The 1,153,433-nt window shown below is 40.5% G+C and overlaps 38 protein-coding genes and 1 long non-coding RNA gene across 65 annotated transcripts; 22 read left to right on the forward strand and 17 right to left on the reverse strand.

Annotated features, from left to right (window-relative positions):
- The first annotated feature begins 3,829 nt into the window (after window positions 1-3,829).
- On the forward strand, window positions 3,830-10,874 carry pmch (pro-melanin-concentrating hormone). Its single transcript, XM_084909312.1, has 3 exons — window positions 3,830-4,102; window positions 10,478-10,619; window positions 10,724-10,874. Exons 1-3 carry the CDS (start codon window positions 3,872-3,874, stop codon window positions 10,771-10,773), a joined length of 423 nt encoding a protein of 140 aa, XP_084765438.1. The 5' UTR covers window positions 3,830-3,871; the 3' UTR covers window positions 10,774-10,874.
- Window positions 10,849-30,149, reverse strand: parpbp (PARP1 binding protein). Of its 2 annotated transcripts, none has more exons than XM_084909306.1 (11): window positions 30,036-30,149; window positions 28,435-28,590; window positions 25,511-25,747; window positions 25,284-25,382; window positions 23,024-23,194; window positions 22,766-22,920; window positions 20,058-20,241; window positions 19,727-19,908; window positions 18,506-18,587; window positions 12,277-12,463; window positions 10,849-11,713 (listed from the first exon to the last, which is right to left on the reverse strand). In XM_084909306.1, exons 2-11 carry the CDS (start codon window positions 28,582-28,584, stop codon window positions 11,394-11,396), a joined length of 1,767 nt encoding a protein of 588 aa, XP_084765432.1. In that variant the 5' UTR covers window positions 28,585-28,590; window positions 30,036-30,149; the 3' UTR covers window positions 10,849-11,393. The 2 variants fall into 2 exon arrangements, with proteins under 2 accessions (XP_084765432.1, XP_084765431.1); XM_084909305.1 differs by having other exon boundaries at window positions 25,284-25,388.
- A 183-nt stretch (window positions 30,150-30,332) lies between these two features.
- Window positions 30,333-52,596, forward strand: nup37 (nucleoporin 37). 2 transcript variants are annotated; one of them, XM_084909311.1, is made up of 10 exons: window positions 30,333-30,442; window positions 31,891-32,062; window positions 32,143-32,264; window positions 39,842-39,914; window positions 40,112-40,206; window positions 50,134-50,224; window positions 51,639-51,814; window positions 51,894-51,944; window positions 52,229-52,322; window positions 52,420-52,596. In XM_084909311.1, the coding sequence occupies exons 2-10, from the start codon at window positions 31,907-31,909 to the stop codon at window positions 52,531-52,533; spliced, it is 972 nt and encodes a 323-aa protein (XP_084765437.1). In that variant the 5' UTR covers window positions 30,333-30,442; window positions 31,891-31,906; the 3' UTR covers window positions 52,534-52,596. The 2 variants fall into 2 exon arrangements, with proteins under 2 accessions (XP_084765437.1, XP_084765436.1); XM_084909310.1 differs by lacking the exon at window positions 30,333-30,442 and adding an exon at window positions 30,456-30,591.
- A 6,528-nt stretch (window positions 52,597-59,124) lies between these two features.
- Window positions 59,125-64,311, reverse strand: th2 (tyrosine hydroxylase 2). Its single transcript, XM_084909309.1, has 12 exons — window positions 63,982-64,311; window positions 62,878-63,052; window positions 62,656-62,744; window positions 62,504-62,571; window positions 61,967-62,017; window positions 61,727-61,872; window positions 61,140-61,275; window positions 60,986-61,055; window positions 60,850-60,906; window positions 60,597-60,692; window positions 60,379-60,512; window positions 59,125-59,394 (listed from the first exon to the last, which is right to left on the reverse strand). The coding sequence occupies exons 1-12, from the start codon at window positions 64,216-64,218 to the stop codon at window positions 59,229-59,231; spliced, it is 1,425 nt and encodes a 474-aa protein (XP_084765435.1). The 5' UTR covers window positions 64,219-64,311; the 3' UTR covers window positions 59,125-59,228.
- A 950-nt stretch (window positions 64,312-65,261) lies between these two features.
- On the reverse strand, window positions 65,262-81,035 carry pah (phenylalanine hydroxylase). Of its 2 annotated transcripts, none has more exons than XM_084909308.1 (13): window positions 80,888-81,035; window positions 79,747-79,866; window positions 73,795-73,978; window positions 71,524-71,612; window positions 71,052-71,119; window positions 69,520-69,716; window positions 68,999-69,134; window positions 68,800-68,869; window positions 68,545-68,601; window positions 67,991-68,086; window positions 67,491-67,624; window positions 67,294-67,409; window positions 65,262-65,712 (listed from the first exon to the last, which is right to left on the reverse strand). In XM_084909308.1, exons 1-13 carry the CDS (start codon window positions 80,957-80,959, stop codon window positions 65,669-65,671), a joined length of 1,383 nt encoding a protein of 460 aa, XP_084765434.1. In that variant the 5' UTR covers window positions 80,960-81,035; the 3' UTR covers window positions 65,262-65,668. The 2 variants fall into 2 exon arrangements, with proteins under 2 accessions (XP_084765434.1, XP_084765433.1); XM_084909307.1 differs by having other exon boundaries at window positions 79,747-79,869.
- Window positions 81,036-102,096: 21,061 nt separating this feature from the next.
- Window positions 102,097-166,080, forward strand: LOC146369432 (uncharacterized). Its single transcript, XM_084910752.1, has 15 exons — window positions 102,097-102,246; window positions 108,238-108,303; window positions 114,313-114,499; window positions 118,193-118,627; window positions 119,499-120,005; window positions 125,497-125,643; window positions 131,700-131,882; window positions 135,049-135,125; window positions 136,975-137,080; window positions 143,537-143,761; window positions 158,106-158,176; window positions 159,385-159,495; window positions 159,598-159,695; window positions 164,791-164,860; window positions 165,731-166,080. Exons 1-15 carry the CDS (start codon window positions 102,097-102,099, stop codon window positions 165,980-165,982), a joined length of 2,685 nt encoding a protein of 894 aa, XP_084766878.1. The 3' UTR covers window positions 165,983-166,080.
- Window positions 166,081-169,797: 3,717 nt separating this feature from the next.
- Window positions 169,798-171,746, reverse strand: ascl1a (achaete-scute family bHLH transcription factor 1a). The gene is made up of 2 exons (XM_084909906.1): window positions 170,711-171,746; window positions 169,798-170,620 (listed from the first exon to the last, which is right to left on the reverse strand). Exon 1 carries the CDS (start codon window positions 171,291-171,293, stop codon window positions 170,727-170,729), a length of 567 nt encoding a protein of 188 aa, XP_084766032.1. The 5' UTR covers window positions 171,294-171,746; the 3' UTR covers window positions 169,798-170,620; window positions 170,711-170,726.
- A 37-nt stretch (window positions 171,747-171,783) lies between these two features.
- On the forward strand, window positions 171,784-184,292 carry itfg2 (integrin alpha FG-GAP repeat containing 2). 2 transcript variants are annotated; one of them, XM_084909904.1, is made up of 12 exons: window positions 171,784-174,015; window positions 174,732-174,827; window positions 174,902-174,943; window positions 175,037-175,214; window positions 175,291-175,430; window positions 176,687-176,835; window positions 176,921-177,015; window positions 177,428-177,481; window positions 177,714-177,805; window positions 178,686-178,803; window positions 180,360-180,533; window positions 184,142-184,292. In XM_084909904.1, the coding sequence occupies exons 1-12, from the start codon at window positions 173,920-173,922 to the stop codon at window positions 184,207-184,209; spliced, it is 1,302 nt and encodes a 433-aa protein (XP_084766030.1). In that variant the 5' UTR covers window positions 171,784-173,919; the 3' UTR covers window positions 184,210-184,292. The 2 variants fall into 2 exon arrangements, with proteins under 2 accessions (XP_084766030.1, XP_084766031.1); XM_084909905.1 differs by lacking the exon at window positions 177,428-177,481.
- Window positions 184,293-209,790: 25,498 nt separating this feature from the next.
- On the reverse strand, window positions 209,791-254,542 carry nrip2 (nuclear receptor interacting protein 2). The gene is made up of 6 exons (XM_084909560.1): window positions 253,653-254,542; window positions 228,066-228,380; window positions 221,130-221,212; window positions 219,081-219,187; window positions 215,449-215,501; window positions 209,791-213,320 (listed from the first exon to the last, which is right to left on the reverse strand). The coding sequence occupies exons 1-6, from the start codon at window positions 253,806-253,808 to the stop codon at window positions 213,204-213,206; spliced, it is 831 nt and encodes a 276-aa protein (XP_084765686.1). The 5' UTR covers window positions 253,809-254,542; the 3' UTR covers window positions 209,791-213,203.
- A 1,976-nt stretch (window positions 254,543-256,518) lies between these two features.
- On the reverse strand, window positions 256,519-262,574 carry klhl42 (kelch-like family, member 42). Its single transcript, XM_084910780.1, has 3 exons — window positions 261,407-262,574; window positions 261,140-261,333; window positions 256,519-258,917 (listed from the first exon to the last, which is right to left on the reverse strand). Exons 1-3 carry the CDS (start codon window positions 262,168-262,170, stop codon window positions 258,463-258,465), a joined length of 1,413 nt encoding a protein of 470 aa, XP_084766906.1. The 5' UTR covers window positions 262,171-262,574; the 3' UTR covers window positions 256,519-258,462.
- A 2,018-nt stretch (window positions 262,575-264,592) lies between these two features.
- LOC146369437 (endosome/lysosome-associated apoptosis and autophagy regulator family member 2-like) lies at window positions 264,593-280,739 on the forward strand. Of its 2 annotated transcripts, none has more exons than XM_084909590.1 (22): window positions 264,593-264,872; window positions 269,529-269,649; window positions 269,724-269,913; window positions 270,018-270,165; window positions 270,944-271,033; window positions 271,118-271,223; window positions 271,305-271,454; window positions 271,720-271,808; window positions 273,329-273,509; window positions 274,164-274,292; window positions 274,760-274,850; window positions 274,957-275,059; window positions 275,238-275,375; window positions 275,516-275,788; window positions 275,885-276,058; window positions 276,805-276,994; window positions 277,395-277,491; window positions 277,576-277,677; window positions 277,820-277,946; window positions 278,295-278,473; window positions 279,909-280,071; window positions 280,297-280,739. In XM_084909590.1, exons 1-22 carry the CDS (start codon window positions 264,735-264,737, stop codon window positions 280,366-280,368), a joined length of 3,051 nt encoding a protein of 1,016 aa, XP_084765716.1. In that variant the 5' UTR covers window positions 264,593-264,734; the 3' UTR covers window positions 280,369-280,739. The 2 variants fall into 2 exon arrangements, with proteins under 2 accessions (XP_084765716.1, XP_084765717.1); XM_084909591.1 differs by having other exon boundaries at window positions 280,300-280,739.
- A 1,042-nt stretch (window positions 280,740-281,781) lies between these two features.
- LOC146369438 (tetraspanin-9) lies at window positions 281,782-290,253 on the forward strand. The gene is made up of 9 exons (XM_084909594.1): window positions 281,782-282,132; window positions 286,681-286,722; window positions 287,173-287,252; window positions 287,350-287,541; window positions 287,616-287,690; window positions 287,789-287,890; window positions 287,983-288,114; window positions 289,093-289,176; window positions 289,804-290,253. Exons 3-9 carry the CDS (start codon window positions 287,190-287,192, stop codon window positions 289,873-289,875), a joined length of 720 nt encoding a protein of 239 aa, XP_084765720.1. The 5' UTR covers window positions 281,782-282,132; window positions 286,681-286,722; window positions 287,173-287,189; the 3' UTR covers window positions 289,876-290,253.
- On the reverse strand, window positions 290,140-295,664 carry amdhd1 (amidohydrolase domain containing 1). Its single transcript, XM_084909592.1, has 9 exons — window positions 295,409-295,664; window positions 294,003-294,109; window positions 293,584-293,648; window positions 293,227-293,504; window positions 292,934-293,159; window positions 292,142-292,266; window positions 291,929-292,022; window positions 291,453-291,613; window positions 290,140-291,028 (listed from the first exon to the last, which is right to left on the reverse strand). Exons 1-9 carry the CDS (start codon window positions 295,543-295,545, stop codon window positions 290,923-290,925), a joined length of 1,299 nt encoding a protein of 432 aa, XP_084765718.1. The 5' UTR covers window positions 295,546-295,664; the 3' UTR covers window positions 290,140-290,922.
- Window positions 295,665-295,736: 72 nt separating this feature from the next.
- On the reverse strand, window positions 295,737-298,691 carry snrpf (small nuclear ribonucleoprotein polypeptide F). Its single transcript, XM_084909595.1, has 4 exons — window positions 298,554-298,691; window positions 297,810-297,935; window positions 296,102-296,166; window positions 295,737-295,955 (listed from the first exon to the last, which is right to left on the reverse strand). The coding sequence occupies exons 1-4, from the start codon at window positions 298,554-298,556 to the stop codon at window positions 295,889-295,891; spliced, it is 261 nt and encodes an 86-aa protein (XP_084765721.1). The 5' UTR covers window positions 298,557-298,691; the 3' UTR covers window positions 295,737-295,888.
- Window positions 298,692-304,321: 5,630 nt separating this feature from the next.
- Window positions 304,322-336,290, forward strand: ntn4 (netrin 4). Its single transcript, XM_084910268.1, has 10 exons — window positions 304,322-304,760; window positions 306,405-306,958; window positions 313,421-313,699; window positions 321,586-321,712; window positions 322,507-322,692; window positions 331,539-331,752; window positions 332,108-332,199; window positions 332,787-332,855; window positions 334,385-334,558; window positions 334,634-336,290. Exons 1-10 carry the CDS (start codon window positions 304,715-304,717, stop codon window positions 334,771-334,773), a joined length of 1,881 nt encoding a protein of 626 aa, XP_084766394.1. The 5' UTR covers window positions 304,322-304,714; the 3' UTR covers window positions 334,774-336,290.
- Window positions 336,291-346,816: 10,526 nt separating this feature from the next.
- On the forward strand, window positions 346,817-358,153 carry usp44 (ubiquitin specific peptidase 44). 2 transcript variants are annotated; one of them, XM_084909650.1, is made up of 6 exons: window positions 346,817-346,927; window positions 351,847-353,559; window positions 354,648-354,846; window positions 356,097-356,205; window positions 356,399-356,649; window positions 357,511-358,153. In XM_084909650.1, the coding sequence occupies exons 2-6, from the start codon at window positions 352,000-352,002 to the stop codon at window positions 357,633-357,635; spliced, it is 2,244 nt and encodes a 747-aa protein (XP_084765776.1). In that variant the 5' UTR covers window positions 346,817-346,927; window positions 351,847-351,999; the 3' UTR covers window positions 357,636-358,153. The 2 variants fall into 2 exon arrangements, with proteins under 2 accessions (XP_084765776.1, XP_084765777.1); XM_084909651.1 differs by lacking the exon at window positions 346,817-346,927 and adding an exon at window positions 346,936-347,021.
- Window positions 358,154-366,126: 7,973 nt separating this feature from the next.
- On the reverse strand, window positions 366,127-372,677 carry LOC146369443 (methionine aminopeptidase 2-like). 2 transcript variants are annotated; one of them, XM_084909652.1, is made up of 11 exons: window positions 372,485-372,677; window positions 370,060-370,161; window positions 369,886-369,963; window positions 369,677-369,779; window positions 368,724-368,885; window positions 368,441-368,622; window positions 368,241-368,335; window positions 368,061-368,157; window positions 367,393-367,496; window positions 367,086-367,201; window positions 366,127-367,003 (listed from the first exon to the last, which is right to left on the reverse strand). In XM_084909652.1, the coding sequence occupies exons 1-11, from the start codon at window positions 372,639-372,641 to the stop codon at window positions 366,751-366,753; spliced, it is 1,449 nt and encodes a 482-aa protein (XP_084765778.1). In that variant the 5' UTR covers window positions 372,642-372,677; the 3' UTR covers window positions 366,127-366,750. The 2 variants fall into 2 exon arrangements, with proteins under 2 accessions (XP_084765778.1, XP_084765779.1); XM_084909653.1 differs by having other exon boundaries at window positions 369,886-369,948; window positions 372,485-372,676.
- A 4,680-nt stretch (window positions 372,678-377,357) lies between these two features.
- Window positions 377,358-391,810, reverse strand: vezt (vezatin, adherens junctions transmembrane protein). 3 transcript variants are annotated; one of them, XM_084910246.1, is made up of 12 exons: window positions 391,568-391,810; window positions 390,440-390,577; window positions 385,479-385,562; window positions 385,167-385,351; window positions 384,070-384,354; window positions 382,651-382,803; window positions 382,115-382,262; window positions 381,253-381,617; window positions 380,921-381,114; window positions 380,546-380,652; window positions 380,175-380,382; window positions 377,358-379,928 (listed from the first exon to the last, which is right to left on the reverse strand). In XM_084910246.1, exons 1-12 carry the CDS (start codon window positions 391,601-391,603, stop codon window positions 379,369-379,371), a joined length of 2,463 nt encoding a protein of 820 aa, XP_084766372.1. In that variant the 5' UTR covers window positions 391,604-391,810; the 3' UTR covers window positions 377,358-379,368. The 3 variants fall into 3 exon arrangements, with proteins under 3 accessions (XP_084766372.1, XP_084766371.1, XP_084766373.1); XM_084910245.1 differs by having other exon boundaries at window positions 382,651-382,815; XM_084910247.1 differs by lacking the exon at window positions 391,568-391,810 and adding an exon at window positions 391,171-391,529 and having other exon boundaries at window positions 382,651-382,815.
- Window positions 391,811-392,118: 308 nt separating this feature from the next.
- fgd6 (FYVE, RhoGEF and PH domain containing 6) lies at window positions 392,119-423,928 on the forward strand. Its single transcript, XM_084910027.1, has 21 exons — window positions 392,119-392,370; window positions 394,055-396,104; window positions 405,024-405,135; window positions 408,386-408,453; window positions 408,532-408,562; window positions 413,298-413,449; window positions 415,822-415,978; window positions 416,204-416,291; window positions 416,769-416,819; window positions 416,910-416,968; window positions 417,054-417,125; window positions 418,961-419,029; window positions 419,115-419,198; window positions 420,549-420,628; window positions 420,711-420,813; window positions 420,901-421,044; window positions 421,131-421,233; window positions 421,484-421,578; window positions 421,664-421,792; window positions 421,873-422,021; window positions 422,540-423,928. The coding sequence occupies exons 1-21, from the start codon at window positions 392,361-392,363 to the stop codon at window positions 422,580-422,582; spliced, it is 3,849 nt and encodes a 1,282-aa protein (XP_084766153.1). The 5' UTR covers window positions 392,119-392,360; the 3' UTR covers window positions 422,583-423,928.
- Window positions 423,929-427,042: 3,114 nt separating this feature from the next.
- Window positions 427,043-430,061, forward strand: ndufa12 (NADH:ubiquinone oxidoreductase subunit A12). The gene is made up of 4 exons (XM_084911134.1): window positions 427,043-427,169; window positions 427,492-427,577; window positions 429,419-429,506; window positions 429,806-430,061. Exons 1-4 carry the CDS (start codon window positions 427,081-427,083, stop codon window positions 429,984-429,986), a joined length of 444 nt encoding a protein of 147 aa, XP_084767260.1. The 5' UTR covers window positions 427,043-427,080; the 3' UTR covers window positions 429,987-430,061.
- A 112-nt stretch (window positions 430,062-430,173) lies between these two features.
- Window positions 430,174-551,164, forward strand: tmcc3 (transmembrane and coiled-coil domain family 3). 2 transcript variants are annotated; one of them, XM_084911129.1, is made up of 6 exons: window positions 430,174-431,004; window positions 432,135-437,067; window positions 543,452-543,616; window positions 544,661-545,442; window positions 547,073-547,208; window positions 547,926-551,164. In XM_084911129.1, exons 2-6 carry the CDS (start codon window positions 437,023-437,025, stop codon window positions 548,229-548,231), a joined length of 1,434 nt encoding a protein of 477 aa, XP_084767255.1. In that variant the 5' UTR covers window positions 430,174-431,004; window positions 432,135-437,022; the 3' UTR covers window positions 548,232-551,164. The 2 variants fall into 2 exon arrangements, with proteins under 2 accessions (XP_084767255.1, XP_084767256.1); XM_084911130.1 differs by lacking the exons at window positions 430,174-431,004; window positions 432,135-437,067 and adding an exon at window positions 514,649-514,938.
- A 1,629-nt stretch (window positions 551,165-552,793) lies between these two features.
- On the forward strand, window positions 552,794-556,440 carry eri1 (exoribonuclease 1). 2 transcript variants are annotated; one of them, XM_084911132.1, is made up of 8 exons: window positions 552,794-553,165; window positions 554,092-554,273; window positions 554,364-554,580; window positions 554,675-554,758; window positions 554,832-554,941; window positions 555,029-555,143; window positions 555,629-555,886; window positions 556,189-556,440. In XM_084911132.1, exons 1-7 carry the CDS (start codon window positions 553,091-553,093, stop codon window positions 555,869-555,871), a joined length of 1,026 nt encoding a protein of 341 aa, XP_084767258.1. In that variant the 5' UTR covers window positions 552,794-553,090; the 3' UTR covers window positions 555,872-555,886; window positions 556,189-556,440. The 2 variants fall into 2 exon arrangements, with proteins under 2 accessions (XP_084767258.1, XP_084767257.1); XM_084911131.1 differs by having other exon boundaries at window positions 552,795-553,165; window positions 555,629-556,440.
- Window positions 556,441-557,277: 837 nt separating this feature from the next.
- On the reverse strand, window positions 557,278-587,763 carry lamb1b (laminin, beta 1b). Its single transcript, XM_084911128.1, has 33 exons — window positions 587,634-587,763; window positions 587,107-587,282; window positions 582,551-582,683; window positions 580,655-580,728; window positions 579,570-579,758; window positions 579,417-579,480; window positions 576,947-577,149; window positions 576,306-576,426; window positions 575,577-575,765; window positions 574,959-575,135; window positions 574,241-574,353; window positions 574,076-574,155; window positions 573,496-573,631; window positions 573,265-573,423; window positions 572,216-572,349; window positions 572,022-572,142; window positions 571,600-571,786; window positions 571,347-571,490; window positions 571,032-571,263; window positions 569,588-569,751; window positions 569,130-569,354; window positions 567,876-568,093; window positions 566,902-566,998; window positions 561,853-562,222; window positions 561,591-561,775; window positions 561,201-561,442; window positions 560,925-561,128; window positions 560,689-560,833; window positions 560,379-560,586; window positions 559,857-559,998; window positions 558,393-558,569; window positions 558,147-558,306; window positions 557,278-557,809 (listed from the first exon to the last, which is right to left on the reverse strand). Exons 1-33 carry the CDS (start codon window positions 587,665-587,667, stop codon window positions 557,673-557,675), a joined length of 5,340 nt encoding a protein of 1,779 aa, XP_084767254.1. The 5' UTR covers window positions 587,668-587,763; the 3' UTR covers window positions 557,278-557,672.
- A 2,259-nt stretch (window positions 587,764-590,022) lies between these two features.
- Window positions 590,023-597,190, forward strand: ssbp1 (single-stranded DNA binding protein 1). Its single transcript, XM_084910702.1, has 7 exons — window positions 590,023-590,131; window positions 591,970-592,045; window positions 592,242-592,299; window positions 592,520-592,660; window positions 594,360-594,447; window positions 595,225-595,313; window positions 595,635-597,190. Exons 2-7 carry the CDS (start codon window positions 592,022-592,024, stop codon window positions 595,676-595,678), a joined length of 444 nt encoding a protein of 147 aa, XP_084766828.1. The 5' UTR covers window positions 590,023-590,131; window positions 591,970-592,021; the 3' UTR covers window positions 595,679-597,190.
- Window positions 597,191-598,856: 1,666 nt separating this feature from the next.
- Window positions 598,857-644,642, forward strand: creb3l2 (cAMP responsive element binding protein 3-like 2). Its single transcript, XM_084909841.1, has 12 exons — window positions 598,857-599,505; window positions 633,411-633,654; window positions 634,260-634,462; window positions 634,567-634,645; window positions 634,857-635,062; window positions 635,383-635,529; window positions 635,731-635,789; window positions 636,099-636,167; window positions 638,739-638,838; window positions 639,059-639,188; window positions 640,233-640,467; window positions 641,740-644,642. The coding sequence occupies exons 1-12, from the start codon at window positions 599,407-599,409 to the stop codon at window positions 641,813-641,815; spliced, it is 1,647 nt and encodes a 548-aa protein (XP_084765967.1). The 5' UTR covers window positions 598,857-599,406; the 3' UTR covers window positions 641,816-644,642.
- Window positions 644,643-651,569: 6,927 nt separating this feature from the next.
- On the forward strand, window positions 651,570-745,154 carry dgki (diacylglycerol kinase, iota). Of its 4 annotated transcripts, none has more exons than XM_084909838.1 (34): window positions 651,570-652,014; window positions 696,633-696,741; window positions 701,821-701,916; window positions 708,982-709,053; window positions 709,283-709,339; window positions 709,432-709,497; window positions 709,578-709,646; window positions 711,047-711,163; window positions 711,540-711,614; window positions 712,416-712,511; window positions 713,123-713,205; window positions 713,497-713,557; window positions 713,638-713,751; window positions 719,534-719,659; window positions 719,950-720,028; window positions 720,357-720,412; window positions 721,307-721,369; window positions 724,025-724,098; window positions 725,368-725,479; window positions 725,552-725,638; window positions 727,356-727,468; window positions 728,279-728,341; window positions 730,185-730,285; window positions 732,536-732,615; window positions 732,916-732,960; window positions 733,390-733,459; window positions 734,630-734,670; window positions 734,788-734,912; window positions 736,172-736,197; window positions 737,605-737,642; window positions 738,880-739,000; window positions 739,703-739,739; window positions 739,980-740,079; window positions 740,938-745,154. In XM_084909838.1, exons 1-34 carry the CDS (start codon window positions 651,791-651,793, stop codon window positions 741,034-741,036), a joined length of 2,895 nt encoding a protein of 964 aa, XP_084765964.1. In that variant the 5' UTR covers window positions 651,570-651,790; the 3' UTR covers window positions 741,037-745,154. The 4 variants fall into 4 exon arrangements, with proteins under 4 accessions (XP_084765964.1, XP_084765965.1, XP_084765966.1 ...); XM_084909837.1 differs by having other exon boundaries at window positions 651,571-652,014; window positions 708,979-709,053; XM_084909839.1 differs by lacking the exon at window positions 732,916-732,960 and having other exon boundaries at window positions 708,979-709,053.
- Window positions 745,155-749,088: 3,934 nt separating this feature from the next.
- Window positions 749,089-757,914, forward strand: LOC146369453 (uncharacterized). Its single transcript, XM_084909843.1, has 7 exons — window positions 749,089-750,139; window positions 752,121-752,553; window positions 753,927-754,046; window positions 755,053-755,114; window positions 755,430-755,591; window positions 756,343-756,456; window positions 756,546-757,914. The coding sequence occupies exons 2-7, from the start codon at window positions 752,130-752,132 to the stop codon at window positions 756,579-756,581; spliced, it is 918 nt and encodes a 305-aa protein (XP_084765969.1). The 5' UTR covers window positions 749,089-750,139; window positions 752,121-752,129; the 3' UTR covers window positions 756,582-757,914.
- Window positions 757,915-757,991: 77 nt separating this feature from the next.
- Window positions 757,992-832,015, forward strand: rassf3 (Ras association domain family member 3). Its single transcript, XM_084909842.1, has 7 exons — window positions 757,992-758,963; window positions 770,537-770,649; window positions 822,604-822,711; window positions 824,342-824,500; window positions 824,748-824,835; window positions 826,517-826,632; window positions 827,337-832,015. The coding sequence occupies exons 1-7, from the start codon at window positions 758,462-758,464 to the stop codon at window positions 827,484-827,486; spliced, it is 1,236 nt and encodes a 411-aa protein (XP_084765968.1). The 5' UTR covers window positions 757,992-758,461; the 3' UTR covers window positions 827,487-832,015.
- A 4,266-nt stretch (window positions 832,016-836,281) lies between these two features.
- Window positions 836,282-848,927, forward strand: LOC146369455 (adipocyte plasma membrane-associated protein). Of its 2 annotated transcripts, XR_014797388.1 has the most exons (10): window positions 836,282-836,411; window positions 839,562-839,651; window positions 840,068-840,189; window positions 840,278-840,379; window positions 840,982-841,134; window positions 841,213-841,328; window positions 842,745-842,905; window positions 843,046-843,241; window positions 845,502-846,472; window positions 846,597-848,927. XR_014797388.1 is itself a non-coding variant. In XM_084910498.1 (9 exons), the coding sequence occupies exons 2-9, from the start codon at window positions 839,563-839,565 to the stop codon at window positions 845,709-845,711; spliced, it is 1,149 nt and encodes a 382-aa protein (XP_084766624.1). In that variant the 5' UTR covers window positions 836,282-836,411; window position 839,562; the 3' UTR covers window positions 845,712-848,927. The 2 variants fall into 2 exon arrangements, 1 of the variants encoding a protein (XP_084766624.1); XM_084910498.1 differs by having other exon boundaries at window positions 845,502-848,927.
- A 522-nt stretch (window positions 848,928-849,449) lies between these two features.
- Window positions 849,450-865,991, reverse strand: gnsa (glucosamine (N-acetyl)-6-sulfatase a). Its single transcript, XM_084910248.1, has 14 exons — window positions 865,667-865,991; window positions 862,909-862,968; window positions 861,995-862,201; window positions 860,386-860,451; window positions 857,260-857,358; window positions 856,667-856,834; window positions 856,436-856,518; window positions 855,276-855,394; window positions 854,852-854,955; window positions 853,903-854,004; window positions 853,478-853,588; window positions 853,254-853,364; window positions 852,601-852,761; window positions 849,450-852,214 (listed from the first exon to the last, which is right to left on the reverse strand). Exons 1-14 carry the CDS (start codon window positions 865,835-865,837, stop codon window positions 852,139-852,141), a joined length of 1,638 nt encoding a protein of 545 aa, XP_084766374.1. The 5' UTR covers window positions 865,838-865,991; the 3' UTR covers window positions 849,450-852,138.
- Window positions 865,992-867,317: 1,326 nt separating this feature from the next.
- On the forward strand, window positions 867,318-894,404 carry tbc1d30 (TBC1 domain family, member 30). Of its 5 annotated transcripts, XM_084910177.1 has the most exons (15): window positions 867,318-867,831; window positions 872,642-872,806; window positions 879,321-879,382; window positions 879,922-879,987; window positions 880,557-880,682; window positions 881,932-882,117; window positions 882,305-882,374; window positions 883,183-883,281; window positions 883,402-883,570; window positions 884,976-885,081; window positions 885,170-885,276; window positions 885,749-885,888; window positions 886,967-887,206; window positions 888,239-888,328; window positions 890,100-894,404. In XM_084910177.1, exons 1-15 carry the CDS (start codon window positions 867,318-867,320, stop codon window positions 891,371-891,373), a joined length of 3,414 nt encoding a protein of 1,137 aa, XP_084766303.1. In that variant the 3' UTR covers window positions 891,374-894,404. The 5 variants fall into 5 exon arrangements, with proteins under 5 accessions (XP_084766303.1, XP_084766304.1, XP_084766305.1 ...); XM_084910178.1 differs by lacking the exon at window positions 888,239-888,328; XM_084910179.1 differs by lacking the exons at window positions 867,318-867,831; window positions 872,642-872,806 and adding an exon at window positions 876,516-877,035.
- LOC146369458 (uncharacterized) lies at window positions 867,681-876,502 on the reverse strand. The gene is made up of 3 exons (XR_014797351.1): window positions 876,432-876,502; window positions 876,207-876,296; window positions 867,681-867,770 (listed from the first exon to the last, which is right to left on the reverse strand). It is a non-coding gene; the product is annotated as an uncharacterized LOC146369458 (long non-coding RNA).
- Window positions 894,405-901,131: 6,727 nt separating the features above from the next.
- prkcq (protein kinase C, theta) lies at window positions 901,132-936,572 on the reverse strand. Of its 2 annotated transcripts, none has more exons than XM_084910160.1 (18): window positions 936,489-936,572; window positions 927,483-927,860; window positions 919,783-919,982; window positions 917,158-917,218; window positions 912,189-912,369; window positions 912,056-912,087; window positions 911,890-911,975; window positions 911,426-911,555; window positions 909,565-909,674; window positions 908,807-908,936; window positions 908,546-908,712; window positions 907,451-907,624; window positions 907,252-907,343; window positions 906,060-906,122; window positions 905,831-905,969; window positions 904,589-904,777; window positions 904,285-904,413; window positions 901,132-903,923 (listed from the first exon to the last, which is right to left on the reverse strand). In XM_084910160.1, exons 2-18 carry the CDS (start codon window positions 927,598-927,600, stop codon window positions 903,765-903,767), a joined length of 2,160 nt encoding a protein of 719 aa, XP_084766286.1. In that variant the 5' UTR covers window positions 927,601-927,860; window positions 936,489-936,572; the 3' UTR covers window positions 901,132-903,764. The 2 variants fall into 2 exon arrangements, with proteins under 2 accessions (XP_084766286.1, XP_084766285.1); XM_084910159.1 differs by having other exon boundaries at window positions 908,546-908,715.
- A 32,389-nt stretch (window positions 936,573-968,961) lies between these two features.
- sfmbt2 (Scm like with four mbt domains 2) lies at window positions 968,962-1,025,380 on the reverse strand. Of its 4 annotated transcripts, none has more exons than XM_084909452.1 (21): window positions 1,025,241-1,025,380; window positions 1,018,238-1,018,419; window positions 1,016,139-1,016,233; window positions 1,010,020-1,010,260; window positions 1,006,332-1,006,352; window positions 992,406-992,494; window positions 990,829-991,078; window positions 990,219-990,316; window positions 988,816-988,917; window positions 987,914-988,144; window positions 986,923-987,049; window positions 986,645-986,758; window positions 986,518-986,560; window positions 985,154-985,221; window positions 979,802-979,941; window positions 979,236-979,345; window positions 976,927-977,102; window positions 976,600-976,769; window positions 971,106-971,402; window positions 970,682-970,804; window positions 968,962-969,865 (listed from the first exon to the last, which is right to left on the reverse strand). In XM_084909452.1, the coding sequence occupies exons 2-21, from the start codon at window positions 1,018,326-1,018,328 to the stop codon at window positions 969,725-969,727; spliced, it is 2,727 nt and encodes a 908-aa protein (XP_084765578.1). In that variant the 5' UTR covers window positions 1,018,329-1,018,419; window positions 1,025,241-1,025,380; the 3' UTR covers window positions 968,962-969,724. The 4 variants fall into 4 exon arrangements, with proteins under 4 accessions (XP_084765578.1, XP_084765579.1, XP_084765580.1 ...); XM_084909453.1 differs by lacking the exon at window positions 1,025,241-1,025,380 and adding an exon at window positions 1,024,949-1,025,123; XM_084909454.1 differs by lacking the exon at window positions 1,025,241-1,025,380 and adding an exon at window positions 1,020,473-1,021,120.
- An 8,096-nt stretch (window positions 1,025,381-1,033,476) lies between these two features.
- On the forward strand, window positions 1,033,477-1,107,583 carry tmem110l (transmembrane protein 110, like). 3 transcript variants are annotated; one of them, XM_084909782.1, is made up of 9 exons: window positions 1,033,477-1,033,958; window positions 1,039,467-1,039,515; window positions 1,039,719-1,039,814; window positions 1,039,902-1,040,023; window positions 1,040,880-1,040,992; window positions 1,085,720-1,085,803; window positions 1,085,902-1,086,033; window positions 1,090,896-1,091,030; window positions 1,107,494-1,107,583. In XM_084909782.1, exons 1-8 carry the CDS (start codon window positions 1,033,769-1,033,771, stop codon window positions 1,091,022-1,091,024), a joined length of 915 nt encoding a protein of 304 aa, XP_084765908.1. In that variant the 5' UTR covers window positions 1,033,477-1,033,768; the 3' UTR covers window positions 1,091,025-1,091,030; window positions 1,107,494-1,107,583. The 3 variants fall into 3 exon arrangements, with proteins under 3 accessions (XP_084765908.1, XP_084765907.1, XP_084765906.1); XM_084909781.1 differs by lacking the exon at window positions 1,107,494-1,107,583 and adding an exon at window positions 1,093,703-1,093,829; XM_084909780.1 differs by lacking the exon at window positions 1,107,494-1,107,583 and having other exon boundaries at window positions 1,090,896-1,093,829.
- On the reverse strand, window positions 1,093,858-1,111,783 carry itih5 (inter-alpha-trypsin inhibitor heavy chain 5). Its single transcript, XM_084909777.1, has 14 exons — window positions 1,111,670-1,111,783; window positions 1,111,549-1,111,593; window positions 1,110,789-1,110,952; window positions 1,109,673-1,109,774; window positions 1,107,473-1,107,753; window positions 1,107,039-1,107,208; window positions 1,106,650-1,106,766; window positions 1,102,765-1,102,936; window positions 1,102,242-1,102,551; window positions 1,099,878-1,100,560; window positions 1,099,267-1,099,320; window positions 1,097,690-1,097,806; window positions 1,095,668-1,096,045; window positions 1,093,858-1,094,620 (listed from the first exon to the last, which is right to left on the reverse strand). The coding sequence occupies exons 1-14, from the start codon at window positions 1,111,781-1,111,783 to the stop codon at window positions 1,094,361-1,094,363; spliced, it is 2,967 nt and encodes a 988-aa protein (XP_084765903.1). The 3' UTR covers window positions 1,093,858-1,094,360.
- Window positions 1,111,784-1,113,582: 1,799 nt separating this feature from the next.
- On the forward strand, window positions 1,113,583-1,122,977 carry itih2 (inter-alpha-trypsin inhibitor heavy chain 2). Its single transcript, XM_084909778.1, has 21 exons — window positions 1,113,583-1,113,820; window positions 1,114,308-1,114,340; window positions 1,114,626-1,114,664; window positions 1,115,703-1,115,875; window positions 1,115,950-1,116,054; window positions 1,116,138-1,116,300; window positions 1,116,371-1,116,478; window positions 1,116,958-1,117,086; window positions 1,117,177-1,117,293; window positions 1,117,441-1,117,609; window positions 1,117,697-1,117,822; window positions 1,118,468-1,118,649; window positions 1,118,928-1,119,113; window positions 1,119,234-1,119,373; window positions 1,119,623-1,119,795; window positions 1,119,986-1,120,132; window positions 1,120,242-1,120,355; window positions 1,120,975-1,121,164; window positions 1,121,244-1,121,416; window positions 1,122,387-1,122,498; window positions 1,122,590-1,122,977. The coding sequence occupies exons 1-21, from the start codon at window positions 1,113,695-1,113,697 to the stop codon at window positions 1,122,735-1,122,737; spliced, it is 2,853 nt and encodes a 950-aa protein (XP_084765904.1). The 5' UTR covers window positions 1,113,583-1,113,694; the 3' UTR covers window positions 1,122,738-1,122,977.
- On the reverse strand, window positions 1,121,466-1,127,904 carry kin (Kin17 DNA and RNA binding protein). The gene is made up of 12 exons (XM_084909779.1): window positions 1,127,650-1,127,904; window positions 1,127,464-1,127,558; window positions 1,127,333-1,127,376; window positions 1,127,115-1,127,237; window positions 1,125,706-1,125,890; window positions 1,125,574-1,125,622; window positions 1,125,440-1,125,491; window positions 1,125,231-1,125,363; window positions 1,125,018-1,125,146; window positions 1,124,825-1,124,924; window positions 1,124,635-1,124,735; window positions 1,121,466-1,123,174 (listed from the first exon to the last, which is right to left on the reverse strand). Exons 1-12 carry the CDS (start codon window positions 1,127,761-1,127,763, stop codon window positions 1,123,115-1,123,117), a joined length of 1,185 nt encoding a protein of 394 aa, XP_084765905.1. The 5' UTR covers window positions 1,127,764-1,127,904; the 3' UTR covers window positions 1,121,466-1,123,114.
- A 679-nt stretch (window positions 1,127,905-1,128,583) lies between these two features.
- On the forward strand, window positions 1,128,584-1,133,526 carry atp5f1c (ATP synthase F1 subunit gamma). 2 transcript variants are annotated; one of them, XM_084910668.1, is made up of 9 exons: window positions 1,128,584-1,128,704; window positions 1,129,230-1,129,264; window positions 1,129,917-1,130,048; window positions 1,130,135-1,130,342; window positions 1,130,988-1,131,131; window positions 1,131,215-1,131,279; window positions 1,131,358-1,131,513; window positions 1,132,721-1,132,817; window positions 1,133,333-1,133,526. In XM_084910668.1, exons 1-9 carry the CDS (start codon window positions 1,128,664-1,128,666, stop codon window positions 1,133,334-1,133,336), a joined length of 882 nt encoding a protein of 293 aa, XP_084766794.1. In that variant the 5' UTR covers window positions 1,128,584-1,128,663; the 3' UTR covers window positions 1,133,337-1,133,526. The 2 variants fall into 2 exon arrangements, with proteins under 2 accessions (XP_084766794.1, XP_084766795.1); XM_084910669.1 differs by lacking the exon at window positions 1,133,333-1,133,526 and having other exon boundaries at window positions 1,132,721-1,132,821.
- Window positions 1,133,527-1,153,433: the final 19,907 nt, after the last annotated feature.

Consider the following 1,153,433-nt stretch of genomic DNA (forward strand, 5'->3'; position numbering starts at 1 on the left):
GTGAGAGCTTGTGATCAAACGGCCTGGAGGCTTGATCACAGGGCTATTGCAGATCAAATTCTCCTTTAAACAAAAAGTTTGACAGGTCGCTTATTTGCGTTCTTGATGAGAGTTAGATGAGAAGACCCCACTAACACCTGACACCACTCTGATTAGTATGGTAAATACAAAGCTACCGCCAGCAGCTGGTTAGCTTAGCTTAGCATAAAGAGTGAAAACAGCTAACCCAGCTGTTTTCACTCCTCCTACCAGCATCTCACAAATGACCTTTTTACACCTTAAAGTATGACATCAGCGTTTTGTCAATTTGGCCACTTGCCTTCTATCTGGTCGTTAAGTGATGACGTGACGAATCCTACTTCCGGGCCTAAAGTAGTCTGCGTTTAATATGGCTTTTGTGTTGTTAACATGTTTAATGTTTTGTATTTTCTTCTATTTAATCTCAAAAAGCTCCTAAAACAGTCAGTGATCACTGTTGACCTCCCTCGGCTTTTAATACCGCTAATCATTTATTTAAGCTCAGTTTTTAAAACCTTAGGATGTAACTACAGCCCAGCCCTTGCAGCAGTATATGAATGACTAACCTCGTCTTGTGGATGGATTATCTCAGTTGTTCTCCTGGCTGAAGTTTGGTCCTTTTACAGCATCCTGCCATGCGATTACATTTGTTCCTGACCACCGAGAACACTCACGTTAACTTTTATCGAGTGGAAAAAAAGTTAGCTTGTTTATATTATGCTAACATAGCTGTGTCGCTAGCGGTCACATAGCACATCATTATATACCAGCTAGTCAAACTTCAGTAACCCTACAAACGTCACTGCTGTTTAGTTTTCTGTCTTCATTTATGTTGGAAGTGATAAGAGAGCTGTACGTTTTAATTTGTTTCCAAAACCCCGCAGTCAGGACATGCTATATTGTATTTAGATAGAAGCTAGCGAGCTAACTTCCTGCTAACTTCTAACTCCGTTAAATGTCATAAACTCTGTTTTCATGGATGCCTGGATGTTAAACTCAATTGTTACACCTGGTAGAGCAGAACGCTAATCATTTTATTAAAGATGAAAGACTTTAGACAGTTTTTCAACTCTCAGTAATGCCATAGTGATTGTTTGATATATGGACCTGCAGCGGAGTTTAGGCCCAGACACGGCTAGTGACGTCAGACTTAACGACCGGATTGGCGTTTGGATGAACGGCAACAAGTGAAGCAAAGGATTCCTTTTCTTGGCCTTTTGTATAGCACTGTTCTTTCTTTATCATTCGACTTACTTTTTATCATATTGTAGGAATGTATTTTAATACCTTGGCTCCTTTTTTACCCTGGAGAAAACCTAGCATTAATTAAAATAGTTAAAATTGAGTTGTTTCACCCACATAGGGGGACATCCAGGGCAGACACAGAACTCCATGGAGTTATATATCTTTAAAAAGTCTGTGATTTCCTTTGGGAACTACCAGAAGACTGGAAAATGTTGTTTGTCAAAAGGACACTACTTAGCCAGCTGTCACTACAGTACAGATAAGGTAAAGAAAATGGATGGATGGATGGACCATTTACATGTACCATGATCTTTATAGGCAACAGTAGCTGGCGGATTATAAAGCATGACCCAAAACACAACAGTTAATGATTTTTATGACTTTGGAATGTCAAGATAAACTTCCTACAAAGGAGTCTTAGGCCTGGCTGCAATAGGAGTGAAGAGAACAAAATTAGTCCAGGCACTGTTTTGAGCTTGTAACTGACTATTTGGACTAGAGTGAGTTTTTACTTAAAGAGTCCAAAGTGAGAGCAACAGGGTGGAACGACTGGAGGATGGACGGGCAGGTGGGTTTGAGAGGTGAGTACTTAACTAAGACTTTCCAAATGAGCCAGATCAGCATGATAGAAAGAGGTAAGTGATACAGGCAGAAAGTGAACTCTTCAGCTTTTCAGGGGCAACTACGGAACAAGAAATCAAAGACGTTAACACAGGGGGGAACTTTGGAAATTACAGGAGCCATAGAGAAGCCTGAATGCTGCTCTACTATTGAAAAAAATATGTCAGAGATCGGATGTTTTAGTTGGTCTTTAAGTTCAGATAGGAGATGAGGAACAGGTCAAGGAATGGGCACGAACAGGAGACCCCATCTACAGGTCAAACCCATCCTTTACCTAAAGAGCTATGTCAGTAAAAAGCATGGGGAAAATCCCCTGAACAGTACAGGACCATGACAACATTTTCAAACCACAGGCTACTTTAACTATTTTAACTTTCTCTGATTTGTGTGAACATCAAAACCTTCTGAACACCATATTTCATACCACAACCACCATTTTTTGTTGGACCAAGGTTAATGTCTTTGTTCGCAGGGGTGCTTCACATCTGTAATTTTGGTTTGCATCAACTGGAAACCTTGAAGGCAACAAGTAAACAATAAGGTGTGAAAGGACCCCATTAGTGACTTCTACGGAGAGCTGTTTGCATGCTTGCTCTGTCAAATGTCACCAAAATCAGAAGAATCAGTTTTCCAGAAGCCAAATGCCTGCACAAGATTACATGGAAACCCAGCAAATAGTTCTTGAGGCACTTGCAATCTTGATTTAAGAGGTGTACTCCCGATTCCCAGAACTACTGGAAAAGCATTGATTAAAAAACCTGTCTTCAAGCAAAACAATCAGATTGGGGTGGGTTTTTTTTTTTTTTTTTTTTTTTTTTTTAATATAGCTTCAAAACAACCAATATAAACATTCTTCAAACAACAAAGAGAATTGCTTTCACTTGGCTGGTGATATAGAGGCAACAGAAGAAGAATGCTAACCCTAACCCAGGTTAACTAGGAGGCTTGAGCTCAACCTCTTTTAAGATAAACTTTCACTTGCCATTTAATTGGACTTTTTTGGTTAGATTAAGGAACATAAACTATGTGGGTTGCCTAAAAATGTTCTCCTTTTAAATTGTAAGATAAAAACCAACCTGGCTCAAAACCATGTAAAAGTGACCACATCAGAACACACTGTACTCGCACCAGCTAACGAGGCCACAAGAACATAACTTTAAATAAAACTTGTAATAAGAGCTTGCACAAGCAACCTGTGGGTTTAGTCTCCTTATAAATAAGATGAACCCCTCCTCCAGAATTTACAAAAGAGATATATTGTTAAATTTGTGACTTTTAGATAAGCTGACATGACTTTTGTTTTCATCAAACAGAATATGCTAGCCATTTCAGCCTATATTCCGTCTTTGAGCCAAGTTCAACTAACAGACTTCTTCTATTCAAAGTCTTGGCAAGAAGGTATAATAGTGATTGGTGATACCAGACAAATAATCTAAGTAGGTGCCTTTTTACCTGAGTCTGGAGGCGACAGCACCTTGTTGATGGGGATCTTGTTAAGTCACTGATACCTCTGAAAGATTCCCTGTGTGAGTTGTCTTTCTTACTGCAGCAAGTCTCCATCTTATCACCTGCTGGGTTAATTTCAACATGCGGATTTTGAAGGGACAGATTTGAATCAGTTCCTGCCCTTTGACCCTCTATGAGCCTTCTTTCCCCGAGTTCTTTAATGTGGTTAAAATGATAGCACACCATGTTTCCCCATCTTTAATAACCTTAATTCATCAAATCTTTAAATGTACTAAATGAAGTTTGGCACCTTTTGCTTCCCTATTAATGGACTTATACCACATCTCCTGTGACCTTTGATCTTATACGTTGATGTGTCCCTGTGGGAGACATGATGATGATTTTGTACATTAAACAATTGTGAGCTGGCAGCAAAATGCTCTCTCCCTCAATATATAAAGCAGCTTAAAGTCCAATCATACCAGTTGTTAAGGCAAGGCTCAACTGGCGAAAGTCTTAAGAAATAAACATTGTAGATACCATGATCTCTGTCTACTCTGTCTTCTTAACTCTGCTGCTTTTCACTGAGCTGAGCAGCCACTCAGTCACCGTAGCCATGCCTGCAATTAATGCAGAGGATGGCACAACAGAAGACGACGGCCTGGGTTTGATACTGGGTGACGAGTCGATCTCTGAGCCCGCTGTGATCCCACCGGTGTTCAGGCAGCGCCGAATCAGGGATGAAGATGGGAACCCAACAATCATCATCTCGGTAAGTGTTGCAACTTTCATCATGCATTAACGTTATTCCTTTTTGTTGCGACTTTTTAGCCTTTATTGTTATCGCACAGTGGAGACAAGATCTCCCATTTCTTTTCCTTTTCCCCTGAACCCCAAATGGTGTGGGCAGATGGCTGCCCCTCCCAGAACCTGGTTCTGCTGGAGGCTTCTTCCTGTATGAAAAGAGTGTTTTTCCTCCTCACTGTTGTCAACTGCTTGGCTTCAAAGGGGTTCGTTTGATTGTATTATTGTAGGGGTCTATGCCTTTCAATATAAAGTATATAATGCCTTGAAGGGATTTTGCACTATATAAACAAAATTGATTTAAACTGAAGAAAGAACATTTTTCTTACAGTAATATATTTGAATTGTACTCAATATACAATATATACAATAATTTTTACTACGCTGATCCTGATAATAATCAGGTGTCAATCATTATGGTTATGTTATAAAGGATTCTGAATTGGTTGAACGTCCAGTAACTCTTATTAAGAAGTATTAAAGTAGTTCTTCGTAGTACAAGTGTTGCTGGAACTTAAACCTGATCAGATGTCCATGCGCCTTTGAAGTAGGTGAAGTTATCCCAGAAACCTCTGTGTCAAACTAATTTTACAGCGTGGGCCAAATACAGTCAAGTTTGATCTGAAGTGGGGGAGACCAGTGAAATTTCATATAGTTTTAACTACATGTTTTATGCCCGAGATACCTTAATGTAAGGAAAATAAGTGCAATTTCAACTACACGTCTTAGTTTTTCCATCCATCCATCCATCCATTTTCTTCCGCTTATCCGGGGCCGGGTCGCGGGGGCAGCAGCCTAAGCAAAGAGGCCCAGACCTCCCTCTCCCCAGCCACCTCCTCCAGCTTATCCGGGGGAACACCAAGGCGTTCCCAGGCCAGCCGAGAGATATAATCTCTCCAGCGTGTCCTGGGTCTGCCCCGGGGCCTCCTCCCGGTGGGACATGCCTGGAACACCTCACCCAGGAGGCCCCCAGGGGGCATCCTTGTCAGATGCCCGAACCACCTCAGCTGGCTCCTTTCGATGTGGAGCAGCAGCGGCTCTACTCTGAGCCCCTCCCGGATGGCCGAACTTCTCACCCTATCTCTAAGGGAGAGGCCAGCCACCCTTCGGAGGAAGCTCATTTCTGCCACTTGTATCCGCGATCTCGTTCTTTCGGTCACTACCCACAGCTCGTGGCCATAGGTGAGGGTAGGGACGTAGATCGACCGGTAAATTGAGAGCTTCGCTTTTACACTCAGCTCGCTCTTCACCACGACGGACCGGTGCAGCGTCTGCATTACTGCAGCTGCAGCCCCAATCCGTCTGTCGATCTCCGGCTCCCTTCTCCCATCACTCACGAACAAGACCCCGAGATACTTGAACTCCTCCACTTGGGGCAGGAACTCATCCCCGACCCGGAGTGGGCACTCCGGCTGAGAACCATGGCCTCAGATTTGGAGGTGCTGATCCTCATTCCCGCTGCTTCACACTCGGCTGCGAACCGTTCCAGTGCGAGCTGGAGGCCCCCACCCGATGAAGCCAACAGAACCACATCATCCGCAAAAATCAGAGATGAGATTCTGAGGCCACCAAAGCAAAAGCCCTCCGCCACTTGGCTGCGCCTAGAAATCCTGTCCATAAAAATTATGAACAGAACCGGAGACAAAGGGCAGCCCTGGCGGAGCCCATCACCCACCGGGAACGAGTCCGACTTATTGCCGGCAATGCGAACCAAGCTCTTGCAACGGTTGTATAGGGATCGAATGGCCCGTAGCAATGGGCCAGACACCCCATACTCCCGCAACACCTCCCACAGGACACCCCGAGGGACACGGTCGAATGCCTTCTCCAAGTCCACAAAACACATGTAGACTGGTTGGGCAAACTCCCATGCACCCTCAAGTATCCTCGAGAGGATAAAGAGCTGGTCCAGTGTTCCGCGACCAGGACGAAAACCGCATTGTTCCTCCTGTATCCGAGGTTCGACTAGCGGACGAACTCTCCTTTCCAGCACCCTGGCATAGACTTTCCCAGGGAGGCTGAGGAGTGTGATCCCCCTGTAGTTGGAACACACCCTCCGGTCCCCCTTCTTAAAGATGGGGACCACCACCCCGGTCTGCCAGTCCACGGGTACTGCCCCTGATCTCCACGCAACATTGCAGAGGCGTGTCAACCAGGACAGCCCTACAATGACCAGAGCCTTCAGGAACTCGGGGTGGACCTCATCAACACCAGGGGCTCTGCCACCAAGGAGTTGTTTAACTGCCTCAGTGACCTCGACCCCGGAAATTGGCGGGTCATTCCCCTCATCCCCAGACTCTGCTTCCTCCTCGGAAGACGTGTCAGTGGGATTAAGGAGGTCCTCGAAGTATTCCTTCCACCGCCTGACAATTTTCTCAGTCGACGTCAGCAGCGCTCCGCCAGCACTATACACAGTGCAGGTAGAGCACCGCTTTCCCCTCCTGAGACGCCTGACGGTTTGCCAGAATCTCTTCGAGGCAGTCCGAAAGTCTTTTTCCATGGCCTCTCCGAACTCCTCCCACACCCGAGTTTTTGCTTCAGCCACTGCCCGAGCCGCATTCCGCTTGGCCTGTCGATACCTGTCGGCTGCCTCCGGAGTCCCACAGGCTAACCAAGCCCGATAGGACTCTTTCTTCAGCCTGGTGGCTCCCTTCACCTCTGGTGTCCACCATTTGGTTCGGGGATTACCACCACGGCAGGCACCAACCACCTTGTGGCTGCAGCTCAATGCAGCAGCTTCGGCAATGGAGACGCTGAACATGGTCCATTCAGACTCAATGTCCCCAGTCTCCCTCGGAATGCTGTTGAAGCTCTGCCGGAGGTGTGCGTTGAAGATCTCGCGGACTGGGGCCTCTGCTAGACATTCCCAGCACACCCTCACTACGCGTTTAGGTGCACCAGGTCTGTCCAGCGTCCTCCCCCGCCACCTGATCCAACTCACCACCAGGTGGTGATCAGTTGACAGCTCAGCCCCTCTCTTTGCCCGAGTGTCCAGAACATATGGTCGCAGGTCTGGTGATACGATTACAAAATCGATCATCGACCTACGGCCTAGAGCGTCCTGGTGCCACGTGCACTTATGGACACTCTTATGTTCGAACAAGGTGTTCGTTATGGCCAAACTGTGATTAGCACAGAAGTCCAATAACAAAACACAGCTCGGGTTCAGATCAGGGAGGCCGTTCCTCCCAATCACGCCCCTCCAGGTCTCGCTGTCGTTACCCACGTGAGCATTGAAGTCTCCCAGCAGGACAACAGAGTCTCCAGGTGGAGCACCTTCCAGCACCCCCCCCCCCCCCCCAGGGACTCTAAGAAGGCTGGGTACTCCGAACTGCCACTCGGCGCATACGCGCAGATGACAGTCAGGACCCGTTCCCCGACCCTAAGGCGCAGGGAACAAACCCTCTCATCCACCGGGAAAAACCCCAACGTACCGGCAGAAAGCCGAGGGGATATTAAAATACCCACCTCAGCCCGCCGCCTCTCACCAGGGGCAACTCCAGACTGAGACAGAGTCCAGCCCCTCTCCAGGAGACTGGTTCCAGAGCCCAAGCCATGCGTAGAGGTGAGCCCGACTATATCTAGCCGGTACCTCTCAACCTCACGCACTAACTCAGGTTCCTTCCCCACCAGAGAGGTGACATTCCATGTCCCTATTGCCAGTCTTGGCAGCCGGGGGTCAGTCCGCCAGGACCTCCGCTCCTGGCCGCCACCCGGCACACAATGCACCCGACCCCTATGGCGCCTCCTGCGGGTGGTGGGCCTGCGGGAGGATGGGCCCATGTCTCCTCTTCGGGCTGTGCCCGGCCGGGCCCTATGGACTAAGGCCCGGCCACCAGACGCTCGCCCTCGGGCACCCTCCCTGGGCCTGGCTCCAGGGCGGGGCCCCGGTAACCCTATCCCGGGCAGGGTAAACTGTTCCCTCGATGTTCTTTTCATAAGGGTCTTCTGAATCGCTCTTTGTCTGTTGTCTTAGTTTTTCTACATGGAAAATAAAAGCTGTTGTGGCAGCCTGACTCTTTGTGCTTGTATTGTAAGAAATAAATGTGTAAAATTACAGCAAAAGTTCTGGTAGCTAAAATTACCAGACTGTTCTGTAATTATAAAAGAGAAAGCATTCATTAATTCTTGTAAAAAATATCCAGAAATTTCTATATTGGATTATGAAAAAACTTAAACTTTTATCTCATATAACTGTGTAGGTAATTGTCAAGTACTTTGATGTAGAATAAATGCCTGTACAGGTGGCCCTGTTGAATAAGAAATGCTTTAAAACTTAAAATTTTATATCTCTCTCTCTCACTATATATATATATATGTATATATATATATATATATATATATATATATATATACATACACACACAATTAATAGTCTTCCTATGCCCTCATTCACTTTTTCCAAAGTTGTCCAGTGTGCCGGATTAGAGTTGCCAGGCCACTTCTTATGTTTGTCACCCCTGCTTCTATACTGTTCCCATAAAGGATTCTAATTTTCCCAAAAGTCCCCACAAAACAAAGGAGCTTGTAACAAAAACACACTCTTCCTGGAATGTAATTACTAATATTGCAAAATCAGTGTTGTTCTATGTTCATCTGAGACAGTATTTCTGAGTGAATCTATGGACAATAGACTGATATATGCTGATTTTTGGTTTGGAAATAATGAATTGATATTTTCTTCTCTTTGTAAGGTGACCTTGGGTATTAGAAAGGCGCCCTTAAATATAATGTATTATTATTATTATTAGGTATAGTTCATTTTTATTCTTGAACTTGACTAGAGTTGCTCACAGTTCAAAATACTGCTTAAAAGGCCGTGCACGTGAGGCTATATCCACACAAGGGAATATCTCCTTTGAAATGAAAATGAAAAGTATTACCTCAAGGTCTGTCAAGAATATGGCAAAGCAAGAGGTAGGCATATAACCCTAACCGAGAAGAAAAGTTGGCCAGTCAAAAGTCAACAAATAACAATGCACTGCACTGTCTGACATTAGAAAAGGAGGTAAAGTTCTACACCGTTGATGTTGCAAGAAAAAAAATCTAAATTTTCCTTGTTGACAAAAGGCCAAAATACCCATGTACATACTCTGAAATAGTCAATTGCAGCCCTTTTCCCCAACTGTTTAAACCAGCTTTCTTTTGATTGGCTGCCCCTCATTTTTATTTTATTTTTTTTACAAACACCCACAGAAAATATGGAAAAAACAATTAAAGGTCCACTTTTCACAATACTTAAAGGCTATTTAACCAAAGACCAACCCTGCTCCGAATCCCCACGTAAACATAGTCTTACGCTCTCCTGAACAGGGATGTCGAGCTCACTTGACATTGTGGGCCACATGCCGAGCCCACTTTGATATAAAGTAGAGCGGACCTGTGAAACTATGTGCTTAATGTGTAAAATGACAAAAAAAAAGTTATGGAAGTTCATTGCACAGACTGTCCTGTAATTAGAAAATATAACGTTTTCATTCATAAACAGTGGGCTGGATATATTCTGGCGCCCAGGCCTCATGTTTGACACCCCTAGGGTAAGCACTATAATTAGTGCTTAAAGAAAACTATAACCAGCAATTTTGATTCTTTTTTGGATCAAATTAACTTAACAGCAAACTATCCACTGTCATTCAGCCTAACACTGTTCTGCCAGTGACGGTCATGCCTCATAAATCTTCATTGTATGAGATTTCTTTTCATAAACAACCTCAGCTAACCATAGTTCAACAACAAAGAGCACATTATCTCCATCCTGTGACTGAATACTTGACCCCTTTCAATTGGCCACCGTCCTCGCTTCTACTGTTAAGTCAATACTTCACATACATCTATAAAAATATTTTACGGCAACGCTGGAAAACTGGGAAATACTATTAAGCGAAAAGGTCAAATGATCACAAGCCTATAAAGATTTATTGGACTCTCAGTGGGAAGAATGACGATATATCAGTGTTTCCCCCAAATGTTTAGCTGCGATGTGTAAAAGGTTTATCTGCAGACTGCGTCTTGTGTGTAATGAACAGGGTGGTTATCTCTGTGGTAATGGGAAACAGGCAGCCATGATGGAGACAAAGACATCTGGGCGAACTGGAGCTGTGGAAGAAAACGGGCCACTGTGATATAGTAAAAAATGAGGGAACACATTTCTTCCATTTGGGGTTCTTGTGGCTTGGATCAGCTGGTAAAAGCAGATCCAACACCTGTACTACAAGTAAAAAGGATAATCTTTAAAAGCTGTTCCTGCAACCTGACCATCCAGAGTTCACATCCTACAGTACGGGAATGTGTGTGTGGGCTCCGGGTGTCACATGTAATCACTGATCAATATGATGTTTTTCAGGATGCAAGGCTGAAAGGGCACAGTGTTCGAGGGCTGAACCCGGCCTTCACTCGGAGCCTTCCTCTACTTGCAGATCGAAGCCTGAGCCACACTCCTGCCGAGTACAGCATGAAGATAGATCGCAGAGATACCGACCTTGACAGTAAGCATATGGAAAACCAGCATTTCTTGGAAAATAAACTTTCTTTTTTTGAAAAAATGCCATATAAACTCAACTGTTCTATGTGGTTTCCTTTCCTAACTTAGTGCTGCGATGTATGATTGGAAGAGTGTACCGGCCCTGCTGGGAAGCATGAGCGACGTCAATGAATGTTTCCTCCTGTATGGTATAAGAAGATTAATTTACTTGTAGGAAATAAAGCAGACAAACATGGAAAACAAAATAAAAGTTTATTAACAATTGCAACCTGTGTGTTTAAAGAGTGGATGTAGATGGTAGAATCTTGAAAATAATTGAAAGGTAAAATTTACATACTAGCAGTGATGATATACATTTTATTTCCAAGAAGGCGTTATTAGACTCATTTTAAAATTGATTAGTGATAAAGTGCAATGACCAGCTTGCTTTTCGCCTAACAATGTTGGACATTTTAGTGGCTAAGTAATATTATTTATACTTTTGACATTTTCAGAAAGAGTTAAATAACACTGTTGCGCACATTTCATACGAAGCCTCAGTGTAGCTTAGCATAAAAATATTTAACTCTTGACAGCAATCACTAAGTCACTAAAGATCACGTGATATTTTACCGTGTGCGTGTGTAAATATATAACATACTCGAGGTTAAACAAGATGACAAATGATTCTAAATGGCAGCCCAAGCTGGAGTATACTCGTAGTACACAAGCTTCAGCTGCTTCATATAAATATCTGATAGAAAAGTCCTTATTGTGTCATCGTTAGTGCAAACACTGGTTAGACTCTGAAGAAACTGGTCAGCTTCCCTTGTCCAGCTATGAGCTTCTTCTTACTCAAGGCCTTGCTGCCATTTTTGCCAGGCATTTTGACTGATGTGCGAGTTGGCTGTTTCTTCTCCGGAGGCTCATTTTCAGATCCACCGTGTTGGTCAATATCCAGCTGCTTTCTCTTGTTACCCCTGCTTTGCATCTGAAAGCCAGTTCCCTTTCCATTAACCAGGCTTGCACCTTGTTTTGGGGCATTTCCACTTCTTTGCTTGAGAGCAGCCCCCCGCTGTATCTCACCCCCTGCCTTATTTGTACATTCAGAGGACTTGGCTGCAAATGTAAAAGAAAAACAAAAATGAAATAAATAATTAAAAAGCAAAAGTAAGTGTGACAAGTTGGTAGGGGGGAAAGGGAAAAATGTTGTGACGAAATTGCTTACGTTAGCTGCTAGTTGAAGCAGGCTGTGTGTTTATTCTCTGAACCTGAATTTCAACATTTGTCATGTTAACCTGATGGAGCAGAGCCTGAATTCCCACGGAACAAAAAGCAGAAGGGGGAAATGGGCAAAAAGTCTGTACAAGAGTGTGTGTGTTTTGGTTTTTTACGACAGATGTGGGGGTGAGGAGGTTTTATAGAATGGGAATTAATTTAACAGCAAGTTGTAAGTACCAGTCCCACAACTGGGACTGGGAAGGGTCCAAGGCCGGAGCTGAGAAGGTGAGCCTGGGCCTCGGTCCAGCTGTGTGCCGTCAGAGGAAACAGAAGTCTGTTCCAGCAGATAAAATGCAGCACGTCTTGTTCTGACATTTGACATGTTGCTGAGTACAAAAAAATAAAAGATGGTGGTGGGGTAGGGGGTGTAGCTTGTAAAGAAAAATAATATAATCTTTTACCTTTTGTTGAGTCTTCCACATCAGAGCTGCACCCATCATCCACAGATGTGGTGGTTTTAGCTTTGGGTGCTGGGTGCACGCAAGTGGGAACCTGGCTAGTGCTCGGGAAGTCCAGCACACGGTTGAGAGGGAGCTCTTCGTCATTGTAAGTGCAGGCGAACTGGGATCGGATGACTCTCTCTCGGACCTGGAATAAATGCAAAACAACTTAAATCCAGCTGATATGGTGACTGGTGATCAGTATCAGCAACTCAGGGCAGGTGGCCGAGATTTTTCTGGCCCTTTCTTTTGGCGTTTTGAAACAAAGACCCCTTTAAGTACTTTTCCACTCTTGCTCAGCGAGTTTCAGCAGCTGGATCTGCTAATTAGCACTGAAGTACACAAACTACTTCTTTCTTTCCTTGCTCTGATATTGTAATCAAATGTATTATAGGCCAAACCTAAAAGGGAACATGCATATCTGCACTAAAATTCGTGGAAATCCAACCAACGGCAGTCAAGACATTTCACAGAAAGCACAACTTCTGTGGTGTTAAATCAGAAGAATTTTTGGCACATCTCAAAGAGGTTTTCTCTGGAGCTAAAGGAAAATTACCAGCGCTGCAATAAAGTTTTATTTTTTTAAACCACTTTTGTTGAGTGGGGTTTCATGTATTCAAGTGTAATATTCTTTTCTTTTTATCATCAAGAAAATGCGTCAATTTCTGTCAAATAAGGTACCACAAAACAGTCATGCTTACGTCTGAAGTAGCCCCCAAAAACGTGACTCAGAGCCAGAAAAAACACAATGTGTGAAAAGTATGGGGATCACTAAAGTCATTAGCATCAATTACCATTATTAGGTCATTGTAATCCATCCAATAGTTGCTCAGATCTTTCAATAACAAAAACAATAAAAGGGTATGGTTTTTAATTAGGGGATAAGATTCCTGGCTTTTAAAGCATGTTTTATGTTGGGGTTTTTTTTTTTTTTGAACAACTAAAAGTTTAATATGTTGCTGAAATCCCAGAAATGAGAAAGATGAGATTTTCTTTTCTAGCCAACTGATATACTGTGCATTGCTCCTATCAATTACCACATCCTTTAAAAAAAGAAAAAAGAAAGAAAGAAAAACCTAACAGCCAAGTTTCTATAACAAAGTGAATGATATTGAAGCCTACAATCCCAGCCCAGGGGCACACACAGATCCACAGCTTTTCATCCACTGTTTGATGTACGCCTGCTTGGGATTATCACAATCCAGGGATTTCACCCTTCAGGCCAATGGGCCACAGTAAGGAGAAGAAATGTGAGAGAGCAAAGCTTGGTGGGTCCGCGGAGCACAAAGGGGATCAAAGCCTTTGTGCTTCTCAAAAGAACTTCTTTAAAGAGGACCTAAAACAACAGAAAGCCCAGCACCGAGGCACACTTCAGTAACGGAGCTACCGGTTGCATGCTAATAAAACCTAAAGAAGATGGAAGGGGATGGAAGAGCTGCACGGCCAAACTATGACCCACAGAGAACATCTAATCCAATTACAACAGGTGGGAGCCTGACATGGCACCTTGTGGTCACATAGCCCTCATTCTTCCGAACACAAATGTCCTGAAATAACCTACGCGCACTGTTTGACCCAACACCTGACCGAGACATTCCTGATAGCATTTTCAAAAGCAGGTGCAAGCCATTTCTGCAGCTTTGTGTTCTGACATCTGCTTTTGTAGAAGTGAGAACAAAGCAGTAGCAGGTGCAGCGGCACCAGAGCTATATATAAAATAAAATGAATATATAGCTAAAGGTGAATGCACCTCATTTGAACATTGTTACTTGTGTCACAGAGGAGCAGGAGTTTTTCTCGTGTTTTTCAATGTTTTGATCATCTGTGGCAATAGTAGAAGGAAGAAAGAGGAGGAAAAGAAAAGAAAAAGACCTGGAAACAACCCAAAAGAAGAAACTAAATCTGTCCATCTCTGTGTGTGCCGGTTGACGTCAGTGCATGATGAAACCGCTGGAGAAGTCTAGGATAAAGTCATTTAGCAGACAACAGGAAACAATAACCTTTCAAGTTTCCCTTGCTAGTCGAGTTACGCGACTGATATGGCATCTTCAAAGTGAAATTGATGCAGAAAGCTTCCGCTCACCGAGTTCAGGAAGCGGTGAGCTGCCCAGGGACCATTACAGCGCACTCAAACAGGAAGGCAGCCAGATTGTGGGGAGCTAAAATGACATCTGGTAGCACAATCAAATAAAGGAGCTATTTCACAAAATGTGTCTAGCATACATCTTCTAATAAGTGCTTCACACTTCATGTTTGCTTAAAGGATAATAGCTTGCAATCTAGAGCTGGGTGATGCAGAAGCACTACCCTAAAAATACCTTCTTACCACCACAAGAATAATAAAATGGCATTATATTCTGAGAAATAAGTTTTGTGTCTTTTTTTTTTGTTGCTACAATCAATTTTCAGTTTCAGAAAATAGCATATTTTAGCAATTTGATCTAAGTATTACATTTCACTCAGTGTTACTCATAACAACAGTCACACTCTTTACCCTTAAAATATAAAGCAATATTTTAAGGTAAAGACAATAATACAAATAAAACAGAAAACCACCAACAGTCTTGATTCCCTATGAGCAAGCACTTTGGCCACAGTGGGAAGGAAAAACTCCCTTTTGACAGGAAGAAACCTCAGGCAGAATCAGGTTCATGGAGGTGCAGCCCTAATTGAGACCAGAAAGAAGGACAAACAACACACTAGGATTTAAGATGTAAAGTATCTGAAATCCCCCCCCAAAAAACTGATACTAGACTGAATCTCCAAAACTACAGATCTTGTAGGATGTTCTTTGTCTGTAGTGGTCAGTATCTATGAAAACCAGCCCAAGGAAAGAACCAGGTGGAATAGGGCAGCCAAGGCTCAATGATGTACTTGAGGAGTGAAGGTTGGCTTGTGTGGTCCGACCCTCACAAGCTCTGGGCAATGTTGTAGTAGGAAACCTTGGGACTTGCCATCCATGTGGATGTTACTTTGATACGTACCACCTATCTAAGTATTGTTGCAGACCATGGGCACCCTTTCATGGAAACAGTATTCCCCGATGGCTGTGGCCTCTTTCAGCAGGATGATATGCCCTGCCACAAAGCAGAAATGGTTCATGAATGGTTTTGAGGAGCACAACGAAGAGTTTGAGGTGTTAACTTGATCTCCAAAGATCTCAATCCAGTCAAGCATGTGTGGGATGTGCTGGTCCAGCTGTCAATCCAACAAATCCAAACTTCCATCCATCCATCTTCTTCCGCTTTATCCGGGGCCAGGTCGCGGGGGCAGCAGCCTAAGCAGAGAAGCCCAGACCTCCCTCTCCCCAGCCACCTCCTCTAGCTTATCTGGGGGAACACCAAGGCGTTCCCAGACCAGCCGAGAGATATAATCTCTCCAGCGTGTCCTGGGTCTGCCCCGGGGCCTCCTCCCGGTGGGACATGCCCGGAATACCTCATCCAGGAGGCGCCCAGGAGGCATCCTTGTCAGATGCTTGAACCACCTCAGCTGGCTCCTTTTGATGTGGAGGAGCAGCGGCTCTATTCTGAGCCCCTCCTAGATGGCTGAACTTCTTACCCTATCTCTAAGGGAGAGACCAGCTCATTTCCGCCGCTTGTATCCGCCATCTCGTTCTTTCGGTCACTACCCACAGCTCATGGCCATAGGTGAGGGTAGGGACGTTGCTTTTACACTCAGCTCTCTCTTCACCACGACAGACTGGTGCAGCGTCCGCATCACTGCGGCCGCAGCACCAATCCATCTGTCGATCTCCGGCTCCCTTCTCCCATCACTGGCGAACAAGACCTCGAGATACTTGAACTCCTCCACTTGGGGCAGGAACTCATCCCTGACCCGGAGTGTTGAGAACCATGGCCTCAGATTTGGAGGTGCTGATCCTCATTCTCGCTGCTTCACACTCGGCTGCGAACCGTTCCAGTGCGAGCTGGAGGCCATCACCCGATGAAGCCAACAGAACCACATCATCCATGAAAAGCAGAGATGAGATTCTGAGGCCACTGAAGTGAAAGCCCTCCGCCACTTGGCTGCACCTAGAAATCCTGTCCATAAAAATTACAAACAGAATCTGTGACAAAGGGCAGCCCTGGCGGAGCCCATCACCCACCGGGAACGAGTCCGACTTATTGCCGGCAATGCGAACCAAGCTCTTGCAACAGTTGTATAGTGATCGAATGGCCCGTAGCAATGGGCCAGACACCCCATACTCCCGCAACACCTCCCACAGGACACCCCGAGGGACACGGTCGAATGCCTTCTCCGGGTCCACAAAACACATTTAGACTGGTTGGGCAAACTCCCATGCACCCTCAAGTATCCTTAAGAGGATAAAGAGCTGGTCCAGTGTTCCGCAAATCAGGACGAAAACCGCATTGTTCCTCCTGTATCTGAGGTTTGACTAGCGGGCAAACTCTCCTTTCCAGCACCCTGGCATAGACTTTCCCAGGGAGGCTGAGGAGTGTGATCCCCCTGTAGTTGGAACACACCCTCCGGTCTCCCTTCTTAAAGATGGGGACCACCACCCCGGTCTGCCAGTCCAGGGGTACTGCCTCTGATCTCCACGCAACATTGTAGAGGCGTGTCAACCAGGACAGCCCTACAACCTCCAGAGCCTTCAGGAACTCGGGGCGGACCTCATCCACACCAGGGGCTCTGCCACCAAGGAGTTGTTTAACTGCCTCAGTGACCTCGCCCCCGGAAATTGGTGGGTCATCCCCCTCATCCCCAGACTCTGCTTCCTCCTCGGAAGACGTGTCAGTGGGATTAAGGAGGTACTTGAAGTATTCCTTCCACCGCCCGACAATTTTCTCAGCACTATACACAGTGCAGGTAGAGCACCGCTTTCCCCTCCTGAGACATCTGACGGTTTGCCAGAATCTCTTCGAGGCAGTCCAAAAGTCTTTTCCATGGCCTCTCCGAACTCCTCCCACACCCGAGTTTTTGCTTCAGCCACTGCCCGAGCCGCATTCCACTTGGCCTGTCGGTACCTGTCAGCTGCCTCCAAAGTCCCACAGGCTAACCAAGCCCGATAGGACTCCTTCTTGAGCCTGGTGGCTCCCTTCACCTCAGGTGTCCACCATTTGGTTCGGGGGTTACCACCATGACAGACACCAACCACCTTGCGGCCGCAGCTCAATGCAGCAGCTTCGGCAATGGAGATGCTGAACATGGTCCATTCGGACTCAATGTCCCCAGTCTCCCTCGGAATGCAATGAAGCTCTGCCGGAGGTGTACGTTGAAGATCTCATGGACTGGGGCCTCTGCTAGACGTTCCCAGCATACCCTCACTACGCGTTTAGGTGCACTGGGTCTGTCCAGCGTCCTCCCCCACCACCTGATCCAACTTACAGGACTTAAAGGATCTGTAGTTAACAGCTAACGTACAACATCTTGCCATCCATGCTAGATACCAGAGCACACCTTCAGGAGTCTAGTGGAGTCCATACCTCGACAGTTCAGGGCTGTTTTGGCAGCAAAAAGGGGCCAACACAATATTAGGCAGGTGGTCATAATGTGATGCTTGTGTGACTGAAGCGAGTGATAAACCAGCTAAACGTTTAACGTAAACACTCAACATGTTGTATCCCGACCAATATGAGGGACATCTATTGATCACCATGTACAATGATATCACATGATATCTACATAAAAGGTGGACTTCCAGGTCCGAAAAGTGAAGCCAACATGCAAGGGGCTCAAACCTGCATTCTTTTTGAAAGCCACCAGGGGGCGACTCTTATTGCCATAAAAGACTTCAGATGGGACATTCTGTGGGACAACTGCCCTTTGCCAAAGTCTCTGTAAACACTTTCCTTGTGAATTTATGGTCTCACTGACCTGTTTCAGTTTATACGGGATAAAAATTTTTGTAAATTTTAGTGATGCTAGGTAGGTGCCAGAAAAGACGATTTTCCAAGAAAACAGGCACTGTTAACAGGTTACTGGTTTGAATGCCCCATACATAACTTTTTCAGCACGCTCGAACCAACACTAAGAGCTAAAACCCAGCTGTGCAAACGGGAAGAGTGGAAGTCAGTTAAGATGTGAACTTCAGCTAAGCAAATAAATAATATAAAACCAGGAAGAAATTACAGGATATAAAGACATTATTTTCAATGTTTGGACATCTGATTCAGTTTGGAGAGGTTCATATTTAGGATTTGGGGCTCTTGGACAAAGGGGCCCACGTTACCTTGGGTTTGAGCAGGTCTAGTCGGCTCTGGACTCTGTTCTTTAGGGGTTCTGGAGAACATCCAGTAGACACTTCAGGGGATCTGAGGAGAGAGAGCCGCAGCGAGAAGCAAAGAAAAGTTTTCAATAAATTAGAAAAGCTACAAGCTTACATGGCCACAGTAACCGAGAAATCTGCCTGCTATTTCTTCAAACACCGTTCTCCCTTTAAAACTCTCACCATGTAAAGATGTTTTCACTAGCATTAGCCGTACAGTGTCACCCGCCCCTGTAGCCACAAACACAACCAGTGGCTGTATTATTTTTATTTCAGAGCAGATAAATTGTTCCACTGTGATGTGGGAGGATTTTCCTCCATACGGTTTCAGAGGAAAGTTGCACAGATCCATGTTGGCCTATTTTATATTTCAGGGGGATTCCCACTCTCACTGAACCCTGTGGTAGTGAAAAAAGTCTTTACTGGATTCAGACTCAGATTCAGAGTTTACTACAACAAACTATTCACAAATGTAATTATTCTCTCCTTTGGCATTATTGTGTCACTGACAAAGAACTGAGGAAAAAGAACTCAAGTGATGGTATTGCTTTGGAAAGAAACTCACATATTTGGACTCTTGGGATCAATAACCCATACAAAATATTATAAGAAGACCAGCAACATCTTTCAAGAACTTGCCCATCATATTAAGGCAGACAGTAAACTACAAGCTCATTTAACTCGAATGGATCCGACGAGGCTGTGAACACGATGAAGTTACAGTTTAACATAGAAAAATTAAGAAATACAGATTAAGTAGTGATTTTGCTCTATTACAGAGTTATATAATGTAAGCACTCTTTACTGTGTTTGCACATGGCACTGAAGGAAATGGTAACAGTCACTTCATGAAATGTGGGTACTGCGCCACTAGAAATCTAATATTTGGATAAGACGATCAAATATTATTAAAAATTAAAACTAGATAAATTGATATTGTATTTTTGTTTCACTTCTTTAAAAGCAATTTTTTGGTTGACCTTAAAACCTACTATTAGTCAAACTCCCCTAAATTTACTTTTATTTTACTATTATAACCTTTCTTCTAGAGGTCATCACGTAATGCAGTAAGTCAGGCCTGCTTTAATTCTTAATTTTGCCAAATGTAGCCTTAATATTTATTTTAACCAACTAAAAATGCAGATATCAGATTTTGAGTGACCTGCAGAATTAACAGGAACCAACCTGAACAGTGTGAGGACGCAGGTCCCCTCTGCTCCACCGAGGACGGGCTGATCCTCAGACAGCAGGTCGGCCTTGTTTCGACACGGAGGAGTCAGGGCTTCTTCATCCAGCAGCGCCATCAGCACCTTCACAGTGTCACGACCTCCGTATGCTGTAGCGTGATTGACTGCATACGCTTTTGGCTGGGGGTGAAGACCAACATAACTACAGTCACAGCTCTGCCAGATGGTGAACAGAATGAAACATGAAGTGGGTTCAATGTATGGACTTGTGGCGAGAAGGAAAAGCCCAGAGTGGAGCCAGCTGGCTGAAAGCAGAGGTTATACATTACCCTTGCAGGACTTATCCCTGTCCCGCTTCCATTAGCAGACTGCTTCTGGATCTGGTGTAGCTGGCAGATCCTCTCCTTTAGCTCCTGTGCAGTCTCCTCAGCAGCAGCATACACGGCATCTCCGCTGCTGCGACCCTTCACCAACACCGCCCTGATGGCGGTCACCAGCCTGGTTCCACATACACTGGGAAGTCAACAAAGTGACAAGTGAACAAGAAATGAGCTACAGGAAGAGAAGAAACGCTGAATAACTTTGGAAAGGAGTAGATTCTTTCTTATGCGGGACACACAGTGGTTTTCATCTGGATGGAGTAAACAGTCTTCAAGAGTTCAGCCAACATTTGCCAGCATGAATAACGCTCTCGCAGAAAAGCCGGGGCTTTAGTCTGAATGTCTTTAAAAGATATACTGCTTCTTCACTTTCAATTAATTGGACACTGAATTTCAGGGCTCAGAGTAATTGTTTCAGCATTAACATCCAGTAGAGCTTTATTTCACTATAGCAGAGTTTTGCCAATGTTAACAGTTATAACAGTTACATGGTCACTGCACTCCGCGGTCTGATTTTCCTCTTTATGTCGCAGTTGGGGGGGGGGGGGGGGGGGGGGGGGGGGGGGGGGTTGATCCGTGTTTGTCTCCACAGTATGTCCAAAAATCATAGCAACATATCACTTATGTAAGTTTCAAACAGTCAAGTGCACCAAAATGTTTTGGTGGCGAGGCGGTGGTCCAAACCTGACCCGGCTCTGATGCGAGGGAGCGAGCGCGCCTCAGTAACAGAATCATTTGGGAAAACAGATGTTCGCTGAACAAGGGGCCCTGAACTCGCCACAGAAGGTGTTTGTATGAGGAAATACGGTACTCCACTGAGAGCGTAAAGGCACTGCCTGTTGAAAGACACACGTTGGCCGTGCTCATCAGTATCTCATCAGACGGGAGTTCTCAACGGCCCGCGTGAACTGAGAACCCTCAGAAGAGCAGCGAGAGTTGAACACGGCGCTGCACAAACATCGTGTGTTGTTATGGCTCGAGCGAATCCGCTGTTGCTACTGGGACTACTTACAAAAGGCTCCTTCTGCAGCTTCAGCTCAAAGCTCACATGATTGAACTGCTAAATTATTTGTGATAGCCACTTCTGTTGTGGTGCCAGATGCTTTGACATCTAAAATAATCTGTAACAGTATGGAGAGTGATCTGTGGAGCTCCAGGTTTGATGATAGTTCATCAAAGTGAGCGAAGCAAACACACCAGGAACAAGTTATTTAACAAAGATGGACTTTGATGTAGCAAAGATGAACATGCTTTAGCAATCCAAATGTTATCATCCTTAGATGGGAGTCATTACAGGGATTTGGGGAGGAAATAATAAGAAGCAGTGGGGGGACAGGTGGATTTTATGATCACAGGTGTGATTTCAGCACACAGTCTGATCCACCCTGCTACAAATATTCCCACCAGTCGTAGCAGCGCACTGCCAAATCCTTGAATTCACAAGAACTGAGTCAGCTCCTCCAGAAAGGAAGCGGGATTTAACCTGAACTGAAGTGGAGAAATTCAAAGAAAAATCCAATCCAATTATAAATCACAAGTTTCACTGTGCTTGACTTCAGCTGCCGCCAGGTGCTCAGCTTTTCTTGGAATCTCTGCATTCTCCTCATCAGCTTAGGATGACTCTGGATATGAAATACATGTGTGTGTACTATAAAAGCACAAGCTATTAAATACTGTAGAACAATTTGAAATTATTAGGTATTTATTTGAAACTGAAAACTTTTTCGGGGTTCCCTCAGGTCAATAAAAGTAAAGAAATCTGTTACTTATATTGCATGATTCAAATATTTTTAGTCATGCTTAAACATTAACACAGTAACACACAACAGTATGTGTGTTACAGTAAACTAGGAAAAAAAAATGACAGATTCTTTTACATGATTTTTAAGGTGTTCTAGGAATGATTACCTGAAAGAAATAATTAAAGACACAGCTTTTTGACAAAAAACCAACAACAACAAAAAAAACATTTACTTCAATGCCCACTTTGTACAAAAGATTCAGATTTCAAAAACATTTGTTGTTAATATGTTGTTTAAGAAGACTATTAATTAACTGCTACTTATATAAAAATATACTATATATGTGTGAATGACATGAAGTGATAAAGCTAGCCTCACAATGTAATTAACATTAAACTAAGCAGATGCTTATGCTAAGCTTACAAGCTGTAAACATAAAGTAGGAAACATAATTCATCTTGTGTCAGATGATAACCTATAAATTATCACACATTGGCTAAGAGGCACTAAAAACTATGTTATTACTACAGCGTTTTGATAAAGCTAGAGTAGCATGTTCTGTTGGTATTTAGATATTATGTGAAACTTAGCGAAGCTGCTAGCTATAAGTTAAAAAAAAAATTGAAAAAAAAAGTTCAATGTTAAAAAAAAAAATTATATGGTTAAAAAAAAAAAGTATGAACAATTTAGTTTTTTCTGTTGCTGAAAATCTAAGTGATGCCTGATGTATTTATAACTTCTATTGCAATTTGACTTCAATTCTTTAGAAAACAAAGAATTTCCAGTTCAGGTGATAGAGTGCATCTCAACTTCCCGACATTTACATTTAGCTCTGTCTCAACGGTGGACGCGTATGTCAAACTAAGCAGCAAGACAGGGAGCAAGTGGAAGCCTGGATCAAACAGTTCTGTGTACCTTGGGTCGGGGATCTCCCCCAGTATTTCTTCCAGGTTGTCTACAAACTGGACAAAGTCAGACAGGCCTTTGACATGTTTTCTCAGTGGGTCAGATTCAGCTGGAGCATAGCCCTTCCCTCCAAGCTGGAGAGCCCTAACGAAAGACGTCACGGCCTGCAAAAAAAAAAAAAAAAAAAGCATGAGAACGACCCAGATGTTGCACCAGAGAGGATTACTCTCATTTACTTGAGCACATAATGACTGGGGGTGTTCTTACCAAGAACAGAGAAGTGTTGCTGTTGTGTGCAGCATGCTTGATGTCAGTAAACGCCTGTCGTCCAAGAGTGCGACTGGGAACATCGAGGATTAGCGCCAAGGCGATGTCGTTCTTGGTGTTTACCAGCAAATTCAGATAGGAGCAGAAAACGCGTCTCACAGCCATTTTCACCTACAGACAAATAGAAAACACACAAGACCCAAGATTTTTACATTTTAATAAATGCCGTCAACGGTTCCCCAAGATTATAAGGGAAGCTAACAGAAAGTCTATTAAATCTTAAACTGGGTAATGTGTTTGAGGTGCATTTTTGGCTGCATCCTCTCATTGGTATTATGACATTCAAAGGCTAATGAACAGTTAACGTCATGGCATTATTGCAAGTGCTTAACCAGCACTTTGGAAAATTTGGGTTTTGTTTACTTACATGTCACTAAACAAGAAAGAAGCGTAGAAATCAAAAACAACTTCATTTTTCAGAATTTGAGAAAAGAAGGTAAAAATGAGCAATGATCCTTACCCCCAACCCGATTGCAGAAACTGCTGTAAACTTGCACTGCAATCTGACTCATGATGTAACTACACATTGTGTCAACCCTCCTCAAACAACTGTGATTAGCCAACTCAGTACCATCGTTTCCTCAAGTACATTTCCTGCAACTTCTACTTCAAATAGATTGGAAGGGTATGGGTCAATTTGAAGAGAGAAAAATCAGCGCATTCTAGTGATTTGGTAGCAGAATTGAAAAGCAACAGAGGTACAGTAGGAACAAATATGAATACCGTTTCATATTATATTCATACTTTTCTCAATTGGTCAGAAGGGAGGTGTCCTTCTTGGCCACTGTATTTAAATATGGTGGTGGAAGACAGTGGCTGCACACCCGCTCCTATGCATTTATAATAGATTATAAGTGTAGTTTGTTGGAAGACATAACTACACAATGTATATTTATCCTTTCCTTTGAATTAAATACCCTCAAAGGTTACTGACTGCTGGTGCCAAGGAGACTGGAAACAGGCCCGATCAATAAGCCAGGCACCTAATAGATACAGTTAAACCTTCAGCTCCCTTGTTTCCCCAGTTAGTGACCATACCAGATAGAGCCACATAGAGTTGTGTCTCCTCATTGTTTCAAACTGGGGATGTTCTAGGTGTAAGGTGACTGTGTTAACCACTGCATCATAGATGGCAGCTAGGTATCATGTTTACAAATCTCTCCCCTGCCTTGACATTACAATAGTATAAGAAAAAAGGCTACAATTAACATTAAAAACTAAAGCTGAAAAAACAAAAAAAAAACCACTACCTGGAGGCAATATTTTAAATTCAAAATGAAATAAAACAAAAACTTATATTAGTACCGCTGTTTTTTTTTTTATTGTTTTAAGACCAAACAAACCATCCATCAGTTATATTGTCAGGTGATAGACAGAAAATCCCAACAACCAGATGGTCTCCTATGAACATGATTTTGGCAACAACGAGGAGAAAGAACTCCCTTTCAACAGGAATAGACCACCTCCCATGACTAGTTTAGGGGTAAGGGGCTAGAGATATCACTGAAACAAAAATGTACGGATTTGTTGGAGAGTTATCTGCTGTATTCGTTTGCTATTCTGCAGCCAAACAAAGCAGAGACTCCAGGAAGTTACTGGAACCAGACAAGAAAGCGGCAAATTATTTTTATTTCACTATTTATATTAAAACAGCAGATAATCTCTCCGTGTCTGTTCTTACTTCTGCTAAGCAAACCAGCAACAACATTTACTTTAGTAAAAACCTTCGGTCTGAAATGTCCAAACTGGAAAGTAGCTTTAGTTCCCGAGTAAAATGGCTAAAAACAGCAGCTGGCATCGCTCCAGTAAAAAAATTACATCAGCACAGCAAGCCTCCTCTCTAAAACCCCATAAATTTGCAAGGGGCAGAAGAGACCAGCAAAGAGACTGTGTTACAGAAGCTCCTGTGTCGTGTTTTAAACATCTGCCTGGTAATTGAATTCACATTGCACCCTTAAATCTGAGTGATGTGATATAGAGCTCCTGTCAATAAGAGCAGGATGGATTCCAGACAGAAATTACACTGAAGGCTGGGAAAGTAAAAGCATGGATTACTGCCTGCAGGAGAGAAGCATTTCATATTACTAAAACAGCAATATTCAAAGGCAGAAGGCAAAGTGGAAATAAAGGATTTCTTGTGGGAGTTTATGAAACAAGTTGCACCTTTCACTGAAGCAGAAAAAAACACAGTTGGGCCTACCTGTGAGCTGCAGGACCTGCCTTTACCAGATGGGGTTGACGGGACTGAGGAGACTGGCAACTCTGGGACTTCCACGTTGCCCGATAGGAACTCAAACAGCTGGATCTTGGCAAAAGAATTGACAAAAGCAGAGAGAGAGGGGATAAACCGATTGGCCTTATCTCTAACTGTGTAGCCAGTGTGATCATCCACAATCAACATCATCAGCCTGATTTCAACCAGCTCACCGGGCTCACAGGCTCCTCTGGATCAGAGTCCACCAGCCTCAGCTGTTTGTACATGAAGAGGAGATCAACCAGGTCGATGGTGTTGGAGCGTTTCAGGAACGACTCGTATGCCTCCACAATGAGATCATAGTTCTCCAGGCGTGCAGAGCTGGGGGGCAGCAGGTGAAGTTTGTCTAACAATAAGTGTTTCCAGGCCATCAGGACATCACTCAGAGCCACTTTGAACTCTCCGCCATGCTGTCACAGGAAGAGAGAAAGCAGCATGCGCAATTACAAACAGCCTGGAAACAATCAGTTCAAAAGCAGAGACCTTCTGCAGCCATCCAAAAATAAGCCATGAGTGGTCTCACCCAGAAACCTGCAGTAATGTCATCAGTTATAGACGTGATGACAGTCGGCCTGATGGTTCAATTGAACTATGCCGTGATGATGATGTGAAATGGGCTCACACAGCCTTGCTTTTACGACACCGGATAACAGACACACTGTATATTTTTCCTCCTTAATTCCATTTATTTTCCATTTTGCGAAAGAGGAAATTCATCAGTTGCTCGAAACTGCCGTTAGCCTCACCTTCAAAATTCAACTTTATCCTAAATGAGTCCAAAAACATTAACATTAAAAAAATCAGTATCCTCAGAGCAACTGAGAGTGAAGGGTGAAAGGCTGGGTTTACAACATGGTTGCTGTCACAGAATAGTACGTTTCAATTCAGTTTTAATTTTCCAGCACCAACTCACAATAAATCAACTCAAAGCTCTTTATATTGGCAAGTGTCAGAAACGTCCAACAAGACGAGATTGCCCGTAAGCAAGCATTTGTGACAGTGGGAAGGAAGAACTCCCTTTTAACAGGAAGAAAACTCCAGCTGAGCCAGGCTAACACAGGGGCAGCCATCTGCCATGAATTGGGGAGGCAGAAAAAAACTTAAGAAAAAGAGAAGACAAAAATTAATGCCATGCAGCAGAGTGCATCATGGGAAGTCCCCCACCAGCCTGAGCCTACACCAGCTCAACTAACAACTGATTCAGGTTCACCTGATGCAGCCATAACCATGCTTTACCAAATCATTATCAAAAGTAAGAGTTTGAAGCCTATTCTTAAAACAGAGCCCATCTCCTGAACCCAAACTGGGAACTGGTTCCATAGTGGAGGAGCCTGAAAGCTGAAGGCTCTGCGTGAGATTGAAGGAATACAACACTCCAGTCTGGAAGTACTAAATAAATGAACTAGTTTTTCAGCGTCACTCTGAGACAGGATGTTTCTATTTTAACAAATATTGTGCAGATTAAAGAAAACAGTCCTACATATTTGTTTAATATGTGCAGCGAAGGATATATTCTGTTATAAAATGGCTCCAAGATTTCTCAGAGTGTTACTGGATAGCCTGACCCTTTTGTTAAATAAAGGGCCTAAAATGCAAATTATTGGTTAACCATTAGACAAAGTTTGATAACTTCAGACAACCTTGGGCTATCAGAATTACTGCATTTCAGCTACTTTAACTTTACTTTTAGATGGATTTTTTTTAATCTGTATATAAAGGCATTTTTAAGCATAAAGGGACCAAACTACAGAGGAACAAAGCTGATCAGCCACAGCATGAAATTATGGGAAAGTGTAGTGGAAGCTCGATTAAGAATGGAGGTGATGATTTGCGAGTGGCAGTAGGGTCTCGTGCCAGGAAAGAGCACTTTGAAAGTCAGACGTAGACACATTGAGACTTTGTGGATTTAGTCAAAGCATGTGGTGAGGGAGGAGGCGAGTTACTGCATGAGGAACTAAGAAGTAGCAAATGGCACACATGAGGGCAATGAGGTGGGATAGGTGGTTTCAAGGTAGAGGTGAGACTGTATCAAGGGTCATCTGTGTGACCTGTCCTTTATAGATATGAATCAGATCAGTAAAAGTATTTTAAAGTGGATGAATAAATGAATCAAGTCCAGAACCGTTGCAACATTTTAATAAACCTATTTTAAACTGCATTTTACATCCAATCTTTTTTGTAGTTTCTGTGTATTCCTTGTGGTCTAACAACAACAAAGCTGTGGAAGAAATCAAGATACACGTCGTGTATCATTTGTGCAAAAATGATGCAATCATGAAAAAAGCCCATCAGCTACGCAGTCTGAAAACCTTTCGACTGGTACTTTGGGTCAAAGCGTGACTTTTGTGGCTTGTGAAAATAAGGAGCAGGCTGATGGGAGATCTCATCTAGAGAAGAGGCATTCAAATCAGTAAGACTGAGAGTAAGTGCATGCAGGTGAAAGAAAAAGGAGCACAGCAGAGAACGAGTTGGTGAAGATGAATTTGAATATTTGTGGTCAACTGTTCAAAGCAGCAGCAGGGTGGAGGAGATGGATGAGAATATAAGGAGAAGGGTTAGAAGATGTCATGTGGCTTAGAGACAGTCACTCAGCTGGATGCAGCTGAGTTAAAGATGCTACGATTGTGATTGAGTGGGACTGTTAGGGAAGAGTGCAGAAAGGTGGGTTATTTAAGATCTCCATGTTTTCAATCATTATCCAACACCAGCCTCTTATATTGCTCACAAAAATACACAAATTAATAAATAATAAGCACATAAAAATAAAGCTACTATTTGTGGTAGAGTGTAGAGGATGAATTCAGAAATATGACAGCCTGAGGAGATAAACTGCTCTGACACCTGGAAGTTCGGCAGCTGATACTTCTGTATCACTCGCCAGATGGCAGCCTGGCTTACAGGCTGTGCCTGGTGTTGTCTTTTCATATCCTTTGAGCTCTGCGCAAATTAGAGGAGGATGCTAAAGATGGAGCTGGCAGGCAGGGGGGGAAACTGGAAGGCCACAGATGAGGTTGATGGAGGTGGTGAGAGAAGACAAAAATAGATAAATACAAATAGAAATCCATAATCTGTGGTATTTTCAGGGTGTTAGGGTTACCTTTTTATTCACTTCTGCCATAGCCACCTGCAGCACCATAAGCATGCCATCCGCTCCATGAATGGTGGTCCTCTCAGACTGTAAGACCCGGTGACACTCCCTCCTGAAGGTTTTCACCATCAGCTTGAGTCGGTCTCCTACACCCTCCATTATTCCCTTAAACAAAAGCAACAAAAAATTATCAATATCTATTTTAATTCTATCGCACATTTAAATGCAACAAAGTTGACCAATGCGCTTCACAATTAAATAAGAACAAGAGAAAACATTAATATATATATATAGAGAGAGAGATAAATAAGATGAGGCAATGACAATGTATTAACATAAAAACAAAACAACATAAAACAAGCCTGATGTTAAACTGAACTTGATTTAAAAGCCAAAGTAAAAGAAAAAGTGTGTTTTAAGATGTGATTTGAAAGACTGTGTAGATTCTGAAGTATGAATATCATATGGCAAGTGATGTGAAGTGATGTGTACCTACATTCTAACACCTGTTAAAAGACATGCAGCAGCATTTTGGACTAACTGCAAGCGATGGAGAGATGAGTGTTGACGACCCAAATAGAGAAAACTGCGGTAGTCCAGTTTAGAGGTGATGAAGGCATGAATAAGTTTTTCTAGGTCTTTGGGAGGAAGATGATGCTTCGCAATTTCACGTAACTGATTAAAAACCAATTTCACAACTGTGGACGCTTGCTTCTCTAATTTAAAAGAGCCATCTAAAAACATGCCGACATTTCTTACAGTGTGGGAATGATGACAAGCAAGAGGACCAAGGGTATCGGTTATCCAAAAGGGGCATGACTTCCAAAAACAATAACTTCAGCCCTATTTTCGTTTAGGGCGAGAAAATTGTGTGTTAACCACTCTTTACCATCATGTAGGCAGTTAAGCAGAGGGTGAAGGGGGACAGAGACATACAGTTTCAAGGGGAAGTCAATTTCCATATAACAGTGAAAGGGAATGTGTATTTCCTGAAAATGGATCCCAAAGGTATCATGTATAAAAAAAGCAGAGAGTTGGAGCCAAAACAGACTCCAGTGGCACACCACAACAAATAGGGGGAGTATTTCCCAATAGCAACAGAAAAAGACCTCTCTGATAGGTATGATTTAAACCATGATAAAACTGTGCCTTTAAGACCAACGACATGGTCAAGTCTGATAAAAAATAATGTTATGAATAACTGTGTCAAAGGCGGCAGTCAAATCTAAAAGAACTAAAGCAACAGAATAACCTTAGTCGACAGAGCTTCCTTGAAAAGGCGAGAAGGAAGAATATCCTGAGAGGAATTCGAAGGTCTTAAGTTATTGATTGCTTCCTTTAAGACAGGAAAAAGTCACTGGCAAAAAAAAAAAACCCCTCCTCAAAACCAATTTATACATATAGGTCTTTAAATACAGAAAGACATACCTGGAATTAATTTAAAGACTTAATTTTCATACAGGGACTCAGTGGCATGTAACACCTTCGATAACTTGTAAGTATTTCACAGCAAAAATGTGTCCACATTTTACATCTACAACTATATACATACATATAACACAGCGTTTATTCACTTTATATTAAAAAAAGACTGATTAAACAACGCAAACCTCTTAAATTGCTGCAGTCCTCCAAGAGCACGCAGCCACGACACAAAGCAGCTGTTTTGAAATTTTAAATTGTCGATGACGTTGTTGCTTTTTGTCCAATCACCTCTCAGCAAATAGCGGGGGTGAGATTTTTCTTTTCGTAGAGATATTAAATTCTAAAACTCGACAGCTAGCTATAAGTTCGTGTCATTGGACGTGTTTCAAATAAAAATTTCAGTAACGCTTATGGATTTTCTAAAGTGGTTTAGACTCCCCCCCCCCAAAAAAAAAAATCTGTCGCCATAACTAATACCCAACCACCCTCTGACATTTCTACTCGATGGTACGTTCCGTGTCGTAATCGGAAGAAGATTGAAAACATCTCAAACGCGGGCAGCGTTTCGTTCAAGGGATTCATTGAAAATAAGGTAGTAAAGTCTATCAGTTACTGCTGTATTCTGAGTTTAGACAGACCCTCACCAGTAAGGGTTAGTTACGACTGGCTGCGGTTTGACTGGTAAAAACGTCAAGCAGTGCTCCCGCATTTAAACCAGCAGCACGTTTTGCTTCTAGACAGGTGACATGCTACCATTATTATTATTCTTCCACAAAAGCCACACTAGTTTAGCTGAGATATCATATTCACCTAGTTTTCCTTTACATAAATAACATGAAAAGAAACCACCTTGTTGTAACTCAGCGAGAAAAAACTTAACTCATAAGCAGTAACACAATTTTAAGCACTGTCTGCATTTGTACTAAGTTTAAAAAAAAAAAAGGGGGGGGGGGCACTCAGTGTGTATATTGACTGCGCCGAATCTAATGTTGATCAATGTAGTTTGGTAAAACATAGCCCAGCTGTGTCCTACTTGCTGTGCATGAGTCTGTAACTACTGGGATATGAAAAACAAGAAAGTTTTTGATTGACGTTTGGTTTTTAAGATCCTTAGCAACTGTAACCCTGCAGACTTTTTTTCTTTTTTTATTGAACATAAGCAAAAATACTGATTTAGTTTAGTTAAGTTTAACTTTATTTTTTATCTGCAAGATACAAAAGAGGGTTTATAAATCCCCAACTAGTGTAGTTAACAAAAACTAAGATAAAAGTAGGCCTGAAAACAATTTTAGTTGACTGAAATAAAATCCAGTCTAGACTTTTTAAAAATATACATTCAATAAGGTCCTGGAAATGTTCTTGATATAATGGCATCAATTGCAGCAGATTTGTGTGTTGTACCTCCATGATGTGCAGCTACAACAAGTGATTGTAGCTCAGGTGGTAGAGTATGTAGGTATGATGTATGAATGTGTGTGAATGTTAGATAGAAAGATAGATGTAGAAACAAACGCTTGTTTGAATGGGTGAATGATGCATGTTGTATAAAGTGCTTTGACTGCTCTAGTAGAGTAGAAAAACGCTATATAATAACAACTCCATTTACCTCATCTAAGGTGCTCAAAATAGAAAAACAGTGGGTCTGTTTTGCATTACTTAACAGAACTGACTTATTTTAAGACATTGTAATTAACACAACATTTATTTTGTGCCTGAGTATTTTGTGCCTTTTCATTAGAAGCCCATTGATTTACCTTTAAGCGTTAAGACAAACCTAATGTTATTTATCCTAAAAGTTGGGAACTTGTTTAGTTAATCAGTTAAAAATCAAGTTAAACACAACCTTTAACAAAATAGCTTAATATCATCATATATGTAGTGTTGAGACTTTTAATTATCACAGTTATCATGACTACTGGTACATTTACCGATAATAATCTGATCAATGAAGTGATGTTCTTGTTTAAAAGTGGTTTTAAACAACAGGTATTGATGATCATCCTAATCATTTCCTATCGGTTATCCTTCTGATTCTTTCAGTGGAAGTACGCGCGACATGCAGGAGGACTCAAGCCACAGTCCCAGCTACACCGTGCCATGTGACGACTTTGTTCATGTGGTGGAGTTCAGTCCCTTCAGCTCCGGTACCCCGGCATCTCTCCTGGCCTATGGTGGAAACCAGTACGTGGTGGTGGGCACCTGCCTCTTCCAGGTTAGAGATACAGTCTCACGTGTTTTGGTTCACTGAGTGCACATCTGTTTCCTTCTCTGAATGCAACTTTGCTCCTACAGGAGGAGGATGTGGAGGTCGAGGGAGTTGAATTCAATGTTCTTCGAGCTTTTCACCATGAACTGCGTGTCGACGCTCTAGCCTGGAGCCCTGAGTCTCGGCTGGACAGGATACCCACTATCAGGTACTAGGCCACTTGCATTCCACGTGCTTTGGCCTTCTTCTGTTTTTTGTTTTTTTTGATATCCAAATCAAGTCTTTTTATTAACATCGTTCACTTTGTAGCTTGGTGGCTTGTTTAAAACTCTTCATGTAAGCGCTTTCTGAAACATGAATGAAGACACCCATGTTCAGCTTCGGGAGCTGAAGACATTCAAAACATGGGTGTTCACTTTTGAGCTTGATTGAAGTTTCTCATCTGATGTTTCTGGTTTTCGCTGGGTTAAATCAATTGCCCCCAGCTAGGGCTGGGCGATATGGCCTAAAATTCATATCGCGATATAATTTGAAGCATGTGCGGTAACGATATATATCACGATATATTCTTTTCTTTTGTATAACATGTTTTACACACTATAAGGCACACTTAAAATCCTTTAATTTTCTCAAAAATCGAGAGTGTGCCTTATGTATGAATTCTGGTTGTGCTTACTGACCTCGAACCGATTTCTGTGTGCAGAAATCTGTTAAAAAATGTTTTAGTACAACTTTGGTAAGCCGCACTGCTTTATGGATTGTCAGAGCATTACGGCTGCCGTAGTAAGGAGCTTCGCGGAGTAATCTGGGTCCAAAACTCCGTCCGCTTCAGGTCCCAAAGTCAAATGAACACTGAGAGTTAAAAACGGTCTAAATTCTTTCATCTTTAATAAAATCATCAGCGTTGCTGCTTTAGCAGGTGTAACAATTAAGTTTAACATCCATGCATCCATGAAAACAGAATTTATTAAATTTAACGGAGTTAGAAGTTAACAGGAAGTTAGCTCGCTAGTTTACACCTAAACATTTCATACCATGTTCTGACTGAGAGACTTTTGAAACTAATTGACTATGTGCGCGTTAGCATATGCTACTTCCGGTGCGGAAACTCCTGTGGGGAGCTTTGTTTCCGGTGTCCTATTCACGCCCTGTTTACGTTCCAAAACAAGTTAAGCAAATGAATGAATCAAGCGGCGATTTACATTTCTATAGATGTCTTGGGCATTTACCCAATATATCTGTAAATGATGTTCATCGACTTGTCGATATTTTTTCCCGTGCCTCAGAGCAAAAGAGAAAAGGGATTCAAATGTTATATTTCTCAGCTGTCCCTCGTTTATCGCGGGTGTTATGTTCTAAAAATAACCAGCGATAGGTGAAATCAAGTAGCCAATTTTTTTTTTTGACGGTGCAAAACGTTTGGTGGACATACAGTACTGCACTTCAGAGTCACACTGCTAGCGATCGATGCAGCGATTCTGTACTGTACAGGAGAGACGTCACGGAGGAGATCGTCTGCAGCGATCAGGACGCAGGACACAATGTGACGTAAAAAAAAACGTGCAAACTTGCACTAAAGCGAGGTGAAAGGTGAACCGCGTTATTAGCGAGGGACCACTGTAATTTTGAAGGTAAGTCACGACATACCCTTCGTAAATACTAATGTATAGAAACCCTTACCAGCAATCATTCATTTTTTGTGTGGCTTTTTTCACGGTTTGTTAACATGCTGTGTAGGTGTGTACTTGACTAGCTGATATCGACATAACGGGGAAACATCTGGTTTGACTATTCTTCACCTGTAGTTTGAATGCTGAACATTTGCCTGTTTAAATCATAAGACCAGTCACTATACAGAGATGTGCTTCTGAATGTGGATGATGTGTCTTCTGCTGCAGTAATGCAGTTCTGCTTGTGTTGAGTGATGTAAACAACTGATCGATCTAAACTCTTTAAACGTCAAAATTGATCATTAGATTTTTTATGACATAACAGTGGTGAGTGTTCCCACCTTCTCCTCTTTGTAACTTAACGCGATCTTTCCGTTTTCGAGTTTTGGACATGATTTTGGAGTATATCTTCGCAGTAGCGATTGACCGCAAAGTAAAGCTACCGGAAATGTACAACCCCACATCCGGTCTCAAACCAGGAAGTTAGCATTTTCTCGTGCACAGGGTCAATTAAAACGTACAGCTCTGCTACCACTTCCAACATAAATGAAGACAGAAAACTAAACAGCAGTGGCGTTTGCAGGGTTACTGAAGTTGGACTACCTGGTATATAATGTTGTGCTACGTGATTGATAGCGACACAGCTATGTTAGCATAACATTAGCACAGTGAAGCTGGAGGATGAACACCAACTTTTTTTCCACTCGATAAAAGTTAACGTGAGGGATTCTGGTGGTTACGGACAAATGCAATCGCACAGCAGGATGCTATACACGGGCCAAACTTCAGTCAGGAGAACAACTGAGATTTTTCATCCACAATACGAGGTTAGTTGTTAATATACTGCAACAACATGGGAATAGAACAGCTGCGAGAGAATTCAACATTAATGAATCAATGTTACGGAAGTGGAGGAAGGGCAGTTTTTGGCTTTCCCCATATTTCAAAAGTGCTTCATCTCTTTGCTATGACTTTCGCCCGCCATAATCTGCAGATGATAATGGTTGTAGCCGCTGCGATCAGTGTTGCCAACTCCTCAGTAAGGAAAATCGCTATTGGTTGTCCTAAAAGTCGCTACATGACGTCATCACCTAATTTGCATAATTGGTCATGCTAATCTAATTGTAACCTATGTTGTTGGAGAGAGAAATAACATCGTGGAAGAGACATAAAGTGAGTAAAAAACGTCCTAAATGTATTTAGAGTTTATTTAGAACTACAAATTAAATTTCTTTTAGCAATTATTGTTTTTTTTAATGTCACAATTCCAACCCTGCTCCTCCTTTTTAGCGACTTTTTTTTTTTAGAAAATAAGTCGCTAAGGGGTCTGAAAACTCGCTAAATATAGCGACAAAGTCGCTAAGTTGGCAACACTGGCTGCGATGCTTTCGACCAAAACAGGCGCAGCTTGATGACATCATCAACATGCGCTATCGCGATAGAGCGATATAGTCAAAATCTCTATCGTTAGCCAAATTTATATCGTTTCTATCATATATCGTTTATATCACCCGCATAACCTTTTTGTGTATGCTGTGTATGCTAGCAGATTCCTGCAGTTGCCTGTAGGTTTTCATGTGATATGACCACCAGCTCCAGTGGTTCCTTAGGTTGTTTAGGTTGCAACAGTTGCCTGTAGTTTTCCATATAGGTCTGCAAATGCTTGCCAACTACTAGGTGAGTGACTGTAAAATTAAACAAAATGTAATGCAAACTGGAAATGGAAAAAGTTCAGCAATGTTATTTATTAACCGGTTGGAATATATACACATTCTTACCCAAGCAACAGGTGGTTGACAGTGTCTAAGCCAATGCAACTGATGCCTTATTAGCAAAAGGCATTTGGTTGGACATTTGTAGCTCATCTGTAGGTCATGGGCCTCTTGTTACGTGAGAGGTCATGATGAGGCAGGATTAGAAGGTCTCCAGCCAACTTTCACTTCCACATTAGACATTTACGTCTTTTAACATAACAGGGTCACTGCTGTAAACACAGATTTTGGGACCAGAGAAGAGACATTTGCAGAGAAAGCACACCAGCCAGTGAAAGTAGTCATCACTGCCTCTTGCTGTCACACTGCAGCTGCCAGGATGTGAGCAAAGTTGTTTCAGGTGGCTTTGGACAGGAGGGAAGTAGCCCAAGCAAAGATTGTTAGAAAGCAAGAGTTTCCGCCTAACTGAGGCGGTGGATGGGAAGGTTTCGTGGTCCCCCTGGAGGTGTTTAGCCTTTCTGTAATTGAAAAGGAAAGGCAGCTGGCCTTCTGTGGTTTACTCCACAGGACCCTTGAGCCAGCCCTGTGACGTGCGCACTTGTTATTGCGCTGATGACTACCCACTCAGGTTCCATCCCTCCCATCAGGCTGCACGTAGCTGTGCCTTCCAGGAAAAGTACAACGTTCTCACGGGTTTGCCTCAAGTGGGGGCCCAGAGAGAGTAACAGAGAGGGGAGAAGAGGGGCCTCAAGCTGCCACCACAGCAGCTTATAATGAGAACAAGCCTGGAGACTATTAAAACCACAGACTTCAACTGAACACACACATTTTTCAGCCTTGCCTGTCATTTACTATATACAGTGGACAACATGCTGGCCTTTATCAGAGAGTTAAAGGCACAAAGAGAAGATGGGCAGAGGGACATGAGAATGACATGGCAACAAAGACCCCCAACCAGGCTCAAACCAGAGAAGCTAAAGTTCATGTTGGTGGCATTTTACCCTCAGATGCCCTCAGGGATGATTGCAGCTTGGATTACTAGGCAACCAGAAACAGACATGCATCAGTAAATTACATGCTAATATATTCTGTAGTTTGCACAGAACATATTTTAAAACTTCAGCTTGGCATCCTAGTTTGCTGCATGCATGGGTATATTTGCAAGGATGTATTCTTTTTATTAAATGTATTTTCTAAATTTATTTTCAGCAAATAATAGAAGTACTTTGACAAATAAATAACTGATGGATATTGTATTATCCTATAATTCCAACTAGGGCTGGGCTATATCATACCGTTCACGGTAATACCGGTGTAATGTTGGACAATGATAAGAAAATGAAATATCGCGATAGAATATGGGGGAAACGCGCATGCGCAGTGCCTTTGTTTACATACGCACATGGCTGCGACGCAGAATGAGAAGAGCGAAAGTGGATCGTTAAATGAAACGGATGAACCAGAATTGGTTTGTAAAAATGCTGCAACTTCAGTGGTGTGGAACTGGTTTGGCTTTCGTCCGTCAGATATACAACAAAGCACTACTTTTGGTAGCGCATGCTAGTGGGCCGTCGTTATTACCGTGTTTTTTGGGAGATACGGCACACTTAAAATCAATCCTTTGATTTTTCTGAAAGTCGACAGTGCCCCTTATAATCCCGTGTGCCTTATGTATGAATTCTGGTTGTGTTTACTGACCTCGAAACGATTTTATGTCGTACACGGCGCTTGAAAATCTGTCAAATGTTTCAGTACGACTTTGCTAAGCTACGAAGCCGCACCGCTTGATGGATTGTCGGAGCATTACGGCTATCGTAGGCAGGCGCCTCGCGGAGTGATACGTACTGTGCTTCAACATAATATTACCGTATTGTGTGTGTATGACCTCTTTTTAAGTTCTGTGGATATTATACATGGTTATGCTGAGGATATGTCGGCCAATTTCCACTGGAAATGCCTTTTGGTTAAACTGTCAGCAAGGATTTGCATTTGCACTGTAAAATTTTTATATAGCCTTAATGCATTTAAAAAGCTGCTTGTGTAAGTGCAAAATACATTGATGTTTTTTTTTGTTTGTTTTTTTGCACTAATAAAGTTATGGAGTTGTACAGTATTTTGTCTAGTGTCAATTATATCGTCAGTTATATGTTATCGCAAATTTTCAAATGTATATTGTGATAAATATTTTTGGTCATATTGCCCTGCTCTAATTCCAACTCTACTCTCTTGGGGTCCATCTGGTAATCTTCTACTCAGGAGCTTTCATTGTTTCACAAAGAGTTATTATAGTTTTGTATTTTGTGATTGGTTTTTATTAGTATTTTATCCTAACATTTTATTTACATTTGGTTTAATTCAGCCTCGCTTTGTCAGATAAAAAAACTAAACCACAGTTCTTACTCCTCCACATCAAAAGTAGGCAGCTGAGGTGGTTCAAACATATCTTACCAGAAGGAGGTCAGGGGGCAGACACATGACACGCTGGAGAGATTTTATCTCTGATCTTGGAATGGCTCGGTGTTCCCATGGAAACGTTGGAGGAGGTGGTTGGGAAGAGTGAGGTTTGGACATCGCTGCTGCCCAAACGACCTGAACCAGGTTAGGCAGGATAAGTTGCAGTGTTGGTAATGTAAGAAGAGACTCAATAGCATTAAAATGGGGGGAGTCTAAGAAGAGGCATGGTCTGATATCCCGCGTTGGTTTTGTTCCTTGAACACCAAGGTTAACATTGTGATATGATGTTATCACTTTGCGATGTATTGTTTTGGTGTTATTGACACACCATCATACCGCACACCAAACCCTAACCATGTCCCTAACAGCCATGTTTTTGTTTTTTGTTTTTATATTTTCTTTTTCCAGAGTTTTAACTTTTTTTCCATGTCACAGAACTAATAACATTGTGATTGACCAAGATTAATTGTGATGATTCAGGAAGAACGGCAACATGGGGGATATCAAATACACCCAAGGCAGAGAAGCCCAGACCTCCCTGACCACGTCTTTCAGCTCTTCTGGGGGAACACCAAGGTGTTATCAAGCCAGCCGGGAGATGCGACCTCTCCAATGCGTCCTTTTAAAAATGAAGTTCAAGTTTTATTCAGCTCTATCTGAAAGTCTTAGTGTTTGACGACATAGCTCCTGGAATCACTAGGACGCTGGGGACAGACCACTGGGCTTGCACCCATAACTACTGTCTGACGTACTGGACCCATGTGGTGCTTCTTGCGCGTTGCGGACCCACAGAAGGCCAGGTCCATATTTTGTCTTTGGGCTGCGTCCAACTGGCCCTCATAGGCTAAGGCCCGGCTACCAGGCGCTCTTTCTTGGACCCCTCTCCCCGGGCTTGGTTCCAGGGGGCCCTGGTAACCCTATCCTGAGCAAAGCAAACTGGCTCCTTGTTCTCTTGTTCATAAGGGTCGTCTGAATCACTCTTTGTCTGGTCTCTTGCCCAGGACCAATTTGCCTTGCAAAACCCAACTAGGAGCAAATGCCCCCTCAACATAGCTCCTGGGATCAGTGGGGCACAGACCTCCCCACCACAATAAAGCAGGGATTCATAAATGCCATTACAAGATGAAAGGGGAAAACATTCACATATGCATACAGTATATAGACTCTAAATGTTGCTTCTTTTTTTAATGTAAAACATCAAGCCAAGATTCTGCTAATTTTGGTCAAGCAGACCTTTCAAAGATGTTCTCACTTTCAAAAACCTGTCCTGTTTCAGCCTCTGTGGGGTTAAAATGATGGCACGAGGTAGAGTGAGTTTATGTCAACAAAACAAAAATTCACTGGAATTTCCCCTTTTTATTCAATGGGAATGGCTTTGACATTTAATTTCAAAAAAAGGCAAAACGCCAGCATGTGTTCCATGTTTTACAACAAACACTAATACGCAGGTTGAGAGGGCCTGTCCTAATATAATCTAATCTACTGTAGCAGTAAAACCCTGGAGCACGTTAAGGCTGTTTGTAGTGACATCATGCCAAATCCATCTGTGCCTGTGCTCGAAAATGTGTGAACTGCTGTCTGTTTATTCTGGTGATATGTGTGTGTTTTTCTTGTCATAAGTGAGTTAGTGTAATTGTGTGAATAATTGCAGGCGCTGGTATATACGAGGACTGATTAGAGGGGAAAGTCCTCTGCCTGGCTCTGCACAGGTTTTTTTGAACAGAAGCGTGCGCAAATGGCGTGAGGATTCTTATTTTTCTACGTGTTTATCTTAGCTTGCAATCAGAATCTCCCTGGCAGTGTTTCTACTGATCGGCGTCCAAGTTTTTACCACACACACACACACAGTCTCATCCAGAGGTGTCAGTGTAGGCGGTTGCATGATGTCGTTTGTCATCGGTCTGACTGTTTTGATGCTCACTCTGTGTTTTTATGTCCTCTCTTTGCAGGTTGTGCACGGCTGCAGCTGACAGAAAGCTACGCCTGCTGACTTCTGATCTTCAGGATAGGCATGAACTTAAGGTAATGCAACATCTGGAGCACATTGGCCACAACTGCGCTTGTCATTAGGCATCAAACTTGCGCTGCTTAGTGCTGACGTTCAGTGCTTAGCGATAGAGGAAGTAGTTAAACTGCTAGAAAACATTCATTTAACAACTTATTGATTGGTATATTTTCTGTTTTAGTTCACACGTTTGTTTTTCCCATGCTGTCACTAGGTAATGGAGGGTCACACCAGCTACATTAACCATTTGGTGTTCGAGCCCATGGAGGGGAAACAAATTGCTTCCGTCAGTGATGACCACACTTGCAGGTCGAACCCGTTTTATTTCCATGTGTGTGTGCGTGCGTGTGTGTGTTCCCAGCTTCTGATTTTCAGTTCTGTTCTCTGTTAATGGTGCAGAAAGTTCTGACAGTGTTTCCACAGTGAAACACGATGCTAAGCACAACATGCTCCAGTGTGACTGTGCGTAAGCACAGAGCTGCTTTGTAGCTTTTCTAGCTAATTGGTTAAATATGGAAATCCAATTAGCTGCAGAAAGATTTTCCTCTCTCTAAAGGGGGGTGGGTGCCCGTAACAGGGTCCCCAAAATTTCCTTTTCAATTAAGGCGAGAGGAGGGGAAAAAGTGTATCAGTAGCTGGGGTCACCACAGGGACAACCCCTGTAACATTGTGCAGCTGGTTCTGCTGCAACATATAAGCACGTCATTTAGCTTTTACTTCTAGATGCCCACTTCAGCCACATAGCCGTTAGTATTAGCTGTCCTGGAGGTAGTTAAGTCATATGCTTTTAGCTAGTTATTTCAGCTAGTGTTGCTTTTTGTTTCAAATGGCAGCAGCAGTGTAGAAACTCTAATATTTTTAGATTCAAACAAAAAAATGCAGGTAGGTGGAGATAACGGACTGGATATAAAGATGAACATAGCTACTCTTACACCACCTGTCATGGAATAAGGGGTGACTAAGTAAATCAAGACTGTGGACACATAGTAACGACTTCATGCACCAAATCATACTCTTCTTTATGTCAACCGGTTGGGGAATATCTTGAATAATATGCGCACAACATCACATGAGAAACGTCAATCAAGTCATAAATTGAGTTAGGAGTAGGCTTGTTTTCACATAGTCTTTTTATACAGTTGGACCTGATTGAGTCGACACCTTCTGGCTAATAGAAAGAAGAAAAAGTTTTGTTTTTCGGACCTGACTGTAGACTGCATATGTAGCTATGTTTCTCTGTGAAGACCTCCGCGAGGCCTTGTAGATCTCAGAAGGGAGTCTGGTGTGGGAATGGAGAGTAGACCTTTAACTGAGGAATCCAGTGTCCGGGATGGGGTGTAGGGGAGGAGAAGGTTCTGATAATTACTGGATTTGTAGCTGAGAAGAAGGATTTTACAGGAGACTTACCTTGACTGGGAGCTGGTGGGGCTGATGGGTTAGCAGGACTTGGTGCAAAGAACTTTCTAGAGCAATGGCTTGGAAGCCACAACCAAGAGTTCAGCCTTATTGTTGTTCAGTTAGAGAAAGTTGGTTGACATCCAGATTTTGATATCTTCCAGGCAGTGAATCCAAAGCAGAAATACCTTCAACATGCATTTTTTTTACTGTCTAGTCTGGTTGCTGAAAGACTTCAAGTGTTATAGAAGTCTATTTGAAACTCATTTCCCTTGCTCTGTGACCTCAGTAAACACTTTCCACATGGCTTTATGATCTCAGTTGCTAGTTTCAGGCCTTATCAAATAAAAAGTGAAGATTATCATAATTTTAAGAGTTACAAACGAGCACTATCTAAGTCCTTCCTGTCTTGTTCTTATTTACACAGGTAGAGCCATGCCTTGCTTTTCGTGTCTGGTTTCAAAACACCAGGATATGAAAGCCCAGGCATGCAGCTAACCACTACCAATACCTTGTTGGCATTTACTGCCACATCGCAGACAGTCCTTTATCATGCTGCCATTAAGAGAGAGTTTAATCTCATATTCTGAAGTATAAAAAAATGCTATTAATACCTGTACCTGTTGATGTGGATTCTGAGGTGGAGGATATTTTTCCAATAATTTATTGTGAAACTATGTGCGTTTGCGTTAGTATTGTATGATTTTATTTGTCTTGAGAGTCACACTGCATTATAACCCAGCATTTTTTTTTAAATATACAGTGCTTTGAAAAAGTATTTATATATTTTTTTTATATAATTATGGCATAATTTCTTAGATTTTCTCCGTATTTGTCACACTTACTTCTTACACATCATCAAACAAATACTAATATTAGATCTCCAAACCTACCTCCCTATGTGGAAAAAGTAATTGCCCCTTAAACTTAATAACTGGTTGTTCCACTCTTGGCAGCAAGAACTGCAATTAAGCATTAATTATCAAACATCAGTTATCATAGAGTCTTTCAGATCATCGTGGAGGAATTTTAGCTGATTTTTCTTTACAGAAGTTTACAACAGAAGTTGTTTTTTTTTTTCAACTGCATTGAATGGTTTTCCAGATGCTTCGGCCTGTTTAAGGTCATGCCAAAGCATCTCAATCAGATCTAAGTCTGGACTTTGACTTGGCTCGTGTGTTTCAGATCATTGTCCTTCTGTGTAACTTGAGGGCTCTTGAGCTTCAGGTCATAAACTGATGGTCAGAAATGTTCTGGAAGAGAGCAGAATTCATGTTTTCATCAACTACAGCAAGTTAACCTGAAGCAGCAAAGCAGCCCTACACCATCACACTCACAGCAACATGTTTGACTGTTGCTGTGATGTTCTTTTTATGAACTGCTGTGTTAGTTTTATGTCAGATGTAACGGGACTCAAACCTTCCACAAAGTTCAGCTTTTGTGTCGTCAGTCCACAGAACATTTTCTTAGAAGTCTCGGAGATCATCAACATGTTTTTTGGCAAATTTGAGATGAGCCTTTGTGTTCTTATTGGTCAGCAGTGCTTTTCTTCTTGAACTCTCCCATGGATGCCATTTTTGCCCAGTCTCTTTCTTATTGTTGAATTATGAACTCTGACCTTAACTGAGACAAGTGAGGCCTGCAGTTCTTTAGCTGTTGTTCTGGGTTCTTTTGTGACCTCCTAGATGACTCATCGATGCACTCTTGGGGTAATTTTTGTCGGCTGGCCGCTCCTGGGAAGGTTCACCGCTGTTTCGAGTTTTCTCAATTTGTGCATAATGGCTCTTACTATGGTTCGCTGGAGTCTCAAAGCTTTAGAAATGGGTTTGTAACCATGACTTTGTTTCTCAGCTGTTTCTTTAGATTGTGTATGATGTGTTACTTTTTGAGTGATTCTTTTGCAACCTGCTTCTCTGTAAGAAACGATAAAGGGGCAAATAATTTTTCACAGCCCTTTAGCCGGTCAGTTTTTGACTGTCAGCAGCGTAGTGATCCCCCTGTCCATTCACATCTGAACAAGTCTCCTCAACTCTATTCCTCTGCTCCCTCTGCCAAGTGTCCAGAGAAAACAGGAGTGCGCCCTCTCTGCTGAAAGATTTAAATTCTGTCATGTTGAGAAAATATGGGACGCAGGAGGAAGACAGAGGAGGAACAAGGGATAGATCAAGTTAACAGGAGACGACCTTCCAGTCAGCCCACACAAACTGAGCCTCGATATGAGAACAGGAAAGAAAGGGAGGGAGGGCTCTATCTGCATGTATAGACTCATGACCTCTCCATCAGTCTGTTAGCTTTGGCTGGAGTGCCTCTACTATAAGTTTGTTTAGTGTTGTCATCACTGTCCCCTGCAGCTGTGGGACCTCTGCTGTTTCCAGTATGCAACCTGACGCTGGAGCAGCAAGGTGGGGAACCAGACTGCACTTCCTCAGAGATGGAGTCTTGCTTCATGTAGTCTAAACAACTCATGGTGTCAGTGTAGGTGGAAAGGGTGTGGGTTATGCCACCTAGAGATCACGAGGGCACACTGCAGGGTTCTGAGAGGATTTGGGGCTGACTGAGTTCACCGCTGAACTCAGGAAAACGCCCACCTGCTGCTGCTGCATTATGTGTATGGTTTAAAGCAGTATATCCTGTTCTCACTGATAATCCGTTTGTTTTTTCCTCAATCCCTCATCTTGTGTAAGGGGAGAAAAAATTACAGTACTGTGATAGCCTGTCCTCGATTACTGGTTCCCAACCTTATTGGGTCCCTATAAGATTAGTTCAAATAACCCTCTGTAACCCCACCCACTCAACATGTTCTGAATTTGTTGTCATGGATTACAAACCTGACCTTATTCAACACTTTTAGTTACATAAAGGTGGATATTCTGTTAATGTGGGCAGCTTCCATTACTACTGCCTTTTTTAAAAAATAAGTAATCTTGGAAGTTGGGAAAATTGTGTGAATCCTGTGTGATCATGTGTTTTAAAGTCAGTAGAGCGTAAGAAATGCTATTTTTATAAAACATTTAATCCATTTTTTTTGTTTCTCGCTCTGTCAACAACTAAATAAGTCGTTAACCAACATTTTCCACCTTTCTCAGTTGTTTCTGGGTCTTAAGAGAGCATTCCTGCCACCTTTTCACAATCTGGACCACATTTTTTTTAGATCAGTCTTAGCTTATAAAGAAGAAGCTAGATGTTTCTAGATTATCAAGATTCAGTGTTGCTCCCTGCTAACAGATTTGTCAAATTACAGATGTTGTGCCTGACTGATATTTTCTCATAGATTTATATAGGAACTGAAATATTTTTGCAATTATAGCTATCGCCACCTGGGGGCTTTATGGGAAAAAAAAAAAACAAAACACACAAAAAACAGCCATGTCCATCTTTTATATACAGTATATGGTTCCAGCTGTCCTTTTAGCCTCATCAGAAATGGTGTTACTGGAAGGATGAATGTCAAGAAGCCATTCTAAAGGAAGGAAAACCGGGAGAAAGGCTGAGGTATGCCAAATTATTCAAGAACTGCACTGAAAATCACTGCACTGATGAAGTGATGGATCCAAACTTGAAATATGTACGGCTTTAGGAGAGAGGTACAACAGTGAGTATCTGGAGCCATTGTAGAACACGGTGAAAGCCCTTTCATGGTTTTGGGGCTTGAGTTCAGCCAGTGATGGTGGGGATCTTGTCAGATTTTTAACCACCGTACAAAACCACCTGGAAAGCATCTGGTTATCAACAGCTTGAATGATTTCAAACACTCTGCCAATGCAGTAAAAACATACCTGAATAGAAAAACACACAAGGGAACACCATCAGTCATGGATCGGCCTCCCCAGAGCCTGAACCTCAACATTATCTTAACAGACAACTGAAGAAAAGGCAGAAACATCCAAAGAAGAGCTCTGAATGTCCTTCAAGAAGCCTGGAGAACTATTCCTGGAGACTACTTAGTAACTGAGTTCAGGTTGTGTGGAAGAACAAGGGAAGTCACACCAAATATTGACTTTTCAGTTTGTTAGCCGTATATATTTGTGTTCCCTGTTCATGTAGTGACCCTTCAAGGTACCAGAGATATGATTCTTATTTCTCACCTTTGATTATTTATTCTATTCTCTAAAACAAATCGGGTCACACAGTGCTAACGGCATTTCCCGTTTCCTTCATTTATCCGAAACCCCAAAAAACCACAACGCTCCAACCTTACTGTTTGCTCACTCAGATCACTTCCAAGTTCCTTTTCATCTCTGTTGTTGTACATGGAAGCAGAGAGTTATTGCTTGATGTAGTGTGATGCAATAACAGTGCTTTATCAGAAGAGGTGATGCGTGTTTTCGTGTCTCATGTCTTTCACCTCATTCGGCAGAGGTTATGTTTTTTTGGGGAGCTGGCGTTCTCCATTTGAAGGGGAGAGCGGTTGACCGCAGTTTGGCCGTTGGTGGTGTAGCGTGCAATTGAGCTCTGCTTGGCTAGTGGTCTAAAAGAATAGGGTTTAGTCGTTGTTTTCCTCATGTGGTCTGGGGGTTTTTCCTCTCTCTTTTCTTTTTTCCCCCCTCCTTCATTCTCCACAATGGAGGCCCAGGCTGCACATGGGCAGAGGAGAGAAGCTTAGAGTTTTGACAGCACCCTATCCTACTGCCTGCACGGGAGACGAGGCAGGAAAAGTTGAGTGTTTACTGTGGTCTTCATCTGAGACGGGGCATATCCTCCCCTACACCGCACCGCTGAGGACATCAATCTCTCCAACAACACACTTGACATTTAGATAGTCTTTGGAGGTACTTTATTACATGATGTCTTTTGCATGACCTCATCAGTCAGCGCCTTCCCATGCTTCACAAGCATTTGTTTTATATTCCCAGAAACACTTGCAGCCTTCCCTGTGCCCCCATCTCCACCTTTTCTTCTAGTTCAGATGTGGTTAACCGTAGATCCAGGTCTCAGGAACCGCAGCTCTCTCGGTCCAAGTGATTCATTACATCCGTGGTGTTGCTGAGCTGCTTTTGCGATCATACATCTTATTTAGCTGCTGGAGCCATACTCTAATTAAGATTGGTCCTAATCCTCCAGAGCTCTCTGTTTCATTTGCATAAAGTAGGATGCTGTTCAACTTTTCTCCGCCACGCTTCCCCAGCTGACGTGCGTTTTGCCGCCCTACACTGTATACCACAGAAAATGAATGGCAGCGGGCCGCCCACAGCGAAACATTTGCTGTAATGCAAGTGGAGCATAACACCAACTCAGGCGAGGGTGCTTAGCCCCCTACCTCCATTCCACTCCAACCCACCTTCCTCTGCCCCTGCTGTCATAGCTCAATGTAATATGAGGCTGGCGTTTTTTCTGTAAGAGTCCAGTATAAGTCTGTCTGTCTTCAAAGCTTCAAGGCCCAAATCTGAGAAAAGAGCCCATTTTCCCTGGAAAAGGATGAAGACAGCTGTACCCTGCTGCAGATTAGAGGAAACCATGAACTTCAGTGAAAAGACGCCACCCATTATTTACTCACCAGCCTTTTACTGTGAAAGCCAGGCATGTTTCCACAAAGCTGCAGATTTATTGAAAAATCAAAATCTTTTTTAAAGATGATTTTGGTGTGTGGGAACTAGAGATCCCAGGTTTTCCAGTTTGGATTTGTTGGCTTAGTCTATCTGCTGATATCAGTATCAATCCAGTGTTAAAGTAACAATGCTATATTCCTAACTCCAACACGATTCACCAGTCTGGCATTAGTGGGTATCTTTGCTGCTGTGATCTTTATAGCAACAACAACCAGCAACTCACAAATACAGGTAACCAAATTTCGTGCTGAAGACCAGAGATGGGCAGTAACGCGTTACTGTGATCCGATTACTTTTTTCAAGTAACGAGTAAAGTAAGGGATTACTATTGCAAAAAAGGTAATTAGATTACTGTTACTTTCCCGTAAGCATGCTGCGTTACTGTGTTACTAAAACCGTGATTTTTTTTTTGCGAGGGTGTCTCATGACAATGACAATAAGCGAGTGTGACGTTCGTGGCAACAGCTGTGTGCAGATCAACAATGGATAATATGTCGAGTGCGGGAGAGAGTATGAGCGTGCAGCGTTTAAAGCGTGGAAGTACTGACCTTACTTGGAGTTTGATTCCGTAAAAAGTGACAAAAACATTAGCGTCCGCTGTTCATTGCGTGGGAAGAAAACTTCTTTTTACAGCGAAAAAAACCCTAAACTTCCGAGCAAGCACGGACAGTACGCTGCCACGGGAATGTGAAACTCCCAGATCCTTCCACTGACCGCTACGACACACCTGCACCAGGGCAAACCTCCGCCTACCCCACTCCTGCTATACAGGTGAAAATAGAGCAACAGGACTGCTGAGTCCTTGATTTTATTTATTTTACGTGCATTTATTTGAAAGACTGAGTGTAAACACAAAAAAATATTTTATTTTATGTGCTGGAATGTGCAGAAAATAGGTTTAAATGTTAAACAAATTTCTTCCAGTCAGAGAATGTTGCATATAATTTAATGTTTGCTTCATGCGTAAAGTTAAAAGATTAAAACTAATAAAACAAGTTTTAAAAAGAGACTTTTTCATTTGATTACATTTTATATGATGGATTATGCAGAAAAAAATAGAATTGGACTGAAAGATCTATCGCTTTATCACCTATTCAGGTTGTAAATCATTTTTTTAAAAAGTAACTAAGTAACTAATTACTTTTGAAATAAGTAATCAGTAAAGTAACGGGATTACTTTTGCGGGGAAGTAATCAGTAATTAGTTACTGATTACTTTTTTCAAGTAACTTGACCAACACTGCAGAAGACAAGAGTCAGATCAACAGGAACAATATCCATCCATCCATTTCCTTTCACACTTCCAAAGAGGTTATAGTAGCGGCAGGCAGACCGAGGTATTCTGAACGTCCTTCTGCCCAGATGTTTTTTCCCTGTGTCTTCTGAGAGATTCTGAGACACCATCAGCCCAGATGAGATTTATGGTCATCAGCCACTTTATTGGTTAAATCTGTTCCACTGCTTATTAACACGAATATCTAATCAACCAATCACATGGAGGCAACTCAGTGCATTTAGTTAGTTAGATATGGTCAGACCAAGCATTAGGATGGTGAAGAAGGTGATTTTGAACGTGTCATGGTTGTTGGTCTGAGTATTTAAGAAACTGCTGATCTGCGATCTCTAGGGTTTACAGAGAATGGGTCTGAAAAAGAGAAAATATATGAGTAAGTAGCAGGTCTTTGTGCAAAATGGCCTTGCTGATGTCAGAGGACAATGGCCAGACTGCTGCGAGCTGATAGGACAAAAAAACAAAACAAAAAATCGACAGTAACTCAAATAACTACTCACTACAACCATGGAATGCAGAAAAGTATCTCTGAACGAACCGCACGCGCATCAGATGGCCTGCAGCAGAAGACCACACTGGGTACCCCTCCTCTGAGCGAAAAACAGGAAACTGAGGCTGCAACCCACATAGGCTCACCAACATTAGACGATAGATTAGAAAAATGTTGGTCTGATGAGTCCCAGATTCTGCTCTGACATTCAGATGGAAGGGTTAGAATTTGGTAAAACCAACATGACAACTTGGATTTTATCCTGTCTGATATTGACTTATCAGGCCAGTGGTGATGGTGTAATGGTGTGGGGGTATATCTTCTTGGCACACTCGTGGTTCTTTACTACCAATTGAGCATTGTTTAAACACCATAGTGTGCCTTTCTTCCGATGGCTACTTCCAGCGGGATAATGCACCATGTCCATGACAGTGAGTTCACTGTGCTCTAATAGCCTCCACAGTCACCAGATTTCCATCCAAAAGAGCTTCTTTGGGATGCTTTGGAATGAGAGAATGACATCATGGATGTACAGCCGACAAATCTGTAGCAACTGTGTGATGAATCTATGCCATGAAGAATTAAGGCAGTTCTTAAGGTAAAAGGGAGTCCAACCCATTGCTAGCAAGGTTTATCTAATAGTCTCTCCAGTGAATTCTGGGACTACCAGGGGCATGTCTAGAGAACTTTACATGGGAGGCATTCTGATCAGTCCAGACAGCTTGCAGCCAGCAGTAACCCATTTCGACCTTGTTTACTTGGTCATTTATCCAGACTCCTGAACACAAGTGGAGGCTGGAACGTAGACAACTGATAAATCAAGAGCTTCACCTTTAGGCTCTCTTTAACACAACATCTGCATGCAGTTTCATGGTCCACCCTCCCTTCACTCAAGACAAGATGATGGTGCAAGTTGAGGGAGTTTGATAACTACTGCAAACATACACAGCTGCCGCAAACACAGAACCATATCAGCCATATCTCATCCAAATATTGGATCATTGCATGCCTTAATAGGAATAAGAAAACTCAGGGCATTATATTTGCAAAGGTCAAGGCTGTGTGTGCCATTATGCTTTTGCATTTAGCACTACTGAGAAAGAAACCTTTGGAAGGTCAATTCGTTCTAATGTTATGTAAGGGCTAAGGGTGGCTCAAAATCCGATGCTATTTTTAGGCGCCTGCTCTAAAGCCCCATCTTTGCTGTTAATTAAGAGGTAGTGGATTTTTGTTTTTGGATTTTAGGCCAAGAACAGTTCACGTGTCAAACTGAATCAATCCGTAGCACAACTAATTAGAAATGATTAGAGCCCTGTGTTTTTTTTACCTCCTACACAATAATGAGACAGTTATACAGGTTTTGGCAATTAATTCTCACAGCACTTGCAAACACAGTGTCAGTTCCAATACTCTGGAAACAAAGTGGGTCAAACAAGGTGCCTCACTCTGAGATCGCTCTGCATTTTGTTGGTGTCCATTTTAATCTTTGTTGTCCACGTGAATTCATGTCTGCAGGGTGTGGGACCTGGATGGGAATGAAAGCGCTACTTTCCGGCTTCAGTCTCCTGGCATCAGTGTGTGCTGGCACCCAAAGGAAGTCTTTAAGGTAGGAGTTGCCTACTCTAAATCTGAGGTAAAACCCCTGAGTAGTATAGATGGTTTACAGTTGGAGGGTCAGGTGTGAGGTCAACTTTATGGATGCCCTCACTCCTCCGAGACATCCTCATTGTTATCAGAAACACTTGAAGTTCATGTGGGTGGTCAGATAAGCCAAATAAAAGATTCTGCCCAGCATTCAAATATAGATTTTGTTGTGAAATATCTTGATGTGGTGCCCAAAGCACACATGTGGGTAAAAGTGCTTCAACAAGCCACAACAAAAAGCCTGCTGAAGTGTACAGAGGAGGGTGAGGAACAAAAAAATATAGTTTTTAAATCCTTTCATAATGTTGCAGAGTCCAACAGAGTTCATTCTGCTTAATTTCTACTTTCTATACTGTTGCATGCTGGGACATGCTCTAATCTGTAGTTTAAGTGATATATTGCACATCATATACATAAATCAGTATATATTTCACTGAAGCTCCACATCTCTAAACCACTGTCTCTGTAAATATGGTTTCTACTGCATAAAAAGCAAGTGAGATTAAATGACTGAATGATTGGGCAGCTCTTATGTGAAAAAATATGTTGTTCCACAGATTAGGAGCCACCACCGAAAAGGTCCTATCGCCTCTGCCTTTGAGCCTGGAAGTAGTAACATCCAAGAACAATTGGTTCCTAGACCTCAGTGCGTTGGTAGACGTGTAGAGCTTCTACGCCAAAACACTAAGGCTCTTAAAAACAAGTAATAAAATTTTAAACTGGATCCCGAGATGGACTGGAAACCAGTATAGGGAGGCCAATACAGGTGTGATGTGGTCATGCCATTTCTTTACTGTCAGAAGGCGAGTTGCTCCATTTTGTAGAGCCTGGAGGCTACGAAGTAACGACTTAACAAAGCCAACGTACAAAGAATTAAAACACTCTAATCAAGAGGTATGAAAGGTGAGAATTGCTCTCTCAAAGTCATGTTGAAGGAGATTGGCCTTCACCTCACTGAAGAGATGTAATTGAAAAAAAGCTCATCTTAATTGTTTCCCTGATAAAGACGTTTCACGACCTTCACGGTACCCTTAATGATGAGTTTTGATGCCTCAGTGTTTTATGCCCATACTGTAAAATATGTCCAGTAGCGAGTGTATCACTGGCATTTATGTGACCATGAAAAAAACAAGTACCATAATTTTTAGGAAATCTCTATGAACTGACAGGATATTTGGTACCAGTTGTTTTCTGTTCATATAACCTTGGTACAGAGGTTTAGTTGTGCTCCAGGACCCACCATGCATCCGTGTCATCTTTGCTACCTTTGTTGCAACCAAAACGAGCACCACTTTCAGAATAAAGCATGAATTTGGTGCAGAAGTACAAAGTGTTGTGAAATCCATGATACATTCATTACGTCCTGTGCTCTCTAGTTAATGGTGGCAGAGAAGAAGGGGACGATTCGCTTTTATGACATGGTCACCCAGCAGGCCATCCTGTCACTGGAGAGCGAACCGCTCATGTCGGCAGACTGGTGCCTCACCAACACGATCAAAGTAGGCGGGGTGTCGGGCAGCGACTGGCTGATCTGGGATATAACTCGATCCAGGTGAGAGGATGTGTGGTGCTGATGTTGCTCGAGGTATTGATTTGGGATGTGTCTAAGTCACGTTTTTTGTTGTTTGCAGTTACCCACAAGAAAAAAGACCAGCTCACATCGATAAAGCACGGCTGTTTAGGTGAGGAAAGTTCTGCCATAAGCCTTATTGCTTCGGTTCATACCTGCTCAGGTTTCTCCTTTAAATCTGGTCAGTCTGTGATTGGCTAAAAAATATTTTAATTTTATTGAAATTGAAAGATTTGGAGTTTTCTTTTTGGTCTTTTACAAAGACCTGAATTGGTTGGCATCACGGAAGAAACTTTCATGATTTAACACAAGTCAGTTTCAGGAGGATGATTTTATATTTCAGACAGTAATTCTCCAATTGTGTGAAGGCTTTCAGGACATTGTTCTTCTCTCCAGGTGGTCTCGAGCCAATGAAAACCTCTTTGCCACAACGGGATGTCCAGGAAAGATCAACACTCAGCTGATCATCCACCATCTCGGCCACCCGCAGGTCTGTGTGTGCTGATCTTGTTATGGGTTTTGTTTCTAATTAAATTTAATTTGCTTTCCAACCATCAGCTCACGTCACACACCTCATGTCGTTACAGCCGGTGGCGATCGGGTCGGTGACTGTCGGATCAGGCCTCAGTTGGCACCGGACGCTGCCGCTCTGTGTGGTCGGCGGCGACAGGAAGCTTTGCTTTTGGATGACTGAGATGTAGACATCTGTTGTGGAAACCTGCGTCCTGTTTCTGTTTGTGCTCAATAAAATATTTTTCCAAGTATTCGTGCAGTTTGTGTGGAATTTGATGGGAATTGGCTGTATGCTCGAGCTTTGTTCTTCTCATTTCTGACCACCCGTTCAGGTCAGCTACAGATAAACGGCAGGATTGTCTGGTTTATGCCGAGAACTTGTTTTTCATTTCTCAGAGGAATGACTTACATCAGTTGTCTGTTATGTCCTGCCAAGAGAGCCGTAGTTCAAAGGAACGTGTCCGAGTGCCAGCTCTACACTTCACCAGTCAACGTTGTCCTCGTACAGGTGTTTTCTCTCCCTCTTGGCTTCTGAATTTTCTTACTATCCACGGCGGACCTTGAATCATATCACGAAAAGTGTAAGCACGGGAAAAGCTCAGGGAGGCTCTCAAGTCTGAGGTCATTTCAGGTTATCTTCAGCTTCAAACTGAGCAGTTACGTGAGGATTTAGGAAGAGGAGCAGATGTGCCTCACCTGACCTTAATGAAGACTCGGGATGACTTGGCAGCTGCTCGCAGTAGAACAAAGACTCATTGTACCATCACAGGAATGCCTGCGAGTTTTCAAAGCGGTTGTACAGCCGCTCAACTGCAGCGGGTGCTGGTGTAATTAAACTGATCATGAATCATTCGAGGTGGCAGGTGATCACTTCAGCTTCCACCTCAATGCACGAGCTTTATTTCAACGTGAACGTCAGCTCAAACACTGGGTTATATTGGACGCCGACGTCGGTGTGACAGACCAGGAGCGAGCACCACTCTTTCAAACCAGTCCATCAGCCTCCTATATTTCTTGGACAGGAGGCGCTGACCACCATCCACAAAGCATAACATGCTACTGCTCTCCCGGTCCACTTTTTTTGTTTGAACAAGTCCAATGTGGTCGCAGCTCTCTGGGTTTTGCCGTGCTTTAGGTGCGAGCGGTGTTGGAGCAGCTGCGTATACAAGACCGATTCCAAAAAAAAGTGGAGCGGCTGTGTGAAATGCAAATAAAAACAAAATGATTTGAAAATCATTTAAAGCCTGCGTTAAGCTGAATATTCTGCTAAGCCGACGTATAAAAAGATCGAAGCCGAATAGTGTCACCTTCCCACTGTGTTGCATCACGTCTTACTTTAACAAATTCAGCTGCTTAGCAGTTCGGGCCTCCTTTTGTTATATGTTTGTATCATAACGTGCCAAATATCTTTAATGAAGGACAAGTTTGGACTGGAGACAGGCCAATTTGGCACCCGGACTCTCTCAGTGCAGAGCCGTGCTGTCAGAGTACGTGCACAAAGCGGTTTGGCATCATCTCACAAAGTAAGAAAGCCCTGTGATACTCGCACATATCCTTCATTATCTATATCCTGTTCACTAACGGCCTCTGAAACAGTCTGGGCAGTAGCGTTTCTGGATTTTATTCGTGTTTATATTTGCTGGGTTTGCAGAGTTTGTGGATGCAGGGGAGAACTGTGTGCACCAATGATGGTTGTCAGGGGTGTTTCTGAAACCGCTGCAAACTTATCAGGTCACATTATTTTGAACTCCAACCCACAAATCAGCTTCTCTGAGACGTTCACTTTTAATACACGATCATGTTTACCTCATTATTAATAAGATGGATTTTTTTTCAGATCTTTGAAAAATGTATTTGTTCTTAAATTTTTTATTCATTTAACTGTTGTTATTCAGGAAAACGTGACTCTTTTGATGTCATGGCCAATATGACCCAGTAATACACACAAATACTGCAAAATATGAAGTAAATAAAGAGACTTCTGCTTCTTTCTTCAGCTTCTCCCTTTTGTGGTCATGGCAGCAACAGATCATCTTCTTCCATCTCACTCTATCCCCAGGATCTTCTGTCACACCAACCCTCTGCGTGTCCTCCTTCACTAAATCTTCTCTGTTGCCTTCCTCCTTTCCTCCTCCCTTGCACCTCCATCTTCAGCATCCTTTGTCCAGCATATCCACCATCCCTCCTATGCACATGTCAGCCTTGCCCCTCTTACTTTGCAAACGGTTCCTTCTGATCTACTAACTCTGTCCATTCTGATCACTCCCAATGAAGATCTTAACATCTAAAGCTTGGCCTCTTGTCTTTTTATCAGTGCCACCGTCTCCAAAAGGCACATCATAGCAGGTGTCACTCAAATCACTCAACCCTGCCTGGACTCTTCCCCTCCCCACTCGTACGCTTTCACTTCCATCTTCATCGTCACAAATGCCTCCCTCTCATTTCAGGCACCCAGAGCATGAGAAAAAGTTGTCACAGTCGTCTTGGACCAAACGGGGGGTAGCAATGCTCAGGCGTCTACATTTACAGCCTAAAATAAGGGTCCCAGATGTTTTAAAATTACTTCAAGGCCATTTAGTGAGACAGTGCATACGATTTAGTGGATTTTTTCAAATTAAGTTTGAAGCCTCTTTCCAATTCAGTGCTGGCTTCTTTTTGAAAGGAACTGACTTCCTTTACTCATGTCACATATGTAAGTCAGTAACAGACCGAGAGTAGTCCTGTAAAGAAGGATAAACTAGTGGTTTAAGACGCCCTTTCATGTGTGCACATTCCGCCTGCTGCAATCACAAACACGAGTCATAATCCTGAGCGGGTTTACAAATCCTGTGACTCAAGGTCGCCATCTGATGGCTGCCTGACAGAACAGCAGGGAGGCTTAATCTTGTTCATGAGCTGTGTGGACTTCTCTTTGCTGAAAGCAGTCCTCAGATGTCACTCAGATGACCCAGGCGTTACCTTTTGATGTAACCTGAATGAAGCTTGATCTCTTGCGGTGGCAGTGCTGTGTGGACTAATAACAAACTGTGAAACGGATGAAAGCGAGATCAGGCCGTCTTCAAATCTTCACAAACTTCTTTCTAATCTCCCGCCCTCAGATAATTCTTCTGCGGCCCTGCCAACTTTAAGCCGGGGGCTCAACACAAAGAGAGCAAAATAAAAGTAATGAGGAGCATGATAGGGCAGGAAACAAAGAGAGAGATTAGAGCTCTTTGAGGCTGGTGTTTGATTTAATCTTGTGGTTGGCCTGGTTTGTTTGCGATGCTTTCCCAGAATGAAGCGATTATGCTGATCTTGATGGAGTAAGGAGAAAGAGTCAGTGAAAAAGGGTCCCATCACTGCTTTAGGGTGGTGTTGGCTCATCATCTGAAGTGTTGATGCAGCCAGTATGCACTTTATGGAAGCTGTGTGTCAACGGTTTAGCCTTTTATAAGGTCTATATTGTACCTGCACCCGATTTAAAGTTTTATGAGCACGTTTGAACGAAAGAGCAAACTCAGCTGGGTGCTTTTGCACTTCTGAGTTTACTCACTGAACCTTGACATCTCATCATCTGAAATCAAACAAAAAAAAAAACTGTTGATGAAACATTTCTGTCCTGATGGGAGTGGTCTCTTCAAAGCCTGAATAAAGGACAACGGAAACAGAAATGGCACTGAGAGGTTAGATGGTTGACTGTCACAGGCCCAGGAATACTTAAAACCACCTACCCATCCACTGGCATCAGCTGGACCCTTAGCTTGGTAGCATCATTTGCTGGGAGGAGTTAACTATGTGGGTATGAATGGTTGTCATCTGTCTGTGTTAGCCCTGTTTCACATTGGTGACCTGTCCAGGGTGAACCCTGCCTCTCGCTCTATGGCAGCTGGGGTAGCCCACCCATGACCCTAATAAGGATAAGTGGAAGAGAAAGGAAGGATGGATGGATAAACCAAACAGAAAAACTGGGACGCCTCTGGCTGTTCATCATCTAATAATGAGTAAGTAATTTATTACATCTGATCTTAGTCATTAATTTAATTGTTCTGAAAATCCATATATTTGGATCCAACTGGGCTGTATTTGAAATAATATGACTTTGGCTTTGAGAATCGGTGCCAGCAGCCTCTGGAGCTGCTGTGCCAGGTTGTAAATGTGCTTTTTAATTCTGCTTAGTTAGATATTTTAACACAGGACAAAAAGTTAATACCATGCAGTAGTTGCGTATTGCTGCTCTGGAGCTGGAAAGACAAATTCAACTGACTGCCTGAGATCACACTGAACTTTCCTTCTCCATCATAAATTTACCATAAGCTGGAGTCCTGGTCTTCCAGGTAAGTCCAGCCAATCACTCTTGTTCTCTCTGTTTAACTTCAGCGTCAGTGAAGCTGCTGTAAAAACCACACTTCTCTAAAGTTGACTTTGTTTGAATTCCAGATGTTGCAGATGCTTCCAGGGCTTCACCTAATGATGGCTGGCAGATGTTTGTCTGTGTTTGACATATTAACTAACTGAAGTGAACAAAAAAGGAACCGCTAATCAGCTTCAGAGGTGTGTTGTTTTGCTTTGCCTTCCCTCACCTGACTTCAGCTCTTCACGCACAGGTATAGTAGTGTGACTCACATAAAATGTCTCTTAAAATGTTTAACTATTCCTTTTAACTATCTATTTATCTATAAGGCTTTCCCAAGTGATTCTTAAGAGTATTTAATTCATGAAATACTCTTACAACACCTTGTGGCTGGGGCAGTGCTGGGGGCACGTCCAGACACATAGATTATAACTGATCAGTGAATGTCATTTTACTACTTGAGTACACATCATAGACCATGACTAATAGTGATGAGAAAATGTGAAATGGGGGGACAGTCTTCCGTGTAGACGACGTACCACTCGAAGATACCTGCTACAACCTAGAGGACCCTCATCATCAGGTTACCCTTTTAGTTACTGTGCCCCAAAGTTTGTACCTTATGTAATGTGACTGGTCTTGAACCTCTGGTGACAAGTTTGTATAGATATGTATTTTAGAATCATTCCTTCATACTCTTAACCGGGTCTACTAATACTGTCCACTGAGCTCCTAGATCCATGTTTAGAATCACCAGTTAACCTATCCATGTCTGTATAGAAGAAGAAGAAGAAGAAGATCTGAAAGGTATATCCTCAAGAAAAAGGAAAAAAGATCGGAGAGATGTGGGATTTTGTGAGACATATACATCTCTCCGATGTCAGAAAACTATGGTTTTTTTTTTATTTTTAAATCCAACATGCAATACCATCTGGAAAGTTTCTGATTGACAGCAATGATCCCAAACACTGCCAATGCAGTAAAAGCATCCCTGGATAGAAAACCACACATCCTCAACATTACTGAAGCAGTGTGGGATCATCTAAAGGCATATAGCATCCAAAGAAGAGCTTTAAATGTCCTTCAAGACACTGGATAACTATTCCTGAAGACTACTTAAAGAAATTCAAAGAAGGCTGCCTTCAGTTCAGGCTGTGTTGAAGAATAAAGGTGGTCATGTGATTGTAAAAAACAAAAAAAACAAAAACAAAACAAAAGACTATTTTGTGCCTTGTATACTGTACTACTTGTATGTTAGCACAGATTTCAATAAATCCCTGCAGCTATTTCCCAATTTTCCTGGCAAAATAAAGGGTGGTTCATGACCTGTGTACCTTTTTAGGGAGAAAAAAGGTGCACATATTTACCTTGAGGTCCAGTGAGGTGCATTAGTGCAAAACGGACCCATGAGGACTGGGATGGACTTTTAATGTGCCTCACAGACTATCTTACTGAGGACGCAGTGAACCTCCTGACCCTGATTTCAGAAGCAACCGAGCCAGCATCGGGATGAGATGGCCCTGACATCAATAAAGGAAACACTCATGGTTAGATGATACAGGGATGACACAGCATTTGGGATTTGTGGCGAGTAAGCAAAGCGCAAGAATCTCATTGGATCCCTTCTGTTGGTCGCCGGGTTACAAGAAATTATAAAGTGTGAAACATTTGGTTGGAGAGTGCTAGTGTGTGCGTTGCTGCACACTTTCAAAAGCAGCAGATTACTCTTCCCCCCCTCCCTAGCCCTCTCTTTTTGCACACAATTTTTTCTCCTCTGCACACACAAGCTTTTCCCAGGGAGGCTTGATTTACTGCACAGTGGAATTATGGGAAGGGAAAGCTTCCCAACACAAGGTGGCCGGCGCGAGGCTTTTGCCAGCCACCGTCTTGATGCTGGTGATGCTTTATGAATCCTGCAGATGGAGATGATTTGTCTTCTCAAGGGGAAGCTTTGACGTGCACGGCTTTGATATGCATTGTCGCCGGTGTGGAGATCAAAACGCTGGACGTCTATCAAAAACCCCGAAGGCCAAATTCTCCAAAGAGAAATAAAGAGAGAAGAGCGTCTGTCAGCAGCGCAGCCCTGCGGACCGTGTTGTGGTCGGCTGTGAGGTCCCGGCGACCTGGCCCTGCTGACGTGTTGGGCCTCAGTGCTGGCTCTGGCCTTGACCAGAAGAGGGAACACGATACTTAAATCATTCATAATTAGCTCCTTCCCTTTGCTTAATAACACGTGAAGATAAATGACTTCCAAGAATTTTCCAAATGGAAATAGTCGGTTTGGAATTAAAAGGTAGAAAATGGTCTAGGAGCCCTGTATTGTAGTGGTTCAACCTTTGCCTTCGATTAGTCCTGCTGACAAACATTGAACCACCTCTGCGGTGCATTTTTTTTCAGATTTAAATGTAAAACAACAAAGAGTTTTTCATGAAAATAAACATTTAGTATCTTTTTACATGGTCTGCTTTATACACACAGTTAAATGGCCCAGTGGAGCCTTACAAACCTCACTACATAAGGAGGAGAAATCTTATAAAAATGTCTCCCCCGGTCTTAAGACGAGCTGAGCTTCTCCAGGGCGCTGTGCAGGGTCTTGAGGTCCTCCCTCATCTGGCTCAGGGCGTTTTGGATTTTACTGGGTTGATCCAGGACCTCCACACTGCAGGTGAAGGGGTCATAGCAGACTGTGAAGGGGCGCTTGATGTTTGCAGAGTATTTCCTGTGCACATAAAACAAATTGAAGACAAATATTAGAAAGAGAACAACGTTTAACTGACCAGACATGTCTGGAAATCACTTTGGAGATTTTCTACTGGGTATAATAAACAGCGATTCTACTGAGATCAACTGTAGTACTGAAGACTGTCTGATTGGTTTTTCACCCAATGTCATGCCCACTGGTAGAATTGTCTACCATACTAGATGTGATACAACCACAGGTTGCTATGGAAACGTATACTGTAGTGTTGTTAGCAGTGGTAATGGCTGGCACTCACTGGATGAAATTGGTTGCAAAGATGGTGCTGCACCAAAAACCTCCTAGTAATTGCTTTGATTGCTAGCAGGTTGCCATGGTTGCCTGTAGTTTTTCATCTTTATCTATTTGCATTTCCTGCATATTTACATAACCAATAAAACTGCTTGTGCTCTGCATTTTTGACTGATGGTTTTTTTAGAGCCAGAAGGGAGCATATTTGGACAAGAGTGAGCTAAACTGTACAGGTGCCACTCACAGGCACAAATATCTGCTAATCAGTGCAAGTGACAGACAAATTAAATACTGGAATTTCACTCAAACTGAAGCACAAACATATGGATGGTCTACACCTCACAGCAGGACATATTATTAGTCAGATAATTCCCCTAAAGACGCTCCCTAGAGAAGCAGAGACACAGTAGAGAGGTCCACCTTGTGAGTTCAACTAGTGGAGGCAGATAGTCGGCAGCTCTAACTCCAACTTCTCATTCAAATGTTGTTACTTCTAGTTCAGAAACACCAGAGGTGAGACTTTATAACCTGCATTAATGAAGGGTGATGTCACTGTAGCTATGTCCATCTTTTCTATGTCCATCACAAGTGCCAAAAAGAAGACAACAATATATAATATATATATACAGGATATATAATACACTATTAAAAAGTGGGGACCTCCATGAACATTTGATGAGGGTTTCTATGTGCTTATATATATTTTGCTTATACCTCAGCTTCATCTTTGCATCCTCGAAGCTCTCAGACACAAAGTAAACTGGCTGGTAGGTTTGGTCCTGGTACGGCTGGACCGCAGTCTCCTCCGGGGCAAACGGCTTGTACTCGGGCTCGTTGGACAGGGCGTACTGGAGACACAGGTCACCAGCAGTGTCAGACAGCACAGCAGGTAAATGCAGAAACAGAGGACATCTGTGTGTGAGGAAACTCACAACAAGCTCTCCGTAGGAGGACAGAAGTCCAGCGCCGTAAGCCTTTACTGCCCCGTTCTGCTTGCAGAGGCCAAACTCCACAGTGAACCAGTATAACTGCAGAGTGCAAAAAAAGGGGTTGATTAAAGGTGTTTACCACTAGATGGCACTGAAGGCCATTAAACTGCAAAGAGTGAAGCTGTAGGTCTGCATGAATGTGTTAAAAATCACTCATTGCATTTACATGTTCTATTTTTGAGGCTGAGAATCGTACCGTTGACAGTTTCTCAATGTCCTCATCAGAAACCCCGAGTGAGGCAAGTCCAATCTCCTGAAAACATCCAAGTTTATTAATTCATACTTCATTTAAGGTCACACAAAGAATAAAAACAAGCTCACAGTTCAGTCACCTGTGAAAACTGGGCAAATTCCTTATCTGCCAGCATGGGGATATGGCCGAGCAGCTCGTGGCAGCAGTCTCTGTGGGAGCGGTGTGATCTTTATTATCAAAGTAAAATCAGCCAAGAGCATAAAGAAACAGTTCAGGTCTTACTAAAAACTCACGGCTCAGGGGAGTGCATGGGCGCAGAGGAGTGTCTGATGTACTGCGTGCACTGAAACACCCTGAAGGCCAAACTGGCGAGGAAGTCTCGGGCTGACAGCAGGCCGGCCACTGGGCGCAGCTGGAAACCAGTTCTCTCTGAAATTAACCAGAAAAAAAGAGAAGAAAATAAACTGTCCGTTTTGGTATCTTCTCTTTCTGTGTCTTTACTTCATTTCAGTCCTTGTTGTCACAACAAGGAGCTTTAATTAACTCAAAAACAGCATTAAGACACAGCACTGTCGTCCCAGACTCCCCACTTGTAATGCATCAAAAGATGCATCAGTACCTGTGACACAAAAAAACATGCAAAGGATCACATTTCATCTGCTTATGTGTCTAAATGAAACCTAACTAATGAGAGAAAATAGCCAAGAAAATAAAAAGCTGTTTGAAGAAGTGAAGAACTTTTTTAATGCATTTTAAAAGAGTGATATCTTAAACACGACTTCTCTTCTTTATACGTGTAATTTCGTCTTTTAGAGACTTTTAAAACTTAAATTAAAACTTAGTTAAAATCTGTTCAGATTCCAATTTTTAAGTGTGTCACCTTTCAAGAAGGCCGACACCTCTTGTAGCTGAGGGATACGGTCCTCTCCGTAGCCGCACTCTTTCTCCAGCTGCTGCAGGCCGTCTAGGAACTGTTTGCAGGCCAAACTCGGGTAAATGCTCCTCAGCTGCTGGTAGACCTGCCTCCTTTAAACACAACCATACCAGAGCATCACTGTGATGTAATCGCCCCCTCCATAGTGCATCTACAGCCATGACTGTGCAGGCTGGGCTGCCTCACCATGTAGATATCTCCTCTGCTGTGTACTCCACCACAGGTAGCGGGTCCCCCCTGCAGGATATTCATAAACATCAGTCCCCACGTGTTCAATAATATGTTCAATAAACTATTTTTAAACTGGATCTGACTGCATTCACGTCACCAGTTAACCCAGAAAGATATAAAGGTAATATATATATATAAAAATAAGGAAACTATGGCATTAAAATTTCAAATGAAATATCCTGAAGTCAAAGCAATAATCTGCACAGTATAGATAAGACATTACTAGAGGAGACAGTCCAGGTGTTCAGTAGGGGGAGGCATAGAGTTAAAAACATCCAGCTTTTATTCACAGCTTCACCTGCGGGTTGCAGCATCTGATGTGGTGTTTTTCTGATCACTTCTTTCTTTGTGCTGCAACAGCTAACAATTCCACCAGCCTATGAATCATTTCAGCTGCACATTTCAAACTTTTCACCTCTTTTAGACTAAAGTTTTTAACCCGGTAATGCCAAACGTGACTTTTTCAGACGTCATCAGCGTAGAGGGACTCACTGTTTGTATCTGAAGGCCAGCTCAGAGATGACAGCCCGTCTCTTTCTGTATTCAGGGTCATTGTATCCCTGCAATAAATGAATAATGATCATTACACTCTATTTTGAAATTATTTTTGTCTTTCATTTAGGAGCAGATGCGTAATCACTCACTGGATGGTCGTGGTCCATGTCAGGATCAAATTTGGTGATCAACATGTTGCATCTGTCGAGGTCTTTTATCTGTCGGGGAAACCAGGGCACTGTGGTCGAGCGCAAACAAACTAATTAGTGCTCCTGCCATCCGTCTGATTGGCTGATATCGCATGCAGTGGTTAATGGGTCCTGTGCTAACATGATAAAAGCATTGGGGTGAATCAATGATCAGACACTTGCCCTTTTCTTCTGGCATGCAGCGAACGTCGTCAGCCACTCTCTTCAGTGAGTTGACGAACACGTCCAGGTCTGAGCTGTGAACTTCACACTTCATGAAGAACTCCAGGTCCGTCGTGCTGTTCTTACACTTCCTCCCCATTCGGCTCTCGATGTGGAGGAGCTTGGCTTCAAATGTCTGCAAGAGATTTAAAAAAGTACAAAGATGTAATTTTCCTGCTTTTCCTTCAGGTTTTTCTTTCAGTTCTGCTGGTCTTTAGCTTTACCCCATAAACATAACAAAATCTTTTTATTTGTCACTCATTCCATGAGCTTCACAGGCTGCTCAAGACAAATCACCCACACCAAATAAATCTTCACTTACCAAACACAAATTCGTTGTTTTGTTTGTTTGTTTGTTTTCCATTACCCAGGAGAAAAAACAAGATTCTTGACATTAAAAATATAATTTAAGAGTGTCTTGGTTAAAAAAGATAGCAGTACAATTTAACTGCATAAATGAAATTAATTAGTAATTAATTTTGGTGATATCTCTAATAAAAATCTGACTTTTTCCTACAGCAGCAATAATGCCTGATAACTGACATCCTTTTATCCAGAAGTCCCCTCTTCAGTAACACCAGCTTTAAACTTTGCAGTAATTCTGGATTTTCTGAAAGTTTTATTATAAGGGATTCTGCACACCATGAAATGTGGAAAAATGTGCTTTGCTTCTGGCTCTCTGTAGTTTTTTTTTCTTCTAATTTATAAGGTTATCAAAGTACAAGTGTCAACAAAGCAAAAAAAAAAAAAAAGCAAGACATTTGAACCTGGCTTTAATCAAATTTCAGATTTCTGTTCTGTAAATGTGCGAATTAATGCATATTTATAAATTTATTGCATTATTACACGTCACAAAATTATCAGTCCTTAAAAGAACTGAGGAAATTTAATGGTGATATCTGGCTTCATTTACTGAAAAATGCCTCTGTCGCATGATTCAAGAGTGTTTAATACATGCTTGACATTGAAATTTATACTTTTTTAAAATTTACATTTAATTTATAAAATCGTCACACGAGTCTATGCATTTAATTAAGTGCTTTCACACCTCAGTCTCAGGCTCACCTCAAATATTTTCCCTGTTTTGAAGAAGCCCGCGTTTTTCTCGCTGCTGAGGGCGAACAGGACGTTCAGGGTCACCCTGCCGTCCTTCTCCTCAAACACGAAGCCGTCTCCGTACCTGGAGGGCCCCGGGGAGCCCGCCGGGCCGCCGCCGCCGGCACTTCCGCGCTCCCGGCGCGCGTCCTCGATCAGGCTCTGCTTCCTCCCGCTGAAGGTCTGCACCACACCGTCCGTCTTCATCTCTGTTGGAGCTGAGAGCTCGGACAGGTTTAAATAGCCTCCTCTCCTCTAGAGGCTGTATGGAGATGAGCTGCTTGGAGGCCTGCTTTGCGTCACGGCGTTTTTTCTATTTATGGGGCACAAATATCAGGAGGAGACGCTTCAGGTGCACTCAGACAAAACCATTAAAGGTTACGTAAACGTTACACAGTCTTGGATATAAATAGAAAATTATACTATGAAGATTATTATGTTCGCTTCTTATTCACCCTGTGTTTTGGGGCAGCTACAGGAACAGATTCAAGATTACATCTAGACTGCAGGTAAAGAAGACATCAGTGAGGTGAACATAACCTCACCTCATGGAGTACTCCATGAGGAAAAGAGCACACTAATCAGCCTTAATAATGCTCCAGCTGACCTAAAAGGTGGATTTATAAGTAAATTACCCTTTTTTATTCACTGAACTGGTGGTGTGCAACAGAGGGGGATGTTTGTGTTGGTACCAGCTGTTCCCCTCCAAAAAAGAATATCCTACAGCACCCAGAATGCTTTGCAGTCTGTTAATATGGATAGACCAAAGACTGTATATAAAAGATGGAGAAGTGATAGCCAGAAGCGACCATATTTGGAAGAAAGGTGAAGCGCTAAGAGCTAAACCGATGAACTGTACAGATGCGACTCACGGGCACAGATAGCTGCTAATTAGTGTTAAACAGAATTTTTTAAATGGTGCTGGGGAGCACAGCACATCTCAACATTTAAGGCCCCCATTATACTTTGAGCCTGCTCTGGTACTAAGTGACAATATTAGCAAAACTGGAGCATGAAGACTTAATTTTTAGAATGATGATACCATTAATAACACTTTAAAAGGCACAATGAGTGACCCCAGCTAGAAATGAATGAGTAATAAAAAATGCACCCCATCAAGACTTATGAATACAGAAAGTAAAACTATCCAAAGAGGACAAAATTATTCTTTGCTGGAGCTGGAGTCTATGAAGCCAACCCCAAGTGGGCATTCGTTTTTTCCCCTCACTAGAGGAATATTAGCTGACAGTAGACACAGGAAGTACAGTCAGACTGAAGAGATATTTATTAAAAACTGTCATGCATATACAAAACATTTAATTAATCCAGATTAAATGAAATATAATAACAGAAAGCCTCCTGTCATTTTGAAAAGCATAACAACCTGATTAATGCAGTTAGCTAACAAAGAAATGTTTATTATACAATGCTCTTATTTTGAAAAGCTATTCCTCACGTAACATTAATGAGGTTATAAACTTACTATTCTCCATAAGTAACGGGCCCATGTTTCCTATTACCTGAATTCTAAGAATATGGTCACTATCTGACTTGCGTATGTGTTTTAATACAAAGAAGTTGAATCTCTAAGCATGATGTTTAAAGAAGCCAAGAAGAAATTGTCAGGAGGGTTCTCCAAGTCTGATCTCCTGTCCTGTTACTCCAGCTTCCGCAGGGCTTCGCACAATTTCCCCATCTCACCTGAAACAGAAGAAAATAGAAGAGTCAGGGGAACAACTACTGCTGTATGTTAATGCTCATCGCATGCTTTCATATTTATGGCTTTTATTTATTTATGGCTTTTAATAACATTCACAATATGGTGGAGTATTGTTTTAATTGCACACATGAGCTGTTTAAAGAGTCATCCCACCATACTGTGTGCCACGTTGCCTACTTTTACACACTGAAGCTATAACACTAACTTAGTGTGTAAAAACACCACAGAGCTGGTGATTTTACTTCCTGAGGACCCTCAAGAAGAACATCTCTCAAAGACCATTAGTGTCCTTCTACCACAGCTCCACAGAGGTCATATTAACATATTGTTTCTATGTTTCTGCTGCAACATCCACACAGTCCTATAATTCACTGGATGCCCCCTCCTATGTCTGAAAGATCAGGCAGTTCCTGCTGCCTCAAAGAGGTTAATAATATCACAATGGATCGATCACCATGGTCAGCTAGTATTTGGCTGTTACCGTCAGGCTGACAGTACAGAACAAATAAAATGAAGACAAACTGACTGAAAAACAGTTTCTATCCCAGAGCTGTACAAGCAATAAATGCTGTAATATCGGAGAAAGATTACTTTTTATCTTTTACTTATTGTTATGTCTAATATATTTTCATATACTTTATTGTTTTTATATAGTGTTTTTATATAGTGTTCAAATTGCACCTAATTACCGCTGTACACGTGAAAATAAAAACATCTTTATATAAACATCTAACTATAAACATTCTATTTTATTCTATTCTAGGACGGAGGAGACGAGGTGGTAAAAACTGGAGGTGAGAAAAGCCTGTGTCATTTGGGTTGTTTCTCTTGTATTTTGACGGTTTACTCCCAGGCCTTGTTTTGGTTCCACTTCCTGTCCATTTCATTGTCTTGATTATTTTCACCTGTGTCTCACGCTGCATGCATTTCCCTGATTAGTCCTTTGAGTGTATATATCCAGGTCTGTGGGCCTTTGGCTGATTGTATGGTTGTGTTCAGGTCTAGCCAAAGCTCCATATCATCACAACAACCCAGGAACATCATTTATTTCCATCTAACAAGAGGAAAGTGTCAATAGAATTTCATAAGCAGGCGATTAGACAAAAATAGCCCTGTTACATCCAACACAGATGGCTCGCTAATGTCCTGCTGTGCCGACTATAGAGTGATGAACCCTTACACCCCTCTACACTTGAACTGACCACCTTACAATGCAAGAGTCCGTGGGTGGTACCTCGGCTTCGCTGTTCTAAATGTCCACAGCAGCTCTCACGGCTGCTTATTCTTTTCACTTTTGACTTTGTCTCTTTAAACTCGGTCTCAGCTTTATGTTGCAGCTGGGTGTCATAACCCTACAGTGGCCCCTAGAGACAAAACACATACAAACTTTTCGAGTTTGTACATCCTTTTTGGAGTTTGGGGCCACTGTACATAACAAACCCACACTGTGCTTGGTGTTTAAATTTAAGGCACTCAAAGTCAAACATTCATTCAAGTTCAGACATCTATTATTTGATATTTCCAGACGACTAGTCATAAGTAATTTGACCAAAGCTGCTTACTGTTGATGCTGTCTGCCAGGTTCCTGAGCTGCTGGGTGTTGTCCAGCACTTCGATGCTCTGGGTGTAGGGGTTGTAGCGCACTGAGAAAGGCTTGGGGATCGTGCCTGCAAATTTCCTGCAGAGAGAGATATGAATGATTAAAGACTCGCATGCATTGTAAATTTTAGAACAACTAAAAAACTAAAAATTGTCCTACCTGACTTTCTCTTTGGCATCTTCAAAGCTCTCTGCCACAAAGTAAACCGGCTGGTACTCTGTGATAGGGTACTTCTGGACACTCGTCTTCTCGGGGTCGAAAGGCAGAAGTTTGGGCTTTTCTGTTAGAGAGTACTGAAAGAAAAAATGTTTTTCTTTTCACTGCTTTATTTTCTCAATGAGCATCTCTATTCCTGTCTGTAAACAGGAAGTGCGGCACGATTTAAGACTCTGCTGACTTGAGTGGACATCCTCTGCTGACAGCAGCTGATGTAACTCATGACCTCGAAGTCTTTGCCCCCACCTGAGTGCTTACCCACTGAACCACTTTACCACCGCCCTGCTGAGCAACTCCCCCAGTGACACATTAAACCTGAACCCGAGTGGACCACTAACCCACTGCCTGCTGTTGTGCAATAAGGCAAATGTGTTATAAAAATAATGTACAGAAAGCAAAATGTTTGTGCAGGTGCTTCATCGCTGTACTCGGCTTCCTCTTACCCCCAGCTCTCCAAATGAAGACAGCAAGCCGGCTCCGTAAGCTTTGATCTCAGAGCCCTGCTTACAGAGGCCAAACTCCACGGTGAACCAGTACACCTGAGGGACACACACCTGGGTCATGAAATGTGACTTACGCACCACAAGCAGTAAAAAAAAAAAGGAAGCTTTGGGTTTCAGAGGATGTCTGAGGAAAAAATATCTTATTTTAAACAAGATGATGACATAAAAATGAAGTAAGTAAAAGTAAGTTTTTATTTAATTTTTATTACCAATTTCTGCATTAAGATACAATAACTGTTTTTTCCATGTCATAACAAGGTAAACACGTGTCATGGACAAAATGCACTTCTTATATTTACAATCCAAAGGCTCTATAAAGCAAAGAGGACTGTAATTAATGTTATTAATTAAACCTGTGTTTATGCTGCAGCGACATGTCAGAATAGCCTGTTAGATTAAGAAACAGGTTATTTAATGTGGTCTAGATTGATCCAATCTTTCATAATTAGAGGCTCATATCTATTACCGCTGTTTGCCTTGTACACAGTACTCACGGTAGCAAGTTTCTCAATGTACTCATCCGGCGCTCCGAGAGATGCAAGGCCAATTTCCTGTGTGGGATCAAAGCACATGGGTTAAGAGGAGCTGCTCACGCTGTCAGACAAGGCCAGGATAAACTGGTGAAACTGAGATTTGTCATCTTTTGTGCTATCTCTTTGCCTCAGCACAGGAATTCATATCACTCTTGGTCTAATCTGAATAATAGAAAAGGGAAAAAGTAAAGTGTTAATTCTCCTCTTTAATATTACCTGTGAGAACTGCGCAAAGCTTGGATCAGCAAACAGAGGAACGTGTCCCAGGAGCTCGTGGCAGATATCCCTGGATTAGAAACACAATTTGCTCTTTAATTCAGAAATGTTTACTTCCTTGTAATACGGAAGATTTTACTTCACCTGTAATTTTTTATTAGCTTTATGTTAAATGTTTAGCTTTATGCTAAACACTCACGGCTCAGGTGTGTACGTGGGCTTGGAGCCGTGGCGAATGTACTGCGTGGAATGGAAGACGCGGAACGCGAGTCCAGCCAGGAAGTCACGGGACGAGAGCAGGCCGGCTACGGGGCGAAGCCGGAAACCTGTGCATGCTGCAGGAGAGCGGTGGGGAGATGAAAGAGATGAGACAGTGAGCGTTTTGTTGCTTGAGTTGAATGAGAGCATGCATGGATGGGAGGGAGGAAGAGGAAGTGGGGGTCTGTACAGCCAAATGAACTGAATGATGACTCATGCATTGGGTTTCATGGACTGTGTGATGTTGCGTGACTCATAACAGAAAGAGATTGTCTATTTCTATCAATCATTAGAAGAGAATTTACATATTATAGCAGCTTTGTTGCCATCTATAGGCAGTAATTAGGCAGCTTTTTAATAGTGTGCATTTATAAATTATATTATTAAACATAGTTTTTCAAATGTCTGCATTTTAACCTCGGAGTGATAAAAAACAAGTGCTTTTTTTAGGTGTGGAGTTACACTGCAGGAAGCGGGAGACGTCCTCGAGCTGTGGGATGTTGTCTGGCCTGTAGCCGCAGTATTTCTCCAGCAGGGGGAAGACGCGGTTGTGTTCACGGCAGGCGTGAGTCGGGTACAGAGTCTTCAGCTCCTTAAACACCGTGCCCCAGGTGGCCTTCTCCTCCTCTGTGTACTCCACCGTGGGAATGGACTGGCCACTGGAACAGAGGTCACAACAGAAGTTATGTTTTCCCTGATAAACACTAACACCACCACACTGTGTTTACCTTAAATTTTTCTAGATTTAAATTGAATCAGTTTTTCTGTGGATGTTTCCCCAAGTCTCCCTGAACCCAACAAACCTTTGAGCCACAGCTCATTATTCCTGTTTTCTAACCTGAAAAATATCAGTTTTATTTTACTCGCTGCTCCTGTAAGTCTCATTCAGCAACTAAAGATCCAGCTAAAACCAAATTTTTGACATTTTATCGGTTATATGTAAACATACCTAAAAAATAAATTGATGGCTTTTGAGCATCTACATCAACGGCAATAAAAACTTCACCATGGCTGTAGTTCTATATGTAGAGTTTTTCTAATGTCTGACGTGGAGGATTTTTAGTGGTAGCATCAAAAAATAAATGTGGTAATTTTTTCTACATAAAAAATAATTTAAAATATGATATAGTGGTAATATATCATATATAAATATCATATATTATATATTATATAAATAATTATATAGTATTTTTTAATGAAATAAATAAATATAGAATCTTTTATGTAATTGCTGTGTCACGGCAGAAAAGACAATAAAAACAGCCCATAGAAAGGCTTGAATTAAGTAGTAGAACCCGTACAAAAATAAAAATTAGAATTAAATAAAAATAATAAACAATGATATAATATAATCAACATTTAGAAACTTTGAAAAAATATAATATGATACTATTAATAATCTAATATATAACAAAAAATGTGAAATATTGCAATTCCTTTAGGAAATATTGCAATAATTTAATTTGTAACAGCTTTCTTATAGATAATTTATCACTGGATAAATATATCAATGTCAGTTTAACTTACATAGCACATTTCAGTACATGTAGACTCAATGTCCTTTACCACAAAAGTGGAAAACATAAATATACTCTGCAGGTCTACAACATATTAAGTCAATAAAATCAACAAAACAAAACTTTACAAAGAAAGACTAAATGTGAAGAAAAGGACAAAAAAAATATTTTTTTTTGTTGTTTTTTTTCCCTTTTACTTCACCTGTGTTTTTGTTTTGGACTTCGATACTCTCTCTATACCCTAAAACTACAGTATAACTTAATTTTTGTTATTATTATTATTATCTACACCTTAAACTCTTTTTTAAAAACATATTGGTTTATTCCAATGAGAAAGTTCACTTCATCATTTGTCCGCTGCATTTGACCAACATGTGAATAAGACTTCCTGAGTAGGTGATCCTATAAACCGACTACTACTCAAACTCATTCCATAACATCTCTATGAGCATAAATATATTAAGTAGGAGTAGTTACTGTCTGTAGTTGTAGGCGATGTCTGCAAACTCCTTCCTGCGAGCTCGGTATACTGGATCTGTGAAGCCCTGACAACATACACACACACATAAATAAAAGCCATGTTAGATCTCATGATTGCAGCCGAGCCACTCAGAGCTAAATCAAAGGTGGAACTCCTTTGGGAAGGCCAAACGCACATACATATTCAAATGAAGCCTTTGTAGAGTGTTTTTCAGCTTATGATGAATGCATTCTGCTTTAATGTCAGTGGCAAAAGGGAGCAATTATCTATAATTACAGGGGCTCAATTAAAGCACTGACATCAATTTGTGTGTGTAGATAGTTTCCATTAGAATGGATGGCGGAGTGCGGCCTTGTCATCTCCGCTGCTTTTCATAAGCAAGCGCGTGGGCGTGAGTGGACGTGAGTGGACGTGCATTCACGTGCGCACGCAGAGGCAGGATGTGGCGGTGGATGAGTCGGTCCTTACCGGGTGATCAGCGTCCAGCTCGGAACCATAACTCAGGATCTGGTTGGCAAAACGGTCCAAGTCCTGGATGTCATTGGGGAACCATGGCACTAGAGGATAACAACAGTCATTAAGTACTTATAATTTATGTTTTAAGTCAACATCGGATCAAACAGATCAGTCGTGCAGTGTCTGAAGGGGAAAATATTTTAAAAACATAAGAAATATTCAGTGTTAGGTAAAGGGTTAAAGGCTATCTGTGTGCCCTTTTATTGTCATATTATGCAGAGATAAATCTAGTGGCCAAGCTATTTCAGCAACTACAATAACCAAGCGGGGTCATATTAATACAGGAATACTTTTTTAATGACTGTATTTGTGTTTATTATACCCACTACGCTCAAACGAGTCAACCAACATATCTGCGCCACACTTTGTGCGTTAAGTGTCTGCTTCAGAGATTCTGCAGAAAATCTGCGTAGTATATGGCTATATATGGCTCAAAAATGACCCTAAGATTATTTATTTATTTTAAAACAACCTGTTTATTTTATTGTTTCTTATTGTATCTTTCTTCATTGACTATTATGGCACTTAATGCTCATATTTATTTTACTTTTTGTGTACAGCGCTTTGTGGCTGTCTGTAAAAAGTGCTTAATAAAAAAACTTTCATTTAAGGAAATGATCATCAGTTGAAGCCTGAATATTTTTTTATTCCTGACTTATATAAATGGCTGCAGTTCACATTAATATTGATGATTGTTACACAGTCTTGTGTGCGTTTTGCCTGCAAGATTTTTTTCAGTGCTGTGGCATTTTGACACTCAACAGAGCTGTACACGAGGGGGGCATCTGCTTTTTCATATGGATTTATGACACTCAAACAACAGTGAGGCCCAATCATTAATCTGCATTTGGGCAGTGTGGTCCAGCCTGAGGCCCCTGCAGAGACAATAAAGCTGTTTAGGCTGTCTCCAAAACTGGCCATAAATATCCTTCTTGTCCACTTGACCCTGACCAGTACACCACAGAGTCTATGCCGAGGTCAGAGGGGATCCATGGTGGCCCTGTCTGTCTCAGCCTGCCGTAACCTTGGCATGTTCTCTGTCCTTGGGTTAGTCTGGGGCGGAGACACTAAACTCTTCTGTTCCTGCCGGGCCTGTTGGTCCTCAGTAGCTAAACTAATGTCGTTCTGGAAACAACTAATAAAAGGGGCAGTGGGCCATCATTCTCATGGGCGACACTGGCTGTCCATTACAAGTCTGGCGTAGCTCAACACCCAGCATCAGGCCCGGTTGACAAATGGATCATTTCAGCTGTAGTGGTGTCAGCTTTTTAGATTTATTTATTTTTTTAACCACAGCTGTTTCTGGTTCTCAGAGAATATACCCTAAATTTCCCTCTATTACCAAAATCCTTAATTTACATAGCACAATATTACCACTACTACTTCTATTATTACTGGGTAGGTTGTTGTTGCTGTCTTTTCATTTTCATTTATGTGTTGAATTCAAATATACTGCTATGAAAGTTGGTACAGATATCAGGGGTCCCCAGAGGATACGCCCATATTTTCCTTTGGTATCAGAATCAGCTCAAAGGTATATATATGTAGTGAAACGTATTTACATCTCTTGGGTGTCTTAACATGAAGCACGGTAATGACATTTCCCCAGAGGATGATCACTGGTGTCTATCACAATGAAATTTGGTACAGACATCAAGGTTCCCCAGAGGCTCGACAAAGCATCTACATCGAGGTTTACTGTGTTTTGTACTAAAATATCAGCTATTTAATGTCAACTCGATGGTCTGCTACATAATCTAGTACATCTGGTACCAATGTTGATCATTTCCAGAGTATACCCTGACCAGAATGAACTTAAAAATTACATAGATGAAGAAAAAGGCTCTTTGACAAAAAGCATTTATGATCCCCAGAAGATAATCCCTATTGTGCTACATTTTTTTGTTATTTTGCAATGAATGACCTTGTTTATTATCAAATTGCTTGTAATTAATTATTTGCAGGTATTCACGTGCCTCTTGTAATCATTTTGGAGACCTAGTGCCATCCTTTGGCTAAAAATGAAAGCGACTCAGATTTTGATTTATGAGTCTAAAACTTCATTGCATTGCTTGTTTAGCACTTAAAGGCTGAAATGACTGGCATATTAAACACGAGAATATATCTGTAAGTTGACATTCACATGCGACATATATTCACATTTAATAATTTCATCATGTTGCTGATTGACGGTGCTCTTGTTCAGTGGACATCCTCACTAACCTGTGTCCTTCTCTTTGCTGCGTGTTAGCTCGTGCACATGGCCGCTGATTTGTGTGCGCAGGCAGTCAATGACATCATCCAGGGCCTGAGAGCAGGTGGAGTCTACGCTGATGAAGAACTCATACTGCTCATTGTTCATGCGCGATGGACGGGACTCGATGTGTGTCAGGTTAATGCCTTTCTCCTGCAAAAAGAAAGATGTTGGCATGCGGGTGTCAGCTGTTTATGTCTTTATGTTTACGCTCATCCACGCATGTATTTTGTATACGGAAGTGTTAAATTTGTTTGAGAGGGATTTCTGTTTAAAAACAAGGTGGAAAATTGTCCCGCAGCACTGCCTTTGTGCTATCACTAGAGGGTGGTGTGCTGTTAGTAAACTACTAGAGTGCACTCTATCAGACTTTGTGAAGACCACAGGTCAGCTGCCTGGAACTCGCTGAGCCAGACACTGGATGCATTCTCTTAGTAAAGACGTGTGGGACATATTGTAATAGTTAGTCCACAACTGTGGAACCCTTGGGAAGCTTCCATGTTTTATGGTTGAAATTCAAGAACTGTACTTGATCTTAACATGCAAAATAGTTCTGGCTTGTATGTGAATGAATTTTATATGGTAATTTTTCACCTAAATGTGCTTTTGTTTTTGTGCACGTTAATGTAACTTTTTGGAGGGAGTGTGTTATTTGTTTGGTCTGCTATAGGCTGCAGAGGAGGGCGTAAGCAACCCAACATCACGTTTTCTCCCATCTGGATCCTATTCGGCTTTTTTTTAGGGGTCATGTGGTTCTGCATCCCCCCAAAGAGTCACTACAGACACGACCAAAGATGAGACCACGATGGCATTTTTTGAATTTCATTTGTTTGAAGTGATTTAAAACTGTGTTTTTCAATTAAAAACCCAATATTACTGTATATTATTACTTAAATTTTTGTTAATAAATTAAAAAAATGTGATACATCAAATCATTCGTGAGGCCACCACAGAAAATATGATATGTATATGTAGATGACAGATTTAGTTTCTGATTTTTAATTAGTTTGGGATTGAGAACTGTGTCCCTGTCATCATAATTAATCTGTCCATGACTACAAAGAGAAATAATTCAATGTGCGTGCCACTGGCAGCCTGGTCCAGCTTAACATAACCATTCCAAGTCCTGAAGCGAATATGGTGCAGCGGCAAATCTGCCACATTTCTGTACCCCTCCGAGCCGTCCCTTCACCGTGATGCCGGTGACAATAACCCCAGCTGAGGTCAAGGTCAGTCGGTAGCATGACTCGTCACAAGAAAGCCATGCCGCTGTGTCACATGTGCACTGAAACCCGAGTGGATAAGCAGTCCGGCAGTTTTTATGAGCGGCTCTCTGAATGAACACGTGATGGTTGTCCAAGCTGTGTGGCTAAACGTTAGCACATGGCTCAGTCGTTTTCAATATATAAGTAAAAAACAAACACACACACACACACAACAGGAGAGAAAAATGAAGTCCTGGAGCACAAACTCTTGAAGCTTTGTTTTTTACAGCATCATTTACTTTAAAGCATGTGTGCGGACTCAGCATGTGTTACATCACAGCTGGGCAAGAATGGGGTCTGTTGATAGTTTGGGGGTCGTTTGGCGTGTTTTATTGAAACGTTAAGGGGAGTGGGAGGATGAGGGGTGGAGCAGGGGGAGGATCGGCAGAGTGGGAGTTCATAGGCTCAAAGGGGATCCTGATGTTTACAGCTGCATTTGAGACAAGCATTTGGCACATACTTGGTATTGATCAGAATCAACACAGCCACATCTCCACCCACAAAAATGTGGAAAATTAAATTAAACGAAGAAAACATTTTCTTCACAAAAATGCTTTTCATGAACTGAAAACATAATTTTCATGGCTGGTTTTATATGTTATGATAGTGTTTTAATACAAAATGTATTTAAAAAAAAATTAAAACTTGATACTTGAAAGAAGGTCAGATTTAAAGATTAAACAATGAAGGTGCTGCCAGTCGCTATTTACCACGAGCACGTAGTCACCTACGCAGAGGCAATTTAGATCGATATGAGAAGAAAAAACAACACGATGACCCAATGATGTTGTTGGGATTTGAAGGATTAAGCAATAACATGTTGTGTAATAACACATCAAACTGATTTTCTTTGGTAAATGTGCAAAAGTACGACAAACCATTAAGTACCATTGTATGCACAGATTCCACACCATAGACTGTTTATCAAATTAATGTGTTAAAACAAATCTACAACAGGACAGTATCTGAAACGGATGTCCTGTATACAGGACCTGAGAGATCCACCTGGTCTTTCATTTGATCATTTAATGTTCACTGAAGCCTCATCAGAAATGGTCACAGTGGAAGGGTGACCGTCAAGAAGACCTTCTTAAGGAAGAGAAACTGGGAAAAAAGGGTGAGGTATTCAATATTAAACAAAACCTGGTCTAAAAATCACTGGCAACAGGTCTGATGGAGAGATGAAATTTAAAATTTTGGGTTCAAATTGTGTCAAAATGCAAACTGTAACTATTATGAAAGAGAACACCAGGAGAGAGGTCCAACAATGAGTGTCTACAGCCATCTGTAAAACACGGTGGAGGCTCAGTCATGGTTTGGGGCTAGATTTCAAGCTTTGGTGGTGGAGATCCTGTAAAAACTGTAAATGTGATTATGAACCTAGAAATATACAATCAGACTTTGATCTCTCATCCATTCACGATCCATTCATTTTTCAGCGTGACAATGATCCCAAAAATGTCAATGCTGTAAAACCAAACCTGGACAGAAAAACACAATGGAGCACTATCAGTGATTGTTAAAGCAGTGTGAGCTCATCTAAAGGCAACCAACATCCAAATAAGAGCTTTGAATGTCCTTCAAGAAGCCTGGAGAACTATCCCTGAAGACTACATAAAGACTTTACCTAAGAGATTTCAGGTAGTTTGAAGAATAAAGATCGTCATAGAAAATTTAAGCTCATTATATTTTCATACATGTTTCAAGAAACTGCTCTACTGTTTTCCCATTTTCCTAACAAAACATAAAGAAGAATTTATAGATAAAAATAGCTGTTAGTCCTCAACATAGTATGTTATAAACTACTTTACTTTCACATAGGTACAGCACAGCAATCAGTTCACAGCATGTAAGAATGGAGAATTTTCTAGCAGCATTTGCCTGGTTCTTTATCACTACCCCCAGCTGAGGTCAATGATGCACCTGCCATGTTTGCAAACCACTGATATACAAACATGTGAGATAAGCTCTGTTTGTTTAGTTTCCTCCTTTAAAGAGTCAGAAAAAGCCAGGAGCATGAAAACTACACCGCAAAGCGCTTAGCCTATTTGTACATTTCTTTCCCCTCGCCAAAAGCCATTGTATTTAAATGACATGACTAGTTTAAATTATGTACTAAAGTGGAACATTCCCAGGATTTATTTTTTAGTGTCTCCTCATGTGGCTTGTTTTGTTTAATGTTAATCAGTAACTTATGGTAACATAACTGCTTTGTCATGAACCCTTTTTTTAAAGGAGCAGGTTGACAAATTTTTCCCCCCCCCCTCCCCCTCCCCCCAGAGTCAGTGTTGCCAACTTAGCGACTTTGTCGCTATATTTAGCGAGTTTTCAGACCCCCTTAGCGACTTTTTTTTTAAAAAGCGACTAGCGACAAATCTGGCAACTTTTTCTGGTGTTATTGGAGACTTATTTATGACAACTTTTTGACGTGAAAGCGCGTATCGCTTTTACTCTCAACATGCAGCGGGTGCTGCCGTGGGCACCTCGCCCGTCCCAAAGTGCTCACGGGCGGAGAATAGTCCTCCCCCAGCTGCTATCAGGGTAGAACAGGGGTGTCAAACTCAAATACACAGTGGGCCAAAATTCAAAACTGGAACAATGTCGTGGGCTAACATTAATATTTATTGAAAAAAAAAATCTTCCTCCAGCTTTAAGAATGAATCTCTTCTTATGGACTCAAACAAGTTTTGCTGAAAAACTGAATATGGAACAAGCAAAGCTTAATACTAAACAATATATATATTAGCTGTATAATACCAGTAGGCCAGCTCTAATAATAATTTGGTATGGCTTCGCGGGCCAAATGTAATTAGGCTGTGGGCCAAATCTCACTGAAGTCAGCTGTTTCTTATTTGTTTTATCTGCACAGGCCAAAGTATAAAAAGAAAAGGATCCTTGCCAGAAACATTTTAATTTGTCTGTCTGTAGTTCTCAACCACAAAACTGCCTTCTATATAAAGTACAAGAGTATAATATTTTTACATTTGATCAATAACCTTTTCATATATATCATTTGTAACAGTCAGTAGTAATTAGTATTAAGCAAAATCAGCCTTCCAAAACTATGCCAGATTAGCTTCTCACACAGAGTGCAGTCAGGGGATATACATTAACCAAATGGGATTTCAAATGTTATTTAGAGAGATTAGTGGTCATTAGGCAAGTCATTACTGTTTCTTATAATGCTAACATAAGTTAACGAACTGTTGGTTGTAACTTAGCATGAGCTAAGCTCTGCCATAGCTTAGCATCTTACAAGGTAGCTTAGTACAGGATTAGTTTACCTGTCACTTAGCTTACATTCTTACAAAGACTAGAAATTGAATCATATAGATTAAATATATCAGACATAGAATTTTAATGTGGTGAGATTGTAGGTATTACTAGCATGACTTTGTTCGATTAAGCTAAACTGATTACTCTAATGCTAAAATAAGCTAACTAAATGTAGTTTAGCTAAGCATTAGCTTAGCTGTTGCATGAGTTAGCATTTTACAAGATAGCTTAGCTCTCCCCACTTTGCATTGTACTTTCCTATATAATAAATCTTAGCTTAAAAATAAAACTTAAAAATTTAACAAATATAATATAGAAATGTGAATTTATTTAAATCAGTGTCATTATTAGTATTACTTTGTTTCAGTTAGACCAGCCAAATTGTTTCTACCTAACACAAACTAGCTACTGGATGTACCTTAGCTTACCATATGTTTAGCTGTTTACAAAAACTTGAATCAGGAGACACACATTTGATGGTAAAATGTTACTTAGAGAGACTGGGGGTGTTCCTGTGTGGGCTGCATTCAGGGTGTGTTCCTGTTAGTCTAACAAGGTAAGTAGCTTATGGTTATAGCTTAGCTTAGACTTAGCTTAGCCAGCTCACAGCCACAAAGAGTGGCATCAAGTAATATAGATTAAACAAATAGTATAAATTCTTAGTGAGATCAGAACTGTTGTATTATATTATATATTATTATATTATCTTAGCTTCTCACAAAAACTTTGAATTAAGGTGCTATAGAAAATACAAATGAAATATAAAATGCTAATTAGTAAGATTAAAGCACACACTGTAGCTTAGCTTCTTAGAAACACTGGAATTAAGGTGACACAGATGAAACAAATGAGATATAAATGTGAGCTATAAAAACCAGAAATGAGGAATATGGATATATGGATGGATGAAATGTTATTTAGTAAGATTATAGCTACTGCTTGAAGCATTTTATTTATATCTAGTCCAGTCAGAACCGCTCTTCGGAACCTAACCAGCAACCAGTGCCTGGCTATAGCTCTACATTTAATGGTCCCCTATGAATCTAATTTTCTGCAAGAAAGCCAAGAGGCACAATGTTCAAAGTACTGACAATGCTAAACACATTTTAATATTTTTTTTAATAAATTATTCTTCTTGAATGCATTTCACAAAAGTCAGACACTGTCATAAATAAAGATTAATATACCGAACCATTCACACATTAATTTAACAACCTATGGTTTATTACTGGAAGAGCTGCTTGGCATTTTGCTTTCCATGACTAAATGAACAAGTTAGAAATCCTAATGATATTGAAAGGTACATGAATATAATTAGCATTCAGTTTGTCTCTGAACCCCATTAGGACCCAGGGCTGTCCACTGATATAAAAAGTTTACCTCAAAGAGCCTCAGGGCTTTGGCTAAAGCTCCGACCTCTTCTTTTAAGGAGAAGATGCAGGAGATCACCTCTGACTTATTGTTGGTCTCCTCCTCCAGGTACATGGAGCCCCTTCTCTTCTGCTGAGAGATGTATTTAAGATAAATATACAGATTTTATATAAAAATACAACATGGATGAGGTCGTGCATACAGTGTTGTTAATGCAAAGCTATTACAAAAATGCAACAGATTCACTTTTAGTGCGGGGATGTGAATCATGAATTTAAAAATTGTTAGAATAGTGTTTGGCTCTCCTTTTGTCTGCCTGCCATATACAGTTAGAGAGCATGTTATGTAGTTTAAAGCCATCCAGGGCAGCACGTAAAGTTCAAAGTCTTCACACTCAGCCATATTCAAAGAGGGTTTCAGATAAACACACACAAAAACCCAACACATCCCCTCATTTCTTCTACAGATGTTTTACAGATGAGTAAATACAGATGAAGAAATAACAACCCAGTTAATTATTTATTAAACTGAACATGTCCCATGCTTTTTTAAAAGGAACCCACATAAAATTAAGTTTTTAAAGGACAGTTTTGACTGCAAGAGTTCAACAAATGACTGAATTTCTACATCTTTTGTATGGCTTTTATTCAGGCTCCAGTTAAAGATTTCTAATATGTTGCTTATGAAATCTGATGTAAGTTAAATAAATGGATACACAGAGCTCAAACTGATATTAAAGATATCAACTTCGTGGTCCATCTGGCAAAAAGTTACCTGTAGCTTTAATTATTTGATTATAAAAAAGTACTTAAAGGGTGGTTTTGTCATTCACAAACAAAAACAGAAGCCTGCAGAGTAGGGACATTTCTTGCATCTGTTTAGCACTCTGACTTTTTCCATTATTGTCAGCTGTTTTTCACCTCTATTCACTGTAATTCTCTGCTTTGTTTGCTCTTGTACCCCGAATTTTCTAGCTCTGCCCAGCTATACTGTTGTTTTAATAAAAACACACTGGTTTGAATCGCTATTTAAGGCTGTTTGCTTTGCATAACCTCCACAAAAAGAACACAAATAAACAGACGAAATTGAATGTAGTGCTAAAAGAAAGAAAACACAAATGGCTTTTAAGTCAGCTATAAGTCAGATTTACCCTTGGGACTTGGTCCCCTGTTTCTGCCTCTGGGCTGTAGTTTCCATTAACCCTCTTGTATGCAGCGTCCATCCTCTCTGTCCTCCAGGTAGGAAGTGTGTAGTTGTGTGTATGCTGATGCTGGGCTGAGATCTCGGGAAACCTCCTCTGTGAGCTCTCCTTTAAAAACCACTCCTGGTTAACACCGGTCCACGTGACACCACACCCCCTCTGCATCGATATGTCATGGGATGGTTGTTGTGAAACAGAACTAAAGTGGCACATCTGGTTCTTGTTGTGTGCCTGTGGGCAGAGTTTGCTGGTTTTTGTGCAGCAACTTTGTCAGTTTCTGCGCAGCCTGGTCGTTTTGAGAACAGGTAGAAATAACCAGTGAAAAACTTGCTTTTATCCATTTAGACACATTGTGTAATCGTAGTTATGTTAAAGGGAAAAATGGTGCTGATATATTTTTCAAGGCATGGTGTGAATGTCTTAATGGGGCCGTTCCCAAACCTCCACACTTAAGATATAATTCTGAATATAATCTTTTAGAAGAAATATCTGTACAAACACGACTGTGTAAGGTGTAATTTGTGTAACTGCACAGTGCAAACACTGAGGATGTGACCTGCAGTGGAAACTAACCTCACGACTGATAAGGGATTAGTGCTCCTGCCATATGGCACTGTGTGAACTAATAACTAGGATAAAAACTGGTTGTCCCACCCTTGGCAACTTGAATTGCAATCAATCGTTTATGATAACTGGCTATAAATCTTTCATATTGTTGTGGAGGAATTTTGATCCACTCTTCTTTTCAGAATTGTGGTAACTCAGCCACACTGGATGGTTTTCAAGCATGAATGGCCTGTTTAAGATCCCAATTTTCATTCCAATGTGATAGAAACTCAGACTTTGACTAGGCCACTCCAAAACCTTAATTTTGTTTTTGTTTTACGCATTCAGAGGTGGACTTGCTGGTGTCTTTTGGATCACCCCCTAGATAACTGAAATTGAGTTTCAGGGCATGAACTGATGGGTGGACATCGTCCTTTACGATTTATCGACAGAAATCAGAATTCTTGTTTCCATCAATTATGGCAGATAATCCAGTTCCAGGTCCAACAAAGCAGCCCCAGATCATAACACTACCACCACCATGGTTGGCTGTTGGTGTGATATTCGTTTATGAAATGCTGTGTTAGATATATACCAGATCTAACAGGACTCAAACTTTCCAAAAAGTTCAGCTTTAGTGTATTCTTTGTTTCTGTGTCCTCCTGGATGACTTTTTCATGAGCTCTTGGAGTATTTTGACGGGCCTCTTAAAATAGTAGGATAATTGTGATTCATTGTGGAAGTATTGGTCTGTACAAAACAAGCTGGACTAATAACTTCGGGTATAATTGGTTTTATATCAAATGTTGTGCTACCTTTGTAGTCTATGGTGACAATAGAAAGTTTCATCCACATGCTCTCTTGACGGCCTGCACCTGGGGTCTGACTGCTGTTAGTTAGGTTAGTTAACTTAGCACATTTAGCAACATCTTCCTCCAACATCCTTCTTTTGAACATAGCCTTTTTGGCTCTCTCTGGCTTTTTATTGGGACGATTGGGGCTCAAGAGTTGGGCGTTCGCCTTGTAATTGGAAGGTTGCCGGTTCGAGCCCCGGCTTGGACAGTCTCGGTCGTTGTGTCCTTGGGCGAGACACTTCACCTGTTACCTACTGGTGGTGATCAGAGGGCCCGGTGGCGCCAGTGTCCGGCAGCCTCGCCTCTGTCAGTGCACCCCAGGGTGGCTGTGGCTACAATGTAGCTTGCCATATTCCTCTTTGTGGCCAAACAACTCAAACATTTGCAAGGGGAGAACTCCCTCATATGGTCTGATCTACTGCCATGCAGGGGCTGCGCTTTTAGATTAATGGACATTGTGAAGAAATTAAGGTAATTGTTAAAATGATTTATCCAGGAACTCTCTGGATTAGTCATACAGTCTCTGTGTCTGGCAGTAATCAGACCTGGTTGTGGCTAGTGTAAAAACAATGTGGTTAATCACAGTTAATTCTTGACTCAACAAGGAAGGAAATTGTTTTTTTCACACAGGACCAGGTAGGTTTGAATAACAAATATGAAAAACTAATACATCAGGAAAGGGGTAAATTCTTTTTCACAAAACTGCAAATGCTTATACATTCTAAGTATTCCAAAGATGGAGATCTCTCAATTGATGCTTAAAAATATGGAACAAGCAAAGTATCAGTTATAAAGTGATCCTTTATAACTGATACTTTTGCATTTTATAATGTTAAATTGTAAACATTTGCACTATTTTACAGTAATTAGTTTAAGTTAGATCTGAATTAAAAGTAAGCCTCTTTTACTTCTGTTCCGTCATGAGGAGAACACTCAGGAGAAGACAGCTGGCTGCTGTTGGTAGCTTGAAGAACAACATCATCGGATCTTAAGAAGCTTTGTCTACAGTAATGACTTCAGCTAGGTCTTACAGGGAAGGATGCTCTTTCAGGTTAAAGAACAGAGGTAAATATCATGATTCACTTTTTTAAGACTAGATTAATCAATGCCTTAAGATAAAATAATTTTATACGTATTATTTTTTATAAATGAAGCTATTCAAAACATGCAGGCCCGTGTTTCCAATGCCCTGGTGCAGATAGCCTTTCAATTGTACATATTAGTACTGAGATACTACATGTAATCCACTATAGATTACACGCTCTAATCTACAAACTGTAATGAATAACTGGTCACACCATCACACCTGATGCTGAGGTGATCCACAGGTACCACATGAGGGCAGTATAGGTTTGGTAATGTGTGCAGGACACCAGTAACACAAGGAGTAATAGTTTTTATGTGTAATATTTCAAACTGAAGCTCTTAAATGTTGTCATTTAAGTTCAGTCTCTAAGCTACACAATCTTCATCTAAAGTGCCTTGTGTTTGTTTTAGTACTAATTCCATGTAATTTCAAAATGGAATTTCTGATCTATCCGAAAACTGTGACAGTAGACCTTTAAAGACTGAGTCTTTAAAGGTTTTGGGACAACACTGTAATCTGTGACTGTTTCAGTGCTTTACATACAAAGTTTTAGAACATGAACCAAGTAAAAGGAGGTGTGAAAGGGGTGCTAATTAACTACCCTCTGATATTTAAATTAAATGTTTCTTGAGCAAAATATATTTTAGTCAAATAATGTTTACGTTCTCAGTTACCTTCAAATAATATTGGCAAAACAACTTTTACAAAGCTAGGTCTCTTCATTCTGTAGGCTATAATAGATCAGCTGACTGAGCCTGATTGGCAGAGGGTAAAGTCATAATTTGACCCATTCCCATGAGCCAGAAGTGTCAACCTAGGTTGGTGCAGTCTTAAACTTTGTTTTACCTCCAAACCATACGGCCAGTATGGGTATCTCAAAAATTAAAGCACTTTTGTGGATCTTCCCTCTACTGTAGATAGAAATTGACAGACTAACTTTCCATATGTTAGCTCGTATTCTGCATATTACAGTTGTTTAAGTTATAATTTAAAAAGCTGCTCTCTCATGTTTTGCAGCCAGCCTATTGGCATGTATTGTGTTTTACTGTCATTTTATTGTCACTTATTGCAAATTTCAGGAGATTTTATGGCTTAAATTGCGTCTTTGGAGGGAAACTATGGGCATAGTTGGTCCGTGCAGAGTAAAGGCAATGAATCTGTGACACCTTATTTCACATAAATCTATTAATTCGATCATCTGATGGCACTGAAAAGTTTCTCAGTGCAGAAAAATACCCTGATTTTCTATATCTCATGTACATTGTCATTGTGTGTATTTCTGCAGCGTTTTTGGAGTCATGTGACTGACTGTTAATTTTTACTTGCCTGTTAGTCCTATTCAGTACTTTCTCCATTTGTTATGTAAAATATTCCTTATCCATCAGAGGCCCAAACTGCAGCAGAAGAGCTTTGAACTAAATGCTAACATCAGTTCACATAAAATCAAACTGAAATTTTCTTTTTTTTTGACACATAAAAGCAAAAAGAGACGTGAGCAACACTTAAATTCAAGGACAAAAGAGATTGTCAGTTCCATGTGCTATATAAAGTGCCCAGTATTATATCTTAATCATATTGCAGTCTTGAGGTAAAGGTCAGATTCTCCATTGAGTTTATTTAATTGACCTTTACAATCTAGTCGACCTTTGTTGGAGGGTTAGCTGCAGCTTTTTCCACTCAATGGCTGTCTTACCTCACAGCCAAAAGTAGTTTAAACTGATAAATATTCATCCTGAGCCATTAGCTGGCCTGAGATTTCACCACAATTTCAGTATAATGTAACAAAAGAGCAATCAACCTCCACCGATATGGAAAACTCAAAGGTCAGATAATTTTTTTTCCATTCTGTTTTCAGCATTGATGTTGCCTCTGAAAGCCTCTTTGAATAAATTTCAATTTGGAGTTAAAAAAAATATTGAATCATTATGGTATTCAAATTGATCCTCCTCAACTTGGATTTGGTGTTGTAAGTGTGACCCCTCCCCCAAAAAACATTGCAGTCATCTTCCACATCTGCAGACCTGATTTTTTCTGTTGTATAATAGTTATATTCTCTTTTTTTGATGCGGTAACTCCCTACAGAGAAAGCGAGCAGGAAACCAGCCTGATCCAACCAATATGGTTTATATGTAGGGACTAAAAAGGTATTCCCAGTCCAAGCCATTTTTTCCCTTGGAAGGGTCCTTGGATGAGGGTTTTTCCCAAGTCTGTCAGATCTTAGCCTTTGAGTGATTTCTCCTCAACAGTAGATTCAAATAGACCTGGATGTTCTTTACAAGGTCCGGTGGGTCATTGCTGGTGCTCTGAACGTTGTATGATATTCCCTAAACCTAACCCTTTCTTCTGAAGTTCTGCTGTGACATCTAAGAAAAGTAAATAGTAGAGCAGGGCGATATGACCAAAAATATTTATCACGATATACATTTAAAAATTTGCGATAACAATATAACTGACGATATAATTGACACTAGACAAAATACTTTACAACTCCATAACTTTATTAGTGCAAAAAACCCCCATCAATGTATTTTCACTTGAACAAGCAGCTGTTTTTTATGTGCATTAAGGCTATATAAAAATTTTAAAGTGCAAATGCAAATCCTTGCTTACAGTTTAACCAAAAGGCATTTCCAGTGGAAATTGGCCGACATATCCTCAGCATAACCATGTATAATATCCACAAAACTTAAAAGAGGTTATAAACACACACAATAGATAATATTATGTTGAAGCACAGTACGTATCACTCTGCGAGGCTCCTGCCTGCGATAGCCGTAATGCTCCGACAATCCATCAAGCGGTGCGGGTTCATAGCTTAGCAAAGTCGTACTAAAACATTTGACAGATTTTCGAGCGGCATGTACCACATAAAATCGTTTTGAGGTCAGTAAACACAACCAGAATTCATATATAAGGCACACGGGATTATAAGGGGCACTGTCAACTTTCAGAAAAATCAAAGGATTGATTTTAAGTGTGCCGTATTTAACAAAAAACACGGTAATAACGACTGCCCGCCAGCATGCTCTACCAAAAATAGTGCTTTGTTGTGTATCTGACGGACGAAAGCTAAACCAGTTCCACACCACTGAAGTTGCAGCATTTTTACAAACCAATTCTGGTTCATCCGTTTCATCTAACAGTCCGCTTTCGCCCTCCTCATTCTCCGTCGCCGCCATGCTTTTTCCGCCATGTGCGTATGAAAACAAAGGCACTGCGCATGCGCGTTTTACCCATATTCTATTACCGTGAACGGTATGATATGGCTCAGCCCTAGTAAATAGTACATTTCCAGAAGACGCTAAAACCACTAGAGAATGTTTAAGAGAAGCTAATGTTGTAAATGTATTATTGTAGAGTCTTTACCTTACAATATAAAGAGCCTTGAGGCAACTGTTCTTGTGATTTGGCGCTATATATATAAAATTGAATTGAACTAAATATGAACTTTCAGCAGACATTTAAACTTCATGTACCAAGCAATTTTAGCAGTTAAGGCCAAACAAGACTTTGAATATGCTTTTTTTTTGCACACCCTACTAGCCTCATTTAAATGCGCATCAACATACAGTTTCTCTGCCAATTAGGACCCACAATGGACCTCTGTATGTGCTTGTCTCCTCTGGTTAGCAATTTGCAGATGAACCCATCTGGGACGTGATGTCACATAAAATCCAAAAGGTTTCTCAGTGTTGTCCTCACACTGTACAGTAGATGGAGAGCTCCCTACTGCGTCATTTACTGTCATTAATGGTGATGGACACAATTGCTCATTTATCACAAGAAGTGGTCCAGTGTGTGTCTACAATGGCCTTCTCCATAGGGCCTCAGCCTTATTCACACACTGAAGATCCATTCTCACACTGATGATTAGACAGATGCAAGTCAGAGTTAATGTCTGATAGGTTTAACATGTTAGGAATGAGCTTCTGAACATGCAGCAGCTGTCTACACTCTAAAAAAATAATAATTTGAGTTTGAGTTTTTCTCCTGATTATACAACTCCAGGTTTTTTCATAAGTGTTGCAGTGGAAAAGTGCAGTTAAACAAGGAAGGCCGACTTCAGCACAGAGCATTGCTGAGCAGGAGGAGTAGCAGGGGTGCTTAGAGATGATAATCGGTTATAGAGTTGTGAGGCTCCTAATTGTGCTTTCATAAGACGTTGCTGATTAATGGACTAGTTGACAGACATCCTGTGAATGTTGTCCACATGTGCACAGTCCACAGGGGTGCTGAAGAATCCACTTCAGCCTTCCAGCAGCATTGTGGAGACTCTTTTCTGAGAGGAGGAGAGCTAGAGAGGGAGGGGAGGCGAAAAAAGGAGTGGGAGCAGGGAAAAGAGAATGAAACTTGGAGGCTTTCGGCAGCGCTGTTGTAAAGGAGCGTGAATGAGAGCAGGGGCCGTGCAGCCAGCCACATGGGCAGTTCTCACTCGGAATAATGGGAGCCTTTCTGTGGCTCTTAACCCCCTTGTCGCACGCTGGGAACGGGCAGCCGTCCGCCCGCCGCTCACAACAGACACGCTCAGCCACGCTCACCCGCTGGATAATTGAATTTTACACCCAAGAAAGTCATCCCTTTCCCTGGTCATGTCCCCTGTTACACGTGGCCCTGACAGGAACTCTCCCAGGATCAACTTTTTATCCAATGAGAAAGTCTGATGAATATACTGAGAGGCAAGTTAGCAGTGTGATTCAGTGGACAGCTGAAAAATCCCAAATACTATTAGCTGGATTGCCATGAAATTTGGTAGTTTTAAGTGAAACAAATGGTCAATTGAGTGGTGGTACTTTTAGCTTATTTCTAACAGCTCCTTAACTATAAGTGGTTATAACAGTTAATAGTGTATGTTTCAGACCCTTGGTGCCAGTGTGAACAAGTTCCAGGAGCTGGCGTTCCCTTTAGATGAGGCAGAACTGAAAACTTTGAAACTGAGCTTTCTAATGTGTTTAATGTTGGAAAAGACTCTAAGACAAACTATCTATAAACAAGTGGGCGTGGTACCTAAAATGAACTAAATTTAAAAATAGACTCAGGTGAGACTCAGTCTTTGTATTCCCTCCAACCCAGCTTAGTTCCTAATGCAGATTTTGTCACCTTTGGAAGGGGACTTGTGTGTTACAGTCGGTAGAAACAAATGGCTGATATCACTGTGTATTTGGGACACTTCTTGCATGGTTGACAGACTGACTTGTAAGTTTGGTGACCATTTAAAACTGGGGTAGGCAACCTGTTTCTCGCCATCTTGGGCAAACAAATCCATTGTAACTCTTCAGCATATTATACTTGAAGAGGCCTCACTCCAGTACCGCCTCACAGTGTTTTAGAAAGTCTAGACCATGATGGGGCCAATCTCAGGTCTGTTTAAGTCATGAGGTGAGCAGGAGAAGTAGTACAAAGAGCAAAAAAGACCATGTAGTAAGTAAGCAGTGGTGACACAATAGGTTAAGTGGAGGACTTTGACCTGCGAGAAAGGAGATGTCAGAGACGGCATATTTTTGGTGTGTATAATGCACATGCACATGTGTGGGAGCTAACTGATCAAGACACTGGGCTAACCACACTACAGGGTTGTAATGCATCAAAGGTCATGCTGGTCCAGAGAAGAAAGTTCACAGTGCAACAAAAAGAATTATGCAAAATTTGCACAAGAAGAAATCTAAGTGACAGAAACGTGATTTTATATAAAAAAAAAACTAAACTATTATATTTAAAAAAGAAGAAAAAATAGGCTCAGAATTACTTGTGTGGCCTGTTCCTATGTGGGTGTCTGATCACCATTTAGTGACCAGATTATTTGAACAAGAAAACAAAACATAAAATAACAAAGACATTTTCAATTACTTTCTTTATTGCAATAAAGTGATTAATATTTCTTCTTCTTTCTTTAAGAAACAACATTAACATCTGTCAGTCTACAGCATCCAGTTTCATTGGCGTACCTTGGCTTCACACTGCTGCCTTCTGTAACATAACCCTAACATTATTCCTAAGGCCAAACCAGTGTTAGGGGTTTAGTAAGGTAATTTTAAGGTTTATCTCTAGGAAGTCATTATTATCAAGTTCTTGGGTCAATCTCCATATTAACTTATACTGGAAAACCTAACCCATTTTGCAGCAGGTTATGTTTCAGATATAAAAGATAAACACATACTGACCAATCAGTTCTCTGAAAACTCATGGGAAAAGCCTGTTGACCTTAGTGCATAGGAGTGTGTATAGGTTTGTCTTTCCCTGATGAACATCAGTCGAGAACTAAGCAACCAAGTTTAGAACAACCATGAAAATATAATCCAGAGCACGTGTTTGTACTGCCTGACTTTACAGGCGATTAAAGCAAAATTCCATTGAGCATACACATTTTTGTGCGGTCGATGCACAATGAACATGACACGTGAAACAAACGCAAACAATGAATACAACATTACATTTGCTGGGGGATGATGAAATGAATGTAGTGGATATGAAACTCAAAAGAATTTTATCTTCTTAAAAACCTATAGAGGCTGATACTTGCTGTATGTGTGATGATCTTCACCAATTACACTCTGCTGCTTTTAGCCAGTGTTGTATGTATTTTTATATTACAGTTTGGCCGTCTGACCAATCAGAAACATCAACAGTCACCACTGTTTCTTTCACGTTAATGCTCATTTGTGACTGCTTAGCCTGATTGCTGATGTTGGGGTAAGTCAAAGTAGATCTCGGTTTGTTAAAACAGGCCCTTGCTTGGCATTAGCATTGCAGCATTTTCAGGTTGAGTGTGCTGTCTTCTCATGACCAAAAAATAGGAACATCTTTTTGATATTGACTAGAAAGTATTGTTGCATAATTTATGTATGCGTGTTAGCTGCAAAATGCCAACCTGACTCATCTGCTTCTCTTTAGTGACATCTTCTGCTTTGCAATTCATCTGTGTATACCAAGAGAAATTGAGGCTAAAAGATATATTGAAAACCTTATCACTATATTCTTGAGTCTACCAATATCGGTGCTGACAAAGCTTATAATGGGCTTGACAACTGTTTTGTCACCTCTGCAGAACATGCAGCAGAAAACAGAGAGGGATAATATTACCTACAGGTGGCTGCTGTGTTGTAATGGCTTTTTGAGCCATCTTGTTTAACAAATATAGTAAAGATTGAGATTAGATTAAGTTTGTTTTAAGGAGCAGACCTGAGGTGCCTAACAGAGGAGATATGGCTTCGACGTATTGATGTTGTGAAGAGTGATCCATCCAGACCCTTCCTCCTTAGCCTTAGGCTGATAAGCAAGTTGGGAGGGGGACCCGGGTCACCGCCTTCCCCTGGCTCTGTGACCAAACACAAAAGGTGGTTTCCTTCTGTCAGTTGTGGTCACTTTCACCTGTCACTCAGACTCTCTCTGAGTGAACCAGCGTCCAGGGAGGGCGGCTCCAGGTGAGCATTCAAGCGTGGATAATAGCTCCTGTCCTCTCCTCACGTCACCTGGGAGTCCCAGGCACAAACCCAGGTTTATCAACTTAAAACTGATTCTTAGTGGTTTATTGTTATACATTTGTGCCACGATAGCAGTTGGAATGATGTTGGATGTTGGAAGGATGTAGTTAGGTTATTAAGAGAGTTGGTTGCACAAAGAGTCCTGATGTTATCCTAAGTGGATCAAAACATGATCAGTTGGAGCTAAATTCTGGATTTCAGACTTTAGCTTCTCTGTGCATCAATCCACACAGGTATGAAGAGCCTCGAAGTTTTCTTAGCACATCATAAGGCAGTTTTTATTCTTCAAGCTCTTTAATTTATGATTAGCACGCAGCAAAACTAATGAAGGTTTTTTCTCCATACATGAATTTCTGCTGTCTTCCAAAGAGGATTCAGCCAAAGCCAAAGGAAAATCCTTAGCATTGCAAACAATCACAAGATTGAGAAAAAACATCAAAAACATCTGCGTGCCTTGTCATTCCAAGTACATGGTCTGTAAATAGTTGCCTCTGGACCAAATTAAAACTTGTCTAAACTGTCAAAGTGTCATGGTGGGACAAATACCAGTGTATTTATGAAATGGACCCAAGTGCGGACACGGGAGAGATGAACTGAGGTTTAAACAAAAGGTGATCCTTTATCCTGATTGCATGAATGCAAAAACAAAGAAACATGAACAGTGGCAAAAACGAAACTAAAAACAAAACTGGAAAAACTAGGACTGATTTTGAGCAGGAGCATGAGAGCAACTATGAGACAGAGAAACATAAACTAGAAACATGAACATGCCCAAAATCATGAAAACTTGGAAACTTGACGAGGTAGAAAAGAACACAGACAACCTGACAAAGACTGAATGAAAACACACAGACTAAGTACACACAGGAGGTGATCAGGGGAAGTGGAAGCACTTGGGGAAACAGCTGGCTCAAATAATCATGACACCACAGGGAAAAGTAGAACCAAGCACAATGAACTTAGAAACATATAAACAAGACTTTCAAAATAAAACAGGAAGCATGGAGAGGCATGAAGTGGGACAAGCTTGACACAAGAGACAGCGGGAGCGAGAGAAGGAGAGGGACACAGAGGACAGAGATACAAGGGCAACCTACATAGACAAGGAAGCATAGAAAAACATAAACCAGACTAAAACTAAACCAAGACTAATAATAATACTAGAACTTAACATTATCTCATAAGTAATACAAAATAATTCAACTCTACCCTTAACTTAAGGACTAATATTAACGTAAGAAATCAACAATACAAAATAACACAAAACACTGGGTCACTGACCCAAACAATAAAACCACTCAAATGTGGACCTCTGTACTCCTCTTTTTATTGGTTCTCAGTTTGTTAAGCCAAAGAAGATACCACCAGAAGCCATAGGTCAACATGCAGATCATAACCTATACGAGGGGGGAAGACGAATAACAGCTCTCAATCTCATCACAGCACTTACAGCGCTTTCTGCTTAGTTTGCATCAAAACGTTTAATGTGACCATCACAAATCAACAAAGCAAACACAAGCTTTATGATGACTTTTAGTAAAAATATGATAATATTATGTCATCCACCTGTGCAAAGGCAGGCTGAACAATATAGCTGAGAAGTAAATAAGAGGTTTTTCACAATTCTTTTAAATTCTTGAAAATGACAAACTACAGAGACTTTAAGTAAGGTTCATCAGACTCACAGACCAATCACACTTACATACATAGTCCCTCTTTATAGCCATTAAAAATCCTGATTAATGATGTAAGTCTAAATGATGCTAGGTACTCAGACATAACCTCAAATTTAAGTTAGAAAAGGAGTAATATTTAAATAGACTGCTAGACAGTTAAATGAAACAGTGAGGAGCTACAGTAAGAGTGGATTTTTTCATGTTCAAACAGGTCTGTACATATGTTCTCTCAGTCTCAACAGGCATGTTTTCATAATGTAATTTAATCCCCTGGAGTAATCAGATGTCCCTAAATCCATAGTGTTTAAATGAATCCTGAACAATGGAGTGAGTAAATAGATATCTGTCAGGGGATTTTAGATTTCCTTGGCGTAGGTTTCCTGTAATAAAAACACTCTAAAGTGCTTAACTATCTGACCTAAGGTTCATATTACAGTCCCAAATGTGACGTCCCAAACGTTTCCAAGTACTGCTGGCTGACGTGTTCATCAGCCAGGCATCAGCTCTTACGTGTTTGCCTTTTGAGGTGCCCTCAGGTCTGTGTTTACCCAGCCGTCACAGGCAGAGCCAGCAGCGTGCTGTACTTGGCGGGTGACAGTGGTTTAAATGAGAAACCTGTGATTGATCTGCATTCATGCAGCCTGTCATAATACCTGCATCAACACACACAAAGGGAAAGTCACTCTGCAGCTGCTAATCAGGCTCACGTATGACAAGTAATTTCCTCACTCTGTATGATGTATGGTATGATTTTTTTTAAAGAGATGGAAGTGAAAAGATGTTGTTTACATTACACATATTAAATAAAGTATAAGTGTCCACACTTAATCGAGCAACAAATGTAGGTATCAGAGCGCCTTCTTTCAGAGACATCACAACATAAACACTTGTTGATTATAAGCAAAAATGTCTAATATTTGCCACATTATTCAGAAATTATTTATTTTCGCCAATAATAGTAATACTTATACAGTAACCTTTGCGATTATTTGGGACCTGGTGTCACTTGATATTAATAGATCATTGTGATGATAATGATTGTGTAACCTTAATGGAAAAGAGGCTGCTGTTCAGACTCCAAAATATTCTTTATCAAGACTCTAAATCCATACTGCCTAGTGCACCTTTAACCATCAGTTAAATGGAACATTTCCTGTGGATTGATACTGGGATTTTTATGAACAGAAAGTGGGATGTGAATCGTGCAAGATGTAGGATACTTTAATTTGACAATTTGCTATTCATATTAAGAAAATATATGTAAACTTATGAAATAAAAGGAAATGTTTTTCTGTTAACCAAATCAGTACTTTTTAAAGTTATGCTTCCCCCCCCCCAACAATCAACACGTCGGTCCTCTAAATAAACCAAAACATGACAGCCCACCAACTTTACATGTGCCCCAAGAAAGAATAAAAATGATAAGCACTTGCAAACCCAAATATTATTTACTGTCTCTGAATATCACAGTCAACGTTACAATGAAGAGCTCAGCTATTCGAGTTACAGTTTCACCTTGAAACATCATAAAATGAACTTTTTAATTAACAAAAATTATTAATAACTTTTAATAACTATTATCTGCTGCAGAAATTAATGCATTATATAGCCCATGTATGACTTTTAGAGATAACTTCACTTTATGGGACTTGAGGAGCTCTGAAGACAAACATACTGACCTAAATCTCACTAACTTCTCTCTAAATTTATTCAGTTTTCAAAGAAAAAATAAGTGATGTAGCGTAATGTACGATAAAAGTAAGAATTAAATGGTATCTACTTAGCTTTTCCATAATTCCCATCATATATTTATATTGTTGCACTGGTAGAACAGGTACTCGGATTAACTGAGTTTCAAATAATGACATCAGAATATGTACAAGTAATCCCTGTGAACCAAATGCTCAGACTTCATCTAGATCTAAATGCTCGGTTTCAGTCTTTTTAACCCTTTTCAGTCTGTGCGTTCACATCAAACACGTGAATGCAGTCTTTTTGGAAATATATGAATACTTGGCAGTAACAGCCAATGGCACGAGGAGGGGAAGTACCGAGAGCTTGAGTCAAGTTACTGTAACATGTTTTCAGAACTTGCACTGCATCCTCAGTGGAAGCGACGTGTCAACCAGAGAGCAGATGAAATTGTCTTACGTTCCAGGATTGCAACTAAAGTGACTGCCAGTGAGAGTGCAGGAAACCGTTTATTGGCAAAGCTAGTGTTGCAGAGCATTCTCATTCCTGACGCGTAACATACCGACGATTTGTCACATCCTGAGGCATCCCATGGGAATGCAAAAGATAACTGTGATACGTGTGGGATTGTGGATGGAATCCAATAGAATGACGCTCCCAGCGGCAACACACGTTCTAGCCATGTATTCGAGCCCTAACCTTAACTTTAACCCTAACCATAACATTAATCGTGTTAGATAGTATTTTTCAAAGCTCGTGATGAGAAAGTAAAATAAATGTACATGTGTAGATTCAGTCCAAATGGTTCTCCTGTTTCCGAACGCGTAACATAGGAATGTGTTGGGTGGCCGAAAGCGTAACATAATGACGATTCGTCACATAGTGTAATATGTTACCCTTTGGAAGTGAGAACGTGACGTGTTGAGTGAATATATTAGTTGGTTACCTAGGTAACTTGATGTTGGAATGCCTACAAGCAACCAGCCATAAGCTTCAAAGCGATGAGTGATATCGATAGTATTGATACCGATGCGGTTATCGATACACATTGATACTAGTATCAGTATTGTATTGGTGTCTGCAATACTGGCCCTGTATTTAACTATCAGATCAATACTAAAATTTGCACATTATTTTAGAGAACCGAAGTCCTACATTTACAATTACATCTCCTTATCTTTATATATAAGAGAAGTTGAACCCTACAGCCCCAGCTGCTCTCACACTTAGCTTGTTTTTCATTTTCAGACGAATCCTGACGATATGTGTATAAAAACTTTTTCCCAAATTCGATACATTTAACTTGCATAAATACAGATTCGCCTCTGTTGCACAAATTCATGTCAGTTTGTCTGAGGTTACACAGCTATAACTATAATGACAGAAGCCCCACCCACCTGCTCTTCAAACCTTCTGTTTGTGATGGGAAGCCAATGAGAAGAAAGTTGACATAAAAAGAAAGGAACTAAAAGAGGTCAGAGAGGGTGCGCTAAGAGGGCTGTAGCACAGCTCAGCATAAGATAAACTGATAAATAAGGATTATTTTGAGCTGTAAAAAAGCATGCAGAGCTGCTCTGAGCAAAAGCCTGCAAACTGAGAAACATAAACTTGCTTTTTTTCCTCATTTTAATGGACCTGAGCTTTTCTGTCGGCTTCTCAAATGCTCCAGGACTTTTTTTGCCTTTTAAATAATACGTTCAACAAGTGTTTCAGCTCGTGGTTTGTCTCTGCAGTCCATGTGCAGTACTGTAAACCCCCTGCTCTAACACTCACCTCCAGCAGAGGACGACATTCGCCGAGTTACCTCTTTCCAATCGGCCCCCACCTCACCAGTGACCTCCTCCTCCTCTTCCCCATCGACGGCCCCTCCTATCAAAGCCATAACCTCTCCTAATCCCCCCCCCCCCACCCCTCGTTGCCCTGGAGACGGCTCAGACGAGCAGGTGATGCATTGACAGGGAGCAGATGGTTCCCTGCGGAGGTAAGCATGGCTGAACAATGCTTCCATATTCATCATAAAGTCCTGCTAACTCTCGGCGTCTCCCTCCTTCGAGTACATGCGTACACATAACTTCAAAGTTGGGTGACACACATATTCGCCGGCGTTTGCGGAGACCGAGCAAGGTGAAAATGTTGTGACAGGGCTCAATAAATGAAAGCTCCTCCATTCAGAGGGGGCTGGTTTACAGTATCTCAGAGAGGAGGCAAGAAGGCAAACATTTTTTCTTGCCTCGACCTTCCTGTGCTTGTCTCCTGCAGGTGTTTTTGGGCTTTTTGCCGCAGTAACTCACTCCTCTAAAGAAGCTCCTTCTTTAGCCCCTGTCTCCCCTGGAGATAAAGTACAAACACCCCACTCTTGCTGCCTCTTTCTTTCAGCTAACTCCTCAATAATCCAGCAACAATACAGGGCTCTGAGGCGGTGTGCAGCGATTCGCCAGAGGCCTGACTTGTTTTGGGGTGCAGCGGTAGGAGGGGAGGGGCCGGCGGTGGAATGGCATTATGGAGATCAGCTAATACATGTAAAACATTGCATCCATTTTTTCCTCTCTCTTTTTTATTGGAGCAAGTGGTAAAGAAAAAACGTCTGCAGCACAATACGCTTAACCACCACACCTGGAGCTCACAACAGGGGCGAGAATGGCTGCCTCACCCATCATCACCAGCACGGCAGCGCCTATCAATACAGGCTGTAAGGAGCTTGGTTGGGCCGCAGGAGGAGGGGGCCAGCTGTATTCACAGCCTGACTATGATAAAGACGCACAGTGAGGAGCCATTCAAGAGCCCTGTGCTCATAATGGAGTCACTAATAGGTGCCTATTCAGCAGGGAAAGTGTTTTCTGAAGGGGCGAAAAAAAAGTTTCAGGGAAGCAACAATCACTTTGTCTGCTGCCTTGTGTATGTAAAATGTATGCAGCGCTCCACCCCTCCACCCTTTTCCAACTCTTTCTGCTGTCTTTTTTTTTCTTTTTCCTTTAAAAAGCATCACCGGTGAATAGGCGGCATGCATAGTTTGGAGTCGTCCTTTCATCCTTACTTGAAAATAAACTGAATGGTCTGTTCTCGAGTGAGTATAGTCCAGCAGGCGCGATCTCAAAACTGGGCTCTCTTATTTCATAAAACTGTTAGCCACATGCACAGGTGACCAATAAGTCTTCCACTGTATATTTTCCTCGTCAGATTCATGCTTTAGACTTTTAGAAATAAAGTTTGTAGAAAGCAAAGATCAGGGAAGTTTGTTTGAGCTTCCCCTGATCAAGAAGTTTTAAATGTAAATGTGAAACCTCTCTTCACTGAATGTATTTTAGGCTTTCAAAATCCACTGGAGCTCCCTGGAACTGGAGCCCATTACTTACCATATTTTTCATTTGGTAAATTAACTGATTCTTGTATACTTCAATGCTTTTAAGTGCTTACTAACTAGCATTCACACACATTCATACCCTGATGGATGCATCAGAGGCTACCTCCTGAGCAAACTAATGTTTAGTTTTATTCTTTTTGATTGTTTTGGCTTATTGATTTGAAGATAAAGTTAGAAAAGGAAAGATGAGATGGTTTGGATGTGTGCAGAGCAGGGATGGTGGATGAAAATCGAGCTGCCAGGCAGGAGGAAAAGCGGAAGACCACAGGGGAGGTTAATGGATGTAGTGATGAAGGAGATACAGAGGGTTGGTGTGACAGAGGATGATGCCAGGAATAGAGTGAGATGGAAGAAGATGATTTGCTGTGGCGACCCCTAAAGGGAGTAGCCAGAAAAGAAGTCTCGCTTATTACTTCTTAGTCTTATCTACTTAACTGTCTCTTAATGTAATTTACTTTGTCTTGTCTCTTGTCTTTTTCTTATTTTTTTTTTCATAATTTTCAAATATAATTTGTTGTGCTGTACTTTTGTTGTAGTTATAAGCTCTGATTGTTATGAGTTGAGCCTGGGGACCCAAATCTAGGATGCAAAGGCAGGTAGAGGTAATGGAAAACAGGCTGTTTATTTGGCTGAAGGCAGATATCCCAAAAGCAAAAACACAAAGTCAGAAAAGGGAGCTTAAAACTAGAATCTTACTGAAATCTGGGGAAACATACTCGAGCTGGAAATGCTGGTGCTATGAGAGGGAACATTTAACTGCTGTTGTACATTAATAAAATATTAATAATTTGTTTAACTAATTAGCATTTCTGGGACCAACTCAGTTGAACTTTCAGTCAGCAGTCAAATCCCTAAACCCACCCATACGATGAATGTTTAAAACTTAAGCTGTTGTTTAAGTTTTTTAAGAAAGTGCAACTAAAATGTTTTACATGCAAAAAATGTGAACCTTTTTTCTGTGGTTCTGTGCTTCTTCCTGTCTGTCGTCTCCCCCGTCCTGATTTCTGGTTACTCTTATTACTGTTTTTGGTTTAACCTCGCCTGGTTGAGGCAGATGCCCACCCTCCCTGGTGCTGCTGGAGGTTTCTTCCTCCCCACTGTTGCCAGCTGCTTGATCACTACATGTCTCGTTATGTTTTAGTTTATCTTTCTGCAATTGCAGTTTTTCTTATGTGAATCGAATTATATTTGCATAAATCAGTTTGCAGGGGTGCCATATCTGCACAAAGCCTCAAACACACCAGTGTTCAGAACGCAAACATGAGCCAGCTTAAACAAGGCTATAAAATGTATGCATTCCATGTTAGGACAGAGCCCATCATCTGTTTGGAACTTGCAAATGTGTTGGTTTTGCAGGAAAAATTGGAAAATTCAAACTGCTTTTCAGGCCATCATGCCGACTCACCCTGGATCCCAAGGCACTGGGGAGCAGACCTCGTGGGTGAGCTGACTAATCTTGAAATACTGGGACCATATTGAAAGAGAGGGCACACACTAAAAAATACTGGGACCATATTGTTTTGTGGTGTCAAAGGGCTTAGCTGACAGATTGATGAGATGAGGAAATAACGGAGCCAACCAGGGGGGAGGGAGGGAGAGGAGAGGAGGATCTCAGCATGGTGTGGCAACCAGGGTTTGGAGTCAGTGCAGGACTCCCTGCAGGCCTGCCTGTGCAGGTCACCGCTCTTTGATTCTGGGTCCCACAGCCCACAAAGGGCAGCACGCAGTGGGCAGGGCTGCTTTCCTTAGAACAGCATGAAAGCCCCTTGTAATGGTATTTTTATGTGTTTTGTGAGAGTCTTTGTCAGCCTTTGTGTGCTGATGTATGTGTTTATTTGTGTGAGTGTGTGTATGCCTTTGCAGTCCTGCAAAATCCAAGTTAAGTCAAGTGTGTACTTCTAAAAGCCTAAGAGTCCCACGTTTCTTTTAAGTTTTATTTAGTATACTAGAAAGAAAAATTACTTTTATGTTATTAGTGGAAAACATGACTATTCTTTTCAGCTTAGTGTTTTGCTTCATTGTCAGAGCATATATTTTGGACCGGGACCAGCTGGTTTCAGCAAATCAAAAGCTCTAAAATCCTACAGTATGATATACTTAACAAACACCACATGGCAGGCATTTAAAATTAGCTACAGTAGCTCCATGTAGTAGAGTAGTATTTGGATAAAATGTGAGATATTTCACCTAATTGTCAGATACCAGAAAACTAATACATTTTGGGCAGTCAGATGCTTTATTTATTAAGTCAGTAGGCTTCCTTCTACTGTATGGTTGCCACCAGAGAGACAAACCACTTACTGAATCCTGAAAATCATTGGCAGATCAAGCAAAAGCTGGAAAACAAAGTCATTGACATCTATCAGTCTTGAAAGGCTTACAAAGACATTTCTAAGGCTTTGGGCCTCCAGTGAACCACGCTGAGAGCCTTTATCCACAAATGGAGAAAAATTGGAACAGTGGCGAACTTTCGTAGGAGTGCCTACCAAAATTACTCCAAGAGCTCATCAACAACTCATCTAGGAGGTCACAAAAGAACCCAGAACAACATCTAAAGAACTTCAGGACTCACTTGCCTCAGCTAAGGTCAGAGTTCATGATTCAACAATAAGAAAGACACTCTGCAAAATGCGATCCATGACGAAAACCACTGCTAAGCAAAAGGAACATAAAGGTTTGTCCCAGTTTTGCCAAAAACATAGTCTATGGACTGATGAGACAAAAGCTGAACTTTTTGCTCTGCTGCTTTAGGACGACTTGCTGTAATTGATGAAACCATGAATTCTGCTCTCAACAAGAAAATTCTTAAGGTGAACATCCGACCATGAGTTCATGCCATGAAGCTTTGGTTATCTACCAGAACAACGATCTGAAAAACACCAGCAAGTCCACTGGTGAATGTCTCAAAAAACCCAAAGGTTTTGGAGTGGCCTAGTCAAGGTATGGACTTAAGTCAGATCAAGATCTTTTGGCATGACCTCAAACAGGCCGTTCATGTTTGAAAACCCTCTAATGTGGCTGAATTCAAACAATTCTGCAAAGAATTTTCAAGTGGGCCAAAATGATGAATGGAAGAATATTTACATTTTCAGTAGCGGTCAAGTAGTTTTACATAACTGATTATCATATTCACCATTGAATTATACATAAAAACATCTTGTATAAAGTCTGTAGGAGAGAAAAGAGATGAAACAGCAGATCAGTTTTATGTGCAGTTTCTTTTAGTAGAAAAGCCACACATTCCACAAAAATACTTACAGCTTCCTCTGACACGAGTAATTTTATTACAGTGTCTTAGCAGCTGGTATTGTGGGATGTGGATTACCCAAAGTGCACTGCAGGTTCCCCACAGGGCTGAATAGAGAGGGATCTCAGGGAGGCGCTGCTTTATGAAGGGAAATGTAAAGGAGAGGTCTTGATCTCAGATGGTCTCAAGAAGCTTTAGCTCATGTTACAAGTTGTGCTCAGACTATGTTACAGCAAAATCCTTATTCTGAAAGCATTTAAATAAAGCACTCATTTTACTCCCTGAATGAAAGAACAAATGTCACAAAATGAGGAACTAAAACAGGTGTAAAAGCTGTTCTTTTTACGTACTTATTTATTTTATTTCAGCAGAAACTGGTTGTGCAGAGGTGGCTGATGGTGTCACTATTGTAAATGTTTGGTCCGGTCACCATGGAAAACACTCACTACTTCTCCCTTGGCCACATCCCCTTGTTAATATTACACCAAGAAATTGTTTACTAGGATTTTCCTGCACAACAAACCTGAAGATGAAAAGCCCGAAGTACAAGACGCACTCTACATAATGAGCTTTGATTGCAAATACAGATAGAAGGCTGTTCCGGACTTACAAACACACACACACACACACACACACACACACACACTGGTGAACTCTTATTTGTGGAATTGATAGGGTCCATTGTTTCCACAGTGCTTTCCACTATATGCCCTGTAATGCAATTAAGGCCAGGAGATTTATGCTGCTTTGTAGCAGCCCAGAACCTGATCCGTGTTGTGTCTGGAGTCGGACTGAAAAGCTGCCTCTCTGTCCAGCTGGTCCTGGTCTCTGCTCTGGCCTCTGTCAGTGTGTGCAGCTACAGTGCTGTTCACTTCCTAATTGAAAGCTTTGGTTTATTGTAGGCCTGTTTTTGTGTCACATTATTTGCCTGAAAATTTGTAGTGAGCTGAGAAGGGAGATAGCCTCTTTGTGCCCAGTGTCTCTGTTATTGTGTTCACCAAGGAAGCATGTCTGAGAGAGCTGCACTAGTTTAGCTGGATGGTAATTATTAACAGCCATAAGCTATTTGAATAGGCTGCATTTTTTTCAGCCTCCCACAGAGAGAGGCTCTGACTGCAAAGTGTAAACGCATAAAACACCTTCTGGGCGAGTGGAGACGTTTTCAGGCTCCTTTTAAAGAGAAAATGAGTAAACTGAAAGCCTAGAGTTCCCTGGACATGTCTGCTGTGGAGAGAAGAGACGTTTCGGAGGCTCGCTGGGAAATTAGACCTTCCAGAAATCGGGATTTCAAGCGTCCACTGAGGCCACTGGTTCTGCCCAGGCATCCTGTCTGCGCGAGCACCTGGCCGCCTGATGGCTCCAATGGGGTGAGTCCATGCATGCCCACCCAGCAGTAGTGGCCTACTGCCGCCACCACCCACAACACAAATCCCAAATGAAAGACACGTCAAATGCTGCTGAATGAGCCCCATGGCGAGAACATGAGAGGGAAGATCCGTAACACCCGGCACATCTGTCCACCTCTCTGACACTAATGAATGTTAAGTAGGTTAGCTGCTGGTGTGCCAGTGTCCCACCGGTCATTGTGGCCAGTGGTGGCAGCGAGCTGTGCTTTTGTCATGGTGCGCCAACCCCCCGTGATACGTCTAAAATGGCTCGACCACTTACTCCTGCACACAATCCTGACACCAATAGTCACCATATTGATCCCTCGTGCTGGCAGATTAAAGTATAAAAGGAGGTCTGTCCTATCAGCAGGGGGCTCCGCTGACTTCGAGAGCTCATTTCAGGGTCACAGAGTCCTCTCAGCCTCCTGACCCAGACCCTAAGTGAACACACGAAAACACCGGTGCAGGGCAGGACAGAAACCTTTCCAGGGATGAAGTCCATTAAACAGGATTGGTCAGATGCTCACATTCACAGCTCATTATAGCTGACCCCGGGCTCTTTCTCTTTCAGTGTGCTGCTCGTCTTTTCTATTTCTGACTCTAACCTGGCCAAAGCCATGCTGAGGTGGTCACTCTCGCCTTTTGTTTGCATTGATAGCTCAGCCGTTAACTTGATTGTCTTCTAGACTGGATCGCCTCATCCGTTGTGTTGCTTTGTCAAGTTCCTCGAGTGTGCTTTTTAAGTTTAGGGACTGTGCAGCTCTTTTGTCTCAGTGTTTCTTGGTTTATAGACAAATCCATCTCACCATTCCTGTGATGGAGCATATACACTGAAAGGAGAGAGGGTCATATGACTGGGCTGCTCTTATGGTCATCGGCAGATGTCTCTGACAGATAAGAGTAGTATGTGTAATTGTTTACATCACCAAGTCTTAAAATGTTCTGGCTTTAAGAAAAAAAAATGTTTCTGTAGCCAGGATTAGGACGGACAGCAAGAAAATACTTGTCATGTTACTACTGAACTGGTCAAACAGCATTATTTATGAAGAGTGAGAACAGGAAAAGCATTGTGACTAACAAGAGGAATATGATTCAAACATGAAAACAGTGCAGTAATATGAAACAAATTGCTTGTAATGCTCATAATGCTACAAACAGCAGTAGTGTTTAAGTTAAAATACAATACAGTAAGATTGTCTGGGTTTGCAGTTTATGCAAAGACAGGTCGAATGAACCGAGACTGCCCAATATTACTGTTTTTACAACTTTATTTCAGTTCATTGAGGTTTGAGGGCATTTGTTTATACAGAGCTCTATCAGGGTCCCGCTAAAGCAGTTTTAATCAGGTTTAGATCTGGACTTGGACTGGGCCATTGCAACACCTTTATTCTGTTGTAGATTTGCTGCAGTGCTTCGGATCACAAACTTGTTACATGACCCTGTTTTACAAACATATTTTCCTCTGAGTTTAATAAAGTGTTCTGATTCTGATTTTAACCAAACTTTAGCTGCTGAGGGACGGACTCACATCTGACTACAGAAGAGTTCATGGTGACTCACTGACTGCAAGGTGCCCAGGTTCTGTTTTTGCAAAACAAGCCCAAACCATTATACCTCCACCACCATGCTGACGGCTGGTATGAGGTGTTTGGCTTCTTAATTCCCATGGAAACAGTTAGGGTATACTTAGTTGTGTGTTGATATGGAGCTGTGCAGTATGTCTTGTGTTGTTGCTGAAAGCTGAAGATTTGCAAACCTGCGTCATGTTGCCGTGTTCTTTTTCGAGAGAAGACCCTATCTCCTGGAGACCAAACAAACCATATTTGTCCAGTCTTTTTCTAATTGTGCTGTCATAAACTTTAACCTTTAACATGTTAACTGAGGCTTGTGTAGTCTGAGTTGTAGCTCTTGGGCTTTTTGCAGTTTCTATGAGCGTTACTCAGGCTCTAAGCCTGGGGTGAATTTCCTGGAAAGATTGGAAACTGTCATGTTTTCCACTTGTGAATAATCTTTTTAATTGAAGAATGATGGACTTCAGATTGTTTTTAAATGACTTTATAACCTTTCCCAATTATTCATAATGGGCAGCAACAGTTCCCTAAGAGCATTGCTGATGTCTCCTTGATATTGTGTTAACGCACACCGGAAAACTGCCAAAATGTGAGGTGCTCACACTTGCTGATGATCAGTTATTCAGATCAGATTATTCCAGTGGAAGCAGTTAGGGTATACTTAGATTTATACTCATTTGAGGGTGTATTTAATTAATTATAAGGCCTGCTGAGGACCAGATTATTTTTTATCATGCCCTGATCCCTAAAGCCTACTTTCCCTTTCCTATTACTCAATATGAATATACAGAATCTGTATATGACAAGACTTTTTGTACTGGAAGCTTTCTGCCAAAAGGTCGATTCTGTTCATCTGGACATCCACTTGTAGCCTTCAAGTTATTGACCAGTCATGCTTTAGCAATCTGTGTGAAAAGGAAAAGACTGATACCAAACTGAAAGCTTGACACCATAAAGTATTTCTGCATTTGTAAAAAAAAAACGATTGTCATGAAAAATACCCTTCAACACTTCCAATATATTACTAGAATTTGTGCCAGAAACCTTTAGTCTGATTTTTATTCTAAGGTTTGCGCATGTACCACCACCCTAATGGCAGCTTGTTTACCTCCGTAAGCTACCTGGATTGTTCTGGGTAATTTGTGTCCTTGGTGCTGACCTCACGAGCGCCCAGCTCACTGTTCGATTCCTGCTCCCTTAATTAAACGCTGATTAAATGCCTATTAATGCACACTGACTCGCAGACGGGGTGTAATCAGGTAAAACAGAGTTAATAAAACATCCAGTGTGGTGCTGGGGAGAAAAGGAAGAGCTCCCCTGAGAAAGACAGACAGATGGCGACAGGAACCACCAGAGAGAGGACAAAGCAGAGTGGGAGAGGGGATAAAGCAAATACCAGCCACCACTTTGGTGATTAGTTCTAAATTGGTAATTTGATCTAACCGCTTCCACCTACTCATTATTGATAAGACAGACCATATTTGACCATATTTCCCCCTGCTGGCTCAGACCGACAGCACAACACTTCCTGTCCACTTGCCAGCCCACGCCACCCTACGCTCAGCAGTTCTGACAGGAAGTGCCGTGAGGTGGAGCGTCGACACACGCACAGCGGAAATCCCATCTGCCAGGAATCTCCCTAATCTCATCATCTGAACTGAACAAGGAAAAGAGGAGCAGCAATCACTTTAGACAAACCCTCTGTTGGGATTATGTGATGATGGGTCAAACGGTGACATCAAAGGCAGAGCGAGGACCCCGAGTAATGAAATTCTGTTTGAGCTAATAGAGCACTGGCTTTCTTTTTTTTCTTTTGTCACGAGTTTGCTTCTTTGTTTGGAATGAATAACATGAAGACTAAACGTTTTCATCGATGAGTTTGGGAAGTGATTTCCAGAAATTTTTTAACCTTTCAGGAAAACACACGTCAGAGATGTTAAAAAAAAGTGATTTACGGGCAAATGGAGCTATACAATAAAATGCTGAGTAAATATAAATCCATAACTTTTATCTGTAAATTTGAAAAGTAGTCTTTGCCTCAGACTTGCAACAGTAATCTGATGACATTTGCCTGTCTTGGCCAGGCTTGATTTTTTTACCTGGCAACAGAAAACATTAATTATGATATCAGAGTGAGGGGTTATCCTTAAATGAGATATCCATATTTTTATTGTTGGCTAGAGCAGCTTTACATGACTCACAGTTAAAAAAAGAAGCTTCTTTATCTTGCTGAGGGTTTGGTGCAGCGCCTCCGCTCCTCTCTTGCTAGGATTGGTTTTCCAATATTTGGACTGAACACTGAAACAGTATATGATCATGAGGAAAAGCCTAATAGTCAACTTTAGTATGATCATTATTTTGACATTTATAATTTACATTAAGTTTTCTTTATGTGACAAATGCACATTTAACTAACAGCTCATTTATATACCAGGATAGCAGCATTTAATTAGCCTTTCAAGGGACATGGGCTTCAGAGAAGAATCACCTTTCATTTTGTGTTCTCTGTTAGTTCATTGTTTCCTTTTGGATTTTGAGAAGTGCTGAAGTTCATGTTCTCTATCATTTCATAGTTTCTGTTATAGGGTTATTTTGCATTTCCTTGTGCTCGCGAGTTTTGTTATTTTCTGGTGCTTGGTAATGTTTCCTTATTTTCTCTAGATCTTAGTTTAGTTAAAGGTGACTCTAGGTTTATTGGTTCCCTTTAGCGTTCCCATTCTGTTCCTTCAGCCTCGTCTTTGTGCAGGTCTTTTTTGTCTTTCTTGTTCCTGTTCAGTTGTGTCTCTCTTCCTGTTTAGTTTTGGTGAGTGTTACTCTCTGTGTCAAGTTTTACTTCCGTATAATCATTTGTGTCTGCAAATTATTCCTCCTCTCACATACCCTTTAAATGACACTCTCAGGCTGAGCTTAGGATCAGCACTTTTTCACAGTGGTTAATCCAAACCACACAGCAACATATTAATGACTAACCCCATGTTGTGGATGGCTTCATCTCAGAGGTGTCATCTGATAGCATTTGTCTCTTCCTGCTGGGGACTCTCAACAAATTAACCCTCTTACTGCATTTTCCCTATTCTCATGTGTTCATTAGTCTAACCACAGCTTTGTATTTAGGCTTATTTCACAAACCCTCCAAGCACTGTTCATATCCAGAGTTAGCGTTGCCAAAAAATGTTAAATCCATAATGAGACGCATATTTTTTATAAAAACTAACAATTCCGAGATTAAAATCTTTTTCTAATTTCATTTATTGAATAATAAAAACTGAACACGGTGTTTTTTTCTGCTATGTGACTGCAGCCTCTTTTTTTGTTTTGCCCAGTTTTCTATTTCGGCTCATTTGATTTCTCTACATTTTAATCACAGGCCACCCCAGCCCCCAGCCACTCCATCCTCTGCTGTCTGAAAATGATGTACTTGATTTCACATTCAACGTAATTGGCGACAATGAGGTCACTGGGCCACAAGTGCCGTGTTTTACTGAAAAAAACGGTTGTTTTTCCCCGTCCGTTCATTATTTGGCAGCAATTAAGGCGTCTATTAAGGACGAAGAGCTCGTGAGGTATTTCTGGCATAATGTGTGTAATCATACATAATGTGCTTTGTTGCATACAACAGGTAGGTAGACAAAGGAGGTAAAATGGGCCAGACCTGACGCTGCCCTCTAGCCTCTCATGGTGGCACTGAAGCTGTTTGAGAGCTCCACAGCAGAGGAAATGGAAGCACGCATCAACCTCCATTGTCTTCCTGCTCTGTGTGCCACTCTTGCCCCATGTCACCTACTCTGGTCTGGGGTTACAGCCCATGAATGAAGGGTGAATCCTGGGAGGGTCTGCTCTCCTGCTCCCTGCAGTGGATCAACTCTGGAGCTGACTCAGTGCTTCTGGGAGCTGCCAGGAGCTGCAAAGAGAGATGGATGAGCTGCTGGGAATTGGCTGGTGTTGTGTCTCTGGGTGATTGATGAGTTAACACAGTGCCTCTTGCTCCATGGGTCAAACCGACACATCGGGACCACAGGACCACCGTACTGTCCCAAGGAAGCTTTATGTTCGAAGAAATGAGGAGCAGACGTTCTGTACACTGAGCAGATGTTGGAAAGCTGGTTGTGTGGGAGAGAAGACTTCATCACAGAGTCCTCAGCTTCTCCTGGAGGTGTTTCACAGCAGCTCAATAATCAAGACAGAGGGGGTTTAAATATCTCCAGAGAGCCCACTCCCCGTGTGGCATTATGTGTGTTTTCAAATGCTTCAGTCATTGTTCTCAGTCCCAAGGCCTGTGGAGTTAAAAGCATTTCAACTCTTTCAACTGATCAATCTCAATCTGATAGATCTGTACTTAAATAAGCCATCTTTCTGCAATCAATACTGTTAAATGTGACTTATTTTCTTTTTCTTGCAGAGACCCATATATGTCTCTTTTGTCAGCAAGGCTATCCTGTGGGACAGAGGAGTCTGCCACTACACTGTGAGTGCCCAATTTTACACTTCGTAGCCACAAAGAACCTGAACAGCAGGCTTTGCCATGAAGATTTTGGTATTCTTACAGCCTGTTGTTTTTGTGAGATTGTACAAGTGATCCTTCTAGCTTTCCAAACTTGCCATAAAATCATGAATACCTCCTGTTTATAAGTGCGCTCTTGTGAGACTAGATTGAGGGTGTTTCAACCCCTGAATTGTTTAATCCATTTAAATCAAACTTCATTTCCCCTCCTTGGAGCAGTTCGTTTATGCAGATGTGAACACAGTAATCGCACTTGTTTTCAACATGATCTGACCTTGATATGATCATAGTACCAGGTGTACATTACAAGTTTGAGCTAAGAAACTTCCTGTATGCTTTGTATGGAACAATGGATGCACAAAAGTCTGTACAGGCTAGCAACTAGCCATGAAACGAACATAAAGTCTCCATTCTCCAACAGTTCAGAAGACAGCATCTTCTTTCTGTTTTTACTTTTGTTGTTACATATCTGAGCGGACTAAACATTGTGACGTGGTTTGTACTGATACATTTTGGTTCACTTGGATTTTTCTCTGTGTGAAAAGAATCCAAATCATGGTGAAAAGCTGCAAGTTTACAAACTCATCAACTGATTTGGACCAGAACAAATTAACTACAGGTGCCCTAAAAGATATCAGATAAGTCGTTGGAGTCGTAGAAAATGTTAAAAAGTTAGGTTTTGCCATGGCTCACAGCAGAATCTAATGTGTCATAGCATAACAGGAAGTATATTTCATGTCTGCAGCACGTATTTTGCTCAGGCAAAGCAGGGATGCACCACCGTGATGCACCATGGTTTTTCTCTGCCTAATGGGGCGTCCAGATGGTGGTGAGGTGGCAGCCAGAGTCCTCAGAAAATCAGTGACATTCAGGAACTTCCAGTGAAATAGATGCTAGGACTCACAAGGGTCCCGAGTTAAAGATTTCTTAACTTCAAAGCAAAGGTAGTGAATAGATTTAGAAGGATTCTTGGCAACCAGAGTCAGCAATGTCTGCTTGCAACCAACTGTCAGCACCAAAGTGATGGCTCACTCAAACCAAGTCATGGTACAGTATTCAATGTTTGTACAAAGACACGAATCGTGACATCTGAGACAGATCAGATGAAAAGTGTTTCTCTGGGACAAAAAAATATTGCAAGTTAATGTACAGGATCCAGAATCTATACTTTGGTACAGATACCAAAGGCCATTAATGAGTATGCCTCTGACATAAGGGGTATTCGACATGGAGCATGGAGGATCATCCATTTAAGGATGAAATCAGCAAATAAATGTTAAAGTTTTAGCTCTGTTTTCACTCAGAGAACAGGGCGATTTTAATTTTTCAAATTCCTGAAAGCTTTTCATAATTTGAACCCTTGCTTTTCCTCTAACAAGCAACATAAAAGACACACACACACACACACACACATATTCTTCTTCTTCTTCATCTTCTTTCTCTTCAACACTCACGATTCCCCACCTCTCCCCTCTGCTGAAAAGCGTCCGGGAGTGGATGTGCCGCAATTAACAGTGGAGTTGCCATGGGGACAGCACAGTTGTGTGGGCTGGCTTCCTGTCTCGGCCTCTGGTTAAACAAACAAGTAAAGTCGTCGGACAAAGGGGCCCGCTGGTCCTTACAGCCTCATTTACATCCTGAACTGCTTTCACCGCTTCTGCATTCACAGAGTTCATCAGGCCTGGCATCACCCACTGCCATTCTCCAATCTCCTGCGCCCGCTCTGGTTATATCTAATAAATCACGAGGGCATTGTGATGGTAACAACTGCCCGCTGTCATACAGGGACACAACTTTTACAACAAGGGTAGCTAAGCAGAGAGACAGAGAGGCTGTTGACCCAGGCATTGATGCTCCTCTACTCTCACCCAGGATACGAGATGCAGGTCGGGCTGCACAGGTGCCCAAACATGGAGGCAGAGCACTCATATATAACAGGGTTTTTACATAAAAATGTGGTATGTTTGTTTGTTTTTTAGTTTAGGAGCAATATTGTTAGAAAGAATTTACCATATTTAGTTCATCTGAAACTTTATTAGTTCAACAACACCTGCTTCCAAACAATTTCACCAAAATGTCGGAGTTGTGTCAGCACATGGCCATAAAGGAAGTATTAATGGAGTCACTTACTAAACTTTGAGGCACATGCTGTTAATTAATTTTTCCCCAAACTCTGTAAAGTCCATTATTGTAATATTAAAGGTTGTAAAAATAGACAGATAAAAGAAGGTAATGAGGAAATACTACTACTACTACTATTAATGTTCATATCACCGTTCATCATTAATTACTCTGTGTTAAGTCATTTTGGTGACTGTACATCAGAGGAAGGAAAAACTAATTAATAAATCCCTGATGTAAAAAATGGTTCCAAAACTTTTGTTCACTCATACCTGACCTTCAAGGGCCTTAGAGGACTCTGAGCACAAACTGCGGCAGTATCGTCACATCCTTGCTGTGCTGAGTTGTTTTGGGATCTGTGCGTTTTCGGGGTAAAAGCTGCCGGACCCTCTGGGGCTGCGTGGGCCCGTAAATCGGGGTCATTGTCTCACCATCGAAAGTAGAAAGTTGCTCTGAATGCTAAGCTGCATCTGAGTCTGGCTTCTGACACGAGCTGATAATCAGATTTACTCCCCAGAATCCGCCGGACTCCACAATGTGCCCCACTGTCGTCGTCCCTCACTTTGCCTCTCGCCGGCCCCCTTGCCAGAGTCCCGACCCTCTCCCCTCCTCTCCCACAGCAAAGCTAATTACACCCCGCAGAAACACAAATCTCCATGATTTAAAAAGTCACTCTTTTTCAGGGGTTTAACCTTGTTAGGGCCTAAGCCTGGCTTTCTTGTGCTTCAGCTCTGTGAAGAATTCTCTGTTCCTGCAGACGCTGGGACATAGACACACTTCTGTCTTTGCTCGTAGTCGTCCGCCTGTCAGAGGGTTCACTCAGAGGCAGCATAATTAAGTGTGTGCGTGGATGTGTGTCTGCACAACTGCTTATGTATGCTTGTATGCTGTGTACATATGTGTGTCTGCGTGTGTGTGTTTAGAGGTGGGGGGGGGTGAAGGAGCACACGCAAGGCTGTCCTCTGCAGGCCATCTGGGACTCTGACTAACTAATAGACTTCCTACATTCATCTAGAAGCGCTACTTGTACATCTCAATCATGTAGCTGTTGACCGCAAACAGGCCCGTAATGACATTAGCCAGCTCTGGCTGTGTGAGGACAGCGTGTGGGTTGCCTGACGCCAGGAGGTTAGCCTGTTTCCTGGGGGCCTGTAGGGCCCCTGATGGAGCCCACACAAGTGTTATGGGCATCTGCAAAAACTACAGTCCTACCTACTGTCACTGCTGGAAATGCCTTCCTCTGTGACATGGGACAGGGAACCTATAAACCAAATATTAAATGCCATAAATCATATAATGCTGTCCACAAGTCTTGAGTCATTATTCATTTCGGAAAATGGGAAACAGGTGCAGAGTTGAACTATTCTAACAAGCTTAAAAGTCAATATTTGGTATGACCACCTTTATTTTTCAACACAGCCTGAACTATCTTAGGCAGTTTTCTTGGAATTTCTTTAGGTAGTCCTCGGGAATAGTTCTCAAGCTTCTTGAAGGACACTCAGAGCTCTTTAGATGATCTCACACTGCTTCAATAACATTGAGGTTGAGGCTCTGGGGAGGCCAATCCATGCCTGCTCCAATTCTTCTATCCGGGTATGCCTTTACTGCATACCGTGTGTTTTGGCTCACTGTCATGCTGAATAATGAAGCTTTTGCCATTAGGATGTTTTTTTCCAGATCGTTTTGTGCGTTGGATGGATCCTTGATGTGATTCTGGATTAATGCTGCCCCAAACCATGACTGAGACTCCACCATGTTTTACAGATGCTCATCCCATCATTCAAGTTCATTCAGCTGACCCACAGTGAAACCTACCCGCTGTGTGACTAACCAGTAATGATAGTTAGCATTATCACATAACTTAGCACTCCATTAACACATTTACCTTGGTGAAAATGTCAACAAACAGTGGGTGTCATTATAAGGATATCAGGAAGTTGTAGAAAGACCTTAGTCCATCATATAAATCCAGTCCATAGATAACTAAAGAAGTAGAGGAGGACTGAGTATTTAGACTTCCTGCATTGGTGTGATGAGGTAGGATTTAAATAGAAGTGTTTTTGAATATTTGGCTGCATTAATATAATTTTTGAGTGGACTGCGGTGGTGTAGACTTACATTGATATTCATGCCCCGACCTGTCCCGCAGAAGGTCACAAGCCTGATGACACCAGCCCTACAAAGAAAGCCCTCCGCAGCCTTTTGAGGGCCTGAGTTTCAGGTATTAAGGAGGCCAAAAGGGTGGAAAAGCAGTGTGGAGGAGAGCAGCCCCCATCGCCACCTCTTGTCCTGCCATTTCTACCTCACTTCGCCTTCTTTACATCACAAGAATGTAAATCTTTAAAGCCTGTGCATCTGAGAGAAAGGGATTTAAAAAGCTGATCCTCCCTGTGTGAGTCACAGACAGTGCCCCCACCTTTCACCCTCTTTCTCTTTCTGTGTGAGCTATTGTTTTCAGACAGATGTTGGATCTGTACATTTACTATTTTTATTCTATAATAAAAGAGTAAGGAGCTGCACTTTGTTGCAGAAGGAGCTGAAATCCAAGTCAAATAAAAGCCCTGCGTCCACGGGCCATTTATTACGACTGTTTGCTCTCTGAGGGCCGGAGAGCGACTGAATGACTCACTGGCACCAAGGCTGTATGCTGGGCTTGGATTTCTGTGGTTGGCGTGCCGTCCCTCCTTCAATATTGACCGGCTTTTATCTCCCGTGTCTCCCTAACAGTTTACTCTAGAGTTTTATCACCCTCGCCATAATTTTCTGCCTCCTCTCTGTCATGAAGGAGCCGGGTAAAGAGGAGGAAGCAGGAGTTGCTTTGTGTGCTGATCTGTTTTGTCAACACAAGGGGGCAGTGGTGGTACCGTGCATCATTTGAATCTCCCCATCTCCATATACAGCACACCCTACAACAGGTTTTCTCTTTCAGGCTTTTATTTTGTAACAGCTTAAAGTTTGTATACTGATACATTTGCTGCTAGTTTAGTGACAAATAACAGTTGTTGTACCAAATAAAGTTGAAGGAAAATATTATTTTATTTATTAAATCAGAATTTTTGTGCATATGTTTTTTAACCTTTTTATAAATTGGTACCTTATTAGATTATTAATATACAAATATATGTTTTTAATAAATATAATAATTTATGTTTTTCAATGAGGTTATATATTTAAATATGATGGGTATTTTCTTTTAAAGTTATGTTTAATATTTTTGAATTATTTTATTGTCTTTTTTAATCTTTTAATTTTATTTATTATTTCCTCAAAATTATTTTTTAATCATGTTATTTATGCTTTTACACAATGTTTAGATATTAGTTCATTTTATTTGAATTAGTATATTTTTTATTTTCCAACTTTTTAAGTAGTTTTTAAATTTGTTATGTAGTTACTATGTGCTTTTAAATATCCGCCTTTATTTAGTTAATTTGATTTGATTTTAATTTGATCAAATAATATAACATTTTTTGTTTTAGTCATTTTTTTAATGATCTGTAATGTGCTTTTTATTGTGTTGAGTGCTTAATGTTTTAAGCATTTTCCCCTCTTTTTTATTATTTATGTTACATATGTTATTTTTTAGTTTATTTTTATTTTTTATTATATTTTATTACTTTTATTATTTTTATTCAATAGGATGTATTTACATCATTCAATATACTTTAAAAAATTACAGTTATTTTACATTGTTGTTGTATCTTTTTGCTTTATTTTTTATTTGTTGGTTCTCCATTTACCTCATCTTCAAAATTCACTTACATTCACTTTATTTATTCAGTTTTTACATTTATTTTAAGAATAAGAGCATTTCAAATGTTTTTTGTTTGTTTGTTTTGTTTCCTCCTGCAGGCCCACGGTCGTCCAGCTTTCTGCACCTCTCTGTGTCCACGCTTCCTGTCTCACATGAAGGCTCGTCCTAAAGACTTCCGCCCTCCCTATTACCGGAGCTCCAAGTTCACACAGCAGCGTCCTCCTTCTCACGGAAAGGTCCAGAACACACACACTTCCACTGCCCCAAAGAGCCAAATGCTTCAGGGTGAGGGGTTATTAATGAAACATCTGGACCTTTCACTGCTGACTCCTTTATCTCCACAGGCCTGCTCAGTAGCAAAAGCTAGTAGCCATCAAGCTTGTCGTTAGCTGTGTGTGTAGTTGTGTTTGCTTAACTACAAATCTATCCTCTCTAGCGAGGACGTGCCCACAGCGCCGCCCTTCTGGTGGTCTCCTGGAGTGAAAAGCCTGGTGCTGGGAGACCTACCGCTCCTTTCAGAGCCCAGCCTCTGATGTGAAGGCATTTCTCCCACCACACACCTCAGCAGGGCACCGCTCCCAGAATGCTCAGCTGAATGTGTGTGTACAGCAGAGGAGGGGGGCATTTCTTAGGATCGGGGTCTAATACTAATTATTCTGCCATATGGTGGTCGGCTCCCTCACAATCGTCCTTAACCCTCCTCTCTGAAGAAACGTGCTGCGCCCAATGCCATGGCTTTGCACTCTGACACATGTCATTCATATGCACGTCAACACACGCACGTACACACCAGTTCATGTGCACGTGTGTGTGTGTGTGTAACAGATGGGAATGGCAGGGCATTGTAAGAGGAGGCAGTGCAGAAATGTGCTTTCCAGCGCGTTCTCTTTATCCCCCTGTGCTGACTCCTCTTGGCGACAGACCCCCAGGAAACAAGAGCAGATTGTCTGACACCTTCCACCCCTGCAGCGCCACCACCACCACTACTACTACTACTACACACACACCCTCACAGCAGTCAACAAAAAAATAGGAGGAGTGAGAGGAAATGGGCGGTGTTGTATGGATTTGAAGTTTGTGGAAGAGAATCTTGGAGCTATGAAAGGAAATGTGGAAAGAAGAGCCGGAGAGAGGGGATAATAGCTGTGGCAGGAAAAGAAAGGCAGTGGGTTCAGGTTTGGACTGAATGTGGGCATTAAAACACATTTTGTGGATATTAAGTGTCACAGTGAAACATAGTAATTTATCCGATGCCACAAAGTTCACAAAACCGCCTCATTTAGTTTATTTTGTATATCGAATGTCTTTAAATGATCTTGTTTGTTGGTTAAAACAAGTGAATCTTGTTTTTTGTGTTTTCTGTGATTTACTGTGTTCGTTTTCATCCTCAGGTTGACTCCCCATTAACAGTTTTACTTACACAAGTTCATTTTACTTCTTTAGCCCTTATGACAAGAGAGAATTTATGTTTACTTCCAGTCTTGTGTATTCACTATGTCTCTGTACTTAAAAATGAAGATTTCAAACATAACATCCATATTCGGTGCTTAAGGGCTTAGCGGGAGATCGGGGATCAAACCTCTACGCCGCTCACATCAGAGATCAAAGTTCGGCTCATATGTGTCACAGATTTTCACACATCATTTGCATTTTAATGGACTGGGTGACATTTTGTGATATTAGTGTTACTCTGTTCAGAGCTGCTGTTCAGCTAAGATAGTAACACTGAAATTTACTGACTGTCTAGAGCTTTATTTTTTTTTATTATGATATTAATTAAAGAAAGGTTTGGTTTAGTTAAAGGTCAACTGTTAAGACTTCTTTTTAATCCTTTTTTTTTGTTGGGCGATGTAGACCAGATTAATTATTAAGCTAAATGAAAAGGCAGACACATTTATTGTTTCTTTATGGAGTTTAGATGACAGATTATGGAAGATGAAGGATTAAAGATGGACCTACCTCTGTTCGAAAGAATCAGAACTTTTCAAAACTTATAACTATTTGTCTTGTAAATTCTGTCTGAATTTAGGTTCTCACCTTTTCTTTGCTGTTAGCAGCTGCTTGAGAGCTGACAGGTTAGTGGAGTTTAGTCAAGGTATTTCTATTATATGCTTATTTGTATATGTGTAAATATATGTTTGATTGTATTGTATGATTATTGAAGATATGTAGAAAATGAAGCCATTTGTTTTTTAGAGGGGTTTGTGTATGATAGATAAGATAAGATAAGTCAAGTCAAGTCAAGTCAACTTTATTTGTCAGATAAGATAAGATAAGATAAGATAAGATAAGATAAGATAAGATAAGATAAGATAAGAGGGAAATTTGGTTGGTCATAGCAGAAAGTGGACAGTACAAAGTTGAAAGCAGCAAAAATTAAGAAATACAATAGAATAAAACAAAATAGAATGAAATAAAATAGTATGTCAAAATTGCACATGTTGCATCAGAAAAACAAAAAAAATCCAATATATTGGCCCTCCGGATCAGCCCCAGCAGAGATGCTGCTGCCCCAGCAGACCACAACGTAAAAGATCGCGGACGCCACCACAGAGTCATAGAAGCTCTTCAGGAGTGGGCTCATGTCTCTTTGGTTGAACCAAACTGACATGACGACATGTTCCTGTTTTGTCTGAGCCAATGTGCTGCTGAGATAAAATATATTTCGAGCTGAAATGCCTTCAGCAACAGGACGATTCATCCTGTTGCTCATCATCCGTTTTGCTGTGAGCCGATCTCTTCATTTGTAGCATTTTGTAACGTGTTAGTAATTCTCTATCACCATTATCAATTATAAGTTAATTATCATTAGGAATGGCTGGGTTTGTGTTTCAAGTTAAACTCTATGCTTATCTCATACTTGAGAAGAAAGTAAAGAAAACTCTGAAAGCTATAAACTTATCACACAAACATCAAAATTCAAAGATTACAACCAAAATAAAATAAAAAAATAAAAACAAACAGTCTAAAGCCGCTACTCTTCCACATCAAAAGGAGCTAGTTGGGGTGGTTTGTGCATCTGGTTCCCAAATAAGCAAAAGAAGGGCGATGGATGGGAAAAATACATAATAGTAAATTGGAATACACCAAGGACCACGACAGGACGGTGTGAGATTTTAAACTGTGAAAGCAGTAGGGGTGTACTTACTAATTCCACCTGACAGATATGTTTTTTTAATTTACTTATTTAAATTGTGTGTCATTTATTTGAGTCTGTCACCTTTAAGCGCTGCTTAGTGTTTCTTATTGATATACCGTACACATATACTGCACACAGCTGTACATGCAGTTGCAGGTTTGATTCATTTGTCTTCTTTTTTCTGTGCATCTTTCTTCATCATACTTTGAAAAAGAAACATTCAAACTTTTAATTGGTTCCAGAAAGTTGGTATTTTGGTTTATCTTTAAGTAATCTTCTGTACATTTAAGTTTTATTCTTTTCTTTTCATCTTTCATATCTAATTCATATACCACTTTTTGAACCGACCCTTCTCTCTTTCATTTTATATATATCTTTGATGTTATTGTAAAAGCAGAGTGACGTCTGAATCTCTCAGTTCTTACAGAAATAAACAGAGCTTGTGATGTTTTCCACACACTTGTTGCCACAAACAGCTTGCAGGACGCCTCCAGTGTATACTGTTGTAAGTGTTTAGATAAAAGGTCCCCTGCCCTCAGGTCTGATGCTTGTTGTGAATATGGTGTTGGGAAACAGGCAGCTGCTCCAGTGGGGTGATTTCTTGCAGCCTTTGTTAGCAGGCCGATCCACTCAGCAGGGAAACAAGTGTCTGCTCCAGGACTGAGGAAAGTGGGAACAAAACTGTCACGAGCAGACTCTGGAAGTTTTAAAAATGAACCACAATATGTTGACCTTTGAGGAATAGAAGAGTGGATTTATTCCCTTGATTCAGACCTATATTTAAAGTCAGCTCTGTGGCTGATGTGAATCTTTACTGATATTTATTTGTGTTTTTATAGAAGGACACTTCCATCATAGTCCCATCAGAAGAGCGGGCTTCGTGCAGAACGTTGGTCTGATTGCAGGAAGTCGCTCTGCTATAGTCATTCCCTGTGCCCAGCTCCCCGCTGCTCCACCCAGCCTTAATCCAACACCACCCTACAACAACACGCCTCACCCTGACTCCGAAAGACAGGAGAACAACTCAAACCCCACTCCAGCATCTCCTCATCCTCTTCCTCCTGTGAAGGAGAAACAGCTTGGGAGAGAAAAGGTATCCCTACCCGCAGTGCTGGAGCCCGACCTCAGACCTGCTGGATCAACCCTCTCAGCACCACCCAGCTCCCTCTCCCGGGGGTCTTTTTCAGATTTAAGCCGTCCACCTTCCAGTTTATTCAGTCGGAGCACCGACCTCAGCAGTGGCAGGAGCAGCGTCCTCTGTGACAAAACATCTGGTAAAAATCTCAGTTAGCCTTTTTCATGACACCTTTAAGACTTGTATGAATTATAACTTATATTTACTAATCAAGTACTTCAGGCTGATTTAAATGATGTGTTCAAACACCCAAACCCCAAATATATTTACTACAAACTGATATAAATGGTATAGTATAGTAGAAATAAACCTGTCAATACTCCAAAATGTGAGAAATTTTATTTCTCAAGAAGAGATTTAAACATTGAGGGAGTTGTAGCTCCGGTTGCAAAGGTGTTCTTGGGCAATATATTGAACTCCAGTTTCCCTTGATGGATTAATATCATCATACCTTATACATGAATTCAGAAACATAGAATATCTAGTGTGAATAAAACAGATTCAGATGATGTTTTTGCTGAATTTAAACAAATTTTCTTTAACAAATACAAAAATGTAATAGAAATTGAGTAAAGAATGGGATTTTCTTATGTAATTTTGTTAAAAAGCTCATGAGCTTCATGACATCATCACAGATGTTTGTCTAAGAAAGATATATGCTAATCTTGACGTTCACATTCAAATTTTGGTCAAGTCTACATGTAAGTAAACCAGATCTTAGAAAAGGTTAAAAAAAGTAAAAACACAAAAAACCAGAAACATAACTTTTAAAAACTTTTGATGTTAAATATTAAATTTCCATCTGGTGTTTCTGACCAGTTTCAGCTGATGAAGAAGGATATTTGCAAGGGTTCATTTCTGTCCCAAAAATATGGCGCTTTTTTTTCCCTTTTTTGATTAGTGAAACGTGTCAGAATTAACAGGAGAGAAAGTGATGTCATTCTGGAAACTGCAGGCAGCAGTTTAGACTCAAACTTCTGATCAAATTCTTTTTTTCTTCTGTCTTTCAGCAGCAGATTTGATGGTCTCAGCAGATCCAGAAGGCTATGTTTCTTTATCCCCATCCCATCCTTCCCCTCTGATGCAGTTACCCCTAGCTTCTTCCCCTCCAGAGGAATCAGACCTTCATCAATCCTTCAAGAAAAACACCACCGCCGACAGCACCCCCACCCCTGTGTTCTACGAGCCACTCTTCGGCCAAACCAAACCCTTCTCACCTCGCCCAATACCAGCCTTCCACTGTAATTCAGAGAAACCTCAGAGCAGCAAGAGAAGCACAAAAATACCACAAAATATCCACTTAGAAGCATTTGTAGCTCCTGCCGATCTCAACACATCCTTGGACTCCGATCAAGGTGCCACTCTGGCTTTTCCCTCCACCACTTGGTCCTCCTGCCCAAGTCCACAGAGGACCACTCCCCACTCAGGGTCACTGGCAAAGCTGACCCCTTCTCCTCCAATGTCTCGGCTGGAGTCTCATCGCTGGCCGGTCCTGCCTCCAATCTCCCCTGTCAGAGGTGAGAAATGAGCTTGGCCACATATGTGCCGTTCACAGCCTCCTCCCTGCCCAACACTACACTCCTACCCACTTTCTGAGGGCCCTGATTGTCCTGAACAAGGGTGGACATCCACCCCGAGACAAAGAGATCTGGTCAGACAGAGAAATCAAAGCCTACTTCCACAGTGAGGCCTTCAGATGCTCCTGCCCCCATCAGCACATTGTGAAAGCTCTGCTGTCAGCCTGTTTTTTCTCACCTCCTCCCACCACATAATAAATAACACATAAAGCTTTTCTTTTTCCTCTAAATCAGCAATAGAAAGGAGGGCTTTTGATGAAAAGCTGGTACCGTTTGAGTCGCTGCTCAAAGCCGTGAGGCCCCAACAATAGAAGTCGGGGTGCCTACCTCGTGTGCCGTCCCTCTCAGTCTCAGCCCCCCCCTCATGGCTTCACTTTTCTCTGGGCTCTGAGAGGGAAACGTGTAGCTGATGGTCATAAATCCACACTGACCACCGCTCGCTGACGGCAGAACACTGAGGAGGAACGCCACAATAGAATACCTCTATGGCTTTCCTGTGGCCCGCTAATTTACCGTTCCCAATGAGCATAAAGGACATGCCACTGACATCTGACTTCTCCAGGAACTTTATGAAAGAAAGCAAACAATGTGGAAATTGTGTAGGGATTTTCTCCTTTCTATCAGAGACATCTACTGTTCTCTGTGTGGTGCTGTGCTGCAGGGGGGGCCCATGCTGTATCGGAGCACGCTGTTCTCTTCACGGCAGACACAGAGAGCGTGTCACTGGTTCATTTATTTCCTCGCAGATGGAGGCAATTCAAGTTCAATGCAGCTTCAGTGCGGCTCAGTTTGACGCTTGCAAGATAATTCCAGTTTATTACAACCTTCAGTCTTGTTTGTTCAGGTTTACATAAATTATTATGTTTACTGTTCTTGCCAAAGTCGCAAAGGTACATGGCAGCATTTATAAAAGACAGACAACTTGATCAACTTAATTAAATCCTATTGATTTAAATGGAAGTGAAGGCAGCAACAGTAATTCAGCCCTCAGTAGGCCAGTTCCCTTCCAGTTCTTTCCCAAATAAAATGACTTTCCTGGGAGCATTTCGTAAGAAATTACAGCTTTTCACTAACTGTTTATTACATCTAGATAAGATAAGGTGAGAATTATTTTATTTATCTCAAAAGTAAGGATATTCCTGTCCTACACACACAGCCTATAACAATACAAGAACATAAACTGGATGCACAACTAAAAAACAGAAAAATGCAAAACTCAACACATCAAAGTCTGATGTTCTCAGCAGTACAGAGCAAGTACAAGGAGCTGCTCCCTGAAAAGGAGGACTTTAAGGAAACACAAAAAGTAAGGAAATTTGTGTGTATTTCTTTTTATTAACAATGCTTCTTGGCAATAAATCTTACACTGTTGGAAAGCCTGTTTGTTCCTGAAAAGCATGCCCAGTCTTCTCTGCCAATGCCCAACAGCCCTTCATTAATGTATTGAATGATTGAAGTCTGAAGAAAGAAAACATATTGGATTCTCCCATATCTTCACTGGTCTGGTACCAAACTCTGTCACCTAAAATTGCCCCCACACAGCACGGCTTATAAGAAACTGACTCCAGAATTTGGGAGTAGAGGGGATGGAATGGCCTGCCTGCAGTCCTGACCTCAACCTCAATGAACACTTGTGGGATCAGCTTGGGAGTGCTGCCATAGTGACCTACACAACCAGATTGGCTCACTTGTGGAAATTGCTGGTTGAAAAATAGCTGTCACCGTCCTGGGTCGGTTCGACCCAGTATTTTGAGTTTCTTATGTTTTGGTTTATTTTTGCATTATGGATTAGTTCTTATTCTCTGGTGATACTGTTTTGATTATAATTATATTCTGATTCTTTAGTTATCCGATGATGATGATGTTGATGATGATGACGATGATGATTATTTCTGGTTTAGGTTTTGTTATCTTGCCCTCATGTTTGGTTTAGGTTGCCTGTGCTTAGTCTTCTCTGCCCGTATGTCCCTCTGTCTGTCCATGACATCATTATGCCTGTTTACGAGTCTGTGTCTCTGTCTGTCGTGTGCTTCCTGTTTTATTTTGTAGGTCTGTGTCCTATGTCAGTGCGTTCAGCTTTGTGCTCTCCCTGTCTCGTCAGTGTAATCAGCGTCAGCCGTGTCTCCCAGCTGTTTCCTCTTCGCTCCGTTCACCTCTTGTATTTAGTGTCTGTGTCTTCCCCTACTCGGTGTCGCGTCGTTAACGTCTGTTCACCCTCGCTTCCTCTGTGTGTTCCGTTTGCCAGCCAGCCTACCTGCCTAGTTATTCTGTTCTTCCAGTTTAGTTAGTGTTTTTCTGTTCTGCTTCCTACCAGCAATAAAGCTGTGTGTTTTGAGTTACTTCCGCCTCAGTGAGTCCTGCATTTTGGGTCCTCTCTTCCTGCCTGCCTACACACAGACATGACAATAGCAGTGTGTGACCAGCATGAGGAGGAGGTGCCAGGCTGCTGTAGCTGTGTATGGTCCGTCCACATGCTACTGAGGCCTCTGTTTGTCACTTGAATACATTGGTAAATTGCCGGTATGTCTTCTTTCTTTAGACTTCAATCATCCAATACATTAATGACGCCAAACAAGAGTGAATAGCAGAGTACGCTGTTTGGCATTAGCATAGAGAATTTGGCAAGATTTTCATGGATGTACCTACATACTCATCTCTACTGCTCAACCTACAAATTTAAGAAGAAACAAATGGGCTTGCCAGCGGTATAAGATTTATTGCTAGGAAGCAGTACCCTATACTATACGGGTCATTTACTCAGTCAGGTGAGCTACAGTAGTTCCCAGATTCCTTTTTAAACTTATAAAGTAGTCTGAGAAAGGTAAACCTATAGTTATCTTAGAAAGTCACAGCTTTTCTCTGTACAAGATCCGCACTTTGTGCTACTAAATGCTTCTCCTCTTATAAAAACTTCACCTTGGAGTTCTGTTGAAACCAGCAAATCAGTCAAATTTAAATCAGGCAAATTAAGTTCTATGGACAGATTTCCACCACGTTATGGTCACGTGTCAGCAGTTCATCATTTACTTAAAATCAGCAGAAGATCACATTCCAGCTCAAGTGACTTTAGACACAACAGACTGTAACTTTTATATGTCTCACTTAGACAGCTGAAGTCTGAAGGTCTGACGGATTTGTATCACCAACTTTACACCAGATGGTCAAAAAAATTAGCCTTCTTAAATCTGTGTCTGCAAAGTCACGTTTTTAAAAAATGCTCAAATTAAATTTGTCATAAGCTGGAGTTGTCATTTAAAAAGCTATAATCTGAGAGGTATGGCTTGGAAGGGATGAAATGGTTTGTATCTATAGCAACAGCCCCAGTGTGGTACTGCGTTTGGCAGCAGACACTCTCCTTGTCTCACTCAGCCCTTTGTGCCCCCCAGCATGGCTTTCTCATATCCCATCAGTCCATACAGTGACCCCAGACTGACCTGTTTTGAGCAACATCTCCAGAGTTTAACTGTCCCTGACAATGAAGCAGGGCACTGTCCTGGCCTGGCCTGGCCTCTCCACTTAGGGCCTTTCAGCATGGCGCTGTGACCAGGAAAAGAAGGCCACAGGCACACAGAGGAGTCGTTGTTTTTATCCAACTCTGTCAAATCAAACCCACTGACCTCCCACAGCCACCCTTAACCTCCCCGAAAAACTCACCCTGACTCAGTAGAGCCCTCGTCGACTGAGAATGACAGCTGAGTTGACAGCAGCAATATGCTTTGAAGTGTCAAGTCAAGTCCTTCCATTGTCTCTCTGAGTAGAGCGCCAAGCCGCTCAAGTGCACAATAGTGCAGTGGTGTGTGCGTGGCGTTGTTCACTTACTTGACTGCGCGAGGGTGGCTTCATGTGTACATTTATACTCGTCTGTGTGGGTGAAGGAGCTGAGTTTGCCTTTTCCTTTTAGAGCCTCTGTATATATTATCCTTTTGTCCAGGCCAAGCTGTTCTGCATTTCTAATGTGAGAAAAGCCTCGACAAGCTTCTTTCATGGCAATGACAAAACACATCACCCAGTGAAACAGTTTCTCTCACTAATCCTCTGAGTTTTAAACCAGGCAGAGTGAAACAGTTTTGATGACGAGCCTGACCGTTTTTAACATTCCTCAAAGTGGCCTCTGTGGGCTTGAGGGAAGATTTTCCTGCTCTGTTTAGTGTAGGTGAGTTGAGAGTACTTTTACCCTGAAGCCTCACCTGAGGGGCTTCACTTGTGGATGTTCTGTATTGTGTTTTGCCCACTTGTCAGAGTCCCCCCCCCCCCCTTGAAGGGGTGAGCATCAATATAGCTGACTACATCCAGCCAAGAGAAGCTATGTAATCTGACTTTTGTTTTCCTTTCTCTTTGGTGTTCTCATTATTATCCTTTAAAATTATATATCAATCTTTTATTAATATTTAAAGGATTTTGTGATAGTTTATGTGGGAATCAGTCAGTTTTTTTTAAAGTACTAATGAAAAAAATCTAAGGTACATTTAATGTTCCAGTCACAAAGGCCTAGAGACCAGCCAGTGACCCATTGAAATGTATCTGCTTCAACTGCTTAGTAAGTGGTTGCTGGCTTTTGGTAGGTGAAGTTGAGCCCAACAATTGCTCTTGTTGCTGGCAGATTACTGCTTTGCCCATAGTTTGCATGGACTATATTTTGTCTCGAAAAATTACAAACCAGACTGTAAACAGACACCGTTCACCTACAAACGAAAAGTTTGCATTACACTGCAACTCACCTTTTACTTTGAGGGGACATGGTCTCCAGTTTCACTACTTAGAGAGTTGTCGGCAGGCTACAGCTGGTTATATACCACTACTCCCAATTTCACCTTGCAACTTCCAACAACCACTTGGTAATCAGCAGAGTTTTCTAATAATCAGAAGTTAGCTAGCATAAAACAGCTAACCTAGCCTTATCTAGTGTGCCTGCTAGTGCTCTAGAGTGCATTCAATTGCACATTACACCTTGTTTAATGTACACAATATAGCTTTGATATAAGTGTAAAAAAAATGTTATACCCATACAAAAACAGTTGTATGGGTTATTATGTGCCACACTAGCAAGCTGAGCTAACTGTAGCTTTATATATAGCTAATGGACATAGCTTAAGTAATTTAAAAAAAAATCTTCTAGCAGCAGAACATAAATAAAGATTTAACTCCTGCCTTGGAAAAATCAAAACATTTTACTTCAAAAAGTTGTTTCACAGAGTAAGAAAATGTAAATTGAAACATGTTAAAATAAAAATAATATGCAGTCATGTTATTTGGCGCTTACATTTTCTATTGTTTTCATGCACTGTACTGTGTCCTAATACTTTTCAAATGCAACAATCCACTGTGCCCACACATATCATTAAAAATACATTTAATCCTTATCCTCAGCTTCATCATCATCATCATCTGTATTATCGCCATAATATTAAACACCCACTCTGTGCTGTTGCAGGGCGCTCAGCAGCATCTCGCTGCTCTGAGATCAGTTGCAGTCAGTCTCGTGTGTTTGATGAACTGGAGGCCATTGCGCCACTGTCAACTTCCTGTTTGTCTTTGGACCAGCCATCTGACTCATCAGGCTGCCCTTCACCTGAAACAGGTAACACGTTCAGCACTTAAACAGCTTCAGCTAATGATACAGCTTAATAATTACAGTGTTTCCTGCTTTTTCCACAACTTTGGTCCAAGCACTTAGGTCTAGGGCTGCGTATCGATTTTGATTTCCATAATTGATTTGATTTGATTGACTGATTTGACTCAGACAATCAGAAATATTAAAATGACAATCATTTATCAGTACATATCCATATTTTTATATCTATGTATAAAAACAAAACTGACACTTGGTTTTATACAAATATAAAACCCCCAAAAATACAAAATTACAATTATATTTGACTTCATCAGAGGTGTAAGCATCACAGCAGCTGCCTTTGTGTCAAAGTAACTGAGGATAAAACAAAGAAAAACATGAAGGAGATTTTTCTGGCCTGGTCTTTTATAGCAAATAACCCCCTTAAAATATTCTGCAGTAGACCAAAAACGAAAGAAAACCATGAATCAGCAGATGAACATTACCTGATGCTGCTGAAGTGAAGCAGCGCAAAGTTACAGAGGTTTATTAGACACAGCCAAGCGTTTTGTCGTTTGACATAATTTGTAAGTTTAAATTTCTTTGGTGCTGAACAGCAGAAATTTGGCTTTCTTGTTGGAGGTCATTTTTAAAAAAAAGCACTGTGCACAACGGTAGACTGGTGTGCAATAAGTAACCGAATAATGGAGAAAAGAGAGATTTTTGATGGTAAACTGGTCTTGAAATACACTGAGCTGTGCAGGAAGTGTGATTTAATCGTGATGGAAGCAGAACAGCCAAAGTAAGAGGGAGCTCATTACAATGTTTTTCAAACGTGAAGCGTAGTTTTGGTCTTCTTTTGCCGCTGCTAGTAAATTTTGGTTGGAGAGTGACGAAACCTGCAGCTTCAGAATCTGTGAGATGTCGGCTTTCAGCACTCGATGGTGTGTCCATGTACGTGCCATTGGGTGAACAGGGGGGGGGGGGGATCTACGTGTTTACATCTTTTTCCATTTACCTGCTCTTTAATCGTTTGCTGTTTTAGCTGTTTTGCGGTTGTTGAAATAGTTTTGTGAGCTTTAAGATTTCTGGCAAAGTATATTTATATTTAAAAATCAATTCAGGATTTAATGAATCGATATCAAATTATTCAAACTAAAGTTGATTTGAACTGGAAAAATCGATTTTTTTAAACCCACCCCTACTTAGGTCTTGGATTGTCCTGAAATTTTGTAGATACTTTTGTAATCCACAGATGATATAACCTACTGACATTCTCACTCTTATTACTATGACATTGAAATTTCATGGTTTTAGTCAACTTTCTCGACAGCTTTTTGATGGCTTGCCATTAATTTTTTTTGCAGACATCATAAGGTTAATATAGAGGTCTGACAATAAAGGACCAATTACCAATCAAGTGGTTACTATGATGTCTTCAAATAGTATGTTTTTTTCAGAGAATGGGGAAAGTAGGACCCAAAGGCAGGACTCTCTACGTTGAACATTTCTCCCAGTGTCCATGGTCCGTGTTTCCATTCCCTTTGCGTCTGTATACAATACATGCAGTTTTTCCTCTTGTTTCTGCAATACTCCTGGAAATCACAGAGGCAGCGGTTAGTAACATCCATATCGGCGGCAAACTCAAACACTCAAACAATCTCAGCCACTCTGTTAAATAACTCCCTAGACGAGGCTGATCAGCAGCAGGTGCATGCGATTACGCTTTAGGTGCGGCAGGTCTCACGGTGGGAAAAACAGCCTTCAGGCCTGGAATCCCAGGAAAACCAGGACACTGACGCACAGAAACACACACACACACACACACACACACACACACACACACACACAAATATAAGGGGAAACGAGGGACATCACACAATACACAACCATTGCAGGTCACCCGGCGAGGACAGTGGACAGTTTTAAGAAGCAACAGGTCATCAGGCATAAATACACAACTAACAAATGTACAAATATTGAAAGGTAATTAATTCTCATCTTTGAGGGTCTGTCTGATGTGTTTTTGATCATTCAGCTTACTGATTTATTTAGTAATTAATTCATAATTTAAAACACAAGTATCCCCTTATTATAGTGTGTGTTTTTGTTTTTTTCAATTTAATTTCAATTTAATTTATATAGATGAAATCACAACAACAGTCATCTCAAGGTGCTTTATATTGTAAGGTAGACCCTACAATAATACATACACACGTTGCATTTTTGCGGTTCACAGGTTATCAGCATTTGGAAATTTGGTCAGGCTTTAGTTTGGCTCCTCTTTCTCTCTCTGTGATTCAAATTCAAAGAAAGTTAAGTTTGTTTATTATTGCTTACATCTATGCGTGGCTCCCATTCATGTCTCAATTAGACATGCTCTCCTTTCTCTCTGACATCTGCCTTGTTACCAGCAGAGATGAGCTTATCTGACCACTCACTCTGTCAGGTCCTTGCATTGGCCCACACTGGCCAACAAAGGTGGAGTAAATGTGATTTGTGTGTGTGTGTGTGTGCATGCCTGTATTAGATAGCATGTGTGTGTCCTGGAGGTGGTTGAGTGAGATGTGGAGAGAAACATTAGCCAATGAAGACTTCCTCCACGTCCCTCATAGCCTGCTAATCCCTGACAAGGTGTTTAACCTGCTTGCTTGACCCGAACCTCTGTCTGACCTCCACGACCTTTGCCCCGAGGATGTGAAAGGATCAGCGCAGCCGCAACCACGGCAACCAGTTTGATAAAATCAACACAGGGCTCAGTCCAGAAGCTCTGGCAAATGCGAGCTAATGCTCCAGACTGATTGTTATCAGGCTGACGTGAAGCACAATTTACATTTGTATAGGATATACAGGATTTTAAAAAATACAGATATTTAATCAGGCTAAACTGCATAAAGCAGACTCAAAAACAGCCTTTTATTTCAAAACAGACCAAAGGAACTCAGGCCTGGACCGAGAAAACCCCAAAAGAAAATAATGGTGAGCAAATTGCAGCTTCAGATGTGTTTTAATTTGTCCTCTTTAATGACTTTGTAGGACTTGAAATCTGACATGAACCTCTTTTAAAAACCTCTGTCATTACTCATGACCTTTACTGATGTTGCACAACATCACTTCTGATCAGCGCTTTGAAGAAACCGTACTGCAGTTCATTCAGGAGCGTGTCACTGTGACACTGAGTGGGTGGCAACCACAGTGTCCAACACCTTAATCACAGGATTAGTCATTTGTTATCTGCCACTGTGTTTGCTGAGTGTTGCTCAGTCTTTGGGCAGCTTGTGGCTAACGATAGATTAATACCCGACCTAACTGAAAGTGCTCCCCGCCACATTATGTTACAGCCACAGTTATCCCAGGGATTTCCTCTCAACGACTTCTTAATTTATCAGCAGCAGAAGCAACAGTTCCAGTTTTCTCACCTGAGGGATTACTTTACCAGTTCCCAACCGAAAACACTTAACAGAGGAATGTGCTCTGTGTGGATGCAAGAACAAAACTTTCTCTGATTCTCTTTTCTAGCACTGCTGGGATGCTGCTGGGAGTGCTAGTATGTGTGCGTGTATGTGTGCGTGTGTGTGTGTGTGTGTGTGCGTGTGTGTGCGTGTTTGTGTCCATGCAGCAGAGCATAATGTGTGAAATCCCCTCAGATAGGAATGGTAGCTCCACACCGGGGATTTGCATGGGCAGTGAGCCACACTGTCACTGATCCGCTTTTAATTGGGTGTGACGGCGAGAACTTTGGAGTCTGAGGGGGGAATTGTGTGTGTGGGTGTGTGTGTGTGTGTGTGTGGGTGTAAGGTGGGGTAGATCTGGGGTGGTTTGCTTGAGGTGGTGTGCTGTATAATTTACAGTAATTTAATAATTCAGTTGAATCAATTTTTTTTTCAGCAGATTATTAATTTTTCCAACATCTTTATGGTTGTAATACAAATATTAGACTGTGTTCTACTCTTTCAAGACTATAATGTGTTGTATACTAACAAAAGTCTTTGAATGCATATTATGTTTTACCTAATTTACTTTTACCAGCTCATTAAGATGATGTCATAAGATGGCTTCCTGCGTACCTCATTCCCAGAATATAAAACACCTTATTATACTACATGGCGTTGGTTCCATCCCCAGATGTGCAAAGCACAAACCGATGGCCATAACTTGATGGTAATGGTCAGGCTTTATTTGCTTCTTTAGTAATTAGACCTTCCAGTGTATATTCACATATTGGTTCTAAATCATTTCAGAGTGCTTTATCTTACTAAAAAAAAAAAGCTATCCCAAAAGCTTTAAAATATCTGCATTCAGAAATTTCTCATTAGCATGATTGAGGTGAATATTTTCTCAGCAATTCTAATATTCACTGCAATGTTTTCATCCTGATTTCTTGAGCCAATCGACTGTCAGCTGTTGAAACTTGTATCTATTTAAGTAAGTAAAAAGTGTCAAGACAAGAAAGCAGTGACACAGTGCTTTACAGAGGTGTCAGTAAAATATAACAAACATACTTGAACCAATAAAACAACCCAGAACAGTTTTAAGCTTTTTTTAAGGATATTACAGAGTTGCAAAGTTTTATAACTAAGGAATGAAATTCAAAGTCCCTTTTAGTTTTCAGACAGGTAAGTAGGAGCACAAGAAGACCCAAATCTGCAGACCTAGGGACCCGACTTGGAGAATAAAGGTGGAGTAGGTCGACAATATAGGTGGGGGACACTCACCTTGTTGGGCCATAAAAGTAAGAACCCAGATTTTGACCTGACAGGAAGCCAGTACAGAACCTTTAAAAATTGGAAGATGTATGAGAAGATTTATGAATAAGAATAAGAAATATTGTGGTCATGTTTTTGTTTTTTTCTTGTTTGTTTTGTTTTGCTTCTTGGGTGGACTCTCAGCTGTGGGTGGGTCTCTGGGCCTGTACCCAGACTGTTCATTGGATAATCCAGCCCAGGTTGATGTGATCTAAGGCCCTGTTGTTCTGCCCTTGAAATGGTACTTGTTGCTATTGTCTACCTTTTAAAATATACCCATTGATACCTTAATTAATGGGTAGTGAATTTTGTAACTTTTTCTAAAAGATGAACTTTTGTACTAATTTATTCATTTGTCTTAGACATTTTATTACTAATTTATTCATTTGGCTGGTATTTTGATCTATTCTTTTTACTTACTGACCACTCAGCAGACCTGCACAGCTGATATACATGGCAATACTTTTTATTTAAATGAAACAGTAAAACTTTGTTCATATATTTATATTTTACTAATTGACAGCACACATATACTGCACCCCTATGTGTGGGAGTGTAGTATGTAGTTTTACTTCATTGGGTGGTTATTAGTCCACCCTGCTGAATGGAAGTAATGGGCAGGAGTGTTTTCTTCAATGGTAGCAATAGGGGTTAAAGTTTGTTTTGACCTCTTTGTTTCCCTTACTGTTTGGTTAGATTTAAGCACCAATACAATACCAGAAAGTTCAGTGTTGGTTAATTAAGTAAATAAATGAGTACTTTTATTATTTAAGGGTACCTAATGGCAACATTTATATGACTTAAAAAGAACTCATAAATGCTGTTGAATAGGTTGATAACAGGCTCAAATTGGGGTGTGGTTTTGTCGGCCCAACTGGATATTTTCTGATATTCTCTTATTGTTATCAGGTTAACTTGAAGTGAGGCATCAGTGCTGCTCGCTTCTATGACAACCATATAAGGAAATTCACTCCTACTGACATTTGTTTAGATTTTGTTCCACAGGTGTTACTTTTATATAAGATGACCTCCATTATTGGAACTTTGGCCATGTTTAATACGTGTAGCCACCATTATTCATATTTATAATAGCATGTGTTATTATACTGTTATAGGATCTTTTCTATCCTATCTAAATTAACATTTTACATGGAGATGTATTCATTTTAAATGGCTCCAACATGTCTGGAGCTTTAAAGTTTATTTTTCTGATGAATATTTGAAATAATAACTGCCTGGACTAACTGGTCTGTTTGTCTAATCTTCACTGCAGAATATCAGAGCTCTCTGAACGATTCAATCTTGTTTTTCTGGTGTAACATTTGCTGCCTCCTCCAGCAGAGCTGTCCCCCGGCCTCGCAGCACTCACAATGGGCTGCGACTCTGGAAATCTGGGCTCCCTGTCCCGGGTTCAGCTGCTCCTCCTGGACCGACCGGCGCCTGAGACTCTTTTGAGTCCCTTTGAGCTGGAGGAGGAGGTGTCCCCGAGGTCCGATCTGATGATGCAGTATGATTCAGCAGGTAAAACATCAGCAATTTTAAGCACGCAAAAGCTAAAAATCCAAGCTGTGTGGAAATGTAAAGACCTTAAATGTTATGAATGGAGGGAAGAGGGGTTGGTGGGTAGTTTGGGAGATTGCAACATAAACCATGGATTTAACACAACCCTGCACAAACATGCAGATACACCTGTAGCTTGTTAATGATCAGGGGACACTGAGCCAAAAGAGGAAGTTCAGACCCAAAGAACAAACTCTGACTAACACCCGTTATTTCAGTTAAGATGTTTCTGAACAGTCTGGATTGTTTGTGTGAGAGTGAGAAAGTGAATTCCTTCTGATTTTAATTCTGGTTTTGCATGTTTGTTGTGACTTAAAGGCAAATCTGAGTTGACCGAGCGTAAACCTCCTGCTCTGACGGTTTGAGTGAGATTGTTTGATAAGCAAAAACCGTCACTGTAATAACAGGCAGCAGCCGGACAGGTGTGCCTGTGTGTGTGTGTGTGTGTGTGTATGTCTGGAGAAAACACATAAGGCCTTACATGGGGGGGAAATATGACCCTGAAGGTGTGTTTTCTCCATCTACAACTGGCCTTGAGAGTAAGCAATGCATTTATGGTGTAAATCCCCCCCACTTTTTTTTTCTTTCTTTAACAAGCTGTAATATCGACTCTCATCTGCTCCCAGGCATGCCGCTGCGAGCTCTTAACTGCTTTTCCCTCAAGGTGTGGTGAGGCAGAAAAAGGTTTATAGGGATATCAGGATGTGCCATATTAATAAAGATCAAACCGCTAGAGTGGATCATTAACAGGGAAAGTCCGACTAAGATAGCCAAACACACTTCGAAACAACACTGACACATAACACAGGATAAGAAACTGAGAAGAGTGTGTGCAGAAAACCCCTGCTGATTATAGACTGATAAGGCACCAGAGAGGGAGATAAACACTGTGGATGTTTAAGAGGTCAGTTCAACCCAATCATGAAGAAACATCTCTCATTTTAACTCGACTCTGAGATTTTTGCATCTGTTCAAAAACACTAAAGATCAAGAGAGCTCGCTCTTCATCGCTTCATCATCTGTCACGTATCTACTACTGGAAGATTTTTTCACATAACCTCATGTTTGAGTTAATTCTGTTCATGTCTTTTAGACACGAACACTGTTGTTGTGATTTGGTACTATATAAATAAAACTGAAATGAATAAATATAATGGCAAGCATTAAACTGATGTGCTTCCAACTTTTGTCCCTAGTTGGGCTTTTTTACCCCTCAGCTTCAAAGGCTTGGGGTATTGTTGCTAGCCCGCTGAGCAACCAGGCAGGCAGCATGGACACGCAACTTGGTGAATGAGGGGATGTAGGATTTTCAAATTGATACCACAGGTCTATCTACTAGGTCGTGACAGACAGTTTTTTTTCTTTGTTCAAACACAGACCTGTTTAAACAGACCTTGGCTTAATAGTATTAATGAATTAATAAGCTGTGTACTTTATTGTGAAGAAGAGACTGGGAATCATGTTTTATCTGTACAAAAAACAGATTATCTGCTTCCCTAACATCCTCCTCTGTCACACCAACCCTCTGCACCTTCTCCTTCACTATACTATAAGCTTCTCTGTGGTCTTCCTCTTTTCTTCCTTCCTGGCAGCTCCATCTTGAACACCCTTTATCCATAATATCCCAAATCCCTGCTCTGTCCAAACCATCTCAGCCTTGCCTCTTTAACCTTGTTTCTAAACTTCTAAACTAGACCTGAGCTGACCCTCTGATGTATTCACTTTTAATCCTGTCCATTCTGGTCCCTCCCAGTGAAAGTCTCAGCATCTTCAGCTCGACCCGCTGTCTTTTTATCCCTCAGCCGTAAAACGCTGAAAGGGTATTATCATCCAAAGTGCTTGGCAAGCGGGGAGTGCACCCAAGTTTGTGAATGCGACAACTTGAGAACGAGCTGACATAGGGATTTGAAATTCGTATCGTAGGTGTATTTTCTAAAAATACACTCTCAGACAAAATACACTCTCAGACAAGTTCGAATCTCAGCGACCCCAACCTCAAGGTCAGGAGCTCAAGGATAGGATGTCACGTGACTTCCAAGCGTTTACTGGGTGAACCACTTGACAGCGTCACAATTTATGATGATCTGTCTTCTTCTTTTGTAGCCAAAATATTCTTCTAAAAACATTCAAGACGTTTAGTTTAATTCAGTTATCTGTACAATGGCAAATAACAACAACAGTCGCCTCAATCTGGCATCAGATAAAGACTCAACAGAGTGAAAATCCCAACAATCAGGCAACCTCCTGTGAGCAAGAACCTGCGATGGTGGGAAGGAAGAACTCTGAGTTTCTAACTTGCTAAATTAAATTAATTTTGTCTTCAGTTTGGTAATAAACAGTTAGTTTTGCAGGTTTTCTCAAGCATCCTGAGGTGCCCAGTTGCAGACCCCCTGATTTGCAAAAAGTAAATAAAAGACAGTGAGTGGGGAGCTTGAAAACGATGGATCTTGTGGAGACTTGCATCATCATTATCTGTATGATGGCAGTGTTTTTGCTCTTCATTTGGGGGTCAGTCAGAGTTAGTCAGTCAGTTTGGTCTTCATGTAATTATACCTTTGACCTCATACTTTTTAAACTGTAACGGTTTGTGGCTTATTTATTTAATCAGAAACAAAATTTCTCTGGGTGAATTTCCGCTGGAATTCCTTTAAATTGTCTTATCAGTGGAAATCTCCAAACTGGGCTGAATAAAACCATATTTATCTGGCTCGTGCCCAGCATAAAAAGAAATATATGTGTTGTTAGCATTCATGCATTCATGCATCCATGCCTCCGATGTTTACAAAAAGACAAAATCTGTCTGAGTTTTCTGAAGGCCTGTCTTTCCTCTCTCTGTGTCTGCAGAACAATGTTTACACCTGGCACGCTTCTGCAGACAGGTGCTCCTCTGGGGTTTTGTTGCTCCATTTTATGCCATTATTTGCTCAGAGATTAGGAGCCATAATTGGAACTACTACACAACATTACTCATATCTGAGCACACACACTCAAGTACAAAAAGACAAACGCATAGAAGTGTGTGCCAGAGGCCAGCACTTATGTACACAGATGCATGAACACAACTGCTAACACACAATCGCTTCCTCTCCCTCCTGCCTGACGCTGTGTTCTTTGCTGGTTTCGTCAGGTGTTTCGAGGCCGCTCACAGCTGGCAGCGTCTCTGAAAGGTTCAACTCTGCAGGGAAAGTCCAAGAAAACAAATCGGTGAGTGCCGCTGCCCCTTGTGAAACCAGTTTTGGTTCTCTCACACACACACCCAAACACACAAACACACACTGACACACCCCTTCTTCGTTCATCTATCAGATTTCCTTCAAAAGCAGGACTGTGCTTTGTTGTCAACAAACACTAGACCTTGAGGAATCAGCTACTATCGCACAACAGCCCCAAGCAGTGCACACATCCCACACAAAGACACCCTTTTACAAACTTGAACCAGCATGCATTTATAACTGTCATGCCAGTAAGACAAGCCAAATTGTTGATGATAATTGAGACACAATATAACAGAGGGCACGCGGCGTGCAGCAGGTGTGTGGTTAATCAGTCACACGCTGCAGGAGAAGGGGGAGGCCCGACTGTATGGTAGGCTTTTACACCACCTCATTGGTGTGTCGTTGTGGTGGTGGGGGGGTTAGAGCTCGACACGATAGGATTCTTTTGGAGGATGCACCACCACCAGGATCAGACAGGGTTTGATGGGGTGAGGGGTCGGGAGGGTAAACAGGGCTTTTGCACGCTGGGCTGTAGTGGAATGGATGCAGGTGCTCCACGTGATCTACGATTAATCTCCTCTTTATGACAGATGAGAGGGAGCCCCTGAAAAGCATGAATGAGAGCCATAAGCCCCCCACAATTATGCCTGACCACGATGGGGGTCTAGCTGAAGTGCTCAGAGCAGGATTCATACAAACATTTGCATAATTCACCTCACTGAAACCAAGTATCCACCCACAGGATTATTTACAATGATGAGAAACTCATAAACCATTAGTAGGTTTTTCAAGATAGAAGCCATACTGCAAGTTCTTCCTCTCGTGCTTCTTCAGAGGCAAACCTGACGTTATTAAAAGTTTTGAACCCACTTCCCTATTTGCTCATTTTGATTACTCTGCTGTGTCTTTAAAGAAAAAAAGGAAGTGCATGTACTAGGTGTTGGTTTTCAGTATTGGTGGTGGGGGCAGGAGAGGGTCCTTTTCTGCATCAATGTATGATAAAAAAACCAAATTTATAAAGATGGAAACACAAAAATTAGGCAGCGAGTGGCAGCTTTCCTAAAGTTCCTCAACTCCTTTGCCTCATGTGTTTTATTGCAAACACAGGAACGAGCCATCTGCGTCCCCAACAAAAATCTACACTTAATAATGAAACAGAATTTTAATCTCAGTTTTTGTAATGATACACAGATCAGCCACAATATTAAAACCACCGACAGTTAAAGTGAATAACACCAATCTTCAATGCCCAACAAAAAACTGTTAAAGCAGTCTTTGCAAAGACACTCCCCGGTGGCAGCAGCTTCCCACAATAAATGGTTAATACTTTCTCCTCAATGTGAGCACTAAAAGTGCTTTCTTACTACAAGGAAGGATCAAACCAACATCTTTCCCATTATTAGAAGTACTGCTATACTACCTGAGCCCAACCATGCTGGAAAAATCATCATGGAATTAATAGAGAAACAAGCAAAGCCTCAGGATGTCCATATCGCTGAGAACTCCCAGAGTCAATTAGGGAATTTGAAAAAGGGGGACATTATGTGCATCTGAACAGGGTTAATTTCCACCCCATCTATAGCTAGGTACATTATTTAATCATTTACATATAAAATTGCTGTTTACACCTCAATTTGTTAGACATGGCAACAAATAGAACAAGAAGAAAGATCCATGTGCATGTGGAAATTTCCAGATATGGTGGCTATCGCAGACTTGTACTCAAAGAACCGCATATTACATTACGCAGGTCACCGGAACCTTAACCTAAAATAGCTCCTTCCTGTTTCTGCTGAAAAGCAGACTAACTGATTTTTTTCCTTTCTGTTTCCGTGCAGGATCAGTCCGAAGGAGGTTCAGGGTCGCCATCGTCATGGATCATAGACCCAAGTCCGTCATTCGACATGTTCAGATCCTCCCATTCTCCCTCCCAGTCCAGCCACAGTATGTTATACATTAGATTTACTCAGAACACATATTTCTTTCAGGCTCTGTCTGCGCTGTCATTACATACCACCTCTGTTTCAAAACTAAGAGCCTACTACAACAATACTTAATCAATACGAGAGCCCATCTTCACCATTAGCGCTTGATCCAGTAAAAGCCCACTCAGTCCCTGTCGGCTCTGCTTTATTAGAGGCCATTGTCTCCTCACTGTCAGCGCTGTGTTTGGCGTTCCCTTGCCTCCGGTACACTTAAGCCTGTTAATCCTCGCTAGGGCCAGCTGGCCTGCAGTATCACCTTCACCTGTAGGGCCAGCTTGTGCACATTCATGAGTGATGGTTTAGGAGCAGTGCTTTACTGTATGGACCACAAACACTAGAGAGCTGGCAGCAAAAGGCCAGAAAACAGGCAGGAGTGTTGTCAGCACAGTGGAAATGGAGAGCCACCCTTGAAGTAATAGCTCGCTCTTTTTCCTCCCACCTTCATTTGACCACATCAGTCAGACTGTGATCATTTTCTTTCTTTTTCGCTGGTGTCTTACTTATCCATTATCCGTCATTGTGCTATAACACTAATGGTCCATGGCCTGCTGTATTGCTAGAAGAAGTTACAAATGCATCCATCACAGCTGAGATTGATGCGTCCGAAGGCTGAGCTGCAGGGCAAATCCAACATGTCTGATGCCACTGTCGGCTGATTGACATAATTAACATAATTACTTATTTTTTATTTATTTTTTTTTATATATTTTTTAAGTGTTCAATTACATTAATTGGATAAATAGTTTTCTAATATAATGCACTGCTTTTCCTTTTACGATCATGTCAGCATTACAGAGGCATTAAAATAAAAAGTATTTCTAAATCTTGATATGAGGTATGAGTCATGAAAAACGATGAAACACTTGTTTAGTTACAGAAAGTCTCCATGTGAAGGATTTGGCATATGTCACTTTTCAAAGCACACGTTGGCAAAGTGCTTCAGGGTTTAATAAATATACAGTACACAATCAGACTTTCAAGCACATTACATTCTTCTATAAATTCATCAGCGTGTGTGATATGGACTGGGTGTGGGGGTGTCCCAAAAATGTCATACCTCAATAGGTCACATGATAGGGTGGGACAAACCTCTTGTGGTATTGACCCCATGCCTATTTGCACACCTTGACTCATGTGATGACACACTTGATTAATAGTGCGTCACCTACCCTCCTGCAGGACAGCCCCCTACTGGGGTTAAAAAGCTGTGACTCTCCACCTTTTGATATTAGAGCTGAAGAGAGGATGAGAGGGTAAAAACAAAGCAAAACAATATGAATTCCTAATAAAGTTAATAATATATAAATAAATAAAACAGCCAATAACTACGGTAAGATGGGCAAATATGCAAACGTGGATAACATCTTGTGTCACCAAAAGTTCTCTTTTTATATCAAAGACAATAATTAAAATGCCCTTGAACATCCAGGCAGCCAAGGATGCAACCTGGACGTCCAAGCTCAAGTTCTGCTGTTTTGCATCATAGTGTAATTGTGTTTTTGAAGAGATACATGTTTGCTTCAGTTTAGTCACTCAAGATTTTCTGATCAGGTGTCAGAACCTTTGGGACACCTTTGTACATTCAGATCCAGTCTCTTTATGGATGAAGACCTTTTCTGCAAACTCAAAACTCTTGTTATGAAGACAAATTTTAGTTTCAACGAGGTACGGAAGTGATTGAAACTTAGAGAGGGTCTCCTAAAAAAAGAGTTTGTGAGGACACCCAGAACCTCTTCTCTGTGTTTTACAGGTCTTTCCTAAAGGTTGACTTTACTGTGTAACATGTTTATTTACCTCCTCTGTTTCTGACTGTAAGAAGTGACCACACAAGTTAAGAGCATTTTGTGACTCTTTAAAGGCATTTTTACAAAGACTGATTGATTTATTAGCTTGTAGAAGGTATACAATGTATATCCATTGTCTAGTTACACAATAAGTTAAATTCCATTAAGCTGTAAAATGCTCCTTTTTTGGTTCCTGACAGATTTTAAAATAAGTCTTTGCTTGTTTAACTACCCTGTAAAACTTGGGCAAACATGAAAAAGATGTTATGCAGAGGATCCTGGTGATGGCTTGTGTGCTTTGACCTTTTAGAGGCCAAAGACACGGTCACCCTCAGAGGGAAGGGGTCATTAGCAGGCCGTGGAGAGGTCGCTCTGGAGGTTACGGCGCCTCTAAAAGAGTGTGTGGCATGTCTTTGTGTGGATAGGTGAGATTTGGCTACCCTGGACGTGCGAGCAGTTCAACCTTTCATTTAAGCCCCTAATGGAGGGAATGACCCCAATTTGACTCCATGAGAATATGGGTATCCCTTTTGTAGGTTTAGTGTGATGTACAACTTCTCAGAATGGATTTGAAGATTATGTCAGATTTCCATCCTGAATGAACTTCCCTACATTTGTCATAGATCCAAACCCTACAATTATAGTATGTCCATCACTTTTATTAATAACAAAGGTTTTATGGATTGTATCATCCATAAAACCATACAACCAAACCATAAAGCCATCCATTGTTATTCATTGGACCCATGGAACTGCAATCGTTAAATTGTTGCTGGTGTTTCCAAGCAGCACATCTATATGCAGGCTAACATTGACAAAAGCAGTGAAAAGACATATGTCCTGCCCTATTATTTTTATTTATTAATTATTATTATTATTATGATTGTTGTATATATGGTACGTTATTGTACCATGACTGAGAGCCCAGCCAAAATACTGCAAACCATAGTTTAAGAATAATAACATCATCACTATATGAATAAAACTGAATCAAACAGAACTTTATAATAATAAAGATAATAATGATATTATTATTAACATGTGACGGGGCTTAATGCACAAATTGCTCGTTACCCAAACATTACAGCTAGCTGACTAATTTTAGCTACTTCATTCCTAATAGTGTTAATGCTAATGAAATTAAATTTAAAGCACATAATTCATTTCAAGTTCAAGTGTTATTGTCATATACACAGTAAAAAAAAAACATAGTTCCCTGTACAATTAAATTATTCCATTGCAGTTCACAACAGAAAAGAATCCAATGATCATTAAAACAACAGAAACAATTATAAGAGCAGCATATGAGAAATGCAGTAGAAATAAATGCATAATATAATATAACCTAATAAAATCAAAAATCAAAAAATATGAGCTGAAATAAGCTATTTACATAATTATACAATTTACATTCTTTTTAAGTTATTTTGTTCTTATATAGAGATTTAGGTGGTGATTATCAAAAGTGAGGCATTGAGGCAATAAGCTCAATACCAATGTTGTTACCAATAAATTAGTAAAAAGAAAAAAACAAAGAGTTAAATACATAAAATCTTCTGCACCTTCTACTTTGTTCTGGCCAAGCTCCATGAGTACTGATATCATGAATTTCCTGTAATAGAATTGAATAAAATAACCAATTTGTAATCGCTAGAAAGCTCCACCCCAGATCCCCGCATCAATGAGTCATCCATCCCTTTGGATCGATTGAAAATGGTTGAATGATTTAGAGATTAAGTCAGACCCAGAAATCAGCTGCTACAAGATGCCCTGGCTCCCCAGTGAGGCCTGCGATAAGACCTTTGTCCATCTTTGCTCATTTGGAATTCATAGGTAGAATAATCCCTTCCCTCGTAATTGTTTCATGGCTGTTTCTCTGCTGCTCGGTCACTCTGTGTTCACCCTCAGAGTTTAGCATTCAGCTGCAACTAAAGATGTAAGTGTCCAAATGAATGTGGCGATGTACGGGGCCACAAAGAGCACTAATCTGAACTGACCCCAGTGGATTGTTTCAGGGAAGTTGAGGAAACTACGGGACAGATTAGGCTGCAGAAAGACAGAGGTGATGCAGCCAGAGATTAGTCATGTACTAAGCAAGGATCGTTTCACCCCCTGTGGACCACACACTAACAGTGTAGCCATGTCACTATTGTCTCTGAGCCACCATCACTGTGGACTCATTGGCTATTGTCTCTGAAATCCTCCGGCGTTTCCCAAAAACCTGGACTCAAGCCCATTGATTGGCACTTGTCAGGGCAGATAGAGAGGGTGACGTGTTGGGAAAGGCATCGATAAAGGAGGCCTGAAAGGAAAATCCCCTCCCCATGAATAATAATTTGAGAAGGATTTTCTTTTTTATTCCACCCTGCTCCTATTCTGCCATTCATTCAAGACAGAGGAGTGAAGGCTCCGGGTGGCATCAGTGAATGGCCTCGGCATGTTGATTGTCTCGTTGATGCTCATCCCTTTCTCAAACATGCAAAGAAAGAGATACAAGTCCAACCTTATTGCCTCTGGCTGGTGCGCTGCATGGCAAAGGGCAGGCGGTGTGTGTTGTGGGCGGTGTGTGGCCTTTTTTCGAGATCAGCGAGGGGATTTGACTTGGCCACTCGCAGCCAAATCCAGCTATCTGCTGTGCTCAGATGCTGCGGTTGGTATGGTAACCTGCTCTGTGTGTTTTAGATGGGCTGTTGTTTTCAGCCTGAACTAACCAGTAATCACGGCTGTGCATTCATGGATTAGGCCACTGGAGGTTAGGATAGGAGGGCTTCAAAACGAATAAACTGAATACTGAATCCTTTCACCCTGATATAAAGATTGTGCAGGTTTGGAATCAGTCAGAAGAAAATATATATAAACACCTCATAAACCACGGTATGAAGGGGATACATGAAGATGAAGGTGATTTTAATGTCGTCTTTATATTTTAGAACAATCAGTTTTAAAGTCTTGACAAATGGACACCCCCGTTCATATGCATCACAGTAGTTTGGTCCACCACCTACCGTTCACTAACTCCTTTGCTGTGCACACTTAAAACAATAGAAGTCTGCGACTTCTTCTACAGTCATCAGAATTAAACACTTAGCAGCCGCCATATTGTTTCGGGACAGCTGCATCTCCATGTGTATGCAGACTGGAGGTCTCTCTGGGAATGATTTGGGGCTCAAACACAGGCCTTCTCCCAGGCAGCATATGTTACATAGTTTTCCTACCTATGCAGCTGAGCTGTTTTGATGCCCAGAGTCTATTTGCTAAGGGGAATGTAATTTTCTTTGTAATTAGTGCAACATATGAGAAAAAAAATACACATTTTTGTAATTAGGAAAAAATAAATCTTCCATTTCATGGCTAGTAAAATTAAAGATAGTTTTATTTAATGCTTTAACTCCCTTAAGTAAGGCACCATCCACACTGAAAGTGATTTGCAGTGGCATGGCGACCAGAGACAGGAAAGACTGGGAAACTGTGAATATGGGCCCTGGACTTTAAAGGAGAGCGATGGAAGATGTTTGGAGTTGACCATAAACACTAAATAAGAAATGAATTATTGATTTTAGGCAGAGGAAAACAGATGAGTCTGGTTAATCATGTCTGTTTTGATGTTTCTTTTGTTCTTATGAGGGCTATATAAAGTTTTGAGTCAAATTTGTCATTTCATAATTAATGAATCAAGATGATTGATAAAATTAAATCAGGCTTTTTTTTTAACCAAAGCTTTTGTTTTCCTTTTGAAATCGTGTTCCTTCTCATCTCTTTTGTCATCGTGTCACTGTTGAAGTTTTTTGTTGCATATGAAACAGAATGATAAATTTTTTGCTCTGAAGATGAATACATTTCTCTGTCTTTCATCCGTTTTGATGACATTGGGGCTTCAGAAGGACGTGGAGGCGTGTGATTGTGTGCACTGTGGTGGAAGACAGCCTGTCCAATGAGACATGGCTCCATCAATCTGAGCTGCTGACCTCTGCACGCTCACCGGCAGGATAAATGAACGCTCGCCACCACCACGTTCGTGAGGCTTATTGAATCTAATGTCCATCATCTACTCGACCGGTCGAGCTTTCTCCTCTTAATGAATGGACCCGTCTCCTGATGTATCACATTTTGAATTATCGCTCATGTGCTAACACAAGAAACACTCGTGTTTGCAAAAGTAGCACGAAGAAAAGAGTCTGAAACTCTAATGGAAACTGTCGCAAAAGACAATTTGAGGCTCCTTTAAGCTCAAGTCTGCATTGATGGCGCTCTTTGTCTCTACGCTTCTACACCAAGAAGTGTATTCTGTGGACTTTGTATTTGGAGATAATGGGACTCGTAATTGGCTGGTCAGTGACAAAATAGATGGCTGTTTAAGTCTGGCTCTTTAGTGCGGCACTGAAAGGACTGAAGGAGATGTGACTGCAGCATTCGAAAGAACAATTTGATGAGAATTAGTGTTAGCTATTAACAGCCTGGAAATGGGTTTTAGTGCTTTCTTCTAAGTGGCTCCTTCCTCAAGAATCATGAATACAAATGTGTTTCTTTTGCAGCGCTGTGATGATTAAAGGGTTAAAATGCAGAGAGTAAGCATGGTAGAGCCAGGTCTTTCTTTTTAAATGTATATTTCATGTTGTATGCCTTCACTCCAGGTTCCCACACAGGCGAAGGGGGCCCAGATGAGGAGGAATCCAATTATCCAGGATGGAGGGACCAAGCTCAGTCCCCGGCTGGAGGGAGAAGGCCTGGGAGTCTCGAGGATAAGGAAAGCAAGATGGAGGAGAGGAAAACAAAGGTGCTGAACGTGCTTTCCAAACTGCAGGACGAAGCGCCTCGACAGAGCAAAAGCAGCAAAGGCCACTCAAACTTCGAAGATTGTGAGTTTATAAAAAAATCTCAGAATGGTTAAAGTATTTTTAGGTTGTGTCCTGGCAGAGATTTTTCCATGTGAGTCTTATAAATCTCTGTGGCGATGGCATCTCAATGGAAAAACACCCTCATAGAACAGCTTCTTTCCCCACCATGATCTCTGTATTATTTCAAAACATCGGCAATCTCTACGGTGTCATGCTCTGTCTTTGACCAAATTGGGGGCGGTGTTTATGATATCATCAAATGTAAATAAAATCTTGAAGAAGACCGTTTTTCTCACCATAAGCACTTGAAATAATTGTTTGGAAAATTAGGTCCCCTCCCTTAACTTTAAGGGAGGTGGGGACCTACTCCCTTAACAGTACTGGAACTGAACCCAAGCGCAGTACCCAGAGCAGAGGCAGAGAAAAGGTTTTAACAGAGTTAGAGGATAATATGTGGTAGTGACAAACGGTACAGGATTTGGGTGGCGTGGCAATGTGGCTGGGGCAAAGCAAGGGGGCAGGACTGAGAAGGAAACTGGAGTGGGAACAGTCACATTTGCAGGTGAGAGATTGATGTGTTGAAGGAGAGGCGGCGTAGCTCCGGGTGAGTTTGATGATGTGGATGTGGCTGAGCTGAGTTCCTTGTGGTTCCAAGACCAAGGGACGGTAGGAGGGCAGGCAGGTGAGGCAAGGAGTGAATCCCAGGAAACGGAGAGGAAAATCCAAAGTCCAAAAGGCCGTGCAGTTTAAAGCCGTGGAGTGTCTGGGAGCAGCAGAGTAGTCGATGAACTGGTGGAGAAGCGATGTCAGCACAGAGCTTAAATCTCCCAGCCTAATTAGCTCAGTCAGCTCCAGGTGGTAGAGGATGTGGTGGCCCTTCCCATGGGCGGAGACCAGGGAAGTTCAGGAACCTAGTGGAAGTTTCCAGCCGCTCACCCAGACCATGACAAAACAGTTTCAAATCTTGCAGAATTAACTAAATACATCAATGTGATGTGTTTCCAAAACATTTGTGTGTTGTATCGAAGAGATATCAGCTCAACATAAAAAACTTAAGGCCCAGGGGCCAAAATTGGCCTGACAAAGACTCCAACCCCCCCCCCAGAATGGTTTGGAAAATCTATTACAGAAATTTTACACTAGATACACAGTAGAAAAGAATTAACCAAAATAAGAAAATGAATTCTTCAGTTTATACAGGACAGTCTGAACAATGAGCTAACAAAACTCTTACCAAAGAGTGGTAGTGACAGATTTCTTTCTTTTACTACAGCAGCATTTCTCATTATCATGTAGAAAAACTATACTGTTGAATCTGGACTTCTTTTTGTAATCTTGCGATATCTCAGCGATTACATGTCCAGTTAAACTTGTGTATACTGCCAGAAAGGCAAGTTTCAGATTAAAGTGGGCCCACAATTTCAAATATATAGAGCTATAAAGCCGATATCATTGTATGCATTTAAACACTAGCTAGCTCTGGAGTTTCTTTCACAAGTGCTACAACAGAACTAAACCTACCACAAGCCTTTGACAAAACCTGTAGTTAGATTTATGGGGAGGCGCGTGGCTTTTGCTCATGGCATACAGTTTCTGACATTTTTGCGTGTATGATGTAACTACAGAATATATTTAATGCAGGAGTATGAATCCTACTTAAGAGCACAAGCCTCTGTGTACAGTGTTGGGGAGTAATGGAATACATGTACCGCCGTTACGTATTTAAAATGCAAAATACGAGTAACTGTATTCCGTTACAGTTACCGTTTAAAAAGGTGGTATTTAGAATACAGTTACTTTGCTGAAATAAAGGGATTACACGGCGGTATTTTCCTGTTTCATATGTTCGGCTATGCCCTCTCTATTTTTGGTTTCCACGCCCCAAACAAAACACGCATTAAGAGGCAGTAATGCCTGGGTCTCAATCTCACGGCCCATGTCACCCCTATTTGCGGCCCGCATAATGACGTGAGGAAATATTTTAAAAAATTATTCACAAAAATGATTTAATATGAAGGCAATAGGCAGAGTGTTACAGGCATCGTCCTAAAGAATGTAGCCTCATGGGCAGTGTAGTCTGTGCTGCAGGGAGAATGGACAGCAATATTTGAACGCTGAATCTGTCTGTCTGCCAACCCTCTTCTTTGCCTCACTTAATAGACGATGCATAAAAAACACAAACGCATTTACCAACACTCCTCTCGACTCCAAAAATTTACCCTCAATTACAGCACTTGATTTTTACAATTGCCTTTTTTCTGCAAGCAGGAGTTTTAGCCAGGAGTTCTCGAGTTTCCCTCAAGTGCCTAATTTCTGGCATCCGAGCCTTTGTAAGAGCGCTGGGGACAGCAGCTCCGACAATAAGCATCTACACCTAAGGTCAAGTCTGAAGGGGCTGGCCCTCTGCGGAGGTCAGTCAGGTCAGAGTTGGCATGTGAGTGTTGGCACCCATGAATAGGGCTGATTGGACAGGTTTGTTCAGAGAGTAATCAAGCAGGATGGAGAACCCAGCAGCTGGCCTCGCTACTTTGCAGAAAGGTTATTACTAATGGATAGCCTTTGTGTTGTTACAGGAGTGTGCACTGTGGTTACTGTGTGTGTGTGTGTGTGTGTGTGTGTGTGTGTGTGTGTCTACTGTCACTGTTTATTTTTGACCGGAGCATGACATCTGTTTTCAGAGAAATGCTCCTAAAACACACTGTGAACTGAATTTTCTCATTACCTCATTATCAAACAATAAACGGGTGTCAGGGCTTGGTGGAGACAAAAATGGAGGGAAAAGAGAGTGACTATTGACTTATTGCTATGCCCTAACCACAGACTGCTTTCTCAGATTCTGCCTCAGACCATTTATTTCAAACGTTCTCCACTCTCTCACTATATTCCACTCTTGCAATCTAATAAGGCTAAATATAAATCTCAAAAACAAATGATAACATTCAAAATACCTTTGCTCAACTAAATACTAAACCCCAAATTTCACTCAGTCGATCCACCAATGTCTGTAGCATCAGATGCTATATGAATGTGCCCTTGTGGTCAATTAGACTAGGAAAGAAATACAAACTAGTCCAGCTATCCTCTACCTTGACGTAGCCCATTGGTTTCTCTATATTTTGATGCATGTTGGAGGTTTTTAAAGCTAGATATAGCACATTTACTATATTTAAATATACCAACACTTATACACTTATTTGCTAACAATAGAAAGCACAAATGCTCTGGATTCTGTAACACTAGTGAGATAATTCCATTAAAAGTTCTCTAGAAAGCATCGCGTGCACACCTGTCAATCAAATTAGCCCCACTCCCAACATAACACCTCAATTACATCCAAACAGGTGATTAAAAAAGTGAATGGTGTAACTGTGTATTGTGAATGTAAGCCCAACACGGGGCAATGGCTGGAAGTGAGCAATAGCTATAAGCTTATGTGCAGTACATCATTTGATATTTTATATTTGGACTATGTTAAGCTTCACTGTCCCTTTTAAATAAATAAAGAATTATAAAATGCTAAAATTAAAGGACTTCCTGTCCACAGAGACCAAACCTGTTGTTGTACCAGGCTGTGAATATGTTGCTTTAATATAGTTTTTTATTATAAAAGTAATTCTAATAAAAATTGTATGTACATTAATAAAGTAACAAGACTCTCAAGGGGTGGGAAAAAAAACCCTTGAGATTTTTCTCTCCATATTATGAACATCAAATAAATCCAGTTAGTTTTGAAATCTTTTGTCTTCTGTATAAAAAATAGATTCCTTGTATTGATGCAATATGAAGGATTCTTTCTTTATTTTTCAGGTTTAGAAAAACAGTTTTGGTTAGAATTAACACAAAATTATTAGCATTGAAAATTGAAGGCACTCAGTGACTGTGCTTGTGTGATTGGCTGCTGTGTTTTCTCTCCTGGCTCATTTTTGTATTTTTGTCTGCCAAGGGTCCTTTTGTTTTCTCGTGTTTGTCCTTGTGTGTGGCTTGTATCTGTATGTCTGTGAACTCCCTCTGGTTCATTCTTGTAACTGTGGCCCCTCATTAGTCTCTAAAAAGGACATAATTGTTCTTGTTTTGTTCGGCACCGAGCCCTTGCCAAAGGATTCCCAAAATCCACCCCCACCCCTACACCTGTAATGTTTTTGTCCATTCAGTCCCGTGACACTCCAGGTTGTCATCAGTCAGCAATCGCTGCCGTGCGCCTCGTGTCTGGAGTCATTCTGCAGAGATGAGTCAAAGCAGAGACAGTATGTACACAGGCACAAAGAGAAGATTTCATGTGATGAGCTGTTGGTTTCTTACACAACAGAAAAAAAAGTAAAACCTTTTTCACCTTTAATCTTCTGTGCCCCCTTTTTATAGAATAAGTGGCACCTAAATAGTGCTTTATATGCTTCATGTGCCCTTTTTTATGCTGGGACTCCACTAAAGAGAATCTTTTTTTTTCCTGAAATAAGCTATTATGGCTCCTGATTCCCCGAAAGCTTTGCAAAGGACCTCCTGCTTTTGAAAAGTACTGTGTGTACTTTTTGGGCATGCCATGCCTGGGTAAATGACCTTATTGTTACGGACACGAGCAGGAAAAGAAAAACTCATCTAAGCTCTGTGACCACAGCAGAAAGAGGATGCCACACCCCAGATTCATATTATTTTTACTTGAAAGCAAACATAAACTAAGCTACAAGAGGCGCAAAAGGAACAAAATGAGGTAATGCAAATAAGCCAAAAAAGAATTCCTCCCTAAACCAGTTAAAAACTAAAAATTAATCAAAACATACAAGCTTAGCATGTAGCAGCTGTCTGATCTAGGAGACAGGCTTCGTTTCCAACCTCCCTTAAATAAGAACAGGATAACCTTTCCCATTACTTACTCCATCATGTCACACCTGAGAATGAGAGGGAGGAGGTGAGGAAGGGGGTCAAAAAGAGGGACTCCTGACTGAGAAGAACCTCCTTTTCACTGCTTGTATTTATGATGTCATTCTTTTGGGCATTAAACACCGCTTGTATGAGCGTAGATGGACCAGTAAATCTCCTCTCACTGATGATAAGGAAATGGTAAATGGCCTGTATTTGTATAGCGCTTTTACTAGTCCCTATGGACCCCAAAGCGCTTTACACAACCAGTCATCCACCCATTCACACACTGGTGATGGCAAGCTACATTGTAGCCACAGCCACCCTGGGGTGCACTGACAGAGGCGAGGCTGCCGGACACTGGCGCCACCGGGCCCTCTGACCACCACCAGTAGGCAACAGGTGAAGTGTCTTGCCCAAGGACACAACGACCGGGACTGTCCAAGCCAGGGGTCGAACCGGCAACCTTCCGATTACAAGGCGAACGCCCAACTCTTGAGCCACAATCGCCCCTAAGAGACCTTTTAAAGGCCTCCACTTTAGGGTTCATGTCAGTTCCAATTCACCGTGGGTACTGAAAGCCTTGAACTCCAGTTCCAAAAACTGTTTCAAATGAACAAATATAAAACAACATATGTAGAAATGGAATAAAATTAATGAGAAATATTTACTTTCTCAAAAATAAAAAACTATTTACACTCAGAATCACCTTGAAACACAAAACAACAAGAACAGCACAAAAAATAAGAATAATAAGGATGTAAAACAGGAAGGTTATATCTGACATTCAGATGAAAACTGATAGACTTTCAGCTGTGATTTGAACTGTGTCAAAGAGTCTAGCTGACAAAGTTGTAGTGCTAATGAGTTTCTGGACTTCTAAAAGCCACTTTGGGCTCCATTCACCTCTATCTCCAATGGACAACCCAAGCGGATGTCAAGTAGTTGTGGTTTCCTTTGTGTTGCTAAAGCGTGCCTGTTAGCCAGCGGCTGGCTGTGGTGGAAGGGACCCTGTGGGTCTCTGATGAATGCCATTGTTGATATGGAACACCTGCCAGCCGTGAAACCAGCCTCACTTTGACCCCACCCAGTAACACCACCACCACCAGCCCACGTTACTGTTTTCTACCTGTGGGTTGATGTCTAATTGTTGGCTCCAAACAGTGAATTAAAGAGAAAGTGAACAAGAAAGACCAGTTGCTTAAAGAGCAGGTAACAAGAGGTCATAGAAATAGTTACGTGTTTGCAGGGGGATGTCCATAGTGTGCGTTCAGGTACAGTGCTTTTATGTAAGTCCTGTTTGTTCAGCCTTTGGTGTGGCATACCTCTATGTATTTACCATCAGTCCAGAATGACTAGGCAAACAAACAGCTTGTCTATTGATGAGCAGGACCGTGGAATATGCCCGCTGTATTCATAAGAGAGAAAAAGAAGAAGGGGTAGAGGGAGAGAGCAAAGTAAATCTGTCAAAGCGTCTATTATATGGTGTCCAAACAGAGAGTGCCCTCGACAATGGCCTTATTAATGGCACAATGTCAAGGAGCGGCAGGGCAATAATAGCAAATGATTTGTCTTTGTAAGGTTATCTCTGGAGATCAGGTATTGCAGCAAAGCAGATGATTTGGACTCTTGGGAGCATATCAGGAGGATCTGCGGCAGGAGCTGATTGGTCATAGGCGTGTGTGCACGTGGAAAGCGTAAGTTGTGGTTTGTGGTGAGGCCGATGGCGTGCAGCCAGAATCAGGAGTGTGGCCGCTACGTGCGTCTTTGTTTGTTTTCCTACCAGAGCTTTAAACCCCCCCCCCCCCCCCCCCCCCCTTCAACACACACACACAAACACAGTCTTTTTGGAGAAAGTGAGGGGTGGAGTCATGTGTCCATGTAGAAACAACAGAGGCTGAAGGATAATGCTGCTGTACCGTCACCTGTTTTAGCACGGTAGTACCTAATTCTGCTACACTGTGTTTTGAACACTGGTGACCTTTAAAAAAAAAACCAGTTGCATTTAAAGTTCTTGCATTCCCCATGTTTGCAACAGTTATAATTATAATGTAGTCTTTCACCACAGTCACTGAGATGACAAAATTCCACCTCACTTCTTGTTTTCTGTTTTCTAAGCTCCTTATTTACCTGCTAGTATAGAAAATAAGTCGGCATTCTGAAGGTGTTTTTAAGCTCCATAAATGTTTTCCATGTATCCAGTGATACAATTGCCTGCCTGTAACTTAGTTTCTTGTTGTAATTTAGTCTTTCTGGACTGTGAGTGAACGGTGGGCTACAGTTCCTCTTAAACAATATATTCTATTAGGCCATTTCTAAATGTGATGTAGGCTTTGAACTGACATAAGGAGACACAGAACCACCTCAAAAAGACTCTGAACCACCAAAAATGTACCTGCGATGTTCCCCCTTTACTCCTGATGTGATCTCCTGTGCTGTTCCCTCATGTCTACACCTGCAGTTTGTATTTTGTGGACTTAATATCAACTAATAAATGTAATTAATTTAATGCGTAATGTGACATGCATTGAATTTGTGAGTACAAAGATAACAGGTTAGCTGTTTATTCTTTAATATTAATCCTTTGCAGGCTGAGTTAAATATGCATGAGTTGTCTGTTGTAACTCTGAACTCAGGTAGGTTTCATGAAAAATGTACAGGTACAGGGGGAACGTTATTGCTGTTACACAACTTACTCATACATTTGACTCTATGTGTTCAGTATAGACTGCACCTCCTGCTGGTGTATTATAGTCCGGTGTTTAACCTTGATCTGTTTAGACTTCTATCTTTCATGTGGAGGCTGACATCTCCACCTCATCTATATTCTATATATTCAATATTATTGTGTAATGACACGCTCAAAGCTCATTCCTCTCACCTGCTTAACACATAGGGTCTCATCACTTTTACAGAATCATCTCATTTTTCATAGATTTTATTCTGTCAAAACATGTTTATCTGCTTCTGTATGAACGCACTTTGTTCTAAATCTGCGCTCTTAATCACATATTTTAGTCCCGTATATGTGGGGCATGTTTCACCCTGACATCTTCCTGCTGTTAAAAACGAGGTCACCTCCTCTCTGCTGCTGAATGTGACCTTTGTTGGAGGAATTATGGGGCACAGCATACAGTGTGATGGTGAGCAGAAACAAAAGTCTGGGATTAAGCGGGAAAGAGAGCAACAAACAAGTGGACATGTTACAAACACAATGAACCCCTCTGTGTGCCCGTGTGTTATACATCACAGCCTTACATTGTTTTACAGAGGTGTTTTTGAGTAGGTATGCACAAATTGAGTGTGGGCTGTATTTTAAACTTAAGGCATCAAAACAGTCAGAACTAGGTGAGATGATCTGTTTTCACATATTTCACTTTTACTCCCAGAAAAGCACATTTTTATGCTTAACCCTAAAACTTACCGGAATTTTTTTGTAAATACAGCACACACTTTAACCAAGTGCAGTTTTCCTGCTGAAACTATGATATATCCTGTTACATGCTCAGAGTTGAGGGGGGGGGGGATATTTCAACCCTCCCCCATGCACTTTGAGGGCTTGTCACTCTTTCATTTATTTCATTAAATATACTCAAATTACCATAGAAAAACTATGTTTTTAATTCAGGGATCAGGTGGTAAAGTTTTGCAGATTTGTCTGATTTTACATGTATTTGTGTCTCTAGTATGCTGTTCAGTTACAAGACTGGACCGTTTTGCTGTTTCTATTCAACAAGTGAAAGCTAAGGGAAAAAAGGTAACTAGCTTAGAATTTGTGGAAAAACTAACTAACCCCATTATCGAGCACAAATTCCACCAAAGCGTTAATTTAAAACACTTTGGTGGTTAAATTATAAAGGACTGGTACCCTTAAGAGCAGAAGTTATTAATAGCAGATATTGAGACTCAGGAAGGGCAAAACACAGCTAAATCAAATGAATATAAGAGCTGCTGAAAGTAGCTTTATTAATGGTTTATTAACAGTGTTAATATGCAGAGTAATTGGTAACTAAAATCTTTAACATCTTAGGACCTGGCATTCACATGTGTGGACATCACATTTTGGGTTGTCTAGACCAAAATACTAAATTTTGCTCTACAAGAGCCTGATATCCACTAAAGAGGACATTATACTGCCACTGTTCTATCAAAATTTAAAGAGAATGTCCTTATATGTGGATCTTATTTTTCTCAGAAACAAAAATCAGGTAAAAAAAAAAAAAAAAAATCATGTCATTCTTTGTTTTTACATTCATCAGGTCCCAATCGGCCCAAATAGCAAAAAGAAATTAAAAATACATGCCATGAAAGAGTTTGGGTCTTAGAAGGTTAACATTCATGGTCCTACCGCTGCTGCCAGCCTGCAGTAGGATTTATCAGAAACCTGCCAAATATAAAGAGGTAAGGGAACTAGAGAAGCAGTTTATCTGCATACAAACACATATTTATTTTTTTTGTTGTTGTTGTTGATTCAGGTGCTTTGTGCCTATTTAAAACAAACCTCCGGTGGGTTTAACGTTTTGAAGAGGAGGTCAGATAATTAACTTTTATTGGCTTACCTCAAAGCTTTTGATAACAAACATGATTAAAAAGATGTCGTCAACTCTGGAAAAGATGCTTTCTTTCACTCCACCTGGATTCACGTTCTTGGTCGCAGCAAAGAGGCAGGGCTTTAAATCCACCATGAAACAGATGCTGCTGGGCATGACTTGGTCATGGTGACTTTATTACATGTTTGTTTCCTTCATTACAGTCCATCTACTTCTAGTTGCACATGCGAGTGAAACGTTTCACTGCCGAGTGCGGCACAAGCATTGTCCACTTCCTGCTTTGTTTTCCACAGCACTAAGACAACCTCTGTATTTACTACAGACTGCAAGAAACAAGCGAATAATTAATGAGGGCTGCATCAGCCGTTATTCAGAACTGTGATCACTAGAAACAGCATCAATATTTGCCATAGAGGGAAATATAAATCATACACAGACTGATAACGGTCAGTGGAGCAGTCAGAAGTATTTTTCATCTGTCAGCTGCAGACGTTGGAAACAATGTCCGAGGGTGTGTATTAAATGAGCTGTGACCCACGGCTGTGTGCCGGTGCAAGAGCACTGACTCCACGAGAGAAAAGGAACAAAACAGAAAAACAAACGCCGGTAAAAGAGTGAACCTCCCTGCTCATCATCATCATCATGGCCCCATTCTTCCTCTCTCAATTGCAACTGAATCGCCTCGGTCTCATTACAGATTATGGCCTCAACAGAGTGACTCTCCCCTTTCTCTCGCCTTTCTCCACACAGTCCCTCTCTTGATTAACATTTTCTGCTAGGCTTCACACCAAAGGCACAACCTGTGCGCTTTAAAGGCAGGGTGAAAAAAAAGCCATCAAGCGCTGGAGTAGAATCAGATAAGGCTATCAGGCAGGAGGCTTTACTGCCTCGGCTTTGTCCCGCTCCTCCACCCGGCCTCGCTTCCTCCCTCAATCTCTCACTCCACTGCACCTTTTGTCCAGCTGATTCCCTGACAGTACGCGCTTCTCAGACCCCCCAACCTCCTCCAGCACCACTGCACTGTGAGCCTGAGCGCTGCAAACAGCAGCTGAAAGAGAAGGCGAGGCTGATGTTGAAGGTGAAGCCCCAGCAAACGACTTTAACTCTCAGAACAAGCCTTGTTCATCGTGTTTCACAGAAACAAGTGGAAAATAAAGTGCAGTTTTCATCTGGAAGCAGTGCTTGGAGGACAGTTTGGCCCCAGATTTCATTTATGTGAACCATTGGCTCTGGTAAAAGCTGAGAAAAGTTCCTACCTGACACCATCAGAATCAAGTGATTTATTCATTTATTTAGTTTTTGTATTGTAACATTAACATGTGTTTATGAGGCAAAACATATATATAATATACTGTTGTTAATAACAGCAGGTCTTGATCTAAGACCAAAATCTTGCTTTGTTACATAAAACTTCAGATGCATTAACATCATGGGATATAGCAGAGTTTCAGTAGCAAAACTTCATCAATTTAATGTCTCAGATTTAGAGTATCGGTTAACATGCTTGAATATTTGTGCACAAATGTGCCATATTGTTTTAAGTTTAAATTTTAAGAATGCAAACATGTTTGTAGCTTAACTAATGCGTATCATTAGACCAGGCAATGTTCCCCATCTTCTGAGAGCGTGTGAATTGTAGCCTGTAGTGGAATAGCACCTGGCGTGGTCTTCTGCTGCTGGAGCCCGTCTGCTTCAGGGTTGTGCTTTCAGAGATGCTCTTCTGCATACCTTGATGTAGTGAGTTTTGTTTTACGTACTTTAGCCTTTCTGTCAACTCAAAGCAGTCTGGCCACTCTCGTGTGACCTCTGACATTTTCACCCTGAAAACTGTCCATGCATACACTGAATATAATATATATTGTCCCGTCCCTCCCTGAGCCTGGTTCTGCTGGAAATGTTTTTCCTGTTAAAAGAAAATTTTTACCTCCTGCTGTCGCCAAGTGCTTACTCATAAGGGGTTGTCTAATAGTTTAACTTTAACTTTAAAAATATAAAGCACCTTGAAGTGACTGCTGTTGTAATTTGGTGCTATATAAATGAAACCAAATTGAATAGTGAAAAGAAATTAGTCATTTTATATTGAGTGTAATTTCCTTTGCTAAAAAGAGGGGGGGAGTATTCAGTGGAGTTTTTTTTTTAAATGTAGATTGTGGTTTCCTGTAGCTAGCTGTGTTGTCATATATTTCTGGGGTGAAGTCTCAAAATATAAAGTCTAATGGAGTGCAAAAATTAAAAAAAAAAAAAAAAAAAAAAAAAAAGATCCTGCCTGAGTAAATGATCGGAAAAATTATTTTAAAAATGCACCTTATATACGCCTGGATGGTTTTAATTATTAGCTCTATCAGTGTGTGTGTGTGTGTGTGTGTAACCTCATATTGTCATTGTGGACTCACAGACGTCAGCACAGGTCAGCTGCTCACTCTCCTCCAGATGGTCAGTGAACCTCAGCCTCCTCAGAAAAAAGAGGAGGAGGATCCATTCACTGTGTCACACAAGGTGCCAGTTCACTTTAGCAGATTGACCGGTGCACTGATGCAGCCACCGAGGAGGATGAGGAAAGCCTTTAAATCCCCGCCCGGGCCCGCTGCAGGCCGAGCTGCGGCTGCACGCATGTGTCCCTCCAGATCCTCGTCCCGCACCCTCGTCTCATCGCAGATATTTGCAAACAGATGCGAAGAAGGCAGGCCGCCTTGCTTTTTTTGATTAATCAAGCTTTAACAAGTCAAGTTGACTGGATGCGAATGTAACATTTAGCATGTGAAAAGAGGAGGCCTGGTTTTGATTAGGCCTAAGCTGATAAATGGCAGATTCAAACAGGCCCCCCTGCCATTGGAGAGAAACCCCAGAGGTCCAGAGGTTTAAGTCCAGACTGATATCAACTCTGTTGCTTCTCTTTCTTCTTCACACCAATGAATAGATCCATTATTCAGTAGACTCATTCGCATCTCCTAAATTGAAGTGGCAGCAGCTTAAAAGCCCCGTTTTCTAACCCCCCTTCTCGCTTTTTATACGGAGTCGCTCTCCCTAACAAATTTGCCTGCTGAAATATTCATGAGTGCGATTTGTCTCAGTTTGTGCCCCTCGTGTAATCATCGCTTTTACATTTGGGATTTTTGCACTGAATCAGGGAAATAAGCTCATGTTTTTCTCCTAATAGAGTATGTTTAAAAGGAGTCTTTACATGAAAGTGGCATAAAAACATCACTTAAAACAATATAGAATTGAATTTAGCAGATACTGTTTCTGTACTTTGCTTTTTTGCATGCAAAAGGACTGTATTATAATCTGCTGGCATGTTTATCTCCCTTCTGTTTTCCTTTGGGTAGCTTTACATTGTTATAATAATGATTCTCACTCACAAGCTACAACTTTCTCTTTTGAAAATCAACTCCTAAAAAGAATTTTTTTTTTGTACATCTTGTAAATAAACTCCAGCTTGATATACTTGGTATCTTGGGAAACTTGTAAATCTACAGTTTAGTTAATGCCCCATAAAAAAAAAATACATGTTTTTTTAAAAACTCTTCTAGAAGGGCAAAAGTGATGCCTAGAAGATTAGCCTGGTTTTAAAATAAAAAGAAGACCGTTCATATGCCAGAAGTTGTTTTGACCAGCCACCAATTCCATATGGTGATCAAACAGCTGTAACATTTACCCCAAATGTGCCAAAAAAATGCACAGCAAGTTATCAGAAAAGACTTTGTTGCCACAACAATGCAGTTCGATGGTCTATAACTCAAAAAAACTGAAGGTAACATTTTGTCTGGCTTCATTAAATATACTAAAGTCAATATATGAAAACAGCTGAGCCTCTGAAAAGCTTTCCCATTATATCCATCTAGTTCCACTGTAGAGTTTGCATGGAAACCTGCCTCCCAGTAGACCCACAAGTGGACAAACTGCTGTCAGTACAGGGAAGCATATCGTTATTGGGTTGATACTAGAGCGAGGGTCGAAACTTTGTTTCTATCTAAGTTCAGTATGTAGGCCATAGAATTTTGTTAAAGCGATTCATTTTTTAAAATGAAGAAATAGAACTGAAGTTGTAAACAACACAAGTTGACATCACCAGAGTTAAATGTTATGCCTTTGATCTTTGAACACATCTGGAAACAGCGTTTTTTTTTTTGTTTTTTTTTTTTAAGTCCTGAAAATAGAAAAAAATTAAAAATAGAAAGTAGAAAAAGTTTGCTATCACAGAAACCTCAGAAAAGTGGTCAGTCTAGGCCAGTGGTTCTTAACCTTGTTGGGGGTACTGAAGCCCACCAGTTTTATATGCACATTCACTGAACCCCTCTTTAGTGAAAAATAAAATATGATTTTTTTCAAATTCAAGACATAGATATGTTTTTTACTGGTGCACAAAATGAGCCGTGCATGTCACGGCGGAGGCTCTGCCAAACCCCTGAGACCGACTCACTGAACCCCTAGGGTTTAGGGTCTAGGCGCTTTTCAGTGTTTTTCCTAAGCAGAAATGATTTAATACAAATGCTAATATTTCCCTCTAATATACTCAAACTCAGGAAAAACCTTTTCCCTATTCAACCACAGCAGTGCCGTTCATTTCGAGGCCTTGACCGCTGCATCTATTCATCTCACTTTCTGTCTTCATATAAAGACCCAGCAGCCAAGTGCCACTCTGACCCCCTTCCTCCCCTCCTTCGCTCCCTCCTCCCCGATCTTGGTCAACTGGACGTCCTGTGAACCTCTCGCCCCGTATTGTCCCCCCTCCCTGACCCCGGTGCGACCAGAGGAGAGAAATATTGCCCTAATCCACTCTGCACACACACACATGCACACACCGTGAGAAGCCTGACATTGTTACTCGAGCTGCATGTTTCTTTTGACTATCACGCATAAAGATGATGAATTCACCGTCTGAAATTTAGTTTGTCTAAGAGTACAGTTAACATGGCTTCCCCTAGCTCTCAACTTTTGCCTTTGTCTTCTTCTCTTTCCAGTCGACTTTTTGGCAAAGTACTGCATTTTCAGTCAGGAGAAGCTGGCCGAGTACAAAAGGGCTTTTGAAGCAGTAAGTGAAAAGGGATTTAAACCCTTTATATTCCCCTTTTTCTTTTAGGATATTCTGTTTCACTCACTGTAATTTGCTGCTCTCCCTCCCAGAAATAAGGATTTTTTTTTCTCCTAACGGTAGCAATGGCTTGCAAAATTTAGGAAAACAGTAAAAATGTTTATCTCAGAATTTAAGAAAAATCACTTTTTTCCAGTTCGCAATCACAGTCAACAAAGAAAACCAATGAGTATTAAAAGAAGGTTGAAACAGATTTCAGCCTTAAGAAAAGATTCTGCTAGTTAATTAATGTGATAATTCACACCTTGGTCACCTAAAATATTTCCAAGGGTCGAAACGAAAAGTCAAAAGAAACGACTTTAAATCTCAAGTTTTGAGTTTTTGTTTTGCTTTTTTGTAAAATATTTAACGTTTTTTCCACTTTAACCACTATGCTCTGCAACTGGTTGCCGAGTGGTTGCTGGATTTTGCTGGTTGTTACTAGGTGAAAGCACCAAAAGCCTTCTATGCTAGTGATTGCTTTGGTGGTTAGCATGGAAGACGGCGACTTGTCTGCAAACAGTTGACAACTACTCGCCAAGCAGTAGTGAAATGTGAAAAAGTATGAGGCAACCTGGAGTCGTTTTCCCTTCAAACTAAAAGTTCCACCTTACCGCCACAACCAACATGTTTTAAAAAGCGCAGTTTTTAGTTTGAAGGCAAAATGTTTCTGTTTCCAGTTTGCGTTTTGAAGTTTCACTACTGAAAAGACGACAAGTTGGCATCATTCATGCAAACTAGAGGCAATCTGCTACCAACCAATCTGGTGGTGTAACCTCGAGCAACCACTCTCCAACTAGTTGGGGAATACACGTTTTCCTCTAGCGACCGATCTCTAGGCCTGTGTGATTCGGGTTTTATATTCACCTTTATTCTTTAGTATATTCTCTTTCTTTCACTGTAATTTGCTGAACTTCCTTTTAGTAATAATGTAATTTTTCCCACTGATGGTAGTAAGGTTGACAATAAGTTGGCTTTTAATTAATCAGTTAATCCAATCATCCTCAAACTGGATGGATTTATTTCCAAAGGTAATAAAGAAAGTAAAGGTCAAGCTACAGATTTTAATCATCTATCACAACTTTCTGTTGTTTCTTTATATAGTACCCAGCATTTTTCCCTGTTTAATCCTTTAAGTTAAAGATGGTAATGGCAGTCTTCTTTTGCAGGAGGACAGTGACGGTGATGGCTACATCTCCTGTCTGCAGGTCCTCCTCGCTCTTAAAAACATCATCCCTCCTGAGCTGCTGTCCGAAGAGGAAGAGATCTACGTCTACAGGGTGGGTCTTCACTTTGCCTGCACGCGCTCACATCACACATTCACGATGCTTTAACAGTTGCATGGGTTTGCTTTTTGGATTTCTTTTCTTTCTTTTTTTCAGATCCTGGAGATGGTGGACTTCAGAGTGACAGATGGGCTCGTGGACCTGAGGCTGTTTGCTGTAATTGCAAGCCTGGCACAGAAAATTGCATCCATGGAGTAAGTGACCAACTAACACACCCCTCAGAGAAGCCGGAGGAGGAGTCACTGACCTCCCATAAATAAGAATAAGACTGTGTATGCAAGTTTGTTCCAGTGATTTTGCCATCGTGTGTGGGACTCTCTTTGATCCACTTTGCCTTTTTAGAAATGTTTTATACGACTTTAGAGGTCAAGGTTTCGAGTCTGGATGTGATAACTGTGCACTTTGCCCTTAAGGGCTGAAACCAATGTTGAATAGTCACCAGAATTTGGCTTAATTCAAACTTATCTTACCAGGAAAAAGTTCGATATCATATATGTCCATTAATTTGGAAGAAAACGGCTAGAAAAATGATGCAAATGCTGTAAAAGAGTTAAAAAATTTATTTACAGAGCTGTGTTGTATTACTTTTAAAAAGTAATGCATTGCCTCCTTAAAGAGAGTAAAAGTTATATAATTACCAAATAAACAGTATAAAACTAACATTACAGCCACACCGTGACACAAATCCCTGTGCTAATGAAGGCACACGCTACTCTTAATTTTAGTCTTTAGGTTTTATTACAAAGATGACCAATGAGCGCATCACAGGAAACACTGACTGCACTGCTGCCGTGAAACAAGTCTGCTCAACTGGTTTTAGCTTTCGAAACTCAAGCTTTGGCTCTTTTCTTGTAAGAGGGGTCTTCATACACTCACTCTGGGGTCGTTGCCTACATGGACCGTCGACTACTGTGTCACAAACGACCGTTCTGTGTGTTACTCTCACGTGCGCTGTTGTTGGTGCTTGAAGGTGTCCACTTTCTCTGATGTTTTTTCGTGCTTCTCCCGTTCCTATAGAGCTCCACTGTGGCCCCGCTGCCAGTAGCATCTGTGTGTTTATTTATGTGCAGTATCTTTATTTGTATTGATAAACAGACTGCAGTGAACAGGATGGATGAAAGGATTATATATAATTATATATAAAATAAAGAGATAACATCTGGTTGTCTGCAGGAAACCCTCAAATAACAGTATTATTGCTTTTGGTAAATATACCTGTAGTTATTTTATATAAAAATCATTAAAATTGATACATTATAATGTATTTATTGTAGTTTGTCTGACTGCTGGTCTGCAATTAATACATTAAAAAAATTCAACAATTTATTAATTAATTAATTTAAAACAACCCTGAAACAAAACAAAACAAAAAAATTCTCCTCATATCAAACGCTCTACAATCCAGGGGGCTGCTCGCTGTGTGTCTGTGTTTTTAGGTAAAAAGAAAAAAAGTATTCAATGTTTTTCTTTATATGTCAGGTGTTTTCACTCCTTTCTCACTTTTCACGGCGTAAACGGGAGAAAAAAGAATTTGCAGGCGAACAGATCGTGAAAATAACCGAACCCTGAACCCTGCTCGGGCGGCGCTCGGCCTCCGCGTCCTTGTGTCTCTGCATTGTGCCCCATATGTCGCAGATTCCCACACACAGCGATCTCTCGCTGCCCCGGGCTCTATAGCTTCCTACACACAGGAGAGTGTGGAGCCAAGCCAGCACCAGAGGTCCCCGAGGGTCAAGGCCTGCACCCAAAACCTTCACCCCAGAGTGAGAGCTCCCTCTCAGCGAGTACGGGGCCAGGGTCACGGGTCCTCTGATTTACGGCCAGCCCCTTTGTGTGGTGCATTAGAGGAGGCCTGTAGACTGGCTGCCTCGCTGGCACAGAAAGCCCAGGGTGTCTGCGCTCTATAGAGGCAATTATAGTAATGATAATGAATGTCCATATTAAACCTCTTTTCACAGAACTCCTTTCTGCGATTTAAATGATAAGAAGAGAGGAGATCAGCGCTCCTATCGCCACCTCCTAAACAAGGAGAAAACAATAGCATCCTTCTGCCGTCTCATCCCAACTGAACTCAGCTGATCCTCTTACCTGTTTCACTTAATCCTGTTGTCTGTAATCCTAGCTTTGAAATGAGCTGCAACAGTAGTTACACAATCAGCCTTTCTGATCATGAAGGGCTTAGAGGAGGTGGCTCCCTCATGTTCATAGATGTTTCTTGCAGTTTAACGGCACAGTAATTACACCCTCCTCCTCCTCCCCCGTTTGCTCTCCTCTTTTCTTTTCATCTTTAACTGTCCTCCCCTCTCGTGTCTCTCGTCTCTCCGGCTCTCTTTTTGCCTCCCTCTCACCCTCTCTGTGCTCTCCTGTTTTGGCCCTTGACTCAGGCCATCTGTCCCTGTGTGGCATTGTGCTTCCTCACAAGTCCACCTCACACAGCGCCACATTCCCTCAGGCAGCATCACGTGGTCTGACGGGAAGCACATTACCATGCAGAATTCCCGAACGGCATCGAGCGGAGCCGGCTCATCCTCGTGCTTTCGCTGGAAGCTCACGCTGACGATCTCCCCGCTACGTAAACTGTCTGATAGAGTTTCCCATCACCCGTCAGCCTGCTCAGAATATCCCAAAACAACCCTCAACTCTGTCAAGTCGAACTAGGTCAGGATATGTTTGCATCCCTTCACCTCCTGCTTTGCTGGCTCCCCAGCGAGGGGACCGCCAAAATTTGGGGAGTATTACGCAAGCGAGAAGTCTGCTGTGCTGGCCACAGCGGGGTGCCAGAGGAGGTCCGACAAAAGAAAATGGGTTAGGCTGCTATTATCCTCCCTGCAGTCCATCATCGGTCCCCTCGCCCCTCATTTACGCGAGCCATTATCACGCCAGTGTCCTTAGCGCACCAGCGTTTGGACTCTTTTACTGCAAACCAAGTGCAATTAATAATCATTAGCTGCCCTGTCTCTCTTCATCCCCATCAAGCCCCTGCCTGCACCGTGGTTGGAGGACAAGGGCCAATCATGGAGCTGGGAGCACTCAGGCGTGCACTGCACTCGATGGCCTGGTGCTCAGCCATTCTTTGGTCTAACAGGCCATTGAGCGCTCGGCGAGGAGGGGCTCATTAACACTGGGCGCTCGTTAGAGAAGGGACGGCCGTCGCTGTGCCACACGCTGGACAGGAGAGGCCTGTGCCCACATAATCGGACCAGTCTCCCTCTAATTATCCGAGCAGACGTAGATTGTGCCAGTCTGCGAGTTGTCACATTGCTGCAGAGTGTGCGTCCGGTCGCTGACACCCCTCCCCAAACCTCCACATGGACTCAAAACCAGAGCAGTTTTATCCGTTACTGTGGCGGGGTGTCCCCGTTTGCCCACGCATTGTTTGGCTACTGTGAACAACCACAATGGACTCAGAACATTTTACCATCACGTCTCCTGTAAACACGACGTCGCACAGGACAAACCCGCCAAAAAATGCCGCCAAAGTTTTTCCTATTTTTGGAGCGATTACATGACCACAATTATTTGTATTCACAACAACCCCGTTTGTCCAAATGTTTCCCTCCTTAAAGGCCAGCTGCTCTCTTCTTTTACACTTCATGACTTAGTCAATAAAAGAATTAGTGCAGCGTGCTCTGGAGGCTCATGGAGCCACTTTTGTGTCTGTATTATGAAGTCAGAACAGGTTTGCAATCAAATAGCAAAACTATACAAACTGGAAATGTGTAAATAAACTTAACCCTAATCTGGTTTCCTCTGCAAAAAGTTGATCATATTTCTTCTTTTTTTTTTTTCAGTTATTGCAAAAAATAAGCTCTGTTGGAAAAACATATTTCAGACACTATTTGGTTTGGTTAGATGTAGGAATCTTCCAAATTTAAAAATAATATGTTGTTTTTATCTGTTTCAAAACATTAGGGAGTTTTGTATGTGTCTCTTTTTAACTCTGTAAAGCCTGAACCATGAAATAACTGTCATCCATCCATCCATTCTCTAAACCTTATCAGAATCGGGGGGTTTGGAGTCCATCCCAGCTACCACAGGGCAAGAGGTGGGGTACACTCTGGACAGGTCGCCAGTCTGACGCAGGGCTGAAATAATGCCAAAATAAACCTCATGTATCAGATATTATACACTCGATGTTAAACAGTTAAACATGTGTCTCTGAAAACCATGAAACCTTTATATGTGATTTTGGGCTGCAGAAATACAAATGACTTGACAAACAAATAAATAAATGCATTTAAACAATAAATTTAAAAAAATGAAAATAAGGTTATAAATAGCTCTAAAAAAAAAAGCAGATGTTCTATGAACTAAATGATGTGCATCCACATGATGTACAAGTGTGTGTCATACAATTTGGTAGCTTGTATTGTGTATGGGATTATTTAGGGTCTTTTTTATGTTTTTAATCTTTAGGCCAGTAAACTACTTGTGTTTTTTCCCCTCTTATTTAAAAAGAATAATAAACAATTCTATAGACACAAACAGCGCACGTTAGGCATTAAACATTACAATCATTTCTGTTACAAACGTTTTGTTTTAATGATCTGCAGTGTTGTAACCGGTGCTGGGTGTAACACATTCCAAACTAACATGTTACTGTAATCACATTACGCTTGTCAGTAATGTAGTAATGTAGCTAAATTGTACTAACTTCATTAATTACATTACAGTTAATTGTGTTGTTACTCGTGTTACATTTACTCAACACTGAGTGTTCGCCAGCTCCTGTTCTCTGGAACCGGCTAGAATCACTGTGGCTCTTTGGGCTCGTTTCCAGCTTTGCATTGGATCTTGTGTGTCCTCATTAGGATAGGGATTTATGTCAGTATGTGGGACTGTAGCCTCAGGTTTATATTGTTAGCTGGTAATTGTGTAGCAATGTATTTCAGGTCATGTTATAGAATAATGCCAAAGTAATGCAACAATTACTTTTTCCGGTGAGTAAGTAAGTAACGTACTGCACTACTTTTAAGACAAGTAACGTTTAAGAAATCACATTTTAATTGTGAATTTATCTGACTGGCAGTAAAGCCTTATTTCAAAGCAGCTCTCAGATCCGTTGTGATTTCACTTTATAGCTTTATAAAGATATAAACGTAGCTCCTCTCTTTCGGGAGTTTCCCAAAGCCTGAAAAATACCCTGATTACATCATCAGGGTAATCTCACTTTGGACTTGGATACATGAGTTTAAAAGTGAAGATATCCTGGATGTGATTTCTCTACAGGCAGAATTAAACCTTGAAAAGTTTTCAGCTCATGTTCTTATTTTTGCTTTTTCCTTTCAGCGAGTTTATGCGATCACTAATCAGCAGCATGGACTTCCGATCCTTGGAAGTGAGACTCTTCAAAGCTAAGGTGCAGTGAAAGCTTCCTTTGCCTCATGTTTACACTCTGGAGTTTGTTTCCATGATGTCCCCTCAATGCAACATCAGATTAACTCACACATTAGTCACATTTATTCCACACACGCCGTCCCCGCCTCTTTTCATGGCCTCGCTGGTATAATTATAATGAAATAAATGCTGGCAAACACTTTGAAGAGTAATTCCAAGGCATCCTTTATACAGCAAGCTTTTTTTTATGAGAGGCACTCACCCCTCATGCATAGAAATGAGGGAAGCAAGTCAGGGAGAGAAAGAGAGGGGTGCCTTTCCCTTTTCATAGATTAGCACAGCCTTAATCTCATTAAAGTGCCCAGCAGTGAACATGCCGTCCACTCCGCCCAGCCCTGTAATCAGCCTGAGACACACGGCTCATCTTAGATGGACCAGGATGGATCTACCAGCTGGCCCAGTACTCAGTCACAGAAGGAAGTACTGAGCAATAGAAAGGCAGGAGGAACATGAAAGCCTGCAGCCATGGGTTTGGAAACTGAGCCCCTGGCCAGGTAGGGGAGGCTTTGTAATTACAGAGCTGTTAGGGATAGGGTTGTTAACTGGAGAAGTTTGGGGGGGGGGGGGGGGGCAGCAATGGGGTGTTTGCCAGAGGGATTATAACCCTCCCACCCCAACTCCGCCTCCGCGTCTGACAATTAGTACCTTGACTGCATTAACTGTGCAAACAGGTGCACTCAAAAAAGACTAGAAACAGCCTGTGGTAATCTGAGGCTCCCCTAAAGAGCACACACACAATAACAACACACAAGTGGTTCAAAGAGCAAGACCAGAGCCAGTTTTCCATGTTTGAGGTCATGTCAAAAACTATGATTGTTATTAACTCCTGCAGCAACTTTTCCTGTTCCTCCTGGAGGACCAGCAGGGCGATGTGGGTGCTCAGAAGGGCTTCATCAGCGCAGAGCAGCTGCTGCTGGAGCTGAAGGCCGGGGGCATCCACCTGGATCAGGAGGTGGCCGTCAGACTGGAGCTGCAGCACATTCCTCCTCTGGACCTGCTGGACTTCTTGGCCTACCTGCCCCTCTTCATGCTCATTCACAAGTCGGTGATTTCCAACCCTTTTGATGACTCCAGCAACCTTTGACCTCAGCACTCTGTGGCTGACATCTCAGCTGAGCCACGTCTGCTTGTATGAAAAGACGACATGTGACAAACAGAAAAATGATTTTAAAAAGGACATTTGTGGTGGAGATACAAAGTATTTCTTTTAAATTATGCAACTTTGTTGCATTTCTCTTCTAGCTTTAACCTTTAAATTTGCTGGTAACAACCAGCAAGACTGAGTTTAGAGTGGAAGAAACCATTATACCTTGCTATCTCCGCTGCACCTGAAACTTATTTCTTTCATTTTAAATTGCTCTAAATTAGACATTCAGCATTAGTTTGGGTTTCATAAAATATATATATATAAATAAGCACTAATATTTATGCAATTAGATATTTAGATCTTAAAGACGAACTCGCTGAAAGAATGCTTTCACATTCTAATGATAAAAACTATGAATACAGGATGTTTAGTAATTTAACAGACTTACGTTACGTTGGACGTTAAAAAATAACAGAAGCCTTGGTGATAAAAGCCGCCAGAACAGAAGTTACACTGGATGTTTATGACACACTGATAAAACATAAGTCGATCATTAGACTGACGATCCCTTAGGGACTTCTGTGGGGTAATGTTCAAACAATCTCTCTCCTCGACAGTTGTGTAAACACATATTTCCATATGAATACTTTGAATATAAACAAGAGTCAAGATTACGAAGCCAAAATGTTTTTGACCTTTTATATTTCAATTAATGAATAAACCATGGAAATACAGTCGTGAAACCATCAGTTATCTTCTGTCAAGGATTCAGATTTTTATTGTCTTCTTTATTTTTTTCTGCATTAATAATGTAAACGCTCTGCAGCATGTGTGTGTGTGTTTATATCCACGTTACATTTCACACTTTGTTTGCACTGCGCTCCCTTTAGCAGTCCTTTCAATTCCCTGAAAATAGAAATGAATTTACGCTGCACTTCCCACTCCATCTCTCATCTGTACGAGTGGCTGAATTTTATTGGCATCGCACAGTCTCAGGTGGTCACATTGCTGCTGGTCTCTTCCTGTGCGTATGTCCTTCACGTCACACGTGTGCTGAGTATGTTCTGTTTCCAGCCTCTGTCGTTTCTCTGAGGCATGTGGATCACGTCACAGAGCAGTAAAGTGCTGTCTGTGGTCCTGAAATCTTCTGTGGCTGCTGTAGTTTCAGAGTCTGACGCTCTGATTCATGTAACAAGTGCTCATTGTTGTGGAGTTTATTAAAAAAAAAAAAAGACACAAAAACATTTGAGAAAAATGCAGCACCGCAGCAGAGCTATTGGCTACCGTCCAGTTCAGTCCAACTTAATCAACACTGATGAATGATGTTCGCTAAGATACTCAACTGATGTGGTTTGAGCCTTTGTTTTGCCTAAGCTTTGCCAATTAGATATGGCCGCGCTCTCCTGCCGCTTGTGCACGCTTGACAGACTGCCGCTGAGGGAAACATAATGAGCTGTGACAGGCAGCAAACCTTTGTAAGCTCTATGTCACCAGAGAAAACAGTCAAAACTGCTTTTATTGTGATCTTTAGTTGCATGTTTTGAACTCCATCTAGTTTGAAAATGTGGCTGCAGGTGAGCTTAGGGTCTTCTTACCAGAGACTACAGGAGGAAATTAGCCTTGTATTATGTACTGTCCATTGTTCCTGCTGAATAAATACAGCTAAATAATTAAAAAGTAAACATTAACTTTCAGCATCCTCCCCTTCCCTCCAATAAACACTTTCCTGCGGACTTTCTGGGCTCAGTCACTTGTTTTGTCTTACTTAAAACAACTTGATTTTCATTTTGTAATTTTGGTCCTCAGATTCCAGAAGGTTGTTAACATAGAGTATAGTTCATCATGTGACTGGGTCATTAGTCAGTGAGCTCAGATCCCTATAGATTGGTTTTAAAACACTCAACAAGTCCATAAGCCTAAATGCATCTTTTATATAGAATCTATAAGGTTAAATGCATCTTTTATTTACAGTCAATAATAATAAATATGTATGTTGTGTACACTCTCTGGGCTTGCCCTACTTGCCATAAGTTGTCGTTTTATTTTTTTAAAACGATCAAAAACATTGATTTTATCTTTAGAGAAACAAAGTTCCTCACTCCATGGGTTCCTTGAGTCATAAAGTACCACTGTGTGGCTTTCCCCCCACTGCTGAGCCCCATGACAAAGTCTGGGGACCTCTCACTGTTGGTTGTGTGTTGGAGGTCTTTTTTATTTATTTATTTTAATTTTTTATTTTAATCCAGTCATCATAATTGTTTACTTGTTAAACTGTGATGGTGCTTGGCTGGAGGCTGCCGTGCCTCTTACTTCGCTTTTTTAGACACTGAATTAAAGTTACATTTGAAAACAAAATCACATCTCATTTTTAATGAAGTTCAAGATGCCTTTCAAAATAAAAGGTCTTGAAGTAAATTGAAAGAGGTGAGGAAATTAGAGATGTATTTGCACATACAAGAGTGGGATCAAACCTTTCTCGTGTGTTATTCTGATAGAAAAGTTTTATTCGGGTTTAAAGTTATTCCAAGCTGGCAGAAAATTGTCCTCACATCAGAAAATATATACAGAATTTAGAGGCATCATCTGTTTGACCTGAAGTGTTGCAGGTCCTCGCCCGGCAGTGTTTGAGGTGGGGAAACTTGTTTGTTTCTGTGCTTCTAATAAATAGATTAAGTGAATAGATATTATAATTGTTTATTAATTATTGTACAAACAATGAAGTGTCTGCAAGTTAATGCTAAACTCAGACAGTTTTCTAATAACTTATGTTTTTGAATGAGCCAGGAGGACCCTCTGCCTCTCTCTCAGGCCCCCTGGTGGTCCACGAACTCTCCTTTGTGCGCTCATATTTACAATAAACACGAGTTTTTCCAAAGAATTTCACTAAAATGTGTCTTATTTATGTATTTAACGCCATTTCTGCATAAACACCCACATTAACACCAACATGTTGAACCCCACACACTCTGACGGATGTTTTTTCCCCTCCCAGGTGGTGGTTGTGTGTTCAGCGGCATGCTGCTGTCAGGAGGCACACGCCATCAGCCAATTCAGCTCCGTGTCTCCACTCGACCACCATTCAGACCCCATTCACTCATTAAACCAGACACGCGTCCGGCTGCAGCCTCCGCCCTACCTGTCAAACTCACTTGTGCAGAAACCTCAGAGCGCTAGTTCACAATCTCACGTCATGCCCTCCATCTGCAAATTTTAAAGCCTCCTGTTTACTTGAATTATATTTCTCGGTGTGAGTTGAATTGGGGGAAATAGTGTCATTGTAATCCTACAACTTGGGTGAGCCACCTTCCAGCCGCTTCGTGCGCACAGACGCTAAGGAAGACTAGCTTGAAAAGCTCACTCGACGCTTCATTAACTGCAGAGGTGTGTTCATTTTAAGGTCATGCTGTTAAGAGAAATATCACAGCAGTATTTTTATTTTTCACGATATCAATGTGGTGGAGGAGGTGTATGTGTGTTTTTAAAATGGGGAAAAAGTGGAGTTTTACGCACGTTTTGCGAGTGTGAAAAAATGCGTCTGTTGGGTTGAAGGTGCTGGCTGGTATTACAAAGGAGAAAGAGATAGCGGTGTGGGAGTTCTCTAGTAAAAGACCTGCGGCTACAGAATTAGTTGAGCCACTCTGCGCTAAGCTTCAAACAAGAAAAGAGAAAATGCATCGTGCGTAAAACGTGCGTTCCTCCCCTTTTATCTCGACGTATGTTGGTTTTAATGGCCACACAAGGAAAACTGTACCCAGTCCCCCCCCCCCGACACACACGCCACACACACTTTAAAATTAAGACATGAACAGTAATTCAGTAGCATCTCATTTTATTTTTAGACTAGAGTGTAGAAAATATGGTTATAAGACTTCTTATTTTCCGCTTATGTGGAGAGGATATAGAGCTGGCAGTATAAAGAGACAATGCGTGGCTATTGCACTCTGTTTGGACAATAGCTGCATAAGTTTTTGATCATTGTGACATGACATAATGCAATAACGTGGTTCTGCTATTAAATAAGACACATCGGTGCTATAGGATAAAACATCGGAGTATCAAACTCCCTCTGGAAACCTCGTGAACACGACAGCCAGAGAATAATAGACTACACGTCTACATAGGCAGGAGGTATAGAAGCGACTTCGCAAATATATAGACAAAATATATACAAAAGGATGTGTACAAAACATCTATAAATCTCTTACATACAAAAATATCTTAATATATCTTAAAAAAGAGCGTTTGATATAGAATTTTATAGAATAAATCCGTGACTTGGAAGCATTTTTTCTGAAGTCAGCGTCTGAGAGAGTTGGTGCTGCTGTGATGGGGTTGGCATAGAAGAGTTTTTAATGTGCTGAGAGCGTGAATCGCTTTAGGGTCATTTTCTTTTGTTTTTATTTTGTTTGTTTGTTTTTTTATCAAGGGGACACACAGAAAGTTTGGATTCCCACGCTGCATGTGGGAGACCCGTCTTCCTTTAATCCTTTGGCGCTGATCTCCGGCCTGATGTTCAGTTAAGGCTCCGGGACCCTGCTGAGTCTGTCAGGTGGACCGGGGAGGACCATCTTGTTCTTCTCCTCCTCGGGACCATCCCAAGCCCAGGAGAGCAATAAAGTGAGCTGATCCATATTTCTGCGAGGAGGAGGAGAAACGGGAAGTTAGGTTTGTCGGGAGTTAAATGACGATGGTGCCTGGAACGAGCGCGGTGACGTGTGCGCTTACCTCGCACGGATGCTCTTCAGAACCAGTTTGTGAAGTCCAGCAGCTCCTGCTCCTCCGGACTTAGGGGGTCATAGGAGCCCTCATCGGATGAGTAGGAGGACACGGGGGAGCCTGCCATGGAGTTCATGTCCGCGGAGTATCCCTGCGACATGCCGGGCGACAGCACGCCCGCCTGGAACGCCGCGCTCACGGCGTCGTGCTCGTCCAGTAGCTGCTGCAACGCGCGGATGTACTCCACGGCGGAGCGCAGTGTCTCCACTTTGCTCATCTTCTTGTTGGCGGCGCCGTTTGGCACGTGCTCCCGCAGCGTGGCGAAGCCGTTGTTGACCAGCTTCACGCGGTTGCGCTCGCGCTCGTTCCTGCGCGCCACCGCGTGCGGCTGCTGCTGCGGCAGGCTGTAGCCGAAACCCGCGAAGTTCAACCGCCGCTTGCAGCGCAGCAGCTCCGGGGAGGAGGAGCGCGGACGCTTCGGTTGCTTGCTCGCGGACTTCCCGCCGCCGCTCGCGCTCAGCTGGACGCTCTGCGCGGAGAAGAAGCACGCGGGCGGCATCAGCTGCTGCTGCTGACTCGCGTTAATTTCCATTTTGGTCTTGAGGTCCGTACGCGCGTGTGGGAAAAAAACCCAGAAGTTTTAAAGAATCGCAGAGATTCCGGGAGCGCGTCCCGCTCGTGCCGTTCACGTGCTGTGGCCGCTGGTCGCGCACTTGCTCCAGTGTGGAGGGGGGGTGCTACTATTGGTTAGGGGGGCAGTCCCAGCTCCGCTGATGCTGCCTCGCGCTCCTCAAAGCTGCTCTGAGCTCTCGGAGAAAGACGCCACTGCTTTTCAACACGGCTGGCTGAGGGGCTGGCCACGCCCTCCGGTCGCGTGGATACACCTTGGGCTCCTGCCCCGGTACCGGTGCGCCGCGCGCGCCTGACGCGTGCCACTTGAAGCACTAAACAAACAGTGAGAGGAGAGGGGTTTTTTTTACGAGAAGGTGAAACAGACTCATAGAAGTCCACACCGAACACAGTCTGACGCATTTCCAGGTGGATATTCACGCGTTTTGTTTTTGGGTTTGTTTTTTGTTTTTGTATTTTACAGGTCAGCCAAAATAAAGAAGAGCGAGAGAAAACACAAACTGTGCAAAACAATCTATTCACAAAGTGAAGTGTGCGACTTCTCTCTGCCCGATCCTGATTCTGGTCCCTGTCTGTGCCATTTCTTTACACACAGCCGCTCGTTTGCGGGACTTTTGCTGTTTGTAAAATTTTCCACTTTGCGCGCATCATCGGCCGCACAAGCGGAACGAGGAGGCGCAAATCCTCGGTCTGTGCGCGTAACTGGACTCTCCATGCGGCACTAAGAGGTGCACAACAAGAAAACACGCACAAACTCCAACACGCTCTCTCGCATCTTTGCGCATACACGCACAACTTTGCGCACTAAACAGAATTAGGATTGTTTTGGGGTTCAGTTTTTGCGGGTGAACTTCTTGCGTGTGTGTGCGTGCACTCTTTTCTCTTCCCCCTTATTCTGGGCACCCGTGCACGTGCGCCTTGAGGGGATTGCCATAAATAGTTAAAATTTTCTGTGGCATTCACATTCAGGCACACACACACACAGATACACGCACGCACACACACACACACACACACACCACCTCCACTTTCTCCTTCAAAGCCCAGCCGGAGAGTTTAGAAAAGAGGCGTGGGTCCTATTCAGCGTCCCCCCCCTGCGCCCCTCCGCCCTGCCTGATCTTTCTGAAACATATATCCACGCTGTTAGCGGGCTTCCACAGTCCAATTAGCGTTTTGTGAGGACTCTCTCTCTCTCTCTCTCTCTCCGCTGCTGCTGCTGCTCGTCGTCCAGAGGCTGGGAGGGCACTCACTTTACTCGAGGGGCCTTCCACTCAAAGCTGGGTGTAATAATTAATATGACATCTGTCTACCCGAGTTCCCTCTTTAACCACTTTCTGTATTTTTCCCTCTTTTCTTTGGTGTTGGTGTGTGCGTGTGTGTGTGTGTGGGGGGGGGGATGCGAGGGATTATCTCTCAGTTTGTTTTGTGGCAGGCTCAGTCACCCAGAAAGACCGATAAACACTGCAGCTCTACAAAAATAAATGTAATTTATCATAGTATCATATCATTTACGTATTGTTTTTTGTTTGTTTTTTACACTGAATTATAATTAAGGCTGACAAAGTTAAAAATAACTCTTCTGCAGTGGAGCTTCTCTTTTCTTCTAGAATGTTTGCACTGATTTAACTCCCTCACGCCTGCGTCGTTTATTGCTTTACAGGTAAAGTTGTAATTAACGGGCGCCCTCTAGAGGACAGCAGTGGACGTTATCACCGAGAAGTAAATCCTCCCATCCTGCCCTGTTTCAGATTGATAGATAGATTCCACAAGAGAAATTGTTGTGTTAAATAAGCAAAACTGTTAAAATTAAAAAAAAGCAAAACTGTTAAAATAAAAAAACAAACAAACCCGAATTTAGTTAAAAGGACTGACACTGTGTAAGAGAGAAGTGCAAATTGCATTAATAAATAATATGTGGACTATGATCTAAGAACATCTGCAAGTTTAAATAACTTTTTTTTCTAATTTTAGCTTATGTTTATGTTTAATAGCTAGTTTTCTTCACTTTGAGTGTTCGTTTTGGTGCTTTTCACGCTTTAATATGTTTTAATATCGTGTTTGTTTGCAAAACGTTTAAATTAATAAGATAACGATGAGATTTACTTTGTTTTTTCACCAACTTGGGGAAGATTCAATAGATCACCAGGTGCATGGTCTGGGTACATAATGTAATTTTCTTTGCTGTTATGGGGGCCCAGCAAAGACAAAGAACAGAGGCAAGAACGAAAATCAAACTATTTGAAAGCATGTACTTACGCTCATTGACCGCCAAGTGTCAGTATTTCACAGCCTATTAACGGACAAACTTAAACTAGCTCAGTTTTAAAAGCTCTCTTTCTACAAACATACACATGTGCGTAAAAGTTTTTGCTGCTACTAATAAAATATATAAAATGGAAACAGGAACACGTCCAGGCAGATCAGTGTTTTGGTTTGCGGATCACCTTTTATGTCTCTGCTACGATCCCGTAGATATTAGGTCACGTGGTTTTGTTTACTAGGAGGAGGCGGTGAGCGCGTGAATGAGGTAGCCAGAGCAGTTTATCGGTAAATCAGCGGCCGTAAAGGGAATACAAAGACTATCAGCTATGCGCTCTCTGAACTATGTTCACCGGGTTAGCTTAGACTTCACAGGGACTCTGTTTCCTCACGCCATCTGTCTGGGAGACGCAGACAACGATTCGGTACGGAAGCTAAGCTAACTTTTGTTTATTATTGTTATCGTTAATGTTTGTTTTGTCTTCTCGGACCTCTTGAATGCAGACTTTTAAATGTTTAAATTAAATTCTAAATATATTTATTTATGGTTTGATAACTAGACTTTTTGCAGTCTGTTCTTATTATAATAAGTCTTGAGTCGCCGCTCATTTCTTTCTCCGTCTTGCTTCCAAAAAGGAAGAACTTAAAAAAAAAATTCTGGTAATTTTTTCAAGTTCTCCTGGGTTGTTCGGACACTGGCTGCTTTTTAACTTATTTTCAGTTGAGTGCTGTTTGCTTCCTGATCTTTTTCATTTTTACCTGACTGAAAAAACAATTAAAAAGGCACCACACTAAAGGGATGAATCAGTGCTGTGTCTGCACATGACAACTTAGGGTTTCAGCCAGTGTCGTGCTAGAGAAGTCACATTTTGATCCACTATTGCTGATGTGTGCCAAATTACCTGGAAAACATCTGATTGGCAGTGGCTCTGTTTATCAGCATGACAGTGATTCCAAACACAAACACATCTATTCCCTTTTTCCTAGCAAAATATAATGATGTTTTGTCTCACAATTAATGACTTTTTAGCTTCTCATTTTAGAATTTGTATTGATCAAGAAGAGTAAAAAAAATTTTTATGACCTGTGTTACCTGATTGTTCAACTGCTCCACTAACACGGCTGTCTCCCTTCTCTGCAGCTGAATGAGCTGGTCGTAGGAGACACCAACGGAAAGCTGCTTGTTTACAAGAACGATGACTCCAAACCTTGGATCACGAGGTCCTGCGTGGGCATGGTCAGTGCAGGTGCTAGAAAAATCCTTTTGTGTCATGTGATCTGTGGCTCATGTGGTGTGTTGTGCTTTCCCAGCTGACCTGTGTTGCTGTTGGAGATGTGTGCAACAAAGGAAAGGTGAGAACAGAGAAGTCAGAAGCTGCCTATTGTCTTAAAGTTTAGGATTTGATGTGACGGCTTGTTTTTATTTTTATTTTTTCGGTGTGTCAGAACTTCGTGGTTGCCGTGGGCGCAGAGGGCTGGTTTCACCTCTTTGACCTCACAGCTGCCGCCGCGAGCAAGGCAGACTCATCCAGCCAGCACGAGTTTCAGTCACCTGATGACCAGAAGCCCTTCCTCACCCAGCACATTCCCGCCAACACCAAAGTCATCCTCATCAGTGATATTGGTAAATTCTGGCTAAATTCTTCTGTGATAAATGTGGATTTTTGTGATTTTTGAGTGCAGCGTGTGCGTGTCTGCAGATGGAGATGGGCGCTGCGAGCTGGTGGTGGGATACACAGACCGAGTGGTGCGAGCCTTTCGCTGGGAGGAGCCATCTGACAGCTCTGATGCAGGGCCTGGTCAGCTGATTCTGTTGAAGAAATGGCTTCTGGAGGGACAGGTGAGCTCAGGTGTTGTTTCTTACCAGCATGTGAAATCACTAAACTTGATTTGATGCGGGGGGGGTATTTTCTTGGCACACTTTGGACCCCTTTGTACAAACTGAGCATCATTTAAACCCCACGGTCTACCCGAGTGTTGTTCCAGACCACGTCTATCCCTTGAATCACAGTGCACACATCTCCTCATGTACTCTGTACTTCACAGGCTGTCATCAGATCTCAGTACAATAGAGCACCTTTGGGATGTGGTGCAGAGGGAGATTTGCGTCATGGATATGCAGCCAACAAATCTGCAGCTACTGTGTTCCTCAAAATCTCTGAGGAATGTTTCCAGGACCTTTTTAAATCTGTTCCACAAAGAATTAAAGCACTTCTGAACGCAAAAGAGGGTGCAGTCTAGTGCCAGTAAGGTACACCTTATAAATCAACTACTTTATATTTTCTCAGCAAACTTTAATGAAAACTTTCACCACTAGGTGGCAGCATTTTACCAAATTATTTTAGCGTAGTCCACCCCAATGAGCAGTACCTTCGTCTGTGTACACGTGACATTATTTTGTATTACCACTGTGAAAACGTCAAAATAACTGAATGTGTCGATGGCTGCACAGTCTGTCATCTTCTTCCTACCAGAACAAACCAGTTAAGTGGAACAGCAGCATGAGCGCAGTACAAATCCTGAGGAGACGCTAACATAACACAATATGCAAACACAAACTGCACACTCAGATCGGCTTGGCGCGACTCATTTTCCATTAAAAATCGAGTACCACCTAATGTGCGTGGGGTCTTTTTAGCAATGTGTCCGAGCGTCCCATGACATAGATAGTGTGCGACATGAACGCTACAACAAGGCAGCGGTATAGCTGCTGCTCGGTCTGTGGCTTTTTGGCGAGACTCGGGGACCACATCGTTGTTTTTTGTGAACGTTTCTCCCGTTGCCGGGTTTCACAAACAGCGGTTTAGATTTTTGTGAAGGAGACACCTTCTTTACTCATCGAGTGATCCCACTGACCAGCCAATTGGTGGAGTGCAGTCTGTTGACGTCACATTTTGACCTTGGATCATTTGGAACCTCGGTTGAGCAGGTACTAAAAAAAGTACCTGGTACAGGTGCAATGACCTGACAGAAAACCCATAAAACCATGGCGAGCTGACCCTAGTAGGTACTGATGGAAAAGGGCGTTTGGGCACTCAAGGCCCTCCATAGATGAGACCTAGCTGAATAAATAATCAGGTATTGGCTGTTCTGCAGGTGGACAGTCTGTCAGTGAACCCGGGTCCAGAGGGGTTACCTGAGCTGATGGTGTCTCAGCCAGGCTGCGGCTACGCCATCCTGCTCTGCTCCTGGACGCAACAGGACTCCTCCGACTCTGGCGACGACACCCCCACCACGCCTGGGAGGTAGACGCCTCCTCCATTATAATGTGAGTGTCGGTTAAAGTGATTGATGGACTGGATTAATTTAGCGTGATTTCACTCCTCACAGCGAGGGGCCCTCCAGAGATGTAGTTCTCCATCTGACCACCGGGCGGATACACAACAAGAACGTTTCCACTCACCTCATCGGCAGCATTAGCAAAGGTAGACGCTCTTACCAGCCGGCTCGTTTTACACTCGCACCTACGCTTGTTTACTGGGTTGCTGATGAGGTAAATAATGTGGGGACAGCAGGCGTCTGCAGGTAAACCCGGGCCCTGTCGCTCACCTGGAGACACTTTTAAACTGCAGCTGAGTCTCGTCTCAGTGGGTTTCTTTAGGTGTGTTGTAATTGTACAATTTCTTTAAGTCTCCTCTTCTCATCATCCTGCTGAGATGCAGAAACACAGATGATGCAAATGATTTCCTCTCATACTGCGATCGGTGTGACAGTAAAAACATAAAAGTGCGTTTGATATGGTTTTAAAAAACTCACAAAAAAATGGCTGAATGCATCTTAATAGAAGAATTCAGTTTTTGTGTGTGTGTGTGTGTGTGTTTTTTTTTTTTTTTACAGGATCCAAGGAAGAGTCGTCAACGTGTGGACTGTTTGCTCTCTGTACTTTAGATGGTAGGATGGGAATTTTAAACACTTAAAATTCTCATCTCCACATCTCTGTGGAGAGGTCTGTGCTTTTCTATCAACTAGAACAAGCTGGTTAAGCAGGAGAAAGAGTTTTTTAATTTGTTTGCTAAAATGCATATGACAGTGACAGTCTGTACACAACAGCAGTTTTTAGCCGTGTTGATTTATTTTTGACCATTTTTAAGGCCGACCTGTTTTCTGCCTCCTCGTGTCACAGGGACGCTGAAGCTGATGAACAGTTCGGAGCAGTTGTTGTGGTCGGTGCAGGTGGATCATCAGCTGTTTGCCCTGCAGAAGCTCGACGTCACAGTGAGTCTCTGCGACAGGCCGACACTCGTGGACGCTTTCAACTTTTAGCAAATATAAACCTGTTGTTTGTTTTTGTTTTTTTAGTTTCCAGTGAAAAACAGATGTTTTGCTAACTCGTCTGTTTTTAATGTTCTTACGTGTGTTATTAGAAATTGTTGGAGCTGATGGGACTCATTTAACTAACGTTTAACTTAAAATGCAGATAAAGCCGGCAGGAAGTCAGACGTAACAACAGCACAGAGAAGCCATTTAGTTTTCAAAATAAAACCCCCCGTGTAGGCTACACGTGACATTGCAGTCATGCAGCCGCTGTCGAGAAAGTCTCTCTGTTCTTCTCGGCACTCATGGGTATTTCAAGTTAGTCACTTTAGTTTATACTATACCAGTTTGATCTCCATTAAGCCACCACAGCAAGAACAACACCCGACCAAATTCAGATTTTTACCCTTTACCCTGCTCACTTAAAAACTTTTACCAGACAACTGTTTCCTGTTCGGTTATTTTCCTCATGTAATGAACAGCCTGACAGGTGTATCATCTGCAGGTACAGGTCATGTATGGAAACACACAGATCTGGAAGTACTTTTCATTTCCCATCTATTTGCTCTTCAGGAATAGCACAGTGTCTTATACTAAAAACTAGAGGAGTTAAGGACTTCACTGAAAGTTTCAGATGCATGAATTTGAGTGACTTTGTGGCATTTCCTCCATAATTACCTAAAAATCACATGCAGGCTGGTCTAATTAGTCCCAGTTTAGTTTGTTGTCCATCGGCTACTCGATTACATGCTGAATTAATTCAGAAATGTGTGTTTGCCTTCGTGTATGCGCTCAGCTATGCAGCAACCCTGTGTGCGTCTGTGTTTGTGTCTTCTTCCAGGGGGACGGCAGAGAGGAGGTGGTGGCGTGTGCTTGGGACGGTCAAACCTACATCATCGACCACAATCGGACCGTGGTGAGGTTCCAGTTCGACGAGAACGTCAACGCCTTCTGTGCAGGTGAGGGACGTCACACCGCCTCCTCCTTGTTTTTGCTCCGCCGTCGTTTTTCTGTGACGGTCACGACACTCGTCAAGTTTTCAGCTAATGCGACGACGCGCCACTCGGAACTTTCCAACAGTAGATCTAAATCTGCAGCTTTGTCCAACTTATAATGCGAGTTTCAGCTCACTGTTGAATGTGACACACTTAAAAACAAGCCGCTGGGGCGTTTTTGGCTTTCACGTTAACTCACTCAGCTCAGTATTGATGGTGAGCTTAAGGCAAAGAGAATAAATAATAAACAGACATGTGTATGCTCAGATCTGTGCTCTATAAATCGTTTACACATGTTTGCAGGTAAATCCACCCGGAGTCTTCTAATCCTCTGGATTAGCGGAGTTGCTGAACATCCATAAATCTGTTGATTCTGCTTAATGTGTCTCTGAGCCTCTCGCAGCGGAGCTTTCAGCAGCCGAAGACACAGATATTTCCCTCAGGCTGTCCACACAGCTCCAGATTAATGCAGATGAAACCATTTTTCACTTGAGGTTCTGACTGTTTGAGGAGAAGGTGTTTGGAATATTTTCCACTGTTTTCCTCTCTCAGCAGGAAACGATCTGCTTTACACCTCTGGATTTGAGGTTAAGGTACCTAAATGTTTGACAACACCTCAGCTACAACTCCTCCCAGGCTCTAGCTTCAAACTCCTTTTAGTTCATGGGCCACAAACATGTGCGTACTGGGCCAGAGCCAAGATAACAACAAGCTAAGATAACAAGCTAAAACCGTGAGCTCAGGTGAAGGACAGCTCTTTACCCCACACCCTTAATAATGACCAGAAAACTGAAGGTTCTCAAATTAAATGACTGAACCCTTTAGAAAATGACTGCATTGTCATCAGTACATCTCAGCTTTCCCACACGTTACATTACATTTTGCAGGTTAGTGGAAAATCATTTTTATAGCTAAGCAACGATGATATTTAATACACTTACAATTCAAACAAGATGTGAAAATCCTCTGGACTTTTCATATATTTTCACTCCTGTGGCCTCACTGCAGTTTTCGTGCTCTCTACAACCTGATTTCTTACCTTAGTCCTGGCGTTTGTAACCTCAAACAAAGGTGGAATTTCAAACCTGCACCACCAGATGGCAGCATAGAACTTTAGCCTCGCCTTGCTTTGAGCTCTTCCTCCTCTCCTCTCTCTGTCTTTCTTATCTGTGCTGTCAGATCTCTCTGCAGTGTTTGGACAGTTAATCTGAGGCGCCTAGTGTGACATGTGCGGTTTTAAGTGGATTAAAGAAAGAGACAAAAGACTCCTGAGATCTCTGATTCCAGCCACGTTTGCTGCTTTCCACCTGCTGAGTTTAAATGAGGTGTTCAGGCCTCACTCCCCTCTGCTCTCAGCTCCTCAGACAGATCAGACTTGTTGTGTGGAGGCTACAGTAGCCCGGCAGCGGAGGATTGCTGATCTGTTTATTTGTATTCACATAGCACGGTCCCTCATATCACTGCCACCACCTGTTCAGTAAAAACTGTGTGTAAGATTCTCAGGTTTTCTCTGGTTGCAGGTCAGTACACATGTAAGGAGGGCAAAAACGGCCCCTGCCTCGTCTATGTCAGCTTCAACCACAAAATCTACATCTACTGGAAGGTGGAGCTGGAGCGCATGGAATCCACCAACCTGCTGCGAGTGCTGGAGGAAAAGCCCGGCTTTAAAAGCCACCTGAAGATGCTGGGAGTCGGTAAGTACGTCAGCAGCTCAGCGTTCGGAGTCAAGCACACACCTCCTCAGTTTGAGGGTGAATAAGAGCCCAACTGGGGCTCTGATCTGAATACTGATGAGGAGGAAGGAAGAAAATGACCCCACCATGACAGACTTTACAACTAACAAGGCTCTGCCAGCAAGTTCTTACTCTTCTTTAAAGAAACAGTTTGCAGCACAGTCTCTGCAAGAATTCCTATTGATCACCAAACAAATATAACTAGGATATTGTAAACTGGTTAGATGTAACGTTTGGTATTAATTGAGTGTTAATTCAAGTCTTGTGGCTTTTTCTACACGTAGCTGTCATTACCGCCCCCTAGTGTCAGTTTATGCTCTCCTCCTGCAGGCACACACTTTAGCTGCTTCTGGCTGTATTATAAAAACTGTTTGTTTATTACCCAGCCTTTCCCTTTGACTGCTCGCTTTACATGCAAATATAGCTGAAATTAAAGAACAGTTACCATCTACAGCGTATGTGGTTAAAATGAACTGTGTGTCGCTGCGATGTATGCATCTGAGTTTTTTTCTGCCCAGTGTTCTCCATTAGAGGCCTCAAGTTGGTGCAGAGTACACAGTCACGGTGCAAAACACTGTAAATATGGGGAGAAGTAAATGACTGTGGTCCTGCTTGCGCTTCCAGTCGTCTTCCTTATCTGTTGTGTTACCTTCAAGCTCAGAGACTCTTCCACTCTAACCTCGCTGCAAGGGGTCAGAACAGGACTTCATGCTAAGCAGCTGCTGGTGGCAACTTTATATTCAGCCGATACATCAGAGAGAGTATCAACCTTCTCATTTTTACCTGCTCGGGATATAGGAGAAACTCTTCTCTCTACATCCGAATGTAAACACGCTCTGAGTCCTCCGAGCTGAAAAGACTCAAGTATTTTTAGAGCGGTGGACTCCAAGAGCCCACAGATGATCCTCCTCTTTCTGAAAAAGGGTCTTTGTGCATTTCCATGTCGTCCTCCTGCCAAATGTGATGCTTAACTCGATTCAGGTTAATCATTTGTGGATGCACATAGTGGTTATTTATTTCCTGTTAATTTCCTTTGTCAAAGGTCTTTTGCTATTAGAACATAAATCTAGTCTCTGAGCTTCATGTCCGGGAAGAGGGAAGTGATTAAATCACAGATGAGCTCATGCTTGTTGGTCTGCATGGATGACCAACCTGTCAAAAGCTTCACGTCAGAAATCTCTGTAAGAGCTTTACTGCAGTGTCACGACTGCAGGTGAAAACGCACATTCCAGTTTATTTTTTATCAGTGCTGCTGGTTTTGTTAGCAGTGCTTCCTGCTGCCTGTGTTAATAATTCAGCCTCTGGGCCTGTGGTCTTTCTTTTGACTGTGATTTCACAGGCTTGTTGCCAAACCCACTGTGGAAAATGTGTGATGTGAAGAATGAAGAAGGAAGGACTCATTATTAGTGTAAAAATGTGCCTTTAACCGTTGCTGTCCATCTGCCATCTACAATTTCCAGTAGTTTGAAGGAAAAGAAGGTAAACTGTTCTGTAGGTGTCGATGGTTTTAGCTGCCTCACCCTGACCTCCTTGAAATGTCAGCAGCAGCTCTGAGGCGCTCCCCTGCTGCTTTTTCACCATAATAAGCTCCCTTTAGCCAAGCGCTGATTATGAGTTTGCTAGTTCTCCATCACAAAGAGGGGAAGGTTTCTAAATCAGCTGCTCCTACGTGGTCATTTTCAAATTTGTGACGGACGAGTTCAAACATCAGCTTGTAAAGTGTCAGCGATGTTTGCTGAGCGGTGCAAGGTAAGCGGCGCACACCTGACATCAAAGTAGAGATGAAGGTGGGAGGCTGACTGTGAAGTTAGGCGTTTGTGCCCACAAAAAGTCATATTTATCCAGTGTGCAGTTCAGGACTAAATATAGCTGCTCACTGATGTATTAACTCACTTAATCTGCAGCTGTTTCCCAGAAGGTTCTGAAATTTAGTGGCAGATGTTCCCAACAATAGTGTCTGATAGTCACACACAGAATACCTCAGCACAGTGCCGTCTCTTAAAGATGCATTGGGATTTTTAAAAAATTCCTTTTACGATGTGGTGTGGCCGTTTCCAGGACCTTTTCAATGATGCGCAACCAACAACAAAGTCGTCGGCCTACAGGGAACCAACATAAGTGATCTGAAATAAATACAATGAGTGGATGCTTAAGACCTCTTTCAAATCTGATTTCTATTTCTTTCGCAATCAAGGCCTGGAGGGCAGTGCAACGCATTGGAGGGAAAGCTGAAATAGCATCTACTTTCACCCCAGTTAACAGCCTGGATTCAATATGAAGGGTATTTTTTCTTCTGGAGACAGATAACAGACTATGTAAACAACTGTATTAAAAATGTTGAGTACTCTAACATTTAAAAGCATGCTGTGTAATTTTTCAGTGGGTGTTGCGGGATTAGTGATCCTAAACTGGGACAGACCTGAGAGAGGGAATTGAGATCACAGAAAGTATGTGAGAGGACAATTGGAATAATGATTTGTACCAATTTAGAGCACTGCAGCTTAAAATCCTGCACTCAAATTCAATGCTATGACTTCACCTTCATATCCTATGTGTAAAAGAAATACTGGAAGCATTACACACTGGAAAATATTAAGGATCATTTTAAAAAGTGCAGAAGATCTTAGTCTCGTCTCCTTGTTCTCCCAAGTATTTACATCTATACTTACAATTCTGGTATTCGATGGCAAATGCCAATCGGGCTCAATGGTGCCGGGCAGCGAGCACAGGGCCCACTGATTGTTTGGTCAGACATTCACACTTGTAGCCTTGTGGAGGTTATATTGTTGCTCTGGCAGTGCTCATCCTATTCTTTGTTGCACAAAGGAGCAGCTACCTGTCTTGCTGATGTGTTAAGGCCTTCTACGGCCCTGTAAAGACTGTTTAGACTCTTGAGACTGTGCTGTAACACTGACTCTAGCCAAATACAAAACTACTTAACAAATGTAATACTTCTCGGAGAAGTCAGAAATGAATCAGGAATAAATAATAATCAACCACTAAAACTAATTCTTCTTTTTAGGAAAACAAATGCAATTTAGCATCTTAGTGTCTCAAAAAACAATAATGTGCTGGTTTGATTAGTAGGTTTATATTTGAAAGTCTGCCAAATAATAAATTAAAGGTTTAAAGAAAATATTCTTGAGTATAAACTAAAATATTTGCATTATGAATGTAATGTGCACGATGATTGATTATTACTTCCACAAAAAGGCTGAAATTTAGGGTTTTTTAGCCTTTTTTCCATTGTAAGACTTCTTACGATTACCCGATAGGAGATGCAAGCTAACATTTTTTCCATTTGAGCTTGAAACAGTCGATATGACCTGCGCCTTTGTTTGTGTAAATTCCTGTTTAATCCCGATGACATCAACAGGTTGTGAAAGGCTGCGAGCTGTGATTGGTCGATCTCCAACATGTCATCAGTCACAGCCATAATGTATGGCTTTCCTAATTGTGTAATCTGACGAACGTTTGTGGAGTCATTTCTTGTGAAGTCATGTTAATCTGGTCACATGTCAGTACTCCGGTTTCAGCGGTAACCGTCACATTGCATTTCGCCTCCACAGATGCTGATGATCCGGCCGCAGTGCGAGCCCTGGTGGCAGATGTTCTCTACAAAGATGCGCAAACGTAGCTCGGTGACATGCATCACCACGCTGCCTTCTCTGTTTTCCCCCTGACTGTAAATACTCTGTAAATAAACACTGACACACCGTCTTCTGTGCTGCTGCTCTTGTTACTTGCGCTCCCGGCAGATAGATGTTGGGGTTTGGGTTTCTGATCGGCTCGCCACTGGCTGTTATCTCAGACCTGCATGCTGCCTCTGTCATTGGTATTCTGTCCGCCCAGGTTGCTTTTAACAAGGCGGGCAGAGGATGAGAGCAATAAGACATAATGCAGGGGAAATGCTGCACTGTTTAACCTGCTGTTTTCACCGGTGACTATGTGAATCTGGGAGTGAGGGCAGGGGATTAGCAGAAGCTTTATGTGGCCGTCAGTCAGCGGTGACAAGCGGCTGAAAAGAGCTCCCCAATCAAACAGCAGTGCCTTCCTATTATTCATTCCCTGTAGTGTCTGAGAAAATTCTCCTATCCAGTGTATCATCTCAGACATGAAGCACTTCTGATTATGCATAACACGATTACTTCATGAGGACATTTGACTAGCAGTGAGTGAGTAGTGTTGAAGTGATGATGGGAAGGACTGGGGGAATCTCCCACTGTTCCCAATGGGAGGATCCTATTACCACCTGTGTCGGCTGCCTCTGTCTTTCCCATGCAATATTAATAAGATGAGCATGTGGCTCAGGTGTCCTGGTAGCCTCTTATCTCTCCTGCCCTTTAGAGACCTACAAAAAGAAGGCTTTCCTTTGAGGACCAAGTCCATGAACTCTTTTTCTTAATCTTGTTTTGTTTGCATCCCATCTAAGAAAAATCCAGCAGTTATAATTTCTTCTTAATCCACTCTTAATCACGTGATTGTCTGCATTAGCTTCAGCTAAAGATAAAACTCCTTCAGTGGAAAAAGTTGATGAGGTGAAAGATATTTTACATTTTGATATAAAATCTGAAAAAAATGTTTATTTTTTTAAAAAGGAAAAGAAATCATCACGCATATAAAGGAAAGTGCAAAACAGCCCAGTGGATCATTCTGGTGGCAAGTTTGGAGGCAATTATAGCAATGTGGGATACAGAAATGCATAATCTGTTCTCTAATTGTTTGTAGGATGATGTATTCTTTGTGGGCTTTACTAAGATTTTAGTCGATCCCAAAGATGCTGAATGGAATTGAACTTATTATTTATTTATTTTTACATTTATAAAACATAAAAATGTCTGCAGAAGCAAGTCTCACTGCAGTAAAATTAATATTCTATACTTTAGTTGTTTTCCTCCTGTGGTCTGGAGACATGACAACTCTGTGGAGATGAGTGTGGTTGTCTGCTTCTCTGTCAGCCAAGTGACCAGTCCTCGGTGAATCCCACCTCTCCAGTTTAGCTGCAACCCTAAATGGGACGAGTGATCAAGAAGATGGATAATTTTGCCATCATTTCTTTGGGTAAGCACTAAGCCCAAAGAGGTTGACAATGGTAAACCATGGATGTGACAGTTTACAGAGACTTTGTTTGTGCTAATCTGGATTACTGGAAACAAACACCTCTTCTGCATCAGCGAACCAACAAATCAATGATAAAACCACTAATGCAGCAGCCTCACTTAGTGCCTGCCCCAGAGGAGCTGTTAGCTCACAGATGATGAGAATAAGGACTTCAACACTGACCAAACAATGCTAGCTCTTAAATGTAGCTTGATTGCTGTTGACCAGTTGTGTATATATCTATTGGCTCTACTAGAATGAGAGTCTGAGTGCATGGGTTCCCAGATTTTTTCCAGCTAATTACTGATAAGGACTGCTATTTCCACATTGTGTGTGTGAGTTTGAAAGCAGAGCAGCAGACTCTTGCACAAATTTGCTGACTTCCAGGCTGAATAGAGGAGGAGAAATGTTTCAGGAAGTCAAAACGTGTCACTGGGTTGTTGGTGAACCTGAAAATGACCACAAAGCAAGGCATCTTGGAGTAAGATTAAAGTTCATTAATCTTAATGCACTGATGGGATGACAATCAGTTTCATAAAATTGTAGTGATTATAGGCAAAATAACTGTTAGCAATGTGAAGTGTGTGGTACTTATATCAGAGGGTTATCTTAAAAAATCACAACCAAGACTATCCACAAGCAACAAAGTGATGCACGACAAGCAAATTGTTTTTGTGCTGCATCTCTATTTGATAGCTTAAAGGTAAATATAATGTAAATTATTTTGACACCATAATATTTAGACACCACCATTAGAAATGGAGTTGTACAATTTACAAGGATGCAGAAACCTGCATTCAGCTGAGATTGAAGTAGTCACTTGGATGAGTAATGAAATGCAGGGGTCATAATTATGATTTTGTTGGGAAAATTAAAGGTGTACCACAGGGCTCCCTTTTAGGACGTGTTTTATTTTCTGTTTTTATTGAAGCATCTTCATGCAGATGAAGTTATTTAAATTCCCTTTGTAGTACAAGAGCTTTAGACTGCATTTGTTCTTTCTTTACTCTAAGAAAAACTTTTTTTCTGACCTTGGTCTGACCTAGGTCTCTCTTGTCCGGGATTTCCTGGTTAAAAGCTAATAATAATGTTGGGTTTGATAGAAGAACATCGAAAGGCTATAAAATGTGGACGTAGATGATGCAGTTTTTAATGTCATTAAAGATGCTGTACAAATCATTTCACCCTGGAAAAGAACAGTTTAAAAAAATCATTAAAAGCCCTAAATTACCACGGCATCCATGCCCACAATGAGTTGACATAAACTTTTAACCATAACCATATCCACTACCAAAATAGGGCTGTTCAGGGGACTATTTCCTAAAAACTTTTACTTTAAATTGCAAATATTTTGTGTTATCTACATCACAGTTGTTCTGAATCCTAAACGTACCTCATGTTACGATTGGTATCTTTTAAATGTACTTAACTATATTTACCTCATCAGTTTGTACGTCATGAAAAGGGCAAGTGGCCAAAATGTATGCTGATAGCTGTGTGAGTAGATGAGTCATTATTAAGTTAACCCCAGCTGTAAAGATAATTGCAGCAGTTGCAGTCATATCACAGTCCTTGGTTCAGTTACAGCCTGGTCTTTTAAATGAGTCCAGTAAGTTCACACTGCCTCATCTTTATGACCATCAAAGGTCAAGCAGGGCCCAGCTCATTTGTTATGCTGTTGTGTTTATGTATCCCATCAGATAAGCATGGATTTAAGCTGGTTTGTGTTGAAACAGAGTATGGGACTCCTGTTTCCATTCGGATTTCCCAGGCAAAATGTCAGCCTGTTTAGCATGCAGAGCCCTGCCTGTTTTCCAGCAATGATTCCTGTGCTCGGCCGTGACTTTTGCTCTGATATTTTCCCCGAGCAGGCAAGCTGGACGTAAAACACATCTCAGACATCTGACCCTGTGACATCACCATGCAGGGCTAATAGCCGTGACATCACCATGCAGGGCTAATAGCCTTGCCATGATGTCTCTGACCTCCTGTGTGTATATATGGATTTATCTGCAGCTATTTTAGCCACTTACTCGAGTTGAAGCCTAGTTTGTTTTGTTTAGCAGGAAATTGTTGATAGGCCACTGGGGATATCTCGTGTAGGGATTTTGTTGTTATATAGTGTGGAACAATGTGAGCAGTGTTGTCTTCGTGTCCCTGAATGTTATCACTTGAACACATTTCACATGGAAAATTGCAATCTGGCTTTTTATTAATGTGAATCCGGATCACCTTTGAGGATTATTAGAGGAAAAAAATGTTCAGGTTTGGGATTTTTTTGAGTAACTGTTTTCATCAGATGACTGTTTTAACCCTCATCTCACTGAAAAGTGTGGTTTACATTATGTCCGTATGACTGATTTTTAAATATCATATAGTTACTATGCAGATTTTAATCTTTAAAAAATGTATGCTAAATTTAATTATGTTTTGTTCATTTTAAAAAATATATATTTTTATTACACATTTTAGGTCATTAATGTGGAGATTTATATTATTACTGTTATAAATCCTAAATGCTGGCTTTTTAAAATATTTGACACCTCCAGTGTGAGACATGACTTGTTTTGGGAGATCACAGGCTAAAATCATTGAGATGTGAGCATACAGTATACTGTGACTATAATGCCCATGACGCACCTCTACTCTGACACATTTAATTGACTCTCAAACCCATTATAAGGAGTCGGTCTATAGAAGCTGGCATGCCATGGCATGCAGCCACAGTCCATTCAAGCCACTCTCTATACACTGCCTGCCTCATTTGTTAATTTGTAAAAATGTGTTGCTTGCCTTCATTGGACATTTCATTAGATACAGCTTTCTGGCACCACACTGCCTTCAGAGCCATCTTAATTCTTCCTGTCACAGATTTTACAAGGTGCTGGAAACATTCGTCTGAGATTTTTCTCCATTTTGAAATGATAGCATCCCACAGTTGTCGCAAATTTGTCAGCTCCATTCATGATGTGAACGTCCTGTTTAACAACATGTCAAAGCCACTCTACTGGTATTGGGTTCTGGTGGCTGTGGAGATCATTTGAGTACAGTGAACTCACTGTCATGTTCAAGAAACCAGTTTGAGATGATTTGAGCTTTTAACTCGTTACCTTACCGCACTGGAAGCAACAAACAGGAGTTCAGTATGTTATGGTTATAAAGGCATGCGACAATACTCAGTAGGCTGTGGTGTTTAAATGATGCTCAGTTGGTACTAAAGGACCCAAAGTGGACTTTACATCACCACCAGGATCCTGAACCGCTGAGAAAAGACAGGATGGATCTGTGCTTTCATGTTGTTTACATTAAATTCTGACCCTACAATCTGAATATTGCTGCAGAAATTGAGACTCATCAGGTCAGGCAGCGTTATGGTAATCTTCTGTCCGTGAGCCCATGTGAACGGTAGCCTCAGTTTCCTGTGCTTAGCTGGCAGGAGTGGCATCAGGTGTGGCTCTTCTGCCGTTGTATCCCATCTACCTGAAGGCTGTGCAATCAGAGATGCTCTTCTGCATACCTTGGTTGTAACAAGTGATTATTTGAATTACTGTCGCCTTACTCTCAGCTCTGGCTATTCCTGGCTATTTTCAGCTGCCACTCACTGGATGTTTTTATCTTTTTTGGACTATGGACTCTGCAAACCACATAGATGGTTGTGTGGGATAATCCCAGCACATCTGCAGTTTCTGAAATACTCAGCTATTTCCCAAGTCTGGACTTAGTTTGGACTTCAGCAGGTCGTCTCAACCATGTTTACATGAATTGCTGCCATGTGATTGGCTGATTTGATTTTTTTAGATAACAAGCAGTTGAACAAGTGTAATTAATAAAGTGGCCAGTGAGTTCATTTTACAATAAAAACATGATATTTACAGCTGGACAAAAACACCACAGGTAAATGAACTAAAATTCGTCATACATGGTTAAAAATTAAGCTCAAGATTTTATGCTTGGGATTATTTTTTTTAAGAACATTTTGATGAGCTGAATGTATAATATTTATAAGAACTTAATCTAACTTTTAAAGGCACTTAAAAAACTTCCTTTCTAATGCCTTGAAAGCTTAATCTGCTAAAAGAAATATAGCTGTTCAGCATGAAGAAAAGCCTCCACAGTGAGCTGAACACAACCCGACAGTCCAGCCTGGCACAAAGCACACACTGAATCCTCCCTCCCTCCCTCCACAGCCTTTAGCGTCAGGTCACAGAGTCGTCAGGCAGCCGCTGTCAGATCTGTAAATATATACGACCGCTGGCGCTCGGACAGCCTCTTGTTCCTGTGAGAAAGTAGGAACACCCACAAATCAGGGGAAGAGATGTTGATGTGCTGTCTCTGTTCCCACAAGGTCAACTCTGCTGATGGAGACCAATTCCTGCTAAAAATAACCACAGTTTACTACAAATTTTGCTCATTTATAGGCAAATATTCTCTGAAAGTTGGACAGAGCTGCAACTGCTGGTTATTTACATGAAATTACTTTCATATAAAGGTATTCAGCAGATCCTCCCTTTTTCACGAGTTTCAGGTGGTATGTGTTTGGCATTTTTGATTAAAAATCTACTCAAATAAACAGTTGATTGTCATAATTACTGCTTCATTTATTTTGCCAATATGAGATGTTATTAATTATTTTGTCTGAGTACTACAGCAGTATATAATAAATGGGTTATTCTAGTATAGTAGTATCAAACCTGAGGCCCAAGGCCCAGAATTCCAATCTTGGACCATATATATATATATATGTATACATATATATCTATATGGTCCAGGTTTCTAATAATTTATGTTACTATCTCATCAGCATAGAAAGGTGAAGCCGAAGCCTGACTCTTTTAAACCTGCCATTCTTTTTAACGACACACAGGAGGTAAAAGTCTTGGATGCAAAAAGACTTTCAGTGAAACAACCACTGGACTTGACTTCGGTAAACAATTTTCTTCTTTTTGAGACCAGAGGAGTCTCCTCCTGCTGACATTAAAAACAACGCAGGTTTAAGACACTATGTTGTCACCAAAGCCAATGTCATCTCTCACAGTTTTAAAGAAATGGAGACACTTAATTTCCTTTGCGCATGCTCGCCTTCTTATCAAGTTTCATGAAATGCAAGTCTGAAGTTTTTGTGTAATCTGTCTGTAAAGCTTTGCTACTCATTGGATCAAGTCTTTATTTGATTTCTGAAAACACAATATGATTCTGTGATTAGATTAGAATCAAAAACCAGAAAAAAAACAGAATCCTCAAAATAATTCTCAATTTACACGAGGACATCTTTAACTTAGGTAATTTATTTTTCTGATAAAGCTGATATTTCCCATATTTACATTAACCACAATTAGGTAAACGTACTGGTTTTTCTCAGTACAAAAGCTCTGCAGTAACAAGCCACGCCTTTTAATTTTCTTTCTTTCACCCAAACCTTGGGAGTTCATATTGAATTTGTGACAAGCAAATGTTTGAATTACTGCTTTAAAATAGACCCTATGTTTTAGCATCTTAACATGCCTTTATTTAGCATTTAAATATGTTTTACAGCTTTCTGATAATTCCTGCCATTTACGAAACAGTTAGGATTCTAATCAGTGAAAACACTTTCTGACCACAGGGTCTAATTTGCTGCACTTTACCTGAATGTGCTGAAAATGAATTCAGTAAAATGAGTGCAGCCATTATATTTGATTGCATAACCGAGGCTGAAACAGGCTGAGACGACTGCTGATTAATGCGCTCACAGAGATCCTATTTACACGTCTTGTACGGCTTGAATACAATGCTGATGAGTCACAAATGGTTGGGACGGCCGTGTTTGCAGGAATACATGAGGATAATTATGCAGAGGCTGGCTTTGAAAGGCCAGCTCATCTTCAGACTGTGGAGCCCCGCAGGAGGTGAAGAAAATCACAAGAACAGCTGAAATGCAATTCAGGTGATATTGTTTACTTTACTCAAGGTGTAAGCTTTGGGTAGTTTGAATGCCACTTTATACTTCGAGTACACAACATTTCTGAGATATATTTTCTCTCCACTGCATTTATCTCACCAAAGTTCTTTTAGATTTGACTGAATTGGATCAATGAAAGAAGATGGATGGGTAGATGGATAATCTTGATAAGCTTAACCACTCAAAGAGTGAGAACACTTAACATAAGCTCTGCCACGTCCCATCAGCAGCCCCAAGCCACTGATGGTAACCACACTTGTGATTGACAGCCCACTTTTGACTTAATTCTACAACATTTCTTTGTTTCAGTGAACAACAGGAGTTTTAAAAATTAGGGGAGTTATCTCAGTAGACACAGGGGATTGCAATCTTACATTGTGCAATATTGTGCAAGTGTTGGATTTTTATGCAATGAATTTTATAGCCACTCTTGCTAACAGCGTTTTGATCATTGGAACAATGTGCTGCCGATGTGACAGGATAATGCTTATTTTTGATTCAGTGTCACTTTGAGGGTGAAAAGAAAAGAAAGACAATTTTTCTGGAGGGAATTTATGTTGGAGTGCCTTTCTGAAAATGCAGTCATTGTGACAGTGGAAGTTAAGAGAGAATGCTGGTACTTTAAAAAGCATTTTATGTTATAAATAAATATTCTACATAATTAACTTTGTACACAATCTCCTGTCAGAGGGTCTTATTATTGTTATTATTATGATTTTATAATTTTTTCATACTTTTATGAACAAAGAGAATGTAACATTTAAAAAAAAATGTAATGCTGCATTTCAACATCTTTAAAATAACAATTAAACTTTACTTGTAATTCTTTACACCAATACATAAAATATATAATTAAACACATTTACTTTAGTAATATAGCAAGTATAAAAATATACTAAATATAAAAAGAACTATAAAACTATACTGGATAGGTACACACTGTAAAATCTAATTAGTTCCCAGAACTCAAAAAAATTGAGGAAACTCGTTGCCTCAAAAAAATTGAGTAAAGCTTAGCTAAAAATGACTAAATTAGGACAACTTATTTATTTTGAGTACTTTGTACAAGCTCATTTGTTCCCAGAACTCAAAAAAAATGGATCAAGTTTACATAAGATGACCAAGTTAGGGCAACTTACTCATTTTGAGTACACTGTACAGCCTTGTTAGTTCCCAGAACTCAAAAAATTTAAGGAAACTCATTGCCTCAAAAAAACTAAGTAAAGCTTACTTAAGATGACTGTTAGGACAACTTATACATTGCAAGTCTGCAGTATTAAGAATAACTTGATATTTCTGACTGTACAATACTAATTGTTTACTTACTGACAAACATTTCAAGTTCAACTAAATGAAAAAACAATTTGTGGTACCCTGAATATGATTAAAAATAATTAACAACACTTTTTGTAATGATGTTAAAATCAGCCCAACTTTTATTTTCAAACACAACAAAGTATAACAGCCAACATACTGGACACTGTTCTGCTGAACGACAAACAATTATATTGCCATCACTGTTATAATCTTACAATGAAACAAAGTCTCAGATGTAATTATTCTGAAAATAAGTTTAGGCCTACCTCAAGTTTGTTTTGTACTTACATTACTTATATAATCAAAATAAAATATTTGTTGTTCTGTCACAAGTGCAGTCTCTGATTTAAACAACACGTTTGTTTTTCATTCCAACACAGGAGCTGGAATGTTGTAATATTTTAAGGATGGCTTGTTTCCAGTCCATGCATTACTGCCTGAATTACTATCATGGATCGAGGTGATCCAAATGTAGGTGCGGAAGAAAGTCTTTAACTTCCCTTAAGTACAGTGGCAGTGGATGTGGGTTGGAGATGCAATGAGCTTGAACCTGCAGGCGACCATCTTCACTGACCACACCATCTGTGACGGAGGACTCATCTCTCCTGTTGTCCTGCAAGCAAACAATCATATTTTTTGGAACATGAACTTAATTGCTTTCTTAAAACATTTTTTTCTGCATTTGGCATAAAACAGACTCCAATTTAGACAATCTCAGGCTCCCTCCCCACCGGTGAGGTGACATTCAATGTCCTAATTGTCAGTCTGGATAGCCGTGACCACCACCCAACATACAATAATGTCATGAAAGCATCATTTTAAAAAGGGCTATGCAAACATGGCCAATAACTTTCATTCTAATGATGTGCAAAATGATTTGGGCACAAAACAAATTTTGCTGTTAGAAAACTTGCAGACTTCACTATATACAGTGTAGACCCTCTAAACTAAGTTTGGGGGATGTGATCTTTCAAGAAATGCAGACCAAACTGTTGTTGTTTGTTTACTTACACAGCATGTCTTGTAGAATTAACTGGAGTCACCAGCAACAGCATAGTGCAGTCATATCTCAAGTCTAATAACAGAAGACAGGAAAAGATCAGTAAAGAAACAACTTCCCCAAACCAAAGCACAAAGAAAACAATAAGTAAAACAGGCTGATCTAAAGTATGATTAAAGTTCAGCCTGATTAATATAAATGTCACTGACAGTTGCTAATAGGGCTGCTCGATTATGGCAAAAATGATAATCACGATTATTTTCTCTGAAATTGAGATCTCGATTATTTGACGATATTTATTTAACAATAACAATGTATTGAATAATGGCTTTAAAGATTGTCAAAAGATAATATAAAATAGTGTGCAAATACTGATAACAGTGCAAATATTTGCAATATAAAAAATAAATGAAAAATGTAAACATCTATGTTTAGTGAACTTTACAGTGTTGCTCTGTGGTGCAGCTACGACACCGTAGCAAAGTTTACACACTATGTCTACTTGATCCACGTCTGACTAGAGAAGCAAAACTTCCAGCTTACTTAGTTTTTCTAAGTTAAGACAACTCAAATAAACTGAGTTTATCAGCGTTTTTGCATAAAAAGTACTTATAACTTATTTAAATTGAGTTCTAATAAGAAATTGATAAAAATTGAGTTCAGCCTATTTAATATTTTTAATTAAACACAATATTACATTTTACAGTGCAGATTTATTTAAAATGACGTATTACTTTACATGGTTTTGATAGTTTAAGAATAAATGGTTTTACTCTACTTTGGGCAACTTGTGTTAGCATCCTAGCTTGTTTAACGTTCTTGCATTAGCATGTTGAACAAAATTTAAAACCTAAATAGCAAAACCCAAATTTTACAATCAATTATAAAACTACTAAATCTGACACTTGCATGCATCTCTGATTTTTATTAGTGGATGTGACTGATTGACATGCTAAATGACATGCTAATACAAGGACGATAGCATTAACATGTTAGCATGTAAAGTGCACCTGAAAAATGTACAAATCTGTTTTGTGCTCTGTAATGATGAGCAGATTTCAGCATGTTTGCAGCCCAGTGCTAAAAATTGTTTTAGTATACATAGCTAACATAACACCTGTGGGTGAGATAAATTTGGTAGCTAAATCTAACTTAAGAGTAGAGGGTAAACTTCATTAGGGCTTCAAGTTGTGCATTATAGGTGGTATAATTTTAGTAAAAGATGTAAGCTGTTTTGTCTTGTTCAGTGTCAGGCCAATCAAAAACATAGTAAGGGGTCAATTCTCCTGTTTTGGGGTTTTTTGTTTTGGTTATTGTACATTTTGAGCCAATTTTTTCTTGCCAAACTTAGTCTTGTCAGCCATATCATAATACAACCTCTGGTTGCTGGGGGAAAATGTGTACTCCTGAGCCAACAAGTCAAGTGGTTCCTGGAGCTTGCTGACTTTTGCTCAAATCAGTACAAAAATGTACTTCACCAAAATCCTCCATTGCTTCCTTCTATTTTACATGCATGTGTAGCTAGAAGCCAAGCGGCAATTCAACATGACAATGTACAACGCAAACTATTGTTTTACATCAGTGCTACAGCTGGAAAAAGCAAACCTCCATTTCCAGTTTGTGTTGCATATTTAACAGTTTCAGTTCAGCTTGGGAAGAATCTGTACAGTGTTTGTAGAGAAGTCCGTCATTTTCATTCAAATTATGACCGTAGCAACATTCTAGTGACAAAAACAGTGACACAAAGAAGTTTTTACCAGCTGACAGAGAAAAACAAGCAATTTCCAAGAAATATTTGCCAAACACCTGAGGAATAGGTTTTTCCCTAGCGACAGGTGATTACCAGAGGGTCACTGACAAGTCTGTTGGCATGGTTCATAAATCATTTGGAAATCACTTTTCCTGAAACTGCCCTGTGGGAGGCCTGTGTGACTGGGTTCTAATTCACCTGATTGTACACTGTCACCCTGATTGTCACACATCTACTATGGCAAACAAGTTAACATTGCGTGGTTAGTGATCACATTTCTGCAAAAGATGCCCTTTACTAACCAAGCTAGCTAGTTGGGGCTAGCATTAGCTGGTAAATTCCAGTTCTACCTTATGTCCAAATCAAGGCGTGACAGAACTGAAAAAGAGTTCAAAAACTGCAGGGTGGCCTTTCTGGATAGTTTCCACATTTATAACAACTCTGAGTGGGGTGAACTTTTTTTCCCCTAACCTATCCAACTGAATAATTGAGTCAAGGATGTTGGTGTCTGGTATGCCTCATCCACTGCTTCGAGTCATTAAACTGGACCTCCTCACTATGTCTGTGGTTTTGGAGCCACTTGGAGCATTTTTAATACCTCATCTGACTAAGAATATGGTTTTCTGTGTGGTACAGATCATCAAAGAAGTTTTTGCTTCAATTTTGGTGAGTCAAATTCTAATATTTGATTAGTCTTTTACTCAGCCCTGATTAGCAGATATGTATGTCTCTGCATTGCACCTGTAAACTCAATGAATGCAGCTTGGTAACAAAGATGCTAGATAACTTAGCAACTCCCCCCTTTCATCAAGTCCACGTGAACAAAAAAAGGTTCAGATTAACATGTAGGTAGATTAACAGCTACTGTATGTTGCACAGAGTTAACACTGAAGAATGCAAAGACCGAATGACAAATTTAATGTTCACATATCAGATATGCCTTATATCAGGAGCAGACAGTCATCTATAGGTATATAATTGTGAGTCTGGAAATACACAAGCACTTAGCTTCCTAGGTGGTCACAATATTTCTAATAAAATGTTTTACCACTTTTGAAGGAATAATGTGGCAGAGGGGATTAATGTGAAATTAACTGATGAGACACAGCTAATATTTGAGTTTCTGGCATGGGCTCGGTGTTCCCTCCAAAAGTCAGGCATTAATTCGGTTTGAAGCTGTTCAGTATCATAAGTTTGTTCATCAAGATTTCACACAATTCTGTGGAGAAGCAGATTTAAGTAGAATTCACTGAAATAAACTGATTTTGGTGTAAAAAAAACAACAAAAAACAACGTATTTTCATCACATCAGGTTGATGGTAGTTGTTGTCTGTGTGCTGCAAAACGACTACCATCAGGTGCTGTCATTGGAGGCAACTGGACTTCTTTTCAGTTTGTGAAGATGTTTCGCCTTTTATCCAATGAGCTTCTTCAGATTCGATGGAGATTCGCAGGTATTTAACCCCAATCGGAGTCCTGTCTGAGGTGGTCCCCTGACAGAACAAGAGGAATTGTTCTTTTGCAGAACCATATGCATTTGTGTATACTTACTTGACTTTTGCTGGGTATTTCTTTTTTATTTACCCAAATCATATATCCTTTAGCTTGGAAAATTGTTAAATGTTTCTCGGTTTGCATTTTAATTTTCTGGTAGGTTAATCATCGGTCTTGTTTGAAATACTCTGGAGAATCTCCCACTCTGTGGATTTGGATTTACAGAACATGCTGCCTCACCACTGATGACTTGGTTTGATTAACATCCCTGCTTCGCTCTGTGAAGTAAATACTTGTGGGTCATTCCTGCTGTGCTACTAGAGCCTGCAGGGATGTGTTTTCATCCCCTCACCAGATGGAGGGGATGATATAAAGCGGGAAGAGATGCTATTGATAGAGATGAAGGAAACATGATGGAGAAAGCTATTTCTAGTGGCGGGCAAAGTGAATAATGTTTTCTTTCACAATGAAGGCTGCTTCTAACAGCTTGGACGAGTTTACGGACACTGTCACCTCCTATATCCACTTCTGTGAGGACAGCATTGTGCCATCACGCACCAGGGTGAGTTATAACAATGACAAATCCTGGTTTACTCCTAAACTCAAAAAGCTGTGGCTGGAAAAGAGAAAGGCGTTCAGAAGCGGAGACAGGGACTGCTACAGAGAGGCCAAGTACAGGTTCACTAAAGAAGTGGACATTGCTAAACACCAGCACTCTGAGAAGATGCAGCAGCAGATCTCAGAGAATGACTCGGCCTCTGTGTGGAAAGGTTTTAGGAATATCACCAACTACAAGCCTAAAACCCCCCACTCCACTGATGACTTGCTCTTGGCCAACACCCTTAACGACTTTTACTGCCGTTTTGACGAGCCATCAGGCAGCCTTCACACCTCCAACGGCCCCAACAATAGAGTCACTCATTCCCCCACCTCTCCCCCCTCCATAGAGCCATCACCACCATCAAACACTTCACCTACAACACCCCCCTCCTCACCCCACACAAAGGGGGATTTCACACCACCTCCTCCCACCACTACTCTTCATATTCATGAAGCAGGTGTGAGGAAGCAGTTTAAGAATCTGAATGCTCGGAAAGCTCCCGGCCCAGACGGTGTGTCTCCTGCCACCCTCAGACACTGTGCAAACGAGCTGGCCCCAGTGTTTTCTGGCATTTTCAACTCCTCACTGCAGGCATGTCATGTGCCTGCCTGCTTCAAGTCCTCTACCATAATCCCTGTCCCCAAGAAACCAAGGATCACTGGACTAAATGACTACAGACCTGTGGCTCTGACATCTGTGGTCATGAAGTCATTTGAGCGCCTGGTTCTCTCCTATCTCAAGACCCTCACGGCCCCCCTCCTGGACCCCCTGCAGTTTGCATACAGAGCCAACAGGTCTGTAGATGACGCCATCAACATGGCCCTACACTTCATCCTGCAGCATCTGGACTCCCCAGGAACCTACGCCAGGATCCTGTTTGTGGACTTCAGCTCTGCCTTCAACACCATCCTTCCAGACCATCTCCAAGGCAAGCTTTCCCAGATGAATGTGCCTGATCCCATCTGCCGGTGGATCACTGACTTCCTGACGGACAGGAAGCAGCATGTGAGGCTGGGAAAGAATGTCTCGGACTCCCGGACCATCAGCACCGGCTCCCCTCAGGGCTGTGTTCTTTCTCCTCTGCTCTTCTCCCTGTACACCAACTGCTGCACCTCCACCCACCAGTCTGTCAAGCTAATCAAGTTTGCAGATGACACCACCGTTATTGGACTCATCTCGGACGGGGATGAGTCTGCCTACAGGAGGGAGGTTGAACGTCTGGTGTCCTGGTGCAGCCACAACAACCTGGTGCTGAATGCCCAGAAGACAGTGGAGATTATTGTGGACTTCAGGAAGCACACAGCCCCACTCCCCCCCATCATCCTGACTGACACCCCCATCACCTCTGTGGACTCATTCCGCTTCCTGGGTACCACCATCACCCAGGACCTGAAGTGGGAGCCCACCATCACCTCCGTCATTAAGAAAGCCCAGCAGAGGATGTACTTCCTGAGGCAGCTGAAGAAATTCAACCTGCCAACACGGACGATGTTGCAATTCTACACTGCAATCATCGAGTCCATCCTCACCTCCTCCATCACCGTGTGGTACGCTGGAGCCACTATCAGGGACAAACAGAGACTGCAGCGTGTTGTGCGCTCTGCTGAGAAGGTGATTGGCTGCAGACTCCCATCTCTGCAGGACCTGTACACCTCCAGGACACTGGGGCGTGCAGCTCGGATCTCAGCTGACCCTTCTCATCCTGGACACAGTCTGTTTGACCTGCTCCCCTCAGGCAGGAGGCTCCGGTCCATTCGCACCAGAACCTCTCGCCATAAGAACAGTTTCTTCCCCTCTGCTGTTGGACACATGAACAATAACCGTATGACTGTTCCCACCACTAACACATGACCCTACGCTGTGTTCACTGCATCATTCCATGTTTGGCACTGATCACCACCTGCACTCATGTATATATCTATCTACTTAGCACTTTTAATTCTTATTCTTATTTTTTATTTTATTTTATTTTATTTTATTTTTTTTTTTTTTTTTTTTTTTTTTTTTTTTTTTTTTTCTCATGTCTATTTAAGCGTTATTTATGACAGTATGTTTGCACTAAGCACCGCAGCAATTTCCTAATGTTGTAAACCTGCTCAACATTTGGCAATAAAACCCTTTCTGATTCTGATTCTGATTCTGATTCTGATTTTCTGCAGTAGTCTTGCTGCTGGTGTGGGAGTGAACAGTCTGTGATGAGGATGATGGTCTGGCTAGAGGAGTGGGCTGTCAGCCTTTATCAAAGGTCTGCGACAAAAGCCACTCTAACCTTCCACAGTTTCTAATCATGTGAAGAGGAGCAGAAATCAAAAAGTGTGTTTATATGAGATAAAAACAACTCGATACCATGTCTGGGCAAAAGATAAGTCACACACTTTGACTGTAATGGTAGCATGGCTTCACCTTGGCATTGTTTCGATAACCTTACACTATAACACAATAAAACAGTCGCCTTCATTGTAAAAGATCTGCCTTACTGCTGCAACCAATACAATGCTAAAGATGCAACTTTTATTTTGAAAGCAAACGGCCTCTGTTTCTACTTTGCATCACAGTTTCACTAACGATCGTCTTCTGTGCAAACTACAGGTGACCATGGCAACCTAACCTACCTATTTACAACCAGGTTCACTTAGCAACAGTCAGCAACCTCACACAATTGGTCGCCAACCGTGAAGGGAATACCTATTTTTCTGTAGCAACCTATCCAGTTGTTTAAGTGATGACGTATGAAACCTGCTTCCGGGTCCAAACTACACTGCGTTCATTAAGGCTGTTTTTATTACCACTATTCATCGGCAGCACTTTTTAAAGCTCAGTTTTTAAAACCTAACTACAGGGAGTGCAGAATTATTAGGCAAGTTGTATTTTTGAGGAATAATTTTATTATTGAACAACAACCATGTTCTCAATGAACCCAAAAAACTCATTAATATCAAAGCTGAATGTTTTTGGAAGTAGTTTTTAGTTTGTTTTTAGTTTTAGCTATTTTAGGGGGATATCTGTGTGTGCAGGTGACTATTACTGTGCATAATTATTAGGCAACTCAACAAAAAACAAATATATACCCATTCCAATTATTTATTTTTACCAGTAAAACCAATATAACATCTCCACATTCACAAATATACATTTCTGACATTCAAAACAAAAACAAATCAGTGACCAATATAGCCACCTTTCTTTGCAAGGACACTCAAAAGCCTGCCATCCATGGATTCTGTCAGTGTTTTGATCTGTTCACCATCAACATTGCATGCAGCAGCAACCACAGCCTCCCAGACACTGTTCAGAGAGGTGTACTGTTTTCCCTCCTTGTAAATCTCACATTTGATGATGGTCCACAGGTCCAGAAAAGGCCCCACAAGCTCATCTTTGATGATACCAGCCCAAACCAGTACTCCACCTCCACCTTGCTGGCGTCTGAGTCGGACTGGAGCTCTCTGCCCTTTACCAATCCAGCCACGGGCCCATCCATCTGGCCCATCAAGACTCACTCTCATGTCATCAGTCCATAAAACCTTAGAAAAATCAGTCTTGAGATATTTCTTGGCCCAGTCTTGACGTTTCAGCTTGTGTGTCTTGTTCAGTGGTGGTCGTCTTTCAGCCTTTCTTACCTTGGCCATGTCTCTGAGTATTGCACACCTTGTGCTTTTGGGCACTCCAGTGATGTTGTAGCTCTGAAATATGGCCAAACTGGTGGCAAGTGGCATGTTGGCAGCTGCACGCTTGACTTTTCTCAGTTCATGGGCAGTTATTTTGCGCCTTGGTTTTTCCACGTGCTTCTTGCGACCCTGTTGACTATTTTGAATGAAACGCTTGATTGTTCGATGATCACGCTTCAGAAGCTTTGCAGTTTTGAGACTGCTGCATCCCTCTGCAAGATATCTCACTATTTTTGACTTTTCTGAGCCTGTCAAGTCCTTCTTTTGACCCATTTTGCCAAAGGAAAGGACGTTGCCTAATAATTATGCACACCTGATATAGGGTGTTGATGTCATTAGACCACACCCCTTCTCATTACAGAGATGCACATCACCTAATATGCTTAACTGGTAGTAGGCTTTTGAGCCTATACAGCTTGGAGTAAGACAACATGCATGAAGAGGATGATGTGGACAAAATACTCATTTGCCTAATAATTCTGCACTCCCTGTACAGCCCATCGGCTCACGGTTTGCCAGGCACCAAATATTTGATCAGGTCAGAAAAGAATCACTCTGAGGCTAACAAAATTTGAATGGGTGCATGAATCTGCGGATCAGGAATTTTTCATGACGAGTAATCAAAACCATGCAGCAGTATATTAATGACCATCCTCGTATTGTGGATGGTGTCGGCGTGCTGATGCCGCTCCCGATCCTTTTTTTCTGACCTGGTGAAAAACCAAAACGAACGACTTGAGACAGACTTCTTCAATTCAATCAACTTCTTTATTTCAACCCCTGCGCAGGAGGGAATCAGCTCAGCATAAAGCCTCTTGCAGATTCGAAGGGCAGTCCTTCGAACTGTTACATTTATATTGTTCCAAAGTTCCTTATCTACCTCCCACCTTCCCTATTATTCTGATATCACGTTCGCCTATACGTCATACACAGTTTCGATCAAAACAACTTCTTCCTCATCTATAGTCTTCTACCTTTCCTTTTAAGGTCTTGCATCTTTAACCCCTTTCCTAAATGCATGTCTTAATTGTTTATGTGTGTGTGATGTACATGTCTCTATCTGTCAAGTGTGTTGCACCGGGAGTTTACACTCTCCTCCTTAGTTCTGCTTTTCTAGTCTATACTTATCCAAGGTGTTCGACTGTTCTTAACGCTGACCTTTTGCCCCCCGTTATCTACTGTAACTTCTGTACTATTTCTTAGTATCTCACCTATGCATCTTTTTCCTGTGATGTTACTTCAACTATTCTTACCCCTAAGGTCACACAGGGGCCTGCTTAAAAGTATAATGTTTAAACAGTACAATGCTAAAAAGTATAATGCTAAAAAGCTATATAATGCTATATAATTCCACAATGGATTATCTCCGGATTGAAGTTTGGTCTGTTTTCAGCATGTTTTTCCTGCCACGCAAGTTTTCCAGAAATCCTTCAGTCAGAACATGGTATGTCATCTTTAGATGGAAACTAGCGAGATAACTCCCTGCTAACTTTTACTCCGTTAAAGTTCATAAATCCTGTTTTTCATGGATTCCTGCATGTTAAACTTTATTGTTACACCTAGGAGAGAGCAGCCACACTGATCATTTTATTAAAAATGAAATGAAAAAATTTAGACAGCTTTAACTCTCAGTGATGCCACAGTATTAGGAGTTTGGATGGAAACAGCTAATGACGTTGGACTTAAAAAGCGGATGGGTGGCAGCGGGTGGCCGACCAGTCTCTACGCCTGTGTGACTGCCAGTGCATGTCAATAAGAGTTTTTCAACTTGATTAGTTCATTTATCAATACCCGATTAATGATTTAAGTACTTTCTACAAGTTTTTGAACAGTACATGAGCACGAACAAAAAACTTAAATCAATTCAATTCATCCGCCTCCTTTCTAAGGTCCAGATTACTCCGGCTAATGACTAATTATGCACTAACAGGAAGGGATGACGAGCATTTTCCATCATTATTTTTTCTGTTAACGGCCCAAACCCCACACCCCAGGTGAGACCTGTTGCACTGAATACCTACTGCTCTACATGTATATTGATTTGCTTCTGAAAACATTTATATTTTCCTTACCTTTTTTTTTTTTTTGCATATTTGTCACACATGTTTCTCATCATCAAAAACAATTTTAAATTTTAGGCAAAGATACAAAATGCAGTTTTCAAATTAAATTTTTTATTATTTTAATGTTTTAATTTTTTAAATGTAATACTTGAAAAAATACTTTTTCACATACGAATCATGTGAAAAAGTATTTGTTTCTGCTTGTTTAACAAATAATCAAATGTGATTAGCCACATTTTCGGAAAGCTGAGTTCTGTTTAGTTCAGCCACATCCAGGCCTGATTACTGCCAGACCTGTTGAATCAAGAAATCATTAAATACAACCTGTCTGACAAAGTGAAGTAGACTAAAAGAGCTCAAAAAGCAACACATCATGCCATGATCTAAAGATGAGAAACACAGTCACTGACCTCCATCACTGTAGAAAGGATTACAAAGACATTTCTAAGGATTTGTGACTCCAATGAACCACGCTGAGAGTCAATATCTGCAGATGTAGAAAACTTGGAACAGTGGTGAACCTTCCCAGGAGTGGCTGGCCTACTAAAGAAGAGGTCACTAAAGAACCCAGAACAACATCTAAAGAACTGCAGGCCTCACTTGTTTCAGTTCATGATTTAACAATAAGACAGAGACTGGGCAAAAATGGCATCCATGGGAGAGTTCGAGGAGAAAACCACTGCTGACTCAAAAGAACAGAGAAGCTAATCTTTCATTTTCCAAAAAAAACCATCTTGATGATCCCCAAGACTTTTGGGAAAATATTCTGTGGACTGATGAGACAAAAAGTGAACTTTTTTGAAGGTTGGTGTCCTGTTACATGTGAAATTAAACTAACAGTATTTGATCAAAAGAACATCACAGCAACAGTCAAAGATTGTGGTGGCAGTGTGATGGTCTGGGGCTGCTTTGCTGCTTCAGAATGACTTGCTGTAATTGATGGAACCATCAATTCTGCTCTCTACCAGAAAATCCTGAAGGAGCATGTTCAACCATCAGTTTGTTTTGTGAAGCTTAAGCTCACTTGGGTGGACCAGGTCCATGTCTGAATGGCTCAAAAACAAAATAAAGGTTTTGGAGTGGTCAACTCCTAACTTAAACCTGATTGAGATGTTTTAGCATGACAAAACAGACTGTTCTTGCTGGAAAACCCTCCAGTGTAGCTGTTACGTCCCGGTACAGGAGACACATGCAAAAATTTGTCACTGAGGGTTTGGAGGCCACGGACAGGTCTGCTGTTCCTGCCAAGGGAACAACTGCTGGAGAGGGTTTTTAAACCGACCACTTGATAATGGGAACCAATCAGCAGCTACCAGCTCTCCAATCAGAAAGAGGACCTTAAAGGCACAGAACACACATATGGAGCAAAATCCAGACACCTTGATTCAAAATCCAGACAGGCCCGTAACAGTAGCTGAATTAAAACTATTCTTTAAAGAAAAGCAGGACAAAATTCCTCCACAGTGATGTGAAAGACTCATTGTCAATTACAAAGGCTTGATTGCAGTTTTTATTTGATTCACTGTGGTGTTTCCAGAATAAGTAACGTTAGAAGTCTCATCATTTAAGTCTATAATCTTGAAAGGACCAAAGGTTAAACTTGGTTTATCTGTTTAATCACATCTCTGCAGTTATTGCTGGAGGCAGGCAGAGGCCAAGATTTATCTGTTGTTACTGTATGTGTGCTGATCCTATACCTGAGCTTACTTTCCAGTAATTTTCTATCAAAGCAATTACAGAGGTGGGTGAGCTAAAAGAGTAGTTACTGTAAGTTTATGATGGCTTTAGAGCCTCGGAGAATTCACTGGTGATGAATAGCGAGCAATCACTTTGAAACACCGTGTTATTATATGCGTGCTTTCGGCCCTCTGGGTGGAGATTTATATTAGTCATTCTCTTGTGTAGATTGGTGCGCCCCCTCTGCTGTAATCCCCAGTCGAAAGCTGCCCTCTGAATGGTAAATATGCATATTGTATGGGAAGATGAGACATTGTTTTATGCAGCACTTCTGCTGCTGGCAGAGTCACCGATGCATAAAGCTTATCTTAAAGAACATAAAGTCAGAGCAGACCCTTTGATGTGTCCTCTCTACCATGAGCCAGTGATCAGTTTGTGGTTTATGTTCAAAGCATCTGCTGCAACTGAGACACTGCATTGCCTTTTCGGTAACAATACTTGATTTCTGGTACTTTCCTACTGGAGGTGTTAGCAGCTCAGTGTTGACAGGATGTGGTGTGCAAACTGACTCAAAACAGGGGAGGGGGTGGACTGAGGGAGGTTTTCTTTAAGGTTCGTAGTAATTTTGTGTTCCTGTAATGTCCTTTCCCCAACCGTGTTCCCCGGCTTAGCGGAGCAAGGAGCTGTCACACAAAGCTTTATTTTTGTTACGCTTCGTGTGACAGCTCTCACAATATCAATGCAGTTTGCTTTGTGAGAAAACAGCCAGAAATGAGGCACCCGCCTAATGCAGATGTGTCCCTGATCAAAAACAGTGTTTTGACAGATTTTCTGGGCTGTGCACCTCTAGGTTTCCCAGGTGCCATTAGTTTCTTTTACATGATGCAGTTTTTTCCTGTGCTTGTCAAATTGACATCTGTAACATGCAGCATTATGGGTCTGTGTTTTTTAGTTATACCAAAGGGATAGATGCAAAAATAAGGACTTCACTTGACACTTGCCTTCAACAGTGGGTGCACAAAGACCAGGAAACTAACACCAGAGTCCAATTCAATTCAGTTTTATTTATAGAGCGCCAAATCAAAACAACAGTTGCCTCAAGGCACTTTATATTGTAAAGTAAAGACCCTGCAATAATACAAAGAAAACAGAGAAAACCCAACAATCATATGACCCACTATGAGTAAGTGTTTTGGCCTTAGTGGGAAGAAAATTTGTTGAACTGATCATTTTCTTGTATTGCACAATGTTGCCCCTAGGCAACAAAAATATTTTGGGGAGGGGGTGTCTGAAATATAAAATTGGTTTTTGTCAATAAAATGGCCCAAAGCGAGTCAGTAAATGATGTTAAGTAATTTTTAGTATGTACTATTAAAATGTGTACAGTAGAGGGTTACATTCGATTCTAGGTTTAACAGGGAACGTGAACAATAAAGGGAGAATGAAGAAAAGACGTTATTGGGAGAAATATGCTCTCTCTTTCCAGTGTTGTCAGTACTCTAGCTGCAGCATTTTGGATTAACTGAAGGCTTTTCTGCGAGGTTTTAGGACATCCTAATCATAACGAATTACTATTTCATTTCATTTATTAATTCTAGTCCAGCCTATAAGTAATAAATGCATGAACAGGTTTTTAGTCATCACTCTGAGATAGGATGGTTCTCATTTTAGAGCTGTTGCACAAATGTAAAAAATCTGTCCTACATATTTGTTTAATATGGACACTGAAGGACATATGCTTGTCAAAAAAGACTCCCTCACAGTGCTACTGGAGGCCATCAGTCCCTGCACCAGCCCTCAGCTGCTTGCCTGCAGATGGCCCTGAGGCTCCCTCCGTAGCCTCTTTCTATCAATTCTCTTTCTGCATCTACCTCTTTTTCTAGAGGAAGACAGAGCTAGTCCATATTTGGAACCCTGTGCTTCATCTGTAAGAAAAAAAGTATGTAAGGAGAGATTCATCAGGGCATGAATCAAAAGCTATTTAGTTAAAACCAAAAACTGTCATCAAAGACAAAGCTTTAGCTGCATTAGCATTTAGGAAGTTTTTATTACACTCAGCTATGCAATGACTGTGAATGCTTCTCCTCTTCTGTTTGTGTGTGACTAAATAGGACGAGATGAACCCACAGGCACACCTGTGAAACAAAAAAACCTCTGTGATATCTGACATGTTATCAGCTCTTCTTTTAATTGTATCATCAGATGGAGGGACCAAGCTTTTTTTCTTTTCTTTGGAGTAAGCTCCACTAGCATGTAGCTTGTCCCATGGCCTTATCAGATACTTTCACGCAGTCTAGAAAAGGGTTCGGCCATGGGACAAGCTCCACTAGCATGTAGCTTGTCCCATGGCCTTATCAGATACTTTCACGCAGTCTAGAAAAGGGTTCGGCTCAGATTCAACAGTCTAAAGAGTAAGGCCAAGTTATATGCAACTTCCTGTACCACCATGTTAGCATGAGTACGTTCAGGCTGAGGGCCTTTAACAACAGTTTCTCTTCTCCTTACATGGTGGTCCATACTAGTTATGGTTTACTATGCAACTGGGCAGCTGGTTACCTTAAACACAGGCTTTTAAGACATTTTTTTAGGATATAAAATTTGCCTCCATGTTGGTCAATGAGAGTCTTATTGTGTTGCAATAATAAATGCCAAGGCACATGTAGACCTGCCCCACAACACAACCTCATTAACATCCATCACCCATCCAACCATTATCTGCTGTGTATCTGGTCTGGTCACAGTTCACCTTCCTGGTCACCTCCTCCAGCTCCTTCGGGGAACACCAAGGCATTCCCAAGCCAGCGATATAATCTTCCCAGCATGTCCTGAGTATAGCCCTTCTCTCAGTAGTACGTGTTCAAAACACCCAGCAGGCTTCCTAGTCAGAGGCCTGAACCATCTTAGCTGGCTTCTTTCCATGTAGAGGAGTAGTGGCTCTACTACGAAGCCTTTCTGAATGATCGAGCTCCTCGTTTTATTCTTAAATGAAATAAAAGCCCAGCCTATCTGCTATCTCATAGGTGAGGTAAGGAATGTAAATAGATTTTTTTCATGCTGAGTATTAATTGCTTTTTGTGCTGCTGTACAGTGCAGTGAAACAGCATTTGCCCCCCCTATTTTTTTACATATTTGTCACAGTTTTGTCACACAAATTTTGAATATTAGGCGAAGATAAGCTGAGTAAGTACTAAATGCAGTTTGTAAATGAGGATTTCACTTAGTATAGAAACAAGTTATCCAAACCTCCTTGTTCTGCCATCCTTGGCAGCAAGAACTGCAATCAAGCGTTTGTGATCATTTACAATCACGTCACTGTGGAGGGATTTTGTCCCACTCTGCTTTAAAGAATTTTTTAATTCAGCTACACTGGAGGATTTCCCAGCAAGAATGCCAAAACATCTCAATCAGATTTACACTTGGTGTTGGTCACTTCAAAACCTTCATTTTGTTTTTGAGCCATTCTGACATGGACTTGGTCTACCCAAGTGAGCTTAATCTTCAAGATATGAACTGATGGTTGAACATGCTCCTTCAGGATTTTCTGGTAGAGAGCAGAATGGATGGTTCCATCAATTACAGCAAGTCGTCCTGAAGCAGCAAAGCAGCCCCAGACCATTACATTACAACCGCCATGTTTGAGATGACTGTGGATGAATTTTAGCCCACTCTTCAATGCAGAACCTTTTTTAATTCAGCCACATTGGACGGTTTATGAGCATAAACAGCCTTTTTAAGGTCATGCCAAAGCATCTCAATCAAACTCAAGTCCAGACCATGTTTGACTGTTCCTATGATGTTGTGTTAGTTTTACTCCTGATGTAGTAGGACCTTTTCAAAAGAGTCCAGTTTTTGTCTCGTCACTCCACAGAATATTTTCCCAAAAGTGTGACAAATGTGCAACAAATTAAGAAATGAGGAAGTGGCAAATTTGTTTTCCACTCCACGTTATATTATATATATATATTTGACTTGGCCTATGGTATACATTTGATAGCTACTGTATATAGCATATAAAAAACACCACATTAACATGTTAACACATTTAATCATTCTGTGATTTTAATCATGCTTAGACGTAATTTACTGTAAAATATTGGTTATTTCTAAAAGAAACAATTATCTATAAAACACCAGAGACACAGCTCTCAGTTCAGATATAAAGACTTCTGTCTTTCTTCTGGTTTTCTTTAAAAACACTTGAAATGTTTTGTCTTGTGCTAAGGAGCTAAAAGGACTTGATCTTACTACATATTCAATGGGAATTGGCTTGGGTCTCTGTCATGGAAAAAAAGGGCAGTACAGCAAGATGGGAACCTTCAATGCTCAGGCCAATCAACTGTCAAAGGCCCCTGGTGCTGTGGGAACATCTGCTTCCTCTATTCTAACATGACATGCTTCTTTATATAGCAAGATGTAGCAGTGAAGGGCACATACATGGGTGTCTAGCTACTGCAGAACATGGGAATCAGTGTTCAGGCTGGTCTGTCTATTGGAGTCCTCCCACAGCCAGTCTGCTGAGATTTTAAATTAATGCCCCGATGCTCCATTTTTCCAAATAGGCTCATCACTCCTCTGTGTTGTGTCTCCTTGTCATAAAATTATGAATGCCAAGCTAGCCAGAATACATACTTTATTAGGCAGAGAAAATACTGTCCAGAAGAAGAAAAACACCAAAAATAAATTTCTGTCATACATCGATTCCTCTCACACGTCATAGGAAGGTCACTAATACACCAAAGAGAAACAAATATTTCCAATCTGACCACCAAGAATAGGCTAGATGGTTGCTGTAGCACGGTCAAAAAGCGTGGCGCAGCTCGAGTGTTGTTAAAGCAGAGCATGATGGTGCTTTCGGTGAGCACATCTGAGGCAGCTTCCTTACTCTCCACACTATGAAAACACATACAAGAGAGGCAGGTGGCACTGTAGTGGGGAGGCAAATCAGCAAACATGAGGCATCAAGAGTGAATAACATCAGCCAAAAAATGGTGGCAAATACACAAAGAAGATCAGTTGCCTAAATGAAGATAAGCTTGAAGAGGTGCCTTGGCACAAGTGCAGCCTTAGCCGAGTGGTTAAAATCTCCTGAAAGAGTCAGAAAGGGAAGGCAGCGGGGGTCGGCTTTTGGCAGCTTGTTCTGACCGGAGCTCGCTGTACCAGTTTGGGGATGATGGGACCTGTTCCACTTTTTTCCCACGTGAAACAGGAGCTGCTGTTATAAGATGGCAGAAAACCCTGCTGGGCTTATAACACACACACATCCAGCCCCTTCAGACTTTCAACATGACACAATCAGACTAGTACATAAACATGCAGACTTATACAAAGGCAGAACTTTACAAAGTCATGCAGATGGAATGTTTTGATATTTCTGACTCTTGATATATTTAACCGGCTGGCCTTAAGTCTATTTTTATATGAGGGAATTTATAGGGAACTACCATAACTCAGTCTAGGCCATCGTGATGGGCTGGAAAGTGTGCTCTTGGAAAACATAACCAAATCAGTCTCTTTATGAGGGGAAAAAAGAATGAAGGGACTTTACAAAGCTAAATATATCTACTTAAGAAATGTTTCCTTAGATCTCTTGAAATTCTCTATGAGAACCGGTCCGTGTCTTTTAAGGAGGTAGCCTGATCCACACTTAATTACACTAGAATCCTAAGCTTCTCAACATTTTCTTTTAACACTCAGGAAATAGCTTGAAGACTCTCTTTGTTTTATATGAGGCGTGTCGTGTCTTAAATGTAGTTTGGGAAATGTGCTTAATACAGCTTCATACAGCATACTGATGACAGCGAGAAGTCTGACACCGCTCTGTCTGATAAATATAAGGCAGGAAATGTTGATTTAAAAAATCCAGCCTGGCTTGGTCCAAAGGTGAGAAAAAGAAGCCTTCCAGCACCAATTAAAGCCTCACTAATGAACATGTTAAGGCAATATGTTAAATCCACTGATTCCAGGGGTACGAGGTAAGATAGGAGAGGACGTTTGTTAGCTTGACGCTCTTCTTACACACAGGACCATCTGAAAGAATAAAGCTATATCATCCAATAGAGTTTAAGGAGTGCAGATAAAGATTAAAAATAAGTGGAAATAAATGTGCACTTTGCTGAATACATGCGTAACTATTGGAAACTGTTAGTTAAAAATAATGAGCAAACAGATGGGTACAAGTTAGGGATAGATGGAGGAAAACTATGTAGATACAGCTGTGGAATAACAGGTAAAAAAAAAATGGCTAAAGAGTGGAAATAAAGCGTTTATGTAATTATTACAGTTGAGGATAAATGTGACACAATATGCAAAATTCCTAAATTTTTTACTTTTGTTTCCTAAAATTTGAAAATTTCGAGATTAACATGCAATAATCATTTTGTATTTCTCTGTTTTCTATGACTATATCTCTTGAACATGTCAAACTCTTTGTGTCTTTTGAATGACTATGGTTCAGTAACCATTCAATTTAGGTAGATACACGGAAATTATTATATCACTGAGGGAGCAGGGGTTTTCCCCTCGTAGGTGAAAGTTTTGCTGGAGGAGGATTTGGGGAAAAATATTATGCTGTTTAATTGCTGTTTATGCATCAGAAACTGTTCGGTATACAATTTTTTTTTGCATTTGCAGACAGTTAAGATAACAAACAATGGAAATACTGTTTTTGTGCACAACTGTGATTATTTGTTAGCAAAACTGATCAAATAAATTGATAATACCTGAAACAGATACATAGCAATTCAAAGCCAATAGCTTTAAGTTATACATAACCAGGTAAAGTTACTAACTACTTTAAAGTTACTATTAAATCAAATATTTAGGTAAAGAATTGAACTAAAAAAAAAACAACTTTAAAATAAACATTAACTTTATAAACTGAAAGTTAGGTTGGAAATAGCATGGAGTAAATATGATAACTTAAATCACAGACACGTGAATTAAAGTTGAAGCAACAGATAAATGTCTGGGAAAAAATTCAGCTGCTGGCCACAGCTATGAATGAACAGTTGACACTGATGGCTAAAGATCATAGCTAAAGAGTGAAAACAGAGTAGCTAAAAGCTGCCAGACAAAATAATCAAAACAGGAGAAAGTTATATATAAAGAGCTAAAACTTGGAGTGCTTGAAAAACACAATCATTATTTTGCCAAATTTATTGGAAAATGAAAGAATGGTTTGATGTTTCTAGCTAAACATCACAGATGGTGTAAGCGGTGGACACCTGTCTAAGTGGATCAGTCTTAATAGCTTTTCAATTAAATGGTCAACACACATAGTTGATAAATACTAGAGTATGACTAATGTTTTGGATCAGTTGCTAAAGTATTTGCTAGAAGAAAGTTAGGTTGAATTAGCAATCTGGTTTCATCTATAAAAAGCTTTAAAAAAAACTTTAATATGCTTATATTAGTTTTTGTCAGCCTTTATATTACGTACAACTTTTATTTTGTACATTTAGTGTTCATATGGTCTTCAGAAATTAGCTGTAATATGTTAAATAGTGAGTTTTAATGGTGCTGATAGGCTAATGTTGTTGCTAAACGTTTCGAAATATAAAATTATTCCTTTAAGAATATCTTAAGTGAAGTTGTTTAACTTCACAATTAACTTGTTTTTCATTCACTCTATGACTCAAAGTATTTTTACAGTTAAATCACAAAATATTCCACAAAAAATCACTTTAAGGATTATTATGGTTTTCCCTTTTAGTGCATTGGTGTATTTGAGCAGCTCAGCAGACGAATTGGTTTGAATATATTGTCTAATCACAAAGAATGATTAAACTTACAGGACTGGATTTTCCTCTGTTTACTAGACTAGTTTTATATAAGAGATAATCATGGTGAATGTCTTAATTCTACCAACACAAAGATGTAAACTCAAGCACAACTGATGCGAATGCTCATCCATGTTCTGGCAGTGAGAGACACGGTGACCCCACAGCCCAGACATGAACAGCATCGTGCCGCATTGCTGCAACCGAATAGGCTTTAGGAGGACGTGGTCCCTGCTGCGGAGTCGATCTCACAGGTTCTCGTTGGTGTCGTGTTGGCACTGGCTGTCAGTCAAGGGGTTCAGGAAGGGCAGATCCTCGCCGCAGCCCTGCAGCTTCAGGACCCGACTGCTCAGATCCAAACAGCACTATGAGAGGAGTCACATGGGGAGACATAATTAGTACGCTAAATATTTAATCACAGGTGGCCAATCTTGTTTCACAACACACATGAAAAGTTGGATAGTTTATTGCACTTAATACCTCCAGATATATTTCAATTTAATAATCTAAGATGGAAAATTGTGTGTATTCTTAAATTCTGCTAGAGTAGTTTTGCATGATTCATATCCAAAATAATCAGCTTCTGAAAAAAGCAGCTGTAGGTCCCTTCCCTCTCCCTATACGCCAGTTTTCTTCTGATCAGAAGCAAAGTTGGTGTTGTGGCTTCTGAACTCAAAGCCAGAGCTGTGAGTCTTAGAAACAAGCTTGGAACCCCATGGCAACCACTGGTCACTATGGAAACAATGCTTATTCCCCAACCAGTTGACAAGTCGTTGCTGGAGGTTGCCAGCAGTTGCTAGGTGAAACTGGTCACAAAGAGGTACAGAGTACTGCATAAAAAGAAATCTCATTAATTGCTTTGGTTCCTAACAGAATGCTGCAGCCTGTAGGTCACATGGAAGATACAGGCTTGTCTGCAACTACTTGCCATCTCTAAAGTAAAAGTTGCACCTTTTTAAATGTCTTGGTTGCAGCAGCAGTAATCATAAGGTCTTCGACACAGCACTGTTTTTGCAACCACTCGCCAACTGGTCAGGGAATATACTTTTTTCTCTAGTGACCAGTGGCTGCCAGAACAAAAAGGCACAAAAAGGCAAAGTGGCATCATGTGTCACCCCTTTGATGAGAATGTATTGGTTATCCCATATGGAAAAGATATATATAAATCTTATAAAGTTTGTATCTGTCTTGTGTGAAACTTGTATGAAAAGCATACAAGAGTGAAAACAGATATAAGATCCCTTGAAAAATTATATAATGGAATGTGTATGTTTTGGATACTTACTAAAACAATATATGAAAGTAATGAGAAAGTGGCCACTTTCATGAGTAAATCATGTAAGCCTTATATGATTTACTCATGAATAAGTTTTTACTATTTCTTTTCCATATGGGATTACTGGGTTCAACAAATGAAATTCAGCTGAAGGTAACCCAGGAAGCTGCATTTTGGGCACAGATTTACTCCATCTTTGGCCCCCGTATTTTCAGCATGATTAGCTCCATTGAGTGGGTGGAGACAAATGTCAGGGGTGATCTGTGACATAAAGATAGCAGCAAGCGTGAAAGGAAAGGTTAACAAGCTGGTAGTGAGATCTGCATTAATCCAGTATCGAACTTTATAAGGTGTAATGGGAATTATACCATAAATATCCATTCATTTTGTTGTGTTTTTATTGAGTAATTTGCTTCATTTTTCTGATTCTTCTGTTGTTGGTTGACCATAAAGCTTCCCTATCATTGAACTTGATTAAAAGTTGAAAAATGAATGATAATGAATTGAAATTTAAAGCGCAGTCTAACACTTTCTCTATGAAAACAAAAAGACTTGGAACATTGATTTATGAAAGCAGGGATGTTTTGTTCTTCATCCTTCTGTTAAGCAGCTTTTATATTACATTTGTGCTGGTGCAGGTCATTAATCACAATTACTAACACCGCTTATGAATATTTGCAGGGAAAGCTAAACACCGGAATGAGCTCGGAGCTAAAATGTTCATCTTACCTCACACAGTCCTTCAGGGCTGATCTACAAAATAGGAGCTCATGTTCTTTTCACACCCTGAAGTCTCACTTTAATTAGATCTTCCAGGAGATAACTAGTTGCCTGATTATGTAAAGCTGAAATAAACGAAGGACTGCTCTCAAACTGCCAGCTTGTCTTGTGATTGGATTTAGATGTCATATTTCAAATGTGAATATTAAACATTTCACATCACAGAATGTCCAGAATCTCCTCATGTGGGATTTATCTGCACAGCAGGCACCCGATTAAATGCTGTGCTATAAAAACAACACGACCCTTATGCAATAAGAACCGGCATATTTCCCCCTTACATGTTCAGTTCTATGAGAGTATTTCTTCTTCTCCCCTTTTTGGTTACTTAAAGCTTTGTGACCATTACAGCTTAGCTGAGTCTGTAAAAGGCCACGCACACATCAAAAGATGCGATAAGGCTCACAAAATATGAGAAAATGAAATGAGGATCTTACTTTAAGTTCCAAAAGAGTCTGCAGACCCAGGCACAGCTCGAACGCCTCGTCCTCTGAAAGGGAGGAAAAGGAGGGGAGAGATAAGGGCAGTATAAGGGATTTAGAGTCGGTGGAGAAAGTCCACAAAAAATACAACAATAACAGCAAGCGGTCTTTTTTTTGTCAGTGTGAGGACTGAATGTTTTCACAGCAAGGGAAAGGTAAGTAAAGTAAGGGCAATTGCATGACTTAAGGGCTCTAGATTAACTTTAAAGGAACATTTCAACATTTAAAAAACAGATTATAGCTCCTTGCAGGGACTCAGATGAGAATAGCTGCATGTTGGAAGCAGCGTTTTTAGTTTTAGATTTAGCGTAGCTCTGTCCAAAGGTAACAAAATCCACCTAAAACCACCTCCGAACCTTTTATAAATAAATAAAAAATGAAATAAAAGTAACTACTACTTAGTTACTACTTACTACTACTACTTAGCTGTAGGCTAAGCTTGTAACAGGGTTTATTTAAGGTTATCTTAGACCCCAGTCACAGGAAGCGACAGGTGTTTGCAGGCAAGTTTTCCACGCAAACTACTTTGCAACAACGGCAAAGTTAGGAACAAGGTTAGGATTCATGTCAGTCTGTATGTTACATACAAAGCTACACTAAGGAAACTGTTGAAGCTGTTTTGAGAAGCTAATGCATTTACATAAGTGCTGCAGGAAATAACAAATGTGCTGGGCACTTAATCACTATTGTTTTTAGTATCATGGGCAACCACGAATTTCAAGGACTACGCTGGATCGATCCCTAAAAGGAAAGCAGCCTTTTTAATGACAAAGATAACCTCTGATTTCTGCTACCAGAGGAGAACAGTGAGTAAGATGGGTTTTTTCTCACTTCTTTGAACCTGTACTTGACAACCTTTTGAAGAATGAAACCAGAGTACAAGCAGGGAGATGTGTGACAGATGAGTTGCACTCATCAGCGCAGGGTTGCAATGTTTTGGCAATCTGTCTGACAGACTGGCAATCTATCCAGGGTGTTCCCCACCTCTCGCCCAAGTTGGAATAGGCTCCAGCCCCCCTGTGACACTCATAAGGATAAGCAGAAGAGAATGGATGGATGGACACACAGTCTTTTGCAAACCTTCACTAGTCTTTTTGAGACTGATTGCAGCCACAAAGAGTCAGACCGCAAATATTTGGAGCAAGGTTGGGCGATATGTACATTTTTTCCAACCAACCTTCATCAGTCCAATAAATGACGACAGGCAATATACGCAGGTGACTCTTTGATGGGCGGAGCAATGTAATCGTGCACGGACTGATTTGTGCATTTAGAACACAAACATGGAGGAACTTGTTCCCAAAGAAAATACAAAGAGGCTGCAATCCTATTTTTAATCTGAGCCATAATAAGTTGAGAGCTGCAGTGCTCATTACTGTGACTGCCATCAAATGGTTTGCAGGTAAAAGGATCCAGGAAGCTGAAATGTGAAGGAAATACATTTTTTTCTGGTACCAGGGTGCAAATGTAAACACCACAAGGTCTACCCATCTAGATTTATTTTAAAGTCTTGGTAACTTATTTATTTAATGTTATATATAATATAGCTATACTGTTAATGTTATATATAATATAGTTACGTAATATAATAATATATAAAGTTATAAAAGGCACGTAAAGCAATCACAATATTTTGCTTTTTTTCACACAACCCAGTAAAGCTCAGTGAATATTTATGGTTTTCAGGAAAATTCCTTTCACAGTCTTCACTTTTAAACCGTTAAACCTGAAAATTTTGGCATTTCTATTCCTTAATCATCATATTTTTTTTAATCATCATATTTTTATTTACTTTTTCCTTTATACAAAATAGAACAAAAAAAGCAAAAATAAAATAAAAATTAAAAAAACAAAACAAAAAAAGAAAAGACAAAAACAACTACCACAACAACAACAGAGAGAAAAAAACAAAAAACAAACAAACACAATAAGCAGTCTGAGACATGTAAACGAAAAACTAATACAGTATATATAATTCGGTCTACCACTCATTTACACATTTGTCCTGACAAACTCAACCCGCCATTGGAGTGGGGCTGCCCCTCTCACTATGGTTTTCTTCAGATCATCAGGTAAGTAATCCAATAGCGGGCGCCATATGTACAAAAATATATCATCATTGCCACTTAATTTTGCACTCAGTCTTTCCATTGGTAAAACTCTAAAGATTTCTTTATACCACTGAGTTATTGTTGGTGGTTTGTCATTAATCCAATTGAAAAGAATACATTTTCTTGCCAAAAACAATAATTTACATAGTAGTATATATTTGTTTTTATCTGGAAATTTGTTCAGAATTGGCAGCCCCAATAAATACTGAGATGGATCTTTTTGTATTCTGCTTTTAAATATACCTTTTAATTCTTTTGTTACACAGAGCCAGATTTTTGAGCAAGTCCAAAAACAGTGCAAGTAGGACCCGGCCGCAGATTTACATTTAATACATTGTGCAGACCTGCTCGGATCAATTTTATTCAGAAAAATAGGCGTTCTATACTGTCTATGTAAAATTTTATATTGTGTTTCTTTAAATCTGTTACTAAGAAATAAAAAATGCACAGATTGTATTCACTCACTCCAGGCATGATCATCACAATGACACTGGAGGTCACCCTCCCAACTCCTAATCAGTTTTCCAATATTATGTTTGTTATAACCTTGTAGTGTATTGTAAAACTGTCTTATAGTACTATTATCTGCATTTAAGTGTAAAAAGAAATTTTCCATGGGTCCTAGTTGCATTGTATTGTGCAAAGTATCAAAACTTGAAGTAATTAGGTGACGAGCCTGTAAAAATGCAAAAAAATCCATTTGATGTATTCCGTATTTCTCTTGGACCTGCTCAAAAGACATACAAACATTCCCATTAAACAGATCACCCACCACACGTATTCCTGCACCAAACCATCTCTGAAATATTACACTTTTCATTCCCGGTGTAAAGTGCCGATTATTTATAAAAGGTGTTAGATAACTTAGTATAGGATTATTTTCAGTGTATTTATTCATATCACGCCATGTTTTTAAGTAAGTATCAATCATTACTTTGTTATGTTTTTTAATATATTTACTCACTAGTTCGCTTAGGAGATTAAATGGCGAACATGTCCAGGCTTCAAGGGGATTCTCTGTCTCTTTTAGATATGCGTGGATCCATTCATGTATAACTCTACTATGACATGACCAGTTATACAGCAAAATGTTAGGAAAGGCAAGACCCCCTTTATCTTTGGGCAGCTGTAACGTTTTCATACATAATCTGGGTTTCTTACCGCTCCAAATGAACTTTGACAGATCTTTTCAATTTCTTTTACAATTTTTTTGGTAAGAGTTATTGGGAGCATTTGTAAGGGATATAAAAGCCGTGACAACACGGCATTTCTATTCCTTAAAAACCATCGTGCCAAAAGTTTAATAGATTTTGGTGAAATTTGCTCCACACTTACCTCCACCCACACACGTGAGACCTTCAGTTCTCATTTATTGGCATCAAGAGTTCATACACAGCTAATGTTATCCAGTTTAAGTCACCGGTGCACTTTAAAAATCTTGAAATGGTATTCATGATTTCACTGTGATATTTTTACCTTTAATGTAAGCTGAACACTGGACTCTCTGTGTTCCCAGCTGCAGCTGCAGCTCCGTCACCGAGCTGTTCACGTCGCATGGTGAACTGGCCTGTCTGGGCACCAGTCTAGCAACACACACACAGTGACACGCACACACACGACGACAATGAAGAATATCTTCATCAGTCCAAAAACAGCCTTCGTGGGTGTTTTATGTCAGTACACCTACCTACAGCAGCTTCACCTCACAAAAACAAAGTGCATCTGATTTTTATTAAAATGTCAATCAAAAGTTGGTGCTGCTGGGATTTTATTAACTAGGATCATAAAAAGCAACAGAGGAGCAGATTTTACTTTTAATCAGCTACCTCCAGATTTAGATGTTAACAAATATACAACTAGCTGACTAGTGCTCAAAAATACAGCCACGGGTGACTGCAAGCAGGAGCAACTATCCATCTCATAAACAAGAACAGCATGGGCAAGATGATGCCTGAAACTTTGTTATAGAATTATATTTGTCTCAAAAGTGGCGAGCGAGACAAACTGTAATCATGAGCTGATAATTTCATGTTAAAGGTGCTCACACGTAGAACTCAACAGCCAAGTGCACAAGAGTGCTCTGCATCACATTCACGTACTCGCAGACAAACACTTGTTTACGATTTGGAAAATGAAGTTTGCCGAATTAACGATCAAATGTTTTTTTTCCTGTGTAGCAGTGGAAGTACTGAAAACTATCACTGAATTACATTAATGCTGAAAAGAAATCTTCAAATCGAGAGGATTCAGAGGGAGGTTCTGTAGCCTCTGCGCTCCTTCAGTCTGTTGTACAATATCACATTTTAGCAGCAATACTTTTGACACAAATATAACTCGAATACATAAAATCAAGAGAAGCACTAACAGTTGTGTTTAAGAGTGAATGTAAGAGGATTTCCACATGTGTAATGCAAAGACAAGTCAGAGGATTGGAACTAAAATATGTAGCCTTAAGAAAACCGCTCATCAGTGAGGCTAATCAGAAAAAAAAGGCTTCAGATTCTTAGGGAACATAACTTTTACCCTGTTCCAGAGTGATTGGCTCATCAGGGAAAGAAGAGAAGTCGATGACATGATGCTCCCATCATGCCTAGTGCTTAATGAACAAGTCTGTGGGAGCAGTGTTATGATCTGAGGTTGCTTCAGTTGATCAGGTTTAGGTTCAGCGATCTAACTACCTGAATAAATGTATGACCATGTTCTTCCATCAACTGATTTTTTTTCTTCCCTTATTCCTATAACAATGCAAGAATTCACCTGGCTCCGTTTATGAATGAGTAGTTCAGGGAGCACAGATTGAGTCTGGACCATAACCTCACTGAGTCTTTGGGATGTGATGGAGAAGTCTTTGCATTGAGGTCCAACTCCCATTATTAATGCAAGAGCTTGGTAAAAAAAATTAATTAAACTCTGACAGAAATAAATGTTGCGACATTGAAAAGGCCCATTAAAGCAATGCCATGGAGAATTACGCCGTCGTTAAAGCTAAAGATGGTCCAACAAAAGAATCTGAGTATTTGCTTTTTGTTTTTTTAAACGGGCACTGTCTCTCAGCGCTAACCACATTGTGCACAGGCATGCGGGTATTAACCTGAACTTTATCCACATTTAGCAAACGCATGGTGTAAATAGCTGCACAATATTTGTAGGGATAAAATGTAACTTTGTCATAGAACTGACTCCTTACTTTAAAATGAGCATGGAAATGATTTTCTTTTTCTTAAGGAAAATTATGAAATAGCCACCAGAAAAAAAAGATCTTTATTATATATTTGAAAGTTTAAAGACGACATTAAGATCACATCTTTAACAATCTGGAGAAACTTAAGAGCTTTATGTTGTCATTCAGATTTCTCTTTAAAGCTCATTTATTTAAATCCACTTCTTCTGTGAAGTGTCCTTTCTTATATCCTTGGTTACTTTTTTAATCACTTCAGTATTTGTACTGAGCTGATGTGTTTCTCAGAATAAATTAAGATGCTAATATTAGGTGCATGTGCAGTGAGTGTTTAGAGTGTTTCTTACCCCAGCCTCTGACAGCAGGAGGTGGAGATGTGGTTGTGTTGGCTGCCGGTGTTGATGGATGCCTTGACTTCAGTCTCGCAGCACTGTGGGGAGACAGAGGGGTGATTTTTGGTGTCACAGTGTTATTTTTTACTGCTTCATTTTGGGACCAGTGCATGCAAGGAAACCAGCCAGCCGCATGAACAGCACATTAGCACATTAACTATGGAGAGCGTATAAAGAACGCTGATCTCTCCTGTTTTGAATAAATCTTTTTGGCTGTCATATGCTCACGACTGCCAAACTGAAAAAATACTTTCAACTCTCAATCAGGTTGGGTTGTGCAAACAAAACAAATATTCCAGTAGTGGAGTATTTCTAACTCCACTCTTGTTTTTTGCTATTTTGTCTGCTTAGCTTGATCTGTACTGACTCTCCGTTGCTGCAGGTGTTTAGCTTTTTCATACAGTTAAAAATAAACCACCCAGATTATTCTTCATTACCTCCATTACAGGTCTTGAGGTGTTAACCATTAGCTCTATATTAGACTCAAATTGCTGACAAAAGATCTCGGTTCCTCAGTTTGGACAATGATTTTTTAGAAACATGCATGGAGTGCAGATTTAACACATTGGCCAAGCAACTCTCTGTGTGGAGTGCAAAGTATGTGATGTGGGGGGAAATATACAGCTCACAAACTAATATCCTTCAAGTTAGAACAACAATATGAAAATTAAAAATAATTATTCATTTTAATATCATAATTCTTTTTGTTCTCAGAATTCCAAAAAACAAGTCACGGCCCCCAGTTTTTTTTCCTAGGGGCCCTAATTTTTTTTTCAGTACATATACCACTTTAAAAGCACATGGACCCACCAAAGTCAGAAGGACAATTTCCCAATTTGGGAAATAGGATCATTTGATTAGAATTTGAACCTAACTGCTCCAGCTGTTGCGCCAATTCTTTAAGATGGTTAAAAAATATAGTGTTGTTCTATTGTTTGAGTTACTCTATATGGACAAAAGTACTGGGTCTCCTATACATTGCACCTGCATGCGCTGCCTTACAATGGAAACCTATGTCAAGACGCTGCCAGCACAATTGTTTATGCTGATATTAATGCCACAGAAAGTTTGCAGTTACTGAGTAGGCAGAATGCGGGTGGCTTTTATACACTGTGTGCATCTCAACACTGTGAAACCCCTCACTGTACATGATCTACTGTTTAATTACTGAGGTGCTACTTTGCAACAATAGCATTTAAAGTTGATGGTGGAATATCCAGGAGGGAAGAAATTTCACAGACTTACTTTTTGCAATGGTGTAATAAGCCAGCAGTTAAAAAGGCTACAGTAGCTTAACGGTAGCTAGCTTAGCAGCTTGGTTCAGCTAACACATTTGAAGCTTCTATGCATAAATGTTTATACATGCAAGAATAAAATAAGAAAAATATCATGTTATTATGTGCCCAACAAAAATGCAAATGAGTGAATTCCCAATGTATCAATATAGTCTTTTAATCATCAAACTTTTGTGCTGAAAGTACATGGTACATGCTAATGTGAGGTTTGCCCTAATTAACATTGACAGCCTGTTTTATCTCATATTTTCTCAGCTGCTTTTAGTCCACTTTAAGCACTTTTTTGTATTTTCTTGTAGTATTTATGCTAACCTAACTCGCCTGGCGATAGATTTATATTATTACATAGATTTATATGAACAAAGTTGCATCCTATACCCACCAAAAAGGGCATTTAAGTACATTTTCTTATCTGATTTTAAATCCAGTTTTACAGTAGCAATGCAAGCAGGTGTCTTTTGGCCCAATTTCCACTGACATTTTTACTTTTCTTTATCTCACGGGTGCTCTGCTGCCTGCAGGGCGCCTCATGTCACAAAGACATGTTTCATCTTTTGCCAGCAGATTGTAATGGTTTATTGGAACTGCTGCCTGCAAAGGCCTCTTCCCATTCAGCATCCTCTGAGGTGATTTCATGCAACATGTCCATGTTTGTGGAAAGAAAGCAAAGTACTGGAATAATGAGGTACATACAGAACATATGGCAGCTCTGCATGCATGTCAGAAGCAGTGTGCTGGCACCACCCCCATAAGTGAGCATCAGGCTCTTTTTAGGTATTTTCCACCATAAGATGCAGATATATATCAAAGACTCTCGGTGTATTTATAAACAGATTTACTTTCAGATCAAGTAAAGCTTCAGTAGCAGAATCTTTGGGCAATTTCCAATAAGTAGTCATCAACAATCTGAAATATAGTCATCTGTTTCACCTCGCTTACAAATCTAGGACAGTTAGCTTGACAAAATAAGACATTTAAAAACACTCGAATGGTTAGTTTCTATAATTTGCTGATGTTTTACATAAAAGTACAACTAAAAATTCTCAGTACGAGTTGACAGGAACACAAAATCCTGCATTTTTTAAATTGTATCTTATAAATAAGGAGTCAGTATTTTAATGTCATGAAAAGAGAGTCTTTCTCTTTTAGATATTGGACATATTTTCAAACATCTAGTGTCTGCTTGTCCTTCTCTCCTCGTTATCTCCTTTATAAGTCAATACCTTATCTACTTGACCCGAGGATATTCCCCCACTTGGAAGTAAACACGTTGATTTTCCATTTACCTTGTTTTGATCCGTCTCAGTCTATGCAGACTGAGCTGACTGAGCAAGGCTTCTTTGTCCTCACTGGCTTATCAGCAGACCCACAAACCTGCTCTTTTGTCTCAGGCCGGTAGTGCAATAATCCCTCCCCATCCCTGAGGTTTAAAAATAGCAGCCAAACAAGTAACTGAAGAACACTTTGCATTTAATAAGTTGATGATAAAACCCAGCAAACGCACACCGAGTAATGGGTGAAAACGCTGAATCCACTGAAAAAGTGGACTTAGAGAAACTGTGTGATATTCTCCCACAGGGATGAGAAGCTGTTTGATCTCTGTATTGATTTCTTTCAAAGGATAAAATACAGTTATGTCCTTGGTGTTATGCATGGCCACAATTCTCCAAAATTCAAATTCAAAAGGGCAAAATATTATAGTATCAAGCCAACGGTTATAGACAAAGTATGAAATATTCTGCCGCATGTGTTACTACAATTAAACTATAAAGAACAATAAATCCCGTAGTGTGTTACTGTGCCTTTCAGTTGTTTCCAGTCTATGATGGCTATGGCACTCAAGCTAGAAGACACTGTAAAAGTTTTGAGAAGCCGCTCTTTCTTTATGTTTTGCTTCTAAACGAGCCAGACTTTCTTGTAATTTCTTTAAGTGGTCTTGAGCAACAGTTCTTCAGGCTTTCTCAGGGTCTTTCACTAATTTTCAGTCCAGTCCTTGTACCTGACCAGATTAATTTTACTTGGTCTAAAAAAGAATTTTAAAAATGCACCTAACTCAAGGTAAACCACTGTTGTGTATACATGTAACAAAAAACTTAAAATCTATTTTAAGTTTTGATAATTTTTCCACGTGACAAAGGATCCCAAACACACTGCCAATGCAGTAAAAACAAGCATGGATAGATAAAAACACAATGTAACAAAGTCATGGATTAGCCTCAATCAGAGCTTGGTCCTTGGTATTATTGAAGCAGTGTGGGATTATCTGAAGTCATAGCCTGGAGAACTATAACTGAAGACTACTTAAAAAATGAGAGTAAAGCTGCCTGAAAGAGTTCAGGCTGAAGAATAAAGGTGGTTTAACCAAAATATTGACTTTCAAACTCATTATAATGGCACTGACTCTGCGTTTGTCTTGTATTCTATGTTTCCATTTTTGTTTGCACATTTCAAAGAAATCGCTGAACGTATTTCCAATTTTTCTGGCAAAATACAAAGAAATGAGGGACGGCTCAAGACTAGTGTTAACTGCACAGTACACAGACTCATCTGTATCCAGACGTGAGTGATTCGTAGTGGGAGGGTATTTTCTTATCCTGTCCTTGAGGCTTTTGGAAATTTCCAGTTTACTGGTTTATTGTTCATCGCTTAGTTTACATGTGAATTTTAAACACAAAGAAAGATGAGAGATGAGTTTTTGAATACACAGCAATGGGTTGTCAAGAATACCACCAAATCAATCATTGGGTATTAAACTGGATGAAATAGCTAAGTCCTGTAATTGCAATGAAACAACACCTAAAGGGTTTTGATGCAGTAGTAAGAGATGCAATTAAGCCGACTAAAGTCTCATTTGTTTTTTTTGATTAACTTACAGACTAAATGAATAATTTTGCCTGTGAAATGCCTGCACCTGCTTATCGTTTTTGTCTGCAGGGTCAGTTCAAGTAGATATTCTGAAAAGTCAGTATTACTAATTCTATTAAACTTTTCATAGAATTGCAGATATTTGTCCTTATATGTGATCAGTGACCCCAGACTACCAGACTACAGTTAATCACTAATATGTTTTAGAAAATATATCTAAGAAAAGTGTGGATACAAAGTTGTGCATGCAGATTTGTGTTGTTTCTACCATCTTCAGAGCTTTTCTCTTTCTGTAAGCTGCTTTTACCTGATCAGTGGTGAATACCTAACCTTAGTGGCAGTTCAGATTGGGGTTTATGATTAGATTTTAAACACTTTCCAAGACATAAGGAGAGAAACTTTCACATGGTTTCATTCACCAGACATATCGACCGTAAGCTCTATGTCATTTTTTTTACATGATGTCTCTATTTTTCTTTGGTTGACAAATCTATGGCAGTAACCCTGGAGAGTCTCTGGAGAGGCTGATGTAACTCAAGGACCATTGAATTCCTTTATGCAGTACTGGCTGTCTTGGCTTGATGTTACAAAGCTCCATTTAATGATCTACTTAGTTCATTGTATTTCAGACACAGAAACCCAATAAACTGCACAATAATAAATATCACTACAATATTTTCTATCACATGAAATAGAAAATAAACAATCTGTGCTGATGTTCATGGACCAAAAAGTGCAAATTGTTTCAGTAAACCTGACACTGTAGTTCCAATGCCTGATCTTAAAAAGTAATTTATTATTATTATTTTAAAAGGTATTAAAAATAATAGAAATGAAGTGTGATAATGTGTAGGACTTAACTTGGGTGAGTGAGGGAGGTATAGGGGTAAATACTGGTTTCAGCAAATATTCTTTGACTGTTGCTCGTGTGTCTCAAATTCTGTAGCTTTGTAGTGAATCTTCAAAGAGGACTGATGTCTTGGTAATTTGGGGCTTTTAATGATTTCTTTGAACTGTTCTTTATCCAGGGTGAAATCATTGTACAGCATACATCTTTAATGGCTTCAAAAAAGTAGAGTTACTAGCACAACTTTGAATTTATATTAGACTTTCTCTCATTCACACAGGGTCATAGTATACAAATATATACATTTACTTGCTTAAATCTCTTAATAAGTGGTGGTGAAGGTTCTACAGTGTCTTTTAACTTGACAAGGCCAATGTCTGTTAACTTCTTCTTACTGATTACAATTGACTACAGCTGATAGTTTCTCTTTGCCAGCATAAGAAGTATTTGTTTGACAGCACTCATTGGATTGACCAATACTCAGTACAATGGGAAACTCCAAGGAACTCAGTGAAGATCTAAGAAGGAGAGTTGTAGATTTACATAAGCTAAGATGGTCTAAGGATTTGTAAACAACTGTAGATTCCAAGTGTACACTACAAGTCATTCAGGTTTGCAGGTCCCTGCTCCAAAATCAACACATTCAAGCTTTACTGAAATTTGCTGCAGCCCATTTGGACAAGCAAAATACCTTCTAGAGAAAAGTCTTATTGTTAGAGTAATGGTGAAGCTTTCAAACCTAAAAACAGCAGAACAACTATCATGCATGGTAGTGGTAGCATCATACTTGACATCTCTCGTTCTAGTCTCTTTCAGTACTTTTGGATCAACTGTAAGTTTTTCAGGGAGTTATTAAGACATGTCGATATACAGTTTTCAAGCCTGGAAGTAAATAAGATGTTAGGATTTATAGGGCCGAGTGCAGCAAACTCAGTTTTATCTGAATTCAGAAACAGGAAATTAGACACCATCCAGCCCTTTATGTCTTTAAGACATTCCTGGAGTTTAACTATTCAGTGTGTGTCATCTGGTTCCATGGATAGATAAAGCTGGGTATCATCTGCATAGCAATGAAAATGTATGCTGTGCCTAATAATAATGTCCATGATGAGTTGGTGCTAAATTCTGTCCACAGCTGTACGTAATAACGTGAGATGTAGTTATTTAAAAATGATGTCCTTGCAGATAAATGCACATCCTATTTGCTATCCTATCTGTCATGTTAATACCAAATACTGATTAGCACAGGCTTCTTGTCCATTGAGTTAAAATCTAACAGTATCTAGCTTATCCACTATGTTAATGTTGTAGGTAGTATCAACACAATGGCCTCAGTTTTCCTCCTGAAAGCACTGTAGACCCACCATTGAACCACTGAAATATGAGAGTATAAATGAAACAGTGGCATAGGCTCTTTGATGACTCAACCTAGGACTACAAATTATGCTTTACAAGGGCCAGTGTTGGGTACAAGTGGAAATACTAGCCCCCAGGTGGAGAGTTATCTGTTTCTTACCATGTTGGTTAAACACAAGTTTGGGTAACCTGCTGCTGAAGATTTTATACCATTTTTTGTCTTTCTCTCCATCATTTTATCCTCCACAGTTTTAAGCCCCTGCACACTTTTTCTTTTATATGCTGAATCTGTTTTGGGCGCATACAGATGTGTTGACCAGGTTGGACTTATTTAATCACTGTGACTCAGTGGTGTCTGTGGGTCCTGCAGAGCTTTTGATATGTTGTAAAGAGAAAGTAAATGAAGGCTTTGAATGATGAGTCATGGGAGCAGAGTAGTGTGGTCTTTGTCTCCTCTTTTGTTTTCAGTTTGTTTCAGCAGAGCACCGAATGTGGGTGAGCGTAGATTGAGTACGCAGGGTTCAGTACCTTGCACTGAATGATGAGAGCAGTTAGGACAGGCGAGCTCTCCCCGCCCTCAGGCTTCTCAGCTGTCTGTCTGGCTCCGGCCTCGCTGCTGTCGTCCTCCTCATCCGACCGTAGGCTCCTTTCGCTTTCCTCAAAAGACTCCCTCTCCTCTGTGGAGTCGTCAGCCGTGCTCTCGCTCCTCTCCTCGGTGTCAGCAGGTCCGTCCTTGGTGTCAGCCAGTGGGGAGCGAACCCTGGTGCTGAGGTCCCGGCCCTCACCTCTGAGTCGCGTGATGTTTCCCTCCAGCAGGCGACGCTGCACGATGCTGTGAGGTTGCTAGAAAGAAATGCAGAGGACAGATAGATCTTATACAGGAGTTTTTCTCAGTACAGACCTTTTGAAAATTGCACATAGTGTGTAGTGCGCATATAAGGAGAAAGAAAAACACCCTGTAACTCTACAAATAAATTAGTCAGACCACTGTGTACTGAGCCTTAGTGCAAACAGCTAGTATATAATGTATGTAGTTTAAAATATATGTGTTAGGAAAAAATAGGCCTGCTTCCTGTTTAGGCAAGAAGAAAAGAACAAGATGAGCCAGAGATGTACAGCTGCTGATGTGTGAATTAGTATATATATGAGGTGTTGTTCAGATCAGAAACTGAAACACGACTTCTTCTGATGCCTCCAGAAAAGAGGCAAGAAAGAGATCACTTGTGCATATGAAACAGGCTGCTTTTTAATATTTTGCATTGCAAATGAGTAATTTATGCTCATGAAATGAATCACTTTTGCCCACTGATAGTTCATCCAAATATTTCACATGCATGTTTGCATACTGATGGTTCACACTCTGGAACCTTGTTAAAACAGAGCTCAGATTTCATAACCACAACCCAAAAAATCCCACAACGTACATCAGAATGCAGCATGCAAAAACAGTTTCATTTCTGGTTAATCAGTGCATGTCAATATCAAAACGAAATGAAAGTTATACTGTTGATATCTGACTTATTTTAACTTCCTTGAGAAGTGCACGCAGCTAATATCTACGTCATCTACAAGCATCACCGTTTACAGCTGACTGTCCTCATACTTCATAGTTACAATGCAGAGGGACACATGCTGAAAACAGCATGTGTTTGAAAGCTAAACAGTCTTAAATCAAAGTGGCCTCACCTCTATCTTTAAGCTTTAAATATATGAGTTATAAAATAATCCAACTCTCATGGTTTGGCCCACGTGGATATAATATGAAGGGGTTTTGTTCCCAGTAGATGAGTCACAGGAATAATTTTTAAGTCCGGTATTATCAGACTTTACCTGTGGACTTTTATTGATCCACTATTTCTTTTGTTATGAATGTTGATTAAAAACAGCACCGCATTAAAAACAGTCATGGAAATGACTGCATGACCTCAAGAACACTTCCAGAAATCACTGTGCCATCCACAAAAAGGTTAACCCTCAGAGGCTTAAGAACTCAAGCCTAACCCAAATTTTAAAAAGGAAAAAAGACTTCATTTGGAAAATGAAGTCTTTTTGAATCTGGAGCTGTTAAAATGATTGTTTTCTTTGTGTCTGAGAGAACAGTTTAATAAAAACAAAACTGACATATTCTGTCTACCTAGAGTTAGAGTTATGGTTGTGGTTAGGGTTGAGTTCTTAGACGTTTGAGAGTTAAAGGTTCAAGTTCAAGGTTCAAGGTTCTTTATTTGTCACATGCATAGTTATACAAGTATAACACACAGTGAAATGTAACCTGACACGCTCCTCGACTTGTGCAAAAATTCTCCTCACATGGGAGAATAAAACTTTATCTTCAGTGAAAAAGTGAAACGCTATCCCAACTAGCTGAGATGAAAGTATTAAGGTATTATTAAGACATGAAAGGCAATTCAAGGAGGATGCTAATGCTTTCAAGTCATCACTGTCAGCAGACATAAAAGGCTTAATGCAAGAGGCTTTTATTTGATACACAAACCTAGTGGCCTTTTTTTTTTCGTCTAATAAACACTCTTTTAAGTAATCTTAATAAAAGAAAATGTTCTGAAAAAGTTCCTCATGTTTGAAACTGCATTTTAATCAGCATTTTAAAACACAGCCTCCACAGATGGATATTGAAAAGCCTGATTTCTGTTGCTTTAGAAACACAACATGTGGCTGTTTTTTTTCTGGATCACATGAGGAGAAAATTCTATTTAAACTGCCTGTTACTCCATAATCACATTGTTCTTCCAGCAGTACAGAGCCTGGGTACAGACTTCCAGAAAGTACGCTTTTAAAAGAGCAGGTCACTTAACACCAGCAGAGTCACTGCATTAATAAAGCACAAAGGATTCGAAGGAACACTAAAATCAGCAGGATATTAAGAGATGTTCCAATAATGTTCTAATCACAAGTAATGAAAAAACAACAGCAACAAAAAAACAAACCTCTGGCCAGGCTGTCATAGAATAATTTGTTAATAATTTGGGTTTCATAGAAATGTTGCTAATGAAATGATGAGGAATAAGAGGAAAATTCACAGACTTGTTGCTTTTACTGTATGTGGACTGTTTTTGCAGCTCGGCTAGGGAAAAAAAACCAAATAAGATAATATTATGTGACCAAAATAAAAAGAATATTTGGCCTGCTAACATGCTATTAGCACCTAACAGCTGGGACTGTTAGGGATTCAGTCACTGGTATCGTAGGCATCCTGAAGCATTTGAAGTGGACATTTGGACCCGTGAAAAGTCATCAGATTGCCACTGAAACAGACTGACTGGATAACTGTCTCGCCAACCAGCAGTGGCATCTGTCGAGCCGTAAAGTCGCAGTTTGAGCATTCTGGGTAAAAGCCAAGCCTATAAAGCACATCGCCAGCTGTCTCCCTGCTGTTATCAAAAGCATTGTAATACTCTGTCAAACAACCTGGGACCTCTACAACCTGTCACACACACCATCTTGCATCTTGTATCTTGTACCTCATTCTTAATGCGGTTATCAGACCTGCAGGCATTGAACCTCTATAGGAAGAGACGTTTGGCAACTTCAGTCACTCCTGCACAGGCGATTCATCTTGTGGGATGCGGTGTAATTTCTTAGCTCACATGTCCTGACAAATTAAGCAATTTTTAAAAAATCTACAAGAAGGTTTGCAACAAATGCACATAAACACTGGTTATGCTCAAGGACAGAAAGGCCAGATTAGACTTTGCCAGAAAGCATTTAAAAGAGCCAGCGCAGCTCTGAAAAACATTCTTTGAAAACCTGAAACCAAGATTAACTTGTACCAGAATAATAAAGAGAGAAAAATGCGGAACGAGAAGGAGAGAAGCAGCTCATGATCTGAAGCCTACAACATTATCTGTCAAACGCGGTGGAGCCAACGTTATGACATCGCTGTCAGTGGAACCGACTCTTGAGTGTTTATTAATGATGTGACTGCTGATACTCTCGGCTCAGATTCAGCCAAATGCTGCAAAACTGCAAAAGCAACCCGAGAGTCTCTCACGGCAAAGAAATGGGATATTCTTCAATGGCTAAGTCGGTCACCTGATCTCAGCCCAGCAGAGCAGCTTTTCAGTCACTGAAGACAAAACTGAAGGCAGAGACACCCACAAACAAGCAGCAGCTGAACGTGGCTGAAACAAAGGCCTGGCAGAGCATCTCAAGGGAGGAGACACGGCATTTGGTGAAGTCCAGTCATTGAATCCAAGTATTTAAAAAAACGATCCTTATATTTAGAAAGCATATATGTTAGTTTGTTCAGTTATCTTGAAGTCTCTGAAGATAGGGACTGTATAGAAATGAAAAATGTATGTAATGCAAAACTTTGGCTAAATCCTGCAAATTAAAATTATTTGTTTGATTTAATGTCCTCTCTAGTGTTGCATAGAACAAAAATTACAAAAGAAAAAAAAATAATGTCATTGCCAAAAACGTAACTTCAAAATAACGTGACTACAAGTGGCAGATTAGGTTAACACAGCACATTAACTTCTCAAGTTCTCCGCTGCTCTTTAACAAAAGTCCTCAGATTTAGTCAGTAACATCTGAATGACTGCGAGGTCAACATTAACAACTTTGTGTTCTACCAGTGAGAATTTATATAATCAGCCTCCTTTCTCTTGTGATCAATCAACGGCACGATCTATAAAACTCATCAACGTCTACGTAAGCGATTCAATAACAGCCATCGAACAATGAGTCACTGACACGTTTTCCTTTGTTACAAGTCATGTGTAGTCCACCTCCCAGATCCTTGGCAAGGAAAAACCCTGATAAGATGATAATATGTGACCATCCAACGGCTGGGGCTGTCAGAGATTCACTTGTTGGTATCGAAGGTATTCTGAAGCATTTAAAGTGAACATTTTCACCTGTGATTGTCTCTGAAACAGACCGACTGGATAATTGAACAAAATGGACAAACGATCACCTAAACAATCAGCCATTCTTCTGTCTGGGACCCAACCCAGATTAAAGTTTAAATTTCAAACAAGGAGCTGGAGAATAAATTGAAATGAACTATACAGTTCAAGAAAATAAACAAGAACTGAATGTATGATTTGTTTTGGAACATGTACGAGCGATCAGCAGCAAAAGCTGACCTTGTTTCTGTGAAGAAACGCCATCCAGCTGCTGCGATTGTCTCCGTTTCACTCCTGTTATGACACAGGAGTTATGATGCTGCTATTCACTTGCCTGTTTATTTTCCACATTACTGGGTATTATTTTATGTTCTGCTCTGATGAACATGCACACACCATCTCTGCTGTTAAAGTATTCCTGAGCACAATATAAATGAAGACAAGGACGATTTTCTGGATTGCAAAGCAAGAAGAGGACAGATGGAAACACGACCACTAAAAACAAATAAGAGGAGGCTTCGGGGCCCCGGAGAGGCGGCTGTCTAACCTTAACAGAGCAGTAATAATGTCGTCTCATGTCTGGACCTGTCTGTGGTCTTACTCTGTTTGATTTGCCATCACGTTTGAGTGGCACTTCAGTCCATCGCCTCTGCGGACCATCCAGGAGTCTGTTTGCCTGCCTGTCAGCTCAAAGAGCTCAGCGAGCATCTGCACATACTTTAAATAAAACAAGTTTTCTGCAGTGTTCTGTTGTGTCCATAGATTGGTCTCGGCCTGCTGGGCTTCACTGCCAAGCTGCAAAAACAGCACACTTCAAACTAGTAATCACTACTCGTGTCACCGAGTTCAATCTAGCCCATTCATTCCTCGCTGAGCTCCAGCTGTGGCTGAGCAGCTCCTCTTTAAATGTCTCCTCCTTGTTGTTCCCCCCTTTCATTTCCTCTCATCTCCCCTTTTCCTTCCCTTATCTCTCCCATCCTTTCCTTTTTTTCTGTCCCCTCCCTCGTCTTATTGTTGTCCTTTTCTCTCTTTACTGTACATCTCCTGTTTCTTTTTATCCTTTTCCTTACATGTAATCATATCTTATACAGTATATTCCTTTCATTTTCCATTATCTTTCCATTTATCCCACTCTTTCTCCTCATCCCAGCTCCTGTTTTCTTCCATTACCTTTTTGACTATTTGCTTTCAATTTTCTTTTCTTCCCTAACCTCTTCTCTTTCCTCTTTCTGGGCATGACATAATCTCCCCACTCTTCTTTATGTCTCATAAAACAGGGTTATTCACATTGGACTTGCTCTGTAATTGTTTTTGTTCTCCAATGCTAACTTTGGTTTTCTCTTTTTGTGTTTGTTGTTCCATAAATCATTAATTGTGGCAATTATACTCTTTGACAAATATGACACACGTAGCTTGTTAAATGGATAGAAATGGCATGTGGAGGATAACAAAAATTGTATTTTAATTAAATTTATTATTAAGTCTGGTGGCATACCAGCATATTTTTATTCAGCACACAAAGAAAAAGACTTAAATGTCAGACTCCAGCAGTTTGCAGAAGACAGTCTGAGTTTGATTAAAGGTTCATTTGTTGAGATCTTCGGCGCTCTCTTTGGACTGACTCACAGAAACACTGAACACAATCTAATTTTAGCGATTAGCTTCTCCATATGTCCTTTGATGGTTAAAGTCTGTTTCTGTTGACCCTCTAACTGCTCTGGGGTCAGCTGGTTTAAGTAAATCACATTTTGCAGCAGGATGCTACCAGCAATCTGCATTTGCTGTTTTACAGTTTAGGGTAAATGCTACATTTTACATTGCAGGACACACTTTCTACCACTCTAAAGTTTTGACACACTGTCTCATTGAATGATTTTTCTTTATGACTATTTACATTGTAGATTCTCCCTAAAGGCATCAAAACTATGAATGAACACATATGGAATTATTTAGCAAACAAAAAAGTGTGAAATAACTAAAAACATGTTTTATAATTTAGATTCTTTAAAATAGCCACCGTTTGCTTTCATTACTCCTTTGCACACTCTTGGCTTTCTCTCAATGAGCTTCGTGAGTTCGTCACCTGAAATGGTTTTCCACCAGTCTTAAAGGAGTTCCCAGAGATGCTGAGCACTTGTTGGCCCTTTTGCCTTCACTCTGTGGTTCACCTCATCCCAAATCATCTCGATTGAGTTTAGGTCAGGTGACTGTGGAGGCCAGGCCATCTGGCGCAGCACTCCATCACTCTCTTTCTTGGTCAAACAGCCTAGTGGTGTGTTCAGGGTCATTGTCCTGTTGAAAAATAAATGATGGTCTAACTAAACGCGAACCGGATGGGATGGCATGTCGCTGCAGGATGCTGTGGTAGCCGTGCTGGTTCAGTGTGCCTTCAGTTTCGAATAAATCCTCAACAGTGTCATCAGCAAAGCACCCACACACCATCACACTTCTTCCTCCATGCTTCACGGTGGGAACCATGCATGTAGAGACCATCTGTTCACCTTTTCTGTGTTGCACAAAGACAGGGCGGGTGGAACCACAAATTTCAAATTTGGACTCATCAGACCAAAGCACAGACTTCCACTGGTCTAATGTTCATTCCTTGTGTTTCTTGGCCCAAACAAATTTCTTTTGCTTGTTGCTTTTTCTTAGTAGTGGTTTCTTAGTAGCTGTGTGACCATAAAGGCCTGATTTTTGCAGTCTCCACTGAACAGTTGATGCAGAGATGTGTCTTCTGCTGGATCTCTGTGTGCCATTTATCTGGGCTCTGATCTGAGGTGCTGTTAAGCTGTGATTTCTGAGGCTGGTGACTCAGATGAATTTAACCTCAGCAGCAGAGGTGACTCTTGGAATTCCTTCTTCCTTCTTTCCTCGTGTGAGCCAGTTTCATCGTAGCGCTTGATGGTTTTCGCAACTGCACTTGGGTTAAAGCTTTACTACAGCAGTGGTTAGTTAGCAGTGCCTTCAAAGCAAGTTCAACACATCAGGGATATCTTTTTCTTATCTGGCATCACCAATCAGGCTCACCACAGAAGTGCTTATCAATTTAATAAGTTAACCCAGACTTTCCTAATCCACAGGTGTTTACAGCAAAGAGGTGACACTGGCAGCATCTTCCCAATCACAAGCACAGACAGGTCTGCTGCCAGCAAGGCACTGGAATTTACAAAATCAAGATAAAAGTATAATATTAGGAAAATATGTGGAGGTTCAGCAGGTAATACAAACTAAAAGCAACACAGCTGCTGCAGACAAAAAGAAGTGTGAGTGTGTGCGATAAAGCGCTGTACGAATGTGTGTGAGCTTTGAACGCTTTAGTGAGTAAGACTCAAAAAACAAACAACAATCCCATTAAATAAATGTTTAGTTGTAGCCTGTATATCCCACAATTAAAAACAGGAGCTGCTAATTGAGTTGCAATGGCTTTATTTGGCCAAATATAGACTAAAAATACTGACTTATTACAATTAGTTCCTGGATTTCTGTTTACATTTGCCAAACATCAAGGGCAGCATCATCCAATGGATCATCATCCCAAAATAAAGTAACACTAATACCTTTTTTAACATTTCTATCTTAAGGGCACGTTGTGTCAGACTTTGAACAGCACAGCAATACACACTGTGTATTGCTGTGCTGTGCTATGTCTTCAAAAAAAATGCTACGTGAGCCAAATTTCCTCCGTTGTGCTCTCAGCACGCTTCTCATCTCGATCCACCGATTGCTTGTTAACAGACTGCGAGTATGTGAATTGGCATGTTTCTGGATTTAAAGTAATCTAATCCAATGAAGACAGCAGGCTTCAGTATCCCATAAAGAGTCGGTCCATCATACACGATGCAGCCTGCTGCTCTGCCTCGTTTGACAGCGAGTGTTTTTCATCGCTAGAACAGCTGAAGTGAGGTCTGTTTGTTTTGTGAAGGGAGATTTTGGACAAGGTGTTTGTGAACATTTTCGTAACTGTAAAATGTGTACTAGATATTGTGGCAACCGTAGGACGTTTTTACTGTTTATTCTATCTTCCAATCATAATTAAAAGGCATTTATTGGCATTGTTCTTATTTGGTTAGAAATTAGCCGTGAGGCAGATGCTTTATGAATCCCTCATCCATATAACTGTTTAAAAGCCATAATTAATCCCATGAGGATAATAAGTTTAAAATATCAGTCATAGATAAAAGAAACAGTACAGCTACAGTTGTGCTCAGAAATTTCAAACATGAATGTCGTGGCAGTCTTTTTAATTTGGAATGATTGCACAGCATACATCTTTAATAACTTTAAAAAAACAAGAGTTAGGTACGTTTCAGTTTATATTGGATTTTCTCTAATCCATACAGGGTCAAAAGTATGCATACAGGCTTAAATATATACATGCACTCGCTTAAAAATTCTGTGGTGCTGAAGGTTCTACAAAGGACATAACCCATTAACCTTTTGTTAGTCTTGATGATCCAGACTACAATTGGTAGTTTCTCTTTGCCAACATAAAAAAGATTTGCTTGACAGCACTCGGTACTCAGAACAATAGTATTGATCAGTCCAAACAAGTACCAATTCTCCAGAGAGGATTGGTCAAATGTGAGCGAAAGTTATGCCAGAAGTTTGTTGATGGATACCAAAAGTGTTTACTCAGTGTGCAACTCACTAAAGGACATTTATCCAAATATTAGTGGAGATGTGAATTAGATCAAATCCATCCATCTTCCTCCGCTTATCCGGGGCTGGGTCGCGGGGGCAGCAGCCTAAGCAGAGAAGCCATGACCTCTCTCTCCCGGTATTCCCCTGGACAAGCTGGAGAATATAATCTCTCCAGCATGTCCTGGGTCTGCCTCCGATTATGGCTAAACTCCTCATCCTATCTCTAAGGGAGAGGCCAGCCACCCTTCGGAGGAAGCTCATTTCTGCCGCTTGTATCCGCAATCTCGTTCTTTCGGTCACTACAAACAGCTCATGGCCATAGGTGAGGATAGGGATGTAGATCAACTGGTAAACTGAAAGCTTCGCTTTTTCACTCAGCTCTCTCTTCACCACTGCACGTACAGCGTACAGCGTCCACATCACTGCAGCCGCAGCACCAATCCGTCTGTCTGTTTCCCCTCCCTTCTCCCGTCACTTGTGAAAAAGACCCCGAGATACTCAAACTCCTCCACTTGGGGCAGAAACTCGTCCCTGACCTGGAGTCGGCACTCCACCCTTTTTCCGGCTGAGGACCATGGCCTCAGATTTGGAGGTGCTGATTCTCAGTCCCACCGCTTCACACTCGGCTGCGAACCGTTCCAAGGCAAGCTGGAGGCCATCACCCAATGAAGCCAACAGAACCACATCATCCGCAAAAAGCAGAGATGAGATCCTGAGACCACCCAGGTGAAAGCCTTCTGCCACTTGGCTACGCCTAGAAATTCTGTCGGTAAAAGTTATGAATTGAATCGTGACAAAGGGCAGCCCTGGCAGAGTCCATCACCCTCCGGGAACAAGTCCAGCTTATTGCCAGCTATGCAGACTAAGCCACTGATGAGTGGTTGTAACCTCTGACCACAGATTTATGAAAAACACAAAGAGTCATAAAACACTTTCCTTTGGGGTTGTTAATGATCCTACTCAGTCACTTGAGGTTTACATTTAAACCTCCCATCATCTCAGCCAATATTAAAGGTTTATAATGTTGTACTTTTCTGTCTTATAGTCTAAAAACAAGATTTTTTTGTTTTTCACATGCAGCCAGAGGAATAACCAGGAGTGTTTTCGCAGCGTGGGCACAATTCAAGCCAAAACTGGTCAACTGTCCCACAGGCATCATGTTCCTTTGTGCTCATTCATACGTGGCCTGTTGCTGATTTTGCTGATGTGGGTCCTGCGGTGACCCCTGAACATTAACCGGTCCAAACCGGTCTCCCTCCAGTAGGTCAGAAAGACAACTGTTCATGTTTGACTTTAGACCTCGACTCTCTGTTTTTCTCAGTTTCTCTTCCTTTGAGTTTCTCCCTATGTGAGCCAGATTAGAGGCTGAATGCCATGTGGACTAATTATCTCTGCAAACAGGCTCGCCTCGCCCTCATCCAGCCAGTCACGTGACCTCACTAATGCCCTCTCCCTCACTCTGATGGACGTCTCCAGCTGCTGACTTCCTGTCGCAGCGACCGGGAGGCTCTAGCAGCTTCACATCTGCTGCCCACCCACCCGCCTCTACGCTTTCGCCTGTATTACACTACTCTCCTTCTCTTCATTAAGTCCAATAAACCTCAGTGGAGTCGCAGAAAAACCTCAGTGACTGAATGAAGTACAGATGTGGCGACTAATGGCCACATCAATGAGATCAAATCATCAAATCTATTTGATGATTTGATCTCATTTAGGAAGACACAATTGATCCACTGATTAGGATTAATGATGTAGCCGTGATTTAAACTGAGCTTTTCACAAAATGGACTTTTTAGAATTGTGGTTATTTGCTTTCTTGTAGAGTATTTCCGACTCATTTCCAGACCTGTGTCGGATGTTTTATTGACCAAAAGTTGTTGTATTTCTTTGCCAGCTTTCTTTGCTCCCAGATTTTCTTTCTGCCCTCCGGCAGCTTGTTTCAGAAAAAAAATTATTTATGCCCTCCCACTCCGACTGGCTGCAGGTGTGGCAGTTAATGGCTGCAGCTGGAGACGTCAAACCGTGTCCAATGCTGAGTGAAGAGCCGAAGAACATGCTGCTGCACAGCAGAGACTCCAGCAGGATGGTTCAGGATGCTAATTTTGTGTCTAAGCTCACAAAATAAAAGCTTGAGTGAAGTGTGTGCTGAGGCTGAGCGCCACAGGCTAATAACACAGGGAAAATAACGAATTCAACTACTCCTGATGTGAATTTTCCACTGTGAAACAGCTGGTAACGGTGTAGGTTTAATCCCAGCTTAATTGCTTTGTCACTGTAGCAAAAGCAAACAAAAGAAATTCATGTCTGTTTTTTTTTAATAGAACAATGATTAACTGACAGTGTGTTTGGCTGTGATCACACAGCAGTTGCCTTCCAGAGTTCGGACGTGCTTTTTAGTTTTCTATCTTTATTTATGTGTTAAGTATATTGTGTAGGCATTTCTTGGCTGGTTTCTTTTAAAATATAGTTTCTGTTAGTGTCTATAGATCATTTATATCTGATTCTTTGTATTTTGGTTAATGTTACTGCAGCCTCCACTAGTATTCTTGTACACATTTGCTGTGTAGGTCTGCTGTCTGTGCTGAGCTACTTCCTGTTTTACTTCTCATTAGCTTGTCTCCCTTGTATATTGTCTTGCTTGACTTACTGTATGTCATTTACCTTAATTATGTTCAGCTGTGTTTAGGTTCCCTCCTGTTTCCGCTTCCCTCGTTATCTCATGTGTATTTATAGTTTGCCTGGTTTCCTGCCTCATTAACTCTTACTATATTCCACATGGTTTCTCCAGTGTCTTTTGATTTTTTTGGAGATTATATGCCACAATAAAGGCTTGTTTCTTTTGTTTTAAACTGCTAGCTTGTCTCTGCAGTCTGCATTTGTCCCCAGTCTTCCTGCACTTTATGACACATTCAGGTAGTACCGTGCACAACGTTCATTTAAGAACCATAACATGACATGTAGATGAATGAATGTTCAAATAACAGTTATTCAGCTGTACAACAATTGCTGTCCTGCTTTGTCTGTCGTCTTCACATGAAAGCTAAAGTACATACAGTGGCTTCAGAAAGTATTCAGACTCCTCCTCACTTTTTTTAAACTGTAGTTTTTATGTTTTTAGCAAAAGATTCTTGAAATTCTGTCATCATGGGAACTAATGAGAAAAAAAGAAGAATTTAAAAACGATGTAGCTCAATCGCAGTCAAAAGTTGTATACCTTTGAAAAAGTGATTTGATACCGAAATCCTAAAAAATTTGATACTGAAAAAGTAAAAAATGTTTTTTTAAAAACCCAAATGAATTATTTTGACCACATTTTTTTTTATGTAAATCTTTTTTCTTTTCTTTTTTTTACAGTTTCAGTTTGGGGCTGTTGTTCATTCCTAGAAAACAACCAACTGAACATACAGCACTGGGCTCTGGGTGCCATGTTTAACTCTTTTGGGCATTTTATAGGCATAAATAACCAGTGAATTAACTAGTCATAAAGAAATGTCCTAAACATTTTTGTTTTTTTCTTCCAGTTGTAAAGATCACAAACACCAAAACAAAAGTTGGATCAGGAGGTCTCGTTTCTCACACTCTGCCAACATCTCTGTCCCTTTCTCTTGCTTCCTCTGCTCTGCTGTGTGGGTTGTTGTGTCGTTTTTGTTTTTGTCTGGTATTTTTAGCCCCTTGTCTTCCTCTATGGCATCGAGGGAGCAGCTGAGGGAGTGTTACCGCCCATCCAAAGCTCTGGATGACAGAGAGAGAAGTGTTCACGCTAACCCCTCTCCAGCCCACCTAATTGTCCTGGAGCTAATAATAAAGCACTAACCAATGTAGCAGACAAACTCTCTAGCGATCCGGGAGATCTGTGACCCTGTCATTGTTGCTCTGAAGTGCTGCTTCACCCTCTGGGGAATACAAACAATTCAGTTCAGGGAGTGGATATGAATGAAAATTAAAACCTGATGGAGGATGAGGTGTGCACATCCCTACCCTGATGTTTTCCTGTCTTTAAAGGCACAGTTTACTCAGTGCCATTTTATACATCAAGATTGTTTTGGAGTCAGCTGCCCAGTTTTGGAGATACCTAGAGATAATAAAATGGAACCACTTGCCATTTGCCTGGCATAAACTCAGTGTACATCTCACTTTCCCAAAAATCAGTTGCTCAAGTAAAATCCACAAATCAAATGTATTTCTTCTAAACAACATTTGACATCAAAGAATGCCTCCATCTCCCAATAATGAGACACATTCTTGTGACAGCAGGACGGAATGCAAACTTTCATGGCATCCCTTCTTAGCTGCTCAGCTTGCAGGTTTTCAGCTTCAACGCCAGGGTTTTAATCAAATAGACAAATGCTGTTTGTTCACTTGAGATGTTCTGCCAGTTCTTTACTGCAGTTGCCTTCAGCTGCTACATGTTTGTGGGTCTCTCTGCCCTCAGTTTTGTTTTCAGTAACTGAAAAGCTGCTGTTGGATTAAGATGAGTTGACGCACTTGGCCACTGAAGAACTCCTGGGTTGCTTTTGCGCTGTGCTTTGGGTCATTATCTATTTGCACTGTGAACCATCATCTGATCAGTTTTCCAATATTTGGCTGAGTCTGAGCAGAGATCTTGCTTCGTCTATCAGTAATCACATCATCAAAAAAACAATAATGACACAGTTCCACTGGTAGCCATATATGCCCATGCCGTAATACTGGTTCTACCATGTTTGACAGATGATGTGATTTACTTGGGCTCATGAGCTGTTTCACTTGTTTTCTGGTATAAGTTAATCTTGGTCTCATGTGTCCAAAGAATGTTTTTAAGACCTGTGCAGGCTCTTTAGATGTTTTCTGGCAAAGTCTAATTTGGCCTTCTTGTTCTTAAGTGTAAACAGGGGTTTGCACCTTGTTGTAAACATCCGTATTTACATTCATGAAGACATCTCTTGTAAACTGTGGCAATGCTACACCTTCCTATTCGGGAGTTTTCATGACTTGGTTAGATGTTGTAAAATTGTTTTATTAACCATGGAAATAATACCATGGTTAGTGCATTCATTCTTTTTTAATAATGTACCAGATTGCTGATTCGCCCACTGCATTGTGGTGGAGTACAGAGGCAAAACTACAGAAACTGTAATTTACAGACCTAACTGTATGTCCATATGACTGTTTTACTGTAGCAGTAGTCTGATCTGATGCACCTCACAAATACAACCACGGTATCTATATAACAGAGAAAACTAAATTTTGCACTAATGCAAAATATTTTTAAACAACAGTAGCTAAAAAGTAAGGGACAGAGGGAACTACAGGCAAAAGTAAAGATATTTTTATTTTCAGGATGAACTGTACCTTTAAATAGATGATCGGGGTTTATTGGTTTAAATTGGACACAGTGCTTAGTTTTATTTAAAGTAAAGCTCACTTTTTCCACCCTCTATAAGCTCCTTCTGTGCCACCGTTTTACATCCAAGTCCAGTTCTGTAGCTTTTGATCATCCTCAGATGTACCTGGAGACTCCAGATCTCTTGATTAGACAGGCCTACAAACACACACACACACTCGGGCTTCTGACTCACTCGTCTGTAAGAGATCAAACCGACAGCTAAGCTGCAGGGTGAGGAATGAGCAAACTGTGCAGCAAAAGTAACACCAATAGGAGATTTCATTTCAAAGCTTAAGTAGTGCAATACTTTAGGAGAAAAGTTTTTTCAAAACTGTGAAATTTGTTCAAAATAGCTGATTTTATAATGTGGAAGTCCTTGATATTATGTACACAACAATCAGGTGTTTTGCATTCAATAAGATGCCACAAATTATTTGTGCCACTCCAAAAATTTCTGTCCACTATAAAGGAGAACATCACAGCCTGATACCTGCAGGTCTGACAGCAGCAGGTGTATCACTCCTGTTTTCTACCTGGAGACAGCAGTCGCCTCATTGTTCTGACACACAACACAAATCTATCCACAACACTACACACTAACTACACAAGACAACACATTAACTACACTCCAAACACGCTAAACGTCACAAATCTCTCACATCTCAAAACTCTCTCTCTCTCTTTTTCTGCTCTCTCTCTCTCTCTCGCCGTCACTCCTAAAACTTCCCCCTCTTCCTAAACAACCAAATGTCATGTCGCCATATCATTTTTTGATTGGTTGACGTGGTGCATTTTTCCACCAACACGAAAGGGCAGTTTTTTGTTTTGTTTTTTTATTTTTTGGTCATAAGCAGAGAGTCCTTGCTAGCGCTGTCCTTAGACAGTAAAAGTGAGGAAACTATTGAGGAAAAACACCGTGTATATATTGTTTATCATGACTCTGGTTTTTGCGTGGCCTATCAACACAATTTAAAAACTGATATATATATATATCACCTTGTTGCTTTGTAATCTTAAAGTGGTCATGTGATTGGCTTACCACGACTACTTTATTCTTCCTCAGTCAAACTGCAGCACTCATGCGATTGTTTTGCCCCTTAGCTCCAGGTGTTGTGCCAAAAAGTGATCGTCGGGCAGAAAGTGATTGCCGTCCGCGGGAGCGCGCGCAGCTGCTTAGAGTTGTAGCGCCCAGATTACTTACAGCTACTTCCATGCAACTGATATAAAACGCGGTAAGCTGAAGACAGCTTCAACCGTCTATTTATTGAAAAATAGTAACGCGACCGCACCGCATTTTCTTGTTAGTAACGGTAACGGCGTTGTAACAATTAAAATACTAATTAGTTAGATTACTCGTTACTGAAAAAAGTAACGCCGTTAGTAACACAGTTACTTGTAACGCCATTATTCCCATCACTGCTACTGACAGATACAAATATTTAACATTTCACACACTGTGGACAAAGTAATGGTGAGTATATTTATAATAACTGAATGAACTCTGCTGATAAGGACCATTTCACATGTCTGAACGCTCAGGACAAACTTTTACGTACTAAACAGCCACTTTGTTAAGAACACCTGTTCAACTGCTCATTAATACAAATATCCATCACTTAATGACATGGTGGCAAATCAGTGAATTTAAGCATGCAGACATGACCAAGATGACCTGTTGAAGTTCAAACAGGGCATCAGAATGTGGACACATATGATTTTGAACATTTCGTGGTTGTGATTAAATGCTGGGATTACACGCCACAGCCTTTCTGAGTATCATTACTGGCCATGTCCATCCCTTTATGTCCACGGTGGCATCCTCTGACAGCTGCTTCCAACAGCATCACACACCATGTCACAAAGCTCAAATCATCTCAAACTGAATTTTGGAACATGACAGTGAGCTCACTGTACTCAAATGAACTCCATAATCACTAGATCACATTTGAATAGAGCCCCATTGGTATGTGGTGGAACGGGAGATTCACCTCACGCATGTTTCTTGCACCTTGTTCAACTTCTAACCCTAACCTAAATCTGTGTGTGTGTGATTTTTGGCTTTTGAAAATTGTCCTTCTAAAAAAAACATCCTTCTGTCTAACTCGCATTAAAATATTTACAAATCTTATTTCCCATTGTCCAAACTACACTGGGTGTGGTTTATGCTTATGGGTTACCCCTGATTTTTAGGACTAGACTTAGACCTGGTGCTAATCCCATGATGGTTTAGACCTCACAGAGTCTTCTACATTTGTCATGTCTCTCAGGCTGCAGCAGCTTTGGTGAGCACGTGTTGAGTATGTACAGTGGAAAGCATCGCGGTTACACAGTGGTTACACAGTGGTTACACAATAACTCGCTCTATGCTGAGCTCAGGTGTTGATGTTTCCAGCCCAACACAAACACTCATCCTCTCCTGTTTACTCTTCTTACATTTTCATATGTCTGCTCAGAGGTTTGTATTGTGTTGCATAAAACGGCCCCACTAAACTGCGCCTCCTCCCTGACTCCACCTCCAGCTGACTCTTTCCTTCCCCTCCGCCGCTCTTGTGTTCGAGAGGTGGATTTTGCCCTTTTCAAGCTCAATTTTCCCCTGACTCCACAGCCAAACATGGCTGGAGTGATGCTGCTGCTGCTGCTGCTGCTGCTGCTGCTGCTGCTGAAAGTGAAATGACCTCAGGCAAAAGAGCAGCAAAACAAATTCACTCTTACATAACGGGCTCTGCTGTGCTGCTGAATTACTCACTGCACAGGACAGGCCAGCAAGTTCAAATTAACTGGAAGGAGACGATGCTACAGCAAAAAATAAATAAATAAAAGCGAGCTTGTGAACATTTTTTTTATTGATTTTAAGTAAGACGATTGTGTAGCATCATATTTTTTCATTATCATAATTAACCTTCAAATTTCCAAGTTATGACCTCAAGATTAAATAGCTTGTGCAACAACCTTGAAGTAACTGTTTTCTGTATGTATCAGTCTCTCACATTGTTATGGGGGAGTTTTGGTCCACAGTTCTTTACAGTTTTTTGCATTCATGGGCTCATTGCAACACTTCAATTCTTTCGTTTTTCAGCCTTTCTGTTGCATATTGGCTGCTGTGTTTGACATCATTGTCCTGTTGCATGACCCACTTTCAGCCAAGCTTTAGCTGTCTCTAAACATCCTACTCCAGTATACTTTGGTATACAGAGCAGTTTATGGTGCCCAGGTGCTGTGGCTGCAGAATAAGCCCAAATCATCACCCCTCTACCCCCGTGCTACACTCTTTGTATGTTGTGTTTCTGCTGAAATGGAGATGTACATTATGGCCAAATGTCTGATCATCTGTTCAAAGTCTTTGTTCAGATGTATTTTTGCAGACATAACCCATGCTGCCATGTTTTTTTCCTTGAAACCTTTCCAAACAATTCATACTACATCAGTCTATTTCTAATTGTACTGTGAATGTGAACTCATGAATTTGAACATTTAACATGCTGAGGCCTGTAAAGTCTGAAATGTAGTTCTTGGGTTTTTTGCAGTTTCTCTGGCCATTGCAATGTTTGACCTTCAAGTGGATTTGTGGGTCAGACCATGAAACTGTGCACTTGTTGGCTAAAGACTTGTGATTGACAAGTCTATAGCCAGCGAGCATGTTTCCTACCAGAATTTTAGATTTCCAAAGATTTAAAATCGAATGACTGAGCTAATAAACTCTTCAAGAAAGTGTTTACAGAGGCCAAATCATAACGTTGTTTTCCCACAGAAGTGTAAAGGACCAAAAGTCTGGGATGAAATAATGACACAAACCCGACCCATTTTATAATCCTGCACTGCTAAAGTTCCGATGTAATAAATTTCCTGTTTGTTAAAGTCTCAGCTGTTCTGTTTTTTGCTATATGCACACGCAAACTCACCACTCAGCCTGAAATTTCATGAGGCTAAAACTTTCTCCTCATAGTCAAAAGCTTATTAGAGGTCTACACGGGTTATATCTTTAACCAACGTTGTCCTATTTTTGGAGCTCAGTTTCAGACACAGGGTGAAAGGACATCATGGAGCAAAGTACAGTATAAATATCTGTGTGTTTTAAGACAGAGTTATTCAAACAGACCCTCCAAAAAGAAAATGATGGATCTGTAAAGGGGCATCAATCAGATGCCTCCTAAATCTTCCCTTTAAACTTTGTAAACGCAGTTGTGCAGCTGTTTATTTTCACCCTATAGACCACAGCTCACTGTGTTTTATCATGTAGGATTTATGCATCATCTGTCTGGTAATACTCACAAATCACCAGGAAATGCAACGGTTTCTGTCAGATAATGCAGCACAGACTCAGTGCTGATTGTGTTGTGTCCGAGCTGGAAAAAGCCCTGCAGATGTTGCGATACTTATAATCGTAAAAAGAAGAAGAAGAAGAAGAAGAAGAAGAAAAGAAAGAAAAGTTTCCTACTATTAATTTGTCAAACTACATGTAACATTTCTTTTCTTTTCTGTTTTGTTTTACTGGAGTTAGACTCTTGGTGTAGCAAGAATAATGATAAGTTGTGTGAAATATGTGTGTACATTTTTAAAATTATGTAGTCTGTTGGTATACTTTCATGATATTTCTGTATCTTAAGTGTTTCTGCAAAAAATACTTTTTAAATTACACCTGTGCATCCAGGATGCTTAGATTTAGCTTGAAACAGAAGCATGGACGATGAAAACCACCCTGCTTATGATGACGTCATTGTAATTTGCTGTTAAGTGTTAGAAAGCTAACAGTTCATCTTAATTGACATTTACATCTACATTAGCTTCCATCACACATCCCGTAAATATGCTGTAATGTGAGATGACCTATATGGCTGCAGCTTCAAATTCATCCCACAGATATGAGATTGGTATCCACCCACTCGTCTAATGATAAGACACAAAACAACAAGCAGGAATATCCTGAAATTTCATCTCATGAGTAGCTTAAGCATTGCATAATATAGCAGAGCCAAGAAAAGCAGGAGGATACAACCAGTGTCGCTCTGCCCAAAATTTTAAAAAAGGACCCCTGAAGGTCAAAAACAAATGTCTAAGAGTCAAAATAGCTTTACGGCTCTCAGTGTAGGGAACAGAAGAGGCAACAAGACAATACAATAGCAAAACGTACTGCATATTTATTGTTATATTTATACGTGAAATGTGAAGATGTTGGAATAAGTTATGAAATAAATAATAGATTGTTAACTGGTTACTATATATACAGTAAGTACATGAAAACTTGACAGTGTATAGTGTATAGACAAGTACAATGTTTCTATAACGATGTACGACAAAATCAAAACAGTGTATGCGGCGCAAAAAGCTAAATAAATAAAAGACAGCTAAGCTGTGGAATCTTGTTTCAATTTTTTATGGGTAGAACTAATCAAACTTTCAAGTTATTGTTTCAGATATTTGAGTTTGCAGAACTTTTAAGAACTTGGAACTTGAAATTTTGACTCATGGATGGCAAAAAGGTGTTTTTTAGTGACAGAAACAAACTTCCTTTTCTTGATGTAGCGCTGTGGGGTTTATGTTAAGAAATAGCTCCCATATGAAATCTCAAACAAAATAACTGTTTTTCAGATTTCAGTAATTTCAATGATTTCTATCAATCTTCTGACCTAAAAATGTTAATAAAAGCATTTCCACACTGTCATAATATTAATTTAAACAACAGGAACATGGTTAGGGCTACAGGTAATGGCTGTTTTCATATTTCTCTGGGAATTGACTTGTTAGTTTACAAAATGTCTGAAAAAGGTGACACCTTCAAATTATACAAAATAAAAAAATAATTGTGAAAATGAGTAGAAACAGGATTTTTTCATAAATGTTCTGGTATTATCAAAACTATTCTCACTTCATGTTTAAGTCTAAATTTCTAAATTAACGGCACTGTGGCCTTTAGAAAATTTTTTTTTTTTTTTATTAGAATTTTCCAGAGAAGGAACAACATATATGTTAATTTATTGTTACAATTATCCTTAAATTAGGTTTAAAAATACCAGGATAAAAAGTCTGGAAAATAGAAAAGGCAGACAGCTTTGCAGACAAACAAGCAGATCTGACAGCTGAACCCACATGACCTCATCTTTTTGTCCTCAGAAACACATCATGCCTTCCTTTTAATTTATTTATAGTGCGTTCATTCGGAGCCTGAGTGAGTACACGCCCGACTGCGGGGAGGATGTACAGGCACGGTGGAGGACTGCTGGCAATTTCAGCTCCCTCCTCAGTTTTCCTGGAGCTACTCTCACATCAGAAATCACTTCGATGTCATGCTAATTGCAGCGTGGTCCCCCCTGGCCATGTCTGTGCTACAGATTGCATTTCGGATAAGTGTTGAGATGAGCTTGGTTCTGTCTTTAAGGAGAAGATAATTGGTATTGTGATAAGAGTGTTTTCAGGCCCCTGCAGATGTGGAATCGCAGGCTGCAAATGGATAACTTGCTCATTAAATTCTAATAGTGTTTTATAGAGTTTTTGTTTTTCTGATTTTATCTTTTATAATGTTCAGATGCATGCTTGTAATGGACTCTTTTCAGCTGCCAAAGAGGCTCTGGAACAATGAGCCTAGAAGCTCAGTGAAGCGCAGCGAGGCTTTGACCTGAATGCTAATGTCAGCATGTTCACAATGACAAAGTTAATATGTCAATGTTTGCTATGTTCATCATCCTAGATTACATGACAAATACTTGGTGATGTGGAGGGAAAAAATCATGCTCTTTAGTTAATATTTAATCTATATGATGAAGACAGCATTTATGAGGAACTCAGGATCTGGCTTTTTATAAGCAGATGAATTACTGTGGCCAAAGTGGGCACATGAATGTGAAAAACAGCTCACACAGCGACGGACCCCAATTTTGCCATTTTTGTTACAAAAAGAAAACAGTAACATTTCGAGTGGGTCATCTAATAATCAGAAGGTTGGTGGTTCGAACCATCAGTCCACTATCTTTGATGTGCAGAGTGTGCGTGAATGTTAGGCCAAGTGTTACGCAGAGAAACAAGCACCTGTGTGAATGATCCGAACCAGAAACCCAGTTAAATCTACACGTGTACGGAAAAGCTTGTCACTGCTATAGTTTCAAAGGAATCATAGCTGATTTGGATTAAAAATATTGATGACATTTGTGTTTACATCACTGCTGCTGCAGGTGCGATTGACCCACCTGAGCGGCATCTGCAATCACACCTCGCCGGCTTAAAAGTTTAGAGTTTTTGGCGAATGTGGTTGTTGTTATGTTGAGCTGGCAGCGGGAGAGCTGCAGCTCTGTGTGTGTGTGTGTGTGTGTGTGTGTGTGTGTGTGTGTGTGTGTGTGTGTGTGTGTGTGTGTGTGTGTGTACGGCAACCGGTAAAATAAAGATGATCAAAATGCCACTGAGTCTGCCATGTATGTTTACAATCACTATCAGAGAAATATACACTTCTCTTTGTTATATTTGTTACTGCTTCTATGAAGAAGTCATCTTTGATCTGACTATTAAACTTGAGTTCCTCTATGACCGCTCTCTTCACTTCTTTTTGGACTATGTCGACCACCTGGCAACCTCTAGTTGCTAGGGAAAATCTGAATTTCCTGACCATTAAGTGAGTGGTTGCTGGCTGGCTGATACACGGTGCCGCACTGAAAACCACCTTGTGATTACTTTGGTCGCTAAAAGATTTCCGCAATCATCTGTCGTTTGCATGGGAGACGGCTGCGTTTCTGGTTTGCATCAAACCTTTTCAGGTTTTACTACCTCGTGGTGGCTACTAGTTAGCAAGTGTTTGCATGCTCATCTTCACGTCTTCTATGCAGACTACAGGGAACTTTTTAGGAACCAAAGCAATCACAAGGAGGTTTTTGGTGCAGCACGCTCTTTGTGACCAATTTCACCCAGCAAACACTCACCGATTGGTTAGAGAAAACTATTTAATTACTATATCATTTTTTATGCTTTTTCTTAGCAATTGGAAGTTGTTGTGAAGTTGCCAACCAGCCTCTGAGCCTGTGTGGCTGAGGCCTAAGCAGCAGTCGTGCAGGGTATATGATAAGGACAGGAAGAAGACCTTTTTATACATGTGTAGATAAAAGAGGAGTTTCATTACAGAAGTCTACATAGAAGTGCTTTAAGCTTGCTTTCTATTTTAAATATAGCTGTAGTTGCAAAAATATCTTATGCTCATATAGACATCTGCTGGTGAACACTTTATTAGTTTATGGGCTCAGTCACTCATTTTTTGGATCATAATGAATAATATATTTAGTCCACTTTGTAAATTTTGGTTATTCTAAATTTAAGAAATGAGAATTATCCATTCATTGTCACATCTGCCACTCATTACCACATCTGGGGAAAAAAAGCTTATCTTGAGGCTTTAAAATGGGACCTTATAGACCACCACAGTATCTACAAACAGAGGTGATGATGCACACAGATTAGTCATCTGAGATCATACTATTAGTCATATGGTCCTGACACAGAATAAAATAAGTTGGAAACATGTCCAGCTGTCTTTAAGAGAGTTTTAGACCATCTGGGTGATTTTGTAAAATCTAAAACATCTTGGATGGCTTTTTTCGCTTTTGAAGGCCTGGTTGGAGGGTTAAAGGTGGAATTGGTTCTAGGTTAGAGTTTGGGACTTAAATGTGTGGTTAAGAAGATTGGGAATGCATTGATGTAAATAAATATCCTCAAAAAGCCAAATTAACAAGACTCTGTCTGTATGTGTGCAGCACGCTCTACAAACAGAGTGGAGCAGGCAGCAGCCAGTGTAACAAAGAGCAATGTTTAGCCAAAATATGAGCACCGTTTATGCAAATTAACTCAAACTTAACTATGCACTTACTCTAGTCCTTAGCTAAATATCCGCCAGGTTTGAAGCGAATCGGATCAACAGTTTTTGAGCTAGCTGAAGAAAAGCTAAATGTTAGTTAATAAATAAAATCACAGCATGCGTCCTTCCAGTATTTGTTATTGTAGCTCATTGAAATGATGTGTATTTCTCAGACACTGGGTGAAGAAAGAAAGAAGGCCAGTGGAAACACATCTACATCACTGGATTGTAATGAAGCAGCTCAGTGGAGACAGAGGAGAAGGGGGGAGGAATGTTTTTCTAGCAGCAAATGTTGGTATTAAAATCTGGCAGACGTAAATGCATCGCAGCGTGATATCCGCAGATCACAGAGCGCTGCCAGAGCTGCTTTCCTGTGCCAGCGTGACTGTGCTCAGGTTCTCAGAGAGCTCTGGGGAATCTGCGAAGCTGCCGCCATCAAACCAGAACTGTGTCAGAGGAGAGCTTGAGTAATAAATTGCTGAGATTATTACAGGGAGTTCCTCCAGAGTGTACATAACAACTTCAGTTTAGTGAGGTTTCTGGGGGAAGAGGAAGTGAGCAGGTCAGACTTGCCCCACTTTACTTGCAGGGCTGTCTTTCATCCTGTATGTCAACCCTTAAAGTGTGTGTCTGTTTCCAAGTGTGCACTAACTTCAGTCTCTATTTGAGAGGCCTGCTCGGTGAACTGTAAACTCCTTTGACAAGACGTTCCCCTCTCTGTATGCAGAGTGCACGACTGTGAATGTTTTATGAATCTTTATTTTAGAGGTTACACTTAATGGCCATGCAGTAACAAGAGGATTTGCAGCTTTTCTCCATTTTATATTGTTATAAAGTGGTTTTGGAGGCTGGTCTGATATTATAGAAAAGGATGTAATTTTGGACTCAGGGATGGAAATGTAACTTTTTTCACAGTTAATCCAAATAATTAATCAACAGTGGAGAGAATAATGGCTGTCAAAGTGGCAGTGAAGTGATTAGCTCCATCGGGTCTTAAGAAACACTGCTGCATACGTTAAAAATGTTAAATGCAGGCTTTAGTGTTTGCAGAGCGAGCAAAACGTGACCAAGGTGGCATACAAAGCCTGTAAATAAAAGATGACATTACGACCATGCCAAGACCGACTGGCCATGGACTCCAAATTGCAAAGCCTCAGTGAAGTATTGTTTTGAGTATTGCGTTTCACAGCCAGAAGATACCATATTTGGAAAAGAGTGTGGAGTGCTAGCATGGGTGCAGTCGTCAGAATGCTAAAATTACATTCACCAAAACTCAAGCCCAAGTTTCTTAGACAGGTTATACCTCACTGCAAGCTATTATATTATTTATATAATTCAATTAGGGATCCTCCGGAAGGCACAAACATGTACATGTTTGATTCAGGATGACTGGATGAATCCATCCTGTATCTACAATGGTAAATTATATCTGATGTTTTCTGGCTGTTACTTTTTTGTCATTTAATTCTGATAAGTTAGAGTCCAGTTACAGTGCAGTTAAGGTGGTACCTAAAAATTAAAGCAGCAAAATTATCTTTGTTTTTTCCAGTAAAACCTCTTACTGTCATTTCATTTGGCTGTGAAATCACTGCGGTCAGAGAGCCTCACTGTCTTACATGGTGAGTGTAGCTGTACGTTCTACTTGACAGCAAACTCGATATCCATCCATCGTCTTCCATTGTGAGGCAGGAGGCTAAGCAGCCACACTTTCCACTTCCTACTGGGAGATCCTGAGGTGTTCCCAGGACAGACAAGACATATAATCTCTCCGGTGCATTCTGATTCTACCCTGGGGTTTTCTTCCCAATTGTGCATGCCCAGAAAACCTCGTAAGGGAGGAATCCTTCCTCTAACCAGATGCACCAACCACCTCAACTGGCTCCTTAACATAAAGGAGCAGGGACCTTATTCGTAGTTATATTTATTCGTAATTGGTAGTTTAAGCCAATTTTTTGCTTGCTGTACAGTTTTTTTGTGCAAAGCAAGGAATAGCCTGGCAACCTTCAAACGATTTCTTTATTTCACCAGCTCTATCTACAACATCCTTAAACTTCCACTGACTCTTTCTTGGGTGTCTCGGCACACCCTTCTACACCATATAGTGTTGTTGGTACAGCCATCATAGGCCTGTAGGTTTGTTTCCAGCCAATGAAATGCCATCAAATTACACAACAATCATTGGCCATAATCGACAAGGGAAACTGTATTCAAGTCGAACACAGAACACAAACAACATAATCACATTACATCACAAAATCCCAACCCAAACTGTTGCAGCTGAGTCAAAGTGTGGGTTAGGTCATCAGCAGGTTATGGCAAATTAATCTGCTCACTGCAGACCTTTGACAGCTGCCAAGCACCTGCATGCACATCACCGCCTCTCCAATTGAGTTTAGACACTCATGCAGCTCACTCACCAAGTCTTTAGATGTGCCCAGTCTCTTCAGACCATCCAGGGGCAGGAGGTCAGCAGAGTCCTTGTGTGTGAACTGGGTGGCCTGCTTCAGACGCCTCTGCTGGTGCAGGATGGCTTTATCCCGGATTGCTATCTCTCCTTTTTTCGCCTCGCTCATTGTCTCAGGCTATTAAAACCAGTTCTTTCTGATGCTGTGCACGGGAGCACGGAGACTGTAACCTCACGGCGGCAGCAGAAGAGGAGAAACCCCTCCAAGGAACGTAAAGCTCTTGTCCTCTTTAAGGTCCTCAGCAGCAGAATAAACCTCTAAACGTTGCCTCTGTTGCTCTCTCTGAAATGCTGCTGTATAGTCCTGAGCATGTATTTCTCCCAGGAGCTATTGTCCTGCTCCTCTCATGTGCATCTTTCCTCACAACGTCAAGATCTGCTGAGTCTCTCACAGAGGCTGCGAGGCTGTGTGGAAGGTGTGACAGAGTCTGTGTAAGTGTTTCCTCCCCTCCCCTCAGAGCTGTCTGTCCTTGTATCGCTCTCTCTCTCTCTCACACATATACATCTCTGCCTTCGGTAGTGTTTCTCTCTCTCTCCTCTCAGCCTTCCTCTTTCCCTCACCCCCAAACACTGAGCATATTTTCCCAGCTGACTCTTTGTACATCAGACCTCACCGCTCCCCTGCTAATCTGTAACCACATTCTTAACCATCACAGTAAGCATTTCTCTGCCTCGTCTAGTCTTTTAAACTGGCACAGCCACCCACATGCACAGTCTGTCACTCCTGTGTGTTGCTTCTGAGCCCGACACAGTTTGCAGCATCAGTCCCCCTGAGCTCAACAGCGGTAGCCCCCCGCTGTGTAGGTGCAAGAGCTCGCTGTGGTCCGACCCCAAACAGGGGATCAATCTGCACCACCAATGGCAACAATTGATTTCCTTCCCGCCTGAATTAAAGAATCCATTTTCTCCTTTCCATCCATCCACACCACCAAAAGCTATAAATATCCCGTTTATCATGACCTCTACGCAATGACACATTTTTATACAGCAGTGGTGATTTGGCCTGGAGGTGTGGAGGGTTTCCTTGAAGTGTAGTATGGCTTCTCATTTATCAGTCACAGCGTTTAATGAGTGTATCCTTGCAGAGGGTGCGTGTTCATATATATATATATATATATATATATATATAAAGACTGCTTTTTTAAAGTGTATAATTTTCATCTGGCAGAGGGAGTCCTTGTGAAGGTGAAGTGGAAAATACTGCCGAGGGATTTGATGTTTGTGTGCTGCCATCTGCTGGTTGAGTTTTTCCGCCTAACGTGCATCTTTTCTATCAGTAAAGAAAGGTTTTGAAACCGCTAAATCATAAAACACGTAAGCCCTTCCACGTTATCTCTGGGTCAATTACAATGGCAATGCAAGACAAGCGCTGAGGCACAACCAGCCATTATTCAAAAGAATCTGTTTTTTTTCCTTTGTACTGTACATGTCCTGTGTTACAGTTGGACAACTTAGCGAAGAACCAATATTAATTTTGTATCTTAAGGCACAGCAGATGAACAGTAACTGAAAGTCATGTCCTTAAGCAAAATGAAAAAATAGATCAAAGACCTGACAATGAAATTAGAGTTGCATCTGACCCTTCAAGTGATTATCTACTGTTCACTGAAGCATCATCAGAAATGGCCTCGGTGGAAGGGTGGCTGCCGGGAGAAATGTCTGAGGTATAATTGGTTCAAATCATCATCAGTATGTACAGATGAGGTTAGGAGAGAGGTAACAATGAGTTTTTAGAGCCATCTGTAAAACATTGAGGCTCTGTCATGGTTTGGAGATGCATTTCAACTGGTGGTGTTGGGGATCTTGTCAAAATTGATGGAATTATTAACACAGAAAAGTACCAACAGTGTTTGCACCACCAAATAAAACCATCGGGAAAGGTTTTGAGTGGCGCTGGCTTCATTTTTCAGCATGACAATGATCTAAAGCACGCTGTCAATACATTTAAAGCATACCTGGAAAGAGAAACACACATTGGAGCACTATCAGTCTTATACTAGCCTCCCCAGACCTCAACGTTATAAAGCAGTGTGGGATTATCTAAAGGCAGCCGACATAGGAAGAGTTTTGAATGTCTTTCAAGAAGCCAGGAGATTTATACTGAAAGGCTATTGAAATAATTTAAAAGTTGCCAAGAAAGTTCAGGCTGTGCTGAAGAATATACCAAATATTAACTTTCTAGTTTGTTAGAATTGTAGAAACACTGTTGAATTAATTGAAAAAGCCAAAATAGGTGACTTGTGATAGTAGACATACTAGTAAAGGTGAGCTAAAAATGATCTTTCTGTTGATTTGAGGTTTAATATTTCACAAATGGGTAAACAAATTAATATAAGATGGAAATAATATCACAGAAACCCTTAATTCATGGACAATGAATGAAGTCTCAAATTAGGAGCAAATGCACTTGCAGGCCAGGCATTTGTGCCAACTTTTCCTGGGAAGGAATGGAGCAGGGTGACCCTCAGAGGCAGAACTTTCTCCAGGGTCATGTTCCCAGAAAGTGGAAAAGATATTTTGGTAGGATGTCACATCATAGATTATCAGAGTTAAAAACAGTCAGTCCTTTCTGCCGGTTGAAAATAAGCTACTTTTGGCTGTTCCCTAGTCACAATGGGTCACCACAGCGGGTAGCTCAGCACGTCTGAATTTTATAGCCAGATGAGGGATTTGTGTCTCTGGCTGAAATGGAACCAGTGAATGTACAAACCACACTCTCCGTTGTTTGTGTGTGTGTGTGTGTGTGTGTGTGTGTGTGTGTGTGTGTGTGTGTGTGTGTGTATATCTGATTAGTAGGATAGCATTTAGCAAACAGAAGACACTGGAACAGACCCCTGAATTTCACCTTTATTGGTCATGACTTAAATGTCCAAACTGTCAAACAACCACTGCAGCAGTTTCAGACTCACTTCTCAAACCTGCACCCGTCCCTCCATTCATCGCAGAAATGAAAACAAAACCTGCTTCAGCAAAAATCAGAAAGTAAACACAGCAATATTGGTCGGTTGCTGGAAATGTAACAGAGTCCTGCATCTTGTGCTTTTTTTCTGTTTTTATCCTTGCAGAAGGCACGTGTGCATCAGTTCATGGAATCGCGCTTTAAGCTTTTCTTAGTGTCTCTCTGAAGAGTAAGACTATGCAAGTGTTCATACAACACATGAAGCTCCCTCTGAAAGAACTTCTGATCCTTGTACGACTGGCAGTGTAAAACCAAAGCCACGTTATGATTACCTGCCATGTGCAGAGCATTAATGCATGTTGTTTCTGAGATTTTTTTTAAGGTTTGTAGTGTGTTGTGCTGTGTTATGTTAAACTTTGATGCCAATGGAGTGTAAACATCAGGAATAACGTGGCCGTTAGATTTGAAAGCATGCCGTTATGCAGCCCTCGTCAGTGCCTCTCATGTTTTGTATGGTCGTGGATGTAAAAGTAGAAAAGTGCGTTTTAAGTCTGCTTAAGACAAAACAGTGGCAGGCAGGAGATCTGCACAGAGCCTAACTCGGAGTGTCATGTCTCATTTCAAAGGCGGAGGGGTTTTCAAATCGCCTGAAAAGTCTGGGTGCTGAAATATTTTAGTTAAATAAAATAAAATAAAGTAGACAGAAAGAAAATAAATAAAACGAATAAAAAGTTTTTTGTAAATTAAAAAAAATCAACCAAAATAAAAATATAAAGAAACTGTCAGTAGTTTTAGTGTTTGCGGTCTGTGCTTACTGAGTCAGCTGCTTCCAAAAAATGTTTTTATTATAATGATTATTCTGAATTTTGTTAAGCCTGGGACCTGCTAAATATCCTCCATGTAGTAATAAATTAAAACATGAAAAACTGAAGAAAAAAAAAAAAAAAGAAACAAAAATTTTAAATTAAAAAAAAAAGAATTAAAACTAATTAGTTTCTTTTTTATTATTCTAGTTTTTAATTAAGCTGTATTTAATATTTTCTTTCAGTTTATTTTCTCAGTGTTTTTGTTAAATGGTTTTTGGAAAGATTGTGGACAGAAATGTCGCGCTGTAAAGGTTAAAGAGTAACACAGCATGTGAAAAATATGCAGGATCCAGGCTGTGCGCAAAATTAATTTCCAGTTTTTCAAAAATTCATTTTAACTTCACAGTCTACAAAGATAGGGAAAACTCATCCCCACAGTGATGCTGCAGACTTTTTAGTCTCTCTGAAAGAAATTCATAGAAACAAAAATGAATATTTTGCATGTTAAACAAGAAGTTTTGAAATTTGGACTTCAGATTGGTTTTCACATGCTGCGTCACACAAAGAGGTTGTTAAAGCTCTGTAGGTGATATAATTTACACTATTTGAATTGGAAATGTTTTTCTCTTTTGACCATATGTATGCTGTTCCTCCACCTTTCAAATCTGCAATCCAACCATCATATGCTCATCCAGATGGTCAGAGGAGACTTTTTGAGGGTTGTGGAAATGCCTTCAAAAGGCAAAACCAGCTGGTTCTGTGTTTTCTAAACTTCACCTGGTGATTATTTAATGGTGACTGCTGACTTTAACACATGAGAGGCACAAACTGGTGCTACCTCTGATGATGCTTTGGGCCACACTTGTGATTATAGCTTTTCCATTTGCATCCACAGCAGTATCTTTAGTGTAGTGCACGTTTTTCAAGTTTTTAAATCCGAGGCACGGCGGTCACGAGGCGTTCAAACTGCCAACCACACCCTGACGCCACAGATCCCCAATGAGTGCAACAATAATTGGTCTGTTAACAGTGCTCGAGCTTTCCCGACGCTCTGCGTGTCACAGCACATTAGGAAGGTAAAGTGAGCAGAGCAGCATGTTCTGTCCCAGAGCCGGGAAGCGCCTGAAGGCCTCCCAAGCGTCTGAGAAAATGTTATATTTGAGAAAAACGCGGTGTTCCAGGCTGGTGGGCAGGCTGACGTCCCGGCTCATAATGTAGATGCCGTCGTTGTGCAGCGTGCACGTCAGGTTCAGTCCCGACTTGGACGTGTTCTCCTTCAGCTGGAGCCACTCCCCCGTGGTGACGTTGTACGACTGCACCGTCAGCACGTCCTCCGTTTGGCTGGGACGTCGCCGCCGCAGCCCCGTGTCCAGCTCGTGGGTGTAGCCACCCACCAGGTAGATGGTGTCCTCCACGGAGAGCATCTGCTGCTTCCGGATGTGAGCTGGGCAGGATCGGAACGCCGTCCAGGTGTCAGAGATGGAGCAGTATCGGAGGATGTTTGTGTTCCTCTCTGTCCGGTGTAATGGGAAGAAGAAAAAAAAAAAACTTTACGAGAGTAATTGTTACATATTTAATATGAGAAAGCCCAAAATAAAATAAAAATAAATAAATAAAAAAAAAAAAAACACGGAATGACTGAATAATTAACAAAGAGAAATGTAAGAATGTGCTCCAACATAAACAAACCGATAATAAAATAAAGAATAGTTTTTAAATCTTATAAAATCTCCTACAACCTAGGAGATGCATTGAAGTTGCTCATCTTATTTAAACAAAAACCCAAATATGGAAGCAATAACCGCTTTGATATCCTGTTCACCCAGCAGTGCTAAATCCCTTATAATTAAGGTTATATAAGAGATAATCCGGGACAAGGTGTCCTGATTATAAACGATATGTTGCTGACTGGTAAAGGGATAAATGCACATTAAAATGAAGAGTTTATAGGATTATAAGAAGCAGGAGCAGCTCAGTAGACCCAAATATGAAGGATCCAAACTACCAAAATCTTATATAAATAAATAAATTACTCAATATAGAAATAATGAGTAATTCAGAGATCAGTCTGGGTGTGTAGTAACTACCTTAAGGTGCATGAGCAGTCCATGCTTTTACTGTAAAAGTTTAATAACTTTTTGTGTGATTTCTCATTTCAATTATATTTTTGTCTTTTTGCTTATTGTATTTATTATTTTTTACTTTACTTAAAATTCTCATTGGGCACTAAAATGTGACATGGACAAAATGGTTCTAACGAATGCCTTAAGAGTGTTTTTTTTTAAAAGGGGGTAAAAAAGTGATCTAATTTTGTTTGAGAAAAATAAACTGCAGCTCAAGAGGAACTGAATCTGAGAATATAAACAGCTGTAGGTAAAAAAGATCCAAAAACGTCTGGTGGGTGCAGCAAAGCCTGCGTCTCTAACAGCCAGCAGGGGGCAGATGGTTACATTGTACAGAAGTGCATGAGAAAAGGTCCTCGGCTCCCTCTTAGTATTAACTCAGTAAACACTTTGCTGATGAGTTTATGGCTGCAAAGCACATGATGTTTGTTTTGTAAACTGTGGTCCCATTAGAGTCAAAGAGGAGGGTGAAGCTGGATTGTTCAGACTTTGTTATTAACAAATCACCAGAAGAAGCTGCAGTGTGGAAACGCGATCAGATTTGGATAATCACAAATCCTTTATGGTGAGGAACGGAAAACAAAGAAAGGGATGGATGCACTTCTGCATTAACGGTATGTAAAACATCTACTTCAAACTGTCAACAGTGACAAAACAACACAAGGACAACGTGCCAAACACCACAGCTGAGAGGAAGTGCAACAATACAACAACAAGAAAATCTGAATTCACACAAAGTCATTTTCAGTTTAACTCACTTTTACTTAGTCACCTCACAGTATAAGGAAAAGACACTGTCCTGGGTATCTGTGTTCTGTTTGTTCCTCTTCTCTCGCTTCTCTTATTTTAAGCCTAATTTTTTCCCCTTGTGACAATTAAACTTAACAAAACAGACATCTTGATGTTTTCAGTAAAACGTATCAGGAAAATGTTTACTGTCTTTACACTATAAACTGCCTTGATATGAGCGTTACAGTTACCTGACACTAAAAGTAAAAAACAGATGATCCCTTATGAGCAGCACATGGCGACAGCAGGGAGGAAGAACTCCTTTTAACAGGAAGTCTTCTCCAACAGAATCACCGTGAGATACAAACATCTGTTGAGACTAACCAGAGGCTGAAAATACAATACAGCCATCAGGGAAGTTTTTACTCTGTGGAATTAAGTTCTGTTTTTTCCCTTCATTTCTCAGAGGCTTTTTGGAGGAGTTATAACTACAGTGCCATGAAAAAGTAGTAGTCAGGATTGGGTGTGGCTAAAAAAATATGATTAATCACAATTAATCTATGAGTTAACAAGAGGAGTATTTACTTTTTCACACAGGGCAGGTAGATTTGGATAACTTTTTTCTCTTAATAAATGAAATTATCTTTTAAAGACTGCATTTTGTATTTACTCAGGTTATCTCGCACTGTGGTTTCTGCTGTGAAATGATTCATGTCACCTTCAACCTCTAAATGTGGGCTTTTTTTGCTCCTTAAAAAAACAAAAACACGTTCATGTCAAGGAGAAAGAATCACTAGATGAAAATTCACAGTTACTCTCCAAACTGTTGTCGGACTGTGTTGGCGTGTTAGTGTATATGCTGCTGTAGCTCCTGTACACACACCTCTCGCAGTGTATCCACCCATGACGTAGATCATACCCTGGCACTCACAGGCAGAGAACTCAGCCAGCGGGTCGGGCATCGAGGAGACGCAGGTCCACCAGTCCTGCTCAGGGCTGTAACACTCCACTGTGCCCAGACACTGGCCTCCCACAGCGTACAGCTTTCCCTGTACGGCCAGCAGCTTGAAGTTGGACCTGCATGAGAAGAATCACTGACTGAAACGCAATGCAAGGCAACCAATGGGGACCAAGGGGGGACTCGTGTTACCTCTTCTGGTTGAGTGGCGCCACCTGGTTCCACTCGTTCCTGCAGGGGTTGTAGCAGTGCACAGCAGAGATCTCCTGACTCGTCATCCTGTACCCGCCAACTATGAACAAGTAGTTATCGAGGATGGCCGACCCATACCCCCTGACGTTGATCATATCTGGAGGGAGGTTGTTGGCGAGGGGCTTCCAGCGCTGCTCCACCTCTCCATACCTCAGCATGGACCAGGGCTCATCCTGATCCGGAACGTCCAGGGACAGGCTGGTGAAGTCTCCGATGGCCACCAGGGTGGCAGTGCCATTCATGCGCATCTCCTTGACTTGGTCCCTGACAGCAGAGGCCAGGCTGCTGAACTCCGGCCGCCTCAGCATGGGGTGGTAGTAGCAGGTCATGTATTTGAGGCAAGCGGTACGCAGGTCGTGAGTCCCATACACCTCGGAGAGGCTGTACAGCTCCACGCAGTTCTCCAGCCGGATCTCCGAAGTGAGGAGCTTAAGGATGGAGGTGACCTGGAGAAAGGAGGCGGTCTCGATCAGGTCCTCCAGAGTCTCGTTAACTACCTGGACTTTGGAGGTGTTGATGAACTCCAGGACCAGCTCCAAGCCCAGGACGCTGAGTCCTTGCAGCTGCACCGAGTCCTCCGTGGACTCCCTCATCCCCGAGCTGTACAGAGCTCGGAAGTAGTCGCTCTTCTCGATCAGCTTCTTTTTATTCACCTGGTAGGTTTTGTCATCCATGATGATGGCGATGATCTGCTCGGATGACATGGTGAAGATGGTGGTTTTGGTCTCTCAAGCTGAGTTTTGTCTTTGCTTTCCCTTTCTCAGTCTCCCGAGCCCGTCGCCGTTTACATTTCACCGGCCAGGGAGCTCCGTGCCCGGTCTATATATGGTAATGTTCAGCCCGTAGATCGCCATGGAGCTGGGAAGCTAATCAGCTAGCTGTAGAGGCGCTGCAACCGCTCCCGGATAAACCGGCCAAAAGAAGCTTTTCCCCGTGATGGCATTCCTCCACAACTCGGCCCCACTTTCTGAAAATGTTGGTTGAATATCACGGTTTGTTTCTCAGCCTGCCAGGAACGTTTTCATAACATTTTCCTTGTGAGGGACAATGTCGAGCTGTCAAATTTAACTGTTTTGATTCTGCACCCTACATCATGTGCGTCTTCTTCTTCCATTGGAATTATTGGCAGATTAGGCGTATCGAAGACACCTTACTGCCCCCAGCAGGTCGTTATTAGAATTACATAACATGGTTTGAATAAATGATAAGAGTATGTTAAATATTTGATCCCCTTTTTGATTAGTCTATTTATTTTTGTGATTGTTTATTTATTTATTTCTATTTACTTATTTTATTTGGTTTGGCTAATTTTGATTAGTTAGTTGTTATTATTTATTTAGGTTTTTTAATTAAATAAAATTTAATTTGGGGTTTTGTCAGAGATGCTATTGGCTGTGGTCACCTCAGCTTGACCATAATTTCTTCATATTTTGGTTCCAAGGAACCAGACTTTCTTGTCATTTTTAAAGTGGGCTTGAGCAGCAGTTCTCCAGGATTTCTGAATATCTTTCAAAGTTTTTCTTTGGACATTGGCTGCTTTTTTAATCATTTTCAGTCCAGTTCTTGTACATATTTACAGAAGAATGATTTCCACTTATTAGGTCATTTAACACTAACCCTTGAGTCTATGAAGCACTAAAGCACCCTGGAGTTGTGTCGCTGGCGTTGCTGATTAAGAAAAGCCTTTTATTTTGAAGGAAAACACCGCGGTGCCGACATCTAATGACTTCCTGTAACATGTTTCGTGAAGCGCTGCAAAAAATTGGTGTGGCGAGTCCAGTATCTCTTTTCAGACCTTTTCTTTTTTATATCATAATTTCATATGAAGCTTTTAGTTGAAGTTGTTAGAGAACTGAAAAAGAAAGAAGAAAGAAAATTTGTGAGAAAAACAAGACTGACAACATGTGGTTTGATGCCCTACAGGTTTAGAATTTTTTTTTTTTTATAGAAGTTGTCACTGGTGTCACCTTGATGATGAATCACAACAGAGCTGTTACAACTAACTAACACCACCGTTAACCATTAACAGAAAAAAAAACTTTATCAAAAGCTCTTCATGAAGATTTATAATAATAATAATTATTATTATTAGTAGTAGTAGTAGTAGTGGTATTAATCCTGTGTTTGTATGTCTAAATCAATTCCACCCAATCCCTGGGTGGTTTATTGTGTCACTGATGTTACTATGCTTTGGGGTTTGGGGGATTTTTTCCCCCCATTGTCACAGATCCATTGAATTCTGTTACACTTAAGGGTAAACATCAAAAGGATTGTGACACTACTCATTATAACAGTTGCATAGCAAATAAATGGCTTCACAAATGAACAAACACTGTGCAATCACACTTAACAACTGAAAATAAGAAAACATAATCTCCTGATTTGTTGCATTATGAGTATTCATATGCAAGTCCGACTACATGTGCTGAAGAGACTGAGGAAATAATATTTATCAAACGCCTTTTAAATTGCAGAAAGAGTGAGGTAACACCATCTAGTCTGTAAGCTGATGTACAAAAGGAGATTAAAAATCATTAATCTGCCTTTTTTGTGAATAATAAAGTGAACAGGTTATGTTATAATATGGTCTATGTGTAAACATTAGAAAAATAAAGCAATTTTAGGACATCTCACCATCGCCAAATCGGAGTTTATGTAGAATAAAAAAATAAATGCAGACAGGATGAAATTCAGTTTTAAAAATGTTGGACCCATGTTACAAGGTGCTTTATTTTTAGGTACAACTAGTGATTGTAATCCTGCAGAGAGAAAATTACAAACTAAATAAATGTTTAGAAATTATTTGTACCTGTATTGTATTTTAAATTATAATCTTTTTCCATCAGATGCAGATCTCATTATTCAGATTAATGATTAACTCTCTTCACTAACTAATATTCAGAGACATTTATTTTAAGATCGTACACAGTTTTACTGAGAGAAAGGACACCAGTGCACTGCATATATTTTTAATTAAAAAATAATAATAATAACCACACATTGTAAAACCCTGGAGAATAAACCCAGGATAACGGTGTTGTGATAAAAACTGAGGATCATAGGACGTAACAAGACAGCTTTAATTTGAAAACCTGTACCGGAAATGATTTTTATTATCAGCCTATTGACGCTGTTGTGGGTGGAGGAGGGGAGAATGGGTGAGACAGGCAGGCGGGAGCATCAATGACAGGGACTCTTCTTGTGCGGCCCGCTTCGAGTACGCGGCTCCAGGCAGCGGACACCCGGCGCTCTGTGACCCGGACTGAGGATGAGGGAGCAGGCGTGGGCCTCCCGGTCCCCAAGCTGCAGCTTTTTACTCAGCATCACCACCACCACCACCATCATCATCATCGCCGCTCATACATCATCAGTTAAAGGCGCCGGAGACCTGCGGCCGTGTAATAAGGTGAGCGCCTGTGCTGTCGTCGTTATTATAATTATAATATCTGCTGCTTTTTAAAACACAGATCCCGCTCCGCTTTGCTTTTTCTTTATCCTAGAATAAATGATCAGGGCAACAAGTCAAAATGGCCATGCATGCAGGAGTAAATGTGCAGAATAGATTAAGATAAAATAAAATAAAATGAAGAAGGATTAAAAATACAAAAATAAATAAAAACAATGTAAGGGCTGCAAGTCGTTTTGCTGCTTTACATTGGCTCGGCTCAGCTCGGGTCCGGATGTATGTGCGCCTCGTCCTTCACGTCGCTGATCGGCTTAAAATGCCGTTCATGTTGACTATAAACACCCTGCTGGAATCCTTCTCTCATCCCCTTCAGAGCAGCCTCATGCCGGCCAGCCCGACCGGGATTACTCGCTGAGGAGGACAGAGAAAGGCTGCTGGCACGGTTCGCTCTCAACCCTGTAAGGATGACTTGAAGGAATACAAGAAGAAGCTTTTTGCCTCTAGATGGGGAGATTTTCATGCCAGGACTGATACTCTGTAAATGAAAAAAAAAATAGCATTATCCTTATGGTCACTAGGGGGCGACAGCTGTGATTGAAAATCGAAATCCAGTTATGAAGAAATGTGTGATCCCTGCGCTCGGCAAACACTTATAGCGATTATTTATGGAGTCATTTGCTAGTTTTTTGTAATACTGAACAGATCGAACTCTAAAAGTGCCTTGTATTGTGAGATAAATATCCTGCAATATTAAAGACAGAATGATGAGCCTGTGGGCAAGGACATGGTGAAAGGGGGGAGGAAGAACTTTCTTTTAGCAGGAACAGATCACAGCAAAATGTTAGCATAAATTTATCACAGATAAATATATATCCTTATCATTGAAGATTAGACTCTGTATAACATGTATATGACAACAAAAATTTCATATGGGTTAAAAAAAACAAGTTTATTTCGTTTGTTAAATCAGGGTTACTTATTTAATATCCTTCTCTGTGAATACACTCCTGCATTTTATGATGTCCTGCCTTCACCTGGTCCAGAGAAAAGCTGCTAGTTATGAACCACTTGAGTATTTAAAACAGAAAACAAAAGAAAATAAAAATAAAAAAAAGTTAATAAAGTGCATGAAAATAATAGAAAAAGAACATTTTTATGACTTTTATTTTATAGTTTTCTACGTAGCTAATCCTAGCTAAGATTATCCTGTTAGCTAGATAACTAAGTTATCAGTTACAGCAAACAACTCCATATAATGTCAGACAATATAAATAAACTATAAATGTTCTGAAAGCTAAAATATATATATATATATATGATTAAAACAGGAAATAACAACTACTGATCATTAACCGGATCAGTGTGCATGTAAATTCAAGCATAGTTCAACTGTGCTTTTACTTTCGAGGTCACAAATTAAGTTTAATAGCCACTTACTATAATTTCCTATTGAAATGCACAATATAAGAGGGTTAGTGAACCTTTCGTCTAACTGTTGGAAAAAAATTATAGAAGCAAATGTCTCTAAATGGTAAATAAAAATGTTCCACATCTTAATATAACTCAATAAATAAAAAACTAATTTCTCATCAGAGTTTGAATTCTGGGTAATAAAATAGGATCCAGCCTGTGTTAAATAACAGTTCACTGCCGTCAGTTTATAAAATCAATAAAACCTACCGCACCCTGCATCAAGGAGCCGCTAAGCCACTGGGAGCAGTTATCATTATTAGATTAGATGAGATTCAGCTTGATAGCTGTCACACAAAACATGGAAATACCGCATTTAAAGAGGTGTGAAATGTCTGAACAATGGTACAAAATGAACATTAGTCTAATACATGACGGAAAACATCAGCAAAGTCTTGATCCCCGTTTCCAAGGAACCAGACTTTCTTATAATTTTTTAAGGTGTAAGAAATGTTGAGAAACAGTTCTCCTGTGTTTTAAGCTTTTTCAACATTCATCTTTGTACATTGGCTGCTTTTTCACTCATTTTCAGTCCAGTCCTTGTACCTGACCTTTTTTATGTTTGTTGAACCTGTTAACACTGACCTATGAAACATTCAAGCACACAAAAGGCACCAAACCCAAGGGGTGAAGCATAACACCCCTTGAGTAGGGGTGTCTACTCATAACAGACAACAAAGACCTAACTTTAAATGTTATCTTTAGGCACTTTGTTATCAACAGTCTGTCATATAAACATATTGGTTCCAGTTTCTTTAGTTGAATGTATAAAAAAATGTCAACGATGACATATTTTGATCCACCAACCAAAACCATCAGGGAATCATCTGGACATGGAGAAAATGAATGGGGAATTTTACTTCAGGAGTCAGGGCCATTAAAAAAAGTGGGCGCTGACAAGTTGATTCCTTATTTTAGCCAACAATAGCAGAAATAAGGGATAAACTGTTGAAAATGGTGACTAAACATCATGTTAGGCAGGGAAAAAATAAAAATTACTGGTGGTTTAAACAATGAGCGTAGATGTACATCAAAATAAAGCATGAGAAGTGGTGTTACTGAGGGGGTCTTTACATCACATGAATGGGCTTTCTGGGTAAGTCAGATGAAAACGGTTGGAAACCTGACTGAAAAAGCATAAACAGTAAGCGGTCATATAACAGCTGTGTGCTGTTTTCTAAAGATGACCTTAATACAGCTTCAGAAGTTTCCAGATGTTTTTTTCTGCACTTAAAAAAATACATTGTTAGAGAGATTAGGGTCCTATCAAATCCTCATCCTGTAAAGAGGCACTGAATTTTATCCCGTCCCTGCTCGCTTCCTTCCATCAGTCTCCATGACAACCGGCGTGAGTCACCCAGGAGACCAGCGAAAAGCATTAGCCCGTGTCTTTTTTTTTTTTATCAGTGTAACCTTTCCCCCACTGTCAGCACATTAGCCCTCTTTGTGTGCAGAAACACAGAAAGGTGAATCTGAGCGCAGGTGATGCTGCTGCTCGCACGGCAAAGCCTCAGTTTGAATGTTTGCTGGCGTGTTTGTCGGAGGGGGTGCGGCATGAATGGCCACGTTTGTCACTGCGGCGAGGTGATTAGTCATTTAAAAGAGCTCGGGCTTATCTGCACCACACACACACATCTGACATCTGAAAGCCATCGCTCTAGCACCGATTGACTCTGTCAGGTTTATCGCTGCGATTGTTTCAGTTTAATTAGCTGCTGCTCGGATGTCAGTCGGCGCTCAGCTGATTTGTTTGTCCAGTTGAACAGCAGGATCGGGGGAGGAGATGGAGATCTGCCAGAGCGAGGCTTTGGACTCAGAGGAAGTTGCTTTAAAAGTACAAAGAATGCTTTTCTTTGGGTTTTGTTGTGCTGCCGCCACTATTAATGGTTTTCACACTGATTAATTTGTGGATTGGTCACTATAATGTGTGAAATTCAAAACTATAAGCTAGTATCACTCAACAAGTCCAATATCAGCTGATGCATGGACAGCTGGCTGGACACTTGACTTGTTTCTGAAATGGAAAACAGGTGAAAACACGTGTTACTAATTACATTAATCAAGTGTAATTTCTGTGACTAGTAACACCCAAGTTTACCTTCTATTTCACATCAAAGTAGCTGCTGCGAAATACTAATAGGTGGTATAAAAGACACAAATGAGCATGCCAAAGATAAACCTGATTTCATATATTAAATGAACTTCATATTTTATTCAGTGCGACTTGAAAAAAACTAGTGACTGACACAAAAAAGTCCCCGGGAAGGTTTTTATTTGGAGCTACAGATCAATTCAGGTTCCCCATATGCTCTTATACAACCAGAGGTTGTAAATAGATACATTATAAATAGTATGTAAGACATTTTTTTCGTTATTACTTTACCTTTTAGTGCCCTTTAAAATAAAGGGCACTAAAAAAGAGGGCCTGTGGATGAACATTCAGTTCCCTCAATGAGCATGAGGTCACAGCCAGCAGTCCTTTGATAAGATGACCCACTAACACGCTCTTAATGGACCATTAGATGACCGGTGGATGGTTGCTGTGGACATCGAGGTCAGCCATCTTTTTACCCTGTAAACGTCTCCATGCTCTCCTTTGTACGACCAGCTTTTGTTGAATGTGGAATCAGCAGCAGAGCAGTGTTGTTAGTGTCAGGCTACACAGGGTCAGCTCTTATTGGGGAAGCTATGTTGTACTGTATGTGTGTGTAGCCTGTGCGGGCAAATTAGGCAACATTAGGCAAACAGTGCTAAGGGAAAAAATTTGAAACCACCAGTCATTTTTTGTCGAGTTCAACAACGAAACACCAATCCACAGATTTGCTGTTTCGTCCATTAGGACTTTCATTCTTTACTCACACACGTATGGTATTTAAAATGTTGTCTACCGTGTAGTTCTTGATGACTCTGAAAGGCACAGGCTTTCATCAAGCCTCACCAGGAAAAACATGAGGTTTGGCGGGTACAAACAACCTCGACCTGATGACGATGCTAGATGAAAACTCAGAGTATCACAAGCAGTGTTGGGATTCCCTCTGAGGAAAATCTAACTCAAACTCAAACCCACAAATATGAACCTTGAGTCAGGGAATCATCAACGTGAAACAGTCTCATCTCCTGGGAACCATGAATGGATACCTTATTGATCTTTCTATCTGCGTGTCTGTGTGTGTGTTCATCGTGCAGTCAGAGTACTACTACCAGTACACAGAGTGTGACAGCACAGGGGCACGATGGAGGGTCGCCATCCCTAGGTCTCCAGGCTCCTGCTCAGACCTTCCTCCTCCGACCAGAGGCACTGACTGCTGTGAGTACCACCACAGTGTGTGTGTGTGTGTGTGTGTGTGCGCACGTGCCAACACAGCCTCTCTGTTCCCTCAGCCTTCTCATGCCCGGCTGGGAAGTTTTTGGAGATGTCCACGCAGCAGTGCACGCCGTGTGCGGCTGGTTCTTATTCTTTGGGCAGCGGCCTTCGTTTTGACCAATGGGATGCCATCCCTGCGGGCTTCACCAGCTTAGCCAGCTTCCTCGACACCGGACCGAATGGAGAGGACATTCAGGCCTGTAAAAGGTGGCGCACACAGCATTACCATTACCATGGAGATGGGTGTTCATGTATTATTGAATATATAACAAGATGGAGTATGCTGCCGCTGTGTTTTGCTCTCGTTGCAGCTCATCGTGGACGCCGCAGGGCGTGTATCTGGAGTCCAACCGTGACGAGTGCACGGTGTCCCTGGTTTATGCCGTACATCTGGAAAAACAGGGCTCTGTCTCCTTCACCTATCAGTACCCCGACAACAACATCTTCTTTGAGTTCTATGTAAGCACCTGTAACTAAAATAGTGAATAAAACCAAGAGTGTTTTATTTCTTGATTTATTGACAATTTAGATGATTAGTGATTGTAAATTGGTTGTAGACGACTACCTGTCTGTAGTGTGCTCAGCCTCTTGCCCAGCTTGGTTCAAGTTGTTTTATTACGGGAGTAACTTGTGTTGCTCATAAACTGCATCCTTGAGAGTGTTGTGAAAAATCTGGTCCAAATCACTCATTTTTAATATGAGATAAGATGAGAATTTCTCATAATTATAGTAGCAAAATGAATAGAGCACCAATAAAAATAAACTATAACAATAATACTACACAATAATAGAATACACTCCACAAAGTAGAAATAAATAAATGTAAACATAAGTATGATTCATTCTATTTATGCTATTAAAAAACTTACATGCAAGACCTTTAAAAGCTTGCTATGAAAGAAGACATTTTTAATTATTCTTACTGGTTAAAGAATAATGAAGGTAGTCAGGAGGCAGCTGAGCTTACCTTTGCACAGAGAAACAGTCATACTGCAGATATTTGTTAGCTGATGAGTTTTGAGTTTGTATGAGCTTGACTTGTTTTTAAGCCTATTTCATACAGATGAAATGTAGTGCTTTAAAAAGTCAAACACAAGGCTGTGCAAGTTTATTCAAGTTATACTCTGGGTGTAGCGTTTGTCCGTATCCATAATGAATTTAATAGCAGGTAATGTTGAAGAAGAGTCATTTTTGCTTGTTTGTGTAGATAATAACCTCTGTGTTAACTTGTTCTCAGGTCCAGAATGAGCAATGCCAGGAAATGGCTCAGACTGACGATCAGAAATGGATAAAAGTCACCAACAATGGAGAATGGGACACACACACGGTGAGCACGTGTTTCTACCTCTGTGTGTGCAAGCTGCTGCAGTATCATGTGATGTGTGGCTCACTGTGTGCACCTTGGCCTCAGGTGAGCCTGAAGTCTGGTACCAACATCCTGTACTGGAGAACCACTGGGATACTGGTGGGGGGGAAGATGGTCAAGCCTGTGCTGCTGAAGAACATCCAAATAGAAGGTAAAACTTGACCTCCAGCTCACGGTCGGATGCTTTTTGCAGGTGTGTGTATACTTAAAGCATCTCCACACTTTTGTCCAGGTGTCGCCTACACATCCGAGTGTTTCCCGTGCCGACCCGGTTGGTTCAGCCCGACCCCCGGCTCCTCATCCTGCCAGCCCTGCCCCAGCAACACTTACTCTGTGAAAGGGGCGTCCTCCTGTACGCCCTGCCCCGAACACCACTACTCACGTACGTACAGGACACCCAACAGCACCACAACAAACAGTGTTTACATTATTTCAGTCAAAATATAAAAAGTGTAAGCTCTCTCTCTCATGTTTGACATGGTCAACTTACAGTAATAATAAGCTTGCATATTTCCTCTGAAGAGACGGCTAAGTCCTTCACCTTAGGAAACACCTTCCCTCATAATAATAATAGATTCATTTAGTTTTAGCACCTCGTTCGTCTCTGCTGATGCTCATCCTGCCTCTGTGTTTGTGTCCTCTCTCAGACGAGGGATGGCCTGAATGTAAGGTGAGGCCACCGTGCTCGGAGAAGGATTACTTCCAGATCCACACAGCCTGCGACAGCGAGGGGAAGGTCAGCAGCGCTTGCATGTTTCATATTTCTCTCTCTCTCTCTCACACACACACATACACACAATGACCTTTTTAAATACACAAGAACAGATATGCATATAAACACGCCCTGTGTCGCACTCATATGCAAAGTCAACAAGGAAAACCAGAGCGAGTGTATATGTGTGTGTGTGGGTGTGTGTACCATGTTTATATATCTTTGTGGGGACCAAAAGTTGGAATGCTACTACACTTGTGGGGACCATCAGTCCCATATGGGGACAAAATTCCCATCCCCACAATTTTGAGACTCAAAATGTGGTTTTAGTGTCGGGGTTATAATCAGGTTATGTTAGGTTTAGGTTAAGGGTTAGGGATAGGTATTATTTTAAGCGGCTAGAGGAAAGCATTATGTCACTTAGAGGTCCTCACTAACATATGAAAACAAGTGTGTGTGTGTGTGTGTGTGTGTGTGTGTGTGTGTGTGTGTGTGTGTGTGTGTGTTACTGCGACTGTCAGTTTAATATTTGTACAATAATTATCCATTTTCAGAAGTTAAAGCGAATCGCTGAATTCACAAGAACATTTTAATCTCTTTGTGAAGCAGAATTAATTTGTGCTAGACTTAAATCCCTCTGTCACATAGCACCTGTCGGCAAGGCGTACTAATTTATACTTATTAATATTTAATTCAAACTGCATTTATCCAGCACCAAATAACAACAGTAGACATTTTATATTGTAAGGTAAAGACCCAACAACATAAAAAAAAAAAAGAAACCCCTACAATCATATGCTTGGTGACAGTTGGAAGGAAAAACTCCCTTTTAGCAGGAAGAAGCCTTTGGGAGAACCAGGCTCGGTTCTTTGAATATATTTAATATAATGACCAAATATATTAATGCTACATTTGTGCTGTTATGTTTTTTGTGCTGATCATCAAGCTCACTTTCATCCTTTAAATTAAATATTTTTATAAGCTGGCTTCCTCCGTGCCTGATCATTTTTGTATTTATTTTATATTTGTTTTTAATTGAACTGCTTTAATAGTAACTTTCTTTATTCCTTACTTTTAATCCTTTTGTGCAGCTGGTATTCGTGTATCTAAAATGGTTTCACCTTTTAAATGTTTTACTTACTTTTTGTTTCCTCTCTCATCTCGTTTATTATTTATTATTATTTTTATTTACTTTGTCACATATTTCTGACACTGCCTGTCACGTGATATGTACAGCACTCAAATTTTATACACTGTATGTATGAAAAACCATGAACGTTTCACACAGAAAGACAGATGTGATTAAAATGTATCATTAAAAGTGTTCGACGGCTCACTTAGTGTTGTAGCAAAAGCAGGTAAAGTCTCTCAGTGTGATAAACAACCCATGAAAACTCAGCCTGAGAGGCAGCATGCCTACTGGCTTTTGTAGAAGTGCACCTTGTTACAGGGCAGTAAAAAAAAATCTCACCTTTGTCTTTTTTAAGGTGTCTGTTTTTGCTTGAGCAGAGTGAATTTCCTGCTTTAAACCTGCTTTGTTACAGACACAGGTGCTGTATCGTTGGGTGGAGCCAAAAATCTGCGTGGAGAACATCACAGGAGCCGTCGAGCTGCCGGCAACAGGCCAGAGAGAGCCCTGCCCTCCCTGCAACCCCGGCTACTACAACAGCAACGACTCCACCTGCCTGCCCTGCCCACCTGGAACGCACTCGGACGGCACCTACAGTAAACCTGCTCACACCTATCCTCACCGGCCTCACCCTGGTGTTGATAAAGTTTAAATCTGTTTTCATCAAACTAAACCTCTTTATCGTTTCCACTGCTTCGTGTTCATACAAGAGCTGGTTAGCGATACTTATAAATGCTTTAGAAAAGCATTTAAGGTATAAATACATATAGAATTTAAAGAAGCAGTACTCAAATTAAAATAAAATACAAGTAAAAAATGAAAAATGAGTTACATAACAAACATTTACAAAGCAATAAATAAATGCATGTAAATAGATGTGACATGCTGTAAACTGCTGCAAACATACTATAACTAATAAAAACAATTACAACAGTCATACAACTTGTACACTTAAGCTGGATCCTGTACTTGCAAATGAACTCTCTTCCAATAAAAACCAAAGTTCATTTAATTCCTTCATTATTCTCCATTCAAAGGCTGAACGTCCTCCCAGCAGTTTAAAAAGCCTCTCCATCTGCTTATATAATGATCACCTCTGTCCATCATTATGAGATGAATTTGTTTAAGATCGACCCGGCTGAAAAGATTGTACAAACACAATTTTGTACCCAGGAGGTAAATGTCATTGTCGTGTCTAAACAGCTTTTATGTGATCTTTGCGTGTGTGTGTGTGTGTGTGTGTGTGCCAGCGTGTGCACAGTGCCCTGCAGGTACCGAGCCGGTGTTGGGTTACGAGTATAAATGGTGGAACGTGCTGCCTTCCAACATGAAGACTTCCTGTTTCAACGTGGGCAATTCCAAATGTGACGACAAGAACGGTGAGCACACAGATGCCTGACACGTTAGTAGATATATTTATAACAATACTTTGTTTATGTAACACCTTCAGCTGCAGACTTTACAAAGCACTTTGACAGAAAAGTAAAAGCAGAAAATGTAAAATATTAATTTTACGGTTAATTACAGTAAAATTTACATGAAAAATTTAAACACAGTGAAGGAAACTACAACACTAGCCATTCCCCATGAATCTAATCACTAAGAGCAAATGCAGAGGTGACAGTGATCCAAAAAAAATCCCGTTTAAAATGAGTCAGAATGAACACGTCTGGGTGGAAAATGGGCTTTGTGTTGAGCTTGAATTGCGAGCTGAAATCACCTGCAACCACTTTTTACCCATTACTGCTGTGCTAATTGTGGATAATGTTGTAAAACAACCTCTCATATGCTGTCATGGAGAATTACGGAGGTGTAATACGAGTGCATCGCGCCTTTTGCTCCACAGGATGGGAGGTGGCGGGAGATCACATTCGCAGTGGAGCGGGAAGTTCGGATAATGACTATCTTATCCTCAGCTTGCATGTCCCTGGCTTCAAGTAAGTCTGTGTGTGTGTGTTTGTGTACAGAGAAGAAACCAGCCTGTCCTAATGATGACAAACAGGATCTGTGTGTTACTAAATGCGAGTTTGTGTTTGGTGACAGGGTCCCAGCCTCGCTTTCAGGGATGACCGGCAGCGAGTTTGGCCGGATAACCTTTGTGTTCGAGACCATCTGCTCAGCTGACTGCGAGCTCTACTTCATGATGGTGTGTGCCTCTTTGTGTTCATTTCCAGCAGAAGGTGGTAATTAGGTGGCTAACTTTACTGAGTGAGTCAGAATGGTCACGTCTCATCATCGAGGTCTGGTTTATAATGGTGTTCTGCGTGTTACTGCTCAGTTAGCAAATCCTTTGTTTTTGTGTTTTATTGGCACGCCCCCTGCAGGACGTGAACAGGAAGAGCACCACAGTGGTGGAGTCCTGGGAGGGCAGTAAGGGCAAACAGTCGTACTCGCACAGCATGACCAGAAACGCCTCCGTCACGTATACGTGGGCCTTCCAGAGGACTAACCATGCTCTAGACGTGAGTGATTTTCAGTCGTGTGATTTTTATTCATGGCGTCAGCTGTTAAAGCAACGTTATTAAGGCTCTGCCGAGAGTGAGGCTGTCTCAAATATCAAGATATCCAACAAGGAATTGTGGTGGCATATTTTTGTCTATAGGTCCGTCGTTTCATTGCTGACACGGTGAAGATCTACTCCATCAACTTGACGAACGTGATTGACGGGGTGGCATCAGCGTGCCGTGCCTGCGCTCTGGTACCTCAGAACTCCCAGCGTGCCGGCTCGTCCTGCGTTCCCTGCCCAGCTGGTTTTTACATCGACAGAAACACCAACCGATGCCAGGAGTGTCCCCCCAACACACACCTGGCTGGGCGACAAACCTACGGCCAGGACGCGTGTGTCGCGTGTGGACCAGGAAGTATCAGTAACAAGGTGAGAGACCTGCAGTCATGATACCTCATTCTGGATCATCATGTTTTAGTACTTTTATCCAGTTAAGAGAGATCATGTTTTTCCTTTTTCTTTCAGGAACACTCCCGGTGCTACAGCGACTGCTCCTTCTCCCACACGCTGAACAACCGCACCCTGACCTTTGACCTCAGCGCCCTGAGCGATGTGGCCTCGCTGACCATCGGGCCGAGTTTCACCTCTAAAGGCACAAAATACCTTCATCTGTTCAACATTAGCCTGTGTGGCCACGGGGTAATTGACCTGCTTTCCATTTACATCAGCCTCAAAATCACTTCAGAGATCAGCCTGTGAAGCAAACGTAGTTAAAAATAATTAAAATGTTCTTTTGTTCTTTTTATCTTTCACCTGTTTTTTATTGAATGTTTTAAGTGTAAGGGATATAAGAACTGAGTTTGCTTATCTTGTATAAAGTCACCTAAATTCTTGTGATCTAAAAAACTTACTGAGAATTACTTTTTAATGGTGGCTATATTGAGGCAGCACGGTGGTTAGCACTGTTGCCGCACAGCAAGAAGGTCCTGAGTTCAATTCCACCATCAGGCCGGGGTCTTTCTGTGTGGAGTTTGCATGTTCTCCCCGTGTTTGCGTGGGTTCCCTCCAGGTACTCCGGCTTCCTCCCACCGTCCAAAGACATGCAGTTTGCGGGGATAGGTTAATTGATTAATCCAAATTGCCCATAGGTGTGAATGTGAGTGCGAATGGTTGTCTGTCCCTGTGTGTTGGCCCTGCGACAGACTGGCGACCTGTCCAGAGTGTACCCGGCCTCTCGCCCTATGACAGCTGGGATAGGCTCCAGCACCCCCGCGACCCTGAAAAGGATAAGCGGAAACGAATGGATGGTGGATATATTGTATATTTGAGATGAGATGTTCGTGTCCACATCTTGTTAGGATGTAAAGCGGTGAAAAATAGATGTGAAAATAATTTGACATTAGAGAAATTATACACTGACAGATTCATTTTGGCGCTGGCTGCAGGGAAAGAGAGCTGCTGTCTGCACCGATAACGTCACAGACGTGTCCAACAAAGACGACCAGAGCGACGCAGCTCAGTTCGTGAACTCAGTGGACAGCTTTATCTGTCAGTCGACCATCATCCCATCGGATGGGCGGGGCTTCAGAATGGCCATTTCCTCGCAATCCATCAGCCTTGCTGACACTTTTATTGGTAAGGGCCTAAACAGGACTTCCTGAGGCCTCACTTTCAACCACCGCCAAGCTTCTTCATATACATACCTGGGAGTTTCACTTGGGGTTTAATTACAAGTCTAGTTATCATATGGAATCAAGTCCCATCAGTGGAGGGTGTCTATTTGTAAAGCCTTAACTGACCAATCAGGTTGGATTAAGAGAATTCTGACGTTTCACTATAAGAAAAACTAATGGAAACAATTTTTGAAACAGATTTATTTGGGACTGACTCGTGAGCGCCCCCTGCTGTACCCCTGGGTGAACAGTTTTAATTGGGTTGGATCACCCAGATTGGTGCTGGTTGAATAGCGTCATGCAGTTTTGTGATAATCAGCTGGTAAAAACCGCCTTGATCTCTCTCCCCTTTGTTTTTTCAGGAGCGACAATAGACACCGTTCTCAATGGTGTCAATGCCGAACCAGATCTTTTCCCGGAAAACTCACAGGATGTTCCCGACATCAATTTCTTCTACAGGTAAAAAGAAAAAAGAAAGCTGGAAGCAACAGTCAAATATTTTTGTTGTGTTCAAGTCCCAGATGTGTGTTTGTGTTCCTTCAGTTCAACGCAGGTGACGGCATCATGTGATCTGGGTCGGAGTTCAGTCATCACCGTTCGCTGTAACCCAGAGAAGTCTGAGCGAGGAGAGCTCTCCGTACCCAGGTAGTTGCACGTCAGTTAAAGTGTAGTTTCTGTATAGATTTGATGTTTATTTTTATACTTTGATAACAAAAACATTCAATAACTAATAGGTAACAAATGTACTACTCTTAGCAGCTCTATAACTGATCTGTGTGTTTGACAGCTCTTGTCCAGCAGGAACATGTGATGGATGCACGTTTCACTTCCTGTGGGAGAGTGCCAGCGCTTGTCCACGCTGCACTGAGGACGACTACCACCGGATAGAGGGAGCATGCAAGGGAGGCGTCCAGGTAACTCACACCTTCCCCATACCTCATTTACTTCACAGAAAGCTGGAGCCTCTCATACTGCCTCGCGCACAGTGAGTGAGTGATTTTGGTAAAACCATGCAAAGTTTTACCTTCACATTGTGAGACATTTTCAAGTTAAGACCCAAAAGTACATTTTTAATTTACCTCATCTTTTCCAGCATTTTTGAGCCCTCACTATGTACAACATGATTTTTTGCAGGAAAAAATAAAAACAAAACACATTTAAACTTTTATGGTTTAGCCAAAACCAGTTTAATAATGTTTTAATGGAACAAACTCATTTATAACCTGAGAAAACACATTAATCAGATCCCCTCATGTCAACAGGAAACTCTATATGTGTGGAACGAGCCCAAATTGTGCACCAAAGGAGTGTCTCTGCCTCCTCGGAGCTCCTCCCCGTGTGAGGCCATCGCTCTGTGGCTTAAGGTCGGCGTTGGAGGCGGGGCCTTTGTGGCCGTGCTGCTCATCTCCCTCACCTGCTATTTCTGGAAGAAAAACAAGAGGTAATAAGAGGCACCCTAACAGCAGGCCAATGTGCTCATTAAGATCACAGCGAATTGTTATTAGTGGTCAGAGATGACAGTTTTAATGCCCAGCGTTGCAAATCAGTGAATCGTAAACATATTGCAGAGTGAACTCAAAAATCTGTTTGTAATCCTTTATGATTACTATCATCTTGAATGTATTTTAAAGGCTAGCGGGATTGAGAACATGCTTGTGTATGAAAAGAAATACTCTGTCTTTATTATCACCGTAATTGTGACCTCTCGTATCTATCTGTCTGTGTAAATACAGCACACTAAATGTTTGTGTATCATGTGATTAAGGTCGCTGTAAGTAGATAAACCAAAGAAAAAGTGAGAATATTTAGTGGAGGGAAAGACTGTAGATTTAACAGTGATTGATTTTTTTTTATAAAGAAATTGAATGAAATTTTATTCTAGACATAAGACAAATATTTATAGTTATAGCACAGCCTCCAATCAAGGGTGCGATCCTCGTGTATTTTACCTTACATCATGAATTCATTTGTAGCTAGAGCTTTCACAGTAAAGTTTAAAATTTACACTGGAAATACTTTTCAGTAATGTGTAACTAATTTTAAGCAACGTTTAAGTAACTTTAACTAATGTTTAAGTAATGTTAAGTAGTGCATAATTCCAATATATTTTAGTGGAAAAACAAATCAAATTTCCCTATCTTACACTGTTTATGCATTATATTAGTGTATATCATTGAAGTTCCACTATTGAATTGTCCTCTTATATTACATATAAATATGTAATAAGGGCTGGTCTCCCCTTCCTGCTCAGAAGAAAAAATAAACACCAGCAAACGCTGCAGGGCATAGGCCCAAATTATGTGCTACTTAAAATCACTAACAGTATAATTTGTGCATTACTCCCTTATTCTAGTGTATCCAATGCTAAGTATTTCTATGACTATATAATTACATTGCAATTTCAGATTGAATATACGGAAATTACTTTTAATTCTAGATTAATTGCACTTTTAGGGCTTTATTATAAAGTGTTAGGAAAAAGGAAAATCACATAAATATTTCCAGAAAAATTACACTTAACAAAAGAAAGAAGAACGAAGATATTTTCAGTTAAGTGAGAATATGGTGAAAAAATATGGAAAAGTGTCAACAATATCCCACAAAGGAAATTGTCTTAATATTAGGCTTTGAAAATGATTATCATTTGGCATCAGTGTAAAAAAAGAAAAGAAAAGAAAAGAAAGGGATGAGTAACCAGGCATGAAGGGGGTGACTGAGTACATAAGAGGCATGATTTTCTTCAGAAAGCTGAGTCAAATAGATAAGTCATGACAATGGAAAGAATTTCTGGTTAAAAATACACTCGTACCGGATGCTGTCTGATGTTAAATGATACACTGCCTGATTGTGATTCACACCCTGTGGTCTGTGGCCAGGCTGGAGTACAAGTACTCTCGTCTGGTAATGTCTGCCAACAAAGAGTGTGAGCTGCCAGCTGCAGACAGCTGTGGCCTGGCTGAAGGAGAGGAGCCCGATGACGACGTGGTCTACGCCCAGAAACCCTCGCTGCTGGGGAAACTGCGCGCCATTGCCAACAAGGTGTGCATAAAGTAAATTTTACTTCACATGTAAAGACTTACCATCTGCATGTCAATTTGCCCTGCAGTTTAATTTATATCACGATTACCCCTGCAGATAAGAAAATGCAGTCATTGGTGCATATGTATGTTTTTTAATTTGATGTATCAGTTGCTAAAGTCATTTTTTACCCTCTCCTCTGTCTCTTTGATTTTACACGTAACATTTCTAATATGTGCATCTCAGCAGGAGGATGGAGAGAGCAGCGAGTCTGTGCAGTTGAAATCCTCACAGTCTGATCGATGGGTCCTGGGTTAAACTGATGCCAGCAGAGGAAGAGCGAGGCTGGGCTGACACAACAGAGGAACAGTCTGTTAGCAATGGTCTCGCTGTCCACCTCCCTATGTGTCTCTTATAACCTCCTTCATTGTGGGGGCACCTCTACACACCCCAGTTTGAGGACAGTATGGACAATGGCTTTAACTCTTCCACCCTGGAATACACAGGAAGCTCCTGCTTTATCACCATGGATGCTCAACAGCAGTTACAGAGAGAGGAAAACAAGCTTTTAATGTTTGGGGGTTTTTGTATATTTTGTAATTTAATTTGGTATTTTCTGTTAAGAGTCACGTATTTATATTGATGTTATGATGTCAAACCTTTATTAAAGTTCTCTTTGGCTTTGGGGATTTCTGTGTGGATGTTTGGGGTTCACATACAAGCATTAATTATATGACATCATCATCCACCCACTCTGCCTCCTTAACAGACACCTGTTATTTTTAAAGTAGGCTGAGGTCAAACACCTTTAACACGTAATTTGCATGTATACCTTTGTAATTGGGAGTGAAGGTTAAAAGCTTGTTTTTATTGTATTCCTGACTTAAGGCCATACTTTTATTGTGAGCTTGGTACATGGGTATTATAAATGATAAAGATGGATGTAGCCAGCTTGGTGTTCTTTGGTTCACGGTTATTTATATCACCACAGCAGTCACCTCAAGGTGCTTTATATTGTACGGTAGAAAGCTTAAAATAATGCAGTTAAAACTCCAGCAATCAGGCAACCCCCTATGAGCAAGGAAGTGTTACTGATGTCACAGAGTGAGGACAGCTGATCGCAGGAAGTGTCTCTGCAGCCAGAGGAGTCACCTCCATTTGGCTATTAGAAAAAATACACTTTTTAAAAATCTGTGCGAATTTCTTCATTATTATTATCCGTCATGTTTTGATGGTGTGCTTGTTGATCGGAGTGTACAGGGCTAAACTGATTAGACAGGGCCTCACAGTGAAAATGATTAAAGACCAAAAGCATACTACAAAAGCAACCCAAGACTTTCTCAGGGCAAAGAAATTAGATATTTTTAAATGTTTTTGAAAATGTGGGACTGTGCAATATTTCTGTTAAACCCTTTGAATTAAAGATGAATGTTTGCACTTCAGTCTCACTGTGATGCGTTTGATGACCATTTAAATTCCATTGTGGTGGTGTACAGAGGCGAAATAACAACGAGTGAGTCATGTCCAAAACCCTATGTAGCTATATACATATAAATATTTTTTTTTTAAAAACTGTATGTATAACTTAACTCAGTATAAACGTCTTGCATTATTAAATAGTGTTAATCAGTATGGAAATATTTTTTAAAAATAAATTGATATCTGGTCGTTCATACTCTTGTTTGCTGTTAGATCTTGCAGTACCGCTGTTGACCGCTAGGTGAAACAAAACTGTCATCATTGCTCTTTTGGGCTTCAACTGTGTCGATAAAATCGGGGGATAGAGCCACGATAGGAAACTATGTGAACTCTTCTAATACTCATATTTATCCAGCCGGGGTCTTTGCCCGGCTCACTATCTTCCCTTCCCCCGAAAGTCATGCCTCCAGTCCTCCAGTTCTGTGCTCCGCCTTTCTCCCTAGAAAACGTCCTCCTCCTCCAGCCATAGAGGAAACTTCCGAGCGGACTTCGTAGCTTCCAACTGCGGGATTTGTACGTTAAAAGCCGCTGATGCTGTGAGGCAGAGCACCATGCGGACCTCCAGAAGTTAGCGGGGAGATGAGCACAATTTCATTGACTGCGGTAAGAAAGTGATCCCCCATTTTTGTCCTCCTCCTCCTCCTCTTCTTTTCCCCAACATGGACATGGAAAGAATCACGGCCTGAGCCGCGGCGAAGTGGGCTAGCTTCGTGTAGGCAGACATTAGCATTTTTTCTTATCGCTAAAGTATAAAGTTGGTGAATTTAAAAATAACACCGCTACAGTTACGCTTCCCCCCTCCTCCCCCCCCCCCTTTTTTTAAAGCGCAAACTGTTGACCGCAAACTGAAGTTTGGGTGATGACGTCACCACGGGACGAGGATCCCACTATATGTCTAAAAAACAAAAACAAAATGGCTTTTCTCAATCAAAACACGTCGAGGCAGAGATTTATTGCACGCACTAGTTTTTAAATATGGAAGCTGCTGTATCGTTGGGCGATGTTTTGGGATAGTTTGTGGTGATGTGAGCCAGAGGGCATGAAAAAATACGGGCTTACGGTTAAAATGTCTGGGAGAAACTACAGGGCTAAAATTCTGATTTAATATAATTGTGAAGCTTAAAAATGTATTTAATTACGTACTTTTGTAGTGCCCACGTCTGAAAGCCCCATTCAAAATGTGATTGTGTGGACTGTATATAAAAGATGGAAGATGTCATTATTTTCAAAGGCCAGAAGGGGGCGACTTCTCTGGCTGCAAAAAGACTTCCAGTTGTATGATGGGTTATGGGAAAGTGAACCTTGTCTTCCCTGATGGCGTGTATGCAAATACTTTTTTAATGACATTAATTAAAAATGTCATCAATTAATTATTAATTAATGGCATTTGTTAAACTAAGCAAAGTTAAAAATGTGCTCATGCTACCTTTAGTGAGGTCACATTACAAGAGGTGAGTGTTTGACACCAATACTGATGATAAAAAGACCTCTATCCAGATCTGGATCAACTCCAAAAGTTAATCACTTGTAAGCTGATTCAAATCTTACCTGTGTTCAAAAATAAATAAATAAAAAATAACTTTTTGATTTAATCTTGCTAACAAACAGAAAACTCTGTTACAGCGTTAACCACTGCTGAATGAATTTGAACTGTGTGAAACAGTACCATTAGTTTGTTGCAGGCTCACTATAGTGAATATATTATTTATCTGAGAGTATGACTCTCAGCATAGATGTAGTTATCCTGTTACAAATTAATAATAATGATAATAATGTAAGAAATATTAAGGAATTGCTCAGAGTAAATGTTTTTTAAATGTTATATTTTAATAATGGCATTCAGCCACATCGTAATATCTTGTTAACATAATTGGGAAAAAATAATGGGCTCTGGCGTTCTACTTTCCATGTTCAGCAAGTCACTGATATTGTGTCTTTGTTCTTCTACCCATCTTTCCTTTTTATCTTAAAAGTCTCTAAATTTTTGTGGATATTAAAACACAATGCAGAAAAATCGTTGAAATGATTAACATCTAAATGCTGAATGTTGTTTGAAATATTTAATTGTTGTGTCTTATTTTGTATTGTAAAGCACTTTGTGATATTTGTTCTTGAAAAGAAAAGAACATACCTGGGACTCTCCACCATTTGGTCTTAGAACTTCTCGGATGAGAAGTGAAACATCTTCAGGAAACTTAAAGTCCTGTCGCTTTCTTTCCACGCTCCTTAGACTACCATGACTGCTTACTTTACTTACTTATTAGTCATTTTAAAATAACAGAAAGTTATTGTCTCTGGTTGATAGGTTTTTGTTATTGTTTTGCTACTGTGTTACTACAGTGTGTATGACGTTAAATGTTGTAGTAGAGAAACACACACGCACAAAAGTGATTAATTAAATTTAAAATTGTACTACTATTTCAGTTTGTTTAGATTCTTTGTCATATTTTATTCCCATAATTGTCACATGCTTTGACCACATTTAAAAAACAACTGTTAAAAAAATCAAATTTTTGCCAAAAATGTTTATATATAAACATAAAATAATAATAATAATAAATACTTGACAGAAAATCTGAGTTTGTGTTGTTGTTCAGTAGGGCTGCCATGATTAGTTGACTAGTCACGTTTACGTCGACTATCAAAATCGTCGACGACTAATTTAATAGTCGACGCGTCGTTTGAAGCTTTGTAAGATCCCAAAAGATGCAGGAATAAGTAGTAGGATTTAAGAGTGTAATAACGGACTGAAACAGAAGATGGCAGCACTGCATGTAGAAGGATGCCAGCTGCCGTTAAACCCCGAAGAAGAAGAAGAAGCAGCGTCCGGTATCGTAGCTGTGTCCAAATTCAGGAACCGCATCCTCCTGCCCGCATTTGTAGGCCGATTACGTTACAGCAACACGACGAAGACTGTCCAAATTCGAAGACTCCAACAAATGCACCCTTCATTTCCCCAGATTTGAAGGATGGGTCGGGTGTATACTTCGTGGCCCAGCCTATCCCAGAATTCATAGCGCGGCCCTGCTCAGTTTTCAACAATGGCGGCAGCTAGTTAGTTTTAATATTACTCTTATTATTCTTTCTGGGTCACAAAATAAACGTTTAACATATTTTCAGGCAAGAATGTAGCTGTGTAAACTTCAAATATCTGCTCAGTTTATCAAGACACCACATACTTTCAAAAGCGCTCTGACGTTTTCTGAGACGTCTGTTACCCACTAGCTCAATAGCTAGCCGGGGGCAAGGCTCACTAGAGCCCGTGAGAACACACCGGACTCCCGGAAAATTGTTTTCAAACCCACCGCCGTCTCTCGCTACTCAGGTTAAACATGATATATAAGTCACTTAGATAACTTAAAAATGTTATTGTTTGGCTTTTTTCAGTATTTTATTTGTTCCTGAGTAAATCGGTTTGGCTGAGATTAAAGTTATAGTTCTTACACAGCTGAATAAACGTCAAGCAGACAGCTGATTATCAGAAGTGTGAGATGCTCCAGAATTTACTCCGGTGTCCTGTTATATTTTAGATAGCAAGGAGCAGATGGCTGAGTTTATTAAACTTCACCGAAACAATCTGCAAATTTCATTAAAATTTAATAAACTATCATCTTGTCTTTATTTTTAGTTAGCACATACCTTAAACACTTAAAGCTGTAAGCTAATGATAGTTATATAAGAGCAGATGCATGCTGGTGCAATAAGCTGTACATTTTACGTCCAGTGGACGCATGATCTGATTAGTCGACTAATCGCAAAAATAATTGGTGACTAGTCGACTATCAAAATAATCGTTTGTGGCAGCCCTATTGTTCAGGCAAAATACACATTTTTAAAGGTTTACCTGGATATTGGGATATTTGTAAAGTTAACATGTTTATAAATGAATTAATAAAATAATCAATAGCTATGTGTAGTTAGTTATTAATTCAAAATTCAGTTTAGGCTTTTAACAATTCTATATATATTTAAAAGTATATTCAAGGTAAAATTATTATTTTGCTGTAATGATTTTTTTTTTTTTAAATGTGGATATTTTGTTCTGTACTGTAAATACAAATACAAAAACAATCCATCTCTTTTCTCTTTTCCTCACATTTGGCTCAGTTAACCTTTCTAAAAACGCACAATTTTAACAAATTACATTTACAATTGAAGGAGATGCATTGTTAAAAAGACAAGTTTGTCTTCATAAAAGGTTCAATAAATGTAAAATACTTCCAAAAAACTAGGGTCTGTACTTGGAGGCTAAATTCTGTGTTTACCAATATTACTGATGATATCAAGACGGCTAAAATTAGAGTTTGCAGTCTGTGTCTGCTGGTCCTTAAATGAATTCATTTCCTGTGAGTAATGTCTTTCCAGTTTTCTATTTTTAACTTTTGGTGGTGGGGAGACCGAGAAAGACACCACCTAAAACATAATGTGGAAAGTACTTGGACTTGGAGTAGTTGTATTATTAGTCAGTTTTCTGTTAACCACACTTACGACTTACTGAACTTTTTACAGTTTACAGGGTAAATGCACGTGCTTAAAAACATTTACAATATCTCAAATACAATTTTACAAGTAAGAGTAAAATTTATTACACTTTTTATGAATGGACCTCATGAAAATTTCCATTAAATTTAAATTTACACTGCCTCTAAATTTAATATGGATCATTAATTTTGAATTGCTCAGTTTGTCCTTTATAGTTTGACTAAAACAGTTTCAGGCTGTTTTGAATATTTCTAAAATGGTAAGAACAGGAATATAAGCTTATGTATAAATAAAGTTTTAGAAGCGAGGCATAGTTGGGATTTTTGAGTGTTCAGTCATTTTTGTTATTTATGTGACCTTCTTGTCTTGAAGTTTTTATTTAAATAACAAAAGCAGAGGACAAATTCACCACTGCCACGCTTTGGACAGGTGAAGGATGTGTGGAGCTGTCAGGTTAGATGCTACCAAACAAAACACGTTTAAAAATGTTCCTAAACTCAACCACATACTTGTTTGTTATTTGTTTTTTTGTTTTTTTACCATACCCTTCATTTTAAAGTGACAACAGTTTGTTTGTGTGGTAAGTTCAGTATCAGTTAAAGTGGTATTAAAAACTTGTTTACACCTGTAGGCGCCGTGTTAATGCTCGTGTACGTTTGTGTGTCACAGGTAAACCACTAGAGCTTCTGCGTTCTCCTGCTTGTTCAAGTGGTGAGTTCATCTCCTCTTTGCTGTGTTGTGGTTGTACTTTGAGTCCCTGCAGAGGAAACTGTTTACAGTCAGTGTTGCATAATGTGCATCAAAGCAGACTGTGACTTGTGACTTGTGGTTTTTCTGTGCAAACAAGCAACGCACAACAAGTGAATCATGTTTTGTTCCCTTAAAAATTCAAAACATTGCCACTGACTATGATGTAGGTGCAGCTCTACGTAATAAAAGTTCATTTTAGACCTAAATTAAGTAAATACTGGTGGTTGTATCTTTGCACAGACCAAAGTAATTTAAGAAACTTTATCAGCACACAGTGGGAACAGTGGTGCCCTAAAGGGGAATTTGGGTAGTATTCTTGAGATCAGTTTATTTCAAAGCTTTAGTAACTTTTTTTTAGACTGTTAATATAAATCTGCCATTAAAAAAATCTTTATTTATTTATTTATTCAGTGCCTGTTGGTTCAATCATGGCTCGCGGCTGCATCTGCTGTGTGAAGTACATGCTCTTCCTCTTTAACCTGCTCTTCTGGGTAATTTTTCCACACACACCGACTCGGCAGTAAGAGATTAAAGCAATTTATCGTCACCGAATCAGCAGGAAGTGTCTGAGTTTCCTGTGTGTTTCAGCTGGGAGGCTGTGGATTGCTGGGTGTCGGCGTATGGCTCTCGGTTTCTCAGGGCAGCTTCGCCACTCTCTCTCCCTCCTTCCCCTCGCTCTCCGCTGCCAACCTCATCATCACCCTCGGCACCGTAGTCATGGTGACGGGTTTCCTGGGCTGCCTGGGTGCCATCAAGGAGAACAAGTGCCTCCTGCTGAGTGTGAGTGTATTACCGTATTTAGTATAAATGAACTTTTGTTTATCTTATGTTGACACTTTTCTTCTTTTATTCAGTTCTTCATCGTTCTCCTGATCATCCTATTGGCTGAACTTATCCTCCTCATCCTGTTCTTCGTCTACACCGACAAGGTAAGACTGCAAAACGCTAGCAATCATGCTCACTCCCAGGCTGCAGATGAGTGTGCCTTCATATCCCATGATCCATCTCTGTGGTTCCGTGTGAACAGGTGAGTGAAAATGCCCGTCAGGACCTGAAAGAAGGGCTGGTGCTGTACAACACGGACAACAACGCCGGCCTGAGGGATGCTTGGAACACGATACAGGGAGAGGTGAGCAGATGCATTAAAGGCAACTCTTTAATCCAGCTGCTTGTTGAGTGAATGATGCAATGTCATTTCCTCCTGTCCTGCTTGTTTACTAGTGGAAGTGCTGCGGCGTGACGAACCACCGCGACTGGCACACGGCGTTCCATGATGACGTGGTTCCTGACCGCTGCTGCCAGCAGGTTTACCCGGACTGTGGACGCAACGCCTCCAATGTGTTCTGGACACGGGTCAGTGAAGTTATCAATCTGCTGATTGTTTTATTCCTTCTGTTGTCAATAAGGCCCAATAAATTTAACCACTTAAGCCCCACAAAAAGGAGATCACATTTAACTGGTTATAACACGGGGTCAGAAACATAAGTCCCGACATGTGTGGTATCCACAGAAACCTCTGAATCTCAGCTAAAATCTCATATAAACCATTTCTACAAGCCATGATTAAACGAGCAGTTACGTAAATGCACACAAGTCCGCTAAACAAACAAAACCGAACCAGAAATTCTTTAGACTTCATGTAACCGGCTAAAGAAAGGCTGGTTCTCTTCCAGATCTATCACCAATTCCAAACACCAAGTTTCACCACACTCTGACCAAAATCCACTGAATGAGCCGCAAAAGAAGACCACAAAAACACATAGCGGCGCAAATGCACTAAGACAGAAATTGACTTACCGTCCTGATTTTTGCCGGTAGCACGTGATTATCAGCAGTTACCACACCTAACTAGCCGCATCAGAGCCATGTTCAACAACCTCCATTTTAGACCCACCTACAGACACGTGACTGGACAGAAGCCACATGCAGTAAATTTGGGCCCACGTGGGTTTTGGCATTGCAACTTCTGATTGGTTGAAGTGACGTGAACGTGGCACAGTTACTGTGATCCTATTGGCTCAAACGATTAAAAAGAGGTGTCTGGTTTAAAATGAGCTGCACAACCACGACTCATATAGTTAATGAGTTGGTGTTACAGTTCTTTTCCTGTTTTCTGGTTTTCCTGTTATTTCTTTACCTTGAACTTAATCCCAAACTGTTTTTGTTTTATTTGAATTTAAAGAAGCATTAGGTTGTGTTTGAATGTGTCAGAAACAACAACAGATGTTAGTAACCAGGAACAAAAGGAGAAAAGTGTTCAGAGTGAACTCAGTGTAAAGCGTTTTTGTGACCAGATGTCTCCTGATGATCTGGTTTCCTTCGTCTTTTCAGGGCTGTTATGAGAAGGTTGAGGAGTGGCTGGACGACAACAAGCACCTTCTGGGGACTATTGCGATGTGTGTGTTGGTCATACAGGTGAGCAGCACTTTATCCGGTGGTCACATCCAGACTTTAAATACTCACAGGGTCTGTGCTGTGAAGCAAGTTCAACATATCCAGGATGTAGTTTCCTTAACTTTCTCAGGGTTACAGAATCACAAAAAACTAAATAAAAATTCATTTAAGACATTTTACTACCAATTAAGGCCATGTGCCTTTAAAGACTTTGTTAGGGACCCTTTCCCTAACAGCTGTGAGATAACACCCCAGGCTACCTGGAGGTTCTGTCTAAGGCTACTGGGGTTGGCAGGTTGCTGCTGAGTGCTAATATGGCACATTACAGCAAGTCTTCATGGGCTTCCAACATGACTGTATTGACAAGAGTAAAACGAGGCAAAAGTTTAGGGCGGTTTCAGTATATTAACACTCAAAGAACAACAGGAAATAAACTTCCCCTGGGGATCTATTTTCTTACTCATGAGACAAAAAACAAAAACTTAAGCCTTGATTTGATCATGTTGATCTCTTATCAGGCTCCAGAAATGGTTTAGGGCTGGTTATGCTGGTTAAGAAGGGAACCACCTTCTAAAGTTAACTCGCTAAGCACTAAATCCTGCCTCATAACACAGCTCTTTATTAACTGGAGTGTTTTTCTGTTTCCAGCTGCTCGGCATGGCTTTCTCCATGACACTTTACCAGCAGATCCACCGGGCAGGGAAGAAGTACGAAGCCTGAGGGGATTAATGGAGGTGTTTCACACAGCTGAGCTTTGGGTACATAAAATATATCATCGTTATAGTTTTTAAAAAGCCAGTTCTTATGTGTACCACTACAACCTTTTATCTTTTTTCCATCTCTGCACCCAGTTATTGTTGTGAATAGCATTTAAATTAGTTTTTTTTGTTTTGTTTTTTTATAGTTAGCTTTTATAAAAATCACAATATATTGTGTTCTTTTTATGTAAAGTGATAACACGAGAAAAATCAGAACAGAAAGAAAGACTGGGAATGATTTATTAAGTCGTTGAAAGCCACGCGTGTGAGAAAAATGCTTAGATAAGGCGAGCGTTGTGTACTAACATGTTCAATAAAGATAAAGAGCACTCTACAGAAATGCGGTTTGAAGAGATTTTTTTGTTCCAGGTGATGATTACTGAGATTTGCTTTTGTTGCTGCAATCCTCTGATAAAAGCAGAGAGAGTTTCAGGCCTCTGCAGGCTTCAGAGGTCAGATCAGGTAATTCAGTGAACTGATTGATCACCTGAGAGGGAAAGCTCTCTCTCCTGACTCAGCTTTTCTAACAGCAGTGATCTGATCTAGGTCATGAACCTTTGCCCACTTTCAGTGGCTAAATCAAGATTAAACAATGGTTATCAACATAAGATTTCAGATTGTTTGAGGCCTCTGTTAACAGACCCAGACTGATGGCACTGTTGGTCTGAAGGGCGAAAATACCACTGTTGCCTGATGACAAAGGAAGAGGAGAGGGGGACGGCATATTAGGAGGCAGTGAGAGAAGGAGAGGTAGGAGTGGAAGGATTTTAAATGTAGGGACTATGACTGATAAAAGGAGAGAGCTGTTTGATATGATATGGCTTCATGCTTGGACAGAGCACAACATGAACATAGATAAACATCTGGACCGAAGCCTCCCAGTGCTTATTGGGCTGACAGGTGTGACCACACTGAAATAAGAGACTAAAACTTTATTTTAGTTAGCTCCTTAAGCACACATTTACATTTTTATATAGTTTTACTTCACTCTGTTAACCTAGTTCCACAGTTACAAGTCCAGGATTTTGTTGTTATCGTAGACGACGTCCCCTTTGATGATGACATACCGGATGAGCTCCTGATGTCCTCCCAGCTGGTAAATCAGGTGCTCCCACCTGCAGAACGACACAGAGGACAGGCTCTGTTATTTTTATTTCTTATTTCTAATGTAAAGCTGATACAATATTAGATTTTCAATGTAGGAAGAAGTCAGAAGTATCAGAAAAACACCAAATCTAAACATCTGCACACGAAAGTTTCTGCCTCTGATTAGGAATCACTAAAACTGCACAATTAATGAAGCTACCTGGTAAAATAATGGTTCAAATTATGAAACCATACATTAATATAACATTACAGTTAAAGGCAGCACTAAACTGCAAGCAGTGAGTGACTGAGTGCAACACACAGAGTAAATAATTGCACTATTTCCACAATAGAAACACACAGCTCTTTCTTTAAATTTTACCTTAACTTTTTTAAGCTCCATAAAAACATGAAATTGGTCTTTGAAGTGTTCTCTGCTGTGGGTGGGCTTACCGTGTGGCGTTGAGGAGCAGCAGGTCTCCGTGCTTGTTGACCTCCAGCGATCCATGTGTGTGGGAGCGCCTGAGGGCGTAGGCCGCGTTGATGGTGGCGGCGGCCAAAGCCTCTGGCATGGACATCCTCATGTTAACGCAGGCCAGATGCATCACTATCGGCTGAGGGAGAGAAAAAGAAGAACAGAGGGGGATGTAAGCAGAGGGGAGCCTGCAGTTCCTCTATTGGCCACTTGAGGCAGACTCTTGAAGTGAATCAACCCCTCCAGACTTCGATGTTAAAATGTCCAACTTTACATGCTTACAGCAGCAGTTTGCACCTCAGTGGAAGCTAATAACTTATCATTCTTGCTTAAGGAAAAACGGAAATGTAATGTTTAGGCTTCATGGGTAATGTCACAATACTTACATCCATCTTTTATATACAGAGTGTGGCTGTGACAGAGACAAAGGAGGAGTCAGACATCCTGCACTCACCATAGAGCAGCAGTAGGCGTTGGGGTTGAAGTCGCTGCCGAGGGCCACGATCACTCCGGCGTCTAGCATGTCTCTGGCCCGAGGCTGGGGCAACCTAAACATCAATAAATGTATTACTCAAAAAGCTCTCGGTTAAAGTGTGTGTGTGTGTGTGTGTGTGTGTGTGTGTGTGTGTGTGTGTGTGTGTGTGTGTGTGTGTGTGTGTTACAGTACCGCAGAATGTAAGCTGTAGTCGGCAGGAGGACCGCGGCAGTTTTTGCTTTGGCCATGGCAGCAATTCCTGCATCTGTCACCTCCTCCAGGTGACTGATGGCTAGGGCTCCAAGCTCCGCCCCCATCTGAAATAAATGCACACTCTGTTTAACAAGACAGAACCTCAGATGATTATTAATAAACAATTAAACAGGTTTCAGATAAATATCCAAAAGTCTCCGTGCAGCTCATCTGCATTTGGCCCCGGATCATCAATTATATTTTATGCGCCTTTAGTGTCTTTTTTTTTTTTGTCGATAGTGACATTTCCCTCGCCTTCCTGAACATGTTTTTGGATGTGTTAGACTGTATTACTCTGAAAGTCAAAGATTATCAGCAGCTGAAATAACATATATTCTGTACACCCATATGTTCTTAGAAAACGAACATATGGGTGTATGGAAACTGTTTAATAAGGCCACAAAAATGAACTGTAGCTCCCAATCATACTTACTATTTTTACTTCACATGACTCTGTGAACATTTGTTTTCTCAATCCATCTGTACGGGGATCTGGAGACTATCCAGATGCAGAAGAGCGTAGGTTTGGTAGTAAAAATGGTAATGAAGCATGCTAGCTTTCATCACAAAGGTGGAAACTAGCTGATATTTTTCTTTGGAGTTGGTGTAAACGAAAATAATATGAGTACTGTTGATCCGGTGAGCAGAAACTGAAGGTTATGATGTGGTTCAGAGGTGAATATTCATCTTTAGGCTGTAGCTTACAGTGTATACATAAGCTTCGGCAGATACCTGAGCAGAGTTCATGGGATGAAGTTCATCTCCATGGAAATTGATGTTGAGGCCCATTTGTTTGCCTGCCTGCAGGATGGAGCGGCTCGAGCTGAGGTCAAACACTCCCTGCTCACAAAACACGTCGATGTTGTCGACTCTGAGAGTCCCAGCAGACATCCTTTCCTTCAGCCGAGGCAGCTGAACTCTCAGAATGTCCTCTGTAGCTTCTGCCACTGTTTTCCCTCTGAAGGAGGAGGAAGACGTGGAGGAGGAGGAGATATGGAATATAAGGCAAAAATAGTTATACTTACTTGGGCACTGCGTGAGCGCCGCAGTAGGTGGCAGAGATGTTTATAGGTAGGGAGCGCCGGGCCTCCTCGATCACTTCCAGCATTTTCAGCTCGGTCTGCAGCTCCAGGCCGTAACCGCTCTTACACTCCACCAGGGTGGTGCCCGCTCGCTGCATACGCACCAACCTGCTGCGGAGGGTCGCCAGGAGGTCCGAGGCGGGGGCGGCTCGAGTGTGCTCCACCGTGAAGTGGATGCCTCCACCTGCTCGGTGCACGTCCATATAGGTGGCACCTGCCAGCTGCAGATGGAGCGCCGAGCATGTCATCAACAGTTCAGATGCTCAGTGAAGCGAAGTGAAGTTAAGCAGAATAATTTACCTTCATTACAAATTCATGCACCCGGTCCCCAGCCCAGACTGGATGAGTGTGAGCATCAACCAAGCCTGAAACAAGAAGTTTGCAGCAGTTAATCACTGCGAGAAGAGGCAGAAGTAAAAGGTCAAACATTAAAAGTACTTTGGACTTTGGCTCCTTCCTGATTTCTCAGTTTTTGCATATTTTTCACATTGACGAGCTTGATATCAAACAAATCATTTAAATTTAGCATCTTTAGTCTGTAAATTTGATGATGATAATGGGAGAAAACAGAAAACAAACAAAACAAATGTCTGGGAGCCTTTTTTTTTAGAACATCAAGTATTTTTTTTACATTATACTAAGGCAAGAAATTCTCAACAATTCACACGTCTGACTGCTTATATTTAAGCCAACAGAACTGATACAGAGCTGATGCTCACCTGGCAGGACGCACATTCCTGCAGCATCGATCACTTTGTCAAACAAAGCTTCTGCATACTGAGCTCTGATGGTTTCTGCAGGCCCTACAGCTTTAATCAGCCCGTCACTGTGAGGGAAAAGCACACATTCATCCACAGTGACTTTGTTCTCTGACATGTCATGAGTCTGTAAAGCCGGTAGGGGGCGCTCCAGTGTGTATCATTGGTCGTCAGGTTAAGAAATCACTTTTCAAATAACCTGAAACTGGTGCCCAAAAGCACAGCACAGCTCCTAACAAGCTCTGCTCACTTCTGTAGCTACATGAGATATTTTCCATCTTTCTGATGAAATCTGAGAGACTCTAATAAAGCTTCTTAACCTTCAACAGAGGTTATTTATGACTCCTGTCATATTCATTCATGTGCCCTGTGTTATTTTTAAGCATTTCCTAATGTATTTGTCAACCTCCAAAACAGATCTGTTTTTTTAAACATTAGAACCATTGATTATATTGTAGTTTTCCACTTTTGCTATATTTTGATGTTTGGCATTGTAATATAGCTAACAGACCTACAGTGGTGTCTTGGATGAACTCTTTTGCATTAAAATGACTGAAAGTAATAATAAGTTACATTAGAACATTTCAGAGCATCTGTGATAGACAGTAGAGATATGATAAATACAAACAGAACCATTTTTTTTAAAGCCTTTAACATTACATGGGAATGCTCATCATTTCAGTCACTAAAGCAGCTTGGTCTGTAAATTAGAGATATATTAGAAAATATCAACAATAAGAAGTAGTGTATAAATAAAATACTAAACCTGTCTAATTGTAGGGCAACATGGTAGAAGAGGCTCTGAATCAAACGTTTAAGAGACTTTAAAATTTTGCATTTGTGCAGCTACATGTGCAATAAAAACCTATCACCAGTTTAGTCATCTTTAAAATCTACTGTCTTTATTTTACTTAACAGGACAGAAAACATTTGACAGTCAAAACCTAATCTTTTACTCAATAATCCCTGTACTGTCTTCTTTTGCCATCACATGGTGTAAAGCAAAAGGTGCCAAAGGGAAAAGGAAGTGCAGCTTCAACAGCAGGTCCTAATTTTCCTCATTTATTCACTTTCCTGTCAGTTTATGTGCTTTTGTAGAGCACAAAGCATGCACATGTATAGATTTTGGAACCCAAACATTCCCACTTTCTTTATAATTCAAAAATCTTGAGATTTTAACAAGCTTCTAACCTTGCATAGATTTCTTCTACTGTGTTTAAAGCCTCACACCAGAAGCAGTAGTCATTTTTGCAAAATGTTCACTTTGTGCCCACCTTGACCCCCAACCCAGATGTTTGACATCTCCTTTATAAAGCTTAGAGATCTGAAAATGTGCCTATAAAATTCATAATTTGTGACAAACTTACCTTCCTATTACAACGCTCCCATTTTCAATCACGCAGAGATTTTGCATCCCATCTTTGGTCAGGTACTTCTCAGAATTTTTGCAGATCAAAACTAGCTGTTTGGCATTTTTAACCAGCAGTCTGTAAGGTCTGGACATTTTGACTCATCTGAAGTCAAACTTTAGGAGAGAGGGTGTTGAAGCCAACTCAGGAAACAGGCAAATATTTGCCCAGAAGAGAAACAGCAGAGTTTAAAGTGCACAGAGGGGGGTGGGGCTTACTGCACCCCCCCCCCAAAAAAAATAAATAAATAAATCAGACGACACACAAACACACGTATTTTTTAAGAAAGGGTACAATAATCACTTTATTGTGTCTGTATCACAACATAAAACTGGTCTCACATACAGTAGAAAAAAAAGATTCAAAGCTGCTTGAAAAATAACCCCAAACGTTCATTTGTTTCACACGGTGAAAACACAAACACACATCAGCCCGGCATCACTCTCGCATCTCGCCGTCCTCTTCCTCCTCTTCTACACCTCTGATGTACAAAACATTATTGCACCTGTGGAGGTCGAGCACAGCATGAGAAAGCGTTTCCTTTCACCAGTCACTTAATTATTAACACAAGTTAGTCAAGTCTGACGACTTCAAACTGCTCAGACTCCCACTGATTTCTCTCTGTGGCGTTACAAAGTGTCATTCACATACCTGATGAGAACCTCACCGAGATGTCCGGCCAACGCTCCATCCACATACTCTTCTGTGTTTGCCAGCTGTAAAAAAAATAAATAAATAAAATAAAACAAAGTTCAAAGGTCAGGTAAGATAATTGGTGGGGCAGAGAAGCCAAGACCTCCCTCATCCCAGCTACCTCCTCCAGCTCATCCAGGGAAACACTGAGGTGTTCCCAGGCCAGCTGACAGATAAAATCTCTCCAGTGCTTCCTAGGTGTCCACCCAGAACACCTCACACAGGAGGTGACCTCCTCAACTGTCTCCTTTCAGTGTGGAGGTGTAGCGGCTCTACTGTGAGCCTCTAATGGCCAGCCATCCTTCGGAGAAAGCTCATTTCTACTGCTTGTATATCAAAATAACTAAAAAGAGCCTTAACAATACGATCAGGCCCAGACTAGCAAAGTTATGGCATTTTTCTACAAAAATCTTGTTGCTGCAGCTCCATCTGGTGGCAGATAGTTGAATAAATATTTAGGACACCAAATCACCAGCATTGGACTTTAAATAAAATTTAATGACTTGTACATTCAGCACCGACTAGTGACAATGGCAATGATCAGTCGCCACAGTTGCACAAATTCATACTTAAAACAAGCGCTAAATAAAAGAATAAAAAAATGTAATCTGTTTTTACCTGATTTCACCAGGTAAAAACAGAGCCACTTTGGTGATACAGAAAACTCTGACTTTAAGTTTAGCATAGCCTAGCATGCCATTCTGTGGTGTAATTCTATAAATGTGAAGTTTTTAATGGGTAGAAACTGTTCATACTTCACAAAGTATCAAGTATCAGGATGTTTTCCCTGAGCTGGATTATTGATGTTGCCTTAAGTATATTAATATGTGTGTATTTTCATCAGGGTGTATGTTTAGAACTACAAGTGAGGACAGTGTTGAGTTAACACAGGTCCCTTCTTCTGTGACTGTCTGGTCACTGGTGTACCACCCAACACTGGAATGATGCTTCCTTGCAATGATGTCATTTTATCCTTCAACAGGAAAATACTACAGGTTCTTGTGTGACCCCATGAACACATTGCTCGAGTTTTAATAATAATAATAATAATAATAATAATAATGTATACTTGATCCCCACGGGGAAATTACTTTCTCTGCATTTAACCCATTCACTCAGTGTGTAGGGAAGGTACTTTGCTCAGGGTACCTCAGGGTAGCCGTTCAGTGGATTTGAATCCCCGACCTTCCGATCATGGGGCGACCATGCTATCTACTGAGTTATCCCTGCCCACAAAAGAATTTTCTGTTGCTGGGTAATGCAGGGGAACTGTGTACTGACAGCTTGGAGGAGTTCTGTGTTGCATTAAGCAACAGTAAAAACAACCTTTCTAAGAGAAGAGCTTTGTTTGCTGCTTCAAACACAGCGACAAAGAAGCAGAGGAGGCAAAGGTAACACATTACTCTGGGCTAACAGTTGTTTTTACTTGGATAAAGAATAACACCAAGTTTAGAAAAATAAATCCAAGTCACCTTTCACGCTACAGCAGTTGCATTAATGCCAAACTAAATGCGCTTGTCAATGTTAAAAATCACATTAGCTGAAAACTGCTTTTATTTTGAAATCGAGTCTCAGTTTCTCTTACCATAATACATAGTCTATAAACAATGCAAAATTTGACCGTATAACAAATTTTAGGTAATTGAACAAGGCAAATTATCCACACCTGCATATTCATGTACCCGTCCACAGACACGAGGTAGCCCTTATATTCCATGCCCCACTTCAGCTTCACCATCACTGGTTTTCCTGTCAGGCCGTTCAGGAAGGGCTTCGGGTTCAGAGGTAAACTCTGGAGAAGCAGACCAATCAGAGATAAATACACACAAATCAAATTCAGACACCAATCAAACAAACAGCTACAGTTTAGCATCGTAATACCCGTACATGTCAAATCAAAACCATATGCAGTGACTTATTCTGATCTGTGATCTTATAATAGGTATCAGGTAAAAGGTATCAAGAGATCTTGCACGTTTCCTTTCAGTTTGCACAGTTTTCCAAAGACAAAGACGATTAAAAAATAAACCGTGAATTTTATGATTATCAAGTTATTATGGTATTTAGCTTCAAAATATTTGTGTGGCAGTTAAATTAGACGTTTTCTGAATGAAGTTTGGTGCGACACTCTCCACAGATTTAAGCAGGAAGAAAATCGCCAATAAACAAACAGCCAATAAACAGGAAGCATTGAAACGAGCCTAATTATGTTTCCGTAGATAAACATAAAAAGTGAGGCTGCTTTCCGTGTGAGGATTCATTCATTATCTCTACAGTTATGAATGAGACGCTAGCCTCGCCTATGCTAACCAGCTAACAGGCTAGTCGCTATTCCCGCGCCCTTCTGAGTAAAAAATCCCCCAAAACATCCGGTGAAGCTAAAAGGTAATGTTTTACGAGCTTTACTCACCATTTTAGCTCAAATTAAATAAGCACTGTGCGTTTTAAGGTATACGTTTGGTATCCTTTCGTCACAATAACGTTGCACTTAACAGCAGCACACGCTTTGCCGCCGACCGGAAGTCCTGCACTTTGCTTCCTGAGGAGTCTGCGTGTTTTTACACACCGCGACCTAGCGGTCAGAGGTTCTCACCACACCCAAACCGTATTGTTCATTTATTTATTTATTTATTTTATTGGTTATTATGAGCAGAACAGAAACATTTAAGACCATGAGAAACATGAGAAAAACAAACTGTGGTCAATCATCAAAGCAAGGGACAGCGCACAAGAAAGGAGAAAAAGAGGGATGGAGTGGGTGGAGACGAGTGTCTGGAGTGTTTTGTGACAGGATAGCAACCATTTATAATCTTCAATACAATCAGCTGCAGGCAGGTGGCGCAAAGAACATGCTAAATAAGAAATAGGTACAGGTATGGTCAGACCCCCAATAATTTGGGGGGTTTAATTATTTCTTTAAACTTTAGTTTTTCTAGAGCGGAACGATTGTACAGTATACATCTTTAATGACTTTAAAAAAATAATTGGGTGCGCAAGTTTGAATTTATTTTGGATTTTCAAAAGTATACATACTGTCTCAAATATATAAATTAACTTAAATCTTTTAATAAGTGTTTCTGATTCAGAATAATAGGAAAGTCCAAGGAACCCAGTAAAGATCCAAGAAAGATGATTGAAGATTTACCCAATTTACGGTTTTTCGGAGCCATTTGTAAACAACTGCAAATTCAAAGATCATCAGTTTGCATGCGTCATTTGGATGCGTCAACACTTTGAGGTCTTGAAGAAGACCCCAACTGTCATTCTCAGATGAAAGAAAATTGGTCGGGACATTCAGGAACAACCCAGGAACCACTAAGGCTCAAGCCTGCCATGAACTAGAAACTTCGACACCCGCGTCTCTGTCCACAGTGAAGCCATTTTTTTTTGTTTTTGTTTGTTTTTTTTGTGCCTGTCCCGTTTGGATTTTTAGCCATCAGAATTGTTGTCTGAAGGCCAAGAAAGATGCCAAGCGAATTTACTTTACCAATTGGATCATCAGACACAAACGTGCATTCCACAAACGGTTACGGTTTGCCCCCCGACCCAGGAGATGTAACCCTTCTCTCTGGGGTGGAGGAAAGCAGGCCACCTCCTTATCTGCAGTAGCAGGGAGGCCCTGCATCCCAGACCCCAATCCGACAGCCAGCACCTCCTCCCAGCCCCGACGGTTAACAGAACGGGGGTGAGTGAAGATCCCAAACCTCCCTCCACCCGCTCATATGTAGTGTTGCTGCGTGCTAAAGTGCATTTAAAACACAGGAGGGCATGGTGCTTCCTGCCAGAGAACAGCATGGTTCCTCCCAAAAGCCAGTGAAGCCAGTTTTACATAGCTACGACCAAGAAAGAAGTCCCCACCTCCAAAACTGACACATTCAAGCTTGAATGAAATTTGCAGCTGTCCACACAGACATGACAAATGCCTTCTGAAGCAAGTTTTATGGTCACATGAGACAGAGATCAAGCTAATTGGCCACAATGACAAGAGGAATGTTTGGAGGAGTGAAGGTCAGGCTATCAAACCTAAGAACCCTGTACCAGCTGTCAGGCATGGCGGTGGTAGCATCATGCTCTGGGGCTGTTTTGCTGCCAGTGTTCTGGTATATTGTAATTTAGCATGAATACCTCAATAAACTTCAACTCAGCTCAAATTAACAACTAAATGATTGAAAAGTAAACATAACTCAGTGTTCCAACATGACAATGATCCCAAACACACATAAAAATGACAACTAAAGTTATTTTGCCTCATGATAATATACTTAAAAGTTAAATTGTGATCTGATTACTGTTCAAAGCAAATAAAAGCATCACGGTCGGTGCCTCCACCTGCCCTCAGCTGAACTGAAGGCAGATGGATAATGACATATCCTGTAGGTGCAACACCTGCTCTACTTATGTCACTTTGACATGCCCCTCACTCACAAACTGCTCACTAGTTGAACCCTGTGGCCTCTTTGGGGGCGAAAAGTTAAATAACTGTAATAACCGAGTCGGCCGGCTGTAAGTCTGAGCAGCAATTTCACTCCAGGCACAAACAGTCTGACGTGCTCACATTTTTTCTGCGCTGAAGCGTTGAACAGTTTCTGAAGTATCTGACAAGTTCAAACCTGATGCGATGAATGAAACTAACACCTGACTTCCTGCTGTTAGAGGCTGTGATTGTCCAGAAATTCCTCTGAAATTGCAGCAGAGCTTTATTTGCATATTTGAAATGCTCGTGTCCTTACATCATTTTAGCCTATTAGCCGCCCTCTGTGTAATTAACCGACCCGTCAGTCAGTTTCTGTGTGTTTTATAGCATGAAGGAAATATGTGGCAGAGAGAGAATGAAAATGGCTAGAAATCCAAAAATTACTAGCAAAATATGTTAAAATAGGAAAGCTTGTCCATCCTGGTCACTCCCATAGCAAACCGTAACATTTTCAGCTTGGCCACCATTTCCAAACTGTACATTGTAGCATCTGTACTATCTTGTAAACCTTCCCTTTCACACTTGTTGCAATCCTTCTATCACAAATCACCCCTGACACCCGTCTCCACCCACTCCACCCTGCCTGGACTCTCTTCTTTACCTCTTTTGTGCACTTGTCTGTTGATTTCACTGGTTTAACCCAGGTATTTAGACTCATCTGCCTTCATTACCTCTGCTTTTTGCATCCTTACTGCAGAGAGATTTAAAATAATGACTTCAAAGCAGCAAAAGAGGTTCAAAACTGCCACAAAACATGAAAAGTTAGTAAAAAGGGATGTGTTAACACTGCGTCAGGCTGGTGACCTGTCCAGGGTGTACCTTAACTCTTGCCCTATGGTTGCTGGGATAGGTTCCAGCCCCCTGTGATCATCATAAGGCTAAATGGAAGAGGATGGATGGATGGATAAAGGCATTCAAACTAGACTATAAAAGTTTTTGAAGTGCCACAGAGATGGAAAAGTAGTATAAGACTACAAACTATCAAAAAAGATAGTAAAATGTAGTAAAATGATAAGTAAAAGATGACAAACGTGAACACTGAGTGGGGGCTCAGTAAAGGGCTCACAGATGGAGGCGAGGGAGGAGGCAACACTAAAACACTTTGGCTTGTGTCTGAATACCTGCAGACACTAATGACACTCCTATAAGCTCCTCAGCAATTTAAACATTTATCAAAACTTCATTTTTATTTTTATTTTTTTTTTACAAATTTAGCTTTATTTAAATAAAATTGTCAAACCCTTAAATAATTTAAGTTATGATCTTCCTCCAGTGTAACCAACACATCCATTGCTCACTGGTGGCGCTGGTGGTGGAAAACAGACTAGAAAGACACACAACATGACTAGATTAAAAAATAACCTGAAACACATCCAGAAATACAACAAAAAGAGTGAAAGATGAGCACAAACTGAGAAAAACCAACACAAAGAGCTCCAAAACTGACCCAAAAACAACAATGGAGATGATAAAATGACTTTAAACAGATAAAAACTACCACAAAACAACAAGAAAAGATCAGAGAAACTGCCCTAAATAGATGTAAAGTGACCACAAAGAGCTTTAAGAAGACCACAGAGCATTATTGGAGACTTGTTCATTGACTTTTCTGCCAAAAAGCTGAGAAGATGAAAACATCTCTCTTGACTTTATGGAGCTAAATCCTGGAAACTGTTTAAAACCGTGAGAAAAGAACAAAGTTTTCTCCTCCACAAAGAGCCAGGCGGGCGGTGACTGAACCAGGACAGGCAGAACAAAGTGAACAGGTGAGATAGTTTAACTTGGCTCACTGCTTATTGGACAAGGGTCAGGTGCTTAGAAAGCAGGTCACGGTCCGATTACACCGCAGACAGAGAAGCCAGAGCCGTGCTGGGTTCAGTCGAGCTTAAGCCAAATGGGCCTGAGAGGAAATCGGCGTTCTACCTCTGCTGAACACAGGGAGGCGCCCTGCAGCCTGCACTCTGTTGAAGCCACTCCTGCAGGCTGGAAGCTGGGGGCTTTCCCCTCTTCTTTTTATGGGCAGCAATGATGTGGAAAGCAGGATGAGTATTTAACTGGATCTTTCACTGGTTTTCTATGGACACTGGCGATGTCGTCTACAAAGGCTCATGGTCGGTAGAGCAACCAGAGGGTGTAATTTGAAGTGCCTCAGCAGCTCACGCAGCTTCTGCATCCAAAGCCAATTAGTCAGAAATGTGGATACGAGCACTCATGTGGTCCGTTCATCATCAGGGTCTATGTGGTCCCCTCAGGGGGTCCAAACCCTGTCAGGACCAGTGGTGGGCAATCATCAGACTCACTTCAAAGTGTCACAGCGTCAAACCAAAATCAGATCATGTCTTACATCCCTGCAGTCTGAAGCCAGTGATGCACAGCAACACCCCACTTTCACCTGATTTCTGATGATTCACTATAGAGAACTTTGCATTCTGGGTAAAACTTCAAGTTTCTTAACTCTGTTTCAGAATGGTGCCTGTTCAAAGCAAATTACAGCATATGAAAGCTTTCCTTTTTTGTGCCTACAATTTGATCCTGGACTGATCTTCTAGTTGTGATTCCCTCTGTGCCCAAATAGTTTCCCACTGTCATTTTTTAAGTCTTGCCAAATGTAAAACTATTTGTTTTCCTTTTAGCTCTCTTGAACATATAAATCCTTTTTTACTGGCAGTTGTTGCCCCATCACAGTCCTGTGAGAAAATAAGTACATTCCATGATTCAGCAGCTTGTGGAACCACCTTTAGCAGCAATAACTTGAAATAATTGTTTTGTTTTCCATTGTTATGAAGGACTTTTCAGATTTGTTGACAACTGGTTAATCAAGTGCATCTGATCAGCACTTGGGTGCTACATACCCTCTCAACACCACCACCAACGGAAGCAGTGAGGTAGGTCTTCATAAAGAGATGTGAACACTGAAAACACAGTTTCAGAGGTTAAAACTGGAAAATATACATACCTGAAACAATGAACTAAATAAAACACAAAAGAAGCCACATGTTTTTAGTTTACTGCAGTTTTCAGCTTCCAGTCATCGATTGGGGCATCCTGGACCCTCTGCTAGGTTGGGTTTGGCCCAGATATTTGAACCCCTGGTTTAGCTCTGGTGGCTCACAAGGATTTCTTTTACATACTGTAATGCACAGTTGTTGCGAAAGGTTATTAACACCCCCCGATGAAAAACGATGCAGGTAATGCGTGTTTTGTCATCACATGACTCGTTTTATACTGTACATGTTTGCTATTAGCCGTTTACAGTTAGCTTGAAACTTCCACAGCGTCAGTCACGTTTTTTTTGTTTATTTGTTTGTTTTGTTGTTGTTTTTGTCTCTCCACAATCACTAAATCACTTCCGTTTTGTTTCCCGATTTTTTTCATCTTAGCCTTGGTGACTTTTTTCTTTTTCCGTTGTGTTTTATTTTTCTACTTGCTGGTGTTTTCTTAGGTTGGAGTGCATTTGAGATGCTAGTCATTAATTGAACGTCATATATTTAATATGAGCATCCAAATTTGCATGACAAGAAGTGAGGAAATGCGCCTTTAAAGGAAGTTTGGACTCCCTGAACTCCTCATAAAGTCCCCCCCGCGTGGTCCCGGGCCCTCGTGCCGGGACCCCGCTGGTGCGAAGATGAGGCTCGGAGCACAAACTGGAATGTTCCTTTAAGTCGCAGAAAAATGCTGAGGGAGAGGCGGAGCTGGCGCACAGCGCTGTCACCGCACCTCCTCTGCGTCTCCGTGCGCCCTCAGAGGCAGATCACCGCAGGGAGATGAACCACGCCGCAGGTCCCGGAGCAGCAGACGAGCCGGGCAGACCCGTTCACTTTTCTTCCTCCTCCTCGGCCCTCCTCCTTTCTCTACGGGACACCTCACACCGTCCGGGATCATGCTGTTCCTTCATACGGCTGAGTTATCATCGCCCTGTTGGATCGCAGCTGAGTGAAAGAGAAAGTCCACACTGGAGCTGAACCCTGCGCACTTTCCTTGTTTTTTTAAACTTTGCCACTGTGGATGAGCTCCCTGATTTCTGAGTAACTCCAGCGGATTTTCTGGCTCGCTTTTCTCCCCCACATATCTTGGATTATTCCCACAGCAGAGGAGATATGTTTCTCTTGTTCGTGGTCAGCCTGGCTGTGTTTTCAGATGCAGGTCAGTGTGATGTGTTTTTTTTTTAATATTTTTTTATTAGGGGGGGTTGCCACTGGGGCAACAATGTCTCCGTGGCAAGTGCAGCAATGCAGAACTCCCTTGAAATTTGGGGCAATTTAACCTCTCACTGCTCAGGTTTAAGATAATTAACACACATATGTTGAAAGATGATCATAATCAGCTTTCATATTAACCTCCAGGAAGGAAGAAAACAATAGAGGATGTGTCCCATCCTCGGTGTTTCACTTTCAAAGAGCAGATATTGTGATTTATAGTTGAATAATTGAGTTATTTCTGATTAAAGCATATTCAATTTCCTGTAAAAACCTGCGATTTTTTGTTATTTTACATCCATTTATTGTCTCCCCATCAACACTGTGACATAATTCATATGGATCTACCGCCTAACAAAGAAAATCCACCTATAAAAAGTGCAAATATGCAATAATTCATCCTGTAAAATTTAATGTGAGCCTATCTGTGAGGTCTTGCACATGACAGAAGCAGTAGAGGGCTCCAGGTTTTAAAGTAATAAATCCACAGTGGGGATGACACCATTTGCCCGGAGGGGTGGAGTGGGTGGAGGGTTAGGGTTGTAGAGCGTCTGGAAGGCGTCTGAATGCTGCTCATCGTCCCCGAGCTGCCAAACTTTATCTGTGTCAGAGTCCACGCTGCCTGCGGTCCGTGGCAGGCAGGTGCACAATGCCTCTATTATCCTTTTTGCATAACATTTCCGATCGAGGTAAAACACTTGACTTGTGTACACACACACAAACACACACAGCCCATTTCTCAGCTGCCCCACTCACTCTCAGACTGAATGAGGTGTGTCTGTTCGCTGTTCTCTGGCTGGTTTGATTTTTGGTCCACTGACACCGAAAACAAAACATTAGCCCAGCTTTAGTTTCACACTTTATGTTTTTATTTGGTTTCTGTTTGAATGAGAGTCCAGGAAAAGTGAAAGTAGCCCAATAAAACCGGGAAAAGATGCAAAACAGGAAGAAATACAGACAGAAGAGGCTCAAAGATGTTAAATATACCACTGAAAGAGCTGTGAATCATCCAGAATGTGGTGAGAAAAAAGACCACAAATGGACAAAAGCTGCCGCAAAGAGAGATTGTGTCTTTTTGACAAACAGAATATTTAAATCTAAGTATAATAGGAAAATGTTTAGTTTTACTGGAAAAATTGAGAAAAATATTAATTTTCTTTCAAGATGATCTAAGGCTCATTGCTTTTTCTTTTTTTTTTACACTAATGGGGCCAATTTTGTAGATGGACTGATATGTCTTTATTGGGTGATATCTACCCAAGCAGATAATTTCGGTTGGATTTAATCTGGTCTTTAAAGTATTTCCCCTTCTCTTTAACTCATTTTACTTTTGCCAATAGTCCGAAAGAAACTGTTGATATTGTTTTTCTGCAGAGTAAACTGGACTCGGGAGAGAAATTTTACTTTTAATGATGGTGTGAGAACCATTATTTTTAATATTTTAGTCAAATAATCCCACCTACATGGCCAGGTGTTGGTAAAGGTCAGTGTTTTGTTTTGGGGTTGGTTTTTTTGGGTGGAGTAACCCTTTAAAGTGACTAAGGATGGTGTCATGTGAGTCCATAAAAAGTTTCTTCTCTCCGTCCTGCAGGTCTGTCTGAGGTGGTGTTTAATGGGGGCGTGGCCCCCCGTTGTGAGAACCGCGCCTGCAACCCCCGCATGGGGAACCTCGCCTTGGGTCGCAGGGTGCTGACGCAGACCGTCTGTGGCAACAACGGCAGCGAGCTCCACTGCTTCTACTCCGACCCCGACGCCAACCTGGCCTGCAGCCCCGCCAAGTGCACCAAATGCAACGCCGGCCTGCCCCACCTGTCCCATCTGGCCGGGGCCATGTCCGACTCCTCCTTCCGTCACCCGAATACCTGGTGGCAGTCGGCTGGAGGGGTTGAGTCGGAGACTGTGCAGCTGGACCTGGAGACGGAGTTCTACTTCACGCATCTCATCCTGGTGTTTCGCTCACCTAGGCCTGCCGCCATGACTCTGGAGCGCTCGCAGGACTTCGGGAGAACTTGGAGGATGATGCAGTACTACGCCACCAACTGCAGCGCCGCCTTCAGGCTGGAAGAGGGAAAGGCAGGCATTGGCCAGGATGGTGCCACCTGCACGTCCAAGTACTCAGGCGCCTACCCCTGCAACCGCGGAGAGGTGAGGCGATGCTCCAAGTCTTTAGGGGGTTTTATGACATCAGTCACACTGAACATGAATAAAGAATTATTCTATTTCAAATCAACTCTAGCTCCATATTCCCACAAAGCATGGAGACAAGCAGGGTTAATTTGCATATAATCTCTGAATATGAGCATGCAGAATCTGTAGGGATCAGTAAAGCAGTTTAGAGACAAATGGGAATCTCCGAACCATCAGCTGTCATCTGACTGCAGTTTAGCTTTCTAAACAAATGCATGAAATGGGACATTTTGGCCTGGATCTCTCCCAGAAACCCCCAAAATACTGGCTCCTGTCCCCAGAATGTGTCATCTGACTATGCTCCAGATCCAGGATCCCAGCATATAAAGGCAATGGAAAGAAGAGAAGCCAAACATATCTCTTACACAGTATTCAAAGACAGGGTATTTTTTTTTTATCTCCTCTTAACACTGGAGCTTTTATAGAAAAAAAAATCCCCTTAGGTGCTGCCAAAATGGCTCTGAAACGTCAGGGCATGGACCTTTGGGGGTTTCTTGTGGGTCTGGCACTGAGGCGCTGGCAGTGGAGTCCCGTTGGGGGCAGGGCTGTTGATTGGGCTCGTTCTGGTGCATACTGCAGATGCTTGATTGGATTGGGATCTGAGGATTTTGGAGGCCTGGGCTCTTTCTTGTGTTATGTGCTCACTTCTGGTGGGAAGTGTCTTACAATTGGAGCTGCAGTGTTTAGGTGGATGGGATGTGTCAAAGTAACATCGATACCAGCACCCAAGGTGCTGGTATCCTCTGTGCCTTTCACATGCAGCTGCTTTTCTTAATTCAGTCACCGAGTCCTGAAATGACTCTCTGACCATGTCTTCTTAGTTTTATCAGCCTGGGTCTACTGCTCACAGCCTTCTAGTAAATACATCTTTGGAAAAAACATAAACTGCACCTGCATTGCATTAACAGGGCTACATTTCTAGCAGACTGCAGAATCCTTTAAAGTTCTCTATAACCTGGTTGGGGTCCAGTTTGGGAGTATATGTCAAAATAAACACAGGCATAACAGGTAGATAACAGCAACAGTTTGAAGTTTAAAGGCTGCACTGTTACTGTTCTTCGACTGGCCTGCTTTCTTTCTGGAAGCAGTTTTGATGATCAGATTTGTATCAGGTCTCGAATTCCCACCATTCCTCTGAGTCCAAACACCGCTCGGATAGCAGGTTAGCGTAGGTGGGAAGGAGCGCGGATGCACACCCGCAGGCCTGACAGACTTTCCTTCTCGTCGTGCAGCTTTTTTCTTCCTCCATGAATGAAGTGCTAATGATGTCACATGTGACAGGTAAAGCGAGCTACTTAACAGCCAATCCTGAAGGGCAGCCTCTCCATCATTTAACCCCTCCTGTTGGAGCAAAGTCAGATCTTTCTGCAGTAAGTCACGCAACATTCAAGAGTCACACAGCACAGACAGCACGCCGAGCAGAGGGAAAGCCAGGTGGGGGGAAGCCTCCCGAGTGCATGATTGAGTGTTTAATAGGCGTACTTTGACTGTAGCACGAGAGGGCTTCCTGCACTCCATTGATGTTTAATTGAAGCAGTGTGTGTCGGGAGCTGCTCTGCAGATGTGTGCTGAGGCACATGCCAAACCCGATGGTGTGCCGGGCTCCCCTGCGGCGCTTTCATATGAAATGTGGACTCTTCCCAGCTACTCTGAGGTGTTTCCGTGAGGCGCTCAGGTCTTTTTTTCCCCTCTCCGTCTCCTTTTGTGCGTGAAGGTGTGAAAATAGCAGCTTGTTTTCCGTCTCCTGCTTCTCTCCGGCTTGTTTGGGTGAGCCACCTGTGCTAGGAGCATGACCTGTTTGCCCTTTAACCTCTCCACTGATGACCCTGGGGTTAAAAGAGGTTAAGTAGTGCACTGACGGACCAGCTGCTGCTGCTCAGCTGCTCACACCGTCTGTGCACCTTTTGGTTTTTGCTTCTACATCATCTCTACTGACAGTCAAGGTCACGACATGACAACAAGCCTTATTTATGTATGTACTGTACGAATATAGAGCTTTATTCCATGCTAATCTCACTTGTTGTCTCATAAATACTAAGTTCTCACAGTTATGTTCATAGTTGGCCTGCACTCGGGTACTATTTCAATTAAAAGTCAGAAACCTGTTAAAATATATATTGATAACAGTACCTCAGGGGGCAGTAACATACATGTGGCCACCTTCACAGGCTGCAGAGAAGTAAACAAAGCAGGAGAGACATCGTGCGTGAGTGGATTCATGACCTCACCACACAATGGGTCTGCGGTGGTTGCTTACTATGAGTGCAGAGTTTCAGATTTGGATTTCTTTTCCAGTTTTGATTTGAAAAAGGTAACGAATTCGGCTTTTACTTTTTTAATAATGAAGGGTTCTTCAAAAAGTCCTACTTTCACTTATGCTTGAAAAACATCAGCCACTTTGCTTGTGTGGGAATTGTTTTGTCCTCTTTCACTACGGATGCACTAAGATGTGACTTATTCCTGACCTCCTTCTTTAGGGGTCACCACAGTGGATCATCTATCTCTCACCCTGTCCCTCACATCCTCCTCTGTCACACCAACCCTCTCCATGTCCTCCTTTGCTACGTCCATGAATGTCCTCTGAGGTCAACCGCTTTGCGTCCTTTGTCCAGTAGATCCATTATCCCTCCTCTGCACATGTCCAAACCATCTCAGCCTCTCTGAGGGGCACAGGGAACTTTTTGGAATAGACTGAACCCCCAAGGTTTGCCCACACCACGTCGCCGATTATACGTAAATTCCCAAGGCTTCAATAACACCTTTATTTAATTTGAGCTTTGTAACATTTACTGCAACCTTTACTTGTTGTTTTCAGGAGGGTCCAGCTGCATATTGTGGCTGTTATCACAAAGAAATGAATAACTTGAATAACTTTTTAATCAACTTTACATAAACTCACTTACTGTCAGTGACCGCTGAACAGACATGCCATCGCTTGTCTTTTATGGAGCTTTTTAGATGTCATATTGGACTCTGGTTGCGCTTAATGCACTTAAATTGACAAAAGAAATTAATATTCCACTGCTGTTTTAGATTATTTCTGCAGAATGAAACTTTTTTGGCTTCACAGAGTACTGACCCTCCTTCAGAAACAGAAAAGTCAATGAAAAAATGCCATCGCACTAAAATATAAAGCAAGATGAATAGCAGACGCATCAGCCGAGTGATGTTTGATTGTATGCATGTGTGTGATTGCGGTGTGTTTCTTTTGCTTGCATGTGAGTGTCTGAGGCTGTGTGATGAGATAAGTGAGAGCTGTGGTGAATTTTGGGGAGGGGGGGTCATAGCTGGGAGCGATTACAGGCAGCAGGTATGCTCAGCTCTCTTCTTCTCTTCTTTCACCCGCAAACATGAAAGCATGTCATCTCATGTGTTGAAAGCTGTTCGTGTTCACCTGTAATGTGTGGAAAAGGTGGTCTGTGTGTGTGAGAAAGGGAGAGAGAGTGTGTATTCAGAGCTGCTTGTCTTATTTATGAGGTCAGCTGGGCTGGAAGAATGTGAGTGTTTGTTGTCCAGACTGACCTCCTTAGGGAAGAGAGAGGGACGCAGACCAGCCGACGCGCGCGCACACACACACTCATCCGTGCCCTTTCAGATAAACACTTACAGTCGGCTCTCCCTCTCCTCTGTCTGCTGGGAAGGAAGTGCTGTTGCTCTGATGGATGTTGGTACTGTTGGCTAGACACCCATCCCCCCTACTCCGTCTTTTTCCTTCCATCAATGCCCATTGTGCCTGTTTACCAGATTACAGTCCACAGTGCTTTGATGGAATTAAGCCTGTTAAAGGCAGGCTTACTTTAAGTTTGCAGGCTGAAACAGGAAGAAAGGTTTTCAGTGAACCTGCCGCCTCACAGAGCCGGAAATTTGTTACATAGCTTAATGGCAGGTGGAAAACTTTCCCAAGTGCGGTATGAGGTTTCAGCACGGCTTTCAGCTTCCATAAGTGTATTAACAGTTGATATCCTGCAAAGTGCAAAGACTCAGTCTACATGCAGACTAATGCAGACTAACCAAGTTATTTACGCATCAGTTTGCCCCCCCTGACCAAAACAGCCAGTGCAGGCATATTTACACTGATGGTTTTTTGGTTTTATTTTTTTCTAAAATGTTTGCTGCGAATGCAAGTTCAATAATACATTTTTTATCCTCAAAATCTGTCATATTGGATACAGGAATCTTGTGAGACATGCATGGTTTAACGATATATTCTGGTCTTTTTGACTATTTGAAAACTCATATTTCTGCCAGCTGTACTTATGTAGAGCTCAAATGAACAAAACGTGTATCAGCTCATATATGCAAAGCAAGTTTATTAAAAAACAAAAGGTTGATTATGTTCATAGGTCATTCATGTAGTATGTGGATGGGTGGCCCTGTGCTGTGTAAGTAAACCAAAAAAGATAAAGCAAAGTATAAACCCAAATGACAGTTGACAGGTGAGCAATTAACTCAAGTCAAAAACATTACCGTAAGTAAGCCACTTCCCTAATTCAACTAGTAACCAAAACCTGGAAGTAAACACCCACAAGCCGGTTGAGCAACACAATTTTGTTTTTTCTATCAACCGGGGCTTGCCAAAGGGTAACCAACCAGTCTCTAGGCCTGCATGACTGGGGCCTGCAACAAATTTAACAGCTAACTTAACAGTAATACGATGTCAGAGCTGTGTTCAGAGCTTGAGGTTGCAAATTTGAGTCGACTAGTGGCACGTGGTATTCCACTCAATAAAGGATGATATGAAAGGGTTCTTGAACACAAACCTTTTTGTCTTGCTAGGATGTATCCTCAACACAAACCTGAGGAGACTGTGGCTTCATCTCTGTGTGTATCATGGATTAAGATAAACATGGGTGTCATCAGCATATCTATAAATGTGAATATTTGTTTTCCAGGGCAGCAGCAGTAAAAGCTCCAGGCGACGCTGATTTGTGTTGTCAGCGTATGTTTATGTGCATGTCGATGTGGGTGCGTGTGTGTGCTGGTGTTGCCGTGGTGTCGCTAGGGTGTCGCAGGCTTTTGTCCAGCTCTGAGTTATGTGGAGCTGCATCTCCATCCCCGCCTTTGTCTGACCCTGCTCTCCGTGCTCTCCCGCGGACCAGCGCCCCTCATCCTATTTGTCGTGTTCTCTTAATTGCGGACCACAATGCTGTGACCTCGTGACCTTTTCCAACAACAGGGAAATTAATAGTGCTCCTCCCATCACACTTTCCGCCAGTCATCCAGCCAATCAGCAAGCAGCAGGGTTGTTTTTCTTGAACCAAAGAAAAACACTCAGCTGCACACAAACACACACCACTCACACAATGATATCAGTGACAGCTCGGCACACTGCAAACTCACACGCTGCTTTCATAGTGAGAGTTGGGGCCAACAGCAACTTTTTCACCTCGACGACAGCAGCGGCGATGGTTGCCAGTGGCAGCAGTAGCCATGGAGATGGCAGCCCATAAAGGGATCTTCAATTTGAAGGATGTCCATGGACGAGAGAGTGTAAAAGTGGGGGTGCAGTGCACAGAACCCACACAGAACCCACATTACCAAGTGAGGACATGACCAATAATGGCCGGGTGTAAGGTCAAAGTTTGGTACATGAATGAAACCAAAACAAACCACTTTAATGTAACAGATGTGGTGACATAAGTGATATCAATTTATCCACTTCTGTAACTAAATACACCTGAAGAACCAAAGAGGCTTGAAAACCACATTTATATACACTCGTCATGGGCATACATTTTCATGGGAATTATGAGCTTTGAGTGATGTCTTTGAACTGAAAACAACAATTAGGTGCACAAATAATATAAATATACACATACTCCCTCACGAGTATTTTTTTTAAATGCCCCTTAGCAAGTTGCAAGTATGTTTGGAGGAATAAAGGTGAGGCTTTCAAACCAAGAACACTATAGCAACTGTAAAGCATGGTGGTGGCATTATGCTTTGGGGCTGTCATCACTGACATTCATGTCCTGTGTATATACCTAATGAGACCCGCAGAGCAGAGCATGCATGACTTTAAGGAAGGAGACAAAGTTGCAGCTGGCAATCAATCAAACCCTGAAAATCTACAAACACCTGTAAAAATGTATTTTAAAATATGTTCTAATGTGTTTGTAGTGGTTAATAAAATAGGAAGAGTATACCTTTGAAGCTGTAAAATAAGTTGGAAGACATTTTCCATGAAAGACGTCCCAGGCAATGAGTAGCACATTTCTCCAGTTAGATGTAGCATGAAAAAAGTAAACCCGTGTCAATCATTGCTGTAATTTCAATGATGCATGTCTTACAAAATGACTTTTTCAGTTCTATTAGATCACAGTGAGCTGGGTAAATAGAGGAATTTCCATTTTTTGGTGTTTTGCTCATTAAATTTTTGTTTTCTTTTTGTTTCCTTGATTGTCTCTTTCTAAATGTCAGGTGATCTACCGAACCCTTCCGAAGTGGGAGTCCCTGGATCCTTATGGGCTGAAGGGCCAGCAGCAGCTGAAGGTGACCAACATCCGGATCAGACTGCTGAAGCATCAGAAGTGTCCCTGCCAGGCCAAAGACCTCACCTCCGCACACGAACCCCTCCCCACCCGAAACTTCGCCATCTACGACCTGATAGTGAAGGGGAGCTGCTTCTGTAACGGCCACGCTGATCAGTGTGTCCCCATGCCGGGACACCAGCCCATCAGAGACCGGACCAACCACGTGGTAAGAGGAGAGAAGTTAATGTTCTCGAACTCCGGTTACTGCCTGTTTTTGGTTGTTTTTAAATCTTTATCAATTCCAGTGCTAATCACACCACTATTCATCTTCTCTTTTTTTCCACACACGTACATCTTTTTTTCTGTTGCTAGTCTCACTTGTTTTGATTCTTCTTACCACGTAGTCACACGCCATGTGCTCGTTTTTCACTCGCTCTCGAGAAATCAAGCTTTGTTTCCCTTCATGTTGGCAGTCGTGTTAAGAAAACAGACTAAAGGAGGGGTCACGTTCATTCCCTCCTGCTTCCTCTGCTCCTGACTCCGGCTGCCGCTCTCTGCGTGATAACAAACGCAGGAGATGGAGATGTCGGTTCAACCTGCGGTTTAATGGTGGTGTTGATGCGAGCGAGTGTGTCGATGAAGGTGTGAAGTGACAATGTTTTTGCTGGAGATCAACCTTAAGCATTTCAAAGCCAAGTTCCTATCACGGCCATCTCCACAAACAAACACAGCCGGACGACTTTGAAGCCGAGCGCCTGCTCTGCTGCAATCAGCCATGCCTGACAGGAAAGTGAGAGTTTCCTTTGCAGCCTGTGAGCAGAGACATTTACACAGATAAACAGTGGTACTACATCAAAGCTGTAGCCCGTACACGAATAAAAACTTATTTTCTTCTCACTAAATGGATCATTTTAAGAGATAAATTTTGTTCATTTGATCTTACTGCAACAAACCACTTACACTGTATTTGCAACCCTTTGTGGTGCGTCAAAACCGCCACCCCTCATCTTGAATTTCATTTAAAGGAAGTAGATGAGTTTGTAGGAAGCCAAATCTGGTGGGCAGATTCTTGGATTGACCCCAGAAACCTGAATTTTTCATGAGCATGCTGGGAAACGATGCCATCATTCTGGCAAACGGCTTCCTTGACACGTCTCAGGACTCTAAGTAGAACTCTTCTTTAACAATCTGACCCTAGCAGGGCACAACCCTCGTCTTCTTCACACTCTTTGTCTTTTTCTTCATTTTCATCTTCATTTTATTCGTCTTCATTGTCTTCTTCATCCACGTAATAATCTTCATCTTTGAAAATGGAAGTAGAGCTTCCACCTCAAGCTCTACTTCCTGTTTTGTTTTTTGTTTTTCTGTTAGTGCACAACGAGAATATCAGAAAAAGTGAGCATCATCCCTGATCTGATGCTCACTTTTTAGGGTTTAGACTGTAACCTTTGTAAACTCGGTCTCTGGGTTCTAGCCAAGCTCTCATTGGCAGTGACGTGAAAGTTAGGCCAGTGTGATACAGAAGGTTTCCTCTTTGTAGTAGTTTGAGATCCACATTCGTCACAGGTGCGCACATGCAGGTGTTTGGGGACTGATCTAAAGATATTAGCAGTGCTAGAAGAGGTCCAAAGGTGCAAAAGGATAAAACTCTGGAAAAGAAAATCTGACAAACTAAACCATTCTTTACTTTACATGGTTCCATCTATCCCTTTTCTATCTATTTATCCGGGTGTGGGCTCCAACCACCACCTCCAACTCTCCAGGGGGGTCGTGGTGGCATTCCTAAACCACCTGGGAGGCAAAATCTCTCCACTGTGTCCTTATAATTGAACAATCCTAGCCAGATGCTGGAACCACCTCAGCTGGCTTTTTTTACGTGGATCAAAAAACTCCCTCCTGAATGACTGAGCTCCTCACCTGATAAGGTGAGCCCAAGCCTTCAGATGAGCCTCACTTCCACCACTTTTATCCAAAATCGAATTCTTTCTGTCACTACCACAAATACTGATATGAAACAGCGAGCGTGTTCGGTATTCTGCGTGATAAATGAATGAGGTCGTTCGAGCGTGTTTTTATTGCTGATACGAGCATTTTTGCCATGAAGCTGGTGATAAACAATTTATTGGCCACAGCTCTTTCAATCTTTTAATCTGACTGTTTGCATGCCAAGAAATTCCAAGTAGCTCCGCTGAGTATTTTCATCAGGATTTCCTCCATCAGTGGGATGAAAAATCCTCTGAAACAGACTTTAAAGGACAGGGCAGAAAAACCCTCCTCTGCATGCTAAGATAATTACAATAAATCATTCGAATGTAGAATGGTGGAGAATACTACTTAATTTCTTCTTTTTTTTTTCCAGCAAGTATTATTCTAGCTGCACGTGAGCGTTACAGTTCGAAGTGTAAATCTGCCTTAATGGTCCTCACAAAATTACCTCAGGTCATTGGAGCGTGGTTGCGCTGTGTGCCATGCGGGAACGTTCGGTAAACACACAGGGGAGGTTATATAAACGCCTTTTTGTCCCGCCTATCAGCAGTTTGTTTTATGTCTCCGTTTCGAACCAGAGGTGCTGTTTCTGACAAAACCCAAACAAGCAGTGCTGCACAGGACAGGAGATGAGGGCAGAGATTAGTGATCGCTCTGAGAAAGCTTTGTGTGTGCGTGCGTGTGTGTGTGTTGTTATGCATTTTTGGGGTTCTTCATACTGTAAACATGTGCAAACTTCTAAATTTGCCATTCTGTGTGCTAAGCAAACAATGCAGTATTCACTTCTCTATCCAAATGTGTACTTTTATCACACATGGTTTGCTGTGTGTGTGCTAGGTGTGCACGTTTTCTCAGGCATGCAGTGTTTTGTCTGCTCTAAGTGTGCCTGTTTGGCGTAATCAGCAGAGAAAGTGGCTCTGATAGTCACTGAGAGACTGAAGGGTTGCTCTGTTTGTTGGTTTTGTCCTCCCGTCCACCCACTGGGGGCTTTGTAGTTCAGCGTGATTAGCCACAAAGCTAACACAAGCACATTTAATGGCATCCCGTGCCTGCAACTGAACTGTCAGGGGGAAATCAGTTCTGTCAGGGATCGCTCTGTTCTGAGTGTGACCCTGAGCTCTGGGATGAGTTTTCACTTCCAGAGTAGCTGCTGACCATTAAGCATGCAAGTGAATGAGAAAAAGCTGTCATCAAATAAAGAGCAGGGCCTGTTTCACACGTCCTGTTTAGTCCATTTAAATCAAGCTCTGGTTCATTTCACCGCCTCTTGATGGGGTTTGTTTTTTGCCGACCTGAACACAGTGCGAACTTTGGTGGGGACCAAAAACAACCGCACCTTTTAAAAAGGAGTTCTAAGTTTGGCTGCAGATGATCTCCAGAACAGTTCATTTATGGTGGGAACGTGATTCAAATCATAATCCAACCCAGACTGATGCACTCAGGTTCTTAGTGATGCATTTTGGTTCACTTTGAGTTTTCTGTTTGTGAAAGGAACCAAACCACAAGTTTGCAAACTCATCATCTGATTCAGACCGAAATAAACAAGCTAAAAGTGTGGAACCACTTCAGAAACATGAGAGGGTGGAAGAATAATTTTAATCTGAGTCATCTTTGCAGTTAATAACTTGAAATTTTTTTTTAAAAGATAAAGCTGTATCCCGAGAGGGACAAAATGCAGGTGACAGGAACTGAAGTTAAAAACATGGATAAAACAGATAAGACAGTTTATTTATGGACCCACAGGAGCAGAGCTGCTCAAACGCACGTAAGCAACATTCCACCACTTTTTTTTCACAAGAAAGATTATAAAATATATATATTTAGTAGGGGTGCAACGATACACAAAATTCACGGTTCGGTTCGGTTCGATACTTTGGTGTCACGGTTCGATATTTTTTTCGATACAAAAAAATGTTCATGCTTTTTTAATTTGTCATTTATTAAAATTATAAATATATATTTTAACTCAAAAGTACAGTTTTTAAATTTAATGTTGCTGAAACAACAAAAAATCACTCATCTTTGGAAAAGAGAGTTTATTTCAGAGAAATGGCTCTTTCCAAAATAAAAGCTATACTATACGCTTCTTCTGGGCTATATTCTCAGCAGCATATTAAACATATCAGGTCCCCATAAGGAGAATCATGTGCTAACAGCTGTCTAAATGACTCGGGTAAAGTTTGTAGCATGCGTGCTTGTTGTTTTTGTCTGCTTCCACTTGTCTTTGCACTAGGATGATGTCGGCGTAAATGTGCAGTCATATTCGTTGTGTTCCCACTAGTGCTGTCAGCGTTAATCTCGTTAAAATGACATTAACGCCATAATGCTGCAAATCTCCGTTAACAAGTTACCGCGGATCGCCCCGTGCGTGGGGCTGGACGGCGTCAACACGTTAACAAGCTAACTGCGCTAACGCACTAGTTCCCACCATTTGAGCATTGCGTGGCACATCCGACATACTGTTTTACTTTTGTCCATGACGCGCTTACCTTCAGGGTCATACGTCACATGAAAACCAAGATAGTTCCAAACGCCACATCTGAATGAGGGTGGGGGAGGTTCAGTTTCGGGTAGCGTTGAGGCAGTTGCCATGTTGCAACGAGCTTAGCTTCTGTCTTGCTAGCTTGCGCTGCGCTCAATGGATCTGCACTCGACAGTGCAGCCTAGGCAGAGTAGTCGAACGCAGATCCACTGAGCGCTCAACACAGACAGCATCGTCAGAAGAAAAGTTGATAAAATAAATAAAAAATTTTGTATTGTTCGATACATATGCGTACCGAACCGAAAGCACTGTATCGAACGGTTCAATATCGATACGAGTATTGTTGCACCCCTAATATATAGCTTATGTTGTTGAAATTTTCTGTCATTTTAACCCTATTTTATGCACACAAAATAAGTGGCCAAAGATATCATACTATGAGATCTATGCTGGCACAAAACCCTGTTTTGGTGTTAAAAAAAACTGCTAGGAGTGCAAAGTAAAACGCAGGCCAGATTTTGATTTTGACTTTGTTAACTACTAGAAGACTGGAGGATATATTAGTTATATTAAGGGTAATAAAATCTCACTCTCCACATGTTTTGTTGTTGTTGTTCTTTGGGTTTTTTTGTTTTTTCCCTTTTGTATGGATATTTTTGTTGTTAAAAAAAAAAAAAAAAGAAAAAAAAGAAAAATACGTGTAGTAACAAATTGTTGAAGTTGATGGTACTGTTCAATGATTCCTAAATGTTAATGAAAAAATAATAATAATAAAATAAATAATGGCCAGGCTTTTATGGGAACATGAAAAAAAAGGAGTGCAAAGTTCTCCAGGTGATTTAATAACAGTTAATTTCAGTAATTACCTACCGAGAGCAGCTCAGAGACGAGTGCAACCAGTGAGGCTGTGAAGGAGTGAATGATGTCCCGACAACAATAATACACAGTGGAATCATTTAAATGAAACGAGCCCTCATCTGTATGAATCCTGCTTTCACCTGAGCTGTCAGATACACCTGTAACTGACGGTAACTGTGAGGAAAAACAGGAGGATTCAAAATTAGCCAGCGAAAATGTGAGAGACGACGAGGGAGAAAGCGAGGGGACAACTATCAAACTGGAAAGAGTGAAAACAGAGAAGACGCGTCAAGGAAGGAGAAGCTGAAAGCAGGGTGTAAGAGCCGATGGAGACGACGACTGTATAGGTCCTTAAATTCAGTCTGATGTAAACTTGCCATTTTTGTTTAAGTAATATTAGAAATAAATACCAATGCAAAGTCAGATGTGCTTGCCCCTACTTAAACAAATAGTACTACAGGGGTCACACTCACTTTAACTAATGAGCAATCCTCCAGTCCATCCGACTGTTTTCATTTCTCTCACTTAAATCTTTGCCTCGTTTGTCTTTCACACTAACTCAAATGGGCCTTATACAAGAGGGGTGTCAGTCATTGCAGCATTTATCCGGTTTCTTTTGTGCCAATGTCCATCAGCGTTACAGATGTGCACAAATATATGGCATTAACAGTGAGATTACATAATAACTATTTGGTTAAAAGTTCAACATTCATATTTTTTTAATTTCCTCTTCTGAGAGGACCCAGAGATACTGCTCAATGCTGGCTCAGGATTAAGCTATAAATGAAGCCAAAATGTTGTGTAACTTTGTGCATGTGCAGTAGAAGAAGGGAGAAAACAGCCTTTTAAACCTTTTATTTATGCATTTTTATGCATTCTCTATGTCCCAGTGACATAATTTATTTAGATAGGTGCTTAAAAATAACAGTCCAAATAACTGCCTGTGGGCCTTACAAGCATCCTCCAGTTTCTGTAGAAGTAAAGTTAGGGTTAAGAAGGGGGAAACTGAAGAGCAAACAAAGGTTTTATCATTAATTAAACTTGGAGAAAGACCGGCTACTATCGCTAAACAAAAGAATACGTTTAAAGGTTAAATTATCAAAACACTGTCGTCTATGCTGAGCAGCAGCATGAACGTCACAAACCACACAGTGACAATCCTGCAAAGGCACTGTCCATTCCTGGAGCCTCAGCGCTCCTCAGCTAATTGCTGATTGGAGTCAGCTGCCAAGCGCTCTACCTCAGGCCTCATTAACACAAGCCAGAGACCAGCTGGTGACCTCCGGTCCCTGGGGAAGAATGTGTATTCCTGACCGGTTGGCGAGTGGTTGCTGGCAGCTACACTCACCATTTACTGTCTGGGTGACTCACTGCTCCATTACCAAAAGGCTCCGGTGAGAGAGAAGATGACGACTTCCTGTCTCTGGGCCTGTGAGACTGCAGCCTAAGGTTTTGAGTATAATCTGAGTCAACAGTCCTAAGGTGCAAGACACGCCCACCAGTCCAGTGTCACATCAGGCCCTGGTAGAGCTGTAATAGGCCTTTATTTGTTATGTTACATTTAACACGAGAAAACCTCAGCTATGTAAAACCTGAACTCAGAAAAGGCATTTTATAAAGTGGTAATAGTTAATGAGCCTGTAATGCTTTCATCTGTCTCAAAGCTTTTGTGGAGCTGTTACGGAGATAAATCAAGCACACCTACAGTTGTGGTATTTACTTATAACTGCTGTGCAAATACTAAAATATTTGTACTTCTTTGGGAACTTTTGGGAACCGGTAATGGTCTTTGTGTAAAAGTACATAAATGCACAGACAGGCCAGCCCCCCTTGTCCACAGTCTGGATGAGTTTGCATCATTGGGTGTGTGTTAACTATGGCATATTGCCGTATGGTAAACATGTGGGTTGAAATACCAGCCGTGTGGACTTAAGCCAGAGTTTTTTCCTGGCTTTTTCCGCTTCTCCTCTTTCCCCTCCTTTCTTTGCACACTTTATATTAATCACTACTCTTTGCTGAACGTGTAATCATGTCTCCTGATTACCCGGACCTCTCATTTGTGCAATTTCTCCTCCTATTAGTGTGATTAAAACCGGTGTGTGAAACCAGTCATGTGTGTGCGTGTTCACCTCGACATTGCGGGGCTGATCTGGGGTCAGTTCAGGCAGAGGGCATGCTGCATGTGGCCGTGCTCCTATAGGATTTTTGAACCGGGGACAAGGTATGACGCATCACAACACCGTGGGAAATGAGTGCAAAGAATCTGTGTGCGTTTGCAATTATTTTGCATGCCTGTGTGCACGTTGATTATTGCGAGTGTACCCCTGCAGTTGCCGTGTAATTGTGTCCTACATTGCAGTTGCACGGTGTAACACAAACAAATAAAGAGCTTCCTCAGATGCTTTGTGCCCCCCCCATTCAATCATTATCCAGCATGCATGGCATTCCAGCTCACAGGAATGACAAGGAGATTGTTATTGTGCTCTCAGCGCTGCATACTTGCACTTGTACACACATACTCATAAACACACACACACGCAGGCTTTTCAGAGCTGAGGCCCATTCCCATTTCTAGCCATGAAGCCAAACAATAAATCTCCATTCACTGATTTTGGAGAATGAGATGGACCAAGAGAATAGGAGCGATTAAAAAAGGAAGAAAGTGGTTAAGAGAGAGTGAAGAAGCTTGTCCTTTCCATCAGACTGACCTCTTTGTTCCTGCTATTCATCCATCTTTACCTCTGTCTATCATGCTGCTTGTTGCTAATGAGCTCTCTCTCTCTCAGGTCCATGGGAAGTGTGTGTGCAGACACAACACTGCAGGTGATCACTGCGAGCGCTGCGCTCCTCTGTACAACGACAGACCGTGGCAGCCTGCCGATGGACTGACGGGAGCACCGCATGAATGTCGGAGTGAGTCAAACAAAATTGTTCACACCTTTTTCCACCACAGGACTCTTGTATTGAAACTTAGCCTGTAAATCTTAAATCTAGATCCAAGCACCTAGATGGCACAAATGGCAAACATTTGAGTCTAATCCTGATCCTTTGGTGTCGGCTCTTGCTATCATTGTGACATGATAGGGATAGGGAACGTGAGCTGGGTTTAGACCATCGTGAGACAGGCTGGTTTTACCCTGTTGGTGATGTGTGAAAGCAAAGTTAAATGCAGCTGATAATAAATAATCGAAAAGTTCTTTTCCCATATAAAAAAACAAAAAAAACCCCAAAAACCTTATTTGATATAAAACTGGCTCTTTAAGGTTGTCTCCTTGAGCAGCCATGCATCAGTCCCGACGCCCCTGTTATATTTCAAACCCTCCCTGCACGTACTCACAACTGAGCAAACGGACCCAACTTGGCCTCTGGCTATGGCCACGAGTGCGAACACCAGTTTTCCCTGGAAGAGTCCACAGTGTTCAAACCTGAAGCTGCAAATCAGGTCAGAAAGGTGAACAGGGCCATTGAGTTCAGGTTAACATCTTGAGGTATCTGAGAAGAGAATACATGGTTTAAAAGCAGTCTTTACTCATAATCAGCCATATTTGCCCTTTAGAACAAATCCAGGAGGTTATTTAAAGCCTTCATACTTTACTAAAATATCAGAACGAACAGCCTCCAAATGCTCTCTGAAATATTTGTACATATAGCCAGTTGCCAGTCTGATATTTTCATTTTTGATGACTATCTTCTTCTTCTCACACCAGAGTGCAAGTGTAACGGACGCGCTCAGAACTGCCGCTTTGATTGGACAGCATGGCGAGAGTCTGGCCAGCGAAGCGGAGGCATCTGCGATTGTCTGCACAACACCGAAGGGCGACAGTGTGAGAAATGCAAGCCAGGCTTTTACAGAGATCCCAACCGACCGCACGCCGCCCCCGACTCCTGCAAACGTAAGCTGCACACACATTTTACTAAACTACAGTGGGAGGCAGACTTTTAGGAGCACAGTTGGTGGCATCAACTTTATTAGAGATCGTCAAATGTTTCAGATGTAAATTTAAAATTAACAAGCCCACAAAATGAACTGTATGTGCCCCATGAATTAATCTATGTTAGACACCCTTGATGTAAGTCTATATACCCTCATTGGTAACACTTTGCTGGTGCCAAGTTGGACCCTTTGTCCTTCAGAGCTGTCTTAGATCTTCATGTCACAGATCCACCAAGGTGCTGGAAACATTTCTCAGAGCTTTCATAGAGGTCAGAAGTTCATATTAACGTGAAAATCATGGCAAATTCTGACCCTTCAATCTGAATCTTGTAGCAGAAACAGAGTCTTGTCAGAGCAGGTGTGAATTTTAGCCTCAGTTTCCTGTTCTTAGTTAATGGGAGCGGACCTGGTGTGATCTTCTGCTGCAGTAGCCCATCTAACATTTCATCCATACCTTGGATGAAACGAGTAATCAAGTTGCTTCTACTGAAGTATTTTTTTAAATGTGAAAGAGCAGCTAAAAGCTCAGCCGTGTTCTTGACTGTCCATTTACTTTCTACAGTATATTTTATAAAACTGCTATCTATTTGGAATGATAATAGGAATTTCACTGGCACACGACATTCAGTATGGAGTCACAGCATTAGACCAGTGGTGACAAATGCACCACACTGGCACAGCCCTTTGATTTTTCTCAGGAATGCAGAGGACGGAGATCACAAGCTGGAACATGCTGCATAACACTCAGTCCTCACGGGCACCTGTGTGTGTGTGTGTGTGTGTGTGTGTGTGTGTGTGTGTGTGTGTGTGTGTGTGTGTGTCTCTCAGAGGCAGCAGATGCCCCATTCTCCATCCAGTTACTCCATAGTTAATCATCAGATGGAGGCATACTTGCGTCTTGACTCAAAGCTCATCATAAAACTCCTGCTTGTCCATCTCGGTTTGTTCTGCCATTTTTAAGATGTGACTCAGAGCTTGATTGTTAGCTGTGAATGTGTGACGGTCCTTTCTCCGTCACTGTGTGTGTGTGTGGGGGTTGTGATGAGGTGAGTCTTAAGTAAACATGAGATAGTCATCCATAAACACAGACCGGTGGCTACAGTCTCCCTCTGATTATCTGTCAGATTTGTGAACTCATCCCCACAGGTATGCTGGAAATGAACGCCAAGGAAAGTGTGTGTGTGTGTGTGCGTGTGTGTGTGTGTGTGCGTGTGCGTGTGTGTGCGTGTGTGTGTGTGTGTGCGTGCAAGCAAATCTCATTAAAACCTAAAGACTATCAAGTAGCAGCAGACCGTTCAAAAACACAGAGAGGGAAGAACATGTTGGCTATCAGCCCAATTTGCCGTCTTTCAGGGTTTGATTTCATCGTGCATTATATAATTCAAGAGATTCATTTCAAGATAAATACAGGCAGACATTTATAAGAACCTGTAAAATACTCAGGAGCAAATCTGTGTCTGGGCATGAATAAATCATGTCTGAAAAACAAAAAAAAGTGTCTGCAGCTCTGCTCTACAAAAGACAGACTGTATATGAATGGCCACCAGAGGGGTGGGGAGTATTTTGGTCATACAAATCCAAAATGATCCAATTTCTTACCTGATTTATGACCTCATTAACACATTAGTTTAGTTTATAATATAATTCAGTAGTTTCTAGAGGTGGCACGATACCACTTTTTTATGTCCGATACCGATATCATAAATTTGAATATCTGCCGATACCGATATGAATCCGATATAGTGTGTTTTTTAATCAATAAAACTGTTTTTTAATATATTGCTGCATTTTGTATAAGTTCATACTCAAGTTTAAATAAACAACAACACTAAAGCTATTCTGTTATACCTGTATGTAAAAAATACACTGCACCCAAAATATTTCATAGTTCAGCAATACTGATCAATCTAATAACCTTAAACCTACACCATCCTTCCTATTCTGGTATTTTAAAGAGTACTTAGCAGAAATATTAAGCAACCTAACTAATAGGGTTGCAAACTCCCAGCAAAAAAAAAAAAAAGGGGAACCACCCCCCACCTCATGATGCTTAATCGACGTAATCAACTTTAATTTGATGCAGTGTGGGGGGGAAAATGCACAGAAATAAATTATTTTTCAAGAATAATTAAATAGATTCAACATCTTTCCTCAACAAAATTGCAGACTGCACAGATGGTATCTTCCCAAAGGAAAAAGTACTATAGCTTACTAGGGTATATTAGACTTAACAGTCACTATATACAGTAATGGACTTCTATATATTTTACATAAGATTAAAACTTTGGGTGTAAGATTCAGATAATTATTTAATAAAAGCTAGACATTTTAAATGAGAATAAGAAAGAAAAGTATGTCTTTGTGCCCCCTTTTCCCTGTTCATGCCCTATCGGCCCCCCTGGCAAAACTTTGCTAGATCCGCCCCTGCACAGTTACCAGCCGTCAGCTACGTAGAAAAAGATCCTGGTGTAGAAAGTAAATAAATTCTAACAACAGCTTATCAAGGATAAACGTGCTGCTGTTGTTCAGCCGCTGGTTTCCTCTTTCTGGCGCGAAGTGGGCCAAAAACAAAGAAGAGAGACAGACTCGCGACAGAAAAGTCGATCAGGTGATCATTAATCAGTTTCATGATTGAAGTAGCAGCAAGAAGAGGCAGTCGCTCCATATATCGGTTGTTAAGCTTAACGCTGGAATGCTTTACAAACATTCAGAGATGAACTTACACACTTGCTTTACTTCTCTCTGGGATAACTTCCTCTGAGATGAAATGCCGGTTTGGTAGCCAAGCTACAAATACACACAGCTGCTCTATCACTTGATGCATACTGCTCCGACGTGCTACGGTTATGAGCCGAGTTACGCCGTGTCGCAAGTTTTGTGAGGTGCTTTTTTGATATTTAATGGATCGGATTACATTTTTTATTTCTCTCCGATATCCGATCCAGTAATTTAGGTCAGTATCGACCGATACCGGTAATATCAGGTCGGTCCATCTCTAGTAGTTTCCAGTCATTTTTACTACACAGCCTTATGCGTTTTGGAAATTATGATCCTATTTAGAGTAAAATAAATGAAACCTTGTGACAGAAGGGTTATTACTGTATGAGTCCTAGGTTCTTCAGGAGGATCCACACCTCGCTTATCCAAACTAAGATAGCTGAGGCAAAATGCCAAACTCAACACTTCAAAACAGAAGTTCATCAGCAGAAAAAAATAGAATGAAAATTAACAATGAAGTTTAAAAAAATAACTTCTTTGTAGTTAAAGAGTTGTAGTTAGAGTCGCTGTTAGTTAACGTAACAGCGTTATTCTAGAAGAAAGTCTTGCCATGAAACTAGCAGCCAGCAGGGGGGGACTCCTCTGGTTGCAAGAATAGTCAAAAGCAACCCTTCAGCTCCCTGAATCTGTGACCTTAGTAAACACAGTTAAAATTAACTTTAAACTAGGGCTCCAGATGATTAATTCATCAGGATTTATAGTCATTTATTAAACACATATTCCTAATTGGAGACAAACAGGAGGATAAAACAGGGTGTGCTTCTCCATCACCTTACGGTTGATAAATTGTTACTGTATGAGTGTACAGTGTTCTGGGTTTCAGATCCACTTGTCATGTCTGGTTTCAGTACACTAAAATAGCAATGGTGGAAACACATCTCAAAGCTTCACTTGTGTATGAATTCACTAACCAGTGGGCGATGTCACAGTGGCTTTGTCTGTTTTTTATAGACACTGATTGGCCAGTTTGTTACGTACAACTTCCTGCTACCAAGTTGAACCCCTTCTTGCCCTGTGAACTACCTTAACTCTTTGTGGCACAGATTCAACAAGTTGCTGAAAACATTCCTCAGAGATTTTGGTCCATGTTGACATCCATGATGCAAATCACCTGTTCCACTACATCCCAAATGAGCGCTATTGGACTGAGATCTGGTGACTGTGGAGGCCGTATGAGTACAGTGAACTCATTGTCCTGTGTTATCCTGCTGGAAGCAGCCATCAGAAGATGGGAACACTGTGGTCATAAAGAAATGGTCAGCGACAATGCTCAGGCGGTGTTTAAACAAACACCATTATATCACCAGATATTTCATTATATGACCATTGTCCAGTTTTAGTAAGGCTATGCAGATTGTAGCCTGAGTTTCCTGTTTTTAACTGACAGGACTGGCAGCTGGTGTGGTCTTCTGCTGATGTAGCTCATCAGCTTTAAAGTCTGAGATGCTCTTCTGCATCCCTTGCTTGTAGCAGGTGGCTATTTGAGTTACTGTTGCCCAAGAGATGGATGTTTGGGGAAATTCCAGTAGACAAGCAGTTTCTGAAATGTGGAGACCATGCCACCTGTGATGTTCCATAACTTTTTAAGCTTGCCATGTCCTGCAGCATGTGTACCACTCTTCTAGCCTCGTATGGCAACATTAGCATAAATCATTATGTTGTTCCAAGTCTCTTGCTGTTCTGTCTGGCAGTTCAGGAACAGTGAGTAGTTGATGAATTGCATACTGTATGGACTTATACAACCTCATTTATTGTCCTTCCAGATTTTCTAACGTTTTCTCACATCTCTGCATCTCTGATAAGGTCACAGAAACAGATGCATGCCTTCTTTACAGCAGGTGTGATTTCAGTCATTAGGTTCGGTGCTTTACACCCAAAAACTCACCTCTGGGATAATAACTAATGAAGGCTGATTGATTAGAAAAAAGGAGCAACAACATGCTTGGAGAACCCCTAAAATGAAGGTTCAGGTCGTGTAATCCCACTGCAGCAGCTCGCTGACAATGGAGGAATTTCCCTCCGTTGTGAGGAACATTTTTTTCATTCCAGCCTCTGAGGGGCCCGCGAAAGAAAACACTCTTGTCAAGCTTCACGCAAGCTGGTACACACCAAAGCAGTTTATCAGGAGGGAGAGTTACAGTGTGTGTTTGTGTGTGGGGATTTATGTCTGTAGTGGGTTTTCTCGTGGTTGTTTGGGCAGGTGTCATATCATGTCTCAGCACACGCTCATAAAGTCTTCATTGTCAGAGCTCTTGCAGCTGACAGGTTTCTTAGACGCACATATTTGCTTACAGGAGTTGTTGCATTGTGAATCCTTCAAGTGGTCATAAATTTTCACACAAATATGAAAATTCACACGCTTGCCAAACACACCGTCACACGTGTCTTGGTTTTAAATGGCACTGAGGTGGCGCTGCAATCTCTATTAATTATTTACCTGTGCAGGATGCTTCCTAAGAAAGAGTGCTGATATGGCCTTTTTTACATGCCCACATCTATAAAGGATATAAATGTGATATCTTTATGATTTTATTGGTACTGTATTGCTAGGTCTTCTGATGGAGTTCAATCTTATCTTTGTGTGGGTGAGTTGTCTGATAAACTGTTTGGTTTGACAGTTGACATCGTTCTCTTGGGTCAAAGGCACAGTTTGGGTCATGTAACTCCCGTCGCCTGTTATTGTATTTACAGCGGTGTGGAAAAAGTGTTTGCCCACTTCCTCATTTCTATTTTTTAGCATTCAAGTCACACTTAAATGTTTCAGATCATCAAACAAATTTAAATATTAGACAAAGATAACACAAGTAAACACAAAATGCATTTTCAAATGAAGGTGTTTATTATTAAGGGTAGGGGGAACCTACATGGCCCTGTGCGAAAAAGTGATTGCCCCCTAAACCGAATAACTGGTTGGTCCACCTATTAGCAGCAACAACAGCAAACAAGCATTTGCAGTAACTGGCAATGAGTATTTTACAGCGCCGTGGAGAAATTTTTGCCCACTCATCTTTTGCACAATTGGAAGGTTTTCAAGCATGAGCTGCCTTTTTAAGAGCATACCACAGGATCTCAGTCGGATCTCAGACTCCTCTTTCAAACCATCTGAGGAGGAGTGAAAGAAGCCATCTATGTCCACTGTGAGCGACCATCTTTGAACAGAGGCGGGGGTTTACGACACCAACTCTCTGCCATCTATAATCCAGTTTTGAGATCCCTTCCCAGACGCCTTAACGCCCACTCACATCCTGGGCCATCTGACCTCAGGAATTCGCATGATAAGGTGGGGCCAGGTTTCACAATGAACACACCCGAAACTCTGGCTGATTGGGACCCACACCCAGTTTCACACCTTGGCTCAGGCGATTAGAGGATCATCAGGGGGTCCTTTTGTCCCTCTGTGGGGGGATACTCCCACTAGGTTTATATCTGGGACTCTCCACCATTTGACCTTAGAACTGAAGAAGCTTCTCGGATGAGAGGTGAAACGTCTTCAAGTAACTTAAAGAAGTCCAGACGCTTTTTCTTTGCAAGCTCCTTTGACCACTGTACTTTTGGAGTACTTCTGGTTGGCCGGTCACTCCTGGGACGCTCCACCACTGTTTCATGTTGTTTGTATTTGTGTATAATGGCCCCTCACCATGGTTCCTTGGAGGCCTAAACCTTTAGAAATGGCTTTGTAACCCTTTCCAGACTGATAGATGTCTGTGACTTTGTTTGTCAGGTCTTTAGATCGTGGCATGATGTGTTCCTTTTTATAAAACTATTTAGATAAAACTAGATTTCTTGTGACTAATCTTAACTGGCATTAGCTTACCTCCCAACATGGATCAGTTAATGGGAGCAGCTAACTGAAAAGAACTGTGTGCTGAGACATGGCTTACGTTATAGATATTGATTATCTTTATTGTTTCTGCCAAGTTATGTGACTGTTGTGGTTTGTTTTTGTTTGAGTGTTTGTTAGGAGCTTAAAAAATCATTTGTGGAGCTCCTGGAGGCTCAGTTACATTTAGTGGTAGGATAAAGAATTCAATTATTCAGGAGGGGCTAGGAATACAGCTACTCCACATTGAAAGGAGGCAGCTGACTAGGATTCCTTCTGGGTGGCTCCTGGGTGAGATGGTCTTGGCATTTCCTCACGGGAGGAGGCCCCAAACCAGACCCAGGACAAACTTAGGAGATTACATCTTCCAAACCTTCCTCTCCCCAGGTCTTAGCCAGCCTAAGACCTGGGGAGAGGAAGGTTTGGGTTTCTCTGCTTAGGCTGCTGCCCCTGAGACCTTGCCCCAGATGAGCAGAAAAAAACAAATTCAGTCTTTTTATCTCAAACTTTTACTAGCATACAGTTTGTTTTTGTTTGTTTGTTGTTGTTTTTTGTATTTTTAGGCTTTTTAACCTTCTAATAGCACAGAAAGCCGAGAGAGAGTAGCAGCAAAAGGGCAACATTAGATTCAAACCCAAGACTCTGCAATAGCAAAGCATATGTGTTGCCTCCTTAACCCACATGAGCTACACCAGCACTCAGAGTTTTTGCAGTTTAATCATAAAAACTCAGTGGTGCTTCTGTTTATCTACAAACTTCAAGCATTCATGTGCATTTCACTGCTGAGGTGGGGAAAACGCCTATATAAACTGATAAGCTTTAAAAACTTTTCATGTTGACTGTTGTATTTCTATTTCGGAACAATTTATCAAATAAAGTCCGTGAAGTGCTCTGATAACAGTTTGAAGGCAAACATGCTTTAAGGTCAGGAATGAACTCTAATCTTTGTTTCTAAAAGCATGCCATCTCATTTGTTTATAGTCGTCGATGTGAATTTAACACATTCAGTTCGGTTTGAGAAAACTGCCTGATTCAGACCTCTGGCTTAAAGTTGTTGTTTTTTCTTTTTTCTCCACCATGATTTATTTGAAAAAGGAGCTTGAGGGAGCTTCTGGGTGTACAGTAAGTAGTCATTTACTGGCAGTCAGGCTTCAAGCATCATTAAACACAAGACAAATGACTTCAAACAACACCCCTTCTTTGTTTCTCTCTGCGGTTTATTTATGGGGGAGGCCTGACAACTCCGGGTCCCAGCAGACAGCAGTTTTCTCAGACGTCCAATGGAAACATGGGTGGGTGTTCAATAAGGTGTGTTCATTGTTTTTGGAGGTTGTTGGAAAAACACCCTATCGGTACACAATTAGAGGGCTGAGAGTTTTACCGTATGTATTTGTTCATATATCCATGTGAGGAGGATTAATTTGAGTTTTAGACCTTAAAAGCATATTGATCGACTTTGGGAAAAAGCTTAGGATCACAAATAAAGAAGTATAAACATCTGTCTTCATGTGATTAAAAAAACAGAGACGCCTTTGTGTTTTAAGTGGCTGCCACAAAAGCAGACAATAGAGCAATTGATGAAATACTTAAGTGCAGGTGATAAATAGTAATTTGCTAATCAGCAGACTGTCAGACCTTTGGACTCACTGCTTTTCTTTAGTCTTTTGTATAGTATTTCTGAACAGGTATTTCATTAGGTACACCTTGTTGGTACCAGATTTGACACTCTTTTTGCCTTAAGAATTGCCTCAATTCTTCATAGCATTGATTCAATAAGATTCTGCAAACAAAAGTGGCACTTAATGTGGTTTTCTGCTGCTGTAGCTCATTTGCTTCAAGGTTTGAGATGCTCTTCTGCATCTTTTGGCTCTAATAAGTGATCATTTGAGTTCTATCAGGTCAAAGCGGTCTGGCCATTCTCCAACAAAAAATATTTACCCCAGAGAATCACTAATGATTGATATTTTTCTTTTTTCTAACCATTTTCTATAAACCCTAGTTATGGTTGTGTGGGAAAATCAGTTTCTGAATTATTCAGATCAACAACATACCACGCACATAAGAATTTATGACTATGAATTCAGTAATGAACTGACAACATGTCCAGTATGTACCTCGCCTCTCAGATAGTGCAAGGATGATGTTTTGGTATCATCTACCATTAAAAACCTTCCAATCTAATTTAATTTCACCTTTTTCTTCCCCAGCATGTAATTGTCACCCCATGGGCTCAATGCCCTTCCACTTGGCAGACGGCTCGCTCTGTGACCCCGCAAACGGGAACTGCATCTGCAAACCAGGCGTCGGTGGAGCCCACTGCGACAGGTGCATGGTGGGATACTGGGGCTTTCACGAATACGGATGCCGTCCATGTGAATGTGCAGGAGACTGTGATCCGTTTACTGGAGACTGCATGTTTGGGTGAGTAAGAGCTTTTATCTCCTGATAACAAAACTGTAGCGCCTAAAAACAGAAGCACTGAACTTTTTTTAGTCATGACCTTGTGCCCTTATATTATCAAATATCTGCCCAGTTTTTGTACAGCAAGTACAAAGGCAGGGTCGAGACTGAGAATATGTTAGTATGGTATCATCACTCGGCAATATGTCTGCTCTGTTAAAATAGTCAAACATGTTTTTCATGTAATTATACGTAGCCTTAAATATACATATAATTTTTTTCTGCTTAAAGAGATGTTGACTTTAAGGACTTTAAGTATATTTCGATGCTATAATTCCTGTTTTATGATAACATGTATGCCGATGTTGTGTTGCAGCTCTGATCTGGAGTTGTACCACCTGGACAGAAACGCCAGTGAGTCAGTCAGAATCTTCAGAACGGACGAACTCTTCTCTGCTCTTCACTTAGGTACAATACAGAGAGTGTGTGTGCGTGCGTGCGTCCATGTGTGTGTGGTTTATCCTCCTTCACGGTCCACTGACCAAGCGTTAATGGTTAAGTAATGAAAGTCTGGCTACGCTCTCAGAAAGATGTTGAACAAAGATGTGTGTGAGTGTGTGTGCTTGTTTTACTCATGTTGTGGGGACATTAGGGACAAAAGGCAAGTCCCCGTAATTTAAATCATTACATTGCTGTATGAAGACATGCTTGAGAGTTGAGGTATGCAGATTCCAGGATGGAAACATGACTGTGTGTGTGTGTGTGTGTGTGTGTGTGTGTGTGTGTGTGCGTGTGTGTGTGTGTGTGTGCAAGGACAGTTTCCAAGTGGAGGTCTCTTCTCGCAGACCCTCAGTACCACCACACTGTAACTCCAGCTTTTATTGGCACATTCCTCACTGGACGCCACACACTGTACTTATTATTAGTCTTAGGACATCACATACAGTATCTGAGGCAACACGCGCGCACACACACACATACACACACACACATAGAGAAAAAGTTATTTATTTATGCTACAAATATGAAACTGTTCTTGCATGTCCCCCCTGCAGAGAAGTGTGAGTGCCAAGAGCAAAGTCTGACCAACAGCAAACTCTTTTGCACGATGAATTATGCATATGGTAAGCATTCAAACATCTCCAAACATGCACTGTAACTCATGTAAGCCTGGCTTTACCTGATTAGTTTAATGCATTTAAATGTAAATCATCTATTTTACTGTATTTATGTCTAACATTGTTATACTCATGCTCATTGATTCAGTCTGTCTTTGTATTTTAATTATACGTACTTTATTTATCCCGCAAGTTGGTAAATGAATATGTTACAGCAACCAAAACATTAAACAGAACCTGTAATAAAATGGTTCATTAAAAAATTACAAAAGCAAAATAAAAGTCAAGATTTTTTTTGTTTGTTTTTGAAGATTTATTTTGGGGTTTTTTGCCTGTAGCTTGCATTGAGGACGTTAGCTAAAAGCAGTAATTAGCTAAAAAGTGGAACGCACATCATAAATGGCAAATTTTTGCCTTCAAACTAAATGTTACAGCTGAAACCAAAACCTTTCAAAAGGTGCAGCTTTTGTTTTGAAGACGAATCTTTTCCATTTTTAGTCTGCTGTTCGCTTCTCAGAGTTTCACTACTGCTTAGAGGGGTAGGCAACTCCAGGCCTCGAGTGCCAATGTCCTGCAGGTTTTAGATGTGTCCTTGATTCAACACAACTTACTCAAATGGCTAAATTACCTCCTCAACATGTCTTGAAGTTCTCCAGAGGCCTGATAATGAACTAATCTTTTGATTCAGGTCTGTGGACCCAGGGTGATATCTAAAACCTGCAGGACACTGGCACTCGAGGCCTGGACTTGCCCAACCATGGCTTAGAGATTAGTTGGCAAGTGTTTGCAGACAATTTGGCATCTTTCATGCAAACTTCAGGCAACCACCCTGTACCCTGTTAACTCTTCTTTACAAATATAAAGACAGCATACAAGAATAATAATTAAAACAAGCAAGAACCTGATGTTTACCTTCAGTTGCTCAGCTGATATTTGTCTGCTCATGTTCACTACCTAATGCAGGTCAAATCGTTCACAGCATTTGCATTCTGTTTAATGGGCAGCAGGGGGCGACTCCTCTGATTCCAAAAAGCCTTAACCCTCGCTCCGTGACCTCTAAAAACACTTTCCAGTTGAGTTTATGATCTCAGTTTCTAGTTTAAGGTCACACTGAATAAAACCTGAAGTTAATTTTATAAATTATGGTCATTATTAAAGTCACAAAGGAGGAAAAGCCTAAGTTGGCTAACGAGTTGAAAAGTACAACAAATGTTAGTCGTGCTCACCTTCATGAATGTCTGAAGAAAGCATCACAATTCACTTTCTTTACTTTAAAAAGTCCCAGCATTCAGAGGAATGATTAATTCTGCTCCAGCCCCTCGGGGGGGGGGGGGGGGGGGGAAGAAAACCTGATCTGAGTTTCAAGCTGATCAGATTAAAACTTTGTTTGAAGTTCATCCAGTAACCAAACTTTCCACGACAGCCTCCTTCCATAGATCACATTGTTTTGTCGCATTTTAATGCAGAAAGCAGTTGTTCAGGTGTAACAACACTCCAGCTCTGAAGGTCTTGTTGCATTTCTCCCTGACTTCCAGTGCTGAAGGTGAGAGTGCTAGCAGCTCACGATAAGGGCTCCCATGCTGAGGTGGAGGTCAAAGTTCAGAAGGTACTCAGTCAGAACACCAAAATGAAGATACAGCGTGGTCGCGTCACCCTTTACCCCGAGTCCTGGACCGCACGGGGCTGCACCTGCCCTATCCTCAATCCAGGCAAGAATCGCACATCCAACTTTGTTCATTGGTAACATCCAAAATGTGCTTAACCCCTCTGACCTCTCCTCACAGGCGTGGAGTACCTGGTGGCTGGCCACTTGGATCGTAAGCGGGGCCGCTTCCTGGTCAACATGAAGAGCTTTGTCAAGCCTTGGAAAGCAAGTTTGGGCCGCAAAGTTCTCACTTTACTCAAGAAAGACTGCAATTGGTAGATGAGTAATTTAGAAAAACAGCACCGGAGGGACAGCTGACGTGACGGATGTTGGTTTCCCATCTTCTAGGTGTGGATTATTGGGTCGCACAGGTCTGAGAGCAGGTTTTTAAGGAACAGGGACTAAGATTGAGGCCCTACCAGTTTCCACTGCTGAGAGCTCAAAGCTAGTGGCAGACTGCACAAGCTAAAAGCACACAGGACGCAATTTCATTAAGACACGTCCATCTCACATCTGTCTCTAATTCTTGCATTCTCATATAGGAGTCAAGAAAATGTTTTCTTTGCTGTCGCTGCTGCAGCTCAAGAATTTCAGCAGCATGTCCGAGAACTGAGCGACACTTTCTCCTCCTCTGCAGCACTTTATCCTCAGAAGGACAGAAGGAGGGAATATGGACACACAAACAGAGGAGCATTAATAATACAAACTCGCACACACGTAAAACCTTCCTTTTTTGTTTTGTTTTTTACAGTGGACACACAGAGGCAGCAAGTGTGTGTGCTGCAGACACAATGTGCGAAGTGTGACGCTGAACAAGCCATACAAGCCACTACAGGTGGTTAAATCTTAGCCAGTCCAGGTATGCCTGTGTTGAAATCAGAGCGACTGGATTTCACCCCAATCGTGAATGTATTTGTCTGTGTGTGTGTGAGAGAGAGAGGAAGAGAAAGAAAGAGAGAATGTGGTTGAATGCAGCAGTATATATATATATATATATATATATATATATATATATATTATGAGCACAGTCCAGATTGAGTCCAGCTCTTAAGCTTTTCTATAGTTTTCAACCGTTCCAATGTTTATAATGCAGAATGCTGTACATTAATTTTGCTCATATTTACACTCAGAAATCAGAAAACTTGTTATTCCTTCCTTTTTGTGCTCATGTACAGTATTATTTTGTATATATCTATATAAATATTATGCCATATCTTTCTCCAGTTGTTTTTTTTTCATGGTATTATTAAAGGATAACTTCAAATTTCGTCTTGTTTTTGTCACTTGGCCATCGTTTATCAGCACTGATAAGCCTTCTGATAAACTGCAGCGCCTTCAGAAAGCCTACAGAGGGAAGAAACACACGATTGGGGCCAAACGAGCAACATCTGTGCTTACCAGTACAGTTTGCAAAGTGATGCAATTAAAATTGAGGCCCCTTGTGAGAAATAATTTTCCACTGTTTTGCTATTTGAAGATAAAACTGACCCTGAATGTGATCCTGTTTGAAAGTCTGGCACAAGCAACTAATAAACACGGGAAATAAAATCTGTCTATAAAATCAAGCAGCTGTAGTTCAGACAGGTCATGAAGTCAAGCTCAGCTGCAAAACCTGGCACTTCATCTGATCTCGTATGCCAGCCCGCATCACCTCATACCTATCTTCACATCCAACTGGCAAATCTTAAGATTCAGTGTCTTGGCAGCATCCCAAAAATAGGCTGCCGAGGTTATTAGAAAGAAAGCTCTTCTAAGGGACATTTGAGTCTGCCTTCAAAAGTGAGTAAATCCCCACAAAGTCACATGTTAACATTCCCGACTTTACATTTTTGGGATCTATAGATGGTTGAATGTTTGTATAAATCCATGTGGAGTTTTAGTGACTGATTGTCTTGTATTTTATTGTGCCTTCACTGTGCCTCTGCATTGCTCTCCTACAGTTTACAGATGATATACTGATTTAACTAAATAACTTGGCAATTAACTCTTGGGTCCAATTATGGCAACTTAAGCCTCCAATAAAACCAATGTGGTGGTTTACATCACTTTAACTAAGGGTGTTTTTATGCCTATGGTTAATTTACTTTGGTCCAAATCAGTCGATAAATAAACTTGTAGTATTTTCCCCGTCGTTTAGTTTCAGGATGAAGATGGTGTGTTCTGGTAGAAGTGGATAACATGGAGCAATATCTCCATTTGTATGTTTGGTGTACTGTCGAATCTCAGAATGGAAAGCTGGTCATGGGAAGGCATTTAGCTCAGACTTGCAGGGTCAGATTGAGGTCGGATCACACTCTCACCATAAATTAACCGCTCTGGAGTTTCTCTAAGTCGTCTTATTGTAGTTGTTTAGGTTCACATCTGCACAAACAAAACGCACCAAGGGGGGAAATGAAGAAGGCATCAATTGTGTATGAAAACACCCTCAGTCTCTCTTTTATGTGCAGTCTGAGAGGCAGAGAAGGCAGGTCCCAAACTGAACTTTTCTCTACCAATGAGAGTGAAGGATACTGTTCACAGATATATGATCGGGGTACATTGGCAGTTGGAGTGATGCATGATGACCAAAATCAATGTTGTTGCTTCCCAAATGTGTAAAAGAAAACTGACAAGAACAAGAATTAAAACGGTGATGGACAAAACTGCAACAAAGTAGAAAAACTGTCTTGTTGAGCAACCTCCGTTTGCTGCTGAAGCCTTGCTGCTGACGCGCATATTTTCAACAACAATCGATATGACTGCCAAGACCTTGAAATACTTCACATAAACGGGACAAAAATATCCTTATCACACTGCTCTCTTTCCCACACACACGCCTCCTGCTCCTCTCCCTGTGTCCCTTCGCATTAAGTCATCCATCACTCCTGCTCCCAAAACACTCTCCCCTACATTTGCACAGCACCGCAGAATGTAGACCACAACAGAGGCGCCAGGGCCGGCGCACACACTCCGTTTGGCTGTAGACTTGGTGCGTGTTTTCCACTCGCCATGACGTGGTTGGCTGAGAGGTGTGGACACATTCCTGGCGCGTCAAGCAGAGCACCGTGGCAGGTGGGGTCAAAGGTCGCTCACCTGTCTACCTATCTCACCTCAACAACAAGAGGTGAGCATGAGTGGATATTTTCTCACAGCCAAACCGGATAGCCTCTTGTACCCACATTTCCCCGTTTGCGGCCCATTCACAGATTTGTGGCAGAGGGGTCACGGCTCCACTGTTTCCAGACAGCGGGGTAAGGGGTGAACGAGTGCATACGCTAAGAGGAATGTGACCACGAGAACTGCCACAGTACAAGTAGGGAGATATAGATTTACTTCCTTTTAATGTTAAATTGGACTTTATATATCACAGCATTTATTTTGCATTAGCGTGTGTTACCAATTCATACGTTTGGATAGGATTTAGGAGTATCTATTTGAAAAATAAGATTCATTTGCAGATACAATAATTCAGGGATTCAAGGATTCAAGGAGCTTTATTTGTCATTCGCATCACATGTTAACATGAGGTGGACCGAAATGATGTACACACGGTCCCGGAGTGAAAAGAAACAAAAATAATGAAGAAACAGATTTTTTTTTTTTTAAGTAATAAAAAAATATTTGTTTTTTGTTTTGTTTGTTTTGTTTTTTTTTTAACAAACAGAAATGACATGTAATAACACAAAACAATAAATAATACTATAACTGATATAATAATAATTATGAACCCAAGGTAGTAGTATAGAAGCAGAAAAAAATAAGTCAAAATGTATAGTTGCTTTCTCAGTTTCAAGTTATTTTCTCGGAAGTTTGAGTTAGTAAGTCCAGATTTTGAGATAATAAGATGAAATTTTGACTCATGGATGGCAACAGTTTTTGTTTTTTATTTTTTGCAGTGGCAGAAAAAAGCTTCAATACAACAAGCAGATGTAAGTGCACTAAGCAAAGAGAAAACACAAACATTGAAAGGTAAAAAGAGCGTAAAACACACAGGTTAATCAATAAAATGACAATAAAATAGTTAAAATAATTATGTAAAACAATGAGTTAAAACTAATAAAAGCAAATAAAAATAATAGAGCAAAAAGTGATAAAATAAGCAGAAATTTGGTAAAATTATATTAAAACCAGAAATAAGACTCCCGTAACACATCAAATACAGTCACCTTAAGGTGCTTTACACTGTAAGGTGATAATCAACTCTGAACGTGCTTTTAACAGGAAGAGACCAGCGTTGAAACCAGGCTCAGAGAGGGGCAGTTGTGATTTTAATGCCTTTTTCATCCCAGTGTGCTAAAAAAATGAACTGAATTTACAGAAAAGTAACAAAAAGAAAAAGAACAAATGGAAAAGCTCTCATAAACTTTTTTATAGTCTTTTCTGCCCTCCCACTAAGCAAGCTTACTTCTAATTGGTTGCCCCTCGTAAGCATCAAGTATGAGCAACATGGGTGGGTGGAGCATCTGTGCTCAAAGCCAGAATGATTGCAGGTTCACAGTATGCGTACTTGTGTGTACTGGTGTTCTTGTGTAGTACTGCAGCTCAGTACAGAAGTTAAATTAGACCAACAGTGAATAATATGAAGCCGAAATAAGGTAGGTTAGTACATGGCTTCAAGGAAAATAAACAAAAACGACACTGAATATGTCGTTTTTGACTATGACGGTATTACACCAACCTCAATTTAAGTGAAATTCAGTTTTTCATTTTTAAAAACTGTGTGTGAACTTTTTCCCACTTCTAAAGTGACACAAGCCAAAGAGAACTTTGAGAACTGCGGGATTAGACAGTGAAGGAGGTGTTTGTGGGAACTGGCCTTGAAGTGTAGACGCAATAGGAAGCCACAAACACGTGCGCTGCTGCAGCTGAACCATGGACCCCCCCCCATCCCCATCCTTCTTGTTGGTTCTCTCAGTCATTGTCCCAGGACTGACTGGCCATTCTCAGCCTGCGATGGAGATGTCCTACAGGGGGGTTGCATGCTGTGGGAAACTAGTTGATGAATGAGTGTTTGGCATGCTTGCATAGATGCATAGTTTGCTCCAGTATAGTTTGTGTGTGTGTGTGTGTGGGTGTGTGTGGGTGTGTGTGTGTGTGTGTGTGTGTGTGTGTGTGTGTGTGCACGCACACGTTATTGTAGTAATACTGAATACATGCATATGTGTGTGCCTGTATGAACACAATGCCTCACTTGTGTTGCTATAGAAGTGGAGTTATGGCCTTTGTCCTGTCAGCATTCTTGTGTTGCTGTTGGCTCTGGAGTGCATGGCAGCTCCCGCAGGCTTGGGGACAATAACACCCCCCACCAAACACATACAACCCCCCACCTTCCCTTCCTCACTTGGAGTCACAATGCGCCTCTTGGGCAGCACCCATCACCCTGAGACAAACAAAAATGGCCTGCTCAGGGTGTCAGAGCAATATCCACCCAGAGGACCACAGGTATTAAAGGAGGCCAATTAAGTTTAAAAATATTTCCTCCTATAAATGTATAGTTACAGTGGTCTAATAAATTTAAAAGAGATATGCAGTTTTCTTTGCATCAGACTGCTTCCAGATGACAGGAATGCAACAGTAACACAAATAAGCACTCATTAGGTTCAGAACTCAATAACATGAAAGCATGGATCCATCCTGCTTCGTATCAGTGGTTCAGCCTCCTGGTGGTGGTTCCATAGAGAGTAAAGTCACTTCAGAAGGCAGAAGGAGGTCCAACATGATACTATTAGGAGTACCTAATGAAGTGACAGGAACTTGTAAAGTGGATGTTTTGGGCTCCACACTGAAGCCTCAGCATTAGCCTTTTGGCAGAACTAACTATTTCTGGATAAAAGGTTGGAGAGCTTAAATCTGTAAACTGCAGGGGTGCAATGCCCACGAAGTCACATCCTTTCATAGCTAATTAGTGCTAAAAACAAGAAATACTAGTTTTAATTACCAAAACTGAAGCATAAACTTCATGGATTTTCACAGGAATATTAACCATGTAATCAACTCAAAATTCTCCATTAGGCTCCAACAGCAACAAACACATGCACACAGACAGTGTGGAGGTCCACTTTAATGATGAGAGATAGTGGAAGTGAGGCCTACTGATTGGTTCCAGCTTCCTGTGTTCACAAGTCTGCTTATTTCATGGAATATTTTATTTTCACATTTCTGTTTTGTTTTATTGTTTGTTGCTTTTTTAAAAAAATATATTAGCCCTATGTCTGTGTCCTTCGACTGCTTGGTCTTTTACAGTAATTAAAATATAGTTAAACTTTAACATTAAAATGAATTTCCTCTTTTATTCTTCCTTGGGTGGTGCAATTGCTCTGACTCCTAAAAGCTAGAAGCAGAAACTATGTGGAGATTTGATTTCCTCTCTGCTTTTTTCAGGGAGAAAAAGTGTGCACTGTCATGTGGTCAGTGTTATCCCCATCAGCTGTGATTCATTTACAGAGGAAATAAGCAGAATGAGGTATAGAAATCAGGCAGAAGCCTTCCTAAGAAACCATTCCTGCTATTTGGGTTGACTTAATTGCCCACAAAAGCACGCGCTTGCATTCAGACATGCATCAGGAATGTTTCTCAACACGAAGAGCAAGCCAGAACAGGGAAGGTGATGTTGACACAGCAGAGCGATCGAGACGCTACTGCTGATTATTTTAGAGCCCTCCAAACAAGGGCCAGATGTCATCAGGTCATTATGAATGAACCTGCACATCAACATGACAACAGACAGTGTTGGAGGATAAACAGACTCATCGTGACAAGCTTGCAGTGTCGATAAAAAACACATTAAACATCAGACTCTGTCAAGTCGCCAACATCTATCCGTACCAACCAGAAGAGATGGACTGGAGGTTTTAAGAGTAGAAATTACAGGAGATATGTTTGTTTACAGGCTGTAAAAGCATTTCTCCTGGCTTCACCTGTGTCTTCAACTGCTGCAAAACCAACACCACATCCAGCTGCATTAACACCACCATGAAACCATGATGGCTACCTATCAACCAACTTTCAGTAAAAACAGGTTGCAAAGCTGCAAGTTTCAATGTGTGTGTGTGAGGGATTTTATTTCTGCCTCTATGAGATCCAAGTTTAAATGGAAAGTGCATTTTAAATGGATTTTTACAGTTTTTTATAGTCCTTCTTTTGCTGCACAAGGCAATTTCACAGATTGACTTGTATGATCTTGCATCGTGCTGTAAAAGCTTCTTCCACCAGGTTTTCTCTGGACTGCTTTTAGATACCATCCCGAGGTGCTGCAAGGACATTTCTGGCAAAATCGACTAGCCTGCCTGCATCATTCTTTCACTTTGTTTTTTCAGGGCATCCGTGAATTCAGCCCTGCGTAGGCTGGTTATTTTCATTTCCTTCACATGATGAGACATACTTTCATTCCTAATACATTACTCTGTCCATTTCAGTATAAACATCCAGGATGATTTTAGCTTTTTCCATTGAGATCTGATGTGTTTTCAGTGTTCCTTAATTGTTTTAAGTAGTGTATTAATGAACTAACCTTGTGTTATTGACGGATCACCTGACGTGTTTTCTTGGCTGAAGCTTGGTAGGTTTTCAGTGTCTTCTTCCTGTCATGTGATGTCATTTGTCTCCCCTATCTGAGGCGCTCAACATAAATGTTTACTGGGAACAGTTTATCCCTCATCTTATATCTTCCCTGTGCTAATAGGTTTATGTTAGCCTAACCATAGTTCTGCAGTAACTACAAGGATGCAGATTATTACATGTCAATTACCCCAACTTCACTAACCCTCTAAACGTTGCTGGTATTTAGTTTTCTGTCTCCACTTGCATCCACAGTTATAGACAGAGCTGTACGTCAGAATATTGTACATCATCCATCCAAAAAAAAAACAAACTGTGCAAGTCTGTAGCTCTGATAGCCTCTGAGAGAGAAACAGGTGTCTGTTTACAGATTCAGCAGACACAGAACAATATTATCATCCCGTATGAGTCATATTTCTGGCCAGCTGACAAATCCAAGTCCACTGTTTACTGGCAATGTATCTCTGCTTCAATCTTCAACAGCTCCTGGGAAAAATATCTGTCTGATTGGCTACTCCAAGTCTTTGCCACCTGGTTGCTAACTTTATCTTTCTTCTGTTTGGTGCTGTGCAGGTTGTGTACAGTGGGTCTTATCAGCCTGCTGAAAACAAGGGTTCGTAAGAACTGTAAGGTTCTAAACCATACGGAAAATGTCAAAGTCAAAGGTGCGCACTAAAAGCTGGTGAGCCAGAGCCCAAAATCTCTGAATAATCAGTTAGCAACACCTGTTGTGATTTATTTAGCTATTTCGAAGTAATGCTGAGGTAATAATACTTATTAAAGTACAGGACATGAGGTCCTCAGAAGTAAAGTTAACAAAGAAATGTGTTTACTAGAGAGAGAGAGTGTGGATGAAAAGAAGACGAAAAAGGGAGGGAGGGTTTGCATGTGTGGACATGAAGGCAGTAAAGGCCTGGGGACATCGAAGGAGAAAAACATTAGAGATGATTCAGAGACATCGCATGGCACATCAACACATACCTCTTTCTCTAAGTCACTCACAAACGCCCCTAATCTCTCTCACACAAACCACTGGTCTAGTGATGTGTACACGCTCGCATTAAAAACACACACTTCTGCTGTTCAGAGGGGGTTTAACGAAGCTTGTATGGATCAGCGTCTACACTCATCTGTACCTGAGAGGGATTCTTTATAAGCAGTCAGAGTGAGCGAGTGTACAGATTGGCAGACAACATTTCCTGAATTAATCTGTACCCCTGTGTTTCATCTCTTACAGGGAGTTACTAAAACCCTTGATGTACCCTTCTGTACACTTTTGGCCTAAAATTTTTACTGTTTTCAGATTATCTGATGATTTGTTGGGAAAGTGGAGAAGCCTGTGTTTGACCGTAGAACCATTTCCTTCCACCTGTTTCACATTCTGGGATCTTGTCTTTGATCTGTAATGACATTCTGAAATCTTGCCTTTGTCTCCAGAAACTGCATTGGCGAGCTTCTTATATAATTACTATATTTTTCCCACATTGGTTGCTAAATTTGGAGTTGTGTCTGAGCAGCAGCCAGTGTGTTGTTTTTTAGTAAAGCCACTGTCTTCAACTGATAGGATCTACATAGTGAGTGCCACCATACAACTATTATTAACCCCCATGAAAGGGCTGCACCTGCATCCCACACCAGCACTCAAAGCGTCTGCCGGTACACAGTGAAGGAAAGGACAAAACACGCACACACTTGATCCATGAATGTGGTAGAGAAGGGGGTTAAAGTCAAGGAAAAATAGGCGTAATTGGGTAATTACACAACCTGAGACAGACTCACAGCAACAGGTGGAGACAGACTGAAAGCTAACTGCAATTAATATATTCTATATAGTAGTAAAAACAAATTCAGCTTTAATTAAAGGGGTTTTACAACTACTTCGTAAGCTAAACATATGAATTTAATTCATATCCTATATATAAAATATTGGCTTCTCTTCACTGTGCCTACACGTAGTTTGATAAAGCCTTTTTCCCCCCCTGTTTTAATGTCAAAATCCTGACTTTAACAGAGCACCACTTGTTTCATCTCTGTTCCCACAAATGGGCCAGCAACTAGCCTCAGCTTACCCATCATACTTTCTTTTTCATGGCTCAGGGACATTGGACCGTTTGTGATACTCCACCCTCAAAGGATGGAAATAATACCACTCATGTTATAGTGGTGTCTCTAAAGAAAAGAAAAGAAGAGAAGAGAGAGAGAGAATAAATATTGTACTGTACTGGTTTGGCAGTGATTTTTTTTGGGTGAGGTGCACTAGGACAATATCTGTATGTAAATGGTGCAACACTGCCCTCTAGTGGTACAAAACCTGCCCCACTACAGTTTAATACCCATGCCTTACTAGTGAAATCTAAATTACTACATTTAATTAAGGATTGTCATTAAGTATATGTTGAGGTGGGTTCAAGTATTGTTAGCTCACAGACTCAAAGGTAAAGCTTTAATATTATTATGGGCATCCAATCAGAATTTATAAAGAGATATCCTCTAATTCATGCTTTGATCATTAAATGTTTTCAGCTGCAGGTGTGATGGGACAGACAAGAAAAGGAGAAAAGTAGCAAAGGGCTGCTTACTAATTGAGCTTCAAGACTAAAATTAGTAATTAGAATTCACATAATGTTGTTTAGATGTCCTGAAAAAGAAAATCATTGTTTATTTTGTTGGTGGAGGTGTAGCAGCTAATGAGAATAAAGTGTATGTGACTTATTTTAGTTAGTAAAATTATACATCAACACAAATGGTCTACACTTCAAAACCTGACCACGGGATTTTCCTTTTGAAATAGCGACATCTGCTGATTAGTTAGCACTGAAAGAAATCCAAGGCCGTACATAGCGACGCTCGTTCAGCCTTCCCAGGTTATCAATCCATTATCTGGATTTGCGTTTGTTATCAGTTCACTGAGTGAATGTCTGCAAATGCATCCAACTCATTTGTTCCACATTCTTCTCTTTCTAAATTATCTTCCTCCAACCTCTTCAATGCCAGGAAGGAAATCTATAGTGGAGAGCAGAGAGAAAAAAATAACCTCCCCTCAATATCGTATAATCATATTATATCATATGATGTATTACTTGTGTTTGTCAGACATAAAAAGAATCAAAGTAAAACTGTCTGATTAATTTTGATTAATATTAATTTTGATTAATACATTTTAATGACAGTTGAAAGTTTCAGAGCTCTAATGTAAAGTCGTCCCCTTTGTATCCCACACTGAAATTAAAACGTTTATTTCATCACTCTGTGCACTACATCACCATATTCGTGATTAGCGTTCATCTCTTGTCCTTTTACAACAGTGTTGCATTTTACTGTTATACTTTCTCAGTTCTTTATAGATTTTCAATCACCATTTGATAACCTTTCAGTTGTAGGTGTCATAGGGATAATTTCCTGTGGAAGAAAAGTATTTTGATTTATGAAGCATCTCTTTTAGATTGGTAACATTTTTCACATTTACAGATCTCAATCACCATTGCCCACATATAACAGTGATTATTCCCATGCTGACACAGCCAAGAGACTGAAAATACAATAAAGGTTTTGATGGCCAGAGAGGGTTTGTGTGCTTTTTGGGGGTGTTTGTTTATGTGCATATTTACTTTTTAATTTGGTTTTGCTACCCCAGACTTGGGTTATTCCAGGTACTCATCTGGGGCAGGCAGAGTATAAAAGGAAGCCAGATGCTTTTGGTGTATGTCGATGTTCATGAATGCCTGCTGCAAGTAAAAAAGACCCCAACTTGATGGATGAGTTTTATTCCAGCCTCCTGTCCTCCAGTCTAACACTGAACAACAAGAATTAGAACCACCTTTACCAGCAATAATAATCATTTTCTGTAAGACTTTATCAGTCTCTCATATTGTTGTGGTGGGATTATGGCCCACTTTTCTTTACAATGTTGTTTCAGTTTGTTGAGGATTTCAGGTATTTCTTTAGGTACAGCGCTCTTATAAGGTGCTACTACAGCACTTCAGTCAGGGTGAGGTTTGGACTTTCACCGAGCAATTGTAGCACCTTGATTGCAAGGCCTGAAAGTCATGTCCTTAAGAAACAGGAAATAAAAATCCAGCAAAGACCTGGTGCAGGACTTGAGAGATACATGGTGCCATTCAGTTGACCCATCTACTGTTCACTGAAGCCTTAACAGAAATGGTCTCAGTGGAAAAATTGTTGTCAAGAAGTCATTCTTAAGGGAGGGAAGCAGGGAGAAAAGGGTGACTAGTTGCAGAAAACTGGATTGAAAATCAGTGGCAACAGGTGGATTTGTGGATGGTTCAAATTGTCATCATATATAAAGGAGATCAAAAGACAAGTATGGCAATGAGTGTATGCTGTAAAACACCTGTAAAACATGATGATATACACCATTTTTTTGGCTAATTATTCAAAAACAAAATGGTCAAGCACAAGGAATGGACTGAAAATCAGTGAAAAGCAGCCAATTTGCAAAGAAAATACCTTCAGGGAGCATGGAGAACTGTTCCTCAAGACCACTTTAACAAATTAAAAATTACTGGCTGCTTGGCAAAATACAAAGATCTGAGCAGCTCAAGACTTTTGCACAGTACTGTAAATCTGACACAAGGCATCTTTTTTTAGATGAATGTTTGGTGCATGATCCCTGATGAAAAAAGGAATCAAATCCAACTAAAACAACTAAATATGCACATTTGTATTAAAATACTAAAAACTTACCTCACAGTTTCACAACAATAAAGCTTCACTTTTAATATACGTACATCATCATCATCATGAAGAACAATAACAATAACAACAACAACAACGTCACGTCTCGCGGACGCGCTCGAGCCAACACCACGCGACAGTGACTGACAAGATGGCGATCATTTCAGAAACAGAGGAGTTACTGCGGTGAAGGAGAGGCTTGGTATGCTGTTTCCTTTCAGTAGCAACTAATTCTGAACATGTTTGTGACCGTGCGCCCGACGATGTGTGAATTCCGGCCGAGGCACACTTGGCAGGTCGGTTTTGAAGCCCAGTCCGATGCCGGCGAGCCGATCTCCGGCTGAACGCGTGAACTTGTTTCAGGATTGTCGCCGCTAGCTTGTCAAGCTAATACTACCTAGCATGCCAGGCTAACGTTAGCGGCAAGGGCAGCTAGGGCTCACTAATCTTGAATAAATACAATAAAAATTAGACTCTTAGTTCAAACAAAATGTGTTTGCGTGTGTTGTAATTTTATTTTCATTCATTTGAGACGTTTATTTGTGAGACTTTGAAAGCGCTTTCGAGTTAGTTTTACACAATTCAGTATTTTGTAATCGCAACTCCTTACAGCTATCAATTACATGCTAGTGATAGCTGGCTAACTTTAGCTTTTTGGGAGAAACCCTCTGTGAAGTTGGGCTCCTCGGGCTGAACACTAACGCGTGCTGCGCTCGTGCAGTTTATTGAAATGCTATTCTGGCTGGTTGTGTTGTGTTATGGCTGTTTTACTCAGAGTTAGTGTGAGGCTGTGTGTCGGTAAGACCACGCACAGCCACAAGGACAAACCAAGCAAAGCAAAGCGCGCTAACTTGCTGGTAAAACTTCAGTGACATTAGAAACTCTGGGACAATCCCCCGAGAGTCGTCGCTTTATTTGCTCAATTAGAAGCCACTGATTTCTTAATGCTGAGCCAGGAGCGTTGCTGCTAAATCTCCGCGGTGATTACTTTAATGTGGATTATGCTTAACCAGCTTCTGGCTCTGACAGCGAAGTGCCACGTTATTCTGGATGTTTGTGGCTCGTCCCGATGCCAGCCAAAGGCTCGGCGCGAAAGCATTTCAACATGTCTGGAGACCAGACAGGATATGTGCCCCGGCAGCTGTATTTATGTCATCCATGGCAGCAATCTGATGAACACGTATTGAACACACACGCCCCCTCCTGCACTGGTAAACAGGGGGACTGAGTGCGTTGAGCCATGCTTGTTTTGCTTTGTTAAATTGGTGGTTTATGACTAACTAAACATTAACAGAGTTAGAACCGATTTTTCCGCTATCCTGTCCTCTCCAGACATTTTTAGCATGGAAACAACCCTTGCAGCAGTAGTCTTAAGGCCTGTACTAAAGTGGAATTTAAGCTTATCCTGATAACTTTAGGCTTAACCCTGGGTTTTAAAAATGACCAAGGCAGTTCACTTTCCTACCTGGATATATTTCCATGCTAACTTATGCTGCAAACGTAACTATTCCTTCTGCCAACAGACTGGGTGGCTGTGGCTCAGGAGTTAGAGCAGGTCATCTGCTAATTAGCAGGTTTGATCCCTGGCTGCAAAATGCTAACCCTGAGTTGCTGTTCGATGCATCTCCTTACATATGAATGAGGTGTGTGTGTGTGGATAGCAGATTAGATCAGATTCTTTTGATTTTTTTGTTCCCCAGTTGATTGCAGATAAATAAATTACAAAAAATTTATTTTTCTATAAGCATTAATATATGTTGCTAAAACAGGACACCCATTTGTACTTGTTGACCTTATATCTAATTTGGATGTCAACTACGCCTATGTTTGTATTCTGTCTTTGTATTTACTCTCAGACTCAGGGCTCTAGACTAACTTTTTGCCATGGGCGTACCAGTACGCCTAACTTTAAAAAGTTAGGCGTACCGGCACAAAAGTTAGGCGCACACAAATTTTATAATAATTTATATAATATAATGTGTTTTTCTGGATACACTGTGCTTTTTCAGCTTTCAAAGATTGATGACACCGTGTCAGAGCACTGGCTATGAATTTCAGAAGGATCAGACCTTAACTTAACAGAAAAGTTAGCAATAGTTCTTTTCCTATTACAGCTACATCCACTTCTGTCGTGCCTAGGCTGCTCACTAGGGCTGGGTATCATCACTGATTTCTATAATCCATTCGATTCCGGTTTTCAACTTAGCCTCAGACAGTCAGAAATATTATAATTCTGATCATTTATCAGTACTGACTTCATCAGAATTGTGAACATCACAGCAGATGCCTTTGTGTGAAAGTAACTGAGAATAAAACACAGAAAAACATGAAGGAGATTTTCCTGGTCTGGCTTTTTATAGCAGATAACCTTAAAAATATTCTACAATGTTCTGCATATAAAGTTAAAATTTCTTCAGTATTGAACAGCAGAAAAAATAGGCTTTCTTGTCCGAGGTCATTTAAGTGAAAAAAAGAAAAAAAAGAAAAAGACAGCAGCCGACAGCGCTGTAAACAACGGTAGACTGGTGGGTAATAAGCGAATGAATAATACAGAAAACAGAGATTGGAGACGGGAAACTGTTCTTGAAGTATAGAGAGAGATAGAGAGAGAGCTAGCTGTGCATGAAGTGTGATTTTAATAGTCGTGGAAGCAAAACAGCAAAATTCATGACGACATTGATCAAATGTGAAGCGCAGGTTGCTGCTTCTTTTGCTGCTGGCTCCGTGAATTTTGGTTGGAGAGAGACAAAACCTGCAGCTCAGAATCAGCGCAAGAAGACGTAATCACAGCGCGGACCGGACGCATCAGAATCGCTAAGCTCCGACAGCGTGTCCGTCTACGGGCCGTCGGGTGAGAAAGCGGAGAAAGACAAAGCTGATTCTGATGCGTCGGTCCGTTCTGTGTTTACGTCTTTGTGTGGAATCCGTGTACCTGCTCTCATCTGCTGTTTGGTTGTTGTTGAAATGGTTTTGTGAGCTTTAATCTGAGAATCTGGCGTTTCTGGCAAAACACAGTTATATTTAAAAGTCGATTCAGGATTTAATGAATTGATATCGCTTTATTCAAGCTACTCACCTCCCACTTTCAACTGGACCATGGCCAATCAGAGAGGTCCTGCCCCTTACTATCTCTGATTGGTTTAGTCCACGATAGGGGCATAATGTGTGTCTGTTGTTGACCACAGGGAAGGTTGCAGATTTTTTTTTTTTGCTACCCGAACAGTTGGTCGCACAGGTGCAACCAAATATTTTTTTTTAGTCGCACCACTGAAAAATGTGGTCGCATTTGCGACCAAATTGGTCGCACTCTAGAGCCCTGCAGACTGTTGAACACCACTAAGGCTGCAGCTGAGAGAATAAAAACTAAAACTGTCTCTTAAACTCAAGTACTTGAACAATTCAGGGTTTAGTGTCTTGTTGTTGCATATAGATGTCTACATATAGACTAGAGTAGCTGGGAATTGATACACTGACCTTCTGATTAGTAAGTGGCCATTTTATCTTCTGAGCCACAGCTGCCAGCCCTGAAAACAGTGGAAACTGATAACAGAATCATTCCCTGGGCATGTTGAACTTGCTCTATAGCACACTGCCCTGTACCCATACAGTGTGCCCATAGTGCACCACTTTGCAAGCTCAGACCCCCTCTTTTTTTCCCCCCTCAATGATCTTGTTCCCTTGACATCAGTTTGGGGGGGGGGGGTGTGTGTCAGCCCACTCAAGGATCCCCAAATTCTTAGCAGCTCTGTGGGATTTGAAAAGAAGCCAGAAGAGGTTCTGTGAAGAGTGATTGGTATGTTTTTAGCTGAACCTAGCGCTTCCCACGCATACTGGTTGCTCAGCTATATAAACAATTCGATTTCAATTCAAGTTTCTTTATTCTACAGTCACCTCAAGGCGCTTTATCATTTAAGATGGAGACCCTTCAGTTTATGGGAGAAAACCACAAACCACAACAGTCAACAGGAGGAAACCTCTGGCAGAACCAGGATGTCTTGTGAACAGTTGGTGGTGCCAGTCTGAAACTAATTTTAACATCTTTCAGGTTAAAAATTTCTTAAAGCCCAGCTGCTGCTAACTAGCTATCTGCAGTGTCTTCCTTCTCTTGGCTGAGCAACAGGTTTCAACTTCATTGCAGTTGGAGTTGATAGTTCAACTCCTCCATTTTGGACTGCAGCTGCAGTTGGTAGTTGGGACCAGTTTAGCTTGACCCTGCAGCAGGTAGACAGCTTGTTCCTGTGTCCCTATGCTGTACAGAGCTAAAGAAGAACTACTGTTGTCAGTTGCTGTGCAAGATGTTGGAATTAGTGTTCATCTGCAACCAGCTGATTGTTCTGCTTGGTTATTGATTTGTCAAAAAGTATTTACAATACTGTATTGCAGAGGAGACATTTGGAAACGGTTAATTTTTGTTGCTTCATTTTCTGAACACTTATATCACCAAGATAAGAATCTATGGTTTGAGAAGGAATTAGACCCTTTTAAGTGTCCTTTGATTTGAGGCTTTAGAAAATCTAGCCTATGATGTGGAACTTTAGCCGATTTCCCACAGATTTAAACTGCTTTTTTCTACAGCCTCAGTAAGCTCGTCAACCCCAGTGTGAAAGCGACCCTCTTTCCATAGAGTTGTGTTTATTCGCCAGTTATTTTACTACTGGTCCCTGTTGAGGTTGAGAAATGTTTGAGTCCGCATGCCACCTGGCAGTTTGCCTCAGTTTACTCTGGGTTTTTTTTTTCCCCCAATAGTGAGCGATGTAATCCTGCTGTTGCTGTCAGGTTGAAGGGGAAAGCTCAACTAGTCAACAAACCTAAAATGGGACTTAGCAATTAAACCATAGAAGTTATTAAACTCCAGAGTCATCAGTCATCATAAGTTGTTGGGTTTTTTTAAACTGCAGTCTGGTTACGCGTTCAGTTTTATCGAAAAAGAATGAACAGTATATTGTTTGTTGTTAGCCTCTTTTTCATCTGTATTATGTTTAAAAATCCCGTCTAAAAGGATGTGTTTTTAAATGAAGGAATAATGGTGTTAAACAATAATGCTCTAACATGAACACCTGTGGCCTGTACACAGGTAAACTTATCAAAGTTCTCACCTAACCTTTTCTCTTCCCTCTCTAGACAACACCACCATGCCCTGGGAGGGTCTCACTTCTCAGTTCGCCATGGTTACCATGGTGATATGAAGCCGGCGTGAAGCGCTGACAAACAAAGACTTGCACGCCAAAAGGTCAGTTTGACTGACACAGCCAACTTGGCGGGCAGGCTTGTGTAATGGACAGGTGTAAGCATGTGGGGCGGCTGCGGCTGGCCCCAGACCACTCCATTCTTAACCCCCAGAAGTGGCACTGCGTTGACTGCAACACCACCGAGTCCATATGGGGCTGCCTCGGCTGTGCCCACGTGGCGTGTGGCCGCTACATCGAGGAGCATGCTCTGCAGCACTTCCAGCAGCAGGGCCACCCACTGGCGATGGAGGTTAACGAACTTTACGTTTTTTGTTATTTGTGTGACGACTATGTTCTGAATGATAACGCCACCGGAGACCTCAAGTTGCTTCGCAGTACACTCAGCGCCATCCAGAGCCAGCGTTATGAGGTCACCACCCGCAGCGGGCGCACCCTGCGCTCCGCTAGCGCCAGCGTGGATGCCCTCATGCCATCCGGCGTTCGTGAGTTGCAGTTGAGGGACGAGGACCGAATGTTTACCGCTCTTTGGCACCGCCGCAGAGCACTTATGGGACGCATCTTTCGCCTTTGGTTTGGCCTGACTGAATGTGGAAAAAGGAGAGCAGAGGAAGAGAGGAGGAGGGAGGAGGAGGAGGAGCAAAGAAGGGAGGCCAGGGAGAGGAGGCGAGCTCTCAAGAGGCAGCTACAGGAGGAGCTGGAGAACGCTCCTCTCAGGAAGAGTCGTCGCCTGCGTCAGAAAAGCCAGAGAGTTGGGGATCTGACGACCACAATGCTGACTTCTCGCAGGGCACGCAACAAGACGAAAACTCCAGCGCCCCCATCCCTGAAACGCAGGCAACGGACCCGAAGCCTCGCCACTGTAACCCCCAAGAAAGCTGGACAAAAAAAAAAGGTCCAAGCAACCCCCAAAGCCCGCAGCCCTTCTTCAACTACCAAATCTAAGCCCAAAGCCGCTTCAGCAACCCTGCATACTGCCCAAACCCCTGTCTGCCGTAAGCAAGGCACCAAACAGGACGGCTCGCCCTTCAAGCGGCGTCCTACCGTCACTCCTGGAGTGACGGGATTAAGAAATTTGGGAAACACTTGTTATATGAACTCCATCCTGCAGGTGCTGAGTCACCTGCATGTTTTCAGGGAGTGCTTCCTGCGTCTGGATTTAACACAGGCGCTGGAGCTACTGGCATCTGCCGTCCATGGCCAACTGGTGGGGAAGGCCTCATCGCAGCCCCCCCTGATCCAAAGGAAGGGACTCCAGACCAGCTCGGGCTCTGGGGTGGGACTGAGCGGCGGGGCGTCACGAGGCCGCAGCATGGAGTTGATACAACCCAAAGAGCCCAGCTCGAAGCACATCTCACTGTGCCATGAGTTGCACACCTTGTTCCAGGTCATGTGGTCTGGCAAGTGGGCGCTGGTATCGCCTTTTGCCATGCTGCACTCAGTGTGGCAGCTGATCCCAGCGTTCAGGGGTTACGCTCAGCAGGACGCTCAGGAGTTCTTGTGCGAGCTGCTGGATAAAGTGCAGCATGAGCTGGAGAGCACGGGCAAGCACACAACCAGTGCTGGGGTCCCACAGACGCAGAAGCGGCTCATCAAGCAGGTGCTCAGCGTGGTCAACACCATCTTTCACGGCCAGCTCCTCAGCCAGGTACACACACACACACACACACACACACTCTTCACCGAAACAGCCGGCTTACCTGACAAGCTTCATGATGTGTGCACATGTGCTGGTCTATAGCTCCACTAAAGATGTTTCAGCCAGGACAAAAGGAAAATCACTGACTATTTAGTAGTTTTTCAAAAAGTATAAATTAATGTTACTAAATAGACATTTTTATTTATTAAGACAGTCTTTACTGGTTTAAAATGAGTGTTTGGGGTTGGCTGAACATGTTAGCACAGTTTGTCCACATATCGTTAAGTCTATTATTGTGCTAATCAGAGGCTGTGACCTTCAGAGGAGCATATAAAGGCATGAAAATCTCAGATTGGCTCTCATACTGTGTTTGCATTGATTTGAATTCATCAGTCATCACTGGCTTTGATTCATCCTGTATTCATAATAATCAGAATAAACAGTTCAAACTAAAGAGAGGTGGTTAAACTGTAAGCAGTTATTTTTGGTTTTTGGTAACATTAAAAAACTGCTATAAAAGGAAGAGCCAAGCACACTATTTAAATTTTATCTGTTAAGCTGATATCCATCTACCTATGTAAGTTATCAAGGTAGTTAATTAATGGTAATTAATTATTGCTTATACCAGGTGGTCTTAAATCTGTGTCTTATAACTTTTCGTTGTCTCACCTTCAATAAAAGGGAGGGAAGGAATATAGGAAAATATTCTGACTTGTCGACATGATGCTAAACAGCTGCACCCCTTAAAGGTGGATGAGGATGTAGGAAACGGAGAGAGTTGGCTTGAGGACAAGAGATTAGTCTCTGCTTGTAGAGGCTGAGCACACACGGTGACACCTGCTGCTGCTGCTGAATAGGTCGCTCTGTCTTTGCAATCAAATGTCTTGGCCATATAACAAACTCAGACTGGCTTCCACCCCTCCACTCACAAAGGAAGTACTCGCTCGACTCAAAGTGGGTCAGTGGATGTTGTGAAAAGCCCCACATTTGTATTTAATTTCTATGTATTCCCAGTCACATGTAGAAATAGAGATATTCCGTCTGACCTCTCCTCTGTTGTTTGCTTATTTCTTACTCTTTCTCGCCTTTCCATGCAGGTGACGTGCCTGGCCTGCGACCATCGCTCCAACACTGTGGAGCCTTTCTGGGATCTGTCGCTGGAGTTCCCGGAGCGATATCACAGTAATAGCCGGGAGTCGGCCGCTCAGGCTTCGTGCCATTTGACGGAAATGCTGGCCAAGTTTACAGAGACCGAAGCTCTGGAGGGAAACATCTACGCCTGTGACCAGTGTAACTGTGAGTGAGACGAGCCACACAGTTGTTTTACTTTAATCTCAAGATATTTACAATTTTCACCTATAAAACATGCTGAAAAAAGAGGGGATACAAACTAAACGATAACTAAGCCTGTAAAAGTATTACTCAGTAACTAAAACGTGCTTTATGGTAGAACTAAGTTTGTGGTATAACATTGTTAATGAAAACTGAATGATCCCTCTCGGACTCACAAGTTTAGACGTGGAGAGACAGACGAGACGGATGAAAAACAGCTGTGTCCAAACTCACAGAGGGAAGATGTTTTTGGACATTTGATCAACCTAAAGACAGAGAAATTCAGGAGGGAATAAAAAAAAAAAAAACAAGGCTAAAAGGACAGATCGGTGGCTGGATAAGTAGAAGAAAGGCACTCCATGGCCAGGCGCCTATATAATCTATGGACCAGATGTAAAGTAAAAACTTGGGTCGCAACCTTCATTTCTATGAAAGCCTGAACATTTAAAACTACTGAAAGTGGTCCCTGTTACCACAGTGTGTGTTTATTGTACTGTAAAAGTATTATTTTTCTATTTTTTTCTCTATTGTTCCCACTTCCTTTTCCCTCCCATGTGATATGCTCCCTTCTAAAATTAAAAAAGTCCAACAACCACCGATAGCAACCAAATTGCACCTTTTAGTCACATCTGTGACACTGAAACAACAAATGGAAGCATTTTGGTGACTATAAAACATGTTACCAGCGTTTCATTACGTCGATGCCGTGCTTTTCGCTGCCGTGCGGTGTAAGTGCCGTGCAGCACTCACACTGCTTGGCTGAAGTCCAAGCAAACTTCCAATTCCCTACTATCACAGTGAGGTTAAGATGGGTAAAATGATCGGCCACAGTCTTGACTGACTCAAATGTTGAAAGCCTGGAAGTGCCTGTCGTGAAAACAAAACAGGACATGGTGGGGACATTCCGGTTTGTAGGCAGCAGCTAATAAAAAATAAACATAGCCAACAACGGTATCCAGGAAATCAAGGACATGTTTTCACACTTCTAAATGAAAGCATTTAGAAGTGTGGTTCCTTCAGGTCTAAACTAACACAAATACCTGCACTGCTTCTCAGATCTACTCTAAAATGTTCATGTAAAATGGCGCCTTTATCGCTCTGCAGCAGTTTACATAATCACAGGGTCACGTGACCGCTTTAAAGCTGCGTCGACGCTCACAAAAAGTGATCTTTGTGCTGTGTGTCAGCTCTTTCCTCTCTCCACGTGTGTGCAGCTGCCAGAAGACGGGCCTCGTCCAAGCCAGTCATTCTGACCGAAGCACAGAAGCAGCTGATGGTCCATAAACTGCCTCAGGTCCTAAGGCTGCACCTCAAACGCTTCAGGTGAGGAGACGTTAACGCCTGTGGAGTTGATTGGATTAATATAACCGTGTCTTAAGTGTTAACTCAAATTTTCACTTTATTATACATGGATGTGACTTCTAGAGACGAGACTCTAGTAAGAACACTAATAACCTTCAGCTGTTCTTAGAAGATCACCCCTCAGCTTTTTCTCTGCCTTCTGATTGGTCCTCAGGTGGTCTGGGAGGAACCACCGGGAAAAGATTGGAGTCCACGTCAGCTTCGACCAGCTCCTCAACATGGAGCCCTACTGCTGCCGAGAGCCCTCACCCAAAGCCATGCCCTACTCCTGTCCCAGCAGCCCCAGCGCCGCTGGCTCGCCCCGGTCAAAGCACTTCCTTTACGAGCTCTCGGCCGTGGTGATGCATCATGGGAAGGGCTTTGGCTCCGGCCACTACACTTCCTACTGCTACAACACAGAAGGAGGTGAGTCATTTTCTTTACTTCTTTCTCTGTGTTTGGGTTTAAGCAGGGAAGTGTACACAGCAGTGAAAGCCCCGGTCACAGGAGGATTAATGCTGTGGGAACTGTTCCCTTCATCCTCTCAAAATGTCCACATTAAAGTCCAGAGGTTCCTCTGCCACAGTGAAATGCCACTGAAAGGATTCTCATGAGATCCATGCTCAGGATGAATTTTATCTTGTCAGAACGAAACGCGGCGTCATCGTCGCCGAAAGAGTCAAACTAACGCCTCATATTCCTGCAGAAATGATGACGTTCCCTTCTCGGCCCTCTCAGCTGTATTTGCAGGTTATTAATAGGACACGAGGAAGCTTTCAGGATTATTGTTCCAATTTTACCACCTGATTCATTCACTGCTGCACCTTGTGAACAAGGTTAAATGTAGTTTAGTTTCTTTCCTGCTGATATTTATATACATGAACTTCTGTGTACCCTGAGATTATGGTTAGGCTAAGTTAATCTTTGTTTTCAGTAACTGGCACAAGGCTTTTTGCTTAATTAAACTTGAGGTATTTTATTTTATTAAACTTAAAATTAGATTTTAAGTTTTTAAGATATTACCAGGTTGTGTTGATCTTAATTTTCCCAACATCTTGTCATGTTGAGTATTCAGGATGTGATTTTGATACCAGTTCTACAGAGTAAAAAACAAATATGTGCTCCATGGGGTTAAAAGTAGAATTTGAGTGCTTTTCCAGTTGTTTAGCCAGTGTCCAAGTATGTGGCTCTGTGGGAGCGGGATCTCAAAAACCAACCCCAGTAAACAAACATGTTGTTCCAAACACATCTGCTCATCTGGGTAACTCGTCCCTCCTCTTCCTCCAGGCTTCTGGGTTCACTGTAATGACTCTAAGCTGAACGTGTGCTCGGTGGATGAGGTCTGCCGCGCTCAGGCCTACATCCTCTTCTACACGCAGCGAGTATCTCAGGACAGAGACCGGCCGCTATAGGACTACACACCTCTGTGAACCCCGCTGCCACCTCCCCAGCAGCCCGACTACTCAGCGAGGTGACATCAGCACAGCCCCACCTATCGGTCTTTCTCTTCCCTCTTTCTTTGGGCATTTTGTATCTGGGAGGTTGGGTCTTTTTAGTCTATTTTTCTATTAAAAAAAGAAAACAAAACAAAAAGGAGGTGAGAGAGAAAGGACTCGTTTGTAAAGTTGGGTTCTGCTTTGTGAACTTGTTGTATATTGTGTTTATATGTAGGTTTTTTTTTTTTTTAAAGATTATGATGTTTGTGATTCATGTACAGTTGTATTTTATAAAGAAGAGAGCGTCAGCCAAGGTGTCTGTGTCAAGCAGCCAGTAGACTTTGGTCAGGCATGACTACATGCAGGGAGTGCAGAATTATTAGGCAAGTTGTATTTTTGAGGAATAATTTTATTATTGAACAACAACCATGTTCTCAATGAACCCAAAAAACTCATTAATATCAAAGCTGAATGTTTTTGGAAGTAATTTTTAGTTTGTTTTTAGTTTTAGCTATTTTAGGGGGATATCTGTGTGTGCAGGTGACTATTACTGTGCATAATTATTAGGCAACTTAACAAAAAACAAATATATACCCATTTCAATTATTTATTTTTACCAGTGAAACCAATATAACATCTCCACATTCACAAATATACATTTCTGACATTCAAAAACAAAACAACAAATCAGCGACCAATATAGCCACCTTTCTTTGCAAGGACACTCAAAAGCCTGCCATCCATGGATTCTGTCAGTGTTTTGATCTGTTCACCATCAACATTGCGTGCAGCAGCAACCACAGCCTCCCAGACACTGTTCAGAGAGGTGTACTGTTTTCCCTCCTTGTAAATCTCACATTTGATGATGGACCACAGGTTCTCAATGGGGTTAAGATCAGGTGAACAAGGAGGCCATGTCATTAGTTTTTCTTCTTTTATACCCTTTCTTGCCAGCCACGCTGTGGAGTACTTGGACGCGTGTGATGGAGCATTGTCCTGCATGAAAATCATGTTTTTCTTGAAGGATGCAGACTTCTTCCTGTACCACTGCTTGAAGAAGGTGTCTTCCAGAAACTGGCAGTAGGACTGGGAGTTGAGCTTGACTCCATCCTCAACCCGAAAAGGCCCCACAAGCTCATCTTTGATGATACCAGCCCAAACCAGTACTCCACCTCCACCTTGCTGGCGTCTGAGTCGGACTGGAGCTCTCTGCCCTTTACCAATCCAGCCACGGGCCCATCCATCTGGCCCATCAAGACTCACTCTCATTTCATCAGTCCATAAAACCTTAGAAAAATCAGTCTTGAGATATTTCTTGGCCCAGTCTTGACGTTTCAGCTTGTGTGTCTTGTTCAGTGGTGGTCGTCTTTCAGCCTTTCTTACCTTGGCCATGTCTCTGAGTATTGCACACCTTGTGCTTTTGGGCACTCCAGTAATGTTGCAGCTCTGAAATATGGCCAAACTGGTGGCAAGTGGCATCTTGGCAGCTGCACGCTTGACTTTTCTCAGTTCATGGGCAGTTATTTTGCACCTTGGTTTTTCCACACGCTTCTTGCGACCCTGTTGACTATTTTGAATGAAACGCTTGATTGTTCGATGATCACGCTTCAGAAGCTTTGCAATTTTGAGATTGCTGCATCCCTCTGCAAGATATCTCACTATTTTTGACTTTTCTGAGCCTGTCAAGTCCTTCTTTTGACCCATTTTGCCAAAGGAAAGGAAGTTGCCTAATAATTATGCACACCTGATATAGGTTGTTGATGTCATTAGACCACACCCCTTCTCATTACAGAGATGCACATCACCTAATATGCTTAATTGGTAGTAGGCTTTCGAGCCTATACAGCTTGGAGTAAGACAACATCCATGAAGAGGATGATGTGGACAAAATACTCATTTGCCTAATAATTCTGCACTCCCTGTACTCTACAGGTATGTCTGCTTACCTGTGCGCGAGGCTTGTTGATTGTAAATGCTGTGTTTTGGGGTTTTTGTTTGTTTGTGTTGTTTTATAAATCAGCTGAAATGTTTCTCAGTCACTTTAGATAGTCAACACAGAACTGGATGTAGGGTTATAAACTGTCATTCGCTCAGTAGAAATGGCCTCCGTGTGTCTGAGACAGGTAAACATTTTCACAGGCGTTCATCCCGATTCCTTGCCAAAAATGCACTAATGTGTATAGTGCAGGGTTTTAGTGTTGGTTGGTTGTTTAAAAATCTGTACACGAGCAATGTTTTTCACTCCGAGGCAGACCTCAAGCCAAAGTATTTGCAGGAAGTATTTGGAAAACCCTGCTTCTCCTAAACGGTTGAGTTTTTTATGGAGTTTTTCTGTTTTTATTCCTGTTTTTAATGACAGCTACGAATGAGTGTGACAGGGCCACACAAAATAATTTGGAGTAATGTTGAAATATTATTCTAGAAATATAGTTAGAATTTTGAGAATAATTTTGCAATACAAAAACATTTGAGAATAAAGTCTACATTTTTAAAAACATTGGAATAGTTACAAGAATAAAGTTGGATTTGAGAATAATGTCAGATTACGATTAAAGTAACTTAAAAAAATTAAATACCAATCTGAGAATAAAGTCTGTATTCTTTTGAAAGAAAGTCAAAATTTTGAGGAAATTAGTCCAAATTATGAGACTAAAGTCAAAACATTATTGCTGAGACTACAAAAGAAAGCATTTCTCTTTTAGTACACAAGTTTTGTGATATTAAAGGTGAGGACTATCTTTTCAGGGGAAAAAAAATACAAGTAAAATTGAATGAGGCCTACAGCTGTGTTCTACTCGAGAGCTCGGGCTGATGTTGCTGTTAATGAATTTTTAACACTTCAGAAATTGTCTGTGATCTCCAACTGTCACTACTCCACAGACTGGAGAGTATATTTCAAGGTTTTGACTTTATTCCTAAAATCCCAGCTTTATTTTCAGCATGCTAAGTTGTAAATCTACATTTTCTTACTTAATGTGGTTTTTGGTTTAATATTTTTTATTTGGCTCAGTGCTGCCCCCCTGTCTGCCTCAGAATGTAACTGCATAACTGTAAACCATCCCTGACTAGGCAGATAAGTGCTCTACTTGAAAAGTGCCCTTTAACAAAATCTATTTTTATAGTTCATATCAATTCAGCAAAGTGGGAGTCCCACACAGACCAGCATTTAGATTATGAATGTACTTTTTATACAATTCTTCTCAGAGATTTTACAAAGGAGGCCATCGACTGTTTTAAACGTTTTATACAACCACTTTGTTCCGATTGTTGAAAACCACCAGCAGTTAACAGATTTCACTGTTCAATTATCTTCCCTCTGAGCAGAGGGGAGTCGAAGCACACTTTGTGTGTGGTTTTTTTTTTTTTTTTTCTCACTGTCTGCAGTTCTGTTATTTGTTGGCATTTTGGTTACTGCTCCATGGATGCGCCGTGTGTAAATTGATGGAAGTTATACTATGCAAATTATTACCTCAATTTTTTGTTTTTTCTAGAAAAAAAAATTACCTCAATAAATGAGAATATTTTTTCATTTTTCTACAAAAGATGCCCGTTTGTGCTTCGTTATTTACCTTCAATCTACAATGCATGAAAATTCCCCTTATTGAAAAAATCCTGTGTATGACATGTTTCATACATATATTAGAGAGAGGTTTGTCATGTACATGAATAGCTAAGATAAGATCTATTAATTGTCTCAATATGAATCTAACATTAGCAGCTAGTTAGCTTAGGAAGATTAGCCGCAAAAACAAGCACACTTAAGTGACTAGAAAAATTTGCATTTCCTGCGAAAATGCAGTGTGGATGCTTTAAAGCTGAAGCTGTCTGCAAAAACTAGCTGAAAAGGCTGAAAAGTTGCAGAAATTGTAAAAACTTTGCAGAAGCAAAGGAACTTTGCTAAAATGTAATAACTTAGCAGAACTGCAATATCTTAGAGGAAACATAATACTTGGCAGAAATACAATAGCATAGCAGAACTTAGCAGAAATATTGTAACTTACCAGAAACATGATAACTTCTCAAAAATACAAGAATTTAGGAGAAATAGTATAAGATAACAGAAAGAATATATTTAGCCAAAAATACTTAAACATTACAGAAACACTATGATTTAGAAAAATAGTACAACATAGCAGAAATACTGTGATTTACCAGAGACACTGTGATGAACTATGAATATTGTAATTTTAAATTAATACTATGTTTTAGCACAAATACTCTGGTTTAGCACAAATATTATAACATAGCAGAAATACAATTATATAGCAGAAATGCTATATTTAGAAAGAAAAATATAATATAGTAGAAATACTTTGATTTAGCTTAAATACTACAATATAGCATAATAACAATGATTTAGAACAAATACTATGATTGAGCAGAATAGCAATAACTGAAGTAGAAATATTGGAAAAGTAAAATGACAAGATGAAAAAAAAAAAAAAACGGAACACGGTTAAGTTCCCTCAAAACTAATCGTTGTTCACCTGTGAAAGAAAAAGAAATAAAAAATAAATTAAAAAACAAGAAGGAACAGCCAACAGATACACATAAAATCAAATATGTATACACAAATGCACAGAGAGAGAGACACACAGAGGGTCTATGCCAGTCAACCAGACTGAATATATTATGTTTTTCCAACAATGAGATGCTGCCCTAAAGTGGGTGTCTCTCTCTCTCTCTCTCTCTCTCACACTCACACACACGGAGAGAGAAGAGAGTTTCTAGGTCAGTCAAGCAGCTTGGGAGCTGCTAAATTTGAATCCACCAATCGGAGAGGCTGTGTACTTTTTCCCGCCAAAACAGGTGCAGCCGTTTTTACACACATGCAGCACAGAGACAGGATTTTTGTAGTCTATTTCTCATAGTGAGGATTCCCCTCAAACAAATGACCATAATTTCCTAACCGTAGGGGCTAGAACGGTCATTCTTACACCGTTTTGTTCAGAAGAGATGGGGGAATCTTCAAGTGTTAACAATTTATCATTAAAATATGAATTCTTAGAGATATATGACATGGATGACTGGTTGGCTTAGAAGCCACGAAGGCCCCAATATGCAAATTTGAATGCCTCAGCCCACATATATGATTGGCTGGCTGGGAAGCCGTCCAGGCCCTGATTTGTAAATTTGAATGTCTCATCCCTAAGATATGATTGGCTGGCTGGGAAGCCGTGCAGGCCCTGATATGTACATTTGAATGTCTCAGTCCTCACAGAGGATTGGCTGCCTGGGGACCTGGCAGAAATATATAGAAATAGTATGATTAAGCATAAATACTACATTTAGCAGAAATACTATATTAAGCACAAATCCTATAAAAAGCAGAAATACTATATTAAGCAATATAAATATCCTATAAAAATCATATAAAAAGCAAAAATACTGTACTATGATTTGGTAGAAAAACTATAATTAATCAGAAATACTATATTTGGGAGAAATACTATATTTAGCACAAATCTTATAAAATAGCAGAAATAGTATGATTTAGCACAATAGTAATAACTTAAACAGAAAAATTGGAAAAGCAAAATGGACAGCTGAAAAAATGCTGAACATGCTGAGGGTCCCTCAAATATACTTGTTAAATGAAAAAAATCGGCAAAAAAATATATAACACCGTTATATATTGTGTGTCTCTCTGTGCATGTGTGTTTGCATATGTGTCCATATTTGTGATTGTGTGGCTGTTATATATTTTTTTGCCGATTTTTTTCATTTAACAAGTATATTTGAGGGACCCTCAGCATGTTCAGCATTTTTTCAGCTGTCCATTTTGCTTTTCCAATTTTTCTGTTTAAGTTATTACTATTGTGCTAAATCATACTATTTCTGCTATTTTATAAGATTTGTGCTAAATATAGTATTTCTCCCAAATATAGTATTTCTGATTAACTAGTTTTTCTACCAAATCATAGTACAGTATTTTTGCTTTTTATATGATTTTTATAGGATATTTATATTGCTTAATATAGTATTTCTGCTTTTTATAGGATTTGTGCTTAATATAGTATTTCTGCTAAATTATAGTATTTCTGCCATTTTATAGCATTTGTGCTAAAACATAGTATTTCTACTAAATGTAGTATTTATGCTTAATCATACTATTTCTATATATTTCTGCCAGGTCCCCAGGCAGCCAATCCTCTGTGAGGACTGAGACATTCAAATGTACATATCAGGGCCTGCACGGCTTCCCAGCCAGCCAATCATATATGTGGGCTGAGGCATTCAAATTTGCATATTGGGGCCTTCGTGGCTTCTAAGCCAACCAGTCATCCATGTCATATATCTCTAAGAATTCATATTTTAATGATAAATTGTCAACACTTGAAGATTCCCCCATCTCTTCTGAACAAAACGGTGTAAGAATGACCGTTCTAGCCCCTACGGTTAGGAAATTATGGTCATTTGTTTGAGGGGAATCCTCACTATGAGAAATAGACTACAAAAATCCTGTCTCTGTGCTGCATGTGTGTAAAAACGGCTGCACCTGTTTTGGCGGGAAAAAGTACACAGCCTCTCTGATTGGTGGATTCAAATTTAGCAGCTCCCAGGCTGCTTGACTGACCTAGAAACTCTCTTCTCTCTCCGTGTGTGAGTGTGTGTGTGAGAGAGAGAGAGAGACCCACTTTAGGGCAGCATCTCATTGTTGGAAAAACATAATATATTCAGACTGGTTGACTGGCATAGACCCTCTGTGTGTCTCTCTCTCTGTGCATTTGTGTATACATATTTGATTTTATGTGTATCTGTTGGCTGTTCCTTCTTGTTTTTTAATTTATTTTTATTTCTTTTTTTTTCACAGGTGAACAACGATTAGTTTTGAGGGAACTTAACCATGTTCTGTTTTTTTTTTTTTTTTCATCTTGTCATTTTACTTTTCCAATATTTCTACTTCAGTTATTGCTATTCTGCTCAATCATAGTATTTGTTCTAAATCATTGTTATTATGCTATATTGTAGTATTTAAGCTAAATCAAAGTATTTCTACTATATTATATTTTTTTTTCTAAATATAGCATTTCTGCTATATAATTGTATTTCTGCTATGTTATAATATTTGTGCTAAACCAGAGTATTTGTGCTAAAACATAGTATTAATTTAAAATTACAATATTCATAGTTCATCACAGTGTCTCTGGTAAATCACAGTATTTCTGCTATGTTGTACTATTTTTCTAAATCATAGTGTTTCTGTAATGTTTAAGTATTTTTGGCTAAATATATTCTTTCTGTTATCTTATACTATTTCTCCTAAATTCTTGTATTTTTGAGAAGTTATCATGTTTCTGGTAAGTTACAATATTTCTGCCAAGTATTATGTTTCCTCTAAGATATTGCAGTTCTGCTAAGTTATTACATTTTAGCAAAGTTTTTACAATTTCTGCAACTTTTCAGCCTTTTCAGCTAGTTTTTGCAGACAGCTTCAGCTTTAAAGCATCCACACTGCATTTTCGCAGGAAATGCAAATTTTTCTAGTTTTGATAAAGTTACAAATTTAGAAAAATTACTTTTTAAATAAGACATAAGCAGCTATAGTAGTATAACATAGCTAACAGCTGCTACGATTAGTTAAGGGTTAATTAGAATAAGCAATGAGAAATGGCTAGGCTAAACAGAAAAAGCATTTCTTTTAAAGGTTTAATGTTTAGAAAACATAGCTATTTATCATAGCAAAGATTATTCAATTATCAGATCAAACCACCCTGCCTAACTGGTTAGCTGTGTCCAGTGAAGCATAACATTCAGTAAAATGTAATTGTTTTAATAAAGAATTAGCTAGATGAGATGGGGTACCTTCATTCTTGGTTCTCTTTGATAATGCTGTGCTAGTTTTAGGTGCTGATCCTGCTAAGCTAATGTAACTGCTTATTAGTTCCATATCTAACAGTTAGGAATTTACAAGTTAGTATGGCTTAACAGATGTCTTTAGCTCGTATGAAAATATGGGAAGTATTAGAAGTTTTATTGCCAGTAACAGCCTCCAGTCTTCATGCTAAGCTTAAATAAGCCACGTTAACCTTTCTAAGTGGTAGCATCCCACTTACAGGTATAAAACCATTTACCATTTTTATAAAATTAACAGCTGATTAATCAATAAGGTTAAATACCTAATTTCACTAAACCAAGTCAGAGTTTAAAATAAGCATGGATGAGAAGGTGGCCTAACTTTACCTGATTTTTTTTTTTTTTTTTTAAATGTTAACCACCATGTGATAGAGTAACGCTATTACCAGTTACTCCTAAGGACACCCCAACATCCCATGAAGTTATATTTCCCCATCTTGTCTGAGCAAAATAAAGATTTGGGTTTGCAGAACTTTTGGGGGCTTCCTCTGTTGTAGGAACAAAATTAAGAAAATACACCGTTTAGGTTTCTTGCACAGTAGGGAGCCCACAAATGAGCAAAATTATTTAATTATTTTTTTTTTTCTTATAAAAGCATTATCAGGGAGAGTTTGAAAATGAAGCATTTTAATCTGGAACAGAGTGGCAGCAGCCATTTCAAAGATACTTTACAAATACCAAAGAACCGATAAGCGGAGGGCCATAGTGCAGAGTTCCCTCCTGTTGCAACAGAAGCCAAACATAGAGCTGCAGGTTACCGGTGTCTGTATGAATATCTAACTACAAGACCACCTCTTCCCCAAGCTTTTAAATGTTAGGAACAGTCTGCAAAGACTTTGGGCCATGCCAGCATGCAGGCCTGACCACTTCTTTAAGCCGTCAGTGGCCTTGGTGCTTCATTTTAACAGAGCACCAAAGCACCGGAGGCTCAAAGTGGAGAGAAACTCTTTGAAAACTGGGGTTGCACTAAATTCAGCAGCAGCTTAAATGTAATATTTTGCAATATGATAGTCCTGATGGAAACTGGAAAAAACAAAAAGCTCTATCCAAGAGAAAGGTGTGGGCTTGTTTCTTTAGTTGTGGTTGATGGCGGAGCGCTCAGACAGCTGCTTCTCCTTCCCTGAAAGCTGTGCACTGTCAGCGTCTGGCATCCTTCACTTCATCCCCGAGTTCTCCAACAGGTGCTGTGTGGTAGTGAGGGGGCGGGGTCTGGTGGTGCTGAAAGGTAGGGGTGTCAGTAGTCGTCCCCCCGGCTCACCACCTCCTTGCAGGTGGGCCTGAGCAGGATGGTGTGCTCGAACTGAGCGGTGTAGCAGCCCTTGGTGTCGCAGAGCGGGGGGTAGGGGTCCACGATGCCGAGGTCGCACAGGTTCTTCAGGGCCATCAGGTACTTGCTCTCGCCTAGGCGGTCCAGCCAGCGCCGGCAGAACGCCAACGTGCCGAAGTTCTCGTTGATTACGTTCAGCAGGTGCTTTGCTCGCGGCAGCCTGGAGAAGAAAAGGAGTCAGTGAGTTACTGCTAACTAATACGCTCCCTGTCCAGGCGAGCTAAATAAACACAGGCTCTCACCTGATAGGGACGTGGCCGACGTCAAAGTTTTTCATGTAGTGCGAGCACTCCATGTCGTCGTGGACCACACCTTTACCCGTGCTGCCGAACGTCTCGATGGCGTACACCTCGCCCTCCTGTAGAGTGACACCCAAGTCAACGAAAATAAAATCGTCAGAAGTGAAGCCGAAGGTGCTCCAGCTTCTTTTTACAGCGTTTCGTTTTTTTTTTTTACTTAGAATAAAAATTTTAGAAATTCTGATATTGCGTTAGAATCACGCGCAGTGAGTAAGCTGATCAAAATGTGAGGAAACCAGGAAGTACTCGCCTCCATTCTCGTCGCTTCTCCTCCTTTAACGATGGGCACCGTCTTTCCAGCATGTATCCTGTACTGACCGATGGAATGACCGTTCAGGTTTCGGATGGGCTTCACTGCAACGCAGGAAAAAAAAAACGAAATCTAAGTTTTTTGGTTCAATGTCCTTTTTGATGCAACTCTCCACCTTTATCCAGACTTGAGACGCCTTGTGGACACGCCAGTTGTTGTTTTAATAAAATAAGAGTAATTTGTTTAACTCGCTTGCTGACTAGTTGCACATGTCTTTATTAAACACTGGGAATGACATGAAGAGCTTCAAATATTTGAAGCTCTTCATGTCAGTTTTTTACAGGAGCTACGCTGAATTTAAAATAATGTCTGAGCTCTGATTTTGCTGCATTTAGAGTAAAAGGATCACAGAGGGAAAAATCCGTGAAGCTCTGTCATGCGAGAACGACCTCAGATCGTTTACATGTTGCAGATTTTTGGTCTTTTCTTTATTTTTTTGCTTAAAAAACCCCCAAAACAAACAAAAATAATTCAGATGAAACAGAAATGCACGAGTCTGTGAACATTACCACACGAGTCATGGTGCACGTGAGGGTGGATTTTCACGGATAGCATAAACTACTGTTTTCTATAAAGTTGACTATCCTGTAATGACAGTGTGATCTCACCCTGGTATGTTTTGCCATCAAGCTCGACCTCGTAGGACTCCATCACCTCTTGGATTGCCTCTCCGACATCACACAGGCGCACATCGATGCCGGCGTTCTTCAGGGGAGAACAAACATGTTTCAGCTACAGGATCCACAAACACACACCAAGTAAAAACAAGGCGTCCATTCAGGTCTTACTTTGATTCCGGTATTGGTGGCGTCTTTCACGGCCTCCAAAAGCTTGTCGTACTTTGGGTTAAACGTGACGGTGAAGGCACAGTCAATGATTCGCCCTGCGGGCAGACACCGGGAGAAAGAAGCACACCAGTCAGCAATCCAGTGGCTGATGTATTTTTAAACAGCAGTAAAAGAAGCAGAAAGGTTCAGTCAGCGCGTACCGTTGATGTGAGTGCCAAAGTCGATCTTGCAGACGTCGTCGTACTGGAGGACAGTGGTGTCTCCAGCGTTGGGAGTGTAGTGAGCAGCACAGTGGTTCAGGGAGCAGCCGGTGGGGAAGGCCAGGCCGGCGTTCAGCCCGTTCTCCTTTATCAGCTTACGAGAGCAGTCCTCCAACCGCTCGCTAATCAAAACAGAGAAGGGCATCAGCAGGAAATCCAAATCTTCTGATCTAATTCCAAAACAGCCGCCTCTACGAGCGACAGAAGATAAAAGCAGCCTCACCAGATTTCGATCATGGTCATGCCAGGTTTCAGGAAGCTGCGGACATGCTTCCGGACCTGCCTGTGCGCCTCGGCCGCCTGCCTGAAGTCGTTCCACATCTCCTCGTTAGCTTTATCCAGCACTCGCTTCTCCTCGTTGGTCATGCGTGACACGGCGCTGCGACTGGGAGGAGAAACAAAAACAGCAGCGCAGCACGTTCAAGCATCAAATTTGGATTCAGTTACAGTTTCTAAAGCTAATAAAAACATCTGGAGACCACATTCTTCATGAATATGCACCTGCTGAAACTACTTAGTTGAATGTTTTTGTCTTTACTGGAAAATACAGAGATTCTCTCCTCTGTTAAAGACAGAGATGAGTGAGTAATTTTTCAGATCACAAGATAAAAAGTGTTTCCCAGAAAGAGGAAATAAAGACTGCGATATAAACACTGCACAGTGTGGTCCACAGCTTGCTGCAGGAGCCTCACATGTAAAACCTCTGATGTAATTCAGCCAGAAAACACGGGAACAAGAAGGGAAGGCAATGGAAGTAAAGATAGATTAAATGAAACCTGCACACACTCAGAGGAAACCACTAAAGAAGTCCTTCCATGCTAACTACTGTTACTGTTAGTACCACTCTGAGTGATACTAACAAAAAGAGAATAAGTTAGAGTGATTTTGAAATATTATTCCAGAAATGTAGTTAGAATTTTGAGGATAATTTTGCAATACTATTTCAGGAATAAAGTCGAAAATATGCATTGCAGGAAAATCCACATGTCTATTCCAAGAGTAAGTTCAATTTCCAAAATTAACTCAGAAGTTTTAGAATAAAGTCAAAATATTATTGTGAAAAAAAACCACCTGGCATTTTAAAAGCTAAAGAGATTTAAAAGAGAAGTAGAACTTAAGTTGCAGGTGTAGGTGTGTGTGTGTGTGTGTGTGTGTGTGTGTGTGTGCTCATCTTACCCATCCTGAACGACAGGGTATTCACATTCCTGTCCAATGGGGAAAACTCCGCTTGGGTAGAGCTCACAGATGGGCACAGATGGAGGATCAGTCTGACATTTGGCTGTAAAAACACAACAAAGACTCACCAACTGATGTCTTACAGAAACACCTGGCTCCGGTATAAAACACACCGAGTCTGCTTTTCCACTAAAATATCATTAACTCACTTCCTTTCTTCTTCTTTTTCTTCTTCTTCTTCTTTCCTGCAGAGTTCTCTCCATCGTCTCCGTCTGTGTAAGTTAAGACTTTTTTTTTAAAAAAAACAGCTACTAAATCCAATGTTTACATTTGACCTGTCCACACCACCACAGGTTAAAGTGTTGATGTTTGACTTCAGTCACCTTCCTCGCCCTCCTCTTCCTTCTCTTTGTCCTCTATCGCCTGCTTCTCCAGCTGTTTGGTCACCTCGGCCACTCCATCCGCCTCCACCTCTGCCTCAGTGCCTGTAAACAGATGCCAGTGACCCAGAAATGAATCATTACTCACTACTTTTAAAATATACACCTTTAATGGCCTGATAGGGAGGCAATATCAGGGTTGAAACAAAATAAGATGTGAAGGTCTGAGCCATGCTCTCCTGAAATCTCAACACTATAATCCACAAATGAGGAACATCCTTCAAGAGATTCAAGATTCTTTATTCGTCACATGCACAGTTATACAAGTATAACACGCAGTGAAATGTAACCTGACACGCTCCTCGACTTGTGCAAAAGGGGGGAGAGAGGAAGAACATTATATATTATATACATTAGGCAAATGTGCAGTAGTAGCACTGTATGCAGCAAGCAGGTGAATTCTGTACATTAAGTGAATTAAATAAGAATAGACAATCTGAACATTTTCCTGCAGTTTTTGATGGATTAAAGCTTACATCACTATAAAGTAAACTAATAAAAACAAAAGTAAAATTTCAATTTAACTCTCTAAAACACCTTCAGTAATGAGGCGTAAGGTGTACACTAAGTAATGTGACCACACACCTGAGCTCTCAACTTAGCCCAGCTTAATCCTGCTTTAACACAGTTTTCCCTGTCTGATGAACCTCTACAAAACTGGCTTTTATTAATAGAATTGTTAAATGTTCTGACAGGACCTGTGCCCCTCTTTTCACCTGGGCAAAGATCATGGCATACACACAAAAAACGAAGGCAATATTAAACCGCTGAAGGGCATGCTGGGTAATGACAGCGTGAAGGTCTGTTTGTGCTCACCACAGCTCTGCACCATTTACACCAGCAGCACTGAGGGCGCATCACTCGCTGGTACAGGAGCCAGCGACTTTTCATTGAGACTATGCCACAAATAACCCATCAGCCAGGATTCTCCATGACACCACGGCCAATTAGAAAAGGAGGAAGAGCTTAATGACGCCAGACGGTAGCCAGAGGTGTATGGATCAGTGTTACAGAGCTCAAAGATTGAGTGAACAGTCTTGCGATCAGTTTGGCTACTGCTGGTCTTGTTGGTTAGCATAAGTATTTCTTGGCTTCCAAGGCAACTGCGTAAATTTGCAAGTTGGGGGGGGGGCTACATGCTGCATTCAGAGTTAGTGAAGACAGATTCAAGAGCAGAGATGGCCTCAGAGAGGAGACGTGTCTGCTGGTATTCAAATAAAACAAGGCTTGTTTTGCTTCATTACTCCCTCAGCTGAGTCTGTGCTGGACCTTCTATGTGGGCGGGGCTCAGTCAGCTCTACCCACACAGTTAAAGATAACCAGGTGAAGAAATGATAAATACTGTTGTGTTATTGTCCCACTTGAAGGCAGTGTGTTTTTTTGTTTCTTTTCAATAAGAAAAACAGATCAGACACAAAGAAAACTGACACCACTGCCCATTCCCATTTCCCATAAACTTAAAATATGGCTTTTAAATGAATGTCTAAAATTACACAGTGTATAAAAGCTGTATTTTATTTTGTAATGTTCTGAATGTTATTAACTATCTAATAAGTAAGAAAAATATTTTTAACTGCGGCTAATTTTCAAAATAAACCTTCCTCTGTTCTTTTCTTACATAATAAGTCTGGCAAAGGGAGAATTACGAAACAGAGCTTGGCTGAAGCTCGGCGGGGGGAGGGCGGCAGCAGCAGGGAGGACAGCTCCTGGAAGGACTATCTTCCACCCTAAAGCTGCCCTTCCACGACAGAGGGCACGTTTCCCGTGGGGAGCTCCGCTTAAAGCCCGGTGTGCTCGCTGAGGCCCAAGAGGCACAGCGGTAGCCCAATCTGCACTGATCTGCGCCCGCATGTCCAACGAGTAGGACGTGGAGAAGCTGAAACCACTCAACTGCACTGCTTCCGGTGTAAATTTCAGAATAAAGCTCACAATGACCGCGGTTTCTGTCACAATGCCTCTATTATGGAAACCAAGAGCTGTAAACTAACACTGTCTACATAATATAGTTAATTCTTCCAGTCGTATTCCTAAATCTCATATAACTGACGCATTACAGCTCTTGTAATGCATGGCTGAAGATCTCTTCCTATATGTCAACACATTATCTCACATACTTTATCATGGAAATCAGCATCACAACTTCAATAAAATTTTGCCTAGCAAAAACAAATCACAACTACTTAATTTAGCTTTGAAACAATACACGTTGATGCAATTTAAATATTACATTTATAATTAAAATTTTAACGGTCGATTTTATTTTGAAGCCGTATGCATATATTTCCGGTTTGGTCGCGGCTAACTCGTTCGTTTAACTAACATTAGCCCGTTAGCCTGTTAGCACGAGACTTCACCTGTCGTGGCTCACCTGTCGCCGCAGACTTGTTCTTCTTCTTCTTTTTTCTCTTCTTTTTCGAGGTTTCCTCCGCTGGATCGGCCTCCTCTCGGTCCTCCGCTTCTCCGTTCAGCTCCCGGTTCAGGACCACTTTCTGCTCTGCTACCCGCTCCGCTATTACGTCCGCCATGATCGCAGGCGCTGCTGGAAGAGGAAGCACAAGGGGTTGTGGGAGTCCTCAGTATGTGTTGCCTTCATGGACACCCGGGATTTTTTACTTGTTAGTAAACTAATTACATTAATATTTTATTTGTAAGTACAGAGGGACTATGTTTTACTAAAACAAATACACATATTACCTCAAAATATTTAATTATAATATAATTAAATATACTCACACCTAGTGAGTAATCATATATAATTACTCAAGAGTCTTTAATTAATTTAGAAACATTTATTTAGTAAACACGATACAATTGGAAATAATAAAGGTTTTTATTATATGTTGACCCACGGGCACTCTAAAAACCAGGATTAGGTTTAATCTCCCTGCAATTTCAGTTTAAATAGTACTTTCAGTGTGGTGGCACATGTTTGAATGCTTAAAATTAATTGTTAAATGACCACACCCTTAATGCACCACACACTGACTGCCATGTTTGGTCTTTAGCATTTGTTTAGCAGTTAACTTGTCTGCCAGATGAACGAAGATATGATTTGAAATATTTTTATAATGCGTGGAGTTTAAAGACGTTTAGTCAGAAACCGGAGCTTTATACGCAGCCCCTGAAGGCATCACATAGTAAAACATGCCGAATCAGCTGAAGAGGAGCTTTAACACCTGAGGAACCAACAGATGTGATATACGAATAATTAAAAGGATAACAAACAAGCTTATCACACTAAAGAAGAAGAGTTTTTCTTTCTTTTACCACAAAAATATAAAATACTATTTCTTTATTTTTATTTTTTTTACAAGTTTAATCCTAATATAAGGACCGGGGAAGTTCCAGAATCCGCCACTAGGTGGCAGTAAACAACCTTTATAAAACAATGTAAACACTACAGGGAGTGCAGAATTATTAGGCAAGTTGTATTTTTGAGGAATAATTTTATTATTGAACAACAACCATGTTCTCAATGAACCCACAAAACTCATTAATATCAAAGCTGAATGTTTTTGGAAGTAATTTTTAGTTTGTTTTTAGTTTTAGCTATTTTAGGGGGATATCTGTGTGTGCAGGTGACTATTACTGTGCATAATTATTAGGCAACTTAACAAAAAACAAATATATACCCATTTCAATTATTTATTTTTACCTATGAAACAAATATAACATCTCCACATTCACAAATATACATTTCTGACATTCAAAAACAAAACAAAAACAAATCAGCGACCAATATAGCCACCTTTCTTTGCAAGGACACTCAAAAGCCTGCCATCCATGGATTCTGTCAGTGTTTTGATCTGTTCACCATCAACATTGCGTGCAGCAGTAACCACATCCTCCCAGACACTGTTCAGAGAGGTGTACTGTTTTCCCTCCTTGTAAATCTCACATTTGATAATGGACCACAGGTTCTCAATGGGGTTCAGATCAGGTGAACAAGGAGGCCATGTCATTAGTTTTTCTTATTTTATACCCTTTCTTGCCAGCCACGCTGTGGAGTACTTGGACGCGTGTGATGGAGCATTGTCCTGCATGAAAATCATGTTTTTCTTGAAGGATGCAGACTTCTTCCTGTACCACTGCTTGAAGAAGGTGTCTTCCAGAAACTGGCAGTAGGACTGGGAGTTGAGCTTGACTCCATCCTCAACCCGAAAAGGCCCCACAAGCTCATCTTTGATGATACCAGCCCAAACCAGTACTCCACCTCCACCTTGCTGGCGTCTGAGTCGGACTGGAGCTCTCTGCCCTTTACCAATCCAGCCACGGGCCCATCCATCTGGCCCATCAAGACTCAACTCTCATTTCATCAGTCCATAAAACCTTAGACAAATCAGTCTTGAGATATTTCTTGGCCCAGTCTTGACGTTTCAGCTTGTGTGTCTTGTTCAGTGGTGGTCGTCTTTCAGCCTTTCTTACCTTGGCCATGTCTCTGAGTATTGCACACCTTGTGCTTTTGGGCACTCCAGTGATGTTGCAGCTCTGAAATATGGCCAAACTGGTGGCAAGTGGCATCTTGGCAGCTGCACGCTTGACTTTTCTCAGTTCATGGGCAGTTATTTTGCGCCTTGGTTTTTCCACACGCTTCTTGCGACCCTGTTGACTATTTTGAATGAAACGCTTGATTGTTCGATGATCACGCTTCAGAAGCTTTGCAATTTTGAGATTGCTGCATCCCTCTGCAAGATATCTCACTATTTTTGACTTTTCTGAGCCTGTCAAGTCCTTTTGACCCATTTTGCCAAAGGAAAGGAAGTTGCCTAATAATTATGCACACCTGATATACGGTGTTGATGTCATTAGACCACACCCCTTCTCATTACAGAGATGCACATCACCTAATATGCTTAACTGGTAGTAGGCTTTCGAGCCTATACAGCTTGGAGTAAGACAACATGCATGCAGAGGATGATGTGGACAAAATACTCATTTTCCTAATAATTCTGCACTCCCTGTATAGTTGTACACATGTTTGCAGCATGTGGGTGGCCTAAATGCTAGAGGCCGACGATAGTGACTGTTATTGAATGTTTAAGCAGTTAAATTTAACTGTTAAAGCTTTTACATTTTTGTTGTGTTTTTACACAAAAAGTGATCAGTGCCTATCATTTGATGTGCACCTATACAGCAAATTTGAACTTCTTCCTATTTTCAATAGCAACTCGTGTGATAAATAAAGTTAATCTCAACTAATTTTCTCCCTTATTTAGTTTAAACGTTTTATTTCGGTACAACTCATTTGGAGATACTGTCTCTGAGTAGCATAGATGGTGTTATTTGTTATTTTCTGCTGGTACCTTAGCAGTTTGAAGTGTTTCTCCAGGATCACTTGAACAGATCAGATTCAGGCTGGCTATGGGGCAAGTCGAGAGACAAAGAAGCCTTTATCTCTTAATGATTCAAACCTAAACCATAACAAAACTGTATTATACTGAACAAAGAGCTCAGTATTGCTTCCATGAAATTGAACTTTGTCAGTGCAGTCTCTTTGGAGATTTTAAGATGTCTCATTAAGTCAGAATTGTAGATTTCTCAGGTAAATAACTTGCAGTTACAGAGTCAGGTGGTTCTGCTCCTGGTTGTGTCATGAGGTTTATTATAGTTTGTGTTTAACTTGTTTTTGGGAGTGTTTTTTAAGCTGCCGTAAGAAATTAACTTCCCACTTCTGGGATAAACAAAGTTTATTTTAATGGCTCTCCTACTTAATTTGGTATGGTTTATAAAAACTCACCACACACTTTGTTAGGCAAAATGTTCAACTGTTAGTTAATGCAAATGTCCAATCATCCGCAGCTCAGCGCATTTAGGCATGTAGACATGAACGAGACAACCTGCTGAAGTTCAAACTGAGCATCAGATTTTAGTGACTATAAATGTGATTCGGCCTTTGAGCTGACAGGGAGGCAACAGTAACTTAAATAACCACTTTATAACCCAGTTACGAGGAAGAGAATCTCTGAACGCGCAGTACGTCAAATCTTGAAGCAGATGGGCTACAGCAGCAGAAGACCACACCGACTGCTGCTCCTGTCAGCTAATCCGTAAAAGTTAATTCTGTTAATCTGGACATAGTGTTTTTAGTGGGAGAAACGTTTTGTCACTCATCCAAGCGACTTCTTCAGTCTGGACTGAAACGTTTCTCTCACTGAAAACACTACAGCCAGATGAACAGAATCAACTTTTTGGGATTTACTTGTCTGGATGATTGAGCATGCATCCTGTCAGCTAAGAACAGGAAACTGAGGCTCTAGTTAAAAAAGGCTCACCAAAATAAGACCACAGAAGATGGAAAAATGTTGCCTGAGTCTTGATTCTTGCTGTGACATTCAGGTTTAGAATTTAATGTAAAAATCATGAAAGCATGGATCCATCCTTCCTTGTATCCATAGTTCAGGTTGCTGCTGCTTGTGTGCAGGACATGCACACTTTTACCCCCTTAGTACCAACTGAGTATCGTTTAAACTCCAAGGCCTACCTGCATATATTCTTTGATTGTTGCCATCCCTTAACGGCCACAGTGTGCATATCTTCTGATGTACTCTGTACTCAAACGCCCTCCACAGTCCAACGGAGCACCTTTAGGATGCTCTACTGGAAGCCATCTCAGAGAAATGTTACCAGCACCTTATTGAATCTGTGCCATGTAGAATTATTGCAGTTTAGAAGACAAAAAGAGGTCCAATTCGGCACTAGTAAGGTCAGCTGAACAGATACAAGATGAATAATTGTAACTGATTCAGGCTGTTTTTAAGATCTCTTTGAGCATATGTCTGTTCTTGGTTTTTGGTGAAGTGCCTTACTCACACCTACATTAACTCTTTCCACCACGAAGACCTTCCATGTACCCTAATTAAAGTGTTTTAACACCTCAGTATACATCATTAAAGATGAGATTTGATGACCATTAGAAGGGCAGAGATACCCCTCATTGACTTCTTAATGCATAGCCAGGCTTGAAATATGACCAAAACAAGTGTCAGCTCTATTTGGCATTCACAGAGGAAAGAGTTCAGGTTTAGTTTTAGTTTAGTTAACTAAAAGTAACTTTAGCAGCTACCTCTGCCCACTGCAGATCTAAGTGTTTGCCTCCAAAGCCAAGAGGGACCCAAAAAAGGCGCAGCAGCAGCTGCAGCTGTTGTAAGTCAGGCAAGAACAAAATCCCACACGAAACAGATCAAATAACCGACCCAACCTGTTCTTTAACCCCGCTGTGACACACGAGCGTGAGGACAGACTTCCAGGATGGTTTTTTATTTCACACTGAAAAATGCAGGAGGGGGGTCAGGAGGACAAGGCAGACACGGTGACAGGAGAGAGGGCTGGTTGGGTTGGAGGCGGGGCCAGCATCAGGGCTGTCAGACAAATGAGAGAAATACACCTTTGTTTCTTTTAATACCGTACCCGTAGAGGTGAACGTAAACTCACAGCAGATCATTAAACTCACACGTTTGAGCCCGACCCTTCCGCTGAGCGTGGCCCTGTAAACACTGACGCAGAGAAAGGGGATCGAACTGTGAGCAGTTCAGAAAACGTCACTGGAAACAGGATTGTGGACGCACGTTCAGCTACATGTCACCTCCTCCGAGTCCCATCAGGGGCGCAGAAGCCCCCACGAGGACAAAAATAAAAGCGCTGATTGTAAAAATAGCTTCACTTCCTTTTCCCGCAGAGCTGCCTCTCCCACGGATCCGTAAGAAATCAGCTGATTTGACCTTCAGCTCCTCGGTGTGTGTGTGTGTTCAGACAGAAAATCACTCCTGGACAGATTTCACTGTGTATTTTACTCCCTGAAACATTAAGGCTCAGATTTCCTGATGTGTATTAAAAACTTTTGGATTCATATTTATAAACTGGCTAAGCATGTAGAACCTGCAGTACACTTTTTTTTATTGTTTTATTTAAGTTGGTGTTAGTGTTGAATTCCTGGTTTGAGTTTACTTCCTGTGAGTACAGTTCCCCTGGCGTTTCCTCATCTGCTCCTCTCTCAGTTTTGTCTTTCTGTTTGTGTCTCAGGCTCAGAAGGGTGTACTACAGAGCAGGCTTAAAGCCTCTTTTTACCAGGCTGAATCACCATGGCAACCTATGCTGGACCAGGTTATGTTCAGAGTTTTGTTTAAAATCTGTGAAAGCTTTTTAACGCCACGGAAAAAAAAAAGATTATTATCTCAGATGTTTACATTTTTAAGTCGTCTCATGGCGAGATGTATTTATTTTTTTCCAATGGCGAGAACAATCTTCCGTAGGAGAATATAAAAAGTAAATGACTTTTAGTTTGAACTAAAGTGATTCCTTCGTCAGAGAGCGTCAGACCTGAACACACCGAGTCACCTTTTAATATTTAAATGTCTGCAGCGTTTTGGAGCTCTCGTGTGCAGCTGTCGAAATAAACAGCCTCACGCAGAGCTGTAAAACAAATGTTAATTTTAAGCCACCTAAAGCAGAGAAAGCCTGGTTATATTGAGCTTTGTTGGCAGCTTGCCCCTCTGTCTTCATGTTTAATGCAGCTTGGTTCGTTTTGGGTTACTTCCTGCTTTACTGAAGGTTAGCTTTGTGTCCTTTACCCGATTCCCTGACTATTCTCGCCTGTTAACTGTGTTCAGCTGCTGTTATGCCTCCCAGTGTTTTTAGATACTTATCTGTCTCTAGCGTCCTGTATTTGGGTCCAAACTTTGCAATTTTTAGGGAGTTCTAAACCTTTATTGGATGAGAACAGGTGAGAGGAGACAGGAAAGGAGGAAGAGAACTAAAGGAAGCCATCTGCAGCCTTTCAGCCTGCAGGTCGCTTGTTATTCTTTATATTATGAATAAATTTTTTCAAATTTTATCCAATTTTATAACATTTTTTGTGTTGTTATTATTATAAATGAATAAAATCAGATGACTGTGGGGGGGTTTCTGCCTGAACACACAGTGCAGCTCTGATTTAAAGTTAAAAAATGTGCAACTAAAACCGTTTTTCTTCTCATACAATCAGAAGTTTCTTCCACATCTACAGAGCGACTGTGATCACGTTTCAGAGTGTGGATGACACCGGGGTCTGCTGACCTCAACACTGTAAGGTCTTCATGTTGTTTTAGTGGTTCTGGTACCTGAGTTTTAACAGCAAACAGAGCAGTAAGAATTGTGGGTAATGTACAGTAATGTGGACGGATGGGTGACAGAGAGTGTCGTGGGCTGGATTTTCTCTGATGTAACACAGACATAAACACTGTCTCTGCTTAGTGCTCGGTTAAAGCGGTTTCATCTCTAGTCCTTCTCTGGGTTTTGTCTGTCTCTGCCCTCTTCGTCGTCCCCCTCTTTCTCCTCCTCGTCATCATCATCTCCGAACGTCTGCTCCTCCATGCTGATGAGGGAGTGTGAGCGAGCAGCCACCTGAGCTGCGAGGGCGGAGCTGAAGCTGAGCGCCTCAGAGCCGTGGATCTCCGTCAGTCTGTCCATCACAGAGACGGCGGAGACTTTAGGCTTCAGGAAGCAGTCCAGGCCGTTCTGCCCCTCCCCCTCCTCCAGGACGCCATCATACTGGTGCAGTTCTGACGCACCTCCTCCTCCTCTGCTGCAGACAGACGTTCCTCCCATCTCTGATTGCTCCACACCGCAGCTGAACTCTGTCACGGGGTCGGTGGAGGGGTTAGGCCTCACCCCATCGTGTCTTCCTTCCTGCTCCTTCTCTTCATTTCCTGCAGAGCGCTCTGATAGGTTGTTTCCTCTGTCGATGGCAGGTTCTCCTTTGCCCACAGATGTCAGATCGTCTGACGGCTGTGTGGAAGGATCTGAACCCTCTGTGTGAACCGAAAGCCCCACGGCGGCTGTGAGAAAGAAAGAAAGACGTGGATGATTTCAATCACATCTGCTGGTGGGGAAACTTGTAGGAATAATAATTATTTATTAGGCTCTGCTGCTAACTCTAACATAACATTAATAAGGAACATTAGCTCAAAATTTGAGTAATAATTATTCGTTTTGCCTGCATGCATTTAAAAATGTACACGCAGATTTTATGAACTGTCATCCTGAGGATCAGTAGACGAGTTTTTCGAACGTCCAGTGCAGACCTTGGTCGCTGAAGAGCAGCTGCTTCCTCTTCATCCTCTCCCCCTCTGACGCACGGAAGCCCAGGACAGCTTTCAGCTCAGACAGGACGCGACGGGACTCCTCCCTCTCCCGCCGCTGCCGCTCCCGCTCCTCCGGTGACAACATGTCAGACCATGACCCTCTGCCTTCGCCATCAGAGTCCGAGTCAGACACGTAGGCTTCCCACTCCTGGTCGAATAAAAGAGTGGGAGAGGCTGACAACAGGGCAATAACTCATCAGGGGAAGGGGCACGAGTTATACACATGGTTTCCTGTCCTGACAAAAAATACTCAACAATCGTGCTAAAAATAGCTTCAGATTTAATGTTAAACAGTCGACAGCTGATCTTACCAGCTCCTCCGGCACGGGGTCTCTGTCCAGGATCAGCGGGTAGGATGGAGGAGGATCGGGAACCTCAGGTGGAGGAGGACTGCACTGCTCCAGACCCTCAGCGCTGGCTACACAGAAAGATTTCAGACTAACATTATTGTGGGAAAGCAACAGTTTGGTCACTGTGCAGACAGCTGTGCTATGATTGGTCTATTTCTTGTCCTACAATGTGTTTAAGCAACTTCCTTCATGACCGGCAACAGTCTTGAGTCATGGTAAAGGAAGGAGGGATAAAAATAGGCCTGAAGTTATGTGAAACCACTGAGCTGATAACGTGGAAGTCACTGCGATGCCTTCACAGGTCGAACCTGACATTATGCGTTTGACCCGCCTCACCTGTACAGGCGTTGGCTCGTCTCAGCATGCGCTCCACCTGACTGATGGTGTCCTCCCAGCAGCCAGTGCTAGCCTGCATGTGTGGCTGCAGCTGGTGGAGCCGGTCGCTCAGGTCCTGGTAGCCCTCGAGCGTCAACTCCGTCAGCTCCTTGGACACCATCAGCTTCTCCAGGTCGTCCTCCAGGATGATCATCCTGATGATGACAAAGAAAGAGGTTCTTTATACACAATTTTCTTCTATATGTTCTGCTTTGTTGCTATGGTGACCTGCTATCTCTGAATGGTACACGGTCTCCTTTTATTTAGAACGAGATTATTCAAGGTTTTCTCACTCGCTGAGCAGCGCTTTCAGGTGCAGCTGCAGGCTTCGGATGGAGGTGTGGAGGGTGTTGAGCTCTCGGCATTTCTCTCTGGCTCGCCCTGTCCTGTCGCAGCCTGTGGTCCTCGGCTGGGTCTCAAAGTGTCTGTGAAAGTCGAAGCTGCGCTGCACTTCGCCGAGACAGCTCGCCAGAGCGTGATGGAGGGGCTCGGTCACGGCGGAGATGGACCGGTAGAGCGGAGGAGGAGGAGGAAGAGGAGAGGAGGCGTCTTCTGTGGGTCTGATTTCCTCAGACTCCTCTACTCGGCTCGGAGAGAGGAGAAGGGCCAGCCGACGGAAACATTCGGAGCTTTGACCGACCCACAGCTGGAACAGCATCTGCATTAAGACAAGCCAATAAGCCTGAGATAAATAGCTTCTTTCAGGCGTTCTTGCTTCGATATAACCAACACACTTCCTCTCTTTCTTCAGCACTGCTTCAGGCTTTTGAAAATCAGAAGCCAAAGTGAGGTCAGAGCATGAATAGACTTTCTCATAACCTAGTTATTTATCGAGCTCTAAAAGGTCGAAGAAAATACGCGATTTGGCTAAAAGTGTCCGAAAATGTGTCTGAAAATAAACAGGAAACAGAAAGTATATGGCAAAATTCATAATAACGACTGTTTTGGTTAACTGAAATCAGGATTATTTAACGGGGGAGCAGAGATGTTATCAAAAATCAAAGATTTTTTGAATTTTAGAAAAAGAAACAGACGTCTTTAGGGGAAAAAAAAAAACTGTGCTTTTCCTGATTTTTGTGTTTTAATAATGAGTGGAAGCCAAAATTGTAAACGCAATGAGAATTTGATTAACTGCCTTTGACCCTTGGGCTTTACCTTCAAGGCAGGCAGGCTGTAGTCGTCCGTAAGCTCCTGGGCCTGCTCGTCTCCCAGGTGTTCGATACCCAGGCCAAGCCCCAGCTCCTTCAGAGGCACCGCGGACACGTAGTTGGTCACATTATCGATCTCAGAGTTCAGAGGGAACGTTGATGGGCGTTAAGGACAAGTGATAGAAGTGTGGAAAGTTTCTTTTGCATAAATACATAGAAGTTTATAAATTTCTCCTTTTATATAGATCTGCACGGATCTTTTTGAATAGTTTAAAGAGGTAGCCTTGACTGTCATCAAAGGAAGCTTTGGGATTTCCACCCACACCATCAAAGCCTCAACCTTCAAAGACAATCACATTTCCCTCAGATATGTGACCACGCTTTGATGACAACGATAAATTCAATTATGAGTGCAGTAAAGGACATTCAAATACTGAAGAGAAGAAACTGTCTAAATTCAAGCTCCTAAAAGCTTAAAAATCATGAAAATAAAGAATTCACTGACAACAGCATCCACTCCCAGTTATCTCAGGTAAAGGATATGCCTTGAGCATGTGACAGGTGGCCCTGCGCGATGCCCTGAAGGCCGAACGCAGCGCCCGGTACAAGGCCTTCCTCAGTCCAATGAGCTGCTGGCCACGTGGCCCCGCCCCCGCCCCCGGCCCCGCCCTGCTAAAGGAGCTGGCCGCACTCACCCTGTCGAGCAAACTTGACAAGTGAAATGTGATACAACTGTGGAGACGTCCCAAAGAAGCAGGGGGGCAACACACAACACTGAACAACACATCACAGAAGACGAGACAAAGACACTGAGACGGGTTAGAAACGCTGAAGTGTCAGAAACAAGCAGGTGTGACAGGAACAGCTACGTAACTCAACACATCATCTTTTCTTAAACGAATCAATACTTGAGTATTAATCCAAGCTAGCAGCATGTAAATAGCTGTCCAAAGGTAACCAAATCCATCCTCCAGCAGCTTTTGTGTAAAAAAGGTGGAGGCGAAAGAGGACCTCTGCAGGTCTGTTAGTCCTGGTTTATTGCAAAACACTACAATATAGTGGTTAGAAGATGAAAATTAGAATATTTTACATATTTTAAACAAAGTTCTAGAAGCCGACGGACAACTTCAGGGAAACAACAATTTGATAAACATATCACTTATATGGATGGGTTCAAAAATGACTCCACTTGGTCACTTAGGGGTTAAAAAAAGAAAACATCACTGACTCCAGTAAAATGTGGACACAGAGGAGTACACAGAGACATCAGAGGAAAACAATCAAGGCTGTGCATATATGTGTGCCCTTGTAATCCTCTGAAATGACTGTGTGTGATGGGCTGCACTACCAGGAGCTCCACACTGTTCTTTCAACTTCCACACAGAAAAACCGAGCCGTTCAGAATAAAAGACCTGAAAAAAGGTGCTATCAGCAGGAAGCATCACTGATAAGTCAACCAAATGTCAGACGCTGATAGTTTGCAACTTGTTTTACAGTAAAATGTAGACTGTTCAAAAAGCTGTGAGTAACGTTACAATATTTGCATGTAGCCTGTGAGCACATTTGTCAAATCAGTCATAGATATATATACACAAAGATGCCCTTTTATATTAAAAGAGTGCTTATATCTATGATTATTAGCTTCTAGCAGCTAAATAACCACCAGGCACAGTGAACTATGAATTTTTGGCAAAAGGCATTTTGTTTTATATTGTGATGCTGATTGTTTTCCCCTTGTTTATTGACTGTGACATACAGTGCATCATGCCTACAGACAGACAGAGACCATAGTAGGCTAAAAATCAGCGATTAACCAAGATAAACACAGAGGATAACTAATGGTTAGGACACAGAATTAGTTTAGCATAAACAGTCAAATATGGGACACAACATTCTGTAAATGCCCGCCTTAACTACACTGATCGGTTGATGTGTGGGTGGATGTAAAACAAGCACACTTACAGGGTGAAACCTCTGGAGATGACTTCAGTCTCCTGCACCAGACGCAGGGCTTTTCGGGACAGCCCCGTCAAGGTCTTGCCATTGTGAACCAGAGTCTGGAGCTGGGTGGCCCTGGTGTGGACGGCTCTCTGCATACGGCCCTGTCTCCACAACGTGACCATCCTCAGTCCCACCCAGCCCAGCAGGGCCAAGCCCCACGGAGCTGCAGCCAGCGACCACAGGCCCCCAGACACGGAGCAGAGCCCCAGCAGCACTGAGGCCAGGCCGACCAGCCCGGCCATGTCCCTGAGAGACGAGCACAGGGAGGAATCATGACCCTGTCAACATTTATATGTACTGAGCCCGGATAAAAGGGCAACAATTTTACATGTCAGTGTTAGATTATTAGAGTTGGGGAGTACGTGGGAGTAAACGGCTGTGTAATGTCTTCTGTGGTTCTGGAGTCACATTAATTAAAGCTATAACGATCATGCACCACATCATCCTGTGTGTGATGCAATTTATATCTGCACTGGATTTTCTCCAGCATCAGCATTCATCAAACATTGTTAAAAATTCCTGTTTTTGAAGCTCTTTGATGTAAACCTCCCACTAAGATGCTGAATTTTCATGAATCATTAAAAATAATGAACACAGAGGTTCATTCTTGACCTCATAGAGACCTTTTCACTTAAAAGCTTTATGAAACATCAATTTTAGCCAAAAGAATTTTGAACTGTAAGAGCTTCATTGACAAACTAAGACTATTCACCTGTAAAACTTAATAATAGAGACTTTAAATGCAACCAGCTTTATAAAGACAATAATCCTTATTTATTTTCTGTCAAACTTTAGTGCGGCCCCTCACTTCATTGACCACTTGAAACAACACTCCCCTTAAAGGCCACCTGCCATTTAAGCCAGTTTTCCTATGATTGAAGGTGGCGCTTCTGTGCCAATGAAAGCCTACAGAATGGCTAAGTTTCATATGATAAGAATTTTGGTCAAAAAATTTGACATTTAGTTTTGTAGAAGATATCCAATACCTTGGATGCAAAAAAAAGTCATTCAATATTTGTGAAAGGGAGTTCTCGACTGTCTGTTTCAAAGTGGCGTACCATAGGGAGGGCTTGGCGATGAGGCTCGGTCTAGGTAAGGTGTTCGCTCTGCGAGGCGAGCCAGAGGGTGAGGAGCCGAGGGTGAGCAGACTCGGGTCTAAGAGCTCGATCAGCTCCACGTCCTCCTGCAGCAGCACGTCCTGGTCCAGAATGCACCTGACCGAGTACTGGCCAAACATGCAGTCCTGCAGAGGGCAAAAAAAAAGAAAGAAAAGTTTATTTTAAAAAAACAAAACAAAAACAAACAAAACAAAACAAAAAAAAACCACGAACTGTAGGCGCTGGTTTCAGTGCCAGTCTTCCTGCACCTACCAGCTTCTGGTCCAGCTTGCGAGATGCTGCCGCCTGGTGAAACGGGCTCCATCTCCATAAGGCCTCAGCCAGTCTCCACAAGCCCTGCAGATTACACACAAGGGAAAGGTTTGGATCATTTAGGTCAGGATTCCATTCCAGCTTCATGCAATATTTTATCCCGCCAATAGTAAACAAAAGAATAAAAGTGAAATATCCCACTATGAATCACCTGTATGACTTTTTGTTTACCAACATATTTATTACATTTTTAACACAAAACAAACAAAAGAACAAACAACTGATAGAAAACCTCAATCGGGACAACAAAGTACACAGCTATCATAATGAAAAAAAGGCTATATTAATTTAAAAAACACAAGAAAAACATCAATAAACGATAAACAACCATTCTCTACTCTCCGATCCATATACTTCCCTTCAAAAATTTCAAATTTAAGTGTGTCATTCAGTTCAGTGACTCAGATGCACTGGAAACCATTGACCTGCTGGATCACTGCTCTGCACCCACATGTCTTCAGACTGTTTTGGTTTGCTTCGAGTCCCAGAACGAGTGTGCAAACACACTGATGATTTTTTTTAAAAAAAAGGAAAAAAAAGGAGTATCCCAGGAGACAAAGCCTTTCAGGCAACCACAATAAGTGCAATGTGTGTTTGTGAAACACCCACGAGTCTTTTATATCAGCACCAGGGCACGAAAGCCCTGAATTTCTAGTTTGGCGTTTACACTTTCTGCCTCAACAAGACTACCTTTTATCCCTTCAAAATGCAGGCCGGACAGAGGAAAAGGACGGGCTCCTTTGATTCCAGAAATATGAAAAGTTTGTACGCCCTTCATTCGACACAATGCAGACACACTTCTGTTTTATTTCTCGCTTCCTAGGAGCCTGGATTCCTAGCACAGTAAAATATACGATTAACTGAGACGGCGAGCCTCTGGCTTTTTGGTGTGTTGTAACGTATTTTTTCATGTGCGGCTAAAAAAAACAAAAAACAAATCCAACCCGTGTACTAGTCATGAATGGGATTTTCTTTTCACTAATCTGCTTAGTGTTGCTTAGTGGTATCAGTGAAATGCTTTGTTAAAAAAAACAGGACTCATTTTGAAAGATGTTTTCGGCCTGGAGGCTTTGCTTCTTGTTCTGCTAATGTTACAAAAAAATGAAGGCCAGCCTGGAGATTAGCGTGATAACATTATCTGAAGTCTGCATGTGCTCCAGTTTACAGCAGAAGCAGGGGGTTATTGATCCGACATGGGCAGCCAGGCCACTCTGACCCTTTTTCTCTGGGGATGAAAAGAAAAAAAATCCAAGGTGTTATTAGTCTAAAGCAGCGGTCTCCAACCTTTTTTGCGCCACGGACCGGTTTATGCCCGACAATATTTTCATGGACCGGCCTTTAAGGTGTCGCGGATAAATACAACAAAATAAAACTAATACCGGTACCGAAAAAAAGAAAATTTATTCATAACACACGTGAAAAGACCCAGGAAAACCGAGTAAACGATAAAAACGATAACAAAATAACGCTGCAAACCGATAAAAACCCTGAAAACTATATATTTCACACCTGAGCCTCAACTCTCGCGGCCCGGTACCAAACGACTCACGGTCCGAGGCCCGGGGGTTGGGGACCGCTGGTCTAAAGGCTGCGGTCGTATTGATTACTGATCAGAGAGTGAGTCTAACCCATCACCATGTGTGCTGCCAGTGTGGACCACAACTCTGTTCACTCTGGTGTGGAAAGTATAATGAACACCTGAAATACCTGTGGCTTCTGCATTAACAGCAACATGTAGTTCTCAGGTTACAGTGCAGGGTTTTCAGCTACGATGTACCTGTGGTGCAGATTTAACACAGAAGCATAAATGCACTGTTGACTGTCTCCGTGGCTGTGAGTCAGCTGCCTCCAAACGTGCTGCGTTTGCAACTTCTTAAATATTCTCCAGACAAGCAACCTCCATATAACAGCAATTAAAAACACAAAACAAATTCTGAATATAGTAAAAGCAAAACCAAAACTAAAGATTTCCAACAATATAAGAACAAAGCTGAAATGACCAAACTAACTGAAGGTAAACTCAAAGCAAGCCTCAAAATGAAACTGAAAGAAAAGCTCATTTGAAAATGCAAAATTATAACAACTCTGGAAACACAGAAATAGATCAACCATTTAAACTGAGAAAATGTCTCTAAGAAGTTGGGACAGAGCTGTGTTTACCACTGTGCAGCATTCCCTCTTCTTTTAAAAACAGTCTGTAAACATCTGGGAACTAAAGAGAGCAGCTGCTGGACTTTTGGGAGAGGAATGTTGTCCTGTTCTTGTCTGATAGATGATTCTGGCTGCTCAACAATCCTGGGTCTTCTTCTGGGTATTTTTCCCTTCACGATGCTCCAGAAGATCTGGATTACAGGCAGACTAGTTCAGCACTGTGACGCTTCTACTATGACGCCATAGTGTTGTAACAGCTGCAGTATGTGGCTCAGCATTGTCTTGCTGAAATATGAAAGGACTTCCATGAAACAGACTGGAACTTGGTGAACTTCTTTAATAAGAAACTCTGCCTTACTCAGATGCTCTTTCTCATTCCCAGCCATGTCACTGACCTGTTGCCAATGAACTGAGTTATTTGCAAAATGTTCCTCAAGCTGTTTCTTTTTAGTACAACTTCATTTTCTAGCCTTTTGTTGCCCCCGTCTCAACATTTTGACACATGTCGCTGTCATCAAAATTTTAAATTACTTTATTTTTCCTAAAATGGTCAGTTTTCAAGGTTTAAACATTAGATGTGCTATCTATGTTCTACTGTGAATAAAAAAAGGCTTTATGAGATTTTACAGCACCCAACTTTTTTGGAACTGGGGTTGTATTTGGACCTATAATTAAAGTAAGGAAGCACAGTAAAGAAGTAGCTGAGAGGGAAGCATTATTCATTCATCAGTAGTGTAACTTATATAATGAATAATGCCACCTCAAAAACAGAATAAACAAACAGCTTATTTTTCAGAATCTTTAAACACGCTGTGCATTTACCCCGTGTTAGGGTCAGGATTTTACTGTAATGAGATCTGTCTATGTGGTCGAATCGTTTTTGCTTCAGCTCCAGCTTTATCTGGACTCCAGGAAACGGATCACGGAGGAACAACCAAAAAGCTTTCCTGCCTGATCTGAGTCCCTCATCCTCCTTGACTCCTTAGAACAACAGTGCACTGCAGGGAGGAAGCATGACACATACGGAAAGTTCCTGAACACCATTTCCCATTTCAGGAGGAGGGGAGGCCGAGTCATGTTGTCCTGAGCTTCCCATCCTCAGACTGAATCACAGGCCGCTTCAAACCGCAGACGTTTAAGGTTAGCATGATGAAAGTACCATTAAAAATTCAGGAGTTTAAATCTTTTAATTGCAGGGAAAAAAAGCATGTAGCACACATGTGAGCATCAGCACACACACACACACACACAGGCTGTAAACGGACGCTCACAGAGGCAGGAATTATGTCAGGCGGAAAGCAGCATGTCGGTAATCGTATTCAGGCGTTCTCTTCTGAGAATCAGAGCAGCAGCAGGGAGAGAAAAATATACCTGAATCAGTGTGCAGGAAGCACTGCTCTCAATGTCTGTCCAAAGTGAAACATATAAACACAACTCACGCAGCCGCTGTCTGTGGACGACTGCGTGTCAATATGTGCGAGGAGTCAATATCCAGATCAATTACTTTCTGCCTGACTGCACAAACGTGCACACATGCTGCCCGCTCAGGGCTGCAGAAAACATGGTTAGAGCAACAACCTAACCTGATGAGGGCTTGTTTGACAATGAAGAAGATGTTTTATATGACCTAAAACTTAATGTGCAGCCTATCTGAGCTCTAACAGAGAGCTGGTGTCAGAAACTGATCCACGTAAAGCACGCTGCAGTGTTTGGCTCGTAACATGTTCTGAAGGGACAAACAGATTTTTCTCAGTATTTCTATTTCGGCTCCATTGTTATTAATGTTAATAAGGATATTGTTAAATCTTATTGCTATTGCTATTTTTTCAGTAATTACAGGCAAATAAAAGGACAGGTTCCACCATCTGAACAGTTTATATCTAATAAAAAAATTAACCTTTTTTGGACTTTAGACTTTTAATACCTTAAAGATCTTAACTTTTTTCTCATTTTTCACTATTTTCAGACACTTTATAGACCAATGAATAAGTGAAATGATCCAAAAATAAAACAAGAAATATTATTTTTGTTACTAATTTATGTAACATATTTAATATATATGTAATTTCTTGTGTTTTGTGTAATGTATTTTCCTTCTATGGATCATGATTATGCAATAAAGATTAACTGACTGTAAGGTCGGAGCTGGATGTCAAGCAGTCTCTTGTTTATAAATTTATTTTAAGCTGAATCTGTGTTCCATTCACTCAACCGTGTAACACATTTTTGTTTAACAAATGGCCAGAAGTGAGATTACAAAAGCACAGACTACTGTTAATTTGTGCATTTATTTCATTTTCAGACATTTTATAGACCAATCAACCAGGTAAATAATCAACAAAAAAGAAATTAAGAATCATTCCTAAACTCCAATATCCTATTTTAAAACTAACGTAACATTGGATTTTAGTCTGACTTTGTAAGATTTTTTCCACAGAGGAATGACGCAAAACTGTTTTTTATACATTTTAAACAAACTAATTATGTTCTTCAGCTAACAAACACATTGCTTCAAAGATCCCTGTGGTTTTTTCCCCACCCTTTTTGAAGAACGAATAACTGCTTTTATGTTCTTTGTCACTCATGGATAGTGTTTTGATAACAAGTTCTATCTACAAAGCCTTTTATTGTATTTTAAGATCATGTCTCTCTCTGGTTTGTGTGTCACTTGGGAGCTATGTGTTAGAGGTTTGATTTAGATCAAGTGGTTGGTAGTGTGTTGTTTCTGGGAGAGGATGTGGGGAACTCACTGAGGTTTTCTGTGGGTCTTCACCGGGAGAGGTGAGGTCTCCCTCTTGCTCGCCATATTCCTCCTCCTGTGATGCCGTCGGACATGCCTCAAAGTCTGTGTGCCCTAGATCCTGCAGATACTGGAAAAGAGGAGAATTCTGCAAAGAGAGAAAGAAAGAGACCGGTTAAGGAGGAGGGGGGAAATTGCATAAAACAGAGCCGGACGGATGAAGACTGGGAGAAGGAGAGGAAATGTGATGATTAGATTAATCAACTGGATTCAGGGTGAGCTGACACTCATCCCGATTTTTGTCCCAGTTTGTCTTGCCATGAATAAAAAGACGAGGGAAAGGCAAAGACTTTCCCTCAGCTGAGTCTCCACCCTCTCTCCCATGCACCTTACTTCTCTACTCTGGGAGGATGTGAATCTGGAAATCATCTCAGACTCACACAGATGTCAGCAGGCACCTAGTTCTTCTCTCCTCAAGTCTAAGCACAAGTTGTCATGTTATAATCCTTTCCTGTCAGAGAGGTATAAACAGAGGTATTGCTGCTTGCTTTAAGAAAGCTCGGAAGCAAATCAGCCATGCAGAAAGCAGAAAAATATCCCCCTGCTAAAATTTGCCCAAACGATGTCTGACCCAGTTCTCCTCCCCAGCTGCTCCTCTGCTGCAGCTCTGATAAGCCAACATAAAAACGCATATAGCACCAGCCTGGGCAGACGGTTAAACAAATATTAACTGCCACTCACATGCATGGTCACACGAAGTCGCAGCTCATGTTGTCATCATCCTGGATGCAGAGGTGTGTGTGTCATTTTTCAGAACCGACGCATTGGACGTGGTCATCCCCACCCCACCTCTTAGTAGTGATGAAACACCAACAAACAATGCGCACAACTAGCCCTGCTCAGCCCCTTCTCATGACCACCAAAGCTCCTTGGCAGGAACACGGTTAAGCAGCCAGCCAAATATGTGGAAATGCTTAGGATTGGCAGTGCATGGCAACGGGGCAAACGGCAGGACTGATAGCTAGCTCGGCTAGCTAATGAACTGGGCTCGTAGCTCCTATATTTAGTCCAGAACTCGAGCGGTATGACAAAGCATCGGTTGCAAGTTTTGCTAATAAACAGGGGTGGTAATACGTACCTCAAACACCACATCTTCATCAAACTCCTCAGTCATTGCTCTCCGCCATCAACACGCAGCCCGTTTAGCATTCTGAAGTTGTAGGCAACAGTAATCAGGGTAGGAGCAGCGGCTGAGAAGTTAGTTGTTAGCCGGTTGCTAAAGCTCGCCTACAACTTCCATGATGCCTCTGTGTCTTCCAAACGCCGAAAACGAACGTTCGGCTCGATAGGCTTTAGAGAGCCTCAGGTGGTCACGAGCGGTAGTGTGGTTTTCCCATCCGTTAATGCAAGGGGGCACAGGAGAGTGACGTTTTCGAAAATTAGCGCGCAAACAAACGGAAGTTATCTTCAAAATAAAATGCTTCATGTTTTTAACACTGTAGAGTGCTAAGATTTTAAGTAAAACAACTGTAATTGCGATATATTTTAATGAACTCGTATGTTTGAAGACAATGTGCTAACATACACGCTTTACTTCACAATTTAATTTTCTATACTTCTTCTTTGAAATGTAATGTATTTTGTAAACTAGGACCGGAAATCTGTTGTTTGCTATGTCCAATTTTAGATTTACACAGTTGGAGGAAAAGCACCGTGGCTGAAAACTTGGAAAAATGGGAAAAGTAGCAGGCGTTAAGACTTTATCCGCGCATCCGCTGGCGAGATAAGGAACCACAGAGATGTATCTGCATGTTTCACTCACGGAGCGGATTTCACGCTGACAATAATGTCGAAGGAGGAAAAAACGCAGATTTCCTCGCAATTCCATTGAAAGTAAATTTACTCATGGAGAGAGGAGCAAGTCGGGAGTCATGAGCACAGGTTTGTGTCGTGGGGGAGCTGAAAAAATCTGCTTTGCAAGCGTATTTTGTGGCAATAAAAGTACATGTAATGTCCTTTAGTTTTATTCGTGATACTTTTTCAGAAAGAAATGGTCAATTTCCACGCTGTAGCTGTCGGTAGCACCACTCTATTTTTATCCAGCCAGAGCTAATTACAGTTTTTCTTAATAACAGCTTCCAAAAAGACATAAAAGTGAACTGTTCCGACCTCAGTTTGAGTGCTTTGTAAAAACTCAGTGAAAAACAGCAGTTTCTTTTTGTTATCTAAACCTCTGTTGCAGCTGGAGGGGGTTAAATCCTTTGTCTCAAAACATCTGTCCTGCTGTTCCTGAAACATGTCGGACTTAATATCAAGCTGCAGCCCAAACCTTTCACGAAAAGCAGCAAACATGTTTCTGGATGAAAGTCTTTTCATTTTATTAGGGGGTTATCCTTTTTAAACGTTTTAATAAATATGCCCGGCGTTGTCTTATAGAACTAAACATAACACCAGATTCCGTTTTAAAACATGCGAATTTAAAGTTGTTTCTTTAATAAATATGGTTGTGTGTCTTCCAGAGTGTAGTTTATGACTTTGCATGCTGTTGTTGCATACGCTGACAGATTCGGCTCATAGATAAAACAGAAAGAAACAATAAAATTAAAAGTTGTGTATCCACACTCTTCTCACCAACGCCGTCATCCATCGTGGGGTTTTTCTTAAGTTTGGGTGAAGCATTTCGCAAAGTGTACGCTTACTAACATGAAGTGTGCGCCGAATTGAAGGGTGATTCTCGGTGATCAGAAAAAAATTCAATCCCTATTTATTACTAGTTATTACTGGTGGCAGTCACAACGAATTACTGTTTTGCGATGTTTTTGAAGGGAATTTGGTTGGAGTCAGGCTTTCAGCTGCAACCGGAGAGCGGTTTTCGATCGTTGGCCTTTTCCGAAACATCCGCTCGATGACTCGACTTCTCGTGGTGTCGGCCAGCCAACAGTTTGAACCAATAGAGTGGAAAATATAGCCTACAATCCTAAACCAGAGGGTTTTTTTTTAAATTAAAGAATATACTCTTTTTTTCTATTTTAACCTTTATTTAATCAGATTATTTCCTAATAGGATTAGGAATGCTAAGCAAGGATTTTTTTTTCAGGAATACAAACTGTCAGGAAGAAGAGTAGGAAATGCTCTTGAGTACACAGGTCTATCGACAAATAAGAATAAACTGTGACTTATTTAAGGACAAATTGGACCAAGAAGAGATAATACAGTAAACGCCAAGGTTATTATAGTGAACTGATACAACATTAAACAACAACACTGAACATTTTCAAACAGAAATATAAACTGAACTGATAGAGAAATAAATAAAAGATTTCAGAATTATCAGAAAATGCAAACTATGAAAAGAAATCTGGTCCAGCCATACCAAATGTGTCAGAAATTAAGCATGTTTGAATCAAATAATCTAGATTTGCTGCCACCTTCAAACATTAGATACGTCAGTTCACACTCATGCGTAAATACTTTGTTATAACGGGGAAGATGGTGCAAAATAGTTGAAAATTACTCATTTCCTATCTTCGCCCTGTCAGTGACCTTGTGACCTGAGCTTGCCTGTGCTTACATTAGAGGAGGCATGGCTTTTGTGTCTGACACTCGCTCTCTTTCTAACACACAGGTGTAAAGAAGCCTCCATTAGCTCCCAAACCTAAACTCCCCGTCACTAACAAACCTTCACCCCCGCCCGTCGCTCCCAAACCGGGACTCATTTGTCAGCCTTTGGCGGCCTCCCAGCCCTCCCCTTCCACTCTGAAGAGGGCAAAACCGGCTGTTGCCCCCAAACCATGCATCCCCAAATACTCTGTTGCCTCTTCTCCCCCGCTTTCACCCCCGCCGCCACCCAAGCCTGCTGAACTGCTTATCCCATCTCAGGAACAGCAGGAGGCTTTGGATGATGGCCTCAATCTTCTCAACTCCAAAAACGGGATATTATCAGAGGCTAGCAGACGTGAATCGGATTACATCATTCCCACCTGCTCCTGTGGGCTCCGGGACTGTGCACAGTGTCAGCCCCTGGAAAATGGGAGCATATCTGAGGCTGGGGGACATTCACCCAAAGAGCTGTTAGAGAATGGCGTTTCCAAAGAGGGGTTCGTGGGGTCAAAGCCACGAAAGGGTGGAGAAAATCAAGAGGACGATAAGGCTGAAAGTGTGCAGATTAGCAAAAAGCCCAGGGGTAAACCTCAGAGACAGAAACACCTTGATAGGGGACCGGTAAGCAAGGAGGTACAGAGGACTAAGGAGCAGGAAGTAACTTTAAAAAATCAGGAAAGCCCTGCTGCTGAGCCCAATGTCTCTAAAGTATCGACGGAGGCCCAAAACACACACTTGAAGTCAGCCTGTGATGTAATAGGTGGCATCATTGTCTTCTCAAGCATCTCTCCTCTTGAATCGTCTACAGAGTACTCTGAAAGCAGCAACACTGTCAGCAGAGTGTCTCCTACCCGGTCACACCCTGATCTGCAGGTCCCCGCTGCTCCTAGCAAGCCTCTCCCAGTCCCTCAGCCTCGTAAACTTAAAAAGCCGGCCTTGGTGAGGCAGGATGGTCTGGAGGGTGGTGCTCAGGAGCAGTTTGTGGAGGAGCAGAAACAAAGGACTGAGATGAAGGAAGCTGAGGGGAAACTAGCTGCTCTGTCTCTCAGTACAGAGAGCGAGGAGCTCAAACCGGACGCATGTGATGACAGTTCACCCCCAAAAGACTCAGGTTTAGGAGACGATGAGGCTGACGCGCCTGTCCCGCCTCCTCGGCAAACCTCTCTGTCACCTCATCTCCACAGGTCAGTCCGCATAAACCCCAATCTTAACAAAAACAACTCCCACTCCTTAGACCTGCTCTCACAGCCCAACTCTGTGAGCCACAGTAAAGAGGGCGAGGCGCGCCGGGCCGAGGAAGATGAGGAGGATGGGTACGGCGACTTTGAGCGGTACCCCATCAGTCATAGCCTCCCTAAACAGATCAAACTCAGCTGTCACCCTCCTCTGGCGAACGACAGGAAAGCATTCTCCGCTGAGGAGGAACAGTCGCCGAGGGCACCGCCAAGAAAACCGCAGAGACACAGCCTGCCCGCACCTCCTCCACCCTCCATCTGCCCTCCTGCACCTCCACATGCTAACACCCCAATGAGGGAGCTGCCTGCTCCTCCTCAGGAGAAAACAAGCTGGCGCTTCTCGCGACCCTACGTGACCTTCTTCAGCCGACAGATCCCCACCAGGAGCAGCGTGCCGCCTAAGAGTCGAGCCCCGGTGCTGGGGGGCAAGCAGAGGGCGCAGTCTTTCTCTGCAGCTGACCTGGCAACCCGGGCCAACTCTCCAAAGAGGAGCCTCTCTTTCCGGAAGCTGCTGGAACTCCGGCTGTCAGTGAAGATGCTGCCAAAGCTGCTTGCCAAGGGAGGGCAGTCCCTGGACTGCACCAGCGTCGAGTCAAACCGGGGGAAGAGGAGCCTGGAGAGGCCCAGTAGCTTCGTAGGGGAGGCTGATATTTGCGGAGAAGGCATAGAAGGCTCGGTGGAGTATGAGAACGTCCCGCTCTATGAGGAAATCCCGGAATACATGAATCTGCCGTTTCACAGTGCCAGGCTGGGCTGGCCTCATGACCCAGATGCAGCTGATGCAGACATCTACGAGGTGCAGGATCCATACCACAGATGTCAGGAACATGAGTATGAGAGGTACGCTGCTTTATTAATCAATTTTTTCTCAGCTATTTGACATTCCAGTTGATAGAAGCAGTTTAAGAGAGAGTCAGAAAGGTGGAGGGAGAAGGAGTCGGGGTGGTGACACAGTTTTTCTGTTTAACTCTTTATCTCTTGTATACTGATTTTGTTGATAGCCGATCACTGCTGCCAATCTCAGTCTGCATGCTCTTTCAAAAGATATTTTAAATCTCAAGAGTCAGATTTTCCTGGTTGACTGGAGTTTAGGGATCAAACCCAAGCCACTGCAGAGGACTCGGACTCAGTACACACTCTAACAAGTGAGCCTCATGACCGTTTATTTCTGATTCTGGTCATTTGGGGGATTTATTTTAGAAGGATTATAGTAGGTTCATCCTCAGCAGTTTAGCTCTTCTAGCCCTCAGGAGGGCTGGTTAAGATCCTAAAACACGGAGGAAGAAAAGCTACTAATTTATCTTGTTATTCCTAATATCTTCGGTGTATATATTCAGATGACAAAAACGTGGTTGTTTATAAATGATTAACAACAGAATGATATATACATACATATAGGGTTAGGGTTAAGTTAATTATTAACCAATGAAATCAGTACATGTATTGATTTCTTTGGTCAGTAATGTAAGGTCTCCAATTGTAATACAAACTGTGTACTCCTGGATTCATATCTTTGCTTTCAATTTAAATTTACCTGCAGGCTGACGGCAGCACTTTGACACATTTAAACTCAGACTGCTGCCATCACAGTATTTTGTTTATATTTTTAAAAACTATCTATTTGTATTTTTACTCAATACAGGAATGATTAACAACACCCACAAAACATTTTAAATAAAACAGAATTTTCCATAAAATGTAGCAGCTCTGTTATGCTTTATGTCTGTGACATTTCTTTACTCCTAATTCTTCATCCTGTATTTAGCGGTGACTTGTACAAAAATCATGTTGTGGATACAGATTTTGGTGAAGTTACATACATGACATGTGAAATAAATGCAACCAGAGAACATAACATCTCATTCGTACTAGGATAGTGAAATTAACATAACATAGAGGAAAATCAGAAGAATTGGGATTTAATATAAATCTTTTTTTAAAACCGTAGAGATGCTAATAATCGCTGTGTGTGTGATGATGCTTGTGAAAAGTTTAATTCAGACTAGCTCAAGCGTTAACCACTTTCAGGACCTCCCCAAGGACATGCCCACGTGTTTTAGGTCATGAACCTAAAAAATGTATAAATCTATTTACAGCTTTATAAAAACTTTATCAAGTCTTATCATGTTTGGAAAATGAATTAGTTGTAATTGTACAAAAAGCGTACAAAAAATGGTTACACGGTTATATAAGATCAAATGTACATTATTGATGGGATATCAATATTTAATTGGAAAATATGTGCTGTCAGTGTTAATCTCGTTAAAATGATATTAACGCCATAACCGCATTAACGCGGCAAATCTCCATTAGTCTCCATCGCCCCGTGCGTTAACGCGTCAACGCGTTAGCGCCATGCAGCTCATCACATGCAGAAGTATGTGGTCTCAGACTAAAATTCTTATTAGTTTTTGTTTAACTGTGAAATATTAGGTTCACAATCACATTCAATAGAAAAGCAGAAAGTTCTAAGTATTTATCTCTATTGATTAAAATAATTTTTTAATCCTCTTTTTGTCTGTTAGCTCTTTTTTCCTCTCTTTCATCATCTTTCTGAAGTGATACTGCAGAGAAAAGATGTTTTATAGTGTGAGATAAGAAGGGCATCTTCATACCAGGAACAATGGCATGCTTTTCTTTGTCCATGTGGGAAAAAAGGACCTGCAAATTGATGTAGGCCGAGCTTTTATTACTGTCCTGTAATACCAGGTGAGCCACGGCTTCATTGCATGAACCGCCAGTGTGCAACAGGTTGGACAGGTGAAACGAGCGATTTGTGTTCAAGAGCATGTGAAAGTCAGCCTTTGAGGCAGTCAGACATTGAATTTGAATAGAGCATTGATGTGCAGCAGGTCAGGCTGTTTTCCTGTGGGTTATTTTCAGTGGCCAGGGCAGGAAATGTCTGAGAATCGCAGAAACGCCACACAGCTCTCTAGAACAGGGAAAATAAACCTCTAGCAACCACCAGCCTCCTTTCTCCTCCTCTGCCTGCCCGCCCTCGCACCATGTTTAGCCTCTTCTTAACCTCATCACTCCATTTTTCTCCTTTGCTTGGCTGAGTTTGTTCTCATGCTGAGTACATGCTAAATAATTTCACACTCGTGGAAAAGCAGAGTTTGCAAAAAGAGCCACATAAGAGATGTTTTAAAGAGAAGTATTTATGTAACAAGAAGTATAAAAAATGAAAAAGGTAGACAAATATGGGACATGATTTATTGTGGGAAGATTAACAGCTAGGGACTAGCATGGGTGTAAATGTCGTGGTAATTTGGGCTTTTAGTTATTTATTTGAACTATTCTTTTTCCACAGTGGAATGTTTGTACAGTAAGCATCTTTAATGAATTTAAAAAACAAGAATTAGGCGCACAAGTTTTAATTTAATTTCGATTTTCTCTAATCAGCTTTTGGCATAATTCTGGTTGGATATTTCGCCACTCGTCTTGGTAAATTTGGTAGAGTTTGTTTAAGATGGTTGGTTTCCTGGCGCAAACCTGGCTTTTAAGGATATGCAAAACATTTTCAGTAGTGTTGAGGTTAAGGCTTTGGGAAAGCCATTACAGAAGCGTAATGTCAGCTTGCTTTATCCATTCTGAAACCAGTTCCTTTGTTTGTGGGATTGGTGTCCAGGTTTCCATTGTCTGGCTGTTGATCTGAGGTGAACTTAAATAATTTGGAAGTACTCCTCCTTCTCCATAATTCCATCCAGTGGTTTTTTGCTGTCAGTACCACTGACAGCAAAATGCCACCACCATGCTTGACAGCTGGTAAAGTGTTCTTAGGTTTGAAACCCTCACCTTTACTCATCCATACTTTTTGGCATTGTGGCCAATTAGCTTAATCCTTGTCACGTCTGACCATAAAACTTTTTCCAGAAGGCACTTGGCTTGTCTCTGTGGGCAGTTTCACATTTTAGTCAAGCTGAAGTTGTCGATTTTGGAGCAGGAGCTTTTTTCCCAGTCATTACCCTCTTAGTCCATGTAAAAGTGGGTTCACTGTGGACAGTGACTCTCGTGTTCTATTAGATATCAGTTTACGGTAGGCTTGAACCTTGATGGTTCCTGGGTTGTTTCCGAACATCCCAATGAATTGCTTCTCATCTGAGGATGACAGTTTGGGTCTTCTTCCAGACCTCAGCAAAGTGTGGACACATCTGAATGACTTGTCAACTTATTCTATTAGAACAATTAGAACATGCTGTAGGTATTACAGGTACTGCGCTGCAGTGGTTTGTATCATATCTATCTAATAGTCTACAATTTGTTCATGTAAATGGAGAGTCTTCTTCACACAGTAAGGTTAATTATGGAGTTCCACAGGGTTCAGGACCAGTTCTGTTTACATTATACATGCTTCCCTTAGGCTGTATCATCAGAAGGCATAGCATACATTTTCACTGCTATGCAGATGACACCCAACTCTATCTATCCATGAAGCCAGATAACACACACCAATTAGTTAAACTGCAGGAATGTCTTAAAGACATAAGGATGGCCTCTAAGTTTCTGCTTTTAAATTCAGATAAAACTGAGGTTATTGTACTCAGCTCTGAAAATCTTAGAAATATGGTATCTAACCAGATTCTTACTCTGAATAGCATTACCTTGGCCTCCAGTAACACTGTGAGGAACACTGGAGTCATTTTTGACCAGGATATGTCCTTCAATGGACATATTAAACAAATATGTAAGACTGCTTTCTTCTCCTGTCTCAGAGTGACGCTGAAAAACTAGTTCATGCATTTATTACTTCTAGGCTGGACTACTGTAATTCATTATTATCAGGATGTCCTAAAAACTCCCTGAAAAGCCTTCAGTTAGCTCAAAATGCTGCAGCAAGAGTACTGACTAAATAATCAGGCCCATCTTATCTTAATGACCTTGTAGTACCATATCACCCCATTAGAGCACTTCGCTCTCGCACTGCAGGCCTACTTGTTGTTCCTAGAGTATTTAAAAGTAGAATGGGAGGCAGAGCCTTCAGTTTTCAGGCCCCACTTCTATGTAACCAGCTTCCAGTTTGGATTCGAGAGACAGACACAATCTCGATTTTTAAGATTAGGCTTAAGTTTCCTTTTTGCTAAAGCATATAGTTAGGGCTGGATCAGGTGACCCTGAATCCTCCCTTAGTTATGCTGCAATAGGCATAGGCTGCTGGGGGATTCCAATGAGTGTTTCTTCTTCAGTCACCTTTCTTAGTCATTATGTGTTAAGAAACCTCTCTGCATTGAATCATACTTGTTATTAATCTCTGGCTCTCTTTCACAGCATGTCTTTCATCCTGTCTTCCTTCTCTTTCCCCAACCAGTCGCAGGAGATGGCCGCCCCTCCCTGGGCCTGGTTCTGCTGGAGGTTTCTTCCTGTTAAAAAGTAGTTTTTCCTTCCCACTGTCGCCAAAGTGCTTGCTCATAGAGGGACGTGTGATCGTTAGGTTTTTCTCTGTATGTATTACTGTAGGGTCTGCCTTAAAATATAAACCGCCTTAAGGCGACTGTTGTTGCGATTTGGCACTGTATAAATAAAACTGAATTGAATTGAACTTGTACTTAAATACTGTTGTTTAAACTGACAATCTCAAAATCTGCAGTTGTTTAGAAATGGCTCGAAGAGACTTTTCTAGCTTGTGTAAATCTAGTCCTTCTTATGTTTTCACTGATTTCTTTGGACTTTCAATGAGCTCACTGGTCAATCCAACGAGTGCCACAAAGAGAAACTACCAGTTGTAGTCAGTCATGATCACTAACAAGAAGTTGATAGGTCTTGGGCTTGTTAAGTTAACGTCATTAACATAACACTCATAACATAAAAGATGAACATGAAAACCAAGAATACTTTGTTGGCCACATGGAGCACCTTCTTTGTCTCAGTGTTTCCCATTCATTGTCTATGAAAGCAGCTGTGCATTGCATTCCTGTGGGGTTGGGCTGCATTTTGAATGATGCAAGGTTAAATTTTCCCACTCCTCATTTACATAAAGTTGAGGTCTAGGCTTTTTTATGCATAACAGAAATTTTCTACATAATGCCTCTCAGACCCTTTTCTGTCTTTTTGTCTTTTAGAACATCTTTTCCTTTACTTTCCCCTTCTATAAAAGTCCAGCTTCACTCCCTGTGAGGCTGTGGCAGGTTCCGCTCACCTCACTTTGATTTATTAATTTAAATTATGAGCAAAGTTAAAGTTAAGGAAATTCACTTAGCTTTCTTGTTCTACTCCACTAGTTTCTGTGTGACTGTGATCTCGATTTTCTTGTCATAAGTGAGCAACGCTACTATGTTGGTTTTGTTTTTAAAATTCAGCTTCGACATCCTACGTGAGACTTTCATCCAGTCATGTGCAGAACAGCAAGTGCACAGCTGATTGAGGCTAAAAATGATGCAAAGCACCTCTCAGGCAAGATAACCTCTAGATCACAACCATTAAAATGACGACTGTAGGACAGGGTCTTCAGCATATATCATGTCATTGGGACCACATTTTCTAAAATGTGATTGCTTTTAGGGTGTCACTAGCCTTGATAACTTATAAACTTCATGTGTTTTTAAAGGAAAAATCAGGATGAGCTGATTGTCATCTATGAATAAATTGTGCTAATTGGTAAAATGCTCACCAATCTAGCTAGACATATATTTTAAAAAAAGAAAACATAAAACAGGGGTCCCAGAATTGAGCCCTGTGGGACACCACAGGACAAAGTAATTAGAGTCTCCAGCAGAGGCAATGAGCCTTTTATCTAAGCCCTTTATCCAGGCCTTGTGCCTGTTTCCTCTGTTCATACAGGTGATCATGTCAGGACACCTTAGCTAACGCTGAGGTAAACTGTTGTGAAAGTGGTCTTCTAAACAATTAAGATGTGCTCTGCGTCTTAATTCTGTCTAGTATGCAGAGCAGTCTGCCGGGTGTTTGTGTGTCAGAGAGGAAAAAAGAGGGAGCGAGTGAATCTGTAGTGTTTCCCAGGCATCCGAGCCTGTTAAGTTTATGTAAGTAGCCCCGGGCTGTAAACAAGTGGCGCTCTGTGCCTGACCCAGTATTCTGGAGCGCTCGACTACAGAGAAAGCATAAGGGAGAGAAAAGCAGACAAAGAAGGAGGTAGAGTCAGTGGGAATTGAAATTTAGGTAACAGAGACACATAGGAAAAGCAAGGAAGTGGGCAGAGTGGGCTATTCGTGGTGGGAGTGAAGGGAGATACACATTTATTTCCATACCCCACACCCCAACGTCCACAAGACTCTGCACAAAGATTAGGATAGGAACTGACAGCAGGACACAGAGGATGAGACAAAATCAGGACGCTTTAAATCCTTCTGTTCTGAAGTCTCAGACAGGTTAATTCTACAGAAGAGACTGCAAGAGCCAGATCAAAACATTAGCAGCACAAACACATGTTGCTGCTTGTGCCTGGCACACAGCGCTGTTTGTGGGAAGACCCGAGCCAGCAAGTTGTTTCATTGATGGCCGTAGGGCTGATAAAAGTGCAATGAGGAGAAAGACAGGTCTCAAAAGTATAATCACTTTTCAAATGCACATTATGCACAGCTGGGTGTTATAGAGGTAGGTCCGGGCAATTAATCAGCTCTAGTTTTGGCCAAAATGACTAAAAGGGAGTCTTAAGATAAAGTAAACTCTCAAGGTTTTGTAGTTGAAATCATGGAACAAGTATTATTCAGTTCTTTTTATCAGAGGACTTCTCAGGGAATCACCAGATTCTCCATGATACAATATTATCAAAGTACCTCACTCATAATAATATTATTTCAATCTTCAACATTTTGCAGAGTGGAGTATTCCAGTAATGTATCTTGTGATTTATCACCTTTTTCTAACTGAAAGTTATGTCCTCAAACTTGGTCACTATCTGTTTTATCCAATAAGATAAAGATTCTGTGAGTTTGTCAATCATACCAATACTGTCACTAAAACCTGCTATATGAAGGAGTCAGTCTGCAATTTAATATGGTCAAGTTGGTAATTACATGCAATCTTTTTCTGATAATACAGCAATTAATTGTGATAAACCATTAAAAATCACACATTTCTTGCTGTGTACATAGCCAGAAATTCACATAACTATTACATTTATGCCCAGTAACCTTCTTGTTCAATAGGTTAATTGTAGTCGTTTGAAGTCATTTTGCAACTGTTTGCAGAAGGGTTCCCTCTAATCAGGTGACCTGTACAATTGTGAGTGTGCAACACGCTCAAAGCTCTGGGCAACCATTTAATCACTACAGGTTGCAATCAGTTGCAGAATGTAAAAAAATTCACTACAATCACCAGGTAGCCACCGTGTTTTTTTGTAGATGCAAGGAGGTTGCTGTCCAATTTATGTTTGCTCTAATTCAGGAGGTGGCTTTCTCAAAAAGTGTTTCCAGTTATGTATGTTTTTGTGGCTCAGGGTTATCTCAGGACGGTGGTGCAGGAGATTGGCTCTATGTTCATAGTATTCCCAGAGTATTTTCATTTTTTAATAAAATATTCAGATTTGGTGTCCATGTATCGATAAAATATCACAATACTATGCTGTATCGACTATGAACTAGTCTGATTTTGGGATTGTGCAACAGTTGGCTGTCAGCTTTGTTTCTCTGTTGCTTGCAGACGAGCGTTTGCCTGTGCAAGATTGGAGTTGCATAAAAAAATTCCTAGTAAGGGGCGTAAAACTCCTTACTATATGACCATGTGTCTCCCACCACCTGCTCCACCTCTTTTTTTCATTTGAATTACATTTAAAGTCTAAGAAAGTCAACTGAAAAAAACCCCAATTTTTACCAGTAATGCATATTTTTGGTAAATAATCAATTAAAAAAAAAAACTAGTCACTCACATAGCTCCCAGTGGTTTGGTCCATTGCCCATGTGTGGCTGTCTTATTTACTTCTCCCACACAGTAATATCACACTTGTTGTAATGAGACAATATTTCATTAGCTCTGTTATCCTTGTTACCAAATCTTATGCGCCAGTGCAGCCACATCTTACAACACATGGAGGCAGATTTGTGCAGTTTTCCAAGAGCTGTTGAGTTCTCTAAAGAAAGAACTCAACCAGCTCTTTTACTGGATATAAGGAAAGGAGCTTCAGTGCTTCCTTTATTACCTCCTTATCAGAGGATACACTGGGCCTTTCTTTATGATGCTGAATATTTGTGCATCCAAACAACCAACATAGCAAACCGATGATTGTTAAAACTACTGATGCATTTTATACCATAATCTGTTAATATGCAAATATGGAAAAATTATGCAGTTGTTTTCTTATATTAAGTGATCTGTAAATAAAATAAATTAACAGTATTAAAATGATCAAAGTGCAGTGGGATTTATTGTGGTGTATTAGTGTGTCTGTGAAGGTCTTTGACCTGGAGCAGACCTCCAGACCTAGTAGTTGGTTGTTTTATTCTTTTTTTTGTGGACACATTTTTTGGTGTCCCTTCATTGAGCTCCGGGGATTTTCAATTCCTACCTAACCGCTGTCTGCATGACTACCCAAAATATTGTCTAATTGTATTCATCAATATTTTCTGTTATACCAAACCTCTGAAGAAGTGTCGGTCTTGACTCACATACTTCTATGAGTAAATATGTGTGTTAAATTTGTCTAGGCCCCCTTATTGCACAAGGCTTCCTTAATCTTTATTTATCCAAGGAGGGTTTTTCTGAACTCATACACCACTCTGTAGCCCTGCCCTGCTTCCCTTTCACAGATTTAAACATTCCCTGTTAAGAAAGGCTAAATTAATCTCTGTCTGTCTGTGTTTGGGCGAATAGCGGCTGCCTCATCCAGGACGTCCACTCTGAGGAGGAGGAGATCCACAGCTCAGATGACGAGGACAACAGCTCCACCTCTAGCAAGGAGCACTTGGACGAGGCAGACAGACAGGTACTATAATGAATCTCCGTCTGTAACATCAGGGGAATTCAGCCAATAAAATGACTGAATGTGAGCAATAAAGTAATTAGGGTTGAATTTAAACTGAAACTTCTCCCAGTACCTGATGACTGATCATTTCCATGCATGTTACTCTGATACCACAATCCATAAACATTTATTATATTTACTTACCATCATGCCTCATGCTTTCACCAGTGTAATTATTATAATGAACATCCAGTCAAACATTTGGTTCTCAAATTCTTCCAGCAGAGTGTCTTTGCAGCTACGAAAGGCTCTAAACACTTATTTTCAGCCATTTTTTTTCCTTCTCTTGCTTCTGTATGACGTTAAAGAGAGTGGATATGCCTAATCTGGTCATATTTATGAGGGGTAGCCAATCAGAAGAAATGTGGGGTAAAGGGGGAGGGGCTGAAAAGCTTGTTTCAGAACTTAAGAACTGTGTCACAGCTCAGTAATAGAGAAAGGAGGATGATTTTAAAATATTAGTCATGCAAAGCTACTGTAGTAGATTCCAGGAAATGAAATATAGTAATAAATATAATACATCAATTAATGTTAACATAAAGTTCACCTTTAAAAAACTATAAAGAATAATATATATTCTTTATATTATAATAATATATAATAATTTCTATGTTGAAATCTCCAACGAAATCCAAGAAAGAAATATGGAGTTTGAAAGTAGTGTAAGAGGTCCCATTTTAATGTCTTCAAACTATAGCTTGGTTTTGTCGAAATCATAATATTGAGATCAGGATTAATCATTAACTCACAGATTAATCATTTTTAAAACTGTTGACCCAAATGAATAAATGAATATGAATGTGATCGGAAAACACAACGGTCCACTCAGGAGTTAAGTATAGGTTAAAGCCTTGTTTATACTTTCGCCTCCGAGTAACATAAATGTCATCATTAGAGGGTGAGCGTCTGTGTGCCTGCTTGTTTTCATGACCACGTGGACTCGTCTGGAGAACTTACATTACAGTGCACCAGCTATGACTGCACCCCAGGAGGAGGACTTGGAGTAGATTTTCAGGGAAGTATAACAGGAATCACTACTCGGCTGGTGGTCTCTAGCTGACCATGTCTATAATGAAATATAATGAATGCAGTCCTAATGCAGTTAGAAAAATGTCTGATTCAAGTGGATGATTTCCTTGTTTACTTTCAATCAAACATTGACATGTGACTCCTTGTTATTCAAGGAGAGGGTGAAGCTACCGTGACTTATAGACTATGTATAAAAGATGTGACTGCACAAAATCACCTATTAGTACTTTAAAGTGGACAGGAGTCACTATATGTATTGAGAAACAAAAAAACATCTTCACGTTACAAAGAAAATACAATCCACAATCTGCACTGTAACTTGGAGATTATTTTCTCCTTCACTTACATTTGGGCTTCATTTTTCATTTTTTTTTTGGGAGGGGGGGGGGGGGGTGTCCTACGTTGAATACATCAGTCTGTTTTCCCTGTGGACATCATGATGGATATCAAGATTCCCGATCGTGCTTCGCTAAGAAACTGTTTGTTCTGTGATGCGCATGTTGTAAACTGTTTGGATAGACCATTTTATTGCATAAAATAACACTGATCTCTTCCGTGGACATCTGCTGATCGCACCGCTTGGTCTGTCCACAGAGGTCCACAGTCTTGACTTCAGCTTGTTGCTTTGGTCAATCAGACGACCCCCCCTATGAGCAAACACCTGGCAACAGTGGGAAGGAAAAACTCTCTTTTAACAGTAGGAAACCTCCAGCAGAACCAGGCTCAGGCAGGGGCTGGCATCTGCCAAAACCAGTTGGGAGTGAGGGGAGAAAGACAGGACAGAGTCCTCATTCAGAAAGTGCTTTACAAAAGAGTAACAGGTGGATTTTTCTGTTTCAGTGCAGCTAGCCAAAAAAAAACAACCCTTATTGCTAAAAAGACAGAGAGTGGCAGTGGACAGTATATGCTTCTTACCATAAAAGTCATTGTTGCATAAAATGACTTTTATGTTAATTTTATGGCAGCAAAAAAGTGTCCGCCGCAGACTGCTTTTTAGCTTTAGTGTTGTGGTTTTCTACTGTGTTACCAGTTCTGTTATTAGTTAGCTAGCATAAACTATAAGCTATAAACAGTAATTTAGAGCAAGGCTCCATGGTGAAAATTAGCCTTTATACATGTAGTGCTTCATGTCCACTTGAACGATTTGGTGTTCGCCCAACATCACGAGTCAGGGGTGAGTCTCAGAGGGGACATGCTCATTCAGAAGCTACTTCTACTAATTCCTCTTTAGACCTAAAGGCTCCATCCCTCTTTTATATACAGTCTGTGGCCCGAGCCACAATAGTCACATTAATGGGGACTATCACCCATAGCAAGATTACTAAGACTCCACTATTTGTAGTTTTTAGACACTTGAAGAGGTTAAAACAAGAAAAACAGAGAAATGTTATTGTTAGTCTCATTCCCAACCACACTAATTGGAAACCATAGTCTTAAAGTGGCTGTTTTTATTCACACTTAGTGGAAAGTGCTACAGAATTATTACAAGGGCTGAAGTGAGCATATTTCCAGGGAAACATCTATGGAAAAACATCTCCAAGCGCTCTTAAAATATGATGTCAGCATGTGAAGCTGGCAGATCATTTACAGGTCACAACGGACGACTCGTATCTCTCCCGGTGACTCAACTGTCACCGCAGCAGCTGGAGGCTATGTGCTCACATGCATCCTGCCGAGTGTGTTTGTTGCCTTTAAAAGCTTTTCAGAAGTAGGTGTGTTTGTGTGTTGAAAGTGGGGGATGTTGAGCAAACACAGAAGGGCTACAGGTTCAGGAATAGCTCCCTCAATGGCTGAAAGAGTCAATACTGTCAGCACCTGTGTCTGATGGCTCTCAGAGCGCCGGGGTATCACAAATACAGGCTCCGATAGGACCGGTCGGCCATTTCGGTCAAGCAGGGGCCAAGGCCGGCGTCCAAATTAAGTCAAAGAGAATCCGCCCTCCCCCCTTTCCCATTCAACAGCACACTGTTGGAGAGAGATGGGGAGAGGAGACAGGCAGAGAGGAGGGAAAGGTTCCTGCTTTATGTTGTTTGAAAGAACCTTAATGGTCTTTAAACACCAGCACCGGTGATCATGGTGATTTGCAGCGAACCTGTGAGTTAACTTTAAACTGTTTTGGCGCTGGCGTCTCCCTGGCACCGTCCTGACCGTCTGTGTTTTGTCTTTTTTTGTGAAACTTTAGCAAGAGGACGAGATGAAGAGGAAGAAGGTGGTGCACATCGCCCAGGAGATCATGAGCTCGGAGAAAGTGTAAGTGCTTCAGTCACGAGGTAGCATCTGTACTGTAATCCGTGGCTGTCTAACGGATGTGTTTCTCTCTTTTATCAGGTTTGTGGATGTCCTGAAGCTTCTGCACATAGTAAGTGTCTTGTTCAGTCAAGACTTTTATTAAAGGAGGATTTCCATGACTTAATTTAGCAGCCAGAGCAAAGAGAGTGCCCAGCATAATAAGCAGCACTGTATGTTTTGGTGCTGGCACTGTGCTGTAACTGTCTTGAGTGGTGATCAAAGCCTTTTCCCTAGGATGGATTTGAATTAATGGGCCCTTGACTGTAGTTGTCTTTGCTCGAGTGCCCTGGCTGAGTTGATTAATGCAGTTACAATCTACAGCTGAGGCTTTTAAAGTTGCCGCAACGGAGTGTTTCTGGTTTTCTGGGGGGCCGTGGTGGGCAGATAAATGCATGGCCACAAGGTGGGGGAGGAGGTGCTTTGAGCAGATCCATTACAGAGATGCACTGAGAGAAGAGTGTAGGCACAAGAAAAAGAATGAGCTGTGGGCTGTGGAGTTTGCCTGGTGGCTCATTTAGTCTGTTTGACATATTTTGGAGAGTTGGCCTGCAGACATTTGTGTGTGATGGCCCAGTGATTTTTTTTGAATTTTGCAATTAACTGCAGTTATGCTGCTAACAAATCTGCTGACTATTACTGATTTGAACTATAAAGCATCGATAGAAAGAGAAATCTTTCATGTGGAGGAGGATCATCACACGTGATGAGTGTCAGGTTTGATGTGGAGAGGAAGAAAAGGATGGAAACCTCAAGCTGAATATTCAACAAAAGACGAGCCTTTTGTTGTGGCTGATGAAAAGTTCAAAATGAAACACAAAAGTCCAACAAAATCCAAAGAAGATGAGACAAATATGTGTTTCAACAAAAGGAAGGCGGGATTATTTATACTAACAGGAAGGGAGTGAGAGGCAGGTGAAAGTAATTAACCAATGAGGGCGCAACAGATGGTCACAAAAGAGGAAGTAAAAGCAAAAACAAGACTTGAAAGAAAACCAACTACCTAAGTAAAACAGGAAGAGAACAATCAATCTATATGGGACCAAAAAAACAAATACTGAGTGAAAATGGAGACAATCGGGAACCGATGAGAAGGAAAACAAAGAGGAGAGTGACATTTAAAAAAATCCAAACAGAATCCAAAAACACAAACTACAAGAATCAAAACTTCAAAACAGCAGTGAAATCCGGAGTTCGATTTCTAGCTACAACCTGGGTTAGTCCTTACTGTACTGTACTGAAGATGGTGATTCAGCCCAGGAGTGCAGCCATCGTACTGCAACCTCTGGGGGCTTCTGAGGGACAACATCAGGCGCAAATAACCTCAACTGTGGCGCTTGTCACCGTGCACCAGTGCACACCTCATGGAAAACTAGCAGCCACACCAACACAATATTTGCTTTGCTCACCAGAGCTGGCTGCCTGCAACTCTGCCCTCTTCCTGGTGTTTTTGCCAGTGTATTACAACCCTGTTAAAAAAGAGAGTGAAGAACCAGGCAGATGTTATGACTTAATACAGATTTACCCACTCACCTCACACCAGTCCACTCATAAGCACTCATGAGGGCAGTAATAAAATTATTTATTACTGTGTTTGACCTTAGTTTGGCTCATTGGGTGTTGCTGATTAATTTTCTGTCAGCTGATTTATCGATTGTTCGACTTTCAGCTCAGACGTTTAGACAGGAAAGCTGTGCCTTTGTTTAAGTTTAGTCCAAGGACGGACTGCAGCAGGCGTTGTTCCCAGGGGGAATCCCAGGTGAGCGGGTTCAGATGACCCACGCCGAGGGCCCACCTGTCTTTCCGCCTCAGACGTGGCTTTAGTGAAACCGCCGTGGGATTAGTAGAAAACGCCGCCCTGTGGCTGACGGGGGAGGGCGAGGTGCAGACCTCTGTCCAAGAAAGGAGGTCAGATCACATTCTTCCCTCTCCGCGGCCAGCTCGGGCGCGCAGCAGCTGCTTCCTCAGGCCACAGAGGCGACCTCCAGACAGGCACATGCCTCAGATAATCCTCAGTGTGTGTGTGTGTGTGTGTGTGCAGGTAGGTGCGTGGGCTCATGAGTGTACTGCATATTTGTGGTATGTTCATCCAGTTGTTTAATTTTTTAATTCTTTTTTTTTTTTTTGTTTCTCCGCAGTCGACCTCTGTCTTTGTTTTAACTGCAGGTTGTCGATTTACCTGTAGGACCAGAGATTTTCATTCCCCATTTGTTAGATCCTCATGTCCTGCTAGGAACCGCTTTAAAATATACAATAACAACATATGTAGGTGTTTTATATGTGCGATAATAAGGCTTTAGTTTAAGTGTTTAAACTCTTTCTAGCTTTTTGAGTTAGGTTCAGAGAGGTTCATTATCTGTCTAATCTGTACATTAGGTAAAACATTAGCGAGTAACATAATGGAGATCATATCCAAACCCTTTTTTTGAATAACAGATGAGACAAATTAAAAGGAAAACCTGAATAATGTGTTGAGAAACAGCAGATGCAGAGACTTCCAGAAAGAGACACAGAACAATGAAGCATTTAACATCCAGCCATGCTTTGAGATGTGCTGAAAGATTGATTTTGTTAATTATGTTATTGTGTCAAAAGAGCTGCACATTCACGTTTTGTTTTGTTTTTTTAATGTTTTAGATTGTGAGTTTCTACCAAACTGCTGGAACAGTAAATGAAAACGGTGATCAGAGCATTATCCTTCACCTGAGGAAGGACAGTGGGAAAGAAGGATGAATTGTTTTAGGGGTCCTAAAAGGCTGGAAGAGTGTGGTTGATGGGCGTAAAGTTAAAAGAAAAGTTACACCTTTTAAAACCTTGACTTGGAATATCAGTGAGGTCATGTGATCAGACTGTTTTGGCATAAAACAGTCAAAGAAAGGAGGTTATAGCAGGGCTTCAGTGCAAAAACCTTCATTAGAAAAGATGAATGCTCATCCGAGAGTTCAGTGGGTCAAAGCCCACAGAGGTGCTGCTTTACAGAGACGTGTGGGCACAAAGTGACGTTCAACTGTCAACTGAGTCATCCCTGACAATATTTTTGAGTGTTGGCGAGAGCAGGCCAACTAAAGAAATGTTACAGGCCTGAATGTTTGAGGCACTTTATATTGTCCTGTAATGAAATACCGCGCTCATATTTTTAGGGATTTAGGGGTCATGGTTGATTTAATGTTAGATTTTGCTCTCCTTAATTATCACATAAACACCAAAATGAAGGGATCACTTATTAAAAGTTTCAAAATGAATGCATGGAAGCACTAAAGTCTCTCGGCTGTTGTTTTCTGGGATACATCTGGTCAGCCAGTCATGGCTTTTAAAAGAAAACTGTCCCTTCACATCTGAATTTAGTTGAAGAGTGAAAGGAGAGGCTACGATAGAGATTAAAGCCACTAATTAATTTTCATGTGATTATTTGGTTGTAAATTGGCTGTATATCCACACAATGACCATTCTGGGTACACATGCTAATTAGTTAACATGAGCTAAGATAGGGGGCGGCACGGTGGTTAGGTGGTTAGCACTGTTGCCTCACAGCAAGGAGTTCTCTCCGGGTGCTCCGGCTTCCTGCCAGAGTCCAAAAGCACAGATGAGGTCAGGTTCATTGGTGATACTAAATAGACTATAATTGACCTTTTGCCCTGTGACAGGTGAGATGGGCTCTACCCTCCATGCAAACGTGAATTGGATAAGCAGAATAAAATAGACGGATGGAGCTAAGATAAGCTTTATTTGTCACATTAAACACAGCATAAATAAAGCAGAATAGCGCAATAAAATCAATACAATATGGCAGAACAAAATGACCCATTAAGGTAAAAACACCAAACAAAACAGCACAGGATATAAATATAATACAAATAGAAGCTTAATACATAAATATCTAACAAATAAATGCATGTTTGAGGTGGTGAACATTTTGTTTATCTGTAGTTGTGACAGATAACAACAAATACGTGTGCGTTATATTTGTTCTGAGATTATATTTTATTGTGTGTTGCGTGGTGAGTTTATCTTTCCGAGCATCTGGACAGTCATAATGTATTTCTCTTAAAGGTGACGCTGTGGTGCAGCTAAACAGACATATTTCTCAGAATATACTGCTGCTTCATTTCTTTGTGGTTGTTTTTGTTATATTCAACAAAATATGAAGAGCTTATGATTTTTTTTAGCAACTCTCGCTGATGAGTATGGCATTAGACTGGCTAACCTTCTTCTGTCTAGAATAAAAAGCCTTCCCTTTATATATTTTGGGTAAAAATGAGACTTTAAAAAAAGCGCTTTCCCAAATAAGGAGTCGAGGTGTGGGACAAGGAATGAAAATGCCATTCAGTCCCAGATAAAGAGGGATATCTGGTTATACAAAGGCAATAAGATAAATGGGGCACGAGCTAAACAAACACATGACAGCTACGATTGTAATATTGTGTTTTGCTAATTGTTGTACAAACTTTGCTTATCGTCTGTAATGCCAAGCAGTGGATATATTTGTGAGTGAGAGAGCGCGAGTTATCCAGGACGTCGGGATTCCTTGTCACCTCCCTACTTCCTTCCAGGTGGATGTGTGTGTTGGCATGCTGGACAAAGTCAAAGTGCTGACTCAGCTCCATGTGTGTGGGTGGGGGTGGATGTGTGTTTGTCATAAAATATGTGCAGAGGTGTGGACGGGGAGGCTGGAGGAGTGGGCAGTTTATGAGGTGCTCCTGATCAGTTGTAGTAAAGTTTGTCGTCATGTGTCACTTCCAGCCTGCCCAGCTGTGTCTGTGTGTGTGCAAAGTTTTGTTAGAAGAATTAACCCATGCGTTTCTCTCCAGGATTTTCGGGATGCCGTTGCCAAGGCAACCCGTCAGAATGGGAAGCCGGTGGTAGATGAGCGGATCCTCTGTCAGATCCTGTACTACCTGCCTCAGCTGTACCAGCTCAACAAAGACCTGCTGAGAGAGCTGGAGGAGAGAGTGGCACACTGGTAACACAAACACACAGTTTTCTTTCTCACTATTACAGCACAGAAAGCATCTTTGTAGCTGAACTACACCTTATAAGGCTTTAAAAGTGGAACATAAGGATCCTTTTATAAAGATGGAAAAGATGGAAGATGAAAGCAGCAGTTACATTGTATCCACAAATCCATCCTGACATACACTTCCCTAAATGTAACTGTAACTACTTGTCACATTAATGCAGTCCACAGTGACTGTGATTGGCCTGTTCAGAGCTGTAGTTACCTCCATTTCATTTCCTGCTACTTCTTCTTCTTCATCTTCTTCTGGCATCATTTTTCAAATCAAATGTTTTGGTGTGCTAAATTGCACACCAACGCAGGGACATCACAAGCAAGAGTCAATGGCATCATAAAAAGTAACGGTGTTGTACACTTGCATCAGCTAAGCGGTGGGCTTTACTAGATTCAACACAAAAGTTGAAATAAAGCTTTAGTTTGTCAAGTCTCGAGCTTTATTTAGTCGTCATCACTTTAGCTTTCTGAAACCTGATGTCTTGAGTGCATCTGACGCATCTGCATCTGAGAAACCAAAGAACGCTGCACTCTCATTGGCTCATGAGAGCACACGTTACTTTATTGTCCTTTTTTTTACTCGAGTGGGTCATAAAAAAGTGATTATGTTTTAGTCAGTAAGAAACTGTAGCGATTGAGCCCATAAACATAGCTAACAGATCATAATCATAAATACTACCACAGGAGTCGCCACCTGGTGGCCATTAGAAAGAATGCAGATTAGCGATGCCCATCTTTTGCATACAGCCTGTGCTCCTTCTTTATTTTATTGTAAACTACAAAGGCATAACAAGCCTTATTTTAAATCAAATTAGACAAAACTAAGAAAAAAACAAAAACAACATGCTCTTTATTAGTTGGTAAAGAAGCAAAGTTATGCCCTAATCAGACACCTACTGCATTAATACAGTATTAAAATAAGTTATATCAAAAAAGCCTTTATAACAGTAATGGGGAAAAAACGATGAGCTCAGAGGAGAACATGCTCATTGATCCTTTATTTTTTTGTCATAGTTTCACTTTATTATTATACCATAAACTGAAGTGAAACACCAGTCCCTCGTTTTGAGAATGTTGTTTAAAGTCCTGTGGAGTTTGTAAGCAATACTTCCTCGACTCTCTAGTCTTATATCTCGAGACCAGTAGCTACTCTCAGCATACTGAACCATCATTATGATTTAGATGCTCAATAAAGTTTATTGGAGGTCAGTTTGAAACTTTACATGTGGAACTGTGTCAGATAAAGGACCAATAAATACATTTCTCATCAGAACTATTACTTAGGAAAAAAACTAGTGAGATTCATCTTATTATATATTCATAATGTATCATAAAGTAAAGGGTGACTTGACAGGAGTTTTTAGAGGTGATTTGTTGAGTCAGAGCTCCTCAGGGAGGTTTTTCATGAGCTGAGTCACCCTAACAGCAAAGAGCTGATCCTCTCTGATCTTTTTACACATGAAGTTGAGACAATCTTTGAAGAATTAAGTAAGGTTATTGTCAACAGCTGCCCTTTCTCACAAAAGGAAAGCGTTCTTTAGACACACTAAAGTCAGCACACTGGATTAGGCAGTGTTGCCTCACACACTCTTTATTCTTGGGCGCTATGAGACTGTTTAATGTCCAGTCCTGCTGAGTCAGACACTGGCCTTCTCACATGCAGCTCGCTCCGGAAACATCCACTGAGAAAAGTTCAGGGCTGCTGTGCCTGTTTGACAACAGCTATAGACTCAAAATATGAGCATTTTAAAACTTATCCTAAAATAAATATAGTGCAGAAATACTCATAATGACACGTGATACTCTACTTTCCTAGTTTTGGTCCAGCAGCTGCACTCTGTATGGTTAAAATTCAGACGTTAGATTAAGTCCTGAAGGTTTCTGTTGTATCTTTGTGTTTCTACATCTTAAGACAGCGCTCGGAACATGTAGGAAAGATAACCACAATGGCCAAAATTGAATTAAACTGCTATAATATGAATATTCCAGGAATTTAACACTGAACTTCCAGGCAAGTTAGACTAGTAACAACAGAGGCTGACACATCCTGACTTTTAGTTGCTTATTTAGAGTTACAGTTTTTTATATTTATCACAATTCATGTGTCATAAAAACTGTTAAACATGAGAGTCAGTGAAGTGCCCCATGATTTTACTCCTGGCGAGTAAAGTACTTGGACACGTTAAATGAAATGCGACACGATTGCTTCTCTGTAGTTGGATGTTTTTCCCCATGATGATTTCCAACTGAAGTTCTTTTTTCTGCTTTAATATATCAGAGCTGTTTCATTGACTTCAGGAAACTTTATGTCCATCTGGTTACAGGAGCGACCATCAGAGGCTGTCGGACATTTTCGTACAGAAAGGTCCTTACCTAAAGATGTACTCCACCTACATCCGCCAGTTTGACAACAACGTGGCTCTGCTGGACGAGCAGTGCAGGAAGAACCCCGCGTTTGCAGCCGTTGTCCGAGAGTTTGAGGTAGAGATCCAAACTTTTTTCCAGCCAGGACTTCAGTGAAAAATTTAAATGAAAAAAAAAAACATTATCAGAAGCCTCTGCACCATCATAGCCATGATAATAAAGGTCTTTAGATAATATCTAAAACCTCTCATATCTGTGGGATAATTGGGATTTGCTGTGTCTGTGCATCTGTTTGGGTTTTGCAGCAGCATTTAGAGTGACTCTGCTCTTGTTTTGTCTCAGATGAGCCCAAGGTGTGCCAGCTTGGCTCTGAAACACTACCTGCTGAAACCAGTGCAGAGGATCCCTCAGTACCAGCTGTTGCTCACAGGTACAAACTCAGAGAGGCGTATTCACTGCTCCAACACGCTGCAGGTCAAAACTTTATTGAATCTTTTTATTGGCAGCACGAGAACGAAAGCTGGAGTAAAGTCAAGTTTTAACTGTCCTGGTGTTTTGGGAGTGCACTGCCACCCAGTGGACAAATACGATGATCGAAGGAGAGCCTGTTTTCTGCAGAACAAAGTTACAATTATTTACTTTATTACTTTGAGGAAAATAAGAAGCTGTCAGCACACTGAGCTAAATCCTTCTGATATCAAAGAGGGAAAAAATGTTTCAGACAAAAAGTACAAAACTTCTTTTCTTTTATGGATGTTCTGGGACTTTAAGTCTAAACTAAACCCAAAATGACGCCAGAGTCTAGAAAAAAGAAGAAGAAAAGTTCTTCACAACAAAATAAAGCTATGGTTGTATATCCTTGATGAGCTGAAGGTCTGTAATCTGACCCGCTGTTTTTATTCCCTAGATTACCTGAAGAACCTTCCAGAGGACTCTGAAGATTACAAAGACACACAAGGTCAGATAAAGGACATCCCTCACTGCTTCCTGTTTCCACCTTTGTGCTGGGCACTTTAACACTGATGCTTTATCTTTGCTGTCCATGCAGCTGCCCTCAGTATCGTGAAGGAGGTGGCCAACCATGCAAATGACATCATGAAGCAAGGGGTAACACCTGATTCCCTTTAAAGCCTTTCAACGTTTTTGCAGTGATGGAAAGCCACTTGAGGTGTTTGGTGGTTTGTTTTTGCAGGATAACTTTCAGAAGCTGATGCAGATTCAGTACAGCCTCACTGGGCACCATGAGATCGTTCAGCCGGGCAGGGTATGTCACTCAAAATGTTATTTTTTCGCCAACAGCCTTAACAGAGTGGTCTTACAGTGGGAGATTGTTTAAGCAACAGCAACACAAATAAGTAACACAAACAGCACGCGGTAAGCAAAATTTATGGAAGATTAGGGCCACCGGAAAAAAAAAAAAGTGGGCACATCTTTTTTTCTTCTTTTCCAGAATTCTGAATTTAATGTCAGAATTCTGAGAAAAAGGTCAGAATTCTGAATTTAATCTCAGAAATCTGACTTTTTACTCAGAATTCTGACATTAAATTCAGAATTCTGACTTTTTTCTTAGAATTCTGACTTTTTTTTTTTTTTTTTCAGAATTCTGATTTTTTTTCCTCAGAATTCTGACATTAATCTCAAAATTCTGACTTTTTTCTCAGAATTCTGGAAAAGAAAAAAAAAAAGATGTGCCCACTTTTTTTTCAGTGGCCCTGATCCTCTTCCGTAAAAATTAGAGTATCATGTCTCCACGCTAACTTGCAGCTGAAATCATGTATGCTTGACTATTACACAGCATGTTCTCAGTGAGGGTAAACTGTGGTTAGGTTGTCATAAATGCTGTAAGTGTGCAGAGATAATTACACCGCTGTGGATTATTTGCACGGTGTGACCTTATACATACGGGTGGGTTTTAATAATCGATTCATCGATTAAAATCGATTCTGGCTTGGATAACGTGATATTGATTCATTAAAATCCTGAATTGATTTTTTTATATAAATGTATTTTGCCCAAAATTCCAGAATCTCAGGTGAAACGTCACAAAATTTTGACAACCACCAAACAGCTAAAACAGTAAATGAGAGCAGGTACACGGCTTCTGCACAAAGACGTAAACACAAAGCGCGGACCCGCGGATCAGAATCAGTGAGATGTCGCCTTTCTCACCCGACTGCACGGACACGTTCGGGGCTGAAAGCCGACAGCTCGCTGATTCTGATGTTTCGACGGGTCCGCGCTTTGTGTTTATGCCCTTTTTGCGCTGATTCTAAAGCTGTTAGTTTTATCTCTCTCCAAACATTATTGACCGAACCAGCAGCAAAAGAAGATCCAAACTAAGCTTCACATAAACATCGTCATGGATTCACTCTGACTTTTGCTGTTTTGCTTCTACCACAATAAAATCACACTTCATGCACAGCTCTCTCTCTCTCTCTCTCTCTCTCTCTCTCTCTCTCTCTCTCTTTCTCAACTTCAAGAACAGTTTCCCGTCTATCCCCGAAATCTGTTTTCTTCATTATTCGCTTGCTTGTTACGCACAAGACTACCGTTATTTACAGCGCTGTCGGCCGATGTTTTTTTTCCTTTTACTTACTTCCGAACAGAAAACCTAATTTCTGCCGTTCAATAGGCTTCTGAACAAATTTAAACTTTTTAAAATTATACAAAATGCAAAACGCTTAGCTGTGTCTGTAATAAAACCGCTGTAACTTCAGAGGTAATGTTCATAAGTTGATTAATGGTTTTCTTTCGTTTTTGATCTACTGCAGAATATTTTTATAAAATCCCAGAACAGGAAAATCACCTTCATGTTTTTCTGTGTTTTATCTTCAGCTACTTTGACACAAAGGCATCTGCTGTGATGCTCACACCTTTGATAAAGTCTGGAAAGTGTCAGCTTCCTTTTTATAGATACAAAAATATGTAAATGTACTGATCTGAATTATAATATTTCTGACGGTCTGAGGCAAAATTTCCCAGATTTAAATCGAACCGAATCGAATTGAATCGATTCAGGACCTTGTGAATCGGATTCGAATCGATTCTAGAAATCAGTGACGATACCCAGCCCTACTTATAATGTATCCGTGTTTGCAGGTGTTTCTGAAGGAGGGCACGCTGATGAAGCTGTCCAGGAAAGTCATGCAGCCACGGATGTTCTTCCTGGTGAGCAGCCAGTGAATTCAACACAATCTTCACCATTACACTCACACTGCCTGCCTCATTTTATTGTTTCTGATTGTTTTTTCAGTTTAATGATGCGCTCATGTACACCACTCCAGTCCAGTCTGCCCAGTATAAACTCAACAGTGTCCTTTCTCTGGCTGGGATGAAGGTTAGAGACGGTGGTGGTTTCTTGTCTTTCTTAACTTTCTTATTGCTGACTTTATTACTTAGAGATCCACCAGCAGATCCAAGACCAGCTGAAAATCCTGTTTACACCTAGGCCAATCAAACGTTATTGTGAACTGGAAGTGACGTGCGGGCCAATTGAGCATAAGAGGTGTGGTGGGACTTGCAGGTTTTGAATTTGCCACAACTGAAATATAAGGTCTTTGCTTTTTTATTCAAGGAACTTGCAATAGGATGTAATATGATGCGTCTATAACAGCTTCAACTCTTCTGGGAAGGTTTTTCGGAAGCTTTAGGAGTGTTTGTGAGTTCTGAGATCAGACGTTGATGTTGGATGAGAAAGTTTGTCTCGCATTATCCGTTCTATTTCATCCCAAAGGTGTTCTGTTGGGTTTAGGAACGGTCTCTATGCAAGCCAATCAACTACTTCTACACCAAACTCACTCATCCATGTCTTTATGGACCTGCTTTGTGCAAGGGTGCACAGTCATGTTGGAGCAGGAAGGGGCCATCCCCAAACTGTTCCCACAAAGTTGGGAGCAAGAAATGTCTTGGTATTCATTTTAATTATGAATTATTATTTGATTTTTATTTTATTAGTTTTTATTTTTTGCCATTTCGTTTTATCTATTGTTCTTAACTAACTTACTGTAAGCACTTTGGTCCTGTGTTGGCTTTAAAGTGCTTTGTAAATAAAGTTGGATTGGATTGGATTGGTATGCTGATGCATTACGAGTTCCTTTCACTGGAACTAAGGGGCCGAGCCAAACTCCTAAAAAACAACCCCACATCATAATCCCCCATCCACCAAACTTAACACTCGGCAAAATGCAGTCAGAAAAGTATCGTTCTCCTGCCGACTGCCAAGACTCATCCATCAGATCATTTATCACTCCCGAGCACACGTCTCCACTGCTCTAGAAACCAGTGGCGGTGTGCTTTACACCACTGCATCTGACTCTTTGCATTATTCTTGGTGACGTACGGCTTGAATGAGGCCACTCGGCCATTGAAACCCATTCCATGGAGCTCTCCCTTCAGTGTTCATGAGCTAACAACAGCCTGAGCAAAATCTGAGTCTGATTTTTAAAAAAGTCAAAGTCTGAGTAAAATCTTCAGTGAACGATTATATAAAGTTTATGAAACTGTCGTTTCAGCAACAAAACTGAAAGCAAATAAAATTGTAGTCCTAAAAGCTGAAGTCGGGGGATCTGCTGGGGGTTTTCTTTTTAAACCCTCTACTACACATTTACTCGTGTTGCATCTACACTGAAATACTGCCTGTTGTGTGTGCAGCAGCAGCTTCAGTTTACTTGCTTTTGAATTTTTGCAGGTGAGTAAGCCCAGCCAGGAGGCCTATCAGAACGAGCTGAACATCGAGAGCGTTGAACGCTCTTTCATCCTGTCAGCGAGGTAAGCACTCGGGCGAGTACTGCATCAGATTTTGTGCACCCATCGTGAGCTGTAAACCCACGAGTGCTGCTTGTGTTCACAGCTCAGCTACCGAGAGAGACGAGTGGCTGGAGGCCATCGCCAAGGCCATAGACGACTACACGAAGAAGAAAATCACCTTCATATCGAGCCGAAGTCAGGAGGAGGTAAGAACGTGACGTCTGTGTGGGTGGACAGTGTGATAATTTCACCTGGTGTGCATCCATATTAACCCGAAGCCTCTCTCGCCGCAGTCGGAGGGGGTCGTTGATAGCGGTGCCCCGTTAGGCTCAAAGGCTCCCATCTGGATCCCAGACCTGAGGGCCACCATGTGTATGATCTGCACCTGCGAGTTCACCCTCACTTGGAGGAGGCACCATTGCCGCGCCTGTGGAAAGGTCTGTATCGCTATAACAACGGCCACTCCGTCACATTTTCTATTACATGACTCTCTTCTCATGGCGGCTCTGTGTGCGTCCAACAGGTGGTGTGTCAGGCGTGCTCTGCCAACAAATACTACCTGGAGTACTTAAAGAACCAACCAGCTCGTGTGTGTGATCACTGCTTTGCAAAGCTACAGGAGAACAGTGAGTACAGAGGAAGGTTGCGCTGGATAACCAGCAGCAGGATGTCTCAGTTTAAGTGTTTGGAAGGATGTGAAAAGGCAAAAAGCGCCAAAGAACTGAAATCTGATGGTTTTATAATTTGATACGTACACTTATGGACAATTTCACAGCCTGAAGTCTTAATCAATTAAGGATAAAACTAAAATTTCTACACATTTTCTACATAACTCCGGTCTTCTGTCCTATTTAGTAACATGTTATCATATTTTAGGTGACCGCTGTGCTTCAACATCAATTTCTCCCATCAAATCTGGAGCTTTCTCCTTCACCAGGAAACAGAAGAAGATTCCTGCTGCACTGAAAGAGGTAAACGGGCTAAATTTATGTCAAATGTGTGATGTTATTTTGCATCTTTGGCATTGCAAGGATTCATTTTTTGCATGTTTACCAGGTGTCTGCCAACACTGAGAATTCCTCCATGAGTGGCTACCTAAACAGGTCAAAAGGCAACAAGAAGCAGTGGAAGAGGCTGTGGTTTGTCATTAAGAATAAAGTCCTGTACACCTACGCTGCCAGTGAGGTACTGTAGCTAAGTGATCTCATGTTTTTCTGTAAGCTGTGCATTTTTTCAGACTTTAAACACGTATTTTTTCCGTGTAGGATGTGGCAGCGTTGGAGAGCCAACCTTTGCTGGGTTTCTTCCTGAGAGAGGAGAAGAACGGACCCGCTCAGAAGCTGCAGTTCAAGCTGTATCACAAAAACACACTGTTCTACATCTTCAAAGCTGACGACATCCCCACGGCACAGAGGTATCTGACAAACAGTCCAGTAATGTGGTAATATTAGAGATTTTTGTTTGCTCGCTAACATTTGTGGTAACTACGTGAAACAGGCGTTTGATTCCAGCGTGGTTGTTAATACTGTTAATATCCAGGCAGCAGGCAATGAGCTGATTTCATGTTGCATTTTCATAGCTAACAAACACATTTTAAAACACTCTGTTTGTCCTAATCTGAAGCTGAAATCTAGTCTCTGTTCAGTATAGCTTCAGTATTATGGGATATATCACAATTTCAGTTTCACTGACAGTCAGAAACAATCGTTGATACTCGGGATGTTTGATCTGTTCTGATCTTCAGAAAGTGACACTTAGGTAAACATCCACATCACCATGTGGGTTAGGCGGTTTCTTTTCCTACATTTTGATGTCAGAAAATAACATAAATAACTATTGCTTAAACAGATCTTGCTGTGAATAAGATCAAAAAGTTGATCCGAGTGCATTAAAACTCAGCTTATTTTCTGTTTTTGGCATTCTTACTTTCAGATGGATCGAAGCCTTCCAGGAGGCAATGATTCTCGAGCAGTAATCCCCCTTTTTTCAGTAGTGAAGTTGTGTGACAGCCCCGGAGCCAGTTGAAAGACAACTTACGACCCCTGATTGATCACAGGTCAGAGGTCACCAGCTCAGGAAGGACTCCAGGTGGACTGTCTACTTTAAACTGAAGCCTGCTGCAGAGCGTCACAAACTCTGCTTGAAAGCCAGACTCCTTAGCTCTCCAAGAACTGGTTTTTCTGAACTTATTTTCAGCTTCTGATGCTCAGCGGTGCAAAAAGTGAGTAGCAGCTGCGGGTCAAAGGTCAAGTCCAGAAGCACGTGTGTGGAAGTGAGACCAAACAGTTAAATGGGCTTTTTAAAGTCCCTCGGAAATCCTTGGAAGTCGGAAGTCTGGGGATGATTTTTCAAACGCTGTTGGGCGAAGGAATCCGCGTGAAACAAACTTCATACTGGCTGCACACAAATAACATAAAATACCAATCATGTGTGATTGGCACTAATGTCTGAGGAGAGTTCATATATGTAACAGCATGGGCTTTTAATGTGAAAATCAGGCTTTAACAGAAACAGGAAGTGGACATTCTTTAAATGCATCTCTCTGGTCAAGAGATTCTTTAATAACAAACATCCTGGAGACAACTGGAAGTGTCATGAAGATTATTGTATATAGGTTTTTTGGCCTGTTGAGCCACATAGGAAGTGGTCAAAGGGTAAAACTGTGTACATTAAAGAACAACGCTGACCTTGTTTTTTTTGCTGTTGTTGTTATTGTTGTTTTTTAAAGCCGAGAGCTAATATTTATAAAATAGGAAGATTTATTGTTTAAAAAGCGCAGGCTGCATTTAATTTTGGGAGTCAGGGTTTGTTATCAGAGACCTTCATACCCTTCAAAATAATTTTATTTTTAATACATGGGGCTTTTTTTAATGAGAAAACACTGTAGGCAATACACATGAACTATATATTTCTAAGGAAATATTCATTCTTGCATTTAGCAGATTTTGTGCCTTCTATATCCTCCTGTTTGAGATAGACTGCAGCAGCAGCAGCACAGATTGAAATTCCTTGCAGCGTAGGACATGCATGGCGCACTGTCCCGCTAGGGTCCTCAGCCTTTCAACATGTTTAAAAAAACTGCATTTTGTTGCAGTCTTTTTTGTTTGTTGCACACAGTCTGTGTGTTGATGTCACATTTGAACAAACCCAGAAACAGAAACTTTTTTTTAGTAACGTAATAAAAAGGGGGAGAGTGTGATCAGAGCTTATACAATAACATTTGTAAACATCCACTCTATACGCGTTAGAGTCTCTTATAAACAGCATTTCTAAACTGTCAGGAAACAGTTTTTAATAAAATATATATGAATATAAAACTTATCCTCTTGTCTTCATTTCTGTGATTAAAAGCAGTGGCTATTTGGTGCCACAGTCATTAGCGCTGTCACCTCACAGCAAGAAGAGTCTGAATCCACCTACTGGTTAGGTTCTTTGGGTCCTCTGCCTTCCTTCCACAGTCCAAAGACGTGCATATTAAGTTAAATAGTGATTTCTAAATTGTGTGAATGTAAAGGTGAATGGCTGCCTGTCTAAGTTAGACCTGCAACAGACCAGGGAGGTCCTGAGAACTTACTGCTCTGGTCTGACATTCAGTCATGCATCTCTTTTAAGGCCCAAGATTTTTCTTAAATTACAAATCTTACATAGGTGCTTAAAAATCTGATGATTTTCTTCAATTTCATGAAAACTGATCTTCTCTGAAGTGGCAGGTTTATTTACAACAAAGTGTTTCGCAAAGCTTGAGGCAGAAGGTTTCCAGTTAGTGAATTTGTCTAGATTCACAATTCTCTGTCAGATTTCTTTTAGGCTTCTACACAGAAGAGAATAGGGGTAAGTTAAACAGAGTAAAACAAAGCAAACATACAAGCAAAGAGAGGCAGCTTCACAAATGCAGTTATTTCAATGATCCGGCATCAACTGACGTTCTTCATTAACCTCCAGGTCCTTGGAGTTGGAGGGTGAGGACCCAGGAAAAGAGCTCAGGAAAGAGCAGTAAGGAGGAGAGGGAAAGAAAATGGCGACTCAAAAAGGAGGACTAGGAGACCGTGATGAGAATGTCCATCTTACTCAGGCTTTTGGCTTTAGACTTTTCATTTTGGATCATTCTATGTGCAGAAATGTGCTTCAATCCCTGAAAACTGTTAAAGTCACCACAGATATTCATTTACTGCCTGTAATAGCAACATTTAATGGTTTCATGAATTGTGTTCATCTTGCACCCAACCACTTTTATCTAATACTACTTTAAATTCTGCTCTAATACAAAACCAGTACTGATGACCAGAATGCACAAATTCCATACTTGACAACACAATAAAACACAACAAAAAATCAGAATGTGTTTGTGATTTGGATTTTTGGGTGAATCCTTTTTTTTGTCAGGTTAGACATTTTGATTAATTCGAATGACGTATACTTTAGTTGTTTTGTTTTACTTTGATGCTATAAAAGATGTTTTTAAAATTCAGTTAGCGTCATGGTAAAATAACAGTCTCCTCAAGGTGCTTTATACTGTAAGGTGAAAACACTACAGTATTAGCCAGAAAAAAAACCCAACAATCAAATGATCCCCCTTTGAGCAAGCACTAGGCAACAGTGGGGAGGAAAAACTCCCTTTAGGAAGAAACCTCCAGCAGAACCAGGCTCAAGAAGGGGTGGCCATCTGCTGCGACCGGTTGGGGGTGATGAAAAGAGAATATAGGGAGAGAAGATGAAGTATACTTCTAAAGGCCAATTAGATTGTTTTTGATTAAATCATTAAAGGCTTCAAGATCTTAAAAGAAGCATGGTAGTGGGAAAAAGTCATAAAAGCTTTTCCCACTGCTCGAAAGAACGTAGAACCTCTAGACTTCTTTGCTTGCGTGAGTAAGACCTCAAGAACAACTTTCTAGTGAGCCAGAAGAATTTCATAAAAAGTTGAATCTTCTGAAACAGTCAGTGCAGAATGCAAAAGCTCATCTGGAGAGCCAAACTCCTCGATGAGGGCTTCACTCATTTTCTTGATGATGCATGATGATGCATGTTTTTCTTAAGAGCACTCAGATATTCTGTGCTTGTGATGTTATCTACAGCCACATCTGTAAGACATCTGATGACAGCTTTCATTTCAAAATTCAAAATGCAAAATGCAATGGAATATGCATTTCTTGAGGATCTTCATGATCAGACAAGAAATGCAGTCATTGGCAATTCTCTCAGCAGCAAGAAGTGATATCAAACTTTTAGGGGGATCCTCCTGTAAGTTCTTAGAGGTTGATGGCTGACTTTGACCTTCTGTAGTCCCAGTGTCAGTGATTGGTTCAGGCTCAGGGCTTTGTTCTGGAGGTTGGTCCTGCTCTAGTACACTTCACACAGGAGACGGTTTCATTTTTGGGAGGAGAATCTGGACTTGACTGTGGTTCACACAGTCTGTCACTTTCTTTTTCCTCTGTTGGGGTCAGTGCTCTTAAAATCACATCCTGGATGTCTTCCATGGCACCAGAAACGTTTTACTTTGGACAGTTTGATCCAAAGCATCATTCTGTAACCATGGAAGAATGTTTTGCAAGAACTTTTGCATGGAGTCTTCAACAGTCACGTAGACGACTTCAAAAGAAAAGGGTAACTCATCTGTTTGCTCTGGAGACCTAGAGATTACCGTGTCTGAAATATTTCTTCCTGGTAGCATCATAGGGAGTAAATATCTTTGAGTCGACTGAAGGTAGTCATTTTATCTGTCAACTCCCTGTGAAAAGTCTCAATTTCAGCACTTGTCATTATGTTCTCCGGGGGTTTCTGGATAAGGTTAAGGTGCTCTGCCCGGGTTAATTTATTAAACAGTTGATCAATATTAGGTTTGATGGTGTTAAAATGGTGTTAAAATCAACTTATTCGTACACACACATTCACATTCAACAAAGACCAAAGCACGAGTCTGCTCAAATTAATGTGGTTTCTAAGTTAATACACCTGCGTCCCATATGGAAAGAATAAAAACATCAGAAAAGCTTTTTTCAAATCGTCTCTCCCTCTTGTAGTGGACATCGGATCTTGCTTAACCTCCTAGGACCTGGCGTCCACATATGTGGACATCACATTTTGGGTTATTTAGACCAAAATACTAAATTTTGCTCTACAAGGGCCTGATGTCCACTTACGAGAACAATATACTGCCTCTGTTTTATCGAAATTTAAAACGAATATCCTCATATGTGGCTCTCATTTTTCTTGGAAACAAAAATCAGGTAAAATAAATAAATAAATCTGGTGATTCTTTGTTTTTAAATTCATCGGGTCCTAATATACCCAAATATCAAAGAGAAATTAAAAATGCATGCCATGGAAGAGTTCGGGTCTTAGGAGGTTAAAGACCAAGTTATGTGACGTAATCCTGCGGAGCGGGAGAGAGAGAGAGAGAGAGAAGATGGAACTTAAGTTCTGGGCCTTGTTTCCCCCGACCGAACGGTCCGTCCTAGTAATCTTTCCGTCTTAAGATGGCGGGGTATGGAAACCTTGTCCGAAGGGCTTTGGGGCAGATAGGGGGTCATGGAGGAGTCCGGGGTTTTTTGCTCCAGCTGTTCAGGTGAGTTTAATAAGACGTGTGTGCCGTCTGTGTTTATCCGCTGGAGGTGAAAGATAAGGGTTAAATGCGGCAGAAAAGAAGCGGGGATTTGGAGAGCTAGCTGAAGTTAGCATGCTGTAAAGGACTCCTGATTAGCTAGACATTAAGAAAATGGTGTAAAGTCCATTAAAGGGCTTGAGGAAATGTGTGAAAACTATCAAAACTTTAGGACTTTAAAGGTGATTCGTTTTCAAAATAAGGTTATGTAAATGCTACTTGATGTTGTGTTTATGACCTGCAAGTTTTGGGGAAACTAACGTCTGTCTTCCTATTTTATTGGCAGAGTGAATGATATAAAAACGGGCACACTGGTCGGTGTGGATAAATATGGAAATAAATACTATGAGGACAAGAAGCATTACTTCTTCGGTGAGTCAAATTAATTTCAGAGCTCTATAGTGACTGTTTCACGTCTACAGATCTTTCTGTTATCTGGTTTCACTCATCCTAATGTTTGCAGTCAGGGTAGTTTAAGGTGGGTATCAACTCGATAAATCAGTCTGGGATTTACTGATCCAGCCGTGATCTTTTCACATTTATTTATATTTTACAAGGAAAATGGAAAATTAGGTGCAGCGATTTATTGCAACATGTGCAAACATTGATGGAATGTACTTTCTCTGCTTTGTCTTATATACAGTTCTAATTCTAATGTTTAATGTGACCACCATTTTTCTTTAACACATCCTGAACTCTCTCAGGTGAGATTTCTTGTAATGTTTTTAAGTAGGAATAGCTCTCCAGCTTCTTGAAGGACACTCAAAGCTCTTGTTTAGATGTTTGCTGCCTTTAGATGGTCCCACACCGCTTCAATAATGTTAAAGTATGAGCTCTAGGGAGGCCAGTCCATGTCTGATAGTGCTCCATTGTGTGTCTTTCTATCCATGTACGCTTTTACTGCATTGGCAGCGTGCTTGGATCAATGTCATGCAGGAACACAAAGCTCCTGTCAGTCAGATTTCTTTCAGATGATATTGCATTGCATGGCTGCAAACCATGACAGAGCCTCTACCATGTTTTACAGATGGTTGTACATGCTCACGTTTGTCTTCCTCTCCTGACCTTATTCCATCAGAATCAGTTCCACTGATTTTCAGTCTAGTTCTCATGTAATTTGGCATACCCCAGCCTTTTCTCCCGCCCTTCCTTAAGAATGGCTTCTTGACAGCCACTTTTCCACTGAGACCATTACTGGTGAGGTCTCCGTGATTCAGTGAGGTTTTTAGATGATCAGCTGAAGCACCAGAGGCATCTCTCAGTTCTTGTCATGTCTTATAATTCTTAAGAACATGGCCTTCAGATACTGTTTATCTGGTGTAGATAGTTTTTAGGCCTGCCACTTTTTTTTTTTTTTTTGGTCACGCACTTGTCCAGTTTCCTCAAACCTTTTAAGGACACACTGCACATCATGGTGAGATATGCCAAGCTTTCAGCTGATAGCTCTTTGGGAATCACCTTGGGGAGAGGAAGGTCTGTGTGTCTGTTCTTAGACTGCTGCCCCCATGACTCAAACAGTACATTTATGACGATTAAATTTGTTTGATGCCAGGAAGGAATGCTGGCCAGCAGACTGTGTGACTATGGTTTTTATCAGTATCACAACTCAGATTAATGTATATTCCAGTAAATGAATGGTTAGATGTGAGGGGCTCTGTTGTGTTTAAAAAATAAAATAAAAAAATGCCAGCTTCAATTCCGGCAGGAGCAAAGATCGTGCCTCAGGCATTAGGAACCAGTGTACTTCAAGCCTGGTTCAGTAAGAGGCACTGATGTCCGAGAGATCTTCCAGAAATAGTGATGCTGATTTACAGAGAACTGAGAATCGGTCCAAAGTCATTGAGCAGGTTAGGGCTGCTGCATCAGTTACCATGGTGATGAAGAGGAAGAGAAGTGAACCATCTTGGCAACACTGAAAATTCAGGGTTTAACCTGAATTTGACCTTGGCGATTCCCTAATCTTGCTCCTTAGCACAGGCATTATGTCAATGGTGACCTGTCTATGGTTAGAGGAAGGATTTGAGTTCAGTCTAAGTCAACTGCCTTTGACAGGAAAAAAATAGTAAAGCCAAAGTAAATTAAACTTCAGGTCTTTGATGGGTCTCCAGCAACCTGTTGGATGTTAGGAGGTTAAGTGTAATTTAGGATGAATTTAAATGCTCCTTCAAAGAAAATCCCTAGTCTTAGTTTGTGTTTTGTCTTTGTGCGATCAGGACGTCACCGCTGGGTGATCTACACCACAGAAATGAACGGGAAGAGGACTCTGTGGGAGGTGGACGGCAGCATGGTGCCAGCTGAATGGTGCGGCTTTTATAATGGATTCAAATAGGATCTGGAATCAGTTAAAAAGCTCAATAAGAAATGTAGAAAACCAATAATGTACATTTTTAATGTTAGAAAGTGTCCATAATATATAATTGTGTATATATAATTTTCCAGTAATCCAAATTATGTTTAGTATTTACTGTAAAGAATAATGTTTTGTGCAAAAGAAAGAACTAGTATGAGATGGTGAAAGAGGAATCTTTTTTTTTTTAAGACTTAGAGTTTGATCATTTAAAAGCTGGTGTTGTTTAAGCCTCCCTCTGTGCACTCTTCAGGCATTGCTGGCTGCACTGCATGACCGACAACCCCCCTACCACACATCCTCCGGAGCCCAAGAAGTTCCTGGCTGAGATTCACCAGTTCAACGTGAGCGGCACCCCACAGCAGTACGTGCCCTATTCCACCACCCGCAAGAAGATCCACGAGTGGGTTCCCCCCAAAGCCGGAGCTCAGTGAGCTCGTCATCATCCACATTGTAAATTATGGTTCCTTTCCTGTATCCCTGTCGTAAATAAAACCTCTATACCTGTGTTTGTGGTGCGAGTCCTTACGTGAAAGGGTTTTCACTTTTTTCTTGAAAGCTTGGACATCAGACACCTCTAAATTATTTTTAAATCAAAAACATCATGTATGTAGTATAATGGCTTTGGTGATTTTCTACAAATAGAAATGATTTTAAATGCTGTTCAAAGAAGATGGAGAACCTTGGAGTTTATTGATGTTTTAAGCTTTTAAAACCACACACACTGCTACACAAAGCTACCAGCCCTGTACTGTTGGTACAATACAGGATTCATGCTTTAATATTTACACAAAATTCTGACCCTATGTTTCAGCAGCATTAAAACTAATCAGAAAAGATGTTTTTTGTTTTTTTTTCAAATGTCTGTTGTCCAAATTTGTTACCGTAGTTTCCTGATGACGATTCTGCTTGTAGCCCATCTTCTTTAAGGTTTCAGATGCTCTTCTGCATATTTTGGTAATAAGATTTTTTTAGTTTCTTTTTGCTTCCTACCAGCTTTTCCTTTGAATTTTTCCTTTTTTTTTTTATCAGTGCACATCAGGTGGAAACACCTCTTTGCTTATTTTAAGCTTTTCATGGATGCTCAGATATTTTTGTAATTCCACTAAATTGGCTCTGCATTGCAGAAAAACTCATTCACAGAGGTGTGACAGAAAGAGAGAGAGAGAAATTTTTTTTAAATCCAGACAGACTAAAACTCAAACACTGGACAGGAAGTCAAGACCAGGACTGCATTAGTAAACTGGTTGCACTGTGCGTCTGTTGTGTGTGCCTGTTGATTAGTGCAGGATTAGGCTGAGCTGGAAAATTGCAGCCTGCAGCACTTCACTGAGATATGCAGAGATCCTCTCAAGTGCCCGACTAAAAGCCGCACTGATGGTAACACAGTGCCACACTCCCTGTGAATGTCAAGACCAGCCCAGAGCTCTCTGCAGGGCTGCACACTGACAGGTACGTCTGTCTTTTATTATTTACACAGTCTGAGTATCTGAGCATTTCCACACATCCCTTTTTACTCCAACATAGGTTGCACCTTTTTATTGGTGTCCACTTTGCAAAAATGATGTGCAGCATTTGACGGTCTGTTTGCATCATTTATTAAAAATATAAGTAGTTTGGAAAACTCAGTGTTTTTTTAGCACCTCTTTGTATATTTATACAAAAAAAAAACATGATTTAAAAAAAAAAAATATTTTCTCGTCTAATCATACCAAAAATGTCATAATGATCTGACAGCTGTTTGTTATGCTGTGAAAAGAAGAAAAATGTTCATTGTTGAACAAGGAAATGTGGCAGCAACGGTTGTGTTTTTGTTTTTTGTTTTGTTTGTTAGTTTTTGAAACCCTTTAAAATATACTTTTTGGGGGGGGGGGGGGGGGAATTTCCTTTATTCTAAAGTAGTTTAAAACCTTCCAAAAATTAAGTAAAATGATCAGAATGAGAAGAAATAACATCTATGAGATCATGTCCCAAACATCTATGGTTTGTTGAAGAGATTTCAACCTGAAGCTAAACTAGCGCCAGTCTGTACCTTTGTTTAATACTAATTTGTACCACACGGGGGCACAGGGATTGAACAAAACCTGTATTTCACCAGGGGAGGTATATGGCAAAAAGCAACACTTTTAGAAAAAAATAGGGGTAGCTAAAACAAGAATCATAAATTAAACAGTAGCAAAAATCTGAGCTGAGCCCCCTACTGGTGAAAGCATCCCTCAATTCATTATATTCCACTTGTCCAAAGTCAGGTTAGGGTGGCAGTAGGCTCAAGACTGTATTCTAGGCATCCTTCCGGTCAGCCACAATTTCCAGTGTCTCCAGGGGGATACTGGAAATTCCCAGGCCAAACAACTGGCAGAAGGTGCCTTAACTGAGGTCTCCTCTAATGGGGCACCCAGTTGGGCATAACCAGGAAACCACAAAAATAATACGCAAAATATATGTTTTTTCCAACATGACTGAAAGACAAAGAATTAAAATTCTGGTGTTTATGTGAGAGTATTTAAAGCCAGCAGATCATATTTAAATGATCTTGTTCAGTAGTTAAGACTTTGTTTTTATATATTTTTGTATTTTTTCAGCAATCTGCAGCTGTTAAATGAGGAGGTTCACTGCTTCATCACTTTTTGTTCAAGTGGAACATTTAGAAGAAGGTCCGTGCAGTGTAAGTGTACGTTTCAATTTATCTGTAATACAGTTCAGTGGCCAACAGGTGGAGTTGTTCCCTTTGTGTTGCCATATTACTCTCTCAAACCAGATCATGCTCAGGGGGCTTTTTATATCCCCTTGACTCAGCATTTCAGCAAACAACAGTCCTCTCAGAAAGGCGACTTTTCATCTAAATCTTCAAATTAATTAAGAACAAAGAGCCAGAAGTGCTTTGATGTGATAACACAGAGGCTTGAGTGGCCTTTAGTGCGCTCTTCAGGCTGATTTCTACATTTCTATTCAGTGAACGGTTCATTTGTTGCTCATCTGTTCTGCCTACATCTCACGTCAGCTGATAGCTATTGTCTGATTCATCTTCTGCAAATGGAGCAGATAATCCTGTCTCTGCTTTTGTGTTTGCTGATGCAGCGCTACGCTGAAGTGGCAGCTGGTAAAAACAGCACCAGGGAGTCTAAAGAGGGTCATCCTAACGCCGAGACACCCTCCTTTCTCTTCACCACCTGTCTTGCCAGCTATCATAACTCTTAAGTGTCCACAGCTTCATGCCTCCTCTTTATCGGTTCTCTTTACCGTCCTTCACTTTTGCCCCTCTCTCCCTCCCCGTCCTCTCCTTTTTCATCATTCATAACCGACTTTCTCCCACGAGGGGGGTTTGACTCCTAGAGGAGCTCCCTTTTTCTTTTTTTCCACTTTCTTTTTTAAAAAAATCTTTAATTCTCTAAATGTTAGCTCAGCTTAGTGGGTCATAGTCATTGCCTCAGGCCACATGAAGGAGAAATTCAAAGCTTGACTGAGAAATTCAAAGCTTCTCCCCCCGCAGCCTTGAAGAGATCCCCTGTCAGTCACTGGCATCCCCTCCCTTGGTTTTCTATAGTGAGATCACAATCCCTTTTCTCTTTATTCATCATTTGTGTTTGCTTTGGAAAAGCACAGGTCTGTTAATGCTGTAGGTCTACTATTGTTTTTCAATATATCAAGACTTTTTGCCATAATTTATAAGTGCTGCAGTTCCTGAAATGCACCTGAAGGAGAGGCTGAAAGAGTTTTCATTGAGGATACCTGCCAGGTTTTAACTAAAGTTCCTTAGCGAACCCAAATGCAGGGCTTCACTTAGGGGTAAAGGCATCAGAGTAAATGTTAACTTTTGAAAAAGTAACAGAAAAAAATGAGGAGGATCTACAGACTACTCCAAATGTACACCATCAGGAAAATAACAAAACTCCAAAACAAGAGGGAGCAGGAAAATTAGACAGGAGACTAGAGCAGAGAGTTAGGGAAGGCAAGAGAAGAGGAAATACTACATTCTAATTATCCAGAAAAGACTCCACCTTTTGGCCAGCGGCAGATGGGATAGGCTTCCTGACCCTGAATTTGATAAGGAGAAAATGGATGGATGGGCAAAGGGGAGGTCGAAGAAAATCAGTTACCAAAGTAAAACAGGAAGTAGAAACGATGAAGACAACGATAAGACGGAGGGACTCTGTAGACACTAGCAAAATATGAACATGGAGACATAAGAAAGGAGGTCAGTACACTAAACATGCTTACCTGTCTCTAACTGATATGACCACTCTTACTGACACCACACAGAGCCAAGAGTAGAAAGTCTTAAATCTGAACTTTAAACTGAACTCATTATTTGAAACATTTGTCCTTGAGTCCTCTCATTACCCATGAGCACTCTGATGGTGTCATGGTCCTGTGTCCAGTGATCCAATGTTTATGTTTTTGATTATTCGTATTCTGAATTTTGGGGATTTCTAGTGTTTAGGTTTTGTTTCTATGCCTCCCTTGTGTGCTCCGTGTTGCATCTAGTTTTTTCTGGTTTCCTGTTTTACTTTGACAGTCCTGTGTCCTGTGTTTGTGCATTCTGTTTTTCTTCCTCCCTGTCTTGTGTGTGTGTGTGAGAGAGATTAGTGCCAGAGTGTTCCTTCGTTACCCTCTTGTGTATTTAGTCCTCTGTCTTCTCTCTGTAATCGTTTTTTTGCATTTCCTCTTCTTTTGTTCTCCTTGTGTTTCCAGCTTTTTAGGTTTCTTGTTTGTTGTTAAGCTGTCATGTAGTGTTTAGTTTTCCCAGTATAGGTTTTGTTAGCTCTGTGTTAGTCAGTCTTTGCTTTTATTGTTCTGTTCATGTAAAATTAAGGCTTACGTTCTGTTAATATCCACCTCCATCTCCGTTGTCTGCATTTGGGTCCTCACTCCCTCATCTCCATGCCGCCTGCTTTAGCAGAGGTGACAGATGAATGCATCATGGCCAACGTGGGGTTCAGTATTTCGCCCAGGGATACAAGGGATCAAACTTCTGACCTCCCACTCAGTAGATGGTAGATGACCCTGTGCAGCTCCTGAACCACAGCCACAACCTGGCAGCGCATGTATGAGAGAAAACGAGGTACAGAATAATAGAACTCCTGTAAAGGTTGTGTTAGGAGCACACAACTTGGAAAGTATTTCCTTCTGCCAGTGTTTGGTACTTGTGTGTCATGACCTCAATTTCTAGTTTCTGAGACGTGAAACTGCATATCCAGGTTTTTTCAAATAAATAAAAAGGTTCATGTTTACAGAAGGACATTTTGTTCCAGATGGTACCAAAATCAAATATAACTGCCGATCAAATGTTTGGCTTAATAATTGTAATAAATGTCACTTAAATAGATATTGCAATGTTGGTGAGTTGTTTTAATGAACATTTTGCGATCTAGTGAGCAGTTTTACTAAAAACTACTGTGTATTTTCCATAGTAATGAAGCAGCATGCCCTTCAGTGAAGCCTGGTTCATTATAATAGCAGCAGAGCTTCACAGACACAGTGGAATAAAGTCTCTGGATTATGTGGGAAATTGTTCTGTGTTGCTTCTATGCACAGCCTTTGAGCAGCTTTAATGTTTTAGCTGTTTACCGTCACCTGGGGGCAGTGTGACAAAAAACAGGTGTGTGGGCTGCTTGGTCTCCTTGGTGAACTGCACACAAGCATATCTGCGCAGCCCGGCCCTCATGCCCCTTTGCACAGATTCAAAATGACCCAATTGATCATAAAGCAAGCAATAAGCTGTAACCTCAGACCAAGAAAAAATAAGGCAATGCAAAAGTGCCAAAATCTGCAGTTCCTTTAGTGGCCACTTGAGTCTTACTCCAGAAGCAAGTCTCTACACAGGGGAAATAAACATAAAATATAAAAAGGTCAGCAGCCTGGTAACAAAAACGGTTTTTGCCTCTGTGGATAACCTTTTCAAACACAACTCTGCTGTGGGTTATGTAAGTTAACTGACAGGTGCATCTGACAGATTACCTGACTAATATTAAGTTTTGGTGAAATACTAGTATTTCATTGGTCTGTTAGCACTGGTTAGCAGATAATCTATCTATAATATCTATGTCGTTGTGTCCTGTTTGGTGATTACTGGCTGGCAGGTGAGCTGCCAGAACAACTGAAGGAACAGTGATGGAGAGCGGACAGGCAGGTGTGTTTCAGGAAGGTATTGCTTCTTGCAGGTTTGGCGTTCAACTTGACAGTTCAAGTAAATGCCAGGATTGTGACACTTTGCAGCTTGTTTTTCATTCTTGCAAGAGTTAGCTCCTTCATCCATATACAAAATCACCTGCCTCCAAAAAAGCATCAAAATTCAGACTTTTAGCCTTTTAAATGCACTGGATGACATCATTGTAGCTGCCTTCATCGTTTACATTGTCTATGGTGGTAAATCTTTACTGAACCAATCAGCAAGCATGCAAATGCATATTATATATATTTATTACTCGTGCTATTTCGCAAGTGCTCCCTACTGCACCCTCAACTGAATTGCTCCAATATCTGTACAAATAGGGAAGTAGATTGGCTCTCTTTTATTGGCTCATGGTTGAGCCAATCAGCCAGTGCGTAACGTCAGGGAGATTACTCTCCTCTTTTATAAACAGTTTATGCTCTGGACGTTATACTGACTGCATTAAATCATTGTTGGTTTACACTGAGGAAAAGTGTCACCAGCGTCATCGTTTAAAGGTATTCAGAAGGATATGAGGATTATAGCCCTGAGACATTAGCAAGCAGATATTACTAAAATTCCTCACTCTTCAGTGGAATTGTTAATAATAACAATAAAGAGATAATAAATAAGCCCTGTTTATTGTCCTCTATGTGTGTAGTTTGAGTGGGAGCGGGTGCAAAGTCCAGCACACACAAACACACACACACAGAGGCTGTTATCTGACGCTGCAGATTAGCAGTGCTGTCAGAGTGCGTTCACCCTCAGGGAGCAGGAGATTCCTGCATTAACTCAGCATTCCCACACTCTTTCATTCCCTTAAACCTCCCTCCCTCTCTCCAAGGCTGTCCCTATCTCAGTCCCTCCTCATCTCATAATCCTCTGCTTCTTCCCTTTTGACTGGCAGTGGAGAATTGCTGTTGTTGTTACTGTGTGCAAAGTGTGTCCCGGCCGGTGGAGGGTGGCCGATAAGGATCAGGACAATTCCTACTCAGGCTCCCTCATGCCTTTTAAGGTGGCCTTTCCGCCTGAAAGGCACAAGTGTGTGAGGAGAGTAAAAGAACAGGGCAGCTCAGGAGGAGTGAGTGCAGTGCTGGTGGAGCTCTGACAGCTCTGCTGAGACAGGAAGCACTAGATTTCACAATAAGACGGTTGCATTGCACACAGAAGTCGACAGACAGGCACACACACTACTGCCTCCTCTTAGAGGGGAGTCGTAAAACTTCAAAGAGCCAGACAGAGCTCTGTGGTGATTTCAGAGGTCTCCTGAAAACCACGCTGGAATGCACTTTGACCTCAGGGTGTGAGGAAGAGGAGACATGAGGAAGAACTACAGCGATATTCCACTCATCTATGTGACAGAGGTAGCTTTTGAACTTTATTTCACTCTAAAATCTGACTGAATGTTGATTATCTTGTTGTCGGCTTGATGAGAGATGAAAAAGTCGCTTCTTATTTTGTTTACGTGAAGTCGCCTGCAATCACTTGATATTCACAGCAGCTCAGTCACACAAAGATAAAAGCATTAATTTATGAATGAAATGTGCTCTGATGTATAGTAAGAACTTGATATTCCTGTAGGCAGGGGAAGACATTTTGCTCTGATTAGATAATACATTGGTAAAACAGGACTACAAAGAAGATTTTTTTTAAATCTTATGCTGTGTTGTGATTACATTGGCATTTGCCACTAAAAATAACCAAGTCTGAGGTCGAGTGAGACAAGTTTCACCACGTTTCTCTCTGAGCGTCGACGTGTGATTGGCCTTTGGAGCTTGAATAACATGTGAGGAATGCTTACACCAAAACACAGGCTATGCACACCTATTAAAACTGCCTGGGCTGTTTTTATTTTCGCTTTCTTTCTTTCATGATTGTTCTAAAAGAAGTCAACCGTGAAGTTTTCTGTTTCTGTTCCTCCTGTCTCTATCTGTCCATCACAATCTCAGCTGCTCTATCAAAATGTCCGGTTGCTGAACTCTGTGGCTGTGAGAAAAGCGTCCCAGAGCGTATCCCTGGAAGGGCGCTGTGCTTTTGGCTGCTTTTATTGTGCTGACACTGTGTGTTTTATGTGTGCACATGCATTATGTGCCTCATTGTGCCAGTATATGCACAACACAAATGCATTAAAAAAAAAAAAAGATCTTATGTAACCACTTCCACCACAATGAGCCTCTTCCTGTCCTGTCAGGCTAACAGCCTCCATCAGATGACCAACAAGGAAACAGTAGAGGGAAGAAGCTGGTAGTTTTTATCTGTCATTCTCCTCGAGGTCTCAGCGCTGCAAAAACCTTCAGCAACAAGTCTATAATCAGCTGTCGCCTGTGTTTTCACAACTTATGCATGCGTGATATGTTGTCAAACCCTCTGTGTGCAGTATGTGTGCGAAGCCTGAGAAATGTAGACACTTCCATCCATTTACCATGGTAACCAGCAGTGTCTAAAGCATTCGAGGCCTTATCTCAGTGCTTCGCCTTGTCTTCCTCCTGCTCTCTCGCTGTGTTTTAACCCCATAACAGAGGGAACATCTCAAAGGAAGAAATGTCTTTTTAACCTTCATCCTTACGTGCACTTAAAGCAACACTATGTAGCTTTTGTTGTGTGGGGGCAACAGCACCCTCTGTGGCCAAATGTGGTAATTACACGAATGCTTGCGTTATAGTCCAGAATAAATAGGGAACAGACCTGTAATCTAAAAAATATAAATTTGTTTTTTTTCTTCTTCTGATTAATTTTTAAAAGAAGGAATTGAAACAATATATGGGGTTCCGTATTTTGGATATTTAAAGGTTTTTGTAGTAGAGATAACTTAAGCTGTAGTAGAATACCTTTCTTTAAGTTTTAAGGACATCACTTCATGGGTGTGAAATGAGCTGCAACCAAAAATATCTAGCAGCAGCCTCCTGATCACACCACCTTCAACCACCATCTAACTGCTTCTCTCATGTGGTTTGACTTGAACCATCTGTTTTAGTTACCATTCCTTGAGGGCTGTAATCAACCAAGTATGTCATCTCTAAAATCCCATAACCCTGCCAATCATCTTACAGTCATAATAAAAAGTAGTACACCATCTGTCAGTTCTAAAGTTTTATTTGTCATTATATATTTAAAAAAAAGTATTTGGTCTATATCAGGTCTCAGAATTTGTTAAACGCAACCTGAAAGGAACAAAAACACAAGACATATTACACTGTGCCAGTCAGTTTCAACTAAAATTAAACCAAAATGTCAAAGTAACGAATGAATAACTACAGCCTGCAGAAGCTTGTAGAACCACCTTTAGCAGGAATAACTTGAAGTAAATTGAAGTAATCGTTCTCTGTATGATCTTATCAGTCTCACATTGTTGTGGAGGAGTGTTGATTCAGTTCATTGAGGTTTGTAGGTTTTTGTTTATGTACAGCACTCTTAAGGTCCAATCACAGTGTTTCAATTAGGTCGAGATCTGACATTAGATTGACTGCTGTGCTTGTGATCATTTGTTCTGCAGAATGACCTAATTATGACTGATCTTAATCTATGAACATAAGTACAACAAAGCAATCTAGCCATTTGATAACGCTTGAATGAAACATTATCAAATTACATTTTAGTCAAATAAATTGACTAAAATGTAATTTTTATTCGTGCCTTAGTAAATTGAACCCCACATAAAAATCTAATTCAGTTTTATTTATACAGCCCCAAATCACAACAACAGTTGCCTCAAGGCACTTTATGTTGTAAGGGAAAGACCCTACAATGATACAAAGAAAACAGGAAAAACCCCAACAATCATATGACTCCCTATGCAATCGCTTTGGCAACAGTGGGAAAGAAAAACTCCCTTTTACAGGAAGAAACCTCCATCAGAACCAGGCTCAGGGAGGGTCGACCGGTTGGGGGTGAGTGGATGAAGACAGGACAAAGACATGCTGTGGAAGAGAGACATAGATTAATAATAGCAAATAATTAAATGCAGTGAGGTGTATAAATGACTAAGAATTTTTATCACAGTCTTGGTGAAGACTGAAAACTGCTGGATGCCAGATGTTTTTTCTGTATTGCTGCCCAGTAGATGCCAATATGTAATGTGTTCTCAGATTAATGTAAAGGAGTGCACGTCTAAAACTTTTATGCATGGCAGTAACGTTTCATACATCACCAAGTAAGTACAAAAGCAGGCAGGACTGCAGTGTTTCTCAGATAAAGCTGTTTAGTGTGTTGTTTCCACAAATATGAAGTCAGTCAGTCAGACAGGCAGGCATGGGCACGGCAGCACCGAGGAGAAAAGACTTTGAGCCAAATTACTATTCAGCCGTCTGCAGCTGTCAGTATAACTCCCTCTGACCGGACTCCACAGGCAGTTTTTCATGTTTCCTGACCATCTTTCCAAATTTGCTGCCATCAGAAATTGTTTCTAAATAAATAACATTTTTTAAAATATTAAAACAAGAAGAATTATAAATATTTAGTTATATTTGGGAGTCCAGACTTCCAGAACGACCAGGAAGAACTGCAGAAATTGAATTAAAAAAAATAACATTATTGTACAATAGCATTGCTATTTTTTATCAGCACAAGATAAAATATTCTAAAATGAAATGCATTTTTGATTTAGTGCACGATAGGCAGACCCATCTGCCTCCAGAAATACATGCATTTAACCAACCATTACAGCTGTATGTTGTATATCTGTGTATATATAATTGTGTATATACTGCATGCACACAGTCACAGACTCACATAAACATTTATGTCAGAGTTTATGTCAAAGAGAGGAGAAAATGCCAGGAGGTGCCCAAAAACACCCTACACCTGCAGGCCCAAACCTCTACGTATTTGATATAATGAAGTAAATCCACCTGATGGTTTCAGGGGTGTGTTTTATTTGTGTTGTACACTAACAGGTGCCCAATTCATGAGGCACCATACTTCTAAGTGTACAGATGACTCAGTAATTGTGTTTCTGCTGAGCAATAAAGACCCTGCAGAGGTTTCAGAGTGGTGTAGTGCTGCTTCTTGGAGAGATGCTCGTAGATAATATGATTCTCTCGGCTGTGGAGTTTAAGCAGTAGTACAAATGCTGTCAAGCTGTGCTTGATGGCAAGTTGACCTTTGAGCTTCAGGTGGTTCTTTGAGGTTATTAATGACGGCACCTTCATGAGATTGCTTTATTGTTGTTTTAACATCAAAAACACAAACAGACCTGCGGGCTGATTGACCCCCTTCTATATCAGCTTAGGACTTTGAACAAGATCTATCCAATCCACGCTGATGCCAACCTCCAGACAGGAAAGTTGTTAATCACAGGGGCCACTGGACTTTAAACATGTCTGTGCAATTATTCTGCCGTTATTCTCCTGATTCATCAACAATCAAGCTTATGGTTGCCAATTATGGGCAGTCGAAGCTGTATGATTCAAATTCACAAAGAGAAAGTTTTGAAAAAGTGAGCAAAATCATCATCTACAGAAAATATGTGAAAATAGTTTCCTTCCTGAAGTTCCTTAATGTATGGGGTCAAATCGAGCCACAAGTCATGAAGCACAAAGATGCCTCTTGATATCACATTTACAATTTGATGATTTGAATTTGCCAAAACAAGACAAAGGAGTTGAAGGATGGATGAATGCTTTGGTGTCCTCACACCTTGACTGTTTTAATTCATTATACTCTCACCATAATGATGTTTCTGGCACATGCCACCTGGAACAAATTCGGTTTGTTGTGAAGGACAAGCTGAAGGCTTTTGGCATAATTTAGTTTTGCTTTCTCCTCAGATAACATCCAAACACTTCCAGTACAGTCATCTCTTATCAAAGTGTTACAGTTTCCGTTCTAAATTTCAGTGTTGTGGGATGATTTTCTTTTGTTTAATTCTATTTATAGTCTTTATTTGGCAGTACGGTGCAGAGAGTAGACAAGAAAGCAAGGAGAAAGTGGGGTTATTGCGGGGGGAGACTTGAATACATGCAACTGCTCCAACCTTTGGTATTTGGAGCACCATAAGCTCAACCAAGTGAGCTTATGGTGACAAGGAGGAACCCTCGTCATGAATCGTCCATGAATAGGCGCCTTAAAAAGATGGAGAGGTTTATGTATGCCCCTGAGGCCTATTTGCCCCAGTAGGGCCTCCCAGGGTAAAGTGGTTCCAGGTGAAGGGTCAAAGTCTGATTCTTATGATTACGATCTTTATGAAGTACTCATAAATGGACGATGGTGTCTCGCTGGGACTGGGGTTACAGGGTCCACACAGCCATGACTATACTGCATCTCCTGCACGTCTGTACTGTAGTTTATACTTACAGCGAGGTTATGATGCCATTAAAACCAAGCGAACACATGGACTGAAACAACTTTTAGAATAGAATAGAATAGAATTCAACTTTATTGTCATTGCACATGTCACAAATACAAGGCAACGAAATGCACTTTTACTTCTGCTGTCTTTTAAAGATTAAAAAATAACATTTAAATGATCTAAAAGAGGCTGTTATGAGATAAATAATTATTAACAGGACTAGTCGCACTAAAGGGCAGGCTCGAGAACAAAAAAAACTTCTGTCCTTTTTTGATATTTAATGTTTCCGTTTGCTTCTAGTCTCATTATGACTCACATTTTCCTCTCACGCTAATTACATTTTATTTTTGCACCCAGACAATTTTATAGAGTTTGTTCAGCGTGTCTAGCATGTAGTGAACAAAAGCCCACATCTTCACCATTACTCACAATCTCACATCTGCCTGAAAACTGTCAGTCCTCACGATATAAATTTCTGAGAATGCTCGTTGCTCCACGTAGCGCTTACTGTGTTGACTTGCCAGCAGCTGGTTAGAAGCCAGTACGAGATCAGGAACTGAATTCATTAAAGACATAAAATGCATATCCTCGAGGTGAATCAGCTGAGGTTAAGTGTCTGTGAGGGTTTCCGTAAAAAGAGTTGTGTGTGCGTTTATGCATGTGTGTCTTTGTCTTTGCCAGCTACACTGTTAGTGGCTTCAACTAACAATTTAAAAAAACTTTTTTAAATGGCTAAACTTGCAAGATTCCCATTAGCCTCAAAAGCACCATAGTGCAAAACAGAAAGCGATAACAAGCTAAACTAAGCTGATGCAAGAGGCCAAAAGGAAGGTGTAAGAGTGTGCCAATATAAGGAGCAGGAGCATAAATAATGAGAATTATTTAAAATAGCACTGAAGAGTATTCAAAGAGTGTAAATCCCCCTAAGAATGAGGGCTGTACTAATACTTTGATATTTTATGATGTTTTTATTATCCAGTCTTTAAGTCTGATGTCATTAGCTGTTTCTGGGTCCAAACTTCGCTTCATGTCCCAAAGTCAAATAAACACTGTGGCAACATTGAGAGTTACAAACTATCTACATTGTTTAATCTGTAATAAAATGGTCAGTGTGGCTGCTCTATCAGGTGTAATAAATGAAGTTAAACATCCAGGCATCCATGAAAAGTTAGAGTTCACTAGTTTCCATCTAAAGATGATATACCATGTTCTGACTGAGGGATTTCACATTAGCACAGCGAAGCTGTGGATAAGTGACGAAATGTTTCTCCCACTGACAACGCTATGTCCAGATGAATAGAATCAACCAAGGCCAAATTACAATGAAGGTCAAGGTCGAATGCATAGCCAGCCCAGGTACTCGTGTCCCCTGAGGCCTAATATATTGTTGCGAAGTTTAAGAGGGTCCATGGAAGCTTGTGGGTAATATAAAGTTTTTAGTTACAGTATTTTTAGGGATGGAACTTTTTAGCTGCCAAATGCTGGTAAGAGGCATGTGCTACACAGTGAATTTTTATAGTTTCTGTACCAATTTACATTTTCATATCCAGCACATGGAGTAATGTCCTTCATTTAAATTCATGTTTACTTAACATTGATGAATGTAAATCAATATTATCTCACTTTTAGCTCTACTTTTGGTCCCCACCAACTGCTGCAGAAAATGTCTAGCTTCCCACAGTCACGTAAAAAGAAAGTACACTCTCTTTAGGTTTTGTGGTCTGGGGAAGGTTTATAAGGCCAGTAAATTGACCCCAAGATCAGTGACCATACAATACTCAGAGATACAGAAAAACCCAAGTGCTACACCTCAGACTCTACAGGCCTCGGTTAAATGTTAAAGTTCTTAAAGAAACTATACAAACGACTCGACAAGTGTTGCTTGTTTGGAATGACTACCAAGAGAAAGCCTCTTACCTCTAGAAAGAACATGCCAGCTAGACTTACACAAACTCCTCCTCTGTACCAAAGTGGTCTGGAGTCAAATGTGAGGACATCCGTCTGACAGCTAAAGCTTGGCCTAAATTTGGTCATGCAATGGGACAAAGATTCCAAGTACAGCAGCAAATCTGCAACAGAATTGCTGATAAAGAAAATAATCAAGGTGTTGCAGTATCCCAGCAAAAGTCCAGAACTCAGCCTGATTGAAATGTTCTTGTGGGATCTTAAGACTGCGGGCCATAAATGAAAATCTCAACAAAGTGAAGCGACGTTATAAAGAAGAATGTCTCACCTCTGTGTTCCCTCACTAATAAAACCAGGAGATGAGGGAGGCAGCAGACTTCCACAAACTGAACATGGCCTCATCAGACACTGATTAGACCGGAGCTGTTTGTGTTCAACTCTCCTGATGATAATGACCTTCACTGACAAGCTTTTATTCAAATTACTTCCTCTGCATCCTCTGATTTTTGTGCACGCACTAACGAAAGGTGCGATGCCATAGTCACCGTCCATTACGCCTCATCTCTTCTGTTCATGCAATGCTCAATTTATTACCATGGTGACAAGCAATGTTGTTAGCAGCCTCTTACTGTTGATGGCCCCAGCTGTGCGTCAGCAAACATTCAGACACCCTATGACTAATTAAAAGAAAAACATAAACCCTTCACTCCTACAGTGACAGGATACTTTGACAGGTATTTCACGTGCTCAGTTTCTACAATAACAAACAAAAATTCATTCACATTTATACCAGGATTAAACCACAAGACAACCACCTATTTTATAAAAAATAATCACCTAATTGTTATTAGAAAAAAAGTTATGTTTTCACCGGTTGCTGTGATTTATGAAAGACACAAGCGTGTCTGTATATTTGGTTTGTCATTAAAGTCTGAGGGGCACTTCCTCTCCTCACACTTGAACACGAATGCTTGATATGATAGGATTTATTCATCCTTTAACCGGTTTCCTGTTGTGTGCGTGCTCAGCTTCATTAACATATAACCTTGTCCTTGACTTTAGCCTCAAGCTGCCTGGTCTGAAAAGTTTGTAGTGTAAACAGAGGCTTAGTCTTCTTTCTGTCATAATTTATTTTGTCAGCAGAAAATAGAAGCGTTAGATTCCCTCACTTTAGTTCTATTCCTGTTTACAATCCTACCCTCATTGAGATGATCCATTGTGGTTGCTCTGTAAAGGTTCTAATACAGGTTTATGCTCATGCCGGAGGCCACTGTTGAACTGTATCACCTTATGCTGAGTTGGGTTTTGAATATTTTATCCCTATAATCTATAGGTTAAGTTTTAGGTCACATCAGAACAAGGATAAAACCTAAATACAGGTTAGTGGAGAGCACAAAGAGAGAGCATGAGAAAAAAATCTGCGCTTTTATAACAAATTCTTAGCAGCAGTAACCTACGCTCTTCTATGTTTTACAAGAAGTTGCTCGAGAACATTGATGCCAGTCTAATATCAGCTATACGCAAGCTAACAGCTAGTTCAGCTCATCACAAATAGAAAAGGAGCTGGTTTGGCTCTGAAACTTAACTATTTGATTTGTAAAGAAACTAGACATAAAAACGACAAAGAGTTCCCACAATAATTTATTTAACTTTTAAGTTTCATTCAAAGATAAAGCAAAGATGGAAAGCTAGCTTGTTTTCGCTTAATGTGTCTCACAGCTAGCAAAGGAAACATTGAGAAACAATGGATTATATAAGTCTCTGTTGCTCAAAAAGCTAATAAATCTATAGAGCTATTTATAAAGGAGACTTTTAGCTGTTGACCATCCTACAGTATGTGAATGTCGGGGTTTTAGCAGCTGAGTCACTTGATATTTTGAAGAAATAACAGTGAAGGTGTCAGTTTGTTGAACCCCTTCCTCTTATCTCTCGCTGACCTCTCACTTTAATGTCACACCTTTGTGATTTCCAGTTCCTTAAACTCTGCCTCGGTACACCTACACAGCAGTTGTCACTGATTCTGAGGGAAAAAATTAGCAGAGAGAGACCTGAAACCACTCAGAAGAAGACAAAGGGGCCTAAATGTCACACTCTAGCGGTGTGGGGCAGGCGGTGACGTAGGCGTGTGGTGGGACCACACATGAAAGCGTGGCCGCTGCCCCACGCTTTGAAAGCGTGACCCTTTAGATATTTATTTCAAACATCCTGTGATGCCTGGGTGTTTGCTCAGAGAGACTGTGCTGTCCTTTATGAAAGCTTTCACACATTCTGATAGATCTGCTCATGTAACCGTGTTTTGGATATAATGTGAAACATATTAGACACAGCTAGGACTGAGACATGCGATAGAAATTCATATGTTTCACATTAGATCCAATGGTTTCCCTGTTTTATCGCAATTTTAAAGATGTAAAGATGAATCTGTTAACTGGAAACGCTTTTATTTTTAATATGTAAACATTTTTACTACCTCTCTTTAATCCATAATCATAGCAGACTTGTGTCTTTGTTTTATAAATTACAACAAAGTCTAACAACTACAGCATGGTGATGAAAATGCTGGCCACGCCTCCTAATCTTTGATTCTGGTGTATAAACACTTTTCCTTGATATTCATTATGAAGAACTCACTGAGCTCGGGGATTGTGTGTGATGTGTGAGTCACCAACTCTCTGCTCACTCGGTAACTGCAGAGCTCTAAACCTCCTCTGGCATTAACATCAGCACAAAAACTGTGCGCCGGGAGCTTCATGGCACAGGTTTCACTGGCTCCTGTAGATGTGACGCGTTGAGTTTATTATTACATATTCTCTGTTTGATTCTTGTCTACAGTTTACATTTCAGGCTTCATGTATTTTCTTAGTGTTTTCAGTCTTGGATTCTTAGTTTATGTTTTATTCTGCTTGTTAGTTATCTTCTGTGTCTTATATGAATTGTAGTTTCCAGTTTTGAATTGTTTGTTTTTCTGGTGGACTTTGCTTTATGGACTTTCAGCAAACAAAATTAAAGGCTTGCTTTAAGTTTAAGTTTGGCTAACCCATTTCCATGTATCCATATTTGGGTCCTGAGCGCTTCAATTCATCACACTCTTGTCCACATAGTGTCGCTGACTTGTGGTTAACGTCACAAATCCTTTTCACCAGACTTTAATGAAACATAAAGGAGAACAGCCATGCGGATCGTTTTATTTTAACGAACTTGGGTAATTCTGATCTGTTAGTGGTGCCCCTTTAGAAACTGCAGGAACCTTTAGACATAGAATTGTAAATGACATTAGACTTAAAAGCAGAACAACATACTGTGGCGGGGCGTGGCCTGCGGATGCTGTGCAGGTGCGTCCGCCTCCTCTGCACGGCACCGCAGGCCACACCCCGCCACACATACATACAAATATAACTGTTAAGTTTACTGTGATGTTATAAAATGCTTAATCTTCTGAACATAAATTTAACAGTTTATGTTTAAAACATTTAATTTGAGACATAAAGTGGATATAAGAGGCCAGCTGACAATGTTAAAACTATTGCCTCTGCCGACTTTTGTTTTTGGGTTAATTGGCCAACCCACCATCTTCAGGTATCTGGTTTTAGCAACTGGTTAAAAATATTCCATCTGTCCACTTCCTTTACCAATTCAGGGAAAAGACAGGGTAAATCCTGGACAGAGAGAGAGAGAGAGACAGAGAGAGAGAGAGAGAGAGAGAGACGATCAGTCACACCTATCTGCACTTTAGGATCAGTTAATCAAGCATGTGCTTCTTGGACTTAAAGGATACTAGAGTATGAAAGAGGAAACCTTAAAGGCACAGGGAAGCCCTTGCTGGCTTATGCCACCCTGGTTTAAAAACATTTTATTCAAATGGAGATTTTTCTTCTGGGGAAGGTCAACCTGTCTTTGGCAAGGGGAGGGATGCTTATATTTATTGTATGTAGGGAAAAAAAATGAGGAGCGAAATAATTACTCTCTGGTATGGGTTAGGATCATCTTTTTTAAAATTAAGAAATATACCATTCACCTTGGTAAAGGTTGTAAGTTAGCTGTATCTTTCATGGTTTAGAAAAACAATAAAACTTGAATATATGATATTCATGTGTAAACACCACCCTCATGCATTCATGCATGACTTTAAACAGAATTTGTCAAGTGAATCAGCCAACAGCTGCTTGTGGTTGAAAGCAAGTTTCTGATAAAGCAGCAGTTTCCACAGAGTGGCAAGAAATACATTTGCATTATATGCAGTGTGAAAAACAGTCATCACCTCTATTTTGGTCCTTAAGCCTTTTGTTGGAGGGTAAAATGTAAATCACGTTCTTTGTTTAAACATAGCTACAGCTTCTTTTTGTACAGTTAAAATTTATACGGTACGGAGAAATAAAAATGTCCAAACATTTCTATTGTTTTTTCCGCCAACTTCAGAGGACAGTTCTTGATAATGTTTTTTGTTTGTTTGTTTTACAATGATAAGGATTTCTAAAGAAGCAGAATTCCTAGAAAATACAGAGAACAGTCCTTTGTGAACTCATTTGTAGCCAGAGTCTGTATCTAGTAATGCCCGTGAGTGTATCTCAATGCCATCTCAAGGTTTTCCTTTATATTTCTGGGTATTGTAGTGCTTTGAATTGGTTGAAAACAACATCAGCTGATATACCTCACTTATGTTTTCCCTGTTGGTTTGACAGATTTATAACCCGGTTATTTTCACCTCCAGGCAAACAAAAACCCATCTCTGTTGTGCCCATTCAGCAGACCATCTGTTGCATATGTTGCATGTTTGTGCTCCACTGTATTTGTGTGTCTAACGGCATCGATTAGGCCATTTACGCACATAGTGCATACAATAAAGCTGCATCAGGGTTTATAAAGCTGTGGCTGTGTGACCAGCCTCGACAGTACAGCAGTCTGCTGCAGTCAGCTTAAATTTACCGCCACATCTCCTTAAACCCTTTCAGCCTTTACCCACCCCCAGCACACCCATTCAAGTGTCCCATTCATTAAGGCTTGGAGAGAAAAGGCATGGCTGGAAAGCGGGGAACTTTAGCCTTCCCTGAAGAAATGCTATTATAGAGGGTGAAAAGCGCTTAGGGAGCGTGAGGAAGAGGAGGAGAAGGAGGAGGAGAGAGTCTTCTTCATTTCATTTGCTTGAAAGAAACAGAGTTGCTTCTGAGGCAGAGATACAAAAAGGAGGGAAGGCAATAAATAAAACGAAGAAATTGAATTAAAGGCTTGTGCACACAGGTTCAGATGTCTTGGAGAACTGAAGATTAGAGCACACTGTTCATGGTTTTACTAGATGTACCTGCTGCCTGGCTCATCTGAAGCTAACCTACAAGAAAATGTAATTTATTTAACACTTCTGACCTCAAACTTGGTTTTGAAAGATTTAAACTATGAAGATTTTTAAATCAAATAACTGACACACTCCAAGTTATAATATCACACTAAATTGCCAAATAAAGATAGCTGGGTTAGGATAACAAGATATGCACTGACTGTGGCGCAAGCTCCGTTTACAAAGGATGGGCTCGCTTATACTCTTTAACAAGGATCCGAAACTAAGATACACAGCTGGAAACCCTTTGCATCGACATGTAAGGCAGTGCTACAACCAGCAGTCCTGCATAAATAATAAACTTTGGGCTAACGTGGCAGGCTACCCATGATATTTAGGATAAACCACACAGAACCAGATCAAAAACCAGTATAGACAACTGCAACCAGAGGCATGTGGTGCACAAGTTGATTCATGAAGTCGCAGTTTGAATCCTTGAGTGAGAGAGCAACTTTAATCTGAGGAGTACGAGCTTGTAAATGTATACTACTGTCATATCTAGTGCTGCTTGATAGGCAGACTCAGGGAAATGCTCAGAGATAGAGCTTTATTTCTGAAACTCATAAGGTGGTTCTAGGAAGAAAAATCTACCAAGAATACTATTACAATTAGAATGCTAGGAAGTCAGAACTTACTACACAAAAGGAAAACGGGGAACAAGGAAGACACACAGCACAAGGATATAGGGACCATGAGGAATGACACAACAAAGGACAGAAGAAAACTGAGGACCAAAGTTTAGATGTGAGGTAAAGGCAAAGTGGAGACACGTGAGGGAACACAGCTGAACAGAATCCAACTAATGAACCGAAGAGAAGCAAAGCGGAACATAACACACACAGAATGAGAGACTATCAGAATACGTCAGGAATGCGGGAACAGAAATGCAGACTCGACACAAAGACAGAAAGGGAAACACACAGAGACAAGGCTGACCTCATTCAGAGATCAAACCAACACGACACCAGGGCAGACTGGAAACAAAAGGGAACCAACAACAACCAAGGAACTGAGAACTAGAAACTTAGATAACACAACTCAGAAGTGCTGGGAAATAATACTGTAGTCAAAGGATGAAACACAATATAGAACTAGAATGTAAATCACCGGGTACGACCCAGGAAACATGACAGGACTTAGAAGAAAATGGTCTGTGCACACAACTGGTCGCATAATAATAGGCTTCTTTTGATCTGCTGCCTCTGTTAAATGTACTGCATTACTGCAATATTCACACAAACTCAACATTTCCTTCATAATTAAAATTAAAGCCTTCATTTCAAAACTTCCGTTATTTGAAGAAAAATGGCACAGGAGATTATCCACGGCTTTGATGTTCACCCTCGGAAAACTGCTTACTAATTCTCACACACCAGGGAGGAAGTGAGGGAGAGACAGCAAGCATCATACAGGGAAGAACATGGAGAGGGAGAGGATAACAGCTATGGGGAGAGCACGGAGATGTGGCTGATGAAGATGATCAGACAGACAGATGAAGGAGTGTCACAGTTTTAAACTTGGCACTACAGATCTGCTCTGACCCTGTGCGCCCTGCAGTCCCTGTTCACCAATCTGCAGACGAAGAGACGTAGCCAGAAACTCCATATGTACGTGAATAGGTCTCATCTGCTGCAGATTAAGCAGCTGTTTGCTAGGAAGTTCACAGTATCAGCGTATTTCTGTTTCCCGCCTCGTGGCCAAAGATTTATTTCAGGTCTAGCCGAGAAGGACTTAGTGACGGATTTATAAGAGTCGTGCACCTCGCACTGTTGAATCTACATTTCAGCAGGCTTGGCTTCATGGCTGACCCGCTGCTGGAGTGTTTGATAATACCATGTCAGACTGATTACTTCTGCCTGATGATACATGTAGATGCCCAGACTGATTAGTCACTGTCCCCGCTGCCAAGCTTTAGCCGCAGCAGCCTCCGTCCTACTCTGCTTGTATGAAAGTCTAAGGATCCTTACTTAGTCACTGCTGGGCCTAATGGGGCTCATCCCTATCAACAGAAAAACATAGAAGAACATCTGCATAGTTGAATCTAGTCTTGTGGAAAAAATATAGAGGGATTACACCCAGTTTTAGTTTTCAAGGTTCCTTTGAAAGGGATTAAACGTGCAGTGCCAAGTTCTGCAAGTACACGAATAAGTGACAGAGAGGAAGATCGTGCAGAAGATAAAAGCCTAGAGGTGACAGACAGGCAGGGAAGTTCTCTTCCAAAGGGGAGAAGCATAAAAATGTTGGAAAATATAATTGTTGGCTCAGATTTGTAATGAAAGTGAGCAGGAGGGTGGCGGCTTTAATGGGAAGAGAGGGTGAATGTGAGGACAGGGAAGCAGAGGGAGATGAAAGGAGGGGTGTTTTTGGCTCGGCGGGGCACAGGCAGGGCTTAAAAGCGAGGAAATTTTCTGTGCCTGAGACATGTTTGAGTGTCAGGAAACGCAACGAAAGGAGAGTGAAAATGAAGGTGATTGCGGCTGAAAATGTTTGCTTTACTCCGAGACACTTCATTTCCTGCATCATGGAGGAATATAACGCACAAATTTAGCATGAATTGATGGCAAATATATGTAAAAATAAACACAAAAAGAAAAAAAAATGTGTGTGTGTTTTAGACAATTTATAAGAACTTTGGACATCTTTAATTATGTTATTTAAGCTAAAATACCTAAAAAGAAAATAGTTTACAGACTTGTTCAAACTGGTGGCTCACGGCTTACTTTGATTAAAGTTGTTTGGAGAGGAAACATCAGACCTCCTCCTCCTTCAATTGTTCCCTCTGGCTGTTTCATATCTACCTGACCGCGTCCATGTGGCGCCACAAGAGAGGAAGGGGTGCTGTGCAGATACTGACTAAAATCACAGCAGTGTGCGTTTCTGTGTGTGTGTGTGTGTGTGTGTGTGTGTGTGTGTGTGTGTGTGTGTGTGTGAGAGAGAGAGAGAGAGAGAGAGAGAGAGAGAGACAGAGAAAATAATGCTGTTTTCCAAGGAAGATTCAGGGATTTTATGAACTCATAAATCATATTTGTGGTGTATTATGTTGGGGAAAAAGACTCATTTGAACAGAATGAGAATCCTCTGCTTCTTTTATGCTTTTATCAGGAGAGACGGATGCATCTGTTCTATATATTCCATGGATATATCCCCTGCATTTCCTTTCTTTAGTGGTATAAAATGCTAAAAACAAAGGCTTGACTTGAAGGCTAATTGTGAAGCATTGTGGGCTGTCCCTAAGTCAGGAAACATTTGGTAATTGTACTCAAAGTCTGACTACTACTTCCATGAAGTCATAAAACCTCTGCTGCTGTACACTGCAAAAACTCAAAATCTTATCAAGTATAACAACAAAAGAAGCGCATGTTCTCGGAAAAGTGGTTGCAGGAGGTGAGCTGGCTTCAAACAAATGATGAACGCACAGAGATGTGGTGCAGAATGTGCCGTGAAAATCCCACTCTAGCGGACAAAAACAGTGCCTTTTATATGGACGCAAACGCATGTTGCAGCTTCTTATCTGGTGCGCGTCTTTTATTTTGACAGCGAATGCGCACCTGCGGACCACTTATGTGCACCCGTGTAAATGACATAATGTTCTGCCGGGTGTGTTGTTGGTTTTCCCTCGATTTCTGAGTCGACAAGCGTCTTTGTTACTGGGACCAGTAATTTTAAGAAAGGCCCCCATTAGAACCCATGAGAAATGCAAGAAATGCATTATTATTATTCCAGAAATAAACAGTTAAACATTTTTCTGGTGTTACGATTTCATTTCAGTAGGTAAATAGTGTAAAACATATTTGCTTATATAGGAAATATCTGTTACACAGAGTGGTGATAGCATGACACGTTCAAGGTAACAGTGAATGAGCAACAACTGGACTTAAATACATAAATAGCCCTTTTTGAACTAGAAGTCATAGTCATACATTTCCTTCACACCCAAATGCATTGGGGACAATCGAAGGTTCAGTATCTTGCCCTTTGACGTGTGGACTGATAGCATTGGGGACTGAAGCACTGATTAGTACACATAGCCACAGCTGCCCAACATAAATGATTCCATGTTGGTTAAAGACCAAATCAATCAGCTGCATATACACTGCAAAAACTCAAAATCTTATCAAGTATATTTGTCTTGTTTCTAGTCAAAATTTCTCATCACACTTAAAATACGAGAAATCAGCTACAGAGTAACATTTCAGTGAGATATAGGAACTTGTGAAAAAGTCTTGAAAACATCTTTTTTTATTTTATTGTTTTATTTTTTGTACCTTTTAACATTTCACAAAGTAAACTTGTTTTGTATTATGAACACATGTTTTTGCTGGCTGGTTAGAGTTGCATGGATCGCAGATTTATCCGTTTTTTGTGAATATAAGCTGCTGACTGGTGAGCAGAATTTTCAGCTTGGTACGTTAGTGTTCATCAGTTAATCAGAAAACATATTTAGTGCTTATAACAAATATATTATGCTAAATAAAGACAGATTTTTCCACAATGTATATGATAGTAAGAGTTAGTAAACCTCTATTAAAGTCTCCCTCTGCAGTCTGTTGTTTCTTAGATTCAGCATTGAAACTGAATTTAAAACAAAACATAGATGACATTCTGTCGCTTCGGCAACCACCAAGATCTCACTGCCTACAGACATTCAGTAACTCTCATTGGATAATGTTAATAAATATCTTTCACTAAATATGAACGTTTTCTACCTGTCCTTGTTTAAATTATGAAAGAAGTTATTATGCCTGAGAATCTCTAGAATGTCGAATACTTTCCACTAAACAGTTGTCTTCTACTTTGGTTAGTTTTTTTAACAACCATTTAAAAAACATATTTTGCTTTTGTTTTATTTTTTACTGCAATTCCTGTAGAGTAGCTTTTATAGTGTTAATTCAGTATGTGCTACAAAATAAAAGCCTTTCCTTTACATTAGGTTTGTGGGCATTTTATTTTGAATTGTTCCAATCATGGCACTTCAAAGGAACATCACATGACAGGAACAGCCTGTGATGTCACTGTGCACATTCTACTGGAAAAACCTATAAATAGGGGAGACATTCAACCGACTTTAGTGGATCTCGGATGGCAGAAACACAAAGCAACCTGGTTGTTAAAGCAAAGACAAGGCAGACGCAGAGAAACGCAGACGCAAACGCTGACGCATCTACAATGGCAGAAGCAAAAATAGAAATGGTCATCACACCAAAACCTGAGGTTGATAAAGCCGCACAACCAAATACTAAAAAGTCTCCTGTGGCACAACCACCAAAGGAAACGGTTGTGAAACCAAAGAAAGAAAAAAAGCAAAAACAGAAAAGAGTGGCTGAAGAACCAAGAAGACCAATTACTCGGGCATATGCCCGGGCTCTTCTTGAAGCTCAAAACAGCACGGGTGAAAACGGGTCAAACAAGAGGGCCTCTTATCACCAGTTTCAGGTGAACAAACTCCATGAAGAAATTCATGAGAACAAGCAAAATCACGAGGAAACGATTAAAGACCTCATAGAGCACCTGGAAGAGGCTTCTAGTAATAAGCCCAATGACATCAGTGAGACAGACACTCTCGCAAATGACAATGAAGCTATTGTCATATTGGATGAGTTGATAGCTACCCTGCAGGACCAAATCAGCCACCCTACCACAGAGCAGTGTGTGGAGTCTGCCACTCCAACCACAGAGGCTTCACACACTGACTCTGTAGGACTGAAGTCCTCTAAGGAGGCTGAATTTGAGCTCAAATGTAGGATTCAGCAAGAGCAGATTGAGATGCTCCAGAAACAGCTCCTAGCAGCTCAAAATCAGCTTGAAGAGCAGGCCGTTAAACATAGGCAGGAGCAGGAGACACTCAACCTGGAAATCAGTGACCTGAAATCCCAGCTCTGCCCCAACAAGGCCCTTCATGATTTGAAGGTAGAGTCTGTTGAGCGAGAGCTGAAAGGGGCCAAAGCTTCCTCACTGAAAATCCCACAGCAGCACAAAGAACAAAATTCCACTGCTGCAAATGAAATGCATAAATGTGAGCCTCTGAAAGAAAACGAGACTGGAGAACAGGAGAAGATGGAGAAAGAGGACTCACTGCCATCCACTGCAATGTCTCTGCAAGAGCCTCAGAAAGAAAAAGACACCACAGAACAACAGAAGATAAAAAAAGAAGAGTCAGCTGCATTTTCTGTACAGGAATCTTTGCAAAGTCTACAAGACAAACAGAAAATGCTCAATGTCAAGGTGGCTGAACTCGAGAATGAAGTTAAGAGCCTGCCAGAGATTCCGCCAAGTAAGAAGAAGAACAAGAAGAAGCGGAACTGTGCGCGTCCCCAATTTCACATAATTGGTCTCAACATCAAGTCCTAAAAATCATATTTATATACAACTAAATTGTCAGTGAACATTTGAACCCCTCTCGGTCGAGACAGAAGGCCACCCCTTCCTGAGCCCGGTTCTGTCAGAGGTTTCTCCTCATTAAGAGGGAGTTTTTCCTCTCCACTGTCGCCAAGTGCTTGCTCATAGGGGATTTGGGGGCTTTTTTTTTAACACCAACCACTGATAAGTTCACTGACATCAAATTTAAGACTCAGCAAATATGGAAATGGATCATTCGTCATCAAGTGAGGAATCATCCATTTAAAACATGTTTGCTGAGTCATATTTAGTTGTATATAAATATGATTTCTGTCACACTAAGGCCAATCACAGACTAATTTGGACAATTGGTAAAAAATAAATAAATTGAAAAAATTGAAAAAAAGTAGTTGTGTCATTGTTTCGTGTAGATTTCAAATAACATGCCATTTTATGTCAACATATTTCTGTTACATTTGTAGTGCTCGTGGTTTTATATTCTTATGATCCTGTTTGTTTGATGAGTATATCCTTCTGCCTTACTTCACATATTTACAATCGCGCAAACTGTGTATAGAGAGCGACAGTACCGATTGGTGAGTGACGATAATTTGCGCACCAATTCCTCTGACATCATCTTATCAATCGTCAGCTTACTATGCAAACATGACAAGTGAAATCTCCCGCAGCAAGCTTAAACATGTGAGAGGTTGATCGCGCAGAGAATCGCTGACAACGTGAGTGCGTGTGTAAAAGCAGCAGGATATATATTTTAGTTCAGCCAAATAAGACAGGTCAGGGTGAAGAAGTGACAGCCAAAGAAAAGCTTACCACAAAACGGAAAAGAACAAAAAGAAAGTGCAGCTTTATGGTTTCATGGACAAAAGAATTTCTGTGGCTGCAATATGACGAGCTAAATAACCAGGGGTGCACATAAGTGGTCCGCAGGTGCGCATTCGCTGTCAAAATAAAAAACGCGCACAAGATAAGAAGTTGCAACGCGTGTTTGCGTACATAAGATTTTCTGGAGGAGGACAGACATTTCTTTAGAACTCTTAAAGATGTCGAAGAAGCAAGCTCCTTTAAGCAATTACTGTGATGTTCCCCCACCTCCAAAGAAATGTCAGAAGGAGTCCGAACCACAAAAGAAGCGCGTATTCTCGGAAAAGTGGTTGCAGGAGGTGAGCTGGCTTCAAACAAATGATGAACGCACAGAGATGTGGTGCAGAATGTGCCGTGAAAATCCCACTCTAGCGGACAAAAACAGTGCCTTTTATATGGACGCAAACGCGTGTTGCAACTTCTTATCTGGTGCGCGTCTTTTATTTTGACAGCGAATGCGCACCTGCGGACCACTTATGTGCACCCGTGTAAATAACATAATGTTCTGCCGGGTGTGTTGTTGGTTTTCCCTCGATTTCTGAGTCGACAAGCGTCTTTGTTACTGGGACCAGTAATTTTAAGAAAGGCCCCCATTAGAACCCATGAGAAATGCAAGAAATGCATTATTATTATTCCAGAAATAAACAGTTAAACATTTTTCTGGTGTTACGATTTCATTTCAGTAGGTAAATAGTGTAAAACATATTTGCTTATATAGGAAATATCTGTTACACAGAGTGGTGATAGCATGACACGTTCAAGGTAACAGTGAATGAGCAACAACTGGACTTAAATACATAAATAGCCCTTTTTGAACTAGAAGTCATAGTCATACATTTCCTTCACACCCAAATGCATTGGGGACAATCGAAGGTTCAGTATCTTGCCCTTTGACGTGTGGACTGATAGCACTGGGGACTGAAGCACTGATTAGTACACATAGCCACAGCTGCCCAACATAAATGATTCCATGTTGGTTAAAGACCAAATCAATCAGCTGCATATACACTGCAAAAACTCAAAATCTTATCAAGTATATTTGTCTTGTTTCTAGTCAAAATTTCTCATCACACTTAAAATACGAGAAATCAGCTACAGAGTAACATTTCAGTGAGATATAGGAACTTGTGAAAAAGTCTTGAAAACATCTTTTTTTATTTTATTGTTTTATTTTTTGTACCTTTTAACATTTCACAAAGTAAACTTGTTTTGTATTATGAACACATGTTTTTGCTGGCTGGTTAGAGTTGCATGGATCGCAGATTTATCCGTTTTTTGTGAATATAAGCTGCTGACTGGTGAGCAGAATTTTCAGCTTGGTACGTTAGTGTTCATCAGTTAATCAGAAAACATATTTAGTGCTTATAACAAATATATTATGCTAAATAAAGACAGATTTTTCCACAATGTATATGATAGTAAGAGTTAGTAAACCTCTATTAAAGTCTCCCTCTGCAGTCTGTTGTTTCTTAGATTCAGCATTGAAACTGAATTTAAAACAAAACATAGATGACATTCTGTCGCTTCGGCAACCACCAAGATCTCACTGCCTACAGACATTCAGTAACTCTCATTGGATAATGTTAATAAATATCTTTCACTAAATATGAACGTTTTCTACCTGTCCTTGTTTAAATTATGAAAGAAGTTATTATGCCTGAGAATCTCTAGAATGTCGAATACTTTCCACTAAACAGTTGTCTTCTACTTTGGTTAGTTTTTTTAACAACCATTTAAAAAACATATTTTGCTTTTGTTTTATTTTTTACTGCAATTCCTGTAGAGTAGCTTTTATAGTGTTAATTCAGTATGTGCTACAAAATAAAAGCCTTTCCTTTACATTAGGTTTGTGGGCATTTTATTTTGAATTGTTCCAATCATGGCACTTCAAAGGAACATCACATGACAGGAACAGCCTGTGATGTCACTGTGCACATTCTACTGGAAAAACCTATAAATAGGGGAGACATTCAACCGACTTTAGTGGATCTCGGATGGCAGAAACACAAAGCAACCTGGTTGTTAAAGCAAAGACAAGGCAGACGCAGAGAAACGCAGACGCAAACGCTGACGCATCTACAATGGCAGAAGCAAAAATAGAAATGGTCATCACACCAAAACCTGAGGTTGATAAAGCCACACAACCAAATACTAAAAAGTCTCCTGTGGCACAACCACCAAAGGAAACGGTTGTGAAACCAAAGAAAGAAAAAAAGCAAAAACAGAAAAGAGTGGCTGAAGAACCAAGAAGACCAATTACTCGGGCATATGCCCGGGCTCTTCTTGAAGCTCAAAACAGCACGGGTGATGGAGCAAACCCGAAAAATGAAGAAATGCAAAAAAACACTGAAGCCACTTCCGAAAGACAAAAGGTTGAATCCCTCCCCATTTCAAATGCAAAGGAGGACATGGAGAGAGAGAGAAATGGGAAGAACCCCAGCAGACCAGACCCTGTGCCTAATGGAGGGACTTGGCAATATCAACCCATTCCCACATTTAGACCCCCGTTTGATCCCTGGCACGAGATTGGTGCTCTCAGACACCAACTGGAAGCCTCCCAATACCATCAGAACAACCTTTACTGTAAAATGGTAGGTGCAAACAAGAGGGCCTCTTATCACCAGTTTCAGGTGAACAAACTCCATGAAGAAATTCATGAGAACAAGCAAAATCACGAGGAAACGATTAAAGACCTCATAGAGCACCTGGAAGAGGCTTCTAGTAATAAGCCCAGTGACATCAGTGAGACAGACACTCTCGCAAATGACAATGAAGCTATTGTCATATTGGATGAGGTGATAGCTACCCTGCAGGACCAAATCAGCCACCCTACCACAGAGCAGTGTGTGGAGTCTGCCACTCCAACCACAGAGGCTTCACACACTGACTCTGTAGGACTGAAGTCCTCTAAGGAGGCTGAATTTGAGCTCAAATGTAGGATTCAGCAAGAGCAGATTGAGATGCTCCAGAAACAGCTCCTAGCAGCTCAAAATCAGCTTGAAGAGCAGGCCGTTAAACATAGGCAGGAGCAGGAGACACTCAACCTGGAAATCAGTGACCTGAAATCCCAGCTCTGCCCCAACAAGGCCCTTCATGATTTGAAGGTAGAGTCTGTTGAGCGAGAGCTGAAAGGGGCCAAAGCTTCCTCACTGAAAATCCCACAGCAGCACAAAGAACAAAATTCCACTGCTGCAAATGAAATGCATAAATGTGAGCCTCTGAAAGAAAACGAGACTGGAGAACAGGAGAAGATGGAGAAAGAGGACTCACTGCCATCCACTGCAATGTCTCTGCAAGAGCCTCAAAAAGAAAAAGACACCACAGAACAACAGAAGATAAAAAAAGAAGAGTCAGCTGCATTTTCTGTACAGGAATCTTTGCAAAGTCTACAAGACAAACAGAAAATGCTCAATGTCAAGGTGGCTGAACTCGAGAATGAAGTTAAGAGCCTGCCAGAGATTCCGCCAAGTAAGAAGAAGAACAAGAAGAAGCGGAACTGTGCGCGTCCCCAATTTCACATAATTGGTGTCAACATCAAGTCCTAAAAATCATATTTATATACAACTAAATTGTCAGTGAACATTTGAACCCCTCTCGGTCGAGACAGAAGGCCACCCCTTCCTGAGCCCGGTTCTGTCAGAGGTTTCTCCTCATTAAGAGGGAGTTTTTCCTCTCCACTGTCGCCAAGTGCTTGCTCATAGGGGATTTGGGGGCTTTTTTTTTAACACCAACCACTGATAAGTTCACTGACATCAAATTTAAGACTCAGCAAATATGGAAATGGATCATTCGTCATCAAGTGAGGAATCATCCATTTAAAACATGTTTGCTGAGTCATATTTAGTTGTATATAAATATGATTTCTGTCACACTAAGGCCAATCACAGACTAATTTGGACAATTGGTAAAAAATAAATAAATTGAAAAAATTGAAAAAAAGTAGTTGTGTCATTGTTTCGTGTAGATTTCAAATAACATGCCATTTTATGTCAACATATTTCTGTTACATTTGTAGTGCTCGTGGTTTTATATTCTTATGATCCTGTTTGTTTGATGAGTATATCCTTCTGCCTTACTTCACATATTTACAATCGCGCAAACTGTGTATAGAGAGCGACAGTACTGATTGGTGAGTGACGATAATTTGCGCACCAATTCCTCTGACATCATCTTATCAATCGTCAGCTTACTATGCAAACATGACAAGTGAAATCTCCCGCAGCAAGCTTAAACATGTGAGAGGTTGATCGCGCAGAGAATCGCTGACAACGTGAGTGCGTGTGTAAAAGCAGCAGGATATATATTTTAGTTCAGCCAAATAAGACAGGTCAGGGTGAAGAAGTGACAGCCAAAGAAAAGCTTACCACAAAACGGAAAAGAACAAAAAGAAAGTGCAGCTTTATGGTTTCATGGACAAAAGAATTTCTGTGGCTGCAATATGACGAGCTAAATAACCAGGGGTGCACATAAGTGGTCCGCAGGTGCGCATTCGCTGTCAAAATAAAAAACGCGCACAAGATAAGAAGTTGCAACGCGTGTTTGCGTACATAAGATTTTCTGGAGGAGGACAGACATTTCTTTAGAACTCTTAAAGATGTCGAAGAAGCAAGCTCCTTTAAGCAATTACTGTGATGTTCCCCCACCTCCAAAGAAATGTCAGAAGGAGTCCGAACCACAAAAGAAGCGCGTGTTCTCGGAAAAGTGGTTGCAGGAGGTGAGCTGGCTTCAAACAAATGATGAACGCACAGAGATGTGGTGCAGAATGTGCCGTGAAAATCCCACTCTAGCGGACAAAAACAGTGCCTTTTATATGGACGCAAACGCGTGTTGCAACTTCTTATCTGGTGCGCGTCTTTTATTTTGACAGCGAATGCGCACCTGCGGACCACTTATGTGCACCCGTGTAAATAACATAATGTTCTGCCGGGTGTGTTGTTGGTTTTCCCTCGATTTCTGAGTCGACAAGCATCTTTGTTACTGGGACCAGTAATTTTAAGAAAGGCCCCCATTAGAACCCATGAGAAATGCAAGAAATGCATTATTATTATTCCAGAAATAAACAGTTAAACATTTTTCTGGTGTTACGATTTCATTTCAGTAGGTAAATAGTGTAAAACATATTTGCTTATATAGGAAATATCTGTTACACAGAGTGGTGATAGCATGACACGTTCAAGGTAACAGTGAATGAGCAACAACTGGACTTAAATACATAAATAGCCCTTTTTGAACTAGAAGTCATAGTCATACATTTCCTTCACACCCAAATGCATTGGGGACAATCGAAGGTTCAGTATCTTGCCCTTTGACGTGTGGACTGATAGCATTTGGGACTGAAGCACTGATTAGTACACATAGCCACAGCTGCCCAACATAAATGATTCCATGTTGGTTAAAGACCAAATCAATCAGCTGCATATACACTGCAAAAACTCAAAATCTTATCAAGTATATTTGTCTTGTTTCTAGTCAAAATTTCTCATCACACTTAAAATACGAGAAATCAGCTACAGAGTAACATTTCAGTGAGATATAGGAACTTGTGAAAAAGTCTTGAAAACATCTTTTTTTATTTTATTGTTTTATTTTTTGTACCTTTTAACATTTCACAAAGTAAACTTGTTTTGTATTATGAACACATGTTTTTGCTGGCTGGTTAGAGTTGCATGGATCGCAGATTTATCCGTTTTTTGTGAATATAAGCTGCTGACTGGTGAGCAGAATTTTCAGCTTGGTACGTTAGTGTTCATCAGTTAATCAGAAAACATATTTAGTGCTTATAACAAATATATTATGCTAAATAAAGACAGATTTTTCCACAATGTATATGATAGTAAGAGTTAGTAAACCTCTATTAAAGTCTCCCTCTGCAGTCTGTTGTTTCTTAGATTCAGCATTGAAACTGAATTTAAAACAAAACATAGATGACATTCTGTCGCTTCGGCAACCACCAAGATCTCACTGCCTACAGACATTCAGTAACTCTCATTGGATAATGTTAATAAATATCTTTCACTAAATATGAACGTTTTCTACCTGTCCTTGTTTAAATTATGAAAGAAGTTATTATGCCTGAGAATCTCTAGAATGTCGAATACTTTCCACTAAACAGTTGTCTTCTACTTTGGTTAGTTTTTTTAACAACCATTTAAAAAACATATTTTGCTTTTGTTTTATTTTTTACTGCAATTCCTGTAGAGTAGCTTTTATAGTGTTAATTCAGTATGTGCTACAAAATAAAAGCCTTTCCTTTACATTAGGTTTGTGGGCATTTTATTTTGAATTGTTCCAATCATGGCACTTCAAAGGAACATCACATGACAGGAACAGCCTGTGATGTCACTGTGCACATTCTACTGGAAAAACCTATAAATAGGGGAGACATTCAACCGACTTTAGTGGATCTCGGATGGCAGAAACACAAAGCAACCTGGTTGTTAAAGCAAAGACAAGGCAGACGCAGAGAAACGCAGACGCAAACGCTGACGCATCTACAATGGCAGAAGCAAAAATAGAAATGGTCATCACACCAAAACCTGAGGTTGATAAAGCCGCACAACCAAATACTGAAAAGTCTCCTGTGGCACAACCACCAAAGGAAACGGTTGTGAAACCAAAGAAAGAAAAAAAGCAAAAACAGAAAAGAGTGGCTGAAGAACCAAGAAGACCAATTACTCGGGCATATGCCCGGGCTCTTCTTGAAGCTCAAAACAGCACGGGTGAAAACGGGTCAAACAAGAGGGCCTCTTATCACCAGTTTCAGGTGAACAAACTCCATGAAGAAATTCATGAGAACAAGCAAAATCACGAGGAAACGATTAAAGACCTCATAGAGCACCTGGAAGAGGCTTCTAGTAATAAGCCCAATGACATCAGTGAGACAGACACTCTCGCAAATGACAATGAAGCTATTGTCATATTGGATGAGTTGATAGCTACCCTGCAGGACCAAATCAGCCACCCTACCACAGAGCAGTGTGTGGAGTCTGCCACTCCAACCACAGAGGCTTCACACACTGACTCTGTAGGACTGAAGTCCTCTAAGGAGGCTGAATTTGAGCTCAAATGTAGGATTCAGCAAGAGCAGATTGAGATGCTCCAGAAACAGCTCCTAGCAGCTCAAAATCAGCTTGAAGAGCAGGCCGTTAAACATAGGCAGGAGCAGGAGACACTCAACCTGGAAATCAGTGACCTGAAATCCCAGCTCTGCCCCAACAAGGCCCTTCATGATTTGAAGGTAGAGTCTGTTGAGCGAGAGCTGAAAGGGGCCAAAGCTTCCTCACTGAAAATCCCACAGCAGCACAAAGAACAAAATTCCACTGCTGCAAATGAAATGCATAAATGTGAGCCTCTGAAAGAAAACGAGACTGGAGAACAGGAGAAGATGGAGAAAGAGGACTCACTGCCATCCACTGCAATGTCTCTGCAAGAGCCTCAGAAAGAAAAAGACACCACAGAACAACAGAAGATAAAAAAAGAAGAGTCAGCTGCATTTTCTGTACAGGAATCTTTGCAAAGTCTACAAGACAAACAGAAAATGCTCAATGTCAAGGTGGCTGAACTCGAGAATGAAGTTAAGAGCCTGCCAGAGATTCCACCAAGTAAGAAGAAGAACAAGAAGAAGCGGAACTGTGCGCGTCCCCAATTTCACATAATTGGTGTCAACATCAAGTCCTAAAAATCATATTTATATACAACTAAATTGTCAGTGAACATTTGAACCCCTCTCGGTCGAGACAGAAGGCCACCCCTTCCTGAGCCCGGTTCTGTCAGAGGTTTCTCCTCATTAAGAGGGAGTTTTTCCTCTCCACTGTCGCCAAGTGCTTGCTCATAGGGGATTTGGGGGCTTTTTTTTTAACACCAACCACTGATAAGTTCACTGACATCAAATTTAAGACTCAGCAAATATGGAAATGGATCATTCGTCATCAAGTGAGGAATCATCCATTTAAAACATGTTTGCTGAGTCATATTTAGTTGTATATAAATATGATTTCTGTCACACTAAGGCTAATCACAGACTAATTTGGACAATTGGTAAAAAATAAATAAATTGAAAAAATTGAAAAAAAGTAGTTGTGTCATTGTTTCGTGTAGATTTCAAATAACATGCCATTTTATATCAACATATTTCTGTTACATTTGTAGTGCTCGTGGTTTTATATTCTTATGATCCTGTTTGTTTGATGAGTATATCCTTCTGCCTTACTTCACATATTTACAATCGCGCAAACTGTGTATAGAGAGCGACAGTACCGATTGGTGAGTGACGATAATTTGCGCACCAATTCCTCTGACATCATCTTATCAATCGTCAGCTTACTATGCAAACATGACAAGTGAAATCTCCCGCAGCAAGCTTAAACATGTGAGAGGTTGATCGCGCAGAGAATCGCTGACAACGTGAGTGCGTGTGTAAAAGCAGCAGGATATATATTTTAGTTCAGCCAAATAAGACAGGTCAGGGTGAAGAAGTGACAGCCAAAGAAAAGCTTACCACAAAACGGAAAAGAACAAAAAGAAAGTGCAGCTTTATGGTTTCATGGACAAAAGAATTTCTGTGGCTGCAATATGACGAGCTAAATAACCAGGGGTGCACATAAGTGGTCCGCAGGTGCGCATTCGCTGTCAAAATAAAAAACGCGCACAAGATAAGAAGTTGCAACGCGTGTTTGCGTACATAAGATTTTCTGGAGGAGGACAGACATTTCTTTAGAACTCTTAAAGATGTCGAAGAAGCAAGCTCCTTTAAGCAATTACTGTGATGTTCCCCCACCTCCAAAGAAATGTCAGAAGGAGTCCGAACCACAAAAGAAGCGCGTATTCTCGGAAAAGTGGTTGCAGGAGGTGAGCTGGCTTCAAACAAATGATGAACGCACAGAGATGTGGTGCAGAATGTGCCGTGAAAATCCCACTCTAGCGGACAAAAACAGTGCCTTTTATATGGACGCAAACGCGTGTTGCAACTTCTTATCTGGTGCGCGTCTTTTATTTTGACAGCGAATGCGCACCTGCGGACCACTTATGTGCACCCGTGTAAATAACATAATGTTCTGCCGGGTGTGTTGTTGGTTTTCCCTCGATTTCTGAGTCGACAAGCGTCTTTGTTACTGGGACCAGTAATTTTAAGAAAGGCCCCCATTAGAACCCATGAGAAATGCAAGAAATGCATTATTATTATTCCAGAAATAAACAGTTAAACATTTTTCTGGTGTTACGATTTCATTTCAGTAGGTAAATAGTGTAAAACATATTTGCTTATATAGGAAATATCTGTTACACAGAGTGGTGATAGCATGACACGTTCAAGGTAACAGTGAATGAGCAACAACTGGACTTAAATACATAAATAGCCCTTTTTGAACTAGAAGTCATAGTCATACATTTCCTTCACACCCAAATGCATTGGGGACAATCGAAGGTTCAGTATCTTGCCCTTTGACGTGTGGACTGATAGCACTGGGGACTGAAGCACTGATTAGTACACATAGCCACAGCTGCCCAACATAAATGATTCCATGTTGGTTAAAGACCAAATCAATCAGCTGCATATACACTGCAAAAACTCAAAATCTTATCAAGTATATTTGTCTTGTTTCTAGTCAAAATTTCTCATCACACTTAAAATACGAGAAATCAGCTACAGAGTAACATTTCAGTGAGATATAGGAACTTGTGAAAAAGTCTTGAAAACATCTTTTTTTATTTTATTGTTTTATTTTTTGTACCTTTTAACATTTCACAAAGTAAACTTGTTTTGTATTATGAACACATGTTTTTGCTGGCTGGTTAGAGTTGCATGGATCGCAGATTTATCCGTTTTTTGTGAATATAAGCTGCTGACTGGTGAGCAGAATTTTCAGCTTGGTACGTTAGTGTTCATCAGTTAATCAGAAAACATATTTAGTGCTTATAACAAATATATTATGCTAAATAAAGACAGATTTTTCCACAATGTATATGATAGTAAGAGTTAGTAAACCTCTATTAAAGTCTCCCTCTGCAGTCTGTTGTTTCTTAGATTCAGCATTGAAACTGAATTTAAAACAAAACATAGATGACATTCTGTCGCTTCGGCAACCACCAAGATCTCACTGCCTACAGACATTCAGTAACTCTCATTGGATAATGTTAATAAATATCTTTCACTAAATATGAACGTTTTCTACCTGTCCTTGTTTAAATTATGAAAGAAGTTATTATGCCTGAGAATCTCTAGAATGTCGAATACTTTCCACTAAACAGTTGTCTTCTACTTTGGTTAGTTTTTTTAACAACCATTTAAAAAACATATTTTGCTTTTGTTTTATTTTTTACTGCAATTCCTGTAGAGTAGCTTTTATAGTGTTAATTCAGTATGTGCTACAAAATAAAAGCCTTTCCTTTACATTAGGTTTGTGGGCATTTTATTTTGAATTGTTCCAATCATGGCACTTCAAAGGAACATCACATGACAGGAACAGCCTGTGATGTCACTGTGCACATTCTACTGGAAAAACCTATAAATAGGGGAGACATTCAACCGACTTTAGTGGATCTCGGATGGCAGAAACACAAAGCAACCTAGTTGTTAAAGCAAAGACAAGGCAGACGCAGAGAAACGCAGACGCAAACGCTGACGCATCTACAATGGCAGAAGCAAAAATAGAAATGGTCATCACACCAAAACCTGAGGTTGATAAAGCCACACAACCAAATACTAAAAAGTCTCCTGTGGCACAACCACCAAAGGAAACGGTTGTGAAACCAAAGAAAGAAAAAAAGCAAAAACAGAAAAGAGTGGCTGAAGAACCAAGAAGACCAATTACTCGGGCATATGCCCGGGCTCTTCTTGAAGCTCAAAACAGCACGGGTGAAAACGGGTCAAACAAGAGGGCCTCTTATCACCAGTTTCAGGTGAACAAACTCCATGAAGAAATTCATGAGAACAAGCAAAATCACGAGGAAACGATTAAAGACCTCATAGAGCACCTGGAAGAGGCTTCTAGTAATAAGCCCAATGACATCAGTGAGACAGACACTCTCGCAAATGACAATGAAGCTATTGTCATATTGGATGAGTTGATAGCTACCCTGCAGGACCAAATCAGCCACCCTACCACAGAGCAGTGTGTGGAGTCTGCCACTCCAACCACAGAGGCTTCACACACTGACTCTGTAGGACTGAAGTCCTCTAAGGAGGCTGAATTTGAGCTCAAATGTAGGATTCAGCAAGAGCAGATTGAGATGCTCCAGAAACAGCTCCTAGCAGCTCAAAATCAGCTTGAAGAGCAGGCCGTTAAACATAGGCAGGAGCAGGAGACACTCAACCTGGAAATCAGTGACCTGAAATCCCAGCTCTGCCCCAACAAGGCCCTTCATGATTTGAAGGTAGAGTCTGTTGAGCGAGAGCTGAAAGGGGCCAAAGCTTCCTCACTGAAAATCCCACAGCAGCACAAAGAACAAAATTCCACTGCTGCAAATGAAATGCATAAATGTGAGCCTCTGAAAGAAAACGAGACTGGAGAACAGGAGAAGATGGAGAAAGAGGACTCACTGCCATCCACTGCAATGTCTCTGCAAGAGCCTCAGAAAGAAAAAGACACCACAGAACAACAGAAGATAAAAAAAGAAGAGTCAGCTGCATTTTCTGTACAGGAATCTTTGCAAAGTCTACAAGACAAACAGAAAATGCTCAATGTCAAGGTGGCTGAACTCGAGAATGAAGTTAAGAGCCTGCCAGAGATTCCACCAAGTAAGAAGAAGAACAAGAAGAAGCGGAACTGTGCGCGTCCCCAATTTCACATAATTGGTGTCAACATCAAGTCCTAAAAATCATATTTATATACAACTAAATTGTCAGTGAACATTTGAACCCCTCTCGGTCGAGACAGAAGGCCACCCCTTCCTGAGCCCGGTTCTGTCAGAGGTTTCTCCTCATTAAGAGGGAGTTTTTCCTCTCCACTGTCGCCAAGTGCTTGCTCATAGGGGATTTGGGGGCTTTTTTTTTAACACCAACCACTGATAAGTTCACTGACATCAAATTTAAGACTCAGCAAATATGGAAATGGATCATTCGTCATCAAGTGAGGAATCATCCATTTAAAACATGTTTGCTGAGTCATATTTAGTTGTATATAAATATGATTTCTGTCACACTAAGGCCAATCACAGACTAATTTGGACAATTGGTAAAAAATAAATAAATTGAAAAAATTGAAAAAAAGTAGTTGTGTCATTGTTTCGTGTAGATTTCAAATAACATGCCATTTTATATCAACATATTTCTGTTACATTTGTAGTGCTCGTGGTTTTATATTCTTATGATCCTGTTTGTTTGATGAGTATATCCTTCTGCCTTACTTCACATATTTACAATCGCGCAAACTGTGTATAGAGAGCGACAGTACCGATTGGTGAGTGACGATAATTTGCGCACCAATTCCTCTGACATCATCTTATCAATCGTCAGCTTACTATGCAAACATGACAAGTGAAATCTCCCGCAGCAAGCTTAAACATGTGAGAGGTTGATCGCGCAGAGAATCGCTGACAACGTGAGTGCGTGTGTAAAAGCAGCAGGATATATATTTTAGTTCAGCCAAATAAGACAGGTCAGGGTGAAGAAGTGACAGCCAAAGAAAAGCTTACCACAAAACGGAAAAGAACAAAAAGAAAGTGCAGCTTTATGGTTTCATGGACAAAAGAATTTCTGTGGCTGCAATATGACGAGCTAAATAACCAGGGGTGCACATAAGTGGTCCGCAGGTGCGCATTCGCTGTCAAAATAAAAAACGCGCACAAGATAAGAAGTTGCAACGCGTGTTTGCGTACATAAGATTTTCTGGAGGAGGACAGACATTTCTTTAGAACTCTTAAAGATGTCGAAGAAGCAAGCTCCTTTAAGCAATTACTGTGATGTTCCCCCACCTCCAAAGAAATGTCAGAAGGAGTCCGAACCACAAAAGAAGCGCGTGTTCTCGGAAAAGTGGTTGCAGGAGGTGAGCTGGCTTCAAACAAATGATGAACGCACAGAGATGTGGTGCAGAATGTGCCGTGAAAATCCCACTCTAGCGGACAAAAACAGTGCCTTTTATATGGACGCAAACGCGTGTTGCAACTTCTTATCTGGTGCGCGTCTTTTATTTTGACAGCGAATGCGCACCTGCGGACCACTTATGTGCACCCGTGTAAATAACATAATGTTCTGCCGGGTGTGTTGTTGGTTTTCCCTCGATTTCTGAGTCGACAAGCGTCTTTGTTACTGGGACCAGTAATTTTAAGAAAGGCCCCCATTAGAACCCATGAGAAATGCAAGAAATGCATTATTATTATTCCAGAAATAAACAGTTAAACATTTTTCTGGTGTTACGATTTCATTTCAGTAGGTAAATAGTGTAAAACATATTTGCTTATATAGGAAATATCTGTTACACAGAGTGGTGATAGCATGACACGTTCAAGGTAACAGTGAATGAGCAACAACTGGACTTAAATACATAAATAGCCCTTTTTGAACTAGAAGTCATAGTCATACATTTCCTTCACACCCAAATGCATTGGGGACAATCGAAGGTTCAGTATCTTGCCCTTTGACGTGTGGACTGATAGCACTGGGGACTGAAGCACTGATTAGTACACATAGCCACAGCTGCCCAACATAAATGATTCCATGTTGGTTAAAGACCAAATCAATCAGCTGCATATACACTACAAAAACTCAAAATCTTATCAAGTATATTTGTCTTGTTTCTAGTCAAAATTTCTCATCACACTTAAAATACGAGAAATCAGCTACAGAGTAACATTTCAGTGAGATATAGGAACTTGTGAAAAAGTCTTGAAAACATCTTTTTTTATTTTATTGTTTTATTTTTTGTACCTTTTAACATTTCACAAAGTAAACTTGTTTTGTATTATGAACACATGTTTTTGCTGGCTGGTTAGAGTTGCATGGATCGCAGATTTATCCGTTTTTTGTGAATATAAGCTGCTGACTGGTGAGCAGAATTTTCAGCTTGGTACGTTAGTGTTCATCAGTTAATCAGAAAACATATTTAGTGCTTATAACAAATATATTATGCTAAATAAAGACAGATTTTTCCACAATGTATATGATAGTAAGAGTTAGTAAACCTCTATTAAAGTCTCCCTCTGCAGTCTGTTGTTTCTTAGATTCAGCATTGAAACTGAATTTAAAACAAAACATAGATGACATTCTGTCGCTTCGGCAACCACCAAGATCTCACTGCCTACAGACATTCAGTAACTCTCATTGGATAATGTTAATAAATATCTTTCACTAAATATGAACGTTTTCTACCTGTCCTTGTTTAAATTATGAAAGAAGTTATTATGCCTGAGAATCTCTAGAATGTCGAATACTTTCCACTAAACAGTTGTCTTCTACTTTGGTTAGTTTTTTTAACAACCATTTAAAAAACATATTTTGCTTTTGTTTTATTTTTTACTGCAATTCCTGTAGAGTAGCTTTTATAGTGTTAATTCAGTATGTGCTACAAAATAAAAGCCTTTCCTTTACATTAGGTTTGTGGGCATTTTATTTTGAATTGTTCCAATCATGGCACTTCAAAGGAACATCACATGACAGGAACAGCCTGTGATGTCACTGTGCACATTCTACTGGAAAAACCTATAAATAGGGGAGACATTCAACCGACTTTAGTGGATCTCGGATGGCAGAAACACAAAGCAACCTGGTTGTTAAAGCAAAGACAAGGCAGACGCAGAGAAACGCAGACGCAAACGCTGACGCATCTACAATGGCAGAAGCAAAAATAGAAATGGTCATCACACCAAAACCTGAGGTTGATAAAGCCGCACAACCAAATACTAAAAAGTCTCCTGTGGCACAACCACCAAAGGAAACGGTTGTGAAACCAAAGAAAGAAAAAAAGCAAAAACAGAAAAGAGTGGCTGAAGAACCAAGAAGACCAATTACTCGGGCATATGCCCGGGCTCTTCTTGAAGCTCAAAACAGCACGGGTGAAAACGGGTCAAACAAGAGGGCCTCTTATCACCAGTTTCAGGTGAACAAACTCCATGAAGAAATTCATGAGAACAAGCAAAATCACGAGGAAACGATTAAAGACCTCATAGAGCACCTGGAAGAGGCTTCTAGTAATAAGCCCAATGACATCAGTGAGACAGACACTCTCGCAAATGACAATGAAGCTATTGTCATATTGGATGAGTTGATAGCTACCCTGCAGGACCAAATCAGCCACCCTACCACAGAGCAGTGTGTGGAGTCTGCCACTCCAACCACAGAGGCTTCACACACTGACTCTGTAGGACTGAAGTCCTCTAAGGAGGCTGAATTTGAGCTCAAATGTAGGATTCAGCAAGAGCAGATTGAGATGCTCCAGAAACAGCTCCTAGCAGCTCAAAATCAGCTTGAAGAGCAGGCCGTTAAACATAGGCAGGAGCAGGAGACACTCAACCTGGAAATCAGTGACCTGAAATCCCAGCTCTGCCCCAACAAGGCCCTTCATGATTTGAAGGTAGAGTCTGTTGAGCGAGAGCTGAAAGGGGCCAAAGCTTCCTCACTGAAAATCCCACAGCAGCACAAAGAACAAAATTCCACTGCTGCAAATGAAATGCATAAATGTGAGCCTCTGAAAGAAAACGAGACTGGAGAACAGGAGAAGATGGAGAAAGAGGACTCACTGCCATCCACTGCAATGTCTCTGCAAGAGCCTCAGAAAGAAAAAGACACCACAGAACAACAGAAGATAAAAAAAGAAGAGTCAGCTGCATTTTCTGTACAGGAATCTTTGCAAAGTCTACAAGACAAACAGAAAATGCTCAATGTCAAGGTGGCTGAACTCGAGAATGAAGTTAAGAGCCTGCCAGAGATTCCGCCAAGTAAGAAGAAGAACAAGAAGAAGCGGAACTGTGCGCGTCCCCAATTTCACATAATTGGTGTCAACATCAAGTCCTAAAAATCATATTTATATACAACTAAATTGTCAGTGAACATTTGAACCCCTCTCGGTCGAGACAGAAGGCCACCCCTTCCTGAGCCCGGTTCTGTCAGAGGTTTCTCCTCATTAAGAGGGAGTTTTTCCTCTCCACTGTCGCCAAGTGCTTGCTCATAGGGGATTTGGGGGCTTTTTTTTTAACACCAACCACTGATAAGTTCACTGACATCAAATTTAAGACTCAGCAAATATGGAAATGGATCATTCGTCATCAAGTGAGGAATCATCCATTTAAAACATGTTTGCTGAGTCATATTTAGTTGTATATAAATATGATTTCTGTCACACTAAGGCCAATCACAGACTAATTTGGACAATTGGTAAAAAATAAATAAATTGAAAAAATTGAAAAAAAGTAGTTGTGTCATTGTTTCGTGTAGATTTCAAATAACATGCCATTTTATGTCAACATATTTCTGTTACATTTGTAGTGCTCGTGGTTTTATATTCTTATGATCCTGTTTGTTTGATGAGTATATCCTTCTGCCTTACTTCACATATTTACAATCGCGCAAACTGTGTATAGAGAGCGACAGTACCGATTGGTGAGTGACGATAATTTGCGCACCAATTCCTCTGACATCATCTTATCAATCGTCAGCTTACTATGCAAACATGACAAGTGAAATCTCCCGCAGCAAGCTTAAACATGTGAGAGGTTGATCGCGCAGAGAATCGCTGACAACGTGAGTGCGTGTGTAAAAGCAGCAGGATATATATTTTAGTTCAGCCAAATAAGACAGGTCAGGGTGAAGAAGTGACAGCCAAAGAAAAGCTTACCACAAAACGGAAAAGAACAAAAAGAAAGTGCAGCTTTATGGTTTCATGGACAAAAGAATTTCTGTGGCTGCAATATGACGAGCTAAATAACCAGGGGTGCACATAAGTGGTCCGCAGGTGCGCATTCGCTGTCAAAATAAAAAACGCGCACAAGATAAGAAGTTGCAACGCGTGTTTGCGTACATAAGATTTTCTGGAGGAGGACAGACATTTCTTTAGAACTCTTAAAGATGTCGAAGAAGCAAGCTCCTTTAAGCAATTACTGTGATGTTCCCCCACCTCCAAAGAAATGTCAGAAGGAGTCCGAACCACAAAAGAAGCGCGTATTCTCGGAAAAGTGGTTGCAGGAGGTGAGCTGGCTTCAAACAAATGATGAACGCACAGAGATGTGGTGCAGAATGTGCCGTGAAAATCCCACTCTAGCGGACAAAAACAGTGCCTTTTATATGGACGCAAACGCGTGTTGCAACTTCTTATCTGGTGCGCGTCTTTTATTTTGACAGCGAATGCGCACCTGCGGACCACTTATGTGCACCCGTGTAAATAACATAATGTTCTGCCGGGTGTGTTGTTGGTTTTCCCTCGATTTCTGAGTCGACAAGCGTCTTTGTTACTGGGACCAGTAATTTTAAGAAAGGCCCCCATTAGAACCCATGAGAAATGCAAGAAATGCATTATTATTATTCCAGAAATAAACAGTTAAACATTTTTCTGGTGTTACGATTTCATTTCAGTAGGTAAATAGTGTAAAACATATTTGCTTATATAGGAAATATCTGTTACACAGAGTGGTGATAGCATGACACGTTCAAGGTAACAGTGAATGAGCAACAACTGGACTTAAATACATAAATAGCCCTTTTTGAACTAGAAGTCATAGTCATACATTTCCTTCACACCCAAATGCATTGGGGACAATCGAAGGTTCAGTATCTTGCCCTTTGACGTGTGGACTGATAGCACTGGGGACTGAAGCACTGATTAGTACACATAGCCACAGCTGCCCAACATAAATGATTCCATGTTGGTTAAAGACCAAATCAATCAGCTGCATATACACTGCAAAAACTCAAAATCTTATCAAGTATATTTGTCTTGTTTCTAGTCAAAATTTCTCATCACACTTAAAATACGAGAAATCAGCTACAGAGTAACATTTCAGTGAGATATAGGAACTTGTGAAAAAGTCTTGAAAACATCTTTTTTTATTTTATTGTTTTATTTTTTGTACCTTTTAACATTTCACAAAGTAAACTTGTTTTGTATTATGAACACATGTTTTTGCTGGCTGGTTAGAGTTGCATGGATCGCAGATTTATCCGTTTTTTGTGAATATAAGCTGCTGACTGGTGAGCAGAATTTTCAGCTTGGTACGTTAGTGTTCATCAGTTAATCAGAAAACATATTTAGTGCTTATAACAAATATATTATGCTAAATAAAGACAGATTTTTCCACAATGTATATGATAGTAAGAGTTAGTAAACCTCTATTAAAGTCTCCCTCTGCAGTCTGTTGTTTCTTAGATTCAGCATTGAAACTGAATTTAAAACAAAACATAGATGACATTCTGTCGCTTCGGCAACCACCAAGATCTCACTGCCTACAGACATTCAGTAACTCTCATTGGATAATGTTAATAAATATCTTTCACTAAATATGAACGTTTTCTACCTGTCCTTGTTTAAATTATGAAAGAAGTTATTATGCCTGAGAATCTCTAGAATGTCGAATACTTTCCACTAAACAGTTGTCTTCTACTTTGGTTAGTTTTTTTAACAACCATTTAAAAAACATATTTTGCTTTTGTTTTATTTTTTACTGCAATTCCTGTAGAGTAGCTTTTATAGTGTTAATTCAGTATGTGCTACAAAATAAAAGCCTTTCCTTTACATTAGGTTTGTGGGCATTTTATTTTGAATTGTTCCAATCATGGCACTTCAAAGGAACATCACATGACAGGAACAGCCTGTGATGTCACTGTGCACATTCTACTGGAAAAACCTATAAATAGGGGAGACATTCAACCGACTTTAGTGGATCTCGGATGGCAGAAACACAAAGCAACCTAGTTGTTAAAGCAAAGACAAGGCAGACGCAGAGAAACGCAGACGCAAACGCTGACGCATCTACAATGGCAGAAGCAAAAATAGAAATGGTCATCACACCAAAACCTGAGGTTGATAAAGCCACACAACCAAATACTAAAAAGTCTCCTGTGGCACAACCACCAAAGGAAACGGTTGTGAAACCAAAGAAAGAAAAAAAGCAAAAACAGAAAAGAGTGGCTGAAGAACCAAGAAGACCAATTACTCGGGCATATGCCCGGGCTCTTCTTGAAGCTCAAAACAGCACGGGTGAAAACGGGTCAAACAAGAGGGCCTCTTATCACCAGTTTCAGGTGAACAAACTCCATGAAGAAATTCATGAGAACAAGCAAAATCACGAGGAAACGATTAAAGACCTCATAGAGCACCTGGAAGAGGCTTCTAGTAATAAGCCCAATGACATCAGTGAGACAGACACTCTCGCAAATGACAATGAAGCTATTGTCATATTGGATGAGTTGATAGCTACCCTGCAGGACCAAATCAGCCACCCTACCACAGAGCAGTGTGTGGAGTCTGCCACTCCAACCACAGAGGCTTCACACACTGACTCTGTAGGACTGAAGTCCTCTAAGGAGGCTGAATTTGAGCTCAAATGTAGGATTCAGCAAGAGCAGATTGAGATGCTCCAGAAACAGCTCCTAGCAGCTCAAAATCAGCTTGAAGAGCAGGCCGTTAAACATAGGCAGGAGCAGGAGACACTCAACCTGGAAATCAGTGACCTGAAATCCCAGCTCTGCCCCAACAAGGCCCTTCATGATTTGAAGGTAGAGTCTGTTGAGCGAGAGCTGAAAGGGGCCAAAGCTTCCTCACTGAAAATCCCACAGCAGCACAAAGAACAAAATTCCACTGCTGCAAATGAAATGCATAAATGTGAGCCTCTGAAAGAAAACGAGACTGGAGAACAGGAGAAGATGGAGAAAGAGGACTCACTGCCATCCACTGCAATGTCTCTGCAAGAGCCTCAGAAAGAAAAAGACACCACAGAACAACAGAAGATAAAAAAAGAAGAGTCAGCTGCATTTTCTGTACAGGAATCTTTGCAAAGTCTACAAGACAAACAGAAAATGCTCAATGTCAAGGTGGCTGAACTCGAGAATGAAGTTAAGAGCCTGCCAGAGATTCCACCAAGTAAGAAGAAGAACAAGAAGAAGCGGAACTGTGCGCGTCCCCAATTTCACATAATTGGTGTCAACATCAAGTCCTAAAAATCATATTTATATACAACTAAATTGTCAGTGAACATTTGAACCCCTCTCGGTCGAGACAGAAGGCCACCCCTTCCTGAGCCCGGTTCTGTCAGAGGTTTCTCCTCATTAAGAGGGAGTTTTTCCTCTCCACTGTCGCCAAGTGCTTGCTCATAGGGGATTTGGGGGCTTTTTTTTTAACACCAACCACTGATAAGTTCACTGACATCAAATTTAAGACTCAGCAAATATGGAAATGGATCATTCGTCATCAAGTGAGGAATCATCCATTTAAAACATGTTTGCTGAGTCATATTTAGTTGTATATAAATATGATTTCTGTCACACTAAGGCCAATCACAGACTAATTTGGACAATTGGTAAAAAATAAATAAATTGAAAAAATTGAAAAAAAGTAGTTGTGTCATTGTTTCGTGTAGATTTCAAATAACATGCCATTTTATGTCAACATATTTCTGTTACATTTGTAGTGCTCGTGGTTTTATATTCTTATGATCCTGTTTGTTTGATGAGTATATCCTTCTGCCTTACTTCACATATTTACAATCGCGCAAACTGTGTATAGAGAGCGACAGTACCGATTGGTGAGTGACGATAATTTGCGCACCAATTCCTCTGACATCATCTTATCAATCGTCAGCTTACTATGCAAACATGACAAGTGAAATCTCCCGCAGCAAGCTTAAACATGTGAGAGGTTGATCGCGCAGAGAATCGCTGACAACGTGAGTGCGTGTGTAAAAGCAGCAGGATATATATTTTAGTTCAGCCAAATAAGACAGGTCAGGGTGAAGAAGTGACAGCCAAAGAAAAGCTTACCACAAAACGGAAAAGAACAAAAAGAAAGTGCAGCTTTATGGTTTCATTGACAAAAGAATTTCTGTGGCTGCAATATGACGAGCTAAATAACCAGGGGTGCACATAAGTGGTCCGCAGGTGCGCATTCGCTGTCAAAATAAAAAACGCGCACAAGATAAGAAGTTGCAACGCGTGTTTGCGTACATAAGATTTTCTGGAGGAGGACAGACATTTCTTTAGAACTCTTAAAGATGTCGAAGAAGCAAGCTCCTTTAAGCAATTACTGTGATGTTCCCCCACCTCCAAAGAAATGTCAGAAGGAGTCCGAACCACAAAAGAAGCGCGTATTCTCGGAAAAGTGGTTGCAGGAGGTGAGCTGGCTTCAAACAAATGATGAACGCACAGAGATGTGGTGCAGAATGTGCCGTGAAAATCCCACTCTAGCGGACAAAAACAGTGCCTTTTATATGGACGCAAACGCGTGTTGCAACTTCTTATCTGGTGCGCGTCTTTTATTTTGACAGCGAATGCGCACCTGCGGACCACTTATGTGCACCCGTGTAAATAACATAATGTTCTGCCGGGTGTGTTGTTGGTTTTCCCTCGATTTCTGAGTCGACAAGCGTCTTTGTTACTGGGACCAGTAATTTTAAGAAAGGCCCCCATTAGAACCCATGAGAAATGCAAGAAATGCATTATTATTATTATTCCAGAAATAAACAGTTAAACATTTTTCTGGTGTTACGATTTCATTTCAGTAGGTAAATAGTGTAAAACATATTTGCTTATATAGGAAATATCTGTTACACAGAGTGGTGATAGCATGACACGTTCAAGGTAACAGTGAATGAGCAACAACTGGACTTAAATACATAAATAGCCCTTTTTGAACTAGAAGTCATAGTCATACATTTCCTTCACACCCAAATGCATTGGGGACAATCGAAGGTTCAGTATCTTGCCCTTTGACGTGTGGACTGATAGCACTGGGGACTGAAGCACTGATTAGTACACATAGCCACAGCTGCCCAACATAAATGATTCCATGTTGGTTAAAGACCAAATCAATCAGCTGCATATACACTACAAAAACTCAAAATCTTATCAAGTATATTTGTCTTGTTTCTAGTCAAAATTTCTCATCACACTTAAAATACGAGAAATCAGCTACAGAGTAACATTTCAGTGAGATATAGGAACTTGTGAAAAAGTCTTGAAAACATCTTTTTTTATTTTATTGTTTTATTTTTTGTACCTTTTAACATTTCACAAAGTAAACTTGTTTTGTATTATGAACACATGTTTTTGCTGGCTGGTTAGAGTTGCATGGATCGCAGATTTATCCGTTTTTTGTGAATATAAGCTGCTGACTGGTGAGCAGAATTTTCAGCTTGGTACGTTAGTGTTCATCAGTTAATCAGAAAACATATTTAGTGCTTATAACAAATATATTATGCTAAATAAAGACAGATTTTTCCACAATGTATATGATAGTAAGAGTTAGTAAACCTCTATTAAAGTCTCCCTCTGCAGTCTGTTGTTTCTTAGATTCAGCATTGAAACTGAATTTAAAACAAAACATAGATGACATTCTGTCGCTTCGGCAACCACCAAGATCTCACTGCCTACAGACATTCAGTAACTCTCATTGGATAATGTTAATAAATATCTTTCACTAAATATGAACGTTTTCTACCTGTCCTTGTTTAAATTATGAAAGAAGTTATTATGCCTGAGAATCTCTAGAATGTCGAATACTTTCCACTAAACAGTTGTCTTCTACTTTGGTTAGTTTTTTTAACAACCATTTAAAAAACATATTTTGCTTTTGTTTTATTTTTTACTGCAATTCCTGTAGAGTAGCTTTTATAGTGTTAATTCAGTATGTGCTACAAAATAAAAGCCTTTCCTTTACATTAGGTTTGTGGGCATTTTATTTTGAATTGTTCCAATCATGGCACTTCAAAGGAACATCACATGACAGGAACAGCCTGTGATGTCACTGTGCACATTCTACTGGAAAAACCTATAAATAGGGGAGACATTCAACCGACTTTAGTGGATCTCGGATGGCAGAAACACAAAGCAACCTGGTTGTTAAAGCAAAGACAAGGCAGACGCAGAGAAACGCAGACGCAAACGCTGACGCATCTACAATGGCAGAAGCAAAAATAGAAATGGTCATCACACCAAAACCTGAGGTTGATAAAGCCACACAACCAAATACTAAAAAGTCTCCTGTGGCACAACCACCAAAGGAAACGGTTGTGAAACCAAAGAAAGAAAAAAAGCAAAAACAGAAAAGAGTGGCTGAAGAACCAAGAAGACCAATTACTCGGGCATATGCCCGGGCTCTTCTTGAAGCTCAAAACAGCACGGGTGAAAACGGGTCAAACAAGAGGGCCTCTTATCACCAGTTTCAGGTGAACAAACTCCATGAAGAAATTCATGAGAACAAGCAAAATCACGAGGAAACGATTAAAGACCTCATAGAGCACCTGGAAGAGGCTTCTAGTAATAAGCCCAATGACATCAGTGAGACAGACACTCTCGCAAATGACAATGAAGCTATTGTCATATTGGATGAGTTGATAGCTACCCTGCAGGACCAAATCAGCCACCCTACCACAGAGCAGTGTGTGGAGTCTGCCACTCCAACCACAGAGGCTTCACACACTGACTCTGTAGGACTGAAGTCCTCTAAGGAGGCTGAATTTGAGCTCAAATGTAGGATTCAGCAAGAGCAGATTGAGATGCTCCAGAAACAGCTCCTAGCAGCTCAAAATCAGCTTGAAGAGCAGGCCGTTAAACATAGGCAGGAGCAGGAGACACTCAACCTGGAAATCAGTGACCTGAAATCCCAGCTCTGCCCCAACAAGGCCCTTCATGATTTGAAGGTAGAGTCTGTTGAGCGAGAGCTGAAAGGGGCCAAAGCTTCCTCACTGAAAATCCCACAGCAGCACAAAGAACAAAATTCCACTGCTGCAAATGAAATGCATAAATGTGAGCCTCTGAAAGAAAACGAGACTGGAGAACAGGAGAAGATGGAGAAAGAGGACTCACTGCCATCCACTGCAATGTCTCTGCAAGAGCCTCAGAAAGAAAAAGACACCACAGAACAACAGAAGATAAAAAAAGAAGAGTCAGCTGCATTTTCTGTACAGGAATCTTTGCAAAGTCTACAAGACAAACAGAAAATGCTCAATGTCAAGGTGGCTGAACTCGAGAATGAAGTTAAGAGCCTGCCAGAGATTCCGCCAAGTAAGAAGAAGAACAAGAAGAAGCGGAACTGTGCGCGTCCCCAATTTCACATAATTGGTCTCAACATCAAGTCCTAAAAATCATATTTATATACAACTAAATTGTCAGTGAACATTTGAACCCCTCTCGGTCGAGACAGAAGGCCACCCCTTCCTGAGCCCGGTTCTGTCAGAGGTTTCTCCTCATTAAGAGGGAGTTTTTCCTCTCCACTGTCGCCAAGTGCTTGCTCATAGGGGATTTGGGGGCTTTTTTTTTAACACCAACCACTGATAAGTTCACTGACATCAAATTTAAGACTCAGCAAATATGGAAATGGATCATTCGTCATCAAGTGAGGAATCATCCATTTAAAACATGTTTGCTGAGTCATATTTAGTTGTATATAAATATGATTTCTGTCACACTAAGGCCAATCACAGACTAATTTGGACAATTGGTAAAAAATAAATAAATTGAAAAAATTGAAAAAAAGTAGTTGTGTCATTGTTTCGTGTAGATTTCAAATAACATGCCATTTTATATCAACATATTTCTGTTACATTTGTAGTGCTCGTGGTTTTATATTCTTATGATCCTGTTTGTTTGATGAGTATATCCTTCTGCCTTACTTCACATATTTACAATCGCGCAAACTGTGTATAGAGAGCGACAGTACTGATTGGTGAGTGACGATAATTTGCGCACCAATTCCTCTGACATCATCTTATCAATCGTCAGCTTACTATGCAAACATGACAAGTGAAATCTCCCGCAGCAAGCTTAAACATGTGAGAGGTTGATCGCGCAGAGAATCGCTGACAACGTGAGTGCGTGTGTAAAAGCAGCAGGATATATATTTTAGTTCAGCCAAATAAGACAGGTCAGGGTGAAGAAGTGACAGCCAAAGAAAAGCTTACCACAAAACGGAAAAGAACAAAAAGAAAGTGCAGCTTTATGGTTTCATGGACAAAAGAATTTCTGTGGCTGCAATATGACGAGCTAAATAACCAGGGGTGCACATAAGTGGTCCGCAGGTGCGCATTCGCTGTCAAAATAAAAAACGCGCACAAGATAAGAAGTTGCAACGCGTGTTTGCGTACATAAGATTTTCTGGAGGAGGACAGACATTTCTTTAGAACTCTTAAAGATGTCGAAGAAGCAAGCTCCTTTAAGCAATTACTGTGATGTTCCCCCACCTCCAAAGAAATGTCAGAAGGAGTCCGAACCACAAAAGAAGCGCGTATTCTCGGAAAAGTGGTTGCAGGAGGTGAGCTGGCTTCAAACAAATGATGAACGCACAGAGATGTGGTGCAGAATGTGCCGTGAAAATCCCACTCTAGCGGACAAAAACAGTGCCTTTTATATGGACGCAAACGCGTGTTGCAACTTCTTATCTGGTGCGCGTCTTTTATTTTGACAGCGAATGCGCACCTGCGGACCACTTATGTGCACCCGTGTAAATAACATAATGTTCTGCCGGGTGTGTTGTTGGTTTTCCCTCGATTTCTGAGTCGACAAGCGTCTTTGTTACTGGGACCAGTAATTTTAAGAAAGGCCCCCATTAGAACCCATGAGAAATGCAAGAAATGCATTATTATTATTCCAGAAATAAACAGTTAAACATTTTTCTGGTGTTACGATTTCATTTCAGTAGGTAAATAGTGTAAAACATATTTGCTTATATAGGAAATATCTGTTACACAGAGTGGTGATAGCATGACACGTTCAAGGTAACAGTGAATGAGCAACAACTGGACTTAAATACATAAATAGCCCTTTTTGAACTAGAAGTCATAGTCATACATTTCCTTCACACCCAAATGCATTGGGGACAATCGAAGGTTCAGTATCTTGCCCTTTGACGTGTGGACTGATAGCACTGGGGACTGAAGCACTGATTAGTACACATAGCCACAGCTGCCCAACATAAATGATTCCATGTTGGTTAAAGACCAAATCAATCAGCTGCATATACACTGCAAAAACTCAAAATCTTATCAAGTATATTTGTCTTGTTTCTAGTCAAAATTTCTCATCACACTTAAAATACGAGAAATCAGCTACAGAGTAACATTTCAGTGAGATATAGGAACTTGTGAAAAAGTCTTGAAAACATCTTTTTTTATTTTATTGTTTTATTTTTTGTACCTTTTAACATTTCACAAAGTAAACTTGTTTTGTATTATGAACACATGTTTTTGCTGGCTGGTTAGAGTTGCATGGATCGCAGATTTATCCGTTTTTTGTGAATATAAGCTGCTGACTGGTGAGCAGAATTTTCAGCTTGGTACGTTAGTGTTCATCAGTTAATCAGAAAACATATTTAGTGCTTATAACAAATATATTATGCTAAATAAAGACAGATTTTTCCACAATGTATATGATAGTAAGAGTTAGTAAACCTCTATTAAAGTCTCCCTCTGCAGTCTGTTGTTTCTTAGATTCAGCATTGAAACTGAATTTAAAACAAAACATAGATGACATTCTGTCGCTTCGGCAACCACCAAGATCTCACTGCCTACAGACATTCAGTAACTCTCATTGGATAATGTTAATAAATATCTTTCACTAAATATGAACGTTTTCTACCTGTCCTTGTTTAAATTATGAAAGAAGTTATTATGCCTGAGAATCTCTAGAATGTCGAATACTTTCCACTAAACAGTTGTCTTCTACTTTGGTTAGTTTTTTTAACAACCATTTAAAAAACATATTTTGCTTTTGTTTTATTTTTTACTGCAATTCCTGTAGAGTAGCTTTTATAGTGTTAATTCAGTATGTGCTACAAAATAAAAGCCTTTCCTTTACATTAGGTTTGTGGGCATTTTATTTTGAATTGTTCCAATCATGGCACTTCAAAGGAACATCACATGACAGGAACAGCCTGTGATGTCACTGTGCACATTCTACTGGAAAAACCTATAAATAGGGGAGACATTCAACCGACTTTAGTGGATCTCGGATGGCAGAAACACAAAGCAACCTGGTTGTTAAAGCAAAGACAAGGCAGACGCAGAGAAACGCAGACGCAAACGCTGACGCATCTACAATGGCAGAAGCAAAAATAGAAATGGTCATCACACCAAAACCTGAGGTTGATAAAGCCACACAACCAAATACTAAAAAGTCTCCTGTGGCACAACCACCAAAGGAAACGGTTGTGAAACCAAAGAAAGAAAAAAAGCAAAAACAGAAAAGAGTGGCTGAAGAACCAAGAAGACCAATTACTCGGGCATATGCCCGGGCTCTTCTTGAAGCTCAAAACAGCACGGGTGAAAACGGGTCAAACAAGAGGGCCTCTTATCACCAGTTTCAGGTGAACAAACTCCATGAAGAAATTCATGAGAACAAGCAAAATCACGAGGAAACGATTAAAGACCTCATAGAGCAGCTGGAAGAGGCTTCTAGTAATAAGCCCAATGACATCAGTGAGACAGACACTCTCGCAAATGACAATGAAGCTATTGTCATATTGGATGAGGTGATAGCTACCCTGCAGGACCAAATCAGCCACCCAACCACAGAGCAGTGTGTGGAGTCTGCCACTCCAACCACAGAGGCTTCACACACTGACTCTGTAGGACTGAAGTCCTCTAAGGAGGCTGAATTTGAGCTCAAATGTAGGATTCAGCAAGAGCAGATTGAGATGCTCCAGAAACAGCTCCTAGCAGCTCAAAATCAGCTTGAAGAGCAGGCCGTTAAACATAGGCAGGAGCAGGAGACACTCAACCTGGAAATCAGTGACCTGAAATCCCAGCTCTGCCCCAACAAGGCCCTTCATGATTTGAAGGTAGAGTCTGTTGAGCGAGAGCTGAAAGGGGCCAAAGCTTCCTCACTGAAAATCCCACAGCAGCACAAAGAACAAAATTCCACTGCTGCAAATGAAATGCATAAATGTGAGCCTCTGAAAGAAAACGAGACTGGAGAACAGGAGAAGATGGAGAAAGAGGACTCACTGCCATCCACTGCAATGTCTCTGCAAGAGCCTCAGAAAGAAAAAGACACCACAGAACAACAGAAGATAAAAAAAGAAGAGTCAGCTGCATTTTCTGTACAGGAATCTTTGCAAAGTCTACAAGACAAACAGAAAATGCTCAATGTCAAGGTGGCTGAACTCGAGAATGAAGTTAAGAGCCTGCCAGAGATTCCACCAAGTAAGAAGAAGAACAAGAAGAAGCGGAACTGTGCGCGTCCCCAATTTCACATAATTGGTGTCAACATCAAGTCCTAAAAATCATATTTATATACAACTAAATTGTCAGTGAACATTTGAACCCCTCTCGGTCGAGACAGAAGGCCACCCCTTCCTGAGCCCGGTTCTGTCAGAGGTTTCTCCTCATTAAGAGGGAGTTTTTCCTCTCCACTGTCGCCAAGTGCTTGCTCATAGGGGATTTGGGGGCTTTTTTTTTAACACCAACCACTGATAAGTTCACTGACATCAAATTTAAGACTCAGCAAATATGGAAATGGATCATTCGTCATCAAGTGAGGAATCATCCATTTAAAACATGTTTGCTGAGTCATATTTAGTTGTATATAAATATGATTTCTGTCACACTAAGGCCAATCACAGACTAATTTGGACAATTGGTAAAAAATAAATAAATTGAAAAAATTGAAAAAAAGTAGTTGTGTCATTGTTTCGTGTAGATTTCAAATAACATGCCATTTTATGTCAACATATTTCTGTTACATTTGTAGTGCTCGTGGTTTTATATTCTTATGATCCTGTTTGTTTGATGAGTATATCCTTCTGCCTTACTTCACATATTTACAATCGCGCAAACTGTGTATAGAGAGCGACAGTACTGATTGGTGAGTGACGATAATTTGCGCACCAATTCCTCTGACATCATCTTATCAATCGTCAGCTTACTATGCAAACATGACAAGTGAAATCTCCCGCAGCAAGCTTAAACATGTGAGAGGTTGATCGCGCAGAGAATCGCTGACAACGTGAGTGCGTGTGTAAAAGCAGCAGGATATATATTTTAGTTCAGCCAAATAAGACAGGTCAGGGTGAAGAAGTGACAGCCAAAGAAAAGCTTACCACAAAACGGAAAAGAACAAAAAGAAAGTGCAGCTTTATGGTTTCATGGACAAAAGAATTTCTGTGGCTGCAATATGACGAGCTAAATAACCAGGGGTGCACATAAGTGGTCCGCAGGTGCGCATTCGCTGTCAAAATAAAAAACGCGCACAAGATAAGAAGTTGCAACGCGTGTTTGCGTACATAAGATTTTCTGGAGGAGGACAGACATTTCTTTAGAACTCTTAAAGATGTCGAAGAAGCAAGCTCCTTTAAGCAATTACTGTGATGTTCCCCCACCTCCAAAGAAATGTCAGAAGGAGTCCGAACCACAAAAGAAGCGCGTATTCTCGGAAAAGTGGTTGCAGGAGGTGAGCTGGCTTCAAACAAATGATGAACGCACAGAGATGTGGTGCAGAATGTGCCGTGAAAATCCCACTCTAGCGGACAAAAACAGTGCCTTTTATATGGACGCAAACGCGTGTTGCAACTTCTTATCTGGTGCGCGTCTTTTATTTTGACAGCGAATGCGCACCTGCGGACCACTTATGTGCACCCGTGTAAATAACATAATGTTCTGCCGGGTGTGTTGTTGGTTTTCCCTCGATTTCTGAGTCGACAAGCGTCTTTGTTACTGGGACCAGTAATTTTAAGAAAGGCCCCCATTAGAACCCATGAGAAATGCAAGAAATGCATTATTATTATTCCAGAAATAAACAGTTAAACATTTTTCTGGTGTTACGATTTCATTTCAGTAGGTAAATAGTGTAAAACATATTTGCTTATATAGGAAATATCTGTTACACAGAGTGGTGATAGCATGACACGTTCAAGGTAACAGTGAATGAGCAACAACTGGACTTAAATACATAAATAGCCCTTTTTGAACTAGAAGTCATAGTCATACATTTCCTTCACACCCAAATGCATTGGGGACAATCGAAGGTTCAGTATCTTGCCCTTTGACGTGTGGACTGATAGCACTGGGGACTGAAGCACTGATTAGTACACATAGCCACAGCTGCCCAACATAAATGATTCCATGTTGGTTAAAGACCAAATCAATCAGCTGCATATACACTGCAAAAACTCAAAATCTTATCAAGTATATTTGTCTTGTTTCTAGTCAAAATTTCTCATCACACTTAAAATACGAGAAATCAGCTACAGAGTAACATTTCAGTGAGATATAGGAACTTGTGAAAAAGTCTTGAAAACATCTTTTTTTATTTTATTGTTTTATTTTTTGTACCTTTTAACATTTCACAAAGTAAACTTGTTTTGTATTATGAACACATGTTTTTGCTGGCTGGTTAGAGTTGCATGGATCGCAGATTTATCCGTTTTTTGTGAATATAAGCTGCTGACTGGTGAGCAGAATTTTCAGCTTGGTACGTTAGTGTTCATCAGTTAATCAGAAAACATATTTAGTGCTTATAACAAATATATTATGCTAAATAAAGACAGATTTTTCCACAATGTATATGATAGTAAGAGTTAGTAAACCTCTATTAAAGTCTCCCTCTGCAGTCTGTTGTTTCTTAGATTCAGCATTGAAACTGAATTTAAAACAAAACATAGATGACATTCTGTCGCTTCGGCAACCACCAAGATCTCACTGCCTACAGACATTCAGTAACTCTCATTGGATAATGTTAATAAATATCTTTCACTAAATATGAACGTTTTCTACCTGTCCTTGTTTAAATTATGAAAGAAGTTATTATGCCTGAGAATCTCTAGAATGTCGAATACTTTCCACTAAACAGTTGTCTTCTACTTTGGTTAGTTTTTTTAACAACCATTTAAAAAACATATTTTGCTTTTGTTTTATTTTTTACTGCAATTCCTGTAGAGTAGCTTTTATAGTGTTAATTCAGTATGTGCTACAAAATAAAAGCCTTTCCTTTACATTAGGTTTGTGGGCATTTTATTTTGAATTGTTCCAATCATGGCACTTCAAAGGAACATCACATGACAGGAACAGCCTGTGATGTCACTGTGCACATTCTACTGGAAAAACCTATAAATAGGGGAGACATTCAACCGACTTTAGTGGATCTCGGATGGCAGAAACACAAAGCAACCTGGTTGTTAAAGCAAAGACAAGGCAGACGCAGAGAAACGCAGACGCAAACGCTGACGCATCTACAATGGCAGAAGCAAAAATAGAAATGGTCATCACACCAAAACCTGAGGTTGATAAAGCCACACAACCAAATACTAAAAAGTCTCCTGTGGCACAACCACCAAAGGAAACGGTTGTGAAACCAAAGAAAGAAAAAAAGCAAAAACAGAAAAGAGTGGCTGAAGAACCAAGAAGACCAATTACTCGGGCATATGCCCGGGCTCTTCTTGAAGCTCAAAACAGCACGGGTGAAAACGGGTCAAACAAGAGGGCCTCTTATCACCAGTTTCAGGTGAACAAACTCCATGAAGAAATTCATGAGAACAAGCAAAATCACGAGGAAACGATTAAAGACCTCATAGAGCAGCTGGAAGAGGCTTCTAGTAATAAGCCCAATGACATCAGTGAGACAGACACTCTCGCAAATGACAATGAAGCTATTGTCATATTGGATGAGGTGATAGCTACCCTGCAGGACCAAATCAGCCACCCTACCACAGAGCAGTGTGTGGAGTCTGCCACTCCAACCACAGAGGCTTCACACACTGACTCTGTAGGACTGAAGTCCTCTAAGGAGGCTGAATTTGAGCTCAAATGTAGGATTCAGCAAGAGCAGATTGAGATGCTCCAGAAACAGCTCCTAGCAGCTCAAAATCAGCTTGAAGAGCAGGCCGTTAAACATAGGCAGGAGCAGGAGACACTCAACCTGGAAATCAGTGACCTGAAATCCCAGCTCTGCCCCAACAAGGCCCTTCATGATTTGAAGGTAGAGTCTGTTGAGCGAGAGCTGAAAGGGGCCAAAGCTTCCTCACTGAAAATCCCACAGCAGCACAAAGAACAAAATTCCACTGCTGCAAATGAAATGCATAAATGTGAGCCTCTGAAAGAAAACGAGACTGGAGAACAGGAGAAGATGGAGAAAGAGGACTCACTGCCATCCACTGCAATGTCTCTGCAAGAGCCTCAGAAAGAAAAAGACACCACAGAACAACAGAAGATAAAAAAAGAAGAGTCAGCTGCATTTTCTGTACAGGAATCTTTGCAAAGTCAACGAGACAAACAGAAAATGCTCAATGTCAAGGTGGCTGAACTCGAGAATGAAGTTAAGAGCCTGCCAGAGATTCCGCCAAGTAAGAAGAAGAACAAGAAGAAGCGGAACTGTGCGCGTCCCCAATTTCACATAATTGGTCTCAACATCAAGTCCTAAAAATCATATTTATATACAACTAAATTGTCAGTGAACATTTGAACCCCTCTCGGTCGAGACAGAAGGCCACCCCTTCCTGAGCCCGGTTCTGTCAGAGGTTTCTCCTCATTAAGAGGGAGTTTTTCCTCTCCACTGTCGCCAAGTGCTTGCTCATAGGGGATTTGGGGGCTTTTTTTTTAACACCAACCACTGATAAGTTCACTGACATCAAATTTAAGACTCAGCAAATATGGAAATGGATCATTCGTCATCAAGTGAGGAATCATCCATTTAAAACATGTTTGCTGAGTCATATTTAGTTGTATATAAATATGATTTCTGTCACACTAAGGCCAATCACAGACTAATTTGGACAATTGGTAAAAAATAAATAAATTGAAAAAATTGAAAAAAAGTAGTTGTGTCATTGTTTCGTGTAGATTTCAAATAACATGCCATTTTATATCAACATATTTCTGTTACATTTGTAGTGCTCGTGGTTTTATATTCTTATGATCCTGTTTGTTTGATGAGTATATCCTTCTGCCTTACTTCACATATTTACAATCGCGCAAACTGTGTATAGAGAGCGACAGTACCGATTGGTGAGTGACGATAATTTGCGCACCAATTCCTCTGACATCATCTTATCAATCGTCAGCTTACTATGCAAACATGACAAGTGAAATCTCCCGCAGCAAGCTTAAACATGTGAGAGGTTGATCGCGCAGAGAATCGCTGACAACGTGAGTGCGTGTGTAAAAGCAGCAGGATATATATTTTAGTTCAGCCAAATAAGACAGGTCAGGGTGAAGAAGTGACAGCCAAAGAAAAGCTTACCACAAAACGGAAAAGAACAAAAAGAAAGTGCAGCTTTATGGTTTCATGGACAAAAGAATTTCTGTGGCTGCAATATGACGAGCTAAATAACCAGGGGTGCACATAAGTGGTCCGCAGGTGCGCATTCGCTGTCAAAATAAAAAACGCGCACAAGATAAGAAGTTGCAACGCGTGTTTGCGTACATAAGATTTTCTGGAGGAGGACAGACATTTCTTTAGAACTCTTAAAGATGTCGAAGAAGCAAGCTCCTTTAAGCAATTACTGTGATGTTCCCCCACCTCCAAAGAAATGTCAGAAGGAGTCCGAACCACAAAAGAAGCGCGTGTTCTCGGAAAAGTGGTTGCAGGAGGTGAGCTGGCTTCAAACAAATGATGAACGCACAGAGATGTGGTGCAGAATGTGCCGTGAAAATCCCACTCTAGCGGACAAAAACAGTGCCTTTTATATGGACGCAAACGCGTGTTGCAACTTCTTATCTGGTGCGCGTCTTTTATTTTGACAGCGAATGCGCACCTGCGGACCACTTATGTGCACCCGTGTAAATAACATAATGTTCTGCCGGGTGTGTTGTTGGTTTTCCCTCGATTTCTGAGTCGACAAGCGTCTTTGTTACTGGGACCAGTAATTTTAAGAAAGGCCCCCATTAGAACCCATGAGAAATGCAAGAAATGCATTATTATTATTCCAGAAATAAACAGTTAAACATTTTTCTGGTGTTACGATTTCATTTCAGTAGGTAAATAGTGTAAAACATATTTGCTTATATAGGAAATATCTGTTACACAGAGTGGTGATAGCATGACACGTTCAAGGTAACAGTGAATGAGCAACAACTGGACTTAAATACATAAATAGCCCTTTTTGAACTAGAAGTCATAGTCATACATTTCCTTCACACCCAAATGCATTGGGGACAATCGAAGGTTCAGTATCTTGCCCTTTGACGTGTGGACTGATAGCACTGGGGACTGAAGCACTGATTAGTACACATAGCCACAGCTGCCCAACATAAATGATTCCATGTTGGTTAAAGACCAAATCAATCAGCTGCATATACACTGCAAAAACTCAAAATCTTATCAAGTATATTTGTCTTGTTTCTAGTCAAAATTTCTCATCACACTTAAAATACGAGAAATCAGCTACAGAGTAACATTTCAGTGAGATATAGGAACTTGTGAAAAAGTCTTGAAAACATCTTTTTTTATTTTATTGTTTTATTTTTTGTACCTTTTAACATTTCACAAAGTAAACTTGTTTTGTATTATGAACACATGTTTTTGCTGGCTGGTTAGAGTTGCATGGATCGCAGATTTATCCGTTTTTTGTGAATATAAGCTGCTGACTGGTGAGCAGAATTTTCAGCTTGGTACGTTAGTGTTCATCAGTTAATCAGAAAACATATTTAGTGCTTATAACAAATATATTATGCTAAATAAAGACAGATTTTTCCACAATGTATATGATAGTAAGAGTTAGTAAACCTCTATTAAAGTCTCCCTCTGCAGTCTGTTGTTTCTTAGATTCAGCATTGAAACTGAATTTAAAACAAAACATAGATGACATTCTGTCGCTTCGGCAACCACCAAGATCTCACTGCCTACAGACATTCAGTAACTCTCATTGGATAATGTTAATAAATATCTTTCACTAAATATGAACGTTTTCTACCTGTCCTTGTTTAAATTATGAAAGAAGTTATTATGCCTGAGAATCTCTAGAATGTCGAATACTTTCCACTAAACAGTTGTCTTCTACTTTGGTTAGTTTTTTTAACAACCATTTAAAAAACATATTTTGCTTTTGTTTTATTTTTTACTGCAATTCCTGTAGAGTAGCTTTTATAGTGTTAATTCAGTATGTGCTACAAAATAAAAGCCTTTCCTTTACATTAGGTTTGTGGGCATTTTATTTTGAATTGTTCCAATCATGGCACTTCAAAGGAACATCACATGACAGGAACAGCCTGTGATGTCACTGTGCACATTCTACTGGAAAAACCTATAAATAGGGGAGACATTCAACCGACTTTAGTGGATCTCGGATGGCAGAAACACAAAGCAACCTGGTTGTTAAAGCAAAGACAAGGCAGACGCAGAGAAACGCAGACGCAAACGCTGACGCATCTACAATGGCAGAAGCAAAAATAGAAATGGTCATCACACCAAAACCTGAGGTTGATAAAGCCACACAACCAAATACTAAAAAGTCTCCTGTGGCACAACCACCAAAGGAAACGGTTGTGAAACCAAAGAAAGAAAAAAAGCAAAAACAGAAAAGAGTGGCTGAAGAACCAAGAAGACCAATTACTCGGGCATATGCCCAGGCTCTTCTTGAAGCTCAAAACAGCACGGGTGAAAACGGGTCAAACAAGAGGGCCTCTTATCACCAGTTTCAGGTGAACAAACTCCATGAAGAAATTCATGAGAACAAGCAAAATCACGAGGAAACGATTAAAGACCTCATAGAGCACCTGGAAGAGGCTTCTAGTAATAAGCCCAATGACATCAGTGAGACAGACACTCTCGCAAATGACAATGAAGCTATTGTCATATTGGATGAGTTGATAGCTACCCTGCAGGACCAAATCAGCCACCCTACCACAGAGCAGTGTGTGGAGTCTGCCACTCCAACCACAGAGGCTTCACACACTGACTCTGTAGGACTGAAGTCCTCTAAGGAGGCTGAATTTGAGCTCAAATGTAGGATTCAGCAAGAGCAGATTGAGATGCTCCAGAAACAGCTCCTAGCAGCTCAAAATCAGCTTGAAGAGCAGGCCGTTAAACATAGGCAGGAGCAGGAGACACTCAACCTGGAAATCAGTGACCTGAAATCCCAGCTCTGCCCCAACAAGGCCCTTCATGATTTGAAGGTAGAGTCTGTTGAGCGAGAGCTGAAAGGGGCCAAAGCTTCCTCACTGAAAATCCCACAGCAGCACAAAGAACAAAATTCCACTGCTGCAAATGAAATGCATAAATGTGAGCCTCTGAAAGAAAACGAGACTGGAGAACAGGAGAAGATGGAGAAAGAGGACTCACTGCCATCCACTGCAATGTCTCTGCAAGAGCCTCAGAAAGAAAAAGACACCACAGAACAACAGAAGATAAAAAAAGAAGAGTCAGCTGCATTTTCTGTACAGGAATCTTTGCAAAGTCTACAAGACAAACAGAAAATGCTCAATGTCAAGGTGGCTGAACTCGAGAATGAAGTTAAGAGCCTGCCAGAGATTCCGCCAAGTAAGAAGAAGAACAAGAAGAAGCGGAACTGTGCGCGTCCCCAATTTCACATAATTGGTCTCAACATCAAGTCCTAAAAATCATATTTATATACAACTAAATTGTCAGTGAACATTTGAACCCCTCTCGGTCGAGACAGAAGGCCACCCCTTCCTGAGCCCGGTTCTGTCAGAGGTTTCTCCTCATTAAGAGGGAGTTTTTCCTCTCCACTGTCGCCAAGTGCTTGCTCATAGGGGATTTGGGGGCTTTTTTTTTAACACCAACCACTGATAAGTTCACTGACATCAAATTTAAGACTCAGCAAATATGGAAATGGATCATTCGTCATCAAGTGAGGAATCATCCATTTAAAACATGTTTGCTGAGTCATATTTAGTTGTATATAAATATGATTTCTGTCACACTAAGGCCAATCACAGACTAATTTGGACAATTGGTAAAAAATAAATAAATTGAAAAAATTGAAAAAAAGTAGTTGTGTCATTGTTTCGTGTAGATTTCAAATAACATGCCATTTTATGTCAACATATTTCTGTTACATTTGTAGTGCTCGTGGTTTTATATTCTTATGATCCTGTTTGTTTGATGAGTATATCCTTCTGCCTTACTTCACATATTTACAATCGCGCAAACTGTGTATAGAGAGCGACAGTACTGATTGGTGAGTGACGATAATTTGCGCACCAATTCCTCTGACATCATCTTATCAATCGTCAGCTTACTATGCAAACATGACAAGTGAAATCTCCCGCAGCAAGCTTAAACATGTGAGAGGTTGATCGCGCAGAGAATCGCTGACAACGTGAGTGCGTGTGTAAAAGCAGCAGGATATATATTTTAGTTCAGCCAAATAAGACAGGTCAGGGTGAAGAAGTGACAGCCAAAGAAAAGCTTACCACAAAACGGAAAAGAACAAAAAGAAAGTGCAGCTTTATGGTTTCATGGACAAAAGAATTTCTGTGGCTGCAATATGACGAGCTAAATAACCAGGGGTGCACATAAGTGGTCCGCAGGTGCGCATTCGCTGTCAAAATAAAAAACGCGCACAAGATAAGAAGTTGCAACGCGTGTTTGCGTACATAAGATTTTCTGGAGGAGGACAGACATTTCTTTAGAACTCTTAAAGATGTCGAAGAAGCAAGCTCCTTTAAGCAATTACTGTGATGTTCCCCCACCTCCAAAGAAATGTCAGAAGGAGTCCGAACCACAAAAGAAGCGCGTATTCTCGGAAAAGTGGTTGCAGGAGGTGAGCTGGCTTCAAACAAATGATGAACGCACAGAGATGTGGTGCAGAATGTGCCGTGAAAATCCCACTCTAGCGGACAAAAACAGTGCCTTTTATATGGACGCAAACGCGTGTTGCAACTTCTTATCTGGTGCGCGTCTTTTATTTTGACAGCGAATGCGCACCTGCGGACCACTTATGTGCACCCGTGTAAATAACATAATGTTCTGCCGGGTGTGTTGTTGGTTTTCCCTCGATTTCTGAGTCGACAAGCGTCTTTGTTACTGGGACCAGTAATTTTAAGAAAGGCCCCCATTAGAACCCATGAGAAATGCAAGAAATGCATTATTATTATTCCAGAAATAAACAGTTAAACATTTTTCTGGTGTTACGATTTCATTTCAGTAGGTAAATAGTGTAAAACATATTTGCTTATATAGGAAATATCTGTTACACAGAGTGGTGATAGCATGACACGTTCAAGGTAACAGTGAATGAGCAACAACTGGACTTAAATACATAAATAGCCCTTTTTGAACTAGAAGTCATAGTCATACATTTCCTTCACACCCAAATGCATTGGGGACAATCGAAGGTTCAGTATCTTGCCCTTTGACGTGTGGACTGATAGCACTGGGGACTGAAGCACTGATTAGTACACATAGCCACAGCTGCCCAACATAAATGATTCCATGTTGGTTAAAGACCAAATCAATCAGCTGCATATACACTGCAAAAACTCAAAATCTTATCAAGTATATTTGTCTTGTTTCTAGTCAAAATTTCTCATCACACTTAAAATACGAGAAATCAGCTACAGAGTAACATTTCAGTGAGATATAGGAACTTGTGAAAAAGTCTTGAAAACATCTTTTTTTATTTTATTGTTTTATTTTTTGTACCTTTTAACATTTCACAAAGTAAACTTGTTTTGTATTATGAACACATGTTTTTGCTGGCTGGTTAGAGTTGCATGGATCGCAGATTTATCCGTTTTTTGTGAATATAAGCTGCTGACTGGTGAGCAGAATTTTCAGCTTGGTACGTTAGTGTTCATCAGTTAATCAGAAAACATATTTAGTGCTTATAACAAATATATTATGCTAAATAAAGACAGATTTTTCCACAATGTATATGATAGTAAGAGTTAGTAAACCTCTATTAAAGTCTCCCTCTGCAGTCTGTTGTTTCTTAGATTCAGCATTGAAACTGAATTTAAAACAAAACATAGATGACATTCTGTCGCTTCGGCAACCACCAAGATCTCACTGCCTACAGACATTCAGTAACTCTCATTGGATAATGTTAATAAATATCTTTCACTAAATATGAACGTTTTCTACCTGTCCTTGTTTAAATTATGAAAGAAGTTATTATGCCTGAGAATCTCTAGAATGTCGAATACTTTCCACTAAACAGTTGTCTTCTACTTTGGTTAGTTTTTTTAACAACCATTTAAAAAACATATTTTGCTTTTGTTTTATTTTTTACTGCAATTCCTGTAGAGTAGCTTTTATAGTGTTAATTCAGTATGTGCTACAAAATAAAAGCCTTTCCTTTACATTAGGTTTGTGGGCATTTTATTTTGAATTGTTCCAATCATGGCACTTCAAAGGAACATCACATGACAGGAACAGCCTGTGATGTCACTGTGCACATTCTACTGGAAAAACCTATAAATAGGGGAGACATTCAACCGACTTTAGTGGATCTCGGATGGCAGAAACACAAAGCAACCTGGTTGTTAAAGCAAAGACAAGGCAGACGCAGAGAAACGCAGACGCAAACGCTGACGCATCTACAATGGCAGAAGCAAAAATAGAAATGGTCATCACACCAAAACCTGAGGTTGATAAAGCCACACAACCAAATACTAAAAAGTCTCCTGTGGCACAACCACCAAAGGAAACGGTTGTGAAACCAAAGAAAGAAAAAAAGCAAAAACAGAAAAGAGTGGCTGAAGAACCAAGAAGACCAATTACTCGGGCATATGCCCGGGCTCTTCTTGAAGCTCAAAACAGCACGGGTGAAAACGGGTCAAACAAGAGGGCCTCTTATCACCAGTTTCAGGTGAACAAACTCCATGAAGAAATTCATGAGAACAAGCAAAATCACGAGGAAACGATTAAAGACCTCATAGAGCACCTGGAAGAGGCTTCTAGTAATAAGCCCAATGACATCAGTGAGACAGACACTCTCGCAAATGACAATGAAGCTATTGTCATATTGGATGAGGTGATAGCTACCCTGCAGGACCAAATCAGCCACCCTACCACAGAGCAGTGTGTGGAGTCTGCCACTCCAACCACAGAGGCTTCACACATTGACTCTGTAGGACTGAAGTCCTCTAAGGAGGCTGAATTTGAGCTCAAATGTAGGATTCAGCAAGAGCAGATTGAGATGCTCCAGAAACAGCTCCTAGCAGCTCAAAATCAGCTTGAAGAGCAGGCCGTTAAACATAGGCAGGAGCAGGAGACACTCAACCTGGAAATCAGTGACCTGAAATCCCAGCTCTGCCCCAACAAGGCCCTTCATGATTTGAAGGTAGAGTCTGTTGAGCGAGAGCTGAAAGGGGCCAAAGCTTCCTCACTGAAAATCCCACAGCAGCACAAAGAACAAAATTCCACTGCTGCAAATGAAATGCATAAATGTGAGCCTCTGAAAGAAAACGAGACTGGAGAACAGGAGAAGATGGAGAAAGAGGACTCACTGCCATCCACTGCAATGTCTCTGCAAGAGCCTCAGAAAGAAAAAGACACCACAGAACAACAGAAGATAAAAAAAGAAGAGTCAGCTGCATTTTCTGTACAGGAATCTTTGCAAAGTCTACAAGACAAACAGAAAATGCTCAATGTCAAGGTGGCTGAACTCGAGAATGAAGTTAAGAGCCTGCCAGAGATTCCGCCAAGTAAGAAGAAGAACAAGAAGAAGCGGAACTGTGCGCGTCCCCAATTTCACATAATTGGTCTCAACATCAAGTCCTAAAAATCATATTTATATACAACTAAATTGTCAGTGAACATTTGAACCCCTCTCGGTCGAGACAGAAGGCCACCCCTTCCTGAGCCCGGTTCTGTCAGAGGTTTCTCCTCATTAAGAGGGAGTTTTTCCTCTCCACTGTCGCCAAGTGCTTGCTCATAGGGGATTTGGGGGCTTTTTTTTTAACACCAACCACTGATAAGTTCACTGACATCAAATTTAAGACTCAGCAAATATGGAAATGGATCATTCGTCATCAAGTGAGGAATCATCCATTTAAAACATGTTTGCTGAGTCATATTTAGTTGTATATAAATATGATTTCTGTCACACTAAGGCCAATCACAGACTAATTTGGACAATTGGTAAAAAATAAATAAATTGAAAAAATTGAAAAAAAGTAGTTGTGTCATTGTTTCGTGTAGATTTCAAATAACATGCCATTTTATGTCAACATATTTCTGTTACATTTGTAGTGCTCGTGGTTTTATATTCTTATGATCCTGTTTGTTTGATGAGTATATCCTTCTGCCTTACTTCACATATTTACAATCGCGCAAACTGTGTATAGAGAGCGACAGTACTGATTGGTGAGTGACGATAATTTGCGCACCAATTCCTCTGACATCATCTTATCAATCGTCAGCTTACTATGCAAACATGACAAGTGAAATCTCCCGCAGCAAGCTTAAACATGTGAGAGGTTGATCGCGCAGAGAATCGCTGACAACGTGAGTGCGTGTGTAAAAGCAGCAGGATATATATTTTAGTTCAGCCAAATAAGACAGGTCAGGGTGAAGAAGTGACAGCCAAAGAAAAGCTTACCACAAAACGGAAAAGAACAAAAAGAAAGTGCAGCTTTATGGTTTCATGGACAAAAGAATTTCTGTGGCTGCAATATGACGAGCTAAATAACCAGGGGTGCACATAAGTGGTCCGCAGGTGCGCATTCGCTGTCAAAATAAAAAACGCGCACAAGATAAGAAGTTGCAACGCGTGTTTGCGTACATAAGATTTTCTGGAGGAGGACAGACATTTCTTTAGAACTCTTAAAGATGTCGAAGAAGCAAGCTCCTTTAAGCAATTACTGTGATGTTCCCCCACCTCCAAAGAAATGTCAGAAGGAGTCCGAACCACAAAAGAAGCGCGTATTCTCGGAAAAGTGGTTGCAGGAGGTGAGCTGGCTTCAAACAAATGATGAACGCACAGAGATGTGGTGCAGAATGTGCCGTGAAAATCCCACTCTAGCGGACAAAAACAGTGCCTTTTATATGGACGCAAACGCGTGTTGCAACTTCTTATCTGGTGCGCGTCTTTTATTTTGACAGCGAATGCGCACCTGCGGACCACTTATGTGCACCCGTGTAAATAACATAATGTTCTGCCGGGTGTGTTGTTGGTTTTCCCTCGATTTCTGAGTCGACAAGCGTCTTTGTTACTGGGACCAGTAATTTTAAGAAAGGCCCCCATTAGAACCCATGAGAAATGCAAGAAATGCATTATTATTATTCCAGAAATAAACAGTTAAACATTTTTCTGGTGTTACGATTTCATTTCAGTAGGTAAATAGTGTAAAACATATTTGCTTATATAGGAAATATCTGTTACACAGAGTGGTGATAGCATGACACGTTCAAGGTAACAGTGAATGAGCAACAACTGGACTTAAATACATAAATAGCCCTTTTTGAACTAGAAGTCATAGTCATACATTTCCTTCACACCCAAATGCATTGGGGACAATCGAAGGTTCAGTATCTTGCCCTTTGACGTGTGGACTGATAGCACTGGGGACTGAAGCACTGATTAGTACACATAGCCACAGCTGCCCAACATAAATGATTCCATGTTGGTTAAAGACCAAATCAATCAGCTGCATATACACTGCAAAAACTCAAAATCTTATCAAGTATATTTGTCTTGTTTCTAGTCAAAATTTCTCATCACACTTAAAATACGAGAAATCAGCTACAGAGTAACATTTCAGTGAGATATAGGAACTTGTGAAAAAGTCTTGAAAACATCTTTTTTTATTTTATTGTTTTATTTTTTGTACCTTTTAACATTTCACAAAGTAAACTTGTTTTGTATTATGAACACATGTTTTTGCTGGCTGGTTAGAGTTGCATGGATCGCAGATTTATCCGTTTTTTGTGAATATAAGCTGCTGACTGGTGAGCAGAATTTTCAGCTTGGTACGTTAGTGTTCATCAGTTAATCAGAAAACATATTTAGTGCTTATAACAAATATATTATGCTAAATAAAGACAGATTTTTCCACAATGTATATGATAGTAAGAGTTAGTAAACCTCTATTAAAGTCTCCCTCTGCAGTCTGTTGTTTCTTAGATTCAGCATTGAAACTGAATTTAAAACAAAACATAGATGACATTCTGTCGCTTCGGCAACCACCAAGATCTCACTGCCTACAGACATTCAGTAACTCTCATTGGATAATGTTAATAAATATCTTTCACTAAATATGAACGTTTTCTACCTGTCCTTGTTTAAATTATGAAAGAAGTTATTATGCCTGAGAATCTCTAGAATGTCGAATACTTTCCACTAAACAGTTGTCTTCTACTTTGGTTAGTTTTTTTAACAACCATTTAAAAAACATATTTTGCTTTTGTTTTATTTTTTACTGCAATTCCTGTAGAGTAGCTTTTATAGTGTTAATTCAGTATGTGCTACAAAATAAAAGCCTTTCCTTTACATTAGGTTTGTGGGCATTTTATTTTGAATTGTTCCAATCATGGCACTTCAAAGGAACATCACATGACAGGAACAGCCTGTGATGTCACTGTGCACATTCTACTGGAAAAACCTATAAATAGGGGAGACATTCAACCGACTTTAGTGGATCTCGGATGGCAGAAACACAAAGCAACCTGGTTGTTAAAGCAAAGACAAGGCAGACGCAGAGAAACGCAGACGCAAACGCTGACGCATCTACAATGGCAGAAGCAAAAATAGAAATGGTCATCACACCAAAACCTGAGGTTGATAAAGCCACACAACCAAATACTAAAAAGTCTCCTGTGGCACAACCACCAAAGGAAACGGTTGTGAAACCAAAGAAAGAAAAAAAGCAAAAACAGAAAAGAGTGGCTGAAGAACCAAGAAGACCAATTACTCGGGCATATGCCCGGGCTCTTCTTGAAGCTCAAAACAGCACGGGTGAAAACGGGTCAAACAAGAGGGCCTCTTATCACCAGTTTCAGGTGAACAAACTCCATGAAGAAATTCATGAGAACAAGCAAAATCACGAGGAAACGATTAAAGACCTCATAGAGCACCTGGAAGAGGCTTCTAGTAATAAGCCCAATGACATCAGTGAGACAGACACTCTCGCAAATGACAATGAAGCTATTGTCATATTGGATGAGGTGATAGCTACCCTGCAGGACCAAATCAGCCACCCTACCACAGAGCAGTGTGTGGAGTCTGCCACTCCAACCACAGAGGCTTCACACATTGACTCTGTAGGACTGAAGTCCTCTAAGGAGGCTGAATTTGAGCTCAAATGTAGGATTCAGCAAGAGCAGATTGAGATGCTCCAGAAACAGCTCCTAGCAGCTCAAAATCAGCTTGAAGAGCAGGCCGTTAAACATAGGCAGGAGCAGGAGACACTCAACCTGGAAATCAGTGACCTGAAATCCCAGCTCTGCCCCAACAAGGCCCTTCATGATTTGAAGGTAGAGTCTGTTGAGCGAGAGCTGAAAGGGGCCAAAGCTTCCTCACTGAAAATCCCACAGCAGCACAAAGAACAAAATTCCACTGCTGCAAATGAAATGCATAAATGTGAGCCTCTGAAAGAAAACGAGACTGGAGAACAGGAGAAGATGGAGAAAGAGGACTCACTGCCATCCACTGCAATGTCTCTGCAAGAGCCTCAGAAAGAAAAAGACACCACAGAACAACAGAAGATAAAAAAAGAAGAGTCAGCTGCATTTTCTGTACAGGAATCTTTGCAAAGTCTACAAGACAAACAGAAAATGCTCAATGTCAAGGTGGCTGAACTCGAGAATGAAGTTAAGAGCCTGCCAGAGATTCCGCCAAGTAAGAAGAAGAACAAGAAGAAGCGGAACTGTGCGCGTCCCCAATTTCACATAATTGGTCTCAACATCAAGTCCTAAAAATCATATTTATATACAACTAAATTGTCAGTGAACATTTGAACCCCTCTCGGTCGAGACAGAAGGCCACCCCTTCCTGAGCCCGGTTCTGTCAGAGGTTTCTCCTCATTAAGAGGGAGTTTTTCCTCTCCACTGTCGCCAAGTGCTTGCTCATAGGGGATTTGGGGGCTTTTTTTTTAACACCAACCACTGATAAGTTCACTGACATCAAATTTAAGACTCAGCAAATATGGAAATGGATCATTCGTCATCAAGTGAGGAATCATCCATTTAAAACATGTTTGCTGAGTCATATTTAGTTGTATATAAATATGATTTCTGTCACACTAAGGCCAATCACAGACTAATTTGGACAATTGGTAAAAAATAAATAAATTGAAAAAATTGAAAAAAAGTAGTTGTGTCATTGTTTCGTGTAGATTTCAAATAACATGCCATTTTATGTCAACATATTTCTGTTACATTTGTAGTGCTCGTGGTTTTATATTCTTATGATCCTGTTTGTTTGATGAGTATATCCTTCTGCCTTACTTCACATATTTACAATCGCGCAAACTGTGTATAGAGAGCGACAGTACTGATTGGTGAGTGACGATAATTTGCGCACCAATTCCTCTGACATCATCTTATCAATCGTCAGCTTACTATGCAAACATGACAAGTGAAATCTCCCGCAGCAAGCTTAAACATGTGAGAGGTTGATCGCGCAGAGAATCGCTGACAACGTGAGTGCGTGTGTAAAAGCAGCAGGATATATATTTTAGTTCAGCCAAATAAGACAGGTCAGGGTGAAGAAGTGACAGCCAAAGAAAAGCTTACCACAAAACGGAAAAGAACAAAAAGAAAGTGCAGCTTTATGGTTTCATGGACAAAAGAATTTCTGTGGCTGCAATATGACGAGCTAAATAACCAGGGGTGCACATAAGTGGTCCGCAGGTGCGCATTCGCTGTCAAAATAAAAAACGCGCACAAGATAAGAAGTTGCAACGCGTGTTTGCGTACATAAGATTTTCTGGAGGAGGACAGACATTTCTTTAGAACTCTTAAAGATGTCGAAGAAGCAAGCTCCTTTAAGCAATTACTGTGATGTTCCCCCACCTCCAAAGAAATGTCAGAAGGAGTCCGAACCACAAAAGAAGCGCGTATTCTCGGAAAAGTGGTTGCAGGAGGTGAGCTGGCTTCAAACAAATGATGAACGCACAGAGATGTGGTGCAGAATGTGCCGTGAAAATCCCACTCTAGCGGACAAAAACAGTGCCTTTTATATGGACGCAAACGCGTGTTGCAACTTCTTATCTGGTGCGCGTCTTTTATTTTGACAGCGAATGCGCACCTGCGGACCACTTATGTGCACCCGTGTAAATAACATAATGTTCTGCCGGGTGTGTTGTTGGTTTTCCCTCGATTTCTGAGTCGACAAGCGTCTTTGTTACTGGGACCAGTAATTTTAAGAAAGGCCCCCATTAGAACCCATGAGAAATGCAAGAAATGCATTATTATTATTCCAGAAATAAACAGTTAAACATTTTTCTGGTGTTACGATTTCATTTCAGTAGGTAAATAGTGTAAAACATATTTGCTTATATAGGAAATATCTGTTACACAGAGTGGTGATAGCATGACACGTTCAAGGTAACAGTGAATGAGCAACAACTGGACTTAAATACATAAATAGCCCTTTTTGAACTAGAAGTCATAGTCATACATTTCCTTCACACCCAAATGCATTGGGGACAATCGAAGGTTCAGTATCTTGCCCTTTGACGTGTGGACTGATAGCACTGGGGACTGAAGCACTGATTAGTACACATAGCCACAGCTGCCCAACATAAATGATTCCATGTTGGTTAAAGACCAAATCAATCAGCTGCATATACACTGCAAAAACTCAAAATCTTATCAAGTATATTTGTCTTGTTTCTAGTCAAAATTTCTCATCACACTTAAAATACGAGAAATCAGCTACAGAGTAACATTTCAGTGAGATATAGGAACTTGTGAAAAAGTCTTGAAAACATCTTTTTTTATTTTATTGTTTTATTTTTTGTACCTTTTAACATTTCACAAAGTAAACTTGTTTTGTATTATGAACACATGTTTTTGCTGGCTGGTTAGAGTTGCATGGATCGCAGATTTATCCGTTTTTTGTGAATATAAGCTGCTGACTGGTGAGCAGAATTTTCAGCTTGGTACGTTAGTGTTCATCAGTTAATCAGAAAACATATTTAGTGCTTATAACAAATATATTATGCTAAATAAAGACAGATTTTTCCACAATGTATATGATAGTAAGAGTTAGTAAACCTCTATTAAAGTCTCCCTCTGCAGTCTGTTGTTTCTTAGATTCAGCATTGAAACTGAATTTAAAACAAAACATAGATGACATTCTGTCGCTTCGGCAACCACCAAGATCTCACTGCCTACAGACATTCAGTAACTCTCATTGGATAATGTTAATAAATATCTTTCACTAAATATGAACGTTTTCTACCTGTCCTTGTTTAAATTATGAAAGAAGTTATTATGCCTGAGAATCTCTAGAATGTCGAATACTTTCCACTAAACAGTTGTCTTCTACTTTGGTTAGTTTTTTTAACAACCATTTAAAAAACATATTTTGCTTTTGTTTTATTTTTTACTGCAATTCCTGTAGAGTAGCTTTTATAGTGTTAATTCAGTATGTGCTACAAAATAAAAGCCTTTCCTTTACATTAGGTTTGTGGGCATTTTATTTTGAATTGTTCCAATCATGGCACTTCAAAGGAACATCACATGACAGGAACAGCCTGTGATGTCACTGTGCACATTCTACTGGAAAAACCTATAAATAGGGGAGACATTCAACCGACTTTAGTGGATCTCGGATGGCAGAAACACAAAGCAACCTGGTTGTTAAAGCAAAGACAAGGCAGACGCAGAGAAACGCAGACGCAAACGCTGACGCATCTACAATGGCAGAAGCAAAAATAGAAATGGTCATCACACCAAAACCTGAGGTTGATAAAGCCACACAACCAAATACTAAAAAGTCTCCTGTGGCACAACCACCAAAGGAAACGGTTGTGAAACCAAAGAAAGAAAAAAAGCAAAAACAGAAAAGAGTGGCTGAAGAACCAAGAAGACCAATTACTCGGGCATATGCCCGGGCTCTTCTTGAAGCTCAAAACAGCACGGGTGAAAACGGGTCAAACAAGAGGGCCTCTTATCACCAGTTTCAGGTGAACAAACTCCATGAAGAAATTCATGAGAACAAGCAAAATCACGAGGAAACGATTAAAGACCTCATAAAGCACCTGGAAGAGGCTTCTAGTAATAAGCCCAATGACATCAGTGAGACAGACACTCTCGCAAATGACAATGAAGCTATTGTCATATTGGATGAGGTGATAGCTACCCTGCAGGACCAAATCAGCCACCCTACCACAGAGCAGTGTGTGGAGTCTGCCACTCCAACCACAGAGGCTTCACACACTGACTCTGTAGGACTGAAGTCCTCTAAGGAGGCTGAATTTGAGCTCAAATGTAGGATTCAGCAAGAGCAGATTGAGATGCTCCAGAAACAGCTCCTAGCAGCTCAAAATCAGCTTGAAGAGCAGGCCGTTAAACATAGGCAGGAGCAGGAGACACTCAACCTGGAAATCAGTGACCTGAAATCCCAGCTCTGCCCCAACAAGGCCCTTCATGATTTGAAGGTAGAGTCTGTTGAGCGAGAGCTGAAAGGGGCCAAAGCTTCCTCACTGAAAATCCCACAGCAGCACAAAGAACAAAATTCCACTGCTGCAAATGAAATGCATAAATGTGAGCCTCTGAAAGAAAACGAGACTGGAGAACAGGAGAAGATGGAGAAAGAGGACTCACTGCCATCCACTGCAATGTCTCTGCAAGAGCCTCAGAAAGAAAAAGACACCACAGAACAACAGAAGATAAAAAAAGAAGAGTCAGCTGCATTTTCTGTACAGGAATCTTTGCAAAGTCTACAAGACAAACAGAAAATGCTCAATGTCAAGGTGGCTGAACTCGAGAATGAAGTTAAGAGCCTGCCAGAGATTCCGCCAAGTAAGAAGAAGAACAAGAAGAAGCGGAACTGTGCGCGTCCCCAATTTCACATAATTGGTCTCAACATCAAGTCCTAAAAATCATATTTATATACAACTAAATTGTCAGTGAACATTTGAACCCCTCTCGGTCGAGACAGAAGGCCACCCCTTCCTGAGCCCGGTTCTGTCAGAGGTTTCTCCTCATTAAGAGGGAGTTTTTCCTCTCCACTGTCGCCAAGTGCTTGCTCATAGGGGATTTGGGGGCTTTTTTTTTAACACCAACCACTGATAAGTTCACTGACATCAAATTTAAGACTCAGCAAATATGGAAATGGATCATTTGTCATCAAGTGAGGAATCATCCATTTAAAACATGTTTGCTGAGTCATATTTAGTTGTATATAAATATGATTTCTGTCACACTAAGGCCAATCACAGACTAATTTGGACAATTGGTAAAAAATAAATAAATTGAAAAAATTGAAAAAAAGTAGTTGTGTCATTGTTTCGTGTAGATTTCAAATAACATGCCATTTTATGTCAACATATTTCTGTTACATTTGTAGTGCTCGTGGTTTTATATTCTTATGATCCTGTTTGTTTGATGAGTATATCCTTCTGCCTTACTTCACATATTTACTGCTGCTTGGCTAGCTTTAGTCATGCTAGCATCAGCACGGGTAGAAACAGATACACATCAGAGACATCACATGTAGCTTGTGTTTATGTTCAGAGTGACATCTGATTTAAAAGCAGGCAGCAAAGCACTGAGCAGCATATCAGTCAGCACAGAAAACAAATGCCATAAATGTCATCAATTAGGCTGGAATAATTTGTTTCTAGTGGCTTCTATTGTAAGTTTTGTAACATTTCAGCATGACATCCTGTATGTGTCGTACACTGAGGACACTTGAAACTGATTCATTTTCTTAGAATGGAGCTAAAGATAAAACCAAAACAAAACCAGACTTTCATAAGAAATCTTTATTCTGCAGTAAGGGACATTAAAAACCTAATAATGTTATCATTAAAAATATTAAAATGTGAAGTAAGAGCAAAATGTATGTTTGATACATTCAGTCATGAGTATTTTATACTGTTATTATTCCTGTTAAGAGTATCTGGAATATGCACTTCTTACAGTGTCCATGTTACACAGTACCCTGCTCAAATGTAGGTAATGTTAGACATGAGTCTCCTGGAATTAGACCTCAGTACTGTTAAAGTTGAGTTACTGACCCGTTGCTGTGTCAATAAACGTGCAAAAAATAAGAGTGCTTCTGGTGTTTTGCTTTAAGATAAAGTCCCATATTTTTTTGTAGCTTTTTGAACAGATGCCGTCTTATTCTCAGCACTTTTTTCTAATTATTGTTCTCAGAGTTGAGATTTAATTCTTATATTTAACTCAATCAAGAAAGAAACAATTCAGTCTCTTTCCTTGTAATAAGTCAAATTTTCTTCATTTAAGCATAACATTTGGACAGTTTTGTCTAGTTAAAAGGCATAGATTCATTTGCTAGTTTTAACAATTGTAGTCAAGCAACTTTTGCTCACCCCACTGGCAGATTTTTTTTTCTTCTCAAAACAAGAAACTTTTGTCAGATTTAAGAATATTTGGCTTGTTTCAAGTACAACTGTTTATGCAGTACAGGATCTCAGTCAGGGGGGTACACTGCAAAAACTCAAAATCTTATCAAGTATATTTGTCTTGTTTCTAGTCAAAATTTCTCATCACACTTAAAATACGAGACGTCAGCTACAGAGACTGTGTTTGTGTGTTTTCCTCTTCTGCCTTGGTATACTTGGAGAATTACTTTCTGTAATTGACAGTTCTGCACTTTCTAATCTACATCCTGCTCCGATTTCTAATCCACGATGAAACGGTGCTCTTAAGTAAGACCTGAAGACTTTGTGCCAATTAAAGACTCGCAACAAGTGTTCTCGCTTTGCTAAATGCATAAAAGCTTGAAAAATGCTGTTTTGCGTTGTTGAACAACCTGTACTTGTGGCAGCTACTGCTTTACTGGACAGTGCAAATCTCTGGTAACAGTGAGTCACCAGTGCAGTATGTGCTGCATAATAGACCTGTTGTAAAGATTCATTTTCAAATAAATCAAAAAAGGTTTCAGTGCCAGTGCAAAAACAAACACTGCTGTGGGAAATAACACCAGTCGATCAAAAGTTAGTCCCTAACTGTGTGTTTCTCATGATAAGTGGGGTCCAACTTTCATGGTCCTGGTTTCTTTTAATCTATTTATATTTTGATTTCGCTTCATAGATCTTCATTCTTGTGTCCATATTTTCCCAGTGTCTTTTTCTTTGTCTCCTCTCTGATAGCTCCCTTGTCTACCTTATTTCTACTTCTCGTTTTATTTTGATAAAATGCTTTTTTCTTGTATGTCGTTTTGTACTCTGCCCTGATTGGTTTGACCCGTGTCTAAACAGCCTGACGTATATACAGTCCCATCTTTCCCCCTGTGATTTGTAAGATTGTTTTAAGCTTATTTCCCACACCTTATGCAAGCTTGTTGCCACCACATGGGAAAAAAAGCATTTCTGCCAGCCACAAGTCTTTTTGGTTTGGTGTGTTATTTCGTGATTTTGTTATTTACTCAGAAGGTTGAGTTTGGAAATGCTTCTGAGGCACAGAAAAAGAAAGTTGCTGGGAATTGCATTGCCAAGGCAAAGCATTTATAGGGACCGTGTGTGGAGTAAAGCAGACAATATTGTGAGTGATGTGAAGCATTCACTTGCCTCCTCTATCTATTCTTCCTTCTGTGAATTCCTATTTAGTTCTTCGATCCCTTGGACTTTGTGTTATTGGTTTTTAATTAAAAGCCAAATAAAGACTCACATATTTGTTCATTTCACCCACCTGTTGTGCACTGAGCTCAATAACGGATCAGTCCAAAATCTCCCACGTGTTTGCAGTAGGGTCGAGATTTGGTTAGAGCACACAAATCACATCATCCTCATCAAGCCTTTCTGTTACCATTTATTCCCGATGAATGTTATCCTGGAAGAGATCACTCTTATCAGTATAAAAAGGATTGGCTTCCCTTTAACATAAAAGACCAAAACTAGGATGTCTCTCAGAGCGTGACAGGGACAGCATATCTCCTCGCTGCAGGGGTCAAACACTGCTTTTTTAAAATGCCTTTAATTTGTCACCCATCTGTGCACAAGCAGCCATATAAATGCTGCATATCAATCACTGTAAAGGAAAATGTGTCCAACTTCATTGCTCCAGCTACTTAAGAGAAATCTGTGTGCATCTCCATTCTACTTAATAGATTCAGACTGAAATGAATCAATTAAACTTTAATCAGCGCTCAATTAAACTGTCTTCGCTCTCCGCTTTTTCCTCCTGACACCTTGGAGGAAAGATAAGTGATGCACACAGCAGTGGCCAGCAGCTTCCTGCCTCTGCTCGTCTGGATGTAGCCACATTCCCATCTGACAGTTATGAACACATTAGCTGTTCTACGTAACAGCGATACCAGACATTAGATGGGAATCATAGCTGTGAATTATTCAAGATCTTAATGAAATCCTCTCCACTTAATGTCTTTATTCCTGGAGCTCTGGGAGATATGTTATCAGTTAGTTGTCATGATACTCACATGCTTCATTTCTTGGTGTTGAAAAATACATTTTTTGAAACATTATGTGATTTGAGAGTATATAAAAGTGTGTGTCTCTGTATGTCAGCGATATCTTTTGAGGAACAAAGGAAATGGAGAAGCAAATAGACGTTTCTTCTCACAGAGTCACATTTGAGAGCTCTCAGTCTCCTCTGCGGAGAGTTTCCCTTCCTGTTTGACTCAGAGACGCAGCAATAATCAGGCCGAATCAGGACAGCTGTGTGTCACTTAACTCCCAGTTTCCTCTCTCGCTTTCTCCCTCCGTCTGTCACATTCTAATACGCTCATTGTATGACGGAGGTTACATGACAGTGAGGTATGGGAACTGATATTAGCTCTGACGTCAATTTTACTGGCATTGAAGTAATGGGCATTAACGCTGGAGGCGTTTATACAGGGATCGAGTGACATACTGTGCTAGCATTAACGTCAGTCAAGTCACCAGTGTGGTACAGGGTTGAAAACCAAATTTCAAAACAATGACAAGACTATCAGGATGTGCTGCTCTTCTCTGGTAGAGCATACCAGAATTGCTATACCAGAAAAGCTAAATAATTCTTAGTAAAACACATTAACCAACAAACATTTAACATTTTGTGTGGCCTCCTTTGGCCTTGATAACGGCAGTTTTTATGGGCGTTTCAATAGTTTCTATTTTGATATTAAACTCTAGATACTTTCTAGCTGTTCCCAAAGGCTTGTATGATTGGGTCATTGTCTTGTTGGTAAATGAACCCAAGACCAATTGGGTTCAGGGCACAAGGGATTTCATGTTGCACTAAGATGTTGTGGTAGATCTTCGTCTTCATGATAGTGTTGATTTTCTTGTATTGTGTTGACGTGGCAGTTTTCAGTGGGAGCTGCATCTTTCTTATATTGCTTCTTGTGACGGTGATTAAATGCCCTTGAGTTATTGGGGGTGAATAAGTACTAACAGTGCGTAAACTAATGAGTATCATTCAGCTGAAGCACACGTAACACCGAGCTGACTCTTGCTGTGGAAAGTAGAATAGGGACACATTCTTATTCTCAGTTTATCACGTACTGTAGATGGGTCAGATTCACTCGGCATCACACATTATATTATTTTCTCCACAAGTATTAAAAAGCAAATTCAAAGTCTCCGTAAGAAAGTATGACGGTGACAATGATCACAGGACTTCCACCCACAGGACAGGAGTTTCTGACCTGTCTAGCACAACAATATTTCAACTTTTTGAGTTCCTGTGTGGTTAGGGACCAAAACTATGTGGTTAGGTATATTAAATGATATGGTTTGGTTCAAAATACACAAAATACATGGTAAACTTTGACCTTCTGCTGCAACTTTTTCATCTTTACTTAGTCTTTACTACAGTTACAATAGTTATAAAGCATGAAGGGATTTAACTGTAATGTAATCTATTTTAGATGTGAAGACCCTTATGTTAAAGAGTTGCACTGAAGCACTGCCCAGTGAAATAAAATGTGATGCCAATGGATCCTGACTAACTACAATATGCAATGAGTTGAAAGCAACCTTATATTTCTGGTTTGAGCTGAAATGATCATTCTATGTTTGTTGCAGTTAAAAGCATTGTACCCTTTCTTAGTAGTGTAGTTTTGCCATTTAGGCATATCTTAAGCCAATCCACAAGCTTTTCCTAATCGATGATGAAAGATACATCCGATGAATGCTCTGGAATGTATCTCTCTGCTGCCTCTGTTGCAGTCCGGATGGCTGTTCTTCTGAACGGCCATCCGAACCAAAAAGGTGAGAAGGAAAAATAAAAAAAATGAGTATTAAATCCAAGTCCAAAGGCAATGTAAACCAGGTTCCTTTACCTGATACGCCCAGGACTTATCCTACCTCCTAATGTGGATTTAAATCTGATCACTGATCACAGATTCAAATCTGATCACATTTAACTACCAGAAAACATTAGGGAAAACCTCAAAAGGCATCTGACATAGCTGTAATATGTAATCGTAGGATTGCACAGGAAATTACTTCTCCAGAATCCTGTAATTACCGACTGTGGCCACAGATGTAGTGATGCTTCAAATGTGAAAATTATGACCCTATCTTCTTTAATTCCTCTCACGTTTCACTTCTGATCCCTTCAGGGTTTCAGCCAATGACTGCCTTAGCTAGCTAGCTAAGGATGTTAATTTATTGATTAGCTTAGAAATCCCATATTTAACTTAACAAAAAAGTGCAGCAGTACCTCAGGCCCTTGTACTGGTTAGTCCAGTTTGCTAGAGAACAACTCACACTCTCAGTTTGAAACAGACAGCTGTGATCGCCTTCAGTGACCCTACTCTGTCTGGAAATGCTGAATAAAAATGTGCAAGTTTTTCCATTACTGCAGCTGCCAATCATCATGAAGCTATACCCCAATTTTAGAGCACCAAGTTACTAATTAAAAACAAACTGAGAGGAAAAATGACCCCTTGAACCGAAATCAATGTGATGACTGATTTAAATGGCAGTAGGCGTCTTTAAAAGGGGCAGGGTTTATGACCTTTACTGCAGCCAGTCACCAGGGGGCGATAGACATTTTGGGCGAGCTGTCAGGTTGCGCATGGTTTCTACAGTCAATGGTTTCAAGAGAATACTCTGAGCCCAGGTTTTACTCATTCTTGAGAACAGCCTAATCTCATGTGAACAGCCTGATCCGCCCATAATTTAAACATTCCACAACTACCAGCGGAATACTAGAACATTACGACCACATCGGCTAAACATTCCAGAGCGGCTGCATCATTTTCTGACCTCAGTCAGTTCCTGAAAAGCCTCACTGGAACCTCCTTCACCAGTACCGGTGGTTTCTGGTACATCAGAGGTTAAAGTTATACCTCAGCTGAGATGGAGGCAGGAAGTGAAGCAGGAAGACCAGTGCTCGAGGGAGAAGAGAACAATGGCATCTTGTGATTAACAGCAGAAACTATGTAAATATTTGCTTCCTTGACACAAAAATAAGTTTTGCATCATTTTATGATATGAAACTCTGGGGTTTACATGCTGGAGTTTTAAAAAATTATGTAACCTGACTCTGGTTTGGAAACATAACTGGATTTGTAGCTCTATTACTCACTTATTAAAAGTCAAAGGAGATATTTAGATAAAGACGGAGTGCATGCGTGTGTCCATGTGGATACATTTGAGGTTTTCCTGCAGTAAATCAAAACACTTCCTTAACATGCTCTTCTGCACCTGTTTTTCTGTTATAGTCTTGCAAGTGTCACAAGTTTGGACATATCCATTAGGTCTGCTCTTAATGGTATTTAAAGGCTTGTGAGCTTGTAGATAAAGCTTGCCCTGAATCAAATGAATTCGAAAGTACAAACAGGCCACCAATCTGTGCCTAACTAAATGTCACAATTAACTCTGCCTGCTATCTCTTTTTCACACAAATGGATTTTGTATGTCAATACTCAGGGGAAATGGAGTGGAAGTGCATCAGGATTGATTCATCCTGAAGCTATACAATGACAACCCCAAGATGCACGTGCACGCTCGTGGAAATAAGGCGATGTGATTCGTTTGGAACACATTGAACCTTAGTACGGGGGCTCGTGGCCTGCGGGCTGCCTCAGTGCCAGGTGCTGTGTTCTCCCCTGCAGGCTGAATCACCGAACCTCACGGCGTCCAACCTGTCAGCACACACACTTGTCACGGTGATTAACAGCCCGCTGACTCACCCAGCATCCTCATAAACTAGGCTTCAGGTCCATGTGCGCATAAGGGAGAAGAAAGTGATAAAGAATGACAGAAGAGTGGGACGCCACAAGGATACTGGTGTGTTTTTCACCAGATTGGAGGTCCAGGGCGAGGTCGAGTGCCAGCCAGAGGACTTACATTGTGGGGATTAATTCTTAATGTCCGCTTTGACAGAAAACTATCAGTAGGCTCAGATCACATGACAAGGCCACGGATCATCCTAATTGGTTTCTTTATCAGTGGGGCCAGACTGGAGCTGCTGTGCCTTTAAATCATTCATGAATCAATCCCAAGACCTTTGAGGAGTAATTCATCTAACCGGTGTCATGTCTATCACATTATCCATGTGACTGTGTTTCCACTAGGTGTAAACAAGAACTCGGGCAAAAAACAGGTCATGTTAAAAGTGGCAAATTCACAAAGGGTAAGAATATCCTGCACTGAAAACTTCTATTAGTGTGAAAGGACCGAGCAGTCTCTCACAATGTAATGTATTCTACAAGTACATTACCAGCGATAACTCAAATACGCTTCACATGCACCATTAATAAAGTCTGTTTGATCATTTGAAGAATATTTGCATAGATTTGTAAGGTTTCCATACGGAACGGAGGCTCAGATGGGTTATTTCAACCATTTTATGTAAAACACTAAATCAGACACATGCTATTAGTCACAGCAGAGGAGTTTTCTATATTTTCAAACAGATCTGGAGAGGATCGCGCTTCTGGATTTTTTTGAATAATGTATTCTCATTCATTCTGACGTCAATTTTACTGGCTAGAAAAAGAAAAGATTAATCCCATCAATCTAACAGCTCAACCCTAATTTCTACCTTGACAGGGTTAATCATTTGAATATACAGTGCATTAATTATTGAAGTTAGTGCCGCTGTGGTGCTGGTCTGGATTATATACTGTATACAGTATATAATCTTCCTATGAAGATTGATGATGAATATTGACTGATGAATATGTGGCAGATCTGCTGCATATTGTGCATTAAACCGCATCGGTATATTGTTGTTATGCTTATATTTAGAATAAAGCCCCCTTATCATCCTGTCAAAATTATGTTTTATGTAGATTTTCCTACTGTGGATTGTTGCTCTCTGTCATGGGTTTCACATATTTATCTGCTGAAGGAGGAAAGTTTTTCTGAGCTCACCATAAAATTTGTTTACAAGCATATTTGTCACATAGACATATAAATGATAAAAAAAACACTATGTTGATATCATAAAAATTATACATTTTAAGGAAAAAAATCTTTATCATTTAATGTGACACCGAAATGGGTCCTCGGGTTGCTGCGACTGTGAGTACGACTTCAAAAGGGACAAAATCCCTCGAATTAGCTGATTTGCCATGAGAAAGCACTTGGTGACATTGGGGAGCAAGAACTCCTTTGTAACGGGAAGAGATCTCCAACAGAAGCAGGCTCAGGGAAGGACACTAATCTACTGGATGTGGTTGGGTGATTAGGAGGAAGTCCTGATGATTTTGAGTCATGTGACCACTCTCATGCTCAATAGCCGGTTGACAACATCTAGGACCATCTCCAATGAATAAGGGAAAGTCTGAAGGATTTTAACTATTTATGTTTAAAAAAGGCTTCATCAAACATTTGTGCCCTGCAGCCTGTTTGTAACTTGATGACCCATGGCCTAGTTTTCCTGGGCCAGAATTTCCATTAGATAAAAGAGCCCAGAATAAGAGGAAAACTTTTCTTTATTTCCTTTTGGGACTGTGTTATGCTTGATATTAATTATGATTAAATATTGATAAAGATATTGTTGAGAGTAAAAAAAAGAGCCAGCAGATCTCACTGGTAGACCAAGGAGGCCCACTTTTTCGGATTATAAATTAATGAGAGTGGGAGTATTCGATATGCCTCCCAGCCCCTCCCTCTGTGTAAAAAAGGTGGGCGGGGCGTAGTTACACGCTGTGTGTCCACTGCTCGCCGGTTTTAGGAAGATTATCGCGGCGGGCTGGTTAGGAGAGGGGACCACACCGTTGCTTGTAGCCGTTGGTTGGCTTCCAGCAGCAGCATCAAGTGGACGAGGGAACCCCGATGGCATGTGGTTCACAGACGGTGTTAACGGTTAATTTTCACACGGAGAGAAACGGCACAGGGGAGCCAGTGTGAGCCCGAAGATTATGTCCGGAGCTGGCTCTGCTGCTGGGGAGAAAAGTTTGGAAGTAGGGATACGCTCAAATCAGCGGCGGTAAAATGGTAAATATGTCCTTTCTGCTAATACGAAGTCAGTTAGCGAGCTAACGTCTGTGAAACTGTCGGATTTGCTGTCTGACCGCCTAAATCTCCACCCCAGAGTTTATAAGTTATTTATAACCGTCGAGTTTCTGTCATTGGGATGAATTGGCGTTCCTCCTCTTTCCAACAGCTGTCAGTCAGCTTTTCGCCGACTAGTCCCGTCACGTATTGTGTTCACGTGCCTTGTCACACTTCATTTAGAAAATCCCGTTTTTCCCCTGCTTGTTGGAATTTGTGTGTATCCTGTACATAAACAAAATATTTACACACTCATTATTTAACATTTGGAGCTTTTCTTGAATTCGGCACTAGTCTGATACTTTAATCGATTATTTTCCGAAATGTTTACCTTTTTAAAAAATTGATTATTGATCATATTGACGATATGTTAGGGAGCGTTAAATTCACAGATTTCTTAATGGAGTTTGGTTCAGATGAACGGAGCTTATTGTAATAAAATTTTAAAGCAATTTTGACTCCACTACAGGATGTTTTTATTGATCCAGACATGATGCATACCAGTGGGAAAACTAGTCTGTCAATTTTCCGTTGTTTATGGCTATTTGATAAACACAAATGTATTTTATGCTTGAGTAGATGAAACCTTTCGTTTATTGTAGGGGTGTCAAACTCACATACAATTCAATTTGTACTCAAATAGGTCCATACTAGTTAAAGCCCTACATAATAACTTGTGTAAAAAAGATACATTCCTGTTTTTGTTTTTTGTTTTTGATTTAAACTATCACCACGATCTAAAGAAACTACTGTCAAAATATCTGTATATGTCTTATAGAGAGATCAGCTAAATTGGAAGCTGAAGTTTTTATTTATTTTATCCATTGTTTTGATGGCCTCTTATGAATTCATACTTATGAATTTAAATTGAAACACATCTGTACCAGCGTTTCCTCAGCTGGAACTGGTAGCGGGATTCTAAATCATACTCAATAAACCCACAAAGATTTATTTTCAGAAGCATTCAGCATGCATTGGATTTCTTCATGTTGCTTTTAAAGTTTTAACTCTTGTAGCTACACACAACCGTCTTGAAGTCTGCTGGGTGAAGCTATAGGCCTATAATTATCAAGACTGCCTGCTTTTACCAGCTTTTACCTTTAATAATCATCACAATCTGGCAATGAGGCGTGCGCCAAACTGCTGGACAAACAAAAAGGAAAGCAGTTAAGCAGAAATAGGATCTAACCCACATGCTTTCTTTTCTCTGCATTATAGCCTGAAACATCTCATGCAATGTAATACTCCCTGAGTCTTTACCCTTAATGTTATCTACCCTATCCAAAAGCCAAAACTGTAAAACCTTTCTAAAAAATCTGGCCCAGCTGGAAAACTCAGTCACTAGAGAGTCACACGGTAGATTTTTGTGGAATATGATGAAAGTCAGTACAGCTTCAATGTAGACTCGTAATAAGTGTGTGAATATGGAAGAAAGGAGATTCTCTGAGCCTTTTTTTTCATGTTCTTCTCCATTATTTATGAGTCTGATATGAAGCCTGTAGCCCCTAAAGAGACAGGAAAGGCAGGTGATTAATACTCAAAACAGCATCTGATCTGAAATCAGTCACTTTAAGGGTTATTGGGATAAAAGGAAGTATCCTTCTTTAGCTTAGAGGGGAATTTGGGATTATCGCGGTTAAATAAAATATGTTCACATGTTCTTCACATCAATCGTCAGTTACTTTGGTCAATAGTGAGATCTTGATTATTTAACATGATTACTCACAAACTTTGGAAAAGAAGAAGAAACGTATCTGTTCAGTTAGGTTGATTTCTGTTTTCCGCAACCTGGAGGCCGAAAGGCAAAAGTGAGAGAATGATTGAACTGTAACTGTTTTTAATCAGGTTAGTCTTGTTTCAATAGTTACTGGAAACCTTACTGAAATTAAAATTGGACTAGCAGCAAAGTCGGAGCAACAGAAGGTAATATTTCCTGTTAAAGGAAATGAGCAAGCCTCGGGTAGAACTACCTGAGATGTCATCAATCTGTCTCACTAATATACATTCATTGAGTCGGCTGTAATTACATGGCAATTATTAGTGCACAGTAAAAAGTCACAGAATCTTCACTTATAGTATTTTAAATCTTTATTATTCAAGCAGCTTGTCTGAGATGTAAAAATACTTTTAATTTTCTATCCTTTTGCAGGAAATTAGTGCATTTTTCTTTAAATATTAAAGTGGCTGCACCGAACCCTTCGGCAGCTCAATTCTAGCCTCCAAACTGTGGGTTTGACACCCCTGTTTTAAATCCTTTCAGCATTGTTTTATTATCTGGACACATAATGTTGACAGTTTTTAAAGGAATAGGATAGAGTATACATGCCCACAGACGAAGTTAGTGGTGGAGCACGTTTGTCAGGTCTGTCTGCAGTTTTACTGATTTCAGGTAAAGTCATTACGTGTTGCCATTATATACAAATCTCGTGGTGTAGATAAGAACCTAAATGGAAATTATTGTTGTTCGGAAGTGCATTTAAATTCCTCAATGACAGGGGCATCCTGTCAGAGGGAGGGTAGAATGACCATACAGTGCTATCTACATGCCGCGCTGACTTGATTGCAGTGCTAATCCTCCTAATCCTTAACCTGTGACTACATGTTATGACATGAAAAAACATTCCTCCATGATTCAGTTTGTGAAGTCCTTTACAAAAACATCAAGCTGACTTGTATGTTAAGATCTGTGTGACAGCCATCGACTGTATGTGAAAGCTGGTTGTGGCCACAATGACTACACCCACCCTGCATTTGAAGCCTCAAAGTCATTGTCGCCATGTTATTGACAATATTTAGATGTGTGGTTTGAATGCAACCGAATACCTTCGTACCATTTCATAGCTTGTGTTTGGGTTTAGCACAGTCTGAAAGAAGGGTTTGTTTTAAGATGTTTTGCTTATGAGTTAGGATTTGGGAAGATCAGATTTATAAATATTTTTCCAACTTTGCCAAATGATTTCCATACACATTGAAAAAGCGGCACAAATGGCTCGACTGAACAGCAGCTAAGAGAGCAAGATCATTTGCCGAGCATTTAACTGGTCTGGTTGTCTGTGCAGAAAGTAAATACACCTTGCAGGTCTGCTAGAATGTGGCAGATGGGTTTAATTTAAATGTAGTGTGAGTAGAATTTGTGTAGTGAGTATTTTTGGTAGACAGTCTAACAAGATGACTGAGTACTCACCAAAACTGACGCTCAGGCTTCTTGGTGACTTGTACCTCACAGAAGAGTTTTTTGTGAGATCACTCTCCTGCAGATGCTGGTTGGCTATGGCTTGCTCTGCTGATACAACCTTGCTAGTATCCAAATGGATGAGAATGGATTAAAAAAAATTCACTCACAGTAGAGTAGTTATGAAGGAGGGCTCAATGCATACAGGTCAAAGCTTCTTTTTTTTTTTTTGTAGAGGGCTGTAAACATGTTTTGTCCTGCTCTAAAGTTAAACATTGTAAAATCGGAGTGTTTGGTGATTGCCTTGCTTGGTTTTTCGGGCCCACAAAGTTGCCACTTGTTAACATAAAATGAGTTTCTTCGCCTTTTATACAGCCATGACTTTCACAGGTGTAGAGGCGACACTGTTTTCTTATTCAGTTTGGTTTAATTTGATTGGTTAAAGAGCTAAAAAATGGTAACACCATTTTTTTTTCTTTTTTGGGGGCCAGCTGACACCCATATACACAACTGTGGAGCTAGTCTCTGTGGTACACAGGTACACCGAGGCATTTTTCAGCCCATGACACCTTTCGTGAGCTGTTCAGCGACTGGAGGCAAACCGCCACATCCTCGCTTGTTATCCTATATTTTACAACAGTCAGGAGATACTTGTGATCGACTGAGCATCTTTCCAGCGATGCCTCACATCCAGCCTGGCGCAGACGTAGTTTACAGCCTTTCCCTAAGGCTCCTTAACAGGTTATATTCATTCACTTTCCTCAAGCACATTTTTCCACTTAGTAGCTGAAGAGTATAGTGTCTGAACACTGAAGCTTGCACGATTTCCCTCAATAACACCTTTCCTTCTTCGCCCGCGTCACTAGTATTTGCACAGATAATTTTGTCTTTTCAACTTTTTGTTTTTAGATTTAAATATTTCTTTATTCTTTGGTCACTTGACTTAAATTTTTGGATTTATCTTTTCACAGTTTCACGTCTAACTGTAATACAGCAAGAAGAAAAAGCACAGAGGTTTATGATTATTGCATCAAGTAGCTTTTGCTCACAAGATCACTTTCAAAGGGAGATATTTCTTCCTCTTCATGTTGGACGTTTGTGTCTTTGATCCAGAGGAAGGGGATAAGGTGTGTTTCCTTCTCCGAGCTCCTGACAGTATTCCCTGTAGGCAGCGTTTGTTTACAAGTCTTCTTTTTCTCATGTCTGCAAAGAGAAGGGGATTGTCTTCCTCAAGGTTTAACTCCACATTTTTTGGCACAGGCACAGCAGGTATTTATTTACTATTGCTAAAAATATGACAGGTCTCCCAACAGTTAAATCAAGTTTGTTCATGCATTTGGTTTATTTTGGTTTGGAAACGCGTCATGCATAGACCTTTCCCTTGAGTGCTGGATGACTGCACACCAAAGAAAAGATAGTTTACGCCAGATTTAATGAGAAATATATCCTTTTTAACATGCAGTTTTTTCTTCATTTAAATGTTTCCAGTCATTCTCAAGACTTGTACATATTCCTTGGAGTACAGTTTTTTTTTGTTTAAGCCTTAAATCTGATGGACAGAAATCAGTTCAAGGGAGCAACCAATGTTTACGTTTAATATTTACCATTGTAGCCTATAATTTGTTGGTTTGACCTAAAAAAAGATAGCAGGAAATGGTTTATAGAATACAATAAGTCAATCATATTTTCTAATAGTTGAAGAAATGATGAAATTATGATTATTTAGTGACTGAAATGGGCAATTTTAATAAAAAAGTAACTTTTATTTAATCAGTTTAATCAAAATTTATTCTCCAGGGACCAACTAACCAATTAATCAGCTAATGGTTGCGTCGTTTATCACAGACACCTAGCAAGCATTTTCTTTTTTTACTTGGCTATACTATCTTTGGCTTTAGGACTACATCCATTCATCTTCCACTTATCGCAGTGGGATCACGGTTAAATCAGCATAAGCAGGATATTAATTTTCCCAGTTCTTCCTGAGTAAGATATATTAACCCTTGTCCCAGTTCTGGGTCTGCTCTGTGGTCTTCTCCCAGGTGGATGTGCCTCAGAAACCTCCAAAGGAAGTCACTCTGGGGGCATCCTGATCAGATGGCCGAAGCACCTCAGCTGATTTATTCTGATGCTAGGGAGCAATGGCTCCAGTCCAAGCTCCCTGTGGATGACTAAACTCTTCAGCTTATCACAGAGCCAAGCAATCTCATTCTTTCGGTCACTGCCCACAGCTCATGACCGTAGGAGAGGGCTGGAATGTAGATGAACCTTTAAATCGAATGCTTTCACCTCAACAGTCTGGTCCAGTAGCCACATTACTGCTGATTCTACACCAACCTGTAGCAGCAGCCTTCCGCATTTTTTTTTTTTTTTTTTAAATTGATTAATAGAAAAAGATTCCATAAATCAGTCAGCTGTAACGAGCGTGGCATTCGTTAGATCCATCTCTGGGGATTTAGCTCAATATCTGCTGGCTGACACATAACAGAACAAAATATATATTTTTATATTTATTCTCCTGAAGTTCTCCAGCCTGAGTGATTGAATCCATACATTATTATTGTCCTCTCACTTGTTTCTCTTTATTAAACCATAAAAAGAACTCCCTGAGTGTGTGACAGACTGTTGCCACCGCTTTAATAATAAAAAATGTGAGCCATCTCTGTAGCGTTGAGCGCTCACTGCAATTTGTTTTCCTCCTTTTACTTTTATTCATACTTTCACGCTGACGTGTCTGATCTGGTAGCAGTTACAGGTGTCCTCAAAGATATTTAGCTCCTCCAGTTTCAGCACAGTGGTCTCTTGGTCTGCTGTAACATTAATTGCACTGAGGGAATAGCAGAGGTGTGTTGGCCCAGGTACATCTCTGCATACACAGCGGGTATCTAGAGAGAGAGATAGACAACAGGGATTTTATTTCCATCCTTTACCAGGGACAGCAGCAGATGTTATAACGTTTGTTTATCCCACATGCTTAGGTGATCCTACAGGTTGTAATATGCTGGCAGAAGTGCTATAAACACCACTTTTTCTCTGTCTGCAAGATTGTTCCTGCTTCAACTACTGTGACAGATGTGATCTTATTCTCTGAAATAGAAAATAGAGGGTATGAGTTGTTGTTCTTGAGTGTTTATGGATTTTTCCCTGCTCGTCATAGCACCTGATTTAATGCAAAAGCTCTGACCAGACCTTGTATTTTTGTTGCTCTAGCTCTGAGACCTGTGGGTTTTTTTTGGTTTTTTTCTGAAAGCCTGCTTTTATGACCAGCAGACACACAAAGTGTCCCGTTAGCACCATAAATCACAGTGATGATCCGTGCTGAGCCCAGGCCATTGTTTGGCCATTGAGAGAGATAGAGAAGAAAATGGGAGGGGTGAGTGTTGCTGAATGAGAGCTGAATGATGGTTTTCGCCTTTGACTCGCTTCACTGGCGAGGTGCGAGGCCGGCTATAATCGGTTGCGTCTGTTGTCAGGGCAACTGGTGGAATCTGCTTCCGTCTTTTTGCTGTATGAATGAATAAATGGCGCTTAAAGTTGATAAGAAGAGAGAAAATTATCAAGACTTTTCACATGTAGGTACACAGATCTATCTCCCTGCCTTCGTCTCTCCCTCTCTGTGCTGCTGGATTAGGGATTGAGTGGGCTAAGCCGACAGTGAATAGACACACACACCAGCAGTGATGCCGGGTGTGTGAGTAACACGGTGTGGATTAGCTAACACACAAATGCTGCACCCATCAAAGAGGTCCTGTGTTGGTTTCACACACACGCACACGGCTTTTCCCTCATTAATCATATCACATGAAGCCGATTCACTGCCAGGTTTTCCACTCTGTTAGAACATGCATTTAGCTGTCTACTTAAATTTGGCTCAGCCTGTCCAACATTTTAGTTTTCAATCTCTTCAAGTGAGGACAGCATGCTGCCTGCCTCATTACAGTGGGCTGTGGTGATAGCTCAGTCAGAAATAGAGTGAGATCCATAAATATGTGGACAGTGAGTACATGTTCACTGGTCCTACACTGTAAAAAAGTGTGATTTTTCTTTCCCCACAATGTTCCTGTTATTTTTAAATACCTGAATTATCAATAAAACGTCAAAATTAAAATGATTTTCATGCAACAGTTAAAAACGATCCTGATGTTTAAAATGATTCCAGTTACTCTGAAAAAACCCAAATGTAATTTGTAAACTATTATCGTAACACTCCTCTTAAATTAAAGCTGACAGTCGGCACTTCAATCACTTCTAGATTGTTTGATTTAAAACCCACTGTGTTGGTGTACAGAGGGGAAATTACAACAGCTGTGGAATTTTCTAAAAACTGCATGTGGTCAGGAACACTTGCAGCTTCACGGGTTCTGGTCAATTGTGTGATTATTAAGAGATTAATCAAAGTAGCTGTTTGCCTTTGTGCCCGTTGTAGTCCTGCAGTAATGTAACACTACATGGTGTAGCTATATGTTTCTACTGTGAAGAAATAATTGTGCACATTGTGATGATTGCTGTTGTTGGATTGTTACGTTTTAGCTGATTCTGGCCTCTCTCCTATTGTTTTTGTTATATATTGTTGCACATTCACTGTTTTGGGGCTTTTGAGTTGTTGTCTGGACAAAAAAAATGGTTGAACATTAAATGTTTATCTGCTGATATTTTTGAATAACAATTTCAGCTCTCCATCTACATTTGATACAATGTTTTTTCTTGGCAGAAAATTGTTACTGTTCCGAGGTGAGTTGAACGTCACCAATTAATCAGCAGATTCATTGATAATAAAAATCATTATTCGGTGTAGTCTTGCATTAATGTGGTCCTGTGTGGCCTGGTTTCTGCTCAGAAGTTGTGGAGTATTTGTTCAGCACTCTGCCACACTGTCATATGTACAAGAGCAAAAATCAGTATTTATTTAGGCAAAGCTTCCAGTTTTAGGGATTTATGGGTTATTTTTCTTATAGATTATTCAAATTTCATTATTTTTTTCATTTTGGACTGACAGTGCAAGCAATTTGAAGACATGATCTACATCTGTTCATGTTGGTGTTGTTGTGATTGTTATGTAAGGTGTCTCAATTTCTATTGCAAAGGTGCTGAAAGAATCCAACCTAGCTCTACAACATAAGTGGCCTCAAAGTCTGCCTCTGGCATTTGTTTTTATTATATTTGCTTGTGTCTAGAGTCACGTGATGGTCAGTAAGCTGAGCTGTACGCAAATGATTCGAAAGTACCTAGTCTGTATGAAGAAAGGAACAGGATATTGGTCTGAAGTATAGAAACGCTCACAGGGGGGTGGTTTACATCAGAATTCAGGTGGTCTTGCAAGTTGTAAAGATGTGTGGCTGCCCTGTTCTCTGTGGTAACCAGTAAGTGACGATTAATAATTCTGCAAGCTATAGTCTCCTGAAATGGTGCACTGAGGAAATCTGGTCACATCAAAGTTTATTTAACAACATCAACTTGAAAATATATTATTTTTAAAAAATGGATGTTTGAGTGATTAGTTGATTCAGATGAATAAGTATAAACGCTATTGTTTTTAGCGTTAAAATGCTGATTGCATTTGGAACAAGCCACAATGAAAACAAAGTGTGACCTGCTGCCTTGGTGAAACACGCTCCACAGTGTGTAAATAAAGTCATAGTTATTTCCGTGGAGTCTCTGCCCCACTCACCTGCCAGTTCTTATGTAATTCACGGTCGGGGTGGTGTTTGCATGTTGTTGTATGCCAACGCATTCAGAATGTGTGGACACCTTTGAAGGCTACTATGCAGGATGAGTTGTATCACCACGGCTCTGGTTTGAACTGCTGCCAACATCTTGGTGTACTCGGCTCTTTTGAGTATGTTAGAGACTTTGCTGCGTGTGAGTTTAAAATGCAGAAGAACATTCTTAATGAGGCATCCAGAAATGGAGCATCGGCCTTTGGATGAGTGGACTGTAACTGAACTCTTTCCTTGATATGGTTGGTATTTGAATACACAATAATTTGTATAGTTTGCATCTCTCCATGAGCTCCTCATAATGAGTCTCAGTTACCTAAAATTTAAATGGACAGTTACTGATATAGGGCTTTTGTGCAGACTAGAGGAGCCAGGGTTCGAACCAGTAGGATTCAGATTGGTAGTAATATTTAACATGTTGGGTGTTAAAAGGTTAAGAAAGGGAATGCCACTTTTCTATGAATGAAATTCATGCTATTATCACTGTCATTGGTATTCTGTTACCAGAGAGTGAAGTAGCTACCACCCCAACTTCAGGGATTATCAGTATTTAAATGGATCGGTTATGATAAAAATTACCCCTGTACAGTCGTCTTAAAGGGTGAAATTAGCAATAGAGATCAAAACTCATGGGTTATTCTCACAGTTAAAGCCGGGCATTTTAACATGAGAGTCTATGGGGACTGGCTTGTGTTTGGAGCTGGGATAGCATCTGTTGGTTTTGGTACTTCAGCACTGGATTCATTTTTTAACCCTAGTGGAAATAAAGATATTGATTTCCTGTTCTTTTCTGGGTTTTGCTTCTATTATTTTCCAGATAAAGACTTTCTCCAGTCGCCCTTTGGTTTGCATTTATACTTGGCCCAACAAAGCTTAACAGATTTAAGTGATGTCTCACAGCAGCACTTGTTCTTGTTGGCATTAACGATGAGCTTCATCATCACAGCTAGTGGCGATGCTGCTGTCTGGCTGCAGTGCAAAAACATTGTTCTTTCTCTCGTTTTTAGATGCTAAAGGAGACTTTAAGCTGTTCTTAACATACACTGTCTGGGGTGAGCTGTAGAGAGTCATGAAAAAATAATCAGCCAAACTGACAGTGTGTGCGTCACTGACTGAAACGGGCAGCGTCAGAGTATAAATGGCTGTTTTTAGTCTGCTGCACACTGACATTCCCATATTTACTCATTAAGTTAAAACTAAGAAAGTCTTTGAGCACTTTGACATTAAACTGATTGAACTTGGTGCAACTTTGAGGTCCTGGTCTTTCTATTATTTGCCCTTTTAAAATAACTGGAAAGATGCCACAGAGTTTCAAAGCACCAAAGATGACAAACTAGTTTTAATGAGTGTGATATAAACGTCACTCATGTGAGATTTGGAGATTCTCCTGCAGAGAAAACTGGGAGGAGGAAGCCTGAGGAAAGGAACAGTTAAGGAGTTCATCTGGATCTACAAACCCACATGTACAGTTTTAAACTTGCCTGGCTTGTTCTTTTAGTAATGTGGCTTTTAACAGAAGGAGGATTTCGATGGAAAGCTGTAGTTGACGGTATGTGCCGTGATTGTGCAACTTAATTGCAATATGTGAAGGAGGAAATTTGCCGTTTCAGCTAGGTGGTGGATGGCCTGCTGGACAGGAAAGCTTGAGAGGAAAATAACGAAATAAGATGTTTGCTTCTTGACCATAACAGAAAGCCTGAAAGAACCAGACTTATGAGCCCAGACCCTGCTAAATCCATAATCCATAACTTTTTGCCTTGGAAGAAAACACCTGGCTTCTGTTTTAGTTTGGTGGTTGGATTTTCAGTATGTTAGAAATGTGTTAGCTGCTCTGATGCCTTCAGAAAGAATGACTGAGGATCCTCGTTGTGGCAATTTATTACCAACATTACCTTTTCCTTTCATCTACTAGACATGAATAACCTTAAAACTCCATAATCGGTTATAATCTGATCTTTAAAAGGAATACATTTTCACCCATGTTTTTGCAGTTTCTGGATATTTTCCTGCCTTATTATTGAGAAGGATAAAAATATGATGGAAAGGTTGAATTCATACTTTGTCTTTTGTTTGATTCTCATAAATTTAAGGCACAAGGTTTCTATAACTCTGTTATTTCTGACTCTATCAAATTAAAGCTGTTAAGAAGACTGGTTTAAACTGGTACTGGTAGACTGGTACTAAAATGTCTCCATGCAGGACAAGCCGTGCACTATGTATATGATTTATTCATGAAGGGTCTGAATTTGACCAAGCCTGTTATGGTTAACTCTGCTGCTGTGGCTGATCATTTTGTGAATACAGGTCACCGTTGCAACCTGTGCAGTGCGATTAAAATTTAAAAATGGGCCAATGTTCCCTTAAAGGCTGCATGATATACTCTGACCTTAACTTGTGAGCACTCTTTTGAAGCCCTAATCTGATTCCGATGGTCCACCTGTGGAGTTCAAACACTGACCTCAGCTTGTTTCGGCAGAAAGGGTTTCTCTCTCCTTCTCACTGATTCCTCGTCTGCCACTTTCTGTCTTCATCACTTGCTCTTCCTCGCCCTTTAAATCTGTCCTTTTTTTTTTTTTTAAAAAGAAACAAACTATTTTTGTCTTTTTCTCAGGATTATAGCCTTGCACATCTGGGTCCTCACCCCGCTCTGTTTTCTGCGGAGCGTGTGAGGCCGCCGTCTAAACGGGAGCTGCTGGATAATCTTTACTATGGAAAGCAGATTAAAATCTCAGATTACAAGAGGACAGGAGAGAGAACAGGAGGGGGGATTACAAGTTTTTTTTTTTCACCTCTTTTTCCACCCATTGAGTCTCAAACTTGTATATGGATGGGTAGAGCAGGTTGTATACAAACATATACATGGATCAGGCTGCGCTGAGGCTTTCCCACTCACCCATAAACCAGTTTTCTCAGATACAGTAGGTCATTTTTTGTTCTAAGCTGAAGATTTACTTATGTGGGTTGTTGCTATAAATGTAATGTTACCGAATCATTAGCGAATGCCGAGCCCCCGTGATAGTAAACAAGTTGCCAACTGTTTATTGATTTGTAGCTCAAAAATCCATCCAGTTACTCTCATTTTCAATCTGCGGGTGTGATTTATTGATTCACTTTATTTCCTTAGCTTTTTAGCAGATCGGTGTTGGACTACATCATCTCAGAGGGAACACATCATCACCTCTCAGAAGTTTATCACAGCTTGAACCACAGTGAACTGCCAGCTGAGGCTTAATGTTCCCTTGAATTGTGGGAAATGATCCAAATGAAATGCAAGTAAAGTAAAGTGAACTTCAGTGTGCCTCCCTAAATATAGCACATCATCATCACATATCATTAGCACAGACATTAGTGTAATTGCATCAAGCACTTAACACCAAATTGCTGAAAAGAGTCCCACTATCCAGTGTGACTTCAGAGTAAGCCACGTGTGCTCTTCTGCTGAGACATTTTCATCTTCATGCTCTAAAATGCACAGATTGTGTTATGAAAGGCTGCCGTGGGCTCTTATCCATCTCAGGCTGCAGACAAGTAGAAGCATCCTCTTAGCATGTGGAGGCAAAAAGGTTTTTGCAGTATGTGGCCTGAATGTTTAAAAGCACATAGCGGAACAGAAAGTGGAACATGTTTTTTAGACATGTGAGTGGTTCAGCTTCTGCGGTGAGGGCGAGGTCGGTCGCTCAGTCAGCGTGACATTTTTCACAATTTATTCATGAGTTCTTTATTTTTAATGGTGATCAGCCTGACATCTAATGCTACAAGCAGGTGAGATTTTTGAGTTTTTAGAATTCTCCTCGATAATTCGGCGGATTGTCAAAAGGATAATCTTTGCTTTAGTGCTGTGATCAGGCACGTGACGATCCAGTGTCAACATCAGCAAAGCTTATTCCTTTAAGACTTGGCTCTGCTTTGTGTCTGGAGTTTATGAGAATGCTTAACCTTTTACCTATCGACATCTCGTAGCAGTCACCAGATCACCTCTCTGGATTTAAGGGTAGTGTGAGAAAGGCTATCTCGGCAGGTCACCCCACCTCGCCTGAGGAATGGAATGTTGGAAATGTGAAACGAAGACAATGCACACGCCATCTGTAGCATCCTGTTTATTGTTCAATGATTCAAAATCAATTTGAAAGGCACGATACATTGATTATAATTTTAATTTATAAATGTTGATTGTAAACTTAGAGTTTGTGTGTAATGATTCGAAAATATTTGATGTATTATAATGACTGAATTATGGAGTTAATTATTCGGGGTAAGGGGAAAAAATCGTTATGTGTCCCTCTAGTATCCTGGGAGCGCTCTGACTTTAACTTACAGAGCCTGGAGTGGCTCTCTACTCAAGTTTCATCTGGATCTTGTGTTTTCGCTGTCCTTTCAGGCCCAGTGACATGTGCTGACTCTCACCTTGAAACTGTTTCAGGTCAGTTGACTGAAACTGGGAGAGTCAGGGAGGTATTTTCACTAACCTAACCCTGGCAGCTGTGATCTCACAGATGTTTAGAGGTTAAACACGGACTTTTGGCATGTCAACAGAATTTCTAGAAAAACAGCTCAAAGACCGATTAGAAGATAAATGTATCAAAATAAACACATCGCTTTGCACTCAGCTCTGAAATCCTGATTCTGTAACATCAGATAAAAATCTGCATTCGTGTATGTTTAAAATACTGATGTGTCAGCAGGTGAAGGTGTTGTAGCGCTTCTATTGGCTGATTTTAAAACACTGAAACAGACTGTTAGAGAAGTAGAGCTCAAAAGCAGCGTGTTATTAGCTAGTTGACTAAAATCTTCTGGCTTCACTGCTCAGTTTCTAATGTGCAAATTGAAAATGAAAGTAAAGCATTAGGCTTCATGGGCTTGCTCCGTCCTCTTAGTCGTATTTATTGTTGTTTATCCTGAGCATATGACCCCTGAAGAACTGCTTTCCATTGCTTAAATAGGTTTGACTGCATGCGGTAAGCCTATCTACAGCAACCTTTCCCTTGGGATCATCTCAGCTGATCATGGTTTAAATTTGCGCAGAGCGTAAAGGGGAATAAATAAGGAGAGGATGAGAGCAGGACGTCTCGGCCACTCTGACTCATTCAGATGTGCCCTCTGTGCTCTGTCCCCCCATCTGTAATTTCTTAATTAGTCTCTTGAGGCTATTGCAGGGCCGTGGCACTGTATGGACATCCAAGTCTGAGAAACTGCTCTGTTAGGAGCCAGCTTGCTTTAACTCGCAGCAGAAGTATTCAGAGAGCTGTGAACTTTCTAAGTGAACTTTAGAAATCTTTTTGTTACTGTCAGACCTCTGGTCAGTCAGGAGTCACACCCACTGTTGTTGTATGTTTATCTAGATTACATAAGAAAATTATCTTCCATAAGCTGCAAGCACTAGCTTTAGAGGGAATATAAAACAAAACAGAGGCCAAATAATCTTTCAGTCATTGCTTGTTTTTGATTGCCGTTGCCCTTCTCTCAGTGTGTCAATCAGATGTCACATCCATCCATCACACGTGCATTCATCCTGATACGTGTACTCAAAAATCAATTGCACTGCTACCACAAGTGGGTGAGGATGCTTTCCACTGATTCCCTTCATCACAGTCTCACTGATTTCTTTCAAGTGCATGGATTTTCCGTTCAAAAGAGGTTGAGACGGGGATGGCACAGCACTCCATTAAAGTGCTGTTGAATCAAAAAAGCAGAATTAAGTTTGATATAAAAGCTGTAAGAGAAATGAGCAATTGTAGTCAATCACAAATGAAGTGAGGAAGATGGTATAATGTGATAACATGTTATGGATGTTTCATATTTCTCAAATACTGTGGAGCTAATGTAACCTGGACGTGTCCTGTTCTGCCTGCCACGAGCGCAGTGCGTCTGTGGGTGGTGCAGAGAGTAGCCTGTTAGGACTTGAAGTCAGGCTTCAGTTACTGCTGCGTTTTATTGAGGCAAACTGTTTACTTGCCCTCAGCCCCACCTTAAGTCTGACCTAAATACGTGTGTGTGTGTGTGTGTGTGTGTGTGTGTGTGTGTGTGTGTGTGTGTGTGTGTGTGTGCGATTACCTGAAGGTTGGAGAGCAAAGGTTGGACCTCTGTTTCTCTGTCTGAGTCACCGACACATTAAACAGAAAGTAAAAAGTTTATGTATATTACACATCGCTGATAATAAAACTTTATATAAATATACATATCTAAGCATATGTACATTCATGCACTTTATATATTCACACACTCTTGATTCAGAGGAGGTCACGAGCAAACGAGGGAACATGATAAACTTTTGCAGTTTCAGAGCAGCAGGTCCAATTACAGCTCCAATATACCAATAAAGCTCCAATATACCAATAAAGCTCCAATATACCAAGTTTTTCTGCAGTGTGGTGGAAATTAGTATAAAGTCATCTCAAACGTGAATATTAGATCAGTTATAAAACAAATCTATATGGATTTCTGCTGGGTGGGTTTTATAAGATTAAGGGCAACATTTTCTCTACTTTGTGATATTTTATAAATAAAAAAAGGAAAGAATCTGTAGTCTGAAGAAGCTGTAGTCTTCTTCTGTAGTCCTTCTTATGGCTGCTCCCTCTAGGATTAACACAGCAGATCATCTACTTCCATCTCATCCTATCCCAGGATCCTCCTCTGTCACACCAGCCCTCTGCATCTCCTCCTTCACTACATCCATGAATCCTCTCTGAGGTCTTTTTCACAGGAAGAGCATCCACTATGCCTCCTCTGCACACGTCCAAATCATCTCAGCTTTGCCTGTGTAGAGGATTATTCTACCAAAAGCTCAGGCTTCACACAGCTCTAAACACTTGGTTTTCATTTTTTTTTCTACTCTCAGCCCTGTGTGATGTCATTGACAGCAGATATGCCTAATATGATCATCTGAGGCGCACAGCTCCGGCTGTGCGTACACACCTTTCTCATTGTTGAAAAGATGGTGCAAGACATTTGAAACAGAAGGCAATGGCTCTAAAAGGATAAAATATTAACTACTGAAGTATCACTGTGATGAAAGGGTACAAGTGCATTAGTAGCAGTATCAGTGTTGCAGTAGTGTATAAAATAAATGCACAAACTGCAAAATTAATAATATATATTTAGGTAAAAATATTAAAGTTTTATTGTCATTCCCATCCACCTGCTTCTCAGGATGTTTTCACACCTATGCCGTTTAGTATAAATCGAACTCTGGATCGTTTTTCCCGTCGGTGCGGTTCCTTTGTGCACATGTGGATATTATAATCACAATTAGATGCAGACCAAAACAACCGTGCCAGGATCCTTTAGAGAAAGCTGTCTCAGTCCGGTTCCAAACGAACTCCAGTTCACGGTTCGTTTTGCGGTGATCTGACCTCGATCCGACCAAGTTATCAGGTGTATGCAGCCAGTTTGAGCTACATGCTTTCCCTTTGCCAAGCATGCGTTGCATTCTGGGATTTAGCCTGAGAACATCTGGTCAGACAGATGACCAGACTAAATTTTCTCATGTGGGTTTGTAGTGATTTTGGATTTCTTTAAGTTTTATGTGTGCAGAAAGAAACAAAACTACAGAAATACCCTGAAGCTGTTTCTGACCAGAGGAAAGGAACTGTAGGTGTGAAAATGCCCCCAAATCTTGTGTTTGGCTGCCACAGGCGATAAAGAGAAAGCTGTCTTTAATGGAAAGGAGTTAAACCAGCTGTGCTGAGGCTCAATATCAGGGAAATAAGATAATAATTGAAAGCTACTTAAAATATGGAGCTGGAAATCTCCAGTTTCTGGTCACAGTGTGACAAACATATGCAAAACTCACATCACACAACAGATGATAAAATAGACGTGAAATGCAGATTTATTGTTTTGAATCATAATTTTTGACATAAAAGTCAGTTTTATTTGTATTTTAATGAGTTTTATTAAAATAGCAAGTTTTCCTAAAAGGTTTTTACCTGAGAGGTTAAGTTTCCCTGTTTCCATCACTTCCCTGGGTTTGTATTCAGCCCCACTTCTCATTTTCTCATCCGGTCTCTGACTGTTGTGCTCTTCATTTAATCCCAGGATGATTCTCTGTTGAATCTCTGGACCCCCACGGGGGGTGTGTCTGTCTGCCAGCTCCTCTTCCCCACAGGAGGCTCCTCTCTCTTGTCACAGAGTCACGGGTGAGCCCCTCCAGACAGAAGGCTCAGCGGTCCCATTCATATTCAACCCGGTCTCATTTCGCCTAAAACTGTCCTCTTTTTCTTGTCATAGGTGAACTTCTTTTCCATTGCCCTAAGTGGTCTGAATGCAGTTTAAATGGCAGTAGCTGAGTTAGCACACCCAGAGGATGTTCAGTTACCAAAACCAAGCTAAACCCTTAATGCACAAAAAGCTTTGTGGCAATAAAGTTCATCATTATATTGCTGTGATAATTTTACAGATTAAAAACAATGTTCCTTTGGTTCCTGACTTTAATATAGTGACTTCCTCTGATTAATTATGCAAAATAGCTTCATTTAAGTCACCAGAGGACATTAAAAAAAAAAAAAAGTTGGAGTTGGAGTGCTGTTTTTCTAAAAACATGTGAGAATGATGTGAAAATTATACAGTACAATACAGTGTTTTAAAAGCCCTCCAGGTAATGGAAATGATGCACAGCAGTGGCAGAAACTCAGTGTGAGAATGTTTAATTTATTATTCATACAGAGCAAACAATACTTTGTGCCCATTTCTGTTTGATTTGTACCAAAATGGATTTTAGTCATTCGTCAGCACAAAAGCTCCCCTTGCTTTTTAGCGTTTCAGAGCTGAATGGATTTGAATTCAATCACAGGTGCACTGGTTTGTGTAACCTGTGCCTCATCCTGTGGCAGCATGATGCATTAGGGCCTGGTGTGCGAGCTTTTCTGGAAGCCCTCAGGAAGTGGAGTCATAAATAACCAGGAAAGCTCGTCAGTGTTGTTCTCAAGCCTGTTGTAACAGAGTGACAGGGGTTTTTTTTCTGACATCATCTCCATGTTTATGGAAATAGCTGCTGATTTTCTTTCTGTGCTGTGCTGAGTGTAGGTGTAGGTCAGTGTAATGGACAGATCCCGGTTCTTGATTTTTGAGGGTTATTTTAGAGTGTCACACTTACGTCATGGCCAAATACCAAAGACAGAAAACAGACTTTTTGCAAAAGTTGCCATCATCTGTTTGGTTAAGCTGGCCGTGACTATTTATGGATACCGCAGTTAGTCTGTTGACTGGATAGACTCACTTTTTTTCAACAGTTACCAGACAGATTAAAATCTAAAAATTCCTGTTAGACTTCCATCTACGGCAACACCAGCGTGTCCAAAATATAATTATCTCGTTTTCTCAATGGAATGGAACATGGGTATTTACCCCCTAACAAAGAGTTCGGTGATGTGGTGGCATGTATCTGGTGACGCTGGCAGTACAGATTAAAAGTTTAATTTTTACTACTGATTACATTCAGCCACCTTCTTGGATTGCTAACTCAGGGCATGGTGGTCTACTCTGACCTTCTACGTTCATCAGGGACTAAACAAAAAATTTCTGACTTCCAACTTATTAAGAAATGTACCAATGGACCCGCTGCTCAAACCTTTCGTCCATCAGGGGCAGGGAATCAGAAGAAATCTTCCTTAAAGGGAAGTGGAGGGCACATTTCATGGTTGAGGAGCTGCACCAAAGCCCAGTATTGAATAAATAACATAGAAAGCTACTTTAGTCAAGTCCAATAAAAGCGAAATGGAAGTGGAAATGAGCAGAATATTCCCTTTAACATGCCATCATACCTAACAGTGAGGTTATGGTTCCACTAATGTACATGTTAGGGCTGCAGTCGTGGCTTCTTTGTGTGGTAGGTGAAAACTGTGTGGTTCAAAGCAAGATTTGCTGAGATTTGGCAGTGGTGCAGTGGTTAGCTTTGTGGCTTCACAGCAAGGAGGTCCTGGGTTTGAACCCACAGGCTGGGGGCATTCTTTGTTCAGTTTGCATGCTCTCCCTGTACTTGATTGGCTTTTCTGGGTACTCAGATTCCAAATTTGCTGTAGCTGTGAATGTGATCTGGATAAGAGGTGAGGAAATAAATGGATGGAAGATTTTCTGAGTTTTTCTGTCATCGCTGTATTGATGATTTGATAATTTTGCTTTATTGTGAGGTTAATGTGTTGTACCTCCCTGCAGTTGTCTTTAGAAACCGGTTTTTAAACGCCTCCCTCCACTAAATCTCTTTATCCGGATTCTCACAATCCAATTATTTCCTCCCCAGCACTCAAACTCTTACCAGTTCAACGCCAACATTAATCTGGTGTTCGGGTTCAGACACTGTGCGGCCCCATGCTGGGTTGGAGCCGAGTAATAGATGACTAATGTGCCATAGTGTGTTACCCTTCACTGCTGTTAGCACTGATTTATTAAGGAGAGTCACAAGTGCCAAAATAATTATTTGTGTTGGCCTTCTCACAATCCTCTTCTGAGAACAAACAAGACACTAATTAAATAGTTTCCTTCAGGATGTACTTTCATTCAGTATATTAATTGGTGATTAACTGTTTCACAGTATTTAGCCTTGTCTGTTAAATTTGCTCACCAGATGTTTTCTGGTAAGCAAAAAACAACAGGTATGCTTAAGTCCAATGAAGCCAGTATATCTTTGAGTCACTATGGGTTAGCTGAACATTGGGACTGCAGCTAACAGCTATTGTCATTTATTAATGTGATTACTTTTTATATTTTGCTTAAAAAAATACCAGAAAATCTTTTCTTTTTTTTCTTTTTTTTCTTTTTTTTAATCATTTCCCACAGTCAGTTTTGGCACCACCACACTGAGTTTATCTTGATTAGGGTTATACCCAGCACCGTAATCTCAGAGATCTTACAACTTTTAATATTATCTCAAGGCATGCTGCAGGTATTGCTGCTAGAAAAAGAAAGGGCAGGGGATGGCTGCTGATAGTATGTGGCAAATTAAACAAGCAGTTTATTTGCATGCAGACAGCTTTTATTTAGCTCTTTCTGTGGGAGCGGCTAAAAACATCACATTCAAGCTATGAGCACAGGTGGTTTCACTTAGAACTTTTACAGGTATATTAATGTGAAAATACAGACTGCTCATTAGTGTTGGTGGGTTTGAGACACTTTGCCTCACAGGATAGTGCTACCTTAATTGTGTGAATGTTAAAGCCAAACGGATCACACTGTGGAGCAGATCACCAAACTCATGCTTGATCATACTTGATTCTGATTCTGAACCAGAATGGTTGCTGTTTCAATTTGTTGATTAATTCAACTCGATTCCACGGCCCAGTTTCCAAACATTTACTGTATGAGCAGGACGTGTTATCAGCTCATTAATCTTTATTGTCAGGGTGAGATGTCATTATTGCTCAGTGGCTTCCTGTGTCCCTGCTGACATTGACTAATAACATGTATGTGCAGTGCTTATCTTTACTGGTCAGAGGGGCTTTCACATTTCCTGCAAACAGCCTTGAGTTGATTGATGAGTCTTACCTCTGCACTTCAGTTGTTTGCAAGTCACACTGACGAGCTGAGGGGAGGATTTCATCATTCACGGGGGACAGAGTGTTTACAGTTTGCTCGTTTTGCACTACCTCTGGCTCATGTTAGTGGAAAATAAATTGATGGATCGGAGGCAGGAATAAATAACTTGTTACTCTGCAGAGGGAGCAGCAGAAGAAAAGGTTTCCCTTGGCAATTTCCTGTGTTTGTGCCAGGCTGCCGTCTCCCCATGGCAAGGTCCCTCCATCAGATGAGCTGTGGGTGGTGGAGAAGCACTTGCCGCCCCGCTCTCTCTCCTTTTTTTTTTTTATATAAAGTGCACACTACGAGCTTTGACTCTAGTTTCTAATCTTTCATTTTGATTACAGAAAAGTGATGTGGAAACACACCAGAGTTCACACACAGGCGTTGAGTTTTTTATAGTTAGCCTTCTACTTATCTCTGTAAATGATACCTGCACATGAAGACGCATATGCAGGTATACATTTGTAGTCTGATTTCTGTCAAACATGTGTTGGATGAAAACAGTCCTCTGTAATCCGATGACAAATTAGCCTTATTTCAGCGTTTTAAACTTGAATCAACAACTAATGGATGGATTGGCATGAAATTCAGAGCATACCGTCACAGTGCTCAATGGACGAGTCCAGCAGATTAAATCATCACCATGAAATGTAATATTTGGGCCCATACAGATGTTCAAAATAACAGTTGGGTTAATAGCTGCTACAATTTTCTTTCTCTTTGCTTATTTTTGTTGTCCTGTGTTGCCAAGGAAACAAAGAAATCTTCATTGTAAAAGATAATTGAATGATTTTAAAATCTTTAAATAATGTTTGTGAACATTCATCCAGTGGAAGCAGCAGATTAATGTCTCCTGCCAACATCTGTGAGTTTGGTGTTTGCAGCTAGGCCACCGGCTGCCTGTACAGCTGATGTGTGGCTGGTGTATTGTTGCATGCTGTGGATGAATTGTAATAAATAAAGTCATTGCTGACTTTGAATCTGTGGATATAATTGGGTATTTGATCAGTTTTGTGCCTTTAAAAAATGCACGGCTCTGTGGATCAGTCTGTCAGCACTATGCTTTGGTCCAGACTTTTTAAGCAACATCAGGGGAGTAAATAGTCTTTTCACTCCTGCTCCCTCTCTCTTGTTATACTCAGTCCAACACTTGTCAGAAAAGCTTTTATTCCACTTTCAATTTCATTAATATTTCATGTCACCCGGCTCTTGGTTTGTTGAGTAATTTCGTTTTGGACCAGTTAGTCATGAAACTGACATTCCCATCAGTTTAACAGCCGATGATTGTCTGCAGAGAAGCACACCCACTCGGGAAATAATGCCCCAAAAATGATCCATGATCTTTTATTTGGGAAGGAGGAACATTTCAGCCAGTGCACTGTACAGCTTTACAGGTGCAAGACAGAACGCCTAAGTTCAATTTTTAGAGATGAGCAAGGAAGCGAAATAAACAATAACATCTCAGTAGTCGATGGCTGATTCATTTGTCCAATCACACAACCCTAATCTGTTCTTTTCTGCTTAATTGTAATTAGCAGGTTTTTTGTATGTTATTCATTTTACAGTGATGAAAAAGATGGAATTGAACATTTGAGATGCTGATTGGTCCATAATGATAGATTTAAAAGAGGGCTTTTAAACTAATTTGAGTTCACAGGCCACATACAGACCAGTACACAGTAATCTTTCAAAATAAGCATCATTTTCCTTTGTTTTAGTATAAAAAAGTGCATCTGCAAACATTTATTTTCAGTGAGTCAGGCCTTTACAAAGCAAATGATTAAAAACTTTTACAGTTTCACATTAAGGAGAACTTGCAGATCACAGCGGATCTATAAAGACACAAAACCTCCATGTATGGGATATTTCAAGCAACTCGTCAGTCTTTTTCTGATCCTGCACAGTAAGACTTGAGCCACACCAGGAACAGCACTGGATTTTATTGACAGCCCTGAATTAAACAGTTACCCAGGCCATCACTGATCGTCTCCGCTTTAAGCTGTAATTTAAAAGATGTGTTTTTGGGGGCTTCTGTGCGTACAGATAGTTGTTTGTCTAATTCAAAGCTTGGAGACTTACAGTCTTCACCACAGGAAGCTACAGATTTTATGTAAATTAGTACGTTTTTGTTTTGCTTCTTCACAACATCTGATTTTTAGCTTTTTTTGAAATTGTGGTTCTCTTCAGGGAGAACCATGGGAGACTCATTATCTCTGCATTCACATTCATCCGTTTATTTTTTATTACTCGGATACAACTTGAACTGCCTAGTTTGGGACAAGTCAATATGTGGATATCCTCCTTTTATTTCCCCGTGGACAAACACCCTGATGTGCTGTCTGTGTTTTGGCTCCGAGTTCACCCATCTGTATAATAATCTAAATGGCCCGAGTGCAGACCCGGGTCACGAGGCGAGCAGTGACCAGACATCGGCTCTGTAAAACAGACACATGGCCTCCCTCTCTGTGCCTCTGTGCCTCTGTGCGTTTGTGTGTGTTCACATGTTAATAATTCTCAGCTCTCGCCCTCAGACCTACTTTTCCAGTGGAAGTCCGATACGTGTGTTGACTGCTGAGCGGGAGGCTCAGGCAGATTTACACACTCGAATCTACTGCGTCCCAGCTGATATATGAGCAGGGTTTGTAAGTGTGTGTGTGTGTGTGTGTGTGTGTGTGTGTGTGTGTGTGTGTGTGTGTGTGTGTGTGTGTGTGTGTGTGTGTGTGTTGCACTGAAGCAGGGAAGAAAATCTACAAAAACATGTTGCCCTTTATCTTGTTCCTTCTACATGTACTGATCATTAGATGCTCTCTGATGTTTTTGGCTGCAGTTTGCTGCAGATAATTGTTGTTTTCTTGTTTCCTTACAAAATCTTCCGCCTACATTTACACAATGCAGCTCAACCCTGTGGTACTTTGATTTTGTCATGATTTAGGGCAGCGTAACATAAGTTAGTAAAGCCTTGAGCATTTTCACCGTAGCCATCTTGCTTCATCTTTGATACTAGATATGATTAGCGAGTGGTTGATCTGACTGGGAAACTGAATGATGCTGCACACTTGTATGTTTGAGACTCGCCACCCTGAAGTATATATTAGGGGCAGGGATAGCTCAGTAGGTAGGTAGGTACACTGCTCCCCAGGCACCCAATGGCTGCCCACTGCTTCACTGAGTGAATGGGTTAAATGCAGAGAGGAATTTCCCCACGGGGATCAATAAAGTATACATTATTATTATTATATCCTGTATTGCCATAGTTTTTTAATTTACGGGGCCATGATATAGAAAATGAACAGCATGTTGTATTTAATAAGACTTGAATCTAAAGCCTAAGCCTAGAAGCTCATCGGGGCTGGTTTTATAAAGATTCTGAAGCTGGAATTGATTTACTTGTCGCTCCTCGCTTTGAAGCTAATGGCTTGTCACTTGTGGAGATTTCAGGTTGCCTAGGTAACCCACTAATGTATTTACAGGTCACATGTCAATAAACTGAATTTTCCACTGTGATTGGTAGTCACTTCAGACACTCATCTGAAAGTTGGAAAAATCCATAAATTGAAGTTGCGGAATCTCATTCGCTGTCCGTTGACTCTGGTCGCCATGTCGCTGCTAAACTCTTCCAGTGTGTCTGCAGCTTTAGTGTTTTCGGTAGAGTTAGACCAGTCTTAGGTTTGGACATCGACTAGTCAAATTGATTGACCAAAACATCCAAAGATAAGAAGAAACTTTCTGAATTTACCTCAGTAAACCTTTGTTGGAAGTTGTCCAATGGTTGCTGGTAGCCTTTTTGTCACATCAGTAAATCCTGGGTAAATAAATCTGAGTCATTAACTTTTCAAATCCACTGTTAGAAATTTTAAATGTTTTTTTCTGCCGTTTACCCCATAAGGCCCCAGTCACACCGACCTAGAAACCAGTTGGCAACCATGGCCATTACCTGGTTGGTGAGTTGTTGCTGGAGTTTGATTGAAGTTACTGTGAAACTGGTTACTAAATATCCAATCACAGTCGGTGACACCACCCCAGTAACAATAAGTTGCTACGGAAAAATGTATACTCTCCTACTGGTTGGCAAGTGGTTGTCGAAGGTTGATAACAGTTGCTGTGAAATTGGTTGCAAAGAGATGAATGGTCCCAAAAACCTCCATGTGATTGCTTTGGTTGTCAGTAGTTTTCACAGACGATATAATTTTTTTCTTTTCAGACACTCACCAACTGCTCAGCGGGTATTAGTGAAACTGTCAAAAGTGAGACTGAAAACAGAGACCATTTTTCTCCTTTTGGCTACATTGATGATGCACAACTTTTGCTTTGAAGGCGAACGTTTGTGTTGCACTTGACAAAGTTTTACTACCTCTCAGCGAGTAGCTGGTGTTTGCGGACAAGTCGGTCTCTTCTATGCAAACTACAGGCGAATATGGCAACCAAAGCAATCACAACCTTTTTTTAAAAAACAAAGTTCCTCTAACCAGCAGGAGACCAGCGGTGTGTGAAATTATCATTATTATTATTTTGGTAGAAACTCAACTTTACAAGTGCTGGACTAGTCTATTCCTGCACGCTCATCTCAAGGCAGCTTCTTCTGACCGTACCCAAGAGATTAGTAAACAGGAAGGTGCTGTTTTGGTCTTAAAATATCAGTTCGACTCTGCCCCAGACCATTTCATTGTCATGTTATTCCCTTTTGCTCTCTCCCTAGTTTCCATTCAATAAACACTAAATTTCCCTAAAAAACAGAAGAGACCAGGTAAAAACATCATGGAAGTCTATGGAAATCCGCCTTAGTGAATCTGGCTCCAGGAAATTTTTTAGTGAGGTCACAGATCAAAGGTAGTTAACTCGTAGACTGCTATACATCCAGGCTTCTTTTTGCAACCACAGGAGTTACCCCCTGCCGGTGTTAGAATGCCCCCCTTCACAAAGGCTGTGGTTACTAGTGGCACTTTTTTCTTTATTCTGTGTCAATTAAATCAGTTTATTTACAACACAACTTTGTTCTGGCTGTATTTCTTCCCCTCTGATTGGATGTGTGATGTTCTGAGGGCGTTTGCCATCTGTACTCAGGAGTAGCACAAAGAATAGCTTCATTAAGATCGATTCAATAACATGAATGATGATAATCGTTGCTGTTTCATACCGTAGGACTGTTTTTCACTGCTCGGGCTAATGATTGCTGACTTGGCCGCACGGCTACAGGCCACAGGACACAATTACAGTGTCATGTCTTCTGCTTGTGCATGCGTAACACAAAGACAACAGGAATAAAGGCACAAAACCCGCCCTCGGGGTATGTCAGCAGTTTGTGTGTGTGCGCTTCAGAGCCAAGTCTGACAGTGTGTGCGCTTTGCTGCCGTGGCAACTAGAGTTACCACATACTAATATTTTAGGTTGCCTTACATAATCGTCTGCTTTTGTCAATGCAGAGAGTAGATTTTCAGGCACCGGGGGCTGCTTGTTTGGAGCTCTCGCTGCTCCCATAACTGACCACTGTGAGGTCTTACGAGTGCTTTAATGTCCCATCACCTGCTTTCCTGCCCTCCAGTCTGACTACACAAAGCCTCTTACACACTGAGTACGCACCTCTATAAGGATCCTCTTATTTTGCACACAAGGCAGACAGAATATGAAAGGAATCTGTTTTCTTTCTTTCTTGAGATCGTATAAGTCCACCTGCCATTTTAAATCAGTGGTGTACGACAGTCGGCGGGTTTTCTTTTCTTTTTTTAGTGCAGAGTTTTGCCTCAAAGCCTGAGTTGTCTGCAGGGTCTGAACAATGTCTGCCGTTTTCTCCAGAGAGTGCATTTGTGCCTCGTTAGTTTTAAATGTCAGCACAATGCTTATGAGAGTTTTCATTTGGTCTCTTGAATGAGGCAATTTTGTACTTTTCAACAGCAATTTTAGGCACGCCGGCGCACCAGCTCTGCGGGGCATGCTGTCGATTTGTTGGTCATTTAACCCACCACTTTTGTTCACACTGAAATATCTCAACTGCTATTGCATGAGATGAGTCAACTTGAGTACCCTGTATAGGACCACCAAAGTCTCAACTTTTGACTTCCACGCTGTGGCCTCACAGTAGCATCGACCCATTCGGCCTGTTCTGGCTGGGCCTCCCAGGGTTAATTAGGTGGATTCGGACTTGGAGGAAAAAGCTGGATTGCTGTTTTGGGTTCAGCACAAGTTCCAGTGTCTCTCGAGGTCATCACGTAGCATCTGCAGTGATGCAGACTGTGCTGGTTTGTTGATGTAAAGAGCGAGCCAAATGCAAAGGCAAAGTTGTCAATTTAACCATTGATCTACATGCCTACCCTCACCCATGGTCACGAGCTGTGGGTAGAGACCGAAAGAATTTAGAGGAAATGAGCTTCCTCTGAATGGTGTGTGGGCTCAGCCTTGGAGAAAGAACGAGGAGCTCATAGTAGAGCTGCTATTCTTCTGCATCAAAAGGAGCCAGCTGAGGTGGTTTGGGGCTCCGAGGCGAGGTGTTTCAGGCATGTCGAACTGGGAGGAGACATGGGGGCAGACTCAGGACAAGCCGGAAAGAGTGTGTCTCTCAGCTGCGAATACTGCTTTACTGAAACGCAACGTTTCAGTTCAACTGACCTTCATCAGGCACAAAACGATGTTCATATAATCACTCTTACACACACACACACACACACACACACACACACACACACACACACACACACACACACACACACACACACACACACACACACCAGGTAGAATTCAAGCATCTTCTTGGAGAATAGTAACTGGTGAACTCTTAACATGTGTGTGCTTGTAATCACATAATGAGGCGATTAAATTTGAGGATGATGGGGATTGTAAGCGGGTTACCTGTTACACATTTAGGTGTACAGAGATTTTGAACCAGTTAACTTGTGATTTAATTAAATAACTTTGGTCACTCAAGTGTACTCATGTGTTAAACTCAAGACCCGCAGGCCACTCATTTTAATCAAGCCCGCAGATATGCACATTTCGGTTTCTTAATAAATTGTGGCCAAACTGGCGAACCTCTATTGCAGCTGCAAGCATACAAGCTAGTTAGCAGGAAATGGCATATAAAAAGGAAAGCTGATGCTGAGGGCAGGCAATTACAGGTCAGCCTGTATTCTGAGTACTGCTTTACAATGTGTAAAGAGTGTGTGTTTCAGATAATAGAATTTGCCTCATTTTGATATCACACACCAGCAGAGAGATGGAGCCACAGAGGAGTAAAAGCCCCAGAAAAAGAGGCGTGCAGCTAGATCAGAATAGGTTCCTTTAAGCTAAATTTCAATGTAGTGGAGCAGCAGAGGCGAGTTTAATGATAGTTGAGGAAATGGCTAAATCAAGGAGGTCACTGAGTGCAATTTAGTTAATTTGCAATTTTAGGTTTTTATGTGCAGCCAATTTCATGCTAGGAGGATGGGTTGTATGGGCCTACACGGGCTAAGATCTTTTTATTTTTTAGCCAAATTTTTGCTAGTAGTTTTTGCACTTTTGTGTTTTGTTTGTGAAACAGTTTATGTGCAATGCAACAAGAACATTTCTTTTTCTGTTAAACTGAACCATTTCATTTTCTATACCTCAACAATCTTGGCATGTTTGCTCCTAATGAAGCCGAGTTTGAGTTCTCCGATCTAGTTGTGACGGTCAAAATTTCGATTTTCTGGTTTACTGCAGTCCCACAGATATCATTACAAACTAAGGTGGTAACCATGGAGATTAATATACCTGCTCAGTATGAGTATTGGGTATAAAATATGTAAAGATCTGTGTCTCATCAGCTTCTTTTAACATCACTTCCACTTGAGAAATGCTGTCTGAATGCAGCATTATCCAACTCTCAGTAAATGTTAGTCTCAGTCAGATATTATCAACAGTGGGAGTATTTGTGGCATCAGAAATGGCAGTTTGTTGTCTGCCTCTGGGTTTCAAGCCATGAATGGCCCAGTCGGTCATATGAAAGACAAATTAGCACAGTGGTTTTTGACACGTTATTGTGTTTATATTGTACAGACCAACCCAAAAAATAAAAACATATACACTCATCAGATCATTATGTCTGCAGGCGGAGCGCAGCGGCTGCGATGTCCTCAGCATCCCGGTGCCCATTCGCCGCGGCGGCTCAGAGTCCAACCTAGACGTGGTTGACGGTGTTGGGCACGACGGCGTGGGTCTGGATTTCACCAAAGGAGCGCTGGGAATCGACAGCCTGCAGCAGAAGATCCTCAAGGTAAGAAGGAAAACATCGCACACCTGCTTCAGTGTGTGTCTGTAAATTTATCGTGTTTAATTTGAAAAGCTGTGGGTACACATGGGACACATTGGCACTCAGAACTCAAGCACCACACTTGAGTAAAAGACAAACTAAAGTATCTCCTTAGCTCTGTTTGGTGACACATGAAGCAACAGAAGCAGCTTTTTTTTATCCAGTAATGGACTAAATGTCTTTTAAATGTCAGTTCTGATACGACGGGGAAAGAAAAAATCAACTCAGGTTCGTCTCAGTCCTGTCTTTAGAAATTAGAAGTGTTTTTCACAGTAGAGGCTTATCCTGCACTTTAATATCAACTTTTTACAACTGTAGAGACTAAGCTGAACTCGTGCTGCGTGCTGTATATTCACTGGTTTATCCAAGCAAAAGTATTTTGAGACTTCAACAATAACCTAACAGTGAAATTATTATTACAATGTGATGAACTGCTGCTCCCAGTCAAGAATATACACAAAGAAACAAATACAGTGAATGAAAGCAGACCAGAGAAAACAGTTTGATCTGTAGCATCAGTATCAGATGGTAATTTTTAAACTTTCCATGGTTGGAATAAACTCGATCACATGACTGAGGGGCGTATTGACTGCTACCTTTTAGCAACAGGAGGCTAAAAAATCTTGGAGGAACTTTGTTTTGTTCTGAGGAAACGCCCGTGTGAGGAGGTTTAGAGATGCCTTTAAGACCAGCTCTGTTTACACAGGATAACTTCTTCACAAGCAAAGAAAAGCAGGTGTTAACGTCTCCTCTCGTGGCTAATTATCATTAGGGATCAGAAGTGGGGGGCAAAATTAAATTAGTATCAGTGAGCTCAAAGACAAACAGGGCTGCTGTCAGTATTCATGCAGCATTATTTTATTCTAACATACCCATGTGAAAGATGAGCAAACTCATAGAACAAATCGGGGTGTCGGTAAGAATCAGAAGCGCTGGTATCATGCGTGCTTAAATGATTTTAAATCTTCAGCAGCTGTTTTCACATCTGTCCTTTGGCTCTGCCTTCAGGTGACGGAGCAGATTAAGGTGGAGCAGACGGCTCGGGACCAGAATGTGGCAGAGTACCTGAAGCTTATGAACAATGCCGACAAGCAGCAGGTGTCGCGGATACGGCAGGTGTTTGAAAAGAAGAACCAGAAGTCTGCGCAGACCATCGGTCGGCTGCAGAGGAAGCTGGAGCAGTACCACCGCCGCATGAAGGACAGCGAGACCAATGGGAAGCACAACCAGAAAGACAGCGGCGGCAAGGAGTCCGGGACTCACAGCAAGGAGGGCAGCCTGCGGGACGTCAGCACCACCGGGCGCCACCAGGCACTGGATAAGGTGAAGACAATCGGGCCCGGCGTGTCGCTCTCGCCTCCATTTTTCTTCAGTAAGCCGCGGGAGTTCGCTAACCTCATCAGGAACAAGTTTGGCAGCGCTGACAACATCGCTCACCTGAAAAGCTCTATGGAAACGGGGTCAGGGCTGCAGGTGGAGGGCGGTGCGAGGGGTCTGAGTGGCAGCGCTACCACAGTAGCCAAGGCGACCAAGTACCAGAGCGACGATGAGTGTTCCACCGGGACGTCTGCATCCGCTGACTCCAACGGGAACCCGGCAGGAGGATCGGGGGCGGGGTCAGGGGGGCCAGGGAGGTCAGACTCCAGCGGGCGCCTAGTGGAGGTGCTGGACATGGTGCGGGACATCAGGGATGCTCAAGCGCAGCTGGCAGAGGACATGGAGACTCTGAACACACAGTTTAAACGAGACTACAACTACTTCACGCAGGTGATGCAGGAGGAGCGATACAGGTGAGCACAGCATCACGAGTCTAAGGAAGGCTTTTCTCCCAGAAAAAAAAATTCTTGACATATTTATTAGTTTTTTGCTCTTTTTTTTTTCATGATTTCTAGGGAGGTTTTAGGGGGGAAAGCTTGTGTGCTCCAGTACTATTTTTAAATGCTTCATCTCCACTGACACCAGCATTAAAATGAGAAATGCCAAAAATATAGTATTTGAAGAAAAGAAAAATCTCCTAAACTGAGGTGCAAGAAAAATAAAATGACATTTGGTTGCTTATAAGGAGCTTTAGAGGATTTGTTTTTTGTTTTTCTTCCCTGGTACTGAGGGCAGATTGTTTCTCACTGTGGAAAGATATTTTTTTGTGTGTTTCTTTTTTGTGTCACAGATCAAAACAGAATATTTTGTGTTGTTCTGGGAGAGGAGAATATTGTTACCCACACATGATGGTTAAATACTCTTCCATGAACATTTTACAGATAATAGGGCACAGACTCACATGTTTCTTTCTTAAATATACCCATTAGTATAAAGTCAGCCCCTGGGGCTTTGAGTGAGCAACAGTTCAGTGTTAACATCTTAAACGCCCCTGAAACAAGTAATTAAAAACCCATTTCAATTCTTAATATCTAAAATTTATTTCAACACCATAAATTGGAGAGATAGAGGGGGAACAAATCACAATTTAAATTTAATCAGTAGAGGATGAAATATGCAGTTTCCTGCCTCACTTACACAAACTGTGAATCCTCCCCTTCACTTAATGAATCCCTGACTGCGACACATTTTTCAGGCTGGACAAAACTTCACAGAGCCAACATAAAAATGTTAATTTTATGTAGCCTAATATTACAAATCATAAATTTATCTCCGGAGCTGACATTAAAATGTTTAACTGCTGTCTTTGGAGTCTCTGCGAAGCTATCACCACTATATTAACTATGACTTGTAAAATCACTTGCTTGTATTATTGAGTTCTGAATTAAATCAGAAAATCCAATAAAACACTGAACTGAGAAAGATAAGAGAAATATTATACTGTGTAAAATATTTCTGCTCAACAAATTATGCTGTTTTTGTTTTGTGGAAGGTTTTTTTTTCCTTATATCCTTTACTGTCAGAATATGTGTGCTGCAGTCATGTCACAAGAATATTTGCACAACGATTTGTACGACTATAAACACGAAATACAAAATAAAAGCGGTTTGCACATTGCTTTGAAGCTAACCGGGGGATGCTCGCAGAGGTTTTTTGCTCAGAAGGCAAAAGGTTTGAGGATCACTGATCTGTATCAAGTAAAATTGTGGAATAATTGTTGGATGAAGATGTTTTTACACTTCGGTGCTTCAGTAATGGTAGCATTTCTCTCCTAACAGAGCTAACGTTGTCATTACATGAGCTGTTGAACTTTAGAGAGCTTTTGACAGTTTAGGAGTCCATCATTAAAAGCCTAAAAATAGCCGGCAGAGCTTACACGTAAACCCCCCAACCAAGGGCAAATGCTCTGAGCAGCTCGGCTGCAGCAGATACACTGCTGTACTGTTACGTGCCCACACACTCTCAATAATGCATTGTTTCTCTCTCCTTGGCTCTCTCCGCCTCCACCTACTCTGCATGTTTGTGGGTGTTTCTGTCTGTCAGGTATGAGCGGTTGGAGGACCAGCTGAATGACCTGACGGAGCTGCACCAGCACGAGACCAGCAATCTGAAGCAGGAGCTGGCCAGCATCGAGGAGAAGGTGGCCTACCAGGCCTATGAGAGGGCCAGGGACATACAGGTGACTTATGTTTGGGCATAAGCCCCCACCACTGCCACAGCACAGGGCTGATTAAGATTAGAGTTTAGGATTAACCCTTTAAGTAACCAATGTCTTACTCAAATTGTAAGTTTAATTGAAAGGCCTAATGTATTATTGCCTTATTTACAGTGTTCAGTTTAGACGAGTTTGACCCCTTAGTGGGAAAGGTCACTGCGTAGTGTACCTTCATCATTTGAGGCCATCCTGGTAAAAGTGGTCTCTGCCAGGATGACGACAGGTCTATCCACACGGCATGAATGCTCACTGTGGTTAATGGGTTTGCTACAAGAATTGCTACAAGAAAGCTTGTAGCAATTCTACTACAAGCTTTCTAATCTTCCATTCATATCAGAAGATTAGCATTTTGGAGAAATAATTAATCTGAATCTGTTCCTTTCACTTCAAGGAGGTTTTAATCACAAATTTCTGAGCGTCCAAATGATTAATTGATCTTTAAATACAACCATGTGGTTGTGTCTCTCATGACATGTCACACTGAAGCCACAGCAGTCCCTCCATTGCTTCCTATTTCTAATCGGACGTTCTTGCGCTTGTTTCTAATGCAGCTGAAGTTCATACATGATCCAGTTTTGCTGCCTTTTCGCTGTGACTCACTGCTCTCCAGAGTTTCCCTGATCTCTAACCATTTTTCTGTGTGTGTGTGTGTGCGCGCGCGCGCGCGCGCATGTGTCGTAGGAGGTGCTGGAGTCGTGCCAGACTCGCGTGTCGAAGCTCGAGCTCCAGCAGCAGCAGCAGCAGCAAACCATCCAGCTGGAAAACACGGATGCCAAAGTGCTGCTGGGCAAGTGCATCAACATCATGCTGGCCATCGTCACCGTCATCCTGGTGTGCGTGTCCACTGCGGCCAAGTTCACCGCCCCGCTGCTGCGCAGTCGCCTCCACTTGGCGCTCACCTGCGTGGGCGTGTCCCTGCTAGCGCTGCTGTGGAAGAACTGGGAACATTTGCAGTGCGCTTTGGAACGATTGCTCCTCCCGCACTGAGACCAGTGTGGGGAGGAAATCAACATGTAGCCTTACATGAGCCGATGATTCTGGGCTCCACGGTGACTCGGTTTAAGGCTCTGAGCCTCACCAAGAACACGTAAACGGACATAAATGCTCAAGACCTGAACCGGAACTCTCTGAAGGTGCACACATGAAAACGTGGCTGCTCTGCTGCAGATCTGCAGGGCCAACAAAAGATAAATCGGCTCAGCTGCTTTCATCTGGTCACCAGGAGACTCTGGTGGCACCGGCATCACACACACTGAAGTCTAAATATAAATGAGCGGGATTACATCAGGGCATGGAATAACACGTTATTTTTTCCTGTCCTTTAAAGGGATGTGTTTCTGTTAGAGCACCACCTCCACACAAACTGTCAGTTATGAGTCCAGTGGACCTGATTTAAATGTGCACACCAAGCTCGCTGTGACAAACACAAACACACATCCACCTGAAGGTTCATTCGCACCGCGCCTCCCTCTCTCTCTCTCTCGCTGCTGTTCTGTATTTATGTGAGGTTTTTTTTACTTTCAGCATCTTCTTCAAAGCGACAGTTTGAAGTCTGGGATTGCACATTGTTTTAAGCTGTTTTCTATCAGTGTGTAAATCTGTGTATTCGTGTGCGTTGTGCACTTACTCGTGTGTCTCTGTAATATGTTTCTTCAAGGAACAGTTAAACATTTTGAAAAATAGGCTCAAGTCTGGATGGTAGATGTGCAGCTAGAGCCGGGAGAGATCATTAATGGACATGCTGTGAAAGAAATCTGCTGTAAGAAATTAAAACATTTAAGCTACAGCTGCAGTGAAAAGTGATGCCCAAACCTGCTTTTATCTCCCTCCTTCATTTTTATTGCCCAAATCTGACCTCTCACAGTGACTCACAGTAACTAAATGATTATAAATTTGAAAAAAATACTCCTAATTATGCGTTAATTTAATGAATTAGCTTCATGATTCTGCTCACCTCAACTGCCTGATTTTTTCCCCTGATCCATAATTATTATTGTTCAGTCTTCTGGTGTATCTTTGAATCCTCACAATAATCCTTATTTATCTCAAAGTCGATCCTCGATGCGGCCCCTTGGTCACGGTGCTTTGAGAAGCAGCAGCCGCTGCTCAGGAAACGACTTCATGCAGTTATTTTAAAGCCCTTCTTTAAACCTACCAATCGAGTTTTGTCCAAAATGAGCTTAAAATGCTCACATTCCTGCAAGTTATGTTTTTATTGGTGTTTTGGTCCAGAGCTCCAACCCTGCCCAATCAGCGTTTCCTGCCAGAGCGCTGAACGGATTTCCTCACAGTTCTTGTTACAAATGCAGTAAAACAAGAAAAATTGTTTAAAATGTGCACACAGCTTCATCTTTACCAAGATAATGATCAGATACACCTGTCATTTACTGGGCAACAAAATGATGGCCTCTTTAACTCTTTCCCCATTAAGATGACATTCAACGATCTCCACATTTCCTGTAATGACAAGTTTTGACACATCTGTAATCAATAAAGAGGCTGTTAGACAATACGTTCCTGTACAGCCAGAGACCACTTCATTAACTTCTGATAGATACACAGTCATTTTAGTCTGAAGTAGCCTGAAATATGACAGAAACTCCTCAGTTCAGGTAAAAGAATCAAGAGTTACTCCTGACAGGCTCCCAGATGGAAACGGTTAAAGTCGGGGGCGGGACATAGAGATAGACAGCGTCTCTGCATTGCTTCATTCTGTCTGAAACAAGCCGGTTTACCTCCCTGCTGGTTACCGCCAAGTTTCTTTTACCTGTTTGTCGCACTCACCTGCTGGTCACCACGTCTGATTTGATTAATGTGTTCAAAAACACCAGGGACTTGTCTTATAGTTGGCCAACATCTCCGTCCTCTGGCTCTAACTTCACACTGAATAGACCAAAACAAAAAAACAAAAAAAAAGTGACTATTTCCCAAAATGTCAGGCTGCCTGTTTTGAAGTGAAAGCTGCTTAACTGCCTCATCTCTTGTTAATTTGGTGTTTTGTGGTTATTTTGTTATGATGTTTGTGTTTTCAGGTAACTGTTGCTTCTGAAAGCTTTTTAAAGCCTCTAACAGTGAGAAGGGAAACCTTGTACTAACATCAAGAGATAGCTGAGAAGCAGAGCCTGTTTTCTCACACGACACATGTAGAGAGAACACTAACGCGTGATGCAGTTTGGTGCACGTGGAGGGAAATAAGGTGAAATTATGCCGATTTGAAATTGTTTAAAGTTGACACGTGATCACATTAGATGGCCTTTTCTGGAGAGGTGATCAGAACAAATTACAGTGTATGTGTGTGTGAAGCCTTTGATGCTGTGCTGCGTTCATGTCCAGGGGGAAAAAAAACATGGCAGCATTCAGACGCTCTGTTCTGATATTTAGAAGATTTGAGAGGCTGAAGATTTTTCTCTTTTTACTTGAAATAAGCGTCTGTTCAAACATTAAAGCAGCATGTTTCCCAGCAGCGATAGCCGCTTTCCCGCACGTGACTTGAATGCAGCATCGCAGACTGGACAGAGGGAAGTGAAAAATGTAGCTCCCCGACCCCATTTCACTGTGATGAAGATGATGACGAGGGGGTTAAAAAATAGGACTGATGCCTTTTCAGTGCAGCCTGTTTTTTCTTCTTCTGTGTGTCCTTTTTCTGTTTTTCTCTATTCTAAGAAGAAAAAAAAAAGCCAAATATGGAGGTTTTTTATGAAACGTAAGCTCATCTTTGATGTATTTTGCAAACTGGTTCAAACACTCTCTGTTAGGAGAGACGTGCACCTCCTCTCCAAAGCTCTGAGCTCATGGTGTGTGTGTGTGTTTTCTTTGTCTTTTTCTTTTCTAATTTCTGTGCATTAGTTTCTGGTTATGGGTTTTCTATAACTGTATTATTATTATATTTTCAGATGATAAAATAAATCATTGTTTTTCTATCAAGGTGCCTTTTTTAAAAATAAAAAAAAAACTGAGCTTCTTATTGATTATGGAAGATGTAATCCAACTGTGAAGATCATAGTGCTCTGCAAGCTTCATAAGGAATACATGCATAAACCAGGGTGTAAATCACTTCGACTTAAAGCAGCTGGATAAGCTTTTAGAAACGACATTGATTTAACTGCATTCAATTTCACTGCTGTCTTCAGTTTAAATTCATGGATGCTTAAAAATCCATTAGAATCTTCTGCAAAACTCAAGTGCAGGCGAACAAAGGGAAGTAATTTAGGATTTGCAGGCACAGATGGATCTTAAATTGAACGCCAGGTGTCCTTTATTGCTTTTCATTAAGACAGACATTTTCATTCTGTTGTCTCAGAGACAAACGTCAAATCAAAGCAGCAGCAGCCCCACCCAGGATTTACAGTTATCATTAGCTGCACAGCGCCAGAATTTCCAGTTTTCTGGTTTTGCTGACCTCTGGCGATGATGTTTTGTGAAGTGTTTTCCCCTTACAGAGGCTTACAAAGGGTTCATACTGTATAGATGTGTACAGTGAAAACATCAATGGTTTGTGGCTTTAAATAGAGATAGAGTGACAACTAGTGGCCAAACAGGAGCACTGCCTCCAAATATCTCTAATTAGTTTTATTACATATATCTGCTTCAAATATTTTTTTAATACGGCAACTATACTAAAATAATTAGAAATTTACTATTCAGTTAGATAGTACCCTGCCTTTCTTACTGCTGGAACCATGAATTCTGATAAATACGCAAAAAACTAAGGAAGGGACATAATTCTTTTTCATAGCACTTTATTTGCACTGTTCCAGTGATGGATGCTCATAATAAGCAGGTCTGATAATGAAGTCAGTGTATACATCAGTAATCCCTGTGAGCCAGCAGCTCAGGCTTCAGACTGCTTCAAATGTCTGGTGTCAGTTTTTTTCTTGGCTCTGCATGATGTGAAATAAAGTGGATATTCCTAATATGGTCATATTTGGCATATATCCCCAACCACTTTTAAACAATCTGTTTAACAGCCAATCAGAGGAAAGTTTGCTTAAATGGTACTAAGGGAGCTTGTTTTGGACAAAGGATGAAGTGTTGGGCTGCAATAAACATAAATAAGGATTATTTAGAAGTCCGAATCATGCAAAGCTGCTCTAGTGGAATACAAACAAAATGTGCAGCTGGTTAGGTCTGGCTAAATAATTGCACACATTTTTATAATACTAGCGATGTAGGTTCACAGGTGATTTGTAATAGATAACAGCTACATTATTAGTACATAAAGTTACTGCATCTATTTACAAATCTAGCTACACTGTATTCCCAATAGAGTAAATTACCTTTTTTACCCAACAAAAACAGACTATGAGTGTTTACTAACCGAGTGCTGAAAACATGAAAAGGACTTCAATTCAAGCTACGAAAATTAAAGATTACAATGTGCAAATTTATGATTTTCAAATCCTAGTATTTCTCTTAAATTTATTCTCAGAAATTCTGACATTAAAGTTGAGTTCACCTGTCCTGGGTGAAAAAAAACAAAACAAAAACAAAAAACACCTGTTGCTGCGTTCATCCGCAGCAGCAGGTGGCGATAGTGAGCGCTGTTGCTGCTGTTTTGGCGCAAAGCGGAAGCTGTCATAACTGTCCCCCTCATGAAAATGAAAAGTTCAGTGCTGTTATGTGGGTTTAGCAAAGGCACCTTATTATTTACTGTCTGAAAAAAACCTCCCGTGGTTGATTTGTGTGAAATATCTGACGTTAACTGAACGTGTCGGCGCTGGTTAGCGGTAGCTGCTTCAGCCATTAATTTGTTGAGGCTAGCGGGAGCAGCAGCAGACCTGGTTTAGCCTTGAATTTATGTTATTTTTAAATGATCTGAGCAACTTTTGGACTAACCTCAGCTTTAAATGGACGAACACAAGGAGAACATTCACGGCCAGGAGGACAATGTGAAGACGTCCAGCGTAAAGGAGCAGGAGAAGGTGGGTGAGCTTGCAGAATCACTGCTCCGTGTAAACGCTGTTTGCGTTTAAGTAAACTGACTGGCTGGTGAGTTCATTGACACCAAAGACAGGCCGGTGAGAGATATGTCCCTTTGGGTTCTTTGGTAAGGCGCCGACTTGATGAAAATGACTAGAAACCGCGTTACTTTTAGTTACTCTTGTATTGGAGTAATTAATACTAAAATATTTGAAGTAGACGGGAGCTACATCGCCTTGTTTTGTTAATGTGAGCCCGTAAATCGACCCCGATTCTCTTTTGCTCTGTGTACTTCATCTTGTCGTGTTGTATTTTAATTGACTGAGCTATTCTTTTTTTAAAGCTAAAGAGATCGCTATTCTCGGGTTAGACCCCGTTTTCCTTCAGTGTTACTTCTTAAAGGCACATAATCAACAAGAAGTTTGCTCCAAGTTATCAGGATAGCATCGCACAGTGGGTGCTCATCCATGATGCGACTCTTCTGCTCCACCACCTCCTAAAGGAGCTCTGTTGGATTGAGATCTGGTGACTGTGCAGGCCATGTGAGGTCAGTGAACTCACTGTCATGGTCAAGGAACTAGTTTCCTGTTAGAGGACAGCAGAGGCACCCAGTGTGGTCGTCTCCTGCTTCAAGGTTTGAGATGCTCTTCTGCATGGTTGCATTAAGTTTGAACAGTCTGCCTATTTTCCTTTTACCTCCTAGAGATGGTTTTGTGGGAAAATCCCAGTAGATAGGTCTGAGTATTTCAGAAACTGCTATCTACTTTCTTTTGCAGATAATCTTATCTGATGTGTTGTTGGACTTCACTCTAAAATGATCTGTTCCTCCAAACAAACCATTGATCCATGCTCTCTGTGTTTTTGATGGCCAAATTTGTAGAGTTACATCACTTTCTGACACATAACGACCCACACGTCTCCTCCTCAGGAGAAGCCTAGCAGCAGGTTGTGTCCTGCGGGAGAATCTGCTCCTCAGGTGTCCCCGTCTCAGTCGAAGGGTGACTTCAGCCATCCGGTGTACAAAGAGATTGCTTTGGCCAATGGCAACATCAACCGCATGACGAAGGAGGAGCTTCGGATCAAGTTAGCGGAGTTAAAGCTCGACACACGGTGAGTTTTTAATAAATATTTGAGGACCAAACACTTGTGCTTGTCCCTTAGAAGTGTTCTACCAAACAGTTTTTCTCTTGGTGTGTGCAGAGGAGTGAAGGATGTGATGAAGAAGAGATTGAAGAGCCACTATAAGAAACAGAAGCTAATGCAGACGGCGGCAGAGGGAGGCCCCACCGACACGTACTACGACTACATCTGTGTGGTGGACTTTGAAGCCACATGTGAAGAGGACAATCCTTCAGACTTCCTCCACGAAATCATTGAGTTCCCTATGGTTCTCATCAACACGCACACCTTGGAGATTGTTAGTAAAGATTGTGACTTAGATCAGGAGTTGTCTTTTGTTGTTGTTGTTTCTATTGTTGTTAATAATGATGTTCCTCTAACGTTCTGCACAGGTGGACACCTTTCAAGAGTACGTGAAGCCCGAGCTTAACCCACAACTCTCAGACTTCTGTGTGAAGCTGACGGGAATAACGCAGGTCGGTTGAGTTCACATCACTATCACGTTACACGTGTGGGTCATTTACTCATTTCTCTGTGTTGTGTTGGTAGAAAATGGTCGAAGAAGCAGACCTGTTCCCAGTAGTCCTGCAGCGAGTTGTGTCGTGGCTTCAGAAAAGGGAACTCGGGACAAAATACAAATACGCCATCCTGACTGACGGGTGGGTTTCACGTCAAAGCTTCTGCAGGATGTTTACTTTCTTCTCCTCACTTGGTTTACAGCGCCGTTTCTTTAACATTGTCCACAGGTCGTGGGATATGAGCAAGTTCCTCAACATCCAGTGTCGGGTCAGCCGAATCAAATATCCTCCGTTTGCAAAGAAGTGGATAAACATAAGAAAGTCATACGGAAACTTCTACAAGGTACATTTTACAGCTTTGTACAGACACGCTTACATGTTTTAGATTTTTAAAACTAATTTTAATATTAGTCAAAGATGATTTCATTTATTTAGGGGAAAAAAGTTATCCAAAGCTAAAAAAAAAAAAAAAAGTAACTGCACCCTTATTTCATTAATCACACCCAGCTCTGATTACTGTAAGACCTGTTGAATCAAGAAATCACAAATAGAACCTGTCTGGTAAAGTGAAGCAGGCTAAAATGTCTCAAATAGCAACACATCAAAGCCCAAAGAAACCAAAAAAACCCCAAAAAGGGAACAAATACTTTTTCACAGCACTGTATTCGTACTGTTCCAGCTCATTTTAGTCATTAAACCCTCTGCATGCCTTCCTATGTCACGTCCATGAACCTCCTCACAGATATGCTATTTCTCACATGTCCTAATGTCTTCTATGATAAAAGGTCTCCACTGCTAACCAGCCATATTTTCTTCTTCTTCCTCCAGGTGCCGCGTACTCAGACGAAGCTGAGCACCATGCTGGAGAAACTCGGCCTGACGTACGAAGGTCGTCCTCACTCCGGGCTCGACGACTCACGCAACATAGCGAGGATAGCTGTCCGCATGCTGCAGGATGGCTGCCAGCTGCGCGTCAACGAGCGCATGCACGGCGGCCAGCTGCTCTCAGTTCCCAGCTCGGCGCCTGTGGAAGGAGCTCCGCCTCCACACAACCCCCGCAGCAGGGACTAGAACCATGACCTCCAGGTGACTCTTTACCACTGAAAATACTTATACTGGAGCTCAAAGTCTCCTTTTACACCAGATCTTTAAAAGTGGATCATTCCTTCATTTTCTGGGTGGAAAAGTCTGCCTCGCCACGCCTTACTGCGCTGCTGTTTCTCAACAGTATCACAGAAATATCTTTCAGTTGTCTTGTGGTGGAGAGAATTCAGTTTTTACCCTTGACAGCATAATAAAGCCTAATCTGCAGCTTCACATGAACACACATATCAACAATTTAAACTACTGTGCTAATAAAACACATAAATGCTGCTGTGCTGTTTAAGGTGCTGCACGATGACACTGCTCACCGCTTTCCTCGCAGAGAGTCGAAGAGTCGGTCCTGTGGACTAGGACAGCTCCATAAATGGACCTCTTAAAGAAAAGCTGTAATTAAGGAGTTCAGCCTGTGTTGTACTGTCGTCACGTGTACAGATGTCTTGATTTAATGTTTGTTTCATAAATGAGGATTTGTTTCAACTGAAATGTCTCTGCAGATCTGATAAGTAATGCAAATTAAATGTCTCTTTTTGTTTGCAGTTTTTCATCTTCTTCACTCTGTGTGATGCATGCTTTAGATTCAGCAAATTTTGAAGGGACAAGAGAGGCAGTCGAGTCACTTTAGAAGCTTGGACACAGGTGCCTTACAGCAGGCAAGCGTTGACAGGCTAAACCTGCTCTCAGGGCATCAGGGGTGGTATTCTATGGCAAATATTAATCGGGCTCCACAGTGCTGGGCCGCAAGCGCAGGGCCCACTAGAGGGCGTCACACCTTTATGGCACCAGCATGAAGCCTGTTTCCGACTCGCTGATCAGACTTTCACACCATTGTCCTGCTGGAGGTCATTTTGTAGCTCTGGCTGTGCTCATCCTGTTCCTCTTTGCACAAAGGAGCAGATAGCGGGCTTGCTGATAGGTTCGGGGCTTTCTGCGGCCTCTTGGAAGGCTGTAGAGTAACTCTAGAGTGCCTGCATATCTCCTGGAATGTCTTTCCTGCTCTTAAGACTGTGCTGCGAGATGCAGCAAACCTGACATCTGAACATATATATGGACTACCTGTGTGACCTCTGTAGGGTCCTGGTATCACCTCATGCTTCCAGTAGTGACACTTTGGAAACCTGGGTGTAAACTAAACACAGTTGTTTTAATCTAACACTTATGTGTATGTTTGCAGACCCAACTGTCTGTACTATGATCATCAAAAGAAGTGCAGACACAGCTTTCCCTCAAGGTTTCTTTGTAATTCAGCTGCTTCTATCATCAAGTCTTCCAGGCTTTGTGGCTGTGCAGCCCATTTCTCTGGTCTTTATTTATTTATTTATAATAGGGAAAAAAAGTGTTTTTTGTTTTTTTTTTACCAGAACACAAAAGATTAAACAAGACCAGCTGACATGTGTTTTTCTTGTAGTCAGGTTTATTATTGGCTGGTTGTTAAGGCACCATGTCCAAGTGATATCTTTGGATTATTAAGTACATGTGAAATGTTAATCCTTTTAATATAGTTACAATTAAACACATTGTAGTAACGTATGCAGGTATATTGGCTTCGAGGTCATGATGGCTTCTTAGTGCTTTCCTTCTGGACTCCTTACTTTAATACTCTGACGGTCTTTGGCAGCTTTAAAGCTTTTTTTCTGTCGTTGAAACATTTTTTGGCAACGTCAAATATATTAGTGTTTTTATTTAACAGCCGTAAAAGGAGCAGGCATGTGGGAGCAGTACGTAAGACACTTTGGCACTGTCAATAAAGTCAAAGGCGGTGATGGTTTCATCACAAACAGGTGCTGTACAGCGCTACTTTGCGGCTCATCTCCTCCAGCATGTTGCGGGCGGCTTGCTCCAGCTCGGCCAGCTCTTTAGCTTTGGCCTCCAGGATGCGCTGGTTGTCCACGTAGGAGACCTCTAACTCTGAAAACGCCACACAAAAACAAAACTGTCTTTTTTTAACGGTTTAAATTAAATTTCTTGCACAAGTGGAATATTTTTTTCTTAATTTTTATATATCTGATCGTACTTCAGAAACTGACTCGAGATCAGTCGGCTGGTTCGTAGCAGATTATTTCATGTGCTTTGTGTATTTTTTAACAGGAGAGGATCCAATAATGTAAAAAAAACAAAAAAAAAAACAGATCTAAACAAACAGGAAGAGAGCAAACTCCCTTCTTGTTTGTTAGAAATGCATTAATTTAAAAGAACAGAAGACAAAACTACAGAGTTATTATAAATTTATCTGAACAGTGTTCACCTTTGAGTCTCTCCAGCTTTCTGCTGCTCTGATTGAGCAGCTCTATGGCCTCCTGCTGCAGTTCGTCTGCCCTCCTCTTCGCCTGCTGCACCGACTCCCCTTTAACCTCCACCTGGTCCTCCACCTCAGCAAATTTATCCTTCAGCCTCTCATTGAACTCCTGCACACACACAAAAAAAAAAAAAACACACTGCAGCAGGAGTGGATTCACATGCAAACCAACACGGTTGCGCACGTTTGTGAGACCTGCTCTGCTTCGTCGGCATCCTGTTTGGCCTGCTGCGTCGTCTGCTCGGTCGACACCATTATCTCCTTCATCTCCAGGTTGTTCTGCCTCAGCAGGCCGACCTCCCTCTCCAGCTGCAGCAGGCGGCCCGTGGTGTTACTGAGCTTCAGCTCCGACTTGGCCGTCTCCGACTCCACCTGACGCACAAATGCACAGATTTATCTTGTCTTTTCTTTTTCACTTCTTCTTTTTAACTGTTCAGGGTTTGCCTCATACTCTTTCTGCTAATCCCACCATCATTAATTTCACCTGCATCTCATCCCTTTAAGCCAGAGTTTCTCCTGTGTGTTCACATGAAAGGAGCGGCGCTGGCAGCTTCTGACCAACCACAGCTAAAAAAAAACAGGCTAAAGTTTAGCCTGTTCAATGCCAGGAAGGAAACCCAACTATAGCATTGACATAAGATATAAGGTCACAGAACTCATATAGAATAATAAGTTATCTTTAAACATCTATATTTATTACTGATGATCATCGGGGAAAGCTAAAGACTTCAGATGCTATTAAAAATCTTTGGACCCTCCTGTGATCCACAGGATGGTCCAGGACCTGTGAGGCTATTTTCCAGAGATTTGATTGGTAAGTAGCTGGTGACTTGTTGATCTCTTATATGGAACATCACCTCTGGAGCACCGTGGGAAAAGTGATCCATATTTATAGTACCAAAAACCCAAAGTTAACCCTGAAGTAACCCAGATAAGCCAAAATCTGTGGATTATCTCGGAATTTCTTTTGTATGAAAGCGAAGACACGGCTACCTTTGAGTCGTCTCATCAAAGGTTGGACAAAGGAGTCAGTGAAAGCACAGTTGAAGAACTATTGCTCAAATTGTAAAACTGTGAGAAAGAATGTTTTGTTTTTCTGTCTTAAAAAAAGGACCCAAACTGGGTTATTTTAGTTGTAAATATTTTTTCTGAATCCAGTTCAGTTTCAGGAAGTTTTTGGAGCTCATTCAATCTTTCAAGTTTAGTTTTAGTTAAACTTGAATACCTTTGTGTCTTTATGAATTATTTTGTGGGTGGCGTTGTCAGGCATTAGAAAGTCAGTTTCCTTTACGTACATTCAGCTTTTGTTTGCTATATTATTTTTATTTTTTCAAAGTTTCTAATTTAATTTGTTATGTTTTTTTACGTTTATTTTTAATAGCTTAGACTAAAAATGCTTTTTAAAATAAAAATATTACATCCGAACACCCGACAGCAATAAAACATTTTTATATCACCGTGATTAAACTAAATCAAAGCTGAGTGTTTCCTGACTGCAATATTGTTTTTAAAGTCAGTTGTTACTGAAAACAAGGCAGACCTTTCTAAAATGGCAACAACGCACGACTCCATCTCTTGAACTTTGTGCTGTTTTTGTCATCCCGAAACAGTAAATGGAGTCACTGAATCAAACCGCATCATCACTGAGGTCAGCCGTACAGCGTTCAGCAGGTCCATGGTGCCCTTGGTGTTGTTCTGGGCCAACTCAATGGCGTCCATGGCGATGCTCTGAGCGCGGTCGGTCTCGTCCAGGGCAGCCTTAACTGCTTCTGCGGTGTCCTTCATGTTAGACGCCTTCTCGCTGACGGACAGGGAGAAAGAAAGATGGGTTTATTTACACATTTCTGTCAGAGGCAGCCAATCAGAAGAATGTCAGTTCAAAGGGGGAGGAGCTAAAACAGCTTGTTTTTCACATTTTAAATTTGCAGTTGGCTGCTCACTACCCGCTTCACTGACTGACCTCCTGTGTTTGAGCTCAAACTGGTAACAAGGATTTAGATTTTGACTAATCACCTGCCTCTGATGTCCTGCATTTGGCTCGTAGTCCAAGAAAATGTTTACAACAATTACAGAAGAAAACAAAAATATTGCCACCTGTAAGACTGCAAAAAAGATTTTTTCATGTTGAATTTTTTTATCCCGTTCCTCCTGTTTTCCATCCTGTCAGTCGTCATGTGTTACCTTGCAGCCTTAGCCTCCTTCAGCAGCGACTCGGCTGCCATGACATCCTCCGCGCTCTGACTGAGGATCGTCTCCACGCTGGTCAGAGTGGTGACCTTCTCCCTGATCTCGTCTGTCAGCTCCTGAAGCTTCTCGGCCGACGTCGGCATCTCCAGAGCCAAAACCTCGTTTGCCAAGGCCTCGATAACGGACGCGTCTGCTTTCTCATCTGGATGAACACAGACCAAACATAAATGAACCGTTTTATTTTAAGAAACATGCATAAATTTTTACACATTGTGAAGACTAGACGTGTACAGGAGAAACTCACTCATGAGAAGATCTCGAATCTCCCCGATGAGGTTGCGGAGCTGCTCGTTGCTCTGCTCCACTCTCTCTTTGCTCTGGTTGGATTTGATCAGCACCTCCAGAGCGTTCGCTTTGGCTTCGTTTGCTCGGATGTTCGCTTCCCACACCTGAGCAGAGTGTCCACACAGGTCCAGGTTACCTGTCTCACATCCACCTGCAGGTGTTCCACATTATAACACGACGACCATGTTCACTTACCATCCTGGAGAGCTTGTCTACCTCCTGCATAGCTTCTAGGATCGCCTGTTCCAGCTCATTGGCTGAATTGAGAGACGTCTGAGCGGTTGTGACAGCGCCTCCACACTCTTCTCCTCCACAGCGAGGCGCTCCATCCTCGTTGGTGCAGCCCAACCCGCCACAGGTGGAGCAGCCATCATCACCTTCAGAGGCTCCACCACAAATCTACAGAGAAAGACAGAATTACCAACAAAGGTGAACGTGTGATAGACAGATGCGATCTTCCAGTGTTCTCACCTTCTCACTTAGTGAAGACATGCTAAATTTATCGAGCTCTTTGGACAGCTTGTCCAGCTTCTGAACGTTTCTCTGTTGTTTTCGGTCAAATTCCTTCTTCCTGCTGCTCAGTTTGTCCTCCGTGGCTTTCCGTACTGCAACTGACTGCTTGACTGTGTTGCCAGGGTCGCTCGTAGAAGCATTGGTGCGCTGCTCTGCCATCCTAGACTGCATGTGCGCAGCAGTAATAGTCTCCAGGGCACCTGGAAACAGTAAAGTTAGGGAACAGTGAAACAGGGCTGGACGGAAATGTAGTACTGATGTACCGATTAAAACGTGCCGACTTTCTGTCTTGGCTTAGCTGTAAAGGTCTAAGAGTGACGCTTTAGGCTGAAGCACTTGATTTCTCACCATGTATGTTGGCGTTCTTGGCGTCGTCCACCTGCTGTCTCAGCCTCTGGACGCTCATCTCCAACTGGTTTGCCTCAACAGTCAGCACGTCTAAGTCTGCGTCGGTGGCATTTGCATCACTCTGAAGAAGTTCCAAGGCTTCCTCGGTTGTGTTGAGCTTTCCATTGAGATAGGACATCACACCACTAAGAGCACAGTGAAACAATAAACACCAGTTGCTTGCTACAACCCCGAGTAAGCCTCTGTTTGGTGGTGTGCATACGTTATCTGATGCATCAGCTCCTGTATCTGCTCCAGCTTCACCGTGGCGGGGTTGCTCTCCAAGATGTCTCTGACAGCCTTGGAGTTTCTCTCGAGACTTCTAATCAACTCTTTGTACGGCGCCGTCACTCCGACAGTCTGCAGCTCGTTCACTTTGGCCTCCAGCCGGCGAGTTTGGTTGGTCAGCTCCTCGACCACGGTGTCCCAAGCCGCAAAGCACTTGTGGCAGGGTTTGCAGTCAGGGAACTCACCGTGGTAACCCCTAGCACACTCGTTGCACCGGGGGCCCGCCGCGCCCTCCACACAGGTACACTGCCCTGTGGCACGATGACACTGCTCACTGGAGATCCCCCGGTGGTCGCAGTCACAAGCTAGAAACACACACAGGAAGGTGGAGACGCGAACTAAAAAAACGACTCCCAGGAATATTGCTACAGAGGAAATACCATGTACTAAGGGTGAAACAACCCAAATTTTTAATTAATAACAGTTTTTTGTTGTCTGTGTTTGTATATCAAGTTTTATATTCTGTATTTGTTGTAGTTTTAATGCAGTACTGAAGCAGATTTAATGCGATAGGGACTTAAATAAAGGTAAAAACATAGCAGTGTTTCTTTCTGCACTGTTCCTGCTGGTGTTAAAGGGCGAGAGGCAGGGCAGACTCAAATCATGTCACCAATCTGTTGCAGTTAACCAATGACAGTTAACCTTACATAGAGAAACCCATGCAGACACGAGGAGGACGCGACCTTCCCAGGACCTTCTTGCTGAGTGTTTAGAAATAACCTTCAACTTTTATAATGTCAGAACAATAAAAACAGTAAAAACATGTAAGTTACGCGCAGCCCTCATAATCCAAAAAAACATCTTCATGTTTTTGTCTCCCTGGGAAGTAAGTCACTTAAAGTTTATTTAACCTCAAATGCTTTCAGTAAATAAACTTGGACATGAATATGACCTCGAAGGTCAGGTTTCGGTAAAAAAAAAAAAAAAAAAAAAAAAAAAAAAAAAGGAATATCATGTGTCAGAAAGAAGGAAAAAACAGTCTGATAGATTTTCCCCATCAGTGTTCCTGTACTTAGAACATAGAGAACATATCAAATGTCTAAACTGAGACATTTGATTATTTCATGAAACATTTGATGGCAGTATGTCTCAGAGAAAAAGGGGGCAAAAAAAATGCTTGAGCATTTTTGCAACCAATTCACTTTAAAAAGAACTAGTGCTGTCAGCGTTAATCTCCTTAATCTTGCCGTGCAGCCCCACGCACAAGGCCATCCGTTGGCGTTAACATAATTTTAATGAGATTAACGCTGACAAAAAAGAACATCTTAGAGACAGACAGAGGTTCATCAATCTGCAAAAAAACTGTCTACAAATTGTCCAACAATTTTACAATAACATTCCTCAAGGTAAAATCATGACGACTTTGAATATCTACAGTTTATGTCATAACAACATCAGAAGATTCAGAAAATCTGGAGAAATCTCTGTGCGCAAGAGACAAGACCAAAAATCACTGGATTTGTGGTGTTCAGGCCCTCAGACAGCACTGCATTAAAAAAAACAGACATGACTCTGTCATTACTGAGATCACTGCATGAGCACAGTTCTCTGTGCCATCTATAAATCCAACCTCTGTGATGCAAAGAAGAAGCCACATGTGAGCATGATCCAGAAACACCGCTGTCTTCTCTGAGTAAAAGTGGAAAGCTGAGGTCAGACGAACTGAAATTTGAAATTCTTTCTTGGAAAACATGGACCCCGCATCCTCTAGACTAAAGAGGAGCGGGATCATACAGCTTGTTATCAATGCTCAGTTTGAAATCTGGAATTTGTAATCAAGAAAAAAAAACTGAGACTGAGGACTGCTGAGCAGCTGGAATCCTCCCTCAGATGAGAGCTGCTGGTTTGCTCAGTTCCCAGATGTTTGTGGACTGTTGTAAAAAGAAGAGGGGATGCTTTGAAATTGTACATTTTTTCAGTTTAAACATGTGGTATGTTTTTCAATATTCTACTGTGTATAACATGAGATTTGCAAATCACTGCGTTCTGTTTTTATTTTTATGCAGTGAGCGTCCAAACTTGTGTGATTTATGCAACAGAAGGTGAGGCTCTGGTTTAATGAGGTTGAATTGTTACATCTTTCTGCAGAAACACAGTCATGGATGAATGTAAATGGTGATTGTTGGTTACTAACTGAGAAAAGCTACACTACTATTATATTAAAAAGACATTTTAACCGCTGACACTTGTAAATCTGAGGCGTTTTTTTTTTTTTTTTATCATCTGCATACAACATATACGCTCCCACACACTCCTCACTGAGGAGGCCACAGCGTTCCTGTAAATTGGTGCATTATTTCATCATCTGTGCAGAAAGGCCTAAAAGACCATCAGAGAATTCAGTGGGAATATTTTATATTCCTGTTTCCTCTGTGTGTTTGTCCGTGACGAAAATGGGAAGCCTGGGAATTCTGGAGAACATCTGTTTCTCATGAGAAGAGGTCATTCCCAGATCCAGCTGCCCCTGCTGCTCTCTCTTTCTCTGAGGGTGAGCCAGCTACTGTGGGACACTTTACTGCAGATGGACTCTTCAGCAGTTTGTTTCGCAGACAATAAAACTTTTCAGGATCCAAAAACAAAGCTGAGCGCCAACCCGGCTGACTGAGTGCTGCCGACACGTAACTGCTGTCGGAGTAAGCCGAATCATCTGGAAACCATTTCAAAGCTATCGCTGCTGGTCTCCCACTGAGTCACAAGAATAACATCCTGTGAGAACATGAATACTAAGATCCAACCACAAGGACACATCAGGAAGCATTAGAATAGTGATGGTTTAGCTCCAACGTGCTGAAATAGAAGTGAGGGTATTGTTGGTGCTCAGCGTAAGACCGAAGGTCTGCAGTGTGAAGACAATACTGATAAAAATAAAAACAAGGCCACAGTGGCATGTCCTTCTTAACTCCTTCCCTATTCAGGGTCTCAGAGGGGCTGGAGCCTCATTAAGTTTCCCTTTCTGTGGCGCAGAAGGCAAAAAGGCTGCTAGAAAGTTATATAAGCTTGTGAGATGTTTTAGAGCAACAAAAACTTCACAAAAGGCAAAGGAAAAATAAGTACCATACCATTAGACCGTACATACCACCTGGGGGCGGCAAAAACAAGCTGATATGATGAATTTCGGAGTAGTTTCTAGACTAGACGCTCCTTCAGGGCGCCGCTAACCTCCGAATATTTGTCTGCTTCACCGTGAAATACTTCATTGTGTTCATCGGGTAGTTTTTTACTGCACTTGTGTCCCACACAGGTTTACTTGAAACAAACTCCAGAATCTTTGGAAGAATCTGTTTTTTCACAGCTCAGTCTCAACACATTAAACCACTTTTAAAAAACGATTTCTTCCCGCTTGCTTTCACGTCTAATTGAGCAGGGTAGCCTGCCGTTTATCTTACTCGCTTTGTTTTTATTTGATCTTAACGTATATTCATTGTTGATTTAGTGACTGTTATGTATATGATATATATATTTTGTATAATCCCTACAGCACTTTGGTCCACTGAGGGTGTTTTTCTTTTTAATGGGCTTTAGAAACAAACGTTTTTGACACAAGTTCATCTAAGTTGCACAGGCAGGTTTTTGAAGTTGGAGCCCTTTGATCTGTCCATGTCCCAGGCTATTTTACCCAACCAACACAGCCCCATATCTGCAATTCTGTCTCCAAATTACCCCCACTTCCAAGAATTCTTGAGAAAGTGGTTATAAAGCAGCTTGTAGAGGTAATGAAAGACAACAACCTCTCTGGCAGTACAGACACCGCTTTACTTTGGCTTCAATTTCAGGTAATCTTACTGTTCTTATTTTAACTGGTGAAGTCAGAGAGGAAAGACTGACATGGTTCGGACATGTGCAGTGGAGGGATAGTGGACATATTGGTGCTGCCAGGGAGGAGGAAATGAGCCTCACAGGAGATTCATGAATGTGGTGAAGGTTGGTGTGACAGAAGGAGATGGTAGAAACAGGGTGAGATGGAGGAAGGTGATCCACCATGGTGACCTCTAAAGTAAGGAGGAGGAGAAACAGGAGGATAAAGCTTTTACTAGGCCTGACTACAGCATTTGATAGTTGACCATAGCATTTCCCTCAAGAGACTTAGGAATGAGGAATGACCAAAGTAGAAAGGCACTCAAATGGGTCTCATCCTACTTCTACTTCACCTATAGAGTATTCAGAGTCACTGCGGTCAACTTTATTTCATCAGCTGCTCTAATAAGATGTGGAGTCCCACAGGGCTCGGTTCTTGGACTTGGACTTGTTTAGTTTCTATCTGTTGTTAGTTTATATTATGCCTGTTAAATGTCTCGTTCAGGAAAAGCACATAAAAACAGAGCCTCTCCATTCTTCCCACGTTGCCATTAAAAACAAGAGGACTTCCAATTTCTTACAACTGATAAAATGTGTCTTTATTGTTCCTGATCATATTTCTAATAGTGTCGCTGTCCATCTTAAACAACTAAAAACCGACCACCAGCAAGCTACTCAACACCTGAGCATTACTTTGAACATGTCAGTGTCTACCAGCAGTCAAAAGACTTTTACACTAAATTTTAGTTAATACAGTCAAGTTTTTCTTTTAGAAAACGAGACATATTTTCTACATTTTCCCTGTAATTTACTGAAATATCCTTTTACATTTTACAATGGGCTCTTTATGTTTGTATAAAATTCTGAGTAAAGAAATATGTTGGTGGGTCAGACTCACTAAGTAACCGGGATTATTTTAGTAGTAATTAATTTCTCCTGTGCTCAGTTGGTATTCTTGCTATATGCTTCCACCCCCCTGTTTCCCACAGCCAGCTGCCAGATAGTCTTGTTCTCACTGACATGAAACTTTCCAGGCATTTCCCAGAGTTCCTGATGGTTTCTTGTTTGCATTTTTCTGTCATGTTTAAAGTAGTTCACCAAGTTCTTTCTTGTATACTCCCTGGCAGACTGGCTGACCTTCAAATGTTTGACTCTCTGGTCCTGCATTTGGGTGGTGGTGATATCTTACCATAACATTTGACCTCTGGATTCCCCCAGAAGAGCTCTTTGCACTCCCGGCACGTCCGGCCACCAAAACCGGGCTTGCACATGCATTGTCCTGTAACCTGCAGGCAGCGCAAAAAACACAGCGATCAGGTCAGAGCGTTCAATAAACTTCAAAGCTCTTCTCTCCGATGCAGACACAATAAAGCTTTGTAGTTTGGCAGAATTTGTTCCTGCCAGGAAAGAAAATTCCTGTGTCATTCCACAGTGTATTCCGAGACTTCCTTCCTCCGATGGAATGAAGCCAGTAAACACAGAAAGCTGAATGTTTCGTGTCATCAGTTCTTTACATGTGAGAGGAGAGAAGCAGGTCCTAAACAGCTGGAGTCCATATATCAAAAACTACTTGAAGTTGTTGGGATGGTCACACCCTACAGTGTGGGGGTTTGGGAAAACCAATCCCCAACACTATGTAAGAGAAAGTTTGGAAACAGCAGCTCATAGATGGACAGGATTTTGTGGTTCATTTCAGATTGTGTTCAGAGAGAGTTAACTGGAGCAGCTGCTGAGACGATGGTGCGGGGGTTTCATTACTTAATTAACTGGAGTTTAGATTTCTTGTTCTCCTGAAATGTCAATACTGTCCTTGGATACATATCCACATGTTTCCGTCCACACTGTTTGCTCCGGTTCTTTTCCCAACTGTTACTATAAATACCCATTCCTATATCTTTATACATACATCCGGCCTGGCAGATACAGGAAAAATCTGAGCAGGGAAACCATTCATCTGGCATTGACCTGCTTGGTATGGATAATCCTACCAGAAATAAAAATTTCTAGTGGTATTTGTGCTCCAGGTGACTCACACCAAGCAACTGAGCACAAGTTTTAGATTTCATCACCTAAAATGTCTGTAAAAGTTAAAAGGCTTACCCAAAAATTACTGCATGATAGTGTTAAAGGACAAAATTTGGTTATAAACACAGTCTGCCTCACCTCATTGCAGGAGGATTTGAACGAGTGGACAGGATCGCAGTCGCAGCGCTGGCAGCCCGTCCCGCTGGCGAGGTTCCACGTATCTGGAGCACAGCGGCCGCAGTCCTGACCGACCACGTTGGGCTGGCAGGGACACTGGCCACTGTGCTGGTCGCACTGACAGTCATCGGGGGACGAACAGGCATAAGGAATCGTCCCTACTGAATAACACGTGCACTCTGCGGAGTGAAGACATGTAACAAGAAAGATGCACTGCAGAATTATGGGAAATTTACTGGCTAGATGGATATTTGAGATCTGTTTATGTTTGTTAACATAGACAGATTCTATTCAGACTGTGTGATCATAACCACTTCCACACTATACACCACTAATTTAAATGCAGACTTTACATTAATTGCCTTAATGCAAAATATAAAATTTAGGCCAATGTTAGTCTTTTTCTGATGAATATCCACAAATCCAGCAGCAGCCACAACTAAAAATGACACCAACAACTCCCTTAGAATTTGACTTCTAAAGTTCCAATCACGCAGCCTAAAGAGCAGTCAGCAAACCCCTGGATGACCACTAGTCACCCTGGAAAAAAGGATATCCCCCAACTGGTTGGCAAAAATCTCATTGTTTGGGTTGCGAGCAGATTGGCACAGTTTCCCATAGTTTGCATAGAATACACAGACTTGTGTACAAACAGCTGACAGTACAGACTGTTTGCCTTCAAAGTAAAAGTTGTGCCAGCTTTTTCAAGCGATGTGTCCTTGATCCAACACAGCTGATTTAATTGGCTAAATTACCTCCTCAACATTTCTAAGTTCTCCAGAAGCCTGGTCATGAACTAATCATTTGATTCAGGTGTGCTGACCCAGGGTGATATCTAAAACCTGCAGGACACCGGCCCTCGAGGCCTGGAGTTCGACACCCCTGGTCTATAGCTTGCGCTGAGCTTACATGAAGTGGGGGACAACATTTTTTTGTCCCAAATGGTCAGACTGACTTGGATAAAGTAAAAGCTAACGGCCATACGGTACCCAAATTAGGACGACATCTTGCCAATTTACTGATACAAACTACCACAAAAGTCAGAGGTCACTGTAATCACATGCACCAAGACTGGGAGGATGTGTACTGGCCTCCTTCTGGCTGTGGCTACAATTATTTAGCAGGAAAGTGAAACCGGCATTACACACAGGAACCACTAACAAATATATTTTTGGATAACAATAAATATGATGAATCATGTTCAGCTGTACTCACTCCTGCAGCTCTGTGTGGCAGCATTGCCATAGTAACCCAGTTTGCAGTGCTGGCACCCGTCGCCCTGGGTGTGGTACAGGCATTTGAGACAGGCCCCGGTGCGAGCATCGCAGGAGTCCAGGTCGTGCATGTCGATGTTGTTGTTGCACTGGCAGGGCATGCAGCGCCCACCGGGCACCAGAGGATTCCCAAAGTAACCCGGGGCACACTCGTCACACCTGACACCTGGAAGGGATGCAGGAGACAAGTCAGCTGGTATGGTATCATACATGAGACCTCAAGTTTGTTGCTTTTCTTTTCCTCTTGAATCTAAAGATTGAGGTCTGGCACGCTAATTACAGACTACTGAAGTGTGTTTGTACTTGTGATGAGCGTGTGATGTGAAGACATGTTGACAAAAACTGCACCTGAGCCCCGCTTACATAAAAACAAATCTGTGAAATGTTGTGTTTACATGCCTTTGTATCCGCGGCCGCACACACACACCAGCTGATTGGTATTAGGCAGAAGGTAACAGCTGTCCGCAAACTGGCGTCTGCTGCGTGGCCCATCAGGACACATACAAGGGCGACAGTATCCGCCTGAACCCAGCTCTGGGTCACCATGGTAACCGCTCAAACACCTGGTAGCAGAAGAAAAGGTGTTAATGGATCCTTCAGTTTAGATCTGGAAGGAAAAGGTTAGTAAAAATCAGCTGTTTCTGAGAGACACCTGAGTACTGAAGAAATGTCTGCCCAAACTGCAACGTCCCATATAGCTGCATTCATATAATTTTACCTTAAAATTACATCGGGTAGACTGTTCAACACAGGAGAGAAGGAGCTGGGTTTGGATGGGTTGCAAAGCGGCTTGCAGATCCACAACTCCAGCACTGTGCAGTTTTCCTCAGACAACTTAATAATAATAATAATAATAATAATCTTTATAAGCCTCTTTCCACTGCTCAAAAACTAAATAAATAACATAAAACAAAAATGTTGCCATCCATAACTGGAAATTTAGATTTATTAACTAGGAAATTCAGGATTTCTTTATTTTCAGGTTATTTTCTCAGAAGTTTGAGTTAATAGGTCAAATTCTTGAGATAACAACCTGAAACTTTAAATTATGAATGGCAAAAAAAGGAAATGGAAGTTTTATTTGAAGTGTCTTCATCACTAGCAGTGTTACGCAAGAAAAAAACCAAATGAAACGTTTATTCTTTTATTTTCAACCCTGTAATGCCAAGTGTGTCATATTTGATACATAAGATTTTGTGAGTTTTTTAAGATTTCTGCATGATTGGAGTGTTTTTTCCCTAAAAAAACTGAATAAAATGCACAAATAACTTTTCTAAGCAATGAAACTGCAGTATATAAAAAAAGAATATATAAATTTAATTTCTATAAAAAAGTCTCTGTAAGAAGGTTCGATAAACACTCACTAATAACAGTGTTTATAACCCATAAACACTATCAAATTGAATTTTCTGGTAATTCTTTAATGGTTCAGGGTTTACAGGGATAAATGACAGAAAACTGAATTAACTGAGGAAGTCAGGTTTTTTGTATTTTTTTTCTTGTTTTTTATGTCAGGGATGCAGTCCTGTTCTTTTTGTAACTGATGCTTGTGCTTATTGTTCTCATCTTTAATTTAAATTTGACAAATACTGTGGGCTAAGAAATGCTATCTTCTGCTGTCCCTATATGTTGCCACCTTTTTTTAGACATCTACACTCGTTTCCACACATTGGGGTTTAATGGTTAAATCTCCTTTTTTCCTTGACCAAGGAAATGAGCTTTGAGGCCCTTGAAAAGCTATTATACTAATTCTTTTATGTTGAATCTCTATAATATCTGTCTCTACCTCACTAGTATTAGCAGATTTAAGCTACCACCACTGCATCTATATTCACATCCTCACCTCTCGCAGTGGTGTCCGGTGGTGAAGTCTCTGCAGCCCTGACACTCTCCAGTCTGAGGGTGGCAGTACTCGCTGTGGCCGTTACACTGGCACGGTCGGCAATGAGGGAAGCCCCAGAAGCCCGGCAGGCAGTGTGAACACTGGCGACCCGTGGCCCCTGGAACACACTCGCAGTGGCCGGTGGCCTCGTGGCACAAGGGGCTGACAGAGCCCAGAGGGTCACAGTTACAAGCTGTGGGGGTGAAGGGATTAGGATTAAAGAAAACATCTAAACTGAAGATGAACACGTCGGCATTGAACTTCAGCTGCACTCACGTCTGCAGCCGGCGGGGCCGAACAGGAAGGTAGCCGGGGCGCAACGGTCGCAGTTCCTGCCTGCGATGTTGTGTCGGCACTGGCACTGACCGCCACTGGGGTCACACAGGGAGCTGAGTGAACCCTGAGGGTCACACTGGCAAGCTGAGGGATGAGATTGGGGGGGGGGGGGGGGGGGGGGGGGGTGATGAGAGTGGAAGCAGGAACAATTTTTAAAATCTTCAGATTCTGAAGATGAAGATGAACTACACACCCATGGCTCCTTTGTGCAGCAAGGCAGAGGCACTGAAGATGTACTGTTTACAGATGTCGGTCATGGGGCTCTTTATGATGCTCTGGCTGTTCTCCAGACATCGATAGCGCCGGAACGTATCCCATGCTTGCTCTCCCACGTCTCCGTGGAACATTTCTAGCTCTCTGACACGGGGCATCAGCACCAACTTTAAAAACAGAGAAGAGCGTAAGGAGCTACTGAGGGCCACTATGGACCAACAGTTGGAGCTTTCACTGGCTTGGAAGGACATGAAATGTTCCTAAAGCAACTGCTTTAGAAAATGAGTGTCCGTGGTCTTAAGTTTTTACATTTCAAGAGAGCCGTACGATCTGAGCAGGACAGGTCCTGGAGTACAGGCAGGACCTGTCTGAACAGGTGTGTTTGTGTGCAAAGCCACATACCGAATCGATGAGTGTGTACGGGTTCTGGACGGTGCTGACTGACGAGTAGAGAGGCAGATTGAGTTGGATCGTGTAGTTCAGCCCTTTCTCAAAACACACCGGCCTCACCAGCAACACATGTCTGAAACACACACACACAGTTAGTTTATGTGTCTGTGTGAGCATGTTCAGTGTACAGTAAATGAATGTTTTACCTGGATCCAGGTGGAAGAGAGATCGACTGCTGGTCTCCGCTCTGGAAAGAGTTACTGCAGTGACTGGAGTAGTTTGGAGGGCTGAAGACGGGGCGCTGCACTTGGATGTTCACCTCCTCCCATTGCTCCGGTAGCTGTCGACAAACAAACATACATGTGGTATTCCTTCATCGTTCCTCCGTCTTTGTTTCTGTTTGAGTGTATTTATTCAAATAAACTGTCCATAGGCTACCCTGTGTCACATGTTTCACGAAAAAGAGATAGTTGGCATTCAGGCAAAGTTTTTCCCAATCTTCTGTCCAACTTTGGTGAATGAATTATTGCCCTAGTTTCTTGTTCTTAGCTAACAGGAGAGGTACCCGGTGTGGTCTTCTGCTGCTGTAGTATTCAGACATGCTCTTCTGCATACTTTGGTTGTAACGAGTTTTTTTTTTTAAGTTACTGTTGCCTTCAACTTGAAACAGTCTGGCAATGCTCCTCTGAGAACTGCCGCTCACTGGATGTTTCCTCTTACTCGGACCGTTCTCTGTAAACTCTAGAGATGGCTGTGCGGTGTACTGCTGATCTCAGTAGATCGGCAGTTTGTGAAATACTCTGAGAAGCTCGTCTGGCACCAACAACCATGTCATGTTGAAAGTAACTTAAATTTGAGCTTCAGCAGGTCATCTCGAGCACATGCCTGAATGCACTGAGTTGCTGCCATGTGATTGGCTGATTAGATATTTCTCTAAACAATGATATTCCAGTTGGCAAACAGCTGTGACATACTTCATATTTATCAACACTTATTGATGAACTAGATAACTCAGGGTTTATGTAGAGAATATTTTCATTTAATTAATGACTAAAAGGACAGGAGAGCTCATTGATGTTTGCATGAGTTTTCTGCCTGTTAGTCTGCCTGCTCAAAAGATTACGCAAAAATATTCGACCAAACTTTAGGAAAATGTTCAGTAAAGAAAGAAACCATAAAAAGTTAGTGACAAAGGTTCTTTCAAAATGCCATGGAGCAATAACTGACTCTGAAATATGCAAATCATTTGTGTTACCTGTGGCTCATAGCGTATAAGGATGTCATAGTCCATGGACTCGGGGATATTGTCGATGCTGAACTCTAGATAGGTTCCTTCTGGCACATTAACGAAGCCCATACCAGTCCACGTAGGACTCCGACCTTCAGGATAGGGCCGAGGTACCAGCGTCACGCCCTGATGGGGAAACAAACGTTCACAAATCTGGAGGGAAAAAAAAGCACCACAAGCCGATGTGAACACACTCACAGGGCCGTGCTTGGCGTCCTCTGCCTCGTATGTGTAGTGATCCAGAGCCATGAAGTAGTAGCCAGACTCGACCTGATCGCAGCGGCGCCCGAACATGTGCTCCCTGCACACACACTGTCCTGTGTGAGGATCGCAGCTGTGGAGAGATGGCAGGTCGATAAAAGAAAGACAAAGTTTTACACATCCACATGCATAAACTATTTTTTCCCTTGTTTATAATTTAATGAAAATGGTGAGATCTTCCATTAATTTCATTGCTTCCTGTTAGACATCTTTCTTCTTTAGAGGCAAAACAGCTGCACATCTTTCTGCAGGAGCTGTTCTATTTAATGGTCAATGGTAATCTCTTCTTGCCTCCATGTACAATTGTAAAATGTATTTTAATAAAGCCTGTTTGCAGACTTATATGAAAACTTCTTTATTGGACATTTTTCCAAAAATTAAGGGTCATTTTATGCTCAAAACATTTTTGTGATGAAGGAAACATTTGGTCAGCTGGCATGAAATGACCCACTTATAGGGCCCTGTCATATTACTAAAACTAAACGCAGATGTTTTTAATATCATTAATTACACCTACTCATTGTTGACAGCCCCGCCCTGGTCACAGTCACATGGTCTGCAGCCATCCATGTCATTGGACAGACCCCAATGCTGTGGCTGTAAAAGCAGAAAGCAGATATTTATGAGTAATAAGCGCACTAAGGCAGAGAGGAAGGTATCCAGAGTGAGCGTGGATCCGTACCCGACACTGATCACAGTTGTGTCCTTCGACGAGGCGTTTGCAGAAGCAGCGTCCTGTGTCTGAATCACACGGGTTTCCTCCTGGCAGCATTCCCAGCGGATTACAGGTACAAGCTGCCAAAACACAAAACGAAGCAACAGGATAAACTGCATCAGCCTGTCTGACTGTAGTTACTGTATGTTTATCTATACTGAGTATGTTTGTGTCTATTTTCATTTGAAGTTCTGTGGTATTACTATGATATTTTATTATTATTGTCTTCCTCGACCCAAATCACTTCAATTTTTTTACCCTAAAATTCCACAAATGTACATATTAACATGCTGAAATTAGGGTATATTTAATATACTATGATCTATTTGAATTTTAAAATGTAGAGGGACTTCTCTATAGATTATACAGGAAGTAAGAACTTTGTGCTGCATTATTATTTGTTGAGTGGTCGCCACAGCGGATGGATTCACATGTGTTATTTGGCTGATTTTGCACAGGATGCCCTTCCTGATCTAACCTCCCATTCATCTGGATCTGGGACCATTGACATATTTAGAGTTTTCACCAACATACCAACAACCTTAACCTTAGTTTAAGGTTTGCTCGGTTTTTCAGGGTTTAATTACGAATTAACTCACTTTATTTTGTAGCATTTTGTTTCCATCTCCTTGTGTTAACCTTTGCTTTAATAAGATTTCATAAGAAAGCGTATAATCTGACTTACGCAGGCAGCCATGTGGCCCTTGTCCCAGCCCGTAATGTCCTTGTCTGCAGTGGTCGCAGCGCTCTCCTTCCACATTGGCTTTGCACCGACACTGACCTGAGATCAGCCTGGCAATCACATCTGTCCTCGGGTCACACAGGCCGCCCTCCAGAGAACCGTCAGGCTCGCAGTTACAGGCTAGAGAGAAGAAAAAGACATTAAAGAGATTAAAAAAGGAATGGACACCAGTTAGTGCACCAGGAAAACATTCAGCGCCTTAATACACAGTATAAGGCTCAATATGCCAAAGATATCAAAAATATATCATATGTAGCAGGATGTAGTTTGTAGCATCACTTGTGATATCACTAAGGACAATTTAGTAGATTTTTTGCAGCTTATTCCAAACTTACAAATTCTTTACTCTGATTTTATAACAGATGTTTTCATGTTTTCTCTCATGATCATAATAGAGTTTATTCACTTGAAAAATATGATCATGATCTTAGCAGGTAAAATCCTGCTGCAAGAGCTACTTTCTGCCTTAGTAGAGGCTTCAGCTCTACTAAGGACACCTCCATGCATTTAGCACGCAGTCTAATTAATAGACTGAACTACGGTTGCGTAGCAGTGACCTACGTTCACAGACGTTTGGGTCCCTCAGGTTTCTGCTGGGGTGCTGGTAGAAGAACGGCGCGCACTGCTCGCACTGTCGGCCCAGCGTGTTGTGCTGACAGTCGTCACACACGCCTCCGCTCACGTTGCCGGACGCCATGTACACGGCCAGGTCAAAGTGGCACGACGTGGAGTGCTGGTTACACTCACACTCTGAGAAAGAAGGACAGTGAAACGTAGACTTTGAGTTTCCTTTGAAAACAGAAGAGCACATTTCCTGTTCACATTTTCAGTGTTTTCATAACTTTACTACCAGCGTGTAATTATCATCATCATCATCACTTATTTGCTTTTAACGTGCACACAGTTCACAGTATGAAATGTTAAAAAATGTTAGTATATTTTATTCACTGGTCTGTGATATGTCAGACCAGTGAATAAAATATGGTTACTTTGAGGCTTCTGTTGACACAAATTTTAATGGTCACCAGCTTTTGCACTTTCAAAAGGCTTTTATTATTAATTTAATTAAAAAGTTTACATTCAATTAAAATACGCAAACCATTTTTTACCCCTGAAAGTTTCACTGCTTCCTTTGTGGTTAAAACATTATCCTACACATATCAATTAAGCGTTCTTTGACTGTCAGTCTCCCTGTTTGCTGTCAGTACTGTCATCATGTTTGTGGAGATCTTCCTCTGAGTTTAAAGAGCTGAGAGTTGTACACAGACTTTTCCATGTTTGTGTTCTTACTCTTGCAGGCGTGGGTGTTTCGTCCCTCAGCAGGCCTCCAAGGCAAATCGTGATAAAAGTCTTGGCAGCGCTCGCAGTTCAGTCCCTCAGTGTTGTGATTGCACATGCACCGGCCATGGACCTACACACACAAACACACACACACACACCCGCACACATATACAGTAATAGCTTATTACTGATTTAACCACCACAAATGTCTGATAGCCAACTATATTTGTTGATATCAGTTTATTAAAATATACAAAGCTGAATCAGGTTTCTGAGAAAAAGTCGGAATTCTGAGATTAAAGTCAGAATTCTAATATTAAAGTTAGAATTCTGACAAAAAAGTCAGAATTCTGATTCCAACGTTTCTGACTTTAATCTCAGAATTCTGGAAAGCAAGAAAAAAAGACGTGCCCACTTTTTTATTTTCCCGTGGCCCTAGTCCTCTTCCGTAACTCAGTGATAAACACCATGAGATCCAATTTATTAGACTTATTGCATGCTTGTTTCATCATTAAATTACAAACCAGACCCAATTATTTTAGGTTATTACTTTGTGTCATGGTCTGCCTCAGCAGAATAAGTTTAAATTAGATTTAAAAATGGTAAAAATGGTGTTTCTCGCCTTTTCTTTATATGCCTGTGTGACGTACCATCCCCTCTGCACTTGTCGGCGGTCCATCAATTGGGGCACACTCGGAGGCGTGCCCATAGCAGAAGCAATTTCCCCGGACGACCATGTCATAGAGGGCGTAGTAGTACTTATCCTTCACCTCATCGCTGGAGTCGAGCAGGTTGTCACCCAGAGTGTGGAGCTTCATGAACTTCACCCTGAGGTTCGTGATCTTCAGCATGTCTGTGTACACACAGGAATGTATTATTAAAATGGTTACACACACACACACAGACACACACACACACACACACACACACACACACACACACACACACTGTTTTACAGGGAGATTCACTTTAGTATCTCACCCGCAGACATCTGTGAAAGTGTTTCATTAAATCCAAAGCATCTATGTTTCCATCAGGATCACTTTCATCACATTGAGAATATTACTATTATTATTATTGTTATTATTATCATTATTGCATCTGCATTGAACAGTATTATGTGGGATAAAAATGAACACAGAAACAATAAGAAAAAGAGCAACTATATTTTAAGTGGGTTGCAAAAGGCTTGCAGAGGCAGCAGAAGCTGCAGACTGGCTAAAGCTAGCCAGTTGGTGCCAGTAAGGTTACTAATGGGATGCACAAACAGAACTGGCCCTTGAGCGCCACAGTTTTAAACTTTGTGGGAATTTTTGTTTATTATTTAAAGTCTTTTGTGTTTTCAGGTTGTAGTATCAGTATCAGTAGGTGATTTCCTGTTTTATTTTGACATTCCTCAGTTTACTTCCCTGTTTTTTTTCAATATGTGTTCTAAAAGTCTGGATTTCTATTTTTGTTTTCTTGGATTTTTGAACGGTTGTTTTTTCCACCATTAAAGGTGCACTTTCTGTTTAACCCGTCTCCCTGTAGAGTCTTGCTTGTGAGTCCAAATTCCTGCAAACTATGACACATTGGCCCCAAGTATAGCGCTCCAGCCTCCCACCAAGAGAGTCTGAACTAGGACTGACCCTTCTCTTTGAGTTTGACTCTTCTCCTGCATGAATTTGCTCCAAGAGCTTCAGTTTCCACCGCTGTGTTAGGTTAATGCTGCCTGTCTTGCCCGCAACATACTCAGAAGAGATTCTTCATCACAACCCTTAAAGTCTCAAACTGTGAGTCTCATTCCTGTCCATAAAGGCTCAGTGATGTCCTGCTGTGTTAAGTGCACAAGGGCATTTTGAGCCCTTGATACACACGCAAGTCTCCTTGACAACACAGCACAGTTTATATCACTGTGACATTAAACGCAAGGTTTCAGGGGACAAATTGCATGTGCTTTATTTATTTAATTGAAGTTATGTTCAATTCTGAAAGTTGGACAGAAATATTTCCACTTTTTCCCTTCCCTCCATAATACAGGAGGCGGAAAGATTTACAGATAAAATGCTCAAGTTTCACAGCCATGAAGAAAGTGAAAATGCAAACTAAATGGTCCCAGACCGCAGCAGTTGTTTGACTCGAAACAATTTTAATCTCCACATTTCTACTTTTCTTTTACTCAAAATTAACAGTAATATTTTTTTAAATTTCACTTTCGAACTAAATTAAAAAGAAAATGCTGATTCCATCAGCTTAAAGTACTAATAGAAGACCTGCTGAAACTGTACCAGAGTCCATGAACGAGTCAGTATTTTGGTTTTATTTCTTCTCACTGATTTCAGAGTTTCTGAGCGTGAGGATACCGCCGCAGTTCCTTACACACCCACAGCGGTTACCATGTACTTAACATGAGCCAACTGCATGTGTGTGCGATCAAGGAACAGAGGCAGTGTGTGAGGTTACAAAGTCCAAGTTGCTTCCACCTGAGAAATTCTTTCCAGTGTTGGTCCTGTCTGATCTCTGATGCCTGCAGATCTGCTACAGGTAGCTCAACAACTGCTGACTAAAAGAAATCATTCTGGTATCCTTCTGTGGTACGTTCAGAGTCTCACTCAGGTTAAATCTTTCATCAGTTTCATATTGGTTTTATATAAGTTTCCTGTAATCTGGTACTAATTTGATATAAAAGAGTGGCTGCATTCAATTAAGTAATTTCGGATTAACCAGTTTTATTAGTCAGAGATGCTGTGACACAATCATCTAGCCATCACTTGTCAAACTCGCTCAAATCCTTACACTTTCCCATATTTCCTGCTTCTAAAACATCGACTTTGAGGGCAAAATGTTCACTTGCCCCTAATTTATCCCACCCACTAACAGGTGCTGTGATGAAGAGATGATCACTTCACCTCTCAATAGTCATGATGTCAGTGTAAGCATATTTACAGCCTGGTTTCTGCCAGGTTTTTTTTACCTTCTGAATGGTAAAATTACCTGCATTGATTTGATTTTTTCCCCTCAAACTTGGCATGAATCATCTATTTACACATATAAATCCATTTCAGATTTTAAAAGAGAAAGCTTTATCTTAAAGGGTCACAAGATTAAATGTTTGAGTTTCTAAAACCAGAAGCAGCTCACTCTGTATCCTTGTGCTGTAGGGGTCGTCAATGTCAAACGCGGGGTCCAGCACTCGAAAAATCACCTAAGAGACACGAGGGGGGAAAGGTAAGAACTAAAAATATGGAAAAGTTTGTTTTCAGAGGGAGGGAAAAAATGCAAACACAAACTAGCCTCTCCCTCAGTGGATGGTTCGATATCAGAGTAGCGGGAGTCGCAGATGATGTCGTCCACTCTGACCATGGGCCCGGTGGAAATGCCAGGGAAGGTCGAATTGCAGTTGTAGGCAAAGTAACGATAAACCTGCCACGATTTTCCGTTGTCCATGGAGCGCTCGATCATCATGGCAGCCGGCCGAAACGTCTGCAGGCAGATAAAGACCAACAGGCATCTTATTACTGTAACTGATACGACTGTTTCTTTTATGGCCACTGCATCACTCACATATGAAAAATAAATAAAATAATATTCTGCCTGAAGACTGGGCGGAAATCTACTGACGTCTACATTAAGCCATAATAAGGGAACATTTTTTCTAGTGTTTGGTTTTTTTTTTTATTACATAAAAAGGTTGAAATAAAAACAATTTAACACGTAAGAGTGATTCTTCAGAGGACAGATAGGATGTGTTAATCTCCATATTTTTTTAAGCATCTTTACTTAATCTGGTATTTATAGTGACATGTTTGTGTGCCTTATGTTTAATATAAAAATGTCACTCTAAAACTTTTTTTATATGATGCATGTGACGGTGAAAAACAGATACCCACCTTATTTCAAATTATTTGGAATATTTTTTCGTAAGACTTTGACACCATAGTGGCATTTAACCAATATTTTAATAAAATATAGCCTACATGCACATTTTCTGTAATAGTTCTCTGTTTAAATAAATTATAATTTATACATAATAAGCTAAAATAAACTAAATTAGCTGATCTTTCCTGTCTTGGATGGGCCGGATGTACATTGTGTCTCTGAGAGTGTTTGGACTCTGACGTAGAGCTGCTGAGTTGATGAGAGGCAGCTCCAGCTGGCCACCATCAAAGCCGAGCAGCCACGAGAGGCGAGCTGCATTCTTTTACTTGCCCTCTCCCTCCTCCTCCTCCTCCTCCTCTCCCCACCGTTCTCAGGAGACCAGACTAATTTTCAGTGATTCCCCACCACAGCTGTTCAACACTGTGTTTTTCTGCCTGCCCTGGGTATGGCAGCAGTTGTATGATGTGTGTGTGTGTGTGTGTGTGAGGGAAACCAGGCACCTTAAAGGTCATGATAAGGTGTGTGAAATGAAACTCCGCCTCCAGGTCAAGCTGGATGATCACGTTCTCCACACCTGCAGCAGACAGGAAACAGGAAATAAACATTTCAAGTTTTTCGCAGACTGATTTCTTCACACGCATTAACATGCGTTCGACTCTTTTACGCTAACACAGTCAGCTCGCTTTTTTACGCTGCAGTTACTCAGCCAACAGTAACATCATAAATTTACTTGCATGCAAAACTTTATATGTAAAAACATTCAAAGCACAGTTTGAATTTAAAAACAGCAGCTCGGAGGACTTGGAAGATTCCTGTGGGGGAATTAGGAAATCCCAAGTGGCTCCTGCAGCTTCCTGCTGTTTGAGAACCATCTGCACTGCTGGCCGCCGAGCTGCCGTGACTCACACCTCTGACAGATTCCCAACACTCTGCAGGAACAACTGCATGGGAACCAGCTGCACTGGGATCACCATGAAGGATCCAGCTAAAGGTTTTACGATGCGGATTCATGGACTTAATTTCACAGAGAATTGCATATAAATGTTCTCCAGCTTGTTTGGAATAAACCAAACTAAACACAAGTTGGTATATTTAAACAACCTGACTGCAGCGTATCAGGTGCACTGATGTTTGTGTATGTTGGAGAAGATGTTTGTTTCTGTGGTTGAGACACAGGTTAGGATTCATGACTTCTAGAAGTGATGTAAGTTGCTGACTGAGGAATGAGTCAAACAAGTGATGTTGAACTTGGCTCGCCAGTTTTCACACAAGCATCTCTTGAGAAAAGTCACAGAAAACTTTCATGGTAAAACTAGAGCTGTCATGAGAGCAAAATGAATTCATAAAACCAAACGAAAGTCAAACAAAAATGTCAAATTTAAGAAAATTTAAGAAAATAAAATAGAAAACTTTAATGACTTATTATACGATATGTTTGTTCTCATGTTATTGTATGCGATGTGTATATTTTAGATTATATCAGAATTAAATTCATTAAAATTTGACCTGTGCTTACTTTCTTCCTCCTATGGGAACTTATTTTATCCACACAAACTTTAAATAAAGCTTTAGGTGCAGGAAGAAGTTTTGTGTGCACTGAATACATTTCCCATGTAACCCCAAAAACTTGAGTTGTTCAAATCCATCAAACTTTATTTCAAACTGCAATAATTGACCAATTTGACCAATTACCAATAAAATTAACCAAACATACCAAATAAGTAAAATTTGTTTAAATGATGCACAACGTTTGTCAAATATTTCTTTTTAATGTCATTTCAAATTCATCTTCGGTTTCAGTTATTTTATCTGCCACTTTGATGCTTCACACAGTGTAAAACTGGGTGATATTAATAAGGTTTCATAGAAAAGTCTCATATTAATGAATCTGGGTTTGTCTACATAGAAATGGTACAAAATAAAAAGATTGGCTGGTAATTTTGTCAGTGGAAGAAAATCATGGGTGGAATCGTAAAAATTACAACCACAATCCTCACATTTGGTAGTTTTAAGCTTCACTGTGAAGCTCTTCCCTGTACCAGTGGATAACAATGAAACAGGTGATTACAGGTGAGAAAACCTCTCAGTTATAAACTGTCTCTCCGTGGAGCTCTTAAAGCTCTCCTGTCTCACATCACGCTTCTCATTTTTTCCACTTTAAAGTCAAGTGTTGACACACATCTGTTTCTTAACCGCACACCTGTTCTCCTCAGCACACCTGTAAGCCCCACCCATAAGGACTGCTGCTATGAGAGGCTCTGCGATCTCCTGTCTACTCATTACTGACCTCAGTACTCATGAGATCGGCCTCTGTGAGGGCTCACACGCTATTCTCCCTCCAAAGTAAACAGGAAACACCCCTCATCTTGTTTCTCTAGTGCGTTTGTGTCTCTCACCGTTCTCCGACTGCCACCAGGTCTTGAGGCGGTTTGGGGCGAAGGTGGTGACCACGTTCTCGATGGTGTGGCTGATGTCGTTGCTCTCCTCGTCGTACATCTCCCTGGAGTCGCACACAAAACATTTTGTCTCCTGATGGACAGGAAGTGCGAAAGCGTCAGTTCGCCATACTCTTCATGTGCCACGCAGACACCAAACAGAAATAGCAGCTGATTCGTTAACATTAAAGGACATCGGACAGTTTTCTTAGGGACTGTTTCTTGCATAGAATGTGGTTCAAATGGGGTGAAACGTTTAGGCAAATTTTAATTGTAGATAACAAGCTTAAAATACACAAGATCTTGTAATTTTACAAAAAACTGTTTTTTCTGTTTTTATATTTTATGCGACAGTAAATATGTGCTTTTTTAATGCAATCCAGCTGCTATAATGTGAGTGTTTTAATGTGAGTGCTAGTTTTACAGTGTACCTAAATGGGAGTGTTGTATATTCCCACAGAGGGGAGCAGACTTTACAAAAAGCATCCACAGTTTTAGAATGAACTATTCAACAATGCCCTATGGAGGTAAGATTGAAGTGTCCACATACTTTTAGCCATGCAGTGGTTTAACTGATGAGCTGGAAGAGATGAAGTCAGTAATGATGTACAGTGTATATGATACTGCTGCTGCGCTTCTCTGTGCCGTGTCTGTTTAATAATCCCCTCCACTGCCTCTGGGATCTGCACGCCAGATGGTTTGGCATGTACGCAAGCTAAACTACGGTTCACACACACACACACACACACACACTCTTAAATGTCACAATATTTCCGCGTGTGAATAAACAAAATGAGTTTCTCAATTTCACCAAGCTCTGAGCCAACTATGTCTGCGCTGAAATGGGAGTAGATTCTGAATAAGAGGCTCCACTTAGTAGGAAAAAAGGAAAAGAAAGTCAGCTGCTTGAGTCAGACTTCTTTCCCTCCACTTCATCTGCAGCTCATATTTTAGGATTGTGCTCATCCTCAGAAATCTCAGATGGCCTCACAGCGAGCCTGTGCTTTCATAAAAAACACCATTCACACACAGGACTCGCTAAAGGCTGTTTGATAAAGACAGAGTATCCCCTTCGTCGCCCCCGGCCCACATCCACACAGGGAAGGCTTTGTGAGGCGCACAGCGCTTTTATTGTGGAGGGGAATGTCTGAACTCCCACTCGACATTATGTACATGCGCATCCTCACACACACGCACACGCACACACACACACACACACACACACACACACAATCATAATCATAATCAGAGAAACAGAGTAAAATAAAGTTGCTGTGTGCTGAACACCATCACGTTTGAGAACAGTTGGAGAAATCTCCACGTCTATTTGCTCTTCGCTTATCTCTAAAACTGTACACATGATCTGCTTCAAACTTGGCAAGTGTGTTGCTTGGGTAACAATTTGATGTGATGCTAGGTTTGAGGTCATTTGGATCACCCGTTCTCTTATTTGATGCTGAAATATTACCTACAGTAACTGTTGCTTGCGCCACTCTGTGCTTAGGGTGAGGGGCAAACATGCTTGTTTGGGAGGACATTTACACAATCCCAAGTTACCCCTCAAGTTAACCATCAAAACTAAGCAGACCCTAAGCTAAGCTTAATTCTAAATTTAACCCTAAAACCAAGGCTTAAAATAAACTTCTAACCAGTTTTGATGGTCAAAAACTGCTTCTGACAAAAGCAGCTAGAAGATTTTTGTTTAATTTTAATTTGGCCATGTTGTTTTGGAAGAGTAGTTTATAAAGAAGCTGTATCCCACAATTGCACAGTGAGGTTTTGAACATCACACACACATATTCAGTGAATATAACCTCATAACTGCCCCTTTTCCAAAACAGTCACTTAATGATAGCCTGCAATGATTCATCTGTAAATTGTAGCTAGAGTAACATGGGTTATATTCACTGAAGGGCCTCTTCATCACTACATTTACTAAGGTTTCATTCATTCAGTAGCTGCGCTGTCTCAAAAGCACTGATATCAACAATGTATGTTGAAAGAATTCAAAAGCAATAAGTCATAGAAATCTTCAATTTACACCTGACCCACTTTCTACCATTTGCAGGGACTTTGTCTGCAGCTATGAGGGACTTCTCAAAAACGTAATCGTCTAATCAAATTTATCAAAGTCGTGAAGATATGAAAGTGCTTTTGAGGGGAGCAGGAGAACTGCATTAGCTTGTTAAAGTGAGTTAAGCTGACACACAAATGTGTTCAGAAGTGGCGTGCTGTGATTTAAAAGTTGTGTTTCATGTTGGACAATGACGCAGAAATGATCGCCAGCCAGGGAGGCAATAAGGAAAGAAAAATATTTAAGTAAAGTGTTTAACAACTTTATTTAGGGTGAAATCATTTAAAATGTAAAACTCCCTGTGTTAGTATGGTCAGTTTTTCAAATACAATTCTACAAAGTTAAAGTGAACCTTTAATACTTTTCCGGTTATATATATATATATATATGTATATATATGTACTGTTACATTGGTGAATTAAGCATGGCCAGAGTTTCAAATAGTGAGATCTGTGTGTGACCAAGACAAAACCTCAATCTTCAGACTGCTCAGCACGCTCTGTTTTTGGCAGTTTTTTCGGCTTTTGGCTCTGTATGATGCCATTCTGTGTGCCTGTGCCTAATATGGTCTTCTAGGCACACAGATCTAGCTGTGAGCCTAGAAGACCGACCCACTAGCTGTTAAAACCTTATGTTTATGAGAAGCTAAAACAGCTTTAATGATAAAGGATTGCATTTATATAGCGCTTTTCGAGACCCTCAAAGCGCTTTACAATTCCACTATTAATTCACTCTCACATTCACACACTGGTGGAGGCAAGCTTTCCAGCTATTTCAGTCAGAGGAGCTACACTGAGGCCAAGGTATAGGTAAAATACAAATAATAAATAGACTATCAATAATGCAAAGCTTCCCTAGCAGCATGTAGAAAAATATGAAGCTAGAAATATTCAAAATTTCAGAAATAAAGCTCTGACAATTGATGTCAGCTGCAGAAATCCAATAATCCAGCAGGCCTTTGAGCCATCTGTTACAGAAATACTGTAGTGGCAGGAAACACCAAGATGAAATAATTCGGTTGGCTAAACGTCTCTTTCCACAACTCTGTTTACAGAGACGGTTCACGAAGTCCACTGAGACTTAGAATTGCTTCACATGGTTGAACTGTGGGCCTGAGTTCATGAGTGTTGTGCTGTAAGGAAACTGCTCATGTTGTGAATGCCACTCTTATATATCAGTGATGTTTGCTTTTTCTACTGACATCCTTTAAATGTTGCATTTAAATGACGTATGACATATATGAACTGTCACATATAATTACAGTCAATATATTTTCTTTCTGATTATATTCAGAATCATCCCAATGGGAAAAATCTGCTCTGCAGGCAACCACAGCTTTGAGTTTATGCTTTGTTTTTACAAACCGTGGTTTCAAATCAAAGAGAAAGAAAAACTACTCGAGTCTAACCACTAGATGAGAGAACAATCGAGGATAAGTATTCACAAGTGGTGAGATGAAGCGTAGTACGGTTTTAAACCTTACTATGTATATTTTTGCATGCATATGAATCTGTAATTATGATCCAATAAACAGATGTACAGTAGTTAAAAATGCAGTAATCCACCTGTCCACTAAAGGAGCAAAAGTGTGCCAAGAAAATATCCCCCACAGCTTTCCAGCACAAACACCACCCGCCTGAGCTGGTGACATAAGGCAGGATGGATCCATGCACTCATGTTGTTGCCATCAACAACCCTGCCATCCAAACAATGCAGCAGAAATTGAGATTCATCAGAGCTCATCATCTTCTGTTGTCCAGTTTTGGTCAGCCTGTGTGAACTGTAGCCTCAGTTTCCTGTTGTTAGATTTTCTGCTGCTGTAGCTGTCACAGCTCTTACTCACTGTGATGTTTTGGAGTAAAACATGGCCAAAAAACATAACGTAGCTAGATTTACTGCTGCAGAAGCCCTGATGCTAACCCTATATTCTTCTGAATAAAAGTATTTAATATCATAATTAATGACATTAAAACACACTGGAGTTATCATCTAAAGTTTAAGGCAAGTATCTTTGACCAAAATCGGAATAAATTGACTTTATGTAAAGATTAGAGATAACCCTATTTCCTTACTGATCTCAGAAAATATTTATCATTGCCCCAATATTTTGTTCTGTGGGTTGTTTTTTCTTTTCTTTTCTTATTTTTGTAACTGTAAAAAAAAAAAAAAATCTGGTTTAGATAATGGAGGAAAACAGAACAAAACAAAAAAGCAAAGGAATATTAGTCATGAATATAGGAAAAAGAAAATGAGCCATTAGAAAAAACAAAGGCTCATTTAATTATAAAAACAGAGTGGTCAAGTGAGGCTTTAAAAAGTCTATATAAAAGGCTATCTTCTTTTGGCACTTTGTAAAGCAGATATTAAACACAAAACACGTGCAGGAAGCCTTCAATTGAGCCTTCTCTGCGCTACCTGTGCTCTAAAAAAGATCCTTTCTTACCTCCAGGTGTCCCACGATGCAAAAGCTCTCGGCCTCATTCAGTCCGCAGGTGGAGGAGGCGGTGAGTTTGTGCGCCCTGCCGATCAGCAGGTCACCTGTGGCTGGGTAGCAGCTGCCCTCGGTGCAAATATCTGGGAACTGCGGAACCTGCTGTGCCCTGACAGGAGCCCACAGGGCTGCAGGGAGGAGAGACTGGTGTCAGTGAGATGTCAGCACAAAGCACTGGCCTCGTTCTTCTTTTGGTTTTAATGATAAAAGCCAGAAACAGAGCAGACTTGCGGTCAGTTTATTTCAATTAGAATCACATGAATTCACTCTTCAGATGAGAATTAAGTGCGCAGCTGTGGGAAAGCGCTCTACTGAAAGTTTTATTTAGCTCTTAAACTCTCCCCCAGCATTTGTTTTGGAACAGGAAAACGGTGGATAATCGTTTACAGATGCCTCTCATTACATGTGATGGGAGCGAGCATGTCCCAGCAGATCAATTTTAGCCAAATAAAGTTGTTCAGATTAAAACTTCAACTCACCCAAAGTGGTTAAAAGGTGGATTATGAGTAACATGGCCCGAACCCGTGCACTGACAGCTTATCGTGATGTTCACGGTCCTACCGCAGAGAGTGTGTGCTGATGTGTGTGTGTGTGAAATGTGAAGTCAGAGGCGAGGGTGTTGTCTTGTAGAAAGTCCGCATCCCACCAAACAACAACTCCACCCCGCTGTCAGCAGCGCGCTACCGAGAGATCGGGAAAACGAGCGCACCCTCTGCTGGAAGGCCTAAAGACTCTATCTGTCCATGAAGCCAGATAACACACACCAATTAGATAAACTGCAGGAATGTCTTAAAGACATAAAGACCTGGATGGCCGCTAACTTTCTGCTTCTTAATTCAGATAAAACTGAGGTTATTGTACTCGGCCCTGAAAATCTTAGAAATATGGTATCTAACCAGATTCATACTCTGGATGGCATTACCTTGGCCTCCAGTAACGCTGTGAGGAACCTTGGAGTCATTTTTGACCAGGACATGTCCTTCAACGCACATATTAAACAAATATGTAAGACTGCTTTCTTCCATTTGCGCAACATCTCTAAAATTAGAAATATCCTGTCTCAGAGTGACGCTGAAAAACTAGTTCATGCATTTATTACTTCCAGGCTGGACTACTGTAATTCATTATTATCAGGATGTCCAAAAAACTCACTGAAAAGCCTTCAGCTAATCCAAAATGCTGCAGCAAGAGTACTGACAGGGACTAGAAGGAGAGAGCATATTTCTCCTGTTTTGGCTTCCCTTCATTGGCTTCCTGTTAAGTCCAGAATTGAATTCAAAATCCTGCTCCTCACATACAAGGTCTTAAACAATCAGGCCCCATCTTATCTTAATGACCTTGTAGTACCATATCACCCTATTAGAGCACTTCGCTCTCGCTCTGCAGGCCTACTTGTTGTTCCTAGAGTATTTAAAAGTAGAATGGGAGGCAGAGCCTTCAGTTTTCAGGCCCCTCTTCTGTGGAACCAGCTTCCAGTTTGGATTCGGGAGACAGACACTATCTCTACTTTTAAGATTAGGCTTAAAACTTTCCTTTTTGCTAAAGTATATAGTTAGGGCTGGACCAGGTGACCCTGAATCCTCCCTTAGTTATGCTGCAATAGACGTAGGCTGCCGGGGGATTCCCATGATGCATTGAGTTTTTCCTTTCCAGTCACCTTTCTCACTCACTATGTATTAATAAACCTCTCTGCATTGAATGATATCTGTTATTAACCTCTGTCTCTCTTCCACAGCATGTCTTTTATCCTGTCTTCCTTCTCTCACCCCAACCGGTCGCAGCAGATGGCCGCCCCTCCCTGAGCCTGGTTCTGCCGGAGGTTTCTTCCTGTTAAAAGGGAGTTTTTCCTTCCCACTGTCGCCAAAGTGCTTGCTCATAGGGGGTCATATGATTGTTGGGTTTTTCTCTGTATCTATGAAGCGCCTTGAGGCGACTTTTGTTGTGATTTGGCGCTATATAAATAAAATTGAATTGAATTGAATTAAAGAATTCTTTTTCTACACGTTAATATTCGCAGTTTTCTGCTCATAGTTTATTACTTCATTATAAAAGCTCGATTTAATTCTGTTTAATTGTCATCTTTATGTGCCAGATCTATTGTTTGAATCTTTGTAAAATTGTTTTGGTTTTCGTTTTGGAAACTAGTAAAGCTTGCTTATTTCTAAATTTCCTTGTACTTTATCAACTCGATCCCTGACCATTTCAAAACTAATTTTTAAATAAATTCAGTGTCAGTGGAAATATTCAATGTTTGGGGTAAAAATAAAGCATCATGCGAGCGTTACAAGACCAAAAACAACTACTTAAGTTTAAAAACATACCAGAATGGTATATTTGCAGACTGGCCTTTATCAGGATCATCTCCTATTTATGTTGAATTATTATTAATGCAAATATGGAAATCAGCTGGGATAATTCTGGTTTATACACTGCTACACTGCAGGGGAGCTAGATTCACCATGTTTTGTTTTTGACTCACCCTACCCCCAGCTTACAGGTTTCGAGAACCAAGAGGAATAAAAAGCAGTATGTATTTCTACTTAAAGACTAAAATATCACAAAATAGATCATTGTATTTAGAACTATGGCATCATAAACCCATAGTTTAACTCCAAGTTAATATTTTTTTCAGAGATGGAAACAAGCTACCATAACCCAGAGCTCAATAAGATGAATATTTGTCACTATATGTTTGTAAAAGGTAATTTGTGTTTGAATTGTTAGTAATTCTTTTCTGGATAACATTTTTTATAGGGAGTGACCAAAATGAATAGGGACAAAGGATGAAGAGGAAGATTCAGAAAGGAGAGCGAGTGAGATGGAGGCAGTGGCAACCCCTACAGGGAGCAGCCGAAAAATAAAGAAGGCCCTTAAAGCGGAATAGAGCTTTAACGACATGTGGAACGTCGGACTCTTGTTGGAGACGGACCGGAAGTAGCGTGAGGTTACAGTAGATTCTTGTGAAGTGTTGCACCTGGTAAGTTTATAAGCGGGTCTTTAGTGGCCACTGAGGAGCTCATTTTTGTACAGTTTCGTGACACGGGTTCCTCTCCAGGTGCTCCCCGCTGTAAATCCGGGCTTGGGGAGAAAATCGTTGATTACTGGGGGTTTGTTTCGAGTCTGCATCCTATGGCGGGAGAGCTCTCAAGCCTCGATGCTCCTGTGAGAACCCGGAGCTCTGACTTTGGTGGTCGGTGCTACATAAACTGGGCTAATTTCTCTGCTAGCTTAACTCTGAACTCTCATTGTTGCACATAAAATATGAACTTACTAGTAAAACTCTTTCTAAACCACCGAAACAAACTAGCATTATTAACAAACTAGCATTAAAGGGATGTGGGTTGTTATAAAATTACTTATATATTTGTTTCTTCAAAATAAAGTAATAGATGTTTGCTTCTGAGTAGATCATTTTTATTTTTGTTTTTTGACATTTTTGACTTTGAGCCTTGTAAAAGCAAGCCTATAGCTATCTTGAAATGCACCAGGTCACTTTAAGCAGTTACTACAAAGCAAAGGTGTATAACACAAGGCATGGTGTCTAAAATCGGCCTGGCAAACACAATCCGGGTAAACATTTTAGACTATTAACTGTATGTAAGTTTAGCTGTTTTTCTACTTTTAAAGACTTATGTCATGGCCAGTGGTACTACATTAAAGTAATTAAGTGAAAGCCACAAACTGTATTTGTGTAATATACCGAGTACAGTGTCAATAAAAAAAATAAAAATAAACAGACGATATGAGGTAACAAAAAAAATTATGTTCTACAATTACAGGACAGTCTGGAACTACCAGGACTTTTTTAGTTGTTGCTAATCTTACAGAATTTTCACAGTTTCACTGGTCTGGCTCACTTCAGAGGTATTAGTTTTTTGTTTTCTAATTATTTTTTATTTTTATTTCCTTTTGGCTTTTTGTTTTTAATTCTGTTTATTTTGCTGGTTACTAGAGTTGATTTTCTCACTTCATTTTAGCTTTTAATGTTTAAAAATGTTTAGTTTTTTAGTATCAGTATTAGTTTTAGCCTTTTTAGTTATGACTCACAGTCTTGTAGACTTCCAGAGTCTCAATAAACATGTCCATTGAGCCAGAGAAAATTGGAGAAACACAGTAGTTTTTCTCATATTCACATATTGCCGTGACTTCGGTGTCTAATATGTTTTAAATGTGCAGCTGCAATGAGTAAGCTTGGAGTTGTGATTATGATCAGGTGATTTAGACATACTTCTTAATTGGAAACTCTTCTTGAGTCCTATATGAAGTTCCAAAATACACTTTACAGTTAAGGAGAATGCATGAAAATAAAACTAAACAGATAGCATGTAGTCAGCCACATTTAAACATCCTGTTTGTTGTTGCTGATTAAAATAGTTTCTCTCACTCGTGAATGAGTCAGTCAGCATTCCTGCCTTCACCAGCTGAGGACTGAAAGCGGAAGTTAGATGTACAAATGGATGAAATGAGCTTCGTCTGAAGGTGTGTGGGCTCAGAGTAGAGCTGTTGCTCCTCCACATCAAGATGAACCAGCTGAGGTGTTTCAGACAAGTCCAGGTGGTCCAGTTGGCTGCTTTGGGAACGCCTCAGTGTCGCACCAGAAGAAATGAAGAGGAATGTCTGAGCTTCTACTTAGATCGCTGCCCTCACGACCCAGACATGGATAAGCAGCAGAAGATGGATGAATGGAAGGAAATGCTACTTTGGGAGATATTTTAGTGCAATGATAACATATTTATGTTAACTATAATCATTTTTTTCTTTCAAGCTTAAGGAAGATATTTGCAGCCAGCACATTATTTCTATTGTGTTTTTCAGATCTGCACTGTATCAGTCTCAGCTGCTGTGTTTGTCTTCAGTCAGAAGAAAGATGCTTAGAAGTGCATCAGCACAGGTGAGGAGGAAATGGTCGGCGCTGGACCATAAAAACCGTACCAGATAAAATCAGTATTAGATTTATGATTTGTAGGTATTGTAATTAATAACAGATGGAATGGGGGGGAAAGTAGAAATTGTAAATATATATTTTAAAAAAAAATCTTGTTGCCAACATTTTGAAGTATTTTAACTATTTGGCTGTTCCTTCTCAGATCATCCGGCAGGCGGTGAGGTACAGGAGTACAGACGCCAGCCTCATCCTGGAGAGATGTAAGTGAATTTCTTCTCCAGCTTCTCTTCTCTCTGCTTTGAGGGGTTTCGAATCTTTTTACAGATGTTCAGATGGGTTGAGATCAGAACATCAGGTTGCTGCAGTGTTTTCTCATCATGGAGGACCGGGACTGCGTCTAGTTATTATACATTAATTCAAAGGGGATTTTCATAAACGCTGGGCTAACTGTAATAAATATGCTGTCTGTATCTGTTTCAGCGATAAACCGGGTGCAGCTGTTAGGTCGGGTCGGCCAGGACCCGGTGATGAGACAGGTGGAGGGCCGAAACCCGGTTACCATCTTCTCATTAGCGACCAATGAGATGTGGCGCTCTGGAGAGGGAGAAATGAGCTCACCAGGTAGGAGTGTATAATGTAGTCTTTAGACCCAACAAAAGATCTACTAAAAACTTACAATACACCTCCAACTGATGTTCATACTATTATTCTCATGTGTAAAAAATTAAGGCCAGAATTGGCCCAAGAAAGACTCCAATCAGACCCACTGCACATCTTAAGGAAATGTGAACCAGGGCAGTTACTACAGCAGCATTTATTTATCATGTAGAAAAACTAGAACATACTGTTGACACTGACCTATTTATCTTATATTGATATATCTCATGGATTAAATAGTTAAATTTGAGAGAGAAGGGCATTTTCACTTAAGATCAAAGTGGGCTGTATGTGTCCCACATTGTAATATGACTTTGACATCTTTGATGTCGATGTGTTGGATTAGTGCTGTTTATATGTTAGCATCTTTAGGGTAATCTTGGGATAGTGTAGTGATTTAGGTTAGTACATATGCATTTGGTGCATATTGCTTGTTGTTTGAGTCTGTACTTATAAGCTGTGGTTAGCTTAAGGGGAGTCCCGTTTTACAAACATAACTATTTTATATATTATCGGATTTTAATTGTGAATAATCTGAAACATCCTCCTCTGAAATGTAACATTTCTCAGCTTGATCTTTCAGCTCAGATTTACTAAAGTAACCAACACCCCTCTTTTTATTCTGATTTGGTTCAGTCTGGTTTTACACATTGAAAGCACCAACATTCAACAGGGTTTGTGATGATTTGGTCAGCTTTGTTTCATTTTGCTGTTGCTCAGTCATATTTACGTACTGCACTGCATGATTTTGATCCATATCTGCAGATCAACGTGAACTGATATTACCTGCTGTTTTTGCTGCTAGATGTTTTTCATATCATGCATTTTCTGCAGGGTGAGGGCTGTTTGCACTTCAAGGTCTCATTTTTCTTTGCCTGCGTCCCTGAATTAAACACGAGCATTTCAGTGTCGGTGTTTCTGTGTTAGTCACTGAGTAGCAGACGCATTCTCTGCATTCTAGCTTAAATTTTGAAGCTAGAATGAAATAAAAGGTCAAGTGTTCTTTTAAAAGGTTTAAATGCTAAAATAAATATATGTTAAAAATGCACTGATAAAGCTGAGTGAGCTGATGAGAGGGTGCAAATAAAGGAGATATAATAAACTATCTGGATGATGTTTCAGTAACAAGAAGGAAGAAATTATTTAGGAAACTAATAGACTTTAACAAAATAAACGATTAACTGTGGAGCTTCTATTGAAGGTGGGATATTCATGTTGTTGTGACATCACTGTTTTATCAGTCAAAGTTGGATGCAACTGCTTGCATTTGCCACTAGAGGGCGTCGGCGAACGTTAACAGATTGTTATTCATCACTACTGCTGGATTTCAAGGTTTTGAGTCTAGACAGCTGCTCTTCATGTGCCTCTGCACTGGGCTCAGTCGTCATCAGACACTCCAGCCTTTATGGTTCATTCATGATCGTCATTAGAAATCATAAATACAACTGATGAGACGTGTTTCATAGCTCACTGTGATAGAAAAGCCGTGCAGGCAGCCTTTAAAGTGTTTAAATATTAGAATGAATAACACTCCAAATAAGAGGATTGACTGTTTTTCTCATGTTCTCTTGGGCTTAGCTCGGTTTTTAAAGGTATTTCAAGCGCTCTTGTTTCTTTGGAGAGTCTGAATACCAATTAATCTGATTCTGTTTTCTAATTCTAGGTGACATCAGCCAGAAGACGACGTGGCATCGTGTGTCTATATTCAAACCTGGTCTGAGAGACGTGGCGTACCAGTACGTCAAAAAAGGGTAGGACCTGCATGTTTCCTGTACAGGCAGAAGACTTAGCTGTGAATACATGTGTAGATTTACTGCTCTGCTGTGGATGGGAAAAGGGGAATAAAGCTGCATGACTATTTTTACCAGCTCTCTAAATGTTCCCAAACCCAAGCCAATCACAGAGTAATCAGAGTAATCCTATCTGTGTTTATCCACTGTCAGACATGAGCTGGCTTTCTTCTGATTGGCTGCCCCTCATAAACAGAAGGTTTGACTGGTATGTGAGTGGGAATTATGTGAGATAGCCATATGAAGAATACCCACTCCCAGTGACTTGTCTGGCATTGTAGATTTAGAGCTTGCAGTAGTTACTGTAAGAATCAGCATCCACCTTTGTGACAGTGTACATATGACAGAGTTAGAGATGGAGGCGAGGCTTAGATGGTTTGGACATGTGCAGAGGAGGGAGAGGGGCTATATCAAGTCAAAGATGCTGATGTTGGAGCTGCCAGGCAGGAACAGGTTGTTCTCACAGCCTCCGTGACAAGTAAACACAACCTGATGTAAAATCAGTTGTAGTGCTTCTTTACCTTATAAAGACATGCAGCATTTTATTAGTATTGAAGAGTAAAAACAGTCCTTGGGGGGGGGGTGTAAGAGTAAGAGTTCTATACTCAGTAACTCCTACGACTTCTGTTTTCAGATATAAAAATATGCTTTTATGGTCTTAAGCTCCAGAATCTCTTCATCACATTAGGAGTTTCAGAATAAAAGAACATTGTGCGAATGAACCATTGTCATTTTCAGGTCGAGGATTCTAGTAGAGGGGAAGCTGGACTACGGCGAATACGTGGACAAGAACCAAGTCAGACGTCAGGCCACCACCATCATCGCAGGTCAGGTCAAACACCCACACAAACACACTCGGGCCTGATTTAGACTTCACCGGATACTCTTTGCGTCGACACTGCCGGCATTTATTACTTGTTTATTACTGTGTGGTGGTGTCTCTGTGTTTCATATGCAGTAGCAGCCAATAGAAAGACATAAAATGCTGGGACTTTTGCACAGGATTCAGGGGTTGTTTTTTTTTGTTTGTTTGTTTTTTTGTTAAAGCGTAGATTTCCAGCTGAAGCCTAAATGCAGTGACACACATCTACTCTGTCAACATGTCACCCCGATGCTCTCCTCTCTGATTTCTTTTTGATTCTCTGCAGACAACATCATTTTCCTGAGCGATAACGTGCGAGACAGAACCTGAAGGACCTTCCTCTCTGTCTTCGTCTCCACCAAACACCAAGGCGACTTCTTTTTGTATTTTCTTCTTTATACCAAAATAAGACTCAAGGATGTGAAGTAAAGGAACTGTTTTCACAAGAAGCTGGGAGGACGGACAGGATAAGCTATGATCATCTTTGGCTGCGGCACCACCTGCTGGTGCACATGAAGTCATTGAGGCTTCAGGAGGAGCAGAAAGAGCTCAGCTGTAGTAAATGTACACCTACTGATTATGACTTAGACGTTACAGATAACTTTAATGTTGTTTAATCCATCCAAGTGTTCTAAACGCTTCTCCTGAATCATAACTCTGAGTTTGGGGACTCTTTGAAAAGTTGTAGCTCTGTTAAGAGCAGCTCTCACTCTGCTCTCACTTACTGTGACTTGTAATGTTATAGATTTTGTTTCCTTGTGCCAGTAAAGACATACTGTCTTTATAAGCTGAAGTTGTTTCATGGTGAGTAAGACAAATTTACCCTGTGAGCCAGTTTCACAGGGACGCCCACAAACCTGTTTCGAAATTTAAATTCAATTCTGCCTGCAAGTTATTTTCCCTCATCGCATCTCCGTCACGCTTTACGCTTGAAATCGTTGAGTTTTCTAGGAAAGATGCAGCAATAATCTCCATTTCAAGTAGCTGCTGCCGAGGTTAACTCACAGGTTAGGTCGTCTTTTATGGCCTAACGTGATCTCCCGCTTCTTAAATTAAGTAAAGCTTTCAGAAAGTCACTGGATTATGTGTAAAATGCATCACCACAAAACAGGTTTGTTTCTCCATGCGCGTGAAATGTTGATGTGTTGCAGATGGTCTTAAAATCAGATTTATGACAGGTAATCGAATCTCTGTGCCTGTCTCTGAAACTAAACGGCTTCAAAGGGAGGTCTGTTTTTCTCTGAGTTTAATTAAACTGCTTCCTGTCTCTTCCTCAAGCAGAAAGCTGCTGTGTTGGAAGCAGAGTCATCTCAAGTGTTGCAATCTGCGTGCAGTTTGCAAATTTATGTCTTGCTACACGATCAGCCTCAGGAGTGGACGCTTCTGCAAAATAAGATACATCTCTGATGTGGTAACAGTTTTGTCCCATTTGACCCCATGTTACCTTTTTTTTTTCTTCCTATAAAGAAAAAATTAAAGTATTTTTCTTCCAGCTCTGCTCCTAAATAAAAGCGGTTTCACTGGAGGTCAAGGTTCGCATGTCTCGCAAATTTCGACACCTTAAGACTGGTTTTAATTTCTGCTGTTTTCATTATTAACTGCATGAGTCATCTATAGCTATAACCACATTACTATGTGGGGAATTTGACAAATATTATCAGTTACATTTACTCTTGTTTTCTGCTCTGTCACTCTTTTGTCAGTTGCACTTATCTGTTTATCTTCATTTCCTTCCTGCACGGTGACTGAACTGTTCAGAAAGGACATACTAGACATTTGATTGTTTGTTTTTTAATACATATATGTTCCTAAAGATACAATAAACAACATTTGTTTAAAACATTTATTAAATGCACTTAAAAATTACTTTATATTGGGTAAATATACAAAACAAAATGAGAGAAAACGTTTGAAATAAGCTGAAAATGTAATTTTTATAGTTAAGGTATATATTTTTTTCAAATATTGTTTTAAAATGAACTCTTTAAACCCGTGTTTTTGTTTTAACCAGAATAATGTGATTGGCTGTTTCAGTAGCAGCCGGGGTGGGATTAAAACGAAAAGGTATTCTTGGCCTAAACTAATTGGTCGCACGAGTTTTTGAAGTTCCTGATTGGCTGCGCAGGTTGTCAGTGAAAGGCTCTGAGGAGCTTTAAATACAGAAGAGCTGTGATTGGTCAGGCAGACGAATGTGGGCGGGCGGTTGAGTTACGGGAGAACCCTGTGGATTCAAGGCCAATCAACCACAGTGATACCGGAAGTAGCTTCGGGTTATTTAAAAAAAATAAAAGGTTTTTTGAAAGACAGGATTGACTTTAGTTTGTAACTTTGCTTAGTTTCATTTTCCTTCATAACTCACGGACTAGAAACATACAATTGATATTTTTTCTTTTAATAAGAAAAACACTATAATATTCATTTTCATGCAAGAAGTTAGAAAAAAATGCATCATACTTAACCATTAGATCTCAAGCAGCACCAATCTTCAAAGCAATCACACTACTCTAATTATTTCTAATATTGTAATTAAAACATTATTTTATTTTATTTTTGTTACATTTTTAAGAGATAGCCTAGGGATAAATTAATTTAAGTTTAAATTTACAATCATCTAAACATTGGGTAATATTTGCATGCTGGAATGACCTCACTACATAAAAAACATTCAGAGTTAATAGTTTGTACAATGTCTAAGAAATATACTGGATTAGAGGAGACACTCTTCACAATTGTAACAGCAACAATTGTACAGCAGTAGTTTCAGATACATAAATATAATCTTTGAAAATGTTCCAATGAAATGTATGTGTGCAAAGAATTTCTTGATGCATGCTCAATTATCCAGGTAAGTAAATCCCCAAAACGTTCTCGGGAGAGAACGTTTCTCCCACTGAAAACGCTAAGGCCTGAAACAACTTTTGGGAAACAGAATTTAACTAAAGTTTTTCCAAAACCCCGAAAGCCCTTTGACGAGACGTTGTTGGTTTTATATTTAAATGTAAGCAAATTGCTGAGGTAACCATGCAATCTTTAAATCTAAGCTGAAGACTTAACCTTTTTTGTTGTTGTGGTGGCGGCTGGATAAGTTGATTATACAATGTAAAGGCTTTGATGCTATAATAATAGTTTTTTTGTTTGTTTGTTTTTTTAAAGAAACTCTAAATAAGCTTTAGATAATAATTATACAAATGTCTAAACTTGACTATTATTATTATTATTAATAATAATTTATTATTATTATTGTTACAACATGGTACTAGTAGTAGTATTTTTTTACATCACAATTAACAAAAGCATTTTGCATTTTTGTATGCAATCAATATCTTTGCATGTATTATCATTATTATCATTATTATTAAAACAATGTTGTTGCTGTCGTTGTTGTTAAATTACTGACATTTTTTCTTTGCCAACAACGAGAAAAAAAGCTCTGCAATCACTATTAGGTTTTTTATTTTGAAATTAGAGACCGGAAGCTCCGCTTAGTTAACCTGACTATTTTCAAACTAGTGGCAAAAGTTAATGACGGAGCTTTTACATGTTCTGTTTTTTAATATGTTGTGATGTTTGAGGCTGTGTTATCAGTCGTACTAAAGGCTGAGATTAAGACTTGAGTTTGCCTTGTGTTTTGTTTTTTTTTCTTTATTGCTCCTCCGTCTCGCTGTCTGTGACTCCTCCTACACATTCCTGTGTCTGAGAGGAGGAGGTAAGAAAAGGAAGGGGAGCCTGGTGGAAACACTCTGTGGACCCTGATCCAGAGAGGAGAGATGATAAACAACAACAACAACAACAACAGCTCTCAGCTTGAATGCGTCTGCTTCAGCCCTCTCTCACATTTATCTGTCTGTATCTGAACCGACTGGACGCGTTTCGACTGTGTTTTTATTTCTTTGCCTTCACTCCAAAAAGTTGTGGAGAACTTTCCGGTGGAGTTTGAGGTTTCCAGCCTGACTGTCTGCACTGCAACAGAGCCCCGCTGTGTTTGTGCTGCTGTTGCTGCTGCTGGAGGAGGAGGGGAAAAAACAACAAGGCCACAGAGAGTCTGTGTGGAGGAAATCATGGAGATCCTGGACAGCAATGAGTCGTTTCTTCACTGGGACAGGAACCTCAGCGAGCTGTCCGAGGCCGGAGAAATCGACTGTGTGCTCAACACCACAGTAAGTGATCGATTAGCTGGGGTGTAAATGATCGATCAGGGGTCTGGTGATAGGCTCTGCAGCTGCTCAGCGGGGGATGATCACCCTTATCTCACTTAGATGATAGTAGAGAGGAGAGGGAGGATGTGTGTGTGTGTGTGTGTGTGTGTGTGTGTGTGTGTGTGTGTGTGTGTGTGTGTGTGTGTGTGTGTGTGTTTGTGTGTGTGTAGTACCCTGCTCTCCATTCAGATGTTGAGCCTTGGGGTCCAGGATGCTCCTCTGACTCATTTTTACATTTTTCAAACAAATCAGTCTGCAAGGTTTTACTCAGATGACTCACTAAGACACACATTTAAAGCACTCTACACAAGTATATTTACACTACTGTGTACTTCTACTCTTTCATACTTCAGAGATGAATAATGTGGACCTCATTACAGGTATCTGGCGGTTTTATTTATAAGCTGCTTTCCTGAAAATCATTATTTTTCCAATCAAATCAAAGCAATTGCTTTTAAAAAATATATATATTTCCAGGTCCTCATTTATGTAGTATTTCTTTCTTTAGTATAGATGCACACGCAGATATTTTTAGTACTTTCCTCATTCAGACAACCACACTCGTACACCAGTGGCTTTGGAGCTACCAGTGCTATTCTCAAGAATCCTTCAGCATCTGGAGACGCCGAGCATCGAGCCACCATCCCTGCAACAAGTAGATTTAAATGAGTAATAACTTCAGTTTTAGTGCTTTACTATTCGTGGATTTTTTGGAGCTGGCTCTCTACCTAACAGTATCCTTTAAATATTTATAAAGTGTGTTAAAGTGAGCTGCTGCTTCATGTCCTGTAGATGATAAAACCTGGAGTCGGACCATGAACTCGTTATAGCTGCTGTTTTTATATTGGTCAGGTATCTGATTGACAAAAAACATCCATGCAAAGTGGGGATATTTAAAGAATTTATTCACGCGCAGTCAACATTATATAGGCTTCAGTTCTACCACGTTATTTGCTTAAACACAAGCTTCTGCTTTTATGTGCCCACAGAAGGTGTTAGTCACAAACAACGGCGTTGCAGTGCAGAGAAAAGAGCAGAAGACTAAAGTAGAAAAAAGAGAGAAACATGAGTGCTGCGTCTGGCCTCAGTAAGATGAGGCCTGCAGTTATGTAACTTGAAGGGTGTCTCCCAGCTGTGTGACTTCTCGGGGAACACTGTGGGCCAAGAGGCGAGCGAGTGAGATGGAGAAAGCGAGACTGAGAGGTGTTTGTGTGTCAAATCTGCATATATGTGTGTGTGGAGAAGGGGGAGCGTCTGCATTTGCAGGGAGAAATCCAGCTCACTTACAGGACGGGAATCAGACACCACAGGCGCCTAATGAGCCTGACTTTTGTTTCCATCCTTTCTGAGGACATTGCATTGACTTAATATTAACTTCTCTGAGCCCTTTTCCCCCCAACTTTAAGCCACGTTACAAATCTGTAATTTAATCATTTGCATTATGCTGACTTGCCCGCCCCCCTCCCCCCCAAAAGTGAAAGAAGTGGTGTTCCTGCTCTATGTTGTGGCTGTGTGATGACATTTGAGTGAGTAAAGCAGGCTCACACAAACACAGACAGCCTCCCGCAGACAGGTAAAGACTTGTGTTAAAGCTTCAGAGAGCATTCATGCTGTGAATGAAGGGCCTTTAAACACGACCCGAGGCTACAGTTCCTCTCATGTACCTGCAGACCCGAGAGCTGTAGCTGTGATCTTTGAAAAATGAAAATACAGAAAAATGCAGTAAATTATGCAGCCGTTTGCATTTCTGTGAGCCTTCCGATCAAAAACATTTACCAAAAGAGGCAGTCGGTCAGAGGGAGGCCAAAAATGGAGCAAAAGTTGAGTGAAAATCAGCGTTGGTAACAACCCACCACTGGATGTGTAAAAACAGCCATTGTTTTGCTGAATCATTCACCACCACGACTTCACGATGCGCTTGCAGCTTTTTCCCACCGTTAGCAGCTTTGAGTATGAGCTAAATCTTTAGAGAAAGATGCATATCATTACCACCTTAATGGAAATATTGGTTCCATTCCATTTGCATGTAAGCATTTCTGATGTATTTCTATTTTGCATACATTATATCTACTGATTTATATACTGCAGATCACTGGAAAATGCAGGCAATTTGTTCCAGAGGCAAGTCCTGCCACTTGACAGCCATCTTGGCGACATGTCTGGGCAGTTATTTCTGCAGCCGCATGTAAATTTATTCAAACTTCATGTACATAATCAGTTAGATCTGATTATAAAGTGCTTTAAAAGTTTGTTAATAAGGTTCATACTTCTTCTACGCAGCTCATTTCAGAGTGCCCTCCACAGGTGGTGTAAAATAAGTATTTTGCTAACATGACATCACCTAGCTGTTAAAGAAATTTATTTCTTTTTCCAACCTATGGCATTGCCCCCTGCTGGCCATAGGTCACATTGCGCTTACCTAAACTATATATAGAAGTACTGGGACACCTCCACGTTACACCTCCAGGAGCTGCTCAGCCATGGAGGCCGTGAAGCTCCCAGCCTTCAGCTTCTGTGCTGATGTTAACGTCAAGGGAGGTTTGGAGCCCTGCAGTTACTGAGTCAGCAGAGCGTTGGTGACGACCGCACTCTGTGACTTTACGTGGTCTGACGCTTCGTGCTGGAGTTGCTGGTATTCCTGAAACCTTTGTAATAAAAACACCTGGAGTTGATCGTGGAATATCGAGGAACCTCCCAAACTGACTTGTTGCTTAATTTTGATGTCGTACCTGTTCCGATGGGACTGAACACACCTGAATTCACAGATTATAAGGTGTGGCTAATTCTACTTTGTTTTGCTACAGCAACAAGTACATAAACCAGCCACTGCATGGTGATATACTCGTGCAGCCCCCTTTTTTTGCACCATCGCCTGCTGATTGGCGGAAACTTTGTAATCTCCCACTTTGTGGCTAAAGCTGGTTGAACTTCTCAGACTGAAGACAACTGAGCAAAAATCTGAAACTTTTTTGATGTTCATTCAGACGACAAATCAGCGAAATGTGCTCCCTCCGAATCTCCTTAAACCTGTTTCTAAAATCTAGAATAAAAATTAAAAGAACTATTTTTTTATGTTTTATGACTTTTAGCAGAATCAGCCTTACAAATCGGTTAATCTTTGACACTAAACACACTTTTCACTTTAGTTTCTTTGTGGTGAAACTTCACCAACACACACACACACAGCCCAGGTTGTGTTAAGAGGCAAGGTGCTTCTGTTAGGTCACTGGACACTATATTTAGTAAGGCATGAATAGCATGTGTGTGTGTGTGTGTGTGTGTGTGTGTGTGTGTGTGTGTGTGTGTGTGGCAGTGGGGGATGCATGATTGCAGAAACCAACAAGCCTGCAGTGTTTGAATATCCGGCAGCTTGAGAAGCAGACTGGAGTCTTTGTTCCTCTCTTCAGGTCGTGGGTTGGGTCTCTCTCGCACTTTCTCCCCCCTCCACCCCTGGGGAGGGAGGTTTTTTGCCATTCGCTAGAATTCCTCTCGACGGTGTAAAGCTTCTCCGTCGGTAGCACGTGTCGTTTCCTCCGATGTCATCCCGTCGCTGTTTGAAAGCTTTTATCGTGTTCAGGTTTCTCAGGTTTTTGAACGATAACACCTGCTTGGTTTAAAGGTGGAGGCGCTATTCTTGTTTTTCCTGTTTCTTTTTAGCCTTTTATTTCCACTCACCCGTGAAATTCCTTTAGTGACACTGTAGTAGAGTAACAATACATATTTTAGGCTTGTCTGTCTGTCTGTTTCAAGAAGTTATTCAAGTCTTGTGCAGTTTTCTGAAAGAATTAAACCAGTGTAAATTATTTAGTTATTGAAACATTTTAAAATCTTGTGTATTCATATTTTTACTCTTTAAAAATTGAGTTTTTGAAGAGACGGGGGACTTTTGTACCTGTGGTACCATTTTTTCGTCATGACAATCCACTTGACGCCTTTTACTGCCAGGTGTGGAAAAGAGATCTAGTTTTGCTTCACCTTTCAAATAGTCCAATAATCGTCCTTTTTTAGCTCAATTTTTGGTCACTACCAAATGTTTCTGGTTAGTTGCTAAATTCTGTCTGAACTTGTGTCTTTGTCTGTCTCCTTGGTATTAAGGGAAATTGTGGGTTTTCATTTACGTATTTATTTGTTGTTGAAAGAGACTCAAAGCAACACATGAATAACAAAACCTTATGATAAAAGAAGTTGGAAGTGTTTGCGTGCTTGAGTAAGATCTAGCTAAAACATAGTTTGGAGTCATTTCACAGAGTATTTCACAGAATATTCAGTAGATTTACACCTGAAAGAGACGTTAGTGACGCTAATCTGTCCTGCTCTAACCTCCTTAATGGTCATTTAATGACTCTTGAGTGTTGTGGGATCATTACTTGTGTTAGACTTGTTTTCTGTCTCACTTTTATCTTATCTCTGCTCCTTTTTCTTGTGAAATACCAGATGTTTTTGCATGTGGAGACATGAATGAATCACACACTGGGACTGCTGGGCACAGGCGCAAGGGTCAGGGTGGCCTGGACTAGAGTCTGCGTCCCACGTGATGGTTTTCATTTTTATTCAAAGGTCACTCCCAAAACAACCACGGCGGCCATTTTCACGCACGCACGCGGTCCTGCCTTGAAGTTGTCTAGACGCATGTCAGAATCAATCGGGTCAGACGTTAAATGCCCTTTGACCTGCCAGCTCTCTAATACAAAGATCCTGAAACATCTGATTAAGCTGATGTGTAAAAAGAGCAGGTAACAGTCTTGTGAGTTTAGGGACGTTGTCCAGAGTTTGATGTGAAAGCAGCTACAAAATAATGCAAAGTATTTGTAGAACATCAGCATGTTCACAGAGTCAGAAACTCATGGGAGGAAAGCAGAAAGAAATGCACACTGACCACAGTAGTCAGATGGAACAACCACCGAGAGATAGAAAACCACTGCAAACACACACAACAAAAACCCCAAGACAGCAAACAGAAACAGAAAAATGGATCCAAAGACTCACTTTGTGTGTCTGTTTGCCTGTGAGTGCTGCTTGTGTGCAGGAGTGATGGGGTCTGTTCTTTTATTTTCAGTTCTGTATTTTGTGTACTTGAGTATTTTTGCTTGATTCGTGTTCACGAATAAGCATTTATCTTAGTGCCGCCACTGTCACACATCCATTTAAGCCAGTTTTCTTCTGATCGACTGCCGAGGTCATATTAGGGATATGCACTCTCACTGATATCGTGCTAGAGTCAAGAGTGGACAAAAGAAGGCGTTTAGAGTGGTTTGAAGCCAAATCAACAGTACAAATATGACAGGAAATAAGGAAAAACACGTTAGACCCTCTTAAACAAAGAAGGGAAAACAAATCACTCTTCACACATACACCTGTAGCTAAGACCTGCAGCAAGTGGAGAAGAGACAGAAAGTGACGGTAAGATCATATCTTTGTCAGAGGCTTCAGGAAAAGGAGTCAGGAAGAAACCTCTGATTTAAATTCCATTTCAGAGTCTGGCAGGAAGCCGAGCACATGCTGAACTCGCTGCCCTTGCAGTGAGCACAAGAGACTGACATGCAGGGGGAAAGTGTGCGTTTCCTCCACACACGCGCTACAGCTTTCCTTACATAACACTCAACATACCTACAGATAATCTCTGGGCGCTATCCATGAGCGTAACTCCAGCTGTAACCCAGTACTTTTATGAACACATGTGATGGGCTGGTGGCGGCTCGGCACACTTTTGGGACAGAGGTGTTTTATTCCAGCAGAGGGGGAACAGCTTGACCCGTGTGCTCACACTGCAGAGCCTGTTCTCCGTCGGGGCAGGGCATCCTGCTCGCCGGTGGCCTCGCTCCGTGTCTCTCTGAATGGTCCGAGTGTGTGCTGTAACATGAGTGTCAGAGCGCGGAGAGAGATGCTCATTCAGGGCATAGGGACACACACAAATGCACAAACAAAAGTGTGCACACACACACACACATTCACAGCAGTATTTTATTCTTAGAATCACCGAAGGATAATTTTACAATACAAGGATTCAGATTTAAGCTCGAATTGTTCACGTTGCAGTCACAACCAGGCACGCCTCTTCAGATTTGTTCACCTGTAACTCAAGTCTGTGCTGAAGGAGCATACCTGAGTGTGAGAACAAAGCTCAAAGAAGCTGTTATTAGCGCAGGCGTGGTGCCGGATCTTCAGGTTGTTCGCAGAGGCGACTGTGACTTTCGCACAGGAACAAAATGATGACGCAAAGATCCAGTGACGCAGTCTGATTTATTTACAAACTGAAGCGTGTTTGACAATCCGGTTCCAGGTTATGAATAGAAGTCGTAAGTTTAGATAAATATGCAAACGAGTGCAATAAATTTAAACTGTAGATGCTTGACAGCGCAGAAAGTTTGTAATATCTTTTTGTTAATAGTTCATCTGCACAGGTTTTTAATAATCAATTAATTTCTTATCAAAGGAACCAGAGATGACCCTAGTTTTAAAAACCTGAACATATTCAGTTTACTCTCATTTAAGGAAAAGGAAAACAGCACATCGTCACATCAGAGAAGCTGAAACTGGAGCAACATTTTCACTGTTACTTAAAATGATTAAAACAATTCATCATTTCTAAAAACAAAATGACTGCAGCTCTGATAAATTAGGAGTTACTTGAACTTTTTGGGCCTCAGCTCCGCTTGTCTCTTTACTGTTGAGTTGATGTTTTTAAGCTTTATAAACTGAGCAAATCTTCTTATTGTTTCCTATGCTGCTGCATGTTTCGCTCATATTTAACCTCCTAGGACCTGGCGTCCACATATGTGGACATCACATTTTGGGTTATTTAGACCAAAATACTCAATTTTGCTCTACAAGGGCCTGATATCCACTTACGAGGACATTATACTGCTACTGTTCTATCGAAATTTTAAACGAATATCCTCATTTGTGGCTCTCATTTTTCTTAGAAACAAAAATTAGGTAAAAAAAAAAATCTGGTAATTGTTTGTTTTTACATTCATCAGGTCCCAATCAGCCCAAATATCAAAGAATAATTAAAAATGCATGCCGTGGAAGAGTTCGGGTCTTAGGAGGTTAAGAAAACTGGTAAATGACATAGCAGCAGCTGTACAGAACCTCTGCAGTCCTCTCTCAGGTTCAGTTTTTACCATCTGGTCCTGAATTCTGGTTACTGCCTAAACTTGTCTGCTATGCTGGTAATTTGGTAAACCCACACGCTTCCTCAGAGTCAGGTAAATCCCGACAATTAAATAAAATAGCAGATTGAAGGGGCCAAATTCTGTGTTTACTCTTAGTCTGAGTCTGACTTTGACTCTGAATACCTGAACTGGCCAATGACTTCAAGTACCACTGAGACACAGGTTGAGACAAGTAGGACTAATACTAGCAGGTAAACGGGGATGAAATGGATGTGTTTGAAATGGATTTCTGTAAATGTGTATTTGGAAGGCTGGATGTGGGTTTTATTGCTTCCTTTGACTTTGTTTTGAGTCTGTCGCACTTCCTGAATCTCCACAATAACATGATAAGTTACCACAGTCAGAGTTCACTCAGCGATTAGAAGAAACTGTCTGAATAAAGAACATTTTACTTTAGTGAGTTCATCTGAAAAATCAACTCTTTAGAGTTTTCTGGCCCACGCTGCTGCTTATCCAGCTGTGTAGTTTTACTGTAAGTGTCCCAGTTTTGGAGATGGTTGCCTTCTCAAAGGTCATGACCCTGTTAACGCCACATAGCCTCAGTTTCTTTTTGGATCTGTTCTCCTGCTACTGAAATACATCTAAGGCTCAGGACTGTCTGATAGGATGCAAATATTTATAGTATCCCTCTTCAGCTGACCTGCTGAAGAGGGATACTATAAAGACCTGCTTTGGGGGACAGTAGAGAGAGAAAAAAAGAGAAGCCACAGACCTGGATGTAAGCAGTTTCGTTAAGGAAGTATTTTCTAAGCAACCAGGTCAAAATTCATGAAAAGGACCTTTTTTATTGGTTGTTTGAGCACCAAGCGGACCAATCGCACCAAAAGTATACAGACCAGGAGTGTCAAACCCACGTTAGTTCATGACTCAACCTACAAACCTATCATATTTATACGACTGATGACAAGCAGCCTGAGATCTCTGTAATAAAGTATGCGCAATTTCAGCAATGCAATTATAAAGAAATGCTTTTGTGGCAACTCAGTTAAGCCAGTCAGTGCAGCTCTTCAGATTTAAATCCAAATCTAAACTCAGTCTTAACTTACTAAGTAAACTGGCCTTGTTACTGTGGACCTGCTGTAAAAACAGGAGAGTCTCTCATAATCATGAGTTCGTGTATTTATTGGGATACAAAGACAAAATAAACACTTATTTTCTGTTGTGTGGAGGACATTCAACATTTCTGGTCTGCGTTGCACTTTTTTTGCGTTCAGTAGTAGTAGTCAGCAAGTGTTTGCAGACAAGTCGGCATCTTCCGTACCAGCTAAAGGTGACCACTAGGGGTGCGACGATACACAAAATTCACGGTTCGGTTCGGTTCGATACTTTGGTGTCATGGTTCGATATTTTTTCGATACAAAAAAATGTTCATGCTTTTTTAATTTGTCATTTATTAAAATTATAAATATATATTTTAACTCAAAAGTACAGTTTTTAAATTTAATGTTGCTGAAACAACAAAGTAATAAAAAAATAAATCTATCTGATCGAGAAATCACTCATCTTTGGAAAAGAGAGTTTATTACAGAGAAATGGCTCTTTCCAAAATAAAAGCTATACTATACGCTTCTTCTGGGCTATATTCTCAGCAGCATATTAAACATATCAGGTCCCCATAAGGAGAATCATGTGCTAACGGCTGTCTAAATGACTCCGTGCGTGGGGCTGGACGGCCAACACGTTAACGAGCAAACTGCGCTAACGCAGTAGTTCCCACCCATGTAATTGAGCATTGCGTGGCACATCCAATATACTGTTTTACTTTTGTCCATGACGCGCTTACCTTCAGGGTCATGCTTCACATGAAAACCAAAATAGTTCCAAACGCCAGATCTGAATGAGGGTGGGGGAGGTTCAATTTGCCATGTTGCAACGAGCTTAGCTTCTGTCTTGCTAGCTTGCGCTGCGCTCAGTGGATCTGCGCTCGACAGTGCAGCCTAGGCGGAGTAGTTGATCCACTGAGCTCTCAACACAGACAGCATTGTCAGAAGAAAAGTTGATAAAATAAATTTAAAAATTTGTATTGTTCGATACATATGCGTACCGAAACGAAAGCAATGTATCGAACAGTTCAATATCGATACGAGTATCGTTGCACCCCTAGTGACCACGGCAGCCTGCAAGGAGTCTCACCTAGTCGCTACCCGACACCTCCAGCAGCCGGTCGAATACACAACTCTCCCCACGATTGGTGGTTGCCAGGAAGTTGCAGACTAGTCTAAAGGCCTTTGTGAGTAGGATGGTTGAAAAATCCAAAGTTTATTTGTTCCTTCTTTGCATTTTTCAGATTCAATTCAATTCAATTCAATTCAATTTTATTTATATAGCGCCAAATCACAACAAAAGTCGCCTCAAGGCGCTTCATAGATACAGAGAAAAACCCAACAATCATATGACCCCCTATGAGCAAGCACTTTGGCGACAGTGGGAAGGAAAAACTCCCTTTTAACAGGAAGAAACCTCCGGCAGAACCAGGCTCAGGGAGGGGCAGCCATCTGCTGCGACCGGTTGGGGTGAGAGAAGGAAGACAGGATAAAAGACATGCTGTGGAAGAGAGACAGAGGTTAATAACAGATATGATTCAATGCAGAGAGGTCTATTAATACATAGTGAGTGAGAAAGGTGACTGGAAAGGAAAAACTTAATGCATCTTGGGAATCCCCCGGCAGCCTACGTCTATTGCAGCATAACTAAGGGAGGATTCAGGGTCACCTGGTCCAACCCTAACTATATGCTTTAGCAAAAAGGAAAGTTTTAAGCCTAATCTTAAAAGTAGAGATAGTTTCTGTCTCCCGAATCCAAACTGGAAGCTGGTTCCACAGAAGAGGGGCCTGAAAACTGAAGGCTCTGCCTCCCATTCTACTTTTAAATACTCTAGGAACAACAAGTAGGCCTGCAGAGCGAGAGCGAAGTGCTCTAATAGGGTGATATGGTACTACAAGGTCATTAAGATAAGATGGGGCCTGATTGTTTAAGACCTTGTATGTGAGGAGCAGGATTTTGAATTCAATTCTGGATTTAACAGGAAGCCAATGAAGGGAAGCCAAAACAGGAGAAATATGCTCTCTCCTTCTAGTCCCTGTCAGTACTCTTGCTGCAGCATTTTGGATTAGCTGAAGGCTTTTCAGCGAGTTTTTTGGACATCCTGATAATAATGAATTACAGTAGTCCAGCCTGGAAGTAATAAATGCATGAACTAGTTTTTCAGCGTCACTCTGAGACAGGATATTTCTAATTTTAGAGATGTTGCGCAAATGGAAGAAAGCAGTCTTACATATTTGTTTAATATGTGCGTTGAAGGACATGTCCTGGTCAAAAATGACTCCAAGGTTCCTCACAGCGTTACTGGAGGCCAAGGTAATGCCATCCAGAGTAAGAATCTGGTTAGATACCATATTTCTAAGATTTTCAGGGCCGAGTACAATAACCTCAGTTTTATCTGAATTAAGAAGCAGAAAGTTAGCGGCCATCCAGGTCTTTATGTCTTTAAGACATTCCTGCAGTTTAACTAATTGGTGTGTGTTATCTGGCTTCATGGACAGATAGAGCTGGGTGTCATCTGCATAGCAGTGAAAATGTATGCTATGCCTTCTAATGATGCTGCCTAAGGGAAGCATGTATAATGTAAACAGAATTGGTCCTAGCACTGAACCCTGTGGAACTCCATAATTAACCTCAGTGTGTGAAGAGGACTCTCCATTTACATGCACAAATTGGAGTCTATTAGATAGATATGATACAAACCACTGCAGTGCAGTACCTGTAATACCTACAGCATGTTCTAATCGCTCTAATAGGATATTATGGTCGACAGTATCGAACGCTGCACTGAGGTCTAGCAGGACAAGCACAGAGATGAGTCCACTGTCAGAGGCCATAAGAAGATCATTTGTAACCTTCACTAAAGCTGTTTCTGTGCTGTGATGAGCTCTGAAACCTGACTGAAACTCTTCAAATAAACCATTCCTCTGCAGATGATCTGTTAGCTGTTTGACAACTACTCTTTCAAGGATTTTTGATATGAAAGGAAGGTTGGAGATTGGCCTATAATTAGCTAAGACTGCTGGGTCTAGAGATGGCTTTTTGAGTAAAGGTTTAACCACAGCCAGCTTGAAGGCCTGTGGTACATAGCCGACCATTAGAGATAGGTTGATCATGTTTAAGATCCATCCAGGGAGTAGGATTGAACCCTGGTGGGCCGATTCTTGTCCCTAGACTGTATGTTTGTCACCCCGAACTGACAGACAAGCATGGCTGCAGAGTGATTCAAAGTTTCCTGCTTTAAAATATTTAAATGCACATTTATTTCATGCTGAAGCTGGACTGCACTCACTGAAAAGTTTTTAAAGAATCCGACTGAACTTTTAGGTTTGAATGCTTCTACACTGAGAATAAACTCTCTGACTTTTCTCTCTCCTGCATCTCGTTAATCATGTCACTGTTTTGGCCTTTAAAAGTGACAGTGGTCTGCAGATGGTGCACACACACACACAGAGAGGATGAGCAACACTTTTTTTTTCCTTTGTCAAATCTGATGCAACTTTTCTTTTGACTTTGAAAGTGGACTCAGACTTGAGCTTGCTGCAGGCGTGCAGCCATTTGAGAGCAAAGCGAAGGTAGTAATCAGCGTGGGGAGGGATCATTATGGAAAATCCACAGGAGCCTTCATTCTTTGAGGCAAAGCTAAATTTATCCCTCTGTCTGTATTTCTGTCTCCTTCTACCTTTCTCTCTCTTTTTTCTCGCTCCATCCTCTATCTCTCTGCCCCCTCTCCCCTCAGCTTTAGGCACCATAAAAGGTTTTAAATGGCAGTGTGTGGTTAGCAGGGTGTGGGTTCAGTGTCCCTCTGAGTACTTTATACACCCAGCCCTTAAATGAGCCTTGAGCCGGTTTTATGTTGAAGCCGCTGTTGGTGAAATACAGATAACTGACCTCTGGTTCTTTACTCTTTAGAAGCATGTTTGGTTTTTTTTAATTCTTTAAACGGAAGAGTTTCAGGCGAGTTTTCAGAGCTGCTCTACAGGATTTTGTCCATGTTAGAAATTTTAAATTCGCTGAATAAACAGAACTTCAGTGGCTTTAGCAGCTTGTAGTGAGACTTTGGGATTTTTGCATGAGCTCCACTATGTATTAAACATCAAAGCGTGTAAAGCCTGTAAACTGGGTATTAAACAGTGTGAGCACCAAGAAACGCTCAGCTTTGATGTTTTTGTTTTTTTAGTAGCTGGTAACCTGCCTTGTGACTCAACAAAAGTCCAATCCAGACCTGTTTAAGATGCTAATCTGTCCATCTGCTGTCGAGTTAGCATTTCACTCCTCTTTCTACCCATTATCCACCACCTTCCTCACCCCCCGTCACTCCTGCTAGACGAGTCAGCTCCTGTTGGAAATGCCAGAAACGTCTCTGCAGCTGTTCCTGACTCGTCTTTCTGTATGTAAAGTGACTTAATCAGTCTGATTTGTTTCCTAACCTTTCATTCTTTCACATATTAATGCATTTCCTCATAATTTTCCATGAATCCCCTCTAAATGGACTATTATGTTTAGCAGTATCGCTGTAATCTGTCTCAAGATGCAGATTCTTTTTCTGCAGAAGTTGTTGAACGCTTCGTTCAACACAACCTTCCGCAGAATTTCCACAGAAAAGCACTCTGCAACATGCCAAATCTGTCAGTCTTTGAGGTTTTCTTTTAGACATTATAAAGTATTACCAAACGAACAGTTGTCGGTTATACAACATGAGTCTGCAAAAGCAGAAAGATATAAAAACCTATCTGAGACAAATTCAAATGCATTTTAGCTTTTTCCACCTCTGAATTCAGTTTGTTTTTCTGTTGTAATCATTTCGAATCCCTAATTCTTTCAAATTGAATATATTCTACATTGCTGGATCTGATGTTTTATCCCATATTTCCCACATTTTTTGACATTCCCACTCATTGACTCCCAGCCATAATGTAAACTACTGATGAGGACTGCTCCCCTATGACCTCCTGGTCACTTGGGAAAAATGGAGTATTCAATGACCAGTTACTGGGGAGCTGAAGCTGTTGAGGGTGCAGCACCAAAATCCTCATTGTGATCACTTTGGATGCTAGCACGATGCTGTAGTTTACATTAAAGTCACCCACATAAACACTTGCTAACTGCTCATCGAGCTGCACTGAAACTTGAAAACAGTTGTCACAAACTGGAAAGGGAGAGCTTTCACCTTCAAAGTAAAAGTTGTGGTACTTTTACTTACCAGCATGTTTCAGAAGATAAAACCTTTACTTTGAAGGCCCACCGTTCTCTGTTTCTGATTTGTGTTGCACTCTTTTTGCTTTCACTACAGCTCGACAAAGGGTTGGCGAGTGTTTGCAGACAAGCTGGCATTTTTTCATGCAAACTGCTTGTGACCGCAGCATCTTGCTAGTAACCAAAGCAATCGCAAGAAGGTTTTAAGCTGCATCCTGTATCTCTTTGTAACCAGTTTCACTCTAGCAACACAATCCAACCACTTGCCACACACATTTTGCCCTAGCGACCTCTGGAGGGTCACTGACCGGTCTCCATCCCCGTGTTGTCTTTAGGCCTTAAACACACAATTTTTTTTTGTTTTACTTCAGTCATTCTTGGTGAACTGCAGCAGATGTTAGCGACACAGAAAGTTACTGCATGTGAGTGTGATGTGGCTTCACTTTAGGGTGTGTGCAAACTGCACCAAGCAGCCCGGTTTGTGCTCGTTTTGAAAGTGGAACATAAGCTAAACATTTAGTCCATTTTTAGTTTTAGCACATTACTCAGTGCAAGTGTGGAGAGACTGAGGAGAAAGTATCACAAACTACTGAAGATCCGTATATCTGTCGGGATCCACAGACTCCGTTTATGCATGACATTGAGCAAATTTCATCCTTGTTGTGTTTTCATTACCCAAATATTAGATTTTAGCATCCTTTTTAAACCAGATGTTCTGCTCTTCTGACAGAGCACACCTTTTTATAACCTGAATCTTTCAATCACATGAGACGCTAACAGGCCCAGTCATCCATGCAGAGTTCACCACATGTGTGCAAGTGTGCGTCAGCCTGCATGACTTTTCATTGAAGCATGCGTCTGCTTGGAAAGCATCCACCCCAGGAAAACTTTGCTAACAGGGGAATCAAGATCAGCAACGCGCCCAGGACGGCTCACTATAGGGTGCACAGCAAGACCAGCGCCGGCCCAGATTTTACCCCGAATCCAACAAGAAACCGGATAAACTGAGCTTTAGGAGAGATTATCTTCAAATGAATCCCTAAATCTTTGCACATCAACACAGTGTTGAAGAAGTTTGTGTTGCTGGGAGAAAATCAGAGGCTCGAGAGAGCTGGAAGAACTCAAAGTATGTGTGAGTAAGGGTGAAGGAGTTCAGATGGAGAGGTGTGAGTGTAATGGTCAGTGTTAGCAGTGCAGAGATGGAAAAAGTTAGGAGCGTGCTGACCCAGTTTTTAAGAAGGAAATGCACACAAGATGAGGGCCAGCTGTGCTTGTGTTTAACAGAAACACTGCCTCCCTGCTGCGTCTGACTAGAGACAGACCACACAATGATTTTATTATCGTACCAATATTTTGACCTGTGAAAAATCTTTTATATATATTTTTTCTTGGGGCTTGGTACCCATTGTCGGGTGGGGGTGATGATATCTCCCCCCTGACCTGTCGTCCTGGTCAGGGGGACAAGCTGTGAGAGCAGTCCCTTCTTCCAAATGTTGGAACACTGAGCCACTTGTTGTTTCGCTGACTTTTTAATTTTTGCAAATTTTTTATAACTAACGTGGAAGCGAACAATGACAGCATGCGATTGATCACTAAGACTTTTCGTTATAATGTACTTTTGCTAGCTAAACCTAAACACCGCTCTGAGGCGTAGCCACAACAGTGAAAGTCACAATTTTTGGTCCATTACTTTAACGTTTAAACTCTGACTATCTCATGAGTCCAAAGTTGTTATTATGCTGTATTATGGTTTAAAAATGTAAAGTACAGCTTGCTGCTAATAGGTTTTTCCTCAAAAGCATCAGACTTTACAGTATTAACTGTTTTCACAAAAGCAAAAAGTCTTGTATTTTAACTGCAGTTTGTCGCTGTTTTCTTGAAAAGCAATATATTTTTTATTATTAATAAGAAGCTTTTAGCAAAAAATAGTCTGTGTGGAAGATATAAAGCATTTGTCGGAGACTATTTTCAGCTGTGGATTAATACCTAGTGTTTGCTTCAGCAAAGACAGGGTTTTGGCCAACAGCAGAGCTTCATGACACAGAAGAATAAGATGCAGATTATCAGGCAGAATCGGTTCACTGTTGGTCTGTTTATGACATTTGTTCTTCTCATAGGTTCCACTGTAAAAACAGGCTAAATAAATACAGGCTGATATCATTGCCTGCTCTCCGGTGAAGTCATTGTGTAACATCTGGAGGGTCGGTGGGGGAAGAGAGGGGGTTGCACAGATGATAGGTCAGTATGACAGGGAAAGAGTGGAAAGTGTGTGTCAGTCTGTGTTTGTGGGGGTTGAAGTTGGAACTTTTTGGGAAGCTGTTAGAGACAGGCAGAGGGGTTGGCGGGGGGAGGGGATGGGTTGGGTTTTACTCGTCAGGGGACCCTGAAACGGTTTTTCCATTTGTCTTCTTGTGGGTCTGTTTGTGCCGCCTCCGTGCTGCACACACACATTTCCAGTACCATCACTGCATGCTTCAGAGAGCAACTGACTCACAGCTCTGAACTTTGACTCGGGATGTTTTCCATTCCGGGACCTCAGAGATTCCCATTTTGAACACATTTCCTGTCGCGGCTCCATTTAACTGCTGACATTAAGGCTTTTTTTTTTTATATAATATTTATATTATATATTTATATTATATTTATTTATATAATAATTCAGCCTGAAACATTAATGAGGTCTGAGGCCGCTGTGTTAGACAGGAAATGGATGTTAACCTCTGGTAACCTTTATTTTGAAATGGATCCGCTGCAACTTTTGCAAAGTTCAGATGTTTTTTGTCTTTGTGTTTGTTCATAAGTGGGTGGAGGGTAAACAGCCTTGCTGGACTTCATGCCTGCTGTTATTCTCTCTCACATCCTGCTGTTTACATCCGTTAACCGTCTCTCCGCCCTACCATTATGTGTAAAAAGAACAAAGTCTGATATGTGATAATATCACTGCTGATGCTAATGCAGAATGTTTTGTGTGCTGGAACAGTTTCTCTAATTTAGGGCACAGAGTCCTCCTTCAGATTCACCCACAGCATCTGATTAGTCTTTGTGACCTCTGAGCAAGTGCAGAGCATAAAATCTGCTTTAGGATTGCTCAAAAGCTGCATTTAATAAATCTTTTTACCATAAATTACTCAGTCAACTATATCGTAAACCAATTGTTTGGTTATGTAGCCTGTAAAATGTTAAAAGTGCTCATCACACACGAAAATAGAATAAAAAGTAGAGTAAATCCTCTCTTTTCAGAAGCTGCTAGTTATTTTTAGGTTGAAACAATTATTTGATCAGAAGAATTGCATGAGCATTTACCCCTTACTACACCTTGGTAGTACCAAGTCAGACCCCTTTTACCTTCAGAGCTGCTTTAATTATTTGTGGCAGGGATTCAACAATGTGCTGGAGACAATCCTCAGAGATTTTGGTCCATGTTGACATGAGAGCATCACACAGTCGCTGCACATCCATGATGTAAATCTCCCGTTCCGCCACATCCCAAAAGTGCTCTGAGATCTGGTGACTGTGGAGGCCATTTGAGTTCAGAGAAATTAGTGTTCAAGAAGCCAGTTTGAGATGGTCTGTGGTTCGTGTTGTGTTACCTTGCTGGAAGCAGCCACTGGAAGATCGATGCACTGTCATAAAGGGTAGGACCAATCTGGTCATTCTCCTCTGACCTCTGGCATTTTCACACAGAGAACTTCCGCTCACTGGATATTTTCTACTTTTTCGACCATTTTCAGGAATCCCTAGCAATGTTCATGTGGGAAAACCCCACTAGACCCTCCAGACCAACCTGCCTGACAACAATTACAAAACATTCAAAGTCACTGAGTTGCTCTCATGTGATTGGCTGATATTTTTTTTTTCTATCCTCACTGCCGACTGGTTGTTTTTTAATCTGTTTCATATAGTCTCAATAAGGGATTTCACTGTCAGTCCACCTCTTAGTGCTTTGTTTCACATTCTGCAAGGTTAATGTTAACTCTTTACCTCTTGAAAGCCTACGACGAGTAATCCCTGAAGCTCATATTTCCAGCCTGCTTCCAAGACAGAGTGAGTGGGTTTGGATCAGTTAGCCAGGGGGATCTCTGCCCCCTCCTACCCTCGTAAAAACCCGGAAACTATTCTAATGGTCGACAAACCACGTCGTTATTGATTCATACTGAGCTGTCAAAACTTGTCATTAAGGGTAGAGTTGTCAAATGTTGTTTTTGTGGGGAGAATGGTTAAAAGCTTTTGTTTACATGCTTAAAAAAAATCCAGTGTTTACAGAGCCTTTTAAAAACTTGTGCTATCCTATAAATTACCATCATGTTTGGGACAGTCCTGCTTCAGAGGCTCAGCGTGTACCTAACCCGAGGCTGGAAGTAAAAAAGGCCCAAAAGCTTTAAGTGGCAGTTCCTGCAGTGCAGACATACAAAAAGTGCTTCTTTCAGCAGTCAGAACAACTATAAAAAAAAGCTGTGCTGCTCAGTGCTGGGCAGTTCGTCAGATTTTAAAAGCTTTGTAATTGATAACAGCCTCCTGTGAATGGAAATAAGCTGATTAGAGCAGTAAGGATGGAAACTGTGAGGTTAGAGGCCAAAAACCCCAAATAATGAACCAAAAGGTTTTGTGTTTGAGGGAGGATTAAATTGATAACGTTTTAAAAATGATAACATCTAGTTCTTTGTTTTAAATGATAATAAATTTAATATTTTAGAGGTTTTGGCATCCTGTAACATTTTTTTCAGTTTTAAGTACCCGTGACTGTTTAGAAAAGCTGAAAAAGTTTGAATTTGAATGAAAATAGTCATTATTTGTGCTTCTAATCATCCAGGCATCCTTGACAGCTGCTGGTTTTCTGCCTTCCTCTGTTATTATCCTCTCTTATCCCCTGGTGCACTCGCTGCACCTTTGATTACCAAAAAGGGGGGGGGGTTAGCGAATCAAGCTGGGATCGATGTCGGGAATCTGGGTCAGGGAGTGTCTCTATGTCCTTATCGGTGTGAGAACCGGATCATGTTTCTCTTGGAATGAAGAGGTTTTTGTCAAACAAGGTCGTTTCTGGCCGAGCTTCACATCTCTTCAAATTCCCTCGTGGCTGTGGTGAGACGGCTGTGTGTTTGTGTGCCTGCGGATAAAGCTTAAACAGGTGGATCTCTGTGAACTGTATCGCTTGTTTTACGTCAAGCAGTTTGTTAAAAGTGATGGAAGCTGCATCCTGTGAGTTCTTCCGGCTGTCTGGACATGTGGGCTCAGTGCTGGGCTCACCTGCTACTGCCACCTCCCCCCTCAGATAAGATCCAGATAGCCGAACCTCTCCAAGGTCTGTGATTTGTCTTGTTGTGCTAACACAGACAGTATCAATGCCACAGCGTGGACAGCATACCAGGATCAAGCCCAGTGCTGCAGAGACAGGTTTAAAGTGGTTCCAGACTGATTTATGATCCTGCTAACCATCACGTTTATCTAATTAAACTAATTTATCTGTTCTGAAAGACATTTGTGTTGGCCTGATCCAGTGCAGTTTGTTTTTGGTTTGATAATTGTAAATGACCTTTAAATTTGGTAAATATTTTTATGTTTGTTTGAAAGGTACTTCGGTTTTATTTTGAAATCCATGCTTTTATTTTTGAAACAGGAAACTGGCGTAAAACCGTTAAAGGGCTGTTAGTAACGTTTCTTTTAGGATATGGTAAATAGTGTGCCTTAAAGTGAAAAATATGTACGTTTCCTTTGCCAATTAGTACCTGGCTGACAGTGGCACAAGGTTTGTTAATGTTTCCTTTAACGGAATAAGTTACATGCAATCAAAATGTCGTTTAATAGAGTTTATGTTGTTAACCTTGACCTTGACCTTTATGTATAGTTGTAAGTTAGTGAGGTGATATAATGAATTGAGTGATGTAAATTTGATGTATATGCTATATGTGAGCAGGAGAAATTTGTTTCCTTTGTTGTTATGGTATTAATATTGCTGGTTTTGTTTTGCTCCTAGCTCTTACGGTGTCTTCACTGAATGTTTCAATAAAAACATTTCCAATAAAACCTCTGTGAAGCATCAGTATAAGAGACCATCATTCAGCCAGGGATGCTACAGTAAGAGCTTAGCCTCACGAGTTTCACCTGACTGCCAAAGTCTATGATGAAAGAAGAGGGATTCATTGTGATGGTCTAAATGTGACACTCGCTCAAAATGGAAGCATCTCAGATATTAACTGCAGAAGCAGAAGGCTCAGATCAAATAAAAGACATCTGTCAAGCAAGCAAGGATGAGGAACTTCGCAGATCTGATCGCCCAAGAAATCCCACGGAGAAGATGCTTGCATTTCAGAGAGAGGAGGCACACAAAAGGGAGAAGCGGCTCATGCACCTTTATGATCAATGGAAGATCCAGGCACGTAAGGCAAGAAATCAGCTAAAGCTAGACATTCCAGAGAGTGAAATCGCAGCTCTCATTGATATCTTAGAGAAATGCATGAATGATATTACGGACATTTATGTACAAATCAGAGATCACCTCACACCATCCAGTGAAACGAGACGTCGCGTTGATGCATGTGAGGCCGTAACAAAGGACATTATTAAAATTGCATATGAAAGAATATCAGGCATAGACGAAGACTATGATAGTGAAGCAGTCAAAGAACGCCTTCGTGAGCTCCTTAACAGAGACTATGCTCATTCCATATATGGATCCACAGTTTCACCTCCAAGTCAACACACTATAGACTCCATTGTCGCAGTAAAAAGAGCAGATGCTGCAGCAGAATTAGCAGCAAAGGAAGCAGAATATGAGTTGTTATTGGCGGAAGGAAAACAAAAAGAAAGGATCCAGCTCTTAGTAGAGCAACAGAAAAGGGATCTTGAAGCTCAAAAACATGAACTAGAAAGACTAAGAGCTGAAAAGGATATAAGAGCAGCACGAGCAAGATTGTCAATTTACAACCAAGACGTAATGCAGGAGGGCAGCTTATGCTCTGCTAACAGCAAACTAAGGAACCAGGAACATATGCACCCACATCAAGCTGTGTCTCTGGCTCCAGTTCAGCATCTCATAAAATTTCCAGCTTCACCTCCACAAACAGATGTGTCCCACTTAGCTCAAGCAGTACAAGACAGCATAGCCATGAACAGACTTCCAATGCCAGAGCCACCTGTATTCACCGGCGACCCAATCCAGTTCATTGAATGGAAATCTTCATTCATATCTCTCATAGATAAAAGGAACATATGTTCAGCTGACAAACTGCATTACTTGAGAAGATATGTGGGAGGTCCTGCACGAAAGACACTTGATGGTATCTTTTACAGGGAGGATGATGAAGCGTATAAGGATGCATGGGATCGCCTTAATAGCAGGTACGGTCAACCATTCGTCTTGCAGAGAGCTTTCAGAGAAAAACTAGCTAGCTGGCCAAAGATCCACTCAAAGGATGCAGAACAACTCAGAGCATTTGCCGACTTCTTACATGCATGTCAGCAAGCCATGCCTCATATTAAAGGGCTGGACATTCTGAATGACTGTGAAGAGAACCAAAAGCTGGTCCAAAAGTTACCTGAGTGGGCAGCTTCAAGGTGGAACCGCAAGGTGACCCAGTTTATGAAGGACAGACAGGAATTTCCAGCCTTTCAGGACTTTGTCAACTTCATGTCATTAGAAGCAGAGATTGCCTGTAACCCAGTAACTTCCCTCCATGCATTACGTTTATCAGACTTACCTGCAGAGAAACATCATCTGAAAGAAAGGAAAAATAAATCTACTGTTCTTCATACACAGACACTTACAGAGAATGAGAAGAATGTACCATCCAAGACAAGTTTAAAGCCCCCTTGTACATTCTGTCATGATAACAAACACCGCCTACATAGTTGTCCAGAGTTTAAAGGAACGCCTCTGGAAGAGAAAAGAAAGTATGTAAGGGAAAACAAACTCTGCTATGGTTGTCTGAAACCAGGCCATAATGTTAAAGACTGCCGCCACAGACACTTATGTGATATCTGTAAGGGACGACACCCAACTTTCCTTCATGACGACAGATATTCCAACATGAATCCTGTGTTAGCCCCTAATCAGAATACAGACGAAGCAGTTACGAGATTGTCTCTCAATACAGAGACTGAGCACACATCTACGACTACATCCATGATTTTGCCAGTCTGGGTTTCCTCTTCCAACAACCCAGGAATAGAAAGGCTTGTCTATGCTCTGCTTGACACCCAGAGTGACACTGTGTTTATTGATGAAGATGTTAGTCGTAGCTTGACAACCAAGACCTATCCTGTAAGGCTAAAGCTAACCACCATGATCGGAAAGGACACAGTAACACACAGTGAAAGAGTCTCAGGTCTCAGAGTGCGTGGCTATACCTCCACAAATCACATTGATCTCCCTCCTGCCTATACCAAAGACTGCATACCAGTGAATCGAAGGCACATTCCTACCAGTGAAACGGCGAGGCATTGGAATCATCTCAAAGCAATAGCAGATGATATTCCGCCACATTTAGACTGTGAAGTTGGTCTTCTAATAGGTTATAACTGCTCACAGGCACTAGCACCAAGACAGGTCATCCTAGGAAGAGATAATGAACCTTATGCAGTCTGCACAGACCTAGGATGGAGCATCATAGGCTGCTCACCACCTCACCTTGAATCTCCTCCTGTTGCCAACATATGCCATAGAGTAACTGTCAAAGAGCTTCCTCCAGTGACGCCATCCGATGCCATTAAAGTACTTGAGTCTGACTTTAAGGACATCAGCAAGGACAGCAGAACAGTGTCTCAAGATGACATCCTCTTCCTGAATATGCTAAAGGAAAGCATTTACATGAACACCCATGGTCACTATGAGATGCCTCTCCCTTTTAAAGAGAGACCCTACCTTCCCAACAACAAGCAGTTAGCTATCATCCGGCTCAACCATCTCAAACGAAAGCTGCTGAACAACAAGAACTACAAGACTCACTACGTAACGTTTTTGAATGAGGTAATTAAAAACAATGATGCTGAAGAAGTTCTCTGTGAAGAGAAGGAAGGCGAAACATGGTATATTCCACACCACGGAGTTTATCATTCCAAAAAACCAGAGAAGCTCAGAGTGGTTTTTGATTGCTCGGCTAAGTACAAGGGAACTTGCCTAAATGATCATCTCCTGTCGGGCCCCGATTTGACAAATACTCTAACTGGTGTTCTTATCAGATTTCGACAGAACCATGTTGCTCTGATGTGCGACATCGAAAGGATGTTTCATCAGTTTCATGTGTGCGAAGCGGATAGAGACTACCTACGTTTCCTGTGGTGGAAGGATGGAAACTTCAGTGTGGAGCCGCAGGAATTCCGTATGAAAGTTCACCTTTTCGGTGCTGCATCTTCACCGGGATGTGCCAACTATGGGTTGAAACATCTCGCTAAGGAGAACGAGAGCCTGTTTCCTCTGGGCTCCCAATTCATTATGAGGGACTTCTATGTGGATGATGGTGTCACAAGCATAGCAGATGTAGATGAGGCTATTCAGCTTGCAAAAGAAGCCCAAAGGCTCTGTGCTATGGGTGGTCTGCGACTACACAAATTTGTGTGTAACAATGCGAAGGTGCTTGAGAGTATAGCACCATCTGAGCGTGCCACTGAAGTAAAGGCTCTTGATCTTGCCTTTAGTGATTCATCGCTGGAAAGAGCCTTAGGAATCCACTGGCACATTGAGTCAGACAGTTTCAGGTTCCATGCCCGTTTGAAGGACCAACCAGAAACCAGGCGTGGTATACTATCCACTGTTGCCTCTCTTTATGACCCACTTGGGCTTATTGCTCCTTTCCTGCTAACTGGGAAAAGGGTTCTTCAAGAAATGTGTAGGCATGGTACAGGTTGGGATGACCCACTCATCAGTAAACTGCAACCAGTCTGGAGATCCTGGAAGAGTGATCTGGCAAATTTGGATAAAATCACCATACCCCGATGCTATGTACCAGCTGACTTTGGAAAGGTCACAAAGAGAGAGCTACATCACTTCTCTGATGCAAGCACGTATGGTTATGGCCAGTGCTCATATTTGAGACATGTGAATGAAAATGGAACTGTTCATTGTGCTCTGATTATGGCAAAGTCCAGAGTTGCTCCAATCAAAGCTGTGACCATCCCCAGGTTAGAACTGACTGCTGCTGTTGTATCAGTTGCAGCAAGCAATACTCTAAAGGAAGAACTGGGAATTTCAGGGATTGATGAATACTTCTGGACAGACTCCAAGGTTGTACTGGGGTACATTAACAACGAGGCACGCCGCTTCCACACATTTGTATCAAATAGGATTCAGAAAATACATCTCAGTACAACTCCTCAGCAGTGGCGATATGTTTCTACTGACAAGAATCCTGCAGACCTTGCATCGAGAGGTTCTAGTGCAAGCAAGCTTCTGACATCGAACTGGTTTACTGGACCCAAGTTCTTATGGGAGAAAGAGGTATCACCAGAGGTAGAGGTAATCCCAGAAATCCCAGTTGGGGACCCTGAAGTTAAAAGGGTTCGAGCACTAAATTTGGAGTCTGCAGAACAAGTGACTCTTTCAGACCGCTTGTCAAAGTTTTCTTCATGGTGTAAGGTCAAACAAGCTGTTGCGCGACTTCTTCGCCGAGCCAAGAGGGACAAGTCAACAAGTCACAGCACAGTTCAGGAGCGAGAGGATGCACAGTGCATCATTATAAGAGATTTACAGAGACGAGTGTATCCAGATGAGATCCAGCTACTTAGTAATGGCTTACAACTTTCACGCCAGAGTAAACTGTTTCGACTGGATGCCTTTCTTGACAAAGATGGAATCCTCAAGGTGGGAGGAAGACTGAAAAATGCATCTCTCCCTGCCTCTCAGAAACATCCAATGATCATTCCAAAGGACCACCACATAACGAGGATGATAATAGCTCATCATCATGAACAGGTTAAACACCAAGGAAGGGGTATAACCATCAACGAGATCAGATCAAATGGATACTGGATCCCAGGAATGAACAGAGCTGTTGCATCTTATGTGCATCAGTGTGTCAAATGCAGGAAACTCAGGGGATCAGTGGAAGAGCAGCGAATGGCAGACCTGCCATCTGAGCGGGTGGATCCATCTCCACCTTTCACTTATTGCGGAATGGACTGTTTTGGGCCATTTTTTACAAAGCAAGGGCGTAAGGTGAATAAACGTTATGGTCTGCTTTTCACATGCCTTTGTTGTAGAGCAATTCACATTGAAATGGTGAATGATATGTCAGCAGATGCCTTCATTAATGGCCTCCGATGTTTTGTTTCCATAAGAGGAGCAGTACGAAAAATAAGATGTGACCAAGGAAGCAATTTTGTTGGAGCTAAGAATGAAATGTATAATGCGCTGAAACAGATGGATGTCAATCGTCTGACTGCATTCTTGGCTGAGAGGCAGTGCGACTTCATTATGAATGCTCCCCATTCAAGCCATGTTGGAGGTGTCTGGGAGAGACAGATCAGAACAGTAAGAAATGTACTTCGGTCCACTCTTTCACTCTCACCTGGAAGATTAGATGATGCCTGTTTGAGGACATTGTTTTACGAAGCAATGTCTATTGTGAACAGCCGTCCACTCACTGTGGATAACCTGAATGATCCAAATGGTCCAGAACCGCTGACTCCTAATCACCTACTCACTATGAAACCCACTGGAGCCTTACCACCTCCTGGGACGTTCATCAGAGAAGACATGTATGCTCGTAAGAGATGGCGTCATATCCAGTATCTAGCAGAGCAATTCTGGAACCGCTGGAGAAGAGAGTATCTCTCTAATATTGCCACTAGACAACGTTGGCATATTTCTAGAAGGAATCTGAAAGTTGGTGACATAGTCATCGAAAGGATGGATGATCTGCCACGGAACGAGTGGAGATTAGCCAGAGTTGAAGAAACAGTCGCTGATAAAGATGGGCTTGTGAGGAAAGTTAAGATTCGTCTTGGAGACCAGAAAATGAAAAGGGAGGGTCAATGTTCTGGCAAGCCATCTATTGTTGAACGGCCCATTCAGAAACTGATCTTGCTTTTAGAGGCTGTCTAAGACAACGACTATATCCTTTATTGTATGAAGACTTGTGGACATTACCTGCAGGCTCATGCATGGATAATTCTTTGTTTTCGTTATGTAAAAGGCCTTGTGGTTAAGGTCATTTGTTTTTAAAAATCATTCGTGTTATAGTTCTCCCTTTTGTTAAAACACCCATGATTTGGTGGGAGTGTAAATGACCTTTAAATTTGGTAAATATTTTTATGTTTGTTTGAAAGGTACTTCGGTTTTATTTTGAAATCCATGCTTTTATTTTTGAAACAGGAAACTGGCGTAAAACCGTTAAAGGGCTGTTAGTAACGTTTCTTTTAGGATATGGTAAATAGTGTGCCTTAAAGTGAAAAATATGTACGTTTCCTTTGCCAATTAGTACCTGGCTGACAGTGGCACAAGGTTTGTTAATGTTTCCTTTAACGGAATAAGTTACATGCAATCAAAATGTCGTTTAATAGAGTTTATGTTGTTAACCTTGACCTTGACCTTTATGTATAGTTGTAAGTTAGTGAGGTGATATAATGAATTGAGTGATGTAAATTTGATGTATATGCTATATGTGAGCAGGAGAAATTTGTTTCCTTTGTTGTTATGGTATTAATATTGCTGGTTTTGTTTTGCTCCTAGCTCTTACGGTGTCTTCACTGAATGTTTCAATAAAAACATTTCCAATAAAACCTCTGTGAAGCATCAGTATAAGAGACCATCATTCAGCCAGGGATGCTACAATAATAGCATGCAGGGATTTGTCTCAGTCTTCAGGCATCTAGTTGTGTTTGGTGACTCACTAAAATGTAACATTTTAGTCTCATTCCCTTTTTTTTAAATGAGATCTTTCCAGGCTTGTCAGGTGTGACTGCTGTGATTCACATTTTCAGTTGTTAATAGTTTATTTCACTGCAGATTAAACAGCCTTAACCAAACAAATTTGAGCTGATTGGCTCTGAAAGATTCATGATAAACTAATAGGACTCAGTAGTCTAGCCACAACTATTTACCGTAATCTCTCCAGAAGGAGAATGTAAGGTACCTTGATAATAATGCTGTTGTTTTGACTTTATGCAACACTTCCAGGTGATCTTATGTGCGTTTCAGTTCTGTTAACAGGAAGAAACCTCCAGCTCTCCAGATCCTCTGAATCTTTTGATGATATTGTGTAATGTAGATAATGAAATAATTGAGGAGCATTATTTTGAAATTGTTCCACAGTTTGTAGACACAGTTTTTGCAGATTGGTGCACGTCTGCTCTTTATAGTACTTTTTACATTTCTGGCCTTTTGTTCCCAAGTCTCAGCTTTTTTTGAGACATGTCTCTTGAAATTATAAATTTTTCCCAGTTTAATATGTTTTCTGTGTTTAACAGTGAATAATATTTGGGTTTACTAGGACAGAAGATGATTTCATTCTATTTTTATTTAAGTTTTAGGAAGTTTCCCACCTTTTTTGGAACTGGGGTTGGAGAAAAGTTTTAAAAGCTCAGTTACGAGGGTTACCAGTGGTTACCATGCTTTACTCACTGGACATCGTAAGAGAAATGAAACACAATAAAGCACATAGTTCATACTCATCAGAGGCTTGAACACTTTCTACATTTGTCTTTGGTCAAACGTGTGCATGAAAGGCAGATTATGAGTGTAAACTTTAAAACATAATAAGCCTTTTAAGCCAAAAACAAAGTTTTCTTTAATAAAATGATGTAAAAAAATAAAAAATTTGTAGGGGGCAGTTGGATTTTTTTAGATTAAAAATGGCAGACGTGCACAAATATTATTCACATCATTATCAGTGTCATGTGTGACAGACTGCTTCTGAGGTCATCGATGAGTGTTTAAAGGTTGTACTTAGTGGAGAGCAATCTCTGCTCTTTGGCTGATAAATGCTGTGCACGTGTGCACACTTTAGCTAAGTGTTAAAACTGCTTGTACACATTGTTATCATTCCAGGGGGGAGTTTCACTTATTGCTAAAGTGCAGTTACCACAGCGGCTGAGGACCAAATATCCAAATATTCAAAGTGTTTTGGGAATTTCACCAGAGGGCCCACATTAGGAGAATCAAACTAGAGGGTGGGGGAACCGGATTTTAAGAGAATTTGAGAGCAAGTGGGGAAAGTGAAGTTAGAGGAGAAAGCCTCGCTTCTCTATCTCTTAATGACGACATAGCAGGACATGATAACAAAATGATGCGTTAGTCAGATAGAAGATTCCTGCAGATGAAAGTTCAGGTCTTCATTCAACCTTTCGCACTGGTTATCGGTTGATAATTGGACACGTGTTGGTTATTAGTGACAGTAAAGCGACCGGGACAGATAATCGGGATCCACATCAAACTATTGAGTCATTCAGTTGGTGCTGATACACAGACGCGTGTACTTTATTAGGCTGTCATCAGCAAAAGTACACACAGCTGAGTCCAGGGCAAGGTACACACACACACACTCAGTCAGTCAGCTGGATACACACTAGAGGAGGAGGACGGTGGGGCCTGTGTGGTTTTAGTGTGATTTATAGTTTGTAGGCATCTGGTTTGGGCTTTAAGGGGAGGAGGGGACATCATCAAACTTTCCTCGAGCTTTAGGATCTGCTCATTAAGGGTTAAAACAGACGCACATCGTACTTTACAGAAGAATTACAGACCAGGAAGCACATTCCTCTCCTCCCTCTGTTAAATTAGCTGCTAACCGGTGATCAACACAGATGTCGAGGCTTACCGCTCGCTGTTCTGCCTGGCAACTGGCTAGTGTGCAGTGGACTGGATATTTCTTAAATCCCACTGGTTTTATTTTATTTTCTAACATTTAGATGTAGGGTTGCTGTGGCTCATTTTCAGTTGGTCTTGGAGTCATGTATCAGCCATTACTGGTACTCAGTATTAAATTAATAAGATATATTCCTCATTGTGATGAAGATGCTGGGATTATCGTTTTATGCTTGATCTAAACTTTCTTACGTTTCTAAAAAGCCAAACTGCTTTGCTGTTTAGCTTTCTTTGTGCTATGTTAGCTCTCATGCTAGCAGTTGCTACTCATGCTAGCAGTTGCTACTGAGGTGTAGCGTAGTAACTCAAACCAAAAGCACATAACTGAGCCAAATTTCGTATGAGTGAATGCCTATTTAGTACATATTTAGTACATCAGGGAAAAATGTGCTTTCCCCTGATGGTTGGGAAATGGTTGCTGACAAAGATAGAGCTGGGTCAAAAACTTCCTTGTGATTGTTTTAGTCACCAACAAGCTACAATCTCCTGTAGTTTGCACTGAAGACGCCGATTTCTGTAAACACTGGCCAGCTATTTGCCAAATCTTGAAAAAGTGCAACTCAAGATGCAGAATCTCTGCCTTCAAAGTAAAAGTTGCGCCCTTTGAAAGATTCTGGTTGCAGCGGTAAGGCACAACTTTTATTTTGAAGGTGAACTTTTCTCAGTTTCACTATTTAAGCAGTTGGTGACGTTTGCAGACAAATCGCCATCCTCCAAGCAAACTACTAGCAAATCTGCTAGCAGCCAAAGCAATTGCTAAGCAGCAATATCAGCAAATTCTACCAACATGTTGCCAACCGGTAGAGAAGTACACATTTTCCCCTAGCAACAGGTGGTTGCCAGAGGGTTCGCTGACTGGTCTCTAGCCATATGTGAAGTAAACAGCTGTAAAGATATCAGTGTTATGGTCTGTCTCCACAGTGCTGTCTGCGTGCCACTTCTGGTGTAAAGTGAAGAAACTCTTTAGCTTGTTGGCATTAATCTAACACAGTCACAGTCAATTTGAAACAGCTCAAACTCCAAAGTGTTTATCTAGCTCGTGTGTCCCAGTTTGGTGCTTTGTCTTCATCCCGTTTCCTTTGATGTGATCCTGATATATGAAAAATATTGTGCGGCTGCTGGCTGTGTTGTCTCTCTCTTTGGATGACAGGGGATTTCTGCGGACGGCACTGATGTCTCATCACAGCTTGAGACATTATCTGTCTTCATTTCTGCCTCCACTGACAGATTTCATCGCGACTTCAATTAAAAGATTGCGATCTGCGCCGTCAGCTGAGTCCTGTGCTTGTTTCTGCGTGTTACATTAGAAACATTATTATGAAAAATATGAGGGCAGCCTCTTTATTATCACCCCTGCTCCCTCAGATGAGTCAGTAACCTGCTGATTCTTGCTCTAGTTCTAGTGTAATCTCCCAATTTTCCCATTTTGGCTTCAGCTCTCGTGGTTGTTTCCCAGCTGGAGAGCGTCGGGTTACAGCCAGCCCTAAATTACACCTCTCTGTTGGGATGCAGGGGACAAAGAGGTTTCTGTTGTGCGTGATGAGCTACACCCGGCCAGTGACCTATGCTGCAGCCCAGTCTCACACACAACCATGACCACAAACTCCCACAGCAGAAATGACAGGGAGCTCATAAAGCCTCACTGTGTGCCTTTGGTGTGGTTCTGTTTTCAAGCAGGCGGAGTTGGACCTCTCCCATTTCCTGTTCTCCAGAAAGAGGAGGATATATTTGTTTCTGAGCCTCCATGTTTGTTTATTGATATTTTTTAAACTAAACTTAAGGCAATAAAAGCTGATTATTTATTTATTTAATTTAGTTTGTTTCAGTGTCATTGTGACATTGGGGTGGTATCAGATGTCCCATAAACCAGACCTTCTCTTATAAACATGGATTTGCACCGTATGTAATTACTCCTCCTCCCTGAAAGCTAAAAAAACACACCCACTGTTTTTTTAGGTTTTGTTTTTTTCGGGCCTTATTGTGATTTTAATGCTTTGTCCCCCCCCGTCACACACACACACACACACACACACACACACACACTTTTTTGTAGGAAGCAATATGCTGACATTATGCTAAAATAAACGCAGTCACATGGCTTAAGCTACTATGTTAGATGTGATTATGTTTAAGGTAATGAACCTCGTATCGTCAAAATTCTTAGTATGATAATCCTAAAATCTATACAAATCTAAAATTTGTGTAAAAGTACAAAAATACACATAACTGAGCCAAATTTCTATGTTTTAGGAATCTTGGTTCAGCAGATATAGCCTCACTACAGTTGCTGTGCATCTGCAAGCCACTTTTCAACCCACCTTCAACCCCAGATCTTTCTTTTCATGTTTTTCTGACTCTATCAAAGTCATGTATGTTGTCAGCGATGCCTGCTTTTACACTCTGACTCTCGCTGCTTGCTCGTGGTATACAAGGACAGGGAGGTCCCAGAACAAAGTCATACCGCCAAATATAAATCGCTGTAAATAGAAATGAGGATAGTCTTTGAACTGTAGCGTTATCATTATTATTTATATTTAAAATGACTATTATTACTGTAATTAACACCCAGATCTGTCAGTGTTTTATGTGTTTACTTGTTTAAAATGGTTTAAAGTAATAAGATGCCTCTTGGTAATGCTGCTGCTGCTGCCAGGAGATGCTGGAATGAGGGTAAAGCTGCAAATGTTTGTCTACAGTGTGCTCGGTTGTTCATGTTCTCTCTCTCTCTCTCTCTCTCTCTCTCTCTCTCTCTCTCACACACACACTCACACACACACACACACACACACACACACACACACACACACACACAGTAATATATGTTGATATAATGGGTTGTTTCCACTTATAAGTGCTGTTCTGGAGGTTAAAATAGAACCCACGGGTGTATAAATGTGTAAATATTTGTCTTCCCTCTTGAATAGATTCACGGTGTGCTGTTGCTGTTTGCATTACACACACACGCACACACACACACACACACACGCACACACACAGTGAAATGACCTCTGTATGCTGCCCTATAAGGGCCATCCTCAAGCCTCTGTGTTTGTGCATGTGGGAGAAAATGCTAGAAGTTAAGCTCTCTCTTTCTCAGACTGTAATCGAAGCCGCATGCTTGGCATTTGGTCGTCCACCTTCCTCCTCTTTCCTCGTTTCCTGCATCTTGATTTCACTCTCTCTTTATCCCTCTTCTCATTCATGTATACATCTTTTTTTGTTGTCTGTTTTGTTGTTGTTTTATAACAGTTTGTCTGAACCATCCGTGTCGTTATAGGTTGTTTTCCTCGTCTTGCTCTTCACGTGTCTCTAATTTAAATGGTTTTCTTCTCTCACACTGGCCGAGTCCCATGTAGCTGAAACTGCAATTGGAAACCTGCTTCTCATTTTGTGTCCCAGCAGAACTTGAAGTTGCATCACAAATGTTTTTGAAGCAGCGAGTTCAAGTGAGGACAGGGCTGGAAAAGTTTAGCTGTGAGTTTGAAATGTATGCGAACCCTAAGGGTAACTGTACATCATTTCTGTTTCTTAAAAGAATGATACGATAATATATAAGAGCGATAAAACATCTCAAATAGAAAGCGTAGCAGACAGTAACACCACAAGGAGATAAACAATGTACGGAAGTTCATCAGTGACAAAACTGCAGGAGATTTAGGATTTAAAAGTAAGAAAAAGCTGTGTTTGTCAAAATAAATCACATGTTTGTACATGCCGGTGTACTCCTAGTGCCAATTCCAAGTCTGGGTATATAGGAAAAATCTGTGCCAAATCAATCCGCTGTGCAAAAAAAAGAAAGTATCTGTACCATGTGTTTATTTAAGTGAAAAATCTGCTCCCGTTAAAGATAGCATTTGATAACCTCAGGATATATCAGTGAACACGTGTTATAATATATATAACTTCATATATAGGCAGCGATCACTCTCGCTAACTTCTTATCCACACACGCCCATTTTGTTCTGGAAGCATGATCGAAACCGCTCTGTTCAGAAAAGAGAAACAAGCATTACCCACGGGAGGCAACACAAGAGGAAAAGAGTTACCCACCTACTCGGGTACTTGTGTTTTTTGCCAGTTTTTTTCCCCAAACTGAATATGACAAGTTAATAAATAAATCTAAAAAGGACGAAAAACTGCACACATGATAAAAGTAATGGCCTATATTTTTTCATAATCTTTGTAATCTTAATTTCCTCTTAGCAATTTTTATGCATTGAATAAGTGTTTTGCTAACATATATAAATCAGGCCTGCCTACTTTCATAGCCCGGCTCAATAACTGTGACAGGGGATGGGAGACCTTAAAAAACACAAGATTATTTCCAGATTAAACTGCTTTAAATAGCTTTTATTTATGAGTGAGTGAGTAAGGGTAGAGCGTGGATGAATATCACTGTAAGTGTGCTGCAGAACTGAGGGGAGGAGGGAGCTTTTCCAGCCGAGCTCAGTGCGGAACAAAACAGAGGCACCAAGGGTAGACTATATTCAAACAGACTTACCGTAACTTTATTACCAGTTACTTTATTTTATATTGAATGAAAGTAATGCAGTTTTATCTTATTTCACAGTTTATCTAGGCAGGTAAAAAAAAAAAGAAAAGTGCCCTAAACCGAGTTTTGCTGAAACGATAACTGCCTCCATACCGGCGACTGCTGTAGCAGGAGGAATGATGTTTTCTGAATCCTGGCACCGACTCAGAAACGAACGACATCATAATGTTCTGCAAATGTTCTGCAAAAATACTTTAACTACATGGTACAATAACTTCAGAACAGAACATTGTGATTGTATTTCACTTTTGAATCGGTGACACTAATGTTTGATATCCACCTTTTAAAGTTTGTGGCTTCTTGGCATTGACGTCCATATTTGAACCCGTGTACACTTCCATTTCTGTTAAATTGCTTCAATTATCCCTTCATACATGTACATGTAGTGTTTCTGGACAGACCGGATATAAACTGGTTGGTGGTTTTTCTAGAAACATTATACAACATTTGTTGTATAATAGCGACTGCAAAGTGAGGACTTCATGGTTTTATCTACTGTTTATTGCTTTAAACTGAGTATGTTTGGGTTTATCCGATAGGATAAGACATCAATGTTCTGTTTTCCTTTGTCTTGGGGACCAAAACTGTTGAACTTGGAGTCTGCATGTTTTCTGCATGCTGAGAGGAGCAGAGGAAGGCCTAATCTCCAGCATACTTTGCTTTGGCTGCCTTTTGTTTATTAAAGTCATAACAGCCAATCACAGGGGGGAGATCTACACATGCTCACCTGCCTAGGAGATAAGGAATGTGATGATGGGGGATCAAAGGCTGGGAGGAAGAGGGCTTGTCTGCAAACTTCTGTATGTGTTTGGTAAATGTGTCACCACACTGAGAATCAAACACACACTGAAAGAGAAGCTGTGATTAGTGGGGGAGAGGTTTGAGCATTTGATTGGCTGCTTTAGTCTTCTCTGAGGGAGAGCTGAGGGAAACCTCAAGGCAAGGTGCCAATAAAGAGTTTAATAGTCTGTAATTACAGACTGACGGTCGTAGGCTCCCGACGATGTGGCTTTATGTAATTATCTGTTTGATTCCTCCTGCATGTCTGTCACAGGAGTTCAAATTAAACATCCCCTGAAAATTCATAGTGCTTTATTTCTCCTCCCTGCAGCACTTCTCCGAGCTGCTGGACGACCTCTCCCAGGATGCTTTGCTGGGTCAGCTGCTCAGCGACCCCTTCCTGTCCGGGGGGAGAGACTCGGTGGAGTCCATGGAGGGAGACGCCGACGCCGACCTGTCCCCGTCTTCCCCTCTTCCGCCCCACATCACCGCTGAGCACAGCTACTCGCTGTGCGGCGACAGCCGACCCCAGTCACCCCTGTCACACCTGACCGGAGAGCACGGCAGCGAAGCAGGTGAGATGCCAACACAAAGATTGTGGCTTTAAAGGACAACCAATCAAAAGCACCGGGGTGCTTGCCCTCAAGCTCACGGTGATTATTAATCACAGCTGTTGGTTTTAAAGACTTTTTATTTTTTGATACAAATCATATCGCTGGGATTAGAAGTGTAGTTAAAATGAACTTCACTGGGAGAAAGTGGAGTCTCACTGGTCTGGCCCACTTAAATTCAAAATATGTGGCTCGTGATGTAAAATCCCTGCTTTGATTCTCACGTCATCACACTGAGAATCAGACCAGAATCAGAAGAAGAAAGAATAAAAGACAGAAAACAGTCAAACAGCATCTTACCACTAAATCTGCTTTATCAAGGCTTTTATAGCTTTTATTGTGAAAGGACTTTAAACAAAAGTTAAAACTCAAAAGTTAAGATTGCTAATGAAGCATTAATGCTCTATAAACCAGTATTTGTTACCCGTTACCGTAATATTTATGGAGCTGCTCTGCTACTGTTGTTGGTAAGTGTTGGTATTATTGTGTGCAGTGGTAGATAAACCTTAATCTAATCTAATCTCATTGGTAAAGAGCACTAACAGGAGCACGCTTTGCCTCCTCTGCAGCTGAGTCTGATGGCGATTCAGCCGAGTGGCCTATGGAGCAGGAGGAAGCCATTGAGAGCCTCCTGTGTGAGACTCCCTCCCTGCTCCCCACCCTCTCCCTCTCTCTGGCCACCAGTGAGGGGCCCCAAACCTCCGAGGGTTCGGTCCTGGCCCCTGCTGCCACCTCGGTTCAGGTCACAGTGAACCAGAGCAAAGCCATCAAGGTGAGAAACGATGGTTAAATCAGATATTTGTGCTCTTTTCTTCTTCTTTTTTTAATGTTTGTAACATTTTAACACCTCCTGTTTCTCTTTTCCTCTGTTTGAAGATAAAGGAGGAGAACATCAGCCCTAAAATTAAACTGGAGCCTCATGAAGTGGACCAGTTCCTCAATCTCTCACCAAAAGGTCAGTTCTTTCGTCTCCTCTCTTTCCACTTGTTGCACTTCTGTAATGGTGTGCTACGAGGACCCCTGCTGGTGATTTGTTTAAATACCTCACAGCTGAGTTTGAAAACCCCTGAGCATCAAAAATGCTTTCTAAATTTTAACTTTTATAATTTTTCTCTGTTTTCTCTGAGACTGAATGAATAGCTAACAATCCAGCCGCTGTGTTTTAGATCTGGAGTCTCTACAGATGCCTCCCACTCCCCCGAGTTCCCACAGCAGTGACTCAGAGGGCAGCCAAAGCCCCGTTCACGCCCCGCCTGGCCTCTCCTGCCCCACATCCCCCACCAGCCCCCCTCCATCCCAGGCTGGCCTGAAGGTGTCACCACGAGGTGCTTCGTCCTCCCTCTCCAACTCGCCTCTGCTCACCGCTCCTCATGTAAGATTAAAGGAAATTTTAAAAGCCCATCAAACCTCAAAGAGAGCAGAATAGCAGAGTAACGTGTTTCCAGCTGATGTAATTAAAATAACTGGGTTTTTTGCATAATTTTCCTGCTGTTTTTGCTCTGCAATCCATGAATATTACTGGACTTTCCACCTTTTCCACTCCTTTCACATCCCTTCTACAACCTAATGTATATGTGCAGACTCTCGTGCCAAAAAAGAAGTTATAGTGTAAAATTCACAAGCATTTTTTAGACATCCTCCCTCTTTACAAAGTTGTAAACAATGTTTACGTTTATCTGTTGTTTCCTGTAGAAACTGCAGGGTTCTGGGCCGCTGATCCTGACCGAGGAAGAGCGCCGCACGCTGGTGGCCGAAGGTTACCCTGTTCCCAACAAACTCCCGCTCACCAAAGCTGAGGAGAAGGCACTTAAGAAGATCCGCAGGAAGATCAAGAACAAGGTGCCGATGTAGAGCACAGTTTGTGTTTTGGATGATCTGAGCAAGCATCCGTGATCATCCGTTAAGAGTCTAAAAGACTAGGAATATGTTTACTGCAAGTTAGAACAAAATAGTTAAAAAAAACAAGAAAATATTTGTCATGTCAGGCGAATTTCTGATTTTTCTACTTTTTCTGATTCTGTTTCCTTCACCATCTCTCAGATTTCAGCTCAAGAGAGTCGCAGGAAGAAGAAGGAGTACATGGATGCTCTGGAGAAGAAGTAAGTCCTTCTTTTTTCCTCTTTCTTCTTATCATGTGAAAAACAATGTCAGGATCACTACAAATAGCAAACAGCTATTAATGCTGCATAAACTTTAGTGTCCCCTTTTAGAAAAAATGTTAGGTCATCTAAAGTATCCACATTCAAACATCATCAGGGTGAATCTCGGCATTACCGAGGTGTGCAGAGTGAAAGCAGCTGTTCTTAAACTACAAATAAATCATGCTAGAGTCAGAACAGGGAGAAAGGGGTGCTGATGAATGAACTGCGTTCAGTCACTGACCCTGCAGTACTGCTGTCTGACCACAGGGTGGAGACCTGCTCCAACGAAAACAGCGAGCTGCGCAGGAAAGTGGAGACTCTGGAGTGTACAAACAAGTAAGAGCAGCACACACGGACTCACAGTCTTAACCTCGTATAGGATTGATTTAATGCACAGTAACGGACCCATTTTAGACCCTTAACTTCTGCAACTACATAAAAATATAAAATTACCACATAGAAGTTAATTATTTCCTGCAAGATGCTTTTAAATTGCCCCTATTGGTCAAACATCAAATTCTCCCTCCTCTTTTGGCCTAAGGTAGGTAAGTAAACTGTCTTCACGAAGCCCTTCCAGCAGTTCCAACGAGGAATTTTTCTGAATTAGAGAACGTGAGCACAAAAACAAAAGGATAACTGAGGTGGTAGTCCAGTTATTTGGGCTCTTTATAGATTCAGCCTCTGTCAGTGGCAACACAGATGAGTGAGCGACAGAGGCGATGACAAGTGTGTCATAAAGACTCTGGGATGGTGACAATCAAAACACCAGGAAAGTCATGAGGGAGGACGGGTTCACACCTAAAAATGTCCCTCCCTGGGCGCATGCTGGATTTAACACATCCTTGGGGATTTGGCTTTTTTTCCCTCTCCTTCTGTCTTTGTGAATCTCTAAAGGCATCTGTTTTTATTTCACGCAGTGCAGCTGAGAAAAGCACGGAGAATGAGTGGGGAAACACTGACTCGCTTTTATTATTTGCAAATAGAGCTGAATCAAAAGCTCCCCGTAGATGTGTTCAGCTGCAATTTTGCATCCATGCATAATCATGAGGCTATTTTAATGTGAAAAGCTCACCCTGCATCGGATAGACAGCGCTGTTTGCTCTTGTTATGCATGGATGAACCGTGCGTGCACCCACTGAGTGCACTGTGTTAAGTATAGCTGCCTGGAACACAGCTGTTCTGGGGCTTGTTTTGCACTCAGTGGTTAAAGTGGGCTTTGCTGTCAGTGTCAAAAACTTAATGAACCAGTTGCATGCGTGGTGTGTGTGTGTTTTTTATTCTGGGACACCTGGACAGCCAGCTTATGTTGTCGTTAAGCTCAGTTCCTTATTTAATGAAGCAAACGAGAAAGCAAAATTTCAGAAAAATGTTTGACTTGTGTAAAAATAAACAGCAGATTCTTCACTAAAGTGCAAATTCTGGATTTTATAATAAGGGTGCTGATGTAATTTCCTGCGATATCATTCACATTAACATGCAGAATGTGTGGGCGCACAATTCAATCAGTTTGCATAACTTTTATAGACTGTATATAAAAGATGGAAGCCACCATGAAGTCACCCAGTGGGTTTGTACTCTGTATTTTGAAGCTTGCCACCTTGTTGTTTTTAGTACCATTAAGGCAATTCCTTCAAAAAAGCTCAAACAACACAAACAAAGAAGAATGGTACAGTTAAGCAACTCCGATTAGCAAATATGAGGCCCGGTACACAACTACAGCTCCCCCTATCTGTCAATCACAGCACCCAATATCTGGATAAATAATATTTATAAAATAAAAACACCACCATGCACTTATGGTGGGGGTAATGAATGGGGATGGGGGTGGGGGAGGGAGACTGTCAATCGAACCCTAAAGTGTAAAACATGCTTATTACTACTGTAAAAATGGACATTTTAACGTGGAAGTCTATGGGATCTGACTCACTTTGGAAGTCGGCCTCAAGTGGCCAGATGAGGAACTGCAGCTTTCTGATGCTTCCACAGTGGCTTCATTTTTCAGTCCTGGAGATGGCAGTACAGAAGAGTCTGCAAACCTGTTCAGATTACAACGTTTTTTTGTTTTTCTAAACAAAACAGAACAAATCAGCACACACATAACAACTAACAATGTCTTTGCATGTTAAAAAATTAATAAAGAAACAAAAGTAAAGAAAATATGGAGAAAGGTTGTTCAATGAATAGACATTGTATGTCTGAAATGATAAGCTGATCCTTTCTCCCCTGAGAAATTAAATTTTAAGCTTTCTTTTAAAAATATCTCATGGATCGTGTCATGTCAGTGCGTTCTAAGCTGTTTGCTTTCATTTCACACATTCAGTTACACTTACACTGAGTGTAGAGACAGAAACAGCTGACAAAAAACATCAAGGTAGGAAATTTAAAAATAATCATAGAAAACCAACAGATTTAAAGGATCGAGGTTAACTAGGTTAGCCGTGTCAGGTATTATGTTGTGTGTTTTAGCTCTATTGTTGGTTTCTGGTCACGAGTTCTAGCTTAGACACATTGTGTAGTTGTTGTTTTTTTGTATGGCTAACCCTCTTAGCACTTTGTAAAGAGAGGCTTTAGAAACTGGGCTCATACTTTGGTGTCCCGTGGTGCGAACGCCGTTTCCAGCACTTTGACAAAACTGAGAAAATGTTCGAGGCAGTCTTCAGCGTTGACACACAGATCACAGACCCACAAACAACTCTAAGCCAGGAGTCGGTGTGTTTTGTGGTCACCGAGTTCAAAAATGAGTCAGAGGAAATGTAAAGTGAGGCAGGTGTTTTATTGTGCTAAGCTGTAATGGTTTGCACTCTCTTTACACGATACGTTAAATGCAGATTGTCTATATGGTGAAAAAAGCATGCACGATGCACTCAGGTGTGTGTGTGTAACCTGTGTGTGTGTGTTTCTCCTCAGGTCTCTCCTGCAGCAGCTGCAGTCTCTCCAGGCAGCCGTGGCAGGAAAAGTTTCCAAGTCCTGCAGGATGGTTGGCACCCAGACATCATCATGCTTAATGGTACATGGTGTGTGTGTGTGTGTGTGTGTGTGTGTGTGTGTGTGTGTTAACAGAGATTGTGCTGATGAAACATTGATTAAAATATTGAATTAGAAACATCTGCTCCCATCATTCATTAGCAGCGTAGCATTATGTGTGATTCATAATTTATTTGCCTCTCCCTCCCTCCCCTCTCTCCACCCTTCTCCTTCTTCTTCTCTTTGTGTTTGTCTCTCTGTAGGTGGTTGTGTTGTGTTTCGCGCTGTTTTTGGGGAGTTTTTATCCCAGCAGCTTTACACCACGCTCCACCATCACTGAAACGGGCCTCGCTTCCAAACAGCTGGATGTCGAAGAGTCCTACACAGCTACAGGTAGTCACACTCACCAACACATGTTTAATACACCTTACTCAGCGTAGTTACAGTGTGATTTAGCAAAGCAGATGAACAGCTTTGCTTTAATCATGACTAAAGTAAATGCAAAAATATAGTATTGTTGGGACGGTTAAATATTAATGTAAATATGAGAGGAAAGTATGAATATATTGTACTTGACATAGTCGGGTTTTCTCCATGAAAACAAAATAAAACTGAACAAAACAGCAAAATATGAACACAAATAAATACCCCAGATGTTTTTCAAAGATGTTTGCTAAACAGCTTTTTGCTGGTAGGTCAGATAGATGAACTTAGATGAACTTTAGAAAAGTTGATGGCATTTTGTGTTCCCCACTTTTTCCTGCTTCCATCAAAAACATACAATTGTACATTTGTCCAACGCCTCTCAATTAGAGATAGAGTATCACCATGGTTACGCTGATACTTTGATTACACAGAAATGTTTACATTTTCCGTATGAAGCCGTATATTCATGCGTGTGGAGCTGAGACGAGTGTGGACACACACAGTGGACACACACCCACAGTTCGAGTCACCTTTCCTGGAGATTTCAGCTTAAGTGACCTGCCCTGCTGTTTCCATTGTAATGAATCATTAGTTCCCAGCTATTAAACTTTGGTGGTCCATTATAACATTGCTGCTAATCAGATGCCTCCTACAGCTACAGAGACTGATTAGTGGCGTTGACCTTTCACTGCATCCTCTCTGCTTCCTCCCACATGCACGCACTTTTTCTTTTGTAAGAGAAACCAGATATAATTTTCTTAACAATCAATTTCAGTTTCCTCTCCCATCCTGCCCACACGCACACACACACACACTCACACACACAAACCCACAGGCTGCACAGTCTTTTCACCAGGCAGACAATAACATGTGGTGCTACACAGTTATAAAGTGTGTGTGGGCTGGTATGTGAGTGAGTGTGGAACTAAAAGTGATTTTCCTGACACCACACAGTCATACTTTCTCCTCACAAAAATTAGGCACTAATAAGCACTTATCCCCAACTTTTAGTTAAGTCGAGGAGTCTGTTATCGACTTTCGAAGACGAACAGCCGCACCTCCTCGGCCTGGGTGGTGAATATCCCGACCAATGGGAGGACACGCCAGCCGTCGTGATGGCAGCGTGGCGTCGCTCAGAGCAGCAGAAACTCGGGGTTGAGCCCACCAGGATGGAAACACACCCACCTTTCAGGAATAAAAGCAACGACACACAGACGTCAAAAAACCTGCTCCTTGACCTGCACAGGTAAACACACAGCACGATGATGATGATGATGATGGTACTGGGAGTAAACAAAATACCTGAACTCGATCAAAAGAAAGAGTTCACCCACTTTAACTTTCTCGATAAGATTAAAACCTCACTTTTCTCACAGATTTACCATAGATACAATTTTAATTATGATGCTCGTGTAAACGCAAATAACCATGACCTGTAATAACTAACACTACCTCCTCTGAGCACACCGGGAGTCTTGTTTTAATCACAAATCTTACTCCTCTGCATTTAACCCATTCACCCAGTGAAGCAGTGGGCAGCCACTAATACAGCGCCCGAGGAGCAGTGTGTAGGGACGGTACCTTGCTCAGGGGTACCTCAGGGTAGCCGTTCAGTGGAGTCGAACCCCCGACCTTCCAATCATGGGGCAACCACTCTACCTACTGAGCTATCCCTGCCCTAAGCACATTGAGTTTAGGTAGAATGAAATGTGCTATATAAGTTAAAATTGACATCAGCCTCTATATCCAGGCAGGTTAGCACTCTGCAGCCAAACATCAATCCGCCCACCGTTATTCAACAGTCTGACATAAAGCCAGGTCATTAGTCCTCAGCTGCTAACCCAGTTTTGGTTCATTAAATATTATTTAGGTTGGGTTTTGGTTATTGTAGTTTTGTTTACTAATCTTAGTTTAGCGGAGAAGTCTGAATCCAGCGGTGTGGTTGTGTTGTGTGGCCTTCGTCTCCGTGCTGTTTATAACCCAGTCAGACACCTCAGGTCATCAGGTGCAGATCTTTTCAGTGTTCCTAGAATCACACCCAAGTGTGCTGAGGGGGCCTTCAGTGACTGTGGTCCTGTTCTTTGGAACAAGCTGCCTGCTGACCTGAGATCAATTATATCTGTGCTGACATTCAAAAACAGACTCAGAGCCTTTCTGCTCACAAAGACCTACACTCAATACCTGTGTGTGTGTGTTTTCATGTATTATTGTGCTGCTTTCACTGCTTTAAGGCATTGAAAACCTACACAGGTTTTTGTGTTTGTATTTTCTGTTAAGCACATTGAGTTTAGGTAGAATGAAATGTGCTATATAAGTTAAAATTGACATTTTTTGTTTGTTGTTGCGGGGGCTCCCATCCGCCTTAGTTATAGTCCATCTTTGTATGTTTGGATGGTTAAGCGTTTGCTGAGGTGCAGCAGAGTTTTGGCGTCTTATATGTTGGCTTCCTTTGAGCCTGACACAGAGAAGACTTTATTGTAGTGAACTGAATCTCATCCAGTTGTGCTGTGTCTCTCAGGTCTCTGGAGCAGAGGACGAACGAGAGCAGAAGTAAAGTGATAGAGCTGGAGAGAACAGTCAACGAGACTTCCTGAGATTTAAATTCACACCAAAAAAAACCCCCCAATCCTTCCTCCTTTACTCCCCACGATGACCTTTGACCCCTCTCTGGAGCATGGTTCAGTGTCCTGGAGCAAACCTCATATAGAAGCTTCCACTGCTGATATTTTAAGGTCATTCTTTTTAATGCCATCTCTGCTTAATCAGATACACTGTAATGGTAGGAATAATAAAAGAGTAGAGGGGCACTGGTTGCCTTAATTTCTGAACTAAAGTTGCACTGAATAGTTTTTCACGAGTCAACTTACCAGTTGTAGTTGTTTTAATTGATCCGGCTCGAGACACTGTGTTTAAAAATCACACTTAGAGAACTTCAAAGAGAGTGTGGCATTTATTCGAGGGGTAATTATATTAAAATATGACATGTGAGGCTTTTTACAGGACACTGATGCGAACCGTTTATATTTATAGACACTTTTGTTGATGTTTTTTTTTCAAAATTTATTGCTCTTTATTGCTATTAAATGTTTTTCTTTCATTCCAGTAATGCGTACAGCCCATTTTTATACTTGTTTGTGTTCATACTGTGTTTTGTCTTTTTATTTTTATTGTACTCTTTTTATATATTCTTTTTTTTTTTCCTTTCGAGGGCCTAGCTTGGGGTCTGCACTCGTGTAACATTTTTAACTGGGTTAAAACAATTTATTCAATCTGCACTCACATCTTTCTATTTCCTCAAGGAAATACTGACTGAAATGTTCAAACCCAACCTGAAGTGGGTTATTCTCGTTCATATTTGGCATGTGGGGACCCCATTAGCTGGTCTTCGGTTCTTTTTGTACGACAGTCACCGTGTGCCAGTCAGAAGCTGATATTTGAGACGTGGTTTCCTGCAAAATTATTTTATTTTTGTTCCTTTATAGGTCACGTTTGCCCATTTGACCACAAAATGCAAAGAGCTAACTGAGATGATTGATACCACTGTCATACCTACATGATTAATATTGAGCTTGAGCTAAGCTAACTGCTTCTTATTTACTGTTTAGACACTGCTGGCCTCATTCTGGCACTGAGCATTGTCTAGTGAGGTTTTAGCATACTTCGAAAAGTTTAGCTCATCTGAAAGTGGCTATGAATGGTATCGATCTCATCAGACTCTTGGTGTAAAATCAGATTGGAATAGAAAAAAACAACAGCATGTGATTGGACATTTAAAAGTATGTTGAAACCACGGATTCAGTTTCTGTATCATGTTTTTTTGTTTTCATCTTAAATCCTGCAACACTTTTGCCTTGCACACTTTAGCTGTCAGCTCCAGGAGTCTTTTACAGCTATTTTACAGCATTTGCCAAAAATATTTCTTTCGAGAAATGGGAAAAAAAAGTTTCTATTTTTGTAAATATGAGTTGTTAATAAATGAGAACGTCTAAATGTGTCTGGGATCTGTAGTTTGTAAACCAATCCATTATTCATTCTGACTCTATTTTGGGCTCTGTGCTGTTGATAAATTATGAACGTGAGACGTCTTAGCCGCAGGCTTTGTCCTGACTTTCTGTTTAGCTTAATTCCAGATCACAGTGACTTTAAAATGTCTTAACTGTCCACCTCAAGTGTGTTACACATAGGTTTTAAATGTCTGAGCTTTGCTGCCGTCAGCTGTATGATACCAATCAGTAACAGAAGCTTTTTAAATTAAAGTTAACTCCAGAATCTTTGGTAATTTACAGCTCAGGATTAAAAACAACAGTTTTTGACCAAATCTACAGACTGTAAAGCCAAAATATGCATTTGAAGCTTTGTCAATATCAAGAAATGGATTTGTCAGCTTTCAATGACGCTCTTTACACATTTCTCACTGCCAGAACAGAAAGATCATCAGAGACTCGAGATGAGCACGCTGCCCTTTTGTTACGCCAGAAAACTTTTTTCCAAATAAAATTGAATTTCCTCGCTGCTTCTGTGTAAAACCAGCCTTTCTGTCTTTATGCTTTCAAACAAATAAAGTATTTTCCTTAGTAAAAGCATAATATTCACGAGTTTGTGTGTTCATTTGTTCGTTCTTTTTCAGTCTCTGATGTCGACGGTGTCATTCCTTTAAGTCAAGAGTCATTGTGTTTTACCTCTCTTGCAGAAAGTGTGCTGTGATAAGTGTTTGCATGGTATAAATATTCTGTACCACCTCGACCAGTTTGATCACAGCCGTATAACCGAATCTAGAACCAGACTAACATATTGGTTGACTGATGCTGATGCTAATTCTGGGCTATTGCCAGTAACTTACTCAGTATTTACTGTATGCTGTACAATATTTACTGATTTAATGAAGTTGACTTATAAAACACAAAGTAATGAATGGATGGGGTAATTAAGAAAAGGTATCATCACTTATTTAGGTCCATAGTAAGTTGCACAAAGATACAGTTTTAGTAAGTTTTTTCTGTCCACCACCAGGAATTTTCAATTAAATAATCAAGATTTGAATAAAGTGCAGACATTCAGTTTTAATTCAATCTGAACCAAATATTGAACCAAATATTGCTGAAAAATAATTGAACAGTTGACTGTCAAGCAGTTTCATGACCAGGTGAGGCCTGTCCCCCTGTTATTTCATGACAAATGAAAGATTTGTTCCATCTGAAGGTATTTCAAAGTGTTGCATTTGCATTTTATGGCTTTTGATTGTTATGTTTTAAACATGAGGTCCAACAAGATATCAGTGCACATGAAGGAGCCTGAAGGAGTAGCCAAACAATCAAGCAGCAATCTGGTTCATTCTTAAAAAACAAGGAATGAACTGGGCATCTCAGCAACAGCAAAAGACAACAGAAGAAAACTAGAGTGCACAATGCAAGAAATATTTATGGTTAAGGAAACTAACTTTACAAATCAATATAACCAAGTCAGAAACACGCTCAATAAGGTAGGTGTGAGCGTTTACAACAAGGTGCAAACCACTGGTTCGACTCAAGAACAAGAAGGTCAGACTTTAAAAGAAACCATCTACAAGAGCTGGAAAAAACCCAATAAAAACATCCTTTGAACAGATGAGAAACAGAACAGAAAAGAAGACCAGACACCAACGAGGGAGGATAAGAAGGACAGACGCAACAACATTGTCATCCCCTATGTAGCCGGTGTATCAGAAAAACTTAGGAGAGTTTTCTCCAAGCATGACATCCCGGTGCATTTCAGACCCAGCAACACGCTCAGACAAAAACTGGTTCACCCGAAAGACAAAACGCCAAAACACAGACTTAACAATGTGGTGTATGCTGTACAGTGCAGCGAGGAATGCCCAGACCTCTACATTGGAGAGACCAAACAGCCACTTCACAAGCGCATGGCACAACACAGAAGAGCCACCTCCACAGGACAAGACTCAGCAGTCCATCTGCATCTTAAGGATAAAGGACACTCTTTCGAGGATGCCAATGTTCACATTTTGGACAGAGAGGACAGATGGTTTGAAAGAGGAGTGAAAGAAGCCATCTATGTCCACTGTGAGCGACCATCTTTGAACAGAGGCGGGGGTTTACGACACCAACTCTCTGCCATCTATAATCCAGTTTTGAGATCCCTTCCCAGACGCCTTAACGCCCACTCACATCCTGGGCCATCTGACCTCAGGAATTTGCATGATAAGGTGGGGCCAGGTTTCACAATGAACACACCCGAAACTCTGGCTGATTGGGACCCACACCCAGTTTCACACCTTGGCTCAGGCGATTAGAAGATCATCAGGGGGTCCTTTTGTCCCTCTGTGGGGGGATACTCCCACTAGGTTTATATCTGGGACTCTCCACCATTTGACCTTAGAACTGAAGAAGCTTCTCGGATGAGAGGTGAAACGTCTTCAAGTAAACTTAAAGAAGTCCAGACGCTTTTCTTTGCAAGCTCCTTTGACTACGATGACCTGGATGACTGAGAACCTTCACAGACATACATTAAAGACATTAAAACTAAGCTGGTGACCATAATTTCTTGCTAATGTCAAAGCTTCAAAGTGTGTTTTGATTTACGTTAGACACAAACTCTATTAGGACACAAATGAGCCTCGTGGTTAACACGCTGGCCAATAGGGGAGATTTTATCTTCTCCATCATGACAAAGATCCTGAAATAGATTAGCGGCAGTGTCTCATAATGAGTAGTGCGAATTGCTCTGACAGTCCCAAGACAATACGCAGTCCCACAGCCTCATTCCATTCTAGTCTCACAGCAACGCAGCCACAATGAATCCCACTAAACACTCCACCAACGGTGAATCATGCTGCCATAAAACCAATATAAACATCAGAGCAGACTCAGAAATACGGTATCTGATGAAACGCTAGTGGCAGAGAGTTAGTGCAAACTACAAGGAGCTGCGGTCTGATTTCACACTTTAATTCAGTATTGCAGAACTTTCCAGCCGCTCTACTCGTTAATTATGGATGAAAAATCCTTTCATCGGGGCTCACAGAGAAAGCTGCTGCATTGTTTTCGCCTTCAAGTCCTGATGGGAGAACGCTCATCAAGTTTAAAAGTGAATTTCACTCCTGGAGTGTTGCGTGAAAGCCAAACCCTGCACGGAGGGGAAAACCCCCCAAACAAGTGATCAACATTACAACCACTGACCACTGACAATGATAGCAGCTCTCAGTAACACCGGTCATCTGTTGGGATACCTTAGGCCCTGACATTCATGCTGAGGTTAATTTGATACGTACCCACCCACCTTGGCATTGTTGCACACAAAGCACACCTATACATAGCAGCGGCATTCCCCCAGGAGGACAGTGCACTAAACCCCAAAACCTCTCAGGGCATTCATCTCGACTCAAACTCCCCAGATACCAATGCAGTGGAACAAACTCCACGACCCGTCTGACCCAAAGGATCTGTTGTTACTGTGCCTCCAGACACGCCCGGATTTCCGTGTCCAGGCCTTCACAATAATAGGCAGGTTCTTTTAATATGCAGATTAGTATGTCAAAACTCTGAGTCCTAATTATCAGGTACTATGTAAATCAGCATTTATTGATACCTTTGGTCATGTTTCTTTAAGTTCTGCTTTTTATTATTAAATTTATGGATGGTTTTCTATTCTAATGCTCGTTTCTTTGGCCTTTATTTAACTTCAGTTTCTATTTGAGTTTATTTCTTGTGTGTTCAGTTCCTTCAGTGTTTCCCTCTCTCTCATCTTTACTCGTCTCATACTTACCTCCTTGTCTCACAAGTGGCTGTGGCTCAGGTGGTAGAGTTATCATCAACAAATTAGAAGGTTCCTGACTCGATTCCTGACTCCTCAGCCCATGTACTGAGACATCCGTCTGCTAGGTGACGAATCTGTATGACTGTTAGAAACCACTCAAGCATGGATAAAAGCACTGTGTGGAAATGAAACTTGAAGTAGAAAGGTGCTAGACCATTTACTGTTTCTTACTTCCTGTAAGGTATTAGGAACATATGCATCTGTATCACGACTCCCTCGGTTAATTCTCATTTTACTTTGAAGGGTTTTTTTGTCTTGTCTTGGTAGCCGGGAATCGGTCTGCCAGGACCTCCGCTCCTGGCTGCCACCCGACTCACGATGCACCCGACCCCTACAGTGCCTCCTGTGGGTGCTGGGCCTGCAGGAAGATGTGGCCATGTCCCTTTTTCAGGCTGTGCCCGACGGTGGGGCGTTGGGAATGAGAATCAGCACCTCCAAATGTGAGGCCATGGTCCTCAGCCGGAAAAGGGTGGAGTGCCCATTCTGGGTCAGGGACGAGACGCTGCCCCAAGTGGAGGAGTTTAAGTATCTCGGGGTCTTGTTCACAAGTGATGGGAAAAGGGAGCGGGAGATTGACAGACGGATTGGTGCAGCGGCTGCAGTGATGCGGACGCTGTACCGGTCTGTTGTGGTGAAGAGAGAGCTGAGTGTAAAAGGGAAGCTCTCAATTTACCGGTCGATCTACGCCCCTACCCTTACCTATGGTCACGAGCTGTGGGTAGTGACTGAAAGAACGAGATCGCGGATACAAGCGGCAGAAATGGGTTTCCTCCGAAGGGTGGCTGGCCTCTCCCTTAGAGATAGGGTGAGAAGTTCAGCCATTCGGGAGGGGCTCAGAGTAGAGCCGCTGCTCCTCAACATCGAAAGGAGCCAGTTGAGGTGGTTCGGGCATCTGATAAGGATGCCTCCTGGAGGAGGTGGCTGGGGAGAGGGAGGTCTGGGCTTCTCTGCTTGGGCTGCTGCCCCCGCGACCCGGCCCCGGATAAGCGGACGAAAATGGATGGATGGAGGTTTTGTTTGTTATTGTCATCACCTGTCTGATCAGGCCATTCATTTTAAGCAGCATGGTTTCACGTGGTACAGGTATGGGGACGTTGGTGGATCAGTCCCAGGCTCTTCCATTATGCATCCAGGCACCAGAGTCATGTATGAAGTTTGTGTAACTAGATGAATGACGCTCACAGAATCAATTGAGTCAGTGCTATAGACTGTATGCAAAAAATGGAAATAGCTACTGTGACATCACTCATTGAATTTGAAACTAGCACTTTATTAGTTCCAGTGTAAATATATTGAACTTAAGATGGAGAGCATGGAATGCTAAGTTATTGGCTAAATCCTGCGAACTTTGTTAGCAAGCTTCATTCATAAACTGTACGTTTGCAACAGGCAGACAGACCTACATAATAATTGTTGCTTAGTAACAAGCACCAACACCACCATTATGCTACAGCTGCCCATGACACATGTCAATCAAACTCACCCACTGAACTGTTTTTATGGAGGAGATTGGGGATTTACTCACTTTAGGAGAGCCTCATTTGAGGAGATGCAGTAATTGGTGCTTGTGCACAGGTCAAAATGTACAGTTACTGAATCACAGTGATGTCATGCATGTTAAAATGGTAAAAAGTATGTGAATATGCTGACTCATGTTGTGATATAGTTTTGATGGAGGCAATTTTCGGCTCTAGAACTGCAGACTGACAGTTTCTGTTGCTGAAAATGAGACATCCCACAAACCTGACCGTCCTGACTGGATTTAGCAGGATTTAGCTTCTTCTGTTTTCTTTAAAGTTTAGTGCAGCACTGATTTATGCGTTTCACACAGCAGCATTAATTTCTAAGGATTTCCCTGGAAATCAGACAGACACAGTCCAGAGAAGCAGACTCACTGCTGACTGAACTCGATCGGTAAACAAGCCACTGTTGTAGTTTCTCATTTATCAACTGAGGGCTTTGTTTGAAAGACATATCTGCAGCCAAAAAGCTGGAGGTACCGAGAACACCGCTCAAAGGTCTCGATACGAGTATTTAAAACTAGAAGTCTTACACATATATACTGGATTTGTGAGGGATATTTTCTTTTGTTATTAGTCTGCACTCTGGTATTGTAGACATTATAAAGACATTATAAAGTTTAAAAAAAAATCTGCTCACACAGAGATTCCGCCATGAAATGAGATTTCTGGCCACCTCAGAAACCGGGTATAAGGGTAAAAGACTAACTGAACAAGTAATGGCTGGTTGAGTCGTGATAGCTGGCGCTCAAGTCTCGCTGTTTCATCCGATAAAGTGAATGGTTAGAAGTGATTTCAACCTGATCTCAAACTTGGTACTTTTGGTACTTGGTATCAAAGTTCAGGAGACCTTTTATCCAATATGACAGAGTCTGTGGAACTCTTTTTGACATTTTCTCTAGTGAATTCATTTCATTAATTTTATTTCTGTCTGATCATAGCAAAACAAGCAGTATTTTCCAAAAACAATGAAAAATACTAATAGATAAATAAAATAAACAACTAAATAAAAAATAACCCCGTTATATTTCAGACAGAAAGGGTTCAGGGAAAAGCAATTGCTTATATGTTGCTGTTTTTTTTAAAAGAAAATATAAAATAGCTATTAAATGCAATTTGGCAGGTCAAAAATTATATATAATGGATTGCATTTATATAGCGCTTTAAATTACAATTCCACTATTCATTCACACACTGGTGGAGGCAAGCTACAGTTGTAGCCACAGCTGGGGAAGACTGACAGAAGCGAGGCTGCCATATCGCGCCATCGGCCCCTCTGAAGTGTATTGCCCAAGGACACAACAACCAAGACAGACAGAGCTGGGGATCGAATCGGCAACCTTCTGGTCACAAACTAAGCTCCCAACCCCCTGAACCATGATCACCCAAGATTTATATAAATCTTAACTAATACTAGTGTGTTTAAGTTTCAGCATAATTCAGTTTGCCCATTTGTGCCCATCATTGGTTATTTTTTGGGTTACCATTAAGCATTTATTTGTTCTTTTTAATTTTTGTAAGGATTTTTGGACAGTATGGCTGCAGTATTGTAGATAAAATTAGTAACTCTTATATGATTAGACTAATGTTAATGAAGCTTATTACCTGTAGTCATTAGTTTAGCTGTACAGTCATGTGGCTTGCATATCAATTATCAATGCACTAAGCGAACACTATAACAGTATGAACCGGAGAGATCAGGTTTATATACAGTGACAGATTTTTTTTTCTTGCACACATGAAAAAAAGGTTGTTTAAACTCAGCAGTAATTTCCCTGATGGTCCGGTGCAGTGGAGTGAAAAGGGACAGATGTGGCCTGATGTTTCACAGGGAGACTGACAGCAACGTGTAGGAAGCAAAGAAGCATGATGAAGAGGGAAGGGCAGCATGTTGACATCATGGAATGTGTGTATGTGTGTGACTAGACTGAGCATGAGATACTAGCAGTCTGAATGTGTTGATGCATGTATGCTTACGCTCTGGCCTACTTTCTCACTGATGATGCTGCAGAAAAGAGAGCAGCAGGAGGAGAGGGAGTATCCCACAATGCCACGCTGCTCACCCCATGAGCCATGTGGATGGATAAAGGACGGATGGATGGATAGATGTCGGAGTCAGCCAAGATCTGCACACACTGAACGTGTTTACTGTCACCGCCCTCACATTAGCTCGCGCTTTTGCAGTTTTTAAACCTGTGTCATATCGCAAACAATAAAACACATAACTTCCGTGTGAGTATTTCGAAATAAATGTTTTGTTTTGTTTTTTAAATTAATTGGTTAGTTGTGGCTATGAGGAACCTCGTGGAAGCCATTTAATATCAAATATGTACTTAACGTTTCAATGGATTTGATGTTAAAGAAGAAACTGTAAATAAATCACTAATATTAGTTATAAAATAGTAGTTTAAAAGATTTTGAGCTTTAAAAACAACTATGTCATCTGAAATTTTAAATCTGCCTTTAACTTGTGGTAAAAAAATGCATGGGAATATGGAGCTTCTTAATGTGTAAAAAAGTATAAGTGCAGGGATTGATTCTAAATCATAATTATAATTTGTGCAAGAACTCACTTTTTTTTAAAAAAAAATTCAGAATATTTTTGTGTTTGTCATTTGTTGTAAAATGTACTTATTAGGTATTTTCAGGCTTATTTAAGGGGACACTGGTCCAAAATTAAAAAAGTAGGAGAAGAAAGCGAAAGGAAACCTAGTTTAAACCTCTAATTAAAAAAAATAGCGGGCACAAAACTATAGTAAAAAAAACAAACAAGCAAAAAACCTTACTGCTCTATGTATAAATAACTATTTATGACATAAAAAGACGATGGTTAATTTTTAATGAATTATTATAATATTATTTTTTAAAATATCAAATGTCACATAAAAATGTATCGTTTAAAAAAAGTTTCGGGGGCATTTATTTTGAAGACAAGTTTTCCCACTTCCTACCTGGCGTGCGTAGCTTGACGTAGCTCACTGCCAGTTGGTCAGGGGGCTCGTGAGTGCAGTTTGTTCTGTTGTCCAGGCGGCTGCGCGTGCTGCCGTGCTCGGCTGCAGTATATAAAGGCGGTCAGCGGTCAAAGCCCACACAGCCGCTCTCAGCGTTACGTTTTTTTTTCATTTATTATCACGCCGGAGTAGTTAGACTTTCCTTTTCACCGCCGGCATCCGCGTCCCCTCAGTACCCGGAGGAGAGGGGGTCCAGCGCGGCGTGACACCGCGAGGAGCGACCAGCATGGACCCCCAAGCGAAGGATCGCACCAGCCCGGCGGCGGGGGGCTTAAGCGGGCGCCCGGCCTCTCTCGGAGCTGACGGGGGTGACTCGGAGTCCGGAGCCGGCTCGGAGGAGGCTGCCGTGGGCTGCTGCAGCGACACGTTCAGCAGCCTGCCTGACATGGAGCAAGAGACTCTGGAGGAGAAATTAAGGGGACTGGCGTTCAGAAAACAGACGTCGTATCGGTGAGTGGGATAGCTGGGAGGATGCTGGGGAAGGATACTGGTTCGAGAAGGATATGTTTGTGCATTTATTATGTCTTTGCGCCTATACTTCACTCTCCTCGTGCTTAAGTTACACGTTAAAGGCTAAAGCTGCTGCAAGAATTACACCCATGCTAGCTAAATCTTGTAAACATAAACACACACTGAGTGGTGCATACTTCAGCTCATAGCTGAAAAGCTAAATTCTCACATGTCATGGTTATGATAACCCAGCCTTGTCCCAGGCTGTGCTCACCATGCTGTTGTTGACAGCCCCAGCACTGATATGCGCACAAAAGCCAGGGCATTTTAGCCCCATCAGTGAGGGATAAAAACAATTTTACATACACAACAATGTCTGCATGTCCCTGTGGTGCTGGAACAGTGTGGAGGAGGGGGAGGGAGTGAAGCTGTATTGATTTGTGGTGTGTGTGTGTGCGTGTGTGTGTGAATGCCAGCAGCATCCTGACACCCCAGTGTGACTGGCAGCTGCAGTTGATAGTGAAAACTGGCCAGTTCCCAAGCCCACACGTTCACACAGTCTATCTGTCTGTCTTTCTGTCTAGGCTTTGTGTTTATGTGTCTGCTGGAAATGATCTGTAGTTGGGGGTCAAATCAATCATTTCAGCTTGTTTGTGTTCGACTAACTTGTTTGTGTCTGATTTGGGGCAGTGTGATAAAGTGAAGTATAATTTTTTACCATTTTTACCATCAGCACTATTAAATCTTTGCTTGGGAAAATTGATAAGAAAGGGTCACAACCTCTAATCTGGTGACTCTGTGCTCGTATGTACTGATTTGTGTCATGAAATTAATATTTTTCACTTTCAGATGTCGATGGCGTTCACATTTTGAATGTGGGAGGGTTTTCAGGAGAGGTTGAGTGAGTCATTTTGCAACTTGCACTGTCGACCTCACTTTGACTCGCAGATTTTAATCATCAAGTAAAAATGACTCTATTTAGTTTAGGGATTAAAAACTACTTGGTTAGATTGAAGGTCACAAAACAGCTTGGTCAATAAAACCTACTTTGATCAGTTAAGGGAATAAAATCTACTCTGATTAGAAAAATATCATGTTTTTGGGTTAAAACACACCGATTGCCACTTCTTTTTCTTGGTTTCCATGGTGAGACATCCCCTCCTATTGAAATACATTCATTTTAAAGTTGTCAATCACATTTGGTCTTCGTCAACACAAAGAATAAAAACTGTAAATTAAAAATTATGGCTGCATTTGATAAATTAGTTTCTTTTAAACCTGGGTGGAGGGTGGGGGTGGGGTGGGGGTGCAGGATAATTACTGTAAGCCTTTTATTGCCCCAGTAATTAATGACCCAGTCAGATTAAATATGCCCCATGTAAACACATTACAGTTGAATAAACCATTCCTTCTTTTTGAGGAATGCAATTCATCTCATTTTAAAAAGGGCTGGTACATTATAATAATCCTATTACAAGCCATTCGACAGATGATAATTACCCATTTTTTGTTGTTGTTGTTTGGAGTGTGCATGATCTTTTTAAACAGTGTAAGGCAAAGACAACAGAGACTCACAACTCCTTTGTGTTTATTGTGTCATCATTTACGGAGTCTTTGTTCCGAGGGGAAACCATCTTTGGTTAAGTGAGGTTTCCAGGAGATTGTGTTTCCTGGGGAGTGCCGCAGATGGCTTGCCTTTTTCCAATTTTATGACTGCAGGAGTAGTTTGTTGTGATAAAAGTGTTGCCTCAGTAGAAAATGCAGCAGTAAACCAGAGCATTGATGGGTTTGGTACACTGAACATATCAAACCCTCGTCTGCTTTATGGACTCCGGAGGAAAGGATGACGTCATGTGAAGAATCGTGGTCAGGCAGCAGAAGTCTTAGTTGGCAAAAGTTGTGTTATTATTATGTGATAGTCAAGGAAGTGGTGGTGTTTGATTATTTGCTGGACATGGATCCATTTTATTGCGCTTAACTGAGTCAAATATAGCGAGTCAAATGTTCATAAGTAGTACTTCTTTTTTCTTTTAATGGTGTTTCTCCAGACATTTTGTGCCTGTGAGGAAGAGTCAGTATTTGAGATTTATTGTTCTGTAAAACAGTTCAGAGCTTGATTGGAACTATTTTAAGTCACACTTTTGGCTTCCAGTGATTATGAAAACAATTACCCCATGGTAACCAATGGTTGCGAGGGAAAGATTGGTTGGGGAGTGTTTGCGGGAGGTTGCTTGCTCTCGCTGGGTGAAAGTGGTGCACCCAAAACCTTCTTACGTTTGCTTTGGTTGCTCCTAGATAGCAGCGATTAACTTTTACTTTGAAGGTGAACGCCCTCAGTTTCCCGTTTTCATCGCCCATTTTTTTGGTTTCACTACTGCAGTTAGTGAAGGTTTACAGATGCAGTGGTGTCTTTGGTTTTTGATGTTATCGCCATTTTTTTTTTTTTACCAGTTTAACCTAGCAACAACTGGTCAGAGAATAAACGTTTCCCCTAGGGACCAGCAGTTTCTGACTCGTCTCTAGGCCCGTGTAATTGACCAACTTGCTCGCTGTTAAGTTCAGCTCTAGCTGAGATGACTTTGATAGGTAAAACCCAGCAGTTTCCATAGAAGAACCTGTGGAAGAACTACTACTTGCTGCTTTTTGTCTCCAGATCTCTCAGGATCCATTGAACTGGCCTGCTTTAAGTGATGCACAGCAGCTGGCTGTTGTCTTGGCAAAGGTGATAAGATCCCAACAATTTAAATGTGAGACAGTTTAGTTTAGTAAATACACAATTTTCCATAGCCTGTGAGTAATTCTGATCATAATTTTTGCCAAAAATAAGGAGTTCCTACTCTCATTAAGTAATAACCTGTGGTCTGCCATACTACACCAAAATAAGGTGGTGTAGTCCAAGGAGCTGGCGATTGTCTAATTTAAAAATGCAACATTTTTTTTACGTAAAAAGAAATGGGAACAATTTGACTGTGTTTTTATTAGGTTATTAGGCATTAGTTACCCTGTTTTCATCTGGTTAATATACTAATACAGTTAGTTTATACAACAGGAACAACTGACGAGTACTTGTAAGGTTATCTTGTGTTTTATAAATGCCGATACCCTTAAAACCTGTCATTCATCAACAGATAGTTGTTGGTGTTGGTGTGAGATGAAATTTTGGCAAGTGTGATTGCTCTTTTATGATGATTATCAGACACTTGGCTCAAACTTGATTGAGTAATGCAACTAGAAACCAGAAGATTTACCCAAACTCTGGCCTAGATATTCTACATATATAGAAATGCAGATTTCTCTGTATAGAGATTAATATATACTGAGTATATTGGAATATTACACCGGAATTGAGAGTAAAAGTTCTGGGAGGAAAGTGGAATGACAAAAGATGAACCAAATAATGACCTTGTAAGAGGTGAACATTGTTTCATCGATGTCCACCCTGTCCCTTTATAGCTACTTTCAGTAGCTGTATTCAGTGCTCATAAACTGTAAATGGCCTCACTGGAATCCCTAGTTGGATTATTTTTGTTTGCAGAGCAGAGAATTTGGCTCATGTTACTCAGCCACTGTTTGCTACTGTGCACCGAATATTTCAGAGAAGAAGAATGTGGAAATAAAATGCCAGATGGTTAGAAAACCTGCCATTTTTTTTCTTTTTCTTTTTTTTTTTTTTAGTTAATGAAGAACTTATATTGTGTATATGGTACTCTTTGCTGGAATTTCACTTATTCCCTAGCATGATGTTCTTTTGTCACATCTGAAGTTAGAACAGTTTGTTTCTTTATTGTATTTCTAATCCACCGCAGTATGTCGGTCGTATGTTTGGACTGGAAGAATACAGTCTGGTATATTTAATTACGCCAAATAAATCTGCCTTGTTCTATCAACACGACAAAGGCAGATTGGCACGGCGGTTAACGTGGCGTGTCTTGGGTTGTTCGGACCTTTGACCTTATTGGATGAGGCTATGGTTAATCTGTGAATTTTCTGCTTCGTGGAATCAGCCATGATGTGCAGGAAATGGAATTAGCCGGTCAGGGGAGATGGTTTGTAAGAAGGTGGTTTACATAGCTTTGAAGTGGCCAATGCCAAGAAGTGAATTACCATATGTGGCAATATGAAAGAGCTGAGAAATTATGCTGTTGAACATCAAAGCCAGCGTGTGTGTGTGAGTGTATGTGAGGAGCTGTGGTATTGTGTGTTTATGGCAGCATGAGGCACGTGTAACTTATCTGCCAGACATTCGTCACACTTTGTCTGTGTGTGTGTGTGAGTGTGTGTGTTCCCAGAATGCTGTCCCTCCTTTTATCTATTCTTAGATGTCTCACCCATCTGCCTGCATGACAGCCCTTCCTCTGTCAAAAAGACAGCGGCTTTGTGTGTGTCTGTGTAGTCAGCGCACCGGTTGGTTTGTAAGACATTACTTTAATTAGCTAGTCAGTCAGCCGGCTGGACACTCAATCTGTAAGTGAGTCACTGACATGTTTCTCCAACCACTTCCTGGTTATCTGTGACAGGCAGTTGGTCAGCGTTGCATTTATAGATTTTTCGGATTATCTAGCTGTCAACACAGTTGGCATTAGAGCTCATAAAATTATATAAACCCGCTACAGTTCCCACAACCCATAAAGCAGAGCCTTAGCAGAGCGGCAGTTGTGCTCATAGCAGCGAAACGAGACTCTATCTCCTCTGTCCTGACCTCACAATGACCCCACTCCATCCCTGCGCACTCTTTCTGAAGTCCTAATGTACCCCAAAGCCCATATATACATGCCTACAATATTTGCAGTCTTCCTGGAACACTTTATTAATTATGCCACAACTGACTGATAGCCACATTGAGATTAGATATAAAATATTCATTGCAACTTAGAACTGCATCATAGTTGAAATACGTAGTGGGAGATATGTATTGTAAGATGATGCCATTAGAGATGCTGGGGTTTTTCCCTGCACCATTAAAGAGGTGTTAGTCAGAGCCAAAGGACAGTAAGGGCAAAATGATTACTAGTTTTTTAATTATGCTTTTATTTATTCATATATAAACTATATATTTTTTCGAGTAGTCTACTCCCAAAGACTAATTCTCAGCCTGGAAAAATCCCTGGATATGTAACCCCTAATTATCCTCTGTTTCTGGCCAGCGGCATGTAAATGTTCTGTGTCTGAGGCTCACCAAAGAGCAAACAGAAAAGGCAAACCTGTATTATCTGCACAAGATAGCTATTATGTTATCTGGAATGACAGTTTTAATTTAATATGTCCTTATTGTAACTTATGAGAACATTTGAGAGAGAACTCACTGATAAATCTGTGAAAAAAGAGCACTAATGGATAAGATTTACAAATATGAATGGGTGAAAATTGCCTCCGTGTATGCAAACGGTCTCCAGTACAGAAGAACGTCTGTGGTTTTGAAGAGAGGGGGTAAAATGGTACATACACAGATAAATTCTGATGCTAAATCATTGTCTGTGTTCACAAAACAATCTCGGTTTACTTTATTTTGCTGAACTTACCAAATATCTACGAATTTCGCTCACCTTTTGGTGGTCCCTGCGTGTTATTTTTTATTCTTTAAATCACTTTAAAAAAAAGTTTAGTATAGATTTGAGTTTGTTGAAACTTTACTGGCTGATCTGAACAGTTTTCATATGATATATATATATATGATATATATATATATATGATATATATATATATATATATCATATATATATATGATATGAAAGCTGTTGATATGATATGAAAAATATATATATGCAGCATCTAAGGGTGAGTCATTAACCAGTTTATTTTAAAGTTTTAGTTATTAGTAGATTTATGTTAGTGTTACATTTATGCTGTATGGTGTAACTCAACTGTGTTTTTGTTTTGTTTTGGAGGCCAATAAAATAAAAGTCTGATGTGCCTGCCTTGTGCTGCACTTCGAGTCTGTAGCTGATGAACCAGCTATCTGGCCGTGATCTCTGACTTTGCAGGCAAAGAAAATGCCAGCGTGACCTGTTTGCCCCGAAGCAAAAATACAAAGAAACAAACACTCTGTTTCATCACCCCAGCTTTACCGTGTGGTGAGATTTTTACCGCCGCCTTTGTGGGAATTGTTGCTGAAACAAACCGCCACAGGACAGGATGTTGCAACGCTATCCTTCCGCTATTTACGGCCCACTTTACAAACGGCATATCACAATAAGTGCATGTCTGCAGTCCAGGATATACTCCGGGTTTCACGTCCACTGGCTGACTGTGAGGTGGTGTACGAGAGGGATGGAGAGAAAAGGCTGGCGAGGCACACACAAATGCAGGAGGAGAGAGGAAAAAAACATAAAAAGATACGAGTGTATCTCATGTTGCTACTGCTGTGTACCACCTGCGGGGGTAAACAGTGATCAAAGGCCTTTCATCATCTGATGCTGCCAGAATATAAAACTCTATTCAGCCTTCAATTAGGACAGAATACAGAGGGGAGAAGGGGAAAGGAGGGGTAAAAAATGTCTATAGAGGGGAAGAGAAAAGGGCAAATGTTTGATACAGAGTCAGAGGTATATATGAAAGAGGAGGAAGCAGGAAAAAGGGAGAATTAGTGGCAGTGGCATATTATGGGACAATTATTTTATTACCCAGTGGAGAAGTGACATTAGGCGGAGTAATAAAAGTTAACTCGCTCTTAAAATAAAACAAGCCCGGTGACTTGAATGAAGCTGTCTTCTGGTGTAAGAGTAAGGCATTTAAGGTCCCTGATATATTTATAACCAGCGGAGCTCCTGCTGCTGCTTATGTGCTGAAATCTTGGTTTCTTCCTTCAAGCTTTAAATTCTGTTATCATTAACCTGTCATTCTTTTTAAATTAAACTTAAAAAAAAAAAAGATGTGAGTTTGCAGTAGAAAAAGCATGTTTGATTTTCCAAATGTACTTACCCCGGAGCTCCTGAAGGCACTCGTGAATTTTTAACTTTCTGATTTTTGTGTCTGCAGTTGTTTTCTATGGACGATGCACACGGTCAGCAGCCTGAAGGAAAGAGATATTTATGAGTTAGAAACCTTTAATGTCATTCTACTTACAGTAATTGTAAAACAGAGCAATACATCCCAGTGCAGTTCAATAGCATTGGCTTTCTCTGGGGAAATTAAATGGGAAAGGCCAAAACAGAAGAAATACCTTGCATGCAGTAAGGGCGGCATTTAATAAGCTACAAAACACATGGGCACACATAATTTTTAATGACATTTTTACAATTTAATGCATTCAGGAAAAGGAAAACTGTTTTGTCAAATTTTGACAGGAATGTAGATGTTGTTAATTTTGCTGTTATGTCCTTAATTTATCTACCTACAAGTCTCACTGAGAGACGATCAGACATCAAAAATTTATGTTTTGGTGACGCTTTAGTGTGTTACTCTGGAAAAATGTCGGCCTGTTTTGGCTGGTTTTTCACTTTAGTGTTGGTTTAGTAATGGTTCTCAAAGTATGGCGTGTGGACAGTAAGAAGAAAAACTATAAAACTATAATTACTATACGTATCAAAACATCCAAAGGAGATGATGCTTTTGGGTTGACCTTCACTTTTAGATCAGTTTCTATTCTGAATGATTGCTAAAAATTCTGGAGTATGGTGCATGAACCATTTTTGTGCAGAAAATGAACTCGAAATTACTCTTACATGATCCGCACTGTATGAGCGCTTCTGACGTTAGTGAGCCTTTGACTCTCCTGAGGTTTCCATTTTTAGTTTTAGTGAAATGGTCTCAGCAAGTGCTATGTGGATGTAACAGCAGAAGGACCTATTATTTTATATGTAATATATATGTCCGTGTTTGCTAATACAGCACACTTCTCCTTCTGCGTTACCTCTCATGGCTAAAGTGAATGACAGACAAGATCAATAAGAAATAAATAAAGAAATGTAAAACAACGGTAGCCACTGTGATGTCGCCTGCTTTTGAAGACATCTCCATTGTAACTTTTGGAAAGTAGACATCATCAGCGAGAGGTAGATCTGAGAAGCCAATGAACGCTGCATGCTTATTGGCTTGTAGACCATTAGTCATCTCTGGTAAAGCATATTCCTGTTTATTGTCATTATGATCACAAGTGGTAACCTTGACCTACAAAGTAAACATTATGTTGTACTCAGTAAGACTTGGAACTGGTACTTGAAGACATAAAGTCAGCAGGAAAGTGTTTAGTAAAAGGTAGAGCTCAACTGAGGAAAATGCTGTTTTCCCACAGAAGGGTTGGTGTGACAGAAGAGGATGCTAGGGACAGCCTGAGATGGGAGTATAAATATCCAGGATCTGCATCCAAAGTTTGCCAGACTGATCTTGATCCGTGTGAAATAGTTTAGGATGAAACCAAATGAACACATCTATTTAACAAAAAAAAAAAAAAAAAAAAAATCAGGAAGGAGAACAGAGCTCATCTGATAGGCCTGTGTGGGTTAGCCTAACAATAAAGGTTTGGAGTCACTGCTCTATAGCGTAAAGCAAGAAAGACGTGATCCTGGATGTTCTATACAACCAGTGTATGAGCTGGTTTTGTAGTGCAGTCTGTGTTAAATTCAGTGGAACATTTGGCTCAGAGTCCAGGCAGCTTAAAGACACTCATGCATTTTTAAGCAGACGATCACAGCACCAATTGTTGATGAAATACAAGGCTCAGTGACACAATTTTCCCTCTCTCCTCTCATCCTCACAACGGATGAACAGATATACATGCATATTTATGATTTCTCTTCTTGTTAGGAAGCAGAGGAAGAGGGAGACGAGATAATTCAAAAAAAAAACAGAAGAACATATAGGATTTTTGTAAGATTAAACCAGTCTCAGTGCTATGAAGCTGCAGTTTTCTTTTAATCCACAGTCCTGATTTCTCAAAGTTGATTATATAATTCATTTGGGGGTAAAAAGACATTTTATGGGACTGAACACTTCGAGTGTGAGGCATGAAGTGTTCAAGACATAGTTAAAGCTATTTGTATGTCCAAGGCACCTGAACCCAAAATTTTGAATGTAAGATTAAATACTGACGCCATTATGCCATTTCCAGGCATTATACTTTTTCAAACTCTTCCTGGGGATTTTAAGGGGTCAGCTTTGTATTTGGTCAGTGTAGATGGCACAGCTTCGTCATGCTAAATTTGGAGGCTTTTCAGTTTTTGTTGAAGGGCATGTCTGTGGCCCAATGGGCAACAGCAAATGACATGTTGCACTTACAGCTTCAAGTTGGTTGACTAGAGCCATCTAAAATTTGGTCAGGAAAGTCTAAAGGGAGTTGGTTTTACTTTATTTTGAAAACCGTGAGCTTTTACCAAATGTGTGACCATGGCGGCATGGAGAATTCGATGTTTTGCAATGGAAAACAAAATTGAACTCAAACACCCAAACTTCTCGTTTGATGAGAGCTACAGAGCAACACAAGCACAATAACATAATTTTGTATACTGGTACTGGTATACTGGTAATGGTGTTAGCCTAACCTGTGGATGGACTACATCAAAGGTTAGGCTGTTCATACAGAGCACAGAAGTCAAGGAAGAGTCAAAGGCACCTTCACAAGATAAAGGGAGGAGAGATAGGGAAATGTTTGTGAGACTATAATGATATCATTACATCAAGAATCCAAACTCAATAATATTATAAAAAAAACCCAAAAAAACCACAAAGTCAAAATAGGAGCCAAAACTCAATAATATCAAGCAAGAACCCAAAAATATTCTTTCCTTTTCAGCCATCTCTCTCCTGATTGGCTGCTACTCGCAAACAGAAAGGTTGAACAGAAAGTGGGAGGGTCTAGAAGAGCATAATTGGAGTATTTGAAGTAGAAATAGCCTGAAATAATTTATTTATTAATTTTTCTTTAGCACAAATTCTGTGCCGAAGGGATTCTGCTTCATTTTCCAGAATAATGAGTGTGTTTATGTTAGTGTATGTTATTCATCGTGATGTGTAGGGTTTCTCTGCTCACTGACTCAGTCTCCTTTTATTTCTATACATATTATAGACGGTGTTATTCGGAGGTGTTGGCACAACCTTCGCTACCTTCACTGAGTAATGCTGTTCTAGTTGTCTGGTGGTGTGTTTGTGTGTGCTTATGTATATCAATCATTTTCTTGCTAAGAGGAAGAAGAAGAGTGATGACATCTTTTTTTGGAACAGTGGGATTTCTGGCTTATCTCGCTCTCTTTTCCTAGCCTTTTCAGGAGTGTTTGAGAGTGACTGAGTGTCTCTATGTGTGTGTGTTGGGGGTTATTTTGCCCATAATGCAGTGTGCCGAGGCATTAAGGGGGATTGGCTGACAGGAGCCGCTCCTTATTAGTCGTCTGGCTGGCTGTAAGAGGCTTTTCCCACTTGGAAACGGGGCTGAAAAAAAAGAGGGCAAAAGGCGAAACAGACGAAAAAAAGGGAAGTGGATCTTCTTAGTGTACTAGAGAAGAGAAACCATGACGTGTTGCAAGATTAGTCAATTAACTTCCTTCCCTCACTAGGTGATTGTGACAGGAGTTTTCTGCGACAGTTAGTGTGACGTGTGTAGCCTGTTGTGACCTGCTATTTTTTAAAAATGATTACCCACACTGATCATCAGAGAAGTAGTCTCTCATCTATCATGCTGCAAATGGTGTAGTAGAAGAAATTGTGTCCTTTATGGCCACAGAAAGTGGCCTGATGATAATAGAGTATAATGAGCAAAAAAGCAACAGCATGTTAAGTAAATCAACAAAGGCAGGTCTGAAAACTGACTGGTGATGGCTGACCACATCAATGCAAACAGAATGACTCCTAAATACACTGAATTCGCTGTAATGGAATGAAAGTCTGATGTGATTTAAAATAAAAGAAGAGGACAGCTTTCCCAACCTCTCTTCCGTGCCACTTTATGTAATTTATGTAGTGTAGCTGTCTGTTTACATTCCACAGATGTAGAGAGGCACAACGTTGGACCTGCTTGTACATTTTGTCAAGAAATAACCACCATAAATTATACCTTCAGTTTCTGAAAATGTGTTTTGACATACTTAAACTTCCTTAGTTAGCTGTTAGTATAAGGTTTGAAACCCCTTTTCCATTAAGACTGCCTTAATACTTCATGGCATTGAATCAACAAGTTAATGGAAACTTTCCTAGAATTTGCTCCATATCGACATGATAGCATCGCAAAATTGCTGCAGACTTGCCCATACACGTTTTGGATTGAGATCTGGTGATTGTGGTGGAAATTAGAGTACAGTGAACTCATTGTCAGGTTAAAAAAATCCGTTTCAGATGATTTGAGCTTTGTGACATGATGTGCTATCTTGCTGGAAGCAGCCATTAGAAAATGGGCACACTGTGCTCATGAAGGAATGGATATGGTCAGCAACAATATTCAGGTACATTGTGGTTTTTAATGAATGCTTAGTTGGTAATAAGAGTCCCAAACACTAGAAAATGTCCCCCACATCATTGGAGCACCACAACCAGCCTGAACCACTGATACAAGGCAGGATGGATCCCTGCTTTCATGACATCATTTTTATTTTGGTAAGCCTGTAAGCATCCAGTGTAGCCCATCTGCTTCAAAGTTTGACATGTTATGCATTAAGAGATGTGGGGTTGAAATGGTACTGAGTGGCCAGAAATGTGCAGAAACTGTCCCCCGCACCACTATACCACCACCACCACCACCAGCAAGAACTGTTAATACAAGGCTAATCGATTCAACATTTGTCCAGTTTGGTAAACCCATGTGAAACCTTAGCCTCAACTTCCTGTTCTTAGCTCATAGGGGTGGTACTCTGTGTGGCCTTCTGCTGCTGTAGCCCATCTACTTCAGTTTGACATATTGTGCATTCAGAGATGCTCTTCTGCATACCTTGGTTGTAGCGAGTGGTTGTTGTTGCCTTCCCATCAGCTTTTTTTTTTTTTTTTTTTTTTTTTGCCTGTCCCATTTGGTTCTTTAGCCGTCAGAATTGTTGTCTGAAGACCAACAAGGATACCCAATGGATTTATTTTGCCAAATGGATCATCATGGCGTTGCCGTATTGGTCCATTTGATCGACCTTTGTTTTTATTATTTATTTTATTTTATTTTCAGTTGTTACAGACAGGACAGACATGAGTGAGGGATAGGAAAGGGAGAAAGAAAGAGGAAGGAAAAGAAAAACAGAAGGGGAGAGGGACAGTGAGGAAAAAAATAAAATCTCCTGGATCACCTGTTGAGAGAAAAAGAATAGAAAACAAGCAAAAAAAACCAAAGCATCATACTAAACACAACACCATCGCATTAATCTAGCTAAGTGTAAACAGCAGTAAATACTAAATATTGAATGTTGTTGTGCAGCACGCAGGACAGACAGCGCACAATGTGCTTTGAAGTAGCAGCCAAGAAAGGTGTGATTTAAGTCTACGAACAGTGAACACCCGTGTGCACACCTGTGTGGATCAGCGCGCTTGTATTCAAATGGTTTCCCCATGTAATGATCTGCAAGAGGATGTAGAGAGCCATAGCCCTGTCCCCCAGGGCATGAAGCAGGCATGGAGGAGATCCAGGCCCCAGACATCCAGAGGCACCAGAGTGCGAGAGCCCAAGGAGGACCACCGGAGGGGCATCCGTGACACCCTCATGGGAAGGGCTGAGGATCCCCAGACGAGGAGTCACCCAGTAGCCACCGAGCAGAAGCTAGAGGGGGCTGCACCGGCGTGCCCACCGGCTCTGCCGGCAGCCAGCTGTGCCAGAGTGAACCGAGCCGCAGGCCCAGAGGCTGGAGGCCCAAGGGCCCCCCGCGTCCCGGAAGAGGCCTGACCGAGCAACAGGCGCCAGGCCCCGCCAAGTAGCCACCGGGAGTGAGCTGGTACATACCTGAGCGCCCTGCCCCGGACACCAAGAACCACCAATGCACCGATCCCTGAGGGCATCAGTCACCGGCAGGGAGTGTGGTGAGGGGAGATAGGCCTCCACACTTTGGAGGGCCTGGGAGTTCCCAGAGAGGTGGAGTCTAAGACCCGACCTGACATATAGACACAGACAAACAGGCACACACAGACACAAACATGCATTCCCACCCTCATGCACACATATACAAACACTCAGCACTCACCCAACGTAAGGATTGAGCACCCAACGTAAGGATTGCCTTCCCATCAGCTTAAAGCACTCTAAACTTTTCAGACCTCTGGTACCAACAAGACATTTTCAAATATTTTCTCTTTTTTAGACCATTCTTTGTTGTTTATCTGTTTTACATGATCCGTCTATGGCTTTAATAGATTATTTTAAATACCTATAGGTAGATACCAGAAAGATGATTACATTCATCTGGATAAAGTACGTTCAGTGAGATATGAGCAGAATCAATTTTCTGTGATTACCTGGATGATTGAGCATGCATCAAGACCTATTGGTACATAGATATGTAGGTTATTACACCTAATGTCCACCTTCAAAAATAACTTGCAGTATGATTAACATACTGTAGAGAAAAGCACTCAGTCCTTTATTTTTAAGTAAATTTGTGTGAATAAATTTCTCTTTCACTAATGTTGGATGGAAATAAAGAGAAAATCATTTTCATCACTCAACCCATTTTGTCATCAAAACACTTAACAGGCCATGACAGTTGTAGCTGCTGGGCTTTTATGTTTGTGACACTGATTGCTTTTGACTAGCTAATGAATTAATTATGACAGCCGAGGTCTTGCTTTGATCTATCAACTTATTACTAAATTTACACTAAAACTGGTTTGTTTGCACTGTTGGCATTCACCATTTAAAACAACCAAAGGTGCTCAGGATGGATCAGCATACATCTACATACCAACTTTGTATGAATGTGGATAGACTGCTGATTGAACGATTAGTTGCATAGACAGCTGACTCAGTGACTGAATCGAATTACAAGCTGTTTAGCTGTTAGTGAGTGTTGTGAAATAGGCTGCACCTTATTAACCTTGATGCAGAAACCTTAATTTTGTCAGTAAAAGGTATTTTATGACCCGGGAGGTGAGCTGGAAGATTTCTGGTTGGCATGTTTCTCAGCTTTCCTGTTTGCCTGGATATAAGTTTGATTGTCTTGATGATCTTGAAAAAAAAAAAACAGACGTTGGGCAGCCTGCAAGGATTGATTCTCTCTTTAATTCTCTCTCTGCAACCAATTCATCCCATATCAAATTGCATATTACCACCTTGTAATCACTTGGCGATGGTCAGTTTTTTGCTATTATGTTCATGTTCATGTTTTGTTTTTTTTAAGTTTTCCTTATAGTTTAGTTTTTTCCTTCTTTTTCCTCAGTCGAAGTGCCAAGAGCGGTGAGCCTAAACTAAACATGCCATGAAAACTTTGCAAACCTCTAACTTGTCATAGAGAACTGTCATGTCTGCAGCATGATAAGTGCATGTGGGCCATCATACTTCTGCTTTTGTTTTTTTTGTTCTTTTGGCCACCCACTTCAACCGCGACATACAGCTATATTACACCCAAAGAACACCATCTTTTGATAGCAGTGTCCCCATTTCTTTAATTGATTTATTTATTTTAAGCTGATGGGCGAACAGGTTTACGTGATAGTCCCCTGACAATCGGCTGAGATACCCTGCTACGTTGCAGTGTTTCTATCAGTTGTCGAAACCGAGGTAGAAAAGTAAGCATTACCAAGAGTGAGTAAAGTCAATTTGAGTACTACAGTACATCAATACAGAGGGCTATCTATAGCCATGTTTTCCTGGTATGTAATTGTACTTTGAAAGTAGCACCTCCTCTCTCTCTTCCAACAAGCCCATCTGTCTTGATAATGAACCTGTGGAGTTCACTGCTGAGGTGACACCGACTCCATCACTGCAACTCCGGCCTTTCTTCCTCTGTGTCTCACTCCTGTCATGTCACAATGAGCTTTATCACCTAGTAGGTTTGCACATACACAAATTATTTATCTTGTTTTTTGTGAATGACAATGATAAACTTAGGAGAAAATAAAGTAAAATTACAACCCGTGAGAACCCAATGGAAAACCAAAACAATACAGAAACATCTATTATAAGAATATGATATATAAAGTATATAAAGAATATATAAAAATGGTCTGTTTTTAAAACAAAGGAGGTGTAACATGCACTAATGTAACACATGCACAGCTGTGGTGACCTCAGCTCTGGCTGTATTAAAGGGTGTCATGATGCTAGTTTTGCTTCCCCTTGTCTCGTTGGTCTGATTGTGTTCAGCTGTCTTCCCTGGTGTTTCCCATCTCCCTGATTACGTGGTATGTACATAATGTCTGAATCTGCCTTTATTTTTTGTTGTGTTGTTCCTCAAGGTTGTTCCCTTCCTCACACTATTGCTTTTTTCTCCTACGTTGATTCGAAGGTGTGCTTTTCCTTGTTCGGTTTATTAAAACTAAAACATCGTAGTTTATTTCCTTGTGTTTCTAAATCCTGCTTTTAGGTCCGGCTGTGCCAGCCACACAGCAAATGTGACAAAAATTTATCGTATCCTGTATAACTTTTGGATTTTCATATTGCTTTATTTAGGATCGAGCTTTGGGAATGAATGCAGAAAAATTTGTTCAAGGAGCAGTGAGTGACTTTTGACAGCTATCAGTAAGACAGCAGTGCCATGCTTCAACAGTTTTGTTGCTTTGCTTATTAGTCTAGGAACCAAAATCAGCTAAAAATTCCAGCTAGACTTTGTATTTTTAATATCCCTAATATAACATGGTTACACTTACACCCAGTCAGTGGAGAGTTGGAATGATGGCATCCACAATTAATTTCCTTGTGCACAAGCTCCTCGCTCTTATTTTGAAAGTTTAGCTAGCCCCAGCCCTTCCTGCTTCATTTTACCCACTTACTGGCTTGCCCAGATTCACTGGATTCACTGGATTGAGTGGACTACTGGTGTCAGTAGTCCACTCAATCCAGAAGCCATCATTGGTGGAGAACTGGTTCATCTGTCGAGACATCAAGTAGAACCTGGACTATCTCTGCTATGTCTAAATCTGTGGAAACGCTGGGTTCCTTAAAATCAGTTTTGGAAGATTATCTAACCGGCCTAAGTGGTCAATGAAGAAAATATTCAGTTGGCACATTTTTGTGTAGATACATGAATAGAAGAATTGCAGTTTCTTCTAATACCATACTTTCATTAGTCTTTTTTTTTTCATACTATTTTTACTACTTTTTCCAAAAAGAAATTGGATGGTTTATATTTTCTGCATGGCTGTAAATCCTGGAATAGATTTCAGTATCTAGGGTTTACTCACAGGCATTTTCTGCCGGGTAGATTGCTCGGCTAAAGAACCGATAAAAGGGCATTTCATTTTTTTGATTTATTTTCATTGCTTTATTGTCTGGCCTAATCATCTTTCAGAGGTATCTCAGAGGTTTTGATGGATGAGAGAGATCTGCGGCTCTGCTGCCAAATGCCTGTGCTGACTAATTTGGTGAAGCCCACAGCCAGCTGCTCCATCAGGGGCCGATACTCGGGAAGGGGATTTATGCTTTACTCTGTCTGGTTCACATGCCGCCAGGAGTGCTTTTCTTTTTGTAATTCTGGACCTTTAGGGTGTGCACACCGCTTCCTGTTACACACTCTGCCATGACCGCAAACACATATATCCTACATGGATTAAAAAACCTTTTGGAAGAGTCTTGTATTTGTGTGTTTTTTTGCGTGTGTGTGTGTGTGTGTGCAGGTAGGATTACCGAGCACTGATCATCTCCCAGCACTCAGAAAGAGGAGTCCTCATTTAAAGTCAAAGCTTGCTCTTACACACACACACACACACGCAGAACACACACACACGCAGAATACACACACACGCAGAACACACACACACGCAGAACACACACACACGCAGAACACACACACACGCAGAACACACATGCAGAACACACACGCAGAACACACACACACACATGCAGAAAACACACACGCGCAGAACACACACACACACACACGCACGCAGAACACACACACACACGCACGCAGAACACACACGCACGCAGAACACACACACGCACGCAGAACACACACGCACGCAGAACACACACACGCACGCAGAACACACACACACACGCAGAACACACACACACACATGCAGAACACACACACACGCAGAACACACACACACACACGCAGAACACACACACACGCAGAACACACACACACACACGCAGAACACACACACGCACGCAGAACACACACACACACACACACACGCAGAACACACATGCAGAACACACACACACGCGCAGAACACACACACACGCGTAGAACACACACACACGCGCAGAACACACACATGCAGAAAACACACACACAATACCCAGCAGACCTCAGCTGCACAGACACACTATAATTAGTGAGACAGCTTCTTTATCTCACTCTCTCTGTGTGTGTGTGTGTGTGTGAGTTTCCCTCTGTGTTTGCTAATTGCTCAGGTTAGATTAGAGTTATTAGTAAATGATTAATTTTATTAGGCAGATGTAGCCTGACATTACAGAGACAGTGCATCTACCTTTTTGTGAATCTCCCACTTTACTGTGAAGTGCAGCAGAAATGTTCCCAGTTTTCCCGTGTTTGTTCGTTCTTTTCTTCTTTGTTTCTTTCTCTGATTCTTGTACTCTTTGCCATCTTTCTCTGTGCGTGTCTATTCTAAGCGTTAAAGGTCAGATACAGATGCACAGTGTGAATCTGGTGCCACCCCCACATTACATGCTCGCTCTCACACACATGTAACACACAGGCACGCACATACAGGCTCACTGACAGACTGTGTAATTATGTAGGTGTCAGGGGAAGATGTGAGGGAGGGAGGGAGCCCGGGTGAGGAGAGGGTGGTATCACTCATGTTCTGGCTCTTCGTGACATTTATTAATTGATTGCAGAGTAGGATATACCTAGTGTCATCACTGCTGCTCAGATCTGTGTATGACTGGGTGCTGTTTGCAGAAATTATGTTAAAATATGTCTATAGATAAGATTGAACATTTTTCCAGTTTCATTATTAGTTTTGCTTCTTCTTCATCGACTTTGTTATTGATTCCTTATCAGTTTTCTGTGGGGGCCTACGCAGGTTATTGTTACAGAGTATTTAGGAGCTCCACCTGAGGTGAATCGGGTATCAGTAGTTAATTATTTTGCAATTTGCAAATGCCAAAAAACCCACCATTGTTGAAAGAACGTTGTTATATTGGAGGCATATGTTTCCAGCAGAGTGGAAAATTGGCTCCAAAATGTTGTTTCAAACATGACGTGACATAACAAACATGATTAGAATGTTTTTTGTTTGATATCATGTTGCTATTGAAATAAAACAATATGTTATTTATTTAGTTATTTTAATCTAGCCTAGAAAAAAAAACATCCTTGAGGTTGCGTAGGAGTTCGTCCAAACACTCTACATGTAGTTTGGTAAACCTGGAGAGGGCATGCAGTCGTGTCCCATGGGGTTTCCATGTGGGGGTTGCTACAGGAGTATGGGGTAGCTGGCCAGTTGCAGTCTGTGTAATCGTAGTGATTACTTAGTTCACACTGCAAAAATGAGTCAGACTCACTCCTGGTGGGAGTTGGAGGTCCTGCCCTTTGACATCGATTCTGTTTACAGCTTTTACAGGGACAATTTCTCAGCATAGCCAAGTAGCACAGGCTCTCTGCTTTGGTGGCCTCGGGATGATTTGGATTGAGTTTTCACTTCCAAGTCTGAGAGCGTGCCTTGCCCATTGCCCAGTTGCTGCTCTTCGGGTCTCGTTCATGAGTGGTGTGTGGAGCAGGAGATGGGATCTTTTCTTTTCTTTTTTTTTTTTTTTTTTTACACCCACATTTTTGCCTCATAATGTTACTTTATTTAACTTTACACAAAAGCAATTAAAAACAAATATAATTTTTTACCTTACTCATGTATTTTGGTGTCCTATTATAGGCTGCTGAAAAAACAGAATTAAATACTCTTGTCTTCCAGTAAGTACACAAAGACATTTTTAGAAATTTTTTTTTGATTTGGGGGGATTTTTTCTTTTACTTTACAATTGGTCATCAGTATGGTCATTTTAAACAAAACCACTCTTCACTTGTATGACTCAGTTATGTTGAGGTGCTTTCCCAGTTCAATATCCATCTAGTGCCGTGTGTGGTTGTTTGTGTTACAGTGCAGACAGACTGATTTACAAAAAAAAAAAAAAAAAAAAAAAAAATCCCAGTAGGGCAGTTGTTCCTAGTTCTGCTGCTTTTTTCTTCCCTACTGCTCTGTTTAGAAAGCTGTGCTATTAACCTGAGCAGACATGGTTTTACTTATTTACATCAATTTGCGTGTCCCATTGACTTTGTCTGCATGCGTCCTGTTTAAAGTTAGCTTTGCATTCAGTCTGAACACACCTTTGGAAGAGCTGACGTTCTCCAAGTTTCTACAACTCCGTTTTTCGAACCTGCCCAAACATGCTGTCTCGTATAAAGCTGACTCACAGCACTTTGCTTTAGAAATAGTTGGCATGATAAATGTGCAAACTGAGTGACAAGTGAGAAATCCAGTCATTGCCCTGTCATGGTGTTTTTAAAGAAGTGCGATCACAGTGTGATCTAATATGTGACAAAATTGTTCATTTTGTTTTTTGTTATGTGAAATCAATATCATAGTTTATTTATTTCACCGCGTTCTCAGAAATTGGCAGTGAACGGCTTCACCTGCAGGGTGTTTATGTGGTATTGACTTCATGTATTGAGTACAGCATTCATACCCTGCCTTGTTTGGTACAGAAGTGAAACAAATACAGCATGTCGCTCATTAAAAATGTGTTTTGTGGTTAATGTTGTTTCATAAGCCATGTTTGCAATCCACCTCAGTTCACTTTGTGTCACTCACAGAACAGACTTGGTGTGATTTGGACCACCTGCCTCTTGAAAGTACTCATAATTTCAGCATATTTGTGGGTCTTTAGGGCATGAAGCTTTAACACTTTTGGAAGCCCTCGTGTGGTATGCCCTCTACATTTTTGACATTAATAAAATCCTATTTCCTCTTTCGCTCTTACTGGGAAATCCAGAAAATCTCTGCTTTTTCCAAGCCAGTGAGTAAGAGACCACTCTCTGTATCTGTGTGTGTGTTTCAGCAGTATGTTGAGTTGACACTCCACCACTATGACTGTTAGTAGCTAGTTCACAGACAATAAGAAGTGCTCTCACTTTCTTTCTATCCTTCCCACTTATAGAAACAGAGTGGGTTTTCTGAGTGGGAGTTTTTGGAAAAGATACACTGCTGACTCTGCTGAACAAAGAGAGAGAGATGCTGCTGGCTGAAGCAGCTCAAAAATACCAGTAGTACAGTAAAAATGTAAATTTTGTGCATTTTGATATTTCCTCTACTCAGATTTTAGAATAAAAATATTCTGGCTAGATATGTTACTTGGACCTCAGTCAAACAGGCCTGAAGACCAGTTGGAGAACCTCAAACAGCCTTTGAGGAACACACTCTCCTTGTTAGCCATCTTGTTTGAAAGGTCACCAAAGTGGGTGGTTCGATCTCCAGCTCCTGAAGTGCATTGGGTGAGATTGTTAAACGACCCCTCACCCCAACCAGTCACAGTATATGGTTGCCACTCTCTGAGCCTGGTTCTGCTGGAGGTTTCTTCCTGTTAAATGGGAGTTTAACAGTTTTTCCTTCCCACTGTTGCCAAGTGCTTGTTCATAGGGGGTCATCTGATTGCTGGAGTGTTCTCTGTATTATTGTAGGGTCTATACCTTACAATATAAAGTGCCTTATGATGACTGTTGTTGTGATTTGGCAACAAATAAATAATCTTGAATTCACATTAAAAGCTTCTCTGGTGGTAATTAAAAATACTGTGTGGATGGATGAACGTGGCTTTCAGTATTCAGTTAGAGCAGAAAAGCTCGGTTTACGTACCAGCCCATTACCTGCTGTAGTCATCATAGGCGTTGTTAAAACCAATTCCAGCCCTGCCAGTGACTTCTTTGACACGGTGTCAGTTTGGAGTCCAGTAAATGTAAATGCTAATTAAGCTTGCATTCACTATTTGGTTTTGGCTCCTGCTGCCAAAAGTCATAGATCAATGTTGAGAGGTTAATGAAGCAGAGCTTTTCTCCTCATAAGAGTAACACTGGCAATTGTCCAGCCAATGAGAATTCATTTAGATGCATATTTTCAAGAAACCATCAAAAAGATTGAATCTGATGTGCATTCAAAACAAAAAGTGCAAGTGATTTCACAAAATAAATAGGAGAGAGGATGGGGTAACGCCGTGCGCTGAGAGGTGGATGAGGTTGCGGAGGGGTAGGAGAGAGAGTTAATGTGTGAAGGAGAGATGTTGATCGTGAGGAGGAGGAGGAGGAGAGAAGCCAAGGCCTTTGGGCAAAGCCAAGACCGCCCACAGATGCTCTCTCCTTCACTCCTTCTCTCTCTCCTCTCACACTTCATCCCTTTCACTTCTCTCTCCATGTGTCCTCTTGTCCTGTCTCTCATCTCCAGCCTCTCTCCACTTCACACTCACTTTCTCCTCCCTTTCCTCTCTAATCCGACTTGTCCTCCCTCTCACTCTCTCACGCCCCCAGCGGAGAAATAATGTAGGCCAGCGTAAGGGTGAAGTGAAGGGAAAGCACGCGTAATCAGAACTTCACCCTTGCCAGAGAGCATCACGTGTGTTCTGTCTTAAAGTCATTGGAAACTTTTTCATAATATTTCCCTAATTTGGTACTCTGCTTTTACAGATGTGCCAGGGAAGCAGATTAACACCAACCAGATTTTAGGCCATTTCTCAGACCATAAGAAAGAAATTGCATTATTGTAATAAAGTTGAACAGCCTTTTCCTCAGACCATTATAAAATAGGCTTTAAACCCTTGTGAGCACTTTAAAGCAGACTTTGTTTCATTTTTATCCCAGAAAGTCACCGGCGGATTGAGATCTATCAGCGTGGAGCGTAGTGGTTGCTGTATTCAGGGACGCAGAGGCTCAGGAACTCCAGGGAACAAAACAAAACAAAACAAAACAAAACAAAACAAGACCATTATTCAGACTTTGGAGCTAAATTCTTTAGCTTGGCAGTGAAAGTTAATTGGCTTTCCAGTGTTGCAGTATGATAAGTGTTGATGAAAGCCTTGAAAGTGCAGGCTGGAAAAAATACACAAGTCTTGTAGAATATGTGAATTGGTGCAAAGACAAAAGGATTGAAAAAGGGCACACATAATGGAGAGGGTAAAATTGACATGCGTGTCATTGTGAGAGAGGGAGAGAGAGGCGATGCTTATAAATAGAGGGAGGAAGGTCAGAGGGAAAAGAGTCAGGCTTCCTGTATCCAGCCTCATAACCGGACACACACACGGACAAAACACACAATAAAAATGTGACGTCAGTGTTTTACATGACCTCAGCATCATCAGTTACATTTTTATGATGATTTAATATCATAAATTATTTTAAAAATATGCAACTATTGTCATCTTTTCCTCCCAGCTGGTCTTCTTTTATCTTCTGCTCATTTTTCAAGAATTAACCTTGAGCATTTAAAAAGTCGGGATGTACAAAATTTGGTTATCAGAGTTACATGTGATTAGAGTTCTCCTTTCTCTTTACCAGTAGTACAAACCCATTCGAAGCCATATAAATACAGAATTTTAGACTTGATAAACTTGATTAGATAAGACTTAATGAATCCTTTGTCTTTAAAGTACATATCTGTGCTCCCTAGCTAGCATGCTTGTGCTGTTTCAACATCTGCTTCTTCTATGAAACTGTTTGCTTTGCATGTATTTTCTCACATGCAGTTTTTTTTTGTAGCACGCCTCATTATCTCTGTGTGTAACTGTGTGTTGTGTATTTTTGAGTGTGTGTGTGTGTATTTCTTGGTCCCCACACTGCTGTGGCGTTTACAGAACAGCGTTGTTGGCCAGAAGTGCCTGCTTGTTAAGTTTGTGTGTTTTACTGTGTATGTGTGAAGACAGTGATCTAATAAGAGTTGATGGTGTACCCGACTGCAGCTGCTCTCACACACCCACTCCCTGTCAGAGACACACGGAGAAGAGAAAGTAGACTGCAATTAAATATATAATAGATATTCAAATAGATAAGAAATACCCCAGCTTCAATACATGAGTCAATACATGACCAGCTCATGAGGAGACATAGTAGTATGACAAAAGTGCAGTACGGTGCTAAATTCACCTCTCAAAACTGGTGCAGTGATTTATTCAGACGTGCAATGAATCATGGGAATGCAGTTTATAAGGCAAAAACAGAGCTTTTACAGTTCCAACAGGTTCCACATTTTTGGTATGACCATGTTTATTCTTTAACACAGCAACTTTCTTAGCAAGCTCTTCTGTAATTTCTTTATTAAGTATTCTTCAGGAATAATTCTTCAGTCTTCTTGAAGATTCTGAGCTCTGGGGAGTGTGTTTTTCTATCCAGGTATGTTTTTACTGCATTGGCAGAGTGTTTGGGATCATTGTCATGCTGAAAAATTAAGCTGTTTCCAATCTGATCACTTCCAGATGGTTTTGCGTGGTGAATCTGAATATGTTGCCACTTTTCTGTGTTTGTAATTCCACCAATTCTGAAAACCACCAACAGCACTGGGCGAACCACAATCCCCATCACCAAGCCTTCACCGTGTTTCACAGATGGCTGTAGACACTCTTATATCTCTCCCCTGATGTCCTCCGTACACAGTGATGACCAGAAACTTCAAGTTTTGATTCATCACTCAATCAGACCTGTTGCTACTGATTTTCAGCCCAGTTTTTCTGTAATCTGACATACCTCAGCCTTTTCATCCTGTTTCTCTTCCTTAAGAATGAGCGCTTTAGTGAACAATAGATATATAGAAGGACAAAACTTTCAGATACTGGTCATCTGCTGTAGATTTTTTTTAAAATAGGCCTGTCACTACTTCTTTTGTTCTCCTCTTGAACAGTTTCCTCTGCTGCACACCATAGGGAGAGATGCCAAGATTTCAGCTAATAGCCTATTGGGAATGACTTTGTTGCTGCAGTAAAACCAGTTTATGTCTGTCAAAATGTATATTTGCTCAGTTTAAAGAAAACATGTAATGGTACTATTAATCACATGTCTGACTGATGAGACTGGGTAGCTTGTCCCAGTGTGTGAGGTAAAACGCTCTTTAAAGGTTGTGAAACAGGGAAACAAACACTAAAGCTGAAATGATTAATGGCCAATGCGATCTTTTTTTTTTATTATCAGAAACATAATGAGCTAATAAAAACTTGCTTTGGGGTGATTTATACATGGTGTTGTTATATAGTTTGTCCAGCACAGAGACCCCTTCACGTTTTCCTTTCAGTATAGCTCAGATTTTCCTGTATTCCCCTAAATTATGCCCCCTAAATCCCATACTTGGTCACTTTAATTAAAACCACTAAACTGCTGAATTGTTTCAGTCAGGGTCACTTTGTTTGTATTTTGAAGGATGTGCATGACAGTTGTTCTGTTATGACAGCTAAATTTTCCATTTGTGGGTGTGTGAATCTCACCAAACCAACTTTCTCATTAGCAAAATTCAGCATACAGTACTTGAGATGCAGCAACCTGCTATTAACGGTCTACTTGCTGCATTCACAGGTTACTTTTTTCAGTTTCGGGTCATATTATTTGTTACTATCTTACTTTTATTAGAGTCAGTCTGCCAACAGACAGGAAATGGTAATCAAAAAGGAGTTTCATGTCTTTTTTTTCTCCACTTTTTGAGCAGAACCAAGATCTTCAGTATAAAATCAAGTGTTCTGTGCAGATAAAGGTAAATGTAATTATTGGGTCAGATTAGAAATTAAAGTGTTAAAGGACCTGAGTAGGAATCAGGACTCTGGACTGCAAGTGCATCACTCTGGACTTTGATAATCACTTGTTGGGCACCTGTTTTACCCAACAGACCTGTGAGTTGTCACAGCAGGAAAATCACAGCTGAAACACATTTTCTGTTTCCAACAAATCTATGCCAGTGAGGCAGCTTGAACAATACTTTGACCTCGAAACCTTCTCGACAAAATAGCTCATTTTTTTGTGTGTGCTTATAAATGGTGATGACACATTTTACGGCAGAAAGTGACAGCTCTGCTGTAGCTTATTTTTGTATAACTTGTGGAAAGGGCCCAAAGACAAAGAGCAGAGTTTTTTTCAATAATAAATTTGATCTGGGATTGTGGTGCCTCTACTTTAAGATGTTTTTTTTAGTCACTACGTAACAATAAACATGTTTATATGGACACAAGTAACTGGATTAAAAGCTTATTTGATATGAAGCATATAAATACTTTATAAAAATAAGGCCATCAAAAGATTCTTGCCAAATCGCACTCATTCGATCAAAAGAGCAGGAGGAAAGTGAAATCTGTGGCAGCAAGGCAACGATTAAAAGACAGAAAACACAAGTTGTTCTTCTTCTACTGTTTCGGGAAGGTTGGACAGTTCTGTACTTGTCAAAATGATTTATTCTGTTCAGACACTCAGCGTCATGATCTGGTTACTTTAGTCCATTTAAACAGTGATGTTTAATCCAAGTTTTAATCAGATGGAAGATTTTTTTCCCATGTAAACACAGATGATATCTTAATGAAAGCTTATGTAAGTTTGCCTTTATATTATATTATTTAATCTTAATATAATAATAAAGATCACACATTGCCCCCCTGCTGAGTGACGTTTAAGCAGCGAGGCTTAAGAAGTGCAAAGTCGCGTTATGCCCTTGTTTAAAAATCACACCAGCATATCCTCCTGTTTTCTTTCCCTCTGAGATCATCATGGATCAGTGTAGCTGCTTCACAACCACGCATTACTGTAAAAGACTCCACAAGTCAGGGTGTAAACTCGTTGTTTTTCATGCACAGACATGTCCGTTAGTTGTCAGTTATCTGTGCAGATGTGGGGTAAAGCTATAGCTTTGGGTAAATCCCAAATTTGCACTGTTTATTCACTAAATGCTGCATTAATGCTGAGCAGCATTGGAGATGTTACCTACGAGCTACTTCTGCTGACACAGTAATGTGAAAAAGTCTACTGTAGTTTCTGCCGTTGCTAATTTCTCTTTATTAACGTCACGACTTATGTGCGCCAAAGATTTCTCACCAGGCTAAATCTGATGAAAGTCACTCCAATTCTGAACTGTTTCCCTCAGTGTGTCCTTTTTAACTGCTTGCAACCTTCAGTTTTGCTTCAAGGGCATCTAAATGAGTGACACTGAAGTTATTTACGATTCTGTTCTGATGATCAAAGCACAAAACTAATTTTCTTTCACTCATTTCCTGTTTTTCTGCTACAAAAAATGTGCATGGCAACTTCAGGGACATAATTGTGACGCCCACTCTAGGCTGGTCTATAGAATCCAGTTGTTTTTAATGTTATTAGTTACACCTGTTATTTTCCTGTTGTGACATGCTGTGAAAAAATATCTGCCATGGAATATAGCTGCAGTACAAAAGGAGGGAAAGCCCTGGTGTCTCGTTGCTTAAATGAACCAGTTGTGAATCTGGGACATCTCAGGAGGCCCTGATAGCAAAACTACCATGTCAGAATCTGTCTGGTTTGACTGGTCCAGGGGAAGCTCTGTCACAATCCAGATCCCGAACATTGTGCAATCTGATCCTGGAATGAGTGTGCCATTCTGTGCCAACAGGGCTGATTCATGGCAATCACGGTCCACAGGTGCACCGTGCGTTTCATTTGGCAGATAATCAATGCAGCTCAGCGGGGCGGAGTGACAGCTGGGTGAAATCACTCAGTCTGGTGGCTCCTTTTCTTCCACTGCTTGGCAACTACACACCCGAGCAAGTTATCTGCAGCTACGTTTGCCTTTAGCGTCTCTCAGCTGCTGCCGAGTGCTGAAAGGGATTTGCGGGGAGCGATGTAACGCACGGTGGAGGCACAGACAAACGGACAGACGGAGAGGAAGGCAGACAGACACAGAGAGGAATGCTGCATGCTCAGATAAAATTGGGAAGGAAGTCTGAGTGGGGTTTCTATGACAACCACACACTTCACCCCGCTTTGCACACATGTACACACACACACACACGGACACACCAGACCGGCTAAGGCATGGAGAGTAAAGGAAATGTTTGTGTGTGATTATTGTGGAGTGTGTGCAGAGAAGTAATTGTTGTGTGTTGTTTGACAGTAAGTAAGCACACAAGTATATGCTACAGTGTTAATCTGACCGTGAGTGTATGTGTGTTTCTTGTGTGTTGATTTCTTCCTGCTATTGTCGGCTGGTGTATGTGTGCAGTCATGTTCCTGTGTGTTTTTGTGTGTATTTTTATGTGCAAAGGGTCAGACTGAGACTGAAATAAGAAGCTGCATATTGTTGTCGATTTTACATAGCTTGCTATCTGCTTCAGTTTTCCTGTTTTATGGTAGCTCAAGATTGAGTTGTGGGCTTTGGGGACACGCCAATATAACTTTTTCAGTTCTAAACCTGATACCATTAGCTTGGCTTTGAGTATCTGCTGATACACAGCATCATTCCAGTGAAAGTATTAATTGAATAAGCTGTAATCCATCCATCCATCATTCCAAAGTCAGGTTGGGCTGTCAGCAGGCTAACACTTTCCACTTCCTCCTGGGGCATCCCAAGGAGTTCCCAGCCCAGATGAGATATATAATTCCTCCAACATCTACCCCTGGGATCTCCTCTCATTAGGCGTACCTAGAAAACCTCAAAAGAAAATTGTCCTGGAGGCATCATGTTCAAATCCCTGAACAACCCGAAATGGCTTTACAGTCTAGATTATACTGTGTTGCAAACACGGACGGATGGAGACCTGACACCTGAGCAGTCATTCCTGTTACACTTCTTTGACATCCACTTGAAGTCCGCCGCCCGTGACTGCTTATATTTGCGATCTCCCTCTTTCACTCATCACGCACGGCTCATGACCATCAGTGAAGGTTGGACCATAAATTGAAAGCTTCACTTTCCTGCTCAGTTCTCTCAGCAGTCTTGTATAACATGTGCATAACTGCCAATTACTCTTATGAGTTTGCTGGTCTACTGTGGGATCCACCTTTCCAGGAGAAGATCCTAAAATATCTGAACGCCCTCACATCGGGTAACTTCTCTCTCTTCTCCCAGCATAGTGAGAGCAATCCACTGTTTTCAGGCAGGGCCTTTAATGTAATCCTTCTTTTTTATTATTTCCAAGGCAAAATCAAAGAGCATAATAATGCCTCTGAAAGAACTAAAACAAAAACTATTAATAAAAAAACACATTTGTTATTCAGCAAATTTATTTGCACTTGTTTCATTTCAGCTCACTGTGCAAGTTTTTTTTATGCTTTGCTGCCATTGGTGGGCATTTTGGTTTCTCCTTTCTCTGCTCTTTGCTGTGTGAACATTTCCTCATATCAGTAATTGCAAACATGCCTTATGATACCATAAGTGTTAAACAGAACATGCCAGAGGCAGAGAAGCTGACATGGAAAGCTTCATTGACTGACCTTTTTCAGCGGTGTCATCTTACTTCGCGTGCAGTTTTTTTTGTTTTTTTTTAACTCAAAATCACCTGCAAACAACCAACCAGAACTGGCTGTGTGGGAAGCGTGAAATACCTCCAAACTGCTGAGCTTTGCTTTTCGCTTCTTCTGTGCCATGCTATCTCTCACTCTAATAACCTGTGCACTGCTGCTGATGAATGGCTGAGTAACACAGAACAATATAGACTTGTTGAATGCTGTCATGCCACCCGGCCTAGCTTTCTGAGTCACTATTGTACCGATATCTGATGCAAATATGAGACTGGTGCGTTGGTAGCTTCTTCGATGCCACAACACTGCAGCGATTCAGGGGATTTTGAAGCAGTGATTTTTCAGCCACCTCAGTGACTGCAAAGTAAACTGTTATTTAGCAGGAACATGCCCTTACATGTATTTAATTGCTGTTTTAGTGCACAAATATTTTGCACTGATTTTCTAATTGGATGACCCTGAGTTTTTCTTTTTGCTTGATCCCTCTGCTTCAGCACCTCTCGCTGTGCCAAGGCAGCAGCAACACTGAAATAAATGAGGAGGCTTTATGCCATTTTGTTGGTCTGAATACAGCCTTTCATCATGTCTGCACACATCAGAAGCAGCGCACAACCGAAGATGAAATGGCAGCTTCAGCCCTGGTGTCTATACACAATGTGTTGAGTGTTAGTTACATTATCTGAGCTAGACCTATAAACCTGCCAGGATGATGGATCAGCTAATATTAGCTGAGAGTAACACCAGTATATTTTTAGTATTTCGGCTATTAGACATTGTAGTTCAGAAATGTCAGAGAGGTTTGAGGTAAATAATAGAGCTGCATTAGCATTAAGTTATCACTGACAGGTAGATTTTTCAGCTTTACGGTGCATCATTATTCTGAAATCTGAGATATCTGAACATCCTTACACACAGGAAGAGACTGGAAGTGGTGTCGAGACCAGCGATCATTGAATATCGATGAAACTGTGGGACTTGTAGGGACTTCAGTGGAAATAACTTTTAGCTGTGCAGAGTGGGCGCTATCTGAGTTTAACTTTTCTTTTCTTTTTTTCTTTAACTTTACTTTGAGCAATTGAGTTGTGGGTGATAGTAAACATGGTTACCTATGAAATCTTTTTTTTTTTTGGGAGGACCTTTAATCTCATTTTTGAATGTGTATGATTTTCTTTTTTAAATTTTATTTTTCATTTTATTGTAGCACAGAAATAGGGGTGGGCGGTATAAACGGTATACGGTAGAAACGATATAAATTTGGCCAACGGTAGAGATTTTGACTATACCCCTCTACTGCGACAGCGCATGTTGATGGTGTCATCAAGCTGCGCCTGTTTTGGTCGAAAGCATTGCAGCGGCTGCAAACAACATCATCTGCAAATTATGCCGGGCGACAGTCATAGCAAAGAGACGAAGCAGTTTTGGAACATGGGGAAAGCCAAAAACTGCGCTTCCTCCACTTCCGTACCATTGATTCATTAATGCTGAATTCTCTCGTAGCTGCTCTATTCCCATGTTGTTGCAGTATATTAATGACTAACCTCGTATTGTGGATGGATTATCTCAGTTGTTCTCCTGACTGAAGTTTGGTCCGTTTATAGCATCCTGCTATGCAATTGCATTTGTCCCTAACCACCAGAATCTCTCACGTTAATTTTTATTGAGTGGAAAAAAGTTAGCGTTCATCCTCCAGCTTTACTGTGCTAATGTTATGCTAACGTAGCTGTTTTGCTAGCGATCACGTAGGACTAGGGCTGTTCGATATAACGATATATATCGGATGACGATATAAAAGCGTCTATCGTTTCATTTTACGCTATCGTTTGTTTTGTGGTGTCGCAAAATAAACTGTTTACGGCAATATTTTTTCATCGTTTTGATGGTCACTGTAGTGGCTATATTAAGTTCTCTCTTTCTCTTATATTTAATATAACCACACTACGGACGGACAAGCGCCTGTTTTTATGCGTTGTGGTTAGCAACAACGACGGTAACACCATCGCGTGTCCGCTTGTTTATGTTCCACATAAACCTTTCACAATAAAGCTCAAGATCCTGTTGAGACTTTTCAAAATAAACTGAATCACGTGAAAGAGCAGATTATTTACGGATGAGAAGTAAAAAAGAGCCGCCAGGTGCTAAAAAATAAACTTTAGACTCAAACGTTAGAACAGGCTTTTCCCCGCAGCACGCTGTGTAATAAATACTCACAAAGAAAACGGCGGCCTTTGCAACTTATGTCTAAAAATGTATAGTTTCATGCATCTGTTAAAACACTCGACTCCAGGTACACGACGCACAGCTGGAAACACTTCCCGCAAGTCGAGCTGCCCGAGATTCACAGAATTTTCAGAAAATGTTACATTTTTGTGATTTATATCGTTATCGGACGATAGAATTCTTATATCGGGATATGAGATTTTGGTCATATCACACAGCCCTACGTAGGAAATCATTATATACGAGCTAGTCCAACTTCAGTAACCCTACAAACGTCACTGCTGTTTAATTTTCTGTCTTTATTTATGTTGGAAGTGCTAGCAGAGCTGTACGTTTTTATTTTTTCAGAAATCTCTCAGTCAGAACATGCTATATCATGTTTAGGTGGAAACTAGCGAGCTAACTTCCTGCTAACTTCTAACTCTGATTAGGTGCTGTAACTGCTATGTGTGAGGAGTGAGTGCTTACACGGGTGACTCTAGGTCCTGACCGTGTGCTTGGCTCTATGTAAACAGTTTTGCGTGGATGGGGCTTGTAATGTTAGTTTAACATTTTTAAAGTAAAATCCTAGCTTGCATTGGGGGTCAATTATACTACAATACCATCCAAAGAGTGTACTGATTTTTGGATTCAGATTCATTGACTGCATTTAAAAGATAGATGTAGCCACAGTAACATGACTCATGAGTGTGTTAGCAGCTGCCATGTTGTTTTTCTTGGTGAAGAAGTAGTCTTATTTGGATGAGAGCGCGGAGTGCTGAGTTATTGGCTAATGTGGGCTAGCTTGCTAGCACATGGCATTCATAAACTTTATGGGTTGCAGAGCTATTGGACGATCAGCTAATTGGCGCAAAGTAGCAGAAGGATAAAGGACATGAATTTAACTCTCCAAAACTAAAGAATAAACCTCCTGCACCACATAGCAAGTCCTTCAGAAAACGCCAACAGCACAAATACAGCAAAATAGATCCAGCTGAATGACTCCACTTAGTAGAGGTGAAGCCTAGCAGACACCATTAGCCTGCAGCTATTGCTTATTACAGCTAAATTCACCTACTGTAGAGTTGTTATGGAGGTAGAAACCTTCCATAGAGTACCAGACAGGGTTGTTTTTTTGTTTTTCTTTTTTGTAATGGTCTAAATTGTTTGAATCCTCGAGTTCATCTTGCACGCTTGCATGTGGTGATCAACTTTAATCTGTCGGACGCCTTTACCTGAGGCCTGCATTTGTGTGTCTCTGTCACACATACGTGCACACGAGCTGGGCATGCTGTGTCACCAGAGGCAATGTACGAGCTTTTCACAGTGACCCACATAGAGGCAGAGAGTGGAGGAGAGAATAATGGGAGGAAAATTGGGATGAGATTGAAAGGAGAGAGATAAAGAAACAGAAGTGGAGCGACAGCAGAATAGAGCAGGCATTTGTTAGATAGTGAATGAAGGGCAGGCTGGCAGGATTGAGATGTCCTTAACTGTCAGTGTTTGAGCTCAGTTTAAGTTATGTTTTTACATCCTTGTGTATTTGTGTGCACATTAAGCCTGTAACGCGAAGCATGTTCACACAGATCATTGTGTACCCGTTTGTGATGAGTTTCACCTCTTTGTTGGGGGTTTACAATAAAAACCAAGTGACGACAGTAAAAGTGATGAAGTTACTGTAAACACTGGCAGTTTGACAAGTTGCGAAAAGACACAATTGGTGTTTTCTTCATTGGCATTCTGCAGCGTCTCTGTGCCATATAGAATGCCACTTTTGCTCATTGTTACTCCACTGTTGGATGTTTTGAGCTTCACTGTGAAGAATCGTTTATGCATCACGCCATGTAAAAGGGTTAAAGTCTTTCTGATGGTAGGACAGTCACTGATATTTCATTGAATGACCCATGGGTATTTCCAGAGTAGGACACTCATTTTTGCTATGCAGCTCTCAGGACTGAAGTTGCTCATAGTTGGATTTGTGTCAGGCCTCACTCAGTCTGCTGTGACACCTTATGCAAGTTTTTCCAAACATCTCAAGTCTCCTGGGCCTCTACACATCTTTGTCAGTACCTACAGGCATCCTGCAATGGAGGCTGTGGGCTTTCGGGGACCAGCGTTTGCCTTTTCAGTTCAGTTCAGCTCAGTTATATTGTATAGCACCAAATCAAAACAAAAGTTGGCTCAATGCACTTTATATTGTGAGGTAAAGACCCTACAAACCCCAACAATAAAACAACCCCATATGAGCAAGCACTTGGCGACAGTGGGAAGGAAAAACTCACTTTTAAACTTAGCCACCTAAGGAAAAGGTTTTGGAAGTGATCAGAATGGTCGCTGGAAGAAGGGAACTTGTTGGATCCAAACTTTTTCCTGATGGGATTGTTTCTGGAACAACATAATTATAGAAAAAATGACTGATCGCCAATCAATGGATAAGACAAGTGTTGCTAGCATTACCATTAGAATAAATAACCTGCAGGAGAGACTCAGGAGAGACTTTTCATATGGACACCCATCACCACTTACATCAAACATTTAGATATAACAAGTTAAAAAAACAGCTTCTCTTCTTTTCCTTTTTTGTTTTACGAAGCTGCAGTTATGAGCAGAATAACATTGATTTCTTATTTTTTGCAGCTACAAAGAAAAGCTGTCGGCGTGGCAAACATGAAGCTGTTGGCTTCTTGCTAGCAGCCAGTTCATAGGATTGAATTAAATGGATCGGCTTGTTGTCACTAATGCCCAATCGAGCTGTCTGAGTCGAGATCCGAATGATATCTGATCCAATAATGCATTGATTGCGTCCCAATTTGTGAGATTAACACATATTTATGACCATGTTAATCTCTGCTCAGTTCCCTACCTCATGTTTCCCACCACGTCCGCCTTGATTTATACATTTATTTAGCTGTTTTTACATTTTAATTCTAGTTCAAGGAAATTCACTGTAAATTCACAAAGCTTTCAGTAAGTACCTGACTCGATGGCAAAATTGTACTAAATGATGAACAATACCCATCAGATTTGATTGGTGCAGTTGTGCAGATTTTGTGGAGCCAGACTTCAGTGTGTTTGTTTGGGGAGGTTTGGTTTTTGACATCACAGATAGTTTAGAAAAGCAGCTGTGATGCAATGTTAAACTTACAAAAGCCTGCTGCACACGCACAGAGTGAGAGTCGACCTTTCAGTGAAGCCTGTTGTTTTTGGCATTTCAGTTTGGATATTATGTGTTATATTGTTGCATAACATGGATTAATTTAATTAGCATTACTCGTATTTTTTTATTGATCTTTTAGAGAAGTTTCTGAACTTTTCTTTTTAACCTGCACTCTCAAGAGTTAAATTCTGTCAGTATAAAAATAAAGCAGGTTGGTCTTCTTGGCCTTTAAATCCCCACATCGGTCTAACTCTGAGCTGCACGAACACTCAGCTCAACTCTCCTTTCCTTATGAGAGTGATGTGTGTGTGTGTGTGTGTGTGCACGTGCATATCTAAGCATGAGCTCATGCATTTGTGTGTCTGCATGTGTTTCTCAAGTTGCCCTTGCCAGGTTACCTCTTATGTAATGTTCCAAAAATAGAGAAGATTCACCTGTGAGGGCAGTAAGGAGGGAAAGGAGACAGGCAGGAAAATAAGAGAAAAGAAAAGTGTTTAAACACCCTTCCAACAACTTTTTGCCTATATCGTTAAATGATATATTGGTTATTTTGAAATATTAGCAGTCCTGTGGAAAAAAACACTTATGCTGTCAGAATTACCGATTTTATCTGTTCTTTTTTTGTTTTGTTTTGTTTGCAGAAGTGGTGCAATGAATAAAAAAGGGAAACCTTGATTGCTTATCCTTAGAGCAGGCTTTACTGAAAAGACGATGAAGTAAAGTAAACTTTAGATGAGTTGTTTATTGTGATTGTGTGGCTTTAAAGTGAAGTACATGTAATAGAAAGACAGCAGCTACAGACATTTTAGTAGAAGGTCTGACTTTAAAGCTAGCTGCTCTTGTAAAATCTTAGACAGAATAGAGGTTTCTGGCACAACCTTTACTAATCCAAGGTGCACAGAGAGAAGGATAAAGTCTGAAAAAGTTTCCGCTTGTAGTATATAAGACCGGGGTTAGGTTTAAAGAAAGGCGATTACTCAAAAGAAATAAAAAGATACTAACTCAAAGTATTAAATGGTCTGAGTGGAGGTTGAGCGGAGAGCTGGAGCTGAACCCAGTCTCTCTGTTACACACAGTTACAAACTGGCTGGTCAGATTTGTTTTTTTCTTTTTCATTTGGCAGCAACCTTTGCACAGTGAGTTTTCAGTTTCTTAAGTCTTTTAGTCCAGCAGCCACCGATCAGATAAACAAATCATGGTTTTGTTATCTTCCATAATGCTGTGTGAATTCTTTATTTGCCTCTTCATTAGGTTGTATTATCCTTTTCTGTTGTCTGTGTTGTTGTCTGTGCATGTGAGGATGGATGACTCGCGTAATGCAGACCGCAAGTAAGCTGAACCTCATGAGTAAGTGTTTGGCGGTAGTGGGAAGGAAGCACTCAATTCTAACAGGAAGAGATCTGTTAAAACTCCATCTTAACAAACTTAGGGCGGGGCAGCCATCTGCTGTGACCAGCTGGGGGTTAGGGGACAGTGAGAAGATAAAGAGCATAAACAAGTCCAACAGAAAGGGGTAGAGAAAAATGTATGATGCGCAAATACTTTAATGTGATGCTTGACTGATTGGTTTGCTTTGAATTACTTTCTGAAGACACTCTGGTGCTGGTTATCCTCATCTATATGCTTGAAAGTTTGTTGATGTAGAAAAAAGAGGCAGAGGCTAAAGGAGAGCAGAGGATCCAGTGTCATAGTTCATCGGATACCACTGCTCTCACACTCGCTGGTGCATCTTTGTAAGAAATTTAAATTCACTACATTAATTTGCTTCATGAACTTTATCTCCTCTACTTTGGCTGTTTGTGGTTAAATCATAACTTAATAGTAACTCGATCAAAAACGCACACATCCTGCCTGCCACACACACACACACACACACACACACACACACACACACACACACACACACACACACACACACACGCTCATTGTCACATAGTACAGAGCTCAGATGTCTGGTGTCAGGTCTCTCTTACCCGTCACGTTGATCGGCATAATTACCCGAGCCGTGCTGTGAGTGTGTAAGGAAACAACTTCTGGGTGATTCAGTCTGCACTGGGATGTTTTTCTCTGTTATCTTGGAAAGCATTAGCTACAGAGTAAGTGAGAAAACCTTTTAGCATAATAATGATAAATATTGAAACCCACGCAAAGGCAGGAAGGAGAAGGAGGGGGAAAAAAGTGCGCTGGTTCCATCGAATTTTTGGCTACAGGTGAGTGGAGCCACTGAGATGTTTGAAGTTCTGCCTGTAGCTTCATCTGAACAATGTGAACAGCTTTTCATTCTTTTAGCACTGTAATATAGCACTGCAGACATACAGGTAATTTTACAGTAGCTCACAGTGAATGTAGTTAGTGACTGGAGTGTAATGGCAAGTCAACTATAAAAATACCATAGTACCAGTCAAAAGTGTGGGCACACTCAGTCATAGTGGGGTATTTCTGTATTTTTTAACTGTAAATAGTCACAACAACAAAACATCAGCTGAATTCTTTTATGACCTACAGTAAAATGAGCTTTCTTTGTTTTTGTGGGCCTAACTTATATTGATGCTGAATAATAGTTTGGCATAAATCATGAACAGCCCAATGAGAGGAGAACTATAAAATCACTTACGCTCTTGTGAGTTTTACTTGTTCAGGACAAATTTTAATTGTTTAATTGTAATATCATTTTAAAATAATATATATATATATATATATATATATATATATATATATATATATATATAATGAGAAACGTTCAGTGTGGTAAGTATACAGGAAATCTTTGTGATACTGTACCTGTTGATTCTACACAAAAACTTCACGTTTATAGAGAAAACAACAATATAACAATAAACCACTGGCTCAAAGTATTATTATGTAAAGCTTATAAAATGAACAATGTGATTGTGTAGATTAACGTACACTGTAAAAGTACGCTGTAAAATAACGGTTGAGAGCTGTTCATGTTTAACATTTCACTTGGAACTACATCTAAGCAACGACTCAAGTGTAATGTGTCACGTTTCCACATATACAGTTAATGTTTTTAAGAAAATGTTTCAAGTTGTGAAATTAGTGGAAATAATTGGCTCCTCAGTTGTTTCTCAGTATTAACAATTTATTTGTCAGTTTCTGTCGGGTTTGTGTTTAAAATGCAGATCTTACTCATAAGTATGAAGCTGTTCTTAAAAATAAACTTCTTGGTATTCATATATAACAGGAACAAAGCTGAAAATAATAACATTTCTTAAACCAACCACTGGCAACTCCTTTTTTGGAAATGGCATATTCATTGCTTCTCTTGAAACAAAAATAATGCCGGTTTCTTTTGGTTAAAATAAAAGACTGGACTGTGGTAGAAATGTTAAGCTGTACAACTTATTACTAATATCAGTGTTATTATCATTAATTAAGCCTTTATACTGTTTCAGTCTAAGTAATACAGAAAGAATCTGCAGTAGCTGCTTGCAAAACTATATTCCAACATCAGTGGGAGTTGATTGAGTCAGACAAATCAATTTTGACATTGGTTATTTTGGTTTGGAAGTCCCTCTTTGTGTGCAGTGCCGTGAGGTAATTTTAAATCACTGTCTTGTTAATACTTTTACTTAACCAGAAAGTCCCTTTATTATAAAGGGAAACCTGGTCAGGTTAGCAGCCATACAAAGTGTAAACCTTACAAAAAGGCAAATTAAACCTAAAATACATCATCTGCTTCGGGGGTGGAGGAACTCGAGGCCTCAAGGGTCAGTGTCCTGCAGGTTTTAGATATCACCCTGGGTCAACACACCTGAATCAAATGATTAGTTCATTTAGCCATATAAATCAGCTGTGTTACATCAAGGACACATCTAAAACCTACAGGACACTGGCCCTTCCCTTGAGGCCTTGAGTTCCCCCACCCCTTATCTACATAATAAACGATATATAAATATTCACCACAGAAGTGGCATCTCATAAAAATATTCACATCCCCTTTACAGGATTCAATGTGATGATTTTAAAGTAAGCAATCAATATATAAGTACGTTTAACTTTGGTCTTTCTGCAAGTTAATCCATGTCTGAGGTGCAAACTAACCTTGGATTATGGCCAGTACCTGTTACGAAACTCCTTTAGGTTTATAAGTTTGTTATACAAAAACAGTCTGTTATGTATTATATATTCACATCTAATCTAGACAGTGATGTGATATTTTCAGCTTCTGGCCTTTCACAAGATAACCCCTTACAGAACATCACTGTATAAAAGGCTTATGACATGACTGGAAAATCTTAACATTTAGGATTGGCACAATTAGTTAAATAAATGAAGCATATTTATTCATTTTTCTACACAATCTAATAAGTGGTTGCTCTCAGTAAAAGCAAACCTTTACATTTGGATTTCTCTCCAATTATACTCAGTCTGTGCAAAGAAACTGACTTCAGAGTAAACCCACACTGGTGCAGTTGTCTCTTTTGTTAACCAGCTTCTCCCACGTAATCACAACATCTTCTGGAGTCCGAAGATGTTAAGCCCGATTCCTCCCACTTGCAGCTGCCTTTTTATTTTTGTGCCTATTACTTTTGTTCTCACTTTAGCTTTGATCATGAGCAGTGTTGCACAGGCACGACTCGCCTCTGTGGCCACACAGTGATTTTCAGAAACTGGTTAAATGACTGCAGCTATGGAGGAAAATTAACCACTGTAGGCTTGTACATCATCCGTACCACCCACCTCGAGAATCATATCTTCTTCCCACCTTAATCACTGGAATAGTGAAAAAACTACATAAACAGTTCCTGCTGTAGTAACTGTTGATCCCTCGGTGGATGCAAAGGATCCGTATTTAGAAAACATTTGGCGAATTACATCATCCTCAGTGTGTGGGCTGTGTATTGAAGATGGTATATGTGTATGACTTTGTGTCCACATTCACACTGTCATCCCACATAGGGTGATGGGGTGTCTGTCTAATTAACTGCATTTACTGTAAAGTTGCTGAAACACGCTCCTCACACACACACACACACACACACACACACACACACACACACACACACACACACACACACACACACACACACACACACACACACACACACACACACAACACGCAGATTCTCCACCAATACAATTACTGGATGAGCTGCCGATGCTCCCGCTGTGCCGTTGTCGTGGCAACGCCGACAACCCACCTCTACAGGAAGAGGAGGAGGAGGCTGGAAATAAGGAGATGAAACAAGAGGGGAGGATGAGAAATGAGGAGGAGGAGGGGGGCAGAGGATGACAGCAGCGTGAGGGAGAGGAGGAGCGAAGCAGTGGGAGGAGAATGGAGGAAGATTAGAGGGGGAGGTATGAGAGAAGTGAAGGTGATGTGCACAATGACAAAGCGGAGCAAGAGAGAGAGAGGAAGGAGGAGGAGGAGGACTGAAGAAGAGTGATGTGTTCAGAAAAAAGAGGAGAGATGGTGAAGGGGAAAAATGAGTGAAAAGTGTAAAGGAAAGGAAGAAGAGAGGAGGAGTAGGTGGTGTTAGAACTGGAATCGGATTTTTCCAAGTTTTTAGAAGTGACATCCAAAATTAAAGTTTGATATCTCCACTGGAAGCTACTAAGGACGGGCACTGGGCAAAAATATAATTTTATATTGACTGATAATTTTACAGCTTTTCTTCCTTTGCTAAGCTTGCAAAGTCATGAGCATAAAAGATGTGCGTGCTTTAAACCTGCATTCTTATGCCCAAAAGCTTCTGTATTATAGAGGTCTGTGGGGAAAACAGCCTGTGTCCATGACATCAGCAACACTTTGCTGATGAGTTTATAGGTTCAGTCAAAAATTTAGGGTCACATTGAATAGGAAAGGTTTAAATGTTAGAAAGGAGGATTATTATTGTGATCGCTAACTTATTGTTTGCATCAAGGCGTTTTGTGTTGTAAGGTAAAGACCCTACAATAATACAGAGACAACTCCACATTCAGACATCATGACCCAGTATGAGAAAGCACTTGGCGACAGTAGGAAGGAAAAACTCCCTTTTAAAAGGAAGAAACCTCTGACAGGGTAAAGGAGGGGCAGCCATCTGGTGGGAGAGGTTGAGGAACATTGGACAGGAGGAGCTAAATTCATAATTAAAATAATTTTTTTGGGTAAAGTTTTCACTGGAGCTAATTTTCATGTGGATAGCTTTGAAGGTAGTGGCAGAGCTGCTACCAAGACCAAGGCAGGAGTCAGTCGACTGGAAATCAGTGCAATGTTTGAGAAAATGAATACACCACCTGGTGTGGAAAATACTGGAATAAATTTTTAAGCTCATGTGCGAGCTTAAAATGAGGTTTGTATTAACGCAAAGTGGTGAAACACTTCATCATTCCTCTTAATAAGTCTTAGCATTAAAATGTACTTAAGTAGATTTCTTTGAGGTACTTTAAGTAGAATCATATCCATTATATTGGGACTTTCATGGTGTAGGTAGAGATGTTTTTAATTTGTCTACTGCTGGGTAGCTTTTGGTGTAATAATACAGGATCATTTTCTACTGGTGCTTCAAACTGAAGAAGGTGAAAACCGTCCAAGTGCAATAAAACTATGTTAGAAGTTCTGCAGGTCAGGGTGAACTGTGCAGTGAATTGCTCTGTTGATTTTTGTCTTTACTTTAGACACTTCCTGTTTTTGGATTTGCAGTGTTGAGGAGTCGTTCCTGTTTATTTAACTGCTTTTGAGGAAGATTTATTTTCAGATTGATGGGCTTCTGCAGACTTTTTCTGGACAAATGTGCTTAAAATAACTCCAAGTCAGGCATGCCGTGTGTGTGTGTGTGTGTGTGTGTGTGTGTGTGTGTGTGTGTGTGTGTGTGTGTGTGTGTGTGTGTGTGTGTGTGTGTGTGTGTGTGTGTGTTTCAGAGACCACTTTCATTTTTTGTTTAGATTTTTAGGAGCTAGCTTTAATTCCTGTGATCCTGTCTGCTTTTAGTAGATTAGGACTCACTCAAATGTAATGGTGGCCCGTGACCTCTGAATAAGAGAGTGTGTGTTTGCATGTATAAGTGTGTATTTCCATTTATCTCCTTGTGTGTTAAGTGCACTGATGCTAATGGGCCTTTTTTAAGGGTACTGCTACTTCTGTCTGTCTGGCTACAAGCCCCCCCCCCCCCCCCCCCCCCAAAAAAAAAGGAAAAAACAAACACAACAACAAACCCCTCTCAGGTACACACTTTCATTTCAGGGTCATTTCATTATGAGTAAGAACTCCATGAACAACACACACACACACACACACACACACACACACACACACACACACACACACACACACACACACACACACACACTACTCATTCATATCTGATGAACCGTAATCAGTTTACAATAATCCTCGGCAGTAAGCGGCAGGGTTAAATGTGTTTGTGTCTCTCTGAAGGATCTGATTTTCCTGGTTTTGGCCGTCATCTGTGATAGCGATACTCGCTAACGTCAGTAACAGCAGCATTTATTAAAGAAAGAGCTCATGGTGCTAGAGTGCTGTGTATTTGATTTTTTTGGTTCCTGTTTTAATGTATTTGCTGTTCTGGAAATTCTTTCTGGAATTTACTTTTCGAGCTTACTTTCATTTTTATCCTCGCTTCTGTTTTTTGGTGTTTCCCTCTGTCTTGTTTTTTTTTCTCTGTCATCTTGTTTAGTGCAGGTCTGTCTACATAAAAAGTATATGTGGCACATCCATCCCAGAAAATGGCTCAATTAAGTAGAAAATCATAGAGTAAAATTAGCAAACAGTACAAGTCTTCAATGTAATAACAGTCCGTTTAAGTACAAATTTGAATAAAATACAACACTTCATGTAAAAAGTTTTATATGAAGGAAGATATGTTAATAATTTTAGTAAAAAGTAACAAAGTTAATTTAAAAACTAAGGTGACATTATAATGGCTCAGTATGCACAGTTTAAAGTAGTGTACAGGGCTGAAATGTTAACAGATGGTCATTTGCTCTCAGATGATGCATTGCATTGCAGAAAGTTGTTGCATTGCTTAGGAAAGATTTCCTTTGCCTGTGTTTCTGGCTCAGAGAAATATGAACACAATTGTCCAAATATGCAGGTGAACACTACTGTACAAAAGTCTTTATATTTAGTTTCCAAGGAGCCAGACCTCCTTGCAATTTTGTAAAGTGGTCTTGAGGAATAGCACTTTACAGCAAGCAGTGACTGCTTTTTCACTGCTTTTCATTCCACTCCAACCATCTTTGAAAAATGCCAATGTTTGACAGGCATTAAATTATGTAAAATTTTAGTGTTTTGGCATAGTTAGCATAATATTTGTTTTCCCTACAGAGCATAGAAGAGTACTGTTAGATTTTGATGCAATACCATACAGTAAAAGCATACCTGGATAGAAAACCACACAGTGGAACATAATCAGTCATGGACTGGCCTCCCCAGAACCCGGACCTCAACATTAATGAAGAAGTGTGGGATCATCAAACAGCAACCAACATCCAAATAAGAACTTATCATTGTCCTTCAGGAAGAAGGACTATTGGAGAACTATTCCTGAAGACTACTTAAGGAAATTACAGGAAATCAGCCTCAGAGTTTCGGCTGTGTTGAAGAATAAAGGTGGTTACACAAAATACTGACTTTAAAGTGACTGTACAAACAGTCTTTGCCTTCGACGCTGTATTTCCATTTACGGTTGCACTACACCCATTTTCTTCACAAAACATTGAGAAATGAGGGGTGGTGAACACCAGCAATATGTCTGACTTCCAGTTTATTAGAAACCCTGTTTACTCATTTAATAGGTGCAGTAGGTCAAACGTGAATCAGCAGAAAATGAAACATTTTTCGTTTTCATTTCTCGTTTCTTGTTGATTTTTAAAATTGGTTTCGGCAAGCATCAAACGCGCCATTGTCCCTAAACAAATGTGTGTCCGGCCTCAGCAGACAAAATGAAACACAAACTTGATGAAACCTGATAAATGTTTGCATATTCACTTTCTGCCTTTCGTTTCACTTCTGAATAAGCAGTTCCAGTAAAACTCTGGGTTTGCTCAGTCTCGCTGCATGTGCTACTTCCTCTAATGGACTTACTGTGTTGCAGTGCCCTCAGAGCTGAGTGGAGAACTTTGTGAGTAACGAGGAGTAAAAGTGTAAAAATGAGGCCTTAAATAACGAGGTCCTTTAATCAGTTAGACTTAGCTGGTATTTGTGTGTGGTCGCTGTTTTATGCGGCATATGTCCGGCCTCCATACGTCCTTTCATTTCCGGTCATCCACAGTGTGCTATTTTTATCTCAGGGGCTGTGAGCACTTGTTTGTGTGTGTGTGTGTGTGTGTGTGTGTGTGTGTGTGTGTGTGTGTGTGTGTGTCATCAGGTTACAGGGTGTGTAAGTGGACTCCTCTTTGTCCTGGCTGATAATTTTAGACAGAGGGCCACTGAAACTTTCAACAGGGGGTCAGATACTCTGTGCAACCTTTTCCACTGACACACACGCACACGCACACACACACACACACACACACACACACACACACACACACACACACACACACACACACACCTTTGGTAATGCCCATAATTACTAGTTACTATAAACATCTTGTTCATCGCCTCAACTCAGGATTTATTTTAAATGTACCTGATCTGCAATAGTTTGTATTCTACTGTAGTATATTTTAATATAATGAATAGTTATAAATAAATAGTTTAATCAGAAATCAAGCAGTGAGTTGTCAGTGTGCAACTTTTTTGCGTTCCTTTGAGCTACAAAGCTCTCTTTTTTTCTTTTCTTTTTGCCGTAGTGTTGGAGCACACCCTTTTCCTTTACAGCAGTACTCTTTTGCCCTTTCCTAAAAGCCCAGACTCATATGTGGTTTGGTTCAGGTTTAGCCACAGTGACAGTTCTCTCTCTTCTGTTAGCAGGTAACCACCTGCCAACTGGGTGAGAAATACACATTAAAGCATAAAGTTCAGTAACTACATCACTTTTGTGAAGTTAAGTTAATCTTGTCAAACAAATTTTGTGGCATCTCCATCTCCTTTACTAATACTTCTTGTTCATGCCAAATGATTAACTTCTCTCATTTTTACCAACTTAGTGTGAATTTGAAAGCCCCGGTCATAACACTTTAAAGAGTCCCTTGGTGTGCCTATAAAAAGCCATGCCAAACAACATTCTGTGGGTGTGGTTTGCAAATAAAGGTGACACTTTGTCTTTATCTTTAATAGACACGTTAGGGTATTCACTGTTGTTCAAACAGGCCGGTTGTCCCGTCTTTTAAAAAGACAAATCCACAGATTTAACTTGAAGGAGAGCACTCATTTCATATTTTCACTTTAATTAATTTATTTTTTTATTTATTTTTTGCTTTCGCTTGCATTGACTGAAGCCAGTGAGACTGCAGAGGTGTCTGCGTAGATCAGCAGTTAATAGATGGGCATGTAGACAGATGATGCTCTGATGGGCCCTCTCATGTGGGTGACTGTACTGTGTACTTGCAGAAGAAGATAGATGAGCTATGAGATAAAAGAGTCGGGGACAATTGAAGTGGATAAAGATGTACTCGAGTCAGTTTAAGAAAACTGCAACAGGAAGTATAATGGGGCGAGCGTCTGCGAGAGATGACTGCTGACTCATCCTCTGACATAACAGATCTGTCTGCGACTTCTCTCGTCACCCCAAAGTGGCTCTGGCAGTCTCTCTGCCAAGCTGTTCCTGGTTCACCTCAAATATCTCCAGCTGAGCCCGCTTGAAAGCAGCCTCCTAATATGAATAATATACTAAATTATACTGAAAAGTCAGAGAACTATGAAGTATCTTGACAATGATAACGGTGTGTTTCCTTCTGTTTCTTAGGAAAGCGATCTCCCGCTCAGGCCTCCATTACCTCGGCCCGCCTCAGCCCTCGCTTCCTCCTGCGTCCAACGGCCCCACCAAGGAACTACGTACCTGCGTGGACTGGACGGTCAGAAATGCACATGCGCATTTATTTTATATAACTGTGAATCTGAACAATGATGACATTTTTTTTCCTGGTCCCAGTCTGTGTTGTCCCTATTCTGTCTGGCTGATTCACTCGTCGACATTTGCATTTTTATGCCAACAGATTTGTTAGCAGACTGGTTTCAACAGCCGTATGTTCATGTGGAAATGGAAAGCAGTAATTTGATTTTCCTTCCTTTTTTTAATTCCTTACAAGAAAAATGCCGTTCTATCTCAGCGTGGGAAAGAAACTTTTATGTGTCACGACTTTGTGACGCGGTTTATTATTCGACATTTAATAGGTTATATTTAAGAAACATGAATCACGAGTCAAAAGCACCAGATTAAAAACACTTTGGGTTTTAAATGTAGTACTGATGCTTAAGGAAATGTCAACATGAATTGGAAAGTATTCTCAAAAATGCTGTTAAAGAACCCGATAAATGTATTTTTAAAAAGTCCCGTCTTCCTGTCTGCAGTTGCGCCACTCCAAACCTGAGCTTGTGATCTGTTGAAAGCAGGTATTAAAACAATGAATCTGCAATATTCACCAGATTGTGTGGCACGGCAAGTAAACAATCGTCAAAAACAGTCAAAGATGCATTAAAACAATGATAAAAATAATTGAAGCAGTTTTTTTGATGATACACCAGGATGACAATGTGAATTGAACCTAATCTGAAAGCAAAAAGACCAATGAGACAGTTTTGAATAGTATTACTGAAGCAGGCAGATAATTTTTTTATAATCATGAAATAATTTAAAATCTTTTCCATGTTGTTTTTCTTTCAAATTGTTTATCACCTTCTTTCTTTCAAATCTTCCATTGCCATTTAGTTTTATTTAATAAAATCAGATTACTCTGGATCCAAGCTGTAAAATCATATGAATCATCCGAAGGTTTTTTTTTCTTTTTACTTACATAAACTCTTTTGTGCAAAAACTTTGCAGACTTGAAACAGATTTTTTTTTATGATTATGGCCAGTACAATAAAGCCATTCAAAAAAAAAAAAACTATGACAAAGAAAAGAAAATAATAGAGCATTTTCACACGAGCCTCCAAAATTCAAGAAAAGACATCAAAGTGCTTCAAACTCAAGAAGAATATGTAAAGGTGAAAAGGTGCATTTCATAGAATTAGTCGTATCTATTGAAAATTTGCCAGCCACATAGAGGCTTTGTGAGGGTACTCTATGTTAATGGCTGTCAAACTATGTATACTGAGATGTCCAAACATGTCATTAAGGATACGGGGGAGGTCGTCATATGTTGTTTTTATGGGGAAAGAGTTAAATGGGGTGGACCTCTGAAACAGTTGTGTAAAAATATATATAAAAAAAAAAAAACACCCTCTGTCCTTTAGTGTTAGTACCACTACCTCCATTAGTTATTTGATTTTATTGTATTTTATGTATTTATATATTTGTACTGTGAACCTACTGTAAAAAAACCCTGGTTTATCTGCAGTGATACAAAACATTTCAAAAACACCTTAATTTCTTATGTCATTTCTTTTTTGTTTGTTTTTGTCCATCAAAAACGAACAACATTTACGACTTCCACTTTTTCACATTTGCAAAGCCATCCCGCGGGCGATCGAACCCTTTGGCGGGCCATTTCTGTCCCACGCTCCATTTGTTTGACAGCCGTGCTCTAAATGATTCATGCATCAATAATGAAAAGTAAATGCAATGCTTTATTATTAATAGGAAGGTGTAAGTAGATAAACTGTTGTGGGCTCACATCTGAGATTTCCCTCGGGCTCCGTCTGTAGGGACACTTCCAGCACGTCATTGCTGCCCTTTATCTCTCTGCACGGCTCTCATGCACTCACTCATATATTATCACTGTGCTCCGACACTCATTAATATACACTCAGGGGTCGATTCATTGAGACCTTTAAGGTCTGCTTTTAGGTGCTAATAAGTCCAAAAGGGTTTGTCCATATTCCCAGCAGGGCCAGAACACTGGTAGAAGATGTGTAACAGGAAGTGGAAATTTAAACAAATGTCCATTCAAATTGATTTACTGTGGAACATTGAGTTGCGGGGGAAGGAATTCTGCTTGTAAGTGACAAACGGAGAGAAATTGGGAACAGATTTGGCCATGTCTTATCTCTGTCAAGTTCTTTGTCTAGTTTGTCACTAATTATTGTGACTTTATGAAAAAAGTGCTGCAATATGACAACAAAACCCACATTAATTACTTCATAAAAGATGCAGGAATGTCATAATGTCTGCTCCTCACAGTAAACCCTAGAAAGTTGGTTGAGGTTAACAAAAATTTAAGTGACTGATTCTTTTTAATTAAATTGTTATTTTAAAGTGCTTTTAAAGATTTTGGGGCATTTGCAGGTAATCCAGTCTTTAAGTGATGACGTGACGAATCCTGCTTCCAGGCCCAAACTACCCTGCGCTTAATAAGGATTTTGTGCTTTTAACATGTTTTAATACTTTGTATCTTGTTCTATTTAATCTCAAAAAGCCCCTAAAAACAGTCAGTGATCACTGTCGGTTTTTCTTACCGTTACTCATTTTAAAGCTCAGTTTTTAAAACGTTACCATGTAGCTACAGCCCAGCCCATGCAGCAGTATATGAATGACTAACCTCGTATTGTGCATGGATTATGTCAGTTGTTCTCCTGACTGAAGTTCGGTCCGTTTACAGCATCCTACCATGCGATTGCACTTGTCCCTGACCACCGGGAATCCTCACATTAAATTTTATCGAGTGGAAAAAAGTTAGCGTTCATCCTCCAGCTTCACTGTGTTTATTATGCTAACATAGCTGTGTCGCTAGCGATCACGTAGCACATCGTTATATACCAGGTAGCCAAACTTCAGTAACCCTACAAACGTCACTGCTGTTTAGTTTTCTGTCTTCATTTATGTCGGAAGTGATAGCAGAGCTGTACATCTTAATTTGTTTCCCAAATCTCTCAGTCAGGACATGCTATATTGTATTTAGATAGAAGCTAGCGAGCTAACTCCCTGCTAACTTCTAATTCCGTTAAATGTCATAAATTCCGTTTTCATGGATGCCTGGATGTTAAACTGAATTGTTACACCTGGTAGAGCAGAACACTGATCATTTTATTACAGATGAAAGAATTTAGACAGTTTTTCAACTCTCAGTGATGCTGCAGTGATCGCTTGACTTATGGACCTGCAGCGGAGTTTAGGCCCAGACACGGCTAATGACGTCAGACTTAAAAACCAGATATAACAGTTTTTATTGCCTGTTTACTTTCTTCAACTTTTTGCCAGTAAGTCTTTATTATAAATAAAATATTGGAATAACACATTACTCTTGAAGTAGGACCTTGAAAAGGTTAGTGTATGTAGGTCACTGTAAAGTTGTAAGGCTGCAAAATTATATTTTACAATGAGTGTTTATAAGTTTTAAAGAACCTATATTTTTGCCACATTACATTTTGTAGCTCGTTAAATGTACAGGAGACAAAGAGTTTAGATGCGTATTGTGGAAATCTTTCTTCAAGCCTTGCAGATTCTTTGCCCGATTGCTAAAGATATGCCTGCATTGGCTTGGGAGGGAACTGCACTTCCTGTTGGACCATGTTATGCTCTTCTGGCTGTTATGCACATTATTCATAAAATTGAACTTGGATTGAAGTAAATAAGACATAGTCTATTTAAGTTAAACCCATCTTGCCAGAATCTCTTAGATCCTAACACAGTAAATGTGGGACAAAGACTGTTTGTGTGGGCAAAGTGGGACATGTCATGTCTTGCCAGGGGTAGTCTGAAATGTTCATACTGAACTTAAAAATTTTTGATCCATATTTTACAGTTGTAGTGATTTTTATCCAATTATGACATGGATAATGTGTCACTTTACATATTTTGCCCCAGCACAAAAGTTTAAAACAACTCGACAAAAATAAATAGACAAAAGCAATTTCTCAGAATATTCTGCTGCTTCATTTCCTTTGCAGATTTTGTTGAATATGATGGAAAAAAACACAAAGTTTGTTACTTTCCTTGATGAGTGTTGCATTCGAAAGGAATCTTCTGACTGTAATAAAAACTTTTCCTTCATATTCACTTAGTAAAAAAGTGCATGTCCCACAGTACCAGTCAAAATGTGGGACATTATCTCGAGACAAGGGATAAAAATGCCATGCAGTCCCACATGAAGAGGGACATCTAGTCACCCTTGTCAATCCCCAATGTTATGTTGACATGGAGGGACCCCACGCCAGAGATTTGCCCTATTAATTATTATTTTTACTTCCCTGTTTTCTGGGCCAGCTTTTATATTGTCAAAGTCCTACTGAGCTGAGTCATCTTATTACCCTCCCATTTCAGCCAGGCGTTGTCCCAGATAGACATACACATACAAAGCCACATCCAGACCTATACATTATTAAATTCCATATATTTTATATTTGAAACTAGTGTGAACCAGTAAAAAAAGTAATTATTTACTTTTATTTTAAGATAGTTGCCAAGCTGATAAATTAAGTCAAAGTTGTCATATACATACAACATACTGTTATTAGGAAATACAATCAGGCTTTTTCTTATGTTGCAAAAAAAGCAGAAAAGAGAGAGGAAAAGTGCAAAATTAAGATAATTAAACAAATACAAGTAATTATATAATTAGCAAATGAAACAAAAGGTCTTCCAGTCCATTTTTCCATTACTGAATGAATGAGCAAGAAAAACTATTCACATCTGAGCTGAGGGAGCGTGATCACAGCTGTGCAGTAAACCCGGTGACACAATTTTACTCAAACATTCAACCTGCATGCATTTACCTTGAATGTCTTTGTACGCATATACACTGACATGTGTTACTCCATGTAGGAGTGTGTTTGCACATGAATCAGTAGTGTTTAAATTAACATGCACTGTGAAGTTACCCACCTACTCAGCAGTGGCAGTTATGTGCTTGACACACTTGTTGACCTCATTCGCCGCCATGTGCTCATGTCCATATGGTTGCAGTTAAATGTGAGTGAAAATAGAGTGAGACAATGTTGACTAATTTTATGATTATTCCCCGCTCATTTTCTCTCTCTTGTCTGCTTCTCCGTAGGAGAACGCAGTGAACGGGGATCACCTGTGGATGGAGACGAGCTGCTCAGGAGAGCTCTGTTATCTCGGAGAGGACACCTGTGTGCTAAAGACAGCTGTGAGTAATCTATAGTCCTTATACAAATCCTATGTTAGCATGTCAGATACAGTGAAAGACTTTTGTTTTTTCTAGAATATATATATTTATTTCTTTTAAGTAACGGTAAATCAGTCTTATGAACATTAAATAACTGGACTAAAAAGAATCCCAACAAGATTTTTCTCCTTGTAATCAACACGGTACCCAGATCCTCAAAAAAAGAGAAGCGAACTTCAGAAAAAAGACAATGCAACAAAACATGTATGGTTTAGAACAACTAACTAGTCTGACTGACTTGTTAGATTCAAATCCTCCAAAAAAACTCAGTAAAGGTCCCGAAACCTTTTCAAGTACATCATCTTCGGGCTTTGGTATATATTTGTATTTTGCACTCAGGGAGGTTTCATATTTGTCTTATGCACTCATAAGCATTTGGTTTAGGCGTTATTCCCCCTAGACATTTAGCTTTTTGGTATGCAAAAACTGAGACTTATTAATGTTGCTCAGCTTTGTTATTTGTATTTATATTTGTGTCCTTCTGAATACAAATCAAGTAGAAGTGGTTTTGGGTCCCTCTTCGAAAATGATTTTCTCACACGTTATTAAGAATTTTATCCTTTAGCAGCATCTGTGAATCATTCAGTGAAACTTTTTAAGACTGAAAATGAAAACTAATGCTAATTAATGCATTTTAAAAAATCTTTTCATTTTGCATTGATTAAAAAAATGGACATAATGGCATCTTAAATAAATTTTATATCGTGGCCCACATACAGCCCACTTTGGTCTTAAGCAGTGTTGGTCAAGTTACTTGAAAAAAGTAATCAGTAACTAATTACCGATTACTTCCCCAAAAAAGTAATCCCGTTACTTTACTGATTACTTATTTTCAAAAATGAATTACTTAGTTACTTAGTTTCCTTTTAAAAACACGATTTACAACCTGAATAGGTGATAAAGCGATAGACCTTTCAGCCCAATTCTACTTTTTCTGCATAATCCATCATACAAAATGTAATCAAATGGAAAAGTCTCTTTTTAAAACTTGTTTTATCAGTTTTAACCTTTTAACTTTATGCATCAAGCAAAAATTTAATTATATGCAACATTCTCTGACTGGAAGAAATTTGTTTAACATTTAAACTTATTTTCTGCACATTCCAGCACATAATTTATTATTTTTTTTGTGTGTTTACACTCACTCTTTCAAATAGATGCAAGTAAAACACAGCAGAAAATAAATAAAGTCACAGACTAGCGGTCCTGTTGCTCTTTTTTCACCTGTAAAGCAGGAGTGGCGTAGGCGAGGGTTTATCCCGGTGCAGGTGTGCCGCAGCGGTCAGTTGAAGAATCCGCGAGTTTCTCTGTGAGTTTCCCATTATGTGGTAGCGCACTCCCGGTGCTTGCTTGGAATTTTAGGGGGGGGTTTTTTCGCTGTAAAAAGAAGTTTTCTTCCCACGCACAACGGACACTAATGTTTTTGTCACTTTTTATGGAATCAAACTCAAAATAAGGTCAGTACTTCCACGCTTTAAACGCTGCACGCTCATACTCTCTCCCGCACTCGATATATGATCCATTGTTGATCTGCACACAGCTGTTGTCACGAACGTCGCACTCGCTTACGTAACTGTCATGAGACATTCTCGCAAAAAAAATCACGGTTTTAGTAACGCAGCGTTCCTACAGGAAAGTAACGGTAATCTAATTACCGTTTTTGCAATAGTAATCCCTTACTTTACTCGTTACCTGAAAAAAGTAATCAGATTACAGTAACGCGTTACTGCCCATCTCTGGTCTTAAGTGGGCCAGACCAGAGAAACTCCCCTTTCTGTTATAGTGAAGACATTTAACTACACATTTAGTCCCTTTGATATCTTAATATAAGAAAAAGAAGTGAACCTTCAGCAGTAACTTTTTTCTGCATAGTAAAGAAACACTGTGATCAGCGCAACTGTTTGGGTTTAAATTGTCAGAAATAAATGTGCAAAAAATACAGAAAAAGTTCTGGTAGCTCTTTACTCAGATTGTCCCTCAAAGTTTCATAGTAGTTAATGAAAAAACAGGAAGTTGTCTGTTTATCAATTCATTACGGTTGTGTAGTATGATTAGCTATTGGGAAGGTCTTTATCGTCTACCAGCCGACTCAGTGGCCAGGTCAGTGTTGTGGCTGTTCTCGATATCATTCATCTGATTCACTTGCAAAGTTCAGATGATCTCCAACTCTGCCATCTGGGAGTGCAGCTGGTGACATTTATTGTTTTGGCCTCTGTCATGTTGGTGTTTTGGAGCCAGACATTACCTTGTATTGACCAAAGGTTGATGTGCCAATTTATCAGCTATTGTTAGTTGGCTTGGTTGTGGTCTTGTACACCCCATTCCCACCCCCACCCCCCCACCCCCTTTAGACTCAACCCTGTGACAGAATGTAAGGCGGCTGCCATCAACATCGTGCTAGACTAAGTCAGTAGTTTGTCTGCAAAAATAGACTTTTATTTGAACTTCTGTAGGTTTTCTGTAGGTTTCGCTGTGTACAACAAGCAACTGTCGATGCATGTGTGGAAATGTGACAATTGCAGAGTTAATCAGCCTGAACCAACCATGACCAGAGTCTCTTATATCAGCACCTAATAATGCTGCCCGAAACACATCTGATTCTTAAAAGCTTTTTCATGCAGCAGAGTTTTGTCTCTTTAATGCAGCTGCAGAATAAAAAGACCTGTTATTGCTGGTGCTACGTTAATGAGACAAAAAAAAAAAGCAAAACCATGATGACTCTAAAATGTGGCATCAGGAGCAGGTAATACAAAATTTCAGTGTAGTACCAGGTTGTGATTTTTAGTGCCACACATGAAACACTCATTGAAACACATCATTTGTGCTTCATTTGCAGAGCAGGTGGTCCCAGTGTTCTGCAAAAGGAGCGTTTCGTATTCTGTTGTAAATGCTAAAACAAAGCATTATTTTAAACAGGATGCCACACTCTCATTCAGGTGAAACATGTCCACAAAGCAGAGAATTAATTACTCCAAAAACAGAGAAGGAAGTGTGTTCTGAAGTGTCGTTGACTACAAGCATGCAGGGCTGCAAAGAAAGAGTCTGAATGAGAGCTGTTGTTGACCTTTTGTCCATCTATTCAGCTCTTACAAGAAAAACAGCACCTGCTATATAGAGCTGAGAAACAGCCTTTAATTCACTACACTAATGTAATGACATCTTCGTACATTTCCACTGATGGAAGGTAATTATAGTGCACGTATAAAAACGCATTAAGACGCTGTCAAGATTGAGCTGCAGCAAGAAAAAATCTCTCTGTGGTGATTTGTGTTAGATAAATGTCCAAGAGAATATGCCGACCTCAGAGGAATCTGAGATCGCTTTGACAAGTCGTGGCTGACGTAAGTAAACACATTCCTACCTGTTTTCAGCGGGATCAGCTCGATTTAATCTCAGTCACGAAGGAACAACCAGGCTGTCTGAAGGAAGCAGCTGAGGTTTTTACCTCATGTAAGGCAAATGCTGCAGAAAATACCTCCTCTCTCCTATTACACGCTTAACAAAGAGTGTTTGAAAAGGAAGTAAAGACCTCCATGGCATGCTTCATAATCATGGATTACCATCCACCCACCCATCCATAAATCTGTCCATCCACCCATTCTCCATTCAGTCCATTCAATCCTCTATACCCTGGTATGTTTCTATTGGAATATTCCAGATTGCTGGGAATTCTGAAAGAAAGAGAAATCTGATTACAAATTCTAAACACCTGATTACAGCTAAAAAAAAGTTATGTAAAGTCTCAGTTATAAGTTAGTTTTGATTTACAGATCACAAGTAGCTCTTTAAAATTATATTTGACCAATTAAGATTTGTACAGTTGCACATTTCATAATGTTATTCTCATCATCTCTTTTCTGTTTTGCCTCCTACTCTTCATCGGCCTCCTCCACCACTGCTCTGTCCTCCCTCATCTACACCTCATCCTCCTCTTGAACTCAAGTCGTGGCTCTAAAACAATAAAATGTGCATTAAAATGATGACTTATTCTCCATTTATTCTATTTATTTATCATTGTCAGTCATGCAACACTCCCGTCTCCAGACAGCTGACAACAAGTCGGCTATAACCAAAACAGATTATGCCAGCTAAGGCTTGAGTGTCCTAAAATATGTTAAAATGTAGTGTGTACAAAACGGTTTTTATACACCAACAGTCGTAGCATCACGCCAGTTGGCCATGGCTGCTTTGGGGTACAGATGGTTAAAGAAATTTTTTCGGAAATGATGGCAAACCTCTTTCTGGGACGAGAAGGGACTATTCCATCAGTGTTCTTTTGCCAATCTTCAAGCTTGGGCATGGTGTGAAAAGAATTTCCACACTGCGTTACTCTTGTGAATGCATATTGTGTTGGAAAACGACAGATCGTTTTGGGAACCACCTCAGAAACCTCACCCTATCTCTGAGGCTGAGCCCAGACCTAGAAGCTTGTTTGCTGCTTGCATCTCACTCTTTAGTTTGGTACCCACAGCCTGTGGGCACAGCTGAGGATCAATCAGACAGTAAATTCACATCTTCTCCTAAATGCTCAGCTCTCTATTCAGCAGAACAGACTGGTACAGTGTCCGCCTCACCTCAGACATGGTACTACTTAGACATGCCGGTTAATAAACACTCATGTAGTTCTTCTTAGTATCCTTCATGTTCTGGGGTTGTTTCTTTTTGATTAATTGGATTGATATTTTTAGCATCATTTCAGTGAGGACCACCTTACTTAAAGGAATATTGTTATTTTTGTCTACTGAAATCTATATTTGATGGCATGGCTCGGCTCCTGCCTGGGACCTCCTCATTCTCGCTATATTATGATTATTGTCTTGATAGAGCGATGTGGTTGGAGGTGTGATACAAAGCCACGATCTGGCCCACCAGCTGTATGCTGGCTGGCATTGAAATCAGCTGATCTACCGGGACTGTGGCTGAGTATGATTCCGTTGATAACACATTTAAATGCCTCAGTCCCAATGCTTGTCTCTCTGCTCAGCCATACCTTAAAGCCACTCATAGGTAAACTGAATGAGACTGATGATCTGATTACAGCTCAGCGCTCTTCTGGGAAACTTCCCTATCCTGGTCCTGAGTTCAGCAGTGAAAAACATGCTGTTAAAAGACTACCGGACATTAATTGTTTTACACAGCTGTTTAAAGTTCCCTGACAATGACCATTAAAAATGTATTTTGTGTGTAATAAATAAAGTTCCTCTTTTTAGAACCTTTTCTTGGAGTTTTAACTCTCGTGGCATCTTGAAAAAGGATGTCTTGCTTGTCTCAGCATGATAGTTCATGTAAGAAGCTGATCTTGTGGTGGGGCTTTCCAAGCAGAACATTCAGAGCTACTAACCCATGAAATATGAGGGTGAAACGTTGTTTTTGTTGTTATTTGGGGGGGGGGGGGGTGTTTCTTTTCCTTTTGTGTGTGTGTGTTTGTGGGAGTGAGAGAGTAGCTCTGAGTATTGCTCAGTGTGACATTCAAGAGTGAACTCCTTGACTGGAGATGAGACCACTCCATTATTAGTTGTCATATTATTACTCATAATGAGTAGTTTGTCTGCTGCAAGAGCAAGGGCACCGCGGCAGTGTTATTTATTGAAGGCAAATCGCACTTTGGCATCTTGAGTGTTTGCTTTTTTTTGCCAGTCACTGTGTGATAAATTACTCTGAGCTTTTAATTCATTCTTTTACCTTAGAGATTTGTTTTTTGTGGGTTTTTGTGTGTGCGTTTGTGTGTTTTTCCCAGCCCCACAGCAGTAAAGATTATTTTCTGGGTCTGGAAATTGAAGCTGAAGCTAAATTACCTTAAACCTGCATTCATTTAAATGGCCAACAGGGGGCGACTCTTGTGAAAGAATTTTGTCTGTAATTATCTCACTGTGACCAGAACTTCAGTGCTGTAAACCCACGTCTACAAGCCAGTGGGTCTTTCTACGATGAATTCGTCCAAGCCTCATTTGTTTTTTTGTACATTCCTTTCACTATAAAAGTCTATAAACGTTATGCAGTATGTGACTGCTCTAGATAAAATGGCTTAAATGTACGTAAATCAGCTTAAAACAAATTATTAACTTAAATTGAAATTTCAATTTAGATTTTAGAAATTTCAATGCAGGATTTAATTTTTCTTAATACAGTAAAAATGTAATATTTAAATGATTAAATATATTATTACATTCACTGTACATAAACTGTTAAAAGGTAAGGACTGTGGTTGCTGATTTTTATGTAGTTTGTAATCCATGAATGAAAATGTTAAAAAAAACACAAAAAAACCTGAATTAGTTATATAAAACTAATTCAGTTAAAAATATGCACAATTATTTATCAAATTGGGGAAAAATTATTTATTATTATTATTATTATTATTATTATTATTACTACTATTATTTTAGTGGTTCACAAAAAGTCGTGTATGTATTTTATTAGTGATAAATGTATATATTAATAACAACATATTGCTTTTATTCATGATTTTTATGTATTTTTGCATTTTTTAAAAAAGAAAAAAAACATACACAACATTAGAATTTCTTTTTCTTTTAATAGAAAAAAAGTTAGCCAATAGTCCGAAGTTCTTTGTAGAGCCAAGCAAAGATATCAAGGTTTTTTTTTTGTTTTTTTTTTAAATGTTGATATTGACATGAAAGTAACATAAAAGACATTTTCTCTAAAGATTGGGTAGTGACACCTATACCTATAGAAGAGTCAGAAATATAAGCTAATGTTCTTAAAATCCTTATTTTTTCCACTTTGAATAATGGCTGGTGAAAAAAATAACAGAAACGGACTCCTCTCCTCAAGCCTGGAGTGTCACTGTGCTGTTAATGGTGCTAATAAAAGTCTGCCACTGCTTTTCAAACTGAACTGGAGTAAATGTAAAATGTTGGGGGACCTTGAGCACATCTTGCCAGTGTGTAACAGCAGGTTGTTGTTAGTGTGTTCTTACACTGCTTACGTTTGTTTCATTTGCTGTGTGTCTGTGTGGATTTTGTGTGTCTTACTCTGCCCTTTGTACTCTCTCTTTTTAAGAAGTCGGCCCCCAGGAGGAAATGTGCAGCCTGTAAGATTGTTGTTCACACCGGCTGCATGGAGCAACTAGAAAAGGTAACACACACACACACACACACACACACACACACACACACACACACACACACACACACACACACACACACACATTCAGTGAGTGTATCATTATAATTATAGATGTCAGCTTTTCAAAATAGTAGCTTAATGATTGCCTGCATGTGATGCATTTATGGAGCATCTGTAAAAATGTAGCTGTGAAAAACAACCTCCCCAGATGGGAACTACAGCTTATCTCTTTTTCTAGATAAACTTCCGATGTAAGCCGACTTTCAGAGAGGGAGGATCCCGAACCCTGAGAGATGTAAGTGTGTACCTGCATAAATGTGAGGGAGGAATCGGCTTTTTGTTTGAGGCGTTAAGTGAAAGAAATTGTGTTTCTGTGTTTGCCGGCAGAACATCCTCAGACACCACTGGGTTCACAGACGACGACAAGAGGGGAAATGTAGACAGTGTGGAAAGGTGAGTTTACACTCAAAAACACATGCAGCTGCACACAGATGTTGTTCCTGTTCATGCAGACTGCCTCTTTGTTTCTGCAGAGTTTTCAGCAGAAGTTCTTCCACAGTAAAGAAATCATCGCCATCAGTTGTTCGTGGTGTAAACAGGCCGTAAGTCCGTTAATTCACGAGTAAATATGATATTTAACCCCACTAAGATGTTATTAGTGGGGAAATACAAGTTGTATTGTGCATTGAAGTTAATTAAATATAAACTTAAGCACTACAGGAAGTTTCTGTACCTATTTCCAAATATATATTAGAGTGACATCATTTGTTATTATTATTATTTCCACATTAACAAGGTCATGTAGACCCCACTCATGAATAGGCTGGTTGTACTGACACATCTGTAATCCCCCCAGTCTCTCATTTCCTGCTGTCTCTACAGCTGATTTTCTAATGTAGCCATACAGTAAAGTAAAGATTATCAATCATTTATGTACCCAATCTGTCTCGAGGCTGGAGCCGGAGGACTGCTAGTGTCACTGAAGGAAAGCACCTTAAAGAAAATGATGCGTCACGTCCTTGTTTATTGAAAATGTGGTTGCATTATTTAAAAATGTTACATGTGTCATGGGCTCAATAGAGTAACTGAACCTATTTAATATTTTTGTATATGGTTACATATGGTTGTATACATTCAAAATGTTCCCAGAACAGGGAATATGTCATAGGTTCAGTACTGTAATTGCACCCATTTAATGTCTGTGGCTCCCTTTATTTCCTGCTGTCTCTACAGCTGATTTTCTAATACAGCCACAAAATAAAGCAAACGTTGGGTACATAAATGATCAATAACCCGTCTCAAGAGCAGGGATGTCAAACTCATTTTACATATTGGGCCACATATATCACACTTTGACCTTATATGGGCCAGATCAGTGAAACTGTCCTTACTGTCAGTGTAAAGAAGTTTAACTACATATTGAATCCTTCACATATCTTAGTATAGGAAAATAGAAGTGCAATTTCAATAGTAGATGCTGTAGTTAATGGAAGAAATCTGTCAGCTATAATTATTATCTTTTTATTTATTCATTACTTACTGCAGATCCTCCATAAAAATATTGAAAATTCTATTGTAGGTAAAAAAAAAAAACCCAAACCAAAACAAAAAAAACCCCAGGAAGTTCTGTTTTTAAATGTGTATCTATTTCTCAGATTCTCTGGTGTCGCATGAATGGCAATGTCACTAGGAAATGCTGTAAAACTTCTGAAAATACAATTAAAAGTCCAAAATCGCTGCCTTCCTTCATACTTTCCAAAGACATCCTTGGACCGAATTGGAGCCTTTGGTGGGCCAGTTCTTGCCCCCGACCCTTATGTTTGACACCACTGAGGTAGCATAAGAGAAGCAAATATTGGCACTCAGGGTGTTTTGGTTTTCTTATAAACAGCTGTGTTAGAGCACCACACACGGACAATGGCACATGTATGATAGTTTGGATTGCAAGTTTAGCGCATGACACGACCCTGAGGAGTGTTTTTTTGGGCTTTTTTCCTTGCAGTTCCACAACAAGGTGACATGTTTCATGCTGCACCAGATAGAGGAGCCGTGTTCACTGGGGGCCCACGCCGGAGTCATAGTACCACCGTCCTGGATCATCAAAGTCAGGAAACCACAGGTATGCTCATACCCTCGCCGAGCACCCTCCTCGATCGCTCTGCTGGTTGATAAAGTTCACTGGGTGTCATCTTGTGACAGTAATGAGAAATGACTTTGTCGATCTAAATTTAAAACTCTAAAAGAAGGCGTGTCACAAGCTCAGTGTGTGCTAATGTGTGTGTGATTTTTGGGGTATGATAAGATGCGAACTGACACGTGTCTGGCCTGTCTGAGGGAACTCTGGGATTGTGTCTCTGTTATCACACACAGACACGCACACACATACTGTATATCTCTGTCGCGTCACATGCTTCATTGCACTTTTAATTACCATCACAGGGGACGTGGTGACAGTGAACTAACCACTGAACTCTGTGTGTGTATGTGTACCTTAGAGCTCCCTAAAGAACTCTGCCAGAAGAAAAAAGCGGACATCTTTCAAACGAAGGACAAGCAAGAAGGGATTAGATGTAAGTGATATTATCAGTTACACTGTCATAATACATTTTTAGCTCATGTTTATCCTTCATGTGATCTCGAATCAAGTAAAAAAACCCATTAAACTAAATAAAAGTCGTTGCCGGCTGACTTCAAACTGTGTTTATAAAACATCGACTTCATTTAGTTATGAAATGAAAAATTCTTGCTTTAAATCTGCCTGGATTCTGATGGCCAGCAGGGGGCGACTGCTCTGACTGTGCAAAAAAATTAGATCGAGTAGAGGTATTTGGAGAAGTTACCTTATTTCTTTCCATTTTAAACACACTAAATGTTTTCTTAGTTATTTTTCTTTTATTAGTCTTCACTTGAGCATGATGAAAAAATATTTACAAAAAATATGGAGGAGGAAGTAGAATATAACTGAGGGCATGGCTAACCTGTGATTGACATGTCGGTATTGTATCTGCGCAGAGCTGTTTTTCAGTCATGTCCACACCTCGCTCTTCATGCTTAGTTTAAAGAAGAAAAAAAGAACAACACCAAAATTGCCAAATCAAACCAAGCTCTAGGAAGCTATGTCCATCTTTGCTATACAGTCTATTATTGGATTATTAGGGTCATCTGATCTCAAATCATCGCGGGCTTCTGCTCCACCATCTGGAACTGGATCGACCGACCGATTTTCATAAAATACAAAAATTGATATATCAAGCTAAAATTTCTCAGCAGTCATCATATATGCCCAAACTTTGCACCATAATGAATGGATCATGATTTTAACATTTATGTTATGTGAACATTCTAATATTTTGATCTTATTGATCTCTTAGGAGTCTAAATGGCGTCCGTTCATGCTGAAGCCTCTCCCCTCTCCCCTCATGAAGCCCATCTTGGTTTTTGTGAATCCAAAGAGCGGCGGCAACCAGGTGAGCAAATGTCTTTAATCTTCTGTTTTCATCTGTTTGAGACGCCTTCTCTTCTCATTGTTGTTTGGAGATATTGTCGCTGCCTCACCTCGTCTGTCCTCAGCCTGTCTATAATTAATTTTCATTGTGGGGATGTCGGTTCAGACAAAAATTTGGTTTATCAGATGAACTGAGCTGAGCTGTTTTCACACATGAACTCCAAACATTTTCGGGAGATTCGGGCGGAAACATCTTCAGAAGTTTCACAAATGTATCACACAACAGGAAACGGTTAGCTTCAGAAGTGTTGGCGCTGCAGGAAATACTCCGTTTTGTTTAGGCGAGCATGCAGGAGGTAGGACACAGCTGTGAATCCACCGGAAGATTACCTGCACAGCTCTCAGATATATGGACAACACGCAGATTTGTACTGGGGAGTTAAACAAGTTAAAGGCTCATTCAGCTGAGGCAGATGTTTGCATCTTACCTGCAACTCCGTCAGGTAAAAGTTCAGGGCTCCACTGCTTACCATAATCTTTTAGACTTCATCAGCAACATCTTCAGAACATAACACTGGGTTTAGTTTAAGATTTGGAGATTCATTTCTCAGATTTTTTCTGCTTTTTCTGTAGGGTGCCAAAGTGTTACAGATGTTTATGTGGATCTTGAATCCTCGTCAAGTCTTCGACCTTTCGCAGGGTGGACTGCGCGAGGCGTGAGTAATCTTCCCTTGGGGAGAGTGCTGGTGTTTCATTACAGCCTACACAGTTAGGCTGAAATCACCCTGAGCTTGACAGTTTAGTACCAATTACCTACTTTAAATCTTCATTTCACATCACCCTTATCTCAGTCCACCTCTGAGGGGGGAAAGCCATCTTTTCACTCCTCTTTTATTTAAATCCAAAGCTCACAGGTGAACAATTTTCATAAAATCGGGACCAATTACACCCACTCAACACTAATCAGCAGTCTTTTATTCTATAATATTACCTCTCTGCTTTGTTAGGTTGGAGTTGTATCGCAAAGTGCCAAATCTGAGGATCCTTGCCTGCGGAGGAGATGGCACGGTGACTATACATCTCTAATAGCCACTATTTTCTATTCTAAATTTCTACAACTTACACTTTGCCTTCATGTCTCGCTGTAGGTGGGTTGGATCCTGTCTGCTCTCGATGAGCTGCAGATGAATCCCCAGCCTCCGGTCGCTGTGCTTCCTCTGGGAACAGGAAATGACCTCGCCAGGACGCTCAACTGGGGTGGGGTGAGTTCCTAGCCTTGACTTCTGCTGCAGAGTTGATGGAGAGCAGCAGGGCGCAGCGGTGTGCCCTCTCTGAGTTTATGTGCAAATTTTTTGCACAGCATGACTAAATCAATTAGATACAAATATAAATCTGGCTGCAGACTCTTTGCACCTGGAGGTGAGATTGAGATCTAACGAAGAAAAAGAAGAATAAGAGCAACAACAGCTCTTTCAGCATAAAAAACAAAGACATATTTAAGGGATTTAGAGCAGGGAACATTTGCGTACTTCATGAGAGAGATGGAAATTTCCTTCTTCAGATTAAACATGACAGGTTTATAGCCATGTTGAGTATGCTCAAATATTAATATGCAGTAAAAATAAATTCTCTATTCCCCAACACCTCGGAGAGCTACAAAATGCCTCACCCACATTCCAGGATGTCTAAAAGAGCTCCCTTCCTCCATATAATCTCCCCCCCTGCCCTTAAGCCCGTTTGACCTCTTCAAAGCACAACTAAGATGACATGCTTGTTGGTGACATCACAGCAGCTTCCTGTAATTATGTTTCCTTTTTAATTTTAATTTTCTGCAGTTTTAAACAACTTTAAACACAACACAGAATCAACCCTCTGACAGCAAAACGGCTCGCTTAGCGCACCCCACCTCACTGGGAAACATCACAGCAGTGACACAGCTGCAGTGGGTGTTGTATTCAGAGCAGGTTTAAGTGTACAGAACAAACTGACGTACAGAGTTTATAAATCCATAGGTCGAGTTGGCAGTTCACTCAGGGTTTTTCGTGCATAGGAAACAGAAAGGGTTTGGGTTTCCCTCAGGGGAAAATCACTTATACTGTAAGAAAAAACAAACCATTTCCATCATTTTTTTAAAGTTGGGTTTCATTTCCTCAAGCGTAAAATACATTGTTTGTTTTCACATTCCAGAAATAATAGAAAAAAACGCATGGACGTCTTTAAGTAAGGTATCCCAGACTCATCGTTTCAATTATATGTGGACCAGTTGTGCTCACTGAGACTCACACACCAAAATAATAAGCCGCAGTTTATTGCTGCAAATTTTCTGAAATCTCTTTGTTATTATATTGTTTATTGCCTCATAGGGGGTCCAAACAATCGTTTTTTCCCCAGTGAGCTGTAAAAGATCCTCATCTATTGCACAACAAACACAAAGCAAATATCATGAAGACACAGCTGCTAAAAATGACAAAACAAATTCCAAACTTATACAAAAAAAGTTCTCTATTCATTAAGAAAAGCTTTAGTCATTTCATTAAGAAAAACACAGGAAAAATATGACCAAGATTTGTTGAAAGTAAACCAGAAACCCCACCATTTTACTACTTTAAGAGATTTTGGTTCCTCCGACTACCGCCCGGAGCACAGAAATGTGAATAAACGTCCTTATATATTTCCTGATATTGTTGCAAGTGCTGATTATCATCCAGCATTGACAGCTGAATTAAACAGTGGACCACCAGCCCTACAAATAGCAAAAAAAACAAAACAAAAAAACCCCTCTGGGGTAAGAAAACACGACTCAGTTGACCACAATCTGCAATCTACTGACATCTAGTGGTGAGATTTTACACACTGTAACTTTAAAGATGTCTAGAGGAAATAGTGCAATTAAGTACATTTTTCAGATGTACCTTTTTCACTCTTGAAAATTTACAGTTTACACAAGCTAAATTTATGGTAAAAGACTCGTATGGAGTCTCAAACATAAAGCATATTGTACTGTTGTCAAGGTGGAACTTTTTCTAGAAATAGCCTTACAAAAGCTGGAAGTGTGGCATTTGTTGGATTATGAAAGGCGAGCCCTCCTCTGCTGGTTTTGACCTTCCTCTCCCCAAAACTTTCAGAAAGTCTGACAAAAATCTGCAACTTGTTCCTAAAACTCTGATGAAGCACTAAAGTTTGAAGAATCTGCCTCTTGACACACGTTTCAATAACAGCACTGCAGCAGATCTTTTACGAGCACCCACATTCTTGCATAAGACTTTTCATCAGATCAGCTATGTAGGCTTGTAGTGAGGATAATACATCAAATATTTCACGTATGAGTCAAAAGTTAGAGTGAAAAAAACTGATATGTCAGTAATTTTTCTTCACATTTTTCAGATAATTGGGATAAATGTATTAGTAAATTGATAAGAGGTCTTTACAAAAATCAATTTTCTGGCTGACATGCTGCAGTAAAATGACAGCATGCAGTATATGTGACAGTAAGGATGGACCTTGTAGTTCAGTATCACTGAGTGTAATGAACTGTGCCGTCTCAGCCCTGCACCGAGCTGAACGATGAAGCAAGGACACGCGAATGACTTCAGCAGCTCCGGATGGAGCAGCAGTGAAAGCAATGATAAAACATTCCCGATACGTACAGAGATACACGCTTGGAGCGAAGACGGGCCTGAGTGGAAATTCTTATCTGCCATGTGATTAATTAGTGTAATTGCTCTATCCTTTTTGTCTTCTATTTCATCAAGTATTTCTGACTGCAGGCATTTTATCCACTTTTTCTATTTCCATTTCCTCTCCATTCCTCTGACTTCTCATTTCTTATCCTTTTTTTAACTGTTGGTGCATCTCCTTTCCTTTCCTTTCCTTTCCTTTCCTTTCCTTGCCTTGCCTTGCCTTGCCTTGCCTTGCCTTGCCTTGCCTTCACTGCTCTTCTCCTTGCTCCATTCCTTGTTCTCACTCTTTCATCCTCTTTTCTTCCTTTGACTTTCCCTTTTGTGCTTTCTTTAGAGTTTTTTTTTTTAATTCCCTACTTTTCCTCTTTTTCCCATACTTTCTCCAACTTCTTTTGTTTTCATTTAATTTTTCTTTCATTTTCTGGACCTTCCTTCTTCATCCTGCTGTCTTTCCTTTACTGCTGTTCCCTCTCCTTCTTGCTCCTTTCTTTCTTCTCACCTCTTTTTCTTTCAGTCTATATTGAAAGATAAATAAAATATATCTATTTCCTGTCCTCTATATTGTCCTTGTCTTTCCATTCTCTACTTTCCTCATATTTTCTTCCCTTTTCATTTATTTCCCCCCCCATTTGCTGGACCTTCCCTCATCATCTTGCTCTCTTCTCATTTAGTTTGCATTAGCTTTCTTTCCATTTCTTTCCACTTTTTCCTCTCCTCCTTCATTCTTCTCTTCTGTTTTGCTCATCTTTCCTCCTATCGCTTGTTTTTCCTTTCCTTTCCTTTCCTTTCCTTCCCTTTCCTTTCCTTTCTTTTCTTTTCTCTCTCACCCTTATTTCTCCCTCTTCCTGCTATTTTATATTGCTTATGTTTCTTTCCTTCTTCTGTCCTGATCTCTCTCTCATCTCTCTGACACTCGGTTGTGTTACTCACCGCCGTATCTGTTCCACCTCTCGCTGCGTGAGTGTGACTGTCCCTGTGACTTGCTGTTTGAGTGTGAGCTCTCCTGCTGAGTGTGTGTCCTTGTTAGTACTTACATTGCGGGGACATAAATGGTGCGGACTTGTTTTGGACACACAAACGATCGTTTCCTCCATGCACATGACTTGATTTGAGTGTTAATAACCTGTTGGGTCAAAGGTTAGGTTTTGGATTGTGTAGGTTTTGGTTAAATTAAGTTAATGTAAGTTGAAACCTGACTGTGTGTGTGTCAGCAGCTAAGAGGCCCTGCTGATGAGCGCTACTACCATCAGATTGTTTTCTCCTTATATGTGTGTGTGTTGTCTTTTGTCTTGTTTCCTTTATTTGTCCAAAAGGAGGGAGAAAATAAAAGCAAACGAAGACAGAAAACTGTACATGAGAGGGATCGACCTGCGGAGATTGTGAAATCTGTGGACGTGCATCATGTGGTTGTGTTTGATGCTCTTAAAGGTTATGGTTATAGTGGCAGTAATGAAACCTCAATCATCGCTCACTGAAATCCAATCATCGCATGCTGTTCCTGTCTGCTCCTCTATTTTATTACTTAGTGTGTTTTTTTGTGTGTGGTGTTCTTGTTAGCAAGGAGATGAAAGAGGAATGGAGCGACAAGAAACAGCCTTAGCCTCTTCTTCAGTCTTCCACTATCAACTTTCTCTCTCGTTCTTCTCTGCATCCCAGTCTGTTTTTAGCTGCTGTGCACATTCCTTAAATGTGATTCTCAAAATTTCTACTCCTTTTTTTTTTTTTAATCAATTTGCCTGAACTCAATGTGTATATCACAGCATTTAGACTGATTTACAAACAGCTAACAAATCCTCCAGAACTGGCAGTTCTTACAACATCCCGCTGACTGTTTCAAACATTCATCACAACAAAAGTAATTATTTGCTGTTATTATTATTATTATTATATATATATATTTTTTTTTTTTCTAGAAGTTACTCTTACATGGTGTTAACCAAACTCTAGCAGCATTAATTTTTACTGCAATATTTGATTTAGTTTTAGTCATAATTTAGACATCTAAATACTTTTAGTTTTATTCGACTTGTAGTTTTATTATTAAGATTATAGGAGCCAAATTCAAAAGTTGATTCATTGACTAAAGTGGAAAGGGTTGTCATGTCTTTACAGAGCAGAGGTGCTCCACAAGGTTTACAAAGTCTTATTTTGAAATCCTTCCAAGTGTTGACGTTTTCATGAGAAACAGGGGAGCTGGTTGTACGGGTGCCATTTGCCAGGTCTAACCTTCATTCTGATTGGATCATTTCCTAAATCGTCCCGCCTTTCTGCACAACTTAATTAGTTCTGATTGGATCTTATGTCTCTGAATATTTTGTTTATAGTTGTTGATGAAAGTGTCTCTATGTTTCATCAGTTTTCGTCCTTGGCGTTAGTTTTCATTTAGTTATTCTCATGTTTTGTGAGGGGGGAAAAAACTGCGATGAAAATTATTGGTCAGTGAAATTAAGACTGAACCCTAGATGGTTTACCAATGACCCAGTGGGTTTTAAACTATCATGTTTGTATAGGCTCTCAGTCATCCAGGTCATAGTAGTCTTGAGAGATATTTAACCCCTAGTGGGGCTTTTCCCCTTTGTTTGTTGACCTGCTACTGATCATGAGAGTTGTCACATGAGCCAAAGTGTGAACAAAGACATGGGTCTTAAATCATCACCAGGGGTTAAGGGGAAACCACTATGTGAGACATTGTGACCTATTGAGGTAACCTGAAGCAGGGTGTGAGTGGGGGTTGAAGCACATGGGGAGGGATCTGTAGACTGCATTGCAGGAAGCTGATACCTGGTGTCGTACTGTAAAGTTTTATTTTTAGCTAAATGATATAAAAAAAACCACTTCCCTGAAAATGGCTCCACAATTTTTCATTCAGCACTGATGGGTCTTTACAGATGTGAAGGTCCACCCCTTCCATATGCTCTAATGCTCTCCCATATTGTCATGAATGCTGGATTCTGTCCTGTTATTAAAGAGGCTGGGTCTCTCTGATAGATCGAGCAGCTCTGAGGTCCTCTTTTTATACCCAGTTACGTTTCCATTTAACCTAAATGGTTATCAGATGCTTCACCGGGTCATTTTGTAGCAACCTACACAACCTTTACACAACCTTTCCAGCATTTTATTAATATTCATTGCTAGCATTCAATTAAAAAGAAAATTTCACTTTATTAAACGTTTACGTTACAACATGTCATCTTTGTCCTATTTTCACTTACTCAAATAGTTTAGATGTTCTCCAGTGTGTATTTATCCTCACTTTGCACAGATGCATATTAAATGTAACATTAAAACCCTTTTGCACAGATGACTGTGTAGATGTTGGGTAGTTAAATTTGCCTCTGTCTTGTGTTTGCTATCCTCCCTGCAGGGCTACACGGATGAACCAGTGTCCAAGGTTTTGTGTCATGTGGAGGACGGTTCGGTGGTGCAGCTGGACAGGTGGAACCTCTTAGTAGAAAAGAGCTCTGCCCAGCCAGAGGAGGGCACACAGAAGGTCAGTTTGTGCTGGAAGTTGGGATGTGTGCGTTCCATATTAGGTACACTGTTGGAATAAAGATAGGGCAGTTTTGGTGCTTTATTTTTCAGCCTCTGAGGTTTTTGCTTGTTAATATCTATACCGTGTGTTTAAAGAGTTGGGCTTTACCAAAAAGTGTGAATTTGGATGAGTATCAGTAGCTAAATGGTCAGAGTTTATGCTCAAAGAGGATGTGAGCTGTCTATGTGAATAAATTACATTATATTTATGCAAAGAGGCCCACTTCAGTGTTTTTCCTGCATCCTCAGCTGCCCTTGAACGTGTTCAACAACTACTTCAGCCTTGGCTTCGACGCGCACGTCACCCTGGAGTTCCACGAGTCCAGAGGTGTGTGAAAGCTATTTTAATATCAGTCTTTTTTTAATTTTCACCTTGTGTCAACTCTGTTCATGTTCCATTAGGTCCTCCTCTCCCCAGTTAATAGATCATTTTCTGCTTTTGTTAAAAAAGAAGAAGAGAAAGATGAGCAGAATGAAAAATTTACAAAGGATACTGAATCAGATTCACACATTCAGGCATGCACAAATGAGTCAGTCTCTCCGTGTTACTCTGCACCGCTCTGCGTGAGTTTTCACATTTGTAATCCCACTGTCTTTGTCGCATCTTTAATGTATTCTCCTTCTTTCTCTCTGCCTCTCTAATTGTGTCTTTCCAGAGGCCAACCCAGAAAAGTTTAACAGTCGCTTCCGCAACAAGATGTTCTATGCAGGAGTGAGTGTCCCCGATGACTTTCTTTCTGCTCACACATCCACAGACACACAAACCTTTGTAGCCAAAACTCTTCCTCCCAGTCACTGTCTGTCTGACACACAGACACATGTTAGGATGAGCAGGAAGAAGTCTGGTTTAAATAAGCGAGAATGAAGTGCTGCAAAAAATCACTCAGAGTAAATACACATGGAGGCAAAGAGAATATCTCAGCTGTGTTTAAAAAGAAAGTAAAAGCTACAGAATGTAAAGAAACATCTGCTTTGACTTTATATCCCAAGCCTCTGTACACTGAGCAGATTTCAGGTGAAGTTGAACGAGGACCAGGCTGTACTTTTGAGCAGTACCAGGTTGTGCCACCTGACGGTGCAGGGAGTCAGTCTAGCGTTCACTCTGAGGGCCTTTACACACCAACACGTAAAATCTGTGCAAATGTTTCATGAATTAAAACATTTTTCAGACGTATCTATTTTTAATGCAGCCATTCACATCGACCGCATACCTTCGCCAGATGATTTTTGGGTAATTTTCCTGTAATCCAGTAATTTTACTGATCTGTAGTGAGCCGAGGTCATAGCACACTGTTTTGATCTTTGATCTATTGTTAATTAATCCAGCATTTTTCCAACTTCGTGCAGCTCTAGCTTCTGAACCTCCCCGATTGAAATCAAAATTCTTAAACAAGAATTTTTAAATTTGGAGCTATTTGGAATGAGCAAATTCTCTGTGAAGGATGTGAGTTGGAAGGGAGAAGTGATGGGTGGGAGTTGGAGCGGAAGCGTGTCACAGAGTTATCTCTTTTTAATGAGGGAAATGTAATGAACTGTAATTCTGTTTGATTGGGCCCCATTCTCTCTGTTTGTGTGTGTGTGTGTGTGTGTGTGTGTGTGTGTGCAGGCTGCGTTCTCAGATTTCCTCCAGAGGAGCTCCAGGGATTTGTCCAAGCACGTCAGAGTGGTGGTGAGTGTTAACACACTCTCTCCGTCTTCTCTCTCGCTCTCCGCCTGTATCGTTTTCTGTGTCGACATGTTTGGGCAGCAGGTCGGTGATTAAAATCCCGTCCTCTGCTTCTCTTTTAACGGCCGCCGTGCTGAAGTGTCCTTCATTAAAGTCTTACAAGAACCACCGCGCTGCTCATTCACTGACCCTGAACACTGACATCTACCCCAGGGTTAGAGCACCAACAGTCCCTTTTTTTATTAACATTTCTAATGACGATTTCATTGGTTAATTGAAAAATTCCTTGAAAAAAGAAAAATGCCCAGAGATAAAATGAGCATATTTAAAGGGACAGTTCACCCCATCTCAGGGGTGATCCAGTATGTGGTGCAGAGCAGATTTCTGGTTTGTTGTCTCTCTCTTCATGTTAGCCCTGTGATGGACTGGTGACCTGTCCAGAGTGCGCTGCACCCTCTGCTCTGTGCTAACTGGAGCAGGCTTGGACGATATCAGCTGTAGGTTCAAGTCAACATTAACATCTACAGAGGAATGCAGGAGAGGGGTACAACAGTATCTACAGCCATCTGTAAAGCATGGCAGAGGCCGTGTCTTGGTTTGGGGCTGTATTTCAGGCAGTAGTGGATATCTTGGCAAAACTTATGGAATTAGGAATGCAGATAAGTACTATCAGATTTTGATCCAGCATGTAATGTCCACCCTTGACAGGCTGGCTTAATTTTTTTAGGTATGACATTGATCCCAAATACAATGTCAATGCAGTAAAATCATTCCTGGATGAAACACACAGTCATGGATTGGCCTCCCCGGAGCTCGGACCTCAATGTTACTGAAGCAGTGTGGGATCATCTACAGGCAGAAGAAACATCCAAAGAAGAGCTTTGAATGTCTTTCAAGAAGTCCGGAGAACTATTCCTCAAGACTACTTAAAGAAAGTACAAGAAAGCAGCCCCAGAAAGTTCAGGCTGTGTTAAAGAATAAAGTTGCTTATATGAAATATTGATTTTCAATTGACCTTATATTAGTAATTTGTCAATATTAGCTATTGATATATAGGTATTGTCTCTTGTGATGGCTGATTAACCATAACTAAAAAAGTAAAAAGAAATGAAAGAAACCCCCTTCAGCCTTGTTATGAGTGTTGATGTTGCAAAGTTTGTCCACCAGAGGGCGCCCTGCAAATTTCCTGTTGGGAACTCGTATGTGTGGAATAACACATCTGATTGAAGTCGGGCTGAACATAAATGAGTAATCCATGACTTGTTGTTACAATAAAACAAGATCATACTTTGAGATATTATGACAATATAGCTAAATTTCTCAAATATCAATAAAATCTTAGTAAGGACTCATAAATAACTACATGTAACAAATTTTAGAGAAGTCTGTTTTCGTGTGTCTAAAGGCCTAAAAAAAAAGTCAGGCAATATATCTAATTTTATCAGATAAGTATCAGTTTAAAAACTCCTGTATCAGTTGATCTCTACTTAGTACCAGCTAGTTTTTTATGTTTGCAAGGGTAGGCAGACGTCTCTGTGGCTGATATCTCCAAAACTCACATCAAAACATTCTCACTGCAGGCCAGAGGAAAAACATAATTGCTCACTTGATTTGGTGGTGAACGGTCCCTTTGATTTTTTTTTTCCCAGTTAACAAACCCTGTAACTATCTGGGACTGAGTAGAACATAACTAAATTACAGGATTGTTTACTGTGTCTTCAGTGTCAGGGATGCCCCGAGAGCAGCATCTGTTGAAATTTCATGCCAGCGCAGCGAAACACAAACAGTGTTTTGATCGTCTCGGAACATTTTCCGACTTCTCTACTCTGACGCTGACTCTCATCCTCAAGCTTCTTGTTTCCTGCTGCTGATATAAATCTTTGGATAATAAATATATCCCGTCATTCAAAGAAAGAAAGAAAAAAAGACTCAATCGTTTCCTTAAAAAAATCTTGGCGCTGCAGTTTTGAGCAAATATTAGTAACACAGGAGGAAAAACAGTTTGTTTGGGATTGTTTTCAGCTGCTAATTTGTTGTTGCTGTGAGTATTTATAGCAGCATCAGCAGATTTACAGTGCCCTCGTTCATTGTAATGCAGGAACTTGTTAGAGGTGTTAACGCTGATGTGTTTTATATAGTTTCTATGAGAATAATGGAGCTGTGTGGCACAGAGGAATGAGCTCAAGCGTCGGATGCGCAGCGCTGAGGCTTTCTGTTGGTTTTGGTCTTTTCCTTGGATTTATTTATAGAAGCATATTGAATTTGACTGGACTTATCCTTTAATTATGCTTTGATTTAGAAACTTTCCTGGTGGAAAATGGATAATTGAATATGAAAAATCTGACCCAGAAATGGTTTGTACATTTAGAAAATGGCACATCTTACGTGGTTGCAGCAATAAATCATTAACGGCATCCTGCAGGGAGCTGAGTGTGGCGTGACCCTTGACCTGATTAATCAGAACGTGGGGGCGGGTTAGACCGAGAGTGAGGACAGTGAAACTGAGAGTAAAAGCTGAGAACAGCGAGCGATGCTTGAAATGACATTTAAAAGCAAAACAAACGTTCTGAGAGTGAAAATAAGTTGTTATACTGCAAATATGTGGCGCACATTCTGTGAAACGTTGGCTCAATGTTTCTCTTTCCATGTCTTTCACAGTGTGATGGCACAGATCTCACTCCCAAGATCCAGGAGCTGAAGTTCCAGTGCATAGTGTTTCTAAACATTCCCAGGTATGTGATCATGGAGTGGCCACGATAGCGCAAATCGATGGTTCCCAGGAATTTCTTGACCTGAACTTAGTCAGGCACTGTCTAGGTTTCTGAATATTAATGATTAGCTTCATAGCTTCAACACAAAGGGGTGGGGGTGTAATGATGTGGTGGATTTTTTCCATTCTTTGTGACCCTTATTAGCCTACCCAAGTCTTGTTGCTGACCACGCTGATTCCTACTCATCCTCCGATGGTTGCTTCCAGCAGGATGACACATGGTGTCAAACTGGTTTATTGAACGTGCACACAGATGGCCTCCACAGTCCCATCTCAGTCCAACAGAGCACCTTTAGTAGTGGTGGAACAGGAAATTCTCATCATGGATGTGCAGCCCACAAATGTGGAGCAACTGTGTGATGCTATCATGCCAACATGGATGTTTCCAGGACGTTGTTGAGTCTGTGGCATGAAGAATTAAGGCAGCTAAAGCTGTGACATAGATGTGTTGTGTCTCTGAACATCTGTGAGGGGGCGGTACTTATTTTCCTGTCACTCAGTGCTGCTGCAGTGTCAGTTCTGTCTCGATGCCTTTTGTGAACCAGACAGATTTGAGAGCTTTTCCTTCCCAGCAGAGGTCTGGCTATTTTTTTTTTTCGAAGAAATTCATGGCGGACAGACTCCGAGTGTCATCAGTCAGTCATTGGTGAATTTAGTAGCAGTTTTGTGATCTGTGGCTCAGTCAGTCTTTTTGAAAACAGTGTTGCTGTGTTGTTTCTTTGTGAATTTCCAAAGAAAAAAAGTTCACCGTTATTGAAAAATGTGTAAATAACGGGGCATCTGTAAGTTTTAATTTCTGTCTAACAATTCAGTGTGTGACAAAGCATGTTAAATAGCATCTAGAAAACTGTGAGACACCACAACTCTCTTGTGACTACCTGACTAATTAAATTCTTGAAGTGGGCTGAAGGTAGAGGCGGGAGGTGTAATTCAGGTTTTATGCTCGCTGAAGCTGTTGACTTCAGTCCTCCTACGCAGCCTGGAGTTAAAATACTCCTCAGTCAATAAAAACAAATTTCATACCTGTTCGGTCAGAGGAGAGTCTGCGCCGTCACTGGAGAAAGATGAATCAGCCAGAAAAGCACTTGATTTGATATTTGAGTTTAACCTTTGCTAAAAAAAACATCAGCAGTGAGCGTGTCATCAACAGGACGCCACAGGGGGAGCCCAAATGACATTTAAGGTGTTTTTGAGACTCTGTTGTTGCATGTTTGTGTTAACACGTGTGCAGATACTGTGCCGGCACCATGCCATGGGGAAACACGGGAGACCATCGAGACTTTGAACCTCAGCGGCACGACGACGGCTGCATCGAGGTTATCGGCTTCACCATGGCCTCGCTGGTAAGAATTTCAAAAAAGAAGCAGCGCAACGAAGAGAAAACCACATCTGAAAACGTCTCTGTTGTCCACTAGGCAGCGCTGCAGGTTGGAGGTCACGGAGAGAGACTTCACCAGTGCAGAGAGGTCGTCCTCACTACCTACAAGACTGTACCTGTTCAGGTAATATTAGAGTGACAGAGTGTAATATAACAACCTCATACCTGCAGGATTCAAAGCAAGAGCAGCTAGAGAATAATCAGAGTATAAGAAAACAACAAACACGTAGAATTCCTCAGAATAAACACAAACTGTTGTAGTAAATGTACAGTTTTATTTAGGAGTGTCTAACATAAGGCCCGGGGGCCAGAATCGACCCAGCAAATACTCCAATCTGGCCCACTGGACAGCTTTGGAAAATGTGAAGAAGTTTTACAGCTTTTCCTTTTGATAAAGACCCTTCACCACCAAAGCTGTTTATGCTGCATTAATTAAGTAATAGATAAACAATTAAATGACAAAATGTTTTTTTAATATACCTAGTTTAGCTTGTATTAAAAACATTAATTAATAAAAACTTTGAAATTGAAATGGTACGTGACAGCAAACTTTAGGTCCGTGCTTCTAAGACTTCCTCTGGTACAAAAACCTGGATAAAGTTCCCACTTCCCCATCTCACATGTTTAATTGATCAGTAACAATTAAAAACGATTGACTTCAGGTGAAATTAATTTCAGCACAGTCAGTCCTGTTTCCCAGCATGAAGATCAACCTTTTTAAATTCCATATGTTTCCGGTGATGCACCTCACAGTTTGACAAACCTTTGAGATGACTGACTGATTTTTAATTTTTCTCTCTTAAATATTTGATTCAATTCTTCGTTTAGCTCTGAGTAACTCTGCAGGGGACAATATTTCATTATTCATTCTTTATTTCATTATTATTTATTCATATCTATTAATGATATTTAAAACGTAACTATAGTGCTGGCTGTAATATAAACAGAGAAGCAACAACGTTGAGAAACAAGAAAACGGTTAAACAGTTTTTCTCAAATGGGTACATGAGAACCTCTCGGGGTAGTTTAGAGTACTGCATTTTTTAAAGTAACAGTCATGCAGAAATGATGAAGTCATTCAGCTGCAGTAAATGCAATGAGAAGTGCGAGTGTATTAAAATTGGCTATATATTTAATTTTTTTTGTGATATTTAATGACAAACAGACAAAAGTGAGCCAGATGTTTGTGTGCGGCCTCTTTTCTGCAGTGACTCTGATCAAAAGCTCAGATAGGAGAAAGAGATGAGAGCTGTTAAAACCCTCTGTTTGTGATGAGCAGGGGCTCAGTGTGAGATAAAGAAGGATTATTTTGAGCTGAATCGTGCAATGCCGCTCTAGTAGAGTCCGCTATACTTTGCTGCGGTTTGTGAGATTTATTTAACCTGACATTTCTTTTTATCAGGCCAGGTCAAATAAACATTACACAAGCTATTACTAAATTGAAGACGGCTCAAAACATCTCCAAGAGCCCAACCAAACCTTCAAACAATCTGTTTTGGGTAAAATGACCCCAATAATGACCATTTAAAAAAAGAAAAAGAAGGTTGAGCTCATATAAAGTCATCAGGGAAGTGTTTACTGAGGTCACAGAGCAAGTGAGTTGAGGGCCGTTTTCATTTTATAGAAGTGGAGGTCTCTTTCCAAACAAGAGTCACCCTCTGCTGGTCCTTAGAAAGAATGCAGGTTTAAGACGTCCGTCTTTTAAACTGTTTGTGAGTGCAAGTAGCTTCTTGGCTGATTTTCGGATTTATATGCTGCTGATGTAAGCCTAAAAGAAGCAAATACTATGAAGTCATTGGTTTGACCTTTAAAACATGACCTCAGCGTGTCTTTCTGTTCAGGTGGACGGCGAGCCATGTCGACTGGCTCCATCCACTCTCCGCATCTCTCTTCGAAATCAGGCCAACATGGTCCAGAAGAGCAAGAGACGCACCTCTGTGCCCCTGCTCAACGAGTGAGTCACACACACGCACACGTGCGCGCTCATACAGATGGAGGATCTAGGCCAGCAGCGTTGTAAAAAATCTGAATGAGTCACACAGTCTGTTTAGCAGGAGCTGACATTCACTCGTCAGTCTCCCACATCTCCGTACAGCACGCCAGACCAAGTCAAAGGAGGGACGTGTAATCAAATTAATCCAAACAAGAGCATGGATGACACGCTGACACGTGACACTGGCAGTTTCCCGTGAACAGGAGATGCTTATTGATCTGTTTCAGGAGTGGCAGTGCTGCCTTGTGATTTCCTCCTGCACAAAGAGAATCACGAGACTACTAACCCTCCTCCATCCCCGTAGCACTAATATCTCTTCATGTATATCTCTGTCTTTATCTGTGTGTATTTTAAACCGTGTCAGCTACAGGAACTGTGTGCATGTGAGAGCAGGAAGAGTAGAGGGTGATGACTTTCTGTAGCTGAACTTATCGACTGTCTGTACTGCTACTGTGCTATCAATGTTTGTCCACTTACCTCTGGGCTTTTCTCCGTCTGTTCCTCCTGTTCTTCTTCTTCTTCTTCTTCTTCTTTTGTCTTCCTTCATATTCACTTCTTCATTCCTCCAACACACACGCCGGTGTGATCTTTAATTATTTCTTTTCTTTTCTTTACCTTGTCTCCTTCCCCTCCTCTTTTTTTCATTTCCTTTCCCCTCCTCGTCATTTTCTCTTCCCCCCCCCCCCCCCCTCATCTCCCCCCGTCATACGTTCCTCCTCTCTTCTGTGTGTGTGTGTGTGTGTGTGTGTGCGCGTGTGTGTGCGGCCGTAGTATTCAGAAGGTGTGTGCAGCTGATCTGCGCCGCCTCTCTGCTCCCCCCGACTCCTTCTCTGTGTAAGTACCTGAGCCCTCTGTGACCGGATGGATGGATGTTTCTGTCCGTGTGAGTAAATGTGTTGACAGCGTTGTGTCTTTATTGATCCATCAGGCTTTGACCAATATTTAACACGACAAAATCAGCAGTTGGCATCTTCCCAGCTTTTTGTGGTCAGTTATGATGATTTTAATGATAGCAAATTATAAAATATTTGACTTTATTTGTTCATTTAACAGTTTTTATTTGTAGTATTGGAGGTGGTGCTCAGTCAAAGCTTTGGCTACTGAACAAAAGGATGAAGCAGAAAAGCTGCGACCCATTTTAAAATCAGAAAATCCCACGGGCCCCACCCAATCTTAAGTCCTCACCCTAATCATGATACAAGAGAAAGTGATATTTCCTTGAAAGTTGTGTTTAAAAAAAGCCTTAATAACAATCACACTGATGAAGAAACGTAAATGTCCAACCAGGCCTTTCAAACATGACACGCTCTTTAACCTGCCAACACTTTAGTACAAACTCACGGGTAATGACCGGTACATTCACCACGAGTGAGCCTCCTGCATGCTGAACTCAGGCAGTACCCTCACCTGAACCAAGTAGAGTATTCCCAGGAGCGAGGAAGAGTCTGACGTGGGCTGTCTCCTGCTGCATGTTTAATGCGAGGAAGGGCAAATCAGGACAAAGTCCCAACATTGAAAGAGGCTCTGCATTAGGATTCCCAACTCATTTAAAGTGGCGCTTTTTGAGCTTTTAGGTGCAGGGAACTCATAGAGGGGAGACGGTTATCCAAGGACACCCTGACTAATGTTCCTCTGTGCTCGTTAGCAGCGGTGGCTAATCAGAAAGACAGCAACCTGAGAGAGGTAGATGTAACAGACAGGAGTCGTAATGTCCTTATTTTATAAGCCCAGATTTGTCCTGTTGGACGTGTTGGCTGTGAGGGTCCATGAACCCCATTTTGAGAACCCCAGATTTGAAATGCTCAAATAGCGGTATTGGTCAAACCCTGCTGTGTCGTGCTGGCTGTTGGTGTTTGTGTTACACAGGCTGGAAGAGAGCGACAGAGAGAGAAAGAGTGCGTGGCAGCATGCCGATAAAAGCCTGTCCACTCCTCAGTGTGCTTCTGTCTTTTGTCTTAATGTTTCCCTCGCTGTAGTCCCTTTAACTTTACCTGAACCGAGCCTCTCGCTTGACGTCCAGACCCTGTAAAGTGTCTTAATGTTGTGCTCTGAGTAACAAGAGTCATGTAACTGTTGTAATTTCAAACGCTTTCTGTCCCTTTGCAGGTAAGATTATTGAGTTAGAGCTTTTAAGGCTCTGTGGACGTGTGATTCTCAAACACCTGTGCAGATGTCTTTTATAATGTCAGAGCTCATAGATCTGTTTTCACATGAACGAAAGAAGACAGAGGAGGAATTAAATATCAGGTAAAAGCAGCTGAGCTGAACTCCACTGTGCTGCTTACTGCTGAAATATTTATTCGATTCCAGTGTTTTGGTCTGTCCAGCCTTCGTCAGGTACGTGGGCAGCATCTCAGCATGAGATCACTTTCACTGAAAGTCAGACGGACCAAAACATCGTCAATAATGAAGTGCAGGAGTTCAGCTCAGTTGTTTGTTTGTTTTTACGTAGTTTTCTCCTCTGATCGAGCTGCCACTCATTCAGGTGTGCAGACACTCAGTTATATTTATATTTAAATAAAAGCTCAGATCTGTTTTGCGTTGTGTCCAGTTGTGTCTGTGCGTGCATGTATGCATCTGTATGCCTTTCTCATTGTCTGCTCGGGCATGTCTGATCTGTGCGTGTGTGTGCGTGTGTGCATGTACATGCACGTGTGTGTGTGTGTGCTTTTTCCAGTCCTCACGCAGTTCCAGATCGTCTGCGTCTTCGAGTGAACCGGATCAGCCTCCAAGAGTACGACAGGCTGCAGTATGACAAGGAGCGGCTACGAGACATATGTAAGGCTCTCTGTGTCTCTTAAATTAAAAAAGAAATCAGCTTTAATCTGACTTTTTGTATAAATTGTGGGTCACCAGCTGCAGAATTTTGTAGCTCATTTGTTTTTAGCCAAACCAACTTTCTGACACACATACAGGGAGTGCAGAATTATTAGGCAAATGAGTATTTTGTCCACATCATCCTCTTCATTCATGTTGTCTTACTCCAAGCTGTATAGGCTCGAAAGCCTACTGCCAATTAAGCATATTAGGTGATGTGCATCTCTGTAATGAGAAGGGGTGTGGTCTAATGACATCAACACCGTATATCAGGTGTGCATAATTATTAGGCAACGTCCTTTCCTTTGGCAAAATGGGTCAAAAGAAGGACTTGACAGGCTCAGAAAAGTCAAAAATAGTGAGATATCTTGCAGAGGGATGCAGCAGTCTCAAAATTGCAAAGCTTCTGAAGCGTGATCATCGAACAATCAAGCGTTTCATTCAAAATAGTCAACAGGGTCGCAAGAAGCATGTGGAAAAACCAAGGCGCAAAATAACTGCCCATGAACTGAGAAAAGTCAAGCGTGCAGCTGCCAACATGCCACTTGCCACCAGTTTGGCCATATTTCAGAGCTGCAACATCACTGGAGTGCCCAAAAGCACAAGGTGTGCAATACTCAGAGACATGGCCAAGGTAAGAAAGGCTGAAAGACGACCACCACTGAACAAGACACACAAGCTGAAACGTCAAGACTGGGCCAAGAAATATCTCAAGACTGATTTTTCTAAGGTTTTATGGACTGATGAAATGAGAGTGAGTCTTGATGGGCCAGATGGATGGGCCCGTGGCTGGATTGGTAAAGGGCAGAGAGCTCCAGTCCGACTCAGACGCCAGCAAGGTGGAGGTGGAGTACTGGTTTGGGCTGGTATCATCAAAGATGAGCTTGTGGGGCCTTTTCGGGTTGAGGATGGAGTCAAGCTCAACTCCCAGTCCTACTGCCAGTTTCTGGAAGACACCTTCTTCAAGCAGTGGTACAGGAAGAAGTCTGCATCCTTCAAGAAAAACATGATTTTCATGCAGGACAATGCTCCATCACACGCGTCCAAGTACTCCACAGCGTGGCTGGCAAGAAAGGGTATAAAAGAAGAAAAACTAATGACATGGCCACCTTGTTCACCTGATCTGAACCCCATTGAGAACCTGTGGTCCATCATCAAATGTGAGATTTACAAGGAGGGAAAACAGTACACCTCTCTGAACAGTGTCTGGGAGGCTGTGGTTGCTGCTGCACGCAATGTTGATGGTGAACAGATCAAAACACTGACAGAATCCATGGATGGCAGGCTTTTGAGTGTCCTTGCAAAGAAAGGTGGCTATATTGGTCGCTGATTTGTTTTTGTTTTGTTTTTGAATGTCAGAAATGTATATTTGTGAATGTGGAGATGTTATATTGGTTTCACTGGTAAAAATAAATAATTGAAATGGGTATATATTTGTTTTTTGTTAAGTTGCCTAATAATTATGCACAGTAATAGTCACCTGCACACACAGATATCCCCCTAAAATAGCTAAAACTAAAAACAAACTAAAAACTACTTCCAAAAACATTCAGCTTTGATATTAATGAGTTTTTTGGGTTCATTGAGAACATGGTTGTTGTTCAATAATAAAATTATTCCTCAAAAATACAACTTGCCTAATAATTCTGCACTCCCTGTATAGCTAGCAGATACCTGCTAACCTGTTTGTTATTGCTAAGATAAAGAATTCCACTAAAGCTGAATTACATCTTAAGACTAAATTAGCGTAAGTACTGTAAGTCACACTGTTTGTCAAATAAACCATTAAAAAGGCAAATTCCAAAAGGCATCAACAGGATACATGAAACATAACTTTAAGCTTTACATGAACAAATGGATGCGTTTTGGTTATGAAGGAGGAAACTTTCCATACAGGCTGGTTTTGTACCAGCTCTAATTTCACTGCTGTATTCCTGTACAGACATGTTTGTTTGTTTGTTTATGTTCAGTTCAAAGCCTTATTTATAGAATATTTTATTCCTAATCACATGACAAAAATGTCCAACATTTACGTTTCTGCAGCCTGGCACCACGTTTTCATATTTAAACATATTTCTGAAGATTTCTAGTGCAGAAAAATAATTTTCTTAGTGTAGGTGATCAGCTGTGGATACCATGTGTTGATAAATCTTTACTGTAATTACCCTAAAGCTCTAACATGTGTCTGTGTTTTGTTTTGTTTTTTCTCAGCCATCCCTGTTGGCATAGTGGTGGTGAGGGGGGACTGTGACCTGGAGACTTGCAGACTTTATATTGACAGATTACAAGAGGCAAGTCTCTAGCTTTACCACCATCATCATCATCGTCACTTTAATTGCCTCCCTTGTTCTCCTTTTCTCCTGTTTCCTCCTCTTCATCATTATTTCATGATCCACGCAGCAGCGTCGCCGCTCCTTTCTCAGTTATTTATAGATGGATGAATGACCGGCACTGCCGGGAACGCAGAGGTGCTCTTTAGCTGTCTGTCTCATGTGACTGAATGTAAAATGTGTAGAAGCTGTTGGTGTTTTTTGTGTAAATGCTTCTGGCTCTTTGTTAACCTTGAAACCTGTCTGCTGTGTGCTTGCTAGGATTTACACCAGGCACCATCTACTGGCCACAGAGTGCACTACCAGGTATATGACTTTGGGGTGTCTTTCTGTGAGGGTTGAGAAACACTGAAACATTTGGACAGTCATCTGAGAGTTTAACATTTTTAGGTGGCTGGCAGCTCATAAGCATTTGGCTAAATAATAGCTAAATAATATAAACTAACTTTATCTGTTACAGGCTGGCACCCACTCTAAAATCCTTAGAGTAACCCTTAGAGTGGTAAAATCCCTAAAAACAACTCATAGATATGCACTACATGCTGTCTTATTGTCTTGCTCATCTCTGCCACGCTACAAAACACTCGTAAACAGCACTTTTGTCTTTCTCACGTGTTCTGTCTTTTGCTTCATCTTTACTCTGATTAATCTCCTGATTGAACCCTGTTACATTCAGTTCATTGTTCAATAAAAAAAAAAAGGCGACGATCACAACATTTGTCTCTTTGCCTCCAGGATGAAAGCAGAGGTGTCCCTCGGACCAGTTCAACCAGCAGACTGTCTCCCAACTGGAGCTTCTTGGATTGTGAGTGACTGAAACACCTTAAACTGGATCAGAGTCCTTCTAGAAGGATCTCGGTAACATCTTCATGCACCTGTTGTGGCAGTTAATTAAATTAAGTTTAATTTCAGTGGTCCCCAAAACACAAAAACTGCATGTATAGGGTTGCCAGCTTGCAGACTTTGACTCAAAGTAAGGTTTTAAAATGCTTTTTCTTCCCTCCTTGAGAGTTAAATTTCTACTAAGATGCTGTTACAGAATTATTTATGTCTGTAAACCGTACACATAGCTTCTTAAAGCCTTCAACTAGTCACCAAACTAGTCAGTTATCCATCACATCCTTTAGTAAAGTGTCAAACACAATAATGCATTCAGACTCCAGTCCTGAAAGTAGGGTAAAGTTTATTTATTTTGTGCTTTTTAAGAACAAAGGTCACAAATTCCTTCAAAAGCTGCTTGTATTGGTTCACTTGACACAAGGGGGCGCCACAGCAGGTGATACAACTGTGTGAGTGCATCGCAAAAACACATAAATATGCCTGACACCTGTAAACGAAGCAGCATCAGGCTGCAGTTTAAAGACTTTTTAGTCTCCGTCTCGTCTCGACTTTGTCTTGGTCTCCACCTGGTCTGTCTTGTCTTGGTCTCGATACCCTCTGGTCTTGGTATTGTCTTGGTTTTGTCTTGGTCTTGGTTTAGGCGGTCTTGACTACAAGTCTAGTATTAGTTGATCCCAGGCTGAATGTGTAATGTTTGCTAACTTGCAAAGAATGCCCACAGGGGGGCGTCAAAAGTTTCAAGTTTCAAAAGCCACAAGTAGCTCAAAAAAGGTTTATTATTATTGTGGACAGTGATGCATTTTATTTGAATAAATATCCCAAAAAACGATCATATCGACTTCATATTGATTTTAGATTCTTTGTGTTTTTATAGTTGGTAAGTGATCAGTAAATGTGTTTTTGTATCATATTAACTTTATTTTCAATTCATTTTAAATCTTAATTAAAATGAACTGCATGCTTTCATCAAAGGACTTGAGTTATAAACTAAATTATCCGATAAAAATGAAAGTCGTTGAAGCTTTTTCTAAAATCATAAAAGATTATTTGGGTATCATAAAACCCTGCAGGGATTTTGATGAATGCAGCTTTACAGACGTTTTATGTCGCGTAACTGCGTGTTCCTTCTCTGCAGCCACGTCAGCCGACCGCTTCTATCGCATCGACAAGGCTCAGGTATTTTTGACTCTCCTGCTGCTTCAGAATTCACAAAGCTTGTTTCCAGGTGCATTTTCTTCCTCACGTTCCTTCTTTCTTTCCTGGTTCTCTGGGGGTTTGGGGGTTTTGTTTTAGGAGCATCTGCATTTCGTGACAGAAATCTGTCAGGATGAAGTGTTCATCCTGGACCACGAAGCTCCAGTGCTGGGCCAGGGCTCGTCCGCGGGGATGCCTGATCTGGTGGTGGAGCCCACTGCCGGGTAAGTCAGCAGATAGAGGTGACTCACTGAGGTCAGGAGCCTCTTCTGTACGGTGGTCATTCATGCACCTCAATTAAATAAATATATGAATGACGTGAACAATTATTAAGCAATTTTTGCATGCGTTTTTACTCCTGGTGTGATCAGAAAAACGTAGCAGGTGAGAATTATGTCATATTTTCCCAGATACATATTAAATTTTAAAAAAGGAAATTTAGGAGACACCATCTGTTTTTTTTTTGTTTGTTTGTTTGGTTGGTTTTTTGAAGATATCTGAACCAGAAAACTCCATGCACGCACTTTGTGGAGAAGTTTTCTCCCTCCCGAGTGTTTTGGAGTGCAGCGCTCGAGCCTCTAGGATCATCTTCTGTCTTGGTCTTCAGAGCTGTTCAGTCAGTGAGCAGCTGAATGCAGGCAGAGTTTAGCATCTATTCTCTGACCTGCTAATAGAAAACTGGGCAGTGAAGAGTGACTATCCCTTGGAGGTGGATGCTGAGGTGGTGGATGGGTTCAAACGGCAGAACTGACATTGCGTGATGCGAGTGAATCGTGTCATTGTATATGATGCAGCCGGCACGGCCCTGTGCATTTTATCTGCTCCCCTCACCTCTGGACAGAGTAGACAAAAGAAGGATTACAGAGAAAACTATCTCTGGGAGGTCACGCTCCACATGAACGTTTTGTTTTACCTACTGTGTGATCACCTTTCTTATCCTGGGTATCAAATAGTTTCCATACCTAAAATGCAAATGAGAAAACATTTATTCATAATGAAGCAGCAAGCGATTTGGGAGAAGCAACGTCTTTCTGCTCCCAGGCGAGGCAGATCCCCCTGATGCATCTGAAAGAGGGCGAGTGACATCACACGTAGCCACCGCAGCGTCACCCCTGCGTTTTAGCTGCCGCCACGCTGTTTTCTTTGGAGCCAGAAGTGACCATGTTTAGGTGAAAGGATGGAGTGCATTCATAACTCTTCACAGACACACATCTTTGAATTATTGCTTAGAAGAAGAAGCCCTCTCAGATGGGACATCAAAACTAAAGCAAACGTGTATTTGAGGCTGAACATCAGATCATTTCTCTTCAACATTTATAATTAACAGATGTGGCCATAACTTTGCACTTGCATCTGCTCAAAGATCACTTCTATCTGATGAGAATACGAAGGTTTCCACGGTTACGCGATACTAACATTGTGTAAGCACTGGAAAGTGTTATCTACATATCTTATTAACGCTGTCTTTGTTTTCTGTTTGCAGCGCTCCGTTGACATCAGACGAACAAGGTATCACACGCACGCACGCACAGACACACAGTCAGTGTCACAATATTAAAGTTTAACTTTTTAAGGAGCCTGAAAGTAAGAGATTTCTCCAAAAACACAACAGGCAAGGTTAAACTTTGTTGTATAAATTCATTTCTAGTTATTACAACAAAACAAAAATACAATAAAAATTTCCTTAAAGTGCTTTATGGAGAGTAAAGTCCAGCAATCAGATGACAGGCGACTGTGGGAAGGAAAAACTCCCTGGTAACTGGTGTATATTGATGTTTTTTGTTTTGTTTTTTAAACAGAAGCAACTTCTAAGCCAGGCTCATCTTCCTGCTTTGATTCTTTCTGTAATTTTGTCATATTTTAAGGAGTTTTCCAGCCCTCTAATTACTCTCCTGTACTTACCTGGTACAAAAGGGCACATTAAATGTAAAGTGATTGGCCTGTAAGTTGTAATATTCAGAGTATGAGGGTAAATATTTGCCTGATTTGATTAAATGTAATGCAGTGAATGTAAACCGTAAACATCAGCTGGTTGTGAGTTGTCAGGTGGAAGTCACGGGTTGACCTTTGCTATGACTCATAGATTAGGGCATGTCTCAACTTTAGAAACTAAAAGTAAAACGCTTCTCAGACAGATAGTTTCCTCATTTGCTTTTGTTTTCTTCCTGAAAAATAAGACTGAGCAAACTTTTTCCATTTTCTTATGGAGATGGGCAGTTTGGGACTTTTCTTTACAGGTTTCTCTCTTTGGTAAATTGATTTGCTTTCTTCAGTGTGTTCACACTTCTGAACACACTGTGGAACGGTGTTTGCGTGCCCTGTTTACAGAGTCACGTGCCAATAAACAGTCATCCATATTCCCGGGACTCCCCAGTTCTCCCAGAGAACCGGTTGTTCCTTGTGCTTCCAGTTCTGCTGCTTTTTTTCTACTTGTGCCAATTTCCGATTTTAGAAGCGCCTTGCTTGGATCGAAATGTATTGCTTTTAACACGTTTATTTAATTATTTTCCTAAAAGCAGCTCCGACGGTCAATCGCTAATTATGAAATCCTTATCCGTAAATGCTCCAGACACACATTAAGTGCTGGAGTTTCAGTTTCCCTGAGATTAATGCTGTCATTAAGTGTTTCTAGTTGGGCTGTTCAAAGCAGCATGATGCCTCGAGACAAGAGGAATTTTTCTCCTGTGTGGAAAAAACACCTCAGCCTTCACCTTTGTAAGAAAGTGGAGCAAAGTTAAAATAGAGCCCTGTGGACAGACTCAGGCTGATGCTCCCTTCAAACAATAGGTCACCTTAATTATCTGTTACTGAGAAAAAGATCCCTGCATTGTTTTTCTGCTGTAAACAGTGTTTGAGCACAGAGACAGCTGCAGAAAAGAGGAAGACAGTGACTGCTTTGTGTTTGTGTGTTCACAGCTCTGCTGACAGCTGCAAGTTCTGGGGACCTCTCCACGGTAATTCACATCCACTCTGTCACGGCCTGAGGATGACCTGTTACTAGCCTGTGTGTTAGCCACTGCAGAATTAGTTTCTGTGGTTTAATGTTGCACAACATTAAAATTCCCTTTGCCCAGCCGATCAACAAAGACTCAGCAGTTTCTTAAGTCATGAAAAGGTTAAATTATGCATCACTCCAAACACCACAGGATCCTTTTTTTTTTTTAAATTATGGGCATGCTGTGACTCATACTACAGGCATTCTTACAAAGTTCCCTGTCAGCCATGACAGTAACACCTTCTAAAGGGAGGAAATCCCACAGTTTCTTGTTTCTGTCATGTGTACATGTGATGGTTTTTCCCTCTCTTGGTTCTGTATCAGACCAGACATCCTTCATGGGGCAATGAAACTTGGCTTAAAGTAGGAGGAACTAAAACAGGTTGTTCCAGACAGAGGATGAGCTAAGGGGCTGTTTCAAGAACTGATAACAACAAAAACAAAAAGCAAAACAAAGAACAAAGAATTGAAGTATGCAGCTAGAAATGAGCAGAGTCAGAAAAAACTCCCCAAAAAACAGATTATTGATGTTTGAGAAAATGCTTTAAACTGGTTTTGGCATGGCTCATAGTCCAGGACAGAAATGGAAGGGGCACTATAGCAGATGGTTAATGAGAGGACTTATTCGGATAAATTAAAGGAATCTAAGGAAAGGAAACTAAAAGTGATAGCAGTGGGATGCCCACATGTATGGGTGTATTTTGGCCTTTTATGTCACCAAAAACAGGGGAAGAGTTCTGATTTGTGTGGACCAATCATTAATCAATAACCACTCTTGTGTCTACACAGAGAGGCGTCCTCTCAAGGTAGCAAGTTTAAAAATTATCCTTAGGCACTTTGTCACAAAAAACCCACTTAATTTGTTCCCATTTCTCTTGAAGAATACCAAAGCTAACATCTTAGTAATCACCTTGTTGTTCTTTGACAAACAACAACAAGGTGATTACCAAAGAGCTGTTAGCTGAATGCTTGGCATGTCTGAGAGTGTGTGTTTGGAAAGTGGAGGATGAAAAAAGAATTGGGGTCTAAAAAAATAAATGAAATAACATATAGAAATAGATTTTCAGTGCTTTTATCAAGAAAGAACAATCAGGTTTTTCTATCAAGAAAGATTTGCTCTTTCTTTGTTCCTGTTTTTAAGAATCCTGGTTGATGTTGAAAATCTTGAAATCGTGTCTTCCTGTCGGCCTCTGCAGCTCTCACAGTGTGTGGATCGAGGCGTCAATTTGTTGGTCCGAGACTCTGGGGGTTGTTCAGCGTTGCATTTAGCTGCTCAGAGCGGACACGCAGACCTGGTCCGCTACATACTGCAGCAAGGTGAGAAAGTGCATGTTAAATAAATATCTGTGTTACTGTAAACGAACGTCTCCAACAGCCTCCTGGATCTACTTTCAGTCAGAGTCACAAAACTGAAAGACTCAGGTTGTTTAGGGTTAAAATCCCACAGCTGTGTACAACTCAGTGTCACAACAGCAGTTCTGGATATTCACAATATCCAATGTTCAAACTGACACGTTTTAGTATTTCATGAAAAATCTCGTCTTACTTTGAATTTAATCGCAGCAAAATGTCTCCAACAAGTTGGGAAGAGGGCAAAAAAAAAGCTGAAAAAGAAACAAGTGGAGGAACATCAACAATGTGATGATTGGGTATAAAAAGAGCTTCTCAGAGAGTAATGAGGTGCAGATTGGTGAACCTGTGCACAAGACCTGCATGTAGAAATTGTGGAACAATTTGAAAAACATGTTCTTGAATGTAAAATTACAAAGATGTCGAATATCGCATCATCTACAGTACAAGATATCATCAGAAGATTGAAAAAAATTAGACAAATCTCTGTGTGCAAAGGCCAAAAATAAATACTGGATGTGAAATGATCCAGAAACACTGAGGCAAAGTGGAAGACTGTTCTGAGGGCAGGAAAACATGGACTAAAGAGGATTTGGACCTTCTGGCTTGTTTAACAGCATTTATACGTTCAGATCACTGCTCACGCTTCCTCTGTTTCTCCCTCCTCAGGCTCCAAGGTTCTTCTGGATTTAACAGACACAGAGAGGTACTTTGTTTCGTTTTCTCTGAAGGGAAATGTATCATTCATGTGCATTTTTTATTTGTTTAAAATTCACACGTAGTGATGGTGTGAGAACCTGAGTGCAGACAACTCAATCCTGTAGTGTAGTGTGGTATAGAACAGTCTGACCACAGTGACGTTTTATCTATGATCTTTAGCTTTATATATGAGTTGTATCTGATCACCAGAATGTGTGTGTGTGCGTGTGTGCGTGTGCGTGTCTAGAGGTGACACTGCATTGCACAAAGCAGCATCAGGGAAGCAGCACGCAGTGTGTCGACTACTGGTCGAGGGCGGGGCGTCACTAGAGAAGACCAACTTCCAGGTAAACAGATGTTTAAATGGTAAATGGACTGGTTCTTATATAGCGCTTTTCTACTCTTCTGAGCACTCAAAGCGCTTTACACAATTTTAAACAGCTGCACATACAATTCCCAAAGAATCGAACCAGTGGCTGTCACGCAAATGATTTACAGTGAAAGGTTTTGTGGCTTCCAGGGTGTGTCACTCTCACTATGAAAAAGGAATCGGCCAGCAGCTGATACCAAAAGCTTAAAGAACAGGAAGTATGGCAATAAAAAACAGGCTTTACCAAACAGATCAGTGCATCACATCTTTGTCCTGAGGGGAAGTGTGTGATTGTCATTTATATTTTCAGGCAAAGAAGAGGTAAGTCAGTCGATACTGGCTGCAATAAAAGAGGCAAAGTTCCCCAGGACAGTTGTGACCTGGAAACATGTTTAAAGATTAAAAGCTTCTTTAGTTTCTCACGTTCACTGACTTTCTTTAGGTTTTAGAGCCTTTAAGGGGCATTTTACACCACAGTTATTTTGTTTAAAGGACCAAAAATCCTTACAAGCAAAAACTTGTTGCAGAATTACTAAAAATGACTTTCGTCAGACTGGGTTAAACAGTAAAAGGTGGAAAGTCATCTTCTCAGAACCTTGGTAAGACATGTAGTTGCATCTAAACATGCGTCCTCCATGGTTCCATTTAAAGACGATGATTTATTCTTTAGGCCAGATTAGCCCTCCGTTATGCTAGCTAGATTAGAGATCTCGCTGTGGGACACCTTGCCCCCTTACCTTCCATTTTTAATCCATCCCTCGGATCCATGCTGCCGCTTTTGTACGTTCCTTTTGGATGAGAGGCACGCTCCGTTCTAATCGTCTCTTTCCTTCAGGGGAAGACGCCGGCAGACCAAGCCGATGGAGACGCTGAGCTCGCCGCCTACCTGAGCTCATCGTCTGCAAGCCACGAAGACCTGGAGACGGCCGTGTGATCGCGAACACGCTCGCGCACTCTGTGTCGCTCTGGACTCTGCGCGCTCGACGTGGAGAGGAAAACGTTTGGATTCGACTCTTCGGGCGGAGAAGTTGGAGACGAGCCAGAGGAGATGAACTGCTTCAGCTCGCAGCAGCACTGCAGAGGAGATTTTACTGGTCTACTATTTATTTGTATTTATTTATTCATATTCTATTTATTGGTTGTGCCGATTGAGTGAATGACTGATCGTAGGACTATCAGGATGCAAGTGCAATTGGACCAGCCGTCACACGTCGTGAGTTCACCTGTTTCTCATCTTATAAGGGATTCATGCATATTTTACTCCCTGAGACTTCTGCAGTGGTTTAAAGTGTATAAAGTGTCATTTCAGCGCTCGTAGGAACAGTAAAAGTTTTTGTTTGTCCCTTAAAACTTGTGCCAAAGACATTGCACTAGCGTAATGTCACATCTCGTCCCAAATTTCAATCATTTTCCCATCATCTGTCACATAGTTTGATTTCCACGCCTTCCCTAAACTTTCTTACTCCCATGTCATTAAATATGCAACGCTAGCGTTTGCAGTCACGTGCTGCCCCCGAAGTCACACATCACAAAATAAAACAAACAAAACGAACATATCCTCCCTGGGTGCGCTCGTCCTGAAGTGCTTGTAATGTTTTCCGCTTTCGGCTTCTGGCGAGTCCCGACTCAACGCCACTTCTTATCCTATCGGAGTCGTTGCTTCGCCGTGACTCATAAAAATGACAAAACGCTTGTCAGATGATTCAAAAATCATCTCCACAGAGCTTTCTGACTCTTTCAAGCAGCCGATTATTTCCAGGAACACTCAGTGGACTAAATGTGTCACATTTTCTACAGACAAAACCATGATTCAGAGCTACGTGTACAGATGAGTTTTTAAAAGATTTTTTAAAATGAGGATCTGCTTCTGCCCACTTTTAACATTTATTTTCATTTTATGTCTGCGTCACTGCATCATTTCTCCAACGTCTTGGCATGTGTTGGAGTCTGAGAGGTTCGCAAAGAGATCTTTAAACTAAAGCTGCGATTGAGTTATTCGCATGTTTAAAAATGTATTGTGGCAAACATGATGGAGGGACTTTATGTTCCCCACAGCAGCCACACACAAAAAATTACACAAGCTGATATTAGACGAGTGTAAATGTAATAAAGCCAGACAAAGACCGAAATATCACTCGGACGTTACAAAATTTCCAGTGTTCGTTTAACTTCACCGTCTGCAAACATTCCTAAAAAAATGTCCAAAAGTGTTGTTTATTGAAAGACTTCTGATGCACAAATGTCAAATAAGCAGCACACTGTTTTTGCTCCAAATCCTCATCCTGCAAATCTCTCGGCTACGAGGGGAAAACCCCCACTCATGCTCCCATGGGTGCAACGAAAGTGAAATATCACCCCCTCGCTGATCTTTAGCCGATCGGTCAGTGTTTCTCAGTGGTAGAAGCTACAAGTATTTAGCTCTATTTGCACTGTCAGTAAACCACAACAATTCAAAACATGGACACAGTTTGACATGTTCTAGGTAAAGATTCATAGAAAAAGATCAAACCTGCATGAATTGTGAAAGCTTTGAACTTTTCTCAAAAACTTCTTTTAACTACGGCTTTTTCTCCAAGTACAAACAACACATGGAACAAGTGACCGAGTGGGATCATTTATGACTCCAGTCATATCTGTGTATGTGCTGCTGTGACATTTTTATAACCAATTATGACTCTGATTGTGTAACATTTAATAGATTTTTAATTAAATATGTCTGTTTTTAAGTATTATAAGCTTTGATTTTACTGGAAATGACCATTTCTAATCACTACATTGTAGAAAGGCATGTACGCTATATGGACCAAACATAAGCTGCTCAGCCATGCAGCTGAAAGACTCTGTTATATTGGGACATTATACACATAAAAGAAACATTATGAAATCATAAGTGATCCCACCTGGTTGTTTCAGTAGCTAAAATCTCTTGTAGATAACAAAAAGCAGCATTTTTTGGCTCTTTCTGGGATCCCAGAGAGTGCAAAAATAACGGAATAATCACAACACGTTTCAGGAACCATGAGCTCATTAGCTGATGGAAAATAAATCACATTTGTGTCATAGAAATGCCTAAAATGTGCTGATCTCTGTCACATTTGTGGATATGTGCTTGTTTTCTTTGTCATATTTCTAATATTTTGCTTGTCTTGGTGAGATAAAGGTGATAAATGTTTTGCTCTGGGAGCCGTTTTGTGAAATTTCTTAGCCGAAACAAAAAACCCTCATATTTCAGAACAACACGGGACTCTTTTTGTGGTAAAATTAGCGCTGAACCATCAAACCAGTGACCGTACCAAGTGATAGTGAGAGGGGACCAGTATTAGCCCAGTATGAAAGGAATGACGCTAACCCAAGGTTCCCGCCGTTTGCGTTTGAAAGCATTTTTGGACGATAGACCAGAGTCTGTTTAAAAAATGGGAGATTTAAGGTATTTTCGTTGCAATGTTTCTTTCAAACTAAGATTTTAACTTTTCACAGTTCGATAGTGTGTATCTGGTACTCCTGGTGTGTGTGTGTGTGTGTGTGTGTGTGTGTGTGTGTGTGTGTGTGTGTGTGTGTGTGTGTGTGTGTGTGTGTGTGTGTGTGTGTGTGTGTGTGTTGCAGCATTTGTCTAAGAATAAATTAAAATCTGAGCCATATTCAATGCAATATGAATAGATTATGTCTTCTTGTTTTTGCATTTCTATGTTACTCATTTACATTACATTAATGTTTGTAACACGGTCGAGCATTTAGCACCGAGGAGTATTGAATGTGCGGTTTTGCTTCAGTGCTGGTTGGGAAAATGATTCTTGTTTCGTTCGTTCTTTTCTTTTGAGAGCACATATGTCAGTGCACTGAAATGACCCTGTGAGCTCTGCAGTAACCCGTGCTGATATTTGCAGGACATGATGCTTTCCCAGTTATTTAAGGGGACATTGTAAAGAGTCGTGATCAGCCATCATAGAAGTCTGGCTCCCAAAGTCCCAGCTTACGTTTACTGCAGTGGCTTTTCTCCCTTTCCCTCAAAATTCAAACTATTAGTCGGCAACTTGTGCCCTCAGGTCTGCCCTCAGGAGGTTGGTTTGAAAGAAGGTTTCCGGTACATCACAGATTGGCTCTGGAGTCCCTTTAGCATCATAGAAAGCAGATATCCTAATATGGTTATCTCAGGGATGAGTAAATATGTACTGACAGGGTGTTGGTGCTTTGCAAGCACAACTATTCCTGTGCAAAGACAATCCTGCAGAGGCACCTATTTGTAAAATATATGGATAATTTAAGAGCGGTAAAAACATTTGGAGTAGGAATACAGCTTGGGTCTATTTTCACTGCACTCTTATCAACCAATCAGATCGATCAGATCTCTCTGCCCTGTTTTACCAAGGGTTAAAACGTATGATGAGTAAAGACTCTTTTATTCCAGAGCTGTGTTGTTTAAACCCTTCGAATGTTCTTAGAATTTCTTGACTGAATCCACACTTTAAACATCCAGAGCCGATGTCTTGCTCTCTTTCTCTGCAGAGGTTTCTTGTTGTAGGATGGCTTCCACAAGCCAGATATCAAACTCGGTGGCCTTCCTCCGAATTTCATCAGATTACGTAACGGACAAAATGTGTGTAAAATAAAACCACAAACTGATAATTTCCAGAAAGTGACTGTGCTCATGTAAGCTACGTTCGTTCTGAGCAGCACACACACACAAACACACACACACACACACGTTTATTATCACTCTTTCTATTTAGTAGAAACATGACTTTGAATTAAACTGTGTCTATCATCAGCGTTGGTTATGCATGTCCTTTATTTTCTTACCTCCCTGGGATTCTGTTCTGGTAATGGCATAAAAAATGGCATTATTGATGTTTAAACTGTTCAATTGTTATAATTTTAAATGATTTATACTAAAGTTTCTTCTAAGGCTGGGCACGTGGTTTTGTTCTGTTTTTGTTTTTTTGCTTTTGTATTTTATTTTTCTGCTACTGATGATGATGATGATGATGATGATGGGATTACTTGAAGTTTGTTGTTTTTATTTTGTCATTTGGTAAAAGAAGATGTGACGCTGTTGTCTTGGTGTCTGACCTCATTTCCTGTTTGAGCCGTTGCCGGGGAAATCCCCTCAACACCAGCTGTTACTTGTCAAAACAAGCTGCTGTTTTAAGGAAGACACATCTTTGCAAAGTCATGCTGGCAAGTGCAGAAATTTGAAAACAAACAGCAGATGCGAAGGAGTTCACATGTGGCTCCTCAGTTCAAGATTACATGACAAAAACAAAAGCAGCACATATATGTAACTCGGTATGTGTTAGCAACACTCAAAAAGGCTGAAATATGCTGATGTTTGCTAAATGTAAGACAGCACTGGATAAAATACTGGATCAAGTGGTGACACATAATGTACAAATCTGACACCAAAACTGGGGAAATAGAGTTTTTTAATGGAATTTATATCTAATCGTGTCTAATTAATATCAAGGCCTTTCTCCAAAAGAACTCACAGCCTCATGGTGGCAGTGAATAGAAAAGTCATGGAGGTGCTTAAATCTCTGACGTAACTACTCTAATGACAAGACCATAAAAGCTATAAAAAGTCTAATCTTTAATGTCAACTGATCGTCCTCAGGGTGCACCTGGCCTCCTTATCATTGTGTCGCAAAGGGCAGAATTAAATATCAGTGTTTGTGGGATGGTGACTCGTGGAAGGTGATGGGAAGTTGGAAGCAGGAATTTACTGGCAGGGTAAAATGGTGAATGGACTGATTCCTATATAGCGCTTTTCTACTCTCCTGGAGTACTCAAAGCACTCTGTACAACATGCCGCATTCACCCATTCACAGCCATTCACATACGCAGTATTATCTATACTTTGAGTGCTTTCTAACTATCATTCATACGCCGATGGATGCATCGGAGAGCAAGTCGGGGTTAGTATCACGCCCAAGGATATTTGGCATGCAAACTGCGGGAGCCAACCTTTCGATCAGCAGCTGACCTGCTCTTCCTCCTGAGCTACAGCCACTCCAATCTGGTTCACCAGATAAACCAGGCAGATGGTGGTTTTGAGGGTAAAACAAAATTATTAAGGAAACAAGCTCTCTGAACTCTCTGGAAGGAGTGTCTATCCCCACTCGTACATCTTAAGCTCCTCCTACCGTGACACCGTGCATGCTGTTTTATCATTTAACTCATTTCATTAAAAAGAAATCCAATGACCATTTCTAGCACAGTCTCACAGAAACATCCACAACTGTCTGCTGACAACATTCTCCCCTCTATTTTCCATCTATCTGATATCCTGCAAAACTCTACCATAAACAGTCAAACAGGAAAAGAAATCCCTGTTTGATGGTCTGCTCTTCTTTCGCCTGCTTCCTCCAACCCTCTGCATGGCCTTCACTACATCCAAGAATCTTCTCTAAGGTCTTCCTCTTTTCCTCCTGCCTGGCAGCTCCACCTTCATCCACAGCCTCTCCTCTGCACCATCCCAGCCTTACTTCTCTAACCTTCTCTCCAACCTTATGCCTTCCTGGTGTGTTAATCCTTTCCCTCCTGGACTTTCTCGATAAAAATCTTCAGCTCTTCCATGCAGCAGAATGATAACAACTGTGCAATCTAAAGTCTTCAGAGGTCAGGGGTTACCACCGTGACAAGCCTCTTTGATAAAGGAGTCACAGAGAAGCCTGGACCCTGAGCCTCTGTTTGGATATTAAAAACCAGCCATGTTTAATATGGTTGTGAAGTTTAAAAGTGACACAGAATAAGAAAAAGCATAAAAGATCCAATTTAAGCCAACATTAGTCTGTTTGGAGCACCAGGCAGGTGGATTTAAGTGCATCATGATTATATATGAAATAATTTTATTCATCATGATTTTATTTTGCACCTTTGTGGATACAAAAGTGTCTTTGAAGCACTCTGACTGTTTCACATTCATAACCCAGATGTTCTCCAGGATTCAACAAGCAGCCACTTGAAGAAATTCTGCCCCGCCTTTCTTTACCGTTTGATATCCGAGTCATAAACTTGTTCTTATACAACATCAGGAAATAAAGCAGTGTGCATTTTTAAGTGTTGTTAGCCCCTAAAGGCAACATGAACCTTCACCCATATTACAGTTTAATAAAGAAGAAAGAAAATCCCCAATGACACATGGATGAGACATTCCACATGTAGATATCTCTGATTCACACCTGGGAACGAATGTGGAGAACTTCTCTGAGCAAAAAACTGTTACTGAGTATTTTCTGAGCAGTTTAAGGCCGCCTTTTAAGAACTGAGATTGATTTGATTGATTAAACTTTAAAAACCTCCAGATTTGGTTGCATACTTTGTGAAATACTTCCTCTTTTTAATTTAACACAATGAACATCAGTCAGAGCCAGCTCACGATCATGTAGACTTCCTCTCTTCAGTGTGAAATGCTCATGCAGAAATCGATTCTTTTACTTCCTTACATCAAGAATCCATCCAAATTCCACGGATCCCAGTTGGTCACAGCGATACAGACATGCCCACAGTGGGCACAGAGTCACCCACTGACCCAACGCAGATTTCTTTGTCTTCCTCGTGTTGTTTTAATTGCTTTTATGGGCCTAAGATCACCTAAACATGATTTGGTAACTGAAAGGAAAGTTAGATGATTATGAAGAATCCTGCAGACACATCAAACTGTCCAAGTCTTAAGCGATTACTCATTTTTCAGGCTTTATTTATCCCAGTGGGATTGTTTTTTTTCTTCATATGGTGTACAATCACCACACCCCACTTCCTTTGTCCTCCACTTGTCTGCTTTCAAACTTTGTAAAGGACACACTGCATGCCATGCTGAGATATGCCAAGTTATCAGATACAACTTACCAGTGTTTGTTTGGTAAGGTGTCTGTTATCTGACTAAGTGTTATTTGGTTTTACAAAAGGAAATTCTTCTGAACTCAGTGAGGCACGTAAAGTCCACAAACAATGAAAATGAAAGAAGCCCTCTGTGCCAAAGAAAAACTTTAAAGATGGTCTCCTGGAGAGCTCAGCAGCACTGAAAAAATGAGAAGCACATCTGGATCCTAGGAAACAAAAAAAGAAAGTACTGTTGGGACACCTGCTGTCTAAACAGAGGCGTGGGACACACCGAAACCCCAGTGGAAACAAGTGTGAAATTCTTTGCTCCTTATAAATAAAACCATGGTTTCTTGGCAACATTATACTCAAGCTCTCCTTGCAGTGACGTGCAGGAGCTTGGGGATTTTTTCCTGCCTTACCTGCTGATTGTGGAGCTTGATGATTGTCTGGTAAGGGCTTGCCTACGGAAGTCCTGGAATGTGGACACGACTACTTTTAGTCTGAGCTTTCATTTCTGCTCAGATCAATGTTTCTATGCACAGTGGTGTCACTCTCACCTTTATGTTGCAGCAGTTAAGCAAGCATGAAGGCAGATTTAGAGGTTAGCAGGGTAACCTGTTGCTGTAATAACAGGATGTTTTTTTTAAAAAAAAAAAAATGAACAAGAAAACTTCCAGTTTATGATTCCAAACATTGGATAGACAATTATGGGCGCTTGTTTCTTCCACTAATTGTACATCAAATTTCAGTTTAAATATCTCAAAATTTTAACTCAGTATTTCAAAATTGAGGTTACGATTGAGGTTAGTGTTCCTCTGAGACTAACTTGAAGTGCTGGAAAAATAAACTTGAAATTTTGTGCTATGTGAATGTGCATGTGAAGTTTATGGGAATTTAAAGCAGTTCAACTTTTGTTCTTCTTTTTCTGCCTAATTAAAAGGTGTAATACTAGCAACGAATCTGTGCACTGGGGACCATGGATCCAGGCCCAGGGGGGAATTATATCTGCAGAAATAAAGTCAAGGCCTCCCTTGGCCTGTGTTTGTTAATATTTTTATTATTTTTATATTTTTTAAAATATTTTTATTTTTATTTTTAATCGTTAATATAAGCTTCTTAAAATCTTCCCCTGATAAAGACCCTCCATATTATAACACCTACTGAAACCATCTAGTCAGTATTCGTCCATTTTATTTTATTATTTTTTTTATAAACTAATTAAAACTAAACTTTCTTTCTATGAGAAACTAAACTGCAAGCTCTGGAAACGGACTGAAATCAACTCAACTAAAAACAAAAACTTGGAATTACCCAAGATTCAATTTTGGGTTGTTTTTTTTTTGGAAAAACAACAGCAAGTTTAGTTGGAATTATTAAGCGATTAATCACGGAGGATAGTTGTTGTGAAATGCACACTGACATTATCAAAAGATGAAAGTGATGCAAGTGTACAAACATGCGTAGAGGATTAGGGGGTTTATTTTGTCGTGCATTAAATACGTTTTTTGTTCATTAAATGTACAAGAACAGAAAAATGTGCAGATGTTCTGTCAAAAAAGAGTGCTCAGGAATGTGATCACCCACTTTTATCCAGAAATCTAGAAGCTGCGCTTTGCAGTTTCTGGCAAAGTGATTTATAGATACGGACTTGAAAAACATTTTCAAGGAAAATTTGGCCGAGAGGATAGCAGAATGTGCAACAAATACAAGATAACACAGACAGCGTCGAACACAGGGTTGCTGAGTCATAATACCTGCGAAGCACGTCATCTTATTTATTCCATATAATTGATTATCTTTGATAAACTGTGCTGACTACTGCCTGTTTGCGGAAATCACCGTTTTCTGACATTTACAGACCACTTCTGTCTGTGCGAGAGAAAATCAGGTAAGACTATACCCTTACCACATGCATTTAAAAATGTTTATTTGTGTATTTTTTATGTAATTACTTGTAATCGAAAATTACCCCACCACGCTGCGCTGGAAAATAAATTAATTCCCCCTCCAAAAAAGGTCTTACGAGATACATAACCCCAAGAAAAGTTTGTTCGGTTTGTCTCGTCGTAGCCGGAGCTACGTCATAGCACTTCAGCACGTGACAAAGTTGCTTAAAAAGGCTCGTGGACTCCGACCGGCGCGTAGTTCACTCAGTGATTATAAGAGTTGGTGTGGCAAGTGTTTTTCCTTCGTTTAGCGTCTGTTTGACCGCTCGGACTGTAAGTATATCTGTTTTTGTGTATTCTAGGAGTACTTGAAGTATTTAAAAGTGCTTCAGTGTAGCTAACAGGTCGCTTTAACTCACATAAAGTACACATTAAGTTTAACTTTCTAACTCTTCTTCTTCTTTTTTTTTTATCGTGTTGTTAAACTCAGGGGCAGTCTCGGTTGGGTTGTTGTTGTCTAACATTTACAGCCACTTCAGCTCAGTCAAACAATGGCGACTCGAGTTTACAGCTACTTTGACACAACTTCACCGGCTAAAGTTTCAAAGTCGAAAGAGTACAATAAAGTTTTTCTTTCATGGCTAACGTAGAGTAGCTTGCTAGCTAGGTCGTCTTTACACGGATTTATGACGGCTTTGACCCAAAGAAACACGGCGCATCACGGTTAGTTGTGGCTTCAGGAGTTCCCGGTGTATTTCATTGAGTTTGGTGAAACTATCAGCTGTTTGCCGAGACACGCCTCGACAAAGTCCTGAAGTCAAGAGGAGGAGCCACACAACAACACTTTAACATTAAGCTGACTTTAATTACAGGAATATTACAGATGTTCACAGTTTGGACATGAGGATTTAACAGGTACCAGTTAGACTACATTTAAACACGTCAGGGTGATTTATCCAGTAAAGTGTGTCAGTGTTCTCATTTTACATTTTAAACCTTTTTTATTGTATATTTTTGTAATCAGATGTATTTTTTTAATGTTTAACTAAAGCTAAAAACTAAACTATGAGTTAAAGTCGTTTTTTTTTTTTTTTTTTTTGTTTTTTAATTTATTTTGTAGGTCAGGGTTCAGATTGGTCAAATTGCTCAGGACAAGTTGCCGGATGACGCTTTGGCGTGTATTATTTATTTATTTCAGAGTGCGGATGACGACTGAGTCACATGTCTTCACAAAGTGAAACCAGGTGTTTGTCTATTTTAAATTGTAATATCTAATCTAAACTTCTTAAAATCTTCCCCTGACAAAGACCCTTCATGTTATAATACTTACTGAAACAATCGAGTCAGAATTCGTTTATTTAAATATATTTTCTAAACTAACAAAAACGAAACTGAAACGAAACTTTTCTTATCCAAATCTAAACTGGAAGCTCTGGAGACTGACTCAAATCAGCTAAGCTAAAAACAGAAACTGGAAATAAGCGAGATTAAAACTTTTTAGACTAAACTACAGCAACCTTTTAGAGATTAATCACTGAGGATGTAAATTTGACCACATGACATTTTAAAATATGAAATTGATGCAAGTGAACAAAGAAAGGATTGATTGATTTAAATGATTTAAGGATTCGGGGTTTATTTTAGTCGAGCACAAAATATATTTTTGTTCATTAAATGGATGAAAGTAACAGGAAAATGAACAGATTTAAGTTTAATCTGTGTTACACAGTCATTACCTTAAATATTAAAGACACTTCATGTGCCAGAAACACTGAGCACACTTATTAATTATACAGCTGGCAGGTTGTGCAAAATAACACGAACAAGCAGAGTCATGCATTTGTCACAAATAACATGATATATGCTTAAAGGAAGAATTTTCCTTGCTCAAAATGGGATGTGATTTCTCAGGAAAGCATCATTGTCTTGCTAATACTTGAGACAATAAGTCTTTGTTGCCTCACTTAAAGGAAACCAGTGCATTTTCTTTCATGTCTGCCTTTAGTCAGTAAAACAATGCTTAGAGAAAATCGTTCAGATATCTCTTTAGCTATTTGGGTAATTTTTACAGGAAACTACCACTCACATGATGGCTTTAAACATGCTGCTGTGCCCTCCTGAGGGTTTATAATCTCATGTTGTCAAACATAATATTTGATACATTTTATTATATAATAAATTTTTTCTTTCAGTTACAATTCCACTGACTATTGAAGCGATATAATACCTCATTGGCAATGTTGTAATCTCTCTAAAAAGCCAAATTCTCTATGCTCAGGGTCTCAGTTTGACTCTTTTTCTTTTTTCGTAACAGTAAGCCAAGATGACAAACGGACACATCGAAATCTACGACCCCATTCCCCGCCCTGCTGGCCGCTCCACTGGTACATACCACGACCCCGAGTCTACCCCAGACGTGGCGAACATGGAGGACACAGTGGAGTTCAGAGTCCTAATGGCCTACGCGTCGAGGAGACGACCAAACACACAGAGGAGCCCGGTCAGGGAAAGCGGTAGGGATGACGCAGATGGACATGTCAAAACTGCACTAAAGACACCAACACAGACTGAGAAAAAGCTCACAGAAAAGAAAAACAGAAAGAAGGGGAGGAGATTGAAACGCATGTTGAGCATTTTCAGCTGCACCAGGCCTCAGACGAAGAATGAAGAAGACGAGGAGGAGGAGCAGGAGCAGAAACCAATGGAGCCTGGTGATGAAGTCGCATTCAGATGTTTCGCTGCTACAGGTGAGGAGAATAAAGGTGTAGCCCTAGATAACAATTAGCCTCGCTGATTAATGTGCACCATAGTTTTGTTTATAAAATGTTAGTTCACTATCATAAAATGCAAATAAAATCATTCACTGTGAAACTGATGCCTGAAATACACTAGAAGACTGACATCCGGCACAGTCTCACAGATAAAGACTCCAGGTTACACGTTTTAGTCTTAAATCAGCAGAGAGGGAAAAACCCGAGGTAATCTTAAACATGTTGGATTTTTATTGAAACAGTAAGGCAGGAAAAGTACCAGCTCCGACTGGAACTTAATCATTGACAACTTTATCAACACTGTCATGATTTTTATTGTAGGGAGGGGCATTGACATTGGTGTAAGGTTCACAGGAAAAATCTGACAACGTTATAAGTTTTTATGGAAACTGGAAGAAAGTTTTTGTTCTGCAGGAGCGCTGTAGAGGCGGGTAAAATGAAGAAGATCCTCTTGTTTTGTTTAAAAATGGGTGAAAGTCAATACCAGGTCGAAGACGTCACACTAAGAGTCCTAAACTCTCAAAAAGTGTTCTTTTATAAGTGCGAGAGGACAAAAACGCCAGCAAATATTTACTTGTTGCAGAACTTTTTGTCTTAAAAAATGTCTCTGAGTCGACTGTCAACAGCATACCATAAAAATATTACAAAGGTAATTTTGTGGACCTCAGCCCTTTTTATTTCTTTTTAGTGCGACAGGTGAACATCCTGCTGGTTTCACACTTAAACTGGTTTGAGTCCAGTTTGAATTCTGCAAAGTCAGGTGACCTGAAGACAGGTTTTAGTTTCTCATAAACGCTCATAATTACAGATAAGACCAACTCAAGGTTCTCGAAATGTAAAAGCATGGATGACCAGAAAGTGAAACTATGCTGTAACAAAGTGCTGCCCAATACTTTAATGCTCTCCTTTATTTCAGTTCAACTTGCTTTTTTTTTGTCTTTGATAGACAGATTTTTCTGCCGGAGCCAAAAAGTTAGACAAAGCTTATGAAATAATTTTAACCTGTTTTTGTTAGTCAGGTTTTCTTGTGCCAAAGCAATGAAAAAATCAGTTTATGAATTGGACATTTTAACCCCAGTAAATGTGCTTCTATATTCCACCCAGTTAAATAAGGTCAGTCAACTATTTGAGTCATCGCAGTTCCCTAAAAGGTTTTGAGCTTCTTTGTAAAGTCACCAGGATATTCCAGGAAACTTTTTACGACCACTGGGCTGAATCACTCACTTAACCATAAGACTTGTTGGTTTCTTGCGTATACAGGCGTATATTTTACCCGGCCGATCACCCACCGCTTACTGTGACGCCGTCCTTTTACGGTCTGATTTGATATGTTTGTTCCATTTTTCCAGATGAGCCTGAAAAGGAGGAGGAGGACGAGAAGGCGAGTGAGGTAGCGAGCAGACTGATGGAGCTTGCTGATGAAATCCAATTAATTCCTCCAAATATAGAGTCGGATTGCCCAGAAAATGGTCAGTTTCTTCTTTTAAGCTTCATTTGTATCTCTTAAAAGGATTGAAACCAACCTGATGAGTGACACAGAATACGCATGTGAACGCTCACAGGAAAAACCAAAGAATTACCCAGGAATGGTAAAACATTTGAGGCGGTGCCTGTTAGAGCCAACAGAAACATGGTATGCAGCCTTAGGAGAAGGAAGTTAAATTCTTCTGTGAACTCGGTCAAGATGGGCAGCGCTAACCCAGCAGGTTCTCTGGTAACAGAACAAACAGGAGTTCCTGGAGGAAACAAAGCAAGCACAGGGGGAACATGCAGAACAAAACAAAAGGGCCCCATCTGGGTTCAGATGGCTGACTGCTGGGTCACTTTATGCATCTAGGGCAGATCAGATGTTCCCTGAGTAATGCATGTGTAATGTTTGCACATCACATTGTAGTTTGCCCAGTTTAGCTGAAGTTAAGTCAATATTTGGGTAATTGGAAGACTTAAAGATAGTTGGCGTTTTAATAAGGCGTCCATTTCCACCTTAATTTGGTAGAAAAGTAAAATCTGAAAAGCGTTTTCTAGCTTGTAGAAACTGATTTTGATAGTTTACCCACTGAGAACAATCGGTTCTAAATGAATGCTTTAATAGTTTAGTTTAAGATCCCCAACAGCAGCAGCTGTTGGTTTAGGTTCCAGGTTCAGTACAAAAAGAAAAGTGCCCACCAGTAATACCCCTTCATGTTTTCATAGCCGAGACTCCACCAAACAAGTTTTACTAGTTTTACACGACAGCCATTTATAGAAGGGACTGCGAAGTTCTGGGTCTAGATTCAGCGTTGTTTACACGCCCCACACGTTTTTTTTCCTGCCTTTGTAATCATGGCAGCTGAAGTTGGTGCCTTATTAAAGCAATCAGCAATTGCAATATATGTTTTTTCATATATATAGATAAAAATGTGCGCCTTTAATCCCTTAAATGTTGGCTGTCTTGTGTTGTTGCTGCTGATAATCGGGTCTTCTGTTCCTTTTTAGATGAGGTGGAGAAGATAATTGGTCTGCTGCTGAGAGAAACTGGAGACAAATATGACGGCGAGGTACGAAAACAACTTTGATCTGATGTGAAAAACAACAGAATATCTTTCTTTAGGAAGTAGTTTACCACCAGTTTGTCATGTGATCGCACTTCTGCTGAGTGGTTTTGGTTTTTCACGCATCCTCACGTGCAGGTCACAGATATTTCCGTTATTTGTGAACATATAATTAAAAAATTATATGTTCACATTCCTCCAAATCAGAAACTTCATTATTACTTTGTTGTTGTTGGTGTTTTGTTTTTTCATCTTTAGTGACTGAACTTTATTTGTTTTTTGTTCTTTGTTTTGTCTGTGTTTGTGTGTGTGCCTTGTCAGGTGCTGAAAGATGCCAACATAGCAGCAGAGCTCTTCTGGAATTACGATTTCTTTAAGAAGTTAATAAACACCTTCCTGTTACGAGTGGGCCTCAGGAGCCCCTCGCCCAACTCTCCAGGGCCGCAGGCGTCTCAAAAAACCCAGATGGCTGTGATGTGTGAGGTGAGAGCGGCTTAAGCTATCAGTGAAACTATGAATCTTAATGAGACTAACGCTGGAGGAGTTACCAGAGTAGGAAACTCTAAGGGGCCATTATGCTTTCCATGTCGCTGGTGTGACGAGGCGGCTGGACATGCACGTCTTGATTTGGCCGCCGCAGCTGGGTTAAAGACGCAAGTGTATGATCCTGTCAGTTTTTACTGCCATTTTTAATGACATTGCAGTACAGATGCACATGTATGCAGATATATATAGAGGGAGATGTTGGAACTGTTCGAAGACTTCTCCTATATCAGCGCTTACGTGGAGATATTGTCTCCACAGCAGCTTCCTGTGCCTTAACGGCGGGCATAAATAAGAGTGGCTGTGAGCTGCAGGAGCTGTGGTCAGGTAGCACAAATTGCTGTAGTTTCAATAACAATCGCATATCGTTTATCGGTATCCTTGACTACGAACAAGTGATATACGCCCTGAAAAATCAACAGGTCAGTCCCTAGTTAGCAGCAAGTAAACCTAGGAGCAAGAAGACTATTCACTTATAAATCAGATTCGCTCCAGGATAAAAACAGTTTAAAAAAAACAAAAACAAACAAAAAACAACGCTTGAAATGAGTCGGTGTATACTCGGGCAGGTGTGGCAGTGTGAGGGACACCTGTTTGCTGAGTTTTGGGAGTCATCTGCAGGTCTGCTGACTCATTTTCACATGACTGTCTTGGCTAACCTCTGAAGACATCTCTTTTTCTTGTGTTTCAGGTCACCACTCGTCTGTCAGCTGTGGAAACGTTGCACACAAACCGCCTGCTGAACCATGGCGCTCGATACATGCAGGATAACTTTTCATCCTGGGTGCAGGACCAAGGAGGATATGTACGTTTAAAACAAAAGCCTTCTTAATTAAACTATTAGCTTGACCTGTTGAAGTTTTAAAAACACTCAAGTATCTGCTTATTTTGCAGGATGCAGCATTTGATGAGACTGAGGAAGTCGACTGAGAGCAGAAGGGAAGTGGTTTACAAGCTCCACAGCTCCCCCTGTTGGCCAAAACCTGCACGGACTGTAGCTTCAGGAGCTGCTAACATTAACAATGAACTCTAACAGCACAACAGGACATCTTGGAACTGTACAGAGAATAAAAATGAGTTTACAGACTGCAAAACATCAGAGACAATTTCTCACAGATCATGTAGTAGTTTTTATATTTAAGTTTCAGTGAGATTTAAATAAGACATTTCTTGTTTGTCTTAAATTGTTTTTGTATAAATGCATTACATGTTTTGCAAACTTATGCACTGATTTTGGATGGACCAGCACATTGAATTTAAAAAAAGGGAAAGTTGAATAATGAAGCACTTGCACTTTTCCCTTTAAAAAACAAAAAAGCCTCCAAACAAATTGAACAGCAGTGACAAAGCATTCATGTGTTTCTAATGTTGTTTACTATTGTTTCTAATATTTGCACACACAAAAAAGAACTCAGGAGGAGACACGGATCCCTGTGGCGTTTCCGTATGGAAGTAAATATCTGTTAAACGTGCGAAGAAAGGCCCCTGTTTATCCGGGGGGGAAAGTAGCAGCCAAAGAAAGTTTGTATCTGTGTCCTGTAACAGATTTTCAGTTTGTAAAGGGAATATGACTATGGAGGGGAAAAAAAGCTCAGGTTAATTAAAATCAGTCTTTGTTTGTATTAAGTGCTTCCTGGTCACTTTAATGTGCATATTTATAGTTTACCGAAACCCAAATGACCATAAATTTCAAAAAGCCTTATATTAATATTCATGTCAAAAGCCATGACCTCAAAATAAAAAGGCATATCAAGATTTCTACTTCTCAAATATGAGATAAGGTTAAGATAAATTCAGTTAAAACAACATCAAACAGTGAGAAACTACTTGTAGGTGGGTAAAAGGGCATCCTGAAAGATATTTTGTTTACTGGAAATTTTTATAGTCTAAAAGTCAAAGATGAGAACACTAAACATCAGGTGGAATAAACATGAAAGATTTTTGCACGAGATATGAGGACAGACTTCAGCTTTCTTTTAGTTTTAATAAATCTTAGCAAAAATTTGCTAAAGAAAGAAAACGTGTTTGCAGTTCAAGAGTTACATGCACGGGTTGTGTGATTATTTTTTAAAGCTAGAATATATGAAAATGTTATGGTTGTTGGGATTCAGCCACTCAGTGTGTAGTAAAGAAGTCCAGGACATGTTTTAAGTTTTTTTTAATGTATTCAGTTAAACAAAAAACAAAATCCAGATGTCTGGCCTTTGATATGACCCTATCTTACCAATGTTCCGCTGCCAATAAACATTTTCTTTGTCCTTTACCTGCGGACACCTGATCTTTGTTCACTGAGTGGAATGGCACCATCCTGTGGTCAAAAGAGGGACTACAGAGTGATGCAGCAGCAGTTTGACACACATCATATTGACTTGTTTATATTTCCCCCGATTTTAAATGGTTACGCTCCGAGTACTTGCAGACATATTTGGTTTGCATTGTGGAGAAAGTTATCTGACAGAGGAGGCAACAAGTTTTATCAGGTACGAATTAAAGGGCCAACCGGAGAAACTGGATAAGTTGTTTAGGTCTTGCTTGGGAGGGAGATGTGTGATGATAACGAGAAAGAAAGCTTAAATTTGCATGTCTGTAAACGAAGTCTGGGACGCAGTCCTTCCTGGAGCGCCTGTGTTTCATGTCTCCCAGTGAAATGAGATCCAACCCGTTCTCCAGCACACCTCCGACCGCCTCAACCTGCTCTCCGACTGCGAGCACGTTATCGACGGTGTCATCGTCACACATAACAAGACATCACCTGTGTGACTCTGGCGAATACACTTCCACGCAGCGGCGGACTATGAAAAGTGTGCGTAATGATTAAACACCACGCTCGGAAATACGCCCCCCCGCGCTCATCGGTCACAGATGACTGTCCGCTGGCCCTGCAGGCTGTCCATGTCAGCAAACACCACGACACGCTGAACGAGGGAACGTGGCCGCAGACGGGCGCCAAGATGCGGATCTCCAAGGCCAACAAGGGCGCGGCGGTGGTGAGGGCTGTCCGGCGGCAGGCGTCTCCTCAGCCGTCCAGTCTGGAGAGGATGTGGAGCGACAGAAAGCTGTCGAACTGTGGACCTGAGGGGAGAGACGGGGCAGAAGCTTCTGGGAACGGGATGGAGGGACACGAAGGGGGGCCACCCCGTGGGAGGAAGAAGGCATCCAAACCACATGTGAAGACCATTTTCTCCCCCGAGGACAAGGACCCCAGGGTGAAGGAGGAGACCGGAGAGGGACACGCCTTCGAACCCGGAGGGGAGAGCAACTGGTGTGATTTGTGCTGCAAGTACATCTTCGAGAATGGTCTCACCTGTGCAGGTGAGGGTGCATGTGATTAAGTCAGGGGTGTGGGGGAGCCCACAAGATAAGAGGTCTAAATAGAAGGTGGAGGAATCCCAGAAGATATGGAGATTTTAATCTAAGCGGCTTGAAGCATTTAATGCAAAATATCTCCCAAATATCCAGTTATTTCCTTTTGCTGAGCTTCACACATACTCCACCACAAGTCTATGATCCATCTACATATGCTTTGGGAAATACTATCTGTTATTTTGCTGACCAACTAGGTAAAACAGTTGCAACAGTCCTACATGATATTTATGTGGATAAATGAAAGAAACATGCAGGTTTTCAGCACTATAGGCAGAATTTTGCCGTTTTGGGGTTGGGTTATTTTTTGGCTTGTATTTTGGATTTTTTTTTTTTTTTTTTAGAGTGAACAATGAACCAGTATTTCATCAGGTCTTTTAGGGAAGTTTAACTGATTTGAATGAACAGGTACACTCTATCAGTGACATCAGCATTTTCAGGTAGCGCCATCTGATATGTAGTAATCGCTCCTTGTTTCTGTGCTGGTGATGACTTAAATAGGCAGGGCTACGAAAGAAGCCCAGCGCTGGAATGCATGTTGGCATCCAGAAGGACCGGTTCAGGTGTAAATGAAAACTGGGTGACTCTGGACCTCCCTGTGTGTCCACTTCTGTCGAGCAAACAATAGAAATAGGAACCTTAGAAACAATTTCTTCTTCCCTAATGTGTAGAGCTTCAAACATGGTTGCAGTAGTATTTGTTTTTCGATGGAAATTAGATGGAAGTTTTGAATATTTGAATATCTGCTTCAAATACATTAACCCTTTGTACTGCATAACTACATAATCGTCCTTGTAGAAATTCCTAACTTATTTTATAAAATGATAAAACGTGTCATGACTAAGATTTTCTGTCAGATCTTCAGTTTCTGTTTCAACCTCCGTTGTGTTGTGGAATTCAAACAATGCTCAGTTGTTATGAAGGAATAAGATATCTCCCCTACATTATAACACTACCAACAGCTCGAACTAAAAGGCAGGATCCATGCTTTCATGTTGTTTACAGCAAATCCTGACTATAACATCTGAATGCCGCAACAGAAATCGGGCCCATCAGAAGGATTTTTCCACTCTGATGTTGTGCAATTTTGGTGATTTTGTAGCTTCAGTTTCCTTTCCTTAAGTGGCAGAAGTGGCACCCTGTGTGGTCTTCTGCTGCTGTAGCTCATCTGCTTCAAAGTTTCAGACTTTGTGATGAGTGGTTAGGATATTTCAGTTACTCTTACCTTCCTATCAGCTCAAAGTAGTCAAGCCAGTTACCCTCTGATCTCTGAGATCAACAAGGCATTTTTTCCCAGAGAACTGCTGTTCACTCGATATTTTCTCTTTTTCAGACATTGTCTGTGTGAACTCTATTTCAACAGCTTCTGAAATACTCAGTGCAGCCCGTTTGGCACCAACAGACACGACATCTTCAAAGTCACTTAAATCATCTTTCTTCTCCTTTCTAAAGTGTGGTTTGAGCATCAGCAGGTAGCAGTTGCCTTAGTGCATTGTGTTGCTACTATGTGATTGGCTGATTAGATAGCTGATTAAAGAGAAGCTAAACAGGTGTACCTAATAACCCTTTCAGGAGTTTGAGACTCAAATGGTTCTGATTTTTGAAAGGTTTCCAATTTTAAACCACAATTCACCTTCTTCTCACTGTACTCATTTACCTCATCTTATAAGGATGGATCAATTTAAATGTGAAGATATTTGAAATATACTCATTTGCCCATTTGTATATGTATCAATGATATAATTAATGTTAGAGACAGAAAAAAGTTTGCATTAGTCAAATAAATACTTTTTATTTTATAAAATATACCATTCTCAATTAAGTATCATCATTGTTTTTATATTTTTCCTCTCCTATAGTAGACTGGCTAGCTATTAGCTAAAGTATGCTAAAGTTAGCTAGGATTAACAAATTCAAGATCTATTTATCCCGGTTAGCTGAAAACGTCTCACATAGAAGGCCTTTAATATCCAATATTTTCTGTTTTATTCCTTCATTCACAATGTTTTTATTTTTTCTTATACTTGATGCTAGAAAAAATATTATCAAAGAAGGACATTAGCTAGCTTTAGCTATAAAACTATTGACCTGCTAATTCTGATTAGCTAACATTACTCACTCAGATTTTATTAAGAAAATATGTGCTACTTTAAATAGTATCATTCATAACTTTGGGACAACCACAAACAATTCTGATAAGTAAATAAATCAATAAATAAAATAAAACAACTAAATATGAAAAGAAAACATCATATGTTGTTTGTTAGCATCATAAAATTGAAGTTGGTGTTAAAACACTAACTGCAGCAATAAATACGCTTTGCAGATCTCCCAAACTCCCTCAGTAGGCCTGATTTTAATATCAATATGCATTTAATCTTCTGTAATATTATACTTAAACCACATATTGTACTGCATAAAAATCTGAGAAACCCAACAGATACAACACAAACTGTTTTACTACTCTATCTCTCGCCATTTAGCTATTTAACTTCATTAGCCTACATTTAATGGATAATGAGTGTGCAATGTGCTCTATGGCTTCCTGTCACTGTAATCAGCCATGCTGATGGAGTTTGTGTTTGTGCCTATGGCTTTTCTCTATCAGCAGCCACTCACAGAGTCTGTTACAGACCCATGATTTCACCTAAATTGTAACAAATTTTTTACAGTTTTCTGACACCCCCCAAACATTATTATGCCTCGCAGTTGTCCTGCAATCCTCTACAGAGCACTGTTAATATCCGTATCTGTCACTCGCTCACTTATTAACACACAGAAACAGTGACTTATAAGGCATCCAAGCCTTGCAAGAGCATGGTTCAGTTATTTCTTTCAAAGGTTAATTTTTCAGCTGAATGTTGAAATTAAAGTTTTTGCACAACACAGTGTTCGGTAAAAAAAGAGTTAAAGGAAATATTATAGCTTTTACTGGGGAATACATGCTCATGGTTTTGTCAGAGTAAATCAGCAACATAAGAGAGAACTGAAGATCATTGTGATGATAATGATTGCTGAAAGGTAATATAACAGGAATCACTGTTCGCATGTTTTCCATTACACCCATAACTGGTACCAATAGAGTAATTTCCAGGAAACTTCCAAGAAAATTATTAAACCATGACAAGCCTGTAAATGAAACAATGCCAAGTCCTTGCTGGGGTTTTTTCTTTGCTGAGGAAGAGGTTGGTATTTTAAAGAGTATTTATAGACTTCATGTCACCTTTATGCTGTAGCTTCCTGATTGCAATGTTATGGGTCCATTTGGCCTTACATTTAAATGTTATTGCTATAAAAACTAATCTAAATAATAAAGTAAGTAAAAAGAATAAGATTTAGAAATGTGAAACTGTAATATAATAAAAAACAAAGTTTTATAATATAAAAAGAGTTTAAATAGCTCAATATTTTAACCTAATCTAAATTTAAGTATTCAGCGTTTCTCTGACATTTTTTCCCTGTTTAAGTTAAAAAATAAACTGGTTATCTTTGATTAACTTGACCAGTTTTGCAGATTAAGAAACCAGTATTTAAAAATAAACTTCACTTGTACTGATTTCTATTGTTTCTCTGTTTCTGTTGTTGGGTGAGGATTCATGGAAAAGAGTCAATATTAGCTTAAAAGTTAGCTAAAATGCTTAACATCATACAGCACTCAAAGATTTGTCCATAGTTGTTCTGTGTCTGTTAAAATGTTCGAGTTTCCAGTGCACTCTAATATTTTATGCTTTTTAAACAATAACTGGTTCAGTTGGAAAAGTGAAATGAGCTACAGAAAGGTAACGTGTTGTCCTTGGTTCAACTTCTGTATGAAAGCGGTTTAGCTCACGCTCTCTCTCTCTCTCTCTCTCTCTCTCTCTCTCTCTTCCTGTGGGTCTGTCATCCTATGGCTCTTTCTCCGAAGTAACAGGAACCACCGAAGAGAGCCGGGGATCTTTGTCTGATTGGGTTTAATGTTGCATTAGTGTGTGTATTCATTAGTCGGCTCTGTAGAAGGGATTTCTGTAGGCGGCTGCAGCTTGTTTCCAGTCAGTTTGCTCTCTATTTTTGATGTGACAGAATAGAAATAGCAGCACTTTGTCCTCCCTCAGTGTGATTCTTCTTCTTTAAATGGCTCTTTATTGTTAAGCTTCTGCATCCTTCAGTTCAAGCTTGTCCTCTACATTTAAATATGGCTTAACCCACCGTTCTTCCTTTTTTTGTCTACTTGTTCAGATCTAGAGCTCCTTTTAAAGAAGCCAAGTGCCTCTATAGCTTACTTAGCATTAGCCAATAGATGAAGCACTCAGGCTAATGGCTGCTGACATCCGTACTCCATATGAAGCCACAAGAGCTGTCAGAATACCAACAAATGAAAATATCCCATTAATTGTTTATTGTTGTTTACACTGTCCCCATTTTCACAAGCTCAAAAGGAAACACACAACAGTTTTTTAGCCGAGTGCAGGTTTTTTATTTCATGACTAATCAAGAAGATAAAAGACTCATTTAACAAAGTGATGACTTTGTTAATGGAAACTTTCAACATATGTCACACAATAGTGCCACCTTATTGTGTATACATACATAATATATTAGAAACAGATATATTTGTACTTTGTAGCTCTTATTTATGGTTATTACATAGAAAAAACAATGTTTCCAGTTAATAAGCAATAGCAGCAAATGATAATTACATTACCTTTAAACAAAGGAGAGATTTTAGGATATGGGGTAGGATTAATTTCTTCATTGTAGTATAGTGTTATAACTAGTAAAAATATCAATCTATATTAGTGTTTTATTATAAGGTAATAATACAATCACATTGTTGCTATATTAAGAATGTTTATTTCCAAATACTACACAGAAATGATGATTTTTATTGCTCACAAGTTGTTTCTGCCTGATGATATTGCTACATTTTTTCACATTATCACTGCTCCGTTATTATCACATTATGTAAGTTTCCGTCTAATATTACTCAGCTAAAAACTACAGTTGATACTAAGCTATTACTTACTTATAATTTGATATCTAGCAGCTACTTCCTTTTAATTTCCACATCATTTCCTCATGTTACTACTGGGCTGTGCCATAAGAATAACAACATGCAAGAATGATCAAAATGATTTAAAAAGTAGCAAAAAAGTTGACATTTAGTCATTAATACCTAGATGGAGGTTTGTTAAAGAGGCAAGGATAAAAATCAACAGATCGGCGTCTGAGCCGGAGACAGTGGAGAGGTTTCATAGTTCAGAGAGTCATTTAGAAGCACTGTGAGAAATACCAAAGCTCATTGTTCAAACCTCTTCAGTGTAGTCTGCCTTCACCGTGTGTGTGTGTGTGTGTCAGTGTGTGTGTGTGTGTGTGTGTGTGTGTGTGTGTGTGTCAGTCAGCTGCTGTCCTGTTGTTTGTTCAGTCGCTGTGACAGTTTGGCTCCACAAGACACTTTTAGCCTGTGGCTAATGACACACACACACACACACACACACACACAAACTACAAACACAAATGGGTGACGGTGTCTCTGGGAGGAGGGACCAGAGTAGAGCAGTTACTGCAGACCGAGACGCATCATGGATGGGAGTGAAGGATGACTATTTTGTGGAATTATATCAAGTTATATTTGGATATGAATCACCACCTGAAGCCTGCAGGAACCCAGAAAACCTCAAAACAGTGTATGTGTGTGTGGGGGGGAGACAGAGAGTGTGTGTGCAATGGGGTTTACCAAAAACTTTGGGAAACCTCTGAGGAGAATGTCCAGATTTTTCTATCGCTTTCCAAAAGTGATGCGACGTTCTGGACGTCTGGAAGTCAGTCTGCTGTGGAGAAGCTCTGGTGAGTTATGAGCGATGAACAGGACAGACCATTTAGGTGGCCAGTATTCACCACGGTCAACTTCTCTTATGCAGTTTCTTTCCATTCTCCTCGTCTGTTAGTGGAAACTTATCCTATAGTTTACAGTAAACTGAACTGTTCTCTGGTAAGAGGAAACCTGAAATATCATGCTGTGGAAACAAAAATTAAAATAACTTGTTAACCTGTTAACTTGTTAAACAAACGCACCTCAAATGTCAGTGCCCTGCTTCATTTCTGCTGCTATCAGTGTGTGTGTGAATGTGCTGAGGTAATGTCAAACCTCTTCAGTCTTTATTTTTCTCTTATACTTTTATCCTTTTTATACTCTGACTGGCTCAAGGTTTGATTACATACGCCCAAGCGCGTGTCCAGACATGTTGACAGGAACAAAAGAGACAAGACTAGAAAGATAATGATGGGATAGCAGATGGCTGCTGTATTCAGCCCACACCTGTCCTCATTCACGCACCTGTCTTTGTCTTCTAACTTGTGTACAAGTATTTGCAGTTAGTGGACACAATATGTAGTCCTACCTACATATTTCACGCCGGATACTTAACCCTTTCTGCAGGAACTGCATTGTCTGATTTTACATTCCTTGTTAATGCTTTCTCTTTAACTCCTAATGCACCAAAGTCACTTCTATTATCCGTCCATTCATCCATGGATGTGGAGCAGTAGCAACTACCTCCCAGTCCACTAGTCCCCAGTTATGTTAAAAAAGTTCTTCAGTTATCTACACAGCACCTGGATGAAAGAAAAAAAACAATATATCAAATATGTTTTTTGGCTTCTTCCTGGGCACTTATGCTATAATAAGCTGATTTCAGTTTATGTGGAAAATAATGGAGCGGAACAGCAAAACAGGTTTTGAGGAGTGGAAATACACAAGGACATTGCTTTTATTTTTATTGCACAAAGGAGCACGATGGTAAAGGGGAAGCTGCATCCAGGACAGAAACAGCCGCATTTTACTGCATTTTTCAGGTCCTTTAAGCACCTGCACAGACAGCATCCTAATGCTAAGCTAGCCAGGAGCACAGAGTCATGACAAAGCTGAGTGAATGCCAACCCCATCCCAGCAGCTAGACTCTGAACTTCAACAGGTAAAAAAAGAAGTGATGAGCAGTCAAGCTGCATTCCCATCACTCCCATCCTGAGGCCGCCAAAGTGGAAGCCTTTCACCAGTGGATGAAGTGGAAATTCTGTCCATAAAAATTATGAACACAATCTGTGGTAAACACTTTACCCTGGCCAAGTCCAACGCTCACTGGGAACAATCTGACCTACTGCTGCTAATGCAGGCCAAGCTCTCACTGCATTTGTAAGGGACCGAATGGCTTGTGGCAACCGACCAGATGCCCTTTATGCCCATGTTTACTTATGCCATAAGTAAACGTTTTTCTCATCAGTTTATAGTCCCAGTCACTTGATTTAAGTCTTAATAAAAAATGAAGATTATTTTATAAATAATGACCCAGTTAGAATCACAAAGGAAGACAAAGTAAGGCATGTTTTAAGCCAGCCCAACTTTATGATTGACATGTCTGTGCTGTGTAAGCCTGTGCGTGTGTGTGTGTGTGTGTGTGTGTGTGTGTGTGTGTGTGTTTGTTTCAGCACATGAGTGCTAAAGGAGCTGGAGCCTCATGGTCCCTCTCGCTGCACACACAGAACAAATTATAGAACTCGTGCTAAAAAACATTTCACTTTTCACACACGGGTGGAAAATCCATAGTGTCTAGCCAGTTTTGGATTTCTGACCTTTGACCTCTGATGTGAGACCCTGCTGAGTTTTAATGTAAGATACTAAAACCCAAACTGAAATGGTAGTTTTGGCTGCAGTCAGTCAAGTTTCAGATTGTCCAGACTCATCAAAGCATTTTATTATATTTTGGACAAAATAAAGAGAAAAGTAGCGTTAAATACAACAAATGTAATTCTAATTTTTGATAAAACGTTCCTCAATCTGACTTTCCTAAATCAAGATTTTCATATTTGAGAGAATTTTTTCTATTATGTTTTGCATTTGCTGTGTTAACCAACTGAATCAGAACTATTAATTCAGAAGAATACAACGAGACAAATACTTTTAATATACAGCTCACTTATTAAAATCTCAATAAAAGTTGTACATTTTTCGCTCTATTAGAAAATTGTCTCATGTTTATCTTTTTAAAGTAGTTTCTATGTATCTTTAATTCAGTCACTTATTATATATTAATACAGTGACAACTCACTGTAAATGAGCCCTTTCTCAAAATGTGTTTTCACATGTTTATAGGCTTAAAGTTGGGTGTAAAAACTTTACCATTCACGCTGCATCGGCACTGAAAAAAAGAAAAGGTTACAGAGTTTATGTGTGTGTGTTTGAGACGTTCCTCCAGCGGGCTGATTGAGTCTGATCGATTTGTGGAGTCTGGGAAATGCTTTTATCCCTGAGACAGCAGATGAGGCAGATGGAGAGGAAGATGATGAAAAAAGGAGGAAGAAAAAAACGCAAAAAACTATCAGTTATATTGCAAATGCAAGGACATTTTTTGGTATTCCTGTACACAAATTTCCATTCATCCATCTGTTCCATTTTCCAAAGCCAGTATCGGTATCGAGTGATATATAACGACTGAAGACTCCTGAGAACATTTCGCTTTGTTGAAGTGGTTTAAAAGTCATGAACACAAACTAATAGGTGCTTTTCACCTTTTGCTATTAGACAGGACTGTGAACATGCCATTAATTATTTCAGAATAAAATATGAATGTAGCCTTCACCCATTGGTTAGTTAAGACGATGACGACGAGGGGATGATGGCATCATTGGCTAATGATCTATGAGTTGCGTATAGCAAACAACATACCCTTGATAATCCTCCTTTCTGACACTAATTATTTTGCCATAATTTACAAAATTAATTTTAACAGAAGTGAGCTGTTTCTGTTTCACAGCATCTTCCAGACTAAAAAAAGATGCAACACTTCTCACCCGGCATTAACAGCTGAGGTAAACAGTGGCCTGCCACAGATGGGGAAAAAGTCTGGGGCAAATGTGAACACGCCAGATGGCCGCGGCCTCGTGGACAATCTAAATTTTATTTTTTTGATCTCTCATGCCTGTCTAAAACATGTTTGTCCTATAGCAGACACCGTAGCTAGGGTGATGCACCTGAACTGGAAGGGGTAAGACAACAGAACCCAGTTGACTGCAATCTGCAATCTACTAACATCTAGTGGTGAAAAATGTCACACACTGTAACGTTTAATTTTAGAATCAGAAAGACTATTTATCCCCAAGGGGCAATTAGGACTTAGAAGCTAGATCCATCTTTTTTCTGGGGTTTTTCGTTTCAATTAAAAGTAGAAAATGCAACTTTCTGGCGGAACCAAAATCTTTATCATGGTTTAAAGTGGTGCACTGACTTTTTTGTGGTTTGGTTTGACGCAGCACCTGCTATGTGTTGATATCTTCTTCATGTCCAAAAATAACCCTGCATGCTGCATAATGGTATTGATGGATGGATGTACAAGGCTCTTTATGACTTCCTCTGTGGATCAGGTTCATTGTCAGAAGGGATTGAGGTGGATGATTGGGCAGGCGGATGACTGGATGGGCAGGAAACTGGATAGGCCGACCCAACTGTAGTCATAACAAGCTACGAAAGAGAGCAAAAGAGAGAGGGGAGGAGAGAGTGGCTGCAGATGGCTGAGTCAGCAGTCCTACGTCCATCCATCCATCCATCCATCCATCCACCACTGCCACCCCTCCTCCTCCACCTCTCCTGTCTGTGTGCCCATCTCACTGTGGCCTCCATTTGACTGTTAAATCACCCACTCAGCACAACAACAGAGAGAGAGAGGCAGACGGGGAAACGGGGGAGAATGGCACATCAGCATCTGAAGCACGGCCGAGAAACACCGCAAAGGGAAAGAAGAGAGAGTGTGTTGGCATGTGTGGTTCCATTCAGCGCGAGTGTGTGTGTGCGGGAGGATGTCATGTTGAGGCTCGTAGACAGGATTTCAGTGAGTGTATGAGTTGAAGATGGGAGATGGGAGCAGCCATGTGCAAACTGTCGGATAAAGTTGGACAGCACGTGAGAAAGAAGTCGACAGGTAGGATCATGGGACTAAAGACACACACACCTGCACGCACGAGGCACGTGTAGGGTTGTGTTGGGATGCGTTGGAGTGAATAATGTTTGTTTGATTACAAGAAGTGACTATGAACAACCCTCCTCCTCGGTTCTATTTGTTTTAATGGTGCATTTGGGTTGTAGCCAGTTGTAGCTAGCTCGGTGTGTGTGTGTGTGTGTGTGTGTGTGTGTGTGTGTGTGTGTGTGTGTGTGTGTGTGTGTGTGTGTGTGTGTGTGTGTGCCATTTAATTTAAAGTTATAACAAAAGTTGGGCACCACAGGGAAGAAGATATAACTTCAGTGGCTACATTTAGTCTGCAGCTAACTTGTTTTCATGTTGATTTAGCCTTAAATATTTTTATATATTCCTGTGTCATGAGAACAAATCTGTAAACATTGCTTAATAAGCTCTGTTGTGAGGCAAAGACTGTTTTTAAAATGGGTTTTTATGTCCAATCACAAAAGTTGAAAGCCCTAAAATGATTGACTTAGTGATTAAAAAGATAGAGGAAATCTATATTTTCGTTGTTGGAACAAACATTTTCATGTTTTCTTTGATAAATGGATAAAAAGATGATTCATCTCTTACTAATTGCTTAATTTCTATCAAATGACTGGAGTTTTAAAGCTGTAGCAAACAGTTTGTCTGAATTAAATATGTTTTTAGTTGCTTTGGTGATTGATGTGTTAGAATCTGTAAGCTGTCTACAATTAGATAACTGAATTAATGATCATATGTTTATTCCTTAAAATATAAGAATGGTACATGAACATTGGAGGATAAGATGAGCTCATTCAGCCAAGCTGAAGCTTCAAAGCTGCTGCTCAGTGTTTTTGTCCCGTGATTCTCAAACTTTTTCAGTTCATGGAAACATTTTTGTTTCTAAAGCTTCTCACGTTGTGACGATAGGACCATCCTGTAGGATAGGCTCCAGTCCCCCTGCCACGCTGAATGTGATGAGTGGAAGAACATGGATAAATGGATGGTTGTTTGATTTTTCTTTTTCTTTTTTTACGGAGCGAGAAAGCCAAACTTATTTCTCTAATTAACAAAAAAACACTTCTATAATCAAAGAAATCATGCTGTATTTGTGAGCCACCACTAGTTTGCAAAGAAGATGAATTTGACTCAATCAGTATCATCCAGAAAATGTCATTTTAAAATTTTCCTACAGGTTTTGCTCATCTGAAGTATCCTTTATGAATGTGGAGCCCAAATCTTGCTCACTGACTTTTTGTTTTTATTTAATGGTAATTTGGAAAATAAATTGTCATATTTAATTCCTCTTTATTTGCATTTCTATGTTAAAACATAGTTTAATCTCACCGGATTTTATTCTGAAACCTCTCCCTCCTCCATGTCATCATTTGCATGTCGTTGTTTTCCATTTGCAGAAGAAGAACCTCAACCGACACGCTGCCCTTTTCAAAAGAGCATTTGCATATACGTTACAGAAACTTTTTTCCGTATGCATATCTGCTCCTTACTGCTAACCCTATCATTTATACTTTTATTACCAGTGAATGAATCTATAATCAGGTCATTTCTCTGCAGGTTGCAAGTACGCGTGCCACACTGCATGTCGGGACAAAGTGGCACTGGACTGCCATCCTCCAGCATCGCCCGTCAGCCAGGACCAGCTCAACAACAACAACACGCCGCTCCATGTGAGTACACAAAACACTCTGACTGGGATTTCTCGCTTTTGTTTTCCAGTCAGCTCAGTCTAATCCAACTCACGAGAATCTCTTTGTGTGTAACTGTGGTCCAATTATCCACAAATATGTACTACAGTGTGGGGTTTTTTTTGTTTTTTTAAAAAAAAAGATTATTTAGTGTTATGTGATGGTGAAATAGTGTTTAAGGGGAACCACACACTTCAGTGACCTCCCCTCTGTGCTGTCTGATGATTAGAGATTAGTGTTTTATTGTTAGCCAGTAACAGCAGTTAGTTTTATTGTTATTATGTAATCTGTTATTCTTTCCGAAATCTTCTTTGTCTGTGGAAACAAAAACTACATACATTTAACAACTTAAATGTAAGTAGAGTTATACTAGAGGAGTCTAAAAAGTCTCCTGCGTTGTAAAACCCAGGTTATTTTAAATTTTATTTTAAATTTCGGTTTATTTGTCACTGTAATGCTGTTGATCACCTCTGGATTGTGCTGTAGGCTCATTTTTTAGCTGGTGCAGTTTGCCGTTTCCCACTTTTGAGCTATCCGCACACACAGTACAAGAGAAAAAAGGAAGCTAACAGTTTATTTCATTATCGTTTGTCGAATGGTGTTAATGCAATGCTGTGCCTCGTTATCTGGCAGTACAGGCAGAGTAAGACAGGCAGATTACAGGCATAACAGGAAAATATTTACTCTTTCATCTTCAGAGAGATGCCCTCTACCAAAGGATAACAACCAAATATTAGTTTGAAAAACATTTATTTCAAACTAAAATGGGCACAAATATATATTTTCAAAATGTCACCATAGTTACCAAAGTTAGGATATTATTGCTTCAGCAGCCAAAACTTTAAGCACAACCTGTAACAAATTATCTTAAAGAAGTACAAATAAACTTAAAATGACAAAAAAAAGACAAATACTGACTGTACGACTTCATAAATCCCTAAAATAAAGTATATATAGTAGATCAGACAAAACAAACGTTCTGACATAAATATAGGTTTTAAGAAAATTTGTTTTGTAAGTACTTTGCTACTTGTTCTAATGTGTGCCTTTCTCCTATTTTTGTATATCGCTCTCTTGGTTTTATTTCTGTTTCTCCTGTCTGCTGTCTGTTTATATTTTATTCCAGCACAGTTGGTGTGGAGCACCCACAATTTCATTGTACATCTACAATAACAATAAAGGGCTTTTCTATTCTATTCTATTCTATGCTAGTCTATTCCTAAAGTGCATTTTACAGACCTAGTTCATGAAGTGATTAGTTAATTAGCTGATAATGTGATGGATGTGGTATAAAATGATATGCATCTGAGCTGGAAAACATGTTGGAGTCTGTTTTTGATTAATCCCAGTCTGCTCTGATATAAGCTCGCTACACTCGCACACACCCATCATGCATCACTCACCAAGAATGGTGTGTGTGTGTGTGTCTGTCTGTCTGTGTGTAATTCCTAGAAGACAGCTGGGTGTGCAGGAGGCCTGGTTCATGTAAAGTGTTTTTGCAGACCACATGAGGCTGTAGTGCAACACCATACAACTGTATCTCTGTAGGCCTTCAATAACTTTAACTTTGTGTGTGTGTGTGTGTGTGTGTGTGTGTGTGTGTGTGTGTGTGTGTGTGTGTGTGTGTGTGTGTGTGTGTGTGTGTGTGTTAGTACAGCCAGCTAGAGTTATTTCCTTCATAGGAAACAGTTACAGGATGTGTGACACTGGCAAAAAGAGAGAGATCAGCATGCAAACACTCACATGTTCAAATCACAACACTTCTATTAAAATAAACAAACCACTCGTCTTTCTCCGGTCAACAGTCACATTCCGTTTTATACAATGGAGGAGTTAAAACCCTCCCATTATTGTATTCATGCACTAATCCACATTTTAGTGGATAAATATTTATATATGCACAGATAAGTTAATGATGAGTCAGTAAATGAACAGAACACAGAGAGGAACTGTGATATAACAGCACTAAAAGTTAGTTTTTAAATGTATTTTAAGTGTAATAATCAATGAAATCTTCTTCCTGAATCCATAAAAAGGGGTCCTATTGGGCTTTTTCTTCTTTTGTGATATAATATATCTAATGTACAAGTAATCCCTGTGAACAAACAGCTCGGACTTTAGATTGCTCTAAATGTTCAGATTTAGATATTTTTCTCTATGTTTGGCTACTGTGTGAATCATGCAAAGCTGCTCTAGGATAGTCCAAAAATAGAAGTATGGCTGGCTCTAAGTCCCACCCTGATGAAAGATGGCTGGGAATTAAATGGAAGTAATGTGATGCTTCTGGATTTTGAGTTTTTCTCTTGTTGAGTTTTTGATCCATCTATCCCTCCATACATACAACCATTCCCAAGCCAGGCAAGAGGCTTAATCTCTCTATCTTGTCATGGCTGTTTTCCTGGCATCTTCCCAGTAGGAGATGCTCACTGGTATCCACGATTGAGTTCTTTTGGAATGGGAACCTTTCCATAAAGTGACCATCACCGTCTTCACCCCAACGGATTGGTGTGTCTACATCACTGCTGATGCCACACTGATCCATCGATCCATCACTCACCTGCTCCAGTCTCCCTTCACTGGTGAACAAGAGCGTGAGATACTTAAACTCGTCCACCGTTCCCAGCAAACATTTAGACGTGGAATAACCAATCTGCTGCTGGTGGAAGTTTCAAAATAAAAGTTGCGCTGATGTCGGAGACACAACCTCAACATCGTTTCGAGCTGCTTATTGAAGGTAGCAACCAGACCTTTTTAGGCCTTTTAGCAGGAAAGCTGACACTGCAAAGATACCTCAGACTCACGCCCTCTCACTCTAGGGCCCATTTCTGATCCCACTGATTACACGGTCAATCCAGCACATCACAAGGTTTATGCTGCTGACATCAGGGATGATAGATAAGACAAAGTATAAGATAATATCCTCCATTATATCCTCTTTAGATTCCCATCATGTTCTTGATCAAACCAACGTCACACCTCACTGCTTACATCCCATCTGGCAGTGACATTGTTGTAAACTCCACTGAGTTTCTAAGAGTGGTTTTGGCTCTCGTGTTCATCAACACTGGTGTGGGTTTATTCTTCGAGGAGGAGGAGGATTAGCTCAGCATAATTTCAAACCAATGCTGAGCACATTTGCACTCTAATAGTGCTGAGTAATGCTGAGTAAGGAGCTTTTGTGGGCTTTTAGGTGTCAGTTATTAAAAATACATTTCTGGTGTGGTTGTGGTGTGTGTGGCCACAGATGTGTAGCAGACATGCATGTGTTTTCAGTTAAACGGATTGTATGTGTGCTGAGTCACTGATTGATAATGAGCATGTACTTTTCTTTTAATAATACATTTAAAATTCCCTTTTTTTTTTGTTGTTTTTGAAAACGTGTCAAAAATGCAATGTTGCCTGTAAGGTTTTTTAAGACAGCTGAATCATGTGAGAGAGCGACTGTCTGTCTGAGGTCTGTGGCGGAGACGTCGTCTACAAACCGAATGCCTGAGATAACGGCGTGATATGCCGCCGTAAGGCAGCCATAAGCTCTCGTGTTTTAGCGAAAGTAGTGAAGTCCGAGTGTGTCTTTGTGTATGTGATCAAGTCAGTTGTGGATTGTGAACCTGCAGTCATTTCTCCGTCATTTCAGGTCCATCCATGCATTTTCCTAACCACAAACAACCATTCACAGGCACACTACAGCCAATTTAGACTCACCAATTCCTCCTAAAGTCCAAAGACTGTAAGAGGAAGCCACAGAGAACTCACACAGACACACTGAGAGACTGCAAGCTACACACAGAAGTCTAATTTCAAGCCCTATTTTCTAAATTTTCGCCTTTTTAAGTGTCAGAAAGAAGGATTAGCTTATCCAGGTTAAACTCATTGGCTAATGGCTTTCAAGGCAGTTTTCTTTATATAGTGCCAAATCACGATCCAATAACAGAGAGAAAACCCAACAAGCAAACCCCTGTAAGCAAGCACTTGGTGACAGTAGGAAGGAAAAACTCCCAGGAAATCTGCATTATGGATGAACTGGAGACAGTTAGCTTTTAGAACACAATGACAAAAATGAATTATAGTAGTCCAGCCTAGAAGTAATAAATGTATGAACTAATTTTACAGCATCATTCTGAGACAGGATATTTCTAATTTCTGAGATATTTCTCAAATGACAGAAAGCAGACCTTCATATTTGTTTAATATGCACGTTGAAGGACACATCCGGGTCAGAAAAAATTCCAAGATTTCTCACAGTCTTACTGAAGGACAAGGTAAAGCCGCAAGGCGTAAGCATCCGGTTAGACTCCATGTTTCTAAGATTTTTAGGTCTGACTACAATAACCTCAGTTTTATCTAAATGTAAAAGCAGGAAATTAGAGGTCATCCAAGTATTTATGCCTTTAAGAAACGCCTGCAGTTTAACTAATTGGTGTGTGTCATCTGGCTTCATGGATAGATAACGCTGGGTATCATCTGCATAGCAGTGAAAATCGTTATCTTATCTCACTGTCACTTGTTATCCATCATTTAGAGCTGGTTTGTAACACCCTGGACAGCTGAATGCAAACATAGTTACAGGTACAGAAAAACAGCCACCTACCTGTATGTATGTATGTATGTATGTATGCTATACCTTTAACCTAAATTGGCTCACATAGCTAATGAAAATAATCCCAAAAAGGCCACAAGGATTTGGTACATCCAAAGTTTGCGTTGTACTACCACACAGCTGCAGTTGTCGTGAATCACGTCTGTTAGAGCTGCTGATTGGCTCTTTGGGGGCAGGAATAAAACAGCCCTCCCAGATTAGATTTCTATTCCGGGTTCTCGCTCTTGTAATGTTTATTGGAGTTGGAAGTGTAGATGTATGTGGATGCCTGTCAGCAATAGCTGAGCTACACACACAAACCCACATACACACACCTGTGTTAGTTATCACAGTGACAGTGATCTCACACAGCAGCCAGCCAGTGTTTGGAGGCATTTACTCAAGAGTGTAATACTAGCGTCCCGTGAGAACAGCGTATCAAGAAGTAGGTCAGCAGGCATCAGAAACAGTGCGAACACTGCACGAGAAACTCAAACAGCTTGAGAGGAAACACTCGAAGTTTAATGTTAAACTACTGAGTGTTTGATTAGGTAAACGGTCAATTCAATAAGCTAATTCTTCTAGTGTATTTTACTCTATGTAGTATACTTTGTACATAGTACAATTTACTCTTTACTCATTGATTTCTTTTCTTATTGAGTTTGCTTATCAATTTCTTTTTGTTGTATCTTATTTTTATGTCTTTTTATTTTCTATTTTTATTGTTTTTGATAATATCTCTAATTTAGTTTTACTGATTCACTTTATAATCCTTGTACTGCTGTAACAAGGAAATCTCCCTAGTATGGGATTAATAAAGCTTATATCTATAAAAGATAGAAGTAAAAACTGTCACTATGTGCTTTTTTTCTGTACAGTAGATTAACGTATGTCCTAAATTACCTCTAGTCAACTCTTAACAGACAATAAATATTCACCAACCACAACAAGTTATTTTTTCCCCCTTGAGGCCTAAAAATGGTTCTTCATTCTTTTTTTATGTATCTTTTGTTCTTGGACCTCTTTCCTTTATCACACTTTCCAATACAAATGTAATTTTTTGAAAATTATTACTTATATTCTCCTGCATTTGATTTTTATTCAGTAAAACTTTTGCAGAAACATCTGCAGGTTTGCGTTCCAGTCAACTGCAGGGGCGTCAAAACTTTAGTTATTTTTGAAACTGACAAAAGATACAAGCCCGTTATTGCTTTAAACTTTAGTAACCGGAGATAACATTTACATAACCTCCTCTGGAGAGGCCGTACAATATGTGTACCAGTTATAGTCATGTGATAGGTTTAGCTGAAGGGGGAGACAGTTAATGAGTGATGGGGAGAAAGAGGGAATCAGGTCTATTTCCTCTGTGCTGGGAAAGACAAACATGGGCAGACGAGAGGAAACCAAGACGGCACAGGGAAGGAGACTGATCTTTGGCTCTAATGGAGCCTCTTTAACACCACCCAGTCAGTGGAGGATGATTTATTGGGGCCTGATGTCACATTAACTGCCGCGTTGGGTTTTCAGAAAAATAGCCGGAGTTACTGTAAAGACCATTAATGATAGGGAACACTGATTTCTTATCATTACCTTCAGCTTTTCCTCCAGTGCTGCTGTCCCTGATCATTACTGGTGACCAAACAAAGCAGAAAGAAAAATGATTGCTAAATTTCATAGTATACTGTACAATTAGCAGATGCGTAGTGGCTCAGACACAATATGGCACTGTATGGAAAAACAGATTTTCTGGCCCTGAAGTGAGTCCCAGCAGTTAACAGCTGTTTACAGATCATGAAGCTGACATTTAGAGGAGCTGGAAACCGTGGGAAATATTTCTGCACACAGGAGGAGGACTTCCAGAGTTAAGTGAAAGTTGCGTCATGGCCAGGTGCCAAACTCCTTTTAGTGCCTGAGCCACATGAAGCTCAATTCGATCTCAAGTGTGCCAGAAAAGTAGAACCACCTACCCAACTCTACCGAAAACTCTCAGCAAAAGAAGGTATTTTTTTTGTTTTGTTTAATTAATTGTATAAAAAACCTAAATCCTCAAGGTGCTTCATATTATAAGGTAAAGAGAGAACCTCCCAAAACACTGCAAAGATCATTTAGCAGGCTGCATGTTAGACACCATGTCTGGTCTCTAGGGGTGTGAAATAGTATGAGGCGATTAGCATTGCTGCAGATGAATTCTTGCCCACTTGTGTTTACAAAATTGTTTTATTTCATCCACACAGAACAGTTTTCCAGCATGAACAATCTCTTTAAGGTCACGCCAGCACATCTCAGTAGGATTTTAGTCCATTCTAAATCCTTAATTTTGCTGTTTTTGAAGCACTCCGAAGTGGACTTGCTGGTGTGTTTTGGATCCTTGTCCTGCTGGACTAGCTGAGGGTGCTTGAGCTTCAGGGCATGAACTGATGGTGAGAGATTTTCCTCCAGGATTTTCTGTTAAAGAGCAGAATTCATGGTTTCATGACCATCACACTACCACCACCATGGTTCACTGGAGTATTTGCAACCCTTTCCAGACTCATGGATGTCAGTGACTTTCAGCTTTTTCAGCTGTTTCTTTAGATCATGGCTTCATGTGTTGGTCTGCTTCACTTTGTCACACGGGTTCTATTTAAGTGATTTTTGGATTCAACAGTGTAGTTTGTATTTACTCGGCCTGTCTTTGTCTAATATTAAAATTAGTTTGATGAACTGAAACAAGTGTGACAAATATGCAAAAGCAAAGAAAACAGGAAGGGGCAAACACTTTCACAGCACTGTAGTCCTCGCCACAACGTCACAAAGTCAGAGTTAACAGTGAGAAACAGCATGAATCTCAGTGTGCAAATATTTATTTGAAAGGGTTTTATATTGTAACTCAGTAGGAAGGAGAGCGGGAACAGAACTCAAGGTAATGGTTTTAAAGTTAGGAAGGCAACTTTAAAAAAGAAAAGAAGGAATTTTAATGGGTTTTTCCCTCTGAGTTTTATGGTTGCTCATTAACAGCTATATGCTAGAGCCGGGGTGAGGTCACATTAAAGTAAATACACACAAACACACACACACAAGCCAAACCAGTGGAGAGCAGCTGTAAAATCAGCATGGGAAAAGGTTTCTGCTCTTTTTTTCTACATTATTCCTCCCAGAGTTTATTCTGCTGTTTAATTTGGGGCTTTATTCTGTTTCTCTGTCTGTCTTTTGTCAGTTGAGCTTTAACCTGAAACACAGCAGTGTTTGAAATCCTATTTTATGCTTTGACCTTGACGGCTCTTACTACTGTCTTGGTGTATTGGCACATTTTGTGAACATTATCCTGCCTGCAGTCAGGACAAAACTAAACTATAGTTCAGTGTTGCCGACTTCAGATACTAGTTGGAGCGAGATTCACAGAAATTGGTTAACAGCTTAATACTTTTAAAGGATGAAATGTGTAGCAGGTGAGACCTGTAGATCCTGACCATTCCTGTGTCTGTGTCAGGGATAATTAAGGATCCTGCAGATCTGCAGATGTAAAGCTCCTCTGGCAGAGTCCAAAAATAAAATATAAATATATAGATCTGGAAATGAGCAGTTCTCTTTTCAGTAACACAGCCTTCCTGACTGGTTGATGAGTCTCCAACCTGTTGGTGCGCAGTTGTTTGAGGTTGCTGTCATTCGCTAGGAGAAATTGGTTCAAAAGAGGTATATGGTGCTGCCCTAAAAAACTTTGATTGCCCTAGTTACCTGTAGTTTTGTGAAAAACACTGGCTTTTCTGCAAAAAGTAGCTGATCAGTAATGAAACTGTAAAAACTGTCAGTGTTTGGTTGTGCGCTAATGCACAACTTTTACACAAGAATTTTCTGTTTCTGCTTTGCACTTCAAATGTCATGTAAACTACAGGCAAGTCTAGCAGTGCTAGCAAACAAAAGCAATTTCAGGGAGGTTATTGATGCAGCCTCCTTTCTGTGACTTATTCTAGTGACAGCCTCCAGCAACCACCTGTCAGCCACTTGGGGATACACATTTTCCCCAGTAACCAGTAGTTAACATAATCATTTAGAGGAAAGACTTCCACAAACAGCTGTAAACAAAAAAAAATGAATTTCAAGTAACATATTTTGGACACTTGAATTATAAAACACTCTCTGCATTAATCTAAATTGCCAAAGAGTTTGTCTTCAACTTGTAGAAGTAAATGAGATTTGACAGAAGTGTAAGTATTCACATATCTGCTGATTGAAGGATTCTGTGATGCAAGTGAACCTTTTCTGGCTCTCGTACTAAAGACACTTTGTTATATTTTAGTCCAAACCAATAGACAAATGTTGGTACTGTTTTGCAGCTATGGAACAGTATATGTGACACGATCTTCAAAAATCCTAATATCAATCAATTCAACATTTGTAGTATGAGCAGAGGATTTAGACTTGCAGCATTTCCAAACTGTTTTATGACTTTTATGAGTTCCTAAAAAGCTGAGTCTGTCGACTGTGGAGACGTTTTCATTAACAGACAGTGCCAAACAATTTTATGTAGACAGCAGACGACTGAGAAACTGTAACCGTTTTTCATTTGAAGTGTGTGTTTGTGTGTTTCTGGACATAAATAAACAGTTGCTCAACAGTTGTGTTTCTTGGTATGGAAAATGTTAAACTGACATATTCACTGTGGCACCAAAATGTGGAAACTCAGCAGAAGCTGCTGGGGTGGGACACACACAAACACATGTGGATAAAGCTCATAACTACAACAACTAAATCATCTGAGACAGAAAAAAAAGAAGTTATTCAGAGTTATTCTAGACGTTTCACCTCCACACAACCTTTCAGCAGAGCTAAAACAGCACACACACCTTTTTTACTGCAGTATTATCACTTAAGATAAAGGTCAGAGTACGCAGACTTCATTCTTTTTTTTAAGAAAATAAAATACCACTAAAACTGTTAAATTTTAATAGCTACTTCATTTTATATTTTTGACTCAATGTTGAACAAGGAGTTCAAAACATGGGCGGAGCACGCTTTAGTGTGTGGTGCCCATGGCCCCCAGTCTGGACACCTCACACAATCACAGACAGCGTAAATATGGACGTAGCAACCATGACGTCACTCGCTGGTGAGCAAAGTTTATGGGTTGTACGGAAGCCCCAAACGCAATTTCATTGTTCTCTGACAATGACAATAAATACTTAAAATAAAAAAATAAAATAAAGTCGTGTTGTGAAGCCTCAAGATGAGCGTTTTCATCATCGCCATCTTTCGGAACTGGGCATGACAATCACTGGGAACAAATTGCCAGTCAAAAAACGTTAGCTGCCGAGCATAAATGATAATCGTCTTTACGGACACTTAGAATACCTCAATTTACAGAATGGATTTAATGCCCTGTGTTAAAAATGGAGAAATGATCACTTTAGCAACTGTTTAAGATTATTTTTTTCAATCATCTGAAGGTTAAAACAAAACTTAGACGAGTCTTTATGTGGTGGAAAAATCAGTTTCAAAATCAGAAAGCTAGAAATAGCTAAAGCCCAGTTACCGCTATAAAATGTGCACTTGTCTACAAAAAGTTGGGTCGTTTAAGCACTTTTGGACATTTGTGTAGATTCTGTATACACAGGCTTTTTATGCCACCCCTTTGTATCTAATGTGGCCAACACAAACAACAGGGAAGGACGCACATTGAACTACAGTTCACGTTCATGTTCAAAGTAAAACAGGAAGTAAACTCAGAGAGACGAAGATAAACACTAAGCTAAATGTGATGGCAGAGACACAAAGCAGGAGAAACTAGAAAAACAACGATAAACCGGCACAAAAATATAAAGAATAATATAAATAAAACACGTGTGAGGCCTTCACTCGCATGCTCGCTCCCTAAATCTGCACTCGGATATCAGGAATATAAGAAGCCCGTGTCTCCAATGACATTTTGCTTCATGCTTGAATCTGGATTTACTGTGTAAATCAGACAGGATTAAGAGTTGGATTGTTGCACGGAGGCAAGCTGCTTTACCCTGTTTGTAGTCTTAGACTAGACTAAGCCGACTGTCTCCCTGGCTGCAGATTCACAGTTAGCGTACGGATACCAGGGAACTATCACAGCTGTCTTCTAAATCACTGAAAAATGAGGAATAAACATCCAAAACTTGTTTACTGTTACATTAAACCTCTGAAACAGTATTTTAAACCTTGTTGGGGTATCGTGGCAGTCCAGATGAAGCCAAATCATTTAAGTGCAGCATTGAAACAAAACGTCAAAAAAGTATTTTCATCATGCAAAGCTGAAATTTTCCTCCTTTTTTTCTTGTAAGCAGTTGTTCAATCAGTTAAAAACATAGCTGCTTCAGTGTTTCTTCTCACAGGCCAATGAAAGACTTGAATTTTAGGATATCCCTCAGCCACCCCGTCCTTATCTCACATCTGGATTCATGCAGTTGTCCCTGTAAACAAACATCATCACAATCCGTCTTATCGTCCCACTCTTCCTCTTCGTGTATCTTTCCTAATCTTCCCTTTTCTCGGCTCCTCTCCTCTAATCAGACAACTATTGTGTTAAAGAAAACACAAACGGATCTGAAGGCTTACCTGGAAACAGATAGAGACAAGGAGATGGAGGAAGAGCCTGAGAAAAGAGCAAACCTGTTGAGATAAAATATGTTTGCATAATAAGCAACTGCCATTTCAGCTGGAAGAATGAGGCAGGCAGGGAGATGCAGGCAAGCGTGTAGATGTTAATCAAAGTCGAAAAACTTCAAAGAATCATACATTTGAACAACTGTAGGACTTAAAAATAAAATGACAGATACTGCAAACCTGTGTTGGGTGAAGAATCCAAAGATTCGACAAATCAATCCTTTGAATCACATCAGCTCATTCTGAATCACATTTGACAAATTATACATTGTTTGGAAGCACAAACCCTTCAGATTCAAACAATATAAACATTTTAATGATGCTAATCCTGCAGGGACAATTGTCCCTTAATTTGTAATGAAAGTGCGTACACAGCAAAATGGCAGCTTCCTTCAGTTTCTGTCTTCTATTGGTGACACACGTGCTGAATCGCTGAGCTCTGGATACCATTTTCATTATCCTACAAACACAAAACAAATTATAATGGCAGTTTGTGAAATACTCAGGACATTTAATATTTCTATACACATATTTTACATTTTTAAAATTTTTCTGAGCACAAATTTTCATCAGTACTGATTTCTGTCCAAGTGAACCTTTTAACGTGTGACAAAGACATCGGGAGGCTGGAGGAGTCTGTGGTGGCATGAATCAAGTTGTTGCTTTTCCACTTATCCGATTGGGGAGCTTGGAGCAGACTGGACGTTATTCCAACTATCATAGGCGAGGTACACTGTGGACAGGTCATCCATAACAGCGGTATTGCTGCTCATATTAAATATCAGTAACAACTGCGCTGTGATTGGTCTGGTTTAGCTGTAAGGAAAGGTGTCAGTTAAGTGTAGGGTGCAAATCTGTTAGCGATCAAAGGGATTGAAAGGAAGTTTTTGTGTAGTATTTAGAAAGAAATCACTTAGAGACAGGCAGCAACCTCCAGCAAGCACTCACCAACCAGTTGGGGAATATTCACTAACCGGTCTCTAGGCCTCTGTTACTGAGGCCTGTGGTTGAGAAAAAGATCTGGTTTTGGGTTAAAATAAAAAAAAACTTACAACAGTTTTTCATAGCTCATTTTTCTTGGAAGTCAATGATAACACAATAACACGTATAGACTGTTGATTATTTTTTAAATTCACAATTCTTAACTAACAAGTTTACAGAAAACCATCTCTCACTTATTTTATGTAAGAATTCCTCTAATTGTTTTACATTTAAGGATAAGGGGTTTATTTTTAATGGTTGCTACTAATATTTTATTTGACCTTTTTCAGCCAAAGGTGATGCAAAGAAAATCAGTCTAAAAATGATGATGAGGGTTTTAAATCAATAAACACAGAGACAAAGAAACTCAGGGACAGTGTGGAGGCGGGGGGGTGAACTGTAGCAGCCAGCGTCGCTCTGTAATCTTTGTGGATTGTGCAGGATTAACTCCACAGTCGGATGCTGGTCTGACAGACAAAGCTCCCCCATCATCAGCTGCCTGTTGCAGAAACAGGACACCAGTCGACAGCTTAGAGACCCAACAACAGACGAGTCCCAAGAGATTTCATTCATATTTGCCTCCCAGCGTGTCCTGACATGGCCAACTGTGCAGCTCATGCATTTTAGACCAAGTTAAAGAGAGCACCACCTGAGCCCCGCGCTGCTCTGTGGGGACTGTTTCTGGTAATGCATCTCAGAGAGCTTCTAAAAGGTGCGCAAAGGTGGCAAATTACAAATAACATGCTTTTCCTATAAAAATCTCTGCTTTTAGTGGTTTCAGCCCTTATGCAAGTGATCTTTTCAAAGTGATTTCCATCCATGAAAAAGCCCAAACAACCCAACCCTAACATATAAACTGCTTTTTTTTATACTGTTGCCTGGCCACCCTGATCTAAATCCAAGGGTGTCAAATATTGCTGTTTTATCCAAGCTGCAGGCATCACAGTCTGTCCTTTGGCGTTGGTGTCATCAAGTTTAAACGCACAGGCTAAGCTCATCTTTCAGTGTGCAGGGTGTGTGCTGTTCTGATCCAAACCATTATCTGTTTCTATACCTAACCAGGTCATGAAAATCTAACCCACAGCAAGAGAAAATAAAAATGAAAACGTGACAGGACATTAACCACAACCCATTCAAACTCTGTTATTGACACAGCCACCAAAGGACGCTGCTTGTGGTTTGCTTTTTCTCTTATCCTGCAGGTAAAACTTGTTTTGACAGTGAATCCATCCTCTTGTTACCCCGTGTTATGTTTGTGACTAACAGAGCACTGACCTTCGCTTTTTTCCCTTTTCAAGCTATTATTTGAATACAAAGCAAGAGCTCAGCGTGCCTCTCTATGTGCTGCTTCTGCTTACGTGTTTAATGTCAGTTTTGGGATTCTTTCTTTTGTCAGGCATCCAAGCAGACAAGTACACAAGACAGGTAAAGAAGAAAGTGAAGGCAGGGTGGAGACGAGCATCATGGGTGATTGGCGCCAGAATAATAAGAATCACTTTATTTGTATGGCACTTTTCAAAACACACAGCTACCTGCTTCACAGTTTGAATACAAGTCATGGGTTAAAAATAAGTGTACATGCTCGAGCATACACACACATTCATCCAAACAGACACGCACACAAATGCACGAAAATCTATCTTAACCTAAGTTCTGTTCACGTTTGTTAACCTGTGAACCGTGATTTGTAGTGAGCCCGATGAGCTAACGTGTCACTGGTGTTGTGATTATTGCTTCATTCAGTGTTTGTCTGCATCTTCCTGTGTGTCTCAGTGTCTCAGTCCTCTCCTGTTTGTCCCTCAGTCTGCCTGCAGTGTATAAATAGGTCATCTTCTTCCTTATCACTCCTTCTTGTGTATGTTCGTGTCCCTCTTTACAGCCTCCCTTTGCTCCTGTGTTTTTGTGGATGATTCTCAGCCTTTTTTCTATGTCTGGATTTCTGTTTTACCAAATAATGTAGATCTAATGATAAATGTACTCATCATGTTTTGGGTTTTATGCTTTTGAACACAGTCTTTAAATCAGCCATTAAATGTCTCACTTTTCTTATTATTTTCTCTAAACTTCGAACCATTGGATCCATTACCAACTGTACTCTGTGACCACTTTACGTGGCTGTAGACTTTGAACTTTTATCCTCATCTCTTCTCTCTACAGCACTCTCTTTAACTCACCTGTATGTTTAGAAATTACATTAAAGTGGTTCCCACTGGTTTATAAGGTTGAGCCTGCAGCTTTTAATATGGTGCCAGGATGTTTTGACTCGGGAACAAGGTTGTTAGAATTGGAATTGTCCAAAAAGTCGGCTTCCCAGCAGATTTCTTTATCTTATCTTGAAGATGAAGCTGATGTTTTAATGTTTATCCAGTGGAGAGTTACAAAAAAACTACAGAATTACCAACGTTTGATAGTGTCAGCCTAGAATAAACCCAACCCAAGCCCAACACTCTATTAAGAGAGGCCAGTTTTATCTTGTGCATGTGCACAGAAGTCAGGGGCAGAGCATCAAGGGGTAAACCGAAGCCCATTGGAAGTAATTTTTCTGCTCAGTTTGTGGGCGTTTCAAAGGAAAACACAGATCTGCATCAGGGTGGAACTCAACGTCAGGCTCCTGAGTGTGTTGGTGTGTGTTTGTTTGCGCTTATCTGTCCTTATCCAGGCGAACGATCTCAAACCAAGATACCAACGGGCCGAGAGGAGAGTGCACTGTAAATGACCCACATTCAGCATTCATAGAGGCCACACAGAGCAGCGGCACGGTGACCCTCCTGCCAGCAAAACGAAAAAGGAAGATATGCTATTAATCGACCAAACTCAGATTAAAACAACAGACAGAGAAAGTGGGGAAAAGAAGAGAAAAAGACATTTAAAGTAAACAGAAGTGTCGTTGTTAGTGTGATCATTTAAAAACATCCTGAATATAGCCACATTCTAAAACTAAACAATGAATGAAAGATTATATTCGTTCATTTATTTATATGAAAAGTCTGAGTGGAGGTTATTATTTTAATCTGAGTGCCTGCTGACGTCTGTGGGAAGGAGGGATGGTGAAAAAGCAGGAGAAAGATTGTGTTGGCAAAGTCAGAACTTCTTATCGTACCGATGAATCTCCTCCTATTGAATTAAACTGTGTGTGTGTGCGTGTTGGACTTGTGACTCTCACAGATCTCTTATTATGCTGCTGCTGCTGAAAAGCGGCTTCTTTCCAAAGTCTGGCTTTTAGACCTTCTGTTTTTCCTTATCGTGTTAGATTTGAAGTAATTTAATTTAATATTCAGCTCAAAAATATTATTTTTTATGAAAGCTCTGTTTCCTGTGATTGAACCAATGCTATTACAGCTGCCAGCAGCATGAAAATGTTGTGATTTGTGCTGTATTGATGCTCACGGAGTGCTTACATGTAAGGAAGAGTTCATATCATCAGAGAGCAGCTGTGTGGTTTTTAAGCTATTGCACAGTTCACATGCACAGACTGTATAAAAAGATGGATGTTGTTATGCGCAGTCCATGTTCTTTCTCAGATAATTCAAGTAATAATACCTCCAAAAAATGCAAAAATAGTCAACAGGTCCAGTCACCCACTATCCAGCTGTAATGAAGGTGGCAACTATTGGTCTTTAATTGAACTGAAAAGTTAGACTAAGCTTGTGATTTTACTGAAGGTGCCTGAAGCTGATGGGAATGTCATTTTTGCAGATATTTGATGAAAACTGAACAATTAACTGGATGAAAGATGGCACTACTTGACAGCTCTGAGGAGATTTCCTTGAAAAATACATGTCATATTTGCTGGAGTCAGTACAATGAGATGTGTATTTGAATACCATGGTACTCAATACCACGTAGAGTACCATAGAACACTGTTTAGCTACAACTAGCATAGTCTGAACTTGAAGCAAATAAGCAAAAGTGTCTCCGTTTTTAGTGTCTTCCCTTCATGTCCCTTCCCAGCCTGACCTGCGTTAACCTTGCTGTGTGGTTCGGATCATCCAGCTGCAGTGTAATCTACACGGCTGCTGTGTTTCAGTTTAAGCCTGCATCCCTCCTCTCGCTGTGTGTCAGTGATTATGTGATACACCGAGGCAGCGTGTGATCCTCCAGCAGCATTCCTCCGCTCTTTGATCACGAGACTCTCGGTGTTTTGTCTGTCAGGATGAAGAGCTGTGGCTGCAGGGGAAAACACACACGCATGCACACCGAAGAGGCTGGGAAACACTGAAATCCACACAAAAATATACTCAGTCTTCTCATATGTATATGCTCTATGGATGATACTCGTGAAGTGTGCCTTACACTAAAGCTTTCATACATTTGTGAATTAGTTTCACAGTCCCTGAGGCAGCACTGAGTTTGGCTGGATATTTAACACCTTTTGACACCAAAGCAAAAAGTACCGGGAAGGCCTCACGCTATGCCACATTAATGTTAACTGTCCTGCACCCTTAAGCTGTGAATCTTCTTCCTTGCCTTCCTTTTATGTAAGACGTTTGCACCTTGAGGCGTTGGCTTGATTATATCCTGTATTTTACCAGTTTGAGCGCTCCCAGACCACAGTGGAAAACCTTTAACACAAACCCTTCCTTCTTCAGGATATTGAAGTGCACTTTTGACTCACTGCAGATCTGAGCTACTTTTCTACCTGCATGTGGGGCTTTTGTCATCATCGTGGCACATAGAGTTGCAATTAGATTCACAAAATCTTTAAAATGCTCGGCCTGCCCTTTGGTCTCATGACCACATAACTTTTGGATTTATCCCTTTCATAAGTCTCAATGTGCTCCTGGGCAACTCCTAGGTGAGGTATTTCAGGCATGTGCAACTGAGAGGAGGCCCGGGGCCAGACCCAGGACACCCTGTAGAGATCACTGGAAGGATAATTTATAGGATTAATAACCCCTAAACTTTAACATCTCAGATGGGTTTCAGCACGATTTCTGTCACGTTAAAACAAAACCTGCACATTCTCCTTAAAGAGGCTTTTTAAAATTAAAATAAGAATTTATGTAAATACTTAATATACATAAAAATATGAGGCTTTTGTGTCACTCCTGCCTTTTAAATTTTGGGGATATAAATTGAAAGTGTTAGTCTTTGATCTAGCAGTGATTTTGCCCTTTTACAGAAGTTCCTTTGGCTAACAGTCAGGTGAGGTTCTCTAGTTTTACAGCAGACACGCCCACCCCCTTTAAAACTCACAGTGCCTTTAAATTAGGAAACAGCTACACACCCACCAACTGCCCAAAAATAATCAATAAGCACACACCTGGACGTTTGTGCAAATAACAGGTACTTGCACAGGGTGACGACATCTTCACTCAATGAGGTCATGGGAACTTTTAACACTCCTCTCTCTTCATTTGTCTTTGTCTCTTTCCACCTTGGTTTTCTAAATATGACATACTCTTCACAGTTTGACCTATCACCTTCATCTACCTGCTGGTGCCCTGATTTCTAGCCTCTGTACCAACCATCGTGCACCCTGTGAAGTCAACATTAGCAGTCAGTACCCATGCCGCAGAGCTATATTGTTAGACATAAAGGAATCCTTACTTTTCCCAGGCTCCCATGGCTATGCATATTCAATATCCGGTTTTCTGCTATCCTGAGTTACTTACATGAAACAAATCTGTTTACAATTTCATGAATATGTAACCAGCCTATACTAAACCGTATCAGTTCTTTTTAGTAATGAGCGTAACTTCTGGAGCAGGTGTTTCTGCATTTCTATAGCTTACAGCGTTGCCATTTACAGGGTAAAGCCTCATCTAAGCTTAGTATATTAGGGATAAACAGTCAGTTTTCTCACGGCTCATAAAATTCCCACAAAATTAAATTCCACGTTATCTTTTGGCAGGTTCAGGAAGTTGTGCTGATCTGCTTCCAAATTCCTGTCAACAGCCGTTAACCTACACTTCCACAGTATTTTGTAGTGCTGCTTACTGGCAATGGAATCAAAAGTTGTTGAACAGTTTTTGTCTTGGTTTCAGCAGCGAACCCATGTGCCTCAAGGCTAACGCAGAGGCTATTGTTCAAGGCAAACCCCAAGGCAATTTACTGTGAGTTTTTCTGGTCTATGAGGCTAAAAATCCTAAAGAATTTAACATAAGAATATATATAATATTATGTAATATAATATACCATTAAAAAAACGTAGCATTTTGTTGACCCGTCCATCCTCTCCAACCTCCTCCCTAAGGCTTGGATTGTACTCGGTTGTAGATGCCATGAAACCACTAGAAGGCGCTATCATTTCAACGTAAATGTGCGGTTTGTGGTATAAGCTGCTTGCCAAAACTCTGAGTTTATACCACCGTCATCTGGCATTGTGATTTTAACTGTCAAGGGATCAAGTGACAGCTACTCAAATGTACAAGCAAACCTTTGCTATTTAGATGAAAAGCCTTCAGTTCACCTTTGATCTTCTGGTGCTGCTTTCTATCTCAGCACCCAGGATACATGTGGGATGTGGGTACTGGGTGAAGCAGGGGTCTGCAAGAGCCTGCTCCTACTTTGGAACTGGATTAATGTTTAACTTGACATTCAGCTGCACAACAGACTTTCTCATCTTATCTTTGGAGTCATGGAGTTTAAAAAAAAAAAAAAGCAGTTTTCTGTATGAAACATGCAAATACAAAAGCCAAGCCTCTGCTCCAGTTACATGCTATCAACTACAGTAACAGCTTGATAAAATGGGTAATTAACCTTTTGCTGTAGATGTTTCTGCTCTAGTTCAAAAAACAAAACGGGAAGACATTAAAGAAAAGTAAAAACATCTAGAAGAGAAAACTGCACCTAAAAACATAAAATCAAGACTTTAAACTGTGTTTTAAACCAGATTTAAAGGAAATATGTGATTCTGCAACATAAGCAGCACTTCCTTGAACAGTTATTATTAAGTAAGTATTTATCTATACGTTTTTAAAAAGCTTTACATGCTTTACATTCAGACTCAAAGTCATGTGAATACATGAAAACAGAAAAAGGTAGCAGTGTTAAATGAATGTAACATGTGGAATTTGGTTGCATGGAAAGAATATTGAAGTTAATTCATCAAAGCACATGCATGAAAGAAACTTCAGAGTAGATTTAGACTTTGAGCAACATATAAAGAAGAGCTGTCCATCCCAGATTCTTCCAAATAAGATCTAAAATGAAATGGATGCTCTGAAGAACCAACCTGGAGAAAGTAATTCATGCTTTTATTTACTCTAGACACATCTCTAGTAGGTACATCTCACCTATCCTGGCTTTTCTTCATTGGCTCCCTGTGTGAACTGACCCAGTTGATCTGAAGATTTTCATACTTTTAAAGAAGTGTATGTCCGGCCACAAGCCATGCAGAGCCTTAGATCCTCAGGTGGGGTCCTGCTATTCAAAAGGAGAGCTTTAAATCTGAGGATGACAGATTTATTAATTATGTTGGAAATATGCATATTTTGTTCTCTTTTTTTTTACTTTCTTTGACATTATTCTGTTATATATTTGGCCCTAATATGTAACTGTCTGTCAAAGCATTTCATAAACGCTGGTTTTAATATAAATGTAATTATTACTGTTGCTTACTTTTGAATTAATGCAGAGACAGTGAATACCTCAAATACTTCCTGACTAGTTCTGTAGGCTGTATGTAATGTATGTAGTGCGTAACTACGCCTGCAGTGCTGCAGATCATCCATCTCACCAGACCAACTGATAGCACTCCTCCACCAAAACCTCTCTGCTTCCACATTTATGTTGTCCATGATTATATAACTGTAACGTTTCATTCACTTCATGTATGAACATAGAAACCAGTTTAACAGGCCACGGTACACACACAACAAATTATATTTCTCTTTCTCTCATTAATTTTTCAACACTTATATGAACTAAACATTAAATTGCTGAGAGTATGCATCTCTTTATGAAGGGTTTAACATGGATTTAACTTGACGGCCAGAAAGGAGTACATAATCCTCTAACTTATCTAGTAATTGGTTTGACCCAGTAGTAGAGGCAGTATTATGCATGCTGCATAATAACAGCTGAATTCCCAGTTTGACTCCCAATCTGTTGGATTTTTAGCGCATGCCACTTCCTCATTTCCTGTCAATGTGCACTGCACAATCTAAACAAAATTGCCAAAAATATATTATAAACATATCGGGAAATCTAATATATGGACAGTTTCATGTTACTGTCATTTGCTGATATTTAAGTATTTTTAAGGTATTTGAGTCCTGGAGAAATTTTTGTCTTGCGTTTTTATTCAGATTGAGTGCCGTGCCCGTTTTGGTGCTGTGGGAAAGCTTTAATCTCCTAATCACTCCACACAGTTACAGTACAGTGACTGTATGTTAGGTAGAAGCTGCCCCTACTCCTGGAATGTCAGTAATGTGTAACCAGACTGGCTCCAGGCCAAAGTGACTGGACAGCAGATTAATACCATTCACCACACGCACACATGCGCATAAACAGAGCTCTGTGAGTGTTTGTCCTGGGTGTGGCTTTCAGTTCAACTCTCTGGTTTGACCACCTGAAATTTGACACCACACCGAGCACCAAAGACCTGTAGAGGTTGTTTTATTCTATTTGTATTATAGTCAACTTTTTGCAAAGTTTTTTCTATTGTATTTTTTTTTTACTTTGTTAATCTTTATTTATACATTTTTTTAAAACTTATTTTTCTGTGTAAATAATATAATTTACCCTATTGTACTATTTATTTAATTGTGTTTTTGACGTGGTTGTGTTTTCTTTTTTGACTGCTCTCACACAGGAATTTGACCTAATAAATTCCAGTTGCTAGGGAAAAATGTATTCCCTGGCTGGTTGGCAAGTGGTTGCTGGCCGTTGCTAGGTGTAATTAGTTGCAAACAGGAGTACACTGGTGCTTTACAAACCTCTTTGTGCATTCTGAAGAAAGAAAAAAGGACTTTGATACTTGTTTTTTTTAATCTACTTGCCAGAACAAACCACGTTCCGATAGGGTTAAGGATTAAAGGACTTATCACTGATGGTGTTTTAGACCTCACAGGTTTTACCAAATCTCAACGCCTCAGTCTTTTTAGTTTGTTTTTGCTGGGTAGCATATATGAGAAACCAGATCAGGAGCAGACTAAATACAGTGTATTTGTCTTCCTCTAAATGTTATTATGCATTTATTAACATATATGACTCAATATGGAAATTGCACACCTGCTGTATGATAGTAAAACACTAAATCATCGTATGAGGAAAGAAGTGCGATAAACAATGACATGTAACAAAAATCCTTGATGGCTTTAAATCCCTGAACCTCTAGACTGGGATTCTGTCATGAATTAAGGCTCGACTAGGCTAAAACACAAGGCCGTTTGATTTGATTCATAAAGGATTAGAACGCAAGTTGATCCAAAGTATGTTTTTCTTTATTTACACTCCTTCTGCACCAATACACTGAAGGCAGCATGGTGGAAAATCTGCTTATCTGTGTGTATGTGTGTGTGTTTTGGATGATCTCTACAGAATTTGAAAGGTATTTTTGGTTTGGCTGCCCCAGATGTGCCATATTTATTTTTGGTCTCTTCTCTAACTCCGCTGGTTTTAAATTAGAGCCTGTATGTCTAAAAAATCTCCCAGCTGTCCACTGGTTTTTCCCATGTGTGAGCGGGTTAGGCTTGATTTAGTGCAGATGTACTGTAGATTTCAATCTGATGCTTAACCTGCTTTGCTGATGTTTTGCACCTTTATTGCAGCTGGGTGGGCTACAAATGTACAGCGTGAAGTTAAAAATCTTTAACTCTGCATGCAGGAGGTACTCCCCAAAACAGAAGGTACTTAGACCATTAATTGCCCCGCTGCTCCATAATAGTTTCCAGTTGTAGGGTGATGAAAGCAGCTTTAACACCACCCGCTCAAAACATGAGTGAAACTCCATCCATTTAACAAGCACATAAACTCAGCTGTCGGTCAGGTTTCCTTTGAGCGGAACATAATGTATAAAACGATTTTACTCTCTGACATGTTTTATGACGCTTAATGACGGCAGCATACAGGCTGTAGCTTCATTTCTGGTGAAACTCATATTTAATTAAAAACACACAGCCAAAAAGGATGCTATAAATAGCTATACATTAATATTGCTTGCAGGTTATAGCTGTAAAATAAACATGTTCCTACATGTGAACATGGAGAAGTTGTAGGAAAGAGGAAAGAGTTTTATGGTGTAGGGAGCCTGCTGGTTTATAACTTACTTGTGGTCAAGCAAGCAAGCAAAACACTGGTAATCATGTGATGACCGTTCAGTAGATTCCATCCATCCATCCTTTGTCTTCTGCTTATCCAATTCAGGGTCACAAAAGGGAGGGTGGAGCCTAACCTGTACAGGCTGCCAGTTTATTACCGGGCAAAAGACAGACAGGCAACCATTCACACTCACTTTATACTTAAAATTACAAATTAATCTTTGGACTGTGGGAGAAATGCCAGGAGAGAACCCATGCAGTCACAAAAGGAACATACAGCCTCCACACAGAAAGGCCAGGCTGGATTTGAACCCAGGACCTTCATACATTGTGGAGGTGCTGAACACTGGACCACAGCATATTGCAACTTCAGATTTATCTGAATTCATAAAAAAGGAAGCCACCAAATATTGATAACTGTTGATAACTGCCTGTGGAATAAACCTACGCTATAGGTATGGTACAACCACAAATCCTTCTAAAATCCTGAGACCATGGAGTAGCTTATAACAATATAAAGTAGAAAAGTCTTTGGTGCGCTGTAATTGGACCTTTGTTAGGTTCTGGCTCCAGAAACGAACCTTCAACACTGATTGAACACAGGAACTTTTTTGCTACTTTTATTTTTCAGTGACATTCAATCCACTCTTTTTGTGAAAGGTTAAATGTCTGGCTCCATCTCTCCACCAAAGACCAAGTCTTATGGTAATACCAAGACACACCCACAGAGCCTTCTCATTTGGGTTTGGCTGATTTTATTCTGAGCCTCTCATTGTCCGGGGCAAACTTTTTCCTGACCCCAAATCACATCTTGCCTCAACAGATTTATACAATTTACATATTACAGTTATTAGTAGATATAATACTAGAGCAACTTAGTTAGTTAGGATTCTGCCATCATAGTTGTATTTCAAGGAATTTGAAGTGAGAGTAATTGCAATGGAAAACTTAACTGATGTTGAACTGGGCTTAAAAGCTGTCAGGCAGCATCTTCTTGCCTGCAGTCTTATTTCAAGTGAATTAGAAAAAGAGCAGAAGGGATAAATGTCCTTTTAACTAGGATACCTACCCCCTGAGTTTCTAGAACATTCATCACAGGAAAGATCATCTCTGTGGATAATCAGTTAACCCTCTCAAGGCAGGCGTTGCAGATTTGCAACAAGTAAAAGCTAACAACCTGATTACCTCACATACATATTTTATGAGTTTTTTTGTACTCAGAAGTACCACTGCAGATATTCTTTTGTGCATTAGCAACAAAAACTTAATTTGAGCCTGAGAGGGTTAAAAGGCTGTAAAGACTGGTTCCACCCAATGACGACTGGCCTTTTTTTTCTTCTGCATTTAGATACTAGCTGGTACATGAGAAGCATGCTTAGAAAGCTATTGTTAATTTTCTACCTGTTGATTGAGGTAAGACACAGGGTTTTTCTTATTTATTTTTAGTGTTTAGGTAGATTAACGAGGAAAGGAAAATGTAAAAGCTCCAGCTGCAGATCAGTGCTCCATAACTGACTGACCTCTGACCTTTTTTGTGTTCTTTAGGAATGCAGGTAACTTTATTCTTCTCTGTAAAGGGTTTTTATGACTTTTTTTTGCATAGTCTGTGGGTTCACAATGACAGTTTTCCTAGGTGACATTTTCAGGAACAAATGAGAGACGGTAAGAAGGCTCTCTATCTTTGCCTTTGAGTATTTTGAATATCAGCAGGTAGTGAAGAGGCTAAAAAAAATGCAAATTGGAATCTGCTCTCTGTGTTGAAGTATTTTTAGAAATATGCAGCATCCTTTCACAGATTAACTGTCAACTGTCAAAAAAGGAAAATAAAATAAAAAAAAATTATCAAGTGTAGAACAAATATGCTTGTTTTGAAATACAAGAGAGAGGAGATAATTATATTTTTTTTATTTTTATTTTGCCAAATTCTTTGATCCGCGCCACTCAAACTGGGCATCGGAGCGCTGATTGGCCAACCTGTTGTATTGGGCGAGGTTTTATTAACTGTCAGGCAGGGGATTGGCTGGCTGGAGTTATCGCACCTAATGGGCGTGGTCTTACTGTAGCCTCGCTTCGCTGTCACACAGACTCATGCATTTAACAGACGGCGTGTGAGTGGAACTTGTGGGATTTCTTCATTAGCACTTTCGAAATTGGTCTATTAGTTATAGTTGCTGACATTTCTGCTTCGTAGCAGCTACTAGCGTCATTTTCTGTTTATAAATGGAGAGGTTTGATTGAGTTGTTTTGACTATGCCGGTGGAGTAAAGCGAGGAGGAGAAGAGGAAGGGAAGAACGGGAGAGAGTTGAGCGGATTTGAAAGAGGAAATCATCCCTTGCTGGTCAAACAGCGAAGCCTGCGGACAGAAACAGAGGGAGGTTTGGCCATTTACTGAGGCTGGAGTTTGTTTAGAGCTGATATTTGTTTTCTTTTGGGTGGTTTTTTTGATGTGGCCGGTTCTCAGTGGAGAAGTTTTTCCCGCAAATGACGTGGAATAGCACGATGAGCAGTGGCTACAGTAGCTTGGAGGAGGACTCCGAAGAGTACTTTTTCACGGCCAGGACCTCTTTCTTCAAAAAACCCTCCGGAAAAATCACAGAGAAAAAGGTAAAGATTAAGAACACACACACACACACACACACACACACACACACACACACACACACACACACACACTCTCTGTCTACACAAACTCCCTGTAAGCTGCTTTTCTTTATAAAGAAGTTGTTCTGTGGTAGAGAAGCTTTAAAGTCCAGCTGTCTCATTCAGATATGGGCGTCGTTCCGTACTGCATTAAAAAATCTCTTAAACCTACATTTCCCTTATTTCTAAGAGATGCTCATATGAAGAAGAAAATAAACAAACAGATTTTTCACGTCTTACGTAGCTTTACTTAAATCCGGCATATAGCCAAAGTAAAACTAAGTAGCCCTTCAAAGTTTATCCACCACTTTTATATTTTATTCACCTGTTGTGTCCCTTTAGCTTAAAGGAGCAGAGTAACTTTCAAACCCTGCAATCCTGTGGATTGTTCTTTATGCTGAATTTGTTAGCGGGAGCAAGTTTTCCACTTTATATTTTACCATGTTGAGCTGTCCCTGTAGTGTCCCTTTAGCTCGAGCTATGAAGTTGAAAACATAAAATCATCAGAATTGTTAATGGGGTTTTGTCAGTGTACAAGCAAGTTTTTGGAATATTTGCATAACAACCTCCCATTTGTGGCTTAATCCCTTTTTGACAGTTTTAGCAGCAGGTTTAACCTACATTAGATTTCATAACAGGTGCCCTTTGTTGGTTATTATATTACAGGAGGTCATTAAAATGAAGAGACATGTATAATTTCAAGGATTGTATCCATTTTAATCACTGCATATGGGAGATTATTTCAGCAAAACAACTCTTAAAATACATAAGTGTGGGACTGTAATCAGCATACTGGTGATTAGATGGTGTCAGATGAGACCACCACACCCCCAAGTCAAGTCTTTTTCCTGCAGATTGTATAAATTAGGGCTGGACTGAGCTCAGGATTGAAGTACAACCATAATCATTCAGCTTTATCATGTCTGGAACTTAATAAACAAGGTCGCTTTTCAGATCTTTGACTTACTGCACTCCTAGAGTCACACACAGTATCACAGACAGTCCTGCAGACACAGCTGGTTTGTTCCACACTCAGCATACTGTAACATAATAGAGCTATTCTTCTTGTCTGCCCACTTAAAGTGTGTGTGTGAGAGATGAGGAGCTTGCACATTCTGCAGCAATGCATGACCCTTCACGTTTCCATAACAGGCCTTTAACACAAGCCCTCATTCCTCATGGAAGTGTGTGTGGAGTGAGGAGAGGATGCACAAAGTGGCCCACAGAGCGCTGCGAGAGAGTTTGGGACCTGTGGTGTCTTAAACTGGACTCGAAAAGGGGGCGCTGGCTGCTGTGTGGCGGTTTCCCACATGCCAACAGTAATTACAACTACAGCGGGGACGTGTCCCCTGGGCAAAATGTTTAAGACCGCTGTATGAAATTGCTGGTTGTGTATCGGAGAATAGATGGTTATTGAGAGAAGATGTGTATTTGTGTTCACCGCTGAGCTGTGTGGAGGTAGTAATTGATTACTTTAAATACTGGCGATGGTTACAGCTAAAGAATCTGGGGAATGTGCTCACTGCAGTAAAGACGGTAGTGTATGAAACTGGGGTTATGTCAATATACCCAGGGGAAGCCTGTGTGTCTGAGGTAGACCTAAAGACACTCACATAATGAAAAAAATTAAACTATGCTGGTAAATATGTCGTCAAATTAAACGTGGCTGCCACCCTCTTCTAAGTTGTGGCCACTCCCTGCAAGTTCTGTTCTACAAATGCATTTATTTTGGGGAGGATGCCTAAGGCAGGGATCTTCCTCAGCCTCAGACGCAAGCGGCAGGTCATTCCTGTTAGACCTCCCTTAAGTCTGCTAGGAGGGTTCATGTGTAGTTGGTGTATTTTGCACAGTCACCTCTGATGACAAAAGCTGCTACAGCGGAGTGCCAAATTTCATTACACCGCATCTCAGGTCCTTTACTCCAAATGTTCTCCCTCAAATGCCTCAGGACAGTACTGTGATACTTGGCCCAGACCTGCACGACCTTGTAAGTGTTGCACCCGTGACTCATCATGCCTTACTTCTGTCCTGGAGGCTGCTGTTTGCTCCTAGGTTTTATTCGTAGAGCCAGCTCAAATCACCATCTAAGATGTCGTTACTTTCTGAAGACAAAATATATGAAATAATGAAAGGCTTAAAGACATAAAGTGGCCCATAAAATTGGTATCTTGGCCAAAATGATGCACAAGTATAGCTCCAATTGAGCCTAAATCTGGTTTGTTATGTTGAAAATGTTATTTATGTGTAAAAAGTACTTCTTTTGCTGGTAGCAGCAATAGAAACAATTCTGCTTTTGCTATGTTTTCTATGCCTTTTCATTTTAAAATCTGCTGTATAGCAGCTGAAATGAATGGCACATTCATGTGTGTTTGTATGAATTAGAAAACGAGGAAGTCCAGTTTGTGAGTGCAGTTCTATCTTCAGCTCCACCACCAAGTGTGATACTTACAGTGACAGTACAAACAGTAGCAGCACTACATAGCCTCCCCATTTATAGTTATCAATCAAGAGTGGCATTTTTCATTTGGGTTACGACAAAGTGAAGTTTAATAAGCTTGAGTTTAAACAGAGAGGAGGAGGACAAATAAAGAGTGATGGACCGATTCTGGACGGCCAACCAGGGAAATGAGATGTAGCAGCCAGGCCGGAGGAAGCTTTATCTCTACACCCACGCCTGCACACATCCACCTTTTCAGTGTGTGAATGGCGTTTCTGTCGGGAAAATGTCATGCTGACCAGTGGTTCTGTGTGTCTCATTCAAAAAACACACAAGGCTAATCCCACCCCAGCCCCCAGGACACTGACACTGGACAGCTAAAGCAGCTCATCTTTAATTCAAATCATGCTTTCAGACTGTAGGCTCACTGTGCACTGTTTTCCGGCAGTTTCTGACTCTTCCATAATTAGTCCGATTATGAGCTGCCGTCAAATGTTTTGTAAAACCTTTACATCACTGCAGGAATATCACTTGATTTATTGAACGTCATGTCCCTTTGAGACTGGAAATAAATACACTATGGAGCTGCAAAAAAGGTGAAAATGTGAAGAAAGCCTCCCAGTTCTTGTTGGGCGAATGGTTTTGTCATTTAGATAACTGGATTATGCTTGATTCTGTTAGGCTGTCATATTTATTTGGAACATCTTTGGGTTTGTCTTGATGGTACAGATGATCTAATACACTTTGCTCTGACAATGGTAGCGTTGTGCTTGAGTAATGCATGGATGGATGTCAGCAGTTGGGTCTTCACTTACCCGTTTCAGCTGACCATGAATAAGTTAATATCCTGTGGGGTCAGGTATCAGTAGGCGCTCCCACATGGAAAAGTTCCACATTTTTAAGAATTGGGGGGTAATTCAGAGATATGATATTTGACTAGATCAGTTATTCCCGAACTGGAAAAGGCCGGGGTCCAAATTGTTTTCTGAAAATCTTCTGCATCCATCTGAAATCTTAAAAACACAAAGAAGGAAGCAGATACTTCCTTCTTTGTTTTTTCACTGATTCATTTTGTTGCAGTTGATTCAGATTTTCTTTGGTCTTCCTGCCCCATTTTTTTTAAACTTTTATTTTATCAAATGAATTTTCCATCCTCTACATGATATGAACACACAACAGCTTACCCAATGTGAGCAAAAGAAATCTCTAGAATCCAAGTTCAAACCTTTTTATTAAATTTTTAGACTCATTATCTGTAGTTTTTAAATAATTTCGTTTAGCAGGAGCCTATTATGCTTTACCTTGTTTTCTGTGGTTTATGTATACTGGTATAATAGGTTAAACATGGCCAGAGTTTCAAATAATGAATAACTAATCATAAACAAGCAGGATCAGACAACTTTTTATACTCTTGGATCTATATGATGTCACTGAAACTGCATATCCTTGTATGGTCATGAGCACAGAAGCCCCGCCCACCTCTGAGGCTGCTCAGTTATGGCAAAAATCTTAATTACAGTTGTCTCATTCAATATTGCCCTGATTATTTAGCATGATAACTGTGTGATTAATTTAATAACATTTTTAAACATGTATTATAACTGGGGATTTCCTTGATTATTAAATGTTCATTTAAATAGAAAACAAACACAACGACATACAAACATTAATAATCTCTCCACAGATTGCCCCAATCAAACTTTGTGATGTTTATCTAGATCCTAATTACTGCTGGCTCCCTGTTAGTTCAGTTAATGAACAGTAAAGGAGGATGGTTAACCATGTACTGCTGTAAAAGAAACCAAAATAGCAAATCAAGACCTTATTTCGTTCTAATAATCATTGGAACCCAGCTCTGCCCACCTGCTATTTAAACCTTCTGTTTAAGAGAGGCAGCCAATCAGCACAAGCCTGGCTTACAGAAAATTATTTGAAGCTCAGTTTTCTTGTGTAATAAGGGGGGGGGGGGACTTCTTGGTTTCGTAAATGTTGCACTTAAAAAAAAACCTTAAAAAAGATATGAGGTATACCTTAGAGAATTAACCTCATTACTTTCTCATCACCACTCCTAATGCCTGAATTTCCAGCCTATAAATCATGAGTACTACATGACAACTGCAGTGTTAGACTCAGACTCATGAGAGGAACTTGAATCTTTGAATGTGCCAGTCAGAAGCAGGAAGTTGCTATTGCTCAGCTCGTGTTGATAAATATGACACTGTTAAAGGAGTTAAAGACAACAGTGCTCAGCAGTATGAGCTGCATCCAGCCTGTGTCAGATGAGCCTGACGTGACTTTGTATAGCACGGTGTGAGAGAATAGTATTTGTTTGTGGATCCTCCCCCTACTGTTGATCATTCACTTCCCCTGCTGATAGATTTATGGTCCAGTATATTTTCCCGGACCGCACCCTGTAGCCCTCTCCAGGTGTTTTGTTTTTTTTCCCCTCTATCTTCTTTAGAATTGCAGGTATAGTAACAATTACTTCATATGTCTGGTTAGACCAGTATTTGTGCTGCCGGATTTTTATCTTTACCCTTCTAATCAGATGTGATTTTTATGGGAATTTCTTCAGGAATCCAAGTAAACATTAAAGTAAGGCCATTTTCTGCTATTGAGCTTAGATTTTAACCACCTTATCTCGTGTGTGTGTGTGTGTGTGTGTGGGGGGGGGGGGTTGAATCTCATGGTTTTTGTCTTCAAGGGTACCTGATAGACAGACTGACTGACTGACTGTTGTAGAGGTTTACAGATAAGGATTTTATCTTTCCTGTTCGTTCTCTCTCTTACTTGCAGTGAACTCCTGCTTCATACCAGTATTTGTGCTGCCACAGCCCAGATTGCAAATTATTCCCACTTTATTTTGTAGACTTCTTACATTCTTTTACCTGCAAACTGAACTTCTTTTCCTCTATTAGAGAACATTTATTGTGTTTTTGTTATGTCTAATAGCAGGGGTTCCTAGTATTTTTACTTCACCGGGCCAAATAAAACTAAAATGCAGTTATGACTGGTCAAATAATTACATAGATGGAAAATTAGAATATCTGTTCAGGGATAATGGGGTTCAAAGTAGAGATGTTGCTCTCACATCTGAATGAGACATTTATATTGGTTTTAGGCCTCTGAGGCGAGATATTCTAGGCATGTCTGACAGGAAGTAGACCCCGGGGCACACCCAGGGCAAGGTGGAGAGATTTTATCTCGCAGCTGTATTGAAAACCCTTCGGTGTCCCATGGAAGAGCTGAGGGAGGTGGCTGCCTCAGATCCACATCACCCACATTTTTTGGACTGCTGGCCTTAAAGAATAGTCTCCTTTAAGATTTCAGCTTATGAATACCTTATACATTAAACAAAGAATAATAAGATACGTTTTGTCTTAGTTAACTTTAAATATCATTTGTTATCTCTTCTAAAATCTTCCCATCAGATGAGGACGGGCAGATGTACATGCATACATGCTCCAGTTGCTGTCATTTGGTTTCACATGGTCTCATGTGGGATTTGAACCTAGCTTCTCCAGATGGAATTTCACCAATCAGCCCATTATGTCTTACTTGTTTGGATTCAACAGATGTGGTCTTAACACTTCTGATTGGCCAAAGATCCCAGATCTCAGGTGCAGGAGTATAGTTCCTCTTTCAGACTTCTTAAATATAATTATATACAGAGAGGTTATTATAAACTACTGTCACACACGCATTGTTTGCCTGAATTTTCATAGAATGAAAAATGACAAAGCAAATGTCCAACAGACTCAAGTTTAATCAAATTAAATGGTCTTTAGCCAGCCTCCATTGTAGTATAAGATCCATGTGATGTGAGATTGTGCCGAATTGCACCAGTTTGAGAATAGTGCAGGTAACATTCAGTTGTCATCAACCCAAGGAGAACTTTCACTTAAATTAAAAAAGAGAGAAGAAAGCTAAAGTGAACTGAAGTGGAAACTTCGGCCAATCTCCTGGCCTTATCGCTATAAGATGACTATTTCTTTCCAGTTATGCCAAAAACCTTTGCCTACTCCAGCTTTTAACTTACTGATAATTAAACATGAGCATGTCAGAAATGTAGCGTCCTGGGTTTCCTTGTTTGGATTTTCACAGTCAGTTGATTTGACTTTGGGGAAGAAAGTAATTCTTTGGAAATTGTTTGTTTACTTTGAAACCTGAGTTGATGACTGATGGCATGTCATCCAGAAAGACTTGACGTTTGTGGTTAGAGTCAGCTGGAGAGACCAGAAGAGAGGAAGTGATTATATCATAGCCGTACTTCTCTTTCAGCGTAAAAAGTCTGAATTGTTTGCACTCATTTCAGTTTAAAGTCTTTTCACTGTGTAACCAGTGGATTTTTATAAAAACGTGTATACAGAGTCAGTGATTTCTGCTGTGGATGGCCAGCGCTGATTTATTTTTAAAACGCCACCTTTGTTTTAATCCTGTGTTGTCTTTCCTGTCTGTGTGAATCCAATCCATCTTTTCTCTCATTCCCCCTCTCTAGATTTCCTTCCTTTGTCTGTCCAACATGTTCTCACCTTCTCACCCCTCCAACCATTCCCCCTTCCTCCATCATTGTTGTACGTCACTGTGGTCTGTTCTCAACTCTATATCCTGTTCTTTCTATAACAAGGCCACCCCAGTTTTGTTGGAGTTCAGTAACTGTAGCCATATTGCAGATTTAGTCTTTGACTTGTTCTGTTTGTGTCAGTCTTTCTCTCTTGACGCTGCTCCAGGATTGTTTTAAATTCTTTTCATTGGCATTGCCGTCTTGGCCACCTCTCACAAGAGTTGGTGGCATGCTGCATCATAAATAATTGTAATGTCAAATTGTTTTTCTAGCAGAAGTCATTCTACCATCAGCAAATCCTTCTTCCTTTTTTTCTGCTGCTGTCACATTTGGTTTTGAAACAGTTGTCACAGTCCAGACAGTTACTTGTACTAGTTCTTGGTTTTGTAGTACGAGTACCCAGTTTAAGCTTCTTGTCCAATATCATGACCATTAAGTCCTAAAGGTTTTAGTCTGAATTAGAGCTGGTTTGTCCATGGCTGTCTTTGAACCGTGCCAAAGACTATTGGGCCACATCCATAGATGCAGATTAAACTCATGGTTAGTGTTTCCTACACAGACTTTACTTTGGCGTGCTGCCTGGCTATACATATTAAAGGCTGGCCAACTGTTTTTCAAGTCATTTTGCATTTCGTAGTTTTTATTTTTCATCTCTTCAAAATAACAAGACTCTTATTGCTCTTATTTTGAAACTTTAGTCACCGCTAACGATCTATTGGTGGCCGTTTCCACCCCCACCTACCAGCAGACCTCAATGTCCTGCATGTCATTAGGCTTTCTCAGAAAGTCCTTCATCCGTGGTTGTGAAAACACCAAATTATGCTCAAGTTAACACAATCTTAACTATAGAGACCAATAATGATTATGTTTACCCCACAAACAGGCAGGAATAACTCTGGATAGCAATGATGCTGCCATTATTTGTTATCATTTATTATTTCTGTGCAAGCTGCAAAAATTATTGATTATATCTGATCACTAATCAATATTTAGGGCTGGGGAAATACAGTAATAAAGCAAAGCAGTGCCCTGTCCATCCTTTTATTAAAAAAAAAAAAGACAAACAAGGACTTCAGGCGTGTCTTTCGTCAGTCTGTGATTATAACTTCCTCAGCTGCCACAGTGAGAGACCTCAGGTTGGTCATCTGGCATATCAAACATCATGTGATTGTGTGTGAATTGCAGTTGTGTTTAAAGTCCTCTCAGTTAACCTTTAGTGTGTTTAGACTCACAGCTTTGCCATGCCAACCCGTAAACACTGAGGTGGTGTTAACAGAAGGTCTCCTTTCAGTTTTGTAAATGCTGACATTGAAGGCCTCAAAGCTTTCATACAACTAGAATAACCAGGTGCTGAAAGTTGTTTCTAAACTGCAAATTGTGTTTCTATCTCAGTGAACTAAATCTTTTGGTAAATGAAGGCTCAACATGCCCAAGAAGAATGTCATCACCTTGATGTTTAACTTTTCAAGGTTGCTTCATGAGATCAGAATATTTTTTGTGATACTTTGACAGATATTAAGATTAATCACTGTAGCTGATTGTCGTAAAGTTCACAGTGAATCCTTTATATGATGTAGTTGCAGGGTAGGAAGTACCTCAATAACTTATTAGATTGACTGGAATAATATTTTGTACAGAAATTAAGACTTGTGTTCCCCAGAGGATTGATCATTCTCACATTCATGATCCCCTGACCTTGTCTTTTAAGGCTATAATAATGGAAATATTCATGGTTTTGAGTGCAGTATTTTAACAGCTATTACATGGATTGCAATGCAGTTTTGTACATGCTGCCTGGCTATACATATTAAAGGCTGGCCAACTGTTTTTCAAGTCATTTTGCATTTCGTAGTTTTTATTTTTCATCTCTTCAAAATAACAAGACTCTTATTGCTCTTATTTTGAAACTTTAGTCACCGCTAACGATCTATTGGTGGCCGTTTCCACCCCCACCTACCAGCAGACCTCAATGTCCTGCATGTCATTAGGCTTTCTCAGAAAGTCCTTCATCCGTGGTTGTGAAAACACCAAATTATGCTCAAGTTAACACAATCTTAACTATAGAGACCAATAATGATTATGTTTACCCCACAAACAGGCAGGAATAACTCTGGATAGCAATGATGCTGCCATTATTTGTTATCATTTATTATTTCTGTGCAAGCTGCAAAAATTATTGATTATATCTGATCACTAATCAATATTTAGGGCTGGGGAAATACAGTAATAAAGCAAAGCAGTGCCCTGTCCATCCTTTTATTAAAAAAAAAAAAGACAAACAAGGACTTCAGGCGTGTCTTTCGTCAGTCTGTGATTATAACTTCCTCAGCTGCCACAGTGAGAGACCTCAGGTTGGTCATCTGGCATATCAAACATCATGTGATTGTGTGTGAATTGCAGTTGTGTTTAAAGTCCTCTCAGTTAACCTTTAGTGTGTTTAGACTCACAGCTTTGCCATGCCAACCCGTAAACACTGAGGTGGTGTTAACAGAAGGTCTCCTTTCAGTTTTGTAAATGCTGACATTGAAGGCCTCAAAGCTTTCATACAACTAGAATAACCAGGTGCTGAAAGTTGTTTCTAAACTGCAAATTGTGTTTCTATCTCAGTGAACTAAATCTTTTGGTAAATGAAGGCTCAACATGCCCAAGAAGAATGTCATCACCTTGATGTTTAACTTTTCAAGGTTGCTTCATGAGATCAGAATATTTTTTGTGATACTTTGACAGATATTAAGATTAATCACTGTAGCTGATTGTCGTAAAGTTCACAGTGAATCCTTTATATGATGTAGTTGCAGGGTAGGAAGTACCTCAATAACTTATTAGATTGACTGGAATAATATTTTGTACAGAAATTAAGACTTGTGTTCCCCAGAGGATTGATCATTCTCACATTCATGATCCCCTGACCTTGTCTTTTAAGGCTATAATAATGGAAATATTCATGGTTTTGAGTGCAGTATTTTAACAGCTATTACATGGATTGCAATGCAGTTTTGTACATGCAGTCATGTTCCCCAGAGGATTGATTCTTCTGACTTTCAGGATCTACAGACTTTGCCTTTCAGGGCATTATTGGTTTAAATTGTGCAGTTTTGATTTAAACGTCCCATCAGCTATTGCATTGAGTGCCATGAATTAACATGTACCGGCTTCATGTTCCCCAGAGGGTTTATCATTAGGACTTTTATGATTTCCCTCAGGACCACAGCAGGTTAATCTTTACTGTTGTGAAGATTAGTTTGTGAAGCTGCAAGCTGAGCCGGGGCTTGCTGAAACTAGACGTAAAGAGCATAAAAATTCACCTTGGTGTTCTATTCAATATGACTTGAAGCAACAGATTGAGCGCATTTGTGTGGAAAGTGTTTGCAGAGATTATAAAGTGAGGGCAGGTTTCCCATACTTTATGGAGGCTTTATTAGACCTGGAATCCACGTCCTTCGTTTACATGGTGAACTCTTTGAGACCTGCTAGCTATGCTATCAAACCTGTCTTCTCCATGCTTCGCATTTGTCTGACTTCCATTTTGAGTTTAAATGGCCCCTCAGGGTGAATTCTTAGCTTCAGATGCTTTTAAACACTGACAGAAATAAAATGACAAGGCCCTTCTGCATACTTTACTGCAGGAGGGCCTTGTAATTATTTTAGAGTAGTTTCAAAATTGAACACATCGACTGCTTCAACTCTAAAAACTGCCCTTTAAGATATCACTAGTTGTAGTGTTGCAGCTCATTGTTCTTTGAGATCAATCTCTGTTGATTGCCTCCAGGTTATATAAAGCTTTTTATGAGACTCTTTGCCCTCTCCTATGTTCTGCTTTTCCAAATGAAACATAAGTGATATTGTTCTCAGCCGCGTGGCCCTCGCTATCTCTTCAAACAGAACCAGAGTGCTTTTATTCCTGGAAGCACACACACTTATATACACAGACACATGCACACACAGGTCCTCTGCACAGCAGTGTTGTATAATAAGATAAATCTGCCTTTGAATCGAACCACCTGCGTCATGGAGAATATGAGGTGTTTGTCAGGATTGCGTGCATGCTGGAGACAAAGTGGAAGAGGAAAAGGATCAGAAAAAGGTCTTCATGACTTTATATATATTTAGCATATTGGACAGTGCAATAAAGCACATTATTTATTGCCATCTGCACTATGCAATAAAAAAAACTTCTCCCATTGTTGTCCCTCAGATGTTGTAGGTGGCATAAAGTGTCCCTTGACAAAACCGGTGTTACTGAGGTTACCATTTATCAAGCATTAATGCATCCTCTCAAATGAGGACTTTCCTCTATTCTCTTTTTAGTGCATCAGTAACTAAAATAGATGAGTCCTCTGAATTTGAAGATATGATATTTTTTTTATTACAAAAATAATCGTTAGCTGCTGCAGCTGCACAATAACTCTTTCACCCTGCTTTTTACTTGTGAGCCTGCTCATGGCTAATGATGAATCACACAACCAGCTGCCTGAAACAGACACTCTGCTGCACGGCTATCATCCAAACTCACCGAACAGGTGGTCAAGAGGATCACAAACTATCACCGCCACCACTAATTTATCATACCTCTCTGCGAAGAGACTGGCCACCTGTAGCATCACATTACAGGGTCAAAGGGCACCAGATGGAACGTGGATCTTACCATGTAAAGGTGTATTTTTTTTTTTTTTCAAAAGCATTTCTTAACTCAGGGGATTGGTATGCGAGCGCTTCCCCCAGAACTTAAACCTGATCCCAAAGTGTACAATCAATGTAACAAGATGCAAAAGCAACAGGACGATATGTCGTTATTTATACTTGTTTGTGAGAAAGTGAGCAGTGGGCTTTCGTGCCCTGTCTGCTCTGTGTTTATATGACCAGTAATGAAGCATGCGTCGGCCGGTCCCTGCTGTTACCACCGTCTCAGATAGCACCCCTCAGTCACACAAGCTCATCTGGGAGTAGTTACGCCGGCTGTGATCTCCGGGGCACCATTATCAGCAAACCACAGCACACTTTGAGGCGGTCTGGAGCCCTCTTTGATGTGCAGAAGGAGAAAGTGAGACTCAAGTAATGATAAATTGTATCAGGTCTTCAGAGAATGTGTGCTGATGTGATGAAGATGGCCTTCTCTTGCAGGTTTTGAAGGTTCTCTTGTCGACGAAGGATTTTTAATGTTTTTGCACATGTTGTGGTAAATTAACGGTTACAGTTTTGGTAAAAAGAAGCTGCTTTTGGAAAGGCGGGTAATGAATAAGGACAGGATGAGTGAGCAGTGTTGTTTCTTATATAACAGAAATAAAGGCAGCATTTTAGTTGGTTGTGATTTCAGATCAAGTGTTGTGTATAAAGCTTTGAAGTTGCTAAAGGCAAGAAATCTTTTTTTGTATTGGATTTTATTGAATTTCTCTTTGAGCCAAGCTCTGCACAGCATGGAAACAGTCCCCTGCACAAAGGAGAGTAATTACACAAAGATGTCCCTTTCAGACCAACATCATGCTCGACTTTGGCATGACTGACAAGTCGTTAGCCAGTGAACCTACCTGACCAACTCTCCCTAATAATGACCATAATTTATAAGGTGAACTTGTTGTTTTTATTCAGTGTGTGATAAGAAACTGGCAATTGAACCCATAAGGCCATCAGAAACATTTTGTGCAACATAAAAATGATTAAGAAATATGGCTGCCTCAGAGACATTTTAGATATTGAGACAGCTGAAGCTTAGAGTGGTTTACAACTAGCTATACTTCCTAAAAAGAACATGTTGTGTTGTACAACTGAAACTCACCCCCAACCTGTTGCAGCAGATGGCTGCACCTCCCTGAGCCTGATGCAGCTGGAGGTTTCTTCCTGTTAAAAGGCAATTTTTCCTCCCCACTGTCACCAAGTGCTTGGTCACAGAGGGTCGTCTGAAAGGGTTTTCTCTGTATTATTGTAGGGTGTTTACTTCATAGTATAAAACATATTGAATTTTGAATTTCATGTAAAAGTCTGGGTTTCTATTTATTATGCTGCACTGCATTTGCATACTGTGTCCTGATTCTCTGTAATTTGCTCGTTATCATCAGAGTGAAATGCAAGACATTCATGCACAACTGTCCTTATTTTCATTTCTTTTTCCAAAACAACAGACCTGCGGCATCTGCATCTGCTGCCCTTGGTACAATAGAAAAACAAGTTCTCCTCTTGCTGCTGTTAAAGTATTGAAGTAAATTAACGCCGTAAGAAATCTTTTCCCTACTACTTCATCACTGATCCTTGGCAGACGAGCTACCTCACCTAAGTAATCAGTTCATTAAAAAAGACGTGTTATTGGTGTGTCAGTCAGTAAATTTCCATATGCCCCACTCATCGCTCCATAACATGCATAACGTTAGGTTTAGCCCTGATGACAGTATGAAGACTCACAGACTTGTGTGTGAAGTAACCCTTCATCCTGTGTGTCATTTGAAATAGAGTAATCTTGGATCTGTCACACTGAAAACCTCCACGGTCTGTGGGTTCTTTTTTTTTTTTTTTTTTTTAAATGGTCTGGTGATCATTATCTTGGTGTGTGTGGTTTCAACATTAGGGCTTTTGCTGATTATAACCGAACCTGTTTTCTAGCTGATTTAACGTTGGTGTATGCTTGTATGGAGGTGGAGAGTTATTCAGACTCTTAAAAAGGATTTTCCATCATAGTGTAATTAGTGTAGGGCTGGTCTAACTATAGGGCAACATTACACTCTTCATCATAACATCCACTTGGAGTTGCATATCTCACAGGTATTGTTTGCTTTGTTTCACTATAATGCCCATCCAGACCCAGCTCATTGTTTCCATTGTATTGCCACAACAATTGTTAGCACTTCGATACTACTTTATGTAATTTAAGACTGTTTTTATAAAACAAACTATGAATCAGTTTAATGACTATGAATATGAGTAAATGATATGATTACAACAAGCTCCTGACCTAGGTTGTGTAACTGGTTTAAACTGGAATTATAGTGATATGCTTTTCCTTATTTTACTTCATATATGCACTGTTGTTGGAAGCTCGTATAACATGGCCAGACTTGAATGATCAGGTCAGTGTCAGGGCAGCAAATCGCTGTGATTTCTTAAACTTTCTTGTGTCTTTTCTAAACTGTTCGCAGGTTTGGATTGTTAGGTTTGAACCAATTCTCAGCAAAGTTGTAGTGGTGCCAAAATTGTCCAAAACTCAGCTATTCGTTGGAAATCAAATCAAACCTTTTGAAGCGTTAAAGATGGACGTAGCCTCTGCCATGGCACCTATTGGCTTAGGATGTTTTACAGTTGAAGACTCAAGCTGAGTGTTGGATGTGACCAGGGAGAGGTGAGCTTGAACGACTTGTGGTTGACATGTCTGCCAATGAGCCATTGGACATCATCGTAAAATGTTTAGTAGGGTCACAGTGAAGGGAAGGTGAATGACATTTTCCTATCGATTTCTATACTATTGGAAGTCTTTGTGTAACCAGGGGAGTCACTGTGTGCTGGTATTTAGATAAATAAATAAATAAAATAAATATATAATATATGCACAGCCATTATGGATATTGTTGAACCTTAAGCACTAAGGATTTCAGTGGGGGTTTTATTTTTAATGTTTTGCTAGCTTTATTAGCCTGTTTTTTAACCATTGTTTACAAGACTGTATACTTTTACCCTTTCACTGGCAACTACTCAACTACTCAACTACTCCTTGTTCTCATATGAGCTTAGCTGTTAGTGTTATCTGGTGGAGTCTGCCCTGGGCCTTGTTATTGTTCATTATCTGAAGTAGCTCCATGGAAGACTTGCCTCGTTTCTTGTCTCGTTTCTGTCTCTAATCTAATTTCACCACAACTCACATGTTTGATTGGCTTAATATCTGCTAGTTAGCGTCACATTTGACTTTTGTGCCATTTTAATCAAAGTCAAGTTCAGGTTTATTTATACAGCACATTTCTAACAGCTCATGCTGCACAAAGTGCTTTACAAACGAAAATGCAACTAGAATAAGTAAAATGCACAACAATGATGGAATAAAATATAAAAGAGAAGGAATAATACCATAAGAAAATAAAAACAACTAAAACAATAGCATCGTCCCAACACTGTGTCCAACATGATCAGGTTGTAGCATGCTTTCCCTGTTCCCCACCAACTCTGTTTATATTCCTTTATTTATGGTGGTCTCTAGCACACTTGCAGCACTAAAGTTGAATCCAGCGAACCTACACTCTGGCTTGTGTCACTGCTTAAAAATCTCACTGTTTATTCAGCACAGCATTACTGAAATGGCTTCTGGATCTTTATTTAACATGCTTCATTTTCACTTTAATCCATCTTATCAACAGTGCAACACAAAGCTAACCACAGTTGTGGTGATGGGAATGTACCTGGTCACATGGTGCTAGTGGTGGGCGTATAAATTAGACTGACGCCTACAGTATCTTCAGAAAGCCATAAACATGTGTGCTTACACACCCAACAGGAGCTCAATATAACTTTCCTGGAGGAGGAGTGTGAGACTGCCTGAGGCTGATTTAGTGTTCATGTTTTCAGATATGACTGACTCGCTGTCCTGTTGCTTCATGTGTGACTCAACTGAGGCTGCTGTGGGGGGTTTGCCAGCAGCGAACCTTGTTCCACAAACCTTCATTGCCAGCGTTGTGTTCGTTTGCTTTTGCTTTCTTTGGCCGTGTTTGTCTAAATTATGACCGTGACTCTCAGAGAGGTTGTAACATCTCATTAAAGAATTTAATGAGGCTGGTTTGTTTGTTTTGTTTGTTTCTTTTGCATGAGAGTTGGCGATGTAGGACTCTGGAAAACTGGTTTGGGGTTCCTGTAGTCTTCCAGCTCTTCAGTAAACTTTAAACTTTTAAGTCTTATTGGTGTCTGGGTTTTTAACTCCATCAGACATCCTCACTTTGTTATTGTCGGTCAGTAACTTGTTTTCATGACCGTCAGGATGAAAATCTTTTTTTTTTTTTTTTTTTTTTTTTTTTTAGAAATAACACTATTTTTGGGGCCGTACTGTAACTGTTGATTCAAATCAAGGATAAGCCATGTGACAGGAAATTATATTACTTTAACCAAAACTATCAGCTATTAAGGTCTTTCCTAACCCTGGGAAAATGTGAGATAGCCCTAAAAAAGCGCTCCGTTTGTGTTCAACATCACAAATTGTCCTCTGGTTGTTGTTTTTCGTTGTAATCAGCGTGACTTTGAAACTAATTTATTTACACAGGCAGCATATTTTGTAACTGCAGCATGGATCCAACCCTTGTGCTTCATTTCTAGCACTGCGGTGTAGGACGCAAGTTTACATTTATGGAACATTTGTGGTTGGGCTGTTGATGTTGATGCGATGGTGCACATCAGGTTTAACCCACAGCGTAGGAGTACAAGTCCCCTGGAACCCTATGAAAAAGGTGATAACCATTGCATTTGAACATTTTTGAAAAAATTATTTATTAAAGTGGTTTTTATCATCTAAACCTAACAAATTAATTTACAATTAAAAACTCTACTAAAACAACTGTAGCAGTGAGACTATTCACACCACTGTCAACCCTTCAGCTTCCAAATGTGGATGTTTTTGTGGGTTTTTTTTCCCATTTTGCTTTTTTTTATGTCCTAAAACATGAAAAGTGTCCAGACGTACTAATCAATAGATGACTATTTCACAAAGTTCTGTCAGATTGGGCATTTCAGTGAACGTCTTGGCCAATAGATGACAAAAAAAATAATGTCATAAATAATAAAATAATCAGTAATCAAAAGTACATTTTAACAAATCAGTGAAAAAAGGACAAAAAAAAACCCTCCATATTGATCAGGTAGTGATCTTTAGCTGTTGTGATTTATATATTTCTCTGATTTAATTCTTTTTTAGAAGTTCATGGGTCAGGCGATAAAAGATTTATTCAGAAAACTAGTCATCAATAATAAGTGAAAATGATATTGAAAGTAATCTGCAGTTTGTTTTCAGTGGAATAAAAGTCTCGAGGGGATCTCTCCATTATCTTTGGCTCAAACACACCTCGTTTGTTTCACTGCCTTCCTCCAAGGTCAGAACTATGAAGTTTCAAAATCTCAGCCCACACATGCTTACTCACTCCCTCCCCCCAACACACACACATGAACACACACATGAACACACCTCTTTGGGTCTGTTGCTCAATTCTTCTTGTGCAAAGCCTCAACTTCAGCCAGTGTTCCTGGGAATCTTTACGGTCTTAAAATCAAGAATAATAAGGTCCTAAAAATATATTTTATTTGTGCTGTCATGTGTGGCAAGACCAGAATAGACCAAATTATAATGCATTATTCCAACATCAGTCTTAATTTGTATCGATCGAGGGTTTGTTATAGACACGATTGCTTGTGTGAGTCTTTCCCCAGCAGTGTGTTTTCCCCTGTATGTAGCTGTGTTAATGAAAGCCATTTTTCAGGCTAATGAGAACATTTCTCAGCAGGCACTTAGCAGTTTGGGCTGATGACCCAAACGGTTAGACAGCAGCGGCGTCATGCTTTCAATGTTGTATTCATCTCCAACGCAACTGTGTCAACAGCCTGAGTGTTAGCGGAGCCTGAGAAGAAAAGCGACCCGGCTTTATTAAACGTGGCGTCAGAATATGACAGCTGCTAACGACAGAAACGGTTTAGATTTATTTCATTTTTTTCTCTACTTTTTCTTTTCCTCACTCCCTGCTTTTTCTTCTAACCCTGTTCCTCCTTCATCTTCTGCACGTCTTTGTCGGTGTTGGGAGCTCTCCATCTCTGGGTGGCCTGGTGGTCTCCTCACAGGCTGCTGATTGAGCTGAGGCTTAAATGTGTGTCCTGAACATGTTTTCATGGTGTACTTCCCTGACCGCACTCAGAACGCATTGTCAGCGGTCCAGTTTGGTTCACATCATTGTGCTGAAGTGATGTCTCTGTGTGGTCCTGCTGATTTAGTCTGCAGGTTTTTACCTCTTGGCATGCAGAGACAATAACATCGTTTTCTCTTTTTTCTGACTTATTTCATATTTTGCCTGCTTTTAAACTTTATATTTGAGGTTAAAGCTGAATATTTTACTTATTAACAACTTGATTTTGGTCTATAAATAAGTGTTTGGATTGTATTTAATGATATTCTGACTCTCCTCTCTTTTGATGAGGTTTTGTAGTTATCTTTACATTCATTTTAATGCAGATTATTTTTGAGCACGTTTGAATCTTCTTCAAGAAAAAGGCAATAATATATTTAATGATATCAGAAGAACAACAAAAAGCTAATGTTGCTCAGGTTAGTTTGATTGAGAGTCAAAGTGATACACGTTTAATCACCTGGCAAGCATTTTTAAAGTAACTTTATTTTTTCAGTTTTGTTTCTTTTGTTTTTGTTTATTTAAGCTGAAATTGCTAAAGTTTGCTGGGGGTAGCTGTGTTATTTGCAGCTTCTCCCCCTCCCCCTGATAAATCATGTACATAATATCTTAGCTTTGGGCTGTGTTGAGGAGTAACACTGGATATTTTCACTCTTTTCTGAAGAGTTAACAAAGCTTAAAATAACAGCACAGAGATGGCATCTAGCAGCTTTGTCAGCCTCGAGGCTCTGGAAATCATCCAAAGTGTGAATGAATGATAGCTAGTGGTTATAGAAAATGGATAATTGTGGTTTACAGCTACTCTGTTGGAGCAGCTTTGCAAGTTTCAGTGTTCAAAGTAATCCTTATTTGTCTTATACGTAGCCTTGATGCAGCTTCTCAAATCTTCATCATCTCAGCTCTTGAACGGATGATTTGAACAGCAGGTAGGCGGGGATATCCCCTCACTCTATGACATCATATAAAAACAAGAGTAGAAAAAAACTATTTAGAGCAGTCTGAATCTCCCCAACCCTTACTGGGATTACTTCTGCATGCGTCTGACCTCGATATTTGAAGCTTTGGTCATGTTTAATATAAGTATCTGCCAATGTAATATTACATAGACATGACAGAAATAAAGAAAAGCAAAATACCTCGACACATATAGATGCACGAGTAACTCTGGAATGTGTGCGTACGACCTGTCTGTTACAGAAGAACAGTATGAGGACGTCTGTGGGACATTTAAGTGATGTTGCACATGCATGTGCACGTGCATTACTGTAGGAATGCTGAGAGGAAAGGTGTGGCTGGGCTCGACTTCCCTCCATGGATCGGCAGGAAGTAACAGAGAGAGGGAAGCTGTGGAGGGGGGAAATTAATAAAAGGTGCTTTGTTTTGTTTTGTTATCCTAGTAGAAAGTGGCCTCAGCTTTAAAAGAGAGATTGAGAATAAATTTAAGTAGTTGCTGCTAGTTTTTCTTTCTTTTTGTGTGTGTGGGTGTGTAAATGATAAAGTTATTGCCAAGTATAGTTGATATAAACGTGTTCACGTGTGGACTTTTGGTTAATTATTTCAGTTTAGTGGGAAACTAACATGATTTGCAGTCATCGAGTCAGTACAGAAATGTGAAGCTGGCCTAGAAGCAAGCAGAATTAATTTTAAAATACACAGTTTACAGTAAGAAATGAAGGCTCGTTGTTCATTTTTATAACATAAAACAGAATTTCAAACAATCTATGATTAAGCTTCTCCAGAGTGACGCTTGGCGCTTTCTTTAGTCTCATGATGATTTTCAGATGATAATGAAATCTTTAAAGGTGTCCCATCAGACTTTAAAAGCTTGTAATGAACATTTATTTATTTATTTTTTTCATTTAAGTTTTAAGAATTTGTTTAGGAAAACACAGGTGACATTAAAACTAGACCACAGATACTGGAGAATCTTCTAGAATCTGGAAAAAGTCAAGAGCTTTCCATGAAAGCGCCAGCACCACTGAAGATAAAGGAGGGATAGAGTTGAGAGAATGATGTAATATATTGCACCTATAGAGGACTGTCCCGGTGTTAACTCCTGTCAATGTTTTGCTAAACAGACTCTCCTTTAATTATCTCAAACATACAGATCTGAGTCAAAGACAAGGACAGAAAACTACCCAGCTGTACTCGAAGTGTCTTTGTTGTCCTTTAAAATATAGGTTCAGTTTAGGTGAATGACTGTGTTTAGTCTGCCTGTAGCACCTTTAACACACAAGTGCACAGTGTTAGTCTGAGCTAAGCGTGTTTTATCTACACATGCACACAGTGATGTCATGTGTTTACAGACAGGTGATGCAGACGAGCGTGACAGTGCTAAACAGAGACGAATGCTTCAGGTGTGTGTGCGCGATAAGATCCAGAGAAAACAAAAGACCACTTTTCCTTCAGATTACTTCAACGTAAAGCCTGATATGACTCTCCCCTTCGATGGTTACCTCTGTTCGCGCTTCGTTTTCTGTCTCCTCACTTTTATACGGCCTTTCTCTTCCTTTTTTCCCCGCTGACTCAGTTCTGCTTTTACACTTGGTCTGATGCACTGATTATTCTTCAAACATAAATACTGCCACTTTGTACTTGGAAAGAATTTTAATAGCCTGTCGTGAATGAAATACGTCACCTGTCTTGATACAATAAACTGAAAAGAACCACAACTTTTTGGTGGTTTAACTGAGCATATTATTGCCTTTATCACCTTCCACCACTCAAACCTCATTTATCCTCCATTAGCAGCATGTTTCTATATAGCTTTTGTCTTTTTCAACCTGTGGACAGAATACACTGTCTTGCATACTCACAGTATTAATAAGACATATCATGTTGATATATAAACTTAATAATATATATTGGTGCCCTGTCTGTCTAAACAAGTAATGCAGGATCTTGGACTTTAGGATTCACTCATCTGAAAAAAGATTCCAACAAATTTGGCCACAAAGCTGGAAAATATTCAGCTTTAGTGCAAATCAATACTTCTAAAGAACCAGTTCAGCACTTCTTTAAAACTTCTGATGTCTTCTGAATTGACGCAGAATCAAGACTTCCCTAGAAAACACTGAAATCACTTCCCACACATACCAACTGTAGACTTCAGTGAAGTGATAAAGGTGGAGCCTGATGTTTAAAGGCCTTTTTGTCCTCATTTGACTCATTGTGATTAATAATGTCATGGCAGACCTCTTTTTAAAAACCTTCTTTCTGTTCTCCTCTGTCCCTTCAGTCCAGCCTTGCTCTTCCAGCTTTGGTGGGAGGGTTCGCTGCACGCTTAAATTGGACCATGACCTCATTGTGTTGCAGCTCCGCTGTGCTCTGCTTGTCCTGTTTGTTTGGATTGTGGTCACTGTCTCCCTCCCAGTTACCTTTAACCCCGTCTATCCTGCTCGAAGTGGAGAAGCTGACACGCCCACATTCACACACACGGCTGCTTCGTACTAATGTCACTTTAATCCTGCTGTTTCTCTGCTTAAACTGGTTAATTAGGACTTTTATCGGGAAACACATTACAGGGAGTGCAGAATTATTAGGCAAGTTGTATTTTTGAGGAATAATTTTATTATTGAACAACAACCATGTTCTCAATGAACCCAAAAAACTCATTAATATCAAAGCTGAATGTTTTTGGAAGTAGTTTTTAGTTTGTTTTTAGTTTTAGCTATTTTAGGGGAATATCTGTGTGTGCAGGTGACTATTACTGTGCATAATTATTAGGCAACTTAACAAAAAACAAATATATACCCATTTCAATGATTTATTTTTACCTATGAAACCAATATAACATCTCCACATTCACAAATATACATTTCTGACATTCAAAAACAAAACAAAAACAAATCAGCGACCGATATAGCCACCTTTCTTTGCAAGGACACTCAAAAGCCTGCCATCCATGGATTCTGTCAGTGTTTTGATCTGTTCACCATCAACATTGCGTGCAGCAGCAACCACAGCCTCCCAGACACTGTTCAGAGAGGTGTACTGTTTTCCCTCCTTGTAAATCTCACATTTGATGATGGACCACAGGTTCTCAATGGGGTTCAGATCAGGTGAACAAGGAGGCCATGTCATTAGTTTTTCTTCTTTTATACCCTTTCTTGCCAGCCACGCTGTGGAGTACTTGGACGCGTGTGATGGAGCATTGTCCTGCATGAAAATCATGTTTTTCTTGAAGGATGCAGACTTCTTCCTGTACCACTGCTTGAAGAAGGTGTCTTCCAGAAACTGGCAGTAGGACTGGGAGTTGAGCTTGACTCCATCCTCAACCCGAAAAGGCCCCACAAGCTCATCTTTGATGATACCAGCCCAAACCAGTACTCCACCTCCACCTTGCTGGCGTCTGAGTCGGACTGGAGCTCTCTGCCCTTTACCAATCCAGCCACGGGCCCATCCATCTGGCCCATCAAGACTCACTCTCATTTCATCAGTCCATAAAACCTTAGAAAAACCAGTCTTGAGATATTTCTTGGCCCAGTCTTGACGTTTCAGCTTGTGTGTCTTGTTCAGTGGTGGTCGTCTTTCAGCCTTTCTTACCTTGGCCATGTCTCTGAGTATTGCACACCTTGTGCTTTTGGGCACTCCAGTGATGTTGCAGCTCTGAAATATGGCCAACGTGGTGGCAAGTGGCATCTTGGCAGCTGCACGCTTGACTTTTCTCAGTTCATGGGCAGTTATTTTGCGCCTTGGTTTTTCCACACGCTTCTTGCGACCCTGTTGACTATTTTGAATGAAACGCTTGATTGTTCGATGATCACGCTTCAGAAGCTTTGCAATTTTGAGACTGCTGCATCCCTCTGCAAGATATCTCACTATTTTTGACTTTTCTGAGCCTGTCAAGTCCTTCTTTTGACCCATTTTGCCAAAGGAAAGGACGTTGCCTAATAATTATGCACACCTGATATAGGGTGTTGATGTCATTAGACCACACCCCTTCTCATTACAGAGATGCACATCACCTAATATGCTTAATTGGTAGTAGGCTTTCGAGCCTATACAGCTTGGAGTAAGACAACATGCATGAAGAGGATGATGTGGACAAAATACTCATTTGCCTAATAATTCTGCACTCCCTGTAGAGGTGTGTGGAAGCATTGAATTGACTATTTAAGATGAGGTGAGGACAGCTGATGTAGATCAGCAGGGTTATCTACTGACATAAATGATCTCCCACAAACAAACACAAACTCTGCAGAGTCATGGAAGAAAGGATTCCCCTTGAGGGAGTATTTCTTATCATATCCCCACTCACATCTTAGCTTCTCTTTCATTTTTGTCCTCTCCGTGTGCACATTGAGATAACACATAATCTGCTTATCTGTCACTTCCTGCTAATAAGCTTTGACTCGTCTAACCTAGCAGCCACTTAAAGGTGAGACCGATGGTGGAAAAACCCCAGCAGGTCAAAATCAACGTCACGACACTCAGGTAGACACAGGTATTACCAAGTAGACGAAAGCATCTGTGAAACAGGGACTCGAACTGTTGTGACTTTGTTTCTGTGCCCGTGTGACTGATCAGATCTGCTTTAATCCCAATGAGTCAGTGTCTGGATTTATTACACGGACAGATTACGATCAACAGGGTGTCAGGAGGTGACTTCAGAGGCGTGTACTGTAAAGTTCAACATAACCAGGCTTTCTTGACAAAACCTAAAACAGGTTTTGTCAAGTCTCTGACAGCACAAAAGGAGTTGTTGACTGAGGTGGAAAACTGAGTAGCAAAAATACCACATTGAAAGATCAGGTTGGGCCAAGAAATAAAAATAAATAAATAAAGGTTTATTTTATTTGTCACAGATTTAAGGATAACAACTAATTATTATTAAGGTTTGTGTCAATCATAGTGTACTAATTGATGAAGGACTATAGCAGTACCATAGTGCTAAAACTGTACATACTTAGGTGTCACTACAGAGGCTGAATAATAGCTCAGTAAACATGCATGCATGATCATTTTTATTATCTTGTTTTGTTGTTTGCAGTGATTTCAAATTGCTTATTTTTATGCAACAACTTGAAACCCCAAAATAGTCAATTTATTATGATTTACATCAAAAGGTAAAACAGTAATTTCTTACATTTGAGAACTCAAAAATATGAAGCTAAAAACAATCTAAATTTTCTTTTAATCCATTTAGTGACCTACTTCAACTCAAACCATCAATAAATGCATGGGATTCATAATTTCAGGCAGTGACCGCCAAGTTCCCCTGAAAAGATCCCCATATTTTCTTTTGTAATCAGGTAAGCATGCATTAGAAGAGTAAAGTAAATGTAACTGCAGAGAAGTAAATCTGTCAGATTAGTGTTGTCCTTAAACATAAAGCACTTTAGCGCGGACCTAAACTGGCGTTGCTGTTTTTTCTCAGAGCCATAAACCTCACAGTGTTTGCACATGCTGTATTGGCACCTTGTCTTTACTTTGAGCTCTGTGTGTGTGTGTTATCCATATAAGGGTGTATGTGCCTTCAAAGCCTGCCTAGATTCTGCTGTGTGTGTGTGTGTGTGTGTGTGTGTGTGTGTGTGTGTGTGTGTGTGTGTGTGTGTGGTTTTTAATAGATGCTGCGGAGAGCTGCACTATGCCCATGTAAGCTCAGACTGTTGGGGAATTAAAGTCGGTCTAGAGCATCTGCACTGGCACTCTCATATATAAACAGAAAATAATAGAAATCAGGTTTAAATTCTGCTTTGAACATCTGGAATCCACTGCTTTGAGACTTAAAGTTGTAGCTTTAAAAAAATATGTGACTTGGAGTAAAAAACAACATCTGTGGAGAGGAGCTGATTATTTACTCCGTTGTTCTTTAATCTGCTGATAATTTTTTGGCATTAAAATTTGAAGATGTCAAGTTCTCGGCCACACAATTGTTTTATTATAGGAAGACAATGTTTGGCTTTTTAAAGAGTTTAGATGAGCTGCAGTGAGCTTTAGATAAGTCAAAGCGGTTAGACCACAAAGGCCAGGCAGAACATCCACAGGAGTTACCCCCTTAAAGTTCTTATAAAGGAGGATGCTGCTCTTAGAGGATAAAAGATTTTTGTTTTACATGTTAAAATATTTTTGCCATTTTAAGATGGGAGTCTATGGATATTGATTCACTTTAGAGTTAGCCTAAAGTGGCAACTAGAGGAACTGCAGTCTATAGCACTTATATGTTGGTTGTTGCTTGGGTACTTCCCCTGTAACATATGGAGGCTTTCCTGAAATGTTTAAGGAAACATTTAAACCTTCCTCATAGTCATTTATACCTCCAAAACATCAGTATTCAGGTTTAAAGTTGGTAACAGCTGTATTTGAGCTACATATATGGATATGAATCACTTTCTTACCTCTGAAAAGCGGCCATGTGTCTTCAGAGGCTTCTAGAAACCATTTTATTTGGCTCTGAGGTCAACATCCCTGACTTTACAACCCATTATGTAACGTATTTGTTTCATGTGACCTGAATTACAGTTTTACACATGTAGCCTGAAGTTACATATAATGCGTTCTCATTTAAGATTCATTAAAAGGGTTTGGATGTGTATGTTTGTGTTCTCATATTGGTTCTTTTTGTCTTTATTGTGAACATTTCCTATCAGCTGACCGAAGTTTCGACCTTCCCCACCCTCTGGCCTCCCCCTATCTTCTTCTAGGGTTATTTATAAAACCACAGTGCTGATGTGTGATCTGCGACTCTCACAGTGAGGTCTGTTGTGTGGCTGACTTGTCAAACATACATGCCACACACACCACAGGCTGTTTGAATCGCTTATGCATGCTCTTCAAGTCCACGTGGCCTCCGGTCAGTCAGACGAGACGTCTCTCTCCTTAAAAACACACTTTTTTTTTTTTGTGCTGCTTATGTTATATTTTCAAATGCGATTCTCATGAAGTGTTAGCTCTTTCCTCCAGGATGTTTTAGTCTAAAATTAGGAGTCAGTCGCTTATCATGAGACCTACACTGATGTAAAAAGGTGTTTTTGTCATGTACTCGCCCTCCAGTCAGAGCTGTTAGTTAAAAACAAATAAAAAAGCAGACACTTGACACCTGTTCCTGTTTATATTCACAGGAAGGTATATTTTGACAAAATATATTCATGACGAATATAAGTGGGGATTACATTTTGTCTGTTGCAGAGCACTTATATCAACAAACATGATCTTAACAAGTTTACTCTTCTCAAGCTGATATGAGGGGGCTGGGCCACACGGAAACCCCCTTAATACTCGCTGGTGTTATTGTGATGACGTATCCTTGCTGCCTTTTTTTTCCTTCTGACTTCTTGTTATAGTTATAAATCAAATGGTAAAGAAGCAGCCACTTCCTGTCCTCTTTTTACTTAATTTATTGAATTATTTTTTTTTGTGTAATAAAAAAAAAGCTGGCTTGTTGCACGTATAAAACCGGGCTAAATATGATTGGGTTTAATACTATTAAATAGTTTTATTTATTCATTTATCCATCCATTTTCTGCCTGGGAACACCGGATAACCAGATTATATCATCAAAATTTAATAAGCATAGTATAAAAATCAGATGATAGAGGTAAAAAAAAATGCTTGATTTGATTTATGTTAGCATGACTTATTTGTTAGAATCCTTTTTTTAAATTTTTTATTTTTTTGCATGATGAGAAAAATATGACACTCTACACATTTCGAGCTGTTGGGCTGCTCGTTGCTTTCCTTAATGAACAGAAAGGAGGATTGTGCAGAAGCAGCGCTTCTTCTTGGCAGCTCTACACTCACCCTGAACACCTTGGAGCTCTGGTTATCTGTTTTAAGGCTTGTTTATAAAGAGATCTTTTTGGTTTTAAAGTTGTCTCACCCACTTGAAACCAACAAGAGATACAGTACATTATGTCAGAGTAATGTGCACAGCTTTGTAGTATTGCTGTGTATCATCCTGTAAAATCAGAAAATAAAACGCTGGTTCTTGATTTGGATTAGAAAGAATTATTCCCTCCCTCGTTTTTGTGTCCCACCGCTGTCGTCTAAACAGAGGATGTATTGTTTTAATAATCCTGGCTGGTTTGTGACTTATCATGTCGCGTTTCCTTTCCTTCTTTGTCCCTTTTCTTCTAAGGATGTGGAGAAGGAGAGAGAGTTGCGGACAGAGTTCAGCAAAGAGGAAATCTGGCAGAGAATCGAGCAATACAACTTGCTAACCAAAGACCACCTTAAAATGACGCTGGTGAGTATAATATGCACACACGCACACACACTCATGCAAACACACCTTTTAAAAAACAAAACCCATCAACCAGGGCCGTCTTACTGGTTCCACTCTCCAGTCTCTTGCAGAGCTGTGCAGGCTCTAAATCTCAGATTTTGAGGTTTATAATGTTGCCGTGTTACCTCTGCCTCCCTCCTGCTCCCAGCATTCCTCAGTGCTCGCATCAGAGTGATGTGATGTTATTCCTGCTATTGTTCTCGCCCCGCAGTGTTTTCATTGGCAGCGTGACAGGTGTCTGAAGTTGTCTCCACTTCAACTCAGAGTGAATTTCAGTAGAAATGAGAGATGTCAGGTGAAACTGGGGTTTTCTGGCTGTTAAAGCACCACATGAAAGAATGCAAGCATTTTTAAAGGAGTAGCAGGTTACAGAGGATGTTTCCTGAGGTTTTTTTTCCCTTAGTCATGGAAAATCATCTATTTTCAGACAAGGATTTAAGCTGACCGCACTCTTAACAGATGGGGAAACGGCACATCTAAAGGCCAGTAGATTCTAGTCTGACACTCAGAGGGGAGCCCAGACATAATAACTGAGTCTGTCCACTAGAAATCACATTTTAACTGGCCAATAAAAAGTTTACATTCATTCATACATTTGAATATATGAGTTTTTAGAATATAAAGACAATAAATGGACAAAAAAGCTGCATAGACACATAATATCAGCTTATATTGGTCACTCGTGCCCAAATCACCATGTATGTAATGAGATCAAATGCCATACTACTAGAGCATTGTATAAAGATTAAAGCAAAGTGTTGTCTAAGGCTAATCTGTGCAATTTTCCAGTTGATAATAAAGTCTGTTGGGAACTTGAGCTACCTTTAAACACTCCATTGTTAATTACTTGTCATTGTTTTGCTTTTTTATAACTAAGAAAAAAAGACAAACTCACTGATTAAGGAAATAATGATGATACTTTCCAAACTTGATATTTTATGCTGAAATGAGTCAAAACTCAAAGTGGGTGTATTCATAGGATGCTCATCGTGATACTTTAACTTTCACAGTCAGTTTGTTCCACAGTCATTATAATAATGTCTGTAAATGGGTTTCAGAGCTCACATTCAATCCTTTAAAAAAAAAAAAAATCTAAATGTTTATTTTCATTTATATTTTAAAAAACTGAGAACTGAGAATATTTGTTACTTTTGCAGTTAATAGATCATCAGGACAGTTTAGAGCAGATTGCACTGCATATTTTAAGTAATGAGTGGATGAATGGGTAGTTTCACTATGAGAAGCCTGCATGTTTCTGTTTCAGCACACCTTTTCTGTCGAATTTCCGTCTTCATTCTTTAGGATTTGTCTTTCTTGTTCATCCCGTTTTTGTCTTTTTATCATTCCATCTTTGACGTCTACTTGTTTTTTTTACTTCTCTTCATACTTGGCCTCTTTGTCTACTCGTGACCTTTACACACACTCCTCCCAGCCCCATATGGAGTAATGAGATTAAGATCGTCTTCCTCCATCTGGGGCCATCTGTCCCGCAGGTCACACTGGGCTTATTGGGTGAACTGGGCTCACTTGGAGAGATCATGTAGCAGCTACCATAGTGGCCACATTAAAACATTAACTCTGTCTCTGTCAGGGTGCGGGCGGTGTGTACACGGGTTTCATCAAGGTCCAGATGGATTTGCGGAGGCCAATGACGGTGCAGGGAAGTCAGACAAGAGCCGGGGAGGCCTTCTATCTGCCCCAAGGAGTCTCCAACACCCTTCATGTCAGCTCCAAAACCACAGTCAAAGAGGTTGTTAATACACACGCAAACACACACATGTGAACACACTGCAGCCTGCTTAATAGGTTAATTATGATCTGATGACAGACCGGTTGAAGTCGAGAGACAGACAGGGCTAGGTTTATTGATTTCACTCAGTTTTGTATGTTCTTTATCCTTTTAAGCAATAAATTAACGACAAAGCAACACAAAAATCTTCTAGAAGAGCTGTCAGAGTAATATTGACTGAGTGTTTTTCTTTCTCGCGTGTCTTCAGGTGATCGTCGGCTTGCTGAGCAAATTCACAGTTGCAGACAACCCGGCTAAATATGCCCTGTACAAGAGATACCGGCGGGAGGAGCAGGGTAAGACTGGGTGTGAGAGACGGGGTTTCATGCCACTATTGCCACGCTCGGTATGGTGTGTGTGTGTGTGTGTGTGTGTGTGTGTGTGTGTGTGTGTGTGTGTGTGTGTCTCACCCTCATGTTGGATGCCAGAGGCTCTCCCTACTATAACAGCTCACCAGGGATACCCACACATGCAGATATAAATACAGCGCACATCCATGCTGTGAATGAGCAGCTGTTACAGGCTGTTGGGTGTCACACGATGTCTTTCAGTGAGGAGAAGACAGTTTATTAACCTTATGCATTGATTTAAAACTATAAACACAACCCGCAGATGCTTGTTTGAAGCTTGAGAGTCATTTCATTTTTATAGATTTAGAGTGTTTTTTGTGTGTTTTCTCCCCCTTCTTTAAACGCTCCTGTTCTGGTTTGCATTCATGACTGGAGACGTACAGCTAATAAAAGACAGAGTCTAGACAGACGCCTGACTGCACACACTTGAGGACTTTTAATGAACTTGTCTGCTGTTTCAGGAGAAAAGTTAAGTGTCTGAGATTTAACTGCGGTCTGGAAATGTAGAAACATCTTCGACTTTCTGTTTCAAATTGAGACGAGACGACTCACGATGTGGTCGAGGAGAACTTGAATATGTAAAGAAGAGAATCGTTTGAACCAAAGCTTGTAGGGATGTACAGGGTGCAGAAACGTCTCCTTCAATTGTTTTGCTTCTGCTCACCGTTTTTTTAGTTCTTCGCTTTTATTTTAAGCCCTTCTGAAAGTTAGAAAGCCTTAAAATAATTGTAAATCTTCTAAACCAATAAATGCTGGTCAACATACAAATATGCAGAATTTGTTAGGAAGAGACAAAAAATGCAATTGTAAGCGACACACAGTCAGACTGTTTTCATCACTGTCGGTTAGTACTGCTTTGTCAGAAAACCGGTCTTTGTTGTGTGTGCTGTGGCATGCATTAAGGCAGAACTGATGCTGATTGGTCACTCCTTTGAGACTTTGTTAACGAGCAGGGTTACTGGTATGCCAGTGAGGGTTTTAACCCAAACTGCAATCTTTTCCTAACCCTAACTAAGTAGTTCTAAAACACAAAGTGCTCAAAAGGAGTAGGAACCAGAGTCTTCTGGCTGTTAACCCAAGAAATGATGTCCCCAGCACTCTCCAACCTCCTTACAAGGACTTTGCATCTTTGTTAAACATGAGCAATACTTTTGGGGCCAGAGGGCTAAAGGCCACCTTGCAGAAGGAACATCACAAAGTGTCACTGGGCTGAGAACACACTGATGACGCAGGAGGTCTGTAAATGAATATGCACACTACCCTGACATCCTAATTACACCGTAAGCCCTGAAAAATAGGCTTTTGTCCTCGGATCTAAGTCAGCAGACAAACCGATGGGTTTTCAGATTGAGGTTTGGAAATATGTGAATGTCAGAATAATCAAGCCTCTAGCACCTTCTACATCTTTTGCAGATGTAAATACATTGCTGGCAATAACAGAATCTGTCCCTCACTGTCTGTTACTGTAAACTACCGCATGGTAATACGGCGCTTCCATCCTTTCATCCTTTGCCAAATCCGTTTATATGTGCACAGAGGAACAGCTGCCTGTGGTTTCATGCAGCGTGCATACTGTACAGACTAATTAAATCTGTTGTGTGTGTGTGTGTGTGTGTGTGTTTTGCAGTTTATACATGCAAGTTGGCGGATGCTGAGAAGCCGTTGTTTCTTCGCCTGGTGGCGGGACCCGACCCAGACCTGCTCAGCTTTGTCCTGAAAGAACAGCAGACGGGAGAAGTCATGGTAACACTGATTATCACCACATTTCAGCTTCATTGACATCTTCCTGGCCTCTGTGCTCTTTCGTCTCCGAGTTCAGCCATTCCCAAACGTAACGCTGCTGTGGCCCATTTCAAAACTTTAAAATCTAACGCACAATTCTTTTGTGTTTTCATTTTATTTAGATCTTCTGAGGATTTACTTATTGAGGCTGACCTGCCATAAACTGTTTGATCTCAAGTATCTCCCAGCATTTGCTCTTAACGAACCTATAAGAGTTTATGATTTTTTAAAAAAAAAAAGACAAAAACTGGAAAACTGGCAAAGAAAGTGACTTTAAATTAATTCTGTAGTACCTTTACAGCCCAACAGGGGGCCACAGTGTTTGGCAATCACCATCCTAGTCTTTTTTTCCCCGTTTGTTTTAAATCTTTTACTTTAATTTATCATTGTACATTATTGTTATCATTCTATATTCAAACCTAGCAGCTGACTATTTAAAAAAAAATAATTGTTTTCTTAGTGAAACTTCTACAACAAACTTTTTAAAAAACATGTTTTTAAAAAGTAGCAAAGGTGCCATTGTTGTTATCCCAAGCTGGATGCTACACATAAAAAGAGAAATAACCACTCCTACTGTACTATCAAGCATCATCCATAGACATATACTTTATCAATTAAAAAGGAAAAAACAGAACTGAGCAAAGTTTTCTTGCTTTTCTCCTCAGTGGGATGCCTTCTCCATCCCTGAGCTGAAAAACTTCCTGCGGATCCTCGAAAAGGAGGAACAGGAGCAGAAGGACGCAGTAATTCGCCGCTATGAAACCTACCGGCAGAGACTGCAGGAGGCACTGCTGGAGGTCAGGGGGCCTTCTTAAGAGGATATAACCTCCTTGAAAAAGGACTACTGCCCCCTAGAGGGACGAAGGGGATGTTTTGTTTTGTTTTTCATTTTTAATCTCCTGGTGTACATTTTGATGGAGGGAGGGATGTGAACACAGAATCAGGAGAGAGGATCCAGCACCTGGAAGAAGGGATAATAAAGGATGACAAGAGGACAGAAAAAAGAGACTGCAAATAAAAAAGACGAACAGACAGAATTTTGGTTGCTGGATTCAAGATTTCAAACTGCTTCCCGCTCGGCTCCGTCTGCCTGCAAACACCAAAGATTCACTCACTGTGCCATATCCGTTCATCCTCTTCACTGTTCGCCGTCCATCCCTCTCTTCTTCTTCTTCTCTCACTCTGTCCTGCTGTCACATAATTTATGCAGTTCATCCTTTTTGTTTCCCTCACCTTTTTATCCTTTGAACTTGTGAAAGACTCAAGGCCATATGTTGAATTATTTTTATTTAATTTGTGTGTTTTAAAGGTCTGTACATATTTTTTTTTTTTTTAATTTATATGGGTGAAGCTTTTTATTGTTTTTTCTTTTTCTTTTTAAAACAAAGTCTTATTTTTGTTTTATTGTAGAGGCGGAGCAACAATCTGCTTGTTGACACAGATGCTGAGAATAGTTTTTTCAGACTTCAGCAGGACACAGAAAATCCAAGCATCAGAGCATGAAAGACCATTTAAAAAAAAAGTTATTATCATAAAATTGAATTATTTTAACCCACAGTAGTTGTAAAACTAAATACTGATTCCAATAATAATAATAGCTCTAATTACAAAGAATGAAAATGGATTGGAGTTCTTCTGGATTTATCCGTTCCAAAAACATGTCCAATCAAAATATATGAATCTGAGAAGAAATTCTTATTATATTCGTTATCCATTTATATGGAATTTAATTATCTGTTCATATTTTTTGGCACATTTAGGACTCCATAAAAGCCAGCCTGAGATTGTTTGCATGAAAGAAAGGAGAAATGAAAGGTGACGTAACGGAAAACAGATGCAGGAACTCTAGAGAGATTTTTAATAGGAAGAGTAAAAGAACGATAAGATGAGTCTTAACTGGAACTTAACAGGAAGTAGTTTAGTTTTGGTTGCAGTTTGTAAAAAAAAAAAGAAAAAAAAAACGCTGTTTGTTTTTTCATGTGGAGTGAAGATGAACTGGTGGGATCTGAAGCCTTTGTGTTTTTTCCACCACCAGCAGAGTTTTGTGAAGCATGAGCTGAATAGACTGAAGCAAACTGCTTGAACTTTGACCCCCCCCCCCCCCACCATGTGGTCAGTGTGGAGATTTGACAGGTTTCTGGAAGTTGACTGAGCGGTTCAGAGGAAGTAGAAAAGAAACATTAGATGCAGGAAAGACAAAAACTAGGGGAAGATAAATGGCACGAGGAGCTAATACATGGGAAAGACTGTCATACAAGCAATGTGACCGTGGCCTTGAGGACCGTGATGGGGGTTTCCTCCAACCGCAAGTCACTTTGATTAACTGCTTGTTCACTTTTTGCATTATGTGAGCTCCTCGAATCCATGAGTGCAAGAAAAGGAGGTCTGTGAGTGCTGATAGCTGCTGAGACCAGGGAGGAAAAACAGCGGCATTGTGTGCGTTTCAACCAGTCTGTCAGCAGGCATTCATTTAAAACGCAACTTTTTGATACGCTTATCTTGAATTAAAATGTGCAGCCTTGACCTCATAAACCTCTCTTAAGGATAAAATAAGAGTGGGACACAAATCAAGGCACGCAGGACTGTAGTAAACATGAGGGTTTAAAGGCAGAAAAATTAAAGAAATGCATCAGAGTGCAAAAGAAGGCTCAACGAGAAAAGGGTTTTCTTAAGAAAAGGCCTTAAAAACCTTTGATATATATGCAATATTTTTTGTGGTGATTTAATTTATCAGTTAAAAGTCAAAGAGGCTTTTTCTTGTTTGCGTGGAATATTTTTTTGGGGGGGGGGGGTAATTTTAAAGAAAACAGTCAATAATCTGGACAAACAAGTCAAAACATTAATGTTCATTTCATTTTATCTTTATATGTTGCAAAATGCTGTATGCTGTTTGAGCTGCAGGTACTAAATGATGTCAAACTGAGGGTACTGCAGGGCGTTTCTGTAGGAGACTGTCGCCATCTAGTGGTCAAACACGCCAACTGTTCTCTTGCTTCTGTGTCAAACTTGATTTATCTTATAGAGTTATTTTGTTTTTATTTTTGTTATAACCAAAGATATTTTTTTGTGTTGTTGCCTGGAGCAAAACATCTATTAGGGGCCTCATCCCACCAGAGGGAGAAACATACAGTATATATAGTTTAGAGGTTTTATTTAAAGGGGTTTTAACCCCAGTTTCTTCTATTATTAAACACTGGGTTAATTTTATGGAAGCAAAAAAGGGCCTTTAGAATTTAAATGAATTAATTTTATATATAATCTCTGGGTTATCATGGGCAAAAGTCCAGCATTACAAACTTTAACACGCAAGGTTTAAAAGAGAAGGCGGCCAACTGGAATATGTTAGAAAATGTTGGATTATGGGAAATGTAGTATCTATTGATTTGGAGCATTTCTTGGTAAAAGTTGAAACACACTGACCCTTTTCTTCTCAGAATATCAGCATTTTTTTTATTCCTTTTTCAGTGTCTTGTAGAAATTCCCAACTTTTATGTAATTTCCAAAGACAAACCTCATTTAATAACTTATTGGTTACATGTAAATACAAGAAATTTAAATTTGGAGGTATTTTTAAATGCTTAATTTTTAGTATGTCATTTGAAAACTTTGAGTATATAATTTTAATTATTGGTGGTTTTACTTTTTCAAGGTTAACAAATTCAGAAAACAAAATACAATTATTTTGGCCCTCTTTTGCTTCCATACTTTATAGTTGAAAGTGATGCGAAAGTCTGAATGGAAACAGTAACTGAATCTTGAAGCCATGTTGTTGCTTTTTGTGTATCTCATAAACAACTTTAGCTGTTAAAACACATCATCCCAGACTAGTTGCATGAAATTTAATTTTTGGGGCACTTTAACTTTGAATTCAGGGAAAACGGGTTTTTAAAATTTAATTTTTTCTCCTGTGTACCGCGATCACATGCTCTACTTTATCTTAACATCTAACACACTATAATCTTATTATTCTTTTTCTGTTTTAGCTGATGAAAGTATAGTGTGGCAGAAGTCGACGATTGTGAGGTCATTTAATAAGTTTTGGTCTCAGTGAGCTTCCGTAGGATTTTGCTCAGAGTTGGCTGTGAAATATTTTGCTTACTGTAAACAATCCTGGGCTGTTCAACATTAAAAGCATGCGTTATTTTAGATAAAACAGCAGTCGGACAGCGTCTGGAAAATAGTTTTCAGATGCCATTTACCTGCTGCTGATAGAAATTAGGATTTCTGAGGAATTATGTCATGGAAAGCTTTTTGGGCCAGTAGTGTTCATGTATGAAGATCAGATATAATACCTTGTATGTATTCAGAGATGTTGTTTTTAAGGCTGTTCAAACATACCTAGAGTCTGATAGCGTGCAAACCATTGGCTCCTTAGTCTTAATTGAAATATTCTTATACTTTCTGTCATTTTACACTATTTAAACCTGTTTTCCTTGTTAGCATATGTTTTATTTCTTTAGATGTTGCTGAAATTTGACTATTGTTCTGATTGTTAGGCTAATTTGGATTAATTCTTTATAAAAACATCACAAAATCATCTTTTCAAGCCTGTTGAATGTTAATATTTTTACGCTTCATGCGTATTTAAGAGCTTTCAGCCTTCCCTTTTGCTTTTCTTTGAAACTAGCTTCACATTTTCACTTTTAGTATTTTTTGTCCCCAAACTGGATATAAATTAGTGTATTATATAGGATAATATAGTGTAAAATGACAGCTCAGAAAACATTCACGAACTTTACATGTAAGAATATGTATTACTTCATTGTTTTAAATCTTGTTCTTTAAAAACAAACAAAAAAAACCCAAACAAACTAAACTAAATTCGTTCACAAGCTTAATTTTCTGAGCAGTTTTGAAGCTTCTCAGATTTGTGCGCTCGGGTCTGTGGTTTGAACATCCACAAACTGTTATGTTAAATGCCAAAGATCTGTGTTGTTGAAGCTCTTCCTAATTTTTCCCAGTGATGCTGTTTTTGTTGTTGTTGTTCACCCAGACTCACTATAGAGAAGCGATACACCTTTTCAGGTTCATGACGAGCTTGAAAACACAAAGCTAACTCTGTTGTTATACACTTGAGTTAAAAAAAAATCTAAAGGGTTTTCTGGGTAAAAGTTTCAGATCTGAGCTGCAGTTGGAGCTCGGTCTGAAATGTCCCGATCTCTGTGCCTTTGTACAGTTCAACAGCTGCGGGCAAACCTGAAGGGGAGGCTGAAGGTCTCATCATGTTCTCTCTCCGTAGGCTGAGGCGGGTTTATTTTTGTAGGTGATTTCAATCGTTACCAAATGTGGCCTTTCCTCACGGCAAGGCGGGCTTCATCTATTAAAGGTGAAATTATAAAAGAAACTTAAAGGGTTGTGTGATTTTTGTCTTCTGTTTCAGTTGTTTACTCATTATTTTACTCAGTTTTACTAAGAATGTGACCCCATTCCTTTTGAATTATCTGAGCGTACCTACTTGTTCTTCAAATGGTCTCACTTCAGACTTTTTATTTACAAATAAGCGATGTTGTTCAGGGCTGTGGACAAGTATTTGTCCACTTCCTGATTTCTTTGGGGGTTTTTTGTGTGTATTTGTCACACTTAAATGTTTTAGATCATCAAACAAATCTTAATATTAAACAAAGCTTAATGAAAGCTCCGTTTGTCTCATCAGTCGACAGAATATTTTCAGAAAGGATCCCCAAGGTGTTATTTGATAAATGTGAGATTAGCCTTTGTGTTCCTTTTGGCCAGCAGTGGCTTTCTCCTTGGACTCTCCCATGGATGCCATTTTTGCCCAGTCTCTTTTTAAAAAAATGTTTTATTGTTGAATCATGAACTCTGACCTTAACTGAGACAGGTTAAGGCCTGCAGTTCTTTAAATGTTGTTCTGGGTTCTTTTGTGACCTCCTGAATGAGTCGTCACTGGGCTGTTGGAGTAATTTAGGAAAGCCGGTCATTCTGGAAAGGTTCACCACTGTTCCAAGTTTTCGCCATTTGTGGAAAATGGCTCTCTTTGGTTTACTGGAGTCCCAAAGCCTTAGAATTTGGTGTGATGTGTTGCTTTTTGAGATCATTTAGCGTACTTGAATTTGTCTCACAAGATCTATTTAAGTGATTGCTTGATTCAACAGGTCTGGTAGTAATCAGATAGTAAAATTGAATTTAGCTTTCCAAAAATTTTTGATTAATCACAGTTAATTCATGATTTAACAAAAAGGGGCAATTACTTTTTCGCTGGTTTGGATAACGTTTTTCCCTTAATAAATGAAATGATGATTGAAAAATAGCATTTTATTTTTCTTGATATCTTTGTTTAATATTTTTTTTTTTTTTTTTTTTGATAATCCAGAACAAATGTGACAAATATGCAAAAGCTAAGTTATCAGGTAGGGGGCAAATACCTTTTCAAACAGTACCTTTTTACTCGTGGACAGAGAAGACTTGGCCAACAGTGCTCTGTTTAATAATCTATTTATCTTTAATCTGGACCAATATGATTACCTGTGGTTACCAGAGGTATCTGCTGTGTTTTAACTGTTCAGAGATGGGTTGTTGTCACAAGTACTTTCTGGCAGCAATTAGTGATATGTCGGTCGCGAACGAAATGGCTCTTAGAGCCGGGTCTTTGACGTGAACGACGGGAGCCGGCTCCTTATCGCCAGCCATGGGTCGGTCTCTCTCTCTCTCTCTCTCTCTCTCTCTCTCTCTCTCTCTCTCTCTCTCTCTCTCTCTCTCTCTCTCTCTCTCTCTCTGCTTCACTCAGCATGCGAGGGGGGAGGGGCGGTAGTTACACTCACAGTAGCACAGGAACAGAGCAGGAGGGAGAGACAGAAAGAAAGCCAGGGACAACAACATCACATTAGAAAGGTATAGTGATCATCCACGACTATTTTCAGTTGCGGATGATAAAGGATTCAGAAAGTTTATTCATGCAGGCCCATATGACAGAGAATATGCATCTTCTTTTTGTTTTCATATTTTAATTTATATTTAATTGTATTGTGGTTTGCAGTATATTTACGGTGGCCCCTAGAGACAAAGCAGCACGTACAAACTTCAAAACACGTACGAACCGTGAAGCGCGCACAAACTCAGAAGCACGTACAAACTCAGAAGCACGTACAAACTCAGAAGCACGTACAAACTCAGAAGCACGTACAAACTCAGAAGCACGTACAAACTCAGAAGCTCCAAAAACTCCAAAATACGTACAAAAGACAACAGAAGTGCTCTAGGATGCTAGGGGCAGTGTTGAGCTTTTGTTACCTAGTGGCTACACAAGCCAGCAAGTACCAACAACCGGATTTGGTGTGTGGTAGTAACAAGTAAATGAACATTTTTTAAATTATTTGAATATATATGAGTGCTTGTGTATACAGGGAGTGCAGAATTATTAGGCAAATGAGTATTTTGTCCACATCATCCTCTTCATGCATGTTGTCTTACTCCAAGCTGTATAGGCTCGAAAGCCTACTACCAATTAAGCATATTAGGTGATGTGCATCTCTGTAATGGGAAGGGGTGTGGTCTAATGACATCAACACCCTATATCAGGTGTGCATAATTATTAGGCAACGTCCTTTCCTTTGGCAAAATGGGTCAAAAGAAGGACTTGACAGGCTCAGAAAAGTCAAAAATAGTGAGATATCTTGCAGAGGGATGCAGCAGTCTCAAAATTGCAAAGCTTCTGAAGCGTGATCATCGAACAATCAAGCGTTTCATTCAAAATAGTCAACAGGGTCGCAAGAAGCGTGTGGAAAAACCAAGGCGCAAAATAACTGCCCATGAACTGAGAAAAGTCAAGCGTGCAGCTGCCAAGATGCCACTTGCCACCAGTTTGGCCATATTTCAGAGCTGCAACATCACTGGAGTGCCCAAAAGCACAAGGTGTGCAATACTCAGAGACATGGCCAAGGTAAGAAAGGCTGAAAGACGACCACCACTGAACAAGACACACAAGCTGAAACGTCAAGACGGGGCCAAGAAATATCTCAAGACTGATTTTTCTAAGGTTTTATGGACTGATGAAATGAGAGTGAGTCTTGATGGGCCAGATGGATGGGCCCGTGGCTGGATTGGTAAAGGGCAGAGAGCTCCAGTCCGACTCAGACGCCAGCAAGGTGAAGGTGGAGTACTGGTTTGGGCTGGTATCATCAAAGATGAGCTTGTGGGGCCTTTTCGGGTTGAGGATGGAGTCAAGCTCAACTCCCAGTCCTACTGCCAGTTTCTGGAAGACACCTTCTTCAAGCAGTGGTACAGGAAGAAGTCTGCATCCTTCAAGAAAAACATGATTTTCATGCAGGACAATGCTCCATCACACGCGTCCAAGTACTCCACAGCGTGGCTGGCAAGAAAGGGTATAAAAGAAGAAAAACTAATGACATGGCCACCTTGTTCACCTGATCTGAACCCCATTGAGAACCTGTGGTCCATCATCAAATGTGAGATTTACAAGGAGGGAAAACAGTACACCTCTCTGAACAGTGTCTGGGAGGCTGTGGTTGCTGCTGCACGCAATGTTGATGGTGAACAGATCAAAACACTGACAGAATCCATGGATGGCAGGCTTTTGAGTGTCCTTGCAAAGAAAGGTGGCTATATTGGTCGCTGATTTGTTTTTGTTTTGTTTTTGAATGTCAGAAATGTATATTTGTGAATGTGGAGATGTTATATTGGTTTCACTGGTAAAAATAAATAATTGAAATGGGTATATATTTGTTTTTTGTTAAGTTGCCTAATAATTATGCACAGTAATAGTCACCTGCACACACACAGATATCCCCCTAAAATTGCTAAAACTGAAAACAAACTAAAAACTACTTCCAAAAACATTCAGCTTTGATATCAATGAGTTTTTTGGGTTCATTGAGAACATGGTTGTTGTTCAATAATAAAATTATTCCTCAAAAATACAACTTGCCTAATAATTCTGCACTCCCTGTAAATACACAAACAATACACATATGCTTTCAATTGTGTAATTTAAGTGATCTAGGTAGCTCTGTTTTGGAAGTTCAGTTAACGCTAGAAATGTGTTTTGGAGTTTGTACATGCTTTGTCTCTAGGGGCCACTGTATATATTTATATATAAACATATATAAATAAAACCACTTTTTTTTTACATTAGTAATTCCTTTTGTGCATAATTTTATATCATTGTAATAATAAATTAATTAAAGCAACAAAACAACCTGAAGAGCCGGTTCGGAGCCGAAAGCGCCGGCTCTTATTAGTAAGCCGAGCCGAAAGAGCCGGTTCTCTAAAAAGAGCCGGAAATCCCATCACTAGCAGCAATGCAGCAGCTCCTCCTTTCGTCCTCTGTTTGACCCTAACTCAAATAACCTCACATAAATGTGGGAGTCCCTCTTTCGAACGCTCAACCTCGTGTATGAAGTTGTCAGGAAAAATACGGGAGTAACGTCAATACCACTTTCAAAATAAAAACTGAGCAAGAGTGATATATTTTGTAAATCAATCCATTTTTGGAAAAATGTCCTCAATCAAAATTTTATACTAACTTAAAAGACGTTAAAATCTTTGACGGTAAATTTTGGGGTTTGTAATTCTTTGCACTGAATTTCTGTTAAGCAAAGACATAAATAGGTTCCAAAACAATCGCCGATGAGGCTTTTATTTTTGATGGTTCAAACCGGATAAGCTCCTGTACATTCCGGTCGTCTTGACGTTACCGCTTCGCCTGCTTGATACTGAGGCTTATCCAGCAGACGGAGGAGTCGCGCGCTCAGAACTTCAGTCACGTAAGTTTGATACTTCGTTTCATTTTTAGCTCGCGCTCATTTAAAACAGTCACTAATCCACCGAACGCGAGCTTAAAGTGACCGTTCTCTGTGAGCCCTGTGCCAGATTGCGCTTAAAAATGTGTAAATTAATTGAATCTGCTCTATATTAGGAGAATAACAACTTGGAAAAAAACGAATTCAATAGTTTGTTGGACTTACTAGGCACTGGACTACATTTCGGCTTCGATTACACACTTTTATAAAAGGTTTTTATTTCCAGTGATTCATGTTACCAAACGCACGCACGACCAGCAAGTGGGAATGTTCTCTTTGCGCTCTACAAACCTCCCGTTAAACATCTGTGGCTATACGTTTACCTGCTTTATCCTAAAAGATTGAAAGCGAGTTAAAGACTTTTTTATGACCCACTAAGAAAAAAAACTTCTCGGGTGTAGCAGGTTTGATTGTAATGGTTTTCAGTTGAGCTTCCACTGGCCAGAACAAATGGTCTGAATACGTAATACATGGTGGTGAAAGCTGAACCTTAACGCACCGTTGCAACCAGATAATGCTTCATTACCTAACGATACAACATGGGTGACAAACATGCGGTCCCAGAAACATGCTGTTATGTTATCTGGCATTTTTTAAGGGAGTAAGAAGACCCTGTCTTGCACTCAGGCATATTTTCTTTAGGTGAACAACTAAAGAATGTACCTTTTTACAATTAAAGGCACTTACTGTAAATTCATATGATTAAAAACAATTTAAAGTCTTACATAATTAACTAAAGCAATCAACAGTGTCCAAAACATCCATATATTGTGTTGAAGAGAAATCAACAGAAGTCCAACTAGGGCCAGGCTGTACTTTTGTGTAATACCAGTTTGTACCAGAAGGTGGTGCAGTGAGTCAGCGTAAACTTTATTTTAAAGGCAAGTTTTTATTTTACAATAGCGGCCTTGTAAAAATTGAAGCTTACCAAATAAAGGAATATCTAAAATAAGATGGGGAAAGTTTGTTTTATTTATGTGTGCGTTTTAAATACAGTTTTTCTACAGTGGTTTTTACTGATTGAGATGGGCTGATGAATTTAAAACGAGTTTGACACTGTTGATCTAGAATCTGTGCTGGCTCAAGCTTTCTGCATGTCAACCTGTCCCCGGAGCACAGGACTAAACCCTTTTGTGAATTAGTAAACTACTTTTTATTTATTGATATGGGGCAGGAGAATGTGCAGAACAAGTTGTTATTTAGCCTCTAAATTTAAGGAGGTTAGCTGGAAATCCAGCAATCTGTTGCACAACTGTTGCACAACTGTTCCCCAGAGCTCACTCTTTGGGAATTCTCTCATTCCTACAAAGCTGTCACAACTGCAAAATGTCACATTTTTTCCACTTGACACTCAAATGCCACATCTGAGTTTCTGACTGATTAACATCACCTGATGTGAGGAAACAAGGAAAACCTCCACAGTGTTTCCTTTATGTTCAAAGGAATCAGAGGAGCTTGGTGTAATCAACACTAAGCCAAAGTACACTCCGAGCACTCATTAACTGCAGGTCCTGTAGTGTAACCATAAAATGTGTTAACAAAGGCAGCTTGTTGTGCTTCATATTTGAGCTGATATGTGCGTCTTGTCCAGTCGATATTGAGCAGGAAGCGACATTCAGTGAGTGTCTGGAGGCTCGACGCCAAGGAAGTTTTAAGCTTTGCAGTTTTCCTGAATACTGGTGAACTTTTGTGTACCAGGTTGTACATTTTTCTGAAATAGCTTGAAGAAGAAATGGTTTTGTTTATTTAAACAAAACCATTTCTGTCAGTTGAAGACAATTAATCAGATTTACTTTATTTTTATTTACTTTATTGTAAGTAGTTTGTAGTTATATTTTATTTATTGTTTCTTATTTTATTTTTATCCAGAATTATTTTATACATTCATTGTTTTATTTAAAAAAAAATTGTATTTGTATTTTATATATATATATATATATATATATATATATATATATATATATATATATATATATATATATATATTTCTCTGTGACAGTTTTTTTGCTAATAGTGATGCTGTTTTATTACTTTGTGTTAGGACTGACCCATATCACATAGAGCAAGGCCATTCGTGAGCAACTCTCACAACATTAAGACAAAGCCGGGAATATCTGAGACTGAGAGCCACGTGCCAGCCTAAGACTACAGTTTTGTAAAAATGAATCAGCAATCTACACAGGGGGAAACATGGCCACAAAATCCAAATAGCCTCTTTTTTTTCTTTTTTTCTTAAATTAGCGAATATTCTCAGTTTAAACATTTGATTTGTTTTCTGTGTGCTGTAATCGAAAAAGGGGGATGCACATTTCTGGATTGAATGCTGTGTTAATAGTGTTGTGCTATAATGCAGCTGCAGCTTCCTGTAAGTTGCAAACATGGATAGAAATCATCATCAGAAATATAATCTTCACACATTTTTGGAATTTTAGCTGCATGAATGCTACACAAATAAAGTTTGTAGTTAACTAATTAATAATAATTAATTAATTCTAAATCATTTCTACTTTGACTTATGCTCAAAATTATCTACACATGCAAAATGTCTCGTTATGGGGGGATTTTAATCATGTACATCTCATCTGTGTCGATGAAGCTGCCTGAAAGCATGTAATGTCCTAGTAGTGGACGACCTCTATTTTTTTTCCCCCTTCTTGCTCCTTCATGGTTAATGAATCTGTCAGAGCAGATGAGGAGGAGGAGGAGCGTGTGTGGAGCTGCTGACTGAAGTCACAACATTGTTTTTGGTGGAGATAATCATGTTTATGGTGTTAGAATGAATGTTTTTAAGAACACGAGTCATGATTTGGCATTAAAAGGTCACTGCTGGAAAAACGTGTTATCGTGCTGGAACTCCCCGAAATTCACATCTGTAGGCATCCAAAGTTCATAGTAACTGTCTCCCCTTTATGGATACTTCTTTTTTCTTTTTTTTTTTTAAGTTAAAATACATTTAAAACAATTCAGCTCTGTGGTCAATAGACCAGTGAAAAACAACAAAATGTCAAAGGGTGGCAGAAATATTTGGTACTGTTGCCACAAATAGTTTGCAGCTGTGTTATGACGTCATGAATTTTGTAGTAACCAGTGCTTTTTCTTTCCTGTCTCGCTCAGAATGGGAAGGCGATCTCTGTTAGTGGCTCTCCTGGCTATAGCTGTTGGAGTTTACCTGCTGCCGTCTCCCATCGACCCCAAACCGCACGTGTAAGTGTTCACACTTTCAGCTGGAGTCCCTCCAACGTGACTGGGAGCGCTTCAGGCCCGCAAACATGGTTATAGTGGGAAGTGCAGCAGCTACAGTTAACAGCCTTTTAAAAGCGGATACAAGAACCAAACTGCTGTTTTACAAGCAAAGTTAAACCACTGGATCAGATGTGTATAAGGAGAAGAGTTTAAGGGCAGACCAGTCGAAGTCAGATTGCATTTTTATGTTTTAATTCAATCAAAAATGCTTTTTGCCTCTGTATATATAGAGAGTAGCTTTCGTAAAACCATGTATTTACATTTTTCCTTTCATTTAAGGTTCAAAAACTATTATAATAGCTCATAACACAAAGTTCATCTAGCTCTGTGCTGCTGTTCAGTTTTCCTGTATTGTTACCCACGGTTTGTTTCCCCAGACTGAAGGGGCCACCTCCGGCTCTGGAGGGGCCGCTGGCTGTCAACACCCGTCTGCAGAAGGGTCGCAGGCTGTTCGCTGGGAAACTACACGGACCAGAATCCTTCACTGCTGATGAGCATGGTGAGAGAGTTTGTTTTCCCCCTTCTCTCTTATTCCTGTGTGAAGACATCTACGTGCAAGCTACATATTGATGGAGTGTGTGTTTCAGGTAATGTGTACACGGGCACAGTGGACGGGAAGCTGTGGAGAATCGGTCCTGACGACAGCCTGACCTTCATCACTCACATGGGACAAAATCTACCAGAATGCGGTTGGTGTTTGTTCAGGGATGACTGATCCTTCCTCACTTTCCTCCTAACTTTTTGTGGTCTTCATAACTTTACTGTGTAGCTGTTGTAATCTGTGACATTATGTCCTTCGAATCAGCAGTTTATCTTTTTTAAATAGTATGAAGATAAAAGCTGGCATTTAATAGCTGACTTCACATGACTTTTAAGGTTAAATTTTAACTTTGAGTATCAGAGGGCTAATAGGAGCTCGTATGTCTAAGGGGACAGTCAAAGTAGCTCAGTGCTTCATTTGGTTAGAAGAAAATTGGATGATAATGAACTTTGGCAGTTAACAAGGATTCATTTACCTCAGTGGAAATAACCCAAACCAGATGACTCGCTGCATTTAGCTACAACAGCACTGGGAAAAATGTAATTTGCAGCACACATGAAACCTGAATATTAAAAGTGATGCATTTAATTATTCAGTAAACCTTTATTTATAATTTGAGGTTTATTTTTTAGTATTTAAAAGCACATATGAGACTAATGGAAATCTTTAAGTCGATTTTTGAATGTCAAAAAGACACAAAAATGAACAACATTGAATGTTTTCACAGCACCACATGTTGTGTGTCTGCAGGTAGCAGTACAGACTATGAACCTTTGTGCGGTCGCCCTCATGGCATCCGTTTGGATCGTCACGGTCAGCTGATCGTTGCTGACTCTTACTTTGGGCTGCACAGCGTGGATCCCAAAACCGGAGAAAAGACTTTACTCCTGGCTAATTCAGAGGGTACAGAGTGTGCTAGTTGTGCTCCACATGCTGTATGAATCCCTTTAAGACCAGTAAAGTCATTCTGTTTGTCCTCAGGAGCTGATGGCACTCCCTTTACCTTTTTAAACGGGCTTGAGATTTCCTCCCAAACTGGAATCGTCTATTTCACGGACTCCTCCAGTCGCTGGGGACGCAGGCACGTCAAACTGGAGGTGAGAAGGAGGTCTGGGCTTTAAAATAATAATCCAAACACAATTTTTACTGTAGATTTGCACAAAGAACATTTGGAAGCAAAGGTGGGCAGCAGCTCTGGTCTTCTAATAGATCGCAAAAAGGACTGCTGATGCAAGCAAGCGCCATTGAGGATTGTTTTTTTCCCCTTCAGAGTTGCTTAGTAACCACAGCACTGAAAAAAACAAGAGGACACTTAAGCTAGTTCTTTGTCTCTGTTCATCTGCCCAGTTTGCCAAAAAAAGGAACCAACAAGAGTCCATTCAGTCCTGCTGGTGAGGCTTCAGGAAGCACTTTAAAATCTGATTAACCTCTCACAGTAATTATGTAAATTAGAAATATGATTTCCTGGTTCACCGTGGCAGTCGACTGCCTGAGGGATGACCATGTTTTATTTTATGTGGAGTTTGGGTGGTAGATAGTGAGAACCCTTTTAACATAAGGTGGAACCTTTACTGTTCAAGACAGAGCTGATGGATTCTCTAGTGAGCATTATTACGGTCATTAAATGTCACTCTCTGGATAAGGGAGTTATAACACAACCAGAATCCACCCTCTCTGTGCAATCTTGCCCTTGCCCCGTTTCTGTGGAACACCCTCCCTCAAGATATTAGGCAGGCATGCTCTGTGGAGGTTTTTAAAACTAAGCTGAAGACACATTTGTTCACCCTATCTTACATGTCTTAATTCTATGGCTTTTAGTTTTTACATTTTTACTGTTTTTAACTTGTATTGTGTCTTTTACCTGTATTGCTATGTATTGCTTTTATTTCTTTTTTTATCTTTTTAGTTTCAAATAGTTGTACAGCACTTTGTTTGAAAGCGCTTTATAAATAAAGTTATTATTATTATTATTATTATTATTATTAAATGTAATAAAATAATGTAATAAAACCATTTTTCTAAATGTTTTTCATAAGCCAAGCAAGAAAACCACAACAATCAGATGGCCCCTATGAGCAAGTACTTGGCAACAGTGGGAAGGAAAAACTCACTTTTAACAGGAAGTAACGTCCAGCAGAACGAGGCTCAGGAGGGCCGGCCATCTGTCATGACTGGTTCAGAGCAGAGGGAGATAGCTTCTTCCTTATTTTCAAGTAGTAAGAAATTAATAAATGAAGATAAAAGTAAATGTATCTCAGATAAGCTACGATTTGTTCAAATAAGCTAACTGAAGTGAAACAAGCAAAGAAACAAATGTAGTTTTTTGTGTATTGTAGGCGGTGATTCAACAAAACAGAGCGATGATAAAATGAGCAGCATGAGTTTATGTAAACTAAAGAGATAAACTGGAGCTTTATATAAATGGCGTTTGGATAAATTAAATACAAAGCTGTACAAAATCAGGCTAAGCTGTGCTAAACCGTTCAAACTGAACAATTCTGATTGTTTTTCAGGTGATCGAGCTGAACAGCCTTGGCCGTCTTCTCTCCTACAATCCCCAGTCAGGAAGTGTGACTGTGCTTCTGGACTCTCTCTACATGCCGAACGGCATCGTCCTGTCACCTGACGAAGACTTCCTGCTACTGGCGGAAACCAGCATTGGACGTATACTGAGGTTTGGATTGATTAGAGGATATTATGCAAAGTTGCATTCATTTTCTGGAGGCCTAAACTAAGCTTTTCCCTTAAAATGATCTTTTTTCCCCTAAAAGGAAGAAAAACTCAAATCAAGAAAAATGTTTTGTTGTATATCAGGTATTGGTTAAAAGGCCCAAAATCTGGGACCAAGGAGGTCATCATGGACAATATGATTGGTTATCCCGACAACATCCGCCTCAGTGACCATGGTACATTCCTGGTTGGCATAACAACACCTCGCTTTCGGAAGTTCATGCCACCTTTCCTGGATATGATTGCTCCGTACCCAGTGGTCAAACGCTTCCTTGCCAAGGTCAGTGAGTTTTGATTATGAGGATAATGAGCTGATGGGTGATAAGAAAAAAAAATGTGAGTCAAACCTTCACTTGTGTGATTATTGGCAACTAAACAGGATCTGCTTTAGTTTTAAAACAGCCTGTAAGATCTCAGATAAGTGCTGATTTCATCCTGGTTTTTGTGTTGATAGCTGCAACTCAGTCCAATTAAATTAAGATTATTTAAATTTATTAATAAATACGTCAATATAAGATGTAAATACACAGAAAAAAAGTCTGTAGTTTCTGCAAATAACCAGTTAAAATATTGTTTGGCTGGAATTGCGAAATGACTTCAGTTCCCCAAAGCAACAATGAAATTTGAAATTAGTGATGTTGGATTGAGTTGAGTATTTAAAAGATCTGTTGTAAACCTGGCCAAAAATGCCGATGATAAAAACAAAGCTATTAAAAAAAAGTTGTCAGTTGACTAATAGGGATAAATATAGATCAGCTTAAACTATCACCTGAAAATTTTAGTTTAGTAAAGTATTAATCACTTAAATGTTTATTTTTTGTTGTAAAGTAACAAATAAGCTGTTAGTAGCTGGGACATCTTTTGTAACATTTTATAGTTTATTGAGAAGCTCAATGCAGATTAATTAATAATGAAAGGTTTTAGCTGCTTCCCAGCTTAAGTTCAGAGGTTCTGTTGAGAAGCAGTGTAGTTTCATCTATTTTCCCATAATGCATCTGCTCTCCGTGATTCTCAGTTATTTATAGTGTGGTCAAGCTTTGTTGCTGACTGCATGGTGACGAGACAGTGTGAAATCTAACAGGACAGGGTCAGGGCCTCTTTAGCTGGACACACACAGACACTAAATACACTGCTCCGACACACACGGACACACTTGAATGAATTCATCCCAGGACACACATCTGAATTGTTGGTGAACTGCTTCAAGGGTGAAAATTAAATCAAAGACATGGCAACAAAAGAAATGGTTCAGTTCAGACACGGTTTGATCTCCCAGGAAAATAAAAACTCGCTGCAAAAAGGAAGTTTAGAAGGTTTTAGCACAGTGGACATTGATACCAAACTGTTGACGCCACCACTTTCATATCTCAATTTTAGTCTGAATGAAAGAAAACACTGACATGTCTTTGTCTAATGTTGTTTCCTGCCACTCTCTGCAGCCTGACACCATCTCCGGTTATAGTTCCACATTTATGCAAAGCTAAGTCAAACGAAGACAGCACTCCATGCAAAAATCTTAATAAAAAAGGGAACAGGAAGTATTAATGTCTTTCTTTTTTCTCTCCTCTCCTGAATCATCATTTCGTGTCCTGTGTTGTTAGTAGCTGTAAGCCTCGGATCTGGTCTTTACATAAGTAAAGACAAAATGCAGTTTCTAAATTAAGGTGTTTGTTATTAAGGGGGGGGGCTACGTGGCTCTGTGTGGAAAAGTGATTGCGTTATAAAAAATATTATAGCAGCTTTCGTCCATATAGATGGTACGAAGAAGGAAATTATCGGGGGGGGGGGGGAGCATAACAAAAAGTGGAAGACTGTAAATGTGTATAAATGGTAAATGGCCTGTATTTGTATAGCGCTTTACTTGTCCCTAAGGACCCCAAAGCGCTTTATACAACCTGTCATCCACCCATTCACACACTGGTGATGGCAAGCTACATTGTAGCCACAGCCACCCTGGGGCGCACTGACAGAGGCGAGGCTGCCGGACACTGGCGCCACCGGGCCCTCTGACCACCACCAGTAGGCAACAGGTGAAGTGTCTTGCCCAAGGACACAACGACCGGGACTGTTCAAACCGGGGCTCGAACCGGCAACCTTCCGATTACAAGGCGAACTCCCAACTCTTGAGCCACGATCGCCCCGTAATAATAATAGTATTATTATTTATTTATTTCAAGTGAACAAGAAAACTTTTGAAGAACTCTTTCAGAAGTCATTCTTTATGTCATGTGTCTTTTATTATTAGCAATTCCTTAGGTTGATTATTGTAAATTCATAGATTTTTGTAGTCTGTAAGATGCACAAAAGGAGTCCAAATTGATGTCTTGAAATTGCTAATAGCAGTACTCCATTACATATGACAGTAGACAAAGAAAACTTTAATGAAGTAAAGCAGGAAACTGTCACATTTAAAGCCTTGAAATGTCCTGTCCTGGCCCTTGTTACCAGATTTTAGCTGTACATTCTGAGTTAAGGCTATGTTGCCAAGTGCTAAAGTTATTTTACACTTTAGCACTAATTCAATGCGTTTGTGTTTCCAGGTGGTTCCCCTGAACTGGTATAACATTCTGCTGCCACGCTACGCTCTGGTCCTGGAGCTGGGATTGGATGGCGAACTCATGGGAACGCTTCATGACCCGGAGGGCCGCCTCACATGGGCCGTCAGCGATGTCTTCCAGCACCGAGGGAGAACCTACCTGGGCAGCACCGACCTGCCGTTCCTTCCCATCTTGGAAGGCTGGGATAGCTGATGATGACATATAAAGACTCTTTTCGTTTTATGTGGATGCAGGGTTCTTCACATTCACATTAGGACAACCACTAGTGTTTCCAGAGCAGTAAACTAAGAAAATATGATAACCTGAAGACATTTTAAGACACAGTGAATCTACCCCTAAAAATAATGAATGTCGAAATTTTTCCACTAAAGACATGTAGTGTCCAAAAAACAGAGGGCTACGGATGAATGAATCCCTGAAATACTGCTCAGTTTAAAGAAACAATAATAATTACACTCCCTGTTAAAAGTGAGTTTATCCTTCCCACTGTTGCCAAGTACTTGCTCATAGGGGCCATCTGATTGTGGTTTTCTTGCAAATATTTTAGGGTGTTTACCTTACAATATAAAGTACCTCGAGGCAACTGTTGTTCTTATTTGGTGTTATATAAATAAAATGTAATTAAATGATCAAACTTATGTTTGACTTATGTTCATATCTGACCACTGTAGGTTAGAAACGATGTAGTTGGGGAATGGGATTACTGAGCAGATTAAAGTAAACCTCTTTTTACTCAACAATCAAAAGCAGAGAAAGTGTCTTTTTCTAGACGTGAAATCAGATTAGAAACCTGCGATGAACAGGGGATAAATATATCCTCACGTAAATAGCTTACGAGTTGTTTTTGCACTGCAGGAGAAAAACTGGAACACAACTGTAGAGACACCTGGTGGCTTTCCAACCATCACTGACTTTAATATCATCACTCGTTAACCCTAGAACACTAATTTCAGGTGATTTTCACCCATCCAGTTATTAAATAGGTGGCAATTTCCAAGAGAATTCATTTGGTAAACAAAAACTTTTATCGTCAGCTGATCAAAAAATTTAATTTTTTTGTTTCTTTTCACGGAACAGAAGTTTGATACCATCATGGGGAGGCTCGCGGCTCTCCAACGGGAGATTGAGAGACCAGTGTCGGAGTGTTAAAGAACAGCTTTAAAATTCTCCTGAGCTGCTCGCATAAAAGAAAAATCAACAACATCAACATGCGGACACCACGGCGCCAGCTGCACGGGCCCAAGGCTGGAGCCGAACAAAAACTCCCTGATAACGACTGTGTGATGACTATTCTTCCCATCCCATGCAAGGCCACCTGGGTTGGCTAGCAGACTTTTTACTTAGCCTGATAGGGCGAAGGACACTGTCTCAGCTGAACTATGGACACGCACACACATACACTTACACTGATAAGCATTCACACATCCCCCTTCCCCTTCCAATGCCTTCGATGCTTGTTGCCTCCTGGGAACACGAGGCGGGTCTGGGCCCGCGCTGGAGAGTCGGCGCAGTGGCAGGATGGCTGCTGTGTTGCCTGGGATTACTCCTTATCCCCCTACCCAACCCTGTTGCTGGTCACGTGCTCTATAATGTTGTACTGTGGACATTTATGTGCTTTTCTGTGCAGAGGAGTTTTTTTTGTTTCCTGTTCTCATGCTGTCCTCCTGTAGCCCAGCATGAGTAGAGGTCTCTTTTTTTCCTCTTGTACTTTTCCCATTGTAGTGTCCATTTCAGTGGTTTTTCTGTAATGCAACCGTTCTCTGACTTGTATCCCCATGTGATGTCTGTGTTGTGTGTGTAAGGTCGGGGGGCAGGTTCATTCCACTGCAGGGCAACCTGCCACTGCATGTGGCGAATACAAATTTGAACTTGAATTGTCCCGGGCTTACATGTTCCAGGTATGTATGGACCAAAGAACAAGTTCCCAGTTCTATTTTTATTATTTTTAGTTAACCATTCCCTAATTTTTCACTAATTTTAGGGTACAGGGTCCCCGCTAGGGATGGGTATTGATAAGATTTTCACGATTCCGATTCCATTTTCGATTCTGTTTAACGATTCGATTCTTTATCGATTCTTTTTTTAAAAAAAGGAGAACACTAAGGTCGATTAGCTTAGAACTTTGTTTTATATCTTCTCTTTGAACAAGATAGAAATTTAGCAGTAACATGGCCTTACAAACCCAACAGTGAGATCTTAAGAGATCCAGCCTATGGCTCTTCAATGGGGTGTCACAGGGTCCCCGGGGAAAAAATTGTAAATGTAAAACAATAAAATAAATATTCTTCTGTAGCAATAACAAAGTATAACATAAATTATTCTGTAGCAATTACACAAGAATATCCAGTAATGTCCCTGCCTACAATTAAACACATTCACTTACCGAAAATCGGGGCATCTGCTGTAGCAAATGGGTGCAAGCCTTTTACCACAAACTTAGTCACTGCTCGGTGACATTCGTCTATCCTGGCCTGAAAGGAGACGCTACCGGTAGACTGCAGCGGCGAGCGCCAGTCAGACTGTCTGTCTCTCTCATCATGGTCACCTAAATGCACAGTAATGGCAGGTTTTGTGATAAGGCAGATCGCGCTAACATAATATGCACTGTTAGTTGATTATTTACCTGCCGCATTAATGAGAGAGGACGTGCAAACGTTACCGCTGCTGCTGGGTTGAGATTCACGAGTCCGGAGCAGAATTAAAAACACGACATCCATTGATGTTTTTGGTATTAGTTCTTGGTTAAATAAAGTAAAAGTAATAAAGCAGTAAATATTAGTCACCTATGTGTTATAAATAAATGCATATCCTGTTTTTATCTTGTTAGTGGATTTATATTCAGTGTAGCAGCATGAGCCCTCCTGTATCGGTCCCAAAAAGAGGAAAAGCACCAGGTAAATGACGCTCCGCAACGTGGTGACGTCATTCGGGGCGACTGGAATCGATAAGGGAATCGTTTGCAAAAATGGCAAACAATTCCAAGGAATTGAAACAGTGGGAACCGGTTCTCAACAAGAACCGGTTTTCGATACCCATCCCTAGTCCCCGCATACTTTTTTTTTCCTTTTTATGAGACTTATAGGGGGTAGTAAAAGAAGAGTACTTCAATTTGCCATATATTGTTGTACTTTAATATATTTTGATGGGAAGTATTTTTTTGTCGGGTATATTGGGTAAAATTGGGTGATAGTGTTACTGTTCTTGGGTTAAATCCATTAGGTTTGGTTCACCATTACTGCTGAGACGCGGGCCTGAATTGTCAAATTTCGCTAACTTTTCTTTCTACAGAATTTGAAATGAACCTAATAAATGTGAATTTTGGACTGTCTTAAAAACTTGGAGGTTTACTGTTAATATCATGTTGAAAAGTTAGTCTTTTAAATAAAACTTTTACATTATTTAACATTCCATTGTGACTCAGTCCTTGGATTCAATTTTTTTAAAAAAAATACATTTTTAAACCACAAATCTTTGGATTTTGGACGTTGTTAGTTTTTTGTAACAAATTTGAAAATGACCAAAATTTTCCATCCAATTATAACTTATATTTTATTTTGTATTGTATTGCATTTTGTGTGCAAATTTACAGACACTGGAGATTCTTGCAAACAACGTTACGAAAAGAGGTAAGAACAAAATAGCTGTACATTAAATCCCAAAATGTTTAAATGAAGTTAATCCCTGTGAGCCAAAAGCTTGGGCTTTACACAGCTCTAAATGCTTCAGACAGTTTTTTCTATTCTTGGCTCTGTATGATGTCACTAACGATGTTATTTCTGGTAACATGCAGGATCACAGCTAATGCTATTAACTGCAGTGATTGAATGACAGTAGGATTGAGGCAGGTCAGAAATGTAATTTAATAAATATTTCAGGCAGTGTGGGACACTTTGGGACCTTTTTAAAGTGAAAAACTGAAGCAGAATGTGATTGCTTTAGAATAGATCTTTATTTGGACAAAAACACAAGCCAAAAATACATAATCAAAAACTACTCAAGGGTGCCAAAACGACTGAACTGTTCTGACAGAGCGGAAAGTGCATCAGTGAGTCCAAGATACGATCAGTGATCAGTTGTATGGGGGAGGCGGCAAAACAGTCCAGTGGAGGATTTCGATGATCACGTGAATTCAGTCCAGTTTTTTGAATACAGAGCAAGAGGCAATACATGAACACAATAGTATTATTAAAGAGTAACAAGACAGTAGAACATGGGAAAGTCTTTTCGGTTCTCAGTCAACATGACACGCAGTCTGTTTTAAAAACAGATGTTTAGCATTTTCCCTCCGAGGTTTCCACCTCAGAGTGATCTGCACACATCTTACTGATCATAAATTTTACAAGTTTGAACATCAGCACAATGTTTTCAGTTCACGTAGGCCATGAATTTGTGTGTCTCAAGTTTGAGAAGTGCATCAGAAATGTAGTTTTGCTCCATCTTTTCCCCACTAGGATGGTTTTGGAAGGGTTGTTTGGTGCACAGTCTTTTATTTTGAAAAATTACAGGATGCTCTGTACTGTTGCTACATCTGACTTGCTGTCCTCCTATTTTTGGCAACCTGTGGCATATCTGGTCTCGTGCCAAGTGGGTGCAATGAGCTGTGGTTGTCACATCAGAGTTGGAAAGCATTGCAGCCACAGCTGCTATATTTTTGATGTTATGCTACAAAATTTTTGACCGTGTTTGTCTGTTCAACCTTTCTCAAACCAACAAAACAGAGTTTATAGCTGACACTTGAACCAGTCATTAAGAATGAAAAAGGATCCAATCGGAGTTTAATTGAGGGGTCGGCAGAATAATGTCAGCAAACTCTTATTTTTAATTTTAAAAAACCCTTATTAATTAAAAATTTAAAGTTTTTTGTTTTGTGTAATCTCTCAAAAACAAACAGTCGTCGTTTATCTTGGACATTGCGCTAAATTGGGAAGGGGGATCGTGTTAGAGTTACCATATAAAACCTGTGAGACTGAAATGATCAAATTTTGTTTGCTACCTTCATCACAGGAGGATGTGCAGGGCAACTGAGAGGGTATTGTGACTGTGGCTTGAACTTGAGTTGATTAATCAGTCTTATAATTCTGATAAATTAAAATTTACTTGCTAAATAATTGTAAGATCTATTTGTTTCGGCCTGTCAGAGGAACCTCTTTTGCTCTGAGAACTTTGCTCTAAACCTGATAAAATTAACCTGGATACATGAACTGTTTAAGAAAATCTTAAAGTGGAGCCTTGTTTGCAGTTTAGAGCTTGTATTTGCTGAAGTATTTCAAGTACAACTTTCTGCAGAGCCCCCAGAGTCCCTTAAGGTGACAGTTCCTTATTGTGCGCACAGGATTATTTATTATAAACTCCTACGTGTCTGTAATGAATGCATAAAGCTGTGATATAATGGAGAAAAATCTGCTAAAAAAAGTTTTAGTTTGACCTAAGAAAGCGTTACAGTGTTAGGTAGTGGTTTGCAAGATTGGTCTTTGGACTGGAGGATGAACCTAAGTTTTCAGCTAACGTCAGCGCGTGTTTTTACTCAGGGGAAATATTGTAAGGAAAAAAAAAAAAAAAAAAATACTGTCTAGTCTGTTTTCTAGTTTTACGCAGATGGGTCCATTGATTGGATGACTGCTTTGAATAGACAAGTTGACTAATTAGTGCAAAATAAAAAAAGAAAACAAACCCCAAAACAACAACAACTAAAATTGGAGTAGAAACTTCTTGGGCAGACTTTTGTATCATTAACTACACAGCAGGTCACATTATTTGTCAAACAACTACAATGAACAAAGGCATAAAAAATAAAGTTGAAATTCCGGTTTAGTTACTCAAAGTAGCTGAAGTAAATCTATGCTGGCATCCACCAGTTAAAGAGGGCCTAATCATATAATCCTTATACCATAATATAACTAAAATAAATGGGTTATTTTTAAATTAAACTACCTTACAGTTGTTATGAAGAGTTAGATTAACGGTAAAGACCAGAACTGCTTTTTGTAGCAGCCTGTAAATGTGTTTATTTCTAGTGCTAAGTTTGACATTTTAACATGGGAATCTATTGGGACTGCCTCACTTTTGAAGCCACCCTCAAGTGGCCATTAGAGGAACTGCAGTTTATGCCACTCACAGTGAGCAAAGTCATATAAGTGAATTTACAGTAAAATTTAAAATGAGTGCATGAGATAGGAAAAAACAGTCACACCTAATGGGAAAGTAAGGGCTCTGTAGCTTTCTCTGATAAATTCAAGTGTTCAACCATAAATTAAACAATTAGAAGAGTGAGTAGTTGAAAGGAATTAAAGTGATATGTTCAGTGCAAAATAAGGCTTATAGGAAAACAGGGTTTTAATTCATGGCTTGCCTCGTGTAAATCAGTTCTGAATAATCTGGCTCTCTTTCACACCTACTGACAAAATCATTGAAAAGCAGTCCAAACAGACAGTTTAAAGGTGGGCCTCCTATCTTCCAGCAGCGCCATAATATGACCCCCACCTGATCCCTTCTCCATCCTCATCTTACAAAGAGACTGGCTCAGGAGGCCCGACAACAAGGCAACAACATCAGGAAAGGCTGTACACATCACTCAACGCAGCCCTTCTTCCCCAGCTTCCCCACATCCTTCGCAGTCTTCCTACTTCAGTGTCTGCCTGAGTCTGCTGAGCCTCCAGCTGTGGCTGGTAAACATTTGCCGTGGGTCAAATTTATACCTGAGGGGAGGAAAATATCACAGGGTAGAATAATTAATGCTTGTGTGTTAATAGAGCCTGGAAAACTTCACTAGAAAGGTAAAAAAAAAATGTAATTAATTAAAAACTAATTGCTGACTTAAATAGAACTCTTGAGTAACAGGATATTTTTATTTTCAAGGTATTTATCAAGAAATCCCAACTCATTACATGAAAAATACTGAAAAGTACACAGTAATTGTGTATTTATGCAATAGCCATGATTTAATTAGTTTAGAAAAAAGTGAATGTGCGGGATAACTTTTGGGAATTTAAATGTTTAAGTATGAGAGAATTCACATATAATTTTATTGATTTAAAAAAAAAGGGAAAAAAAAAGACAAAATGCAGATTTTTGCTGAACAGACCTCGGATCGTACACGCCGGGTGTCCGACATGACTGTCCGGAGCAGGACTGCAGCATCATCAGCCGGTGGTTCATCTTCTCCAGGACTTCCTTGTCAATGGTTTTTGCAATGTTGGTCAGCTGGTACGGGTCTGCAGTCACGTTGTAGACTTCTACGAAAACCTACAGAACATAGACGTCTGTGAAATATGCTAATGATTCAAAACTGAAGAAACTCAAGGACATGCCATTCTCCATTTGACCACTAGATGCCAGCAAATCAAAGACTTTCAAAACCTGCACACAGTGCTTTTAAATGTGCTATACGAAGCATTTTTCACATGGTAAATCCTCTTTTATCACTAACGCTGCAACAGATGTTATCTTAAAAGTGAGACATTCCCAACTGTCCCAGTTGCTTGACTGATTTCTATATTAAGGATATGGGATCAGTTTCTTACACAAAAATATAAAAAGGAGCACTTTAGGTTAGTTCAGCTTTATGAACTAACCATCACCAGATTAATGCAGCACAGCTAAGTTGCACAGCTAATCGTAGCCATCTTGCCTAACATTAGTGCCAACAAAAATAACATTTGAATACAAATGTTAGCTGGCTAGCTTGACAAATTTCTAAAGACTGAAAATCAAAAGCAAATAAATAAAATACTATACCTCATTGTCATCAAATTCGCAGTACTGCAGGTTGGAAGAGGGGGCGATGGTGCGCACACAGGCGTAAGTGTTGTTGTAAGAGTCCTCGCACACACAGTCTGGGAAACACTCCTATAGAAAAAACGTTTGTTATTGGTGTTTAATTTTTGGTGCCGCTGAAAACCCCCAAAAAACAAAACAACCCACACCAACAGCAAAGTTTTACTTCATCCCTGTTTCCATACCGACACTCCGGGTCCCAGTAGCGGGCAGGCAGGGTCTGACTTGTTCCTGCCCTCGCCTTCGTACTCCACCAGGATGTCTGTTCTCCAACTGCTGCTGTTCATCTTCCCCTCCTGGTGACACACACAGATATGAACAAGTGTGACTTTAAATTTATTTTTATACCTAATAATCGTTACTGAGTTTTGTTGACAAGTTGTCACTTACCTCTTATTATATTATTAGTAATGTGTTGATGTGGCAATTGATCAACATTTGATGATGTAAAAATTGTTTGTTAGTAATATATCTACAAATAAAAGGATTTATTTGTGTACTTGGGTCTGACTAAGCATATTAATATTCAACCGTCCCTGAATTCATTACCACACCTCCTTTACCTTGTATTATAGACAACAAAAGCAGAACACAAGCTTAGTTTTCTCACCATAATTGGCAGAAACGACATGCCGTCCATTTGGGTCTTGTTGACGTTGTACCCAGCGATGTCCAGGATGGTCGGACCAAGGTCAACGTTCGCTACCAACATCTGGAAAGACAAAAGAAACACTCAATCCAACAAATGTGGCCAGCAAAATGGATGCACCATCTCTAAACACAGATCCTGTGCATCTGTTGAAAGTAGATTTTTTCCTCTCTTTGCTGCTTTTCCTCTTTTTGGGACCGATACAGGAGGGCTCATGCTGCTACACTGAATATAAATCCACTAACAAGATAAAAACAGGATATGCATTTATTTATAACACATAGGTGACTAATATTTACTGCTTTATTACTTTTACTTTATTTAACCAAGAACTAATACCAAAAACATCAATGGCAACAAAGTGTGAAACATCAATTAAAGTCAATGTTTTCTACCAGCAACAAGGATAATAATATTCAGCCAAAACATATGCAGGTAGAAGTAACTGCAAATGTTCTCAAACTTTCTGGACTGTGGGTGGATCCACTGAGTTTCTGGTGATATGATGTTAATTGTTTTAGTTTTTAGCTCTCAGTTTACACCCCAATGTCCAAAATAAACTAAATATGTGTAAAATGCAAACAAAAACAGAATGCAGTGATCTGTGAGGGAGTTATAGATAACTTAAAGTGAATGGAAACTTAAAAACTGGCCTGGATCTTGAAAGAATATAGCATCTGTTTAATTTTTATGATAGTAATGCTTTAAAAAAAAAAAAAAACCTCATACTGGAACCATTTCCTTAAATATGTCAGAGGTTATAAGATTATAATATAGACAGAAAATATAATTTCAACAGTAACTGTATTAATAGAGGATCAGTAAATAATGATAAATACTAAATATTGATTAGAGAGCAAAGACATCTCATCTTTCGTGTGTGTGTGTGTGTGTGTGTGTGTGTGTGTACCTGGCTGGTCTGGTTGGGTTTGATATTTGGTCCTCTGACCATGAGAGGAACTCTGATGTCAAACTCATACAGCTGCCTTTTATCCACTGGGAGAGAGAACTGACCTGAAACAGGAAGAGACATCCACGCTTGTCAAGGCTGCAGAGTCCTTTCAATTTCTTTACTCTGCGTCCAAAAGACAAGTCTCACGCACTTCTTATCATCTGAGATGTCACTTTTAGGTTGTGACTGAGATTTGGCCACATTTTCAACAGTACTGACAATTTTAAAACAGTTTTGTTTCTCATGTTTTAAACCTTTGGAGGTATAAAAGGGTGGGAAACAATTAGCAGTGAGAGCTAACCAAACCTTGTGAATGTTAAACTATCCTCTGAAAAACTGTAGATGTTGAAATAAAAAACAAAAAGCGCTCGCACAGACATACCTGTGTGATATCCATTATCAGAAGTAAAGAAGATGTAGGTATTGTTCAGTTCACCTCTGACCTCCAACCTCTTCACTATTTTCTCCACCAGGTCGTCCACTGACAGTAACGTTTGCCACCTGTAGGACGAGATAAACCGGGAATGAGGACAAAATGTGACATACAAAGACCCCCCCCCCCCCCCCCCCCCCCCACTGACTCAGGTGGGCTGCTCAGGTATCTTTTCAGCCATCCACATATGTCTGCCAACTCATTGTTCCATTCTCTTTCATCCACATTCACTTTATTAATAGGAAATCACATTTCTCTAATTGTGAAAGCCCCGTTCATTCTGCCTCATGTGTTCCCTCGTGGCTCGCTGCTGTTGTGGCTGGACACAGTGGAAGAGTTAAGTCTTTACTCTTTATTTTGCTTTTGTTTCTAATTATTGTCGGTAATTCTCCTTAATTAATTCCACACCTTATTTGCCAATTTCCTCTGTTGTATTTTTTAAGTAAGTAAGAAAAATGTAGTTATTTGCCACCTTTCAGAAAAAAGTCACAGTGCTTCACAGTTTAATTTAAGGGTCTGTAAGGGTCTACCTTACAGTATAAAGTGCCTAAGTCGACTGTTGTTGTGATTGGGTGCTGTAGAAATAAAATTTAATTGAACTGAAGCCTCGTAGCTGCGTTCTGAATGATTTGCTGACCCTTTGTAGGACTGTTTTCTTGTCATTGGTCGGCTATAGCACAAACTAAGAGGTGTTCTCTGGGCCACTACACCAGGCTCATCGAGGCTGTAAAGCACAATGTGATGGTGGAGTCCATGCAAAGGATGACAGACTCGGGGATGAAGCAGCTGATTGTATTTCATGTCAGAAAAAACTTGGCCAATAAAATATTTACAGTGGAAAAACGTATAAATGGTATTTTTAAATTAATATTGACTCATTTAAGAAAGCTGGTGGCCAGAAAGGAGCTGCACACACACTGCTGCAAAAACAAGCTAAATCTGTGCGAAACTATGTTAAGACCTGAAGGTGAAAAGAAAGGAGGAGAATTAGGAGGATGTGAAAGGTGACAGAAAGCAGTGGTCTGGTAAGGAGCTGAGGAGGATGTTTCAAAAAGGAAATAAGGAAGTGGAGCAAAGAAAGAGGAAGGTGAGGAGGTGAAGCGACTGACCGTCCCCTGAAGGCATCATCCAGAAACTGAATGGAGGAGTTTGACATGGGAGTTTTAGCCTGTCTGATCAACCAGTGTTTGTCCTGAGGGGAGAAATGAAAGTCATCATGATTAGCAAGGTCCTCTTTAGCGTAGAGACTGATGTAACCCAACAGAAGTTATTAACAGAGCGCTTTCTTCCATCTTACTTTGGAACCAGCGAAATTCAGCAACGACTAATAAAAATTCTACCTTCCCGTGGACGTTGAAGTTGGGATCTCGGGGAGCTTTGGTGCTGTTGAAGCGGTTCTGGTACTGAGGTGCTGCCGTCCAGGGGGAGTGGGGGGCCGGCGTGGATACCATCATGAAGAACGGCTGGTAGCTGGTTTTATACTGGAGGAAGTCTAGAGACATGTTGGCCTGAGAACGAGGAAGAGAGTGATCAGAGCCTTTGATCGCTGATCATTTTTGCATGTGACCCTTACATCATTGTGCATGGCTGTCTCTCTGTCAGACTGTTGGTCTTACAAACAATATAAAAAGAAGTTACCTCTTTTTCTCTGACATTACATAAAGTCAAACATAACAAAAAAAATAAAAAAATAAAAAAATAAAAAGCGGAGTAGAGCCCTCTCTCTTAAAATCTAGGGGGGTTTCACCCAAAAAAAACTTTAATTTACGGTAATTTATCAAGCAGACATGAATTCTGTCTTTTCTATTTTGTCCCTAAAAATGGAAGTGTGAACCAAAAACTGTCTTTAAAGTAACAAGATAAGGATGCTTTACATTTGTGGCTATATAAATGAAGTAAAGGACGGTGTGCAGTCATATCAAAGGTCTCTCACCAGTAGATCTGTCAGGTAATCTTTGGTGTAGTTGGCTCCGTGCTTCTGAGCCTTCCCATTCACTGATAGTGTGTAGTTGTAGTATTTAGAGTTTTTATCCTGGAAAACACAAACGACACGACTCTGTAAAACACTTCAGGTTTAAAGAGCCACTCGGATCATGTGTAAACAACTGCAAATTATTACGTAAGCACATGAACCGTCCTCTTCATTTCAGATTTCCCAGCCTTAAATCACACAGAATAAAACACCTAGTGGAAGAAATCATTTCCAGGTGTGTATTATATGTATGTATCTATATAATCTTGGTCTAAGAAGCTGAAGTGAATTTTAAGAAGTCAATATAAAAAGCCTGATATTTATTTTTGAACCATGCACAGGGTTAGGGTGAAGAAACCTGGAAACCTTCAGGGTTCAGAAAAAAGTCCTAAAACTGCAGTTCCTCTGATGGCCACTTGATGCTGGGACCAAAAAAACGAGTTCTTCCACGTTGACACTGATGTCACAGAAATAAGCGAGTTTATAGGCTGAAATAGTTTTAGCTTGTATCGATAGTTTTACTTTCTACAACAAGTGTACAGTGGCTACATTGTTTTTATAATTCATCCATTTGGATACAAGTTAGGGTCATGATAGCGAAGCAGGTCACCCTCTTCAAATACGGTCACTTCTCACTCCTAATAACCAGCAAGAAGGCGGCCGAAACACTAATGATGACAAAGTGCAGGGTCCAAAACTAATGGTTGTCATGACGGTCGCTGCATCCATCATTTATATACAGTTGTTGCAAACTGATTTAATAACACAGATGAAATCCAAACAAATATGACAGCTTCAAGAATGATTTCCTTACAGTGTCGGTGGGTTTTCTTTTGCACTGACTAAAATCTAATTTTTTTTCTTAAAAACAGCGGTTACAACTGTTGCTCACAGCTGATCACATGAAGTCACCAATCATCAGAGACGAGCTGCAGTTCATGGAAACATATTGTTAGAAGTTCCCTCAAAGCATAGTGATAGTGACTCTGGGGCAGTGCCAGAAGGATTATTGGCTTAAACTGCCAAAATCTTATAAACCGCATGAGTCTCGCTCTTTGTTATGATAAACTTCCAAGTCATGGGACCACGGCTCTAATCTGTGTTTGTTCATCCAGTGACAGTGAAGATAAACCAGTCTGCACGGCAGTCTGGACGTGACCTCCGACTTCTGCAAACCAGTTAGAGACCTTCTGTAAATCCACACAAATCTAATTTTAGCCTTTTTATTAGTCTGTCTCCTTATTTAGCCACATGACCGCCTACATTTCACAGTGGTGTGTGAGGTAGCTTCATATCAGATCTGATTTAATCAGAAATACACATTTTTGCAACATTAAATATAAACTGGGAACTCATGAAAATAATAAAACTGTCAGGAAAATATGGATAAAAACAAACAAAAAGCAAACACACACATTTCAAAACAAAGAAGAAAATGTCTCAGGTTCTGCACCAGTTCTATGCTGGTTTAATCACAGCTGTGGACGTGACAGTGTCATTGTGTCTTCGTATGAAAGATGGAGATGGGAGGTATGAATGGAGACAGTATGAAAGATTAACACAGTCATAAAACATGGAGCCGGTCCAGGAATGTATTAAACCTGCATTCATTCAAATGGCCAACGGGAGGCGACTCCTTTGGTTCAAACCCAGAGAGAGGTTATTGAGAGGTCATTAATACATTTTTAAAATAGCTCAGTTCACATGCAGGAAGTAGGTTTTTTCAAATCAACTTTTGTGTGTCAAGATGGTGATAAAACGACAATGAGACAAAGTCAGTCTTTGATCAGTTTGCAATTAAAAGGCGTCAAGTTAGCAAATATGTGCAATCTATAATAGCATAGCAACTATTGGTAATAAAGCATTGATGTCCAGATACACAAAAATACAACTTCACTACTTAAATTTAGAGTCCAGCCAGAACCACATAGATTTTAAACAGAACTGCAAAGTGAGACAGACATTCTGCAACCTCGCTTTAATAAAGAATATAACCGAAATACAACCAGCTGAGTCAAGATCTCTATTGCAAAGTCATGGAGACTTAAAAATTACACATAATGCTCAATTTTCTGACCAATTTTCTGATACTGAACTTGTTTTATTTCCCATCAGTAGCAGGGAAAGAACTACAATGGTTGCACTGCGCAGACCATCTGAAGCTGAAGAAGATCATTAACCGCAGAATACAAACTGCACTTTATTTCCTCACTTGAAAGGAAAGAGTAGCAGAGAGTTAATCCGATACGCTCCCATGGTACTACATCTAAAACTCTTATATGTCCTTCTCCCCAGCATTAACAGTTAAGGTTTGCACCTTAAGAATTAAGGGATAAGATGCTTTGTAAATGACTTCTCTTCTGACAGATTTAATCCTAACTTTTCAGGGAAATTCGCAGTAAACATGATGGTTTTAGGAAAATTCTTGGATTTAAACAAGCCTTCATTTCCAGGAGCCGAATTTTCCTTTGGAGCAGCATTTAACTCAGATGTTAAACTAAATAAACTCAGTTTGATTGATAGCATCAACAGGCAGACGCCCAAAATGACCACATCATGTGACGATCAATACATCAATCACTGTTCACCGAGACAGACGAGCAGCTTTAATCGCAGATGCAGAATTTGCTAATAGAAAACGTAAGACTCCAATCAGCAAAGGCAGCCGAGTCTCTAAACAAGTTCTCAGAAGAAGCAGCGAGGCCACAGACACTTTGGGTTGTCTAAGAAAAATGCTGACGGATCAAAGCAGTAATAGAAGAGGAGACGAACACAAGGCAGAATGATAGTGAGTTTAACACAGGCATTAAACTGACTCTATGATGGCAAAGAAGATGAAGAAGAAGAAGAGTCCTTTCCTCAGAGACGTGCTCCACCCTTAGGAACATTTGGCCCTCTTTGTCTTTAGAGGTCTTATAAACCTGAGACCACAGGAATTTGAGTTTCTCAGAAACTTGTGGAGTCAGTCCAACTTGAAATGGTATAGTTTTGAGATTATAGCTGCATGACTGTCTCCGACAATAAGGTAAGCTCTAAAACTGGTCCATGATATCTACAAAAGCAAATAATGTGAACATTCAGACTTACCAGCCCGACCCAGTAACTCCAACCTGGAGGAATGTGCTCCACTCCACCAGCTTCCGAGTGCCCATACTGCAAAATAGCATAAATGTTGAGTATGTGCAGTTCTGCATGACGAGATGAAGAGAATTACCCTGCAAAAAAAATAGATGAGCACGACATATAAACGCGTATGTTCTTCATGGTTTCCATTTCAGACCTCACCGTCACGTTTCAAAAAGATTTCCACTTTTCAGACAGGATCGATTTGCTCAGTATTTAAACCAAATTTAAGTTTAATTTTTTGTTGAAATACATTTTGTTGAAAATCATTTATTTATTTATTTATTTGAAACATAAATGACATCACAGCTGATTTCCATGTAGAGAAATTTGCAAGATTTTTAGATATCTTCCAAATTCCCTGCGAGCCACACTGCGTGACATTGATCTGCCTGATGTATGTGACTGTACAATGACGTGAATCATGCAGTGTTTATTCTGCAGGACTCGACCTGCTCAATCCAGTTTGAAAATGTTCTTTCATTTTCTGGTACATAAATGCTCAAAGACAGAGTGAAAAGGAGAAGTAGCAAAACAGGCCTAAGTGGCTTTTTTGGTGACACTTTAAACATCCTAACAAACAGGACGTTCTGGTTCTCTATTTGACCATCTGTTAATCACAAGGGGAGATGTAACCTTCACCCTCAGACGATATATCATATGACTGCACATCTAATGACAGTCTCCTGAACACTGCAGTAAAGATGCCTCACTTTTATGAATCTCTGACACATGCATATGATTTAAAACTTCAATATATTTTATTTGAAATTACAATATAATGATATTTATGTACAAAGTTTACCTACTCAGAGAGAGGTATACTAGAAAAAGAGGCAACAAATCTGGTTCATACAGGAAAAATTAAATAAAATATAATGCAAGTAATTTTAGATATTGGATAACCCAAGTTATTTTATAGAAAAGAAAAACACAATTATATTTTAAGTAAACTTAAGTAGTGCATAACTAATTTTACAGGACAAGAGATAAGTGACACTTTAAGTTTCCACATTTTAAGTACTGTAAAGAACTGTAATTAGCTAATTTTCTGGAAATGTAGTGGTTAAAAACAAACAAACAAAACAATATTCTGTGCTTTTCAGGGCTCGGGCTGTATTACGGAGTGGTTACTTTAAAGGAAAGGAGACACAAAGTACTTAAAATCACTTGCAGTGTAATTTGTGTCTCTTTTCTTAAATTCCCAGAGGCGAGGTTAAGCCACTTCATAACATGGCCCAGGCCCCGAAAAGTACTGTGTATTGATTTTTTTAAATGCAAAATTATTATCAAATTACACATTTCTTAAATTTACTTACACAGTATTTTAAAAAATGGGCCTCGTTTCCTATAAACTAGCTGAAGTATACCAGTTATTCATGTTCTACTTAAAAGTACTGATATTGTATTTCAAATAAAAGACATTGAATTTCCATTTAATTACAGGGGAATTACACCAACAAATTATTTTTGAGCTCCTTCATTCTTCAGATAACAGCGCAGTACAAGAACAAAGGGGGACAACCTCTTACCAAAGGCAAGTCACCGATTCTGGCAAAAAAGCGACACTCACCTGGTTGAGATATTTCCCAGCAAAGAATGTCTGGTAGCCAGCGGAGGCCTTCAGTAAGGCGGGGAAGGTGTGCGGCTCCTCGCTCTTCTGCCAGGCTTTGCTGCTACAGTTTCCATCCAAGGTGTTGTTGATGACGTGGTGGTTGTGGGGGTATTTCCCCGTCAAGATGCTGGCACGACTGGGGCAGCACAGCGGGCTGGCAACAAACTGAGGGAAAAAGACGCGATACGAAACTGAAAGGATTTTCTTTAATTATATTTGACTTGTGATTCTCTACATGCAGCTTTTATGTAAAGTCATTTACATTTAAAGTCATTTTAGATAATGCTACAAAATAATGTACAGACGCAAAGCAGGGCTAAAATGATACACTTAATAGTCCCTGAAAGCTGTATATAAAAGATGTACATAATTTTGGGTCTGAAAAGTAAAGCTAGCGCAAAATGTCTTAAAATGTCATTCTTTCTAATGGCCAGCAGGGGGCGACTCCTCTGATTGCAAAAAGAAGTTATATAGAAGTGGGCGAGAATTTTTTTTTCCCTACTTGATTAATTTATTACCTTAAACACTTTCTCAATAAATTTATGGTCCCAGTTGGTCAAGTCAAGTCTCACTTCATATTCATATGGTTATTTGAAATTTTATGGTCCTATTTAGTGTCCAAAAGAACCATAAAACAGGGTTTACTTTAGGGTTAAGCTACCTTGTGATTAGGAGCTTGCTGCATTAGCATGTAGCATACCTGTTTTGTTTTTTTTTAAAAACCTGGTCCTTCCTGCATTTGTGCCGTTAAGCTACGATCTCAGGTTTCAAAAGATTTCACAAATCAAATGGGTGATATGACTAGCTAAGTCCATCTTTGATATACAGTCTATGCTGATGACAAGAGGAACATGTAGGCAGGTTATACTTACTGCATTTGTGAAGGTCATCCCTGCGTCACCAATGAGTTTTTTCGTCTTGTTCAGTGGATTCTGAAAGGAAAACACATTTTATATTTTCGCTGACATTAATTAAATTCCCTGCACTTAAACTCTTTGTTTGCTTTTCGGCTATCAGCAATAACAGGATGTAGTTTTTGTCCTATTGAGAAGGCCGCTGTCATAGAAACAGCTTTTTTTTTTTTTAGACCAGCAAATATTTGATCTATTTGAAACAGTGCTTTCAGAGGGTGAAATGCTAAAATAAATAACACAAAGTTTAGTTCAGCATTGGAACAGCAACACTGGAAAAGTAAGTAAACGTACATTCATCACATCATCCCATTTATGAAATTATAATCAAGGATTTCAGATTAAATGCCGATGACTGGATCTCTCTTAGGGTTTAAAAAACACTTGTTATCAAAGGATTAAAAAAGATTTCGAAACAATTTGAAGAAACGCTTCAGCTCTAACACTAAATCCTCAAAAAGTGCAGAAAACTGACAAAGAAGTCTCCAAGAAGCCCAAAGCAGACTTGTACATGTGCATCGGGGATTGGCTCAGAAGGAGAAATTGAGGTTTATGACATGATTAATCAACTGGAATGCTTTAGGACTATATAAAACAGGGAGTACTTCAATTAAAACCACCAAAATCTGTCAAAAGTGTCAGCAAACTGATGTCTGAGACTGGTGGACAATCAAGCAAAACACCCATATGATCTGTGCTAAATTGGGCAATCAGCATTACCTCATGATCCCAATGACAGAGTCTTTTTCAACTGCAAAGTATTTTATCCATTGTTGTACTATTCACCTTTATCTGTAGATCCTGTTTGAAAGCAGACCACATGTTTGCTTGTGCAAAGATGTCAATAACACCAAAGGTTTCCATGTGGTGCCCTCACTTTTTCACATGACTGTGGTCTCAGACAGAGCAGAGATTACACACCTCTGGAAAAACACTGAACATTTTGTGCACTAATCAGCACAAAATAAATGGATTAACATACTGTGGCTCTGTAATATAACTGCTGCTACAACTGAAGGTGAATTCGGTGTAATATTAGGTTCAGATACTCAAAACCTGAAAAATTTGTACCAAAACAGCACAAAATAATCTAAAGTTGGACTCTTTACTCAAACTAAAGTCAAAAATAAGGCTCAGCATGTGTTATGATTTTTTATTTTATACATAAATTTGGCATTAGGTTTAAATTAAGCTGTTCTTTAGGTAATGGCAATATCTATCAGTAGCTTTATATTAGATGTGGCTTGAAAGTCACCAGTGTGATGTAAATTTGATAAAAGTCAAGCATAAACATGTAGTCAGGAGTTTTTGGACACACACAGGTCAAGAGTAGAAATAAAGGCACATGATCAGCAACAATTCCTGACCTTCATCGATGAAGAAACAAGATTTAACCTGCGAAACACAGCAGTTTAATGTTTTTGGATGGCATCTCTATAAGCTATCAGTCTGAGTACATCTGGGTTTGAATCAGCAGATGAAACGAGAAATAAGAAAACCTGCAAGTTTTTTTTTTGTATGTATCAGCAGTTTTTGTTTTGATTACAGTCTCACATCAGTTACTTTCCGCAGTGACTTTACGGAGTTATGTTTTACTCTTTTAAACAGCAGTGTCCATTAAACAGCATAAAGACCAGGAGTGGGTCAAAAAAATATGAACATTGTAGTGAAATCATTAATCACACTAATTTCTGAATAAAAAGATTTTCCGTTCTTGGTGTGCTGGTGATGCTAGATTTACCATGGAGGGGTAAAAATGATCGGAAAGCATCTTTAAATCAGTTGGTTTAATTTAAAGATGGGAAAATACTGTTGTTGCCGAGGTTTTGTGCCTTTCCCATCTGTAAACTGTAATGCACGTCACATGATCACAGGTCTATTTTGCACTTTTTTTTATAAGACATCTTGGGCTATTCATTACCTGTTTGTAAACAGACATGAAATGAAAGTAAATGTAACCTAAAACAATGCCTTATGTTGTACACATTTTTAAGAGGGGTGTGAACCTGGCATGATCTTAAAATTTTAAAAAAAATGTAAAAAAAGAGTTATTTCTTTCGCACTCTTACCTGCAGAGGTGAATCTAAAGAAGGCACCGCATTTACCGCACCTGGCCTCCATGACATTTATTTTAAAACTTTAAGTTGCTAACTAATTTAGCAGATCTAGCTCTATACTACTAATTTAATTATTTTAGCATCGTTTTTGGGCCAGTAAAAGCCTGATTTAGTGGGCCTGGAAGCCCAGAGGGGAGATATGAAAGCTGGTCAGTTAAAATCATTTTATACCTTCTGTAAGGATAACACTTCTTTCTTTTTAAATATGTGTATAAATATGCATGTAATAGTTTAACAGGCCTAGCCCACTTGAGATCAGATCGTGCTGTTTGACAGACCAGATTTAAAGTGTTTACTTTGGGATTATTATAATTATTATGTATTACCATTACTGTCAGACTGGTTATTATAGCACAAACAACTCATTTACGTAGACCCAGTCTTTATAAACATAACATCCTCTAGCTGGCTAAAAACATTTCTTCTTCTGTTTTTTTAATTATAATAAAAACATTGGTGGTGATGGATTGACAAGCCTGCTGACTCTGTGGGATGCCTGCATGATGTTTGCTGTCAGGAATGTTAGCTGTCAGCTTTATCCGATCTGGTTTAATGTCATTAAAAAAAACAATGTCATGACTCTCAGATAAGCTCCTACTGACCAGACCCCCGATAGCGACGTCCAGGTCGTCGGTGAGGATCAGAACGATGTTAGGTCTCCGTGAAGAGCTGGTCCCGCTGCTCCCGCTTAGGTGGCTCCACAAAGTGACGCAGATCAGGAGAAAGCTGAATATCTTCGGCCCGGAGCAGCGAAAAGAGCCCATTTTCTTCATCCAGCTACAAACTTCTGAAGCAGAGTGTCTCTACCATCCGCGTTGCGCCTTATAACAGCGTGAAATGGTGAGGCCGCTCCTCCGTGACTGCAAAAACACGGGCACGAGCTCAACCCTGACGCAACGCTTCCCTGTTTGCTGGTCACGTGGTGTACGGAAGCCCGCATCATTTGATTTGTAGGCGTGTACCAATGACTGTCATTGGCGTGTACCCGCCCCTCATGACTACAGCTTTTATTTTATGCTTTAATTTTCTTTCTTTCTTTCTTTCTTTCTTTCTTTCTTTCGTCTATCTGTAAAAAAATAAAATTCAAGAGCAATTCTTCAATTAACTTTTTAAACAGATTTGCTTCTTAGCAATCACAATATAGCCAAAGATTTTATCGTACCAGACTGCGATAAACATTTAGTTTCTACTCTAATGCCAAGCTGACGTCAATTCAGAGATTTCTTTGTGATCACCTCTTATGTAATCAAATCACCTTTTAAAATGCATGTGTTTATTACATTTCTATGAATCTATGAAACTTAAAAAATCAGAACAGTTTCATATAATTTTTTAAAAATCCGCATTTGGGGCTGGGTTGTATACATTTCACTGCTGGGACATATTTTTGATTGCATTATTATGTTTCTTGTATCAGTTACCATGAAAATCAACCAGGCTCAAGAGAAATGTACCTTTTTAAAAAAACACAAGATGTGCTTTTTCATGCTTATTTCATCCTTTACCATGACACTGGGCTGTTAGAATATGAATATAAGTTACAGATCATTGAAATTTGCCAAGGTAAAAAAAAAAAAAAAAAACCTCCTGTAAGCTAGACTCACATTGCAAGGAGTTTGAAAAATCTAAGGACCTGAAGTTATTTTTATATGAAAGGAAAGCTGTGAAAGATTCACTGCTACCCAAATTTTAAGTATATGCTTCATATCTACTTCATTTTAGCCTTTATTTGTTTATTTAAAATAAATGTATCAATCCATATTGAAAAGTTGTTTTTTTAATCTTTATTTATACACATATTTAACGTTTAGAGGAGTCACATTACGAATTTCCGTGCAAACGTTAATGAATTGGTCCTCAAAGGTGAAAGCGGATTGGTCGAGATACTTTTGGGCTCATCTCTGATTGGCCAATGGAGCAGCTCCCGGCACCTGTCGCACCTGTCGCGCGACCTGAAGAAAGTTTGGCAGCAGTTGGAGAAGTTCAGCGTAGTGGGCTGGTCCATTGTGTAGTCCTGGAGAGGGGGAGCAGTGAATTCCAGTTCTGAATATTCAGGAAGGAAAGTAAAAGCCGCCAGACGAGTCTCCACCTTTCTGAGGTGAGGAATGGAGCGCTCCAGGAACTCTATCCTCTTCGAAACGCTCTAAGAAAACTTTGTAACTTAAGGCAAGTCAGGAAAATGACAGTTTACTGTTAAAACAGCTGCAGCAGGATAAGAGAGCTCATTCGTTTTGTTTTCTCTTAATAAAAACAATGGCGTCGAGGGTGAAAGTAAACGGGAATGAACTTTTAGAAGTTGACATATGTGACGGTGGCTTGCGCTCCGAGGAAGAGAGCGAGGTTTATGCCCACTCTGCTGCCTCCCTGCAGGACGATTTCTCCGGCTTTCAGCAGTGGACGAGCCCCACCGAGTCATCGAATGACACATCATCATGTCCGGGAGAGCAGGAGGTGCCCAGAGAGCGTGGACAGCCGCCTGGCACCTTTACTGCCACCCAAAGGACCAACGCGGCCGGTGACAGCGACTCTGAATCTGTGGGAGATGCAGTCAGAACTCCGAGGGCTTCCATAGTGGACTGTCTCCTGGTGGAGCTTTATGATACATACAGCGGAGGCAGCAGGAGGAATGCGGACAGCTGGGACAGCTCCACGGAGGCGTCCGGGTCCGATGCCTTCCTGGGCCGCAGTAACTCCGGGTCCAGCTTCCTGCAGGAGTTGCAGGAGAAGCACACCAGGAGGCACCAGATGAACTACCTGGCTCAGAAAGGTACAGACTGATCATTCAAACTCAACCACCGATTATCTCTTTTTCCTCCTCTATGAATGATGCTTACCACCTGTTTGTTTTATGGCTGATATTATGTGTTTTTGGTCTGTTTTATTCCTGCATTATTACACCAACAAGCAAGGAAACAAAGACATGTTCTTTAGCCCATTTATATAAAAAAGAAATCTTGCATGTTTTGAAGACTTTCACCACTTCATCGCACAATTTACTGTCAAATCTTATTCACAACAACAGGTGTCTAAATGTGCTTTATCTGGAATGGTAAAGGCCCTGCAATATTAGAGAGAACCCCAAACAACAGATGAGCCCCTATGAGCAAGCACTTGGCAACAGTGGGGAGGAAAAACTCCTTTGCCTCCAGTTTGACCTGGCTAATGCTCAGTCTCAGACACAGAAACGGATGCTAGTTTGAAATGACCATAGAGGTTGTATGAGGTAATAGAGAAAAGAAAACCGTACCGTGGAAATGCAAGGATCTTAAAATGGTATTGTATTCCTTAAAGGTGAAATGGACAAAGAAATTTGGATATTTCATGAAGGGTCATTCCATAAAAATCTTTCCCAAATATGGAAACATTCAGAATTAGCATTCTTTTATTATTATTATTATTTTATACAGTAACTGTTGTATTTTTAATTAAGTAGGGGGAGGTTTTACCTCCTTACTACGAATATTTTCACTTTTTCCTGGCTCAAATTGAGCTTTTGTGAGGTGAGTACGCATGCAGGTGCAACTAGTCCACATGTTGTTTAGACGGAGTGTGCATTTTACCTGACTGAACAGAAGTTGTGCATTTTTCTGTTATTTCATTTGGGCATTTGATCAGAATAGGGTATTTTAAACATGAGTACACTGAATCCCAAACACAATTGTGGTGGTTTTTGCTTTGAAGGAAGATCAAAAATGCTTCAGTGGGTGCCAGAATTTATTTGCAGAGATCACAAACCCTGTTGATTGGAGGCTTTTTATCTGTCTTTTAATTCACAGCTATAAATGATCTAGTTACTGTTTTCTTGCTCTCTAACTGAGACATTTAACAGAGCTTTTCTTTAAGCTTTTAGGTTTTCTTTGTTTATTTTTGTAAAAGCTTCATCCCAAATCTTCTATAATTCATTCCAGAAGTCTCTGTAATGAGGAAGGTGTGTGTGTGTTTTCCAAATCACAGATACATCTTGATATATAGCTGATTTGTCTGTAAGTGTAATCAGATACTGGAGTGAGCTGAGCAGGCTGGGTGTAATGTGGGTAAAGCTCAGTGTTCAGACTGTTACAATGACAGAGACAGAGTGCATTGACAGCTCATTTACTCGTGTCCTTCATTGTTGCCCCAGATTCCCACTTGGCATGTTACTGTGAGGTCCACGCTGCCATTGTTTCCTCTCGTTTAAAGGAATCCTTCAGTCAACACGGGCAGACCTGTGACTTCAGTGTTTGCACTCTGCACTGCTGAGGGTTGGTATGAGTTAGACAATGCTCAGGGCTGCCACTCAGGAAGAGGAAATACTCTTAAATAATACCTGAAATACCAGCCAAAATATGCAGACTCGCTTTGCTCCTGTGTTTGGTCAGGAACGGTCCGTGGAAAAGTTTAAATGTTACACTTTATTGATCGCTCCAGAGCAGCACAGTTTATTAGCTATGCTTAAGCACTCTCGTTTGTGTAAGGGATCGACATATCCAACTTTTCCCTGCTTTGATAACTTACAGATACCTTGGCTTCAGGTGCCATTATGCTGGGAAAATATTAGTGTTATTACACTTAAAAAGGCAGAAACTTGTGCTTTTAATTAAGTACATTTCCTTTAACCTAAATTGTGGTTCAGCTAAAAAAAACAAAGTAAAACTGTAAATGCAAACTTAACTGAACTTCTTACACGCTAATGCGAAAGGTATAATGAATATGGGTAAAATTAAACAAAAAATGAAAAAAGGATTTTTTTAATATTTTTTTTTGTTTTTGAAATGTAAAATTTAAATAACTACACAGCCCTGAATTCACGTATATGGTGATGGACACCACTGATCTGATACAAGTGTTAATTTCACAAGCATATAAATGGTTGGGAATCTTTTTTTTTTTATTTATTTTTTTATTACAAATAAGGCTTAATGTAAACATTGCTCTCCTAACTTTGAAAGAAAAAAGGCAGGGTGGGGATTAATTTATATCCTGGGATGTACAGTGCTGTGAAAACGTATTTGGCCCCTTCCTGATTACTATTTTTTTTTCTTTGTACACTCATATGTTTCAAACCATCCATCCATCCATCTTCTTCCGCTTATCCGGGGCCGGGTTGCGGGGGCAGCAGCCCAAGCAGAGAAGCCCAGACCTCCCTCTCCCCAGCCACCTCCTCTAGCTTATCCGGGGGAACACCAAGGCGTTCCCAGGCCAGCCGAGAGATATAATCTCTCCAGCGTGTCCTGGGTCTGCCCCGGGGCCTCCTCCCGGTGGGACATGCCCGGGAAACCTCACCCAGGAGACGCCCAGGGGGCATCCTTGTCAGATGCCTGAACCACCTCAGCTGGCTCCTTTCGATGTGGAGGAGCAGCGGCTCTACTCTGAGCCCCTCCCAAATGTCCGAGCTTCTCACCCTATCTCTAAGGGAGAGGCCAGTCACCCTTCGGAGGAAACCCATTTCCGCCGCCTGTATTCCCGATCTCGTTCTTTCGGTCACTACCCACAGCTCGTGACCTTAGGTGAGCGTAGGGGCGTAGATCGACCGGTAAATTGAGAGCTTCCCTTTTACACTCAGCTCTCTCTTCACCACAAAAGACCGGCACAGCGTCCGCATCACTGCTGCCGCTGCACCAATCCGTCTGTCGATTTCCCGCTCCCTTCTCCCTTCACTCGTGAACAAGACTCCGAGATACTTAAACTCCTCCACTTGGGGCAACGTCTCGTCCCTGACCCAGAATGGGCAAATTTAAACCATCATTCAAATTTTTATATTTTTCAAAGATAACCTGAGTATACACAGGTTTTCAAAGGTTAATTCAATTATTAAGGGGAAAAAGTTATCCACACCTACCTGAACTTGTGTGAAAATTGGCAGCAAGAACTGCAGTCAAGCATTTGTGATAACTGGTGATGAGTCTTTCACGTTGCTGTGGAGGAATTTTGGTCCACTCTTTTTTGCAGAATTGTTTTAATTCAGTTACACTGGAGGATTTTCCAGCGAGAACAGCCTGTTTAAGGTCATGCCAAAGCATCTCAATTTAACCAAATTCCTGGCTTTGACTAGGTTACTGCAAGACCTTAATTTTGCTTTTTGGACATGCCGGTTTGTTTCAGATCATTTCATTCTGTGTACCTACACAAGCTGACACAGTACAGTACTATGAATTCCCCTTAAAGAGATTAAAAAGAAAAGCTTCATCTTCGCCAGTGTTGTTGAACAGTTAGTTGGACATTTGAATACATGAAGGCCGTCAGTGTGTGTTTTACCACTCGCCATTCAAATCTGCAACACAGCAAAGCCTACTCTGGTTATCAGCGTGGTGATGTGGGGGCTATTTCAATGAAATCAGAGCATAGTTTCAGGAACAGGTATCAGGCTGAATGAAATGAGAAAAACCAAAAGTGTCATCAACGGTTGTGCCACTAAACTGCTGACTCTTTGCTGTTAGCAACCAGCGCACTACTGGTACAGCAAACACAGAACAGCATATAATTGAATCAAGTAGATGGACAGATTTTACTGATACCAGATCCACCATTTTGAGTCGGGATCTGACCAATAACTAAATATCAGATCCGTGTGTCCCTAATTGGCAACCAGTGACTGGCTACATTAGACTCTTACAGTTGTGAAAATTGATACAATGTCTGTGGATATATTATTTTTATTAGCTTTAATCCAAAGGTATTTGCAAAAATAATACACACAACAAAAAGCTAAATGCATAACATCCAAAGTTTGTGATTTGTCCATGTGGTTGTTAGCAGGATTAATTTTAAAAAAAAAAGTTATTGATGTGTTTGAATGGCTTGTCCGTCCATCCTTCGATCCTTAATAGATGTATATCACAATCAAGTAAGAACTACTTTTAACTGCTCTTGTATCTGTTTTCGATTGGCTCAGAAGAGACGATTACTAAAGTACATCCTCCAAGCTTTTCTGCTTGAAAGTTTGAATCTTTATTTTAAATATTTATTTAGTTAGTTGGACTCAATTGCAAAAAGAGCTCACAAAATTTCTTTCACTTTCAGTTATTCACAGTGCTGTATGAGGCCTTTTATTTTACACATGAGAAAAACAACCAAAAGTGTCCCCTGTTTTTCCTTAAATCTATTGCTGTGACAATCAGATTTTAAACGCCATGTTTCCATTAATGGGTGGAGGGTTTGTGTTTATGTGGCACTGCTGATCTGGTTTTCATTTCCTCCTTTGCCTGCAGCTTGGAAAACAGGCTAATGAGTGTGAGATTATGATTTATCAGAGGACTGCAGATATCACGGGTGTGTCAAAACTGTGCCACGGCTTTATTTGGAGTACATATTATTGTGGAAAATATGTGTTTGAAAAAGATGTAGGTTAAAGAAAGACACATGTTCCTAAAATGTGATCATCTGAAAAAGTTAGAGATCAATAGATGATGTAATTTTGGGCTGTTTCTGGCATTTAAAATGATAATAATAATAATAATAAATGTTGTAAGGGCAGCACAGGTCGAGCAGTGGTTAGCAATATTGCCTCACAATAAAAATGTGCTGAGTTCAATTCTACCATCAAGCCAGGGTTTTTTTGTGTGGAGTTTGTACCACCAATTTTCTGTGTTTGTTTTCAGCCCCAGAGGAGCTGCATTCAATCATCCAGGAGGTGAAATATCGTACGGGCCTTCAGTCGGCCAAGTTGATCCGCCAGCTGAAGAGACGGGACCGACTTTGCCACAAACTGCAGAAGAACTACGACATTATCACAGCGTTTCTTCAGGCCGTGTCACAAAAACGACGTAAGACTATACACTCATTGTTTTTATGTAATAGCAAACCAGGCAGGGTGACACAGGAGGTGTAACTGTGTGAAACAACAGGTGAAGGTCCTCTTAGCTGACTGCACTGAGCTGGGAAGGCCACAAAATCTGCACCATCCTTCAAGAAATTATATGAATATGAGTGGCTGAAAATGAACACAAATTATATTTATCATTATTCACATTCTTTCTCTCGAATAAATTATGAAAAGTCTCATGAGTTTATTTCATCTGAATTCAGGAGTGTGTATTAACACAGTGTACCTCTTAAAAAATCTACATGTTAACACTAATTCCATTATGGTGTGTTATTTAGTTATTGGTCATTATGGATTATGGTCCATTTCAGCTCCAGATGTTTGTTTGGACTCATCTAGGGTAGCTTTGTGTGATTCACAGGATTCATGTGATTCATGGTTTAAAATCATCTGTATTTATCTCATGCTGAATCTTGGTGTCTTTTGAAGGAGGCTATTTTAGTTGCTCTATTGTTAAGGTGTTCTTTGTTCTTATTGGCTGCCCATCGTAAGCACTAGGTTTGAACAGCAGGTAGGTAGAAGGTGAGATGACCATATTAAGGATGGCTTTTTCAATTCCATGCAAGCTGAGAATAGAAAAAAAGGAAACAAAATAATTATGGATGGGTGCCGAAAGGACCTAAAATATTTTTGTGACACATGTCCTAGTCCGATATCATAAATCATGAAAGAGAAATGAAGTATAATTTGGGTTTTTTGTGTGTATTTTTTTTTTTTAATTTATTTTAACAAAAATACATTTATACAGGTCTTGTAAGGGTGCTCAGGTGTCTCTCATGCACACCATTTTTTGTCTCCCTTGTCCTACTCGCCCATATTATATATTATGTTATATGTTATATTATGTGTTATGTTCAGAAAGTATCCTGCATTTTGTTTGGCTTTAGTGTAACGCTGTACATTAATTGAATTTCACATTTAGACTTTCAGAGCAACCCTTCGTTTGAATGTCAATTCCCTGTTTGTTTGTTTTTTAAATTTCATTTCACTGAAAAAATGAACAGAGGTCAAAGATTCACTTTTAAGAGGAAACTTTAGGTTTCCATGTTTTTGCCACCAATTTATGAATCATGAGAAGCCTGTCGCTCAAAAAAAGGAAAAAAAAAAAGAAATGGCACTTAATGGAGGCGTTCCTACAGAAACCTGAATAATTACCAGACAACACAGCAAATGAAATATGGTTACTAATTTCACTTTTTTCTGTCCTTTTCTGCAAATCAGATGCAGACACACATGAGAGCCATTTTGTTTTTTTTAAATGGTCACATGTCAGCCTTGTTTCTGTGGCCTTTTTGGGGTTTAGATGGTTGAGGTTGCTCGTCCTGTAGGACCTTTTCTTTGTAGTCAAACTCCCTGAAGTATCAAAATTACACTCTTAGTTTTTTATATTTTCAAGAAGCAGGTTGTGAATTAAGCAAATGGTAGATGCATGAAAATGAATATCCCGACTATACTGATTGTCTTTTACATCTTGGAAACAGTAAGTTTGACAGCAGAAATGACAGAGTGAAATAATTCACCCTGAAATTCTCAGAGTGAAAGTACAGAAAGGATTGTGTCTGCATGTCTCAGGGGTTCATTGGTCTTTGGAGGCGCAAATAAACTAGAACAACAACTTAAAACTGAGAAGTCCAAATCGTGGATGACATGATCCAAACCAGATTTGTCAAACAACAGGAGAAATGGAGTTTAAACCAAAACATGCCAATTTATGATCCAAAAAGAAGCCGAAACAACAAAAAAAGTAATGATAATAATCTTTAAAATGTATGAAAGTGGAGATGTCCAGTTAATTTAATTTAATTAGTGTAGGTGAGACCAAAACTGTTTTACCTTCTTATACCAGGCAATAAGCAGTTTTTAAATGCTGTAACAGCCTCATGTACGGAAGCCCGTTTCTGCAACTTAAAAAAAAAAAAAAAAAGTATCCATAACTCAAAATTTCGAGTTAGCTCTACCAATCAGTAATCTGTGGAATGTGCACTCAAAACCAAATCGCAACCAATTGACGCTTTCGAAAGTACGTTTGTTGATAGTAATGCCATGTGATTCAGCTAATAAAACAGGATTTCATCATGTTTGAAGCCACGCTGAAAATATCCAGCAATTTGGGCATCAATGACTGGCTGTAATACTGGTAGCTTAGCTGTAGCATTTGTAGCTGAGGGCTTCAGCTTCCAGGTAACAAGGAAATTATGTAATTCACGTAGATTACTGATTAGCAGCGCTAACTTGAAATTTCGAGTTACTTTTCTCAAAAGTTTGAGTTAATAAGTTGAAATTTCGAGTTATGGATACTTTTTTTTTTTTTTTTTTTTTTTTGTGGCAGAAACGGGCTTCCATACTCATGTGGCCACTACAGGAACTGTAGATTTTGGCCTTAACACTGATTAACTCCACTTATCAGACACCTAGAGGCAGGCCTGGCCAGAGAAGTGAAGATATCACTGAATAGCTATTATGCATTTACTGAGACTGTTCTTTTCCATCACTGTGCATCATATTGGCTCCCATCATGGTCTCTATAACAGAATATAAGCTTTCCAGTGCTGCTTTCCATTTACAGACTTTATGACCAGGCCAGTTGTACACTAGGTGGTCAGTTGCACAACACAGAACATTAATATGGTAATATGGCTCCTGTTGAACACTGCAAAGGCTGTGATTTGGCTGAATCGTTTTTGCTGGTGACATAGAAAATACTTTCTGTTTGAATTGTAGGATAAGTCAGTGTTTCCCAACCACTGTGCCGTGGCACATAGGTGTGCCATGGAAGATTATTTGGTTCCACCTGATTAGTAATCTAAGCGACAGGCGTGAGTAACGGGCAGAACAATTACCTTTTTTTCTACTAGAGGGCAGTACAACTACCTGCTCTAATCAAATGGATTGCCAACTGCCAGTAAAACAGAAGAAGACGCAGAAGAAATTACATAATAGTCATGCTGCGAGTGAGACAACGCAGCGCCAAATAGCAATGGATAAATATTTAAAAAGAAAAAGTAGTCAATCTGATCTGGTCCTGGAGAAAATTCCGACCGAGATGAAGGCCCTAGCATGAGTAATGAAAGCAAAAAGTACTGGGGGTATACTGGGGACAAACCGAGGCAATTCCGCTATGCCTGGTGCGTGTCAAAAGATCAATATCCTTTTTGTGACATGTTTTTTGTTTGGTGGTGTGCCGTGTGGTTTCATTCTTTTCACTGTGTACTTTAAAGTTTTGTGGAAGAAAAAAACTCTTGTGTATCTATGAGCTGCTACTTAAAGGAAGAGCCTTGCCTTTTTGGCACTTGACCTTAGCCCAGAAAGGGTTTTCCTGTAGGTATAGGAAAGGCATTTACTTGGTTGCAGGTCTTCTGTCTCTTCGTGTGAAGTGTTGTGCCCTGCTGTCAGATAAAGTCTGCCCGCTGCTGTCTGCTCATCTCAGTTCACTGTGAAAGGAAATGTGACTTCTTTGTTAGATGTAAGCAGCGAGATGACATTGTTGTATTAGGTGCGCTAGGATTTAGTGGGTTACAAAACTGAATCTCCGCTTCCCCTTTCCATGCGCTCTCCTCCACCATTACCTCATCCTTTTATCTTGCCCCACATGTCTCTCCATCCTACCGCATCCCTCCGTCCGTGCGCCTCCTCCCGGTGACGCCATACCGGAGGAGGATGAGGAGGCGTGCAGCATCAGCGGCGCTAAAGGAGCACAAACGGTTACTTTCGGCTATTTTTGACCTTTCTTATGTTTAATGCATCACTTGGAGCCTTTGAACATGGCGTGCTGGGTGATTTAGTACCGCACTCACTGATACCTCGGAGATAAGTTGTTTCCTCCGGAATAAATCAGAAGAACGAGACATCACCGGAAGAAGGCTGAAACATCAATTTAATCGATTGATATACAGGGGAGCGTTTGGAGGAGCGGCCAGAATGTCTTCTAGCCCTCCATCAAAGGAGTGCCTGTAAAAGCGGAACCAAACGATGAGGTAACTGAGCGCGTTTACAGCTCTGGTTCCGGGATGAGACAGGAACGGCTCCCCGCCGCCGGCAGAAGGCCGAGAACGGGCGTGAAGCAGCGGCAGCAAAGCTCGGGAGGGGTCGGTAACATCATCAGCAGCGTCCTGAAGAAGCGCAACGGGATATCCAGGAGTGCACCCCGGCTGCTGTGTACCTTAGAGCCAGGTGACCTTCGAGTATATGGGCTTATTTTAAACATCTGCAGGCAGAGCAGCGCTAAAAAAAAGGGATACGTGCCAAAATACTACGAAATGTTGGGCTGAAATATCTAATAATATTAATAAAGTCCACGCTGTTGTTGGAGATTTTGGGTCATGTGGGTGCAGCAATTTTTAAAAAAAATCATACTTTCCTTTACATATCGTAAGCCAAGAAAGATCACATTCAAGAAATGTATATGTTTCCAATTATGATTATCAAAATAATGGCACAGTAAGAGCGTACAGTTAAGCATTAATGTGGTATTACAAACATTTTAAGAATGGATCCTTTAGGACTGTTTAAAACAATAATTTGTGTGTTAGTCATTTTAAGAGATGATTAATCAGCATAGCTGAACAGTCATGAGTGACTTGGCTTATTTTCTGTGTATTTGCGGATGTCTTGATGCATCAGACATGTGGTTAGCAAATATGTGCAGGTGACATAAAACAAGCTATTTATTTCCAAAGAAATGGTATATATGGCATATGAGGTCATGGGAAAGTGTTGTGCAGACACCAGGTGCTAAAATGAATGGGCACACCTTTAGTGGCTGGGGTTGCTGTTGATTTGCATTCATAGTATTTACTTATAATGGGAGTAAAATATTTTTATATTTGTCAACCCCATGCACTGGGTTTGATTTCTGTCATTAAACATTATTATAATGTAATTCCTATAGTAAATGGCTGTAATATGTAAATATTACAGTACAGTTTACAGTAGTGAACTATAGCACATTGTAAATGAAAATACAGTAATGTGATGTAAGCGACAAAAGGTCATGGCTGGATACATATATTAAAATGTCAGGCATGAATGTGTCCCACTAAAACTGTTTGACCCACATTTAGTTTGAATCTTGTTAGTTTGGGAATCATTATGATACAGGCTGGAAAAAACTTTATAGCATAGCTCATTAAAGTAGAATTGACAATTTAAATGGAATAAGACAAAAACCTTAAAAATACTCGAGATCACTTAAATAGAAAAGGGGGTAACAGAATAAGTCGAAATCTAAACGAGACGCAGTGAAAGTAAGAATAAGTAGATTCCAGGTTTGAAATAAAACTGAGACGTTTCTCTGGCACATGTGCGGCAGTGTAAGAGATTGTTAAAACCGCTGCTGTATTTGGGTGGAGGTTCGTTACCTTTACCTTGATAATCGATCAAATTACAGACTTTCAGAATAAGATTTGAATCGTGGACTCTTTTATCCCATCATTCCACACTCTCCTTGTTTATGTTCGTGTTTACCGTGGTTATGTCACGTACACTGTGGAGAACTGGTTAAATTTGCCCTCTGAACTTTGCTGCTGCCGGCCTTAGCTGCAGTTCTGTATCCACACTGAATCGGCTGCGTTAGACTAATCTGTGACGGGGAAGTAGGAGGGTTTTCCGCGTTAATCCTCTCCCGAAGCCCCGAGAGGACACTGCAGAATAAAACGGCGCTCATCCATAATGGCGCACGACAAAACGGCAGAAGCGGACCGTTCAGGTTACAAGCCATTATTTCTTATGTTCGGAGTTTCATCGTAGAGAAAAACCACGCAGGTGTCCCGCGTGAGCGACACCAATCCTCCAGAGGCTGAGCTGGATGGGGACGGGAAGGCAAATGGCCGTAGTCGGAGCTGTTGGCGTTGAGCCGAGAGAACTGGCATGTCAGGACTTTACGGCTTCTTAACTTCAGATGAGAATTTCTCTTCCGGGTAGTCTTCTCGTGGGGCTGTATTATGCTGTAAAGGAGGTTTTAGACGACATTTAAGCAGTGAAATGGAGACTGAAACGCGGATTCAGCACTACCAGGAAGTGGAGAGCGACTCACAGCTCCAAAGCAAACCAAAAAAATATCACAGTCGGGAAATGAGATGTCCATTTTTCCTTTGGATACACGTGAAAATGTGTAAACTCCGCCATTTTGCCATTGGGTGTATCTGACTAAAACTAGCAGAAAGACTTCAGATCTTTAACATTAAACATTAAGCAGATTGTTTAGTGAAATGAGAAGTACACAAAGGTGTTCGGGGAAAAATGTTTCTCTGGAACGTTTTTATAAATGTGGGTTTTAAATTATGAAGATCAATAACTTGGGTTCATTAACTACCTTATGTTTTAAGTGTGCGATTTCCAGATAACATTTCTGTGCATGTGTACACATTTAAACAAAAACCAATTCTGTATCTGAAAAAGTCTGAACATCAAGTAGAAGGTGCCTCTAACCAGCTGTTTGTTTCTTTGTTTGTTTGTAGGGGTTGACACAAGGCTGAAGTTTACCATTGAACCATCTCTGGGAAAGAATGGATTTCAGCAGGTGAGGGGTGACGATACACTGCCCATATATTAAGTACACCTTCAGATTATTCTGCAGATACCCCTCCCCCCATATTAGCAATGCATAATTTAGACAAATAGACATGTTAAAATAAAAATGTCTACCATACTAATACTGAATATATATATTTTTCTTTTCAGTTCATCTTCATTATAAAAATAACTACACATCTTTAAGCACACTTGAACCAGTTAGACAACCAGTGACATTAATCATCATACTAAATATAAAGTTGGATGAACGTGATTGCACTGAATATAATCTATATGCTATTAAGCCAGTAACTCTATTCGATACCACAAATATCCTTCCTTGATACATCTTCTTTTTACCACTTTAAAGCTGTTGGTCTGAAATTATGTTTACATTCCACTACGTGCATGTTTAGACTCTATGTAGAAGATGGACATATGGATAGCTTTTTCCTTTTTCTTTAATAGAGTAAGCATATAAAAATTATAATTCTGGGTATTTTCATTGATAAACCAATTAAACTGAGTGCTTTTTCTTCCCCACAGTGGTACGATGCCCTCAAAGCTGTGGCAAGACTTCCAACTGGGATACCAAAGGAATGGAGGAACAGGGTATGTTGCTCTAACCACCCAAATATAAGCTTTGTAAGAACTTTGTCATACTCAGTGAGTAAAAAAGTAGAAACTCTCTCTGTTTGGGCACAAAATTGCTTCCATATAAAAAGGTGTTTTGATAAACAACGCATTACATATTTTTCCTCTCTAGTCGTGTTTTGAAGCCATCGGGGTGTTAAGCAAATAAAAGCGAGAGCCCAGCTGTGCTATTGCAAGAAACGTCTGTTCACTTTGTTGTCGTCAGCCTTCGGGCCAAGTTTTTACAGTCATAAGAGAGAAAGCGTGGAATGAAAGAACAGCGTGTAGAGGTACTTTATCTATGCTCCATTCATCTCACATCCCAGTTTTATCTTTTTTGATGCAAGTATGAAGAAATGGAAGCAATTACTTTCATTTTGTCAGAAAACGAAAAGCTTTTCTCTTGCGTGGATGTAAAACAATGGGAGTCACAGTGAACAGGGGCTCCTAATTGAAGTAAAAGTACCATTTAAATGTTGGCTGGATTTCTACAAAAACCACAGCACCGACTGACTCATTGTTTATTGGCTGCTGTTGTCATTATCCAGGTTTGGCTAACCTTAGCAGACCAGTACCTCCACAGTATCTCTATTGACTGGGAGAAGACTCTTCGTTTTGCCTTTAATGAACGCAGCAATCCAGATGATGACTCCCTTGGGATCCAGATCGTCAAGGTAACCAAATTGTATTTGCAGCATATAGCATAAAATACAGAACAGGCAGACCATTGAATACCTTTTGAAGTGTAATGTAGACATAGTTCAGGGTCACATGCAGGGGCATGGTACTACTCCACGGAGCACTCAAAGCACTTCAGTACTACATACAAACATTCATAAAGCTCTTTTATTCTAAACATTTTGGATCCTGTATCTTTAAAAGAAAGGTCCTGGCTTTGATAAATGAAATGCCAAAAACTGCAGTTCTGTAATTGGCCACTTGAGGCTGGCTCCTAGCATACATTTTACATAAAAGATGGATGCGGTCACTAGGATGTATATGGATGGAGACCCTGAAGCTACATCCGTCTTATACAGCCATTCTGTGGTGCAAAAAGCGTGTCACCCCTATATTGAAATGTCCAGGATAATCTACAACTTCAAATTAAACTTGTAACTGCAACTAGGCTGTCAAAGGCAAGAATTTTCATTATGTATTTAATCCATTTATCTGTTTAAATTATTAGTGTTGATGACATGTAATCCTAACACAAAACCCCTGAACCTGTGCTATGAGAATATCTGAATGTATGATGCGGTTTTGAAATGTTTCCTGACAATCACAGAAAAAAGCCTTAAAAACTTAAAAAGTTGTGATTGACACGAATTTAAAAATTTAATTTATTCCTGTAAAGTTTGTTTTTTTTCTGTAAAACTAAGGGCTAGGCTTAGTCCTTATGTCAGCGATGACGTAGACCTCAGAAAATTAAAGGTAAATTATTCCTCCAGACTGGGTGTGAATGTCATCAAACTAGCATTTAGTCCACTCAGTTCAGTCTGTGTTTGAAACTTTAGTACTACGCTGGATTCAAGACCTATAATTATTAACATTCCATCTTTCCCTTGACCATTTTTTCCTCAACCTGTTGAGCTATGATGAGCTGTTTTTGTGAGTGCATACATCCGTGATGGCTGTTTATGTGCATTCAACAGTTTATTCGAGCTACCAATAAAATATAATGTGTTTCTTGGAAGGTGTACCTGCTTAGATGCTGTTTGCTGATGACTTGTGCATCAGAACACAGGATGACTCTGTCAGCTGAGTCGTTGCAGATCTTTGCTGTTTCTCACTGACTCATTGATTCAACAGAGGAACGGCTGTTTCCGTAAACAGGGCAAAGTCTAGTCATCATTTATCCTGTTTAATGTTAATGCACGTCCTTGTAATAAAATAATCCAAGCTGTTGTTCCTTTTCGTCCACAGGATCTACACAGGACAGGCTGCAGCTCTTATTGTGGCCAGGAAGGGGAACAAGACAGGGTGGTGCTGAAGAGGGTGCTTCTGGCATACGCCCGCTGGAATAAAACTGTGGGTTACTGCCAAGGATTCAATGTACTGGCTGCTCTTATACTGGAGGTTACAGAAGGCAATGAAAGTGATGCACTGAAGGTATACACCAAAATCTAACCATGTAATCAAACTCAGGTCATTGAGTTTAGTCTGCTTACATGTGCTGGTGGATTTTAAAATAAAACATTTTTAAGTAGCTTAATTTGCTTTGAATGATGATAACCGTGCTTAAACCATGTTTTTTATTTATTTTCTGTTCTTTTTTTCCCCACTCATCCATATCCAGGTGATGATCTATCTTATCGATAAAGTGCTGCCTGACAGTTATTTTGCCAACAACTTGCGAGCGTTATCAGGTAAACAGCCTATAACAGTACACTTAAGATTATACTGGCTGCCATAATATCTAATTTTCACACTTATGTGTTAAAAAGATGCTAATGACAATATCGTCGTGCCAAATGTAAAAATGTGAAAGTGGACACCAAACTGCAGGAACTCCATCAGGGCAGATACAGAGTGCTTAACAGAGCAGCAGCAATTAGAGATGCAGGAGATTATCTGTCTGCATTTTAGAGTCATGACTGTTTTGGGTTTTTTTTTTTTTTTACTCCCTTGGGTACATTTATCTGATTTGGAGATGAAATAATCTCCATAAACGCATTCCTGTATGTTGTAGTCCACACGTAGGCCTGGAGTAGTGACGTCTCAGCTTCAGTCGTATATTGTATTTCCTGAAATGTAATTGGCTATCATCCATCCATCCCTCCCTCCCTCCACCCTCTTATCCAGGGCCAGGCCCCAGGGGTTGGCTATTGTATGATTGAAATTAAGGTTGTTTCATAATTTTTTTTAAATTTGTAAACAGGGAAAAAAGAGAAGCTTAATCTGAATTTCTTTCATCCACTAACACTTGAAGCCCTACAAAAACTGGCCGACGCCCCCAGAGTCTAAGTCAGCAGATGGGTCCTACCTGGATGTGAAAACACTAGTGATTTAATGGACTTAACAGAATAAATTTTATATCAAATTGGGTTTATTTTTCCAGTGAAAAATGAAAATAGTTATGTAAATTTAAAAACTGGGGATCTAATCTGAGGATTAATGAATACCATTAACTTTTCATCACGCTGGATTTCTTACTCTGTTGTCTCCTCCTGTCAGTGGACATGGCGGTATTCAGAGACCTGCTGCGTCTAAAGCTGCCGAGGCTTTCCCAGCACCTCCACCACCTTCAGAAAGCAGCCAACCGAGAGGCTGGAGGTACAGTTGCTACATGGGATATTTGGTCACAAAGTCTGTAAACTATTTAGATGTTCATCCTACAGAGAGGCTAAGAACTTTTTCATGTATGTTTAGTATCTGTTTGCCTCTCTGCTGCAGGCAGCTACGAGCCTCCGCTGACCAACGTCTTCACTATGCAGTGGTTTCTGACCATGTTTGCCACCTGCCTGCCGGCACCCACCGTGCTGAAGATCTGGGACTCTGTTTTCTTTGAGGGGTCAGAGGTGCTGTTTCGAGTTGGTCTCGCCATCTGGGAGAGACTGGGAGAGTAAGTGAACCTACCTGCAGTCACACCTGGTGTAGAGAACACACCCAAACACGTATGTTTTGTTAATTCTGCTGCAGATGTTACGTCAGGTGTGGCTTGGCTGTTTGGTTGCAGTGTTACTCATGCATGCACATTATGAACAGAGGTGGGGCATAGCTTACGTGTAACTAAAAAGTGATTGGCTGCTGGAGTAGATTTTATATCAAGATTTTTTTTAGCCCTTTAGGATAGGGGAAAACTGGACATTTCACATCATCCATTCATGCATCTGGGTCAGTAGCTCTCCCTAGCCACTACCTCCAGCTCTTCTGGTGGGACACTGAGGCATTCCTAAGCCAGCTGAGAGAAGTCCAGGTTCTCCCCAGGATCTTCTCCCATTTGGAAATTTTCAAAACACCTCACCTAGAGGAATTCCAGTCAGAAGCCTGAACCACAGACCTCAGCTTACTTCTTTTGGTGTGTAGAGAGTAGAGGCTTCGGGCCCCTCCCAACTGACTGAGGTCCTTACACTATCAAGCCCAGATATCCTATTGAAGCTTGGTAATGAACTAATCATTTCATTCAGGTGTGTTTACCCAGGGTAATATCTAAAACCTGCAGGACACCAGCCCTCGAGGCCTGGAGTTCGACACCCCTGCTTTAGAGGAAGCAAATTTCTGCTGCTTATTAATAGCAAGGGCAATTAAATTCTCTTGCAAGCACTGAATATTATAATATAAAATATAAACTCAAATATTAAAAAAAAAAAACTGGGTGGAGGTATGTAGCCCAAAGCTACATACCCCCTTGAGCACCATGCATCTCAAGAAAATATCACAAAATAATCAAGATATTCTTCTGTGTCCAGGACTGCAGTTCATGCATGGTGCTCAGGGAGTTATGTAGCTTTGCGCTACATACCTCCACCCAATTTTTTTTTTCAGTGTTTGCAAGAGAATTTAATTTCCCTTGGTATTAAAAATCCACTGAAAGCGAATATCACCCTTGCTATTCTATTTTATTAATAATAATTACCCCGGAAATGCATCCTGTGGGGTTTCAGCTGCTGGAGCTGATTGCATCCAAACAGGATGTGAGTCCACATATCAGATGGAAAGTGGTTTTGATGGTTTTGAGTCCCTCAAAATGCCTTCAAGTCTATTGTTTTGCAGAAGCTTCACAGAGCAGATGAAGAGGGCAGGACGTCAGACATGGGAACAGCACAGTTAATCTGGTTAATTTTCAAAATAAAAGGCAACCATTTGCAAAAGCGTGTTTAAAGTGATAAAATATTCTGCTAACACTGTTGATAAATTCTGACATAAATAAAAATCGCTTATCAACTTTTTACGTGCATCCCACATCTCTGATGGTTTAAATCAAATTATAAACCCATCCTTGGTTCTCTCACTTCCTCTTTCTTCAGGAGGATAGAGTACTGTCAGACAGCAGATGAGTTTTACAGCACCATGGGTTGTCTCACTCAAGAGATGTTGGAGCACAACCTCATCGATCCTACAGAGCTCATGCAGGTAGTGAGCAAACTTCACACACACTACTTTAATGCTGTACATGTTGTGATCATGGCTTCCTCACCTGTCTCCTTTCTGTGTCTGTCAGGAGGTTTACTCCATGGCGGTGTTTCCCTTCCCTCAGCTAGCCGAGCTAAGAGAGAAATACACCTACAACATCACTCCGTTCCCTACCTCAGTGAAATCCAATGGAAGGTTTGTTCTAAACTCAGAAAATCAATAGTGCTGTTAAAAAAACAAACAAACAAAAAAAAACACAACTCAATATTTTTCCACTTTACTACTCTTAAAGACATTTTTATGTTCTCTGTGGCCGCTAGTGATGACCTGGAGGTGTGACCATGGGACAGATGCTTGTATTATACTGATGGTCACTACTTTCAGAAGGAAAATAGCGCGGTATAGGAAGCAGTAAAGCCTCTTTGTAATCACCAACTATAATTTTAATACAGAATTAACTCATTGTAAATTAAAGCAGTGCAACTCTGCTCACTGACACTAATGTTCAACATTAACAGTAAAATGTTGGTCGTCAGCAAATGTTCAGAAAACCAAAACATTCAGTCCAAAAGTGTGTTTACACTCTTTTTTTCTGTCTGTCTGAGATCTCGCCTCTTGTACAGATAAATATGTGTATTTTGTGGTGGTGGTGATGGTTTTCTTGCAGTGGTGGTCTGGGCAGCTGGGAGAGCGATGATGACGCCGACATGGACGATGAAGATTCTGTGGTGACTGCGCTCGGCTGTCTGGGTCCCCTGGGTGGCCTACTGGCCCCCGAGCTGCAGAGATACCAGAAACATCTCAAAGGTCAGCGCACACACACACGGGATTTAAATGGTGACCCTCAGTGTGGGTACAGTCAGGAGCCAAGCAGTTCCAGATGGACTGCTGCCCCAAATCCTCGTGTCCTGCCCTTAATATGACTCTAAGTACTGACAGACTCTGATCTGTTTCCTCCAGACAAATCCCCACTTCCTGCTTCTTCAAGGACTCGTACAAGCATGAAAAAGCTGAAACCAGCCAGGGGGCTTTAGTTAAAAACATTGGTTAAGATCTGTAAAAGCTGTTTTCTAAACCTGAGCTGAACTTTTAACCTCATAAGAAGATCTCAGTACAACTGTCTTGACCTACTTCAAAAGGGAAACTCTGCTCATTATATTTGGAAGCAATGTGAAGGAAAAGAACATCAATCAATCGCCTGCACAGGGGCTCTGAGACAGCAGAGTAATTACAGTGAACAAACTGAGCTGCTTGTCTTTGACGGGGATTTTTCGTTGCGTCCTGCTGGAAGAGCTGAGATGGAAAATAATTTCCAACTTTCAGTGAAGCTGAAGAGAAAACAAACAATAATTCACTCAACAAAATGCACTTTATGTCATCTTCAAAGGCTGCTTGTCTAAAAGCGCCATGATTGTGATGCCATCAGAGGCAAAGAAAACAGGAAAGAGTGACTCAGCCTGCTGGGCTTACTTTGAAAGTCTTTGAAACTTGTAACTTCTAGTCTCCAAAACACTATCAGACAATGCAGCATGTTGTGTACATTTAAGTGAATGCTCCAGATGTTATCATCTATCGATAGCATCAAGCAGCTTTTTTTTTTTTCTCTTGCTTGTACTAAATCTGATGTTTCTAGTGCACAGCTGATTTTGATTTAAAGCCAAACTGGGCAAGTAAATAAGTATGAAAAGGAGCTTAAGAAGAGCCAAAAAGGCACGCTGGATTTCGTCTGTTTTGTATATTCTGCTTAAATTGCTCCATCTGCCTTTTTGACCCACCAGCTAATTTGACTCTAATCACTTTATTTCATGTTCAGTCATAAAATAGATCCAAACAAGTGGAAATAATAAAGCATGTGTTCTGGTTTTACATGTATTCTTGCATTCAGACCAGCGAGGCGAGCAGGGAAGCATCGCAGAGCTGAGCCCCGGAGCAGTGGGAGGAGGAGGAGGAGGGGCTGGTAGTGGAGGATCAGGAGGAGGAGGAGGTGCAAGGGCAGAGCATCAAGCAGCCATTAACGGCATGATGATGGAGAGAATGAGCACCGACATCTACGCCCTGAAGAAGCAATACGCACGCATCAAACGACGGCAGCAGCAACAGGCTATGCAACTCTACATCCGCACAGGTGAGTGAGAAATGAGTAACAGCATTCACACAGCAGGTTTACCAAGATGATGAATGTCTTTGAGCTTTTGTATTGCTCAAAGACACTCATATAAAAAAAAGCGTTTCATTATGTTCATTATTTATTTTTTCAGGATGTTTTTACATTTTTTTCTTCAGTGCATAAATCTTTTGTGTGTTTCTGCTGTCGAGACACACCAGAACATTTCTTAAAGGGGACCTATTATACGTTTCCTATTGTCTGTTACAATTGTGCATGCTTGTATCAAACATGACCAAAGTTTCAAGTAATGATGTCAGCAAGTACAAGTAATACCTGTGAAATGCTAGCTCAGGCTTCAGTTAAGCAGTTTTAGACAGTTTGTTTTTCTACTCCTTAGTCTTTATGATGTCATATTTAGGGGATATCCCTAAATATGGTCATTTTAGGGATATAGCTCAGCTTTTCCCACAGATTCATGTAGTATTTGTCATTATAAGGAGGCAAGAGAGAATACACATATATCAAAGGAAGCACACACCCAAGCATTAGAATATAAAAGAGTAATTAAAAACCATATGTATATTCCTCCAAAGATCAATTGTCACTAGCCGAGGTCTGTTTGACCGTGGGATGAGAGACTTGACACGACTAAATGACATCGATGACTGAAATGAACTTCAACAGCAACCTCACTAGACCGTGAAAATCTAGAGCAGGGATTTCAAACTAATTTTACATCATGGGCAAGACCAGTGAAACGCCTCGTTTTATCAGTGCAAAGACATTTAACTAGTCAGAAGAAGGCTGCCTTAAAAGGGAGAGGAGCTAAATTAGCTTCTTTCAGACAGGATGGTAAGATAGATGAGGCTAATTTTTAAATATTAATCATGCAAAGCTACTCTAGTAGACTTAAAAGATAAATGTGGAGCTGAAAATGAGACTAATGGGTCCCCTTTAATAAATAAAATGCCAGTGAAATGGTACACATGGATGAGAATAAGGAAACCAAAAAGCCAGCTGTTGATGATGATTATGACGTGTGACTCACAGGACCTGGACCTGTAGCGCCCACAAGTCCAGGGGTTCTTCAGGGGGCTTCCAGCAAACAGAGTGGCAGCACTACTGAGCAGCACACTGACGGTACTTGTGTCAACAGCCATTCTGAAATTGGGTGTTCTGGGGATTATTTGAGCAATCTTTGGTGTTTGACTTTTTAGAAATAGTCTTTATTGGAATCAACAGATTTTTACCACAGACACAACTAATACAAGTAGAGAGCTAAATTCTTCTGGGGAAATCTTGCAAGACCACTATACTAGCGGTGTATATCTATAAAAATGATTGATTTTGACAAAATTCTGGTTTTCGTTGGCTCGGTTTTGCAGATGGATGATGCTCTCAAAATGCTGTGCAGTGCACACATGTGTCTGCAGTGCTAAGAAAGCTTTTATTTTTAAATTTGACAGTTGTTGTCTGGTATTTTGAGAGCCTTTTGGAAACGGGTGTCACACTCTACTTTTATATAACTGATATTGGATCAAAAATAAGTGTGGAAAATGAACTACTGTAGCTACAACAACTGGTGATGGTTTTGCTCTGGTTACAGGTGACATACACAATCAACCACCTATATATGTATTCTGAATGTTTATTTGGAGGCACCTGTCACTGCTATGTATAAATAATATCCTTTACATGCATAAATAATATTTGTATACATTTAACTGCTCTTAAATATTTTAATTCTTATATGAAGTGTACAGTATACATTATCAAAACGCTCTGTAGTGACAGATGTTTCCAGTTACACTTGATTTGGTCAATGATTCACATTCTTTGCCTGCATGTTGGAGGATTTCTCTGTTTTGGGTAATCGTGACACTAACCTTGATGAGCAGCTGCAGCTCCTTCCATGTCGTATTCACACATGATTTATAAGGCTTGTGCAAAAGTATTACAGTCACATTTGGTGTTTTCCCTCTGCAGCTGTAAACATTTGTGCATAACACGCTGTGTAAATCACTTTAATCTGTTTTTAAAAAGTCCTGCTTGTACTGTAACATGGTTTATTTACATTGGGGATGGGCCTTAACACTGTACATATTATGTAATATGAGAAAAATAATTTTCACTCTAGTCCACAGCTTCTCTGAATCTCATTATTGCATAAACCAAAAGCTCCGAATGCCCCTAGTGTTTGATATCTTATACTGCTGCTTGGAATAGCTAAGTGTTTAAAAAATGTTTAAAAAATTATTAAAATAGAAAACATGCAGTTATATACACTTTTTAAAACATCAAGCTTTACTTGACGGTTTCTGTGTCAAATAATTATAAAAAATTAAAGTAAAAGTTGTTAAAATTGAGTTAAGGTTTAGTTATCTAGAGGAAATAAAAACAAAGAATGGTTTAATTGGGTCTAAATAAGCTAATAAGACTTAACAGTAGATTTTTTTGAGCTAACAGGAGCTGTCTTAACCTAACAGGAGAGAAAACTAGATATCTAGAAGAGCTAGCAGAAGCTAACTAAAGCTAACATGGCTAATGGAAAACTAAAAAGGGTTGAGTGGGGTTGACAGGGGCTAATGGTAGCTGACAGGGGCTAATGGTAGCTAATTGGAACAAATGTGAGCAGAAAATAGGTAAAAGAAGCTAGCAGAACTTATCTGAACCTAATAGTATTCAATATTAGTAATGGCAACAAATGAAAGCCAAAAAGAGCAACCGTACCTAGATGTCTAACAGTAGGTACCTGAAGCTAAAAGCGTATGTTTAAAGGGCAAAGTATGTCAAAATGTCTCATGGAATTCTGTCATTTTTATGCCTTCTTGGTAAGCTCAGAGAGCATCTGTTGTAAGCTTGTTTTAATACATTTTGTTTTATTCTCTCTGAACTGTCACCTCCCCTCCAGACAAGTGTCCTGCCACCCGTGTCCTGGCCTCACAGCTCAACCCTTCCAGCTCAGTGATAAACCATCTCCTCCTGGGCCGAAAACCACGTGGAGGTGCTCGAGGCTACAGACCCACTTCTGCTACAACGTCCATTTTACCAGGGGCCCGACCTAGTTCTCTGTTCCAGAGTCCGGTTCCTTCGGGTTCCCCAGCCAGGCAGCGCTGTAGCTCCCTGGCCTCAAATAGCACTGGATCTCCAGGAAGCTCCAGAGGAGGTGGAGGATCACCTTGGCGCGCTCATGTTCGGCAACATCGGAGGAATATAGCTAGGGCTAGAGCTCAGCTGGGATTTGGAGATTCAGAGGACAGGGAAGATGAAGAGGAGAAGGAAAAAAGAGAATCAGCAAAGTTGGAGGTTGAGGAGCAGGAGGAGAAACAGAGTGAGGAAAATAAACGGGATGATGAGCAGAAAGAGGCGAGCGACTCTTTTATACCTCTGTCTCCTGACTCCTCTGGTACGGGGTCAGCATGTGAAGAGGCTTTACAGAGTTCAGATGAGACTAAAGGAGCAGAAGTTGCAGATGTGGTAGTGCAGCTGGACTCCCTGACTCTAGAGAGTGAATCAAATCAAAGTTCTCCCAACGACCAAAACCCAGATACAGTACCCAAATTACCAGAGTTTAAGCCTGCACCCCAAGTCCCTCTCCTCCCTCCACCGCCATCCTCCATCAGACATAAAGAGTCTGACTCATCAGAAAGACACGCTGGCTCTGTCAGATGCTTTTCTCCTCCTACTACTCCACCACCTCACCACTCCTCCAACTCCTGCATCTCTTCTTCATCACCTTCCACACCAAGCACACCCCACTCTCCAACAGCTCCTCCTTCTCTTGATCAATCTTCCTCAGATTCTCCTACACTAACCTCCACTCCAAAACCCAACTCCACCTCCTCCTTACCACCTTCTTCATCAGCTAATTGCTTATCTGCGCTCTCTCCTCCTGCCTCCTCCACCTTTTACAAAACCTCCTCCCCCTCTACCCCCTCCCTCTCCTCTATCTCCTCATCTTCTAGATCCCAAGTCTCCTCTTCCCCGTCAACCCCGGGGCTCTCCTCCATTCCTAAACAGCAAGTCTTCTCCCCGTTCCCTTGTGTGAAGCAGCCCAGGAAGTCTGTCGCAGCCAGAAACCTGGGCCTCTACGGTCCCACCTCCAGAACTCCCACCGTCCACTTCCCTCAGCTCAGCCGCAACCTCAACCGCAGTAGTGCAGCCGGACTGACGGGCAGGCGATGAAAAGTCCTGACTGAACCATGTTGCCTCCTGCATATTAGGGAAAACACTTAATAATAACCGACAGTATAAGGTCTAAAAGATTGAAGCTCAGCTGTAGTTTAAGAAGTAACTAAGTGTTAACTTTGTTTGTTTGGGGGGGGGGGATTCCCACTGCATTAGTACATTTGAGGAGCTTGGGACAGCATCCAGACCCTCACTGTGGCCTATGCAGGTTATTCTTGACCATAATGGATTTAAAAAAAAAACAACAACAAAAAAGATTTCCATGGGTGGAGGCTCCATCTGTTAAGTGTATACACATCTCTTCAGTAGCAGCTTGTTCTCCTGGACTGAAACGTGAAGATGCTGTGGTCAGATTCTTCCCTCTGGACTTCCTTGGACCATATTTACCAATACAGTGGAGTATCTTTTCCTATGAGTTTGCACAATAGCCATCCAGTTGTTTCTATGCCAAGTATTTAAAAATAATAAGTACACACGAAACATGACATACCTAAGAATTTCTGTAATGGAGAAATGAAAAGAACTGCCTAATGATGTCCTGAAGCACTTAACATTTTTGTTGTAATGTTAAAATCTGTGCATGTGTTTGTTTGTTTCTACCAGTCATCAAGAGTGAATGAAGATCAGGGGCATTTTTTCTTAGTTTGTTTTGAAGGCTGTGTAAATGAAATTAATCTAAATATAAAAAGCATTTGTTCTGAAACTGGTTACTGGAATTGATGGGCTCTTGTTTTACAGTAGTTCCAAATGTGATGATTTATAAGGCAAAGGCAGAAACACTTACTGTGTCAGCACTTTGAATACTTGTACTGACAAAATTCAACCACAGGAATGCTTCTCACTGGGCTTTTACTGCAATGCAGCTGCCTAAATAAATGAGGATTCCAGCATGAGAAGCCACAGTACAGTTCTTATGATGTATGCTTATGATGTATGCTTATGATCTTTGAGAATTTTGAAGTTCTAATTCAGTTCAAGTCTCAGAAATCAACCCGATAAGTTGATACAAGTCAGACTTATACAAATAATCCAGACAGCATTTACTGCAGTGTGACAATCATTACACCGCTTAATAATGCTGCATCTGAAAGAGAAAAGGTTCTGATAGCTTATTTGTAATTTAGTCAAAACTTATAAAATATCCTCAGTTTTTGTGAAATTGGTTTATCTTGTGAAATGATTCTGGTTCCTTTCACGTATTTATGCACATATTATTCATTTTATGACAAAACTGCCAAATTCACAGACGTGTACTGCACTTCACTTGACATAAAGACATCCAGTTGTTCTGAATCTCTTATCTTGGATTTTCTGAGGAATATTTTTCATTGAGGCTTTCACAAGACTTATTCAAAGTTCAGAAGTGCATATATCTATTAAGTGCTTGAATTTGTTACCCCCTGCCTGATTTATTGGCTGAGTTTTATTGTGGCTTAGATTGGAAACATTGGGAGACGGGCGTGTTTGTCAGCCTGAATGCATTTTAGATGCTGCTGCTTGTATCCTGAGGTATTATTAGTTCAGCTGATGCCTTCAGAAACACTGCATTATCCAGCTAATAGCCTGTAACAGCACCATCTATAAAACTCAGATGCCCCAATTGTCTCATTAATTCAGGAAAACAGGAAATTCTGTATGCTTGCAGTCAGGTGAATGTTGTGTGCTTCTGTTTTTCATGCATTATCCAAGTTGGCCCAGAGGAGCCCACTTTTTCTTTCATGGCGCAACTTTAAAAATAAACTTTTGCTTTTGTGATTTTAAATAAATAGCTTGCTATGCTTAGCTAACATTTAATTTAGCTAAGCATACGCATTTAATTTCAAATGTAACAAAAAGAACAAAAAGTGAGCTGGTTACGAATGTAGGACAAACAGCTGCACTATGATGTAATATGTGGAGAAGGATTCATCATTAAATGTGATACGGTTAGCTCAGTCTAAAGCTGAGCTGCAGAAGAGCTGGCTTTAGAGCTTTAGGTTTCTCTCATTTTCTTATTTTTAAATCTTCATTGATGGAAGTTGTACGTTGCACAGAAGGACAGATGAGAAAAAAACAGTTAAAGCAAGCTGTTTTTAGCATTCCCACTCCATCCGCCCTGCCTGCAGTCTCTTCTTCATTTCTATTGTGCACAATCTCTTGGTTTGGGTGGTTGATACTAGGAATTTAAACTCATCTGCCTTCACTGTCTTTACTCCTTGCAGCTTCATCATTCCACCTCTCATTCACACACATGTATTCTGTCTCACTTATGTTCCTCTTTATTCCAGCGCATACCTCCACCTCTTCAGCCTCTTTTACAGCTGTTCTCTACTCTCAATAAAGATCAGTCTTGTCTGCAATCATCATAGACCATGCATACTCTTGCCTGAACTCATCTGTCAACCCGTCCATTACTGTTGGAAGCAAAAAGGGCCTATCTTGAACGTCTCTGTCACTTCTGCCAACAACGTTCCCATATCTTCATCACTTTTATAGCCCCTCACTTCCTCCTTACCAATCCTCTTCCTTCATCTATCTTCTTCTTTAATTTTCTTCAGTAATCAGCTCCTTAAAGTACTTCTTCCAACTTAACACACTGTTAATTCATTTAGTATGTTTCTGTCTCTATCCTCATCCTAACCTGCTGCACATCCTTTCTAGTGAGATCTCTCCATGATCATTTTTTTTTAATCTCATTTAAAACTTCATTTGAGTTTATTTTCTCATTTAAGTGTAAGGGGAAAAGCATTTGGCACAGCTGCTGTATCTGGTTTCCACGGTCACATTTTAAAATCATGAGTCTTTGCTGTAGTATCATGAAAACATCTGTCATTTCTGCATAGCATGTCATTTTCCCCCTGATTCTCTTGCCAACAAAAACACTGTTTGGTTTCATGTGACGCAGCAGCTGTGTGTCGTATGTTGTGTATGATGTGTTAAAGGGATATGTTACCACGTACTGTACACCAAACTATCCTCAGTTACTGTAAAGAGTTTTGATGTACTGTAATTTCCACACTCCAAATAAAGAAGTACTGCGAGAACAAGAGGTGGCTCAGCTTTGAGACATTTTTTTTCCTTATTGGATGTTATTGTCATGAGAAAAAGAGAGTGCTGTGAAAAACAAGTACACAGCTAAGGCTTCCATAGAAGTTAAGAGCAGCCAGGTGCTGCTAATCAAATGGACTTGATTAACTAATCATCAGCAGGTGTGAGCAGCTTTTGCACTTGGTGGTCTGGAGCGTTTAGGTGTGTGTTAATGAAATGCCACAATCTTCTCAGGAGAGGATGGCCCAGCAAATTTACACCAAGGTCAGACCATGTGTTGTTCAAAAAAAGCTGTAAAACCTGCATCTTAGAACTTAATTATCATGTTAAATGTTAAAGATTATGAACACGTTTGGCTTGTTTGGAAAGTTTTGTAGAAAAAAGCTGCCTCTGTCTAGAAATAAAATGTATTGCAAGCTGTAGGGTGCAAAGGTAAACATTAGTGATGGGCAGATGAAGCTTCATGAAGCACTGAAGCTTTTCATCCAATTGGTTCACCCCAGCACAAAGCTTCTTGAAGCTTCATTTGCTCTAGTAGGACACCTACTGGATGTAAAAATATTGGCATGAATTTGAAGAGTGTGGCCTTTTGCACACAGCCTGTAAATGTCAACAACAAAAGGAGTGTGTAAAACATCTATATTGTAGTGATGCAGTATACTGTGTATATTTATACTGGCAGTATGGAAAATGATTATTTGGAAATGCTTAAAATGGAAATGATCATTTACTGTGAGGTGAGGTGTGGTTGGGGTGTGGACAGTAGTTGTGCTTTTGTAACGTTGAGGTATGGACAGCTACACACTGAGGCTTTGAGCCTCAGTCCTGCCTGTTCACATTTTATTCTGTAAAAACTAAATTTTCACTGCTTTTATGACCTTTTTAGTGGGGAGAACATAGCTAGGATTTAATGATTTAACAAATCTTTTAAATCCTTTATCCTCCACAATGCTAAATGGCTGGGAGTCCTCAATCACCATGCTAACCAGGTCTTCATCTATTTGAGATTGTTCTAAGGAAAGACAATAAAGACAAAGCACAAATATAAATATCACACACGTAACTTATAACAGTTGTATAATATTGTTATATCATTTAGTAACATTACTGCATGCTATATTATCATGGCATTTGATGGCTCACCTGGTCTTGCTCCACAATCGGTGTTCCCCTTATTCTCATGCAAAGCTCTGTAGTGCCTAAGCATGGATGAGGTGTTGTTGTTATATCCCAGCTCCCTGGCACATAGCAAACACTTCACCTTGTACAAAAGTACAGACAGTTTAACATAAATTGTATTGCACCATCAGTATTATGAAAATACATCTTCTGTAGAGATTTACATACCTTGTTGGGAGGAATAAGATCAAAATGTTCCCACACAGGGGAGGACATCCTCCTCTTCTTAGCTGGCTCCATTCTCTCCTGACTTTCTCTCCTCACTCTCATAAACCTCCAAACTGTCTCCAAACTCTCACTAACCGCAACTCTCCATCAAACACCCACATTTTTGAATGAAGTCTGAGGGGTATATATCTCTGTCATATCTCGCGGCAAAGTTCGAACCACTTCATGAACCAGTCACGTGGTACAGCCGGGCAGCGAGGCTTCGGACGTCATCATTTTCAGCTCCTCCCATAAATGAAGCAAGCCTCGATACGCGCATCGCGGAAACGCCCCCTCAATTACTCGACACAAGCTTCGAAGCCTCGATACAGAACGTCACATCACTAGTAAACATGGAACAGACCCACAAGACTTGTGGAATAATGTCCTTTGGACAGATGACAGATGTCCATAATGGACACTGCTATGTTTGGTGAAAACCAAACACAACATATCAGCACAAACACCTCCTACCAAAAACGAAGCACCGTGGTGGAAGGGTGATGATTTATACTCGTTTACAGGAACTGGGCACCTCACAGCCACTGAGTCACCCATAAAGTCTTCTTACCAAATTGTTCTAGAGACAAATATGCAGTCATCTGCTTGACAGTTAAAGCTTGGCCTAAACTGGGTCATGCAGCAGGCCAGTGATCCCAAGTACAGCAGCAAATCTATAACAGAATGGCTGAAAAAGAAAAGAATCAAGGTGTTGCAATATCCAAGCCAAAGTCCAGACTTCAACCTGATTGAAATGCTGTGGTCAGACCTTAAAACAGCTGTGCATAAATGAATGGCTGCAAACCGCAGCGAAAACAAGCTAAAGTTTCTCCACAATAAGACTGATAGTTATACAGAAAAGGATTACTTCAAGCTCTTATCAATAAAGGTGGTTCTACAAGACTGAATCATAGGGGTTAGTTAGTTTTTCTCAGAACTGCATATGGGTTATGTTTAATTCTTGGCTCCTGTGAGTCAGTCATTTCCCAACCTTTGAGAAAGTATTTAAACAGACAATTATTCTCATGCCAGGCCGTAAGGCTATGTTGTTGCACTGGCTGCAGCTATGGAGGTCACTGAGAGGTAACAGCTCCCTGTTTAGAGGACAACCGTCTGTGCTAGGAGTTTGGGGGAGTGGTGGCTAAATAAGTCAGAGGTTCATCAGGCCTTTGAGCTGTGTTTTGCATTTGGATTTGCTTTATCATTACTTAGGATTTCACTTGTTCATGAGGTTTAAGAAGAGGTTGTGATTTAGGGTTTAAAAAAAAAAAACACCCTCAAAAATAATAAGGTGAGTCACAGGTCTGTCTCAGGTCAGAACACAATATGTTAAGAGCTCAAGTGAGCCACACCAGCAGCCTTGACACAGCACCACTAACTGAAGTCCCTGGAATGACAATGGGATTTTTTTTTCCCCGTGAATTTTGGCTCAACTTTCCAGGTGGCTACCTGCTGAAAAAAAGGTTTAGCAGAAGAACAGTCTCGTGTGTACTTGCAGGTGAAATATGAAACAAATAGATTTTGACTGTCAAACCTGCATGTATAATTGATTTGGTTGCACTTTTTTAAAAAAAAAACATTTGTAATTTTACACTATGTGTGTGAGTGAGTGAGCGAGCATGGATCTCAGCACAACAACTACAAGATTAGCATCGGTTGCATTGCGTGCAGCTGCTTGTGCCAACACAAGGACCATCATCTACCCACTGCACCCGTGGTGTCACAGCTTTACAGTGAATCTGTGTTACCTTGTTTGAACAAGGTATTCAGCTCTGGTTAAAACCTCTTTGGGGCCCACCAACAGTTTCTCTACACAGTAAAAACCCCAGTACTACTTATTATACTGTACTATTTTTTTGTAAAGGAAGTTTATTTAGGTCACAGGTGCTACAGAGCACCTGATATTGTTTGGTTGATGGGGACAACAGACAGGTTTTTATGTTCTCAAAGATTTAATGAGCAACTTAGAAAAATATTAAATTTTTAAACCTTTAAACTTTTATCAGTGAATCTTCCATCAAATAAAAAAGGATCAGAATGGAATATTTGAAAGTTTAATTTAAAAAAAAGTGTCTGTAAATATATAGCTATTTTATCACAGATATTGGAACATATATTAGATATATATTAGACTTTTGCGCTAAAATGAAAGGTTATTTTAAAATAAAATGTGATTCAGGACAATGATTGGAGGTAATCATGTCATCTATATTGGTGTGTGTCAGAAAAGAATTTCTGTCTCTGTCACATGCAAATATCTGGCTATGACTGGTGTGAAAAAATTGTTGTAGATGATTGGCTCCAGCCTGATAACAACCTCTTACATGAGCAGTCAAGACGTCAGTCTAACTGGGGAAGCAGTAAGACACATTTGTTGTCAAATGAATAAATAATAATAAATACATTATCTTTTTAAAGAAGTGGTTCGTGTGGCTGCTTGGGACTCGTAGATATGTTTTTCATGTGCTGCCATCCTTAGCAACCTGTTAACTGTTTGCCAAAGATGTAAGACACAGATGTTAAACATGTGACATGGGGCCAAAACTGGATGCCAAAAAGCTTTAGCATTAATAAATACATGTTTTTCCAGGTCTTGAGAAGTTGTTTTAATCATAAATAATGCAAAGCAAAAATATTCATTTCTCTTTGTGACAGTTTTATCTTTGTAGAGCTGTTTTGTTTTGTTTTAAACTCTGACGCAGTGCGTAAAAACAAACTAAAATAAGTTTGACACGTCAGACCTAAGATATTTGGCAGCAGCCCTCAAAAACAACCACCGTTTAATGGTAAGTTCTAAACAAGCAAACTGAGTAAGACATGGGGTTTTGTGGTATTCTGACCTACAAAATTATCCGTGTTATTTAGGCTGACTTGCATATGAACATGCATCACGAGCAATAAATAGTGACACTTTTGACAGGTATGTATGATCACTTACAAGGAAACAAGCAAAACCCATAAAACTAACCCCCAACTCAAACTCATATTCTCAAAAATCAGAGAAAAAATACAGCTAAATACAGTAAAACAAAACCAATAACTGACCCATATCCATAGCTAAACTACTAGCATCAAAATGTCTTTCTTTGCTCTTATGATTAGTTTTTCTTTCAGTAATCAGTGACTTACTGAAAAATGTGATAAACACTTTTAATTGGTTCTTACACACAAACAACAACAACAACTCTTCTATTTTCTTATTCTGAATAAATTGATTAGTATGATTTCTTCTATTTTCTTCTTTATGTAATCACGTGGGAATTTCTTTTTCAGGAACATCCCTAATGTGATTGGTTTTCCAGCAGAGGGCGACCTGACCCCAGTCCAAATATTGCTTGTATCCCATGTAGAATAGTGTCATCCTCCCTGAGCAGACAGAGCTCCTTCATGTTGCCAAGTAAACAACAACCCAATCTTTTTGCAAGGTCAGTGTAAATCTTAACCCTGTCCCTCCCAAATGTTGTGTTACTCATGCATATTCAGATTATTTGTCAATATATTCAAACCAAGATTGGTATCAGGGATCTCAAATCCATAATTGTTAAAGCAGCAGTACGCTGGTATGTTTGAAGGAGTATTGTATATAGCAGGAAAAAAATCATTTTACATTTTGAGAATATTGAGTTTAACAAAATATCCGAATGTTTTTTTTCCCCTTGTCATTTTCATTTTATTTTAAATATTTTTAAAAATTGAGGAACCTGGAATGTTAGGCGTCGGTATTAAAAATTTCAGGCTCGGGCAGCAGTTTGAAGGAGGACCCAAGTTGCAGACAGCGGCGGTAATGCAAGTGAAATTTATTTACAGTGTGGCAAGTGGCAAACAGGAAATGAGGAACAAGCTAGACATAAACTAAACTGGGAAAGCTAGTAACAAACAAAACCCGAAACCATAACTCACAGAATAAAACGCAGGGAAAAACATATGGAGGTAACACAGAGGATGAGGAGTAGAGAATGAAGACCAGAGAAACGGACTGTCACCAAGTTACACAGAATAACACAGACGAACCGACGAGGAGCACAGGCAGGCACACACTATAAATACACACAAGGTAATGAGGGAATCACACACCAGAGGGGAACACAGCTGAACCTAATTAAACACGACGAGACACAGACCTTCAAAGTAAAACAGGAAACTCACAGTTTTACAAACAAACTCAGAGACACAAACAAAGCACAGAAGGGAGAACACTAAAACACTAAGAACTAATACAAAATAAGAATCGGCATAAAACAGAAGATGTTACTAAAATGAAACACAAAACGCTGGGTCACCGGCCCAGGACCATGACAAAGTGATAAAGTCTAAAGTGGAAATTTTGAAGAAAAATTAAAATACTTTTTTTGAGGGTAAAGCCAAAATTTTGGGAATAAAGTTTAAAATTGGAAAGTAAAGCTATAAGTTTGAAAGTCATGTCAAACTTTGGGCTTGACTGGTGATGCATTGGTGGAATCCTACTTCTAAGTTTGTTTTAATGTGAAGGATATTTTCCTGTTTTTGCAGGTAAACAGTGTGATAATAAATATTAGTACTATCACTTTTCTCAACATGTTAACATTATGTCACGGTTCCCAGATTTAATCCTTGTTTTGTATTTCCTTCTTTGTGTTGTTTATGATTTGGATTTTTGGTTTTCATTCATTCCTGAGCATTATGAGGCTTTAGTACTTGTCATGTTCTACATTTGTGGCGTTATTAGTCTGTCTTTTCCCCTTCTGTTCAGTTCATGTATGCGTCGTGAATACTTGTTTCAGTGTGGTTGTTCTTCATTTCCTGCTTTATTTTAATAGTTAGTTGTCTTTTGTGCCTTGCATTTAGTTTTGCTTCCTTGTCTTGTCCTAATTAGTTTCAGCTGTGTCTTGTTTCCCTGGTGTTTTCTATCTCCTCATGTGTATTTAAAGCTTTAGTTTTCCTTCAGTTTTTGTCAGTGTCTGTCTGTTCCTTGTCTGTTTAGTAACATATTCTGAAGTTTGGATCTTGTTTCACTCGGACTACTACACTTAATTAAAGGTTTGTTTTCGATTATTTGTTTGGCTGTCAGTCCTACATCTGGGCCATCCGTAGCACCTTAATGGAAAAAAAAAGTGCCTCTGACATTCTTTCTTAGGTAGTCTATATTTAGGACTGAGTGCTAAAATAATTCAGCCATCAGTTGAGTAAATGTCTGTAACAGTGGAAAATATGATAAAGTTTCAAATTAAGTGGAAAAACTGAGATGGCTATTTTTGTTAACACCTCCACCTCTGGTCTCTGTCATTCTGATGTAACACTACACGACCGAGCAGTTTTCATGTTGTCCCTCACCGAAACAAACACATTAAAAAAAAAAAAAAAAGCCCACAATGTGCACACTTTAATGAACAGAATTCACAATGAGGAGAACATCAAAACTACAGTATGCAGGGAGTAGCTCATCATTAAAACAAAACTCCTGAGATACAACAGGAAAACACATGTAAACAATAACCCAGTTATTAAAACTCAGTACATTAACACAGCAGTCCCCAACCTTTTTTGCGCGACGGACCGGTTCATGCCCGACAATATTTTCACGGACCGGCCTTTAAGGTGTCGCGGATAAATACAACAAAATAAAACTAGTACCGGTACCGAAAAAAAAGATTTATTCATAACACATGTGAAAAGACCAAGGAAAACCGAGTTAACGATAAAAACGATAACAAAATAACGCTGAAAACCGATAAAAACCCTGAAAACCATACATTTCACACCTGAGCCTCAACTCTCGCGGCCCGGTACCAAACGACTCACGGACCCGAGGCCCGGGGGTTGGGGACCGCTGCATTAACAGATCTACAACCAAGTAACAACACAGCATATCAGATGGATTATATAATTTATTTACATAAGAAAAAAAAAAACAGGCAATAAAATAAAAAATAAAAAGGAACAGGACAAGAAAACTAAGTTTCCATTTGGTTAAATCGACTTTCTCAGTTTACTTTACTTGAAGACGTTAACTTCATTAAACTATTCTGAGGCACCATAAAATCACTACAAGCACATTTTCTATTTAAACACACAGCCCATTAAGTAGGAGGCCTGTACTACCGAATAACTTCAGCTTACCGTATCTTCATTTACAATAACACTGCAATCGAAGGTAATTATAAACTGGATAAGCCCACTCAGGGTTTCCCAAGGTAGCTATTAGCATCTTCACAGGACAGCATATGACCAATGACACATGTGGACAGATCTACCACTTTGAAAAAGTTGAAAAGATCATTATACCAGCAGCAAAACTCCATTTATTCATTTTTTTTATTCTTCCATTTATTAAGGAAGAATAAAATATACGGTTAGAAAAGTCTGGAGAGTTAAAGGCTCTACTTGTGATTATAACTATTTACCCTGTTTCCGTTACCAACAATAGATGTATTAAAATGTTCCAATGTAATTAATTATGAAATAATTTGTGTGCAAAAAGACGTTAATCTTGCTGTTCTAGGTCTGTTGGCAAAACATCACCGTGCAGTAATTAAAAGTTGAAAATTACAATAAAATTAAGCCTATAATGTTTTTGTTTTGTTTTTTTAAACAAAACATATTTCCATACAACTTTCATCCTTACCATTTCAGGTTGGGGAAAAAAAAACAAATATGAAAAATTGTAGGAGAAGATGATTCACGGTAGGACACATTTTTTAGATTTTAGAAAAATCTCAATGGCACATAAATATCCGGCTGGACTTTACAATCACTTGAAGGTTAATAAACCCAGTTTACTGGCCAAAGGACTGAATTAATTAGGCCTCAGTCGGGCAGGCTTAGAGGTCAGTCAGCATCACCCATGGCAACCACAGGTCACTCGGTAAAAATGTATTCCCTGACCAGTTGGCGATGGTTTGCTGGAAGTTGCTGGCTGTTAAGTGAAAGTGGTTGCAATGAGGTACAGGGTGTTGCATTAAAAACCTTGTAATTACTGTGGTTACTGTGGCCAGTTAGCATAAAGGACACCAACTTGCCTACAAACTCTCTGAAAAGGGTGATATAAACAGTTCTGCTTCAAAGTAAAAGTTACACGTTTAAGGTGCAATGTCACTCATTGAGCATTTGCAGACAAGTTAGCATCTTCAGTGCAAACTACGGATGAACAAAGAACTTCATCCGAGAGGGAGATTTCTGATCCAATACCTTTGCAACCAAATTCACAAAGCAGCCCCTCCCCAGTTGGTTGGAGATTACATATTTTTCCCTCAGCGAGCTTTAGCTGCCGGTAAGTACAGGGATTTAGTGCGCTATTGCTTGCAGAAAAAAGCAGGAATGAAATTGTTCCTCAAGATCTGATTTTCTTATTGATGCTCGTCGTGGAAAGACAAGAAATATGAGTAAAAATAATTAGTATGAGGGCTCTTCCAGAAATAGTGGTGCTTTTTTTCAGGAAGTGATGAGTCCCAAATGTAACATGCTCTGGAGCAGGTTAGGTTTGTATCATCTGGCTTTGGTAAGATGAGAACTGGCTTCCTGACTCCATATAAACTAGACTTAAGCCTGAAGTTACCTCGCTAAGTCCCAAATCTAGCTTCACAGTACATGCCTCGAGACATGGAAGATGCACACTTTCTCTCTTTCTTTCATTCTTTTTTTTTTTTTTTGAATATTTGCACATATTTGCACAAGTGTGCAATGTGTGAATAGTTTTATGACAGAATAAAACCAAACCAACTGCATGCTGTCAGAATAACACTGTAAGAAAATGTATGCCTTTAGTCAACTAAACTCTAAAGTATCAAAGTTGACTACAGGTACATTTTAAAGGTATTTGTGTGAAAGTTAAAGATCCGGTCACAGTTTGGTTGTATCGGTTTATACCCCTTTAGTGGTTAGCATCATCATGTATGTGAGTTTTGCCACATTCAGGTTCTACAGTAGGTTCCAGTTACAGTCACTGCTGGTTGTGACTGAGCAGCGTGTTTGTAGATTGTAGCCATTTTTTGTCCGGTGGTCAGCGTGCTGCGATCCGAACCATGCCAGGATTAACGAAGGAGAAGTTTCTGAACATCGTCTGGTCTACGCTGTTGATAAGCGTGCGGTCGGCACACGATAGTCTGGGCTTCTCGTTGATAAACTCTTTGTCGAAATTACTGCAGTCGCTGGGTGAGGTCTGCGAGGATGAAGGGCAAATATTTAATTACATGCAATATTTCATACACCAGCGAGTAGATTAACAAGTAAATACTGCAGTACAGTGATTTTCAAAGGCTGGGCCGTGGTCCCCAAATGGGCTGCGAACAAACTTAAAGTAAGGACAGTAAGGCTCTCGATGCAGACTCCAGTCTGCAAACACGTACAGCAGTCTGAAATTTGAAAATAGCCACTATAGTCAATTACTGTGTCGACAGCTTTCTAGATGATATTTACTTTCACCCATCGGCCGTATCAGCCAAACAGCTTTTACTAGCTACCAGTTTTTAACTGAGAAAATTAGTGGATATGTTGAGTAAGTGGTTCCCTGTTGTACTTACTATAGTTGGTGTGAAGGGTGCCGGCACCTGCCGTTGCTCTAAGGCGTTCCAGTCTGTGCTGCTGAAGAAACTGTGCTGTCTGATGTTTCCTTTGGTTCCCAGCCGCTCCTCAGGTTCCCTCACAAACAGCTGAGGCACAAACGCACAGAGGTTTAACCATAGGGCCCCGAGAGCTATATGTATGCATTTAATGAACATACAGGAAACAGTAAGAATCAGTTTCATCAATTTAAAGACCAGATCCTTGCTTTCTTTTCTTCCTGCTTGATCTTATTTAAACTGGCCACTGAAGCACTTGTCTGACCTTGATGAGTATGTCCTTTGCAGCTTTGCTGAGCCAGTTGGGATAAATGGGGGTGTCTGTCCGTATGGACTGAAACAGCTCCTCTTCATCGCGGCCGTGGAACGGAGACTGACCGATCAGCATCTCGTACAGCAGCACTCCGAATGACCACCAGTCCACAGAGCTGTTGTACTTCTGACCCAGCAGGATCTGATACATAAAGATCACACAAACTGGTAAAATGAACAAGTTAAAGTGGGTTTTTCTTATTTTCTGTCATGCACGTACTGTTACAATGGCAGATGTTCACATTTAAATGGCCAGAGTTTTAAAGAATGAGGTCAATAACGTTTGAAAATAAGTCCTTATCAGTCAGATCTTGGGTTTTAGATTGCTCTAGATGTCAAACTAATTTTACGTCCTTGGTCACATACAGCCCACTGTGATCTTTAAGCGGGCTAGACCAAGGAAACTCCCCTTTTCTGTCTGTGTAAATAAGTCTAACCACACACTAATTGCCTTAGATATCTTTGTATATAAAAAGAAGAGTAATTTTAGTATATCTCAGTTTTTTCTATATGACAGAGAAATGCTGCAGTATCTGTCAGCACGACTTTTTGGGACTGATTTGTAATTAAGTAATGTGTAAAACTGCAGAAAAAGTAGCTCACTGCCCAGAATATCCTGTAATAATAATAATAATAATAATAATAATAAGACTGTGGTAAAAATGTTTTTTTTGTTGATCTATTGCTTTGTTATGCTGGAGAAGTGTGAATGGCCGTGGGGGAAGTCTTTATCAGCAGGAAAATCTGTAAAACTTGCAAATACTGTTAAAAGTCCAAAATGCATGTGCTCATTCACATTTTCCGAAACTGTCTAGTGAGCTGGATTTAATCTTTTCGTGGCCGATTCTGGTCCCTGGGGCCATATGTTTGACACCTCTGTCCTAGATTATCAGCTTACAGTTTTTTCTACTCTTTAATATTTTAAAATGTGGTTTAACTTGTTATTTTAAAGGGGCAGCTTAGAGGCTTATTTCACTCATTGGCTGCACAATAGCCTGTATAAGAAAAGCTACTCTAACAGAGTCCAAATATAAATGTGCAGACCTAGCATCAAAAGCCCTCTTTAAGACGTCTCTAGAATTTAGACCTTTATGCGTATCACTTGGTGGGCAGCTGTTGTTGATTGATCCTTTTATTCAAAAGGATACCAGTTTATTACAACATTTACATTACTACAGCATGCAAAAGATGTCACCTCTGGGGCGATGTAGTCTGGGGTCCCGCAGAAGGTGGAGGTCCGTACGTCATCCTGCATGTTCTCCTTACACATGCCAAAGTCTGCTATCTTTATATGACCATCTGAGTCCAGCAGCACGTTGTCCAGTTTCAGATCTCTGCAGAGGTGCAAGAAAATGATTCCTCTTGGACTATATATTACATGTCATGAATTTCAGTCCTGTTTCTGGCTCTCACTTAGCGCCTACCTGTAAATAATTCCTTTAGAGTGCAGAAACTGGAGCCCACAGATGATCTCAGCTGCATAGAAGCTGTAAGGAGACACAGATGTATGTGAGAAGAGAGGATAAAATTCACAGGAGTGATCAGATTTAGGCCAAACTAGGTCAATCTAGTTGAAATTCTGAAATAGACAAACCAAAAAAATCAACAAACTTAAAAGACAATTATGTCACAGAAATAAGGATCACATGTCGACTGTATATAGAAATTAACATGAGCACCATAAAAATCCCCATAAGAAACTGTAAGTTTGAAGCCTGGGGGGGCCTTAGCTTCTGGGGTAGTCATTTTTCCAGGACTGATAGCCATGCTTTACTAATGCAGATAGGTTAAAAAAAAAAATAACCGGTGGCTTCCAGATTGTATATCTGTAAGCCCCTTTATTTGCTCTCTACACAGACTATTTACCCACGTGTAACTAAAGGATGCTAAAATGTAGAATTTGCACTAAAAATGAAAACCACTGGCAGTCTTTAGATAACTGCAGATAATATGTTTATAGAGATTAGATCTATTAAAACCAAATGTGACGAACAAGAAAACAAGACCAAGAAACCAAGGACAATGCACGGCCATTTGGTAGCGAATTCTCAATCCCAAGTGGTTACTTGTACTTCAGTGGTTAGACGCACTCTAACCACTGAAGTACACCAGATGTTTGTCTGACGCATGTCTCAGTCCTGCATCAAGTCACACCACAGGCATGTCAGAAGCAGAACATTTAGTCTGCATTGGGTATTTTATTTTGAAAATTGACCACATTCTCCATGCTGCTTTTATATCTGACTTCCTGCCCCCATCGCCTACTCTGTGTAGCAGCTTCTGGGATGCTTACAAATGTGGCGTCGGGTGTATTCAGGGGTCAATCAACTCTTGCTTTGTCTATTTTCCACTAAGTTGGACTGTAATTTCCTAAATGAGTGTCATTTTTCTATTAAATATGATGTGAAACTAGTGATGGAAACCAAAAACTCAATTAGAAAATAGTTTACTGAGGTATATGGATATTTCTTTGCCCCCATGCTGGTAATGATTAATCATGCAGGTAAAGGCACATCTGCAGTGAAGGCACTTTTCAAACCTGGTGGTTACATCCAGACCCAAACAGTGCAAAACTACAGTCGTGTGTCACTGTGAGAGCTGCGTCTTTTGACTCACGTGGCTCTGTGCAAGTCAAACTTGTGGCAGTTTTGGATGTGGAACATAAGATCCCCTCCATTCAGATACTCCATGACGAAGAACAGGTTTTCCTGGATGCGAAAACACAGAGGTCAGGGCTATATTTGTTTCCAGAGAATTATTTTCAGTGGCTACCTACTTGCATGCAATGACTGTGCAAGTGTACATGGGTCATCACCTTAGTTTGGAAGGTGCAGTAAAGATGTGTAAGGAAGGGATTTTCCCAGGCTAGAGACAAAACCCTCCTCTCTACCATGGTGCACTCAACATCATCGTCCATCAGCACCACGTCTTTCTTCAGAGCTTTTACTGCAAAAAACTCCCCGCTCCTTTTCAGCTCTGCTAGAAACACCTGGAGAAGACGAAGGACAAATAAAAAGCTTTAAAAAAACGGGTTTAGTTTGGACATATAGAGTTGTAGCCTGTTGCCCAATCATTTACCATAGCTAGCTCTATGTGTTGCAAGACTTTGAAGTAACATGAAGTAGGTGGTTTTCCGGGGAAAACTGGCTGCACAACACATTTGACCACAAGCCTCAGAGTGCTGTGTTAAGCCCTCCGTGCTGTGTGAAGCTGCTAGCAAGAATGACTAAAATATGATGCTTTGACACATTTGCAGAAAACGCCCCCCCCCCCACGTAGGGCAATAATTAGTTTTTGTTGCATGCAGTTTTTAAGGGAAGGGAGTATGTAATCACTTCTGTTTGTTTGTCTGTTTGTTAGCAGTTAAGTACCCACAGTTTTCAAGATATCATGTTTAATTTTTTTGTGATGGTAGATACCAAAAACAGCTCGGGCATATTCAGTTTTGATGAAAAGGTCAAGATCACACCAAATGTGAATGTCAGTGAAAACTTTAAACAATGTCAAGTAATATATCATATGAAAGAACATGTGGAGAGCAGTAAAACAAATTTTACATTTTAATACGACGCCCTATGATGTCACAATAACGCCATAAAGTTCACAAATTCATACACTGCACCAAAATATCTTCAAACCTCACGCTTGTAGAGGATTTCAGCAAATTCTGCTCCAATTATATGGGTAAAGATAATTAAGTACACCATTTTAGTATGTAATGCTCCAAGGTCATAGGTCAAAGATCAGACATCTGCATGTTGTAATAAAAGGTTTTACTACAGCCCTTGCCCTTCGGGGGAGTTGTGCTCTTTGAATGCTCTTGTTAATATGTTGATATATAAAGTAACATGACAAAGATGCCACATCTTCATGCACGCTCTGCCCCGTGCTTTACTTTTCGCTCTGCTACCTTGCCAAAGCTGCCTTTCCCGAGCATCTTGTGCAGGGTGAAGTCGTCGATGGTAAATTTGGGCTGGTGATCTTTCCTCGGGACAGCGTACAGAGGCTCTTCTGGAAGCACCTCGCTGACCGACCTGCTGACATCTCCTGGTCCCTCCCATGAAACACCCTGATAATCTGCTACAAGAAGCAGGTTGAGAAACACAAATGACATAAAGTATGCAGTATGTATCCCTGCCTAATGGAAAGGAACATTTTAGAAGTTGCATACCTTTGCTTGCAGGTGTAGCTGTGGCTGGTAAACCCATAACTAGCCCGGATGGTGCTCGCACCACTCCCGGCTGGGCAACACTTACTGGACCTTCCCGACCAATAATGTCACTGTCTCTGGTACTTCTCGCCTTAAAGCAAAAGGTAGATCCAGTTTCAAAATGAAGTTTTCCACAGTAAAATATTCCTTAATTACTAGTATTAAAGGGGACAATATTATGTTCTCTTATTTGCTTTACTTTTTCTTATGTTATCTAGTGTTACACAGTCTTATGTTAGATCTTCTCATTAAACAAAGTTTCATATAATGACGTCTTCCTGTTAGATGTGCATGATGTCACAGAGATGGAATATCTCGTGCTATTCAAGTCTTCTCTTTGCAAGGAGCAATCAGAAAGTTGGCTTAAAGGAGGAGAAGTTAAAACTTCTAATCAAGGATGAATTGAGGTGCATCACCAAAACTCAGTATCAGATAAATTGGGATTGGTAAATGGTAAAGGAGGAGCCAGGGATCGAACCATCGACCTTCCGATCAGTAGGGTGACCTGCTCTACCTCCTGAGCTACGGTCACCCACAGATTATTTAATCAGATTATTTAATCATGTAAAGTTACTCAGCTGGAACTGAGGAGAACAGGTCCCTTTTAAGAGGTGTTTAAGTCACTAAAAGCAGCATATAAATGAGGAAACAATTGAATTGGTTGAAGGCATTTCTAAAAGACTGCACAGCTTCATGTACCGAAGGTTTGTTTGTCTCACCTGCTGCTTGCTCTCGATGACTGCCAGAGCTTCAGCCATCAGTTTCTGGTTGACCCCGCAGAGGTTAGCTACTTTCTTTTGGCATTTATGGTGGACGTTCATGCTGCATTCTGCACAACATCAAACACAATCTAAACTCAGTTGAACACATAAAGAACATTTAAAGCAGTGCAAGATGGCAATATTTACACTGTTATGCAAAAGGTAATGTATCAGTTTTTACTTCAGAATGGGGCAATATTAAAATTTATAATGACAATGACAGAAAAATGCACACTTATATGTAAAAAATGTTGCTAAAGAGTCCAATTTCTTTTTCACTTGATACCTTTTCTTCATGTCACACGTTCTTTAATGTTTGCACATGTTCCTTATATAACTGTGCTGTTTCTTAGCAAACTCTCACACATCCACAATAATAATGTTTCCCATTCCTAACCCCTCAGTCAGCTGGCTTGTACTGGAAATATGATTAATTTCACAGGGAGAACTTTATACTTTGCACCTGCTGTGGCAGCTGCACTGTGTTTCTGTTCAACAGGCCAACACATGCAGCGCATATTTATGCTGGGAAAGGTTTGAACGCCCACTGTTGTCTCAGCTACTGGAAATATATTGAGTAATGCTGTGGATTAAATGATCACATCTATGTGGTGAAAACCATGTTTTATCAAATTTTGTCAAGTTGAATTTTTCAGATAAAGGTAAGGGAGCTCCATAGTTTGCTTGCTGCATGTGTTTCAGAGTGTGTTGATGGTGTTGTGAAGGAGTAATATAGCTGTGCCGAACCAAGAAACCCTTTCGTGGTAACCTGTGAAAGCCACTGCTGCAAAATTCTTTGACGAATGACTCTTTCTTCCTAAAAATCGATGATTCCGGCCTTAAAAGTCCAAAATAAGGAAACATTTGCAATGCAGCGTAAGCCATTTAAAACCCACAGATATCTGCATAATGTTGTCTAGAACATTTAATCTTTTGGCAAAGGGGTTTCCCTGCTGCTCGGCGGTTTTCTGATCAACTGTGCTGAAAGGCAGCTCCCAGAAAAACGGGACTAATTTCAGAGTGAAGAATTAAAAGACTGAATACCACAGAGCTTGTAACTTCAGTCAAAACTGTGCCATTTTAATTTGCCTTTTGTCACTTAGTCTTGTGTCTCAAAACACAATTTTTGGTAAAGAAGTCAAAATACCTTCCTCCAACTAATCCCACATGACCACTCCTCTGTCAAACACACTTAACTGTATAACAAAGCACCAGAAGTTTGGAGGAAATGCCATGACTGGGGCAACCTGACCGAGATCGTACCATTAGGATGCTGGCGCAATGAGTCCTCTAGACTCAGCTGAGCTATAGTGCTTTATTTTGAATGATCCATCCATGCAACCAAGTCCAGGCTGCCTTAAATTCTTCCAGGGGGAGACACTGACACATTCCCAAACCAGCCTGACCGTTTCCTGGGTCGCTGTAGGGTCTCTTCCCAGTATAACATGCCTGAAACGCCTCACGTAGGAGGGGAACAGGAGGCACCCTGGCCAGACGCTTGAACCACCTCAACTGGCTCCTTTTGATGTGGAGGAATAGAGGCTCTACGCTTAAACGACCATCAGTCTTAGTCTTTAACAGTACGCCAGCATCAGTTTTCCTTAACTCTTAAACCAGGACCTTTCAGTTCCTAAACTGAGCTTGAAATAAATTTAATGGCGTAGTGTTGCGTTATGAAAAATTTCTGTTATGACACTGTATTTGTGGCTTTATGTCTGTGATGTCACTGCTGTGTTTTGTCTTACTCTGCAGACATTAAAAAAAAAGTATAAAATCACACAAAACAAACAAACCAAAACAAAAAACTCCCGCCTCTCACCCTCACATTTGAGCCCCTGCTTGGCGAGCCCCCACAGCAGAGTCCCGCAGTGCTCGCAGAAGGTGGGACTTTTGTAGTTGTAGACTTTAAACCTGTGAGGCATGTCGATCTTGAAGCGCTCCTTGTGGATCTAAAAACACATCGCACACAGATTGACACGGAAGGCGTCAGTAACCAAACACCTCTCATATGTAAACGGCGAGCTTTATTTATTGGCGTTAAATTCTCTCATGCTTTTGTACACATGAACTCTCGCTGACATGGAGCTGAGGAGGAAGTGAAACGAGGGGAAGAAGATGACATGCCTGGTGTGGTGATACCTTGGCACAAAGCAACTCTTTCATTAGTAAGCATCAGAACCATAAGCTCACACACTTCGCTCTGTGTCACCACTTGTGGAATTTCTGTCGGACTGGAAGAGATGTGCAGCATCATGAAGCAAATCATGTGAAGCAGACACTCACCATTGTTTCCTTGCTGTTTATGGCTGAACCAGTGCATTTGGCGATAACTTTGTCTATGCATTTTTTGTGGATTGCTGCATTGCACTCTAAAAGACAGAGAATAACCACGTGAGGAAGAGTTACGAAGGCTAATCGGTAGATTACAGGACAATGAACCGACACTCACGTCTGCACTGGTAACCCTGCTTGTTAAGACCCCTGCAGTGGAAAGAAAGAGAGAGATGAAATGACTAATACGATTGGGAAAAAAAAAAAAAAGACTAATGTGAAGATTTGTGACTTCTTGGGTTTTTGCATACCAAACAAACTCTTTGCATACAGAGCAGAAGGTTGGCTGAGGAAAGAACGTCGCGCTGAACTCGTGACACTTGACCACGTGAACTTTGGCCTGCTTTATGGCGCCGCGTCGCTGGTGGAGGGTGAACAGACCCTCTCTCTCACGCTCGGACTCCGGGTCTCCGTCCGTGTGACCCACAGCATCTGAAACACGTATTACAACTTTAATTTCAAAGAAGAAGAAAAAAAAACAAAACAATGGAAAAAGGTGCAGTTTTATTCGGCTTCTGTGGACAGAGTGGTGAGACGCCGCTAAGAACACAGTATTTCACGGCAAAGTTTCAATTTCTCACCTCCTGAGATGTGTTTCTTACTAACAGCAGATTTTATGTTGAAAATAAATCTTTCCTTGCATTCCCATTTCAGCATTTAAGGCCTAGATTTCTTTCATAAAAGCTACTTTCACTTACACTCATGTTACAAGAGGTCGCCACAGCAGACAGCCTCACCTATCTGAGTTGACACTAGCTTTGGTTGAAAATTAATTTCATGTTGAATTTTTTAAAATTTCACCTCAGTTGACTGATTATACAATTTGTGTTCATGAACAGCTGAGTAGGAACAGCTGTTTTAGTAGCTTGTGAATGCAGATTGTGGACTTTATGTGTACGGTTTACACCGGTTGTTGTTTGCAAACTAACTTTTGGGTTTGGGTCAGGAAAAGATTTGGTTTGGTTAGCTAGCAGCCTTCTGTGGTCACCTGAAGTTTGCGTGCAAGATGCTGACTTGCCGGCATGCACTTGACCACTACTCCACTAAATGCTAGTCAAGGTGTGAAAAGTGCAATGCAAGCTGGACCTTTCACCTACATTTGCATTTTTTGAAGCATGCTGGTCGCTGTGAGCGAAACACGTTCTGTTTCTGATTTGTGTCTTGTTCAAGTTTCACTGCTGCTCGGTGCTCAGTTTGTGAGTGTTTGTTTATTGTCCAGTTAATCTTTACTTTAGTTTTTATTAACAACATTGGAGAAGCGGGCTGGACATTGTTTCCAGGGAATACATTTCATGTTTAAGAATTCTTTTAAATCTTTTTAGCGATTACAAAAAAATGTGTTACAGAAAACATTCGTCGAGGGAAGAGTTACAAACGTCCTCCTCTCAGACGCGTTTCTCAGAGTAAATGGCTTCAAACTGTTGCTTATATTTAAAAAACTGGTTCTGGTGATATCAGTCTGTGCACATGGACAGGACACTGTATTAACAGTCAATGAGTGAGCAAATTAGTTGCAAATAAAATTGTTGTTGGATTAAAAAAACAAAAAATGTGCATTAATTTCTTTGTTATCAATAAATCTGTTATTTTTTTTTCTTTGTAATCGATGATCTGATGGGACCTCTGTTGTCTTTTCCACTCAGCTTGTGTTGCAGTTTCTACTGTCATCAACCATCATAGTGTTTGGTATTAGATCAAGCACAGTCATCATGTATGACTAAAAACTGACTGACCAAAGCTCAGTATGACTTTCATGTGTTCTAAGAGAGCAAACATGCAGAAAATGATCCTAAAATGTTGAATTATTCCTTTAAAACTGCTTTAAACACTGCATGTGACTTTGAATCAGCTCAAAATGTTAAATTTCTATCATTATCCTTCAGTTAGAGACAGGAAGACACCAGTATGTGTTTGCTCATTGGAGGAAGTGTACCCATCACTATGCCACCTGTTGTTCCCTGCAGTGATTTCCTGTTTGCTTGGTCTATATTTACAGACACACGAGACAGCTTCTTACTTCTGATTCTCAGTGCTTGGCATGGTGTTAATGTCAGGAAGGCACCAGTGAAAGCACAAAGCGCCCGCACAACCAGCTTACAGCCAGCAGGGGGCAGACGGTCAAAACTCTTATTTTTAGCTTAAGAAAATCTAATTATGATGAGACACTTACGGGTGCGCCTTTGAAAATGAACATTCACAGTCACTTTCCTATATTTTTACACCTACTTGATTATTAATAATCCTCTAGGACACAGTAGCTGGCTGCCAGTTACTTGTCTGGCCGCACAAAAGTGATGAGCACGCCACTTTCAGCATTTATACAGGAATCTCATTAATACTGAGAATAGAAAGGGAAAAACAGGGTAAGACAGAAGTTGAAACAGCAAAACATAAAACAACTGGTTTCTGTATTTTTAACACACCTGCCTATTTACTCATAAAAACCTTCAAATAAATAATAATTTAGTGCATATTAAAGTTTAGCGGACCTATGTACATAATTCTAGAAGTGAAGCTGATCAACTCTGAGGAGCACATAAAGAGGGACCAGCTGAGAATTTCACAATAATGCAAGAAGGCTCTCTGTGAATTCAGTATATTTTGAAATGATCATTCTCATCATTTCTAATTTTATATTATCACGTCACTCTTCTGCTCTCTTTACATTCTGACAAGCAAAGACTAAAAAGGTGAGTTTTTTCTGATATCAGGCTCCTTTTAGGTCTTTCATGATCAAACTTACCTGTCACACACAACAGCCGGTAAACGGTAACTGTCCCTTTTTAGAGACCTACACAGCTGGCAGAGGCGTAATTTACAGGTTTAATAGCCAGGAGACTTTGTCTCATGTCCCACAGGCACCCTTTGTTTTCCACTTTGTCATTCCTTGCTTTTTGTTGTGGTTAATTACAGAATAATGCTGACATAAATGGAAAAAAATATACAATTAACTTTTGGTTTTCAAAATAATAGATATTTTTCAGGGTAACAAGTTAAAATGATTTGATTTTGTTGTTATTCTTCCTCGTGGATCATAGAAGGAACGGTGTGAACAGGTTTTAGACTGGGATTTGGCAGGTGGGGGTACATTAACTCTGTACAGACTGTGATCAGGTGTTCTGTGATGCTACACCCAAACTCAATGCTCTTTGTGGATATAACCAACTGAATTCAACAAGATATAAGCAGATGTTACAGAAGCTATATGGCTGATTTCCAGCCCGTAGAGACTAGTGAGCTCGTGCAGCAGTCTGGAGCCATATTTCATTTTGTATATTTTGCTATGAAAACGGGAAATAGGTGTAGAGATTTACTGAAATGTGTGTAAACCTACACGGCAACACAGTGTAATAGGAAAACAGTTTTTAAAATGTTAACAAGCGTTAACAAGTTTTTTTTAATGCAGGTGTGCTTTTACTGCATTGGCAGTGTGTTAGGGACTATTGTCATGCTGAAAAATGAAGCTGTTGCCAATCAGACACTTTCCAGGTGGTACTGCATGGTCAAGTTACAAGGATTGGACTGAAAAAGAGTGAAAAAGTAGCTAAAGACCAACTTTGGAAGACCTTCAGAAATACTACAGATCAATCACTCAAAACAATATAAAAAATCACAAAAAAGTTTGGCTTGTTGGAAAAGATCAAGAAATGAGGGGTGGCTCAAAAAGTTTGCACAAGACTGTATAAACTGTAGAGTTCAGAGACTGAATCTAATCAGCTTAAATACAGCTTGACGTCTGCTACCCTTAATGTAACCAGTCCAACATAGTGCATCATTGCAAACTTTACCACAATACCACAAGCTAACACGTGTAGCGTGCACTAAACAGTTTCCATGCAACCACTGAATAACAAAAAAATAGTAGAATAGAACTTCTTCTGCAAGAAACTTCTATTTTTTTTAATGAAAACAAAATTCAGCAGCACATGATTAATACATCCAGTATCTCAGTATTTAAATCTGGTACGGTCTCCATCAATCATGCAGGATTTACATTTCCCATTTATAAACTTTCACTTGCTGAGCAGTTCTCATTTCTGAAAATAATCTTGTATCTTACTCTTCCTTCCTCTCTTTCTTATATGCTTTTCCTTCCTTCAGTGTTGCACATTAATTTTTTCTCTCTCTCTAGGAAGTAAAGCATCGCTGTCTTTAGCTTACAGACACATTCTTGTGTGGAAAACTGCACAAAAACAGTTTATCGGCTGATATTTGTTGAGCTGTTTGAAAAGTCGCAAACTCCATTAATGCTCACTGCTCTGCTTCTTCTGCCACTAGTGAGATTCTTTGATACTGCGACCACAATTTTGCCTCTCCACTATGAAGGCATCACAGGGATAACACAAACCATGACCTTTAGATGTAAGCAGTCCTGAGATGCCATTAATTTCATGCACTAGGTTGCTTATTAGCTATAATTAACCATCATTTGAAGGGATTCCCATTTTAAACCCTGCATAATACAGATGTGGGCATCTATAAGCACTGAGCCTGTTAAGTCATTAGTTGGCACGCAGTTTGAACACACTGTCTCTGTAACGACAGACAACTGACTATGTAAAACCTTCTTTGCTTCCACTCACCTGTTAGATTCAGGAACTAAAAACTAGAGTCAGGAAAAGGTCACGATTTAAAATGGGTCTCTTCACACCCCGCTTACTGACAAAAGATGAGCTAATAGAGACCATACTCACCACAACTGATATAATCCAGCGTGTCGGGGCAGACGCTTAAGGACAGGTTGTGTAAACAAACCACACTAGCGGTTTTGACAAACGGGCACTAATTGCCCCAGGGGTGAGGATGAGATGTTTCACATCAATTATAAATTAGTCAGATTTTGAAATCCCTGGACTTTAATGGGTGAAATGTTTTTTCTTCCCGTGTTTAAATCTCCACGTCACACGTAAATCTGAGTTTAAGCATTAAACCCACAGGCGACAATACTAGGCAACACTTCTAAAGCTCGTCCTTTGTGCTTCTGGTTTCTCCGTCCTGTCTTGTTAGTGCACAACACCAGAGGAGTTGCTGTTAGGCTGCTTCCTGAGACTACAGCACTGTGTGTGTGCCAGAGACAATTACGTAAACCACATAAGAACAAGTGGCTCTCGCTGCAATTTTATCAGACTTTTGTGAGGCAGTTGTTCTTATTTGGCTGCGAATTCAGTAAATAACTACTGAGGGGCAGCAAGCTGAGGTTTGAAGGTCTGATTCACTCACCACTTTTCTCCAGATAATATCTAGCCTCCATGAGCATGCGTCCCTGCGGCTTCAGCTCCAACTGAGAGAAAAAGAAACAAAGAACAAAGGGAGACAGAAACACACAAAAAGAGATATTTTAGGAAAGAAATTCATGAGAAAATGACAAAATGAAAAGGGAAGGATGTGAATTCAGGAGGATGATGCATATACGTCATGCTCCTTAGAGGCAGTGACACATGCAGACAGTCTGGCAACAACACACACGCATAAAGAACAGGCTGAAGGAGCGTATTTGATTAGTTTGGTTTAAGAGATCATGCCGTGAAATGTTGTGTAAGTGCCACTCACAACCGAGTCTGTCCAGGAAGTGATCTCTTGCTCTCTCTAACAAAAAAAACTCAGCAGATTTCACCGAATGACCTGCATCTAATTAAAAGAACAGCTTAGCCCAAATCCATGGCCCCAAAACAATCAGCAAATCTTATGTTGGACAGTTTCTTGGAGGAACTATTTTCTTTCTACTTAACTACAGAAGTACAAGACGTAGGGGCGCATCTACCCGTGAAAAAAAGTATCATGCTTGTGACAGCTGTGACGAGATGAAGACATTAATGAAGTCCTGCCTCGGCTGAGCTGTAATGTTAGTTCTTCACGCTTCCGTTGGTTGGCAGATGTAGTACTCAGCTAAACAAAAGAGTCTTTTTGGATACAAGCCTGAGGGAAAATCAAGCAGCAACCTTGGGGAAAAAAAGACACGTATGTAAAAAGAACAAAAACAAAAAAAAAACACCTAAGCGGTTCCTCTAATGGCCACTTGAGGCTCACTCCAAAAGTGAGCTAGTCCCCATATCATCTATTGATGGTTTCTTTCTTTATAAAAACTGCACAGATGGTGACTTCTTTTTTATAACTCAGTCATTTGGATGCTGTTAAATCTTAAACTTTGGGGTGCAGCATCTTTGAATGACAGGTGCGTGTCAACAGCATGGTGACTTTGGCGTCCCAGGCCACACCTCAGCGAATTCAGGTTGATGCAATTGGGGAAATGAAATAAAACTATCTCACAAATAACATGGCTCCAGCAAGGTTTTGTTTGGTGAAAAATTATAATTCATATTAATCTCACTTAAGCGTCAATTACATGACCTCTCAGCAACCAAGTAGTGAAAAATTCAACCAGTTGTTGTGAGAGTTTGGCTACATTTTGCTCCCTTGTGTTTACATTGGCCACTAGTAGATTGCAGCAGTGCCCAAAGTTTGGTGGCTTCTCTGTAAACTGTTGCAAAACTTTGAAGAGTGTGATGCAAACCAGAAACTGAGACCATTCACGTTCAAAGTAAAGCCTGCACCCCTTTGAACCATGTTGGTTTTTGCAATATGAAACAACTTTTACTTTGAAGGTGAACAGTCTTCATTTGGGTTTTTTTCAGGTTTCTCTACTACTCAGTGATTAGTTAGCAAGTGTTTGCAGACAAGTTGCAGACTATGGATGACTGTGCCAGTCTGCTAGCAACTGAAACCCAAGGAGACTCTTTTTAACTGATTTCACCAAAAACATCAACTTCCAACAACCACATGCAAACTGGTCAGGAAACACACATTTTTTCCTAACAACTGGAGGTTGCCCCTGAGTGGGTTACTGAATTGTCTCTAGGCCTGTGTGGCCAAGGGATGGGCAAGTTTATGGATACAGTTTGCTAACCAAGCTAGCTGTGTTAGTTGATAATATAGCACTTTCCCCTCTTGGTCAAGTATAGATGCTTCTGGCTTAACCCCCCCCCAAAACAACTCACCTATGACCCAAACACAAAGCTAACAAAAAGCAGCGTTCAGGAACCAACGGATAATGTGATGGTGGATTATATCAGTCATATAGTCTATATATAGTCTACAGTAGAAACCTGTAAACATTTCCCAAGAGATTAAACCTGTTAATGTTTTCCATAAAAGAAGCTGGATTTTGCTGCATGATAAGGGTTTATGTCTTATAATGATACCACTGTGATGTAGCCTTCTTTTCTCATATTGAGAGCAGTTATGATGCCAATAATTATGTCACAATCATAATATGATCCAGAAAGGTTAATAAAAATGTAATAATATCTGTGGTAATTAGTTAAAAACACTGAAGTTGTGCTGGGTGTTGATTGTAAGACAATCTGTGTTTCATATCATAAGAAAATAACGGTTGTAATAAAACAGAAATAAAAGTATTTTCTTGTTTGGCTTTCTGTGTAAACATGATATAAAATAATCTAAATGAGTTACCATGAAAATATGGGACAACTTTGTTCTCAGTACGTTGAAACGGTCACAGCAGGAGAAGCACAGATGTTGCTTGTTGATGGTGTTGTGTGCACTGGCTCATTGACTTTGCTTACTAGGATGTGGATTAGAGCCATCATTAAAGTAATTAATTTAACCGAGGCTTCTTTTGCTATGATCTAAAAGCCGTTAGTGTTTTGATTTCAGTGCATATGATGATGCTTATTACAAAAAAAACCTCTTATTTTTTAATAATTTAAAGGAGGATTACCCCTTTAAACGCATCTGCACATCTGGATTTCTTTTTGCTTGCGTAACTAAACAGCTGGTCTGTCACTTCAAACAAGCACACGCATCAATCCATCCTGATGCACTAACCCAAATCTCCAGCTTGCCGTTCTCCTTTTTGCACCGCGTTGCTAGCGAGTCCAGAGCTACCGTGGCCTCAGACTTGAGCTCGGCTGTCCGGTCTTTTACCATCACATGCATGATGCGCCCGCGGTGGACGTGGGCATCGAATGTGGTGCTCCAGGGCGGATACATGGTGGGCTTCTTCTGCTTGTACACTTGACCCTTCTCTGTAACGAAAAAAAGAAAAGAAATAAAGGCCACTTCTTTATAGGCATGACATGAGATAAAATTGACTCTTATTTCATTGCACAGAAGTCTTTTTGACAGCAGAAATCACTTCATAGTCCACACCACAGAGCTCCAGTGTTGTCAAGAAACTATTAAAGAAACAGATACATGAAGCACACTTCTACACACACTCCTAAGGATATTTCGACTCTATCCTCCACGCGCTGTCCTGCTTCCAGAAATGCTGACTACATTTACTCTTGTTTGAGCAGATAAAAAGCAAACAGCGCTCAGCTGTTGGTGTATTGCTCAGCTTCATTTTCAAAATGAAAAATTAGTTATTTGTAGATTTTGCAAACACCTACATTTTCAATTGGAATAAGTGGCTGCTCGTTTCTGAGAATGAGAATAAGAAAGGTGGAAAGCATTAGGTAGATGTCTGCCAGGTGACAGACTTTATTTTGATCCATTTGCTCATGATGTGACATTTGATCAACTCTTACTTTTAAAATATTGTGTGGCATACAGTTTTCCAAAGTCTGGCTTTTATCCAAAAGAGTACCGCAAGCATAACTCCTAAACATCCAGAACTGAGATAGCATTATTTGCTATGAATTACTTACAACATCACAATGTATTTTTTATTTTTTATTTTAGCTAGAAGACTGAAATACAGTCTCTGGTTATTACATGTTTTACATGATTTGTTCTGCAGCCTCTTATGAAGTACCCCACTCGTTATCTTTGAAGCTAGTCGGTGAAGTCCCACAAAATGTGGTTGCTAACAAGTGGCTAAATGGTTCTGATGAAGTTGTTGGGAAAATTTACTGTCACGTAGGTGAACATGGGAACTTTGCAGGGGTGGTGTTTTTGTTTACAGCCCACTGTTAGTATTTTGCTTCTTGCAATTGCATTCATGCTTCAAAAAACATAAAAGAGACACCTGTTCATCGAGGCTATCTTGCTCAAATCTCATTAGCTTTTAGCCGAGGAAGTGGGGTGATGCTAACTTCCAGTTTGACCTACAAAATAAAAGTCATGCCTGCAGCACTTTAGAACAGCTGCTGGGAATGATGACATTGTGTGTCAAGGACAGGTTAACCTGTCTTTTGCTACCTACACTTCGACCACTAGAGAAAATGTCATCACAAAATCACAAGCTCTGTAGATTTTGTCCCATAACAAATTTGAAAATACCACAAAGAAAAGAAAACACTGCTGTTTTTGACTGTTTTAACCATTACAGACACTGAAAAAGCAAATTAATAAGTTAATCTTAAGTGGTCTGGACAATTAAAACTCTTCTATTTGTCAGTGTAGAGAGATTTAACTACATATTTTATTCCTGAGATATTTAATTATAAGAAAAAGTGCAATTTAAACATTACATCTCAGTTTTTCTACATGATTGAAAAAAGAGGTGCTTTGAGCTTGAATTGGAAAAAAATAAATGTCTAACATTACAGAAAAAAACTCATCAAAAGCTCATTGCACATTCTGCCCTTTAATTATAAAATGTAAAATTCTAGTTAATTGACAGAAATTCTTTTTTTAAAAACTTTGAGCCCACTGCGAAAAATCACAAGTTTCTACAGTAGACAGTGAAAAAACAGAAAATATGTGTTATTTATTTGTTTATGTATCAAGCTGCTCTTTAAAGCCAGATTCATGACCGTCTTTGATCCCATGTGCTTGTTAGTGCTGTTAGACATTGCACTATGTTTGAATATTTGACCACCCAGCAAGCAGATTATATCATCATTCAGAGGGCCCGGTGGCGCCAGTGTCCGGCAGCCTCGCCTCTGTCAGTGCGCCCCAGGGCGGCTGTGGCTACACTGTAGCTTGCCATCACCAGTGTGTGAATGTGTGTGTGAATGGGTGGATGATTGTGTATAGTGTAAAGCGCTTTCGGGTCCTTAGGACCAAGTAAAGCGCTATACAAATACAGACCATCTACCATTCACTCTGAATGTTGACAGATTTTCAATTGCATCATATGGCCGGGAGGGAAAGAAAGCCTTTGTAATTCACATCTGCTGATTTTTCTCTGCAATAGCATCCCATATATTCACTTACATAACAGCCACATGCTATCCTGCTGCTCCAACAATAAAGCCCTCTAAGCTTTTTACTCCCAAAGTGAGCCGCTGCCTTCTCCATCTCATCGGCTCATTGCCTTTCTGTCCATTGCCTTTGCCAGCTGCTGTCAGAGCTGATTAAAGCACAAAGAGAGGAAAATGTGTGTTTGTCTCCCCAGACGCACAGGATTTATCAGACGGTGTCTTTTTTATTTTAAAGGTTTCCTTGCAGCATTAAGCAAAGTGCATGGTGATGTTTTGGCTCCATGCAGTTCTCAGTCTGTGTTCTTTGAAAAAGCACAAAGTGCTATTTAGAGTTTGTGATCTCATGTCTTCGCTCTTTTGAAGGGGCTTACATTTCCCTCTCTGTATATACTGTCGGTAAAAACGCACAGAAACACTGAATGGGACAATGAGAAAGAAATCCATCCAATAAAGCAAATCTGTCTGCTGTGTTTGAGCTTCAGATCCCCGGCTCATCAGGTTTGCCTCATTTGAATAAAATTCTAAAGTGGAATTCACTAAAAATGATTCGCTGTTTGAATGACCTGTTGAGTTTTCATGAATACATGTCTCGCTGTCAGCATAGTTCGTGAAAAGCAAAACCAACAATGAGCTGATTTAACTAACCAGTACTGTCTGTGCTTCCAAGAACTGATATCTATGCCACAGAGTCCTATTGTTGTCCAGGCCTTTTGAAAACACATCAGTGACATAAGAAATTCTCCTCGATTACCATAATCACAGACTGTATGTAAAAAATGGACGTCGCCACTGCATCTTGCTTCCAGTGATCTTAGGGCCTACCCTAACTCGTACCCTTGTTGTGTTCAGCAAGACTTCAGCGATTGAGACCATACATAGTTCATATAAGAATTAAATAAGGGCTTAAATCAAGAGAGCCAAAGGATTTTTCTGATAGTCTTGTCCTGGCAACCACCTAATGATGAACTTTTTTTGTTTTTTTTTATTGATGTGACTTAGCACTAATTAGCATGTATGCACATCTCTGCAGTTTACTGATACAACTGTACAGTCTATATATGTGCCTTGTTAATTAGACTGGAGAGCATGGGACACCATCCTCTAATCTGAAAAGTTTGGTGAACCATGCTGGTTTTGGAGCAGAAGTAGGCACAGTTCAAATGCTCTGCCAACCATCTTTCATATACAGTCTATGGTATTTACCGTTCTGCTTCGGTGTGGAGTGCAGAGAGACACATGACTGGATTTCTCATACTGTTTTTACATGTACAGAACATGCTGGCCTTATTTTGAAAGTAAGAAAGGATTTTACTTAGTGCAGATACACATTTTGTATCTGTGTCTGTATAAGTATAAATGCTACTGATAATATATTTTAATTTTTCCAGACTAAATTACACAAGAAATCTAAAAGTGGAATCATTTGAAGCCTTATAAACTTCATTATACAGGAACAGAAACGAGTAATTTGGCACAGCCATGTATACCATCATGCCAATGCTACTTTTGAAAAAACAGTACTGTAAGAACAGAAAATCATGCGGCTTTAAAGTGTTGCACTTGTGGATGACTTGCTGTGCTTGGCAGAGTCGAAAACGGAGAAACCTAAAGAGAGCCGGAACACACTCGACTAAAGGCGACTGCAGTCACTGTTATTTGAAGATGAAATAAGTCACAGTGAGCCAAAAAGGGCCTGATGGGAGCTATCTACTGTTTTTCTATTTTTTCTAATCAGCTCTTCATTTCACGCTGCCAGCGAGCATATGCTCCTCATAAACACTGGAACACTGTTTAACGTAATAAACGGCTTTTCCCTTTTAAGGGTACTCTTTGTGATGAAGTAGTGGATGTCTTCACTTCATGTGAGTATTTCAGTTTAAGCACATCATAAGATCAATGACACGTCCACTCTTTGCTTCTTCACAATGTTATGACTCATGCATTAAAAATATATACTTTTAATCCAAAGTAAAGTGAAACGAAACTAAATTACATTTAGTTCCCCAGTGAAAGTGTAAGTGAAACACACACACAGAGTGTCGCTCTGCTACCCTGTAGGACAAGCGTTGCGGTTACATTGAAGAGGAAAAGAAACATAAGGACCCTCCTCTTTCCTCTCAGTCACACACTGTGTTTAACTTTATCCTGCACTCATACTCAGCAGTGGTTAAACTTAGCCAGATGCAGAACTAAGATTTCTGCTGTGAGGCTTTATCACGCTGGGAAGTTTCCCACAGTTGTGACACTGGATGTGAATCAACAACCCAAAAGAGAGCTTTAAAAAAAAAGGGCATACTGGGCTTACTGTATAAACCCATTAACATTTCTATTATTTAAAAATGTTGTTGAGTCCTTGAACATGTAACATTCCTGCTATATGAGCCATCCAATACCTCAGATTCTGCAGACGTAGCCGGAAAGACTTACTGGAACTGTATGTCAGCGTCCTTCAAAGTGAAAGTAAACATAGCTGATTCACTATGAAAACAGTTACAGATAATCAGTGAAGCGTTCTACACTGTAACCTACTACCACAGCCACAGTCGACATTTTCTGTTCCCAACACACACTGTTGTTGCTTCACTGAAAACTTCCTGAGCATCACTTCCTGTGCTGCATGGAAAACCTTTCTTTCTTTCTTTTTTCTGGTAAAAACCCAGTGAGCATAGTGTGGGTTTTTATGGCAACCCTGTCTACAGAAGGGCTGCGATCCTGTGAAATATTAAATAATATTTAATAATAAACTTAGTGAGAATGAGTGATTTACAAGATGTTTCAATTCTAAAGGGGTCAGTCCATCGCAAATCAACGTGGGCCTTCAACATGACCGTCTCAGATTTGCATTTAAAAAAGTCTGCAGATGTTTAATGACTGCAAATATGTTACACAACATATATTAAAAAGAAAAAGGTTTGTCAACCCACTTTTACCCCTTTGATTAACATGTGTGAACATGAATTAAAAAAAAACAACTATTTTCCCTGATTTTTGTTCCCATCCAAATGAACCAAGATCTGTAATTTGGGACAGATGCATCCAAAAATGTCAGTCTATGCTAATGTGAGATGGAATGACCCATATGTGAGCTAGAATAATACAAAGACGACATATAAAAAGAAATGTCATCCTTACGATTTGAATGTGAGCAACATACAGACCAGAAAAGTCACGTAACGCTTGACTTTCCTCATCAGGTTAAGATTTAGTTGCATATAAGCAGGCAATTTATTTATATAGCACTTTCAGAACAACTCCCAGATGAACACACAGTGTTGTACACTTGACATGCCAGAAATGATACATTGAATAAGTTAAAAAAAAATAAAATAAAGATAAAAAATTTAAAAAATAAGATGATAATTAAAATGACATTTAAAATAATAAAATCAGCACAAATATCAAAAAATAAAATAGTATAAAATGATCATTAGAATTACATGTAAAACAATAAAATGAGCACATTAGATTTAAAACAATAAAATCAGGGTCATACTGTGTCATATGCCAAGGAGTAAAAATGGATTTTAAGACTTGTTTTAAAAGTGGACAGTGAAGGGGCCTCTCTAATGTGCAGGGGCAGATTGTTCCAGAGATTAGGAGCAGCAATAGAGAAGGCCCTGTCCCCTCTGAGCTTTCTCTTGGACCTGGGTACCTCCAGGAGCAGCTTGTCAGCTGACCTGAGAGACCTGGGGGGTGAGTAAAGATGCAGAAGCTCAGAGAGGTAAGTTGGGGCAAGACCGTTTAAACATTTAAAAACAAACATGAGAATTTTAAAATGAACTCTAAGATATACAGGCAGCCAATGGAGTGAAGCGAGGATGGGAGTTGTGTGTTCTCTTTTACGAAAAAAGATACCAGAGAGGTATTTAAGAGTCTTTAAGAAGGAAAAAAGTTAATGTTTAAAAAAACTGAGAATTTCATTATATATGGTAAATATATAAACAGCATGACCATGTAGTGGAAATCACTGCTTGGGCTCAGGAGCTCTTTATTTTTAACTCTGCCACACAAACAAATTAAACTACAACAAGATCCTGAAATTCCAGATCATTTTCTCTGGACACGAGCTCATTAAGGATGGACTGAGGCGACTGGAAAAACCTTTCTTGTCATCAGACTGATTAGAAATTTGAATTCATGAAAATCACAGATATCTGTTTCTTCAGAGCTGAAGGCTTGTTCAGTTAAAAAGTCCGTGTCAGTGAGGATAAAGAGGAGCATAGTTGCTTGCGGCCTGGGTAACATTTAGTTCTTAACATTTGTGAAGGCAGCGCTAATGATGAACCATCAACACACGCTGCCATCGTGACACCATTTGTTTCCCGAGGAGATTCAGTAAGATGGTGCCAAATCACATTTTGCATCAGTGTGCACAGCAGCGTGTAAAAGAGTCCCGGTGTAAGCTGGGGGGCCCGCAGCTCAGACCTCAAAAACATTTCACCAGTTTTTGAAACTAAAAAAATAGCCAAAGCGAGGCTGCTGATCATCTTAAAACCTACACCAAGCTTATAACACTTTCAGCACTGCAACGACTGCTCTCCCTAGGCCTCAAACACTTACACTGTTGCTGTTAAAAGTGGTGAGCAACATTGCACAATGGTAACCAAGCCCATGTTCCCACGGTATCTGAAGCAAAATGAGGATAGATTTTTAATGAAATTAACATTTTTAGCATTTGACAAGCTGTCTTTATGGTATTTCTGCAAAATTCAAAGTTAAAATGAGTTGAAAATAATTGGATTCTGTTCCAAACTTGTTTTTGTGGAAACATGCACAGCGATTATTACTGAAGTTGATTCCTATATATAAATATCTAATATTTCAAAAAGTTAAAAAAGAAAGGATTAAGTCAACCACATGTAAAGATAATGTCTTCAAACTGCTTGTTTGTTAGAAATCTAAAGCGAACAGTTTTACAATCGTACGTGTCAAAGAAAAGAAACAAAGTCACATTTGTGAACATAAAAGCAGTCAGTGTTTGGTGTTTTTCTGGATCAATAGCTAAATTACTGAATCAATTCTGAGCTTGTGTGGCTACGAAATCCCCCCCAAACAAACAAAGATGATGCAATCGCCAAAACCAAAACATAATTACACATGCCAAAATGTTCCACCTCACTGTGTAATTTAACCCTCTGAAGTTTAAGCTGTCATCGATGAAGACTTTAATCCTAACCGTAACCCTAAATCCAACCCTGTGCTATCAGATTATGTCATTTTTGTCCTTTTTTAAAGTTGCTCTTCCAATTTTGGCCATCAAGGGGCAGAAAAAGGGTTTGGGGTGGTCACCAGCGACCACTTAGACCTCAGTGGGTTACAGTCAGGGTCTTGTGGATCCACAATTCCAGTGTCTGTAACCACTGTTCAATTAAATGCTCAACTTTCACTTGATTGAATGGACTCAAATTAAAATGATTATTATTTATAGTCACTAACCTGTGTCAACGGCCTCCTTCATATAAACAGCACAGTATGGGTTCAGCACCTCCTCATGATAAGCCAGACCCGGATCAATCTCAAAGTGGGAAAATCCGATCCGCAGGAAAGGCGACATGTCTGCAGACTTTTACCGTCTGACCGCTGCTCAAATATCCAAACAGCCTCCACAGATGCGCTCCGGATGAAGTCCTCTTAGTTTGAACAGATGAGAAATAGATGAGATTTGTGAGCTTTGAGAGCTCGTGCACTGCTGTGAACCACCTCTCCTCCACTGCAGCACGCACCGACTGCCCCTCTTCCTCCACAGGAAAGATGGGCTAGCAGAGGGGAGGAGGCAGGGAGTTTTTTCTTTCCACCCCTGACACTTTAAAGAACCTGTAAAAAGGAAGAGAGAGAGAGACACAGACATTTCATCACCTGTGACGCCGTAACCACAAGCTCTTTCCCTGCAAACATGCAACTTTTATCTGCTCCAGCTGGCTGTTACAGCAAGTTTTAAAATCAAATGAACAACAAAACTTCTTCTCGTACACTCTCCCCCTGATAAAATGTCTCAAACCACACATTTAATGAGAGGACAGGAATGCATCTGCCATGCTTTGCAGAGTTTCACACATAAAGCACTGCGAGCAATGAAAAAAAAGCAGCCTGCTGAACCTAACTGCACCTAAAAAAAAAAACCAACCTCTCATAACTTTAGGGCTTGTAAACAAATAATCTCTTTGCTTTGTGCGATCAGCCATGCTAATAATCACAGTAACACACCTAGAAATCATTTCCTCTGCGACCGTTGCAGTGTCTTCGACTCGGTCAAGGCCGATGTGACATTTGAGGCCTGCTGAAGAGCTCTGTGTGTGTGTTTGTGTGCGTGTGTTTGTGTGTCAATGTCAGTCCCAGTGGTGGAGAGAAGACAGGGACTATTAATAGAGCTGAAATACTAAACGCAGATGTGGAATATATGACAGCATGCGCCTGAGTCTGCAATATTCATCATCATTCTTTACTGTAAAGCTTACTGTCCTTAAGTAGCGTCATGTGAACTTGTGTACACTGCGTCAGTGTAGTTCAACATCTTAACAGAGAGAATTTTTTAACTTTTTAGCTCCCAAAATAAAAGCACGAGGTGTTTCATGCAGAATTAGAATTTGAGTTGAACAAATCGAACTAGCTAACGGAAGCTTAGCCCGGGGGCTGAAATCAGCCCGGTGATGACATTGGACAGATTTAGAAATGTGAACCAGTATAAATTTTGAACTTTTAATTGACATTTTCATACTTCACCCAAAAAGTTAACTGAGACATAAAAAATTAAATACCAGCATTAAAATAACAAAAACATTGTATTTTATAACAGCTTGTGAACAGTCATAACATTTTCTGTAATTTAACAGGTTTATCATGCAGTTTCACAGGTCCGGCCACTGAAGATCAAAATAAATTCCTGCTATGTATGATGTAGGACAGTAATGACAACATGGAAGAGATGGCACATCCATTCCTGTTGGGTCCTTTTAACTCAACAAATCAAAAAAATGTTTGATTTCTAATCAACCGTGTATCATATAATTATCATTCAGCTCGACAGTAAGGCATTTTTGCATCTTTCAGCTTATCGCATTGTTTTAAGAGGCAACTTTTGTCCAATGTTTTGTACTTTGGTCACATCTGCTGATCGCTTTCAGCACAGTCCTTAAATACCACACTGGACTACAAACTTAACACCTGACCGGCATCATCAGGTGGAGGATTCAAAAACTGTACATAAAACCAGCTGAAAGCGTGAGGGCTTTCTCTGTTTGGTTGCTCTGTTTGACCCGCCCCTCCCCCAGTGTCAGAAGATAGCTGTAATGAATGCAGTTTTAGTTTTAAACCAAGGTGGGCATCCTTCACGTCTCTAGTGCTAGGCTATAAATAAAATAGACGTGAAAGTCAACACAAAAAAATGAAAGCTTTTTAATAGTGCATGTTTGAGGTATGTTTGATACAATGCTACTCTATGCGAACACAGTGTAATGGCATGCAGCTACCTTGGCTCATACCACATGCTAGTCCAAGCCATGTTAACTTGCCTTTTGAGTAAGTGGCTGTTGTGGAAAATACACTCTTCCAAACTTCAGGTACTCCCAGTGTGAAGCCCCCTCCGTCAGTGCCCCCCATTGTGCATTTTTGTAAAAATACTCCCATTGCAAAATATTAAAAAAGCAGCCAGTTTCTGGGAAAATCTACACCCCCAAAGTCTGTGCATTATAAAAGTACAAAGCTGAAGCTAAAGATATATATTCCCCAGACAGTTAGAACTAAAAGAAGAATAAACATTAGGCTTACCATCATGGAGGGAAACAAAAATATAAATTTGTCATGCACAAAATGTCAAGCTATTTGGCAGTTCAGAAGCCACAATTACAGTATTTCATGAGCCATTTCTTAAAAAAACAAAACAACAACAAAAAACAAAACTGATTTACCAGGTACTAAAATACTGCACACTTTTAGTAAACCAGGTATAACTTTACTCTCGGAAATGTTGTGGCCTCTTTGAACTTGTGCTGACTGCTTGGTTTGTTCACATTACGTTGGTTTGAGTGGCTGTATAGATTCCGTTACTTATACCATTAAATTTCCATTTAAACCACTGAACTAGTCAGCGTGGTATCACACAGGGTGAAGAAACCCAGCAGTTATTCCACATGTTAATCCCTGACAGTTTTCTCTATCACACATACAGCACTTTCTGAATCATAGACCATTGGGTAGAAATCATTATGATCTAACCACTTACTTTTTTGAGCTGTTACTACATAAATTTCGATTTCTTTCATCCTTTTTGAGAATAATCTTCATTTTACTTGAAGTTGCCATTTTTTCCCGAACTCTTACATACTGAGAACTATAATACTGATAATGCTAAGCATGTGAAACTAGGACACAGTTATACTTGTGTTTTTAATACGTTTATGAAAACTTTATAGACTTTCAATTTGAATAAGCCTGAAAGATGTGAAGGTTAGACTTCATTTTTTAATTTAACGTAGCATGTTTTGATAAGTAGTTACGTCCCTATACACACAGTAACATTCGGCGCTTCGTCTGTATATCCTTGGCCCTGATGTTAGTATCACAAGTGCATGCCAGCACTTACGTTCACACACTCCCACACAATCCTAACATCACAGATTCAAACTTTTGAAATGTGCAGAGCAGCAGCCCTCCCTCGCAGTTTTTCGTGTAGGTTGAACCTGTTGTAAAAGGCTGCGTTCAAGCAGGAGGAGTTAGACTTCCGGTGCTCTGTTACATCAGTGCAACCACACTTCCTGTTTCTGAGCGGTTTAATTTTTTGTTTTTGAAGCCTGACAGGTGGGGTTGTAGCAAATTTGAGATTGAAAAACAAAATCAGACCCAAAACCCTGCTGCTCTAAATTTTTCAAAAAGGCGGGAGGAGGACAGAGAAAGCGACGCGAAGCTGAAAGTTTTCTTTGCGATGCGTTTGGAAGATTTAGGTTAGAAATTATATGTAGATTATCATATAAATGTGAAACGTAAAGCTTTAACCTGACTGCATCAAAGCAAGCTGCACACTGATCTTGGAACATCTGCATTAAACCTACAGTTGCGAGAAGTTTTCTATTAGACCACATAAAATAAAATGTGGTCTGATTACTGATCTTTATTGGCGTTGCAGTAACAGTCAAACACACAAACACACAATAACTGAATAATATGTGAACATAATGTAATAACTTTAAGTGCAAGCTGGAAAAAGTACGTGAACATCTGAATATAGTAATGTCTAGAACCTTTTTTTTTTTTTTACCAGAAACACCTTTAATCAGACGTTTCCTGTAGCTGATTATGAGGCTTGGGCAACAATGATGACACATTTCTGGACCACTCCCTTTTATGTGACTGGTTTAGTTCAGCAACACTAAACCTCTCCTGCCAACGACATTTTTTTTGAATTCATTGCTCTCCTAATGATTGAAACCCATCCAAGCCCTGGGGTAGGAAAGCGGCTGAAACCATGTTGCTCCCTCCGCCTTGCTTCACAGTTGAGCTGAGGTTATGTTATGTGCGTGCAGAGTCCCTTTTACTTTTAGTTTTTTTCCTCCAGGGATTTTCTGTCCACAGAAAAGTGTCCTAGAAGTGTTGTGAAATATCCAGGTGGTCTTTTAAAACTATAGGATGTTATCTAGCCACAGAAATGTCTCCAGGTGTTGTGGTGCTACTCTTGTCTTTGTGATCCTTCTCTTCTGAGGTCCAGTGAAAGTTGTTGTGACTGAGGACTGGTTCGAACTCCTTTAAAGTACAGACAGTCAGTAAATTACAGGGAGGGGCACCTGTATAACCTCCACTTTTAACTCCCACTGCTGTTTTTGTCAAAGTAATTAGCAGCAGAGGTTCACTTGGTTTTTCCAGGCACGACTGTGAAAGATTGCTGGATGGGTTTATTACTACCACTCATGGAGGTACAAAGAAGGTCAAAACTGTTTTGTTTTTTTTACTATTGGGGTGGTCAGATTGAGTTTGTATATAACTGTAACTTCAATGAACATCAGATAATATTCCAGTTCCAGTTCCAAAGGTTTTACGATGTTTTCTCAGAACTGTACAAATGAAAAGCCTTTGTTGTAATGAGCTGATACTGTATGGTGGTGTCATGGCAATGCATCATTTAGAAAGCAGCTGTCATACAACAAAAGCACTCCCTTAACTTTTGAGAAATTACAGCCATTTGTATACAAGGTCACTTATTTCCAGGTGCTTAAATGTAACTGAACAGATTAAAAATAAATAAAATCGCAATTTTTAATATTTGCCAATAACACTCTGCAGGGAATGGTGGCCTTTAGTCTATCACCACAGAACGAGTTTCCTCCTTTGTGGTGCTTTCTGGGTCTTCCTGTCTAATGGCCCAATTATGCTCTCCCTTTCGTGGGTTTTGCGTGCCAATTTTGGCGTGACATCATCTGTTGAAGGACACAGTCTTTGTGGCGTTGGTTGTGCACCTCTCGATTCTCGTAACCACGGCCACCGCAGCTGGATTGAAGATACGAGTGTACGATCATGATGGTTTTTACTGTCATTTTAATTATGTCCCAGTACAGAAGCTCAGAGACATGCAAATGCAAAGGTATACAGAGGGAGGTGTTGGAACAGTTTGCTAACTTTAGAGTTTGTCGAAAAAACAAACTCAAAGTCTTGGCTTCCGGTTTTCACTTCTTCTCCTCCTACATCAGCGCTGATTGGGGATATTGTCTGAGTGGCGACATCTATCGTTGAGGACAGTACTGGGGCGGCTTCCTGCGTGTAACGGCGGGTATAAATACAACTGTGAAACGTGGTTACTGCGGTGAGCAGAGCGACCATTACAGCAGTTATACTGGGGCCTTTAGCCTTGTCTTCAGTGAAATGCAGCCCAGCTGGGTTGAGAACAAATGACTGATATTGGCCTGAATCACACAGGTCTAGAAACCAGTTGGCAACCACTGGTTGCTAGGCAAACATGGCTATTACCCGACCAGTTGGCAAGGTGATGGCAGTCAATTTGAAATTGACTGTTAAATCCACAGTTGAGTAGGTCTAGAGAGTTGTCAGTGACTCCCTGCCAACCACAGGTTATTTTCTGAGTGGCTGCTGCAGGCTGCCAGCAAACCGGCTAGCTGAAATTGGTTTTCGTGAAGTTTACACAGCTGTACCAAAAACCTCGGTGCAATTACAAGAATGTTTTTGGTGCAGCGCACTCTTTGTGACCAATTTCACCAGCAACCACAATGGCAAAGGCATTTTTACCCAGCAACCAGGTGATTGTCAGGGGGTCACCGAGCAGTCTCCAGGCCCGTGTGAGTGGGGCCGTAGACACTGCAGAAAAGCTCCTGGGTTGGTTTGACACTAATTCAGCAGGCTGCTTCTGTCTCCTGTCATCATCAATAACACTTGTGACCAATGCCTTTGGAAGGTATGCGTGTTCATACCATCACACTCTTTCCACTGTGCTTTCCAGAGGATATCGTTTCAGATCATAAAGTGTTGCTTCCAGTTAAATAAGAATGCCGTTCGGATAATGATCGGGCTTATTCCAGAGTAGTGGTCGGCTCTTGTGTTGTGAATGATCCTGAGATCATCCACCCTTGCTGTCTCTGTGGTCTTCTAGTCTTTTTTTGTGTTGCCAAGAACAAAATATTTTTAAAAAATCCCAATAAAATGTATTTTTAATTTTACCAATTTTTTTTTTCTACTTGTAAAGTTAAAGCTCCACCGCTGATGGTGGAAGTAGGGATGGTTTTGCTTTTGCAGCCTGTTTCACTTGCATTACTGGCTCCATTGACCCCATGTTATGGTGTAAATACAGGTCATATTTTACTTGCTTAATTTATAAAGAACCGATGAAGGTCCACACAGGCTGCTTTTAAATCAGATTTTTCTTTTACACATAAAAATAGGGGACTAAGTATAAAAATAACTGTAATTCATCAACAAGATGTATTATTTTTGTTAAAAGCTAAAGCCTGCTTTTAATAACACCTACCGTAAATAAGGTTTTTGCTGAGTTTTGTACTTCTTAACTTTATCTCTTGCTGGTTTTGATAGCTGTGAAAGTTATTTGTGAGGTGTTACTTCAGATTTGAAATGAGAGCCAAGTTGACTTGATCTGATTAAATTTACATATGCCACATTTCCAATTACTGGCCTGGTGATATGAGTCAGTCACCTACCAGCAAAATCTTCCAGGCAGTGCTGTACTGAAAATGCAAATTCAGGGTCGTATTAGACTGAAAAGAAGCATGTTAATAGGAAATGTAATTCTGCAACAGAATCACCCAGTAATCTATCTGTTTCTGCAACTGCAGGTGCAGCGAGCCAGTTGTTGTTGTTTTACTGATAAAAGAAGAGTGAAGGAAATAAAGTGTGCGCCCCTTACCCCCACCTGTAGTTTTCTTTTTAAAGCACACTGATCTGCATGACGAGCGATAACAAGCAGCCGGGGAGCTCATTACAAACTTAAACCCATTCTTCAAACCAGAAGAGCAAACCTTGAACTCCAGTGCTGTGAAATTTATAGACAATGATGCAGAAATCATCGAATGTGTTTCCTTTTGAGAAGAAAATTGCAGGAAAAAGCGGCAGCGTTGAAAGAGTTGGAACGAACTGATGCTGTCGGTCAGTCAGAAAAAGGCTGATTTTAACAACCTCAAGGCTTCAAGCTTGAAGATGTTTGTGTTTCCTACACCTCTGTGGTGTGATGCTCATGAAACACTCACGTTATGGCTAAACCCAAGTGGATTTAAACAGGACTAACACAGGGGTATTGTTAAAATAAGCTGCCCCAATCCCTTCGATTACTGCTTAGAACCATTTTCCCTCACATATAAGAACACAACACACACTTTTGTGTTTGTCTTCGAACAGAAGCCGTCAGATCTCTGTGATGCACTCGTGCGGCTGATGTTTATCTACTTCCAAACAACCAAAATACAGAATAAATAGACTTGACTTTATTGTGTTTTCTCATAGCGCACACTGCAATGTGTACTGGCATCTGAGGTGCCACCACCCGTTGTTGCTCAAATGCCACCACCCCCCCCTTAGCCCCTGCCCATCCTCAAACCCACTCATGGAGGTACAAAGAAGGTCAAGTGCGAGTGATCCGGTGCTGGAGACCTTTCAGAAAGCTTTCATGAGAGGGGACAAAGTCTAACGAGCCTCCCACCTGACCCTCTGTACCCAGCAACATCAAAGCACAGCGTGTGTTTGCTTTCTGAAGCAGCTAAAAGAGGAGGCTGGAGAGCTTTGTTGTTACTGACAGGTGTCCGTGTGTGGCAAAGGCCTTTCACCATACAGTAGCTGCTGCTTCGACACTCAAAGCATCCCTGAAGCGGTCACTCATTTAAAGGCACACACAAAGAGTTGACCCTCAGCAGCTAACGTCAGCTGCTTAGTTTGACACTGGGACTACAGTCCAAAACCTTTAAAGGTCAACCTACACTAATGCCTTCATTAGAGGCTAAACCAGCTAGCATGCAGACACAATATTGCACAGTGCTGGCCCACATTACAGACCAATATCAGCCTATTACAGACATAGTGGTGCAGGAGGAACTCTGGGAACTTTCTGCATAATATCATGGAAAAAATTGTGGCATTGTGAACTCAACGCTGACAAAACTAAACAATAACACCATAATTGTTTAATTTCAATGTAACTCTATCAGACTGCATGAATATTTCTATTAAAAAATGGGCAGCTGAATGAATATACATTTTTTCCCCCAGTTTCTCAGTTTCAGACGCTAAAATCCAGCAGTATTGATCAGGTTCTTATGATTTACTGTGTAAATTGGCTCAAATGAATTCGCACTCAATCAGCTCCAGACAGTAAAATGCTGTGAGTGTATTTACCTTTACTTTATCACCTTTACTTGTGAGTTTGTTATTTATAGAATGATTTTGTTATTTTTATGTCTCGAAAGATACCTATAAATAAATTATGCCTTATATTGTTGTACAGTATTATGGCCCAAACTACCTAAATGCAGAAGTAGGTAACCCCAGACCAGCTTCCTGTTTACACAGTAGTAATAATAATAATAATAATAATAATAATAATAATAATAATAATACAGTAGTTAATCCACAAGTAAATGCCTACATGTAAGTATTTTTAGTTTAGTATGTTTTTGTGTATTTTTAGTGTATTTGTGTTCATACAAACGTATAGTTACTAAAGGTGTTAAGTGTGACTCACCCCCCCACACACACACACCCCCACACACTTACACAACTTTATAATACTCTAAATACAGATGTTTTCGTGTCAGTGAATAAATGTAGATTCTTTTCACCCGTTCTGTGTTTCTAAAAATAACATCACCACCTAATGGCAAACACGCGTTTCGCAAATTGCAAAGCAGCCGCTTAAAACCTAAAAAGTGGGGAGAAATGCTTTTCTCTAGTTATTGACTAAAGTTCAGAAACCTCGGGCTGGAAACCAAAGGAAAGTGTACTGACCTTAGAGACACAGCAATGCCCGCTGAAGTTTAGAGCTTGCAGCTGAAGCTGCTCTCCATCCGAGCGCTTGTAGACCGGAGGGAGCACAGTGGGCGCATTTAAGCGTGATATCACGTGGCGTTCACGGACTGTAAGAATATTCACACTTCATGAAAGCGGTCTGAAGTGATCAATCAAATTTGATACAACAGCACAGATGACGTTTCAGTTTTTCTGTTTTACTGCCTATTTGAACTAATAAATAAATAGTTTTAAAGAGGTGGTCAAAATTAAAATACTATAACCAATTAAATGAAATGCATCATAACAAATACGTTATCTAAGCACAACTCTGTCCTTCACTAGTTTTAGTCTCAGCTGATTTTCCAATTCGCTTAGAAATATTTATTTGCAGAAGTTACATTTCCGAGCAGACGGTGAATGCAACTACCCCAGCGCACAGTACGAAGTGAAACTTATTGGTGAAACTACATAAAGAAAAACAACCTGACTTCAAGGCCACATTCAGAGATTTTTGATGGCAAAGTTTTATTTCTAATGTTTCCGAGGCAGCACTCAAATTAGCATATTTAATATCAAACCCAAATATCAGGGCTATTCGCCTGCTTTCCCTGTAAGTCGACAGAGAGACTACTCTAATACACATGTAGCTCATATGTTGTGGGTTTGTACAGCTGACTGCCTAATATACTGTGAAACCTTTATGAGTAAAGCTGGGCTGCTCGGTGAGTTGATAAAGGAGGAACATCCTACAAAAACAGAAATGCTGTTGTTAGTAGTATTAATACCCAGATCACGTGGTTACCTGGTGCTACCTGGTGGATAAACAGGAAAAAGACAAATAGATTTATTCTGTGAAATGTATCAGTGACTGGAAAACGAATTCAAGTGTATTTATTTTTTAAGTTGTGCTGTAGTCATTTTTTCATGTCTGTTTTCACCATTTCTCACTTTAAATTGTGGTAACGGTAAACATATATTAAGCAAACCTCAGACTTTTGAGTTCTTAGAAGCGTAAAAGCTTCTTTATTTATAGGAAATGTAGTAATTAAGTCAGAAAAAGGGATATATTTGGAGTTTAAGTAGCGTGATTTTTATGTCTTCATAACTTCCACCATGCCACCATGGTTCATTTCTGCATTGAGTGATTCAGTAAAAGGAAATGATACCATTTGAGACTTTCAAGAAGACTACATTTAAAATCTGGTGACCGGGCTCATTACTAAAGTGCCCAAGACCACTGGGTCAGAGAGGACCAGTGAGTGAAACCAGATCAGTACTTTAACACACAATACTTCTGATTGCAATTTTTTAATGTACTTAAAAGTATTTCTATGTGCAGTTGCTGTCTGATTGTGTCATTATATTTAGGATGCAAACACTGATCATCAGTACTCAACAATATTACTTTACATTAGTGGTGCAAGTCATATGTGTGTGTGTGTGTGTGTGTGTGCGTGTGCGTGTATGTATGACTTATGGAAACTGGAGGACATCCATCCTTCCTCCCTCCTCCACTCCCTCCCTCTTACCATTTCAGGGCCATGTGGTGACCCTAATGCAGCTGATGTTTGGTGAGGGGCAGGCTACATCCTGGACAGGCTTCATGTTCTCCCTGTGTGGGTCCTCTCTGGGTGCTCCGGTGTTCTGACAAACCATCCTACTTTGGCAAAACGTCCTACTGTAGGTAGTTTCTGCATATTTCTGCTGTCACAGAGTAATTCCAGCACAAATTAAAGTAGGTATGACGGTTTGCCACTTAACGTTGCCCATCAGAGTATGCTTGTAGCTTATATTCTTAAAGCCAGGATGGTTTGCCACTTCATTTTACTCGTTAAATTATGCTTATAGGTAACATTCACAAAGGTAGCATGGTTTGGCACTTAATTTCACCCGTCAGAGTATGTTTCTAGCTCTTATTAACAAAGGTAGGATGATTTGCCACTTAATTTTAGCTGTTAAAGTATGCTTCTAGCTCATATTCACAAAGGTAGGATGGTTCGCCACTGAATTTTAGCTGTTAAAGCATGCTTGTAGGTCACATTCACAAAGCCAGGATGGTTTGCCACTTCATTTTACCTGTTAAATTATGCTTATAGGTAACATTCACAAAGGTAGGATGGTTTGGCCCTTAATTTTACCTGTCAGAGTATTTTTCTAGCTAATATTCACAAAGAGTAGGATGGTTTGTCAGGTAGGATGGATTCCCAGAACACCTGCTCTTCCCACAGTTCAAAGACATGCATGTTACAGTAGCTTAACTTGTTAAGCGTGAGTGTGAATGATTGTTTGTATGTTTGTTTTAGAGCCTCTTAAAAAACATGAAGAATGCAATTTTTATTAAAACTTTTTTTTTTATTTTACTTTAGCACGGCATAACACTGTGACAACTCAAATCTGAAACGTGAATGTAATACTTTAGAAAGCAAAAACATTAATGTTTTTTTGTCAGACATATTCAGCGAAGAAATGCAAAAACGTGTTTGACTTGGATCATGAGTCTTAAAATATGAAATGCAGTTTGTTTCATGCATACAGTCGACCAAACACACACATCACATTTATTTAAAACAAAAACAAAACTTCTCCCAAATATAATGTCACCCAAATTAGATTAATTAAATTAAGGTTACATTATATTAGGTTAAGGTTATGTTGATGTGCTTTCTTATTAAAAATAATAATAATAAATATAATAAAATATGTATTAATGTAAAGGAGGAACATAGAAAAGGACATCAAATCCAAGCCAATAAATTATCACAACATCAGATTTTCACCACATAATTATTGTAATCAAAACACTTCACAGGGCTCATGAAATCTACAGAAATTTTAAAAAATAATATGTCAGATTTCTGTTTTTCTCTTCTTTTTTTCTTTTCTTTTCTTTGCCAAATAAAAACTCAAAATGAGACAAAGGTCCTGTTTCTGTTTTCTATAATGATGTACAGTGAAAATAAAAACAGGCAAATTGCTTTATTAAAGTCTAAAACCAACCTATGGATGACATTACATTTAAACAAGAAGATTTCTGCAGCAATATAAAAACGTCACGATTTGTAATTTCTCCACCAGGAGGTGCCAATGTTCATGCAATGACCTTGGCTGTCTGTAGGCAAATACATGGAAATTTTGGATGTCGTTAGAGAAAGCACAAACGATCACTCACTAGTGAAAAAAAGAAACCATATTAGTTTCATGTTAGATGTCAATATGTATAAAACTGAAGGTAAAGCATGTTACTCTTATGTTTATAGGTGGTTCATCATATGTTTGTGGTCATACACATGAGACTGATTCAAGTCCACTTATAGTTTTCTCAGTATTTGACCATCCTTCTATATATCCCTCCATCTATCGATTCATTCCATCCCATTCAGAGTCACGAAGAGCCTCCACAGCCAATCACTGATCATATTACACAGCCTAAGTGCAGATAACACCGCAGCACTACCTGGCTGCCAAAAACACTGACCCACTCCCCTTTTATTTAATTATTTATTTCACAAATCACATCCATCAAGCTTGCTGAAGCTCAAGTCTTCATGTTTAATCTCAAAGCAGAGCAGAGTTGGCCGTTGTGTGTGTGTGTTTGTGTGTGTTAATTGTGTTGATGAGGTCACACTTCCTTCCTGTAACTTCAGAGTGTTTAGCACCTTAAAGTGTTTTTTTCCCTTTCTGGTGACTGTAATAATTGTTCAGACAATCCTACACATGCACTCAGAAGAAACAGTTGTAATTACAGCTCTCACAGATAAAAAGGGTGCCACACTCAAACCCCCAGATGGCCACTTTTGTCTTCACGTGAAGATATTTATTGTGCATCCTTATCCACACTGAGCTTTACAGTCCTTGATCAAATTGTAGTGTGTTTTGGAGCATTTTCACTGTCTTTCATTGTCTTCTAAAGACATTTCTTCCTTCTTCAGCAATGATTTTCTTAATGAAATTTTACTTTATTTTCCATATTTTACTTCTGTCTACAGATGCATGCTTTCTTTTGCATCATCCATACTGAACTGCTGTGCTTTTCCTGCACTTTTCCATGTCGCATCTCCTGCACCTCTAGAACTCCTTTTCTTACCTTTTGCTACATCGGTTTCTAGCCCTTGTGCAGCTCGAGGTGTTGCAAGGTGAATCAGAATGATTGTGAAATGATTGTGAAAAGAAAAGGAAGACATTTCTTTCATCTACACTCTTTTTCTTCAGTCTTTTATTTTCTCTCCTGTGTGTTAAGAAGCGATTAAAGAGGCAGAAGAGTTTTTACCACTGCAGGCCTCTAAATTTAAACCTCAGATGACCCAGTCTGAGAATAGCAAATGAGAAACAGCCTTGCACTCACAAAACGAATAAAAATGGTAATACAGGCGCTACATGGCGTATGGATCTATTCATTTTCAGTTCTGCTAAATCTTCTTTTTTCTTTGGATCCGGAACCCATGTGACTAAACACCCCAACACGTCCTCCACCATCCTGAATGTGTTACACTTTCTTCTACTGCTCTGTGCCATCACGTTCAGCTCTCTACTGCACTTTCAACCCCCCCACCCCCCCTTTGGGCCACTTAATGGCCTCCACTGCCTTTTAATTTCCTATCTTGAACCGTCCTCCACTGTATCAGTGGAGTAGTGCTTCATAGGAGCCATTTTTGAGTACGTGGAACAGAACAGTAGTTCTTTAAACAGCCAAATATTGTTCTTGGCCTGCAGCCCATAGTGCAGTAGATTTGGAAACTAAGCTCTGCGCTGCTTTAAATTCCATAACCTCAACTATGAGCTGAGAGAACACTGTGGGATTTAGATGTGATGCTGGGCAACGCAACAAAACCTTTGAATAAACCCTTGTTTGTGGTTTAAGCTGCATGCAGATGTCACAGGAGCATGCTGTATATCATAATAATAAAAAGAAACACAGTAAAAAGGTTCTACCTAAAAAAAATCTACTTTGAGTATGAAATTTTCCTTAAACTACATTTTGCTAAAGCACAATAGTTACTTAAAACTTAAAAGAATTAACTTCCCAAAAATCTTATTAGCAGTCTGTTTTCATGTTAATGCAGTGACGTGGCATTTCTCAACAATACCCAAAGGCATTTCTCTTGAATTCACTGTGTCTGCCTCGCCTTCTTTTGTATCATTTCACAATGGACGACTGTGTCTTAACACCAGCGTTTTCTCAGTCTTTTTATCTTTCCAAATTCAACAGAACCTCCGGATTTTTTTTAAATAATCACCAGCTGCGACGTTTAAGTCATGTACATAGTAATGAATCAACGATCCCGATCCACTGATATAATCTCTGCAATTCTGCACTGTCGTTGCTTTTACTTTAGATACTCCGAGTTCTCCGGCTCAGTCCAAAGCTTGCTTTGCTAATTGATGAATCTATACTGGTCCCAATAAAGTAAATGAGGGAAAACATGTTTGTGTGGGACAAAGTGGGACGCATCAGCATGTCGAAATTAAATATAAAAATAGAATAAATCTATTGCTGACACCATATTGCCATTTAGCAACAAATACAATAAAGTTAAAATGTAGCTTATGTTTGTTCTTTTGGTCTCAAGCTATAGTTTGATGTGCTCCCATATTCTCTTTTATTTCATTTTTCAGAGTGGAATAGTCCTGATGCTTTTCTTTCCTAGCTCCTTAGACTACGATGACCTGGATGACTGAGGACATAGACTGACATAACTTTTTGAGACACATCTGCAAGTTTTAGCAATTTTTATCCAATAACAACACATATACCGTCTCACATCACACTATATTTTCCCTCTGTGTGAAATTTAAAAATAACTCTATATTGCCGCTTCAGTTTCCATCCTATGCAACCACATCTTAGTATTTCGTGACTTGTGTGGCATGAGATTATAAAAAATTGCCTTCATATCACTGAATGAAACTGAGAGTTATTCCAGCACAACGAGATAAAATGTGGGATTTTGTAAAGACTAAAAATGCTCTACAGTTACACCTTACTGTAGACATGAGTGTGAATGTTGTGTCAGGTGTAGCCAAAAACACAAGGACAATTTTTTTTAAACTGACATGCTTCTCAATCCAACCAGTGGATTGAGAAGCATTTTTTTCCAGTTTGGCTACTTGCAAAATTTAATGTTAGCCTTGATATTTTTGACAATATTGCCCATATTACTTTGAATTTTACCACCCATTCACTGTGTTACCTAATCAAATTTCAAATTTTCAAATTTCAAATTCTGTTTGATTTTATAGCGCCAAATCACAACATACAGTTGCCTCAAGACGCTTTTGTGAGAAGGACCACAACTGTCCGTGTTTATTTTTCTTTACTGCAGTGACACGCACGTTTTTGGCACGGCACCCATGCGTGCAGCTTTCCAGCTGCACTCCGACACACACTCTCCACTCTTGGCTCCGGCTTCACTAAATCACAAAGGGAGGGAGGGAGAGAGAGCTCAATAACTAAACAGCACACACCTGTCCCACCAACCTCCCTGGCACCTTGCACCTTGAGTTCACTACACCACTCCTCCGCTGCAGCTGCCAGTGACCACACCTCCGCCACAGCTTTATATATATTGTAAAGGCAAAGATTCCACAATCAAATGAGCCACTTTGAGAAAGCACTTGGCAACAGTGGGAAGGAAAAACTGACTTTTAACAGGAAGAAAACTTTGTCAGAAGAAAACTATTCTAAATTGGTGTTCAATTAAACATGAAAACAATCTCCTTCTTTTTTGAGTAAACAAATCATTCCTCTTTTTGGATGCAGAAACTTACGAATGCACATTAAATGGAAGCCAATAAACTGGGGGCTGTCACAATATCAAGGTTTTATATATTCTTTATATATTCTTTCCACACACAGAAACTAAATAACTTCTTTATTTTGAAAACAGTGAAGCTGCACTTCTCAGAAACACATCAAGACATTTTTTGATGAATCCCGCAGCATCTCTGCTTCTTCTCCTTTCTTGTCATTTCACCCTGTAAGTCCAGAACCTCCAGCTTTTTTGTTCTATTCCCATAGCTCAGCACACACAATTATCAGATTTCCTGCCAAACTTGCTTCGGTACAAGAATTGTTCAAGGCTGACTAATCTTTACAACAGTCTCATCCAGTTTACTCTCTTAGCTCTAAATCTTTATTCTGTTTCATACCTTTGTCTGTTGCTACACATCAACCCTTTGCAGACACATTTTATCCTAGAAAATGGTTCAAACCCACTGAATTCATAATTCATTTTTAACACAGGCATCCACTAATGCTTTTGATTCCTGATCTTTTTAGTCAACAGGCGTGTTTTTGATGAGGTCTTTTCATAATAAAATAATTATTTCCACATTATCTGACAGAATCACACATGGTCATGTGGAAAACCAACCTTTTCCAGCAAACACTTGATCCTCTTTGAAACTGTGCCAACAGATGAACGACATGAAAGACTGACCTTCTTTAGTCTTTGTAAGGGTCGTTTTCTGAGTGTTTCTCTGAGCTGATTTTTACCAGACTGATAAAAACAAACATTTAATACTCAATAACTGAGACTGCAGTGACAACCAGAATCAGTTTCCCTTTGCATTGCTGACAGTGACAGTATCACACCACTTCTTGGTTTTAATTATTTAATAAGAAATGGCAAAAGTGGAGCAGTGTCCCAAAAGATGAACTATAGTTTTTACTGAAAGTGCTGTGAGTGCAGTGGGGGAAAAGGACTATATACTCTGATTTATATGCAGGACTTCGTGTGCTCTCTGTGCTGAACACAAAAATTTTAGCAGGTGCAACCACTTTTATGTAAAACTATGACATGAAGTACATTGTCTATTAATCTCTCTGTTATCTACTAACAAACAAACAAACAAACAAACAAACAAACTAAAATTTTTAATCACACACTGAATTGTTAATTTATTTATAATTTATGGAAGTACCAATGAATTTCTGTTTTAAAAAAAGTCACAAAGTAATAGTGTATTGACAGGAAACGACCAGGACACTTTCTGTTTGTTTTTTTTTGTTTTGTTTTTTTGTTTTACTTTCTGGACTTTTCTTTTTTCCACAGTGTATCCCAGCAAATTCAACCCTATTAGCAGTTAGCTGCACTGTTAATTTTTTTTCCTGAAACCCCCAGATTTTGTCACAGGATCTGCAGGGAACTTTTCCGTGATGTAAAAGTGAGCGTGTGTTTACAATGATTGCACAAATTTGGCCCGTTTAGGAAGGATGCCTTTCACTCTAACAAAACCATATACTATGTTTATGTTCATTGTAAAAACCAAGAATTTTGTAATATAATGTGATCTGGACAGATGACTGAAACACAGAGCAACAGTGTTTGATACAGAAGATGTAAACCAGTGTAGCATGGAGATGGAAATGTTGTGGTTTTGGCAACTTGCACTCAACTCTTCTATGAATCCTCCATAATGTCGAAAAGTGCTTGAAGTTATGCGAGGTCATCCGTCTAAGGTTTCAAGCTGAACCAGGATAATAATCCTGATCACACTCACAAACTCATCGGGGACTGGCTCAAAAAGCAGAAATGGAGGGTTTAAGATTCTTGTCAAAGCAATTTGAATCCCACTGAAATGTTGTGGGAGGATATGAAACTGGCAGCACATGCAAGATGAGACTCAAACAAGGAAGAAATGTTGCAAGATGAGCGGTCAACTTCAGCAAGCTGATGTCAGGCTTGTGGGCAATAATGCAAAACACCTGCCAGAAGTTATTTCTGCTTCCATATTAGTTTTTTATACTCTCTGTCCACTTTTTTCATCTTTCTATATCTATATAAATATAAATATTTAACTTTCAAGTATATTACCTTCATCTGTAGGATTGAATATTAACTAGTCCAGCTCATAGACTTTAAATAAAAGATGGAAGTGGCAACCAGTGGGTTGAGAAGTCCTGTTTTGAAGCCATCTTTGGCTTTAGAAACCAAAATTCACAAGCAGGGGGATCGAACTGAAATACCAAAGGGCATCTTTGTATAATATGTTAGGAACTTGTCAGCTGGAAGGCAAACTTCCTTTTTGACTCTAACAGCGACAAGAAAAACCTGATAATCTGCTAAATGAAGCCTGAAATGGGAGACTGGGACCTTAAGCTCATTGGAAAAGTGTTTCCTGAGAGCACAAATCAAGTGAACAGTACTGCCATTTTTCCATAGACTTCCATATGCACAGACTTCTTTCTCCAAGTAAAGGATCTGCCCCCTGTTGGCCACTGACTTCACTGCTCAGATCTGGACGTTACATTCACATTTAATCTGTAAGATCTGCCTAGTATTACAATATCTTGCTTTTTTTTTAAAATGTCTTTAATCTTGTAAAATTATCTGTTTTTAACTTTTATATGCATAAGCCAGAATTTCATGTCTCTTGCCAAAGGTTAAATGAATAAATCTCATTTCCTCTTGAATTGCATATTTTTCTTCACGATTTCAGCTTTTCTTTTGCTGTTTTTTGAAGGTTTTTATTTTCATTTGTTACTGTTAAACAATTTAAAAGCTTATCAGAATGAAATGTTTTGTTATATGTGTATTAAAAGGTCAGTGAGTCTGAGCAGTATAATCAGCTGCGTCAGCACGAATCATCCGGCATTTGTGTTTGTCCACAGAGATAATATTACATCGCTGCAGGTCTGACGGGGACTCGATATCGTTTTCTCGGAGAGTCCCTTTAGTGGGTGGTTTTTGCAAGCAGAACCACAAGAGATATTTAGTGGGTTTTCCCATGCATTGTGCTAAATTAATCCTCCTGCAAGAGCTGAATCTGCAGTAAATCCACCAAAGGCCTTTCACCCCCGTCTAATGAATTCTGCAGAGAATATGCATTTGGCTGAGGAGATTAGTTTGGAAATACTTACTCTTAGACTGGCCATGACTGTCCACAAATTGGCTATTAATGAAACCCATAATTTAAATGTGAGGAGTTTTATTTAAAGATATAGTTCAGATAAACCAGTGAAGAGAAAGGCAGAGTGGAGGGCATGTCACTGTAAAACGCTATTCTTTTGTACAGAGCATCGATACGGGACTGAGGGACAGAGCCTGTACTCTTTTTACACACATTGCCATGGAAACCAGCCCCTCAGCCAACCAGCTGCTGCCCCCCTCCCTTCTCCCACCCGTCCTTACACCACCCTCCCTCCCTCCATCCCCACCTTCCTTGCACATTTCCATTGCATACCAGCACATGGATTATGATAAGCCGACCACTCTGTATTTTTACAGTTTAAAGGGGGAAAAAAAGGGACAAAACCAACAAACACACGTAGATTCACCTCCTACCTGACCACAACACACACACACATACACACCTTTGCAAACAATGCAATGCAGCGAGCTGGTGCATGGCTACTTGCAGCAGCAGATGAAGATGCAGAATAAAGAGACAACAGGAAATGAGTCAGCCATTTAAGAGCAAAAGATAACCACAACATTTACATGTCGGTAAAAGTGCAGAAACGGATTGAAGTGATGTTTTCCACTTTTAACAAAATTAGCTGATACACACATCTTCAAAGCATGATGACTGCAAACAGCTGAGCATCTGAGTGCCCACTCAGTGTACAGAAACATCAACTTTATCACGGTCTGCAGCTAAATTAGGCAGAAAACAGTGTGTTAATGACATCACAATAAAGATTTTTATTGATATTGATGCACAGAGTCATGAACAGTGTTTAACATTGTTTCTGGTTAAAATTTAGCTTTTTATTGGACTTTGTTCATATCAGAAATTACAGCTGCACAAAAAATGCCTCTAACTGTGGTCATATGTTTAATCTGCTACGTGTAGCACCCACAGCTGCTGAATAAGTGTAATAATGTTAGAAGGTTTGAAATCTTGTGAAGTAGCAATATAAAGAAACACAATACGCAAATGCTCAGATAAAACATTTGATTACAGTGTTGTTACGTTACTGCTGTCTAAACAGATACACTGATTGCACAGTTCTGCGCTGTTGTGGATGATTATTAATTATTTCCTCTTGTACCAAAAAAGCAACACGAAACCTAATTCATTTTAGAGATTTTGTTTTTTTTAATATCTAGCCACTGCAAAATTAATACAATGTAACACAATCGGCCACAATGGAGTAAAGTCCAGCCAAAATATTGGCACACCATAATTTACAAAATATTGCGTAACACAATTTTTTTTTTTATTTTAAAAAAGGACCGAAGAATGCCCACAGTGTGAAATAAATGCATCATATATCTGAAAAAAATTAAATATTTTTTAGTTTCTCTTATAAATGGAGCAGTTCTAGTTGTTCTGAAGCAATTAGCTTGAAAATAAATGGTCTGTTCATTTTATTATCAATTAGTCATGTAGTGGGCTGCGTTTATGCACCGCAGATCTTCCCATGGAATGATGTGCCTTTGCTTTATTTTATTAGAAATGGTCTTCAATATCTTTTGTGTTATCCTGAAGGACTCAAACAGTTTAATTAACCCATGCTCTATTCTTAGAACGCTTATGTTTTTATTTTTATGGCATTTTGTAGAGTAAATAATGACTAAAATAATAAAAAAGAATGGAAATAATCAGTACTCACAATGTTTTGTTTTTATTTTAAATAATTTACCTATACCTATATATTATTATTATTGTTATTATTACAGCGGAGACCCCGGTGGTCTGATTTCTAACACTGTAAAGAGGTTGCTTTGTTGCAAATGTGACTCTAGTTGGTGAGAATTGAATTTCCCTGACACAGTGAGGAAAAGGAGAGCTGTAACACATCGACCTGTCAGAGCATCACCACAGGTTTGGTCTCGTGTTACTGCCAGTACCTCAGAGACAAGGTCACCGGCACAGGGCACCAAGGAGATTTGAGGCATGTACTGATAATTTTGTTCTTTACAAACCAGCGAGCTGGCCGATGGCGTCACCTCATAGTTTGTATTGTTGCGCTGCTTTGGTGTTAAATTATTAAAAGAGAAGAAGGGTGAGCAGAAGTCACTGGACTTAAACATTTTTTATTTGAGAATTCCCCTTTTTTTTGCACAGGAGTGTGAGATTCCTAAAATATGCCTACTGTCGGTAAAAATCTTGACTCTCCGGCTTTTCAACACACAGTAGAAAGTAATAATGTTAAAATGCTAATTTAACCAATGAGCCATCATAACATTCAACAAGATAATATAACATTGCTAACAGAAGATTGGCTGGTAATAGTTTGTATGTTCTGAATGTAACGGAGGCTTTTTACATGGTCATTAAAGGATCGGAGTATTTCTTGTATTCCTGCAGTGAACTGTAATCCTTCCTAAAAGGACAAAATATCAACAAACTGGTGGTTTCTGGTTTAAGAATTAATATTTGCAAGATGCATTTCAACATGTCCAGCTAACTCTTACTGTGCTCCCTCTTTTATTTACAATACCTCTGACTTAAATATTCTTACCCAGGGATGAACGCCTCTCTGCTGGTTTGCATTACCTCTCTGACCCCTTCGATGAATAATTTCAGCTCAGTGAAGGCGGTGGCCATCCTGTATCTGGAATCAATCAAGTGTTTGATTAAAATTCTGATGTCTGTCAGTCAATATTATTTGACATGATGGCTATGAGGCAGATGATTGATTGCATACATGCAACATGTTTCTTACAGTCATCAATCTTATATTAAGCTAACTCTTATGGCCGAGGCTGTTTTTGTTAGAAACAGTTCATCACAGTATGCTGCAGAGCTTTGGTGAGAGTTTGGATAAAGCAAATACATGCTGGTGTTTTTAACTGCAGCTTTAATGGCTTTCTGCAGTCCCTCATAAATGAAAAAATCAAAAGCAGCAGGCAGCAAATGCATAGAAATGTGTTCCAGTCATCGGCATTACAGCCAGAAGAGGGTTGTCAGTTCCACCTTCACTAATTTATCTTTTGGGGGTTGTGGCTCTGTTCTGGGACCTCCTTTCCTGTGCACACATGGAAAGCCTAAGGCAGAGAGAGCAGCAGCAAAGATCTCCCCCAGGATGGAGCCAGGAGGCAAAAATGACAGCAGAGATGGCACTGATTACACTGAGAGTCAATGAAAAGGAGGCGCCAGCTTTGCAGATGCTCAGCGACTGTTAACACATTTATAAAGGCAGGTTTAGCAGGTTGACACGTGTATAAAAAGTGCGCCCCATTGGAGATGAACCAGCCGGGTCAGTCTTCATCCCACATACGAGAGTCTTGTCTTTTGGCGTTGGTGTGGAAAGCCAACAGTCCTGTTTTGAAGACTTTACATAAAGAAGCTGGAGGAGTGGCAGTGGTCAGTCTGGTGGTTAATCAGCCAGAAAGTAATGGTATTACATTTGGTTTTGCTGTTTTTCTCCACCTAATGTTAACTTTTTATTCCTGGTTTGTCAGCTTAGGCACAAAAAAACTATTTGGTTAGAGCTGGTTTCAATTCACTCGTCACACCAGTAGCCCACCGCACAGAAACACGACATGTTGGAAGTGACAACCCCGACTGACTAATGCCAAAACCCGGCATGTCACGCTGCCGCTAAAGTACAGTCTGTGTGTAACTGCAGTGGTGGCACCTTTGGGAAATCTGCCCTATTTTGCACCCCAGAAAAGAGACCATCATGAACCTGAAGTAACACCATGCTCAGTTTAATGGCTTTAAATCTAGAAAATTTGTTGGTGATTGTGGCTACAATCCAGCAAGAAGCCAGAATAGTCCAGCAATAGTCCTTGGTTATTTAGTGAATATATTTCAGTTTGGGTGTTTTTATTTTACTGTTTGAGGTTTGGAGGAGCATAGAGAGGAGCAGGTTTTTGCAGAAACTTGATATTTTTACTCAAAATTCACTTTAAAAAAAAAATCTTGGCCTTTGATTTGAGTTGAGTTTGAGATTCATCAGTTTTGTGTGTTTTTGTTTTTATCTTGTGGCGTCTTTTTGATTTAATGTGTTTTTGGTCAGATTTATTATATTTGTTTTTAATGTTACTGCATTTGTTTTATTGATCTATAATTTAGTCTTATTTTAAACTACCCTGTAAAGCACTTTGATAAACCTTGTTCCTTTTAAATGCGCTAAATAAAACTGATGTTGTTTCCTGTGTGGCTTTCTTTTGGGCTTCTGTTTTGTGATCATGTGTTTTGGTTCATGTTTTTATTGTTATCTTTCTTTAGCTTTACTTCTATTCTATTATCTGATTTATTGAGTTGTGCACTCTTACTTAGTTTTTATTGTATTGCCAGGAATTTGAGAATTACTTTTTGGTTTTCAAGTTCTAGGTAAATGTTTATGGACTTTGAACATCTGTTTGGTTTTTGAACTTCATCTGTTCTTTTTCTGCATCTTCTCTGTGTCTCCTGATCTTCCCGTGTCCTTATGTCCACATTTAGTTATTTGTCTTTGAAGTTGTCTCCTGCTTTCTCCTCCTGCTTTCACTCTGGTGTCTTGCTTTGGTTGTCCTGATTGTCTGCTCCTCTGCTTTGCCTGATCTGTAATCATCCTTTTTATACTCTAGTCCTTCCTTTGTTCATGGTGATGGAGTCTGCTGAGCTGTGTGTTTCGATCTTTAGGTTATTTAGGTCCTTTGCAGTGCAATCAAAAACATTGATGTGAAAAAATATTTGCCTCCTTCCCAATTTCTTCATTTGTTTTTGCATATTTGTCAGACTTACTGTCACGGTGGGGAACGCCGATGTGTTTATGAAACAGACCCAAAATGCAGACACGGGAGAAATGAACTGGTGTGTAAACAAAAAGCGATACAAAAAACAGAAAAACAAGTTGAGGCGAAACAAGGCTGAAACTAAACTGAAACCTAAACTGAGAAAAACTATGACTAACTTTAAAAATGAAGATATAGGACATGAACATGGAACTGAACAGGAACATGCAAACATAACGAGAAAAAGTCTAAACATGAACCTGAGCAGTAGAAAAAAACTCCGTGACCTGACGAGACTTGATATGAAGACAACAGAAGACCCGACAAAGAACAGAAGGGGACTTAAATACACAGAAGGGTAATGAGATAAGTGGAAACACCTGGGCACACCAGCTGACACAAACATGACGCCACAGGGAAAGCAAAACTAAACACACTGAACATGGAAATACTAGACTCTTCAAAATAAAACAGGAAAATGGGGCGATGTAGACATGACACACGAGCTTGACAACGTGGGCACAACACATACAGGAAACACATGACAGACTGGACAGGAAACATGACACAGAACCAACGGGACATAGATGAAACAAAAACCAGAATAAAACTCAACTAAATCCTAACTAATAATAACACAAGAACTTATTATCACCAACTTAACATAAGAAAATCAAAAATACAAAACAATCTCAAAACGCTGGGTCACAGACCCAGCCCCTGACACTTGCTTCAATAATAAGAACGAGTCTGGCCAATGATCTGGCCGCCTTGATGATCCTTTTGGGGAAAATATTGTGTGGACTGTTGAGACAAAAGTTGCATTTTTTGCAAGGCTTGAGTCCTGTTACATCTAAAATAAAACTAACACAGCATTTTATAAAAAGAACAGTCAAACATGGTGGTGGCAGTGTGATGGTTGGGGCTACTTTGATGCTTCAGGACGACTTGCTGTAAATGATAAAACCATCAGTTCTGCTCTCTATTCTCTTTGCCCTGAAGCTCAAAGTAGAGTCAAGTTATGCAGTAGAATGATGATCTGAAACACGTCCACTTTTAAATGGCTCAGAAACAACAAAATTAAGGTTTTGGAGTCTGGACTAAAATCCTTTAAACACACTTTGGCATCACCTTAAAAGCACCATTTATGCTTGAAAACTCTTCAGTGGGGCTTAATTAAAATTCTTTGAAGAAGAGTGGTAATTATTTGGGTTAGGTGGTGGTAGGTAGGTTTGGATAACTTTTTCCCTTAATAAATGAAATCATCACTAAAACAGCATTTTGTTTTTACTCGATGGCCTTGATGACGTGAACCATGTAAATATGCAAAAAACGAAGAAATCGGGAAGGAGACAAATTCTTTTCCCAGCACTGTAAATAATCTGCTCCTCAAGTTTCAGAAATTATGTGAAAGAGTTAAAATGCTGAACCACTGATAAATAACAGCTTTTCCTGGAAACAGACTCTCCTCAGACTTGAACTTATCTCACATCAGGACAGGAGAAATTGCAACAGCAACAACTGAGCCCATGTTGTTATAAGTTTTCTGCAGCATTGGTGTCAGGATGATAGAAGTTAAATGCAGCTCTGGCTTCATTTCCACCTTACACTTTCTGAAATGTTACACAGGGTTTAGCACCCGAGTCACAGCCCTGTTTTCGTATACTGCTGACTAACAAACAGAAGTCATGGTACAAAGCTTGTTAATTTATCAAACTTTGCAGTAACACTGAACCCCAATTACTGGATTTCCATGAATACATTACATCTGCAGAAGGTCGCAGAGGTCTATTTTAGTTCGATTAAAGCCCCCAAATCCTGCTTCTGCATGCAAACTCCTATAAGAGAGTTCATGAGTGGTAAAACTAACGTTGAAATAGCAAAATGAAAAGACTTTACCGAGTCTTTTTTTTTTTTTTAGCGTTTCCTCTTTCAAATTATTCAGTGTGATTTTCCATGCAGGCAGACTTTTCGGCCAGCTCCTAATTATACATCTATCTTTTTAAAATTCCCTCCCACCCACAGCACTCCGACACTTTCTTCCCACACGGTCCCGTTGTGTCCCACTACTGTGCTGTGTCTGTTCAAAGTGGCAATTTATTTCCATTTTTATCATTTCATCAGTTCCCTCAATGATAACATCAATGAATGCATTACCTTTTGAAAGAGAGATGAAGGGAGCAAAGAGAGATGAATTTATACCCCCCCGCTTCTCCTTCTCTCTCACCCTCTCTCTCAACATATCAAATGTATGCCTTGCTTGGTCGAGCCAAGCATATGGAAATGGAGCCTCAGCAGATGGGAAAGAGCCACACAGGCAGTCCAGATGACATATGAATAATGAACAATAGAGAGGAAACTGCTCTGTCGTATAAACAGAGGTGTGATGTTCAAGATAGGCCGCAGTTCAGTCCTCGCTAAACATTAATCAATATTGAATCGTGTCTCTCCGTCTGATTCGTGGGAGCGCGGCATCAATTTGCTTCCACTCAGGCATCTATTAGCTTATCAAAAGCTCAGGGAGCGCATAATTTATGAGACATGCCTTGCTGGATTCAGATTGCGATCTGTGGATGTAGGGGACACGTGCATCTCTCAGGGCAATTCATTAGAAGAAAAGACAGATTACTCTCGCAGGCAGGAGAGAGTTTGGATTCTAGCTGCACGGCTTCTGCTGATCAGCTACGAAATTCTCCTAAAGTGTTTTTTTTTTTTTTTTCACGTTTTTTTGGATTCTGAGTCCTATGCACCTGCTGCAAAGCATAAAACACTGCTCGACCTGCTGGGAAGCTTTGGCTGTCATGCAGATGTTACTTTGACACCCAGCTAATCGCTGCTGCAGATAAACCAAGGTAAAGTCACTCCCCAATAGCAGCAGCCTCTACCTACAGGACAAATGCCCCTTCCTCATTGCTAAAACTACTCAGAAACATGACATGGAGTTCCCCTGCCTTCAGACTCCCCAAATCCCAATCCAAGTGAGCTTACATGAAGGCTTCCGGAAACACCCGAGGAAAAACTGTTTTGTTCTCTTCAAAACATTGAAAACATTGATTTTTTTTATGCAGCAGATTTTGAAGAGAAAACAAATGTCTGTTTGTGAAAAAAGCCCAAAAATATGAAACGGCACTAGCTGAATAATCTCTTAGTGGAACACTTGAAGTGAGAGTTCACGTGATGGCAACTAAACCACCTCTGTTTGAGAAAAAAGATGAAATGCAGATTAAAATCTAAAAAATGGCAGGATTTCTAAATTGATTAAAATACACATTTAAGTGAACAAAATATAAAGAAAACAAATTGAATAAAAAAAGAGAATTTTAATTTCTTTTCTTTCTTTCTTTTTTTTTTTTTTTAGATATTTACTCATTTTGAACTTTGGTGCCTTACAAAGAAACAAGACAACTTGAACATGAACATGCAGAGAAAAAAGTATACAAACAAGGTTTAAAAATGACACCATGTTCTTTGGGCCTGAGGTCATACCTGATGCACTGAGGACTGACTCATAATAATCTAAAGGGTGTTGGCTGTTTGTGGTTGGGCTGTGATCTGGTGAAGTCTATAACATCTAATTCATATCATTTTCATATTCATATTAATACTTGTATTTATTTGCAGTGACCGTTTCCCTCTAAGGGAATGAGAGAGCCAGATAAATTAAAAAAATAAAAGTCATTTGTGCAGGATAAAAGAGCAACCTAATCCCCTCACTCTAGGGGTCAAAGTTCAATACTTATACAAGATTATTTCATCTCAATCCAATTTAAACTGTATCTGTGTGTGTGTGTGTGTGTGTGTGTGTGTGTGTGTGTGTGTATTTTTAAAAATTGCAAATCAAAAGCTGAATCATCAGCATAAAAAAATGACTATATTTGAGCCCCCGACCTTAAGACGCAACTGCCTTTTTCACAGCTGGAAAAACTTGCTTGCACCTCTAACCCACAGCTCACTGCAACAAGTTCACACATTTTCTGTCTGGTGTTACAAGGAATCGAGTCCCACCTGACACTAGGTAGGTTGAGACGCTGGTTACAACAGAGAGGGGGAAACAAAACCCCAAAACACAGCAGCTCATCAGACAAAAGAGCCTCTGAGAGCCTGCGAGTGCTGAAACACTGATGAAATCGAACAGAGTTGTTAGCGAGGGGGGGGATTTGGTGAGCAGTCTGAAGTAGCTCAGTGGTGAGCTGACAGATCGAGCCTCATCTTCATCACATCTGATTGTTCTCTTTTTGCCGTGCCTTTAAAAATACTCTGTGCGTGTGTGTGTTAACATGACCTAGATTTCAAGTGTGCACTGCGATGCACAGTGATGGTTTGTGTGTGAAAGAGACAAAGAGCTCAGTCTATGGTTAACCATACACCTCTCCTTCCCCCACATCCATGCATACCCACACTCACACACACACACGCATAATGAAATTACCTTCCGACAGCAGTGGTTTGTGACACTCTCTGGGTGGAATTTATGTTTTCACATGTCCTCAATAGTTGTTTTTTTTTCCAAGGGTTGAATACATGCTCTTTTTTTTGCCACAACCGTGTCTCTCTGTGTGTGTGTGTGTACTTTTATTTATAATAAATGTGATGATGATTGACAACTGATGATTTGAGGATTGATGGCAATAAAAAAAAAAAACAGAGTAGGTGCAAAACATTTTCAATATTTGGTGTCAAATTAAGGAAAAAAACATAAAAAAGTCAAATTAAACCTGTTAGTTGAAATCTGGATGTCTGCTACCGGGATTATTATTATTCAATAATAACCTATAATAACTAAAATGTCTTTGATTTTTTTTTTTTTTTAATTAACAAAAATGAAAGAAGCAAGTAACTACTGACGTCCACCCAGACCTCCTCCCTCAGTGGTGTTTGTGCCTCTGTGGCACGTACAGGGGAAGTTTGTCTTTAAGGCTTTGTTGAAAGAGTCTGTTTTGACCCAAACCTGGATCTTTTTCTAAACCTAACCAAGCTGAAAACAGTATAAAAATAAAATGACCCTTTCTGCCAGTAAGCCTTTGTGGCAGAAAACCCTGAAGGCAAACTGCTCTCAGTTGCAATAATGACCTCTCTTGGTCCTGACATGATTACTGAGGTCACACACACACACACACACAGTTATATTGAAGTAAGCTGCTTTCACATGTGACCAATGTTTTATTATTATTGTTTTCAGCAAGACAACCTCCCGTCTACTGATTTCTGTTTTGTTTTGTTATATTATTCACAAACTTTGGTAGTTTATCTGTACGAAATATGTGATTATTCATTAACTTTTGTCAACACCTTATCCTTTAGATACTGGCTCTAACTTGCTGCTGTACTGTTGTGGATAAAGATCATAAGAGCGACCTGCTGCTGTCATATAACATGCCTCTGGTTTTTGTGATATATGACACACATTAGAGTATACTGTGTATTTCTGCAAAATGTCAAACAAACCACACTTTGTTTTTAGGTTTGTTTTTTTAATTTAGCATTGACACACACTCCTACACAATGTGGTGTATTATCATGCAAATAACAATAATCCAAGTAAATAAGTGGGCTAATAAATACTCAAATACTCATCTGTGCATAAAAAACAAACAGAGATCAAATATTAAATGATTAAAATCCACAACAGTAAAAAATACCCCTTGTAAAGACTGTATATAAGAGATGTAAAAGCGTGAACAGCCATCCGGTGTGACAGACGATCCAGCTGTGCAGCATGTCCTGATGGATTTTTTCTCTTCCCTCTTCATTCGAGCAAGAGAAGCTTCTCACTGCGTCCCAACACACATTTACAATCACGGGAAAAAGAGACAAATCCCACAAAGACAGAGAGGGAGCGATGAGAAGCAGAGCCACCCTCGTAGTGCCAGTGGATCGACCTGACCCCGAATTCTGATGTTCAGTTCAGGTCAGCAGCTGCCATGACAGTGTTTCCTTTACTTCGTGCCTTTTTTTTGATGCATTGCTGCAGCTGCATCTGACAATATTTCTTTTCACTCATTAACTTGCATCAGGTTTTCAGTTCACTGTGTTTTGTCCCCAGGCAGGCCTTAGATGCTAGATGCAAACACGGAAAATCAGAAAATGATTATTACTGAATATTGCTTCCTGTTTTAAAGAAAGCGTTGAAGGACTTTAATAACCCTGAACTAAAATGGCATTTGCGGCACAGTGGTGCAGTGGTTTGCACCCTCAGCTCAAAGTGAAAAAAGGTGGAGTTTGCTCTCCCCCCGTGCCTGCAGGGATTAGGGATACAGTCATCTTTCAGAGTGCTTCGGCTCGGTTATGTTAACTGCTGATTCTAAAATTAGCCGTGGGTTAGAGACAGATAAAGTGCTTAAAGCGTAAAGCGCTGCATAAGTGTCTGGTTAAATGTGGCCAGCAGTCTAAAGTGCTTTGAATGGTCAGTAGGACCAAAAGAAAGCATTATATCAAATGCCTGTCCATGAAACAAAATCACTTTCAACTAAATAAAAAGGAAAATTGCAATTACCGGGCAACTCAAGTAAAAGATGAGAAAAGGGAGGGTCTGAGAAAACTGTCAGCTAAAAATGAACGTGTTCACTAACAGTGAAGTAACATTAAAAAAACCAGCACAAAACCCAAGCTAACAATCCCAAATGTCTCAATGTGCAGCTTTCCAGCGCTCCTGTAGTCCTCGGAGAGCTCTGATTGGCTGAAGTGTCACGAAAAGGCAAAAATCTTAGGTCAGTGTCTTCAACTCAGTTTTTTAAAAGTCAACATGCATAAACCTACAAATATTAAACTTACTCTAAATTTGCAGTGACTTACAGGAAAAACCAGTAAACCTTCAGATTTGAGAAGTTGGCATGTTAATGGATGCAAATCATAACAATAACAACAACAAAACCAAAAACTATAATGATGTATTTTGATGTGTGTCAGTCTTACTTTAAGTCACAGAGTCCACTGATGTAAAGTTCACAGGGTTAATACTCATCATGGAAGAGGTCAGAAGAGAAGTTTTCTCCAGGGTTGATATTCTTCATATATATTTGCAATCATCTTACCTTTCTGTGTCACCAGATTAAAATCTGCTGCATGTTGCCTTTTTTTTTTCTGTTTTCACTCTTGTTATAAGTAAAAGTCAGCACTACACTGCTTTTATCCTGCACTTACAGGATAAAAGTGTGTCTCTGGGTGATACTGTGCATATCCTGTTGCTGCGGTTATCCACAGTTTAATATGACATGCAAAGAGAGCTGATGAGGATGTTTGACGGGTCCTTGTATACCTGTTTCTCTGACAGTTTTCTGTGGCCACAGTTTAATTGTTTTCAGTGCATTTAGTGGTCATTAGAGCAGATAAGTGGTGATTATTATGTGGGGCTCTTCATCTTTGTACTCAGTGGGACGACTGTAGCGCACTTGTGTCTTAATGTTGATTAATATGCATCATCCATAACAAATGAAACGAACGCAAATGTGCCTTTCGGTTTGCTAGCGAGCTTTACGTTTGTCATTTTTTCACATTAAATAAGCCTGTGGCACATTTTTCATCTTGACTCTGATCTATGCCTCTTTGTGCACTGATTATTGGATAAAGGATAGCTGCATGATGTACAGAGTGTTTGATAATACTATGGAAAATTTACAAGGACCAAAAATGATCCAGAAACTGAAAGATCAGATACTGGCGGTTGTGGTCAGGATTTTTTGTCATGCGTCTCACTGACAATTTCACTTTGAATTTTCTACTATTTTAAAACTAACTACTTCCTCCTGCAGGTACAACATGATGCTTATACTACTGACACTTATGTAATATATGTAATAATATAGAGTAACCTCATTTTATTATATTTTAACCACACGTGGCTGCTAATTTCTATATTTTTGTCATTATTTTTATACTTTTTTAATATAATAACAGATATAATGTTTTTACGTTTAAATACTGTAGAGAGGGCTTCCTAATGTGACTGAAAACATTTGCACTTGACTGCTTTGTGCAAAGCAGATATGTTTTCCAGAGTCAGGTTTAATTTTTTACACAAAAGCTCAGTCTCACATTCGGCGTCTACCTTCTGATACCAGTTCAAACATCTTCTGTATCGCTCTCCTTTCCAACCACCAGGCCTCGGCTTGCTTGTTTCCCCTCCCCCTCACTCGTCCTCCGGTGCACTCCTCCTCTCCTTGAACCTCAGTCTTGCACCTTTTTCCTCTCAGAATCATCCACAGCAGAGTCCTTGAAGCTCTTCACAGAGCTGCTTCAGGATAATGACCCGCTGGCAGCTCTGCTATGCAGAAAGAAGAATCGCTTTCACCGAGTGATTGTGACTTTAAAAAACAGAAGAGGATTCCTGCAGAGACGGGCAGGAAAACGGGGGGAAAGAAATCATTTGATTTTAAAGAATGTTTTCAACATGGCAAACACTGTGGCTCGGTGTGCTGGTGGTTATCTGTTGAGCAGCCCCACAATCATTTAGATATGATCTGTGATTTCCTACGTTACCCACAGAGAGAGAGGGGGCACACGCTTGTTCCATTCAGCTGTGGGTTTAATACGTGGGAGGAGGGAACCAGAGAAATACTTTTCCAGTAAAGACCAAAAACATCACGCACTACAGAGCAGGCTCCACGCGACGCTGCCTCCTGGTCATTCGGGTCTGCAAAACACTGAACTAGTCAATGTTTGAAGAATGTGAGTGAGAGTGTGCTGGCTGTGGTTAAAGGTGATAAAATAGCAAGAAACACACAAGTATTCATGTATTCACCAGGTCAAGAAACTTTACTTTCAAACAAGGAAGGACAAATGTACTGTTAAAGCCTTAAAATCCTTTTTAAATGTAAGTTTCAAAACACACCTTCCCCTCTTGCTGTCATTCGTCTTAGAAATCGTATTCATATTCAGGACATTATTGATCTCTTATGTGAGTATAAAGGAAATAATAAATATCTTATTTTAAAAAATTACAATCTTTTAAAAAATTATTTATTAAGTAATTTACAAATACGATACTAGCATTTTACTCTGCTAAAAAGCAGATGCCTGGAGTTTCTTCGGGAATTTAATTTCAGCCATTAAAACTGGAGCACAGACTTTTGGATGGTTTCTTAGTTAATTAACTGCACTTCAAGCCAGACTGACTGAGGTTTTATATTAAAAATGTTTAATAAGGCATAAACACTAAAGAGCTCTGGGTCAGTGACTCAGATTATGAGTTAAAGACGAGTGGACGCGTAGTGGAAGGTTCATAACCAGTGTTTAGGTATTAGTGAGGTGCAAAATCTTTCTTATGATGTGTCATGTTTGGGGAATAAAACAATAATTAATTACTTTAATTTTAATTTTAAAATGACACCCGTGAAGAGCCTTCAGAAAATATGTGAAAATGGTAAAAGACTTCCTTCTGCTTTTGCAGGAGAAACTTACAGTAACTGTAACAAAACAGAATACTTCCTTCACTACACTAAAACAGCACAAAGGTCACCTACACGATGCCTCTGGCCCAGTTCTTCCTCGGGCCTAAACCAATTATCATTCCTCATGAGTCACGTTTGCCTCACCGAAACACAACCCAGCGAGAGGCTCTGTAGGACAGCCATAACCTTATAGAAGTCTTTTCAAATGGAAAGCAATTAAGCAGCAGTTTTACTGTCAGAGTAGAACAGCTGGTTACAGCCAGGCTGGTAGTAATAAATGCCTGTGACGGCACCTGTCAGTAAACACAGAGGGTGCTTGCTAACATTAACTGACGACTTATTATGCCATCCAAATATGGTCACTCCAGCTAAAAAATAAACAAAAAACGAAAATAGATTAAAAAACTAACTGAAAAAAATGTAAGTAACTTAAAAGTCAAAGTTCTTCTGGCTTTTTGAAGTTCTTCCAGTGTTTTTCTTTGTACTCTGCCCATTCTTAAGGAAGGGGAATGGGATTAAAGGCAGAGGTATGCCAAATCATACAAGACCTAAATTAAAGTAGAAAGATGAATACAAATGTGAACTATTTAGTTCAACAGAGGTACAACAGTGACACTCTACAGGTATCTGTAAAGCACAGCATGACAGAAGCCGTGTCATGTTATGGGCTTGCATTTTAGCCAGTGGTGCTGGAGACCTTTTCAAAATTCATAAAATTATGAACAATTTGATGACTACTTAATTTTTTCATCCTAAAAATGATACCAAACACACTAGTTGTAACTACAGGGGTCCAACAAAGAATGGCCACGCATCATACTGATGTCTCTCTCTCTCTCTTATTGTCTTCAGACACCATGAAAACTGAAGAAACACAAAGTTTACAACATAAATGTCTTTGATCTTATCAGAGTCTCTCATGTTAGTGTCCGTAAACAGTCTTGAGCAAGCGGAACAGAAAAAATGCATAATAATGGATATTACTAAAAAATGTCCTCTTATTACCAATGTAGAACATGTGTGCGCCTCTTGGACCACATGCAGAATAACATTAATGTTGTGGCTGTAGCTGCATCTGTAGCTCTGTCTCCATGCTAGTTCTGACCCACAATGCCATGGTTGTGCTCTCAGCCAAACTCTGGTCATGTGACCATTACAAACTCTACCTAATACAAACTTTACAGCACTTTACATCTTTAACAAACCACATATTTTCTAACCACATATTTTAGACGTTTTTTAATCAATGCTACACTTTTATCATTTATCCAATAAATTTGTAATTCTTTCCAACAAATAAATGAACTAAATTACGCATGAATCTATCACAGAAACATATCAAATAAAGAACTTTATTTTAACTGTCTCAGGGACAGTTACACTAGTGTAGTGAAAGCATATAGAAAAACACACACTGGAAACTATCAGTCATGGATTGGCCTCCCCAGACCCGGACCTCAGCTAAATGTGCTTGAAGAAGCCTGGAGAACTATTCCTGAAGACTACTTAAAGACTTCAGAGCTTAGCCTAAGTCATCCTAAATAATATTGATTTTTCTGGCTCATTATAACTGTAGGAACTGTTTTTGTCTTATGTACTCGCCACTCTTGTTTTCCATTTTCCTACCAACATATAAAGAAATGATGGGTGGCTCGAGGATTTTGTGGGCCACAAAAGCAACATGCTCATTTTTATGGCCCACCTCAAGCTGCTGGTAGGAAAACTGAAGTTTTTGCACTTTTTTTTAGGCTTTTATGAACTTCAATTCACATATATGATGTCTACATGGCTAGAATTTAACATAACATATATAACCATGTCTTAAAGTGTGGCAGACCTGGATAATTGTGTTGACATTTTGAGATTACTATCAGCTAGCACTAGCAACTTTGCCAAATATAAATACATTTTCAGATATTTGAAGCACTTGATATTAAGTTGTCTAACTGAGCAGTCTCCTGCGTGAACAAAAGAAAATATTTTGAATTGTGTTTCATTGATAAACTGTCTCGTATCAAAGACAAACACGAGCTTTGATGAGTTAGTCAGGCAGCGTGACTGACAATTATTTGATCTCCTGTCAGCCCTGTTAAACCGTTACATGTGTCACCACCTCTAACTGAAACTATTAAAACCACAGCAGCTGAATGTGAAACATAAACTCCGTGTCTGCTCTTACTCAGGGCCTCCCTTTAACTCAAACGTCTGTTTACTCCTCTGCTGTCATGACTTAGTTTGTATTCACACACAACGGAGTGGAAAACCATGCAAAGCGGACGTTTGATATGAGGTTGCCAGGCAACAGAATATAAGGTAGCAGCTTTTTCAGAGTGACTCAATACAAAGTGTCAGAGTTGGGTGAGCACTGTGTGTACTTGTGTGTGTGTGTGTGTGTGTGTGTGTGTGTGTGTGTGTGTGTGTGTGTGTGTGTGAGAGAGAGAGCGAGAGAGGAGAGAGAGAAAGCTATTAAATTAATTCAGTTGCAGCCATAGAGAGAGGCAGCGAGGCACGACACATCAGAATACACTCTGAATGTGAATCACTGCTTTTATGAATTTCTCTGTTTGACAGAGAGCGGTGTAAACTAATCAGCCCATCAGGTCATGTGCTGCATGCATGACTAACACAGCGTTACCTCCACTGATGTTGCTACATGAAACAGCCATCATCATCGCCACGCACAGGGTAATTGCCTTTATTTCGCCACCATGAACTGTTCTACCAATAAAACGCCTCTCCGTCATCTTACATAGTGACTCGTTTGATAAACTGAAGCCAGCAGGTCATTTTCTATTATCATTTCTTATTCTGTTAAAAAAAAGATTAGCACGGTGTGTCTGAAAGATGGCGTCCACAACACACACACACACACACACACACACACACACACACACACACACACACACACACAGACGAATCACATGGACAGTTTGTTTCTCAAAAATGTGGTGAAGCATGGAAGTGTAAGGCTTCAGTAATGCAAGACCTGCAAGGATGATTATAAATGTAGTGAACTAACAACTCAGTGAGAGTGAGAGGAAGCGAAAGGATGCCCAGCGAGAGAGACAGAGTGGCGACCAAGTTCAATCCGTTCCATGTCAACCTCTCCAAGTCTGTGCTAAGAGTAAAGGCAGGAGAGCGGCTGTACCCTGAATTTCAGTTAAACGTATCTTCACTTATTTAGCATAACATCACAAGGAATCTCAGAATTTACAAGTGTAAGCTTCAGGTGCACAAAACAGCAGTTTCTCTAATGGCCACTGAAGGCTGGCTCACGATAAACATCCTGCTTTATAACATCTCAGAGTGGCGTGTAATCTTTTATAACTCATCAATCTGAACACAGTGTGTGGGCGCACTGATTGGCAGGCATCCTGAGACAGGCAGCTCCAGCTGATGGGTGTCTGCTAGTCCTTACCTTCGATGAACTGAACCCCCTTTTGATAAAATGAAATTAAATAACTCGTGTGGTGCAACTCATTCTGGTCAAATTGCGCTAGTTTAATCCTGCTGTATCTGTTTATCAGTTAGTTTATAGATGTAACTTGCTTGCCAAGCTTGATAGCATGAGCTGATAACTCTAATGACATCCTTAACCACAAATATGGTCAGTTTTGGCTCTAAAAAACCACCATGGTGATGCCAAAACACTAATGCTGAAGCTTCCAAAAGAGTCATAGCGGCAACACCCGTCAATACTATTCTGGGACTGTATACTGTGCTGTGACAAAGTGTTTGCCCTTGTCCTGATTTCTTAGATTTTTGCATATTTGCAACAATTAAATGTTTCAGTAAATACAAATTGCAGTTTTTAAATTGCGATTTCATTTATTAAACGTAGAAAGGCATCTCAACCTACCTGGCCCTGTGCGAAAAAGTCAACCCCCCCTAAACCTAAAAACTGGTTGTGCCACCCTTGGCACCAAGAGCTGCAATAAAGTGTTTGTGATGATTGACGACAGTCTTTCACGTCAGTGTCGAGAAATTTTGGCCCTTGTAATTCAGCCACATTGGAGGGTTTTCAGCTTGAACGGCCAGTTTAAGGTCATGACACAGCATCTCAATCTGATTCAAGTCCAGGGTGGCACAACCAGTTGTTAAGTTTAGAGACTAAGTACTTTTTCAAGCAGGGCCAGGTAGTTTTACATCACTTTTTTCCATTAATAAATTAAATTGTCATTTAAAAACAATCCCACGACAGAAATAAATATCTTGACCAAAGCAGTAATTTTGCCAGACCACTTCTGAGTTGATGAAGTCCAGGTGATCAGAAATAAAAACACATAAATTTATATTAAAGTGATGAACAGGTACAGGTGCGTACAGGTGTCACATTTAAACAGATTACCAAACAAAAGACACAAAAACAGTGTGATGTCACACCTTATAGCACCATTGGTGAACTCCTACACCCACCACTTAATATGTCTCCCAGTGCTAAAACAAAGCCCTTGATCACAATCTTAATGCACTTTGTGCTTTAAGATAAATGACCATATAGACAGAAACTCAACAAGCCCCTGTGAGCAAGCACTTGGCAACAGAAGCATCATTCTTTTAACAGGGAGAGACCTCTGAGCCATCAGTTTAAATCCAGCTGTGGTTTTAACAACGAGGTGATAAAGAAAAGCTAATATGGGAGGAATCTTTATAATCCCTGTTATGGAAGAACCAAGACCTTTTCCCTGAACTTTTAGGACCTCGTGATAATAAAACACAGCATAGAACTGGACTAGCTGGATGTTCCTGACCAGGTGGCCTGCTGAACAGAATTGGAAGTGGGTTTTGAATGAAGGATTGTAATTGTGTGTAATGAAGTGATCGCTGTCTGAGAGCTTGCATGGATACACTTTGTATAAAAACACATTATGTATTAAGAAAAAGGGATAAATTGCCCGTTTTTACTTCTTCTTCTTCTCCTTTTTTTTTTTTCATTGTTCAGTTTTAAATAACTTAGTGGCATTTTCCTTTGTTCAATTTTGAAAATGTTTTTTTTATTGCCTGAGTAATTCCTTTGTAACTGATTTGTGTTTTGTGAAGTACATTAGTGTCTGTCTCTAATAACCAGATCCACAGCAACCTATTTGTCTGAATACTACTGCTTTATTTTTTTCTATGTACATTATTTTTCATTTTCTTTATCACTGATCCATTACTTTCAGTTGTTTTAACCATTTATCCACAGTTTTTCCCCTCCACAATCAGCCTGTTTCTCCCTTATACTTGGCTAATATTTCCAACCTCATGTTAGTTTTTGTTTTATTCTTTTTTATCTCCTATTGGTACCATGTTTGCACAATGCATCTTTTACTTTTTGCTTTATTTCATGAACAACGCTGTAAATCTGACTAAATACAACCCCAACCTTTGACACACAAATAGCTTAAAATTGCACAGAGGAGCTTTAGTCCCATGATCATGATATCACTGTCCACTTCTTTTAGCTCACACTTTAAACCACGTGCACACCACTTTTCAGTACATCCCACAGATTTAGTTGTTTTTACACCTCACATTTAGCTAAAGATTTATACTTCCCACTAATATTAGCTTAAATTTTTACGCTTTTACCTTATGTTTTGCTTTTTCAAGCTTTTTCCATTGCTGCTACTTTACTTTCCAGCTATTTATACATTACTTTGAGCTAATCTGTTGTTGTTTTTTTAAACATATTGTTATTTCTACTTTAATAGTATTTTAATATATCTCATTTTCTTCTTCTTTTTACTATGTCAAGCAATTGCAAAAGGATCCTGGCGTGTCAATTCGTGATATACTCCACCATTAACCTCATTAATTACTCCTTAATACAACCACTCTTAGGAAGCACCAGTTTTACATTTTCTTAACTGCTGTGGCGTTTAATTAAAATTTCTTCACTCATTCTTATCAGTGGAAACATGACAAATAATTCATTTGTAATTTTATATGAAAGTAAAACCAGCAGCAGAGCGTTAAATGTTTCCCCAAAGCAGCAACGACAGAGTGCGGTTCCTCTTTAAACTGTGACCTGGAGTAGTGCTGATGTGTGTTTTGTTAACCACAGAGACGTCTGGCTTCCTATGTCTCACCATGCATGAGGGCCTATATGCTAACCCTTCACCTTCTACAAAACAGCTACAGATAGCTTCTTATATGAAAAGCTCTAACTTAAATGTATATTTAATGGCTATGAATGAGTATTAGTGAAAACTAACAATAAAAAATTTAACCAAGAGCTCATGTTTTGCTAAACTTGGTCAAACTGCTCACCAATAGTTAGATAAAGTGAATGATGACTGATTACATTAAAGTTGGACTTTGAAATGTCTTGCTAACACGCTGTGAGCTGATAACTACAAATACAAATACTGCACACAAATGTATTGTAAATTCATCATAGTTTAAGTCATCTTTAAAGAGGCTTCTCATAAAACTAGCAAGTGACCTTGAGTTACAATCTGGAAATTGTTTCTAAGCAGCTGAGCCGAGTGTGGTTTGGATATAGGCAGTCTTCAACCTCCCAGCTGCCTAGTACAAAATCTGTATAAAGTCCAACTGTGCCCATGTGGGAAGTGGATAACCAACCATGTGTCCTGCCTCCTGTACTCCACTCAGACAGCACCTAGTAACAAACATTTTACATGTAAACTATCATGTGTTAAAACTACTTCTTCTTCTTTTTTTTGTTTTTTTTTAAAGAGGCTATTGTGTTTATTTCCAGCTCCATAGTTTCTATTCTTGGACTCTACTAGAGTCACTTTTGCGTCGCTTTATTTATTCAAAGTTCAAAATAATCCTCATTTACATTATACAGGGCTTTGTTGTAGCACCTTACTTTATCCTCTGAGACAGGAGGCTTTTCTCATTTCTCTGATTTGTGCCTCCTCGTCTCATTTGTCCTTCGGTCTATAACATGGAAATCAATCTCAGTGCACCATGCTGGAGGACGTCTCAGTTTGTTGAGGACAGCATGGAGGAGCTATAACCAAGGATGCCCAGGTGTGTCCTTCGGAAAAAAGTTTTGCACTCAGTGTGTAAAACAACTGGTTGTTCTTCATTGTTTGTGGGTGTGTGATAAAAATATATTTTGTCATGTTGCACCAGGCTTTAAAAATAGCCCTGAATATAAAAATGCCATGACAACCGTTTCACCCGAGATCATGAAACACAGCTATAAACAAAACTATGTATATGATGTAGTTGTACCACACATCAGTATAATATAAGACGAGGAGTCCAGGATGTGTGATTCCAGACAAAGCAGATGTATTTCATTTCTACTCTGCATCCATTAAACTGACTTTCTTCTCACTGGCTGCCCCTCATAATGCTCCAGGTTAGAGGAGTCAGGGATTGAACCACTGACCTTTCAGTTGGTAGACTGCTCTGCCACAAATGCCCCACACATGAATGTGCCACCCGAGTTTCTTGCTCCCAGGGGTTATATGAATATATGCTCACTGCACTATTTTAAACTTTGGCTTTCTATTTATTTATTTATTTATTCATTGTAACAGTTTATATACTAACCCTTCCAGTGAGCTGCAGTTCTCTGGGTAAAAATGCCTTGTTGATGTCAGACTGCAAATAACCACTTTTTACAACCAAAGTATGCAGAAGAGTATCTCTAAATGCACAACACAACGAACGTTGCAGCAGAAGACACACCAAGTGCTGCTCAGCCTAAAATGTGCACACACCCACAAAAACAAGACCATCCAATAGCGACTCCTGATTTCTGCTGCTACATTCAGGCAGGTTCAGAATTTGACTATGTCTATTCGTTTATTACCACAGTGTACTTGTGCACCATGTCACAAAGCTCAAATCATCTTAAACTGTTCTCCTGAACATGACAGTGAGTTCACTGTACTCTAATGCAGCGGTACCAAACCCCCGGGCCACGGACCGGTACCGGTCCGTGAGTCGTTTGGTACCGGGCCACGAGAGCTGAGGATCAGGTGTGAAATTTATGGATTTCAGGGTTTTTATCGGTTTTTAGCCGTATTTTTTTTAATCGTTTTTATCGTTAACGTTGTTTCCCTGGGTCTTTTCCCGTGTGTTATGAATAAATCTTCTTTTTTTAGGTACCGGCACTGGTTTTATTTTGTTGTATTTATCCGCGACACCTTAAAGGCCGGTCCAGGAAAATATTGTCGGACATAAACCGGACCGTGGCGGAAAAAAGCTTTGGGACCTCTGCTCTAATGGCCTCCACAGTCATCAGATCTCGAATAGAGCTCCTTAGGGATGTTGTGGGTCAGGAGATTCCCATCATGGATGTGCAGCAGCTAGGTCATGCTATCTTATCAACATGGACCAAAATTTCCAGCACCTCTGTGAATTTGTTCCATAAAAAATACAATCAAGTTCTGAAGGCAAAAGTGGAGTGAAATACATTTATACCAGGTGAATATGTCATGCTGTCAGGAACCTTCAGTTTATGTTTATTAGTGTTTGAACTGAAAAGCGAAGCACAAGAAAAACAGATAAAAATCAATAGAAATTTATTTTCTTACTTATCAAAAATATCTGCAACAGAATTGCATAGATGGACACAAAATAGCTTCCATGATTGATTCATGTGACTGTAACAATGAGAAGAGAGTAAGACTATTCCAGTGTGTTCTTCTCTCAAACACACGGGATGCTTATTTGAACTGAATAAATTCATACCATAGTTTCCCGTTTTCAATAAAGATTAGCTAATACGTACATTGTGATATACATCTCCAATTTTTTTCCTCAAAAATCCAAATGGATAATCACTCCTTATAAATAAGGGTAACAATAAATATTCCAAATATATTAATTCTTGGTTTGTTAAATACTTTCCGATTATATTTTCTGAACCGATTATGCCACACAGAAAAAAAGGGAAAACTCTTCATGATTATAATTTTTAAAACTTAATTGCTATGATGCTCCTCTATGACAAATCAAATGGAAATGAAAAGTAAGAGAAAAAAAAACAAGTCCTCAGCTTCTTCACAGATCAGTAGAGCACACAGATCAGCTCAGTGTGTTCAGTTCTGCCGGAGTCGACAGTAAGGAAGTTTTTTTGTTTTTCGTGGGTACTGCATATCATTTTCACACAGATAGTATCCCAGAAATTAATCCTTCAGCTTCTCATCTGGAAACATCCTCCTGCTGTCCCTCGGTGTGTGCTTATCCAAAGTAACCGACTGCCAAAATAATTTGGAAATCCACGTAATCCAACATTTCCAGGCTTGCTCCTGTCGCTGCTCCTCCATCAGTTGGCGTACTGTTTGTAGAAGGCAACTTTGACACGCTCGATCTGGTGACACAGCTTGATGGCAGGCCCGAGCTTCAAGTCCATACACTCCTGGACTGTGGGCAAAGTCAGCAGCAGCAGGGCCTGACCATCGATGTCCTGCACACAAGTTAAACAGAAATATTCAGGGTTTGAAGCTTTCAGATTAAACTCCTATAATGTACTTCACCTCAAAAAAAGCTGCTTGCAGAGGGCGTTTTTATACAAAATTAGAGCTTCAGTTTAGTTTCAAACAGTCTAGTTTTTTTTTTATTTTTAGTGTATTTATATAAAGTATTTGTCAGATTCTAAGTTGAAAAGTTCAAAACAAAGCTCTAATAAAGTACGATAATGAAAGCACTCGACACATTTAATAACACTGCCATTCTAAAAATATAGAATAGGGTTAAAAATATAATATCCAAACATGTTATTTATCACGTTTGTGTTCAGTGTAATATGTGAGGGTCTCTGCTGGCTTTTACTGTATTTCTTGTCTTGGTTACACTGAGGTGTTTCTCTGTGTGTGTTTATCTACTCTGTGTGTAAAGACAGCCCCTCCCCTCCTTCTACACACACGGTCCAAGGAGAGACACACAAGCTGAAGTCAGTCGAGTTAATCACTCTAAAATAAACTAATAAAAAAACCCACATTGTTGCCACCTAAACCAATCAGTGAGGCAAACACTGTATCTAACCAAACACTGGGCCATCAAGAAAAAAATATTAAAACAATTTATAGAAGAGTTTGTACACAGACAGTTGAAAACAGGGGCTCTGTCTAAAAATATCTATGATTTCTCTAATGCTACATTTTTGCTCAACCCCTGAAATTTAGTTACTTTATTCTGCACCTTCAGCCCCTATTTATCAAACAAGCAACACTTTTATTGACATGTATACCTAACAGTAATTGTGTTTTTGTTTTTTGTTTACCTGCTCCTGGAAAATGCCAGCCAGAGATGCGCAGTCGGTAGAGTTAATGAACTGGACGACTTCATCTACGCTCCACTCCAGAGGGTTTCTGTCCAAAACCAACTGACCTTCCTCCTCCTCCACCTGAACAGTTGCACATAAAAGGCACACTGTGAACTAGAGGGTAGCACACACTGCTCTGGGTTCTGTTAATCACTCAACTATTTCAGTGTTGATAGGATAAATCCTGATGTGATAAATCCCCCCATCGTTGATTTATTCTGGTGTAGAAGCTCGTGATGGAGCTGTTTTACTCTCCTCTCGACACTATTACTTTTACATATAATTAAGTGTACCAAAAATATGATGCATTAATATCAGTAAACAGGAGACATGCTTGTCATAAAGAGTATGGGGAACCTGTTTTGTAGCCTCTCTGCTTTACCTGCATGTCTTGTCCTTTGGCAGGCTGGTACTTGCTGTTCTGGTTGTACGCAGACAGCGAGCGAGTTGACCTCCTGCGACCTGCGGGAGCCTCCGGGCTGAGTGCCGGGCTGAGTGCCGGGCTGAGTGCCGGGTTTCCCGCGCTGACGGCCCTGCGCAGCGCCGTGGCCCGGCGAGGACGGCTGCTGGTCACCTCCACCGATGAGGTGTCTGTGTGGTCCTCGCGAGGTTCCGAGCTGGTGCCCTCGCTGCCCGACTGCAACGCCATCTCTTCGTCCTCCTCTCCCTCATCACTATCCTGGAGAGGGGAGAAAGAAGGGAGTTAGAGAGGCACTCAGTTGTTCACAGTTGTCCCGGAAATCATGCATATCATGCAGAAATGTTTGTCTCAATGTTTATTCACCAAGTTTAGCAATTTATTCAATTTACCAGTCAAATGAGAGTTTCGGAATAATTAAAAGCAAAAGAATTGTAAAAAAGCTGTGGATAAACAGAAGTTTTTAATTTGAACATCAGCACAAAAGCTGCTTACAAAAGCCAAACTTGAATATTTATGCCTCGTAAATGTTTTCACAGCATTTTGTTGGGATCATTTTGGTAAAATGTTGTTAGAAAAGGCCGAAACGCACTGGTGTAACAGTAGAGGAAACATTTGAGCTGGACTGAAGTCTGAAGTTTCTTTTAATGACATTAGCCAAAACTCATGTACTCAGAGTTTCTTGTTTACACAGACAAAGCAGAGGATTTTACGTTAACCAGAAGCTGCTACGTCAATTTAAATGCAGACAGAAATATCTATTAAATATTATGACTGTAGCTGACTGAGATAAAAACAGTTTTTCATGCAAAAAATTAGTTAATAGTATAAATGATTTGAAAGATCTGCCAATCTGGTTACATGTAATTGGTTACATGTCAGTCTGCAGTGATATAACACAGAGAAAAGAAGCCACTCCTCACAGATGCCAGAGCACAGAAACGATCATTAACATGAGCGGGTTATCTATTCAATCACTTTGTGTTTCTCTTTAGGACTGAAACAATCTTCCAACCAGTCCGGCCAGTAAAACTCCACAATGTTGCTGAACCACCTCATGCATAAACTATACTTTCAGCCTAACGATTCCCTCCCTCCCAGCAACCACCACCCTTGTTGAGGCCACATGAATGTGTGGTTTTTTTTTTAATGTAATGAGGAAGGTAACTTGGTAAATTTGGGGTTTGGGTTATCATGCTTTCCTATAGACACAAGTACATAAAACAGGTAAGACTAGATTAACCTCAGCCAGCCACTGCAATAAAATGCTGCCACGTGAATTCTTTATTATTAGTAAACCAGAAATTTAGAATATTATGCAGGTATATTTACACTACTGTTATGTTGTTTGTTGACAAGCAATGCAGTGTTCCAAACTTCTGGTATAAACACTTGGAGTATTGTAGGAGTGCTGGAGGATACGATTTTGGGGTTAAAAAGCTAAAAATTGCACTTTTTACTTCATGACTTGTGAGCAATGAAGCTCATTCTTTTTTGTTGTTGTTTCGGTTTTTTCAGGGTTATGCTTGTTGCCTGGTAATACACTGGTAATATTTTCTGAGGTTAGGTGCTCCAAAACCTGTTTGGGCCACATTTGAACCTAAGTAATTACCACAGCAGGTTTCATGTAATGTTAGTTGGATATGTTGAATTTATTGACTTTATTGCCAGAATACTCCCACTTATTCTGGATTATCTGTCCATCTGGGCTTTCTCTGATGTAAAGCAGACCTTAACTCCCTGCTAAACTGGCTTGTTGAGTTTCACTGTGGACACTGTGAGTGATTTTAAGGAGGAATCTGCAACATTTAAAAAGTCTTCTTGTAATAAAGAGTGCTGAGGTCAATTGATCATAATACAGTCACATAGAAGATGCTACCTGCTCATTCACTGGTGTTAAAAACATATTCCTGTGGTTTAAAAGTGACACAGACAGCAATCTGGGAGACGTATTTATGATGCAAGAAATGGAAACTTCTCCTGCTGTTAGCTGAAGAACAAAAGAAACAGATTTAATTTTAGTTGCAGGTTCAAAGGCACAGTGGGGTACGCTTGCCACAAAATTTTATTGTGTGAACACCACAGCTACACTAATGCAGCCTTTTATTATCCAACATGCCAGGTTGTACTGTCCTCCTGCTAACAACTCATTCAGCAACACTGCCCAAGTGCAGAGGACCAAAATTTAAGAATGTGATAATTTCCTGTAATCACTGTCGGTGTTAGTACAAAAGTCTGTTGTTACGTGTCTTGAAATGTATTTATGTTGTTGCACAAGTCTAATACTTTTCCAGACTAATCTATCTTTCAGCCTGACTTTCAGGTCAGTATTTATTTTATATTTAATTTTCTATCGTCATCAGAACTGTTAATGTTAAATCTGTTGTTTTTGGTCATCTTTAACAGTCATAATCATTTATTTATTATAATCTTATCAACTATTCTCCCCTTATTTAACCGGAAGATGAATGGTCAGATTTTGTCTTTTTATCCCTGTCATGTAGTGGTCTGCAGCATATTCACATGTTACTTTCTATTCTACAGTATGTGTTAATATTTTAAGTGATCACCTTTAAAAATCTATTTAATCTAAAATCTATTTATTCGTAATACCACCTCTTTATTCACCTGTAAATAACTCAACCTGCACAAAAAGGTGTAACACAAACAAAATGTGACTAAAAGTTTTCTGAAATGTTTGTTTTTGTTTTTTTTAACCACAGCAGCAGTGACAAGGACATCTCACCCTCATGAATTTTTATTATTATGTTATCCCCACTCTGCTTCATGTTTTCTAGCCACAGAGTGACAGTTTGTTTTTCATAAACAGAGCAGGAGCGCAAGAAGAGAGACAAGTGCAGAAAATGCTCCTCCTGACCTGAAATTCATGCACACTGAAATTAACAGAGCCTTTTAAAATAATTACAGTTTATTCAAATCCTGACTTGCTTTCTATGGTGTGAAAGGTTCTGCGTGTGTTCTATTGTTTCATTCATCCAGACTGCACAGTGGGCGTATTAAAAGGCAGATTAAGTGCTTATATACACTTTTAATAAAAGTAGATTTTCCCATTTCTCTAAATATCAGCTGGACTGGCCTCTAATATGAGTGATAACCACTGATCATTTAGTCATAAAACAAATATGGTTAGAAATGTGTCTTAAATCCTTTGTGACAAATGACATAATGAATAATAAAACTGTCTTTTGTTGACAGGACATAGGAATTTCTATTAATTCAGGACTCAAAGGCTGTCAGAATGCTGCTCCATTGCCGCCTGATCGATGCAAATCCAAAGGTTGTCTCTCTCTCTGCTGAGGCGCTGCATGCTTAGCATTGTTCTAGGCTGTGGCCTCCAGATAATCATATTTACATTTAAATGGCAACAGACATTACGTGAGGAGGAGGTATGGCACTCAAGGAATCCAGAATAGAAATCCATGCGAGTTTTCAGAAATGCTAAAGATCCTTGCCCCGAAAGAGCCCATTAAAACCCGAAACAGGAAGCATGTAAGCAAATACTCTTTCAGCTGTGTTGATGCTTACCCATAGCAGAGGTGCAGGAACCTTTCAGCTGTGCTGTGGACATTATATTTTACCTTTCCACTCATGATTGTAGTAAAAAAGTCATGCCAGTTTATACTCTTCCTGTACCGATAACATAAGATTACTATGGCATTTGTACAGTGCTCTGGATTAAGCACTTAATAAAGCCGTAACGCTCTGAAACTGTGAGTGTGTAGTATTGTGTTATACTTAATAACTTAGATTTGTGTAACGCCTTTCAAGAAACCCAAGGACGCTTTACAAAAGACTATAAATAAACAAAAAAAGGCTAGAGGTCAAAGGCTTTGCTTAATACGCGAGTTCTGAGAAGTTTCTTGAAGGACTCCAGTGACGGGGAGTTACGCCCCGGCCTACGTGCAAAATGTTGTGAGGCTCATATAGGTGTCCACATAACCTCTGAAATTAAAGTTATGGCACTCTCTTTATTATAAGTGGCTTCGAAATAAGTGCTGTTCGTAGTGAATGTATATTTGTCAGACCCCCTTTCTTTGTTTACTCTAAATCTGTTTAACCAGGACAAAAAATGATCTAAATCAGCCATTTCATTCTGCTGTGACAAATGTAACGATGGTATTGTCTCACTTCATCATGCAAAAGCCATGAGGAGTAATATTCAACAGAAATGTCTCAGACAATTGTGAAAAGCTTTTAAAAACAGAAAAGTAGTTTTGCAAATTACTGATGTTATTGATAAATATATCACACAATATTGAGCATAACAGTCATCACATGTTTATTTAGTCCAATGTGATTGGCTGACCAGTATTTGTGCTCAACCCAATATTCAGGCTGAACGTAAAGCTGCTCTGATTTCTCTGCTGGACGTGGTTGTTGATTGTTGTTGGATCAGGAGGATGTTGCTGGATAACAGCACCAGAAGGTCCTGGAGTGATTTCCTCATCTCTGCTTGCCTCGTCTTCTTCTTTGAGGAACCGCTGCATGAGTTTTCTTACAGATTTTGTGATGACAAAACCCAAGATGAAACCCAGAGCGAGGACGGGCATGATGAGAGTCTGTTTAAGTCAGAGTTCTGCGACTCTGCACTTAATCCAGCAGGCACCAGTCTTGTTGAAACTGATGATGTTAGCAGTCTCAGGTGGAATGTTTCTTTTTGTGCTTGTTTTCTTTCATTGCTATGGTGACTCAAAAGCTCCTTGTTGCCACGGCGCCATGTTGTAGTACAACCAAAGCCTTTCTAGAAGCAAATCTCACCACTTTGCAGCCATCTTGAAAAATTTCAAGATGGCTTGAACCAAACCAAAACAAAAACCTGTAGCTCCTCTTATGGCCACTTGAGGCAGTCTAGCTAGACTCCCATACTTTAATGCACAGTTTCATATAAAAATATTCCAGGAGGAGCCCAGACCTCATGGTTCAGCGGTCCACTATATAATGCACTGAATGCAACGCCTGTGTAGGCTGTTAAAACTAGAGAATGAACTCATGCCCCGCTTTCACTGAAAACTGACCGTATCCCTGTGTTAATATGCTAAAGCTAACTGAGGCCGTAACCTGTGAGGTAGTCATATAATAAGCTTTAAAACTCACACAAATGCAGACTTGATGCCTGAAGACGGTACTTCTGTGGCATCTGCATATTAAATTAACAACTATAACGTGATTGACTGCAACCTTTCTGTGCCAGATGTGTGGCTATTTTTAGCTACAATAAATAACTCAGTGCCCAGCAGTGGATATATCTGCATAAGGCACCTGCATGAGCAGCTCCTCTTTTACCCCGCATTTTCTATATTCACACGTGATTTTGTTTATAATTTATACACTGTGCACTTTGTTGTGAGTGTACCTGCTGCTTGTCACATGAGCAGGAGTGCACAGGACACTTGTTATGAGAGACGAAATAAAAGGAAGAAGTGAGGTGTTTTCTAACCTGCGGGGAGCCAGCGGGAGTGTAGTCCACAGCAGAGGAGCGTCTTTTCTTCTGCACAAAGATAGCTTTCCTCTTCTTCCTGCGGCGCGTCGGCTTGGCCAGCTCTCCCTCTGCTGTCTCCTCTCCTGCAGTGGGCTTGGATAGCTTCCTCTTCTTCCCATAGTAATAGGCTGTGGACGCAGAGCAGATGTTGAAAACAATGCACCTAAAACAAAACTTAGCCACTCATCCAGGGCAATTATACACTCTGCAGCATCACAAGCTTTGATTTGGGTCTCCTTCATAGCTGTGGCGCAGGAAGTGATGCGTATAATTACAGAGACTCACTGTATTTGGTTTTTGTTTGGATGGAGCAGTTCTCTGGGCACTTGTCAGTAACGAGGATGGGGCTGAAGAGGTTCGGGCAGCACTGTAGTTTCACACACACTTTACGGCAGAAATCTGGGATCTGGTCTGCTAGGCGGACAATCCGTATGGTGGAGCGATACGTTTTTCCTTTATATCTGGGTGTGGGAGGAAGGAAAGGAAAGACAGAGGGACATTGTCAGTGAATAATTACTTTTATTTATGAGGACAATGGCTAATTAAACCATCTGTGATCCATCAAAGCACTCATAGGTGAATGATGATTGCTTGCACAGCAAGGATGTGAAAAACGGGCAGTTTTAGGACAGCCCACATGAATTCAGACTGTTCGGTTGATTAGGCCGATTCAGGAGAACGGAGTGAGATGAAGGGTCAATTTGGCAATATCCCACATAATGGCTAAGGTCAGGCAAAGAGAGCGGAGCTGCTGGCAAGAAAAAAATATAATGACCTGCAAACTAATGTTGGTCTGTGCTACTTTCTTTTTTTTGGAGGTTAATAGGTTAAAATCCAATAATAAATCATTAGTGAAACAGTAGTTTAGTTTGATTTTAAACCAAAACACATCAACAAAGTCACATTTCAATTAGTTGTATCAATAAATTTCTTTCAATACATTCTGTTGTGTAACATAAACGTGCTTACAGAAATCAGAAAAGGAATTTTTCATGTCATAGACTGAATGACTAATCATTTAATTTGCAACTGTTAAGGAAAATCAAAATCAAGTTAAAGCCCTAATAGAAAATAAAATAGTTAAATTAAGTATTATACCCTTAAAAATGCAATGCTGATATGTTAATTCTGACAGGACAGGATGACTTAAAGGTTTCTAAACATGCAGCAGACTTTATCTGATCTCTTTGTTTAATCATTAATCATTAAATGAGACACATGTGTTTATCTGGTACTATAGCCCATTGTTGGCTCTGAGGGGAGGTTAGATGAGGGGAATTCCAGAGCAGTGCGTGTAACTCATAATAATTTTCATAGATACAATTTTCACTTAGATGAGGCAGTCCTAATGAAAGGAGAACGCGGCTTGTGGTAGTCAAGGAGCAGAAGAAGCAAACGAAATGAAACAAAAACACAAAATATTGATTTTCTCTTTCTTCTGCTTTTAGAGGTCTCAAACTAACATAACGCACCAGCAGTCAGCAACTACGGTCAAATCAGTTAATATTAAGTCAGTCAATTCAATTTATTCAGTTACTTTTAATTATTAACTATGTTTATCTTACTAATTTATTTTTATGGATCAGCATTAACTCTGCTCTTAGAACTTATAGGAATGAACAGACTGCTGCCCACAAGGAACTATTCTCCACATTAACACTTTAAAATGTCTGATTTTTACTGATTATCAACTGAAAACTGAAAAATAAAAATAAACACTATAAAAGCTGCAAATCTGCAATAGCTTAAAAGCTGCAGATATTCTGCAACATTTGTGATATAAACTTTGCTTAACAATGTATTTTCTTATGTTTTTAAACACTAATATAATCTATGAAATCATGCCAAGTTATTTAAAAAAGCCCTGTAATGATTATGACACGCCATGTGAGTTAATTCACACAGTGACCCTGAGATGTGCTCCATCAGGACCTCAATTTTAAGTAACAATCTGAAGAAAATTACAACCAAACAGGAACAAGATCCATTAATTAATGAGAAATATGTACTCTCTGTCAACTTGTTTTTGCTCTTGCTTAATTGAACTCAATTGTGTACTGAACCTCCTCCACTTTGGAGTCAGAAATAAATTGGCTCTCTGGGTGGTAGATGCCCCAGAAAATTAAAAGTAAATCCTCTGGCGTGTTGTTAAAACACTCGTGCGTGAATGTGATCACTGTGCTCTGCGGGCCACCACAGGTGACTCACTCAGACTCATGACTGCCTGATTCTTTCTCGTTTCGGACGGAAAAAATGGGGCCGTTTTCGATTAGAAAACACCGAGCACGCAGCCTGAAGCTGTGGAATAATTTGGCTCTGTGCAGCCAGCAGTGGATGAAAATGCAGACCTTACACAAACATTACAGCAACAAAAAACAACATAAAAAATTCAAAGAGGGGCAGGGAAAATGGCCTCGCAGGAAACGAGAGGAGGGGGGAGGGACACAGGGCCCTTTTAGAAAAGATAGTGATGATTTATTATGAAATTCAATGGCCCATGACCAAAACAGGAGTGGAGCAAATGAAATGAGAAAAGAACATGTTCATTGTTGCTCCCCTGCCATTTTTTGTTTTGTATTTTCCTTTCCCCTCACTTGGCTTTGAGGGTCTCCTCTTGGCAGTCCCAGCTCTGATCCTCCAGCTCCTGCAGCTCCTTCAAGACTCGTCCAGGCTTGTAGGCAGCGTTGATCAGCATGCTCAGCAGCTGGAAGCAAAAACAGAACAAAGAAAAAGACAAATAAACTCCTGCTTGATGTGAACAACTCAAGACAAATGTGAACAAACACGAATGAGGATCCAAGCGAAAGTGAAAGAAAAGATACAGATCACAAAAAACTGTGGAGAAAGCTACATTCTCACACCTGCACAAAGTGCACGAGCGCACACAGTCTCTAGAGAAATTAAAAGGCTGTTTTCCCAAATGGTGGTGGCGGTGTATAACAGTAAACACTGCTGACTGACAGCTCCTCACATTAAAATGAAGGTGCTGCTGGGAAACGGCAGGTGGTTAACAAGACATCGCTGTCTCGGCCTCCGTCTCTTACCTCCTCCCTCTGTCAATTTCTGCTGGCCCACCTCTCCCTTTGAAAGTGTGCAACCCTTTGATTAAACCTGCTCCTCTCTATAACCTCCCCCCCACCTGTTTTTGACATCAGCCCACCTCTTTGAGGACCAGTGTGCATTTTCCAGGTCCGACAGCCTGCGGCAGCTCTGCGATGCGTCCCTTGTTGAGGTAGGGTCCTGAGAAACAGCGGTGGTTGACAAAAATCTTGGAGCAGCAGTATCTTCCATTAGCTGAACCTAGGACAGAAAAGAAGGAAAAATGGATGTTCACCACTGTGGGAAATAAATATGCTACATGTAATACTGGCATAGTCCAAATAATATCTCTTACAAATTTTGAAACCATAAATAAAACATTGAAACAAATATTCTGGACAAAACTGAAACCAACATCGCATTTGGAAAATCAAAGAGAAACAGAAGAGAGTGCACAAGCGTACAAGGAAGCTTTCAGAGTAAACAGATTACACTTAGTTTTCGGATTTTTTTTTAAGTAGCCATGGGTCACAACATCTCATTATTCCTGGTGGAAAATGTCAGGTGGAAAGAAAATTATTCTCCAAAAGGAACAAACGTTTCTCTGTATGTGTGGCCATGGTTGCAAATCAACTTGCAGAGTCAGCAGCAAGCCTAGGCGCACTAAAGCCACTTATATAATCAAGTTAAGTTAATTATATAGCACATTTAAGCACAACAGATGTTGACCAAAGTGCTGCACAGCAATCAATAAAGAATTAGGAAAAAAAACAGAACTATGGGACAGTAAGGGAGCACGATGGAAATTAAAATACAGCTGTAAAATAATGTAAACTAACCTACAATGTTCACAGAAAGGCAGACGTAAAAGGCTCAAGAGAAGAGGTGCTTTTTTTTTGTTGACATATGAAAGACTGTTAAGTGAGGCTCTACTACCAGCTGGCAGACAGCTTACTTAAAGCATTCTGCGTGGGGTATTAAACACTATAACATGTTAGATACTTGGTGGTGGGGGGGGCGGGGGGGCGGGCAAGCTCATGCAAGCAGCTGCAAGTGTACAAAAGGATTTTTAGATTAATCCTAAACTCTACAGTAACCAGTGCAATGACGCAAAGACAGAGGAAATATGTTCATGTCTTTGTTTGCCAGTTAGTACTGCAATCTTTGCGATAAGTTGGTATGAAGTAGTACTTCCTCACCTGTACCGGGATTATGGGCAAAACTCAACAGGCCAAACACAGCGGCTCATATTTGATACTCCTGTGAACCAATGTCTTCCCTGTCCACCGAACCGGAGTTTACAAACTTCCTTTCAAACCCATGTTTTGTTTCCTTAAAATACAAAACCTCATTTGATGTTTGACTGAATAATTGGTGTGTCACTTCCATTCAAGGGTGTTAGTCATATTAACGGCTTCAGTTTCTCTTTAAATACAATTTTAGAAGCTAACATTGATGTCATGGTTTTTCCTGGCTCAATACGACGGGAATAGGCCCTTAAGCATGATTTGTCCACAGGTTTGTCAGTTCTGCATTTTCTTGTTATTTCTGACCATTTGATAGACAGAAAACCTCACTTTAAACAAACTAGTTAAAATATGTTTAATGACAGACTTGGTGATTCTTCATTTTTTTCGTGAAGGAAATTACCTGCATGTATGTTTGGATTATGTAAGTATTATAATAACAGATGATGATTTTTTTCAATATTATAGTTGTATAATGAAACGACATTTAAACTAAATGTTGAACCTCTCTCAAAACACTTCCTTGTGGTTTGATTGAGCATTGGCAGTATAAGGAAATGACCCAACAACTTTTTACTGGTTTTGTTTCTCAATGCTTTTCTTCCACTCTGAACCAGAAAAAAGACAAAGGAAGAAAACAGAAAGCTCCTTTGTAAATGAAAGTAAATGAATGGTTGTGGTGCTCTTTACTTACTTACTACTTTCCGGTATATCATTAGTGTGTGACTAACCATTTCAGCACATAGGTGAGAGCAGAGTCAAACTGGGCCATGAGTACATCCTGTTCATGTGACCCCCCCTACTCCACCACCCTCCACCGCCTCCAAGAAACAAACTAAGAAGTCGTATGAACGATGCTGCACTCTGGCCTTACTGGAGCACCTGAAAACTGTCTGCACCTGGAGGTGCACTGCCAGGGGCGAATAGTAATTAGATATGGCGATGAATATGCATGAGCAAGTGGGTGGTTTTAAACCAGGGACGAGGTTCTCCTCGAAACAATGCCCAGTTCAGCCCACCCCCACCCCTTTGCTCTTTTTGTGCTTGAACATACATGTTGCTTACAGACGTGTCTGCTCCCAAAGAAAACCAACCACACAATGAGGATGTGAGAGAAGGATGTGGTGTTTTGGTGAAATCTATTCTCAGATTTACTGATATGTCTGTTTATTTGGTTTCAGAAATGCACCCAGAAATACAACAAAGATTGCTAAGTGGCATTCTTAAAAAAAGCTACTTCACCTGACTGTTTTCTAAATTTTGGCTCCAATCCTGCTGGCCGTGGTGATATATTTCACATTTACTGAAATTTGGAAATGACGCAGCTTCATGGTGAATTTCCCTTAGGGCGCAATGGCGTTGAGGAAACCCCCAGTTCAGTTCAGTTATTTCAGACACTGAGGCGAGTGAAAACGAAAAATAACACACCCACATTTATTTGTCAATTGCACGGTAGATCTGAATTCACAAAAATTACCTGCTTTAAGTTTTTTAGAGATGTTGAACATGTGGCCGAAAATATCCGCCTATGCTTTAGTTTTCATTCCTAAATAAACAGTTTATCCTGAGCTTTGTTATGTGTTATGTTTAGTTATGTAAAGCTGATATATATCTTAACAGCACAGCGTTCAGACTGCTCTAAATTGCTGTGATGTCATAAAGAGATGATATCCCTAATATGGTCATCTCAGGTGCACAGGTGCAGTTTATGAGGGGCAGCCAATCAGGAAAAAATACTTCAATGGAGAGAAAACAGCTTGTTTGAGACGGTGGATGAATGGAGGTATAAATAAGGATATTTAAAAAATTACTTAAAATCGCAGATACTCTTATTAAAGAACATGAAACTGGAATGAGCAGATTCCCTTTAAGTTAGGCAAAAGAAAACTAGAGTCACAGGACAATTTGTAAAAAGGAAAAGGTAATTTTTAAGGATTCGCTTTATAAGCACATTAAAGTTTATGTGGTCACAAAAGAATGCTGTGTTCTGGCTCTAAGATTTTGTTTGTGGGTGTAACCTTCTCGCTCCAGCTGATAAAAAGCCAAACATACACATAGTACTCCCAGGGCAGCTACAATAACAGCGGGTAGAACAGAAACGCTCCGGCTCTCTAATGCATTAGAGATAAATAGGGATTTCCTGTGTAACAGCATTCTTTACATGTGCATATCTAGAATATGGTTTTATAAGAGAGAGAGAGAGAGAGAGAGAGAGAAAGATGTTTACTGAGGAGGAAATGAAACTTATTGAGTGTAAAACATAGGCGCAAGTTGCATCTTGTGCTGCTTTTTGCTTTCTCAAGTAGAGTTAAACATTTCTTTAACATTACTGATTCAGTTAAAACCACAACAGAAGAGGCTAAAAATGCATCTCTCTTTGTGGGATTACTGTAATTAATTTATCAAAGAGACAAACTGATTTACTTAACATGTAAAAACCGTATTAGTGTGAGAAGGAAGATCTTTTTATAAAAAATATTTTTCCCCTTTTGACTTCGGGGAAAACGGAAGACAAACAATAAAAGGAAATTCATGTAGCTCCAACCAACGATAACAACTAGGAGTAGTTGATAAAGTAAAAATGTGGCTCTCATACAGTAAATGAGAACAAATGAGCATATTGATGCCAATGCTTGTTAATCATTACCAGCTGATAATGGACAGTCATGTAGCTGAGAACAAGCATGATGATTTATGGAGTACATGCATAATTTAGTGGTTACTTCAGGATGCATTTCTGTCATTGCTGACTGACGTCTCAAGTAGTTTACTGTTTCCAGTAACTCATTAACACCATGCATGTTAAAACACAGATTTTAACTAGAGCCAATAACAACATCTGGATAAATTCCCTGCTTGTGTCCTCAGGGTTACTAGTTTTCCTGCGAACTGAGCTAGACTGAAAGCGCTCCTCCGGAGTGAATTTTCGACCCCGCTCGTTGGGTAGACGTGTTTCAAAATACATTGAAGCTCTATTAAAAATAAAAACAAACTTATTAAATTATTTAAATTAAATAATTTATTTTTGTTTTAATCCTATAAAACAAATGCAGCATCACCAAGTACAGCAGTGATGTCACCAACTCTGAGTATGGAACAGTTTTTATCATCCAACCGAGGAAAGAAAAAACACCTTAAAGAAGCATAATCTCAAGTTTCAAAGAGCTTTATATTGTAAGGTAAAGACCTACAATATTAGAGTACCAGACGATCCCCTGTGAGCAGCATTTGGTGACAGCTATAACTATCGAGTAATCGAGATTCTAAATTCAATTCTGTATTTATCAGGGAGCCGATGAAGACAAGCTAACATGGAAGAAATACGAGCCCTCTTTGTAGTTCCTGTCAGTACTCTCGCTGCGGCATTTCAGTTCTTCTGAAGGCTTTTCAGGGAGCTTTTAGGTGATAATTAATTACAATATTCCTGCCTGAAAGTAACAAATGCGTGAACTGTTTTTTCAGCGTGATTCTGAGACAGGATGTTTCTATTAAGCAATACTGAAAGAAAGCAGTCAAACACATTTGGTTAATGTGTGCACTGAAGGACATATCCTGGTTAAAAAAAAGGCTCCTCACAGTGTTAGTGCAGGTCAGGTAATACCATCCAGAGTTGGTATCTGGTTAAACATTTTAGAAACAAATACAAATATAACCTCAGTTTTGTCTTATGAGTTTCTCCTTCCTCTTCTTCTTCACTCTAAGTGTGACAACTTAAATTTAACTGTAATGCGTTTCACTGGAAAGCAGCCATGAAGGGACTCTCATAAGTCAAACTAGTGGGGAAATCCCTTACAGTGCCAACAGGTTGTAATATAATTTTGCTAGTTGGAGCCACTGATAGCTTTTAACATGAAGTATATATAGAAGGTAGAACTGCTTAGATCAAACAGTCCATATGTAACTTTATGGCATGAAATATAGAGATGATGGAGAAAATTAATTCAACTTCCTTTAGTAACATCTCTGACTGAACCTGTGACAGGACACACATCTTCCATCACATTGTTTTCAAACTCAGCAACTTGTAAATAAAATTTACTAAAGTGTTGAAGTGGAACTGAGTGAAACAGAGGAAAGCACATCAGAGCGCAGTAGGTATATCAGTGTGTAAATCCAGACTGACTTAAGAGTGGAGAAAGAGCGGGGATTTCCTTTAATCCTCGCCACAGCGGCTCATTAGCATTAATCACCACAGATATATCATGTGTAACGTGGCTTTTGATTACCTGGATCCAAGGCGGCAGGCTGGCAGTGGTTGACAGGACTCGCCTCGACAGGCTGGGAACGAGCCAACCTGTGGAAAAACGCAATCAATCCAGTCAGGCTGATCAATAAAATTATCCAAGGGATCTAATCAAACGGCAAACAGAAGTCAATTCACTCAATCAATCGGCACAACAGCGACTGCTTTCAGCTTCAGAATTAGAAACAGGAGTGTTGGAAGGTGGGTGTATGTAGTGATACCGATGAAAGGATTCTCCTAAAGGTATGAAATGGGATTAGTGGTTAGATGAGAGAGCTGACAAAGTGCTGCTGAAGACCTCATACTTCTCCTGCTCTCTGACCGCCGCCCTCACTCTTGCTCCCGCAAGTAAACAGTATAACATGCCATTCGTCTACAAAATCAATCAGCGCCCCAGGAAAGCAATTTCTGTTCTAAAAAAGCCACAGTTTCAATTAATGGGTTTGAGTGACACAGAGAAAGAAAAACCTTCAGGGTTTCTCTGAAGAAACATGTACTGATTTTTTTTTTTATCTTCTTTGGCTTTCAGGTAAAGGACAGAAACCAAAAACCCACAAATGATACCATTTTTCTGACCACACTGAAATTAAACCAATAACAGCGGTCTTCGGGTTACAGAGACATGCAGCCAGTGTTTCACTTTTAGCTGCAATTGAACTGTTTTCCAACACTTGAAAACCATGTTCAGGAGCAGGTTTAATGAGTGAGGAATAGGCATACAAGGAGAAAATGGAGGCCACCAGATCAGTTTGATAAATGAGGCTAGGAAAACCTTCATAGTTTCCTTTTGGAGCACTTTGAAATACAGCAAAAGGTAACCAAGTCTTGTCTTTTTTTAAATATAGGTTGTGCATAATTCCTACAATAGACACTGTATCTATTAGTTAACTATTAGGGGGAAGGAGGACTCTCAGCCATCTAATATTAGCATAAAATGTCCCCCAAAAATACTAGCACACGTCTTCAAAACATAGACTGTATATCAAAGATGGGCACGGCTACTGATATCATAGTGATTGATTGTCTAGTTGTCCCACCTTTTGAACCAGACATCATGAGTGTGCAAAGCCCCCCCTCCCCAAAAATAAATCACACCCTGCTTCACCATACTTCTGCACCCTAATCTGGACTAAAACATAAAAATGTAACTCCATGTGGTATTTCTATTTGAAAGTAGTCGTAGAGGGTGATAGATCAACTAAGAAATAGGGTCATTTTCTTGGAAACTTCCGTGCAAACAGATGAGTCACCCATTAAAAGAATGTAAAACGCGGATACTGCGCCTGTCTTTGAGACAAAGTCTAAAGTCAGTTTTACTTTCAGTTTGTTTAATGTTGTGCTTCTTACTGTTTCTCTGGCTGGACCACTGCTATCTTCTTCTGCTTCTGGCCTGCAGAACGAACCAATGAGACTTTGTGTTAAGCTGTCACTGCATGGCAAATTTACATTTGTGTATATTTGTGTGTGTACGTACAGACAGGTTTGATTGGAGGGGTCAGAGGGTAAGCGTTGGCCTCGCACCAGCCGACAGGGAAGATGTCCATGGACTCGACATCCACGATGCACTCTGACAGAGGCTTCGGCACACCTGGAGATGGGCAGACAGCGGAGGGAAAGCAGGGGTGAGGGAACTGTCGCACATATACAAACTGCTGTTTTTTTTCTCTACCCCATCTTCACTCTGGGACACAGCAGGAGTCCCTGACACTTAATCCTCACTGCACGCACACACTCACACACAAACGTATGTACCTTCCAGTCGGAGCCACAGCAGGCGTCCTCTGACCTGTGTGACCTGAGCCACACACACCTCAGCCGGTCGGTGAGGGTTCACTGCCTCCAGCCACATGTCCTTGGCAAAGTCTCTGCTCTGCCATGTCTGAACGCACACACACGAGGGTAGGAGAGAGAGGGCTTATTTTACATTCAGAGCAGGGATCTAACCTGAGGTAACCTGAAGCCAGGTTCAGATTACAAGACCTTCAAACTGATTTAACCCTTATTTTCCACTTGAAGGACTTCAAACAAGGTGCTGTAACAGGGGTTTTGTAGGCTCATTGCATGTAACACAGTGTCAGATGGGTCTAATAAGTTCCTGTTTACAATATGTGTCTCACTGTAGAGTGTCAACTGTTATGTAAACCTGAAAAAGAATAAAACACTGATAAAATGCAGTTCATTCTTTGAGTGTTTCTGCTGTTTTCACAGTGTACTAACATAAATAAATATTTAAAAACAAGTTTTAAAAACGATATAAATGGGAAAGAATTGAAAGTACAGAATGTTTTGCATGCATCATCCAAATGCAAATATAGTTTTGTCTGTGTTGCTGGTGTCGTTTTTGCTTTTTAAACTTCACCAGAACAGAATAAAGTGGCAGACACTGCTCTCGATCATTTCATGCATTTTCTGCCTGGTGCACATTGTCGTGTGATTGGGACAGTGGGACATAGTGGGGGTAAAGACAATTACAGCAGTGAAAGTGCAGGCAATGGCTTTGCACTTCAGATCGCAACTTAAAAGAAGTGTTAAAAACCTCTGAGCTCGTTGGGACAGTGGGATTTAAAGCAGATGACATTTGAATAAAACCATAAAGCAGCACCAATTGTGTCTTCTGTCTCTGCTGCTACTATGCTATCCTGAAGTGTTGTGTTGTTTCAGTCTTCAATTTGGTTTTAAAATGTTTGCAGGAACCCTACTGAAAAGCAGTGTCCCAGTTTACATCTCTTCACCCCATACTTACATCAGGAAAGCAGGCGTCAGGAGCTGCTTCTGTCCCGCTCTGCTTCAGGTAATCAGCCCAGTCAAAGTCCTGGCCCTCGTAGGCCCGAGGCCTCTCCAGACCCACGCCGTTCTTCATACACCACTGGACAGGCAGGATGCCAGGCGAGTTGGCATGACACACCACAAAGTGTGGCTTGGCTTCAGCAGAGAGGTCATCCAACATCACCTTGAAGTAGAACTCATTGTAGACCTGAAGAGTAAACAGAGGGAGAACATTTAATCTCTTCCTAACACAATGATTTCAACACACGTGTAAAAGAGATTATAGACGACAAATTTACTCTCCATCTTTTAAATGCTTAGACAGAGCAAATTAAAAGAAAAAAGATTTCAAGTATGAAAGCATCCTTGGTAATGTACAATTATTCTTGTGCCACACTAGTCTGCCAGTGTTTTAAGCCGCTGGATCTACCCTGTGAAACAATAAAGGCCAACTAATTATAAAATTTAAAATCATAACATTGAGCACAGTATGTCCTATCTAAGCTGCTTTATCCTTTCCCCCTGCACGATGCTTTTCTTTGTGTTTAGTAAATTAGGAAGAAATGTGTTCATCATGGAACAATTTAATAAAATCCATTAAAAAAACGGTATTATATAGTTAGAATAACGTGCAAATGATTGGTAGTTTTACTGCTCAAAAATCAATTAATATTTTTAATTAATGTGTAAAACGGAAGAAAAAACCCAAATTCATGTCTAAGAAACGTTCCAGTTGATTCCAGTGGTGCAGAGGAAGGCCTCGTCCATGGAAAAACATTTAAAAAATCCAATGCTTCACTAATAACAGAAGCTGACGAATGCTCCGTTTTGTTTTTTTTAGATAAGCCATTGTTCTCAGAGCCTTTCTGCGCGACTCACCTTTGTGACAGAAACAGGGCAGATCTGGAGCTGCTCCCATGGAGAAACCATCTCCAGCTTCATACCCATCTTGAAGGAGTGCTTGGGCAGGTCTACATGGTCCTGACACAGTAAAGTCAAGATTTTTAGACAAATGTGCTCCACTTTTGATCACACACACACATGCACACACAAGTCCATGTAGGTCATTCAGACCCAGCTGGGTGGCCCTATAATGAATGAAGCACTCTGCGAGGCTTAATTCATGCTGCTGGCGATCATCATGATGAATTAAATATAATTTTTTGCCTCGCACATTGTTTTTCTAGCACCATGACACCTTTTTTACATTCAATTTGGTGTTGATAAGGTTGTGTTTCCTGTATTTCTTTGTTTTTTTTACCTTCTCTATTCCAACTGACTCAAAGTGTAATCAGTACATCCTGTATCACACGGTACTTTCTTGGTTTCACAAGAAAACACACTCAGACCTTCTTTGAAGGGTGTGTTTTCTATTGTATGTGATGACACACAATAAACTGTATTATGTAAGAAGGTTTTAGGTAATGCTGTGACTTTTTGCCTTTACTACGCTTATTCACTGAATGTGAGCAGGCTTCTATTTATTCCAGCCTTTCCGGTTGGTAGGACCGTGTCATGTGGGCTGCTTTGGTCATTTAAATCTCTTATTTCTAAGATTTTTCTTTCACACTTTTACTCATCTGTTATGTCCGTACTGGATTCATTTCAGTTTCTGCACCCTCTTACTTGTGCAGAGCTCTATCAAAACCTAACATTAGCTGCAGGCATCTGTGTCTATGCAGCAGGTGCTCAAGCACAGCATTAGGAGGACGTCATCCAACACAAAATCATTCCAGCTACACTCATAAACAGAGGAATGCAAAGAATCTTCCCTGTTAATAAATTACACTTCATTTCTGCATTGACTCATATTAAAAGCACAGTTTAACACTAAAGTTCTTGACCTTGAATAAGTTGGATTGGTTTGATCATAATTTGTTCTGGCTCTTCATCTCGAAAGTAAATTATTCCTTAAATATTTTTGTGAATGGAGATGGAAAATATTCAAATGATGTGGTGGAAAGAAGAGAGTTCAGCTGCTGCAGTTCCAATTAATCCACCCGTCCTCCTACTAAATGCTTTATTCGGTGCAGGGGGGGTCGGCTGAACATGAAAATGTTAAAGTTCCACAGATTTTTAATAACAGTTGAATAAATGGATGACTGAATACACAATTATTGAGATTTAATTGGCTTTCAAGGGCATTTCTTTTTTCCTGTAATTGGTACCAAGTAAGAAAACTTCCTGGAGATGTAAAATGAAGAGTTCCTATTCTTTCCTTATATCATAAATTAGCCATAGTTTACCTGGACCTGATCTTCCTGCAGGTCACGGAGACTCACCTTGAACACCTCCAGAGGTAATGGATTCTTCTGTCCATCGAGCTGAGCATCCTCTAGAGCCTGCTGCCAGTCGGAGGTGCTCTTCGTAGACCTGAGCTCTGCGCGACAGACATGAGATTCTTTTTTTCTCAATTCAACAACTTTTTTCTTCAATTTAAAAACACAGACACACAAAGTCAACTGTTTGACAACAGTTATAGATCATAATTAGTCTTTATGACTTTGTCTTTACAAAAAACGTATAAACTGTTTGATGATTTAAATATTAAACGTTTAAGGATTAACTTGTCTCCTAATTTCCGAGCAGGTGGTTGAACATTTAAACCCAGCATACCGCCTTGTCAGCATGAACCTTTACATCTTATGTTTTATAGAGCTTTAGGTAGTTCAAGCCCATTTTCTAAAGACATTTTATGAAGCAAAGTATTAACCAAGACAATAACAAGGACACACAGCATAGATAATATAATAATTTGTGATGAGAAAAAATGCCCAAAAACAAAAAACAAAATAAAAACAATGAGTATAATTAATTGGTATCTGGAAGTTATAATTTACTTGTAGATAAAAATGTAAAAGGTGAAAAAGTGCAAACTTATTAGACTCTCACCTGTTGGCGGTTCTAAGGTCAGGCAGTTTTCCTGGGCCCAGCCGAGGGGCCGGAGCCTGACGTCCAGATAGAACAGCCATGTGTCATGATCGTGGTACTCTTCAGAGAGGCCAGCATACCGCAGGCGGAGCCTCCCTCCAACGTTCTGGATGACTCGTACAGGCCAGTAAAGGTAAGGGTCTAAAAGGTCCTGAAGCTCCAACACCGATCCGTCGACAATCAGATCAACCGTGTTCTTGCCTCGTAGAGGCTAAAGGGGATGGACAGAGAAGAGTTTTCACTTATTAAATAAAATGAAAATAAAACACACTGGTCACAGAGATGCTATAAAGGCTAGCTTAATGATCAAATTAAACCTCAGTGGAAGGAGTTTGTGTGTTATCCTTATATTAAGATGAGAAAAAAGGAGAGAGGTATCTAAACAGGATGTTGAGCTTGAAAACGAAACAGTTTTAGGTTTAGATGATCACACCGGCATCCAGACCTGCTAATTATCCTGCTCTCACAGATGTCAAGAAGTACAACAAGAACTTGTTATTGAGTGTTAATTAGGATACAAATCTCAAAACTTGCCAAAACACTTTAATTTACCTGCTTTGACAAAGTGTTAGAGATGGTGCAAGTTTTTTTTTAAGTGTTTCTGTTGAATTGAATGGAATGAATTGCTTTGCTTTTATATTGCTGGGAGGTGCATTCACTTTGCTTTCTTCAGCTCAAGACAATAATTTGAGATTTTGAGAAATCTATTTAGACCTCACATAAAAATGATGTATGCTGATTAATATGTCAGATCATGTCTTGGAAAACGTGGTGGGTGGGGAGGTTTTAGGGTTTTTTTTTAACTTGATGGAGCTAAACAAATAAACACAATCAGCTAATTAAGTAGCCGACTTTCGATGAGTTTAACTAAATGTCCGTGTACATGTGCACATAAAGAAAGAAAACCCTCATATGTAGAAAGAGCTTCAATTTTCTCTCGTCTGCAGTAATGCTGCCATCACTCCAGAAATACCTGCAAATTTTATTGAACATCTTGAATTATTAATGACTTCTCCCCAATCTGTTACACTTGCAAAGCTATCCAGCGGACCTGACTGGACCATCTGGAGTTTGGCTAGCAGGATCTGAACTTATGTTCTTATGTTTGGCCTCTGCTTTATATCAGTCTTGCAGGTGCAGAATGCAAACATGCTCCACACTCTCACAGCTGATTTCTATTCTGTCACAAAACATAATCAAAAGAGGCCCGTTATTTTCATTTTAAACTTCATATTTTTACTCTTGGACTCCACCAGTTGCTTCTTATGATTCAGAGAGCAAAATAATTATTTAACTATCTCTGTATCTCTATTCTATCTCCAATCTCCACCTGCCTTTAAGCCTGTTCTTTCATCTGAGTTTGACTTTTAAACTAAAGATTTGTACAGAAAGGTGGGTAGGGCCTGAAATAACCATATTAGGGATCATTACATTTTTTCTTAAATTTGGAAAAAAAATTAAAATTGTAGAAAGTATAGGGTTAGGGTTAGTGTGTCATTGTGCTTCTCTTGTGTGTCATTGTCTGTGTAAACACACACCCCTTCCAGTAGGTTGGCCGGTGCCGTTCTGGCACCCGTCAGGTCCTGAATAAGGAACTCTGTCCAGTCACTGTGTTTCTCCTTGATGGCTGCAAAGAAACACAAACAAAAAGCCGACACTGAGGAAACATGCACACAACTGTGCAGTGGAAAGTGAGCACAAGGTGTGTTCTTGTATAGTGTTTAATTATTAAATGTGTGCAGAGCACCGTTAGATGTAGCCACCAGAGAACAGCATGCAGAGGAAGTGCATGCATACACTTGCAAATGCAAATGTTTCTGCTAATTCAGGTGTTTCAAGGCATAAAGCAGATGTGCAATATGTCACTAGGATGTTTGTGTGTTTGACTGATTTCAATAGTTATGCAAAACGAGTGACAAGAATATGTTTTTCTGCCTGGAAATGTCTCAAAAACTTCAATAGCCTCAATGTTTCTTAAGTCTGTCATGTGCAAAAGAGAAGTAAAGAAGACACCATATTTCATAAGCATTTGCAAAAATAAGCGCATAAAAATGAAAGACACTGACTAATGGCATACTCAGTGGTGTCGTTTCTGTAATAATGTGCAAAACAAGAGCTGCAAATCTGAGCAGAATAAATATAAATCTTTTAGTTCTGGCTCTTCATGGTGCTAAATGAGTATTTCTCTAGAGACAAATGGGAACAACCCCCCCCCCAAAAAAAAAAAAAAAACCCAAACTGGTTTTGGGATTAAAGTTCTTGACCTGGATGCTTGTAGCTTCCTCTGTGAGCAGCAGAATGATGCACGAAGTCAAAATGACTGTAAAGACTGAGGTCCTGCTGCCACAAGTTTGTTTCAGGTTTAATACCACAAATAAAAGTGGGACAAATCAGATCTCTAAGTGCAAGATTCAGAGTGTCTTTGAAAAAAAAAAAAGGAGCACAAATACACTAAAACCCTGGAAAAAAAACAAAAAAACAAAAACAACAAAAATGTCAGTTGTAGTATTAGTTAGCATTTAAAGTTCTGGTTTTGATGAGTCAAACTGAAATTAGACTTGAACCATCAAAATCAGATAGGGGAACTACATGTTACTTAACTCAAAGTGGTGATGAATACAACTGTCATTAGTCTGTGTTATGCACATAACTAGCATGGTACTGTTTTGAACTGTCTGGGTGCAAAAATGTGGATAGTTTCCATTTAATCGTGGAAAAAAAAACTAAAGCAATCCAACACAAAACCTTGCAACAAAGACTATCTGGATATAGAAACTGATTTGGGAAGGTTTTGATTCTGCTGTCACATGATTATTTGTTTAAAATTGTGACATAAATTCAAGCTCAATATCACAACCTTTAACAAGGTTTTGGATGTAAAGCTAGGCTGCTGTGTTAGACTGAATTAACTTTAACTGTGTGCACCGAATAAATTGGCTAAGCATAGCAAGAGAATAATACAGGTAATGTCAGTCATACACAGTCTTGAAAAGACTTTCATGGGTATGGCAAATCAAATCAAATGTACCTACAGAGCAGATTTAAATCGTTGCCTAGATTTTTTTGACTAAGCTAACAAAGCTGACTTTTAAAAAAACATGCAAGATTGATTATATAATTAAAACCATTTAATTAAAATAATAAAACTCTCAAATGCAAACAAAAAAATGTAAAAAAAAATAAATGTTTTAAGGTAGTTCATAAATGTGTAGCTGGAATGAAAACACTGGTGAAAAAAGGTGTTTTTATTCCAGTGCTATGGAACAAAAGCCCCAATGCAGCTTACCCACTGACCTCAATTGAGGTACAGTATACGCTGTTGATTTCTAGGAAAACCTGTGTCACAGTAACAGAAGAGTAGTTCTGTACTGTACGCATTCAGAGGACAACCACTGCCTGGCTTCACAGACATAATAAAAAGTTCTTATAACCTTTTTCCCTGTTTTGCTTGCGTCCATTAGTACCTTGCAGCAACTGCAGGAAATATACAAAGGATTTCAGAAAACCTGAGTATAGTCAGTTGCAGTCATCTAGTCCAGAAGATTTTAATGCAGTAATACCAGCGTCTATACCCTCAGGAAAGAGGATGTACCGGGAAAAAAGAAACAACCTTTTACCACTGAACTGATTTGTTTATCAAATGTCAGTTGAAATGACACTGGGCAGCATGTGTATGACTGTTGATTATTGACTGCCCTAAGCTGATAGTTATATCCAAGGTTGTTTGTCGTATTTAGTTCTCTGTAATTGAGTAATTAAAGGATTAATTTGCCTTCTGGGTCGCATTTCCTTTCTATCCATCTCCTTACTTTCTACTGGAATCATTATGTGTAACTATCCTCTCAAAAGATGACCCCATATCTGTGAACAACAGTTCTTTCTTGCCTTTTCCTAAAGAGAAAAAACTTTTCTTTCAAAAATGCAGAGGACCTAAATAGCAACTGAAAGATTAAATTAACTGTTTGGCTAATTAGAAGGAAAGGATGAGCCTGAAACATGTAAAACACAAATGAGGTCAATTTCAAATATGGATGCCAGTTTTGTGTAATCATGTCCACCTTCAACCAAAGACTGACTTATGTCAGATCTAAGAGGAGACAATAAAGACTGTTTTCCTTCAATAAAATGTTCAAAAATATGTAACTAAATATTTATTTTGCAAGTTTTTATTAATGCAAAGTAGGTTGTGTTTAATTAGATACTATTCACTTGCATTTTTTGACATTAAAACTATTTGTCTTAATGTAAGTAATCCTCCCTAGAGGTTTCATGGTGGCATCCATTCAAAGACCGTTCAAAGATTTCCCTTTGTAACATTCTTTGACTCCAATCTCAACAAAATAACAATTTTAAACTGGGCTTTTTACAATGTTCTGATGTTTGCTCTTGAAAAACATGCAAATTAGTATATATTTAAATAGATTTTTGTTTATTATACACGCAAAATGGCTTATTTGTATTTTTTTTTAAAAACCTTGATGCACACTATGTTTACTCAAGTTATTAAAAAGCACAAGTTTGTTATTTTTGCACTGCCAGCTTAAGAACTGCTTCTTTAACGTCGACCTGAAAGTAGGTGTGCTTGCTTTAAAACAATGGTTAACACATTAGAGGTGAATCCCCACAACGTTTCCGCAATAAAAATAGATCTGTGCCTGCACAGCATGTCTTCTATCAGCACACACAAATGCATACACTGATAGATGAATACACCACACTGACCAGAGCTTCAAAACCATGCTAACATGCCAAGTTAAAATGAATTTGCATGGGAACTTGTGGCTTTCGTATGCTTCCTGCTTCCCATAGTGGAACAGTGTTATATAATGCCTGCTTTGCTTTTCATTTGTTTTTGAGTCTTGATTAAAAAAAAAAAACAACCTAAAAAAAACCCTTCCTTTTCCCAAAACACAGAGCTTCCATTCAAATGAATTTTATGGATACATTTTTAATGTTTTTCCCGTTAGTCACTTACAGAAATAAAAGAAAAAACGCAGACACTTGTTGGAGTTACTGAAACATACCAAATGAGTCATAGTTGCAGAATGACTGCAATGTGCTGTGAGAACTGACATTCCTTGCAGCACTGATTAGCATCAAGCTGAAGTGAAAGAAGAAAAAATTGGTCCATACACTGAAACATGCCACTGCGCATGAAGGAAAATGGGTTGTGAAGTTAGCTTCTGTGGCAGTTCAGTGAAAGCATTGTTGCTGAATCATTTTTGTTTCTGTTATATCCAGGTTTTGTATCACCTCTGTCTTGTTATTCCTAAGTCAACATCAGCAGGAGAGTTTTAGACACAGTAGTTAAAGTTTGTTGGGGGCTTTTTTCCAGCAAAGAAAAACTTGGAGTCATGGTAAAAATAAAGTACACTCTCTGTCAGGTCAAAGGTTTTACTTATTAGGACACAATAAAAACAAAATCTGCGTCCTAAAATGAGGTAAATACAAGCTATGACCTGTAAGAATGAAACCAAACATGACATATTACAGTGCTGTTCTTTATTTCTCAAAAATAAAGCCAAAATGCAGAAGCAATGTGTGAAAACTCGCTGCACCCCATGATTTAGCAGTTTGTAGAGAGACTTTAAGCAGCAGTTACTTGAAGTAACTGCTTTCTGTATGACTATCGATCTCTCGCATCTTTGTTCAGGACTTTTGACCAACTCTTCTTTAAAACACTGTTTCAGGTTTGCAGGCATTTGTTTGTGCACAGCTCTCTTTTGATCCCGCCACTACATTTCAATCAGGTTGAGGTCTGGACTTTGATTTGGTCATTTCAGCACTCTGCTTCTTCTCATTTTCAGTCATTCTGTTCTAAATTCACTGCTGTGCTGGGGATCATTGGATCAGTGATCAAGAAGTGCAAACACAAAATTACCATCAGAATCATGAAGCGTACACACTGCTCTATTTTATTTTCACCACTGTATCTATGCTAGTAAATCAGAGTCATTCTGAGACAACAGGCATGTGTGATCTGCATACCACCAACCCCCCGATTCTCTATACAATATAATTACCCCTGAGTCTTCAACAAAAAGAAGCAAACAGGTGGGGGACCTACACACATTTATTTAAAAGTAAAAATTTTCAGCATCTGTTGGATAGAAATGAGAGTTTAAGTGATGACCTCCAACAGTTTTATGTGCAATTTATAAATAAATCTTTTGTGATAAGGTGAGACGAGATAACAAACACTGGAATATATTTAAATTAAAAGGGTAAAGTCTACATCTACATATTGTTTTATTTACTTGCAATTTGCTTCCGTCCATGTTATTATTGTTGATATTATTGTTGTTATTATTATTGTTATTATTACTACTACTGCTCCTACTACTAATATTATTAACACTATTATGAGTAGCAGTAGTAGTGGTAGCATTCATTTTGGAAAAGTGTTTTCTAGCATAGCCAGCCCTTCCTTTATTTGTACATATAGCCAGAGGGACTTCTACATTTGTTTATAAAGTACGAATAAATTTACGTATGAAAATCACTGATTTGCATTTGAAACATTTGGATGCATGATTTAGGCTTGTGTTTCTAGAGAGCCATCGTCCTGCCGCACAACCCAATTCTTACCGGTCAGACAGGTGGTCTCTAATACTTTGCTAAACAGAGGTTTTCGTGGTTGATTCAGTGACTGCGAGGTGCCAACGTCCTGTGGCTGCACAACAAGCCAAAATCATCACCCTTCCACCACCGTGCTGACAGCTGCTATGAGGAGATTTCACTGATGTGCTATACTTTGTTTCCACCAAACGTAACCCTGAACATTTTACGTCTTTACTTTGGTCTCATCTGTTATGGTTTTGTCGAGATCTAACTAGACTTCTTGTTTTGTTTAGTTTTAGAGAGAAGACACTTTCTCCTGACAGCCCTTGCAAACAAGCCATACATACATTTTTCTGAACTTTAACATTTAACATGATGGCGTAGGCCTCTAGAGCTTGAGATGTTGCTCTTAGGTTTATTAGTGTTTTCTCTGAGCATTGCACGGCCTGACCTTGGGGTGAATTTGCTGAGATGACCAGTCCTGGGAAGCTTGGGAACCCTCTTGAATGTTTTCCACTTGTGAATAATCTTTCTGACTGCAGAATGATGGAATTCAAATTGTTTAGAAATAGCCTTACATCTGTTCCCAGGCTGATGGGCAGTTGCTTCACTGAGATTATTGCTGCTGTCTTTCCTTCTTGGCGATATGTTAACACAAATCTGAAAGCTCCAGACCAGCAAAACTTCGGCTAATAGAGATGCTCACATCTGCTGATGATCCATTAATCAAGTCAATCAAGTTTGATTAGCAGAGCATAGCTGATTCCTACCCTCTTAATTTCAATGGAAGCAGTAAAGGTGGACTGGGTTTTTCACATACTGCTTCTGCATTTCAGTTAAATTTCTGTTAAATAAATAATTACACAGTGTAAAATATCATGTTTTGTAGTTCAGCTAAGATTGTACCTACCTAGTTTTAAGACCTGCTAAGCATCCAGAAACATTACAAAAACAAAAACAGAGACATGCTACACTCTTTTCACACTCTTTCCCCCAAATAGCCAATCATTTCCTGCACACAGGTAAATCAGAAAAAAAAAAGGGCCAATTACATCAGATTCAAAACAGTTACAGCGATGTGGTGGTGGATATCGTAAACAGGTAGGTGAGTGTCCTTATTGTTTTTCTTCTACCACTCCATCCACTGCTCGGTGCTCCAGAGGGATGAGTCAGAGTTGTTGATTGTCACAGCAATTTCAACTAACAAGTGAAATCATAATACTGTAAAACATTGTGCATGTTTAGTAGAGGTATAATTTGAGGATAAGCTTTCTAAATCTTCTTTCAGAGCGTATTCATCAGATTTGAGTGTTAACTCTTTATATACAGCGTTTGTGCTCAGGTGACCACAAAGTTATATTGTTTTCAAGTGTTCAGTGAGAAGGGCGCTACAAGTATTTCTAGATATCCAATTCAGACGGCTGCCAAGCGGTAATGTTTGCTTCTGCGTGTAATTTAGTTAAACCGAGACTAAATTTTGCCACAGCATTATTTGAAGATCAAGTAAAAAGAATGTGTTTGTATTTGTTCTGTCATGAGTTTGTTCAAGTAACTCAGTTTTTGTTTTTCTGTTTCAGACCTCATGTCTTCTTTTAAAGTCTCAACTTTCATCTTTTTCACACCTATTAGTCGAGTCAAATTCATGTGAGGATATTCCCCCCCCCCCCCCCCCCCCGCAGGTATAAGTTTCTGGTCAGAAGCCTCTTATGAAGGATTAAAAATGGAGCAATTAAAGTTTCTGATAGGAAATTGATATGATCACACGACTGCCATGTTCTTAGGAAATTAAATATACTAAGATTTGATCATTTTATTACATTTGCTAATCTTTAAGTCAATTATAAATGCTACCTCGGGTGCCCGGCAACCTTGTAAGTCTACTTAACTTTGGGCTCAGCAGCACACAGAGCATCTAGTGGGAACATTAAGGTGCCATTATGTAAAAAAAAAAAAAGATCATTTGGGCAAACAAGATGTTCCTTATCTGAAGGACACAATCTGCATCCTGACTGGGATCATTCATGCAGTCATGAATGATGTCCAGCTTCTGGACCTGTGGAGCGTCATTCTCTGAGTTTGTGCCTTCTAGTGTTTTTTCTGTCGTCATTTTGTGTTAAGTTCTGAGTCTTAAAATAACACATGCCTCCATTTTTAATGTTTGCTTGTTGAAAGCACTTCTGTAGTATTCTTTGGAATCTGATTAATCTCATCATGTCCCGTAGAGGGACAGGAGAGCGTTTCCTCTCTTTTTGTGTTTTACATGCAAAGATTTTATTAAAACAACTTGTTCACAGTTTAAACAGCTAAAATTTCCCGTAAACGAGTGAAACAGCAGAGAGTCTGTTTTCAGCTCTTGCAGGCCTGATATTCTCATATTTCTTCTTTTAATTTTTAATGTGTGCTTTTTGTTTTTTTAGGTGCAACTTTTCTTTTACCCTTCACTGTTTTGCTCTGCAGATGTTTACTACAACGGTAGTGTTGTTGATGTAATCAACAGAGTGAGACGTTGTGGCTTTTAAGACAAGAAAAAAATATGTTCACCCATTGCACACATAGATCGAAATGTTCCCACAGACCTTCTCAATATGGGAGAGGACTGTCAATCTCTCATTAACTAAAGTCTAAATCTTTCTTCACTTTCCTCTCATTGAACATTGTGTAGTTCTTTAGAAAAAGCCCTCGTTCAGCCCTCGCTACTGTTTGGAAACGTGCTTCGAACAACAGAGGTTAGCTCCATGAGGGCTCTGAATTTTAAATAGATAATTGACTTGTGAGCCCAAGTCAATAAATCCTCTCCTGGTTTTGCACTCCAGAGGTCCGGCCTGAATCAAATCAACAACCCTGGAACTTTCTGACAAATGAATCAATGGGTCAGGAGGAGCAGCTTCCCTGTGCGTGAACAGTGAACATGTGTGCAGCCTCTCTCCTTACCTGCCTAATAATAGTGTTTTCTTCTCTTGCTGCTGCTGGAGGTTTGCAATGACAAACATAAACACACACAGCGGCTGAATGCACTCCTCTGTTGATCTCAGGTGGTGCAGAAATAGATAAACTATTTTTACAGATCCTACTGAGATTAGTCATGAAGCCATTTAAAGCTCAGCCGGAGCTGCAGAAGCTGAAAGGCGCAAACTTCACCCTCCTTCGCCCTTAGTCCTCTCTCACCTCCCCCCTTCCACACCCAGCTTGCAGTTTCATTATACTCTAACGCTTTGTATACAAATAATTATTTATTTTTGCTTGCTTTCCATCCCAAAGGCAGCAGACACAGAGAGGTGAAAGCCCGAGTTTCACACAACAATAAGTGCATAATTAACCTTGCGGGAGGAGATCCTCAAAACACACCCCTCCTCCTCCCTCATGCCACTACATATCTCAGCACCAACCCCCTCCTACCCTCTCTCTTTCTCTCCCTTAGAGGCCTAGCTGGCTGAAGTCTCCAAGCAACTATCTAGCTTTAAAAAAAAAAGAAGAAGCAAAAACAAATATGAATATGAAATGTGATATTTGCATCCGCTCATCTCTGTAAACAAACCAGCCTCTGTGCACAGGGCTCATTTAAAAGCTTTACTTTGGCTAATCAATGTTATATTTAAGGAAGAGAGACGGTTTCTGCATTTTCAGCTGCAATCGCAGCAGTGCAACAGATTCTAATCAGAGTTAATGGGAGCAAATTACACGCGATTCCCCCCTCCTGTCCTATCCACTCATTATGCACTGGCATGGAGATGTGCAGCCCTCAAAGCACACGACAATTCAACTTCCAGTGTAACCGACGGGCTCTCCAAACAGGCCATAATGACCACAGCGAACGGGCACACGTGAAGTGGCACGCAGCGTAATTTGAGTGTTTATCGAGAGACGTATTGCTGTCGTGCTTGGCCGGCCAGTTTCAGGCGCCATATTATTAACATTTTTATTGACCTATTCATGGCAGCGGAGGGGATATTAAAGCAATTTGTGTAAATATGATTACCTTAGCGGTAAGCAGTAAGAGCCCCACAGGAGCCGGACACATACAGTAAAGATATGTCCGTGCGCGCGCGTGTGTGTTTGTAACTGTGTGCTTCAGTTTTGCTGTAAACTGCTTTTAACACTGTGCTCTAATTCATGAAAAACCACCTAGTCTCAGAGTGCTTATGGAAATGCAGTCTAATCATGCAGAAAGCAAATAAACACAAATTAGCTTTTCTATAATTTATAAGAGAAACACACACAGACACACACACGCGCGCAACTGTTGTAAGCTTATGCAAATCTGGAGGTTACAGCAGGGAGCCGTGGTGAAGTATCTATCTGACTTCAGCCACCTTGTTTTACAGGAATTTTACTCCTGCTGGATTTCAGTATAAGGCCGGAGTTTGTCAGACATCACAAGATTAGTCATTTATTTCGAGTTAACATGAACCGTGAGAGATGTTTTACTGGTGCGTTTTATAAATTCTTTCCAGTCGTATGACATCAAATGATAGCGCTTTTTTTCCCCTGCCAAGCCCAGCCCGTTAAAAATCACTGCCTCCACATCCGTTTCAATGTGGGGAAAAAACAAAACAAAAAACAAACATTGTTTCATATTTTATTATCATTTCTATAACTGTAGGATAACCTGCAGAACTTCAAGCTGTTTTGAGTATTTGTGATTTAATGCACAGAATTTGTATTTGTTGCTTTTTGTCTGCTCCTCCTGCACTTTTCCTCCCTTCTGCTTCGCTTTTAATTTTCCTTTTTGATTGTTTAAGGGGAAAGCTTACATCAAATCACATCCGTATCTAGGGCACTTTGTACAGCTCTTCTAATCTCGTTTTTACCTATCTGGATAAAAGAGTTAGTGGAAAGAAAAGCTCAGTAACTGTTTTCCTTGTGAATCTGTTCTTTAAAGTCAAAAAATAAATAAACAAAAATAAAAACATTCAGTTGTAAAAAGTAAATTTTTAGGTGTTGAGCTCACAGTGAAGCAAAACAACCAACTGTAAACCATCATCTTCAACTTTCAGAAACTGAAATGTACTATTTGTTACCATTTTGTAAGGTTGTATAGACAAACTGATGATTCAAAAACTTAAAAAGGATCTGTTTTCTTAATCGGTACAATAAACTATTTTGGGATCTTTAATGAAAGCAAAGTATTTTTGAGTGGTAGCAAAGCAAAGCAAACCCAATCAGTCAGCTGTCCTTTGCATTTTTCTCCCCACAATGCAATTGTAAGCCTGAATGCAGCCTCTTACAACACGACAATACAACTGACACAAAGACACACACACAGCGAGGAAAACAGGTCTATCTCAGAGCGTCATCTCCAGCCGGCTCAGGCAGGAAGCAGTGTGGTGAATTCAATATGCAAATGATCTCCATCAGGATTTGTTCAGCAAGCAGCTACCTTCCCACATAACTAAACTTGTTATGTACAAGGCTTTTTATGTGAATGGATAAATGTATACTCACATAACACATGCGGACACACGAACATGCACATGCACTCACACAGAATTACATACATGCACATGAGACAATGAGTTCACAGGAGCAGCTCGACTGCCTGAACAGGCCTCGTTTTCTCACTCTGACCCCAAAGCTTCAAAAAGAGTGAAACTTTCACATGTGTCTATTGTGGTCTCAATTATACTCTCACTGTCTTCATGCACTAATTTGTCGGCTCACCTGCAGACGTGACAGAAAAAAAGTTCTACATTTACCTGTCAAGACTTTGCTTCTGCTCCTCTTGCGATATCCTGCCTTTAAAACTAGCATGAGCCTTTTAATTGGAGCAAAATTTCCAAATGAAATGTGTTTGTTTGTAATTTAGCACGACGCAGCTAATTATAAGCTGATTTTCCAACAGCGGGAGCGGAAGTAGGACATTACAGGCGAAGTGGAAAGAAACAGTTCACCCCTCTTACACTGTCTTTGAGATGACTTTTTTATTTCTAGAAATAAGCAAATTATGGGAGAGAAGTGCTCGCAGCGCTGCACGCTCGTTCGCTGTTCTTTCAAAAAAAAAAAAAGAAGAAAAGAAGATGCTGATTAAAATAGCTGCTGATTTTAGGAGCACATTAGTTAGCAAAGGAGCATTTCAAGTGAAGGACTGTGTATGTGTGCAAGTTTCATGACTGAATAAGCAAGTTTGACAAGGGATTAAGGTGTGTTTGTTAGATGTGGTTTGTCCAAGCAAATCAAATATGTAAATGAACTGGTATTCAGGTTTTTCACAACCTGGAAACAAACTAAGGTGAAACAGTTTTCTGAGGGAGTCCTGAATTGTAGAAGTGAGCCTCATGTGGGAGATTTTACAAACGACTGTGCTCCTGCTTAATGTAGGCCAGCAGCACCAGTCAGGCAATCAGGAGGAGTCATTGTGAAACTCTGAAGAGAGCAGAGCAGAAAAAGGAAAATCACAGCCACATTTTAAATCTCATCTTAAAGCTTTTTACGTAAAAGCCTTTCCCTGTGCTTGAACTGTTCTCTGTAATAATGAAACCTTCAAAATGTACAAATTTAACAGTCTCCTGAGATGCTGCGTTTCCTGGAGCCATCACTGGTTCAGAGATCTGAAGTAAAATTCCTGCTTCCGTAAGGACTGTTTCACCCAAACTATGCCAGATATCTGCCTGTGTCATACTATTCAGACATAACACAAGATCTGTGTTATAAAGGTTAATCGATAACATAAATGAGCCTTTACACACTCTTCATTCTAAATACAAGCATTATCCACGCATTCTGGCACCTCTGAAGATGAATGGAAACATTTTATTTCTAGTTTTATTTATTTAAACGGACAAACTAACCCTTTAAGGCAGGGGGTTTCCAAATGAGGTCTGTAACACATAGCCAAGGGCAAATAAACCAAATAATCTGCAAATGTGCTGTGATATTAAAAGAGTCCATATCATACATATCTACCAATGCCTGCAAACAAAGCCACATTATTGTGTGCTTTACTCCCACCCACTTTATCTGTGTGCAAACAGAAGCTCTGATATGACTGTGACACATCATGTCACATGAGTATATAAGCTGAAAAGGTATAAAATACATACAGTTCCAGTGGCATCTACAAGTACACATAGCATGTAAGCATATGCTTAACCTGTTTCAGGATTATGAGGTGATTCCTGGAAAACCTGAAAAAAAAAAACCCTGTATTTAAAGGGCAGCACTAAGCCACTACAGTGTTACTTAAGAAGAGCGTGCAAAACCATGAAAAGCTTCCAAACTACTATTACAGATCCTGCAGAGAGACCGTTCTGCTCCATGCTTCAATATGCACAGTTTTAAGAAGAATCATGAGTCTGAGTGCACACTGAGCATTTGTTTGTCTTTTCAGAAAGACATGAACACAAGCTTGCCGTTTCTAAATATAAAACCTGCAGTTAACCTGAGAGGTTAATGCACAAGAAATGCATTACTCATTACTTAAACCACAGCCTGCAGCCTATCTGCATCGAAGAGCAAACACGTTTAAAAAAAACACACTTTGAAATCTGTAAAGAATAAAAATATTGCTTAAAAATTTTCAAAGAGCGGTCCTCCACTGAGCCCTAATTAATGTATGTGGCATAATAAGCCAACTGACTTCAAACTATCTGAACTATGACAGCAAACCAAAGTGAGCACCTTGCATCAGTGCAAGCAGTTTAGAAAATGGATAATACACACAACAAAATGCAATTCACAAGCAAGAGAGCAAAGATTAAAAGAAGCTCAAAAGCCAAAAGTTACACCAAGGATAAAAACAACTTGCTTATCAATTTGAAACAGAGCCATGCTAGACTCAACGATACAACACAGCATCACTCGACAGTTAAAAACAAAACAAAAAATACCCTAAAATTAAAAAAAGCTACACTTCACTGAGCAACCTAAGAGCTTTTTTCTCTCTTTTATGAGGCCTACTGTCTTTATTTTAAAAACTACTGTTCCTGGGTCAATATACACACACACGGCTTGATCCTTTTAGCAGTCATCCTGTAACATGTACAAATAAAGACCTGATGCATAAAAAGCACTTGATATATAAGACTTGATATATATTTTATAACAACTTCCAACCAAATCACAAGCAGAGAAAAAGGCTTCATCCTCACAGCCTTACTCGAGCCCACGCACTTGCATCCATAAAAAGAAAAAAGTAAACACTGAGAAAACAAAGAAAAAGGTGGGGAAGCAGTACTACACCACGCCTAAATCCAAGTTCTGAAATTATCCAGTGCATCTGATTATTTTTTTTTTACGTTTTACTTCCAAGGCTATATGCTGTATATGCAGACTATCTGGAAAGTCTCAACATGCAACGAGAGCAACTAAAGATACCTTTTAAACTGCATTGTGTTCTTTTTTGATCAAACTTGCTCATCATAAGAAAAAAAAACATAACATCAGCACTTCAAACTATTGCCTCAAAAAGTTCCCATAGAACTGGTGACACGTATTGATCATATCTGGCAGACACAGCAGTCCTTTAACCTCTGATCTCTCTTCAAACATGCACTAGTGACCTTCTTCTAAATCATTGTTTGTTTGTAGCTCGCTGGTGGAGACGGCCTCTTTATCATAGCATCACACTTCTCACTGAGCAGCTTCGTTTCTGCACTAGTTATCATAAGAGCACAGGCACAAACAGCAGTGTGTGTGCGTGTGTGTGTGTGATTGCTATCACTCTGCTAAGACACACTCACTCAACATTCAGCTAGAAAGGAGTCACATGCAAGAAGAGGCAAGACATGACAACAGGGCTGTGAGGTCACGCCCTGTACAGAGGTGAAAAGAGGAAGAGGGGGAGGAAGGGGGGGGGGCACACTGTACATGCAGCTCTGAGGCCTAAGCCTGACCCAGTGTTGATTTCATGTTAGCCACTAGTGAGCCAGGCAGGTGAGTTAGTCAGAGGCTCTATTAGAGCTGCTTACCTTTTCTTAGGTAAATGTTATCTGAGAAATAAAAACAAACAAAAAAGGAAACAAATAAAACAGGTAACTGTAACACAGGTGAAAGCAGTCAAAAATACACACTTGGCTCTCATACTCCAGCTTACTAAGAATACATACACTTACTCACACACACTCACACACACAAAATGTGCATACTATGATGCAAATCCTTGAAATGAAGCGACAAAGAACTCGTAGGGGTCACACATTGACACTATGTTGCAGAAGATTCTTTGGGGAATATAACACTGACTCCATTACATGATATACGACTCAGTTTGCATCATTTAACATGCAGTGGTGTCAGCCATCCATCATTATTAGAATATATACACACACACACACATAATTATACATGTATAAGCTTTCTGACAGGCAGACAGAGAGCTAGTTAATATTAGTGGTTAGTTATATTATAATTGGAACTGACTTTTTAGTGCAAAACACATTTTTTTATTAACACCTGCAAATACTTTCATCAATTTATGATAAAGCAAACATGATGGATAGAAATTGTGAAATTATTTTAAACCCACAGAATTTAAAAGGTAACCCTGCTCAGTTATAGATGTCTGCATGGCTCTCTTTCTTTCTTTGCTGATACTGACCTCACTTTTTTTGTGTCTCTTATGCATTTAAGGTCTGCCTCCAGCAAGGTGCTGGCTTTTGGGATGTGCATGTATCTCCCTCTGGAAATCTGTGCCACACGTGGTTATTCATAATAACCTGCCTGTGTATAGGAAGGACGTCCACAGCTAGCAGACTACACCATCAAACATTGCTGCCATTAGCTGAAATATCAGCTGGTTAAACAGGTTCATCTTCTTTTCATCTTATTAATGCACTACTCCATTGATGTAGAAAATGAGCAGTTGAATTCTGGCTTTGTGTGACATATAATCACATGACTGAAGAATTGTGCAACTGCTAATTGTTAGCCACACCAAGCAAACTAATCTGATATTTTGTGTGTGACATGTGGGGCAAAGTTGGACACACTTCAGCGACATCTAAGAGCCGCGCACATTACTTGTATGAGCAGTATCTAATCTGAAATATGACACTGTGCTCAGTTTCGATTGTTTACCTACTTTTAGACTAGTCTGTTGCTCTAATCTTTTCATCCTGCTTTACGCATTATCTATTTATTTATTTATTTATTTATTTATTTATGTATTCTGGAAGGAGGTCAGGGTGGATGGTTGGGAACACACAGATCAGACAATCTGATTTAGAGACCAGAGTTTGACATGGTTCCTTAAGCAAATGACACAATGATTATGAATTTAGCCAAAAAGTATTTAAAAACACAATATTTTTTCTTTTGCCCAATGAATGCTGTAACAACAACAAAAAACAACAACCTGAAAGTAAAAAATGTTGCAAAACTGTTCAGTAAAACCATTTCTTTGACTTGTTCCTGCAGCTAATGCAAATATAAGTCGTGATTTTAAAACAATCATAAAATGGCACAACCATGGCTCACAATTCCTTCAAATCATTTGCAATTCAAAAGAAAGGAAGCAAAGACTGTAAATTTACAACACAGCTTCACATCAGATTGAATTCTTAAGACTGAAAAGTTTTAACCGAACGACAGAAAAGTTTTTCCAAATCTTCTGATATTTTGCTTATTTTATTTTTCATTAAAAAATTTGTAATCTTTTATGTAAACTTTGGGAAAAAAAATTATATTTATATGTCAGGTTGGATTTTGGGAACTTGTGATGGCTGTTTTGTTTTGTTTTTTAAACATTGCTGTCAAATACCTGGGGAAACCACGTCACTGATTGATAGCGGAACAATCAGTACTTGCAGATGCTTTCACCTACGTCATTTTGCAACTTGAACCACACAAAACGCAGATTTGATCTGTTTTCTTTTTGAATGATTATCCCCTGAGATGCGAATGTGAATCATCACCTTGTGGAAACAGACATTGTATAATCACTTTCCACAAGAACAGTTTCTGACTGAAAAGGACACATGGAGTCAATGTGAGGGCAAGGACACTAGAGTCAAGTGAACATGTATCCAGGTCATCTCCACAATGACTGTGGCGCATCTATCCATCAGGAGGGAAAGTGTCGAGAAAAAATAAATGGTCTGAACAAGCCTGGGAGGATGAGTCATCTATCTGAGGGGGAGCTGCATGTGGAAAAATATCTCAGCTGTGAAAGCTTTGACAAAGTTGTGGTGAAAGGGACAAGATTTCCTAAGAAGTTAAGGATGTATTGTTTGGGTAAGGCTGAATGGAAGTGCAAAAGTGGAGACTAAAAAAAAAGCTCCTTTTGTACAACAGGTAACCTGCCTTCGTTTAACACCTGGCTGAGGTGAATGGGATGGATGTGATGTGATGGGTGTGATGCTTCAGTTAGATAAATGGCAGTTGAGTAGCCATTACAAAAAAAAAATCTTTCAGGAGACCTGTCTTTCCACTCAGTTTACTTAAAGCATTCTTTGAAAAGTAAATATGGGAGGTGTGTGTGTGTGTGTGTGTGTGTGTGTGTGTGTGTGTGTGTGTGTGTGTGTGTGTGTGTGTATGTATGTGTGTATGTATGTGTGTGTGTGTCTGTGTGTGTGGGTGCATTAACGTCACAACTACAACTGTCAATTGTCGCACCAAATATAGCATCCTCTTCTCAGGACAGAAAGAAAACAAACTCACTGCATTGAAGCAAAAGGTAATAATTTGAATAAAACTATTATTTTAAAAGAGCAAATTAGTTTACATTAACGTTGTATACGGTATATACAGATTTGACAACCAACATGTGGTTAACCCTTGTTTATAGTAATTACAGTTAATAAGCCACAGTACTTTTTGCTCGCCATTGTTTGTTACCCTGTAACACGGGCCATGTGGCACTGCCTGTTAGAGACAAGTGTATGAGCAGGTTTTCTTTGCTGGCATTTCAGTGATAGAAAGTTGTAGGCGCTCAGAGATTCCCAGATAACACAGAGGGACATCGTTTCAACGGTTGGAAAAGATGACACGTTCTGGAGAAAACTTTGAACCAAATTTCCATTTCCACTCCTATACCAGCGCTGATTTTGACACCTTTTGATCAGAAGAAGGTTTTTTGATCAGTTTCCATGAGCAATGACTAAAGCATCAACATTAATTTGTGGCTTATCTGCTCCTAGCTCACATCGCTCTGTCACTAATAGTTTCCCCCCAAAGTACTGGCTAGACAAACTGACTTCACAAGATAAAACTGCCTTTCTACTAGCTGCTGTTAGCTGACACTAGCCTACCTCTTCAAATACTCAACCCAGATCAGTTTTATTCCTTGTACAGTTTGTTTTGGAGGGGAGGGTGCACAACGCACTGGATTTTTAATGGGAATGTGCTTTCAGTTTTTCAAAGGTGAAACACTACAAACCTTTTAGACTACATTTAAGTTTGTTTTCAAAAGCTAGTTTTGAATTAGAAATGAACTGATTTTTATTCTTACAAAACAGCATAATCTGTCATGGTACCAGAGATGTAAGTATTATAAGATGATTTTCTAACAGAAGTGAGTAAAACTCATAAATGCTGCATATTTCAGTGACCTTTGACCAGGATTTTGTTTATCTTCACAGTGGTTCAAGAGGACCCTTTATGATACAGAGATCTAAATGTGTGCGTGGTGCACGGGTGCATCAAAGTAATCCTTCCTACCTTCAGGGGGCATGAGGGTCTTGTTGTTTTGTGCACACCAGCCAACTGGGTGCAGCTCAGCTGTCATGACATCACACCAGAAGTCAGCCTTGCGGTCCTCGCCGTAGCCACTGAAGCGCAGGAGCAGCAGCTGGCCACATGTAGTGATGATGGTGGCCACCCAATAAGTGTCTGGGTTGCTCTTATTGGCCACTTCGAGCTTCATGCCAGGCTGGAAGCTGCTCTGAAGGCTGATCTCCACCTATAGAGGAAAACAAAAGGACTTTCAAGTTATAATCTTTTTTTTTTGTTTGTTTTTTTTTAAGACGTTTGTCTTACTGTTTTTCCTTAAAAATTGAAGTTAACACTGAAATTTGGGAGACCAACAGGGCATGAACACAATCAGAGAATCAGAACTCAATGTCCATTTATAAACTCTGGTTGTACAAATAAACTGTCTGACAGCTGAAATATTACAGGTCAACCATGAACCACACTTCAGTGTGCAGGTTTGTGGCCCCTTTGGATACTTTGGCTTTAAAATAAGGGTGATAAGCATGAAGTTTGTTTACATCCTGCTTGACCCCCCTGATCTTTACACTGTAGGTTGGTACTACATCCATAATAAGCTATAAAAAAAGAATAAAAAGGAATAAACTAGGTAAATTTGACAAATGAACAAAAAAAAAAAAAGAGGAACCGTCTTTTTTTGTGGAACTAAAGTAGTGACAGTAGGGGTGTATGACATAACCAAAATAATATTAATAACACTGTGTGGGGGATGAGTTCTGGTGCTGTTTCAAAACTCAGTATTCACAGTAGCAAAACGAGCATTAAAGGGAACTCCACTCATTTTACACACAAAGGTCAGCTTATGGGAAGTGCTTCACAGCCTGTGAAAACAGTTGCTTAGTGTCTTTCCTTGCTTTGCAGGAGGCCAAAGAAAACAACCCTTGAGAATTTCATTAGGACCGTCATGGCTCGAGCTTCAGACTAGTCAGACTAATGAAAGAAAAGTGTTACAAACAGAAAGCATGAAGATTCAAAGACAAGAGCATGCAGGAAGTTGTAGTGCAGGAATATTCGTTATGTGCAATCTGGTGTTTCTGGAATTTAACCTACATCAGATATTAAAGGTCAGGATATTTCCACCCATGCATTTTTTTAAAGATGACATTTCCAGGCACTTTCTGTCTTGTAACTGGAATTTTTTTCAGTTTGTTGGCGGAGATGTCCTCATGCAAAATGATGATGGGAATTTTCTGACATTTGACTAAATAACCAACAATAACAGTGTGAGACTCCAGACTCCATATATCAGTGAGCTACTAAAACCATACATGACATCTAGCTCTCGGGAGTCTACTGATCAATGCTGTACCTAGATCCAGGCTAAAGACAAAAACAAAGACAAAAGGTGACTGGGCGCTTCCGTTGGACGTAAGATCTGTGGACACTGTTAATATCTTTAAAAAGAAACTTAGGACCCTTCTGTTCAGACTTCTATTTAGTTTTATAAATGTATACTATTTTAATTTTTGGACCTTATTCTGTATTGTTATTTTTTGAGAGCACTATATAAATCAACCTTACTTACTCCTGGGTTCATGTGAAAATGTGACATTTTCTTGTGAAGCTACAGCCAATTCCACCCCATTTCAGCCTATTTCACTTTGCTATGTATTTGTTAAATTATGATATGAATTTTTTGATCCACATCCAGATCTGGATTGACTCTAAAAGTTAATCATTTACGTTTAACTGAGCCTCACCTCTGGAAAACATTTAGAGCAAATCTATTCATGACACTTTGAGTACTCCTGCTAACAAACCAATCACATCACCTCCTTAAAGGAAGTAATTGAACAACAGTGTGATATCTAATCTCACATGTATTTTATCAATAGCGTATCACCTGATATTACATATTTACTGACAGGATCAAGTGCTGACAGTGCCTAAGAACTGCTTTACAGTGCTACTAACAGCATGTAAGACGGGTGTAGGTGAGATTTTAATATTCACCAAGCCAAATTACTTTCAGAAAAAGACTAAAACAATCCCTCAGGTTAAACAAAAGCCTCTCAGTTTGTCCTTGTGCAGAAAAAGCGATAAATCTGTATATAAAAGCAGCACAGAATAATGCATTTCCACCATAGCCACAAGCTGCTGTACAATTCTAGAGAACATTACAAGCCCAGCAGGATGTTCACATTCAACACTAGAAAAAAAGAAAAAACACCACACACACACAAACACACTCAGAAGTGAATGGAAAAGCCAACATCTTAGAAATAAACACAATACAAATGGCCCTGTGACTTCCTGCTACAACAATGCAAACGTGCTGTATCACTCTGGCTGGCTTATGTAAGAGAGCTACGGGCAGCCTCAGCAGCAAACACTGACTGTGTGTTTGTGTGTGTGTGTGTTTGTGTGCAGGGATGTGTGTGCACAAGCCCAAGAGAAATCACTGTTTCAATTTGTCCAGGCAGAGAGAGAAATGAGGGCTGCACTTTACTGAATCACATTTTTCTGGGGAATTCATGGTCTGTTTCCCAGTGACTCAATCCACTTACCAACAGGGCAATTTAGGCTCCCAAGAAACCTCGTCCCCTCAAATCACCACAGACAGTTTGTCCAACATTGAGGCGCACTTGTAAAACTCACATATTTTAATCTTGGTTTTATTACACTCAACACTCAGTGACGTAAGAAAGTGAGACACTGACACACATATTTTACACCTCTGAAGCCCGTCCTCCCGGCAGCTGAGCGCTGTGAGTCTCATAAGAGCAGACAGCTGCTCCGCTGGACAAACACACGGTCATCTGAGGTGGATAAAGACTTCGCATCCAGGATCAGCTCTATTCGCCCATCTGGCCCTCTCCTGTGATGTAATGTATTAATGGAGGCAAAGCTGAGTAACTATTACTTATAGGGTGTTTTTTCTGGAGGACTGCTAGTAAAAAAATAAAAAATAAAATAAAATAAAAAAATAAATAAATAAAAAATAATAATAATAATAGATAGATAGATAGATAGATAGATAGATAGATAGATAGATAGATAGATATGTAAAACCACATGCGTTTTTTGTTCGTTATATGATTATTATTAACCCTGTAATTAATCAGTAGTGAAATTTAAGTCTGAAACTAACCCTCTGTTTAAGAAGAAAAACAAAGACTCCTTGATAAAATTATTAGTGTTACATTTTTGGATGCTGATCTAAAGTAACTAGGAAAGCTGTTAGAGCCAGCTATTGTAACTAGGATATGGGGCGTGGAGAGAGTGGGGGGTGGTTTGTTACAATTTAATGTTGTCCTCTATTCATGTAGTGCCATCTGCAATAACACTAATCTCTAATTTGGGCAGCAGCACAGGCAGAGCAGTGGATCTGCGTGTGTGCTGCACACAGGAGGAGGGAGACCCGGGGGACTTTGTTCCCACTTACTGCATGATGAGAAAGTAAACTATGTACATACAGACACCAGCAGAAGAGCACTAACTTACAACTGAGATACAGTACTGTGCAAAAATCCTGAGCCACCCCCACCTTTATATTTTGCTTTCAAGCAGCCGGACTTTTATTTGGACCTTTGCTACTTTTTCACAGATATTCAGTCCAGTCCTTGTACCTGACCACTTTTGGAGAAATGCGTTTTTTGTTTGTTAAACCGCTGAGCACAGACCTGTGAATTATTGAAGCATAAAAAGCAACATCTAACTCTAAGAATGACCCAGTGGACCCATCTACACACAGGAAACTTATTTTAAATGATATCTTAAGGCACTTTGTTACTATAGCCTGTCACAAAAACACAAATTGTTTCAGTTTCTTTAACTAAATCCAAAAAAGCCAAATATGATACAGTCTGACAGGAATAAAATAGTAATTATCCACCACCAAGGTGCATCCTAAAGAGGAATACATTAAAAACCTGGCATATATTCCGTATGGTGTGTCCCTAAAACAAATTTGAGGAAACTGGACAAGTGGTGAACTAGTTGGTGACCCCTGAGCAACTTCCTTTGGGGTGGCTCACAGAATTAAATACTAAAATGCCATAAAAGACACCAAGCCAAACGGTTTGAATGTAAAATAAATAACATTAAACACAGTTTTCGGTTTCAGCGGCTTGAACATTCAGCTGGCCCACAAAGAGAAACCACTTCCCTACTAGTCTTTCTTCTGTGGTTTCTGTGAGCAGACAGAAACAATTTCCACCTTCTAATAAACATATTTAAGCTACTTCAGCTGGAAGGAGAGCTGTGAGATGGACACTAAACATCAGCGACAGCAGGTGAATTCGACATGTTAAGCAGGCAACATAGTCGGCGATGGTCGACTCAAGGCCCGGTTTACCCCTCAGCTGGCCCTGACCAGGACAGCCCGAACCAACTTCAGCCTAGCAAATCAGAGCAAAGCAGAGCATAGTTGGCCTATGGACTCACTACCAAGAAAAGTACCTTTCTCTTTCACCTCTTAGCTCTCCAAAAATCTGTGGTCTGAGTAGCATCAGTAGTGATTATATAGATTTCACTTTTAAACAAGCTCTAGGCTGTGGTACATTGTTTTGATATCTGATAATGCAGCTTTCTAGAGAACTAAAACTGCAACCCAGTTCTAGTTCACACAAAGATAATGATCTGGGCATAGTGCAGCGCAGTCATATCTAGCATGCTCAGTATTTTGCCACTTTGCCACACAGCCTCTGGTGCGAGTTTTGCACAAAAAGTGCTGATTTTTAACATGCAGATGTTTTAGTGCCTACTCGAAACTGTTTTATTGTCTTCTTTAAACGTCTGCAGGCTAGCTGAGTAACTTGCTGCACCAACTGAGAGTTTACCCCATAAAATATAACACAGTGAAACCTGAGTCACTGAGCTTGAGCTTTATACTTTCAAGTTTCATGTTCTGATATTACTTTAACAACAGAATAACCTTGTTAATGTCACGCTGAAGATTTCACACAGACTGCACATGTTTATCTGAGTGTTTTGCTGCAAGTAGGAACGACTGGTCTGCCATACGTCATGCGTCTCAAAAAGATGACATGTCTGGACACCACACAAAGCACAGGATTTGTGAGCAAACTCCATGCAAATACATAATCAATATACATATATATTCCATGTTTAGAAATACTCTTTTATTTATTTATTCATTTATAAGTGCTACATGGCTCTGAAAGCTTATCCAAAAGTAGAGCATAAACAAGGTCGATAGTAAAAAAAAGGTGCTCTGTTTAGGATAAAATCATGTAATAAATTTATTCTTGCAGCAGTTCAGCAAGCATAATAGACCAAATTGACTCCAAGTCTTCATCAGGATCTGACAAATACAAATTTGTAAATTCCACAAAAAGGCCGAAAGCAACAATGAATTAAATCCTACTAAGACGCTATTGTGTGTGGCTCTGAAGTCTCATACTGTAAATCCTAATCCTGCGATACAGAGCTCCACTTTTGTCCAAAAACTATCACAAAAACACAACAAAAAGCAACACTGTTGCACTGGTGGCACTGACTGTATTCATTATGACAAACACAAACAGTGCTGTTTGTTGTGACTAAAAATCATGCTGTCTTGCTTTGCCCAACAGAAAACAGTCCTCAAAAAATTCACTCGGCCAGAAATGTGGTAGTCCAAGACTATCAAGAAAGACATATGAACACATTGTTGAAAGGAGAAAAATGCTACACTGGTGATACTTAGATAATGTCCTAATATCATTATAATGACTGCTTTCATTTGCCACACCTACTTCAGGGCAAGAAAACAGGAAAGACTGGGTATGATGATAACATTCAAATATAGTCTCAGGAGAAGTGAATGAACAGCTGGTCCTTATTATGTTATTTATTTGCATCTATTGTCATGTTTTCTTTGGTACCTAATTAGGTACCTAAAATGGTATTTAAAAAAAAGAAAAAGAAATGCCAAAGGTCGCCCAACAACGCGTGCGTCACAAGGAAACAAAGACACTGAATCCTCTGTTGAGGCTTGAACACAGCACTGCCCTGTTTTGGTTCTCTCCCATGTGTTGTTAAAGGATCTCTGCATATGGCACTTATCTATGAGGCTGTATTTAAAGGATTAACGTGTCAGGTGAAGTTTGTAGACAGTCACTCACATGCTTGAAGTTGGTGTGAGGGGCAGCGTCGGCCCCATTCTCCTCCAGGTACTCCTCCCAGTTAAACTCCACCTCTTCCTCCATCGAATCTGCATCTAAATGAACAAAAGTCAACTGTACATTAACCAACAATAATACAGATACTTAAAACAACAATTTAGCTTCCAGCTGATTTTTGTTTTTACTGTTACTTATTGCCTCATTCGTGCCCAGGAAACAAGGAAATATACCTAATAAGAACGGAGGCTTTCAGCTCTTCATCACACTCCCTTTGAATATTTAGACAGTTTAAAATTGTTATTACACAACAAGAACACCAGGCACTGCCACTGGAAAATGTCATCTTATTTATTAACAGGCCTAAGCAGCTGTTGGCCCATATCTCAGTGCATCCCTAATGCAGGTAGCAATTAAACACAGAGCTGTAATTTCTTGTAAATGTAGCTAATTTTGCCTAAGCACAAAATCCACAGTAAACTATCTGGAGGCAGTTTGCGTGCACAGCGTGCTGCAGGTTGTCTTACATAATGTCATTAATGTTTCTCCTGAAGGTGATTGAAGCTGATGCAGTCGAGGCATGCGTCAGGGTTTTTTTCTCATCAGTATGTTTCTGTGTGAGTGAAGTATGTGAAGGCTGTGTGTGTGTGTCTGTGTGTGTGTTTCAGTGTGTGCCGAATCTCTGGAGACTCCTCAGAGTGAAAACTGAGGGACTGAACCTGTTCTGTGTAATGAGAGGAGAAGGTAGCAAGCTGCTATTTTGATGGAGTTTGTTTTTAATAGACTGAAGTGTCTGCTCTCATTTTTCCCATGAATGGACATACGTGGCTTCCTCCCCTTAGTGGTCATTTTTCACTTTGTATATTATTAAATTAGTACATGTTTTTTCTTGTTTCTGATCATCAGCCAAAATTCAGACAATTTCATATTACATAGAGACTGCCTGACAATGCAGAATAAACTGCTTGGAACATGTTGCCATGGAGCTCCCTCCACATATGTTCTAGATTCACACTGCATAGTAAATTCATTCTGTACATATGAGATCTGTCATAATCCACCGCAGTGGTTTCCAAGCTGTGTCCTGTGGCCCAACAGAGCACCTCGAGGTTAGTCCAGGTGTACCTTGGGTATTTGTGTCAACTTAACATTATTAGTGCAAATTTAAATTCATGATATTAGTTTAAAGAGTCCGACAGTAAGATGGGTGAGGTAAGAGAGATAACTTTCCTATGTGCAACACACAACTGCTAACTGAAATGGTTATGCTATTAAAAGTGCCTGCATCTGAAAATACAATCAAAAGAGGAACTGACAACACTTCAGATGACAAACAGGCTATTTTCTGCAGATATGAACACATGTGCGCCTTGTACTGTGTTTTTGGGACACCTTACACAAGAAACACAAAAATAAGCAATTTAACACCAACATTAAGTTACACGATATGTCAGTGCATGTCGCCTCAGCTTCTCTTAGTTAAATGATAAATCAAAATTATTTTACAACTTATACTCCACTGGTTCAGTTTCAGGTATAAGAAGTGTTAAAAATGTCCCATCATGAACAAAAACTTAAATTTGCACCTTCGCTCAGGATTGCAAACACATCAAACTGGCATTTAGCTCACATTTTATGTTTTCTTCAGAAAGAGAAAGTAGCACAACAACTGCAAGTCCAGAATGTGACTGGGATACAGGCCAGTAATGTATCCTGACATGTTCATGTGCAATGACAAAACATCCTGTAAAGTGGGCTTCCACGTAACGGTATGGGCATAGGTGTTATAACAGCCATCTTTGAATACACAGGAAAAAATACATGCTTCTCGTGACTAAGCCATGAGGACAGGAGAATTCAGTTCAAGCAATAAACAGCCAGGGACATACCCTTACTGCTGACCTAAAGGAGAAATCTACAGAGAGAATTAGAGCATGTCTTTGTGACACAAGTGGCATTCTCTGTTTCCCATCTTGTTAGTGAGATTCCTCAGACGCATTTTCATCTATGTCAACCGCACCAATCTGTTGATCTGATGAGGGCTGCAACATGAAACCACCCTGGCCACATTATGGTTAAAAAAAAGCAGTGCAGGGTCTTACCTGTGTTCACCTCTTCTTCTTTCCCATTGGTTGGATAGTGTGGCTTCACTGTAGTGAGGGCCAGTGGCTGCTCCTGAGTGTGAGACTGCATGCTGCCCGTTTGACTTCCTGTTGAGCATTAACCTTTAAACCTGAGATCTTTCAATTCTTCTTCACAGCATCTCTCGCCTTCCTTGACAGCCCTGCACCAGAAAAGATAAATTCAATCAAAGCTCTAATTTAATCAGATAATGTTCAATCTGCCCTCTGTCCAGAATAGTCCAAGATCCTTCCAGGAAACAGATGATTTTACTGCTCTTCACTTACAATAACACGAACAAATTGACACAGTTCACAAAACCTTGAGGTTTGCACACATAAACAGCCAGTATTTGATGAGAATTTCCTTGGAAATTGTGCACACTGTATTTCCATTTTCTTGAGAATAAACAAAAGAAGAAGTGGGTGATTACCACAACCAGCAACAGCCAGTTTGTCTTAATGTGCTAAAAAGAAAAGAAAGCCATCTTCAGAAACTTAACACAAGTCAGCTGATATTTTCAAAGCAGTAAAAAGCACAGCAGTTTTCTGCATCATTAAAATCATCCTCTCCCTCCTCTGCCTGTGTGCTTTTCCAATATCTTGCATGCTGTGTTCATTTTCATACAACAGCAAAACTGCATCAGATAACCAGTCAGAGTCAAACAAAGTAGAAAAACTGGAATAACATGACTAAGCAAACAAGTCTGCAAATAAGTGTGACCAGAAAATATGCATCCAGGCACCTGAGGCAAGAGAATAATACAGAAGAGCAGAATCATGTCACTGTAACTAAATATGGAAGACTAAAGAGGAAATACTGTCTGACCGTAAATATGTATTTCTGGCACATACTGAAGGAAGCGTAACTGTGTAACGCTAACAACCATAAACACGTTTCTTTTGATCCTTTATATCATTAGCTAAGCTAATGTGTTAACTGAATATTGTTGGAGAGAACTGTAATAAAAAAATAATAAAAAAAGAAAACAGGTAACCAAGTCTTGATATTAAGTTTTAACCTTTTCCTTGTGGCTTTCTGTTATTATACAGAAATACCTGCAACTTACTATACTTCTTTTGTCTTTTTGGTTTGGAATCCTGCTAATAACCTTCAACCTAATGCAAATCCTAACAGGTAAAACATGCTTCCAGGTGTTGATTAGCAAACCAGCTTCACCCTCCGGATCAAAGGTTAGTTTCTTCCCCTCCTCACAAAACTACAAAACTCAACTGTAAATGTGACTGGGTTGTTTGTTTTTACCTTTCCCAACCTGTTTTATGTGGTATTGTTTTTCTTTTTAATTCTGTTTCTCTGTATTTAGCTAATCAGTTCAACTATTTCACCATTTCCACATTGACTGATTAACTGTTTAGGCCAGGCGTTACTGACAGATTTCTTTCATTTACTACAGCGGCCCATTATCATGTGCAAAAACTGAGACAAACTGCTTAAATTGCACCTTTTATCTTATATTTAGATATCACATTGATTACATGTGTAGTTACATTTCTTTACACATAGGCAGAAATGGAAGTTTTAACGTAACATAAGGCTGTATATGACCTGCAATGCAAAATGAGTTTGACGTCCTTGGTTTAGGTTATAATTATTACTAAATCATGCAAAAATATAGTGAACATTTTCACTGAGTCCTCCCTCAACTCCTTAAATGTCTCATTAGTCCACAACCCTCACAGCAGGTCCCTTCTCTGAGCAGTTCTCCCATGTCTGCAATGATCTTCACAGCATCAAAAACATGGCAAGTTAATTTTCCCATTAATGTGGCTTTAACCAAGGAACCTGTACACATCCGGAGCTGCTGCACAGCTGCTGCCTACTGCCGATCATAACTAAGATAGGTGAACTGCAAAGACTTGTTTCCTACAGGAATCAATAAAGGGTGTCTTACCCTCTAATACAAAGCGGAGAAAACAAGCAAATCCTCCAACCTAAAAAATACAATTCACTGATGATCACTCCTTGCAGTGGATCATTAAGGCTGTATAAATACACTTAAAAATGCCAGGACAGCACGTAGAAACCGTGAGACTTGTGCAGTAAAAGGAATTTTAAGCAATAAAGTAAATCCTAAAGGAATAAAAACCAAAAGTCTATCCAACGCTGGCATTATTCCATGAATAAAACAAAGAAAAACAATCAAAACAATCATCAGTTCATTATATTCACAACAACAGGCTATGTTTGTCACTTGCCTGGTGGTTGTTCTTGGTCATGCAGTCACATCACCAATGAATCACTCACCGACTTACACCCATTTTCATCAACCTGGCAATTAGAGCTGAGGCATGTTGCTGTCACACAGCGATCCTCAATCAAGAAGAAAACAACTCCAAGCTCATGGGGTTGTTGCTCTCAACTTTGAAAATCAATATCCAAAAGAGCAAAAAATACTCTGTGATTAAGTACCCAACCTGATGTGCACCCACATGGGGAAAAAAAGAAGAAATAAAACAAAACTGTGATGCGCATCCAGCAATCCTCTGATGAAAACACACTGAAGTCCTGCTTCCAAAAAAGAGAACAAAAGAAAGAGCCTTAAAATCCACAGGAAAGGAAAACACTTCTCCTCGTCCTCGCACGCCTGTTGGAGCTGCGAGTGTATGTCGAACTGTGAGGCTGCAGCACAAAGGCTGTGACAGCCTCAACAACTAACTGTGTGTGTGTGTGTGTGCCATCCCCCACCACAGAACACACACCCCCTTGCGTCCCACAGTGGCTCCGGCGTGCATCCATTGCGTAAACAACACGCTGAGCTAATTTGGCTCACATGACGCTGCTGTTTGCTGCCCTTATCCCCCACTCTCTGCCTAAGTGCACTACAATCTTCAGCACTGATACATCACTGTCGTCAGCAGCCTTCCACAGCACTCATTAAACTCATCAGAGTGCTCAAACACTGCTATCAAACAGTAGGAGGATGAGCAGCTCTTGTTTCTTTTCCTTAAAATTCTCTTTAATAACTTGCAGTTTCACATTCACTCTACATCTGCTTATTTCAACACCTCAGCAAAGCAATTTAGAGCCTGATTGACATCTTTTAACTACTTTTTATGTTTTTTTATTTTAAAAACAGAAACAACGATCCACACTTTGCAGCTTTTGTCGATTTTATATCATCGTATATTGGATAGCTCTAAGATTTTTGAGCTGATGTGAGTTTGCAATGCATGACAATTGACTCCCAAAGTCATAACCTCCTGTTTGAACTTTAAAATATCAGATTTTTTTTACCAGTTTTAGTTCTGCCTAATCCAGAATTTCAAACACACTTCTTCGCCTGTTCACCCATCATAAGAAACACATATGTGAAATGTTTTTTTTTCCTCCAGTCTTTACTTCCACCGAAAAATGAGAGGAAGAGAAGTTACAGCCATGAAACGATGAGTCAGTAACACTGGTGTTATTGAATTTGTTCTCAATACTCTCAGCTTCAACTCCATCTAATTTGTTTTAACAGAAATGAAGCACAACAAATCCTACATCCATCTGAGTCACTGTAGCACTAGGTTGCCTCAAACCTTTGAAAAATTGCACCATGTATGCACAGCCCTCAATAGGGCGAGGAACAATGCACCTTTCTGAGCTGTTTTGGTGCTACACTGTAGCCCGTTTTCTCTGAACTGAAAGAAAGAGAGTAAGCCCTGTGGTTAAAGTGACTTTGAGCTTTAATTTGAGGGCTTTAACAACCACACGAGATGAAAAGTGCAGCGACTGCAGTCCTATCATTGTCCACCTGCACTTCCCAGCAACTGGAGGCAGAATGTTGTTTTTTTAAAAACGCACCAACCATTCCCCACACTAATTAGCTCAATACATGATGAGAACACCCTCGAAACATTTAAGCTGAAGGTTTTATTTCCAGTATGCTGGAAGTCAAAAAAAAAAAAAAAGACAAAAAAAACCAGGAAATGTGTCATTGTTCAAATACTTTTGGCTAGCATTGCTCATTTCCCTAGAAGTCACTGCACATATTTATTATACTTGTAAACTCCTTGAATAGTCTCTGGAATAAAAGGTCACATATGCTCATTTTATCAAATTAATGAAGTACTTTGGGGTCTTGAGGAAAGAAAGCTCACATCTATGTGCTTAAAGGTGCTTTACAATTAGTTTTCACAAGACACAGGCTTTAAAATTAATTTCTATGCGTGTAAAGTTTGGAAACAGGAGAACTAAACTTCCCCTATCCTCCTACATAAAATTAAATATTGCAATGAACCACTGGAAGTCGGCTTAAACAACAATATTTTCTACACTGACAACTCCATACCAGCGCAAGCTGAGCTTTTCCTTAAATTGATCCCTCACTGGATAAACAAGTTTTCCAAACCCTGAGGGACGTTTGTTTGTTCTGACTCAGTGTCAACAGTTCCCCTCAGCGTTCATCCAAAAAACAAGCCAAATTTTTGAAGCTGTTTTTTTCTGGGAGTTTCGCGTTTGTACTTGATGAAGCCTGCTGACCTGCAGCCTCCTGGAGGAAACAGCCCAGATTGGTCACCAGGGGATTAAACTGCTCTGAGAGTGTTTAATCTCAGACGCAGGACATTTGTGCCCCAATTGTCTCGGATTGAGAAGAGTTTTTTTTTAAATTGATTAGCCCCTGATGGGGCGCTAGGGCATCCACGTGCTGTCTTCTTGCCTTTCTCTAAACCCATCCATGCCAAAGATTTAATAGGGGATTTAGGAGATTAACTACCACTGCATGGGCTTGGGTTTTATTGCATTACTCCGTATTAGGTTCTCTTCTTTTAGAGCTATCCAAGAGTTGTTTCCTCTTGGCAACAGGATGTCATCATATAACAATTTGTCCTCTGTTTCTAACTCTTAATTCCTGCTGTTTTTAACATAGATGTGCACACAATGCACCCAATGTGCTTTATTCCACAATTAGAACTGCCTGTGATCACTCACTGAAAACATAAGCATGAAATGACGACGGGCAAACAAGCATCTGCCCCTCAGGACCACAAATAAATAAATAAATAAATAAAAGAGAGAGGAAACAAGGGGTGAAACTCCCACATCCCAGAGTGTTCTTACAACTTCCACAAAACACACTTGCATAACATGGACAGCCTGCAAATCCAAGGCTTTTGGAAAGCAGGAGGAGAAGCTGATATTTGCCTACCTCCTCCCCTTATTCAAATAAGGGGGGAGAGTAAGTGTGATGCCAGCAGAAAGAAAGAAAGAAAGAAAGAAAGAAGAACAGAAAGAACTGGACTCTTTCTATCTTTGCTTCTCTTATCTGTGCAGAATATGTGATTGCCTCTTCTCCTGAAACACTCACCAGTGGATTAGCATACAATGCCTGATCAAAAAAAACACCCACGTGATAAATGGCTGTTGGATGACACTTTTAAAATAAATGAATAAATAAAAAGCCAAACCACCAAAAATGATAATCAGCTGGACTCGTATTGGTCTTTCCCGTGGAGAAAATGGATTATGTATGTTTAACATTATGACCATCTTCGCATTTTCTCCTTTAAAAGTGCTCATTTTAGGCGTTTTCCCTTTATCCGCACGCCTGCGCTCACGCATTCCCACTCGCAGCGTCGTGGAAAAAATCTTTGGAGCCACAAGAAGTCTAAAAGCATGATTTATTCATGCCGAACCTCTATCTGGGGCTCCGTTACGCGCAGTCTTTATTGTTTCTGCTCATTATGGTGACGAATTTAATCAGGAGGTGGAATCCTCTGGAATATTGCAAAGCCACTAAAAAAAAGAAAGAAATTGATTTTTGCGAAGCACCTCGCAAAGAAAAAGAGAAATAATTAAATAAATACGCATGTGGTTTTACCCAATTATCTGCTTAATCACTCAGGAAAAAAAAAAGAAATCCCCGCAGAGAAAACAACACAGCGAAAGAATTTTTTCTCGCCCGACTGTGCCATCATCAACATATTAATCTTAGATTGCAGGGGGGATCAAAATCACCCTGTTGGTTTTATAAGGAAAAACAGTATTAATCTGACACACGGCGATCTAGAAGCATCGAATGAGCCACAGCATTTTTGATAAAAGTGAAAGAGGAAACGTTAAGTGCACATAAGGAAGATGAGGCTGTGAGGGGTGTAGCCGACCAGCAGGCTGGCTGGCACTCCGGTCATGTACTTTGCACACTCAAAACTGCAGCGGAAAAAAACTCCCACGGAGTTGCCAAATGCACACTTTGAATTTAATTGATTAAACCTCGTCCATGTCCACCAAAAGAAACCGAACCGGACGCTTTATCTGCCGTCGTTTTATTTTTTCCTCGTTCAAAGATTTTAAGGCGCAGTTTTCCCCCTACGATCACCATAACCCGCCATGTTGAAAGTGGTTTGACATTTTGGCAGTGTCCGGTATTTTCCGAAGGCTTTTACGCATCTAAAGGTGACGGGAAAAAAATCCCACATGACTCATCTATATGAGAATGACGGCAATAAGTCATTTCTGGCGTTAATCTTTAAAATCAACTTCGTGCTCACGCCAAACAAAATTGCGTCGCGGCCATATAAAACACAGCATTAAAGAAACACATCAAATAACACACGAGCCGCCACTCACTCCTATTTTCCCCACGAATTGTTATAAATTGTGTTGTTTTCAAAGCAGTAAATGGCAGAACACATGCTAACAGGCAAAAAAATAAATAAAAAAAATAACAAGGCAATAAACGATATTACCGAGAGTGCCACGAGACAACGTCCTCTCCGCCGGTTTCAGCTGTTAATTACAGCGCGTGCGAGACACTTTGAGCAACTTGGGCTCGTGAACGAAAGCTCGCGACTATATTATCTCGTTTCTACAGAAACCGTCTCTGGAGCACTTCGCTGTTTCAAAGCGGAGGAGGAGGAAAAAAATAACTCTGCCTGTGTTTATTTCGCCGATACAACCTCCCCCCCGTCCCCCCTCAAACCCCGTCCCCCCATAAAACCTCCCCCTGCTCAGGACCGCCGGAGCCGTCACCTGTCTTACCTGTCCAAGTTTTTTTTTTGTTGCCTCTCCTTCTCGTGACCCCCCTCTGCCTTTTCTCTCTCTCTCTCTCTCTCGTTCCCGTGAGCTACGCAAGCGACGTCTTTCAGCTGCTGCTGCCCCCCCTCCTGTTCCAATATGGCATCCCCCATCTGCGCATGTCCAAAAAACATCTACAAATACTTTCAAGCCAACTCTTTCATTGACCTTTCAGCACAGTAGCAAAAACATATTTCTACAGGCTTTTGTAAATATGGAGCCGAGGTTAAGTGAGACACCCACAGCCCCCAAAGCTGAAAGCTGTATTCTACTCAGCCGAGCAGATACAATGAAGACAATATCTAATGCCTAATTTATACCTGGTGTATAAAATAAAATAAAACTTTTTTTTGTGTGTGTAAAAACAGCCATTTCACCCACCCCCAGGACACATTTTTCTTTAACTGTATAGTTACAGTTTTATTATTAACAGGAAGATAAACTATGACCCCGTATAATCACACGTAAACTACAATAAACGTGGTGATCCTTTTAAGGAAGTATATGTAAAATAGTTAACTGTAACAGCAGCAGCAGTAGAGCATGTCTCATCATAAGCAGCTACATATGTGCGTGAAAAAAAGAGTGAAGTCAATAATTTATGGCTTCTTGGCACCATTTAGTCGTTGTTAGCTACTTTTCTCAGTTCAGACTTTTTTCTTCTTCTTCTTTGTTTTGGGGATGTCTAAGCACCACCCTTCCCTCCCCAAACAAGTTCTTGAGAAATAACCTTGAGATTATATATATATATATATATATATATATATATATTTATTTATTTATTTATTTATTTAAATAATCCAGGGCTAAATCTTATCAAAGTCAACACTATCCTCTAGCGGTAGGAGTGTATTGCATCAGTTAACGAGGCGAGGCGCTCATGCGTAGACCTCAAAGGTTGGCATGTATTTTCAGAAAGATCTAGAAAGAGTCAGATATTAACAAACTGTGATGGTAAGTTAATCCCAGTGGAAGGCAGCGCATAGTGAAAGTTTTATGGGGTGGAAATAAACTGAACTTTCAGCCTGGCTTTTTGCCCGGAAAGTGAGAGCTACGCAGCTCTATACCGCCCCATATGACGTTTTTTTTTTTTCGTCTTCTTCTTCTGTTTTTTTTTAAGGTGGGCAATTTCTAAAAGAAGTTTCAGTGAAATTAAAGCAGGTTCCTCTTTGAACCTGAAACTTCACTCCTGACCTTGTGCCCGAGTTCTGACTCTTTGATGATATTTTGGGGACTTACTCCAATCACACGATGAATAATAGGGTGACTGTGTGTCCCACTTTTTTTCTTTTTTTTTATCATTTGTCCTCCCCCCCGATCCCACGAGACATGTCCCACGGTTTTATTAACTGGTATTTACGCATGTCAGCCACAAAAACATGTCCGTGGATCCGTGGATGCAAAAAGTGATCGATCGTATTTAAAGTGTTGTAAATGGTTTGTTGGCCTTCAGTGTTTCAAACACATCTCAAACATGTCCTTCATTAATGATATCAAGTCACCTTGTCACAAGGTAGAAGATGCAATCGGTTTTTGACAAAGTCACTTGTATGTCTTGTATTTATTGGAGTAAAACGTCTCACAAATATTAAAATGTCTTTTCCAAGAGGAGATCTTTTCAAGAGGGCAGCAGAAATTGCCACAAATATAACAAAGCAGTTCTATAAAGATATTTTACATGTGATCAAAGAAACTGGATTGATTGTAACAGGACACAGAGTGGGAACAATAATGCATGCTATACTGGTCATTTCTTTAATTTTCTATGTAACCATTTCTCTCCCACATCATGTCCACTACAGCCTATTTACCAGTATAAGCAAAGATATTACGCATAAAAAACACAGAAACGTAAGCAATCACTTTTTTACTCAGATGGCAGCTACATAAAAACAAACGAGCTTTCGTTATGTTTAGAAAATTGCTTTTAAATTGAATAAAGTAAATTTTTACTTTGATATGATCGATGCCAAATCTTTACCTGCAAGCTATCGCTCAGCTTTAGTAACGCGCAGTGCCTCACCAAACCAAACTCTTTGCTCAACATTTATTGTCTCTCGTTGAACTGATCATACTCATAAAAAGAAAATGCAATAAAGTTTTTCCATGAGCAAATATAAATAGGTAATGTATTCATTCTTAGAATGAATAAATAAAAAGCTGTAAGTCACGGTGACATGTTTGCCTTGATTGGCCTGACTAAAGATGGAAACTATTTGAAGGATGAAAGAATCTAACATTTCTCAACGGAGATTAACAGAGTTAATAAAAACACCGAGACTGTTGACAAAGTATAGCTATCTTAAAATGGGAAGTGCATGATTTCTGGAAAAGTTCATGTGATGCATATGTGAGTAACCTAAAACTCTGTTGTGCAATCATGTCTGCACAAATTGCAAGTATAACCTGTCACAGATTAGTAGGCAGAGGACTCACTCGCAGGACTCTGAAGTTTAGAGAGAAGGTGAGGGTTTATTTGCAATGTGACACCAAGTGAGAATATATACATATATACAGTGGAAAAGATAACACGGGGCTCCAGGGAGTAGGGCGGGGTCCGAAGGGAAGGTCCAAGACGGGGGTACACACACGCTCTTCTTCCACTTGATCCGTAACTCACTCCAAATGTCCACACCAAAAAGCCCACGCTCACTCACACACATCCACAGAAATCCAGACGGCAGGGAAGACGGGCAGGGAGTCTAGAAGGCCTGAACACAGAGAAAAAAACAATGTCAGGAGGAAACTCTAGGAGATCAAAGGAACACTTTCATAGGCTAGGCTACACTGACGCTAGTTAGTGTGACGATCCAGCGAGGAAGCAGCCTCTCTTGCCATCTTAAGTAGTCTGCCAGGATCAGTGTGAATGAGCCACAGGTGCGTGTTCAGGGCGGGTTCAGAGGCGGGGAATCAAGGTCCAGTTCCGCCCTGGTGGGAGAGGCTAAGACAAAAAATACACACACCACGACCTCTCCAGATCTTGAGAACCATGACATAACCTGTGTTTACACAGTTGTGTAGATGTCGTTTGATATGCACAAGAGAAACCAAAACCTTCTGTGTGCTCCCGGAAAAGCTGGAAATATGTAACACGACAGTTAAAACCTGTTAATCAGGGTATTTCTGATTAAACCGATATGGGGCAAGGAATGGAAAGTTTGAAAAATATGCGCAGTTTCACACATTTATATTTAGGAATCAAATAGTGTTTCATTCAGCAATGATTGTCGAAACGTGGAGTTGCCTCATTTTAAGGAGAAATCTGTAAAACCCGACTGCAACCTCCAGGAAAACCAGATGAATGTCTCACTGTACAAGCGAAAACGCGCTCGCTACGTAGATTGCGTTAATTAAGGGTTTTGTTTTGAAATGTGTAATGGGAAGTTTGGTGTTGTGTTTACGGTAGATCTGCCTCATGGAAGCACAAAGGAGTCCTTTAAAAGACAGGAGGAGAGGCGCTTGTGCTGGTGGGATGCCACTCGTGGAACAGATGGTTGAAGCGTGCGCCGTGCGCCATTAATCTGCCAGAGAAGAAGCTTTTCCAAGCGCGCGGGAGAAAGGATTATGGCTCCATTTACAGTACACACAAACATACACACACACGGATGGCACGTGCTACTGCTGCATCACGTACACGCGGTTTTTCTGCTCGCCGCAGGGGCGTTTCCAGGACTTTTTAAAATGGGGTGGCACAGGTGGGACCGGGAACAAGGCGCACGGGAAACCAGAGCGTTTATCATAAATCTAAACACACTCGGCCTCGTGTGTTTCTGTGCATCCTGTCACCGATTTATTAGATGTAAAGAAGTGCTGCACACACGTTTAAACATAGATTACTTGGTGCTGGATAACTGTTGTGTAAAGTGGGAAATACATTTAAAAAGCAACATTTATTCAAGTAAACCTTCTAAACCTACTTAATTATCCTAACAGCACACATGTTTTATAATTAAATTATATTTAAAACATGTAAAGAAAAAACTTCCACACTCATTATGATGTAATATTTGAGTTCTAGTTAGTTCTGTGGAGTGTGGTGCTTGAGTTTAGGTCTTGTGTCTCAGTCCTGGTTGTCTTATTGTTCTACTGTTTGGAATTAAAGTCTGTGAGTCCACTCAGAGTTTCCATCTGTTATGATAGTTCTGGTTTCACTGTTTCAGCTATTATTTATTTTCTGCTTTGCTTTGGTGATCACATGTCTCTGGTGTTTTGTGTTTAACTTGATCTTCTCCTGTCTGTCATTATTATCTACACCTGGGTCTTTTTTATCCTTCTGTGCCCAATTCCTTGATTACCCTCGTGTGTATAAAAGTCCAGTCTTCATCGTAGTTGTTGTTTGATTGCCTTTCTTTCCTGATGCTGTGCTCATGTGTTATCTGCCTGCTTATAAACATCCGTCCATTCATCCATCAACCCTCTTCTGCTTATCCTTTAGTGATGGGTCGTTCGCTAACGAAATGGCTCTTAGAGCCGGCTCTTTGACGTGAACGACGCGAGCCGGCTCCTTATCGCAAGCCGTCACGTGGGTTTTTTTTTCTTTCTCTCACCCTCTCTCTCTCGCACTTTTTTTCCGCTTCACTCTGCACGCGAGCCTTGTGCTTTAGGGCGGTAGTTACACTCAGTAGCACAGGAACAGAGCCAGAGGGAGAGAGAGAGAAAGAGAGCCAGGGACAACAACGTCACATTAGAAAGGTATAGTAATCATCCACAACTATTTTCAGTTGCTGATGATAAAGGATTCAGAAAGTTTATTCATGCGGGCCCATATGACAGAGAATATGCATCTTCTGTTTGTTTTCATATTTTAATTTATATTTAATTGTGTTTTGGTTTGCAGCATTTTGTGTTGTTTCATTTTAAATTTGTTTAAAAGGAAAAAGCTGAAAATTTAAATAGTTAAAAGTTGAAATGTGAATAGTTGATTTTTGTATTATATGATTTATTTATTACATTTTATGTGGAGTGAATAAATAAAAGTATATTTACGGTGGCCCCTACAGACAAAGCACATATAAAAACTTCAAATCACGTACGAACTCTGAAGCACGTACAAACTCCAAAACACGTAAAAACTCCAAAACACGTACAAACTCCAAAACACGTAAAAACTCCAAAACACGTAAAAACACGTACAAACTTCGAAGCACGTAAAAACTCAGAAGCACATAAAAACTCAGAAGCACATAAAAACTCCGAAGCACGTACAAAAGACAACAGAAGTGCTCCAGGATGCTGGGCACAGTGTTGAGCTTTTGTTACCTAGTGGCTACACAAGCCAGCAAGTACCAACGACCGGATTTGGTGTGTGGTAGTAACAGGTAAATGAACTTTTTTTTAAAATTATTTGAATATATATGAGTGCCTGTGTATAAATACACAAACAATACACACATGCTTTCAATTGTGTAATTTAAGTGATCTAGTAGCTCTGCTTTGGAAGTTCAGTTCATGCTAGAAATGTGTTTTGGAGTTTGTACGTGTTTTGTCTCTAGGGGCCACCGCATATATTTATATATAAACATATATAAATAAAACCACTTTTTTTTTACGTTAGTAATTCCTTTTGTGCATAATTTTATATTATTGTTAATAATAAATTAATTAAAGCAACAAAACAACCTGAAGAGCCGGTTCAGAGCCGAAAGAGCCGGCTCGTTTTAGTGAGCCGAACCGAAAGAGCCGGATCTCTAAAAAGAGCCGGAAATCCCATCACTATTATCCTTATCAGGGTCGTGGATTCAGTTTGCTTCTATTTTTCATGGACTTTGGGATTCTGGATTCAGAAAAGGGTCTAAATAAAGGTTTTCCTTACATCTCCCTGTCTGTAAGTCTGCATTCGATTCCCTTTACCTGCAACTTATGACACACACATTGCTGGGCCGCTTGATTTAGGGGGGTGGGTCAGGAAAGGCATTTAGGGTAAAAATCTGTGAGTCCTTCGGGAGCAGTGAAAGTAGCCTATCAGCAAAATCATAAGAAACTCACATTTTAATATTAACAGTATGGAGTACAAAGTACAATGTTTGCATCCAAAATAGATAAAAAGCAGAAAGTAGCATACTGCAAAAAAAAAAAAGAAGAAGAAGAAGAAGAAAAAGTAAATTACCAAGGAACTGTAAGTTACTTTCCATCCGGTCCTATCTGTGCTGTCATCTATCATTGCCACAATAGCAGTGCTCTATTGTAGGGGGGAGCTAAGTTGTAGTTGCTTCCAATTAGCTACAACCTGAGGGATAGAATAAAAAGTCTGTTATTGAAAGAAAATCAGAAGGAAGTTATTGTATTACTCTGCTAAAGGCTAAGGTCACTTTTACTCTTCTCTGTTTTTTATGCGTCTTTTCATCCCTGTGGAAACATTACAGTTTATATGGAAGTCATGGGTTGAAATGTGACTGTTTGTACAATAATCTATGTGTCTTCTAAGAATAGATCAGGGCTGTTACCAGGATGTTTTTTAACGGGTTGCCACAGGGGCTAACCAAATACAAGTAGGGAACCCACAGGACCCACACCCTCTGCTCAATTAAAACGTGCAGTTCTGAACTTATGTTACTGTACAGACTGTGCTTGTCATGAAAATATACTTAATGTAAATAACAGTAATGTTATGCAGAATGGCTCTTGTCGGAATTATATAGATGACTTTATCTGTATGTACTGGATTGTTTTCTGTATTTGAAAGTCTGCAAAATCATACAATATTGACAATATTTTTTGTATCAGTGGAGTAAAAGCAACAAAGCATAGAAAGTCCATCTATCTATCTATCTATCTATCTATCTATCTATCTATCTATCTATCTATCTATCTATCTATCTATCTATCTATCTATCTATGTGTGATGTAATAAAATTATATTATATAACATATAATATACTTAAGTTTTTTTGTTTTATTGGAAGCCAGCTGGCAAACCTAAATATTTCCTTTGTTACATCATCACGTGAGCCAGCAATTTGCCTCGTGGGGCCCGTGCGCATCACCGAGTACCGTTCTGACACACACGCGCACACACACATATAGGATCACATTAACTAATTTCTGCTGTGAGAAAGCTGCGTCGATTCCACCCAAGAATAACAGGAAGTTAAACGAATTTCACTTCAAAATAAAAGGCCAGGAATCGTCTCAAGATAAATAAACATGCTGAAAAAAAAACAGACGGAACAAAAGCCAGTTGCAAATCAAAAAAAAAAAAAAAAAAAAAATCTTATTCGCATTAATAAGATAAAAAACACTATTACTTCTAAATAGCTTTCCATATAGGATCATTAAAAGGGTACAGTTGACAGTGGTTTCAGAAAAGCTATATTATTTCGTATATTTTATATATATATATATATATATATATATATATATATATATATATATATATATATATATACACACCTCTCTCTCTCTCTCTCTCTCTCTCTCACACACACACGCACACACACTATATATAGTTTTAAAACACAAAAAGGTGGATATTATTATTTATATTTTGTGTGTGGCTGTACAGACTGGATTCCATGGATTCAAGATGAGGTCAGGCACGAGCTTCCATGGATAATGTATGGTGATGAAACTGTGGTCTGTAGTGAGAGAATGGAGCATGTAGAGGAGAGATAGAGTGGAGGCAGATGATCCACTGTGGTGAGCCCTAAAGGGAGCAGCCAGAAGAAGAGAAGCAAATGTTATGCTGATGCCTGTTTATGGAACTGGGTAACATATTTTAATGCAAAACAAGTGGGATTTTAAATAGGATAGTGAACTCATACAACTATAATGTTCAGTGTAATTTCAAAACATATGAAGTGAATTATATTTTAGTCCTTGATAACTTTCATGAACTTCTAATTGCCTATTTCACTAATACTTCTTATTATTGTACACAATCTACACTCTGTGCAGACTAGGTAATTTGATTGCACTTCCTACTACAATATTTTTAAATATACATTTATTAAACCATTTTAGTCTACCTTTATTTGATTTAAGGAATTTATTGAGTTAGTTTAATTTGTAGAGCTAATTTATTGTTTTGTTTTTTTACTCATTAAGTTCTTTTTTCTGTTTAAATGATTTTTGAGTAATTATCACAGAGGCAGCAGAGCTCATTCTCCCTCAGATTTATTCAGCCCCTCCATCGATCTATCCTGTTCTAAAGTTGTTCTGAAGAACAGCGGAAGGCTATTATTTTGTAATGGAACTACCGGAAGCGGGGCTCCCTGCGTTGGTCCGCTTCACGGTGCGTGTTTTTGTTGTCAAAACATGGACGCGACTCAGATAATCGATTTCCATATGTTGGCGTTAGCATCATGACAGGCAGCATCAGCCGCTGGAGACGGTGAAGGGAAACTTCACCGAGAGTTGTTCGCCGGAAGTTAAAAATCCGGTCGTTTGTTCTTACCGAGTAAGAGAAAAAAGGGCTAAAGACTTATTTTTCCCACCGAGGAAGCGCTCCTTTTGTCTCCTACGGCTGTGCCGTTTAGTTTTTTTTCGGTGTTACCATGGACATGTACGGGTATAGCGGGGTCATGCTAGTGAAAAGGTTCTTGAATAATGCCCCGTTTGAAGTGACAAACATGTCCGACATTAGTAAGGCGAATCCCCACGGCTGCGACAACGGAGCTCTGACGGACAGGTTCGGCGTCCTGATCCAGGGACTGCTGGCTATCGTGGCTTTCAGCACTCTAATGTGTGAGTATCGATTCCTTTACCATCGGGAGACACATCCCTGATAACTTGTTTTCTTTTTGTGCTAATTCAGTTGGAGAATTGAGGAAAAGCAAAATGCACGAAGTGTTTTTTTTAGAAAGCTGCACCAGTCCACGTGGCGTTTTGTTTGTTGACGTTTGTTTTCCAGCCTCAGCAGCTCCGCACCAAACTGTATTGATAAATATGCTAATTTGTTTTTCCCACGGGTTTCGGCAAGAATCTAAAGCAGACAGCAAGCTTCTAAAAACAGTACCTAACTAATAGCGCTTTGCTTTTCCTTTCGGCGTATGTCAGATGTTGTAAACATAGCAGGTTTGAACGGAATTTTAGCTCTTTAACCGGGGGAGAGTTGGGCGGACCCTTATTTTCAAACTGTAATTAATCAAATGAGTTGTTCACGGTATATGCACTTAATTAAATATGTAGGGCTTGTTATACCGCACTTATATATGTGCCCTTTGCCAAAGCAGCATAACTGAGGTGCTCTTAAGCAGAGCCAGTGTCACATAATAGCAGATTTTAGATCCAGGACCTCATTTTGTTTCTCTTAGAAATCAAAATTGACTTCCATCAGAATAGTTACTTAAAATCTTTGTGCATCCAGTGAAATTTAAGATGTATGCAGGATTTCCGCGTATTCTGCAGTGTTTTTATTATTTTTAACTTTAATTAAAAAAAAAAAAAAAAGTTGGTGGTGCAGTGGCTGGCACGTTGGCCTCACAGCAAGGATGTCCCAGCTGGCTGGAGTTTAAATGTTCTTCACATGCCTTCCGCGTACTGTAGTTTTCTCCCCCTGTCCAAAGACGACTGGTAACAAGAATAAGTTCGGATTAGGTTAAATGGTGATTCTAAATTGTCTGTCTCTCTGTGTTAGCCCTGCAGCATATCTGTGACCTCTCCATCTGTGGCCTCTTGTCCTGTGACAACTGGGATAGAGTACGAAATGACAAAACCTACATGTTGCATCCATAAAATCAATAAAAGTGAATAAAACCATAATTTAAACCAAAACTAGAGCAGCAAAAATGGAAAAAATTGTAAATAAAACCAATTAACTGAAAGTAACTTACATAAAATGAAGTAATAGTCAAATCAATAAAACAATATAATGATAATTAAGAGTAGGAATTGGACTATTTAAAGCAGGGATGTCAAACTCATAAAGCCCACTTTGATCTTAAGTGGGCTGGGCCAGTGAAACTCTCTTTTCTGTCACTGTAAAGACGTTTAACTACACATCTAATCCCTCTATTCCCTTAATATAAGAAAAAGAAGTGCAGTTTCAACCATGTGTCTCCTTGTTTTTCTACATAATTGAGCGCAAATTGGATCACATCTTGGAGAAGCTCACTGCGGTCGTGAGTTCTCAGAATCGGCTCTTTGAGCACAAGAATGACAACATCACAGAGCATAAGTTTGATAACATCATGGAGAAGCTCACGGCTCTCCAACGGGAGATTGAGAGACCAGTGTCGGACTGTTAGAACAGCTTTGAAATTCATATGAGTTGTTTGCACTAAAGTAAAAACCACCATCACTTAGGGCTGCCACGATTAGTCGACTAGTCACGATTACGTCGACTATCAAAATCGTCGACGACTAATTTAATAGTCAACGCGTCGTTTGAAGCTTTGTAAGATCCCAAAAGACGCAGGAATAAGTAGTAGGATTTAAGAGTGTAATAACGGACTGAAACAGAAGATGGCAGCACTGCATGTACAAGGATGCCAGCTGCCGTTAATCCCTGAAGAAGAAGAAGCAGCTCTGTCCTAGAATTTCTAGCGCAGCCCAGCTCAGTTTCCAACAATGGCGGCAGCTAGTTAGTTTTAATATTACTCTTATTATTCTTTCTGGGTCACAAAATAAACGTTTAACATATTTTCAGGCGAGAATGTAGCTGTGTAAACCTCAAATATCTGCTCAGTTTATCAAGACACCACATATTTTCAAAAGCGCTCCGACGTTTTCGGAGACGTCTGTTACCCACTAGCGCGATAGCTAGCCGGGGGCAAGGCTAACTAGAGCCGTGAGAACACCGGACTCCCGGCAAATCGTTTTCAAACCCACCGCCGTCTTTCGCTACTCAGGTTAAACATGATATATGAGTCACTTAGAGAACTTAAAAATGTTATTGTTTGGCTTTTTTTAGTATTTTATTTGTTCCTGAGTAAATCGGTTTGGCTGAGATTAAAGTTATAGTTTTTACACAGCTGAATAAACATCAAGCAGACAGCTGATTATCAGAAGTGTGAGATGCTCCAGAATTTACTCCGGTGTCCTGTTATATTTTAGATAGCAAGGAGTTTATTCAACTTCACCGAAACAATCTGCAGATTTCATTCAAATTTAATAAACTATCATCTTGTCTTTATTTTTAGTTAGCACATACCTTAAACACTTAAAGCTGTAAGCTAATGATAGTTATATAAGAGCAGATGCTGCTGGTGCAATAAGCTGTAGCTGTACGTCCAATGGATGCATGATCTGATTAGTCGACTAATCGCAAAAATAATCGGTGACTAGTCGACTATCAAAATAATCGTTTGTGGCAGCCCTACCATCACTCCATGTGGATACCCCTTCGGCACCAGCCGCGGTCTCAAGGCTGGAGCTGAACAACAACACCCTGATAACGACTGTGTTTAGACTGTTCTTCTCATTCTATGCAAGGCCACCTGGGTTGGCTGGAAGACTGTTTACTTAGCCTGACAGGGCGAAGGACACTGTCTCAGCTGAACTCTGGACACATACAGGCACACAGAAATATATATACACATGCAGATGTACACTCATCCCCCCTCCCCCTCCAAACGCCTTCGACGCTTATTCCCCTCCGATGCTGACGGTGGATCAAGGAGACCAGCGCTTATGCTGCAGGCCCGGATGCACTGTCTACATTGGCTGTCTCTCACCCTTTACCCACCCCTGTTGCTTGTCATGTGTTTCTTTGGTGTATTAAGAGTTTTTTCATGTGCTATGTGCAGAGGTGTTTTTTCTCTCTCAAACTGATCTCCCTGTTGGAGCTCAGTCTGGGGGGAGTTATTTTTTTCTCCTTATCTTTCCTCATGTTGTGCTTTTTCCATGTTATATCCCTCTGACCTGTCTTCCCCATGTGATGTTTGTGTAATGTATGTATGGTCGGAAGGGTAAGACGGCGCTGGCACGGCTGGCAGCCTTAACCCAATTTCCCTCAGGATGAATAAAGTATGATCAATCAATCAATCAATAATTAAGGAATGTTGCCGCATTAAATTAAAGAAGTTGTCTGCACGACTCTTTGAGCTTATGAGGAAGGTTTTCAGACCGTGCCAAAATTTTAAAATCGCCTCTAAAACAAACAAAGCAAATGTTTGGCCTCAGTATAGTACGCTCAGTGTGCTAACTGAAGTTAATTAAGCTGTTTTGTTCCCTTCAGTTTTCTTGTGTGTTCAGTTGTCCAGCACTTGTCCAGTTGTAAGCACAGTCGAGTCTTTCAGCTTCCTCTGGGGATAAAAAGTGCCCAACTTCCGCCGAAAGCCTTACAAAACAATGCCGTTTTAACAGCTCAACAAGATGCTCCTTGTAAACTGGAGTGTTTACTTGCTCAACCCTAACAATGGCTGTTGACTTACTAAGAAACTTGTGATTCTGGGGCAGCTGACTTGGGGAATGCCAAGCATCTAACCACTTTTGGCACCCTTGGCTCTGTTTTTTATTTTTAATTATTATTTTTTTGGCAGCTGAAAGGTGTGACTGTTACAAGTAGCTGTAATAAAAGCTAAACTCGATGCCTCTCAGAAACCGTATATAGTTTGTGTTAATGTTTGTTACCTGTATGACTTTCTGGATCATATTTAATTTTTGGTTTTAATTTGTTCTCAGCTGTTTCCTTGGATTATAGTGACTTCAGTCAGCTGCCAGGGATATTGTTACACAACTGTCTGCACATATGTGTTCAGGGAAAACATTAGGACAGTTTCCTTTTTTTTTTTTCTTTGTTTTTTGTAAGTATTCCTAAATGCCACACAAAAAACAGTACAAATTGATGCTGATCCAGCGCAATATGAACTTATTTCTCTAGAGTGCTGGCATATAATCTAATAATCAGTACTTTAAAAGGTCAGTGCAGTCATGGTGATTTCATCAGCTAATTAGCATGCTGAAACCTGAGCAGTGAAGTTCAGCAGAATCAGGTCAGGCCTTAAGGGGGAGCGATCAATGAGCTCTAACCTCCACTTAGTTACTTATTAGCAAAAGAATCAATATCCCTCCTCTCGCTCTTATTCTCCCCCCTTTGGTTCTCTGAGTGTCATTCTTGGTCATTCGGGCCACATGTATGTGTTAATAGTTACAAATTATTTGTGTGCAGTGAAGCATTATTAGCATCATTAGATCTTAAGTTATGGCCAGAGTTGCAGGCGGACCTGCACCGTACATCCCTCCGCTCATCTGTCTTCCTCAAAGCTATTTTTGGGAGTTTCCTTCCACTGACTCACTGTTCTGCCTGCACTCATGGTACTCAGATAAAGGCTGGAGATTTAGTACGTCAGTCTGCCCCGCCTTGTTGTTCCGTTGCTGTCTTGAAAGTAAATCGACACCCTTCTTTCATGCTTATTACTATTTATTTTGTGTCCAGGATCCTTTAAGTTTTAAGTCAACAAGTATAGATTAGTGACAAAGCTGGGGTCATTCCATCTCAAATCAAACTTTCACAGCATCACTATTATAAACATTATTATATTTTTCCATAAATTCCATGTCATTTGGCATTCCTATAGCAAATATAAATAAATGATGTAAATATGCCTGTACTCTTGTCACATCGCCAGCACATAGCCATAGCCATCGGATTACTCTGTAACACTTCCTGTATTGCTGAGATATTGATGGGCCTTTTCCAAAGGTTTCTTTTAGGGAGTTCGTACTTGGACGTCATTCGTTCGAAAGACATAAAAACATCATCCTTGAAAACGTCTTCAGTAAAGATGATGCTACAGGCTTTTAGCTTTATTAGTTTTTGTGGTCTGTTCATGTTATTGTGACTTCTGTCAGTTTCTTCTTGTCAGAAACTGAGATGTTCAGTTTCGAGTTAAGCTGCTGATTGAGGAATCTAGACAATATCAATCATTGTGCCTTATGTACCAATATTTTTTTCTCAATGTGATGGACCTTTGAGAAAGGCCCAGTTGGTCTGCATACAGTTTATATATAATACTTCACAATACTTCACACATTACCCTGTGTGAAGTATGCGATTTCCATTTGAAGGAGACCTTAATTCTGTTTCCACATGCTCTCTCCCATTTTCGACCCTGGTGGATTTATAGGAACAGTCGGTGCCTGTTTACTGAGCCCACTGGGCTGTGTGAGATTAAGATGATTCATCTGTATTTTATCTTCAACCTTTCTCCCCTCTGCCTGCTCACAGATTGGTGAAAACAGTGGTAAGAAACTGTGCTTTATGTTGTTGTTTTGCAAGACAATCAATCAATTGATTTTCTTTGTTTGCAGTGAAGAGGTTCCGGGAGCCTGTAGGGATCAGACGACCATGGCGGATCTGGTCAGACATTTTTCATTTTCTCTTTAGACATATCTACCCTGCCCTGTCCTATATCCTAACGTTTTCTATTCCAGCTACAAAATAATTCCTCTTGAATTATTCAAAAGAACACAAAAAATCATAACATTAAAAAAAAAAAAATCTCACTTTTCAAGTCAGTCAGAACCAGAAAATAAAAACCGAGTCCATCGTGCCTTTTCCAGGTTTTTTGATACGTCCAAACAAGCCATAGGTGCTCTCTTCATCCACTTTGCCAATGTCTTCCTGTCCACTCTCACCAAAGAGGACCCCTGCTCTCTGTAAGTTCTTTAGAAGCACATCAGTCATTCTAGGATGTGCCCTACAGGGATGTCGCTTCAATAATGTAATTAAATTTTTCACCAAAGTTATCTGATGAACTTCCTGCTGGATGCCACTCTGGGAATGTTGGTCATCTGGCTGGCTGTCAAGTTGGTGTCCAAGTTGGTGGAGTACAAGCAGTGGACTCTGCTCATATTTGGAGAATATGGTGAGTGAAACCGAATAATTTGCTTCTCTTTATGGTTTTTCATTTTCTTCTCATCTATTTACACACAAAATGAACACTGAGGCGCATTAATGAAGAAGGTGCAGTGTTAATTTCTGCCAGCAGAGGGCGCTGTAGACCCACCAGAGGTACACCGGGAGCATAGCCAGCATCTCCAGCTGCAGCTGAAAACATTCCTATTGGCTTAATACAGTTACTGCACCCCCTCACTCTACCTCCTGTTGTTTTTTTCCTTTACGTCCGTCCTTGTGTGATGGAAAATTTTACTTAAACATGCCCGATTAAATCCATCTTACTTCTGGGCTACAGTTGTGCTTTGGTCAAGGGCACAATTGTAGCTTGTAGTCTTCCTTCTTCCTTCCTGCCTTAATGACAGACCTGTCCTCGTTTGTGTTTGCTGTGGTGAGGCACCTGTGTAACAGATATTTTATTGAAAGGTTGAGACCAGGGGAAGAAATTCATCACCTTCAATATTATAATCAAATCCATAATTCTGTATAGTAACTGGTTCAAAGCAATGGTAGTAAAATGAAAATGAAACAGCCAGATTTTAGCAGTGAAGTAATCAGTGGTGAGCAAAGAGCTTAGGTTTCAGACTTTTCTAAACACCCTGTTTCTTACAGTTTTTTTCCCCCACTTTTGGCTCTGGATGATGTCATAAAGTGGTCATCTCAGGCACACATGCTGCCTTCCAGATACCGCAAAAGTCGGATGTTGGAACTCAGGATGGACATTTATTAGGGTTCAGGAATAAAAACGTGGAACTTTAAGCCTGTGACGTTAACAGATGAAGTGCAAATGAAGTCTCATTAATTTTCCCCCCTCCTTGTTCCTCCAGGTGACCCCCCCCAGGCAGCAGCATGGCTGGGCCAGTGTGGTGTCTACATGCTCATTATGGTGCTAGAGAAAGGTGTCATCAGCCTGGTGCTGCTTGTCCCCGGATGGTCCAAAGTAAGAAGATTTTACAGCTCATTGTGCGCTACTCCTTTGACATTATAATACATTTAGGCAGAGGAAACGATTTCCACTTTTTACATCATGGCACAGCCAAGACTTCAGCGAGGTTTAGCCAGTCTTATACTGTACTTAATCCAATACAACCGACCAAGCTGTGATCTCATCCTAGAAGAATCACAATGTAGTTTGAATCTGAATACCTTTTCGATCTTGTCAGGTTAACCAGACTAGACATTTTCATATACATCTAGTAGGGGTGCAACGATACACAAAATTCACGGTTCGGTTCGATACTTTGGTGTCACGGTTTGATATTTTTTCGATACAAAAAAAAAATGTTCATGCCTTTTTAATTTGTCATTTATTAAAATTATAAATATATATTTTAACTCAAAGGTACAGTTTTTAAATTTAATGTTGCTGAAACAAAAAAGTAATAAAAAAAAAAATATATATCTCAGGGCTCGCAAAATTTCAAAATCCCTGGTAGCCCTTCGGGCAGGGACTCTTCAGTTTTTGGTAGCCCAAAATAAATTTAAGTAGCCCGAATAAAAAAGAGAGCAATTTTTTGATTGATGTTTTGTTTCCTGTTTTGTTTCCTTTACAATATTATACGTTAAAGTATAATATTGTAACGGAAACAAAACATTAATCAAAAAATTGTTGAAAAACAAATTACAACATTGTATAAAAATTACAATCATCAACTCAAATACTTGGTTCTAATTGAACAGAAATTTCTATGAACTTGTAAGAACTGTGTAGGACATGAATCAGTCTGTGTCAGATCCTGAATTTGAAATTTCCACTGAAGTCACGGGTAACAGGCAAGTGGAACCAAGATCGAGGCCATTTGCTTTTTGAAGTTTGCAAAGACTGCTAAATTGTGCCAGTGGTAGTTCACTCTTTGCAACATAGTAAGCTGTTCTAAACAGATTTTTCAGGTTTATTTTTAGTATGTTATTTGCAATTGGTGTTTGTTCTGGGAAAGATATTGCAGACTGAGCAATAATGCATTTCTTGCATTTCTCATGGGTTCTAATGGGGGCCTTTCTTAAAATTACTGGTCCCAGTAACAAAGGCGCTTGTCGACTCAGAAATCGAGGGAAAACCAACCACACACCCGGCAGAACATTATGTTATTTACACGGGTGCACATAAGTGGTCCACAGGTGCGCATTCGCTGTCAAAATAAAAGACGCGCACCAGATAAGAAGTTGCAACACGCGTTTGCATCCATATAAAAGGCACTGTTTTTGTCCGCTAGAGTGGGATTTTTCACGGCACATTCTGCACCACATCTCTGTGCGTTCAACATTTGTTTGAAGCCAGCTCACCTCCTGCAACCACTTTTCCGAGAATACGCGCTTCTTTTGTGGTTCGGACTCCTTCTGACATTTCTTTGGAGGTGGAGGAACATCACAGTAATTGCTTAAAGGAGCTTGCTTCTTCGACATCTTTAAGAGTTCTAAAGAAATGTCTGTCCTTCTCCAGAAAATCTTATGTACGCAAACACACGTTGCAACTTCTTATCTTGTGCGCGTTTTTTTATTTTGACAGCGAATGCGCACCTGCGGACCACTTATGTGCACCCCTGGTTATTTAGCTCGTCATATTGCAGCCACAGAAATTCTTTTGTCCATGAAACCATAAAGCTGCACTTTCTTTTTGTTCTTTTCCGTTTTGTGGTAAGCTTTTCTTTGGCTGTCACTTCTTCACCCTGACCTGTCTTATTTGGCTGAACTAAAATATATATCCTGCTGCTTTTACACACGCACTCACGTTGTCAGCGATTCTCTGCGCGATCAACCTCTCACGTGTTTAAGCTTGCTGCGGGAGATTTCACTTGTCATGTTTGCATAGTAAGCTGACGATTGATAAGACGATGTCAGAGGAATTGGTGCGCAAATTATCGTCACTCACCAATCAGTACTGTCGCTCTCTATACACAGTTTGCGCGATTGCAAAGTGAAGCAAAAAACAAGCGCAAATTCAAACGCGATTTCAATATGTCACATATTGACAGTGGCTCACCGATGCCAATGACATAATTACCCAACTACATTTCCGAAAGAATGCAAAAGCATTGACATATATTTTTCCTTCCTATGATAGCCCGACGGGCAGGGCTGAGATAGATTTTGGTAGCCCGACTGGAAAAATCGCTAGCCCCGGGACGTCGGGCTAGTGATTTTGCGAGCCCTGCTCTAGGAACAACAAGTAGGCCTGCAGAGCGAGAGCGAAGTGCTCTAATAGGGTGATATGGTACTACAAGGTCATTAAGATAAGATGGGGCCTGATTATTTAAGACCTTGTATGTGAGGAGCAGGATTTTGAATTCAATTCTGGATTTTACAGGAAGCCAATGAAGGGAAGCCAAAACAGGAGAAATCTGCTCTCTCTTTCTAGTCCCTGTCAGTACTCTTGCTGCAGCATTTTGGATTAGCTGAAGGCTTTTCAGCGAGTTTTTTGGACATCCTGATAATAATGAATTACAGTAGTCCAGCCTGGAAGTAATAAATGCATGAACTAGTTTTTCAGCGTCACTCTGAGACAGGATATTTCTAATTTTAGAGATGTTGCGCAAATGGAAGAACGCAGTCTTACATATTTGTTTAATATGTGCGTTGAAGGACATATCCTGGTCAAAAATGACTCCAAGGTTCCTCACAGCGTTACTGGAGGCCAAGGTAATGCCATCCAGAGTAAGAATCTGGTTAGATACCATATTTCTAAGATTTTCAGGGCCGAGTACAATAACCTCAGTTTTATCTGAATTAAGAAGCAGAAAGTTAGCGGCCATCCAGGTCTTTATGTCTTTAAGACATTCCTGCAGTTTAACTAATTGGTGTGTGTTATCTGGCTTCATGGACAGATAGAGCTGGGTGTCATCTGCATAGCAGTGAAAATGTATGCTATGTCTTCTAACGATACTGCCTAGGGGAAGCATGTATAATGTAAACAGAATTGGTCCTAGCACTGAACCCTGTGGAACTCCATAATTAACCTCAGTGTGTGAAGAGGACTCTCCATTTACATGTACAAATTGGAGTCTATTAGATAGATATGATTCAAACCACTGCAGCACAGTACCTGTAATACCTACAGCATGTTCTAATCGATCTAATAGGCTATTATGGTCGACAGTATCGAATGCTGCACTGAGGTCTAGCAGGACAAGCACAGAGATGAGTCCACTGTCAGAGGCCATAAGAAGATCATTTGTAACCTTCACTAAAGCTGTTTCTGTGCTGTGATGAGCTCTGAAACCTGACTGAAACTCTTCAAATAAGCCATTCCTCTGCAGATGATCTGTTAGCTGTGTGACAACTACTCTTTCAAGGATTTTTGATATGAAAGTAAGGTTGGAGATTGGCCTATAATTAGCTAAGACTGCTGGGTCATAAACAGATTATTTTGATTTTGTGCAAAAATTATGATTACTTCTCTGTCAGTGCGCCCCAGGGTGGCTGTGGCTACAATGTAGCTTGCCATCACCAGTGTGTGAATGTGTGGATGACTGGATGTGTAAAGCGCTTTGGGGTCCTTAGGGACTAGTAAAGCGCTATATAAATACAGGTAGGGCTGCCACGATTAGTCGACTAGTCACGATTACGTCGACTATCAAAATTGTCGACGACTGATTTAATAGTCGACACGTCGTTTGAAGCTTTGTAAGATCCCAAAAGAGGCAGGAATAAGTAGTAGTATTTAAGAGTGTAATAACGGACTGAAACAGAAGATGGCAGCACTGCATGTACAAGGATGCCAGCTGCTGTTAAACCCCGAAGAAGAAGAAGCTGTGTCCCAGAGTTCATAGGGCGGCTCTGCTCAGTTTTCAACAATGGCGGCAGCTAGTTAGTTTTAATATTACTCTTATTATTCTTTCTGGGTCACAAAATAAACATTTAAGATATTCTCAGGCGAGAATGTTGCTGTGTAAACCTCAAATATCTGCTCAGTTTATCAAGACATATTTTCAAAAGCGCTCCGATGTTTTCGGAGACGTCTGTTACCTACCAGCTCGATAGCTAGCCAGGGGCAAGGCTCACTAGAGCCGTGAGAACACCGGACTCCCGGCAAATCGTTTTCAAACCCACCGCCGTCTTTCGCTACTCAGGGTAAACATGATATATGAGTCACTTAGATAACTTAAAAATTTAATTGTTTGCCTTTTTTTAGTATTTTATTTGTTCCTGAGTAAATCGGTTTAGCTGAGATTAAAGTTATAGTTTTTACACAGCTGAATAAACGTCAAGCAGACAACTGATTATCAGAAGTGTGAGATGCTCGAGAATATACTCAGGTGTCCTGTTATATTTTAGATAGCAAGGGGCAGACGGCTGAGTTTATTAAACTTCACTGAAACAATCTGCAAATTTCATTAAAATTTAATAAATTTTAATCTTGTCTTTATTTTTAGTTAGCACCTTAAACACTTAAAGCTGTAAGCTAATGATAGTTGTATTAAGAGCAGATGCTGCTGGTGCAATAAGCTGTACGTTTTATGTCCAATGGATGCATGATCTGATTAGTCGGCTAATCGCAAAAATAATCGGTGACTAGTCGACTATCAAAATAATCGTTTGTGGCAGCCCTAAATACAGGCCATTTACCATTTACTTCACATTTTAATATTTTTAATGATAACATTATTAGGTTTTTAATGTCCCTTACTGCAGAATAAAGATTTCTTATGAAAGTTTTGTTTTGTTTTGGTTTTATCTTTAGCTCCATTCTAAGAAAATGACCAGTTTCAAGTGTCCTCAGTGTAGGACACATACAGGATGTCATGCTGAAATGTAAAGCACTTACAATAAAAGACAAACAACAAATTATTCCAGCCTAATTGATGACATTTATGGCATTTGTTTTCTGTGCTGACTGATATGCTGCTCAGTGCTTTGCTGCCTGCTTTTAAATCAGATGTCACTCTGAACATAAACACAAGCTACATGTGATGTCTCTGATGTGTATCTGTTTCTACCCGTGCTGATGCTAGCATGACTAAAGCTAGCCAAGCAGCAGCAAATATGTGAAGTAAGGCAGAAGGATATACTCATCAAACAAACAGGATCATAAGAATATAAAACCACGAGCACTACAAATGTAACAGAAATATGTTGACATATAGCGAGGAATGCCCAGACCTCTACATTGGAGAGACCAAACAGCCACTTCACAAGCGCATGGCACAACACAGAAGAGCCACCTCCACAGGACAAGACTCAGCAGTCCATCTGCATCTTAAGGATAAAGGACACTCTTTCGAGGATGCCAATGTTCACATTTTGGACAGAGAGGACAGATGGTTTGAAAGAGGAGTGAAAGAAGCCATCTATGTCCACTGTGAGCGACCATCTTTGAACAGAGGCGGGGGTTTACGACACCAACTCTCTGCCATCTATAATCCAGTTTTGAGATCCCTTCCCAGACGCCTTAACGCCCACTCACATCCTGGGCCATCTGACCTCAGGAATTCGCATGATAAGGTGGGGCCAGGTTTCACAATGAACACACCCGAAACTCTGGCTGATTGGGACCCACACCCAGTTTCACACCTTGGCTCAGGCGATTAGAGGATCATCAGGGGGTCCTTTTGTCCCTCTGTGGGGGGATACTCCCACTAGGTTTATATCTGGGACTCTCCACCATTTGACCTTAGAACTGAAGAAGCTTCTCGGATGAGAGGTGAAACGTCTTCAAGTGACTTAAAGAAGTCCAGACGCTTTTCTTTGCAAGCTCCTTTGACTAACCAAAGTAGAAGACAACTGTTTAGTGGAAAGTATTCGACATTCTAGAGATTCTCAGGCATAATAACTTCTTTCATAATTTAAACAAGGACAGGTAGAAAACGTTCATATTTAGTGAAAGATATTTATTAACATTATCCAATGAGAGTTACTGAATGTCTGTAGGCAGTGAGATCTTGGTGGTTGCCGAAGCGACAGAATGTCATCTATGTTTTGTTTTAAATTCAGTTTCAATGCTGAATCTAAGAAACAACAGACTGCAGAGGGAGACTTTAATAGAGGTTTACTAACTCTTACTATCATATACATTGTGGAAAAATCTGTCTTTATTTAGCATAATATATTTGTTATAAGCACTAAATATGTTTTCTGATTAACTGATGAACACTAACGTACCAAGCTGAAAATTCTGCTCACCAGTCAGCAGCTTATATTCACAAAAAACGGATAAATCTGCGATCCATGCAACTCTAACCAGCCAGCAAAAACACGTGTTCATAATACAAAACCACGAGCACTACAAATGTAACAGAAATATGTTGACATAAAATGGCATGTTATTTGAAATCTACACGAAACAATGACACAACTACTTTTTTTCAATTTTTTCAATTTATTTATTTTTTACCAATTGTCCAAATTAGTCTGTGATTGGCCTTAGTGTGACAGAAATCATATTTATATACAACTAAATATGACTCAGCAAACATGTTTTAAATGGATGATTCCTCACTTGATGACGAATGATCCATTTCCATATTTGCTGAGTCTTAAATTTGATGTCAGTGAACTTATCAGTGGTTGGTGTTAAAAAAAAGCCCCCAAATCCCCTATGAGCAAGCACTTGGCGACAGTGGAGAGGAAAAACTCCCTCTTAATGAGGAGAAACCTCTGACAGAACCGGGCTCAGGAAGGGGTGGCCTTCTGTCTCGACCGAGAGGGGTTCAAATGTTCACTGACAATTTAGTTGTATATAAATATGATTTTTAGGACTTGATGTTGAGACCAATTATGTGAAATTGGGGACGCGCACAGTTCCGCTTCTTCTTGTTCTTCTTCTTACTTGGCGGAATCTCTGGCAGGCTCTTAACTTCATTCTCGAGTTCAGCCACCTTGACATTGAGCATTTTCTGTTTGTCTCGTTGACTTTGCAAAGATTCCTGTACAGAAAATGCAGCTGACTCTTCTTTTTTTATCTTCTGTTGTTCTGTGGTGTCTTTTTCTTTCTGAGGCTCTTGCAGAGACATTGCAGTGGATGGCAGTGAGTCCTCTTTTTCCATCTTCTCCTGTTCTCCAGTCTCGTTTTCTTTCAGAGGCTCACATTTATGCATTTCATTTGCAGCAGTGGAATTTTGTTCTTTGTGCTGCTGTGGGATTTTCAGTGAGGAAGCTTTGGCCCCTTTCAGCTCTCGCTCAACAGACTCTACCTTCAAATCATGAAGGGCCTTGTTGGGGCAGAGCTGGGATTTCAGGTCACTGATTTCCAGGTTGAGTGTCTCCTGCTCCTGCCTATGTTTAACGGCCTGCTCTTCAAGCTGATTTTGAGCTGCTAGGAGCTGTTTCTGGAGCATCTCAATCTGCTCTTGCTGAATCCTACATTTGAGCTCAAATTCAGCCTCCTTAGAGGACTTCAGTCCTACAGAGTCAGTGTGTGAAGCCTCTGTGGTTGGAGTGGCAGACTCCACACACTGCTCTGTGGTAGGGTGGCTGATTTGGTCCTGCAGGGTAGCTATCACCTCATCCAATATGACAATAGCTTCATTGTCATTTGCGAGAGTGTCTGTCTCACTGATGTCATTGGGCTTATTACTAGAAGCCTTTTCCAGCTGCTCTATGAGGTCTTTAATCGTTTCCTCGTGATTTTGCTTGTTCTCATGAATTTCTTCATGGAGTTTGTTCACCTGAAACTGGTGATAAGAGGCCCTCTTGTTTGCACCTACCATTTTACAGTAAAGGTTGTTCTGATGGTATTGGGAGGCTTCCAGTTGGTGTCTGAGAGCACCAATCTCGTGCCAGGGATCAAACGGGGGTCTAAATGTGGGAATGGGTTGATATTGCCAAGTCCCTCCATTAGGCACAGGGTCTGGTCTGCTGGGGTTCTTCCCATTTCTCTCTCTCTCCATGTCCTCCTTTGCATTTGAAATGGGGAGGGATTCAACCTTTTGTCTTTCAGAAGTGGCTTCAGTGTTTTTTTGCATTTCTTCATTTTTCGGGTTTGCTCCATCACCCGTGCTGTTTTGAGCTTCAAGAAGAGCCCGGGCATATGCCCGAGTAATTGGTCTTCTTGGTTCTTCAGCCACTCTTTCCTGTTTTTGCTTTTTTTGTTTCTTTGGTTTCACAACCGTTTCCTTTGGTGGTTGTGCCACAGGAGACTTTTCAGTATTTGGTTGTGCGGCTTTATCAACCTCAGGTTTTGGTGTGATGACCATTTCTATTTTTGCTTCTGCCATTGTAGATGCGTCAGCGTTTGCGTTTCTCTGCGTCTGCCTTGTCTTTGTTTTAACAACCAGGTTGCTTTGTGTTTCTGCCATCCGAGATTCACTAAAGTCGGTTGAATGTCTCCCCTATTTATAGGTTTTTCCAGTAGAATGTGCACAGTGACATCACAGGCTGTTCCTGTCATGTGATGTTCCTTTGAAGTGCCATGATTGGAACAATTCAAAATAAAATGCCCACAAACCTAATGTAAAGGAAAGGCTTTTATTTTGTAGCACATACTGAATTAACACTATAAAAGCTACTCTACAGGAATTGCAGTAAAAAATAAAACAAAAGCAAAATATGTTTTTTAAATGGTTGTTAAAAAAACTAACCAAAGTAGAAGACAACTGTTTAGTGGAAAGTATTCGACATTCTAGAGATTCTCAGGCATAATAACTTCTTTCATAATTTAAACAAGGACAGGTAGAAAACGTTCATATTTAGTGAAAGATATTTATTAACATTATCCAATGAGAGTTACTGAATGTCTGTAGGCAGTGAGATCTTGGTGGTTGCCGAAGCGACAGAATGTCATCTATGTTTTGTTTTAAATTCAGTTTCAATGCTGAATCTAAGAAACAACAGACTGCAGAGGGAGACTTTAATAGAGGTTTACTAACTCTTACTATCATATACATTGTGGAAAAATCTGTCTTTATTTAGCATAATATATTTGTTATAAGCACTAAATATGTTTTCTGATTAACTGATGAACACTAACGTACCAAGCTGAAAATTCTGCTCACCAGTCAGCAGCTTATATTCACAAAAAACGGATAAATCTGCGATCCATGCAACTCTAACCAGCCAGCAAAAACATGTGTTCATAATACAAAACCACGAGCACTACAAATGTAACAGAAATATGTTGATATAAAATGGCATGTTATTTGAAATCTACACGAAACAATGACACAACTACTTTTTTTCAATTTTTTCAATTTATTTATTTTTTACCAATTGTCCAAATTAGTCTGTGATTGGCCTTAGTGTGACAGAAATCATATTTATATACAACTAAATATGACTCAGCAAACATGTTTTAAATGGATGATTCCTCACTTGATGACGAATGATCCATTTCCATATTTGCTGAGTCTTAAATTTGATGTCAGTGAACTTATCAGTGGTTGGTGTTAAAAAAAAGCCCCCAAATCCCCTATGAGCAAGCACTTGGCGACAGTGGAGAGGAAAAACTCCCTCTTAATGAGGAGAAACCTCTGACAGAACCGGGCTCAGGAAGGGGTGGCCTTCTGTCTCGACCGAGAGGGGTTCAAATGTTCACTGACAATTTAGTTGTATATAAATATGATTTTTAGGACTTGATGTTGAGACCAATTATGTGAAATTGGGGACGCGCACAGTTCCGCTTCTTCTTGTTCTTCTTCTTACTTGGCGGAATCTCTGGCAGGCTCTTAACTTCATTCTCGAGTTCAGCCACCTTGACATTGAGCATTTTCTGTTTGTCTCGTTGACTTTGCAAAGATTCCTGTACAGAAAATGCAGCTGACTCTTCTTTTTTTATCTTCTGTTGTTCTGTGGTGTCTTTATCTTTCTGAGGCTCTTGCAGAGACATTGCAGTGGATGGCAGTGAGTCCTCTTTTTCCATCTTCTCCTGTTCTCCAGTCTCGTTTTCTTTCAGAGGCTCACATTTATGCATTTCATTTGCAGCAGTGGAATTTTGTTCTTTGTGCTGCTGTGGGATTTTCAGTGAGGAAGCTTTGGCCCCTTTCAGCTCTCGCTCAACAGACTCTACCTTCAAATCATGAAGGGCCTTGTTGGGGCAGAGCTGGGATTTCAGGTCACTGATTTCCAGGTTGAGTGTCTCCTGCTCCTGCCTATGTTTAACGGCCTGCTCTTCAAGCTGATTTTGAGCTGCTAGGAGCTGTTTCTGGAGCATCTCAATCTGCTCTTGCTGAATCCTACATTTGAGCTCAAATTCAGCCTCCTTAGAGGACTTCAGTCCTACAGAGTCAGTGTGTGAAGCCTCTGTGGTTGGAGTGGCAGACTCCACACACTGCTCTGTGGTAGGGTGGCTGATTTGGTCCTGCAGGGTAGCTATCACCTCATCCAATATGACAATAGCTTCATTGTCATTTGCGAGAGTGTCTGTCTCACTGATGTCATTGGGCTTATTACTAGAAGCCTTTTCCAGCTGCTCTATGAGGTCTTTAATCGTTTCCTCGTGATTTTGCTTGTTCTCATGAATTTCTTCATGGAGTTTGTTCACCTGAAACTGGTGATAAGAGGCCCTCTTGTTTGCACCTACCATTTTACAGTAAAGGTTGTTCTGATGGTATTGGGAGGCTTCCAGTTGGTGTCTGAGAGCACCAATCTCGTGCCAGGGATCAAACGGGGGTCTAAATGTGGGAATGGGTTGATATTGCCAAGTCCCTCCATTAGGCACAGGGTCTGGTCTGCTGGGGTTCTTCCCATTTGTCTCTCTCTCCATGTCCTCCTTTGCATTTGAAATGGGGAGGGATTCAACCTTTTGTCTTTCAGAAGTGGCTTCAGTGTTTTTTTGCATTTCTTCATTTTTCGGGTTTGCTCCATCACCCGTGCTGTTTTGAGCTTCAAGAAGAGCCCGGGCATATGCCCGAGTAATTGGTCTTCTTGGTTCTTCAGCCACTCTTTCCTGTTTTTGCTTTTTTTGTTTCTTTGGTTTCACAACCGTTTCCTTTGGTGGTTGTGCCACAGGAGACTTTTCAGTATTTGGTTGTGCGGCTTTATCAACCTCAGGTTTTGGTGTGATGACCATTTCTATTTTTGCTTCTGCCATTGTAGATGCGTCAGCGTTTGCGTCTGCGTTTCTCTGCGTCTGCCTTGTCTTTGTTTTAACAACCAGGTTGCTTTGTGTTTCTGCCATCCGAGATTCACTAAAGTCGGTTGAATGTCTCCCCTATTTATAGGTTTTTCCAGTAGAATGTGCACAGTGACATCACAGGCTGTTCCTGTCATGTGATGTTCCTTTGAAGTGCCATGATTGGAACAATTCAAAATAAAATGCCCACAAACCTAATGTAAAGGAAAGGCTTTTATTTTGTAGCACATACTGAATTAACACTATAAAAGCTACTCTACAGGAATTGCAGTAAAAAATAAAACAAAAGCAAAATATGTTTTTTAAATGGTTGTTAAAAAAACTAACCAAAGTAGAAGACAACTGTTTAGTGGAAAGTATTCGACATTCTAGAGATTCTCAGGCATAATAACTTCTTTCATAATTTAAACAAGGACAGGTAGAAAACGTTCATATTTAGTGAAAGATATTTATTAACATTATCCAATGAGAGTTACTGAATGTCTGTAGGCAGTGAGATCTTGGTGGTTGCCGAAGCGACAGAATGTCATCTATGTTTTGTTTTAAATTCAGTTTCAATGCTGAATCTAAGAAACAACAGACTGCAGAGGGAGACTTTAATAGAGGTTTACTAACTCTTACTATCATATACATTGTGGAAAAATCTGTCTTTATTTAGCATAATATATTTGTTATAAGCACTAAATATGTTTTCTGATTAACTGATGAACACTAACGTACCAAGCTGAAAATTCTGCTCACCAGTCAGCAGCTTATATTCACAAAAAACGGATAAATCTGCGATCCATGCAACTCTAACCAGCCAGCAAAAACATGTGTTCATAATACAAAACCACGAGCACTACAAATGTAACAGAAATATGTTGATATAAAATGGCATGTTATTTGAAATCTACACGAAACAATGACACAACTACTTTTTTTCAATTTTTTCAATTTATTTATTTTTTACCAATTGTCCAAATTAGTCTGTGATTGGCCTTAGTGTGACAGAAATCATATTTATATACAACTAAATATGACTCAGCAAACATGTTTTAAATGGATGATTCCTCACTTGATGACGAATGATCCATTTCCATATTTGCTGAGTCTTAAATTTGATGTCAGTGAACTTATCAGTGGTTGGTGTTAAAAAAAAGCCCCCAAATCCCCTATGAGCAAGCACTTGGCGACAGTGGAGAGGAAAAACTCCCTCTTAATGAGGAGAAACCTCTGACAGAACCGGGCTCAGGAAGGGGTGGCCTTCTGTCTCGACCGAGAGGGGTTCAAATGTTCACTGACAATTTAGTTGTATATAAATATGATTTTTAGGACTTGATGTTGAGACCAATTATGTGAAATTGGGGACGCGCACAGTTCCGCTTCTTCTTGTTCTTCTTCTTACTTGGCGGAATCTCTGGCAGGCTCTTAACTTCATTCTCGAGTTCAGCCACCTTGACATTGAGCATTTTCTGTTTGTCTCGTTGACTTTGCAAAGATTCCTGTACAGAAAATGCAGCTGACTCTTCTTTTTTTATCTTCTGTTGTTCTGTGGTGTCTTTATCTTTCTGAGGCTCTTGCAGAGACATTGCAGTGGATGGCAGTGAGTCCTCTTTTTCCATCTTCTCCTGTTCTCCAGTCTCGTTTTCTTTCAGAGGCTCACATTTATGCATTTCATTTGCAGCAGTGGAATTTTGTTCTTTGTGCTGCTGTGGGATTTTCAGTGAGGAAGCTTTGGCCCCTTTCAGCTCTCGCTCAACAGACTCTACCTTCAAATCATGAAGGGCCTTGTTGGGGCAGAGCTGGGATTTCAGGTCACTGATTTCCAGGTTGAGTGTCTCCTGCTCCTGCCTATGTTTAACGGCCTGCTCTTCAAGCTGATTTTGAGCTGCTAGGAGCTGTTTCTGGAGCATCTCAATCTGCTCTTGCTGAATCCTACATTTGAGCTCAAATTCAGCCTCCTTAGAGGACTTCAGTCCTACAGAGTCAGTGTGTGAAGCCTCTGTGGTTGGAGTGGCAGACTCCACACACTGCTCTGTGGTAGGGTGGCTGATTTGGTCCTGCAGGGTAGCTATCACCTCATCCAATATGACAATAGCTTCATTGTCATTTGCGAGAGTGTCTGTCTCACTGATGTCATTGGGCTTATTACTAGAAGCCTTTTCCAGCTGCTCTATGAGGTCTTTAATCGTTTCCTCGTGATTTTGCTTGTTCTCATGAATTTCTTCATGGAGTTTGTTCACCTGAAACTGGTGATAAGAGGCCCTCTTGTTTGCACCTACCATTTTACAGTAAAGGTTGTTCTGATGGTATTGGGAGGCTTCCAGTTGGTGTCTGAGAGCACCAATCTCGTGCCAGGGATCAAACGGGGGTCTAAATGTGGGAATGGGTTGATATTGCCAAGTCCCTCCATTAGGCACAGGGTCTGGTCTGCTGGGGTTCTTCCCATTTCTCTCTCTCTCCATGTCCTCCTTTGCATTTGAAATGGGGAGGGATTCAACCTTTTGTCTTTCAGAAGTGGCTTCAGTGTTTTTTTGCATTTCTTCATTTTTCGGGTTTGCTCCATCACCCGTGCTGTTTTGAGCTTCAAGAAGAGCCCGGGCATATGCCCGAGTAATTGGTCTTCTTGGTTCTTCAGCCACTCTTTCCTGTTTTTGCTTTTTTTGTTTCTTTGGTTTCACAACCGTTTCCTTTGGTGGTTGTGCCACAGGAGACTTTTCAGTATTTGGTTGTGCGGCTTTATCAACCTCAGGTTTTGGTGTGATGACCATTTCTATTTTTGCTTCTGCCATTGTAGATGCGTCAGCGTTTGCGTCTGTGTTTCTCTGCGTCTGCCTTGTCTTTGTTTTAACAACCAGGTTGCTTTGTGTTTCTGCCATCCGAGATTCACTAAAGTCTGTTGAATGTCTCCCCTATTTATAGGTTTTTCCAGTAGAATGTGCACAGTGACATCACAGGCTGTTCCTGTCATGTGATGTTCCTTTGAAGTGCCATGATTGGAACAATTCAAAATAAAATGCCCACAAACCTAATGTAAAGGAAAGGCTTTTATTTTGTAGCACATACTGAATTAACACTATAAAAGCTACTCTACAGGAATTGCAGTAAAAAATAAAACAAAAGCAAAATATGTTTTTTAAATGGTTGTTAAAAAAACTAACCAAAGTAGAAGACAACTGTTTAGTGGAAAGTATTCGACATTCTAGAGATTCTCAGGCATAATAACTTCTTTCATAATTTAAACAAGGACAGGTAGAAAACGTTCATATTTAGTGAAAGATATTTATTAACATTATCCAATGAGAGTTACTGAATGTCTGTAGGCAGTGAGATCTTGGTGGTTGCCGAAGCGACAGAATGTCATCTATGTTTTGTTTTAAATTCAGTTTCAATGCTGAATCTAAGAAACAACAGACTGCAGAGGGAGACTTTAATAGAGGTTTACTAACTCTTACTATCATATACATTGTGGAAAAATCTGTCTTTATTTAGCATAATATATTTGTTATAAGCACTAAATATGTTTTCTGATTAACTGATGAACACTAACGTACCAAGCTGAAAATTCTGCTCACCAGTCAGCAGCTTATATTCACAAAAAACGGATAAATCTGCGATCCATGCAACTCTAACCAGCCAGCAAAAACATGTGTTCATAATACAAAACCACGAGCACTACAAATGTAACAGAAATATGTTGATATAAAATGGCATGTTATTTGAAATCTACACGAAACAATGACACAACTACATTTTTTCAATTTATTTATTTTTTACCAATTGTCCAAATTAGTCTGTGATTGGCCTTAGTGTGACAGAAATCATATTTATATACAACTAAATATGACTCAGCAAACATGTTTTAAATGGATGATTCCTCACTTGATGACGAATGATCCATTTCCATATTTGCTGAGTCTTAAATTTGATGTCAGTGAACTTATCAGTGGTTGGTGTTAAAAAAAAGCCCCCAAATCCCCTATGAGCAAGCACTTGGCGACAGTGGAGAGGAAAAACTCCCTCTTAATGAGGAGAAACCTCTGACAGAACCGGGCTCAGGAAGGGGTGGCCTTCTGTCTCGACCGAGAGGGGTTCAAATGTTCACTGACAATTTAGTTGTATATAAATATGATTTTTAGGACTTGATGTTGAGACCAATTATGTGAAATTGGGGACGCGCACAGTTCCGCTTCTTCTTGTTCTTCTTCTTACTTGGCGGAATCTCTGGCAGGCTCTTAACTTCATTCTCGAGTTCAGCCACCTTGACATTGAGCATTTTCTGTTTGTCTCGTTGACTTTGCAAAGATTCCTGTACAGAAAATGCAGCTGACTCTTCTTTTTTTATCTTCTGTTGTTCTGTGGTGTCTTTTTCTTTCTGAGGCTCTTGCAGAGACATTGCAGTGGATGGCAGTGAGTCCTCTTTCTCCATCTTCTCCTGTTCTCCAGTCTCGTTTTCTTTCAGAGGCTCACATTTATGCATTTCATTTGCAGCAGTGGAATTTTGTTCTTTGTGCTGCTGTGGGATTTTCAGTGAGGAAGCTTTGGCCCCTTTCAGCTCTCGCTCAACAGACTCTACCTTCAAATCATGAAGGGCCTTGTTGGGGCAGAGCTGGGATTTCAGGTCACTGATTTCCAGGTTGAGTGTCTCCTGCTCCTGCCTATGTTTAACGGCCTGCTCTTCAAGCTGATTTTGAGCTGCTAGGAGCTGTTTCTGGAGCATCTCAATCTGCTCTTGCTGAATCCTACATTTGAGCTCAAATTCAGCCTCCTTAGAGGACTTCAGTCCTACAGAGTCAGTGTGTGAAGCCTCTGTGGTTGGAGTGGCAGACTCCACACACTGCTCTGTGGTAGGGTGGCTGATTTGGTCCTGCAGGGTAGCTATCACCTCATCCAATATGACAATAGCTTCATTGTCATTTGCGAGAGTGTCTGTCTCACTGATGTCATTGGGCTTATTACTAGAAGCCTTTTCCAGCTGCTCTATGAGGTCTTTAATCGTTTCCTCGTGATTTTGCTTGTTCTCATGAATTTCTTCATGGAGTTTGTTCACCTGAAACTGGTGATAAGAGGCCCTCTTGTTTGCACCTACCATTTTACAGTAAAGGTTGTTCTGATGGTATTGGGAGGCTTCCAGTTGGTGTCTGAGAGCACCAATCTCGTGCCAGGGATCAAACGGGGGTCTAAATGTGGGAATGGGTTGATATTGCCAAGTCCCTCCATTAGGCACAGGGTCTGGTCTGCTGGGGTTCTTCCCATTTGTCTCTCTCTCCATGTCCTCCTTTGCATTTGAAATGGGGAGGGATTCAACCTTTTGTCTTTCAGAAGTGGCTTCAGTGTTTTTTTGCATTTCTTCATTTTTCGGGTTTGCTCCATCACCCGTGCTGTTTTGAGCTTCAAGAAGAGCCCGGGCATATGCCCGAGTAATTGGTCTTCTTGGTTCTTCAGCCACTCTTTCCTGTTTTTGCTTTTTTTGTTTCTTTGGTTTCACAACCGTTTCCTTTGGTGGTTGTGCCACAGGAGACTTTTCAGTATTTGGTTGTGCGGCTTTATCAACCTCAGGTTTTGGTGTGATGACCATTTCTATTTTTGCTTCTGCCATTGTAGATGCGTCAGCGTTTGCGTCTGCGTTTCTCTGCGTCTGCCTTGTCTTTGTTTTAACAACCAGGTTGCTTTGTGTTTCTGCCATCCGAGATCCACTAAAGTCGGTTGAATGTCTCCCCTATTTATAGGTTTTTCCAGTAGAATGTGCACAGTGACATCACAGGCTGTTCCTGTCATGTGATGTTCCTTTGAAGTGCCATGATTGGAACAATTCAAAATAAAATGCCCACAAACCTAATGTAAAGGAAAGGCTTTTATTTTGTAGCACATACTGAATTAACACTATAAAAGCTACTCTACAGGAATTGCAGTAAAAAATAAAACAAAAGCAAAATATGTTTTTTAAATGGTTGTTAAAAAAACTAACCAAAGTAGAAGACAACTGTTTAGTGGAAAGTATTCGACATTCTAGAGATTCTCAGGCATAATAACTTCTTTCATAATTTAAACAAGGACAGGTAGAAAACGTTCATATTTAGTGAAAGATATTTATTAACATTATCCAATGAGAGTTACTGAATGTCTGTAGGCAGTGAGATCTTGGTGGTTGCCGAAGCGACAGAATGTCATCTATGTTTTGTTTTAAATTCAGTTTCAATGCTGAATCTAAGAAACAACAGACTGCAGAGGGAGACTTTAATAGAGGTTTACTAACTCTTACTATCATATACATTGTGGAAAAATCTGTCTTTATTTAGCATAATATATTTGTTATAAGCACTAAATATGTTTTCTGATTAACTGATGAACACTAACGTACCAAGCTGAAAATTCTGCTCACCAGTCAGCAGCTTATATTCACAAAAAACGGATAAATCTGCGATCCATGCAACTCTAACCAGCCAGCAAAAACATGTGTTCATAATACAAAACCACGAGCACTACAAATGTAACAGAAATATGTTGACATAAAATGGCATGTTATTTGAAATCTACACGAAACAATGACACAACTACTTTTTTTCAATTTTTTCAATTTATTTATTTTTTACCAATTGTCCAAATTAGTCTGTGATTGGCCTTAGTGTGACAGAAATCATATTTATATACAACTAAATATGACTCAGCAAACATGTTTTAAATGGATGATTCCTCACTTGATGACGAATGATCCATTTCCATATTTGCTGAGTCTTAAATTTGATGTCAGTGAACTTATCAGTGGTTGGTGTTAAAAAAAAAAGCCCCCAAATCCCCTATGAGCAAGCACTTGGCGACAGTGGAGAGGAAAAACTCCCTCTTAATGAGGAGAAACCTCTGACAGAACCGGGCTCAGGAAGGGGTGGCCTTCTGTCTCGACCGAGAGGGGTTCAAATGTTCACTGACAATTTAGTTGTATATAAATATGATTTTTAGGACTTGATGTTGAGACCAATTATGTGAAATTGGGGACGCGCACAGTTCCGCTTCTTCTTGTTCTTCTTCTTACTTGGCGGAATCTCTGGCAGGCTCTTAACTTCATTCTCGAGTTCAGCCACCTTGACATTGAGCATTTTCTGTTTGTCTCGTTGACTTTGCAAAGATTCCTGTACAGAAAATGCAGCTGACTCTTCTTTTTTTATCTTCTGTTGTTCTGTGGTGTCTTTTTCTTTCTGAGGCTCTTGCAGAGACATTGCAGTGGATGGCAGTGAGTCCTCTTTCTCCATCTTCTCCTGTTCTCCAGTCTCGTTTTCTTTCAGAGGCTCACATTTATGCATTTCATTTGCAGCAGTGGAATTTTGTTCTTTGTGCTGCTGTGGGATTTTCAGTGAGGAAGCTTTGGCCCCTTTCAGCTCTCGCTCAACAGACTCTACCTTCAAATCATGAAGGGCCTTGTTGGGGCAGAGCTGGGATTTCAGGTCACTGATTTCCAGGTTGAGTGTCTCCTGCTCCTGCCTATGTTTAACGGCCTGCTCTTCAAGCTGATTTTGAGCTGCTAGGAGCTGTTTCTGGAGCATCTCAATCTGCTCTTGCTGAATCCTACATTTGAGCTCAAATTCAGCCTCCTTAGAGGACTTCAGTCCTACAGAGTCAGTGTGTGAAGCCTCTGTGGTTGGAGTGGCAGACTCCACACACTGCTCTGTGGTAGGGTGGCTGATTTGGTCCTGCAGGGTAGCTATCACCTCATCCAATATGACAATAGCTTCATTGTCATTTGCGAGAGTGTCTGTCTCACTGATGTCATTGGGCTTATTACTAGAAGCCTTTTCCAGCTGCTCTATGAGGTCTTTAATCGTTTCCTCGTGATTTTGCTTGTTCTCATGAATTTCTTCATGGAGTTTGTTCACCTGAAACTGGTGATAAGAGGCCCTCTTGTTTGCACCTACCATTTTACAGTAAAGGTTGTTCTGATGGTATTGGGAGGCTTCCAGTTGGTGTCTGAGAGCACCAATCTCGTGCCAGGGATCAAACGGGGGTCTAAATGTGGGAATGGGTTGATATTGCCAAGTCCCTCCATTAGGCACAGGGTCTGGTCTGCTGGGGTTCTTCCCATTTCTCTCTCTCTCCATGTCCTCCTTTGCATTTGAAATGGGGAGGGATTCAACCTTTTGTCTTTCAGAAGTGGCTTCAGTGTTTTTTTGCATTTCTTCATTTTTCGGGTTTGCTCCATCACCCGTGCTGTTTTGAGCTTCAAGAAGAGCCCGGGCATATGCCCGAGTAATTGGTCTTCTTGGTTCTTCAGCCACTCTTTCCTGTTTTTGCTTTTTTTGTTTCTTTGGTTTCACAACCGTTTCCTTTGGTGGTTGTGCCACAGGAGACTTTTCAGTATTTGGTTGTGCGGCTTTATCAACCTCAGGTTTTGGTGTGATGACCATTTCTATTTTTGCTTCTGCCATTGTAGATGCGTCAGCGTTTGCGTCTGCGTTTCTCTGCGTCTGCCTTGTCTTTGTTTTAACAACCAGGTTGCTTTGTGTTTCTGCCATCCGAGATCCACTAAAGTCGGTTGAATGTCTCCCCTATTTATAGGTTTTTCCAGTAGAATGTGCACAGTGACATCACAGGCTGTTCCTGTCATGTGATGTTCCTTTGAAGTGCCATGATTGGAACAATTCAAAATAAAATGCCCACAAACCTAATGTAAAGGAAAGGCTTTTATTTTGTAGCACATACTGAATTAACACTATAAAAGCTACTCTACAGGAATTGCAGTAAAAAATAAAACAAAAGCAAAATATGTTTTTTAAATGGTTGTTAAAAAAACTAACCAAAGTAGAAGACAACTGTTTAGTGGAAAGTATTCGACATTCTAGAGATTCTCAGGCATAATAACTTCTTTCATAATTTAAACAAGGACAGGTAGAAAACGTTCATATTTAGTGAAAGATATTTATTAACATTATCCAATGAGAGTTACTGAATGTCTGTAGGCAGTGAGATCTTGGTGGTTGCCGAAGCGACAGAATGTCATCTATGTTTTGTTTTAAATTCAGTTTCAATGCTGAATCTAAGAAACAACAGACTGCAGAGGGAGACTTTAATAGAGGTTTACTAACTCTTACTATCATATACATTGTGGAAAAATCTGTCTTTATTTAGCATAATATATTTGTTATAAGCACTAAATATGTTTTCTGATTAACTGATGAACACTAACGTACCAAGCTGAAAATTCTGCTCACCAGTCAGCAGCTTATATTCACAAAAAACGGATAAATCTGCGATCCATGCAACTCTAACCAGCCAGCAAAAACATGTGTTCATAATACAAAACCACGAGCACTACAAATGTAACAGAAATATGTTGACATAAAATGGCATGTTATTTGAAATCTACACGAAACAATGACACAACTACTTTTTTTCAATTTTTTCAATTTATTTATTTTTTACCAATTGTCCAAATTAGTCTGTGATTGGCCTTAGTGTGACAGAAATCATATTTATATACAACTAAATATGACTCAGCAAACATGTTTTAAATGGATGATTCCTCACTTGATGACGAATGATCCATTTCCATATTTGCTGAGTCTTAAATTTGATGTCAGTGAACTTATCAGTGGTTGGTGTTAAAAAAAAGCCCCCAAATCCCCTATGAGCAAGCACTTGGCGACAGTGGAGAGGAAAAACTCCCTCTTAATGAGGAGAAACCTCTGACAGAACCGGGCTCAGGAAGGGGTGGCCTTCTGTCTCGACCGAGAGGGGTTCAAATGTTCACTGACAATTTAGTTGTATATAAATATGATTTTTAGGACTTGATGTTGAGACCAATTATGTGAAATTGGTCTGTGAAGGTTCTCAGTCATCCAGGTCATCGTAGTCAAAGGAGCTTGCAAAGAAAAGCGTCTGGACTTCTTTAAGTTACTTGAAGACGTTTCACCTCTCATCCGAGAAGCTTCTTCAGTTCTAAGGTCAAATGGTGGAGAGTCCCAGATATAAACCTAGTGGGAGTATCCCCCCACAGAGGGACAAAAGGACCCCCTGATGATCCTCTAATCGCCTGAGCCAAGGTGTGAAAGCGGGTGTGGGTCCCAATCAGCCAGAGTTTCGGGTGTGTTCATTGTGAAACCTGGCCCCACCTTATCATGCGAATTCCTGAGGTCAGATGGCCCAGGATGTGAGTGGGCGTTAAGGCGTCTGGGAAGGGATCTCAAAACTGGATTATAGATGGCAGAGAGTTGGTGTCGTAAACCCCCGCCTCTGTTCAAAGATGGTCGCTCACAGTGGACATAGATGGCTTCTTTCACTCCTCTTTCAAACCATCTGTCCTCTCTGTCCAAAATGTGAACATTGGCATCCTCGAAAGAGTGTCCTTTATCCTTAAGATGCAGATGGACTGCTGAGTCTTGTCCTGTGGAGGTGGCTCTTCTGTGTTGTGCCATGCGCTTGTGAAGTGGCTGTTTGGTCTCTCCAATGTAGAGGTCTGGGCATTTCTCGCTGCACTGTACAGCATACACCACATTGTTAAGTCTGTGTTTTGGCGTTTTGTCTTTCGGGTGAACCAGTTTTTGTCTGAGCGTGTTGCTGGGTCTGAAATGCACCGGGATGTCATGCTTGGAGAAAACTCTCCTAAGTTTTTCTGATACACCGGCTACATAGGGGATGACAATGTTGTTGCGTCTGTCCTTCTTATCCTCCCTCGCTGGTGTCTGGTCTTCTTTTCTGTGCCTCTTTGCTGACTTTAAGAACGCCCATTTAGGATAGCCGCACGTTTTGAGTGCTTCCTTTACATGTGTGTGTTCCTTCTTTTTTCCTTCAGGCTTAGAGGGAACATGTTCTGCCCGGTGGTGTAGGGTCCTAATTACTCCAAGTTTGTGTTCCAAAGGGTGATGGGAGTCAAAGAGGAGGTACTGGTCCGTGTGTGTGGGCTTCCGGTAAACTTCGATGTTGAGTTTGCCGTTCTCTTCAATGTGCACAGCGCAGTCCAGGAAAGGCAAACAGTTGTCCTTTGTGTCTTCCCTGGTGAACTTGATGTTTTTATCCACAGCGTTAATGTGCGCAGTGAAGGATTCCATTTCTTGTGTCTTGATTTTGACCCAGGTGTCGTCCACATATCTGTACCAGTGGCTGGGTACTCTTCCTTTGAAAGAGCCAAGAGCCTTCCTTTCCACTTCCTCCATGTAAAGGTTGGCTACAATAGGTGACACGGGGGAGCCCATGGCACAGCCATGTTTTTTGTCTGTAAAAGCCTTCGTTGTATTTGAAATATGTAGTGGTGAGGCAGAGGTCTAACAGTGTGCAAATCTGATCGGGTGTGAAGTTGGTCCTGTCCTCCAAGGAGCTGTCTTCTTGTAGTCGTTTTCTGACAGTCTCCGGAGGCCGTGGAGACTGTCAGAAAACGACTACAAGAAGACAGCTCCTTGGAGGACAGGACCAACTTCACACCCGATCAGATTTGCACACTGTTAGACCTCTGCCTCACCACTACATATTTCAAATACAACGAAGGCTTTTACAGACAAAAACATGGCTGTGCCATGGGCTCCCCCGTGTCACCTATTGTAGCCAACCTTTACATGGAGGAAGTGGAAAGGAAGGCTCTTGGCTCTTTCAAAGGAAGAGTACCCAGCCACTGGTACAGATATGTGGACGACACCTGGGTCAAAATCAAGACACAAGAAATGGAATCCTTCACTGCGCACATTAACGCTGTGGATAAAAACATCAAGTTCACCAGGGAAGACACAAAGGACAACTGTTTGCCTTTCCTGGACTGCGCTGTGCACATTGAAGAGAACGGCAAACTCAACATCGAAGTTTACCGGAAGCCCACACACACGGACCAGTACCTCCTCTTTGACTCCCATCACCCTTTGGAACACAAACTTGGAGTAATTAGGACCCTACACCACCGGGCAGAACATGTTCCCTCTAAGCCTGAAGGAAAAAAGAAGGAACACACACATGTAAAGGAAGCACTCAAAACGTGCGGCTATCCTAAATGGGCGTTCTTAAAGTCAGCAAAGAGGCACAGAAAAGAAGACCAGACACCAGCGAGGGAGGATAAGAAGGACAGACGCAACAACATTGTCATCCCCTATGTAGCCGGTGTATCAGAAAAACTTAGGAGAGTTTTCTCCAAGCATGACATCCCGGTGCATTTCAGACCCAGCAACACGCTCAGACAAAAACTGGTTCACCCGAAAGACAAAACGCCAAAACACAGACTTAACAATGTGGTGTATGCTGTACAGTGCAGCGAGAAATGCCCAGACCTCTACATTGGAGAGACCAAACAGCCACTTCACAAGCGCATGGCACAACACAGAAGAGCCACCTCCACAGGACAAGACTCAGCAGTCCATCTGCATCTTAAGGATAAAGGACACTCTTTCGAGGATGCCAATGTTCACATTTTGGACAGAGAGGACAGATGGTTTGAAAGAGGAGTGAAAGAAGCCATCTATGTCCACTGTGAGCGACCATCTTTGAACAGAGGCGGGGGTTTACGACACCAACTCTCTGCCATCTATAATCCAGTTTTGAGATCCCTTCCCAGACGCCTTAACGCCCACTCACATCCTGGGCCATCTGACCTCAGGAATTCGCATGATAAGGTGGGGCCAGGTTTCACAATGAACACACCCGAAACTCTGGCTGATTGGGACCCACACCCGCTTTCACACCTTGGCTCAGGCGATTAGAGGATCATCAGGGGGTCCTTTTGTCCCTCTGTGGGGGGATACTCCCACTAGGTTTATATCTGGGACTCTCCACCATTTGACCTTAGAACTGAAGAAGCTTCTCGGATGAGAGGTGAAACGTCTTCAAGTAACTTAAAGAAGTCCAGACGCTTTTCTTTGCAAGCTCCTTTGACTATGTGAAATTGGGGACGCGCACAGTTCCGCTTCTTCTTGTTCTTCTTCTTACTTGGCGGAATCTCTGGCAGGCTCTTAACTTCATTCTCGAGTTCAGCCACCTTGACATTGAGCATTTTCTGTTTGTCTCGTTGACTTTGCAAAGATTCCTGTACAGAAAATGCAGCTGACTCTTCTTTTTTTATCTTCTGTTGTTCTGTGGTGTCTTTATCTTTCTGAGGCTCTTGCAGAGACATTGCAGTGGATGGCAGTGAGTCCTCTTTTTCCATCTTCTCCTGTTCTCCAGTCTCGTTTTCTTTCAGAGGCTCACATTTATGCATTTCATTTGCAGCAGTGGAATTTTGTTCTTTGTGCTGCTGTGGGATTTTCAGTGAGGAAGCTTTGGCCCCTTTCAGCTCTCGCTCAACAGACTCTACCTTCAAATCATGAAGGGCCTTGTTGGGGCAGAGCTGGGATTTCAGGTCACTGATTTCCAGGTTGAGTGTCTCCTGCTCCTGCCTATGTTTAACGGCCTGCTCTTCAAGCTGATTTTGAGCTGCTAGGAGCTGTTTCTGGAGCATCTCAATCTGCTCTTGCTGAATCCTACATTTGAGCTCAAATTCAGCCTCCTTAGAGGACTTCAGTCCTACAGAGTCAGTGTGTGAAGCCTCTGTGGTTGGAGTGGCAGACTCCACACACTGCTCTGTGGTAGGGTGGCTGATTTGGTCCTGCAGGGTAGCTATCACCTCATCCAATATGACAATAGCTTCATTGTCATTTGCGAGAGTGTCTGTCTCACTGATGTCATTGGGCTTATTACTAGAAGCCTTTTCCAGCTGCTCTATGAGGTCTTTAATCGTTTCCTCGTGATTTTGCTTGTTCTCATGAATTTCTTCATGGAGTTTGTTCACCTGAAACTGGTGATAAGAGGCCCTCTTGTTTGCACCTACCATTTTACAGTAAAGGTTGTTCTGATGGTATTGGGAGGCTTCCAGTTGGTGTCTGAGAGCACCAATCTCGTGCCAGGGATCAAACGGGGGTCTAAATGTGGGAATGGGTTGATATTGCCAAGTCCCTCCATTAGGCACAGGGTCTGGTCTGCTGGGGTTCTTCCCATTTGTCTCTCTCTCCATGTCCTCCTTTGCATTTGAAATGGGGAGGGATTCAACCTTTTGTCTTTCAGAAGTGGCTTCAGTGTTTTTTTGCATTTCTTCATTTTTCGGGTTTGCTCCATCACCCGTGCTGTTTTGAGCTTCAAGAAGAGCCCGGGCATATGCCCGAGTAATTGGTCTTCTTGGTTCTTCAGCCACTCTTTCCTGTTTTTGCTTTTTTTGTTTCTTTGGTTTCACAACCGTTTCCTTTGGTGGTTGTGCCACAGGAGACTTTTCAGTATTTGGTTGTGCGGCTTTATCAACCTCAGGTTTTGGTGTGATGACCATTTCTATTTTTGCTTCTGCCATTGTAGATGCGTCAGCGTTTGCGTCTGCGTTTCTCTGCGTCTGCCTTGTCTTTGTTTTAACAACCAGGTTGCTTTGTGTTTCTGCCATCCGAGATCCACTAAAGTCGGTTGAATGTCTCCCCTATTTATAGGTTTTTCCAGTAGAATGTGCACAGTGACATCACAGGCTGTTCCTGTCATGTGATGTTCCTTTGAAGTGCCATGATTGGAACAATTCAAAATAAAATGCCCACAAACCTAATGTAAAGGAAAGGCTTTTATTTTGTAGCACATACTGAATTAACACTATAAAAGCTACTCTACAGGAATTGCAGTAAAAAATAAAACAAAAGCAAAATATGTTTTTTAAATGGTTGTTAAAAAAACTAACCAAAGTAGAAGACAACTGTTTAGTGGAAAGTATTCGACATTCTAGAGATTCTCAGGCATAATAACTTCTTTCATAATTTAAACAAGGACAGGTAGAAAACGTTCATATTTAGTGAAAGATATTTATTAACATTATCCAATGAGAGTTACTGAATGTCTGTAGGCAGTGAGATCTTGGTGGTTGCCGAAGCGACAGAATGTCATCTATGTTTTGTTTTAAATTCAGTTTCAATGCTGAATCTAAGAAACAACAGACTGCAGAGGGAGACTTTAATAGAGGTTTACTAACTCTTACTATCATATACATTGTGGAAAAATCTGTCTTTATTTAGCATAATATATTTGTTATAAGCACTAAATATGTTTTCTGATTAACTGATGAACACTAACGTACCAAGCTGAAAATTCTGCTCACCAGTCAGCAGCTTATATTCACAAAAAACGGATAAATCTGCGATCCATGCAACTCTAACCAGCCAGCAAAAACATGTGTTCATAATACAAAACCACGAGCACTACAAATGTAACAGAAATATGTTGACATAAAATGGCATGTTATTTGAAATCTACACGAAACAATGACACAACTACTTTTTTTCAATTTTTTCAATTTATTTATTTTTTTACCAATTGTCCAAATTAGTCTGTGATTGGCCTTAGTGTGACAGAAATCATATTTATATACAACTAAATATGACTCAGCAAACATGTTTTAAATGGATGATTCCTCACTTGATGACGAATGATCCATTTCCATATTTGCTGAGTCTTAAATTTGATGTCAGTGAACTTATCAGTGGTTGGTGTTTAAAAAAAAAGCCCCCAAATCCCCTATGAGCAAGCACTTGGCGACAGTGGAGAGGAAAAACTCCCTCTTAATGAGGAGAAACCTCTGACAGAACCGGGCTCAGGAAGGGGTGGCCTTCTGTCTCGACCGAGAGGGGTTCAAATGTTCACTGACAATTTAGTTGTATATAAATATGATTTTTAGGACTTGATGTTGAGACCAATTATGTGAAATTGGGGACGCGCACAGTTCCGCTTCTTCTTGTTCTTCTTCTTACTTGGCGGAATCTCTGGCAGGCTCTTAACTTCATTCTCGAGTTCAGCCACCTTGACATTGAGCATTTTCTGTTTGTCTCGTTGACTTTGCAAAGATTCCTGTACAGAAAATGCAGCTGACTCTTCTTTTTTTATCTTCTGTTGTTCTGTGGTGTCTTTTTCTTTCTGAGGCTCTTGCAGAGACATTGCAGTGGATGGCAGTGAGTCCTCTTTCTCCATCTTCTCCTGTTCTCCAGTCTCGTTTTCTTTCAGAGGCTCACATTTATGCATTTCATTTGCAGCAGTGGAATTTTGTTCTTTGTGCTGCTGTGGGATTTTCAGTGAGGAAGCTTTGGCCCCTTTCAGCTCTCGCTCAACAGACTCTACCTTCAAATCATGAAGGGCCTTGTTGGGGCAGAGCTGGGATTTCAGGTCACTGATTTCCAGGTTGAGTGTCTCCTGCTCCTGCCTATGTTTAACGGCCTGCTCTTCAAGCTGATTTTGAGCTGCTAGGAGCTGTTTCTGGAGCATCTCAATCTGCTCTTGCTGAATCCTACATTTGAGCTCAAATTCAGCCTCCTTAGAGGACTTCAGTCCTACAGAGTCAGTGTGTGAAGCCTCTGTGGTTGGAGTGGCAGACTCCACACACTGCTCTGTGGTAGGGTGGCTGATTTGGTCCTGCAGGGTAGCTATCACCTCATCCAATATGACAATAGCTTCATTGTCATTTGCGAGAGTGTCTGTCTCACTGATGTCATTGGGCTTATTACTAGAAGCCTTTTCCAGCTGCTCTATGAGGTCTTTAATCGTTTCCTCGTGATTTTGCTTGTTCTCATGAATTTCTTCATGGAGTTTGTTCACCTGAAACTGGTGATAAGAGGCCCTCTTGTTTGCACCTACCATTTTACAGTAAAGGTTGTTCTGATGGTATTGGGAGGCTTCCAGTTGGTGTCTGAGAGCACCAATCTCGTGCCAGGGATCAAACGGGGGTCTAAATGTGGGAATGGGTTGATATTGCCAAGTCCCTCCATTAGGCACAGGGTCTGGTCTGCTGGGGTTCTTCCCATTTCTCTCTCTCTCCATGTCCTCCTTTGCATTTGAAATGGGGAGGGATTCAACCTTTTGTCTTTCAGAAGTGGCTTCAGTGTTTTTTTGCATTTCTTCATTTTTCGGGTTTGCTCCATCACCCGTGCTGTTTTGAGCTTCAAGAAGAGCCCGGGCATATGCCCGAGTAATTGGTCTTCTTGGTTCTTCAGCCACTCTTTCCTGTTTTTGCTTTTTTTGTTTCTTTGGTTTCACAACCGTTTCCTTTGGTGGTTGTGCCACAGGAGACTTTTCAGGTTTTGGTGTGATGACCATTTCTATTTTTGCTTCTGCCATTGTAGATGCGTCAGCGTTTGCGTCTGCGTTTCTCTGCGTCTGCCTTGTCTTTGTTTTAACAACCAGGTTGCTTTGTGTTTCTGCCATCCGAGATCCACTAAAGTCGGTTGAATGTCTCCCCTATTTATAGGTTTTTCCAGTAGAATGTGCACAGTGACATCACAGGCTGTTCCTGTCATGTGATGTTCCTTTGAAGTGCCATGATTGGAACAATTCAAAATAAAATGCCCACAAACCTAATGTAAAGGAAAGGCTTTTATTTTGTAGCACATACTGAATTAACACTATAAAAGCTACTCTACAGGAATTGCAGTAAAAAATAAAACAAAAGCAAAATATGTTTTTTAAATGGTTGTTAAAAAAACTAACCAAAGTAGAAGACAACTGTTTAGTGGAAAGTATTCGACATTCTAGAGATTCTCAGGCATAATAACTTCTTTCATAATTTAAACAAGGACAGGTAGAAAACGTTCATATTTAGTGAAAGATATTTATTAACATTATCCAATGAGAGTTACTGAATGTCTGTAGGCAGTGAGATCTTGGTGGTTGCCGAAGCGACAGAATGTCATCTATGTTTTGTTTTAAATTCAGTTTCAATGCTGAATCTAAGAAACAACAGACTGCAGAGGGAGACTTTAATAGAGGTTTACTAACTCTTACTATCATATACATTGTGGAAAAATCTGTCTTTATTTAGCATAATATATTTGTTATAAGCACTAAATATGTTTTCTGATTAACTGATGAACACTAACGTACCAAGCTGAAAATTCTGCTCACCAGTCAGCAGCTTATATTCACAAAAAACGGATAAATCTGCGATCCATGCAACTCTAACCAGCCAGCAAAAACACGTGTTCATAATACAAAACCACGAGCACTACAAATGTAACAGAAATATGTTGACATAAAATGGCATGTTATTTGAAATCTACACGAAACAATGACACAACTACTTTTTTTCAATTTTTTCAATTTATTTATTTTTTACCAATTGTCCAAATTAGTCTGTGATTGGCCTTAGTGTGACAGAAATCATATTTATATACAACTAAATATGACTCAGCAAACATGTTTTAAATGGATGATTCCTCACTTGATGACGAATGATCCATTTCCATATTTGCTGAGTCTTAAATTTGATGTCAGTGAACTTATCAGTGGTTGGTGTTAAAAAAAAGCCCCCAAATCCCCTATGAGCAAGCACTTGGCGACAGTGGAGAGGAAAAACTCCCTCTTAATGAGGAGAAACCTCTGACAGAACCGGGCTCAGGAAGGGGTGGCCTTCTGTCTCGACCGAGAGGGGTTCAAATGTTCACTGACAATTTAGTTGTATATAAATATGATTTTTAGGACTTGATGTTGAGACCAATTATGTGAAATTGGGGACGCGCACAGTTCCGCTTCTTCTTGTTCTTCTTCTTACTTGGCGGAATCTCTGGCAGGCTCTTAACTTCATTCTCGAGTTCAGCCACCTTGACATTGAGCATTTTCTGTTTGTCTCGTTGACTTTGCAAAGATTCCTGTACAGAAAATGCAGCTGACTCTTCTTTTTTTATCTTCTGTTGTTCTGTGGTGTCTTTTTCTTTCTGAGGCTCTTGCAGAGACATTGCAGTGGATGGCAGTGAGTCCTCTTTTTCCATCTTCTCCTGTTCTCCAGTCTTGTTTTCTTTCAGAGGCTCACATTTATGCATTTCATTTGCAGCAGTGGAATTTTGTTCTTTGTGCTGCTGTGGGATTTTCAGTGAGGAAGCTTTGGCCCCTTTCAGCTCTCGCTCAACAGACTCTACCTTCAAATCATGAAGGGCCTTGTTGGGGCAGAGCTGGGATTTCAGGTCACTGATTTCCAGGTTGAGTGTCTCCTGCTCCTGCCTATGTTTAACGGCCTGCTCTTCAAGCTGATTTTGAGCTGCTAGGAGCTGTTTCTGGAGCATCTCAATCTGCTCTTGCTGAATCCTACATTTGAGCTCAAATTCAGCCTCCTTAGAGGACTTCAGTCCTACAGAGTCAGTGTGTGAAGCCTCTGTGGTTGGAGTGGCAGACTCCACACACTGCTCTGTGGTAGGGTGGCTGATTTGGTCCTGCAGGGTAGCTATCACCTCATCCAATATGACAATAGCTTCATTGTCATTTGCGAGAGTGTCTGTCTCACTGATGTCATTGGGCTTATTACTAGAAGCCTTTTCCAGCTGCTCTATGAGGTCTTTAATCGTTTCCTCGTGATTTTGCTTGTTCTCATGAACTTCTTCATGGAGTTTGTTCACCTGAAACTGGTGATAAGAGGCCCTCTTGTTTGCACCTACCATTTTACAGTAAAGGTTGTTCTGATGGTATTGGGAGGCTTCCAGTTGGTGTCTGAGAGCACCAATCTCGTGCCAGGGATCAAACGGGGGTCTAAATGTGGGAATGGGTTGATATTGCCAAGTCCCTCCATTAGGCACAGGGTCTGGTCTGCTGGGGTTCTTCCCATTTCTCTCTCTCTCCATGTCCTCCTTTGCATTTGAAATGGGGAGGGATTCAACCTTTTGTCTTTCAGAAGTGGCTTCAGTGTTTTTTTGCATTTCTTCATTTTTCGGGTTTGCTCCATCACCCGTGCTGTTTTGAGCTTCAAGAAGAGCCCGGGCATATGCCCGAGTAATTGGTCTTCTTGGTTCTTCAGCCACTCTTTCCTGTTTTTGCTTTTTTTGTTTCTTTGGTTTCACAACCGTTTCCTTTGGTGGTTGTGCCACAGGAGACTTTTCAGTATTTGGTTGTGCGGCTTTATCAACCTCAGGTTTTGGTGTGATGACCATTTCTATTTTTGCTTCTGCCATTGTAGATGCGTCAGCGTTTGCGTCTGCGTTTCTCTGCGTCTGCCTTGTCTTTGTTTTAACAACCAGGTTGCTTTGTGTTTCTGCCATCCGAGATCCACTAAAGTCGGTTGAATGTCTCCCCTATTTATAGGTTTTTCCAGTAGAATGTGCACAGTGACATCACAGGCTGTTCCTGTCATGTGATGTTCCTTTGAAGTGCCATGATTGGAACAATTCAAAATAAAATGCCCACAAACCTAATGTAAAGGAAAGGCTTTTATTTTGTAGCACATACTGAATTAACACTATAAAAGCTACTCTACAGGAATTGCAGTAAAAAATAAAACAAAAGCAAAATATGTTTTTTAAATGGTTGTTAAAAAAACTAACCAAAGTAGAAGACAACTGTTTAGTGGAAAGTATTCGACATTCTAGAGATTCTCAGGCATAATAACTTCTTTCATAATTTAAACAAGGACAGGTAGAAAACGTTCATATTTAGTGAAAGATATTTATTAACATTATCCAATGAGAGTTACTGAATGTCTGTAGGCAGTGAGATCTTGGTGGTTGCCGAAGCGACAGAATGTCATCTATGTTTTGTTTTAAATTCAGTTTCAATGCTGAATCTAAGAAACAACAGACTGCAGAGGGAGACTTTAATAGAGGTTTACTAACTCTTACTATCATATACATTGTGGAAAAATCTGTCTTTATTTAGCATAATATATTTGTTATAAGCACTAAATATGTTTTCTGATTAACTGATGAACACTAACGTACCAAGCTGAAAATTCTGCTCACCAGTCAGCAGCTTATATTCACAAAAAACGGATAAATCTGCGATCCATGCAACTCTAACCAGCCAGCAAAAACACGTGTTCATAATACAAAACCACGAGCACTACAAATGTAACAGAAATATGTTGACATAAAATGGCATGTTATTTGAAATCTACACGAAACAATGACACAACTACTTTTTTTCAATTTTTTCAATTTATTTATTTTTTACCAATTGTCCAAATTAGTCTGTGATTGGCCTTAGTGTGACAGAAATCATATTTATATACAACTAAATATGACTCAGCAAACATGTTTTAAATGGATGATTCCTCACTTGATGACGAATGATCCATTTCCATATTTGCTGAGTCTTAAATTTGATGTCAGTGAACTTATCAGTGGTTGGTGTTAAAAAAAAGCCCCCAAATCCCCTATGAGCAAGCACTTGGCGACAGTGGAGAGGAAAAACTCCCTCTTAATGAGGAGAAACCTCTGACAGAACCGGGCTCAGGAAGGGGTGGCCTTCTGTCTCGACCGAGAGGGGTTCAAATGTTCACTGACAATTTAGTTGTATATAAATATGATTTTTAGGACTTGATGTTGAGACCAATTATGTGAAATTGGGGACGCGCACAGTTCCGCTTCTTCTTGTTCTTCTTCTTACTTGGCGGAATCTCTGGCAGGCTCTTAACTTCATTCTCGAGTTCAGCCACCTTGACATTGAGCATTTTCTGTTTGTCTCGTTGACTTTGCAAAGATTCCTGTACAGAAAATGCAGCTGACTCTTCTTTTTTTATCTTCTGTTGTTCTGTGGTGTCTTTTTCTTTCTGAGGCTCTTGCAGAGACATTGCAGTGGATGGCAGTGAGTCCTCTTTTTCCATCTTCTCCTGTTCTCCAGTCTCGTTTTCTTTCAGAGGCTCACATTTATGCATTTCATTTGCAGCAGTGGAATTTTGTTCTTTGTGCTGCTGTGGGATTTTCAGTGAGGAAGCTTTGGCCCCTTTCAGCTCTCGCTCAACAGACTCTACCTTCAAATCATGAAGGGCCTTGTTGGGGCAGAGCTGGGATTTCAGGTCACTGATTTCCAGGTTGAGTGTCTCCTGCTCCTGCCTATGTTTAACGGCCTGCTCTTCAAGCTGATTTTGAGCTGCTAGGAGCTGTTTCTGGAGCATCTCAATCTGCTCTTGCTGAATCCTACATTTGAGCTCAAATTCAGCCTCCTTAGAGGACTTCAGTCCTACAGAGTCAGTGTGTGAAGCCTCTGTGGTTGGAGTGGCAGACTCCACACACTGCTCTGTGGTAGGGTGGCTGATTTGGTCCTGCAGGGTAGCTATCACCTCATCCAATATGACAATAGCTTCATTGTCATTTGCGAGAGTGTCTGTCTCACTGATGTCATTGGGCTTATTACTAGAAGCCTTTTCCAGCTGCTCTATGAGGTCTTTAATCGTTTCCTCGTGATTTTGCTTGTTCTCATGAATTTCTTCATGGAGTTTGTTCACCTGAAACTGGTGATAAGAGGCCCTCTTGTTTGCACCTACCATTTTACAGTAAAGGTTGTTCTGATGGTATTGGGAGGCTTCCAGTTGGTGTCTGAGAGCACCAATCTCGTGCCAGGGATCAAACGGGGGTCTAAATGTGGGAATGGGTTGATATTGCCAAGTCCCTCCATTAGGCACAGGGTCTGGTCTGCTGGGGTTCTTCCCATTTCTCTCTCTCTCCATGTCCTCCTTTGCATTTGAAATGGGGAGGGATTCAACCTTTTGTCTTTCAGAAGTGGCTTCAGTGTTTTTTTGCATTTCTTCATTTTTCGGGTTTGCTCCATCACCCGTGCTGTTTTGAGCTTCAAGAAGAGCCCGGGCATATGCCCGAGTAATTGGTCTTCTTGGTTCTTCAGCCACTCTTTCCTGTTTTTGCTTTTTTTGTTTCTTTGGTTTCACAACCGTTTCCTTTGGTGGTTGTGCCACAGGAGACTTTTCAGTATTTGGTTGTGCGGCTTTATCAACCTCAGGTTTTGGTGTGATGACCATTTCTATTTTTGCTTCTGCCATTGTAGATGCGTCAGCGCTTGCGTCTGCGTTTCTCTGCGGCTGCCTTGTCTTTGTTTTAACAACCAGGTTGCTTTGTGTTTCTGCCATCCGAGATTCACTAAAGTCGGTTGAATGTCTCCCCTATTTATAGGTTTTTCCAGTAGAATGTGCACAGTGACATCACAGGCTGTTCCTGTCATGTGATGTTCCTTTGAAGTGCCATGATTGGAACAATTCAAAATAAAATGCCCACAAACCTAATGTAAAGGAAAGGCTTTTATTTTGTAGCACATACTGAATTAACACTATAAAAGCTACTCTACAGGAATTGCAGTAAAAAATAAAACAAAAGCAAAATATGTTTTTTAAATGGTTGTTAAAAAAACTAACCAAAGTAGAAAACAACTGTTTAGTGGAAAGTATTCGACATTCTAGAGATTCTCAGGCATAATAACTTCTTTCATAATTTAAACAAGGACAGGTAGAAAACGTTCATATTTAGTGAAAGATATTTATTAACATTATCCAATGAGAGTTACTGAATGTCTGTAGGCAGTGAGATCTTGGTGGTTGCCGAAGCGACAGAATGTCATCTATGTTTTGTTTTAAATTCAGTTTCAATGCTGAATCTAAGAAACAACAGACTGCAGAGGGAGACTTTAATAGAGGTTTACTAACTCTTACTATCATATACATTGTGGAAAAATCTGTCTTTATTTAGCATAATATATTTGTTATAAGCACTAAATATGTTTTCTGATTAACTGATGAACACTAACGTACCAAGCTGAAAATTCTGCTCACCAGTCAGCAGCTTATATTCACAAAAAACGGATAAATCTGCGATCCATGCAACTCTAACCAGCCAGCAAAAACATGTGTTCATAATACAAAACCACGAGCACTACAAATGTAACAGAAATATGTTGACATAAAATGGCATGTTATTTGAAATCTACACGAAACAATGACACAACTACTTTTTTTCAATTTTTTCAATTTATTTATTTTTTACCAATTGTCCAAATTAGTCTGTGATTGGCCTTAGTGTGACAGAAATCATATTTATATACAACTAAATATGACTCAGCAAACATGTTTTAAATGGATGATTCCTCACTTGATGACGAATGATCCATTTCCATATTTGCTGAGTCTTAAATTTGATGTCAGTGAACTTATCAGTGGTTGGTGTTAAAAAAAAGCCCCCAAATCCCCTATGAGCAAGCACTTGGCGACAGTGGAGAGGAAAAACTCCCTCTTAATGAGGAGAAACCTCTGACAGAACCGGGCTCAGGAAGGGGTGGCCTTCTGTCTCGACCGAGAGGGGTTCAAATGTTCACTGACAATTTAGTTGTATATAAATATGATTTTTAGGACTTGATGTTGAGACCAATTATGTGAAATTGGGGACGCGCACAGTTCCGCTTCTTCTTGTTCTTCTTCTTACTTGGCGGAATCTCTGGCAGGCTCTTAACTTCATTCTCGAGTTCAGCCACCTTGACATTGAGCATTTTCTGTTTGTCTCGTTGACTTTGCAAAGATTCCTGTACAGAAAATGCAGCTGACTCTTCTTTTTTTATCTTCTGTTGTTCTGTGGTGTCTTTTTCTTTCTGAGGCTCTTGCAGAGACATTGCAGTGGATGGCAGTGAGTCCTCTTTCTCCATCTTCTCCTGTTCTCCAGTCTCGTTTTCTTTCAGAGGCTCACATTTATGCATTTCATTTGCAGCAGTGGAATTTTGTTCTTTGTGCTGCTGTGGGATTTTCAGTGAGGAAGCTTTGGCCCCTTTCAGCTCTCGCTCAACAGACTCTACCTTCAAATCATGAAGGGCCTTGTTGGGGCAGAGCTGGGATTTCAGGTCACTGATTTCCAGGTTGAGTGTCTCCTGCTCCTGCCTATGTTTAACGGCCTGCTCTTCAAGCTGATTTTGAGCTGCTAGGAGCTGTTTCTGGAGCATCTCAATCTGCTCTTGCTGAATCCTACATTTGAGCTCAAATTCAGCCTCCTTAGAGGACTTCAGTCCTACAGAGTCAGTGTGTGAAGCCTCTGTGGTTGGAGTGGCAGACTCCACACACTGCTCTGTGGTAGGGTGGCTGATTTGGTCCTGCAGGGTAGCTATCACCTCATCCAATATGACAATAGCTTCATTGTCATTTGCGAGAGTGTCTGTCTCACTGATGTCATTGGGCTTATTACTAGAAGCCTTTTCCAGCTGCTCTATGAGGTCTTTAATCGTTTCCTCGTGATTTTGCTTGTTCTCATGAATTTCTTCATGGAGTTTGTTCACCTGAAACTGGTGATAAGAGGCCCTCTTGTTTGCACCTACCATTTTACAGTAAAGGTTGTTCTGATGGTATTGGGAGGCTTCCAGTTGGTGTCTGAGAGCACCAATCTCGTGCCAGGGATCAAACGGGGGTCTAAATGTGGGAATGGGTTGATATTGCCAAGTCCCTCCATTAGGCACAGGGTCTGGTCTGCTGGGGTTCTTCCCATTTCTCTCTCTCTCCATGTCCTCCTTTGCATTTGAAATGGGGAGGGATTCAACCTTTTGTCTTTCAGAAGTGGCTTCAGTGTTTTTTTGCATTTCTTCATTTTTCGGGTTTGCTCCATCACCCGTGCTGTTTTGAGCTTCAAGAAGAGCCCGGGCATATGCCCGAGTAATTGGTCTTCTTGGTTCTTCAGCCACTCTTTCCTGTTTTTGCTTTTTTTGTTTCTTTGGTTTCACAACCGTTTCCTTTGGTGGTTGTGCCACAGGAGACTTTTCAGGTTTTGGTGTGATGACCATTTCTATTTTTGCTTCTGCCATTGTAGATGCGTCAGCGTTTGCGTCTGCGTTTCTCTGCGTCTGCCTTGTCTTTGTTTTAACAACCAGGTTGCTTTGTGTTTCTGCCATCCGAGATCCACTAAAGTCTGTTGAATGTCTCCCCTATTTATAGGTTTTTCCAGTAGAATGTGCACAGTGACATCACAGGCTGTTCCTGTCATGTGATGTTCCTTTGAAGTGCCATGATTGGAACAATTCAAAATAAAATGCCCACAAACCTAATGTAAAGGAAAGGCTTTTATTTTGTAGCACATACTGAATTAACACTATAAAAGCTACTCTACAGGAATTGCAGTAAAAAATAAAACAAAAGCAAAATATGTTTTTTAAATGGTTGTTAAAAAAACTAACCAAAGTAGAAGACAACTGTTTAGTGGAAAGTATTCGACATTCTAGAGATTCTCAGGCATAATAACTTCTTTCATAATTTAAACAAGGACAGGTAGAAAACGTTCATATTTAGTGAAAGATATTTATTAACATTATCCAATGAGAGTTACTGAATGTCTGTAGGCAGTGAGATCTTGGTGGTTGCCGAAGCGACAGAATGTCATCTATGTTTTGTTTTAAATTCAGTTTCAATGCTGAATCTAAGAAACAACAGACTGCAGAGGGAGACTTTAATAGAGGTTTACTAACTCTTACTATCATATACATTGTGGAAAAATCTGTCTTTATTTAGCATAATATATTTGTTATAAGCACTAAATATGTTTTCTGATTAACTGATGAACACTAACGTACCAAGCTGAAAATTCTGCTCACCAGTCAGCAGCTTATATTCACAAAAAACGGATAAATCTGCGATCCATGCAACTCTAACCAGCCAGCAAAAACATGTGTTCATAATACAAAACCACGAGCACTACAAATGTAACAGAAATATGTTGACATAAAATGGCATGTTATTTGAAATCTACACGAAACAATGACACAACTACTTTTTTTCAATTTTTTCAATTTATTTATTTTTTACCAATTGTCCAAATTAGTCTGTGATTGGCCTTAGTGTGACAGAAATCATATTTATATACAACTAAATATGACTCAGCAAACATGTTTTAAATGGATGATTCCTCACTTGATGACGAATGATCCATTTCCATATTTGCTGAGTCTTAAATTTGATGTCAGTGAACTTATCAGTGGTTGGTGTTTAAAAAAAAAGCCCCCAAATCCCCTATGAGCAAGCACTTGGCGACAGTGGAGAGGAAAAACTCCCTCTTAATGAGGAGAAACCTCTGACAGAACCGGGCTCAGGAAGGGGTGGCCTTCTGTCTCGACCGAGAGGGGTTCAAATGTTCACTGACAATTTAGTTGTATATAAATATGATTTTTAGGACTTGATGTTGAGACCAATTATGTGAAATTGGGGACGCGCACAGTTCCGCTTCTTCTTGTTCTTCTTCTTACTTGGCGGAATCTCTGGCAGGCTCTTAACTTCATTCTCGAGTTCAGCCACCTTGACATTGAGCATTTTCTGTTTGTCTCGTTGACTTTGCAAAGATTCCTGTACAGAAAATGCAGCTGACTCTTCTTTTTTTATCTTCTGTTGTTCTGTGGTGTCTTTATCTTTCTGAGGCTCTTGCAGAGACATTGCAGTGGATGGCAGTGAGTCCTCTTTCTCCATCTTCTCCTGTTCTCCAGTCTCGTTTTCTTTCAGAGGCTCACATTTATGCATTTCATTTGCAGCAGTGGAATTTTGTTCTTTGTGCTGCTGTGGGATTTTCAGTGAGGAAGCTTTGGCCCCTTTCAGCTCTCGCTCAACAGACTCTACCTTCAAATCATGAAGGGCCTTGTTGGGGCAGAGCTGGGATTTCAGGTCACTGATTTCCAGGTTGAGTGTCTCCTGCTCCTGCCTATGTTTAACGGCCTGCTCTTCAAGCTGATTTTGAGCTGCTAGGAGCTGTTTCTGGAGCATCTCAATCTGCTCTTGCTGAATCCTACATTTGAGCTCAAATTCAGCCTCCTTAGAGGACTTCAGTCCTACAGAGTCAGTGTGTGAAGCCTCTGTGGTTGGAGTGGCAGACTCCACACACTGCTCTGTGGTAGGGTGGCTGATTTGGTCCTGCAGGGTAGCTATCACCTCATCCAATATGACAATAGCTTCATTGTCATTTGCGAGAGTGTCTGTCTCACTGATGTCATTGGGCTTATTACTAGAAGCCTTTTCCAGCTGCTCTATGAGGTCTTTAATCGTTTCCTCGTGATTTTGCTTGTTCTCATGAATTTCTTCATGGAGTTTGTTCACCTGAAACTGGTGATAAGAGGCCCTCTTGTTTGCACCTACCATTTTACAGTAAAGGTTGTTCTGATGGTATTGGGAGGCTTCCAGTTGGTGTCTGAGAGCACCAATCTCGTGCCAGGGATCAAACGGGGGTCTAAATGTGGGAATGGGTTGATATTGCCAAGTCCCTCCATTAGGCACAGGGTCTGGTCTGCTGGGGTTCTTCCCATTTCTCTCTCTCTCCATGTCCTCCTTTGCATTTGAAATGGGGAGGGATTCAACCTTTTGTCTTTCAGAAGTGGCTTCAGTGTTTTTTTGCATTTCTTCATTTTTCGGGTTTGCTCCATCACCCGTGCTGTTTTGAGCTTCAAGAAGAGCCCGGGCATATGCCCGAGTAATTGGTCTTCTTGGTTCTTCAGCCACTCTTTCCTGTTTTTGCTTTTTTTGTTTCTTTGGTTTCACAACCGTTTCCTTTGGTGGTTGTGCCACAGGAGACTTTTCAGTATTTGGTTGTGCGGCTTTATCAACCTCAGGTTTTGGTGTGATGACCATTTCTATTTTTGCTTCTGCCATTGTAGATGCGTCAGCGCTTGCGTCTGCGTTTCTCTGCGGCTGCCTTGTCTTTGTTTTAACAACCAGGTTGCTTTGTGTTTCTGCCATCCGAGATTCACTAAAGTCGGTTGAATGTCTCCCCTATTTATAGGTTTTTCCAGTAGAATGTGCACAGTGACATCACAGGCTGTTCCTGTCATGTGATGTTCCTTTGAAGTGCCATGATTGGAACAATTCAAAATAAAATGCCCACAAACCTAATGTAAAGGAAAGGCTTTTATTTTGTAGCACATACTGAATTAACACTATAAAAGCTACTCTACAGGAATTGCAGTAAAAAATAAAACAAAAGCAAAATATGTTTTTTAAATGGTTGTTAAAAAAACTAACCAAAGTAGAAGACAACTGTTTAGTGGAAAGTATTCGACATTCTAGAGATTCTCAGGCATAATAACTTCTTTCATAATTTAAACAAGGACAGGTAGAAAACGTTCATATTTAGTGAAAGATATTTATTAACATTATCCAATGAGAGTTACTGAATGTCTGTAGGCAGTGAGATCTTGGTGGTTGCCGAAGCGACAGAATGTCATCTATGTTTTGTTTTAAATTCAGTTTCAATGCTGAATCTAAGAAACAACAGACTGCAGAGGGAGACTTTAATAGAGGTTTACTAACTCTTACTATCATATACATTGTGGAAAAATCTGTCTTTATTTAGCATAATATATTTGTTATAAGCACTAAATATGTTTTCTGATTAACTGATGAACACTAACGTACCAAGCTGAAAATTCTGCTCACCAGTCAGCAGCTTATATTCACAAAAAACAGATAAATCTGCGATCCATGCAACTCTAACCAGCCAGCAAAAACATGTGTTCATAATACAAAACAAGTTTACTTTGTGAAATGTTAAAAGGTACAAAAAATAAAACAATAAAATAATATAATATGTTTTCAAGACTTTTTCACAAGTTCCTATATCTCACTGAAATGTTACTCTGTAGCTGATTTCTCGTATTTTAAGTGTGATGAGAAATTTTGACTAGAAACAAGAGAAATATACTTGATAAGATTTTGAGTTTTTGCAGTGTATATGCAGCTGATTGATTTGGTCTTTAACCAACATGGAATCATTTATGTTGGGCAGCTGTGGCTATGTGTACTAATCAGTGCTTCAGTCCCCAGTGCTATCAGTCCACACGTCAAAGGGCAAGATACTGAACCTTCGATTGTCCCCAATGCATTTGGGTGTGAAGGAAATGTATGACTATGACTTCTAGTTCAAAAAGGGCTATTTATGTATTTAAGTCCAGTTGTTGCTCATTCACTGTTACCTTGAACGTGTCATGCTATCACCACTCTGTGTAACAGATATTTCCTATATAAGCAAATATGTTTTACACTATTTACCTACTGAAATGAAATCGTAACACCAGAAAAATGTTTAACTGTTTATTTCTGGAATAATAATAATGCATTTCTTGCATTTCTCATGGGTTCTAATGGGGGCCTTTCTTAAAATTACTGGTCCCAGTAACAAAGGCGCTTGTCGACTCAGAAATCGAGGGAAAACCAACAACACACCCGGCAGAACATTATGTTATTTACACGGGTGCACATAAGTGGTCCGCAGGTGCGCATTCGCTGTCAAAATAAAAGACGCGCACCAGATAAGAAGTTGCAACACGCGTTTGCGTCCATATAAAAGGCACTGTTTTTGTCCGCTAGAGTGGGATTTTCACGGCACATTCTGCACCACATCTCTGTGCGTTCATCATTTGTTTGAAGCCAGCTCACCTCCTGCAACCACTTTTCCGAGAACACGCGCTTCTTTTGTGGTTCGGACTCCTTCTGACATTTCTTTGGAGGTGGAGGAACATCACAGTAATTGCTTAAAGGAGCTTGCTTCTTCGACATCTTTAAGAGTTCTAAAGAAATGTCTGTCCTCCTCCAGAAAATCTTATGTACGCAAACACGCGTTGCAACTTCTTATCTTGTGCGCGTTTTTTATTTTGACAGCGAATGCGCACATGCGGACCACTTATGTGCACCCCTGGTTATTTAGCTCGTCATATTGCAGCCACAGAAATTCTTTTGTCCATGAAACCATAAAGCTGCACTTTCTTTTTGCCTCATAGTCTGATTTGTCATAACTTTTCTGTTTTGTGGTAAGCTTTTCTTTGGTTGTCACTTCTTCACCCTGACCTGTCTTATTTGGCTGAACTAAAATATATATCCTGCTGCTTTTACACACGCACTCACATAACGCTCAGCGATTCCCTGCGCGATCAACCTCTCACATGTTTAAGCTTGCTGCGGGAGATTTCACTTGTCATGTTTGCATAGTAAGCTGACGATTGATAAGACGATGTCAGAGGAATTGGTGCGCAAATTATCGTCACTCACCAATCAGTACTGTCGCTCACTATTACAGGGAGTGCAGAATTATTAGGCAAATGAGTATTTTGTCCACATCATCCTCTTCATGCATGTTGTCTTACTCCAAGCTGTATAGGCTCGAAAGCCTACTACCAATTAAGCATATTAGGTGATGTGCATCTCTGTAATGAGAAGGGGTGTGGTCTAATGACATCAACACCCTATATCAGGTGTGCATAATTATTAGGCAACTTCCTTTCCTTTGGCAAAATGGGTCAAAAGAAGGACTTGACAGGCTCAGAAAAGTCAAAAATAGTGAGATATCTTGCAGAGGGATGCAGCAGTCTCAAAATTGCAAAGCTTCTGAAGCGTGATCATCGAACAATCAAGCGTTTCATTCAAAATAGTCAACAGGGTCGCAAGAAGCGCGTGGAAAAACCAAGGCGCAAAATAACTGCCCATGAACTGAGAAAAGTCAAGCGTGCAGCTGCCAAGATGCCACTTGCCACCAGTTTGGCCATATTTCAGAGCTGCAACATCACTGGAGTGCCCAAAAGCACAAGGTGTGCAATACTCAGAGACATGGCCAAGGTAAGAAAGGCTGAAAGACGACCACCACTGAACAAGACACAAAAGCTGAAACGTCAAGACTGGGCCAAGAAATATCTCAAGACTGATTTTTCTAAGGTTTTATGGACTGATGAAATGAGAGTGAGTCTTGATGGGCCAGATGGATGGGCCCGTGGCTGGATTGGTAAAGGGCAGAGAGCTCCAGTCCGACTCAGACGCCAGCAAGGTGGAGGTGGAGTACTGGTTTGGGCTGGTATCATCAAAGATGAGCTTGTGGGGCCTTTTCGGGTTGAGGATGGAGTCAAGCTCAACTCCCAGTCCTACTGCCAGTTTCTGGAAGACACCTTCTTCAAGCAGTGGTACAGGAAGAAGTCTGCATCCTTCAAGAAAAACATGATTTTCATGCAGGACAATGCTCCATCACACGCGTCCAAGTACTCCACAGCGTGGCTGGCAAGAAAGGGTATAAAAGAAGAAAAACTAATGACATGGCCTCCTTGTTCACCTGATCTGAACCCCATTGAGAACCTGTGGTCCATCATCAAATGTGAGATTTACAAGGAGGGAAAACAGTACACCTCTCTGAACAGTGTCTGGGAGGCTGTGGTTGCTGCTGCACGCAATGTTGATGGTGAACAGATCAAAACACTGACAGAATCCATGGATGGCAGGCTTTTGAGTGTCCTTGCAAAGAAAGGTGGCTATATTGGTCGCTGATTTGTTTTTGTTTTGTTTTTGAATGTCAGGAATGTATATTTGTGAATGTGGAGATGTTATATTGGTTTCACTGGTAAAAATCAATAATTGAAATGGGTATATATTTGTTTTTTGTTAAGTTGCCTAATAATTATGCACAGTAATAGTCACCTGCACACACAGATATCCCCCTAAAATAGCTAAAACTAAAAACAAACTAAAAACTACTTCCAAAAACATTCAGCTTTGATATTAATGAGTTTTGTGGGTTCATTGAGAACATGGTTGTTGTTCAATAATAAAATTATTCCTCAAAAATACAACTTGCCTTATAATTCTGCACTCCCTGTACACAGTTCGTGCGATTGCAAAGTGAAAGCAAAAAACAAGTGCAAATTGAAACGCGATTTCAATATGTCACATATTGACAGTGGCTCACCGATGCCAATGACATAATTACCCAACTACATTTCCGAAAGAATGCAAAAGCATTGACATATATTTTTCCTTCCTACGATAGCCTGACGGGCAGGGCTGAGATAGTTTATTACAGAGAAATGGCTCTTTCCAAAATAAAAGCTATACTATACTCTTCTTCTGGGCTATATTCTCAGCAGCATATTAAACATATCAGGAGAATCATGTGCTAACGGCTGTCTAAATGACTCGGGTAAAGTTTGTAGCATGTGTGCTTGTTGTTTTTGTCTGTTTCCACTTGTCTTTGCACTAGGATGATGTCGGAGTAAATGTGCAGTCATATTCGTTGTGTTCCCACTAGTGCTGTCAGCGTTAATCTGAAATGACGTTAACGCCACAACACGGCAAATCTCCGTTAACAAGCTACCGCGGATCGCCCCGTGCGTGGGGCTGGACGGCCAACACGTTAATGAGCAAACTGCGCTAACACACTAGCTCCCACCCATGTAATTGAGCATTGCGTGGCACATCCAACATACTGTTTTACTTTAGTCCATGACGCGCTTACCTTCAGGGTCATACGTCACATGAAAACCAAAATAGTTCCAAACGCCACATCTGAATGAGGGTGGGGGAGGTTCAATTTGCCATGTTGCAAGGAGTGGTTAACTTCTGTCTCGCTAGCTTTCCCTGCGCTCTGTGAATCTGCGTTCGACTACTCCGCTTAGGCTGCACTGTCGAGTGCAGATCCACTGAGCGCTCAACACAGACAGCATCGTCAGAAGGAAAGTTGATAAAATAAATTAAAAATTTTGTATTGTTCGATACATATGCGTACCGAACCGAAAGCACTGTATGGAACGGTTCAATATCGATACGAGTATCGTTGCACCCCTAACATCTAGCATTGTTTGGTTTGTCTTTGAGGCAAATATGGGAGAGAATATAAAAGTATTTATTTGCCAAAAGAAGTTTTTGAAACTTATGAAATCCTTGTGATTTTTTTCCTTCACTGTTTCCTAGAAATATGCAATAAATAAATAAATAAAAAAAATCAGAAATGGAAAGTTCATGAGCAACAAACTTTGCCACTTAAGAACTTTTGACCAAGAAACATAAACAAGGAAGATGGTGAAAAAATGACTTCTCCTGATCCCAGTGTAAACATGAAGTCTGTTTCAAAGAGAGTTTGTTTTTGTAACATTGAGAATATTTGTGTTGTAAAATTAGCCTTCGTCATAGCAACAATTGTCGTTATTTGACGGTCTCAATTTATTTAAAACTCCTTCAACCATCCATTGTTATTATTAATCAGTTTTCATCTTCTGTTCCAGTTACAGGAGGTGTTGCTGAGCTACATAGCTAACCCTCTGCTGGAGTTGGCCCTCGTCATGCTTATCGTGCCCTTCATAGTCAACGTAAGTTCTGTTTTCATGATGAGAAAGTGAAACTAATCAGGACAGTTTTTGACTGCTTTGTAGGTACCACCTTGTGGTGTCTCTGTCTCCCCCTGTAGTCTATCATGTTCTGGGTGGTGGACAGCTTGATGATGAGGAAGTATAAGACAATGAAGAGCCTGGACGACTCGTCTGACAGCTCGGTGAAGAAGCCCGAATCTCTGCCGTGGGTGGACAGTGAGGAGTCAAGGGTGAGAGTAACTGTTGCTGTGTAAAAACATCACATCACAATCAAACTGGATTTGTGCCCATTTAATTCAAGCTTGGACTAAACAACATCAAAACCCGACTGTAAGAATTTAAAGGCTAATGCTGCTGAAGCAGATAGACCATATATATGTCTGCTGAAATAAGAATGCAGCATTTGCCTGTTGTCACTCGTAAACATTGTTTTATAGTTACACATGAGAACAGCAGTGGGCCTAGTATGGAACCCTGGGGCTCCCCTTTTCTTACAGACAGGTAGGAGGAGGAAGACCCAGCAGAGTGGACGTATTTGACAAGGAAGTCAGAATTTCTGTGTCTGTCTGCCAAGCTGACAAACTAGTGCTTTAATAATATCACTTACCAGTTTAATAGCAGCTGTTATTATTGTGATAAAATATCACTTCTGTAGGAAAAACAATTGAAAGTATTTCAATTGAACTGTAATTAGCAGAAGCACTTTTTTTGTATTTTCTCCACCAGAGCCTTTGCCTTTTGTGAGTTGAGTCAATATTTGACGTACCGGTGCTATATTACCCACACAGTTATATTTGTGGGTTTATAGTTTGTAGCAGTGACAGTAAATTATCAGCGTTTTAGCTCCAGCTGATGAACGCCATCAAGATTTAAAAGGGGAAAAAATACCAGAGTATCATTTGGTTACCATCATATGGTAGGATCTTTTCATTAAAATATCCCCATACTGTTCTTTATCTTTGTACAGATAAAACCACAGCCAGTCACAGATATTTATTAAAAAAAACAAACAAACATCATTTTCTATTCTTTTACTCCAAGGGCCCACTGCTTTGTTTCTTTACTATTTCCAGTAATTTGTTTTTGGTTTTTTGTGGTAAGACCTCATTGCAAATGTGTTTGAGTCTGCAGGCATTTCAGTTGCTGTATGTAATTGTAATTTTTAATATGAAGCCATTAGTTTTCTTTAGTGTTCATATAGAAGCCAAACAGTTATTTAAAAGTTAAAAAGAATACACAGATAATATGATATTGTTCGATATTACATTTTCTTTTCAAATTTTAGGGTTTGAATTTTGAATTTTTAGTCCATGCAGGGTTAAAATCTCAGTATTTTTATTCAGCCATCAGTTAAATTAAATCCCTGGAGGAATCTGACAGACTCGTGTGAGTTCTGGAAGTGACTCATTGATGTTTTTTTTTAATTGTTATTATTATAAATGTTTTGTTCCAAAAAAGGAAATAACCCTGAAAAAACTTTGTTCCCACCAAACACCCTCTGGGACTATTAACCAAGACAGATCCAACCATACCATGTGAAAGCTGAATGCCTTTCCTTTTTGAAGAAAAATCTTTCATCGTGTGTAGAAATGAGCGTTAATGTACCAACTAGGGCTGCCACGATTAGTCGAATAGTCACGATTACGTCGACTATCAAAATCGTCGACGACTAATTTAATAGTCAACGCGTCGTTTGAAGCTTTGTAAGATCACAAAAGATGCAGGAATAAGTAGTAGGATTTAAGAGTGTAATAACGGACTGAAACAGAAGATGGCAGCACTGCATGTACAAGGATGCCAGCTGCCGTTAAACCCCGAAGAAGAAGAAGCAGCTCTGTCCCAGAATTCATAGCGCAGCCCAGCTCAGTTTCCAACAATGGCGGCAGCTACTTAGTTTTAATATTACTCTTATTATTCTTTCTGGGTCACAAAATAAACGTTTAACATATTTTCAGGCGAGAATGTAGCTGTGTAAACCTCAAATATCTGCTCAGTTTATCAAGACACCACATATTTTCAAAAGCGCTCCGACGTTTTCGGAGACGTCTGTTACCCACTAGCTCGATAGCTAGCCGGGGGCAAGGCTAACTAGAGCCGTGAGAACACCGGACTCCCGGCAAATCGTTTTCAAACCCACCGCCGTCTTTCGCTACTCAGGTTAAACGTGATATATAAGTCACTTAGATAACTTAAAAATTTTATTGTTTGGCTTTTTTTAGTATTTTATTTGTTCCTGAGTAAATCGGTTTGGCTGAGATTAAAGTTATAGTTTTTACACAGCTGAATAAACATCAAGCAGACAGCTGATTATCAGAAGTGTGAGATGCTCGAGAATATACTCCAGTGTCCCGTTATATTTTAGATAGCAAGGAGTTTATTCAACTTCACTGAAACAATCTGCAAATTTCATTCAAATTTAATAAACTATCATCTTGTCTTTATTTTTAGTTAGCACATACCTTAAACACTTAAAGCTGTAAGCTAATGATAGTTATATAAGAGCAGATGCTGCTGGTGCAATAAGCTGTACGTTTTACGTCCAATGGATGATGATCTGATTAGTCGACTAATCGCAAAAATAATCTGTGACTAGTCGACTATCAAAATAATCGTTTGTGGCAGCCCTAGTACCAACACTGTCTCGCTGGGTGTGAACTGCACCTGTTGTTTTTCTCTTTACGCTTGATCTAATGAGGATCCAAACCCATAAATTTAGTCCAAGAAACACTGAGTCAGACTTTTCTCTCGAGCTTTCATCAGTGCTGTTGAATTAGGCGATTTTAGCTTGATTATAGTTGGTTGTCGAAGTTTCAGACTCCCGTAATGAAAATGTTTGCGCGTGGTTTTGCGTATAGAATTAAAACCTCAGCAGACATTTAAAAGGAGATGTAGGATTATTGATATTTAAATGGGTTTCTCACCCTTTGTCTGTATTACACAGAAAAAATAAAGGGAAAGGGGTAAAGGGTAATAACACGCAGAAAAAGCCTCTTATTGGATGCCACTTGATCAAGAGGAAGCCCACACAAGCAGGCTTTTCGTGTGTGCGTGGTTGGATGCTGGTTTGTCTAGTCTGACAAAGTTGGAAGAGGTTTCTTGTAGTAATTCATACCAGGCATAGAAGCTTCTGATATTCTTCTTTTCCTCTAAGGAAAGGCTGAACTCAGAGACTTGAAGGCGAATGACTGCTGGGGTGCGTGACCCTTGTGTGCAATGTGATGAGAGTGTTTATCCCTCCCTCTTCTTTTCTTTTCCCTGGTCGTCTGCCAAGGAGACATAAATCAAGCCTTCATACCAAGAATAAAAGTGACATTTATAATTTGTTTCATCATGCAGATGTTATGGAAAGCTGAATGGAGGAGGACAGCAGAAAGACGGGCATTGATTTGGATGAGCTCTTAGTGGAGTTACTGTTGTTGTGGTTAGTTAGACTGACTGTTATAGAAGAAGATTAACAAGAGTTTAACGAGAGTATAGCTGCAACGCTACAAATACAGAAGTCAGCATGGATGCTCAGTTTTAGTACTGTTACACAGCAAGAAGGTCCTGGGTTCAAATCCAGAGAGACAAATCCTGTGTCTCTGTGCTTTTCTCCTGAGCGCGGTGCAGATGAGGTGCGCTTGATTGATTACCACGTGTTGGAAATCTGTCTTTAAAGCCTCTTTTTCTCCTCGTCTTTCCTCATGTCGTGCATTTTCTATGGTTTCGGTTCGGGTCGCTGTTCGTGTGGTCGACCGGCCAGTGCTACCTAGCCTGACCTGTCTCCCCAATGTGATGTCTGTGTATTGTATGTATGGTCGGCAAGGTATCATCTATCTTAATTGCCCCTTGGGGATAAATAAAGTCTTTTTGACTTTGACTTAAATAAGATGTTTGTTAACCTTTGACAATATATCTGACAGTGGTTGCAGTCTATACAAGTTTGGAGACAGGCTGACAGGTCAAAGGCAACCTGTACAATCGCCTGTGTTCAAACGTGGTTGCACAGAGATAATGTGTGCAACAAACTCAATCTCTGTATGATCAGTACGTGGAATCGGCCATAAAAAGTCAAAAATATTCACTTCAAATTTCGCCTACTCACAAGGGCGTTTACAGTCTTATATTTACTCTTGTGTGAGTGAACCATTAGCAATAAATCAGTTCACAGGGCCTTAAAGGCACCTAAGAAGGCACATAGCATGTGTGAAAGCCTTGAAATGATGAAATCCCCACATTTACCAAAGCTTAAAGTCCTAACTTATGCTTAACTGACAGTGATTCAGTTACACCTGCTGCGTTGTACATTCTATTTAATCTGGGTTCCCAGTTTTCCACATCAGCTACAGGGATTAAAGCTCTGGTCAAACACAGCTGGAGGTTTAATGGCTTGAAATTGTCCCTTGGGGAACACCTGTTTGATTCATACTCACAAACGGATGAACATTTAAAAAGTTGATGTTAACTTTGGCTGTTTGCCCTTGTGTAGAATTTGGGACCACTCTGACTTTTGCAACAGTAAAGTTGCAAAAGCACATTCTCATGGCAGTTTGAGCTCATTGAGTATTTCACAGTCTGTTTGTAGTTTAGATATTTCCCTCTTTTCCAGAAGTCCTTTACACTTAATTAATGTTTTCTTTCACGCTTAATCTTCATTTTCTTTTGCTGTTTGGATAGATTTAGGCACTGAAACTACCTGGTTAGGGTTGGAAAGGATCAAACATGCACGCTCCTACTCTTTTATTCCGATATTACTCTTTACTAATCTCTAAGCTCACCCTTTTAACAGATTTTCCACATGTCAAACCCTATTTTAAAGAAACATATGGAACTTTTTTAGTACTTTAAATGTCTAATAGTTGTGGAATTCTGCTCCTTAGAGAGTTGAATTCCTCCTGCTTCTGGAGAGTGTCTTCAAAGCTGCAAATAAACAGGGGTATTTTTCCACTGTGGACTGGGAATCCAGAGCTGAGAGATTTCCCAGCTTTTTGCCTAGGACGCAAAGTCTAAACACACTACAGCTGAAAATGAGTCATCTGTTCTTTGTCTTTAGCTTATAGTTAGTGCTGCTCTACTTTAAGCTCTGGTGGCTAACAAAATCCCCCTCTCTCAGGTCCTGCTGTCGGCTGAGACAGACACAGAGGAGGCTTCAGAGGGGGAGGAGGAGCCGGCGGAGGTTGAACCGGTCCCCTATGTGCAGTACTCAGGTGGACCACTGAGACCAAGCTGGGTGGCGGTGTAAACCCAGGTGACGTGTCCTCGATTATCGACTGTCCCCACACACAACACATAACAGCATAAATAAGAAAAACAAACTTCCATCCACGTCTTCTCAGACTGTCGTCAGTCTTAATATCAGCTTCTTTGCAAGCAAAGGCACAATTTAAGGTCGTATAACCTGTGAATGTGAATACCTTTAGCTGCCTTCTTCCGCATCGAAGGTTAGAACACTTAGAACTGGAGGTCGACTCAGTATATGCATGCACTGTGCATCACGTAGCGTTTTGGGAATTAGAAAGTCTTTATCCTCTCACCTTGCTGCCTCCGTTTACTGCAAGAGAACATCAGAGAAACCACAGCTGAACACGCCACGTGTGTGGGGAGAGATCATTGAGGAGCGCGGTGCCCACAGGGCAAAATCTACGGGTGGTAATGACAAAGACTAAAATTAATCTGTCTTCTCTCAACTCCAGGGACTTTTGGAAATGTTGTTTCTCTAAAGAGAGTCATTTATCGAGTGTCATATTTCAAAGAGGAGAAAGAAAGTATACACTATATATATAAAAGTGCTCTCTAAGGTTATACTCAAATATAATCACTTTGAATCCACCTTTTTATTTAAGGTGTAATTATAGTCATTCCTGCACGTTCTCCCTCCGGCTGTTTACTTTAAGGTAAAAGGGCGATCAGTGGGATTTTTTTGTTTTTTTTGTTTTTCTGTTGAACCGCACACGTCAGTACTTTGGCTGCTGCACTTTCAACATGTGGATAATGTGGCTGATGAAATACACCACCAACACCTCTTAAGCTTGATTTATACTCCTGCGTTTAATCTATGGATAACCTTGCTCTGACATTGCACCACCGAAACAGCAGCCGTCATTGTGTTGCTTTCCTTCCATAGACTGTATATAAAAGATGTTGTCTGTTTTACTCTAAATGAGGCCATCGTTAAATAAAAGTATACCACTGTGAACTAGCGATTTAACATCAGAGCTAGCTGTTGCATCCTAATCCTAAACTACATAAAAGACAGATGTAGCCACTGTTTTAAAGCCTCACGTTTGGCCATTTTGAAACTGGTTTTGACCTGATTTGGATGAATACTCTTCAGATTATCTTTTACTACATTAAAGGCTACACAAGTGATTTAGTAAAAGTATACATACACTTACACTTCCCCCTCTTTGTCTTTATATATAAAGAGAATGAATACCATGCTGTAGTGAAGCATGCTTTAAACTAGCAATTGAGACCCATTAGAAATATCTTTACAGAGTTCACAGGTCAAGTAAGACCTAAGTCACACAGGCTGGTGAATGCGCACTCCCTGACACTTTGGTCAGTGGTTACCGGAAGTTGCAGAAGTCTGTTTGATAAGAGATTGCTGCAGTCGCCTTTAGTTTGCATGGAAGACACTGTTTTGTCTACAAACACTTGCTAAGCACAGCCTTTTACAGTAAATTTTTTTACCTTAAGACTGAATCTAACATGTTTGAAAAGGATTAACTTTTAATTTGAAGGTAAATGTTCTGTGTTTCCGGTTTACTTTCACAACTCTTTACAGACGAGTTGACATCTTACACACAAACTTTAGGCAACCACAGCAATCTGCTAGTAATCAAAGCCATCACAAGGAGCTTTTCAGTGACGGCAAGCAGCTGCTCGTCAACCGATCGAGGAATCATACTTCCGTAGCCAGCAGCCTTCCAGCAACTATTAGTACCTGATCTAGGATTTTTCCCTGACAACCGGTGACTGCGAGCCAGGCTCCAGGTACTAAGCCAGTGTCCCTCAGGCTGAAGAAGTTGGATCATTTTTCCTCATACAACATGGCTCCTTTTGACTACTTTAACAGTTGCCTCCTGCTGGCCATTAGAAAGAATGCAGGCTCAAAGTGCTTCTGCATTGGCTTCACTTTTCACACCTGAAGGCTACACCCATCTTTTATAAACAGTTTGTTTTTTTTGGGGGTGTGGTTGATTTACTTCAAACATTTGCAAAGAAGACAGACGGTACTATGCAGCAATTATTAAAGCTATGGAAATAAGAAAACCGTATGTGGTGCATTGGTGGTGGTTTAGCATTGTGAGCAAGCCAGATAAAATAACAACTTATATTTCATATTTCACACGAGCATTATGTTTGCTCCAATACGTCATATTACTAACAAGCAGCTCAATCGAGTAGTTGCACTTCCGGAGAATTACATGGAGTAGGATAAATGTCTATGTCGTAGATTTAATGCAGAAGCATCAGTCAAGCTTAAAATTGAATTATCAGGTAGTTTTTAGGCACTTTTTAACAATAACAAAAGAACATCTTGTAACACTTCAGACTTTTTTTTTGTCTCCTATAGGAGGCCTTTATGTTACACTACAGTGTGATGATGCAGCAGCTGTGTGTTAAACTTTTGCAAAATTTTATTTATTCAGTTATGAAAACTGTAAATCTATATAGTGGTCCAATCTGTGGTAAATGCATTGAATAGGAAGGTTAGTGAAAAGGTGTGAGAGTTTTGAGTCTTCGCCAGATAAAGGTGGTAAACGGGTCAAGTGATGAATGTGTGTTACTTTATCCTCAAAGTATTCCTACCTACATGGTTTACATCTATAATTTCAAAGGTCTACAGTTTGATATGTACTGTCTGTAATATTGTATTTTGTATTTCTTTCTCTTTTTTTTTTTCTTAATAAACAGAGTTATAATCCTGTGGATGGCATGGTACAGCATGATCTGAGTTGTCATGCACAGGCCGTGAGCTGCCTCAGCGCTTCTTACGAATGTATTTACTCTGTGTTATGATTAAAGATGATTGACACATGAACTCGTGTTCGGTGTTGAATTCCTGTGGCAGCCCGGGCGCTGCAGCACGATGACAGACAACCTGAGTGAGACCTGGCCAGAGCACACCTGTGTGGGTGTGGCCTGCAGCCCTGTGACCTCCACCTGATGACAAGGTGCTGTATGTAAGGGTGTGTTAGGTTTACATGTATTCATCAGCAGTAGGACAAAGGGTTAGTTGGTGGGGTTGTTCTCAGTGGTAAACAGGTGTGATTTACAGCTTTAAGTTTACATGTGTGCAAAAGGTGATATCAGAAAGCAACGTTAAAATTTTTCTAGTTTTCAATATTTTATTTACATTTTTATTATATAATTAATGTAAAAAATAAGAAATTGTATAATAAAACCTTTGACTTTCATCAGAAATAATAAAAATATATTCAGAAGGGACCTGAAAGTAGGAAAAAAAACGTAATGTGTGGAGGCTTTTAGGTCTTTTTGGATGTGATAATTATCTTTAAAAGGAGTTTAGTCAGGTAATTAAATGCTGAAGCTATAGTTCTTTGTGCTCATCTCACACCCGGTTTGTCCCATGTGGCCAGTCTCCTGTGTCAAACATGTGTGACATCAAATAGTCTTTGTACTCTCCGTCTATCAGCTTGGCTGCGTTATTCCTGGCGAACCAGCAGTCCACACTCTGTGTGCCGCTGTAGATCCTCCTACTTTTCTGAACAACGGGCACTGAGCGGTTCTTCACCTTCAGGACTAGTGAGGGCTTTGTATCTCCCTGTGCAGGAAGCTCTGCCAATCCTACTTCCTCGTACAGGAACTGACCTGAAAGGAAATTTAAAAAAAGAAAAAGAAGGGGGGGGTTATTTTAAGCCTTTTTTAGGCCAGTCAGTTAATTTCCTGCTGATGATGGATCTTATTACAATATATTCTCTGACGAATCTGCATTTATTCACAATTTGCAACAACGTAGCTCCATATAACTCAGATAAAGCCAGGTTTTTTCAAATCTCTGAATCACTCTGCCAGATTAGCCCAGATTAAAGTGTAGCTATCTAAAGCTTAGTTTGTAATTAAATACTTAAATTAGACATACTTTTATCCTTTTCTCAAAATGTGACCTTTTTTACTTGCAACTTTGTATACTGGCGCAAGTGCAGTGATCTAACCTGGCAAGTAGCTTCCAAGTGTGTAGCTTCTTAATGCAAAATCACTTCCAGTTTTAGTGAGAACATTTCTGGCTTTACCTGACTATGCTCAAAGGATAATTCCTCTTGATTTTGGTGACCCCTTGTCCATTATAATCCAGTGTTCTCCTGGGAAGCCTTGGGTCTCAGCATTCATACAAGGCTTTGACATGTACTACGCACCAAGCACACCCTGGACAGTAGCCCTACTACAAAAACCCCTAAGAATGACTCAGAACATGGCCAAGAGCCCAAGGCATCGATTCAGTCTCTAAATCCCCCACATCCCCAGAGTTTGGTCAAACACAAGCCTGTTGTCCAGAGGCCGCACCCCACTAACTCTAACATCCAGACTGACGACAAGCCGGTGGTGGACCTCGGGGACACCGATGGAGATCCCCTGTCCATGCTCCAACAGATTGGAGTTGTATTTTGCAACCCAAGAGAACCTACTCCATTTTAGACAGACACTTTATAAAGTTGTTCCTGACTGATGAATGTAAAAATGCATGGATTTAGTGAATAATAAATAATCATTTCATATATAGTTACTTAACCAAATATTCAGATATTCACTTAAGTCAGTGCTCCAGCCTCCAGAGGTTGAGAACAGTGCTTTAGTATTTATTGATTGGAGTTCTCAGATCAACAGGATTTTACAGATGAATACTCCTTCAACACTCACCTAGCAGACCGTGGCAGTTGTGCGACAGCCCCTTGTTGTTTCCAATGTAGAACCCCAGATGGTCTCTCTGGTAGGGCGCCGGGTTTTTGTACTGATGCAGCAGGATTACGAAGCTGATGTTCCCACCGACCGTCACGGTCACATTCGAATTTCCCACAATGGCCACAGACAGCGCTCCACTGTCCACAGACACAGTAGAGTGGCAGGGCAGAACAATGCGGTCCCGTCCATCCAGAATAACCTTCTTAGGTGTTACCTCGATGTAGGCGCGTTGGGGTTTATCCACCACAATGGTGATAGTGCTGAAGTAAGTACGCTGCTGCTTGTGACTGCCCGGTGGTGCCGGGGCGCCGATGAGCTTACCGTTGACCGTCACACCTGAGAACACAGAACATGTATGTTTTATTAAAGGCATAAATGATTTTTGGTGCCTTTATACTGTGTTCCAAATTATTATGCAATTTGTGTTTAAGTGTCATAAAAATTAAATAAGTTGTTTTTCAATTAAACCCATGGATGGAATTGTGTCTCAGGACTCTTTGTATCACTGAAATCAATCTCGGACACCTATGATCATTAGTTTGGCAGGTGAGCCCAATTAAAGGAAAAACTACTAAAGAAGGATGTTCCACATTATTAAGCAGACCACCATTTTCAAGCAATATAGGAAAGAAAAATGATCTCTCTGCTGCTGAAAAGCGTGAAATAGTTAAATGCCTTGGACACGTATTGAAAACCTTAGATATTTCACGAAAACTTAAGCGTGATCACCATAATGTTAAGAGATTTGTGGCTGAGTCAGAGCACACACGGGCTTGTGCAGATAAAGGCACAATGAAGAAGGTTTCTGCCAGACAAATACATCAGATTAAGAGAGCAGCTGCTAAAAGGCCATTACAAAGCAGCAAACAGATATTTGAAGCTGCTGGTGCCTCTGGAGCGCTGCGAACATCAAGGTGTAGGATCCTCCAGAGACTTGTAGTTGTGCATAAACCTTCTATTCGGCCACCCCTAACCAATGCTCACAAGCAGAAACGGCTGCAGTGGGCCCAGAACTACATGAAGACTAATTTTCAAACAGTCTTGTTCACTGATGAGTGCAGTGCAACCCTGGATGGTCCAGATGGATGCAGTGGTCGATGGTTGGTGGACGGCCGCCATGTCCCAACAAGGCTGTGTCGTCAGCAAGGAGGTGGTGGAGTCATGTTTTGAGCCAGAATCACAGGGAGAGAGCTGGTCGGCCCCTTTAGGCTCCCTGAAGGTGTGAAAATGAGCTCTACAAAGTATGTGGAGTTTCTGACTGACCACTTTCTTCCATGGTAGAAAGAGAAGAACTGTGCCTTCTGCAACACAACCATCTTCATGCAAGACAATGCACCATCTCATGCTACAAGGAATATCTCTGCATCATTGGCTGCTATCGCATAAAAGGAGAGGAACTCATGGTGTGGCCCCCATTCTTCCCTGACCTCAATCCTATTGAGAACCTTTGGAGCATCCTCAAACAAAAAAATACGAGGGTGGGAGGCAGTTCACATCCAAACATCAGCTCAGGGAGGCTATTCTGACATCCTGCAAAGACATTCAAGTAGAAACTTTCCAAAAACTCACAAGTTCCATGGATACAAGAATTGTAAAACTGCTATCAAATAAGGGGTCCTATGTCAATATGTAATTTGACCTGTTAAGATGTTTTTTGATTGAATTACCTTTTGATTTCAGTGAAATTGATCTACTAATGCTGCAAATTCAACAAATGACCATTTTCAATTCTCTACAACCTATAAAATGTTTTGAAACTCTGCGTGCATAATAATTTGGAACAGTGCATTTTAAGTTTTATATTTTTGAAAAACACTGTTTTCATTGCCAGTTTTGTTGAGTAACATTTGAATTATACTCTAATGGTTGATGACTCAGAAATTATGCCGACTGTCATTTGAATCGACTATTTAGGAAAAACTGAGAAAATTTGCATAATAATTTGGAACGTGGTGTATAGGGTTTAGTCACAAGTCTTACCAGAGTATTTGTGGTCGGAGACCAGGCCAAGGATGTGTCCAGGCTCGCCATTGATGTTAAAGCACACAGTCAGTTTACTCAGGGGGAACTCAACGACAAAATGGGGGTCACCATCCGCTGTGAGAGGGTTTAAGGGGGGAAAAACACAATTAAATGCAATTCACTCATGCAAGAATTATTGGTTTATAAATCTGTTAGGGCAATAAAAAATATTTAGCATTTTCAACACAATTAGATACTGGAGATATACTGGTAGACTGATAAAATGTACAGAAAAGTTACATAGTTTGTTGTCTGTGAGGGAATGGTCTAAAAGAAGAAAAGGTATCCAGTGACCAGCAGGTCTGTGTGAAAAGGTCAGAGGGGAATGGCTTTGAGGTCAAGGTAACTAAGATTTGAACTCGTCCGAGATTTTTAGTAGATGCACCTATTGTATGAATTTAAAAATTCTGTGTTGCAGTTTTCTTCAGTTATCACATTCACAAACTTGGGTGTCGACACCAACCGGCCATCCAGGGGGATGACGACAGTAACCAATCAGCCTTTCACGGGTTTTTAATTGAAGAGGTGCTTTTAAGAAAAAAAAAATTGTGCAACAATGGGTAGCTATGAAATAAGAAGGGGGTAGGACTGTGGCTCAAATGAGAAAATAAGTCATGTTGTGTTAATATTACAGCTGCAGCAAGTTTTGACCATCAGGACTCAAACGTAAATCCTGTATTATTACCGAACCCATCTCAGCTGCACACTTGTAAAGGCTTTTTGACAGCTTGTTGCAGAGTTGTGGTGATATTGTGCTGACAACATCTGTCGACATGCACACAGAGACGTACCGTAAACACCTGCCAAAGTACTCAAAACTGCCTTTAGGGTGCTTCCTGCAGCAAGTGTCTCAAGGACGAAATTTTGTAATGAGGCGAAAACAAAACAAGCTAAATTATTGCTGCTGGTAAAATGAAAATAAATAATAAAGCTGTCAATTAAAGTATGGTATCTATCAGCATTAAATTACTCTGTGATAAGAAAACCTGTGAAAATAAACAGCAAACTGATGGATGATTTTCTTATATGCGTTTACATCCGTGTGTCTGTCAGTGTATTACTCCTAGGTTAGAGTTTATTTGTTCAACTGGAGTCACCGACAGTTTCCTGAGAACCAACCAAGATGAAGAGGGGAGCAATGAGATGACAGAGCAACACTAATGACAGGGCTATTAGCCCTCACTAACTGCTTCTGATGAACTTCCCTCTCTTTACTGTAACACATGCACAAACATCCTCTTTCAGACTCCATTAGCACACAGCACTTAAGGTTTAAAATGCTACGTAGTGCCTGTGTTGGCATTTCAATTAGACCCTGTACGTTCTTTCCTCTCTTCAGGTCAGGTTGTGAACTTCTCGCTGTCTGTGTAATCACTGCCGACATCCAAATTACAGGCTGCCCACACAGAGTGTAGAGCGAGTCTACTGTACATTCCCCTTCTTCTGTCTTTTAAGTTGGTGCCATGTCATCACTGCATATATGCTTCCAGTGCCCCCAAAAAAGAAGGGGAAAAGCACAGAAACTCTGGAGTTACCCGATGTCTTGGAGAAGGTGATGGATTTCTTTGTTGGTCTTCTCACAACTTTACCTAGAAGGAAGAGAAAATTCAGTCTTAGTAACAAACCTGAGAAACTGCTTAATGCCAATTCTTAACGATAACTATGTTTGGATTAACTGTTAGTGTAATGCGGTTTGACAGAAAAGAGAAAGTCTGCATGTTCTTACATGAGATAATGGTTTTAATTCCTTTCAAATTTCATCTTATTTTTGTTTGCTAGTGTAACTATATTTGCTTCATTTTCTGTTTCATAAATAGCCACAACATGAAACCACCTGCCCAATACTGTGTAACTCTACCCCATACTGATAAAACAGCTTTCATGAGTTGGGACAAGGATTCAAGCTCCACAGGGGATGTCCTGTAGTGTCTGGCATTTGGACATTTGCAGTCTTTGGAGTTGCGAGTTGTAGGGTAGGGTTTGTGTGGATGGGGTTGTTCCTTGATCAGATCTGAGGTATGGAGAGTTTGGGGGCTAGTTCAATGTCTTGATCATTTTGTTATGGCCCTCTGGCTCCTCCTGAGTAGATTTTGCTTACAGTTTTTAACTAAGAAGATACTCATGAACTCATTAGCCACTACCTTACCGATTGTGTTGCTCTGCAATAAAGCCTGGCTGTTGAGGTCCCTGTCAGGTGTCTGTGGCTCTCTGTCATCTGTGTCTCCTGGCAGCTCATTGGCAGGTGAGGTAGCCTCACCGGCTCCTGGCGTAATGGTGGGCGCCGGGGCCATGGTGCCATCAGTCAGGACTTCAGGCTTCTCCACCGCCATGTTAGTGAGAGGAGTGAGGAAGTGATAGGTCATGGACAGGTTGGTGGCCTGCTGAGTGTGGCCTTCCCTGTCCTTGCTGGTTTGGCTGCGCAGTCGTGACCGCAGCCCCTCTTTGATGCTTAGGAAACCCCACACACGTTCCACGAAGTCTTCTGCTACCGAACCCAAAGCGACTCCTAATTTCTGTGTCGCGTCAGTTCCCAGGGCTCTGACGCCCGTCGCCATTGCAGCAGTGGCTAACTTCACATGCTTCTCTGTATCTATCTGCCGGTTTCGCAGTGGTACGTCTGTCTCGAGTATGATGCTCTTATCGTTGTTACTGGCAGTGACCTGCACGTGGAGAGATTCTGCGCTTTCGTTTGTGAGCTTGCCGGCAACGACGATCTCAGAGCCGTTGAAGTAGTTGGTGAAAAGATTCTGAGTGACGTACTGGACGGAGTTCTCCGTGTAGTTGATTCTTATGTCAGACAGCAGAGGAGTTCCGATTTCATTATAGAACCTAGAAAGAAACACAAATATATGAAGAGTTTCAATTGAATGAAAGAAAAGCTGAAAGGACATCAATCAAATTAGCTCAGTCAGGCATTAGTTGGAAAAACAACTAAATGTGCAGTGTTCTTTTTGGGAACTTTAACATTATATAAAAGTTATAAAGTATAAAAGTTTTAATATTATAGATTATTAATTGGTGAACATCTGATAAGCAGTAAAGCTGGGTTTTACTTGCCCAGCAGAGTCCAGTAGTAATACTAACACATTAACACAGTTCTAACATTAAAAATTCTGTCAAGCATGTTTTTCACTATATAATTTTACACATTGTGCATAGAGTTTCCAAACCTGCATTTGCTTGTTCAGTGTCACCACGAGAGAGGTGATCAGTGTCAGAAAAAGAAGGGTCTTATAGTATACTTCCTCATCTTGTTTATTCAAATAAGCCACCTTCCGGCCATAAACTCCCTTGTCTAGCCCCTTAAGCTGTTGCCACCCCACTTCAGAGTTCCTGCGGCCTGTCATTGTCGTCATGTCACAGCAAACCTCCTCATCTCCTGATGAATATGTTTGTTCAAGCAGATCAGGGGCTATTATCTTTGGAGTCTGTCTGTTAACCCCTCGTACATACTCAGACGCAGGTTTCACAACACACACACACACATTCCTGCTCAACTGAACAAACACCTCGTGTGTCTGAGTGCGGAAGAGAGAGGGAGAAGAGGACCATGCGTCAAGGATAGGAAAAAAAAGAGCTCAGAGAGAGAGTTGATTAAAGACGTCTTTTGTCAGCACCGTCACATTTGCGGTCGTGGTTCCCTCATAGGTCGATGAGAGACGCACGGGCATATCAGAGCGGGAGAAGGGAGGAATTAAGGACAGCTAATTGCTTAATAAGAATGAGATTATAAATTTATGAAGGTGAAGGGCACTGGGTAGTAATCATTTATTGAAAGTAAGAATTACTTAATCATACATCTCAATGTTTGTCTTGAATTTTTTGTGTTGTTTTGTGATAAAATACCCATGTCATTCAGGTCAGGGTTGTCTAAGGAGCTTGGATAGAAAGAGACTAATTCTCAACAGTTAATCTTATAGATGGATTACAGTCATAAAAAGGCTTCAGACCTGCTTTTTAAACCAGTTTAAGGTCAGTTAAATTCCAGCAAAGACTGGTTAAAAATTAGTTTTCCTTTGTTTCCTTGGTTTGAAAATGAGTCAGTGTTAGTTGACCTTTAGACCAGTTTTAGATCAGTGTAAGGCTGACAGCCATCAGACTGTCAAGTAAAAACCAGACTAAAGCCAAGTACCAGACCTTCAGAGTTTAGACCTTCTCCCCAAATTTAATGTTGAACCTTTTGGACCAATTTCAGACTAAAAGAAGACCAGGCTAATTGTGGTATAGTTTCAATTTAACAACAAGACAGACTTCAGATTAGCCTCACACCTAATTTAGATCTCATCCTACATGTTCAAACCAGTTTCCGACCAGTTACTTACCCCCTAACACTAAGCCATGTCAGAGTCCTTTTGCAGCGGTTTTAGATCATAGTGTCAAATAATCTTAAGCGAATTTTAGACACATTAAAATAAGCTTCCTTAAATTCTCTCATCTTCATTAGCAAAATGGGGCTCATTGCCCCGTAAATATCAACTGTAGCCTATAAGGTGTCATGTCAAAGCCATACCCTTTGAGCATGGCGCTTGCGTCAGCCTCCTCATTGATGCGTCTCATCATCCCGCAATTTTCCAGAGCCATGCGCTCCAGCAGTCGGTAGTCCACATCATTACCAATCCCAATTGTGAAGATGCAGAATTTTTCTTGCACAGCTGAGCGAGTGTTCCCCAGGATCGCCACGGACTGGATCTCTCCGACAGTGGGCCGCCCGTCTGTCAGGAAAATAATGAGCGAGACGCTGTTCGGGCTGCTGTCAGGGCCCAAGAGGTAGTCTCGAAGCAGAGACGAGCCGGTCCGGATGGCGCCATCGATGTTGGTGCCTACAGTGAAGGGACATCACTAGATTTACATCTCAGGTTATGGAAACACAGTGACTGAGCTAAACTTTAATATGTTTACCTTATTAAACACTCACTTTTCCCACTTTAAGTCTACAACAACATCTATTTATCAGCAAAGAAGGTCACGGCTGTTATTAAAGGCAGTTTTACTTCAAGTCTTCAAAAGGACAAGACAAAGACGAACCGTCTCACCTCCAGTGGGCGCCAGCATGTAAATAAACTTCTTGGCGTCTCTGATATTGAGGGGGGTCACTGGCACGAGACGATTTGGCTGCCAAACTTTGATCTTATTGGAGAAGCTGATAAAGTTAAAGTTATCGCCGGGCCGCAGGTCCCTCAGGATGGTGAAGAGGGCATCTTTAGTCTGGGAGACAGCCACAGATGAAGGGAAAAAAAATATCACCAGACAGTAAACATCTTCGATGTTTGAGTGTCTCTGTTTTGTCAAAGATTCACGAATTCATGCAGAATAAAGACCCTCAAAATAAATAATTTACTGCAGCGCTCAGACTATTTAAATGAAAATGGAAACTTTTTGCTTTTCCTGTCTTTAGGTATTAATGTTTGTAATTTTGGCAGATTTTCCTTGATATCTTTGCCCTTCCTGGCTTTTCCATTTCATATTTAGTGGCAATCAAAATATTATCAGTTTCTTTCAGCATTCTCTTTTTATGGATTTAAAATTAAATAAAACTTCAGTTTTTAATTTATATTTTCTGATCATGAGCCAGCATAATATTGAGTTACATATTCAAACCCACATCTTTTCTGTGTTTTTCTACTGAATATTTTACATATTTTTTTTTATCCTTATTACAGTGACGAATTTCAGATTGAATTTGCAGGTGGAACTCGTGGTGAAACAGTCATGTTCACAGTAATTCTGTGCTATTTTCGAGCTTGTGTCAGTATTTGCTTTAGGTTATCTTAGGTTAAGTTGAACCTGCATTCCTGCTCATTGTATTGTAAAGTGCAAGGGTTGAAAGCAAACATTCAAAACATCTATCAGCACCAACCCCATCCCAACAATCACTGTGAAGCATTTCTTTTCATCATCCCTTGAAAGAAAACAAGGTTTGTTTGTTATCTGCTTTCTTTATTTGCTTTAATTGCCAAAAAAATCTGTCATGTTTCCACTGTGGTACGTTTCTTTACGGATAAAAAGACTACACATGTATACATACAAAAACTTTGGACATTTCTGGATTTACAGACAGAACATTTTCCAGTGGTGACATGTAGTTCATGTGTAAAGTGCTATTTGCTAGGTCTTGAACTAGAATGTTTGGAGCTCTTTCTTCTAAGTAATTAGCATTTTATCCTGCAGTGGTAAAGTTTTCTGTCTTATCTACTCAAAATTTGACCGACAGAGCATAAAAGTTGATGAATACATAAACTTCAGCTACTTGCTGTTGATGTGGAACCATTGAATTTAAATGTACCATAAAACTTGATACCATATTCTGTCAGATCTTTACAGAACATGCTACTTCTTCATATTTAAGTACAGGGGAAATAAGAAATAAGAGTTATTTGGAGACAAAACTTCCTGCTTTTCCGTGTTGAATCCTCATCTTCAGATCTACAAAAATGACCGTGGGTGAGATATATGATTTGCTGCTGAGGAGCTTCTTAGATGTCTATATGGGGTGTATACTGCAGGGGTCAGAACCACAGATTGACCTTCACTGAAAAACCTCTATTGTGCAGCCGCATCAAAACACACTCGTTGTTCTGTTCCTGCAGCCCACTTGGGGCTGCTGCTGGTGGGGAGAGGGATCAGAGGGTCGAGGGTACTGTTGTCCAGAAAGTTCCATTACCCCATAGACTCTGACCTTTCTCCCTCACAGTTTCCACTTTTCTCTCTCAGTGAAAATCTGTTTTTCACTTTCTCTCCTCTTTTCTGTTTCATGGCAGCTGCAAAGATCAGCTCTGGCTGAGGGGATTATCGTGCTACAGCAGATGGAGGAAAAGGTCTGATATTGATATTCCATTGTGGGAGTGAGGAGGTGGGGGTGTCACATTTCCTATCCAGTGCAGCTTTTAAAATTCAACTTTAAAACAGGGAAAGCACCTTATAAAGGAAGAGAAGTGGTCAGAAAATGTAGATTTCCTCAGATTCCTTTAGGAGAAGGGTTCATGTCCGGTACCTCTGCTCCAGGGTGGAACTTTTGGGTAACACTAATGTGAAAATACACCAAGCCAATGAGCCTAGTGTAAATGTAAGCTGTCCAAATCCAAACTCACAATGTGTAGCAGGAAAAGCCTGCTCACTGGTAACAGGAAAATTCAAGGGCGAACCCTTCAGTTAACAAACGAAGCACATTCAGGTTGGAAAACAGGCAGGTGCTAAGCTGTAAACACACTAACACTGGAAAAGAAATTTCCCTGCTTACACACTCTGGACCTCTAGTCTTTACTTATTTATTTAACTCCAAAACCCACACAAAAAATATGCTTGCTGTGCTTTTATTTTTTGTGTGGTCCAGTCAATCACTGCAAGGGTGATTGAGGTCTTGAAGGTGGAGCACTGTAGAAAATAGGGCTGAATTTTACATATGTACATATAGATCCTGTGGGACTGCCAGATACAGATGGACAAAAAGGTGGTGGCTAACCAACCAGATATAGTGGTGGTAGACAAACAGAAGAAGGCGGCCGTAGATCTCTGTCCAGAAGAGCGCAGTCCGAGGAACAGCTAAGATACTGCGCAGGGCCCTCAAGCTCCCAGCCTCTGGTAGAGGACCCGAGCTTGCAGGGTAGACCGCACGCATGGGCGAGAGGGGAATTTCTTATACCGCCCCTCGCTCGTCATGGATAACGTCATGGTGGCTATGCCGATCTTTAGGTATCAAAATGCGATAGCCATGTAAATGTAAATGTATTGACAAATACATAGAAGCAGTGTGGAAAATAAGGCAAAATAAATTAGGACTTGGTACTTGACTAGATGTTGCTTGACATGTTTCTACCATCCCTACTAATTTCAGCACCCTTAGAAACACCAACAGGAAGTGACTAATCAAAATGGAAAGAACCACTCCTATGATTTTGTCATCCCCTTTTCCTTCCCTAGCCATACTACCATTTTTTCCCCCTTTTTAATTTTGCTGATGTCAAACAGATGTCTGCAAGGTGTTTTTGCCTTTACGCGCTGTAGTTTTTCACCATGCAGGACTAATGTTGCAAAAGAATATATGTGTTTCAACTCAAAGCACAATCCTAACCAACCTAAACTCAACCAAGCAGAAATGTAGTATCTGAACCAGAGAAAGTAAAAGTGAGAGAAAAGAAAATCAGCAAATTTAAAAACAGACCAAAACCAGAGATTCCTGACTGAGATGTTAATCTTGTTTTAATTGGACTTGTCTTTACGCCCTGTATTGCCACAGCCGATGAATCAAGGGACCAACGCCAATGAGACATTTTGCATATTGATGAATAACCTTCACAAAGTGCTCAGTCACCACTGTGTTTGCATGTTTTGTCAGATTATTTTTTACCAGTATTTAGTTTTTCAGACACATTTAATTGAATCAGTCTGTTAGATTTAACAACTTGGTCTTACTGTAACTCAACTTAACCACCAGGCGGCTATGGCTCAGGTGGTAGAACGGGTTGGTGTTGAAGTATCCAGAGTATGAATGAGTGTTAGATAAAAGTGCTTTAGTAAAGATAAAAGCACCTTATAAATGTGTTTGTGAGACTGGATGAATGAGAGCAGGAAGAAATTTGCTCAGATTAGGCAGAAAGGTACCATACAAGTACCACTCCGTTTACCATCCATTTCCCAACTCAAGATCTCAGTTTCATCATGATCTTTGTTAGTGTCGCATCGTTTGCTCAGAAACCCATCCACTGGTTCAAAAGACATTTGACAGCCTTAAAGTAAATTGAATTACATTTTTGTTCCTGCACAGTTTATTTTCCTTCTGTTGTTGATTATCCCAACATTAATCACTGAACACGCTGCAGATTCATTTTAATGGTAGTTTTACAGCTGCCATAAATTAAGGAAAAATGCATTAGTATTCTGCTGTTTGATGCAATAGTTTTCTTTCGGGTATATTGCAATACCTGTCTTATCTTAGTCCCCAACATGGAGGCGCTGGTGTCGATCACAAACACCACGTTCTTAGGCACAGCAGGAAGGTCTTTGGGGGCAAAGTAGTGGACGAAATGGCCGTTCAAAACCTGAGAAACAAAGACAGACGTGCAGCAGCCAGTGAGATCGGTTGCAGTTGTAGTTCTGCTCCGAAGACAGACAGGAGTTTGGCAGTGACATGAGGCTGGTGGCAGGAGGCCAGAGAAAAGAATGACTAACAGGTGGGTGGATAAATGTTGCTGGATGGGAAATCTGCAAGCATGCATATAGTATATAACAATTATTGTCGCTGAGTTGTTTTTTTCATGAAAACTTTTGGCCCTGTCTGTGTTTATTAAGCACATTTCAGATGTTCTTTCACCTGAATGTCTCCGATCCCCATGTCTCTTTGAACATCATAGCGGATCACGAAGTCTCCCAGAATGCCACTGGTGGTGATCTTTGCCTGTTGGATGATGTTGGGGCTGAAGGTGATCTTGCAGACGTTCTTTTCGTTTTTGATCACAGTGGTGATGGGAAGCTCAGGCTTGGCTGGAGCACAAAGACAGGAAATGCTTTAACAGGGATCAAGAACCGGAGATTTTATAACAGTAAATCTAAACTGGTGACCTCTCCACATTTTATGGACTACAAAAGCACATGATTTTTTTCTACTATTTATCGAGAGTTCTGTATGCCATTAAGCTTTATTAGTTTGATTTTTGTTTTGTGTTGTCTATATGCTGTTGGAACTTAAATAACAGTCTTAACTTTTAACTTCCCAAAGATTTTGCACAGCACTCAATATCTATGAACCTGGTATGTTTGGTGGCTTAGGAGCAGTTGCAGTGTTGGCGGCGGCGTTGCTCTTGCCGTTCCGGAGCGGCAGCACCTCCAGGTCCGTGATGGGGGAATGGTCAACGATGGTGACATCTAGGCTGAGGCGGCTGACCAGCTGCACGGGCCGGAGGCTGGTCACGTGTTCGTAGCGTCCTAGCCGGCGCTGTAGAAGTTCCTCGTATGTCAGAAGGAAGACCGCCCGGTTTCGACCAGGTATTTTAGCCGCCATTCTGAACACCTCCACTTCTGGCTCTGGACTGGAGAGGAGAGGAGGCAGTCAAAGAAAGTAAGAGGATGAAGTGGAATAAACTGCAAAATTACAGTAACTTACCTGTTAAATTAAAGCACAGTAATGACAGCTAGATGTGCAGCAATAAACAGTTATTTTACAGTCTGCTTACTGTAATCTACAACAGCAGCTCAATGTAAAAAATAATAATAATAAAGTACTGTGATGCATAGAATCTAAGTTTTACAGTATAATATGGATAATTGCCCCATTGCCACACAGTTTAGTGATTCAATTGTGCTCTATCAGCAGTCAATGGTCCTGAACTATGACAATATATCAGCTTTTATGCATTTCCTCTACTTCCACCATTACATAGTAATAAAAAATACTACTCCCGGTCATGGTGGCTCAGTTAGTGATCTGAAGATGCTATGCAGAGTTTGCAGGTCTGCAGCTGTGGAGCAGTGCGTGGGTGCAGTGTCAAAATTATATGGAACAACTAATAACGTGGGCTGGTCTTGTTTATGTTTGTGCTGTTGGTCCCTTAGCTTAGCCCCTGATGCAAGGCAGATATTACTCATGCCAGACAACAAGCTTCTTTGTAAAGTGTTAAAACCAATGAAAACTCTCGACTAGATATTCTTGTGTGGGCTTTTTGATCTTTGACATTTGTTTTAACATGTCTTCCTGCTTGTGCTGAACGCTGTTGTTCCACTTCCTTCTTAGTCACCAACAAATAAAGCCATCGCTGTTGAGCTATGCACTGTCAGCTTTTTGGAGAATGACATGCAAGTGCATCCCTGTATCCTCTACGTCAGTTAACTCTGCACAATCCCTCTCTGTGTAGCCGGAAACAAATGTGGGGACCATAAATTCAACCAACCAATTTCCACAGTGAGAAATTCATCAGAGATACACAACCATTAACCTAAAAACCCAGAATAACAATAACTTAAACCTTTACATTCACAGAACACTGTATCATGCTATAATACCAAAGTTTCCTGTAATCATGAAAAACAGTACATTACTGTAAATTCACAGCTGTTTGTTACATGATATTGGAAGAAAGTCAAGAATAAACATGGCATATGAAAAAAAGAGATAAAGCTGTAGTGTGCTTTGGGGGAAATAACTTGTTTATGGTTTATGTTTGGAGCTTTGCACAAGCTAAATGATTTATTATATTTGGAGTTTGCAATCTCTGAAATGAATTTGCTAAATGGAGCTAATTTAAAGTTTATGAGGTTTTGAAATCTTGCAGATTTTCAATTTTTTGGAGTTCTTGTACTTGGTATTTAGAAATTGTCTAATTGTCTAAATTTTATTGAAACTGCCTGCAGTTATATTTGCTTTTAGCCTATTTTTTTTTTGTGTTGCACATTAACTGCCATGCATCTCAAATGAATGGGAAAATTAAGTTTTCTTGACCATGCCCCTATGTATTGAAATAATAACTAAGCAGCTTTAGATAGATGAGGGAAGGAGCATTACAGCAGTTAAGGAAGGTGGATAATTTTTTTTTGAAAGAGGTGGAGCAGCAAAGAAAACAGTCCAAGTGGTGATATCATTAAATTGGACTCACTGCTTCCAAATAATCTCACATTTTTCCTTCAGTCCCGTCCTTCTTTGCCTGCTTAATCTATTTACAGTAGAGTCTGTGACTCACAGAATGACATTTAAGGAAATGTCACTTTTCTGCATGACAGTTCTAAATGGTATGATGTCACTTCTCCCATGTGTCACTTCTTGGGTCACAATTTATGCCTGAGGAGAGATGATCATTACAGTCTTTGTGCCCGCACACACTAACACATGTTCGCCCTTTGTGGTTGTAGTGGTAGAAGGATTTTTAGATGGGATGCTATCAATCTGTAATTCGGAGGACGCGGCCACACAGTTAAGTTCAAACTGGCGCACAGACACCTGTTCATCCTCTCTTACCTTGCATCACCTGGCTCCTTCGTCCCAGATTTTCCTCTCTCCTGTTTGACCCTCTTCTCCTTCGGCTTGACCTCGCTCTGGTAGACACGCCCCCCAATGATCCTGGTGTGTTGGGGTCAAAGGTTGAGAATTAGTGGTGCTCATGTTCACGAGCACCTATTGTTACAGTTTAACTAGGATTTTCTTGGACAAAGGACAGAATTTGTTTGCAGAAATCATGTTTTCAGCTGTTTACGGAGTCCAGTGCTGAATATAAGTGAGCTAATCTCTGTGTGTGTGTGCGCATTTATGTGTGTGTGTGTATTAAAGCTCACCCTTTCCTGTCAACATATGCAAAGAAATGGAAAGATCATAAAACCTTCCAGCCCTGAAATCCTTTTGGAAACATAAAATATCTTCCACAACATCCAAAAACTGCTTCAGTCAAACAAATAAATGAATGCATATAAAAATCTAATTTTAACTGAGTTCTGTTACTTGCTAACAGTTATACATGTGATCATTAGTGATATCTATTGGAATCTGACTCACCATGTCAATTCAGTAATTAAAATAGTGACGTGAGTGCAGATAACACTGAATATTTGCTCCAAATGCCTTCCACTTCTGCCACATTTGGTCTTGACTGATAACCTTGACTCAGGTTGATTCTGGATGCTTTATTTCAGCCACAGGTGGACTTCATATAGGCCAAATGCCTAGTGTGTCAAGACATTTTAACCACATCTCACAGCCCATGAAACTTCTGCCAACTGAGACTTAAGCGCCAAATTTAGACCTTCACAAGTCCAACTATGTTTGCTATCTATAGAACCAATCAATGTCATTCTAAAAGAACAATGTGAAAGACAGCAAGATGATTAAAAGGATAAAAGAAAGAATATGTCTTTTTAAAATCGTCAAAAAATCCCAGAACGCAGAATCACTCACAATAAGCTGGGAGAGAGTTATGTGGCTTCAAGAGAAAATATAGATTTAAAGATGTGTAGAATCGAGATTTAAAAATCTAAATCACCAGCTTTATTCCCTTTATCAGTCTATTAAGTCATTAACTAATAATTTTGTCCACCATCAGGGAGTTTTTGTTTCTTTTAAGATGACCTGTGTGGCTCTTACATGGTGAAGTTGGAGATGTAGGCATTAGCGGGGATTTGAAACTGAAAGACGCCCTCACTAGCGGCGGGGTAGCGGTTGAGCAAGGAGCAGTACACCGCGGTGAAAGCGTAGCGGGAGATGATCGTGGTCTTGATGGAGAGTTCCTGGATGTGAGGTTTGGTCTCCTACAAAGTAAAAGTTTAAAAAAGAAGAAAAAGAAAGAAGAAGACGTAATAACGACAACACTAAAACATGCACCGGTGGCGCTTTGGCTAAATTTGGCAAGATTTTACGCAGAGCTGCTGTGATCACCGATAGTTATTCATCACTTCAGTTTTCATCCCAACGAAAGCTAGAACTCCAAATTTACACTGACTCAATACTGAGAGGAATTCGTGCTCGTGAGCTAAGATCCAGGCCATGACATATACTTTGGCACGTCTGCGCGCTTGGCAGTCCTATGCGTTCCGCCCAACGTGCAGAGGTTCAGAGTGACAAAATCAACTTCTAAATAACTAAAAGTAGGTCATGCATTCTATTACAGTGTTTGTTACAAAATCCTCAACTCTCAGATAAAGTGACAAATGAACAGATTTAAGACAGAACGATAAGATAAAATCTTTCTTCTCATCTTTGATAATTTTGAAATAAAGAATTTAAATTATAATTTAAATCCACACGAGGCTGCTCTTCATCCCACCCACCCCCTCCAATCCTCCAAAATAATACATAAAAAATGCATAAGCACGCAATATCTCAGTAACTGAAACAGCTGTTTTACCTTGGTTATTATAGTTTTCACCTGGCGAGGGACCCTGCGCGGTGCCTGGAGACAAAAACATCATCAGAAGACGAAATATTGACAACAGAAAGCTCAAACACGTCTCCTTTAACAATCTTACAATGTCTAAACCAAAGTCCGCCAAATCAACATCATCTTCAAGTTTGGAGTCCTCCAGTTGTCCCAGTACAGTCCCGCTGAAGCTCAGCAGCAGCGTCAGCAGCGTCAGCAGCATCTTGCAGTTCTTCTCCTTCAAAACTCGTTAAAAAGATGAATGAGGCATCATCTCCCGCTGCGGAGCGTGTCCGAGTCCGAGTCCCAGTCCAGACCCGAGTGACCGGACAGAGGAGCGACACGGTGCGAAGAAAACACGCCCACCCACCGGAGGAGAGAGACGCAGTGTTTTCGTCTTTTAAATCTAAATCACTGCTGCAAATTCAGTTTGCAGACATGTACATTGAGACTGGATGTGTACAAAAGTGTGAGTTAGATGTCTTCAGTAGTTTTGTTTGTATTGTAATATTCGCGTTGAACCTTGTAAAATACCTAAAATAATAAAAAGTCGACTAAAACTATACATTTTTAAAACTAACCGGAAGCGACCAAAACCACTGTGAAATGAACTGAAAAGAAAACAAGTTTAGAGAATGTGTTCAAAGGTTCTGTGTGTGCGCTCATATTTCAATGTTTTAAAGACACCTTTTCTAATTAGCGCTGGCAGATACAAAATATATTCTTCACCACTAGGTGGCAGAATTTTACTAGCAGTTGTTTGGCAGTGGTTTGTGCTGTTGTTTATTAACTTTTCATCCAATCACGGTACAGAAGAATGTTCTTACAGCGACTACAGCTTTAAATAGTAATTACTGTGTACGCAAAAGTACAGCGCATCCTTTAACTACAGTCACCTCTTTAACTCAACACTTTATAACTCTTTTTATTCTGTTGATGGGTTTATTTTTTTAAGGTTTGAAACTATTTTAAACAGGAATTTTTGGTAAAAGGAACATTTAAGGTAGAAAACACAAAACAGCACATCTGTCTTGACATGTTGAATAATTATCTGTGAAGCGCGACAGATGCATTTTACATGCTTTATCACTTACCATGACATTCCTTCACATTCCTTATAATTTAAAATACTTTATCACAATTACAGCACTAATCTCTGGCTTAAAAAAAAAAATTACAGTGCTTACACATTTATTTGACCCCCAGTCAGAAAAACAAAAGAACACAAATATTTTAGAAATCTGTCAAAAATGTGCTATAAATTAATTTTTTAAATTTTTTATTAGATACATAACAAACTGAATTCATGTATTTATACCCGTATCGAGCTGACTGGACTTAAATGACAATTTCTTCTGTTCAGGAATGAAATAAATGTAAAAACTGTAATTTGGTATCTTAATAAAATGTTTTAAAGAAGTAATTTACTACTTTTTTAAAATAAATTTGAAAATTAATGGAAAACATTCATTATATGTAATCATTTAAAACATTGTGATTAAAGCGCTTACACATACTGGTTACATTACAGAAACATTAAAATAAAGATTTTGGTAATTACCAGTGCTGCATGTGTGGCATGAACCTTACATGGTGGTTTAATAAATTCGTTAAGTGCAGCACATTTTTACATAGTCTAAAAATTGCAGATTTTACTCACAGTATTTCCCTAAATGCTTAGTATGAGTGTATTAAGGAGGTCAAGTTTATCATGAAGCTGTCAGCAGTTGGGTTTACTTTGGGGCCATCTCGTGGCCAAGCCGAGACACTATTTGACCTATTTGATTCAAGTCCTGAAAATGCTCTTCTATAGAGGCATTTTGCAAAGCTGGCTTTCCAACAGAAACACATTAGAATGCTTCCTGGTTAGTTGTGCACCCTGATGTTTAGCTCTGAAGCGCCCTCTTTAACCTGTGAATGACTCAGACCTGTCCTTTTTATGCTGCTCATACTGCAGGCCGAGTTTCAAAGTTTCCTTCTGCAGTGTGGGTTGCATGAAACACAACAAATATTGACTGGGGCCGATCACTTCAGTGGATTTTAACCTTCGGTCTTCAGCTGTGCTCCCCTGCAGGGCTCTCTCTCTCCCTCTCCCACTGCTTTGTTTTGTATTGTGTGTTTTCTGTGTGAGGATATGTGTACACGAGCCCACAGACCTAGAAACATGAGGCGTCTTCAGGTGTTACTTCTGGGGCTCCTGCTCCTTCATCAGGGCTGCTGCTTTGAGTTTGTGATAGACGGGGAATGGGAGGACGAGATGGTGAGTTGGGAGGTGTTAAAATAAACATTTATATATATATATTCAAGCTTAAGCTTAAGTAAAACTGTGTTAGTAGTCTTGGCCTCATATTGAAGGCACAATTTTTTACGCCTGTAATTTTATGTGAATTTTATGCTTTTCATTGACGTTACAAGAGAGCCACTTGTGTTCCATGTAACAGCCAGTCTGCATAAAATATGTAAGATTAAATCTAAATCACTGTCTTGAAATTTGACCTGCAACAGGTCCAAATACAACAAATTACAAGCAGCTATTCCCTGAAATTCGTGCTTATTGTTATACTACCAAGAAAGATTCTTACATGTTTATATTTATTGTGGCTAAAATGAAAACAAACTAAAAGAAATCTTAAAATTAGAGGCAAATCAGAGTTTTTTGACCTCTGAAATGAGTCTAAATGACATTAAATGACTGGAAAACATTTCCAAAGATCTTTTATTTACTTTCATTTTCTTTGTTCTGCTAGTCACAGACGCAGGATCATCGGGAGAGACATAAGGTGAGAGCATCTTTTCAAAAGTCAGACTTTTATTTTACCTGCACACTGCATAAAGAGTCTTGAAATGTGGATTTGTCTTTCTCACTGATGTTGCAACGCTTGTATTCGGCAATCCATGGAATTCACATATTGATTCTTCAAAAATAAACAAAAGCTCAGCAAACAAAGCCACTCTGATCCAGTTTTAAATTCTACATCTGCTCAAATTTAATAACAGTTACTGATGCATAATCTCACCTCAGAGAGCACATTAAGATAGTCTGATCACTTCTGTGTGTATTTCAGAGAGCGATATTGACCAGTGAGGAGCAGGAAGACTTTGAGGTATGACCCCTCGCTTGTTGTTCAAGCAGTCTCTACTGTGACAGAGTTTAACCTTATCTGATAATCAATACGCTGTTTGAACAGATCCTCGTGACTGACGGGTTATTGACTTTGTTCACTGTAAATCCTGCTCTGCTTCTCTTTGCTGTCCCTGTTTCTCTGCTTTAGAAGCCAAATTAGTGGAAACGTTTTGTGAAGTCTGACTTTTCTTTCTGGATTTTCTTTTTCCTTATACCTTAAACAGCAGCAAAATACTTTAACAGGCAATAAATGATGTTAATGTCTCTCTACATGGGTGTTTCCAGGATTTGTGAGGCCATGGGGGCCGGGGTTTTGGAGGGGGACAATAATAGTCATGTGGGCCCGTGGGAAATCATGTATTACATTAAACAAAAAATACATTGTGAAAAACTAGCTTCATTTAATACCATCCGAGCCATTATCTAGTATTTAGGAGTTTTCAGACCCTTTCGTTAATTAAAACTGTAATACTGCAATACTTTCAAAACAATATGCATCATATTAATGAATGATGTAGCTTTGTACAATAATCACAGTAATGTTGAAAGGGGCTTCTTTATTTATCATATATACATGATGGAAGACAGTTTTTAGGGTGTTTTTAGGGTGCAGACACCCCATGGGTTAGACACACCCCTGCCTTTGAGCAAGTCATTTAAAAATAGAAAAAAAGCATTAAGATCAAATCCAATGAACATTTAGGAAATATCTGATACCTTTGGGTCTTAAAGTAGAGACACTTAGGGATCAAATTTTACCCAAATACCTTTTATTAATAAAGAGAACTTTATTAAAGGCACTGTACTTGATTTATGTTGCTACAGAATGCAATGAGTTTGTGGTTTAAAGTATATAATATCAGAGAAAGACCTCTTATGAAAACTTGACTGTAGGAAAACTTGGTGAACAAAAGAAAACAAAGTTAAAAATTATCCTGATCAGAAAAGCTAAACATCTCTCTGAAATGTCCGGGAAATTTCAAAATCTCGTTCAGATATTCCTTCATTCTCTGCACAGGCCATCCGTGGAGATGACATCACCGTCAGGAGCTACAAAGTGGAAAGCCGCATCACTTCACGGTTTTCCCACACCATCGTCAGGAGCTCTGTGGTCAATTCAGGCTCCACTCCCCAGAGCATCGCCTTCAACGTCCAGATCCCAAAACGAGCTTTCATCACCAACTTCACAATGTGAGCCCAGATTCACTCAGTGCAAGCAATCCAGTGAAAGGGGCAGATATAATTGAACCGTATATTCCCTTCAGGAATGTGAACGGGATAACGTTTGTGGGCTCAGTGAAGGAGAAGACGGTGGCCAGGAACCTGTACGCTCAGGCCAGAGCGAGAAACAAGGCAGCCGGTATCATCAGGTGCAGGAGCAGAACAGCCTCTCGGTTTCATCTCCTTTGTGCAGCTTGTCAGTTAAACTCTTTTGTTTTTTTCTGCTTCACAGGACTAATTCCCAGGACATGGAGACCTTTAAAACAGAGGTCCATGTGCCCTCGGGCAGCAATATTGAATTTGAGCTGCACTACCAGGAGATGATGCACAGGAAGCTGAATCTCTACGAGCATACACTGCACCTGCAGCCAGGGAGGCTGGTGCCACAGCTCCAGGTGAGAAGGTCACAAATAATGTGGACGTGCACTTCACCTGGCGATCCTTTCTAATGCAGTGACATTTCAGGTGGACGTGTACATCTTTGAGCCGAAAGGAATTGCAACAGTAAAGGCATCAAACACCTTTGGAGCACAATTTGCAGATCTAATTAAAGTAACGTCCACCAAAGACAAGGTAACACCAGAAATATGTGTATATGTGTAAAATATAAACCTTTACAATATAATAAGATTAGCTGTTTGGTTGTTATTATAACATTATTTTGTCTTCCTATTGTAATTATCAGTTTCTTAGTATCTTAATTTCGTCCTCTTTTTTGAATTTAAATAAATATCCATGAGATCGAAGTAACCCATGAGTACAGTGCCATATAGCTGAAAATGTTTGTTTTACTTTTAATATATTAATTTATCTTTGATCTCATGGCAAACTTTTACGGAACTGTTTTTGTTAGAAAGCTATAAAAATAATTCTGAAAAAAATAAATACATTAAAAATAAATATATATAATTTATTTTAAATATCATTTTAACTGATAAATGTGATTCTGACTTAATTAAAAAATAAACTTTAGTAATATATATACAGACCTCCACTTACTAAGTAATAAACACTGAAAAAATATTTTTCCCTTTTTTTCTTCTTGTCCTCAGGCTCACATTGTCTTCAAGCCCACCGTACAGCAACAGAAGCAGTGTGAAAACTGCACAGAAAGCGCTGTAGAGGGTGTCATTACTGTTTTATATGATGTGAACAGAGACAGCAATGCTGGGGAACTGCAGGTATCACACACTGAACCTACAAGTATCATGTAAAACACGATTTTATTGATACAGTCTTTTAGAAATGACAATCTCTTCATATTCCCGCAGGTCTCAGATGGCCACTTTGTTTACTTCTTTGCTCCGTCCAACCTCTCCCCTCTTCCAAAAAACATTGTGTTTGTCATTGATGTCAGCGGGTCCATGTGGGGGGTCAAAATGAAGCAAGTGAGCAACAGTTGTTTACTCTTTGGTCAACATTTGGTGCACTTTGGCTCCTTCTGCTCCATCTTTATACCTCTTCCATCTTTTGTAAAACACTGCAGCCCAGTGGCGGTTTTTCAGAATACATTTAAACCCAAGCTTCTCTCACAGACGGTGCAGGCCATGAAAGCTATTTTGGACGACCTGACTATCGATGACTACTTCAGCATCGTAGACTTTAACCATAATGTGCGCTGCTGGAGTGAGGAGCTTGTACCTGGCTCCTCCATTCAGATTGCAGATGCCAAGAGATACATTGAGAACATTAAACCCAATGGGGGTATGACACAATAATTATTATACTATTATCAAAAGGAGTGCTCGAATGACCATTCCCATGTTAATGTTTGGATTTTACTGACTGCAGGCACCAACATCAACGAGGCCCTACTGAGAGCTGTTCAGATGTTGGTGAGAGCGTCCAATCACAGGGTCATTGACCCTCGCTCCGTCTCCATGATCATTCTTGTGTCTGATGGAGACCCCACTGTTGGTAAGACTGCCTGATTCAGATAATTCCCATTAGCCATCTTGGACTTTTGGAGCCAGAAATGACCACACTTGGACAAAAGAATGCATCACTTTCAGCTAACCCTAGCAAGATAAGTTAGCAAGCTATTAGTGCTAATAAGATTTTTAAAAAAGCATCAGAAGATTTTCAAACCCCAAATTTGAAAGACAGATCTCTAGGATGATCTGTTGGTACAGTTAGCTACACAACAAACCATTTTACTGCACAGCAGCAACACAATAACAGTTAAAAGGCTCAGGCTAGTTGAGGTGAAGCTTTTCAGGCAGGTAGTAGCCTGTTTTGACTCCTAGTTGTCACTCAAAGAGGTCATGCCACAAATGGAGCCACCCCCAAATGGCTATTTAAAGAACTGCAGGTTTTGCAAATTCTGCATTGGCTTCATTTTTCAGCCCTTAATCTGACCAAAGACATATAAACTAGTCAGCCCTACTGCAGACAAGTTTGCATTTTCTTATCCAATATATGATATGTGGTTAAGAAGGCGTCATAGAAATACTGGTATAGTCTTTTAATACCAGGATTTTAGGTGTTGGTGATTCTAAAGCCTTTAATGTGGAGTAGAAGAAGTAGTTTTAGATGGAAACAGCTGATTCAAATTTTCTGCAGGTGAGATCAAGCTCAGTGCAATCCAGAAGAATGTAAAGCGAGTGATGAGGGAGGAGTTTTCGCTCTTCTCACTCGGCATCGGCTTCGACGTGGACTATGATTTCCTGGAACGTATTGCCATGGAGAACAGGGGCATGGCTCAGAGGATCTACGCCAACCACGACGCAGCAGAGCAGCTACGGGTACGGCAAGGAAACACAACAAAAAAAACCCATCCAACTCTGCATCACTTACATTCTTCCTCCAAATTTCCAATTTCCTAAAGTCCAAAGCATTCCTTTACTTCAAGCATCTAATCTTTAGGCATCATACTCCCACTCACTGGTAAACTATTTTGTGGGACTCAGTTTGGTAATGAAAAGGTGTGCCAATCACAGTACAAATAAAGAACAGATTTGATGATGGCCCGTTTAACCATCAAAACTGTTGGTTATCACCTCCTTTTCTTCTCTCTCCACAGGCGTTTTATAGCCAGGTTTCCTCTCCCCTGTTGAGGAAAATCACTGTTCAATTCCAAGCGGACTCAGTTGCAGAAGTCACTCAGAATCACTTTGATAAATTTTTCAGCGGCTCTGAGCTGGTGGTGGCTGGGAAGGTGCTGCCGTCTGAGAGCAACACGCTGACCAGCTTCACCATGGGGTCTGCTGTAAGTGCAACACACCCAGTCATACACCTAACATGCTTACTTAAAAAATAGCCCGAGTAGTAAGGACATGAAGGAATGAAGCCTTACTACCAGTATCCCGTGGTACATTTTGTCCTGCAGGCACGTCTGGACATTACTTTGGAGACGGACGCCGACACCACAGAGCTGGACGCAGAGCTGGCCAAGCAGCAGCACTCTTTCACTGGCTTTGCCCGCCAGATGTGGGCTTACCTTACCATTAAACAGCTGATCAGTGAAAGGTGACAGCTGACCAGTTGCTTCATTTCTTTATACATAGGAGACATTTCTGGTTGATCATTATTGCCAAATCTCAGCTTGACATGGAAATATCATTTGGAATATAACACCAAGTAATGTCAGTGGCCCTCTAATACAATCAGAGTCAAACCCCTGAAAGAAAACATGATTTCTATATAAATATCCTTGAAGACAACAGCAAATTTGTGGAATTGTCAGTATTTGACAGCTGCCTTGTGGCTCCCCTCCAGGTCTCTGGCTACAACAGCTGTCAAAAAGAGGAAGATCACCCAGCGGATTATGACTCTGGCTGTGGAGCATCAGTTTGTCACTCCGTTCACCGCTCTGCTAGTGGAGAGCGGGGACGCCACGGAGAGGTTGCTGGCTGACTCTCCAAAGGACCCCAGACATGGCTGCTGCTCAGGTGCATGGCAAACGGCAGCATGACACTAAACAAAACAGGTGCTACATGGCTGAGGAAGATGAGGAAGGGAAAGGATCCTAAAGCATTTAAAGCACATGTAGAATAAAAGGGCACAAAATGGGATCATACATATATGAATGAAATGCTGTACATGCAAAATATAATACTTTATTCTCTCACATGTTTACAGGAGGAGGATCAAGTGGTCCACCTCCTGTGAAAGTTCTTGTGTACCAGCCTCCACCCTGGGTCCACATGCCAACCCCAGCTCCCCCAATGGGTGAGGTTTTAGAGGGTCCAAAAGAGGAGATCACTCTGCCGGAACGGGTTAACCTTGGTAATACAGGCTGTACACACTCTTACTAAGCATCATGAGTACCTTTCCAGCTGCAGTGTTCCCTGTGAACACGACACAATGAGTAACCAGCTCAGTGCATCTCTTCCAGTGGATAACGACCCTCACTTCATCATCCATCTGCCCAGAAGTAACATGGACATCTGCTTCAACATTGACTCCAAACCCGGTCATATTCTTAACCTGCTTTCTGACAGTGGAACAGGTAGTAAATGTTCAAAGAAATATGTTTTGGTGTTTTGTTTTTCATGACTATATCTACAGTTTACTACTGTAAACAACCATGATGACTTCTCTAAGTAATTTGCAGATCATAAGCTGTATAGAAAAGATTGAAGTAGCCAAAATGATATTGGTGGTTGGTTGGACTTCCATTTTTATGTCAGAACGGTAGCATTTTAGCAGTCACCATCGTGGTTTTCTGAAACTAGACAACACATGTGAGGACCCAGAGAACCAGAGGACACTAACCACTCTCTAGTAGCCATTATAATTCACAAACAACAGCATACCGCAATAGGCTAAATAAGATAAATCCCTAGACTCATTAGGAAAATGCTTTCTGAGGAATTAAAAGGAAGAGGAAAGGTAATTTTGTCAGAGGCTTCCACACAATCTGACTTATTTTTGTAACCAGAAAAGTCACCCCCTGCTGGTCAGTAGAAAAAAAATGAATAAAGCACTCCATCTTTTATGTACAGTTTATGTTGCAGACCTGAAGTGAATTTTAATTTATTCAATCTTTAGTCTATTAAATTCCAAATTTAACTGAATATTATGCGACACAATAGTTCATAGATTAACCTCCCTCTCCTGTCCTTAAGGTGTAACTGTGAATGGTCAGTTAATTGGCTCTAAGAAAGTGAACAAACGCACCTACTTTGGCACCATCGGCATCTACTACCAGCCGGACGGAATCAGTGTGATTGTCAGTACTGATGGGATCACCATGACTGATGGCAGAAACAACCACTCCTTCACCTGGGGGTCTACAGCTGAAATAAGACAGGATGGGTAGCTGACTTACCTTTAATTGCTGTTTCTACCTTGCTGTCGGATCCTTTGGGCTAAAGTTGTTTTGTTTCTATTTCAGGATAAGGATTTCCATTGTAAAGAATTCTAATGTCATCATCACAATAAATAATAGTACCCAGGTGATGGTGTTGCTTCACCGTGTGTGGAAGAAACACCCTGTTAATGTTGACTTTCTTGGGATTTACATTCCCAATGAGAACCAGTATTCACCTCTAGTCCACGGACTCATAGGTAGGTCTAGGTGGAGTGAAACACACAGTATCCTCACAGTAATCAAACATTAATGTTGTCAAAATTGTTACGTTTAATAGAGAAGTAAAGCATGGCAGTGTTATAAGATACTAATCAAGGAGCTAGCAATGGCCCAGAGGTAAGATAATAAAAACAGCATGGGCCCCATGATCGAGCCTTGAGGAACCCCATGCAAATGTGGAACAGAAGAAGATGTAATTATTGATATAAATATTGAAGTGTTTGCCATACAATACAAAGTACAAAGAAGACCACTGAAGTTCAGTAAGCACAATTAAGACTGCTCAATTAAAAATCAGAGTCATGACTCTTTTGGTCAAAAGTGACATCCCAGTTATTTAACTACTTTTAAAACATCATGTTTTTGTTTGTTCAAAGTATTATTTGTGGTTGTTAGACTCAAACCAGGCAATTTTTTTCGAGTATTCAATCGTGGTGAGCTTGTATAAATTATAGCTTTAATATCCTGTACTTAGCTGACAGGAGTTTTAACCATTGTGGTTTTCTCCTGGTGTGGTCTATCTGCTTCAAGATTCAAGATGCTTCTCTGCACACGCTGGTTGTAACAAATGGTTATTTTATTTATCGTTGCCTTTTTAGCTTTAAGCGGTCTGGCCATTCTCCTCTAACTCAATGAATTTTTCTCCCAGAGAACTGAGTGACCATTCTCGGTAAACCCTAGAAATAGCTCTCTGGGAAAATCCCATCAGATTAGTAGTTTCTGAAATACTTAGACCAACGTATCTGGCACCAACCGCAAAACTTAATCACATAAGGCCAATCTCGTAAGGCCAATAATCTTGGCCTTACGAGATGCAATAGTGCAAATGCATTTGAAGCAGAACTTTTCTTGCTCTCATATTGTCTTTTTGTGTTAATTCAGCTCATGTTTGAGCTTACAATATACTAAATATCAAAGAGAGTTTAAGCTAAAAATGTGGTCCCACAGGGCAGTTTTCCATTGAGCCTGAGGTCATCTTATACGACATCCACAAAGGAGCTGACCCCCTAAAGAAGGAGGCCACTATGGAACTGAAGGGCAACAAACTGTTTGTCACCAGGTATGTCTTGAGCCACAAAAAACAAAACAAAAACAACAATAAAAAAAATGTTAATAAGAAACCTTCTTGTTCTTGTTTTTGTGTGTGTCAGGGGGTGGCAGAAGGATTACAGGCGTGATAAGAAGCGCGGCTCCAACGTCTACTGCTGGTTCATTCACAACAGTGGGAAGGGCTTCATTGACGGCCACTACTCACAATACATTGTCCCAAATCTAAGCAGCTTCCTCCACATGCCCTGAGAAGCCAGATCCACACTAAATTACCCTGTCCTGCTATTAATCCCCAGGGGTCAGTAGAGAAAATTAGAACCATATGAGTGAAGGGGAATGTCTTTTTTTTCCATTGATGTGCAACTAAATTTATTAATCTTATTTTCCAGAGGACACCAGAAGTAACTTTTGTCAAATTTATTTTGAGAAAATATACATCTGAAATGTCAAAACTGAGTCGAATACTAAATAAAAACAAACAAAAACAAACTGCTCAAAGTTCTTCTGGTTTGTTCAAGCAGGTGAAATATGGGACATACACAAGAGATTCCCGGAGAATAAACTCTGACACAGTAGAGTCCTTCAGCTAAAAAGCTACCTGAGGTTTAAACAGGAAGTATGCTTATTCAGGCCAGTTTTGAGAAATCCTCGTAGGCAATGTCCACTCTCTTTCCTTTCTGAGGTCCCTGAGGATGAAGAAGAAAAGACATTTGAATGGCTATAGCAGAACAGAAGAGAACTTTGACAATACCTAAAACAAACCCAAAATATTAATCCTGAAAACAGGGAGCAATAATTTGGTCATAGTCAGGCCTATTACAGCCTGACTAAATATGTTTTTCCTTTCAATATATAATGAATACTGTGAAATTAGATTATTCCTAAACTGTTTGACACACTGGGAAGCCTTAAATCATTTAGCTGATTTTTTTTTATATTTGTGCATGCGCAGACTTTTTGATGGGCGGGGCTATGTAATCATGCACGGACTGATTTGCGCATTTACAACACAGAAGAAGTCCAAACATGGACGAACTAGTTCCCCCCCCCCAAAAAAAACAAACAAAAAAAACACTGTTAGCGTTAATGCGGCTTAAACACGGTCATCACGATTAAAATTTTTTAATGCTCTCAACCCATCTGGAGCGCAGAATGAACAAAATTTGGACAAACTGCCGAAATGCGTTGACAGAGACATTTCAGGGATTTAGACTCAGTCTGCGCTCCAGATGGGTTAATTGTTAATTGCGTTAGTCGTGATGACGGCGCGTTAATGCTGACAGCACTAAAAAAAAAAAATATAAAGTCGCCAATTTAGGATTTCTTTGGCTTTAAACCCGATGAAAGAGGTAAACCCAAGGATGTAACCAAAGCGGTGTGCCACTTGTGCAGACGTATAGTGCGAGAAAAGTACTCAAACACGGCGAACTTGCATGAGCATGTATGTGTCCACCATCGGGCTGAGTAAGTTAGGCTATCACCAGCTTCTGCAGCTCCATCGACAAGCATTTGGGCGCACTCTGAGGAGGGTGCATTTGCTCACAGATGATGAGGGTGCAGTTAAAACAGCGCTATTATTTTGTTTCTGTAGACGGCTTCTATTAGCTCCATCATTATTAACAAACTTACTCGTGGGCAAATAAATAAATTGTAAAAACTATTGACGATAGGCTGAGCCTGGATATAGTTCGCCTGGATATACTCGTCCAGTCACCCAACCCTAGCTGAAAGTCAATCTAACTGTGTGATACAGAGAAAAGTAATGAAAATGATGTTTGTCATCAGTGATAAAGTATAATGAACCCTGATATACAGGGTTCTGATTCAGTGTTGATGGGGTAGTGTGCCAGTACAGAATGTCTACATAGTGAAGGACCGAGACAAAGATTAATTGCACAAAAGTGCCATCAGAAATGATTGCTTAAGAGAATTCTGCATTAAAAAATAAATTAAGCAATTTGTTATTCACAAAAGCTCTTTTTTTCTTTATAAACATAAGGACTCATATGTAATATTGATTGAACAAACAAAGCAATGTGAAGACTTTTGACTACAGAAATACATTAACTTTTACAGACAAAACTATGTTTTAACATCACAGGGACTTCCTTTGGATAATTAAAAGCTGAAAGGTCAAAATACTTACAGAGTCAAGAGTGAGTGCAGCGCTGAAATGTTTTTCATCAATGCCCTCTAGCAGAGCCTCCATATCTCTGTAAGGACCGTTCAGGATCAAAACTCGTTTACCTGCAGCAAGTTTGAGAACAGGTTTACTACCAGAACAATTAACATTTCAAGAACATTTTTACTGTGATTTATAGAGCTGTGATTTATACCTGGGGCAGGTATAACTGTCTCTAAGTGATTCTGGTCCAGTTTCAGTTTGTCTCCAGAGTCGATCATTTTTACCACTGCGGTGTATTTGTCTCGTACCTCCTATGAATGAAAAGGATCTGCAGATGTAAGCACCACAGGCCTTTAAAGTTTACACACTGCAACCCAAATTTAAATCTAAAGAAAATACTTTACCATGATGACAGCCTTCTTTTTGTGGTATTTCTCCCCCAGTCTTTTGGTGATTACTTTTACTATAATATTGGGCTGCAGCCAGTCATCAGTTCTCACCGGCTGCTGCTGTTGTTGTTTTTTCTTCTCCATCTGTGCAAAAAGGAATCACATACCTGATCAATGAACCTGGCTGCAGTTAACTGAAGACAATGCAAACAAAACAAGAATCACAACCTCTATGATCTCCTCCAAAGCTGATTTCTTCTTCTTTTCCCCTCCTCTGGAGTCTGAGCTGGAGTCTTTCCTTTTTACTGAGGTCGAAGACGAAGATGATGCTGCTTTAAGCGCACTAGCACCCAGAACCGAACTAAAGGAGGACAGGAGCACTCAGTTAGAGGCTGAAGTATTTTACATTAATGTATCTTACACAGAGACCTCTGTACCTTGATTTGGAGGGGCCAGCGACAGAAGAACAGGCACCCAAGTTGAAAGCAACTGCAAGACAGAAATAAGTAAGGGTGAGGGGGAAAAAAAACTTTCTAGCAAATGTATTAAGAAAATAAGAAAAAACACAAACCTTTTTCTTCCTCACTCTCCCGTTTGAGCTCTGTGTAGACTGGAGTTTCCTGTAGAATAAAACCACCTTGATTATAAAGAGCTGAACCAGCAAATACAGTACGAGGCTTGGGTCTGCCCTGTTGGTACTCACATCGGTGCCCTTGCCTTCACGGCCTTTGCGGACCTGCTCCTCGATCATTCTGGCACTCCTCTCCTCGTCGTCAAGCTCCTGTTTCTTCTTTCTCGCCTGCTCCTCTTGGCGTCGGATGGTCTCTGGGTCGCGGTCGATGTACTGGATGTACCAGCCTTTGGGGGTTTCATCAACTTTGCAAAAACCTGTTGACGATTTCAAACAAGCTTAAAGTACCATTGTATTCCTTTGCATTAACTGCAAAAAGGTTACATCTAGATAACAGACCTGTCAATTTACCAGTCAGTGATTTGTAATGCCTCGTCAATCTACATATACATAATGGACATCAATTTCCAATTCAATTTAATTGTGTATTTATATAGCACCAAATCACAACAGCAGTTTTCTCAAGGTGCTTTATATTGTAAAGACCCTACAATAATACAAAGAAAAGAGTTTTTCAGGTTTTTCACTCCTTAAAAATTGTCAATTTTTTTTGCCCAAGCTGTGGAAGCAGGTGGTTTGATGAAAGGTAAAAATACAGACTCTAAGTGAAAACTACTCATTACTGATTTCACCTAGTTTTCACCACAGCTGAATCTTCTTCCTCTCCCTTTAAGGGTTGCCACAGCAGATCATCTGCCTCCGTTTCACCTTATCCCTAGCATCCTCCTCTGCATGTCTTCCTTGATTATTTTTTTCCTCTTGCTTGTCAGCTCCATCTCTAACATCCTTTGTCTAGTACATCCACTGCCCCTCCTGTGCACATGTCCAAACCATCCCAGCACTGCCTCTCTATCTTTGCCCCCAAACTGCTCAACCTGAGCCGTTCCTCTGATAAACTCAGATCCTGTCCCTCATGGTCACTCAGAATTAAAATCTTAACATCTTCAATTCTGCCACCTCCAGCTCTCTGGCAGGCCTCACTCTATTTGGTAAACCTTCTCTTTCACTTGCTGTGTTCCTTATATCACAAATCATCTTTGACACTCATCTGCAGCCACTCCACCCTGCCTACGATGTCTTTTTCACCTTACCTGTGCTCTGTCTGTAACTGTGGATTTCAACTCATCTATCTTTGCTACTTCTGCAACTTCCCCTTGTTACCAGCATTTCAGCATCAGCAGCCCATAGTTGTCCAATCAACAAGCCCAACACACTTTTTTGTGAACTGGTCATTTAAATGTGTTCTTTTAGAATGCATAAATGATTGATTAGATGTGGTTTGTAGTTGAAAGTGAAGCTGCTCAATATATAAACGCCCACCTAATTTCACCCTGCTTAAAACTACTCACAAAAACACCTAGGCTGTGATCAAAACACTTTTACTACAGAAGAAAAACACAAGAGTGCATTTCCACAGACCATATTTATTCTTTTTGTAGGTTTCAGACCACCCTGTAGTTCAGTGTTTCACACCAGCTTACCCTCTCTGCCCAGCCACTTGGTGAAGTCGGTCAGAGTCTCCCACTGCGTGGAGTTCATATGGATGTGCTCCCGGTGACTGATGTACTCATTGTAGACGATGTTGTTGTGTACTCGCTTGGTCCCTGTGGATGAGAAAGGAGCAAAAAACATTCTTATAACTGACTACAGACAGCTGCTGCTGCAGAAACATCTGGATGACTAGCAAACCCCATCTCACCAAATCGTCTCCTGAGCAGCTCCAGGAAGTCACTTTTGAATTCACTGGGAGAAAAGCGACAAGAATAAAGGCTTATGATCTTTTTCATTAAATCACAAACATGACGGAAGAAGAAACATGACGTAACTCACTCTGAGAAGTAGTCCATGAACTTGGTGGGGTTCTCAGAGGCCAGTAGTAGCTGCCTCTGGTGGGACTCGGACATACAGTGACACTTAAATCCGTTCTGTCACCAACAAAAACACAGTTTAGAGTTTAAAATCCTTTAGAAGTACAACGAATACACCTAAAAAAGACCCATTTAATGAACATCTTACCTCGTCCCTGCATTGTTTCTGACACATCTGGCAATACCATCTCAACTTCTGTAGACCTTTGGCTTTTATTCGGTTGCTTATCGCTTTGGGTGAAAGAAAATCTGCTTTTCCCATTATGACTAGTTACCTTTAACACGAAACACTTTATAAAATGATTTTAAAAAACCGTGTTTTTCCTCGAAAAGCTGCTCAAACGAGCGCTCGCTGCTAGGGTAAACAGTTTCCGCGTGTGCTTCTACGTCATACCCTCGCGAATAAACAAAAAAACTCGCGATACTCTTGCTGCGCGTTTGAGCTCCTCATAAAGATTGTGTTTTCTGGAATTTTCGTGTAGATAACGTAAACACAATCACAAAATGTTTTAACTGTTTTAACATTTAACTAATGTTTCTGCGTTTCATTTAATTGTGCTACAAGAAAAAACGAGTAAAATATGATTTAAAAGTATTTTCTTTTGCTAAATAAGAAGAAAAACTCGAAACAAACCAACAAAAAAAGAAAAAATGTTGCTGGCTAATATGATAAAATCTTAATTATAACCCAAGCAAATATTTTGTGGAATTCAAAATTTTTCAGTAATTTATTTTTATTTAAACTACATGTAAAAGATAAACTACAAAAGGAAGATGTATGTCTGGCTGCGTATGCTACATGGGAACAGATAAATCTTCAGGAGTACTTCATTAATGGTAAGAATTTTGACAGTCAGACGAGAATTTTTTTTAAATTAGTTTTTCCTGGGAAAAAGAGCAGAAGTCTTTTCAGCTGGTAAAAGGGGACATTTACATTCCGTGAGAGACTGTATTGTAAAAAGTAGATGTTAAATAGCGTAAACACATGCTGGATAAATTACTGCGATAATGTACAATAATTGATTTAACTTTTGGAAAATTGTCGAAGGATGGAACAGATTAGCTATATCTTGACGCGTGTCCGTGAAGGCATCAATTCGTCCATTTTGCTTTTGACTTGCGCCTGCGCAGTCCTGCGTGTCTGACCTTCATAGGACTAACCATGTTCGCCAGGAGCAGCGCTTTGGTGTTCTCCCCACAATGGTAAAGTGAATAATTTTCATATACTTTCTCCTCTGCCTTAAATGCAGTATTTTATAAGTTTACTTCAAGTAGATATGCAGTGGGAGTAAGTGTGTGACGTGTAGACTGCACTGTTTGCAGTTATTGAATACAAGGGCGCGCTATCTTGCAGGCCGCGGCTAATGAATGACAGCGCTGCCAATGGACACGTTCAGCCGGCTAGCTGTTAATGCTAACCTAGCTGACATTTTTCAATATGAGGGGAAAAAGTGAAATATTATTAGTGCCCCTGGGCGATTTGTCTTACTGCATTATCTAACACAGCACAAGAACAGCTAGAGTGAGCTGTCACAGCTTTCTCCGTGTAGTTAGCCACCAAGCTAAAGGATGAGGGCTCTCCTTCAGGGTTAGCAAACAGCTAAATCTATATCAAAGGTTCGTTTAATATGAGTCTATGCTGTAAAGTGGTGTTTTTGCTGTTTAGGATGTATTTGGATATTGATGAAGCTTGTCGGTTAAGCTCACATACACCCTTTCTGTTCACAGGGGGCAGGTCAGGAACATGGCTACCTTGAAGGACAGTAAGTACTTTGTATACTACTCTGGTAGAAACATAACACATCTCGGATACAAAATATGAATGGTATCACACAAAATCTTTAATATTCCCTTTAACAAAGCTGCAAACATTTACTGGGTGTCACTTGATACAAGAACAAAGCATAATATATATTTTTTCTTTTTTATTAAGCTAATGCAAAGGCTAGCAGGCAGTCTTGGGTTATCTCAGTCCATCTATTTCAGCCCTGATATCTTAGCATTTGGTTAACTGCTGATATGAACTACCTGTGACACAAGCGTTAAATTCATTAGCAGTATATACTATGTGTAATCAGTGTTTTTTAACTTTACATAGCAAAACGAAAAAGGAATAGACAAGTTAAATTTAATTAATTGATGTTCATGAGAATATTACATAATTTCTAATTCAAGCTGAATTGGGAGTCTCTAATGGAGACATTTAACAACTGTTAAACCTAATTTGAACTTGTACTTGCATAGTACCTTTCTACCCTGAGCCATAGGTGCTGTGATGAGAACATCAGAAAGTAGTGAATAATGAAAGAGAAAAAGGGAAATTAAAAAAAAAAAAAAAATATAGACTAAGAGCTGCAAAAGTGAATTACAATTATTTTGCTGAATTTTCAGTTGTCATTTCTTTTCTCCCTCTAGTCACCATTCGGTTGAAATCCATCAAAAACATCCAGAAAATCACAAAGTCCATGAAAATGGTCGCCGCTGCCAAGTATGCTCGTGCTGAGAGGCAGCTGAAACCAGCACGTGTCTATGGCACCGGTTCTCTGGGTATGTACATCTCACTGTCACGTTGATTGAATATTAATATTGATTCCAATTCAGTTGTTGATTGAAGGTTTTACTGCTTTCTTCAGCCCTGTATGAGAAGGCTGACATCAAAGCCCCGGAGGAGAAAGCCGCCAAGCACGTGATCATTGGTGTGACTTCCGACCGTGGGCTCTGTGGCGCCATCCACTCCGGTGTGGCAAAGACCATTAAGAGTGAGATCGCCAACCTGACCGGCGCTGGCAAGGAGGTGATGGTGATCAATGTGGGAGACAAGCTCAAGGCTCTGCTGCACAGGTGTGTTCAAGGTTTTCATCATTATATCATTTTATCAGTGTGATGATCATCATCTTCATCATCTCACTGTGAAAGGATGTGAATGTAGTCTAGTGTTTGGCTTCACTCAGCAGGTATTTAGGGATATTTAGCTTTTTTTTTCTGTCCTTTATGCTATGTGAATATTGGTTATTTTATTCCATGGAAGGTGTATTAAAGTAATATTTAGGCTACCTCAATGTTTTGTTTTTAATTCCTTTTTTGGGGGGTTGAGGGTATAATTTTATCTCGCACAGGAGCTGTTTGTCTGCTGTTACCTTACTGGGTTGATTTGTATTATTGTGTGACCTTGATATTTTAATTTGTTAGTTCATGCATTAAAACTCAAAGGTCACAGAAGCAGAACTGCAGCTCTGCAGCAATGTAATTCTGTTTTTTGCAGTGGAGTCTGGCTTTAAGAAGGCTGCTTCTTTCCTCTGAGCTTTGACTCTTGTCACATGCACAGTTATGACACAAAGTTAACGTAAACCTTCAAACTCTGGATTGGAGGCGTGTCTCCTTCCATACTGTAGGACAGCTTTGATGGCAAGCTCAAGCTGTAGACTGAGGATCTAGTCTAAGACTGATTACTGAGCTCTGATCACAACGACTATTGTTCTGCCTTAGAACTCATGGAAAACACATCATGTTGAACTGCAAGGAGATTGGCCGCAAGCCCCCCACCTTTGGTGACGCTTCAGTTATTGCTGCTGAGCTCCTCAACTCCGGATATGAGTTTGACCAGGGTTCTGTCATCTTCAATAGATTCAGGTACAAACAGGCTTTGAGCTTTCACTGTTTTCCTTCTGTTTTATTATCCAGATCAAAGCTAACTGACCCTCCCTGTCATGCAGGTCTGTTATCTCCTACAAGACGGACCAGAAGCCCATTTATTCCATAGACACAGTTGCTAACTCAGGTAGCACCAGTTGTTTTGTTAAATCAGTTTAACGCGGAGCCATCAGAGATGTTGATCATCTCTCTTCTCCCTCAACAGAGAGCATGGGCATCTATGATGACATTGATGCTGATGTGTTAAGGAACTACCAGGAGTTCACTCTGGTCAACATCATCTACCTGGCCCTGAGGGAGTCGTCCACCAGCGAGCAGAGCGCCAGGATGACTGCTATGGACAGCGCCAGCAACAACGCCTGTAAGAATCTGAACTTCCTGCCAAACGTGCAGTCTTTTATTGTTTTCTTCTAGAAGTCAGAGTGGTGCTGATACTGTTTCTCATTTTAAAAGATGCACTGATGTTAGAATATTTCTTTAACAGTTATCATCCAACAGCTATGTCGCCTTTGGAAACAACATCTAAATATATAAGCAGTAGCTAGCATAGCAGCTAATATGAGATGTTTCATAACACTGTCATGAGAAAGCTTAAGTGTTTAAAGACCGATAAGGTGGTCATAGCAGTTTATGGAAAGTTACTTATAGCATAAGTGCTGAGTATTTCTGGGTTTAGCATTTCAAATAGGTTTAATTCAAATTAACTTAAAATTATTGGGAAATAGCCTTCATTTACAGTATAACACCAGCATTATCTATAGATGCAAGTAATTAAAGATGCATAACAAAAAGGAACCCAAATAAAATGACAAATTGCATAAGAGGTTCGAAGGGAAATTCTAGTACAGAGCCCAAGTTTAACTTTAGGTTACCAGAAAACTCACAGAAACTAAAAATGGTTCATCCAAGCTCAAGCAGGCTTGAGGGACTTCCTTGGTTGCTCTTCCAGTTTCAGCCTGCTAACAAGGGCACTTTTAGGTCTTTAGATTCATGTCATTGCTAAAGGAGTTGTTTTTGTCAAATCAAGCAAGTTGAAGACACGTCTTGGATCTTGGTAGACATTGAAATGGGGCATGTTATAGACAAATGTAAGCAGATTTGGTATGTTAATGATTATTAATGGTAACAGAATCCAAAGTCATGATGACTGGGTTTTTATCCCTCAGTTGTAAAAGGCTGATGGGGTATTATTGCAACCCCGCCGGGTGGGTGGATGGTATAGACATGAAAGTTTGTGAATACGATGACTCAAGAAGGAAGTCGCCTTGGATTTTAAAATTCTTGCATCTACATCAACTAAGGGGTGATGGCTTTTCAAATTGATACCATAGGTGCATCTAATAGGAGGCTGACGGGCAGCAGTGGTGGCTGCCAGTGTTTCTTCTTTAAAATGCTCTTAAAGGCTTCAAACAATGACAAATAGAAAACAAGCTGAGAGGAGTTGGAGGCGATGGGTTTCTATAACTGTAACGTGTTATGATTTAGTTTGTGCTGAGTCATGCTTTTAATCCTTCCACCATAAAGATTTAAATTTGACCGTGACTGATTTTTCTCTCCCTTCGCTTCAGCTGAGATGATTGACAAGCTGACCCTCACCTTCAACCGTACCAGACAGGCCGTCATCACCAAGGAGCTCATTGAGATCATCTCTGGAGCCGCTGCTTTGTAAGTTTTAACCACGTCTTCAATTTTCTCTCCCACTTTTCTATCTTCCTCCATCCATTTACAATTTTTCCTGTGACTCATCCCTTCATTATGATCCTCATTCACTCTAACTTCCCTTCACTCTTAACTTTCTGACCTCGGAAACCCCCCCCCCCCCCCCCCCCCTTTTTTTTTTTTTTTTTTCTCCTCCCAAAAGATTCCCACTTAGCTATGCATGTCTTTAAATTCCCAAAAGCTGTCAGATTCTTTCATGACTAATTCTCCTCTCCGACCTAATCTACTCCTCCTCAACCTCTGCTGAACTCAGGAACTGAGGCTGGTCTTAACAGAGGAGGTAACAGTGGTAGACTGTAATGTAAAGAGCCCCACTGGGCTAGTGTAATGAAAACTAGCTGTGGAAGGGTCCTAAGTTCTAGTAAAGTAGACTAGAAATTTGACAGAGTAGTTTTCAGAGTTGTGGATTTCATTTTTAAATGTTTGAAACTTGTTCCTAACCTTTCCTTTTCTTTTTGCAGATAAACTGGTGGGATCTTCATTTCCATTATCTCTTCAAAGTACTTCAGACATGTTATTGTCCAGAGTCTAATGAACATTTGCGCTTGTATTTGTAAAATATATGGAGAAAATAAAGCTCTTACACAGAACGTCACCCTTTCATCACTTCCTGTATCTGTTTTTCCTCCAAATAAACTCTGATAGATGAGATGAATGTCGACACTCCAGTGAGATTTATTAAGTGGTTTTATAATGGCTTTGCTGTTTTGATGGAAATGCATTTGCTCAGTGGCTCCAGCTTGGCGTGCTTGTAATTCTTGAGATATTTCTGTACGAATATGCATTTGACCTCAATGCTTCTCTTATTATACCTTATCGATATCAGCCATGATACGCTATATTGTCAAAAATCACTTACATGGAAACTGGTGTATAAAAAGCAAGCAGCTAGACATACAGACTACCACTAAATATTCCACAGTCAATTGTTAGTGAAAAGTGGAAGCAACTCGGCCATGAAGTGGTCAGCCACATAAAGCAGGGTCAGCAGATGCCAAGGCGCATGGTGAACTCTGTGCACTAACTTTCTGCAGAAGCAATCGCTGCAGACCTCCAGACTTCATGTGGCAATCACATTAGCTCAGAAGAACAGAACTTCATGGAATGGGTTTCCATGACCAAGTAGCTGCATCCAAGCCTTGCATCACTAAGTGCAATGAAATCTGTTTGATGCCGCCTCTGGACTTGAGCAGCGGAGACATGTTCTCTTAATGTTTTAGAACACTAAGACATTTTGGACATTTTCATGCTCCTAACTTTGTGGGAACAGTTTGGGGTTGGACCCTTTCTGTTCCAACATAACTGCAACAGTGCACAAAGCAGGTCCCTAAAGAAATGTATGGGTGAGTTTAGTGTCGAAGAACTTGACTGGTCTGCACAGAGTCTCGACTTTAACTCGATAGAACACCTTTGGGCTGAATTGTAGTGGAGACTGTGACCCAGGACGTCTGACCTCACAAATGTGCTTCTGGAAGAATGGTCAGAAATTCCCATAAACACTCCTAAACCTTCTGAAATGCCTTCCCAGAAGAGTTGAAGCTGTTGTAGCTTTAAATCGTGGGCAGACATTAAACCCTATCGATTAAGAATGGGATGTCAGTCATGTTCATAAGTGTGTGTGAAGGCAGATGAGTGAGTTAGTGTCTGAAAGAGTGTTTGAGGTGTTGAGTGGATTCATTCATTCCACACTCCACTTCAGTTTGGTGCTTTATGGGAACCAGGCTACGTTTAAAAAGTTGTTGCAACTGAGCTTTAATGAAACAAAGTAAATGTTAAAGGTATATTTCAGCTCTCAAAGCTGTCAGTCTGTCAGTGCCTTTAATCTTGCAGTTGATCAGTGAACATTACACAGTTTTTTTTCTTCTTCTTCTTACATGGTCAATAGTGCAGACTTTGCACTAACCAATAAAGTGTACTTATTTCACACAGTGATTTTGTTTGGCGGGCACTCTCATTTAAAAAATCTCAACAAACTAACAAAAGTATAAACGACAAACAAATGCCCCGACTTCCTTATCATGCATAGGTTATTTATTGCTTAGACGGTCGTCAGCCTGTGGATAATCACAGTGTAAATTGGTGGCTTGCTGTTCCTTTAGAGACCACCAGGTGTTGCTCTGTGATCAGAAATGTGAGGTCTTCGAGCCCAACGCAACAACCTGCATTTACTTGTAAAGTAGTGCTCTTGTATGTGTAACAGCAAAATGACATGTAACACCTCTGGTTAGTTCTGCTTAATTAATCCACTGCATTCAGATTTAACCTGTGATGTGAGTCCAGCTGTGTAGGCTGGGTCTTCTGGTTTCTCATGTTAATGTGGGCTAAAGTTAGAGGGCAATAGCTTCTTCCAAATATAGACAGAAAACAGAAGACTCTTGTGGTTTGCATTTATTGTTTATGGTTCTGTGGATGCCTGTGTGTGTGTGCTTATATGTCCTGCAGACCTTGTTTGTCTATTGTATTTGTGCTTGTTATTGTTTACTCCTGAGGGTAGCAGGGAGCGATTGCATCTGAACACTGAAATTACAGCGATGCCAGACTCTGATAATCGCAGTCAGAGAGCAGCAGCCTTCTCATCTCCCCCCCTCACCGCTGAGGCCCAGTACTCCAACATTACATGGACGTGGGTGACGGTGGGTAAGGGGAACACTGGGAAGTGGGGTTTTTTTGTGGGTTTTTTTTTTGCTGGGAAATGTGAGAGTTTTGGATAATGGCTCGATAGTGAAAACAGAGTGGACTGTGTGTGTCTTGTAAAAAAGTAAAATAAAAAAAAATTGTGTAGTTGAAAAGTCACTGCAGAAATAGGACGTCCACTATAAAGGGCTTACTGACAGAGATAGTGCACTGAGGTTTGTTTTCCTTTCCGGCAGCAAAGTGTGAAGTCTGAGAAGTTATCTCTGCAGAAATAATTTTCTTTTCTGTCTTGATGATTGCAAGGAAGAGAGTACATCTACCATAATGCAAGCCAAACACTGCGAGGTATTCGACATATCAGTCGTTTGAAGGCTTTAGTCGAAGTAAAAAGTAGGATGTCTTTAAGGTCTCAGTGCTGAGAATTCAAATGATGGAGAAAATGTGTGAAAGAATATTAACTTTAAATATATTACCTTATATGGACGACATGTCAAGCTGAAAAAAAAAGTCTTTTTTTCTCATGTTTTAAAGTGTTTTTTTTCTTTCACAGTATAAGTGTGAATGGCCTATGAATTGCCGTCTATACTTGTGTTAATTTCTGGCACTCACTATCTCATTGTTGTCAAAAGAAAGCTAATGATTTAATTAAAATCTGATACGGTTCCTGTTTTTGATTTTAATTTTTTTTCTTGGCTGCCAAATCGTCATTTATGCATTTTTTAATTTAATAAGATGATAACAATTGTAAGGCTTCTGTTACTTGAGCTCTGAGAATGTGGCCTGTGGTGGCAGCGGCCATGTGTGGCCACTTGTTGGCTCAGTCCCTGTATTCAGTCTGTCATCTCCTACTTAGCTGGCTAATCTGTGTCTGATTTGTTCCCATTACTGCTGCGACAAGGTAACACGAGTAGACAGCAAAAATTCAGAATTTCCTAACTTGAAAATGTAGCAGTGCCTCGGTTTTTGGTCCCTCCTTGACATGAGCCAGGCGGGATTTAGTTAAGTTCAGGGTATTCTGATGAAATTGCCTCAGTGCCACAGACTGTATATAAAAGATGACCATTAAACATTAGTTTATGAAGTCATGCTCTGGATCCTCGAGCTCAGCTTTTTGGCTTTGAAGCTCTGTTTAGTGACCGAAAGAATGATGTTGCAGATACAACAGGTAGTAGCTAATAGGTTTCCTTTGGAGCATGGCTGGGCTCTTCCTTGGAGATAGGGTGAAGAGCTTGACCATTTGAGGGGCACTCAGAGTAAAGCTGCTCCTCCTTCATATCAACCTGTTCATATCAACCAGTTCAGATTCAGGCATCTGACTAGGACGCCTCCTGGAGGCCTTCTAGGTAAGGTTTTTCTGTCATGTCCTGCCGGGAGGAGGATGGGGCAGACCCCAGAAAGATTTTATCTCTCAGCTAGCTTTGGAATGACTGGATTTTTTTCCTGGATGGGAATGGCAAGAGGGAAATCTGGGCTTCTCTGCTCAGGCAGTTGCCGAATAAGAGAAGGAAAATGGATGGATGGATGGTGTGTTGTATTAAATAAGATTTGAAAGTAGTGTTTGTACATTCTAAAAGTCTTCCTCAACATACTTCTCACTTGATTTATTTCCCGAGTAAATGATTTTCTACTGACTTTATGAGCTCGTTTTTTTTGGGGGGGTGTCTTTTTTTTGGCAAACAGATCAGTCGCCGCCTGCTGGACTTCAGAAAGAAAGCATGAATCTATTCTTTCTAGATCTGGAGGATATGTCCATTGTCTACTTATTGCACAGGAAAACTAGGTGGACGTGGCTATGGTAAGTACACCCAGTCAACACTAAATCACGTTTTTGTGTTTATTTTATAGCTCAGGTCATTGACAGCAATGACATATTTACAGTTCACATGTGCGGAAAAGGTGATGCCCAAAACAGCAAAAGTAAGACCCAAGCTACGGCAAATCTTGACACAAAAAATGCTGCCAATCACTAATAAACTCTAATGCTGGAGAACTTCTATCAAAGTACAAAATAACTTCCTGCACTTTCATTCTTCAGTTATTATTTTGCTTAATGAGGGAACTGGCAAAGTGAGTTAATGGGAGGCTGATTCGACGCTGACGCCATAATGAAGAGGCTCAAGCATCAGTGAAGAAAAAAGAAAATGTGCGTGTCAGCACCTGCATGTATTTCAGCATTAAGGAGTGTGTAAAGGTGTGCGTGTGGAAATGAGTGAAGACATTTGAACATTGTGTTCAGGGGCCTTGCCGCGGCTGTGTATTAGCTTCACCTCGTTATCGTTATCGCTCTCCTCCATTGTGGCATGACGGGCGGAAAATGATTAGAGGAACAGGTGACAATGGAAGCAGAGATTTCTGCCTTTACCCGGGGCAGTGCCACTGTCAGGTACAGCAGCATTACACTCAAAAGAAAAGAAGAGGGGCGCCGCACAAAAGAGCTCCTTTCTTAGTTTAAAACACTCATGTCTTCTTCAAGAGTGCAGAATGGCTGTTCTGTGGGAGCCAATTGACTTCTTCCATCCCTCCATCCTTCTCACAGGTAAGAGGGATGAGAGCTTTGAAAAGGAAAGACTTTCCACTCCTCCTCCTTTCTTCTTCACTCTCAACTTCTCTTATTATGATCGGAGAGGAAAAATAAGAGAGATGAAGACAGGAAGCGAGGCTGTTTCCCACGACGTGTGTGTGTGTGAGCGACAGATTCTGATGTAGTAACGCCAGGGCATTATCTCATTCACCCCCCTTCTTATCTCAGTATGTTTTCCTCCTTCTTTTTCCCCCCTCTCCCCCCCAGCCTTACACAAAGCTATCTGCTCTGTGGACTTTTCTGACTATTTATGTCGGACAAGGTCAGGATCGTTTAAACCGCTCTGCCTCTCTCAGCCCCTGCAGATGAGATAGCGCAGGAAGGGAGGGAGAAGCGATCGATTCCCGCCGCCACGCAGATTTATTCCCTGTTCCTCCTCCTTCTACTCTCCCCATTCTCCCAATGGGATTCTGTACCAAAAGCCAGGAGGGAGGGTCACCACTGCTGCTTCTCCCGTCCCCAGCCTCATCAGTCTCTTTAACACCAGTGGCATTTAAAATACAGTAGCAGCCGTTAAACTGGCCACTTTTCTCCAGGTCCAAATGAGAGCCTTCCACCCATCAATCTGACTGGATACGATTTCTGAGGGGGTGTGAGTGGTGAGGGCTGTTGGGAGAGAGAGAGAAAGGAAGAGATTTAGACAGGGGAAGTGTCTGTCTGTATCATTCACAGGGGTGTTTTACAAACGAAATGGGGCACTTAGTCCTGTGTGGACGGGGAAACTGGATGCAAATAGTCAGAGGAGTTAGTGTGTGCTCAGGAATGCCACTGAACATTTAGTTTTAATCAAGGGGTGGATTGCTGTAATTCCAAGCTGGCACATGTCAATCAAATAAGATGTTAAAGTTTCACCCCTAGACCTCAGACTTCAATACATTTTTGGCATTGATGCAATTTTTTCTCTGGTTTAGTGCAACATATTAATTTTGATTGTTTTGATGGTGAGTTACCCAGTTATCAGCAGTTGAAATGTCTGTGTTTTCTTAGATATAATGGAACTAAGTTGAAGCTACAGTAAATGGTGCTCAGTGAAAGAAACAGAGTCACAGTGGAAGATTATACACAGTAGAAAAGATGGATGTGGGTTCTGCATCTGAAAAGTAAAACTAATGCAAGGCTGCCTTAAACCTGCATTCTTTTTAATAACCTGTGTTGACAAAAAGACTTCCAGTCTTTGGAGAAACCTCCCTCTGGCCTCTCCTCAGTAAACACTTTCCTGATGAGTTTATGAGCCACATTTATAATGAACAAAATATTGAGTGCATTTTGTAAATTTTAGTCATTATAAGAGTCAGAAGGTGGGTTATCTGCCAATTACTGGTGTGAATGTTTGAAAAAACAATAAGAAACAGACTTCATGAGGGTGGCCCTGTGCCCGCTGACCAGCACTGTGGAGCCTGATTTACATTTACCATAGAATACCAGAATTGGCAGGTCCACCACTGGTGCCCTGTGCTTTTCACAGATGAGAGCAGGTTGACCCTGAGCACATATGATAGATGTGAAAGGGTCTGGAGAAGTCGTGGAGAATGTTATGCTTCCTGTAATATCATTCAGCATGACCGGTTTAGTGTTGGGTCAGTGATGGTCTGGGGAGGCACAAACCTCTACAGGCTGACTGCCATGAGGCGTTGGGATAAAATCCTTAGACCGCTTATCAGTTCCTACGCTGGTGAAGGTCCTGGGTTCCTCCTGGTGCTCGACATCGCCTGGCCTCTTGCAGGAATATGTGAAATATACAGGCAGTGTCTGGATGATGAAAGAATTGACACTACTGATTGGCTAACCTGAACTAAATCTAATAAATCACTGCTGGGACATTATGTTTAGATCCCCTAGGAAACCATTCATTGTCTCATTAGGAACACAGTCCAACATCACCCAAGCCCGTGGGGGCTGTACAAACTGTTGAGTACCATTCTGAGTTGCTGCAATGAAATTTTTGGCAAAATGGACTAGCTTGGCGCATAACTTTTTCACTTTAGTTTCAACTTTACTAGCTTTAGCCAGTAGGTTATCTTTCCACCCTTTTGTCTACAAATGGTTAATTCTGGCTCCAAAGAAGCCACCTTGGCACAGGCGAAATGCTAACTTTGAGGATCAAAATGTGCAACCCCCAAAAAGTGTTGATCACTCTTTTTTTCTTTCACTAAACTAGAGAAGCAGGCTAACATTATAGCTCAACGAAGAGGGTAAGTTACATCCTGCCATGTGTACACAAATGTTTTATTCTGCAGTTTATTTGGGTAGGTAGGTGGAATTTTACTAGACAGAAAAGTTCTAACATTAAAAAGATGCTGGCTTTAAAACTGTAAATTAAATTAAAGGGCGATCTGGCCTTTAAAAAAATCAACAACAACAAAGAGATTAAATGGTTTAGCTCTAATTCATTCAAACATTTTGCAGAAACGTTAAAAGTTTTCATGCAAATGTTGGAAAAATTCCAATAATTGCAAGGATTACGTTTTCTTTTTATCTTGTTTGAGCAGAAACTGTCATAATCACTTACACCGCAGGACACAAAACTCTCCTTTGAAAGCCAGGATGACACCGATATCTAACAGTAAAACCTATTCACGAAACTGATCATATCATCTCATTAGATTCAGTTCATGTTGAGGTTTTCTCAAAGACAGCCAGCGTAGCGTGAAGCTATGTGTCGTCGGCTTTGTCTGAGCGAGCGTTTTGTTTGTGAGAACACTTACATATGTCTTCTACATTGTGCGTGTGTGTGCGTGTGTGTGTCTGCCACTCATGTCTTGGGTTACTGTGTTTCTGGCTGTATGATAGATGGCTCAGCCCAGCCTCAGAGCCCCCAGCCTGAGCTGCCGGACAGCATGTCACTGCCAGTTTCCGCCAACTGTGTGTGCGTGCATGTGTGTTTGAATATGATGATGTCTACGATTCTGCGTGTGTGTCTGGCCAGTTCCGACCCCCCACTGCAACAGGATAGGTGGGTAAGGATGCCCTGGCAGTGTGTTTGTATCAGTGTGTGTGTAGTGTGAAGTGCCTGAGGTCCACATCCTGCTGAGCGTGGCGGCCCCAGCCCTTTCCTGTCCAGACCACACGTCTAACCAAAACCCAATGTGTCCTTATGTGTATCTCAGTGTGTACCAGTCTGTGTGTGTGAGTGTGTTCAGTAAGCTCTTTATTTAGGGTCACAACTACAAAGGATTTCCTTATGACATAAATATTTAATCTGTGAATATGTGACGAATATGTGACGAATGTGTGACGAATGTGTGAAAAAGACATTTTCTTAAGCAAAACTACAACCAACAGTTCAAAACCCCCAATATATCCATTGACTCTTTTATGAGGATGATTTAAAATAAATATAGCTGGGTTAAATATTTGGACATAGACAATTTCTTTTATAACACTGGATAAACACATTGTCATGATAGATGAATTCTTAAGTGTACAGATACTTTATACTCAGATTCAGCTAAAAGGAGCAAAGGTGGCTCAACAGGATTTGAAGGTAAATAAGTGAAATATTCTGTCTGCAGTGTTTGAGCTGGATTTCATTTGATGAAGACAAAAATATGAAAGGAAGATTCCTATAGAGTTGTCCCCCATATTGAATGTTATACAATCAATGGTCATGACTGGTTGGTATCTGGTTCCTGGAGGCTCAGAACAAACTAACATTATTAGACAATAAAGCAAAAAATATATATTTAACAATGTAATCATGATGTAAATAATCTTTAATATGGGCCAATGTGATTGGATAGTTTTTTCCTTCTTTTTTTATGTATCATTTAAGTTTTCTGAAATCTGTTGCTTTTATTTTGAAAGGGGGGAAGTGGTAGGTTAAAAGAAGAGGAAAGACAACAAGGTGAAAAAGTATCTTCTTAGATTTGGTCTCATTAGCACACGTGGCTTTATGTGGGTTGTGTATGTTTTTGTGTATGTTGTGTTGAACAATACTCTGTGACATCACACAGATTTTTTATAGGTTGTCTATATTTTTAAGTGTAAGTGTGTAACCTGGCAAACCTGCTAGCACAGCACATGGTGCACTCCGGTGGTTGTGTTAATCTCGTACTTGTGAAGAAAGGCAGTACTGTTAAAGTGTGTTTTGCAGGAAATTAAGCATATATAAGTTCAGTCATGCTTAAATTCAGTGAGTTAAAACTACATTTCACATGTGATTATATCCTGATTATTTTGCTATAAGAGCAACTGTGTGTACCCTCTTGATAATGTAAACTCTCATAGCAGAATTGCCATCTGGTCAGGATGTTAATGTGTGGTAATTTTTTGGTTTTGTTTACTTTCATTGGTGTTATGGTTTGATCAGATCGTGTTATCGTTTGATGAGTGTGTTAAGCTTATTTTGTGAACTATGATTAGAAGTTACACCATCACTCTGCTTCTCTAGCTTTTTATAACTGGCTTACTTCCCAGTGATGTAAATTAAAAAAACGCCCATGTTTGAGTCACTATTATAACTTTTACATTTAGCAAATACAAACAAAGGAATTCATCCTATTTTATATAGTAGAAATATTTAGTTTTGCATTGTTGAAGCCTGATTCCTGGTTATTACAAATATAATATCACACATTTAATAAACTACCACACATTTCCAGGTAATCATGTTATTCATATGGAATTAGATAGAAACAACATACTATTTACACTATTTCCTTCAAACAAAAACCACTGCGGGCATAAGCTATGATTAAGTCCAGCAAAAAATGGTAAGAGTATCCTAATATTTATGATATTAATATTATATTATAGTTAGGCGATTGCTTCCACATGTAAGTATATGAACATATTACCATGTTATTGCTAGCAGGTTATCATATTGTTACCAAAATATACTGTTAGTAGTTGTTTTGCATTAACACACTGGTTCATTTCTGTATTATTACCCCCATTTTTTGATCTCTTATTATCCAGTTACATAAAGTTTAGTGTAATATTGCTCAGCTATAACCACTGTTGATACAGAAACACAAAGCATTTACACGGCACTGCTTTCTGAACACAGACAGAAAAATCACTTAGATGTTACCATGTGCCACATAACCATAACTGCTCAACCATTTTTGGCGCGACAGTGAACCTGAAAGATAAGAATGATTTTGTACTGGGCGTCCAGTCTTCCTATATGATATGTTTTTTTTAGCTTGCTGCTTTATGTTTTTATCTGGTGTATGTGTTAGCAGTGTTAGCTAACAGTTTCAACCACTTGCTGAACTTTCAGCTAATAATGCACAACTTAACTTTTTTCTAGTATATTTATTTAACAATTTAATTTGTTTATCTAACTTGTGAGGTAATTTTTAAAGGCTAATGGATACTTTTGGCAAACATTTTTGCTACTATTAATTATTAACAGTTAACTGTTACAACAGGCCTAGCTTGGTGAGCTTCCGCAGCATTGTAGTTATGATTATGGTCATTTGTACAGTCTCTATGTATAAAAATGTCGCTGCCTTCTCAATTTTTGACTCAAACCCTTGAATTCAAGCTGAAAGTCTATAATAGAAGTGCATCTCAGCTGATTCAGTTTAAATGTATTGTAGCTAATGATATACAAAGACAGAAAAAAGATGTCCAAAGATTTCTGGACCTATATGCAAATCAGCATTTACCATTTCAGCTGGATAACCTCTGTTATTAACAGATCATCAGATTTGTAGTAGAATTATTTTGTGACTTGAATAGTGAAATGTTCCTCGTCCTTTTTCACATCCGCATTAATTCTCAAATGTTTTTTGGGACACTGGAAGAACCAGTTAATGAATGATATGTGTTTATCATTCCAGAATTACATTGTGTGATTGTCTAAAGCTCCAGAACAAGGATTAATGAACTTTGTAGTGATATTTTTTATATTTAAATTCCAGTTTCCAAATTTAAAAATAAACTCCCAGCTGTAATATTTATGAATCATTGAGAAGTTTCTTTCTTGTAAAGTAATTCCGCAAGACAAGAATAGCTTCTTCCAGGTCTTCTGCCTTCTATTTTTGCGCTACAACGTCTCTTCCTAGTTGTTGATTTCTTTCTTAGAATAGGTTCAGAGATTTCCGCCGATAGCACACAAACAAACGGCACCTAGAGGAGAAGGAAAAACATGTAGTCAAATCCTGCCCCCCTCCTCTTCTCTCCTCTTCTTCCCTATTCTTCCTTCCTCTCTCCAGTGCTGCCAGCAGACAGTGTGTTTCTCAGCGTAGTGGAGATTATAGCTGGGAATGACAAGCACGCCGTCTGATACCATATCCGCTCTGAATTACAGATCAGCCCTTTTTAAATGATAGTTTAAATACTTGCTGCAGGCTGCGAGTTTTCACAGGGTCTTATTTCATTGTTATTATACTAGTACCATATTTTTGTTAGAAAATCAGTGTTGGCGCTTATTTAAATGAGGGAAAGTGGAAGCCGATATACACTCCAGTGTGTTATTTTACTGTGCCACTTTGGAAAATCCCTGCCTATACCCCCCCCCCCCCCCCCCTCCCCCCATACTTCTCAGATACACTCGCCACCCTCCCTTTTTTATGTGTTCTTGGTGGGAATTAAAAGGGAGCACAGTGAAAAGGACAAAAGAGAAAGGACAAATTGTAATTAGTTTGATTTTTGTGTGTGCGTTTGTGCTTGGCTCGGAGGTTTGTGGAGCCCATTAAGGGTTAGATTGTTAGACTGTTGCTTTGATTAGCTTTCATATAGCGTTAAATGCCAGTGTGTGTGTGTGTGTGTGTGTTGGGGATGCAGGTTGAATTGTTTCACTGTCTTTCATTTTGATCACTGAATTAATGTGTAATAGCGAAAAAACTGTCCCCTTATTTTCTTTTTTTTTTAATGGAGACAGGCAGGTCAGACTGTAGAGGGAGAGGAGGTGCAGTACTCCTCATGGCGTGCTGGGTGGTGCTCTTGCCCCAGTGTTGCTCCCGCTTCTGGATAAAAGGTCCCTTGGTTTCAGTCGCAGGCTCTGAGCTCTTTGTGCTTTGGCGTTTCATGATGGGATTCTCTGGAGAGCAAAGGATGGAGAACGACACTCCTTCCCCCTCTAACCCTCTCTCTCTCCCTCTCTCTCTGTTGGAATACACCCCAACCTTGACATATTGAGAATGAAAACGACGGTTCCACATCCCATGCTCGCTTGTTGACAGCGTTAACGCTCTTTTCATGTGTGTTTTGATAGCTGAAAATGTACCATATTAGAGTGTTAGGAAAAATTATGTTTAGTATGCGTGTTTGTGTGTGTTTACCAGGATGTGCGTTGCCTTCATATAACAATTTTTATTTTTAAAACAGAAAAATCTTTTGTTTTCGTGGGCTTCCATGCAGTACACTCCCGCAAACACACTAATTGAGCTCCTTGTTTGTTTATGGGGTCTGAGAGAAAAGTATGTTAAATAGGCCCAGGGGATAGAAATATAGCCAGTGGGGCTAAAGCAACAATTGTAGCCCTTCCAACCCTTTTCTCACCACTGTAACTGTTCTAACTGGTGCACCAGTTGTCTTTCCTTTTAGCCTCTCGTTCGTGTAAACCTGCAGCCCCTGTGCACGTACACCCTCTGACACTGGTTTTGCATTTCAGTCTCATGGTCAGAGTTGTTAAACACATCTGGATTGCCTGATCTGGGTCTGTGAGAGCTAATATAATAAAAATTGTACACGATTAATTTTGGGACCTTTGTACCAAATAAATAAAACAAATATATGTATCCATTGTAAAAAGAATACAGTGTATTTTACCCTCACACAGTGATACCAAATGAGCTGCAGTTATCAGAGAAATATTTTAGATACTTGTGGGATCCCACGCGCTTGGTGTAATGCTTTCACTTTCACTAAGCCAAGAAACTTCAGTTGGTTGTACACGTCCTTAAACTTAGTAAAATAAGTTGTTGTGGCAAAGTAGTTGGACCAACATAATCTAATCTACATTTTAACCCTTAACCTAAATCTTAGCTGCTGCAGTTGCAGCTCAAACCCACCAGTAAAACCACAAAGCTTGCAATGGTCTTTAGTCTTTAGTCACAAAAAAATAAAAGTATAATCAGCCCACACAAGCTAACACATGAGAATACCCTCATATTTTTGCTAACATCCTAAAACAAGCGGATATTAATAGCAACAATGCTAATGGATATAGTAACAATGCAGCCATTGAAGCACTATTGCGTGCATTAAAGAGAATAATTACTATGATAACAACGTGCGGTATGCTAACGTGTATAATTGAAAGCATAACATTAACATACATAATTTTAATGAAAACTGCATTATGTAAAGCTTGCACTGGCTGAAAAAACAATTTATATTAGAATGAGTCTTTCACATGGCATCTTTCACTGCATTGTCACATAATATCTGAGGGGTTCAACTCTGACTCAACCAAGTCTGTTTCGAAACCCCTCAGTCTGAGTAACACAGTGAGCAAGTACCAACAGTGGAAACAAACCCTAACCCTGGCTCCAGCGAAGTCCTGCTCTAATGATGCTCACTTCCCCCTTATTTGTGTGTGTTTGTTTAAATGTTGCTCTGTGCGTTTTCCCAGCACTGTTTATGCCATAATTGAAGCTGTGGCTCCTTCCTCCCCTTATGAGAGCGATTACACAGTGTTTGCAAAGGTATTGGGAAATATTTTTTGAGTATCTTCGCTGTATACTTCTGCATGTGTTGACCTAGATTCGTTCAGAGCTAATAATGCGTCATGTGGTCAATGCTTCATTTGTTGAGTGGTTTAATGGTTTCAAAACTGTGGCATGCCTCTTCAAAATGGAATGAGTTCATGAAATTTTCTCAAAGTGCGAGACAGAGTTGAGTGTTGTTTTTTTCCGCGGTAGTAGGCTGCCTGTGTGGGTGAATATATGTGCAGTATGTTAATTTTTGAGTAAAAATGTGCTGATATCTTTGCAGTTCAGCCCAAACAAGACAAGGTGGTAGAGTTAAATAGGTGGAAAAGCATCAAACAGGTCAAAATTAGTGACCAATATGTGATATTTAACGCCCTTATATGAGTGTGTGTGTATCGCAGTGACTCATCCATTGATTCCATAATACTACGTGACTTGACTTGTGTGAATGCTGAACATCAGCAAACACATTATGGCATCAAATAAGGCAGACTCTAGCCTTTCCCCTCCGTCTCCTCTCAATCTCATCACACCATTTCAATTTTCCCTTTCCTCCTTCCTGCTCCTCTTATACTCCATCTATCTGCCGCCGTCCTCTCACCTCTCCCTCAACTCCTGCTCTGAGGTTTCATTTCCTTCTCCTAGACTTCATTTTCTCTCCTGTTTCCCTATTTTCCTTTTTTTCTCCCCTCCCCACCTCTTACACAGATAACAGACGACCCCACATGCACATGCACAAAACACACGCATGCATGAAAATGATTAAAAGCGAGATGTATACAGTACATGAACCGATACTTGGTTTGAACCAGCACATACATGCTGTATTTTTCTGCTGAAGTATGGATCGCCTCGGGGCCTGAAATGAAAACCCATTAAATCGGACATTTTTCACTTTCCCTTGCATATTGTCACAGCTTGGTGAGAGCCTTGAATTTTCTAAAAAAATGTTGTGTTTTTAAGCCCTTTAAGACAAAATAAACCAAAACAACCTGCTTTAAGATTTAACAAAATGTTGTTGTTTTTTTCTTTTTCGGGTTAATCCCGAATATTCCGAAATGTTACCTCCATGCTGAGAAACACAGAAGATCTGTGATCCCTGGCTCCTATAAATGGCTTTGGATAAGACACAGTTGCTGTGCAGATTATGCTTTCCGTGTGTTTTTACCAACTAACTTTAAATAGGTGCTGTAGCTTGAAAATAACCATAAAGATTGAATTCATGTGGTCACAAATGGAGAATAAAAACATACAGAACATAGTATTACCTTTTAGGAGTTTGGCTACCCTCCCGAGGAATATAGGAAAAAAATAAAAGTTTATTTTGAAAGGGCAACAGGAGGAAAAAGACAACGATTTTTTGCTGGTAGCATCGAGCTAAGGCTAACAATGTGCGTTCATTGGCTAGTTGGTCCACACAGACAGTTAAATGGAGGGATGGCCGCGAATATTTCCAGACACCTGTGGTCACTGACGGATGAAACCAACTTCCTTTGATTGTCTACCACTTGAGGTTTTGTGTGAAATGTCAGACATCTCTCATTTCCTGTGCATCAAATACTGCTGTTTTTTTTGTTTTTTTTTACCAAAACACCTGATGTCTAGAGATGCATGCAAGGAGGTCTTTGTGGTGTTAAACTGAGTGTGAGAATATTGGGCAAATGCCACCTTTTCAAAGTGTGAAGGAGTCTACCAAAGGAGTCAGGAAGGAAATTAAACACCAGACATTCAAACGGTAGTCTTCTGTTTGTGCACCAATTTAGAGTTTTGCATTTTTACTCAGTGTTGGGTTGGTTACGATTAGCCTTGGCTGTGAGAGCCACGAATGCCAAAAGGCACCTCGAGCGCCTCTCCGGGATGCCCGCAGCTGCATAAAAGTGGCAGTGTCGCATTGTGTCGTAACAGGAACAGGTCAAGGATGGCCATAAAATTAGACTTTCGCATCTTCTTTGTCGGCTTCAGGGAGACACTTTGCTGTCTGTGTAGTTTCTGTAGAGAGGTTACTCATTTCAGTTTTTATGATTTATTTAAATTAAATTTCAGTTTTAGTTACCATTCATAAATTGTAGGTGTATACGTCTGGTTCAAGATGTAAAACCTTTAGAGTGGGAAACAGTCATGTGTCCCCGGTCTCAATGAAAGCGAAACACTTTTACTCTTTTAATTTATTTGATTTATTTACTAATTCATTCAAGTTTTATTTCCCTGGGAGATCTCATTTACAAGAGAGGCCTGGCAATTTTAACAACCTTAAAATGCACTAAATACAACACAAAATCATGTAGAAATACTCAAAACACAACATCTAGGCTAATAAAATCAAAAGCAGTTGTGTGTTGACTGCTGTAGATTTCCCACATATGCACACTGTTGTATTAATCAGATAAACATCACACAAAATGACACAAAATCACTGTTTTTGTCTCATTTGTAAGAACACAAGCCTGTATTTTAGCTCCGCAGAACTTCTAGGAAGGTGAATATTCAGAGTGCGTGGCTGCTGATTCCCACACTCATTCACCTTTTCCCACCACCTCCGTGTGTGAAGCCCAAATGAAACAGAGATATTCATGGCTCCTCTCCACGAGCATAAAGACCTGGACCTCCTGCCCTGGTCATTCAATTAGCCACAGTGGCCAGTGTGAGTGTGATTCTGTGTGTGTGTGAGAGTGCAAACTATTGCCCTGTCTGAGCAGCCAACCTCAACTAAGGGCCAGGCTCAAACACCGGCTTAAAGCTAACCAGGTCACAGCTGATGGTGTGAGAATCAGGGCTGTGCACAGTTTACTGTGTGTGTGTGTGTGTGAAGGAGAGAATGAGCTGAAATCACCTTTCTATATGTCGGTGAGCATGCAGGTGTGCTTTCAGAAAACAAAACCTGCTACCTGACAGTTTTCCCATAATGTCACTGACAGTTTGCAAGGTGTTAAATGTGTAGTACAACTGGAGTGTGTGTGTTTAGTTTATTTTTAATCCGGTTTTATTTTTTCACCTTTTGCTGCGAGCGTACGTGCTGACCCTGCCGACACCATCATATCTGTCAGCGGTGTGCGCGTCTGTTTTCAGAGGCCGTCAGGCTACGCTGACTCTCTGCTGTATGGTGGTTGAGTAATGAAAGCCCAATAATGTTGTATCACTCTCTCCTAAGGCTGCAACATAAAGGCAAGTTATGACTGTTTAAGCTTCAGCTGCATGGCAGTGTTAATAAGGCATTCACAGGTAGAGAGGAAGTTTATGTTTTTCTGTCGCAATACCTGCTAAGCCCTCGCTGTGATGGCTGTTTGTTTTAGTTAAGCACCAGCCTCTTCGTTGGCATTAGAGTGTAATTTACAGGAAATGTAGGCGTAAGAGGAGGCTGAAATGTGGTGACAAGTCGCTGAACTGCAGTTCCCAAACATTAGACTGGTTTCAAATAGGTCAATAATGAAACAGCTGAGTGTGATTTGCCTAATTAAATGCATTATTAGTTACTAAATCATCATTAAGGGTTAATTTATGGTAGGCTTTTCATCATTACCTAAAAATACCAACAATTTTCCCATTAAAACCTGTAATCAAGAGTCTTTTGTCTTTTTATTATCCAAATTACTTTACTCTGCCAACTTTAATCCTTTAAATTTGTTTCTTTAATGCGCAAAGTTTCCAAGAACCCTTCAGAGACACTTCAGAATGTTACTGTACCCCTGCAACCACACTCAGTTACACTTTGCTTTAACTGGCTGGTAGAAATAACACCTCAGCCCTAAGCTGTGTACGAAATGTTGCACTCAGGTACGTCTCTCATGCCACGTGGATGTTTTAGCACTTTAGAACTCTGCTCATGAACATTTACATAATTTACAGTGCTCACAGGCTCCATAAGATTGAGACACTGATTCTAACACACAGTAATTGCACCTCAGGCACGTCCCTCGTGAACTGCCACAGTTTCAGCACAACACACATTGTGGTGATTATGAAACGTTGGATCACACACAATATAAACCCTATTACACCCAGCCAAGAAATAGTACCAGAAATGTTTTTCTGACTCTAGTAGATTTTTTCAATTATTGTGAATTTTTAGAGGTGTAGTGATCATCTACAATAGCACAATCACACATTATCACATCATTGGTTTTTTTTTGGTAATTTAAACAAAAATATGAGTAAAAATGCTGACAGGTGGCTTTTCTGACATTTCGACAGAGCCCAGCTGGTATTTCCGCTTGTCTTTATGCTAAGCTGAGCTAGCTAAACGGCTGCTGGTAGTGGCTTTTTGTACTACAGATATGAGAGTGGTGTGAATTTTCTTATGCAGCACTAATTTTCATAGCAAAACCGCAAATGTTGAACTGTTTAATGATCACTTTTTTTCTTGTGTGATTACTAGTATTTTTCCATTCTTCACATGATTACCTCTGCTGCTTCCTGTGGCTGAGTTAACAGCATGAATGTGAATTAACTGTATTATAAAATTAATTATTAATTATGAAACTATTGCCTAGTGTGGAATCCACCTGCCAGAATATAAGTTGGTACATCCAACTTATATTCTAACAACTTAAAATATCGTTAATTACTGTTACTTACTGTTACTTACTGTCTTAGAGCAACTGTGACCACATCATTTTCTGTAGGATTAATAAATTATTCTGATTCTAACTCTGATTCAGCCTCATTTTAAGTGAGAACAATTTTTGTCTGTAACAAACAATTTGCACGTTTATCAACTGCTCATTTTTTTTTAATCCCCGTATAGCCAGAATATCCCAAAGTGGAGGTCACAGATCCATGGTGGACAGCAAAGTTACTGCTGGTTAAATAAGTTGATGGGATTGTTGCAAAGCAAACAAACCCTGCTTTTTAAAAAAATTAAAAACGTTATAATTAAATAGTCACATCTTGCATTTAGTTCTTCGTTATCTGAGCTGGAACCTCTATGTAGCAATGCAGAGGCAAAGGTTAAAGGCAGCAGTGGCAAAAGGAAAGCTGTTAATGGAGGATCGACATTAAGGTGCGAATGGAAAAACAAAAAACGAGTACTTCATCATGGCCTGCAAAAGATTTCAGAATTGAAACCATGGTATACTTTAATTTGGAAGTCACTATTTCAGATAACTAAATAAAAACGTGATTTAGAGTTTGGAAATTAATTGCACTTGAGTGGCGAAAACTTTGTCAAATGATAACACTTTTATTCATTTTGTATGATATTGTGGTATAAAATTTAAATAATCTACAGAGTACTTTTAACTACTTTAGCAGGGGAAATACTCTAGTTTAAATGAGGAAAGTATGACTCCCTAATGAAGATGAAGGTACTTTCTCAATATCAGTAAGATTTAAAAATACGTCAAACCAAAGCATGACTCAGTGCCAGTCTGTGGTGACATGCTCTGCTGTGCTTCTGGGCTTCATTTCCCAGACAATATCAAAGAATGTGCCATCGCGTTCATTGGAATTCCTGTTCCTGATGTTTGAGTTCGTCTTTCACTGTCATCACCCTCATGTTTTTCAGTATATTCCAGAGAAACTGAAAGAAAAATCACAGCTTCATGTGTGGTTTTCCACGTAAAGGGCCCTGTAGAAACACATTATTTCAGTATGAATCTCAACATGTTGCAGAGAACTTTGATAAAGAGCATGTATTCACAGTGAAAATTACACCACCCTGTTACTTTTAATGCCCTGATCGAAGTTGTGCGAACTTGAACCCACAAAACCAGCTTCCTCTTCCTCAGTGACAGGCATTTCCTGCCATCAGAGACCATATAGTGTGTGTTTCTATAGTTTGCCATTTCCAAAGTTGGCGGAGTGTGAAGACATATAATTGCTTCATGAAACCTAACTAGGTGATATGAATAATCTGTCAGTGGAGGAGGCGACCGAGCCTCCATGCCAATCACTGAGGTGTCCCGGAGTAGCGGAGCGTGGCCAAAACCATACCTGTCCATCCGGAAAAAAAATATCTGTCCTTCAGCTTCCTCCTTTCCCCCCAAACCCGTTGTTATCAGACCAAAGGGCTGAGTGAGTGTGAATTCATTGGAGACCCTCTATATGCCACCATGATCAACTCCATATCAGATAGAGGACTAGCCACTGATTGGTGTGTGTTTGTGTGTGTGTTTTCGTCACTCTGATACAGAATACAAAATTTTTCACATGACAGCAAAAGGAGAGACAAAACAAGAAGAGGAAGCTGAAAGGAAACAGTTTTGATAAATGCACTGATAAAACACACACTCTCTAAGTGGTGTAACTTGTGGGCAGTTGCTGGGAGAAGAGTAGTGTGGATTTCGGACCAGAAGACCGAAATAAAATGAGAAATAAAAAGCTATATTTAAATATTATCTGCTAAATAATTAATGCAATCTATTGCAGGCTGGTGGTGGTGCTTTTCTACAATAAATACTTCATTTTGTGTGATGTTTATCTGTTTAGTACAACAGTGTGTATACGTGGGAAATCTACAGCAGTCAACACACAATTGCTTTTGATGGCTGTTCAGTTCCTCTAGTAAAGTCGTGAAAAACAAATTTCAAGCTTGTAGAACCACCTCAGCAGGAATAACGTGAAGCAATCATTTCTGAATGACTTTATCAGTCTTTCACATCGTTGTAGATTAAGTTTTGTTTAACTCTTCTTTACAAATTAATTCATGCACACCTCTCTTAAGGTCCTGTTGTGTGACCCAGCCTCGCATCTGACTCCAGAAAGTGTGGAATACAGAGGAATTCATGGTCTACTCAGTGACTGCAC

Source organism: Perissodus microlepis, chromosome 17 (genome assembly GCF_051167445.1).
Source record: "Perissodus microlepis isolate ML-2025 ecotype Zambia chromosome 17, ASM5116744v1, whole genome shotgun sequence".
NCBI lineage: Eukaryota > Metazoa > Chordata > Actinopteri > Cichliformes > Cichlidae > Perissodus > Perissodus microlepis.

Coding starts and splice junctions, on each gene's coding strand:
- pmch (XM_084909312.1), top strand. CDS start 3,872: ATGATCTCTGTCTACTCTGTCTTCTTAACTCTGCTGCTTTTCACTGAG. Junction 4,103..10,477: donor ACCCAACAATCATCATCTCG/GTAAGTGTTGCA, acceptor GATGTTTTTCAG/GATGCAAGGCTGAAAGGGCA. Junction 10,620..10,723: donor CAGAGATACCGACCTTGACA/GTAAGCATATGG, acceptor TTCCTAACTTAG/TGCTGCGATGTATGATTGGA.
- parpbp (XM_084909305.1), bottom strand. CDS start 28,584: ATGGAGGGTGTAGGAGACCGACTCAAGCTGATGGTGAAAACCTTCAGG. Junction 25,748..28,434: donor TGGCAGAAGTGAATAAAAAG/GTAACCCTAACA, acceptor TTCCTGTGACAG/CATGGCGGAGAGTTCAAAGT. Junction 25,389..25,510: donor CAGAGGAGCCTGTGAGCCCG/GTGAGCTGGTTG, acceptor TCTTTTGCCAAG/ATCCAGCTGTTTGAGTTCCT.
- nup37 (XM_084909311.1), top strand. CDS start 31,907: ATGCAGGAGGACTCAAGCCACAGTCCCAGCTACACCGTGCCATGTGAC. Junction 32,063..32,142: donor TGGGCACCTGCCTCTTCCAG/GTTAGAGATACA, acceptor TTGCTCCTACAG/GAGGAGGATGTGGAGGTCGA. Junction 50,225..51,638: donor ACCCAAAGGAAGTCTTTAAG/GTAGGAGTTGCC, acceptor TGTGCTCTCTAG/TTAATGGTGGCAGAGAAGAA.
- th2 (XM_084909309.1), bottom strand. CDS start 64,218: ATGAAGACGGACGGTGTGGTGCAGACCTTCAGCGGGAGGAAGCAGAGC. Junction 62,018..62,503: donor CTGGCCTTCAGATACAAACA/GTGAGTCCCTCT, acceptor AATATCCTGCAG/GGGGGACCCGCTACCTGTGG. Junction 60,693..60,849: donor ACATTGAGAAACTGTCAACG/GTACGATTCTCA, acceptor TGCACTCTGCAG/TTATACTGGTTCACTGTGGA.
- pah (XM_084909307.1), bottom strand. CDS start 80,959: ATGGACGCTGCATACAAGAGGGTTAATGGAAACTACAGCCCAGAGGCA. Junction 79,870..80,887: donor CAGGGGACCAAGTCCCAAGG/GTAAATCTGACT, acceptor TACATCTCTCAG/CAGAAGAGAAGGGGCTCCAT. Junction 69,135..69,519: donor CGTCTCCCGCTTCCTGCAGT/GTAACTCCACAC, acceptor GCTCTCCTGCAG/CATGCACAGGTTTCCGGCTT.
- LOC146369432 (XM_084910752.1), top strand. CDS start 102,097: ATGTCTGCTGTGGAGAGAAGAGACGTTTCGGAGGCTCGCTGGGAAATT. Junction 120,006..125,496: donor TCCAATCTCCCCTGTCAGAG/GTGAGAAATGAG, acceptor GTGCTGTTGCAG/GGCGCTCAGCAGCATCTCGC. Junction 137,081..143,536: donor TCCCTCCCAGTCCAGCCACA/GTATGTTATACA, acceptor CCTTCACTCCAG/GTTCCCACACAGGCGAAGGG.
- ascl1a (XM_084909906.1), bottom strand. CDS start 171,293: ATGGAAATTAACGCGAGTCAGCAGCAGCAGCTGATGCCGCCCGCGTGC.
- itfg2 (XM_084909904.1), top strand. CDS start 173,920: ATGCGCTCTCTGAACTATGTTCACCGGGTTAGCTTAGACTTCACAGGG. Junction 174,828..174,901: donor CGAGGTCCTGCGTGGGCATG/GTCAGTGCAGGT, acceptor GTGCTTTCCCAG/CTGACCTGTGTTGCTGTTGG. Junction 175,215..175,290: donor CATCCTCATCAGTGATATTG/GTAAATTCTGGC, acceptor GCGTGTCTGCAG/ATGGAGATGGGCGCTGCGAG.
- nrip2 (XM_084909560.1), bottom strand. CDS start 253,808: ATGAGCGAGGCGAAAAAAGGAGAGATAGCAATCCGGGATAAAGCCATC. Junction 221,213..228,065: donor CTCTCATCATTCAGTGCAAG/GTACTGAACCCT, acceptor GTCTCCCCACAG/TGCTGCGAGACTGAAGTCAA. Junction 219,188..221,129: donor TCCTGCTGTCAGAGGCTGGG/GTAAGAAACACT, acceptor GTGTGTTGCTAG/ACTGGTGCCCAGACAGGCCA.
- klhl42 (XM_084910780.1), bottom strand. CDS start 262,170: ATGTCATCCGAGCAGATCATCGCCATCATCATGGATGACAAAACCTAC. Junction 261,334..261,406: donor GCGCCACTCAACCAGAAGAG/GTAACACGAGTC, acceptor CTTCTCATGCAG/GTCCAACTTCAAGCTGCTGG. Junction 258,918..261,139: donor GGGTGGATACACTGCGAGAG/GTGTGTGTACAG, acceptor TACACCGGACAG/AGAGGAACACAAACATCCTC.
- LOC146369437 (XM_084909590.1), top strand. CDS start 264,735: ATGAGGGAGCAGGCGTGGGCCTCCCGGTCCCCAAGCTGCAGCTTTTTA. Junction 269,650..269,723: donor GACCAGAGGCACTGACTGCT/GTGAGTACCACC, acceptor CTGTTCCCTCAG/CCTTCTCATGCCCGGCTGGG. Junction 275,060..275,237: donor GCGAGCTCTACTTCATGATG/GTGTGTGCCTCT, acceptor CGCCCCCTGCAG/GACGTGAACAGGAAGAGCAC.
- LOC146369438 (XM_084909594.1), top strand. CDS start 287,190: ATGGCTCGCGGCTGCATCTGCTGTGTGAAGTACATGCTCTTCCTCTTT. Junction 287,691..287,788: donor TCTTCGTCTACACCGACAAG/GTAAGACTGCAA, acceptor CCGTGTGAACAG/GTGAGTGAAAATGCCCGTCA. Junction 287,891..287,982: donor GGAACACGATACAGGGAGAG/GTGAGCAGATGC, acceptor CTTGTTTACTAG/TGGAAGTGCTGCGGCGTGAC.
- amdhd1 (XM_084909592.1), bottom strand. CDS start 295,545: ATGTCCAGACCTTACAGACTGCTGGTTAAAAATGCCAAACAGCTAGTT. Junction 294,110..295,408: donor GGGAGCGTTGTAATAGGAAG/GTAAGTTTGTCA, acceptor TTTCCCTCACAG/TGACGGGCTGATTAAAGCTG. Junction 293,649..294,002: donor AGGAATGTGCGTCCTGCCAG/GTGAGCATCAGC, acceptor TTCTTGTTTCAG/GCTTGGTTGATGCTCACACT.
- snrpf (XM_084909595.1), bottom strand. Junction 296,167..297,809: donor ACGGGTACATGAATATGCAG/GTGTGGATAATT, acceptor TTTTTTTTACAG/CTGGCAAACACAGAAGAGTA. Junction 295,956..296,101: donor CTCGGTGAGGTTCTCATCAG/GTATGTGAATGA, acceptor CGACCTCCACAG/GTGCAATAATGTTTTGTACA.
- ntn4 (XM_084910268.1), top strand. CDS start 304,715: ATGTTTCTCTTGTTCGTGGTCAGCCTGGCTGTGTTTTCAGATGCAG. Junction 321,713..322,506: donor AGCACCGCATGAATGTCGGA/GTGAGTCAAACA, acceptor TTCTCACACCAG/AGTGCAAGTGTAACGGACGC. Junction 332,856..334,384: donor CACGATGAATTATGCATATG/GTAAGCATTCAA, acceptor CCTGACTTCCAG/TGCTGAAGGTGAGAGTGCTA.
- usp44 (XM_084909650.1), top strand. CDS start 352,000: ATGGACAGGTGTAAGCATGTGGGGCGGCTGCGGCTGGCCCCAGACCAC. Junction 356,206..356,398: donor CTGCACCTCAAACGCTTCAG/GTGAGGAGACGT, acceptor ATTGGTCCTCAG/GTGGTCTGGGAGGAACCACC. Junction 356,650..357,510: donor CTGCTACAACACAGAAGGAG/GTGAGTCATTTT, acceptor CTCTTCCTCCAG/GCTTCTGGGTTCACTGTAAT.
- LOC146369443 (XM_084909652.1), bottom strand. CDS start 372,641: ATGGCGGACGTAATAGCGGAGCGGGTAGCAGAGCAGAAAGTGGTCCTG. Junction 368,623..368,723: donor ATGACCATGATCGAAATCTG/GTGAGGCTGCTT, acceptor TGTTTTGATTAG/CGAGCGGTTGGAGGACTGCT. Junction 367,202..367,392: donor GAGAAGCGACGAGAATGGAG/GCGAGTACTTCC, acceptor GTCACTCTACAG/GAGGGCGAGGTGTACGCCAT.
- vezt (XM_084910245.1), bottom strand. CDS start 391,603: ATGACTGAGGAGTTTGATGAAGATGTGGTGTTTGAG. Junction 385,563..390,439: donor AAGACCCACAGAAAACCTCA/GTGAGTTCCCCA, acceptor TGTAATCTGCAG/GGCTTGTGGAGACTGGCTGA. Junction 382,263..382,650: donor ACCTGTCACATGCTCAAGGC/ATATCCTTTACC, acceptor ACGCCCATCAAC/GTTCCCTCTGAACTCTGAGA.
- fgd6 (XM_084910027.1), top strand. Junction 416,292..416,768: donor GTACCAGCTGTTGCTCACAG/GTACAAACTCAG, acceptor TTTATTCCCTAG/ATTACCTGAAGAACCTTCCA. Junction 421,234..421,483: donor TGCAAAGCTACAGGAGAACA/GTGAGTACAGAG, acceptor ATCATATTTTAG/GTGACCGCTGTGCTTCAACA.
- ndufa12 (XM_084911134.1), top strand. CDS start 427,081: ATGGCGGGGTATGGAAACCTTGTCCGAAGGGCTTTGGGGCAGATAGGG. Junction 427,170..427,491: donor TTTTTGCTCCAGCTGTTCAG/GTGAGTTTAATA, acceptor TTTTATTGGCAG/AGTGAATGATATAAAAACGG. Junction 427,578..429,418: donor CAAGAAGCATTACTTCTTCG/GTGAGTCAAATT, acceptor TTGTGCGATCAG/GACGTCACCGCTGGGTGATC.
- tmcc3 (XM_084911129.1), top strand. CDS start 437,023: ATGAGGAAGAACTACAGCGATATTCCACTCATCTATGTGACAGAG. Junction 545,443..547,072: donor ATGCAGGAGGAGCGATACAG/GTGAGCACAGCA, acceptor TCTGTCTGTCAG/GTATGAGCGGTTGGAGGACC. Junction 547,209..547,925: donor AGAGGGCCAGGGACATACAG/GTGACTTATGTT, acceptor CATGTGTCGTAG/GAGGTGCTGGAGTCGTGCCA.
- eri1 (XM_084911132.1), top strand. CDS start 553,091: ATGGACGAACACAAGGAGAACATTCACGGCCAGGAGGACAATGTGAAG. Junction 554,581..554,674: donor ACACGCACACCTTGGAGATT/GTTAGTAAAGAT, acceptor CGTTCTGCACAG/GTGGACACCTTTCAAGAGTA. Junction 554,759..554,831: donor AGCTGACGGGAATAACGCAG/GTCGGTTGAGTT, acceptor TTGTGTTGGTAG/AAAATGGTCGAAGAAGCAGA.
- lamb1b (XM_084911128.1), bottom strand. CDS start 587,667: ATGTTACTCATAATCCACCTTTTAACCACTTTGG. Junction 574,156..574,240: donor ACAACTGTGATCAGTGTCGG/GTACGGATCCAC, acceptor CTGCTTTTACAG/CCACAGCATTGGGGTCTGTC. Junction 557,810..558,146: donor AAAGCTGGAGAGACTCAAAG/GTGAACACTGTT, acceptor TGGCGTTTTCAG/AGTTAGAGGTCTCCTACGTG.
- ssbp1 (XM_084910702.1), top strand. CDS start 592,022: ATGCTTAGAAGTGCATCAGCACAG. Junction 592,046..592,241: donor TTAGAAGTGCATCAGCACAG/GTGAGGAGGAAA, acceptor GTTCCTTCTCAG/ATCATCCGGCAGGCGGTGAG. Junction 595,314..595,634: donor GGCCACCACCATCATCGCAG/GTCAGGTCAAAC, acceptor GATTCTCTGCAG/ACAACATCATTTTCCTGAGC.
- creb3l2 (XM_084909841.1), top strand. CDS start 599,407: ATGGAGATCCTGGACAGCAATGAGTCGTTTCTTCACTGGGACAGGAAC. Junction 634,646..634,856: donor CCTCAATCTCTCACCAAAAG/GTCAGTTCTTTC, acceptor GCTGTGTTTTAG/ATCTGGAGTCTCTACAGATG. Junction 635,063..635,382: donor CTCTGCTCACCGCTCCTCAT/GTAAGATTAAAG, acceptor TGTTTCCTGTAG/AAACTGCAGGGTTCTGGGCC.
- dgki (XM_084909837.1), top strand. CDS start 651,791: ATGGACCCCCAAGCGAAGGATCGCACCAGCCCGGCGGCGGGGGGCTTA. Junction 719,660..719,949: donor CAGAGGAGGGCACACAGAAG/GTCAGTTTGTGC, acceptor CTGCATCCTCAG/CTGCCCTTGAACGTGTTCAA. Junction 732,961..733,389: donor GCCACAGAGTGCACTACCAG/GTATATGACTTT, acceptor CTTTGCCTCCAG/GATGAAAGCAGAGGTGTCCC.
- LOC146369453 (XM_084909843.1), top strand. CDS start 752,130: ATGACAAACGGACACATCGAAATCTACGACCCCATTCCCCGCCCTGCT. Junction 752,554..753,926: donor CAGATGTTTCGCTGCTACAG/GTGAGGAGAATA, acceptor CCATTTTTCCAG/ATGAGCCTGAAAAGGAGGAG. Junction 756,457..756,545: donor TGCAGGACCAAGGAGGATAT/GTACGTTTAAAA, acceptor CTTATTTTGCAG/GATGCAGCATTTGATGAGAC.
- rassf3 (XM_084909842.1), top strand. CDS start 758,462: ATGATTAAACACCACGCTCGGAAATACGCCCCCCCGCGCTCATCGGTC. Junction 758,964..770,536: donor GAATGGTCTCACCTGTGCAG/GTGAGGGTGCAT, acceptor ATTTCTCTGCAG/GTTGCAAGTACGCGTGCCAC. Junction 824,836..826,516: donor ATACCGGCGGGAGGAGCAGG/GTAAGACTGGGT, acceptor TGTGTTTTGCAG/TTTATACATGCAAGTTGGCG.
- LOC146369455 (XM_084910498.1), top strand. CDS start 839,563: ATGGGAAGGCGATCTCTGTTAGTGGCTCTCCTGGCTATAGCTGTTGGA. Junction 842,906..843,045: donor AGCATTGGACGTATACTGAG/GTTTGGATTGAT, acceptor GTTGTATATCAG/GTATTGGTTAAAAGGCCCAA. Junction 843,242..845,501: donor TCAAACGCTTCCTTGCCAAG/GTCAGTGAGTTT, acceptor TTGTGTTTCCAG/GTGGTTCCCCTGAACTGGTA.
- gnsa (XM_084910248.1), bottom strand. CDS start 865,837: ATGAAGAAAATGGGCTCTTTTCGCTGCTCCGGGCCGAAGATATTCAGC. Junction 862,202..862,908: donor GGATGACCTTCACAAATGCA/GTAAGTATAACC, acceptor TTTTTCCCTCAG/TTTGTTGCCAGCCCGCTGTG. Junction 853,589..853,902: donor TGTCGTTTCTGCCAATTATG/GTGAGAAAACTA, acceptor GTGTGTCACCAG/GAGGGGAAGATGAACAGCAG.
- tbc1d30 (XM_084910177.1), top strand. CDS start 867,318: ATGGCGTCGAGGGTGAAAGTAAACGGGAATGAACTTTTAGAAGTTGAC. Junction 879,383..879,921: donor GAAAGAATGGATTTCAGCAG/GTGAGGGGTGAC, acceptor TCTTCCCCACAG/TGGTACGATGCCCTCAAAGC. Junction 883,571..884,975: donor ATCTGGGAGAGACTGGGAGA/GTAAGTGAACCT, acceptor CTCTTTCTTCAG/GAGGATAGAGTACTGTCAGA.
- prkcq (XM_084910159.1), bottom strand. CDS start 927,600: ATGTCGCCTTTCCTGCGGATCGGATTTTCCCACTTTGAGATTGATCCG. Junction 912,088..912,188: donor GTATGCAAAGAGTTTGTTTG/GTATGCAAAAAC, acceptor TTTCCACTGCAG/GGGTCTTAACAAGCAGGGTT. Junction 908,716..908,806: donor AGCTACACCTGCAAGCAAAG/GTATGCAACTTC, acceptor TGCTTCTTGTAG/CAGATTATCAGGGTGTTTCA.
- sfmbt2 (XM_084909452.1), bottom strand. CDS start 1,018,328: ATGCAGTCTCACACTCAGGAGCAGCCACTGGCCCTCACTACAGTGAAG. Junction 1,006,353..1,010,019: donor GACCCTCATGCCCCCTGAAG/GTAGGAAGGATT, acceptor TTTATTTCTCAG/ATAACATTTACCTAAGAAAA. Junction 970,805..971,105: donor CCAAAGGACAAGACATGCAG/GTAAAGCAGAGA, acceptor GCAACTGTTCAG/GTGGAGGAGGAGGAAGGTCA.
- tmem110l (XM_084909782.1), top strand. CDS start 1,033,769: ATGGACATGTACGGGTATAGCGGGGTCATGCTAGTGAAAAGGTTCTTG. Junction 1,033,959..1,039,466: donor GGCTTTCAGCACTCTAATGT/GTGAGTATCGAT, acceptor CTTTGTTTGCAG/TGAAGAGGTTCCGGGAGCCT. Junction 1,040,993..1,085,719: donor TTGTCCCCGGATGGTCCAAA/GTAAGAAGATTT, acceptor CTTCTGTTCCAG/TTACAGGAGGTGTTGCTGAG.
- itih5 (XM_084909777.1), bottom strand. CDS start 1,111,783: ATGCTGCTGACGCTGCTGACGCTGCTGCTGAGCTTCAGCGGGACTGTA. Junction 1,107,209..1,107,472: donor TAAGCCACCAAACATACCAG/GTTCATAGATAT, acceptor TTTGTGCTCCAG/CCAAGCCTGAGCTTCCCATC. Junction 1,097,807..1,099,266: donor CACCTTCTCCAAGACATCGG/GTAACTCCAGAG, acceptor ACCCTCTCACAG/CGGATGGTGACCCCCATTTT.
- itih2 (XM_084909778.1), top strand. CDS start 1,113,695: ATGTGTACACGAGCCCACAGACCTAGAAACATGAGGCGTCTTCAGGTG. Junction 1,115,876..1,115,949: donor TTCATCACCAACTTCACAAT/GTGAGCCCAGAT, acceptor TATTCCCTTCAG/GAATGTGAACGGGATAACGT. Junction 1,120,356..1,120,974: donor GCTTTCTGACAGTGGAACAG/GTAGTAAATGTT, acceptor CCTGTCCTTAAG/GTGTAACTGTGAATGGTCAG.
- kin (XM_084909779.1), bottom strand. CDS start 1,127,763: ATGGGAAAAGCAGATTTTCTTTCACCCAAAGCGATAAGCAACCGAATA. Junction 1,127,238..1,127,332: donor GCTGCTCAGGAGACGATTTG/GTGAGATGGGGT, acceptor TCTCATCCACAG/GGACCAAGCGAGTACACAAC. Junction 1,124,925..1,125,017: donor AAAAGAAGGCTGTCATCATG/GTAAAGTATTTT, acceptor TTTCATTCATAG/GAGGTACGAGACAAATACAC.
- atp5f1c (XM_084910668.1), top strand. CDS start 1,128,664: ATGTTCGCCAGGAGCAGCGCTTTGGTGTTCTCCCCACAATG. Junction 1,128,705..1,129,229: donor TTGGTGTTCTCCCCACAATG/GTAAAGTGAATA, acceptor TTCTGTTCACAG/GGGGCAGGTCAGGAACATGG. Junction 1,130,343..1,130,987: donor CTCAAGGCTCTGCTGCACAG/GTGTGTTCAAGG, acceptor GTTCTGCCTTAG/AACTCATGGAAAACACATCA.